We start from the raw sequence: 978,081 nt of genomic DNA on the forward strand, positions 1-978,081 counted from the left end.
AAACAGTTATGTGTAGCATTACAGGTAGAACAAAGATTGCACTGTAGTTACCAAGCTAAGGCTTCTGGAATAGTAGAACAGGTCAATGAAACTTCAAAGTCTTGATTAGCGAAAGTGTATGCGTCAACCTCTCTAAAGTGGCCTGATGCTTGGACCACTTTAGAGAGGACAGTGCTGTCACCAAATGCAATCATCATGGGTTGAACAATGAGACTGCCTGCTGTGCCTACAAATACACTTGGAAATATCACAGATGATATCATTCTCGACTGATGTAAGGGATTGGTTAATGTGGTGTGTCCTGTTTCTCACCAGATTAGAGTGCTACCATTCACCCACACCAGGAACAGTGCCAGGACCTTAGACCCGGGAATTGGGTCTTGGTAAAGAAGCATGTTAGAAAAACACATCTGGAACCTTGCTGGAAAGCCATTTCCAAGTCATCTTAATGACCAACACAGCTGATAAGTATGGGGGCCACCCAAATGGGGTTATGTATCACATACCCAGTGGGTGGAGTGTCCTCTCAATGATATGACAGTGGAATTTCCTGAAGCATAATCAGAACCCACTGGGTCCCCTGAAGTACCAGAAGGAGGGGGGGGGGGGGGAGAGTGAGCAAACCAGAGCCCCTAGAACCACTGGGGAGCCGAGAATAGGAAGTGGTGCGAGTAGGGGTTGAGGTGAGCATTTACTTAGCGGTGATTGAAGCCGGAGCAAATGAAAGCACTTGGTCACTGGCACAGGTAGCGACCAACCCTGATCCTGGCGAAAGACCTAGTGGTGTGATATGAGCAGAGGTCGAGGTCGAGATGAATGGCCAAGGAGACCTGAGAGAGTAAAGCCAAGTTAGGGTGTTGAACGCATACCACAAACTATCACAGAAGAGACTGAAACCAGTGCGCTGAGTGGCAGTGAAGATGAGCAGTCAATACTCAGGACGTCAAAAAGAGCACGAGTACCTTGCAGGAGATATTCAGCCCCTGGATGGAAATACTTTGTGAATGATGACCACACTATACACGATTTGAGTGGTAACAGTGCAGTGCGGACAGAGCCTCCGTGACGCCAAACCTGCCTCAAAGCATCCTTATTGACATTCAATGATTGAGTAACATAGACAAACTGTGTTTCGGTTACATGATCATGGAACTCAACTTTGACATTTTCCATGAACTTTGACACTTTAATGAACTTTTGTCTTACTGAATTAGGAAAAGTCCCTAGGGCCTAGAAGTCTAGGGTTGTCATTCTAGAAAAAGCACTTGTTACTTAGTAGTATTACCGAAGATGTAGAAAAATTAGGTGAGCATGAAATCAGCAGTGTAGTTGTCGGAGTCTCCGAATCAATTAAATGGCTATACAGATATGACTGAGTGCCTACGCAATACTGTCAGCAGATCGTAGGTGGTGCATAGCTTTAACTGCAGGTGCTACGGTCAGTACAGCACTGGATGAGTGGTTTGTGGATGAAAGTGGTATGATGTAGAGGCAGTCAATAAAAGGTATAACCTGGCTAATTCTTTACCATCTTGATATAAACTTTTGGAGTATGGGATCCTGTAATGGGCTTAGATGGCCCTCCATACAGGAACTACAGTTCCTGTTTGGAGGGCCATCTAAGCCCATTATGAAGGGTGCTCTTTATGGAAGTGGGGGTTGCTTTATTCTGTACATACTGATAATCTGGGAAAATGGAAGGGGCCCTAATGGGTTGGGAATGGAACTGAGTTGTCTTGAGAGGTCTAATGTTCTCTTTGTTCTTCTAGGTCTAAGGGAGGAGTTAGGCGAGCTTAGTGTTTATGTACAAAACATTTGGTTAAGGAGAGAACTATCAGTAGTTTTTGGAGCCGATGATTTGCTGCTCTTCTGTGTGTGAGACAGGAATGATGATTATGTCAACTCTAAATGGATCAAAAGCTACTAACAACGAGACGACATATTAAAATGCAATAGATGTACCTTTGCTATGGTTAACTTGTCATATTTTAGTTGCTTATTTCTATATTTGTTTGTTAAACTCATACTAATAAGGTGAAACATTTGCCCAGACACTATTACCATCTGTATAAATCACAAACCAATGAAGTAATACTATAAAAAAATGTGCTGCATTATTTTAGTTTGTTGCCCTCTGCCACATAATTCAAGTGGCCCTGCTTATTGGTTATTCCCCCATTTGTTAAAGCATCTCCAGTGTTTGCACTTAACACAATAACACCCACAGCCTAAAGATGACCTACCTAGTCCCCCCTCCATAGCACCATTCAGCACCCATTTGGCACCAAAGCTCTTTGATGCCTTCCCTCCAGGTCCCCAAGACATGGCTTGGCTGGACTTTACGGCCCCCAAGACAAAGCTAGTGCTCAAATGCCCCGATAAATTCTGTGAGCATTGTTCTTACTACTGAGCCACGACAAGCATCAGAAGCCAAACCTGGGCCCCAGGCAGGAGTTTAATGTGAAACATCTAACACATCCAACCAGATCCCAGTGAGCCTCCATTCTGAGCCTGCTCACCAAGCGTAAAAAGGAGAATTTGAAAACATCCATTAGGTCATTTATCAAATTTACAGATTCCTTTTTACAGTATTTATTTTTCTCCATGGCAGTGGTGTTTTTCCAGTGTCAAAATTTTTTTAAAGACATTTGGCACTATCAAAATATCCCTAATGTATATGTTAAGCAATCAATACACTGAAACTAGTCAAGGGGGCTCCCCTCACCCAAAATACACTTGTAGGCATATCAGGAACACAGTACTATAGGCATTGCAGCCATGGTGATGCAGCAAAGTATGCCAGCATGCCCTCACCCCCAGCAAAACATGAAAGCATGCAGAGACTCCAAGCCCAGCAGGTATGGTCCCCTTGGGTGTGGGAAGTGGAGGAGCATCCTGCCATTTCCCCCTTATTCACATGTGGGCTTGCAGAGATTCCAAGCTCAGAAGCCTTGGCCCTGTGGAGTTAGCGAGCTGACCAGCAAAATTGCCACTTCTCAAGCCCAAAAGACATCACTCATGTGAAAAAATTTCGTATTGGAGATTTTAAGCTATAAGGGGATATGTCACCCAAGAAAGAAGCATACCACTTCCTGGTCAGATTATGCAACATTGGCTTTATTCACCACAGTTACAGTCTCACTCACACCGAGGCCCAGTCATCTTGCGCAATTTTGTTTCCAACATTGTACCTGAATCTTGGATTGATAATTCAGTGTTATTATGTATCCCCAATGCAGATCTCTCATTAGCCCTCTCAGTTAAGGCAAACTGCCAGTACCTGGATCAAATCACACATGCTCAGGAACTTGGCAGCTCCCAAGTGATCTTTGAGCTCATCAGCTCAGGGGATATGGGATAGGGTCAGTATCAGTCTTAGTCACTGAATTGAGCCCTCCGTAATCCACACAGAACCCAGGGCCTATAGATTAAATGCTACTGGTGGGCATGCAGCACACATTATGCCAATCCACTGAAGTAGCATCTTAAAACATATCTCAGGCCTGCCACTGCAGCCTGTATTGTTTTAAACGGCTATTTCGACCTGGCTGAAGAAGCCTTCCCTATTTATACAGATAAATCACCACTAAAGTAGGCCCTAAAGGCTTATAGCGTAGGATGCATTGTATTTAAAAAGTAGGACATGTATGTATAAGTTTTACATGTTTTATCAGTGAAGAACTCCTAAAATAATTTGTCACTATTGTAAGGCCTCTCCCATTGGCTAACACTTGGCTACCTTATTACATTTAATAAGTGCCAATTTTAGATTGAGAACAGATAGAAATGTGTCAGTTGCATTCAAATGAATTGTAATTTAAAATCCAATTTAATGGTAAAGTTAAATTTTAAGTCAAAATATGGAAACTGACACTTCTAGAAAGTTGTCATTTTCTTCTCCTAACCATTTGTACCTTATGCCAGTGTCCTGAGTCGCATGTCAGTGAATGGCTTTGCTGTTGGTCTTTGTGAATTCCTTCCAGACAGTGACACAAAGTGGATTAGGTGTGGACAGGATGGTTCGGGTGGAGCTGTGCCCAGCCCCACTTACATTCCAAAGGGCTTTACCTCCAGCAGGAACAAAGGAACCTGACACTAGTCTTTTGTTACCCCAGCCTTGCCTTGCTGCTGCCAGAGGACTGTCCTGCTGCTTTAACACTGCATTGACCCCCAGAAGGCTGCCCTGCTGGTTGCGGGCTGTCCTGTTCTCTGAGAAGGAAGATGGACCAGCTCCCTTCATCCCAGGCTAACTAGAGTAACTCCAAGGGTCATTTGGCTGACCTCCTGTCTGAGCTACAGGGACACAACAACTTCCAGACGCCTCCCTGCAGCTGCCAAGCTGACCTGCTGCACTGGACCTGCCTAGACTTGCAAATAAATCTCCTGGAGTGAGTTCTTGATCCTGAAGATGTGCTGGACCATTAGCTAGCATCATTTGAGCTCTTCCTGTGCAGAAAAAGGAAAACCTGAAGTTTAGGGCTCTTTGTGACCATGAACAGGCCATTAGTGCTGAGACTCTGCCGCCCATGATGACCAGCAATGCAAAGTTCCGATGAACCTGACGTAACCCTATGGCAACCACCAGCGATGACCGCCAATGCGGAAGTCTGCACTTCGCGCTACAGCAGCAACAGGCCACAGTGACTGCCAATGCGCAGCTCCTGCAATGACAATCCACAACGCCTTACCAGCTCTTCTCATCACAGAAACGACAGCCCGCGGCACCCAGCCTGCTCTTCACAATACAGCCAAGACCATTCGCAACACTCTGTCTCCTCGCAGCCTCCTCTAGTTCGAACGGAATTATTGCGCCAGAGTTTGAGAAGGTAACTTTTTTCAGCGGAACTAACCTGGTCCCCGTATCCAATCGGTGCTCCATCGCGGTCAGCCTGAAGTTGTTACTTTCTCACAGTCTAGTGCGACCAGATGACTGCGAGTAGCCCTTTGTGATTTTAGACGCTATATCAACCTAAAACTTCAAAATGGAATATCTATGGTTCAACTGACTGGATTTTTGTTATCTAGTATCATTTCATTTAATAGAATTACTAAATTTTTCTAAATTGGGTTGGGATTGTTCTTGTGTTGTGTTTTTACTTTATAACTGTTTGTGTGCCACATAAACTTTTTATACATTGCCCCTAAGTTAGATTTGGCTGCTTTTTTCCAAGCTACTAGAGTTGTAATCAAAGGTTAGTTTAGTGACTTTTGTGGTTTACCCTGACAAGGATTGTGGTTGTTTCTTGAGTGAGGCTTTCTCCCTACTAAACTAATAATCCAAATAACACTTTCCATGAAGTGGTTACAGCAGAGCTTAACACAACTGAGGATGTCCAAATCTCCATATAATTCCAACTTGACTTGGAGTCAACGTAGATCTGTTTGTAGTTTACAAAATGATACTAGCATTGCGACATGCGCTGCAGTAAAAGTAGTAATGTTGTCATTCTCCTGAAAAGAGCTATAAATCAATGAATGGCTGCACCAGGTCAGTAATACCACCTGTTACAAATGTATTAAAAAAAAAAACACCATTAGCAAAATCAGTACTGAACATTTTGGTGGTCTGGAGAGATAGGGACTATTTGGCTTGTGAAGAATTTATATTTCTTAAATGTGACTACTCCAAGCCAATCACCTACCTAAAATATACAAGGCATTAGTAAGACACCAGGGAATCCCATTGAGTCGGCCATCAGCATTTTGGCTATTTTCTAAGTTCACTCTAGGGGAATCCAAAAATGCTGAATACCTTTAAAATCAGTAGGATGTTTGGAAAACATGGTCGTAAATTTGGGGTGGATAACTTTCGTGGAAAAAAGGGAAGAAGGTTTAGGCGTAAATGACCCCAAACAGCCAAAAAAGGGCTTGGAATCTTGGAAACGGGGAGGGCCGTTGGGAAAAGGGAGGAAGCTATGGGGTGGGAGGGGGGTAGCTCTAGCAGGCAAGTGATTTCCATGGCTACTTGAGCAGTGAAAAACACTTTCACCACATAGTTCCAGCCAAACTGGCTGGGATATCTAAGTTTAGTGGGTTGACTCCAACAGGTGGGCGGAAGCAAGGCCCTCTACCTCACCAGCGGGGCCCATACTTTTTAAACTATATCTCAATGAATGGGAAACTGCTCTCACAACATGAATCCATAGGCCATCTCATCTTCCTTATCTGTTTAGAGAGCCACCCGGGCCGTCGGGAAAGGTGGTAACCTGAGCATGCACCTCTCAGCCAGGCGCAGCCGAGAATATAAATAAAAGGGAGTGAAGTTGCACAGAACTTCTGCTGACATGAGCACCAGAGTGGGTGGTTCTTTGTGTGCAGAGCATGCATTCCATATGGAGGCCTAACCCTTTCCCAATGCCTCTTGGAGCACACCATCTGCGGCTTTGAGAGGTCACAATGACTGGCGACGAAGCAGAGCCCACCTGCTGTGCTCAGTGTGCCATGCCTGATGCACAAGTCCTCCCTGGTCACCTCACTTTGAGCGACATGCCCGCTTGGAATCGCCACTCTGCTGGACAGGGAGCGGCAGTCTGCTGTGCTGCCTCCTGCTTGTGGTCCTGCTGTGCTGCCTCCCAGGAGTCTGCTGGTTATGTGGCGGTTGCTGCACCTCAACAGTTTTTGGTGTCTCTGGCCATCCTTATTGGGATGAAACTGTGCTGTGCCACTCCACCTGCTGGTGGCTGTCACTATGGCCTCTGGATTGTTAGTGGTGTCCTGCATCCTGCCTGCCACAGACAAAATTCTGAGGTACTACTGAGTCCACCAGCTGCTTCTACAGTGCAACACCTTCAGGCCCCACCCCCAAGACAGTCCTCTCCCCTGGGCACTGACTTTATTCTCCATACGGCCCTGAACCAGGGTGTGCCCTCGAATATGTGCTTTGGTGAGTGGCGCAGCAGTACTTCACCAGCTCAGACCATCCTTTCCATCTTGGCCCGCAGGTGAAAGATCAACTGAATAAGCTGAGCAACAAGGAGTCATCGAGAAAGTGTCGGGACCGACCCCATTGGTCTCTACTTAAGTAGTCGCACCAAAAGTCAAAACAGCCAGGTGACATCAGGCTGCATGTTGACATGAGGCTACCCAATATGGTGGGCAGTGCAGCTGAAACCCTATAACTTCACAGCATTCTACCGACCCGGTGCTGGTGCTGGAGCAGGGTTTTCTGTATAAACCCGAACATCAGCTTATATTTTTATATTTCATAATTAAAATTACTAATAATTAATTACTAGATAATAATTTTGTTGAGTTTCTGACTAATCAACCTTACTAATTAAAGAATTACACGCGGGTTTGCAATTGCATGGCTTAATTAATAAGTGAACTAAGTTGGTGAGCAAATTAATTAAATATGTGTGGCTAAAGTGCTATTTGTTATGTGTTTGCGCTTTGAAATAATACGCTTTAATGCTTCTTTATGTCGCAGAAGGCTAGATAAATACACACACATAAGGGTATTAATGGGAATTAACACTGTATAATCAATACGATGTGGTAACGTTGTTTTGTGTTTCTTTTAATTAAGATGGTCCATTTTGGCCTACTGAAAGATGGCCGATATTTACAGCCTGCATTTGAGTAAATGAAATACGAAGAGAGGCCTCGCTGAATATGGTTGAAGACCTGATCTCGGCCTCTGTCTGTATTAAAAGTTTCCGTGTGGACAGCAGCTCCGGGCTCGACGCCAGTTATCCTTGGGAGAGAATAAGAGCCACAATGAACATTTGATAAACTTGCGGTGGCTTCACTATGATTCCTAGGAAGAGCATTCATGGATGTTGCATTTTTTAGTTTGAGCTTCCTTCTTCCGTGTTTTTATTTTTGAGATATTCGAGAGCGGAGGGTTTTTCTAAATGTTGCGAGTCAACATCCTTTCCTGCTCGCTCTGCTCAACGGACGTTTAGAGCTTGTTTGTAACTTTTAATGTGTAAGTTTTGCTATAAATATTGTTAGACTAGAGAAGGTCTAAGGCCACTTCTTCCCGAACCTATCTTCGAGAGGATCGACGCTGATTGAAAGGACGGCGACTCGGGAGACTTTACTGAGAGACCTGTCCTGACCAAAATACGACATTTAGCTAGAATAGGTAACTATGAGAATAATGATTTTGCTATTGATTGACTTTCATTTGAACTAATTTAGATAAAATAACCTTTTGTTTGAATCACAGTGTCGGGTGGTTATTTCTTTGTCAATTTATTAAGATCTCGGATATGTTCTTATTGTTTAAATCATGACTCGAGACAAATCAATTAGGTTACATTGACCTCAGTTTAGATGCAGATTGATTTAGGGGTTCTCTCGTATATTCGGTGTGGATAGAGTAATAGAATGGATGTCAGTGTGATGGGCCCTAGCGTATGATGAGAGTATGTGCGTATGACTGTGGAATTACTCTGTCCGTGGAAGTAGGGAGAATTTATATGCTCCGATCTACAGCAGTTTCCTGGTAGCAGAGGATGGTTTTGATTATTGTCTTGATCTGATAGATTGCTTGTACATAGGCTTTTGGATCCATTGATTTATTGATTGATGTTGATATATGTACTAATACTATATGTTGAAGTCGTCGTATTGAGTTTTATGTAGTGTGTACGGCTTCTGGAACGTGGGGAGCTGGTGACGGTTCCGTAGTAGGGCAGAGGGAAGTGAGTGCTGCTCTCGGGAAAGACGGGATTGTTGGCCCTGTACGTATGCAGGGAAAAGCGTGTGACAATTGAAGTTGCGCGTCGCATTGTCTGGGTTCGGAATCAGTGACATCGCCGTGTGTTACTACTAGAGACATATTTCCAGTATAAGAGGAGCGTGTATGGTAGCAAAGGTTATCTGTGAAACTCTGGTCTTAAGTCCCAGGGATCCGTAAGGTTTGCCGTTAAAGCTTATCGCTGGAGAAGTAATAGGTATTCTCTGAGCTTGTTTGAAGGACTGGGCAGAGGTAAGCGCTGCTTGGTTAACGTGTGCTATATTTCTGTAGTGGAACAGACTGTTCGCTGTTCTCGGGAAAGGCAGGATTCTGTGTGGATGCGTTACATTTTCTAGTGTGAAAGCGCGTGAATGTATGAGCATTTAGTTAATTGTGAGACTCTTTGGAGCATTCCTGGAGGAAGCAGTTATTGGATGCATGTTAGAAGGGCAGAGTAGAGGGATGTGCTACTGTGTCAACGAAAGTAATAATTCTGTGGTGGAGCAGAGGTAAGCGCTGTTCTGGAGAGAAGCGGGATTCTTGTGAGAAAGACCTTTCTTTACTATTCTGTGGTTAGCAAAGCAGACAATGGAGATGTTTATATGTTGTAACTAATAGATTTTGTAGAATCTGAAACAGAGTCTACTGAGAAGGCTTTGTAAAGGAGGGGTAGACGAGTGACAGGAGACAGAGTAGAAGCGACTGCATCGACTACTGACGTCAGACAGACCGCGCTGTAATTGGACAGTGGATTAGAACAGTGTTCGCGCTGTGATTGGTGCGTTGGTGTGAGCCGCGCAGCGATTGGAAGGAGTACAGGGTGACGTAGACGCTCCGGGATTGGTGCATTGGTGTGAGTCGCGCTGTTATTGGACAAAAGATCGTACAGTTGCGGAAGGGACTAGAGGGTTGTGGTAAACGCAAAAATGTATTACCAAACGGAGGAAAAGAAGAAGAAATCCTTGTTCGGTAAAATTAAAAAATGGTTCGACAAGGATAAGGACATAATAACTAGAGAAGGCGAATTGCTACCTCCGACAAGAACCCCTGCATCCTTCATGGTTGCGAAATATGGGTATCATACTTGTATTTGGTTAGACAATTGGGCTAAGTACACTAAAGAAGATGGTGTTTTAGCGTTCCCGGAACATGGTTCATTTAATCTGGCCGTGTTGAGAAATTTACGGGAAAAGATGATGTGTCTAGAGCCTAGACCAAGTCCGACACAGTTTGAGGCATTGGTGGAATGGGAAGATGAGGTGCATGAGCGAGAAAAGCAGAGGAGTGGAGGTAACTATAGGTATATTTTTGGGAGGAAATATGATCATGAAACTCATCATGATCGAATGAGGAGATGGCGAGATGCTAGTATGTCAGAGGGACTATATCCTATGAGAACTGTTGAGGAAGCAGAAGGGAGAAAAGGTACGGAAAAGGTACCTGATGCAGAATTGAGGAGGTATGGGGCTAATGATTATGAGGATGAAGTCTTGGATGACATGATTTACAAGAGACCACCTCCATATAGACCAGAACCAGAAGTGAGAACACCAGTTGCTACTCCAATAAGAGATACCTTGCAGATCATTAAAACAGAAGTTGCGACACCTGATTTGAAAAGTGGTAGCTCTTTCACGGAAAGGGAGAGAGAGAGAGAGCGAGAGAGAGAGAGTGCAATCGGGGATGAGAAAACAAGAGAATTAGCCAGAACCACATCTGAGTTGACTGAGAAAATTAGAGAACTAACAAAGAATTTAGAAGCTGTTACAGTGCCTGTAACCATAGGTCCGGTTATGCCTATTTTTGATAAGCAAAGAATGGGTGAAAATGGTTTGACGGTTCCCTACGTAGGAAGTGGTTTGGTTGGTTCTTCGGGAGAGTCAGGAATGAAGACGGAAGAAAATCATCTGAGACAGTTGAGACATGACACATGTGGTAGAGGGTTTGATGTACAGCCTAATTCAGGATTGAATACTGGTTGTTTAGGAGGATCAATTTTGGAACCACAGAGGATGGCAGAACAAGTGGGTGCAGTGAAAAGGTCTACAGAAATAACGGCTGAGGATTTGAATGATTGGTTGAAAGTTCTTCAAAAGAAGGATAAAGATTCACAGGCAATTGATGTAGCCAGGTTGCGCATAGAATTGGAGGAGCTTATTGCGGGAACAATTCCTACAGAAATGTTGAAAAATCATCATGATGGAGAGTTGTTATTCATGTGCAAGAGTATTACATGGAGGGCTAAGAGTACACATGACAGGTTAAGAGGAATAGCGAGTGAAATGGGAGTTGATATGGATAAGGTAAAAGCTCTGCAGAAGCCTTACAGGGTGGATTTTTCTGACAAGGACATTGAGAATCTAAATGATGCTGGCAGAACAGGGCAGATTAAGGAAATGATTTCCTTATTGTGAAAATGGGGCGATGTGGAAAAGTAGAAGGATAGGTGGTACAAGAAAAGGGAAGATTCAGTGGACAGGACTTACTCAGCATTTCCCATGAGAGAAAAGGAAAAAACAGTGGATGCTTATCCTATGAGAGAGATTCCTGGAGGAGGATATGTACATGTCCCATGGACTAGACAGGATATTATGTCATTTACGAATGATTTCCCTCGACTGAGAGAAAAGCCCGTCGAGTGGTATAGGCAGGTAGACAGGTTTGTGAAATTGTCAAAAGTGCTGTGGATTGACCTGAATAGTCTGTTTGATATAATTGTTCCAGCAGACTTGTGGGCAGAGTGCAAAATAGTTGTAGATTGGCCTGCAAAGGAGTACCCAAGAGATCAGAAAACAGGAGCTCCAGACCCGGAGGTTATGAAGAAGTACGAGCAGGTTATTGTGTTCCTGAAGAATAAGGTACCCCCTAAAGAGACAGACTGGGTTAAGATAGATCGGACACATCAGGAAGCGAAAGAATCAGTTCATGCTTTTTATGAAAGGTTGATACTGGCTTTTAAACAGTTTAGTGGAGATGAACACCTGGGTGATAAGGATTTGAGTCATTTTGTATTCAGATTTGTATATGGCTTGAGACCTGAAATCAGTGAAAGGATTCGTGAGCACACAGTTGATTGGCAGAGTAAAAAGATTGATGAAATCTTGAGACATGCGAAGTACTTCAGTGATGAAATTGAGGCAAAACAAAGAAAGCTGAAAGAGAAAGTAATGTGGGCACAGGTGAAGGTTGCAGAAAGACAAGAAGCACAGCTGGTTGAACAAGCAAATAATCCAGGAAATAGGCCCAGATATGGTGCAGGAAAAGGAAAAGGGAATTTAGAATAGGCCAAAAAGAAGTTCCCATGTCACAACTGTGGACAATTGGGGCATTGGAGATCCGAGTGTACGAATCCACCACTAGTGAGTAATGAGAATAAATCATTGAATCAACAGGTGCAGAACGAGGGGTGTAATCATCAGCAGCAACAGCAGAAGGTTGTCAGACAGCAGAGTCAAGAGCCAAAACCGCCCTTGTCGCAGAATAGAGGGTCCCAGAAATATAACCAGGAATCAGGATTCTACAATGATGAGCAGGTAAACAAACCGAGACGTACTAACCCAGTACAGCAGTACTGGTTAAAGAATGAGGGGAGTGAGTCTGAAGGGGACTATTGACGGTGCCGAAGAGAGGAGGAAGAGTGCATACTTGGTGCAACTCTAGAAATAGACCAGGCAGGACCATTTGTAGATGGGAAAATAAATGGGGAAAGTGTTACTTTTTTGGTAGACACAGGAGCGACGAGATCAACTGTCAGGTCAGCAGATATAAGAAATCTTCCTCTCTCGGACGAAGCAATCCAAGTGGTTGGTGTAGCTAATACACAGATTAAGACTCGATTTACCAAACCAGTAAGGGTAAGAATAGGGAAATTTTCAGATATGCACAGATTTGTGGTCTGCGACACTAGTCCAGTGAACTTGTTAGGTAGGGACTTATTGTGTAAAATGAATTGCACAATTTTCTGTACTCCGGATGGAATAGCCTTTGAGACACCAGATGAGGATGTTTTGTACAGGATGACTCTAGATAATAGAGAAAGTGAGATTGTCGGGACGTATGCTGTGTTTAATCCAGATGATTTGCCTCAAGAGTTGAGAAATACAGTAAAAGCAGCAGTTTGGGATTTTACTGGAGAAGATGTGGGATTGATGAATAATGTAGATCCGGTGAAGATTTCAGTAAAAAAGGGAATCACTTATCCTAATATCCCACAGTACAGATTGACACCAGAGATAATTGAAGGAATAACCCCTATAATTGACAAGATGATTCAACAGGGTGTTTTGAGAGAGTTACTGAGTAGCCCATGTAATTCACCGATAATGGGGCTGAAGAAACCTAATGGGAAGTTCAGGATTGTACAAGATTTGAGAAAGATTAACAAAATTGTGGTAGCATGCTGTCCCATTGTGCCAAATCCGTCAGTGATTTTGTATCAGATTCCTCATGATGCTGAATGGTACACAGTAATTGATTTGTGTCATGCTTTCTTTTCAATTCCATTGCATCATGACAGCCAGCCGATTTTTGCATTTCGGTTTGGACAGCGTATTTTGGCATGGTGCCGTATCCCACAGGGGTATACAGAGAGTCCTTCAATATTCAATCAGTTGTTGAAAAAGTCTTTGGAGAGTTTGATCATGCCTGAGAGTTCAGTACTAGTACAGTATATTGATGACCTACTTGTGGCATCAAAGACACGTGAAGCTTGTGAAGTAGATACCATAGCTTTACTGAATCATCTGGCAGATGGAGGGTTAAAGGTATCTCCAGCCAAATTGCAATTTTGCAAGAAAGAAGTACATTATCTTGGACACAATATTGAAAGGGGTCTGAGAAAAGTGACCAATGACAGGATCAAAATTATCAGAGGAATGAGAGCCCCAATGACCCAGAGAGAAGTGAGAATGTTTCTGGGAATGGTGGGTTATTGTCGTCAGTGGATAAGTAATTTCTCCCTGATAGCAAAGCCACTGATTAAATTGACCAAAAGTGAGGTGGAAGACCCATTGGAACTGAATGCAGAACAAATGGCAGCATTTGAAGAATTGAAGAGCAGAATGTGTGAAGCTCCTGCTTTGGGAATGCCAGACTATGAGAAGGAGTTTGAATTGTACTGTAGTGAGAGAAATGGATGTGCACTTTCAGTGTTAATCCAGAAACATGGACGACTGAGAAGGCCAATTGCGTACTTCTCATCAACACTTGACCCAGTAGCTGTGGGTTTGCCAGGTTGCCTGAAAGCAGTAGCTGCTACATGCAGAAGCTTGGAACAGAGTGAGGGTATAATAATGGGATATCCTGTAAGGGTGTTCGTACCTCATGATGTGGCAATTCTTTTGACAAGAAGCAGGACTCAATATATATGTCACATAGTCGGCTGACTAAATATGAGAAAATCATTCTGGGAGCATCAAATGTGACTCTTGAGAGATGTGTGAATGTGAATCCAGCAACACTTTTGCCAGATGCTGAAAATGTGAGTGTGAGAGATGATATTGATCATGATTGTTTGGATGTGCTTGATTACTGTACAAAACCGAGACCAGACATAAGAGATCTGCCACTGCCTGAGAGTGATCATGTGTTGTTTGTGGATGGATCATGTATGAGAACTGATGATGGTGTGCTGAGTGCAGCATATGCGGTGTGCAAGGTTTCAGAAGTTATGGAAGCTTCATCTTTGAAAGGAGTAAGGTCTGCTCAAGTAGCTGAATTGGTGGCATTGACAAAAGCTTGTAAGATTGGGAAAAATTTGAGAGTGACTGTGATGACTGATAGTCAGTATGGATTTGGAGTGGTTCATGATTTTGGCCAACTTTGGCTACAGAGAGGTTTCTTGACTTCGAGTGGAACTCCTATAAAGAATGCTGAAGTGATTGGGAAGTTGCTTGAGGCGATACAGCTGCCTAAAGAACTAGCAGTTGTAAAATGTGCTGCTCATGGACAAGGAGATGATTTTGTTACTCTTGGTAATCGCTTTGCAAATGACATAGCACAGTATTGTGCAAAGAATGATCATTCGATTAACAAGGGAAGAGAAAGGGAAATGTCTTTTTGTTCTGTAATGTTTACTAATGTCCTGGAAACATGGGATGAGGTGAAACAGTTGCTGGATGAAGCAGGAGATGAGGAAATGAGGGATTGGATCAAGGCAGGTTGTACTCCAAGAGAGAAAGATCATGTTTGGATCTATAGAGATGGAAGACCAGTTATGCCAAATTCCATGCTGTCAACAATGGCAAGGATGTATCATGGCCAGGGACACCTGGGGAGGGACGCAATGATTAGGTCCTTTAAACAAACCTGGTACAATGCAAAGTTCAGGCTGATTGCAGAGAGCATCTGTCAGAGATGTTTGATTTGTCAGCAGTTCAATACTGGAAAGAAGACAGTGGTGAGCCTAGGAACGATAGGCAGAGAAGGAGGTCCTTTTACCAGAATGCAAATAGATTTCATTGAAATGCCTCAGGTCAATAGATTGAGGTATGTTCTAGTGGTAGTCTGTTTGTTCTCAAGGTGGGTGGAAGCCTATGCGACTAGGAGAAATGATGGAATAGCAGTGGCAAAGTTACTGTTAAGAGAGTTGATTCCTAGGTACGGGTTCCCAGTGACAATTGAGTCGGACAGAGGGGGACACTTCTACAATGAGCTCATGGGTTTAATTTGTGAAGCATTGAGCATACAGCAGAAGCTACATTGTGCATACAGGCCAGAGGCTTCTGGTGTTGTTGAACAGATGAATGGCACAATCAAGAATAGAATTGGTAAGATGTGTTTAGCCACTGGGATGAAATGGCCTGATGTCTTGCCTCTAGTGCTAAAGACTATTAGGTCTACTCCAGATAGAACTACAGGGTTGAGTCCACATGAAATATTGATAGGACGAGCGATGAGACATGCATTCGTGCCTGTCAACAAATTGATGACAATAAATGATGACATGATTTTGGATTACTGTAAAGGCCTGGCTGACGCAGTTCATTCTGTGTTTCACCAGGTTGGAGGAGACGCCACCACACTTGAAAAGAAGCAAGCCCATGATCTGAGTCCAGGGGACTGGGTGAGGATAAAAGTGCACAGAAGAAGGAATTGCTTGGTTCCAAGGTGGGGAAGGCCAAGACAAGTTATTCTGACTACGACAACTGCTGTAAAGTGTGCTGGTGTGAAGAACTGGGTTCATGCAAGTCATACTCTGAGAGTTCCAAATCCAAAGGATGGGACTGGGAAGGAGTATTTTGAAGAGTCAGATTCCAGTGATGATGCAGACACTCAAAAAGGTGAGAAGAAAAAAGAATCCTGAAAGGGGGGAAGGAGAGTTGGAAAGAGAGTCAGGTGATTCTTTTTTCTTACCGAGAGAGGCTTCAAGAGAAACATTGAGAGCCTCAGAGGAGAGTTCGGATTCTGTAAGAGTGCCTGAAGTTCCAACAAGCAGTGGAGGAAATAAAGGAGAAAAGAGGAAAGAAAAGAGCAATTCCACAGAGACTACACCTGAGTCAGATGAAGAGATTGAGAATCCACCTGAGATTACTTCTGAAGAAGTAGGGTCAGAAGAAGATAGAGAGGGACAGATTGCGGAAGACCCCCGAGGAGGTGTAGGGAACATTCCTGATAAGCTAGGTGAAGGGACAAGTAGACAGCAAGAAGATTGCGTGTCGGAGACCCGAGGAGGGACAGTGGTAGGGAAATCTCAGTTGGTGGAGAAGAAGTCTGTGGAGCAAAAGAGAATCGTTGATGAACAAGAGGCAAATGAGACAGAATCGGATGAGAGTGAGAATGAGAAACCCGAGGGTCGAGTTCTGAGAAAGAGAACTTGGATCGGAGAAAGAAATAATAAAGAAGTGAGACCGAAAAGGAGTGTAAAAGGAGATTTTTGGCCTAACAAGATAAAGAGGCTGAGGTATCGACTGACACAAGCAAATTCATCGAAAGCTGAACAGGTGAACGAGGTGTCGAGTCAGAATCAAGCAAAGGGTGAAAAACAAAAGGAATCAAAAGAACCAGAGGAGATCAAGAGAATCAGAAAGCCCAACCAGAAGTATAGGTCACCGGAATGGACGTACGTGGCACTGTCTGAAGAAGAAGAGGCAGAAAGTCAAGGAAATCCAGAGGGGACCTTACGGGAGGTGGTTGAGGAGGAGAAAACTGTTGGAGTCCTGAAAGTTATCTTGACTGACATTGGAGAAGAGTCAGATGCTCAGGATATTGAACATCTGATACAGTTTGATGTTGCTGAAGAAGAAGTGAAAAGTGATGAAAATCGAAATTGAGTGAACAGAAGAGTCATTTGGAGAAGAGTGAAAGAAGAAATCTAAAGTTAACAGATTGAAATAATCTAGTGTTCTAGAAATTCAGTAGTGGAGTAGTAGAGGCTAAGTCAAAAGACACTGCCAAAGTAATAAGATGGCTAACACAGAAAATAATCAAAGTAGATGTACCTTCTTGAAAAGATGGTGTAGAATGTGCTGCTGCTGTACAGGATTGTTAATGCTACTATGGAGTGTACTTGCTTTACTAGTTACTTTTAGGGTTACAATAGACACTTTTGGAATACATACTGAGAATATGACTAACATAGGGAAGAGTTCGCAGAAAATAGTGCCAACTAGAATTAGTAACATTTACATACATAAAGATAGATCGATTAATGATTTTTCTAGCAATGTTTTTTCAAAGTTGTTGTATGAATACGTAAAGACAATGGAAGTAAGGGATTGCTACGTCTGTATGCAATTGCCTGCATCCGTTTCGGAGGGAGTTACTTATCATCATCTTCCAGCTACGTATGGGCTTTCATGTAGTGTGTTGAGAAGTGTTTTTTATTTACTAGGGAAAATAGATTATGAGATGTCTAATAAAGATAACATTTTTGGGCAATTGCCTATGAATAAGAAACTGAATCCTGCAAAAGAAGCTAACATTTTTGGTGAGATTTTTATTGAAACAGAAGAATTAACATTAGATTATATTTTTAGAAACAATTTAACTTGCAGTTTGAAAGAAGAAGAAAAGGCTTTCCTAGACATGGTAGAGAAAAGGAGAATGAGCATGCATGAAAAGGCAGGAGAATATAAAATGAGTGAGACAGTGTGGGACTTTGAGATGGGAAAGGAATTGAAGAATGGGGCCAGTCCAACTTTGGCTTTAGATGCACCACAGAAGGGTAAACTATGCATTACCAGAAGGAAATCCCAATATGATAGTTATTTTGTTGGGACTAGTGAGTGTCATGATACATACTTTATTGCAACAGGATGGGGATTTAAAGGTGGAGAAGATCCAGTTTTCCCGGGAGTGTATTATATTTCTGGGAATAAGGCTTATTACAGGTTGCCTGACCATTGGTATGGCACATGTTATGTTGTCCTGGTCTTTCCAAAGATTTTTCATATAGATAAGATAGAAGATGTACAACAAATTAATTTACTAACACGCTTTAAGAGAGAAACTTGGTCAGAAATTGTAGGAGATATTTTTGGAGCTTTGATTCCAGCAGTGGGAATTTCATTAAATGCATATGGAATTCGGAAACTGTCAACAGTGGTGGATCGCCTATCGACAAGCACCGCTGGAGGATTTCTGTTGGTAAATACGGAAATGGTTGCCTTACGCGCCATGTCTATGCAAAATCGACTTGCCCTTGATATTCTTTTGGCCAAAGATGGTGGAGTCTGTGGAATGCTGAAAGTTCAACATTGTTGCACTTACATTCCTGACGAAAGCAAAGATCTAAAGATCTATATCAAAAATATTACTGATTTGCATGAAGAATTAGTACCACTGGAAGCTGAAAGTATCTGGACTAAAATGGCTAATAAGATGATTGCTGTTAAGAACTTTATTGCTAAGATATGTAGTACCATATTTGGTAAGATATTGTTTCCATTGACATGTGTGATTGTTGCTTTATTGATACTGAGATTAGGGTGTTTGTGTTGTAAAAACAGGAGAGGGAAAAAGAAAATAATAAAAGAAAATATTGAAAAGAAACAAAAGAGGTCAAAGAGAGACCCACAAGAAATAGAATTAGAAGAATTTAGGGAGAGTGTGTACCTAGAATCGAAAAGAGATGATGAAAGAGAGACTGGTGTGTAATGTTATACAAAAAGACATTTGAATTTCTCCTAAGAAATGGGGACTACATTTTTTTTTTGGGTTGTTTTTTTGTGGTGATATTTATCACCAAAGGGGGGATTGCTGGAGCAGGGTTTTCTGTATAAACCCGAACATCAGCTTATATTTTTTTATGTCATAATTAAAATTACTAATAATTAATTACTACATATTAATTTTGTTGAGTTTCTGACTAATCAACCTTACTAATTAAAGAATTACACGCGGGTTTGCAATTGCATGGCTTAATTAATAAGTGAACTAAGTTGGTGAGCAAATTAATTAAATATGTGTGGCTAAAGTGCTATTTGTTATGTGTTTGGGCTTTGAAATAATACGCTTTAATGCTTCTTTATGTCGTAGAAGGCTAGATAAATACATACACATAAGGGTATTAATGGGAATTAACACTGTATAATCAATACGATGTGGTAACGTTGTTTTGTGTTTCTTTTAATTAAGATGGTCCATTTTGGCCTACTGAAAGATAGCCGATATTTACAGCCTGCATTTGAGTAAATGAAATACGAAGAGAGGCCTCGCTGAATATGGTTGAAGACCTGATCTCGGCCTCTGTCTGTATTAAAAGTTTCCGTGTGGACAGCAGCTCCGGGCTCGACGCCAGTTATCCTTGGGAGAGAATAAGAGCCACAATGAACATTTGATAAACTTGCGGTGGCTTCACTATGATTCCGAGGAAGAGCATTCATGGATGTTGCATTTTTTAGTTTGAGCTTCCTTCTTCCGTGTTTTTATTTTTGAGATATTCGAGAGCGGAGGGTTTTTCTAAATGTTGCGAGTCAACATCCTTTCCTGCTCGCTCTGCTCAATGGACGTTTAGAGCTTGTTTGTAACTTTTAATGTGTAAGTTTTGCTATAAATATTGTTAGACTAGAGAGGGTCTAAGGCCACTTCTTCCCGAACCTATGCTCGAGAGGATCGATGCTGATTGAGAGGACGGCGACTCGGGAGACTTTACTGAGAGACCTGTCCTGACCCAAATACGACATTTAGCTAGAATAGGTAACTACGAGAATAATGATTTTGCTATTGATTGACTTTCATTTGAACTAATTTAGATAAAATAACCTTTTGTTTGAATCACAGTGTCGGGTGGTTATTTCTTTGTCAATTTATTAAGATCTCGGATATGTTCATATTGTTCAAATCATGACTCGAGACAAATCAATTAGGTTACATTGACCTCAGTTTAGATGCAGATTGATTTAGGGGTTCTCTCGTATATTCGGTGTGGATAGAGTAATAGAATGGATGTCAGTGTGAAGGGCCCTAGCGTATGATGAGAGTATGTGCGTATGACTGTGGAATTACTCTGTCCGTGGAAGTAGGGAGAATTTATATGCTTCGATCTGCAGCACTGGCAACCCGGCAAATTATCTCTCCGGGCTTCCACCACCCAACCAAGCAGTAAAGGATCAGGGTGCTGAGAATTCATCAACATGGCCCTGAGGGCCGCCTACTCTAAAGCCCTGTCCATTAATGAGATCAAGGAGGCTACAGCCAAAGACAGCTGCCTGCAAAAGTTAACACAAGCCCCTCAGAGATACCAATGGAAAAGATTCCTTGAGGGAGCCAAGCACTGGATTCGGAGGACCGGACTGTAATGTCCCAACTCTGGAGGGTGAAGGAAGACCCTCAGCACCACCACCAAGGGTGTCATCATGCAGGGGCAGCGCATTGTCATGCTCGAGTGCTGTGGGACAGGACAGCGGAGCTGGTTCAGTAACGCCACTAAGGAGCGGCAAAGAGACGAAAGCCAGGCTTTGATAAAAAAGTTTGGTTGCCGGGATTGGATACGATGGTGAAGGAGAAGGTCAAATCGTGTAACTCGTGCCAAATCTCCACCCCCCCCCCCTCTGCTGGCTCCAGCCAAGATCCAGACAGAGGAAGCCAGCACCATGCCATGGAGTGCGCTAAGAATGGACTTCAGCAGCTTCCAGGATGGGCGCCACATGCTATTCAAGGTACCAGGTGGTCGAGGTGACCGCCTCTATGGCTTTCTCTTCTCTCTGGCACATAAAAGGAAAGGTATTTGCCACTTTTGGATTACAGCACATCATCAAGACCGACAATGGGCCCCTCTCCAAAGTCAAGACTTTAAAGTGTATCTTCAATCTGGGGTGTATGGGGAGGGTGACTCACTGGCGAATAACACCCTAGTGGCCACAAGCCAATAAGAAGGCAAATGATTTACGAGGACCCTGAACAAAACTCTCCAGATTGGCATGTCCCAGAAAGAAGAGCTAGAATGATGCCTGCACTGATTTCTGAGGAACTGCAGCATCCCGCTGCATAGCATGACATCCTGGTTGTCCATGGCCTTGTTATTCAGGCAAACGGAAAGAGACAGAATCCCGAGTGGGCTTGGCTATAAGCCCATGGATGCTGCGGTGGTGCAAGCTAAGAGAAAGGTCGTCATTTACAAGGCCAGCAAAGCGAGGCAGTATTTGAATCCTCTGCAGCAAGTAGAGGACACAGTGGTGCTAAGAGACAGGTGAAGAAATTCAGAACCCCCTTTGAGGGACACCAGTGGCAAGTCACGGATTAGAAAGGCGCCATGGCCACTGTTGTGTGAGGGTGGGAAGTGGTCACAGGTACGCATCCAGGTTTAAGCGAGTGACATCTGTAGACGAACCAATGGTCCTCTGCGATGTGCCAGAACAGAGGAAGATATGGTTGGCTGTGCAGGGACAAGTGGGTTTCCCAACTGGCCAGGTCCAGAGGCTGCAGAGCCCTGACACGAAGGAGAGGACAACCCTCTAGGGGCAGAAGCAGTCCCTACTGTCAGATGTCATGACTAATGGACAGACCAACAGTGGAACTGATAAGGGGAGCTGTTAAACCACCCATCACTATCACCTGCAGCCCCACCCTCGAACCAAAACACTCAGCTTCTGGGCTTCGCTCAGTACCACCACTCTGGACAATGAGAAGCTCTCCCGTCCACATGTATTTTATTTTTATTCGATAATTTTACCGGTTTCACTTTCATGGCGGTCATGCCTGCCCACTATCGTGGGGAGGGATGTAGAGAGCCAACTGGGCCGTCTGGCAAGGTGGTGACGTAAGCAGACCCCTCTCTGCCGAATGTAGCCTAGAGTATAAATGAAAGGGTGTGAAGTTTCACAGGGCTTCTGGCAACATGAACACCAGATTGGGTGGTTGTTTGTATGTGTAGCATATTGAGACTATTCGCACTAGGACCCTCGTAGTTTTGGGGCAGACTTTTATACAGGAACTGCGTAAAAAGCGGGGAGGTGTCAGGGTGTGGTCATTGAAGAGTATGATGTAATGTTCAGTGTGTGAGTGTATGCTGAAGAATAAAGTAAGGTTTGACCCTAGTTCCCATATGGCATATTTCATTTGTATGCTCCAGGGCTGTGAACAACGCTACATCTGGTGGAGAGTAGGGATTGTGTGCCAATAAAAAAACAAGACTGCTCTCCCTGAGAGTTTGCAAAAATACAGTAAACTGCTCATGGGTGCCACCTGTCCCCGAAATCAATGCAAAGCAGTCTGCAACTGGAAAATGTGGAGTCAAGGCCCTGCTCCAGCCTGTACAGGGTCTTAGAAGGAGTCGAAGGGCTAGCAGAGCATATTCAAAATGCCCACCAAGAAATAGCCAGTGAGATCGCTGGCAAAGATGCTGCATTGCACCCTGAACACAGAGAAATGTTCAGACGGAGCCAAGACAATGGCAGGGACAACCAGGTATGCAAAACAGAAACCAACTCACTGACAAAGACAAGTGAAGCGCTTTATGATCTCCAATCGGACATCGAGACAGCAAGTGCTCTCAAAGGTAGCAGAAGCGAGTGTGAAGTACAATGCTACCATGTTTCTGAAACTACCACTGCCTTTCAACACTTCTAAGAAGCAGAAAAGCGGTGCCAGGTGGGCTGGGTGGTTTGAAACATTTGATGACTTCATGGATGCCCTAGAAAAAGAAGATGAAAAGAAGATCATCAAAATCTTGAAAAACCTTGCAGGTGAAGGGGTGAAAGAAGCGTTAAATAAGATTTCAAGAACTGAAGCAATATCCTACCAAAATGGTAAAAGAAGCATTGCAGGCCAAGTTCTCCCAAGCCGAATGTCGACTATGAATTCTACGTCTTCAACCAAGCATGACAGCAGGTTGGTGAAGCAATGTACGAGTTTGTTAAAAGACTTGATACACTCATTAAGCATTGCAAGTTCTGTTATTAAACCAACGAAGAAGCCATGCATCTCAGAATCATCGATGGCTGCTTTCCAATTTGTTTAGAAGGCACTTGCTGACAGAAACACACTGTTAAGAAAAAATGCTGATGGCTGCGAGAGGAGAACGAGCAGACCGACAAGCTGCTTATACAGAAGTGGGAATGTCCCACATACAATTGGTCCTGACTGTGAAAAGCAAGCACAAGCAAAACCAAGATGCGAGTAAGTCGACATCTTTAAAGAAATCAAAGTTATACTTCCGAAGTGGATTTTCAGTTCCCCATGAAGGTGAATGTCCAGCCATTAAGTTCTGCAAAGGTTGTGGGATAGAGAACCATTTCATTACTGTGTGCAGAGCTAGGAAAAAATCATGGGTGTCACAATGGAAAGACAAGCTGAACACAAGAATGTTCCAGAAGCACTCTCCCCACACCCAAAAAAACAAGAAGCAACATCAGCTACAACAGCTGGAAAAAAGGCTAAATCAATTGTCGTCAAACTCATCGTACGAAGGCTCTTTGGCATCACTGTCGAGTACAGATGAAGAAGACCACAGTTCAAAAGATATTCATCAAACAAAGCAACAAACTTCATTTGTACACTGTCCCAAAATCACATTGAAAGTGAACGATCACCCAATAACTTTCATCGTAGACAGTGGTGTATCCATCAATATCATCCCTGTGGAAAAGTTTAACAACCTATCTCCTCTGTGTATGTTGCCCGTGGTAAGCCGGGGGCATGGGGCAGAATCTGGGGGCAATGGAATGCATATCGCGGGGGTATCTGTACGCCCCCCCTGGTGGACACCGATATCGCCATGTCCCCCTGACCCTTGACGGTTCCGGGCACCTTTTGGAATGACTACATATGGACGTTCATTTCCCTTGGCCCCCCCCCCCCGTCCCCAGCCTCCCGGTACTCCTTCCTTTCGCGTGCTGCTTAATGGTCTGAACTGGAGTTCCCCGGAGAAAGCCTGACCTGCACTGTTTGTCTTTATGCCTCGCCTTTTGTTTTTTCTTTTAGTTTTTTGTGTTTGTTGGATTTAAGTCTCCTGTTTCTTTAGAACTATCCGGAGTCACTACGGGGCCGAGCCCCGGGAACCGACTGCAGCTTTGATAAATGTATATTTCATTCTGTCCTTAGCGGCCGGCCCTGGGGGTTGTAGGCCCGTGCTTGTAATCGAATTATTGTTCAATAAAAACCTTTAAAAAAAAAAAAAAAAAAAAAAAAAAACAACCTATCTCCTGCGCCTCGCATCACTCCATCAGGCATGAAAGTACACCCCTGGGTCGCGCCCGAACCACTGCAAAGCCAGGGGTCATTCACAGCGACAAGGCGCTACAAAAAGACATTGGTGCAAGCCACCATTCATGTTCTACAAGGGACTTCGTCCAGTGCCTGTTTGCTCAGTTTTGGCACCACTGCTGACATGGGATTTATATCCCTCAACTACAATCTCTGTGCTCAGTTGATGATCGCGAGCCGATTCCCATCGTTGCTCCAAGGTCTGGGAAAACTCAAAAAAATGAAAGTACAGCTTCATATCAATGAGGATATTGCCCTGTTGCTCAGTAACATCATAGAGTTGTTTTTCATCTGCAAGAAGTTGTAGAGAAAGAACTGAGTGTACTTTTAAAGTATGAGTATGACATCATTGAATTCTCTACAGTTCCCACGCAATGGGTTTCGCAAATAGTAGTAGTGCCAAAAAAGGACAGTGGTGGGTCAGTGTGCATTGGCATTGATATGCAACAAGCAAACAAAGCCATCGATAGGAAAAGACACTCTGGTCCTCACAAAGGGGAAATGATCATGCAATTGAATGGGTCTAAGGTATTTTCCCGTCTTGACCTGAATAAAGGATACCATCAACTCGAACTGGAGGAGAACTGCAGGTACATTACTACCTTTTCAAGTCACGTTGGTTTGTTCAGATGTAAGAGAGTGAGTTTTAGAGTATCTTCGGCTCCTGAAATATTTCAGGATGTTATTCACTGAGTAGTTCAACCGGTTTCACATGCTTTTAACTACAGTGATGACATATTGGTTTTTAGGAAAACACAACAAGAACATTACAAAGCTGTCAACCAAGTGTGCCAGCTACTTACTGATGCAGGTCTCACTCTGAATGCTGTAAAGTGTAAGTTTCACAAAACCAAACTCACATTTTTTGGGTGCATATTTTCAGATGGGGAAATGACTCCAGACCCAGATAAGGTGAAAGCCCTTTCATCCACTTGTTCCCCCCGGATGTTACCATGCTGGGTTCATTTCTAGGCATGGCCAGGTATTGCTAAATATACATTCACAACTTTGCTACAGTGAGTGCCCCATTAACAGACTTGACAAAGCAGAATGTACCATTCCAATGATCGAAAGTGACAAGAGTTTCAGCGCATTCACTATGCAATTGAAAACGCAAATGAAAAATACAGAAATAACGGTTGATGCAAGCGCGGTAGTGCCAGGGGCAATCCTTGCTCAACATAAAGGACATCCCAATGCTCAGAGACACATAGGGGCCTATGCCAGTCGGAGTCTGTCCGAGACAGAACATGCCTACTCTCAGGAGTCTGGCTGTGGTGTGGACCTGCAAACATTTTCATGTATTCCTCTACGGAAAACAACTGACTGTTGTCACAGACCACCAGGAGTTACTCATAATTTTCAGAAACCCGAAGGCCAAGATGTGCCATCACATTGAGAGCTGGGGGTTAAGACTTCAAGAATATGACTATGAGAATGTGCACAAACCGGTGAAAGATCAAAACCCAGCAGATTACTTTTCGTGAGTGCCGCTCCATCGTCACAGTTCAACATTCAACATTCAAGACTGCTGAAGCATATCTCAACTTCATTGTGAGATCCAGCTAACCAGAGGCTCTGTCAGTGGAACAAGTCATTGTTGTCACCGACACTGACAAAGACATGATCCTTATCAAAGAAATGATTGTTATGAAATCATGGAGAAGAAGTACCCAGTGTGTTGCCGATGATGTAGAATTTCAAAAATTAAAAAATTTACAGGATGAGCTATCAGTTATCCAAGAAGGTGTTATCCTAAGAGGCTTGATAATCGTCATACGTGAAAGCCTAATACAGAGGGGCCCCGAGCTTGCACATCAAGGACACTGTGGTATTGTAGCCACCAAAAGAGCCCTTTGAGATTGAGTGTGGTTCCCTCAGCTAGATGAGCGAGTTGAGAAGGATCTGAAGGTGTGCCACATTTACAATTGTTTTTTTCCTAATGTGACACAGCACCCATTGACAATGTCTGACCTCCTGCCCATACATGGAAGCGGGTTGCTGTTGACTTCTTTGAGCCTTTAGGAAATGGACACCATCTTCTGGTAATCATCGACAAATATTTCCGTTTTATTTTGGTGGAAGATCTATCAACAACAAACACCAAAAGAGCACACCCATCTGGCCCCAAGTCAACGGTGTCGTTGAATGATTCATGGGCACCCTCAAGAGGGTCATGCTACGGAAAGAATCAAACTGAACAAAACCTCATGTCAGGCCATCCGGGCCAATCGATCATCTCCTCCTGGGCATCCAGCCACCTTGGTATTTGGAAAGCCATCAGAACAAAACTTTCTCAATGGACCTCAGATCGATCAGTGAACACCAACCAGGTTTGTGACACTGACATGACTCTGAAAAGGAAAATGAAAACCTATGCAGACCAGCGTAGCCATGCCCAGGACACAGCCTTTAATAAAGGAGACTGGGTACTGGTAAAACAGAGACGTAAATGGAAAACAGACACTCCTTTTGCTGCTGATCCTCTACAGGTTGTGGCATGTAAAGGACATATGGTGACAGCACGTCGTCCTGGACAAACTATCACTCAGGACACATCCCATTTGAAATGCCTACTGCAACATTTGTCGAGTCCTGAAACCACTCATGAGTTGACCCCACTGGCAGATCCAGCTCAAGTTCCTGAGCCTAAGTCGCTGTTGCCTGATCAGGGTGGACCTTGATCCTCTCGGATCACGCGAGCGGGCAGACAAGCGTGAGCGCCTCGCCAGTAAACTGAAAAGTGGTGATTTTCAATGCAGTTTTCCACTTTTTATTTAACAAAGCGGGAGATGTAGCATATTGAGACTATAGGCACTAGGAGCCTCATGGTTCTGGGACAGACTCTAGACAGGAACTGCATAATAGGCAGGGCGGTGTCAAGGTGTGGTCAACAAAGAGATTGATACCATGATCAGTGTGTGAATGTATGCAGAAGAATAAAATAAGGTTTCACCGCAGCTCCCGTGTGGTGTACTTCATCAGCATGCTCCAGGGCTGGGGAAGACGCTACAGTGTGCATAGCTGTGATCCATACAGAGGACTAGCCAGCCATTAGGAGCCCGCAGCCTGCCTGCCGCTTTGAAAGGTTGCAACAATCTGGAAAAAGGACCATATTCCAGGTCTATATGATAGGCCCTAGCCAATTTCCACCTTAGCACTAATTCTCCATTGACTCTGGAAGCTCAACAAACTGCACTCAGTTCTTCATACGTACTGGAGCCCTGCATGGAAAACACCTCCTTGTTAATTGTTGAACATCTCTTTTGTATATGGGTTGGTGGCACCCGCAGTTCTGGATGTTATTTCTTCCAGATTAATTTTTTTCTTGCGCGCGATTTAGCCTAGGTTTTGGCGATAGATACAGTGTAGGACTGGGGGCTTTTCGGGCAATCTGACACAGCCAGCTGGGCTAACTAGAATGATGAAGTGTGTGTCCCATCCCGGCATACGGGACCAAAAAACATAAAGAACACCCACTGTCCCTTTTAAATTGGCCCATCTGGTAGTGCCAGACTAGACTGCCCGAAATTCGAGTCCGACATTGGATAGGTGTCAAAAAAGTGAGGCATATCATGGTATGCATACAGCTCATATTTTTGCACTATCTGCGCGTGGGCTTTTGACGGTGATAACCTAGCAGAGAATTATGATTTTATGCATCACCACTGAACATCTTGAAATCAGCGTGTTCATGAAATATGCAGTTATCGGATGACCATCTATCTCTGTCTGTCTTTTACTACTGTTAAATCATATATGCAGTGCCTAATGATTCCGGTGTTATTTACAACCCTCCCCCACCCCCCAACCACCGCTGCTTAAAATCATAGAACACTTATATATTTAAAAAAAAAGACAGCCACTCCAGTTTAAGTGCCTTGTGTTTTTAAAGCGTTACATACGATAGTACTACGAGAATTACGCAATCTCTCTCCTACTTTATGGACGGGTGCAGCGTTTTTGGGCGAACCTCCTTGGAGAACAGTTGCTGAAAAGGAGCTGCAGTTTTTACACTTCCGACCCGAGTGAAAAGTGCCTCGGCAAACTAAGCACGAATTCTTGGCCACACCTTGAAAAGAAACAGAAGAGGCATTGTAATTCGTATTTTCATGGCATTGATACACATACTAGCAAGGACATGTCTATGGAATACCAGTGGTTGATGTTACTTAGCTCATAGCACGTAGAAGCAATAGTACAACATAAGACGGCAGCACACCTGACTAAAAATCTGACTAACAGTTCAAATTGGAATTGAAGCCTGCACACTACCTTAGCTAAAGAGTTGGCAACATCCTGATGTCAATAATATGCAGGCATACTTTGGAAACTTATGGAAAGCATGCTTCCAAGTGTGTTACTACAGACATTGTTATACCCTGCCGTAGTATATTCCTAAGCTTAAGATATATGCAATTAACAAATGATGATAAACGAGAGCTGAAAACATGTTAGAGCACTTAACACGAGTAACAAAAATCAACATCTTCGTTCTTCCTTCCTTTCATATAGCCATCAATCATTTTACAATCATTCGTTCATCCTATCGTCCATTCATTCTACCATACACTCATCCTTTCACTCTTCCACACATTTGCTTTTCCCTTCATTCACTTCACTTCCATCTATTGACTACTGGCTATTGATCTAATCCATCCAGAGAGCTTGTGGCGCCTGGGGCTATCCCTCAGATTACCCCCCCTGGGGAGGGGGGGGGGGGGTTTGCTGGAGAAAAAGGACAGCACGCACTTGAAAGAGGACCGAGAGACACGTAGTATCGCCGCTAATAGTTACCTCGATCATGCAAGTGACATGCACATACATGACACGGTCCAAGGCTGCACAGTTGAATACACCGGTGACAGGCAGTGACTGGCAGTACAAAAGAGAACACACAAACTGCATGATCTATCTGGGGACACAGAAAAACCGCATGTGACATCCATCAGAGAGCTGCGTGAACAATTACCTGGTAATCCCCTCAGCACAATGCAAACATGCACATACATGACACTGTTCAGGGATCCATCATCTACAGCTGACATTAAATGACCAATTATCATGGTCCCCCTATTAAAGCAGTGCACTTTGTGATCTGCATGGTACATGTTCTTTGCAGCAGGCATATTAACCCTCTGTGCTACCTTCCCAGGAGTCGACCCTTCCACTAGACAAAACTCGGATCTCTCTCTAGGAAGAACATTAATCACTGAAGTTATCATGACATTTTTATTGTTTCTGAAAATTGCTGGAGCCCAGGAAGGTGGCAGCAAGTTTTTTTAAAAACCATAATATACTTGCAAACACTACGCACCCACCCGAAATAGGTACCCAGTGCGGTCACACCGTTTGCACCGCTCTAACCTGCTCAAGGTTCATGTGACCTCAGTGACAGAGTCACAGTGACTTGATCACTGTTGCTCTAGGGTGTGCTGCTTCGTAGGCCTGGCTGCAAGACTGGAGATGAACTTCAGTATGGATTGTGGTGGACAGGCCTTCAAGGTTAACTCACAATTGACACCACTAGGGTACACCTGCTTGTGCTATGGTCTAGTGGGGCCTTGTAAGGTCTAGCATGGGAATATGCTCCCTCAGTATAGTGGTCTGGTGGACTGGTCATGAAGGCTGAACCCAGTTCCCCAGTTCCAAATTTGACAGCTCTGGCCACAGTGCCACATCCTCTCCCCCACTGAACACCATACTGCCCCACTGAGAAACTCGCACTGCCTTCAGCTACAACCTAATTGTGCCCGCTATAAACACTTGGATGTGGCTCAATTCAAATTATGCACTTGATAAGAGTAATATGCTGCCTAAAAAAAAAAAAGTAAAAGCAAACACTCATAGGGAATGCAAGATTAAGTAAAGCATGTGAGATGTAAGCAGAAGCAACATGGTCACCTTAACGATCTCTCACTCACTATTCAGAAATCAGCGAGTGGTTTTACCTGAAAAGTTAAGGACATGACTACAGGGCCCTGAAGGGAATCGTTTCAATGTCCATTGCTTATATCCTTAATAAACGTAAGCAGTATGGTTTAAAAAGACCACATCCATAAACAGAGACATGGTACACATTTTGTTTTCCAATCCACCCATCAACCAGGTATTGCAGTACCTCCAGGAATGGTGCACTTCCCCACCTGGGGACAACAATGCTGTTCAAAGAAAGACGAGAAAACAAAAGTAGCGCTTCACTGCAAAGTCTGTAAAGTGAGGCTGATGTGTTTGGATGTGAATAAAACCAATCTGGCCACTTTGCAACCACTCTGTCTTGCTTTATTTAGTAAAGTATTTACTTTTCATATTTAAAACCTTCTATTTCTCTCCCTCCCGCTGCACTTTGGAATAGAAAAATGTCAGAAAAAGGGCATTTCCCGCAAGAGTGTTTTTCTTTTTTGGATCCATTTCACAGGGAAGCAACTAAATGAAAGAAGGAAAGAGAGGCTGTGAATCGTTTCCTCAAGTTACGGTTTTCAGTAAGTGAGGAGCAAGACAGAAAGAGAGGGAATAATAGGAAGAGAGGTGGGGACAGCTGCCAGCACAAAAAAGAAGAGGACATTGCTCGAGTCCTATTCCTTCTCTGCCTGTCCCCGAACGCCCACGAAAGCAAGCCGAGCCTTATCTGAATCCCTTTGTCCGCCCCCAAAATAGTGCCGCCTGGGGCGGACCGCCCCCACCGCCCCCCCCCCCCAGCTACGCCACTGAATCCATCCATCCTTTCATAGAACCAACCAGCCATCCATTCTTTCAAACCATCCTTCCACCTGATCTTCTTTCCTTTAACACTTCCTTTTCACCCTTCCAACACGCCTTTCACCTATCCTTCCTTAATTTCACCTTTACTTCAATGTTTCCTTCCTTCCTTTCACTTTTCTTTCCTTCCTTCACTCTTCTGTCTTTTCCTCTTCCTCTATCCATCTTTCTTTATTTCTCCCCTCTTTACTTTTCTCACTTAAATTGCCCTCGCCCACTCACTGTCTGCATCACTGCATGCACTTTTACCCCATTTTCATCATTTGTCTTCTTCTGTTCCCTTCATCCTTCTTCATTTTGCAAACCTTTGAAAACACCCCATTAACACGGTCATATGTTATTTATAAGCTTTTGTCTGTGAACTGTTTGACAGAAGTGGACTGTAAAGCAAACACTGGCACAGGTAATAGTTCTCTCCTTTGCAACCTATCATCTCTGCCACTGCCTTTTGCTGATGCTCTGCAGCATTAGCAAAAAGCAAATGTGTTTTAACCAAAATAACCAGAGTGCCAGAACATGTACTAGTCATGAGGTTGCATCATTTAGCAGATGTGTGCATGTGTGATGACATGTGCGCATGCATGAGTCACCATGCACGCACAGTCCTACTGAATTATGCAGTAGCCAATTTATGTATTTATTTATTAGTGATCCAAGATGTAGACTGCAAGATGTAGAGAAGTAAACAAAAAAAAATACATTTTCATTTGCGCAAAAGCGTATTTGTTAAAGCTGAGTGACCTGTGTAGCAAATGGGAGATGGCAGATGCTCCCAATTTTTTTTTTAAAGCATTTGAATGATCACAACGAATGAGTGGGAGAGTCATTGGGTGAGCTAATGAAAGTGGGGGATTAACTTAAAAAAAAGAAAAGCGGCATGGGGTCAGGTAGGAGGGAGCAAGAAAGAACGCATGTGGTGGTGGCAAGTATCTAATAAAAAGCAGGACACAAGGGAGAGAGCAAATGGAGGGAAGGGGAGCAACACGGAGTGCAGGGTGTGTGGCGGCAAGTATCTAATAAAAAGCAGTACACAAGGAAGAGAGTAATTGGAGGAAAGGGGAGCAACACGGAGCGCAGGGTGTGTACTTGCAGGGGGCGAAGCAGTGCATGAGGGACAGATCTAGAAAACGTGCACTTTCACGGAGTGCTAAAGACAACGAAAAAAATAATACCTTAAATGTGAGCAGTAGAAGGATACAAATCAGCCAATAAAAAGAATGGGAAAACCTAAGTTCTGGGGTGGTACCGAAGGAGACAGCCTTGGGGACCAACATCACTGGGCTGGACCAAGAATTGATTGAGGGCTCAATGACGCCTAGCTCCAGTATTTCGGAGACTTCCGCCTTTAGTCCTGGATCTCACCTTGTCAGATTGCCTGTAGATTCTACTCTTCACTGACATACTGCTCCACTATCAATACCATGTAGTGAGTCCTGGGGAAAGGGAGAAGAGAGAGGCAAACTACCCTAGAAATTGGCTGCAGTCCCTCTGTCGCTAAGGGAGAGGCTGACACCCTCCACTGACCCATCCTGCTCTTTGGAAGAAAGGAGGTCTGGGAGAGGATCACTCTCCTCCTCCACTTCATCATCCATGGCCAGGAGCATGACCAGGAGCATTGCTACTTTGGACCTCTCAAATGAGCTTGAGGCGACTGACATGTAAACCCTTCAAGGGTTCCTGAGAGACTTGAGGCTCACCAGGTAAGTGACCTCCCCTTGTGCTCTTTCACCTGATAGGGTCCAGACCAGCGGTCTTGTAGGGCCCTGAGCTCCACAGGCTCCATCACCCACACTTTTTGGCCACGCTGAAACTTGACCAAAGTGGCCTTCTGGTCATACCATTGTTACATGACCTTCTGGCTGGCTTCTAGATTCTCTTTGGCCTTCTTCTAGAAGCATGTCATCTGGGTATGGAGTGCCAGCATGTAGCTGACTACATCCTGGGGGGTCTTCCGGGCAGCTTGCTCACAACCCTCGTTCACCAGACTGAGAGGCCCTCGCACTGGGTGCTTGTACAGGAGCTCAAAGAGACCGAATCCAACCCACTTCTGTGGTATCTCCCTGCATGCAATCAACAGGCAAGGCAAGAGGGCATGCCACTTCTGCCTCACAAGCTCCAATAAGCCCCCCATGATCATGCCCTTCATGATCTTGTTAAACTTTTCAACAAGCCCATTAGCTTGGGGATGGTAAGGAGTGGACAACTTCTATGTTACCCCACACTCCTTCCACATGGATTTTATGCATGCAGACATGAAGTTGGTACCGCGGTCATATACTACCTCCTAGGGGAACCCCACATGGGTAAAGATCAGTGCCCTGTCCTCAGAGCTACAGCCTCTGGATCTGGGTGACATGGTCCACCGAGACTAGGATGAACCTGTTGCCAAGTGCTGTCTTGGGGTCCAGAGCCCAAAAATGTTGGTGCCCCCCTATTCAAAGGGAGTGCCAATGCCAGGGAATGGTTGCAGGGAAGGCTTGTCCTACCCTCCTGACTTGTCACTGGTCTTGCAGGTAGGGCATGACCAGCAGAACGCATCTGAGACCATCCTCATCCGAGGCCAATAAAAGTGGGTGACAATCCTTTTCAAAAGTCTTGTTCTGCCCTAGATGATCTGCCGGAATATCATGAGCCAGCTCCAATAAAAAGGCTGTGTCGTGTAGCACTGGCGGATCACCAACACACAGACTGCACCATGATTAGGAACTTGCTATATAGGCGATCATTCTCCCAATAGACCAGGTGATCACCATATATGTCACCAGCTGCCTGGGCCTCGGCTTGTCACCGTAGACCCTCCAGAGCAGAGCACTCCATCTTTGTCTTGCAGAACTCCTCCCTAGTGTGAGCCCTTTGCTTCCACCTGTTAGTCAGTTCAGATAGGTTCTCAAGGGTGGCAATGTCTTCCCCTGTAGGTCCTGGTGCTTTACCCTCAGGCTCAGCCTCCCAGACCATAAGAGTTTCAGAAGCGGGTTTCCAGAACCCCTTGACCTTCCTCTTTTAGGCAGGCACCTGTGCTATACTTCCAGACCTGAGCTCCATGTCCTTCCAGATAGTGTGCTCAAGGTTATTGCCAAGCAGATAATCCACAAGTATGTATGGACTCACAGCTACCCTCAAGTAACCTGAGATCCCCCCCAATTGAAAGGGAACCAGAGCCACCAGATAGTGACTCTCATGGTTGTCAGCAACAATAACCTGGTGATATACATTAGGGACTACCCACTCTTAGATCACCAGATGACATCTATCAGTTTTCACGCTGGCTCCAGTGTCTCCCACAACCTACACCCTCCGCCGATTGTTGGTGTCCCACTGCCTGAATTTCTTAGCATTGGTAGGCATGTGAGCCCTTTGCACCAACTCTCCTTTACCGAAGGGCCCTAGAGTAACCTCTACACTAAACCCCATACTATCTGAGGCAATCTCCTCCCCAAGCGGAACACTCACTAGCTAGCCCAGGTGTCTGCCCACCAGTAGGAGGCTGTGCCCGCTTGGGACACTTGGCATTCCTGTGTTGTGTCCAACCTGTTGGCACTCATAGAACTTGGGGAGTGCCTTCCGTGAGGATGTATTATCAGGGAACCATTTCTTTTTCAGTTCAGGCGGGGATTGGGAGTCATGACCCTTAGAACTAGTTTGTGGACCTTTAACAAACTCCTTGTTTTATGTTGGTCTCCTCCTTCCTTCTTCTGGTAGTGACCCTGTCCACCCTTTTGGCGATCCTCCCCAGATACCTTCTTGGGAACCCTAGTGTTCAGCCAGTGGTTCGCCTCCTTAGCTAACTCCCTGATGACATTGAGCTTAATATCAATAAGGTGTTGGCGCAGATCTGCAAAACAAAGACTGACCATGTGCTCCCTTGCTATCAAGTTATACAGAGCTTGATAATCCTTCACCTCACTGTTCTTCACCCAACCATCCAATGCCTTGCAAAATGAATCCACACGATCCATCCAGGATGGATGGGCCAGCTTCTGCTGTAAACATCCTTTACAACGCATGCCATTACTCCGCAAAATCTTTTACAACGCAGAGCTTTACACTGCGAACCATTACAACGCATTAACCAAAGTAACACCCCAGTGGAGTTAGAATAGTAAATTGCGTTGTAATGGGGAATGTGTTGTAATGGATTGCGTTGTAAAGCTCTGCATTGTAAAAGACTTTGCGGAGTAAAAGATGCGGGGTAATGGCACGCGTTGTAAAAGAGTGCAGGGTAAAGTGTCCTATTCAGCTTCCACTGTCCCTTAACTTCTGCCTATACTTTTTAGAGGTGAAGCCATATTTCCTAACAAGGGTTTTCTTCATGGGGGGATATCTCATCCTGTCCCCCTTCTCTAGGACCAGTAGGGCGTCCCGCTCTTCGCTAGGTATATGCTTCCAGAGAATAGCCCCCCATTCCTCCTCAGGGAGCAAAGGATTTTCACCCATACTAGTAAAAGATCACTGTAAAGGCAAGGCAGCAGTCCAGCAAGCAAGGAAATAGTCCAGCAGGGCAGCAGTCCAGCAGAGTGGCAGCCCTTTCAGCAGCACAGCAGTCCTTTTTCCTGGCAGAGTCTTCACAGGTCAGGAAGTGTACTGAAGAGTGGTGTTTGAGGTACAATATTTATACCAGGTGCCTCCTTTGAAGTGGGAGAAGCTTTTAAAGGTTTTCCTTTGAAGTGCACAGGTTTGCTGCCCCACCACCCTTGCTCCAGACAAACTACAGGGGGTAGGTAGCCCTTTGTTTGGAGGAGAGGCACTGTTTATTCAAGTGTAAGTGGGCTGCACCCAGCTCTTCCCTCCCATACTTCCAGTGATGGCCCAGCCAGATACACCTTAGCTCCCTGTGTGGCTGTCTAGGAGAAATACACAAGGGCCAACTGACAGCTACACTGAGTCATGTGACCCAGAGACAGGCTGCAGGCACTAAGTGGCTATGGCAGGAAAATGTCAACTTTCTAAAAGTGTAATTTTCAAAATTGTAATTTAAAATCCGACTTGACCACAAAAGAGGATATTTCATTACAATTTCAAAGACATCAAACAGGAACTCGTTACCTGTTTTCATTTGGAAGTTACAGCTTATTAAATGTAATAAGGTAACTCCAATGTTATCCTATGGGAGAGGTAGGATTTGCAAAAGTGATAAACAAATGTAAGAGTTTTTCACTTCCAGGACATGTAAAACTCAAAAGTGCATGTCCAACTTTTTAAATACACTGATCCCTGCCCTCTGGTCTGTCCAAGGCCTAGCCTAGGGGTGGCATATGTATTAAAAAAGGAAGGTTTGGGCCTGAGAAAAGTTTTCTGTTGTCAGGTTGAAATGGCAGTTTTGAACTGCGCACACAGGCTGAAGTGGAAGGCCTGAGACATGTTTACAGGGCTACTTAAGTAGGCGGCACAATCAGTGCTGTAGGCCCACTAATAGCATTTAATTTACAGGCTCTGGGTATATGTAGTATCACTTTACTAGGGACTTGCAAGTAAATTAAATATGTAAATTGGGTGGAACCAATTTCCCTATGTTTTAAGGAGTGAGCACAAGTACTTAAACACTGGTTAGCAGTGTTAAAGAGTGCAGGATCCTAATGCAGCACAAAGTCAGTAAAACAGGAGGTGTGAAGGCAAAAGGTTATTGAGAAAACTACATCAAGGATGGCAGATCTAACAACCTGGCTGTCAAAGGAAGTAATGATTCATAAATGTGTGTATGGACCCCGAAGTCACAACTTGACATATGTCAAGGATAGGTACTCTGCATGCCAGAACAGTGGTACCAGCCTTGATTTGAATGGGATTTATAAAGTGCAACAAATGCCCAAGGGCGTCAATGCACTATAGTTAGAGAGGTGTTAGACTGCCCACATGGAGTAAAACCAATGGACATAACAAAAATATCCTATGGCATGAAAAACCAGGTCTTCAAGGCTTTCTAAATGGGGAGTGAGCTCTAATCCTGGTCAGATGAATAGGCAGCGAGTTCCAAAGCCTTGCAGGTGCGACGAGAAGGCTCTACCTCTCCCATTGCTTCTTCTGAAATCTGGACACTGTAACCATATTAAGGTGGATTGAGTGAAGAGTTCTCCTGGGGCTGTAACTATGAAACATATCCTTGATCCCTGCTGGGTAGGTCTGAAAGAGGGCCGTGTGCACTAAGCAGATGGACTTGAACATAATCAGTTGATTTACAGGGAGCTAACGAAGGTCATGTAATCCCATTTTGAAATGTCCAAGTTGAGCCTGGCCTGCGCATTCTGTACTAACTGTAGCATCCCCCCTAGGTTCTTTGCCTTCTCTATGGGCATAGTTACAGTCCCCAGAGTCTCAGGCCATCAATTATTATTCCATATGGAGGTTTGTGCTTTAAAGAGCAATACCTCGGCGCTTTCCCCATAGAACTTCAGGTAGTTCTTCCCCATCCACCGAGGTACTGCTGTCATGAAGCAGTTGAAATTAGCTGCAGAATCTATTGTGTCTTTTGAAATCAACACAATGAGTTGTGTGTCATCGGCGTAAGACACCACCTAAAGACCAAATGAACAAATAATCTTTCCCAGGGGCGACACGTACAGGTTAAAAATCGTAGGGCCTAAAGATGAGACCTGAAGCACCTCACACAGCTGAAAAAAAGGGTCTGAAAGACAGTGGTTCACTGCAACCCTTTGGGATCTATCCTTCAGGAAAGAGGAGAGTAGTTTCACCACTCTGTCTGTAACACCAAGTTCCTGAGGAGATCAATAACCAGAGATGGGGACATGGTGTCAAAGGCCGCAAACAGATCCAGCAGGATCAGCGCTGCTCCTTGTCCCACATTCACAAGCTGCCTAACACTGTCCGCTGCCACAAACAAAGCAGTTTCAGTTCTGTGATCTTTCCAGGATCTGCATCCTGTCCCCCTTCTCTAGGACCAGTAGGGCGTCCCGCTCTTCGCTAGGTATATGCTTCCAGAGAATAGCCCCCCATTCCTCCTCAGGGAGCAAAGGATTTTCACCCATACTAGTAAAAGATCACTGTAAAGGCAAGGCAGCAGTCCAGCAAGCAAGGAAATAGTCCATCAGGGCAGCAGTCCAGCAGAGTGGCAGCCCTTTCAGCAGCACAGCAGTCCTTTTTCCTGGCAGAGTCTTCACAGGTCAGGAAGTGTACTGAAGAGTGGTGTTTGAGGTACAATATTTATACCAGGTGCCTCCTTTGAAGTGGGAGAAGCTTTTAAAGGTTTTCCTTTGAAGTGCACAGGTTTGCTGCCCCACCACCCTTGCTCCAGACAAACTACAGGGGGTAGGTAGCCCTTTGTTTGGAGGAGAGGCACTGTTTATTCAAGTGTAAGTGGGCTGCACCCAGCTCTTCCCTCCCATACTTCCAGTGATGGCCCAGCCAGATACACCTTAGCTCCCTGTGTGGCTGTCTAGGAGAAATACACAAGGGCCGACTGACAGCTACACTGAGTCATGTGACCCAGAGACAGGCTGCAGGCACTAAGTGGCTATGGCAGGAAAATGTCAACTTTCTAAAAGTGTAATTTTCAAAATTGTAATTTAAAATCCGACTTGACCACAAAAGAGGATATTTCATTACAATTTCAAAGACATCAAACAGGAACTCGTTACCTGTTTTCATTTGGAAGTTACAGCTTATTAAATGTAATAAGGTAACTCCAATGTTATCCTATGGGAGAGGTAGGATTTGCAAAAGTGATAAACAAATGTAAGAGTTTTTCACTTCCAGGACATGTAAAACTCAAAAGTGCATGTCCAACTTTTTAAATACACTGATCCCTGCCCTCTGGTCTGTCCAAGGCCTAGCCTAGGGGTGGCATATGTATTAAAAAAGGAAGGTTTGGGCCTGAGAAAAGTTTTCTGTTGTCAGGTTGAAATGGCAGTTTTGAACTGCACACACAGGCTGAAGTGGAAGGCCTGAGACATGTTTACAGGGCTACTTAAGTAGGCGGCACACTCAGTGCTGTAGGCCCACTAATAGCATTTAATTTACAGGCTCTGGGTATATGTAGTATCACTTTACTAGGGACTTGCAAGTAAATTAAATATGTAAATTGGGTGGAACCAATTTCCCTATGTTTTAAGGAGCGAGCACAAGTACTTTAACACTGGTTAGCAGTGTTAAAGAGTGCAGGATCCTAATGCAGCACAAAGTCAGTAAAACAGGAGGTGTGAAGGCAAAAGTTTATTGAGAAAACTACATCAAGGATGGCAGATCTAACAACCTGGCTGTCAACGGAAGTAATGATTCATATATGTGTGTATGGACCCCGAAGTCACAACTTGACATATGTCAAGGATAGGTACTCTGCATGCCTGAACAGTGGTACCAGCCTTGATTTGAATGGGATTTATAAAGTGCAACAAATGCCCAAGGGCGTCAATGCACTATAGTTAGAGAGGTGTTAGACTGCCCACATGGAGTAAAACCAATGGACATAACAAAAATATCCTATGGCATGAAAAACCAGGTCTTCAAGGCTTTCTAAATGGGGAGTGAGCTCTAATCCTGGTCAGATGAATAGGCAGCGAGTTCCAAAGCCTTGCAGGTGCGACGAGAAGGCTCTACCTCTCCCATTTCTTCTTCTGAAATCTGGACACTGTAACCATATTAAGGTGGGGTGAGTGAAGGGTTCTCCTGGGGCTGTAACTATGAAACATATCCTTGATCCCTGCTGGGTAGGTCTGAAAGAGGGCCGTGTGCACTAAGCAGATGGACTTGAACATAATCAGTTTATTTACAGGGAGCTAACGAAGGTCATGTAATCCCATTTTGAAATGTCCAAGTTGAGCCTGGCCTGCGCATTCTGTACTAACTGTAGCATCCCCCCTAGGTTCTTTGCCTTCTCTATGGGCATAGTTACAGTCCCCAGAGTCTCAGGCCATCAATTATTATTCCATATGGAGGTTTGTGCTTTAAAGAGCAATACCTCGGCGCTTTCCCCATAGAACTTCAGGTAGTTCTTCCCCATCCACCGAGGTACTGCTGTCATGAAGCAGTTGAAATTAGCTGCAGAATCTATTGTGTCTTTTGAAATCGACACAATGAGTTGTGTGTCATCGGCGTAAGACACCACCTAAGGACCAAATGAACAAATAATCTTTCCCAGGGGCGACACGTACAGGTTAAAAATCGTAGGGCCTAAAGATGAGACCTGAAGCACCTCACACAGCTGAAAAAAAGGGTCTGAAAGACAGTGGTTCACTGCAACCCTTTGGGATCTATCCTTCAGGAAAGAGGAGAGTAGTTTCACCACTCTGTCTGTAACACCAAGTTCCTGAGGAGATCAATAACCAGAGATGGGGACATGGTGTCAAAGGCCGCGAACAGATCCAGCAGGATCAGCGCTGCTCCTTGTCCCACATTCACAAGCTGCCTAACACTGTCCGCTGCCACAAACAAAGCAGTTTCAGTTCTGTGATCTTTCCAGGATCTGCACTGTGACACATCCAACCAGTTCTGCTCTTCCACATAAGCCATCAAGTGCCTGTTGAGATGTTTTTCCAAGAACTTAGAAGGAACTTTTCTTAAGGTCGTCAGGGTCCAAGTTAGGTGTCTTGAGAAGAGCCTTCACTACTGCCTCCTTCCACAGCCAAGGGTAACATCCGGAAGTGATGGCTTCATTCATTATGGTTGAAAGGGCTGCGGTATCGCCCTCGCCACCATATGAGGAATTTTATGAGCAAAGGGTTCAAGGGGCAAGCTTGACTTAGTAATAAGCAGGTACTTCTCCACCAGTTCTGGTGTGAGGGAGGGGGGAAACTGTGAGCCTATTAGTGGTTATTTCCAAAGACTGAGAAAAATGAGAGGCTCTGACAGTCCTTGGCCCCCGTAGAATGGACCCACAGTAATTCCAGAGGCTGCTTCTTGGCCAATGCATAGCAGATCTTAATGCAGAGGAAAATTCAGTTCGAGAGATTCCTTTTCTGCACTGTCTTGCCCTTCTTTGCACCAGAGAACCCCACAAAGAGCTGATCATCCATGTACTGGTCTTTGGTGTGATCAATGTAAAAGCTTACAGGTCTTTTTGGAGTCTAACCGTTGAAGTCTCTCCTCCTCTTTCAAAGGGTGAGGTGGAACAAAGAACATTGAGACAGAAATGGATAGCCCAACTTAAAAAGCAGAAATGGCTTTTGGTAAAAAGGCTTCCCTGGTCCTCAACACCACTTTATCTAGGAACAAGGTGGTGAACCGCAGCTGCAACGAGAGAGCTTGGAGTTCACTCACAGCAGGCCAAAGTCAATGCGACCAGAAACAGTCTTCAGAGTCAAGAGATGTAGTGGACAGCTGTGACCGAATTGGACATGCTCCTTTCTACAATAAACTGGACTCTGTATGTATGTTGACCAGTGGCGGTGGGGCAATGAAGAGCAAAGCGTAAAGTTGGGATTACTGAATTTTCTTGATAAGACACCAGTGCACACCTGTGTAGAGCCTTCACTGCCATTGTTTGTACTTGTGGATTGTCGTCATCATAACTTTGAATAATATAATAATCTTCGCCTCCTCTGTCATCTCCAAAGGCTGGATAGTTCTGATCTGAGTCCGACCTGAAAAGCTGTTGGAGTGATGGGGTGCAGAAAGGTAAAGGCATAGTTCTGTCTGGTTTAGATTGGTCTGGGGCAGGGTGCATTGGTATGGCTTCAGAATGCAATCTCAATTGGGACCGACAGGAATTCAGCCCAGAGTTGGATAGGACAACAGGTACTGGGTCTTCCTCCAGCACTGGCGGCACTAGAGTAGATGTGAAAAAGATTGGTGTGGACTTTTTTTCAAAAGCACAAACGGTGCAGAGGTTAGACCCGGTGGTGGTAAGCCGACAAGAGGTCTCAATGGATCCTTGTGGCCTGAAGGCAAGCCAGAGGGAGCTGGGAGAGTGCCAAAAATTCATAACCTAGCCTCACAAAAGGCCTCAGTTTGTTGCGGCATTGCAGATGGACCTGGAAACTAGGAGTGCATCAGGATATGCTGTTGTACTGGCTCCTAGGCTGCAGGGGACTGGGAGCGAGACTGATGTCCTTAGGTCTTCTCAGGTTAAAAGTGGCAGGACTGGGACAACTTTGCTTCCACTTTGGCTTACCGGAAGACTTTATCACAAAGAGGATCTGTTGTGGGAATGGCCTTGGAGGCAAGAACGGACCCATGCCCTCGACTTCCAAGACTTCTTTCTGTGGTCTGTGACTTACAGCTTCTCTTCACATTCCTGTGCACCTTGGGATTCATAGGAGCACCCTCCTCGCTGGACTTGAGTCGTGTGTCAGACTCAGATATCAGAAGCACACCTAGTGAGCATCTCTCACCAGATATTTGTTTGTGATGACCCCTACAATGTTTAGACCCTGTGGTTTTAGAAGGAGACATGGTTCCTTTGCAGACTGCAAAACTGAATTTTCAGTAGAAAAAAAAACCCAGCAGGAATGAAAAAGGGTTTGGGAGAAAGCTCCGGATCCACATACAAAGGCGAGGAAAGCAAAAAACTGATGTTGAAGAGCAGGGTGGAGCTTATATGTAGCTCCATCATCACTTTCAGGGCGGAACAAAGTCAATGTAGAGCAGCACAGCTCCACCTATTGGCATACTGGAGCGTGGCTGTTAAACTCTGCCGGATCCAGCCTGCCACCTGGGGATATTTTAAAGGTGGGGAATCAGCGGTTAGACGTATCAATTAGAACAGAGGGTTTAAAAGTGTGTGAATCTAAAGACAGAGAAAATTCACCACAAGCCAGTCCACTCATTGCAGATATCCTGGTAGCTATAAGTACAAGATGGACCATCTCATCTGCAAGAAGATCAAGGAGGGATGAACCATGACACGGAGTATGATGCTTAAAATAGTACTGTAACTTCTTTGTAAAAGGTGCAGGTATGAGGGTGGTCATGATACATTATATCTATTTAACAGATGACAGTGACACCGTCTGGAGGGAATTATGATTTTCTGGTGATTTTCTGGTGTCATTTGAAATCAGCTGGCTGAAGCTCCAACAGCCATGATATCTGAAGACATGAACATCTCTGTTATTATATGCTATCTTAATTTCTGTTTAGTGCAGGGACATTTAATTTAACAGTACTTTATATTGCCTTGCGTGCATTAAGAAGATAATATATTAAGGTCTCAAGTGGGGAAGGTATACCCTGGACACAGACTTAGCTTAAGTGGATGATGCTGTTGGGAAGGTTTGGAACAGCTGATGATGATGCCAGTGTCTGCAGAGTAATGAGTGTTGTGTGGCAGCTGAGTAATAAAGTCAAAAGTAAGAAGCTGCCGGCTAAACATTGCATGCTGTAAACACTGAGGAATAGACACTGTGGCTGGTGGTTTGCGGCTCAGTCTAGGATATGAACATTAAATCTAAATTTCTGAATTTACCCTACAATCACACACTTGGTAAAGAACATTCAGTAGAAACATTAGGCCATGAGGTTTCTACATCAAGAGACAGTGCAATGTGTGTGTGCCAAGGAGAGTCATACTTAAAAAGTAGGGTTTGTTCAAATAGACCTGGAACCTAGTAGGTAGTTTCAAGCACCAGGGTGACCAATGTTCAGAACTCTTGGGAACAACACAAAATCAGCAATTGATATCAAATACACTAACTATCTGGTCTTTACCTAGAGTCAATCCAACGCTGAGCAGGAAAAGTTCAGCTAGAACCCTGGCACACTACCTCAAGAAATGTACTTTTGCTCCAAGCACTATAGATCAATAATTAACCAGTGTGAGCAGAGAAGCAAAAGGTGTAGTGAGTTAACTGCAAACGAAAGCAGGGCCATAGGGTATTAAAAATATGCTTACCTGAAAACTTGAGCAAGCCAGTCTGAGACCCACAACTAGTGGGTGGAGGGGTCTGACCTCCTGAATTATCCCAAAGAAGTGAGCAATTACATCAAATTAAATATTAAATGAATCAATGCTGGCCTCCAGTATAAAATTAAAAAACAAATGCAGGAAAGTGGAGAAAACAACTTAAAACTGAAATATTAAACTGCCCAGGTTAAATGGTAAACTGATAAGGGCACACACACACATTGTGGGGAAAAGATAGATTTTATGGCACATTTGTGGAATTTGTGCACAGGTAAACTGCTGGCCAGTGCTCAAAGTAAAAAAAATGTAAAAGGTGGGCGTTCGCTTTTTTTAAATAAAATCCCCACTAGGGTGTGCGAGAGCCTCCCTCTCCACGTGCCATTTGAAAACCTTGAGGACCCTATCCCCGAGGTCAAAATTATTTTTATGGGAAAGGTGGCATGTGGCCCTATACCCAAGCTATACAGCAGCCCAGAGGGCGCTATCCGCTGGTGCCATTTTCATTTTTATGGGGAGGGGGCAAGTCACTGTACATCGTGGGTATCCCATCCCCCAGGGCCCGCATTGCTAGTGAGAGAATGCAGCAGCACCCCAGAAATATCTAACAAAAATTAATCGTATGTTTCTTGAGGTCTATAGAACATGACACCAGGAAAAGTTGAGGATTTTTTTAATCATTCCCAGACCTGAAGCTTTTTCTATTCACCTTTGGAATGCAGGGACTCTTGGTGGTTGGTTTTGTGGTTGCATTATGTGGCTTGAGGAATGTATTCAAAAGACCCCAACACATGTTAAATGTTGTATTGATTACGAATGGTTTATTTAACTGTTTATTGACAGACACAGCAACGATGACCTGACAAAGCCGGTGGGATTTTCTTGTATATTGATACAGTCACCCCTTGGCAAAACCAATAGGCCCGCCTTTTATATATTGACAGGGACTTAGATTAAAAAACACACTAGAAAATAAGTGAAAAAAACAAAGGTTAAAGTGACAGTTATTGTTGAGTATTCAAAAAAATCTTACAAAATCACATAAGATTTTAAACAAAAAAATACTGAAATTCATCAATCATAGTTATATGAATTAACTATAACTCACACCCTAAAGTAACGCTAACTCGCACCCTCATCATGCACTGCTTATACCGTCACATATAACATCACTCATGACATTTTTAATGACAGCATTGCTAACATCAATAATAACATCTGAAATTTTATTGTTTATGACAACCCCGTGCATGGGGAGTGCGAGGTATAGTTACGTAAAGGAGCAAGTTATAGTGAATTAACTGGTGAATTTCAGTGTTTTGTTAGTTTAACATATTATGTCGTAACTGATATTGTCACCTAACTATAACATCACATTTTCATTTGGTATTTTTCAGTGAATTTCTAAGGTCTTTTTTGAATACCTAACTAAAAGTGTCTCTGGGAGAGAATCATTGGAATATACAATTCCAATGTTTATTTTCTAATTACAAGCATGCTATGACATCAGAATCAGCCTATTATAAAACATGTGATCACTACGCACTTGTAATAGCCATTTACAAGCAAATAGTGATGTCACAAATGTCCCATTCTTAACAGTGGCACAGAGCGGAGGGCATCTTACTTCATACACTTTGGAAGCAGATGATGCATGACTATTTATTCAAACTTGTTCCTCTTCTAGAGCACAGAGACTGTCTTCAGGGTTTTTATGCAATCTCCCACACAACCTCTGAAGCAAGACACAATCTTGCATCTGCCTCAGAAGATTGCTTTCTGAGCTAACTATTCTTACCAAAAAAACACTATTTGCTATCTACTCCTGTGACCTTTCTTTGTAATCTTTTGTGACATGGATGGATTCTGCAGCACTAAATAACCCCACAACTGAGTCAAAATCCCTGTCACAAAAGATTACAATGAGAGGGCACAGGAAATAGTTGGCAATACTGCAAAAAAAACACACACTAGTTGTAAAGAGGAACGGGGTTTCATGGATGCTCCAGGGGATCAACCAACTTAGATGAGCACAGAACATAGATTTGGAAATAAATACAGTCCTTTGGTCTACTAAAGATAGAAAATAAGACCAAAAAGCTCCATTAATTCATTATTTTGTTTTACAGAGAACCTGGTTAGTTATGGGTGCAACAATGGTGCTGGAATAAGTTTAAAGAGGGAGATATCCAATTTGGTTCAGATGAAAAGCAGCATTTTGTGTATATCATAACCAACTGCCATGTCGGAGACCCACTGTGTTGTACTTTCCTTCAATTCAGCTGGATAATAAGAGATAGTTGTTTCTTTTCTTGTTAGGCAAATATATCCCAAATTTCATATTGGGTTCTCATATTCTATTCTATTGAACAGAAACATCTGGCTGCTGAGTACATTGACAGAATTGTACCTGCTGTATGATCATCCTATATCTTATTTGTCTTGGAATGATTCACTGCAAAAGCAGACTTCAAGACTGAGAATCTATTACGCCTTCCTACAAGTGTCCTATTGGTAGGGAGCCACATTATTACTGATACAACATTATACTATAGATTACTAAAGGAAAAATAATTTAGTTTGCTCACCTATTTTTCATCAGCAGAGGATATGTTTGGTCTAAACAATGTTCCAGATGCTAAGAGTGTATCATCTATAGCGAGTTTGCTTTCCACTTGTGTTCTAAGGGGACTTGATGTGGAGCTGTGAAAGAGACAGCCATCAAATTACTAGAAGCTAAAGAGTCAAACATAATTGTAAAATCAACTGTATCGCAAGATAATATAAGAACAGGAGATCGTTTCAAGATGTTAACAACTGATTGGCACGTTGTTTGAAAGAAATATTTCACAGATGACAATACAGCACTACGCCTATTCACAGTATTAGGCTGACTATTCAGTGTTCTATTTTTGACAAACTTTGAAACTTTGGAAAAAGTTCTATCTGGATACAGTTGAACAATGCTTTATTGAGAGGGAGGCATACATGTGGGCGATTAAATTATATAACTAATGTATTCATTAGTTTGTGCCAGGGTGATCAGAATCAAATTACGATTTCCTGGCATACTATGGTACATTTCATAATGGTAGGTTTTAGGATGGATGAAAACTATGATAAATTTAAGTCTATCTACAACCTCAGAGAGACTTCAGTTCTCTTCTCCGCTTAAAAAAGCTAAATGTGGCTCATGATATTGTGATAGGGTGTACACCCATGGTGTGTTTTGTCTCTCCTGGTTCATCTGTCCAAAGCACATCCAGTCCATCAGAGCATACAGGTATAAACCTCTCAATAGTCTGGCAAATTCCATAGCAATAGAATTAGAGTTTTGCAGGTCTCAGTCGATTTTCTGAGAGACCCACAACTTTTGCTAGACGTTCCACGAGGTCTGCATTGCACACAAGAGTTTCTGCATTTTTCATAGTTCTTTCTAATCAGAGAAAAGGAGATGGGCAGACACATGAGAGGAGACATCACCCAGACTTACCAGACTCTATAGAAGATTGGCTATCCCAGACAAGCCCCTTCTTGGATAAACAAGCGTATTATTAGAAGAGTCTGATCAGAGAAGACTGTAAAGGCACACTGGGGGAGTCTGATGACCGCATGAAGACTCAAGCGAATGCTAGGCAGCACATTTATACGACGACCTCCAAAGACCCCCAAGTGAGTAGGAACCAGTAAGAATGTGGAGGACAGCGTCCCTTTCAATCATAGAAATTGTGTCATGTTATGAAACGGCGCCCCAAGAGGGAGGGTCATGGACAGAAAAAGTATTATACATAGATTCAACAAGATTCATAATTGGATACAGACACATGCACAACCAAGCTGAATAATATAAAGTCTACAGCAACATCACTGAATCAATCAGAAGTTAAATGATAAATATGCAGGATACCAGCAAGGTGCACATATCCTATCAAGATGATAGTAAGAACCCTGGGAAGTTTGAGTCATACCTTTTGTTTTACTTATGTGCTTGGATTGCGCTGGATCCTCATCTAGACAGATAGGACTTAGCACCTCAAAAACTAACACCTGTTCTAACTTTCTCTTAACATAATAAAGAGTTTCAGTCTCTATATGGCTTGTTACTTTTAGCTTTTATCTGCTTCTCTCTTCCTCATTGAGATGTTTTGTGGCAGATTTTGATTTCTGTATAAGGTAATTTACAAGAAATTAAGTAGGACTGACTACAGTTATCAAGGTACTGTGCCAAGACTAAGCAAGGATAAATGTTAGTTGCAGCATTAGAAGAAGAGGGATCAACAGAGAAACATGTTTGGTACTAATTTACAAGGACTTCAAAAAGTTTTTCATCACTAGAAGAACATGAAATTCCACAGAACATAGACTTTAAGACGGAGGATAAGGTTCATAAATACACACACCAGAAAGTTACGGGTGGGAACTAAAGGTGCAGGACATGAAAGGGGTCTTTTAAATATTATCAGACACTTTGTGATCCAACCAGAAACTTTGTGTGAATTGCAGAATAAGGGATAGAGACAGCATTGACATTTTTCAGCATATGTGGGGATAAGCACCTGCTTCTTCCAAGTAATATCAGGCACTTCTTTTCCATGCTGCATTAATATCAATAAGAACTAAGCATTTGAGTTAGAGTGCAGTGAAGTCCAATGTGGCTACTCTGCAGTGAAATTCCAACATCAGTTTAGGCCACGCCTTCTGACACATTTTTAGGTCGAGCCTAAGCAGAGTGCATGCGCTGTCTGGAAGACCTGCTGTTATCACCATACGGGGTGTAAGCCCGTCTGCTGCTAGGCAGTGGTTCACTCCTGAGCTGCTCTTATTTGCTGTCTCCTCATTGGTTGATGCTCTAGATACATCACTTCCATTTTTCGGTCAAGAGCGCAGCCCAACTACAGTTTCCTTACGCCGTAGGTTTTAATATATTCCTTTGGGGACTACTTCTTTAAATTCCTGCTCATTTTACTCTGTGGGTGCTTTTTTCTAGTTCTACGTGCCGATGCACCGTTTATTTAATCATTATGCCTGTGCACATAACTTTTATGTACACGGACGCCGAGCTTCATGTTTCAGCACGTCTCCCGCTTTTATGTTTCTTGTTTCCTTTCCGATTGGCTACAACCATGTTTTCAGTGGCAACACGCGTCTAGCTTCTTTGTTTACAGCATGCCAGCTTGTGTTGCTCGCAGCTGGTGTTGTGTTGCAGGTATCAACATGCCTTAGCCCGGGTTGCTTACAGATGGGATTGTGTTGCAGTTGCAGGGATCAGCGTGTATAAGACCCACTATCTACCGCTGGCAACGTACCTGCGCTTCCCCAGCATTTCCCAGCTTGCTGGTGCTGCAACTAGCCCACCTCTCTATGTGACTTGCCTGGGGCACTAACGTTTATGTACTAGTAAGAATTGGAGCTAAAAGCAAAGGATAAAACACAACAAATGCTGGTGTTTCAGGAAATAGTATTGTTTGGAAGCGATAAACATTAGTCCCCTAAGGCGACCCCCATTTAATCATAGTTTTACTATGGCCTAATTTCACAACAGTGACTTTATAACTGTCGTGTTTTTTTAAAATTAGAAACGAGAAGCATGCTGGTAATTTTAGTATCATGCTTCTTGTTATAACCCTAAGCTTGTATCTGAAAATCGGGCATGGCTGAAAGTAATTTGCCTGTTAAAGGTCTAGTTGGAAACCAAGCTTCCTCTATTTTTTCAGAGTATGAAATACTTTCATTTCCATGCTTAATCCTTTAGACAGTGCCACTGAGCGCACAGTGGGAGTTTGAGTTGGACCATCAATATATTTATTTAAGGATTCTGTTTGTGTTTCTTAAATGCTAAACATGCCCTGTCATGGACACTTCAGAATTAATTTACATTCGTGCACACTGAGTTATTAGTGCAGCCAGGTGTAGGGTATCGGTGTAACTTTAAATGCAATGTTCTAGATTTCCAGTTCACTGCGTCGGAAAAAATAGACAGTGAAGTTTATGGAAGATCATTAAAGTGAAGGGGCAAGTATGTGATTTTAAACCGGTTCTTGTTCTTGACACCACGGGGAAGAGTTTTTCCAATAAAGAATTATGAGTTCACTTATTACTATATTTGAAGGTTTAGTTCTGTAAGTTCCTGAAACATTTAATTTCTCTGTCACTGACTCTACTAGAGACACCCAACCTTTTGCTCTTCCAAAGGCCTCATACCTCTCTCCTAACCAAAACTGTCCTAACCTAATTATTGTGTGCTGCCATTTGTACCCTTCCTTTTATGACAATGCAGCCCAGTCCTTCCCCTGCCTTGCCTCTTCTGCTTCAATATTTCTAGTACAAAAACAATATAATTTACAACGCCAAAAGGTCTAACTTTCACAATTGTGAGACCGATTGCATTACAAATGCTTGTTCATGTTTGCGACCAACATGTGCAGGAAGAAAACTCCCAGCATGTCAAGAGCATTTCTTTTTTGTTTTATAGAAACAACTCCTTATTGTGTGTGTTTGTTCTGCTAAAAAAAATAATATTAATAAGCCAAGTGAGCAGACCATCTACATTACATTTTAGTAGAAAAAGCTTGTACTGTGTTGGTGCGAACACATACTGCAAAAATACTCTACCACAGCACTGAAAATATGGTGTTGCTGTTCACTGGCCTCCCCCACCCCAGCAGATATGCGAACCTTTCACTGGGATCAAACTGACCGCTATGCAGGGGCGGCTCCTCCGTTATGGCAGAGGAGTGTCGTCCCCCCCTGCTGAAAGCCAGAAGAGGCAAGCAACAAAAATAGAATTATTATAAAACATTTTTATTATCATTATATTTGTTGTACTACAGGCTGGGATTGAGGGAGGATCGAGCCATTCATCCTGACGGTGCAGGACTAGAGAAGAAGTGGGAGTGGTGGGCAGTGCCATGTGGGTATGACGGTTTGGCCGCCCCTCTGGGACCATCATGCAGACTTAGCCGTTCTACACTTAGCTGTGTTGTACAGCTGAGTGGAGAAACCAACACAGGCTCCCAGTCAAAGTGTGAGCGCCAAACAGAGGCACTCAGACCAATCCCAGCACTGCTCACTAGCTGGGAAAAGCATTGTGAGCAGCGCTGGGATTGGGTGCTGGGAGCCTGCGCAGTGGGCAGCAGTTCGTGGACATCCGGGAGGCAAGCAGTTGAGGAAAGTGGCGGCTGTTGGAGCAGGTAAGTGTAGTTTTTATATTACATTTTCTTTCATTTGCATCCCCGCCTCACCACTTCAGAATACCAGCGACCGCTACTGATACAGATAAGATCAGCCAACATACTGAGAGCACACCTACGCCCGGCATTCCCTTAATGGTTCTGTCATGCACCTTTCCCAAATGCCTGACTTCCCACACTCTCTTTACAGAAGCCCTGATGCGCATACTCCAGTTTATGTTTAGGAAAAAATCATCTCATGGCCAATCAATCAAGACACCAATAAACCCTGATTATCTACGGTCTTTCAGTGGCTAGGTTTTAACCAACTTAAGTGTAACACTGATAATACTGAGATTCTTAGCTTCAAACATACTTTCAATTTCGACCTACAAAGTCATTGGCCAGGTGAGGCTCCCTCTCCTCATGCCCAAACTGAAGAAGTGAAGAATCTGGGTGTCAAGATTGACTAACGACTGACTTTACAAACCCAAATAAATATGGCAGTTACATGTTTTGGTCTGCTGAGCACAGCCAAAAATGTTTGAGAATCCTCTCTTTACTTGTTAGGATCATTGTTCTTTTAGCTCTGGTGATGCCTCGAGTGGATTATGCTAATGCCCTATATGTAGGACTCCCACAATATTTAATGCAGAAACTTCAAACTGTTCAGAATGCTGCTGCTTGTCTGGCCTTACATCTACCCAAGCGAGCCTCTATCGCTTATCATCGGAAGTACTTGCAGTGGTTTCCTGTCAGAAATCTTGTTTAAGTGCTACACCATTCTTGCCCAGCCTATCTGTTCTCTAGAATTCAATTCTATTCTCCATTTAGATCGCTCTGCTCTCCACATGGCCATCTGGTTCCAAGGGTAAAACGAGGTAGATCTGGAGGCAGATCCTTTTCCTTTCTGGGCCCTCAAGCTTGGAACAAATTACCTGGGGAACTCCGCCAAGTGAACAATGAGCAATCATTTAGAAAACAATTAAGACCTGGCTTTTCACACGCTCATTAGTTTTCTTCTAATTTTCTTTTTCTGACTCCTATTTCCCTGCAGTGCCGGGCCACTCCTCGGAGTAGCCGTGCACTTTAGAAATCCCTCCATTCATTCAGTCATTCATTCAACTGTTAAGGAAATATCTGGAGAAGCACTGGAACTACTACTGAAAATCCTCAAAGCGTCTTTATGCAAGGCACAGTCCATGGTTTTTTAATGTCTCTGCCTACCACTCCCCGAGAAGCATACCTGTATCCTAACCACGTCATAGACTACTGCCAAATTACACACCTACCATTTCTGGAGAAGATGTTAGAGAACGACATCACAATCTAGCCTCATAAAAATCCATGGCAACACACTGCTGTGGGACCAGCAATCTGGCTCAATCCACACTGTCTCATTGAGACCGCATCTCTCCAATTGCTTGATGATGCTAGGGCCGTACTGCCGTAGCAGGCACCGAGTGTTTTTCCGGTGGGCCAGAAGGGCGGGGCCGGTTTTGGACCATGGGGGGGACAGCGTTTTCAATGCAGACAGAACTACGCAGTACCATTACAATGCAGGCATTACAACAAACGCTTTGTTACCATGCGTTCCATCAGAATACAAGTCGTTACAACAAATTGCTTTAGGGAACGCATTGTTGGACTTTAAATCCAACACCTTCCCTACTGTTGCACAAACTGGAGTTGGATTAGTAATATATGCTATTCCAAAGTTCAGCACTTCCCTAAGGCAAGTCGCTGTAATGACTTGCGTTGTAATGAAATGCGTGGTAACGATGTGCTCGTTGTATTGCCCACGGTGTAAAGGCATGGTTGAAAAACCATGCGTGAATACATCATACATCCCCGTGGGGGTCGTTTTTGTCACTGGGAGCCGATTTTGCAGCAGTGCTGCAATATCACCCCCTGTAACAAAAGCAGCAGCAGTGTTTCCCACCAGCAGCGCCCCCCCCAAGACGGGCCGATTGGACGTAATTGCCAGGGCTGGTTTGCATTCCCAGTCTGGCCCTGGATGATGCTCTTTAGATCACAGACAACAGTGATACCCCATTTCTCATCTTGCCTGACGCCAGACTTGCATCCCCAAAGAGCTTCAAAGGCATAGCCTTGCAGTGGTTTCCATAATGCTTGAAAAACAGAGCTCAGCTGATTCCTACGTATTACACCAAGCCTGAGCCCATCATCAGAAGGCTCAATGTCCAAACCTGTAATTTTCAACATATACATAGACCCTAGGAATCTTCTTGGCTGACAAAACCATCAGCATCCATACCCAGCTCTTCCTGAGGGTCTTGGTCAACAACAATTTTGTTGGCTGAGGTATGCCTCACAAACTGCACTGATGTGGAACCCCATCCAAGTCAAATTCAACAAAGCACCATGCCTCCTCCACTTTAAAAAAAATAAATTCTCTACAATTCAGCAATACCACTCTGCAGTGTAACCTCTTGATGCAGAACATACTAGATGACAGCCCCACATACAACTTGCTTCAAAATTGTCTAATCAACGTCCCGTTCCGCCATCATCACAGCCACCTTCTCTACACTGGTATCACATTACCTACAGCACCATGAAACCTCCACTCGCTGTGCCTCCTTCCTTCCTAGTCTGCAATCCCACATCAACCACTATTCTCCTAATCTTGCTTGACGTGCTGTATCCCCTCTAATGTAAAGTACTCAGCTTGTGGTAAAGAAGTCGACATAAATATAACTACATAACTAAACTACCACACCCAGGTCTAGCGCCAGGGTATTTCCATTTATTAGCACATCTCTTTTCTAACTCAATCGTCTCTCCGAGCCAAAATAACACCCTAGTCAGACCACACTACACTCAGTAGTGCACCAGATGACTCTACTCCCAGATAGTTAGCCACAATTATTATTAAGAGATTTGTAGAGCGCCTGGTTACTCGGATAAGTGTCGCTGTGCTAGACAGTAGCACCAAGTCATTGCCAGATAGAGTCAGAAATGGTTAAGGACCAATTAGTTCTACTAACTGTGCCTGAAGACCCAAGTTTTAAGATTTTTACGGAACCTCACCTCTGAAGGTTCATTGAATAGCACAACCCGTCTTTCACACAACCATACCTATCAAACAAAAGGACACTAGCTAAACCAAGTTAACATTTACAGATATCTGCACCAAAGCTACTCAGTCTGATAGCAACGTTATCAAAGAGCAGAGCCACTTTCACCATGGAATTAAATCAATTCCAGCAAAGTCCTAAGGCACACATTCCAATACACAGTATACACGGCAATGATCCAATTCAGCATCAGACACATTTTAATCATCCCACTGAATTAATGCAAAGCGGCATTAAACCACACACTATACAGACAGATGTTCGCTCACCTCACAAGGTGACAGCAAATTGCCACAGCTACAGCCACTGAGAGGTTCCAGCCTCGTGCGTAAAGGATATCAAGTTTTGAAAAGCACTATAAGGCCACACAAATGACCGATGTATTCTATACAAATGACCCCGGCAGGGGTATGAGGTATTGTATAAATGTTGTGGCACAATAATATAATATCATTCCAAAATATTTTACATTTGGCACTTACCTGAAATATTCGAGGGCTGAAGCACTGTCCAGTCAATTGAATTTGAATTCTGAGAAGCAGTATCCGCTTCGGACTTAGCCACACAAGGAGTTACCGGGATCTTCTGTTTCACCTTTGGAATGTTCAGGATTTGATATGTCTTGAATGAGGGCAGGCCAGACTTATCAATCTTAAGCATGGATTGCAAAGGTGTACCTTTTGATTTTGGACTGTTCACTGGTGCACATTTGGCAGGTGCAGATGAACTGCAAGGTAGTAATCTTTCCTTTTTGGTATACAGACTGGATTTACATTTTAGACTCTTACTTAGAACTGTTATTTGCTCTTCTTGAGCAGGCAGGTTATATTTAGCTCTCTGCTGCACAGGACCTGATAAATGCCCGGTAAACTTCATGGTAGGTATGACAATGGGCTGTGTTCTCGGCCTTTTAATTTCAGATCCTTCTATCAGAAGGCTAATGCCATTAGACGTTGGTAATTCAACAATGGGCTGTGAATTTTAACAAACAACAACATTAGAGAATTAACATTTTTAGTCTCAGCAAAAGACTTAAATACTTCTACAAAATTAATAAATGGGTATTTTGTATTTGGGTAGAGAAAATAAAGACAATCCTAAGAAAATATGTATGCATTTATTTCTCTGGGTATAGCTCAGAAATGTCAGACAATTACCACATCTGGTATATCCATACACATTCAATGACGTATATTCAGCCGAGAACAACCATATTTGAAAAATCTAAATACTCAATGTAAAGTAACACATTGCTAAAACTATTGCGAACACAATGTTAATGGACATCTTGACAAATAGTGTTGCATTCACCTTCATTATAAACCCATGTAGCCGTGCACACCTCATTTTAATTGAATATCAAATATATTATTTTGGACGTTTGCTATGTACGTTTTCAAGCATTTCAGTACAATGTTTCTGAAAGAAGGCTCGTTTTTTTAAAATGCCTAGAGCAGATTAACAGTGCCCTAACTTTAAAATAATTTACATAACATAAAAGATTGGCATATGCAGTAGTTGCAATGACCCGAGTCCCGCGGAGGCGGGGCCCAGAACCTGGCCCGGAAGAGAGCCCACACATTGTATTACTCTCTGGCCAGGCGTAGCCAGAGGGCTTAAATAAATGGGCCGGGGTGACTCGTTACCGTGGTGTGAGTTATTTACTGCAGCTCATCGGAGGCCTACTAGCTGTGAACTACACTGGTGACGAGGGTGGTTGCTACTGAGCACCCCGTCCATTCTATCCAAACCCTGCGACGTTCACCCTGTAGCCCGGAGCCGGAGAGAAGAGAAAAAGAACATACAACTGACCAGCCAGCACTCCTACCTGCTAAACAGTGCCTGAGTGCTTTGCCGCTGCCGCGGACCCCTGCTGACGGCCACACACCCTCACATGCAGCCTGCTGTACCGCATGGCCCGCGGAGGTCCTGGCACCCCTGAAAAGCACGTCATCTGAGCCAGGGGGCTCCAACAGGTACAGCAACACACGCTGCCCTCCATGCGCGCGCACAAGCGTGGTTCGCCCCCTGCTGGCCGCAAGGCTCTGTGAGCCAAAGAGGATGCTACAGCCCCGCCCAGAGCAGTGCCCGAGCACGCGCCTGTCTGCGCACTGGCACAGGACTCTCCCAACGCCTCGTCTCTGGTTGTAGCCCCCTGCCACGAGGTCGCACATGCGGCGGAACTAGAAGGTTTACCCGCTGCAACCTGACATTGCCCTGCACAGCCTCCACTGAAAGCCCAACGCCTAGGTCCACTGAGGCACATAAGATAAAAGCATAGAAGCAATATGCAAGTAGAAAGCTGCAAGTGGAAAAAAAGACAGACACTTTCCACATGGTAAAAAAAATAAGTAATACAAGTCACAAAGAGAAAAGAGGACAGCATGACTGACGCAGCAGCACAGGCAGCCCCACAACTGCAACAACTACAACCAGGGCTGCAGGCAGGCCACCAGCACATCCAACCTACCATGCAGCACACCTAGATTAATGCTTTGCCACCATTCAGCGAACTGATAGACCCACCCACCGTGTCTCCAAGATGAAAGGTGTGGATTAGCCACCTAGACAACTATTTCACTGCGACGTGGGAGACTGACGATACTGTTAAAAGATCCCTACTGCTCCATTTTGCGGGAGAGGAAATATATAACCTATTTGCGCATTTACCAAACACCAGAGCTGCAAACAATTACTGCTATCAGGGCTCCCAATGCCCACTTCGACACTCAGTTGGATCCCGACTACGAGAGATTCAAATTGCGCCAAGCATGACAAAGGGAAGGGGAATCCATGGACACATTTCATGCACACCTAAGGGAGCTAGCCAGCATATGTACAGCCGACGATCAGAATAAGGAAGTGAGAGCGCAGGTCATACAAGGATGCAGCAACAAGACCCTTCGAATCCTCATTCTCCGCCAGCCTGGGATCTCGCTAGAAGAAATCCTCATTATGGCAAGATCACACGACTTTTCGGATGCAAGTGCAACAGAAAAGGACATAGACATCACCCAACAACCAGATAAATCAGCAACCATCAAAACAGAAAGTGCTGATGCACTCCGTACTCCGTGTAAAGGAAATCAAGGATGAAGGCCAGGAAAGAGCTCAGCAGGGTTACAATGCAGATGCTGCAGAAGGAAGAAACACCCACAGGAAGAATGTCCAGCTCAAGGGCAGACATGCTCAAAATGTGGCACCCCTAACCATTTCACTATCACGTGCAGAGGTGGTCCGAAAAACCGAGGAGCACGTGGAAGAAGACCACCCTTGAAGGCAGTAAGACAACTGGCATTGAAGAACCCAAGAGAAAACAGCGAGAACCCTGTCATGGCAAATGCATCACCTGGAAGACTCGTCAACAAAAGAGGAAGGCGAATCCCGAGTCCCTGCACTGATCAATACTGGGGCATCCTTGAACGTCATGGGGAATCAACAGTACAGACAGCTCCAGCCAAAACCCCTGCTGACTCCGTCACATGTCAAGATCCTCACCTATCGAAGCCAAACGCCCCTACCCCTGAAAGGCAAAATAATCGTATCAGTAAGATCAGAAGGTCAAGAGATCCCCACAACATTCCACATAGTGGACAGAGAAGCCGACACGCTAGTAGGATGCCACAACACTGAAGACCTAGGCCTCGTCACATTCGCCCGGGCTGTCAAAGCTTTGCAAACAGAGGAGTTCCTCGAGCTGTCCCCACAACTGTTTAGAGCACTGGGAAGCATGAAGAGGCTGGCGGTCAAGTTACACAAAGACAAGGCCGGGAAGCCTGTGGCACTGCGCCACAGACGCATACCGTTCCACCTAGAACCGTTAGTCGAGCAGCAACTTCACAGTCTGGAACACCAGAGAGTGACTGAAAAAGTAACAGGGCCGACCCCATGGATCTCGCCCATGGTGATAGCCGAGAAGCCAATCAACCCGAGAAAATAATACTGTGCAGCGATATGCGTTTGCCCAAACAGGCGATCAAAAGAGAAAGGGACATTACACCAACAGTTGACAACATAATAGCTGATCTCAATGGATCCAGATGGTTCTCCAAATTAGACCTTAACTCAGGCTATCACCAGTTGAAGCTGGTCAAGGAGAGCCGGAATATCATGACCTTCTCGACCCATATAGGACTGCGGAGCTACAAAAGGCTAAATTTTGGGATCTCTTCCGCAGCCGAAATATTCCAAAATGCGGTGCGAGAGATGCTGTTGGGTCTTCAAGGAGTATTGAACGTCAGTGATGACATTTTAATACATTCTGCAACCCCTGAAGAACACCACCACCATCTCTGAGCCACGTTGCAGCGACTCTCTGACTACGGAATAACCCTCCACAAGGACAAATGCTTGTTTTTCCAGAATACAATTGAATTTTTTGGTTATGTCTTCAGCCAGGACGGTGTCCGAATTGACCCCTGTAAATCTCATGCCATCCAGCAAGCACTAGCCCCGACCACAGCCTTGGAAGTAGGAAGCTTCCTCGGAATGGCCACTTACTGTGGGTGGTTTATACTCAACCTCACTACGGTAGCTGAGCTGTTGCGAGCCCTCAAAAAAACAAAGATGCAGCATTGGAATGGGGCAATGAAGAAGACATAGCATTTCAGAAAGTAAAAGAAGCGTTACTAAGTAAGACCACCATGGCGTATTTCACCAGAATGACTGAGCGCTTAGTAGATGCCAGCCCTGTAGGCCTCGGAGCGCTTCTAACTCAGGAAACTGAATCAGGCAAATGGGCATCCCTTGCTTTCGCGAATAAAGCCCTTACTCCGACCGAAGCACGCTACTCCAAAATTGGAAGGGAAGCGCTAGTGATTAAATTGGCCTGCAACCATTTCCATTTGTACATCAGCGGTCACCCATTCCAAGTCGTGACCGACCACCAGCCACTAATCCCACTATTCAAAGGCACAGCTCCTCATCCCCCGCCACGGATTGAACGGTGGGCGATACAACTGCAACACTATCAGATGGAACTGGTATATTGCCCAGGGGCTAAAAACCTAGCAGACTTCTTCTCGCGGCATCCATCTAATCCTGGGCAAAAAGATAGTGATCAAGATATAACGACAGAAGAGTATGTCGACATGATCTCAGAATGGGTATGTCCCCGTGCCCTCACCATCGAAGAGATCAAAGCAGCCGCCGCCTGAGAACCGCTTCTAAACAAAGTGATGGACTCACTGCAGAAAGGTTCCTGGGAAGATTTCCTGTGTGACACCGGCAAGTGGGACGAGCAGGAGAGAGAACGCTTAGGGAAACTATGGCGAGTGCAAGATGACCTAAGTGCCACAGCAGAAGGCCTGGTGCTGAGAGGATCCCGAATCGTGAGTCCAGCAAGCCTCCAAGAAAGCGCGACAGCCCTCGCCCATGAAGGGCACCAAGGAACAATACGCATGAAATTGCGCATGAGAGAAAAGGTGTGGTTCCCTGGGCTAGAGGCAGCTGTAGACACCATGGTCAGAAACTGTCAACCCTGCCAGCTGACTAACAGCCAGGAATCCCCAGCACCTGTGATAACCAAAGCACCGGCCACCACACCCTGGTCACGATTCAGCCTTGACTTCAGGAGTATTCCTGACGGAAGAGGAACAGCCGTGCTCGAAAGTTATTCAAAGTATCCTATAGTGGAAGTGATCGCGTCCAAGGCCTTCGCACACCTAAAGCCTGTTTTAGAAAAGACATTTGCACTCTCCGGCCTACCTCACGAACTGAAGACCTACAACGGACCCCCATTTCAAGATGGAGCTGTTCACGTTACTAGGAGTGCACCATCATCAAATCCCTCCACAATGGCCACAAGCCAATGGTGAAGCTGAGCACTTCATGTGGACATTAAACAAAATCCTTCGAATTGCAGTGGCTAAACAAGCCGACCCTGAAACAGCATTCCAAAGATTCCTGTGAGAATATAGTGGCACCCCGCACAGCACGACTCCCTGGTCCCTAATGCTAGCTGGGTACCGGAGAGACACCATCCCTGTGGCCGAGGCATGATCCCCAGAGTCGTATGAACCATAAAATACCCAGGCTCGTTGGAAAAGGAATAATGACCATGAGAGTTGCCGACGGGTAGCCAAGACTCGCATCATCGTACCAGGGAACTCTGTATTGGTTCGGAACAGACGCAGTGAAGAGAAGTTCAGGACAGCTTATGAACCAGGGCTGTGGACGTTCTAAAAGCGAACAGAACCGCCGTCACTGCCTGAAGGGGTACAACCGTAATAACCAGGAATGTCTCCCGGTTCAAGAAAGTGCCACAACCTGGCCGAAAAGAATGTGAGCCCAGCTGTACCGAAAATGAAGGTGAACTTGTTGGTGAAACATCATCCCTCTCCACAGGAGATCAGAGTACATCAGATTCCTCTCAACCATTGGCTGTGACTACCACCCCGATAACTGATGCGGTCACACTATCACCACAAGTTTCTAACAGGTCAGATGTTTGGCTGGCTGTTGATGGGGGTGCACACGTATGGAATTCCTATCGCCCAACAATTAGGATCTATTGTTTGGTCAACAATTAGGATCTATTGTTTGGGGGAAAAAGAACTACAAGTTTTCATGGTTATTTTGTACATTAGCTAGAGAGACCTATCGCTCTACAGCTCAGATCTTTTGGCTACCTGTTGTCAGTACCACAGTAATTTATAATTATGTATTCATATGGATAAATTGTAGATACAGTTCATTAATGATAAGATAATCCTTTGCGTGATTAGTTAAAATCATTGCAACAATTTACATTAAAAAACAAACATAGGTAAATAGGCAGGGAATCCGATTATCCAATTTTACGTGCGTTTTAGCTCACATATAAATTCAAAAAGAGGTTGATGAAAATTTTCAGAGTAACATCACTAGTGTATAATGGTTCCAATTCCCTGACTGGAGGGAGATCAGATGCCAGTTCTGTGTGCAAAGTCGCAGATCCGGATGAGAATAAAGTGCAAGTTCTGTATTCCAGGATCGTAGATGGAAGAATTTCCAGCGCAATTGAGACCCAGAGTTTGAAGTAGTTTTTTTGGTTTATGGCTTGATTGGGTCCAAATCCCTGGCCAGGGGGGAGGTAAAGGGCAGGTTCTATGTGTTAAATAGAAAAAAGGGCAAGCTCTGTGTGCAAAAATCGCAGATAGAGGAATTTACAGTGTAATTAAAACCCGTATATAATTGGTTGGAATGTTATTAGGGACCTTGTCCGCCCAAGATCCCTTTTGAGGTCATTTAATTCAGAGAATCCGAAGTAGGCATGATTCTATTATTCGCGCCACATTGAGGCTTCCAGGGGCCTTCGAGTGCAGCTAGAGATCGACAGTTGCTGTTAAAGCTCAGCTATTGCATTTTTTATGATTGCACGTTCCGTGCGAGACCACTTTTAGGATTGTTTGATCATGTCGTTTAAGCAACCATTTGTTGACTTGTTTGACTTTTAATACTTGTGTCCACAGTGGTTAGAAATTTTACCAAGCAGCAGCTCAATTGGACCTCCTCACCGGAGAAGCTTACTAGCACTGCTTGTCTGCAGGTCCGTCTGTTTTTCTTATTGAAGAGTGGTGTGAGTAGGGTCCGGCGCTCCCATAGTAGGTTCCTACAGATGGTTAGGAGGTGCAGAATATCCTCCTCCCCTGCCCCACAGAGATGACAGGTTGCAGGCTTCGGAAGGCGTAGCCATGGTGGCAGGTGGTGGAGCAGATGGTAATATACCTAGGTGGAGTCTCAGGAACTTCTCTTTGGCAAAGCCGATGTGGAAGTATGTTTGGGGTGAGGCTTTGCTGTATGGCTGTATGGTGGACCAGGCGTGTGCTCACTCTGACAGTGTAGCTTTGTCTTGTATGAGGAATTCTTTTTTAACAGTGTTATTAACAATTTTTTTTTAAACTTGCATAGGTCCCCGATGTCTCCCAGAGATGTCGTAGGCCTAGTTGGTCGAGTGAGATTTCCAGATAACGACTGGCTGGGCATGCCTCCGTAGCTTGCAGTTCTTTCCATAAGTAGGCGTTTAGTGTTTCTGGCTCACCCTTTGATTTTATATCAGCTTTTGATATATGCTCCTTAACAGGCCAGCTCTTGTCTCTGTATCCCAAACTCTAATCTCAATTGTGCAGGGGATGTGTATCTTGGTAGCCCATAAATCATTCACAATGCTTTTGCTGTGGTGCCGTCCAATGTTTCAGCATCTCTCTCTCTCATGGCTTCACTTCCATAGGTTATAGATGGTATGAGTTTTGCCTGGATCACCCTGGTTAGTGGGGAGAAGCTTGAGCCAGAGATCTTATTTTTTAAGTTTCTTAGTGCCACGGCTGTCATTATCCCCCTTTTTTATGGCTTCACATTGAGCAGCTAAGTTTCCTTTGTTATCGATGATAACTCCCAGGTATTTATACTCTTGTACGACTTCCCGCTTGCTTGTTGCCAGGTGCCAGTGGTGGTATGACTTTGTTTTGCTAGTGTTCACGCTCATGGCTTTTGTTTTTTCTTGATTAATGCTAAGTTTATTAACCTCTGAATATTTGGATGTAATTTCGAGCAAGCGTTGTAGGCCAATGGGTGTCCAGCTAATGAGCACAAGGTAATCCGCATAGAATAGATTTGATAGATGCAAGCCACCAAGCTACGGGGCGTGCGAGTTGCTTTCGTTCAGTGTGGGTGATAACTCTGCCATAAAGAGATTAAAAAGTATTGGGACTAACAAGCAGCCCTGTTTCGGACCGGAGATTGTGGGGATCTTCTTTGTTAGGTGATCTCTTGTGCCCAGTTTTACTTGCACCCATGTGTTGCTGTGTAGGAGGATTAGCTGTTTTAAAAGTAAAGATGGGATGTTCAGCCTTTTTAGCTTTTGCCACAGTAAGTTTCTATTTATATGATCGAACGCTGAGCTATAATCAATAAAGCACAAGTACAGGGGCTGTTTTAGTGCAAGTGCGGCATCTATTATTAATGAGAGGGTTAAGATGTTGGTAGAGGTCCCAATGTTCTTGCAGAAGCCTGTTTGATTTAGTGGTATTGCCGCATTTTCTGTAGCCCAAGACTTTAATTCTTGTAATATTAATCCTGCATAGTATTTAGCTTCATTATCCAATAGGGCTACCAGCCGGTAGCTTTTTCGGCCGTTCCTATTGCCTTTTTTATAAATCAGTGTGATATTGAGCCCCTCGACGATGACGGTATCATTGATGCTCGCAGGATTGAGTCAAAGATCGGTTTTAGTGTTTGGCCCAGTGTTCTGAATCATGTTTGAACAATATTGGGGGGGGATTCCAATTGGGCACGGAGCTCCGTCTCGCCTGCCCATAGAAATTCTTTTGCAGATTTGGTTATTCGTAATTGTGAAAAGCTGTTCCGATGTAGCGATGGAGTCAGTTCGGGGTGATGATGCTTTCAATTCGAAGGGGGGGATGTTTGTGCAAGTTTGGATTCCTAGGCCTCTATTGAAGTGGGATTGAAGAAAAATTGTCCAAACCTCTACTGTCACATGTGAGTTAACACCTTGGCTCAGCAGATTAGCCAGAGTATTGTTCCTTTGCCAAAATCGCGAGCTGTTGTTAGTTTTAATATCATGCAGACGTTTTGCCCAGAGAGACTCTTCTGCTTCTTTTTTGAGGCACCAGATTAGTTTCTTGCAAGTAGCTTTTAATTGCCTCGGTTCGTGCAAGGTCGTAAGGTCTGGACCGCCTTTCTTTAATTTTTCATTTCCGCAGAGCGCGGTTTATGGAAACTTTAAGCTGTTTTACTTGTGTGTTGTTTCCAGGGGTGAGGTTGAGGCGTCTGTTTTGAGGACGAGCTTTTCTCCTGTTTTGGTGGTTTTCCTTTCTGGCCCCATTCCTAGATTTTTTGTGAATGTCTCCCAGCTTTCTATTATATCAAGCTCTGCAGCTTGGGCTTCTCGGAGTAGTTGCTTCGCAAGAGCGAAGAGTCCTTCTGGGTCATCTATTTTGCATTTTACTCTTTTCTTGTTGGTTGTGTACTCTGAGCAGTGTGCATTTGCTAGCTGTAGTTGAGTTGTCGATGACACTTCTATCGTGATTTCTTGTGGCAGGTGATCGCTGTAGTCTAAGGTTCCAATTTGATAATCCTCTACTTTTGAAAACATGTAACGGGAGACAAAAGTATAATCTATTGTTGTGCTTGCTAGTGCATTGTGGAATGTTACTAACTGAGGGCGATCTCCTGGAAATCTGCCATTTAATGACCAAAAGCCCAGCAGCTCTAGGTGGCAAGAAGCTTCTGAGCTATTTTTGAGAGTCTTCCGCGAGAATTCATTAATGGATGAACGCTCCATGGAAACATAGTGGGATAGAAGCTCAGCTTGCATTACTTACTGTTGTTGCATACACAAATGTTTACACGTTTGCAAATGTTAACAATTTGTATAATGGAAAACATGTTAATAATTTATTTAATTTTTTGGGGACAGTTTTATATAGCACAAACTCAAACCAAAGACATTGGAGCACTAGTTACATTACACAAGGACATTCGTTTTATTGTGACTGGAGAGATTAAGCGATTTGTCTAGAATCACAAGATGTTAAGCCAACGCAGAGACTCGAACCTGGTTCTTCAGCATCAAAATCGACAGTTCTGACAATTAAGCCAAATCCTCTACCCCTACATTGTTAAAGAGATTTACAAAGGTGTACCCTCAGTTTTTGACCTTCCATTTTCGCAGATTCACAACTTTAATGAATTCAAAAGAGTTTACAGAGGACTGGAAACCATATAACTAGCAAACTTTAGGAATTCTATATTTGCAGGAGCAACTATATATGCTATGGCAAAGCAACTGCAAATTCCCTGGTTAAACTTTTTTTCATTTTCTTTCCTGGGGGAAATTCTTTCATAACACCCTATCTTTTTTGGAAAGGGGAGGGAGAGTACCTTTGCACCCTGGAACGTTTTACTCCAGTCCTCTTGTCAAGAGTACATTTATGAGATTTTACAGACTTGGTATGGGTTGGAGAGAAGTTGGTAAAAAGCATTAAACAGGTACGTTTGTGGGTATGCACAAATTCACAAGGCATTCCAACCCTGGAACTACCACTTCCTACCTGCATCAAGCCACTGTGAGTAAATCCTTTTATGAGTGCAAAACCAACTTTTGAACAAGTGTACCAAACTTACAGGCGTAAAAAGCACTGAAAAATGGGCCTATCATTTTCCCAATTACTCGATCTTACAGAGTTCCCCTAGCTGTCAAATGTAACCAGTCATTAATCTAGCACTTTGTATAGGCTCACAATGAGGCAGCAATTGACACTAATGCATAGTGAGATGAAGTGGTGTGACCCAGAATTAAACTATCTGGTCAAGTGAACAGGCTTGTTGGGAATATTGGCACTGGACTGCAGATATAATATGGGTTTATTTAGAATAGCATTTTGTGAAACTGAAGGAAGGCAGAAAAGTACATTTGCAGAGCAATTTAGAAGAAAGATCCTCGGAAACTAAAGAAAGAAAAAGAGAACAGGCACAATTAAAACAATGGAATTTTGGGATCAATGCAATCATTCTAGGATCAAGAGCACAACTTCAAAAATTCTGATCTTAGAGTAGGGAAGTTTGCACTAAAGAGCTCCTTTTCGTATCTTTTTATCAAGCAATGTATTGAAATGTTTGAGGTCCAGAACAGATTTAAGTTTCCGTTTCTTTTTCCTAGACAGACATTCTCTGAGAAATGGCGATCTTCCGTTCATATCTCGCAGAAAACAAGTAAACATTGTAAAGCTGGGGTGTTGGTGGCTTGACATAAAATACATCACTCTGTTAATATACTTAACATTTTTCCATAGCCCAGAAAGGAGCATCAACACAACCATGGGCTGAGGAAGTGGCAGATGCAGAATAAACCCTTTTAAAAATGGCAGTGCAGGTGAACAGGCTTGAGTAGTTTGTATTAATATCTATTTTACATCATTTTCTGGACCCCCAAATGTGGAATTAATGTTTTGAAGGAAGGGGAAGTGTGGAATAGATGCATATCAGAATATTGCATACAGAAATATTGTCTGACATGAATATTGTGCCCTAAGTATCATTGACAAAAATATTATACCATTCGGTGGAGAGTTTCTATTATGAATAATAATGAGAAAATAGTTTTGTAGATAATATTTAGGACACAGTATTTACAAACGAAATGATGCCACAAATATTCGGTTGCCACACCTGTAACGGTGATTAAGAATATGCAGACCACTTATTAACAAGGGCAGGTATATTCCCAAGAATCAGTGTCCTTAATTTGAAGTTTTGCAAAGCACAAGCTAATATACAAAGACCTGTCAAGCACTGTACAATCAAAATAAAACTATTAAACATAAACAAAATGTTTAGAAAATGATCAGGCCTAGGCATCAAATGTATACCTTCATGCTGAAGAAGTAATTTTTGAAGAGTGGACTAATGTATCTCTCTTTGGGCTCTAGGAAGGAGCACAGTGGGTGATGTTTTTGACAACTCGAAGGAGCAAACATGTTTCATGTGCCATTGTGGCTAGCCTAGCCGATAAAGAAGACGTGCTCCTACTGGCATTTACTGAGAATACATGTTCAATTTGCTACAGTCGGTAAAGTAGGAAAGTGTTTTTAGTTTTAGTACCCAATATTGAAGAAAATTGTAATTTTTCTGAAAAGCTAGAATTATTTTCGTGTTCCTTCTGGATAATTATCTTCCCCATCCGCACACACTTCTTTAAGACCACCTCAAATGTAGGCGATGCAAATACTAAAGCAACATCTTGGATTGGTTTATTATGTGGAAACATGAGAGCACCCAGTTTCACTATATTTTAATGAATATGTAATCACTATTTTAGCAAACCAAATATGTCATAATCAATATATACCCAAAAGGCAGAAGCACACTGTGGGAAAGATATGGCAGAACATGCCCACTCCTCTTCCAGTCTGTCCAATTATAGAATGAACCGTATGGTGACAGAAGAGATCCCTGGGAAACTCCAAAGTGTAAAGTGATGAGCCCAAACCCAAGTGGACATATGCTACAAGAATGTTCTTGTTATTTAAAGAATTAAGTTATCCACGTGATGACATAATTTGTGAATACTACCCTACTGCAATATGTTGAGAAGTATGCATTGCTTCTCTGTTTCTTTCCACAGAAAACCTTCACTGCTGACAGACAAAAGAAGGTTGAGGGGTCACTTTAGAGGAACTCCAGTATTCCAATGTGTTATAATGAGCAATGGGTTTGGTTAACCTGACCTAATTTCATCAAGAATGCTTACAAAAGAGAACACACTTTGGATTTTCATTGCAGAAATACTAACTACAAAGCTTCCATTACAAACGTAGAATTCTAACTGCGAATCAGAACTCTCTCTCTCTCTCTCTCTAAAAGCAACTACAACATTAACTTTCTCATTATGGTTTTGAACTTCAAGCCCAAAATAAAAATTGGAGCTTCCACCTTATATATATAAGGTGGAAGCTCACATGTTTAATTGTGACCAAATCAAATCAAGTATAATAGCCGACCAATCGGGTCTAACGTATCTAGTGCAGGAGTGTCCAATATTAGCCCTCAGGAGCTCTTCACGATGTCCACAAGAGATACATTTTCATATAATTAATCTAAGGGACACCCAGTTACATAGCGATAATAACTTGATTTTGCATAGTGCTGCTTCTAAGCACTGACTATATATATTGACCTCTCAAGAATAGTCAGCAGAATTAGCCTTGCCAGAATTCCAACTCTTATGAAGCAGATCACAGCAAATGTCAGTGGCAAGTGTTACCTGCCATCTTGCCCTCACTGTTAATTCAGAAAATCTTTCCTGGATCCTCCCCTTGCGGATCAATAAATAATAAACAACTTTGGTCTAGACAAGTCTCAGGTGCACATATAATACATTAGCCTGTACCAACAGTTTTATGCTTCCTTACATGAGTAATTTAACAATAGACATAAGTAATGAAGTGACTTACACATCTTCACAACTCGTTTACAAGGGCCAGATAAGCATCTCAGAAACAATGTGAACACACACTAACCTGTTTCCAGAGAAGTTCAAATTTCCCAGTACTGCAGCCCTTGTCGGTCTGCCTGTCAATGACAACCTTGATGAGATCCTCCTGCACCTGAGCACATAGGTGTGCTGTAATTGGAGTGGAAGGGAACAAGGTTGGACTTGAGTTGATTTCTATCAGCCAGGGTTTGAAGTCTTCTCCAAGGATGAAATCTGCTCCGTACAGCTCAAAGTTATTCTTCCGTTGTTCAACAGTATCTTGCGCCATCCTCATAGTATACGTGATGGCATTTTTCATAGATGGGTAGATGACACTGTCCCACATGCCTCCAAATCCTCTGTCGTGTAAATATTCCTTGAACTTCGAGCTTCCCCACATGTTGTACCTTGGCAAAAGAGGATCCCGCTCTGAGCAGTTCTTATAATGCTTTTGGATGGAGTTGTTACACAGGTGGACGCAGCTGCGTGACAAATTAAATATATATGAGAAAATATGACTATCATGAAATGTGTATCTTAGCAAAAGGAAATCATATTGAGTTCTATTTTTATCAAATACTTTCATTCAATAACTATCATTCCTTACCTCTCTAAGTTGTCTAAGGTGTAATGCTGAGTTGAGAACCTCAGGTAGCAGTCCTTATAGAACCAGACCGTCAAAGGGTTCCAGTCAGTGACGAGAAACCACTGCCTAATGTCAAACTTTGTATTGTAAATCAGCAAAGGTCTCTCAATATATTTTTGCACAATCCACTTATGGTCCCTTCGTCCACACGGATCTGACTGTAGCAGGCGGAGAATGTCTTCCACTTTGTCCATGCACACTATGTCTAAAAGAGAAGTGCACAACATTGAAAGAGTGTTAGCATGGTCAGCTATACAGGCTGGCCTTGCACTGTTCCTCCTACAGAGTACCATGTAACATTTAAAATACTTATAAATATTTCTACGGTACATATTACTGAGTACTAGATCAAGGGAATGTATTGGAACTCTAGGTGGTAATAAACAAATTACGGAGGGCATCTTTCTGAATATAATCCAAAGATAGCCTGATCAAAGCCCTGATGCACAAAATAATGCTGCCTCAAGAAGTGATGATTCGAGTAAGGGATAATCATGATGAGAAATAAAATTCATACGAAGTGAGAACATCTGATGAAATAATTACTTACAGGTAAACTCTAATATTCTGAATCACAGTCCTCCTCATCCCTGTCCTAACATATTGGAGGAGCTCCACCTCCGCCAGGATTGTATACAAGTTAAAGTTAAAAAAAAAGGATGCCAGTCCCCTTTATATTATTGAACATCACAGTATCCATAATCCTCTCATCTCCTCTCCCACCTTCTATTTGAATCAAGTAAAAATAAGATCAAAGGAGGTACAAACATTAGAAAGGGCAGTAGGGAAATTATATTGACATATGGACGACTATCATTCAGAGTAATTGAGACCACAGGTAAGTATTATTTCATTACCCATCATCCGTCCTCCTTGTCCCAGTCCTGACATATTTGAGGGTATTTGGAGTAGAGTAAAATTGCGGGGACACCAAATAAGGTGCTTACAGGAGTTACAAGTCACATTTTACATACAATTACTTCTGTGCTGTATTTAATACAACTGGACCAAAATTATTTTCATGAGACTGAAATAGGTGCAACCTACAATAATTAACAAAGACATGGGGCATTGCCCTCGTGGCCACCCTCCATATTTCTGACAAAATGGCTCTTCTGTCCAAAAAGCTGACACTGATCTTGTTGATCGTCCTTGCACTGCCTGTATGGGTTCTTTGCTTGCTGATCTATATGCCTGCGTAACAGCTTCCATCACTTATTTACTTAACGATATATTAGCAATAGCAGGAGAAATAAGTAAGTCACAGAATACAGTCAATTTACAATATCAGTATACATAAGTCAGTGGAACAACAATTACCTCCTCATCTTCCTCATTGCAATTCTTGGGAGGCCCTGCATCCTCCAGATAGGCACAACATTTAAAATATATCTACTGAAAAGGGAATTTTACCACCATCCCTTAATGTGGCCAACTCCGGCGTAGGACATGTAAGGGGATTGGTGCCAATAGCACTTATGGCACAGTTGAGGTTCATGCATGTTGGAGCCCCACGCCTGTGCAAAATGAAGCATTGTAAAATTAGCTCCTCATGACACATGTCATTTCTCTAGCCAGACACAACAACTGGGGATGAACAGGTGAGTGCCCACCCACGCGGCGCCATACCCAAGACAACAGTTTTCCAGTGACCTCAATTGGCTGACTCCGGTGAGCAAGTACCTCCTGCTCCAACGCCGGCCAGCTCCCACAGTGAATCCCTGCAGCCGCAGTTGCTTCCTGCCTCCCACCTAGCATCCTCACAACTGGTAGGGCCCTTGCCAAGCCTCATCTGCACGCAGTAACCACTGACGCTTACCCTGCTCAGCACAGAGCCTTACCTTGGCTGCCCCAAGCACTCCAGGCTCTGTTCCTTAGTTGGTGGTCATCTTGGATTGGGGAGGCCTATACAGGTACCTGGGTCCTATCCTTTGCCGAGGGCCATCTTGGATTGGGAAAGCCCATCAACCTGCTCTTACATTAAGGCCTGTCTCTGCCTGGCACCCATCCTGAACTGTGACACCTCTCGCTGATTACTGCTTTGCACCTTCAATCCACTGCGAACAGCTGCTACCGGTCCATGCACAGTCACTGTTTTACCCACTTCCTTTATGCTGTAAGCTCAAGGTGAGCGCATTCTCATATGCTACTACACCCACTGAAAAACTACCTGCATATGATGCTGCAGCTTTCTGAAGTCTCTGCCTCCCTTCAACATGTTCATGGAGCACAACATTGGGGCGGGGTGGGCTGATTGTATAAAAAAAGTGATAATTTAATTGAAGCCTTAGACGAACCTGATGGCACCAAGGTAATTCGCTACCTCAAAAACCTTGCAGGAGATGGCGTCAAAGAAGCACTCAAGAAAATCCCCAAAGAATAATCCAACACATATCAAAAGATAAAAGACAATCTTGCCCAAAAATTTGATTCTGCCACCAATGTGGACTATGAATGGTACACATTCGGAAAAGCTCATCAGCAACCAAGAAAGTCAATGGTCGACTTTATAGAGTGCCTAGAAACCTTAATGAAATAATGTCTTTTCTCAGAAATTTCCATCGAGGAACCCATGCTCCTCAGGATCATTGATGGCTGTCAATCTGAAGCCTTGTGAAGACGAATGCTTAGAGAAACTCACTCTGTAGCCAAGATGCTTGCCACATCCCACGTAGAAGAATGTGTTGACAAACAAGCGGCTGACATGGAATTAGTTGCGACCACCACAAAGTCAGTGCTGGCCATAGGCAGCAGTCACCGGATCTTCAAAGACAAACCCAGAACACGGCTTCCAGAAACCACAAGATCATGCTACATTTGTGGGTTGACTTACCCGTTATGATGAAAAGTGCCCAGCCCTCTGATAGGCGTACCAGAGTTGTGGGAAAGAAAACCACTTCAAATCTGTCTGCTGTGCCTAAATGAAGCACCAACGCTCTGATTGCAGCAGACACAAAGACAAACCAGGTAGTGATAAGCGACACCGTCCCAAATCAAGCAACAGATCCCCCCATCACTTGCGGACTGTTCTCACAACAATCAGAGACCAGCCGCTTACCTCGCCATCCTCTCAATCTACCACATCACCACCCAGTGAGAGCAAAGAAAATGGCTACCTCATGATGATGTCGGAGTGCAAATCCATCAGCCCGCGACCCACTGTCACCCTCTCACTGAACAGGTGCCCCATGATCTTCATTATCAACAGTTGTGCCTCTGTCAATGTTATCAGTAGGCGAGACCCAGCCTCCCTTCAGCGTTGCATACACTTGGTTGAGGCTTGAAGGAGAATCGATCTTAGAAGAAGACACACCAATATGCTGCTTAGGGAAGTTCACAGCATCTTTCACAAACATGGAGCGAAGCACTGCCGTCCATTTCTTCATCCCAGACTGCCGAGCTTCTGTTCCCAGGGTCCTCTGTCTGCATACTGCCACCAGTCTAGGACTCATGTGGGTACATGCAGAAACTGAGATCATCTATCATTTACGCCTTCCGAAGGCCACAGGCAATCACCCATTTGTTCATGTGGACTTGAAAGGTCAGTCCCTACTCTTTATCATTGAAAGTGGGCCGTCAATCAACGTGATGTCTTTGAACAATTTCATCACATTTGACCCAGTCCCAAAACACTCATAGTCTACACCTGGGCTGCATCGAAAATTCTTCACAGCTTGGGCTCCATCAATTGAACCTTATCACGTCATATGGCATGAACTTCATCACAGCTCCCATCTAGGAGCAGGACCCAGCCCTAACTCCCCCCGCTTTCGGACATGTACAGTAAGTCTTCTTACCTTGTGCTCATTTTGTACCCGCTTCTTTTTCTTCGGCTATGAGCCTCACTTCACTTTGCCCCTGTGCTGCTCCCTGATAATTGTTTTTAGCTTTGAGTCCTGCTTGTTGCTTCTCCTTGCCCCAGGATTGTTTTTCTCTCTTTGTCCTTTCACTTGTTCCCCACCTTTTTACCCTCCTGCTCATTTTCACGCTTCTGCAATTTTCGCCTCCCACCAGCCCTGCCCTCTGGCGCCCAGTGCTCCTCCCAGGTCCTACATAATGGAGGCAGCTGCGCATTGGATGCAAACAGCTGGCATTCAGCTGGCATGCCTAAGACAATCCCATCTGCACCTGGACCACACCCAGCGCAAGGAAACCTGGCTCCCCAACTCCCTACAGCTACACCGCCACCAAACATCTGGCTCTGGACTCCAGATACTGCAACATCAACTACTGCCGCAAATCTCCCCAATCTACGGTAGGAGCTAGGAGCTTTTGCCTGTATACAGTGCCCCATCTCCTTTAGCACCGGAGCACCCACACTCACGACAATCACCACCATGCCTACAAACCAACGCAACGTACCTGCTTAGGAACAACTCAACTGCCCTCTCCTCAACACAACCTCACTCTGCAAACACACCACCAAAATCTGGGACCTCATCACCACCCTCACCCTGATGTCATCTTCATCACAGAGACCTGGCTCACCCCCACATCTGCTCCTGATGTAGCCTCAGCAACTTCCAACAGATACATAATTGCACACCAGGACTGAACCCGGAAGAGGCATCGCCATCATAAACAAAGAAAATATCCACTGCACCACCACAGACAATGCCACTTTGTCAATGGAACACCTCAACTTTAAGCTCCAAACTGATGTCTAAGCAACCATCAGGGACACCCTCGCCTAAACATCATGAGGACCTTCCCCCAGCTTCTGCAGTACTATTCCCGACTTCATCGCCCCTCTTGCCATAGATTCCAAAGACTACATCTTTCTTGGAGACCTAAATGTCCACCTCAGAAACCTCAACAACACCAACACCACCAACTTGACAGTAAGAATAACCTTGGACTCGTCCATCATTTGTGTTGTTAGATTTGGGGGTCTCTAGTTGGCATGGGTAGGTACCTGTGACAAATAGGGACCCTTGCGTCTAGTCAGGGTAAGGGGCTACACTCCCAAAATAACCCCTGCTCACCCCCTTGGTAGCTTGGCACGAGCAGGCAGGCTTATCTCAGAGGCAGTGTGTAAAGCATTTGGGAACACAAATAGTAATTCAGTGACAACACTACAGATGGACACCACACAGGTTGTATTATAAAAATAGATATTTTTATATAGACTTAACACAAGACCAGACGACAAAAATCCACAATACTGTACTCAAAAATAGTCTCTTAAATGTTATAAAATAGCTCAGTTCTCTCAAGCTGTAATTGCGACACTTTACTCTCAATGTACCTTAGATGCGTAGCGCAAATAAAACAAAAGGGTTGCAGGGAAGGTGATGCGTCGGTTCCTTATACGCAGGGGAGTGGATGCGTTGGTTCCTTACTGCTGCGCAGGGGAGTTGATGCTCACTTCCTTACTGTGTGGGGAGTTGATGCGTCGGTTTCTTACTGCTCTCCGGTGCAATGCGACATGCTGGCACCACGATGCGATACTCTCCTCCGGTGCGATGTGACAAAATGGCGTCAAGGATGGTGTGATATGACACGCCCGACGGCCGTGCCGCAACTTGATGATCTTTGGAGCCGCGACAGGCCCTGCGACGTGCTTCTCCGGTGATGCGACGATGACCTCTGTGGCAGCGCCCCGCTTCTCCCGCGATGCGCCGCGCTTCGGCGATACGATGATGACAGCGGCAGCGGCGGCTCGCTTCTACGGCGATGCGATGACAGCAGCTGCGGCGGTGACACGCTTCTCGTTGTTGCGTCCGCTTCCAGCTCCCAGCGACACGCAGTCTCTCAGAAGGCCCAGCACAACAGCAGGCACTTCAATTCCCAGCCAGGGAATTCATGGGGGGAGCTGGTGGGTGAAGTCTTGTATCCCTGAGACTTCAGGCAGGAGGCAAGCTCTAGTTCAAGCCCTTGGAGATTCTTCTTCAAGTTGATGGAAAGCACACTCAGTCCTTTTCTCCTTTCTTTGGCAATGAAGCAATCACTGCAGGCCAAACACACAGCACAGGGGTAGTCTCCTCCTTCAGCTTCCTGGTTCTTCTCCTCAGTAAAGGTTTGTCTTGATTCCCAGAAGTGATCTAAAGTTCTTGGGTCTGGGTCCCAATATTTATACTCCTTTTCCCTTTGTTCTCTGAAGGCAGAGAGGCCTTTGCCTAGTCCAAACCAGTTCTGGGCAGTCCTGGAGCACTTTGTTGACATGTTCCCTTCTTTCCTTTCACAGTGCAGGGAAGGGACATCAGACACACCACAGGAGGTGGAGCCAGCATTGTAGAGGGAAAGCCCAGCCCCAATCAGGTCCCAGGTGCAACTCCTCCCTCCCATCTAGATGCAGATCTCTCCATTCACCACTAGGCTGACCCACCCTGTCTACTGCAATCCCCCAGTCCTGTCACTCAAACTCCAGACAAGGAATACACAACCTAGCAGAGGCAGGTTTGGATGGTTAGACAAGAAAATGCCTACTTTCTAAAAGTGGCCTTTTCAAACACAGAATGTTAAAATTAACTTCACTAAAAGATGTATTTTATCATTCTGAGATCAGGCATACTAAACTCGAATTTCTACCATGTTCCCTGAGTCAGTTAGGATTATAAAATGTAATAACCAAACTGCCGATTCTGGCCTATGGAGAACAGGTAGCCTTGCAATAGTGAAAAACTAAAATGGCTGTAATTCACTATTAGGACATGCCACACACACCAGGGCATGTCCTACCTTTTACCTACAATGCACCCTGCCCTTGGGCCTACCATAGGGGTGACTAATATGTATAAAAGTGAAGGTTTAGGGACAGGCAAGTGGGTGCACTTGCCCAGTCAGCATGACAGTATCAGATTGCACACAGGCTCTGTAATGGCAGACCTGAGACACACTTTACAAGCTGCTCCGGTGGGTGGCACAATCAGTGCTGCAAGCCCACCAGCAGCATTGGTTACAAGCCCTGGTGCACTGCACTAGGGTCTGACAAGTAAACCAATCAAGCCAATCATGGAGTCACTAATCCATATATCAATTTACCATAGGAATCACTTGCACTGTGGCACTGAACAGCAGTGGCACAGTGCCCAAAGCATCTATAACCAGCAAAAACACATGAGGCAACAGCAAAAAAATGGAAGGGAGACCCACGCCAATGGTGCCAGGTCTAACATGTGTGGTTTACGTTCTTGCCCTAAGTGCGCCAGGTATGCCCAGACATGGGTCCTGGGCTCACTGCGCCACTGGAATCAAGCTATCCTGGCTGAAGAGGGGTGAAGCCCGGAAACTGGTCGTAGGATGCTTGTTTCTGGTCCAGGGAGGACCTGGCTTGGCAGTTCAGGCTGGACTGTTCCCATGAGGCACAGGGTCAAGACTGATTTGCATATGGCCAGGTCTAAACTGAGGTGGCATGGTGAGCAAAAGAATGATGGATTAAATAAACCCAGATCTCTTGACTGGGGGTGAATGTTTTGATTTGTTCTGCATTCCGTCCATCAATTGTGTGTCTTTTGCTTCCTCGCCCTAAGTGCGCCAGGTATGCCCAGACGTCGGTCCTGGGCTCACTGTGCCACTGGAATCAAGCTATTTTGGCTGAAGAGGGGTGAAACCCCGAAACTGGTCCTAGGATGCTTGTTTCCGGTTCAGGGAGGACCTGGCTTGGCAGTTCGGGCTGGACTGTTCCCATGAGGCACAGGTTCAAGACTGATTTGCATATGGCCAGGTCTAAACTGGGGTGGCATAGTGAGCAAAACAATTATGGATTTAACCCAGATCTCTTGACTGGAGGTGAATGTTTTGATTTGTTCTGCATTCCGTCCATCAATTGTGTGTCTTTTGCTTTCTCGTTTTAAGTGCGCCAGGTATGCTCAGACTTCGGTACTGGGCTCACTGTGCCACTGGAATCAAGCTATCCTGGCTGAAGAGGGGTGAAACCCCGAAACTGGTCCCAGGATGCTTGTTTCTGGTCCGTCCATCAATTGTGTGTCTCAACAACACCAACACCACCAACTTGACAATATGAATAACCTTGGACTCATCTCCAACCCCACACACATTACAGGTCACAATCTTAACCCCATCTTCACATCCAGCAACAGAGTCAAGTACAGCCACATCACCAAACTCACCTGCACTGACCATGCCCTCATCCGTTTCAACATCATTAGCCCCCCTGTTGCCGCAGAGCCTCCCTGCACCCCCGAACGCAGCTGAGGCAAAGTGTCAGAGAGCCAATGGACCAGCACCCTCAACTTTTCGCATCTTGACACTGCATCTAACCTGGACTGGCTGTCAAAAAAATCCACCCTGGATCACCAACTGCACCAACAACGTTGCTCCCATCAAGCCCAGTAAACACAAGAGATCCACCAAACAGCGAGATGGTACACCAAATAACTAAGGACAATTAAAATCTACTGCAGGCAACTGGAGCTTAAATGGTGGACCAGAAAGGAAACAGGACAGTTTTCAAGACAGCCCTCAACCACTACCACTGGCTAGTGACAGAGACAAAAGAAAACACCCTTGCAGACCATATCAAAGCTAGCAGCAACCACAGCAAAGAACTCTTCAACAGTGTCAGAGAATTCTCAAACCCCTCAGTCACCGAAAACAATATCACCTTATCCCAAAAACTTTGCGAAACTCTGGCAAACTTTTTCCACAACAAGATCTCCACCATCTACAGGAACTTTGAGCCAAAGCTTTCCTACTACCTCCACCACCACGCACTCACAGAACCCAACCAAGACCACCGACTGATCAGTTGGGACCATCTCATCCCTGCGGACACCACTGCCATCATGAGCTCAGTCCACTCAGGAGCCCACACAACACCACATTTTCAACCTCAGAAGCAACAGGATCAGCAGTGAGCTCACCAACCTCTTCCACGCCTCACTCGCCACGGCCACCTTTCCTGAAGAACAGAAACAATGAAAAGTCAAGTCTCGCCTCAAAAACCTTCCCATGACCCCAGTAACCTCAAAAACTGCCATCCTATCTCCCTGCTCCCCATCCATGCCAAAGTCCTGGAAACGGCCATCAACCCCCAACTTATGGAGCACCTGGAGAAGGACCTTCTTCTAGACATTGCCCAAACCAGATTCCGCATCAATCACAGCACCAAAACCGTGTTGATCGCAACCACCGATGACATCAGAACCTTCCGCGACCAGGGAGAAACGGCAGCTCTGATCCTCCTTGACCTCTCAGCAGCTTTCAACATTGTTTCCCACTACACCCTGATCAGGAGGCTACATCACATCAGAATTCAAGGACACCCCCTTAAGTGGATCGCCTCTTTTGTCACTGGAAGAATCCAAGGACGGAATCCCTCAAGGGCCATCCCTGTGCCTCACACTGTTCAACACCTACATGATCCCCCTGGCCATCATCATCAGATCCCATGGACTAAATATCATATCATATGCAGACGACACCTAGTTTATCCTCTGGCTCTCAGATGACCCTACAAGCACAAGAGCCAACTTCCAGAGGTGTATGACGAGTGTCGTCAACTGGATGAAAAAAAACTGCAGGAAACTCAATACAGACAAAACGTTTATCTTTGGCAACAACCCCACCCCATGAAATGACTCCTGGGGAGCCTCAGAGGTAGGACCCTCACCCAAATCCACCAACCATGCTAGAAACCTTGGCATAATCCTTGAAAGCAATCTAACCATGGAATCCCAGATCAACGCAGTCTCCTCCTTCATCTTTCTCACATGGCGCATGCTTCGAAATATCTTCAAATAGCTCCCCATCAATACCAGACGTACCGTCACTCAGGCCGTAATCACGAGCCAACTAGACTATGGCAATACACTCTACTCAGGAATCATCACTCACCTCCTGAAAAGGCTCCAAACCATGCAGAACTCAACAGCAAGACTGATCCTAGACCTCCCCAAATGGACCCACAACACCTCTCACCTTAGAACACTCCACTGGATCCCTAATCAGAAGAGATGCCAATTCAAGTTGATGATCCACACATACAAGGCCCTGCACAACCAAGGGCCAGCATACATCAACCAGCCCTCCAGACTCCTCCATTCCACTTCCCTCTCACTTGCTCACACCCCCCACATTTGCCGAAGCAACTGTGGAGGACGTTATTTCTCCTACCTCGGGGCGAAAACCTGGAACGACATCCCTCTGCACTTCTGGACCACCACCTCTCTTCTAGAATCTTGGAAGGCACTCAAGTCCTGGCTGTTTAACTGATTCCACCTGAAACAGCACATCTTTCAGTGCCTGGATATACTATTGGGTGATTAGTTGCACTTTATAAATCTACAGATTGATGAATGTGCTACAAGGTAAGGCATGCCTGCATTCTCAGTTTCACCATGGCAGCTGCAGTGGGTCTGATCTCTATCAAGGTCCATCTTGAGACAGACCCAGACATCATGCATTGTTCTCAACTCTCTTCGGTGGTCTCTGAAAATCGATGAAAGTGCTCACCCACTGGCACAGAGGCACAGGAAAGTTGCATTCCACCCCTAAGAAGAGATGGAAAGAGAAATCAAGAATCTACTCAGTCTTGACATCATTCAACCATCTAAAGGCTCCACCCCGTGGATATCTCCCACCATTGTTGTCCCAAAAAAGGACAGACAAGGATATGTCCACATATGTGTTGATATGCGCCAGCCGAACAAAGTGATAGGGCGTGAACATCACAGACTTGATCATCCAACTCACTGGGGTGAAGGTTCTCTTCCAAGTAGAACTTAATAAAGGCCACTATCAGATTGAATTGGAGGAATTGTGCTGATATATCAGATTTTCCACTCACCTGGACCTTTTTTAGTTACAAGAGATCTCGTCAGCTGCTGAAATCTTCCAGAAAGCCATTTGCAAGATCATCCAGCCCCTAATGCATTAAACTACAGCAACAGCCTTCTCGCTATTGGGCCCAACCCCAAGGCGCATCATGCTGCACTGAAAAAAGTCTGTCATCTGCTCTGTGAAGCTGGTCTTACCCTCAATACCTGCAAATGTGAGTTCCACACAGCCAAATTAAAATTCCTGGACACCTGTTTTCAGACAAAAGTATGATGCCTGATCTGGAAAAAGTCACTGCCCTCACCACTGCTAGCCCACCAAGTGATGTTCTCATGCTCCGCTCCTTTTTAGGCATGGCTATATATTATGCGCGATGTATTTGGCACATGCCATCATTAGTGTCCCATTTCATCACCTCACAAAGCAGAGGTGGCCTTCCAGGGGTCTCATGTTATGAGCACAGTTTCCAACAAATGAAAGCTACTCTCGCCAAGGCCACGGTTATGACTTACTTTGACCTCAAACTATTGGCGGAAGTCAGTGTTGACGCCAAACCGGTGGGTCTCATTGCTATTCTGGCACAACACTCTGGAACACCAGAGGCCCTGTGTCATATCATCAACTATGCCAGCAGAAGTCCCTCTGACAGTGAAAAAGCCTACTCTCAACCTGAGAAGGAGAGTCTTGCAGTAGTGTGGATCAGTGAACACTTCAATGTCTTCTTATACTGCAAAAGGTTCACCATCATAACTTGTGAACAGGCATTTCTAACTATCTTTGGGAACCCCAGAGCCAAAAGGCTCCCTAGGATAGTATGGTGGGAAATACACCTACACAAATATTACTATGTCATCGTCCATATTACAGGCAAGCAGTACAATCCAGTCGATTACTTCTCCAGACAGCCACAGCAGTAATCAAAAAGACACTCATTCATTGTTGAGGAATACCTCCAGTTCATGGTCAGCAAGAGCGTGCCCCAGCACCCTCAATTCCTCAAAGAGCAGAGGCAACAAAGGATGACAGCAACCTAGTTCTCGCCATACACCACATTGCTCAAAATAAGTGGAAGCACAGCAAAGTGTGGCGTGATGACGCTGTGGAGATCAAGACTTTCTACAATGTCATGGAAGAGCTGGCCGTCACTCGAGAGGGGATTGTCCTGAGAAGGTCACATATTGTAATCCCTAAAAACCTCCCCTAACAAGCCATTGACCTAGCTGACAAAGGACACCCGAGAGATAGTTGCCAACAAAAGGCACTCCGAGACAGATGGTGGTTGCCTGGGTTGGATGCCATGGTAAAGAAAAACAAATGGAAATGCCATCTGTGCATTGGTCTGTTGCCAGCCACCCGACCCCTACCTCTGGAGATGTCAGAAAAATTGAAGGGTATGTGGGAGAGAATAGTATTTGATTTCTTTGGCCCACTTAAGTCTGGCAAATATCTTCTGGTAATGGAATACTCCCAGCTTCCATTAGTCAAAATGGTCTCACCTACTGGTGCTGCTAAAGTTATCAGAGTCCTGGATGACATCTTCACAACTTGGTGATTCCCCAAAGTACTGCAGTCTGACAATGGGCCGCCATTCACAAGTGGTGATGCTAGAGAATTCCTGAACTGCCTTGGTATTGCGTATCAATGAATAACCCCGCTCTGTTCTCAAGCCAATGCAATAGTAGAGCGATTCATTGGGACCCTCAAGCGGACAGTGCAGACAGCCACTGAAGAGGGACTTTGCTTGGGGAAGCTCTATGTCAAGTTCTGCGGGCTTATCAGATTACCCTGCACTCAATGACTGGAGAGAGTCCTGCCACACCCATGCTTGGCAGATCTGTTGACAACAGAATGTCACAGTGGATTTATGAATGGCATCATGGGGCCTAACAACTTCAAGACCACTGACAAGAAAAGAAGAGGAAAATGAAAGCTCAAGCTGACGCCAAGCACAGAGCATAGGAAACCCTCCCTAAAGAGGGCGACTGGGTAGTAGTCAAGCATAGACAACAGAAGAAAACAGACAACCTATTTAACAGCAAGGCGCCTCAAGTCACTGCAGTCAAAGGGAACATGGTCATAGCATCTCACCCCAGAAAGTCCATAACCTGGAATGCATCACAGCTTAAGATCGCAATCTCCAATCAGGATGACAACAACCCCTCATTAGTGACACTGAGTCCAAATGCATTGGAAGATGTCTCAAGTGATCCGAAGGGTAATTAATCGACTCCTCCTGTGGTGACCACGCGGTCAGGCCGAGTTGTGACCAGACTTTGATGGCTTATTTAAGACAACTGGACTCAGTAAAAACTCTTGGGGTCCATGTTTCAATGTGGGGAGGTGCAGAGTCGGGTTCTTTATGACTCTGACGGTATCTCCAAGGCTATGACATCACAGCCGGCCAGAGGCGAGAGAAGAAAAGGAAGGAGTTCCGGGGAAAGGAAAAAGTTCAGCTATGGCACAGCAGAGGTTTATACATGTTGCTGCCTCGCGTCCATACAAAATAAATCATCAAGAAATCAGCTCCTCGTGTTGTGTGTCATTCCTGTAGCCAGAACTGACAGGGTTCATGTCTGTCTTTCCTTTCTTATTCTTAAATTCTGGCTGCGGTGCTTGCGTCCTTACCATATCCTACTTTTATTTGATGCCTACAAAGCTGGCCCTGCTAAAGGCTCAAAATCACATAAAATCTGGATTCCTAATGTGTGGCCTCAGTAGTGGAATTTTTCTTTTTCCTTTATCCTATGCTTTGGGTGTTCTTCCAGGGCAGCTGGTGAAACTGGGGCAGTGCACAGGCCCACTTTTTCTTTATAAAGTTCTGTGGTGCAGAGACTCATGGTGTTCAAGGATAAGTGATGCAGTGCAGTGAAGTAGTGCAAAATACAAAAAAATCTGGCACAACATTTCCTTTCCTCTGAACTCAGTATGTACTCTGACCAACAAAGCAAATGTGTTCAGAACTGGGTGTTTATGAGTTGGTGTCTCACATTTTGATCCTCTGTATTAAGAATAACCAGGTTTAAGAGGGAACAGTTTAACGATTCCAGAATCCTACTTTGTACACACTTCCCTGTAATTTGCGTGTGTGCGATCTCCACTCATAATAATATACACACTTGGGTAGAACGTCTGTTTCAGTATCATCATCTTTGTCCTCAGGGATATGAGGCTTCTCACAGTATTTGATTTTGGATCAATTATTTGCAAATGCAACCATTCGGACTAGTGGTTGGTATTGACAATGTTTTTTCTGACAAACAAGGCTGATAAGCAGCAAAGTCTATACTCAGGAGTGAAATGCTAGGTAAAGTCTATTGTTGGGAGCTGAGATACATACTTCTTTACATTTTTGTGAGAATTCACTAGACTGTGATGTAATAATGCTGGTGGGAGAGTTCTGTTCCCATCTTCTAACCACTATGGAAATGTCAGTTTGGCTTTCACCTTTGATCAACAATGGCTGCATGAAGCATGGTGGCTGTGGGCCACTAATTACATTGAAGTGAGCCATAGGTTGACAGGGCATAGAAGAACTGCCTCCAATGAATACCTTTCCTTAATCTCTTTTTTTTTGGTGATACATTTGAAAGAGCTATTTGCAGATCCTTAATCCCAGCCTCTTCAATCTAAATCTAAATCTTAAAAAAAAACAATTTTCATGATAAAGTCCTCTAAAATTGACCAGAGCCAGCTTCTAATACAGCTCGCCTCTGGGTTGGGTATAGAGGGCATTTTCTTAAGCAACCCATCCCTCTCGAGAATTCCTGTACATGTTTTTCCTAGCTTCTAAGAGTGTCAGATTGTACCTCAAGTTCCACAGAAGCAGAAGTGACGATTACTCCCAATGCCCCTGCATCAGTGCAGCCACCAAGCAAGGGTAACGGCACTAGCACGGGGGAAAGGGGAAGTGGAAGAGAAGAGAAGAGACTGCCTCAGGATGGTGTATGACCTCTAGGTGGTGATTCTGCCTTCTCTGCTGAGTCTTCTGTAGTGTGTGGTTCTTCACTGGCACGTCTTAACGAGGTACACCTAATGCACAGAGGTGAAAAGGGGATTACAAGAACATCCTACTCTCCTAATCTTCCTAATGACTTTTAGATTCCTCTGCTCCTACCTTTTACTCCTACAGGCTTGCTACTCTTCTATATAGATATTCTTTGTAATCTTTTAGTTATTACTGACTTGCACATCTGCAGGCTTGAGAAATAAGTTCCATCTTCTTACAAAGAATTTGATATGTACATAAATAATGAATTAACGAAATACTCTCTCTTTCTTGCAGATTCTGTAGTGTAGAAAGTCTGGGTAGTTTCAACAACTTCCTTTGCAAAGGATGCGCGCAAAAAGGTACAGGGAAAGGTAAAATAGGGAGGAAAGGAAAAGGAAAGGTCGCCAAAGGGAGGAGAGGAAACTGGGGGTTCGGCGCAGATGCGCACTCACTGACTTTAGTCGCTGGCTCTGTCTTGGCTTCTTTTAGTTCACAGGGAAATCTGATACTCAGCCACTCCGGAAAACAGCTTCCTTCTCAGATGAACAAACGAATATTCCAGCCAGAAGAATTCTCTGTAACTTTCTTGACTGAAACTTGGGTAACCGAAAACCGCTTAACTTGACTATTCGACTACTAGCGGTTGATTCGGTTCTGTGGATTATTCCGAAAATATCTCTCTTTAAGTTCTAGGGCAGGACTCCTCAGGATACTGGAGCTCACAGAAAACACTAGCTTCTCTCAGGATATCTCGATTGAAGTGCGCAGTTTGCCGCGCGCCCAACCGTCAAGTCAAAGATGTACAGCAAATGACGGCAAGAGCCGCGGCCATCTTGAAAGGTCCAACTGCACATAGAACATTATAAGTCTCGATATAAGTTCACCACTTGCGGCTTCACAAGAATCCGCTGTCTCTTTGGTTTTTGCCATATATGGTGCACTGCTGACACCACATGAGTCTGATTCCTGACAAAGAGTCCTTTTAGGGAAGCAGTCTTGGTTTTTCTGTTTTTCTTCAGGTGTATTACCAGTTTATACCAGAGGCCAGATCTTTGGTCACACTCTGGATAAGGTATGCCATTCACTACTCAATTCTTCCTGCTGATTTCATTATCTTTCAGACCTCTTGACCTATGAAACAGTAGGAATTATACACTTTGAAGGAGACCTTCAAGGTTTTAGTTAAAAACACAGCACAGATTTCTGTTCCATTGAAGATTCAGGGGTGTATGGTGTGACACAGGCTGAAGCTCCACCTTTTAAGGATGCCATCCCACTAGATTCAAGTGGTGTTGTGTTGGAGAACACTGAAAGTTATGTATTCTGTTTTTCATCCTGTCATCAATTCTTGTGTTCACTATAGAATCGGAAGGTTTTCTGATTTACCTACACAGATTCCATTTCTCCCCTTGCTAGGAATGAGAGTGCTTTGGATTTGGTTCCGGATGACCATTGGCATCGTTTTAATCCCACCTGGAAAAGTGACTAATCTACAACCAGGTGACAAATCTACAATCGCCTCTGTCCCTTCTACCACAGCAGGATTATGACTCAGCCAGGAATTGGATCCAGCTGCAGGTGCATATTTTGACTGTTTTTCCTGATGCACCTTCTGTATTCATATTATCATGTATTTAGGCAGTTAGTGTGCTAGTGGTACTATTTGCTAAGAAAATATCTGGGTATTTTGGTTCATTAGATCCTGCTGTGGTATACAGCATTAAGAAACAGTTCCCATTCAAGAGAAAATATGAAGTAAAATTTCCCACCAATATGTCAGTTGAGTCTTTCACTTACTGTTTGTTGCTGGTGACTAAGTATACCAACAGTATTGGCTGCGAGGCATTAGTTACAGTGGTAATTTAGGAATGTTGTTTTTTTTAGTTCATAATAGTTTAGAAAGTTTTGACTTCTGTCCAGACAGCTCTTCTGTTTCATACAATGTTTTTTAAAAGGGCAGATAATGGTCATGTGCCCGGCCATAGCAAACATATCTCAATGAGCCAATCTCTCCCCTCCTAAGATTTTTGAAAATGTGTTTGACGTTTTCAGTGATCAGCCTTCCTTCACTTAGATTCAATGCTCTATTTCCTCAGTTATATTCCTGTATTCATTTGCAGGAAGTCCTGATGCCAGATGCCCATTATAGCTGGTCTGCTGTTTGCTCTTACTCATTTCCCTCTTCCCAACGATTGTGAGGGAGCATGCACTAGGAATAGAGGTCCACCTTTTTGGATCAGGGGGGCTTGGCTCTCGTTGGTTAGTGAGCGGTAGGGATGCAAAGAGTGGGCTTTACCAGCTGTCCCAACCCCTCTTCTGTGACCTCTTCTAGATGAAGCCTCTTTGCAGTATCTGAAGGTTGCGAAAATACATTTTTATATTAGTTTCTAGACCTTCCGCAAGGTGAGATAATTTGATCATCCTTGGGTCTACATCTGACACTGATACCTTCTTTGTGTTTTAGCTCCCTTTCAGTGTGTACCTGAATTAGCTCTCAAGTTTTTAAATCGTAATTTTAATGTTGATTACAATGGGATACTATTCAAATGTTTTCTCAGGGTGGTCTTTCTTGTACTGAGGTTATTACTGTAAGTCTCCTATGAGGCTGCTATCTTGCTGCATCTCAAGTATTGATAAGTGTGTGACCCTTGTACCCAGCCTTTGTTTTTTCCCCTCCTTTCAGGGTTCTTTGTTGTTATACCTGACAACCTCTGTGTGGTCTTCCTTCAAACTTTTGCCTTCTCCCCTCCTGTTTGCTGAAAATTGTTTTTGATTCCATCAGGGTCTGGGCTCTTTACCACTGCTCCAGTGCTAAAGTGCATGTCCTCACTTCTTTAAACATGGAAAAATTGGCTTACACCCAATGAGCACATTTAATATACATATAAATCACTAGTAAAGCAGTACTACATGTACCCAGGGTCTGTAACTGCAATGCTACTAGTAGGCCTGGTATACTTATTGTACCACCCACATAAGTATCCCTTCAAAACATGTCTCAGGCCTGCCACAGCCAATTCGACATGGCAAAATAAACCTTTTGCCATGTCTAAAGCTCACTTTGTAATATATACACATTACCCCCGAGGTAGGCCCTAAACAGCCCATAGGGGAGGGTGCATTGTATTTAAAAGGCAGGACATGAGTTTGTAGGTTTTACATCAATTGGTAGTGAAAAACTCCTAAATTTGTTGTTCACTACTGTGAGGCCTCCCTCTCCCACAGGAATAAATGATGTTACCGTACTACATTTAATTAGGGCTAACCTTTGATTGAGAACAGGTAGAAATATCATGTTTCATATCAAAAGAATTGCAATATAAATTCTTCTTTAATGGCAAAGTCGGATTTTAAGTTACAATTCTAAAAATACCACATATGGTGCCCGCAGCCTGTGTCCTGGGCCACATGACCGGGTGTAGTTGGCAGTTTGTCTTTCACTATTCCTCCCAGACAGTGAGACAAACAGAGACTAGGTGTTGGCAAGATAGGCAATCCTGTCAGGATGGGAGGGGCGGAGCTATGCCCTGCCCCAATTACATTTCAAAGGGGTTTGCTTTCAGAACACTCACAAAGTACTTAAAACCAGCCTATTGTCACTCCAGACGCCTTGGAGCCTGGCCAGGGTAAGGAAGGAAGGACATTCCCAGAACTGGTTGTAGGATGAATTCTAGATGTTTCTTCTACTTCAAAGGCTGGCACCATTGATAAATATTAGACCCTCAGACTTATTGTTCAGTACCCTAGACGTGTGGACATCATGGACCAGGGACTGCCTTGTTCAGCAGAGGACTAACCTGCTAATTGAGGCCTGCCTTGTTCATCAGAAGGTTGCCCGGCTGCCTAAAGCTTGCCTTGTGTCCCAGTGGACTGCCATGCTGCTAGTGGCCTGCCCTGCGAGATGGAAGACTGGACCTGCTCCCTTCATTCCAAACTAATTTTGTTGTGGTTCTCTCATTGAAAGAGGAGACTGCGGTGAGCAAAGATTCTTTAAGATAGGAATGCCACTAGGTGCCCAATGGTCCCAAGATACGTGTTCCCCATGGATTTGGATTTTGGGGTTATTCGAAAGTGAGATGATGTTAGATTGGGCAATCGGGGTATCCAGGAGTCTGTCAATCTTCAGCAAGGCTCTTTTAGTATTGTTAAAGACATATGTGGCCAACAGAGGAAGCTTTGTTTTGCTAGTTAGCAGTGTTATGGGAAAGAGTTCTCCTAGAATTTCTTTTCAATTAGTAACCATGTGGAAGTATAATCCGGAGACTGGGAGAACCAAAGAGAGCCTTGTCGTGCTAGAAATGTGGATTGGTAATTTTTGAAGTATGCTAGATTAATACCGCCCAGGTGTACAGGCAAGTATGGTTTCTTGATGGAGATTCTAGAGCGTTTCTTTTGCCAACTAAACTTATTTAGCAGCTGATCAAGCTTCTGGTGACATTTTTCAGATAGTACTAGAGGTAGTATTTGCGAGGTATTTTTGTGAGGAATTTGGGGCACCAACCCTCTAATAAGGTCTCTATTTTCTTCAGAGTTATATCTTCCTTATAGTGGAGGGATTCTAATAAATCCAAATTAAAGTACAGGCCAAGATATTTTATAAAACGAGGCTGCCAGGACAGCCCTGTATTTTTGAAGAGATCATTGGTGCAGAAATTGTTTAGGCTCACGATTTCAGACTTCTCCTTATTAAGTGTATAGTTTGCAACCAGTGTGTATTTTTCTATTGTCTCTAGAGGGGGGATAGAGTGGGATGTATTTTTCAGTCGTAATTAAGATATCTTCGGCATAGGCCGCTAACTTCACAGTGGTATTAATGAAGGAAATGCCAGTGATGGAAGGATTACTTCTAATCTTGTGGAGTAAAGATTTGAGGCTCAGGATAAATAGAGAAGAGGAAAGGGAACAACCCTGTCTCGTACCTCTTTCTAGTTTAAAGGTAGGGGATAGTAGACCGCTGTATCTTACCTTAGCAGAGGGACCACTATAAAGAGTCATCACCATTTTTGTAAAGATCTAACTTAAATTAAATCTCAAGAGGAATTCACAAAGAAATATCCAAGAGACCCTTTCAAATGCTTTTCCAGCATCTAGGTTAACGGAGACTGTTTCGATGGACACAGGTTTGTCTCTCTCGATGATGTAACATAAGAGGTGAGTAGTATCATTCAATAGCCTATGCTTCATAAAACCCACTTGTGTTCGGTCAATTAATGGCAGCAGTAGTGGTTCGAGTCTCTTCCACAGTATCTTGGCGTAGATTTTTGCATCCAGATTAATTAAGAAGATTGGTCTAAATGTCTTCACCTGCGTCGGGTCCTTGACTTCTTTTGGAATTAACACTATAGTGGCCTCACTGGATATGCCAGATATGACACCTGAGTCTGCAAAATGATGACAGAGGGTCAATAGTTTTGTTTTAAGTATAGGGGCAAATGTTTTATAAAAGGTAGCTGTGTAGGCTAGCTCCTCGACTGTAATCGGAGAGCTGTGATCTAACTTCTCCTGATTGGTGACAGTAGGAAGTGTAATGCTTTTTAAGCACTCTTCGCAGGACACTGCGGAGGCAATGGAATAATTGTTGTATAGGGACTGGTAGAAGTCTCTGAGAACAGATAAGATTTTTGGGGGTTTGTGTGGGTGACATTCTTTTTATCTTTGAGGAAATGATTGCCTTTGAGGTTCTGTATATGTTTTAAAAAGGACGCTAAAATATTACCAGCTTTGTTAGCCTCACACAGCTGTAGGCTTTTATATTTATTGATCCATTGTATTCATACTTTTTATTGGTGAGCGTAGAGAGGGTTTGGGCATCTGAGGAAGAGATATGGGCAATTTCTAGTAACTTTAAGTCCTCTTCCAATTCCATTAGGTATCGATTATGGGCTTTGTTTATCTTGGATTGAACATCAATTATGGCGCCTCTGACAACAGTGGCCTTAAGTGCGTCCCAATGTACAGATAGGAAGGTCATGGAGACCACATTATCCTTCCAAGTAGTTTAGTATGGTCTTTTCAATTGTATCTCTGGACCCGGTTTCCCTAATCGACTCGTCATTGAATCTCCACATTTTGGTGGGGGTTCTCGCACTTGATCCTGTGAAATATAATGTCCGAGATTAATCTCAACAGTATGTCAATCTGGGCAATTAAGTGAATGTAAGCTTTGAACATGAGTCCAAGTCCACCACTGCAAGGTACATTGTAACCAATGCTGTGCAACGTGAAGCCCTACAAAGCCTCGCCACACCGCTGAAAGCTTCTCTGGAACTGACGCCGAGTAACACAAATCCCTGCAAAGCCTGGCTGCACAGATGAAAGCTTCAAAGGAACAGACAACTAGTGCCATAAACCCCTGCAAAGCCTTGCCACACAGCTTTATTAGAACCTATGGCGGATGACGCACAGCAACGCCTCAGAGACCTCTCAGCAAGGGCATATGGTACATTTCTCAGTGGGCCAAACTGGTTCCTATTCCCTGCCACACTCCGTCGCGGTTGGCCTGAACATGTGACTTTGTCTCAGTTGAGCGCAATTAGACACTGACAGTGAGCGCTTTTTGCTTCTTGGTGCTATTTTTACTTAAAAACGTTCAAAATTGATAACTCCGATTCTACTGATAGGAGTTTATTCATTTTGGTGGAATTGTATTCATTAGCATTTTCTCTATTTTACTAAATTGGTTTGTCATTTATGTTGTGTTATCACATTACTGGTTGAGTGCGGCATAAATATTTTATACTATGCCTCTAAGTTCAGCTTGATTGCTTTTGTGCAGGTTAATTTAGTGGCTTTTGTAGTTTACCCTGACATGTATCGTGGTGGTTGCTTGAGTAGGGTTGTCACCCCCATAAACCCATAACCCAATTTTACATTTGTTATAGCCCTTGGAAGACATTCATATTACATTCTCTCCTTGAAAAAGAAATATTCTAATTTTCCCATATGTTTAAGTGATCTAAGATTGGTTTAGTGCAAGCTTCCCTACTATCAAAGCTTCATTGATGATGAGTCACAGTTAGGTCCAGAGTTGTCTAATTCTGCAATACCTTCTGGAGGTTTCCTCCCTTCTCTATTTTGGCTAATCCTTTCTAAATAGATGGAATCATCTTGCTCCTCGGGATGTGGTTTGAGTTTTGCAATGCTACCTAGGCTGGTAAAGTAGTTCCATCAGGATTATAAATTGCTTTTTAACTTTGTTATTACCTACAGTGTTTTTAAGACCTCTCTCCCATTCTTGGCCATTGCAGGAACTCTGTTATATCTTGGCAAACACACTGAATTGACTCTTCCTGTTGGCATTCAGGGTCAATATGTGGGCAGGATGTCAGACTTCTGATGGGTTTTGATGATGCTTTAATTGTATGTATTTACATGTTTGCTACTAGCTTCCCCCTCTACATTCAATTTTTCACTATAGATTGGATATGATAAGCTATTCTGAAATTGACATGCAGTCTACTCTCTGGGGAATGCAGTAATACAATGTGAGTTGCATTATTTTGGACTTTCAGTACATCTTTTGTTTGTCTTGGATGATTCAAATGAAGCCATAATTGCCTAGATAAATCCTCATCAAGTAAGGAATGGAATAATTAAGGAGATGGGGAGGCAATGTTTAGATTACTTCCTTACTGCAATACGTATGAAGTGGTGGGGCTTTTTTTGTGGTATTGGTCTTTTGATTGGCATTAACAGGAAATGCTATTTGCACCAATCCCAAGGTATTTTCAAGGAAATTATTTTAAAATAACTTTTAATATGGGGTGCTTGTCCGGAGGAGACTGTACCAGCCTCTTCACGACTTCCTCTCTAAGTACTGAGATTATCACATAAGCAGTGGGATTAGGAAGAAAGAAGTGGTAAGAGATATAAAAATGTATTGTCCCAGAAAGGGAGAAGGGAAATGAGGGGAATAAGAGAAGGCATCAAGTGCCCAGGTTAATTGCCCTTATATAAGCATCTCATGGAGGATGGGCCAATAGAATCATTACATCCCATGGCGGCCATCTCGTAGGTGTGTTGCTCCTACTGGCAAGTATTACCTTTCTGCTATTTCCAATCCAAATTCCGGTATGACTGTGATTAATGCCTAGGATCTCCCTTAAAATCTGCTCGCCGTATGTGATCCACCCATTTGTAGTAATTTTATTCTCCTAAATCTCTGCTCAGTCAATCATCTCCTTTACTCACGTGCATAGATAGGATAGCTTTAAGCTTGACTCACTTACACATCATAATGAAAAGTAGATACTGATGTCCCAGAGCTGCTATTCAGCCACAGTCTTTATTTTTGTTACTATCACTGGAACAGAGCACCTGCACACCTCACCAAACCTCTACCTGTAATATAAGCGGCTGACAAAAGAGCCCTGAATAACAGAGATCAGCTCCTGAAAACCTGGAAGAGACACGAAAAAGACCGTCTCATCTGTATCTCTACTTACAACACACTATTAAACTCCTTTCAGAAAATATTAAAGAGGAATTGGAGTATCCTGTCAACAGTTGGTCTCAGAATTGCAAAACCAATGTTCTCATTTAGAAAAGAGACAAGCATAAAAGATCTGCTAGTACACACACGCCCCAAGACAATCCCAGAAAAAAGCACGCAATCCACACTATGGAACCTCCCACCGCCATCTAAGCATTCACCATGTGGCAGGTGTAGTGCATGCCCCCTGACAAAAAAAGTAAAGGAGTTGAACATTGGCCTTAGGACACCATGGAAGTTAAAAAGGTTTACAAACTGCAATTCAAAAAATGTGGTTTACATAATCAAATGTCCCTGCAACCTTTTATCTGTGGGCATGACAACGAGACACATTCGTACCAGAATAACAGACCACCGCAGCACAATTCGGTGCAAAAGAGAAGCTACTAGACTCACACAACATTGCATAGAAAAAGGCCATACCGACAAAGAGATGGAATGGTATGTGTTGGAAAAACTTACACAAACGCGCCCGACATGAGTGGGCCCCTTTTTCTATTTGAACAAGAATGAGTCTATAGACAACGTACAGATTTACATGGTCTTAACAACGAGATCTCATGGGGTAGTTTAAGATGATGTGATTATGTGTATAGACCAGACGCTAGTGGTTACCCTCTGGAATTACCAATATAAAATATCATTTATTCATATTTAGTCTCCATTGATTGTTAAAGGTAACAATGAGACCATGGGGGTAATGAGTGTAAAATAATTACGTGATCTTGACTAGATATTTATACATCACAAAATCAAGAGGGAACACGGTCTCCTTTTTGTAAAAAAATTCCTTCCTATATTCAACAAAAGTGTCCATCACAGCCCGTTGTGAGATAGTCGCACTTGCTCACCTTGGTAACTGACGAACAGGTACAATCCCAACAACATAACTACTACTCCCTTGAGCACATTGGACGAGGGACTGTTTCCCAAGAACACTGCATTTCCAGCTCCACGCCAATGGAACAACGCATGGCACCTAAGCGCCTATATAATACCCTATCCTGCCTGCTGCCAGTCGTACCACAGCTGGCAGCAGGCAGGATTTGGAGTAGGCAAATGAGGAGGGGCGCTCCTTTTGACGAAGTAAATGGGTCTGAGATAATGTGTGGGTGGTCTTCTCTTTGCCAATCACTTTACCCATATATAACATGGTTAGAGACAAATCTGTAGTCCTTTCAAATACTTAAGAACTATAACGTGTGATTCCTACGTGTGTCTTTGATAGACAGTAGCATACCGGTACACTAATATTTATACCGGAAGCGTCTCTGCTACTATCAGAGGGTTGATGAACAGCATTGGCTTGTCTCATCTTGCTTTATCCACGATGACTTGATGTTCTGTTTTATATTTAAAACCTTTGATGAAGGTTAGTCACCTTCACCAGCCAATTTAAGAGAGACCCGAGCCATTCATATAAATATTCAGTGAAAAAACCATAGGTTTTACACATGTTATAGTTAGCTGGACATTTTACTCGTAAAAAACCAATGAAATTGCCCCGTTATAGTTAGTTCAGCTAACTATAACTCGCGCGCCCGCAATGCACTGCTGATGACGTCACATATTACATCACTCATGACATGGTCAGTGACATCACTCATGACATCACTGATGACATCTCAAATGACATCACTGATGACCTCACTGATGACATCATCCAGTGAATGTGTGTTTTTCTGAAAATTAAATATGTTTTATATATGTATATCTCAAGGTCGATGGAAGAATAAATGGGTATATTACTGTCTAAATGGATGATTTCTTTTTGAAAAATTGATTGTGTAACTGACTGATTAAGTGTATCATAGTGAATACATGGCTTAGTGAGTAATGTTTAAATATGTAAATATCTGTATCAGTCTCTCACTTTGTGTATAAGTGGCTGCATGGGTTGGTGAGTAGCTACATGGGTGTCTATATAGGATATTAGTTGGTTTTTTGAGTATCAGTATGAGTGTCTGCATGGTTTGGTGGAGGGTATTACGTAGTGCATAGGTGCATGAATGAGTGACTCACTGTTTGTATGTGTTGAACACAGCATGTGTGCAGGACTGTATGGGTGGATGAGTGTGTGTATGGGTGTGTTAGTGAGTGAATGACTGTCTCAATAGTGTCTTTATGAGTAACTACATATGTTTTAAACTAGTATATGTGACTATTGGTGTATATAAGTGAGTATATGTGAGAGTGAGAGATTGAAAGAGTTCCTGTATGAATAAGTATGTGTTTCTATAAGTGATTGTTTAAAAGACTAAGTATGTGTAAGTTTCTGTAGAAGTAAGTGTGGTGGTGTGTGTATAACTGTATATGCAAGTAAATGGATGTTTGATTCTTAATTAGCATGAGTGACTATGTGTGTAAGTAACTCTATGGATGAGTGGCATTGTGTGACAGGATGTATAGGTGTATGAGTACATATGATGAGTGAGTACATGTATGAGTGACTGTATTGAACAGTTGGTGAATGAATGGATGTGTATGTGGATCTTAGAATTACTGAAGAGGTTGTTGTTACTGGTATTGGTATGTCAATTCGTTTGTAAATTTTAGTCTCTATTTTTGTATGTGTGTATCAAAGGTTATATTAGGGTGAGAGGAGGTCTGCCACTCTATCACAAGGATGATGTCATCAGTGAGGTCATCAGTGATGTCATTTGAGATGTCATCAGTGATGTCATGAGTGATGTCACTGACCATGTCATGAGTGATGTAATATGTGACGTCATCAGCAGTGCATTGCGGGTGCGCGAGTTATAGTTAGCTGAACTAACTATAACGGGGCAATTTCATTGGTTTTTTACGAGTAAAATGTCCAGCTAACTATAACATGTGTGAAACCTATGGTTTTTTCACTGAATTTCTAAGGTTTTTTAAATGCTAATTCCTAACTATAACGTGTGTGAAACCTATGGTTTTTTCACTGAATTTCTAAGGTTTTTTAAATGCTAATTCCTAACTATAACGTGTGTGAAACCCATGTTTTTTTCAGTGAATTTGCAAGGTTTTTTAAATGCTAATTTTTTTTTTATTCTTCTATTTTTTCTAACATATTTTTAATTTAATTATCTTACCTTTTATAAAGCCTATGCTTAAATTTTTAAAATTCTTTAATATGTTTTTTTTAATATATTTTTTAAAATAAACATGTAAAATTTATTTGCAGTTCTTTTTTTTTTTTTTTAATTTTTTTTAGTACGCGTACCGTAAGCTCACGGTAAGCGTACGGTTTACGCAACGTCCGTAATCTATCTACGCTGCTTGCGTATAGTTACGCACTTTGCGTAGCCGCGCGTACTGCGCGTGGGACGTGTGCGCGCTTACGCCACACGCGCACGTTACGCGGAAGTGTCGGGGAGTGACTGTTATGCGCAAGCGCGTGTCTTTTTTACGCGCATGCGCACTTTTTGCCGTAAGCGTACCGTAAGCGTACCGTAAGCGTATGGTAGGTCATGTGATCATGAAACACAACTTTTGATTGGTTGAAACTACTTTCAGTTCTAGAACTCTCCTACACCACACCCATTCCCCTCATTTCTGCTTGTGATCCCTTGGAAGAAGGAGCTGGTTTGTCTTTGGGATACGATGGCAGAACAGCAGAGCCCTTCTGAGAGTGAGGCTAGCACCAGCAGCACTGTCTTGAGGCAGAGAGCGAGGAAACAAAAGCCCTCTTATGTTTGGGATTATTTTACTTTTCCTGAAGGCCAGCAAAAGGTGAATGCACCCTTAGTTACTTGCAGGCTGTGTGAGCGTGTACTTTCTAGAGGTAATCCTGACAGGAAGTATTCCTTTGGGAATCACACCATGAAGAGACACCTCCAGGATGTACACAGAAGGACACATGGTCATCTTTTTGGAGGTAACTCTTCAGAAAGACGAGCCAGTACATCCACAGCAGCTCAGCCTGGACCATCATCTGCAGGGCTGACTCCTTCTTCTGCAGGTCAGGTGAGCCCTTCATCTGTGGGGGGAGAATCTCCTTTTGCTGGCCCTCTGGAAATTAACCCTCGGTTTGCGAGGGTTGATATTCGATGTGCCTCGTGTCATGATCTAATTTGTCATAGGGAGACCAGTGTTTCCCTAGTGGACAACAAAATAGATCAGCACACTTGTCACAGAGACTAATTTTCCCATGCTTTCTTTCCTCTTTCCCTGCATGAACACAACGGTTCTTTTAAGAGCCAACCTTATCTTTCATCTTTTTTTTACATATGTTTTTAAAAACTTTTTTTTATTTTTTTTACCGTACGCGTACGGTGCGCGTACTTTTTTTTTTTTTTTTTTTTAAAAACACTAAAAATCATTTATCACATTACATTGTCCTTGAGAGACTACAATTATTATTATTGACTTACCATACTCACTGAAAAAATATTTATTCATTTCTTTTTTTTAAAAATAGTTTTAAAAATGTTTGTAGTTTTCGAAAATTTTCTATATCTATCTGGAAAAAAAGAAAAAAGTATTAATATTTTTAAAACATTTTATAATACAGTACACATATTTACATTTTTTTCCAAAAAATATTTTTGCCTTATTTTTGCTGTTTTCAGAATATATTGCATTTCACTATAAATTGTGAAAGCAATTGCATTCATCATTTTACAGCGGGCAAAATAAAATACCAATCACAAAGATTGTATTAAAAAAGCCCTGATTCTTTTTTTACTTAAACTTAACATTATAGAAATGCATAATATTGTAAAAAAATATCATCTAATACCAATACTTATTTCTTTAAAATACCGTCTGATATGTTTGTTTCAGAAGTATAATCACAATATTATATCTCAAATAACTCCAAAATACATCTGATTTCATTTCCTTTAGGCCAAATAGTAATTTAAAATTTTTTTTTGGAATAAATTTCCAACGGTAATTCAATAAAATTCTAAAGTTTAATTTGTCCAGATCTCACCGATTCTCTGTAACATTTTGGTTCACGAAAATTTTTTGAATAATTTATTTAGTCCACAATAGAATTGGTTACTTTTCCACATGGCCAAATAGTAATTTTTTAAATCATTTTTGAAAAAATTTCCAATGGCAGTCCAATAACATTCCAAAATTTAAAATGTGCAGAAGTTACCGATAATCTCTAAATTATTGGTTTTTCAAAATTTCATTAAAAATTAAAAAAGTCCACATTACAATTGGTTATCTTTCCATTAGGCCAAATGATAATTTAAAAAATCTTTTTTTTACAAAATTGCAATGGTAATCCAGTAAAATGGTAAAATTGTTTTGTCCAGATCTTGCCAAGTCTCTCTAAAATTTAGGTTTCAGGAAGATTAGATAGGAATTTGCTAAATCAAAAGGCAAACGTTGTTTGAAAATCAATTGGGAATCATTACACAGTGTCCAGCCTTTTTCACATTTAAGATAAACTGTGTAATGTCCAGAAGTAACAGTAGGTCCATCATGGAAAATTATTGCAACAGTTACAAAAGTTTTTCCTGAAATTGATAATTGCTGTCCTGTAAACTTCTTTATTAAAGTATCCAATTTTGAACCATCAGCTCTACATCGTTGCATCATTAAAATTACGTACTGTCCGTATTCCTTTAAAATTAATGTTGAAAACATGTCAGAATTACACTCACCACATTTCATGCTATGATTAGCATCTTTAACTAATTTTGCAAAAGTGACTGTTTTACTCTCTGGCAATGTCAAATAAATAAACCTTTCATTATTAACAATAGAGCCACATATATTATAACAATTATCACAACTATGTTCCCATTTATAAGAGAGACCAAAAAAAATGTCAATGGGAACTCCTTCTTCTTCCACTACCTGAAGAAAATACCTCAAAAATTCATGTGCATCTTGCTGTTCATTTTGAGAAAACTGTGTTCGTCCTGAACATACATCTAAAAGTTTTCTAATGTCAGTAGCACTTTCTATTTGAGTTTTATCTTTACTCAGCTTTTGAAAAAGGAGACTCAGCTCTGAACAGAATCTTTTTCCCTGATTTACTATTATCTGCTCTTGCAAACTTTCCAGATAAAATGCAACATTCAGCACTACATTTGCGTAGCAGTTGACACCAGAGCTATTTTCAAAATGACATCCTACAACCTGTTCTTCATTTTCCTTTTTCTTTTTGCTTGCAATTACATCACTCCTCTTTTTTTTCCTCTTCTCTACATCTTCACTACAGATATTCTCATTTTTTCTTTTACGAGAAACTACACGTTTCTCCAACACAGGATACTGACCTAAATGAGGAGCATAGCTTCTTCTTAATCTATTATACTCCTTTACACAGTTTGTATCAGCACTAACTTTTGACTCATCAAAGTCTATCATGAATAAACCTGATAATGTTTTGACTCGTGACAAAGCAACATATGCCATACCTTCTTTGAACACAGTTGAACCAATGTTCACAAATGCACAATCTACAGTCAATCCTTGAGACTTGTGAATAGTTACAGCATATGCTAGAGAAAACGGAAACTGCTTCCTACGTACATATAAGTCTTTCACAAGCATAAAACGAACTGTACAACGACAAATATCTTTAACTTCATCTATCTGATCAAATTTTATTTTTAAACATTCAACTCCTTCTTTTTTCTGGTAATTAATAAAACCCACAACTCTTCCCATCGCTCCATTAACTAAACCTTTCTCAACATCCAAATTTCTCCTTAAAACACTCTACAGTTCATGCAAACATATAGATTTTTTTCTAATCCAGCTGTTTTGGAGATGTTCTTCTCTAGTGAGTCCAATTTATTTTTCAGTTTGCCTGTTACTGTGACAGTAATTCTTCCATCCTCAATTTTGTCCACTGCTTCCAATTTTCTGATCTCTTCCTTTTCCAATTTCAAAAGCTCCTCATTGAATATTGAGCATTCACGTAGAGTTGGCATTAAGCAGATGACACTTTTGTTTTCTGCAATGTTCTTGTATATCTTCTCTGCAACTATTTCTTCCTTTGGAAATAAATTATGTAGCAGCCGACTCTGTAATGCTTTTTTGCCAACTTCTGTCAGTAGTCCAATCCTGATATCTTTCAGAATACTTCCATATTCTTCATCGTTTGCTTGCCTCATATTAGTAGTAAGTTCCTTGTACTCAAAGAAGGACCAAATATTTGTATTTCCGATGCTTCCCAATGACTTCTTCGTGTCTTCATGTGTCACAGTATTAAACACTGGTTGTCCTTTAACTGGAGTAAGTTGCAAAAGATCTCCAAAAACTATGACGTGTTTTCCACCAAATAACATGTCATAGTCTGTCTTCAAAATTTGCTGCATTCTTAAATGCACAAAGGCAAGCATTAAGTTTGATACCATGCTCACCTCATCAATAATGAGAACTTGCATCTTCTTCAATACTCTTGAAACTTCCAAGGATGCTTCTCCAGTTAGCTTGTTGAATTGTATTTTGTTCTCATGCTCCACTGGTAACATTAGCAAACGATGTAAGGTGATTCCTTTTATGTTATATGCTGCTAACCCAGTTGGAGCAGTAACCACACAAGACAAAGTAGAATCCGTTTTTTGCTGTAGGTAGCTTCTGATGACTTTTATTAGGAAACTTTTTCCAGTTCCAGCTTGTCCGCTTACATACATCCTGATTGGATGAAATGATGTGCATGAGCACTCTTTTTTTACATGTAGAAATCCGTGATCAATTTTGTTTTTGATCTCTTCATAAATTTGTTGCTGCTCTTGATTCAGTTGTCTTTCCAAATTTTCTAAGTCTATAAATTCTTCTTGAGCTTGATTCATAGCCGTTTCCACTTCATTCATGGCTATTGATGCTTCATTTTCAATGATTGGTTGTCCTAGGGGATCTTGACTGTGTGTTCCTGAACTTTGGCTGTCCTGAGAACTGTCTCTAGCTATTTCTGCTGCAATTGTAGTTTCCTGTTCAATTTCTTCATTTAACATTTGCAGATAAGTTGTGAATGTATTGCATTGTATGCTGTCTTTGCAAGCATTAAATGAATCTTCATAGCTTTGAAATTCTCCCAGTAGTTCATCCTCTGTACGCCATGGTTTAAACAACTGTAAAAGAGCCAAGTAGTAAAATTCTTTCTTGTCAGTAGTGTCGCAACTCAGCTTCCGGTGATTTATCAAACTTCCTTTTGTTTGCTTCACCAAACATCCTTCTTCACCAACGACTTTATATTTTCCATTATTGATGTCTTCTGTGGCTTTCCTTGAATAAATGTAGTTCTGCAGCACTTCATAGAGACACATGTTCTCCAGATGTTGACTTCTCTTGGGATAATATGTGTCCAACATGTTTGTTTTCAATATATCTGTACTTTCTGGGTCATTCTCGACCAAATATTCAATTTCTCCTACAGATTTTAGTACCCGATTTCTCATTACTGCAAGGCCTAAACTTGCCCAAATTATTCTTCTTGACTTCGAGTAGAGACTTGCAGAAGATAACCTATCTGAACATTCGTAGGATCCAATTTCTCGATGCGATAACATCTTCAAACTGAAACTGTACAGCTTCTTACTGACAGTCTTCTCGTGAGAAATCTCTTCCCACATTTCCTTCAATTCTGTTTTTTCTGATTTCGTAATGTAAGACGTTACATATCGTGCAACAGCAATGGAATTGTCAGCTACATACTGTATATCCATGTTAGCGTTCCACATGGATAAAATGACTGGGTTGTAGTCATTTATATTTTTTGATTCTTCTTTTCTTTTAAGGTTGTAGGTATTCTTAGGTGATTTTCTTGTGATAGTATGTCTCACAGCTGACATAAAACTGTTTACTCTTCCATTTGAAAGAACAGGTCTAGGAAATCCAAATCGACATTTAGTGTAGTATTTTTCTTTGCTCTTGTATTTCCGTCGACAGTATTTTCCACACCGATGACTTTGGAAACGTAAAACTTGCTCCTTTAACTTGTTCTCTTCTGTGCTTTTTGGTATAGCACATGTTGCATATTCTTGAATGTAAGATAACACTGCTTCATCAGTATCTGTTCCAAACTTTGGGGCATCCTTGATCCACAACAGCATATGAATATGAGGAGCACCTCTTGCCTGGTACTCTTTTCTCCAAAAGAAATCCACTACTTCTCCAAGGGGTGGATTTTTTTTATTGCAGATGAAGGACATCATAGCCTCAAATCTATGATTGAAATATCTGCAAACATTAACCGGATCCAATGAGCACAGTTCTCCTGCTGTCTTGTATTCGATGTTTTTAATGTTTGAATTGGCCTCTCGTAGAAAATCCAGTAAATCATCCCAAGCGTACTCGGCACAGCTTAGGGTAAGGAACCATGTTGGTGTTCCTAAATTCCGTAACATGCATTTTAGTTCACCATGGCGTCGGTACCAATATTCATTTGTCCCACGCTGACAAGCCATCAGATTGATCAGTTGTGTTTCCAAATGATCATCTCGGTGCTGCACTTTCTCCATAAAATCCTTAGCAGACACATTTTGTAAATGTACTCCACTTTTTAAAATGTGATTTACTGCATAAGACAGTGCAGACAAGTCGCTTTCAAATAAAAGATGGAACAAATAAGGAATACTTTGTCGAAATCTGGGATCTTCAGCATATAGTCTTGTAGTCCGATACTCTGAAGCTGGAATCTGTTCTGGACGTTCATCGTATCGTCCTCCTTTTCCTTTAGGAAACAGCTGGGGAAAACATCGAGCTTCCAAGCTCTCCTCCCATACACTCACAGGAGTTCCTTTTGCTTTCTTCATCTGAAAGAGATCAATATTGTCTCCCATAACTTCTTTCGAATGAAGAGGATGTATGCTAAAATGTTCATAAATTTCTTCTTCCTTTGACTTGTCCACTTTTTCAATTTGTCCAGTTGGTGTTTCTGTGTCTTCTTGAAAATCTTCTTCTTCTTCTTCTTCTTCTTCTTCTATATAAATTGATTCATACCATTTGTTATTTTTTTTCAAATACAAATTTGCTCTTTGTACTTTCCGCACATCTACCAGCTCCTGCCAAATCTTCTTATTCTTTGTAGGTACACCATTAACCAGAATAATTAATGGTTCAGTTTCCAAAGTATCCGCATCAATAGTTTCCATATTTTTTTTCAAATCCAAGGGCAAATACACCACTCTACCTTTTAAACCTCTCAGTAAATCTGAAGGAGGTAATTTACCAGTTTTGGGCTCCATACGTACTATGGTCTGGAACGGATGAACACATTGAATGAGTATAGACTCATATGTATTTAATTCAGAAAGTTCAGCAGGAATAGCATCCAATTCTAAATTATTATGTACAGCTCTGGTCGGCATTCTATTTTCCTCTAACTTGTTGTAACAGTATTTACAAATACGCTGATCTTCACCCAATTCAAAACAATTTTCTAGAAATATATATGTGGCAAAATCCTTCCACTTATAATTATCTTCATTTTCACTCTTTCTGTAGAGATCAACATTCCTAGTTTGTTTTCTATAATGAGTTCTGCGGCAACAAATACAAGTAACATTTGGTCTTTCATTAGAGACTATTGCAAATTTTGTTATGTGATCATTAAATGTCTTACTTACAGAAGGTTCTACATTCTCTTCCACTTCTTCCTCATTTACTGTGTCCTTCTCTGCACTGTTTTGTTCAGGACTAAAGTAACAAAACTGAATTTCATCAACAACCTTCTCTACATCTGATACCGTTCCTCGGAACAGAGCCCTATTCAATTCATTTAACTTTATTGCTGGACTTTTGGCAAAATACAACCGTCTCACAAACTTTCTCATTTCAGTATGATGAACAGCCAGCATCCTAAAATGATGGAAAACACTATTGCACACTTTTCTAGATAGACAAGCCAGAGAATGACCCTGCAAACCAGTATTCTCTCTCACTCTGCATGGATCCAGACTTTGAAGCACCTTAATCTTCTGTTTTACACTTTTTTTACTATATTCTCTAAGAAACTCTCGAAATTTGTCAATAGAATCCTGACGCACAGTGCAAATACTACTACAATTCCAAGTGTACACTGGGGCTTTAGGACGTCTCCCCATTGCCTCATCTGCCATCACTTGTACCTCATCTCTTGGAACCATTATCTCCTTCTCCATTATGCAACCATTTTTCACTTCGTAAGCACGACCTCTGGTGTCAACTGCATGCAGCAAACTATTACTTTGAAAATAGCTCTCTTCATTAAAAAAAGGTTCACTACTTGAACTATGCATCCACTTTCCTAAAAACACTTTACAAAAGTTTGTTCTGTTCACTACTCTTTTCCTTTTGCTATGTGATTTCAGTACATTAACCATTTTGTCTAATGTACGCATCCTATTCAAAATTAATATGAATAGTTTCCTTTTTAATTCTAATGCCTTTGCTGCAATGGCTTCAATTTCTTTTTTTCTCTTGTAATATTTTGCCTTTTGCTTATATTTCTTCACATCCTTTATCAAATTGGACATAACTCTTCTCTGAAACATTTTTCTACGTATCTCTTTAAACGCTGTTTTTCTGTTTATGTAAATCTTTTCAGTTGCAGAAGGTATATTTGCATTAACTAAATTCTCAATTTTTTCCTGTTCTCTTCGTTTTGTAACATTCTTTCCAGTACAGACATTTTGTACATTTTTCTTTGTTTTGAATATATTTTTAAGAAATTGTTTTTTCTGCTTACCAGAAGATTTTTTCTTTTTCCCAACATGAGCATCTTCTACTAACTTTGGTCCTCCAGTTGTCTTCAAATATAGTTTTTTTTTTAGCGTTTTTTGAACTCTGGATTTTGTAGGCATCTTAAATTTTGTTCACTGCTCTTCAGCAATACCTGAAAAAAACTAAAAAAAAAATCCTTTATTGTATTTAAATATATTACTACATTTCTTTTCACAATAGTCACAAAACGAAATTTCTTTGCCAATTTGAATGCACACAAACTGCTCTTTTTTTTGGGCAAGTGAAAATCACTTTTACAAACTGTCACATTATGAAACCACTTTTCAGATTTTTTAAAAAGCCCATGTCCAGAGTGCTACACTCCAGCAAGGGCAACCAGCCTTAGTGATGCTGAATGTATTTGCATTACAGACTGAAACCTGAAAACCCCACTCGCTTGTAAATACTGTGCATGACTATACATGGCAAGCACATGGGTGTGTGCTAAGACTCTGCTTCTTCCCCCAAAAATTCGCTCCCCCTTTCCATCTAATGCAACTGTGAAATCACCAGAGCAAGACGCAATAAATCTCTGCCTATAATTCCTCTCTGCACACAGAGTCATGTTTTCACATTAGTCCCAAAACGAAATTTCTTTGCCAATTTGAAAGCACACTTACTGCTCTTTTTTTTTCCGGGCCAAGTGAAAATCACTTTTACAGACTGACACATTATGAAACCATTTTTTTTGATTTATTTAAATGCACATGTCCAAACTGTTTTTTCAGACCACCACCATGTGTATTCTCGGTGACTGCCTACACTCCAGCAAGGGCAACCAGCCTTACTGATGCTGAATGTATTTGCATTACAGACTGAAACCTGAAAACCCCACTCGCTTGTAAATACTGTGCATGACTATACATGGCAAGCACATGGGTGTGTGCTAAGACTCTGCTTCTTCCCCCAAAAATTCGCTCCCCCTTTCCATCTAATGCAACTGTGAAATCACCAGAGCAAGACGCAATAAATCTCTGCCTATAATTCCTCTCTGCACACAGAGTCATGTTTTCACATTAGTCCCAAAACGAAATTTCTTTGCCAATTTGAAAGTACACTTACTGCTCTTTTTTTTTTCGGGGCAAGTGAAAATCACTTTTACAGACTGACACATTATGAAACCACTTTTTTTGATTTATTTAAATGCACATGTCCAAACTGTTTTTTCAGACCACCACCATGTGTATTCTCGGTGACTGCCTACACTCCAGCAAGGGCAACCAGCCTTAGTGATGCTGAATGTATTTGCATTACAGACTGAAACCTGAAAACCCCACTCGCTTGTAAATACTGTGCATGACTATACATGGCAAGCACATGGGTGTGTGCTAAGACTCTGCTTCTTCCCCCAAAAATTCGCTCCCCCTTTCCATCTAATGCAACTGTGAAATCACCAGAGCAAGACGCAACAAATCTCTGCCTATAATTCCTCTCTGCACACAGAGTCATGTTTTCACATTAGTCCCAAAACGAAATTTCTTTGCCAATTTGAAAGCACACTTACTGCTCTTTTTTTTTTCGGGGCAAGTGAAAATCACTTTTACAGACTGACACATTATGAAACCACTTTTTTTGATTTATTTAAATGCACATGTCCAAACTGTTTTTTCAGACCACCACCATGTGTATTCTCGGTGACTGCCTACACTCCAGCAAGGGCAACCAGCCTTAGTGATGCTGAATGTATTTGCATTACAGACTGAAACCTGAAAACCCCACTCGCTTGTAAATACTGTGCATGACTATACATGCCAAGCACATGGGTGTGTGCTAAGACTCTGCTTCTTCCCCCAAAAATTCGCTCCCCCTTTCCATCTAATGCAACTGTGAAATCACCAGAGCAATACGCAATAAATCTCTGCCTATAATTCCTCTCTGCACACAGAGTCATGTTTTCACATTAGTCCCAAAACGAAATTTCTTTGCCAATTTGAAAGTACACTTACTGCTCTTTTTTTTTTCGGGGCAAGTGAAAATCACTTTTTACAAGTGAAAATCACTTTTACAGACTGACACATTATGAAACCACTTTTTTTGATTTATTTAAATGCACATGTCCAAACTGTTTTTTCAGACCACCACCATGTGTATTCTCGGTGACTGCCTACACTCCAGCAAGGGCAACCAGCCTTAGTGATGCTGAATGTATTTGCATTACAGACTGAAACCTGAAAACCCCACTCGCTTGTAAATACTGTGCATGACTATACATGGCAAGCACATGGGTGTGTGCTAAGACTCTGCTTCTTCCCCCAAAAATTCGCTCCCCCTTTCCATCTAATGCAACTGTGAAATCACCAGAGCAAGACGCAATAAATCTCTGCCTATAATTCCTCTCTGCACACAGAGTCATGTTTTCACATTAGTCCCAAAACTAAATTTCTTTGCCAATTTGAAAGCACACTTACTGCTCTTTTTTTTTTCGGGGCAAGTGAAAATCACTTTTTACAAGTGAAAATCACTTTTACAGACTGACACATTATGAAACCACTTTTTTTGATTTATTTAAATGCACATGTCCAAACTGTTTTTTCAGACCACCACCATGTGTATTCTCGGTGACTGCCTACACTCCAGCAAGGGCAACCAGCCTTAGTGATGCTGAATGTATTTGCATTACAGACTGAAACCTGAAAACCCCACTCGCTTGTAAATACTGTGCATGACTATACATGGCAAGCACATGGGTGTGTGCTAAGACTCTGCTTCTTCCCCCAAAAATTCGCTCCCCCTTTCCATCTAATGCAACTGTGAAATCACCAGAGCAAGACGCAATAAATCTCTGCCTATAATTCCTCTCTGCACACAGAGTCATGTTTTCACATTAGTCCCAAAACGAAATTTCTTTGCCAATTTGAAAGCACACTTACTGCTCTTTTTTTTTTCGGGGCAAGTGAAAATCACTTTTTACAAGTGAAAATCACTTTTACAAACTGACACATTATGAAACCACTTTTTTTGATTTATTTAAATGCACATGTCCAAACTGTTTTTTCAGACCACCACCATGTGTATTCTCGGTGACTGCCTACACTCCAGCAAGGGCAACCAGCCTTAGTGATGCTGAATGTATTTGCATTACAGACTGAAACCTGAAAACCCCACTCGCTTGTAAATACTGTGCATGACTATACATGGCAAGCACATGGGTGTGTGCTAAGACTCTGCTTCCTCCCCCAAAAATTCGCTCCCCCTTTCCATCTAATGCAACTGTGAAATCACCAGAAAAATACGCAATAAATCTCTGCCTATAATTCCTCTCTGCACACAGAGTCATGTTTTCACATTAGTCCCAAAACGAAATTTCTTTGCCAATTTGAAAGCACACTTACTGCTCTTTTTTTTTTCGGGGCAAGTGAAAATCACTTTTACAGACTGACACATTATGAAACCACCATGTGTAACTACAACAAAAACAATTTCCATTTCTATTATTCATTTCTTAAGTTACCACATACATCCCCTCTCAAACTGTAAACTCACCTTTAAAATTAGTTAGTTGTGAAAGAAATGTGACACTCAAACAGCAGATTATCAGAGCCAGGATCTCTGTTGTGTTCACCTCTCTCCTCTCAGCAGAACCAGATAATGGCAAACTTTCCCTCTATTTTTCCACACATATACTTGTAAGTTTCAAATCTCAGTGCTTCCCCCTTTTTTTCAAATGTAATCACACATTTCTATTGGTTGAAAACCAACCCTTTTCCAAAAGTACCCTTCCCCCAACTTGACTTCTGCCTAGTACCCTTCCCCCAACTTGACTTCTGCCTGCTACCATAGCAACAGCTCATGGAACACTGCTGTGTTGAGTTAGGTCAGAAGTTCGCCAAACAATGTTTCAATTCCACAGAGCAAGAGTGCTTGACTTTTCAAACCTAACAGCAAATCCATAGTACTGTTCTTTGGTTACACATTTTTTTTTACCAATACAAAACATGCTTCTATTAATTTACACATACAGCCTAGTTTTTATTCTAGAATGGTATGAAACAGCCAATCAGTTCTTTTTGTTTTGAAAAAAATATGTATGCCTCCATTTCCAAACTGTCTTTCTTTTCATATTGCCATTCTACTGAAAGACACCTCCTGAGTGCATCCAGTTCTCCTTTGAAGATGTTCACAGTGTGGATTGTAGGGCACAGCTATGTCTTCTGGAGTGAAAAGTTTGCAGAGAAAACAGGTATGGTGAGAGACCTTGCTTTGCCAAATGTAGACATTAAATGGATTGGTCAGAGAGGGTTAAAGTGGCACCAATTGATGCCATTGGTGAAATCCTTCATTCAAATCCAACACCCTGACCTCATAATAGTGCACTGTGGTGGCAATGACCTAGGCACTTTGACTGGGGTAGGTCTGGAAATGCTTATGAAGGACACCTTTGCACAACTGTTTACACTTTTCCCTAAAACTGCCTTTGTGTTTTCCAACATATGCCAAAGGCAAAAATGGAACTGGTCCAATCATTTCTGTCCACAGATTGACAAAGCAAGAAAGCACGTCAACAAATCTGTTTCTGCTTTCCTCCGTGACTATGGTATGGGTGCCATTTACCACAACAACTTGCGTTATGACATGCAAGACATTTATAGAGGAGATGGTGTGCACTTCAATGATGAAGGGAACAGAGTCTTCCTCTTGAACCTTAGACTCTGCATCGGTACTTACTTGTAGGTACCACTAAAAAAATGACTTCATAAACACAACAGCTCTTTTTAGAGCTCCCTAATATCTAAACTCTTAAATCTGCTTTTCTTTTATTTATTTTTATTTTTTTACCGTACGCTTACCGTAAGCTTACCGTACGCGTACCCCGTGATTTTTTTAAAAATCAATAAATGTTTTTTTTGTACTTTTCTGTCCTTCTTTGACCCCCTTACAAATGTTAGGGGGTCTGTAACTCTCGTCGTTGCCCCCTTTCCTTGTTTTCACTCTTTTTTTTCAGAGTGAAATACACAAAATGGCGGCCGCCGCTTCCTGGTTTCGGCCGATTCGAATGTTTACTAAGATCTAAGAGCCAATCAGAATCGCGCTCGCGCACGCCACCGTACGCTTACCGTAAGCGTACGGTAAGCGTACCGTAAGCGGGCTCAGATATATATATTGATTTAAAGGCTATTTTCTCAGAATCTACTGAACAGATTTACACCAAACCTACAAAAGGCACTTCCTTGACCTAGGGACTACCTCTCTGCCAAATTTTGAGTAATTCTGTTCAGCCGTTCGGGCTGTAGCTCGTTCTAAAGGTCCTATGGAAAAATGCATGGGAAAAACGCGTTTTGGGACCCCCCTTTTATCTCAGCCCCCGCTTGACGGATCCCCCCGAGACTTTCAGGGTACGAGTGGAGCGTAGCGCCCCACCTATTTTGAGAAATTCGCGAGGATTCGTCGACCGGCGCCAAAGTTATTCAAAATAGAATGTTGAGGTTTTCCTATGGAAACGTGGTCCTAACTATAACTACCTACTGGCGACCGCCAGTAGGTAATAACTGGTAAAGACGCTCGAAACTGATAAACCTAGGGTCCACTATCAATCAGCCTAGCATTATCTCCACTTGAACAAATTAGAAAAACTGTGCTAACAACAGAGATCTTGTCAAGTGTTTCTGAACACCGATGGCAATTAAAATCCTATTTTCTATTAAAGAATACTGTCTGAGAAACCGAATGCATAATTCAGAATCACAAACATATGAGTGAGATGGTTGATAATTCTCCACATCGCCCTATTGATTTACATTTGTTCCTTGTTATGGTTTTGATGGAGCGGGTAGTACAAAAGTTTGTATACCCCCCTATTCTGCATGAATATACTAGTCGAATAATCTATTAATTATAATATTACTAAATAAGTTTGCATGTGTATTAATCAACCTTATTAATATACGAAATATACGTGGGATTTTGCATGGCTGAATAATTGTTATTACTAAAATACGTACGCATACTAACAGTAGTATATGTAGTAAATAGAATACTGCATGATATATGTGGCTTTTGTGGCGTTTTCATTATGTTGCTCCAGATAACATCAAATGGGTGAATATGAATGCTTTAAATGTCGTTATACGCTAGATAATTACAAGCACATAGAGGGATTAGTAAGGGGTTAACATTTTATTCATTATTTCTATGTATTAATTACTTTTTGTGTTTGTTTTGCTTAAGTTGTCCTTTGGGCCTAAAAACAAGATGGCCGCCAACGTGACACGACGTCATGGCCACCATTCCACGAGGTTTCGGGCGAAGTGCGACTGTGCAACAGTTTGTTCCTGTGGCCTCGTCCTGACCCTTGTCACACTGTGCCCGAACAAGGCCACGGTGGGAAGACAGCCAAGTACCACACAATGGACATTTACAAGAAACCGGAAAAATACAAAAACCATTACATAACCTCTTGAACTGTGTGAAACCTCACCGGACGATCCTAACCGGCCAATCAAGAAAGCCCAAACTATGTAAAATGTTACATCTTGACATTATTTTTATTATAAAAATAACGGTAGAATAGAGAGGCTACCTTCCTTTCTCTTTCCCTTATTGCACGACGCATTGTCTGGGTTCGGTTCGGTGACATCGTCGTGTGTTGCCATTAGAAATATCTCCTCTATGAAAGAAGTGTATGGTAGCGAAGGTCACCTGTGAAATTTTGGTCTTAGGTACCAGGAGTCCAGAGGAGCTCTGATAACGCTTATCACTGGAAAGGTAATAGGTGCTCCCTAGGCTTGCTAGAAGGATAAACTAGAGGGAAGTGCTACTTTATTAACATATGTCATAATTCTGTAGCAGGACAGACTGTTCACTGTTCTCGGGAAAGACAGAATTCTGCGTGAATGAACTAAATTTTTCCGTATGAAAGTGCGTGAATGAAAAGGTATTCAGGTTAGTTGCGAAACTCTGGTTTTATTTCTCAGGAGCATTGGGTCTCCAACTACGTGTCGTAATTCTGGAGAAACAGTTAGCTAATGCTTGCTAGAAGGGTAACGTAGAGGTATATGCTACTTTATTAACGGAAGTAACGATTCCGTAGAAGGACAGAGGTAAGCGCTGCTCTCGGGAAAGACGGAATTCTTGTGAGAAAGGTCATTAACTATTCTTTGGTTAGCGAAGCGGACAATGGTGGCGTTTTTATGTCGTTACTAACAGATTTGTAAATAAAAAGAACGTAAGAAACATTACCGATAAAATTTTGTAAAGGAGGGGTCAGCAGGAGCTACGACATTGAGAAGAGCTGACGTTAGAAAAGCCACGCTGGGATTGGCTAGTCTGTAAGAAACGTAGATGCCCCTGATTGATGTGCTAGTGTATACTGTGCTAGGAGTGGAGAATTACAGGGTGACGTAGACGCTGCTGATTGGAGCGTAAGTGTGAGACGCGCTGGGATTGGAGAATTGAAGAAGTGACATAGACGCTCCGGATTGGTGCGTTGGTGTGAGTCGCGCTACGATTGGTTAAAATAGCAGAACAGTCGTAAGGAAAAGACTAGCGATACACGAAAGACAAAATGATGTATTACAATCCACCTGACAAGGAGAAAAAGTCCTGGTTTGGGAAAATCAAGAAATTGTTTAAGAAGGACAAACCGATTGTGACTAGGGAGGGACAGTTGCGACCCCCACCGAAAACCCCCACATCCTTTATGGTTGCGAAATACGGATATCATACTTGTTTTTGCTTAGATAATAGGGTAAAATACACAAACAAGGAGGGAGTTTTGGCATTTCCAGAGCATGGTTCGTTTAATTTAGCGGTTTTGAGAAATTTGAGAGAGAAAATGATGAATCTAGAACCAAGACCTAGACCAACACAGTTTGAAGCACTGACGGAATGGGAAGATGAGATGCATGATAGAGAGAGACAGAGGAGTGGTGGAAGATACAGATACATGTTTGGTAGATGTGGATATGAAAATCACGAGGAGATGGAGAAATGCAAGTATGACTGATGGGTTGTTTCCTTTAAAAAATGTTGAAGAAATTGGAGGTAAAAAATTTACAGAAAAGAGATATAATATAGAATCAAGAGGGTATGGAGTGAATGAATCAGAGGATGATGTTCTTGATGACATATTTTATAAAAATCCACCCCCATATCAACCAGAATCTGAAATAATGACTCCAAGTGCCCCAATGAGAGAAAGTTTGCGAATCATTAAGACTGAACCAGTACCCCAAGAATTAGGAAACAATAATTCCCTCAGAGAGACAGAGAGAAAATCAGATGATAAAATGAGTGCCGAAAATTAAGCAGAATTAGCAAAAGCAACTTTGGAATTAACTGAAAAGATAAGAGAATTGACTAAAAATTTAGAAGCTGTGACTGTTCCAGCGGTTATAGGCCCTCTAATGCCTATTTTTCATAAACAGAAAGACAGTGAACATTGTTTAACGGTTCCTTATAACAGTAATAAACAGAATGAGAGGCCAAAGCAAAATATAGATGAAAATCCATGGAGACAAACAGTAAGTATGATAGAGCCAAATGTTCCTAGAAACCTGATATTAAGTCCAAATATAACAAAAAGACATACAAAGACAATGGAATCAGTATTAGAAACTCAAATAGACTTAGAACGAAGTAATGTAGAGAAACCAGTAGGTCCAAATTCAGAGGAATTAAGCGAATGGTTGAGAAGCTTGCAGAGAATAGACAAAGAATCCCAATCAATAGATGTGGCCAAGCTTCGAATGGTTCTGGAAGAATTAATAGTAGGGACTATTGCCACAGAGAAGTTAAAAACCTATCAGGATGAGGCGTTACTATTTCTGTGCAAAAGTGTAACTTGGAGAGCAAAAAATCTGCATGAAAGATTAGAAGAAGTAGCAAATGAAATGGGTATAGATATTGAAAAGGTAAAGGCTCTACAGAAACCATATAGAATAGATTTTACTGAAAAAGATACTGAAAATTTGAATACGACAGGACAAATAAGTCAGATTGAGGAAATAATTATCCTGTTGAGAAAATAGGGAGATGTGGATAAATGGAGAAGAAGGTGGTATCGAAAACGAGATGATGCCTCAGATACAACTTTTGCAGCTTTCCCTGTAAGAGAAAAAGAAAAGGTAATAACAGAATGCCCCATGAGAGAAATTCCAGGAGGAGGATATGTACATGTTCCGTGGACTAGGCAAGATATTTTGTCGTTTACCAATGATCTCCCTCGACTGCGCAAAAAGCCTGTCGAGTGGTATAGGCAAGTGGACAGATTTGTGAAATTATCTAAAGTATTATGGATTGACCTAAACAGTCTGTTTGACATAATAGTACCAGCAGATTTGTGGACAGAGTGCAAGCTAATGATAAATTGGCCTACACAAGAGTACCCTAGGGATCCAAAGACAGGAGCCCTTGACCCAGAAGTTATGAAGACATATGAACAGGTTATTGCCTTTCTGAAAAATAAAGTACCTCCCAAAGAAACTGATTGGGTAAAAATTGACAGAACTGATCAGGAAAGTAAGGAACCAGTACACGCATATTACGAGAGGTTAATCCTGGCCTTTAAACAGTTCAGTGGTGATGAAAACCTGAGTGAAAAGGATTTGAGCCATTTTGTATACAGATTTGTATATGGTTTACGTCCAGAAATTAGTGAAATGATCAAGCAACATACTGTAGATTGGCAAAACAAGAAAATGGATGAAGTATTGAGACATGCAAACTATTTTAGTGATGAGATTGAAGCCAAACAGCGTAAATTAAAAGAGAAAGCTATGTGGGCACAAGTAAAAGTGGCAGAGAGACAGGAAGCTCAGTTAGTGGAACAAGCGAATAATACAGGACCCAGACCAAAATTCATTCCTGGGAAAGGTAAGGGAAATTTTAATATAGAAGAAGCTAAAAAGAAATTCCCATGTCATAATTGCGGAAGAGTAGGGCATTGGAAATCCGAGAGTAAATTTCCCTCAAGTACTAATAATGAAAATGCATCATTGAATCCACAGGTGCAGAATGAGGTGACAGCAGCAGGTTGTTACCCAACAGAATCAGGTGCCAAAACCGCCATTTCCACAAAGCAAAAATTCACAGAAATACAGTAATGAGACAGGATTCTACAATGAAGAACAGGTAACGAAGCTGCCGCGCGATAGCGCTGTTTCGCAGTATGGGCTACAACGCGATGAGAGTGAGTCAGAAGAAGGTTATTGACTGTGCCGAGGGGAGGAAGAAGAGTGCGTACTTGGCGCAACTCTAGAAGTAGACCAGACAGGCCCATTTGTGGACGGAAAGGTAAATGAGGAGAAAATTACTTTGCTGGTAGATACTGGTGCTACTCGATCAACTGTTAGGTCAGCTGATGTTAAGAATCTTCCTCTCTCGGATGAAACAATCCAAGTAGTTGGTGTATCCAACAGACAGATTAAAACTTATTTTACAGAACCAGTGAAAGTTATCATAGGGAAATTCTCTGAAATGCACCGCTTTGTTGTGTGCGATACGAGTCCCGTGAATTTGATAGGTAGGGATTTGTTGTGCAAAATGAATTGCATTATATTCTGTACCCCTCATGGTATAGCATTTGAGACCCCTGATGAAGATGTGCTGTATAAGATGACTATGGCAAACAGGGAAACTGAGGTTACTGAAGTCTATGCTGTATTTAACCCTGATGAATTACCCAAAGAATTGAAACAGACTGTAAAGGCAGAAGTCTGGGATTTCACGGGAGAAGATGTGGGACTGATGAGAAATGTGGACCCAGTAAAAATAACAGTGAAAGAGGGAATAAGCTATCCAAATGTCCCCCAGTACAAACTGACACCTGAGATAATTGAAGAAATTACTCCTATAATTGAGAAAATGATCAAACAAGGCATTTTGAGAGAAATAATGAGTAGTCCATGTAATTCCCCAATTATGGGACCTAAAAAACCTAATGGGAAGTTCAGGATAGTGAAAGATTTGAGAAAGTTAACAATATCATTGTGTAATGTTGTCCTATTGAACCAAATCCATCTGTGATTTTGTATCAGATTCCACATGATGCAGAATGGTATACTGTGATTGACTTATGCCATGCTTTCTTTTCTATCCCATTGCACCATGACAGCCAGTAAATTTTTGCGTTTCATTTTGGCAAACGTATTTTGGCTTGGTGCCGAATTCCACAAGGGTATACAGAAAGCCCCACAATTTTTAATCAGATATTGAAAAAGTCCTTAGTAATCCTAGAAATGCCTGAAAATTCAGTGTTAGTACAGTACATCGGCGACCTTCTTGTGGCGTCGAAGACTTGTGAAACTTGTGTAATGGACACTATACCCTTGCTGAATCATCTGGCCGATGGAGGACTTAAAGTGTGACCATCAAAGTTACAATTTTGCAAAAAAGAAGTACATTATTTAGGCCATAATATCGAAAATGGACTGAGAAAAATAACAGACAGAATCAGGATCATAAAAGGAAGGAGAGCCCCCATGACGCAAAGAGAGGTGAGAATGTTTCTTGGAATGGTTGGATATTGTCGTCAGTGGATAAGCAATTTCTCCCTGATTGCAAAGCCTTTGCTACGTTTGACAAGAAGTGATGTGAAAGATCCTATTGATTTGAATAAAGAGGAATTGACAGCTTTCAAACGACTGAGAGATGGTTTGTGTGAAGCGCCAGCATTAGGAATGCCTGATTACGAGAAAGAATTTGAGTTGTACTGCAGTGAGGGGAATGGATGTGCACTTTCTGTACTATTAGAGAAGCACGGAAAACTGAGGAGACCAATTGCATACTTTTCATCCATGCTAGATCCAGTAGCTGTAGCTCTACCTGGGTGTCTGAAAGCAGTGGCTGCTACCTGTAGGAGTTTGGAGCAGAGTGAAGGAATTGTGATGGGATATCCTGTGAAAGTGTTTGTACCTCATGATGTGGCAATCCTTTTAACCAGGAGTCGCACTCAGTTCATGACACATAGTCGGCTGACTAAATATGAAAAAGTCATATTAGGTGCAACGAATGTGAGCCTTGAGAGATGCTTGAATGTGAATCCTTCAACGTTGCTGCCTGATGCTGAGAATGTGGAAGTCAGAGATGAAGAAGATCACGATTGTCTGGATGTACTCGACTTCTGTACCAAACCATGTCCGAATATAGAAAATGTACCATTGCCAGAAAGTGATTTTGTGATTTTTGTAGATGGATCTTGCTTGAGGACAGATGACGGAATGCTGAGTGCAGCATATGTAGTATGCACAGTTGCAGCAGTAATGGAAGCATCCTACCTGAAAGGTGTAAGATCAGCCCAAGTAGCTTAACTTGTTGCTTTGACTAGAGCCTGCAAGATAGGAAAGAACGTAAGAGTGACTGTGATAACTGATAGTGCGGTTTTGGTGTGGTGCATGACTTTGGCCAAATATGGCTACAGAGAGGATTTTTGACATCAAGTGGAACTCCCATTAAGAATGCTGAAGTGGTTGGGAAGTTGCTTGAGGCGATACAGCTGCCTAAGCAATTGGCTGTTGTAAAGTGTGCTGCACATAGTCAATCTGGCGATTAAACTGCCATCGGCAACAAATACGCCAACTATATCGCCCAATACAGTGCACATAATCAGAATTCTGTGAATCGGGCAAAGGAGAGAGATTTGAATTCTTGCACCTTAATGTTTACTAACATTGTGCGTGCCTGGGAGGAAGTGAGGCAATTGCAGGAAGAAGCAGGAGATGAGGAAATGAAGCAGTGGGTAAAAGCAGGATGTGCACCAAGGGAGAAAGATCATGTGTGGGTCTATCGAGATGGAAGACCAGTTATGCCTGATAGCATGGTGTCTGCCATGGCACGGATGTATCATGGACAGGGATACATAGGGAGAGATGCCATGATAAGGTTGTTTAAACAGACCTGGTACAATGCAAAATTTAGACTTGTAGCAGAGAGTCTTTGTCAAAGATGCCTTATATGTCAGCAGTACAACCCTGGAAGAAAAACAGTGGTGAGTCTAGGAACAATAGGTCGAGAAGGAGGGCCTTTCACCAGATTGCAAGTAGATTTCATTGAGATGCCTCCCTGCAACAGGTTGAGGTATGTTCTAGTCATGGTCTTTTTGTTTTCTAGATGGGTAGAGGCATACCCAATAAGAAGAAGTGATGGGATCACAGTGGCAAAATTGCTTTTGGGGGAATTCATTCCCAGATTTGGGTTTCCAGCAACAATTGAATCAGACAGAGGAAAACATTTTCATAATGAGATCGTAAAATTGATTTGTGAAGCATTGAATGTACAGCAGAAACTACATTGTGCCCAGAGGCTTCTGGTGTGGTAGAACAAATGAATGGTACTATCAAAAACAGAATAGGGAAAATGTGTTTAGCCACGGGTATGAAATGGCCTGATGTCTTGCCTCTAGTACTCATGACTATCAGATCAATTCCAGATAGAACTATAGGGTTGAGTTCCATTAAATTATCATGGGCAGAGCAATGCATCATGTGTTCATATTATTATTATTATTATTATTTATTTTTATAGAGCGCGTAGTCACCCGTAAGTATCCCAGCGCTAAAATCAGTACAACTGGGGGGTCAGCGGGGGCAGGGAGGGAGACTGGTTAGGGGAAGAGGTGGGTTTTCAATTGCTTCCTGAACCGTAGGTGGTTGGGTTCAGTTCTCAGGAGGTGAGGTAGGGCGTTCCAGAGGCGTGCGGTGTGGACCGAGAATCGTCTTCCTCCTGTTCGGGCCTTCTTCACTCTGGGAGTGACGATAAGATGTTCCTGGTCGGAGCGGAGGGATCTAGCGGCTTTGTAAGGTTTGATACATTTTTCCAGGCTTGGGGGGCCATTGTTTTGAAGCAGTCTATGTGCCAGGCAGAGGGCCTTGAACATCACCCGTTCTCTCACCGGAAGCCAATGGAGACGCTTCAGAGCTGGTTTGGTCGAAGCTCTGGCAGGGGTGTTAGTGAGGATCCGGGCAGCTGCATTTTGGACCCTTTGTAATTTGTTCAGGGTTGTCTCTGGGGCCCCTAAGTAGATGGAATTACTAAAGTCGAGCCTGGAGAGTATCAGGCCTTGAATCAACAGTTTCTGGGACTTGTGGGGGAGCAGGGGCAGAATCTTTCGAATTGACCTGAGCAGCCCAAAGCACGTCCCGGCTACCTTTTTTGCGTGTGTTACGAATGAGAGGTCCTTATCAAGCCAAACACCCAGGCTTTTTACCTCTGGTTTGGGGTCTGGGAGCAGGCCTAGACAGGGTGGCCAGATGTTTTGTAGTGGAGAAGGTCCCTTCTGACCAAGGAGGAGAATGTCAGTCTTTGAACCGTTAAGTTTCAGAGACGATCTGTTCATCCATCCTTGTATCTGTGTCAGACAGTTGTAAAGGTCCGCAGGTTGTTGTCTGGGATGTGAGAGGGACACCACTAACTGTGTATCGTCAGCATAACTGACGATGCTCACTCCGAACGGAGTAACAACCTCCTCCAATGGGGACATGTAGATGTTAAATAATGTGGGGCTAAGGGAGGAGCCCTGAGGCACGCCACATTGGAGGGGAGTATCGGAGGAGCGGGTGTTATTCTCCCAGATTTGAAAGGAGCGTTGACTCAGAAAGGACGATAGCCAGGACAGAGCAGTTCCTTCAACACCGACACTCCTGAGTCGGTGGATAAGGAGCTGGTGATTGACGGTGTCGAAGGCCGCACTCAGGTCGTGGAGGATCACTGCCACTGATCCTCCTTCGTCTAAGAGTGCTCTGGCCTCCTCCACCGCCATGAGGTCGGTGCCCTGCCCGGGGCGGAATCCCGTCTGCGAACTTTTTAGTCGGTTGTTATTCTCCAGAAATTGTGAGAGTTTTCTGTTCACGAGCTTTTCCGCGATCTTGCTAGTTCCCGGGAGAAGGGAAATTGGTCTATAGTTTGCTAGGTCGGCAGGGTCAAGGGAGGTTTTTTTTAAAAGTGCCTTGACGACTGCCGCCTTCCAGCGAGGGGGGACGACTCCTTGTTGAAGGGAGGCGTTAATAAGGTGGGTGAGGGGGGGAACGATCGTGGGTGCTACCTTTTTGAGAATACGTAAGGGAGCAGGATCCCTGAGAGACCCGCTTTTAATGATATTCAGCGTATCTTCAACCTCTTCTGCCGTCACTTGTCCCCAGGAAGTGAGACATGGGGGGGTAGGAGAGTTGTTAGCTTCTTTTTCCTCGCTCAAGCTTGTGGATGGAATAGAGTCGAGGATTTTTTGGATTTTCTCCTTGAAGAAATTCGCTAACTTGTAGCACTTTTCCTCATCACCTTTGGGGTCTGGGGGGTCTCTCGGTCTCGGGTCCGGGATTTTGAGGAGTTCGTTTAAGATGGTGAAAGATTCCTTACTGGAACTAGCGGAGTGTTCTATTCTTTCTTGGAAGAATAGACTTTTGGTGTTGCGGAGGGCGGTTTTATAGTTTTGTGATGCGGTATGATAAGCTTCCTTCTTTTCGTTAGATTTATCCTTTCTCCAGTAGCGTTCTGTTCTCTTGCATTCCTGTCGAAGGGATTTGAGTGCCGGAGTGTACCAGGGGGCAGGGGTCACTCTTTTCGTATGTTTAAGGGTGATAGTATTGGGGAGGAGTTTATCCCAGTTCATACCAGTCAACAAGCTGTTGCCTATAACTGATTACATAGTTTTGGATTACTGTAAGGGCCTGGCTGACGCAGTTCATTCTGTGTTTCATCAGGTTGGAGCGGATGCCACCACCCTTGAAAAGAAACAAGCTCCTGACCCGAGCCCAGGGGACTGGGTGAGAATCAAGGTACACAGACGGAGGAACTGTTTGGTCCCAAGGTGGGGAAAACCACGACAGGTGATTTTGACTACAACAACAGCTGTGAAGTATGCCGGAATCAAGAACTGGATTCATGCGAGTCCCACATTGAGGATTCCAAATCCAGTGGATAACAAAGAAAAAGAATATTTCGATGAATCAGAATCAAGTTCTGAATCGGAGGATGAAGAAGCAAGAACAAGAGAAAACTCTGAAAGGGGGGAAACAGAGTCAGATCTAACTTTTGTCCCAAGAAGTATTTCCTTGAGAAGAAGGTTACAGATTTCTGGTACCAGCTCAGACTCAGAGACTGAACACGTAACTCTACGTTCAAGAAAAGGAAAGGACAGTGAAAAGACAATTAAAGAAATTGTTGATAAAGAAGTTCCAGATGAAAAGTGGAGAGAGATTAAACCTGAAATAACAAGAATAGATGGACAGGTGCCAGATACAGAGAGAAAGGGAAAGATTCTTGCGGAAGACCCCAGAGGAGGTGTAGGGGACTCCAACATCCAGTTAGAAGAAGGGACAAGTAGTCAGCACGAAGATTGTGCACAAGAAAACTGAGGAGGGACAGAAGTAGGGAAAACGAAAGAAGTGGTGGAAAGAAAAGCTGTTGAAAGTAAAAAGCAAGTTGAAACAGAATCAGAGGAAAGTGAAGACGAAGTACCAGAAGGTCGAGTCTTGAAAAAGGAGCATGGAGAACTGAAAAGAATGATAAAGGAAGTAAACTGAAAAGATCAGCAAAAGATGAAGTTTGGCCAAACAAAATAAAAAGGCTGAGATAATGACTGACACGAGTAAATTCACCAAGAGCTGAACAGGTGAATGAAGTAACTAGTCAAGAGAAATCAAAAGACGAAGAAATAATTGTAATAGAGGAAAGCAAGAGAACGAGAAAACCTAACCAGAAGTATAAGTCGCCAGAATGGACGTATGTGGCCCTGCCTGAAATAAAAGAAGAGGCGGATAGCCAAGAAAATCCAGAGGTGATTGTACCAGAAGTGGTTGAGGAAGATGAAGAATCTGAAATCCTGAGAGTTATCTTGTACGACATTGGAGAAGAGATGGATGTTCAGGAAATTCTGTATTCAGATCACGAAGGAAAAGTGAAGGACGATGAGATACCAAACTGAATAAGACAAGAATGCTGCTAATGGAAAGACAATAAAATACGGGAAAAAGACAAAAACTGGTAGAACCAAGTAGGTGCTTAGAGCCTTGGGTTAGACCAGAGTTCTTCAATCTGTGGGGCGCGCCCCCCCAGGGGGGCGCAACACCATGTCAGGGGGGGCGCGCACTGCTCTAAAATCTTACCTTTGTTCGTCTCACTGTCACGCCTCGCAAGTCTTCACCCATTTCAAATGGGGTTTCTTTTTCTTGTAGAACTCCGGTAACAGAGGGGAGGGTTGGAAGGGGGAGGGAGGGTAAATTGAGGAGGCACTACGTGCCCCTGCTTTTGTTATGTTAAGAGCAGACACATTAACCGTCCCAGGAGGGGGTTAATTCATATAGCTGAAATGCTTCAGCTGCAGTGGGAGGCAGGAAGTCGCTCTCCTCTGCTAAAACCGAAAGCAGAGGAATGGACAGTCCTGTTCTTTTGCGTTCGATTTCACAGCAGAGGCTCCTTGCCTCCAGCTGCAGCTGAAGCATTTGAGCTCTACGAATTTTGACAGTGCTTAATTTGTAAAATAATAAGTGCCCTGCTAAACATTTCTCAGAAGAATGTGGTCAGTGCTTTCAAAGGTCAAGGTGGTGAATACTGAGGCTGCGTTGTCTTGATTTCACCTCATGCCTCTAGCATTCACCGCCAGAACTGCCTGCCCTTTCACATTCATTTACCTCCTTTTTTAGGTCTCACCTGACCCAGCGCATGTGCTGGGTCAGGCGAGACTTATTGAGAGGGCTCCAAAAAGTGCTACCAGGCCAGCCTAGAGCTACAGTGCATGTGCGCGGGCGCGCGTGCCGCCCTTTACCGCGATTTCTCTCACTTATGCGGCCGCACGGCCGCTTTGATGTTTGATCGTGATCGATCGCGATCACTTTCACTTTCGCGGCCGCACGGCTGCTTTGCATAGCCAATAGGTCTCGCTTTTGGGACCTTATAAGTATTTAGTTATGCAACTGTTGCATGGCTAAACACTTATAAGGTCCCAAATGCGAGACCTATTGGCTATGCCAATGCTTGTCTCCCTTTGTCACTATCTTTCCGTTTTTCTCTTCCTCCTTTTCCCTTTTTGAATTTTCTCTCTTACTTGGGATCAAATTATATGTTAAGAAAACATAAGTGCTAGTACCTAAAATGTGTGTTGGTGGGTCCTACCGGCAAACACTGGCTTGAAATAAAGAATGTAATACTTTAAATGGGACAGAACTGGTAATTCGCTACAAAACCTTATATATTCAAGTGCGAAGTGCCTGCCCTGTTGAGAAGCAAGCAATACTTTTAATGAACCGATTTTCAATATATCAGGTACTGTTCAGCAGAAGTACATTACTCTACGTGGGAACAGATACTTCAAACATAACTACTTTTAGTGGCATAGCACTGACAGCAGCAATATATGCAACGAAGAGTATGTCACTTCCCAGCAGAACAGCAATCTTCTTTCTTGTACTTTTGGGGGGCCGTACATAAGCACCTGGTGCATGTTTCTATCCTCATCTGTTTTTAACCCACACCAGTGCTTATTCATGTATACATTAGTAGCGTAAATCAGGTGTCAAGTGTGAGGATCACTGATGATGGCGAACTTGAGAGAGAAAGGGAAAGAGTAACTAAGTGAGATAGAACAGAAAAGAGAGGAACGGAATACGAGGCATAGTGTGATCGAGATCAAATGAAGGAGAGCTTCAGAGAGAGAGATGGCTCTGTTTTCCTATGCAGCGTGATATGACAAAACGTGCTGTAGCAACCGCTATGCAAGAGCAAAATAACAACAATGCACTCTCTAATTTCATGCCCTGAAGGTACTAATTCAATAATTAACATTTGCATTGTTAGTATGCTGAGTTATGTAGAGTAGTTATTTAATAATATTTATTAACCACCCAGAGGCACTTTAGGTTGTGCCACGCAACATACAGTGGCCCATAGATACAGAAACCCTAGCACACAACAAATATATTGTTGTGTGCTAGGGTTTCTGTATCTATGTGTTGACTATGTATCTATGTGTTGACTGTGGCTAGCCACGGTTTATTGGAAGAGTTTGGTGGTTCTCATCTACCCTTTTAGCACCACACCCTACACTTATCCTGAATAGATATTTGGAGTGAAATTATCCTGGAGCGCTTTCCCTATTGCAATATAATACCGCCATCGCATCAATTATACAGTGGCCCATAGTAACATCGTGACTATAGAACACAAAAGGTCTGGACTAGATATCCAGAGTTGTGTGTCTTAGCTGTCACGCACTTGGAGGTGTTAGGAATTACAAATATTCTGTTCTGCAGGCATGAATCTTGGCTCACGCTCTCACAGCCGCAACACTCACCGGGACTCAAGAGAGGCCAAGGTCATGCAAAATTCTTAACATGTTCCTGCCACCACAAAGTCTGCCAGACAACATTGATCTGAAGTAAAATAGGTAACATCATTAATTTATTATTAGTTCTATTTTTTTTAAAACAGAAGCCCGACATGTACTCAACCCCCACTGCTTCAGGCAAGCAACTTATCATACCACTAAGGAATTCTCAATTAGGTGTTCATTCAGCGCCCTCTCTGTGGACTTTCACCTTTGTCTTCGGGTCCATAACTGGTTGGTGGGCAATTATCCCATTATAATGCTTCTTAAAATGTTTGTTAATGATTTCTAGAGAAGAATTGTTTCTCGTGTATGAGCTCTGAGCTAGGGAGTGCTCGAAAAATCTGTCAACACTGTCTCCCTTACAGTTACTTAGTTGGCTGAAAATGTCTGCAGAATTTTCAGCTTTGAGAAAAACTCTCTTGCCTTTCAGCTCATCCTATTTATGTGAGATTGGGTTCTCAGTACTTGCGATAATAAAGACTAAGTACCATTCAAGACTGGATGTGGAGCACAACCTGAGGATGGCAGTAGCAAAAATCCATCCACAGATTGACCATCTCTGTGGCGAAAAACAGGCACACCCGTCACATTTATGTTGGTGGTGCTATTATTAATCTGTGCCACGTGTAAAGCAAAGCATCCTAGTAAAAATAATTTGCGCACATTTTATCTTGGAAAATTATGTTTTGAGTTGTGTAATAAGCTTCTGTCATTTCACCACACCCACTCACAAACCTGCTGTTTACTAAACACTCTTTTTTTTTTTAAATGTATTTATTGACTGCAAACAAGGCACAGTAATGTACATATCCGTGCGCCACCAACCAGGGGCTCGCCGCCTTTTCTCATATATCCAGCCAACTGTATCGGCTATCCCACATCCCGGAGGTCGGGCATCGCCGTGCATAACTGGTTCAATACCCACTGCTTACCAAGTGTCCCTCCACATCGACGCTCGTCTGTGGGGCAGTCCCCCTGTCGGCGGCCCGGCTCTAGTGTGTTCCTCCCTCAGAACGTAGGGCACAGTCACGTGTTTGTGGCCGTAAACTCCAAACCCCCTCCGCCCTCCCACGGTTCCCCCTAACTCCCCCTACCCACCCACCCCAGCTAAACAATTGAGGTCCTAAGTCAGTCGCAGCCCCATTCGCTTCCCGCACTCAGCCTTCACTCATCTTCCGCCCGAGTGGCACCCCAGCACATTCCGTCGCCTCCTCCCTGATCGCCACCGATGGGTCATCTTGCGTCCCCCACACAAACACCCCCCCCGGGAGCTTCCTCTTCTGCCTTCTCCGAGACGGGACCCCCATCAGGGCCCCCCGCTGCAGTCTCCCGCCTGCCCAGATAATCTACGTACAGTTCCCAGAAGTTTTTTGGCCGGCCACGCGGTGGCAACAACTCACTGAACCTCTCCGCTTGGGTGCAGCAGTATAGCACATCGCGCTTGCACTGCTCCACCGTGGGCAAGGGACCTCGCATCCAGCACATTGCAACTCGTCGTTTCGCAACCAGCATCCCCATATCCACCAGGCGTCGGGCCGCCTTCGGCACCACCCTGGAATGCCCCAACAACGCCACAGCCGGGTCCGAGGCCAACTCCACCCCCGTCACCTCCACTATCTGTTGGTATACCGCCTCCCAGTAGTTGTATATGCCCGGGCATTGCCACGCTAGATGCAGGAAGTCCGCCGTCGGGTGTTTGCACCGTTCACATACAGGGTCTTCCCGCAGCCCATATCTATGTAAGCGCTCCGGCGTGTAGTAATACCTGTAGAGGAACTTGAAATGGACAAGCCGATGCCTGCCATGCAGAGAGATGCGTCTGATCCCTGTGCAGCAGTATGCCCACATAGCATCGTCAATTGTAACATCTAAGTCCCTTTGCCAGTCCAATCTGCATTTTGCGAACTCATGTACCCTCTGAGATTGCGCCATTCGGTACAGCTTAGAGATCAACCCTTGGGGGTTGTCATTCTTAATTATGTACGTCAGTTCCTGAACCTCCGCTGGCTCCGCCATGTCACACCCCAACAATTGCTTCCAGGCATGCCTGACTCTGTGATATTGAAAACGTTGCAACTGCGTGCCCCCTACGCCCGAGGCTGCCACCGCCTCCCATGTCTTGACCTGTCCGTCAGCAAACATGTCACCCATGGTGTGCACACCTATCTCTTTGAGCGATAGCAGCACTCCGTCCTCATTACAAGGGGCCAGCCATACCGCCCAAGCAATTGGCATTGCCGGTGAATAAAGCTGCGCCCCCGACTCGCGTTGTAGTATACAGTTTCAGGCATGCCTAGTGGAGTTCAAGGAATCGAGGAACCCCGTGCGTCGGTCCGGGTGTCCAAAAATGACCGCGGGGAGCGGCTGCGGCGCCGCAAACAATGTCTCTAACTTGAGATACGGGACAGTCTCACCACCATGTATCCAGCTATGCACCTGAGCCCCCTGCGCCACCCGATAGTACAGCTCCATATCGGGCGCTCCCATCTGGTAAGGCAGCGTCAGTACCCTCCAGCTGGTCCGCGCCTGCCTGCCAGCCCACGCCAGCCTCAGCATTGACGCCTGGAGCCGCGCGAAGAAAGCACGGGACAGCACCATGGGGATGTTCGCAAACAGAAACAGAAACCGAGGGAGCACCACCATCTTCATGATGGATATACGCCCCAGTAACGAAAGGGGCAGCTTGATCCAAGTCTCCACGTCGTCCTCCAGTTTACTGATGGCCCTTCCGTAATTCTCAGACAGCACCACCTCCGAGTCCCTATGGAGCTGGATCCCCAGGTATCGGACCGGCTCCTCAGACCATTGCAACGGATATTCCATGTCAAAAGGGGTCGTGACCGTTGTCAGCGGAAACACGATAGACTTGTCCCAGTTGACCTTCAGTCCGGAGAGCGCTCCAAATTGAACCACCTCCCTCAACACTGGGGCCAGGTTATTTTCTGGGTCCCTGACATACAGCAGGGTATCATCTGCGTACGTGGATACCGTTATCTTGTAAGTTGGAAAATTAATGCCTCGTAGGCTGTGGTATTCACGCATAGCGCACGCCAGCGGTTCTGCCACCAAGGCGTACAAAAGGGGCGACAGGGGGCAGCCTTGTCTCGTGCCTCTCGAGATTGTTATCGGTTCCGTGACTCGATCGCCCAATCGTATTCTCGACTTGGGGCCACTATACAGCACTCCTATCATTTGAAGGAAGACCGGGCCCAGCCCCATTCTTGTCAGGACCTGCCGCATGAATGGCCACTCGACAGAGTCGAAGGCCTTTTCCATGTCGAGGAAGGCAGCAAGCGCGCGCGCGTCAGGGCGGACATGTTGCATGACGCCAAACACCGTCCGTAAGTTGTATGTGAGGTTCCTGCCCGGAACGAACCCCGCCTGCTCTGGGGCAACCAGTTCAGGAGCGAGAAGGGCCAGACGCGTGGCCAGGACCTTGGCATATAATTTCGCATCCACGTTGAGCAGCGATAACGGCCTATAGGAGCTGCACTCATCGAGTGGTTTGCCCGGTTTCGGTATAGCGACCAAGAGCGCCTCGCGCATGGACGGCGGCATATGTCCTTTAACACACATATCGTCGAACAGCATCGACACGTGTGGCAAAAGCTGGTCTATAAAAGCGCGGTAGAACGCAACAGTGAGGCCATCAGCTCCCGGGCGCTCTGCGCCTTCATGCCCGCAAGGGCCTCTAGAATTTCGTCCCTCTCGATGGGCAGGGATAGAAACTCCCTGTGCTCGCTCGCTAGGAACGGCAACTTTATATAGTCCAGATAGTCCCCTATGCTGTCTTCCATCCCGGTTTGCCGAGAAGCATAGAGCCCGGCGTAGTACGACCGAAATCGTTCCACCATGTCTTCCTCCGCCGTGAGCAGCGAGCCATCCCCAGACTTGATCTGCGTGACGGCGGCTCTGCGTCTACGGGCCTTGAGCAGATTAGCTAACACTGACCCCGGTCTGTCGCCCTCACCATAAACCCTGGCCGTAGCATACTTCCCCAGATGTAGCACCTCTGCATCAGCAGTCTCGTGGTACTCCGCCAGGAGAGTTTTTATCTCCTCAGTAACGTCCTCTCCGCCCGTCTCTCGCAGTCTGGTCTCCAGAGCAGTCAGACTGCGCTCCTGCGTCGCAAGGCGCTGCCGGATATCTCGGAGAACCCCCGAGTGTTTGGCCATCGACACTCCTCGAATATAGACCTTAAAGGTCTCCCAGACAGTCAGGTAATCCTCCACAGAGCCCAAATTGGTGTCAAAGAATAGCTCGATCGCGGCCGCCAGCTCCTTCTTAAAGAGGGGATCCAGCAGCGAGTAAGGGGGAAATCGCCAAAGAAACGGCGGGGGGACCTTTCTGGGCGCTGCCAGGGAGATCAGTATCGGCGAATGGTCGGAAAGCGTGCGCGGGAGCACCGTGCACTCGCGTATCTGCGAGAGGAGGGACGCAGATAGTAGCCAGTAATCTATCCGCGTGTGCAGGTTATGGTATGCGGAGTAATGTGTGTAGCCCCCTATTGCTGGGTTACGAGTTCTCCACAAATCCACGAGATCCAAGCAAAGCATACCACGAGCAATCGCCTTCGCTGCCGCTGGTTGCGCTCGTTTCGGGCCGCCTGATCTATCCAGCTCCAAGTCCAACACTACATTAAAGTCGCCGCCCCAGAGCACATTCCGCGCGCCTGAATCCCCGATCGCGCCTGCCATCGCTGTGAAAAACTCCGGGCAGTCATAGTTCGGCCCGTAACAATTAACCAGGAGTAAATCCATGCCCTTTCCCTGGAAGCGCGTGAACGCAAATCTGCCTGCGCTGTCTGTGGCGACGTGTTGCACTCTGTGTTACACCCGCGCGCTAACCCAAGTCAGAACCCCTCTAGAGTGTGTAGGGAACCCCGCCGCATGTGCCTCCTGCAGCTCCCTAGTTCGTAGGATGGGGCTATTATTAGGAAGATGCGTCTCTTGCAGGAAAGCAATATCTATCTTATGCCTCTTAAGGTAGTGTACGACTTTACGGGCTTTGCGGTAATCATTCAGGCCCCTAACATTCCAAGTGAGGATTCTTAGTGTGTCGAGCCTCTCAGGCATGGCCGCTTCGGCGTTCGCCATCGCCAGCACCAGGGCCCAAATCCCTCAACGGAGCGCGTCTCAAAGCGTAGGAGCCCACAAACAGATAAAACCACGCACACCAACCTAGTGACCTCAAACCCCCGTAACACAAACCCCCCCCATCCCCCCCACCCACAGCAGACCCACCCCAACTTGGCCTTGCAGATTCCCATACTTGGGCACCCCATACCTCCCGCCACCCCACCCACAACCTGTGAACCCTCTGAAAGGTGTGGCACGCACACGCGGGCGGAGGTCGCTCAGCGCTCACACACTAGTGTGGAAGCGCCTAGTACCTAACGGCCGCCGCCCGACCCAACGAGCCACTATTGTCTCTCCTGTCCCATCCCAGCGCAAAGTTACCACATCTCAGCTGCCCTTCTCCGGTAGTAGGGCCCAGCAGCGCCCTCGATAACCATATAAAGGAGTCGACAAACTGGGGGAGGAGTCACTGACCATGGGCCTCCCATTCGCGCCCAGCCAGGGGGGGGGGGCGCATCTCACATTGTACTGTACTCCATAACGACATCGTCCAACTGCTCCCCACCCGTTCTCCCCCAAGCCTACCTCCCGTCAGCCAAGCACATCATGCCAAAAATACAAACTAGGCGAGTCCTCTCCTCGGGGTCAGTCCTGTGCGTCCAGATCGCCGTCCCTCTCGTCTTCCCGTAGTGGCGTCGCTGGACTCCGGCGCTGCTCCTTAGTCCAGTCCTTCAGCGCCTTTTGGAGTGCTTTAGGGTCTTGGAAGATGTGCGACTTGCCCTGCCGGTTGACCCGCAGCTTAGCCGGGTACAGCATTGCATAGTCAACTCCCAGTTCCCGGAGCTGCTTTTTGGCAGGGGCAAACTGGCGCCTGGCTTCCTGCACTCGAGCCGTGAAGTCCGGGTAGAGCGAGATAGGCGACCCTTCGTAGGACAATGTCTTCTTTTCCCGGGCAACCCTCAGCGCTGCATCTCGGTCCCTGTAGTTCAATAGTTTAGCTATAACCGGTCTGGGTGGTGCTCCCGGCGGAGGCCTGGGGCCCAGGGACCTGTGCGCTCTCTCCACCACGAACATCCCGGAGAACACCTCCTTACCCAGCAGCGCGATCAGCAGCGTTTCCACGAAGTTCTCCATCCGACCCGTGGCAGTGGACTCCGGCAGGCCAGTGATTCGCAAGTTGCACCGCCGAGAACGGGCCACTAAGTCCTCCGTTTTGTCCTGCAACACCTGCATTTGGCGCTCGAGCTTCTTGTGTTCAAGATCCAGAGTCGTCTGCGCGCCCTCCACCTCCGATATGCGACTGTCGGCTTGGTCCAGGCGCTCCAAATGTTTGTCCAGGCGCTCCCCCATTCGGTCCATTCGGTAGGAGAGCGCGTCAATCTTAGCGCCAAGGGCGGTAATGCCGCTCTGCAACCCTTTCTCCATGGACAACAAGAGCCCCCTTAAGTCCCGGTCGTCCTCCGGGGGCGCAGACGCGCCTCCCGTAGCCCCCTCCAACGGTGTCTGCGTCTTGGGGCGCCGCTGCTCGAACGACAGCTTTGACTGGGTTTTATCGGATTTGCCCATCGCGGTCCCGCACACCGCTCAGCGCAATGTCGTCCGGCCTGGGCGCGCTCCAGCCGCCACGCAGCTGTGCCTCGCTCGAAGGCAACCCTCCGTGGGCGTCCGGGTTGCTTGCTCACCTCCAGTCGGCACCACCAGGCGTGCCAGTCGTCTGCAGCCTTCCCCGCGCCTCCGCTAGGCCGCCCGTTCTGCCTCAACTCCTCTCACTCCAAGCTCGACGCGTTTGCACCCGGCCCCACACTAGAGGCACCCCAACGGTGATCTCTCCTCTCTTGCTGTCGTCTCCGCACTGTCGCAGCAGGGTTGCACCAGTCTCCCTCGCCCAGGCCGCCACTTCGACTAGGCCCGGGAATGCCCCAATGGGTCTCACTCAAAGTCGCTCTGCACCAGCTGTAAACTCGCCGTCCGCCACTTCTCCTGCTCGCTACGGGGTTAAAGGGTGCAGCTGACCTTCCTTGCACCGAGCGCTGCGGGGCACTCCCAGGGCCTCCCAATGCGATCTCCGCTGTTCCCGCTCGCGCCTCTGCGGCACCCCGCTTACTGCGCTATCTGCGGCCTCTGCACCCGCCGCAGGTCTCCACCTCCAATCTCTGCTGTCCGCCGCGTGGAGCCTCGGGTCCGCCCCCCGCGGCCGCCGCTGGCCGCACGTTGCACCACGTCGTCGGCCGTCCTCCTCACGCGAGGCTGGGGATCTGCGGCCTAGGACGCGCCCCAGGTCTCCAGCTCCGGAAGTTGCCTCGCCGCTCGATCGGGCTTAAAATTCCGCCGGTCAACTGCCCAACACCTCAGGATGTTCCGCTGGGGCCAACCGTTGTTCTGGGCATCGTTGGGAACAGGATTGTTGACGGATATATAGCGTGGATCGCCGGAGCTCCGAGCTCAAGCAGCCATCTCCGTTGCGAGCTAAGCTCCGCCCCCCGTTTACTAAACACTCTTATTGTGGAACATTATTTGACGGATATGGCCCAGGATATGCGCGTGGCGGTTGATTATGTAGTGTAGCAGATTACAGAAATTTCTGTCAGGTGGTGGGGGGGCCCAACATCTGAAAAAGTTCAGTTGGGGGTGCTCAACTTCCAAAAGTTTGAAGACCTCTGGGTTAGACAAACTAGTTGTGAAGTAGAAGAGGCTAAGTCAAAAGACACTGTTCATTTTTACAAAAATGGCAAACACAGATAGTAGAAAAGATAGATGTATATTCTTGAAGCGATGGTGTAAAATGAGTTGTTGTTGTACAGGATTACTAATGCTTCTGTGGAGTGTACTAGCTCTGATGATCTCATTTAAGGTTACCATAGACACAATAGAAGGACATAGTGATAACAAGACTAATATAGAGAAGATTCAAAAAGTGGTTCCGGCTAAAATAGATAGAAATTATTTGCATAAAGACAGGTCTATAACTGATTTTTCTAACAATGTATTTTCAAAATTACTGTATGAATATGTAAAGACAATGGACGTAAGGGACTGCTACGTTTGTATGCAGTTACCTGCATCTGTATCGGAGGGAGTGACCTATCATCACCTTCCAGTAACTTATGGAATAACATGTAGTGTAATAGCTAGTTTATTTTATCAAACAGGGAAGTTAGAATATTATTTCTCAGATGTAGATAACATATTTTCACAAGTACCATCAATTAACAAACTAAATAAGGTAAAACCTGCAAAGGTATTAGGTGTATTTTTCTTAGAGAATAAAAAACTAACATTAGAGTATATATTTAGAAATAATTTGACTTGCAGTTTAAAGAAAAGACGTTTTTGGATATGGTTGAAGAAAGGAGATTGAAAATGCAAAGGAAGGCATCTGAGGGAAAAGTTTGGGATGTAGATGTGGAAAAACACTTGAAGGGAGAAGCTAGTCCAACTATGGCTTTAGATTGGCCTCAGAAAGGAAAATTGTGTATTAGAAGAAAGCAGACTGCATATGATAATTACTTTGTAGGTAACAGTGAGTGCCATGATACATACCGAATCATGGGTGGATGGGGATTTAAAAGAAGAAATGATCCAGTTTTTCCTGGGTTATATTTTATCTGTGGGAGCAAGGCATATTATCCTTTGCCAGACCATTGGTATGGCACATGTTATGTAGGCCTGGTTTTCCCAAAGATTTTTCACAGAGGAAAAGATGGTGCATATAAATTAGGTAGTTATTTAGCACGTAGAAAGAGAGAATCTTGGTCAGAAATTGTAGGTGACATCTTTGGAGCATTGATACCAGCAGTGGGAATATCTCTGAATGCAAACAAACTTAGAAGGCTATCAACAGTAGTGGATCACTTGTCAACAAGCACCGCTAGAGGATTTTTATTGGTAAATACTGAAATGGTTGCCATGCGTGCCATGGTAATGCAATATCGACTTGCCCTTGATATATTATTGGCAAAAGAGGGTGGAGTCTGTGTAATGCTGAAAGTTCAACATTGTTGTACTTACATTCCATATATTAAAAATATAACTGCCTGCAGCCAACAACGATGGCCGCGAAATAGAGGAGCTCCGAGAGCGGCTGAGTTTCCCCTGACTATTCGGCATCCGTGCACAAATCCTGCCCCAAAGACAGCTATCGGCAGCGGAGGTCGGGAGGCATCGTCCGGTCCGGCCGTAGGTCCGCAATAAGACCCGAAAGTGACGTGAGGTGTGCGGGAGGACGCGGCCCTGTCCGGCGCCTGCAGCCGGGGCCTGGATTTGCTGGAGACCCTGACTCTCGCGGTGAGGACCGTCGGGGGACGTGAGGTGGCCGACCCGGAAAAACGTGGAGAGCAGCGGCAGAGGAGGAAGACGCCGGGGGTGTTTACAGCCTGCATCCCGGTGGTGATTACACCAGAAACGCCAGCATCGGCACCGGTGCATGGGTGCCCGGACGCGTGACCACAGGGAGCCGGCTGAGTCACGCGCGGCCGAATGCCAGGTACCAAGGAGGGAGCGCACACATAACTGGGCCCTGAGGGTGTGAGGGGGGATCGAGGCTCGGTCCCCTCTGTGGCCCCTATGGACTGTGTCCCACCGGGACCGGAGAAGCAACGGAGGGAGCGCGAGACAGAGCGGCCCTGCCAAGTACCTGCAGCCGGGGTCTGTCTTTTGTTGAAAACCCGGATATTGAAGGTGAGGCCCGGCGGGGGAAGGGAAGGGACGCCTGAAGGGGGCGCATCGCCGGTGGAGTGGTAAAGATACCAGGACAGATCGCACTGGCATAGGCGAGCAGTGTGCCCTGGAGCACAAACAGAGGCGCCGGCCCAGACGCAGGAGGCCACACGCCAGGCAGCAGAGAGAGGGCGCATAAACAGCTTGGCCCGGACTGCGAAGGTGGGGGGGGAGGTCGGGTCCTCCCGGGGGCCCCTACGATCTACTGAGAACCGTACGTGGGGGTTCATGGCGGCGCTCAGGCGGGGCTGCGATAACAACGCTATTCGGTGAAGGGCCTCCACCAGCCCAACCAACGTGGGAAGGATCCGGGAGAGCAGAGACGACGAGCGTTGGCAGGCGCGGAACTCCGGCGGCGCTGTGACACCCAGGATCTCCGGCAAGGGGAGACTCGAACCCCAAGAAAGAAAAGATCTGCTTCTAGCGGCAGGTGGGCGGCAGCGAAGGCCCCAGAACCCACCGACCAGTTATTGCACAGCGAACAGGGAAAACCGAGAGGCCGCGCTGGGCATCGGCTCCAGTGGCAGGCGAGGGGGATTACCTGGCAGAACTGAACGGACCAGGAGAAGATGGAGGGCAGGGGCCAGCGCACAACTGCACAGGCAAAGCTTGACAAATATGCATTCGCCAAAGACTTGCATGGCCCATCGGAGCGTAAGGAACTGTCGGATGGGACCCCGGATTCCAGGGGAACAACCAAGGTTACGCTGGAGGATATCATGGCAGCTCTTACCAAGGTGCAATCCACGGTGGGTTCGATCTCCACTGAGGTTTCCCTCCTCCGGGCTGATTTTTCAAAAATGACCGCCAGGGTGACAGAAGTGGAGCAGGTGGCGAAAACCCTCACTAAAGATACCGCCTCGTTGCTCCAGAGAGTTGGTCGGTTGGAGACTGAAAATAGACTTATGGTGGCAAAGTTGGAGGATCAGGAAGGGCGCTCCAGGCGGAATAACGTTCGCATCACGGGGGTCCCCGAGAGCGAAGGGGGTCCCGCCATGGACCTTTACGTAGAGGAGCTCATACAGTCGAAGCTTCAGCCATGGGGGCTCTCCACCCACTTCTCCGTGGAAAGGGCGCACAGAGTACCGGGGGGCAAGCCCAAACCTGGGGCGCCCCCTCGACCCATATTGGCCCGCATCTTCAACTTTCGGGATCGAGACACGATCCTACAAACAGCGAGGGTGGCGCCGCCAGTACGCATTCAAAATTCCCAGATCTCCTTCTTTCCGGATTACACGGCGGCAGTTGCCCAGCGTCGAAGAAGCTTCATGGAGGTGAAAAAGGAACTTCGCAGCAGGGGGCTTCCGTACTCAATGCTGTTTCCGGCAAAACTGAGGGTAGTGGCGGATGGGAAGACGTGTTTCTTTGAAACGCCGGAGGAGGCCTATGACTGGCTTGAGGGTTGGCAGCGAGTGGAGGGTAACGGGCGACAAAGGAGGCGACAACGACAAGATAATGATGAGGAGAAAGACCTTAAGTTATCCGGAAGGGAGCGGAAGGAGTCAAATCCTGCAAGTGCACATGCCGGGGAGCAATAGGGCGAGAAGCTACATTAAGACCGACGACGATGGAAGGTGGTGAGCCTAGCACGAGGTATATCTTGACTAAGCGAGGAAGACATGGACATGGCGACCCTCCCTCACAGATTCGGCTCACGATGGATAAGGGTAGCAGGACCAATCGAGACGATGCACAGCGATCATGGTTGCAAGACTGTCTTTGAGGTTGGGGAGAACTGCAACAGCTCTTTGACTTCTCCCCCCCTATACGCAAGTACTGTTTATGGGATTAAAGCACTCTGCTATGTTGGGGTGGCGGGTAGTTGGGGATCCGCCTGGCAGGGGAGCAGGGAGGGGGGTGATGGAAGGGGGTGGTTTCTTCTTAGTGGATTGTTTTAAGGTTTTTTTTGTTTTTTCTTTGTTTTTCATTGTTCAGCAGACACCTTGAGTTTGTATGGGTAAATACAACACGGGATTGGTCCGAGACGCATGGGTGCACACACACGCAATACAAGCAATATCATGACAGCGGCGAGTGTACAACAGATTGATCGACAGGTCATGGCCGCCCTGTTGACCATGTTACCGTGGAATGTAAACGGCCTGGGTCACAAGATTAAGAGGGGGTTGGTGCTACAATACATCAAGAGACACTCGCCGTCCGTGGCTCTCCTACAAGAGACCCATTTGGTCGGCACGGCCGTCAAAGCGCTTGATAGATGGGGCTTTAAAATGATAGCACACTCGGAGTTTACCTCCGGTTCCAAGGGAGTGGGGATCCTCCTCCGTAAAGGCTGCCCCTTGGTGGTGACCAGGACATGGACAGACGACCAGGGACGATTTGCGGCGATTTCGGGACAATGGGAGGGACGCAACTTCAACTTCGTTACGGTGTACATCCCCCCAGCACTGCACTCGCTGGCTTTTCCGGCTCTGGAAGGTTTCCTTCTGGGCCTTCCCCCTGGGGAACTGATAGTAGGGGCGATTTCAATGCCACGGTGGACGGGGAGTGGGACAGGCACCCCCCTAGGGGACAGGGTGCAGCTCCCTCGCCATTGCGGGAGTTTATAGATGCAATGGGGCTCCTGGATAGTTGGCGCATGCGATACCCCACAGATCGTCAATACACACTTCAAGCTAGCGCGCACAACAGTCTCTCGCGTATTGACTACTTTCTCACCTCCCCTACCTGTATTGACCGAATGCAGGAGATTAAACACCTTCCCAGGGGTATATCGGATCACTCGCCGATGTTATTCACCTATTCCTCAGGCCTCCCGGGAAAGAGACGTACTTTCCCGATCCATCCCGGGTACATGAAGGTCCCAAGCGTAAGAAAAACATTACATAAAACGACGAAACACTATTTCCAGGAGAACATACAGTCTGTCTCCTCGCCCATCGTCCTATGAGAGGCCTATAAAGCTGTACTACGCGGACAGGCCATCGCAGTAATCACAGCCCATAAACGGGACTCGGCACATCAAGTTCTCAAGCTAGAGGAAACAGTGGCCGCGGCAGAGAGAGAACACGCCAGAGACCCCACCGATGCAAACACGCACACACGCAACCTCGCTCAACAAGCATACAGAGACTATCTTGAGGAGACAGCCCGGATGCGTCTCACAAAAACACAACATACAATATACGAAAATGGGGATAAAGCGGGCAAATTGCTAGCATGGCTCGACAAAAAAGAGAAAGCCAGCCGTTGGGTGGCACGGCTCACACCGACCTCGGAGGTGGTCGTGACGAACCCTGATGACATAATGACGGCTTTTGCAAATCACTATGAGCAGGTGTACACCTCTGCGGTGGCGACTACCGCTGAGGATAATTGAATATTCCTAAAAGATATACAACTTCCACGACTGACATCGGAAGACGCACTGGCACTAGAAAAAGATCTCTCAGTAGAGGAGGTCGCCCTAGCGGTTAACTGCCTCCAGTCGGGGAAAGCGTTGGGGCCCAATGGGATTCCGGTGGAGTTGTTCAAACGGGAGGCGGATACGGTGGTGCCGCACTTGCTGAAAATGTATCAAGCCAGTCTGAAAGAAGGCAAACTTCCCCGTGACCTAAGGGTCGCATCATTGGTCACGATATTGAAGCCCGGGAAGCCCCCACACGAGTGTACCTCCTACAGACCTATCTCACTTCTCAACGTGGAAGCCAAGATATTGGCTAAAATATTAGCGACCCGAATACAGCCCCATTTGCGAACACTGATCCACCCGGACCAGTCAGGCTTTATGCCAGGGCGCAACACTGCAATGAATCTGAGACGCTTGCACGGCATATTGGCCAGTGGCCCCTACATCCACGAAGACGCAGTTATTATCTCGCTGGACGCGACTATGGCCTTCGACCGAATGGAGTGGCCCTTTCTCTTCGCAGTGCTCGCGAAGTTTTGTTTCGGGCCCAAATTTTGCTCATGGGTGCGGTTGCTATATACAGAACCTCTGGCGCAAGTGGTGGTGAATGGCCGACTCTCAAGAGACTTTGTATTGGGGCGAGGAACGAGACAGGGGTGTCCTCTCTCCCCACTGCTCTTTGCCCTAGCGCTGGAGCCATTGGCGGCATGGGTAAGACAGGATCCAGTTATATCGGGGCTAAGATGGACGGAGAACTGGGATGACCGTATCTCACTATACGCGGACGATATCTTGGTATACTTGACACGGCCGGAGCGATCCATAGGTAGCCTACTTGACATCTGCGAATCCTATGGTAGATTCTCAGGTTACTCGATCAACTGGGCAAAATCAGTTCTTTACGTCCTACATGGGACCACACCACGGCTCCCTAAGGGTGTGACGATATCGGTGGCAAGGGAGGGTTTCAAGTACCTCGGCATAAACATCACGCCTGATCCGGCACTATTCCTTGAACGCAACCTGCTTCCTCCCTTGAAAAGATTAAAGAGCGACGTCAAGCACTGGCACTCCCTTCCGCTGACGCTGCTGGGTAGAGCGGCATTGTTCAAAATGATGGCTCTACCTCGTTTCCTTTACGCACTGCAGAACACGCCCACGGTGGTCCCAGAATCGTACTTTAAATCGGTCGAGGCAGAAGTAGGCTGTCTGTTGTGGGAGGGTAAACCTCACAGAATAGCTTTCTGTAAATTGGTGCGGAGTTGGTACGATGGGGGAATCGCTCTGCCTAACATACGTCTCTATTACTGGGCCTCCCAGCTCATAATAGTCAATCCATGGCTTCACATGCCACAAGACGACCCAGCTTTACGTATGGACAGGCACCTGTTGGGACTAATGGGAGTCCTCCACGCCCTATACGACAAAACCAAGAAGAATAGACTGACGGGCCCCACAGCACACACCATTCAGGTTTGGCACATGGCACAGAGAAGGTTGGGATGGGAGGGGGTGATTACGCAGCAGACGCCGTTGTGGGTCTCCCCTACGATAGGTATGCTACACTTAAGTAAAGAATTTGCGGGGTGGGACCTCATAGGCATCTCCAGGGTCGGCGACCTCTGGAAGAAAGGGGAGATGATATCTTTTGAGAAGCTGCAGACAGAGTTTCAGATGATGCGGACAGAACACTTTCGATTTTTGAAAATACAACACGCAATGAAGAGAGCCATACCTAGCGGGACTAAACTACCCGAATCCTCCCCGCTTGAGGATCGATTGCTTACGGACCACCTGACAAAGAAAGCTATATCATTGACATACCGTAAGCTGGTGGACCACCAAAAAGACCCTACAGAGATCCTTAAAAGGAACTGGGAGGTAGAGGTGGGAGCCATGGACGAACATGAATGGCGGGGGGCACTTGCGTCTCCGCAGGAGGTGGCGGTCCCATCAAAACTAAAGCTGGTGCAACTTAAAATACTACATTGAGTATATTACACGAGACCCACACTTCACAAAATAGGAAGGGCAGTATCTCCGCTCTGTCTGCGGGGATGCGGCCTGCATGGCACCTTCTATCACACCATATGGGAATGTCCTGACATCGCCCTATACTGGAGGGAGGTTATGGCAACAGTCTCCCGGGTGACCGGGCATGATGTCCCCCCGGAGCCACGGATGTGTCTGCTTAATGTGTGGGATGCCACGGATGTTAACCGCGCCGACCAAACCTGGGTGGCCCTCGGTATGGCACTAGCAAAAAGAAACATTGCACAATAGTGGGGGGCGCAGTCAGCCCCCTCCCCCACGAGGTGGTGTCAGGATCTAGACGGGGCCATGTTGGCGGAAGGGGTGATGTGTAGCAACAGGGGGTGCCCCCGTAGATGGCAGCGGATTTGGGGAAAATGGAACACATTCAGGGGTAATATATGTGAACCCCCTCGGTCGGCCTCAGAGTCCGAACTAAGCGAATAAAGGATGGGCAACATTGCACTATAGAGGAGGTCACGACAGGAGTACGGGAGAGAAGATGGGACAGACAGTAGGATGTGTGAACATGGTAGGCGCAAGGACAAAAGACGGTTAATAGTGTTGTACGATGATAGATTTGATAACGAAATGTGTTATGAGGATGAAGCCTGTATTGCTAAAGGTGTACATTTCTTTCAATAAAAATTGTTTAACTGGAGGTTGAAAGTGTTTGGGAAAAGGTTGGAAAGAAAATATCTACTATTAAAGATTTCTAAGTAAACCTAGGTAGTACCTTTTTAGGTAAAATATTATTGCCATTAACGTGTGAGATTTTTGTAGTATTAAGATTAAGATTAGGATGTCTGTGTAATAAAAGAAAGAAAATCCAGAAAAAGCTAAAAAGAGAAAATTTGAGAAGACAGGATAAGAAACAAGAGAGGGAATTTGAAGAAGTAGAATTAGAAGAGATGATATATAAAACAGCCAGAAGAGAAGAAACTGGGGAGACAGAGATGTAAATTAAAGCAATAATTCATTTCAACTCCATGTAAATTAATACAAAATGTTATTGGTGTGGTGATAAAATCACCAAAGGGGGGATTGATGGAGCGGGTAGTACAACATTTTGTATACCCCCCTCTTCTGCATGAATGTACTAGTTGAACAATCTATAAATTATAATATTACTAAATAAGTTTGCATGTGTATTAATCAACCTTATTAATATATGAAATATACGTGGGATTTGCATTTTGCATGGCTGAATAATTGTTATTACTAAAATACGTACGCATACTAACAGTAGTATATGTAGTAAATAGAATACTGCATGATATATGTGGCTTTTGTGACGTTTTCATTATGTTGCTCCAGATGACATCAAATGGGTGAATATGAACGCTTTAAATGTCGCTATACGATAGATAATTACAAGCACCTAGAGGGATTAGTAAGGGGTTAACATTTTATTCATTATTTCTATGTATTAATTACTTTTTGTGTTTGTTTTGCTTAAGTTGTCCTTTGGGCCTAAAAACAAGATGGCCGCCAACGTGACACGACGCCATGGCCACCATTCCACGAGGTTTCGGGCGAAGTGCGACTGCGCAACAATTTGTTCCTGTGGCCTCGTCCTGACCCTTGTCACACTGTGCCCCAACAAGGCCACAGTGGGAAGACAGCCAAGTACCACACAATGGACATTTACAAGAAACCGGAAAAATACAAAAACCATTACATAACCTCTTGAACTGTGTGAAACCTCACCGGACGATCCTAACCGACCAATCAAGAAAGCCCAAACTATGTTAAATGTTACATCTTGACATTATTTTTATTATAAAAATGACGGTAGAATAGAGAGGCTACCTTCCTTTCTCTTTCCCTTATGCTGACGAAGACGACGGTGACGTTATGCGACGCTACTATCTAGGGTGACTGCTGCATTCCTGAATCTTTGATAGTCCGAATGCTGCCCATTTTCCTGATGAACTACAAACTTTATAGAATTCATGGGCACTTATAGATGCTTGCACGTCTCTGGTCCTTGCCATTCTTTGGGACTGTAGCGTGCCGCATGAAGAACTTCTAAATTCTGACTGATTGATGACAAATTTGATGACTTAGAGGACGCCCGATAGCCAGATTAGGTAAATATAGTGTTTGTGATTCAACATAAAATTAATAAAACTTTCTAGATGTAGATTTAACCTTTTTGCGATAAAATAGATAAACAAATATTTATTAATAAGCAAATGCGTTTGTGATTTATTGAAGAGGGAAGATCAAGATCCTAAATGTGTTTTAGCTGGTTCTAAATCACCATATCTGATCCAACTAAATGATCCATTGATCACGTGGGATGAGTGTCTTGATGTTTAAGGATTGAGATCTGTAGGTGTAGGGATGTTAATGTATAGATATGTGATATAACTTTTCTTCCTATAGGTTATAAGGTATTCCTCTCATGTCAGCGCATGAAATACTCATCTCTCCTGAATGTGCAGACCAGTGCGAAGTGATGTGTGAATGTTGGTTTTATGGGCCCCACCAATGACTGCATGTGTGAAAGCGTTAATGTGATATCTGGTCTGTGACGAAGGGAGGATATTTGGTACGGGTCTTGTCTTGTTCCCCGTTACCCAGGTTTCCGAGCTGCAACAGTTTTCTTTCTATTACTGTGTGACTATAAAGGACCCCACCTCATCTGTGACCATGATGCTGGTATCCCCAATAATCTAAGGGACATACACTAATAATCTTATGTAATGTGCACCATGCTAAAAAATTAAGGAAATACGTCAACACAGGCTATTAGCCATAGCATTTTAGACCACATAGGATTTCCGTTGTTTTTATAAGAACGTTTTTAAAGAGCACTTGTACAAGCATGACCCTAGACGTCCCTAGTTATTTAATGACCTATTATTCTTTACATTTACTATCAGGTAACCTCAGTAATCCTTGTATCCTGTTTTGTTTTCTTTCCTTTTTGTATTTTTCTAATACAGGTTGCTAATTTCAACTTAATCACTAACAGGTAGGATAGTGTGGTAGGACCAAAGTTAGGAATCCTCAGTGACAAAAAAACTAATTAGTCTGAATTGAAGAGTATTTAGGAATATTTCACACATAGGGATCCTCACGCCCTGATGAATGCCCCAGACCTTACAGGCTATTAATGATGGGCAGAAACATGTTGGCAAGTAAGTTAGGTGTGAGTCATTGTACTCTATTACCCAACCTATTTTTGATTTTTAACCGTACCGAGTGTTCCACTAAATAAAGGTATATTTTCCCCAGGCACTCTAAGGTATTTTTAAATATTCAGCTGGATACCCTGTTATATGGTGTTGTCCAGTAAGATTTATGCAAGAACTACATCCTATCTAGTCAGTCTTCAAGAAGGTTGAGTCCGCCCTGGCGGTATTGCCCTACCAGGGCGGGGAGAGCACTCCCATGATGAAGCATGACACTAAAAAGTGTGTGAGGTGTCCTCTTCCATTAGGGATGACTTTCTACGGATAGGAATCTAAGGTTTAAGTCTTGCACAATCCACATACGTGTCAGAGACAATAATTTTGGGGTACTGAGCACTGAGTACACAGTTCTTTGACTCACTGTCACCGTACATTTATGTTGTGTTAGATGTTACATGAAGGGACGTACGGTGCTATACCCTTTTCCTCTTCCTAATTGTGTTTTCATGCCGTGTCTAAAGTTCAGATGGGACCTGGCATGGGGAAAACGCATTTTGGGACCCCTACTTTTCCTCAGCCCCACCTTGACAGACCACCCTGAAACTTTCAAGACAGCAGCTGAAGCGAGTGACAAACTAGTTTCCAAAACGTCTCGAGGATTCATCAAATGATGCGAAAGTTATTGGCAAATGAAAAAAAGATTTTCTTAAGGAAACTATACCTACCTAGCTTACATACATATATAAGCCAAATTAACTAAATGCATATTAAACTTTATGAAACAAACATTAGCATTCACCATAAAGGGCATAACGGGAAAAAATTCAAACCTAAATAAAACTAACCAATAAAAGTGAGCCATAAACAAACCTAACCAGTTAAACCCACAATATAAATGGCACATGTATTTTAACAACTCACTACTCGAAAAACTACAGAAGCTGCAAGTAGAGGAGACTATGACATTTAAATACCAGAAACTGAAAACAAAAGTGAAGATATATATACAACTACTTTGGAAAGTAAGTAAAACATATATTTATGCTAAAGCATATATTTAAATAAAGTAAAAAATGTAGACTAACAAATAAGAAAGCAATCTACTACTTGTATTTCTTTACATTCATTTATTATGAAGAAATTACTAATGCATCGAGAAACTACTAATCTGCTGAATAATGAAACCAGTCACATACCCGGAAAAAGACATACCACAAGTAAGTAAATTACATTTTTTACAAAACAGGATCTCACACTAAAACAATTAATATAAATCAAACCTAACTACCTCAGCCCCACTACCTACCAACAAACAACCATTAAAAATGAATACACTTATTTTTTAACCAAAAGAAAGGAAACCACCTTTTCCACATTACAACATCACCAATGGAAAATTGCAAGGATCTAGCAAGAATATAGATGTAAGTAAAAAACTGAAAAAGTGATGCTTAATGTTGTAAGTGAATAACAAACATATTATATATTTTAAAATTGTAATAATTTATACTAATATGTTGCAGGGATTCTGCTTATACACAGAACTATGCGAAGAACCCCAGGACCTCAGTGAATTGTGGTGTACCAGAAACTCACCTCAGAACCCAGAACCCAGTATCCGGCTAGCATAAGTGTCCCATTCGTTATCCGAGATTTAGCTCGGCGGTCCCAATGAATAGACAACCCAGAACAAGCGACTCAGTACATACTCAGGAATGGTGGGAATCGGAAATACCTGTTCGTATATTATTCTCACATCAGTCCACAACAATAATCAACAGAGACACGTTGTAAATAAAAGGGGTTTATTTTTATAGACCACGTGTCCTAAGATGCAGTACTTTGGCTAATACAAGCAGACAAATGATTAATATCAAAACCAGCAACATAGTTACAATACCATAGAATATAAAAGGGGTGATCATATTATAATGACAGTGGATACTACCACCTTCCCTTTACTAAGAAGCTAATATTATTATTATGCTAATAGAAGGTCTCTTAGGCTTGAATAGGGGACCCCATACCTCAAAGATCAGCTTAGTGAAATCACATCACAGGAGCATCAGGAGTCTTCTCGCAGGAAGGCTCGTCTTCGGTCTGAATAATAAACATGATGTCTGTGATATTAAAAGCACCAACTTTCAGGCATTTGCAGCTGCGCGTGTGTTATGGCTAAATAGTGGGCCGATCAACCTAGAGTGAAAAACATGCATTGTGTAATAATCCAGACTATTTGTCACACCGTGTACAGACCAAGGTCGCTGCGCAGAGCTTGGGATGGTAACAACAGATTGCTCTTGTGTGAAGCAAGTCTCGAGTCAGCAGTTTGTTTTAAGAAATAACATGTAAACGCAGTGTCGTGTGCAAAAGCAAAAAGATGGCTTTCTAACATTTAACGTGGTTATGCTAACTTAACAATGCCTGTACGTATTCAGAGAGAACTCACTACACGCCCCCTTGATCGAAGCACTATTTAGTAGGCAAGAAAAGAGAGAACGCAGAGTTCAGGGTCGACAGAGCAGAACAAGGCGTAACCAATCCAAAGGTTCAGAATGAGCTAAAGTCTGAAACGAAAAAATTGAAAAGCAAAAGGGGAAACAGTGGTGTCCGAAAAAAAATATAATTAATTAAAAAAAAACTCAAAACAACCATTAGGGAGAAAAAAGCAGAGAAAGAAAAAAGTAAATGCCGCGGCAGGGTGCTGTCCAGGAGCGTCAGGCGCCAAGGACGACAGTGCAGTTAATCCATGAATGTATAGGCAGCATATGTGGCAACTGCTTCCAACAAAAAATCATTTGCAGGGCCAGCGAAAGTCTCAGCCATCCAATCCATCAACGAAAAGGAACACACGTGTTCTTCAATCATCGGAGCTTCCAGCACGATCAGAGGGCACCCGGAATGTTCCTCCAAATAGCTCATAGCCAAGAAGTCGTAGGCAGCTGTAGAGATGTCCCAATTACCCAGGATCCCATGTGCAGCACCACAAGCCATTATCCGGACACCAGAACAGGTCAACTCGTGAGACACTAAGGGCCTCATCAGTCGATCGAAATCCGGCACCGGAGACACCAGGCTGGTCAAGCACAAATCCAAAGGCCATTCAAAGGGACAATCCAGGCAGTGAAGCACAGGCTGCACGCAGGTGAAGTAGCAATACCGGAAGGATAATCCATATGCCAGGCTTAAGGTCGCCAATGGCAGAGTTCCATAAAAGTCAAGCATCCTATCCTGAAGAAGATGCAGGCGGGACAGGTGCACGTGTGGCACAGAAGGAGCAGCCATTCCGTAGTATGAAAAGGAAAAGCAGCACACCCGCCACTAGCGCCAGAAGCAGCGGAACACCTCCAAAGATGCTCGAGAAAAGTGAATGAAAAAATGCCGGAACCACACCAAAAATAGTTTGGAAAGAGGTCACGAGACCCGAGCCCACAAGTTTAAAAAAATGAGCCAGGCCGGTCGTGGACGAGGCATTGAAAATAGTTTGGATCAAAGAGCCGAAATGCAGGGGGAGGTCAGTATTCAGAAGCGCCTGTACCTCAGTGCGCGTATTAGCAACGTGAAGGACGAATGTTTCACGAGATGAAGTCAAAGACACCTCTTTTTGGGACAATAGGGCTCTTATTCTGCTCAACTTGTTGAACTCTGCTTTCAAGGTTGGAATCGAAGGCCAGATGGAAACATCCAGCCGCCCATGCGGGGGTGGAAAGAGAACATTATTGCAGCAGACAACTTTCTGCGAGACAGTTACTATGTACGGGATTCCCACTAACATCCCACAGCAAGCTTCATTATTCAAAATTAAATAACTACCGTTAGCAAGCAGCGTGAAAGAAGGGGTAATCACAGGCACTGGAACACCTCGCAGGACGCAGGCCAAATTCGGGGCTTGTACATTGCATGCGCCGTGTAATTGAATGTGCCTACAAATCAAGGAATGGTCTGGTGACGTGGTACATTCCTCGCCTTTCAAATAAACCTCAGTTCCGTCCCTAGTACATCTATACGTAAAGGGGAGGGACCAAACCTCATGTATGAAAGCGGTGCCCAGCGGTTCATATCTACCCAAAGCATAATGTTTCATACAAGACGTAAACTTGAAAAGCGCGAAAGGGAGAGTTATCAATCCGTGTGCTAGCCACGTAGCCGAATTGATCTCTGCTACTGAGAAAGGCAACGGTTCTAACTTTTCAATATGCAACAATGAATATGTAGCATCCTTCATGGACATAAATCGCTGCTTGTCAGTAAGGTTAAAGGGAAGGAATAATGATGTAGTGTTCAGATAGTCCCAAGGGACCTTCCCTGCCTTCAACGTCTGCAACGTCCATGCAAACTGCATAACAGAACGCAACTGGTTTTGACCATGATATAACACAGACATATCATCATGCACAATATCAACAACTGATGAAACAATATTATCTAATGTATAAATCCTAGAAGAGAGAGTGCTAATGCTGTTATCTATAACGGCTAAAACCTTTTCCATGTTGGCTTGGTCAATAGCCCTCAATCTGGAAGCCGCCTCAACCTGCGACAACTTCCAGACTTCGTTGTAAATAGCATACGCCCACCTTTTCGTTCTGCCACCCACAGGACCCTTAACAAAATCATTCAAGTCTATTTTGTCATGTAATTGTGATAAATGAACTTTGACAGACGCCAAAGTGGAATGTCGCAGCCAAGATTGACATAACTTGCCCACAGAGTATGTAGTTACAGTATGTGATGACTCAAACCGAGGGTCTACGCGTTCCTGAGTATACCCCGGTTTCAGTCCCAGAAAACGTCGTTGACAGATATCTGAACTGCTTTGCCAAATTAACCAACCCTCACTATTAATTTTCGAAATATTGAAAGATGTATTTGAAACTAAGGATTGCAAAGCAGCAAGGGATAGATCTGTGTGGTTATCCCAATTGGGATAAGCGCCCAAATCCGGCACAGAAGGTGACTTTAATTGTTTAGAAGTAGCCAATCCAAAACAGGTGGTTTGGAAGATGGATGAATTTAAAAATAGAATATGATTTGGTATAAGACAGGCACGATGTAAAGCCTCTGTACCCTGTACCTGCCACGGCTTGGAACCCCAAACCGATTTTAGATCAATAGTAGCCTTCCACACCTCATAACCTTTGATTGACAACTCGTCCATAAAGGACTTGGAATAAAGTAACTTTGTGTGTGTCAGTCTAACCTTTGCGGCAGACTCAGGCAGCACCTTAAAATAAAACGCTGCCGGGTTGGAAACACTGAAATCGGTGAAATAAGAATACTTATTAACTAGGGTGTGTGAACTTCCGAATTCGGGAGTAGGACAGTGTTCCCATTGGGTAAAATTTACAAAAATTCTAAATGTATTTGCTTTATGCAGGAAGTGATTGCCATAATGTTGAAAGCAATACTGTTCTGCATAATTTGCCGCATTTTCATATAAATCTTCAGCATCAAAAGCGGCATAGTATTTCAAATCAGAAAACAGTGATTCAATGGCGTGTACATCCCAATCATCAGAACGTATGTTCTGCCTAACCACATCACCCATAGAAACACGAAATACATTAGGTACATTAATGACCTCTGTAGGCCCATGAATTTGGAATTTAACAGCATCCCATGCGATTCCATCCAAGACGGGCCAGGCAGTAATATTCACAAAAGTCTGGTCCCTCTTCATGATGTGGGACGACGAGTGGGGGGCCAAAGTTCCATTGATAAGTCTAATTGTCGATCTCTCACTCAGATAGTGGCCATCCACAAGACGGAAAAAAACTATTACGAATCCAATGGACATAAACAAAAAAACACTGAAAAGCAACAGCCAAATGTATGTCCAAGGGGCAATCAAAAAATGTCTCTTAAACCAGCTGAAAAAAACTGCAATGTTCGATGGGGGGCTTGAGGGCAATGAGTTAGTGTCAAAGGAGAAACGGGACTGGCCAAGTGCTGTAGATTGTAAAACAGGCGAGGGACCACGTGTAGGATAAGCATACTCAGTCTCTTCGGGCAAACCACCAGCCGATGGTATCAACAAGGGATCAGTAACCGATTGCATCTCGATGGCAACATCAGGCAAGGTGTTAGAAGCAAGAGTCAACATTGAATTTCTTTGCATCGTCTGGCATGAAACTGCTGGAGTCATACTAAGAAGTATCGGCCACTCGCTGAAGTTTGACATTGTCAATAGAGATGTACCTGTTTTCTTTGCGACCAGGAAGTGGAGGTAAAATGACTGTTCTTGTACCCTGCACTCCAAGCACTGGAACTGGTGCACGATAAGAGGGGCCGAACTCCTTCTTGTTCTCCACCCTCTCACGGACCAGATCTCCAACTCGGGGTAGCCAGCCGACTACCGGAACCTGAACTTCAACTTCAGATGTGGAGGGCAAGTGTTCCTTCGATAGAGTGTCTCTGGCTTCTTGTAGAGTCTGTAAAACAGCACAGTGATCATCTACGTCAAAGGGTGCGGTCGACGCCGCCATGTCTAGACCATCAAGGTCTGGTACAAACATTCTGATTCCGAAGAGCATCATGTACGGGGTCCGCCCACCCAGAGACCTTCTAGGGAGATTATTAAGTGCACGTTGGACGTTATACAAATGGGCTAGCCAGTTCCGGCCTGTGCCTAAAACACGGGCTGTCAATGATTGCTTTAAGTCACGGTTCATTCGCTCCACCACACTATTACCCTCAGGTCGGTAGGGGGACGAAAATTTGACTAGGACCCCCAAATTTCTCATAGCCTCCTTGTAAGCCTTAGAGGCGAACGCAGGGCCCTGATCAGAATGGAAGGTACCACACGCAAAAGTTCCCACAAAGACACGCAAATCTCTGATGACAGTCCGCGAGTCAGCACTCCTTTGTGGCCATACCCACAGAAAACGTGTGCACGAATCCACTGCAACCAAGATGTACTTGTACGCAGTATCAGAAGAAAAAGGACCGCAGTGATCCAAATAAACACAACCAAATGGTTTATTGGATATGTACAACTGTGTTTGTGATGGGCGATCAACAGTAGAAGGTTTAATCTGTTGGCAAATGTCACAATCAAGAACATAAGCGCGCGCTTGTTTATATAAACCAAACCACCAGTAACGTTGTTGTAGCAGAGATATTGTGGCTGACACTCCGGCGTGGGCAGACGCCAACCCCTCATGAGCAGCCAGAATCAGTGCGGGTCTGCAGTCCGCGTTGGGAATAATTCTGTCACCAACGTCGTTAATCCTCACTAATGGGACATTATCAGGACTTAAATGGTAAATGTAACGAGAAGGAAAACCCTTCGGGTAATCGCCTCCCTTTTCTGTAGCAGCAATAGCTGCCAAGATGTCATCATCAATCTTACTCTTTGATCTGGTAACTGCTGCCACTAAGTATGTAGCCACTGCTGTTTTTGCTGCCTCGTCAGCCAAGCTGTTGCCGACAGCATGGACACCAAGTCGCTGGTGACCAAGAGTGTGAATAACGTTCACGAGAGGGAGACGTTCTTTAAAGTCTGCCACTCGAACCCAAAGCGTTTTATGCTTAATTGTGCCACCTTTCGTGTCTCGATAATCATTCTGAGACCAGAAGTGTAAATTGTCATTGTAGGACTGGACACAGTAGAAAGAATCACTCACTATTAGAGTAGTGACCCGGGGATCAGCAAACTCCAGTGCAAGCACCAGAGCCCGAAGCTCCGCCAATTGCGCGGTACAATCGCCCAATGACTGCGTATGCACTGCATCAGATTGGAATTCACCATTTACGAAAGTACCTACGACAATTGCGCAAGCCGCTGAGTAAGCGTGCTTTGATCCAATTGCGGGCTGCGCAGACCCGTCAGTGTATATGACACAATGGTATTCTTCGAGCGGGCGCAAAGACAGAGGAGCCGGATGAACGAATTCATACTGCAAGAACTCTTGAGTCTGTAATGAGGCATCAAAGATGTAGGTGACGTCTGGCGACGTCAGTGTTGTGGCCCATTGTATCCACCGAGGATGCAAAGCTTTAGAATTTGGTACACTTGCCTTTGTCACTGCTTCTAAGGCAGGATAGGGTGTTACAACCAGAATCTGTTTCCCATGTGACAGTGCGCGTTCTTTAAGGATCGCCATCTGTACAGCAGTCAGAACTTTTTCGACCGCTGAAAAACGTAATTCAGCAGAGGTGTACAAGTGGGATTTGTACGCAATGGGGACTGTATCGCCCTCATTAAACGTCAAATACGTGAAACCCACGGCGCCTGGCACTATTCTTATCACCAGGTTAGTGCGGTTGTCACGTGTCAGCAAATATTGTGAAGCAAGAAGATCAGCCTGTAAAGACTGTAAAATTTTAGAATGTTCCAGCTGCCAGCTAGACTTCGAAAATGTGGGTTGTACCAAGGCGTAAAGCGGCTTGATACGCTGGGCATAATCAGGAATGTACGTACGGCCGAAATTCAGAAAGCCCAGCAGAGATTGTAATTTCTTTAGTGTCGTTGGCGCACTCAAGCATGCGCACTTCTCCAGAAAGTGGGGAGCTAACCCCTTTCCTTCATTATTGAGCTCGTAGCCCAAAAACAACACTGTATATTCCGCGATGTGAGACTTCGCAAAATTGAATTTGTAGCCATAGTCAGCAAAACTCACCACAATATTGTCGACTCGAGACAGATGCGGCAACAGCTCATCATCCGTGAGGTAGATATCGTCAACATAGGAGTATGCCTCGGGGTCTATTCTTTCTAAGAGAGAGACCACGCAAGCGGAAAAGACGCCAGGGCTATTTTTGTAGCCCATGGCTAATCTCGTAAATTGTTTTTGTTTTCCGCCCGAAGTAAACGCTGTCCACTGGCTACTCAGTGTGGACAGGTTATGGCTAAAGAAGCCATTGGAAATGTCAAGTGTCGTTTTAAACCTTTTACGCACGAGACTGTCGACCAGAGCCGAGCTATGTGTATTTTGTACCGCGCAGGTCCGGCAATGGGAGTTTAGGTGCCGGTAATCCAAAACTAAACGGTACGAGCCGTCAGGCTTCGTTACAGTGAATAAAGGGTTATTCATAGGGGACACACAAGTTTCAATTACACCCTGATATTCCAATTGTTCAAGGATCGCCGCGACGTGGGGTCTAGCTTCACGACGCATGGGATACTGGGGCTGAGGCTGGGGCATAGACCGCAATGGAATCTCATGGCAGGGGGACAACCGGTCCCAACCCACCTGAGTACGATATACCGCTGGCGCAAGCGCCAGCGCCCACTCCTCAGCGTACATTTCAGCCTGGTCCTTAGGCACTGTGTGCGCAAAGGACGGGAGGATTTTCTCCTCCCCTCTAGGAGCTTCCAAAATGAAGGCTGGGGGCCAATCTGCCTCCGCTAGGAGGATATCATATGTGGTGGTCAGATTATCCCAAAAAATCCCTTTTATAGTACGTTGTATGTCACCCTCAATTAATAAGACTATTTCATAAAGTCTATCAGGGGGAGCCACTCTGGTGTCAGCAGTTTCCACAGTAACCAATACATCAGTTGCTGTCGCCGCCAGAAATGGACGCAGAGCTTGACGGACTATGGTAATTTCCGCCGCGCTGTCCAGGAGCGTCAGCGCCCATGTCCGGTTCTGAAGCTGTGTCCGCACTATCTGAGGCATATTTTGCCGTCAGAGCCGCCACTTTCTTCTTCTGAAACGGGGGTCTTTGTCGAGCAAACTCGTCCTGCTTGCCTTTACCCTCAGCCTGTCGGGGTTGGTCACGCTGTTGTGGAGCACCCCGACCTTTGCCACCGCCTCCGCCACCAGACTGTGTAGCCGATGTTTCCTGTGAAGAACGAGGAGAACGCGGTTCAGAAACCTGAAATCTATCAGGAGACTTAATAGTAGCACGATCGCGCAGATCATAAGTGCGTTCACTACTTGACTGTACGGGAGAGGCAGGCCGAGAGCCCTGTTTCTGCTGCTGCTTTCCCTGTTGTTTAGTCCGCCAAGGTTGTTTTGGAAAAATTGGCCGACCATCCTTACCAGAAGTTTCTGCCTTACCCTGCTGCCTAGAATCGGGATTTTTTATCACAGGCTTAACTCCTAAAGAGCTACGACCCAAATCACGATATGCTTCTGAAATTATTTTTGCAAATTCCTGCGGCTTGTCCTCTTCAGCAACTTTCTTCAGTTCATTACGAACCTGAAAGTGCAACGCATCACCCTTAAGGTTTCCCATTATCATGGTAGCCACCAGGCCAAAATCTCCGAGGAGCCGCATCCCCAATTCTATCGCAGACTCCGCTCCATGGTCCTCTTGAACCTGTTTAATTATGGAGGGCAGCTGTAACATAGACGGAGTGCCAAAGCACTGCGCGTACGTCGCAGCAAAAATCTTACCCCAGGATACACAATCATCTATATGGGGAACTAAGTCTTTAGGCAAACTAATGGTGAGGATCCTGTGTTTTTCCACAGGAGTTGTATGCGGATAAACCGCCTCTATTTGGTCAAATTTTTCAGCAAGCCAAAAAGGATAATCATCCCTTGTGAGGGGGCGCTTGCCCATAACAGAATTGACCATAACAGGACTAATGACCACCGCGTGACGATCACTAGGTTGTCCCGCACTAACAGGCGCCCCCGCCTGTACAGTGCGCGACACATACTGCACCAACGCCCTATATACTGATATAAGGGCAGTGTGTAGTACACGCAATTCAGCCACCGTCACCGTGAGGTAACGGGGATGAGGCGTAAATCCGGCTAATACCGGCCAAGTGGCCCCCGCAATTGATAAAGGGCCCATTCTCGGCGGTATAACCACATGGGGGAGGGCGCCATTAAACCAAATCTGATGTTGCCAAGCAGATATTGGTATCTCCTGTGTCCTATACGGCGCATAGTTAGCAGGTACGGCAGTAGCAGTGTAAGAATGAAAGGTATCGTCATCCCCACTGACTGCCGGAATCGTCACCCAGGAATAGAATAACTCAAACGGGTGAGCCGCATCGGCTCCTACCACAAAGATGACGTCCATGCCCGTGTCCGGCACCCCATACTGCGTCAAATGACGTTTCAGAGCCGCACGGCTGTGCGCCGCAATATCTATCGACATTAGGACAAGCTACACTTCAAGTATTCAGTAGCACAAGGGTTCAATAACCTTTTTAATGATCAAGCTTGAAGGAACCTATATCAATAGAACTAGGTAGGTTTAAAATCCGTCAGACTTGTTATCCGGAAACAAGAATGAGGGTGCTGTGGACTAAATGTAAGCACTACTAAGGCGTTTCAACTCATAGACCAAACGTTAGGTGCGCCATGTTGCAGGGATTCTGCTTATACACAGAACTATGCGAAGAACCCCAGGACCTCAGTGAATTGTGGTGTACCAGAAACTCACCTCAGAACCCAGAACCCAGTATCCGGCTAGCATAAGTGTCCCATTCGTTATCCGAGATTTAGCTCGGCGGTCCCAATGAATAGACAACCCAGAACAAGCGACTCAGTACATACTCAGGAATGGTGGGAATCGGAAATACCTGTTCGTATATTATTCTCACATCAGTCCACAACAATAATCAACAGAGACACGTTGTAAATAAAAGGGGTTTATTTTTATAGACCACGTGTCCTAAGATGCAGTACTTTGGCTAATACAAGCAGACAAATGATTAATATCAAAACCAGCAACATAGTTACAATACCATAGAATATAAAAGGGGTGATCATATTATAATGACAGTGGATACTACCACCTTCCCTTTACTAAGAAGCTAATATTATTATTATGCTAATAGAAGGTCTCTTAGGCTTGAATAGGGGACCCCATACCTCAAAGATCAGCTTAGTGAAATCACATCACAGGAGCATCAGGAGTCTTCTCGCAGGAAGGCTCGTCTTCGGTCTGAATAATAAACATGATGTCTGTGATATTAAAAGCACCAACTTTCAGGCATTTGCAGCTGCGCGTGTGTTATGGCTAAATAGTGGGCCGATCAACCTAGAGTGAAAAACATGCATTGTGTAATAATCCAGACTATTTGTCACACCGTGTACAGACCAAGGTCGCTGCGCAGAGCTTGGGATGGTAACAACAGATTGCTCTTGTGTGAAGCAAGTCTCGAGTCAGCAGTTTGTTTTAAGAAATAACATGTAAACGCAGTGTCGTGTGCAAAAGCAAAAAGATGGCTTTCTAACATTTAACGTGGTTATGCTAACTTAACAATGCCTGTACGTATTCAGAGAGAACTCACTACAATTACACTATTTTTAGACATAATGACTGAAAGAGCAAGATACATCACATCACAGAAAGGAAAGCAATTATTATCTCAAATGAGCTACACTTACAACCAAGAAAGTACAACGATGGAAACTGTCAATTGGAAATGTATAGTATATATTACTCTAATGCTTGCAATGGGAGGCCAAATACAAAAGATTATCTTTTAATTAATGTTAGGGAACACAAACAACCCTCAGAAATAGAAAAATGGAATTGCAAGATAAGAGAGAAGCAAGAACTAGCCCACAACTAAAATACTAAATGATATATATTCCCTAAAGACCTAAACACATCGCAGGCCAACTACCAGCTATGCCCACCTATAAATGCATGAACTAAAAAAGCCATCGGCAGTACCCCTCCTTCCCCTAGAAGATACAATGATATCCAAATACTTGAATACTTAACAATCACACATGAACAAATCTTCCTCTTACATGATAACCTAATCAAAAATAAATGATTCTTAATATTTTCTACAACAGATAACTTACCGAAACTAAGTCATTCTCAAACATGGATGATAGATGGGACTATAACAATGTGCCCCAAACCACGTGGTCCTCCCTTGTGGCATCGGAAACCTACCTTTGGCCGATCCTGACCGTACCTTTTTATCTGGAATCTTCTTTTTGGCAAGTTTTATTTTAGTTTGAGCGTTTTCCAGAGTCGCATAGTTCATTATTTCCCATGCCCCATGGGGAGAAGGTCAGAGGCTGCTCTGTGGCCCCCTTCCCCACCTATACCACACCTGTGGGGTCAGAAGTCAGGGCCAACTGTTTTCATGGATTATGCCAGCAAAGTTGGAGCAACGTGAGTGGACCATACTTGAAATGGAGGTGAGCCTGGAAGGGGTGCACCCGGATCCCTGTGTTTCATCTGGAGCAGTGGTAGAGGCTTGGAAGCCTCCATCTCTGGCACACGCTCTCCCTCAGACCACAACCCACTTTCTATTCGTGTCTCAGGTGGGTCAGCTGTCCCTAGCTTTTGACTGGGGTCTCTTGAGCTCCTCAGATTAAAATTGTTGCTCATCTTGTCGATCTCTGGAAGGGTGATAGGTTGAGTGAACCCCCAGCTGGAGTCTCAAACTCGTCATCAAGCTGAGGCCTCCTAGCTTATTGACTCTTGTGTGTGGGTGCTGTGGAGTGTTAGGGTCTTATCATCCCAGGTGCAAGAAAAACATTATTCCCTTCACTGATAATGACTTCATTTAGAATGGAAAGGGAGGCCTCAGCATTTGGGGGTGCTATCACGTTTATCCAATGAAGGAAACGTTAAGCTTGGACATGATACCCAAAAATGGGGACCTTCCGGCTTGGTTATTGGAATGCGTCACATTATGCTTTGACTCTGGGACCTGGAAGTCTGCTATTTACACTGGATTCTGTTCCGCTCCCTCATCAGACTGCCTGCTTTGGGGTGTGGCCAGTGAAACCCACCAAGGGGGATCAGCAGCAGAGTGGGGCTTTGGTTTCTGTAGGCACCTTAGGCAACCTGATTATTCTGCACTCCCATTGGATGACGCCTGATCGACACAGGCCCAGGCAGCCCTAAACTCCTAGATGCAAGTAAACTTAATGGACCCCCAATGCTGTCTGTTAGTTCTTTCTGATTTGGTACAATATTTAAAGGGAGTGGGTAGGGGGATGCTGGTTGTCTTTATCATCGGAGGTGAACTACTGTGGGTTAAGTTGATGAGATCATTATTATCTGTCTTCATTTACTAGTGGGTTCATTTTACTGAGAATTTTAGCTCTGTGGTTGTGTGAAGGCGCTACCTCCCCATGCTACCACCCCTTCTTGCCGGGGTTGTGGCCCCGGTCCCTATTGTGCTGGGTTTCCCATCTGTAGTTGCTGCTGCCACATGCTAGCCCAATTACTTGATCCCTGCTGCAGTTGTGTGGAGAACAGCATACCTACCTGTGACTGACTGTATGATATGTTCTGATTAACCTGTTGTTGGTACTGAGGAGGGGCTTTAAACATATACTGTGGCACGGGGTTTTGTGGTGGCTGTCACTTATTGTCTAACCTCTGCTTCTTTTGCTGCTCATGGTAGCACTTTGTCTGGCATGCCTCTACCAGGTGCCCCCCTCAACTACAACAGAAGCACTCTCTAATGTCAGGTTGCGGCCAGTCTCACTGGCCTCTACTACCATAACCTGTTTGTGTTCCTGGATTACCTGTTTGGAACCCTCTAAAGGTTTGCGGTAGAGCCCCCAATGTGACAGGTGAAATCTGCATGGCTGCGACTATCGCTGATCCCCAAAGGCAGTCTTATTCAACTTATGCTGCCTTCATTTTGCTGTGTCTTTTTGGGTCTGCTCCTGCTTGTCTCAATCCTTTTCTTGGTTTTTCTTATGATAGTGGAGTATATGAGCTTAGATTTCCTGCCAGGGTTTGGTATCTAAACCAACGACGCTTTCCAGCCACTCTGTATCTCAGTGAGTAACCCTTTCTTCAAAATATTTCAGAAACATGTGACTTGTGGGCACGTGTTGGCCCACGGCTGTCCAGCTTCCTGTCCCCATCTTTCCCTCATTCCATTTAGGAAATTGCTTATGCTTTCCTCTGGCTTCATGATCTCTGCCATTAGCCCTCCCGCATCTGGGCGGTCAGGGAATATTCCTCTCAGGGAGCTCCATATCCGGTGCCTGTGCATATTAAAAGTGGCCCCATCATGCTGGGGATTTGTTAGCATGATTGCAGGAATGTGAGCCTAGATGACCACTATGTTTATCTGCTCCCCAATTAGGCTGCTTATCAGGCTCCTAATTTCACCTATCGCTAGGTTGATACCTGCAGTGTTTTCTCTACGCATGTAATCCATTTCCCTGCCCCATCCAGCAATGACGGCAACTTTGTTCTCAACCACTCTTTGTTTATCTTGACCCATGGCACATATGTAATCCCCGCCATGCCCTTCTGTAGTAATGGGTACATTTTCATTCTAGGTTTCTCCTCAAAATAGCGCTCCCATTTTATGAGTCATTGGGGCATGTAGAGGAAGTTCCAACTGGAGTTTCCTCCTTCAAGTCAAATGCAATCCTCTGCTACTGCCATGCCCTCTGGCTCAAACAATCCTTCCCTCAACCAAGACCAGTCATATTGGTCCCTCTCCTCAGTCCAATCTGCTAATAAGTCGCAAAACGGGTACACAAAAGTCTTGCCTTACTTTTTGTTTATTATCTCCCTTGGTGTTAGTTTATCTTTAACAAAAACACAAGAATTCCTCGGGTCTGTGCTAGCACGCACAAACCCTCCAGTCTCACAAAATCTCCACATGGGAGAGAACCCTTTCAGGATTGCACAAATAAAGTTGTTGTTTAGTTCACACATGCGCAGTCCTCCAGAAAAGAAATCTACAATGGCGTTCCATTTAGACGCCTACGGACCCACATACAAGTGTGCGCTATGCCGGCACAAAAAGTGCGTGTAGTCTGGCGGCTATATATACCCCTTACTGAGCCCTCCGCTGATACCTCCGGTCACAGCTCACGTACTGCGACGGGTTACCGACGGAGAGGTAAGCGGGGCACAGTATATGAGGGCTGTTTTAAATCTTAGTATTACTTTAGACCCTAGACTGTTACCTGCTGCTAATTTTGTATGAAATTTTAGTCTGTCATCTTTCAGCATTCTGCGTGCTAGCACAGACCCGAGGAATTCTTGTGTTTTTGTTGTATTTGAATAGGGGACATTTTCCTTGCAGGTCTTTAAACCTTTCCCTTGGACCCTCCCTTCCCATTTCTGTGTGTTATTGTTAGTTTATCTTTGTCATGCAACCATGCAGAACAGCACATATGCTCGTCGCTGCTTCCCTCGTTTGTACACACAGGTGACATTTGGTTTTTCCTGCGTCGCAGGTGGGTAAGTACCAGTGGCTTCCTTGTTCCCTTATTTCTTGGTCAGCCCTCTCCTTTGTCGACAGGATGGTGTGGCTCCAGTAGCCTTTCATCTACTTCCAATTCTTCCCAGCTCTGTGCCCTGGACCTGGCGCCGTTTCCCTCGTGTAAAGAGCGCTCTGTCATGTGCTCTTGCTCTAACTCCTGGCTGTGTGCCCTTTCTCTCTCGAGCATCAGCTCACACTTCTCTTCTTTGCGCCATCTGGCCTGTCTCTTTTGCTCTGAGCTATGCACTGCTTTTGTTGGCCTGACTTCACCTTCAAATTCACTTTCAATTTCCTTCTCAGTTACCTGGGCAATCCCTGTAAGCCCACCCATGTCATCTGTTCCTGGGGCGGGTTGCAAGCACCAGCAAAATAAAATGGCAACACGCCTCCTCTTCCCACATTTCCATTCATATGTAGTGAGCATACAAGGGCTAAAAAAATCAACTCACAGCATGCGCAACAGGGGGTAATATCAAAACACGTAGCCCCCAGCAGAAAAATTATCTTGGGAAGAGGCACACACCGGGAGAGGCAGTTTTGGGAAAACTAATGACGCTCATAGAACCCCCGCTATCCCTCCCTGAACTCATGGAACCACTCCACAACATGCCTACCAGTAATCTGACCACCCAGAGCCCAAAAAATCGGAAAAGGTCCGAAAACACCAAATGTTGGAAAGTGCTTTATTAGTAGTGATAAGTAATGACTTACAATTAGTACTAAGGCCACAAACACAATGAAAGGTTCTGTTACGGTCTCAATAAATTGATACTTTGCTTAATTCTTGGTAAATGACAACAAGCAAGCAAGCTTAACTTAGGTGACAGGTGTGTAAAGCATTTCAAAACACCAATACATTAAATAAGTAAGACATAACACACATCAAAAATCTAACACCATATCTGCACCCCGCCTCTGCCGTTAGAGGTCGATATTGCTTTGTCCCCCTAGCCACGCATTCTGCGGGATTGTGTGAAGTGTGTTCCATGTTTTGTCTTCCCGTTGCCCCCCGCTGCCACTTCCTGTCAAGAACTGCTTCTGATACTCTACGTTGTCCCCCGTCCTGGGAAGCGCACGCTGCTATTTCGGACTCTCATTGCCTTGAGTGTGTTTTGCATTTAACAGAAAATGAAACTGTTTTTTCCGATTGCTCTTGGCCTATGGCCACGGCCTGTTGCATGTGCTCACGAACTGCCGGGAGCTTTGCTTCTGGTTTATTTGAATGTGTGGCGTTTCATTGCGGGCCCTCGGGCTCTGTAGCAGCCGGCCTCGGTGGTTGTAGGCCCTTGTATGTATTTTATTGTGTAATAAAGGTTTCTGTAAAAAAAAAAATATTAAAATAAAAAAAATCTAACACCAATTTATAAAAATGTAAAATTATTTTATGAACAAATAGACACCAAAATGACAAAAATCGAATATGAATTTTTAAAGAAGGAACACTTTCTGGTGCTCAAAAACCTGTAGCACCAAATTGGGAAATCTGCTCATGCTTGATCGGGATAAAGTCAAAGTTTGAGGCCAACTGCGATGAAGTTCTGTTCTGGAGCTTTTTCTCTTGACTTCAAGCATGTCCACTTCAGGCCGGATTCAAATTGTCAGCTTGGTTTTCTGAGAGGCCCCAGTGAAATCCTGGAAGTCTGAAGCTCCGCTGCTTTCAGCAGGACACATCTAAAATCCAGGCTAGGTCAGGGTTGAAGGTCACCGACTTGACTCTCGATGTCAAGTCGGTCACCTTATGGAGCTTTTTACCAAAAAGTTCCCAAACATCACCAAACTTCTTGATCTTCTTCTAGAAGATCTCCTTGAGGGTTCAAAGTGTCCACAAGACCAATCAACGAGTCTAGAATCTTTGAGGTGGTATTTGGGATGTTGGGACTACAATTACCACAATGCACCTGGCTAAATCCTTAAAAGCCCACTGACGCACTTCAGGATGGGCACTTCTTGGTGGACTCTGTCAACCTATAGTTGCAGGTAGTTTACTCCCTAATCCTTTTTCAAGCCAGGCAAAGTCCTTATGGCCATAGTCCACGAATGTGCAGCAGGTGCAGTCCTTCAGAGTGCAGACCTTTGGGCTTCAGATCAGGGTCCCAGCACGGCAGTCCTTCTTCTCTTTGTAGTTTCTGGTAGCAGATCTGAGTTGCTTGGGTACTCTTCCATATTTATGCAGAGGTCCTGGGAGTCAAGCAGGGGGGAACCCCTGACCAATGAGATGCAGTGTGCCACCCAGGTGTATGACCACTTCCTCCAAAGTATGGCATATTCTTGCCACAGAAAGCACAATTCTTCTAAAGTCCAAAATGGGAAAAGTCTCTCCTTGAAGGTTAGATCAGGCTAAGCCAATCCACTGGTGTGGCTAAGATTCCCTAACGCTCCCCTTACAGCCCTCTTCCTAATCTAATTACAGGAGCTATTGTGTGGCTGGGGGGCAGGATGTGGGGGTCAACCTGTGCTGGACTAAAGTGTCACTCTCCCTTTGAAGACCAGTTTGGGTACCCCGCCCACATCCTGCCTTCTGCAGCTGCAGTTCACTTACAGGAAATCCTTTGTCTCTCTAGCAGGTCACTTCACCCTTCATTAAAACAGCTTGGCTCATCCTGGAAGATGGTAGTCAAGAGGGAGAGGGCAGCTTAAAGGCTGGAATTTGGCTTAGAGAAAAGAAAGTTTAATAACTACTATTCTGTGATAGTTATTATAAACTGAACAGTGGCACATTGCTGGATTTATCATAACTATCATTTTAAGTCCTTAAATTACATTTTTAGCTCGGTCTTGTCACTATTTACACTTAAATAAAATATTCCAATGTTAGCCTATGGAGCTAATTATCTACATGGGGGTGAAATAGGCAGTGTTTCCCTCACACGACATATAAAACATCTTTTAGAATGAACCTGCTTATAATGATATGGAACTCTACCCCTGGGGCACCTAGGGGAGACCTTAGGGCTGACTTATAGGTAACAATAAGGTAGATTACTACTTTGGAAGTATCTATAATTCCAAAGTAGAATTTGCATGGAATTTACTTTTAAAGACAGTTTGCAAAGCAGAGCAGCCTTTACAATGACAGCATGCAACACAGCAGTGCATTCTCCAGTGCGGGAAATCTACTGGGCCTGTAAACCATATATACCAGGGACTTATAGGTAGTTTGAATCTCCCTTGCCTTATTATGTACTAGGGACTTCTAGGGGTCTGTCAATACAATTGTAATTATACCTAATTTCCATGTACTTTTAATCAGAGCACAGACCCTGGGCCTGTTTAGCAGGGCCCGGGGCACAATCAGAGTCAGAAAACCAGCACCTAGTAGTGAAAATAGGTGCAAAAAGACTCTGCAATAAGGTCCTGAGTTCCCACACAACCCCTCAGCCAACAGCCCAGGGGGCTCAGCCCAACCGTGGGAAAGTTTCCCTGTTCTGATAGGCGAGGAAACAAGTGTAGAAATAAGGCTATACCACTGCAGGGTCTACTCTGCCTAACATCCTCCTGCCAAGGTCACTTCCTCTGGGAAGCTGACCCATCTCTACAATAGCAGGACCCATTTTAAAATGAAACCTCATAACTACTGTTTGATTTTCCTCCTCCCTTTTTAGCTTGGGTAGTGAGGTGCCCACCTCCTCTATCCCTAACTTTGCTAGGGTGAGACATAGCTTACTTACAGAGGTTACCCAACCCCACCATTACCAGGGTGAGGGGGCCTCCCATGCCAAGTACAGTGCTACCATGAAGGACAGTACCCAGCAGAGGCCACACCCTAAGCTCTCCACTGACAGGTGGCTGAGGTGCTGTAGGGGTAACTGTATGTTCCTGGAACGTCTCTTGCTGTTTAGAGTGGGAGGCTACCACATGCTGTGGCAGACACCCTTCTTCCCCTCTCCTTTCTGTCAGTGCAGGGGCGGCACCCTGCTGTTTGACAGCTGACTGACAGCTCAGAACTTCCTAGCGGTCAGGTGAAGCCTCACCAGTGTTAACTCTGGGTTTCGCCCTTACTGGGACAGATGACCCTTGGCTTGCTTGAACTCTACTTAAGAGTGGCTTAACTTTCCTCTTCTTTATTCCCCTTCTTTTGGGACCGCAGTTTCCTAACTGTAGGAACTGGTTCCCCAGGAACTTTGGGTTGGCAGGCACACTGGGCGATAACCCCACTTGGGATCAGACTAACCTCTGTGAGGTCATTGCCCAGGAGCCAATCTAAGGTAAGGTCTGCACTGACTACCACCTTATAACAGATAAGGGTACACGCCCGTTCTAGGGGCACTATAGCTACAGGTTTGGTTGTGACATGGGGCTACCCTTACTCTTCTTGTCTCTTCTGGCACATGCATGTCTGGGGACACCAACTTTTCACTCAGTATAGTGTGACTGGTACGTGTCTTGCAGGCCAAAGCAGGGATCCCATTCACCTGAATGGAGTGGAAGAGCCTACTCCCACCCTCACGGATCACCAGCTTGCCATTTGGACCTGTCTCCCAACAACATGCTCGAAGGACCTTCCTCATCTTTGGCTACACTGGAAAGCCCAGTGCTAACCATCTTCTTGGAACAGGCAGAGTCATCTCTGAAGTAGCCTGACTGCTGGCAGTCAAAACACACCCTTTTATCCAAGTACTTCTTCAGCCTTGGGTCCCCCTACCTCTGCTTAATAGAATGGGGTAGGATCTAACCTCTTCCTTTTTAGAGTTCTTTGGTACTGAGGGAGTCTCTATGATAGAGTTACCAGGCCCCTCCTTAGGGTTTTATGGGCCTAACCCCCCTTCTTGCAGTCTCCCCCCTGGTGCTGATTAAAAACCGTGGTTCTGATCCATTCATCAGCTGTCTCTGCTACTTCCCTGGGATTAGACATCTTTGAGTAAACTAGGTACTGGCATAACTTCTCTTGTTCAGAATGAGTCAGGATGTGCCCCTAAAGAATTAAATTATACAATCCCTCATAAGTACTCCCTTTGTTATTTTCTATCCAGCCCTCTAGTGCTTTCACTGAGATGTCCACAAAGTCCACCCATGACTGTGTGTTTACCTTCTGGCTTCTGGGTGTCCTTGAACGTTACCTGTACTGTTCGGGAGTCAGACCAAATTTCTGGACTAGACACTTCCTGTGTGTGGGCAGGAAGTTTGCCTCATCCCCCTGTAGGGTCAGCAGCCTATTCCTCCCAGCTACTGGAATTAATTCCCAAAGGAGTGAACCCCAATACTTAGAGTGGACCATTCTCATCTTAAGGCCCCTTTCAAATGCAGCCAGCCATTTGTCTATGCTGTCCCCTTCTACGTACATGGGATCTATTCTCTTGGGAAGCCTGGGAGCAAACTCACCACCTCTGAACATCTTAGTATCTTTTTCTGCATTGTCACTGCCACCATTTCCTCTTGCCTTCTAGTACCTAGTAGTCAAAATGGGGGCAAAAAGTGGGGGGACACTGCAAACAGGCCCTGATTTCTCACAACACCCTAGTAGAATAAGAGGGGGGCTCAAAAGATTATAAAAATAAGATCTGTCTCATTCTTAATGTTTACAGTAATCACCATTATTCCCCTAATCACTGAAATATGTATCCACCAGGGTCACATTGCAATACCTCACTAGATCGTGACTAGTTGGTTGATGGGATCACATCCCTGTGGTAAAATACAGGTTCTCCAAAACCATTGAGAACTAAGCATGTGTAACTAAGCTGAATCAACAGTCAGCAAAGATTTTATTCAAAAACAGACAGCCGCAAGGACAACGAAGTGCACCAAAGCCCACTTCTCCATAACCCCCATGACCCAAGGAAAAAGGAACATTACTGAATTTGCGCAAATGGGCCCTCAGCGAGGGATCTGCTTAACAGGCAGGACCCTAAAAGAGGAGGGGAAAAGTGTATTGGTGTGCCATTCGAATGTGCAGTCGAGCCTTCCCATGGCGATGTCACCCTAGAACTAAAAACTGCAAACTTGTAAGAAGGAACAAAGCCACTGGAGGGGTGCAGACAGCTCCCTGGAGGCCCACACCTAGTACTGCAGTGTCGCAACAAACGCTATGTATATTTAAATGGTTATGTACAATCTGTCTACTATGGATAATCCAAGTAATACAGAGGAACTGCAAAGTCAAAAGAAGTTTACTAAAAACAAACTATCGCGTATGCATAGGGATCTCTCATACCTTACCTACAAATACACCAAACAGAAACCTGACATCCCACATGTACAGCACAGTGCCCTTTTGCATTACACATGGTACCATCGCATGACCACAATCGGCTCCTAAGTGTCAGCCAGGTCGTGTTATGTCTGTTCATTAATACCACAGGCGGTAGGCAGGCTTTACTTATACTAAGAAGTAGCCAAAGAGAAAGCAAAATGACTATGTACCTCTACCTATGGAGAATAAGGGCCAACATCTAACCCAACAAGATAGAACCACACACGGCAGTTGTAACCATAACGCAATATGACACCAAACCAACAGCCCTATACATCCTAACTGAACCCACTGATATCCTAACTGATCTGGACAGGATGCGTAGGAAGGGCCACATAGGGGAAGAGCACACATGGTCCCAAGATTTCTCAGGGAAAATAATTTTGGTGGTGGCAAAACTCCAAACTCAGTGCACAAGCACATGTCTGCTCCAGGGTCTATCTGTGGACCGAGAGTGACACTTAGTGCAACTGGGGCGATCTTTTTAAACAACAACTAGTCTCCCAAAAAGGAATTTCTATGTAGGGCCAACCAGCTCGGGGATAAAAAGGGGAATGGGTCACATGGGGGAGGGTTGAATGAAAGTATGACCACCCCATGTCAGGAAATGATACACCAAGGTGGGTGGATACAAACTAACACTGTATTACTTATGTTTGGGGGGAAAAGAACACTTTCAATGGGCGCGAATGCTAACTCCGGAGTGATATTATATATTACGGATATGCAATGGGGCACCTTCCCTCTGATAGACTACAAACAACAGTGTGGTAAGTATGCCTACACTTAGCTTGTTCCAGGATGGAGGGTACTGTGCTCCCAGGTTACCATGCACACCCGACCCTTGTCATTGCTGGAGAAAAGCTATCAGACTTGTACCAAGACCTGTTAAGGAAAAATAAAACTTTGCTGCACCAAGCTCGTGAAAGAACAGCTGCAGATTATTTTGGCTGGGTAAAATTCAGAGACACTCCAGACAAATTTAGAAAGTTCGCAGGCGCACATCTGGGAGTAGGGGGTCGATACCCTTCTTCACCCTGCAAACAAAAGCTAATGCCTGCTGATTACAAATAACCCAGTGGGAGATGCTCAAAATTATGAACAGCAAAGAGCTCGGCCTCAATTCTATCAAAAAATAAATGCGTGCAATCTGCCTCATGGTAATGCAGCACCAACATGTACTGGACTTAATGACAGAAATTGCAGGAGAGGTCTGCACCAAGATTGGAGCAGCTTTCTGTAAGCTCATCCCAGAGAATGACATGGACATTGGAACACTGACGCTTGCCATTCAAGCACTGCAAAATCTACAAATAAACATTCGCAAAGAGGGAGGTGCCCTTGAGCAGGAGTGGTTTTTGAATTGGTTCTCCTGGCTACCAAAAAGAATATATGTTTTATGTAAATCACTGTTGCCAGTAATCATTATGTTGCTATTGGTATATGGGGTAATTCAATTGGGGATCACCTGCTGTAAAAACACAGTCCTCAAACTTGTAAGAATGCAGTTAAAGAGGAAGGTAGTTGTTGTAAAAAACGTGGATAAGGAACAACAGGCCCAAAATAAAGTAACTGTCAAAATGCGTGAGTTAGGTAGTGTAGCTGAAGAATCAACTAGAGGGTGGAATGTTAATTTGGAAATCAATGCATTAATTTATTTATTATTGGATTTATACAGCGCATAGCTGCCCCAGCAACGGGGCGTCCCAGCGCTTCCAAAAGAACAGGTGCCAAAGAATGCTCCAACCAACACAGACCAGTTACGCCGGGAAGAACCAGGTCTTTAAAGCCTTTCAAAAGATCATATGATTCTGGAGACCTCTGACAGAAATCGTGAGGAAATTCCAGAGATGGGCCGCCTGGACCTTAAAAGAACTTCCACCAGCTCTGACTCTTTGAAAACGAGGAATGCAAGCCACATCATCCTCTACTCACAAATATGTAGTCAAGGAGGCCCTGAGACCAATGCCCAGGATTGCCGATTGATAGGTCACAGGTGGGAGGGTGTGTAGCTGTCAGGAAAACGCTCCGGCAGGAAACTCTTGATCAATCCCATGGATAAGTGCAGCAACATTACAAGGGTCAAGAAAGAGATTGTCCAAATAAAGCACACCTGACCAGAGGGGTACGCACGCTCCTAACACCATATAAAGTCAGATGCCACAACACATAGCTGCTATGAACCCCAATGTACCCCAATATAGGCCTGGGTAGTTACAAGACCTTTTACCTATATTCGTCCTTCCATTGTTCTGCATAACAGGTTTGGTGCTGACCTCTTGCCTAGTTAGGTGCTGCAATGTAGTTTTCTCCAAAAACTGGCCTCATTAATTATGCATGAGGGTTCTCAGTATCACAGCAGGATTACGATCTTCTGCATAATAACTCTGTACAAGGGTCACCTCTATCGTCATCCTTGCCCGACATGCCCATAGTACACTTCTAGGTAGAACCCCTGAGGGTACCCTTTGGGTATTTAAGCACTACATCTTCGCTGGGCAAACCTGAGAAAAGAAAGACTCCCATGCTGACACACAGACACGAGACTCTGAGGTCACAGCACGCAGACACTCCAGCATGCAGGGGTCTGACATCCCTTGCGGGGTGTCTATTTTGAGAGCAAGATGGGTTCCTTCGCTCTCCCACATCAGGTAATGGGGTTGGCTCTATCCTAAGGGGATTCTTGGCTATACACCTACATACATGCTAGGTACATTTAGGTACATCTAGTTAGGGTCGCATCGTAGGAGTACGCATTATTACTGTCATGTATCTATATGCCTGCATATATTCATTGTTTTAGCACCATGGTAGAATTATGCCTTTTCTTTACTCTGCTGGTGCTCATAATTTTATATATCTGTTTCTGTGTAATGGTTGTTGCAGTACACGTATTTTATACTAGAATGACGCTGGTTCAATTAAAGCTTATTGAAAACGTCCCCACCGTTTATTCCATATATCTCTCTGAGACCGAGTGAGCACAAGTGACTAGGCAAAAGGTGCTGTACTGTTTCCACGATTCCTGAGTGGTCAGGATTGTCATGTTCGATAGTTGCCATAAACTACTCTCTCCATGGTAAGAGGGGCTCATAGTGGCACCGTGAGCTAGCTGGTCTACATACTAACATTTCCTCGGGGGGTGTCGGGAATCAGTCTGGATACCAATCCCTTAGTTTATGTTGTAGGAACGACACAACATAGCCAATCAGGACTTAGTGCATGCAGTGATCATGCACTCCCCATACCAGTCATCAGGACACGTAATTGATGGAGCGGGAGGTACAAAATTTTGTATACCCCCTATTCTGCATGTTTATACTAATTAGAATAATCCATTAATTATAATATTATTAATATGATGGCATGAAGTTTAATCAACATTACTAATGTATGAAATACACGTGGGATTTGCATTTTGCATGGCTGAAATAATTTGTAATTAACATATGTACGCATCCTAACAGTAGAAAATAGAATACCGCATGATATATGTTGCTTTTGTGACGTTTTCGTAATGTTGCACCAGATGACATCAATGGGTGAATATAAACGCTTTAAATGTCGCTATACGCTAGATAATTACAAGCACATAGGGGAATTAGTGAGGGTTTAACATTTTATTTGTTATTTCTATGTATTAATTACTCTTTTGTGTTTGTTTCACTTAAGTTGTCCTTTGGGCCTAAAGTAAAGATGGCCGCCAGTGTAACACAACGTGATGGCCAACATTCCACGAGGTTTCGGGCGAAGTGCGTCTGCATTACAACATGTACCAGTGGCCTCGACATGACCCTACTCTCATTGCACCCAAGCAAGGTCACGATGGGAAGCCCGTCAAGTACTTTAACAATTGACAGACACAAGGAACCGGATGGATCATGTATAATGACATAACCCCCTGAACTGTGTGAAACCTCACCGGACGATCCCAACCGACCCATGGGATAAGCCCAAATTTTGTATCATCTTGTCCTTACTTTCATTATAAAAATGACGTTAGAATAGAGAGGATATTCTATCTCGTGCTTTCCTTTTGCTGACGGAGACGACGATGACGCTACATGACGGATGCGTTCCTGAATCTTTGACAGACTGAATTGCTGCCCATTTCTTTGATGAATTGAGGACTTCCTAAATCTATGGGCACTGATAGATGCTTGCACGTCTCTGGTCCTTGCCCGTTCTTGGGACTGTAGCGTGCTGCATGAAGAACGTTCGAAATCCGACTGATTGACGACTAAATTTGATGACTTAGAGGACGACAAGTAGCCAGATTAGGTAAATATGGTGTTCTGTGATTTGCGTAAAGACTAATAAATTTACTAGATGGAACTAAATTCTTGCATTAATTAGATAAACAAAGTATTGATTAACAAGCAAATGTGTTTTGGTCGTTTATTGAGAGAGGATAGATCAGGATCTTGAGTGTGTTTTAGCATCACCCTACCAATCCAACTAAATGATCCATTGATCACGTGGGAGGAGTATCTTAATGTTTAGGTTTACGATGTGTAGAGATAAGGATATTAGTGTATAGATGTGTAAATAATTTTCTCTCTATAGGTTATAAGGTCTTCCTCTCATGTCAGCGCTTGGAACATTCATCTCTCCTGTAAGTGCAGGCCAGTGAAGAAGTGAAGTGTGAATGTTGGTGTTATGGGCCCCACCAATGATTGTAGGAGTGAATGTGTTAATGTGATATTTGGTCTGTGACGAAGGGAGGATATTAGGTACGGGGTTTTGTCCTGATTCCCGTTACCCAGGTTCCACGCTACATCATAATCCACAGCCCACATTGTGCCCACGGAAGGTTAAGACCAACCTCTGGCAACCATTAGACAATTAATTTATGACTTCAAAGATAGCAACCAACATTCCTCATCATATATGGTATGCTGGAAACTTTTAGAACCCGCTATGTTTTGTATAAAAAAAGGACACACACTGTTTGTAAACTGAGACAGTCTTCAGACCTCATGCCTGTAACTATTCTCCCGGCCACAATGTTTAATTAAACAAGCTGTTCCTGTTTTGCCAAAAGCCTCTTGTCTTCTGTTATTTAAGGGGTTTTGGACTCAAGGAACACAAAGTAGCACTTAGTACAAACTATTAAACCACATTAAAATCGAAACAAACGACTACTGTACACATAAAATATTAATTGATTTTGAACAAGCCATGATTCAAATCACTTTAAAACTTTAACCACACACAGCCATGCAGGGCTGTTGCTACCATTTCAATCAAACACTATGGAGACATCTCCAACATTCTGTACTTAGGTACTGATTACGAGTGTTGAGCTTGCCATACTCGTGGTGGAAGACCAATCACCCCAGCTTAGGCGGTCCAACAGCCTGATTACAAGTTTGGTAGTCAGACTGCCACTAGCCTGACACAACACTGCCAGGATCGATGATCCAGACGATGCCGCAGAGTCGAAGGAGGTGCAGAATGGCAGCGGTGCAAAGACAGGCACTGCCGTCAGGATTAGGACTTCCCTTTTCGGCAGCCATTCCATGGTAGGAATCCTGCCATGAAAAGGATGGTGGAAAGGGAAGAAAGGGGCCCTAAACAGGGCCCAATATGTTGTATGGCACACACTGCACGGACATGCAGTAGGGACTGCACCACGGCAGCATCAGCTGCAACCTATCTGAAAGGCCAAGCCATGCCATTGGCATGGGACCGCCGACCTTGGACCACCAGCATGGCAGTCCACTCTTAAAGCAGCGGTTGGAACACCGCAGGCATAGCGGGGTTCACCTGGCGGCAGCATCGGCGGTCCAGCATACAGACCTCTGATGTTGCAATCAGGCCCTAAGTGCAGAATATGCTACATTCAATTTCCCTTTCAAATTAAAAAAATGAATGCACCTGTCACAAAGGTAGCTAACCACTACAATTTACTTATAGAATATTCTTTCAATCAACAAAACAAACACAAACTAAGCCCCCTAATTAATTTTTTGGAAGACATTTTGGTTGGCAGACTGCATCGCTTTGAACATAGGCGCCAACTCAAATTCCCAATACCATGGTGGAATGTCTGTCAGCATCATTCCACAGGAAGCTGTAACAAACAACAGAGTGGAAGGACGACACAATGCCTTCCAATCCACATTAGGCAGAACCCAACCTACACTTTATACATTTATAGAAGTACAACAAAAAGAACAAAGCAACCAATAACTACAAATAGAACAATCAGTTACCCAAATTAAACCAAAAATGAGCAAAGAAACCATTAGAATGTATGACTTGCTACAATGTAAAGTAGAACTCTTTATAAACAACAAACATATATACATTATTTAGAAACAATAGCCAAACGCTATTATACAATAAATAACCCAAAAGAACAAAATAATTTTTAAATGAATAATATACATATTATTTTTAACATCAGCCAAAAAATAAATACAGCTATAATTTCAAATAAGACTGATGGAATAAAATTATTATGTAAATTAATAATTCTAAAGACATGAATATCACCAATCACAAACATCAATTAAGACATGAAATGTATCATAGCAATTATTGTCACATATAATAAATATTGTAACAGATATCAATCACATAAAACTGTCATAATTCACAAAATATAACATTTCCCACCCAGAAGATTTACGTAATAGTACTTAGGCCCTAATTACGATGTTCGGTGGACATGAGTCCGCCTGACACCATTTAGGTGTAGGAACCGACCGACCGTAGGTCAGCAGTTCCAACCACCGTATTAGGAAGCGACCGCACATGGTTCAGTCACAAAGTCCCATTTCTCTATGGTAGCTTGTGCTGTTGGCAGGTTCTGCCCGCAGCACAAGCTGAAATAGAGAAATGGGAGTTTGTGTAAATCCCTGCACCAGTGGCAGGCACCTCACAGTAAGCCACATGGTGCAGAGCTTTAAAGAGGGGCACTATGCGTGTCCCCTCGGCCCCCAACCAGAGGCCGCAGGGAAAAAGTAACCATGCTGGGGATCCTCAAAATTGCGTTCCGACAGCCTTTTCATGTCGGAAAGCCAGACATGAAATGCCTGTCCGAAACCAGCACCATAATCCCGATGGCGGAAACGCCATCCATAGGAATTATTTTGCAGTTTTCGGCGGACTGACGGGCTCCTTAAGCCCATCGGAAGCCAGCCAGAATGACCGGCTGGTTTTATTCCGACTCTTATATTGTTATTACGTAGTCAGAAGGCAAGCCAGGGGTGTCGGTCGGAAAGCCTCCGACCAGCGGACGTTTTTTTTCTGACCGACATCCAAATGAAGCCCTTAGTGTTCTGGAGCTGCTAATCGTCTTTAGTATCCATGGAATCAAAAAGTATAACCCACCAAAAATGAAAAAAAGAGATTACAAGAAACACCAGAAAAATCCCAAAATAAACTAATCTTACAGATCCATTGAAGCAGTCCAAAGTCTTTATGAGCCATAAAAATACTGAGAAAGTGTTTATAAGAACTGAAACCCTCCTGGAAAACATAAAAAAGAAAATAAAGTTGAAAAATATTGGTTTACTACACGCCAAAAGGAATTCCTTTTAAAAAAAAAACATTAACTCCAAATCTCCTTAAAAGACATTAGCAATCGAAAACCTGCTAAGTAAAACACAATACTCAGCTACAAAAAATTGTAACTTAAAAAATAGCATAGACATCACACCTACTCATTAAAAAGCACATAAGATAGTATAATATAACATAATGATATATTACTACAAACTACCTACACCTAGGCAAACACACTAGTGAACAACACTACAACAAATGCAACTAATTCTACAAAATAAAAAACAGAACTATAATAAAGTTCACAACTTTCTCTTATATCCCCCACCCTCAAAACTCTAAATAAAACTTTAAAAAGGTCTTACCTGTTCTGGCAAACAGCAGCACCTTACTGCAACCCTCTGTCAGGAAAATAGACAAAATATGAGACAAACTATAAAATAGAAAGTAGAGGTATAAAGAAAAATAGCTGCTGAATTAAAAAACAAAAAAAGACTATCTCCAAATAGAAAACAATGTGAACATGTAAATAAATGCTAACTTTTTTTTACAATGTGAAAATGTTTCAAAAATGATAAACATGTAAACAACTTTTGTAAAAATATGTGAATTGTAAATTATAAATTAAAAAAAATATACTAAACAATTTAGAAAATATGATTAAAAAGTATTTTAAAAAACTGTACTAATGAATAAAAAAATGGAAAACATTACAGAAATATTTATGAAACACAAAACTGTTTAAAGATAATTTAAAGGGTTTATAAAATACTAACAGTGTATTAAATATTGTTTATATATCAATATAAAAATGTGTTATATAAGTATAATTGTATATGTTAAAACATTAATTATGAGAAAAAAATGAAAATTGCAAACTGTGTTATGTACCTTTATTATAATAGAAACCAATCTCAATATAAATATGGTATATTACACATGCACAACAGACTTCCATGTGACCAGATATGATTTTATTTCCCTACAGGACACTTATTATTGTTATTGTTATGTATCTTGTACACAATAATTAAATTACCTTAACTATTCCTACTGCATATAAAACCAGATGCTGCTGTCAAGGGGGACCTGCAGAAAGGGATCCACATCGAACTCTGCCTGGAAAACATGAAAGGGGTGAGTATGCTCTCCAAATTCTTCGATGACCTCAAAATAGTGGTCCAACCGCCACAGTTAGCTCATTGGAAAGCCAAATCGTAATATGGACAGAGGTAAGACTCCTCAGTATCGCCCTATGGCAGCTTTTCTCTGACCGCAACACCGGCGGTCGGCAGTGTGCTGGTAGTTCAATCGTGGTCTTTGCAAAGGCAATCCGACAAACTCATAATACAGTTTACGGACATCCAAGATCACGGCAAGCGGACCACAACTATGGGTATGGCGGTTCGTGGACCGCCAAACTCGTAATCCGCCTGGTTAATTGAGCCGGGTGCTACTCTGTGTCTGTTGTGAGCTCCTCGTTTCCCCATCTTGCTCACTGGAGATTGTAGATGCAAGCTGCTGTTGTGATCCCCTGCCTCAGCAAGGGGGTATAAAGCGCCAATTGCATCACCTGCGGAGTACTGACACATAAAGTCAGGCAGACACCTTATCCAATCGGATATCCATCCCAGCCTCGAGGACAGGGAATACTGGAGCTGAAACCAAGTTCAAAGAGAGATATCTCTCTGACAAGGTGATCTCAGTGCTAATAACCTCCATAACCCTCTCCAACATTCTATCAATTGAGGTAGCTTTGCTGGAGGAGTGAAAGTGGGTTGGCCACCAAAGTAGCTGCAGACAAGCAGAGTAGAACTCAGAAATACTGATGAAACAGGCCCGGCCACAAGGAACGATTAATCAAAACAGTACCTTAACAGAAGTAAAACCAAGACGTGTGGCCTAGTCTGCCTGCTTCTGGCTGTGATGGGCATGGACGAGCCCGCCCTTGGCCAACTGGACTTGCAGGAACCTCCTCCTGATGTGGGAAAATGCCCTGGGCTTATGGAGCTTGCAGTCCACTCAGCCCTGTCTCTCTGTGCATCCCGTGCAGTGGGGAATCCAACTTGATTATAAGCCCCTACCGGGCTTGCATAAACTGCCTCCTGATGTGGGAAAATGCCCATAGCTTATGGAGCTTACTGTCCGCTCAGCCCCTGCTTCTCTGCATGTCCGTTTTTACATTTATCAACACATTTAAATAAAAAATAAGGATTTTTAAAAGAACTTATTTTTTAAATAAAAACAATCATTTTAAAAATATTAAATAATTACTTTGCAGATTAATAGAAATTATACATAAAATCAAATTTAAATATACACATTTAAAAAATCTCCCCACCTTTACCCCCTATAAACTCAACATCACGCTACTTTGACACAATAACATAAAACTGAATTATACACATTAATAAATCTTTTAAAAAAATCACAATTTACATGAATTGTTTTATGAAAGACACTAATCAAACAAATTAACAAACAACTAACATGAAACAAAGTGCAATAAAATACATGTAAAAACACATAAAAAGGATATTCTATACAACAATATTTTATCTAACAATTTGATTTACAATATCAAAAACAACATTTAAAATGATACTCTAGCCTTCAATGTTGCTGGTATTTTTGGCACCCCGATATTCTAGAAATTATATTTTGGTATCACAATATTTTTCAATTGATATTCTGTCCAAACACCGGTTAGTACATGTACTAGGTGAATGTGTGCCTGAGAAAAATATATTACACGAGAGATGCAGTGCATGTGCAGGTAATGTATGTGCTGGGTGGATGCATGCTCATGTGAAGTACAATACATGAAGGGTGAACTGTTGTGCAGGGCGCACAAAGTAAGTGTGTGTGGTGACAGTGCTGTGTTTGTAAATAACACACCCCAATTAACCCCTTCAGTGCCACGCCCTTTCCCCGCCCTGTGCCGGCCGTTACATTAGTGGGCGGGGTTTATGACGAGCTGGACTTGTCATGGGCACAGCGCAACCGCGGCCCATGCAGTGCATGTGCAGGTAATGTATGTGCTGGGTGGATGCATGCTCATGTGAAGTACAATACATGAAGGGTGAACTGTTGTGCAGGGCGCACAAAGTAAGTGTGTGTGGTGACAGTGCTGTGTTTGTAAATAACACACCCCAATTAACCCCTTCAGTGCCACGCCCTTTCCCCGCCCTGTGCCGGCCGTTACATTAGCGGGCGGGGTTTATGACGAGCTGGACTTGTCATGGGCACAGCGCAACCGCGGCCCATGACGAGTCCAGCTCGTCATGGGCACTGAAGAGGTTAAAGATAGAAATGCTTTCAATGCTAAACAGTGTGAGCAGACTGAGTGAGTGTACTGAATGCATGTGTACATGTCAGAGTACAATGCATAAGAGGTAACAGTCCTGGCCCCAAAGGGTGCTGTGGATGTAGTGGTACATCGTATGGAAGAACCTGGATGTCATTTTGGGAAGCCCAGTCCTACCTGGTGAAGGCATGAGGAGGACAGGAACCCCCAGACAGATTTCTATATTCCTACGTTCCTGCTAGCTGGATGGCAACATACTGGAGGGAAAAGGAAGAGACTGCCTTTACACTTAAAAACACTGCTCTTTGATTCAGGGATAGATCACAGAAAAAGGGCTTGGGAACTTCTCAGGAAAAATGATGAGGCTGATAAGTAAATCATAAAGAGAAGGGCTGGGTGTCTGAAATTAACGTTGTGATGCACATAGCACTGTGGCTGACACCCAGTTGTGAGCTCAGGTCACTCCCATGAATTGTGCTGTGGACAATCAGCTTCGGAATCTTGCCTGCTGTGATGGACCTCTTTCATGAAGAAAGAGAAAAAGGAGAAGTGCCCACTTCAAAACAAGCAGAACCTAATCATAAAACCTCAAAGACCCAGACCCTAAATCACAGTCGGTGCATTGAAAAGGACTATGAGAAGAGGAGGTTCATTCCCCAAAGATTTTTCATCTGCCACGCAGCCAGACCGGCTGTGTGAAAAGGGGAAACTGTGTAAGACTTCGAGCTGTGAGCAGAACTGGAGCCCAATCTCTGCTAGGCCCACTGCTGGGTGAAGGGACATTGCCCAGGGAAACCAACATCACCTGCCCTGTAGCCTGGTCTGCCTGCTTGCCAAGACCAGTGTGCCGTGTGAGGTAGAGAAGAGCACTGGAGGCAGCAAGGTCCACTGGGGAGCCCTACCATGAGGAGTCCCTGTGCGAGGTGTGAGTATTCAGCTGTGCATCGATCAGCCCGTCGCCTGTGTGCAGGTGGTTCCCCCCCTATACCAGGAGAGTGACGCCTTAGACTGAACCATGTGTTGAGTGCCGTGCTGGTTTTGCTACGTCTGTATTGCCACATTGCGGTGACCCTGTATGCCAGAGGGGGCCACTAGGGAAGTTACAACTTTAAAGAGTGACACGACGTGTGACCGTCTGGGCCAGGGCACTTTTGCTGGATGAGCCTGCGCCCGCATAACCATGTACCTCTGCAACCCTGCATGCCAGGAGGGGCTGCCAGTACCAATGTAGCCAAGGGATTCAGGCCTCTGCCTGAAGGAGAGACTGAGGCTATGATCCGCGGGTTGGATCAGCACTGCGAGGGAACTGCCCCATTTGGCCATGTCTGAACTGGGGTGGCAGAGTGGGCTAAAGAACGGTGATGGATTAAACCCAGATCAGTTGACTGGGGGTGAGTGCTTGCAATGTTCAACACTCCGTCCATCATTTCCTTTGGTTTTGCTTTGTTCGCCATAAGTTGGCAGGGTATGCTCAGACGTGAGTCCCTTGCTCACTTTGCCACTGGATTCAAGCAAGCCTGGCTGAAGACGGCTGAAATGCCAGAAACCGGTCCTAGGAAGCTTGTTTCCGGTCCAGGGAAGACATGGCTTGGCAGTTCAGGCTGGACTGTTCCCATGAGGCATAGGGTCAGACTGATTTGCATATGGCCATGTCTGAACTGGGGTGGCAGAGTGGGCTAAAGAACGGTGATGGATTAAACCCAGATCAGTTGACTGGGGGTGAGTGCTTGCAATGTTCAACACTCCGTTCATCATTTCCTTTCGTTTTGCTTTGTTCGCCATAAGTTGGCAGGGTATGCTCAGACGTGAGTCCCTTGCTCACTTTGCCACTGGATTCAAGCAAGCCTGGCTGAAGACGGCTGAAATGCCAGAAACCGGTCCTAGGAAGCTTGTTTCCGGTCCAGGGAAGACATGGCTTGGCAGTTTGGGCTGGACTGTTCCCATGAGGCATAGGGTCAGACTGATTTGCATATGGCTATGTCTGAACTGGGGTGGCAGAGTGGGCTAAAGAACGGTGATGGATTAAACCGAGATCAGTTGATTGGGGGTGAGTGCTTGCAATGTTCAACACTCCGTCCATCATTTCCTTTGGTTTTGCTTTGTTCGCCATAAGTTGGCAGGGTATGCTCAGACGTGAGTCCCTTGCTCACTTTGCCACTGGATTCAAGCAAGCCTGGCTGAAGACGGCTGAAATGCCAGAAACCGGTCCTAGGAAGCTTGTTTCCGGTCCAGGGAAGACATGGCTTGGCAGTTTGGGCTGGACTGTTCCCATGAGGCATAGGGTCAGACTGATTTGCATATGGCCATGTCTGAACTGGGGTGGCAGAGTGGGCTAAAGAACGGTGATGGATAAAACCCAGATCAGTTGACTGGGGGTGAGTGCTTGCAATGTTCAACACTCCGTCCATCATTTGCTTTGGTTTTGCTTTGTTCGCCATAAGTTGGCAGGGTATGCTCAGACGTGAGTCCCTTGCTCACTTTGCCACTGGATTCAAGCAAGCCTGGCTGAAGACGGCTGAAATGCCAGAAACCAGTCCTAGGAAGCTTGTTTCCGGTCCAGGGAAGACATGGCTTGGCAGTTCGGGCTGGACTGTTCCCATGAGGCATAGGGTCAGACTGATTTGCATACGGCCATGTCTGAACTGGGGTGGCAGAGTGGGCTAAAGAACGGTGATGGATTAAACCCAGATCAGTTGACTGGGGGTGAGTGCTTGCAATGTTCAACACTCCGTCCATCATTTCCTTTGGTTTTGCTTTTACTGCCCCAGTCTGTCTCACCACATAGGACTACCAGAGACAGTGTGGATGACGTTCCATCGTTGCTGGCCCCAGTTTGGAGCTGTAGACAGGATTGCTACTCCCTGCACCTTCCACCCCTGTTGAGCAAAGTCAACTCAGTATGTCTTGCAAGCAGGGTGCTGTTCTGACAACTGAGAGACCTCTGGCAGCATTGCTCAGGAGAGGGAGTCTACATTACGGGAGCTTCATCATGGACATAGGCACTTTTGACTAAATTCCTAGAGTCATAGGAAGAATGCTTGAATACAGCCTAATAGTTTGCATTCTCTGATGTGGCCACCAATGAATGGGGAAAAACCCTGAAAAGTTATATGAAGGAAGGTGGGACAGGGATTAACCTGACTACTACTAAAGCCTGGACCTCAAAGTGGATTGTGTTGTTGCTTCTGAATGTTGTACTTATTTGCATGTGTCAAGTTAGAAATAAAATAGTACTTTCTTATAAGAGCAAGTATTTGGCTGGACATTGATTTATTGTTTGGACTGTTTGCACTTTGAGTTGTGTTCACTGACCTGTATCTACATCCTCTCTGATGGAGTCTTGCCTAATTGACAGCAAATACCACTGAAAGTCAAGTGCAGAAGGGGTGCTTGGCCCAGTGAGCAGGATCAATAGTAGATGAGGCCCCAGGACATCGGAAGTAAAAGGCCTCAATCACCACGGTTGGCCCTCTGAAAGGGGGTCTGACACTAGCCTATTAGTTGTGCTAGGCATTTTAATATTATTTTTGAATAAGAAAATAAAAAATCAGCATCTAACCAAGCACTCAAACCAAAGGTAGTTACAGTATCACTTTACAACAGCAACTTTAAAAAGGATCAGAAGGAAACCCGAGTTGCAGGCAGAATAAATAGCCAGTATTAAAAGTTAATATAAAAATAAGGAACATTTTAAACACACTTTGAACCAGCTTTGCAACTGAATAGAAAGGAACAATTTTTAGGCAGATGTGAACAATTTGACCGGGCTTGATGCTGTAACTCAAAGAGAAGGCAACCACTTGGTAATGTGGGCTAACCAATTGCCTTGTGCTTTATGCTTTGGTGTGCACAAGCAAAATGTGAATAACAATTTACCAGACCAATGGATGAAGCCCACTGACAAAACCCCCCTCTATGTATATTATGTTTACTTTTTTTGGGAAAAAACAATAGTCTGGAAAGACAACTAAAGCTGCCGCAAACGCCAGACCGAAAAACGTGAGTGCCACTCTGCTGCAGGGTAATTTCTGTCACAACAGTCTATAAGCTATAATAACAACACAAAATTGCTGAGCACAGAAAAGTGGCATGTAGTAAGGTGTTGTGAGACAAAGTGGATGAATTATCATCCATACACTCCAATCGTGGGTGGGTTTATTAGACCCTTATGTTGACAGCATTTTACTAGCTCCACATGGAAAAAGTTTCGTCTTTAACCTTCCTATACGGTTTATCCATTATAAATAAAATAATTAAGGTTTATCCATTATAAATAAAAAAAATAACTGCATTTGGGCATAGTTACCAGTTGGTGCATTGACATTTTATACACACTGTCTGCCAGTGAAAGAAAAAATTAAACAAATTATATAGCAAATGGCTGTTTCCTCCCTAGGAAGAGTCTTGCTCTATGGAATTTTCCATTCAAAATCCATGAGAATTGTCTCTTTTAAAAAAAAGAAAATCAGCATCAAATGTGCTTTTCGACGGACACACACACCATTCTTTCTAGGCATTTTTGGTGCTTGAATTTTATATTGTATTAATGTTTGAATGGATAGGGTCTTATTACCAATACGGCTGTCCATAGGGCCTGCCCACAGTATTCCAAGTGTGGCGGTTGGACCGCCACAGGACCGGTGAATCCGCTGGGGATCCCGGATCCTGCGGCGGTCGCGCAGTGGTCAGGAATCTGTAATATGCTTGTGGTGCGACTGCAGCACCACCCAGCATATTACAACTTGGCTTTCCACAGCTCATGATGTGGTGGAGAGGCAACAAAAGGGGACCTAATAGGGCCCCCTCCCACTTCTTGGCCTGGGGGTGAATGCGGGCCCCCTGCTACTCCTGGGCCTGGGGATGAATGAGGGAAGGCACATGCAGTGTCCCCCTGGATTTGCAACCCCAGTTCCTGGACAGTATGGCATGTATACCACACCGTGCAGTAGGCGCTCTGATAGCAGAGGTCTGCATATTAGGTTCTTCTATTAGCCTAACAGCAGTACCACCTCCCAGACCAGGATTGAACTCCTAATCTGGCAGGCAGATGCACACTGGCTCTGGCAGTCCTGCAGTGGACGGCGAGTTGGCGGCGCCTCTTTAGGCTCGCCAAAGTCGCAATAAGGCCTTTAGTTTTATTGAACACTTTCTAAGATTTCGTCAGATACCTTTTCTTTGTATTCAGTAATGACCCTCAAGGCCGCATTTGTAAGCAAACTATAAAAATACAAATAATTAAAGAAATGGCTTCAATCTAAATACATTTTGTATGGGGGCACAATGCTGGCCCACTAGAAGATGAAAAATGGGTTGAAGTCTGATTACCTCCCCCGCGCAGTTAGCTATAATCAGATTACATGTCTTTACAAATATTACAGTCGACTCCCCCACCCCCACAAAAAAAATGATTACAGAAAATGGGTATTATTGATTCTTGTGCACGTAGAGGTTTGGGCCGATATTGGCGATTGATTCAGGTTCATTTGGAACTGCCCAGTGATCCATAAATACTTGCAGAACATCAGCTAAACAGTGACCCAGTGCTGGTTCAGTCCATATATATCTCACCGAAAATGAAATTTCTGGGAGGGAGGATGGCTCGCACTATACAGATTATGGTAGGATTTAGTTGCATCCTAGCTAAAAGCGATATAGCCAGAAGCAGGAAGTCAGATAGAGCCCAAACATGCACCGGGTGAACTCTACTAAGGGACTTCTGTGCAATAACTGAAAAGGAAGTATACGGTACCAGGCAATAGGATGTCTTCAGAAGATCAAAAAAATTAACTTAAAAAAAAAATTCTCAGAACTTTTGCATCCATTGCTTTTGATTCACAGAAGGAATTTCAAAAACAAAAAAGAATAAGAATCTTACCTCGACCCCGTGATTTTGCCCCGGGTTTAATAATCCAAACATTCCGCAATCCGTCTATTGCCAGCTGTGGATTGGCGCATTCAATTCTCGTTAAAATCTCCCGGCACTGCGCCACATGACAGTCCAAAGCATCAAGTTTAGCACCGTCACTGAAAATATTAAGAAAGACATTTTATTTACCATCACAGTACATACGTTCACAATGTTTGGAAAACTGTGTGTGTATTATGGGTCAGTGAAGTCCAGGCATCCATTCACATTGTACTGTTCTCCCAGAACATGCACTTTTAGGATAATTAACTATTTGCATGTGATTTGATTGTGCGAGTGAGTACTATGTGATTGGAGCTCCAATCTAATTTAACTCGTTTTCTCACCCTGTTTTTTGAATGATGCTCTGCATCACAAAGTTATTTTGGTAAAGAGGAATAACTATAGGTTGCCATGTACCTTTCAACATTTTGTGGCCATGGAAACCCTTGGAATTCTTCCATAACCCAAAGTCTTCTATTGAGATGTACATGTGATCCTGAAAGTTGTTGACTAAAAGTTGATAGAAGAACCTACGCATTTAATATTGGTTGTCGACTTTCTCAAAGCAAATATTTTGCTGAACTTGTGGATGCCAAGTGCCACATAAGGTGCCACTACATCTTGTAACAAGCATTGGTAAATGCAATAGATTTCGCCTATGTGATTAATAATAAGCTGAGTCTGTTGTAAATTGTAGCATGGTAAGTTGTGCAATATAAGTTATTGAAACTCTGTTAAGGTGTTATGACTGGTATATTGAGAAAGGCAATATATTGTGCTATTACTGGTGGTATTATAAAGAGGGGAGATTAGGTACATGAGAGAGGAAAAAGAGAAAAAACATGTAAACAATAAGTACAATATGAATGCAGATGAGGCCGGGAATGGAGAATAGGTGAGACTGTGCTGCGTGTCCATGGCTACGCCTTGCTCTGACTGGAAAGACATCTCACAGTGATAAATGCTGAGTCGCGCCACGGGGGTCTCTTGTATGCCTCTGCACCAAGGACTTAATCCCTGTAGTCTGAAAGGAAATGATTTAAAAGACCTGGGGGCATATGTATCAAAATCTCCATTTGCGAATCTCAAATAGCGATTTTTAGAGAATCGCTATTTGAGAATTGCAAAACAGGGTTGTATTTAAAAATTCGCACATATTTTGCGAATTCTTAATATTCCTTAATTGCGATTAGCAAATTGCGAAATCGCAATTAAGAAATACCTACCCATTCATTCGTATGGGCCAGGAGGCCCATAGCAATGAATGGGAAGTCATTCTCAGACAGCTGAAGAAAGCAAGGCTTGGAAAGAGAGGATGTGGTGTTGAGGCTGACTTTAGATTTGGGAAAACAGATTCGAGTCTCGGCATCAACTCAACATCCTGTAAGCAAATCTCTTAATCTTCCTGTGCCTACAAAAATAAAAATAAGTAAAGAACTTGCTCCACATGAAAGAAATGTTACATTTAAATTCCATAAGAAGCAAAGTCACCAAGAAGTGGGTCAAAAAAAGCAGTATGTTCACTCTTAATTAAGGTATCAAAGAAATTCAAGCGGTTGGAAAAGAGCATTTGGCCTCGGGACACTGATGAGAAGGATACATGGAGAACAACATCAAATGGCATTCTACAAGCAATAGAACCGGAGGAAAGGTAAGTGGCAGGCACACAAATGAAAAGGGAGGGTGGGATGCCATCCACTTTTAAGATTTAAATTCAACACAATAGCAAGCGTTGTGCAGGCGAAACCTAAAAATTTGTCCCCACAAACCACATTCTTTACATTCTATATGTGACGAGAAGAAATTGTGTTATATCAGGTATATATCGGGTCAGAATTGATTCCATGTTAGGGGGCATTGCCTTGAAGAACATGGATTTTGTGTACTACTATGCCTACATCATGGGCAAGAAACATGATTTCACATTGCAAAGAAAATATGTTCTTTGCTCTTATATAGGTCTCAAACAGAAAGTGTTTGAAGGGTGTGAAACACTCCCATTGAAGGTATGCCCCTGCCCGTCCCACGTGGGTCTGGTAGTTCTCTTTGGGAACTCATGACTATGATCAAATACAACACAACGGCCTAGAGTCCCTGCCCTGGAATCACTTATTTGAAATGTATTTTCACAGCATGCACTTTTCTTTGTCTCTGCTACAAGAAGCTTTGATGGTAGAATTGCAAATCAGTGCATGTTGGCAGAGCTCAATGTTTCTAGTCCTCGCCTTATATGAATCATTTTATCAAGTGACTGACGGCCTGATGTACTAAGCCCAAGTAGAAAATATATGAGGGCGTGCAGGCAAATTATTAGTGCAAGCCGAGCCAGAACCCGGCCTTGGCTGTAAGAGTCCATGCATGAGCCAAGACATGAAAACCTTTGGCATAAATGTTGTGCAACAAACATTATGTACAAATATAACACAATCTCTTCAAATTCAAAAAAGTATGTTTCTTTAACATACAGAAGAGTTTCACCTTAGCACACAGCATTATATCACTGCATTGACAGACATTTAGGACATTTATTAAAAGTGACAGTTTTTACAAATGTTCATGGCTTCCCACTTAACGGCAATGCCATTAGTGAACTAAGAGGGAAGTCAACAGTCATTTAAACCCTAAACGTGACCTAGATTCCGATTATAGATGGAGCAACATTATTGTCTGTTAAATAAAACAGTGTACATCCTGAACTCACGTATTGAAAACTGTGCTCTGATAGACCTATCAGCCTTAGGGTGGTTACCTTCTGTCTTCCCCCAAACCTTTTGCCTCACCTCCTCCATTTTTTTCGGGACTTCTTTTCGTTGGCCTTAGGACTCTGTGCACTTTACCACTGCTAACCAATGCTAAAGTGCTTGTGCGCACTCCCCTTAAAAACAGCTGCACTGGCTTATGCAATCTACTTGCAAGTCCCAGGGTCTGTAAATTAAATGATACTAGGGGGCCTGCAGCACTTAATGTGCCACTGACTTAAGTAGCACCTTAAAACATATCCAAGGCCAGCCACTGCAGCATGCATGCAGTTTTAAATTGCCATGTCAACTTGGCATTTAAACACTTCTGCTAACCTTTAAACTCCCCTTTTATTACATAGAAGTCACCCCTAATGTAGGCCTAAGCAGTTCATGGGGCCGGGTGCTGTGTAATTAAAATGTTGGACATGTACTTTTATGTTTTACATGTCCTGGTACTGAGAAACTGTGAGGCCTAGCCCTCCCATAGCATAACATTGGGACTCCTTAATACATTAAATAAACTGTAATTTCCAATTGGGAGCTGGTAGCTATGTCATGTTTAGGGTCTTTGGAATTGTGATGAAGAGCCCTATTTAATGGCAAAGTCGGGATTCTGATCACAATTATAAAAATGGCACTTTTAGATAGTTGCCATTTTTTGACCATTAGTCCTTTTGACCCTATAGCCTGGTCTGGGTTAAATGATTGGGAGTAATTGACAGACTTTGTGAATTTCTCCCAGACAGTCATGCAAAAGAGGGATTAGGTGTGCCTGAATGGACCATATGCTGGCAGGAGGGGAGCGGAGCTGAGCACAGTACTACTTACAACTGAACAGCCGGGGCTCTGTCTACACACAAAGGGCTTAGCGACCCTACATGTCACTTTAGCCAGCATGGAGCCAGGGCAGGGGAGGCAGGAAATTCTCTGCACTTCAAAGCCTCTGTCTAGATGCTTCTCCCACCTTCCAGAACCAGGGTATAAAAGTAGGAGCCCAGGCACCGACCCTTCAGTATACTTCTGGACCTAGGGATACTCTGCCAGAAAGAAGGACTGATGTGCTGCTGGAAGCACTGCCACTCTGCTGGACTGCTGCTCTACTGGGGATAAGGACTGGATCTTTAACTGTCCCAGGACCTCCAGAATGACTCACAAGGGCTAGTTTGCTGGCCTCCTCTTCAGAGCCACAGGGACACAAAAGATGTCCACCATCGTTAACTCGCACCTGGACCCCACCTGCGTGACTCCAGACCCTCCAAGTCGTGCCCCTCCAGTCCTAGATCTTCGAAAGTGGAGGTAAGGGTGGCCATATAGCCAAAAGTGGAGGCTTAGAAAATGTTCAGCTAAAAACTGCTCCGAGAACCAGAAGACTGGGGCCAACCTGCTCGCTTGTCTGCCCAAGTTGCATCACCGGTCAGATGAACTTTGCAGCTTTTCCTGCTACGTTCTTGTATGCAGCAGCAAACCTGTTTCAGCGGTTTTTCGACAAAAGGGTGTGTGACTTAGTTGAATTTTTTTGGGCTACAGCCCTCTGCCTCCTCCATCTGGAGATTTTTGACTTCCATTTCAGAGACCAAGTCCGAAAGTAAAAATCTTCACAGCGGTTTCGACCCAAGGCTATCCAGCAACAACGCTCACTCATCAGACACCTCGTGTAGCCTTGCCCCGCTGAACTTTACCTTCTCAGAAAATCTTTCTCAAGACTTTTTCAAAGTCCGATAGTAAGCACTGACCTGACCCAATCCACTTCTTGTATACAACGCGCACTCCAGTGCCGTTTGCTAAATGTTTTGGCTTTGACCCGGTCTCGCATGGGTTAGTTGTCTGCGGTTGGCGCTTTGATCTTTTAGGCGCTAGTTTTTACTAAAAACCTAAAAAATTTATAACGCTGGCTCTACTGGTTGGATTTTTATCATTGTGGTGTCAAATGGCTTATTACAATTTACTCTATTTTTCCAAATTGGTTTGGGATTTTTATTGTGTTGTGTTTTCACTTCATTACTGTTTGTGTGCTACGTACGTTCTTTATACATTGCTTCTAGGTTAAGCCTGACTGCTTTTTTGAGTCAACCTACCAAGGGTTAAGCACAGGTTAATTTAGTGACTTTAGAAAAAGGAGGCTCTGTGAATAAAATATTTGATTAGGATCACACAATTTGGAAAAGCAGAGAAGCAAGTATTAATTTGAGGTTCTCTGGTATTATATTTTGAAATTCAGCCACCAGACGTGTATCTCTGTCCCTCCCTCTCCTGTTATCAAAGGTTACTATTTTGTATTTCATTTTTAGCTCACAGTGGCAAAAAACGACAAAGATATAGCTGACTTGACTTATGGCCCTCAGGCCCAACTAACAATCCAAGAATGCCTTTATTTAAGTGTCATCACACCCTTAACACCCCCCTGAAGCGACGCCCCTGAGTAGAGGAGAGGAAGAGGCTCGATGAGTAGAGGAAATTATTAACGGTGAAGGAATGAAAATGTCCACAGACAAAGACATGGACCAGGTCGCTTTTGATTATTACAGGCACCTATATAAAGTGAGGGGGGCAGTGGAAGAAAGAAGATACTTATCTTTCTAGAAAATATACCACTCCAGAGACTACCTGGGGATGACAGAGAGATCCTAGATAGAGACTGAACAAAGGAGGAAATAGAAGAAGCTACTAAACAACTGCAATCTAGAATGGTGCTGGAAAAGGAAGTCAGGCATCCAGGTCGGTGCTTTAGCTACAACATACAAAGGGGTCTAAGGGAAGTGTCCGAACAGACATGTACCCCACCCTAAAGCATGAAAGTAGCACAAAGAGGTATGTGTGGTTGATAGAAATATGTATCTCTGTAGTGAAGAAAAATATTTTGTTGCGGACGGTAACCCTCACCCTTTCTTTGGTGGCAAGCTTAATCATTGGGTCCCTCCTCATACCGGGACCGAAGGTGCCTGGTATGGGCTAAAACTCCCTATGTTGGGGAAATCTATGGAAAGAGGCAACCAGAAACAGAGACACTTTCTTAGCCTGCAACTTGAAGGTGATTCCATTCAACTTCATGCCAGATGTTTGGAGATGGTCATATTGATTGCTTCTCGAATGGGCCAATATTTTCAAAATGATAACTGCTACATGCTGGACATAACCGCCCTTACCTAATATACAACACATTTGTTTGGAATATAGAGGCTGAGGTACGCACCTCTTTATTGGATGGCGGCTCCTCACACACTGGTGACAGTGAACTCCCCAATATACAAATGTTTTTTGGGCCTCTCGACTCCTTGTCCTTAACAGTTGGTTACATTTCCCAAGGGAGAACACCGGTGTTAATATCCGTGAATACAATGTAATTACACACAATGATATATGCGGGCCCGGCCACGGCAATACCAATAAATGCAATGTCGATGCACTCCATAAAATGTGCTTGCATAACAATGTCTATACCAATAGAAGCAAAGTCAATGTATGCATGCAAAACAATGTCAAAACCAGTAGAAGCAAAGTCACAGCATGCCATAATCTATGCACGCATAACAATGTCAATATTGGCAAAGAAAGTTTTGATGTACACTAGGACAACTGTATGCACAATACTGAGGATGTCAGTAAAAATGATGTCAATGACCGCCATGTTAATTGTACACAATTTAACTAAGTCATTTCATTGCTATCAGATTCACCCAAGGTGACCGCCGCATCAACCCCGAGTCAGAGGTAGATACGTGGTCAGACAGGAACTGCGACCCAAACCCGAGCCTACCAATTGGCAGGTCACAGGTGGGGTAACAATTAGCCCAAAAACAAACGCACACTCATAGAAAGCCCTGACTGATCCCACAGATAGGCCGTTACACCACAAACAGGTCAGTTAAGAGGGGTCTGGATAATTCCAGTATGTGTGGGGACTATTGTCACAGGATATAATACAATTATGAGTCTGGTGGCTAACACTGCACTCCTGCACTTTTTCCCTTAATAAGTTTGGTAGGTCAACTGTGACGAAATATATTGGGGGAAAATGCCCAGTAATATCCCAGATGTGCACCTTATTCCTCAATGTGGGGAAAAACTCCAAATTGGTATTGAATTCCAATGCCTGTGTTATAACAGCCTCTGTGTCTCTGATTGTCCAGGAACCAGTTTCACACCTGTCTTGTTACATATCTGTATTCCTAAATTTAAGGAGTAATTAAATCATCATTATCTTAACGCAGTCACCACCATAGTCAAAATGTTAGCGGGTGTTTAAAGAAAAACTGGCTCAGTGGAGGCACATTGGTCAGCTGGAACCGGGAAATTGGCCCCATTAAAACATGTTTGGGCAGAGGCGCACGTTCTGAAATTCCCACAAAGATAGATGCCTCATAAAGTTAGGAGCACTCAGCCAATCAGGACACAGCATACATACCACATGTAGTGATCACACACTAACCAGACCGTACATCTGGACACATAAACACTGGTCCACACTAGCTCTCCACAAGGTCAAGAGTCACCTGTGTCCCCCTTATCAGATGGATGTACTTGTTGTTTATGACTAGGACAAGAATGCCAGATCGGTTTATTGTACCTCACGAATGGTATAAAAGGTCAGCCAAAACTTCTGTACAATGAGAGGCTTTCTTCAGAGGCTACTCTGCCGATACACTCCCGGCAACAGCATTTAATTAAACCAATTTGTTCATGTTTTGCCAAACACCTCTTGTTGTTTCATTTTGAAAGGTAAATTCATATCCGAGCAACACAGGAAGGGGTTGCCACAAGCGACACAAGCAGTACATCAGATTGGGAACAAAGCCAAGACATTCCCCGACTTCAATGGAAGGATCACAAAGGTGACACTGCTGTGGGTGGGCATGTGTTGGAGGATGTGTCCCAAGTGAAGGGCTTCTGCAGATGGGATGACATAGGCATCTGCAAATAGCGGAATGTACTTGGAGAAGGTGCGATAAAGACTTTCAGGCAGATGCAGGATGAATATGAACCAACCTCCTCTCACAGATTTAAATATGTACAACTGAATCATGCACTGGTGATTGGCCCAGTTTGCCAGAGGTCGGCGCTCTGTAACATTGGGTCCTGTTGGACAAACTACACAAGGGAGCGATTTCCACCATATATTCGACCCTAATAAATAACACTGACAACTTACCACATTCTAGAACCACATGGGAGGGAGATATCATTCCGCTGGAAGATGTAGACTGGGAGCCTGCCCTTATGCACCCAGTGGACATGGCAATAAAGGCAAGTCTATGCCTATTAAACATGAATACCTTACATAAGGCCTACTATAATATTTGCAGACTACACAAAATTGGCCTTTTTTTGACTGATAGGAGTCTGAAATGCAGGGAGGAGGACAGAACATTCCTGAAGATGATCTGAAAAGGGTGGGTGATTCAATTATACTGGAAAAATAGTGGGTAAGCTTTCTGAGATAATGTGCGCCAGAATTATAATTTAGTATCAAAGGTCTTCCTAATGGAATTGATCTTCCCGGATATAAACTCACACTTTGCTTATTAGAGCTAATGATCACTTAACAAGACATTGCTAGGTAATGGGGGAATCAGCTATGTCCTACAATTTAAGGATGGGGTGGGGGGGGTCATAGACTTACTCATGGCAGCAGAATAGATGATATACAAAAATAGAGGTTGTCATCTGAAATGTACCAAGATATAGGGGTCTTAGAGAAGTCACTGTGACTAGACGTTCTTACTGTAAACACACCCAATAATACCTGAATTGTTTAAATCACTGGGCAGATATCAATACACTGAGAGACTAATTTTTTCAATGAAAGTATGGGCAACTGTGTGTATATGTATATATGTATACTGTGTATATTCTGATCCAAACAGCCAAATATGATGTAATGTTTTAATCATATACGGTGTAAATGTGTCCAGTTTTACGAAAATAAAATAAATAAAAAGTATTAAAAACAATAAATTGTAAAGTCTGTTTAAACTGGGTCTTTAAATTGGGCCTACAGATAAAAAGATCTAAACTGTATACAATTTAAAAGAGTTTTTACCCTTTAAAACTATTCTTCTACAGTTACCACTGTGATCACATTTATCTGTACTAGTTTCTGTATTGAAGGTGTCAGTTTTTATAGTTATTTGATGCTATCAAAATACTGTAGCAAAATGAAAGCATGCAAATCAGGTCTTGTGTAACCTGCTGTGAAGTCAAGAAGCAAAAGTGAGATGACTAGTAAGGCCTTTTCCGGGAATGTGCGAGAGTTGCAACAACTAAGATCAAAAGGCACACCAAAACATACAAACCTAAAAGGGCATTGCGCGAAAATGAATTGGAAGGTTGACATTTCCTATAGCTGACAAGGGTAAGAGAAAAAGCAATCAGTCAAGGCTTTTTCTTTTTTTAATTACAAGTGTCATATGGATCTTACCACCATTACCATCAATATTACATTGCCAACACTACCACCATTATCACCAACGCCATCACCGTATTACCCTCACTACTACCACATTAATTTCAGCCACTGCCAAAACCACCTCTAGGTGACCACTACCACAACCTTTAACAACACCACTACCATTACCACCACAATGACCATCACTGGCCTCATAATTCCCACCATTATCCTGCAGCCTTCATATCACACATTTAGGGCACAAACAAACTGTGACTCTGTGTCCTGTTGGTCAATGCTGGCTACAACAAATAGCTATTGGTATTATGAGGAGGTTGTTAATAATTCACAACACCTTGGATACTTTGTGGTATGACGTTTAGCTGAATTGTGGAATTACAGGGGTTGAGTGTGAGAAATTGGTGTATTAGGTTACTGGAATGAGTACCCATTTTAAGAAATAACCACAATCCTTGCCAGGGTGAACCCTTAAAGGCACAAAATTAACCTTAGCTCAACCCCTTGGTAGCTAAGGCACACATCACACAGGCTTAACTAAGAGTTAGTGTGTAAAGGATTTCTGCAGTACCAAACACTAATAAAGTAAAAAACTAACACGAAAAATCCCAAACCAATTTTGAAAAGCAGAGTTGATTTTAATAAGCAAAATGACATAAAAATGACAAAAATCCAATAAGGCAAATCAGTGTTATAAATTGTTAAAGTTTAAATGCGAAAAAGCAGCAAAAGGCATGAAGGGCCAACTGTGGTTGCCCTCGACCAGTACTTAGGTGCAAGTTAAGACCAACTGCAATGGAGTGCAGGTCAGATACAGTAACCAGGTTTGACCCGGTCAGACGTTTTACCTTCAGCCTCTCTAAAATGGAAGTGAAAAAAACTTAGGCAAGACAGGAGGCTATTGGTGAAGAGGTCTCCATGACATTGGCTAGCCGCTGGGCACGATACCGGTGCCACCATTGGCATTTGGCGGGAAAGGTCAGAGCAGTAGAAATTAGAAGTTGGCACCCATGGAAGGTCCTTTGTCAGCCAGATACTTTTAGAGCTTTTGCCTTGTGAAGATTCCTACTTTTGAACTTAGACACTTTTTTGGAGCTTGATTCTTTTAGCGGTGCAAGGCTGCAGGGAGTAGTGTAATTGGATTTGCTGCTGTGGAAAGGCTCCAAGCAGGATCAACCTGAATCTTTGGCTGAGCTGCAACACACCTTCATTGAAGCAGCTTGGCAGGTTGTTTCTGGTCCACTCGAGGTTTCCCAGGTTTTAGGATATGTCAGAAGGAGTACACCTTGATACCAACAAAGGGTCCAGGCCACTGGGGGACAGCACTTGGACGTCATGGCTGTAACTGGTCAGCTGAGCAATTACAGTAATATAAAGACCTCTTGTAGTTTGCTGTGGTCCTGGAGCTTGGACAGGTCAGCCTTAAGGTGCATGGAGTCCATGTCTTCGTCATGGGTATAAGAGGGAGACCAAGTACAGTTTTCTCAGGTCACAGATAACAGGTCTAGTCCTCTTCTGTTCTTCCACAGGTCCCGAAAGTACTCTGAGGAGGCTACTGTGGGGTTCACATTTATGCCAGACACCTGCTGGTGGGGGGGGGGGGGGCCTGGCCCCGGCCCCTCCCTAATAAATAAACTAAAACTCACTCTCTGACTAAATTCAAAATAGTGAACCACTTCTCCCCTTGGGCAGTGCCTGTGTGCCAACCCTAGATGTGTGGCCAGGGAAATGATCAAGCCCTCCTCTGTGGTCAATCTAAGCCAGTTCTGGGGCAGCTAATCTCCCACTGGGAATGGTTCCTGCCTGACTGTGGGAACAATTAAGGGCCATGCCCGTAAAAGGGGTCATCTTTAGAGGTCAAATGTACAGTTGTAAAACTGTGCAGCTGGATACAGTGCTATGCCAGCAGTCATGTTTACACTGTCACTGCAGTGGGTGGTACAATGGGTGCTGTAGCCCATTTAAGACATTTAATTTACAGACACTGAGTACACTCTTGTACTGATTACTAAATTAAATAAGCCAATTAGGGGTATGCCAATTACTTCATTATGAAAGGTGGGCACATACACTTTACCTCTGGAGTTCTACAGCCAGCAAAAACAGTCAAGGCAAAAAGCTAGGGGTACACCACACAAAAGCTGGTCATTTCCAACACTGTTTGAGCACTCTCACGATAATCTCAGTGGTACTGGCCTCAGCATGGTTACATCCATGTTAAATCCACAACATGTTCACAAATCGGTGCTATGCTTCCAACTGGGGTAGGTAGTCCCCTTACATGTCACTCAGGCGAGTCATATCCTCAGAAAGATACTGTCATTGGATACTTACTGCCTGAAAAATCCAGGCAAATGAAACTTGTGCAGTTGTCATTTGTGTATCAGTATCAGAAGAAACGGAAAATAAAAAGACCAGAACGAAAAGAGACAAAAGAGGAATCTGTATTTTTTAATACACTCACGTCATAAATCTGCATACACACCAACTGGTGTGCAGGTGACATTGTTCTAAAATCTGGAAGAGTGAGCAGATTTATATCACAAAAAGGGGGAGGCTGCAGGCACTGAAAGAAATGACTGACAGACAGGAAGGTGCTGTGATATCCCACAGGTCTTATTTCGGGGTCAATCTTTCTTAGCTCGCCCCGGTTTACTGGAACAAGCTTCCCCTTCATATCGGCGCCTGTCCTGATCTCTGCACGTTTAAAAAACTCCTAAAAACATGGTTGTTTCGATTTTTTAACGCTATCTGTCCAGTAGCAAGCGACGAGATACTCCTTCAGGAGTGAGTGGTCACGCTACTATAACCTCTAACATAACATAACATAACACAGAGCGGCTCCAAGGGTGAGATATGTAAAGGCAATTTTGGGATCATTGCAATGACTTTTTACACCGTTCGAAATATATAATGTATTCAAAACGCTGTCTTTCTGTATTGCCAATTTCCCCACATTGATACCAAACTACTTACATATTAGACCATAGGGCATAGCTGCCTAGGCTTGAAGAAAGAGACAACTTTTGGATCCATTGAGTCATAAACAATTGATTATGTTTTTAGTTAATTAATGTAGGAAGTTGAAGTGGAAAAAATAGCAGCTTGTATGGCTATAACATGAGAGAGGCAGAACATGCATTACATTTTCATAAGTACTCATGGTACAGAATATTAAGGGGCAGGTGGTTGATGATTTGGGGTGTTAATACACGAAACAGACTTTTACTTACTGGTTTGCAATACATACATTGTGTCTGCCTACCAGGACCTCTTTTGTTTCAATGTTTCATAGCATTGCTTACATCTTGATTATTTTTGTAATACTTGCCTAGCAGGAGGGGGCATTCATGCTACAAGATATGAGTGGGTTGGAACATTCACTGGCACCAACTTAGTGTGCAGAATTATGATGCAGGAGATGGAGGATAAATAAACTTACGTAGCAAAGGGTAGAAACCAGAGGTTTCAATAACTTATATAATAATGAAAAGAAATTATACAATTAAATACCCTCTCTCTGTATGTGCATTGTAAAAGAGAATGTTTCATTACACAAATGAAAATGTGTCCTGATTCAGGTGCATAAAATGAATCTTACTGAACGAGGCCATAGTATTGCTTAAGCAGGTCATTCCATTCCATCTCAGTAATACATGGTGTAGAGTCCTCATTCAAGTCTATGTCATCATGCTTCATCTTTCCGATGTACTTTTCGCAGGCAGCACAGGCACGGGCAAGTAGTTCTGCAAAAGAAAAGTACAGTCCATTTGTTAACATAGTTAAGCATCATAGGAACAATGATTAAATCAACATGACTTCCTACTTTCATGTAATGTTTAATTCATATGCAGGAATACAGCTTACATTTCACAATCACCAAGATAGCAGGCTAGTGTTTAAGCTATCCCTAATGTTTACATTTATAAACCCTAAAGAAATGAATGCTCTTCAATACTGGGCATGTTACTACTGAGTAGTATAGAAGGTGAATACCTAGACACATTTGAAAATGTATGTCCTATAAGAGATTTCAGAGTGATTTTAATTACCTGAAATTGCAAACAATAATTAGGAGTCCAATGTGAATATTTCCTTGAGTGTTGTGAGTTTAAAACACATATGGGGGGTTAGGGCTTTGTTCCATCAACTAGGTTCATTAATGAAACTTTGCAAAACTTTGTTGCCAGTGTTAATGCGTGACATCATAACCTGCACCAGAAATTATAGTAATGTGGTAAACAACAGTTAGTTGAACAGTTAGTTGAATGTTCTAAAAAGTTGAAACCCATTGTGTAAACCAAGATGTCAGCCTTTTTAAAATGGTTTAGAATCAACTTAAAGTGTTCTAATTTGTTCCCAAAATTTAATGTGACAGCACATACATTCTGCTTGCCATCTTTGAGTTTCCCCAGGCGTTTAGAGGGGTTGGAGGGTACTGCATGTTCACATACTGTTATGAAACGCCCACAGGAAAATTCAAGGTAGCACAAGAAGCATCTGCAGTAAGTGTTAGGATTTTGTACTCCAGTAGATGGCACTCACAAGGGCCCTCTGCGGTCCTGCCTTTACCCCTGAATGGGAACCTACACACTTCTACACCTTGCAGTACCAGATCATCTTAATAGTCCAGTCCAGGCTTCTGCACTACCTTCCTGATGCATCATGGTCCCTGTTTCCTTTTTTAATAACACTTTTATTGGATTTTATAATATGCCATGACAGAAGTACAGTCCTGTGTCCCTTGTGCCAGATCTCCCTGTACCCAACCCCGCTCCATAAATATCAACAGAATCATGCAACATTTATTAGATCTGCGCATCGACCCCGTGGATGACCTGATCTTGCCCTCGATGTCCAAGATAAGAGAGTGGTCACCCTCAAGCTATATGTCTCTATTAGCCGCCCACTTACCCCAAACCCTGCCGTGCTTCTGAGGACATCCTCTAGCTGCATAAACGGGACGTTCCCTAACCATGCACCAATCGACCCCTTTTTTACACGCAGCCACCAATGGCGGGGACTCTGCTTTCCAACAGAGCTGCGCATCTCTCTTTGCTAGTGTGGCACCATCCAAAGAAGTATTGTACTATATGAAATCAGCTTCAAGTCATCAGTTACATGCAAGAGAACAAGCTTCGGGTCTCGCGGTATTGAGTGAGCCAGGACATGCCCTATGCAATTCAGGGTACCCTCCCTAAACAGGCGGAGAGCCATGTACTGTGTAGAAAGTCTCCAACTTGACTGTGGCACCATAGGAACAGGAGTTAGGTAATCACCCTCATATGGTAGAGCCTGTAGAAAGTGAGATAGGTCCTATGTAAATAGTTTAACTGAATAAGATGGAGTCAAGAGATGGTCACACCCCTTGGGGAGGAGCAGCCCTCCATCTAGTCATCATCAGAGAAGGCTCCCAGTTCCTGCTCCCTGACAGAGCTCGGCTCCCCGAACAAATCTAGCATGTGCTGTATTGAGAAACGATAGACCTGGGATACCTTGTGATCACCATGTTTGCCTTGTAGCAGTTTAGCCTCTAGCGGATGAAAGTCAGTAAGTTTGTCCAAGTCAGTAAGATAAGGCAGGAGGGTTTGTCACAGCTGCAGATAGCGGAAAAACTGACTGTAAATGGAGAGTATATTCCTCTGGGAAGGTTTGATAGGATTTATGTGTCGCCCCCTCAAGTACACCCCCCTAGGTGGAGATCCCAATATTATCCCAACCGCAAAAACCCAGCAGCTGTGCCACTTGTGGAAGCATGGTGTCTGCCCACAAGGGTGTCTGACCTGTCAATTTCTTGTCCCAAGCCAAAGCTTTTAAGGTCAGCTGCCTGGTCAAGATCACCATCCTAGTCACCAGCAGAGAGCCGACGGGAGCACCCCACCATAAAGAACCCACTTTTCAGTAGCACAGTCTGGGTCTCCCTGAGTTACGACCACCATTCATTGATGATTACAAGGTGAGAGGCCCTACAGTAACTTTCCACACCTGCAGCTGTAATACCACCATCGCAGATGGCCTTGAAGCATTTAGTATGTGCTATGTGGAGGGGTCTTGTAATTCCGCACGAAGCCTCTAAGTAAGGAGTGAAGGCAAGAAAAAAAGGATTTAGGTAGGGCATAAGGGTAGTTCTACAGTTGTAAAAGACAGTGGAGAGGCACCATCTTGAAGATGGTGGACCACCTCAGGAGGGACAATGGAACTTGGTCTCCATCTGCATACTGTCCAACAGTGGCTTGATGTTCATTGCTCAAGCTAGCGTGGTGTCAGGTGTCATCAATACCCCTAAGAACTTAAATCTTAGGTAGCTACCAGTATATCAGCCGCCCAGCATAAAACTGGCGACAGGGTACTAACCGAAAAAATCGTGGACTTGAACGAGTTATGGATAAGGCTGGATGTTTACCCAAATATCCACAACATTTGCAATTAATCCAAAGTCTCGAAGTCCCAGGGTGCATAAAAAAGATTGCTGCATCATCTACATAAAGGACGATGCAGTCTGACAATGCTGGGCTCCAGTCAAACCCCAATACCTATGCATCAAACGCAGCCACTCCGTAAGAGACTCTATTGCTATTTCAAATAGCAGGAGAGATAGAGGGCATCACTGCCGCATTCCCCGCCCAATAGGGAACAGGTCACCGGAACGTGTGCCATCAAGTCAGTAGAAAGAAAGCGGACATAGGCGATGGATCTGGGACCAAAATTAAGCCGCCACTGGTGAGGAAAAAAGCAATTCCAGCCAACAGAATCAAACCCCCTTTCTATAACCTCCAGAAGAATGAAAGGGCCAGGCCGTCAGAGCTATAGCTTGGTGAGCCCTGCGTATGTTGCGTCATTTGGCCCTCCAGGGCATGAACCCTGCTTGACCTGGATGCACCAAGGAAGGGATGATTCCAAACAAGTGATCTGCTAGGGCCTTGGCTCAGATTATCACATTTTGTTTTCCCTTTGCAGAGTTATTTCCTTTCCCCACTTAGCCACCAGCATCAACCATAGTCTTGGATGTCTTCGGAACTGTAAGTGGGAAAGAAACATTGTTCCCACAGCAACATTCTGATGTACAGGTTAGTAGTGGCTTAAAACTGACAGATGTTGAGCCCTTACTTTGGTTTGACTGCATGTTAACAGTCTGTCTATTGATTTTCTCCCAAATGCAGAATGTAAATTGAACTGTGACCATACCATCTGGGGAAAGACCCACCAACAGGACTGAGAATATTCAGTTTATTCACCAATTCATAACCTATAGATGAAAACTGGACAAGTTTTAGTTAATACTGGGAAGGTCCCTGATGGCAGTGATCACCGAGTACTTAAGCAGGACCCTCTCTGACCACAATCCTCTACTATTTACTATTGGATGTGGAAAACCAGGTCACAGTTGTCCATCCACTCATGGTAACAGCAGATTAGGGCTCTACTTAAGCTACTGTTAACAGAGAACTGGAAGTGTCATACATACTGAGCAGTCCTAGAGGATAGAGAGATCCTTTCTACCCTAGGAAAGAAGAGGTGGGGATACATCCTCCAAACTGAATGCACAATACTAAAAAGGTATCACACCTAGTCTCATGATGCTATATGTGATGAGAGGAGGTTCTTGCCGCAACTAGACTCCATGCTACTAGGCGTGGGAAAAGAAAACATTCCTTTTCTTTGAATAACCCTCACACACCATAGTAGCATGATGCTTCATCATCAGGTTCAACCAGACTTCTAAAGGTCAGGGTGGGCTCGACCATGTTCCAGGGAGCTCTTATTAGGAAAAAAACTAGGAGGCGTAACTAAAGATTAAAGAATCCCTCAACTACTCCAATTTATCCCTCTATTAGCGGAGTGGGTGGGGACAGTAAAACTAAATAACAAATGGGAGTATGTAGGATTCAGTGGTCCTATGACCCTCCCTCAACCCTTCACGTAAGCTATCCTTCAGAGGGAACATAAGGGGTGTGATAATGATCTACTATAAAGACAATAAAGTCTCCACTGTGGGAGTGGACAAGGAAGAATTTAAGGAGGCTTCCACTATAAGAATTAGTCAGGGAAAGAGGTATAAAGTGAAAAGAAACCGAGAATCAGGCAGAAAATTATGTGCATACTCGATGTTTAGAGCTTAATTGATAAGACTCTGTCTGCAAAATTGTTAGAGGTGAACACTTCCCATGGAGATGGCTGGAGATTAATGCCATTTTTGCAAACCACTATTATCGATTTGGCCTCAGACACCTTTGCTGCATGTGCATCAGCTGGCTGATTTCCTGGATGCAGGAGGTCTCCCCAACTTTTGTCCTGATCAGAGATAACTATTAGGTGGCCTAACCATTGTTGAAATAGGGGAAGCAATTAGAATGCTGGGAAAGGAGAGCAACTCTGGCACAGGCAGACGTCCTGTGCAGTTCTATACCACACGTAAAAGTCTAATTCCACCACAGCTTTTTGATTTGTACTTGGCTGTGTTTGCTGAGTGATGGCTACCCCCAACTCATGGAAGGCTGCAATAGTAGTGCTATCGTAGCATGACAAAGACACAACAGAAAGGATCTCTTTTCACCTTTTGTCCAAGTTACACCTGGGCACCCAATATTAACATCCCTAGTACCCATCAGTCAAAACAGATTTGTGCTTGTCCATTACACATTCCCCAGCTTCATATGCCTGTTTCACCCGTTGGCCAGCATGCACATGGAGGATTCCCTTCACTTAGTGGCTTCACATGATATGGAGGGTTTGATACATTGGGTTGGACCCATGAATTTTGGCCTGAATCTGATCTGTCGGATAATGCTTATGCGTGCCCTGCTTATGGCATGGGTTCTTGCCGGCCAAGCAATCTCAACTCAGAGGAAATTGAACATAGCAATAAAGAGGGATGCCAGCTTTTGCCTTTGGTATTTACTTTGACCCTTTTGCCTAGAGCATTTATAAGAGGTTCAGTAGGGGTCTGGAACTAGCAGGAGGCCAACATGTTATATCATTGTATGCAGAGCAATATAGTTGGCTTCCGTACCCATGGTAACTCCCAGGACGGGTGTCGTTCCAAGGTGGGCTACAATGGAATCCATAGCCCTGAGGAAAATGTGATATTAGGAAAATCAAGACTGACCAAACATCAACATGGAAACTTTCTTGGTTAAACTTACCAGAGACTCTGATAATTGGCACCCAGGAATATAAATTATTATAAAAAGAGTGATTGGTCACTGCCTGTGACTTGCAAACAGGTGTCCTTACACTTGTCCACTTCACTTTATGTTCTTGAAAATGGTACTGGTGTGAAAGCTAACCATGCATTTTGAATTTAGAAATATATTGTGATAAGGCTTGAATTTCCCCTCCACCCTGCCCTCAAGTAGGCTGATTTGGGAACTGAGAGTGACACACAGCTGAATACTGATGATGCCAAACAGTCTTTTTGCACCTTAGCAATGCTTTGCCGCTCCACAAAGCATCCCCCACATTGTAAGTAGAATAAAGAGGTTGAAATGAGCTATGGCAGTTCCACACTAGAATATATAATCGTGGACAGTTGATTAGCCATTGTTGCAGAAGTAACAAATAAGATACTAATATTGATTGATGATAGGCAAGGTAGGTGACACATAAGAGCAGGAGGCTCCCCCACTCCTCCCTATTCTTGCACCTTTTTTTCACTCTATGATAATGCACTGTTTGTAATGCCCTTGATCTACAGTTTGCACCACATTAATGCCCTAATTCATATCTTGGCGGTATGTATACTCCATCTCAATGGCAACAGAGTATAAATACTACCAAGATAATGGTCCACTCACCCGATTTAGATGCAGGCACGCCATAGGTTTGATCACGGTGGAGACTCCACTGTCTCCGCCATGATTAAACCTCTCCGAAGACCCTGCAGAGGAAGAGTCATCGGAGGCAGACCTCTAATTCCACCTACCTAATTTAGATGGGTGACATTAGAGTTTAGTTCACTGCCATGAAAACCATGGTGTTAAGGGACAGTGAAAACTGCTAAATGCATTTTATTTTTATTTTCAAAAAGAAAATCCTGCTTCGGTGTTTTCTTTTAGAAAAGAAAAAAGAAAACATCATGGTGAAGGGGACCCATCATGTTAACTTAGCATTCGATTCAACTTGAGAGTGTTGGTGAAGTAATACTGATAGATGGATACCAAGGGCCCGATTCACGAAGATAAACTTAGACATTTGGTCTAAACTTAGACCAAATGCTTAAGTTTAAGAATTTGGGAATTAAAAAAAAAGGCATTTACAAGTATTTCCTTCATGTCCATACCAGGGGCGGAGTTTGGGTCCGAGTGTGGACATATAGATAGTACTCGTAAATGCCCTTTGTGAATTCCCAAAGTCGTAAATTAGACATTTGGTCTATGTTTAGACCAAACGTCTAAGTTTACTTTTGTGAATGGGCACCCCCCCATTTTTTGAGTTAAAAGTGAACTTGTAGTTTAACAGACCCAATTATCAATGACGTGATATGTGATACTGGGTGCTTTTGCATTATATACCAATAAAAGCCAATAAAGATATTATTTTGAAAAAGTATCATATGTTTCACCTATTAACAAGCATTGGTGTTTCAGGAGGTGACGGTGTATGAAAACTAGAATACCTAGAGACTGAATAGCAAAAATTGTTATACTGATGCAGTGATTCTCGCCTCCTCTAATTGCACGGACTATTATGGTCCGATTTCTGACAAATTTATGGCTTTCTCTCTCTCTCCGGTCACATTCCAAAATGATGTGGTCCCACATTCATGTGCATTGAAAATCGAAATACATTTAAAAAAATGAATCCTTATAGATAGTTTTAAGTCTTGCTGGACTGAGTAGGAAGGCCTCTGCTCCTATTTTTTGGAAAGGAGAGATCAGTTGGCGTAGCCTCCATCTTCTCTCTACCGTAATATGGCAGAAGTCTGGTCTTACGAAGAAGGAGAGACCCTCCGCCGAACGTCGTGATTCAGGCCTGGCTTTGTCAAACACCGCTTGGCATAGTAAAAAATTGCCAAAAAAGATTAATATAGCTCTAGGCTTATTGTTAGAGTCATGTTTTTTCTTAAGCATGAGAGGGAAACGATGTACTCATTGAATTTCCTTCTCCCAGTCCCACTGCCCAAGATCGGGAAAGCCTCCTTTCATCAAGCGCAACACAAAGCTTCTGAAGTCGTCACCCTCAGCATATTCAGGAATACCTAGTAATCTTAAATTGTTACGGCGCTGACGATTTTCAAAATCTTCAAGCTTCCACATAACGTCATTCATTTATTTCTCATTTGTAGAGATTTGCTTAGCAGAGATCTCTGCACTTGTTTCTAATTTTACCACTCGTTCTTCCAGCACAGTAGTCCTCTCTGCTATCTCGGTGCAAGATTTATTTACTTTGCGTATTGCACCCTGGAGTTTTTTTGTTGCGAGATGAGCTTGTTTATGTTCCATTCTTGCTTCCCCTTGCATTTGCTTCAAGGTATCGTAGATCAACTATCTATAAGGGCTCTGTTAGAATATTTAATTCGGAAATTCAAGCCCAAGAGTATCTGATGGACATTAAGGGGGCTTCAGAGATATCAAAGATTCCATTAGGGATGATCACTAGATATTTTTTGAAATTCAGACTGGGGAGGGAAAAAGGTGGGAAGAGAAGAATAAATCTCCTTTTTTACTCTTGGTCTTTTCTAGGATTAAATTGCCCTTATCTAAGTTAAAAGTTTTTTTGACTTTATAGCACTATAGTGGAGATATCCGGGGGGGAGCAGTGGATGTTTTTTTTTTTCTTTTCGTTTTTTTTAATTTCCGGGGAGCGACAGTCGGGCGGTGGGGGAAGCAACTCTATACAGGAGGCATCATGAGGGTCTTCAGACCTTTCTTGCCAGGGGTTGGAGGAGGTGGGATATTTAAGGCAGGAAGGGGGGACGGCATAGCTACTGTACTGGTCTTACTAAAAATGTCAGAATCCGCAAGTTTCAGGGGTTGGATGTTAAATAGGAAGAAAGCAGAATGGTTAAGATGATATACTATAAATGGTATTGAAAAAATTAAGGATAGCTTCAATCAATATTTGTGGCCAGAATAATCCTTTGAAAAAGCGTAGGATCGATATAGATGTACAATACTTGAAGGCAGATATAATCTGTCTTCAAGAGACTCATATTGAGGCTAGTAGGATTAAGATTAATGAATTAACGGGCTATCATTTAGTATCAGCTACTACACAGGGGACCTGTACTAGAGGTGTAGCAATCATGGTGGAAAAAAATTCAGGCTTAAGGTTTGCACGTTCTAAGTCGGACTCGTATGTTAGATGGGTTATTACCCAATGCCTTACTGAGGGCCACACTTTTACTTTATGTTCTTTGTACGGCTCGATATTAGATGATCCGGTGCTACTCAATTGGCTGAATATTGAACTGGTGGGCTGGCCTCTTCCTATTATTGTTTGTGGGGATGCTAATATAAACTTAAGTAATCAAATTGGAATAATTGGTGGAAGATCTTATACGGGACGCAAACCTAAGGTATTCAAAGCTCTATCTAACCTATATCATAGCCATGGCCTTTTTGATGTGTGGCCCAAGCTGAATCCTCATGATATGGGTTATACATTTTTTTCTGCCCCGCACCAGACTCATGTCAGGCTTGACTACTTCTTTGTATCTCAAGAAATACTAGCAAAATCTAATATACAGAAATACCCACAGGTGATGTCAGATCATAACCTGCTAGTCTTAGAAATTCCGATACAAATCAGAGAATCTCCAATTTCTCATTGGACGATCAATAGAGCATTGTTATATGAGGATGAATATATACAACACATAAGAGAGTGAATTCCTCGCTTCCTAGAAGAGAATAAAGGAAGTGCATCTATAGAGACAATTTGGGATACACTTAAATCTGAGATTAGAGGGGAAACAACTAGGTATGGGTGGGCTGAACAATCGAAGGAGAAAAAGCCTTAATGTGAACAATATCAGAAATTGACTACAGCCGAAACGCAACTGATTCAAACCATTATTAGCAAACAAGGAATAGAGCAGGCATTGAATACAGTTGCTACTATTAAATCTAAGATTATAGAAACAACAACAATCAAAGCAGCAGGAAAATACACTGCTTGGCGCTCAAGCTTATATGAATGCGGGGAAAAGGTAGGCCATGTATTGGCGATGCGGGCAAGACAACGAATAACTCATGGAAATATTTTATTAATAAAAGAACCGCGGAGAGGGCCGGTCACTGAACCTAGTGAAATCCGTGCTGCTTTTCATGGCGTTTATCAGAAACTTTATTGTGATGAAGGTAGTAATGATGAAGAAGCAATGTTAGAATTCTGACATGGAATTACAACAGAAAATGTAAGTCGAGAAGATCGAATAACTTTAGAATCTCCTATTACAATTGAAGAAATTCAGAACGCTGTTAGTTCACTCGCCAGTAGTAAAGCCGCTGGACCAGATGCTATTCCTGGAGAGTTCTATAAAATCTTTTATTCATCATTACTAGAAATAATGAGACACGTATTCTTGAATGCTCAGAATGGTTTAGCGGTCCCCAAATCTTGGGAAAATGCCAATATTGTGGTGTTCCCAAAAAAAGGAAAACCACCCAGTGAAATGGGTTCATATCGACCGATTACTTTAATAAATAGTGACAACAAAATATATGCTAAAATATTAGCTTTTCGCTTGGCAGCCCTTATTAAGGGATTAGTTTCGCCAGCACAACACGGGTTTGTACCTGGATGCAGTACAATTGATCACATCCAACGGGTTATTACCCTTTTTGATGTAGCTGGCACTACAGGGGACCCTATCGGACTTATCCTTCTTGACGCAGAGAAGGCGTTCGATAGGGTCTCCTGGCCCTTTCTATGGGCACCCCTAAGGGATGGAGGACTGGGGGATAAATATATTACAGCTTTAAAGTCTATGTATCGCAACCCGACGGCCCGTATTTCTATCATGGGAGAAATGTCGGACCCAATTTTAATAAGTAGAGGGACCCGGCAGGGGTGTCCCTGCTCACCATTATTATTTGCACTCTCCATAGACCCTCTAGTCAGGAAAATAGAAGCCAATAATTCGATCTTTGGAGTACAGAATGTCGGGGGGAACACTAAAATATTAGCTTATGCTGATGACCTTGCCATTATCACTTCTAGCCCTTCGATTACCCTACGAGAAATTGAGAAAGAAGCGGATCTATTTGGGAAATACTCAGGCTATCGATTAAATCAGACTAAAACTCAGATATTGACTAGTAATAGTCTTCAAATAAACGATATTCGGGTGGTCCAAAAAGCGGTCTATCTGGATGTAGAAATTACAGCTGATGTGTCCAAAATTATGGAGAATAATTTAAATCCTTTAAATGCCAAATTTAAGACCGAATTTCCACGCTTAGAGAATTTAAAACTTACGCTGGTAGGGAGATGTAATATTATTAAAATGATTTTATAATTTCTAAGAGCCATACCTTTGCTCATTAATAAAACGTGGTTAGCATCGATGAATCAACTTTTTTCTAGATTTATTTGGGCAAACTGCCACCCGCGCCGAGCCTTCAGACTATTAACTTTGCCTAGAGAAAGAGGAGGGTGGGCGGTACCCAATCTTCAATTATATCATTGGGCAGTGATGCTACAGAACATGAAGCTACTGCTTATTGAGAAAAATGATGTACTGAGATATGACTCTTCCATCCCTATTTTTGAATTAATTTTGGGAAACAAAGCTAAGGGTTGCCTTCTACGGCATGTTGATTTTAACTACTATAAACGCGTAAAATTTAAAACTGTAATAAGTGCATTTAAGATTTGGACCACGGTTCGCAAAAAAATTGGGCTAGGGCTTTTTAATGTGTATACCCCTGTATATAAAAATAATCTTTTTCCTCATATTTTTAATGATGGATATATGAGGCAATGGTATGACAAAGGAATACGAACTATCGGATATCTTATAATTGGATCTGATATGCTACCGTTTGATATTATAAGAGATACATTTGGGTTAGATAATTGTCAATTTTTTAAATATCTCCAATTAAGAGACTTTTTGAGTAAAAAAACTGGTGGGCTCTCTGGCTTTTCCAAGATGCAACTAATTGAAGAATTATTTAAAGAATCAAGTACTCTGGGTGGATTGTACGGAATGCTCATTGATCTAATCCCTGATGATCTGAGTAAACATATAGACCGATGGCAAAATTTGCTGGAGATTGAAGCTGAGGATATTGAGGATTCACTACACATGGCACAGACATCTTTTATGGCAACTAATTTACAAATCCAATGCTTTAAAACATGGTTCAATTTATATATAACACCAGCTAAGATTGCAAAATGGGGTAGAGAAATAGGCTCTACCTGTCCTTGTTGCCAGCACCCAGCCGCAGACATTATTCATATGTTTGCGACATGCCCTATGCTTGAAACTTTGAAATCCAGCGTGAAGGGTTTTTTAACAAGTATACTTGGTTATGAAATTGAACTTAGTCCTCAGTTGATTGTGTTAGGGATAGGAGATCCTCTCTCTTTGAATTTAAATCATACCTTTGTATTTATTGCCTCTACAGTATTTAGGCTCTGTGTAGCCACCTATTGGCTTGATTCTACTCCTCTGTCTGGCCATCATTGGTTAGAAAGGCTACTGGCAATATACAAGTTTGAAAAAGCTGTTTATGCTAGGAAAGGCTGCAAAATTAAAGCTAAAGGTCTAGCAATATGGGCCCCTTTACATAACTGGCCAACTTTGAATGAACAATAATGAATTTATGAATTTATGGATTGTATATTACTCTGCTTTGCTCCTTTTTCTTTTCTATAGTTTTTTGTATAAAATAATGTCGGCTTCTGACACTTGGAATATATGTATTTAGCCGTGGGTGGGGAGGCTGGGCGGGGGGAGGTAAACGTGGGATGTAATTTGGCTTTTTCTTTTCTTTGTTGTTATCTTGATGTGGATATTACTGTGAAAATATCAATAAAGATTTTTTTTTCAAATGAATCCACATACTGTGCTTTGAAGAATGATGAATATAGTATAACAATTTATTTTGTGTGTTACTATTTTTGAATATGTGTGTTATCTTTGGGTATTTGTTTGTGTGTTGCTTTGTATAATCCACATTGTGGTCAGTGTGTGTGTGCATCAGTGTGCATCTGCATGTGTGTTTATGTGGACGTTTCCTGCGCTGCCACTCATCTTCACATTATTCATCACCAATGTAGCTTTGTGAAAGTTCTCGCCAAAATCTTGCTACTGCCATCACCCACCAAGTGCTTCAGTAGAGACTCAGTGTTATTAAATAAGTTATTAGCCAAGTTTTTATATTCCACAAACATCTGATCGTGGTGGGGAATTTCAGCCTACATGTGGATAATGCGGGTTGATTCCTGAGGTAGTGAGTCGGTGAATGGAGCCATACGTAAGGAAGACCACTCACTCAATGTGGTCCTCATCCCCCTGTACTGGTAATGGTCTAGGAAATTGTCCCCTCAGACTGAACTAATCAAGCCTTGGTGCTTTTTCATGCTAATCAAGATGTGGTAAAGAATGTCTGCAGTTAAAAAGTTCACTATCCTTGTCTGCCTGTAGCACAAAAAGAATATAGAATTCAACTACAGAGACTGCAGTAGCTGTAAATTACAAGGAATGGTTACAGGAGGTGGCTCAGCATAGAACAAATCGACAAGGTGAGGGTGGCTATTTTTTGGGAGGGGGTCAGTAGAAATATAGGCTAAGCAGTGGTATTATATTGAGGCTCCTTGAACAAATGACATCCTTCCTTGAGGCAACCACAAGTAGGCCACATTCAAAACCAGCTCACAATAAATTACTTGTGGTAGTTGTTCTACAGGCATCAGGTCCTTTGAGAGCACATGTGCCAAAAGGACTGGTGGTTGCAAAGTACACTATATGAATTCCTTTACTGAACCTGGAGGCAATCTTGTCCTTCACCTGACAGCACCGCAGATTACCCAATTCAAGACTGAATCAGCAGAGTCAATACAAACTTCTATGCTGTAGCCAACTAACCACGCACCCTGGTTGCCTTGCTTGCATGCACAATACACCTGATGACCGAACACATATACAGAAACCTTACACACATACAGTCAATAAATGTATAGGCAATCAAGGGTGCCAAACACCGATTCACCATTTTTGTAACCAATTACCTGGGAAAGCAGACTGTGTAGATAAGGTCTACTTTTAAGAACTATGCCTTGATACCTTTGCGCACGACACCCCTTTGGAAATCAAAAGACTTCAGCAAAAGAAACCTACAGCAGAGTGTAGAGGAAGACACATAGCATAACTGTATTTTTCCCACGTATGCAAATCCATATTCTGATGCCTAAACCTAGCAATCACTGCTTACCGAAAAGATTGTCCAGGACATGTTTGTTGTGTGCTGCACATTACACAAACTACCAGTGTATGGTGGAATGCCTCTTGAGCAATATCCAAACAGCAAATTGCAATCACACATGGGCAACTTCAATGCAGGCTTACACACTAACACAGATACAAAAGATGGACACATGAGAAAACAGGAAATCCCTCTGCAGCTCTCAGATGCTCAATGCAGGCTTCTAAGCCTTAGGTTAGACTCCAGCCCTGGCTGCTGGGTCCAGTCCTCCATAGTCAGTTAGGCCCTTTTGGAGCCAGAAGTCCTTTTAATTTTTGTGTCTCTGGAGCAGACAAGCAAGAGGCCATTTAGCTGAACTTTGGGTAGCAGTTCGAGTCCCTGGATGCCAGTAGAGTTTGGGAATTTTTGACACTTCTTTTGTCAAGCAGGGCATTTTTCTTTAGAGGTAGTGTTGCAAGGTCCAGAAATGTGAGTGATTAACCTCATTTATAAAGCACCCACCACCAATAGAGGTCCATTGGAGCTGATACTACAACAACCTGGTCAAGCAAATGGGTTGTCAACTTTTGCCTGAAGCTCCTAAATGTGGATGAGAGCCACATGTGAAGAGCATCCGAGAGCTAAGGCCCTTGTACCAAAAAGAGCCATCAGTGTGCGATTTGATGTTGAACTTTAGTACCAATAGGTTTTTTCCTAAGTCTTACGGTGCATGCCTTGAGCTGGCAGGTAACAATTAATTTTTGGTGACTAGACTTCTGGGGTCTACATTATGCAGGCACCCATATCAATGACATAAGGCTTTGAATGCAATATGGTCTCTAACAGGAAACCAATGCAAGATTCACCATGCTATATAGACATGATCTATCTTTTTCAAGCTAGGAATTGCAAGGAAAAGAGCATCCTGCTTCCTCTGTAGTCTATCTGATGGAGAGTTGTGCAGGCTCACAGTCACAGGGCATTAACTGCAATAATTAGTGTCTGACTGGTTGAAGACACTACTTCAAGCAACTTGAGTGAAAAAAACAGTCTGAAACAAAGAAGACACCTAGCTGTTTGTTATCTGTGGGGGCTTACTTTGGGAAGAAAGCCATGGTATAACTCTCCTAAGAAAACTAAAGACCTAATGGAGGTGGCTAGTTTTAATCTGGTAACACTCCTCTCCGTCTTGTGTACAATCTTTGAAAGAAATGTGGCGAAGCGACTCCCATGGACTCTCAGATGCTTTAGACCCATGGCAATTGGACTTTTGTTCTAAAATAGGGATGGAAATTGTGATGGTTCTGGCCACAAAGGAACTGAGAGCCATTGCAGTTGAGGTAGATAAGCAGCATTGACCCTTTTGGATCTATCCATTGCATTCAATACTAAGGACCAGTTGTTCCTTTTAGAGTACTTGAAGAAGGCCGCTAAAGGGGGCACTGTTCTACAGTTGTAGTCATCATTCTTGGAAGGCCATATGCAATTGTATTTATTTATTTATTTATTTGAGAGTTTTCTATTGCACTCATCACTCAGGAATATGTATCAAGTATCACGGAGGGGGAATTATGTTGACAGCAAAATATAAGCTTTCATCTGAACAGAAGAGGAACCAAAAGTGTATATTGAATGCAAACCAAACATGCATATCGGATGGGATCAGCATTGAGGACAACAACTCATCACAATATATAGTCTGTAAAAGAAGATTTTTTAATGTTTAATTATCTGCAGAAGGAAATTAGGCAGGGGGGGTAGCCTTAAATTGCTTTAATCGAATAGTAATGACTTCTAGAAGGTTGTAGCCACATCCGAGAATGAATGGAAGGTGGACAAGCTTTTTCATTACAAATCCAAAAGTACCTTCATCTTCATAACGATTCCAAAAAATAATGTATGTCTCAATGCTTTTTAATTAGCATTTTTATCCATTATCTATTATTATAATATCATTAGGTCAAGCCTAGACAGCGCTTGCACTGTCTGCAAGACATGTTGTATTGTATTCTATGTGTATTAAAAAATTAACTGCTGGCTGTGCCATTCAAAAATGTACCCTTCCTATTGGTGTTGGGTGGTAAAAGTCCCTCCCTTCTCTCCTTTAGGCAATTTCACTTAGTGAGTATTTAGTTTGACGATCACACTGTGTAGTGTGTGATGGCCCCTGTTTACAGAGACAGTGCATCTGTTAGCAATTATCCTTGTCATAACTGCAGTCTGACTTCCATTCTGACCTAAAGAAGCTCTGTGGCTTTGTTTCTGTTTCAGTGTGCATCTGTTAACAATTATCCTTATCTTAACTGTAGTTTCATTTCAATTCCAAAAAAAGCCCTGTGCCTTTGTTTATGTTTTAACATGCATCTGTTATGAATTATCCTGATGGTTACTGCAATATGACTTATATTCCAATAGTCAAACTTGAAAATGATATTAAAAAACCACGGAGCATTTTATTTTACTAATATTAAACATTTTGTGTTATTAATTAAATAATACGGTAGAGCGTTTTTAGTTCCCTTTTCTGTTGAAGTTGTTGGGGCTTTTTAGAGCTAAAGCTGGTATTATTAAAAAATACTTTAGAGCATTTTTTGTTTCTTTTTCTGTTGACGTTGTCGGGGTTTGTTTTCCGTTTTGCCAGTGGACATGGGCAAAGATGCTGGAGTCATGTAAGGTGTGGTTGGAAGTAAATCGCAGTGCATATGCACTTGTTTCGGCACCAGCTTTTTAGAGCTAATGATGGTGAGCACAGGCAGGACCTGAGCCAATTAAAGCTGGTGTTATTAAAAAATACATTAGAGCATTTTTAGTTTCTTTTTCTGTTGACGTTGTCGGGGTTTGTTTTCCGTTTTGCCAGCGGACATGGGCAGAGATGCTGGAGTCATGTAAGGCGTGGCTGGAAGTAAATCGCAGTGCATATGCACTTTTAGAGCTGACGATGGTGAGCACCGGCAGGACTCAGGCCAATTAAAGCTGGTGTTAATAAAAAATACGTTAGAGAATTTTTAGATTCCTTTTCTGTTGACGTTGTCGGGTTTGTTTTCCTTTTTGCAAGCGGACATGGGCAGAGATGCTGGAGTCATGTAAGGTGTGGCTGGAAGTAAATCGCAGCGCATATGCACTTGTTTCGGCACCAGCTTTTTAGAGCCAATGATGGTGAGCACCGGCAGGACCCGGGCCAATTAAAGCTGGCTTTATTAAAAAATACATTAGAGCATTTTTTGTTTCTTTTTCTGTTGACGTTGTCGGGTTTGTTTTCTGTTTGCCAGCGGAAATGGACAGAGTTGGAGTCATGTAAGGTGTGGCTGGAAGTAAATCGCAGTGCATATGCACTTTTTAGAGCTAATGATGGTGAGAACCGGCAGGACCCGGGCATATTAATGCAGGTGTTATTAAAAAATACGTTAGAGCATTTTTAGCTTAGTTTAGTTTACCTACAAGATTAATGTTTTCATTAATGGAAATAAAGACCGTAGTGTAAGAGTCCTTGCTGATTCACTATGTAAATTCTGTGTTTCATTCTTTACCAAGAGCTCACTAAGAGTGCACTGATCAGCTTAGTTTGTAGTACTTGTTTCTACATATTGTGCCTTTTCAGATGAGCTCTTAGAGACTCACTGTCCTGTGTTACCTTCCTACGATTTTTGCCTGTCTGATTTATGCTAATAGTCTATGTGTAGAATCGCAGCATACGCCGAGAAAAAAAACTGCAGCACATGCACAATGCTGCCAATCTTCTTATTTACCACTTAAACAATATCATGTGACCTAGGCATCTGGAATCGTCATAGACTTATTGTGGAACAGCAATTTATTTTAAATTTCCGCCTATAGCATAAAACATTCTAGAAGACTCAATATTCTGATCTTTCCTAGTGTTTTCTCGCTAATGTTCCAGCCCATGCTCTTTAGTCAGACAGCATGCGGCTGCCGTGGGTCTACAGAATAAAATGTGGGTGCCAAAAGGAACGATAGCTCAAAGTCACACATTGTAAAAAGGCACTGAAAACTCACTTGTTCTGTTAGCTCTCTTTTCACTCTGTCTGACCCTGCGCTTGTGCTTCTTCTTAATCTGGCTTTGTTCCTCAGCGCCATGAAGCTTTTTTGGTGACTGGGGTGCTTCATAAGAAATAAAACCGCAATCAAATAAATACAAATCATTCTTCTCCATGCATGTTTGTTCCTTACTGCCTCTTGCGTCTCTGGTGTTTTCTAATTGCTCTATTACTAAATCCCTTGTGTGCCTTTTTCCCTTCTTTAGCTCAAATCAATTCTCCTAGGTCTCTTTTCCATCCCTCTCATTCACTCTCTCTCTCTCTCGTTTCAAATGTCTCTCGATCTCACTCTCTCAGTCTTTATTTCTGTAATCCTGTAATAGGTTTTATAATCATTTCTGTGCACCATCGCAATCAAATGAAGAAAAATCTTTCTTATCTGTGCATGCTTCTTTTCCCTACTAATATGTATTGCTTGCGAATTGATTTCTTGTCAAGAATTTTAAGTCATTCAACTATGTATGAATCATACAGAAAATCATTTTTGATGTAACATTGAGATATAAAAGTATAGAAGTATATCAAAGACATGGGTGTATATATTCAAAAATAGAATTTAACTCTTTTCAAAAATTGCCTATAATAGCGTTTGTACAAGAGATAGGTGTCATCGTCGACGTTTCGGTCTATCGAGCTGTCGTCTGTTAGACCATCTTCAGGACTATGTGAATATAAAATTGGTTGACCCATTAAATTTGATGTTAGGGATGGTTAATTTATAACATCCAAAAGTCTGTTTAATCTGAAAGATCTTATTCAGGAAATCACATCCAATGTTTTCCAAACAAGTGAGTCAAGTCTACTTTTCAGAAGAAATCATAGACACATGTGCGCAGAGATTTGCTGCTCAAGCGCCAAAGCTTTTGTGGAGCGATAAAAGTTTTATCTGTAGTTCGTCGGTGACACTCTCGGCATTGAAAAACGTTTGCATACAGAATTGGCGTCTGTGTGACAAACGCTATTATAGGCAATTTTAATTTATATAAATTAATCAGATTGCCTTATATCTACATGAGAAAAAGGTGTCCAGAATTGTAATTGAGAAATGTATGAAATCTGTACACAACTATAATTTCCTGTTTCATTGTGTGTTTAATGATTCTGTACCCTTTTATAACATTTTTTGAAATGAGATAAATTCTATTTTTGAATATATACACCCATGTCTTTGATATACTCCTATACTTTTATATCTCAATGTTACATCAAAAATTATTTTCTGTATGATTCATACATTGATGAATGACTTAAAATTCTTGAGAAGAAATCAATTCACAAGCAATAAAAAAAAGCTTGTCCCAAGCAAAGAACAAGTCTTTTCCCCACTGGCTGTTGAGTCTCTGCTGTTTTCTAATTGCTTTATTACTAAATTCTTTATGTGCCTTTAGCTCATATCAATTCTTCCTGGTCTCTTCTCCATCCCCCTCATTTGTGCTCTCTTTCACTCTTTACCTATGTCTATCTCTTTTTCGCTGTCTTTATTTCTATCCTGGAATAATTTTAGTATCAGTTCTGTTTCTCTCCTCTCATGGATGTACTTTCGATCTCTCTCTTCTCACATTTATGTCTGATCTTTGTCACCCCTGGTCTATCTTCTTCACCTTTGTGATTCTGATCTCTATCCCTCTTTGTTTTTTAAATCTATTTTAGTCTCTTTCTTTCTTTCTCTCCCATTCGGCTGTTTAGATTTGGCTACAGTCAACTCTAGTTGTCAGGAATACCTTATATCGTTAATTCTTCAAAACTCTACAAGAAGGGAGGGGATTGCCTGGCTTGGGTGCAGACCAGAGAGCATGTGTCTCTGCTGAGATCTGGCCTGTAGACCCTAACAATTTTTAAATGTGAGCCCTTTCACAGACATGAGAGACACTCGATAGGCGTTGGGAGAAGAGAGATTGGACAGAGGAGCCAGGCACAGGGAGAGCTCCACAGCAAAGATGGCGATAAACAGAAACGGGCTTCTCTAACCCACCCGCCCTGCATCTGCTTGGAGGAAGAGTAGGAAGAACACCCTTGCAGTGTCAGACTATGGTTGTCCACAGGGCCTCCTTGAAGTCCCAAGGCCATGCAGGGAGCTGTGATAACATCTGCAGCTTTGCTGAGGTTATCAGTGAGTGCCGGGAGAGGATCCTTGGGAAAAGGGAAGGCCCACACACAAAGGAAGCTTGCTGTGCAGAATCTAGTGGTCACAGGGGAGCCAGCGGATTCTGGAGGCCCTCCTGGAGATTTGTTGCGAAGTGTGGGGATGTTGCTCTGTTTGCCTAGTTGCAGCTGGCCAATTTTATGCCCACTGAATTAATCCTTGTGACGTGGGCCTAAAACTAACCAGCTGTTTCCTGGTCCTGGTCGGGTCTGGCAAATAGGTCATATATTTGTGGTCTACTCGGTGACCTGATGGTAGCTCCAGTTTGGGGCTGAAAACACTCATTTAATATATTTTTGGGTTCACTACAAAAGAATCAGTCTCGTTTCCGGAGGTGAGGCTTTTTTTACTCTTCATTTCGTCATGGAAGTCTGTGATATGCTGCATAAGACGCATGGGGATATTTAATGAGCACAATGTGTGACAGCTTTATGGGAAGTTTGAGTAAGTTTGGACAGGTGGGGCATGCAAACAAAGATTGAATGTAGTCCCTATGCCGAGAAGTGAGTTGTACCTTCCATCCAATGGAATGGCTGTTGTGTAGTTGCTGACTTGAATCTGGAGATACAACGTTGACAGCAATTGCATGACCCTGCTTATAAGCTGATATTTTCATCTAGAATCACTAAGCATTTCTACAGGGCACTTTGGCAATTAAAATCAGTAGTCCATCTAAGACAACCCAACCTCAATGGCTAATAATAAAAATCACAAGACTACTTTGATCAAGGAAGGGTTTGCCTCAGCTGACAAACTGTCAAATCTTTCTATGGAGCCCCCTCTCACTCAGACGACAATCACAGGACACTTACAGTCACCGGCTGTCAAGAGAGACATTCAGTTGCTAATGTAAGTGTTACACAATGACATTTCATCGCTTTGTCAGGATTTCTCAAAATATTTATCTAAGCTTGATTATCATCTCCAAATGATTAAAACAAGAGTGGACCTTCTGGAGACACCATTGTCGGAGCGCTCTCACAGACAGGATAAAATGCACAATGGAATACTGGTCCTTGAGATGCACCAACAGCAGACACAAGGCAAAATTGACAATGAAGAAAACCACACAGGCAGAAACAACCTAAGAATTAAGAGTATAAACTTGAATACAATAGGCACAGATCTACCTCATCATGTCTTGAAACTCTTTAAAACTATTCTTAAAGCATCTGTAGAAACAGAAATATTCTTGAACCAGACACAAAGGGTCTGTTTGATTTTTACGTCTAAGGAATTTACCCCCGGATGTTCTGGCTAGATTCACTTTTATTGGATGGAAGAAGAAATTGCCACGGCTGCAAGACGAATGGGCAATTTTCATTTTCGAGACTCTGTCACCATTTTCCAAAACATTTCAGCTTACACACTTGCTCGCTGAAAGCATTCCCTATTGTTGGAGATTCCCCTTTTGTCTCTCATTTAACTTCAAAGGAAAACAACATTTAGTCACTTCTAAACAAAAAAGGCACATCAAATACTCGGGTTAATGAACATGGTGAGGTGACCCAGGATCCCTGTGGTTGAGTCACGGCTTCTGACAGAGACAATATACAAACAAAAATGAGAGGGAGGCTAGGTATCGCCAGTGAGTACAGGATTAAGAGTCGACAGAGGCATCCTCTGAGGAGGAATGATGTACAGAGACCCTATCATACTGCATCCCTATTTGGTTGATTTATGGTTAATGTGAAGTTACATTTGCTATAATCCAATGATTACCATCATATATACAGGTTTCTAAGCTCCCTCTGCTCTTTAAAGTGATATTTTTCAGAGGTCAGTGGGCTCGCTTACGTTTTTAGGGCTATTATATAATTTAGTTTATTGCATGAGCCATTTTTTGCCCAGACATGGGTAGCTTAACCCCTTCAGTGCCCGCCCCTTTCCCCGCCCTGTGCCGGCCGTTGCATTAGCGGGCGGGGTCTATGACGAGCTGGACTCGTCATGGGCACAGCGCAACCGCGGCCCATGACGAGTCCAGCTCGTCATGGGCACTGAAGGGGTTAATGGGTAGCTTCCCCTCTCAGTGCCCACTGGAGCTGAATTGCCATCATGTATGGTGCCTTCTGTTTCTGATTTTCTATGCAATATTTGTTATTGCCTTAATTTCGTTGTTTCCCCTTTCCATCCCAAGTTCTATTCTATCCCTACTTACGGTACAGGAACATTGAAATGTCCTTCAGATAAAATGGTGCTACTAGAATGGTTAGGTACTCATGAAATAAATATAACCCTCCTTCAAGAAAACCCATTTATTAGAATGTGATACACACAGATGAGGTCCTTATAGTACCCCCCTGCAATTTCAGTCAAATAGTTCAGCCCACACTAAAGCAAAGGGAGTGTCATTATCATATAGAAGGAGGATTTTGTTTGCTCTCACAGGGACCCATCAGGGAACCAATGGCAAATATTTTCTCATAAAGTGCAAGCTGGAGAAGAAAGAAATAACTCTTGTGAATATTTATCTTCTGATAATAGGGAGACTTCAGCACAACACTACATCCAACAGAGGACCAACAGTTTTGACCTGTATGCACACTAAAACCCTGCACTCTTAACACAAGGACTGATAGACTTAAATTTGTTGACATCTGACACCATGCTCATCTGAATGATAGGAGCTATATGTTCTATTCTAATGTTAATTGAACATCTTCAAAGATAAATTACTTATTTATAGGCCAAGCGGTTATTCACACAACCTTGTTGTGGGAAATAGGGACTCAGATTCTCCCTGATCATGCCCCAGTGATCCTGGCGTTCGATTATGTACTATACAATGGTGCATGAACGAGATAGCATTCCAAGATCACGTATACAGCCATTCAGTTAGAAAAATTATAGAACAATTATTTCCCTGAGACTGTAGAGGGTGAGGGCTCCTAGTATGCAGTATGGAATGCAGAGAAAGCTGTCATTTAGGGGGAAATCATTTCTCATTCTGCTACATTCTTCCGCTTGAACAAAGCAGAAAGAAAACTTAGACACATATATAGGGAGAATCAAGTGCCAAGAAACAATTGGAGAAAATTCTGCTGGGTCAAACAGTTAGCAAAATGTATGTAGAAATTAAGAATGCTATGCAAAGGGTGATAAAGCTGATCAACTACTAGCTCATAAATTAAAAACAATCTCAGACAGAATATAGATTCCTCTGTGAATATGGTAATGTTACTCAAAGATATTGCTCAGAATTTCCCACATTTTTATTCAGCTTTATATAAAGGGGGAGAAGTACCTGAATTGGTAAAAACTGACCATCTATGTGTTATTCTAGTCTCACCACTTGGGCAACAGAAAGTAGACCTTATCAACATTTACATTAAAGCCAAAGAGGTCAAATATGCCATAATAAACCTGCCCAATAATAAGGCACCAGGCCCATATGCTTCACAGCTACATTCTGTAAGGCCTTTAAAGGCATACTTTGTGAACTGATGGCAAAAGTAATTAACTACTTTTTGACATCTCAAAAAGTCACTAATACGAAGATGGAGTCAGAAACAATGGGATAATAAAATCCCTAGGATATCCCCAAAAACATTCTCTAAAGCTACAAATGGAGCCGGCTTGTGTTTGGAGACCTATGTTCGGCTACACAACTATATTCTCTACAACAAAATCTACACATAAATTCTGAGAAGCTATGGGTCCAGGTAGGAAAAGCATAAGCAAAGTTTACCCTACATGTTCTCTCATGGCTACCCTCTAAATCGTGTGATGCAGAAAATCTTTCAACACCAACCAGAATCACCATGAGATGCTGGTCAGTGACAATAAAATATGGTAAGCCAACTAGGTTTCCTTCAACTCCCTCTCCAGTTCTTAAAAACTCTGACTTTCCACCAGGCGTGCAGGGTAGGTGCTGTAGAGACTGGTTTATATCCCCACAATGACACTCTGTGGGCTATATGACAAGGGCCAGATTAGATCTCAGGCATCAAGCCAACAGCTTTGGCAAATCCCTAGAATCAACTCTCTTAGTTATACACAACTGGCACATTGGGCTCAGCAACAGAAGCAGAGAGAAGAGACGCTGAGGTAGCTTACCCCAATAGAATCGTTCTTAAAGAGTGGGGCAATGAAGAGGGGGATATTGAATTTATACATATATTACTTAGTATCCGGTATCAGCAGACAAAACCACCATATGTGTTCACATGGGAAACTGAACTAGGGGTGCAAATAACAGAGGACTCAATTCATGGTTGAACACTTGGTCCCACACAGTGAAGGAATCTATTTGTACACAACCTAAAGAAAATTGCTATATGATTATGTGTGGGACCAGTGTGGTATTTTCAGTCAGGCTTTACTCAATGTTTGTCTCACCAGAGACATGCTGGAGAGGTGGTGGGAGACAGAAATGATGTCTCACATATAGTAGCTGTGGCAAGATTAACATATTTTGAAAGAAGGTTATAGAAACAATTAAGCTAATGACAGCTATTGAGCTATCTAGGAATCTCCTGAAACTGTTTGTGGGAGATACGGGCGAAGATCTGGAATACCTGCTAACTACACACACAAACAAACTTTCTACACACTTTTTGCCTGCTGTCTGCATCACATTACCTCATACGAGGAAACAAACTAATTCACCCCCTACATCATGTGGTAGTCCAAGGTATGGTATATTCATGCTATTGAAAAGCTGGTGGCATTGGTATTTGATGAAATGAAAAATTAGAGAAAAACTAAACACAATTTAGTACATTTTGCAAAGTTAAAGGCTAACACAGCGGAGGGCCACACCACATGCCTATGGATTTTCACAGATTGGGGATTTGCAGATCTAGTCCGTCCTTTTCATAAGGGGAGGCAGATGACTCAGCAGACTTTATACAAAAGTGCTAGCTTCAGGAGGGAATTTTATTACTGGTATATGCATGATTGACTGCTAATGTCATTGTGTAATTACTTGTTTTTCTGGACCTCAATTTGTTGAGACAAAGCAACTGTTTTCCCAAACATGTATATGGATAAGTAACTGGTGATGTACCACTGGAGTGACACCTTTCCTGGACCATATTAAAAATCTTTTATATATTTTGGAAAAAACTACAAGAAGAAACGTTGAGAGAGAGAGTAGGCTCTGGATCAGCTCCTTTCAGGTACAGCTGTCTTGTGTTTTTTATGGTTTGCCACTGCTTGCAAGAACTGTTCACCAAGGCTACTAATTTAGTAGATGATTAGATTCTAAAATGTATGCTTTCATTAAGTTCGGAGATGATTAATCAATCAAGTGGTCCTTTTTGCTAGATTGCAGTTGCAATCTAGCAAATGTGAGACCCATTGTGCGCTCTTTAATGTATTTACTTTGCTAACACCACAACATTTTAATTGATAATTTACTGATCCTTTTTTTAGCAACTGCATGATACCTTAGCCTTTGATAAGGTCATAGTGCTACTAAAATTGCAGTTACTAGTTCTTTTTATTCTGCTGTCATGATATCATGTTGTTGGATTTACACCTTTTGGGTTCACAACTTAAAGATGTACGCACATGTCGGCTTCCTTAAAGATGCAATAAAAAAATTGGCCCTTTATCAAATGTGTCTACAATGCAACATTGTGCTATGTTCACCACTTACAATAAAATGTATCTTCTGACTCCTTTCAATCAGGTTTTACTAAACTCTAGCAATTTATTTAGCAAAGGGGACTTTTCTTCTTTTTCTGCTCCTTATTATCAATATTATTATAATTATTATTATTAATATTATTATTAAGGAAACGCACACACACAATTTTATTAATACACTATTCTTTTTCTTGTCCTACAAAACTGGGTTTTGTGATATCTCTGCCTGGAGGAGTGTTCTGCAAGCTACATGGAGCCCAGGGAATGAAGGGACATGGTGGGACTTCGGAATTCAACTCTAGCCAAAGAATGTCAAGCTTGATCTCCTCTCTCATGTGTCAAACAAATATCATCGACTGCTTAAGGAAAGGGAGCTGGCCAAGCCTTATGTGTCCTCTCCAACATGAATCCATAGAATGCTATTGAAGGTTCCCAAACAAAGATAAAGCTATGTCAGCTCCTGTTTGGAGCATATATAAAGAAACATTATCAATAAGCAAGAAGAAAAGAAAATGCTTTAAAAGTGCAAATGTTTAAGCATGGAACAAAACTTTACTATAAGTCCTCATGCAGAGCATGGCAACTATCACCACTTATATAACCATTACCCCACCAGTAACTTCACTATTTCCACTGTCACCGCCATAACTAGCACCACCCTTACGACCACTTTCACTGTATCACCACCTTATTACCACCCCCACTATTACCATCACCACAATGGATTATGAGCAATGCTTTTACCTCTAACTCTATAAGCAACAGGACCATAAACACCACCAAACACATTACCACGATGACTGCCAAATTAAAGTCACAAACCTTAAGATCGCCATTACTACCACTACCTTCATAATTACCACTTTCACCACCAGTATTACCATCAATACATTTACCACCATCATTACCATCAGCGCCATTACATCCACCACTATCACCACACCACCATACCACCACCACATTACCATTATCACTGCCACAACTCTCAGTGTTAAGATTGCCCATATTCCCCCTATTGTCAATAACATCTCTGTTATCGTCATCACCATTCTTATTAACCTTACCACCATCTCTATCACCAGCATCAGTCGTATTTCCATCATCGTCCCAACAATCACCATTGCCACCAACATCACCATTACGCACATCACCATTATGACCACCACCATTCCCATGCCATTCACATTTACAACCACTCTAATGTCAGCATCACCACTATCACCACCACCACTACAATATTCACCACTATCACTGCAATAATTATCACTATTTTAACCATGACTATCACCACCACAATCAATACTACACCACTATCACCAACAAAATGGCCAATATGATCACTACTACCACCACCCCTACAACCAGCACCACAACATCACCACCACATCAATATCATCAATATTACCCCGATATCACCCTCATGCTACCATCACTGTCACCATTATCATGAACTCTACCTTTATCTCTCCAAACCTACCACCACCAAGACCTCTATCGCTGCTATCGCCACTACAACCACGTTCCGACTACTGCCACTATCACAACATCACCATTACTACCACTAGCACCATCAACACCATTGCCACTACCACTACTATCACCACCATCAACACCACTATCACATCACCATTATTGATAACATCACCACTACCTTCCCCATTAGTGCCTCTATCACTATCACCAGCACTGTTACAACCATTATCAATCTCACTTCAACCACTATCACTGCCATTATTGCCACCACCATGACGACTACCACTGTTAAGATTACCACAACTATCATTATCACCTCCACCATATCAAAGCCATTACCACCTTTATCACCACCACTATCACTAACACTACCACCACTACTCTTATCAGCATCACCATCATCACAACCTTTACCAGTATCACCACCACTAAAATGGTCAAGTGTCACCTTCCTGAGAAAGCCCCACCATTAACTTTCTGCACAGTGAAGGCTCATGGGCCCGATGACCAACCAGCTATCCCACTCTCTGTCATCACTTGTCGGGTAAGAACATGCACAAGACAGACTTGCAAAGCTGCCTCCACCTTCTATTACCCTGCTCCCTACTAAACACTAAGGCGCCTATTACGATGGAAGTCGGAAAGGCTTTCCAAACCCCATCTTCGGTTTCAATTCCGACCAGCTGATTATGTATCAACCGGTCGGAAGTGAAACCAGATGGTCAATAATGCTGGCTTCCGATGGGCTCAAGGGGCCCATCGCCCAGTCAAAATCAGCTCGTAATCCCAAAGGGCGGGCCTTTCTGCCCTTGGGTTTAAGATGTACGGTTTCCGGAATGGTTTCCATGCCGGCCTGTCCAACATGGAAACCATGTCAGAAAACATGTTTGAGGGCCCCCAGCAAGGCCCCCTTGTGTGTGTGCCCTCCGGTTGGGGGCCTGTCCCCCTGTTGTTCCCTGCACCCCGTGGCAGGCACCTTTAAGTGTCTGCCACAGGGTGCAGGTATGAACAACACCTCCCATTTCCCTATGGGAGCATGTATAATGGCCGGTTTACAGCCATAATGCATGTTCCCATAGGGAAATGTCAGAATGCGACCAAACAGTGTTCGGTCGCTACCTAATGAGGTGGGCGGGACTGCCGACGGGAGGTCGGTCAGTCCCGTTTACGAGACGGTGTAATCGCCCCCCTAAGTATCACTACCTACAGTCCCAGTAACTACCATAACAAGCCAGACCTGCTGCCAACACAACGTCTTTCACCCAGTCTGGCAGAGTTCAGGAGCATTTGTGTCTCCTCCTCAGAGGTCCTGTTGTACCAGGAGTAGATAAACAGTGCCCACAGACCCACATCCAGCACAGAAACAGGTGCTCTTCACCTGCCAGGAGAGACCAACTACACCCTCTTCCCTCAGAAGATGCATTATCACAGTGTCATCTCTTAAGGCCATGTAGGAGGGTGAAATAATTTCCCACCATTGTAACTGGTGCTCAAACTCTCTCCCCTGCCCCCTTTTTTCTCCCTAGTAGACACTTCCTTTCCCTCTCTACCTGCAGGGAAGTCCTCCCCCTCAGATATGCACTTGTCTTCTCCCTGCTCCATGTTGTAAGTTGCCATTCTGCCGTTTTTGGTCTCCTTAACACCCCCGCCTCCACCATCTCCCAATGTTGGCATGTCCCTGCCTGCATTTCTCCTCTTCCCAACCCTGCAATATGGCTGGCTGATGCTGTGCATGCTTGTGTTTCCCCTCTGGCTCTTCTCCCTGAGCTAGACAAGCTGCTGCCTTCTCTTCCTACTCCATTTGCGCTTGTACATCAGTGAAAGCCATCTTCTAATCTATCAGGAAAGTTGGACCTGTAAAACTGTGAGTCCTCATAACGGAATGTGCAACATACAATTAAAATGACACTCAAACACAAAAAATTTAAAGTGCAGCTATTTAGGCATGCACTCGCATATCAACTGTATCTTGCACACACAAATACATTTTCATCTTATAAAATACACCTACATTTAAACTCATACACACCACATTCACATACACAAACAAACACTTGCAAAGCACATAGGTATGGCTTTTAACAGTTAAATGCAAAACAGGCCTTCTTCTTTTACAAATGCTTGCTGTACTATATCTTTTGATTTACACTTCTTTTACTGTCATGTCTAACCTTTCACCTCTGTGCCTCTGATCTTTTTTCATACCTCAGTTACTCTGATTTCTGTCAACTCTCTCTCTTTGTATGTATCTTGCCTTTTCTCTCTCTCTTTCTCCTCTTAGTGAGTCTATTTTCTTTACTGATCTCTGTCTCACTTTTGCATTTGTACCTTTGAGGTAATTTTTGGTGCCTCTCTCCCCCTCAGCTATTTGCAACTCCGTCTTGTTCACACCACTATTCTTCTGATCTCAAGAAAGACCCTGTAATTTGCAACTTATGTTTCTCTTGCTCTCTTTTCTCTATTTTTCTCTTTTTCACTCACCTTTCTTTATCTTTTGCACTCTACATTTTTCTCTCCCATAAAAATGTTCCATGTTGCTATATGTTTGCCTATCGCTATGCCCCTGACTCTCACTCAAATATTTTACTAAATCTCTGGCTCTCAAACTCCATGAGTGTGAACTTATCTCTCTCTAACCTCTGTGAGTTAGAAACACAGTGATCAATGACAGATAGAAGGAGGCTTTAAGGAGTGGCAAAAGTAAAGAAAAGCAAGGTTCATAGGCACAGAAGTGGCATATCTGAAAGACAGACAGGTATAGTCCTCAGGGTACAACTTTAAGGGAAAGAGATCAGAGGCACAGAATTGAGATACAATTGGGACTCTATAATACGTCATTACTCCTTAGCTCCCTATGGATAACATTCCCTTCCACTTCAAAGAGTTGACAGTTGTTATAAAATTCTATTTTTAAACATGTTTCTTCCGTTCCAAACTAATTGTTTTGCTACTTCAATTCATTATGTTGTTTTTTCTATTATTTTCTTTTAAGCCTATTCCCTGAATCACTTAAATGATGACTTTTTCTATAACTCATAGTTTTTGTTTTATCTCACAATATATTTTCCTTTAATTTCCTTGTTTTACTTGTGTTTTGACATTTGCAGGGCATCTGTACACGCCAATCTAAATATCTGGCAAACCTTAAATTCTTCCTTGGATACAAAGGGTACAGATGTGCTTCGAATCAGAATATGAATCACCTGGTTTTCCTCAAATTCCATCGTGGCAAACTAGCAGCTCAGGCTTTTTCTTCTGCTTCATCACAGCTTTGGATTTTAGCTTTCCCTGAGCTGCAGACTAATAATGGTTCTGATCCTTTTGCATAGATTTAAAAATATATATTTTTGAAACAGTAATGTCCCGCTCTTTTGAAAATGAAGTTAGACTGTTTCTCAAATGAAATCTGTGGAGTACACCAGAGTTGCCACTGTTCTGTGTCATAAAGAAATACCCCTGTATGCTTATTAATAGTTTCCTTGACAATAAAGTTTTTTTTAAATAATTTTTTATTGAGCAGAACAGATAGGCATTAAAACATTGTACAATAATCAGTGATCAGGAATAAAACAGTTGTAAAAACTTCAAGCAGGATCTAGTATAATCCTTTGATTAATAACATTTAGCAATCATAATTGATATTAGTTTTGATACAGAGCAGGAAACAAATAATAAGAAAGTGCTGAGTGCAATCGTTTCTGCAGTCACGGTTACAGTAAAGTGCTAGTAGTGCAAAGTGCATAAATATAGCACAAATAGACAACCTTACGTTATAATTGTTATCGTTTACCTTTGCCCACCCAATAAAGATGTTTTTATTTTATTTTTTTAATTTGTGGACATTCTACTTGAGCAAGGACACAACCGCACGGAATTGCTAACGTGCCAGTCCTACACTTCTTATATAGATAAAGTGTCATGTGCTAAACTGCTAAATGGCGGTCATTGATTGATCGCTGTCAAAGATTTTCCAGTTTTTGGTAAACTTTTTCATTGACCCAACTCTTTTGGCGTAAGCCTCTTCAAACTTGTTTGTCCTTCTCATTTTATTCACCCATTTTGAGTAGGATGGTACCTCCTCTGATCTCCAATTTTGAAGGATTAAGGAGCGGGCAATTAAAGAGCAGATCGCTGTGTAGGTCTCTTCGGCTTTAGACAAGTCATTTTTTTTTATAGAAATACCAAATAGAGCGACCTCGACTTTGGGATCAGGCATCTTATCAATGGCCTGACTTATTGATGAGAAAATCTTGCACCAAAACATTTCGAGTTTCGGGCATGTAAAAAAAATGTGAAGCGAGTCGCCCCCATCTCGAAGCTGGCATCGGAAGCATTTATTTTCTACTCCCGGGAAGCGTTTATTTAAAGCTTTTGGAGTGAAGTAGGCCAGCCAACGGGATAAAAAAGACATCCTTTTAAAATTGGCTGCTCTAAGGGCCTTGCCTCCTAACTGGGCAATCTGCTCCCATTCCTGCCTCAAGAAGGAGCAATTAGTTTCATAAGTTATTTTAGGCAGAATTTCCTCAACCAAAGGAGACTCTTCGCCCTTCCTCAGTAAGGTGTACCAGTTTCCCACTCCTTTTAATTTCGCTTTATAAAGGGCATTAGCCAGAGGTGGTGATGTACCACATGCCGAAAGATTATATTTATTTATAAGGTTTATAATCTGCAGATATTCCAAAAACCCAGTTTTTAATTGATTACTAGATCTAACTAGGACCTCTTGCCAGGTGATGAGTTTCCGAGATGAAAAAAAAGAGCCCAAATCACCAAAACCAGAATCTCTCAATTTTTTGAGCTTACTAGAATGGATTTGAAGCTCAAAGATCTTACACTCCTCTAATTTTAAATAATAAAAACCACCAAACCCTACCTATTTAGAAAAAGACTGTAGTCTATTGGAGAAATCCCGGATAGTCTTGTATCTGGTCTTTTTGGGTAGTTTAGCTGTTTTTAAAAAATTTGGAACTTGCAAACCTGCCTCTTGTATCATTCTGTGATAAAAAAAACATATCAAGCAGCCCATTAGGATCCAATAAACGTGCTGAGAGATCCATGATCACTGCCATATAATAAGAACGAATATTTGGTAGTGCTAAATACCCTTGAGCGGTTCCCAACTGTAATTTAGGCAATTTAACCCTGGAATCTTTCTTATTCGAAACAAAATCCCTGATCATTGACTCAATTTCTCGAAAGAAATGGGAATTGATCTTTAGCGGAACATTTATAAAAAGAAAAACCAATAAGAGAAGTATTGACATTTTAATAAGTGCTACACGGACAATTAAAGTTAATGGTAAAAGAATCCATCTATCAAGCACATTTTTTATTTTATTACGCATTGATAAATAATTCAAACTAAATAGTTGATCAAACTGATTAGAGACATAGATACCCAAGTATCTAATCGGTTCTGTTTTTAGGGCTTGGGATTTTAGATTTAAGGGTAAGAAATTACAATCAACATTCATTACCAAAACCTCAGTTTTTTGGGAGTTAATTTTATATCCATCAATCTGTTCAAATTGACTGAATTTATATAGAGCTTGGTTGAGATTTAATTTATCGATATCGAGTCGTAAATATAAAATTGTGTCGTCGGCGAATAATTTTATTTTCGCCATTCCTTCTATTGGTGGTTTAATTTCAGGATTTTCACGAATTCATAATGCTAGGGCCTCGATAAAAAAATAAACAAGATGGGGGACATCGGTCAACCTTGTCTGGTACCTCAATTAATATTAATTGCCCCTATCGTATTAGCATTAACTACCACCCTGGCTTGGGCACCTTGATAAATGTTATTCAGCATATTAATTATCTGGGACGGAAAACCACATTTTTGCATACCGTGGAATAGTGCATCCCAGTGTACCAGGTCGAATGCCTTTTCGGCATCGACCATTGAAACTAAAGATGGAGTTTTATTGTTAGTAACAAAATCAAGGACCTGGATTAAAAACCCGGTGTTTGACGACATGGACCTCCCTGCCACAAAACCAGACTGGTCAGGGTGGATTAAAGCCTGGGCAATCTTGGTAAAACTTTGGGCCCATATTTTCATTAGAATCTTGAAATCAGCATTAAGGAGGCTAATCGGCCTATACAAGTTTACATCTTTATGGTTTTTCCCTTTTTTAACAAAACTAACGATGATAGTTGATCAGCTAACGGGCCGGGTAAGACAGGGAGATTGACTTCATCAAAATATTGATGAATAAGGTCTACCCCTACCTCATATTTTGTGTAATATAGCTGTGCGTAGTGATCCATAAATACTTGAGCTATATCTTCTTGATCTTTAATGATATTTTTGGTCTTTGGGTCAATAACCTCTGTTATTAAGGCTTTCTCCTGTTTAGTTTTTGTTTGCCCTGCTAGCATTTTACCCACCATTTGACTCTCCTTGTATACTTGCTGTCGAAATGTTTTGGAGCTATTGATTTCTTCAATTATAAAAAATTCTTTTAAGACTGCCTTCGCCCTTTCTAGCTGCGAGGCAGCATCTCCCCTCCCCTGAGGTAGAGTATCTCTCAAGTTTGTAGCATGGTTGACAGCCTGTTGGAGTTGGTTAAGCTTGTCCCTCCTTTCTCTCGTCTGAGCAGCTGAGCGTGCAAACATCTGACCTCTGATGGCTGCCTTAAACCCGCCCTAAACCGAAAAAAATTCTGCTGTATCTTCATTTAAATTAAAAAACTCTAATATCCACTCATTGGTTTGAGCTACCCAGTTGAGATCTTGAAGGAGTAGACAATCCATCTGCCACCTGGATTGAGTCTTAGCTCCCCCTTCAATCTCAAACTCTACTGTGATTAAAGAATGATCTGAAAATGGGTTAGCCCATATAGTGGTGTCTAGGACCTTAATGGATCGTGATATATGAAAAAAATCAATCCGAAAGGCCGTGTGGAATTGATTAGAGTAACAGGTAAATTTCGCAATGGTCGGATTATATTGATGCCATTGATCCACCAGCAGATGTTCCTGTTTTAGGGCTTCCAAGACTTTCTTTGTTTGGGGTTTCAGTTCTTTTTTGTTTTTATTTGAGGTGTCTTTTTTAAGCTCTTGAATAAAATTGAAATCCCCACCCAAAATTATTTTTCCCGGGGCCTCTCTAAGTAGCTCACTGATCTTAAGTAGGGCATTGGTATCATCAACTATCGGGCCGTAGTAGTTTATAAAATTTAAAATCATCCCATTTAATTTGGCCTCAACCCAGAGCCATCGCCCTAGGGGATCTCTCCAAATTTGACCAAATTCCCAAGGAAGACTACGACAAAAGAACATAGCCACCCCTCTTTTAGCCAGCCTAGCAGAGGTGAAAAACACATGCGAGAAAAACCTGGGAAGATATAATTTAGGAAAATTAGTTTTCAAATGGGTTTCCTGAAAAAATAGTACCTGGGGCGAACAGGATACGTATCTAGCCACCTTATTAAAGTTCCGTATTTTGATTTGTTTAATATCCCATTAACATTAATAGAAATGGTATGACACATATTAATCATTTTTGTCCTAGTTGCAAATGAATAAAAAAAATGTTTTAATAAAAATACCGAAACACTCCCATTTTCTTAAAAGCTTTTACTCCAATGACCCTGCTTCTGCTCTTTTTACTTCTGTTCTCTTTTATCCCCCCTACGCCTCCCCTTACCCTCTCAACCCGCCCCCCAAAAGAGGTGTAACAACACGCTAACAACCTCTTACTACCCCTAACTATTTTTGTGGGTGCCATGAATCTGCACCCAGGGTAACCACCCCCCCCCCTTCCCCGGCACAAGGATGCTGTGAACAACCTGGCTACCAAAAATTACAACAAAAAAAAGTAAGAGAGAAAAAGAAAAATTAATAATACATTCATTAGTTCATTCTAAACCCTGGAGAGAAAAAAAAATAACTATCAATAAGAAGAAAAACACATTCTTGAGTCTATTTCTTCATTGTGGACTTGAAATTTCCTTAAGAAAATCCTGTGCATCTTCTAGGTTAGCAAACATATGGAATTTCCCCTTGACAAGCACATGTAGTTTCGACTGTTGGGCAATTGATGCCTGTGCGCCTTGAGCTTTGAACAAATAAAGCAGCTTAACAACTTCTTTACGTCTCCAAGCAGCAGCGGCAGAAATATCAGGCTAAAAATTCTACAATTGAAGGTTTCATTGACCGGGAATTGTCTCTGTTGTATGGCGGTGGACAGGATCCTCTCCTTTATTCGATAGTCAGCAAAGTTTACTAAAATGGTACGGGGCCGCTCGTGCTTGGCAAAAGGATGCAACGGAACTCGGTGGGCCCTGGTGATTGTAAGATCCCCGCTAAACTCGGGGAGGACTTTTTCCTTAATAAAGGATTCCACCCGTTGCGGTGTCTGGGCTCCTTCCATTCTATCGGGAACTCCCACTATACGCAAGTTGGAGCGCAGTGAATGATTTTCCAGCTCCTCGAGCTTATTTTTTAGTGAACTCCTGTCCTTTGTAACTTCTCGTACTTTACTAAGCAATCCGGTCATCTGGTCCTCCAATTGAGATATCCTGGACTCCACTTCCTGAATTTTGACTGGAAAACAGGCCACTGCATCTTCTATCTTTCCTAGGCGGAGATGAAGAGAAGCAATTTCATTCTCCTGAGACCTCTTCATGTCTCTTATTTCGTCAAGAATGAGATTGAGCATTGTTTTAATATCTAACTGTCTGGTGGAGACTGTTTCTGTTGGATCGCCCATCTGGATTTCTACAGGGTCTCCAGGATCTAAAACTAAGTTGGAAACAGTATTTTGAGGAGTGTCTAATATCTTCCGCACCTTTTGACTATGAGCCAATTGTTGTTGATGTTCCTGGGACCCTGAAGAGAATGCCGGATTGTGGTAAAAAAAAGACTGGTTCAGGACAGGCTGAGAGAGTACCTGCTGTGTGGATTCTACTGCGGGCGCAGGGGCAGAATTCAGGGAATCAACATTCAAATCTTGTGACAAGGTGGTTAAAGCCGGCGAGTTTTGAGCTTGAGGAGGCGCTGAAGAGGCGGAGGAGGTAACAGGCGAAGAAGATGAACTGAGATCGAGTGGGGACTGGCAAGGGCTGGCAAGATCAGTGACCAACATCTGAGATGAATTAGGCTGGGAAGGGACCGAATGTATTAGCTATTTCATAATGAGGGGAAACTCTTTAAGACTCTTTCCCTCCTCTTTACTACTTTCGACAGTTGCGGAGTTATCTGCTTTTGGTTCGCCTGTCTCGCCGGTTCCTATTGTAAGTGCCGTGGAGGAGATTCTATCTCCCTGGCTTGCTCTGGTGAGCTCGTCAGTAGGTTCATCGTCTGAGCTCTCAAAGCTGGAGTTATGGTCAGGGCGGTTCCTCAAAGGTCCTACTTTTCCTGCCCCAGAATATAACGTTTTTGCCTGTGCCAGTGTCAGATGGGTCTTTGCCTTAAGGCCAGCTGCTGTATCGACTTTAGAGATAGGATTGTTTTGTTTATTATGTCTCCCCATTGTCGAATCCAGCAGTGCGATGCAAACGATGAATTACCATGCGTGACTTAAAGCAGTGTTTCTCCCCTTCCTAGCGTAGGTTATCACTGCTGCTTCTCCCTTATAGTTCACTTTCACCACTTTTAATCAGCTCCACAACTCCTCACCTTCCGAACCTCCGAACCTCTCACCTCTGTTTCTTTTCTGGCCGTGGTTTACTTCCTCACGCCGCCTGTCAGCTGGCACAATAGATTATTTCAGCGTCATCCTCTGTGCTAACTCCACTTTTTGTTTTCAAGAGTTCCAAATCGGGCAAAGCAGTCACCACATTTTACTCCTGACCGCAGGTTCCCATTATAGCTGCAGCTTTCAATGGTGTTCCTCTCCCGCTCCCGCTCCCGCTCCCACGGTTTGCCAAACTTTTCCTGGATCAGAGAATCTGCATCTGAAGGATCTGAAGCCTTCTACCTTCCAGGTTGCGGGAAGTTATCCTCAGCTACTACTGCTGCGAACGCCAGAGCCGTTGAGAAGCACCGCCATTGCTGCCAGGGGGGCGTGGTCACCTATTGCTACACAGAGGTGTCTTTCTCCGTCATAGCCTCGAGTGACCAACAATGCTGGATTTATCAGCCTCCTTGACAATAAAGTTGTGAAGTAAATTATTGCTAACAGCATTCCCTGACTCGCCTTTTTTTTTCAATAAAATTAGCAGAGCAGTCTTAACCCTTCAAAACTGTTAACACTGCAGACAAATATTGGCTTAACATGGCTCTGGGAGATTCTGGGAAATAATGGAAGCATGTGCAGTGAAACAAAAATCCTTTTTATTTTAATTTATTGAAATGCACATAATGTAAGCACAATGTATAGGCACCACAAATGAGTCCTTAGGATTCATCTTTGCTAGCTAGTGATCAAAGGGCATGACGAGGGCAAAGTAGTTCCTGCATAGACGTCATTTTCTATTCACTAACTAGTGGGTCAGGGTGATTCCGAGACACTCCCTAACCAAAAGGGGAAAAAGTACCCAGGGGTCCCTACTTTTGTAGCACATCATGTTTGCGTTACTGTACACTATTGCACAATCCACTATCCAACATGGTAGAATCTTTCTGCCCCTGATCTGAGTTTGCATGCCAATCATGGGAATGAGCAGCACCCTCCTCTTCAGCTACAACAAACTGGTTCTGGGGCAAGATACCCCTCCCACTGGACTGGCACCACACTGGTTACAGACAGTCTAGAGGACAAAAGGAACACTTTCCCAGGTCTCCCTTTACACTTAACTATGAATGGGCAGGCCTCGCCCTGGTTCGTTTCAAGTTAATGAAGTTCCCAATCCATCCCTGGCTGCCTTTCCTAGACTGATGTGTCACATCACTCACTTCTAGATCTTCTGTGAAAAGGCCTGTTCTGGGATCAGTTTGTGCACCTTATTATAGGAAGCAATAGCAGGCACATCTGCCAACAGGCTAATGCTAATTGGCCTACTGGAGGTTCAGTCAGATGAAGGCTAACTTTTTAAAAGTCACTTTTCCTAAATATTGCACATCTCTGAATCTGTGGGTACCCATACTGGCATGTGAATTAGAGCACATTTTTTTGAATTGACTTCTATTTTACACACTGTCTTTCCTACATTTAGAAGGCAAAAATGCATAGAAAGTCTACTATTCTGTATTCCACTAAGCCTTCTGATATAAAAGGTACCTCACTTGTGTGGGTTGGCCTAGTGCCCACGACAGAAAACGGCCCAAATAGCAACGTTGATACACCACATTTTTCCAATGAGAACTGGCCATTTTTTTGCAATGTGCCTAGCTGTGGAGTTTGGACCCTAGCTCAGATAGCACCTAGGAAAAACCTGGCAAACCCATTCATTTTTTTAAACTAGACACTCAGGGTAATACAGGACAGGGTGACTTGTGTGGCTCTCACTACGTTCTGATTCCCTGAATCCTTTGCAAACCTCAAACTTTGTAATGAAACATATTTTCATAACATTTCTGTGATGGAAAGTTCTGGAATCTGCAAGGAGCCACAAACTTACACCCACCAAGCATTTCTCCAGGTCTCCCGATAAAAATAGTAACTCACTTGTGTGGGTAGGCCTAGTGGCTGCGACAGGAAACGGCCCAAAATGCAACATTGACACATCACATTTCTCCATTGAAAACTGAACCTTTTTTGCACTGTGCCTAGCTGTGGACCTCAGAAGCTAGCTCTGCTGGCACCTAGGGAAACCTAGAAAGCCTGTAAATTGTTTAAAACTAGACACCCAGGGTAATCTAGGAAAGGGTGACTTGCGGGGCTGTCACCATGTTCTGTTACCCACAATCTCTTGCAAACCTCAAACTTTGTAAAAAAAACAAAATTTTCGGCATATTTCTGTGATGGAAAGTTTTTGAATCTGCGGGGAGCCACAAACGTACCCCTGCCCAGCATTCTCTTAAGTCTTTCAATAAAAATGGTACCTCGCTTGTGTGGGTGGCCTAGTGGCTGCGACAGGAAACGGCAGAAACGCAACATGGACACATCACATTTTTCCAGTGAAAACGGAACCTTTTTTTTCATTGTGCCTAGCTGTGGCTTATGGACCCTAGCTCAGCCGGCAGCTTGGGGAACCTAGCAAGTCAATACAGGTTTTGAAACTAGACACCCAAGGAAATCCAGAATGGGGTGCCTTGTGGGGATTTCAGCAGGTTCTGTTACCTAGAATCCATAGCAAAACTCAAACTTTGTAAAAACAAAACACATTTTATCACATTTCTGTAAAGGAAAGTTTTGCAATCTGTGGGAGCTACAAATCTACACCCACCCAGCAATACCCCAAGTCTCTCAATATAAATGGTACCTCACTTCTGTGGGTAGGCCAAGTTCCAGTGACTGTAAATGGCCCAAAACTTATTGTGGAGACTTCAAAAATTATCGATCACAAAAAGACCTGGTTTGCGAGGGATTCACCTGAGTTTTTGGTCCTGGGCTTGGCGGCCATGAAAGGAAACCTACCAAATCCAGAAATTTCTGAAAACTATATACCCAGGGAAGTCAGGGAGGTGTGGCTTTCATGGATCATCCAAAGTTTCCCTACCCAAAATCTCCTGCAAACCTTAAATTTACCTGGGGAGAACAGATCGGGGGATATTGCCACACTATGGCCCCCCCCCCGAGGACAGAAAGACTGTGGCAATTTTTTATGGGAGGGTGGGGGCATTAGCATGTCCATTCTGGGCAGCCCACAACCCTACACTTAACAAAAAAACATAGTCCCTGGTGCCTGGTGGGCTTTCTGCCCCCAGTAGGCAGATCAGGGCTATTGCTCCCATATGCCCCTGGGGGGGGCAGAAAGAATGTGCCCATTTTTTGGGGGGTGGGGGCAATGGCATGTTCATTATGGGCAGCCCCACCCCTCTTTTATATAAACAAAAAAAACCTGGTGTCTAGTGGGATTTCTGCCCCAGTGGTAATAATTCTCATCTGCCACCCGGGGGGGCACTCCCCCCTCCCTGGTTTCTAGTGGTGGATCTCTCCTTGGTAATCACCCTCCTGTGGTAATCCCCAAGCAGCGATCCACCAGGGAAGGGTGCCATTGGAAAGGGGAGATTCTCCACATCTCCAAAAATACCTCTCCTGTGTGTTTCGGTGCAAGAGGGCTGAGATAGCTCCACGAGCACCGAAGCAGTGAAACTGAAATAAGCCGATGGGATCATTTCAGTTTCAGTGTAATCACATCAGCGCGCCATGTACGCAGGTCATTACATAAAAATAAAAAAATACCTAGGGAGGTTGACAAAGCTCTTCTTCAGCTCCCGAGGCTCAAAAACCTAAAACCTTTGGTGGTTGTATACAGAGCATTCTCGCCACACGAGCACAGTGGCGGATGTATGCTTTTGATGAAGCAAGCTGGTTGGATGTTTCAAAAGATGATTAAAAGGGTGATGGGCCTGAGAAGGATTTAGGGAGGAGGAGTGAAATGACTTATAACTGGCTCCAGAGGAGAGAGAAGGGCCTACAGAGTTGGAGCCCCCTGCTGGCTCCAAAACAGTAAGCAGTGTATCCTCCCACACCCCGTGTCCTGAAGAGTTGAAGGACAGACCAGCTGAGGAGGACCTGAAGCTACAGCTAGCCAGAGGAGAGAATTGCTAAGGCTGAAAAAGCCTTATCGGAGGAGAGAAAAGTTGAGGTAGAGAGAGCCTTGGAGGAGAGAAAAGTGTTGCTGTCAGAGTCCAGCAGAAATGGTGGCAGTGATGAGGCAGTGTACAAAGGAAATCAAGGAGTCCACATGCTCAAAGACCTGGTGCCCAGCATTGAGGGGGTGATGATGTTGATAGGTGGTTTGCAGCCTATGAGGTAGCCTTTAGAATACATAGTTTCGGAAGAGTTTTGGGGGTCAGTCTGTTGAGGCACATGCCAGCTGTAGGGAGGGATACCCTGTTGGCTTTAGAGGTCACAGGCCAGATGCCCTAAACACCCATGAAAGCATCTCATATCACTAAGTTTAGGCTCACCCCAGAAGGATAACATTTAAGGTTTAGGGACGGTCGCAGGCTGACAGGCCAGTCTTGGGCATTAAGGGTTGTATGACGTTATATTGACAGAGCACATGCTTAGTAACTTTACAAAGAGTTGCACCAACACATGGTTGACTGCAAGCTCACTGACCCCAGGAAGCCTACACGGGAGGCACATCTCTGGGTTAGTAGTGTGTGGGAAGATACCTTGGAGTGATCCCAAGGAAGGTGGCTCAGGTTACCCCAAAAGAATGAGGGGGATGTACACAGTGACCCAGATATGTCCCAGTTTAATGTGGGGGGAAAGGGTTCCATTGCCTTTCAAAGAATAGGAGAGGAGGATCTGGTGGATGGAGTCCCAGGGTGCCCATTTCCAACCCTAGTGCTTTGATTGCTCCCAGTTGGGGTACAAGCAAGGGGACCTGGTCTGTACCAAGAAACCATCCACTAGAGGGTGCTCCATGGTACCCAGAGAGTTAGGAGAAGCAGCAGCCCAGGGCACCCTGACAGTTCAGTTTTCTGGGGGCACCACTCCCAAGTGGAGAGTACGGAGGCCCAGATGTAGGGTATTAGAGATGAGATTTTTGGTAGGCTAGGGCATGTGCCAAAGCCAGGCAGAAACCACCACTATAGTCAGGATAAGGGAGTTACACTCCTAAAATAACCCCGGCTCACCCCCTTGGTAGCTTGGCATGAGCAGTCAGGCTTATCTTAGAGGCAGTATGTAAAGCATTTGAACATAACCAAGAGTAATGCAGTGTAAGCACTACAAAAGTACACCACACCAGTTTAGAAAAATATGCTATATTTTTATATACTTAAGACAAGACCAAAAACAATAAAAATCCACAATACAGTACTCAGAAATATTCAGTTATCAAAATATGCTTGAAAAACAGTTCCTTGATGTCGATAGCTCCGTCCGGGGCTATGTCGGCGTCATGAACAAACAAATCCAAACAGTTCTGGCTGACCGCGGCGTCTATTCAGCCCTTTCCTGACCCACCTAGACTATCCGGAGCCACTCCTGCTCCCCAGCCTCTGTCATCCAAAACCCAGACAGTCAATCCACAAACCCAGCAGAGGCACACTGGATGGTTAGGCAAGAAAATACCTACTTTCTAAAAATGGTATTTTCAAACACAGAATGTAAAAATCACCTTCACTAAAAGATGCATCTTCAGATTCTGAGTTGAGGCATACTAAACATAATTTTCCTAACTAGTTACCAGGGCCAGTTATGTTTATAAGATGTTATAAACAAACTCCCCATTCTGTCCTATGGGGAACAGGTAGCTATGCAATAGTGAAAAACTAAATTGCCAGTAATTCACTATCAGGACATGCCACACACACCAGGGCATGTCCTACCTTTCACAAACATTGAACCCTGCCCACAGGGGTACCTTGGGCCTAACTTAGGGGTGGCTGACATGTAAGAAAAGGGAAGGTTAGGGCCTGGCAAGTGGGTGTACTTGCCGAGTTGGCAGTACCAGACTGCACGCAGGCTCTGCAATGGCAGGCCAGAGTCACATTTACGGGCTGTTTGTGTGGGTGGCACAATCCAGTGCTGCAGCCCACCAACAGCATTTGATTTACAGGCCCTGGCACACGCAGTGCACTTTACTAGGGACTGACACATAAATCAAATAGGCCAATCATGGAAACCCCAATCCACAATACATTTTACAGAGAGCATATGCACTTTTGCACTGATTAGCATTGGTACAGTGCCCAGAGTCCTAAAACTAACACAAGCAGGTCAGGAAAGAATAGGAGGAAGAAGCTAAAAGTTTGGGGATAACCCTGCAAAAAGGGCCGTTTCCAACAGAGGGGCAGGTGGAGGTAGTACTCACTTACCCCTGTCACCTGTTCAGCCACAGGGTATAGACCCTGGGCGGAAAAGCTAGTCTCAACATACCCCCTTGGGACTGGTGGGAGGTAGAGTGGAAGTAGGGTGCCTAACACATGGTGATGTTGCCCCCCTATTCTGAGAAACCGCAGAGGTTAGGGAACCCACAGGAGTCCATGGGAAACTCCTTGCCAGCCCCAAGGCTGGAGGAGAGGCCTTCTCAATGTCCCCCTTAGAGCTTCTACCTGACGGTGGATAGTCCAGGGCCAGGCTCTTCATACTGACAGCTGTCATTGGCCTCTGTGGGAGACTGTCCTTATGGGCAGAGTTTTCCTTGGGGTAAGGCCAGGAATCTGATCCAAGGGACGGAATGGGCTGTTTCACTTTGTTGGCCATGATGATGCTGTCTGCATACTGGGATGTAGCTGTAAGCAAATTAAGGTTAAGTGCTTCACAGATGGGGTCAACAAGTGAGGAGAAGGGTTACCCATTGGTCAGTTCAGTACCTCAGGAGAGTGTAGACAGAGGGATCCAACTGAATTCAGAGAGGTGTACAATTGGCAAGTGCCCCTGCATAACAGGGCTTTGGTCCTTGTGCTATTGCCTAAGCAGGGAAGCCCATCAAGGTACTGATTAGTGTAATCTGGCTTTTGGATGGAGGGGGGTTATGCTGGACTTGGCTCTTTCTGTAGGCTCCTTCCAATATGTTTTGCCTTCACCCTCCTGGGTTCTGAACCTGCTTTTGTTGGTGTGCGTGTGCTCTCACCTTTAAACATGGTGAAACTGGCTTACACCCATTTGGCACATTTAATTTATTTGTAAGTCCCGAGTAAAGTGCTACTACATGTACACAGGACCTGTAAATTAAATGTTACCAGTGGACCTGCCACACTGATTGTTCTACCCACATAAGTAGCCTTTTAAACATGTCTCAGGCCTGCCATTGTAGCCTGTAGGTGCAGTTTTAAACTGCCTTTTCAACCTGGCAAAACAGATCTTTTGCCTGGCCTCAACCTTCCTTTTAAATAAATATGTTGATCCTAGAGTAGGCCCTAAATAGCCCATAGGGCAGGGTATAGTGTATTTAAAATGTCGGTCATGTACTTTTAATTTTTACGTGTCCTGGTAGTGAAAAACTCTTACATTTGTTTTTCATTACAGTGAGGCCTACCGCTACCATAGGATAACATTAGGTTGTTCTATTACATTTAATAAGTGCTAACTTTCAATTGGGAGCATGGGAAAATGTCAAGTTTGGTGTCTAAGGAATTGTAATTTAAAGCCCTCTTGAATGGTGAAGTTGGATTTATAAATCACAATTCTGAAAAAGCCACTTTTAGAACGTTGTCATTTTCTTATCCTAACAATTTGGTGCCTGCAGCCTGTTCCTTGGTCACATGACTTGGTGTTGTTGACAATTGACAGTTGGACTTTGTTCCTCCCAGACATCGACACTATAGAAGGATTAGGTGTGCCGGGATGGGTCATCAACTGTCAGGATTGGGGGGGCGGAGCTTGCCACAGCTCCACTTGCATCTGAAATTGCCCTGCCTTCACACAAAGGGCTTGTCACCACTGCATTGTTCATGCAGCCAGCTTGGAGCTAAGGCAGGGAAGGAATGAAACTTCAAGGAAGTCAAAGGGAATTCTCTAGAAACTTCATTTGTTTCAAAGCTGGCACCAAGTATAAATATTGAACTCCCAGACCCAACTCTTCAGTACACCTCTGAATTTGTAGATACTATAGAAGAAAGGCTGTTCTGCTGCTCTATTGCTAGAAGACTGCTAAACTGCTGCCCTGCTGCTCTACTTGCTGAGTAGGAAGACTGAACCTGCATGCTTCATCCCAGGCTGAAGTTACTACATGGGTCAGCTGACTAACCTCCTGTTCTGAGCAACAGGGACATACCAAGCTCCAAAGGCTCCCTGCAACTGCCCAGCTGGCCTGCTGCCTTGTCCTGCAATTGGACGGACCTGAGCCCTGCTGGCCTCTGCTGGAGTGAGTTCTTGACCCCAAGAAGTGCCACGCAGGTCCAGGACCCTTTGTTTAACATCAGTTGAGCTCTCTAGTGAAGAAAAGGAGAATTTCTTTAGTTATGGGCTCTTCACGAACGCAAACAGACCCGTTCGCGCCAAGATCTTGTTGCTCGCCAACACAAAGCTGTGGTGAACCCGACTCTTCGCACCACGGAAACTGCCATCGATGAATACATGGCTAAACCCTAAGTGCCTCTACCATGGAGCCCAAACCACAAACTCATCTTAAGCATGCATTCCTTTACCACGCATGACTTTACCATGCAATTTCATTATAAAGGCATGTCTGATAAGGAAATATGCATTGTTAAGATCGCCACTATTCTGACCCCCTTTCCCCACTCTGTGCCCTAAAATTCTACCCCCTACCTTGCCCTACCACCCTGAGGACTAAAACCTACCTCTTCCTGCCCTTAAATCTACTCATTCCCCTCCCCCTGACCTGAGGCCTAAAACCCTGAACCCAATTAAAAAAACTACACTGACCCCGCCCTTAAACTTACCCCCATATTGCCCCATAAAAATCACCCCTACCCGCCACCCTGAGCCTTAAAACCCTGCCCTCTTCAAAAAAAGCTGCCCTGACTCCCACCTTACTTTGACCCCTGAATTCACCCCAACCCTTAAAAAGTACCTCCCTCAAACCCGGCCCCTGCTCCACTTACCTGTCCACGTCCGGAGCTTCCTGTTTTGACGCTTTCTCTTCCTCTCCCCGCTCATCTGGGCATTGGACCGCGCTATCTGCCTTAACCACGCATATGCATGGTTAAGGCAGAAATGTGGTTCAGGCAAGCGTGGTTTCGCTTGCGTAGGAACAGCACACGTGGCTCTGCCTGCATTGTTTGGACTGTTTCCCAAGATCTGCACTTGGCACTACAGCATCAACAGCTCGCAATGACCTGCAACATGAAGCTTCAGCAACAACCGTCTGTGAAGCCCGACAGAATCTTTGCACTATAGCGACGGCCGCCCATGATTCTCAGCCTACTTTTTGTGCTACATCGACTACCATCCACACCGCTCTCCATGCTCCTCACAGTCCTTTCCCCCATGAACAGTGCTCTTCAAAATGGACTTTGAAGGTAGCTCTTACAGCAGGACTAACCTGGTCCTTGTATTCAGCCACCGGTCCAGCGTGGTCCACCTGAACATGTGACTTTCACCCAGTCTTGAATGAGCAGATAACTGGGAGTAGCTCTTTGTGCTTTTTGGCCCTATACTCACTTGAAATCTTTAAAATTGCATATCTCCAGTTCTACTGATTGGATTTTTGTCATCTTGATGTAAAATAATTTATAACATTTTACTCTATTCTTCCAAATTGGTGTGTGATACTTCTTGTGTCATGTTTTCACTTTATTACTGCTTGAAGTGCTGCAGAAATACTATACACATTGCCTATAAGTTAAGCCTATTTCACTAGAAAAAGGTTGCAACCTAGTAACCATGGGAACTGGGCTGGACAAGTATTAAACAATAAAGTGGTCCATATGAGGTAAGTGTAGCACTTGACTTCCATGGCAATTGTGTTATACTAGGAATAGAAAAAAACCTCTCAAATGAGTAAGTTTCAGTTATGCATTTATTGCATTTATTTATACATACCTCATTTATTGATGTATAAATCAATTTAAGCAGTATGGCATAATTCTTGTACAAGGTGCTTCTAAAGGGTGACAGCACAGTGAGAATGATATATGATGAGTAAAAAGTTCATTCGTGCTATGAACAAAAATATATACATGTAGCTGATAGGGATGATAGAATGTTTGAAGTCAGTACCCGTAAAACAAGTGTTGATATCCACCATCAAATTCTTAAAAACACAGTCCACATATGTTATTTGTCAATGTTTCGACCCCTGAGAATGGTCATTCTCAGTCTATTGTACATTATCAATCTTATTGTCACTTATGAAATACATGTGCCAGGGTATCAGGCATGCGTACAGTTCCCCTTTGTTGACATTGTCTTAGAGCCCAGATTGCTTCGACCACTAAGCAGCCAGTGACCTACCTTGTGGACAATATAACTTTTCGGCTTCAGCCCCATTCTCCTCTGCAGGTTTTAACGTCACTTTACTGCTACTCTGGAGGACAACCCATTTGAGAATACTGAACACTGCAGTATGTCTGAAATCATCTGCAATGAAAATGATGGCATTTAGCTCAAATTTCTCTTTGCATTCATAGGTCAGCAGTAACATGCTGGTACATTAAGGTATTCTGTGTTTAGAAAATATAAATATATTTAATGGACCAATAGTTGTTTACTATGAAACAATAGTGTATGTTCTCCTAATATCGAAGACCTTGAATGGAGAATTTGAAATTTGAAAACTATTGTGTCATATTATTGACTACTGAGACAATCTAGAGCACCAATTATTTATTCAACCAGGACATGTGGGCTAGCACCAAAGGTAAGGGCACACAAGGATGCTAAGTGATAATATCACTAATATTTTGGTACAAAGATCAATATTACAACTAGCACATGAATATTTATACACTGTTATCACATCTCATTCCTTCCTATAACTCCCTCTCAGCTCTCAATCTCCGTTGGTTCCTCTTAATTCCAACATCAGCCCATGTCTGATAATTGGCTAAGGTGTGTGCTCAGAGTCTGACACCAAAGAATTCCATTCCATCCACAGAGAGCAGATGGTTTGTATTATTGCCCCGAGATACTAAATTGTCTTCAATGGCCATTCTATTCTTTTAACATAAAATTGGTGGTCCTCCGTCACGCCAATGTCTTTCACAGAGCTCCCAGCAGTGATTTTACCCTGGCTTCCTGCATGTCTTGTTCTAGTACCCAATTCTTTTTCTGATTAGGCTTTTATTTTATTGACAAAACTAAAACTTGCATAAGCATCTTAATAAGCAAGTGGTATTGCAAGTAATATAGAAGGAAACAATTTTTGATGGTTACCAAAGCGATTTCATATTATGACGTCAAGTGCAGAACAGTGAAAGTGTTTCTTTTGTGAAGAACAATAACAAAAGTATTTTACCTACTAGAAAATGTTACTTACGTGTAAAAATGGCTTTGCATGATACAGCAATTCTAGGATTATATGATGTGCGTAACTGTTAGGATGCTGCACTCATGCAATTATCCGCCTTGTCTCTCCAAGTCCCCACCCCCCCCTTCGAGTCCAGGCTTGCCAGATTTTGCAGAAAGCTCACCTAAACGGTATTACGGATGACTGAGTGGATAGTGGGACTGGCAGTGGCTATAATGAGATGTACAAAAACATTGGGCTGGGTTTCCTAGAACCTTTTGTTTGGTGAGTCATGTGTGGGCCATTTTCTTCATTTGGGCTCTGCTAACCACATGTTTATGGTAGTCTTGTTTTTGCTGTGGACAAGGACTATAACTCACTATTGTGGGATCCATTGAATTGGTCTGCTTCCTTGCCCCACCCTATCTTATTGACATTGCCACAGGGAAAAAGAATCCCAGAGACAGCAACATACTCATCTGGTAGTTAACAGAGAATCTGGCATACTAGCCTAGACACCTAACCTAAGGGGAAAATGGGTGTGTGGTTTCGGCGCCGGTCCAAGATGGTGGGACCTCGCCGAGCTCCGACGGACTGGGGTACCTTTCCGCTGCCGGAAACCACTCCAGCGCTCGTCAAGGGAAGAGACTTCACGGCGTCTCTCAATCATTTTATGTGGAGAGTTGCTGGAGTTTTGTATAACTCCTGCTTCTGTGCTTTTTCTGGCCATAACAACCCCGGGGGGTTTGTCCTCATGAATGAGTTTGCGCTTACCATTTTGAATGGCGAGCGCGTTCCTTTTCTTTATGGGGCAGCTTAATTAGACCACGCACATGTTTTTACAGGCAATTTAAACAGTACTATGAATCAAGCCTCATGACTACATATTTTTTCTGTTCTTTTCTGTACTTTTTGACATGACCCGGTGCAAAAGAAGCCTTACTCTTCGTGTCTTGGGAGCATTTTCTTCTCAGTAACTTGTATCTGCTGAGTATTTTTCTTCAGCATATAACAGATACGTCAATGGCATCCAATATATAGATACCAGACACCGTTTTTGAACCCTCATGTTTACTATTTGATAGGGAGGTCGACCCTGCGTTTTTTTAAATATATTCCTATGAGCTTCAGTCATTCAGAGCTAGGGTTACTACTCCTCATTGCGTGACTGAAACTGCCTTGCATCATTGAAGGTTCTACTTTTGCTTTGCAATGTGTGTAGTGCTCTACATAACCTCCTTTTCTATTGTATGGGGAGATTAAGGAATCTTAAGCTTTCAGTTTCCTCCAAACAAACTACTCAGACTCTATTTACAACAACATGGAGGACAACTCTACTCACAAATCTGAATCTTTACCAGGCGCCATTCCAAAATCGCAGCTCTCAAGCAAGATGCCCGATTGATCCACTAAACAACAAAAAAAAGATCTCCTGTCTCCAGTGCACTCCTCTTCAGCATCCATGGATATGATTCTTGAAGAAATGTGGGCATTAAAACTCTTCATGGAGGAAACTAATAAGACATTGCAATACCCTGATGACAAATGGTCTTCTTTGGAATCACACATTCTCATTGTGGAACAAAAAACGGAATCTCTTCAGTCTGCATGCTCTCATATTTCTTTTCTGGAGTCAGAAATAACTCTTCTGAAGAAGCACACTGAAGACCTGGAAAATTAAAACCACAGGAATAACCTCTGCATTTACGGACTTCCTGAAAACACAAAGGGTTCAAACCCAAGAGTATATTTTCAAACTTTTTTGCCTAAGCTTCTGGATATGTCTAATACTGCCCCACTTAACATACAACAGGCTCACAGACCTGGTCTCAACAAAATCATGTGGTGTCATCTTGTTTTTCTTGCAATATACTGACCTGCTACAAGTCATGTTAGCTGTCAAATCCAATAAACAAATCAATTGGGAGGGTCATCAATTGTTCTTTTCTCAGGATGTAGCTTAGGCCCCTGCAGATCGGGATTTCAGTCCTCAACTAAGAACTATAAATGCCAGATACGGCCTAATTCACCCTTGCCTTTTTAAGGTTACTTACAAAGAGATAACAACCATATATGAGGAGCCAGCTGCATTACAGGATTTCCTTCAACAATATGGAGCAGATGTCATCGATACTTCGAAGTCTACTTGATTGATATTTTGTTGTTTTCTCGCCACTTTCCTTTCTGTATAATTCATTGGATGTTTGTTTCACTCTTGTTTAATTTTTAAGTTGCTTTTTCTCTTGTCTTTTTAAAAAACATATTCATATTGTCTCTCTTTTTTCTAATACAGGTGTATTTCTCACTTCCCGTTTCCCTTATGGTCTCCTCTATATGTTGATGTCCTTATTCAATTCAAGGCTGCCCTGAAGTTTGGTGGAGCTCGAGTTCTGTCGTCGCCGTCTTCTGGTGTCGCCACTACCCTTTCGTCTTTGTGTTGTGTAGGTATGTTTTTCAGTCATCTTTTGTATGACTAGTACTGTCTTTTTGTTTCTTGTTTTATTTCCCCTTTATTGGCGTTTCCTTATATGGTTCTTTTCTACTATTTTCACATTCCTATTATCTATTTTACCACTCCTTTTTTCCATCTTAACAAGAAAAGCTCTATTTCTATTCCTTTTCATTTTCATATTTGTTTTATCCTGACCTCAGTCTTGTTACTGTAGGCATATTGATTGTTCATATTATTATTTTCATGTTACATTCCAGATTACTACTTGGAATATTAAAGGGTTAGGTAACCCTATTAAAAGGCAGTGGGTGTTATCTCATTTAGCTACATTAAAAACTGATATTCGATTGATTCAGGAATCGCACCTTTCTGAGCCTGAGGCTTCCATGCTGGGGAAATGTTGGGTAGGTAATGTGTTTACTTCTTCTGTTTTAAGAAAGAAAAATTGGGCCCTGATTCTCTGCCATAAAAAAATCCATGTTTCAGTTGTTCATCAGGAATCTGACTCTGACAGTCAAAATAGCATCGACATATTTAGAAAGGGGTTCCTTTGTTGAACCAATGGTTGTTACAATGGGTTTCAAAGGGGGGGTTAACCTCATCTTTAATGAATTTTTGGAATGCCATAAATGCTGGCCATCTTGGGTTGTTCCACATTAAGGAATGTCCATTCCTTTTGGCAGATGTCACCAACCCTAAGGGCTCTGCTAGTCAGCCTGCGTATTTTATTGGCAATGATTGTCGTCGGGTCTCTTGTTATTGGGCAATAGAAATGATTATCTCCTAACATGGTATCCATTTTGGGTACGTAAGTGGGAGTGTCAAACAAGACAATACCACCTCCTTTATCGCACGCTTTGATGGTAATAGTGGGTGTCTGTTTAAGATCTTCTAGAGCTTTATATTCATCTCTATTTAAATTGAAGGGAGTGTTTTGTACATGTCTAGTGATATTCATAATTTTATCGTAGACAACCTGCTCGAAGACAGCCACTTCCGGAGGTACCTGATCTACATTAGGGGTAAATGTAGACTTTGGAGAAAGACCTGACAAATTCACATCTTCTGCTTGTGGCTCTTGGTTAGCAAAAAATATCCGCAATCGGATTTTTCTGAAGAAAGCCATGAGGTCTCTCAATAATTCAAATTTATTCAGTCCTGAATGGGGGGCAAACGTCAATCCTTTAGATAGTAAAGTATAGGTGGACTCAGCTAAGGAAGAACCACTTATATTGAAAATAGGTATGGCTTCTATTCCCTCCAATAGTGGGCGTTGCGGGTCACCAGGTACCGATTGTAATCCATCTGTGGCTTTCCCTGGAAGCAGGGCTGATATTGAGGTCTCCAGTTGGTCCGCCTCGTGAAGCGCCTCCCTAAAAAAGATCACAAGGTTTTCTAAGCCAGAAAGAATTCCTGTACCTCAATGTTAAATCTTCACGTACCCCAGTGATATATACACTCCCTAAAATTCATAAAAGCCTCACAGATCCACCAGGGCACCCATAGTGTCAGGCTGTGGCTCCATCCTAGAGCCACTGGGCCAATACGTAGACTATTTTATAAAGGACTTTGCCCCCAAAACAGAATGTTACATCAGAGACAGTATGGCCATGATTAAATTAGTCGAACATCACCCCTTTAATATTGATTCAGACATTCTGTGTACAATGGATGTCAAATCCTTGTACACGAACATCCCACAAGTTCAAGCATTACTGGTCATCGAACAGACACTTAACTTGAGACCACAACCGCATGCTGTACCCACCATCTTTATACTACAGTTGCTCGAACTGTGCCTCACAAGAAACTCCTTCACCTTCGACAATGAGTTCTTCCAACAAGTTAAGGGAACTTCTATGGGGGCAGTTTTAGCACCCAACTTGCCTACACCATTCATGGACCATCTGGAAATGTCTAAAATTCTCACCCCCAACAATCCCTTCTACTCCGGGATATCCTTATGGAAAAGATACATTTACGACATTTTCCTTCCCTGGCATTCTAGTGAAGATAACCTTAATCATTTCCTGCACTGGCTCAACAATAATTGCCAGGGGCTTGCTTTCACTCTTTCACACAGCAGAACCTCTATACCGTTCCTTGACCTCACCATTCACCATATTCAAGGGGGAGCTAATCACTAGTCTCTACAGAAAGCCCACCGAACGTAACACCTTGTTGAGGTATGAAAGCAATCATCCACGTGTCTTACGTGATTCTCTACCTTACTCTAAGTTCTTACGTACTAGACGTAATTGTTTCCTGAAAGAAGACTACTTTCATGAGGCCTCTTTGCTTTCCACCAAGCTACTCGCTCGCTGATATCCCCGTCGACTTGTACACACTACACTCAAAAGAGCTTGGTACTGCCCCAGGACATTCTCTTATCCCACAAACCCAAGCCTAATCAAAATCGCATGGTATGCGTCACCACCTTCTCGCCAGTCTCACATACCATTCGGGAATGCGTTTTGAAACATTGGTCCATTCTCAACGCCGGCACCATTAAAATTGAACGTCCTCTTTTTACATTTCGCAAAAGTCGGAATATAAAAGATTACCTTGTCAGAGCAGCTCTCTCCAACCCAAGACCAGCTTCTACACTGAACCAACTATGGGGCCTTGAGCCCCTTATAGGACATGCAAAATGTGGCAATTGTAGTGTTCGTGATCTCACTATTGAAAGCAAAAAATTCACATTTAAACATGTAAAAGTAAAATCTAAATGTTTCACCAACTGTAATTCGTGTAATTTAATCTATTTAATTCAATGCCTGTGCCAAAAGATCAATATTGGACAAACAACTCAGAAAGCACGTATGCGGCTATGCCAACATTGCAGTAGATTTTGCTGCAAAACTCCCAATGCCCCTCTCGTTGAACACTTCACCAGTTTGGGCCACAGTGAAGATGACATCAAATGGACATCAAATGGACAATAATCAGTGTGGTTAAGCCCCCACTAAGAGGCGCAGATATCGGAAATCTTCTGAATAAGGAAGAAACTCAAATGGATTCTGCACACTGAGAGCATAAAAAATTGACTAAATAGAAACGAGGATTGGACAACCCTATTGTAATGTCTGTCATGCTGTCACAAACAACATTTATAACTCTTGTTACATTCTTTACCACCGCTAAGGGGTTTTATTTTGTTTCGTGAAAGAAAAAAATCTATAGATGCCCAATCTACTCAACTACTTAATAAAATTAAACAGCTAGAATGTACTTGCTATCACTCCAATAATGAGTCTTCCTTGAAAAATTTTATTGACGCTAAACTCCCTTTTAACAGTGTTAGAATTCCCATGATCCCTGGTTGGCTGAGGTAGGCACCGCAGGCCAAGCAGGAACCCGTGAGCCACAACGCTAGGGAAAAGACAGGTCACCTCCAGAGATAGCCCCCGCTCCACCCCCTTGGTAGCTTGGCACGAGCAGTCAGGCTTATCTTCAAGGCTTAATGTGTAAAGTATTTGCAATTATGCTCACAGCAATCCAATGATGACACCACAAATAGACTCTACACGAGTTTCATAGAAAACAAGTATATGTTTATAAAATGATATACGATGAGACCACACAATACTAAACCAACATATGCGTCAGGGTAATGTTCTCCCTGGCCTATTAATATTGAGCTAAACTAAACAATTCTACGCAACCCTAATGTCGTAATATGCAGTTTGATATGCAACAGTCAGTTAATTCACAACATAAGAATAATGCAGATCGTAATACGGTTATCTGGCGATTGGTACTGTCACTGTAATGCAATGCGTAAAGCAACAATGTGGTAAACTGTTATGCCCCCGTAATGCAATGCGTATGGTCCCCTTTCAGGTATTCTGTTAGGAGAAAGCAATGCAACGTGTAATACAGTTATCAGGCAATTCGTTTTGCAAAACTAATGCAATGCGGAACACATATATCCGGCAGTTCAGTATGCAATACTAATGCAATGTGTAATATGACAATCCGGCAGATCGTGATGCAGGATTAATTCAAGGTGTAACACATCTATCAGGCAGTTCATTATGCAAACCTAGTGCAATGCGTAGCACACCTATCAGGCAGTTCGTTAGGCAAACTAATACAATGGGCAATACGACAAAACAGGCAGTCCGTTGTGCAGAAAAAAAGCAATGTGTTATTCAATCATCAGATACTCCGCTATGCAGAAGTAATGCAATACATAAGTTACTCCAGCACCGTTCACAGTGCCTCCGGCGGTCTCTCCGCCACTCATGCTGGCTTGCGGTTAGTCTCCGGCCACAGTTGCCCCCCCACATGGGTAAGATAGAACACAGTAAATGCAGCTTTGAACTCAGGCCCTGGTGCTGCCATTCCCTTGGCACACAGGCCTCAATCCGAGCTGAAGCAGAGGCTCGCACTGCAGAACAGAGAGAGAGGCTGAGAGCGTCTCCCTCTGAGCCCGCGCCCCAACCCAGGAGTCGACACACGTTTCCTGGGGGCGCAAACCCACTCTCCTCTCCCCGTGTAGCGACTTGGGCCTCCGATGCAATCTCTGACTTTCCGGGCAAAGGGAAGATCCCAGGCTGCACACTACACCCGCACTCAGAGTCACCAAGACTCACGGGAACTCCGGGTGCACGATAACCAGACAACTCCTCATGAGAGTCTCAGGCTACACATGACACACGCATGCAGCATCGCTGAGATACACTTGATCTTTTTGTGCCCACGATCACAAGGCATAACTTGCGCAGGTCTTAGGTAGTAGAAAGCACACGCACTCCGCGTCGCTGAGACACACTTTATCCTCCGGTGCCCCTGATCACAGGGCACCTCTTGCGCAGGTCTCAGGCAGAAGAAGATACACGCACACAGCGTCGCTGAGACACACTTTATCCTCCGGTGCCCCCGATCACAGGGCACCTCCAGCGAGGGTCTCAGGCTGCGAACAGCACACGTACACAGTGTTGCTGATGTACACTCACTCTTCTGGTGTGCACAATCACTGGCCAATCCAGACGAAAGTCTCAGGCTGCCCCCAAGCACACGCACACAGCGTCGCTGAGACTTACTTGGCTCCTTGGTACACACGTTCACAGGGCGATCCTCTCGAAGAACTCAGGCTAGACAGAGCACACGCACACCGTGTCTCTGAGTCTCATTTGGAACTCCAGGTACTCAAGATCACAGGGCACAACTTGCGAAGGTCTCAGGCTAGACAGAGCACACGCACCCACGGCGTAACTGAGAGTCTTCCCTAGAAACTTTTGTGTTCCTGTGTTTCCAAACAGGGAGCCAGCTCACCTCGGGCCCTTGGGGAAAGTTACTTCAGGACACAGCACACCGCAAAGTCCTTCAAGCAGGGGGACACAGCACACAGCAAAGTCCCTACAGCCTTTCCTTAGTTGAAACAGCAAACTGCAGGCCAGCACCAGATCACACAGCTAGAGCAGTCCTATACAGCAGTCTCTTCAGTTGTTTCTTCCTTGGCAAAGGTTCTTCTTGATCCACGAAGTAGCTTCAGTCTTGTTGACACTTGATCAAGCCATTCTTCAAAGTTCAGAGGCTTCAGCTTGCATAGTTATACCCCTCAATGGTTTTGAAGTCTTTGTGTTACAGGGGGCACTGACACCTTCTCAAACCAGTTCTGGGTGCCTACCTACCAGTGACACCTTCTCCCTTTGATTAGTGGGGGTCTAGATTCTCAATCACTCAGCAGGAGATGGGGCAATTGTTTTATAGCACCAGCCCAGGCCTCTTCATCTTTAGGCCTACTCCTCCTACTACACATCAGATGCAGGTCAGCCTGTGCTGTCTCACCTCCTCTGGGTCAAGACGTTCGCCAGATCCTATCGCTTTCAAATCCAGCCAGTCAATCCACAACCACACACAGAAATGTTTAAAGCACAAAAACCAGCCACTTCTGAAAGAATGGCTTACAAAACAATGCAAAAACCATCTTCATAAAAAGATGCTATTGCAGGGTGAGTTCAGGCATACTAAATTTCACTGTTCCATCTTAAGCCTTTGGGGAGATAGGCTTGAAAACATATTACACAGCTTCCCCATTCTATTCTAATGGGCAAGATAGCCTTTCAGCAGTGAAAACGAAATGGAGATTATTTCTCTGCCAGGACATGGTGCACACCGTGGTACATGTTCCACCTTTCACATGCACTGCACCCTGTCCATAAGGGTGCCTGATGTGTATGGAAAGGGAAGGGCAGGGTCTGGTAAGTACGTGCACTTACCAGAACAACATGGCAGTTTAGGAAACTGCGCGCAGGCCCTTCAATGGCAGGCCTGAGTTCCCTTTCCAAGGCTACATGAGTGGGTGGCACAATAAGTGCTACAGGCCCACCAGTAGCATTTGCATAACTAGCCCTGGCACACATAGTGCACTTCACTAGGGACTTTACTAGTAAAGCAAACATACCAATAATAGACAACCAATCACCATTACACTTTACACAGGGAAGCCTTGCACTTTGACACTGTTTAGCAGTGGCAAAGTGTCCAGAGCATCTAAGTTGGCAACACATGTCAGAAAAAAGTGCTAGGGGAAAAACCTAAATGTCTAGGGACCTTTAACCAAAAAGGGCCAAGTCCCACAAACAGATTATCTACATATGCTGCTTCCTCTTATTTACTGCAAAGTAGTTCTCCCTATTATTGGGGTCAAACTAAAATGGGGAAATTGTTGGCTAATTATTTAGAAATAAGAAAGGACAAAACTAGAACAGCATCCATACAAGGTCACGCTGGGATTCCTCTTTTTAAAGACAATTATATTTTAAATGAATTCATATCTTTTTATAAAAATGTATATTCTCCAGAAACACAAACAGTACAGTTAGATTTATCCACTTATTTCTATTCCATTGCATCTCCTCCCTCCCATCATATGGATTTCGATTCATTGGGAACACATATTTCCTCAGTGGAAATCGCTCATGCAGTCTCGGAGTTACGGTGAGGGAAGGCTCCTGGGCCTGATGGTTTACTGTCAAATTTTATGACCACTTTGCAAACCTCCTCCTTCCCAAGCTTTTACTTTCATTTAATTCTTTTATTATCAAAGGTGCATCTCAGGGCACTTTCCAAGAAGCCATGATATGCTTAATTCCAAAAGATAATAAGGATCTTTCCTTATGTAACAAATACCATCCCATCTCCTTAGTCAATACTGACTACAAGATATTTGCCAAGATGTTGGCGTTACGCATTGACACAGTCTTGTCTGATCTTATAGGCCCTGAACAATCTGGCTTTGTTAAGGGACGACTAGCCTATGACAACTCTTGAGTCTTTTTTTTTTTTTATTTTTTTTTGAAAAACCTTTATTGACATTTCAACCAATAACAAGTATGGGCTTACAACCCCCGGGGCCGGCCGCTAAGCAGTCAGAGTAACAGAAATCAATATTTATCACAGGCAGCACCTCGGGGAGCAGAATCTCCATGCTATTATACTCTCGGCCACTGAACAGCCCAAGTAGGAGACCAGGATACAAAAGGTTTTCATTTTATAATAAGGGAGGATGGAAGGATCAGGTGCCAAACAGTTTCCCAGCAGCAAGAAATGGCAGGCTGAATAATAAACGTCAACAATAAACAGCAATTTATCTAGTCAATGGCGCTGAAACAGGAAGGTCAGGATGTGGAGGAATATCACGGCCATTTGCGCCTGCAGTCCCCTGCCCTAAAACCCAGAACACACCACGGAAATTGTGGCACACATGAAAACGCAGCGATTAACAACGAAGGAGTTCTACCATGCTGATCCCAGAAAAGAAAGACAAAGAAGAATAAGAGAAGAAAAAGGAGGCCATGGAAAAAAAGGGGTAAAGACTAAAGGATCCCCTCCCCCAACCCCCCACCCTGCACCTCTGCAGATGAGTACGGCCCCCCCCCCAGCAGTGTGCCTGTCGCCCCGGAACCAGACCCGAAATATAGAAGAAACAGAGAAAGAGGAGTAAGAAAAGAAACCCCACCAGACGGGGGGGTAGAGAGAATATTAATAAACTGGAGGAGGGCCTTCAAAACATGCCCCCGGCTTCTCCCTCCCGCACAATATGTTTTCCCCCAAAGCAAACAATAAGCAACACAGAATCGACCATGTCAAAAAGGAATGGGGAGCATTATGCGCCTATTACACTAACAGTTATGCCGTGAGAGCACGCAACCCCTGAGCCCGCCCGCCTATTAGATGACCACCTCTGAAGGATCAGCCTTATCCTTGGTCACTCTTTGCGAATCTACCCATGCATACCCATCGACCCAGTGCCATGTCCAATGTTACAAAGAAGAGGAGCGTCCAAAAAAGAACAGGAAGCGACACACACAGGTAGGGTGGAAGTCTCTGAATACCAACACAGTCAGTAGTATGGAGAGTCGTCTTTCCCAGTGCTGCCCCAGGATCTGCACTGCACACAAGGTCCAAGAAGGCGAAATCAGCCAGAGGAGGCGACCGTTGCTTGAATATTGCCTGGGTCGCCGGAGGCCGCGCACAGGACAAGGCCACCACCCCCCACTCAGGTCCAGGACCTCCGGACCAGACCAGACCCACAGCCAACCGATCACACGTAAGTATACTGTCCGGAGTTGCCAGCTGGTCACTATCCACAGGGGCGGCCACGACCCTGTCCTCCTGTGTGCAGTGTAGGAAGTCACCGTGTACCTGGGGACAGGCAGGCAGCAACTGTTCCGATGCTGATGCCACCCCATCAAGCTTACTCCCCAATACCCAGGCGCCGTGAACCAAGGTGGAATGAAGGGCACCGAGAGCCTCGAGAAGATCACCATACCCCAGCACAGCTCTCGGCGCTCGCTCCGCTACGCTCCTCATAGTCGCACACTTCCAATCGTGCTGCGACCCAGTGTACAGGATGGTAGACTTCGTCCTGTCAAGATGGCCGCCGGGTAGGTCCAACCCAGATTGGGACCAGGACTCAGGGACAAGCGCCTCAGGTTCCATGTCACTGGAATCAGGGTTTCGGGGGCAGGCAAAAATATATCCGGTGTGTGGTCACAGGCAACAGTCATCCCCACCACGGACCTGCGCCCGCGAAAATCCGGGAGCAGGCCGCAAGAATCAGGGCGAGTTACGGGCGGCGGCCGGGTAGCTCACCGGCGAAGGCTGAGGCAATCACCGGGGAATCTTGGATTAGCCACCTCGGGCATGCACTCGTTCCGCTACGCTTAGTGGTAGGAACGACCACGGCGAAATGTAGGCCGATATTCGCACCGCTCCGGTTAGTCCGACTCCACCCAGTCACCAAAGGCCGCTGTTGTTGAACTGCCGCCCGGCCATGTTATCAACTCGAGGTCCCGGTTCCAGGGTTGCACAGGCCGCAAACTTCAAATGGACATTTCTCCGGTGATACCGCCGCCAGAAACTTCGGAGTCACACGATCGGTTGCCGCTCTCATTCACCAACACGGGCATATAGCGCAGGCTAAGGATCTCATGCAGGATATCTGTGCGGGATGCGGAGGTTCACGGAGCCGGGAGCCTACGCTGCCGTCCCGGTCGCCATCTTGGCTCCTCCCATCTTGAGTCTTTTTTAATGTCCTCAGTAAGGCCTCATCTTTAGATCATCCTATTGCTGCTATTGCTTTGGACGCAGAAAAAGCTTTTGATAGGATTGGATTGGATTTTATGTTTCATGCATTAAGATGGGTTGCTTTTCCACCTAAATTGATAGCTTTAATTTCCCTATTCTGTTCAGGTCCCAAAGCCTCAATTTGTATTAATTGGAAAATCTCAGATGACTTTCCTTTGCTTAGAGGGGTATGACCTCTATTGTTGATCATTGCATTGGAACCCTTTTTAACTAAAATCAGACAGGATGCTCGTATTCCAGGTTTCCAATTTGGTCCTCATCAGTTTTAAATGTCAGTTTACCCTGAAGACATTCTCTTATATTGTTCTAACACTATAAGCTCTCTCCCTCCTTTCCTTCATCAAGTCGCTACATTTTCTCAGTCATCAGGATACCTGCTTAATAGCAATACGTGTAAGGTTTTACCTTTACATGTTTTGTGTCATAAGCATCTTTTTGTTCAAACAGATTTTTTATGGCAACCCTCTAAACTACAGTATCTGGGATTGTGGTTTTCCCCAACACCAAAACATTAAATGATGCTATTGCATGCTGGCATCCACTTTTCCCCTCTTGGGGCCATATGTAGGTAGCATACAATTTACCACTTCTTAAATACCGAACTTTACCGAATCAGTATTTAAGAAGTGGTAACTTGCATGTAGGTAATCAGTCGGTAAATATTACCGATTCGGAATGGGTCGGTAATTTAGAATCGGTATTTACCGATTCGGTAATGGTAACTGGCTTCCCATTGATTCCTATGGGCCAGGAGGCCCATAGGAATCAATGGGAAGCCAGTTACCATTACCGAATCGGTAAATACCGATTTGGTAATGGGGGGAGCACAATCAAGGGTGGCAGGGTGTCACAGTGACACCCTGTTGCACCCCTGATTCCTGCATGTGTGCACATGTGGCGCACATACATGCCCTAAGGGCATGTATGTCTGCCACATTGCACACTTCAAAGTGCACAAAAATGCATTTTCACAGCTAATCGTCATTTACCACCAACTTTTAGTTGGTGGTAAATAACGAATCCCCACACCCACGACACACTCCCCCTACATCTCATTTCAGGATTCGGTATTTACCGAATCGGTAAAATTACCGATTCGGTAATTTTACCGATTCGGTAAATTACCGAATCCTGAAATGTGCCCCCTACATACCAAAAGCCTAAATACCGGTCGGTAACGGGATATTTACCGAAAATCGGCCGTTACCGACCGGTATTAGGCTTCCTACATATGGCCCCTGGTGTGGTCGAATTGATTCAATTAAAATGTTGCTTGCCCCCCCCCCCCCCATATTATATATCATTTCCATGATTGCTGTTGAAATTCCTGGGTATTATTTTGAGAAAATTGATTCTCTCTTAACAAAATTTCACTGGAAAGACAAACCCCTTGCATAGCTTTGTCCTCTTTAAAAAAGGATAAACCTAACGGACGTCTTAGGTTTACTGATTTCAAAACTAATTTTTCTGCTTTTTCCCTAAAACAGGCTGCCTATTGGCTCTCGTTTGAGCTCCCTTTACATCCTCCATTGTGGATATAAATAGAGAAATGTCTTATTTCCCCCTTTGATTTTCAAGAATCTTGCTTTCACTAATACTATCTCATTATTACGGTCTCCCATCATCTCCCACTCACATAAATGTTTGGTTCCTCTCTTAACATCATCATACCCCTCAGTCACTTCCTATCACCAGCAACCCATTTGGCATGATAAATCGCTACAAATTAAGAATCGTACCATATATTGGAAGACTTGGCAATCTTAGGGCATTTACTGATCTCCAAACAGTATTTTCATTACCAGCTAACTTTAATTCGCAATATGATCTTTTACGTCCCTACCTCAACCAATATCTTCTTGCACTACCAAGCACTTCCAATCCTCCGCAATCTGCACTAAACTTTCTCCATTATTAGACACTTCCCCTTCTGCATCCACTATATACAAATCCTTACAATTGCCCTCAGACTGACTCAAATCGAAGACTGAATTGGCCTAGGAAAAAGACTTATTACAATGTTGGCCAACTAGTAAATGGGATAAGTAATGGCTTAAGCTTCACAAAACCTCACGAGCTGCAAACATCACACAGACCATTTATTTTGTTTATCAGCGTTTGTTATTTTCTCCAGTGATTTTAGCATCTTTTTCATCAAATATGTCTTCTACATGTTGGTCCTGTTCCTGTTCTACTGCCGATTTAAAACACAGGTTATTTGAGCAGTTTTGGCAGTTGGTTTGGACCCAAATCAAGGAGATTTTCAGAGTTAGTGTTCCTTTGTTTTGAATTAATACATTCTTAGGCACTCTGTCACCCCAGTGGCCTCAGTCACCATCAAATTTGAAGTTGTTAGATCTATTGTTAGCTGTTGCTTTTCACTTAATAACCTCAAACTGGAAACAAGCAGATAAAGTTACTTTTAGATCCTGGTGGAATTCTGTGTGTTTTCATCATAGATTAGACACCAATTAGGTTTCTCCTATATCTCTGGCAATTAAGAGGGATCTCATATGGCTCCCATTATCTACGTATTTATCTTTGTCTGCCTACTCTGTTGCCAAAGTTATTACTGTATCAGATAATGTACGGAAGCCACCTTAATTTTACCCTGTTGTCTTTTCTTTAGATTATTAGAAGATATTTATTCTTTTATATTTCTACTCTTATTTAATTTTTCTTACTAATATGCTTACAGTGTTTAATCATGTCCCATCTTTTTTACTCTTAATATTATAAAGTAATTGTATATTGTTCACTTCCCCCCTGCCCCTTACTTTTATTGTTTATAATGTGTATATTTACTTTGCACACAGCATGAGAGTTATAACCTTCATATATTCTTATTTTCCCTATAATCTTTATGGTAAATTGGACATATTCATTGTATTGCTGTTCTTTTTCTTATTGCTCTTAATAAGCTCAAACTTAAAAAAGAAAAGGGTAAAATGGGAAACTAGCGCTATGAATATTTCTCTATTGACTCTCTGCTTGTCATTTCCACAGCTTCCCTCATGTCTAAAGTTGTCTGTTTATCTATCATTGTGGGATTGCGGCGGTACTTGCTCTCTGTCCACATATGTGGTAGAGAGGCATCTCTTCATGTTGCTTCAGAGGCTATCCTGTCAGCCGCTCTGACTACGCCTGACAATAACCATTTTCTAGTTGAGAATTATTGTATTAAGATAACTAATGCTTTTAGGCACTAAACACATTCAGAGTCTGTACATAGGAGACAGGATATATAAGCCATTAGCAAGAGAGGCCATGGTCACCTGAGCTTCTAAAACACAAAAGCAACTACATTTCTATCAAGCAAACACATTTTCTATTAAGAATCCTTGCGCAGTGAGTGGGGCAGTGGCAGTGCCTTGTAGCCGCTTGGTGTTTACCGGCTGATGCAGAGTTTATTTTAAATTTTGGGCTCAATTACGGAGTGTTTTAATTTGTTTTACATCATTCTGGGAGCAGTGGCATTCCTGGGGAAGAGAACGGAAGCCTGGGCTCAGTCTTGCTGCCTTCCCGCCCCGGTCCGACGCGGTAACCAGCACCGTTGCGCGGAGGGTGGGGAAGGCGAGAGCCAGGCACTTCCAGGAGACCGGTTAGCGGTCTAGTTGGAGGGACCAGGCAGGGATAAAGGAGCATGGTCCGGCGGCCGCGCAGCGGTGAGTGGGGCAGTGGCAGTGCCTTGTAGCCGCTTGGTGTTTACCGGCTGATGCAGAGTCTATTTTAAATTTTGGGCTCAATTACGGAGTGTTTTAATTTGTTGCACATCATTCTGGGGGCATTTTAGTGGCTTACCTGGGGAAGCGCGCGGAAGCCTGGGCTCAGTCTTGCTTCCTTCCCGCCCCGGTCCGCCACGGTAACCAGTACTGTTGCGCGGAGGGCGGGGAAGGTGAGAGCCAGGCACTTCCGGGAGACTGGTTAGCAATCTAGTTGGAGGGATCAGGCAGGGATAAAGGAGCATGGTCCAGCGGCCGCGCAGCGGACGCGCCACCGGCGCACCGAAGGCAAGCCTGTCTGCGCCCGTCCGCGGCCGACCGGGGCCTGGGGCCGCAGCCCCTGGCTGTTCCAGTGCAGAACTACAGTACAGCTCCCAGGAACTGCATGCCCTATGTCCACCAATGGCGGAGCCATGCAAACATAGCATGGAAGGAGGAAGCATGGTAAGGGACTGTAGGCATTGCCCATTTAAGTTTAGTATGGGGAGGGAGGCGAAGGAGGCACTCTCTGCTCTGAATTGTTGCCTGCTGAACTGTCGATCACTCAGGAAGCATAGACTAGAGATCTTTGACCTGCTTCTGGATGGTCAGACAGATGTGATGTTTCTTACTGAGACTTGGCTGGATGAGGACTCTGCTCCAGAGATCCTTGAGGCATTACCTAGCGGTTATGCGATCATTAGAATAGACAGGGACTCCGGCAGAGGGGGGGAGTGGCAATTATTTTTAAACATGCCATCCAATGCTTCCTCGAGCCTGTTAACATTGCTGATAGTGAGGCTGGCCTTTTTTTTACAATCAAAGTGGCTCGTAACTATATCGTGAAAGGGCTTCTGGTCTACAGACCTCCTGGATATCCCACCTGCTTTTCTTCAAGCTTGATAGACTGTCTCACCCAACCAGCATTGCGCTATGATAAACTTCTAGTACTGGGGGACCTCAATCTGCATCTTGAGGATGCGAAGAGTGTGGTGGCAGGTGAATTACGTCAAGAATTGACTACCTTATAACTTAGGTTAATAGCTGATTCCCCTATCTCATCAGCAAGGCCATTTGCTTGACCCCATTTTTTACAAATTGGGATGACATAGTGGTCAACCCACCTCGGCCAATGGTATGGACAGATCATTTCTTGGTCCCGTTCATTATGTGGCTGCCTGGGCCTAAGGTGCAGGAGGAACTTAAGGGGGGAATAACATGCCGGAAGTGGGCTGGATTTTCGCCGGGAAAGTTTAATAATGCCCTTTTGCAGGGGGGGTTACCACCTGGGGGAACAGATGCCGATAGTGCCTGGGTAAATTTGGACAGGAGGATTGCGGAGGCACTAGATGGCACTGCCCCCTGGTCACGGAAAATACCGGGTAGAGCACAAAAATCTGCTCCTTGGTTTAACGCCGTTTTGAGAAGTGCGAAAGCAGACTGCAAACGCATGGAAAGGCAATGGAGGAAGGACTTTTCGAACCAGGGGAGGAGAGAATATAAAGTTATGTTGAAGTGCTACCACGGGCTCATTAGAAGGGCTAACGCATCATACTATCTGGAAAGAATTGGGTCAGCGGGCAATTCGACAAGGGAATTATTCATAGTTTATAAGGAGATATCGTCCCTAGCTACAGCGGCAGCACCTTTAACGTTCTCGGTAGAGCTATGTAACCGCGTGGCAGATTTCTTTTCAGATAAGGTGAAGAAAATCTACTCCACCTTCCCCGACTCTGCCCAAGTAGGCCATGATACCTTGGAGGAGGCAGGGCACGCTCAGGAGAGTGAAGGGCTGAACAGTTTTACTGTCCCCCCCCCAGAACTGCTAATAAAAATTTGCCTGAGTGTAAAGCCGGGCTCTCCCAGAGAGCCAGCCTCCCCATAAGTGCTTAGAGGGAGCATAGAAATATTGGAGCCATACATTAGACATCTTGTGGAGGTTTCATTCAGGACATGCACAGTTCCAGGAAGATGGAAGGAAGCAGTGGTCCTTCCTCTACCCAAAAAACCACACCTAGGTCCAGATCAACTTGACAACCTGCGCCCAATCTCTTTACTGTCGTACTTCGCAAAGATTGCGAAGAAAGTGGTGAACAGGCAACTCACGGTGCATATTGGGAAATGTAATCTCTTACATCCCACCCAATATGGATTCCGGGCTTTCCACTCGACAGAGCCTGCCCTGCTTATAGCCATGGAAACTATCAGGCAATATGTGGATGCGGGTCAGACGGCGGCCTTGATCCTGTTGGATCTAAGTGCCGCCTTTGACACGGTTGCCCATCACACTCTGGTGCACCGTTTGAGGAAAGGAGGTTTGTCTAGCAGGGCATTAAGTTGGATGGAATCATTTTTGGCGGAGCGCAGTTTTCAGGTGAGGCAGGGTGTTCACTATTCCAAGGTCATCAAACTGAAACAGGGGGTGCCACAGGGCTCGACCCTGAGCCCGACCCTGTTCAATTTGTATGTGGCTCCATTGGCGGAGATTGCTGATGGTTTTGGGATCAGAGTTGTGTCCTATGCCGATGACACCCAGCTGGTGGTCTCCCTGACACAGGCACAGGATACGTCAGCCTCCAATTTCGTGGCATGTTTGCAAGAGCTAGCATCGTGGATGGCTAATAACTGACTGAAATTGAATGGCGATAAGACCGAGGTGCTTGTGGTGGGGAGGGCGCCATCGGTGTGGTCGTCGACTTGATGGCCGCAGAGCTTGGGTCCCACCCCGTCGCCCTGCGCCCAGGCAAAAAACCTGGTGGTGTGGATGGACACGAAACTCTCCTTTGAGTACCATAATAGGCGGGTGGCAGGCGCCTGTTTTGGAGTTCTGAGGGGCCTTCGTAAAACTCTGGAAATGCTGCCTATGGCAGCCAGGAAGACCTTGGTCCATGCCCTGGTGACGTCACGCCTCGATTATGGTAACATCCTGTATCTGGGTGCAATGGGGAAATGTATGCATAGAGTCCAGGGTGTGCAGAATGCAGCAGCTCGTCTAGTTCTCATGCGCCCAAGGAGAGCCCCCTCGAAGGCGGCACTCGCTTCCCTCCCCTGGTTACCGATACGAGAGCGAGTTCTGTTCAAAGCGGTGTGCGTCTGCCACCGCATTATCCAGGGGACAGCTCCATCCTATCTGTCTGATCTTCTCACTCCCTATGTTCTAACACGCCGCCTCAGATCTGGGGGGAGAGGTTTGGTATGCGTTCCTGTTGTTAAGAGAGCTAGGATGGGTGGGCAGTCCTTTCGCTTTCTGGCTGCACAGCATTGGAACAAACTCCCTTTGAGCCTTCGGGTGGAGCCCATGGAGGGCATCTTTAGGAAAAATCTGAAAACGTATTTATTTCCTTCAGGATAATTGGGTCTGGTTGGGTTAGGATGTAGCTTGCCAGGGCAGCTTGCACCGCAGCGTGGGGATACACTGGCCAAGTGTAACCAGGCGCTTTATAAATGTGCTTAACATAACACATGCTGCAAGGTGTTCCTCAGAGGAAATTGTGCTACAATATGCAACATAACCTAAATAACATTACAATTATGCTGCCTAGTTGACATTTGTAGGATTTTTCAAAAAACTAAAGAGCACACTATAGAAAATAATGTAGTTTAAAGCAGGTGTAAGTGGGAAATATATCTTCAAACTTGCATTTCAGATATGAACTGCGACAGCTGGCTTTAACAGCTATCTTAATTGCATATACTTTTCTTCCCTTTAAATTGGAGTTACACATAGTTTTAAGTGAGGAAGGGTCCTGTCAGATCACGCAGTTATTAAAAGCTGGCTCTTAAACTGGTCCCAACCGGGCCCTATAATTACGTCCTTATCTTTACAGCCAGTAACACGTCAGGTAATCCATGTCAGTAACGTATTCACTGTTTCCATTTCACATATTGTACTTCAACCTAAATTTCCTTACATTATCTGTTTTTTCCAGATGTATATAAGTTTTTCATTCAACATATAACTCTTGTATAGTGCCTACTGAGAACTGAGTATCATCTAGGTGAGCTCAGTTTGTGGATAGGTGTTCATAACAGAGCACAAATGAGAGCTTTGGACTTGAGGCCAAAGGTGGTGTGAGTTTCTCCCTTTACCTACCCATGGGTCAGAAGGTGTTGAGACTACACACCCAAGCAAACCCTGGCCTCTCTGCACAGAGCTGCAATCAAAGATGTGCCAATTTAAAGTGCATGAGGGAGGTATACATAGGTGTTGAGATATTGACTGTGCAAAAACAAGAAAATACTGTGTTTACAATTGATATGGTAGAGTAGGTGTATGTATGTGTGTGTGTGTGAGAGCGATAGAAGGCATGCTTAGAGGGAGGTGATCAGGGCCGGACTGGTAATACCGGGCACCGGGCAATCCCCCAGAGGCCAGAAAGGCAGGGGGCCGGTTTTGTTATTGGGGCTGCCGATTTTTTAAAAATCGGCCCCTAGCAACAAAATCAGAAGGCCGTCCTGCTTTCAGGCCTGTGTCCGACGTCTGCGCTGCTCTGCACAGACAGTCATGCCAAGCCCTTTGTGAAAAGTCTCTGTCCGCTTTCTATGTCCTTGAAGCGCGCTAAAAGGCAGTAATGTCCCTTTCCCCTTGGCCCCTCAACTCACACCCCAGAGACCCATCTGCGGGGTCTCATGCAGCTACTTGGAGCACAGCCATAATCTACAGAATAGTGCGGCCCTGGATCTTCACTTGAAAGGCTGTTTCGAATGAGAGAGGGGCCGGTAATGAGGGCTGAGAGAGCCAGAAGTAAGAATGCGGCTGGCTACTTCGTGTGCACCGCGGCAGCATATAATCATGCGCGGAGGGAGCACTGCAATTAATCATGGCAGCGGCCGCTGGCTCGCACCGGCCCAGGCCACTAATGTGGCGGCGTGCTACCTGTTGTTATTATCACGCCCCCTCTGAATAAAGTATTTTACCACAGCAGAGTCAGTGATGTGGGGGCCGCCAGGACAGACAGTCTGTCAATGGACGCCCCGCCCAGGACTTACAAGAATGACAGGACAGCGGGCAGGTCTGGTTGACTATCTTCTGGAGGCGGGTCGGGCAGCAACGTCGAATTGCAACGGCACCAGCGGTGGCTCGCGGCCCAAGCCTGCCTGCTGCCATGCTTGCAGTCCAAAGTGACACGGCCTGCAATTATGGAGTGCCAGAATTTTCAACATTTGGTTAAGGGGGTTATAGGAGCCCGGCGGCAGCAACCAATCTGCAACCTCTGAAGGTATCCAGGGTCGTCAATAGGCACTTGACATGCATACATACCTGCATGATGGTAAGACAATTGCTTCACAAGTAGTTTATATTGTGACGTGGATACTGAGATGTGCTAACCTTGAGCTTTAAGAGGGAAAGGTTGGTTTTTTTCTTGAATAGGCCTAAATTAATTTAAAGCAAGATCTGTATTATATTTTATTAGCTTTTCTGCTTTTGAATTCACAATCCTGAATACCTATAGCACTTAAAGTTCTAACCTGCATTAGTGTCATTGAGTAATATAATTTGAAAATTAATTCTTGCTAAATAAATGTGCAAGAAACTATTTAAAACAGCTATAGCCCAGCATCAGTCCACAGACCTGCAGGTACCTGAACTCACTGTTTTAAGATCTTATTAGAGTTTCTCTTTACTCAATGGTTGTAACTTCCATCGTTTTCATTGTTTAATTTTGCTCGGGAGAAAGTGACACTCATAGGCGTTGATATGTCACTCATAATTACACAGAAATTATCAAAATGTCACACATAGCAATCTGAAACCTTGGCAGCTATGAAGTAAGTGACTGATGTGAACAGGGTGTGACTATGAAAGAAGCTGCAGGCGTCGTAGAGTGGGGGCTCCACTCATGAGGCTGGGTCAGAGGGAGGGGCAGTCAAGGGGAGACAATTAAAACAAGAGAACTTGGGGCAGCATTCAGGCCTGTAGGGCTGAGGGGCAATCCCGAAGTACTCCGTGGAAATGCACCAATAAATAGGCATAACCGCCTAATGAGCACGCTAAAGCTGTGTGGGGCCTGGGAGCACTGAAGCTGAAGCGTCCTGAGGGTACCCATGCAAGGCATGTATATAAATTACCTGCAGTTTCCCGACAGCACCTTTCTCCATTTGTGTGTGTTAGTTTATTGCTTGTCTATGCTTTTATTATTAGTTTTAAATCCTTCACTTCTTCAAGGTGCTGTGGGCATATTCTGTTCTCTCTAAGGGTCTGTCACTGGGAAAGGGGTCGGGCGTAAACCGCGTAAACACAAAGCACAGTGCCATCAGTTTGTTTGCTTTTTGCCTGAACCTCTTGTATTGCCCTGCCTCACATTAATGTTTTATTTAGAATTAATATTTCCCATAGTGATTATGATACACTTTTGTTGACTGTATTTATTTGTGAACTTTTGATTGCGCTGTGCTGGAAGCTAAAATGCATCTGGGCATTTTTCAGTTATTTCAGAAATGAAATCCTGAAAATTTGACAAACCATTGGTCTGCATAGCTTTACAGCGCTCCACTAACTATAACCGCTATCATACAAGCTGTAATTGTCTGTATTTTCCTACCACTGCCATTTGTTTATATTTTATCATTTGAGACCACTACGGCAGTGGGTGGGTTGGTTGGTGCAATCGCAGTCTCACGCAGAGACAGTTACAGATGGAATTTCCCAGCAGAACTAGTGCAGCAGTTTAAGATCTTAGAGTGTCTGGTTGCTCAAATAGGTGCAATTTCTGATATTTATATGTTTCCCTCATGTTCATTGCTTGATTTTTGCTCGTGAGAAAGTGTCACTCATAGTCATTGAATGTCACTCATAATTACGCTGAATTTATGAAAATGTGACACATAGCAATCTGAAACCTTGGCAGCTTTGCACAGTGCAGTGTGTAATCCTGCGTCTGCTCTGCAGAGAAAAAGCACAACTGCCATTGGTGAGGTGACCTCTCACTCACGAATGGCAGTGGTGCTTTTTACCCTCACAGACTGACAGAGGTGCTGCAGTGCAGTAGTTGGTTTCAATTTAGTAGTGCGTGTACCTCGCACATGCACTACTAAATTCAACCCAAGTTACCATACCAGTCCAGCCAACTACTGCACTGTGCATGCGCAGGGACATGGTGCCGTGCCGCCGGTGCGCGCAAGCCGTGGCCCGTGTACACTTACTTTCGGCACCACACCCACTGCCTACCACCACCACCCCTCGTAACCAGGCAGGCACTAAGGCACCTGACCTGCCTTAATTGTAGGCATAATGAATGGATAACCTGCTGCTCTTTAAGGTCATCATCTACTATTTACTGTGCTTTAAAAGTGAATACAATTAAATTTGTAATGAAAAATGTGCTGTAAAATGCACCATTTTGGTCTGTCTTTTTCCCAAATTTTCGTGGAGGGAGAACTCCCCCGAACCCCTCTAGTAGTGGTCGGCCTCGCTCGCTCGCTACATGCTGGATGGGGGCTGCTCTGGCAAAATTTGGCAGGGCTGCTTTCAGTTCCCAGTCCGGCCCTGGAGGTGATGAAGGGAAGTCTATGCTGAATGATGGCGTGAAAGCATAGTAATGAAGATCCCATATGTATGGAGACATATGAGATAGGCGGATGAAGGATTTAAAAAATGTCGGGAGAAAAATGGCAGAAGATACTGCAGAGCAAAGTGGTATGAAAGGAAGAACAGGAGTGATTGTGAAACTTTGAAGACCAATATCCCTTCCACAGACTTCAGCCATGCGCTATTCAAAGACTCCTATTTTCACAATTGAAACATTTTCAGTTCGAATTAGTCAGATTTAAGTTTTTGTTTTACTCATTTGTCTGATGCTGTTAACAAGTATTGGCAAAGTCAATGAGTTACGCTTGCTTTAGGAGCATGTTTGCTGTTGTGTAATATGTCTGGAGGAAATACCAGAAAACTCACAGAGAGGCACCCAAATACTGGTCAGGTCTGGTGCTTCCTGTGTGAAGCGCAGGATTGTAGGTTACATATTTTAAGTAATACCCCTTTTGGAAAGAATTTCTAGTTATGCTTTTTTAGGCTACACCCATTTTTGTGACCCCCACACCTATTTCACACCACTTAAAGCATTGGGGTTACAGTGTTAGAAATCGTGTTTCTGGTTAGCTTGGGTATACACCTAAGCCAGGCAGAACCCATTACTCTAGTGAGGGTAGCTCTGGTAGCTTGGCAAACAATCAGGCTTATACCACAGGCAATGTGTAAAGCATTTGAGCAAAACACACATACACCAGTGACACAATAAATACACCACAAAAGAGACTCCGCACCAGGGTATATATATAAAAAACACTTATATTGTATATAAACACATAGACCACAATTACTTTGCACACTAGGCAACTGTTTTCACAGTTCAGGTAGTGCAAATAAGTAAATACTTATAAGTTGCGCACATCATAAAAACATCTTCACTGTGCCCACAATGCAGGTCCTGAAATGATATTCGTTATTTTCTCATTGCAAGGTAAAACAACATTTATCACAATATCAGGTCATGAAGTGCAGCAGTTAGGTCACACAGAATTCAAACATTTTCACTGTAAATGAATCACCAAATATCACCATGAACCTATAAGGTGCAGCTTCCCTGCACTCCTACAACACTTTATATGGTATCCCCACATGGACCCATAGGGCACCGGAACTAATGTGTGCCTTTAAGGGGGATTAAATACATTTTCCTTGTGCTGAGAAATAACTCATGTACTCGTGTGCGTGTTAATTATGGCCCATCAGGACCCGAAAGGCACTGACAAGTGCGGCCACTTGGCTCCCAGTGGTATATACCTGGGGGGGTACACACAGGAGGCCCCATTCGGGCTTTCGGACACTAGGGTCAGCCAAGGCCGCTGCCTACATCCGTGCGGTGCAGCCACGGGGCGACACAGTCACATAAATGCCCCAGGATGGGATGTGCGATACCAAAGGGGATGATGGACGGAGCATTTGAGCAAATCAAACACTCACCCCCAGTCAACTGATCTGGGTTTAATCCATCATAATTCTTTAGCTCACTCCACCACCCCAGTTCAGACATGGCCATATGCAAATCAGTCTGACCCTGTGCCTCATGGGAACAGTCCAGCCCGAACTGCCAAGCCATGTCTTCCCTGGACCGGAAAATGCATCCTGGGACTGGTCTCAGGTTCATAACCCTCATCAGCCAGGCTATATTGAATCCAGTGGCAAAGTGAGCAAGGGACCCACGTCTGGGCATACCCTGCCAACTTAGGGCGAACAAAGCGATACCAAAGGGGATGATGGACAGAGAGTTTGAACAAATCAAACACTCACCACCAGTCAACTGATCTGGGTTTAATCCATCATCATTCTTTAGCTCACTCCACCACCCCAGTTCAGACATGGCCATATGCAAATCAGTCTGACTCTGTGCCTCATGGGAACAGTCCAGCCCGAACTGCCAAGCCATGTCTTCCCTGGGGTGGCGGAGTGAGCTAAAGAATGATGATGGATTAAACCCAGATCAGTTGACTGGGGGTGAGTGCTTGCAATGTTTAACACTCCGTCCATCATCCCCTTTGGTTTTGCTTTGTTCGCCTTAATTTGGCAGGGTATGCCCAGACGTGGGTCCCTTGCTCACTTTGCCACTGGATTCAAGATAGCGTGGCTGATGACTGCTGATTAGCCAGAAACCGGTCCCAGGATGCTTGTTTCCAGTCCAGGGAAGACATGGCTTGGCAGTTCGGGCTGGACTGTTCCCATGAGGCACAGGGTCAGACTGATTTGCATATGGCCATGTCTGAACTGGGGTGGCGGAGTGAGTTAAGAATGATGATGGATTAAACCGAGATCAGTTGACTGGGGGTGAGTGCTTGCAATGTTCAACACTCCGTCCATCATCCCGTTTGGTTTTGCCTGGATGGGATGTGGGCACACCCACACCGCAAACCAAGTGGGAAGTCCTCACTTGGTCTCCCATATATAAGCAATGTGTAGCTGCCCACGATCACATGCAGCAGCTGTGGAATCAAGGTGACTACTGCAGGCAAGGTTGCAGTGGGTTAGGCACCCTCCGGGACCTCACAGACCGCTATGAAGTGAGGACAAGGACCCCCAGAGCCACAGAGAACTGAACACATTGTTGCCCATCTGATGCTCTTGGGGCTGCACTCTCCTCTCCGGCCTTCCCCAATGGCTGGACTCTGCCCCCTTGGTAGCATCGGCATTGCTCGCCAATGCAAAAACTCTGGGCCAGGGTTACTTTTGTTGTCCTGTCATCGCCTGGAGCACGGACACACACACCAGCTGCCAGGGAGAGGGAGAGCACTTCCACCACCTACAAGCTCTCCCCTCCCTCTGCTCAACACACAAGGGCGAGTGCAGTGCTCACATGCGCTGTGCTAAACACTCACGGGGACCCTTAAACAGCACTATCCACACACTGGGCTGCAATATAAAGCACTCCTCACATGCTTTTTCTTTAGAACAAAGGTGAAGAACAGTCAGTCATTCCCCTGCAGGAGCAGCAACTGCAGGCCAACCCACCCCTCACACAGCAGTGGCAGCGCTCCTCACAAAGCTCTTTAGCTCTCCTTTTAGGCAGGTTTACTTTGGGATCCAGCAAGGATCTGGTGAAGTCTTTTATCTCCCTGAGACTTCCAACAGGAGGCAAGCACACACAAGCCTTTGGTGACCTTCTCAAGCAGGATACCACAGCAGGGCAAAAAGAGTCAATCATTTTCCTCTGCCACAGATAGAAAAAGCAACTGCAGGCCAATGGCCCCTAATACAGATAAGGCAGTGTTGCTTACACAGCTCTTCGGCTCTTCGTCTTGGCAGCGTCCTCTTGATTCCAGAAGAAATCTAAAGTCCTTGGGTTCAAGGTCTCAGGCTTATACCCCATTTTCCCATTGTTCTCTTCACTTCATAGTCTCTGAGCTCAGTCCAAACCAGTTCTGTCCACCCTGGTCCAGCTTGACCATAGGGTGTGCAGACAACATTGTGGAAAGCAGGCACAGCCTATAAAGGTGCTAGTGAAAACTCATCCCACCACTCTAAATGCAGACAAGGTCTATTCAGTCTAGCAATGAGTCACCCAGGGAATGCATGAAACATCTCAAAGCCCCTTGTCACTGTCTAGACTGAATGCACATCACCAGCTCCTCTCACTCCAAAACCAGACGGTGAATACACAAAGGCAGAGGCACACAGAATGATAAACCATGAAAATACCCACTTTCTAAAAGTGGCATTTTCAAACACACAATTTAAAAAACACCTTTACTAAAATGTGTGTGATTAAATTCTAAGTTCAGAGAGCCTGTACTCCATTTCTCTATCTTGTCCCAATGGAAAGTTACACTTGTAAGATGTTACAAGACAGCACCCATGTTAACCGATGGGACAGACAGCCCATCAATAGTGAAAAACGAAATATGCAGTATTTCACTATCAGGACAAGTAACACACTCTCGTACATGTCCTACCTTTCACATATACTGCACCCTGCCCATGGGGGTACCATGGGCCTACCTAACAGGGGGCCTTACATGTAAGAAAATGGAAGGTTAGGGCCTGGCAAGTGGGTGCACTTGCAAGGTTAACATGGCAGTTAAAAACTGCGCACACTGCTATGTCAGGTCTGGGACTCATTTACAGGGCTACTTATGTGGGTGGCACAACCAGTGCTGCAAGCACACTAGTAATGTTTGATTTACAGGCCGGCCCTGACACACTCAATGCACTTTACTAGGGACTTACCTGTAAATAAAATATGCCAATCATGGATAACGCATCATAATCACAATTTATCAGTAGTGGTAAGGTGCCAAGAGTCCTATAACCAACAAAAACAGGGCCAGGAAAATAGGAGGCAAAGGGCAAAAGGTTTGGGGATAAACCTGTAAAAAGTGCCATGTTTAACATCCAGTATTGTGCATGTTTTTCTAGAGGAAAGATGGAAAAACATCTTCTGACAACTTTCATCTGAAATACGAACACTTGGCACCTGAGTCTACTGCTTGTGCACAACATGGCTGACTTACCAGAGTGTCAAATAAGGCAATGTAAGCACTTTTCACTTTTAGGGCGGACAATATTCAAATAGAAGCCAATTAGCAGGTTCCATCTATCTACATATCCTACAACGAGGTTGACCTGAAGTCCACAATGTCCCACTGAGAGTATTTTCAGTACTTTATATTCCGAAGTTTCATATAATAGTCAGTCTATGATATGAATATAATTTATGCATGCATATTTGGCACCAATGGTAATCATGCTGTTGGACCTAGCTCTCTCTTTAGGGTCAACCCAGATTTTCACCTTCCTTTGCTGAACACTTTTTTATTGCCTCTTAGGACTCTGCACACTTTACCCCTTCTAACCAGTGGTAAAGTGTTTGTGCTCTCTCTTCTAAACATGGTAAAATTGCATATACAGCTGATTGGTAAATTAAATGCATTCAAACATCCCTAGTATAAGTACTAAATGTACACAGGGCCCGTGAATTAAACGATACAAGTGGGTTGCAGCACTCATTATGCCACCTACTAAAGTAGCACTGTAAACATGTCTCATGCTTGCCACTGCAGTCTGTAATGCAGTTTTAAACTGCCATTTCCACTTGGCAAAATAAACCTTTTGGCAAATCTAAATCATAATTTTTAATACTTATAAGTCACCCTAAAGTTAATCTCTAACAGTTTAAGAGTCAGGGTACACAGGGGCAGATTTATGAGCCCCTTGCGCCACTTTTGCGTCACTTTTAACATGGGAAAAGTGACGCAAAAGTGGCGCAAGGGGCTCATAAATCTGCCCCACAATGTTTAAGAAGTAGGATGTGTTCTTAAGTTTTACATGTCCTGACAGTCAAAAATCCCAAAACTCGTTATTCACTGTAGCAAGGCTACCTATTCGATATTAACATTGGGTTACCTTTTTACACTTAAGCAGTGTTACCATTTGATTGGGAGCACATAGAGAAATACTTCTTCCACTAATTTGAATTGTAATGTAAAATACTTTTTCATGGTAAACTAAGATTTTAAGTTACTATTCTAAAAATTTTACTTTTAAAAAGTTCTGATGTTAGAAGCATTTTAGGGAGTAAAGAAAATGCTAAAAATATTAAATTCTCAAAATATGTAGATATTCCATCCACAAATTAGATTCCCTGACTCATTTAGACACAAGGAATTTAGAAACCAAAGGCAGAGACCCACCACTAGGTCTACTCTTGCAAAAACAAGACCATTTGTCTTATTTAGGGCATGCCTTCTGAATCCAAGGCCGCAGGCATTGTTTTTCCTGCCATAGACTTCCATGCATAGTATAGCTGTCCTTGATAGGGGAATAACTATCAACATCCCACATACACTGGGAGAAAACTCCCAGCACATCAGGGGCATGGACTTTTAGATTTTTGTAGTCTAGCATTGCAGCTAAATCAATCTAACCGATGATAGTCTATTGCATAGACAATTTTGTTTCTAATAATTCTTTTAATTAGGCATATAACAAACACAAAACCAAGACACCATTGTGAACAACAATATAACTGAGTGATTTCTGTTTATATTGCATTTATCATCACAATTAGCACATTCAATACAACATTATTATATATATGTAATGCAGAAGCGCATCCAAAAGCAGCAATCCCATCTAGATGTTTTAGGATATTACACATTTCTAAAATAAAGTAATACTTCTATATTGAGCCCATTCACCCCATTCACCCCATATTCAGCTATGTTTTTGGGGACACCCTTGAGCTTCATAGATTGACACCTCATGTGGGCAGCTCCTGCCCATGATAGTTCTCCATCCACCCATTAATGGAGGTTAATATGCTCTCCAGTGTCGTACAATGTCTCTCTTGCCAAGGACAAGTCACAGTCGTATAAGTTTTTTTTCTCCGAGTAAAGCCCTCATCTTCTGTGGATCCCACAGACCTTAAGAACTTCAGGCCCATCCCCCTGCTCCCCTTCCCAGCCAAAGTCATTGAAAAAGCCATCAATAACCAACTAGCCGACTTCATCGAAACAAATATATGGCCCAATCCAGTTTCCGAAACAATCACAGCACCGAGACCACCCTCCTGGCCGTCAACAACAACATCTGATCCAACCTTGAACAGGGAGAAACTGCGGCCCTCATCCTCCTCGACCACTGGGCAGCATTCAACAGTGTCTCCCACCGCACCCTAACCACTAGACTCCACAAAGCCGGCATCCACAACAAGACCCACAACTAGATCCGATCCTTCCTCACAGTCAGAGCACAATGGGCCAGACTTCCACCATACCATTCGGAACCGACAGAGACCAACTGCGAAGTGCCCCAGGGCTCTGCTCTCAGCCCCACCCTCTTCAACATCTACATGAGCCCCCTCACAGCCATCGTCAGGAAACGCGGACTCAACATCGTCTCCTACGCTGATGACACACAACTGATCCTCTCCCTCGCCAAACGAGCCCAACGTCACCAGGCACAAATTCCAAGAAGGGATAAAAGTAATTGCCACCTGTATGAAGAACAGCTGCCTACCTTGGCGGACTAGGAACAAAACCTCGGCATCAACTAAACCCATAGCTCACTGTGGACCACCAGATCAACTCAGTATCCTCAGCCTGTTTCAATTCCCTCCGCCTGCTGTGAAAGACCCTCAAGCTGGATACCCACAAAATCCAGAAAGACCATCACATACGCGCTCATCAGCAGCAGACTTGACTGCGGCAAGAGACTCTATGCCGGCATTACCCAGAAAAACCTCCCCAAGCTCCAAAATGTCCAGAACGCCGCAGCCAGACTGGTCCTCGACCTCCCCCGGCACAGCCACATCACTCAACACCTCCAAGAACTCCACTGGCTTCCGTCAGACAGAAGAATAACCTTCAAAGTCCTGACCCACAAGGCCCTCCACAAATGCCGTGCTAGCATACCTGAACAGCCGCCTCTCCTTCCACGCACCTAAAAGACACCTCCGCTCCGCCCTACTCGCCCTGACCACCGTCCAATGTATCCGCAAGACCAGAACCGGAGGAAAGTCCTTCTCCTTCCTCCCTGCCAAAACATGGAACACCCTACCCCTCCACCTCAGGCTATCTGCCATGCTAACCCAGTTCAGGAAGGACCTCAAGACCTGGCTCTTCAAATTACCCCAGCACTTAGACGGATCTGTTCCCAACCTCCCCCCAGCGCCTTGAGACCCTCACAGGTGAGTAGTTGCGCTTTACCAACCCTCGATTAATTGATTGACTGTCATTTACAGACAGCACATTTTGCAATGAAATGTGCACAGGCATACAATTTTACTGATAAAACTATAGATAGCGCACAAATGAGAATGTGTGGAAATCGGGTTTCAAAGAAAATTTTTCAATTATGCATCTCCAAGTAAATTGTTGTGATTTGTTTTAAAAGTTCATTTATTTTCAGATATTTGTATAGTTCATATATAGGCAGCGTAATTTTGTTGTATGTTAAAGAAAATGGCCTCTTAAAGTCTTTCCTTGCGCACCAGCAAGATTTTCACATAATTCGCTTTACAAAACCCTCACACTTTGCAAATGAGGCAAGATAAAAACAACATTTAAAGTCATCTCTTATGCTGGTTTACCTTCAGGACTCGAGCATGGTTATTTAGGTGACCGCTCGGGGATCAAGGTGCTGTTGCAATTGCCCCCCTCCAATCTCTCGACCCTGGTGCATTGCACCGGCTGCACCACTGGGAGCTATGGCCCCAATCAGCTGCTATGCATAAAAGGTAGAGCCTAGTTTTTCACGAATTTATCGTGAAATCAGAAAAGCGTCAGAGTCTCTAAGCATCTGAATGATATGTTGGCCCCCACAGCTTGTTCCTTGATCATGGACCTATCTGATGAATCAGTAATGTATCCATGTACAACAGCAGAGAGTGGAACGGAGAACACATCAACGTTGTCAGTTAAGGTATGAAACATACATTAGTTTCTTGATTGTAGAAATGCAGGGCCAGATATACAAATATAAAGAACCATTTCCCTTTTACCTCTATCTTAGAAGTACAGCAAATGTTACGTGATAAAAACAAAATGTAAAGGCATCTTTATTGCTCATTCACCTTCTGAACTCCAGCAATTGTTATTTTGGGGGTGCTGCAGTACCCCCGCACTCTTACTTCCAGCCTCTATGAGTAAGGCTTTACAAGTAACCTTTAAAAACCACATTATAAATACTTTTACTGGTTTTTTTTGTGTTACAACCAGTGTCGTTCTCTTTTCCTACACACATTGGGGTAGGCATGCACAACAGATAAACATAACCAGGAGGAAGTTTAATATAGTCTTAGACAAAACTCCTGCTTAGTGCGCACAAGAAGCATGCACGTTTACCTACCCTACCTGTAATTATGGTTGATGCGCAAAAGGGTTCAAGACCCCAAGTACACAGCTCTCGAGGACGAGTCTGCCCTTGAAAAGTGAGCAACTAAAAAATACAACTAAGTACCACTAAACTGGATAATAGTAACATCTGCAATTTACAGCGTACAGAAACAGATGAAGTCAGAATTATATTCTCTAATGCAAAAGTGCTATTTCTCTATTATGAGACTAGGCATGAAATCTGCATGTTTCATAAATGCCAAAATTCTTTACCTGTCATGATAGGAAAGTTAGATATTTTGAATTCGGCCAAGTTTCTTTGCAGGTATAGACCTTCCAGACGTAGTAATTCTGTCCACCTTTTTTCAAGTATGCAACACTGGTTATTTAAATCACGCTATTCAAAGGTTTTATGGTCAAACGTCACAAGGATTTGGGCTATTTCCTCACTGACATGACTTTACCACTATTAGTGTTTTTTTATGACACGATGATTTAATGAATAATTTCCCAGTGTTGGGGAGTAGCACAGGTAAATTATGGTACAGGACGATTTGACGCACCTGGAACAATGAGTGTCATGGCTGCACAACCACAGCCACCAACATGACAATGCATATGTGACCAATTCAATTATATCCCCATCCCGCGATGATGCTTCACCCTTACTCTGAACATGATTGGATACAAAAGCAGAAATGGTGAAGAGAAACAGGAAGCAGGACTGTAGGGGCTCTGACAACAAAGTAAGTCACTCACAGCATGACCTTACATATGCTTAGAGTGGGCTTTGAGTAAGCCCCTTGCCTGTTTCTCTTGATTTGAAGCTTTTCTCCCTATTTTAGTGTTTGTCACGGTCTTGCAGTGTTTTTTTTTTTTTTGCATTAGTTGTATCCTTACACATCTTACATGAGTCCACACATCCATTCCCATTGGATTGGTGTTGTTTTCTTGCACTACTACTTTTCCTTATTTATAACTGTGCTCTTTCCCTCCCGAGGCTTCCCATCCCACTACCTATCACGCTGGCTGTGTTTTACGTTTTTTTCTAGATGGATTATTTTGAGGGCTTGTATGCTGCAAAATGCTAGTGAACCACTTGCTTAATTTTTCAACCGATGTGTACACTTTTTTCTACTTTTTCTTCTATTCCACAGTTTAATTTACTATTCTAACATGGATGGCCACCATGCGTCATAATTAAGGCTCCCGATTTTCCGTTTTTACTGATTTTTACAGATAAATACAGACAGAATATATTCATTTTCTTGTCCGTATTTATTTTTAAATGTGGATAAGAACGGAAATTGGGTTGCTTTTTGGGTAATTCTAAATACTGTCTGCCATGACTGCCAGGCCAATAGATGTTTGGATTGATAGATAAGGGGGTTAAAAAATGAAAGGAATTTCAGTAACGAGGCTTTAGCAGCAGTAGATATGCACAAGGGTGATACAGAAATGTGCATATTTTCATATAGGTGCACTGATTTTTCTTCTGCGGGTGTTCACAGCACTGAAACCTGGCAGACATTCAAGCATGAACGCATATTTATCAGTTGAAATAAATGTGGAAATATACTTTTTTCAGCTTATTCTTTCCACAAAACCCAAAATAAATATGGATAAATACAGATAAAATTAGCAAAAACTAAACATGGATAAATACAGTCGGAAAAGGCAAAAAAAATAAATGCCATAAAACCAGGAGCCCTAGTCATGCATCTGGATGCATTTCTGCACATTGTCAGCCATCTTGGGATGAGTTTTCTTTTAAACAAAACCCCTTTCAAGATGGCAGACATTACGTGTTCAGGTGTCTTTCTGCATCCATGCAGATGCCACTATCAACATACATTGGCTAGGCCAATAGCTCAGAATTTAAAAGGCAGGACTTATTGGCTATGCCAATGCCTGTTTCTTATTCCACATACCGTATTCTAAGGATAATATCTATGGGCCTGATTTACTGAGCTGCTCTTCTGTTTTCAGATCCTCTAATGGAAACTCAGTAAGGCCTTCATTAACAAAGGGTTTTATATTAGCTTTACCAAGTCTTGAAAATGTCTTAAGAGTGCCTTTTCTCTATTATGGGCTATGTATTTGGCAAAGGAATGCCATAAACGTAGGATTTTAAAGTTCTCTGTTCGGTATCTCTTACACCAATTTAAGTTTCACAAATGTTATTATAACATCTGTTTCAGAACGTCCACCAATTTGCAAATACTCGAGCGCAGTAACATATTTTTAAAAAAATACAGACCTGCATGAAATTATTTACACAGTATGTATAATGTATCAACTCACCAATAAAAACAGCTTTCTCATCGTCTGAACAAAGGTTGTAACACCTTGGGAAGAAGGTGTCTGGATTTGCTTCTACATACCATGGCAGATTTCTCAAATTCAGGCATAATCCAATCTTTAATTAGAAAAAATGGTCTCGTTATTCATAAAATATTATTTCCTGTAAGCAAAGAGCATTATTTTCAGAGCTGTAGAATTGCATTTATTTTGTCCTAAACATATAAGACATTTCATATTCTTCAAACTGGGCTGGTACAAATGTACCGAACATTCATTGAAATAAAACTAGCTTTTTTGTTGACTGACTTTTTGGGGAGAAGGAGGCCTTTGTCTGCCACGTGGAAGATAAAATTATATCATGGTTAGCACTACAATACAGTAAACAGGCCACATCATTTAAATTATTTTGCAAGCAACACTAATGTTACAGAGAGGCTAAACTGAGAACATAAAGTGCCTGGAAAAAGAAGCAACAAAAACATATTGAATTAGTATCAAATAGAGAAAAAGGATTTATTGGCACACGACAAAATCTGCAGCTCTCATTTTGTTAATTGAGATTTACTACTGCCAAAGATAAAGCGTAATGAGAAACCCAATACAACTGGTTCTCTTCTAGGCGCTGGTGTGCACAGTGGCGTAGCCAGTGTTTCATGGGCCCTAGTGCAAGGCAGTAAGAAGACACCCTGGCCGCTGCTTGAACTGTAAAATACAGCAGTGATCACGGTTCAGTGGGCCCCTCCGTCCTCTGGGCTCCAGTGCCACGGTAGCTGCTGGCACCAATGAGAGCCAGGGCCGGACTGGGAACTAAAAGCAGCCCTGGCAAATTTTGCCAGAGCAGCCCCCATCCAGCGTGTAGCGAGTGAGCGGAGCGAGCGAGGCCGACCTCTACTAGAGGGTTTGGGGGGGTTCTCCCCCACGCAAATTTTGGAAAAATGCGGACTAAAATGGTGCATTTACAGCACATTTTACATTACAAATTTAATGGTATTAACTTTTAAAGCACAGTAAATAGTAGATGATGACCTTAAAGAGCACCAGGTTATCCATTCATTATGCCTACAATTAAGGCAGGTCAGGTGCCTTAGTGCCTGCCTGGTCACGAGGGGCGGTGGTGGCAGACCGTGGGTGTGGCGCCGAAAGTAAGTGCACGTGGGTCACGGCCTGCACGCACCGGCCGCACGGCCCCCTGTCCCTGCGCATGCACAGTGCAGTAGTTGGGTGGACTGGCATGGTAACTTGGCTTGAATTTTGTATTGCGTGTGCGAGGCACACGTACTACTAAATTTAACCCAACTACTGCACCGCAGCACCTCTGTCAGTCAGTGTGGGTAAAAAGCATCACTGCCATTCGTGAGTAAGAGGTCACCTCAACCAATGGCAGTTGTGCTTTTTCTCTGCAGAGCAGACGCAGGAGTGCACACTGCACTGTGCATAGCTGCCAAGGTTTCAGATTGCTATGTGTGACATTTTCATAAATTCAGTGTAATTATGAGTGACATTCAATGACTATGAGTGACACTTTCTAGCGAGCAAAAATCGAGCAATGAACATGAGGGAATCATATAAATATCAGAAATTGCACTATTTGAGAAACCAGACACTCTAAGATCTTAAACTGCTGCACTAGTTCTGCTGGTAAATTTCATCTGTAACTGCCTCTGCGTGAGACTGCGATTGCACCAAGCAACCCACCCACTGCCGTATTGGTCTCAAATGATAAAATATCAAACAAATGGCAGTGGTAGGAAAATACAGACAATTACAGATTGTATGATAGCGGTTATAGTTAGTGGAGAGCTGTAAAGCTATGCAGGCCAATGGTTTGTCAAATTTCCAGGATTTCAATGGACTGAAAACTGCCCAGATGCATTTTAGCTTCCAGCACAGCGCTATAAAAAGTTCACAAATAAATACAGTCAACAAAAGTGTATCATAATCACTATGGGAAATATTCATTCTAAATAAAACATTAATGTGAGGCAGGGCAATAGAAGAAGTTCAGGCAAAAAGCAAACAGCAACTGATGGCACTATGGTTTGTGTTTAAGCAGCTTACGCCCGACCCCTTTCCCAGTGACAGACCCTTAGAGAGAACACAATATGCCCACAGCACCTTGAAGAAGTGAAGGATTTAAAACTAATAATAAAAGCATAGACAGACAATAACTAACACACACAAATGGAGAACGGTGCTGTCGGGAAACTGCAGGTAATTTATATACATGCCTTGCATGGGCACCCTCAGGACGCTTCAGCTTCAGTGCTCCCAGATCCCACACAGCTTTAGCGTGCTAATTAGGCGGTCGACTTTACAAACATTGTGAAACCAAGTGTATATGTCACAAATATGTCACTAATATGTTAGGTTCCATGTTCAATGGGGACACTACCCACCATTTTCTTTTTTTTTGTAAAAAACTGCAAAAATCTTTTTTTATATAAATAACGATTGTCATAACCAGCAACATCGGTCTATATAATTTCTTCTCCTTTCGGCATCAACTTAACCCATTTTTATCGCGGTTGCGCACATAAACATTATAAAAAATTGTTGTATAATTCCACAGGAACCATTGTTTCTGTTTATACTTAGACCACCCTGCTTCCGTGTGAGTAGGGTCTCCCTTGTTTCCTGTTCTTGTCAACTCTACTGGTGAGCAGTATTATCACCTACTATCAAAAAAGATGCTTTTGAAAAGATACAATGAATAAAGTGCTGAAACAAGAAACCACGTGCTGAAAAATGAAGCCTGATTCACTAAGCTTTTTTTTAGATTTGGCAGTGACACACTTTTGAATTTCCATGAGCTTGTGACACTATCTCTTGGTAAAATGTTTGGTGAATCAGACTATACGTTTTTCAAGCTGGTTATATTAGAACTGGCAAATACATGTCGTACAATAATGTTACACAACAGGGTTTGTTTTCCATGCAATGCACTGTAAATTATTTGTTATCACTCAGTATGAAAAACTATAAACAATCACAATTATAGTCTTAGCAGTGTGGGCCATAGATTGTTGCACAGGTATAGTTTTCTCTTGATATCTAGATCCTCTATGTGCTAAGTTTTCGTGACCCCACTGTTTAGAAGTCCCAACAAATACAGTTATTAATATACACAAAGTGAAAAGGAGAATATGGTTATATCAAATCAGCTTGTAAAGTACAATACATTCAATCAATTCATCAAAATCAAAATATATTGATAGGGAGTCTTTGTTCATCTGTTTCAAATTCCACTTTATTCCAGTTTAGATAGCATGCGTGCATCAGTCCAGGCAATGCGTTTCGTCCAACAGGACTTCCTCAGGGTTGGGAATATTCCTCAACCCTGACAGGGAACAAGACAGATTATGACAATCTTACTTCATGCAATGAGGAAATCATGGGGATATTTTGCACCCTGTAGAAATTTGGATTAAAGGAAAATGTGTCTGTTCCTTTGAGGATTATTCCCAACCTTGAGGAAGTCCTATTGGACGAAACGCTTTGGCTGGGCTGATGTACGCATTTTATCTAAACTGCAATTAAGTGGAATTTGAAACAGATGAACAAAGACTCCCTGATCAATATATTTGGATTTTGATGAATTGATGAGATTTATTGTACTTTACAAACCGATTTGATATAACCATATGTACCTTTACACTTTGTGTATATGAAAAACTATAACACTTATCACACGCATAAAATAAAAATAAAAATAGTGTTCTTACTTTTGTTGTAAAGCAACCCGTTCTTCCATAATGATTCAGCATCTGATCTTTAATTAGATGATGGTAATCAATGACATCTCTTCTTACTGTCCAAATAAAGTAGGGCATTTCATTTCGCATCAACCTAGACTGACCAAAAATAAAAATGGACATATTTGGTAATTCCTAAATAAAATCTTTAGATTATATTCAATAACAATAACTACTAGATTTGTTTACTTTCCCTGATATTTTAACAAGTCACTAATATATTTCTTAACTTCATCTTTGTGAAAGAGAGACCATTCGTTTCTCCCAGGTCACCTGCATGAGCTTTAGGTTTTATGTACAATTTTTGTCTGCTCAAAGTCATTGTTCATTTGCCCGTTATTCAATGAAGAGACTAGAATGTTAGCCCTTGGTTTTTATCTTTCTATTGAAACACAAGTGCATTCTTCAAATGTGCAACACTTGTCTTGTAGTGAGTCCATCTCAAAATGTGGGAAGTCACTAAATGCAGAAGAATCACATCATCATTCTATTATAAAATTAATAAATCATACATCATATTTCCATTTTTGCAACATGTTGTATACCCTATTGCCTAATAAACCTGATACAAAGGTTTTGAAGGTTAAAATACAGGAGTGTAGAATGTTTTATTAAACTTTAACAGCTAAACCCGCTTACAAAGTCTAGACACTACTGGATGTTTTAAGATTAAAATGTCCTAGCACAAGATCTCTTGATTGCAGTACTGCTGGACTCACCAATATTATTCAGTGAGGGGTAAAGCCCTAACATCATTGCTGCTAAATGAATTACATTACATGACATTCACCACTCTGCTGAAAATCCTGCCATCAGCTTTGTGCAGTGTTTAATTAATGAAAGAATTAGTTCTGGTGCCCAATGCTCTGCTCAAGAAGCCTGCGGTTGGCACGGAAGCGCCAAATACCAATGCTGCATAGTCTGAAATCCAACTCATGTGTCATTAATCGACTACCAGGCACTCCCTACCCATTTATATCAATCTTGCAGGTTCCTGCTTTCTCCCTTTGTGATAGTGTTTTGTCCTTGTCTGTCTCCTTCTTTCTCCTTTGTGCATTTTCCCACTCCCTGAAAATATCTGATGAGGAAGAATAAGTGCTGGTCCCCAAAAGTGAGTGCCGGTGGCCCCACCGACAACCACGATCCACATTAAGCACTGGTTTTGTGTCTACAAGAAAAGTAGAACCTTTTCAGAAAAACCTTAAAACTTAAACTTGAATCATTTTTTGCAGTTTAGGTGGTTCAATGATAGTACCCTGCGATTTCCATCTACAGTAATTTCTGGTATATGAATTCCAATTTCATGATTTCTCCCTCGTATTTGTTCACTCTTCATTTGCTGGTCTAAATCTTTCGGTCCTCACAAAAAAACTTACAAGCAGGCTCTGGGCTGCATTATGCACTGTAAATTCTTCCGAACATAGTATATCACTCCATTACATATCTAAAAAACACACTCTATTGCCTTTTATGTTGTGTGACATCTGAAAGCAATGAGGAGGAATGCTAACTCATGAAAATAAATAACCTACAACAGAAGATGCTTATTATCTTCAACTACTGCACAATTAAAGAAATAACTGTAAGAACCTACATACCTGCCTGAGCATGCATGTGTGAGCACACACAAATACACAAACAGACACAGACACACACACACACATACACACACAGTGTTGCGTAGCTAATCATCAAGTTAAACAGATTTTTAATTTATCAGGCAGACAAACCCTCATTCTTTGTTAAATACCAAAACACAGTTCAAACAGGGTTAGGTATTTTTTTATAGCATTTTTTTGAATTTTTAGCTGGTCAAGCTAATAATTTCCGTGCCTTGTTTCCCACCTCATATAACATGCCATGTCTTGCTTTAAATTGCAACCTCGCCTCCTGTTGGACAAGGTTTCTCAGGTCTACCGTTATCTCTTCTATCCTGTGTGCCAGCTTGATGTGGAAAATTAAAAAATAAGGACTACCCTATATGTCCTCTAGGTCTAGGATCAATACATATTACATAGATATTGGCCCCAAGGAACTCACTAAATCCTGGACACCTCTCACGAATTTTGAGGGGTCCACGATCCAGTGCATACATTGAATTACTTTATAATTTAATGTATGTTAAAAAAAGAGAGAGCAACTGCTGCTTATAGATCCTGTCAAATACATATTAGCAATTTGTATGCAATGGTATGTGAACATGTGAAAATAGTGCAAACGACACAGTGCTCAAACAGTGAATGTATATTTACAACTTATATGACATGACTCCCTGTGCAACTCCTCATGTGTTGGACTTGGCCCTTTTTGGCTAAAGACCCCTAAACTTTTTGCTTTACCCCTAGACCTTTTTGTCTGACATGGTGTTGCCAACTTAGATGCTTTGGGCACTTTGCCACTGCTAATCAGTGTCAAAGTGCAAGTGGTCCCCGTATAAAGTGTAATGGTAATTGGTTATCCATGATTGGTATGTTGGCCTTACTAGTAAAGTCCCTAGTAAAGTGCACTATGTGTGCTGGGCTGGTAATTCAACTGCTACTAGTGGGTCTGCAGCAGTAATTGTGCCACCTACACAAGTAGCCTTAAAGAGGGACCTCAGCCCTGCCATTGCAGTGCCTGCGTGCAGTTTGTTAAACTGCCATGTTGTTCTGACGAGTGCACCCACTTGCCAGACCTTATCCTTCCCCTTCTATGCACATCAGACACCCCTATGGTAGTTCCAGGGTACCCCCTGGGCAGGGTGCAGTGCATGTGAAAGGTAGGACAATTACTAAGGTGTGTACTATGTCCTGACAGTAAAATAATCTCCATTTCATTTTTCACTGTTGAAAGGCCATCTTGCCCATAGGACAGAATAGGGAGGCTGTGTAATATGTTTTCCAGCCTATCTTCCCAAAGGCTTAAGATGGAGAGGTGAAGTTTAGTGTGCTTGAACTCACAATGTAATGACACATCTTTTTATGAAGGTGGTTTTTGTATTGTGTGTTTAGAAGCCACTCTTTTACAAGTGGTGGGGTTTTTGTGCTCTAACATTTCTGTGTGTCTCTGCCTGGTTGTGGATTAACTGTCTGGATTCGAAAGTGATAGGATCTAGGGAATGTATTGACCCAGGGGAGGAGATGAGACAGCAACAGGCTGACCTGCATCTGGAGTGTAGGGGGAGGAGTAGCCCCTAGAGGTGAAGAGGCCAGGGTTGCTGCCATAAAGCAATGGACCCATTTCCTGCTGAGTGATTGAGAATCCAGACCCACACTAATCAAAGGAAGAAGGTGTCACTGGCAGGGAGGCACCCAGAACTGGTTTGAACAGGGGTCAGTGCCCCCTGAACACAAAGACTTCAAAGACATTTAGGGGTATAACTATGAGAGCTGAAACCGCTGAACTTTGGATAGATGGCTTATCAAGATTGAACAAGACTGAACTTACTTTGTGGTCAAGAGGAACCTTTGCCAAGGAAGAAACAACTGATGAGACTGAAGGAAAGGACTGCCTTTGCTGTGTGTTCTGGGGCTGGCCTGCAGTTTGCTCTTTTAGCCAAGGAGAGGCTGAAGGGACTTTGCTGTGTGCCGTGTTCCCCTGCTTGAAAGGACTTTGCTGTGCTGTGTCCAGAAGTAACTTATCCCCAAGGGCCCGAGGCGAGCTGGCTCCCTGTTGCGGAAACTCAGGAACACAAAAGTTTCTAGGAGAGTCTCAGCGGCGCTGTGTGTATGTGCTTTTTGCAGCCTGAGACCCTCGTAAGAAGTGCCCTGTGATCGTGGGCACCTGGAGTCCAAGCGAGTCTGAGCGACGCGTGTGCTTTTTGCAGCCTGGGACCTTCATGAGGATTGCCTTGTTATCGTGCACACCCAGAATCCAAGTGAGTCTCCGCAACGTTGTGTGTGTGTGCTTTGTGCAGCCTGGGACCTTTGTGAGGATTGCCTTGTTATTGTGCACCAGGAGTTAAAGTGAGTCTCAGCAAAGCTGTGTGTGTGTGCCCTGTGGGAGCCTGAGTTCTTCGTAGTGTCAGCGGCCCAGACCAGCAGTCCCGGAGGAGGTGAACCGCCGGCCCAAGCCCGCCGTTGCCAGAGTGGAACCTTGTTGATGGAGGGTCCAAGTCCCACTGCCCGGAATTCACAAAGATTGCATCGGAGGCCCAAGTCGCTGGAAGAGAGGAGAGTGAGATCGCACCCCCCAGGTAATGTGTGTCGACGCCTGGGGTGGGGTGCAGGCTTGGAGGGAGACGCTCTTGGCCTCTCCCATTCCTGCAGTGCGAGCCTCTGCTTCGGCTCGTGTCACAGCCTGTACTTGCCAAAGGAGTGGCAGTACCGCGGCCGGAGTGCAGAGCTGCACTTTTTGTTACACCATGCCCGTGTGGGGGCAACTGTTGACAGAGGCTGACTGCGAGTCAGCACGAGTGGCGTGATGGGTGCTGGAGTGTATTACGCATTGCATTATTTCTGCATAACAAACTACCTGATTGCCGTATTACACATTGCATTATTGCTGCATAACAAGCTACCTGATTGGTGTATTGCGCATTGCATTATTGCTGCATAACGAACTACCTGATTAGTGTATTACGCATTACATTATTGCTGCATAACGAACTACCTGATTAGTGTTTTACACGTTGGATTATTCCTGTATAACAAACTACATGATTAGTGTACTACGCATTGCATTGTTTCTGCATAACAAAGTACCTGATTGTTGCGTTACGCATTGCATTATGTTTACATTGTAATGTGCCTGATTCTAGTGTTACGCATTGCATTATTTTTACATTGAAAAGTGCCTGATTCTAGCATTACGAACTGCATTATTTTTATATTGCAAAGTGCCTGAGTCTAGCATTACGAATTGCATTGCATTGTATTAGAACTGCAGTGGAAAGTTTAGAAATGCTCATTAATATTGCCAGAACTTACAAGGGCTGGCTGGCCTAACAACCAGCCAGGAGGAATATTACAAATACGCATATGTGGGATTTATATTGTGTGGTGTTATCGTATATCTTTTTATATAAATTTATACTCATTTTTATGAAACTCGTGTGGAGTTCATTCGTGGTGTCATCATTGGGTTGCTGTGAGTGTGATTGCAAATACTTTACACATTTGCCTTGAAGTTAAGCCTGGCTGCTTGTGCCAAGCTACCAAGGGGGTGAGCGGGGGCTATCTCAGAAGGTGTCCTTCCTTTCTCTGACGTGGAAACGAGGGTCCCTATTTGGCCAAAGGTACCTACCTCGGCCAACCAGGGATCCCGGGTCTAACACAATGGTTTTTCACGTGATTCATGTTCATACACAGTAGGGTGCCGTAATATAGCCTTCAGTCCTTATAAACATTACTTTGTTTATAAACTGAAATGGGAGGGGTTTTTCGACATTTCGATCCCATGTGAATGTTAGGGTCTCTTCAGGAAAAAAATAATCTGACTACTGAACCAACATGTGAGTCCTGATGAATGTCTAATGCAATTTGCCGAATTTCTTTTACAAAAGGTCTAACTGCCTATATCCAAAGAATTCTGTGTAGTTTATATCATAACTGGTGTGTTCGTAGTTGTCAGTGGATGCAGAAGATACCAGTGGATCTGGAAGATACCAGTCCATAAGCAGTGAAAACATATGCTTCTTAATACGCTGCCATGGGTTATCAGCATACGAAGGTTTTCACCAATTGTGGACTAGCATATTCCAGATTTACCATGAACATCGTGGAGGCCTTGCCCCCATCACAATTGAGAGAAACCAGTACTCCAAAAACAGCTCCATGCTTGGGCCTTCAGATTTTTCGGGACCACGCAGTCCCACATTATTACGCCGGGATCGTTCTTCTGCAACTTCAACCATTTCAAGTGGATACTCAATTTGTTGCATTGAATGAATCTTCTTTTCACTGTACAATACTGTAGGTCCTAGTGAGCCAGAGCAGATTTGGTTACCCCCACTCTTTCTGCCAATTTCTTGTGATCGGCCCGAGGTCTAGGATCACTGCATCTATTTTTATTTCCAGTGCTGATTTGGTGTTACGTATGGCTGCCAGGATTGTCACTGTGTGGAGGTGTGAGAGTTATAATAAGTTGAACGTGGTGCATAAATTGTAAATGTTAAGGGGTAAGTAAACATTTAGAATTTCTAATGTTTAGGTACTTTAAGTTTGTTTTTTATAGAAAGAATAAATAAACTTTCCCTAACTATAACAAAGGTTTAATATATATATAGAGAGTGAGAGATATAGATAGATATAGATATAGGTAGAAATATATGTATATAGTCACTACCATAATATTACCCCACATATTACATCACTCATGACATATTCTATGAGATCACTGATAATATCACTGTAACATACGCAATGAAATTATTGATGAGAAAATTGTGTATTGACGGGAGTGCAAGCTCTAGTTACCTTAGGGGACCGTATTGATATATGTATATGTGTATATATATATATATATATATATCAAAGCTCCAAGGGCTGTCAGGCTCACACACAAACAGTGGTATCATTTTAGCGGGTAGAGGAACCCTGTGCGCGCCGGCAGCTGCAGCTCCCCTGTCACGGATGGAAGCCTGATGCGTTTCTGAGCTGTGTTGCTCGTCTTCAGAGGCTCCACATAGGAAAGCATTTTTAAGACACTCCCTTTAATTTATAATTAACAGCCCTCAGATGGACGACTCGAATGAGCTTCACCTGATGGATTCTGGGTAATGTAGTTTGTGTCAATGTCCCTTTTGGGTGCAGTTCCATTTTGAAGCCCTCAGATGGGCTCCGGCGAGCAAATGGTCCATTAATCCCTTGCCACTGTTTCACAAATGGACTCTCTGTTTGCAGAGCCCGTGACCCCCTCCTTTGGGGTGGTGCAAGCCTCGCGGCCGGACTGCCGCGTTAATTATCAAAGCTCCAAGGTGCCCGCTGGCAGGCTCGCACTCAAACAGTGGTATCATTTTAGCGGGTAGAGGAACCGCGAGGCTTGCACCACCTCAATGTTAATTTCATATTTTAATATTTATAAAACCTATATTTTTTCTATTTTTTTTGTAATATTTTGGAACTCTATAAACCTTTTTTATTTTTTATTTGAAAAATATGTAATGTTCTATATCTTCAAAAAAAAGTATCTATATCGTTTTGTTTTTTTTGGGAGAAAACTGAAGTTCCGTACCAGTAGTGTACCAAGCTCCATCAGCACGCCAATCCTATCTGCCATATTGCTAAACTCGTAAAGGATGCGCACTGCGCATCCGACGGGTTCGTGGCACCGCGTCCCGCGTGACATCATATACGTATGTGGTCACGCCAGCTGCTACTTTGGTATGCGACGGGAACGCAGTACCAAGCCGCGCCTTATGTCATGTACGTATGGGGTCACGCCTGCTGTGCGTTGCGTATACAACGAGTGCACGCTGCCAGGCCCTGTGTTACGTCATAGACGTATGGTGTCACGCTGGGAACGCAATTCCCTCATTTTTTTTGTCTCAAAACTATATTTAAATAAGTGTAAAGTGTATATGAGAACAAGCGATAATCTAAAATATTTTAAACATTTATATGCGTGTAGTTTGGACGCTCTAGCTGTCCGTAGGGCGATAGACGCTTCAAAAGGGAGGTAAACTGTCCTCTCCTCCTTGCTGAATGATTACTAGCGTAACCTGTGCATAGCGCTTGTGCTCTTCGAGCGTTTTATTCTTGGAACCACTGGCCTCTGGCTTTTTTAAATCTTCCTCGTTTTGTATTTTATTTAAATTTTGTTAGCATTACTCCCTGGTTTTATACGTTAAGCCCCCTACTCGCACTATAAAATTGTATTACTCACCGCTGTTGGGCGGGTCCACCTCCCGGTCTCATTGAGGAAGTTAGGCCGCCATCTTGGGAGTGCTACGTGTCGAGCGTGTAGTTTGGACGCTCTAGCTGTCCGTAGGGCGACAGACGCTTCAAAAGGGAGGTAAACTGTCCTCTCCTCCTTGCTGAATGATTACTAGCGTAACCTGTGCATAGCGCTTGTGCTCTTCGAGCGTTTTATTCTTGGAACCACTGGCCTCTGGCTTTTTTAAATCTTCCTCGTTTTGTATTTTATTTAAATTTTGTTAGCATTACTCCCTGGTTTTATACGTTAGGCCCCCTACTCGCACTATAAAATTGTATTACTCACCGCTGTTGGGCGGGTCCACCTCCCGTTCTCATTGAGGACGTTAGGCCGCCATCTTGGGAGTGCTACGTGTCGAGCGTGTAGTTTGGACGCTCTAGCTGTCCGTAGGGCGATAGACGCTTCAAAAGGGAGGTAAACTGTCCTCTCCTCCTTGCTGAATGACGCTTTAAAGGGAGTCATGCTTTCGCGCAGCGGATTCGCGCAGCGGGCTCGCCGGACTTCCGCCGGAGTTACGCCTGAGTTCAGCCCGTCTGCGCCCGTCCGCACTGAGGACGGGCTGATGGGCGGGCTGGTCGCAGAGATCCCCCCCAATCCGCAATATACAGTGAGGAAATACTCATTAGGTGAGTTGCTTGTTCTGAGACCACTGCCCCTAGCATGCCACCGCGGTTTCTCCCCTGAGGACCTCAGACGCTTTTCTACATGCCGCTCGTGTGGGGTGGTGTTGTTTCCACCTAAAGTAGTTGGGAGGGTTCCTCCAAATTCCTCAGTTGTGCGGATCACTACTCAATCTAGAAAGGGCCTGTTGATTAACGCCAGGTCGCTTATTAAGAATATTATTGCGTTCCATGAGTTTGTGGCCGATAGGCAACCGGACTGGGTATTTGTCACGGAAACATGGGCGACCGATTCCTCTGGACATGACCTAATATTGGCAATTCCTGAGGGCTATACGATCTATAGACAGGACAGAGTGGGACGTAGAGGGGGAGGACTGGCAATTTTGTGTAGAACCCCACTCTCCTGTGCGACAAAAACTCTTTCTGAGCCCTCGGACTCTTCCGAGGCTATGTATTTCTGCATTTCGTCCTCTCCAACAGCCTCTTTCACTGGCATCCTTGTCTATAGACCGCCTGGTCCTAGAGCCAGTTTTTGCTCCGAGCTATTTCGAATTCTAGAGCCATACTTCGGTAAATCGCAGTTTACTAGTCTTGGGGACCTAAACTTCCATCTGGACAATCTGGGAGCAAGCGAGACATCTCAGTTGATTGACTCTCTAGAAGCCTGTGAGTTCAGCCAGTTGGTGAAAAGCCCTACTCATCGAGCTGGCCATATATTAGACGGGGTTTTCACCAACGACTCTAGACTCTCAGCTGGCTTTCCTATTCCCCTGGCCTGGTCGGACCATCTGGCAGTACCCCTTGAATTTACAATCTTGGCTGAAGAGCTCCGTAGCTGTGTTACCAGCAATAGAGGATGGAAAAGAAGCTATAAAAACATCACCACTGAAGCCCTCGTTCCTTTTATGAGAGGCTCTGGAGCTCCGCTTATGCGAGATGTAGAGGAGGCGGCTCTGGAGCTTGCCGACTCCATTACTAGAGCGGTTGATGTGCTTGCTCCTGCCTCTTTGCGATATGTGGCTCGGCGGAAACCCTCAGCGCCCTGGTTCACAGAGTCTTTAAGACTCCTAAGACAAACTTGTAGAGCCAAGGAGAGGAAATGGCGTAAGTCATGGGATCCTTCTGACAGAGATGATCATAAACGGATGTTACGAACCTATAAAGTCAGTGTGATTAAAGAGAAACAGGACTATTTTTCGAATTTGATGGTCTCTCTTTCCTCGTCAAAAGAATTGTTTAAAATAGTTGACTCTTTATGTTCTCTTCAGACACCTGATCCAGTTGTGGATTCACAGGAGTTATGTAACAACATCTCTGACTTCTTTTATAAGAAAATTTCAGACCTTCATTTGGACTTAGAAACTCAGAGGAATCTGTTAGATGTTGGTCCCTCCCTTGATATTAAGGCCTCAGAATCCTGGAGGAAGGACCCAAATAAGTTCCTTACCCTCTTTCCGCCGCTTTCTCTTGAGGGTCTCAACGCCCTACTTGATCGAACTAAGTCTGCTTCTCCTGTGGACCCCTGCCCCTTAAAAGTTTTAAAGGAGTGCAGGGAGATCCTTTTGCCTCCATTGCTGGAAGTAATGAATGGGGCCCTGGCCCAGGGTATTTTCCCATCGGCCTGGAAAAAGGCCATCATGAAGCCTCTTCTTAAAAAGCCTTCCCTCGATCCTGGAGTATTGAAGAACTTTAGGCCAATATCCTTGCTTCCTGCTCCTGCCAAGATGCTTGAAGCCCACCTTAACCTTCATTTATCCACCTTTCTTGACTCCTCTGAGTTCCTTGATAGTTCTCAGCATGGATTCAGGAAATTTCACAGCACTGAATCTGCTCTGACCATGGTGGTTAATAATATTCGTTGTAGGGTTGATTGTGGTCAGACGACCATTCTGGTCCTATTGGATCTCACTGCAGCGTTTGATACCCTGTCTCCCTCTATCTTAACATCTCGGTTGAGGGAGGCAGGGGTGGCTGGGTCGGCTCTAGGTCTCCTTGACTCTTTTTTACACCTTAGAGAGCAAAGGGTCATGCTCGGAGAGTTCCTCTCCCCTGCTAAATCGCTGCAATGTGGGGTGCCTCAAGGGTCTGCCTTAAGCCCAACTTTATTCAACATCTATGTGGCCCCCCTTGCTAGATTAGTGAGATCTCAGGGGATGGAGGTGGTGTCGTATGCCGACGACACACAAATCATGGTGTCACAGGCCCACTCTGTTAGTGTTTCGGCTTCTAGCTTTAGGTCTTGTATGCAGATGGTAGCAGAGTGGATGGTTCTAAACTCCTTAAAATTGAATGCCGACAAAACAGAGGTCCTGGTCTTTGGTAAAGACCAGGACATCTGGTCTAGTGATTGGTGGCCTACATCGTTAGGAACTTGCCCTTCCCCTTCCAAGTCGGCTCGGAATCTCGGTGTCATCTTTGATACTTCATTGACTATGAATCTTCAGGTCAATAGGACGGTATCTACGTGTTGGGGAGTCATTTTGACCCTTAAAAAAATTCTTCATTACCTCTCACCACAGGCACGTAAACAGACCGTGATCGCACTCGTTGGTTCTAGGCTAGATTATTGTAATGCATTATATGCGGAGATTAATAAACACCTTATCCAGCGCCTTCAGGTTGTGCAGAATGCTACCGCTAAATTTGTCTTGGCTCTCCCAAAAGACTCCTCTGCAACAGCTGCCAGGAGGCATCTACACTGGCCCCCCATCCATTATAGGATCTCATTTAAACTCATATGCCTTACATATAGAGCCCTTCTTGCTGGCCCCTCGGATGCTCTAGGGTCTTTGTTGACCCGTTATATTCCCAGTAGATGTCTCCGCTCCTCAGATGCTAATCAATTGGCAGTCCCCCGAACCAAGAAGGTTAGATGGGGTAGCAGAGCTTTTTCCACCGTTGCTCCGCTACTGTGGAATTCTCTCCCTTTGGAGATTAAGTCCCAACCTTCCCTGGCTCTGTTTAGGAAAGCTCTTAAGACTTGGTATTTTATGAAGGCCTACCAGTAAGTTCCTCTTATCCACCATTCAGCATTTTTTGGTTAGGCGCCTTGACGCCCATTGGGCGTAAGTAGCGCTATATAAGTCTATTTCATTCATTCATTCATATATTTCTAACTCTACTAAACTTATATTATGGTAATATTTTCTCAAAATCGCGTCGGGTGCGGCATCCTTGCGCACTCACTGCGCGAGTACCATGTGACCTTAAAGAAAAGCATTTGATTGGTTCATAACATTTCCCATTGTAACGGTTGGAGGACCCCACCCATTTTCGCCATTCTCTCTACAGCATTTGATGAGAGACTCCTCTTCTGCTTACAGAGCTTTTTTGAAAACTTTTTGCTATGTGCACATCTCTGACAGTACACACAACATGCAACCATCATCTTCATCAATATTCATGCTCTGTAAAGTAGCCTTCCACCTGTGATAGCCATGCATCTAAAAGCTACATAACAGAACTTTTCCCCACTGCCAGAGATAACATGGTGGCATACGCTATCCACAGCACAATGTAATGTGGTACGGCCCAGGGGCAGTATCATGCATACTTAATGAACACACAGACACAGATAAATAGTGGAAGTGGATAAGGGCACGTGCGCTCGACTCCTTTTTATTACCAGGGTTACATATCCAGTGACGTCTGTGCTGGATGCGTGTGGGGTGAGTGTAAAGCAGCCCTCAGGGAATGGTTGCTGCTAGCATCAACTACAACAGTAATCATTGGATCACACACTGAGATTCAATAATAAAAGGGTCAATAGTTTGTGCTGCAGTAAGGTAGGGACACTAGATGTGAAATAATACAGAAAAGATTCTATCGTAAAACAACCATAACTTGTGGTATACTAAGATACAGGCAGTAGATCTGAAATAATACACAAAAAGATTGTATCATAAAGGATCCATCAGGTCTAGTGCACTTAGATAGCCACATCAAAAGCATTCAGTATGTGCACAGCCAGCAATGATGCATGCTGCGGGCGGGCCGTACTAGGAGCAATGTCTGTTGCCTACAACCCTACATCATCTGCAATAGCGACTCGATCTGAATTGTAAACACTGCTGTCTGCAGTGTAGGCCTGAAAGCAGTCAGCAAGGGCCCACAGCCACGTCGCGTTGACTCGAGCTGCCCAGTTTGCCATACGCGAAGCAACAAAAACCGTGTGCGGACCCTGTGATGATGCGATGGATGGTGCATGGTGCGGACAGAGCGCACTGGAGCAATAACTTTTGCCTACAGGACTGCGTCATCTACAATAGCGACTCGATCTGAATTGTGAACACTGGTGTCTGCAGTGTAAATTGAAGGCAGTAGTGAGCACAGTCTTCCATGAATACTTTTTCTCACGTCCTCTTCACAAAATACAACAACATAAATTACATAAAACTCTGCAATAAATAAATGAAAACAATTCGAACTGCGATCTCTGTTGTCCACTGTGTACACTGTTATTCAGCATTCTTTACCACTACCAAGAAGAAGTTGGCCATTGTACTAGACCTATAAGTCATCTTAAAAAACTTATTCAAGCAAGTATACTAAAAGGCTATTGTGTATATTTCAACAGACGTTGTAGTTAGTTGCCTACTGGATTCTGTAATTAAACAATCACCACTCCATCTGAATTGTGAGCCCTCCTGACTGCACTGTAGGCCAGAGGCAGTTGTCATTAACGCCTCACAGCCACGTGCCGTTGGATTCGGAAGCATGCAGTTGGTTGCACCTGATCGGAGTGGGTACACAGAAATCATCACAAACTTTAACTTCTGACATCCTCAATCACAGAATCAACACCCCGTTTCACTGTTCCCACCTGCTGTACCACGGTGTACTCCACCGACTGCAGTCACCCAACCCCAATAATCATGTGCAGCAATTAGCTACGGAAGCACAGAGTCTGATGCACTTCAACGGAGGGAGTTCTGTGAAAACCAAGCAGCACGTAGTATCGGACATCGTCCATTCTGGGATCAAGACACAGTTCCACTATTGGGACCTAGAGTTGATTACACCTGGTTGAAGCGAGTACCTTAATCTCCACTCTCAGATGCAGTTCTGACATCGTCCATTTTCGGATCAAGACTCCGTTCCACTGTTCGGACCTGCTGTACCGCGGTGTACTCCACCGACTGGTGTCAACCACGCACAATAATCATGTGCAGCACTTAGAAGCACAGAGTCTGATGCATGTCAATGCAGGGACTTCTGTGAAAATTCACAAGCAGCAGCTAATATCGGACATTGTCCATTGTGGGATCAAGACACCGTTCCACTGTTGGGACCTAGAGTTGCTTGCACCTAGCCGAAGCGAGTACCTTCATCTCCACTCTCAGATGTAGAGCTAACATCATCCATTGTGGGATCAGGACACCATTCCACTGTTGGGACCTAGAGTTGGTTACAGCTGGTCGAAAGGAGTACCTTCATCTGCACTCTCAGATGCAGTTCTAACATCGTCCATTGTGGGATCAAGACACCGTTCCACTGTTGGTACCTCTTTGACTACTGTGTTAGTGGTATACAGAGCACTTCACGGTGCTGGGCCTCAGGCTGGGCGCTGCCTGCCTGTGTCGCGGTAGCCAGCGTTGATCGCAGGAGCCTTCCCAGCTCGCAGACCTCAGCCCAAAAGCTTCCGCTGGCACATGGTGGGCCCTCTTTCATATACGACGGTGTCGAAAGGTGAACTGTGGGGCATATGTGCGTCGCAGCGGCCATGACGGTTTCTGGGTAGCAGCAGGCTAAGAGCATTATTCCCGCAGCCACCCTCACTCATGGCATCAGCCTCATGGCGGTGTGAGCTGCGCAGACCTGACAGACATGTTCGCCATTCCGGAAGAGAACCACACCCAGAGAAATGTACCTTTTATTCATACCCCTACGCTAGCCTTGCGTATGCCGAGCCAGTCCCAAAGATTTGGGGGGGGGGGACATACGCGCTATGTTTTTGTATTCTTCTCTACTGACTGTACTAACATGGTTGCGTCCACTGTCGACTTCACTCAATAGACCATCGGTGTATGTTGACATGTAAATGTCTGTGCTTTGCATACTCAAGTCTCTCTGGCACATCCCCTCAACACTTTGCATTGTATACTTTTATAATCGAGAATCACTTGCCACCTTCACACATACTTTGCTCCCATCTCTCCCCGCATTCTGCATTGTGTGGCAGAGGTGCCATGCCATGTTTGGTTTGTGTACATGGCTAACCACGGTTCCCACAGTACGTAGTGTCGTTGTGTCTGCTAGGTGTACATGTTGTTTGTCATGTTGTATGTGATTATATAAGGTAGCGCGTTTATTTACGAGCAGTGGTTTCTCCCATTTACATATCGCTGTCTTTAAGAGGATACAGAAGTTTTTCACACAGGTGAAAAGTGCGACCACAATGGCAGTCATTCATTACTATGCAAGAATGTCCAACTGCACGATGCTTCTAAGCTTTCAACCCCCAATCTTGCGTACTTTCTTAAAATCACGCCAACTCCCACAATCAGACCAACATTCACACAGCTTTCTAATGCAGTTATCTGCTTCTTAATAACATGGACTGCTACGCAATGTGAGCTGGCATACCGTATGTCCTTACTGTTTCAAACCGGATAACTTCCTCTGGCAATCTCTATTCCCACCCACACAGAGTAACTCCCAAAGTTCAACTTGGCCTTCAATACCTACTTTGAAAACAGATTTTATTAAATGGAGCAAACTGAAAGCGCTTTTGTTTCAAACAGAAGATCCTTCACTTCTCCAAAAGTAATTTATCGACTGCAGATAGCACGAACTTCAAGTAAAATACACTCCCTTTTAAATACGATCCTCCCATTACACTTTGTGAATTGTTACACAATTTTCAACACATCTAACATTTAAGGTCTGGCACACTTTTTTAACATTGTCTCCTCCGGCCTTCTCACAGGCTTTCCAACTGTTTTTAGTCTAATACCAGACTTCATTCATTCGATCATCTCTGGAATAACAGCAACAGTGCCCATAATTCTCGCTCTGTTTGCCGCCACCCTACAACTATTTTAGCTTGTTAAAAATGTCTACGCTCCCTGTGGTAACAAGCATGTCTGACAGAATAAGGCTCTACGCGAAGCTACATCAATACCGTGAAAAAATGGAACAACTTTTCAGCTGCCTGCCTCTATCTATTATCAGAGCCAGCTACAACATGACATTTATTTACACATATACAATCTGCTTGCAACCATCTTTTTATTGCAAAACTTGCCCAATCGACTGCCGAATGGATCTATGCCTTGCCAACATCCCAGCAAACGCTCCCGATATCCAGCAGGTAATGGAGTATCTTGAAAACCATGAACTTGATTGTTCAGGCAGTGGAGCAATGGCGGATGCAACGCAAAAAGGTATCCTGCCGGAATGGGATTTCTGCGCACCTGCGAAAGATTTCCTGCAATGTGCGACCTTTGACAACATCGCAGATTGCCTGCCAATTCAAATTGCCGCTCCAACATTCGAGGAACATTATTGTCCCTTCGAGGATATGAATTGGATCGCTTCGCTTTTCTCACACGATGGCAACAATCGCCTCTTGGAACATTACGCATCTCAAGTCGCTGAAGAACTTCCGGAGTGCAATCTCCAAGACTTGTAAGAAACTCACTTTATTCTTGGATTGATTTTTTCCAACTTTTTTGACTTTTTCCTACTTTAATTGAACTATTTTCATATAATAACTTTCTAAGTATGCTTAGGCATTTGAACTCTGTTTTCATTATTGGCCCTTACCTCTCCACACTAACCAGGGATGGATGATGGATGATGTATGGCCTATGCAAATACGCCTAAACCCGACATCCATTTTGAAACCATATCTATTCTTTGTACACACGTCTCTCTGCCTGCCACGAAGACCTTTCACACAAATTAGCTCATCCTCAGCCTCTGCTCACGAACTGGCGATCAAGATAAAAAAACACAGCATTGTTTAGGAACTGGTTGGCACAGTGTGGTAATCGTATCCTACCTTTATTTTCATTCAAACAATTTTCAGTCATTCATGTCTAATAGGTATTGTTTATGTCACATGGAACTGTAACATGTAATGTGGAATTGACTGATGCAGGAGCTTACGTTTGAATATAAAAGAAGCGGTTGGAGTTTGCCTCAGCTGGATGCCTTAGCTCTTGCACCAGTGGTTCCATTTATGGCACTTACATAAAGACACTTTTTATATAACTTGCAGACTCCATCGCTTTATCTCACACAGCCACTTTCTTAAACATACCTGATTTCACCATTTGTCTTCTGTGGCATTGCAACATTCTGCATTATATTCTCCACGATTATTTCTGTAATCCTACTTGCTAAAACACTCCATTTGAGTCTTCAGACCGGTAGGGATGAGTAGTTTGCTTCCCACTCCCGCTATAGTCTAAACCCATACTAACACCACTTGCACAGCTATGCTATAGGGGCCAGTATGCTACAGTGCCAGAAGCACATCAGTTTATAGCAATCAGTTCACGGTTTCATCCCTCAGTGTACTGGCACCTCACCTCAGCACCATCTCACTCTGGTCAAAACAGCACTTTCACACCGCTAGGGGTGATTATTTCACTTCACACTCCCTGTATAGCACACCCTAACCACCCCACAGAACTCACAGCTCCTACCCTCCTCTTTCATACTCTTTTCGCCCTTTTTTCCCCTAACTCTCTTCAACAGAATCACAAAATGGCGGCCAACACTTCCTAGTTGCAACCGCTCGCAGTGCTCACAACCAATAAGCAGCAAGCTTGTGCTCGTAACGCCTCAGCCAATCAGATGGCAGAATTCCCAAATATCGATATCTGTAAATTTCAATATTTCTCAAAAACTACTGAACGGATTTACACCAAATAAATCAAGACCCTTCTCCCTGCCAAATTTAGGGTAATTCCGTTCACCCGTTCGACCTGTAGCCTTGTCTAAAGTTTCCTATGGAAATTAACATGGAGAAAACATTTTGGGACCACCCTTTTTTCTCGGCCCCCCTTGACGAATCACCCCCAAACATTCCACATAGGAGCTGATATGAACAAAGAATTTGTTTGGAAAATGTCATGAAGATTCATCAAACCACGCCACAGTCATAAGCAAAACAAAAAATGCTCTTCCTATGGAAACTTGGTCCTAATATAAATATATATATATTGCATCACACCGTCACTCCTCAGCTTTACACCATGGACGGAGACGGACCACAATTTCATGCCATAACGTGTAATTTATTTGCCTGCTCGGTCCTGACGCGTTTCGGTTCAAAAGAACCTTGATCACCAAATATATATGGGTAGTTATATTTAAAACCTAGTTTCCATAGGAAAAGCATTTTTTGACTTGCTTATAACTTTGCCATTGTTTGACCAATCTTCATGAAATTTTCTGCAGAAAGTGTCAAAGTAGGTTATGTGTGTCATGGGTAATTTGGGGGTGATTCGTCATGTGGGCACCCTTAAATAGCGGACAGTGGGAGAATTTGCTCAGCGCCGAAGGGATTAACGTCCAGAGTTTTTTAATTGTTATTATTCCATGGGATCTACTGGGCACACAAAGACCTCTGCAGCAGGTGTGTTAACCCCAAAAGATAATTTAAGATCCAGACTTTGCAACAAATTGAACATAACAGATTTACTACCACATTTCTCCTTGTTGCCAATTTCATTGTTGCAGAGTTTTTTTTTTTAAATGTATAAGTTGAGGCCTAGATTTTGTGTCAGGGTTGCGTCACTTTTTTGGCACAAACCCAACGCAAAATCTCCTAATGCACTTAAATGTGCTTTCGATAGACCTGCTCAACATGTGTGAGGTCTGAAGATCTGATGTCACTTGTGATACCACTTCCTGTGAAGTCATGGACTGTATGATGCCACACATTATGTCACTTTCATACTCTACTTCTATTTTTTAGGACTTATGTCCTGGAGCAAGTAAACAAAACATGTAAATGGACCGGTAGAACCACAATTCCTACAATTCAGAAATTGAGTATTTATATATAGATTATCTACTGGCGGTCGCCAGTAGATAGTTATAGTTAGGACCTATTTTCCATAGGAAATCTGCAACATTCTCTTTGGAATAACTTTGGTGCCGATTGATGAATCTTCGTGAAATTTGCAAAACTTTTGGCCTGCTCCGGTCCGCTCCTATCCTGAAAGTCTCGGGATGATTCGTGTAGCGGGGTCCAAGAGAAAAGGGGGGTCCCAAAACATGTTTTCCCCATGCAATTTCCCATAGGACCTTTAGCCGCAGCTACAGCCCGAACTGCTGAACGGAATTACACCAAATTTGGCAAAGAGGTAGTCCTTAGTTCAGACTCGTGCCTTTTGCTTAAATGGTGTAAATCCGTTCAGTAGTTCCTGAGAAAATGACATTTAAAAGTACATATATATCTAGGGCAGCGGATCCTCCCGTGCATGAGCTTTATGCTAATTGGCTGTCATCACTTCAAACCAGGAAATGTTGGCAGCCATCTTGTGCCTCGGTAACCGAGGCACAAGAAAGCAAGGAAAAAAACGCAAAAAACGCAAAAAGGGGGCAGGGTAGAAACACCCTGACCCCCTAGGCCAGCTCAGGGGGTCCCATTTTTCTTAAATCAAGGGATGCGCTTAGGAGCCGCGCATCCCACCGCCGAAAAAAAACAAAGCACTTCGATTTTATTTAGCCCCCAGGGGATCCAAGTCCCGGGGGCAATATGTATATTATAATGGGGGGGCCCAGAGGGGCCCCCAGCCCCGGGGACAGCCACCCCCCAGGGCTTATCTGAATTATGGGGGGGCTCTCAGCCCCCCAGCCCCAGGGACTGCCACCCCCGGGGATTTAACATACAAGGGTGGGGGGGCTCAAAGGCTCCCCCAAGCCCTGGGGACCACCACCCCCGGGGCTTTGTGATAATATAAGCGGGGGGCTCACTGCCCCCCTGCAGCCCCGTAAAAAAAAAAAAACTGTGGGGGGGCTGTCTCCGGGGACCGCCACCTCCCCGGGGCACTAATTATTTAAAATAGGGGGCCTGAGGTAATATGTGTGCGTTGCAGAGAGGTGGTGCAGGCCGTGCGCCTTTTTACATCTCTCTGCTACGCAGCTCTGTGGCGCTTACTGGATGTACCTAGTGGGCTAGTTGGACTCTACGGACCCTCAGGATTGAAGGGGAACTATTTCCCCAACTTAAAACGCGCCGCAAGGCGTGTTTGCACAGTGGTGAAGGGAGGGGATGGTGTAGGAAAGTGGCTCTATATATACTGGACCGAAGTAAAATCAGCCGAACTACGAATTCCAATTTACTCACCTGTTATCAGGAGAGACCTCAGTGCTGTATCTTTGAGTACTGTACTGATCCTGAAAAGTAATTCTAACCATACTTACCAGTAACTTGAATTTTCTTCCATAGGATATCATTGCTTGCTTTTTGCTGAAAAAGTTTCTGTGTCGATTTTTGAAACTTACAAATATTCCTCTAAAATCAGCCAAACTTGAATTCCGATTTACTCACCTGTTATCAGGAGAGACCTCAGTGCAGCATCTTTAAGGACAGTACTGATCCTGAAAAGTAATTCTAACCGTACTTACCAGTAACTTGAATCTCCTTCCATAGGCTAACATTGACTGGTTTCACTTGGAAATTCTTCTAAGTGTAGAGTTTTGGAACTTACAAATATTCCTCTAAAATCAACCGAACTACGAATTCCAATTTACTCACCTGTTATCAGGAGAGACCTCAGTGCTGTATCTTTGATTACAGTACCGATCCTGAAAAGTAATTCTAACCGTACTTACCAGTAACTTGAATTACCTTCCATAGGATATCATTGCCTCCCACCCCTGTTCCTGTTTAATAGTTTAATAGTACTCCCATGAGTAATTGAGCTGAAGAGCTTGTGGATGAAGTACCCGCATGCCTGTGAGAGGTACCTGACCTGAGAAAGATGTTGGCAGCATACTCAGAAAACCTCACATTTGAAAGACTGTAATCTCCACTGATGACGGTTAAAGAACCAGAAACACGTGTCTAGAGATCAGCACTATCTGTGCCAACTGTGGTAAAAAAACTCAAACACTCTTGAAGCAAGCAAGTAACTGAAACTGCATTTACCACTATGCCAGGGGCGAACCTTGCTTGGAGGTGAAGCGGTGTGTTCCCACCCCTGTTCCTGTTTAATAGTACTCCCATGAGTCATTGAGCTGACGAGCTCGTGGATGAAGCACCCGCATGCCAGTGAGAGGTACCTGACCTGAGAAAGATGTTCGCAGCCTACTCAGCAAACCCCAAATTTTAAAGACTGTAATCTCTACTGATGACAGTTAAAGAACCAGAAACACATGTCTGGAGATCAGCACTATCTGCGCCAACTGTGGCGAAAAACTCGAACACTCTTGAAGCAAGTAACTGAAACTACATTTACCACAATGCCAGGGGCGAACCTTGCTGGGAGGTGAAGTGGTATGCTCCCACCCCTGTTCCTGTTTAATAGTACTCCCGTGAGTCATTGAGCTGACGAGCTCGTGGATGAAGCACCCGCATGCCAGTGAGAGGTACCTGACCTGAGAAAGATGTTCGCAGCCTACTCAGCAAACCCCAAATTTTAAAGACTGTAATCTCTACTGATGACAGTTAAAGAACCAGAAACACGTGTCTAGAGATCAGCACTATCTGCGCCAACTGTGGCGAAAAACTCGAACACTCTTGAAGCAAGTAACTGAAACTGCATTTACCACAATGCCAGGGGCGACCCTTGCTGGGAGGTGAAGTGGTGTGCTCCCTCCCCTGTTCCTGTTTAATAGTACTCCCGTGAGTCATTGAGATGACGAGCTCGTGGATGAAGCACCCGCATGCCAGTGAGAGGTACCTGACCCAAGAAAGATGTTCGCAGCCTACTCAGCAAACCCCAAATTTTAAAGACTGTAATCTCTACTGATGACGGTTAAAGAACCAGAAACACGTGTCTAGAGATCAGCACTATCTGCGTCAACTGTGGCGAAACACTCGAACACTCTTGAAGGAAGCAAGTAACTGAAACTGCATTTACCACAATGCCAGGGGCGAACCTTGATGGGAGGTGAAGCGGTGCGCTCCCACACCTGTTCCTGTTTAATAGTACTCCAGTGAGTCATTAAGCTGACGTGCTCGTGGATGAAGCACCTGCATGCCTGTGAGAGGTACCTGACTTGAGAAAGATGTTGGCAGCCTACTCAGCAAACTCCAAATTTCAAAGACTGTAATCTCTACTGATGACGGTTAAAGAACCAGAAACACGTGTCTAGAGATCAGCAGTATCTGCACCAACTTTGACGAAACACTTGAACACTCTTGAAGCAAGCAAGTAACCGAAACTGTATTTACCACAATGCCGGGGCGAACCTTGCTGGGAGGTGCAGCGGTGTGCTCCCAACCCTGTTCCTATTTAATAGTACTCCCATGAATCATTGAGCTGACAAGCTCGTGGATGAAGCACCCGCATGCCTGTGAGAGGTACCTGACCTGAGAAAGATGTTGTCAGCCTACTCAGCAAACTCCAAATTTCAAAGACTGTAATCTCTACTGATGATGGTTAAAGAACCAGGAACACATGTCTAGAGATCAGCACTATCTGCACCAACTGTGGCGAAACACTTGAACACTCTTGAAGCAAGCAAGTAACTGAAACTGCATTTACCACAATGCCAGGGGCGAACCTTGCTGGGAGGTGAAGCGGTGTGCTCCCACCCCTGTTCCTGTTTAATAGTACTCCCGTGAGTCATTGAGCTGATGAACTCGTGGATGAAGCACCCGCATGCCTGTGAGAGGTACCTGACCTGAGAAAAATGTTGGCAGCCTACTCAGCAAACTCCAAATTTGAAAGACTGTAATCTCTACCGATGACAGTTAAAGAACCAGAAACACGTGTCTAGAGATCAGCACTATCTGCGCCAACTGTGGCGAAACACTCGAACACTCTTAAAGCAAGCAAGTAACTGAAACTGCATTTACCACAATGCCAGGGGCGAACCTTGCTGGGAGGTGAAGCGGTGTGCTCCCACCCCTGTTTCTGCTTAATAGTACCACCTTGAGTCATTGAGCTGACGTGCTCGTGGATGAAGCACCCGCACGCCTGTGAGAGGTACCTGACCTGAGAAAGATGTTGGCAGCCTACTCAGCAAACTCCAAATTTGAAAGACTGTAATCTCTACTGATGACGGTTAAAGAACCAGAAACACGTGTCTAGAGATCAGCACTATCTGCGCCAACTGTGACGAAAAACCCAAACACTCTTGAAGCAAGTAACTGAAACTGCATTTACCACAATGCCAGGGGCGAACCTTGCTGGGAGGTGAAGTGGTGTGCTCCCTCCCCTGTTCCTGTTTAATAGTACTCCCGTGAGTCATTGAGCTGACGAGCTCGTGTATGAAGCACCCGCATGCCAGTGAGAGGTACCTGACCTGAGAAAGATGTTCGCAGCCTACTCAGCAAACCCCAAATTTTAAAGACAGTAATCTCTACTGATGATGGTTAAAGAACCAGAAACACGTGTCTAGAGATCAGCACTATCTGTGCCAACTGTGGCGAAACACTCAAACACTCTTGAAGCAAGCAAGTAACTGAAACTGCATTTATCACTATGCCAGGGGCGAACCTTGCTTGGAGGTGAAGCGGTGTGTTCCCACCCCTGTTCCTGTTTAATAGTACTCCTGTGAGTCATTGAGCTGACGAGCTCCTGGATGAAGCACCCGCATGCCAGTGAGAGGTACCTGACCTGAGAAAGATGTTCGCAGCCTACTTAGCAAACCCCAAATTTTAAAGACTGCAATCTCTACTGATGACAGTTAAAGAACCAGAAACACGTGTCTAGAGATCAGCACTATCTGCGCCAACTGTGGCGAAAACCTAAAACACTCTTGAAGCAAGTAACTGAAACTGCATTTACCACAATGCCAGGGGCGAACCTTGCTGGGAGGTGAAGTGGTGTGCTCCCTCCCCTGTTCCTGTTTAATAGTACTCCCGTGAGTCATTGAGCTGACGAGCTCGTGGATCAAGCACCCGCATGCCAGTGAGAGGTACCTGACCCGAGAAAGATGTTCGCAGCCTACTCAGCAAACCCCACATTTTAAAGACTGTAATCTCTACTGATGATGGTTAAAGAACCAGAAACACGTGTCTAGAGATCAGCACTATCTGCGTCAACTGTGGCGAAACACTCGAACACTCTTGAAGCAAGCAAGTAACTGAAACTGCATTTACCACAATGCCAGGGGTGAACCTTGATGGGAGGTGAAGCGGTGTGCTCCCACCCCTGTTCCTGTTTAATAGTACTCCCGTGAGTCATTGAGCTGACGAGCTCGTGGATGAAGCACCTGCATGCCTGTGAGAGGTACCTGACCTGAGAAAGATGTTGGCAGCCTACTCAGCAAACTCCAAATTTCAAAGACTGTAATCTCTACTGATGATGGTTAAAGAACCAGGAACACATGTCTAGAGATCAGCACTATCTGCACCAACTGTGGCGAAACACTTGAACACTCTTGAAGCACGCAAGTAACTGAAACTGCATTTACCACAATGACAGTGGCGAACCTTGCTGGGAGGTGAAGCGGTGTGCTCCCACCCCTCTTCCTGTTTAATAGTAGTCCTGTGAGTCATTGAGCTGATGAACTCGTGGATGAAGCACCCGCATGCCTGTGAGAGGTACCTGACCTGAGAAAAATGTTGACAGCCTACTCAGCAAACTCCAAATTTGAAAGACTGTAATCTCTACTGATGATGGTTAAAGAACCAGGAACACATGTCTAGAGATCAGCACTATCTGCGCCAACTGTGACGAAACACTCGAACACTCTTGAAGCAAGCAACTGAAACTGCATTTACCACAATGCCAGGGGCGAACCTTGCTGGGATGTGAAGCGGTGTGCTCCCACCCCTGTTCCTGTTTAATAGTACTCCCGTGAGTCATTGAGCTGATGAACTCGTGGATGAAGCACCCGCATGCCTGTGAGAGGTACCTGACCTGAGAAAAATGTTGGCAGCCTACTCAGCAAACTCCAAATTTGAAAGACTGTAATCTATACTGATGACAGTTAAAGAAGCAGAAACACGTGTCTAGAGATCAGCACTATCTGTGCCAACTGTGGAAAAACACTCCAACACTCTTGAAGCAAGCAACTGAAACTGCATTTACCACAATGCCAGGGGCGAACCTAGCTGGGAGGTGAAGCGGTGTGCTCCCACCCCTGTTTTTGCTTAATAGTACTACCTTGAGTCATTGAGCTGACATGCTCGTGGATGAAGCACCCGCATGCCTGTGAGAGGTACCTGACCTGAGAAAGATGTTGGCAGCCTACTCAGCAAACCCCAAATTTTTAAGACTGTAATCTCTACTGATGACAGTTAAAGAACCAGAAACACGTGTCTAGAGATCAGCACTATCTGCGCCAACTGTGGCGAAAAACTCGAACACTCTTGAAGCAAGTAACTGAAACTGCATTTACCACAATGCCAGGGGTGAACCTTGCTGGGAGGTGAAGTGGTGTGCTCCCTCCCCTGTACCTGTTTAATAGTACTCCCGTGAGTCATTGAGCTGACGAGCTCGTGGATGAAGCACCCGCATGCCAGTGAGAGGTACCTGACCTGAGAAAGATGTTCGCAGCCTACTCAGCAAACCCCAAATTTTAAAGACTGTAATCTCTACTGATGACGGTTAAAGAACCAGAAACACGTGTCTAGAGATCAGCACTATCTGCGTCAACTGTGGCGAAACACTCGAACACTCTTGAAGCAAGCAAGTAACTGAAACTGCATTTACCACAATGCCAGGGGCGAACCTTGATGGGAGGTGAAGCGGTGCGCTCCCACCCCTGTTCCTGTTTAATAGTACTCCTGTGTGTCATTGAGCTGACGAGCTCGTGGATGAAGCACCTGCATGCCTGTGAGTGGTACCTGACTTGAGAAAGATGTTTGCAGCCTACTCAGCAAACTCCAAATTTCAAAGACTGTAATCTCTACTGATGACGGTTAAAGAACTAGAAACACGTGTCTAGAGATCAGCAGTATCTGCGCCAACTTTGGCGAAACACTTGAACACTCCTGAAGCAAGCAAGTAACCGAAACTGTATTTACCACAATGCCGGGGCGAACCTTGCTAGGAGGTGAAGCGGTGTGCTCCCAACCCTGTTCCTATTTAACAGTACTCCCATGAATCATTGAGCTGACGAGCTCGTGTATGAAGTACCCGCATGCCTGTGAAAGGTACCTGACCTGAGAAAAATGTTGACAGCCTACTCAGCAAACTCCAAATTTGAAAGACTGTAATCTCTACTGATGATGGTTAAAGAACCAGGAACACATGTCTAGAGATCAGCACTATCTGCGCCAACTGTGGCGAAACACTCGAACACTCTTGAAGCAAGCAACTGAAACTGCATTTACCACAATGCCAGGGGCGAACCTTGCTGGGATGTGAAGCGGTGTGCTCCCACCCCTGTTCCTGTTTAATAGTACTCCCGTGAGTCATTGAGCTGATGAACTCGTGGATGAAGCACCCGCATGCCTGTGAGAGGTACCTGACCTGAGAAAAATGTTGGCAGCCTACTCAGCAAACTCCAAATTTGAAAGACTGTAATCTCTACTGATGACAGTTAAAGAAGCAGAAACATGTGTCTAGAGATCAGCACTATCTGTGCCAACTGTGGAAAAACACTCCAACACTCTTGAAGCAAGCAACTGAAACTGCATTTACCACAATGCCAGGGGCGAACCTTGCTGGGAGGTGAAGCGGTGTGCTCCCACCCCTGTTTTTGCTTAATAGTACTACCTTGAGTCATTGAGCTGACGAGCTCGTGGATGAAGCACCCGCATGCCAGTGAGAGGTACCTGACCTGAGAAAGATGTTCGCAGCCTACTCAGCAAACCCCAAGTTTTAAAGACTGTAATCTCTACTGATGACGGTTAAAGAACCAGAAACACGTGTCTAGAGATCAGCACTATCCGCGTCAACTGTGGCGAAACACTCGAACACTCTTGAAGCAAGCAAGTAACTGAAACTGCATTTACCACAGTGCCAGGGGCGAACCTTGCTGGGAGGTGAAGCGGTGTGCTCCCACCCCTGTTCCTGTTTAATAGTACTCCCTTGAGTCATTGAGCTGATGAACTCGTGGATGAAGCACCCGCATGCCTGTGAGAGGTACCTGACCTGAGAAAAATGTTGGCAGCCTACTCAGCAAACTCCAAATTTGAAAGACTGTAATCTCTACCGATGACAGTTAAAGAACCAGAAACACGTGTCTAGAGATCAGCACTATCTGTGCCAACTGTGGAAAAACACTCGAACACTCTTGAAGCAAGCAACTGAAACTGCATTTACCACAATGCCAGGGGCGAACCTTGCTGGGAGGTGAAGCGGTGTGCTCCCACCCCTGTTTCTGCTTAATAGTACTACCTTGAGTCTTTGAGCTGACGTGCTCGTGGATGGAGCACCCGCACGCCTGTGAGAGGTACCTGACCGGAGAAAGATGTTGGCAGCCTACTCAGCAAACTCCAAATTTCCAAGACTGAAATCTCTACTGATGACGGTTAAAGAACCAGAAACACGTGTCTAGAGATCAGCACTATCCGCGCCAACTGTGGCGAAACACTCGAACACTCTTGAAGCAAGCAAGTAACTGAAACTGCATTTACCACAATGCCAGGGGCGAACCTTGGTGGGAGGTGAAGTGGTGTGCTCCCACGTCTGTTCCTGTTTAATAGTACTCCCGTGAGTCACTGAGCTGACGAGCTCGTGGATGAAGCACCTGCATGCCTGTGAGAGGTACCTGACCTGAGAAAGATGTTGGCAGCCTACTCAGCAAACTCCAAATTTCAAAGACTGTAATCTCTACTGATGACGGTTAAAGAACCAGAAACACGTGTCTAGAGATCAGCAGTATCTGCGCCAACTTTGGCGAAACACTTGAACACTCTTGAAGCAAGCAAGTAACCAAAACTGTATTTACCACAATGCCAGGGGCAAACCTTGCTGGGAGGTGAAGCGGTGTGCTCCCAACCCTGTTCCTATTTAATAGTACTCCCGTGCTTGTGGATGAAGCACCCGCATGCCTGTGAGAGGTAACTGACCTGAGAAAGATGTTGGCAGCCTACTCAGCAAACTCCAAATTTCAAAGACTGTAATCTCTACTGATGATGGTTAAAGAACCAGGAACACATGTCTAGAGATCAGCACTATCTGCGCCAACTGTGGCGAAACACTCGAACACTCTTGAAGCAAGCAACTGAAACTGCATTTACCACAATGCCAGGGGCGAACCTTGCTGGGAGGTGAAGTGGTGTGCTCCCTCCCCTGTTCCTGTTTAATAGTACTCCCGTGAGTCATTGAGCTGACGAGCTCGTGGATGAAGCACCCGCATGCCAGTGAGAGGTACCTGACCTGAGAAAGATGTTCGCAGCCTACTCAGCAAACCCCAAATTTTAAAGACTGTAATCTCTACTGATGACGGTTAAAGAACCAGAAACACGTGTCTAGAGATCAGCACTATCTGCGTCAACTGTGGCGAAACACTCGAACACTCTTGAAGCAAGCAAGTAACTGAAACTGCATTTACCACAATGCCAGGGGCGAACCTTGATGGGAGGTGAAGCGGTGTGCTCCCATCCCTGTTTAATAGTATTCCCGTGAGTCATTGAGCTGACGAGCTCGTGGATGAAGCACCTGCATGCCTGTGAGAGGTACCTGACCTGAGAAAGATGTTGGCAGCCTACTCAGCAAACTCCAAATTTGAAAGACTGTAATCTCTACTGATGACAGTTAAAGAAGCAGAAACACGTGTCTAGAGATCAGCACTATCTGCGTCAACTGTGGCAAAACACTCGAACACTCTTGAAGCAAGAAAGTAACTGAAACTGCATTTACCACAATGCCAGGGGCGAACCTTGATGGGAGGTGAAGCGGTGCGCTCCCACCCCTGTTCCTGTTTAATAGTACTCCCGTGAGTCATTGAGCTGACGAGCTCGTGGATGAAGCACCTGCATGCCTGTGAGAGGTACCTGACTTGAGAAAGATGTTGGCAGCCTACTCAGCAAACTCCAAATTTCAAAGACTGTAATCTCTACTGATGACGGTTAAAGAACCAGAAACACTTGTCTAGAGATCAGCAGTATCTGCGCCAACTTTGGCGAAACACTTGAACACTCTTGAAGCAAGCAAGTAACCGAAACTGTATTTACCACAATGCCGGGGCGAACCTTGCTAGGAGGTGAAGCGGTGTGCTCCCAACCCTGTTCCTATTTAACAGTACTCCCATGAATCATTGAGCTGACGAGCTCGTGGATGAAGTACCCGCATGCCTGTGAGAGGTAACTGACCTCAGAAAAATGTTGACAGCCTACTCAGCAAACTCCAAATTTGAAAGACTGTAATCTCTACTGATGATGGTTAAAGAACCAGGAACACATGTCTAGAGATCAGCACTATCTGCGCCAACTGTGGCGAAACACTCGAACACTCTTGAAGCAAGCAACTGAAACTGCATTTTCCATAATGCCAGGGGCGAACCTTGCTGGGATGTGAAGCGGTGTGCTCCCACCCCTGTTCCTGTTTAATAGTACTCCCGTGAGTCATTGAGCTGATGAACTTGTGGATGAAGCACCCGCATGCCTGTGAGAGGTACCTGACCTGAGAAAAATGTTGGCAGCCTACTCAGCAAACTCCAAATTTGAAAGACTGTAATCTCTACTGATGACAGTTAAAGAAGCAGAAACACATGTCTAGAGATCAGCACTATCTGTGCCAACTGTGGAAAAACACTCCAACACTCTTGAAGCAAGCAACTGAAACTGCATTTACCACAATGCCAGGGGCGAACCTTGCTGGGAGGTGAAGCGGTGTGCTCCCACCCCTGTTTTTGCTTAATAGTACTACCTTGAGTCATTGAGCTTACGTGCTCGTGGATGAAGCACCCGCATGCCTGTGAGAGGTACCTGACCTGAGAAAGATGTGGGCAGCCTACTCAGCAAACCCCAAATTTTAAAGACTGTAATCTCTACTGATGACAGTTAAAGAACCAGAAACACGTGTCTAGAGATCAGCACTATCTGCGCCAACTGTGGCGAAAAACTCGAACACTCTTGAAGCAAGTAACTGAAACAGCATTTACCACAATGCCAGGGGCGAACCTTGCTGGGAGGTGAAGTGGTGTGCTCCCTCCCCTGTTCCTGTTTAATAGTACTCCCGTGAGTCATTGAGCTGACGAGCTCGTGGATGAAGCACCCGCATGCCAGTGAGAGGTACCTGACCTGAGAAAAATGTTCGCAGCCTACTCAGCAAACCCCAAATTTTAAAGACTGTAATCTCTACTGATGACGGTTAAAGAACCAGAAACACGTGTCTAGAGATCAGCACTATCTGCGTCAACTGTGGCGAAACACTCGAACACTCTTGAAGCAAGCAAGTAACTGAAACTGCATTTACCACAATGCCAGGGGCGAACCTTGATGGGAGGTGAAGCGGTGCGCTCCCACCCCTGTTCCTGTTTAATAGTATTCCCGTGAGTCATTGAGCTGACGAGCTCGTGGATGAAGCACCTGCATGCCTGTGAGAGGTACCTGACCTGAGAAAGATGTTGGCAGCCTACTCAGCAAACCCCAAATTTTAAAGACTGTAATCTCTACTGATGACGGTTAAAGAACCAGAAACACGTGTCTAGAGATCAGCACTATCTGCGTCAACTGTGGCGAAACACTCAAACACTCTTGAAGCAAGCAAGTAACTGAAACTGCATTTACCACAATGCCAGGGGCGAACCTTGATGGGAGGTGAAGTGGTGCACTCCCACCCCTGTTCCTGTTTAATAGTACTCCCGTGAGTCATTGAGCTGACGAGCTCGTGGATGAAGCACCTGCATGCCTGTGAGAGGTACCTGACTTGAGAAAGATGTTGGCAGCCTACTCAGCAAACTCCAAATTTCAAAGACTGTAATCTCTACTGATGACGGTTAAAGAACCAGAAACACTTGTCTAGAGATCAGCAGTATCTGCGCCAACTTTGGCGAAACACTTGAACACTCTTGAAGCAAGCAAGTAACCGAAACTGTATTTACCACAATGCCGGGGCGAACCTTGCTAGGAGGTGAAGCGGTGTGCTCCCAACCCTGTTCCTATTTAACAGTACTCCCATGAATCATTGAGCTGACGAGCTCGTGGATGAAGTACCCGCATGCCTGTGAGAGGTAACTGACCTCAGAAAAATGTTGACAGCCTACTCAGCAAACTCCAAATTTGAAAGACTGTAATCTCTACTGATGATGGTTAAAGAACCAGGAACACATGTCTAGAGATCAGCACTATCTGCGCCAACTGTGGCGAAACACTCGAACACTCTTGAAGCAAGCAACTGAAACTGCATTTACCATAATGCCAGGGGCGAACCTTGCTGGGATGTGAAGCGGTGTGCTCCCACCCCTGTTCCTGTTTAATAGTACTCCCGTGAGTCATTGAGCTGATGAACTTGTGGATGAAGCACCCGCATGCCTGTGAGAGGTACCTGACCTGAGAAAAATGTTGGCAGCCTACTCAGCAAACTCCAAATTTGAAAGACTGTAATCTCTACTGATGACAGTTAAAGAAGCAGAAACACATGTCTAGAGATCAGCACTATCTGTGCCAACTGTGGAAAAACACTCCAACACTCTTGAAGCAAGCAACTGAAACTGCATTTACCACAATGCCAGGGGCGAACCTTGCTGGGAGGTGAAGCGGTGTGCTCCCACCCCTGTTTTTGCTTAATAGTACTACCTTGAGTCATTGAGCTTACGTGCTCGTGGATGAAGCACCCGCATGCCTGTGAGAGGTACCTGACCTGAGAAAGATGTGGGCAGCCTACTCAGCAAACCCCAAATTTTAAAGACTGTAATCTCTACTGATGACAGTTAAAGAACCAGAAACACGTGTCTAGAGATCAGCACTATCTGCGCCAACTGTGGCGAAAAACTCGAACACTCTTGAAGCAAGTAACTGAAACAGCATTTACCACAATGCCAGGGGCGAACCTTGCTGGGAGGTGAAGTGGTGTGCTCCCTCCCCTGTTCCTGTTTAATAGTACTCCCGTGAGTCATTGAGCTGACGAGCTCGTGGATGAAGCACCCGCATGCCAGTGAGAGGTACCTGACCTGAGAAAAATGTTCGCAGCCTACTCAGCAAACCCCAAATTTTAAAGACTGTAATCTCTACTGATGACGGTTAAAGAACCAGAAACACGTGTCTAGAGATCAGCACTATCTGCGTCAACTGTGGCGAAACACTCAAACACTCTTGAAGCAAGCAAGTAACTGAAACTGCATTTACCACAATGCCAGGGGCGAACCTTGATGGGAGGTGAAGTGGTGCACTCCCACCCCTGTTCCTGTTTAATAGTACTCCCGTGAGTCATTGAGCTGACGAGCTCGTGGATGAAGCACCTGCATGCCTGTGAGAGGTACCTGACTTGAGAAAGATGTTGGCAGCCTACTCAGCAAACTCCAAATTTCAAAGACTGTAATCGCTACTCATGACGGTTAAAGAACCAGAAACACGTGTCTAGAGATCAGCAGTATCTGCGCCAACTTTGGCGAAACACTTGAACACTCTTGAAGCAAGCAAGTAACCGAAACTGTATTTACCACAATGCCGGGGCGAACCTTGCTAGGAGGTGAAGCGGTGTGCTCCCAACCCTGTTCCTATTTAACAGTACTCCCATGAATCATTGAGCTGACGAGCTCGTGGATGAAGTACCCGCATGCCTGTGAGAGGTACCTGACCTGAGAAAGATGTTGGCAGCCTACTCAGCAAACTCCAAATTTGAAAGACTGTAATCTCTACTGATGATGGTTAAAGAACCAGGAACACATGTCTAGAGATCAGCACTATCTGCGCCAACTGTGGCGAAACACTCGAACACTCTTGAAGCAAGCAACTGAAACTGCATTTACCATAATGCCAGGGGCGAACCTTGCTGGGATGTGAAGCGGTGTGCTCCCACCCCTGTTCCTGTTTAATAGTACTCCCGTGAGTCATTGAGCTGATGAACTTGTGGATGAAGCACCCGCATGCCTGTGAGAGGTACCTGACCTGAGAAAAATGTTGGCAGCCTACTCAGCAAACTCCAAATTTGAAAGACTGTAATCTCTACTGATGACAGTTAAAGAAGCAGAAACACATGTCTAGAGATCAGCACTATCTGTGCCAACTATGGAAAAACACTCCAACACTCTTGAAGCAAGCAACTGAAACTGCATTTACCACAATGCCAGGGGCGAACCTTGCTGGGAGGTGAAGCGGTGTGCTCCCACCCCTGTTTTTGCTTAATAGTACTACCTTGAGTCATTGAGCTTACGTGCTCGTGGATGAAGCACCCGCATGCCTGTGAGAGGTACCTGACCTGAGAAAGATGTGGGCAGCCTACTCAGCAAACCCCAAATTTTAAAGACTGTAATCTCTACTGATGACAGTTAAAGAACCAGAAACACGTGTCTAGAGATCAGCACTATCTGCGCCAACTGTGGCGAAAAACTCGAACACTCTTGAAGCAAGTAACTGAAACAGCATTTACCACAATGCCAGGGGCGAACCTTGCTGGGAGGTGAAGTGGTGTGCTCCCTCCCCTGTTCCTGTTTAATAGTACTCCCGTGAGTCATTGAGCTGACGAGCTCGTGGATGAAGCACCCGCATGCCAGTGAGAGGTACCTGACCTGAGAAAAATGTTCGCAGCCTACTCAGCAAACCCCAAATTTTAAAGACTGTAATCTCTACTGATGACGGTTAAAGAACCAGAAACACGTGTCTAGAGATCAGCACTATCTGCGTCAACTGTGGCGAAACACTCGAACACTCTTGAAGCAAGCAAGTAACTGAAACTGCATTTACCACAATGCCAGGGGCGAACCTTGATGGGAGGTGAAGCGGTGGGCTCCCACCCCTGTTCCTGTTTAATAGTATTCCCGTGAGTCATTGAGCTGACGAGCTCGTGGATGAAGCACCTGCATGCCTGTGAGAGGTACCTGACCTGAGAAAGATGTTGGCAGCCTACTCAGCAAACCCCAAATTTTAAAGACTGTAATCTCTACTGATGACGGTTAAAGAACCAGAAACACGTGTCTAGAGATCAGCACTATCTGCGTCAACTGTGGCGAAACACTCAAACACTCTTGAAGCAAGCAAGTAACTGAAACTGCATTTACCACAATGCCAGGGGCGAACCTTGATGGGAGGTGAAGTGGTGCGCTCCCACCCCTGTTCCTGTTTAATAGTACTCCCGTGAGTCATTGAGCTGACGAGCTCGTGGATGAAGCACCTGCATGCCTGTGAGAGGTACCTGACTTGAGAAAGATGTTGGCAGCCTACTCAGCAAACTCCAAATTTCAAAGACTGTAATCGCTACTCATGACGGTTAAAGAACCAGAAACACGTGTCTAGAGATCAGCAGTATCTGCGCCAACTTTGGCGAAACACTTGAACACTCTTGAAGCAAGCAAGTAACCGAAACTGTATTTACCACAATGCCGGGGCGAACCTTGCTAGGAGGTGAAGCGGTGTGCTCCCAACCCTGTTCCTATTTAACAGTACTCCCATGAATCATTGAGCTGACGAGCTCGTGGATGAAGTACCCGCATGCCTGTGAGAGGTACCTGACCTGAGAAAGATGTTGGCAGCCTACTCAGCAAACTCCAAATTTGAAAGACTGTAATCTCTACTGATGATGGTTAAAGAACCAGGAACACATGTCTAGAGATCAGCACTATCTGCACCAACTGTGGCGAAACACTTGGACACTCTTGAAGCAAGCAAGTAACTGAAACTGCATTTACCACAATGCCAGGGGCGAACCTTGCTGGGAGGTGAAGCGGTGTGCTCCCACCCCTGTTCCTGTTTAATAGTACTCCCTTGAGTCATTGAGCTGATGAACTCGTGGATGAAGCACCCGCATGCCTGTGAGAGGTACCTGACCTGAGAAAAATGTTGGCAGCCTACTCAGCAAACTCCAAATTTGAAAGACTGTAATCTCTACCGATGACAGTTAAAGAACCAGAAACATGTGTCTAGAGATCAGCACTATCTGTGCCAACTGTGGAAAAACACTCGAACACTCTTGAAGCAAGCAACTGAAACTGCATTTACCACAATGCCAGGGGCGAACCTTGCTGGGAGGTGAAGCGGTGTGCTCCCACCCCTGTTTCTGCTTAATAGTACTACCTTGAGTCTTTGAGCTGACGTGCTCGTGGATGGAGCACCCGCACGCCTGTGAGAGGTACCTGACCTGAGAAAGATGTTGGCAGCCTACTCAGCAAACTCCAAATTTCCAAGACTGAAATCTCTACTGATGACGGTTAAAGAACCAGAAACACGTGTCTAGAGATCAGCACTATCCGCGCCAACTGTGGCGAAACACTCGAACACTCTTGAAGCAAGCAAGTAACTGAAACTGCATTTACCACAATGCCAGGGGCGAACCTTGCTGGGAGGTGAAGTGGTGTGCTCCCACGTCTGTTCCTGTTTAATAGTACTCCCGTGAGTCACTGAGCTGACGAGCTCGTGGATGAAGCACCTGCATGCCTGTGAGAGGTACCTGACCTGAGAAAGATGTTGGCAGCCTACTCAGCAAACTCCAAATTTCAAAGACTGTAATCTCTACTGATGACGGTTAAAGAATCAGAAACACGTGTCTAGAGATCAGCAGTATCTGCGCCAACTTTGGCGAAACACTTGAACACTCTTGAAGCAAGCAAGTAACCGAAACTGTATTTACCACAATGCCAGGGGCAAACCTTGCTGGGAGGTGAAGCGGTGTGCTCCCAACCCTGTTCCTATTTAATAGTACTCCCGTGCTTGTGGATGAAGCACCCGCATGCCTATGAGAGGTACCTGACCTGAGAAAGATGTTGGCAGCCTACTCAGCAAACTCCAAATTTCAAAGACTGTAATCTCTACTGATGATGGTTAAAGAACCAGGAACACATGTCTAGAGATGAGCACTATCTGCACCAACTGTGGCGAAACACTTGAACACTCTTGAAGCACGCAAGTAACTGAAACTGCATTTACCACAATGACAGTGGCGAACCTTGCTGGGAGGTGAAGCGGTATGCTCCCACCCCTGTTCCTGTTTAATAGTAGTCCTGTGAGTCATTGAGCTGATGAACTCATGGATGAAGCACCCGCATGCCTGTGAGAGGTACCTGACCTGAGAAAAATGTTGACAGCCTACTCAGCAAACTCCAAATTTGAAAGACTGTAATCTCTACTGATGATGGTTAAAGAACAAGGAACACATGTCTAGAGATCAGCACTATCTGCGCCAACTGTGGCGAAACACTCGAACACTCTTGATGCAAGCAACTGAAACTGCATTTACCACAATGCCAGGGGCGAACCTTGCTGGGATGTGAAGCGGTGTGCTCCCACCCCTGTTCCTGTTTAATAGTACTACCTTGAGTCATTGAGCTGACGTGCTCGTGGATGAAGCACCCGCATGCCTGTGAGAGGTACCTGACCTGAGAAAGATGTTGGCAGCCTACTCAGCAAACTCCAAATTTCCAAGACTGAAATCTCTACTGATGACGGTTAAAGAACCAGAAACACGTGTCTAGAGATCAGCACTATCTGTGCCAACTGTGGTGAAACACTCGAACACTCTTGAAGCAAGCAAGCAACTGAAACTGCATTTACCACAATGCCAGGGGCGAACCTTGCTGGGAGGTGAAGCGGTGTGCTCCCCCCCCTGTTTCTGCTTAATAGTACTACCTTGAGTCATTGAGCTGACGTGCTCGTGGATGAAGCACCCGCATGCCTGTGAGAGGTACCTGACCTGAGAAAGATGTTGGCAGCCTACTCAGCAAACTCCAAATTTCCAAGACTGAAATCTCTACTAATGACGGTTAAAGAACCAGAAACACGTGTCTAGAGATCAGCACTATCCGCGCCAACTGTGGCGAAACACTCGAACACTCTTGAAGCAAGCAAGTAACTGAAACTGCATTTACCACAATGCCAGGGGCGAACCTTGCTGGGAGGTGAAGTGGTGTGCTCCCACGTCTGTTCCTGTTTAATAGTACTCCCGTGAGTCACTGAGCTGACGAGCTCGTGGATGAAGCACCTGCATGCCTGTGAGAGGTACCTGACCTGAGAAAGATGTTGGCAGCCTACTCAGCAAACTCCAAATTTCAAAGACTGTAATCTCTACTGATGACGGTTAAAGAACCAGAAACACGTGTCTAGAGATCAGCAGTATCTGCGCCAACTTTGGCGAAACACTTGAACACTCTTGAAGCAAGCAAGTAACCGAAACTGTATTTACCACAATGCCAGGGGCAAACCTTGCTGGGAGATGAAGCGGTGTGCTCCCAACCCTGTTCCTATTTAATAGTACTCCCGTGCTTGTGGATGAAGCACCCGCATGCCTGTGAGAGGTACCTGACCTGAGAAAGATGTTGGCAGCCTACTCAGCAAACTCCAAATTTCAAAGACTGTAATCTCTACTGATGATGGTTAAAGAACCAGGAACACATGTCTAGAGATCAGCACTATCTGCGCCAACTGTGGCGAAACACTCGAACACTCTTGAAGCAAGCAACTGAAACTGCATTTACCACAATGCCAGGGGCGAACCTTGCTGGGATGTGAAGCGGTGTGCTCCCACCCCTGTTCCTGTTTAATAGTACTACCTTGAGTCATTGAGCTGACGTGCTCGTGGATGAAGCACCCGCATGCCTGTGAGAGGTACCTGACCTGAGAAAGATGTTGGCAGCCTACTCAGCAAACTCCAAATTTCCAAGACTGAAATCTCTACTGATGACGGTTAAAGAACCAGAAACACGTGTCTAGAGATCAGCACTATCTGTGCCAACTGTGGTGAAACACTCGAACACTCTTGAAGCAAGCAAGTAACTGAAACTGCATTTACCACAATGCCAGGGGCGAACCTTGCTGGGAGGTGAAGTGGTGTGCTCCCACGTCTGTTCCTGTTTAATAGTACTCCCGTGAGTCACTGAGCTGACAAGCTCGTGGATGAAGCACCCGCATGCCTGTGAGAGGTACCTGACCTTAGAAAGATGTTGGCAGCCTACTCAGCAAACTCCAAATTTGAAAGACTGTAATCTCTACTGATGACGGTTAAAGAACCAGAAACACGTGTCTAGACATCAGCACTATCTGCGCCAACTGTGGCGAAACACTCGAACACTCTTGAAGCAAGCAAGTAACTGAAACTGCATTTACCACAATGCCAGGGGCGAACCTTGCTGGGAGGTGAAGCGGTGTGCACCCACCCCTGTTCCTGTTTAATAGTACTCCCGTGAACATGGAGAGACCTCACTGCTGCATCTTTGAGCCCAGTACTAATCCTGAAAAGTAATTCTAACCGTACTTACCAGTAACTTGAATTTCCTTCCATAGGCTAACATTGACTGGTTTCACTTGGAAATTCTTCTAAGTGTGGAGTTTTGGAACTTTAAAATATTCCTCTAAAATCATCCGTACTACAAATTCCGATTTACTCACCTGTTATCAGGAGAGACCTCAGTGCTGCATCTTTGAGCCCAGTACTGATCCTGAAAAGTAATTCTAACACTTATAAATTCACCCAGGCACTGTCCTTGCAGTACTCTAATCATTCAGTCGTTATCCAAGTACTCATGCAGCGAGCCAGGCATTAGCACATGGACTGCCTCAAACCCCTATCCACTATGCATGCAGTCCCCTAACTAACCAACACACTTATAGTTCTGCACTTATACATTCAACAAAAAAAACAATATTTCAGTTTCAATATCTTAAAAATCATTTTTATTTCCATTTTTTACATTAAAAATATATAATGTAATTAAAAAAATAAAATATGCAAAGATAAACAGTTAAAAACTGTAGAAAATTAGTATAAAAAAAATACATATAACTATTATTACATTTAAAAATTATCATTTAAAAAACCTTCGAAATTCACTGAAAAAAACATAGGTTTCAGACATGTTATAGTTAGGAATTCGCATTTAAAAAACCTTAGAAATTCACTGAAAAAACCATAGGTTTCAGGGCTGTTATAGTTAGCTGTACATTTCACTCGTACAAAACCATTGAAATTCCTCCGTTATAGTTAGTTGTACTCACTCTAACTCGCGCGCCCGCAATCCACAGCTGATGGTGTCTCATATTACATCATTCATGACATGGTCAGTGACATCACTGATGACATCACTGATGACATCATCCACGTGACAATCAGATACACCTCATCATACACTAGTATAACCTTTCATCACACACTGTAAAATACAGAGTACCATATTTGAATCAATTGACACACCAATACAAGTTTCGAAAAACCCACTCAGTGATTCCTAGATCTACACACACATCTAATCACTTACCTATAGATTCACTCATACATGCTGTCAATGATCAATAGAACACTATCAAATATACTTATACACCTATATCAACATTATACACCAGCACACATCCTATTCACTTATGCAGTCATCCTACTCATTTATGCAAACAATGAATCATACTTACATTTACTCAGCTACACACTTATACAAACACCACTTCATTTATTCATATAGATAGTAACTCATACTTAGTGTGTTATAAAATCACTATTGCAAGTATACAGTAATCCATACAGTCACTCATACAATCACTGAGTCTTATGTATACTTATTTATATACAACACTGTCACATACACTGCCTTTTATTTTTCTAGTTTGTTGGACATGTACCATTGAGAGATATATTTGCTCATCACCACACACATAAAGATATTCACTCACCCAAACAACTTTTATAACATGTAGTCTTAACCTCATATACCTACTGAATCAACTATTCACACATCTTTCGGCAGTCACACACCCCCACCGAACCACACACACATTCACTCTCCCATACAAATACTCAGTTAACGAATCAATAACTAATACAGACTTTCACATAGCTAGTAACCAACTGGTGCAGCAGTTTACACAACAACTGACAAAGTGATACAGATATTCACACAGTTTAGTCGCTATCCAATATATTTAGTGAGACACTTTAAATTAGTCACTTAGACAGTCAATCACAGTGCTACAAAATCCTCCATCCAGATATTTATATTTATATTCACTGAAAAAACCATAGGTTTCAGACATGTTATAGTTAGGAACTAGCATTTAAAAAACCTTAGAAATTCACTGAATAGGGCTGTTATAGTTAGCTGGACATTTCACTCGTACAAAACCATTGAAATTCATCTGTTATAGTTAGTTGTACTCACTATAACTCGCACGCCCGCAATCCACTGCTGATGATGTCACATATTACATCATTCATGACATGGTCAGTGACATCACTGATGACATCACTGATGACATCTCTGATGACATCACTGATGAAATCACTGATTACATCATCTACGTGACAATCAGATATACCTCATCATACACTAGTATAACCTTTCATCACTCACCATATTTGAATCCATTGACACACCAATACAAGTTTCTATAAACCCACTCAGTGATTCCTAGATCTACACACACATCTAATCACTTACCTATAGATTCACTCATACATGCTGCCAATGATCAACAGAACACTATCAAATATACTTATACACCTATATCGATATTACACACCAGCACACATCCTATTCACTTATGCAGTCATCCTACTCATTTATGCAAACAATGAATCATACTTACATAGATATAGATATAGAGATAGATATATACATATAGATATATATGGTCCCCTAAGGTAACAAACAAGCACAAGCACTCCCGTCAATACAGTTTTCTCATCAATAATTTCACTGCAAATGGTTCAGTGATATTATCATCAATCTCATAGAAGATGTCATGAGTGATGTAATATGTGGGGTAATAAGCAGTGCATGGAGTTTGTTACCTTCTCCCACAATTTATAGTTACTTGAGCTAACTATAACTGGGGAATTTCAGTGTTTTAGTTTTAAAACGTTACACTGTCACTGAAATGCTCACCTAATTATAACATTATTTTAACCTTTGGTTTATTCAGTGAATTGCTACGGTTTTTTAACGTAAAGTAATACTTTATTACTATAGGTAAAGAAAACCCTGTGGCCCAAACCCTCCCTCCCTCTCACCTCCTCCTTCCTTCTACCCCTCCCCCTTACCTCTGCACTCAACACCTATAAATAAAGCAGAGCTATCATATTTCTCTAAAAATCCCCAATAGTTTTAATGAAATGTATTTTGCAATAAAACAGACAATGATTATTAATATTGATTGTTTAAAATGATTTTATCCACAAGATTAAGGATGGTCTAAATTGAGGAATAACTTGCACACAGTTGACTTACACACAATTTGAAGCTGATTAATGCTGAACTTGTAAATAGGAAAGCTCCTTTTTTTCTTTTTTGATAATTTGATGATTTTAATATAAAATTGTAATGGTTTTAATTAACTATATGCAATAAAATATTTTACTTTATAAAATTTGATTAAACTACATATCTGTGACTATTTAACATAGTTTTAATAATGCATTGTGTGCATGAGAAATGTGCAAATAAATAGTCAGAGACATATTGTTTTGTTTTTAATATATACATATATATGTCTCTCAGTTTTCATTTTTAAATATCTCAGTTAAAAAAATACAATCATAAAACCAGCCACAAGAGAAATGCAAAATGCAACCATAGTGCCAGTCTTTAGGGGGAGCTGCAATCCCAGCTATAGAACAAAAGCTCCAGCTTCAGAATGCTTTAAAAAAGTGTGGCAAGTTCCCCCGTTATAGTTAGTGCAGGCAACTATAACTCACGTGACCGCAATCCTCTGCTGATGACGTCAGATATTACATCACTGATTAAATATGTGTCTTTCTGAAAAATAAATATTTGTAATATATGTATAGCTAAAGATTAATGGAAGAAGACATGGATAAATAGGTGTCTAAATACAGTGATGTAATATCTGACGTCATCAGCAGAGGATTGCGGTCGCGTGAGTTATAGTTGCCTGCACTAACTATAACGGGGGAATTTCATTGGTTTTTTACGAGGGAAATGTCCAGCTAACTATAACATGTGTGAAACCTATGGTTTTTTAAGTGAATTTGCAAGGTTTTTTAAATGCTAATTCCTAACTATAACGTGTGTGAAACCTATGGTTTTTTAAGTGAATTTGTACGTTTTTTTAAATGCTAAGTTATGTATTTATTAATATTTTTTTTTTCAGGTTCTTCACCGTGCGCGCGCTGTGGACACTCGGTGCGCTTCGCGCACTGAGCACCCACGATGCGTTGTGCGTGCCGTGCGCGCACAGTGCGCGCACCCGCGATTTTTTGAAAAAAATAACAATGTTTTTTTCATCCTTGGGGGTCCTTCAGTGACCCCCTGACAAAGGCTAGGGGGTCAGGAACTGTCCACCCTGCCCCCTTTTCACATTCTCCACCTTTGTTTTTCACTGCCTCAGACTGCGAGAGACAAAATGGCGGCCGAAACTTCCTGATTTCGACTGACTGGAATGTTTACTGTCATGTAACCACCAATCAGAATTACGCTCGCGCACGTCAGCGTGCGCGTACGGTATGCTTACCGTACGCGCACGGTGCGCGCTTATAGATATATATGTACTTTTAACTGAAATATTCTCAGGAACTACAGAACAGATTTACTTCAGATATTCAAAAGGCACATCCCTGACCTGAGGACTACCTCTCTACCAAATTTCAAATAATTCTGTTCAGCCGTTCGGGCTGTACCTTGGACTAAAGGTCCCTATGGAAAAATGCATGGGGAAAACGCGTTTTGGACCCCCCTTTTTTCTCAGCCCCCGCTTGACTAATCACCCCGAGAATTTCAGGGTAGGAGCGGAGCAGAGCGCCGCACCTATTTTGAAAAATTCGCGAGGATTCGTCAACCGGCGCCAAAGTTATTTAAAATAGAATTTTCAGATTTCCTATGGAAACACGGTCCTAACTATAACTGTCTACTGGCGACCGCCAGTAGATTATATATATATATATATATATATATATATATATATATATATATATATATATATATATATATATATATATATATTGAATCCAATGTGCCCCAAAGCATTAGGAGCGCACTCGACACCTCCTGTCATCCTGACTTTAAACATGCAGCTTGCATTCCGGTTCCACTTCATTTTGCAATTGCCAACGCGTTTCGAGGTTCACTGACCTCTTCATCCTAGGCTGAACAAACGGCATCAGAAAACCCCACCTGCTTCCATTTTCGGCTTTTATTCATTTGCATAGTAGCATTTGCCCCCAATGGGCGTGATTTCATTTATTCACAGTACCAGTGCCTTGTGGGATATTGAGTTATACTGCCAAGGTAAGTGCTACTTAAGTAAGTTCTGATAGCAAAGTTGAAAGCTGATGCCTGTTCTTCATGTAAATAAAACCGGAAGGTTTTCCTCTGTAAGTCGTGTGCGCTTTCAAATGCTTTGGGGCACATTGGTTTAAAACTATTCACACGGCAGCCCTGCTGTGGAAAGCTGCACCATCCCTTTACCTTCGGGAGGCTGGAATCGGAACTGTGCCAGATTCGTCAGCACTTCAGGGGAGATTAATTTGAACCGGCGTCATCTTCAAGGCCCACTGAAGGGCAACAAAGGATTAAATCCAAGCGTATAACAGCGGAGCCCACTGGGGGTTTTAAACTTTAAAAATGACTCTGATTATGGACTACAAGTCCCAGCATTACAAGGAAACACTAACGCACTGCGCAAAGCCCACTGGGGGTATTTAAATGAAGTATGCTGTGAAAAGAAATATCGGAGCCATCTGCTGCATATGCTTAATCACCCATGACTAAGAGGCAGGGAGCCTCGAAACGCGTCGGGACTAGCAAAGTTGAAAGCTGATGCCTGTTCTTCATGTAAATAAAACCGGAAGGTTTTCCTCTGTAAGTCGTGTGCGCTTTCAAATGCTTTGGGGCACATTGGTTTAAAAAAAAAAATATATATATATGTATATTCACTGAAAATAAACATAGGTTTCAGGGAGGTTATAGTTAGGAATTAGCATTTAAAAAAATCTTAGAAATTCACTGAAAAAACATAGGTTTCAGGGACGTTATAGTTAGTTGGACATTTGACTCATATAAAACCAGAGAAATTTGCCTGTTATAGTTAGTTGAGCTAACTATAACTCGCGCCCCCGCAATGCACAGCTGATGACTTCACATGTTACATCACTCATGACATGGTCAGTGACATCACTGATGACATCACTGATGACATCTCAAATGACATCACTGATGACATCATCCAGTGAATGTGTGTTTCTGTAAAGTTTAAATATGTTTTATAAATATATATATGCCAAGGTGTATTGAAGAATGAATGACTGTATAAGACTCAGGATGGATGATTAAGTAGGTGTGTGACTAACTGTATAAGTGACTAATTAATTTTGTCTTGCTTAATGCATGTGTTAGCGACTGATATAGACATTCACACAGTTTAGGTTGTTAGTTGGTGTGTAAGCAGTTCCATGGTTTGGGTAGCAACTAAATGAGGATCTATACGAGCTAATCATTGCTTGTCTGAGTACCTGTATTAGTACCTGAGTGTCTGCATTGGTGAGTGGGGGGGTGTGACTCTCTGCATAGATGTGTGAGTGGCTAATTCAGTAGGTATATGTGTTAAAGTCTGTATCTGTGAAGGTCTGTATGGCTGAGTGTGTGTGTCTATGAGTGTCTCGGTGAGTGAATGGATGCCTCAATGGTACATGTGAGTAACTCCATATGTGAAAGGCAGAATATATGAGTGTTAGACTGTATAAATGACTATACGTGAGAGTGAGTGATTGTGAGAGTGCCTGTATGGATCAGTGTGTACTTGTATTAGTTATTGTATTAGAGTGTAAGTATGTGGTAGTATATTTTTAAATAAGTGACGTGGTATGTGTATAACTGTACAGGTGAGTAAATGAAAGTGTTATTGATTATTTCCATTACTGACTAGGTGTGTAAATAATACTAAGAATGAGAGGCAGTGTGTAAGTGTCTGTATAGATATGTGACTGGATACGATAATGCTGTATTGATGGTTGACTGTATGTATGAGTGTGTGTATAGGTGAATGAATGGATGTGTGTAGACCTACAAATTAGAGAGTGGATATGCACTAACTGGTATTGGTGTGTTCACGGTTTCGAAAATTATAGTCTGTATTATAGACTGGGTTTATCAAGTGTTATGTTAGGGTCTGATCAGGTGCATCTGATTTTCACATGGATGATGTCACCAGTGATGTCATCAGTGATGTCATTTGAGATGTCATCAGTGATGTCATCAGTGATGTCACTGACCATGTCGTGAGTGATGTAATATGTGACGTCATCAGCAGTGCATTGCAGGGGCGCGAGTTATAGTTAGCTCAACTAACTATAACAGGCGAATTTCTCTGGATTTATATGAGTCAAATGTCCAACTAACTATAACGTCCCTGAAACCTATGTTTTTTTCAGTGAATTTCTAAGGTTTTTTAAAATGCTAATTCCAAACTATAACGTCCCGGAAACCTATGGTTTTTTTCAGTGAATTTCTAAGGTTTTTTAAATGCTAATTTCTAACTATAACGTGCCTGAAACCTATGGTATTTTCAGTGAATTTCAAAGGTTTTTTAAATGCTAATTTCTAACTATAACGTGCCTGAAACCTATGGTTTTTTCAGTGAATTTCAAAGGTTTTTTAAATGCTAATTTCTATTTATAACGTTCATTAAACCTATCTTTTTTTCTGTGTTTTTTAATTATCATCCCATTCTCAACTTGGTGAAAACTGCAAATCTCACCACTCTTCCATCAATACCTTACACCAACAAAATCGCCCAAACAAGAGCCACATCTAACGCTAATGAAATGTACAGTAGGCGTTCCTGTGCAAAAAAAACCACGAAAACACCACCTCCCCATATTTTCAATGACCAGCCAAATCTGCAATACGATCCAAAAAGCAGGCGATAAGCCGAGTTAGCAGTAACAAATTAACATCAACCTTTAACTGGTGTAAGGAGGTCGACTATCTAGTCCGTTATTTCAACCCAACTCACAGCCACATCTAAAGACCAACATGTGATACAGCTACTGATCATGCAGCTCCGACACCCAACAATGCCACAACACCCAGCCCCACCACCACCAGAACCTCCCCCCCCGACCACCCCCTACTACCACCGAGGCAGCACAAAACAGAACATTGGACCTTCCCAAAACACCATGCCCCTCAGCCACACAATAGCTGAATGTTGGGAGATGAGCAACCAACTATATATGAAGGAGGCAAGTCACTCATCATTGATAAAGCACACAATGCCAAGTGTAACAATCATGTGCTGCACAGACCTCACTATGCAAAGCACAAACCTCTCCATGTGGAGCTATACTATTGATACTTGAAGTGTAGTGTACAGTGGACGCAACCATGTTACCTCAGGCAGTGGGGAAGATCTCGGTCATGTAGCTGTGTTGTCCCCCCCTGGAAGCGGTAGCGGAAGCGGAGTGGGCTTCCCCAACGCACGCCACTCCAGCGTAGGAGTATGAATAAATTGACTAGGCCCTAGGTAGGGTTCACTTGTGGGAAGACCAACAAGTCTGTCAGAACAGCAGCCCTCACCCTGGAACGTGGCAGCCGCTATAACCGCGGGCCTCCTCGACACAGGGCCCCTGCGAATCCAGCGGCACAGAAATGCAGACTTATGTCTGTACCGACTACTGCCTTAGATTTACACTACGGACAGCACGACTCACAATTCAGATGCAGTGGCGATTACAGATGTCGCAGTCCAGTTCGCAAGACACGTTGCTCCCAGTGCAGCCTGCACGGACCACGCATGATCGTAGGCTGCGCACACGCTGTGTGCTTCAGGTGCTACTAACTCACTGCACGATAAGTCATCCCCATGTGGCCTTATCAACGCAGAATTCATTAGACAAAACACATTGCTCCCAGTGTGGTTCACCAGAACCACGTCTCATCGCAGGGTGCGGACACGGCGAGCACTCCAGGTGCCACTAACTGTGCAGCTCAACTCAACGCCATGTGGCTGTGCGCTCATCCTGACCACTGCCTCCGCCCTACACTGGAGTTACATGGTTCACAATTCAAGATTAGTAGCGATGCAAATTGTGTAAGATACTATAATGGATTAAGAAGACCACTGTGGGCGACCGGCGACAAATGGTAGCACTAACCGTCTTCAACACAAGCCGGTCCCACATATGGACCTGTGTCCTGAGTCCTGAATGGCAATGACCCCAACTTCTTGCCAGCGACCACAGCACCAGACTCCCTTCGATTAGTGTGGCGTATTTGCATATCAAAGTCATCAATGTGGAAAGTATTGCCGATGAAAAGATAACGCAAAAGATACATTTTGCACAAACTGTCGATTTCCCTTGCCACATCCAGTAATTTCCAAAGGAAGAGTGAACAGTTTTATGTCAGTAATGAGACATACAATCACTCGAAAATGACCCAAAATTACTTATAATTTAAAAAGAACAGAAGCATCGAAGTACAATAATGATTACAATACGGAGATTTTGAAGATGTTAACTGCAAATATGAACATACAATATGATGCACATAACTCAATTGCTGTTTCTCACTATGTCACGTCATATATTACCAACTCTGAGAAAACAGAATTCAAAGAAATGTGGGAAGAAATTTCACAGGAGAAGATACTTAGGAAAAAAATGTACAGCTACAGTTTGAAGATACTTTCACATCGAGAAATTAGATCCTACCAATGCTCGGATCGATAGACATCTGCAAGTTTATATTCAAAGTCAACAGGAACCATCTGGATAAGTCTAGGTCAACTCCATACCACCACACTCCCTTTGATCAGTGAGGGGTATTTCCATATGCAACTACAGACTCCAGTAGGCAAGTAAGTATCACAGTCCTACACCCTACATATTATCCTTTTAGTATCCTTGCTTCAAGAACTTTTTTTTATATCAGTTATAGCTTTACTACAATGACCAAATTAATCTTCAAATTAAAACTAAAATGGAATAGCAGTCTACACTGCAGGCAGTACAGCTCGCAATTCCATTTTTAGATGCTAATTTCTAACAACAAGATTGTACTCAGAAAATACAACACTTCGTTAGTGTATTCTATACTTATTTCATCTTTTCATCATATGCCTACACTGCACTCACTAGGGCTCCCAATGCAAATTATTTCTTCATTCATTAACTACAGAGTCACTAGGCAAGTAACTATTACAGGCCTCAAATCTACATAATATCCTTTTAGTATCCTTTCTTCTTGAACATTTTTTATATCAGTTATACTGATTTTTCAAGTACAAACGAACACTCAGCAGTCTACACTGTGGGCAGCAGACCTCGCAATTTGAATTTTGGACACGTGGTGCCAACTAACACTATCCAACACAAGCCGATCCCACATGTGTAACTGTGTCCTGAGTCCTGAATGGCAGTGACCCCAAATCAATGGCAGCCACCACAGCAGCAAACTCTCTTTGATCAGTTAGACATATTTCCATATGCAGTGACCCAAAACTTCATGGCACTGACCACACCTCCACACTCCCTTCGATTAATGAGTATTTTCATATTGAAGGCTGGCAACAAGTGGTGCCACTGAACCTGCACTACGCAGGCCGGTGACGCCACCAACGTATGCACGTGGCTGTGGGCCCTTGCTATCCGCTACCTCTGGCCTACACTATGATCAGCAGGCCTCACAATTCAGATACAGTTGTGATTCCACATGACGCAGTCCTATAGCCAAGACACATTGCTCCCAGTGTGGCCCGTCCACACCAAGCATCATCACAGGCTCATACACTCTCAATCCTTCTGGTGCCGCTCACCCTCTTTAACAGAAGCCGATCCCACATGTGTAACTGTGTCCTGAGTCCTGAATGGCAGTGAGCCCAAGTCCAAGGCAGCAACCACACAACATACTCCCTTCAATTTGTGAGGCATATTTCGATATGCAAGGCCGGCGACACCTAGTCCCACTAACCTTTAACACAAGCCGATCCCACATGTGTAACTGTGTCCTGAGTCCTGAATGGCAGTCACCCCAAGTCCGCGCCATTGTAGCTATCCCTGCCCTGTTCCGTCGTATGCCACGCCACTCCACTCCACTGAGATTACGTTCCGACGATGGCCCCACAGAGCTACCTATCGCAGGCATACTCGCTGTTGGTGTGGTCTAGTTCTCCACATCTCCCGCCCACTCCCTGAGGGCAGGTTTGCACACACACCACACCCGTCCGGCACATGCGTCACAGGCCATGTGACCATGCAAATATAATAGATCGACAACGTCACATCCTTTATTGCAGGTGCTGACTAGATGCCGGACGCTCCACGTGTCTCAACCATAAAGTCTTTTAAAACTTCCGCAGAAGGTTACTCGCACCCTAATCTGTATAGCCCTCAGGGGCCTACCACCCCCTTGGCGCGGGCTTCAGATGCACAGGTTTAGTGCCACCCGAAGCTCGTATGGCCATCAGGGGCCTACCACCACGTGGCAAGAACTTAACTTCCACAGGCTTAGCGGCCCCAAAAGCTGATGTGGTCTCTGCCATTGATGACTCAGGACTCAGCGACATGTGTGAGATCTGCTGGGTCGTGAAGAAGATGATGTGGTCTCCGCCCTTCATGACTCAGGACTCAGCGACATCTGTGCGATCCACCAAGCACCTGATGTGGTCTCCGCTATTCAGGACTCAGGACTCAGCGGCATATTTGGGATGCGCGGAGTTTTGACAGGGATGTGGAGTGCCCACTGATGCACACTCCGGTGGCACCAGGTAATTATTTGCTCATGGATACGCAGGGGCGGCAGTGTCTCTCTCTCTCGCCCTCTCTCTCTCTCTCTCCCTCTCGCTCTCTCCCCATCTCTCTCTCTCTCTCTCTGTCCCCCTCTCTCCCCCTCTCTCCCCCTCTCTCTCCCTCTCTCTCTCTCTCTTCCTTCTTTTTCTTCTATCTCTCTAACTCTCTCTTCCTTCTCCCTGTCTCACTCCCTCTCTTTCCTTCCCTCTCTTTTTCTCTCTGGCTTTTTTTTTCCTTCACTTTTTCTTTATGTCTCTCTCCTTTGATATGTGCATTACACACGTCCTTATTTTGTGCTTTATTTTCCAGGCTCTGTTGTCCACATCCATGGTCCCCACAGCAGTGTTCCACCTTATTATTTTGTATTTTTTTTTATAAATGTTGTTTATCACTTTATCGTTGATATATGTTAATAAAAAAATAAAGTCTGAAAAAAAAATGAATAACGTTTCTGGTTGTTTTCGTAACTGCTGTGTAACTCTTTCTTGTTCTTATTACTGTTAATTGATGAAGTCCACCATGGTCTTAAATTTTGGAGGACTTATCGCGGGAATACTGGTGATGTCTGCAGTTTCCACCAACTTCTGAATAGTGTGTTAGATTTATCTCAACTTTACTTCCATTAAAGTGCTGATAATGAAATGCAGACTAGCCGTTCCCGTGCCAAAAGACACGAGGTTCACCTTTGCGATTTATTCTAAATACTAAAATGTATTGAATTGCACTGACGTAGTGGCTGTACTCACAGTGTACACACAAAATCATTTATGAAACCTCATTGTATTTATATTGATTGTGAATCGGGCGTCAGATGCTGGATCTTGACGAGATACACTGCCCAGTTTGTATATTGTCCTGCACACGCAAACAATCACATCACAACTTTCACACCAACTGCAATGCGAAACAAATTCCGGCGATAAGCCATGTTAGCACCAGGGATTTTACACCTGCTTTCTGATGGTGTTAAGCTGGACGACTACCTGCACCATGAAAGAGAACACAGCCAAGAGCCACACCAGAACACCCACAGGTGCCATAGAATAAATGAGCATGATACAGGGATACCCATGAGGGCCACAAGACTCTTCGGAACAACTCCGGGACCGCCAACGCCACCCAAACCCGCATCTGAGCAAGTGTGTCCCTCTGGTCATTGTCTTAGCATGATAGGCACCAACCCTGCAACATCACAGTGTGCTATCACCTCAGCGTTGGCAGTAAGCCTGGACATGTAGCTACGCACGCATCCTCCTGCATGCACAACCGGCATGTGCTGGTCTGGAGTACACAGGTCAGCGCAGGGGTGTGCCTATCCGACAACGGGAACGGGGTGTCTCGGACATCTCCGTGTACAGGAAGTGCGGTAAGTGTGTCTCTGTGTTCTGGTGTGGCCTGCCACAAGGGCCGCAGCAGTCGATGTTGTAAAGTGGCATGTACCACCTCCAAACGGCACTGTGATGGTGTAGTTGGAATGCAGCAGCACATGCGCAAATAGGCATTACAATGGTGTGCCGTACGAGTGCACGAGATACAACATCGCACCATACAAAAGTGTGGGAGCTCGTGGGAGGGAGGAGCAGCTGTTTGCAACGTAACAGACAGTGAACTCGCCCATGTGCCACGTGCTGGGCATCTCATCCATGATGACCACGGTCGCAGACATCCCACAACACCAACGACCCGCCTTTGTATACATCCTCTATGAATGCAGCGTGGTTTTCACTTCTATGCTCGTTCACTGGTGTGATGTTGGCGAGTTGTGTGACTTGTGCTCCTTGTTGGTGTATTTCATTTTGGCCATTGTTTGTCTATACTTGTGCTATACTTAATTGTGCATGTCTGCCATTCTGCGCATCTCCCCCCGTCCCCCCACTCCCTGCTTCTTCCTCATCCTGGTGCTGTTCTATCTATAATATTGCTGCTCCACACATAAATACATGTAAAGAACAAATTAGAATAGTTCCTTGATTCTTTTACGTTTCAAAACTTCTCTCTCTTGGTTTCTTTTTAATTTTCCATATAAACAGTTTTTTTTAATATTCAACAACACATAGAAGTCAGAAGTGCAACGTGTTCTATCAACACACTTTCTAGAACATTCTACAACACGTGCAGGTTAAAAGTTGACCAATCTTTTTAAACTGAACCATATTTTTTTGCAACATTTTCTCGAACATTTAACAGCACGTGCAGATTAAAAGTTCACGCTTGTTTTAAGTTAGAACAGTGCCTTTCAAATGCAAGTAGCAGATGTGGTTGAGTTGACAACTTTTATCCTATGATATGTACTACACGTTGAAACTGCTTTTTCTTAACCAATCACAAAGATGCTTTTCCACAAAACGAATGTGCACCCTACTTTTGAAAAAGAATGCTTTTCGTCTCCCAATCACGTATCGCTTTGTATGGCCATCTTTAAACATATCTCTTATTCTAGCAAGGAACTGCATGAGCTACAGACATCTTTCCATACCTTCCAGCCATACCTTCAAAATGCTATTGTGGATCGTAGGACATAGCTATATTTTCTGGTGCAAGAGGTATGCAGAACAGAGACGTATTGACTTAGACCTAGGTTCACAAAATGTGGACATTAAATGGTTTGCACAGAGAGGATTGAAGTGGCACCAATTGTTGCCTTTGGTTAAAACCTGTTTGCATCTCCAACACCCTGATCTCATGATTGTGCACTGTGGTGGAAAAGACCTAGGCACATTGATTCGGGTAGATTTTGAAATGCTTATAAAGGACACCTTTGGACAATTGATGTTACTTTTCCCTCAAACTTTCTTTGTATATTCCAATATATGCCAAAGACAGAAGTGGAAATGGTCAAAACAATTTTGTCCTCAGATTGAAAAATCTAGGAAGAAACTCAACATAGCTATGTCTGCATACCTCAGAGACCACAAAATGGGGTCCATCTACAACAACATACGTTTTGATTTGGCTGATATCTACAGAAGTGATGGAGTACACTTCACAGATCATGGAAATCGAGTTTCCTGAATAACATGAAGCTGTGCATCCACACTTATATGTAGCCACAACTAATCAAAACAAGGGCTCTTTTTAGAGCCACCCTATAACTGACAACTGAGGCCCGCTATTTTTGGGCCAGGTAACGGCAACTCCCGCACCCTTGCCAAAATGTATTCTCCACACAGCTGTGATGCAGCGGCCAGACCATCTGACTTTGCAGCACAGAGCTCTCACTTTGATCACCACCTCTACTCCCCCATAGGGGTGAGTAGTTTGCGCTTTACAAATACTGTATTGATTTACCTTTGCACTCCCTGTACAACACCACCTAAGCACCATATACAAGTTGGAAAAGTGTGGCACATTGCCCAGAGCACATGACTTCACAGCATAGCAAACACAGGCTCTCGGTTTCATACCCGAGTCCAGCAGAAGCTCAATTTAGCAGCATGACACTCTAGGCAATACCTCACTTAATTTCCGTACCCAGCACTTTCAGACCAGTAGGGGTCAGTACTTCACCGGTTTTACCCCGAGTCCATCAGCAGCTCAGCTTACACCCCCAGCAACATCATACCCGTACGAGTGAGTAGTTTGCACTTTACAAATACTGAATTGATTTGATACGCGTGAATTTACCTTCGCACTCCCTGTATAACACCCCCTAAGCACCATACACAAGTTACAATGTTCAAAACAAAAGTTCCTACATGCTATCACTACTTGGACAGATGTGGCACAGCGGCCAGAGCACATGACTTCACAGCATATGACACACTGTTTGGACTCACGCTTTCATCCCCGAGTCCGGCAGCAGCTCATCCTAGCACCATGAGACTAGACACAATACCTCACATATTTCCCGTACCCCAGGACTTTCAGACCAGTACGGGTCAGTAGTTCGTCCTAGTAGGTATAAACACATGCTGACACTACTTCCACAGGTGTAGTGCAGCGGCCACGGCACATGACTTCACAGCATAAGACACACAATTTGGGCTCACGCTTTAGTCCCCGACTCCCGCACCAGCTCACCTTAGCAGCATCAGACTCTAGGCAATACCTCACTTAATTTCCATAGCCCAGCACTTTCACACCGCTAGGGGTGAATACTTCGCTTCACACCCCGTCTATAGCACACCCTAAACACCCCACAGAGGTTACAGTGCTCCTACCCTCCTCTTTCCTACTTTTTTTGCCCTTTTTTCCCCTTACTCACTTCGACAGGATAACAAAATGGCGGCCAACACTTCCTAGTTGCAACCGCTCGCAGCGCTCGCAGCCAATAAGCAGCAAGCTCGTGCTCGTAACGCCTCAGCAAATCAGATGGCAGAATTCCCAAATATCGATATCTGTAAATTTCGATATTTCTCAAAAACTACTGAATGGATTTACACCAAATAAACAAAAGCGTGCTTTCTAGACCAAGATCCTTCTCCCTGCCAAATTTGGGGTAATTCCGTTCCCCCGTTCGACCTGTAGCCTTGTCTAAAGTTTCCTATGGAAATTAACATGGAGAAAACACGTTTTGAGACCCCCTTTTTTCTCAGCCCCCCCTTGACAAATCACCCCCAAACTTCCCACATAGGAGCTGAAATAAACCAAGAATTAGTTTGGAAAATTTCATGAAGATCCATCAAACGACGCCAAAGTTATAAGCAAAACAAAAAATGCTCTTACTATGGAAACTTGGTCCTAACTATAACTACCTACTGGCGACCACCAGTAGGTAATATATATATATATATATATATATATATATATATATATATATATATATATATATATATATATATATATATATATATATATATATATATATATGTTGCATCACACGTCACTCCTAAGCTTTACACCATGGACGGAGACGGACCACAATTTCATGCCATAACGTGTAATTTATTTGCCTGCTCGGTCCTGACGCGTTTCGGTTCAAAAGAACCTTGATCACCATATATATATGGGTAGTTATATTTAAAACCTAGTTTCCATAGGAAAAGCATTTTTTGACTTGCTTATAACTTTGCCATTGTTTGACCAATCTTCATGAAATTTTCTGCAGAAAGTGTCAAAGTAGGTTTTGTGTGTCATGGGTAATTTGGGGGTGATTCGTCATGTGGGCACCCTTAAATAGCAGACAGCGGGAAATTTGCTCAGCGCCGAAGGGGTTAACGTCCAGAGTTTTTTAATTGTTATTATTCCATGGGATCTACTGGGCACACAAAGACCTCTGCAGCAGGTGTGTTAACCCCAAAAGATAATTTAAGATCCAGACTTTGCAACAAATTGAACAGAACAGATTTACTACCACATTTCTCCTTGTTGCCAATTTTATTGTTGTAGAGTTTTTTTTTTTAAATGTATAAGTTGAGGCCTAGATTTTGTGTCAGGGTTGCGTCACTTTTTTGGCACAAACCCAACGCAAAATCTCCTAATGCACTTAAATGTGCTTTCGATAGACCTGCTCAACATGTGTGAGGTCTGAAGATCTGATGTCACTTGTGATATCACTTCCTGTGAAGTCATGGGCTGTATGATGCCACACATCATGTCACTTGCACACTCTACTTCTATTTTTTAGGACTTATGTCCTGGAGCAAGTAAACAAAACATGTAAATGGACCGGTAGAACCACAATTCCTACAATTCAGAAATTGAGTACTTGACCCATTGTATGATCTAGCAAGCATGTAATGCACGGGAGGCATCGGGTCAGCCTGACATGCTTGGACTTCTTGCATACTCGAACTCTCAACCTCATGCATGAAAGGCGGGGACTACTGCTGAGCTAGCTCCAACTATTCAAACATCGTGCTCTCTTCTGAATAACCAATAGGAGATAACCATTTCTTTTCCGCTAGGGGGTCGCTATTGTAATGGTAATGAAACCATGCATTTCCTTCTGTTTTTGCCGAGCTGACGTTTTCTTAACACGGCGCTGCTTATACGTCTACTCCTTTAAAACAACACTGTATTTGAGAGCAGTACTTGTGGTGACCCAGCATATTTTAATTTTAAAAGAAGCTTGTAAAGCCTGTCTCAACTCCGCTTTGCAGATTATAAGTAAAGTACAGTGCGAACAAGTAGTGCTTCGATAATATTACTCTTTCCTCGTCTACCAGTTCAGAATTGCAAGTTAGATTCATAGAGTAATTCCAAACCACAAGAAGAACAGCTAGAAGCATAACATAAAAAGCCTTACTTTGTGGTTTTACCATTTCTAAAACTGTTCACTGTACAGTACCTACAGAGAAAAGCACATTCCTGGAGCTGAAGGAGAAAGCACGCCGCTCCCTGAGACCTGTGTTGCTTGAACTCAGAATAACTAAAGGCTTGGATCTTGGCCAGGAGGAAGCAGGTATTGGACGGCTGGACGGCAGCACGTAGTGACGTGTGCGCCCACGGCCAATGAAAGAGCATTGTTTGTTTTGCTGACACTTTTTTGTAAATATTGCAGCAATAATTGTAAATATAGCAGCCATCACGGTAGTCAGCTGATTTCGTAATTTTTTCGTGAATCGCAAAATCGTGAAATGCTGGAGGGTCGGACCTATACTGCATTTCACATATCCACTTACTCACCATATACCACTGACACATCCCTTCACTCACAGACACAGCCATACACACACTCAGTCACGTATACAGCCCTTCTCTTACATACTCACTAACCCTAATCAACCACTGACTCACCCACTCACTCATGCATGCAGGCACTCACACACCCTCTCACCCACCCATACAGATACTCATACACCCATACAGGTACTCAGACAACCAATCAATTACCCATTCACCCACTCATGCACCCACTCACCAAGTCATACAGCCACTTAGACACCACCTGACTGATTGATACAGACTTTCAGACAACCTAGTTAGGGACCCATACATTCACTGAGACACCTAATCACTCACTTATACAGTCAGTCACGCACAAACTGAATCATCAATATAGGTGGTCATACACCCACTAAATCATCAATTCACCTTGGTGTATATATATTTAACACTCATAAACATTTTAAAAACACTTACAGTCACTGGATGATGTCATCAGTGATGTCATTTGAGATCTCATCAGTGATGTTACTGATCATATCATGAGTGATGTAATATGTGAGGTCATAAGCAGTGCATTACAAGGACGTAAGTTATAGTTAGCTCAGGTAACTATAACTGCCAAATTTCTCTGGTTTTGTACGAGTGCAATGTCACCCTAACTAAAACATCCCTGTAACCTTTTATTTTTTCAGTGAATTTCTATGGTTTGTTAATGTTATTTCCTAACTACAATGTCGCTGTAACCTTTGTTTTTTTTCAGTAAATTTCTACATTAAAAAAAATACTGACTGTAACCTGTCACTTTGGGAGTGGATGTGTGAGTGGCTGTATAGGTCAGTGAGTGGGTGAGTGAGTAACTCTATGGGTCTGTGAGTAAGTGTGTGAGTGTTTTGGTGGATGTGTGCGGGGCTGTATGGGTCAGTGAGTGGGTGTGTGAGTGGCTCTTTGGGTCTGTGATTGCGTTTGTGAGTGGCTGTATGGGTCTGTGGGTAGATGTGTGTCTGTATGGGTCTATGAGTGGGTGTTTGAGTAGCTGTATGGGTCGGTGACTGGGTATGTGAGTGGCTCTATGGGTATGTGAGTAAGTTTGTGAGTATCTCATTGGGTGTGTGAGTGGGTGTGTGAGTTTGTCTGTAGGTCTGTGAGTGGGGTTTTGAGTGCCTGTGTTGGTGTGTGAGTGGGTCTGTGAGTGCCTGTGTAGGTCTGCGAATGGGTGTGAGTACCTGTGTTGGTGTATGAGTGGGTATGTGAGTGCCTGTGTGGGCCTGTGAGTGTGTGACTGCGTGTGTGAGTGCCTGTGTAGGTCTGTGAGTGGGTCTGTAAGTGTCTGTGTAGGTCTGTGAGTGCCTGTGTGGGAGTGTGAGTTCCTGTGTGGGTCTGTGAGTGTCTATGTGAGTGCCTGTGTGAGTGTGTGAATCGGTGCACGATTGCCTATGTGGGTCTCTGAGTGCTTCACCCACTCATGCACCCACTCACCAAGCCATACAGCCACTTAGACACCACCTGACTGATTGATACAGACTTTCAGACAACCTAGTTAGGGACCCATACATTCACTGAGACACCTAATCACTCACTTATACAGTCAGTCACGCACAAACTGAATCATCAATATAGGTGGTCATACACCCACTAATTCATCAATTCACCTTGGTGTATATATATTTAACACTCATAAACATTTTAAAAACACTTACAGTCACTGGATGATGTCATCAGTGATGTCATTTGAGATCTCATCAGTGATGTTACTGATCATATCATGAGTGATGTAATATGTGAGGTCATAAGCAGTGCATTACAAGGACGTAAGTTATAGTTAGCTCAGGTAACTATAACTGCCAAATTTCTCTGGTTTTGTATGAGTGAAATGTCACCCTAACTAAAACATCCCTGTAACCTTTTATTTTTTCAGTGAATTTCTATGGTTTGTTAATGTTATTTCCTAACTACAATGTCGCTGTAACCTTTGTTTTTTTCAGTAAATTTCTACATTAAAAAAAATCCTGACTGTAACCTGTCACTTTGGGAGTGGATGTGTGAGTGGCTGTATAGGTCAGTGAGTGGGTGAGTGAGTAACTCTATGGGTCTGTGAGTAAGTGTGTGAGTGTTTTGGTGGATGTGTGCGGGGCTGTATGGGTCAGTGAGTGGGTGTGTGAGTGGCTCTTTGGGTCTGTGATTGCGTTTGTGAGTGGCTGTATGGGTCTGTGGGTAGATGTGTGTCTGTATGGGTCTATGAGTGGGTGTTTGAGTAGCTGTATGGGTCGGTGACTGGGTATGTGAGTGGCTCTATGGGTATGTGAGTAAGTTTGTGAGTATCTCATTGGGTGTGTGAGTGGGTGTGTGAGTTTGTCTGTAGGTCTGTGAGTGGGGTTGTGAGTGCCTGTGTTGGTGTGTGAGTGGGTCTGTGAGTGCCTGTGTAGGTCTGTGAATGGGTGTGAGTACCTGTGTTGGTGTCTGAGTGGGTATGTGAGTGCCTGTGTGGGCCTGTGAGTGTGTGACTGTGTGTTTGAGTACCTGTGTAGGTCTGTGAGTGGGTCTGTAAGTGTCTGTGTAGGTCTGTGAGTGCCTGTGTGGGAGTGTGAGTTCCTGTGCGGGTCTGTGAGTGTCTATGTGAGTGCCTGTGTGAGTGTGTGAATCGGTGCACCATTGCCTGTGTGGGTCTCTGAGTGCTTGTGTTGGTCTGTGAGTGGGTGTGTGTGAGTACCTCTGTATGTCTGTTAGTGGGTATGTGAGTGGTGCTATGGATTTTGGGCATTTGCATAGTTAGGGTATTTAAAAGGGAGATAAGCAAACACAAATAGATGCTGGACAGAGCGCTGAAACTTTTCAGACACTCACCCCCAGTCACAGATCTGGGTTGAATTCATCATCGTTCTTTAGCTCACTTTGCCACCTCAGTTCAGACCAAGCTATATGCAAATCAGTCTGTGCCTCATGGGAACAGTCCAGTCTAAACTGCCAAGCCAGGTCTTCCCTGGACCGGAAACAAGCATCCTACGACCAGTTTCGGAGTAACACCTCTCATAAGCCAGGCTAGCTTGAATCCAGTGGAAAAGTGAGCAAGGGGCCCACGTCTGGGCATACCCTACCAACTTAGGGCGAACAAAGCAAACACAAGGAGATGATGGACGGAGTGGTGAAATCTTTCAGACACTCACCCCCAGTCACATATCTGGGTGGAATCCAACATCATTCTTTAGCTCACTTTGCCACCTCAGTTCAGACCCAGCTATATACAAATCATTCTTGACCCTGCGCCTCATGAGAACAGTCCAGCCCGAACTGCCAAGCCTGGTCTTCATTGAACCAGGAAACAAGCATCCTGGGACCGGTTTTGGGGTAACACCCCTCATCAGCCAGGCTATATTGAATCCAGGTGCAAAGTGAGTCTGGGCATGCCCTGCCAACTTAGGGCAAACAAAGCAATGTGTTTAAAAAGCAGGATGTGTACTTTTAAGTTTTACATGTTCTGATAGTGAAAAGTCCTTGAGTTCGTATTTTAGTACTACAAGGCTGATCTCTGCCACAGATAACATTAGAGTTACCTTATAACATTTTATAAGCGTAATTTCCAAAGGCGAAGAGATAACCAATTCATGTTTGGTGTCTCCAGAATCACAATTTAAAATCCCAACTTATGGTGAAGTCAGATTTTAAATGGCAAGTCTGAAAATGGCACTTTGAGAAAGTTGCCCATTTTTTGCCTTAGCCACCTGGTGCCTGCAGCCTGTCTCGGGTCACATGACTTTGTGTAGTTAGAAGTTGGGCTTTGTGTGTATGCGCACTTATATGTAGAGGAGGAAGAAGAGGTGGGGTTGAGGATGCAAGAACAGGAACAAGACTTTGAGTGTAGGAAGAAATTAAAGGTATCTATTGTCTGAGAAGGTTTTTACATTGCCACCTGGACAGAAACAAATTAATGCCAAACTTGTTACATGCAAGCTATGTAGCAAAGTTATTTCCCATGAGCACATCTAGCACTGTCCTATGCTTCCACGGGAATGAGAAAACATCTGCAGGCAATTAATTCCATCAGGTTGGTGTGTTGTAAATTGGCTGCGATTGGATTAGCATTAGCGGAATCCATCTGGTATTAGAGGCTATCTTGCCATTTTTGTGGATGCCATTTTGTATTTCTGGCAGCCATTTTGTCTGCCATGTGCTCACCAACCTTAACACGTGTCTAGGGATGGCTAATGCGACACTTACTTTCTTCGAATACTTTTGGCACAGGCGTAATCGCCGTCGCCACTACATGGACCACAGTTCCTTGGGGTAACATGCTGGTAGGACGAGCAGAGTGCGGCCAATTGGATTTTTTGTATTAAGGCGCCCTTGAGCCATTGGGCTGACGAGCCCCGGATCAGCACCTGCGCGCCATGAGTGGTACTTTACCTGATAATACTTTTTTGGCAGTCTACGCGGCAACCCCACACACTCACCTACTCCCTGCTGACGAGAGGCAACTACCTCGAAACACGTGTCCAGGGATGGCTAATGCGACACTTACTTTCTTCGAATACTTTTGGCACAGGCGTAATCGCCGTCGCCACTACATGGACCACAGTTCCTTGGGGTAACATGCTGGTAGGACGAGCAGAGTGCGGCCAATTGGATTTTTTGTATTAAGGCTCCCTTGAGCCATTGGGCTGACGAGCCCCGGATCAGCACCTGCGCGCCATGAGTGGTACTTTACCTGATAATACTTTTTTGGCAGTCAACACGGCAACCCCACACACTCACCTACTCCCTGCTGATGACAGGCAACTACCTCGAAACACGTGTCCAGGGATGGCTAATGCGACACTTACTTTCTTCGAATAGTTTTGGCACAGGCGTAATCGCCGTCGCCACTACATGGACCACAGTTCCTTGGGGTAACGTGCTGGTAGGACGAGCAAAGTGCGGCCAATTGGATTTTTTGCTCACCAAGAGCTGTTTCCTTCTTCACTGTTGTTTACCTTTGTGCTCTGTTTAAAGGACTGGCTATACTTAGACTCTGCTACTGTGCACATGCGCAGAAGAATCTAACTGTTCATACATCTGTTTTTAGTCTGTAGCTGTCAGGTTGTTTCTACCAGAGTCAGCAACTGCTAGCTCCTCCTTTACTGTTGACTGTGCATTTCTGTATGACCATCTATGTATGTAATTCTCCTATGTGTGCTTGTACCGCCCTCTTTTTTGAGCCCCTGTGTGGGTATAAAAGACCCATGGTTCTTCTACTCTGTGTGCTACTTCACTCAGTACCGAAGTAGTTCCACCTCATGAGGTTTTATTAAACTTTGTATTTTCTATTCCAGTTTCTGTGCCAACTTCTTCCTATTGGTCTGAGGACTCTGTGCAGAGAAGGGCGAACCCCTTGCACTGGTAGGCCTAGCTGAGGTCACCATCAACAAATTGGCGCCCAACTATTGGGGCTCATCGGTGACTTGGATGCCCAAAGGATTGGTCGCGACGAAGGATTGGAATCTCGCTGTGGACGCGATCGCTGCCCAATGAGACCCGAGTCTTGGCAACCACGGCGTTTTTCCTTTCTTTCTGATCTGACCATCCAGGTGGTGCCGGTCCTCGACTGAGATCTCTTCTGTTGATTCGCCGTGCAGTGACCATTTGGTCGATTTTAGAACTTGGCAGTTGGAACCTGGACACCAAGTGATTGGTAAGTGTCCTTCTGTGGCGCTTGCTGTTGGTTTTGATGCCTGGGATTGGTAAGGTAGTTTAGTAACGCTTACTGTGGCTTTTGGATTTGGAGATTTGTGTTGGCCAACTTGGTTTGTTATAAGATTTATATATAAGTTGCAACCTATATAGGCAGGTAATGAGGAGAATTTTCTCTATCTGAATTGATTTGAACGGCACATCGTACTAAAGGTACCTTAAGTGCTACTTTGATTATAATACTGCATATTCTGCACTATTTTTGGCATGCCTGTTTTTAGCACACTTCGTAGGATGTGTTGCTTCTGTGGTACCAATTTGAATTTGAAACTAGATGAAGCACAACCACCCCCCCCCCCCGGAGGGGACGCCTAATAGGGATATGTATATTAAGTATGGTCTTTCTTCTATAATGTACAGCGCATTATGAAATAAAAACACTCGTAAGGATCCTGAGTTGCGTTGGCCTATGTATGGGTCATTTGATTTACGAAAGATTGAGTATGTGCAACAATGTATGTTTAAGCGAAAGACTAGGCAGGAGATGTTTGATTATGTACGAATGTGGGAGAAAAAAAGTGCGTGAACGAATGAAGCGTGAGCAAGCCTTGATTATAAAAAAAAGAACAGCGAAAGAACATTTATGTGAAAGCATTAGAGCTGAAGAACAAAGCAGTTACTTGTATATAATTAGCCGGCTCCCCCAGAGGGGATACTTAACTAGGTTTAGGTATAAAAAAGTATTTATTCTTTGGTGATTAGTACCCCGAGGAACTAAATATGTACATAGAAAGGATCCTGGTCTGTGCACTTAGTAACATTCATAAGTGGTGATATGCAGAGCGTTTTTTCTTGGTGTTCTGCCAGCCAAATCTAGTGAATATGACTTACAACTAGTATTTACAAATGGTTTGGTTTAAGTACAGTCTGTGGGCTGTCTTTTGGTTTTATCCTAAATGTTGATCTGTGGGTTAAATGTGTGTTTAAATGTCTGTGGTTTGTCATTAGTGGTACTTGTAAGTAGCGATTGCGCTCTTGGTGCAAGAATGCCTAGCCTTAAGTGCCCTGTATTATGTGTATGACACCGTTTTGAAAATGTCTGGAATGAGCTCAATGTTTTTTTTTTGTCATCATTCTGTTATGCAAAATATCATTAAAATGAAATACATTTTAAAAGACCAGCAATGAATTATATAATATATGCTAAATAGGTGCACGCTATCATTAAATTGACAGAGTAAGGCACTATACATGTGTGCAAATTGCCACAATGTTAAAGATAAAATTAGAATCCACATTTAATAGGAATAAAAAAGCTTCAAAAAACGAAATTGTGTGTTTTGCAATAGATAAAAATAAAGATACAAAATGTCACAGCATTTATCCTTGTGGATTAGGTATTAAAAGGCATTCACATTATCTGAGTGAATTGGTTGTTGCAGACCTGAATACCCATTACAGAAGGACAGATTTGTGCTGGCTGGAAGGACTGACTTGAAAGGCGTGTGAATTTGACGCCTTTACGTGTCAAGCAGCTGTGTTAGCACATGGGTATTTTTGACTCCGGCCACAGAGAACAGCTGAAGTCAAACACGGTGTAAAATCCTGCATTTCAGACTGCTGTTTTCAAAGTTAGAGATATAGTTTCATTATTTTTGATAGACAGGGGACAGATTGACAGTAGGGATTTATTTTCTTAATGCATTTTTAAATAAGGATAAGAGTCGTTTTTGATGTTAAATAATAATGACTGTCTTTTAAAAGTGGCGCAGACTTTCAAGTTAAGTTTCTGTTCTTAGGGCTGTGAATGAATGCGTTTAAATATGATAGGCAAGGGATGCAGCTCGTTTTTCATATGTGGACTCATCAAAATGATTAGATTTATTTTTAAAAAAAAGATTATTTTGATTATAGGTGCATTAAATTCGTTTTTTAATATTTATAATGCCTAATAATGATACTGTGACCTCCTAGCATCCAAATTGAATTTAAGCCATGCTATACAGCAACAGGGGGTCACTTAGATGTGAAATGTCACTTTACCCAGGCGTACAAAACTCATTTTTATAAGGGTATACATTATACATTTCTGATGCCACATCTCTGGGATATGTAGGGGACATTCTGGGGATGACTATTATGCAAAAACATTGTAGGGTATTAATTTTTAAGTGCCCTAAACATCAAAGTCGAAATTGAGTAAAATTCACTATTTAAATGAGGTTTCTCCAGTCAGAGCAGCTTTTAAACTGCCTTAGGCTACAGTAAATGCATATATGTAAGCATAGAATGAATAGCTGACATCTATACTGCTAGACAAGCACTCGGCACACTGCTTACAAATATCAATATGTACAAAAACAGGTAGAAGTTATTAAGCTTACCTCTGAATTGCTGGTACACAGGACTGGAGTGGGTTTTGCTGTTGCTCTTTCCGTTTCCAGGGTCATTTTGAAATGGGACACCCCCATGAAAACCTTGCATGCACGATGGGACAGCTGCATAGGTTAAAGGCCGAAGTTCTACATTTAGAAGCCTGCAGGGCAGCGCAACATGAGCTTTGACATTTCGACATTTGAAAGATGAAATGGCAGGGCCGGGACAGAAAGAGGTTTTGCTTACTTTTTTTTGCAAAAGCAAGTTTTTGTTCACTCACATGAATAGATTGCATAATATTAATGGTATATGTCAGCTTTTATTAGGACAATGGCTCTGCCATATATGTAGTACTAATGCTTTTAGGGCTGAATTAAGGAAGCAATGGGATTTAGTTTGAATTCATGTGCCCTCGTGTTACACTTGTACATTTGCTAAAGGAATATGTTCTTTAGCTAGCTGAATGTGCTATTTAGCTCTTCAGAGTTTGTTTATGCCCAGTTGCTACAAATTGGGGTTGATAGTGTTGACAGAATGAACCCTGTTCCAGGTTTCCTACTGTCAAAAATGGGGGAGGAGGCTAGCTCCTCTACAAATTAAGGGTAGGCACATTTATGTGTTCTCTCTTTTTTTTAATTTCTTTTGAGCCTGTCTAAACTGTCTGTGAAATAGCCATGAGACATTTAATTGGCTATTCAGTAATACTGTTTTAAACACTATTAGCATTAATAAAATGAATAAATAAATTTGCTATGTTACTGCCCATCCTGTCTGATGAAATTATGAAAGGATGAGTAGTCTAGATTGTGGTTTCCTTATTTGATCTTTAAGGGGAACTAGCTGTGGGTAGTTTTTGTTCTAAAATTCTCAGGTGATAACACCATTATTGTTTGTTATTCTCATGCTACATACAGTTTTGCAAGGGCATTGCTAGTTTTTATTAGTTAGTCTGTGTAAATAAACTGACAGTCCTTACTAGAGCTGATGTTGCATAGTTTGGATTGTAAAAAATAGAATGCAGGGAAGATGCCTATGTGATCCTTAGCAAACATTTTTGAGGAAAATATTGTTTTATAGGAGTCTGTGTGTCACAAGATGTTCTGCTGGAGAAAATGTACCCATTATGTTGAAGTTTTTTAGTTCTTTATGTCATAGGAATCCTTGTTAAATTAGCAGTTTAGATTTTCCTGTTGCTCCTATAACATGAGAGCATGGTCCTAAGCATACAATGTAGGTGCTTTTATTAAGAGAAATCATTTTAGAAGTGTCTGCAGTCCTGTACAAGTAATGCAAAGTCTATGAGTAAAAGTGTATACCATTTCCTTTTTTCTTGAGGGTCTTTAGATGATTAAGATAGGAATATACAGATGTAAGGATTTGGAGTATGTCTGTATTGTTTTTCTCTTCTCCTCAGAATTTAGTAAATGAACACAGACTTCCTTGGCTGCTTGGGATTGGGTGACGTATTACTCTTGTCAGTTCACCAAAGAGTTCCTTTTATACTTGCCAATAGGTCCAGGCTGTTGTTTCTTTTACTCTCACATAGATGAAAGTGGTTTTTGGGTGCCTTGCTAATATATGGGGTGTCCCTAGACTAGGAAGTATTCTGAGACTATCCTCTCTGTTGATAGATTATTTCTGTGCCTTGTCTAAAGACCTTTTGTTCTGTCCACCAATAGATATTTGCTGCCTTACAACCATTGCCAGTGGGACGCGGACATCAGATCCAGCTTGGAGAGTCAGCACCAGTCCAGCTTGAAGTCAAAGTGAAGGTAACCAGCACAGGCATTGCTGGCAACCAGGACCTCAGTGAAGGTAGAAGGCCGGAAGCACTGGGATGTGAAGTGTGTACCCCTGCCACTGTCTTGGGCGAAAGACGGGGTCACAAATCAGAAAGGAGAAATCGTGGATCAAGTTTTTGATGCCCAGCTGAGAGTCACAAACCGACCAGATCAGCAAGAAAGTTTTTGCTTGAGGTAACCCCCTTTGAAACAAGGGTTGCTTCAAAGATCCTAGCGTCAGGCCTCTGAAACCTGGTCCCAAAGTGGCTGTAAAGTTTTCACCTTTGTTGGTCAAGAGATACCTGGGCACACTGAATGCAATCTATGGCCCCAACGAAAGAGCAGTGTGCCAGCAGAGCAATACAGGAGTTAGGGAAGGACTTGAGTCCAGGGTACAGGTGCTGTGTCTCTGGTGCCTGTTAGATTGAAATGAAGACAACTGGTGCACTGCCTGAGACACTGGTCAGGATCGCTGAGAGCATTTGCCCTGGTGGGTGATTGCCCTATCCTGAAAGAAGAAACTTTTCCCTTGAAACTAGGCCATGATTCCTGAGTTGCGACTTGTGCAGCTCCACCGTGGGAACAACAAAAGCCTGCCTGTGAGGCTCAAACGGACACAGGGAGAAGACTCCCCTCTGGTTGGTTGTACAGTGACTTTAATTTCCCAAGGACTTCCTTTTTTTTGTGTGTTGAAAATGTACCCCATTGGTCGTCCCATTTTTGAGGAGGAGCAACCCTTTGCAGCTCTTCGTCCTAATTCTCATGGTCCTGTGTGGTCCTCCTGGTCCCCTGGATCCAGGATCATTTTTGTAATAATATGTCTGACTGCTTTAATGTTTGTATTGGGAATAATGTTTATTCTATGAGAGAAAAGTTCATCTGAGCAGTTGAAAAATATTACATTTCCTTAATAATGATTAATACTCTAGCCCTCATAAAGGAAACACTTGAAAAGTCTAGTGAAAATGTTTTTATTACATATGTACTGTTGACTACTTTGATATTGAAATTGATGGTCACTGAAATGCATAGGAGCCTTAAAAATGTTTTTACTGGATGGTTCTAGGATTTGCTTAGGACTAGAAAGCTAATAGTTCTGTTTCTGATAATAGTAATTACTCTCTCCTGCTATCTGTATGACAGAATGCTCTGTTCCCTTTGTACTCCTGCTTATACCTTATACATACCAGTTTAACAATATTTAGAATGAGAAATGCCCACCTAGCAATGAATTAGGATATTGATAAATTTATGGGAAGAAAAAAAATTTGAAAAAAAATTGGGAAAAAAATTAATGTGCATATTTTTTGTTTTCCTACTGGATTATGGGAGATGTCTTCAGCTAATGCTAAAAGGGTCGTCTGTTGTAAATTGGCTGCGATTGGATTAGCATTAGCGGAATCCATCTGGTATTTAGAGGATATCTTGTCAATTTTGTGGAAGCCATTTTGTATTTCTGGCAGCCATTTTGTCTGCCATGTGCTCACCAATAGCTGTTTCCTTCTTCACTGTTGTTTACCCTTGTGCTCTGTTTAAAGGACTGGCTATAGTTAGACTCTGCTACTCTGCACATGCGCAGAAGAATCTAACTGTTCATACATCTGTTTTTAGTCTGTAGCTGTCAGGTTGTTTCTATCAGAGTCAGCAACTGCTAGCTCCTCCTTTACTGTTGACTGTGCATTTCTGTATGACCATCTATGTATGTAATTCTCCTATGTGTGCTTGTACCGCCCTCTTTTTTGAGCCCCTGTGTGGGTATAAAAGACCCATGGTTCTTCTACTCTGTGTGCTACTTCACTCAGTACCAAAGGGTGCTGTTTGAATGTAGTTCCACCTCATGAGGTTTTATTAAACTTTGTATTTTCTATTCCAGTTTCTGTGCCAACTTCTTCCTATTGGTCTGAGGACTCTGTGCAGAGAAGGGCGAACCCCTTGCACTGGTAGGCCTAGCTGAGGTCACCATCAACAGGTGCATGTGGAAATGAATCATCAGAAGGAGATAGAAGAAGCGGAGAAAGAACATTGGCTGTGGCCACTTCCTTGGCTACTGCAACATCTTCAACTCCTTCTGCAACATCAGGACTTCCACCACGACCCACTGCATCTGTCCCTCCAGTAGCACCATATGCTTCTTCTCCATCTGCTCCTCCACAAACACCGAGTGCATCTGTCACTCGACCAGTACCTGCTACTGGTACCGAGGTGCCAATCCATCTTTTGATGCAAACCGTCAATTTGTATAGCAGTATGGCAGTACTCCGACATACTGCCTCCTCTGCCAGACTGTTCCTGTTGTGAGCGAGAGGAATATGATCATCATCAGGAGCTGGTCTTGGGTCAGCTCTGTCCTCCCCATCACCTTTAGATTATTTTTCAATGTATCATCCTCCTGTTGAGACTATTGATTGTTTTGTTTGGTCATGTTGACCTTGTGGGGGAAAAAAACTTCCAGAAAAAATCATGAAAAAAGAAGAAAAAAATATTTTTGGAACTTACCAAACATCTCAAAAGATAAAAAGCTTGTACCAATACTAAACATATTTTTCTCGTATCAGAAATACATTTTAATAAATGTAGAGATACAAGGTAACTGTAAGGTAGCTTAAACATTTGCCTTACGGGTGGTTCATAGTAGATGGTAAGTTAATAATAAATGACTAGAATGATATCTGATTATATTTTGAGAGTAGTGGAGTGGTATGGAGTGGAGTGTTGGTAGAGTTGATTGTCATCAAGTGGAATGTCTTAGAGTGGAAGAGTGGAGTAGAGAGTTGTAGAAAGGAGTGTCATTGAGTGGAGTGTTGTAGAGTTTGGTATCATAGAGTAGAGCGGTATGGAGTGGAGTAGAGTGTTGTAGCGTGGAATGTCATAGGCTGAAATACAGTGTTGTAGAGTGTGGTACGGTGGCGTGGCATAGAGTGTCGTAGAGTGGCATAGAGAGGAGTGGCCTAAAGTAGAGTGGTTGAATAGAGTGGAGTAATATGTCATAGAGTGGAGTAAAGTGGCATGAAGTGGCGTAGAGTGTTGTAGAGTGGAATAGAGTGTCGTACAGTAGCACAGAGTGGAGTAGAGTGTTGTAGAGTGGAATGGCATAGAGTGCAGTTGAGTGTCATAGAGTGGAGCGGCGTAGTGTCGTAGAGTGGAGTGGCATAAAGTAGAGTGTCATAAAGTGTTATGTCTTAGTGTGTCATCGTGTAGTGTGCAGAGTGGTGTGGAATAAAGTGTAGTGGCATGCTGTAGAGTAGACTGGAGTGGCGTATATAGAGTAGTGTGTCATAGAGAGTCCAAGAGTGGAAGGGCATAGAGTGGAGTGGCATAGAGTGGAGTGGAGTGGAGTGGCATGTCGTAGAGTGGAGTGGAGTTTCATAGAGTGGAGTGTCGTAGAGTGGACTAGTTTGACATAGAGAGGAGTGGCATATAGTAGAGTGGAGTGCAGTGGTTTGTCGTAGAGTGGGGTAGAGTGAAGCAGACTGGGGTAGAGTGGAGGGGCATAGAGTGGAGTAGAGTAGAGTGGCATGTCACTCAGCAAAGTGGCGTGTCACAGAGTGGCTTGTAGTAGAGTATATTAGAGTGGATAGGCATTGAGTGGAGGGGTGTAGAGTGGAGTGACGTGCCGTAAAGTAGAGTGCCATGTCGTAGAGTGTCATGGAGTATAGGGGCATTGATTGGATGGGCATAGAGTGGAGTAGAGTGGAGATGCAGAGTGGAGTGGAGTTTTGTGAAGTGGAATGGCATAGAGTGCAGTAGAGTGAAGAAGCATAGAGTGGAGTGGTGTAGAGGTAAGTATCATGGAGTGATGTGTCATAAAGTTTGGTGGTGTAGAGTGTTGTGGCATAGAGTAGAATAGCATTGAGTGGACTGGCATAGACTGGAATGGCATAGACTGGAGTGGCGTAGACTGGAGTGGCATCAAGTAGAGTGGTATAAACAATATGGCTGCCTTCTCTTTTTGCAAGGGCTTTGATTAACCAATAATATTGTATTTTGTCATTGCCATGTACCACAGTATGCCGCAAAAATACCATATTATACAGCGGCTCAATATATCACTAGGTTTTTGTCCCTTTTTTCTTAAAAACCACTGAGACAATTCACATCAAATACCAAAAGGACCCTCTCCATACCATAATATATATTTCTGCCAAATTTCTTGTAAATCTGTTCCAATATTTTGTCACCACAACTGTTTTAAATGTTTTTGGAAAATGGATTGGTGAAAAAACGTGTTTTGGGACCCACCTTTTATCTTTGCACTCCCTTAACTAATCACCACAAAACTTTGCATCATTAGACAATGTAGAAAAAAGAATATGTCTGCTAAGTTTGGTGGAGAGTGATCAAACAGTGACAAGGTTATTAGCAAGCAAAAAATCTAAGGAATTCCTATCTCTCGGAATCCTAACTATAACTACAGAGTGGATACCGCTAATGTAGTGTGTCTAGCAAGAAGACCCTTTCCTGCTGAAAAAGGAGGAAGAATAGGTGGGGCAGAGAATTCAAGAGGAGGAACGCAGATGTGAGTTATAGTAATTTTAGGTAAGGTGTCAATTATACCTTTAGGAATAAGTATAAAGTTTATAACATAAGTTTAACGTTTGAATTTTTAAGACTTGTGTTGTTTAAGTTAGTTTTATATAGAAATAAAACAAAAACTCCAAACTATAACTAAACATTTTATTTTCACTGATTTCATTGCTTGAAATAATATGGAATGATTAGGGCACCTGCCGGCCTCGATGCCCTTGAGGAGGCATGATATGAAATTGCTATGAAATTGCCATTAATTTGCATTATTTTGCAGTAATTTATTGATATTATGTTTTGTATGTTTGCCCAGGCTCTAGCAAGCAAAGAGTCTTTGTACCGTTGGACTACGAGTCTGTTTTCTAATGCACTGGAGTTGTAGTCATATCATGTGACGTGTCACGAGCACAGGAAACTATGTAAATAAGGCACTCGAGTTCAGTTGAATTGTTGGTGATCAAGCCTGCTTGACAGGCGAAACGCGTACAAATCGGCTGATTGAATAAAACGTTATCGAGCCCAGACACGGCGTCGTCATCCTTGGCTGTTGGCAGAGGACTGGTGTATAGTTTGCGGACTTTGCTGGAGTAGTTCGCTTAAGACGACGCACCCTCTGGTTTGGCGTGCGGCGGCAGTTACTCGAGTGAGGAGGAGCAATATATATATATATATATATATATATATATATATATATAGTGTAAATCACACAAATATATATATTTATATATATATATATGTGTGCCTCAAATAAATATTATTTTTTTACCTATATTACTACACTATAGTCTTATGCCTATATACATATATATTAATATACAAAGGTAGTTTTCCTCTCAATTAAGCAGAAATAAGGGACGCAGGGGGGCTTCAAAGACTTTAAATCGTAGATTTGGGCATAACGCGTTTCAGCAAACTGCCTTCCTCAGATGCCACCATCTATGCACAGCCGCACTGTGAGATGTCATATATAGGCGCCTCCTTCCCCATTGGTGAAGCGCACACCTGACATCCATTACCAGCCTGCTGACATCGGAGGTTCATGTTGTAAAACTACTGGTCCCACAATGCAGCATAATAAAAGCAGAGTGTCCTGGCGAGTATAGATTTTCACATGCAGTTCAGTTAATATACATAAATATATCAAATTGTGTAGAGTGGTGTGGTGTGTCGTAGGGTGGAGTGGTGTGTTATAGAAAGGAAGAAAGCAAAACCAAAGGGGATGATGGACAGAGTTTTGAACATTGCAAGCACTCACCCCCAGTCAACTGATCTGGGTTTAATCCATCATCATTCTTTAGCTCACTTCGCCACCCCAGTTCAGACATGGCCATATGCAAATCAGTCTGACCCTGTGCCTCATGGGAACAGTCCAGCCCGAACTGCCAAGCCATGTCTTTCCTGGACCGGAAACAAGCATCCTGGGACCGGTTTCTGGCTAATCAGCCGTCATGAGCCAGGCTAGCTTGAATCCAGTGGCAAAGTGAGCAAGGGACCCACGTCTCGGCATACCCTGCCAACTTAGGGCGAACAGAGCAAAACCAAAGGGGATGATGGACGGAGTGTTGAACATTGCAAGCACTCACCCCCAGTCAACTGATCTGGGTTTAATCCATCATCATTCTTTAGCTCACGCCGCCATATTGATGGATTTAACCCAGATCTCTTGACTGGAGTGAATCTTCTGATTTGTTCTGCATTCCATCCATTAATTGTGTGTCTTTTGTGTTATAGAAAGGAGCAGCATAGAATGGAGTGGCATGATATGTTTAATAATATATTTATATATTATTTTCTCTTTTAAATGTACCTTAAACATATTTTATTACTTTATTTTAGTGTTTAATTCATATTAACTTTAGATTTTTCTGAAATTAATTTTAAAATGTGTTAGTTTTTTATTTCTAAATTGATAAATATTAACTTTCGCTTAATTTAAGTTAATTTTAACAATGACATTTCTTAAACTGATCTCTTATTCATATTTATGACCAAAAATATGTACATATAAGTATATATGTTTAGATACATTTAAAAATGTACTTATTCACTAACCTGAGATGTAAAAGACTCCTAATGTAAAGTCATCAAATCTCACCATGCAGTTTAATGGCTCCTGATGTAAAAACCGTTATTTAATGGCTCACTGTGTAGTAATAGTAGTACACCAAGGCTGTATCTGAGACAATGGGGCTGTTCTTGGTACAACGTAGGGAAAACAAGGTTTCCCCTGGGGATATAGGCAACAGCTAGATACAAAGCATGTCAGGTTGCAACCCTTGTATGTTTCTCAGCATATTACAATGTAGCTAGCATTTGATGGTTCGATATCTGCAGATGACCTGCAACTGAGCATATGAGATTGTATTGCAGCACATGGTGGCTGCATCGGATGACAAAAGACATACTATGGTACTCCTTGAGCATATGATAGTTTAACCTAGAAAATGTTTGCTTTACGTTCCAAATGTAATGTGTAACTGGTATGTATTGCCTGTGCTTGGGCATGGAAGATACTGCACTGTACCTGAGTATCTGAAAGAGTGCCTGGCAGATGATGGCTTTAAAGGTGGGCACATGATGCACCTGGATGGCTATACTCAAGCATATGAGGTTTCCTTAGAAATGCATACTGGGATTACATAGCTGTACCTGGGATATACAGTCTGTATCTGAACTATGACTGCTTAGCAGAATATATGAGGTAGTAACTAGTTATGTAAGGCTTTATGTGGGCCTTTAAGGGAGAACGTGAGGTACTTTTGTTCTGTGCAATGTCTAAAGGCAAGTTGGGCCTGTTTGCTGTTCATGCAGGAAAGTAGATGCTGACATTGCTACTGATATTCTGAAAAGTCTTGCCCAGTGCAGGTTTTGATGCTGTCCCAAATAGACATGTTTTTCATCCATAGCAGTGTAATAAACAAAGGGCCATGGCTATGCAGCTGGGGTTTTGCTGAACAGAATTTCTTAAAGCTAGGGGTACAAGACAGCTTGATATTATTCCCTGGATGATTGCATAAGTTGGATTGGCCACTGTTGTGTTTTTAGTTACGTGTAAGGAGGGATGGGGCATTTTCTGTATAATAAGACAACACATTTCCAATGTTCCTTTGGAGTACAATGTGTGTTTTGAGTTTGTTGAATATTATGGGGAACTTTTGAAAGACACGTTCCAGTGTTTCTGTTACAGAATAATGTTTTCCTACATCTATATTGTTGTTGTGTATTATACCATATATGTCAGTGTTCTGTTCTGGATGAATGGAGTGTTCTCCTTGATATCTGGTGCCTTTCTGAAATACAGGGGACAGAAGATCCAATGCACCTATGTTCTTTGTGTGGAGGAGCGGCATCATAATTTTACACCTAGTTCCTCATCTGCTATCATCTACCTAGAAACAGTGAGTTGGGCAAACATTATAGCTAGTTCTGCGTTGCACATCTTATTAACTGCTGTCTGTCTGTCTGGCTTTGTATACATAGAGGAGAGCACATGAGCCACAGTATACATTTTAATACAGATTCTTGAGAAACTAGGAATGGAGGCATACTGGACATTCCTCACGTTGTGAGATTACAAGATGGTTGACTGAGCCCTGAGAATCCCATAATAAATTCCACCCCAGAAAAGTAAACTACAACAAAAACACATAAAAATTATTGAATCAGAAACTGCTGAACCCTTCAAGCAACTACTTAGTAAGAACAGAGTGTCACAATTCAGTATTACTAAAGAGTCCCCAACAGATTAACTTGAGAGACTCGAGGCTGGAATGAATGCAGCAGCTTGGCAGCTGGCCGCCAACACTAAAGGAAGAGCTTAGATGATATCACCCATCAGGAATATACAATATATGCTTAGATACTTTCCTGTTCAACCTGCACAGAGATTGTAAATGTGCCAACTTAACAGAAAACATATATGATTGGATCTTCCCCTCTGAAGTGGCACCTCTGTGTAAAAAACATTTTACATAGAAAATGTAGGAGCAGTAACCCAGTACAGTGGATATTGATCCTTTAGGGTGAAAAACCATTGATCATGTGATCTCAGAATACAGCTGTAAAATTAGGAGACTGCACCTGGGGCTATTAGCAGGAATAACATTAAGATGGAAATCCCTTCGCATGGGACTAGTTAAAAGTCTCAATGGCGTAAGTCTTCTCAGCTTAATTGATATATCAACATCTTAAACTGACGCTGCATTATTAACAATTTTTAAGCCTTACATTTCATAATGGCAATATTTATGAAGTGCAATATGGCACTGAATAGGATGTATAACTGTAAGTCTGATGCAACTTTTATGACCTAACATACATTTGAATTGAAGGTTCCCTTTGTTGTTTTCTTCATAAATTACACTATGATTATACCAAAATAGCTAGCATACAAATCCCCTGCTGCAGGAGGGGTATTTAGGACAAAAGGGAAATAGGTTTTAGCAGAATTCTTAAGTGGTAGGTGGGTGTCAAAAAAACTTCGATCATGTATAAACTCATGATGAAAGAAGTGCCTAAAAATGGGATAGAAGTATTATTTGCATTAACAACAGTCAGTGTTTGTGGTTTTCCAGAGCAAGAATCCTGTCTTTCAAAGGTAATTCAAATCATTTTGATATAGGTGGAGGGGTCATATAGAGTTGATCCAGACACATCAATCTAATGTATGTTTTGTTTGAGAAAAATACTTCCACACTTAGGTTTTCTGGTAGACAGTGTAAATGACATTGGCCTGAACTGAAACTTTCACCCAGAACTTAAGAGGATGACTTGTAAAGAATGTAACATGATTGAATCCGAAAGGAACTCAGACCTATATGAAGGAGAAGGGTTCAAAAACATGTAAACAATGGAAATTGGATTAAAGACTGAGAATTTCAGCTTATACATGTTTGAGCTATTAATTAGTGTTGTTCAATTAAGTTGTCCACCCATAGTATTCACTTCATTTATATTCTAAAGCCTGGGAGCAATCACTAAAAGCTTTCTTTCTCTGTTGGTATGTAGACTATGGTAGCCAGAGAAGGGATGGATTACTAGATCTCAGATTTCACATGATTATATATTGATACATTTCTCCTCTCTAGTACACTGATGCTAGGAAAGGCAGGTATTTAGATGTCAAGCAGAGTATCAGAAAATTCACCCTTTTGGACCAAGGAAACCAATGTATAAAATTAGATTCATTCAGAAATATACTCAAACGTATTGCTCTTCAAAATCATTGCATTGGTACAATAAAGGTCAAATACGCCACTTGGCACTTTGGGTTCCTGCAAGTGAGGTGAAAAATCCATGGTATAGGACAATGAAAGCTGTTAAAGAAAAGCAGTTATGAGTATCAATATTCATACTTGGTAAGTGTGAGGAAATCAAAATTAAAAGACCGTGCTCCCGGCTCTGTCCCCTCGCAAACTTCCCTTTCTCATTCTGCTCTAAAACAATTCTATACAGCATCCATTTTAGAATTCACTTCAGCTTGCCCAGGGTCAGCCAGTCCACGTATCCCTTCAAACTGCAGCTGGTTTTCAGACAGTAACCTTCACGCATTTTTGTGGTTAAGCCGATTCTAAAAAAATGGGCCCACCATCTTCCTCTTTTCTAAGAAAAGCAAGTTTATCTCGTATCTCTTCAAGGCCGGCTGGCCAAGGGCCCACTGGGGCCTCGCAGAATGTCACGTAACTCAGTTCTCTCCAAGGTTGTCTGTTCATGACTCGCTCACCACATCCTTATCTTTCAGTCACACAAGCCCCCTCTCCCTCTGACAGCATCCACCCGAGTTGCTTTCTTGAAAAATGTGCTGATCTGTGTGTTTTTGCATATACGTCTTGAGCAATGCTAACTTGTAACGTTTTTTTCCTTTGACGCAACCAGGAGGGCCCCTTCCCATGAGTTGAAAGTGTACTGTGATATGTATAAAAACTGTACTCTGTGAATAAAGCCTCAGACCACTCCTGATCCTTTCATGGTGATGGAGTTTGCTCTCCATTAACCCGGGTTACTGAATAAAGGCCCATTTTAACTCTCACACCACGGACTCCTCAGTTCATTATTTCATTTATATTGATAATTTATAAAAAAAAAAAACAGACCTGGTAATTAATTAATTTACCACATTTAATGGCGCCCGAACAGGGACGCCCCCCCCTTCCCCACGCGCCGGAGATCTAGGTCCGGTCGTTGTCCCTTCCACACCCTCGACGGACTCTCACGTGCACAAGAGGCGGGGTATTCCTGCTGACTCCCTCGCGGCGAGGAGGAGACAGACTGAGACTGAACATCCACACAAGGCGGTGAGGAAGGCGGTGGAGCGTTCCAGCCCAGAGCCCGACCAGTGAACTTGTCGAGTCCGAGGTTTCCAGAGTCCCGTTATTCCTCATTCCACTGCGCAGCGCTCCAGTCCGATGACCAGGTCTTCAAGTTCTGCTTCTCGGTGAGTACTACTGGGAATGTATAAAGACGGGTTCTGTGATAGAACACGGTAAAGTTGCACTGGCTCCCCAGTGTATAAAGATATCAAGTATATTGTTTTTGTGATCCCATATTTACAAGGCTTAGGCAAGATATTTTAAAAATGCCTTTATTTTCCAAATTACAAGGATTAAGTACCAAGAAAAAGTTATTAGAACAGGCCGTTCCGGTCCCACCTAGAGACACACCTGGACATTTCATGTATACTAAACATGGTATTGAAGGGGTAATGTTTTTGGACCTGTGGTCAGATTATACAAAACATCTAGAGCCCAGACTTAGATGGCCCCCTACAGGTACGTGGGACATGGAATGTATTATGGCGGTAGAGAAACAGTTGTGGACAAAGAAAGTAAGGCCTTCACAAGCAAAAGCAATTGAATTGTGGCGCAAGGAAGCGCATAGGAGGGACCAGAAGGAACAGACGAAGGCTGAAAAAGGTAGGAAAATGTCAGAACAGGCTAAAGAAAAGAAATTACAGGAAGAGGGAGAGAGAGTTATTACTGAACAAAGAGAACGAGAAAAAAATGCACTTATTGAGGGAATTTATCCCGTTCTGCCTACTGAAACAACTGGAGAGGAGATGTCCATCCAAGAACATGTGGCGAAGGTAAAAATAACTCCTTCAGAGGATTTTGTGTCCTCTTACTTAATAGAAAGTCCCCCGCCTTACGTGGCTCAACCGCAAGCCCTGCAACGAATATCACCAGCACCGATGGGTGGCCAAGAGGCCACCGCTCCTCCCCTAGACGATGTTAAAGACGGGGCAGATGATAAAAGTGATATCCCGCCTTTGGAATGCCCTTATGATGAATGCCCCGGGGAGGGTAGAATGGCCATAATATCTCATAGATTGAGACAGGCCCTGGACACGCTCCAAAATCTTCCCAACAGCAAATCCCAATTGGACGCAGTTCACGATTTCGTCCGAACGGGTAAAAATGAACAGGCCTTGTTAACAATGATAACAGGTAGAAAGGTCGCGACCAAACAGGCCATGTTACAGTTCACAGTGACCTGTTTCTTAAGGATATTGGACTGCAGTAATCGCGAGGCGCCCAACCATTTGTTGGACCTAAGTAACTCACTTGAACGGTCCAAGTTCACTAAACACGAACAGATAGAAAAATTACTAGTACAATTGATATCGGGCATCCATGCCATCCATCAGGATTGGGACAGACAGGAAAACATCTTGGAAGAGACAAGTGGTGAGGAAGAAAATGGAGGGAGAACTCCTGTTATGGGACTAGCCCGTAGCCATCGCCGTCCCGGATTCCCTCCCCTTCCCCCTCATATCTCAACTGAGTACAAAAATACTAGAACGGATACCGCTTCCACTAAGCTGTTACAGTGCACTGTCCAGTCGTTGGAGCACTGGCTCGAGGACGACCCGCCTTTCACCCCACATGAAAAAGAAATAGCCCGATCAGCCACTGATTGGATTGCCCAGCACCAACTTTATGACCCTGATATGGTAGGACAGATCTTCCTCTCCCTCCCCCTGTCTGATCAAAGAATAGCAGGTATGTTCATGTTACAACATTTGGCAACACTATATGAAAAAACTTGTCCCCCACCTAAGAAAATATATCATTTACTGCGTGACTGCGCAGACGGGTTTTGGTCCACAAGGGATGAAGAATTCATTACTAAAGTTCTGGATCTAAGGCAACGTTATGTACAGTTCGAAACTGAAATGTCCGGTATAGGTACCTATGACAAGGGACAAATTCCCCTAAGAGAGGTACACCCAAGGCTGCGTAATGACGGTGAGTATGAGCGGGTGCATGTATACACCCCTCTTACCAAGTTAGAGATATTAGAAATTAAAAAGATAGTCCCACCACACGAAAAAGACCCTGCAGGATTCCATAAAGAAATAAGGGACATTCTGAGTCTAGGGAATTATACTTTTAAGGATATAAAGATATTACTGAAGGTTCTCCTTCCTGAGGGGATATACGAAAAGTTGATGGAAAAAGATTGGAACTTAGATGGGGGAGCAGTTATAAATTGGACGGCGCTGAGAAAGAGGAACAGGCCCGCAAACCAGGGGATGGGTTGGGAGAATTAATACGTGCATTCCCCGATGCCCTTATGCAAGTATTACCTAAATTGCTAACAACAAAGAAAGAGGATTAAGACGCGATATCAGCGTGTAAACAAAAGTTAGATGAAGAAATAGGAGATTATTTTGTAAGATTACAGAAATGTTTCGCCATTAATAGCGGCCTCTCCTCAGGCAGTGATGGTTACCAACGTCTCTTCGTAGCAAAATTGGTAGAAAATGCCCTTCCCCCAATAAAGAACAGACTTCAGAAAGTTGAGAGTACTTGGCAAGCAAATAATTCCCAACAGATGCTACAAATGCTACAGTATCACCACAATAGAATTAAGGAGGAAGAGGAACAAGATAAAAGGCGCGTGAAGGACACCAAAATGAAAGCCTTGGTAGCCCAGACAACAACTGTATCACGTGCGGGGAAAAATAGCAAATCCACTGAAAAAGGGTCATGTAATTATTGCAAAAAACCTGGTCACTTTGTCAGGGAGTGTCCCGTATTAAAACACAATATAGCAACAGGAACAGGAAAAACACAAGCCCGTCCTTATGCCCCACAGAACACTGAGACCGCAGCCCCTGCGGCGCAGGCCAGACCCCCCTACTAACGCCCCCGCACAAACTCAAATGTACCAGCGCAATGATGAAATATACCCCGAATATCCTGAATACTCGTGAAAGGGCCTAGAGAGAGACAAAGACTTGCCCCTGCTTCCTGTCACGGTGGACCAACGTGGCCCCTATGTACAAGCACACATTCTGGGGCAAGACAGAAAATTCCTCCTTGACACAGGGGCCAGTAGGACAACAATAAACCATGATGAGGTCCCAGGGATACCTCTCTCCGGCTCACATAGTATTTCCTTGGGTTTTTCGGGAAAAACAGTAATAAATAAGGTCTCACAAAATGTTTCCATAGGAGTAGGTCCCCTAACACGTACTACAGATCTAGTGTTAACAAAGACCTGCCCCGAAAATCTATTAGGCATTAAGACACTGAAAGAACTGGGTGCCGTGATATGTTGCTCCCCAGAAGGTGTCAGGTTATACCTGCGAGATTTCAAGGGCCATTTCCTGGAAAAGGAACTGGATGCCAGACTTAAAGTAATTCCGCCAACGTTGTGGGCAACTAGCCCCACAGACGTAGGCTGTATGGACATCACACCTCACAAAATTACACTAAAGGAAGGTGTGGTTTTGCCACAAATCAGACAGTATAAAATACCACCTCAGGCTGAGCGAGCATTACTGCAAATAATAAATGACTTGATTGAACACAAGGTAGTAATAGAGACAGATTCCAATACTTGCAACTCGCCTGTTCTTCCAGTTCTTAAACGAACAGACCCAACTGCCAAACCTGTATATCGTTTGGTAGTGGACCTGCGAGAATTAAACAAATGTGTTGTGCCACAATACCCTGTGGTACCTGACATAACATCACTTTTGACAGCAATAGACCCCAAAGCTGTTTTTTTCACTGTCATAGATCTGAAAAATGCTTTCTTCAGTATTCCCATTCACGAGGATAGCCAATATCTTTTTGGATTCTCGTTAAATGGGCGGAGCTTCAGATTTACGAGAGCTCCACAGGGCTTTACAGAAAGTCCCAGTATCTATAGTCAAGCCCTGAAGAGGCAGCTGGACAGCATCCAGATGCCTGAAAATACCACGCTCATCCAATATGTTGACGACATCCTGGTTACAGGCCAGTCAGAAACAGAGTACGAGAAAGCCTCCTTCCAGGTTTTACTGTTTCTTGCAGACAAGGGACACAAAGTATCTCCCTCTAAATTACAGTTCTGCGCACAGCAAGTGGCCTACCTTGGGCACTTGCTGTCCAAGAATGGTAGACAACTTACACAGGAACGAATACAGTTAATTGCCACTATTCCACGTCCAACAACACAGAAAGAAGTACGTGCCTTCATTGGCTTAACATCATATTGTAGGCAGTGGATTCCTCAGTATGCTCATTTGGCCAAACCTTTGATACAACTGACCACTTTGGAGGCCGGTTTATCGGCATCTTTGCCATGGACAACTGAGCATACAGAGGCCTTTGAGCAACTAAAGCAAGCACTGTGCCAGGCCCCAGTCCTGGCCACTCCAGATTACACCAAATCCTTCACACTATTTGTAACAGAACGAGGTGGTACAGCACTGTCAGTGCTCACACAGGACCAAGCAGGAAGGAATAGGCCCTGTGCCTACTTTTCAAGCACATTAGACCCAGTAGCACAGGCCCTACCTGCCTGCATGAAATCAATTAATTTACCACAAGTGGATGTGTGAAAGGACATTTATGTCTTCTAAAAGTGATCCCTATATGGAAGTTGCTTATAAAATTAGCTCTAGGTGGTGCCTAAATCCACTCAGAATTAAAAGGTTCTCAGATATGGATACGGTAGGGGATGCAATTATTAAAGAACCTATATCCACAGTCTTTTAAACAGTCAAGAATATTACAATTTGAACAAAGGAACTTTATTGAATCCAAGCAAAAGTGGGGGTATCAATATCACATGCCCACTGTTCACAGTGCTGGGAGCTTTGGTTAACAACATGTCTCCCAAAATATGTCAAGCATGCGTGTTTTGACTGCAGAAATAGCAATGGTGGCTGAAACTGCCCTTTATGTTCTACAGTGTAATAAACCTACTTGAAAATATCTAGATATCTCACAAAACTCTGCCCCTCAATGATCTTCCTCCATACTTGGAGTTTCTTTCAAAAAATCTTGTAGCGATGAAGAGCATTCACAATTGTGATATGTAAGCATGCTTAAAACTGACGGGGGATTTTGCATTCATATGTTTCTTAAGTGCAGAGAAAAATCAAAGGTAAAAAATGGCAGGGATTCTCAATAATGTTTGGTCAACAAAACAAATGCTTATCCTTAGACAAATGTCATCCTACCATTATATCATGAACATTATCTGACGGTAGAAGAGCCTCTGGTAATTCTTGTTCCTCTTCCATAAAGTCGCCATTTTCTTTAAAAATAAAAAAGGATCATATTAGGGTTTTAATAAAAATAATTGTGCTTCTATTGTTTTGCAATATACTTTATTTTTACATTTCTAGTTCTGGTATTCTCTTTATTCTTGTCACACAATTCATATTTAAATCTCACATTAAATCTTAGTTTAGTACATTAAATTATGGAATAATTACATGATATATGCCAAGGGGCAAAATTCTAGAGCAATCTCTGAAAAGACCTTAGGCTAGAGAACAACTTCCTCCTCTTTAAACCTAACCTAAAACAGAAAGAGTAACACAATGTCTTCAGTTGTCTTCCTCTAACTCATCAAGATGAATTCTCCTGCAGCCTATCCCAGTTTACTTTTCTTATCCTTTTCTTGAATGGAATTCAGTCTTGCTCCAATATTTTCAAGTGATCATTGAATTTTCATTTAGTATCTTCTATATTATTACTGCGCTCTTCCTAAATATACAGCTTGTGTGTTAAATTGTTTGCTGTGCCTAGAAGCTGAGCACCTTGCATATGTTTGCACTTTACAAATAGTAAACCTAAACATACAGTATTGCTCAAACGTACAATCAAGGAAGTTTTAATTGCCATACAGAGCTGATTTAGGCTGTAGAATATCGACAAAAGTGGTCTAGCAAAGAGACCATTCATCAATAGTCCATTGGGGCAAAACATCAAAAGGAAGAAAACTAAATCAAAGAACAGGTCTGCGTTGCAAACAGATGCTCATCTTGTAGCGCTCATCATCAAATCCTTAACCAAAATGCCAAAATCTAAAACAAGACTGGCAGCTGCCACACAGGACACAGGAGGGAACAAGCAGAATTAGAACCATGGATGAGCCGAAACTAGAGTTAGTCATATGTAGCATCTGATAACTCCGATAGTCTCAGGAGTCATAAAGGCAGCAACAGGAACATGATTATACTCATCCAGTTTACTTTCTGCAGTTCACTTCCCTAAGGTCCTCCCCAGCATTCAGCAGCAATGAGGAGGATATTGTTGAGCTAAAGATCGGGCAAGGTGTATCAACTTAAGATGCCAAAGCGGTCAAAGGACATATGATGTGCTTTTCACTAACCCTAGCATTTTAGAGAACTGACATCCATAAGCTCATGTTTTAGACATGCAAATGTGAAGAGATGGAATGCAATTTGCTATACCTTGTGTGAGTTTCAAGACCATACACAGGCAAAACAAGAACTAGAGCATGATATAAAACAATATATTTTTTATTTTGTTTATTTATATTTAAACAGTCATTACATAGCCTAAATTAGGTCAATGCAAATAATTATTTTAAATAGTAGAAACAAAAATTAAACAGAATGGAGAAACTAAGAATGGCATTTTGCCCAGCAGCTTACAGATCATTCAATGACCAGAACAGGGTACTGTGACGAGTTGCAATGCAAAGTAGCATGAAATATGAAGTGGAAAACAACTGAATGACGAAAGAAAAAGATCAGAGGAATTAAGCTACTACACTATGGCAGAAGAGGTAATTTGAAAAGGGAAACAACTGTTACAACGCAGTCATTACAACGCACTACCTTTACAACGCAGTCATTAATATGCAACATCCTTTACATCGCATGCCATTACAACGCATGTCACTACAACGCATGTCATTACAACGCATGTCACTACACTGCATGCCATTACAACGCATTATGAGGTAGGTCTTCAGGGCTGCAATAAGAATAGAAAAATATATATATAATACAATCATTAAAACAGACGGACATACATATGTGTTTACAAGCATTAAAAACAATTTTTGTGTCTATTTTTTGTTTTAAGATCATTCCAGTTGTACAAAAATAGAATTGATATTTACAAAAAATACCCTAAGATTATATACATTTTACTTCATTCTTATACACGTCTACCTACATTATATAAACACCAATTTTACAAAAATTTATAGTGAAATAATGAAAAAAGAGAACTCTGATCCACCAATAAAATATTTCAAAATTGCCTAATTGCAGTTTTTATGACTTCAAGACAATCTATCGCTTTTGAGTCTATTTAACCAAAGCTAAAACTCATGATGTGCAGGCCATCATCTTACCTCAAAGTGACAGCAAGTTAAATGCAGGCTTTAGATTGCAAAAAATGAAGAATGACGAATGAACAGTATATCCCACTTGATAATGGAACTATCCAGAGATCAGAAGATATTCTAAAAGAAATTGTGTGACAAGGAGACCAAATTAGAACAATCTGAACTGATTATTATGATGTTTAAGAAGTGGAAGGGAAACAAGGGATGAATATAATCATGTGTCTCACCAAATTGGTCGTAGAAGATCTAACTTAAGATAAAGAACCAGTAGTTGAAATTTTAAAATATTAGGATCCATTTGAATAATGATTGACAAAGATTCTTATTGAGAATCTGAAACAAGATGAAAAAATATTCGGTCACTTTTGATTAAAAGAGATAAAGATACATTACGTCCAAACAATATCTTCTAAGTGCATAACAGATTCCACAGTATTTGCCTTTATTTTCAAAAGGAGAATTTGAAAGGTTTCTAATTCAAGAAGACCCCAAAGAATTAACAATCTGCGATTGTGAACAATATGATGATCGAGAGAAAGTACTTTTGTTTATTGTGCTTACGAAGAACATAACAAACTCCACAGTATTGGCCTTTGTTCCCTCAGAAGATAATTTAGAAAGACTTCTAAATTGAGAGGACCTCAAAAATAACAATCTGCAACTTTGGAAGATATAATAATCAAGAGAGAGCGCTTATGTGTGTTTGTTAAGATTTGCAGTGATCTCACCTGTACTGTTCCTTCAATTCAATTCCTGAGGAAGATTGTCAAACGACATCAAAAGTAGATGCTCAGTCTATTGTCAACATACTATTGATTAAACACCTAATGGGGAATATGTGAATACATTAATGACTTAACACGAACCTTATTAATATTCTGCAATTTAATTGACATCATTTGTGTAATCATTCTAAACACGACCATTCAAAATTCAAAAATGTCAATTCCTTTAATAGAATGCAAATGACCGTTATGTTTTTTTAAAAAACAAAAAAGAAGGAGAGAAAGAAAGAATTGGTAAAATCAAAATTGGATATAATACAAGTAAAGTGAATTATTTTTTGGAGTTTCTATACCAGAGCATTCACCTACCTTCATACTTGGTATAAACATTAACTAAGTATACACACAACTAGATATATCTCCAAAGTCACAATCTCTTGTGACCACCAAATTCACAAGAACCCACTGATTCAACAAAGTTATCAATTCAATCCATTATCTAAAACACAAAGATGCATGTTACTGCATCTTGAGCCACCAATTAACCCCTATGTCAGAACCACGTGGTGGAAGTCAAAATAATGATTTCCATTACAAATACCTTTTTAAGCGTTCTCCGTTCGTGTCCCGATTCTCCGACCGTTTTCGCCCTACTATTCCGGTGTTTAAATACTTTGTTTGAGTAATCTAGATCAGGAACACCTGATCTGACGCATATTCGGTGACGTCGTAATTACGCGACGTCCGCACAAGCGCCAACCCGAGTGCGATAAACTATCACAAATCGTTCCGCCATTTTGAAATGGCCAAATTGTTGCGGTTTGCAGGGAGTGTGGGGATTATTCTGCGTAGGGTTGGTACATAAAAAAACATAACGGTCATTTGCATTCTATTAAAGGAATTGACATTTTTGAATTTTTTGAATTTTGAATGGTCGTGTTTAGAATGATTACACAAATGATGTCAATTAAATTGCAGAATATTAATAAGGTTCGTGTTAAGTCATTAATGTATTCACATATTCCCCATTAGGTGTTTAATCAATAGTATGTTGACAATAGACTGAGCATCTACTTTTGATGTCGTTTGACAATCTTCCTCAGGAATTGAATTGAAGGAACAGTACAGGTGAGATCACTGCAAATCTTAACAAACACACATAAGCGCTCTCTCTTGATTATTATATCTTCCAAAGTTGCAGATTGTTATTTTTGAGGTCCTCTCAATTTAGAAGTCTTTCTAAATTATCTTCTGAGGGAACAAAGGCCAATACTGTGGAGTTTGTTATGTTCTTCGTAAGCACAATAAACAAAAGTACTTTCTCTCGATCATCATATTGTTCACAATAGCAGATTGTTAATTCTTTGGGGTCTTCTTGAATTAGAAACCTTTCAAATTCTCCTTTTGAAAATAAAGGCAAATACTGTGGAATCTGTTATGCACTTAGAAGATATTGTTTGGACGTAATGTATCTTTATCTCTTTTAATCAAAAGTGACCGAATATTTTTTCATCTTGTTTCAGATTCTCAATAAGAATCTTTGTCAATCATTATTCAAATGGATCCTAATATTTTAAAATTTCAACTACTGGTTCTTTATCTTAAGTTAGATCTTCTACGACCAATTTGGTGAGACACATGATTATATTCATCCCTTGTTTCCCTTCCACTTCTTAAACATCATAATAATCAGTTCAGATTGTTCTAATTTGGTCTCCTTGTCACACAATTTCTTTTAGAATATCTTCTGATCTCTGGATAGTTCCATTATCAAGTGGGATATACTGTTCATTCGTCATTCTTCATTTTTTGCAATCTAAAGCCTGCATTTAACTTGCTGTCACTTTGAGGTAAGATGATGGCCTGCACATCATGAGTTTTAGCTTTGGTTAAATAGACTCAAAAGCGATAGATTGTCTTGAAGTCATAAAAACTGCAATTAGGCAATTTTGAAATATTTTATTGGTGGATCAGAGTTCTCTTTTTTCATTATTTCACTATAAATTTTTGTAAAATTGGTGTTTATATAATGTAGGTAGACGTGTATAAGAATGAAGTAAAATGTATATAATCTTAGGGTATTTTTTGTAAATATCAATTCTATTTTTGTACAACTGGAATGATCTTAAAACAAAAAATAGACACAAAAATTGTTTTTAATGCTTGTAAACACATATGTATGTCCGTCTGTTTTAATGATTGTATTATATATATATTTTTCTATTCTTATTGCAGCCCTGAAGAAGTTCCGTTAAGAAATTGTATCTTTAAGGAACGAAACGCGTTGGCTGTGGTTGTGTATCTATCTATCTGAAATAAATATTAAACAAAGAAAAATAGAAAACACTTTTGGACTTCTTTTCTATGTTCAGTGCACCTCCATTTAATGTTAATTGTTTGTCAGAATTTCCCTTCTGAGGCATCACTAGGTGAATGGTGCTGGAGATTTTGTGCACTAACAGCCAGATAAGGCAGCAGCATATTAGAAGTGAAGTGCTACCATTTAAGTCCGTCACCTTTGTTAGTTTTGATATTGTCATTTTCTGGACTGGCTTGCACTCACTGCTGCTCTATATAGATTTTGAATATGTCACGTTTTAATGACGGACGGGAGGAATTAGCGCAGGATCTTTTTGGCAAAAGTGCCACCCCAACATCTACTGTACCCACCACTACGGAGAAACAAGGATTACGAGCCCTATTTTTAAAATTAGAGCGTTTAAAAAAACAAGAACTGGCACGATGGTGGGACGGAGTTACACTCCAACAGTATATAGACAACAAGAAAGTCCCAAGAGGACTACGTATTCTAATTTTCCCCACATTCGAAGATCTGAGTGCGGATCTACTCAAAGAATGGGAAGTGAATTTGGAAAATGCATCATTAGTTATGATGCAAATTTTGATAAGGCATGCGATTGACAAAGGGGCAAAATTGCTATCGGAGATTCAAAAGGTAGAATCAGAGATTGAGACATTAGAGACCAAAGATTTAATTGAGAAGAATTATGAGATTCTAAAAAAGGTAATTCTGAGCCATCAACAGTATCTCAAAGATAAAAAAATGAGAAAAATTCGAAGAGATGATTGTGACTATAAGGAAGGGAGAATATACACCTTTGCGAAAAAGTATGACTCAATGCAGACATCTGACATTAAGAAAAGAGGAAGGGAAGAAGTTGAAGATACACGATCAATAAGCAGTACCTCAGTATCTTCACGAAGCAGTATGGCTTCAGGTAGTAATCAAGATGAGGCCCCTTTAGGGGAGGGTATCACACCATTCCAAAAAGAACTGGCCACACTTCGGATAAGCAGCAATCAGCGGAAAAAACAAATTCCAAGACGAGGAGAGGAGGGAGGAGAGGTAAGGGAAAAGGAAAAGGCAACAAAAGAAAGACAGCTAAAGCAGGAGAAAATGACACTGAGACCCAAGAAACCATGAGTGCAACCCAAGAAGGAAGTGACAATATCATAACTCCATCTGATGATACTTTAGAGAATGCAAAGTTGGAAATTATCAATTTGTCTGATAGATCTATTGATGTTGATGAACAAAGTCTGTTATGTAAAGGCCTTGGGTTTTGTCCCACACAGTCGGGAGACTTATCAGATGTACATGTTGACTTGTTCAAATTCACAAGAACATTGAAATTAAAAGAGTACTTCAAAGATCGAAATTGTGGTGTGTTTGTTGAGGGAAGAAGTACAGAACATATCACACATAGTATTGAGGACATCCGGAATATACAATGTCTCCTTTCTATTGAGGAAGGTGAAGATTTGGAGATGGAATCTCTCCTACATGATTTAGACATTGCAGAAAACGTCAATACAGACAGTGGGTTAAGACCAAAGTCCAAGTTTGTTCCTAATCAGGGATACCATCCAAACATCGATAAATTTCATAAAAAAGTAACGGAAGAGTTATATAAGCTAGAAAAATCTGAAAAATACTTGAAACACGAAAAACAAAATCTGACCAGAGGTGAAAGAGAGGCACTAAACAGGTTAGAGAATGACAGCTCTATAGTCATCAGGAAAGCCGATAAAGGCAATAATGTGGTAATGATGAATAAGGCGGACTATATGGGTGAAATAGACCGACAATTAAGCGATAAAATCTGCTATGAAGTACTGAAAGGTAACCCCATAATTGAACTTACCTCCCGAATAAATCTTATGTTGGGAGAATGGAAAGAAATATGTCTCCTAAACGACTTAGAGTACAGATTCTTGAAAGTGAACAATCCACGTTATCCATGCATCTATATACTTCCAAAAACACACAAAAAAGCTACATTTCCACCAGGAAGGCCAATAATATCGGGAGTAGGATCACCTACTGAGAAAATGTCCGAGTTTGTAGATCATAAACTACAAAAGTATATGTTTAACCTTCCGTCCTTTCTAAAAGATAGCAAGGATGTCTTGTCCAAACTGAAAGACTTTGCCTGGTCAGATGAACTCTTCTTTGTCACGTGGGACGTTGTTAGCCTCTATACATGCATTGAGCATAAATTCGGTCTTTTGGCAACACAGTCCTTCCTAGACAAAGACAAAGCTGATACTTTTGAACATAACAGGATGATTTTAAAGATGATGGAACTGATTCTTACAACGAATGTATTTCTCCATGATGGAAAATGGTATCGCCAACTTCGCGGTACAGCAATGGGCACTAAATTTGCTCCCTCATACGCATGCCTATTCATGGGATGGTATGAGGCTCTTCATGCATGGGGCAGAGAGGCCTCCCCTTGGACACAGCACATAGTGTTCTGGGGGAGGTTTATCGACGACATAATATGCATATGGTCTGGGTCTGAAATCTGTTTACATGATTATTTCAATCATCTAAATAACAATCCTTATAATGTGACATTAACAATGAATTATAACAAAACAAAAATAGATTTTTTAGATCTACATCTATATGTCAAAGATGGAATGATACAGAGTGCTCTGTATAGAAAAGAGACATCCTGCAATGGAGTACTCCATGCCACGAGTGCCCATTCTAGATCAGTTATTAAGAATATTCCTTACGGGGAGTTAGTGAGGGTGAGAAGAAACTGTTCAGAAACAAACATTTTCGAGAGAAATGTATCAGAGACAGGAAACAAATTTCTGGAAAGAGGTTATGAGGAGAGAGATGTAAAAACAGCCATCTCAAGAGTACATCAAATAAGTAGAGAATCAACGTTGGAGAACAGCACTAAAAAGATGAAAACTAACAATGACAAACCTAGATTCATCACAAAATACACTTCGCATAGTCAAAAGATTTTTAGTATCCTGAAAAACAACTGGCACATGCTACTAGAAATACCGGCCTTCGGAACGACTCTGACTAAAAATCCAAGTATCTCTTACAAGAAGGGTACGACTTTAAAAGAAAGACTGTGCCCAAGTTATGTGACTTCATCAAGAAAAGCTCAAACATGGCTACCTACGAAACCGGTTGGTTTCTTCACATGCAGCTCCTGTAATATGTGTGCCTTCGGAAAAAACAAAACTAAGGAATTTATGTACAACAACCAGAAACAATATAAAATCAGAGAATTTATCAACTGTAAAACCTGTTTTGTAGTTTACATATTGGGCTGTAAATGCAATCAAATTTATGTAGGGAGCACAACGAGAAGCCTAAAATTGAGAATACAGGAGCATAGAAGAGCAATAGTGGCAGGAGATCCAAAGTATCCCATGGCGGAGCATTTTAAACAAATTCATCCAAATGATAATGCATTTTGGTTCTTTGGAATTGAACATGTGGCGGCATGTAATAGAGGTGGAGATAGAGCCCTTATGCTAAGACAACGTGAGGCGAAATGGATCTGTAGATTACAAGCAATTAAGTTTGGCCATAATACCGATAACGAATTCCATTATTTCTTGAATTAAGACAGTTGTCAATGGTCTAAATCTTGTATGTAGTCAAATCAATTGACAGAATGTTACAGATGTGATGCTATTCATATAATAGGATGTTAAGAAATATCAGTAACAATATACCTTGAATTGATTTTTGTCTCACTCGAAGTGACAGCAACGTTAGCCATGCAGTCACCCTAGCAATATGGGACTTTCTCTCTATCTAGTATTATTTATATATTCTATTCTTCTCTCCTAGACGTCACTCTCTGCATGTCATCTCTTGCTAGAGATTTGTCACCATATATTGAAACCAACAACACTTCCAATAAGGTTGATTTTGCTTCAGCTTTACTTATATTGACCAATTGATATGGTCTAATATAAAAAAATGCCATAGTACTATCTAATCAGATCTGGCAGAACTTGGTTACTTCCTCTGCCTTCATCCCATCATATTAGATAAATGTCTCCAGTTTGAACTATCGAATTTTGAAAATATATGTGCACCTGAGACCCCATATATTTAACTTCTGGAACTCACTGATATTCAAAGATGGCCGAAAATTTAGTGTCAGAAATAGGATTTAATCTGGCTGCCAATTCTGTAATTAACAGACAATATATATCAGTAATTCATATTATCATGTTTGAATCAGTGATTTCTTCAATTGTACACGTATTTGTCATCCCATTTAATCAATTTCCTGAATTTACTGACATTCAAAGATGGCCGAAATTTTTGGAGCTTCGAAGCCTTAATTTAACATTACCGCTATACTATTTTTTCTTTCCGGTTAACTTATAACAGGTCGTCTCTAATTTCAACACCTTACAGCTAATGGGACACTGTCTAATGATAAAAAATCTTGCGGTAATTAGAAAATTAGAAGGAATATCCCTTCACACTTGTCGTAAATTGAACAAATTGTATTGAAAAATAACGTGGCCGCCGTGTAAATCATTAAGGAGTCGACTTTCATCCTTCTTTTTTTCAAATAATAAATTCGGACTCATTTATGTACCAACCCTACGCAGAATAATCCCCACACTCCCTGCAAACCGCAACAATTTGGCCATTTCAAAATGGCGGAACGATTTGTGATAGTTTATCGCACTCGGGTTGGCGCTTGTGCGGACGTCGCGTAATTACGACGTCATCGAATATGCGTCAGATCAGGTGTTCCTGATCTAGATTACTCAAACAAAGTATTTAAACACCGGAATAGTAGGGCGAAAACGGTCGGAGAATCGGGACACGAACGGAGAACGCTTAATAAGGTATTTGTAATGGAAATCATTATTTTGACTTCCACCACGTGGTTCTGACATAGGGGTTAATTGGTGGCTCAAGATGCAGTAACATGCATCTTTGTGTTTTAGATAATGGATTGAATTGATAACTTTGTTGAATCAGTGGGTTCTTGTGAATTTGGTGGTCACAAGAGATTGTGACTTTGGAGATATATCTAGTTGTGTGTATACTTAGTTAATGTTTATACCAAGTATGAAGGTAGGTGAATGCTCTGGTATAGAAACTCCAAAAAATAATTCACTTTACTTGTATTATATCCAATTTTGATTTTACCAATTCTTTCTTTCTCTCCTTCTTTTTTGTTTTTTAAAAAAACATAACGGTCATTTGCATTCTATTAAAGGAATTGACATTTTTGAATTTTGAATGGTCGTGTTTAGAATGATTACACAAATGATGTCAATTAAATTGCAGAATATTAATAAGGTTCGTGTTAAGTCATTAATGTATTCACATATTCCCCATTAGGTGTTTAATCAATAGTATGTTGACAATAGACTGAGCATCTACTTTTGATGTCGTTTGACAATCTTCCTCAGGAATTGAATTGAAGGAACAGTACAGGTGAGATCACTGCAAATCTTAACAAACACACATAAGCGCTCTCTCTTGATTATTATATCTTCCAAAGTTGCAGATTGTTATTTTTGAGGTCCTCTCAATTTAGAAGTCTTTCTAAATTATCTTCTGAGGGAACAAAGGCCAATACTGTGGAGTTTGTTATGTTCTTCGTAAGCACAATAAACAAAAGTACTTTCTCTCGATCATCATATTGTTCACAATAGCAGATTGTTAATTCTTTGGGGTCTTCTTGAATTAGAAACCTTTCAAATTCTCCTTTTGAAAATAAAGGCAAATACTGTGGAATCTGTTATGCACTTAGAAGATATTGTTTGGACGTAATGTATCTTTATCTCTTTTAATCAAAAGTGACCGAATATTTTTTCATCTTGTTTCAGATTCTCAATAAGAATCTTTGTCAATCATTATTCAAATGGATCCTAATATTTTAAAATTTCAACTACTGGTTCTTTATCTTAAGTTAGATCTTCTACGACCAATTTGGTGAGACACATGATTATATTCATCCCTTGTTTCCCTTCCACTTCTTAAACATCATAATAATCAGTTCAGATTGTTCTAATTTGGTCTCCTTGTCACACAATTTCTTTTAGAATATCTTCTGATCTCTGGATAGTTCCATTATCAAGTGGGATATACTGTTCATTCGTCATTCTTCATTTTTTGCAATCTAAAGCCTGCATTTAACTTGCTGTCACTTTGAGGTAAGATGATGGCCTGCACATCATGAGTTTTAGCTTTGGTTAAATAGACTCAAAAGCGATAGATTGTCTTGAAGTCATAAAAACTGCAATTAGGCAATTTTGAAATATTTTATTGGTGGATCAGAGTTCTCTTTTTTCATTATTTCACTATAAATTTTTGTAAAATTGGTGTTTATATAATGTAGGTAGACGTGTATAAGAATGAAGTAAAATGTATATAATCTTAGGGTATTTTTTGTAAATATCAATTCTATTTTTGTACAACTGGAATGATCTTAAAACAAAAAATAGACACAAAAATTGTTTTTAATGCTTGTAAACACATATGTATGTCCGTCTGTTTTAATGATTGTATTATATATATATTTTTCTATTCTTATTGCAGCCCTGAAGAAGTTCCGTTAAGAAATTGTATCTTTAAGGAACGAAACGCGTTGGCTGTGGTTGTGTATCTATCTATCTGAAATAAATATTAAACAAAGAAAAATAGAAAACACTTTTGGACTTCTTTTCTATGTTCAGTCCACCTCCATTTAATGTTAATTGTTTGTCAGAATTTCCCTTCTGAGGCATCACTAGGTGAATGGTGCTGGAGATTTTGTGCACTAACAGCCAGATAAGGCAGCAGCATATTAGAAGTGAAGTGCTACCATTTAAGTCCGTCACCTTTGTTAGTTTTGATATTGGCATTATGAGGTAGGTAATGGGGAACAGTAATTTTTAACCCTACACTATCCAACACTTACCCTACTGTTGCACTCACTGGAGTGTGAATGGTAATTTTTACCCCTACACTATCCAACACTTACCCTACTGTTGCACTCACTGGAGTGGCAATAGTAATTTTTGCCCCTACACTATACAACACTTATCCTACTGTTGCCCTAAAAGTAATATGCGTTGTAATGGTATGCGTTGTAATGGAATGCGTTGTAAATGTAGTTTCTAAAAATGCGTTGAGTTGGCATGTGTGGTAAAATCATGTGTTGCAATGGATGTTGCAATGTAAAAACTGCAATGTGAAGGCATGTGCTGTAAATGTTTGTGTTGTAACGTCATACATTCATTTGAAAAAAGTTGCCTCTATCCTCTGTCCACTGATAAAAGAAAATTAGACTGCAGTCACAACAAGACCTCAATTAATACTTGTTAGACCTGTCAGCCTTAGGGTGGTCTTCCCTCTTTGCCTTACTCCTCCATTTTTTTTGCTGATCTTGCTTTTATTAGCCTTAGGACTCTGCACACTTTACCACTTTTACCAGTGCTAACATGCATGTGCTCTCTCCTTCAAAGATGGTAACACTGACCGACCCCCAATTGGCACATCTAATTCACTTGTAAGACCCTAGTTAAATGGTAATACATGTACCCAGGGCCTGTAAATTAAATGCTACGCGTGGGCCTGAACCACTCGTTGTGCTACCAACTTAAGTAGCTCTATAAAACATGTCAAATTTTAAACTGCCATTTTGACCTGGCAAGATAAACCTTTAGCCTAGACCTTCCATTTTAATACATATAAGTCCCCCCAAGGGTAGGCTCTAAACAGTACAAGGGGCTGGGTGCAGTGTATATAAAAGGTTGGACAGGTACTCTTAACTTTTACATGTCCTAGTAGTGAAATGTCCTGGTAGTGAAAAACTCTCAAATCTGTTTAATACAACTGCAAGGCCTACCTCTGCCATAGGACAACATTGGGTTCCTTCATTACCTTTAAAAAGTGGTATCTTTCAATTGGGAGCAGGTACAAATATCTAGTTTGGTGTCCAAAACAATTGTAATTTACAGCCCTTGCACATCAAATATAAATTAAGCATGACAGCTTTGTGCCAAGCTACCGGAGGGTTAAGCACAGGTTAATTTGGGTTTTGCATGTGTTTCACCCTGACAGACATAATGTTTGCTGCTAGAGTAGGGTTTCACCCCACGCCGACCTCAAACAGTAACCAATTTTCCAACAACACTGCTCCCAATGAATGGGGTTGAAACCTTAATGAAACTGTGGTGGAGTGACAATATGTTAACTTTTCAATGTACAGGACTGAAGTAAATCTTTCCACTCTCATCACCTTATAAAAGTAGCATAAACACCCTTGTGAATTTTCTTGATGAAGAGAATCCTTTAAATCATATTAGAATTGAATATGAGCTACTGATTTGGTTTTATTCCTCACAGTATTACCTAATGCACACAGGAGTCGAAATGATGACTGTTTTGTTCCACTGTCTTCCGGGAGGTAGGCCTTGTGTAGGAGTAGACTTACTATTAAATCGAAAAACACCATGGGTGCTCCATTTCATATAAACCTGATAACAATATGGTCAGAGGAATGGTGGCACACTCTCAGCCATCTGCTCCATCTCCTGTCTAATCAGTTTGTAGTATGAGCTGTTTTTTATTCCATCTTGTCACTGAAACCACCAGTTAGTGGTTGTGGTATTTTTAAAGCGCAACATACACAACAGGCTTCTTGGCGCTAACTTGCTTCTTAGATTAAGGTGGAGAAGTGATTGAAATATCCAGTAGTCAAACTCGTATGTCCTGGGGGACTTTCTAAGTAGGGTCAGAAAGGCTTGTCTTCAATGATTTATGACTCATGCGAAGAGAATTTCTTGTTCTTATAGCTAGAATTTTTCTGTGGCTGCTTTTGATTCAACAACGTAGGACGAAGATAACCCTTAACATTTTACTTTAATACATTCCATTCTATATTATAGGCCAACTTAATCTTTTTAAAATTCCAAATCTCATCAATTGCAATGTCATTACTAATTTAAGCAAAAGCAAGTTCGCAATCAGCTGCACATACATAGTAATATACCCTTTGCATACAATGTTGATAAATTGCTAACTTAAGAGTATGGGTTTTTGCCAAATTACAACATGTAGAGCAAGGCTGTCTATCCATGTGTAGCACATAATTACATAGGGCTGAAAATTACATAGAATACTGTTGTTATATGCCTACTATGTATCTACAGTTTTGAGGCTTGTTTGGCAATATGTGTCCTCTGCTACTCTCTATTATCAGTGGCGTATTCCTCATTATTAAAACTTTAAGTACAAATAGGAATACCAGGACCGGTTTTATGTTTCCTAAGAAATGTTGGGGCTTATTTACTATCCCCTTGTGCCGTTGGTGCATAACATTTTGTGGCACACCGGCGGTGCATCTGCTGCCCCATATTTACAAGGACACGTAAAGCCACCCTGCTGTAAATATGCTCACTTTAAACGCAACACTTTGCACGACCGGGGCATGCCATTGGTGTTGCTGTGGGTGTTCTCATGCAACACCAATGGCTTCTGACACGTTTCCGGATTTACAAGAAATCATAAACCTGGAAATACGTAGAATGCTACGCCTCCCCAGGGGAGACGTAGGGGGCTGCAACGAGGAGAAATGTATTAATTTCTCCTCGTTTTTTTCTCTTTCTAAGCGTGCTGCATTCTGCAGCACACATAGAATGAGGAAATCACCTCTTGTGCTTATTTATGAGCAGGAAGGTGTCCCTTCGTGCACATAAACAGTCATTTAAAAAAATCACATGCTGCATTAGCACACGTAGAAGTTTCGAAACACCATTTCTGATTGTTTATGTGCAGGAAGGGACACCTTTCTGCACACAAACAATCATCCCCGTGACGCAGGCATCCTTGCACCATTCAAGGGTGCCTGCGTTGATGCATAGCAGCTAATTGTACGCCGGCGCAGGGGATAGCAAAAGGATTCCTCTTATCGTTGTAGATACGACGCATCCCGCGGCTTCGGAATTAACATAGCGTGGCATAGCTAAATGGCTAACGCCACTGAGCTGAGTTAATTCTTTTTTTTTTTTTTTTTGTCCTCATGCGCCACCAAGGTTCTATGTGCGTGATCGATAGGTTAGCAAACAAAATGCTAGCTCAGTCGGCAACTGGAGGGGACCAAACGGTGAGCGAGAGCCTCGTCCCATAGCAGTATAGCTTGACATACCAACGATCAGCATAGCATAACCTTACAGAGGATTTTCTCCGAAAGCAGAGGCTAGCTTGAATATTTCTGGAAGAGCCATATGAGCATCGGAAGTATAGATAATGATGTCATCCGCGTAGAGGGCCACTTTTCTCTCCCAGCCCCTACACGCAAACTCCTTGATGTTAACATTATCCCTCAGACTTTGGGCAAAGGGTTCAACATACAGGTCAAATAGGAGCGGAGAGAGAGGGCAACCCTGCCTTGTACCTCTCGAGATGTTAAAGGGATCGGACAAACCTCCGTTCACCAATACACAAGCACTTGGGTTCTGATATAAAAGGGTAATTGTCCGACGAAACACTGGTCCCACTCCAAACTTCGCCAGGGCCTCCGACAGATACGACCAATTCACTCTGTCGAAGGCCTTGGCAGCGTCCAGGGTAAGGACCGCCAAGGGGGACGGCTCCAAAACTGCCAGATCTATTGCCCCAATTAGGTCATATGTCAGTTCATGTAACTGGCGCCCCTTGACAAACCCTTTCTGATCGGGATGTAGTATTTTAGGTGCAACAAGAGCTAGTCTATTTGCCAAAATTGAAGCAAATAGTTTATAATCTGCGTTCAGAATGGAAATAGGCCTATATGAGCTACATGCCATTGGTGATTTCCCCGGTTTTAAAATTACAGTGATGGACGCACTGTCCCAGGACTTAGGGGGAGACCCTCCAGCCAATAAGATGTTATTAAATAGTAGAACCAGGAAAGAGACAAGTTCCCGCTCAAGCACCTTATATAATTCAGCCGGGAGGCCGTCTGTACCAGACGCCTTTCCCTTTTTGGCATCATGTAAGGCCTTGATGACTTCCTCCTCCGAGATTTCACCTTCTAATGTTTCGCTCTGCTCAGCAGAAAGTGCTGGAAGGGTGATCTTGCTAAGCCAGTCATTGATGGTATTTAAACTAATATTCTTGTCTTCACAATAAATATTTTGAAAAAATCTCTAAAGGCAGATCTAATGTCATCATCCCGGGAGAGCGGGGAACCATTGACTCTAATCACCTCGATGTTATTCCGTACTTGGTCAGTTTTGGTTTTCCAGGCCAATAGTTTCCCCGCTCCTTCTCCATATTGAAAGTGTGCAAGTTTGCTGGCCTCCCACCTTTCTTGAAACCGCTGATTTAAAATCGAAGCTAGATGGCCCTTTGAAGAAAGTAAACTCTCAGACAAAGAAGAGCGGACCGCTGCTGTGCTATAATTCTCCTCTTGATCTAATTGGGTCTGAATCTTAACAATATTTGCTTCGGCTGACATAACGGCCTCCCTATATTCCTTCCTCCTGAAAGCCGCTTTATTTGTAATAAGCCCTCTCAGAAATGCTTTCAGAGAGTCCCATACAATTCCAATGTCTGCCGAGTCAACATTTACCCTTAAAAAGAGGCTCACCTCAGACTTAAGAAAAAGAACGTCTTCTGAGTGGGAGAGTAAGGAACGATCGAAGGACCAACTCCTCGCCGGGGCCCTCAATAGTGATGTAAGATCCAAAGCTATAGCCGAATGGTCAGACAGGTGGATTGGAAGGTATTTAATATCTTTAACAAGATCTACTAAGGAATGGCTAATTAGTATAAAATCAATTCTAGATTGATGGTTGTATTTGTGATTTCTGTAGGAGACACCCTGTTTTTCCCCTGCCCTTAACCTCCAAATATCTGCATATGCAAACTGCTTCATAGCATTTAACAAAACAGACCTTGATTTAGATGAAATTAGCGATCGACTATTGCAAGATTTATCCAGGGAGGGATTTAGGACAATATTAAAATCACCAGCAAAAACTACAGGTTCTGGAAAGGTCAAGAGGTGAGATAGAATTACCTCTAATGAAGACGGGTCGTCCTGATTGGGACCGTAATACCCCACCAGAGTTATCTGGGTACCCAAGATGGAGAGTGCTGCGATTACCCACCTGCCTGCAGGATCGACTTTGAAATCCAATACCCTAGCTCTGAGATACTTTTTAAAAACGATCGATACTCCTCTACAAGTCAAAGACTGCGAAGTAGAAATTGCAAAGTCGATCCACTTATTACTTTTGACTACTGCGTCCATTTCATCCTGAGTCAAGTGCGTCTCCTGCAATAAAATGACCTGTGCCTCTGAGTCTCTAAGATATTGTAATATTTTCCTAGCCCTGGGTTTAGTACGCAGACCATTCACATTCCACGATAATATCTTTAAATTAGCCAAAGCCATGATGTTAGATAGCTGACCCTAAGAATACAAAACCTCGCGTAGGTGCCCTCATTTGTCTGACCTAACTTTATAGCAGACAACAACATATCTAAAATTTTCATATTCAAAGCAAGAAATAATAGAACGCTAAGATGGCACAAGAGGAAATTTTTAATCGTTTTACCCCGTGACCCTCCCAACCCCCCCACCCTCACCCCCTCCACCCCCCCCTGGAGAACCCGTGGTGTATCTAACCGGATCGAATCCAGCAGATGGCACCCCCAACTCAAGCTCCCATGTTTCACACCCACCCCTGAACTAAGTTGCAATAAAAAAAAAAGAGTTCGGAGTAACCGTTTATACAAGCGGAAGGTAGTTGGGAAAGTACACAAAGAAATTTCTTGTCCACCCTCTTTTTTTTTTTTTTTTTGTTTGTTATTTGTTGATTGTTTTTTTTTTTTTTTCAAATCCTTCCTTAATTCTAACTTAACCCGTTGTCTTGTTGCCTAGTTCTAAGAGGAGCTCATCAGCTGCTTGCACTGTACTTATGTTAGACATTTTGTTGTTAAACATCACCCTCAAGACAGCAGGGAAAACCAACTGGGCGGTGGCTCCCAACTTTCTGAATGCCTCAAGCCGCCTTCCAAACTCCCACTGTTTTTCTAACGTGGCCCTGGATAAATCTGACCTAATAAGGAAAGTGAATCCCTTTCCAGGAAGAGATTTTTGCTTCAAGGCTAAATTAAGAATCCGCTCTTTAAGGGCATAGGTGTGGAAGTTGACGAGGATTTTGCGAGGCTTAGCTCTTTGCTGGTTGCGCCTAAATGGGTCCCTATGGACCCTTTGAATGTCAACGGCCAGTTCTTCTGCTGACTGATCTAGAGCCAGCGACTCCTTCAATAGCTGCACCACATAAGATTTAACATCAGAGCCTTCAGAGCCCTCTGGTACATTAAGTATACGGATATTAGATCTTCTGGCATTGTTCTCTAAGACTTCCATCCTGTCTAATAGGGTCTGGTCGACCTTCCGCAGCTTGACAATCTCCTCCTCAGCCTTATCGAGGTGCGTGGACAACGCAGTGACTGTTTCTTCTAACTCTCCAGTCCTGGAAGTTAAACCATCGATCTTTTTGTCTAGGGACTCAAAATGGTTGCGAATGTCCATCTGGTTAGCGGAGGATTCTTCAAAACCCTTTTTGATATCTTGAGAGAGGGAAGAAAACATTGCTAGTAGGGAGGCAGCGGAAACTGAACCCTCAATCTCATGATAAGAAGCGGAGGCTTGTTGTTGTGCCAAATGTGGGGGAACACCCAACCCTGCTCTAATTGTGTCAACAGAATCCAGTTCTGCTCCGCCCCCCTGGCATTCACGTGTTAACGGTGCAGTCAAGCCTCCGGGCAAGGGATCGCCCCTAGATATAACTAACTCCCCCGTAGGTGAGAGGTTCACAGAAGTGGGCAGTGCCACTGAGTCGCCTCCTAAGGGGGGACAAGGGGCAGAACAGGGGGCAGGACAGGGAGCAAAAGAGGGGGCAGAAGTACAATCCAGAACTGAGAACTGAGGATCCATGACATCCGGAATGATGGGAACGGGCATTCTCACCACCCCTGAGTCCGTAACTGACAGAGAGGCAGACATATCTTGAGCGTCTTGTAAACAAAGTACCTGGGGTATTGCTTTGAAGTAAGAACGCAGGGACGGTGTTATTTTATTACCCAACTCTGTGCTCAAATCCCTTTTAATTTTCACCTTACGTCTGGCTCCGTTTGCGCTTATGCCCTTTGATTTCACTTCTGTAGACAAATAAGAAGAAGCTTTCTTACCTTTAAGAAGGCCTCCCACCAGCCTAACCTGGGTTACCTCGGGTGGAGTATGACGCGTGGACTCCTTCTCCGGACCTCTGCCTTTTCTGCGACCCCCTCTGCCTTTGCTTTTAGATTTGGGGGACCTTAAATGCGGCTGCAAACCCTCCTCCTCAGACTTCTCCGAAGACTCCTCTAAGCAGATTTCCGTTTGCCTTGTGCCCATAGGACACTGATCTGCCTCTTGACCTTCCACTGCTCCCCGTAAATCAAGCCCAAGATTAACAGCTTGGGAATTGACTAGCGCACTACATACAGTAAGCGCTCGACAGCGTGCCTTTCTCCCCCGTCGCAGCTCCAGGGCGGCAACAGACCAAAGCCAGAAACCGGCCGATACTCCGCGATGTGTTTCCTCGTCTTCGTCCTTCAGACTTAATTCAGGGCCAATAGGGCGTACAACTTTCCAGCCGCCTCCGCTGCTGAAGCTGCCCGATTCGCCGCCCAGAGCTCCCGTCATAGAGGACGAACAAACAAACAGCCGCGTATGTCCAAAAAAAAAAAAAAAAGTCGCCGCTTTCCCTTCGGTTTTGTTTGTTCTTTAAAAACCAAGAACCTGGACTAAAAAGGGATCCTTTCAAAGGTACGGGGAAAGTCACAAGAGAGCAAATACATTATATTGATACCTAATGATACTTTGAGCTAGAACTGTTGCACTTCAAAACAACGTGGCATTGCCTCTTTGTTCCCCATACAGATTACAGTTTAACTTTAGGAACGTGACCCCATGTACGAAAACAGATCATCATGTTACCACTTTAATACACATTTGTATACTCCCTGTAGAAAACTATGTGCTATTGATCACTGAGAAATTCATGTTGGTAGGCTCACCAGTAGAAATATATCTATGCTAGGATGATACTGTTCCTGCGCCTAGTTAAGCTTATTTTCCTTTAGTTTCACAAGTATATGCAAGGTTTGCTTTGTAAGGAGCCTTGAAAGGGTCAGCCTAGGACAGGTTTTTCTTTCTCGGCCAGAATCTAAGATCATTTTGTTCTTTTCTACATGGGCCCTCATAATGAGTGGCCAGGTAGTCTTGCAGAGGCTGGTAATGAGGATTACTCCAGGGCACTTGAAATAGCACCATCACTGTCCTTTTATTTGCTCTTAGGTGTTAACTTGCTAGAAGTGCTGGTGCCCGTAGATAAGTGTAGTGCAGTGGAAAAGAGTCCGTTCTAGTGTAGTAAGCTGACTTCAGTCCTGGAGCATGGGCATTCCTTTGGTAAGTTGACTGGAGCATTTATGTGGATGGCCCACCAATCAGACGGTGACAAACTGGTTTAGGCTTTAGCTACCAGTCTGTGGTCGAAGCAGAGGACCATTCTCTCCACATTCCAAGCTTTAGGATTAATGCCCCTGAAGTCTTGGTGGCGGGGGAACAAACTTGCTTCACTTTCCCCTGTCCCCATGATTTGGGGGTGCTGCCGTGTCAAACACTTCCCAAGCTATGATTCTGAAAGTCAGGCTGCAGCACTCACGTCTTAGGATCCGTGGCTTTGGTGGGCAGGTTACATCGCATATTCTTCTAAGGATTTAGAAAGACATGAGTAATGCAAAATGTCCTCTCAGAAGTTCAATTACCCCAATTTCTGGTGCCTATACATACTCCCTCCAAGCTCTTAATGCAGACCTTCTCCCCACAAATTCTGTCAATATATGCCTACCTTTCAGTTCACCTTCTTCTACCATATCACCTCCTGTCAACTGCCTCGTAGTCCAGTCCCTCCCATCATTAGTTTGCAGTTTTCCTGCAAAAATCAGAAATGTATAAATAGTTTTGTCGGCCCAAATTGCTGCTGCATGCAAAAGCACATTTATGAAGTTCATAGAATCGGATTTATTAATGAAACGTGTGCAATGGGTAACGCACGCCACACATGCGCGTGGTTTGCAACTGTGGTGGTATTCTGAACACTGTCTTGCGACTGTTTGACCCTTTCTCACACGTATCTTGAAAAAAAGGGAATGCATTATGCTCTTTTCCACATGTACTGCACTACTTAGACGTAATACATTTTGGTTTAAAGGACATGTTTAATTCCACACCTTTACAAATACCCACACATTTCTTTATCTGTGGATGTTCACCAATTTGCACTGCATTTCCCTAGCTACTCACAGAACACGCCTTGGGTATGTGCTTTCAGAAAAACGTGCATGTGCGTCTCTGCCCTCACATTGCATAGAGAAGTCTTGCTCAATGATGTACATTACACGCCTGCTCCATTTTGATTATCGTATATTGTACTTATGGGGTAATCCATTTACTTGCGGGTTATCCCCTACGTGGATTACAGAATTCTTGTTGAATATGCCCTGGTAAACAGGGCTCAGGCCCATATACTTTGTACCTTATTCCATTTAAGTGGTATACTTTTTTATTAGAATTAAACAACAAATGCCAGAAATTATCTAGATCCTTGACAACTACAGACAAAAGAAAATACAAAACTGAAAGTGCATGAACAATGGACAAAATATAAATACGTAGTGGATATGGCAGGTATCAGTGGGGAAGAAAGGAAATACATTTTGCAGAAAATAAACATTTAGCCTAAGAATGCCGGGAGGAATTATTGATACATTAAGCAAATAAGCAAATTACATGGGGAGGTGTATATACCTACAAGAGGAGCAGTCAATAATACATTCAACAGCCAAGTACATTCAATAAATCTTTTCTGAGTACTTCTTGAAGCTGCTATGCAATAGGGTGTTCCAAAAGGAGTTGGGTAGCACATTCGAGAGAGCAACTCCTGCTACTTTAAGGCACTTCCCCCTAAGTCTGTGGCATTGCTACTTGGTGGTGTCCAGTTTGGAATTTAAGCAAGAAAGAAGCGTTTTCTGTTTTTTAGCAAACTGAATACCTTTTTATGACAGTTTGAATCTAGATCATATCTTCCACGTAGCACTTAGCATATTTCGCTTAATCCGGGCTTCAATCACAGTGAACAATCAAAAACCGAATGTGCACTGGCGACATTGTTTCAACCCCTAGGGACAAATATTCATATTGAGTTGTCTTGCACAGTTTTATCGGTCAAGTTCAAGTACAAAAAAACACGCATTTGCCATGCAATAGGTCTCGCATTTACGCAAGTTTGAGCTAGTGGCATTGTAAATGACGATGCCTTATAATTATGTTTTGGTTTTTAAAACAGAAATAAAAGGCACTGTTATTTACAATGCCAATAGCTTAAACTTGTGTAAATGCGAAACCTATTGCATTGCAAATGCTTATTTTCTTAGATCTCTGTTTTGGGGTGAGGTTTCAATTTAGGGAAGGGGATGCCAAAGTTGTGTTTAGGGAGAGGTGAGTTAGCTAAGGTTTGTGTTTAGGGAGGGTTTTGGCGGAGATTGTCTTGTGTGTGGGACGAGTTGTTTTATTGGAGCGGGTGAGACTTTACTGTGGTCGGAGCAAAGGGGAATGGCATAGTTTGAGCTTGGTTTTGGTGGAGCAGGGGGTGAGTGGTTATGTTCTGTCAAGAGGGTGTGTATGCAAGGGTTAAATTTGGCTGGAGGGGTCGTTAATTATTTTTTTCAAGGCGGATGAGAGGTTGGTTTTGTAGAATATGGGGAGTTGGCAGAGTTTAGTTGGGGGGCTTAAGTTGGTTTGGTGAAAGGATGGGCTTGGTTGGTTAATTAGGGGTAGTTTTGCTAGGATCAGATGGCCGCCACTGGTCGGACCGCCTTATCTGCTGCTGACGTTGTGTTTGGATGTGTTCAGAGCTTGCGTAAGTGACTTATTTTCCCCTTTGGGTTTGGTGAAGCACCAGGCTACAGACCATGAAGGTCGCAGAAGGGGCGTCTCAGACCTTAGGGAAGCCCACTCAGTGGCATAACGAAACTAAACAACCCCCCTCGCCACTCCCTGCAAGGTATCGGGTCGGGCCATTGAAAAAACACATAGCCAAAACTGAATAACAAGTTAATAAAAAAAGCTACCGCAATGTCAAAGAACCATACACAAATGTTCAAAAAATTGTGCTTACCCGGTAATTGAAAGACATCGTGCAATGCTTGTGCCAGAGCTCCGGGGGGTTTCTGAGGTGATAATGAGCGGGGTCGGTAGTCTGTGCTGTTTGGCCGGATGAGTAGAATCTGTACTGGAAGGGGGTGCGGGCGACGACCAGGTTTCACGCCACCAGGAGGAGGGCTTCTACAAGAGGCGTATAATGTCCTTATTATGGAGCCAGCTGTCGCCTGGCAGTGCAGGGCACATAATGCAGAACGCGCCCCGGAGTGGGTGTGGGGGAGAGATTTGTGAGCCCCCTCTTTTTATCAGTTAAAGGGATCCGCCCGGAACCAGGGGTGGCATGTTGTGCCTTTTCTTATCATGGGGTAGAGACTTGAAAGATTACAATACGAAGCTTGTAAAGGACTGCCAATCCCCCAAGTACTGTACAAACAAGATATCGGGCCGGGCCGTGAGGAACTTAAAGCAGGAACGCGAGGAGAAGAGAAACCCTTCCTTTTACGCTCAGACCTTAGGGAAGCCCACTCAGTGCCGTTACGAAACTAAACAACCCCACTCCCTGCAAGGTATCGCGCTACCACAATGTTAAACAACCATACACGAATGTTAAAAAAATAGTACTTACCCGGTAATTAAAAGATACTGTGTAACGCCGCAAGCAAAAGATCCAGTTCGGGTGGGCCGTCCCAAAAGGAGACAGGGCGGTAACCAAGAAGCCTCATTTTGAATCGGAGGCCAGCGTTTAGCATAAAGTATGACGCCAGCCAATAGAAATGATAGGCGGTGCTTCAAGTCCCCTTCTGAAATCTCCTCTACTACAATATGTCTCACAGAGCGAGGAGCGCATGCGCGCTCCAGAGCTAGGTCTGCGAGACCTACAAAATGGGCAGAGTTCAAGTACATCACTAAGCAATAGACATACTCAGAGAACACAACAGCTTGAGTCAATATGATCCAATGAAAGGTCCTTAGCATGGTGCAATTTTTAGATGAAAGTAGGTGACATTCGTTGCACATAAAGTTGTGAATGAAACATTGCACCAGGATTCCACCCTATTTTTTCTAGATCTGGTTGCAAAAGAGGCCCAGTCAGTTTTCCAGACAAAAACAAAAGATAGAGAGTAGAATGGTAGAGCACAGACTTAGAATTTCAGTTTTATTTCATTTATTTTCAGTTTTCTATAGTACGAACATGACCTAAACGGTAGCAACAGGGCTTTACATAAAAGGTATGTCCGACTGCATAAATCATGTAAGAATGGTTCCCCATGACATTACACATCCGGTTACATCACGTTTCATTAAAATTCTATTACTGGCGATCCATGTCCAGATTAAGTTCTGTAGTTGATGCCAGTTCTAGAAAGTGAATTGTTATTTCTAAAAGTCCCAGAAGTTCCGCGTTCAGATTTCAGCTCCCTTAGGGGCAGAAGATGAGAGGGCACTCACCTAATATGACTGCCAAGTTCACAGTCAATTCATGTCAAAATACACGGCCATCAGCAGAAATGTAAGAGTGGTCTCATCTTTTCAATACCCCACTCAAAACTAGATGGCAACCTCCTGTGCAGTGTGTGTGCATTATTTAAGGCATATTCCACATTTCATTCTTCCATTCAGGCCCCATTAGCTCGCGTGCCCTGTTATCAAGGTGGGGAGGAGTGGATGGTGATGAAAAGTATAGTGAGTAGCTGTGAGTATGGTGAGGCATCCAGACATGTTGTCTGCCCGTTGCTAGGCATAGTATATTTGTCTATCACCAGGGGCTGCCAATAGAGCCACTAAAGCTTTCTAAACATCATTGTTACGAGGTGGAAAATTACTGGCTGATGTCAGGGGTGTTGTGTTTCCCTGTACCCTCTTTCTGTTAATTTTTAGGGAGATCGGTAGACCGTCAGAGGGTCTGAAACTGCATCCATGTGAGTTGAGGTGGGGGATGAGAAAGCATCTTAAGTATGTGAGCTTGGGGAAAGCAGAAGTAATAAAGGAAACAATGGTCCCTCAAGGGGGAAGTATGAACCATCAACTGATTAGTGTAACTGAAAACAAAACAGTTCTATTTAATGAGAGGATGTGGTTTAACGGCTTGAGTGGCCGACTTTGAAGCTGAAGAACAAGGTTCAAGTCTGGCGGGAGGTTCAAACATCCTGTGATTCTGGGCAAATCATCTAATCTACCTGTCCCTAAAGATGAATGTGTGTCCATATGTAATGCAACTGGTGCTCATGTAAAGCAGTCTAATACCTGCAGGTCAAGTTCACGCTATATAAAACTGCATTAGGATCACAAAAAATCTCATTGAGCCTTCTTACTTAAAGCATATAGGGCCATTGCCTGCCCTTAAACAATGAAACCAATTTTTTTTTTTAAATACATACCGTTTTCCTTTAAGGAAAACGGGCTGCATTTAAAAAAAAGCTTTATTTAAAAGCAGTCCCAGACATGGTGGGCTTCTGAGCCCAGCAGGCCACAATCCCTGGGAGGGCCTGTCATTCTCAATGGGCTCGCAAATTGCGAGAGGCTCATTAATATTAATAAGCCTCGCAATTTGCGACCCCATTAAGAATTGCAAGCAGTGTTAAAAACACTATGGTACATTTGATTTTGCGCCTCGCAATTTGCAGCTCACAATTTGTCACAAATTGCGAAGCGCAAAATCAAATGGTCATATATCTGGCCCCTAGAGATAAAGTGGTGCTCCCAAATGACGCAACGGCGCAATGAAAGTGAGGTAAGTGGGTATAAAGTGTACTAGTGCTATACAGTAAATGTAGATAATTAGTGAGTGATTGAGGAAGCAGTGGAGTTTCATACACACTTTGTTAAAGAGTGAAAGGCTTCAAAATAACATAAAAAACAGTACACTATCATTGTGTCAGTGTTTCGACCCTATAGGATTAATTATGAAGGGTAATTATCAGGGCGAAGATTGGGAAGTACCTACTAAAGGATATTCCTTATGGTGGATGTCAGTTAGTGCACTCCAAAAAACTTCCACCAGATAGGTAGGATGTCAAAATTTAGTATGTGTGGCACCCTCAAATGTATGTGAGCGCTATGCAGGCTTATTGAGCGAGGTCCGTATTGCGTGAAGCAGGTAACGAACAGGGGCAGAGTGCACTGGGAAGGGCGGATGACCTGAGAGGCCCCGTAGAAGACGGGTGTGCCACAAAGCAATTTATGCTTCTATGATTATGAAGGGAACATGATGTAAAAGACATTATGGACCAGGTAAATTCATCCCAAAAAGGGACACAGACTGGTCAAATCAATAGTAACAACGTTAAAATAAAAAACGACGTGCCCAGGGGATCAACGTAAAGCCAAGTCTAATCACTCAATGTGATTAAATGATCTGAGCGACCTTCTCTGCTCCTAAAGACAAAATTACCCCAGAAGCACTGGCACATGCATCTAATTGCGGAGACGCCTGTGCCAGTGCTCCTGGGATACTGCAGTCCTTAGGATCAGGGAAGGTCAGAAGGTTCAGCAGATTGTGAATGCCACTTTGAGCGAAGCGATGCGTTTGTGGTGCTTGCACTATGCAAAACACACAAGTGGGGTCAAAACAAACTGCAGTTTCCAGACCACCAGAGGGTTCTCCCAACAACTTGGCACAATCTTGGACTCATGAAATATACGTTCTCCATGTTTCCAAGCAATCCTTGCATACAGTCAAGATGTGTAGTAGCTCTAACTGGAACTCTTGCTGCCAGAGATTGAAGCCCAAGCACTATTGTCTGGAGTTATCATTGACTTGTTGAGTACCGAGAAGTACTCTGGTACGATAGTATGTATGTATATGTATGTATAAGCTTTATTTTGACAGCTCGTGTCATAAAAGCTATAAAAACACAAGTTGGAATAATAAATAAGAGATATAAAAAGAAAATGAAACAACTCATGCAACAGCTTTTTTCAATTAAGTGTGTACAAACAGTTTGTCATGTGTGGGGCTGTGACAGAGGAGCAATATAAAATTTGACAAGTCAGTGGTAAAGAGCAGTTTTAAAACAAAAATAGAATAAAAACATACATTAGAACAATGATAACGAGAACTCAATGTGCTGCTCCTATATAGTGAGAGATAGTTTACTAGTTCTATGGTCTACCCAAATCATTGTTCCACTACCCATAAATAATTAAAGTTAGGTAAACAGTCAGGTTTTCAATGCTTTCCCTTTATTTCCAATTAAACTATTGTTGTCAAGGCCGCACCTACATCCTTATAGCACCAGAAAATCTCAGTCTTGCCACTTACCCATTTCTAGTTGGTTACTTGGCAGCTCAAAAATATATCGGAAGAGCACCTCTGCAAGGGACCACAGCTGGTGGCCAGCAGAACTTGTACCGATACCAACTGGCCATGCACACAACCTTGGCATCATCCTCAACAGCCAAATGACCATGAAACAACCAGTCAGCGCAGTCACCTGCTCTTGCTTCCACACCGTCCGCATGATCTGCAGAATCTTCAGATGGATCCCAATCAACACCAGTGAGACCATCACGCAGGCCCCCATCAGAAGTCACATCCACTATGGCACCACTCTCTATGCCAGAATTTCCACCCAGCTCCTGAAAAAGACTCCAGACTATACAGAATACCATAGCCAGACTGATTCTAGACCTCCCCAAATGGACCTGCATCACTCCTTACCTCCAAAAACCTCTATTAGTTCCTCATTCAGAAGAGTTGCTGTTCAAGATCCTCATGCATGCATGCTCTACACAAGCAAGGACCACACTACATCAACCATCAACTGAACTTCCACCTGCCGCAAGACACCTGTGCTCTGCCTCATTTTCCCTCACACACCTCCCCCGCATCCTCCGCAGCAGCAGCGGAGGCCGCTCATTCTCCTATGTCGCTGTCAAGACCTGGAACAACCTGCCCCTCCACCTCCGAACAGCACCCTCCCTGAAGAAACTCAAGAGCTGGCTTTTCGATGAAGACACTGGGCACCCAGATATCCCATGGGGTAACAGTGCAGCGCTCTACAAATGCTGATTGATTGATTGTCCATCATCTCCTTGTGTTTGCTTTGTTCACCATAAGTAGGGTGGGAATGCCCAGACGTGGGTCCCTTGCTCACTTTTCCACTGGATTCGAGCTAGCCTGGCTGATGAGGGGTGTTACCCCGAAAAAGGTCCCAGGATGCTTGTTTCCAGTTCAGGGCTTGGCAGTTTGGGCTGGACTGTTCCCATGATGTACAGGGTGAAGACTGATTTGAATATAACTGGGTCTGAACTGAGGTGGCAAAGTGAGCTAAAGAGCAATGATGGATTCAACCCAGATCTGTGACTGGGGATGAGTGTCTGAAAAGTTTCAGCGCTCCGTCAATCATCTCCTTGTGTTTGCATAGTTATTTCTTTGTCAGTGTGTCAGGTATGGACTGTTAAAAGGTGTAAGAAGACACTGTGCCTGATTCACAAAAGCTATTTCGGAATTTGTAAAACAGTACTCCAGTAGTACTACTTGACATAATACAGAATGCAATTCACTAATTTACAGCTGGAGATCTCCACTTCTGCTTCTCCAATTATTTCTGTACTGTGATCTTCATCCCAATGGGGAAGATCTCTCAACACGTAAGCATAACATTCAGTATTAGATGTGGGAGGGACAAGGGGGAGTGTAGAGAAAATGGGTGATAATTACTACAAAATGAATGGGGGTAAGGGAAATTTAAGTAGGGATTTAGAGAGTGATATGCTAATGCAAAACACATACCCACTGTTGGAATGGGTGAATACGTATTTCAATGAATGTCATGAAGTGCAGGCCAGACAACAGCAATTTCAGTAAATGCAATGTGAATGTATGCCACAGCTGGTACCTGCACAATGCCCATCAATGCACTGTCAATGTATGCTATTAACTTGTGCCCACACAGCAGCACCGACATCAGCAATAATTATACCAATGTATACCATGAAACATGCTCATACGATATTATTGTTGCAAATAAGAACAATGACAATGTACATTCAGACTAGAGAAAACATAATGTCTTTAATACCAGTACGAACAATATCAATGTACAAAATGAAACCTGTATGTGTAATGTTGATAATCTCGATAAAAATGATACCAGTGGCTGCCATATTATTGTTAGAAGTTCCAATTAACTCACATCATTACTGTCGGATTCAATCAAGGTGACCTCTCCATAAACCTCGAGTCAGAGATACATGGTCAGGCAGGTCCTATTGGGTAACAGGTCACCGGCGGGGTCCCTTATGAGCCAAAGACAAACAAGCACCCAGGAAAAACCCTGATCCATTCCACAAATAAATAGTTGCACCAAAAACAAGTCCGAGAAAAATGGCCCCAATAAAACCCATTTAGTCAATGGCTTGCATTCCCCAGAAATACCACAAAGCTAGATACCGCATGTATATAGGCACACTCAAACAATCAGGACACAACAGACACACCACACGTAGTGAACAAGCGCTCCTCATGCTGGACATCTGGACACTTACGCACTGGCCCACACTAGCTCTCCCCGCAGTCGAGAACCATCTGTGCCATTATCAGATGGCTTTATTTGTTTATTTACAACTGAGATGCTTACTTGGAATGTAGAAAATTACTTTATTGTACCTCATGAACTGTATACATTGATGGCCAAAACTTTGTACCTCAAGAGATTTTGAGCAGCCGTACTCTGGCCAGGCTCTCCCGATGGCATCATTTAATTAAACCAACTTGTTTCTTTTTTACCAAATGCCTTTAGTCTTTTCATTTATCTCAGAAAATTCATATTCAAGCAACACCACATAATAGTAAGACAACTGCAATTCACAAAATATACTTTTAATTCCACTGCAGCCGTAACACTGAAAAAAGGCCTAAATGTACTTCAGCTCTGGGAGTTTGTTATTGAAAAATGAAAAACTTTGTACATGTCTGACAGGTGGCTGTCATGTTTAGAGAGGTATGCATTAGGGGGCAAAAACGGGTCCTACACTCCAAGAAACTCTACACATCAAATATGAGTATTTGTTCTTTGGGGGAACATAATACCTATCCCCCCATTATTGATACATCTTCTTACCTGGTGTTCATGTTTCTGGAGTTAAAAGTGGCCAAAGCAAGCCAGAACCACAAAATAAACTCATGGTTCACATGTGGCCCCAATGGACTTGATATGCATTGAACCTAGGGTGCGGTCTCCTGGTCTCACCAAGGTTTTAATACAATCTCATCCACTAATGTACCCAGTGCATGACAGATCATTGCCGTGCATAAAAAGGCAGTCATGAAATTCCAGCTAATTATAGACCTGTCTTGCTGCAGGATGGTGCTGCCAAATTCCAGGGATGTGCGCTACTTAACTGCATCTTAGTATGCTTGAAACAGAAGAAATCCTTTCTAACACACACACAAGTTCTAGGAACTGTCTTCGTACCACAGATCAGGCCATGAGATTGCAGCTTAGTTGCTCAAACCATGCTGATCATGGAAGAATGCCACCATTTATGCCCTTTATAAATTTAAAATCCACCTTTGATCAGCTGAGGAAAATTATAGTTTGCCTTCTATTCTCAGAGTATGATATGGGCTACATGGCGAATGTACAGATGATTTTCCAGTTTCAGCAGTGGTACAGCAAGGCTATGTTTGTGCCCTTCTTGTGTTTAGTCTATTCCTAAATAATGCTGTTACCCACTTTAATTTGCTGAATCTTGAGCTGTCTAAGATTTGTATTAATAAAATATCTTATTTGATTTTCTGATGATGCTGTACTACTCTTGTTAACTGAAACTTCAATGCATCACTTGATTTGAGTTTTCAACAGTTACTGTAACAAGAAACAACTGACCATAAAATGTAACCAAAACAAAGTTTATGATAGAGAACTTGACCAATCCTCTCAAAAAGACATTTTGTATTAATAAACAACCCCTGGAACAAATGACAAATTTTGATTATTCAGGCATCCAATTTGATGCAAGAATATCATGAAAAGGCCATAGAGAATAGGCAACTACAGTACTGAGGCAATTTGCCAAAGCTCTATGTAGATGTAAAGACTAGATTGGGAACCCAGCCTTTTAGTACTAAAGAACAAGTTTATAAATTGAAGGCAGGGTGGCAGAAGTTGATGAAGCAGAACTATAGGGCCATCTGAACATCAGATCTATAAAAAAAGCCAAGAAAAGTTCTCTCAGAGCTCTGTTCAAATTGGGCCAGGGCATTCCATTAATAACCCTTCACTTTAAGTTCGAGGTACACTTGATAGCCAATGTAGTCAGAGAGTTTTGAATCGCATTATCTTTCTCACTATGAAAGAGTACGTCAGATTGGTGGCTGAAAATAGTAAGCAATCAATAGGATACTCATTAACCATGGATTATAAATTCAAACAACATGCAGACTTTATTCAACTTGTTGTATGTACTATAATTTTGAAAACACATTATTTGCCTCACATTTAGATGACGCAGACTTTTAGGATTGGACAGTACAACACATACAGTCAATATAATTAGAAACAGACAAAGAATGAATGTATCTATTGCACCTATTGTTGTAAATCGAAACAACGATGTGATTAAGCATTTACTAAAGACATTAATTCCCCTTTTATAGATCGTGTTTTCTCTGTTATGTTGACTGAAGCTTGGACTCCATTTGTATTGTCATGCTTCCACGTGTTCCCCCGAGAAGAGTCCAACCTCTGTGTTAGTTGCTCTTGCAATCTGCCTAGTAACAGTCTATAAATAGCTCCTTTGTCCATCTGGCACATGCCCAGACCTGACCACATCTGTTATCAGTTAGCCTTGCTTGACCATGTTTTCGCGGGCTCAAGGAGTGTGTTAGCTCCGCCCACATATTGATTCAGTATCGAAAATGACCATAAATGGTAATGTTCCTCGACTTCATGTTGTATCCACCCACTTATGAGCCCCTCTATTGTGTATAAAAGGGGACCATGTACGTAAGTTCTTGGTGCTACTCTATGCAATACTGAAGAGTGTTGTGTGGATTGTAGGACCACCCTTAAGGGTTAATAAATGCTGTCTTTGTACTTTGCAGTTTCCGTGCCAACTTCCTTATAGATTCCATTACAGGAGAGCGAACCCTTGTGTCCTGCGGGCCTAGCTGGGGCCTGTATTCATCAATTGGCGCCCAACGTGGGGCTCATCGGCGACTCGGATGCTCGAAGGACTGGTCGCGACGAAGGTGAGGAATTGGGCCGGGGACGTGATCACTGCCAGCGGCGTCTTAGCCCTGGCATCCCGAGGTTTTTCTTCCTTCCCTTCCGAGCTGACCGTCTGGGTGGCGCCGGTCCTCGACTGAGACCTCTTCTGTCAGTCTTGCCGTGAAAGCCGTTTGGGCGATTGTGGAGCTTGGCAGTTGGAATCTGGACTCTTGATTGGTAAGAACCGGTGTACGGTACTTGCTCCGAGTTTTTGAAGCCTGATCTGGCTATTTGAGTTTGATTTGTGATGACTAGTCATATTTTGTATTTGTCTTTGTGAATATATATGCGTTGCAACACATATAGGCAGGTAATGTGGAGAGATTTCTCCGGAGCTGTGTAACTTTGAACGGCGCAACGATTAAGTGCCATTTTTCTATAATATTGCATATTTTGCATTATTTCGGAGCATGCCTGCTTTCAGCGCACTCCGTAAGTGGTGTTGCTGTTTTGGGAACCGGTTGAACCTCGAGGAATCTGCTCCAGCTCCCCCAGAGGGGACTCCTAATAGGGATATGTATGTGAAGCATGGTCTTTCTTCCATAATGTACAGCACAGTATGGAGGAAATATACAAAAAAAGATCCTGAGTTGCGATGGCCTTTGTATGGATCGTTTGATATACGTAAGATTGAGTATGTGGAACAGTGTATGTGTAAGCGGCGTGCTCGTCAGGATATGTTTGAGTGTGTACGGTTGTGGGTGAAGGAGGTGCGTGAGCGAGAGAAGCGTGAGAAAGCGCTGTTTGATAAAGAACAACGGAAGAATGATCATGTGCGAGCACAGGAAGCGAAGCGTCGGGAAGACAGAGAACAGACGGAGAGACAAGAGAAAGAGCGTAGGCTGCAAGTTTCGGGTCAATATGCTGTTCGGCAGCCACTTTACCCTGTCCTTAATAATCTTGATGATGATTTTTATTTACTAGATCGCTCTCCGCCCCCTTATGTCGGCGCATCTGCTCCGAGGCCGCAAGATTCTGTCCCGGGTCCGGGTAAGGTAGATACGCGGTCCATGTTATCAGCCGAACAAATGGCTGAGCTTCGGCAAATTTCCTGCCGTGCACTTAACGGCAAGATATCCATAGAGGAATTATTTCATACTTGGGGGGCGTGGCAGGAGAGAGATAAATTGTATTTTCTGGGTCATTTCGCGGAGGAAGTGATTGATGCTTTCCGGAAACGTTCTGGTGTTTTTGAGCCCGACGAAGTGTCATCGGATGCTAAAGCATTGCGTAATGGTGTTTTCTCTTTTTCTAAGGCTCCAGATACGGCTCGGCGGCTGTTCGCCTTGCGGGACGAGGTGCTGGTCTTTAAAGAGAAAGCGCGCCAGCGAGCAGGGGAGGAGAAGCAGTCGGATTCGTGCACAACAGAGGGCCACTCATCCACCTCCCAGTCAGATAAGGATGACATAGTGCATGTTAAACCAATTCGAGAGGCGGCGCCTTTGTATGTTCCTCCTAAAGGAGCGGGGACTAGCTCGGACATTACCTCCGCCGATGCTAAGGGATATTTTGTGTATAATTGGGTTTACACTCCGTGGCATAGGGCTGATGTTATGGCATTAAAGAATGCGCTGCCCGACCCCCGCAAGAATCCAGCGGCCTTCTATGAAGAAGTCGAGGGGGCCTTGAATTCTTGCGTTATGACTTTAGCAGATATAGATTTGTTCTTTGGGCTTATTCTACCACCAGATATGTGGCGATCTGTGCGAAAGGTAGATGATGTTGCCACTTTTAAGGCTCGATGGTCTGAATTGGAGGATGAGGATAGGGAGAGGAAGCCCGCGCAGAAACCGCCCCAGAATATTTTAGATCTCCCTGCTGCTATTGTGGCTAAGTTGAAGACAATTATCCCCCCTAAAAAGATTGACTGGAATATGTTAGCTGCATGTAAACAGAAAGTTGATGAGTCAGTTGCGGACTTCTTTGCGCGCTTTGAGGAGACGTTTCATGATTTTAGTGGACAGTCGCTTACCGACGATACGGGACGCCACCTTTTTGCGGATAAATATGTGGCTAATCTGCTGCCGGCAGTTGCGGCCCGTCTAAAAGCGAGTGAAAGTTCTTGGTCCTCCGCTACACCGACGGCCCTCCTGACTATCGCCCAGTATTATGAGCGTCAGGAGCAAGAAGCGAAGGGCCAGGAGGAAAAGAAATCGAAAGATTTGAAAACAAAGGTGATGTTGGCGCAAGTCTATGGCCCGCCTCGACGGGGTAGTAATAGAGGCAGGGGAGGATCTTATGGTCCTCCCTCGGGCCGGTCTGATTTGAATAGGAATCAATGTGCGTATTGTAAGCAATCGGGTCATTGGGCTAAGGACTGCCCGGTGTTGCATGCATCGCGTCAGGGGCATACCCACGGTGGCCCGCGAGGTAGAGGGGGTTTCTCGAACTTTCGAGGGAATTCTAACGAACAGGCTCGTTTTGATTCTGCTGGGCAGCACCGAGATAGATCAAATGTTTTCGATCGCCAGCATCAGTATCAAGCGTCAGGGATTGACCGGTCGGGGTACCATGACTCTCAGCATGCATAGGAATGCGTCGGATGGGGGTTAGAATCAGTTGAGGTGCCGGTCGATCAGAAGGGCCCTTATGTATCGGCTGAGGTTTTGGGCTCTACTGATCAGTTCCTAGTGGATACTGGAGCGACACGCAGTGCGCTATCTAAGCAATTGGTTCCGGGGGCTCCCCCATCCGGCTTAATGGTCACATCGGTAGGGTTTGACGGTACACTCTCCCGAAGCCCTCTTTCACAGCCCCTCATGTTTAAGGTTGATTCTTTTTCTGCACCCTGTCCGTTTCTGCTTGCCCCGTACACACCGGACAATATTATGGGTCTTGATATGTTAAAGCATTTTAGGGCTACTATCCGCTGCTCCCCTGCTGGTGTGCGGGTAATATTGAATGACAATTACCCCCGATCTGAACGGATGTGTACGATGTCAGAGGATGCGCTGTTATCTACCCTCCCTCGTGCTTTGTGGGCAACGTCGGATACTGATGTGGGACAAATGGTGATCCCACCGGTCCACATTAGTGTCCAGGAGGGGGCGGTGTTACCACGCCTCCCACAGTATCGTATTTCCCAGGAGGGTGAGGAGGCTCTCATGCAGATAGTGCAGGACTTGATGACGGTTGGGGTAGTCGAGGAAGTCCCCTACAACATTTGTAACAGTCCGATTCTTCCCATTCTGAAAAAGGATACGGATGCCAGAGTTTACCGGTTTATCATTGATTTGAGAGAAGTGAACAAGATCGTGATACCCCAATACCCAGTGGTTTCTGATATCACGACGTTGCTTACCTTGGTCCCGCCTACGGCGACCATGTTCTCAGTAATTGATTTGAAGAAGGCCTTCTTTTTTATTCCCATTCACCCTGATAGCCGATATCTTTTTGGGTTTACATTAAATAATAGATCTTATCGTTTCTGTAGGATTCCCCAGGGCTATACAGAAAGCCCTAGCATTTACAGTCAGGCTCTGAAACGACAATTGGATTCCTTTGTTCTGCTCGAGGGGGTCGCCCTCATTCAATATGTTGATGACATCTTGCTGGCGGCTGACACCCGAGAGCTGTGTGAAAAAAGTACGTTATCCTTACTTTCTTTTCTAGCGTCCCACAATCATAAGGTATCTAGGAAGAAATTGCAATTCTGTAGACCAAAGGTGACTTATTTGGGTCACCTTTTGTCTAAGGAGGGGCGTGCACTCACACCGGATCGTATCCAAGTAATTTTGGATACACCGAGACCGTCCACACAGAAGGATGTGCGTGCATTTTTGGGCCTTGTTTCTTTTTGTAGACAGTGGATACTGGGGTTTTCGCACATAGCTAAGCCATTGTTAGCCCTCTTGACAAAGGATACGCCTATCCCAATCCCTTGGTCAGATGAGTGTGATACTGCTTTTCAGCAACTACGACAGGCCCTTTGTTCAGCACCAGTGTTAGGGACCCCTGATTATGCAAAACCCTTTTCGTTGTATGTGCATGAGAAAGATGGATGTGCATTGTCAGTTTTAGTACAGATGCATGGTGATAAGCAGCGCCCATGCGCATATTTTTCGGCTGTACTTGATCCTGTCGCCCGAGCATTACCAGGGTGTTTTCGCTCGGTTGCGGCGACAGCTGTGTCAATACGCCAAAGCGAGGGAATTGTGTTATCTCATAAGCTGTTGGTATTAGTCCCCCATGCTGTCGATGCCCTGCTTAATCAAACAAAGACGCAGCATTTGACCAGTGCCCGTTTAACGGGATATGAGTTGACGCTTTTGGCTCCTCATATTACGTTGAAAAGGTGCGTAACGTTAAACCCGGCAACATTGTTGCCATACCCCGAAACCCAGCCTGAGGCGCGGAAGGCGCATGATTGTATTCTCGTGACTGAGGAACAAACAAAGGGTCGTATTGATCTCCAGGATACGCCCTTTCCAGATGTAGATGGAGAACTGTGGGTGGATGGATCCTGTCTGAAGCTACCAGATGGTACGACTTCAGCAGCATATGCAATTACCACATTACAAACGATAGGGGAGACAGCACGCATACCACAGAAATCAGCTCAAGCAGCGGAACTGATAGCATTAACACGAGCATGTGAGCTCAGTACAGGACTATGTGTGAATGTTTATACAGATAGCCGCTATGCCTTCGGAGTAGCGCATGACTTCGGCCTGCTCTGGAAGGAGAGAGGGTTTTTAACGTCACATGGAGTACAGATAATGCACGGAGAGTTAGTTCATAATCTTTTAACTGCATTGACGTACCCAAAGAAAATTGCCATTGTTAAGTGTAGCGCCCATAGGAAAGTGGTTGATAAAGTTGGAGAAGGAAATGCGTTAGCGGATCGAGTAGCACGGGAGACTGCGATGCAGCCCGGTACTACTGCCATGTATGTAGTGAAATCACAGGTGGAGAGATGGCATGATGCGAAGGAGGAAGTGCGAGAAATGCAAAGGACCGCTTCTGACAAAGAGCGGGAACAATGGGCTAGCGAGGGAGAACTGGATGACGAGGGTTGCTGGAGAAATAAGCAGATGGATAGATGGAAATTACCTACGGCCTTTGTACAACCTATGGTTCAGATGGCACATGGGCTAGCACATGTTGGAGCTTCCGCAATTGTAAAATTGCTTACCCAAGTCTGGGAGCATCCAGAGATTGCTAGCACAGCGAAGAGGGTGGTGCAGACTTGTATGATCTGCCTGAGGTATAACCCAGGAAAGGGTACTCGAACTCCAGCAGGAGGATTTGTGACACCCACTGCACCCTTTGAGGTTCTGCAGATGGATTACATCCAGCTGGAGCGCTGTAACAATCTGAAGTATGTTCTAGTAGTGGTTTGCGCCTTCAGCAAATGGGTTGAAGCGTACCCTACGAAAGACAATACTGCAATGACTACTGCGAAGCTGCTGCTGAAAGAGTTCTTCCCTCGATATGGCGTCTGTAGACTTCTGTGGAGTGATAACGGCCCTCACTTTGTAGCGGATGTTATGAAGTATGTTTTGAAGGGCCTAGGCATCACTCAGAAGTTCCACGCCGTGTTTCACCCTCAGTATGCAGGCCTAGTTGAGAAGTATAATGGTACACTGAAGCTTAAGATCGCCAAAATTCAAGCTTCGACGTCTTTGACTTGGCCAGACGCTCTGCCACTGGCGTTATTGTCAATTAGATCAGTACCGCACTCTCGAACTGGCCTTACGCCATATGAGATCGTTTTTGGACGCCCAATGAATATTTGGGGTCCACCAAGACCTAAGGCTGTGTATGATGTACCTTGTGTAATGATGAGCGATTATCTGGCACAGTTAACGGATAACTTGGTTTCTATCCATCAACAGGTCCGAGAGGCGCTCCCTGATCGGTCTACCGGCGAAGGACATGGTCTCCGGCCTGGTGACCATGTCATGGTGAAAGTCTTCGACAGAACGAACAGCTTGGAGCCGAGATGGGTGGGCCCTGAGCAGGTCCTCCTCGCAACGAGGACGGCTGTGCGAGTCTCCAACCGAAAGAATTGGATCCACTCCCTGCACTGTAGGAAGGTGCCGCCCGGATTGGTGGAACCTGCCGTGCTGACCGATCAACGAGACATTTTGGCTGCAGAGACAGGTCGTGCTGTGGAGCCAAACGCCACTGAGGAGCTCTTTCCGGACCAAGCGACTTCTGGAGGAAGGCGATATCATCTCCGACCAAGGAAGTGAGTTTTCCGGTACCGGGACATACTGTCAGAACGGCCCTTGGGTTAGTGAAACGGAGAGCCGATGAGGCAAGGGGGGGGGATCAGCCCTGCATTAGTGTAGCGACACCCGTCTTGGCCCGCTGGTGAAGAAATCAACCGCTGCCCAAGGGGAAGAGTTCTGACAGACTTTTAGTTTCAGGAAGTTTTTGGGTTTTATTTTGTTTTTGATATGGAGAAAAAGAAAATCCTCTGTGCATTAGGGTTCATGTTGACAGTAGCCATTGTTGGGATAACCACATGGTTCGTGGAGGATGTAACTCCCGCTCGGAAGATTCTTGTGTTGACAACTCCGGTGCCTGAGGAGCACTACTTTTATACATTACCGTATCAAGAGTTGAAGCATCGACAATCTTACTTGAATAACACTTTCATCCAGATGCTGCATCATACCCACGTTGCTACGAATGCTACGAACTGTTGGATATGTGGGATGATGCCAGCTCATCAGAAGAAAGGAGGAACGCCATTTATACCACTTCCTTTCTCTCATAATGGCTCTTGTAGAGCATGGTATACTTTGCTTTTTGCCACTCGGAAACCGACAGTGGGACGATTGCTCTTCAGACTCAATAAAGAATGTCATCAAGACAAAAATGGGTATCCACAAGCGAATGGGACAATTTGGGAGTGGGAAGAGTACCGACCAGACAATGAATCCATTCCCTACATCTTCACGAACACAAGAGACACTGTGGGAAAAGACAAATTTGTGATTCAAGTAGCACAAGCTCAAGCGGACCTGTGTGTCCAGAGTGTGGGTTTCATCCCTGTTGGTGTTAGTGATTGCATTACTGTTTTGAATATTGATGGGTTGAACAATAGTACCTTCTTAGCCTCCCATAATACGTACTTTGTGTGTGGAAATAAAGGTTATTACCGTCTGCCGGCTGGGTGGTCTGGGGTATGCTATGTATCATTTCTATTACCTCCTGTATTCCTAGCACCCGCATCTTATCACAAGGATCTGAAATTATTGAATAATGTGACTGTAAATAGGTATAAACGTACTTTATCAATTGACGATGTAGATCAGACTGACACCAGTCTGCAGCAGTATATTGATTTTAACTTAGGACTGTTTTTCTTTGTTGGAGCTGCCCTGAACAGTAGGAAGATCCGAAGATTAACAAGAGTGGTAGAAGCTGTGACAAATCAGACTGCTGCTGCTCTTGGGAATCTTACGGAGGAATTGCAGATTACTAGAATTGTTGCATTGCAGAATCGTATGGTATTAGACGTTATGCTAGCTGACAGAGGAGGAGCATGTAAAATTATTGGAAGTAGCTGTTGTGTGTTTATTCCTGATCATACGCCATCAGTTTATAATGCCATCAATAAACTGCATAAAATTGCAGCTGAGATCCATACAGAAAACGGCACTTGGTCCTTTTCTGGATGGTTTTGGGCGTTAATTACCGCCTGGGGATGGAAGGTTCTAACTGGTCTCTGCATTATTGTAGCGGTTCTGTTTTCATGCTGTATCTGTATTCAATGTGGTCCCTTGCTCTGCTCATTATGTGTATCATTTTGTATCCCTGATAAGAAAGCTATTGCCGATGTTGCTCACCAGAAACGTTTAGCTAAAGAAGTTGAAGAAATTATGACAATTGACATATATGATGATTATCCTAACAAACCGGATGTCTTCAGTAAATGCTGAAAGGGTCGTCTGTTGTAAATCGAAACAACGATGTGATTAAGCATTTACTAAAGACATTAATTCCCCTTTTATAGATCGTGTTTTCTCTGTTATGTTGACTGAAGCTTGGACTCCATTTGTATTGTCATGCTTCCACGTGTTCCCCCGAGAAGAGTCCAACCTCTGTGTTAGTTGCTCTTGCAATCTGCCTAGTAACAGTCTATAAATAGCTCCTTTGTCCATCTGGCACATGCCCAGACCTGACCACATCTGTTATCAGTTAGCCTTGCTTGACCATGTTTTCGCGGGCTCAAGGAGTGTGTTAGCTCCGCCCACATATTGATTCAGTATCGAAAATGACCATAAATGGTAATGTTCCTCGACTTCATGTTGTATCCACCCACTTATGAGCCCCTCTATTGTGTATAAAAGGGGACCATGTACGTAAGTTCTTGGTGCTACTCTATGCAATACTGAAGAGTGTTGTGTGGATTGTAGGACCACCCTTAAGGGTTAATAAATGCTGTCTTTGTACTTTGCAGTTTCCGTGCCAACTTCCTTATAGATTCCATTACAGGAGAGCGAACCCTTGTGTCCTGCGGGCCTAGCTGGGGCCTGTATTCATCAATATGAACAATGGACAGCGTATATAAAGTGCTGTCAAAAACAACAGTGTATTCTGGACTTGTGAAATTCAACATGAACAGAGCATAACACAAAAATTTTCATGAGATATGCGTTAGCTGTCATTGAGTACCGTATGTCTGTTGTGGTAATTCAGTAATCTAGCTATGACTGAACGTGGGTTGTACCAGGCGGTGGTCTATGTTCCAGTGACCTAAGGTTGCAATACACAATAAAGACACATGAGAACTTTTCCCTGCCAAATATTTCAACCAGGAGAGACTCTACAAAGGTTTGTATTCTGCCATTGGAGGAAGATTCTGGTATCCCCAGTAGGTGAATTTTGTTACAACATGAATGTGCTTCAGGGTCTTCGTTCTTGGTCTTGATCGTCTCTGACTTTGCTGAGGCCAACTTCTAGTTTAGAGATTCTGTGCTCAGTCTAGTGTCCAGTCTATTAGCATGTTTATCAATGTGTTCCTACTTGTGATCTAGCTGTATTGGCCGAGTATCACTTTTCAAATGTACAGTCCGTAAACTGTTGCATATTTCCAGGAGGTTAATTTTGATGTCATCTTGAAACACCTTGTGGGGTAGATTGAAACTGTTAATGGCCTTCTATTTCGGATCCACTTTGTAGGTGGGTTTCATTTGTCTTCTGCGCTCAAAGTTCAGTTTAGTTTGTATTTGGTTGGAATTGCCATTTTGCAGTTTTGCAGTTGTGGTGAAAGCAGTTAGCAGACCGTTCCACCTGTGTTGCATGTGTCTTGAAGTGGGAAGTAGCTTTCTGGCTATCCTGAAGTAAAGTTTAATGAATTGTCAATAAGCAGATGTAGTTATAGTGAAGGGTACCCCAAGAGGAGCTAACTCAGTAACAAAATGTGGTGAAGAAAGGAGAGAGGAGGCTTCTTCAAGTCTACAGTGCAGTTAAGCAGGTGCTGAGTGGTTTAATAAGCATGAAGAGAGGCATACTTTTGTAGCTGTCTTTACAAACAATTCTCTAGAATAAGTTTATCACCTGGGAGTGTCAAAACTGTAGACAGCTTGGGGTTCATATCTCCAGAGCCCAGTGAGGATGCAAAGATTCATCTATAAATGGAGTAGGAATTATATAGTAGACTGGTATCTCCAGCTAGCAGGAAGGGCCCAGAAGTCTGCATTGAAACTCACTTTTGCAATAATGCAGACTGTTTTTATTTAAGTGCCTCAACCAATGGGGGTGCTCGACATTTCTCTAGCTGGTTTCCAAAGACCACTCACAAAATCAGGAGAGCACTTAGTATGCACGAAGCAGAGCACAGGCAGCGGTGTTGAAGCGTGCTTTCTGAGGGTGGCTGGAGAGAGAGCCAGCCCCCCGACTCGACTCACCTGATTGGAGTCTGACAATGCATGAATGGGTGGTCACTTCTCCCCAGTGTTTTGTGATTACCTCAGACCCTGTGGCCACAGATCTCTACCAGGTCAACAGTTTAAGTTTAAGTTTTTTTAGACAATTGCACGGTTACTTAAAACCATTGCAATTAATATACAAGATTCATATTTACATGGTGAGTTACAAATCATTGATAACATTTTTCAATTCAATATTTTCAAATATGACAGATAAAAGGAAGCCAGATAGTTTCAGATTTAAAATTAAAGATGCTATTGCACACAAACATTTCAATTCTTATTAATGCCAATGAGTGACCAATCCGCCTCTGACGGTCTAACAGTTAATATAACCATTTGATAGTCACTTATACATATACATGATAAAACCTAAAATTCATGGTGAAACACAATTCAAATGATAAAATCTTTAGTGTTAAAAGATTTCTAATGGTAGGAGGCAAGTAGAGGTCGCAGTTTTGAGGTTAAAAGAACACTCAAGGGAAGTATTCCAGTTAATGGATTGGGTATTCAATAAGAGTCGATGGTTCAGCCCCTAATAGTATTATGGGGAACTCTATGTTGTTTCTAAAGGTTAATATGACAGTTGAATTGCTTCATATATCAAATGGACTTGACGATTTTCATGTTCTTTTAGTCTTTGCTCCATTCTTAGCAGAAATTTGACAAAACGGCAATCTAACTGTGTGTCACCTGGGTCAAAGCAGGCTAAGATAGCCTGTCTTCTTGTTTGTATTCCTCTTTGGTTAAAAACCTTCATTAACAGTTGTTTCCTTTCTGCCATTACAGTATTACGGGGAGAGCAGACCAAATGCACCATGTCCTCCTTGCAACTCCAGCAGAGGCAACAAGTGACAGGTAGGTTACAGCGTTGCCAAGGTGCCATGTGTTCTTTGGCTGGTAGTAACCCCAGTCGGAATCTTAAGAACTGTTGCTTAAAAAAACACTGGATAACTGGTGGCAAAGTAATCTTGTGGTGAGATAGACTTGTAATTGTTTAATGTCATCCACCCATGTGCCCTTTGTGGTAGTGTAGCTTTATCTTATGTAGCTGATTGAATTTTAAGAGACTTCTTTACCAAACGCTTAAAGACCTGTAGGTCAATTGACATTTCCCAAAGCTGGGCAAGACCTGTACGTGCTAGGGACTCTTGCAGATACTCTCTGCCTGGTAATGTATGACAATGCTGTAATTCATCCCACAACATGTGATTCAATGTATTCAATTCAGCTTTACTGATTTTGTTCCAGCATATTATATATGAGCAGCGCCTGGATAGTGATTGCTTGACCAGTCCGAATTCTAGTTTCATCTCAGCCGAGGAAGTGTAACTTGGCAAGGAGAATATAATTCTATAAGCTTGGGAGACCACATTATCCAGCATGGTTGCATCCTGCCCTCTTAAAGCCTCACTTCCATATGAAATTGTTGAAAGGAGTTTTGTTGTTACAACTTCCAGTAGTGGGGGCAAAACAGGTCCAGCTACCTTTTTCTTCAAGTTTTTAAAAGCTGCAGCTAAAACCAAGCCTTTCTTTTTGATTTCCTCCTTCTGCACATGAAAGTTCCCTTTATTATGGATAATTACTCCAAGGTATTTGTATTCAACTGCGTTTTTCAACTTCTCTTGATCCATGAACCAAGCCTGTGTTTGTGTTTTCTTGACGTTGTAGCACATGGTTTTCATTTTTCCGTAATTGATCTGCAGGCCGTTGATTTGCGTATAGGTCGTCATTGTATCAAGAAGTCGTTGGAGCCCCACCCGAGTTCGGCTCACCAATACTATATCATCGGAATATAGGAAGCATGATATCGGATTAGCCCCTAATTTCGGGGCATGAGGGTTACATGTTTGTAACGCTTCCATCAGGTCTGCCAAGAAAAGGTTAAATAGAGTTGGTGCGAAAACACAGCCTTGCTTTAGGCCTCGGGTAGTTTGAATTTTTCAAGAAAGTTGTGTGCCTGCTCCTATTTTGATTTGAACCCATGTGTCACTATGCAGTGTGTGTAAAAGATTCTGTGATATACCCCAATCTGCTAACTTCTGCCACAATTTCCCCCAGTCTACACAGTCGAACGCTGATTAAAATCACTATAGCAGAAGTACAACAGGAATCTCTGAGGAGCCAACAAGATTCAGCGCCGCAACTCACCCCATCATAGCCATTATTGCAGGACCCAGGCAGTGTCTACCTCAATGCTGTATCTTTGTGCTGATGGGCAGCTGCAGGGGGCCTCTCGATGTCCAGTGGGGCATTCAGACGTACATGTCGGATGTGTCCCAAGTGCCTGCCTAGAAGCTGTGTCCGGCCAAGGCAGTGCAAGAGCCAGAATGAGTGCAGCCAGTTCCCAGACTTTCAGAAAATGTATGGGTATTCTAGGGTCTAAGGTAGTAAGTCACACTTCAGGCAGCAGGCAATCATCTTGCAGGTTCTATAGGATGGGTTACAAACAATGACGGCCATAAAAGATGGGCTTGAGTGTGGATTTTGTGTCCGCGCAGCCAGAGCTCTGAAAACAAGCACCCGTTTTGGGTGGCGGCTCAGCTGCACCTCCCACCTCTAGGTTGGATTATGTTTAAATAACATATAAATCCTGCGTTATGCCTCAAACTAAGATCCTGCAGTGCCAGTTGTCCATAATTGGACACTTGGGAGTAGTTTCAAATTTTTACTGTGTAAATACTTCACCCTAATCATTTCGATTGTGTATAGAGTGGCAATAGAGGGATTATTCTGAAGCTACTCTAGGCCTTGTTTTCTTAAGTTGTTGGAGACATGCTAAAACCACAACATTTTGGCTGCACCTGGTAGAGCTGAAAGATCAAACGTTGAGCTATTATATACTTCCTCTGCCTTGTTCCTGTACAATCTCAGCCAGTATAAAACTGGGCATAAGGAGAGTGCATTGGCTATCAAGTTTACCTCAAGTTCAAATTGCAGGTGCATTAATATAATTCACTGGCCCACTTTCTTCTCTTCTCTTGAAAGAAATATTGATAAAATAGTATATTATTTATGTTTAAAATGAAGTTTGGATGATTTCTAATATTTTGCATAAATAGAGACTTTTAGAGCTTTGGGTTGGGCTGATCCCAGCAATTTTCCTTCACAGAAGTTATTAGCAGTGGGAATGTTGATGAGACACACCTGGCCTGATCTAAGTGGCCTAACTGACTGGCATCTTTGATAGGTTACGCTGAGAGACATAGGGTCAGTTTTCTCGGATACTTTGTTGGTGAGGCAGGTTGTCTTGAAATAGGTGCATGTTGAAACCAGGCCCTAGCAGACGACATTAATAGTTAGATGGATGTGCCTCCCTGGTTTCAATTTGAAGATGAGCCTGGCAGCCTCTTCCAGAACCACTTTATGCTCTGTGTTTGGTAGGGGGGTACTACTTTCTAAGACAGTGAACATGATAATTCTAAGTCTTGACAATTTGATTGGGCTTCTGATGACGATTTGTTATTGAAAAAAAATGTCTTTTTTTTTTAGAGTCTTAGAATGGTGGGATGTTCCCAGAGTAAAATATCATAAGAAAGAGAAGGATCCCAAACCCGTGAATCAGGGCTGGTTACCCATTAAAGCAAACAACCTGTGCTATCAACCAATAGGGACCCTTGGGAAGTCACTTAGTTGCTTAAAGACAGAGATATCTTTGTTCAATGTTTCTAGAAAATGTTTTCCAATATAAATAAGAATTCTTTCTGTTCTTTGTACTGGGCAGAATCTCAATTGATTGTGGTCGAGCAGATTGTGAGAGTCAATGCGAATTTTGATGTTGGAGTACACAAGTCAATTGCATTGTTTGGATGAAGAAGGGGCAGTTGGAAATAGGTCTGAATGTAGAGGGTTCACCCAGCCAAAGATTTACCCTTGAAAAGCAGGGGATATGTGTTTCAAACATTGGGGATTAATCCTTCTGAAAAGAATAAGCTGACCTAGGCTCCCAAAGGAAGACAATTTGGTTGTATATGGTCTAGCATCATGAAGTTGTAATTGGCGATTGTGACTATATTTTTTATGTGTCTCCTTCTGTGTCTCCACAGTATGTTCTGAGGAAATTGATGTTGTTTGTGCTGTAACTAAGAACTGACCGATCATAGCCCCAAAAAATGAGGCTCGGAGACTAAACTGGGAATGAAGGAGGCCCAGAGACTAAAATGTGAAGATGCTATTTAAATGAAGTTTTGACCAAAGTAGAAGCTAAAAGATATTTTTAATTAATGATATTGAAAATCTGAAAGACCCCTACTCCTCTGAAAGATGGCCCAAGTAAATAGAACCTGCGAAAATTGGTTATTGGAGATTCATGCTTTGTTCACTGTGACAGACACGAACGGCCAGGCATAACTTCTCTGGCCTTTATTGGTGCCACACAGATGCAGGGTTAGTAATAAACACTGTTTCTCACCATCGGCTGTGCTGATATTGTCAGAAGCTAGCTGTTCAGCCTTTAAAAGTTCATTTTGCATCACAGGAAATTTCCTTTCCGCCCATCCCCTTCTTCTTAAACTGGTGCGGATTATTGGATAGTGCCCATAAATGGTAAAGATCTTTTTTTCCTAAAATTGAAAATGAACATAACGTATATTGGTAAGGAATTTGCAAAGATGAATCAAATATCTTTGGGAAATAAACTATAAACAATTAACATTTTGTAAGATAGAAATTTATTTGTTATACAGTATAGCCACACAGGTTCTAGAGGGCTGATCAGGTTTTGTCTGTACCTGACATGACATCAAAAATGGTATCCAAAAAGGACATTAAATGCAATCACAATAATACAATCGATGGTGTCAATGACATCAAGAAAACCTTAGCCGAAGGAAATAAGCAGACAATGGAAACCTCAAAATAAACATAAAAGGATAAATCAGGTCTAAATCCTGGATGGCCACAGTACTAGCATTGTTCACATCACAAATATGTATTTAATACGATAAGGTATTGCCCGTACATGTACCATGAAAATAAAAAGCTAAATCAGCTCCAAATCATGTATAGCCACAGTACTAGTATTGGTCACATCATAAATATGTACTAAATAAGATCAGCAGCAGAGGTTTTAGACAATAATTTATATATCTGAATGGTCCACATAGTACAGCATCTGAAGGCTCAAGTACATTCTTCCTATATCCTACCAGGTTGCTTTATTTTCTATACCATCCAATTTATTTTCACATGTTTTTGATAACAGAACAGAGTAGAGTACAGGAAGGAAGAAGAACATTTATCCTTAAGAAGAAAATAAGAAGGACCGAGTGAAGGCCATTAAAACCTACGGCACAGCTGTGCTTCGGAGACCGCCTCCCCCCCTACTCCCCTGACAGTCTGGCTCCTTTCCCCTTCCTGTTCCTCCTCCATTGGGTCGGCTCCCTGGCTTTCTTCGGACTTGACCCTCCTAACTCTTGGACTGGGACTCGTGTGCGCCTGCCATTTCGGGACCGTCTCCTGTTGTCGCTCTTGTCCTTGATCCGCCATCCAGCTGGTCGACCTCTGGATCGTCCTCCTTCTCCACGGATCTGCTCACTGTTTTTGACTATGGTTTATACTTCTGGTCCCATCTCCGTTTTCTCTCTCACTTTCTCTCTCTTTCCTGTCCCTATCTGCTTTTCTTACTTGTTTCTCGCTGATACTCTTGTAAATGCCATGCTCTGTAAATTTGTAATACATAATTGTCCAACCCTAATCGCTTTTTAAATGTAATCTTGAGTGTTGTTTTGCAACTGGTATATATGTAATTCTATCCACAGAATCCTTAGTAGACATATTTACTTATTACTGTTCTTATGTAACTTTAGAGTTTTTGTTCTGTTAGTTTCTTCTCTTGAGTGAATCTTCAACTTGTATATATGCAACTCTAACCTCTAGTATCTGTAGTAGGCGTATGTACTGACTACTGTTCTTTTGCGATTTTAGAGTTGTTCTGTCTGTATCTTTTATGTAACTCATGTACTCCGAAGTCCTTATGTAATGTAACTGGTCCTTTTGTAAAGCGCTCTAACCACTAGTATATGTAGTAGACATTTGTACTTACTACCATTCCTATGTGATTTAAAAGTTTATCTGTTTGTATCTCTTCCTTGAGTGATTTTACAACTTGTGCATTTGCAGTTTTTCCCTCCTTTTGCTCCACTTGTACATTTGCAATTTTTTCCCTGTTTTATATCTCTTATGTAACTCATATAATCCAAAGTCCTTATGTAACGCAACTGGTTATTTTGTAAAGCGCTCTGACACCTTCGGGTAATGTTCGCGCTATATAAAATCGCATTAAATAAAATAAAATAAACCTTGACGGGAGGTGGTGAAATAATAACTAAGAGAAGTCTGCTTGGGCATGGACATCAGGATGACCTGACTACAGGATGGCCACTCAAGAGGACATACCAATAAGGCGGCTATTTTAGGGTCAAGATTCGCACTTGAGCCCTGACAAAAACATTTAAAAAAACATCTACTGCAGTAACAAAAAGTATCTGCTTTCCATATAAAATACATCTATAAAATAGAGAATTTAAAGCCAGATGTACAAGCCCATTCAGATGTCGCAAACTCTCTGATTCAATAAATCACATTATTTGTGACTGCTAAATTGCTTTTTAGTATGTACTAAATCCATTTTGCGATTTGGCAAGTGCTCACCGAATCGCAAAATGGCATCAAACATGCATACTGAATTGCAATTTGGAAGGGGAGCGTTTACGATGTGTATTCCAAATTGTGATTCGAAATGCAATATGTGAACGGTTTGCGTCCGCCGTTTTAATCACAAGCCATTGATAGGTTACCAACTTTCTCAAAGGAGGGGGTAACCTATTTGCATTTCTGAATGTAAAAAAAAAGGTTGCTTCGGAGTAGGCAGTGGTCTAGGGGACCAATGCCTAGTCCTAAATAAACCTTTTAAAAAATGTAATTTCTTTTTTAAATGCAGCTCCTTTTCTGTTAAGGAAAATGTGCTGAATTATAAAAAAAAGATGCAAAGCGATCACACACATAGGAGTTTGCTGACTTCAGCACACTACCATCGCTCTAATTGTCATCAAATTAAGTGAGTCACTATTTGCAAACTACCCCATAAAAAGTAATGACATAAATTGGATTGCGACCCACTCTGATTGGTGATATTACGAACCGACCAATGAGTGTATAATCCGGTTTGCAAAATCTCACCGGATTAGTAAAAAGTTGGTAAGCAATTTGCACCTACTTTTTGCTAATTCAATTTCTGTACATCTGGTCATAAATGTGGTATGGTGGAGTGGGCCTTTATTTTCCAAAATAGTCCCCTATGCATTCACATTGAGGCAGAAAGCCACATTCGAACAGCCAATAAAAAAATAGTGAGACTAAAATACGACTATGGGCAGATCCAAGATGGTGCAAAAGAAGGCAATATCTGAAGGAGTAAGACCCATTGCCCCTTTCTGTATGCATATATTGTGTACGGAACATACTCTGTTATCCTTGAATGAGGAATGTTCCATTACACATTTATTTATCCCAAAAAGTGATGTGTGGAATGCTTGAAAATATGCAGTCAGAAAGAATTTCATATTTTCTCCAGTCTGCCCTGCAGTCCATTGTTTTTTCTAGGTCACTGGCACTGAGCAACCACATGTAAATCAGCTTCCATGATGTTCCAGTTGCTCCCATTCAGAAAGGACGTGGTCTATCAATTTGGACTGACCTGTTCCTACTGAAATGGGACAAAGGATGCGGGTTTCAATTTATAAGTGTTTACTTGACAGTCAAATGCTGTGTAACATTATGTTTGAGGTTCATGAACTTCAATTCAGCCTCTTAATTTCTTGCATCTGTACTTTAATTTTGTTTATGGAATTATCATTTATGATCATTAATTATTCTCTGTTTATTTTTATTAGGTCATCATTTACTTTCTTGTGTATTACTCATAGGGAATAAACCTGAGCTGTTCTCTTTGATTTCAGGTGATTTACTTCTTTTTTTAATGAAAGTTCCAGTTCTAGTGGGTATAAATCATAATACCTATGAATCAATTTTCTTTACCGGAATTTACAAAGTCAAGGGTAAAGCACACATAAAGCTTTGTAGCCTACAACATGGAGGCAGATCAAAGTGTTTAATGATTACCAACTTACCATCCCTCCCTGCCCCCTCCTTACAATCACATATTACAAAGTTCATTAGGATGCATAATCTCTTGAAATTTTTGTTACAATGTACTCAATTGACCCTCTGGGGATGTCTGGTTCTCTAATCTGTTGTCATGTTCAGTCAGTCATGTTGTCAGTTGATGCTTTCTGCTCGAGGTTATTCACAGATGAGGGTTGTAGAATGTGCATTACTTTCAGATACCTGAAATCTTGGAAGAGAAACATCCGGAAAGGGGTCCAGACCTCTGAAAATTTCTTATGTGTGAGTTAGGGACATTGTTAGCTTTTCCATACCCATCAGGTCCCATAAACAGCATAGCTGTTGTCTATCTGATCATATGTAGCAAGATAGTTTGATGTGCAGCGCATAGTGCTAGTGCCGTGCCATGTAAGTCAGTTTGTTTGGGAGGCCCAAAATGGTGTATGCTAGGAAGAGCTGGATTTCTAGGCCTGTCATTGTCTGCAAGTCATTGAGCAATTCACACCAGTATTGCATCACTTTAGGACAATGCCAGAGAAGATGGCTGAGCGTGCCTGTGTTCCCACAGTTTTTCCAATAAAGATACTACATTCTGGAGGACAATTTATGTATTCCATTTGGGGTGTAATACCACTATGAGAGTATCTTTGTCCTTGTTTCCATACTAGTCACAGAGTGGGAAGTCTGTAGAGCTCTGTTAAATGTATCCTTCTATTCTTCGTACATCAGCGCTCATCCCAATTCCCTTTCCACCTTTTCTGACTTGTAATTTTGGTTCTTGGGGGGTTGGGGTTGCCTATAGCAGAGAATATAGCTCTGAGTGCATATGTTTGTCATTTGTTTTAGCTAATAGCCATCCCTCTTTGGTGCTAAAGGCCCACTTGCTGCTTCTTTTAGCACCTTGTTGGATAGCCACTGTTTGCTTTGGGTGTTATGTACTCGCTCAATCTCCCAGAGGACCCAGTCTGTTTTGAGTTGCTCGAATGTGTTCACCCACCAGGTCCCCAATCCGTTTGCATCCTGCTTGTTGTCTCACTTGAAATTAGTTTCTTTCACTGCTGGTGTGATATCTTGGTTTCTAATGACCACAGTGAGTGCACAGTGGAAGGTAGGGAAGCCCTGTTTTTTACCACCAAGACTCACAACAGCATTTTAGCCCTAGTAACTGGGGAGGAGTAGAGGCCCCATAGAGTGTGTCGCATCAACAGCCACTGGGGCTTCCAGATGTGCACCCATGCAATTTGCTGGTCCATGAAGTACCAATGTTTCTCAGTTCAGTCTCTGGACCATACTACCATGAGGCAGAGATATGCTGCCTGGTAGTATTGTATAATTTCAGGAACACCCAGACCAACCTCATGCTGATAGGATAATACTAGGGGCATGCGAGACGTTTTACCTTCCATACAAAAGTGTGTGCTTCTTGCACTGTTTACAGCACATTGGGGGTAGGCTGCACAGGGAGTGCTTGGACAACAAACAATATCTGCAGGATAGAAGTCTTTTTGAGGACAGCCTTTCGACCAAATAAAGATAGTCTCTACATAGTCCAGGACCTCAGGTCACTTCCAGAAGTTCCCAGTAATTATTTTTATTATTCTTTACTGTGACTTGTATGGTACTGACTAATTCCATCCTGAGATTTGGAATGTGGTTGGTGGCCCTTGTGACTGGATAGAAAGAGAGGAAGCTCTCTTGCTGTTTGGCTGCAACTGTGGGATTAAGTATCTGGTATTTTTGTAAATTCAATCAAAAGCCAAAAATCTCTCCAAATACCCTCTTCTCCTCCATTACTATTGGCAGGGAGCATGCTGAGTTCCACAGAGTGAGGAACACATGATGTGCATACAGGCAGATAATGTGTGTACCTACAGCCCAAATAGAATACATGTGATAGAAATATGCACTCTCACCGTATCTCTTTAGGCCGAGCCCTTTGTATACAAGGTAAACAGTAGTGAAGAAAGGGTGGAACTCTGGTGGGTCCTTTGTTGGATAGGGAAGGGAGCAGAAAGTAACCGTTCTCCCTTAGTTGACGCTGGAGGAGGAGTACTCACACTAGACCCATCTTTGAACCTGTCTTCATATATTCGAAGTCCTAGACAGTCACCACAAAATAAGGCCAGTGAACACTGTTGAACATTTTTTCAGAGTTGATAGATAGTAGAAGATCGTTGAATGTGGACTTGTAGACCTTATTTATCGGATGAAGGAACCTGTTAGTGCTGTGTAAGCATCATTTTTCTAGGATGAATCCCAATCGATGTGGGTTAATTAGGACATGGATGTAGAGGTTGAGTTTTGATGCCAAGATGCTTATGATCAATGTGAGATGGGCCATCATGAGCCACAATCTGAAGTATTTTTATTCGTTTTTGGTAACACTGCATTTTTGGCTTCGAGCATAGTGGGCTTTAGGGAGCCTCCCTCTATAAAGGAACTATACATTTTATTGAGGATGGTTACAAATGTACTATTTTGTGATTGGTGCATTTAGGGTTTTAACTTGGGTAGCCGTTAGTTTAGGTAGGTTGGGTTCTGTAAGATACAGGTATATTCTGTGACCAGTAAAGTGTGTTGTAGGACTCCCAGAATTCTACTACTATGGGGTGGTTTCCTGCGATTGTATGACGTTTGCCATTTTTTTAGGTGATCGACCCTATCCCTGTTAATCTTTCCTCAGAGTTTATGTGCCATCTTCCTGCCTTGTTTCTGCTCATCTAGCATTTATGCTTCAAACGGACTAATGCATATTCTGCTCTGGCTTGATTTAGCAGTCTCAATTGTGAACAGGCAGCAGTAAGGAATTACCATATCCTAGGGTACCCGTGTGTATATATGTTCTAATTCTATGCTTCATAGCTCAAACCTGGAACACTTGTCCTACTCTCCTTATTTTTATTGGCGGCTATGGCAATCAAACACCCTCTGAGCACTGATTTAGGAGTGTCCCAAAGTATGTCACTTTGTGACATAAAGCATGTGATTGCTATTTGAATAGCTGTCCTGTTATTATCATTCGGGATGATAGCATCCCTCAGCCTCCAGGGACCCAGACCCCTTTTAGTTTTCTGAAAATATTAGGTCTATGGAGATTGGTGTGTGATTGAAGAGTGATGTGGGGCATATTGCAGTTTCTACTTTCTCTAAGTAGTGTCAGACTCACCAAAAGTAGTCAAGATGGGTGCATGTCTTGTAAGAAGCCAAGCAATAGGTAGAGTCTGAGCATGATGGGACAGAGCTTCCTCCATATAGCTATTAACTCTGCCTCCCTCATACATCTCAGTCCCCCTGCTGTAAAGGCACCTGAGGATCCATACCCTGTGTCTTGATCTGTCTTGTTAATTGTTCATTACAATGTTGCACTCTTCCCCAATTAATATCTTCCTTTCTGGTGTCTGAAGTATGTCTGCTACTGTTCAGTTTAGAAAGGATTCTTGACCTGAATTAGGTGTGTATATGTTAGCCACTGTGAAGCCCTCCCCTCCTAACCTGAGTCTAAGGGTCAGTACCCTCCCCTGAAGCTCAAACACTTTGTACCCCACGTCTCCAGCGAATTTAGAAATTAGTATTCCAAGACCATCCCTTTTCACATGGCCTGAGTAAAAGTGTTGCCTGGAAAAACACTTAAATCAGAGTCTCTGTGAATCTTATGTTGCTAATGTGTCTCCTGTATCAATCATATGTATCAAGCATTTGTCACATTTTGACACATGCAACACTGACAATACTGCTAAGCATTACTCTGGATTATTTAACACCTTAGCTTTAAAGCTGACTATTTCAACATGCTCCATGTGCGATTCTGACTGTCAGCATCAGTGGCTGCTAGGTAGTGACCTTGTATGTTATTTAAAGTGTGTTTGGCTCGGCATATGTACGTGTGCCAAGTGTGTATCATGTATACATACCTTCCAGTCATTTGATTACCACCCTAACCAATCAACTGGTCAAAGAATTAAACAAGTATGTAGAACTAGGTACCGAACTGGTTGTGGCATGTAGTCCACTCCCATCCATGGGTATCAACATTCTCAAATAAAAGGCATCTCAGTTAGAGACCTGGGGGGTTGTGATAAACTGTATTATGTTGGTTTTTGCTCCCCTTGCACTGTCTACCTAGCCTCTCTTCTATCTCACTCGCTTCCCATCCAAAAGTCCATGGTAAGATTTCTTCACTCCCTCTGCATGGACCTTCATGTCTCTGACAGGGCGTCATGTCACTGCAGACTGTCCAGCACATCCTTCTTTTCATGTGCTGTGACAGAGGGATCTGACCCCATGCTTTTAGGAGGCCTGATCACCCTCTGCAAAGAGAAAAGTTGTAAATGCAGGGTTCCCCACTTCCCCCAGGCGTGCAGCTGCCATAACGGACTTCTCTTTCAGCGACGCTGGGTCTGATTCACAAAGATAAGTTAATAGTAAGCTTACACACAGTTGGAGACGGGAAACTGTGCACATGAACAGATAGGCTTGCTCAACCTTTTTATGTGCAAAGTTGCACAGTTGTAAACTTACTATTAGCTCGTAGTTTGTGAATACAAAAAAAATAGCAAACTTGCACAAAATTTGAGTTCACCTTTGTGAATCAGGCCCAAGGGGCTTCTGTGAACATACATAATTCATATAGGTGTTCCTTCCAGCTGAATATAACACAAAGGGGCTGCCCCATTGTGAGAAAGTGCCATCTTTCTTGCATGGTATGCCCCCACTTTTTGCTGAATTGCTGATGTACTTTGACTGAGTGTGCCCTGGGCTCCTACCAATCAGGTGCCCAGTGCCTGTGTTCCTTCCCTAAAACTCCATGAAGCCTCAACCCAATTGGCATCTCTGGCCAAATGTCAGCCCCTGGTAAATGGTAGCCTAGGTACCCAGAGAAGGCCCCTAAGGGCTGCAGCACTTATTGTGCCACCCTTAGAGGCCCTGTACCCTGTCACACACACACTGCCTTTGCAGGCTGAGTGTCTTGGTGCAGAACAAAACAGAGAGTCGGCATGGCACACATCCCTGTGTGCCATGCCCACAACACACATTGCCCTGGCATACCTCAGTCACCCCTCTAGCTGGGTGCCCTATGCCAGTGGTGTGGGTACAGGTGCATGAGCCCTGTGCCCCTACAGTACCCAGGTCCATTCCTGGGCACTGTAAGTGCAGTGCTGCCATTTAAGAGTATATGGTGCTGGGAGATCATCAACACGAAGACTGAGAAGTTTGGAATCAAACTCCTCAGCACATTAAACCCGCACTGATGCCAGTGTGGAATTTGATGTAAGATGCACGACAGAGGGCAACTTAGAGTTGCCCCTGAACCTAACCTACAATCCACGTCCTGTCTGAGGGGCTGCCTAGGCTGCCACACAGCAGACATGTTGCTGGACCCCTGGGTAGAGAGCCATCCGCTCTCCTGGGCCTGCAACAATGCACATCCTGGGCGAGGTGCTAGGTCTCCTCCCCCAGGAAGGGCCTTTGTGAGCTTCTCCAGGCCACTTGCTGTACTCAGCAACTGGCCCCTACCGGTTCTGACCCCCACCCTGGCGGGAAGACTGGCGGGAAACCCAAAGAAGGAAAGGGGGTGTGCCAGCCTCTGCCAATCCCACCCCTCAGGTGGGGGAGGCGAGGTGAAACACATCCCCGGGCTCTCGCATTCTTGAAGATGGGGAGCCCTGCCCAATCAGGGCTAGGCTACTGCCCCCCTCCCACAGGAGAGTGGCAGGATAGGGGGTGTACCCACCCCAGGGAAGGGACCCATTGGTCCCTGCCCTTTACCGACCTGTTATGCCCCTAAATGTAGTATTTAGGAGCCCCTGGAACCTTCCTTCCTCAGATCCAGATTCCAAAACAAGCAAGAAGATCAAGAAGACCTGCTGTGCAGCTGCTAACAAGAGGAAGACACCAACTGATTTGGCCCCAGCCCTACAGGCCTCTCGACCCTCGAACCTGCTCCTGCGAAACCCCGACATCTCCAGTGGTCAGCAACCTCAAAAACCCTGGAGGACCTGACTGCCTTGTGACTCTAACTAACTGGGACTCCCACGAGCAGTGGTACTGCTCAAAGCAAGTAACAAGCCCCTGGCATCAGCCAGGAACCGCGACTCCTGCACACTCTGCACCTGCCAAGCCTGGCCTGTGCCGGAGTGAACAAAGACCACGAGGACATCCCCCCGGTGACTGTGACCCCGAATCCAGCACCCAAGGACCCAACTCGATGCTCCTGACGACACCTGTAGCCTCAGAACCAGGGACCCCTTCAACCGCGACCAGCTGAGGGGTAAGATTTCCCGACGCAAAAAGACACCCCTGCACCCGGCACCCTACGGCCCCCTGTGCCCAGCTCCTGGGTGCCTACCTATCCTACAACTTCCCAACTTACCTCTCGAAGTGGGGGTCACACCGGAAGAATCTTCGTCCCCGAGCTTGCAGCCTTTGTTCGTCACTGAGCTTCTCCATTGAAATCCATTGAGCGTCCGACTGCTCAAAAGCACCCTGCACCCAGCCACCCGAGTGCCCCTGGCAGTGCAACCTCTGCTCTAATCTACTTCCCAACTTGCCCAGAGTAAGTGACCAGGAACCCAGCTCCCACAGCCGCGTGGCCTGCTAGCCAGCAGCCACCAACCAAAGGCCCCCTGCCTCCCGCAGGATTACATTGGGCCTAACTCACCCAGCACCCGGCTGCCCCAGTGCCGCTGAGGGTGTAATAACTGTACCTACCTGACCCTGGGAGACCCCTGAGTCTATGCCCAGAACCTTAACTCTGCCAGTCGAGTACTTACCCAAAGGCCAATAACTCACTTTTCTTCCATACGGTAACATTGATTGGTTTCACTTGGAAATTCTTCGAAGTGTCGAGTTTTGAAACTTTAAAATATTCATCTAAAATCAGCCGAATAACGAAAACAAATTTACTCACCTGCTATCAGGAGAGATCCCAGTGCTGGATCTTGGTGCCCAGCACTGACCCTGCAAAGTAATCACAGCCATACTTACTGCTAACTTGATTTTACTCCAGAGGATAACCAGAAATTCTTGTCGGTTTTTGAAACTTACAAATATTCCTTAAAAATCACCTGTATAAAAAAAACGCTTTCTTCCAACTGTTTACAGGAGAGGCACAAGTGCTGGATCCAGGAACAAACACTGAGTTAGAAAAAGTAACTATAACCCTACTTACCTGCTATGTGAATTTCCTCCCATAGGATAACATTGGTGATTCTATGTGAATAAGTTTCCAAGTGTCAACGTTTAAAATACAATAATACTCCTTAAAAATCATTCCTGTAACCAAAACGCATTTACTTACCTGTTTCCAGGAACTTTCCCAGGAGTGAATCTAGGATCCAGTCCTGAGGTTAGAAAAGTAATCCTAAAAGTGATCTATTGCATTTACTTTTTGAAATTCCCATTGAGCTCAATGTATAATTGTGTTTGAATTCTGTTGCCCATTGCAACAACTGTAACTATTCCATTCAAAAGTATATTGCCTATTGAAAAGTACTTTACTAAAGTATCTAATTCTGAGAAAGTATATTTTGCTACCTATTGCTGGTTCTAAAATAAAACAACTATATCTTTTGATACATTGGCCTAGAGTTCAGTTCTTGAGTGTGTGAGACCATTTTCTGACTGAGTGTGTACAACAAATGCTTTACACTGTCATCTGATACTGCCTTACTGCTCGACCAAGCTACCACTTTAGAGAGCAAGGTTATATCTAACTTTAGCCTCTGCCAAACCTCTGGGGAACGTGGACTCTGTGCACACTGTACCTATTTGAGAACAGTATATACAGAGTCACTTTCTTACACCCATCTCTACTTAATATTTTTGCCTTAGGGTAATAGGCTTGAAATCTCTTCTGCACTGAAGTGTATTCACAGAGAAGTCTTAAAAGAGCAAAGTTTTATGTTCTTGGAATTCAACAGGTCCTTTCTCTCATGCAATGTCTTCCTTCGCTATGAAATGATGTGCGCATGCTACAATATCAGGCGCTCTGTCTCCCATAGCTGTAGCTCGCACAACTGTGCACTCAGTCTGTCAATCTCAATCTCACTGGTGTTGTCCTCCAACAAAATATGCCGAAAGGTTTCTGCACATAGAGCAGTATGTTTAATACTTCAGTGTTGGTTAGGACCCCATGTATGCTTAAGTTGTTCTTCCTGGAGTGGTTTTCTAGGTCCTCTGCATTTCCTTGGAGAGCTGTATGCTGATCTTTTAAAAATTGTATCTCGGGGCGTGGCCAAGATGGCGGAGAGCTAGGACGTACTCTGCCCTCTCTCCTCCACCGTCGTACAATAAGTACTAGCATCAGCACTAATCCACACCGGCGACGGCGGATCTGACTCCAGAAGCGCCTGGGGAATCTCGGTGACCCCTTGGCTGCGCCATCGATGACCCCGGCGCCCGCCCCAGTGCTCCCCAGCCCGCGCTGGGCCTGCTCTCCGGAAGAAGATGGGACGCTGAGGGAGGCGCCGCTGTGGCCTGCGTGACCGGAGGGGATGGCGCTGCGCCCGGAGCAGCCGCTGTGCATGGGGAGCTGGGTTCCAGCACTCAGGGCGAGCCCCGCTGTCCGGGGCTGATGAACACTGGAGGCGGTGATTAGCAATGACCCGGCAGCCTGGGGACTGAGCGGAGGTGAGGCCTAATCAAGACTCGCCAGTGGAGCGTGACCGCACCAGAGAGGCCTTGAACCCAGAGGCACACGCGGCTGGGCGCCCGGACCTCTCTTGACCCTCTGCATCGCAGGACGCATCGAGCCCAGTGGCGGTGAGCTCGGCGGGCCCTGCAACCGGCTGTGATCCCCGCCCCACACTACCATCGGAGGGCCTAGGTGGCGTGAAGGCTGGCCCGGTTGGGGGCTGCTTCGGCCTGGAGCGGACCTGCCCCCACCTGTTTGTGCTGTCGCCGGGGTCGGGGGCCCTGCATGACGAAACCCTCATCTCCCACGATACAGACTCCTGGACCCCCCACTCTGCGACGCCCTACGGAGCCCAGGTACGTCTGGACATTGTGCATTCCTCCACCAATCTGCATTCTGCTGGAGCAGGCCTACCTCGGGGAGGGCCTGGGACTCTGGTGACCGTGGGGCGCGTATTGCGCTATCCTGGGACCTGTGAGAGACGCTTCGCCGCAGCGGGGAGATCTCGCAGAGCTGCATTGGGCACCTCGTAGCCCGTGAGGTGATATCCTTGCCGTGGGCCCGCCTGCCTATAGGCAAGCGGCCCTAGGACTTAACCACACTCTCTGCGGCGCGGCCACTGGGCCTGGTGTGACTGGGGGAAAGCAGAATGGCGCTATCCCGGGGCAGGAGGGACAAATCGGTGCCGAAGGAGAAATCCCTCAAGGACCTTTTTGCCCGGGCGCAGAACGACGGCTACTCGACCCTGGGCTCGCAGGGTGGGGCGGCGCAGACGGCTAACGCAGAAGCTGCACCAGTGACGCGGGCCTTCCTGGAATCCCTATTCGTGGGGCTGCGAGAGGACCTGCAGACAGTGAAGCGAGACCTGACGGCGGAGATAAAGGACCTCCGCAAGGACGTAGAGGACATCGGAGAGAGGGTAGCGTCACTGGAGGACAAAAGCGACGCCGTGACACCGAATTGGCAGCCATGCAGCAGGATGTCCTCCGTATTCACGAGCTGCAGGTGGATGTCCAATCCCACCTTGAAGATCTTGAAAACCGTTCCCGCCACCACAACATACGCATCCGGGGGGTTGGTGCTGACGAAGAAGCAGGGGACATTTTCGGATATGTGCGAGCCCTCTTCAACCACGTCTTGGGCAACCCGCCGGACTCTGATTTGAAACTGGGTAGAGCTCACAGGGTGGGCCCACCCAGGGCGAAATCGGCGCCCCCAGCAGATATTTTAGTCTGCGTCCATCTGCACGAAGGGGGAGATTCTTTGGAAAGCTAGATTGCTTCAGCCGCTAACATTCCGCAACCAATCACTGGCCCTCTATCAAGACTTGGAGGCCATTACACTCCAGAAACTCCGGACTTTCTAACCCATCACGGAGGCCCTGCGCCAGAGCAACATCACCTACTCCTGGGGGCACCCGTTCCACCTCGTTTCCCGCCATGAAGGGACATTGTTTCAGCTTCGCTCTCTATCTGAACCAAGCAAAATATTGGGGATCCCTCTCCCAGAGGACTCGGAGGATGAGGAACACACAGACACCAGCTCCAACGACGCCAAGCTGAGATGGAGGCAGCAGCGCTAGCGGTGGCGGGGCACCCGGCAGCCGAGCTCGCAGTCGATCAAGCAAGAACAGCAAGCTGTCCTGGAGGCTCTGCCAGGCGCTCTGGCGAAGACATCCCAGAGTGACTGAGTCCAGCTACCATGCTGTATCCTTTATACGGTTTGCGCTGTCTGGGTTGAGGGAGAGGGGGCGGCGGTTACCCATCGGTCACTCTACATCCCCAGAGACTCCTCCACCAGTCATCCTTGGATGACGGACTAATGACTGAACACCAGACTCTTTATGGCGCCTGTTGCGCCTTGTTGTTTTGGTCTTCTAATGTTGGGGTTCGTGCTCTATTCTTCTTTCTGCTCTTTCCTGCTTTCTGTCCTTTCCTCCGGGGGGGGGGCTCGGCCCAAGGAGTGCTACCATATTATGCCACACACGCTGGCACAGGGGGGCCCGGACCACCCGGATGCCCCGGAATGGCATCACCCCACCTTTGGATGCTAGATGCGGGGGGGGGTACTATTCGAATACTCACGCTTAACATGAGAGGACTCAATAATCCCATCAAACGTAGGGCTCTTCTCTCTTATCTTGAGAGCACTATGGCGGATATCTGCCTCCTCCAGGCGACGCACCTGCTAACTAAGGACTGCCATCGTCTTCGGTCCCGTGCATTACCGACCCAATTTTTTTCCTCCAAACCCACCAAGACAGCCGGGGTGGCGATTTTGGTCTCTGGGGCTTCCCGGGGGAAGGTGCTGCAGAAGAGGGTGGAGATAAAAGGTAGATTGCTCACTTGCCAATTCCTTGTGGGGGGCCATGTTCTGCATGTGGGATCTATTTGTGCACCTAATGAAGGCCAAGAAAGTTTTTTACATGACGTCCTCACCGAGGTGATGGCCACACCTGACCGCAATATCTTGATAGGGGGGGACCTCCACCTAGTGTTTGACAATGAGTTAGATAGGTCAGCGCAGTGCACTAGTCAGGTAGGCGCTCTCATACTACTCCAACGCTCACAAAACGTATGCGAGGTTAGATTACTTGCTGGGCTCCAAAGCATTGCGTGATGCCTTGCTCTCTACTGACATCCTGATGGCTGCTCTTTCCGATCATGCCCCCGTGGAGGTGATTCTCCTTCTCCCACAACTTCAATTTCCGGCCCGACACTGGCGCTTCCGGGACGCCCTACTGCACAGGCCGGACACAGTTGCCCAATTACAGAACACCATAGAGGACTTCCTCCGACATAACGACAACCCAGATACTGCCCTTTCCACGCGATGGGAGGCCCTCAAAGCTGTCATTTGGGGCGAGGTCATCGCCATCTCATCCGTGGATAACAGGGACCGCAGGGCGAAGAGAGAGGAGCTGCCCCAGAAAGTACAGGAACTGGAGCAGATGCACCAGCGCACTGGAGCACCCCGCATATGGTGGCAGCTGACGGCTGCCCGGGCTCAACTGTCAGCCATTGACCGCGACAAGGTGGAATACGCGGCGATACGACTCCGACATTCCTTCTACACAGGGGGAGACAAATGTGGCCGCCTTTTAGCAAACAGACTCTGGGAGGCGTGACTGCGGGAAGGGGTTCAGGAAATACGTGACAACACTGGGGCACTGCGCTCGGACGACACATCTATCGCCGAGACCTTTCGCAACTTCTATGCTCAACTCTACGATGCACAACTGCTCGATGGGCATGACATTGCGGCCTATCTCGACCAAGCCCGTCTCCCCCCCTGACACCACAGACCAAGTGGCCCACATAGAGAGAGATATTAGGCCAGAGGAGGTTATCATGGCCATCTCCGGCCTGAAATTGGGCAAATCTCCCGGCCCAGATGGTTACACCACTGCTTTCTATAAACAGTTCTGCACGACCTTTGCCCCTTTACTCACCCGGCTCTTCAATTCCTTCGCAACGCCCGGCGCGATCCCGGCCCCCATGCTGGAAGCGGCAATTGCTGTTCTCCCTAAGCCTGGGAAGGACAGGTCAAAATGCAGGTCATACCGGCCAATTTCCCTCTTAAATCAATCAATCACGGCATTTGTAAAGCGCGCTACTCACCCGGAAGGGTCTCAAGGCGCTGGGGGGGAGGGGTCCGTTACTGCTCGAACAGCCAGGTCTTGAGCTGCTTCCTGAAGGAGAGGTGGTCTTGGGTTAGCCGCAGGTGGATGGGGAGGGAGTTCCAAGTCTTGGCTGCCAGGTAGGAGAAGGATCTTCCTCCGGCGGTGACTTTGCGGATGCGTGGGACGGTGGCGAGGGCGTGGCTGGTTGATCGTAGCTGGCGGGTGGGCATGTAGAAGGTCATTCGGTTGTTGAGGTACTTGGGGCCCAGGTCGTGGAGAGCCTTGTGTGCGTGGGTAAGGAGTCTGAACGTGATTCTCTTGCTGACGGGGAGCCAGTGCAGGTCTTTCAGGTGTCCGGTGATGTGGCTATGACGGGGAATGTCCAGGATGAGTCGTGCGGAGTCTTTTTTGTAGTTTGGCTGTGGTTCCGGCATAGAGGGTGTTCCCGTAATCTAGTCGGCTGGTGACGAGTGCTTGGGTAACAGTCTTCCTGGTTCCTGTGGGGATCCATCTGAAGATCTTGCGGAGCATACGCAGGGTGTTGAAGCATGATGTGGAGACGGCGTTGACTTGTCTGGTCATCGAGAGGGAGGAGTCCAGGATGAAGCCCAGGTTGCGTGCGTGGTCCGTAGGTTTGGGAGTGGTGCCCAGGGCAGGGGGCCACCAGGAATCGTCCCAGGCGGAGGGGGATGATCCCAGGATGAGGACTTCGTGTAGGTTGGCTCTGGCGGTGGCGGGGTCGTTGGTGAGGGAGAGGATCAGTTGGGTGTCGTCAGCATAGGAAATGATGTTGAGGTTGTGTTGGCGTGCGATGGCTGCGAGGGGGGTCATGTAGACGTTGAAGAGGGTTGGGCTGAGTGATGATCCTTGAGGTACGCCGCAGATGACTTCGGTGGCCTCGGAGCAGAACGGGGCGAGGCGGACTCTCTGGGTTCTTCCGGCGAGGAACGAGATGATCCACTCCAGTGCCTTCTCTTGGATTCCGACGTTGCTGAGGCGCTGTACTAGGGTGCGGTGGCAGACCGTGTCGAACGCAGCAGAGAGGTCTAGGAGGATGAGGGCCGCTGTTTCCCCGTTGTCGATCAGGGATCTGATGTCGTCGGTGGCTGCGATCAGGGCGGTCTCGGTGCTGTGGTTGGCCCGAAACCCAGACTGCGAGGGGTCGAGGGAGCCGTTCGTCTCGAGGAAGGCGGCGAGCTGTCTGTTGACGGTCTTCTCGATGACTTTGGCGGGAAAAGGAAGGAGCGAGATGGGACGGTAGTTCTTGAGGTCGGTGGGGTCCGCCGTTGGTTTCTTCAGGCGGGCGCTGAGCTCGGCGTGCTTCCAGCTCTCTGGGAAGGTGGCGGTGTGGAAGGAGGTGTTGATGATGTCCCGGAGATGGGGTGCGATGATGGCGTCGGCCTTGTTGAAGACGTGGTGGGGGCAGGGGTCGGTAGGGGATCCGGAGTGGATGGTGTTCATAGTGCGGGTGGTGTCTTCGGTGCTGATTGGGGTGCAGTTGCAGAGGGTGTTGGTGGCGGGCGTTGGTTCGGTGGTAGGGTGCGTGGTCTGTGCGTTGAAGCTGTTGTGTATGTCGGCAATATTGCGGTGGAAGAACGAGGCGAGTGAGTTGCAGAGGTCTTGCGAGGGAGTGATGTCGTTGTTTCCGGCGCAGGGGTTGGAGAACTCTTTGACGATGCTGAAGAGTTCCTTGCTGTCGTGGGCGTTGTTGTCCAGTCGCTCTTTGAGTGCTGTCTTCTTGGTAGCGCGGATCAGCTGATGGTGTTTGTGGGTGGCGTGCTTGAGGGCGGTCCTGTTGACTGTAGTTTGGTCGAGCCACCAGGCTTTCTCGAGGGTGCGGCACCTGAAACTTTATACTGGCATACTGGCCTCCAGGCTTGCCCCCTATATGCAGGGAATAGTGGACCCCGACCAGGCCGGGTTTATTCCGCAGCGGCAGACCAGCGACAGCACGAAACGTGTTGCACACCTAGTAGAGAAGGGCTCACGCATCCCTAGGAAAATACATGCTGCTGGCAATAGATGCGGAGAAGGCCTTTGACAGGGTCCACTGACCATATCTCGAACAAACACTGGCCCGTTTTGGCCTTGGGGAAAAGATGCAGACGCACATTTTTAACTGCTAGTGTTGCCACGGTGCGGATCAAGGGGCACACTTCCACCCCGTTCCCTATTCACAGAGGCACGTGGCAGGGATGCCCCTTGTCACCCATGCTGTTTGCGCCCTACATGGAGGGTGAGGGATTGCTCATGAATTATGGGTATTTGATTCGGGGGGACACACATTCCATTAGCTCTATGCCGATGACGTGCTCATCACCCTCGAGGATCCTGAGCAGTCACTGGGGCCTGTCATGGAAGAACTGGATGCTTTTGCCGGTGCCTCTGGGTTTAAGGTTAATCTGTCAAAAACTATAGCACTGAACCTTTCTCTGTCACCACAGGAGCTGAAGGCCCTGCGTGCCCGCTACCCCCTACATTGGTCCACAGACACCGTCCCATACCTGGGAGTACAACGGGCTCTGACTCTGCAGGCCATGGGCACCATTAACTACTCCATCCTCCACCCCCACATCTGCGCTGAATTACGGAGGTGGAAGCACCATCAGATCTCTTGGTTGGGCCGGGTGGCAGCTATTAAGATGACAATCCTCCCCAAAGTTCTCTATTTATTTCAGGCGCTCCCCCTGCCGCCACCTACTGGTTGGCTCAATAGGGTGCAGTCGGAGCTTTCTCAATTCATTTGGCAAGGATGCAAACCGCGTCTCAAACAGTCGGTCGGATTTCTCCCGCCCCACTAAGGGGGTCTGGGAATCCCAGCTCTCACGCTCTACTCTTATGCTGCACAGCTCCGATACTTGGTGGAGTGAAGTCGGGCTGAGTCTGAAAAACATTGGCTTTTTCAGGACCGGGCCGTGGCTGGCACGTCTCTCATGAAAATACCCTTCTTATCGCGGGCTCACCGCTCTCCCAATCTTTTTTTTTTTTTTTTTTTGTCCTCATTTTGCAATACTTGTGCCAGGTTTTGACATGGGAACCAATGCTGCTATTACAACTTTCCTGTGCCAACAAAACGGGAATTTTTGCGAATGAAGATTTTCCCTTGCAGCTGGAACCAGTTGTCACCTAGACACAGCGGGGGAGACCAACCACCCTTGGTTGTTTTAGACCAAGTATATTCATTTTGAGTATTTCCTGGATTAAAATCATTGAACTTGTCTATGATTTCTCTTGTGTGACACAAAAGAGTAAAAAAAATAAAAAATAAAAAAAATAAAAAAAAGTACAAAGATAAAGATAGAAGAAGCCTAAGTCCAAAAAGTGAATCACAAATTAAAAAAGTGCTCCCATATTTCCCAAAAATTATATTTTTTCCTGGGCCTTCCACTTCTGTCTAGTTTATTCATTCTACCAACTGAATTCCACCAATCCAGATGTTTTGGTGGTACAGGGCTAACCCAGTTAATACATATTTCTCTACGGGCTAAAAGGATTAACATAAAAAGTAGATTCTCTTGTCTTAAATCCAAATTACGTGCACTTACATCTGCTTTATATATTCCAAAAATTACAAGTTCAATACTTACAGTTATTTGTTGGCCAAAGAGATCAGCCAGTGTCTTACCAACTTTTGACCAGAAATCTTCGAGCTGGGGGCACTGCCAGAACATATGTGTATCATCCACCTTCACTTCACCACATTTTGGACATTTTTTTGCTTGTTGTTGACCTCTGAACTGCCTACGATAGATCTTCAGGACATATGGCAAGTATCAGTGGGGAAATGTTGGGGTATTACCCAGTCCGCTGCTTTAAGGAGAAACCACCTTTTCACTATTCACAGAGCCTACTGGACTCCAAAGAAGCTCTCAAAGTTCAGAGGTCAACAACAAGCTCTCCCAAGCTTTACGCTTCTGAAGTGAGTCATTCACTTTTCACCATTTGGGATCGGACAAACAGACGCCATAACTTCACAACTTTCCCATCTCCGCTCACACCCTTGGTGGACAAAGCGGATTTCAGCCCCGGAATGTGTCATCAGCACGATCAGTTGTGGCGGGTCTCCGGTTGTCCAGCACTAGGCCTTTTAGTCACCGGGGGCGACATTATCCCCTTCCCGCAACTTTGGGCGGACTACGGCCTCCCGGAGTCCGAACGCCTACACTACTTGTAACTCCGACATTGGGCCATGCACCCTGACAACCGACACCAGGCCACTCGCCTCCTTACTATGTTCAAACGGTGGCTCATCACGCGGACCTCCGATAAGAAGTTAATTTCTGACCTTTATAAGATGCTACTGTCCAGAAATACTCACACATACCATGCGGGCCGAGCGCGCTGGAGGACGATTTGGGCCGTCCCCTTAGTCTTGCAGAGTGGGAGGGTGCTTGATACCGGGCGCGCCATACCGCAACACACATAGGCCTCACTGAAACCCTCACCAAATTGGTGTATCACTGGTATTATACCCCGGTGAGGTTCCACCGAACTGACCCGATGCAAAGCCCGGACTGCTGGTGGGGTTGCGGGAAGTGGGGCACAGTGGTCCATCTATTATTGGATTGCAAACATTTACAGGACTACTGGACGCGCATTCTCGATGACGTGGACAAGCACCTTGACACTGAAACCCCTAGGCTCCCTGCCTATGCCCTCTTGAGGGTGCCTAACCCGCTCACTTACCCACTGAAATCTAGATGAGGGAAGCAGATAGCTATAACACTGGGCACAGCAGTACCGAACATCCTAATTTATTGGCGAACCCCCTGCATCCCCGCACATTCAGGCTGGTACCAGCGACTGTGGCATGTACTGGGTGTTAAATGGTAGCGGCAGTTTCAGTCGATAACCTTTCAAGTATTGCCCGGCGGTAATCGCCTCTCATACCACTCGATAATTTACCAATGAAAGAGGCAGGCGCCGGAGACTGGAAGGCAGGAAACAAAGTTTTATTCCGTCGGAGCAGAACACATCAGATCAGACAGCAAGGTATCGTCACGAGGTGCTCTAACTGCATCTCTGAGGCCTGGCCTCTTATACACACGTTTATGACTTTATTGCAGGTTTATCATACATGGCACATTCTTGAGATTGCTTTGGAACATGAAAGAACATCCTCGGAATCCCCACTTCGAGCTCGTTCCCACACATATCTACAGTGGAAGTCCCCACCCCATCTACAGTAGGAGATGGCTATCACACAGCTGGACATTCCGCCAATTCCCGGGGGTGTGTGCAACCGGCCGGGTCTCAGGGGGTAGGGGCTTTGATCCACTGTAATCCCTTTGATGTGGGGTGTTTCTCTTACAGTAGGGGCAATAAACTGCATCCGCAGGGCTAGGTGTTGGCCTGGGATCGGTTCGGACAATGGGGCGCGGAGGAAGGGGGTTATCAAAGAGATGCATGACCATGTATGGGATGTCGGTCAGGCGTGGGATGTGGTTCCATGGCAGGGTCGCGTAGAAGGAGAGGGTTTATGGCCTATGCATGAGAGAGCGGGGGTAGCCGGAGCGCGGGGGATGCTTGCAGCATCAGGGGAACGCGCTGGCGATCGCCAATGAGCGGGGGAGAGAGTGGGGTGCCTAAAATGGCGGCCGTGCGTTCGGTGTGCGTGGCGCTGGGGAGAGGCAAGATGGCGCAGATAATGTTCAGTTACAAGCTAAATTTCCACAGTCCTCCCTTTTAACATATCTCGCCAGCTTGTCTAGTTCGGATCTATCCCCATAATACTACGAATTTCCACCTCATACAGAGCTTTCATTCGCTCTGTTTCAGCTGGACCCAATGATGCGGCATGCTCCTCCACGATCAGCCAGAACCACATCTAGAACGAGGTGGTTCTGAAGAGCCACCAGGCGGACGGCCTGAAGCTCAGCAGTGTTGTTGGCGAGGATGCCAGCCGTAATGTTCATCGCCGTTTCGACTGCTTGGGTTAAGTGGCGGATGGCACGACTGTTTGCCATTGGACCCCAGAGCGGAACAAGACCTTTTACCGCGTCCATGAACTGCGCTCCGGTGGAGTCGGCTTGCACAATGTCTTTGGCACGTTTCTGTCGGTGATGGTTTGCTGGAGCCACATATGTCGGAGGAAGGACAAAAGCGATGTAGCAGGTGCCTCCCCAACCTTTCGGGAGCCAGGTGTAGGCCTTAGTACCACAGATGAAGTACATATTCGGGGAGGCAACAAAGGAGGGTGGATCAACCGAGTCCAATGTTCGGGTGATGAGGCAGGAGCTGTGGCACACCAGCTGCGTTCCCAGGCCTTCAAGGCACACAAATCCAGTGATGTTGATGACGGATAGGGCCACTGTTAGGGTGGCGGCCCTCCGTTTCCGGAGGTAAGAGAAAGTGGGTCTGGCTGGGTTGTTGAACACTTGCATTTCAACTCGTTCTTTGGCAGGGATGTCCATGTGAAAGGAAGTGTTTGATCTCAGAGGACAGAAGGGGGCAGAAGTTCTTCCAGTTTTGTTCAGCCAGAACCCATGGTAGAAGTGTGACATAGTTCTGCCGGAAGTGGCATTGTCCTTGTAGCTTTCCTGCAGGAGGATTAGCCAGGCGAGGCAGGAGCCATGGACAGAAAAAGGTGAAGGGATGAAAGGGATAGAGTGTCCAGTGGCATGCGGTAGCAATCCACAGATCCAGCAATTAGTGGCGTTGGCAGCAAGATTGTGTTGGTGGAGCAACTGCACAAAAGAGTTATTCCAGAACTCCTTACGCCTTTCTCGGAGTTGGGGTGAAAGTGAGATCAGATGGTGTTCTTTCATGGTGGTAGGTTGAACGGTGGTCAGCAATGTCTTATGAGCGGGTGTACTCTCCTCCATGATCCAGAAGGTGACCACGAGGAGAAGGCAAAAGAGAAGGGTAATGAAAAGTGCAATAGTCTTTGAGCTGTGCATTCTGTCAGTCTTTGGATTTTTGTAGTGGATCTTCGGACGTCCGGTTGCTTCCATCATCTTCATGTTGGGCGCTTCCATCACCTTCGAGAGACTCGGTAGCGGGCAGAACCACAGACTTTGTTTAGTTTCTCTCCTGGTGGCCTTTGAGGTGACTAGGCTACCGCTCTGAGATTTCCACTTAGCTTGTGGTCTGCTTAGTCGAAGTTCTCTCCTTTCGTCGCAAGTTATACCCTTCCTTGGATGGCACGGTGGGATCGGGATATTTCACTAACTCAAGTGTCTCTGTATCCGGGTAGCGGCTCAGGGATGGTCGATCTTTGTCCAGAAGTTCTTCCTGGGCAGTGATGTTGTCCGTGGTCGTCAGGGTCGGTGATACTTTCTTGCAGTGGTGTGCATGCAGCCAATTGCGTTTCCCCTCCACTCGAAGAGCTGTTCGGGTGGTGATCAGGACTTGCAGGGGGCCCGTCCACCGGGGCTCCAGACTCTTGGTGCGCTGGAAGTTACGCACTAAGACAAAGTCGCCGGGTTGGATGTCGTGTCCGGAGCCCCTGGAAACATCGGGAATGGCTTGCAGTACCTGCTGATGGATAACAGACAACGTTTTAGTTAGGTTATACAAATAGTCAGACATGAGGACGTCCGGGACGTCGTGGATGGATGTTGGCTTTGGTGCAGCCCAAAGGTTCATGGGCCGCCCGAAAACGACCTCGTAGGGGGTCAAGTGGTGTTTAGTGGGGGTGGAACGCATTGATAGCAATGCTAGCGGGAGAGCGTCTGGCCATCTCAGTCCTGTGGTGGCGACTATTTTTGCTATCTTAAGTTTCAATGTGGCATTGTGTCGCTCAACCAAGCCTGCAGATTGGGGATGGAAGACCGCATGGAATTTCTGTTTTACACCCAACCCTTTTAAGATGAGTTGGATAACTTCGGCTACGAAGTGGGGGCCGTTGTCGCTCCACAAAATTCGACAAAGGCCGTATCGGGGGAAGAATTCCTTCAGTAGTACTTTTGCGGTAGTCATAGCGGTGTTGTCATGGGTTGGGTAGGCTTCCACCCACTTGCTGAAGGCACACACAACGACAAGTACGTACTTCAAACCTTGGCACCTTTCTAACTGGACATAGTCCATTTGTAGGACTTCAAAGGGGTGATTGGGGACCCCAAACCCTCCCCGGGGTACAGCAGTTCCTTTCCCAGGGTTGTGTTGGAGGCATACTAGGCATTGTTGGACCAGACGTCTGGGATTTTGTCGTTGTGCCAGACTTTGGAGATGAGTTCGATCATGGGGGCAGACCCTATGTGTGCGGGGGAGTGTGCCATGGTCAGCATGGGGATCAAGTATGAGTCTGGTAGCAACCATTTGTTCAAGTCTTTAGTTCGCCAGCAACCGTCATCGTCCTTCAATCCCACCCGGGCCCATTCAGTTAATTTGTGTGGTGTGCTGGCTAGTTGGATATCCCTAATCGTTTCCCTAGCGTCCTTCCATTTCTCAGTTTGTGACCTGGTCACGTACATACGGGTCGTGGACCTATTCTCGGCTGTGGTTCGGGCAGTAATGTCAGCTAGTGCATTTCCCTGTCCTACAATGTCTGTCACCTTCTTGTGTGCCTGGCATTTGATCACAGCCAGCCGTGTGGGGAGGAGGACTGCTTCGGTCAGGGCAGAGACTAGATCTCCATGCAGGATGGGTGTGCCATGGGAAGTCAAGAATCTCCTCTCTTTCCATAAGAGCCCAAAGTGGTGAACTACCCCGAAGGCATACTGACTGTCTGTGTAAATGTTTGCGGTTGTCCCTGCTGCCAGGATGCAGGCTTGTGTGAGAGCAATTAGTTCTGCCGCCTGTGCGGATCGCTGTGTGATGCGGGCTGTCTCAACAACTGTTCGGGCTGTGGTGACTGCATAGGCAGCTGAGGTGGTGCCATCGGGGAGCTTGATGCATGAGCCATCCACCCATAGTTCTCCGTCAGGGTCCGGGAAGGCAGTATCCCGGAGGTCAACCCTACTCTTGGTCTGTTCGTCGGTGAGGGTCACGCAGTCATGTATATGGGACGCATTGGGGTCAGCGTCAGGGAGAGGTAGTAGAGTAGCTGGATTCAGAGTGGTGCATCGTTTCAATGTGATGTGGGGTGCAAGCAGAGTCAGTTCGTAACCAGTCAGTCGTGCGCTAGTCAGGTGTTGAGTCTTGGTTTGGTTCAGGAGGGTGTCAACCGCATGGGGTACCAATACTGTGAGGGGGTTCGAGAGCACGATCCCCTCACTTTGCCGGATAGAGACAGCAGCGGCGGCTACTGCTCGAAGGCAGGCGGGCAAAGCTCTGGCTACAGGGTCAAGAGTGGCAGAGAAGTAGGCACAAGGGCGTTGTTTAGGGCCTATGGACTGGGTTAGGACAGACAACGCGCATCCCTCCCTTTCGTGGGTGTAGAGGGAGAAAGGTTTAGTGTAGTCTGGGGTTCCTAGGACTGGGGCCGAGCAGAGGGGGTCTCGTAATTCTTTGAAGGAGGATTGACATTCGGGTGTCCAGGGGAGGGGGAAGGGGACATCTTTAGCCAGCAGGGAAAGCAGAGGTTTTACGATAAGACTGAAATTTGGCAACCATTGTCGGCAAAAGGAGGTGAGGCCTACTAGGGACCGCACTTGCTTCTGAGTTTTGGGAGTTCTAGGATGGTCTGAATTCGGTCAGGGGTAAGTTTTCTCCCGTCTTTGGATAGTAGATGGCCTAGATATGTTACTTGGGGTTGGCAGAATTGCAATTTCTTCCTGGAGACCTTGTGACCGTTCTCCGCGAGGAAGTGGAGGAGGTGAATGGTGGCTGTGACGGCACGTGGAGTGGTGTCGGCCGCCAAAAGAATGTCATCGACATACTGTATTAACACCACTCCATCAGGTAGTTGGACTGCATCTAGTTGTCTCTTGAGGGCTTGGCTATAAATACTGGGACTCTCAGTGTAGCCTTGGGGTGCCCTACAGAATCTGTACGAACGGGCTTTTAAAGTGAAGCCGAACAGGTAGCGGCTGTCTGGGTGGATGGGGATGGAAAAGAATGCGTTCTTGAGATCAATAACGGTAAAGGTGGTGGCAGTGGATGGAATCAGGGTGAGGATGGTGGTGATGTCTGAGACCACGGGGTACTGAGGTATGACTACTTTGTTAACCTCTTGCAAGTCAACAATGAAACGGTATGCTTTCTCATCTCCCTCGCCTTGCTTCTTTACAATGGGTAGGATAGGGCTGTTACAAACATTACTGACTACTTCTTCTACCACTCCTGCATCGACTAGGGACTCGATGATTTCCACCAATGCCTTCTCGCCTTCGGGCGATATCCGATACTGTGGAAGCTTTGGGAGCACTGCGTCCGGTCGGACAGTTATGTGTACCGGGTCGATCACCATGCGCCCTACATCTGAGTCGGTTCTAGCCCATAGATGTGAAGGTAATGTGTTGAGTAGGGACTTGTCAGCATCGGTTATAGAGAGCATACGCCGTGTGTGACAGGGTCTGGACAGATCTGGGTTATCGTGCAGGATGACTCGAACTCCGTCTGGGGAGCATCTGATGGTAGCTCGAAAATGCTTTAGCAAATCAAGTCCCATAATAGCATCGGGGGTGTTGGAGGAGAGCAGAAAGGTCGTGTCAGTGGTGTTATCCTCTAAGTCAAAGGAGATTGGTGCTGATAAGGGGTTAGTGGAGGGCGTTCCATCGAAGCCTATTGAGGTTACGTGTGAGCCAGACAAGGGTGCCCTAGGAAACAGTCGTTTAGATAACGCACTACGTGTCGCCCCAGTATCTACCAGGAATGGAGATTTTGTGCCCAAGACCTTAGCAGTGACGTAAGGACCTTGCTGGTCAACACGGAGTTCGACTGGATCCCTCCCTTGCCCCTGGCGGTCCTATGCGAAGTCATGGGTGCTTTCATAGTCGGACTGTTGACACTGGTTTTGTCGGGGGCGATCAAAGGTGTTTGGTCTGCCTGGCCTGTCGTTGATGGCGTCGTTCGTGTATCCTCGTCCCTGTCCTCTATTTCTGGGGTCAGGTGCTGTGTCTCTGGGGTCCCTATTTTTGTTCAATTCCAGAAGGACCGGGCACTGGGATTTCCAGTGTCCAAATCCTCTACAGAACGCACATTGGTTCCCATCTAAGTCTCTCCGTCCGTTGTAAGGGGCAGGTGTATGGTCTCTAGGAGGTAGCTTTCTAGGGGCGATTGGTTGGTAATTCCCTTTTGGGGGTTCCCTTCCTATGGTCACCCCTTGCAACTGAGCTATCATTACCCTCTCCTTCAGTTCCTTTTTCTTCCTCTCTGATGCCCTGTCGTTCTCGTTCTTTTGGTTTTCGTAGTATTGGGCCATCTGGAGGATTGCTGCGGGCTTTGAGGCTGCCCAACTACTCTCGCTGGTCTGTAGCTTCTGGGAGACTTCTTGTGACAGACCTTTCACATAGTTTTGGACAAAGAGGTGATGTCCGGTTGCAGTGGTCATGTCTTGGCCACTGTAATCGGAAAACACAGTCTCGAACCGAGAGAAGTATTCAGACACATCCTCCTGGGGTTTCTGGCGGCAAGCCGTCACTATCGACCAGTCTACCTTTCTTTCTGGGATTAGAGTCTTCAGCTTCTGTACAATCTTGTCTGGGAGCTCTAATATGGCTTTCGGGGATTTCTGTCCTGGTTATCGCTGTTTATCTATGGTATCGAGTTGTACCCAGGTATATCCGAACGGCTCAGCGTGGTCAACTTTTCGGATTTGTTTCCACACATCAGCCGGCAGACATAATCCGAAGAACAAGTCGATATCTGCTAAAGTCATTATTGTTGAGCCTAAGGCCGTACCTAGTTCAATGTAGAAGGCAGTCAGGTTCTTTCTTAAGTCGGGTAGAGTTTTTCTAAAGGTCAAAATATCTTGTCGGTCCCATGGCTGGTAGACCCAATTATATACAACCCTCCCCTTCGCATCTTGGTGGTTGATGTCGTCATGTGTTCCCTGACCTCGTGGGGGGACCCAGTAGGGGGCGGCCTCTTTGATGGGCATCATGGTATCAGCCCTTACTTCCTGGGGCTTGGTCGTTATGGGGGTTTCTGCTTTGGTTGTCTGTCCGTGTTCCTTAAGGTGTCGATAGACCTCGAGTGTACGAGTGAAGAGGTTCGTCACATCGCCCTCTCCTTCTTCCCCAATGTCTACCTTCCTATATAGGGCCGCTAAGCCTTCGGGACCTTTATCGTGGTACCTATCCTCATATGCATTCAGGGCGTGATAACAAAGTCGTACGACAAAGTGTCGTCTGCGGCTGTCTGCATACGAGTTATATACGTCTGTTATATACTCCTCACTTTCCTTACGCTCCACTAGTGTCTTTACTATCTTGTCGATTCCTGCTCGTTCGTCCTTTGTTAGTCGATTCATTCTGGTGGAATCTTTCTTTCTTATCTCAGGGTCATCCAACGTCATTGCCGACGTTGTGTTCAGTACAAGAGGCTCGGCCGGCGCGGAGGCCGTGAGGGCCGAGGCCCCTGTACTGCTTTCGCTCGTGTTTGGGGGTTGTGGGTGTTGCACTACCGATTGGGAGGGTGCGTATGCAGGGGGCATGTAAATGATTGGGGGACCTAATAATAATTCGTCATTCGTTCGTTGCTTAGAGGACAACTCAGGGTAGAGCATAGAGGGGGTCCTAACAGCGTACTGGCCTGAGATTTCGGGCTCCTGTCTTAGTTTAGTTTCCCTTCTCTCCTTTATTTCTTCTTCTAACTTTCTAGCGGCAAGGTGAGCTGCCCTTCGTAATTCCTTTTCTGCTTTTACTTCTTCCCTCTTTTTCCGTTGTGTTGCTTCTTTGCGCCACATGCCGATACTGTCAAGCATAGTAGGCGTCGTTTTATTGTTACGCAGAGCCATTTCTAGCACTTCTATCTTATGGTCGTCGAAGGATCCCATCAGTGGCCACTGACTCTCGGGGTCCTTCCTTGTGTATTTATGCCATAGCTTGCTATAAGCTACGGCGACTAGTCCATATTTGGTGAACATGTCCTTATTAGGGGTGCCCTCCAGTGGAGCCGGATGGTTCACCTCTAATAAGCGGTCCGGGCAGAACCAACTACCAATCAGTGGGGAGAAGATAGGCATGACGGGTTTCAACGGGGACAAAAGTCAGCACTACCTATCTTTTCACTGCTTGCAAAGACTAGACAGAATATCTCTATTCCGCGTTATTTGTAAGCAGAGAATACCTCCAAAGAACCAATATCGAACAACTAGTGTTCGGACAATCAATCAATCAATCAATGGGGAGATAAAGATAGGCACGACGGGTTACAACGGGGACAAAAGTCTGCGTTACCTACCCTTCAGTATTTGCAAAGACTAGACAGAATATTCCTATTCTACGTTATTTGCAAACAGAGAATATCTCAAAGAGCACTATTCTTCAAAACAATCAATGTTCGGACAATCAATCAGTGGGGAGATAAAGATAGGCACGACGGGTTACAACGGGGACAAAAGTCTGCGTTACCTACCCTTCACTATCTGCAAAGGGAGAGAGAGTATTTCTACTCCTCCCCGTTTGTAGACAACGAATATCTCAATTGTTGGAGACGGGAAACTGTGCACATGAACAGATAGGCTTGCTCAACCTTTTTATGTGCAAAGTTGCACAGTTGTAAACTTACTATTAGCTCGTAGTTTGTGAATACAAAAAAAATAGTAAACTTGCACAAAATTTGAGTTCACCTTTGTGAATCAGGCCCAAGGGGCTTCTGTGAACATACATAATTCATATAGGTGTTCCTTCCAGCTGAATATAACACAAAGGGGCTGCCCCATTGTGAGAAAGTGCCATCTTTCTTGCATGGTATGCCCCCACTTTTTGCTGAATTGCTGATGTACTTTGACTGAGTGTGCCCTGGGCTCCTACCAATCAGGTGCCCAGTGCCTGTGTTCCTTCCCTAAAACTCCATGAAGCCTCAACCCAATTGGCATCTCTGGCCAAATGTCAGCCCCTGGTAAATGGTAGCCTAGGTACCCAGAGAAGGCCCCTAAGGGCTGCAGCACTTATTGTGCCACCCTTAGAGGCCCTGTACCCTGTCACACACACACTGCCTTTGCAGGCTGAGTGTCTTGGTGCAGAACAAAACAGAGAGTCGGCATGGCACACATCCCTGTGTGCCATGCCCACAACACACATTGCCCTGGCATACCTCAGTCACCCCTCTAGCTGGGTGCCCTATGCCAGTGGTGTGGGTACAGGTGCATGAGCCCTGTGCCCCTACAGTACCCAGGTCCATTCCTGGGCACTGTAAGTGCAGTGCTGCCATTTAAGAGTATATGGTGCTGGGAGATCATCAACACGAAGACTGAGAAGTTTGGAATCAAACTCCTCAGCACATTAAACCCGCACTGATGCCAGTGTGGAATTTGATGTAAGATGCACGACAGAGGGCAACTTAGAGTTGCCCCTGAACCTAACCTACAATCCACGTCCTGTCTAAGGGGCTGCCTAGGCTGCCACACAGCAGACATGTTGCTGGACCCCTGGGTAGAGAGCCATCCGCTCTCCTGGGCCTGCAACAATGCACATCCTGGGCGAGGTGCTAGGTCTCCTCCCCCAGGAAGGGCCTTTGTGAGCTTCTCCAGGCCACTTGCTGTACTCAGCAACTGGCCCCTACCGGTTCTGACCCCCACCCTGGCGGGAAGACTGGCGGGAAACCCAAAGAAGGAAAGGGGGTGTGCCAGCCTCTGCCAACCCCACCCCTCAGGTGGGGGAGGCGAGGTGAAGCACATCCCCGGGCTCTCGCATTCTTGAAGATGGGGAGCCCTGCCCAATCAGGGCTAGGCTACTGCCCCCCTCCCACAGGAGAGTGGCAGGATAGGGGGTGTACCCACCCCAGGGAAGGGACCCATTGGTCCCTGCCCTTTACCGACCTGTTATGCCCCTAAATGTAGTATTTAGGAGCCCCTGGAACCTTCCTTCCTCAGATCCAGATTCCAAAACAAGCAAGAAGATCAAGAAGACCTGCTGTGCAGCTGCTAACAAGAGGAAGACACCAACTGATTTGGCCCCAGCCCTACAGGCCTCTCGACCCTCGAACCTGCTCCTGCGAAACCCCGACATCTCCAGTGGTCAGCAACCTCAAAAACCCTGGAGGACCTGACTGCCTTGTGACTCTAACTAACTGGGACTCCCACGAGCAGTGGTACTGCTCAAAGCAAGTAACAAGCCCCTGGCATCAGCCAGGAACCGCGACTCCTGCACACTCTGCACCTGCCAAGCCTGGCCTGTGCCGGAGTGAACAAAGACCACGAGGACATCCCCCCGGTGACTGTGACCCCGAATCCAGCACCCAAGGACCCAACTCGATGCTCCTGACGACACCTGTAGCCTCAGAACCAGGGACCCCTTCAACCGCGACCAGCTGAGGGGTAAGATTTCCCGACGCAAAAAGACACCCCTGCATCCGGCACCCTACGGCCCCCTGTGCCCAGCTCCTGGGTGCCTACCTATCCTACAACTTCCCAACTTACCTCTCGAAGTGGGGGTCACACCGGAAGAATCTTCGTCCCCGAGCTTGCAGCCTTTGTTCGTCACTGAGCTTCTCCATTGAAATCCATTGAGCGTCCGACTGCTCAAAAGCACCCTGCACCCAGCCACCCGAGTGCCCCTGGCAGTGCAACCTCTGCTCTAATCTACTTCCCAACTTGCCCAGAGTAAGTGACCAGGAACCCAGCTCCCACAGCCGCGTGGCCTGCTAGCCAGCAGCCACCAACCAAAGGCCCCCTGCCTCCCGCAGGATTACATTGGGCCTAACTCACCCAGCACCCGGCTGCCCCAGTGCCGCTGAGGGTGTAATAACTGTACCTACCTGACCCTGGGAGACCCCTGAGTCTATGCCCAGAACCTTAACTCTGCCAGTCGAGTACTTACCCAAAGGCCAATAACTCACTTTTCTTCCATACGGTAACATTGATTGGTTTCACTTGGAAATTCTTCGAAGTGTCGAGTTTTGAAACTTTAAAATATTCATCTAAAATCAGCCGAATAACGAAAACGAATTTACTCACCTGCTATCAGGAGAGATCCCAGTGCTGGATCTTGGTGCCCAGCACTGACCCTGCAAAGTAATCACAGCCATACTTACTGCTAACTTGATTTTACTCCAGAGGATAACCAGAAATTCTTGTCGGTTTTTGAAACTTACAAATATTCCTTAAAAATCACCTGTATAAAAAAAAACGCTTTCTTCCAACTGTTTACAGGAGAGGCACAAGTGCTGGATCCAGGAACAAACACTGAGTTCGAAAAAGTAACGATAACCCTACTTACCTGCTATGTGAATTTCCTCCCATAGGATAACATTGGTGATTCTATGTGAATAAGTTTCCAAGTGTCAACGTTTAAAATACAATAATACTCCTTAAAAATCATTCCTGTAACCAAAACGCATTTACTTACCTGTTTCCAGGAACTTTCCCAGGAGTGAATCTAGGATCCAGTCCTGAGGTTAGAAAAGTAATCCTAAAAGTGATCTATTGCATTTACTTTTTGAAATTCCCATTGAGCTCAATGTATAATTGTGTTTGAATTCTGTTGCCCATTGCAACAACTGTAACTATTCCATTCAAAAGTATATTGCCTATTGAAAAGTACTTTACTAAAGTATCTAATTCTGAGAAAGTATATTTTGCTACCTATTGCTGGTTCTAAAATAAAACAACTATATCTTTTGATACAAAACCATTGGCCTAGAGTTCAGTTCTTGAGTGTGTGAGACCATTTTCTGACTGAGTGTGTACAACAAATGCTTTACACTGTCATCTGATACTGCCTTACTGCTCGACCAAGCTACCACTTTAGAGAGCAAGGTTATATCTAACTTTAGCCTCTGCCAAACCTCTGGGGAACGTGGACTCTGTGCACACTGTACCTATTTGAGAACAGTATATACAGAGTCACTTTCTTACACCCATCTCTACTTAATATTTTTGCCTTAGGGTAATAGGCTTGAAATCTCTTCTGCACTGAAGTGTATTCACAGAGAAGTCTTAAAAGAGCAAAGTTTTATGTTCTTGGAATTCAACAGGTCCTTTCTCTCATGCAATGTCTTCCTTCGCTATGAAATGATGTGCGCATGCTACAATATCAGGCGCTCTGTCTCCCATAGCTGTAGCTCGCACAACTGTGCACTCAGTCTGTCAATCTCAATCTCACTGGTGTTGTCCTCCAACAAAATATGCCGAAAGGTTTCTGCACATAGAGCAGTATGTTTAATACTTCAGTGTTGGTTAGGACCCCATGTATGCTTAAGTTGTTCTTCCTGGAGTGGTTTTCTAGGTCCTCTGCATTTCCTTGGAGAGCTGTATGCTGATCTTTTAAAAATTGTATCTCGGGGCGTGGCCAAGATGGCGGAGAGCTAGGACGTACTCTGCCCTCTCTCCTCCACTATGGTACAATAAGTACTAGCATCAGCACTAATCCACACCGGCGACGGCGGATCTGACTCCAGAAGCGCCTGGGGAATCTCGGTGACCCCTTGGCTGCGCCATCGATGACCCCGGCGCCCGCCCCAGTGCTCCCCAGCCCGCGCTGGGCCTGCTCTCCGGAAGAAGATGGGACGCTGAGGGAGGCGCCGCTGTGGCCTGCGTGACCGGAGGGGACGGCGCTGCGCCCGGAGCAGCCGCTGTGCATGGGGAGCTGGGTTCCAGCACTCAGGGCGAGCCCCGCTGTCCGGGGCTGATGAACACTGGAGGCAGTGATTAGCAATGACCCGGCAGCCTGGGGACTGAGCGGAGGTGAGGCCTAATCAAGACTCGCCAGTGGAGCGTGACCGCACCAGAGAGGCCTTGAACCCAGAGGCACACGCGGCTGGGCGCCCGGACCTCTCTTGACCCTCTGCATCGCAGGACGCATCGAGCCCAGTGGCGGTGAGCTCGGCGGGCCCTGCAACCGGCTGTGATCCCCGCCCCACACTACCATCGGAGGGCCTAGGTGGCGTGAAGGCTGGCCCGGTTGGGGGCTGCTTCGGCCTGGAGCGGACCTGCCCCCACCTGTTTGTGCTGTCGCCGGGGTCGGGGGCCCTGCATGACGAAACCCTCATCTCCCACGATACAGACTCCTGGACCCCCCACTCTGCGACGCCCTACGGAGCCCAGGTACGTCTGGACATTGTGCATTCCTCCACCAATCTGCATTCTGCTGGAGCAGGCCTACCTCGGGGAGGGCCTGGGACTCTGGTGACCGTGGGGCGCGTATTGCGCTATCCTGGGACCTGTGAGAGACACTTCGCCGCAGCGGGGAGATCTCGCAGAGCTGCATTGGGCACCTCGTAGCCCGTGAGGTGATATCCTTGCCGTGGGCCCGCCTGCCTATAGGCAAGCGGCCCTAGGACTTAACCACACTCTCTGCGGCGCGGCCACTGGGCCTGGTGTGACTGGGGGAAAGCAGAATGGCGCTATCCCGGGGCAGGAGGGACAAATCGGTGCCGAAGGAGAAATCCCTCAAGGACCTTTTTGCCCGGGCGCAGAACGACGGCTACTCGACCCTGGGCTCGCAGGGTGGGGCGGCGCAGACGGCTAACGCAGAAGCTGCACCAGTGACGCGGGCCTTCCTGGAATCCCTATTCGTGGGGCTGCGAGAGGACCTGCAGACAGTGAAGCGAGACCTGACGGCGGAGATAAAGGACCTCCGCAAGGACGTAGAGGACATCGGAGAGAGGGTAGCGTCACTGGAGGACAAAAGCGACGCCGTGACACCGAATTGGCAGCCATGCAGCAGGATGTCCTCCGTATTCACGAGCTGCAGGTGGATGTCCAATCCCACCTTGAAGATCTTGAAAACCGTTCCCGCCACCACAACATACGCATCCGGGGGGTTGGTGCTGACGAAGAAGCAGGGGACATTTTCGGATATGTGCGAGCCCTCTTCAACCACGTCTTGGGCAACCCGCCGGACTCTGATTTGAAACTGGGTAGAGCTCACAGGGTGGGCCCACCCAGGGCGAAATCGGCGCCCCCAGCAGATATTTTAGTCTGCGTCCATCTGCACGAAGGGGGATATTCTTTGGAAAGCTAGATTGCTTCAGCCGCTAACATTCCGCAACCAATCACTGGCCCTCTATCAAGACTTGGAGGCCATTACACTCCAGAAACTCCGGACTTTCTGACCCATCACGGAGGCCCTGCGCCAGAGCAACATCACCTACTCCTGGGGGCACCCGTTCCACCTCGTTTCCCGCCATGAAGGGACATTGTTTCAGCTTCGCTCTCTATCTGAACCAAGCAAAATATTGGGGATCCCTCTCCCAGAGGACTCGGAGGATGAGGAACACACAGACACCAGCTCCAACGACGCCAAGCTGAGATGGAGGCAGCAGCGCTAGCGGTGGCGGGGCACCCGGCAGCCGAGCTCGCAGTCGATCAAGCAAGAACAGCAAGCTGTCCTGGAGGCTCTGCCAGGCGCTCTGGCGAAGACATCCCAGAGTGACTGAGTCCAGCTACCATGCTGTATCCTTTATACGGTTTGCGCTGTCTGGGTTGAGGGAGAGGGGGCGGCGGTTACCCATCGGTCACTCTACATCCCCAGAGACTCCTCCACCAGTCATCCTTGGATGACGGACTAATGACTGAACACCAGACTCTTTATGGCGCCTGTTGCGCCTTGTTGTTTTGGTCTTCTAATGTTGGGGTTCGTGCTCTATTCTTCTTTCTGCTCTTTCCTGCTTTCTGTCCTTTCCTCCGGGGGGGGGGGCTCGGCCCAAGGAGTGCTACCATATTATGCCACACACGCTGGCACAGGGGGGCCCGGACCACCCGGATGCCCCGGAATGGCATCAACCCACCTTTGGATGGTAGATGCGGGGGGGGGTACTATTCGAATACTCACGCTTAACATGAGAGGACTCAATAATCCCATCAAACGTAGGGCTCTTCTCTCTTATCTTGAGAGCACTATGGCGGATATCTGCCTCCTCCAGGCGACGCACCTGCTAACTAAGGACTGCCATCGTCTTCGGTCCCGTGCATTACCGACCCAATTTTTTTCCTCCAAACCCACCAAGACAACCGGGGTGGCGATTTTGGTCTCTGGGGCTTCCCGGGGGAAGGTGCTGCAGAAGAGGGTGGAGATAAAAGGTAGATTGCTCACTTGCCAATTCCTTGTGGGGGGCCATGTTCTGCATGTGGGATCTATTTGTGCACCTAATGAAGGCCAAGAAAGTTTTTTACATGACGTCCTCACCGAGGTGATGGCCACACCTGACCGCAATATCTTGATAGGGGGGGACCTCCACCTAGTGTTTGACAATGAGTTAGATAGGTCAGCGCAGTGCACTAGTCAGGTAGGCGCTCTCATACTACTCCAACGCTCACAAAACGTATGCGAGGTTAGATTACTTGCTGGGCTCCAAAGCATTGCGTGATGCCTTGCTCTCTACTGACATCCTGATGGCTGCTCTTTCCGATCATGCCCCCGTGGAGGTGATTCTCCTTCTCCCACAACTTCAATTTCCGGCCCGACACTGGCGCTTCCGGGACGCCCTACTGCACAGGCCGGACACAGTTGCCCAATTACAGAACACCATAGAGGACTTCCTCCGACATAACGACAACCCAGATACTGCCCTTTCCACGCGATGGGAGGCCCTCAAAGCTGTCATTTGGGGCGAGGTCATCGCCATCTCATCCGTGGATAACAGGGACCGCAGGGCGAAGAGAGAGGAGCTGCCCCAGAAAGTACAGGAACTGGAGCAGATGCACCAGCGCACTGGAGCACCCCACATATGGTGGCAGCTGACGGCTGCCCGGGCTCAACTGTCAGCCATTGACCGCGACAAGGTGGAATACGCGGCGATACGACTCCGACATTCCTTCTACACAGGGGGAGACAAATGTGGCCGCCTTTTAGCAAACAGACTCTGGGAGGCGTGACTGCGGGAAGGGGTTCAGGAAATACGTGACAACACTGGGGCACTGCGCTCGGACGACACATCTATCGCCGAGACCTTTCGCAACTTCTATGCTCAACTCTACGATGCACAACCGCTCGATGGGCATGACATTGCGGCCTATCTCGACCAAGCCCGTCTCCCCCCCTGACACCACAGACCAAGTGGCCCACATAGAGAGAGATATTAGGCCAGAGGAGGTTATCATGGCCATCTCCGGCCTGAAATTGGGCAAATCTCCCGGCCCAGATGGTTACACCGCTGCTTTCTATAAACAGTTCTGCACGACCTTTGCCCCTTTACTCACCCGGCTCTTCAATTCCTTCGCAACGCCCGGCGCGATCCCGGCCCCCATGCTGGAAGCGGCAATTGCTGTTCTCCCTAAGCCTGGGAAGGACAGGTCAAAATGCAGGTCATACCGGCCAATTTCCCTCTTAAATCAATCAATCACGGCATTTGTAAAGCGCGCTACTCACCCGGAAGGGTCTCAAGGCGCTGGGGGGGAGGGGTCCGTTACTGCTCGAACAGCCAGGTCTTGAGCTGCTTCCTGAAGGAGAGGTGGTCTTGGGTTAGCCGCAGGTGGATGGGGAGGGAGTTCCAAGTCTTGGCTGCCAGGTAGGAGAAGGATCTTCCTCCGGCGGTGACTTTGCGGATGCGTGGGACGGTGGCGAGGGCGTGGCTGGTTGATCGTAGCTGGCGGGTGGGCGTGTAGAAGGTCATTCGGTTGTTGAGGTACTTGGGGCCCAGGTCGTGGAGAGCCTTGTGTGCGTGGGTAAGGAGTCTGAACGTGATTCTCTTGCTGACGGGGAGCCAGTGCAGGTCTTTCAGGTGTCCGGTGATGTGGCTATGACGGGGAATGTCCAGGATGAGTCGTGCGGAGTCTTTTTTGTAGTTTGGCTGTGGTTCCGGCATAGAGGGTGTTCCCGTAATCTAGTCGGCTGGTGACGAGTGCTTGGGTAACAGTCTTCCTGGTTCCTGTGGGGATCCATCTGAAGATCTTGCGGAGCATACGCAGGGTGTTGAAGCATGATGTGGAGACGGCGTTGACTTGTCTGGTCATCGAGAGGGAGGAGTCCAGGATGAAGCCCAGGTTGCGTGCGTGGTCCGTAGGTTTGGGAGTGGTGCCCAGGGCAGGGGGCCACCAGGAATCGTCCCAGGCGGAGGGGGATGATCCCAGGATGAGGACTTCGTGTAGGTTGGCTCTGGCGGTGGCGGGGTCGTTGGTGAGGGAGAGGATCAGTTGGGTGTCGTCAGCATAGGAAATGATGTTGAGGTTGTGTTGGCGTGCAATGGCTGCGAGGGGGGTCATGTAGACGTTGAAGAGGGTTGGGCTGAGTGATGATCCTTGAGGTACGCCGCAGATGACTTCGGTGGCCTCGGAGCAGAACGGGGCGAGGCGGACTCTCTGGGTTCTTCCGGCGAGGAACGAGATGATCCACTCCAGTGCCTTCTCTTGGATTCCGACGTTGCTGAGGCGCTGTACTAGGGTGCGGTGGCAGACCGTGTCGAACGCAGCAGAGAGGTCTAGGAGGATGAGGGCCGCTGTTTCCCCGTTGTCGATCAGGGATCTGATGTCGTCGGTGGCTGCGATCAGGGCGGTCTCGGTGCTGTGGTTGGCCCGAAACCCAGACTGCGAGGGGTCGAGGGAGCCGTTCGTCTCGAGGAAGGCGGCGAGCTGTCTGTTGACGGTCTTCTCGATGACTTTGGCGGGAAAAGGAAGGAGCGAGATGGGACGGTAGTTCTTGAGGTCGGTGGGGTCCGCCGTTGGTTTCTTCAGGCGGGCGCTGAGCTCGGCGTGCTTCCAGCTCTCTGGGAAGGTGGCGGTGTGGAAGGAGGTGTTGATGATGTCCCGGAGATGGGGTGCGATGATGGCGTCGGCCTTGTTGAAGACGTGGTGGGGGCAGGGGTCGGTAGGGGATCCGGAGTGGATGGTGTTCATAGTGCGGGTGGTGTCTTCGGTGCTGATTGGGGTGCAGTTGCAGAGGGTGTTGGTGGCGGGCGTTGGTTCGGTGGTAGGGTGCGTGGTCTGTGCGTTGAAGCTGTTGTGTATGTCGGCAATATTGCGGTGGAAGAACGAGGCGAGTGAGTTGCAGAGGTCTTGCGAGGGAGTGATGTCGTTGTTTCCGGCGCAGGGGTGGAGAACTCTTTGACGATGCTGAAGAGTTCCTTGCTGTCGTGGGCGTTGTTGTCCAGTCGCTCTTTGAGTGCTGTCTTCTTGGTAGCGCGGATCAGCTGATGGTGTTTGTGGGTGGCGTGCTTGAGGGCGGTCCTGTTGACTGTAGTTTGGTCGAGCCACCAGGCTTTCTCGAGGGTGCGGCACCTGAAACTTTATACTGGCATACTGGCCTCCAGGCTTGCCCCCTATATGCAGGGAATAGTGGACCCCGACCAGGCCGGGTTTATTCCGCAGCGGCAGACCAGCGACAGCACGAAACGTGTTGCACACCTAGTAGAGAAGGGCTCACGCATCCCTAGGAAAATACATGCTGCTGGCAATAGATGCGGAGAAGGCCTTTGACAGGGTCCACTGACCATATCTCGAACAAACACTGGCCCGTTTTGGCCTTGGGGAAAAGATGCAGACGCACATTTTTAACTGCTAGTGTTGCCACGGTGCGGATCAAGGGGCACACTTCCACCCCGTTCCCTATTCACAGAGGCACGTGGCAGGGATGCCCCTTGTCACCCATGCTGTTTGCGCCCTACATGGAGGGTGAGGGATTGCTCATGAATTATGGGTATTTGATTCGGGGGGACACACATTCCATTAGCTCTATGCCGATGACGTGCTCATCACCCTCGAGGATCCTGAGCAGTCACTGGGGCCTGTCATGGAAGAACTGGATGCTTTTGCCGGTGCCTCTGGGTTTAAGGTTAATCTGTCAAAAACTATAGCACTGAACCTTTCTCTGTCACCACAGGAGCTGAAGGCCCTGCGTGCCCGCTACCCCCTACATTGGTCCACAGACACCGTCCCATACCTGGGAGTACAACGGGCTCTGACTCTGCAGGCCATGGGCACCATTAACTACTCCATCCTCCACCCCCACATCTGCGCTGAATTACGGAGGTGGAAGCACCATCAGATCTCTTGGTTGGGCCGGGTGGCAGCTATTAAGATGACAATCCTCCCCAAAGTTCTCTATTTATTTCAGGCGCTCCCCCTGCCGCCACCTACTGGTTGGCTCAATAGGGTGCAGTCGGAGCTTTCTCAATTCATTTGGCAAGGATGCAAACCGCGTCTCAAACAGTCGGTCGGATTTCTCCCGCCCCACTAAGGGGGTCTGGGAATCCCAGCTCTCACGCTCTACTCTTATGCTGCACAGCTCCGATACTTGGTGGAGTGAAGTCGGGCTGAGTCTGAAAAACATTGGCTTTTTCAGGACCGGGCCGTGGCTGGCACGTCTCTCATGAAAATACCCTTCTTATCGCGGGCTCACCGCTCTCCCAATCTTTTTTTTTTTTTTTTTTTGTCCTCATTTTGCAATACTTGTGCCAGGTTTTGACATGGGAACCAATGCTGCTATTACAACTTTCCTGTGCCAACAAAACGGGAATTTTTGCGAATGAAGATTTTCCCTTGCAGCTGGAACCAGTTGTCACCTAGACACAGCGGGGGAGACCAACCACCCTTGGTTGTTTTAGACCAAGTATATTCATTTTGAGTATTTCCTGGATTAAAATCATTGAACTTGTCTATGATTTCTCTTGTGTGACACAAAAGAGTAAAAAAAATAAAAAATAAAAAAAAATAAAAAAAGTACAAAGATAAAGATAGAAGAAGCCTAAGTCCAAAAAGTGAATCACAAATTAAAAAAGTGCTCCCATATTTCCCAAAAATTATATTTTTTCCTGGGCCTTCCACTTCTGTCTAGTTTATTCATTCTACCAACTGAATTCCACCAATCCAGATGTTTTGGTGGTACAGGGCTAACCCAGTTAATACATATTTCTCTACGGGCTAAAAGGATTAACATAAAAAGTAGATTCTCTTGTCTTAAATCCAAATTACGTGCACTTACATCTGCTTTATATATTCCAAAAATTACCAGTTCAATACTTACAGTTATTTGTTGGCCAAAGAGATCAGCCAGTGTCTTACCAACTTTTGACCAGAAATCTTCGAGCTGGGGGCACTGCCAGAACATATGTGTATCATCCACCTTCACTTCACCACATTTTGGACATTTTTTTGCTTGTTGTTGACCTCTGAACTGCCTACGATAGATCTTCAGGACATATGGCAAGTATCAGTGGGGAAATGTTGGGGTATTACCCAGTCCGCTGCTTTAAGGAGAAACCACCTTTTCACTATTCACAGAGCCTACTGGACTCCAAAGAAGCTCTCAAAGTTCAGAGGTCAACAACAAGCTCTCCCAAGCTTTACGCTTCTGAAGTGAGTCATTCACTTTTCACCATTTGGGATCGGACAAACAGACGCCATAACTTCACAACTTTCCCATCTCCGCTCACACCCTTGGTGGACAAAGCGGATTTCAGCCCCGGAATGTGTCATCAGCACGATCAGTTGTGGCGGGTCTCCGGTTGTCCAGCACTAGGCCTTTTAGTCACCGGGGGCGACATTATCCCCTTCCCGCAACTTTGGGCGGACTACGGCCTCCCGGAGTCCGAACGCCTACACTACTTGTAACTCCGACATTGGGCCATGCACCCTGACAACCGACACCAGGCCACTCGCCTCCTTACTATGTTCAAACGGTGGCTCATCACGCGGACCTCCGATAAGAAGTTAATTTCTGACCTTTATAAGATGCTACTGTCCAGAAATACTCACACATACCATGCGGGCCGAGCGCGCTGGAGGACGATTTGGGCCGTCCCCTTAGTCTTGCAGAGTGGGAGGGTGCTTGATACCGGGCGCGCCATACCGCAACACACATAGGCCTCACTGAAACCCTCACCAAATTGGTGTATCACTGGTATTATACCCCGGTGAGGTTCCACCGAACTGACCCGATGCAAAGCCCGGACTGCTGGTGGGGTTGCGGGAAGTGGGGCACAGTGGTCCATCTATTATTGGATTGCAAACATTTACAGGACTACTGGACGCGCATTCTCGATGACGTGGACAAGCACCTTGACACTGAAATCCCTAGGCTCCCTGCCTATGCCCTCTTGAGGGTGCCTAACCCGCTCACTTACCCACTGAAATCTAGATGAGGGAAGCAGATAGCTATAACACTGGGCACAGCAGTACCGAACATCCTAATTTATTGGCGAACCCCCTGCATCCCCGCACATTCAGGCTGGTACCAGCGACTGTGGCATGTACTGGGTGTTAAATGGTAGCGGCAGTTTCAGTCGATAACCTTTCAAGTATTGCCCGGCGGTAATCGCCTCTCATACCACTCGATAATTTACCAATGAAAGAGGCAGGCGCCGGAGACTGGAAGGCAGGAAACAAAGTTTTATTCCGTCGGAGCAGAACACATCAGATCAGACAGCAAGGTATCGTCACGAGGTGCTCTAACTGCATCTCTGAGGCCTGGCCTCTTATACACACGTTTATGACTTTATTGCAGGTTTATCATACATGGCACATTCTTGAGATTGCTTTGGAACACGAAAGAACATCCTCGGAATCCCCACTTCGAGCTCGTTCCCACACATATCTACAGTGGAAGTCCCCACCCCATCTACAGTAGGAGATGGCTATCACACAGCTGGACATTCCGCCAATTCCCGGGGGTGTGTGCAACCGGCCGGGTCTCAGGGGGTAGGGGCTTTGATCCACTGTAATCCCTTTGATGTGGGGTGTTTCTCTTACAGTAGGGGCAATAAACTGCATCCGCAGGGCTAGGTGTTGGCCTGGGATCGGTTCGGACAATGGGGCGCGGAGGAAGGGGGTTATCAAAGAGATGCATGACCATGTATGGGATGTCGGTCAGGCGTGGGATGTGGTTCCATGGCAGGGTCGCGTAGAAGGAGAGGGTTTATGGCCTATGCATGAGAGAGCGGGGGTAGCCGGAGCGCGGGGAATGCTTGCAGCATCAGGGGAACGCGCTGGCGATCGCCAATGAGCGGGGGAGAGAGTGGGGTGCCTAAAATGGCGGCCGTGCGTTCGCTGTGCGTGGCGCTGGGGAGAGGCAAGATGGCGCAGATAATGTTCATTTACAAGCTAAATTTCCACAGTCCTCCCTTTTAACATATCTCGCCAGCTTGTCTAGTTCGGATCTATCCCCATAATACTACGAATTTCCACCTCATACAGAGCTTTCATTCGCTCTGTTTCAAAGTTCAAAGTCTTAGGGCAGATGCAGTTCATAAAAAGCGAACATAAAGGTGGCAGACACTGAATCCCCAAGCAACATCCACATAGTATCACAATTGGTATTAGGATAAATGAAAACAGCCTCCATCCCCAACTTTTAATAGTGTCCCAAAACCAGCTTCCAAGGGACCATCCCTCTTGCTCCTGATGAATCTCTGCGGAAAGTCTGTGGAGGTGTTCAATTGCTTTGTAGACTGAGGGTGAGTTATCCGGTACGTAGGTACAGCAGCTGGACCCAATGATGTGGCATGCTCCTCCACGATCAGCCAGAACCACATCTAGAACGAGGTGGTTCTGAAGAGCCACCAGGCGGACGGCCTGAAGCTCAGCAGTGTTGTTGGCGAGGATGCCAGCCGTAATGTTCATCGCCGTTTCGACTGCTTGGGTTAAGTGGCGGATGGCACGACTGTTTGCCATTGGACCCCAGAGCGGAACAAGACCTTTTACCGCGTCCATGAACTGCGCTCCGGTGGAGTCGGCTTGCACAATGTCTTTGGCACGTTTCTGTCGGTGATGGTTTGCTGGAGCCACATATGTCGGAGGAAGGACAAAAGCGATGTAGCAGGTGCCTCCCCAACCTTTCGGGAGCCAGGTGTAGGCCTTAGTACCACAGATGAAGTACATATTCGGGGAGGCAACAAAGGAGGGTGGATCAACCGAGTCCAATGTTCGGGTGATGAGGCAGGAGCTGTGGCCCACCAGCTGCGTTCCCAGGCCTTCAAGGCACACAAATCCAGTGATGTTGATGACGGATAGGGCCACTGTTAGGGTGGCGGCCCTCCGTTTCCGGAGGTAAGAGAAAGTGGGTCTGGCTGGGTTGTTGAACACTTGCATTTCAACTCGTTCTTTGGCAGGGATGTCCATGTGAAAGGAAGTGTTTGATCTCAGAGGACAGAAGGGGGCAGAAGTTCTTCCAGTTTTGTTCAGCCAGAACCCATGGTAGAAGTGTGACATAGTTCTGCCGGAAGTGGCATTGTCCTTGTAGCTTTCCTGCAGGAGGATTAGCCAGGCGAGGCAGGAGCCATGGACAGAAAAAGGTGAAGGGATGAAAGGGATAGAGTGTCCAGTGGCATGCGGTAGCAATCCACAGATCCAGCAATTAGTGGCGTTGGCAGCAAGATTGTGTTGGTGGAGCAACTGCACAAAAGAGTTATTCCAGAACTCCTTACGCCTTTCTCGGAGTTGGGGTGAAAGTGAGATCAGATGGTGTTCTTTCATGGTGGTAGGTTGAACGGTGGTCAGCAATGTCTTATGAGCGGGTGTACTCTCCTCCATGATCCAGAAGGTGACCACGAGGAGAAGGCAAAAGAGAAGGGTAATGAAAAGTGCAATAGTCTTTGAGCTGTGCATTCTGTCAGTCTTTGGATTTTTGTAGTGGATCTTCGGACGTCCGGTTGCTTCCATCATCTTCATGTTGGGCGCTTCCATCACCTTCGAGAGACTCGGTAGCGGGCAGAACCACAGACTTTGTTTAGTTTCTCTCCTGGTGGCCTTTGAGGTGACTAGGCTACCGCTCTGAGATTTCCACTTAGCTTGTGGTCTGCTTAGTCGAAGTTCTCTCCTTTCGTCGCAAGTTATACCCTTCCTTGGATGGCACGGTGGGATCGGGATATTTCACTAACTCAAGTGTCTCTGTATCCGGGTAGCGGCTCAGGGATGGTCGATCTTTGTCCAGAAGTTCTTCCTGGGCGGTGATGTTGTCCGTGGTCGTCAGGGTCGGTGATACTTTCTTGCAGTGGTGTGCATGCAGCCAATTGCGTTTCCCCTCCACTCGAAGAGCTGTTCGGGTGGTGATCAGGACTTGCAGGGGGCCCGTCCACCGGGGCTCCAGACTCTTGGTGCGCTGGAAGTTACGCACTAAGACAAAGTCGCCGGGTTGGATGTCGTGTCCGGAGCCCCTGGAAACATCGGGAATGGCTTGCAGTACCTGCTGATGGATAACAGACAACGTTTTAGTTAGGTTATACAAATAGTCAGACATGAGGACGTCCGGGACGTCGTGGATGGATGTTGGCTTTGGTGCAGCCCAAAGGTTCATGGGCCGCCCGAAAACGACCTCGTAGGGGGTCAAGTGGTGTTTAGTGGGGGTGGAACGCATTGATAGCAATGCTAGCGGGAGAGCGTCTGGCCATCTCAGTCCTGTGGTGGCGACTATTTTTGCTATCTTAAGTTTCAATGTGGCATTGTGTCGCTCAACCAAGCCTGCAGATTGGGGATGGAAGACCGCATGGAATTTCTGTTTTACACCCAACCCTTTTAAGATGAGTTGGATAACTTCGGCTACGAAGTGGGGGCCGTTGTCGCTCCACAAAATTCGACAAAGGCCGTATCGGGGGAAGAATTCCTTCAGTAGTACTTTTGCGGTAGTCATAGCGGTGTTGTCATGGGTTGGGTAGGCTTCCACCCACTTGCTGAAGGCACACACAACGACAAGTACGTACTTCAAACCTTGGCACCTTTCTAACTGGACATAGTCCATTTGTAGGACTTCAAAGGGGTGATTGGGGACCCCAAACCCTCCCCGGGGTACAGCAGTTCCTTTCCCAGGGTTGTGTTGGAGGCATACTAGGCATTGTTGGACCAGACGTCTGGGATTTTGTCGTTGTGCCAGACTTTGGAGATGAGTTCGATCATGGGGGCAGACCCTATGTGTGCGGGGGAGTGTGCCATGGTCAGCATGGGGATCAAGTATGAGTCTGGTAGCAACCATTTGTTCAAGTCTTTAGTTCGCCAGCAACCGTCATCGTCCTTCAATCCCACCCGGGCCCATTCAGTTAATTTGTGTGGTGTGCTGGCTAGTTGGATATCCCTAATCGTTTCCCTAGCGTCCTTCCATTTCTCAGTTTGTGACCTGGTCACGTACATACGGGTCGTGGACCTATTCTCGGCTGTGGTTCGGGCAGTAATGTCAGCTAGTGCATTTCCCTGTCCTACAATGTCTGTCACCTTCTTGTGTGCCTGGCATTTGATCACAGCCAGCCGTGTGGGGAGGAGGACTGCTTCGGTCAGGGCAGAGACTAGATCTCCATGCAGGATGGGTGTGCCATGGGAAGTCAAGACTCTCCTCTCTTTCCATAAGAGCCCAAAGTGGTGAACTACCCCGAAGGCATACTGACTGTCTGTGTAAATGTTTGCGGTTGTCCCTGCTGCCAGGATGCAGGCTCGTGTGAGAGCAATTAGTTCTGCCGCCTGTGCGGATCGCTGTGTGATGCGGGCTGTCTCAACAACTGTTCGGGCTGTGGTGACTGCATAGGCAGCTGAGGTGGTGCCATCGGGGAGCTTGATGCATGAGCCATCCACCCATAGTTCTCCGTCAGGGTCCGGGAAGGCAGTATCCCGGAGGTCAACCCTACTCTTGGTCTGTTCGTCGGTGAGGGTCACGCAGTCATGTATAGGGGACGCATTGGGGTCAGCGTCAGGGAGAGGTAGTAGAGTAGCTGGATTCAGAGTGGTGCATCGTTTCAATGTGATGTGGGGTGCAAGCAGAGTCAGTTCGTAACCAGTCAGTCGTGCGCTAGTCAGGTGTTGAGTCTTGGTTTGGTTCAGGAGGGTGTCAACCGCATGGGGTACCAATACTGTGAGGGGGTTCGAGAGCACGATCCCCTCACTTTGCCGGATAGAGACAGCAGCGGCGGCTACTGCTCGAAGGCAGGCGGGCAAAGCTCTGGCTACAGGGTCAAGAGTGGCAGAGAAGTAGGCACAAGGGCGTTGTTTAGGGCCTATGGACTGGGTTAGGACAGACAACGCGCATCCCTCCCTTTCGTGGGTGTAGAGGGAGAAAGGTTTAGTGTAGTCTGGGGTTCCTAGGACTGGGGCCGAGCAGAGGGGGTCTCGTAATTCTTTGAAGGAGGATTGACATTCGGGTGTCCAGGGGAGGGGGAAGGGGACATCTTTAGCCAGCAGGGAAAGCAGAGGTTTTACGATAAGACTGAAATTTGGCAACCATTGTCGGCAAAAGGAGGTGAGGCCTACTAGGGACCGCACTTGCTTCTGAGTTTTGGGAGTTCTAGGATGGTCTGAATTCGGTCAGGGGTAAGTTTTCTCCCGTCTTTGGATAGTAGATGGCCTAGATATGTTACTTGGGGTTGGCAGAATTGCAATTTCTTCCTGGAGACCTTGTGACCGTTCTCCGCGAGGAAGTGGAGGAGGTGAATGGTGGCTGTGACGGCACGTGGAGTGGTGTCGGCCGCCAAAAGAATGTCATCGACATACTGTATTAACACCACTCCATCAGGTAGTTGGACTGCATCTAGTTGTCTCTTGAGGGCTTGGCTATAAATACTGGGACTCTCAGTGTAGCCTTGGGGTGCCCTACAGAATCTGTACGAACGGGCTTTTAAAGTGAAGCCGAACAGGTAGCGGCTGTCTGGGTGGATGGGGATGGAAAAGAATGCGTTCTTGAGATCAATAACGGTAAAGGTGGTGGCAGTGGATGGAATCAGGGTGAGGATGGTGGTGATGTCTGAGACCACGGGGTACTGAGGTATGACTACTTTGTTAACCTCTTGCAAGTCAACAATGAAACGGTATGCTTTCTCATCTCCCTCGCCTTGCTTCTTTACAATGGGTAGGATAGGGCTGTTACAAACATTACTGACTACTTCTTCTACCACTCCTGCATCGACTAGGGACTCGATGATTTCCACCAATGCCTTCTCGCCTTCGGGCGATATCCGATACTGTGGAAGCTTTGGGAGCACTGCGTCCGGTCGGACAGTTATGTGTACCGGGTCGATCACCATGCGCCCTACATCTGAGTCGGTTCTAGCCCATAGATGTGAAGGTAATGTGTCGAGTAGGGACTTGTCAGCATCGGTTATAGAGAGCATACGCCGTGTGTGACAGGGTCTGGACAGATCTGGGTTATCGTGCAGGATGACTCGAACTCCGTCTGGGGAGCATCTGATGGTAGCTCGAAAATGCTTTAGCAAATCAAGTCCCATAATAGCATCGGGGTTGTTGGAGGAGAGCAGAAAGGTCGTGTCAGTGGTGTTATCCTCTAAGTCAAAGGAGATTGGTGCTGATAAGGGGTTAGTGGAGGGCGTTCCATCGAAGCCTATTGAGGTTACGTGTGAGCCAGACAAGGGTGCCCTAGGAAACAGTCGTTTAGATAACGCACTACGTGTCGCCCCAGTATCTACCAGGAATGGAGATTTTGTGCCCAAGACCTTAGCAGTGACGTAAGGACCTTGCTGGTCAACACGGAGTTCGACTGGATCCCTCCCTTGCCCCTGGCGGTCCTATGCGAAGTCATGGGTGCTTTCATAGTCGGACTGTTGACACTGGTTTTGTCGGGGGCGATCAAAGGTGTTTGGTCTGCCTGGCCTGTCGTTGATGGCGTCGTTCGTGTATCCTCGTCCCTGTCCTCTATTTCTGGGGTCAGGTGCTGTGTCTCTGGGGTCCCTATTTTTGTTCAATTCCAGAAGGACCGGGCACTGGGATTTCCAGTGTCCAAATCCTCTACAGAACGCACATTGGTTCCCATCTAAGTCTCTCCGTCCGTTGTAAGGGGCAGGTGTATGGTCTCTAGGAGGTAGCTTTCTAGGGGCGATTGGTTGGTAATTCCCTTTTGGGGGTTCCCTTCCTATGGTCACCCCTTGCAACTGAGCTATCATTACCCTCTCCTTCAGTTCCTTTTTCTTCCTCTCTGACGCCCTGTCGTTCTCGTTCTTTTGGTTTTCGTAGTATTGGGCCATCTGGAGGATTGCTGCGGGCTTTGAGGCTGCCCAACTACTCTCGCTGGTCTGTAGCTTCTGGGAGACTTCTTGTGACAGACCTTTCACATAGTTTTGGACAAAGAGGTGATGTCCGGTTGCAGTGGTCATGTCTTGGCCACTGTAATCGGAAAACACAGTCTCGAACCGAGAGAAGTATTCAGACACATCCTCCTGGGGTTTCTGGCGGCAAGCCGTCACTATCGACCAGTCTACCTTTCTTTCTGGGATTAGAGTCTTCAGCTTCTGTACAATCTTGTCTGGGAGCTCTAATATGGCTTTCGGGGATTTCTGTCCTGGTTATCGCTGTTTATCTATGGTATCGAGTTGTACCCAGGTATATCCGAACGGCTCAGCGTGGTCAACTTTTCGGATTTGTTTCCACACATCAGCCGGCAGACATAATCCGAAGAACAAGTCGATATCTGCTAAAGTCATTATTGTTGAGCCTAAGGCCGTACCTAGTTCGCTGTAGAAGGCAGTCAGGTTCTTTCTTAAGTCGGGTAGAGTTTTTCTAAAGGTCAAAATATCTTGTCGGTCCCATGGCTGGTAGACCCAATTATATACAACCCTCCCCTTCGCATCTTGGTGGTTGATGTTGTCATGTGTTCCCTGACCTCGTGGGGGGACCCAGTAGGGGGCGGCCTCTTTGATGGGCATCATGGTATCAGCCCTTACTTCCTGGGGCTTGGTCGTTATGGGGGTTTCTGCTTTGGTTGTCTGTCCGTGTTCCTTAAGGTGTCGATAGACCTCGAGTGTACGAGTGAAGAGGTTCGTCACATCGCCCTCTCCTTCTTCCCCAATGTCTACCTTCCTATATAGGGCCGCTAAGCCTTCGGGACCTTTATCGTGGTACCTATCCTCATATGCATTCAGGGCGTGATAACAAAGTCGTACGACAAAGTGTCGTCTGCGGCTGTCTGCATACGAGTTATATACGTCTGTTATATACTCCTCACTTTCCTTACGCTCCACTAGTGTCTTTACTATCTTGTCGATTCCTGCTCGTTCGTCCTTTGTTAGTCGATTCATTCTGGTGGAATCTTTCTTTCTTATCTCAGGGTCATCCAACGTCATTGCCGACGTTGTGTTCAGTACAAGAGGCTCGGCCGGCGCGGAGGCCGTGAGGGCCGAGGCCCCTGTACTGCTTTCGCTCGTGTTTGGGGGTTGTGGGTGTTGCACTACCGATTGGGAGGGTGCGTATGCAGGGGGCATGTAAATGATTGGGGGACCTAATAATAATTCGTCATTCGTTCGTTGCTTAGAGGACAACTCAGGGTAGAGCATAGAGGGGGTCCTAACAGCGTACTGGCCTGAGATTTCGGGCTCCTGTCTTAGTTTAGTTTCCCTTCTCTCCTTTATTTCTTCTTCTAACTTTCTAGCGGCAAGGTGAGCTGCCCTTCGTAATTCCTTTTCTGCTTTTACTTCTTCCCTCTTTTTCCGTTGTGTTGCTTCTTTGCGCCACATGCCGATACTGTCAAGCATAGTAGGCGTCGTTTTATTGTTACGCAGAGCCATTTCTAGCACTTCTATCTTATGGTCGTCAAAGGATGCCATCAGTGGCCACTGACTCTCGGGGTCCTTCCTTGTGTATTTATGCCATAGCTTGCTATAAGCTACGGCGACTAGTCCATATTTGGTGAACATGTCCTTATTAGGGGTGCCCTCCAGTGGAGCCGGATGGTTCACCTCTAATAAGCGGTCCGGGCAGAACCAACTACCAATCAGTGGGGAGAAGATAGGCATGACGGGTTTCAACGGGGACAAAAGTCAGCACTACCTATCTTTTCACTGCTTGCAAAGACTAGACAGAATATCTCTATTCCGCGTTATTTGTAAGCAGAGAATACCTCCAAAGAACCAATATCGAACAACTAGTGTTCGGACAATCAATCAATCAATCAATGGGGAGATAAAGATAGGCACGACGGGTTACAACGGGGACAAAAGTCTGCGTTACCTACCCTTCAGTATTTGCAAAGACTAGACAGAATATTCCTTTTCTACGTTATTTGCAAACAGAGAATATCTCAAAGAGCACTATTCTTCAAAACAATCAATGTTCGGACAATCAATCAGTGGGGAGATAAAGATAGGCACGACGGGTTACAACGGGGACAAAAGTCTGCGTTACCTACCCTTCACTATCTGCAAAGGGAGAGAGAGAGTATTTCTACTCCTCCCCGTTTGTAGACAGCGAATATCTCAAAGAGAACAATCAATGAGCAATACTAGTATTTCAGACAATCAATCAATTATTTCGCAATTTGTCGTGTTTCACGACCTTACCCGGACCGCGTGGACAGTTTCTCGTCTTCCGCCTCCAGCGCCCGATCGTCCTCTACTCTCCGTATTTGCCGCGGCACTCCTGATGGTTCCCAGTCAGGACCGTAGATCACTCGAGAGAGGTCTGCTCGGAACCAGTGAAGTTCGGATGATCGGCTGCCAGACGAGGGTCTATCGGGCAGGAGCTCTCCCGATCGTTGCAGTCGTTCACTCTGTCGTCAGGACCTCTCCCACTGGATCCACGTGTCGCTGATGGGCCCCACGCTTGGGACGCCAATTGTTAAATGGTAGCGGCAGTTTCAGTCGATAACCTTTCAAGTATTGCCCGGCGGTAATCGCCTCTCATACCACTCGATAATTTACCAATGAAAGAGGCAGGCGCCGGAGACTGGAAGGCAGGAAACAAAGTTTTATTCCGTCGGAGCAGAACACATCAGATCAGACAGCAAGGTATCGTCACGAGGTGCTCTAACTGCATCTCTGAGGCCTGGCCTCTTATACACACGTTTATGACTTTATTGCAGGTTTATCATACATGGCACATTCTTGAGATTGCTTTGGAACATGAAAGAACATCCTCGGAATCCCCACTTTGAGCTCGTTCCCACACATATCTACAGTGGAAGTCCCCACCCCATCTACAGTAGGAGATGGCTATCACACAGCTGGACATTTCGCCAATTCCCGGGGGTGTGTGCAACCGGCCGGGTCTCAGGGGGTAGGGGCTTTGATCCACTGTAATCCCTTTGATGTGGGGTGTTTCTCTTACAGTAGGGGCAATAAACTGCATCCGCAGGGCTAGGTGTTGGCCTGGGATCGGTTCGGACAATGGGGCGCGGAGGAAGGGGGTTATCAAAGAGATGCATGACCATGTATGGGATGTCGGTCAGGCGTGGGATGTGGTTCCATGGCAGGGTCGCGTAGAAGGAGAGGGTTTATGGCCTATGCATGAGAGAGCGGGGGTAGCCGGCGCGCGGGGGATGCTTGCAGCATCAGGGGAACGCGCTGGCGATCGACAATGAGCGGGGGAGAGAGTGGGGTGCCTAAAATGGCGGCCGTGCGTTCGCTGTGCGTGGCGCTGGGGAGAGGCAAGATGGTGCAGATAATGTTCAGTTACAAGCTAAATTTCCACACTGGGCATGGACATTTTTTTGCTAACGCTAGCCAGGAGGGGTTCCTCCTTCAGCGACTTGTGGCAGCCTTTCCTCTCACTGCTCGTGCAAGAATTCCGGGAGCTCTACTGCCCGAAATACCTTCGCCTGCTGTGCCTAACGTCGCATGACACCCTGGCATAGGCGGGCTCCCTTGCAGGACCTCTGCTTCACCCGACACGGCGCTCCTGTGTTAACATGGGCCGGGTAGGGGTGGGGGGTGGCTCTCTTCCGGCATTTCTTCTTCCTTCTTTTCTGTCTCTTAGGGAGGTGGGTGGGAAAATACTTGATTTTATTTCCTTTTATGTTGCTCTTGGCTTTAAAATACACTGATCGGTAATGCTATTGGGCCATATGGCTCGGCTTTTGTGAACTTGCTTTTTTGCAGTGTGTAATAAAACAGAATTAAACCATAAAAAGAGTATCTCTTGTTTCAGCTTTGTGACTTCCTCTCTGCGTCTGTCAAATTTTGTTTGGAATAAGGATTCCAAGAAAGATTTTGTGAGGAGTTCCACAACCCTTGACGAATGTAAGGGGTTGTTTCACTGGCCTTGGTCTATTGGAATCTGTACTTAGTGGCAGCCTCAGGTTTCGTTTGTGCTGATCTGGTGAGCATGTCACGGATATTGGCATCTTTCTTTCACTTCCCCAATGCCATCGTGCCTTGCAGTTTCTCCAGGTTATCTATGAGGGCACTGTTTGTTTAGGTCCATGGCAGTTTCTGAGAGATTGGCTTTTGTATACAATGTGAGACTGTAGCCATTTCTGTGCTAGAGTTCATCTTTTCCACTTGAAGATGTCTTTATTGTCTTTTGTGCCTGAAAATTGAATGCTATTATTGGGCAGAGTTCCTTCAGTCAGTTATGTGCTAGATCCTCAGACTTATTTCCTGGACCATCAACCCTTGGTTCTCTACTCCAGACCAACATCCAAGGGGCAGGGCTTCTGTTCATGACTTATATTCATATTGAAGTTTATGAGGGGGTTCTGACCGTGACTTTCTTCCTGCCCAGCTCATGTCTGTGGGCTCCTACCAAATCTTCAAACTATAGGCACATTGCTTTCACCTTTAAGAATGGGGCAGCAGCTTGAGCCCCAGCACCCTGAATCCAGTTAGTCAATCAATCAATCAATAAGCTTTATTTTGATTTAAAATTAAATCATAAAAGCAATACATTTAAAAGAAAAACCTCACAACCAGTCAATACAATACGCGAATCCAGTTAGTCAATTTTAAGGGTGCCCACAAGTTGTTTCGCTCTCAAGAGAGGTACCTTATATGTCCCTGTTTATGCTGGTGCTAACCTTCTCGCCCCTCCTTTCTTGTGTGTTGGAAAGGTCTCTGAGACCGAGCCACATTCCCCACTAGACTAAGAGTATGAGGAGGCGCTCCAACACAGTGGTCGCACTGGAATGAGGCGAGAATGAACCCTGCTTACTATGGTAATCCTTATTAGGATGTATTAGTAGGGATTTGTTTGATTGTTTTAACAACTTTTATTTTGTACATATCTGTATTAAGTATACTGGATGCATGTCATGTGGGAATGTTTATGATCAATGCAGTAGGTCTGCCTTGGTTATGGTGACAAGCCAATGATTAATAGTATAGGCCTGGAAAGTTACGATAAAAGCAGTAGGCCTGTATATTGATTGTGAGAAGCTTAACTAAAAGTCAATTATTGCTCTGTATTTAAGCCTACAAGTAAGTATTTTGTTAGATGAAGGTTACCACCTCTAACAAACCTCAGCGGTTGAAGAGTTCCACTGTAATAGCCCTTGCAGGTATGTCTTCAGAAAGTCTGACAGGCCTAGCTGTTTGTCCAGAATCTTTTAACACTAAATCACCAAGTAATACATAGACATTCATATATATATCTATATATATATATATATATATATATATCGGTAATCGTACCGAATCACAGGAGACAGCACTCACGGGGGAGAGTTCCAAAGAGTATTTATTTCAGGAACTCTGGGCGTACAACAGACGCGTTTCGGCAAGTCGCCTTTTTCGATGTTTCAATATCGCCATTGCCTTAAATTCATGATTCGCGCTCAGAAATGGTAATCAACACAGTGAAAGGACTAATCTGGCAAGACCCCACAATCAGGGTACTAAAAATTCGCCATCTTTGAACATTCAAAGTAGTGCCATATCACCTTAAATCAACGTGTTTTAACGTATGATATGATGTACATTCATTGATACAATTCATAGAATGACCAAGTTTTTAATTGCGCCCTGGATGGGCATAACTTCATGCGTAAACATACAGCGCGAACAGAATAACTCTCCCCATTCATAGTGCAATGGACGGCGGCTTCTAAACTTCTTATTAAACGCAAAAATGCAATAAATACAATTATCCAAATAGTTTGATTGAAGAAATCATTACTTCAAATACAGAAACAGACAAAGATATATATCAAAGATATGTTCATATTTCATTCACTAATCACCTAAGTGGACAGCTAATTCTTCACTACTATTTAGACCGTATGGATTCTTACTCTGCAGATCAATTATATAACATGATTCAAGACGTCTAAGTCTTTGGATCCTATCACCCCCTCTCGGATTAATGGGTACATGATCTAAACAGAAGTATGTCACCAGGTCTCGATCCCGTTTATGACATTGATTAAAATGTCGAGCAACCGGGTAGGACTCATCCATGTTAGAAATAGCCCGCATGTGCTCAAGGATCCGAATCTTGGCAGGGTGTATGGTACTGCCGATATATCGAAGTCCACAAGGACAGGTCAAGCAGTATACAGTATATGGTGTGGTGCATGTGAGAAATTTGGTAATTTTCCTCGGTGTCGTGAGGCCTGGAACATTATAAGACAGGACCCTTTTGCTCTTCTTACAAGCCTTGCACTTTCCTCAAGGATAAAAGACATTAAGTGCCCCAAAAGATGATTTCAAGTCCACAGTGTGCTGATAACTGTGTACCAAGGTATCTCTGAGGGATCTAGCCTTCTTGAATGTAATCAGAGGGTTTGGAGGTAGGTCACTACCTATGATGGAATCAGATAGGAGGGTCGGCCAATTCTTTCTCAAGATACGTTTGAGATGACCTGCATCTTTCGAGAATGTGGTGATCATCCTGAATTTACCTGTGTTGTCCTCTTCCCTAGGCTTACTTTGATCACTTAAGAGGTCACTTCTACTCATGTGTTTGACTTTATTGAGAGCTCTAGTCAGTACCTCCTCACTATAGCCCCTTTGTCTAAAGCGGCCAATGCTTTCTTTAGCTGAAAATTCAAAATCAAGATCCCTGGTGTTATTTCTCCTTAAACGTAACAGTTCTCCAAAAGGGATACTGTCAATCAGTTTTTTAGGATGGCTGCTTGAAGAGTGTAAAATCGCATTTCCAGCAGTTGGCTTGCGATACAATTTTGTATGCAATCTACCCTCTGCTATGAATACATTGAGGTCTAAATAGTGAACTGATTCTGTACTAACTTCCCCTGTAAATTTTAAGTTCACATTGTTGGCATTTAAAACTTGTATGAACTCGGATGCCAATTCAGGGGAGCCCTTAATAATTATAAAAAGGTCATCAATATAACGATGCCACACCACTACTTTGTCCGTCCAAATTTTATTGATTTCGGCCCAGGCCACCTGCTCCTCCCACCAGCCAACGAAAAGATTCGCATAGATGGGGGCGAAGCAGGTGCCCATCGCCGTTCCAGATACCTGTCTATATGGCTGTCTTTGATAGATGAAAATGTTATGGGTCAAGCAAAAATCAATGAACTCCACAATCATGGCATTGTGATCCATGAAGCACAATGGGCGATTAGCTAAGAAATATTTCACTGCTTTAACCCCTTCCATGCTCATGACGGAACGGTTCCGTCATGAGCCACGGTTGAGCTGTGCTCATGACGGAACCGTTCCGTCATGGTCCCGCCCGCGCTCAAACCCTTCAGCACCGCGGCGGAATTCGCCCAGCGCTGAAGGGGTTAAGCCCATCATTGTGTGCTATACATGTATAAAGACTGGCAATATCCAACACCATTAAACAGAAACCTTCTTCCCACTTAACTTTTTCAATGTGCACAAGAAAATCTTTGGTATCCCTGAGATACGATTTTAATTGTACAACCTGTTGGAATAGAAAGTGATCAATGTAGATGGACAGATGTTCAGTTAGACTACCCATGGATGCCACTATAGGTCTTCCAGGAGGGTTTGTTATGTCCTTGTGGACTTTTGGTAGATAGTAAAAAGTCGGAATCGTTGGATTCAAACACCTCAGGAACAAATGTTCATCCACGTCCAGTAAGTTCTTCCTATACCAAGTAGATATCATAAGATGGTAATCCGTGATACCCTGATTGTAGAGTTGCACACTGGTTTTTTCATAATAGGAGGTGTCGGTGAGTTGTCGGCACACCTCCTGGTGATATTGCTCTTGGGTCAATAGAACAATGTTACCTCCTTTGTCCGAAGGTTTACAGACAAGTGTATCGTCCTTGCACAGTTTGTCTAGTGCCAATTGTTGTTTTCTGGAGAAGTTGTTGTTGCCCCTACGATATTTTGCTTCACTCCGGAGACGGATCAGGTCCTTCATGACCAAATCCGAGAATGTGTCCACCGCATCTGTAGGCATTTGTGGGAGAAAGACAGACGTTGGTTTGAATGGGCTATTTCCACCTTTTTGTGGTACATCAAGATCAGCCAATAGTTGGGTTTGGCTGATAGTCGTCTCACCGGCCTCCACATTCATTTCCAATAAACTATCCATAGTTCGTAGTACGCCAAGGTCAGTTCCTGTCAGATTTTCTGCAATTATAAACTTTGTCATTCTATGAATTGTATCAATGAATGTACATCATATCATACGTTAAAACATGTTGATTTAAGGTGATATGGAACTACTTTGAATGTTCAAAGATGGCGAATTTTTAGTACCCTGATTGTGGGTTCTTGCCAGATTAGTCCTTTCACTGTGTTGATTACCATTTCTGAGCGCGAATCATGAATTTAAGGCAATGGCGATATTGGCGTTTCGTGCTAAAAATCGAAAAAGGCGACTTGCCGAAACGCGTCTGTTGTACGCCCAGAGTTCCTGAAATAAATACTCTTTGGAACTCTCCCCCGTGAGTGCTGTGTTCTGTGATTCGGTACGATTACCGACCAACAGTGTGGAGCTGATTTTGATGGCGGGAGCACCCCCGCCGTGACGAGCACCGTTCATGTGTGCGTTGGGCTGGTGCAATTCAGGAGCAAAAAATAAATATAAATGTATATATATATATATATATACATTTTCACCAAGTACTCACAGGTACCGTTGCACTCCCGTCAGGCACAAATCACCGCACAGAGTCCATCCGTCATTAGGTGAAATAATCGTTTATTCTTTGCTTATCGGTTTACAGCCATCAAATACCCTACGCGTTTCAGCGATCCACTCGCCTTGGTCACGGGTAAACACAAAAACATTTTTCACCAAGTGGTTTTTAAACATAAATTAACTGCAAAGTTTGGTTAAAATGATGTTGCAATGAATTATATGTTTTTCGATTGAAAAAAATTTTTTTCATCTAAGATTACCCACTTGGGTATAGTAACAATATCCGTTTATGGGACATGGACAGACGTTGTTGTGTAATCACTTGATGATAATGCAAGCTTAAATATGCATAGTATTTTTGCAAAGGTGGTAGTATTATCCAGCACAATGAGGAAAAAGTAAAACAATTGATTAATTCCCCTCTTATCGACATCTGCACACGGAGAGATATTTCACGGGTGCTTGAATAGGATGAAATGGTGCATATTCGGTTCCATTTTTCTCCATGGCAACTGTAAAGAATTTCCATGTTCGTTAACGTGACTGATATCATTGCAACATCAGGGTGAAAATTTCGAATTTTAGAAATGTGTAAAAGTCTGATATAATTGATTTTTATTGTTTATATCATCACCCTCATTGCTTTTTCAATTAACTTTATGTATAAGAACGTTTATGGGTAGGAGAACACTGCTCTAAGATGGCCGCCGTTATGGTGGAGCTTAACCTCTAGAATGACAGTCCGTTATCTATGTTGGTACGTTTCACGTAAATGTGTTTAAAAACCACTTGGTGAAAAATGTTTTTGTGTTTACCCGTGACCAAGGCGAGTGGATCGCTGAAACGCGTAGGGTATTTGATGGCTGTAAACCGATAAGCAAAGAATAAACGATTATTTCACCTAATGACGGATGGACTCTGTGCGGTGATTTGTGCCTGACGGGAGTGCAACGGTACCTGTGAGTACTTGGTGAAAATGTATGGATAATAGTGGGCGTCTTCGGACCCACGGTTGCACCGACGCTAAAGTGTCCCGGGATATCTGAAGAAGTGAAGGGTGATATATATATATATATATATATATATATATATATATATTCACTTAAAAAACCATAGGTTTCACACATGTTATAGTTAGCTGGACATTTCACTCGTAAAAAACCAATGAAATTCCCCCGTTATAGTTAGTGCAGGCAACTATAAGTCACGCGACCGCAATCCTCTGCTGATGACGTCAGATATTACATCACTGTATTTAGACACTTATTTACCCATGTCTTCTTCCATTAATCTTTAGCTATACATATATTACAAATATTTATTTTTCATAAAGACACATATGTCATCAGTGATGTAATATCTGACGTCATCAACAGAGGATTGCGGTCGCGTGAGTTATAGTTGCCTGCACTAACTATAACGGGGGAATTTCATTGGTTTTTTACGAGTGAAATGTCCAGCTAACTATAACATGTGTGAAACCTATGGTTTTTTAAGTGAATTTGCAAGGATTTTTAAATGCTAATTCGTAACTATAACGTGTGTGAAACCTATGGTTTTTTCAGTGAATTTGTACGTTTTTTTAAATGCTAAGTTATTTATTTATAATTTTTTCTTTTTCAGGTTTTTCACCGTGCGCGCACCGTGAAATTTTTTTTAAAAAAAATCGCGAGGTGCTCGCACCGTGCGCGCGCTGTGGGCGCTGGGTGCGCTTCGCGCACCGAGCACCCACGGGTCGTAGTCCGTGCCGTGCGCGCTGGGTGCGCGCACCTCGCGATTTATTTTAAAAAAAAAATGTTTTTGCTCCCTTGGGGGTCCTTCTGTGACCACCTGACCAAGGCTAGGGGGTCAGGAACTGGCCACTCTGCCCCCTTTTCACGTTCTCCACCTTTTTTTTTCACCCCCTCAGACTGCGAGAGCAAAAATGGCGGCCGACACTTCCTGGTTTCGACCGATTCGAATGTTTATCGACATCTAACAACCAATCAGAATTGCGCTCGCGCACGGCAGGGTGCGCGCACAGTGCGTGCCCCGTGCGCGCACGGTGCGCGCGTATAGATATTGATATGCCTATTTAAATGCTATTTTCTCAGGAAATACTGAACAGATTTACACCAGACCTGCAAAAGGCACTTCCTTGACCTTATGGCTACCTCTCTGCCAAACTTCAAGTAACTCTGTTCAGCCGTTCGGGCTGTAGCTGTGTCTAAAGGTCCTATGGAAAAATGCATGGGGAAAACGCGTTTTGGGACCCCCCTTTTTTCTCGGCCCCTGCTTGGCGAATCACCCCGAGACTTTCAGGGTAGGAGCTGAACGGAGCGCCCCATTAGTTTTGAAAATTTCGCGAGGATTCGTCAACCGGCGCCAAAGTTATTCAAAATAGAATTTTGAGATTTCCTATGGAAACTAGGTTGTAACTATAACTTTCTACTGGCGACCGCCAGTAGATTATATATATATATATATATATATATATATATATATATATATCCATATAGAGGGAGAAACAGGGACATCTATATTGATATGGAAAGACTATACATAGATCACCTTTAGGGCAGCCTTGGTCTGTCTGATGGCTGTTTATACTTTGTTTCCATCCATTAAAACATGCTCCATTGGGTAATGGTTCAGTCCATATTAGTTATTGGCTCTTTTGCCCTGTGAATGATGGCAGTTGCCAGTCACATGGGGTTATCCATGTGAAAATGAGTGTGCTTCAGTGACAGGCTGGTTTGTCAGTCCTTTGCTTTTCAGCTTTCTTGTTTCATACGCAGCTTCTCATTTCTTTGCTTCTCCTTTTATTTCAATTTTTCTTAGGGGGATACTACAGCTCTCTAGCTATGTCACTTGCTTGCCACATATTTCATCAGCAGTGCAATGCATCTCATGTTGCCACTTCCTCTAAACCCCGCAACTATTATGGACTGCTGTTGTCCATAGTGTATCATTGTTTACCATTCCATGATCTCCAACACATTGGTTCGAAATACGGTGGCCATGCTGGACTTTGAAACAACAATAGACTCTGTATAATGTGTCTGCAAGGCGGACACACTCTGCTATATTTCGTTTTTTTAGTTTTATATAGCGCAAACTTGACCCGAATCGGGTATCAGAGCGCCTTACGGAGCACCAGTTGCATTACATGAGGACACATTCATTTTTTGTTAGGCACGGGGAGATTAAGTGATTTGCCTAGAAACACAGGATGTTCAGGTCATTGCCGAGACCCGAACCCAGTTCCCCAAATTCGAAGTCGACTGCCCTAGCCGTTAGGCCAACTCCTCTCCCCATTTAAAAAACATAAAAGGTGTTCCCACAATGAACCACTGAAGAATCCCCTAAACACAGCTTTTTTGTTGCAAAATCTCATCAACTCACTGCACTTCCATTTTAATCATAAAAGTTTTCTCGCTACAAAGAGGAGATTTTTTTTAAAGAAAGTCCCTTCTATTGCTAGTTAAATGCTCTTTAACCTATCCACAAAGGCCATACATACCTCATAATCTGTAGAACAACCTTCAAGATGGGCCAGAGTAAGATATGTTACAAAGTATAAAAATAAGACGTTCAGTGAATAGGAATGGGCTGAGAAGAGAACAATATTATTTATTCATTAAGCCTTTCAACCAAAAGGTCTACCTAGTCATCAAAATATGACAATGAAACAATACTTTCCGTGAATGCACCTCTGAATGAAATGTTCAATGGGAAGCCATTAGCCTTCGGTTTATAAACTTGCTCCGCTGAGTCTGTGAGGCATGCCCTCCAGTCCAGACCTCTCAACTGCTGAAGAAAAGTCCTTCGACTCAGGGACTCATCTCCTCCAATTACCAAGAAAATCGTCTTTGCACTGAGCTGTTACAGACAAGATGTGCAGAAGTGTCCATTTAACACTGCGCTATTTTATGTTTATACTACAGTGGTTCGTCTTCATCTCTCCCAGTGCTTGTTCTAGTTCCTGAATTAGGTGGAGCAATGTGGCAGGGTCTGTTTGTAATACTTGAGTGCATGAATCCCTATTCTGCTCGAGATGAAGCTTTAGAGTCACTGATGGTTGTATCTGCTGCCTCAAGCTTCTACTGGCAAGCTGAACATGTTATTGCAAGCCAAGCACATGCCTGCTGTATTTAGACAGCGCCATGTTTTCTTTTTTTTGACTTGTATGCTTTTATTTTATCTTTTATATGTTGCTGAGAGTATGTATTCTATGGAGTTTTTGTTTTACAGACCAACAAAGCTGCCTCTCCTGATTTATTTCCTGTATCAAAAATTAGCTGCTATGACATGGTGGCACACCCAGAATTATATTTTTGCTATCAGTGCTGCCGCCATGTTACACGACAGAAGACGCACTATCAGCACTAATTACACACCAAAACAATGTGAGACATTAAATATATGGAGACAGTCTGTCATGCAGCTGGCAGAACAGACGCCCCAGTCACCAAAGTGGTGCTTATCTAAAAAAAGATTGCATTTTAAAATACATCACTATTCATGCACTACTTTATACATCAAATCTCTACATATACCGCTCACTGATATCTAACAATAAAATGCTTAAAGAAGTGTGCAAGTGTACTTATCATGGCTCAAACAAGACACACACACAATGATCAACAAGAATAGTATATGTGATGTACCTTGATGGCTGCTTCTGCTAAGAGTTTGGCTTGTCTGAATCTGTCAAGTTTTTGAAATGGAGGCAGTTCCATTATTTGTTTTACTCTGTGACCTGGAGTAAGAAAACATATTGGAAAACAAATAGGAGTACATTTGTAACATTTGTAGTAAGATTAAATATTATTGCAAGAATATAATGTAATATATTACTAAGTGTAAGCAGTATTTATATATATTTTTACCAAAACACAATCACTTTTACAATCTGAAATGTATGATAAACCAAGTCTTTTTGTCTCATGCACACACAAAAGTGTTGCCCATGCTCAAACACATAGACACATTCACACCAGCCTGCATACACAGACACATTCACACACACATACACACACACACACACATACACAACCACACACACACACAACCACACACACCCTTACACCTACCATTAGTATAGCTTGATAGGACATAGTTGGAGATCTCTAAATTGTCTTTCCTTGTAACAACAGAATATTACAAGCAACATTTTTTAACCTATTTACATTATGATAAAAATATTGTGGAAAACACACTGGTCATTACTGCTTTTTTCCTTTTCATTTACCAGACAAAAGGAGTCCACCATTCTGGAGCTCGGCTTCTCAGAAAACCTACTCTTTATGACATAACCTAACATTTATTTGTAAAGCGCACAATCACCCGTACGACTCTTGGTGCTGAATAACATATATTTATTGTTTTCCAACTCAATGCTACTTATTTTATCAACCTCAGAAGGATGAAAGGCTGAGTGGTCTAGCCGGAATTTAAACCTGTGACCATGAGGTTAAATACATGCCTGTACAGTGGATGCATTAGTACACTAAGCCACCAGACCTGACATAGCCACCAGATCCGACAAAGGTGGCATGAACACAAACTTGTAACAATGCCCTCATAATTAAACCAGCACTACCACTCCACTGACCCATGAGGTGGTACAACTTAGGCAGGACACAGCCTGGCTGGAGGTGTGGGAGGTCCATGCAAAAACGCACCGCAGCAGCGCAGCTTGCTTGTCATGCGGGCTAGCCAGGCTGAACTCAATATGTCCCACTGAGGACACCAGGATCCTCAATTACTGACCAATAAGTAACAGCTCCTCCAGTAGGGCTAAAGTTGAGGTGGGTAATAGGTTAATGAGGGAGGCAGCACTTTAATGATCTCAGTCAGTATGATATGTGAGCACTGTGGAAGGGGAGAAGGAGCAGTAGCACAGTGTTCCCTCTCAATACGTGGTGTGAGAGCACATGACTTACAAATGTGGGAGTGATGGGAGGATTGACAGTGGAGGTGCCCTGACACACTCACATGCTCACAAAAATTGGCTACAAAGCAATCCTTTCTTCCACTTCCAGTGAGGGTGGAGCTTGCTGCAGGCAGTAGACGGCAGACCTTGGCAGTCCTCGCGTGGCCTAAGGGAGCTTGTAAGCCAGGCTCGCCTAACTCCCGCAGTAGACCTGGGGCAACAGCAGCAGGAAACGGGGGAAGCTTCAGCAGCCTTCAGAGTAACAGTATGAAGAAGGAAGTGGCTGCGAAGGGGTGGAGATAAGAACACTAAGCAGAAGGCTCACAGCACTTCACAGAGGCAGCCGGCGTTAGGTTGGTGCAGCTTGTGCTTGCACGAAGTGCCTGCACGCCGGCTGCCAAACTGCTGCACCTGAGCATCCTGGCCTCCCCAGTCCCCATAGGTCCCCTGCCTTGCCTGTAATGCCAACAGTACATGTAAAGCCCACACATGCTGTATACACTGCACTGCCTCCAGCAAGTGAAACCCCCCCAAGTTGCCTGGGGAGAGGAGAGCGAGTTACTCCTCTAACGCCTTCTCACCACTTCCATGCTCTTGCCCGCTACCTACATCCGCTCCTGTGTAACCCGATCTTCGGAAAAATGGCATCGCTACAGCAGCACCTTAGACTCAGGGCAAGCGACCCATGGCCCTTGGAACAAGGAGCAAGGGAATTTAAGTTTGAAGTAAATTTCCAATCTACGGCCCTGAGACAAAAGAGTCTGATCAGTGAGTTTTGGGGCAATCGCGCAGTGAGCGCTCCTGCCCCTTTCAGAAGCAGGGGCACAGGGGCTTGGAGGTGGTGCAGGCCCTTCACCATTACTGTGTTCCAGTCTCTTGGGAAGCTAGGGGAGTTTGGATGTGAGGCAGGGTGGGGGGTGATTGTCGGCACCTGAGGTCCCATCCCATGCCCTGGGATCATCCTGGGTTTATATGTGCTCCCAAGGCTTGCTAGCAACTAGCCACCTACTCATCTGGAAGTAGGCTCTTTGGAAGAAAGCAGCCTTATTCCTTTTTTTTAACAAGTGTCTTGTCGATAAAAATGTCATGTGGTGGTGGTGGTGGTTGTGGCAGTGTTCTTTTGGCAGTGGAGCAAAGGAAGAGGTAAGTGATGCTGCCCGCTAGCTCCTTAATCTTATAAACACTTAGTAGTAACTTCTGCTGTTAACAGAGCATCTTGGACTCTTCTACAACACTTTATCATAAGAGGGCATTGTCTGGGACATCATAATGCAAAGGTGGTGAGAGACCTAGTAAGAGGAGAAAGGAAAGGGTAAAAAAAACAAAGGACTCAACTTACTTTAATTCAAGCACATCTGAATGTACTTCAGCACTGAATGAAAAGGTCTCTCCCTCACCCATTGTCACTTCAATAACGAAATTCGTTACTATGGACTTTAAAGTTAGTTCCAACTCTCCATAGAAACAGGTTAGTGAGGCCCCCGGAGCTCGAGGAGTAGCCCATGAGGTGGTGGCTCCAGATAATAAAGATGGCCAGCCAGAAGATATCTTGAAAGACACTCTCCTATCAATCTGGACAGAGGCCCCATACTCTCGTCTTCACCTAGTCTCAATGTGTTGGCAACCTCATTGGTGGTCAAAGGGTTCGGAGTCTTCAGGTCCCAATGCAGTGTGGATTGCCAAGAACAGAATGCACCCCTGCTTTTCAACGATCTATCGGCCCGCGTGTCAAATATAAGCCAAATATCAATAGGAGCATCTATTGATTTTCAGTCATCTGGTTCATCGTCCCAGTTGGATGTAATCTCACTTATACAAAACACATTGCAAGGCATTTTAGAGATTGTGATTGTTAGTACCAACCAAGTTGTTCAGTCCTGAAAGATATCCTTGCTGAGCTATGTTAACATAAAAAGGGCATGCCAGTAGTTAGGGAAGGTAAGGAACCTATGATGGCAAACCCCGGAGTAGGTACTATAAAGGGTAAAGGCGACCAGCCAGTACCCAAAGGGTACAGTCTATATCTCAAAATGACCAATGTTAGTTAGGAAACGTCAATATATTTTTGGTTCCCCCATATTTCTCCTCAAGCTATTACTTCTCACAGGGATATAGAGGCATGGCAAGCAGAGCCATGTCATCTGAGTTGAGGTTGGGTAGAGGGAAAAGGGAAAGAAGGAGAGAAAGAATTACATATGCACAACAAACGGGTTTGAGGTTAAAAAAGGATAGCATGACACCAGTGCCTGTTACCACATCCAGATGAAGGTAATAGAACATGTTAGGATCCAGCCATCTAGGAAATTCCAGCTAATACAAGACTGTGCTACTGCACGTAATGGCACCTCTGTGCTTGGTCAGGGGAAGGAGCCCAATTCACCAGGGTTTAAAGGGAAGAGCAAAGAAAACTTTATTTTGGCAGAGAAGCCTGGATACCATGTCTTGATGCTGGATATAATTCTCTGGGGGGAGAAAAACTAAAGCTGTGCCCTCTGAATCAGTAGAAAATTCTGAGCATATTTCAGCAGATTCCCTAGCTCCTCAGGTAATTTAGCCCATGTTGGGTTTCAGGCTGGGGATCAAGGGAGGGAATTAACAAGAGAAGATTTTGTTTCCACCTGCATCACACTTATGGTAGTGAAGGCTGAAGAGGAACTAACAAGTGTTGGTTTAGAAATAAAGATCCCCATAAAAGAGAATACCAGGGAGAATGGCTTAAACTCTACTTAATATTATAGCATCAGTGGTGGGTTGGCCCCTAGTCAGAGGGAGATGAGTTCATCCTATTTCCCAGCTGGCTTGGTGCCAACTGCTAAGGGGATTAGGCAAGATCAACAGATCTCGAAGAATTTAAGGGTAGTCTTTGAGAAAATGTCAATTCAGAGAGGTACCCAAAGTGGAAGCAGGAAATTAGATTTGCCCCGCTGATGGAGCTCTAAGACATGTGAGAGTTGGATGATTGGCCTAGTGCTCTATAGAGGGAGGAATCCTCTTCCAACTTGGGAATTCTAAGCTGGAACATACATGGGTTTGAGCGCTTTAAGAGGGTTGTCGACTTGGTACAAAGAATAAAGCCCTACCGTGTGGTGTTCCTTCAGGAGTCTTGGTTGAGAGAGGATAAAACAGTAGAGGGCTTTGTAACCATAAAGAGTAAAGGCTTTAAACAAGGAAAGGGAAGTGCTTCTGCAGGGGTGTTAACCTAATATCTACTAAAGCAATTAAAAAATCTCTTGAGATTGTCAACCTGTCTAGTGGCAGACAGCTGTCGTTGCAGAATTAGGATTGAATCATACCTTTTGCAGATATTTTATTTTGATAAACATATATATCCATAAAGAAGAGTATTGCAGAATTAATAATTGGTTGGAGTCTTTTGATCAATCCTTTCAGGAAATGCTGGGAAAATTCTCTGAGGCCATCATAATTATGGCAGGGGAATTTAACGCCCATCTGTATCCCGACCAGTTGGATACCAGATGGAGGAGGTACTGAATTGCGATAATATCCCCCTAGCCTCTTTTCCATCTGGCTAGATAAAGCAGGAGGCTAAGGTTTTGGGCTGATGGCTGGCAAACAATGGGTTGTTATGTTTAAATGGTCATTTAAAAAATGACATTACAACAGCAGCAACAATCTGGCAAGGCCAATCGGATGGCCCTATTGACTATATGTTCATTACAGACTGGCAGTTTGGACTTTAATTTGACAAAATATAGGAGAAGTGATCATAGGGCCACTTCAGCTGTCCTATGTTTGTACGAACCTGTGGTAGCCAAAATGGTGCTATCCATGGGGGTAACCATCCCACGGAGACTCACAACACGACTCGAATCACTCCACCTCCAGCTTTTGGCTTCGTATAAATTAACTGAAAATGTTGATGTTTTTTCTGTGGGAAATGAAAATAGAATCATGTGGTTTAATGAGATTATAGAAAAAGTGTTGGATTGATTACGTGTAAACATCAAAAAGTGTGGGTCACAGACAACCAGCCATGATAACGGGAAGGGCTGGTTAGATTTCTCCTGTCAGGAAATGAAAAGTCTTGGGAGGAAGGCATCCAAGCAATTCAGGTCCAGACCAGAAGATTATCCCTATCAGGAATTGGATAGGCTAAAGTTTCAATATAGAAATATTAAAGAGGAAAAGAAAATATTTTCTATGGTAGTATTTAGGATGGTATGTTGTAGTTTATACAGTCAGGGGACCAGAGAGAGCTCTGGAATAAAGTAAATGAAACTTCTAGTCCTTATGAATGGGCCCTCTGATGTGTGATTGCGGAGGATATCTTGGCTATGTACTAGGAGAGTTCACATGGCATCTCATCTATGCCATCTTGCCCTCAAAAAGCCCCCACTAAGAATATGGTACCCAACTGGTTGTCTGAGAAAGAAGTAAAGAAGTAAAGACGTAATTGACTGTATAAAGTTAACAAGAGCAGTTTGCCCCAACAATATCCCACAGTCTTAATTAAGACAAACAGTGGCTGATGGGCAAAGGTTTTATCTCTTTTGTTCAGCTGGATAGCCACAATGGGTCAATAGCCCACATCATGGAGAGGGGTCAATAGTGAAACCATATAAACTGATCAGGCGCCTGGACATGATGGAGAAGGTGTTCTCAAAAATGTTATTGTCTCACTTGGATGATTGGGTGCAAGAGCACAAGATCATACCGGTTGAGCAAGGAGGATTCAGGGAGGGTCACTCAACAATAGGTCACTGTTTTGTTCTTTCAGCCATTATTCGGATATCCGTGGATCTTAATCAAAGGCTGTGCTGTTATTTTATTGATTTTCATACAACCTTTAATACAGTAATCTGGGGTCTTCTCTAGTGGAAACTCGGCTCCTGGAAGATTCCAATGTATCTCCTCAGTGCAATACAAACATTACATACGGATAATTGGGCACAGGTTGAACTTGGTAAATCTGGCAGATTAGTGGAAAATATCCCAATTCGGAACAGCCTACGACAGGGGTGTGTCTTAGCCCTATCACTTTTCAACTTATTCTTGGCAGACCTTCCAGCAGCTATAAAATTATCAAATTCCTTCTCCCCCAAAGTTGGGGAACGGCATATCCCATTCCTGCTGTATTTGGATAATTTGGTTTTGCTGGATTACACTCCAATCGGTCTGCAAAGAAAATTGGACTCGCTTGAGGCATATAGTAAACAGAATTTGTTGATAATAAACTTGAAAAAAAAGAAAGGTAGTGGTCTTCGGAGAAAAAAGTGAATACGTTCAAATGGTTCTTGAATCCCCTAGTGGTAGAAGTGGTGGACTGCTATAAATACTTAGGGCTGACCTTCTATAGGAATTTAAAATGGGACACCCACATGGGGAACGTCAAGCAGAGGTCCATCAGGAAGCTGAATGCCTGGTTAAATTTAACTAGAGGTATGGGACTTGCCTCTTACCCCTCCTATGAAAGATTACGAAGCGAAAATACCCCCCTCCCCGGTTGTGTATGCAGCAGAGGTTCTTGCGCTTGATTCCTCTTATAACTAGGATGTGCTGGAGGGGGAAAACAGTGTTTACAATGCAGAAAGAACAACGCAGTGCCATTACAACATAGGCACTACATCGAACGAGTCTTTATCACGCGTTCCATTACAACGCAAGTCGTTACAACAACTTGCTTTAGGGAATGCATTGTTGGATTTTAAATCCAACACCTTCCCTACTGTTACACAAAGTGGAGCTGAAATAGTAAAATATACTATTCCAAAGTCCAGCGTTTCCCTAAGGCAACTTGTTGTAACGACTTGCGTTATAATGGAACGCATGGTAACTACGCATATGTTGCAATGCCCACATTGTAAAGGCATGCTTTGTAAAAGCATGCATGAATATGTCATACATCCACTGGAGGGGGCTGTCCTAGGAGGTTATTGTCGCTACCACCAAGAGTCATGGTTTAGAGTATAAGGAGGAAATTGAATCTGGTTTCCTGGAACTTGAAGGCAATCTCCCACATTCTGAGATTTCTTAATTGGCTAGATAGCGAAGGTCTCTAGATTATGTCAGGAATAAATCCTCGCTAGTGATAGGAGGTGGGCCAGGGAAGCTTGGTCAAGCACAAAAGTGGCCTAAAACAATTAATTCACTATGGGGTACAATTGAAACATCATCTCCCTTCCCTAGTAAGCTTTGAGAGAATCATTAGGCAAGGCTGCCGGTTCTTTGGACCTGCCCTACTTGAGTGAGAAACCTGCCATTAGTTTTTCATTAAGCTTGGCTTAATCTCCAGGTACCTAACTCTAGTTTGTGTAATACAATTTTAAAAGTGGGAATGGGGTGTAACCTAATTTTTAACAAGGTGTAGTGTTGTTCAGGATGGAAATGGAGTCTGTACGTGCTCCCCGAATGCAAAATGCTCCTTGTCTCATGTACTTATGGATTGTGTTTTCTTTATCTCTGCCTGAATCAAGTTTTTAAGAACCTTATTTTTAAAATACCAAAGACATTCAGGGTTGGACGCAATGGCACTTTTATCAGAAATGCACTATCTTGATGTTGCAGAAGGAATTGCACGTTTTATTCGTGGTCTTAAGCAGAGTCTTAAAGATAGTTTTGATACACTTGAAGGGGTGTTCTAATGATTTTTTAAGATGATTTGATAATGTAATTGATTTATAGTTTTAGAATGTTTTATGGACAAGTGTCCTAATAAACGTACTGTCTAACTAACTGGCACACTAAAGGTACAGTGGCGAGACCATTCTGTCTCTTACGGCCCACACTTGACATGATGTGCTTTCCTGGCAGCTCCTTGGCTATCTCTGACATATTCGGCATATTGGGGCCCATCCTTGACATGGTGGGCATGGTAGGTAACATTCTGGCTAGTCCTGCAAAAACAGTGGCCGTCATTGACATAGTTCATTAAAGTGCATTATTTCTGGAGGGTATAACCCAGGCTTCTCCAACAAGTAGCACCTGAGCTACTGGGAATTCTCCAGCTACCTGTACGTAGCTGTCCTGTGTCCAGTCCAGCTTGCTAAATGATCAGCTTTTGCTTGACTGAATATATGTATACCAAAACTGAAAAGAGTGTATTAGAGATGAAAATGTATGAATTTTCAGAACTGATAAGCTGATCTTTGAATTTTCAAAATCTATTTGAAACTGATATTTGAGTGATAAATCATGTGAAGTGGCGGAGGTTTATTATTAATATTATTACCATGGTGCAAGGGACATTTAAGCTACTGCCATTAGGTACGGAAAGGCATTCCAAAGCCTTTTTTTACATTACTGCTCGAAATCATTCCTGCTGCCCTCAGGTAGTCACTGTGGATAATTTTACACATGGTGGCCACTAGCATAATCTTGTTTGTTGCGGTCACTTTTACAACACTAATGATATTAGTAGCTTGGGATTATTTTGATTAATTGTAAGTAGCTCTCATTACAGAAATGGCTGGAAACCCTTGGTATAACCATATGCCTCCTAATTATATGGCCCTGTTTCAAGCATTCAAATTCAAAATACAAATATAAAAAAGATACTACTTTCCATGGCTTAGGCATGTCAGGCTTACTCATCTGTATGTTTTCCCCTAGATAATAATAAAGGCACACTCATTTCTAGAAATATAATATCAGTATTGTCTGAATGTCGGCTCTCCCTAACAGATATACATAACAAGTAGGGCAAATATATTTTTATAGAGCTAAGAGGACCTAAATTCCTATGTCTGAGTGAGGAGAAGCAACATCAGTGCAACATATTTATTAGAGTCAAAAAGAAATAAAGTGTAAATGTCTGGAAAAACAAAATAAAGGATGTCTTACTATAGATTAACATTTCAATTACATAGCTCATCCTGCATAACACCCAAATGAGCTACTCTTCTTACATTATATAAAGAGCTCAATTAGGCATGAATTATATAGATACTATGTCTGATTTATTAATGATGTCCTCATTAATGAAACTCTGGTGGATAGTGTGTGTTTCTTCAACCCCAATCCAAAGGACATGACATATTAAGGATAACTGAATTCCAGTGATTTATATAGGTGATCAACACCTGTGATCTTATCACAGAAGAGAAGAAAAACGAAACAAGAAGAAAAATAAATTGAAATCTATCCTTTAAGTCATAAGCCCAAAATCCATATACATAATAATTGTCAAGTGCCAATCATTATCTTATGTGATTGCCAGGTCTTCATCGATGTTTAGGCCATGTAGATGTTTAGTCTGTAAATGAATGGTATGTCTTGATTCCAGTTCCCGTGGACTCTTCTGACATTTTCCACCACTTGAATTTTTTGGAACTCTGCCAATGTCAAAACACAATAATTTTGTTGAGTCTCTGTTATGCTCCAGTTCAAAATGTCTAGCAACAGGATAAGTGGGAATAGTTTGCTTTATGGGTCTTAGACATCCTTTTTTCATAGTACAAAGTTTCTTACCACATATTTTAATTTACAGGAACATTGCAGCACCCAGAATTAGTAATTTGGGGTGCATGTCAGAAATTTATCAAACCGTCTTTTTCTGCCCATAGGCAAAACATATTCCTTACAATTAGCAGGTTTTTTGAAGACTTTAAAATTCTAAACTTTTATAAAAAGTTTGACGTTCATTAAGCCAGCATGCCTGTTTTTAGTCTCAGAAATAATAACTGTGGCCAATGTGTACGAAACTTTCATGTTGCATTTCCTAAATAGAAAATAATAAGAAATGGCTATTTTGGAAATGCAAATTGGAATGTACGAAATTTACAATTTTCTAATAGCTATTCCTATGGAGTCGTAATTGCTATTCGGAAATCACAAATTTGAAAATGAAAGTGGTGCTCGTGTAAAGTGCTCCAATGCCACAGCATGGGAAAAACTGCATTTTGGGTACCTTTTTAAAAATTGCACCTGGTTACCATTTTATTGGCTTCGATGGAAATAGCATTTCCTAAATGCCCATTTTGCATTTAGGAAATGCTATGTAAATGCCGCTCGGAAATCGCAAATAGGAAATCCCTATTTGCAATTTCCTATTTTGGTAATCGCAAAATGGTGGTAGAAATCACAATTTGTGACTATGTTTTTGGCTTTTGTACATAGAGAAAGGCTATTTAGCATTTCTTAAAGGCCTGAAATAGCCATTCGGTCCATTAAGAAATGCTACATTGGTTCATACATATGTGCCTTTGTGTCAATATATCCCCAAGGAAAAGTGCTTGTCGATATATAATAGGTAGTCTTGGTCCTATTTCTGGTTTTATGATGTTACCATTTCTCAGATCTTTATTCATATTCAATAATCATATTATGATTATAAATATAAAAAAGAAATCAAAATCAAAGAAACCACAGAAATTTCAGAGAAATCGGAAGATTATTCAGAGGGAAGAGATGGAAGTTAGAGGACAATCAAAGGAAGCACTAGTTAGCAACAACAGACTCAAGCTCAGATCTCAGCAGAAATATGGAGGAAATGCTGGTAACATAGACCACATCCTTTAACAATAAAGGCAATTTTTTAAGACACATTTTGCCTACTTCGTAAAGCAGAAAAACATAAAGGAGACACCACAAGGTAAAAACAGCAACAGAAATCATGCAAAGGCAGGCAAGGAGGAGCTTGGCCCAAAAACAGACAAAATTCCTAATGGCAGGAAAAACAGACAGTCCTCAAAGAATAAAAGTGACTGAAATTAGCTTAACAATGATTACTTATCGTATCACCACTGATCAGGATGAGAGATCAGCTCAGGGACCTGGATTATCTTTTGGTTCAATTAATGATTTCAATTATGTTGAGTTCTGAATAGATTATTTTCTATTCATTAAAAAACTGAAACTGATAGAGGTACATAAGTTATTCTCTAAGGGCATTGTGATTGGCACTGAAACCAGAAAGAGAAATGAGAGCACCATGGGGGATGATGATTACCTACTATCAATAAAAAAATTCCTGCAAGCAAATCCCCTTAGCAGGGAAACTATAATGGATGAAAGGGAAAGCCTATGGAAAACAACAGTTTTGATCAGTGCACTTAGCCGAAGTGGCTTCACATCTAAATCAACATTTTTACCCACCATGCTTCATGATAGCATAGATGAATTTCATGAGATGGTTATGGAACAATAGGTTACTCACAACAGGCACATACAGTGATCCCAAAAACAACTTCGCTCTAGTTCAGGAAGAAGCCATCTCCTCACTGAGAAACAGCTCCTCTATCATTATTAAAAATGTGACTGCTTTGCTTGCCCCCCACCCATGCTAATCCTTTTTTTAATGTTTGATGTAGCTCATTCTTAAACCTTCATAATGTTTTCCACACAAGGTACCCAGGCCAAATCTGCATGCTTTTTTCAAACATCTTGGGGATTCTAAAAGTACCCAGGGCTTCTAGATTCGATGGAGGGAACAGAGAAAGCAGTTATAATATAGCCATATTTTGTGGGGGAAATGAGAAAAATGTGCTGTGGAAGAAAGCATGCTTTGCTCTTAAAAATTGTATCAATTTAAGTTTGGTGCCCTAGGATCACCATCTTCCCAGGTTTCAGGAGTACACAGAGTAGATCTCTCAAGGGTTTCCCAAAGGAATAAACTGTTGACACAAAAAATAATGAAATGTGTAGGAAAAAACATTTGGGACAATGTTTTCATCTGTAATTTATTATTATGATGGCAAGTTTGCAAATGCAATAAACCATTACATTCGATAGGCTCTTCTGGTCATTTATATTTTGGGTTTGTAGGTTCTCCAAAACCATGCAATACCCAGAGCCAACAACTTATCTGCACCTGCAATAATTTTCCATTGTGTACCGAGTATACAGCAATTCTTATGGTAAAATATAAGGAATCAAACATGGGTTGAAACAAACCTATGTATTTCCAAAATTTACACAAGACTCTGAGTTTAGAAAGTGGTTATTTAAACACCTCTGACTTTGTGATTACCTATACAACAATGTGATTCACGGGGAATTCGGCAAAATGTCCTCTTTCTTGCCCACTGGCTTAAATTTGGGAGCCACAAATGCAAGCCCTATCTCATCTGGCACCCAGGGACACCTACTAAACACAGACAGTTCTGAAAACGAGACACCTGGAGGAGTCTGGAGTCGCGGGACTTGCATGGATTTCACAAGATCTTTTTCTCAGAATTCCTTGCAGACCTCAAACATTTCTTAAAAACACACTTTTCCTCATATTTCTGTTAGGGACAGTTCTGTAATCTGTGGGGAATCTATACATTATTTACCACCCAGTGTTCCCTGACATCTCCCACTAAAAATGGTACTCCACTTGTGCAGGTGGGCCTTGCTCCAGTGATAGACAATGGTCCAAGAGAACATGGGCAGATGACATTTTACACTAAAAGACAAAACTTTTTTTTACAATGGGTGTGATGTTTGAATTTTGGCCTAGACTTGTCCACCACTCAGGGAAACATACCACTCCCACACATTTCTTAAACCATATACCTGATGCAGTCCAGTTGGGTGTGACTTGCGTGTGTCTCATAAAGTTATTCCACCCAAAAGCCCATGCAAGCTTCAAATGTTACCTAAAAACACACATGTTTCTGACATTTATATGACAGAAAGTTCTGGAATCTGTGGGGAGCGACAAATTTCCTTCCATGCAATGTTCCAAAATGACTCCCAATAACAAGCATTTGCAATGCAATAGGTCTCGCATTTATGAGAGTTTGAGCTATTGGCATTGTAAATGACAATGCCTTTTATTTATGTGTTCTTTTTAAAACAAATAAATAAAAGGCATTGTCATTTACAATGGCAATAGCTTAAACTCTCGCAAATGCAAGACCTATTGCATTGCAAATGCGTGCTATAAATTTTTTTTAAAAGCGTTAGGAGAGAGCAGACTACTAAGCCTTTTTACGAGTGAACAGCACAGTTTACAGTGGACAATGACACAAGCCAATGAAAAATGTGAGCAGAGAGTGGGCGGAGCTTCAAGTCCCTACCTCAATACAGCATGCCTCGCAGAGCAGTGCATGCGCTGCCAAGGTTCAACCTAAAAACTAAGGTGCTTCATTGGCTAAACTAAAGCAGAGTCCAGCTTTGCAAAGGTATCATAAAACGTATTTGTGCCTGCTGAGGGGGCCCCATGCGTGCCTGTAGAGAGAGCCCTGTGCGTGCCTGTAGAGAGCACCTCGTGTGTGCCAGTGGAGGGGGCACCGTGCGTGACTGTGGTTGGGGGGCCTGTGCGTGCCTGCAGAGAGAGCCCTGTGCGTGCCTGTAGAGAGAGACCTGTGCGTGCCAGTGGAGGGGGCCCCATGCGTGTCTGTGGTTGGGGGGCTGTGCATGACTGTGGATGGGGGCCCGTGCGTGACTGTAGAGAGAGCCCTATGTGTGCCTGTTGAGAGATCCCTGTGCGTGCCTGTAGAGAGAGCCCTGTGTGTGCCTGTGGATGGGAGCCCCTTGCGTGACTGTGGAGAGAGCCCTATGCATGCCTGTAGAGGTGGCCCCGTGGGTGCCTATGGAGGGAGCCTTGTGCGTGACTGTGGATGGAAGCCTAAGGGACCCTGTGCGTGCCTGTGGAGGGGGCCCTGTGCGTGCCTCTGGAGGAGGCACTGTGCGTGCCTCTGGAGGGAGCCTTGTGCATGACTGTGGATGTAGCCCTAGGCGTGCATGCCTGTAGAGAGAGCCCGGCGCTTGACTGTGGAGGGGGGCCCTGCGCTTGACTGTAGAGGGGGCCTCCTGCGCGTGCCTGTCGATGGGGCCCTGAGCGTGCCTGCAGAGAGAGCCCTGTTCGTGCCTGTAGAGAGAGACCCGTGCGTGCCTGTGGAGGGGGCCCCATGCGTGACTGTGTTTGGGGGGCCCGTGCATGACTGTGGATGGGGGATCCGTGCGTGACTGTAGAGAGACCCCTATGCGTGCCTGTAGAGAGATTCCTGTGCGTGCCTGTAGAGAGATCCCTGTGCTTGCCTGTAGAGAGAGCCCTGTGCATGCCTGTGGATGGGGGCCCGTGTGTGTCTGTGGAGAGAGCCCTATGCATGCCTGTAGAGAGAGACCTGTGCGTGCCTGTGGAGGTGGCCCCGTGGGTGCCTATGGAGGGAGCCTTGTGCATGACTGTGGAGGGAGCCTTGTGCATGCCTGTGGAGGGAGCCTTGTGCATGAGTGTGGATGGAGGCCTAAGTGTGCCTGTGTAAGGGACCCTGTGCGTGCCAGTGGAGGGGGCCTTGTCCGTGCCTCTGGAGGAGGCCCCGTGCGTGCCTCTGGAGGAGGCCCTGTGCGTGCCTCTGGAGGTAGCCTTGTGCATGACTGTGTATGTAGCCCTAGGCGTGTATGCCTGTAAAGAGAGCCCTGAGCTTGACAGTGGAGGGGGGCCCTGCGCTTGACTGTAGAGGGGGCCCCCTGCGCGTGACTTTTGATGGGGGCCCTGTGTGTGCCTTTAGAGGAGGGCCCCTGTGGGTGCCTGTGGATGGGGGCCCTGTGCATACCTATGGAGGGAGTCCTGTGCAGGCCTGTGCGGTGAACCCCTTTACCAGGAGCACAAATAATACCTGTAAATAAACACAGGCAGCTGAAGTCTAGCATCCCCTGAGTATATTCAGTGCCTGCACTTTCACTCTAAAGTGCACACTGCGGGGTTGGCCGTGCCAGGTTTTCATCCTCCAATGACAAGGATGCCGCGCTGTTGCACACGAGGTGGCCACGGGCGCTAGTGCATTCTGGGTAGAATTATAAGTACATCCAACATCACCCCACACGGAAAAGCTGCTTTTTTTTAGAAAAACATTTGAGAAATATGAAGATGTTTTACAGGCGGATGATCCCCAGACCTCAAGGCTGGCTCCAAACATAATAAAGACTACAACTTGCAAAACTGGCAATAAAACAAAAAGCAAAAGGGAAGAAACCCCAGTACAGTACTCACCAAGGGCACTCTTGACGTCACGAGGGGCCTCTTGACGATATTGAGTGACACAAAATGTTTTTTTGCTACTCACCTCAGTGGTCCATCTTTGCAAAGGTATCATAAAACGTATTTGTGCCTGTTGAGGGGCCCCATGCGTGACTGTGGATGGGGGCCCCATGCATGCCTGTAAAGTGAGCCATGTGCGTGCCTGTAGAGAGAGCCCTGTGTGTGCCGGTGGTGGGGGCCAGTGCTTGACTGTGGATGGTGCCCACTGCGTGTGACTGTCGATGGGGGCCCCGTGCATGCCTGTAGAGTGAGCCCTGTGCGTGCCTGTAGAGGGGGCCGCACGGGTCCTTTCTGACATGATGTAGTTCAACGCAGTAGGTTTTGGGGGAGAATGTGGTTAAACTGGTGCCCCCACGCACTTGGCTTAGAGCCGCCCCCTTTCAGGTGTCCTGTGCATGCTCCATGACTTGTATCAGGGTGGTCGTGTTTGCTGGTAGCGCCGTCAAGTGGCAAACACGCTAATATGAAAAGTGATTGTGTGGGGTGTATATTTTTACAAAAGTTATAGGCACGCTTAACTTCTGGTATCTGCATTTTTCATGATTTCACACGGCATCTTCATGGTGACTTGCGTATACCCATCGTTCTGGCCACGTTAGACAATGATTGTCAGTAGAACGGGGTACAACACAGGACGCGGGTTTATTAAGAGGAACTGAATACAAAGCAGCGTGGCTATGTTTCAGGAGTAACTCTGCTAATTTCCATAAAAGTACACGTTAATACTGGTGTGGTGGTTGCTTGAGTTCTTTGACTATGTTGAATTCTGGAGGGCGGAGGTCATATCATCCACTTTGTTACAGGGCGAAGGAGGGCTCTGCTGTCTCCTTGCTGACTTCTCCCTCCAAATTGTGGCGCGTGGGTCCTTTAACCCCAATCTGTCTGCTCTCATTACACTCTCGCAGAGAGATAGAAAACTTTCTATAGGTTCCTGGCGCATATTTGGGCTGTGCAGCATTCCTCGGCTTCTTTGATACTAAACGAGGCAAGCATGGAAAGCAAGAGGCGGCTGCGGTCCAGTGCTCCCCACTCCCGGCCCCCCTGGTGCCAGCATTTGATTGCTGATCTAAATTCCCCCCATGGCGCCGAATCCTTTCACCTTGGCTTCTGTTCTCTAGCCCAGCAAACACACGCTGCTCGCACGAGGTCTGCCCTTTATGGGTGCGCTGGAGCCTTCCTGTACTTCTGAGACGCGCGCTTCTGGATATAAACACAAATTTGGATTTTAATTGCGGCACCCGCGCTGTGCATGTAACATTAAAAGTAAAGCACGGGTGCCGCGATTATAGCAAAAGTAAAGAAATAGATGTTTGTTTCTATTTCTTTACTTTTGGTATAATCGCGGCACCGGCCCTTGACTTGTGATGCTATAAGTAAAGCGTGGGTGCCGCAATTCTACCAAAAGTGAAGAAATAGAAACAAACATCTATTTCTTTACTTTTGCTATAATCGCGGCACCCGCGCTTTACTTTTAACATCAAAATTAAAGCGCGGGTGCCGTGATTATACCACAAGCGGCACTGAAAAACTAGTGGTGCGCGCGCACCACAGATGAGGGGGGGAGGGAGCGCGGCAGGAGGCAAACGCACGCTGCTGTGTGTGCTGGCCACCTGTGGGAATGGGCGGAGCAAAGGCGGGACATTGTCCCGCCTTTGCCCAATTGCGTGCTGTATTTATTGAAAAAAAGCACGCGAAAGCCAATTACAGCAGTAGAAAGCAAAACCACACGCACGAGCGTGTGGTTAGCTTTCTAGAGCCCTTTCAAGAGGTCTCACGCTGTGCAAGCAATGCGTAGCACTGCAACGCTAGGCGCGAGACCTTAAAATGGTACAGCACTTGTGTTAATGGGCCTAGTGGCTGTGACAGGAAAGCTCTCAAAACGCAATGTGGAGACAGCAATATTTCCTGTCAACAAATGACCTGGTTTGACAATGGTGGTAACTACAGAACTTGGGCCCAAACTCAGCAGCCATTTAGGGAAATCTGCCTTACGTGGATACCAGATTTGTGTTTACCCAAATGCCCTGCAGGTCTCACAATGTGCCTAAAGTCATGAACTTCCGCAATCAGGAATAATCATCTATCTGGACCTGGGGAGACAGAAAGATTCTATCGCCCCTTCTGGGGTGGGGGTCTGGCTCAATGCCAGGTTGGGCCTCCCCATCCTTTTGTTTGTTGTGACATCATTTTGAAATTCTTGTTTTTTAGTGAGCTTTCTTCCCCCGGGAGTAGACTAAGGAAAGACCCCTTCTCTGCCCCTCAGGGTGTAATGGGGAACAAAAGATTGCTTTGCCCCTTTTGGGGTGACATATTCCCAAATGACAAAGTTGGAGGCCTGCACCCCTTTGTTTAGCCCAAATGTAAACTGGTGTCTGGTGGGCTTTCTGCCCCACCAGGGGGCCAAACCCAGATTCCGCCTGTATTCCTCTTACTTTTAGGGAGGGAGCATGGCCTTATACCAGGGTGGGCTGCACCTACATTTTTGCTTTTCTTAGTAAATAAATGACAAGTTTCTTGCAGGCTTTCTGCCCCCGATCTGCCTTCCAAGGGCAGAAAGACTGCATTGCCCTCTTCTGGGGTGGGCCCATGGCCCTATACTATGGTGGCCTGCCTTCACCCCTTTGGTATTTTTTGCTAAATATATGTCTTTCACAGCCTTGAAGAAAAAACAGAATCTCATACACATCTCGATAATGTTATGCTATGGAGGATGAATGGCGGATAGCGAGCTGCCTGACATCACAGGAACTGTTTCTTTGGCAATTGCCACTAATGCCATCTTCTTAGTGACAATACTCTTAGCCAGGACATACAAGATTCCTAAAAGGCGAAAAAACTAAAGAAAATTCAGGCACCATATTCTTCTGTCAAAACTACAGATAAACGTATGTCGACCCAATACATAAACGTTTTTGTAGTTAAGGGTAGAATATGTAATTCAATCACATACTGAAAGGTGTTACATTCCACAAAATAGTGAAAAAAACTCTGAGTCGCATTAGGCAAATACGATAATGACACAGTTCTCATCTCTGAAGACCTACTTGTTAATATTGCCTAACTGACAATAGATATTGTCACAAAAAAAGAGCAATATTTTGTAGTCAAATCTATCATTACTGAGGAACATAGCAGCCTAGCTACTCCCATTTTGGAGCACCGATACTTCAGTCTATAACAAGTTTAAAAGAGGCCTGAAAAAGTTGCATCAAAATTATAATGGCTTTCTTTAATGCATTGTAGAAGATGTTCATTCTTACCTCCTCTACCTGAACAGGGCTAATCTACAATCACTTATCTGAAAATACCCAAGCATTGAACTGTATGAATAAAACAGGCAACAATTAACTTCTAAAAAGGTATAAAAGGGCATTTTAGTGGCGATAGGGATAGACTGTCTGCAGATTGTGGCTGAAATATAGTCCTAAAAAATGCTGTGGCCAAATATTGACTACTTAAATATTGTGAATGTAAGTATGCATGGGTAAATATGCTCACTTTATTAAACTCCACTTATATGTACCGTGATGATATTCTAAATCTGCAATGTGGGGTTAAAATAGTAAATTTATATTCACCTACACATACTTACTGTTGTGAAATTGTGGCTCTCAATAGGTAAACAATGATATTTTTGTAGGGCTATATTTCTTTCCTTAATATTTTAACATTCAACCAAGATAGAATTTCCAATACAGGAGAACTAAATATGTTACTCATGCAGAACTGGGATGATACTCACTAGTCTTTATTTTAGAATGCCCTTATTTTAGTTAAGCCTTCCAAGGCCAAAATCTATCCATTGATGACACATATTCTATTTTTAAAATGATGTATGTTGCTTCTAATAAGGTAATTGTATTACCTAGTGTGACATTTCGGTCAAATATTTGCTGGTTAGTTCAATTTTCAAAATCATGTTAAGAAGTCTACAGAAGAGAAACACTTTACCTAACTTGTTACAAAGGTTATGCAGTGTGAAGATCTTTAATGAGATGCATGAGCCCATTTCAACCCCCGTTTACAGTTCAATTGTCATGGTCTCTTTAAAAAAAACAGTTAGATATAATTGGATATGGCTTTCAAATTCTGGATGTCTTCTATGGTTTATTGGCTGGTTGCTGCCAGATTGTGCGCCATAGGTGGGCATTCAGAAGCATATGACTAGCATATGACTAGCATACCAGTGCAACAGAACATTAATGTCAATATTGCAAATCAGACCATACTTTTTTAGGTTACAGACAAAATTGTGTCTCAATAATGAGTACCAATGGCACTGAGGTAACAAATAGAAGTAGTATGGAAACCAAAATATCAGATGTCTGTTACAATGTAACAAAGAATGCAAATTCTTAAGTGAAATATACACATATATCAAGATAATACATAACATTTCAAGCACATATTGTTAAAGTCCCCATAGCAAGTGAGCTCAGAGACAAATCATAATCTAGTCCAAAGAATTATTTTGCTAACCTAACAGCAAGAGTATTATTACCCAGCAACAAAATGTCTCCTAGGTTTTATTTTTTTGCAAAAAGCAGCATGCTATTTTTTTCAATGTGGGGAAGTATATGTAAATACAAACTGTAATCATCGTGTGGTCGCTCTTCGTCATTTGGAAATATTTGGCTGGATTTTCTTCTCGAATGCGTACGCTTCGTTTTGACTTTTTTCTGTAGTTCATCTTCCCTCTAATTAAAAAACAACATTCAAAATTATGGAAGTCCCTGAATAAGAGAAATATACATGGATATTAAAAATGGTACGCATGGTAGGAGAAGCACAACAAGAATACTGTCAGGGTTCTTTTTTTTTGTCATCCTTCTTTGTAATAGTTTTAACCAATTATTGTAATATTCTTACCTAACATGAAGAAGGGAACTTATCCTTTTAGTTTTTCAACAAATATGTTTGGTATGAGATACAAAAGGGGGTTACCTGTATTTGTGTAGACTAGTCTTTAGCCTATTGCTAGGTATTACATCATTGTAGATATGCTTACATCATGTAGACCTTACCTCAGTGGAGTTTGTCTATATATATGAATTGGGTTGATTGGGTGCTTTGAATATCTTTCAACAGTTTCTATAATTCATGAGTAGTTGCACACAAATATTGAATTTCCATAAGTATATGTGCTCGTTACAAGAAAAACATATAGCTTGCATTACTCAGTGAGCTTTATTCGTCTACCTGCATTTTTGTGCTTTCCACCCCAAGTAGGAGGGTGGAAAGCAGTTATTTTAGCAGCCTTTTGTCAAGGTGAACATAATTCTTACCTGTTTGAGGCCTGCCAGCATAAGGAGATCCTACAGCTCATTGATTTGTCTTGTGAAATTAGGGGAACTGATGGCATGAGCACTTCTTCACAAAGGTGTGAATTCTTCAGTGGATATGTTAGCCTAATGACAGCAGAATACCAGAATGGCAGCTTTTTAGTGTATTGGTGCCAGTGTTCCAGAAGCAAGCCGTGCCTTCACAGGACATTTTGAGTTATTGACACATAGATATGCCTTGCAGTGCAGTCCGTTCTACACGTTTACTAAAGAAACGTGCCTCAAGCTTTTTTTGTGTGAAGTTTTTTCCACATAGGTAGCATTAACAATTACATTTCATTTTTAGGACTGTTTCAATCCACAGAAAAGCATTACATTTTGAAGCGATATTTTGAACAAAATTAAACCACTGGTAATGCTCCAAAGGAAAGATATAGTAATGCTCTCAAGGAAAGAAGCCATTAGACTTAATCACAAACTGTGTTTTGAAGTATACTTAATAGTACTACAACAGTGCTACTAAAGTACTGTAACAAGCTATTCACAAACCTATGAGTATATATCTCCACCTAAACCTCTTATGTCTTTTCTATGGGGAGATCCTCACAACTTACTAGTAAATGTGGGAGGGACCAGGAGGAGTGGCTGGTAATAGGGGCATACTTCTAAACAAAAGCATTTTGGTGAGGAGTAAGAAGTGGTTTAGGAAGAGCTATGGGGGAGTTTAGGATGGGACATGCACCCATCACAAAAATATTTATTCCACTGATATTGGCAAACCACACTTCTAAAGGTACTACAGCCAGAAAAGGGACCTAAAACAGGAGATATATACTCCAGCACATAGAAAATAATGGAGGTAGTGACTTAAATTAAAACTGTAGGAAATACTGTTCAATTAATTTATTTAACATAGTTCAATATAAATAAAAAAATACTCTGTTAAAAATACCTTAAAATCAAACATATGTATTAATTATTTATAACATGTTTTAACAAACATTTTTGTTTTGATAAATTAATGTAACATTAATGTTTATGAAAATATAAGTAAGTTAAATAGTTTTAATTATTAATATATATCACTTGTAATGATAACTAATGCACAATATTTTTTTGATTTTAGGTGAGAATTTATTTTCTAATTTAAATACATTTTTATTTAATTTACCTTATTAAAATCAATTAATAATGTTATTCAAAATTAACCTAAACGTGCTATAGCAGTGTTTCTATTTTGTTCTACATTAAAAATAAATATATAAATAATGCACACATCACTATTTAACAAGAAAAATATTGTTACTATTCTTTTGTTATGGGATGCAGCACTTAGCAGTGTGATGGATGAAGAAGTGTGAGATAAAGGTGCAGCATTAATTATTTTCAGTAAGCTGGCAGCTTAAACCAGCTCTGCAGGTCCCTATGTGATAGTTCTTATGTTGATAGTCCATTTAGTTGGTTACTGCAGTAGGCTGTCCATTCTGAGATATTTTGTTTAAAGTTTATGGTTCTGGACAAGCACAGGTTAAATGAAGAAATGGTGGAGAGATCTGCTGGGATGGACTGTGTTAATATCATCACAGATCTGATTGCTGAGTATTATGGTATTAGTATCAGTGTGAGTTATATATTATATATTATATTATATTGTACAGTAATTGCAGTTATATAGAACTTTTACAAGCCCTAATGGGGCACTATAGGGCTTTGCACCGGGCAGCACACTGCTTTAAACACCAAGAATAGTAGTTTTCTGTTATTACTGGTTAATAGATTTAGACTTGCAGTCCATGACACATATTTATTCCAGTTTCTATGTGGAAGATTACATTAATAGGAGTTGAGGTGTGATCTTCAGTAGGAGACAGTGGTATAGAAACTCATGCATTGGTTGGCTATATTATTAGATGAGCTACAGAAGAATAGTTATTTTTAGGTTGCAGCGATATGACATTTAAAGGTGAGGCTGGAATATCTGAAATGAGGTGTTGGCAATTTGCAGAGATGCAATAGGGATCAAGGTAAACATACTTGGGAATTAGAGTAGGCTGTGCTCCGAGAGAGGAGGCATGCAAAGGATAGAAAGGAAGGAGATAATTATTTAAAAGAAAAAAGAGAGTCAACAGTCAGATCAGTTTTCATGCAGGGTTTGTAGGAATATTTAGGAAACATTTGGAGGCTTTTTGAGATTGCAAGCAAAACTGTAGAAAGAAACTACATTATTGTCATGTGTTGCAATATCACTCTAGGTCATGGGAACATCATCAAGCACACATACCATCATCAACCACAAGTAAACAGAATTAGAATAAAATCTGATGGAAGTAAAACACAAAAACATGAATGTTTTTTATTCAATGCCTGTGAAGGGGAACAAAGTCTGTTTTAGAGAATCTGTGTAAAGGTAATAGATCTCAAGGCAGGTAAAACTGGGGCTGTCTCCAAGATGGAGTACATACAACGTAGGCGCAATGAAGTTTTATTCAGGCTTCCGGTAGCAGTAATCTGATTAGTAAAAATATGTTTATGATAAATATTAATGCAAATTAATTTTATATATTTATCTTAAATGTAGAACAAAATAAATGCTGCAGAACTATCACAATATAAATGTTAAATAATTTATGTAAATTCAATTTAAATAAATTTTCTGATTTATTATGCATTAATAATTATTAAAAATGATGGCTAGAATTAATAAAAATAATGTAATTCTATTTAAATAAAATATGAATGCTACATTTTTGTTTTGATTAAAAAAGGTTGTCAAAATGTTTTATAATCGAATAATAAATGTCTCCTATTTTTTACCATCATATAACTATACATAACTATTTTAAACATTTATTTCCTATTGGGTTATATGTTAATTCTGTACCACTAATATTTTCTATTGGAGGGGGGAGTTTGCAGTATCAGTAGTTTTCTATGTCAGGTGCTGTACTTACTACTGTTTCTTTCCAGCAGTAGTAACTTACGCGTACATTTGGATCTACCACCTTTTTTGGGGTGAGGGGATGTACTAGTCTCCAGTTTTAGTAACTTTACACTTATATTTTGTGAATAGTTAAAAGTGGTAAAGTTACTCAAAGTTTAAACAGTGTTAGTTACCTTTGTGACTAGCCCTGAGTATATAAATGCTTTCTGGGATAGTAGATGAAAGGAGGGTCTTTCTGGAGGATGTTTTAGGGGCTAATTATGAGTTTGGACCGCCAAACCTGCGATGACAGTGCGGCTACGTCTACTACCATAATACAACTTTGGCAGTCAGACCTCCATGAGACCACTGAAGAGGTCTGCAGCCGCAGTATGTGGAAGTGCCCTGCGGCATTGCCAAGCATATTATCAGTTTCCTCACCGCCAGTTTTCATGGTGCCATGAAAATTGTGGGTGAAAAACCTAAGGGGGCCCTACACAGCCCCCTGGTGCCTCTGTGCCCGGGGTGCATGAAGGGGGGGAAAAGATGTGCTCCCTGTCTGCACGCAACCCCAGTTCCAGCATGACATAGACTACACAGAAACGCGCTGTGGCGATCCCATGGCACTGCCTTTCTAAGGCTCACATACAAGCCTTTGAAAGCCACCACCATGGGACTGCTGCCGCAGGACCGTTCTCCAGGATTCTACTCAGAATACAGAGGGCGATCATCATACGGGCTTGGAGATCTTGGATCGGGGAGCTGACATGGCAACACCCCCCAAGGCCACCAAACTCGTAATCAGGCCCATAGTCTGAAAAATTTCTAGGGACTTAAATTTCAATCCATAACATCACCAGTAATGATGAATGAGCATTGGCAAAGATAAAGCATCTGGCTTTTTGCTAGGGGAAGTGGTTGGTAATAGTTGGATGACTTTGTGACTGTTGCCCCCAGCTGGCCTTGAAAGAAAATCGCATAATGAATCAACAACTTGTGCTTTGAATATATGGAAACTGGGACTAGGCAGGGCTATCAGAAGGAAGGGGCAGGGAGGCATTATTTCCCAGGCCCCAAGCTTTTACCGGACCCAGCGCTCATGCTGCAAAATTAATTTATAGATTATAAATGAGACAGCTACACAATGCAGTGTTTCTCTTTCAATGGCTGCAGACATTTGTTGTGCCTTAGAAATAGGTGTTTGTGCTATATCAGCCCCATGTCAAATTTTCAACCATTACCCCCCAAAAAACCTCTGTCATAACAGGGAATAGGGGAATGTTCCTTTAACAGACTGAATTAGCAGATTTAGCATTACCCTTAAAAATTGTGTTATGAGAAGCAGTCAGAATATGAAGAGTCCATTGTGAGTGGTGAACTTAAAAGGCATACCAAGCAAAACAAGATAAAGGGCCACTATTTACAAGGCCTCTCAAGAAAGCCTGTGTGCATGCACATCTTTACTTTGTGAACAAATAAAAAAAACTGTAAATCCAACAGCAGTTATCCTTACAGCAAAACAAAAGAACATGCAAGGGCAATTACTAAATAGCAAAGTGTCATTATAAGAGGATGAGACCTTCAGCAAGCAAGTACTTCCTAAACATAAAAGCCATGAAACAGCAATCACAACAGTGTGGACACTGGCAGTAACGATGTCAATGTATGCCATAGTCCATGCATGAATGACAATGTTGTTACCTGTAAAAACAATGTTGATGTACGCCATGATCGAGGAACACATAGCTATGCCAATATGAGTAAAGACCATGTCAATGTACGCTATGACAACTGTACGCACAATTTTGAGAATGTCGATAAAAATGGCACCAGTGATGGTCATATTATTTTTAAGAGTTTCAGTGAACTCGTATCATTGCTGTCGGATTTACCCAAGGTGACCTTCCCATCAACCCTGAGTCAGAGATACGTTGTTAGGCAGATCCACACCCACGCCTATCGAATGACAAGTCACAGGTGAGGTCTCTCTTAACCCAAAGACAAAGGCGCCCTCAGGGAAAGCCCTGATTGATCCCACAGATAGATAGTTGCACCACAAACAGGTCCAAGGAAATTGGCCCCAATAAAACACATTTGGTCAAAGACTTGTGTTCCCAAAGTATACCAACGAGCTAGATACCACATGTTGACAGAAACCCTCAGCCAATGAGGACACGACATGCACACCACAGATAGTGATCATGAGCTCCTCATGCCGGACATTTGGACACATACACACTGGTCCACACTAGCCCTCCCCAATTTCAAGATCCATCTCTGTCCTTATCAGATGACCAAAATTGTTAATTTATGACTGGGATGTGTTAGAACTGGGGGTCTCTATTTGGCTGAGGTAGGTACCTTAGGCCAAGTAGGGACCCTTCCTTCTACATCAGGGAATGGAAGGACACCTTCTCAGATAGCCCCTGCTCACCCCCTCGGTAGCTTGGCACGAGCAGCCAGGCTTATCTTCAAGGCAAGTGTGTAAAGTATTTGCAACCACGCTCTCAGTAACCCAATGATGACACCACAAACGGACTACACACAAGTTTCATAAAAACAAGTATATATTTATATAAAAAAATATACGATGAGACCACACAATATAAATCCAACATATACGTATTGGTAATATTCCTCCTGGCCGGTTATTAGTCCAGCCAGCCCTTGTATGTTCTAGCGATATTAATGAGCAATTCTAGAGGATTCAATGCAGTCCTAATGCAATGCTATGCAGTTCGTAATGAAAGAATCAGGCACTTCGAAATGTAAAAATAATGCAGTTCGTTATGCAACAATCAAGCAGTTCTTAATGCCAAAATAATGCAATGCGTAACGCAACAATCAGATAGTTCGTTATGCAAACGAATGCAATGCGTGATGCAACAATCAAGTAGTTCGTTATGCAAAACTAATGCAATACGTAATGCAACAATCAGGCAGTTCGTAATGCAGAAATAATGCAATGTGTAATGCAACAATCAGGTAGTTCGTAATGCAGAAATAATGCAATGCGTAATACACTCCAGCATCAATCACGGTGCTTTAGTCGGTTCCTCCGCCACTCGTACTGACTCGCGGTCAGCTTCCGCCAACATATGCCCCCAACACGGGTATGGTGTAAACCAAAGTGGAGCTCCGCACTCCGGCCCCAGTACTGCCACTTCTCGGCAAGTACGGGCCGCGATACGAGCTGAAGCAGAGTCTCGAGCTGCAAGAATGGGAGAGGCCGAGAGCGTCTCTCTCCGAGCCCCCACTCCGCCCCAGGCGGCGACACATGTTATCTGGGGGTGCAACCTTGCTCTCCTCTCCTGTTCTCTCAACTTGGGCCTCCAATGTGACTTTGTGGATTCCGGGCAGTGGCGATAACGAAGATCTCAGGCTGCAACAGGGCACATGCACACAGCGTCGCTGAGACTCCCTTGAGCTTTGGGTGTGCACCATCACAGGGCAATCCTCACGATGGTCTCAGGCTGCAAGAAGCACACGCACACAGCGTCGCTGAGACTCCCTTGAGCTTCAGGTGTGCATGATCACAGGGCAATCCTCACAAAGGTATCAGGCAGTAAGAAGCACACGCACACAGCATCGCTGAGACTCACTTGGACTCCGGGTGTGCACGATAACAGGACAATCCTCACGAAGGTCCCAGGATGCACAAAGCAAACGCACACAGCGTCACTGAGACTCACTTGAGTTCTGAGTGCACACAATCACAGGGCAATCCTCACGAAGGTCTCAGGCTGCAAGAAGCACACGCACACAGCGCCACTGAAACTCACTTGTACTCCGGGTGTGTACGAGAACAGGGCAGTTTTTACGAGGGTCTCAGGCTGCAAAAAGCACTCACACACAGCATCACTGAGACACACCTGGAAACTTTTGTGTTCCTGAGTTTCCACAACAGGGAGCCAGCTCACCTCGGGCCCTTGGGGATAAGTTACTTCAGGACATTGCACACAGCAAAGTCCTTTCAAGCGGGGGGACACAGCACACAGCAAAATCCCTTAGCCTCTCCTTGGTTAAATCAGCAAGCTGCAGGCCAGCCCAGAACACACAGCAAGGGCCAGTCCTTTCCTTCAGTCTCTTCAGCTGTTTCTTCCTTGGCAGAGGTTCCTCTTGACCACGAAGTAGTTTCAATCCTTTTCAGTCTTGATCAATCCAATTCTATTTCAACGTTCAGTGACTTCAGCTCTCATAGTTATACCCCTAAATTTCTTTGAAGTCTTTGTGTTCAGGGGGGCACTGACCCCTGTCCAAACCAGTTCTGGGTGTCTCCCTACCAGTGACACCTTCTTCCCTTGATAGTGGGGGTCTGGGTCTTTAATCACTCAGCAGGAGATGGAGCCATTGTTTTATGGCAGCAACCCAGGCCTCTTCACCTGCAGGGTCTACTCCTCCCCCCTACACTCCAGATGCATGTCAGCCTGTTGCTGTCTCACCTCCTCCCTGGGTCAAGACATTCCCCAGATCCTATCACTTTCAGATCCAGACAGTCAATCCACAACCAGGCAGAGACACACAGAAATGTTAGAGCACAAAAACCCAGCCACTTCTAAAAGAGTGGTTTCTAAACACACAATGCAAAAACCACCTTCACAAAAAGATGTGTTATTGAATTGTGAGTTCAGGCCCACTAAACATCACCTCTCAATCTTAAGCCTTTGGGAAGATAGGCTGAAAACATATCTCACAGCCTCCCCATTCTGTCTTATGGGCAAGTTGGCCTTTCAACATTGTTTGTTTAAGAGTACTCTTGTTCCGGATGTATAGTGTGTTTGTTCAAAAGTACTCTACACAGTCTGTCAATGTACACCATGCTTCTTGCTGTGACGTACAGTGTTTGTGAATTCTCTGTACACGTACCTGTTAATTTGCTGTGTGCGTAGCTCATAAGGGCAAGTTGCACATACGCATCTCCTGATGTACAGTGTTCTCTGTGTGGCCTCTGCACTGCATGCCTCGCTACCTGTGTACACTGGGAACATTTTATGGAGAAACTGTATTTAGCTCTTGGTACACGGGGTGTGTAAAGCTGTACCGTTCTCTCTCTTGTTACAAAGTGTACACCGTCCCTCTAGCTCGTGAAGTGCAGCGTTTTCTATCTATGCGTTATGACCTGCATCCCTTGCCTCCTGTTTGTAAAGTGCACTGAATCTATAGCGCCTCGAGGACTGTGTGCCCGCGGATTACCATTTCTGTTCTCTCTCCGAGTGTAAAGTGTTCACCGTCCCTCTAGCTTGTGATGTGCAGTACTTTCTTTTTATGAGAGAACCGCATTCCTTGCCATCTGTTTGTAAAGTGCACTGTATCTATAGCGCCTCGATCACTGTGGGTTCATGGATTATCATTAATATCTTTAAACTTATGTTAATGTCCTATTCATGTCAATTTGCTGGTTCTTACTAACTGATATAACCGGACCAAATCCAGATTTAAATGGAGTAATTTCTAGTTATACGTTGTCAGTATGTAGCACTGCATTTTCTGATAGCATTACTGTTGTCAGTTTTTGCACATGTTAACACTAGGCAGAGGTTTAACCACATTAGTACCAGATTACACACAAATAGAGCAATAATCAGCTGAAGGGTGACAGGTCAACCTTTGTGTGAATGGCTTTCAAGTGTGACGAGCTGTTTCGCTACGTTTTTAGTAATGTGGAAGCGGTTCAAATATATACTTTCGTACACTAAATAATAACAAACAATAATATTTTGATGTTACTATTGATTCTGAGTTTTGGTTTGCATTACCTTGACATGCTGATTTACTAGTGAGTTTTGTTGTACAGTACTTACTAATGTTTTCTTCACACTTGTGCTTCAAAATGCTATATTTGGATACCGCTTTTTTCAACAATTTGCAGTAAATATGTGGTGTAAAACCCACCATTTGAATTCATTTTTTTCAAAATGTTCTTGCGGTGGAAGATCCCCACGCACCCTTCTTTTGTAGTTCGGACTCGCTCGCTTATTACATTAGGGTACAACATTTTTTGCCTCACCATTTTCAAAATCTACCAGCCGCCACTGGTGGAGACAGCATTGTTGAAGGCAGACCAGGCCCATTCAGGTGAAAAGGAAATCTCCTACCCCTACTCCAAATGCAACCCAGGCCTATTCAGCCCATCAGCCCAGCTGAGACTCGTCAGACTTCTGGAGCCACAGCCCTCTCCAGCCCCCTGTCATCCAAAAGCCAGACATGCAATACACAAACCTAGCAGGAGCACACTGGATGCTTAGGCAAGAAAATACCCATGTTCTAAAAGTGGTATTTTCAAACACAGAATGTAAAAATCACCCTCACTAAAAGAAGCGCTTTAACATTCTGAGTTCAGGCATACTAAACTTAATTTTCCCATCTTGTTCCTAGGGTCAGTTATGTTTATAAGATGTTACAAACAAACTTCCCATTCTGGCCTATGGGAACAGATAGCATTGCAATAGTGAAAAACGAAATTGGCAGTATTTCACTATCAGGGCATGCCACACACATCAGGGCATGTCCTACCTTTTTCACATACAATGAGCCCTGCCCACAGTGGTACCTTGGGCCTACCTTAGGGGTGACTAATATGTAGAAAAGGGAAGGAGTAAGGACTGGCAAGTTTGTGCACTTGCTAAGTCGACATGGCAGTCCCAGACTGCACACAAGCTCTGCAATGGCAGGCCTAAGCCACATTTTACAAGCTGCTTCTGTGGGTGGCACAATCAGTGCTGCAAGCCCACCAGCAGCATTTGATACACAGGCCCTGGCCACACATGGTGCACTGTACTATGGTCTGACAAGTCAATCAAATAGCCAATCATGGAATCACTAATCTATAACAACAGTTTATAAAAGAGAGCATATTCACTTTAGCACTGTAAAGTGCCTAGAGTCATTAAACCACCAACAACAGGTCAGAAAAAATACAGGAGGAAGGCAAAATGTTTCGAGAGGACCCTGCAAAAAGGGCCAAGTCCGACACATGTCAGTTATGGCTTTCATGGATTGTTACAAAAACATTGCAACCCATGGTGTTATAAGCAAATTCTAAACCAAACTTCACTTTACTTTAACTGTAGCTTTTTCAGTGAATTTCTGTTGTTTTTATAATGTAACATCCAGCTTCTATTAAAGTATTCCCTTGACAAATCTGCAAGGCACCAAGCCGTGCACAGCAGAGGTTGGGCACAGGTCCGAGCCTGGTAAAGGAGATGTACAGCAGGGGTTGGCAATCTGCGTTTGTTGGAAGAAGAGCTCTAAGTCAACTCCCACTGCTCACAGCCTTGCCCCAGGCCCTGCACCAAATCTGCAGCAGGCATCCACATAGTCTGCTAAGCAGAGGTTGTCCACAGGCGCTGAAGCTAGCTCATTGCAGAAGTATAATTTGCAGAGGGTGGTTAACTTTCTGAGGGCAGCCATACCCACTGTGCACAGATCAAAGCTGTGTGCAGTGGGGGTTGGCAGTAGGGCCTGTCTTTAGAGCAGGCCATGAAGCTAATGCCTCTTGGAGGTGACCCACTGTGTGGTCAACCCAGTGTGCATGGCTAAACTATACTGCCTATAACCAAAAGCCGCCTACGGTGGGAGGGCCGCCTATGGCAAGTAAGCTGCTGATCTTAGTGGAAGGCATGCACAAAGGGGTTGGTCACAGGGCGTGATACTCACCCACCCTGAGTGGCCAAACCACTCCTAACAGTCAACTCGCTGTGCGTAACCAATCACTGCGGTCCAGCAGACGGTGGCTTCAGGGCCTGGCCCAACCTCTCAGTCGGCCAATCCTCGCTGCACACAGCCAAAGGATTTGTACAGTTCGGGTGACCATAAGGCCAGGTCTGGCCAGTGACCAGGCCCCGTGGTCCACCTGCCGCTGGTTGACAGATTCCACTGTGCACGGCCTGTGGCACAAACTCTACTCAGCCTGTTACTTAGAATGAGCTATTCTTCCTTGCCCTAAGACGCTAATACCTAGCAAAATAAGAATGATAAACTTTGTTGGATTGAACATAGTTCTAAGCCAAATAATTAATGTATTAGTTTTGTTCAGTTGTAACTATTTCGTTTTTAGAGAATGTCTTTATAGGCAGGAGGTGCTGTATAATTAACTTGATTGACACCGCAAGCCACAATGTTGAAGTCTTAGCTATATGTGCGTGCAAATGAGGTGGCTAAAACTTTAACCCGTCACACCAGGGAGTAGTAACTTTCGCCAATATTTTACAGACCTTTCCCACACTGTACTTCTGTTTTAGAATATTTTTGTTCATATTTGCAAATGCATCTACACATACTGGAGTTCCATATAACTGATTATATTCCTGGGAAGGAGAGACAGAGAGGCTTTTTGGATAGGAAGGACTTTTTTCTTTTAAGTGAGTCGGTCTATTCAGCACATAATGCGCATGCATCCCAAATAAGAAATATTTTGGGTAATGCTGACTCATTCATGTAACACAGAAACAGCATATTTCTGTCAATTGGGAATAGGGTGTGGCTTAACGGCCAGAGCTGCGGACTTTAGAACTGGGGAACCAGTTCGACTCTCAGCATGGGCTCAACATCCTGTGCTTCTAGGCAAATCACTTAATATCACTGTTCCTACCAAAAATGAATGTGTTGTTGCGTTATGGAACTGGTGCTCATGAAAATTGCTCCAAAATATAAAACTGCAAAAAATAAAATGCCCAAACATTTTCACAAACCGAATCAGACACTGGTCACTTAGAAATCTGAAGCGCCTGGAAAGTCAGACACGAAAAGCGTTGCAATGCCATTCCAATTGAAGAATGGACGCGCGCTATCCAAATGCCAGATAACAGCAACAGGTGGGTATTTCAACACAAATCGAACAGTCTAGTCTGACTGTCACTTTAGTTGGTTCTACCAAAGCTTTCCCGTCTATTCCTCGTTTACCTTAAAGCTGCTATTAATATACATAACCATTGAGTTTTGGGTAAAATATACTAGAAAATGGAACTGTTCAGCTACCATTTCCAAATGTCCACATAAATTATTTATATAGTACACATCAAAAACTGATTTGTTTTCTGGTTAACTTCCTACACTACTGTTAAAGAATTTTAGAGGATTGTTAAACTGTTTTAAATTTGTCGTTCAGAAATACATAGCACTCTATGCTGAAATATACAATATATTTAAAAATATTTGTAATTATAAAGTCATATATTTACCACATTTGCTTGGTGATTTTCATGTTTTATATTTCAATAGCTAGAAAGAATGTACATGTTTCTTAGAATCTGCTAGATTTCCAGCTCTACTGTGTTTTTTTAGCAAGAGTTGAGGTTGATACCTTTCCTGGTGTAAGATTCTATTCTATGACCGTCCGTCATACCATAGCCCAGGGTGCCACGTGCCAGGAAAACATGATTGAGCAGCTACTGCAAGTGAGACAGACGTGTACGCACAGTCCCGTACTTACCCCTCCCTCCGTGGCGTGCTGTGGTGCGTCCGTTGTTCTTTGGTCGGGCTCTGCTGACCATAGCCCTCCTCCACATGCTATTTTGCTTCTCCCGTGGCCCGCTGACTATTCGCGGGGGAGGAGAGAAGAGGTGCGAGGGGGCCCGCACCCAGCCGACACTGAGCACGGCGAGGCCGCGCGGCAAAAGCGCGGGCCATGCGCATAGGGGTTGTCAGGGGCAACCGCGGGCCTCATTGTCTGTCCAGCTGCTAAAACAATGAGGCTGGAGACCCCCAGCACCGGCGTGCCGCATCTCCGGCTCTTCACAGGTGGGACTGAATTACCTCCGTGCCACACTGTCTCAGAAACACTGGAGCGACATTCTAAGCCTAAAAGATCAGCTGCCACTTTACCCGCGCATTCTAAACCTTTTTTTAAATTTTATTTGCCATGAAGTTTTCATTAAAATGGGCTGAGAGCTACACTGCTGCTGTGGTCTACTAGATGTGACAGTAGTGACACTGGTAAATGACCCCGAGGCATCATGCTCAGACCAAAGCATGATCAGAAATTTTGTAAAAACAAAACAAAAATGAATGTCGTTTGTGCTGCTAAACTGTAACAAGATAACATTAATTAAGAATGGTGACCCTTGACGTCCTCTGACCTGTTTGCGCACGCCTGAGAGAAGCTGATAATATTGACGTCGTTTGGTTGCTTTTGGATTGAGGATGTGCAGGAGCAGTTCTCCATTACGCTGCACATTTAGGATTGTGAAGAGTGATCTGTAGCGGAGTGTGGACAAAACATTGATTCTGCTTTTCGATTTCAAGTCAGAAAACATTTGGACTGCGTTTTGCGGTGCGATTAGACAGCTTTTTTTGCCTTTTTTCCTTGTGGACTGAGTAGTTCAGCACTTTTATATTGCAGAGAAACTTGAGTGCACGGGTTAATTTTACTAGGGGTTTTCAAACATTTCTTCTTGGAAGAAATGTAAAGGGCTGTGCGAAATTGTAATTAGAGGTAATTTCCCACACCTACATGGGTGGTGCAAAATGAGCCATGCCAATGTCAGTGATATTTTGTACTTATAATAAACAACACACATAATTTCCTCCATTTTAGTGGGTGTACAGAATTCCGAGCTGCCCTGGAAGCCCCAATGAGGGCTCAGACCCGATACATTCTCTGGAATGTCCCCCCTCTGTCACTTGGTGTACGTAATACAAGAATGGGTAGTACTCTGGCACGCCAAGGGTGAAGACCTCCAGACCTGAGCATCATGGGGTGGCCCGTCATGTTGCAAAGTGCCCAGGACAGAGTCCCACAGGCCCGGGGAGGGCTTCCCTGCTTGGCCGAGTTAAGAAGCTATGACTGGGATGATAGCACGGTTAGCCCTGGTGTGGAAGCCTCTGTCCTGAGCTCCATTCTCCAGACTGATGTGTTCCAAGGCACTCGAGACAGAGTCTAAAAGTCCCTAGGAGGGCTCCTTTGCTTGGCTGAGTTAAGAAGATCTTACATGGGCCTTTCCTCAGATCTCTGGCATTCCTAGGGTTGGAAGCCTCCAGCTGTGGGCTTACTTCCCTAGCCAACTGGGACGCAAGGAGCCTGGGAAAGGGATTTGAGGGCCTCCCCTGCCTGCCCAGGTTAAAAATCTCTGACCGGTCTCTGGGTCCGAGCTCTGCTAGGCCTGGGGTTAGATGCCTCTGGCCCTGGGCTCTGGTCTCTGCCCCATTGTGTCTCAAAGTTCCTGAGACAGGGTCCTGCAAGCCTATGGAGGTCTCCCCTGCCTCCACAGGCTTGGACTGAACCCCAGGTCAGAGCTCCAATTCAACAGGTGCTGGAAGCCTTCTTTTCCTGGCTCAATTTTCCAGGCCGCCATATTGCAAAGTGCCTGGGACGGGGTCCAGCAGTACAAGGAGGGCCTCCCCCTCCTTGCCAAGTTAAGATGCTGGGACTGGGACTTGGGTCAAAATTCTGCAGGACCGACCCCGGGCTCCCTTCTCTGCCCTGCCCGCCATGTCTCAAAGATTGAAAGTGCCTGGGATGGGATCCTGCAGGATTAGATGTGGCCTAGTGGTCCAGCCCCCACACATCTGGCGGTGGCCCTTCTCCACCAAGCAAATTTCCAAACTAGCTCTGAGATGTCCTGGCTGCCCAGGCCAGCATCCCTGTCTCTCACGCAGGTTGCAACTCAGCCTTCCTCTTTTTTCCATTGTTGTGGAGCAGGCTAGGCCCACCAATGTCAATGTGATTGTCTTTTCGCGAGAGACTGATTTGCACATCATATTCTTTTGTCCAGCTTATCAAAGGGCAAGGAACTATTGGCTTGTCCCACTCCTCAAAAATCTTGGTTTCAGGCAGTACTTCCCAGCATTCAGAATTTTAAAAACAGACTTATCAGCCCCAATTGTATTTGCAGTTGCAAACTTTTTAACAGCAAAGTGGTCTAGTCGTAACCGATGTATAAAGCTAAACACAGTTGACTGAATACTTTTGACAATTTTAGATTAATTGTTTTATGATTGATTTTAACTTAATCATGTGTGATATATTTATTTTGTACACTTGTAGCATTCTTTTATGGTCCTAGTGACCGAAATAAAGTTGACAAATGAAAAATGATTGTCTTTTCCCTCTCGCCTCCAGCAGGCAAGTAGGGGCTCCTGTAACAAGCTCCTGTGGTGTGCAAAAGTAGTTCTAGGATGGGCACACATCTCCTCTTCCCGTCCAGCATGTGCAGCTGCATGGCTGATTCTGCCAGTACCATATGCTTGTCTCAAAGATGAAGCCAGGCACATGTGAGTACACTCCGTTGGTACAATGACACTGTGAATGGCTCATTAAATCAGTTATGGTTTCTTTGATCGCTTCATTTGTTATTTGGATAACTAGTAATTCTAGAGCTAATACATGCCAATGAGCACTGACCATCTGGGATGCATGCTTTCATCAGACCAAAGCCAATCTGGGCTCATCCAGTAGCTTTGGTGGCACTAATTACCCTTGGCCGATCATAGGTGACAATACATTTGGATGTCTGCCCCATTAACTTTCAGTGGTACTTTAATTGCCTACCATGATGACCACAGTAATGGTAATTAAGTGTTTGATACCAGAGAGGGATCCTGCAAAACAGTTACCACATCCAAGGAAGGAAGCAGGCACTCAAACTACCCACTCTCGACTCAGGGAGGCAGTGATGAAAAATAACAATACAGTACTCTTTTGAGGCCCTGTAATTGTAATGAGTACACTTATAATCCTTTAACGAGGTTCCATTGGAGGGCAATTCTGGTGCCAGCAGATGCTTCAGTTACAAATCTCGTATTAGTATTTTAGGATTGAACTAGTGGTGCGCCGCAAAACTACCGCCTGTCCCAACCCCTGCCTCTTGGTACCCCCTTGATGCTCTTGACTAAGTGTCCTGAAGTCGAAAGCATTTACCTTGAAAAAAAGAGAGTGTTAAAAGCAGGCCATTTGCCTGAATACTTCAGCTAGTAATAATAGAATAGGACTCCGGTTCTAGTTTACTGGTTTTTGGAACTGCGATAGTAATTAAGAATGACAGCCAAGAACATTCGTAATGTGCTGCTAGAGATAAAAGTCTTGCACAAATCAAAAGCATTTGCCAAGAATGTTTTCATTAATCAAGAATGACATTCGAAAATTCAAAGACAATCAGATACTGCCAAAGGTCCGACCATAAATGATGCAGAGTAGCGATATGGCGATGATATTCACATGACCCACTGAGCAGCTTCTAAGAAACCAAAGTCTTTGGGTTCTGCGAGGAGAATGGTTGCAAAGCTGAAACTTAAAGGAATTGACTAAAGGGCATCACCACAAGTGGAACCTGTGGCTTAATTTGAATCAATATGGGAGACCACATCCAATCCGGACACAGAAAGGATTGGCAAATTAATAACACTTTCTGTATTCTGTGGCCGGTGGTACATAGACGTTCTTAGTTGCTGAATGACTTGTATGGTTAATTCCCATAAAAAAGACTCCTCCATGCTAACTAGTTACGCAACCCTGAGCAATTTGGGCTCAACTTCTTAGAGGGTACAGTGGTGTTCATCCACACAAACTCAAACAATAAAAGGTCTATGATGCCCTTAGATATCTGGGGCTGCACACCGGCTACAGTGATTGGATCAGGATGTGTCTACCATTCGGCAACAGGTGCTGGTAACCCGCAGAACCCCATTTGTCATAGGGACTGGGGATTGCAAATATTTTCCTTGAATGAGGAATTCCCAGCAAGTGTGGGTCATAAGCTTGCAGTAATTAAGTCCCTGCCCTTTGTACACACTGCCCTTCGATACTACTGGCTGGCTGATTTAGTAAGGTTCTCGTATCAATCCAATCGGGGTTCGCAACGACCCTAGTGAAACTCCAAGAAGATGATCAAACGTGACAATCTAGATGAAGTAAAATTTGTAACAAGGTTTCCGTAGGTGAACCTGCGGAAGGATCATTGATGGCAGAGTGGCCCCAATGAATGAGGATGCCGGCCCAAACCCTCAGCCATCTCCCAGATGGAACCCAAAACACAGGTCCCTGCTCTCCCCTTGTGCTCCCTAGCCGGCGGAGAGGTCACAGCTGTCTGGTGCTTGGACAAGGACTAGGCATGGGATGGGCTCTTCCACCTGAGAGGGTCTGATTGACACATGGGGGATTGTTGCAGGCAACCCTCCCACAGTACCTCCATGAGGAGCACATTGCAACAGAAAGCCACTGAGACAGAAGCTACGTTCACCAAGCACGACTCTCAGGAGAAACCAAATCACAGTGCCTGCCCTGGGCCCTCTCAAGCCTGATCCCCGCCTGCCCGGGTTTCAAGCAAAATAGAAGTGGCCCATCTCAGACGGCAGGACAGCCTGGATGAGAAGGAGCTGAGGTCACGAGGGAGCCCTGGCTCCCCTCAGTGCAAATGCCATGCCACTTCAAAGTCAGTGAGAATTGGTTCAAGGAGGGGGAAGTGAAGCTGTCCCATCCACTTGGGTTTCCACTCATTTACCCTCTAGCAGGTATTGTCTGAGTCACTTTGACGACAAAGGGGAAACCTGATTCTTCTCTGGTGCCTCTCACCAGGGCATGGGGCCCCCAGCTCACCGGCATCGGGGTAGCCGCCTAAGCCGGGGACTCTACGCACAAGGGTCAAGCCCGGTCTCCTGCCAGGTGGAGGACGGCTGACATGCAGGTGGAGTGATCTTCCCTCGTTGGCAGGTAGCTGGTTTGCCTGGTCCTTTGTGCCTGGGTAAGCATTTGAAGGCTTGGGCGCTACATTCCCCATAATGCTTCTTCTGTTCTGATCCTCCCTGTTCCCAGATTTATCAGCGCCGGGACGCCCCGTTGGGGCAGCTGTGCGCTTTATAAAACACACAAATAATAATAATAATAATTCCCCGGGGCCTCTCAGGCCTCCAGGAAGGCTGGTGGCGGAGCTGCCTGCCTCCACCGCTCTGTGAAGCACTCACTCACCCCCACTGTGGTGGTGGGGTGGGGCTCTTGGGCCATGGGCCTGGAAACACTTTTTCAATCCTGGGGTCGGACTCCCAGAAGGGAAGCCTTATGTGATGCCAGCCCATCTTGCCACACGGGCTATGGACGGGTGACGCTGCCTTCCTCCCACCTTTCATGTGGCCACGAATGTTGCGAAAGTTGGCTGTGACTATTGTCCATGGATTACTCGGCTTGCACGTCGATGAAGAACTCAGCTAGGTGCGGGAATTACTGGGAATTTGAAGACACATTGATCATCGATCTCTCCATGTGAATAGCAGTTGAACTTGGGTCAGTCGGTCCTCAGAAATGGGCGAGCACCATTCGAAAGGGACAGGCAATGGCCTCCCTTGGTCCTTGGCAAGCTTAAAGGGAGTCGGCACAGATTTCCGGAACTTGGAGTGGCAAAGACGGACAGCCTTGTGGCATCCAGGGCGGTAATACAAACAATCCTGGAAAGGCCACCCAGAGCCCTCTATAGAGAGAGTAAAACAAGGTATTTATCATGTTCGTGACTATGAGAGCGAGAAATGGCGAAGCTAATGATCCCCATTCCAGAATAGGTAATTCCTGGATAACAAAAATCCCATGAACACAGTGAAGGGAAATGCTGTCTTTTTCAAATCATTAACCGCCATACAAATTTTGTGAACCCAGCTCAAATAAGACAATGAATAACAACAAATCGAATCACACTTTCTTACAATGTTCACCTTCCAGACTAATTGATATTGAGAAAAGTGTCAACCTCAGTGACAGTATTGAATATATAGCATCTTCAGTTGCAAGAGTAACAGACATTCTAAGATTGGAAAAATTGCCAGACATTAATGAGGTCACTAGCAAACCCAATGACAAGAAAAATGACTTCAGCGAGAAAGTCAAGGTTTGGAAATATTACACCAAAAAATGCAATTGTGATCTTTGTAGAGACACAATGGGAACCTTTAAAGAACCTAAAAGCTTGTCTCCAACAAATACAAAGTATGCTACCTTAAATTGTATAACTTGAAATGCATCAAAGAAGCTGAGTTTCATAACATAGCTTGTCACTTTGCCAAGTGCAAAGGTAGAAAAAAGAAAGGAGAGCTACAAATTGTATGGAGTTTTGTGATTAGAGATTCGCAACAAAAATTGGAGTGGCACAGCATGTAGGACATAGACACCCACAAGCAGAAAATGATACTAGACTCTCGGCTCTAGCAAGTTGCAAACCTACAAAGCTGTGGTCAAAAGACAAAATATTGGATAAGTATATGAAAACAAAAGAAATATAAATGTACTTATGGTTTCGCTCTTCGATAATAATAAAAACAGCAAACAGATTGGAGAGGAAAGATGAGGTATAAGAGAGATAAGCAAATAATTTAAAATCTATATGCATCGGCGGTGTAGCTTGGAGCTCAGGGAAGATGGCAGCTCACTAGAAAAGCTCTTGAGCCAGTAGCACCTGTAGGCGATCTCCCTATGCTACCAGAGGCCAGGGGAGTCTCCATAGTGGGGATACTGCTCCTCCTGACTGTCAAGGGGCTGGGGGACATAGCGAGGGATGGGTGTTCTCCCATGCAGGGGCTTAGGCTAGCCGTGCTTTCCGTCTGCAGCCCACATTCAAACCCGCAACTGCCAGCAAGACAGCAGGAAGTGGTGGATCAGGCTAGATGACCTGTTAACCTCCAGATTCTCCTGGGATTGGGCGCTGCCTAAAGACCATATCCTGTGGCCTGCTCTGCATTTACTGACCTCTGCCATGACCAGGGATGGCGGCGGTCCAAGCCTACTCCCACCCCAACCTAAATCTGGCCTGTGAGAACAACACAACTCCTCACCCACCACGAAGACGCAACAGCATCCCATCCAACATTGCATCAGTGAGGTATTGGGCCCGTTCCAGGTCTGAAACAGCAGAGACTGATGTAAAGGGACACAACCCGGTGAGTACGTGAGGAGGGTTAATTTTTCCTTCTCCCACATGCCATCTACTCCACTCCACGGATCGTTCTCCACCAGAAGAAACCCTTGAGCAGCAGGCCTTTTCACGAGATGCTGGTATACACCCACATACTCCAGGTACCATGTTAACCACTGTACTCCTCCAGTACTCACCGCCATGAAGGTGGATACATGACATTTCCATAACCCTGAGAACCTATTAATCTTGCAAAAGTGTGCACTCACACACTGTAACCAAAGCCCACCCCTCTGGCCACCCCACAGCTATGCCCCCTACAAACCATGGAGAATGAGTGAGGTACCCTGTAAGGATGTTGAGACCTCTCATTGGGTGTGCACCACACACAGGCACTTGGGCATGAAAACTAGGCCTGGGCCAAAATTCCGTTCCGTTCGCGGAAATTGCGATATTTTGGCATTTTCGCGTTCCGCGGAAAGCGCGAAAATGTCAAAATTTCCGCATTCCGCAGCTTAGCGATAATTTTTTTCTTGCTCGCGCTGTAAAACAATACATTCTCGCGCGCGCGCGATCGCCTTACCTGAATCCCTGCGTTCTCCGACAAGTTTTCTTGACCCGGTCGCGTTCTCCACGAGATGTTGGATTTTGGTAGCCATTTTGCGCTGTCTCGCGAGAGTTCACGGCCGCATTAAAGTCATTTTTCACGCGATCACGTCATTTGTCGCGCGATCACGTCTTTCTTCTCGCGATCATGCACCGCGCGAGTATGAAAAGATTGAGATCTCGAACATGTCATTCTACATCGCGAGCCAGATGATGAGTACGCGGGCACGTGAAATCGAACGCGAACAGGAGAAAGAGACCGCGAACACGTCATATCCAACGCGACAGGGACAAAGAAGAGAACGCGATCATATCGTTTTCGACACGCCGGCGGAAGTAATGTGAAGCTCGAGAACTCAACAACGTAAAATTTACAATTTGGAGAGGAATATCGGCTCTAGCAGCATGAAACCATCTGCAAATACTGATTTTGGATGAAAAGAACTCCTTACATTCACATTTGGCTTTCCTTTTTTGTGCAAGGAGTCATTTTTTTACAAGGTGGAGAGAGGGAGGAAGTGACACAGAATCTCCAACTTCCTGTTCCTGTCCAGCAGGCTCCTCCCAGTGCTTTGTCCATCTCCTGCTCATTCTGCCTTTGGATTTGGAGCTGGAAAGATCACTCTTTTTGTCTGCTGCATCATTGCAATTGGATTTCAGGATTTTTGGAATAGGATATTTTACAAGTAAGTGGTTGTTGTGTTTGATTGTGGGCATTGCAGTTGTTGTGTAACTACAATTTATTTTTGATAATTAATTAATTATCATCATTCCTTTTTTTTTTTTTTTTTTTTTAAATTTTGTGGGTTGTAGTAGTAGGCCCGAGCTAGCCATGGGCATGGCCTCATGGGTGTGTGTGTGCATGATGAAGCAACTGTTCCTTTTGTTTTTTGAATATATTTCATTTTCAAGCACATTTAGGGCATGGATGGCATTGGATTGTGTTGGGGAAGTGTGTTTTTTGGGGTGGCCTTGCTGATGTTGTTGGGCCTGGCCATGTGGCTGGTGGCCATTTTGAGGCCTAGGCCTGCAAGCTTGCCTGGCCTTGTCTGCCAACAGGCCTGCTTTCATCCACTGCTACCAGAGCAGGTAGCCACAGCTTTAGTAATCTACTGTTTTCTGTTTGCTCTGTTGAATTTAGACATAATTTAGGGCATGGATGGCATTGGATTGAGTTGGGGAAGTGTGTTTTTTGGGGTGGCCTTGCTGATGTTGTTGGGCCTGGCCATGTGGCTGGTGGCCATTTTGAGGCCTAGGCCTGCAAGCTTGCCTGGCCTTGTCGGCCAACAGGACTGCTTTCATCCACTGCTACCAGAGCAGGTAGCCACAGCTTTAGTAATCTACTGTTTTCTGTTTGCTCTGGTGAATTTAGACATCATTTAGGGCATGGATGGCATTGGATTGAGTTGGGGAAGTGTGTTTTTTGGGGTGGCCTTGCTGATGTTGTTGGGCCTGGCCATGTGGCTGGTGGCCATTTTGAGGCCTAGGCCTGCAAGCTTGCCTGGCCTTGTCTGCCAACAGGCCTGCTTTCATCCACTGCTACCAGAGCAGGTAGCCACAGCTTTAGTAATCTACTGTTTTCTGTTTGCTCTGTTGAATTTAGACATCATTTAGGGCATGGATGGCATTGGATTGAGTTGGGGAAGTGTGTTTTTTGGGGTGGCCTTGCTGATGTTGTTGGGCCTGGCCATGTGGCTGGTGGCCATTTTGAGGCCTAGGCCTGCAAGCTTGCCTGGCCTTGTCTGCCAACAGGCCTGCTTTCATCCACTGCTACCAGAGCAGGTAGCCACAGCTTTAGTAATCTACTGTTTTCTGTTTGCTCTGGTGAATTTAGACATCATTTAGGGCATGGATGGCATTGGATTGAGTTGGGGAAGTGTGTTTTTTGGGGTGGCCTTGCTTATGTTGTTGGGCCTGGCCATGTGGCTGGTGGCCATTTTGAGGCCTAGGCCTGCAAGCTTGCCTGGCCTTGTCTGCCAACAGGCCTGCTTTCATCCACTGCTACCAGAGCAGGTAGCCACAGCTTTAGTAATCTACTGTTTTCTGTTTGCTCTGTTGAATTTAGACATCATTTAGGGCATGGATGGCATTGGATTGAGTTGGGGAAGTGTGTTTTTTGGGGTGGCCTTGCTGATGTTGTTGGGCCTGGCCATGTGGCTGGTGGCCATTTTGAGGCCTAGGCCTGCAAGCTTGCCTGGCCTTGTCTGCCAACAGGCCTGCTTTCATCCACTGCTACCAGAGCAGGTAGCCACAGCTTTAGTAATCTACTGTTTTCTGTGTGTTCTGTTGAATTTAGACATCATTTAGGGCATGGATGGCATTGGATTGAGTTGGGGAAGTGTGTTTTTTGGGGTGGCCTTGCTGATGTTGTTGGGCCTGGCCATGTGGCTGGTGGCCATTTTGAGGCCTAGGCCTGCAAGCTTGCCTGGCCTTGTCTGCCAACAGGCCTGCTTTCATCCACTGCTACCAGAGCAGGTAGCCACAGCTTTAGTAATCTACTGTTTTCTGTTTGCTCTGTTGAATTTAGACATCATTTAGGGCATGGATGGCATTGGATTGAGTTGGGGAAGTGTGTTTTTTGGGGTGGCCTTGCTGATGTTGTTGGGCCTGGCCATGTGGCTGGTGGCCATTTTGAGGCCTAGGCCTGCAAGCTTGCCTGGCCTTGTCTGCCAACAGGCCTGCTTTCATCCACTGCTACCAGAGCAGGTAGCCACAGCTTTAGTAATCTACTGTTTTCTGTGTGCTCTGTTGAATTTAGACATCATTTAGGGCATGGATGGCATTGGATTGAGTTGGGGGAAGTGTGTTTTTTGGGGTGGCCTTGCTGATGTTGTTGGGCCTGGCCATGTGGCTGGTGGCCATTTTGAGGCCTAGGCCTGCAAGCTTGCCTGGCCTTGTCTGCCAACAGGCCTGCTTTCATCCACTGCTACCAGAGCAGGTAGCCACAGCTTTAGTAATCTACTGTTTTCTGTTTGCTCTGTTGAATTTAGACATCATTTAGGGCATGGATGGCATTGGATTGAGTTGGGGAAGTGTGTTTTTTGGGGTGGCCTTGCTGATGTTGTTGGGCCTGGCCATGTGGCTGGTGGCCATTTTGAGGCCTAGGCCTGCAAGCTTGCCTGGCCTTGTCTGCCAACAGGCCTGCTTTCATCCACTGCTACCAGAGCAGGTAGCCACAGCTTTAGTAATCTACTGTTTTCTGTGTGCTCTGTTGAATTTAGACATCATTTAGGGCATGGATGGCATTGGATTGAGTTGGGGAAGTGTGTTTTTTGGGGTGGCCTTGCTGATGTTGTTGGGCCTGGCCATGTGGCTGGTGGCCATTTTGAGGCCTAGGCCTGCAAGCTTGCCTGGCCTTGTCTGCCAACAGGCCTGCTTTCATCCACTGCTACCAGAGCAGGTAGCCACAGCTTTAGTAATCTACTGTTTTCTGTTTGCTCTGTTGAATTTAGACATCATTTAGGGCATGGATGGCATTGGATTGAGTTGGGGAAGTGTGTTTTTTGGGGTGGCCTTGCTGATGTTGTTGGGCCTGGCCATGTGGCTGGTGGCCATTTTGAGGCCTAGGCCTACAAGCTTGCCTGGCCTTGTCTGCCAACAGGCCTGCTTTTTCATCCACTAGGATCAGAGCAGGTAGCCACAGCTTTATTGATCAAGTGTTTTCTATGTGATCTGTTGAATTTTTAGACATCACCTTCCTGAGAGTGTAGTGTGTGGCTGTACACAGTACTAGTAGTATAACATAGCTCTAGTTAAAAAAAAGTCATAAATGGCTAGACTATCTTTTGTTTGCACTAGTACAGTACTAAGTAACTGAACCACAAAAACAAATGCAACATTTCACTGATGTTCTTCTTCTGTCTTCTTTGCTTTTAGGTGCACAAAAGACAGAGTAGGAGGTGTCATCGGCATCACCTGGCTACCCGTTGTACTGCCAGCCAGACAGAAGTCCTGCTGCGCATCACGCCCACGTGTGACCAGAACTTGTTGTGCATCTGCCTCCTGCCTGACATCGGAAGAAGATGGCCCCAAAGAAAGGTACCAGGTCCAGTACCAAGAAAGTTGCTGGTGAGAAGAAGGAACAGAAAAAGGAAGTGCCATTAACCACGACTGGTGGTGTGCCGGCCAAGGTTTTTTTTGGCACCAAAGCGTTGTCTGGGAACCAAGCTGGGACCAGCACAGCGGTCCAGCAACCCCACCAACCTAGGCCCAAGGGCTTTACTGTCGCAGAGGTAGCCAGTCTACTAACGGGCAGCGATGTTGAAGAAATGTCATTACCGCAAAGTAGTACACAATCAAGTTCAACGCAGGCGCAAACTCAGCATATCAGTGTCAAGCCGCCGCAACCAGAACAGCGGCAGCCGCCGCAACCAGAACCGCAGCAGCCGCCGCAACCAGAACAGCAGCAGCCGCCGCAACCAGAACAGCAGCAGCCGCCGCAACCAGAACAGCAGCAGCCGCCGCAACCAGAACAGCAGCAGCCGCCGCAACAGCCCACCATAGTAGTTGTTGCTCCTGACGTAGGGGCATTTCAGGAAATCGAGCTTCCTGCAGACAAAGTGGAGCGAAGTCAAACCACTGTTTCAGAAGATCAATTGTCTTCCAGACCATCAGCAAGGAAAAGGAGGCTTAGTCCATCCTCTTCTTCTTCAAGCCCCGCTTCTGATGATCGTGATGACACTTGGGTCCCACCAGCTCGGTCTGAGAGTGAAGTACGCCACAAGACATTGCTTCTGAAAAGGAAGGTCCCAGAAAAACTTAGAGTTATGGAGGTAGATGTACAAGAGGGGGGTGATGATGTTGATGAAGACGAGCCAGTCATCACGCACATTACTCCCGCCCCAAAGGGATTGGAGACCGACATTCTCACCCTATCCAGAAAGGCTGCTACTGAGCGGGATGTAGCACGGATCTCACCAACACAGGTTACACCACCACTACCTCCAGCTGCCATATTTTCCAAGGCCCGGCAGGGACCTACATCCAGCTCAACCATCTCAGTAGGAAGTGGTAGTAAAAGTCACAGTGTAGGTGGACAGGGTCACATATTTTCAAGCACCCCCTCAAGTTCATCTGGTGTTGAAAGTGGCACATCCAGCAGTGCCAGAAAGTTCTCCTCCCCAGTTTGGGACTTCTTTTCTGTTAGCGCCAAGGAGGAGAACGTTGCTATATGCGCAATTTGTCGGCAAGGTGTTCGGCGTGGTAAGCTTGGTACAAACTATGGTACCGGAGGACAAGCAAGTCATCTCAGAATACACCACAATATCGTGTGGGAGGATCACCTACGTAAGTTAAAAGAAAGTAGGAAAACTAAACCCTTTGAAGTTGGTCAGGAATCAGGGAGCGATATTATTGTGGTGGCAGGTGAAGAACAGGGAGGCATTTCTAGCCCTGTCTCCAGTAGTGCAGTCACTGCAGTGGTAACGCTCACATCCTCCTCAGTAACATCAGAGTGGCACCGCAGTAAGAGCCATACTCAGAGTGTGGGTGAGACACCAAGGCGACCGGCGAGTACCTCAATGAGACAATCTGTGTCGTTGAGCCTTAGTGGGTTAATGAAAACAGCACCACTAAGGAAAGTAAGCCAGCCTACCATTGACAGCATGTTTAGGTTGGAGGGGCAGTTCCAACGCAACCACCCAACGGCACGATTGTACAATGCGAAGCTGGCTAAAATGTTAGCGCTGGACCTTCTTCCTTTTTCATTTGTGGAAGGGGTGGGTTTCCTTAAATTTGTGTCTGCCATCTGCCCGAAATGGAAAGTTCCCAGCCGGTCCTATTTCGCAAGAATTGCTGTTCCGGCACTACATCATGATGTGCTGGAATTGGTTGGTCACGGTTTGCAACAAAGTGCTGTGCACAATATCCACCTGACAACAGACATGTGGACCAGTTGCCAAGCCACAGATTACATGTGCATCACTGCACACTGGATCTCTTTTGTGGGGGTTAGAGATCAACTATCTGCACGAGGTGTTGTTGACACAGCTGCGATTTTTGAAGGTACTCGGAAACATGCAACTGTAGCCATGTTCGCCATGGAGAAATCTCATACGGCTGAAAACATTTTAGAAGAGTTTCGCACCAAGGTTTTGGAATGGCTGCGGCCCAGAGGGCTTGGTATTGGTTTTGTTGCCACAGACAATGGCAGTAATGTACTTAAGGCCATGGAACTTGGTTCCTATTTCAGGGTTCCGTGTTTGGCACACTGCATAAACATTATAGTGCAAGACTTTCTGAAAAAAGAACCCATAGTAAGCAATTTACTGGCCATCTGCCGAAGAATATGCACTCATTTCAGCCATTCTTTTAAAGCTCAGAAGCAGCTGAGGATCCTCCAACGTGAGCGTAGGATGCCAGTCAAGGCACTCATCCAGGAGGTGGCAACACGTTGGAACTCAACGTATTACATGCTTGATCGTCTGTACGAACAGCAGAGGTCACTCAATTAATATGTCTGGTACAGAAGCAGTGATGCTAGTGTTAAAGGCATGACCCTTCAGAGGGAGCAATGGACCCTAATTCAATGCCTGACTGAGATGCTGTCTCCTTTTGAGGTCTTCACACGTGAAGTCAGCAAGGAGGACTGTACAATGGGCCAAGCTATCCCATTGTTGCAAATGCTAGAGCATGAGCTGAATAATGTGTCTGAATCCTACAAAGGTGTAGAGGACAGAAGGCAAGCCCATGACTTGGTGGAGAGCTTATCCAGGCGCTTATCAGAAAATGTAAGGATACAAAATAAAATTTTGTCACAAGAACATTACATTTGTGCCACAATTCTGGATCCACGTGCAAAATTAGGACTATTCCTTTCTTTTTCCGACAATGATGTTGCCCGCTACAAAAGTTGTATAGCTGAAGCAGCCATCAAGTTTGAAAATGAAGGGCTGCTAATTAAAAGCCCGCCACATCAACCCACAACAAGTACTGATACTGAAGCAGGCCATGCAGAATCAAGTGCAACTTCGTCGGCTGAGGGCAGTGCGGTTGGCTCACAATCGCAACACTCACCATCACCATCGACTACAAAAACAATAACTGGATCATTCGGCCGAGTACAATCATTATCAGATTGGTATGTAAAGATGGGCCTTAAGCACAGTGCTGATGCACAGAAAAAACAGCACAAAAGCTTACCAGCAGCAACCCTGAACATTGAGCGGATGGTCAAGGCCTATCTGGACGACCCAACAGAGGTGTACGTTGATCAAAACCCAGTGCAGTATTGGTATAGGAAAAGGTCTGAATGGCCACAGCTCAGCAGGCTGGCGATAAGCTATCTGGCTTGCCCTGTCGCAAGTGTCTCTTCCGAACGTGTTTTCAGTGCTGCTGGTTCCATTGTAACCTTGAGAAGGACCAGTCTATCTCCCAAAAACGTGGAGAGGTTAACAATGATCAAAATGAATCAGCACTTCATACCACCGAATTACACAATGCATGAATCAACAGAGGAAGATGAGGACAGCGGCTCAGGTGACGTAAGTATTGTGTCAGATGATTACCTACTACTGGAAGATCCCCCAGAGTTTGAGGACGAGCTATACTTCCCTGACAATTAGGCTCGCACTTACTGTCTTCTTCCCTTTTTTCCCCCTTTGTTTATGTGTCTGTCGTTCCGGTTATAAACTTGTGAATCACAACAAATGCATTATCACCGTCTTCTACTCTTCTAATTTAAGATACAAGTTTCAGGTGTCTGCCATTTGACACTACAGTCCTCAGAATCCAGCTCCTCCGCTCGATCATACTGCATCTCCTGCTCAATTCCATTTCCCTCATGAATGATGATTGGATGATGGTAACAACAAATTCAAACTTTCCTCGTCCTTCCAAAACAAGTGGACCATGAATCAGATGACTACTATAGCTATCCTCCTTCAGAGCCGAGAGAGACTGGCCATTAACTGAAAATAAGATGCAACAGGTAATGATTGATGCCATGCATTGGCCGCAGAATAGCAGACTGAATGATGTAGATTTTGTTGTGTGTGTTGCGCATGAATTGATGTAATTGTGCACTGCCACTAATCAACCTTCTACAGAACACACTAGTAATTACTAATTTTCCCCTTCTTGCAAATAAGAAATGTGTACTTCTCCTGCATCTTGGTGATACATTGCTTTTAATTCAATACAGGAAGGGGACTCACTCAATCTGCGCAATGCAAATGACTGTGACTTAACAGCACCATCCATCATGATGATGGCGAAAGAGAAGGCCTGCAACGTTAACAAGATGAGATGGAACAGGTAATGATTGATGCCATGCATTGGCCGCAGAATAGCAGACTGAATGATGTAGATTTTGTTGTGTGTGTTGCGCATGAATGAATTGATGTAATTGTGCACTGCCACCAATCAACATTCTACAGAACACACTAATTTTCCCCTTCTTGCAAACAAGAAATGTGTACTTCTCCTGCATCTTGGTGATACATTGCTTTTAATTCAATACAGGAAGGGGACTCACTCAATCTGCGCAATGCAAATGACTGTGACTTAACAGCACCGTCCATCATGATGATGGCGAAAGAGACGGCCTGCAGCGTTAACGAGATGAGATGCAACAGGTAATGATTGATGCCATGCATTGGCCGCAGAATGGCAGACTGAATGATGTAGATTTTGTGGTGTGTGTTGCGCATGAATTGATGTAATTGTGCACTGCCACTAATCAACTTTCTACAGAACACACTAGTAATTACTAATTTTCCCCTTCTTGCAAACAAGAAATGTGTACTTCTCCTGCATCTTGGTGATACATTGCTTTTAATTCAATACAGGAAGGGGACTCACTCAATCTGCGCAATGCAAATGACTGTGACTTAACAGCACCGTCCATCATGATGATGGCGAAAGAGACGGCCCGTTAACTTAAGATGAGTAGGAACAGGTAATGAATGATGACAATTAATGGCATGCATTGGACACCTGACTCTGAGCTATTGGTCTTTGTGTTTGCGTTGTTTGTTGTGCACAAAGTGATGTCAAAGTGTACTAGTGGTAATCTATCTTTCTGTACACAATAAAGAATGACTCAAGTCAGTAATATTTATATTTCTACTCTTGTTGTGTCATAAAAATTACACTTGTACTGCAGGCCGATCTCCAGTCAGTCAGTAGAAGTATCAGAGCTGATGATGAAGTCAGGAGGATGTTTCATGAGTGGCATAAAACGGAAAAGCCTAAAGGTAAACACGTCAACAACAACCACAGCACACCCAAATGTCTGTGTAGAAGTTGAATAGAGTGTAGCGGTGGGATGACTGCAGTGCATTGATTTTACTAACTTTAACTGTAAAATGCTATGTTGGGAATGGATAATGTGCTTTGCGTTTGTCCAACTCTTTGAGAGAAAAAAAAAGGACTCTAAAGTGTTAACGTAGGATGTGCTAATGGTAAGCACTGTGGGCCTGATCTCTCCTGTTACTGTTGAAGGTCTATGCTGGAAACAGACTACAGTAGAGATGATGCATATGCATACATGCCACCTCGGAAAGTGTTCTTGTTGCACTACACCATCACTTGTGCATTTGTTTTCACTTTCTTTCTGAATATCCCCTTTGGTTTTCAATCTAAAATTACAGGCCGGGCCTTGTCCAAAACTTTGTAAAACATTACAATGCATATTAATTACCTTACCAATCAATCACCTTTTTATTCCAGCCGGGCAGTGGCGAGTGGCGAGGCGACACACCCAAGATTGATGGACGAGAGGAGCAAGAGGAATGCCGAGATGCAAAAAACCAGTCCACATTTTTGAGCAGGATAAGACAGTAACAGTATCCACTTTTCACTTCTTTTAAATAATTTGATTAATATCTTGTATACATTCTTTACAACAGTGTGTTCTTGGAGTTGTTATTATCAATCATCATTACGTTTGCTCTGTGTTTACGATTCTTCACTACCAATATTTAAAATTTCTATTTGCTATCTGTTAAAGTATTAAGGCCGGAACAGAACAAGAAATAGAAGTGTATGTAATCCGGGTCTCATCATCATGCATGCATTGCCTTTTTCTCCCTTAACATATGGAATGGATATGGTATGGTAGTCTTCAATGATTGTCGTTTGTTTGTCTATGTATGCATACTGTTTTTCTATGTCAAACCTTTCCCAAAATCCCCCTTCCCATCCAATCAACGGACCCTAACCCTCTTCCCCCGGGCTGTGTGACTTATTGTCGAGGTGTAACTAAATTAAATGTACACCAATACTTAATCACACACTTGCTGGGGCGGATGTGGTGAAAGCAACACTACTTCAATTTCAATGCAGAGCCATGATCTTCTTCTGCTTGCCCACCCATGAGTAGGATATTTCAGAGGTTATTTTATTTAACAAAGGAACATATACCTCAGCATGAATTGCCGTGATGGATTGGATTTGTTTGTTGTCATTCCTCATATACAGCACTAACTGTTAGACTGTAGGCATAGTCAAGTGACTCGAGTCGACAAAACTATAGTTTGTAACTCTGTCTAGTAGGCTATCCTCATAATAACCAGCATTCAGTTTTTTTGTCAAATATTTGAGCATATAATTGTTGCTCGGTAAATTCTGTGATGTACTTCATTCAACTACTCCTCTAACAGTCTCTCAAAGGCGATTGACTATCTCCTTTTCTTTTTTTGGAAATGCTGCCACCCTGCCAGTGTATACTACTACTACTATACTACCACCACCACCACCCCAATCATGGCATGTATGAAAAAGGAAACCATCTTCACCATGCAGCCAGTGCTGTGCCACAGTTGGACATAAACATCAAGCACCGGTAAGAGAGAAGTTTGGGGGAGGCAGAATTAATAATGGACATGTTGTCAATGATTTCAGTTTCAAACACCACTCCAAAGAATGCATAGTAGGACCAGTCAATGAGTGAGGTGTGTCGCATCTATCTGTTTGTGTCTTATACAGTCAGCAAATTATTGAAATCAAACACACGCTATGGGCGGCCATGCACCAGCAAGGAAACAGTGTGATGTAAAACAGTTACCCCACCTACAAAACATTAACAACATTGCATGTAACATAGAAAAATATATTTAATTTACCCTAACAAATAAACTAAACCCACAAAAGCTGACCCACCCACCTCCCTAACCCCAAAGACTGTCCATAGAAGTAGAGAACGCCCAAACGAGTGAAGAACGAACAGGAATTAAAAAAGGGGCAGTGACAGGGACTAACTGGCGGGGCGGGACTGGAGGAGGACACGCATCTGGTCCTCTAAATGGGCGACGCGGCGTCTAAGGCCGCGGCAGTTGCAGCCACAGTGGGGGGGGGACCGGAGATGACACAGTGGCGGCGGGCAGCCGTCCGGCGGTGGCACCATACCGCTGGAGGGCGGTGGCTGGGGCCCGGGGCACTGGAGGAGGCTTCAATAGCTGCAGCAGCCTCCTCCTCCTCCTCGGCTAGGACCACCAGCCGCCGGTATTCCTGCTGGATTGCCTCCAGCTTCCAGCGCCGTGCCTTGGCGGCCAACTCCTTACGGTTGAGTTTCGGAGTTGCTGTGTATCAAAAAGAAAAAAACAAGACAATTGTAAAATATAGTCTTAATAAAACAGTAGGACAAGGTAATTATTTATACACATAGTGGCATGGTAGAGTAGCACTATAAAATAAAGCACAGTAGTACATAACATTTTAAATGTCGCCCGTCCTTCTTCCTTCCACCTGTCTTACACTTTTTAGTTGAACAGTGCTCTTCTCCATAAAACTTTCAAAGCGGAGTTGAAATCAGATAGATGAGGACATTGGTTACTCAATACTCCGGCTCCTAGTCCTATACCAATTAAAGGGAATTCTAGTCTTCTAGTTCACTCTTCAAACGTCCCCAAGAACTCATACTTACTTACGACATCGGATAGCGGGCGGACTTTGTCCGCCCGCCATCCGACTGCTAAAAAGGGTGGGGGTCCCGTGGGGACAATTAATTAGGATGATGCGCTCGGCACAGTGGCGGGCGCACCCTGTTTTTTTAAATTTAAATTCTGGTTGGCTTTGCTGAAAGCAATGCTAAAATGTTGTGCTGCTTTTCCAAGCACAACATGACGGGCCTCGCACGGAGCCTGTCACGTTTTGCTTTGAAAGTCGGGGGGGTACCATAGCATCGGTAGGTACCCTCCATGGGGGCCCCCAAGCATACTCTGCAATGTGTGCATGCCTTTCCGTGGCGGACGGCAATGCCGCCACGCAAAGGCATTCCAAAATGCAGATTATATGGCTGCCGGTGTGGTGAGAGAGACACCACCGCCATATTGAACCCTTTTTCGCCTGGACATGTCTGAATATTTTCTACAGGGATGGCGGGAGGTTTGCCCCTGCGGTGACGGCAGTGAATTCCAGCCGGCCCGGCGGGGGCAATACGCCCACCATCCTAATGGGGCCCTAATTCACAACTGTACAGTATACATACACATACAGTACACCTTTGCAGTGAGTGTGCTGTCAAGTTCAACAATAGTTAAAGATTATGAATCTAACTTACCACCGCCTGCCACTGGTGCTGCCACTCCCCCTCCGTTGCTATCTGCAACTGCCGCATCCTCGCCCTTGGCGTCGCCTTCGCTGGCCCCAGCAATGGTGGTCGGTAGTGCGCCTAGAAAACATTACACATTTATTAGGCGACATATACACCTCCCCCCTATTGATCAGTAGCAAGGTTGAAAAATGAGTTACATTAAGTATGCATTTCCACTGTATTCCTCAACAATGTGTATGATCCAATCATGGAGGACACATGAACCTGACTACATTTTTTGTATACACCAAATTTTGGTTTGATTGATGCTGATCTGCTACTGCTAAGTAACTGCAAAGCCTACCTCCACTCATTGAACAAACTAGAAAAGGTTCTAAAGACTGCCGTACTAGCAGCACGTCACGTAACTGAGTGAGGGGGGGCATCACGCATACCACTAACCAATTAGAAGCTCATACAAAGTACCTAAACCTAAGTATCAATCCGCCCCTATCTATTAGTGACAGGACAAAGTAAGGAGTGGACGTGAGTCACTGTAGCATTACGTAACTTAATTTCTCTAAAATAAACTCGTAAAGAATCACGCTAAGCAAGCGCAAACGCAAAGCTGCAAACAAGTAAGATTAGTAGTAGCGCAGAAGAGCACCTGTGTCATAATCACAGAAGACTTTTAAACGTTATTAACCTGGAATGTATTGTAAGCAGCAACATTCTAGCTGGTTGGAAGGAAAAAAAGATATTCGCAATATATAACATAGAGCAGAAGAACAGACACAAAGTTGTAATAATTAAATAGGTACTCACCAAGCCCCGGGACCTCCACTCCTAGCAGGTCCAGCAGGTCCTGCTCACGGTCCAGGATGTCGGACCACCGGTGCGTCGGACCCCAGAGATGCGCGACACTGCCCGGCGCACCTTCCCCCACCGCTGCCGACGCTCCCGGAGGCCGTACCCGGACCCAGGCCTGCCACCTGCTGCCAGGGTTGAGGGGAGGTGGCGCTGCACAAAGAAAATTAGTGCAGCCAACTCCGCCTCCCCAAATAAGGCCCGTGCATGCCCCCCTTGTGGGTGCCGCCTTCCGCAAGGAAGGCGGTCGCGGCTCTGGCTGCGCCGGCGAACAGCCCTGCCCTTGGACATGGTTCTGGGGACGGGGCGGGAAAGAAAAGGTAAAATAAATAAAGGAGTAAAGGAAATAAATATCGGGCAATACAAAGAGAAAAAGTAGCTAAAAAACAAAAAAAAGTAGACAAAAACCAAAAATATAGAGGCAGGAAAATAGTTAGAGAAATAATAAGTAATAAAGATCCAAAAAAAGTGGCTATAAACAAAGGATTGAAAAGATTTAGGGAGGATTGAAAATCAGGCCCCAGAACCATGCAATAGAGTGGAAAACAAGATGGCCGCGCCCGTTGCGACCACGTGCGCAAGTTCGCGCGATATTTTCTCCCTGAGCAAGCAAAAAGCAACGCGATCAAGTAAAAGCGGTCGCGAACAGGAAATATCGACCGCGAACATGCATTGCGCGACCCGGAACAGGAAGTAAACATCGCCAGAGGGCGGGACAAGTGAAAACAAGATGGCCGCGCCCGTGAGCAACCGCATGGGTAAGTTGGCGACCCGCGATCACGCAAAAAATACCGCGAACAGGCGGCAAAAAAACTTCCGCGTCTTCGCGATATTTCCGGCGTGTTTGCGGAGATTTTCTGCATTCTCGCGATAATTTGCGGAAGTTAATTCCGCAAATTCCGCCCACCCCTAATGAAAATCTCTCTCCTCTCCTCCCAGCATCACGTAGATGTCCCGACTGCGGCCATCAAGCATGCCTAGCTTTGAAATTAATTTCCCACAGCACTCACCTGTCTTCTTCCGCCCACAATGTCGAAGTCCACACAGACAGGGTTTTTTCATGGAGGCAGGGATGTACAGGCAGAAGGAGGGCAAGGACAATGGAGCCCAAAAGAACATGGCTTTGGAGGTCATTCTGAAGGAAATGTCCGCTCTCAAAACCACGCTAACAGAGGTAGCGAAAAATACCTCAAAGACCTCGATGGATGTCCAACCCATCCGCAATGGCCTCACCTCTTCAACACCTGACTAACTAGTGTGGAGACTTGCCTGGGACACAGACCAGGAACTGGCCTCATCTATAGGCTGGGAACAAGACCATAGGTACTGCCCCCAAAAAATTGTGGCATTGAAAGACTGAAACTGGCGGGACAATCTCCAATCTCCGGTGTTTTGGAGAAATTGGAAGGCGATGAAGTGATGGGGTTCCTCACACATTCATACCTGCCATTACAAAGCTCTCCTTCAATCCTCCCTTGGAGTTTAAAAGAGCCCACCATTTTAGATCTCGCTGCCCACATGATCAGACTTGCCCACGTTAAATTATTACCTGTTTCTTGCAACACCAACTGACTAGGGAAGTGTTCCCTGAGGCCAGACAAAATGGCCAGTTTCTCCACTAACTGCATAAAATCTATATCTCACAAGATTTCTCCCAGGATAAAATATCCCTCAGGAAGAGGTTCCTGTAACTCCTCCCCTCCTCAACTGCAGCAACATCACATATGGACTTTTAGACCCAGCAACAATGCTTATAACCCACAACAACAAAACTACTGAATATAAGGACCCTGGACAACCAAAGGGGTACCTGGACTCAGTGACTCCCCATGAGATGGACATTGACGACAACACAAATGAATCACTGCCCTGACCAGATCGAACCTGCCTTACCCAGCACTGTACCCTAGAAGAAGAACATCACTGACCCTAGGCATTCACCAAATAATGGTCTGGCGGACCGAAATCACAGCCACTCCGTAAAGACTGGCATGTGAGATACAAGTCTTGGTCACCCTTGAAATCCATCTTACCTCCAAGATTAGAACTATGTGCCATCCACAGCACCATTATTCAGGCTGCGTGATAGGAGGACCCCCCATCAACCATGAAACACCCCTCACATCTCATTGACACCCTACTTACTGGTTGACCCGACCCATGTTCATGCCAACTCTTCACAGAGAACTCGCCCAGGTGCGCTGTGCCATCTAGCACACTCCACTGTCCGACCGCACCAAATAGCTACCAACCCACTTTGGGCCACTTCTCCCTGGTCCTCCCCATCCCCACCTATTTGGCACCCACTTCCCCTCCTGTTGAACCTGCCCCACCGACAAGCCTTGGTGATAGACCTAGAGGGCCTATTTCAACTACATGCCTTGGGAGCGACTCTGAAACCTTTGTCAGTAGAACAGACTAGGGGATGTCTCACACTATTTATACCCTCTTCTCTCTCACCTCCACACCAACAGTACTGCAAGTTAGGTTCCACAAGCCCCCACCAGCTCAGGACACCTCATGGCAACTACCCCCCAACTGGTTCCCTCAAAAACCAAGACCCATGGCAAAGACCCCATGCCTCTCAGTGGTCTACCTTAATGTAAACGGCCTCTCAAACTATGTGTAGCAGAAAAAGCTACTCAACTATACTCGGTTTCAACACCCTGAACTAGTTTACCTAAACGGGACCTACCTCATGGCACACAAAAAGCCAAAAACTGCTGACCAAGATGGTCACCGGAAGGTCAAGCCTTTAAGAGGCCCCCAGGATTGGGATCAATCTCTTTGTGAATATTTCTGATTTAGCCAGCCAACGGTACCCTCCCTCGACAGATATTGATCTACTTACCCTCCATCTACACATAATTGTACATGATGATTTATTGGCCCCTGGATACTACTCCTTCAGTCGTCCCCGAGGCTCCCGACTCCTGACTCCCACTGGAAGTGAGCGTCTCAATGCGGATTATGGTGGGCGGGTTTAGGATTCTCACCAATCTAGTCGCCTTTAACTTTGACCGGTGTGCTGGGGCTTCACAGAGGTTTACGCTGTTCTGTGCTGTTCGGGCGGTAGCTGAAAGAATCCACCTGATTGCTTCCATATCACTCTGAGTTGGAGCCGGGGTCCGGCATCCTTTACCCGACCGGAACTCTGTGTCACCTACTGACTGACTTCACCATATGATTGTCGAGCAGCATGCAGCATCACTGATTAAGGTGGGAGCACAACTTCCTTGGCTCTGTTCACGGATCCCGCTCTTCGTCTTACTGCGTGGGCCAGGGCTTTTGCAGCTGTCTCTCCTGGTGGAGGGTTCCTACCATTCTTGCCAGCAAGGTCCACTGGAATGTGAGGGTGCCACCACCCGATTCTGGACCCTGCGGCAACGCTCTCACCATTTTGTCACTCTCCCAGCATTGTATCTCCTTGATGATTGTTTCTTACTAAGCTCACCCCATCACACCCCCGTAGACGACCTCACGACTTCCAGATCTGTGCAAGGAAACCTCAGGCTCGAGATCTACCCGCCGTTTGTGGCTCCTACGACCACTTTTCACTACTTGTCACTGGCATTACTTGTTTTTGAGGGAACGGTAGTCATGTTCTTGACACATCTGCCACATTACCTATAATCTGTAGCATAATTTGCAGACTTGCTGAATGTGCCACAGTGTTTCTTCCTGTTTATATATCGTTATTTACTTCAACTTGACTTGTGAATTCTCTACCCCTTCTCCCTTTTTACCACCCAAGATGGCTCCTTCACCTCACCTGGAGTCTTGTTATGTTATGGTAATTTTATTTATATAGCGCATTAATGCCCTGAGGTGTCTAGGCACTGTTTTGTTTCAGCTGTGAGTGTAATCAAGACTGCCGGAGGAGTTACCAAAATTTGAATAACCAGGTCTTTACAGCCTTTCTGAAACAAAGAAGACTGGATTCATTTTTTATGCACAGAGGAAGTGTATTCCATATTTTGGATGCTTCCAGTACAATGCTCTTTCCACTCAATCGTACGTTTTTGAAATCTAGGCTGTACCAATAGGTTGGCCGTGGCTGAACGAAGTTTCCTATCTGGCACCTACTGTCTGAAACTGTGGTTCAGGAAAGCCGGGCCCAGAAGGTGGATTGCTTTATAGGCTGAGCAAAGTACCTTAAAGGTTATTCTCAGCTTAACAGGAAGCCAGTGAAGATCTTTTAAATTTTGAGCCACTGAACAAAATTTGAGAATTTTCAGTAGGAGTCTGGCCGCGGCGTTTTGCAGTACCTGGAGTTTGTTCAAATTATATTTTGGGGTGGTCAGAAGCAAACTGTTACAGTAATCTATTTTTAGGCAGAACTAACGCTGTAACTAAGGTTTTTTGTAGGTTAGCCAGTATGAAAGGTAGGACTTTTTATTATTATTTTGAGGGTGTTGAACATGGAAGAAGTGAGTTTATTGACTTGATCTGTAAAATTAAGTTTGGTATCAATAATCACTCTTAAATGTTGTGCTTTTTCCACTGGAGAGTGAACTGGATCCATAGTATTTAGCCAGACTGCAGGGCACCAAAAATGTGATTCTGGTCCAAACAGTAGGACCTTTGTTTTATCTGAGTTCAGTTTAAGGCAGTCTCTATCCATCCCATTATGGACAGCTATCATGCAATTCTGAAATCTGTTTCCAGTGCTACCATTATCTTTCTCTATGGAGACAACAATTTGAGTGTCGTCAGCATAGGATGTGAGCGAAAATCCAAAATTACTTATCAGGGCTGCTAATGGCGGAGCATAAATGTTAAGAAGAGTAGGACTCAGTGATGATCCCTGTAGGACTCCACAAGGCAGGGAGAACGAGAGAGAGGTGAAATTCTGTAACTTCACTACTTGCTCCCGATTTGCTAGGTAGGATTTTAGTAGGTTCCATGCCTGACCTGAGACTCCACATGTCATTAGGCGATTTAATAGTAGTTGATGGTTGACAGTGTTGTGTTGAAAGCCGCCGAGAGATCCAGCAGGATCAGGGTCACCCCTTTACCTTGATCTAGGGCCTGCCTGATCTCTTCGGTTGCCTTGAGCAGTGCTGTCTCCGTACTGTGGCCTGTCCCGAATCCAAATTTTGTGCTGGTCAGAAGTTTATTCATCTCGATGAAGGAAACCAATTGTTCATTCAGAAATGTTCCCGCTATTTTAGCTGGTAATGGGAAACAGGAAATTGGTCGATAGTTGCACGGATTTTTTGATCAAGAGAAGCTTTTTTTTAGAAGAGGAATCACAGCTGCCCTTTTCCAGATCTTTGGGAACTTTCCTGTTTCACACATATTTTGAAAAATAGGTGTTAATTTAGATGCAGTGATTTCTGCTGTTAATTTTGTTATATTTGGCGGGCAAGGATCATCTGGTGAGCCCAAGGTGGCAGTGTTTAATAGCTTTATGATATACTCTGTTGGTGGAGGAATAAAATCCTTCAGAGGTTTGGTTGTATTGGGGTGATGATTGCCCTCAGTGGCCGGTGTCGGCCTAGTGCATGATTTACCATCTGAATTTTTAAAATTAATTGTGTCTACTTTCTCTAAGAAGAAATCTGCTCGCGCGTTACAAAAGGGCTGATTGGCATACATAGCTTTGGTGTTGTGATTAGTTGTTAATTCGGTCACTGTGCGAAAAAGCTCTTTAGTTGAGTATTTTGCGCCCTCGATCTTATTTGTAAAATATGCTACTTTGGCTTTTACATTGCTATCTTTGTATACAGCTATTGACTGTTTATATGTTTTCCTTTTCTTCCTCTTTATATGAAACTCTCCATTTTCTTTCTTGTATCCTGCACTTTTGCTTACATTTCCTAAGCTCTGGAGAGAACCAGGGAGCTGATGGATTTTGTCTCTTTAATTTGACCATTTTAACAGGTGCTACTTAATTTGATGCTATTTCCAACCATTTATTATATTGTTCGGCTGCTGTCTCCACATCATTTGGTGTCTCTAGATTTATGTTTTTTAGAGTATTATTAAGATGGTCTGCTTTCACATTTCGCCAGTTTCGTGACAGGCGAAAGGAGGCAGATTTCCCTGTATTCCGGTTGGATTTCAGAAGCAGAAAATCAAACAAGTTTGCTCTATAGTCAGTCCAAGCTACTTGAGTGATCTTTATATTGACTAGGTTGAGATTGTTAGTAAAAATCCTGTCCAAGGTATGCCCTGCTTGATGTGTTGGTTCAGGAACAATTTGGTCTAGACCAAATGCTGAGAGGGTTTGTACGAGTGGGGTGGTGTCAGAATCTGACTTTGTCTCTAAGTGATAATTAAAATCTCCCAGGACTGTAAAATTGGTTTCTATAATAAAGTTTTCCAGAGGTCTATAGAGTAAAATACCCTTGAAGGATGTTTGTTAGGACTCTCTATCGAAAATGTGATTGTTTCTCCAAAAGAGGGTATAGATGGTTGACAGCTAGCTGTTAAATCTTCTCTTACAATGATTGCTACCCTCCTCCTCACTTGTGTTTTCTATCGCACCTAGAGATGTTAAAACCTTGTGGTAGTGCCGCTTGTATATCTATGTCACAAGTGGTGTCAGCCCATGTTTCAGTAAGAAAGGCAATCGATGGTCTATATGTCTCCATAAATTGGTTCAATTCACAGCTGTGTTTTATTAGAGATTTAGTATTTTATAATACGCATGATAGCTTATTATTTTTGTTTTTGGTGTTTGTACTGGAACAGTTTAGAGTGTTGGTTTCCAGGTTAGTGGTCCTTATCTGTTTTTGGGTATGCCTAAAGGTTCTGTTGTCTAAATCGGTTGTAGTCTCAGCAAAAAGCTTACTGGGTTTAGTATTTACTTTAAGTCCGCAAATTAAACAGTGCTTGGTTGCTTTACTCTTTAGAAGAGAGCAGTCAATATTGATGCAGCTTTCTCTCTTGCCCTTGTTGAGTCCTAAAATTATGTCTCGAGTCAAGGGCACTGGTTTAAAATGGCCAGAATCTCCGGCCCTGGGCCCGGTGCAGCCGCGGACAGGCGCAGACGGGCTTGTCTTTTGCGCGCCTCCCCCAGAAATGGTGCCCGAGCTGAACCGCTAACCCTCCCAGAAAATGTTGGGCAGAAGCTAAAAAAACACTCAGTACTCTCTACGTACAATCGGGACCCCCTGTGGCGAACCAGAAAGTCAGAGACCTTCACTAAAGGTAGGATTCAGTAATTGGTAGTCCACCAACAAGGGTAGCAGACTCGTTATTATAAAATGCACAAGGACCTTCTAGCGCCCCTACTCTGTAAGGTCTTTTTGGAAACACCCTACCTGCCCAGCATGTTGGTAGAGGCCAACAGTGCAATAATTACAGTTATTCTAAATTCTGGCAAGAATGCATTGCACTGTACAAACTATAAGCTGATCTCTCTTCTTAATACCAACATCAAAATTCTGGCTAAAATGCTGATACAATGGATCATTCCCATCTTAATACACTGAGATCAAGTGGGATTTGTCCCCACTGTTTCTCCCCGTCTCACCTCCGAGCCATAGCCCTCATCTTTTAGCAGGTGCGCAACTACAAGGATGAACAATTAGCAGTCTCTCTTGATGCTGAAAAGGCATTCAACAGGGTTGAATGGGACTATATGCTCCATGTCCTGCAACACATAGACATAGGACCATAATTTATGGCTTGGATTAAAAAACACTCTGCATGCATTGAACAGCGAGAGTGGCTCGCGATGGCTACACTTTCACTCACTTTGATATCCACAGAGGCACGAGAAAGGGTTGTCTTCTCTATCTCCTGCTGTTTATCCTTGGCTTGGAACCACTGGCAATCGCCATTCGAAGCGCACAAGATATACAAGGCATGGCGACCCCAGGGTGGATTCACAAAACGTCATTATATGCTGACGACATCCTGGTCACTGTCTCCAGACCAGTGTTCTCCTTGGAAGCCCTGACAGAATTGATTTCCTGATTTTCAAGCCTATTGAGATACAAAATTAATTGGGACAAATATGAAGCCATGCCCTGGACTGCACACAAGACTCTTGCTGCTCTTGGTGGACATCAGTTCTCATGGTCTTTCATGACCCTGAATCTGGGTATCCTGCTCTCTCCAGTGCTGACCAACATGGTGGAGAACAATATGGAAGCCCTACATACGAGCGTCAAAGCAGACAATCAGTGTTGGCCCAACTCGACCTATTTCTCTGGGGCAGGACCAAGCTGCTTAAAATAGATGTCTTACCTAGACCTAACTACCATATCCATATGATCACCATCCAGATCCCTGTCTGACTGATGCTGGCTGTAAGAAATTGGGCTTCTGGTTGGCAGAGGTATGCATCCTGTCCAAACCGGAACCATAATCCTAGTCAGGGTAAGTCACAACACACGCTAAATTAACCTGTGCTCATCCCCTGGTAGCTTGGCACAGAGCAGTCAGGCTTAACTTAAGAGGCAATGTGTAAAGTATTTGTGCAACACTTCAAACAGTAAAACAGTGAAAATACCACACAAAAAGATCCCACACCAGGTTAGAAAATAGAGCAAAATTGTAATGAACAAAAAAAGACCATACAGACAATCCAATTAGTAGAACCGGAGTTATGAATATTTAAAGATTAAACAGAAAGATAGTGCCTAAAAGGGGGCGAGCAACAAGGTACTGGAGCATATGGGCCAGTTAGCAAAAAATCCCAAAAGCTTGAGTTAAAGAGCAAAGAGACAACTTCCAAGGGCCCAGGAACTTAGTTTGCCTCTTGGGGGTCAGGATCTTGTTGAAGACGGGTCCAAGAGTTGTGGGCAGCCTGTTATGTCCCTGAGGCTCATATCAGGAGGCCAGAAGACTTGCCCTTTGTGTTACTCGGGAGTCCTGGGTTCAAGATGGGCTCCAGATCCAATTCTTCTTTCCCAGGCAGGAGTGCAGAAGGCAACAGGTCAGCACAGCAAGGCAGCAGCTCCTTCAGAGTAGCAGTCCAGCAGAGTGGCAGTTCTTTCAGCAGCACATCAATCTTTCTGGCAGAGTATCCACAGGTCCAGAAGGGTACAGAGTTGGTGGTGTCAGAGGTCCAGTGCCTATACCCAATTGGGCCTTTGAAGTTGGGGGGACGTCAAAGAGATGCCTTTGAAGTGCACATAGTTTCTGCCCTGGCTCCAGACTCACCAGAGGGGGTTATGAAGCCCTTTGTGTGGGGACAGGACACAGATTGTAGGAGTAAGTGTGAGGCTGTATCCAACTCATCCCTCCCTTCCTGCCCAGAATGGCCCATTAGGACACAGATGGTCCATCAAGTCACACCTAAGCACCCGTTGTGTGTGGCTGTCTAGAGGGAATACACAAAGCCGGCTGTCACCCAACCCAGACATGCAATCAGAAACAGGCAGCAGGCACCAAATGGCTAAAGGAAGAAAATGTCAACTTTCTAAAAATTGCAAATTAAAATCCAACTTCACCTTAAGTTGTGATTTTAAATTGTGATTCCATAGACACCAAACCTGGGGGGTCAAATCTTTACCCAATTAAAAACTACATTTATAAAATAAAATAAGGTTATCCTAATGTTATCCTATAGGAGAGAAAGGCCATGCAGAAGTGAAAAATGAATTTCAGAGTTTTTTACTATTAAGACACATACAACTTAAAAGTACATGTCCTAATTTTTAAATACACTGCACCCTGCCCTTTGGCCGTCCAAGGCCTACCTCAGGGGTGACTTATATGTATTAAAAAGGAAGCTTTGGGTCAAACAAGGGGGTTAACTTACCAGGCCGACATGGCAGCTTAAAACTGCACAAACAGGCTGTGCATTGATAGGTCTGAGTGATGTTCAAAGAGCTACTTAAGTGGGTGGCGCAATCAGTGCTGCCGGCCTAGTAGTATCATTGAATTTAGATGCCTTGGGCATATATACTGCAATTTCCTAGGGACTTATAAGTAAATTAAATATCTCAATTGGTGATAAGCCAATGTTATCACGTTTTAGGGAAAGAGCACGAGCACTTTAGCACTGGTCAGCATCGGTAAAGTGCGCAGAATCCTAAGGCCAGCAAAAACGAAGTACGCAAAAACAGGAGGTCTGAATGCAAAAAGTCAGGGGAAATCAGGCCAAAGATGCCAGGCCTAACACTGGTAACTGAGAAATATTTACATACATTCCTATGGAGAGGGTGCAAACCCTGGCTGAAACTTGACAAATTTCATGCAGTGACCGATAAAGGCAGCATGAGACTATCTTGTGTCACAAATTACTGGCTTGCGCCACAACTCATGCCCCTTCAGTACACCTTACATACCCCCTGAACACCCTGAAATGGTCAATTGTACCAAGTTTTATGGAGAGTGCACAAGCCTTTTAGCACCGGCAAGCTGTGGTAAATGACACAGAGTCCTAATACCAACAAAAATTAATTCATAAAAACAGAAGCGGTGAAGGCAAAACGTTTGGAGGTGACCCTGCAGAGTGGGCCAGGTCCAACACCAAACTACAATACAACACAGTTGAACACTCTGAGGTTAGCTGTGGCGCTCAGTACCTTGAGCAGAGATGCTCAGAGAAGTTTCCAAGTATACATTTGAGGGCTATGTATATCCAATGATGCAGGTGGTCTGAAGATGGTTCATCAGCACTTGGACTCCCATAAATCCAGGTTACTGATTCTAGAGATAATATATGCGAGAACACATGAAAGATGAGTAGCAAAGTGATGAATGAACAGCCTTCTTTCTTTACATAAAGAATGGGCTGACTGACCTGGTGTATTATAAAGAGAAGGTTGACAACCATTCTGCCATGGTACATATAGCAGCAAGATTGCATGTCTTCCAGGACCATTGCACCAACTGCTGCTTGAGAAGGTGTAGACCTAACATCCTTGGCATGGTATTCCTCCAGAGTTGTTACCTTCACTTCCCAGTTTCATTGACCTAATTTTTGCTGGAATTAGGAGTATACCACTGCTAACCAGTGGGAAAGTGATTGTGCTCTCTTACTGATGCATTTCCTTAATTATAGGCCCCTAGCAAATGGTACTGCATGGAACAACGGCGAAATTAGAATGCTGAACACTGGTGATTTTGACGCCTCCTCTTCACCAATCCAGTGCTTGCCATCACCAATTATGCTTAGTGCAAAGCACATGCTCGCCTAAAAGTATACCCTACTCTTCATTCCCAGGCATCCCTATGGTGTACGGCATCACTGCTAATCGATGGGAAAGAGTCCCTGTGGAATGCCCTGAGTTTTAAAGGTGTCTGCTCTATATCTGATCTAATTACAGACCAAACATATATGTCCTTTGCGGACGTGAAGGACCAGTTCAACTTGCCCTCACAATCCTTTTGGGACTGCCAGAAACTTCAGCATTGCCTGCGGAAATACTGGCCTCTTCTAGTGGTAGTCAACACCTCGCCACTACTTGAATAGCTAAAGAAATGGGGTACACACAAGGGGGATTTGACTTGCCTCTACCAGATACTGATAGACTTTCAATACTCCACACTGATAGCACAGTTACTAATATCTTGGTGGTCAGACAGACTACATATTCAGTATTCTGACAAAGACTGGGCAGAACTGCTGCTCACACACCAAGGCAATCTCAGGGAAGCTAGGCTAAAACGAAGCCACTTCAATATACTGCATCAGTGGCACTGGACACCCGTCCGATTACGATGATTTTTGCTGCTTCAGACACAGACATGCTGAAGGTGCTGGTCTCTGGATGCAGACATAGTTCATCTACTATGGAAATGTCTCAAGCTGGCCTCCTATTGGATCTATGTGACCAGCACAATAACACAAACAGTCCTCCATAAAGCACCCGCGAAAATTCAAATGATCCTCCTTCTTGTCTGTTGGACTTGGCCCTTTTTGGTTAAAGTTCCCTAAACCTTTTGCTTTCCCCCTAAACCTTTTTTCTGACATGGTGTTGCCAACTTAGATGCTCTGGGCACTTTGCCACTGCTGATCAGTGTCAGAGTGCAAGTGCTCCCTGTGTAAAGTGCAATGGTTATTGGTTGTCCATGATTGGTATATTTGCCTTACTAGTAAAGTCCTTAGTAAAGTGCACTATGTGTGCCAGGGCTGGTAATGCAAATGCTACTAGTGGGCCTGCAGCACTACTTGTGCCACCCACGCAAGTAGCCTTAAAGAGAGAACTCAGGCCTCCCCCTGCAGTGCCTGCGCACAGTTTGTTAAACTGCCATGTTGTCCTGTCAAGTACACCCACTTTGGTAGGCCTTACCCTTCCCTTTTTATGCAAATCAGAAACCCCTATGGTAGGCCCAAGGTAGCTCCTTGGGCAGGTTGCAGTGTATGTGAAAGGTAGGACATGTACTGAGGTGTGTGCCATGTCCTGACAGTGAAATACTCTCCATTTTGTTTTTCACTGTTGAAAAGCCATCTTGCCTATAGGACAGAAAGGGGAGACTGTGTAATATGTTTCCAGCTTATCTTCCCAAAACTTTAAGGTGGAGAGGTGAAGTTTAGTGTGCCTGAACTCACAATTCAATAACACATCTTTTTGTGAAGGTGGTTTTTGCATTGTGTGTTTAGAAAATACTCTTTTAGAAGTGGCTGGCTTTTGTGCTCTAACATTTCCGTGTATCTCTGCCTGGTTGTGGATTGACTGTCTGGATCTGAAAGTGATCGTATCTGGGGAATGTCTTGACCCAGGAGCAGAGGTGAGACAGCAACAGGCTGACCTGCATCTGGAGTGTAGGGGGGAAGAGTAGCCCCTGGAGGTGAAGAGGCCTGGGTTGCTGCCATAATACAATGGCTCCATCTCCTGCTGAGTGATTAAGGATCCAGACCCCCACTATCAAAGAAAGAAGGTGTCAGTGGCAGGGAGACACTCAGAACTGGTTTGGACAGGGGTCAGTGCCCCCCTGAACACAAAGAATTCAAAGACTTTGAGGGGTATAACTATGAGAGCTATAACCCCTGAACGTTGGATTGTTCAAGACTGAAAAGGATTGAAACTACTTCATGGTCAAGAGGAACCTCTGCCAAGGAAGAAACAGCTGAAGAGACTGAAGGAAAGGACTGACCCTTGATGTGTGTTCTGGGGCTGGCCTGCAGTTTGCTGATTTAACCGAGGAGAGGATAAGGGACTTTGCTATATGCTGTGCCCTCCTGCTTGAAAGGACTTTGCTGTGTGCTGTGTCCTGAAGTAACTTGTCCCCAAAGGCCTGAGGAGAGGTGGCTCCCTATTGTGGAAACTCAGGAACACAAAAGTTTCCAGGTGTGTCTCAGCGACGCTGTGTGCGTGTGCTTTTTGCAGCCTAAGACCCTCATAAGAATTGTCCTGTGATTGTGGGCACCTGGAGTCCAAGTGAGTCTCAGTGACGCTGTGTGCGTGTGCCTTGTGCAGCCTGAGATCTTTGTGAGGGTCACCCTGTTATTGTGCGCACCTGGAGTCCAAGTGAGTCTCAGCGACGCTGTGTGCGTGTGCTTTGTGCAGCCTGAGACCATTGCGAGGATTGCCCTGTTATCGTGCACACCCGGAGTCCAAGTGAGTCTCAGCGACGCTGTGTGCGTGTGCTTCTTGCAGCCTGAGACTTTCACGAGGATTGCCCTGTGATCATGCACACCTGAAGCTCAAGGGAGTCTTGGCGACGCTGTGTGCGTGTACCCTGTTGCAGCCTGAGATCTTCGTTATCACCACTGCCCGGAATCCACAAGTTGCATCGGAGGCCCAAGTCACGAGAACAGGAGAGGAGAGTGAGGTCGCAACCCCAGGTAATGTGTGTCGCCGCCTGGGGGGGTGCGGGCTCGGAGAGAGACTACCTGATTGTCGCATTATGCATTGCAGTATTCCTGTATTACGAACTGCCTGATTAGTGTATTATGCACTGCATTATTTCTGCATTACGGACTACCTGCTTAGTGTATTACGCAGTGCATTATTTCTGCATTACAAACTACCTGATTGTTGCATTTCGCATTCCATTATTTTTACATGACGAACTTCCTGATTGTTGCATTACGCATTGCATTATTTTGGCATTACGAACTGCTTGATTGTTGCATAACGAACTGTATTATTTTTACATTGTAAAGTGCCTGATTCTTGCATTACGAACTGCATAGCATTGCATTAGGACTGCATTGGATCATCTAGAATTGCTTGTTAATATCGCCAGAACCTACAAGGGATGTCTGGCCTAATAACCGTCCAGGAGGAATATTACAAATATGCATATGTTGGATTTATATTGTGTGGTCTCATCGTATATCTTTTTGTATGAACATATACTTGTTTTGATGAAACTCGTGTGGAGTCCATTTGTGGTGTCATCATTGGGTTACTGAGAGCGTAGTTGCACATACTTTACACACTTGCCTTGAAGAAAAGCCTGGCTGCTCATGCCAAGCTACTGAGAGGGTGAGCATGGGCTATCTGAGAAGGTGTCCTTCCTTTCCCTGACGTGGAAGCAGGGGTCCCTATTTGGCCTAAGGCACCTACCTCAGCCAACTAGAGACCCCCAGGTCTAACAATGACTTTGCCCAAATCTATATGGCTATCCACAGCATTGGCTGTGGCGAAAATCTGCATCTTACGACTACGGCGTACTGATACCTGTCCATCCCATGAATCCTGTCTTCAGGAGATGTACAAAATAGCATTCCGTTCCATGAATGTATTATTGCCAGACTGATCGACTAAATGGACAAAGTTACTAGAGATGTGGAACGTGTTCATCAGGTACCCCTGACCTGGACTAGCACAGCAACCTAATGCTGACCCCAGGTGACCCGATAAGTACCTCCACATCCAGGACCGACATGGAAAGATTATTTAGAGACAGTTGACACCCATGCACACAGACCTCTGAGACATCCCTTGGACTGGGAGTCAATACCTACCTGCCCCTGTGGAATGCCCTGAGTTTTAAAGGTGTCTGCTCTATATCTGATCTAATTACAGACCAAACATATATGTCCTTTGCTGACTACTTTTTGGATGATGCAAAAACAACAAGGTGATGGATGGAATGCATGAAGGGTATTCCTAGATGTAGGTTTCGTGCTCACTGTGACACTGGATGCAAGCTAGCCTGGCTGATGAGGGGTGATACCCCTAAACTGGTCCCAGGATGCTTATTTCCGGTTCAGGGAGGACGTGTCTTGGCAGTTCAAGCTAGACTGTTCCCATTGGGAGCAGGGTCAAGACTGTTTTGCATATTGCTTGGGTCCAAACTGGCTGGCATGGTGAGCAAAAAAGCGATGGATTTAAACCAGATCTGTGACTGGGGTGAATGTTTGACATCTTCAGCATTCCGTCCATCATCTTATTGTGTTGCTACATTTTGGATTAGTCAAAATAAAGGGTAAACCCATATATAGTCACTGGGACCTGGGTATAGAACAGTATGAGAACAGTGGTCCCAGTGTATAGAATCATTTAATACAAAACATTTAGACAAACAATGTACCAAGAAACCTTTTTAAAGGGGTTCAAATGCCTATTTAATCACATTGAACACAAATAATTAGTTATTACTGAGTTCCATAGCACAGACAATATTAGAATATCATAACAGTGCCCAGGAAAGAGGAATGGGGGTAGGGAGGTGGGTGATAAAGTGTAGGATTTGGAAGGAAGTGAATACAAAAATTAGATGCATTAAGAACAAAATCAAATTTGTCGGCAAAATTAACTCTCTGCCGTATTTACATTCCGATCAAATCATGAATCTAATATCGACAATTTGAAAAAGCCATATATATAAAGAGAATCACAGTACATCCTGAACTGGTGATAATATTGGCAAAGATGTTGTGTCGACGTTTCGACCCCTTAAGGCATGTAGGTACTCATTGCGACCTTACGGGATGGGGTCTTCATCAGGACTGGGGTGCATGTGGAAGGGGGGTGTGTGGGCACCTAAAAAACAAAGTTAAACATGCGTAAGGCTATTGGATCTATAAAAAGGAAAAGAATCTAATCAAATGGTTTTAAAAGAAGGTTACCCTATCTGTCAGAAGACAGGATTCTGAGATGTCAGAGGATCATCAAAGGGAGAGGGTAACAGACTCCTCGAGGGTAACGACAGAAGCGGGAAAGGCCGATGTATCCACCTAAAACGAACATGTGAGTTAGTGGATAAGGTGGAGATTGAGATTTCAAAAAAGTTCGCTCAATTATTGAGCGCATAACTTACTGCGTCGCAGAAGAGCTTTTCTGTCGAGTTACATCAGGAGGCTCCTATTAATCAGCACTCCCGGAAAGAAATCCATTGTGAGCAAGGCAAATGGGGATAAGTCACCACTAATTCACCATCAAGGAATTAATCTAATAAAGGGAAGGGAGGGAGGGAGAGGAATTAGCAACCAGAAGTCAAACAGGACCTGCATAGATCAAAAAACATGAATGAACGCCCCTAATGTGCGCGTTGCTGTCAGAATCACGAAGGTGTCGTGATCTCAGAAATAGGACCCCGAGGGTTCTTAGGTGTATTAAAAAATACCCAAAAGGTTGGCCGGTCACTGCAGAGGGTAAGACCGTGTCGAATAAAGGAATAATCAAAAGTTAAAAAGAGCGGCTTAAGTCTAGAGTGGACACAGCACTATATTACAAAATATACAGTTGTCAAGGAGTTAAATGGGCAAACTGTATAGAGCATTGCCGAAATCAGATTGAGCGAAGCTACAGCGATGCTCTTACCCTGCTTCTCCGGTCCCGTGTGAAGGATGAAAGGGGAAGCGAGCCGAGTGATCGTAGGTTTACTTAAGACGCGAGATCATCACGTGATCTCCGTTACCGTGCTGGCGCTAGATGCCGGTGACTTGGTGTAATGGAAAACAGACTTTGGTTGGAAGGATAAACGGGAGCGGTGGACGTAGTTCTGTGGTTGGCAAAATTCTCTACAAGGTGAAAGTTGTCCTAGTATGGTTCCAACAAAGATAAACTAAATGTATATATACACACGTTATAGCAGCAAATAATAAACATTGTTCATAGGTAGTTTAAATATAACAGTCAAATATCAAGTAAAGTTTATCACAAAATCATATCGCATATGACAATAGTTCCTACAGAAAGTAAATGAACTAAATACTCGCTAGTATTAGTTGAGAAACAATGAAAAAAGAGGTAATTAGGAAACGATGCAGGAAAAAGTTACAAATCCCTAGGATGGCCCAAGAAGTTAAATTCTAAGGACTGCTAACTGGGCATAGCTACCATCAAGTTCATTTAATCCATTGATTACAGTGTCCATTTTAGTCATCCATTTAGATTCTCTTACATTTAGAATAGCTGAGAGATTGCCGCCTCTGGGGCCCACTTTTACCTTTTCCAACACCAACCATTTGAGATCATCAGGCTTGTGATTTTTTATGACACAGTGTTCAACAAGGGGTGCACCCATTACATTACACCTAATACGGCTGTGGTGTTGCAGAATGCGAGATTTGACTTTTTGTTGTGTCTGTCCAATGTATAAGAGTCCACAGGGACACATAATGCCATAGATTACATGAGTAGAGTTGCAATTGGTAAACGAGCTCAAAGTGATCGAGTGTTCTTTGTAGCAGAAAATTTTGGTGACAACAGTAGATTCACAGGCCTTACAATGACCACACTTAAAATGCCCCAACACCGGTGGCAAGTTCCAAAGCTCTTGGATGGTTGGCACTGTAGCTGTTTCAAGGAAGGACCGAACTACATAGTCTTTCACACTTCTGGCTTTCTTGAAAGAATGCATAGGTGGGGTGTGTTGGTCGATGTCATCCGCTACCAATTTCCAGTGTTGGTTAATCACTTTCTTTATTGCGTTGCTACGTGTTGAAAATGTAGTAACGCAAATCATTCTCTGCAAAGCCGAGTCTTGTCTAACCTTGGGTGTTAGGAGAGTTTCTCTCGGGTTATACCAAGCCCTCTTACGTGCTCTCTTGATCAGCCTCCTCGGGTAACCCCTAGTGATTAGTCGGTTACTGAGATCTTCAGATTCTTTGAAATAGTCATCCTTTTTGGTACAGTTTCTGCGGATCCTCAAGAACTGACCAAAAGGTAGATTATCCCTTAGGCCACGTGGATGATGGCTGTTGTATCTTAGTAGGGAATTTCGTTCGGCAGGTTTGCGGTACAGTGTTGTGTGCAGTTTATTGTCCTCACTGTAAATCTTAATGTCCAGGAAAGGAAGCTCATTGGCATCGGAGTGTATGGTGAACTGAATATTATCATTACAATGATTAAGCCACTCGTGGAAGTTCGCCAGATCCGCCGCATTCCCATTCCAAATCATGAGAATATCGTCGATGTAACGTCTCCACAGATCAACTTTGTTAGAAAATGGATTGTTATTGAAGATGAACGACCGTTCAAAGTGATCCATATAGAGTATTGCTAAATCTGGAGCAAAGGCAGCTCCCATGGCTACGCCCTTGGTTTGGACGTAGTATTCTCCTTGGAAAACAAAGAAATTCTTATTCATAGCAATCGTCAAGAGTGAGATTATGAACTCCGTTGGTACTCTCATCGGGGTTGGTCGTTTGTCCAGAACTTCACTAATCACAGCCAAAGCAGGTATCTGTGGAATACTTGTGTAGAGGGACACGATGTCACAGGTCACCAGTAGCTGGACGTTGGGATCAAAGGCTAATTGATCAACCAGGTTGATTGTCTGCATCGTGTCCCTTAAATAGGCTTCCGTGTTTTCCGCCAGTGGTTTCAGGAAAACATCCACATATTTGCATAAAGGTTCCAAGATGGAGCCACATCCTGACACGATAGGACGTCCAGGCGGTTTCTGGAGATCTTTATGTATTTTGGGCAAGGTGTATATGGTAGGTAAACGGGGATGTCTCTGGTTGAGGTAGTCAAACTCCAGTTTACTTAGAATACCTTGCCCATACGCTTCAGTAGTGACTTTCAGAATTTCCTCTGCTAGGTCATTAGTCGGGTCAGATCGTAGTTTGGAATAACTGACTCCATCTTGAAGCTGTCTCAAAATTTCATCTTTATATGTTGATGTATTTTGGATAACGATGGCTCCACCTTTGTCGGCGGCCTTTATGACAATATCTCTATTGTTCTTCAATTTAATAAGAGCCGCCCTTTCCAGTTTGGTAGTATTTGGGATGGTATATTTGTGAGTGGCTAGTAATTTCATGACATCAGTTAGTACCATGCTCTCGTACGCCAAGATTTTACTGGTCATTGCATTGGCGGGTGGAACAAAGGTGGAAGGGATCCTCAATCCTGTAACTGAGTGTGGTAAAGTAGACAGGGACTGCTTGAAAAAGTATCTTAAACGGATCTTCCTGAAAAAAGCATGCAGTTCGACCCTGATGTCAAAATCATTTGGATGGGCTGTGGGTATGAAAGAGAGTCCCTTGGATAAAATGCGTTCCTCGTCTTCAGACAGTATGTACGATGAGATATTCACCAATGGGTTCTCCTTCTCTACCATCTGTATACTTTCCTCCTCGTTGATATTTCTCCGTGGTTCTCGGTCTGGAAGCGAACCTGCTTCCCTGCGGATGCTCTACCCCTCTCCCAGTTCATAGTGTTGGATTGGCGGCCTCTCTGTTGTCCCCTCTGCCAGGTGCCTCGTCCCCTGGGTGGTCTCCATTGGCCTTCCTCTAAAAAAGAGGGAGGGTAGTAGCCTTGAGGAGGATACCAATTGTCGTGGTAGTTCTGGTCAGAGCTGGTGGATGGTTGCTCGTTGTCACTTCCAGAGCTGATGGAATTTAGGAATGTCAACAAAAATTGCTGGCTCGTTTTTTATCTGGAGTCCCACAGGTATCACATTGGCCTGAAGGTATTTGCTGAGTAAAGTCAATATTGGGGGTGTCTGCGGATAGGAATTGATTAGCAGGATCCTGTAACAACTGATTGATATATTCCTCTTTTTTAGAGGAAGGCCAATGGAGACCACCCAGGGGACGAGGCACCTGGCAGAGGGGACAACAGAGAGGCCGCCAATCCAACACTATGAACTGGGAGAGGGGCAGAGCATCCGCAGGGAAGCAGGTTCGCTTCCAGACCGAGAACCACGGAGAAATATCAACGAGGAGGAAAGTATACAGATGGTAGAGAAGGAGAACCCATTGGTGAATATCTCATCGTACATACTGTCTGAAGACGAGGAACGCATTTTATCCAAGGGACTCTCTTTCATACCCACAGCCCATCCAAATGATTTTGACATCAGGGTCGAACTGCATGCTTTTTTCAGGAAGATCCGTTTAAGATACTTTTTCAAGCAGTCCCTGTCTACTTTACCACACTCAGTTACAGGATTGAGGATCCCTTCCACCTTTGTTCCACCCGCCAATGCAATGACCAGTAAAATCTTGGCGTACGAGAGCATGGTACTAACTGATGTCATGAAATTACTAGCCACTCACAAATATACCATCCCAAATACTACCAAACTGGAAAGGGCGGCTCTTATTAAATTGAAGAACAATAAAGATATTGTCATAAAGGCCGCCGACAAAGGTGGAGCCATCGTTATCCAAAATACATCAACATATAAAGATGAAATTTTGAGACAGCTTCAAGATGGAGTCAGTTATTCCAAACTACGATCTGACCCGACTAATGACCTAGCAGAGGAAATTCTGAAAGTCACTACTGAAGCGTATGGGCAAGGTATTCTAAGTAAACTGGAGTTTGACTACCTCAACCAGAGACATCCCCGTTTACCTACCATATACACCTTGCCCAAAATACATAAAGATCTCCAGAAACCGCCTGGACGTCCTATCGTGTCAGGATGTGGCTCCATCTTGGAACCTTTATGCAAATATGTGGATGTTTTCCTGAAACCACTGGCGGAAAACACGGAAGCCTATTTAAGGGACACGATGCAGACAATCAACCTGGTTGATCAATTAGCCTTTGATCCCAACGTCCAGCTACTGGTGACCTGTGACATCGTGTCCCTCTACACAAGTATTCCACAGATACCTGCTTTGGCTGTGATTAGTGAAGTTCTGGACAAACGACCAACCCCGATGAGAGTACCAACGGAGTTCATAATCTCACTCTTGACGATTGCTATGAATAAGAATTTCTTTGTTTTCCAAGGAGAATACTACGTCCAAACCAAGGGCGTAGCCATGGGAGCTGCCTTTGCTCCAGATTTAGCAATACTCTATATGGATCACTTTGAACGGTCGTTCATCTTCAATAACAATCCATTTTCTAACAAAGTTGATCTGTGGAGACGTTACATCGACGATATTCTCATGATTTGGAATGGGAATGCGGCGGATCTGGCGAACTTCCACGAGTGGCTTAATCATTGTAATGATAATATTCAGTTCACCATACACTCCGATGCCAATGAGCTTCCTTTCCTGGACATTAAGATTTACAGTGAGGACAATAAACTGCACACAACACTGTACCGCAAACCTGCCGAACGAAATTCCCTACTAAGATACAACAGCCATCATCCACGTGGCCTAAGGGATAATCTACCTTTTGGTCAGTTCTTGAGGATCCGCAGAAACTGTACCAAAAAGGATGACTATTTCAAAGAATCTGAAGATCTCAGTAACCGACTAATCACTAGGGGTTACCCGAGGAGGCTGATCAAGAGAGCACGTAAGAGGGCTTGGTATAACCCGAGAGAAACTCTCCTAACACCCAAGGTTAGACAAGACTCGGCTTTGCAGAGAATGATTTGCGTTACTACATTTTCAACACGTAGCAACGCAATAAAGAAAGTGATTAACCAACACTGGAAATTGGTAGCGGATGACATCGACCAACACACCCCACCTATGCATTCTTTCAAGAAAGCCAGAAGTGTGAAAGACTATGTAGTTCGGTCCTTCCTTGAAACAGCTACAGTGCCAACCATCCAAGAGCTTTGGAACTTGCCACCGGTGTTGGGGCATTTTAAGTGTGGTCATTGTAAGGCCTGTGAATCTACTGTTGTCACCAAAATTTTCTGCTACAAAGAACACTCGATCACTTTGAGCTCGTTTACCAATTGCAACTCTACTCATGTAATCTATGGCATTATGTGTCCCTGTGGACTCTTATACATTGGACAGACACAACAAAAAGTCAAATCTCGCATTCTGCAACACCACAGCCGTATTAGGTGTAATGTAATGGGTGCACCCCTTGTTGAACACTGTGTCATAAAAAATCACAAGCCTGATGATCTCAAATGGTTGGTGTTGGAAAAGGTAAAAGTGGGCCCCAGAGGCGGCAATCTCTCAGCTATTCTAAATGTAAGAGAATCTAAATGGATGACTAAAATGGACACTGTAATCAATGGATTAAATGAACTTGATGGTAGCTATGCCCAGTTAGCAGTCCTTAGAATTTAACTTCTTGGGCCATCCTAGGGATTTGTAACTTTTTCCTGCATCGTTTCCTAATTACCTCTTTTTTCATTGTTTCTCAACTAATACTAGCGAGTATTTAGTTCATTTACTTTCTGTAGGAACTATTGTCATATGCGATATGATTTTGTGATAAACTTTACTTGATATTTGACTGTTATATTTAAACTACCTATGAACAATGTTTATTATTTGCTGCTATAACGTGTGTATATATACATTTAGTTTATCTTTGTTGGAACCATACTAGGACAACTTTCACCTTGTAGAGAATTTTGCCAACCACAGAACTACGTCCACCGCTCCCGTTTATCCTTCCAACCAAAGTCTGTTTTCCATTACACCAAGTCACCGGCATCTAGCGCCAGCACGGTAACGGAGATCACGTGATGATCTCGCGTCTTAAGTAAACCTACGATCACTCGGCTCGCTTCCCCTTTCATCCTTCACACGGGACCGGAGAAGCAGGGTAAGAGCATCGCTGTAGCTTCGCTCAATCTGATTTCGGCAATGCTCTATACAGTTTGCCCATTTAACTCCTTGACAACTGTATATTTTTTAATATAGTGCTGTGTCCACCCTAGACTTAAGCCGCTCTTTTTAACTTTTGATTATTCCTTTATTCGACACGGTCTTACCCTCTGCAGTGACCGGCCAACCTTTTGGGTATTTTTTAATACACCTAAGAACCCTCGGGGTCCTATTTCTGAGATCACGACACCTTCGTGATTCTGACAGCAACGCGCACATTAGGGGCGTTCATTCATGTTTTTTGATCTATGCAGGTCCTGTTTGACTTCTGGTTGCTAATTCCTCTCCCTCCCTCCCTTCCCTTTATTAGATTAATTCCTTGATGGTGAATTAGTGGTGACTTATCCCCATTTGCCTTGCTCACAATGGATTTCTTTCCGGGAGTGCTGATTAATAGGAGCCTCCTGATGTAACTCGACAGAAAAGCTCTTCTGCGACGCAGTAAGTTATGCGCTCAATAATTGAGCGAACTTTTTTGAAATCTCAATCTCCACCTTATCCACTAACTCACATGTTCGTTTTAGGTCGATACATCGGCCTTTCCCGCTTCTGTCGTTACCCTCGAGGAGTCTGTTACCCTCTCCCTTTGATGATCCTCTGACATCTCAGAATCCTGTCTTCTGACAGATAGGGTAACCTTCTTTTAAAACCATTTGATTAGATTCTTTTCCTTTTTATAGATCCAATAGCCTTACGCATGTTTAACTTTGTTTTTTAGGTGCCCACACACCCCCCTTCCACATGCACCCCAGTCCTGATGAAGACCCCATCCCGTAAGGTCGCAATGAGTACCTACATGCCTTAAGGGGTCGAAACGTCGACACAACATCTTTGCCAATATTATCACCAGTTCAGGATGTACTGTGATTCTCTTTATATATATGGCTTTTTCAAATTGTCGATATTAGATTCATGATTTGATCGGAATGTAAATACGGCAGAGAGTTAATTTTGCCGACAAATTTGATTTTGTTCTTAATGCATCTAATTTTTGTATTCACTTCCTTCCAAATCCTACACTTTATCACCCACCTCCCTACCCCCATTCCTCTTTCCTGGGCACTGTTATGATATTCTAATATTGTCTGTACTATGGAACTCAGTAATAACAAATTATTTGTGTTCAATGTGATTAAATAGGCATTTGAACCCCTTTAAAAAGGTTTCTTGGTACATTGTTTGTCTAAATGTTTTGTATTAAATGATTCTATACACTGGGACCACTGTTCTCATAACATTTTGGATTAGACATGTAAAACTCAATAAAGAAATGTGAATTTTAAAAAAACTATGTGCATCATGCATACATTGAAAGCAACTCTAATGATGAACGAGAAATATTATCGGGTACAATGAAAGAATGCTTTAAAGACTTTATAAAGAGGACAAGAGCTCTTAAAATCACAAACATTTGAGATTTGGATGACAGATTATCAGAAGTGCAAAAATTCTCAAAAAATCTGCAACATTATGAAGCTCGATGGAAGATACTGTGATTTATATCACAGAGAACACCAGTGATAACCATCCAAAACCAGACAGCAAAAATGAACACCTAACAAATATTGTGCTGAGCCTATGAGCGCTGTTCAAGATGACAACCAAACTGTTTCAGTCCATAGTAAGGCATCCAAGAAAGATAAAGAAAAATGGAAAGGTCAATAAAAACCATAAGAATAGATATGCAAAAGGGCAGCTTTTAAAGAATATCGGGCAATGTTAAAGACAGATAAAAAGGAAAATTGCAAAAATAATCACTGATGGGGCTGAAGATGCTACTTGCCAGATCGGTGCTGATGATATTTATCATTATTACAAAGCCTTATCAAAAAAGAAAACAAGAAAGACTATGAACATCCCGGGTAAAAAAAATCATAGTTCTTGAAATACCAGATGCATTTGAGGAAGACGACTTAAACAAAGCAGCAGTGCCTGACAATCGGGGCTAAAATGATCTGTACAAGAAATAACCAAGTTTGCTGCCCAGACTATCAACTTGGATAGAAATGAGAAGAGTCCCAGAATGTTTCAAAAAGAACCAATCAATATTAATTCCCAAGAATGTACCTGTAAACAAGCTGAACAAAATAAGCTATTGGAGACCAATTACAATTGATACTGCATTCATGAAGTTATTAACGGAAATCCTGACACGCAGGAAAAATAAATGTTTTTTTTACTTTTTTTAATCATAATTTTAACATATTGGCCAGCACAGTAGGGGTAAATTCCAATTACCTTATACTTGCCATTTCAAATGACTGCACTCTTTGGGCTAGGGATCAGCCGCCAACTATGGAAGCCTTCCCAACCTAGTATTCTGAAGCAGGTGGTCATGCAGACTAATTTGTTGGTCTCAGGTTTCATTTTGGTGTCTAATGGAACATCCCTATTCTAGTCCCTATAAATGATGCATTTTGGATAGTTGTAGTTGGCATCCAAGGATCTTGGAGTGTTTTTTGTTTGTCGCCAAATCTGAACAGTTCCTTCGTAGTCGCACAAAGTTTCCTACCAGAAGATTCCCTCTTAAGGCCTTAGGGTGATAGCTATCATATGCCAGAAGAGTAAAGCATAATTTTCCACACAGGCAATACATCGCATTATGTATACAACGGTACACTTACCAGATAAACTACTTTACAACGCAAGTTTTTTCCACAAACGCCTTTACAATGCAATGCAGCAGAAGACCGGAAGTACTTCACCTTTTTCATGTGGCAGAAGACCGGGATTCACGTACGCAAGCGGGGCTCTTAACCATTTACCCGCAAGTGTACGGCTATATTGGTACAGGCACTTACGCACTTCACCAAGTCCTTTTACGCTTTCTTCGATCACCGTAGACGCGTTTTGACGTTTGTTTCTGAGGTTGGTGGAAGTCAAGGGCTGGTGGAAGGAGTGGTGCAGACGGGTAAAAAAAGTTCAATATTTTTAAATACTGTTTTATTCATTGTTGTAAAACTGTTATGGACACTTACCAAGAAACTGCTATTTTTACAAAATAGTTAATATATTTTTGTATATGGCCCACAATCAGGTTTTTTGCTTTGCTCTGCACCTGTGATGAATTATGCAGCATTTGTCACTTGAGTTGTCCCGTGCTAAGAAATATTTTCCATGTTGCATTGGCAACTAATGTACGTAGTAACACAAAGGTGAGCCTACCTTGCCAGAGTTGAAATACGTTAAATGCAGGATTTCCCTTTTTGCTAATAATGTGTTGTTCTGTGAATAGTGCAGACACACTTATATTACATATTTTAATTTAATGGATTTAACATCAATGATGGCTTGTTTTGTGTGGGGGGTTTGTATGAAGTACATGAGTATTTTTAATGAGGGTTAAAAAATAGAATGAATGTTAATATTTGAGCATTGCTGTAATGTATTAAAATGTTGAGTAATAATATGTCTAAGGCTCTGTTTTTTTTTGGATGTAGTACTTTTTGGATGAAGTACATGATTATTTGTAAGTGGGATATTTTGGATGTAAGGGTTTTGGGTGGGGTATTGGTGTAATACCCGGATCATTTCCTTGAGAAAAAAACCCAGAGTATTAAGTTTTAGTAGTCATTTCATTTTTTTGCAAACATTAACAATACTCTACAAGAAAATAGAATGCCATCCTTTAGGAGCGGGATGTTTGGGGTGTAGGGGTTTTGTTTGGGGTAGTGTTTTAATACCCAGGTATTTTTTCTGTGAAAAAGTATCTGAGTTACATTTTAAGTGTCATTGCTTTATTTTCGCAAACAAAAAGAATACCCAACAACAAATTACGACCTAACCTATAATAGTGGGATACTTGGGATATAGGGGTATTGGTGGGGTAGTGTTGTAATACCCAGGTATTTTTTTGTGAGGAAACAAATCCCTGAATATTACATTTTAGGTGTTATTCCTTTATTTTTGCAAACATTAACAATGCTCTTCCAGAAAATACAACGTTAACCTTTAGCAGTGGGATGCATGGATATAGGGGTATTGGGTGGTGTAGTGTTTCAATACTCAGGTATTTTCTCTTTAAAAAAAACCCTTAGTATTAAATTTTAAGTGTCATTCTATTATATTTGCAAACATGAACAATATTCAAGAAAAAACTATGTCATCCTTTAGGAACAGGGATGCTTGGGATATAGGAGTATTGGATGGGGTAGTGTTTTAATACTCAGGTATTTTTCCTGGTGGAAAAAATTCCTGAGTATACAATTTTGAGTGTCGATCCATTATTTTTGCAAAAAAGAGCAATACTCAACAACAAATCACTATGTTAACCTTTAGAAGCGGGATGCTTGGGATATAGGGGTAATGGGTGGGGTAGTGTTTTAATACTCAGGGTTTTTTTCTTGTGAAAAACATCCCTGTGTATTACATTTTAAGTGTCATTCCATTATTTTTGCAAACATGAACAATACTATTCAAGAAAAAAACTACATCATCCTTTAGGAACAGGGATGCTTGGGATATAGGGGTATTGGATGGGGTAGTGTTTTAATACCCAGGTATTTTTTGTGGTGGAAAAAATACCCCAGCATTAAATTTTAAGTGTCGATCCATTATTTTTGCAAAAAATAACTATACTCTACCTCAAAATACTACGCTAACCTTTAGGAGCGGGATGCTTAGGATACAGGGGTATTGGGTGGGGTAGTATTTTAATATAAGACATGAAAGATATCCCTTCTGGGGCCTGGCAAGGTCCCTATTAAGCAGAAGGAAGAGAGGGGGGAAAGAGAAGGGAGGGCACTAGACAACCAATGGTTTTGGAGTGGGAACAAAACACCTGAAAGAGTCTACACCTAGTTGGTTCAGTAATTTCCCTGGTTTGATAGGTCAGAAGGGAGGGAGCCCCTTTTGTTAATATAGCCCTCACTCACTCTAATAGTGACATGCTTGGGGACGCGCCTTGAGATTCCTACTGACACTTTGGCTACTTTTTACTTGCCGTGAGGGGAACGGCCTTTCCAACTGGGCAATTTTGTTTCCATTTTCGAACTGTGCCGCCGTGAGGGGAACGGCTACTGTGAACTACCTCCCCCAGCATTCCTTGCACTCGGCACTGCGGGTGATGACACCTGGGCACGCCGGAACACTCCTTAAGCCGCCAGGTGCCCCCGCAGCGCGGGACACGCCTTGAGATTCCTGCTGACACTTTGGCTACTTTTTACTTGCCGTGAGGGGAACGGCCTTTCCAACTGGGCAATTTTGTTTCCATTTTCGAACTGTGCCGCCGTGAGGGGAACTGCTACTGTGAACTACCTCCCCCAGTATTCCTTGCACTCGGCGCTGCGGGTGACGACACCTGGGCGCACCGGAACACTCCTTAAGCCACCAGGTGCCCCCGCAGCGCGGGACGCGCCTTGAGATTCCTGCTGACACTTTGGCTACTTTTTACTTGCCGTGAGGGGAACGGCCTTTCCAACTGGGCAATTTTGTTTCCATTTTCGAACTGTGCCGCCTTGAGGGGAACGGCTACTGTGAACTACCTCCCCCAGCATTCCTTGCACTCGGCGCTGCGGGTGACGACACCTGGGCGCGCCGGAACACTCCTTAAGCCGCCAGGTGCCCCCGCAGCGCGGGGCGCGCGGGGGCAGCGCACGGGCGAAGCCCGGGCCAAGGGCGGGCCCGTCCTTGCCCATCCCTGACTGGACCTGACTGGGCTGGGCCACCCCTTTAACGTTGCTGCCGAGCTCATGTGCACAAGGTAGAAGTGTGCCTCCTAGTTTATTGGGCAGTTGTTAAGTGTTTATTGTATGTGCCGCTGAGCCTCTAGGGCCATTCATTTGTATTAAGATAGAAAACTATTACTCAGCTTTATGCGCACCTGTGCTCCCTCGAACTGTTGACACTGTCTTGGAGTCCACATTGCTATTGGTTTGTTTCCAGCACATGATGACGGGTAAAGGGAAACGTACTGGTGGGGGTGGGTCAGTGCCTGGTACCCTCGACCAATTTATTATCAGAGCGGTATCAGTACTAGAACATGAACTAGCTATTACTGAGCGGCGTCTATCTTCAGAACTAATCCATGCCAGACGCTCATCTATGGGAACACTTGCACTAGCGAAATCCCCTAATAGCCTAGCAGGGCAGGATACAGGTGACTTAGCCCAGCGGGGGAATGCCGGGGATAGCCCCATCACTTTATTGGCTAGTGGTGACACCATTGAGGTCCCGGGCGAAGCTGCCCCTTCAACAGCTAGTACCCCTAACCCCGTTACAGCTTATCCCCAGACAAGGGCCAGCAGAAAAGTTGCAAAACCGTCTAATCTCAAGAGGAAAAGAGATGGGGCGACTCAGGGAGGGAGACAGGCGAAGCTTCCCAACGTTACAAAAAATTCATCAACTGTGACGGGTGTGGCAAAGGCTGATGACCATTTACTTTTGGGCGAGACTACTAATAGGCCCCCCGACCAGCCCCAAATCAGTGACCTGATCCCCCAGATTGAGCAGATGGTGCGTTCTCTATTACTCCCCCTCATAGAAAGGGTAAAAGTGGTCAATGAAAGGGTTGAACGTCTTGAACAAACTATTTTAGACAACTTCTATTCATTGAAAAACGTTATCAAACTAGTTACCAAAGACAGTGCCAAGCCCACTGGGGCAAATTCTACTCCTTCTGCTTTGTCACTCCCCCCTCTTAACCTTGATGTGTCAACTAAGGCCAATTCCAAGGTTGCCCCCCCTAAGGTCCTGGCCAAAGATAATTTCATCAACCAAGGTGTTGGCCAAGAAAGGACTATCTTAAAGGGTAACTCCAGCAGTAATACTGCAAGTAAGGGTGTGAGCAAAGGAGTAACCTGGGAGTCTAGCGATAAAACCACCAAATCTCCTAGGGCTCATATTCATCTTCCTCCGGACTCCATACCTTATGTTGCTGTACTGACTGGTGTCCCTGAATTAAAAGATGGCACATTGGAATCCTACCAACAACTCAAAAACAAAGTAACATTCTGGCTAAATAAGAACAGACCGATTCCGAATTACATGGATGGGAAGATCCTCTTTGCCAGAAGGGTTAGTTGGGTGGGACCTAGACCAAAAGATGTCCCAGGGGACTTCATTATAATTAATTTTGAAGATAGACGCATAGTGCGCTTCATTTGTGATCACCCATCCGTATGTGACTGGTCGGAAATTGGGGTACACGATTTGAGGCATTTTTATAACTTTGACCCTAATACAGTTGCAAGATCTAGTCAAGACTGGGCAAGACAGGGAACCAACCTAGGGCCTACCACTCATTCACCCGACTATACCAACGATCTGTGTCACCCTGTAGCCTCGGCCTGACCGGCGATAGAGGGGCCGCTGACTATCATGTCTCCCATGTTAAACATCTCTAGAGGTGGGTCTAAGGGTGGAGTAGAGGAAGCCCACTCCACATCTCACGGGGTGTTTAAAGCAATAGGAGCACTAACCCCAAAACAGGATGGTGAAAACCAAAGGGGTCCTGAACAGACCTATGCTAGCCCAAACAAAGCACCAGGGTACGGATCGGAGAGGGGCTCAATGATTTCCTGGAATGTTGCTGGATTGAAGACAAAAATGGATTCTCCAGAATGGTTAGCATTAATTGGCGGCTTTGATGTTTGCCTCTACCAGGACACCTGGTCCTGCGAGCCCCAGTTTATGCAGGGCTTTTTGAACTTTTGTGTCCCAGCAATTCAGGGACCCAAGGGGCGTCCGATGGGAGGCTTGGTAACCTGGGTTCGACAAGATTTATTCCCAGGAGCATATGAAGTGCCAACTAAGTCCGATGATATCCAACTAGTCAGGTTACCACTGGGCCCCCTGGGCGATTTGGACATTTACAATCTGTATATGAGAGGGACCAAGGGGCCGGGATCACGGGTTTTGGCTCATCTGGCTTCCCTTATTGACCAGCACTCAGGTGAGAGGGGAGTGCTTGTCGCTGGGGACCTGAACGTCACTTTCGAACCACTCCTGGATCCCGAGCTCGGGTGGGGCGTTGATCCTGAGGAAGACCAGCTCTGGGGAATACCTGAGCTTGACCTCAATCCTATAAAAAGGTGGACTGAGACTATTGTTCAGGTCAATGCTTTTTGTTATGAGTATGGTCTGAGGGCATTGAATGGCAGGACGCCAGGTGACAAACTAGGGGCCAACACATTTGACAATGGTCGGCACTCTAGTAGGATTGATTACGTCCTTTGCAGCCTGAAGCTATGGCGATCTGTATTAGATATGGTGGTCGAGGTTAGAGCCGAGAGTGATCACAACCCTATCTGTGTAACCCACCAATGGTGGAAGAGTAGTTATCTAGCAGCTGAGGACATGGAACCTAGGCCGCCTGAAGTCGTTCCCACAAACGACATGCGCAGACTTAAGTGGCGCGAGCTCAAGATCAATGACAAGGCTATTAATGATATAGATAACAAACTAGCCGATACTACACTGGTGCTTGAGGGCATGCTGGCCTATGAGCCAGGTAGCGTAGTAGCCACTGAACTTCACGACACGTTGTTTGACGGTATAAGTTCACATTTTATGAAGCCTGTGAGGAAATCTAACAAGGTCCCATTAAAGCGACTTAGATGGTACGGCGATGACTGTAGACAATCCAGGGCCAATTTGGCTATAGCCCTTTCTAGTGGACACAATGATCGTGTTCGCACAGCCAGACTATTGTATAAAAAAGCTGTAAGACTGGCCAAAAGGAATTGGGATGAACAACATTGGCTTGATTTAAAAGGAGCATGCCACACCAGAGACACCCTGCTATTTTGGAACATCATTAAGTGGGATAGAGGAGGGCGACCTGATAGCCCTTCTAACTATGTTTTCCAGGAGGAGTGATTGAAATATTTTAAACCACAATACGCTTGTAATCCCTCATTCAATTTCGCCTGGGTTCCAACTTATGCTCTCTACTCCCAAGGTCCCTTCTGTATTCAAGATGCACTGATGGCCCTGGGTTCTGTTGCTAGCGGTCGTGCTCCTGGACCAGATGGGGTCCCTCCTGATGTCTTTCTTCACAACAAAGCCAGTTGGAGTAAGTACATCACTCTACTGGCAAATGCTGTGGCTGTAGGTGCACCCGTTCCTAAGTCATGGGGGGGGGCAGTTATAATCCCTGTATTCAAGAAGGGAGAAAAGACACTCCCAGGCAACTATAGGCCAATTAGCCTTATAGATTCCATCCAGAAGATGATCGGGAGGATGGTCCTGAATCAGATACTGGAGTGGATTGACGATAATGACATCCTGTCCCCCTTCCAAGCAGGTTTCCGCAAGCTAACAAGCACAGTGGACCAGGTTTTCCGTTTCGTCCAGCTCCACTGGAGGGTGGTGACGCTGGGCAAGGGCAGCCTCTATGCCGCTTTTGTGGACTTGAGAGCTGCCTTTGACCTTGTGCCTCGTCTTCGGTTGTGGGCATTATTAGAAAAACTTGGTCTCCCTAAAGAAACTTTGACACTGGTTATGCGACTGCACGAGTCCAACTACGCTAGGATTCAGTGGGGTGGGCCAGGTGAGGTTACTCCCGAGTTCCAGGTCGAGCGTGGTGTACGCCAAGGTTGTACCATGGCACCCACGCTCTTCTCATTATACATGAATGGGATAGTTGATCTCATGCTTTGTGTAAACACTGATGCCCCAAGGTTGGCTGGAGTTACCATCCCAATATTGATGTTTGCAGACGATACGCTCATTGTATCCAAAACTTCGAGTGGTTTGCAAAGAGCCCTGCGCGTGTTCGATGATTTCTGTCTCGACCACGGTCTGGAGGTTAATGTGGCTAAAACAAAATTCATGGCCTTCAACCCCCACCCTAGCTTTCGAGGGAAAAAGGTATTCATGAATGGCCAACCACTAGAGATGGTAACAACTTCACGTACCTTGGTATGCACCTAGCAAATGATAACAAATGGCACAAGCACATTGAAATGGCAACCCTGCGGTTTAAACAATTATCTGGTGCCTTAAGCAGGGAATTCAACAAATCCTTTACAAAACCAATAAACCCTGTATTACAAGTTTATGAAGCCAAGGCCTTAAGCTCTGTGCTTTATGGGGCAGAGCTATGGGGTTTTGACCAGTTAGCATCTTTATCCAGCGTTGAACATAAATTTTTTCGCAGTATAACTGACCTTCCCCAGAGCACTCCTCTGATTCCTCTTAGATATGAATTAGGTAGGAGGTCTATTCTGGATATTGCAAAACTTCGACCGGTTCTATACTGGCGGAGACTCTGGACTACTCCTGAGCTCTCCCATTATGCTAACGGTCTTATGGACATTATAAAAACAGATGTTTTCCATAAAATCGGATGGCTGAAGAACCTTCATGAGACACTAAAAGACATGGGTATGAGGGGTTATGGTGTGACCCGGTGGCCACTCTGTTTCCATCTAAGAGATCCCTCAAAATGGCATACTGGGAAAGAGTTGAATTCCAGGCATGGAGTAGAGCTTCTGGGATGTCCGGTAGTTATTTAGAGGCTAAAATTACTCCTGCACTAGAATTATACTGGGATTTGGTTACTAATGTCGGTGACAGGAAACTTTACTTCCAGTTCAGAGCTGGTTCTCTGCCTCTTCGGTCTTTGACTGGAAGGTGGGCTAGGGCACAGGAGGAATCATGCCCTGCTTGTGGGGCACAAACAGAAACAACTGCCCACTTTTTGTTTGTCTGTCCGGCATTTACTATCCCAAGGCGCGTTTGGCTCTCTCCCATGTGTAAGATCCTAGGTACTAGGAGCAGCGCTGTGGCATTACGAATCCTGCGCACGAGCTCCCTAACAATTATTTCTGTGGCCTTAGCTAAATATCTGGGATGGGCGTGGTCTCTACGGAGAAAAGCGATCAAGCACACCTTAGAAGTCCCTTAATTAAATCGGGGCTTGGGTCTCTTCTGTGCCTCAAGACTTGTTTCATAATCTAGTGATTAAGATCTCACAGTAGTTTGTGAGTTTTTTTAACCATGTACATTCTTTCGTCAGTTTTTTGACTTGTTTAATGTTTTTTTAACATACTTTTTAATGTATTTATTGATGTCTTGTACTTTTGTGGGCACAAAATATTGTGCTCTATGTTTTATGTTTGTGTCTTTTATGATTCATTATAAATCGAATAAAGACTGATGATGATGACATGCTTCATCATCGGGCTCACCCTAAAGGTCAGGGTGGGCTCTACCGTGAAGATAAAGTTTAAACAACTCATTTATTTACAGTTTTAATTTCCTGTAAAAGAAAAGTTCATTATAGTGCTTTTTTAGAAGAAAAGAAAAATGTTTGCCCTTGTACCTGAGTTTTGCATTTCTTAGTTCTTTTGTATTGAAGTTTTTTTGAAAACGTATTATTGGTAGTGCTGCTTTAGCGGGTACTCTCTTTTCAACTCTGATAGGTATTCCAGGTGTACTTTATAGAGGTAGCTGGAATGTCAAGTATCAAGAAAAGGATTAGAATAGTTTATTTTCAAATGTTGTTTAACCTACAAATTAAAACAAACATTTTTAAAGTTATTTTAATACTCTGAACATTTTCAATATTACTTTAGAGACCCTCCATGTTCAAAGAACAACAGAGTGAGATGGTTGCTCCTGTATAAGTTTAAAAAATAGATGAGGCAACATAAAAGGTTGTTTCATTTGTACCTGGAGATTTGTTGTCTTTTTTCTGCAACTGATGTTTCAAGCTCTACTTCCCTTTACATCCTTAAAGATTGATGGAAATGGCTTTCTGTGAGACATCTGGTTAGAAAAACAAAGATACAGAAAAAAGACATGTTTTAATTATACTTTAGGGATACCAAAGGGGATGATGGACGGAGTGTTTGAGCAAATCAAACACTCACCCCCAGTCAACTGATCTGGGTTTAATCTGTCATCATTCTTGAGCTCACTCCACCACCCTAGTTCAGACATGGCCATATGCAAATCAGTCTGACACTGTGCCTCATGGGAATAGTCCAGCTCGAACTGCCAAACCATGTCTTCCCTGGACCGGAAACAAGCATCCTCGGACCGGTGTCGGGTTCATAACCCTCATCAGCCAGGCTATCTTGAATCCAGTGGCAAAGTGAGCAAGGGACCCATGTCTGGGCATACCCTGCCAACTTAGGGCGAACAAAGCGATACCAAAGGGGATGATGGACGGAGCGTTTGAGCAAATCAAACACTCACCCCCAGTCAACTGATCTGGGCTTAATCTATCATCATTCTTTAGCTCACTCCACCACCCCAGTTCAGACATGGCCATATGCAAATCAATCTGACCCTGTGCCTCATGGGAACAGTCCAGCCCGAACTGCCAAGCCATGTCTTCCCTGGACCGAAACAAGCATCCTAGGACCTGTTTCGGGTTCATAACCCTCATCAGGCAGGCTATCTTTAATCCATTGGCAAAGTGAGCAAGGGATCCTCGTCTGGGCATACCCTGCCAACTTAGAGCGAACAAAGCGATACCAAAGATGATGGACAGAGCGTTTGAGCAAATCAAACACTCACCCCCAGTCGACTGATCTGGGTTTAATCCATCATCATTCTTTAGCTCACTCCACCACCCCAGTTCAGACATGGCCATATGCAAATCAGTCTGACCCTGTGCCTCATGGGAACAGTCCAGCCTGAACTGCCAAGCCATATCTTCCAGTCCTAGGATGCTTGTTTCCGGTCCAGGGAGGACCTGGCTTGGCAGTTCGGGCAAGACTGTTACCATGAGGCACAGGGTCAAGACTGATTTGCATATGGCCGTGTCTAAACTGGGGTGACATGGTGAGCAAAAGAATGATGGATTTAACCCAGATCTCTTGACTGGGGGTGAATGTTTTGATTTGCTCTGCATTCCGTCCATCAATTGTGTGTCTTTTGCTTTCTCGCCCTAAGTGCGCCAGGTATGCCCAGACGTGGGTCCTGGGCTCACTGTGCCACTGGATTCAAGCTATCCTGGCTGAAGAGGGGTGAAACCCTGAAACCAGTCCTAGGATGCTTGTTTCCGGTCCAGGGAGGACCTGGCTTGGCAGTTCGGGCTAGACTGTTCCCATGAGGCACACGGTCAAGACTGATTTGCATATGGCCAGGTCTAAACTGGGGTGGCATGGTGAGCAAAAGAATGATGGATTTAACCCAGATCTCTTGACTGGGGGTGAATGTTTTGATTTGTTCTGCATTCCATCCATCAATTGTGTGTCTTTTAATTATACTTTATACATATTCCATTTTTTTGTACTGACTTCCAGAGAAAAGATACTGTATTTTGAACAGAAAATCTGGCCCCCAGACACTGGCCAACACCTTTCCTGAGGTAAGCGCCTGGGGGAGTAAGAATGGAAAATCTGGCACACAGACACTGGCAAACACCTTTCCTGAGGTAAGCGCCCAGTGGAGTAAGAATAGAAAATCAGCCCCACAGACATTCCCTGAGGTAAGTGCCAGGCAGAGTAAGAATAGAAAATCTGGCCCACAGACACAGGCCAAAACCTTCCCTGAGGTAAGCACCCAGCGTTGTAAGAATAGAAAATCTGGCCCACAGATACTGGCCAACACCCTCCCTGAGGTAAGCGCCCGGCGGAGTAAGAATAGATAATCAGGCCCACAGACACTGGTCAACACCTTCCCTGAGGTAAGCACCCGGTGAAGTAAGAATAGAAAATCTGCCCCCCAGACACTGGCCAACAGCTTCCCTGAGGTAAGTACCCAGTGAAGTAAGAATAGAAAATATGGCCCCCAGACACTGGCCAACACCATCCCTGAGGTAAGTATCTGGCAGAGTAAGAATAGAAAATCTGGCCCCAGACACTGGCCAACATCTTCCCTGAGGTAAGCACCCGGCGTAGTAAGAGTAAACAATCTGGCCCCCAGACACTGGTCAACACCTTCCCTGAGGTAAGCACCCGGCGGAGTAAGAATAGAAAATCTGGCGCAGAGACACTGGCCAACACCTTCCCTGAGGTAAACAGCCGGCGGAGTAAGAATAGGAAATCTGGCCCCCAGACACTGACCAACACCTTCCCTGAGATAAGTATCCACTTTATTTATAAATTCTATAACTGCCTCTCAGATACTGTACAGCATAAATGAAATTAATGGTATAATTTAAAAGACAACCAACCATTCACTGATATACACTTAGACTAAGAGAATTTTGCAAGGAAATTAAAAGTGAAAAATATACAAGACACTGTCCAGTACCTTTTTGTGTTACAAGTAATGTTTTGCCCTCTACTCACTGACAAAAAATATTCATTTGGTATCATTTCCTCCTCTGGTAACTGAACATATATATCATACATCACACACATAAGCTGTGTAAATGTATTCCACACAACGGTTTCTATGGAAACTAAGTATGTTTGACATTTTATTAAAACAAGCAATTTTAAAAAAGATGCAAAAAATTCTTTACTTTTCTTCTGTGATCTAATGTAAACTGTTTTTTCTATGAACTTGTCACTTTTCAGAGATAAGTTTTGTAAAGTATAATTAAATAATATATTTTTTTAAATGTTACAGGGAATTTACTATGGTTGGTTGATAATGCTTGTATGTGTTAAATCTGTGTACTTACTTCTGTCGCAAATGGCAGTGTTTGTCTGAATGTGAATCTGTTTTCTCCAGTCGCAGACAACATTGTGAACACTTTAGTGGGCGGCGAACCACTGATGTTAAAATGGTGGACTGCCCTTTATATATGTTTAAGAAGGGTGAACGACAATTTTAAATAAAATATGTTTTAGAATCTGCTTTTTAAAACAAGTTAAATCGTACCAAATGTCTATTTTAAAATACAGTTTAAAAAATACCAAATGACCACCTTTGGAAGGACTTTCAGCCATCTTGCTTGGGGACACGTTTGTAGGGGTCACTGAAAGTGACAAGAAACAAACGTTCACATAACTTCTATGAAATTTATCAGCCAGCGATAAGGGACCCGCAAACCAACATAAATCCCATATTATGGGAATTCATACGATTTGGACAGCTCTCTGGGGTGGGGATTAACTGGGGAAAATCCCAGGTGTTCCCGCTCACGCGAGCGGTGACCCCCTTCCCATTGGACTTCCCACTGGAATGGTGTCAGGAGGACTTGCGATATCTCGGAATCTGTATAACTAGAGATAAAGAAGAAACTATACGGGCAAACCACGGTACAGCTGTGGAGCGCCTGAAGGGCAACATTACACGCTGGATGGCGCTGCCCTTGTCCATGGCGGGCCGAGTGTCGCTCATTAAAATGGTAGTACTCCCGCAGTTCCTGTACCTGTTCCTCAACATCCCCTATCATCCCGGGCGATTCTTTTTCGCCACACTGCGCTCGGAGCTAACACGATTGGTATGGGGAGGCAAGCAGCCATGGTTGAAATGGTCCATATTAACAAGGCCATATGAACAGGGAGGATTTGATGTCCCTGACTTTGAGATTTACTTCCTCAGCGCCCAGGCGCATTATGCATATTATTGGGTGCATCCTCCACGGTACATGCCACAAATAGCGGTAGAAGATTGGCTCGCTAATCCGATACCCCTTAACGGGATCATCTACAGCCCACTGCGCGCCTTAACACCACAATTCACCACTGTCACGGGCACAGTCTCAGCCTGGCACCGGGTAAAAACCCTACTGAATGTGCCTTTCATCTATTCTCCTGGAATGCCACTTGTATATCATCCTACTCTGACGTTATTGCAGGAAAAGGGGTTCCGGGATCTATGTAGTAAAGCACGGATTAGAACATGGGGAGACCTCTTTCGTGAGGGAACCTTCCTTACGTTAGATCAATTTCTTCGGGCAGAGGATCGCACGCCACTAGATGTTTTCCTATATGTGCGACTGCGGCAGGGTATGAGGTCACTCCTCCCGGAGTTCCCACAGGAGCCTGTGAGGTTGGAGCCATTGCATCTGATGCTGTGATCTGCGGATGGCAAACATCTGGTGTCCGGGTTATACACCGGGATACGAGCGCTGAAGACGGGAACAGATGATCGGTCCAGATTGCGCTGGGAGAGGGATGTGGGAGGGGACATCACCATTGAACAATGGAGGTACTGCTGCATGCAGACGGAGCAGATATCAGCTAGTAGCCGGTTCCATATGATTCACTATAAATTCCTACACCAGTTATATTACACACGGGTCAAGAAGGCACGCTTTCAATTGACTGACAATGATCATTGTGAGAGATGTGGGATGCCGGGGGCGGGATTCCTGCACCTAGCATGGGAATGTGCGAAAATAGAAGAATATTGGGAACAAGTGTTTGTGGCGCTGGAAGAAATGATAGGCATTCAGCTAGTTAGAGACCCCATGGTGGCGCTTATGGGTTACACGGTGCAGATTCCAAAACAGTGCAGGAAGTTTGTTGCTATATTGCTGTTACTGGCGAAGCGTAAGGTTGCTTGTCGATGGGGCAGGGGCAGAGCCCCGAAATTCAAGGAATGGCTAGCTGACATAACGTATTGTCAAGAACAAAATGCCATATACGCTGAACTGCTGCCACGCACATCTCAACCCCGAGACATATGGGGGCCACTGGCAGGATACCTGCTCTCACATAGCAATGAGGAAACAACAGCAGTGGAAGAGATAGCTGAGAAGAGAGTAGGGCAAGATGGTAGAAATGTGTAACTCAGTGGGGCACGATCATAGGACATTGGGTGGATGGAGGGATTTGTCAAGGTGATGAGCGCCCATGGTATACTGGAGGATCTGGAAGGAATATAAGTGTCCTGATATATGTGCTGCCCCTAACGGATGTATACATAATGCTTAGAATAGGTTGCCTGTCATTAGATGCCTTGGATATAACATGGTTGTACTTAATGAACCTGTGCTGATAACCACAAGAATTGTATTGTATTTTGCATTCGCAGATCTATAAATGATGTAGTAAAACCTCTGTATAATGTTACACCACTATGTATAAACTTCAAATTATAAATAAAGTTAAAAAAAAAAAAAAATGTATCAGCCAGCCAATACAAATATGCTCTTCACAATGGAATGCATGGTTAAGGGCCGTTTTATGTGTCCATATGAATTTGCGGTATTAAAGCAAGCGTGGTAAAAAGCTGCATTGTAAAAAACTGCGTGGTAGTGGCTCATGCGTAATACTTTTTGCGTTGTTATGCCATGCTTGGTAATTATATGCGGGGTAAAATCATACAACCGCAAGAACACAGCTCCTGTCGGTCGGTTTTCTGTACACCTCCATTGCCAGTTACCCATTTCGTATATATATCATCAAATCAAAAAATGGTAGATTGGCATTGCTTGATTGGCCCGTGAATTTCAAGTGTGGATTAAGGTTGTTTATCCAATCTCAGAACCTGGAAATGGTGTTATTGTTTCCTTAAATAAAAGAATAAAAACTATGAACTACCTTTCTTTTACTGTTCTACAGAAGAGTTGGACTTCATAAGAAGTCTAGGGAAAGACCCCAATATAACCATCAAGCCTGCAAATAGAGGTGGGACAATGGTTCTCCTTAGGGCAGAATGTTTCAGAAATTAATGTCTCAAACAACCAAATGATGATACCTTCTACCGCCCTTTACTAAGAGACCGATGGCATAGATCTAGAGAAAGATCAAAGAGATGACAGATGAAGCCCTAGAACGTGGTTGAATTACTAAAAAGGAGAGAAGATTTCTCACTAAGGCTAACCCAAAGATACCCTATTTCTACAAAATACCAAACAATCATAGAGAGAAGATGCCACCTCCAGGTAGGCAAATAGTTCCTGGCATTGGATTTGTATCAGAACCTCTTTTGCAATTTGTAGAATATTTTCTTCCTTCAACCTCGGTTGCTGATAATGCCTTCATATCTGAAGGATACTAACAACATCTTACATCTTTTGAAGTATTATTCTAAACTTTGACCCCACAATCAACAGTTTAATTGGCCTTGAAGTCGAAGCATATCTCAATACGAAGCCTTATTTTAATTGTAACTGTTATGTGAGGATTCACCACCACACAACTCTGATTAAATTCATAATGCAATGAGCCAGAATGACACTTACCAAATTTAATTTTAGTTTTGAAGATCAACTTTTCTTACATGTAACTGTGACATCTATGTCTAGTACTTTTTTCCCAAGCTGGCTAATTTGCATATGCATAATTTTTATAACAAATCACACATTTATCCTTCTACTCTTCCATGCGAAATTCATATAAAATTGTGGAGATGTTATATAGTTTATATTTTCATCATCTGAGAAGGGAACAACAACACCATTTGTAGGTTCCTAGATTGCAATCTACCCTTTCTTCATTTGATGATGTAAAGAAAAAATGACAAACTGGCAACTGAGGTATACAGAAAGCCAATGGATAGGAACTATTTTCTAGTATATGATAGTGATCACCCTAAGGCCTTAAGGGAGACTCTTCCTGTAAGACAAATTCTCAGACTATGAAGGAATTTTTCGGATTTGGATACAGCTTTGAAGCACACCAAGCTCCTTGGATGCCAACTACACCAAAAGGCTTATCCAAAATGCACCATTAATAGGGTCGACAAAAGGGCGAGAAATATCAATAGAGATGCTCTAGTATATGTTTACATGAAACCTCAGGCTGACAAAATAGTCTGCGTGACCCCGTTCTCCAGTTTTTCCAACATTGTTAAAATAACAAAAATGGCATATTTTACATTCAGGAAAACCTAGGGCATGAGTTAGAGTTTGCGATACAGGTTACACCGTGTTAGAAATGGCGATTTCTGGTTGGCTAGTGCTTGCGCCAAAGCCAGGCAGAAACCACCACTCTAGTCAGGGCTGTGGAGTTACACGCCAAAGATAACCCCTGCTCACCCCCTTGGTAGCTTGGCACGAGCAGTCAGGCTTATCCCGGAGGCAATGTGTAAAGCGTTTGCGCGCGCACCCAGCAACAACACCCAAGGCCCACCACAAAGGAAACTCCACACAAGGTATTATATAAAAATAGCCTTTGTATTATACCAAACACATTAAATAATATTCACACAATTTACACTGTGCCAACTGGCACGGGGCAGAATTTTACAAGGGACTATTTACACGGGACAGGGCCACATGGGCCACTGTCAGAATTAGCACAAATCACCAAGTGTACATGTAGAGCATCACACAAATTAGCACTGTAGAACACAACCAGTAACTACTGGCGCAATAATGACCTCAGCGTCATCACACTAGCATCAGGTATAAAACCTATCCTGCATCCATCACAGGGGCATAACACATTATGCAATTTCTCCTTGGTCTAACGCATTAGACCTAACCACCTAAGTATACCTATACTAGGGGCATACATCGCACAGGGAAGTACAATCTCCCTTACAGAAACATAAACAGGTAAAACAACCTCCTAGGCAGAAATAACCACATTTAGAGGTATAAGACACAGGGTGCGCAAAACATGCTATACACAGTACATTTCCTAGCACCAAAAGCATGAACACAGGGTGCGCAAAACATACTACACCGTACATTTCCTAGCACCAAAATCACATTAGAGTCCAGGTCGCACCAGAACCTAAACGTAGCAGCTGCCCACTACTTGCTGGGCAGCTGGGGACAAGAACAGGGCCTAAACGCTGCAGCTGGCACTACATGCTGCACAGCTGGGAAGGCAAATAGGAGGCATGGGCTCACAATGGCCCCTGTAGCAATATCCAACACGCTGGAGCCCCCTGGGCTCTGGAACATACACATGTCCCCAAGCGTTGGAGCCATCTGGCTCTGGCTGCAAAGGTGCAGGGAAGGGGCGAACCAGATGCAACTGGTTCCTGAGCACTTTGTTTTGCTCAGCCCCTCTCCCTATTCACAGGACAGGCCAGGGACATCAGACGCACCACAGGGGGTGGAGCCAGCTCTGTGGAGGGAAAGCCCAGCCCTATTCAGGTCCCAGGTGAACTCCTCCCTGCCATCAACATGCAGATCTCTCCACTCACCACCGGGCAGACCCATCCTGACTCCTGGAGCCAGGCACACCAGCCAATCACAAGCCAGACCGTCACTGCACATGTATTACACAGACATGCCAGCTTCTAGAAGCGGCACTTCTACACTAGACACAGCAACGCCACACACATCATTGCACAGCATTCAATCTCACGAGTTCACAGATACCAAACTCGACCCTGCACTCCTCTCACATCAGGACTTAACACGGTCACTCAGATCCCCCATGCATTCCTATGGGACCTGGGATCCAAGGGGTCAGAGGCGAGGACTCCCTCCCTCTGCACCCCCTTCCACTGTAGAGCAGGGTCTCTTCACTTAAGATGAGCCCCACCTGCCCTCAGGACTACAGCTGCCCTTACGTCCAGATCCGGAAACACCGACTACTGGCACCCCAACAGAGGGACGTACCCTTTGGTCAGATGCCTGGCGAACCAGGACTTAACGAGGGTGACACATAACTAATGGGTCGTGTGACAGTCTGTCTGGCGCTGATCTCACTACCTCCTGTCCATCTGACAGTGCGTGCAGACCCCCCAGGACAGAAGTGACGACACCACGGTCACTCAGTGGCGACTCAGTCATCCCAGCTGGTCCCTGACCTACTGGTTCCCACTGGGGAATCCCTCCCCCTCTCACCCCTCCCTCTGGACTTCTGCACCCTCCCAACTGGAGCGGTACCGCCAGACACCAGGACTACTGGAGCTCTTATTACAGACACTCCACGTCCTCTAGACACTGGGAGATCCTCCTCAAATGACCTATTGGTACAGCCTAGGCCCCGACCTGATGTTCCCTAAAGAAACCATCCAGGCCCTGAGACTGGGTTTCGGGCACCTGGAGACACGCAGTCCCACCCACTCCTTCTCCGCAGAGACAGGACGTGAGCCCCTACACCGAGACCTAGCTGGGCTACTCTGAACCTCTTCCACCACGCTGGGCTGGAAGACACCTCAGCCACTCCTTTTGGAATCACTCCCCAATGCAAGCTCCCTATCCCAGAGAACTCACACCCAATCAACCAGCAAGCTCCTTATTTCACAGAACTCACACCAAAGTATTCAGCAAGCTCCTTATTTCAGAGAACTCACACCATTCATCCACATCCACACACCCCCCCAGACTAGTAAGACAGTTTCTACCGCCCCTGATTTCTCAACCTGACCACCACGTGACACAGGTACTATTACTCCGGGAACTGGGAATGGGACATTCACATTCATCCCGCTCATTACACATTCATCCCCAAACCCCTCCCAAGACTGGTAAGACAGTTTCTACCGCCCCTGATTTCTCAACCTGACCACCACGTGACACAGGTACCATTACCCCGGGAACTGGGAATGGGAATACATGCACTGGACACACATCTGCTGCCACCACTGGATCCCACCCTTACTGGTGAATCCAGAAACACATTTCCACAGAAATGACACTTAAAAACAAACTTAGAACAATAATCCCTATACCATGTGACTATCTAAAATGCAGAGTTTTGTAGTGCAGCCAGTTGCTGCTGCGGTACAGCGCAAACGCAAGTCCTATCCCACCGCTGATCACCAATGTTAGATCTGGGGGTCTCTAGTTGGCAGGGTAGGTACCTCTGTCCAAGTAGGGACCCTTGCTTCTAGTCAGGGAAAGGGGGATACACTGTTAAGATAACCCCTGCTCACCCTCTAGGTAGCTTGGCCTGAGCAGTCTAGGCTATCAAAGGCAATGTGTAAAGTATTTGTACCAACACTCACAGTAACACAGTGAAAACACCACAGATTTACTCCACACCAGTTTTAGAAAAATAAGGTATCTTTACTAAAAACTTCACAAGACCAAATACTACAGAAAAACCAACATACAATTAAAAAGATTACTTTAAAGATAGTTCAAGAGTTTGCAGAAAGTACAGGATGTAAAAGTCAGTGTCCTTCACAATGCGACTCTCAATGCACAAAATGCGACACTCTCGTGCCCAACAGTACCTGTAGTTGCGATAAGGTTCCCAAAAGCTATAACAAGGAAGATGGCAAAGGCGGTGCGATACTCCTGAGACCTTGGGGAGGCTTTGCAGCAGCCCTGCTTCACGCAGCAGAGGTGGATGCGCCGGCTCCGATCTGTAGGGGGAGGATGCGATGACTTTGGCTTTCGTTGCGTAAGTTTCTTAGGGGGAAGCTTCACGCACAGGTATGATGCGACGATCTTCGGTGCGGCGCGATGTGCGGCGCGGCGCAGTGCTGACTTCTGGCGCCGCAACCCTCGATGCGTCACGGAACGGGACTCTGCGTCGACACACGCAGCGACTGGATACTTTCACGCACCGGCAGTGGTGCGGCCGGCAAACTGGTTCTGCGACGACCCTCGCAGCGTCAGGAATCTTCACGCACCGGAACGATGCTCGACGCACTCGGCGATGCGGGGACTCCGGGTGCTGCGATGAAGCCGCGATGAAATTCTCCTCGCACTCTCGTTCTTGCGACACGCAATCGGATGATGCGTTGGGTACCAGTTACTCTTTTTCACGCTTCTGCTTCTCAGCTCCCAAACACAGCAAAACGACCTCCTGAGGCCCCAAGACTGGGCAAGCACTCCAAGGCAGGTCAGAACTCCTTCAGCAGAGTTCTAGGGGAGCTGGTGGTAAAAGTCCTTTTGTTCCTGGGACTTCTTAACAGGGAGCCAGCTCTTCTCAGGCCCTTGGAGATCAGAATCAAAAGAAGGGGACACAGCAAAGTCCTCCCCCTCTCCTTGGCAGCAAAGCAAAACAGCAAGCAGGCAGTCTTCTCCTCTTCAGTTCTTTTCAGCTGTCTCCTTGGCAGAGGTTCCTTCTTAGATCCAAAGTGATCTAAAGTTTAGGTGTCTGGGGTCCTCTTCTTATACCCCTCCCAGTCTTTGTCTCTCTTTGTTTCAGTGGGGGGATTCCCCTGCTCAAACCGGTTCCTGGGTGTGCTCTGCCCTGGAGCACCTGGTTCCTTTCAGAGTGAGGGGCAGGGTCGTTAGACGCTCAGCAGGAGGTGGAGCCTTCTTTGTGCTGGCAGAGGCAGAGTCCTCAGCCTGGCCAGCAGGGGGTGGAGCCAGCATTGTGCTGGCAGAGGCAGCCCTACTCAAACCCAGGGGCTACTCCTCCCACCCATCTAAAGCAGATCTCCCTATTCACCCTGCTGCTGACTCATCCAGACTCGTGGAGCCACCTAGCCCATCACATGACACCAGTCAGCCAATCTGCACACAGGCACACAGGAAGGTTAAACAGGAGAAAAGCTACTTTCTAAAAAGTGCTATTCTCACACAGTGAATTTAAAAACCATCTTGCTAAAAAGATGTATAATTAAATTCTGAACACAAAGATACCAAACTTGGATTTTCTATCTTGCCCTTATGGGAAGATAGGCATGTAAACAGCCTCCCCCATTCTGTCCTATGGGCAAGATAGCCTCAAAGCAGTGAAAAACGAAAATGGCTGTAATTCACTACCAGGGCATGTTACACACTTCAGTACATGCCCTACCTTTCAGATACACTGCACCCAGCCCAGGGGGGTACCTAGGGCCACCATAGGGATGCCTGACATGTACAGAAAGGGAAGGATAAGGTCTGGTCAGTGGTTGCACGGGCCAGGTCGACATGGCAGTCCTGGACTGCACATAGGCACTGCAAGCAGGCCTAAGACATCATTTTAGGGCTACTCCTGTGGGTGGCACAATCAGTGCTGCAGCCCACTAGTAGCATTTGAATCACCAGCCCTGGCACACCCAGTGCACTTTACTAGGGGCTAACAGGTGAAACAAATATGCCAATCATGGATAACCAATCAATATACCAATTTACCAAGGGAGCACTTGCACTTTGACACTGGTCAGCAGTGGCAAAGTGCCCAAAGCATCTAAACCAGCAAAAACGAATTCCAGCATAGCATCAAAAATTCAGGAGGTAGAGGCAAAAAGTCAGGGGTAACCACGCCAAAGATGCCAGGTCTAACACACCGTCACAAACGTTATTGATATTGGTCCGCCATATTACAAGTGCCATTCAATTTAATGCACTTGTATTATAGCGGAAGGGATATTCGTCATGTTTGTGATGGAGTAACCCATTTAATGAACTCCAAAAAAGTCCTTAAATCTTTGAATACCATTGCGTGCCTTTAAAGTTTCAAAGATATGCTGGTTCATACATAACCTAAGAAGACCAATCAACCTTCCCAAACTGAACTATAGGGACCACCCAAAATTAGAGGACATCACACATGTGAATTATTTTCAGCTTTTCCCTGAACCAAACACACAACAGATGTTGATTTGGGTCTCACAGCACCGTGGGAACAGCATGGCTTCACAAACTGCAATAGCAAAGGTGTCATATAGATGGTTACCTGTCCTTGTTCACTACCCTACATCAATATGACCATAGAAATCAAAACACATATCAGTGAACACAGGAGCAATATATGATGTGTGCATAGTATCCCAAAATTGACGAATCATTTGTTATATTTTAACCAAATAGACAATGAATTCATGTGGAGCATGACTGAGAAACCCAGATTAAGGATTACACCCACAATTGGTCTGATCTGCTTTTACTAAGGGAACAACTGTATATACGTCTGTATACTGACATAAATGGTTTGAACATTGAAAGGATAATGGGATTTTCATTACAGCTATTGACACAATTTCATAAGGATTACAAATGAGTTTATAGCTGAAATTATTCCTTGATGAGCCCACTGTACTCCACTATAACTAAATACATACAATGTTTATCAATAAGCTGTTGAAAAAAAGCACAGGCGTGTCCACCCTGGCAAGAATCACCTTCTGACTAAGATTCTGGTGCTTGAATATAATACATAATATTGATTTAAGACTATAATTTTTATAAAAGAAAATATTGCATGTTGACAAATTAATACATTGACTTTTTACCATAGAACGCCCTTCACAACAGGGACATATCAAGAACAGTGGTTCAACTGGGAGAATGAGATTACTCAAAGACAGAACAATACATCAAGCACCTGATCATCAATAATCAAGCCGTAGAATAAATCATCAATACTCGTGACAGAAAAAAGTTGGACCAATATTGAGAGCGTATATAATAAAACATGTATTAATATTCTCATATAAATATGCAAAAAGTGCTCAGTAGTCAAGTGATCACAAAATAAACAAGCATTTGCAATGCAATAGGTATCGCATTTACGTGAGTTTGAGCTATTGGCATTGTAAATGACAATGTGTTTCATTTATGATTCAAAAATCAAAACATAAATTTACAATGCCGATAGCTCAAACTCGCGTAAATGCAAGACCTGTTGCATTGCAAATGCTTGTTTTTAATGATGTGACTTGTACCTCTGAGGATGCAATCGTAAAGAAGCTTCTTTTAAACAGCATCCTTTGCTTCATACCTTACGGTAGCATGTTAGCCTGTTTTTTTTCTTATTAAATGTGTATTTGATATCAGAATATCCACATGTTTTCTGGCGTTCAAATAGCTGCAAACTGTTTAGAGACAATTAAAAACATATTTTGCTGACATTTTATGGGCTAGCCGTGGAGCACTGCTGCTCACAGAGGGGCATATCAGCAACAACCGGCAATAATTATCGCTCAGCGCTCTTAGCGTGAGGATAATTATCGCCACGTAACATGGATTTTTATCGCTGAGAAAGCGTACTATTAGCAACGCTTATCTCCTCAGTGATAAAAATCCTAGCGCTAACTGCCAAACATGAGATTATCGCTGGAAACCCAGCGATAATCTCACGAAGTGTGGCGTTAGCTTGTTGATAGGGACGCACAAACTTAGCCATGATATCCACCTTACATAGGATATCATGGCTAAGTCAGTCCTGAAGCAGGCGTAAGGAAAGTAGCGATAACAGGGGTTATCGCTACTTTTCCTGTCGCTATGCTTCATAGCGTGGGGCTTGATGATAGGAGAAATGTCGCTTAGCGACATTTCTCCAGGCATGTCAGGTCAGGAACGCCCACTTTGCATCTCATTAGAGATGCAAAGCTGGGCGTTAGGAATCCCGACGCTAAAGCAAGGTCTAACGCGTTAGCGTGGCCTTGCTAATTAGGCGATAAAATTATCGCCGCTTTTCGGACGAAAATTTTTTATCGCCAACTTGTAAATATGCCCCAGGGTGATTTAACACAGCTTGCAGGGCAGTTGTACTTGCTTTTTGTTTCAAGGGCCACAAATTAACCAGGTTTTCAGGATAACCATAAATATGCTAATGAGACATTTTTATGTAAATTGTAATAATTCTGTGGAAATTGGTTACATATATATGCAGTATGGAAATTCTGACAATCTGACATGTCTGTGGCCTCAGAGGACAAGGGATGAGCTTTACGCTATTGGACATCTTTGGTGCAATCTATTTTGCAAGATGAACAATAAACATGGCGTGTCAGGATTGCGAACTGTTGGTAAAACGCCTATGGTTAGTATTTATCTCCAGCCATGGACCGTCACGTAGCACTGCTGCAAGGGATGAAAGAACCCTGCACTCGTTATAAAACCACAGCAGATGTCTTGTTGCGTGATTGTGCAAGTATCTATATTTATATAAATGCCCCAGTAAAAAAACAGCACTTTCATTCACTACAACATGCTATCGAGCATCACACAGATGTGACGTACTACTAGGTGTGGACTCGAGGCTGAGCGTCTTGCGGCCCTGCACACTGTGAACTGGAAGCTGTGAAACGGATCTGTGAGGGTCTGGTGTTTGTTTACAAGGCAAATGGAAGGAAGGAGCTGCGGCACAAAAGGTGTCCTGCAAAATTCAGCTTTGGAAAGCGCGACCCGTTTAGAGATGCTACTAAGGAGAAAAGAAAACACCCAGAGTGAAGCAGCTCTAGACCAGCAGGGAGCAGCCCTAAACCAGCAGGCCACCATCACCAAAGCCTGGAATACAGCTCAGCCCACCTGACATTGGCCAGTCAAAAACTCTAGTTCCGCTATTGAATGAGTGAACAATAGCAAATGTTTTTACACCAATCAGTATAGTATAGCAGGTCTTAAAAATGAAAGTGCCATTTTCATCAGATTTGAGATATGGCGGTCACTTGTATTCAAAGAGCACTCAAAGGCAGAGACATTTTGAGTCTGCATGTAAGTTAAGGAATACAACATGCTTTTTTTAGGTCTCGCCTGGCGAACACAGCGCGAAGCGCTGTCGCCAGCGAGATCTATTGTTGCTGACTTGCCTCGGAAGTGGGACAGGAGATGGGCACGCGCATGGTCTCGGCGGATTTGAGTTGGTGTACGCGCCTACAGCCACGCGGCGTGCACATCTCCTGTCTCCCTTCCCTCAGCAAGCCAGTATGCAGTTTCACTTTCGTCCTCATTGTAGAAGTTGTTGCATCTCAGCTCATCCCCTGTCTGTCTGTCTGGGTCCCTCTCTCTTCAGTATGTCTCCTCCCTTTATATCAGTGTGTCCTTCTCTCTCCTCCTGCCCGCTCGTTCCCGGCCCTCTCTTTTCACCTGCCTCCCCAGTCCTGCCTCTCTTAAACCTCTCCTCGGTGTCTTAGCCTCTGTCTTCGGCGCTCCTGCTTCAGGGCCGGTCCGTTTTCATGTTCTCTGTAACTTTCCTTTCTCCGTCTGTGCGCCCCCGACACCCGGCCCCGACTCTCTCTTGCCCACCCGTGTGCTCTGGGTCTCCTCCGCCCCCTCACGGACCGCTCGGTGCGCAGCTTCTGCTGTCTTCTTACCTTCACTCCCCGGCCCAACAACAGCTACTATTGGCCCACTCTCTCCGGTGTCTTCTGCCCGCTTCCCATCACACGCATTCTCTCTCTTTCTCTCCAAACTCCCGTCTCCCCCTCATTTCCCCGCCCGTCCCCATCCCCCCGGCCGCGGGCGCAGCTCACCTGTCTTGGCGGCTCGCGCTCGGCCCCGCGCGCAGGGCTCTGGCTATTGGCTCCCTCCTCGCCTGGCCCATGCCGCCCGCGGGATGCCGGGCATTGGGGGGTCCGCTCCCGACGGCCTGTGCGGTGGGCGCTGCAGGCAGGTGCCTCGCCCCCGTGGCTCGAGACTGGTGGGTTCTGAAGTGACAGCGCTCGCCATCTTATCTGCCGATGCGTGCTCCCATTGCGCTCGCCTGGACACCCGACAGGAGATGTGCACTTTCCCCCCGGACAGTCCATGTGCACGCTCACGCCGTCTGTTCTCTGCCAATGCGCGCTCACACCACGCTCGCCTATACAGCCCAACGTCACACGGACACGCTCGCACCACTTGCGGGACGCAGCATTTGGTTTTCTTTACCATAAAAGCCGTCCCGAAGCTGCTCTGGCCTAACCACATCCCTTAATTTAGGCCAATAAACCACTGTTGTTCACGGTACTGTTGAATCACGGCCTTACTTCCAATTTACCGATTTTCTTCATTTAAATTATCAATTTTGACCTGTAGGGCAACACGGTCACTTTCGGTGTATTTTATTAAAATCAGGACCAATCTGCGAGACGATTCCAGAATACAATCTGTCCACTCGGCCTCATGAGGTAACTGGCGCCACTCGAGTCCTCTGACCCGGAATTTTCTGTCACTACAATCGTAAGACTTTTACGCTGTCTGGGGGCTTCCACAGCTACTCCTTCTGGGAGGTACTGGTAATCTCCGGTGCAAACCAGAACAAGCATTTGCAATGCAATAGGTCTCGCATTTACGGGAGTTTGAGCTATTGGCATTGTAATTGACAATGCGTTTTATTTATGTTTTACAAACAAAAACATAAATAAGAGGCATTGTCATTTACAGTGCCAATAGCTCAAACTTGCGTAATTGCGAGACCTATTGCATTGCAAATGCTTGTTTATATATGTTTGTAAACCAGGAATAATAGCCACTTCATGGGAAGGCTAAAACAGAGAATATGGTAGTTGAAACCACCAAAGGTGGATCTAGCTGGTGTGGACGAGTCTGAAGGACAACCTCAGTAAAAAAAAGTTAAAGATGTAGGCATAATTATTATTTCAGATCTCGCCTTTCTGTCCTAAATAAATATATTGGTGAAGAGACCTAACTTTAAACAGGCCAACAGCTGGAATTCAGAGCCTTGAGACAGGAATCCTAAAATACATCTGACCTCAGACAAATACATGTTGACCATCCTCTAAAACATTAGAATTCAAATGCCTAAAAGGATTGATTTAGAGACAGTTTTACGGGCGACAATAAACAACAAGCATTGGTTGCGGGAAATGCAAAGATGGGGGCTGCAGCGGGAGAGAGAGGCGGAGGCGCGCGCACCGGCAAACACGCGAGTGGTGCGCGCGCACAGCGCCCAAAGTGAAAGCAATTGCACGTTCACGCGAGCAACGGACGTTTTCTTAATCTCTATGTCGAGTCTGGCATTCCTATAAGCTGCGTAAAAAGCCATTTGGAGGGATTTCTTACTAATGGTACCAGGGTCTAAGGGGTTTGAGAATAAGTGTTCATGGTTCACACAGGTTAAACTATTATGGACAGCAGCCAGCCAGGGTATTTCCATCCCCCTATCACATTTTAAACAATCTAAAATAATCTCCCTGCTAAGTTGGGCAGCTGGGTTTCTCCAAACTCTGAACCAGAATAATGCGGGGCGAGCCTTAATATAGTCTTCAATATATGGCAAGTTAAGTTTGCAGTGACAGACATACTTTGAGGAGGAAATGGGTAGATCCAGGATTTTACGACAAAATCTATTTTCTTCTTCCTGGATATTACCACGGGTAATATAACCCCAAACTTCTGCGCCATAGGTGGCAGTTGGTATATATTGAAGTTTAAAGATTTTAACAGTGGCAGAAACAACCTCTGTATTCCTCTGCTTGGGCAAACCGAGTATCATGTTAATAGAGTTGGCAAACTTTCTCCTACAGTAAGCCACATGGTCAACCCACAGTCCGTTAGAGGCAAATACCAACCCAAAATAAGGAAAAGTGTGAGTGCTTTGTAAACTGCTTGAATCTAAAACAATTGATGTGTTAAAATACTTCTTCGACCCACACGCCATTAATTTTTTTTTTTTTAAATTGGTGCATATGTCCAAACCAGCCATGAAATCAACAAAGCCCCACACCAAAATGCAGAGAGCTTTTGGGGTGCAGCCCATTAGCACCGCATCGTCTGCATATAACAGGGCGGTAAGTTTGTTGCCATTGATGCAAGGGACATCATGGGTTACCAAAGACTTATTCAAGTCGTTGATATACAAGATAAATAGGAGAGGGGCCAGGACACAACCCTGCCTAACCCCTCTCCCAACTTCAATGTCCTTGGATACCTCACCATCCCTGCTAATACGCACCCGGGCGTGTAGGTCTTTGTGCAAATGGGCTAAAAGATGTACAAGGGGCTCATCCATGCTATATATCAAGCATGTTATTGCGTAATTACACAGGAGCTGTCTGAAGGATTCATAGCAATCTTCATAACATACAGATAAATGTAAGAAGAAGTACACAAGCTTCCCCAAGGGAAATACCAAGATAAGAATTGTCTCAACATTCACAATAGAGAGCACACAGGGTAAGAAGTAGTTGATAAATTACCTGAAAACATTTTGTGCAAGGAAAATTGCACAATGTTGAATTGAAGGGGAATATTAAAGTTGACACAATGACAAGAAAATATGTAGGTGTAAACAATTGGGTTTCATTACTCAAGACTATTTCAGGCAACCATAAGGCTGTTACTCGTTAATATCCACCACCATTCTGCCTTATTCGGTAGACTCTGCAGATCACCTCGTCACTGTGTTTTTTCACTAGTTCAATGACTTGCCATCAAATGTAATTTTTGGTGTGCCTTTTTTTATTGAAATGCTCGACTAAGGGTGCTGACAGCACCCTGCACCTAATCCGACTTCAATGTTGGCTAAGTCTAGATCTATTGTTTGTGTTGTCCGGCCAATGTAGGAGGGGTACAAGGCGACCAGACTGTATATATTACATTGCTACAGTTGCAATTGGTGCAGTCCCTAAGGGTATATAAGTTTGAGCCATGTCTAAATTCCATTGTATTGGCAGTTAAAATAGAGACACTACAGTTGTCACATGGGTACAGTTCAGTCAGTTTCTCTTGTCCCCATAATGATGTAAGATCATTCGGTTTCCTCTTGATCCCTGCATGAACCAAGTGATGCCTTAGGTTCTTGTTTTTTGTTTGAATGAAAACATTGGTTGTTCATCAGAGAGTCCAATAGATTGAATGAGAGGCCAACATTGTTTAATGATCTTTGTAAACCTGTTGCTTTGTGTGCAAAAGGTAGGGACACAGACAACTCCTTCAGCGGGGTCTCTTTCCTTGGGTGTAAGTAAGTACTTGCGGGGGCACTGCCAGACTCTTTTAAGTGATCCCTTGACTAGTTTACATTGGTAATCCTTATCTTGTAGTTTTTTTGCTGAGGACGTACGTCTCTCTGAAATAATGACTTTTCCCACGTGCATTTTCTGCAGATATGCAGAAACTGACCAAAAGGTAAGTCACTCTTCAAAGCCCTGGTGATTGCTGGAAAACTGAAGTAATGCGCTGCGTCCTGTGGGATTGCGATATAAAATGGGCCCAAGGTCAGTCAGTTTCTGTGTTTCCAAAGAAACTGCGTGTGGAAAATGGATTATTTCAGCGAGAGGGAGGTTCTCAGCAAAAATTACACGATTCAGAAATGCACTGATGTTTCTTCACGAGTGTCGTTTTTTCATAGAGAATCTTCATAGAATCGGACAAACAGTTCACTGTGTACCAGATTATAATACAGAGCTTCCCTAAACAGTGATGGAGGATTACACCCAACATCTACCTTCTACATTTGCGGGTTGCAACTAATCCATTATTTATTCTTTTTTGCTTTTTTTGAGCACACAGGACGAATGACTCTAATTCCACTGGCACCTCTCGGTAGGGTTCATCTTTTGCAGAAACATTTCGACATCTAAGAGTCGATAGAACTATGCTCCACGTTTCTTTTAACTGAATCCCTTGGGGACACAGTAAAACTTGGGTAGTACACCTAGTAGATCCTTTTTTTCTCATACATTTCTTTGCCCTCATTAGTAAGTTTCAGCTTTTCAGACCTCATTATTCACAAAAGAGAATATCCCCTATAAGCTCCCCAATAATAGAACAGGTAGTAGTTTGCACTAAGATCAAGGTGCCTGGAGAGACCCCAGGATAAAGCGTGCCACCCATTAGGAGGGTGAGGACCTTCATCCTGAAACAATGAGATTCTTGGACCCAATGTGTATTCCTGTTTTTTGTTTTAATAAGGCAATCAGTTCTGGTGTGTTTAGTTATATGTAATTGACATATAGACAGACCTAGGGCTGAAGAGGACTGATCCAAAGCCCCTTTATCCATTTATAAGTTGAATATATTTTTATGATTTATTTTTTAATAAAAGTGCCTAGTTGACTGCTGTGAGGCAAGATCTAAAAAGTAATTTAACAAACACAAAGCTGAATACTACTCATCAATGATGAATATGTACAAAATTACAGTTAGTAAAAGAACTTATACAACCCCCTCCAAAGTTTATTACAGTGCAAATCTAGTACACCCAGGGTATGTCAGAGGGAGCACCCGATTCTAAACCTTTATGCTAATCTGTGAAATTCCTTCTTTAGGCTTTAAAATAGGCTTAAAAGTTAAAAAAAAATAAGTCAGACCAAATACCTTTAACATTTATGATAAAAAAAAGATCAGACTTATGGCACCTGACATATTTCCCAAAGAACCAATAATGCCGATTACCTTTATCATTTAGGCTTTACCATAATCATCCCAGGCCGTGAACATACGCCTCATCACACGGCAATATTCAGTCATATAGTCATAAGAATACAAATATGAACAGAATTTCCACGATCTTTGATTCTCCATGATAACCTACCCAGTCCTAAAGTACTGAGCACAAGCTTTCCAACAAAGCAGAAGGTGGGATGTAAACATTCTTTTTCGGCAGAAGTGCACACCATCTGCAGTGTCAAAAGCCTGTAGAGAAGGAGATTAACATGTGGGCAGGCATGAATCCCTTCTCTCAGAACTAATTTTAAAGCTTTTTCTGGTTGCCACACAAATTCTGGCAACAGCTGCATTGTCGAGCCAGGTCTAAAAAGCAAAGGCATATCAAGTAGGCGCGCTTGTGTAAATTAAATGAGGCGTTTGTGAAATTTAAGGAAAAAAATAAAAGCTAATCATGTTTTAGAGAGTACAGTGTACAAGAGAGAAAAGGGAGATTGCAGAGAGTAGAAAGTGAGAGAATGACGTAACAGAAATATTAATAAGGGAGATCAGGAGTGTGAGAAGGGATGGAGACGGAAAAAGGATGAATAGGGTACAGTTATACATGACTCTCAATGTGTATTTGCAAATTGCCAACCCATCAATTAGTGTTGGTGCAGGCTGCACTAATTAGCAGGTCTTCCTTTTGCAAATGATTCCAAATTAGACACTCATTTTGGGGAGCAACATGCTAATAAAGCATGTTTTTCTTCATCCTGATGTGCACACCTGCCTACCACGAATCATGGGAGCAAATATGCACGTCAGGTACAATCTGAGTGTGACTAGCTATCACGTTTTGGGTGCAGACGGGAGTTTAGACCATAAACGGGATTTGCTCGATGATTGTGTTTGGGAAACAGAACTGGAAGGGAAAAAAAATAAAGAAGAAGACAAGAAGAGCAAAGATGAAGACAGAGATAGAAAGACATATTCTGCGGTCCAAGCTCGTTGGGTTTAAGAGGACCGGGCTCCTGCACAGGTGCAAGGACTGTGAGCGACTGGGCAGAGAAATATTTCGTTGTCAATAGTGTCTTCTCCTGCCACTTCACCACTGTTCGACAAAACCTTCACCAACTCTTGGAGGAAGTCCTTCATTTTCTCCCAAAAAATGTCTGTAGACGCTCCACAGACCAGAGTCTAAATACATCCCTCCCAGTGCAGCTGGCCTTGACTGTGTGGGCATGCATTCATAGCCTCCCTTAGGCTATCTGTGTCTACACTCCAAAAAGAGAACCTAAGAAGGTATTTGAGTCCATCTACCTTCCCTCCTAAATACAGCTCCTTGGGGGCCTGCTTAATATGTGCCTCCTCCCACACAACCAACTTTTAACTGAATCCCAGCTGCCTGTTTCTCTTATGGGAGCATTCACATGGGCAAAGGGGATTGACACTTTTGGATGTGATCCTAGTCTATAGAAATGAGGATACATCCACTTGAAATGCGTCTGTGCACCTATAACCTTCCTTTGAATGTGTGTGTCTTCTCCCCTGATGGAAGTCCCTGCAGGCCTCTGAGACCATCCATGCTTTCTCAAACAAAGTCATCTCTAGGTGCCCTACTTATTACTTGCCACTTCCAAGGCTACTGACATTCATCCTGTATCCCGGCACCCGTTTGCCTATGAGCAGACACATGTACAAAGAATGACCTCATTTGTATGTGGTCCTGCCCCTCCAAATGAGGAGACACTCACGTTTGGTTGTGTCTCAGCAGCAACAATTGGCCCATTCTGGTTTTGGGGCTTCACTGTGGTGGGAGATAGGAACAAGCATTAGTAAATGCATTAGGTATCGCCTATGTGATTATTAATTTAAATGTTTTTTTAAGTTTTAGCTTGGTAAGCAGTTTTGAAATATAATTTAAAGAACTCCTAGGAACGTCCTAGTCGTAAACCATATGGTGCATGACGGGCTCAAAATTGTGTTTTTGTTGTGTCTGTACAAAGTTGACAAAGTGGCCATGGACACAAAATGCACACTAGTTTAATCTAACCCTAATGTGAAATCGTTGCAACACAAATCGCTGTCCTGCTGCAAAGCACCAAACGGCATCCCGGCTGAATATTTCACTTGACCAGTTACAAATGTAATCTAAAGGACGCTGTTGCAACCTAAGGGGTTTTGGAAATTTGAGAATACATCAGCGTATAAAAGAAGAAACGCAAACAATTGTACATTTTGTACAAAAAATACAACTAGGCAAACAATTCCAGAGTTTATAGAAAAATAACAACAACAGACCCAAGTGTATTCCTGTGGCTTTCAATAGACTCTCGAAAAAACATTTACAACTGTTCCGACAGGGCACTCTGCAGAAGGAAACCCTGAATTCCAAGCAAGTGCGTTTACCTCATCTCTGGAGGTTCACTTGCACCTGACCCGACCTGGAGTTCACAGGTTGAAACTGAAGTCCTCTCGCCGAACCTTTCATAGTTTTATGGTTAGTTTTTTTCTGGAGTCGCTCTCTCGCTAAAGCTTTTTCGAGAGGAGTTCAAGGCATTTTCCCCTTCGTTATTAAGTATGGCCTTCACTCTTTTAATTCCCCTCCAATGTCTCTGCTACTGGACATTTTTGACCGGATGCATTTCCCATTTACTGTGGCAAAGTTTCCCTTTCGTTTGAGCACATTTAATGCCAGTTCGAATCAAAGCGCGGGTCCTTTGAAGAAAATGTGTAATTGAAGTTTGAGCATGTATGGAATTCCCAGATGTCCATAAAATGAAAAGGAGTATTTGGCAGGTGTCTTAGAGGGGCAGCAGGTTAAAATCATTGGAACAAACAGCCACCTCTCTCCTTTCTGGCTAAACAGCAACGCTTTCATAGACACTGGGCAAGATTAACGGACTCTGGGGGATACTCTCAAGAACGTGTGTTAATTATCGCAAAATTAGCTTAACGCAACTTTGCATATCGAAGTCTATCGTGGGAAAATAACACCGTAATAATGTTGTATTCTCAACCCGGCGGCACCATGCGACAGTCTCACGATAACGCGTCAAATGACCGCGTTAAAATTAACGCGATGCCAAAGAAACGCGAAATAGGAGCGCGAATAAAGTTGCGATGTGGCCAATCGCGATACAAAAATCAGCGATAACCAGTGACAGGCCTGCAATTCTCACGCGTCATGCGGTGAAATGCACTATAAAAGCAGAACAAAAAAAACGCGAAAAAATATAAACTGCGTAGCACCATGGATGCACCCGGTCCGAGTGCAGAGGACAACGCGAACCCCACAAGCCCCACAGATGACCAGCAAGGAACATCGGGGTCGGGGAAGGCCAAGGAGAAGAGGAAGACGCGGTTCAGTCCGCAAGAAAACAGGATCATCGTTACGGAGGTGATAGAACACTACCAACAACTGTTCGGCACCTCCGTGTCATTAGCAGCAAAGACGCAAATATGGCAGACCGTCTACGACTATTTGAATACAGTTGCAGCGTTGAGGAGGACAATGGAAGAGGTCAAGAGGTGCTGGAATGATGTGAAGGAGAAAACCAAGCAGAAACCCGATGCCAACATGAAAGCAGCAACGCTCATTGGAGGTGGGGGTCCAGCGGCACACCAGGAGCTGGATGAGATTGAGAAAATGGTGCCCACAGCCATCTGTCGGGATACGGGGCCAGGAGTTGTGGATCCGGACACTGCCTAACATGACCTGACACAACATCAACATGGTGAGTACCGACCAGGGACAGGGGGGACGGGGGGAGATGGGCACAATGGCACACATGCACAATTCAGTAGAGCACACTGCACACCCACAATGACTCCTGATTATGTCCCTGCTCCTCATGGCACACTGCAGCACACATACAAACACCAAGTAGGCCCCCGTACCCCATGCCCCCAAAGGGGTCTGACCCCACATATCACCAATCTCAACACCAACACATGCACACGTGCGAAACCCAGCGACGATGCGTATTTGTGAGCCACACTGACAATGCAAGTGACACTACATGACGATTAGTATGGCTGCAGGCCAATCATCATGACATCGTGCACACCACGACACTGAGGTGGCTGAGTGTGGACCGCAAGCGTTAAGGAGCAGGTCACACTCTGACACATCCACGTGCACAAACAAACCCTGACAGCCACAACACATCTGCGGACAAACCATACCCAAGAGTCACAACTCGAAGAAGAGTCCAATTCACCCAAGTCCACTACATCTCAGCATTTAGAGGCACAGAAGTCAAACGCACACCGGGTGAGAAGGGATAAAGGGCCGCCAAATCAGAGCTGCAGGGGCGACTCACCCACAATGCAGCACACACACATGAGAATAAGAGCACCTCAACATTGACAACAATGTGGGACATACTGCAACACTTTCACAACAGAACACAGGACACAACTGGTGCCGCATGTGTGTAAAAAATGGCCAATCACATCTGGCATAGCAGGAAACTGTGAGATGACAAGGTACGAGTACAACCTCACATCCCTGATGTAGTACAAATGTCCACTGTCCCACATCAAATAGGCATCTCCCCACAAACAGTAACAATGTACATTGTCATGCAGTCTGTATGTAAACTTCGCCAATACGTCAACATACATGGAACACACTGTGAAACTGCATCTCCCCTTTACATTGCAGAGGGACAATCAACACCTCCTACAGAGCAGACCCTACATCACGTCAGTGATGATGTAGATGGCCCCCAGGACATCGACCTATTCGAACTCCAACGGTTCATGGACGCCCTCCGCACCCCACCTCTAGTAGCAGGTCAGCTTGGCACCTTCGAGGTGAGCCCACCCCCTGCACAGACCACACAGCAGGAAGCAACCACCACCACCTCTGGCTCCCAGCACCTCACCGAAGAACACATGGCGTTCCAACGCCGTGTGTTAGACTGCCAGAGGAGGCTGGCTGAACAGGTGCGGGTGGGGTTCGAACTCATGGCAGCCAAACTGGATGCCATACGTGGGTGTCTAAGTCCCATCAGGGACCACTTACACTCCCTAACGGACACCCACAGTCCACCCCATGCCCTCCAACAATCCTTGGCTGGCGTCACTGGAGTCATAACTCGGAGACAACAACAACTGTCCAGTCAGAGTGGCTACAGAGAAATCATCCGTGATTTGGGAAAGATGAGGAGGGTCATGGAGAACATGGAGCGGATGCAGGCGCAAAGAATGGCTCCCACGGCTGCACATGAGAAAGCTGTAGATGGGATCTTCCATGCCCTGCAGATCCTCATAATGGGAGTGATGCCACAAGACATTGCACAGATGAATGCTGCTGCTACTACTACAGCCACATCTCTGGCCCCTGGTGTGTCAGTGTCACACATTGCTGCAGACCAAACACCACCACCCACATGTGAGGCACATGAAACGTCAGGGGCCGAAGATGAGGATGAATCTGCCTTAGTGGTAAGTAAGAAGCAGTAGCAATAATCTCTGCCATATGGCTCCTTTCTGCCTGGTTCTGCCCTCTGCATCATGCCCTGGAATCACACCTTCCACTGTCCCCAGATACGCCCAGCGACAATAACCTTGCACACCGACATGGACCGCCACATATTGTTTGCAAGACAATGACACAGCAATCAGCCTGCGGACTGGACTCTTCCCCTTATGAGTAACTTGACAATCCCTCAAGGACTCTGACTGGCCCTCCACAGGACAACATTGTAAAGTGTTGTCTGCATGGCCCAGTACTAAGACAGCTTCACAACTCCACTGAACGTAAATAATACATCCTAATACACACAGATGTGTCATGTCTATGATTAACCAAGTATGAAAGCATGGACGAATGTAGGGGCAGTGATTCCCCCTTACGTCCATGTCGCTCATGTAGTGGGACTTGATTCACAGGGTGCATACCTGCACCATGGTGGTACATATCTGACCCCAAAAGAAGCCCTGTTGTCAATAGTAGGTCACAAATGACAGCCTATATGTAATGATTTGGAACACAGGGGAAACACTGATGAGTGGGATTCCATACTATCTTTGACACACAGAAATGGCATTTCGAAAACGTGACACCCCAAACAGCCTCTCTGTACAGAGGTGACACACCCAACATCCATTCTCAATTTTCGAGATTGTTAGCACTACATGTTGCACTTACACTTGTCAGAGTGATGTGCCTGTACAGAGGAGTGACATGCACTCAGGGACTATGTGTTGGAATGAATTTATTTGCACATGTTATGCCTGTGGTCATTTTGTACTGTCCCATGATTGCTAAGGACTGTGACAATGTGACGTGCTCATGTGAAGAAAATGTCAATGATGATGTTCCTACGGGCTATTCCTGCTGCAGTAGGCTGTGGTCCACCTGCCTCATCTTCCTCATCATCGTCCTCTGCATCTGGCACTTGTAGCCATGGGGCATTGGTGCATACACATATGTTGTGCAACACACAACATGCAACGATTATCTTGCACACGATGTCTGGACTGTACAGGAGCCTTCCACCTGTGATGTCCAGGCACATGAAACGTGAATTCAACATGCCAAATGTGCGTTCCACGATGTCCCTGGTGCATTTGTGTGCCGCATTGTACTGCCTGTGGGCCTGTGTGTTCGGAGCTCGGGGGGGTGTCATCATCCAAGGCAGAGTGCATATCCTTGGTCACCAGTGACAGTGCAGAGAGACATGAGTCAATAGTTGGTTCTGCATGATGTGTTGGCAGGCTCACTGGTTCATTGGTGTGTGATATGTGTGACTTAGTGATTCCTGTTTGACATGTTCTGCTTGAAGCAAATGAGCAGCATCAATGTGCATTACGTAGCCTCACTGCTCCCCTGGAGCCTATTTACTATTGTGCGCAGCACGGTTGCATCACTTGCACTCTTACAGCACATCATTTTCATGCCTGTCTGCGCATGTCCACAAGCCTGAGAACGACACTGTGATGTTCTGCGTTAAAGGTGGGCGGCCACGTGTGTGTAGGCCTATGGTAAGGATGGGGCGGACACAGATGCAGAGTTCATGGCTAGCTGAGCTCGCGATTCGGTTGAGGGTAGTCCTTCGGCTCATGTTGCGGTAACAGCGACACACACAACAATTGGCAAGTATGATCCCGGACCCCGAGCGGGCTTGCGCTCCCTCATTTGCCCCTTTGGCCGAGCCCACACTCCGGGGACATGCTACATTGCAACATTGTTCTTTGCGGGATGGATGGCGCTGACACTATAACAGAGACACAAGCATTAGTTACTGCCTTGGCATGGCCAAAACCTAACCACGCCCAGAGCCCTGGGTTGATGACCCACACCCCTACACTGGACTGTCGTACGCCAGTCCACTCCGCTTACACTCACAGGGGGGTACGACACAGCTAATGTCCCATGTCTACCCCACCACCTGAGGTGACATGGTTGCGTCTGCTGTACACAGCACAGTGTTATGTGGTAGGGCCCGGGGCCCTCATGCATACATATTGACCTCACGGACACACTCAGATGGTTTGTGGAACTGGCTACGGGCACGTGCGCCCGGCCCCTTTTATTGCAAGGGTCACATGTCCAGTGACGCCTGTGCTGGATGGGTGTGGTGTGAGTGTAAGCCAGCCCTCAGGGAGTGGTTGGTGTTGGCAACAACTACAACAGTGATCAGACAATCAAAGGTTCAAAGTTCAAACAGCAAGGGTCCATGACTTGAGCTGCACAGAGTTAGTGGCCCCGGATGCACTGCAGCAGGCACAGTAACTTGCGGTGCACTGAGGTAGGGCCACGAGAGCTGAGCGGGTCCTCGTCGATGTCCAAGATGAATGTCACGGAGTGTTTCGGGGGACAGTGGAAGGTGTTCTTCCATGAGGGCAGAACCAAGCAGAAACAGGCAATATGGAGGAGATGAATGATACAGTCTCATTCTTAACACCAAGTCAGTATCAGCTACATGATGATGAAGACAACCCCCAGGCCATATACTCAGGTGACACCAAAGTTCAACCAGAGAGTGTCCATGAATTTTGGGGCACAGAGTCAGTGGCACCAGAGCTGAAAGGGGATGCAGTCTGCGATGAGGCCTGTACAATGACATAAACTCTTCCATAAATAAATCAAGGCTCAGTTCCAAATGTGCGACCTACTCCACCGCAGCATAGGCCAAAGGCAGCGGTCAGCAGGGGCCCACAGACACAAGTTGTTGGGATGCTATGCACAGAGTTGCTGGCACCAGATCGAAGGGAGTAAAGTGAAATAAATGCTGCCTTGAACATATGACCTCCTACATCATGTAATCAAGACTCAGTTCCAATTGTGTGTCCTACTGAACCGCAGTGTAGGCCGGAGGCAGCGGTCAGCAAGGGCCAACCGCTGTTCAGCCAGCTCCTCCAGGAACTTTCACACACAACATTGAAATGGCATGTGGCGATGATTTGTGGTTGATAGAGGTAGAAGCACCAGAGCTGAGCGTGTGTGCAGCCAGCGACTATGCCGTGTCCTGCCTGGTCTGGACTAGATTGGATTAGTATGAGGTCTGCTGGACTGCAGTGTAGGCCGAAGGCAGTAGTCAGCAAGGGCTCACAGACACGTGTTGTTGGAATGCGATGCACAGAGTTAGTGGCACCAGAGCAGTTGATGGTAGTGTTCAATCACCTACGTAGTGAGGATCCCTTTTCCCTCCGGACTGAACCACATCTTCCTCTTACTCCTCTCCTTGCGTACAATGTAATGAACTCTGCCATCAATAAATCAAGACTCAGTTCCAAATGTGTGACCTACTTGACTGTAGTGTAGGCTGGTAGAGTACGTCAACGAGAAAGGAGTGCTGTGGGCCTGAGTCGCGGAGGCGGTGATGGTCTGAGGAGGCTGCCAAGGTCACGGGCCTTGGGCTTGGAGCTTTCACAGGCACGTGGTGGGCCCTCTTTGACACACACCGTGTCGATAGGTGAGCGGTGTGGCCTGGTTGCGCAGGGGCAGCCAAGACAGGTCTGGGGACCTGCGGCCTGGGGTGCAGCAGGTGAACATGATCACAGGCACCGCCACTCACGGCGTCAGCCTCATGGCGGAGTGAGAGACGCTGCCCTGGCAGACACGTTGGTCATTCCGGAAGAGGTCCACGCCCAGGGTAATGGGCTTTTTATTCACACCCCTATGCTGGCCTGCCGTACGCCAGGCCAGCCCACTCCGCTCACGCTTTCAGGGGGGGACGTAACAAGCTACATTTGCACGTTCTTCCCCACTGCCTGGGGTAACATGATTGCATCCACTGTTCACTACACTCCAAACACCAGAAGTATATGTCGACATGGACATGTCTGTGGCCTGCATACTGCAGTCTGTCCAGCACATCCATGCCACATTTGGCATTGTGTACATTCTCATTCATGGGTCACTTGCCTCCTTCGCACATGCCTGGTTCCCACCTCTCCCCACAATATGCTATTGTGTGGCTGAGGTGCCATGCCGTTAATGGCTTATGTGTATGGCTAGCCCAGGTTGGCACAGTAAGTTGTGCTGTCGTGTCTCGTAGGTGGGCATGTTGTTTGGCATGTTGTATGTGAGTTTGTAGCATGTGCATTCCCAGAGTTGTGAGTTGCATGATTGTATCACTGATCTGGCTGGTCGTTGAGAAGGTTGCAAAGTGGTGTTGTTGCGGATATTTGCACTGGAACGCCTACTCTGCATCTCATTAGCGTTCGTTGCCGGTGTCATCCGTGGCGATGTTTTTTTGCAGCTGCTATCACAGGAAAACTGGTGATATGGGCTGTTAGCACCAGCTTGTGAATGGGGCAATAAATGTATCGCCACTTTGGCTGCGATAAAGTGCCGATAACTCAGCGATAAGTCCTTGAGAATATGCCCCTCTGTAATTTAGTCGAAAAACATGCACACAAACACAACTAAAAGAGTTACGTTTGATAGAAAATTCCACTTCAAAATCACCAGAGGATTACATTCACACATCCAAAACTGTAATATTGCGTCTTTTCTGTTGACTGTGGTTTGTTATAAAGTGAACACAAGCTCACACTCAAACAGACTCACAATACTACAATAATAAATACATTTACACGGGCAGCAGCCTAATAGGTAGTAACACAGGATGGAAGAAAACCTGCAGCACCTAAACACATGCACTCAAAGATGCACATACATACACAAATGTTAAGCTCCCCCATACTAACAGGAACACACTAACATGCACAGAAATCCACACATACAAGTATGTACAGGCACACTGAAAATGACGCACATGGACAGCCACAAAACCAGACAAACACATAGACACGGCTAGCACAATAAAAAGCATCCACCCCACATAAACAGACACTAACCCTTCACAAATCTATACATACTAAGATGCCAAACGATTATTTTTCATGGTCGGAGTAATTAAACATGTCCTCTGCCTCCATCTGCTGGCCATCTTGTGTAACGCATTGGCTTTCTAACGCCACTGCCCGGTTAATTAAGGTGAAAGGTGATATGCGAGTAGTTTTCCGCTGTCGGTTTGAAACAAGAGGCTGCATCCTCACACAGCATTTACAAGGCCAGCTACTCCACAAGAGGTCAAGCAAGAGGAGGGCAGAGGAGAAGGAAAAACATGCAACGACAAGCAGCAGGCTCCCATAAAAAAAAGTTCCACACAAAAGAGGATGAACACAGTACTTTGTTTCCGGGAACAGATAAGAGCCCCTTTTAAGATATATTAAATACAATAGATTTCACAACCACAGTGCAAGCGCAGTGCAGGTGAAACCTAAAAAGGCAACGTATGGAGTTTACGGAGGGTCGACATTTTCTGTTATCTTGCTCCTAGTAAGCGGACCAGCCTTTCAGTCTTTTAGTAATTTAGACTGCTCATTTTTAACATTACTTATGTTGAAATGATAAGTAATATCTAATATAAAAACTTGTCAGAAAAAATATTTAGAGGTTAGGAAAAGAAATTTGTAATATCAAAACACAAAATTAATAGTATAAATCAGGAGCCTAAAGTGATCCCTTTTATTTCCATAGTGACGCGCAGCAGTCGCTGTTGGCTCTTGAATTTAGGACCTAGTGAAGAAAGATGTGCACAGCACATCAAAGAAGTATGATGCGGTGGAGGCGCTTAATGCAGGCCCAAGCTTGTTCGTCAGTTGGTCTCCTCATTTCATATATCTTGGCTTTGTTTTCAGTGTTGCCCTTAACATTATTTATTCCTCATGTCTCCATGTTTTGCTTCAATGTGATGAATGGAAATGGAATGCACGGCAGGCATTAAAGGCACACTGTGAGACCAGTGACCAGTGTTTAGGAGATTACCAGCGTGGTGGCCAGAAGCGGCCGGCGCAGGTAGCATCGGTGGGGTGGTGGAGTGGGGGTCGGGGGGGGAGTGGACAGAAGACGGAGCAGGGAAAGTAAAATAAAAATAAAACAACATACCTTGCACTCGCTGCAACGCCGAGTCGGCCATGCGGCGAGTGCAGGGTAAGTGGTTTTATTTATTTATTTAATTTACTTTCCCAATCGCGTTGTCTGTCCACTTCCTCCCCGTTCGCCCCGCCCCAACCCCCACCGATGTGACCTGTGCCGGCCACGCCTGGTGGTGGTGCAGCACTAGTACTGAAATGCCACATGAAGCCTGCTGCAGAGGTTTGGTCTGCTACGGGGAGTATTATTATCATGCCATTGAAAAGAACTGTCTTTTCCCTGCCCACAGACAGTACATTCGGACCCAAGATGCAGGGTAGAAGTACATGATAAGAGACGGTGGTAATTTTTTTTTTTCAACAAAGCACTCTATTTCTGGCATTTAGAGGGGAATTACAACATCATTTGGGTGAACCTTTGGGCTAATAGTCAAAGACTGCAATTTGCATTTTCATGACATGACATGGAACTCAAACAAAAATATATTTTTAAAAGAAACATATAGTAGCGAAGTGCAACACACTCAAAATATCCAAGAACTCCTGGAGTATTTTGAATAAATACCTGCTCATCACACAATGTATAACTATTTTGATATAACACAGATATGGATACCATAAATAAACCACCATTGTAACTGGAAACAGCAAGCAAACCATCTAATCAGTGGCCTGCGTGGATAAAAATGTTTAATAATTATCAGGAGGCTATGGCTGCTATTAATTTCAGTTTGAACAGCAAAAAAGCATTACTTATGACTTGTTCAGGAACAGAAGGACAAAGAGCATTTTATTATGGTGAAACAGGAAAGGGGTAGCTGGTAATTCGATATTGGATGTGTATGAGGAGGCACGAACAGCATTAGACTAATATTAGACCAAAGAGGTGAACTTGGTGATGGTAAGACCTAAATTCTATACAAGGCCTCAAAGAGAAAATGAAAGTATGAAGCAATGTGTGCATATTGAAAGACCTGGCTGCAGCATGTGCTTCCATGATGGATCCATTAGTGAAAGACCAATTAATAGTGTAATTCAAGGATATACAGGTGCAAGTGTAGGTATTAGAAGGAGTACGATGCTCATACAGCAGTCACTATATTCAAAATACAGGTGCCATTTTTGAGATGTGTAAATGCTGTTATAGAGGGTGCAAGCAACAGCCATCCAGTGCTCAGTAAAACATCCAACGATGGACACAAAGGCGCTGATTCCGATCCTGGAAAAACTGGGTACGAACCGTCGGTCGGAGCGTTTTCTCCATCCGACTCGTACCCGGGAAAAAAACATTGCAAACATGGAAGTACGATTCGCACGGAAACACCATTTCCGTACGAATCGTAAAAAACACCGACCGACGAAAATATACATACGAATGTGATCCGGGAATGCTCCGACGTGACGTCGGGACGCTTTCAGGCAGCGTTTCACGACCCAGGAAGTACGATTCGAACCGACAGCAGTCCGAACGGCAATATTTTTACGGCACCCAAAAAGTGCCGGAAAAGCGAAGTACGCCACGAAACGACCAGATTAGGGGGCCCGGTACACGCCGTACCCCCCCCAGCCCCCGTGAGTACGTGCCGACCCCCCCAGCCCCTGTGAGTACACGCCATACCCCCCCCAGCCCCCGTGAGTACGCGCCGAACCCCCCCAGCCCCCGTGAGTACGAGTCGTACCCCCACCCGTGTATGTACATCCGTGTACGTACGAGTCGTACCCCCACCCGTGTATGTACACCCGGGTACGACTCGTACGTACACTGGTGTACATACACGGGGGTACGACTCGTACGTACACGGGTGTACATACACGGGGTGTACGACTCGTACATACATGGGTGTACATACACGGGTGGGGGTACGACTCGTACGTACACTGGTGTACATACACGGGGGGTACGACTCGTACGTACACGGGTGTACATACACGGGTGGGGGTACGACTCGTACTCACAGGGGCTGGGGGGGTTCGGGGTGTACTCACGGGGGCTGGGGGGAGTACGGCGCGTACTCACGGGGGCTGGGGGGGGTACGGTGCGTATGCGGGCACATGTCTCCATGGTTGCCATGGGAGTTCGGTCCGTACGGTGCATTTTCCATACGGTTGTAACATCAGACGCACAGGATGGATCGTACTTGCGCGCTCGGACTTCACTTTTCACATTTGTACGTAAAATCGTCCGGGGATGTGTCGGACACTTTTTCCAACCCGAGGACGTGTGGGGAAATTTTCCGAATGCGATTCATATGGACTTTTTCCCATACGAATCGTACTTGGCAGTTTGTACGCTACTTGTACGATTCGTACGGTAAAAAGACCGGATACGAGTCGTACGGGGAAAATTTTTCCAGGATCGGAATCGGCACCAAAATGTGAGAAATGTAATGGTAAAGGCCACTTTGCACGTCAGTGTATATCTTTGATGAGATTATACAGGAAAGCAAATTACACAGAGGAAGATGAAGGAAATGAAATGGCACCAGCAAGTCTAATTCATAGTCTTGAATAATATAAATGAGGTTAGATCAGAAGAAAAAGAGAACACCAGAATCAAGAAATCTAGTTATGGTTAACAATCAAGTGACTTGGAAGTGGGTTCTGGTTCACTATATACCATTTTACGCAAGGAAACATAAAACCCATAGCAGCAATCAGAAGTTAGTGACATCAGACTGGAAGGATGAAATGGTAGAAACAGAGAATTGCTGGGTTTTTGGAAAGAGAAATTCGAGTTTAAGGACAGATTTTGTGTTTCTGAAGTGTATGTAGCAGAGAAAGGCCCACCAATAGCTCAAATTGAATATACAATTAAAACCTAGATATGGCGAACAAGTGTTAGCTGTGGAGAAAAGTTGATGAGTTGCTGCAGAAACACAAACAAATATTTGAAAACACAATTTAATAATTAAAAGGATACAAGCACAAATACAAATTAAAGCTGGTTATATACCTGTGCATAATTGTATCAGACCAGTACCCTTCTGTAAGTTAGGGAGTAAAATAAATACCAAAGACATTGGAAGAAGAAGGAATCATTGAGAAAGTAGAATGGACAGAGTGGTTTCCGCCAGTAGTCATATCTAAGAGAAGAGATGGAATGTTTCTGTATCGGTTTGCCCAAAGTAAACAAGAACATTTCTTTCAGCCGATGTTGCGTGCCCGGGGCGCTCCCTGGTGAAGTAATCAGAGCGACGCAGACTGGCAGCTAATAACGGGACACATGCACTCTTTGTGGTTACCAGCTCGGTCTGACACGGATATCCGGTCATGACCTGTACTTTATTTCTCTCCTCCACTTCCGCTCTGGGCGGTACCAATTGCTTTCACATAACGGTGGGCGGAAGGACACCCCCTTCAATAATGAACACACATGGGGGATCCTCCCAACATAACATTCCTCCTTTACCACAAATTGGCTGAGAACAAACTGTGACACCCAAAAGCCAGGTGGCGTAGCATAATACACAGGATAGAGACAGAGATGGATAGAGAGAGAGAGAGAGAGAGAGAGAGAGAGAGAGAAAAAGAGAGAAAGAAAGAGAGAGATGTTAACGTTTGCAAAACATGGGAATACAAACACAGTCCATGTAAGAGCACTTAGTCCAATACGAAACCTCTCAGTCGAGACGACACCGCAGGATTGGCTCAGAGGTGATACCTCTGACTTCTGCGACCTACACTCCTTTCTCGACCGTTTCGGCGAGCGACATCCTCGAGGAACTGCCACTGGAAGACCTGGGCGGAGACCATTCTTGTTGGTTGGGCAGCAACACATCAGCGGGCTCAGGAGCTACCGTGGATTCAACATCATCTGGATCAGGCGCCTCTGCACTGGGAGACGCAAGATGTTGCACTGGATGCTGATACGTCTTGAAGTGTGAAATGTTCCTTGTGATAACAGTCCAACATATGTTATCAATTCAAACACCTCTGTCCACCCAACCCTACTTAACTTTCAATCTTTCTAGCTATGAAAGTTTTTTTTAACTCGGTTTAGGTTGGATATTTTCCACCGTCTGGTCACTTTTCCAATAACTAACGACTGGGGAAAGATTCTACAGTCATGTCCTTGTGATGATGTCTGTGCCCAATCTACAATCCACACAATCCTATTTTGTAAGTTTTATTGTGAACAAAGGAAACGTTGGCTTGTACCGATTTTAAAAACTTTGGGTTTTCGAAGGTGTCGCATCACATTTCTCTCCCTCCAATATTTGGATGAAGAATGCTCTGTTAAAGCCATAGCTAAATTTTTGAAGTTTGTTATCAGACAAAGGCCAAATTTAGACTAAGCGGAGAAATATACTCGTCAGGATCATACCTATTAGCTGTATAGCTTAAGATCTTTCTTCTTTTTTAAACTGTTCTTAATTGTTTTTATTTTTGTACCTTATTAATTGTGAAAATCGTGATAGTTGTAGATGATTTTTTTCGTATGTTCTTCACTAGAAGAACATATCTTAAATTTCAAATGATTTCATCTGTGTAAATCTTCTTTTAACATGTACATTTATGTTTTTTTATTTTCAAAATATATAAAAACCGAATAAAGGACTAATTGAATTGAATTGAATTGAATCCTTGTGATTGTTTCACCGCCCCTCTTGGCCATTATCATTGTGCCTTTGATTGCCTGGATGATCCAGGGATCCAATTCAAATGGAAGTGAGAACTTTCCTTGTGTATGCCGATTTCTCACCAACACTGAGTCACCGACTGCCAGAGACCGGCTCTTTGCATGCCGTCGCCGGGACATTTGATCATTCTTGACTCGTCGTTGTTGGAGTTCGGCAACCTGATTACGAAGACTGGAGGATGGAGTCACATGTGGGATGACAACTTTCACCATCCTGTGAATGCACAGCGACCATGGTTGTGGAGTGGGGCGTCAAACGGTATTCCTTCAGGAAATTGTACAGGACACATTCCAAGTTCTGCTCTCAGGCAACAGCTATCCTCAGGACCTTGTTAAGGGTGCGCATAAACCGCTCTATCTCCCCATTTGCGTGGGGCCACCAGGACATGATTTTGTGATGTCGGAAACCACGGGATTGGAGGTAGTCAGTGAACTCGTGACTAGAGAATGGTGGGCCATTGTCTGTGTGTAGCTCTCGAATGAGCCCATGGGTGGCCATGATCTTTTCAATCCGCGGTATCGTGTTGCTCGCGGTGATTGAGTCTAGAGTCTCGACTTCTGGATATTTAAAAAAAATCATCAATGACGACGAGCATGTGCCTCCCATCCGATAGACTCCCGAAGTCAGCACTGGCTCTGTTCCAGGGGTGAGGTGGTATATCTTCTGTCACAATAGGTGCAGGTTGTTCAGCTGGGCCCACGGCTTGACATAGAGAGCAACGCTGCCTAGATCAGGAAACTACACCTTGCTGCCCAGTCATGACTTGGTCTTGACTATTCCTTGGTGAGCGATGTGGGCCAGATCCACCACTCGTTATTGCAAGGTTCAGGGAATGACCAGTCGGGTGCCTCTCATTAGGCATTCTTTGGGAGAAATGGCCAGTTCGGTGCGGACATTATGTAGGGCTTTGAGGGCCATTTGGGCCTCTTCAGTCCTGCATGACAGATTGTCAAGTAGGAGGTGCTATTTTCCTGATACCACTGCGGAGGTCGCCATTTTCCAGCATTAGTTTGCCTTGGTTTCTTCTACAATGTCCTCCAGCGAGATGGGAGTGGGGCGAGACCGCTCCACCACCAGCCTGACGTATTCCTCAATCTCATCGGCTTCACTCTCTTCCTCCTTGCTCACTGGCCTTGCATGTCTAGACAGGAAGTCAGCTGGATTATGTGTCCCTGGGTGATAGAACTGGTATTCTTGTAGCTATAGGATCCACTTTTCAATCATCGGTGGTTGTTTTGATGAGACTCCCATGAAGAGCGGGATCAGCGGTTTGTGGTCTGTGTGGACGGTAAACGTTTTTTCTTGCACAGGACCCCACTCCCAAGTGGTTGTACTCTTCGTGAGTTCTTGCAATAGTGCCGTTAGTTCTGTCAGGTTCCGGATGAATCGGCCACAGTATGTGACCATACCCAAAAAGCTTTTACACCAGTCACGGTGGTAGGGGCTGGTGCAGTCTGGATGTCACAGACTTTTGCAGGATCGGGTGACACACCTTGCTGGGAGAAGTGGTATCCAAAGAAGGCTACTTCCTTCTGAAGGAAAGCACATTTTTTGAGATGGAAGGTGAGGCCACTGTCTTGCAGTCTCTGGAAAACACTGTGCAGGCGGTCCATGTGTTCCTCTAGAGTTGGTGCATGTACCAAAATGTCGTCGCTGATGTTTCTGACTCCTCTGATGCCGGAAAGCACCCCTCTAATGGTGTCTTGAAATACCTCCGCCACGCTGGAGACTCCAAGACTGAGCTGCTTGTATCTGCATAGTCCCACATGTGTGGAGAATGTGGTGATGGCTCTCGATTCAGGGTCTAGCAGTAGCTGGTAATAGCCTGCCCGCAGGTCCATTTTAGAAAACCACTGGGTGAGATGGCGTTCCCTCTTTATCATCTTCCTGGTGTACAGTGAACGCAAAGGCCACCAGCTGTAGGTGCTCCGCCGTGCGGCAGCTCAGTAACATTCCAGACCCTTCCTGGGTGACATAGACCTTGGCTCTGGTGGATTTTGATTCATGGGAGATGTTGGTGGGGAATACACCGGCCAAGGAGAGTGGTGTTGTGGAACCATACGCAAAAACCTGTGTGGACTTTGGTCGCAGGGTCGGCTGTATCGGATGCGTCTGTAGCATGGACTGCACCATTATGTTTATTGAGGCACCTGTGTGTCGATCAGTGCCTGTATCGGTTGTCCAGTAACGCTTACGATGCATTTCGGGATTCGCCGCTTGGGGTATCCATTTGGTTGCAGGGCGTGTGTGAAGTGGACTGCCCCCTCCACATCAGCGTCATCCATGTCGTCTTTGTCCTCTCCCGTTTGTGGGGTATCTATGGCATTGACCTGTCGACTTCGCTGCCGTCTTTGCCCAGCCGAGCGACACATTTTGGACAGGTGGTTAAGTCTGAGACATACCGAACATCTCTTCCCTTAAGCAGGGCGCGGTCCTTGATGATGGTAACTTCCCCTGCACATGTAGCATGTGCTGGTTGTTGATGGTGGCTTGCTGCGTTCTGGCTTCTTTGGGGTGTGCTTTGTAGGGGACGCGGATGTCACTGGTTCAGTCTTTACTTGTCATTGAAGTGCCACTTCCATGTGAGCAGCACGCACCTTTGACAGTTCTTTAGATCGGCCCACCGTCAAGATGTCGGCCATGGAGATTCCTGGGGTTTGGAGTATGTTTTATCGCAGCTTGATGGACGAGCACTCCTGAATGAATTGTGCTCTTATTTCATTGTTTACATCCAGCAACGTGCAAGTGCTTGCCAGTTCTTTTAAGCAGGCATAGAAAGTGTCCACCGATTCCTCAGGGAGTTGCCATGCTTGGCGCAATAGAAAGCTTGTGGATTGCAGGACCACCCAGGTGCAGCAACATGGGTCATTGGCGCTCTGGTTTCAGGCCCACTGCAGCGAAGTAGGTCTCGAGACGCTCCAGCCAGTCCTTCCATTTAGCCACCTGCGCAAATGGTGGGCCATCCATCACGAACACCTCAACTGGGGGAACAGTCGCCATTCTGCACACTCTAGGTTAACCAGGGATGCACCATTGAAGTAACCCACCTGGACACAGGAGAGCGACACTTGTATATAGGTTGACGTGGACCTGGACCATGCAGTAGCACACCTTAGAGCAGTCAGTCTCAGTCTGCTGGGATGGGCCTACTTTCACGCAGCCTTCTGGTAGCTGTTTGTAGACATATACGTGCCCACTGGAAAATGCATACCCGGTGTCCTGGCAATGGTGCAGTGTTCTTAGTTGTTGAGTAACTGAGGGTTTATGTGTGTCACCCTTGCTTGTTTAACTGCATGTTATTTTTCCGTGTCCCTTTTTTTTCCCTTGTTTTTTTCCTTTTGTATCTCTTTGGCCTTCAGTGATTGGCGTTCCTAGCACTTCCCCTTTTCTTTCTTACTTAGTCTGTCTTGCTTGCCCCACGCTGCAGCAGCGAACTGTGCCTCTTTACCAAAGTTCCCACCCGCTGTTGATGCAGGCAACGCAGCGTGAGGCACTGCCGGCGCCAACTTGTGCTTCGTACGAGAAACACGCCTTGCGCGTGCACACAGACCATGTGTGCGGGGAGCGCACCGAATAGTCCTGCAGACGTGCCAGGGCAGCCGCTCCGGGGCACAGGCGGCCACCAGCGGAGGAAAACACACAGGCACACCAAGTAGTAACAGGATGCCAGGGTAAGGGCTCTCACCGAAAAGCAGGTGGGCCCGGCACCCGATGACACCTCACAGCAGCCGCTTCGGAGGTAATGATTGCACGATTTCACTCCGGCACGAAGCAGGCACACGAGGGCAGGCACAGCATTCCCAGGTCCCTTAGAAAAAGACCACCCTTGTCGCCAGTTGTTGCGTGCCCGGGACGCTCCCCAGTGAAGTAATTAGGCCTGTTAGAGGGATGCAGACTGGCAGCTAATAACGGGACACATGCACTCTCTGTGGTTAACAGCTCGGTCTGACCCAGATGTCCAGTCATGACCTGTACTTTATTTCTCTCCTCCACTTCCGCTCTGGGCGGTACCAATTGCTTTCACATAATGGTGGGCAGGGAGGACACCCCTTCAGTAAAGAACACACATGGGTGATCCTCCCAACGTAACAGCAGTCACGCTCTTCTAAAACCAATAAGATGTGAACCTCCCTTGAAGGCACACCATTTATAGCAGGCTGTACTTGAAATCTACAATATTTTGTTAGGAGAGGCACTCTCTAATTTTAGCAAACTCTAATAATGTTAATACTAATTTAGAACCTTTCTTAAATAAAGCGTGCTGCGGAGGAGGCACGTGACAGTCTAGTATGCCTGATGATATGCACAACAATATAAGGGTCAATGAGACCCAACCTCTGCGCACAGTAGCTATTGGGTAAACAATACCCGCCGTATCTTATGATTTACACAGTGTGCATTATGAATTTAATACTTCTCATAAACATCAAGTACAATGCTGAATTAAACAAATCCAAAACAAAATTTGTAAATACATTCCAATTTTAATTTTGATTCATTGGAAGTTCTTGAATTTCTTTTTTGTGTGATCCAAGTATTCAAATCAATAAAGTATTCAACAATTCATCTTGCTGCCCAATGCATTTCGAGCCTACTCTGGCTCTTCTTCAGGGGCTTCATTTCTACAACATAAACAGAGAAATTAGGCTTTACAATTATGGGTGTGCTAGCGTCATTGATCAACAAAGCAGTTACTACTTTAGTTCACTTAAACTGTCAACAGCAATTGGTAAAGCTTTAAAAAAACAGCATGGAAATGAACAAAAGGCCCTCCACCAAGGTGACATAGTTCGAGAGAAATCTGTGCTCTCTTCACAACTTATGGGGGTGCTATCACATGTGGGAACTAACTCGGGGTACGTGTGTAAATTAACGGGGTACCTTTGTCTAAGTGTTTAACCTCTACGTCTCCAAATTCAGTCATCAGAAGCTGACGCTGTCTGAAATGAACAGAGTTCATAATGTCAAGTAAATATGAATGGTTCTCAGCGAGACTCTTGTATAAATGCCTGCTTACAGGGACAACTTAGAGAGCATACCGTTTTGAAAAGCTGGAGAATTCAAACCCGAACTCCTCAGAGTATAATGCGGTGAAGTCTGGACAGAGTCAGTGTACCGGTGGAGCCGCGATCTGAAATGAACAAAAGTTCATAATATAGAATATTTTAAATGTAACGGGTTCTCGGTAGACCATCTCAGTGCGTGTCGACTCTCTGACACTGCTTTAGAAACATACAGTTTTGAGAAAGCTGAAGAGTTCTGTCCCATGGAATCTTCAGTGGATACGACGGCAAAATCTGACTGATTAAATCGGAAATCCTCCTATTGCAGAGCCCGAGAGCTTCAGGAGCGGATAATGCAATGAAGGACTCATATGGTGAAGCGATAAGATGCGAGCTGATCTCGCGATATATACTTCATCTGTGGTACTAGAAACTGACGATGGGCTGGATAACCATTGCGATCAAACAATTTCTTACTGTGGAACACCCTCGGAAACCTATACTATATATGCTACCAAAAATCCATAAAGATTTGTACAACCCACCAATGCGACCTATAGTAACTGGATGTGGCACAATCTTTGAACCCCTGGGACATTACATAGACTTTTTTCTAGAACCTTTCGTCCAAGGATGGAATTCTTACATAAAAGATACCAAGGATTTTTTACAAAAATTGAAGGGGATAACCCCAACAGAAGACATGATATTCTGTATAATTAACGTTAAATCATTGTATACCTCCATACCGCACATAACTGGCATTGAATCAGTCGAATGGGCTCTACTGCGCCAATCCTCACTCAGAGCCGATAAAGTTTTTATACTTGAACTCTTACATTTCTGTCTATACCACAGTTATTTCCACTGGAATAATAACTTTTTCCTACAACAACAAGGAACTTCTATGGGCTTTGCAGGGGCGCCTGCATACGCCAATACCTTCATGGCCAAATTTGAATCGGACCAAATTTATAATGATGTCGAATGGACAAGGAACTCCCTGCTATATTGCAGGTTCATAGACGACATCTTTATACTATGGACGAACACACAGGACCTACTTGTAGAAAAAATCAGACATTTGAATCAAATAGATGAACATATTCAATTCACTTACTCAATCAGTAACACCAAGATGTCCTATCTAGATGTGAATTAACAGAGGAGGTCGCATACAGACCCAAGTACATAGAAAATCTACTGATGTTAACAGTGCGTTGCACTTTCAGAGTTTCCATCCCACCAGCCTCAAACACAACTTACCATTTTCCCAATTCTTACGGATCAAAAGAATATGTTCAGAACCGGAGGATATGGAAAGACACTCATTACATCAACAACAAATGTATTTACAGAGAGGATATCCCCATCAAGTTATAGAACAAGCGAAACAACGCACTGAAAAATACACCAGAGAAAGCTTGTTACAATTCAAACCTCGTAGACAAACATCACGACAGGTGTTCGTCTCCAAGTATTCAACGAGTTCCATAAAACTCAAAAAGATCATCATAAAACGATGGGAAATGTTACAGAATGAATCAGATTTCAATAACATTTTCAAGGACCCACCCATGTTCGCATATATGCGTTCTAAGAACATCAAAGAACTCATCAATACACCTAAACAGCCACCAGCTACGAAATACAAAGGCATGAACAAATGCCAGAATTGCGTTCAATGCAATAATGTAATAGTCGGGAATGTATTACATCACCCCACCTCAGGAGAAGTGATCAAACTACACCACAACTCGGATTGCAATTCAAGCAAACTTATCTATTATATTAAATGCCCTTGTGTAAAACTCTATGTGGGATAAACAGAACGAAAAATAAAAGTGCGAAAATCCGAACATAAAAGCACAATAAGAACCCAAAACAAGAGCAGCAGTCTAGCTACACACTGGGTTGAGGAGCGACACAGTATAGCCCAACTAAAGTTTGCAGTACTAGAGAGAGTAGTACAACATACAGACACAGACCTCACTAGAGGTCTTTTACAAAGAGAGACATACTGGATAAAACGCTTAGACACCCTAATCGATAGGGGAATCAATGACAGAATTGATTATGCTTGTTATTTATGAGAATGTATTCATTACTGTTTCAGGTTGGATTAGCATGACTCATTTACGCTGTTTTACTGTCAAAAAGATTATGTTTCACATGGGGTTTATAGCTTTTACTTTTTTTCACAATATCACTTTATTATTACTATATTTTTCTTACACCACTTATAAGTTCACTCTCTGAATGTGGTTAGAGTTCATAGTTTTTTGCATCCTATAAGCTTTATGATATTGCTTCATTCTCACACAAACGCTTTCACGGTTAGGAGAGTTTAATTTCACCGAGTCACTCTCATGAATGAGTTCTTATAGATAGCGACACTCCTAAGATTCTAATCACCGAGCCTGTTTTACCCTTTAGACCACCTTTGCGCCGCGAGTCCGTCTTTTATTCCTAGCATCATCAGATACACGAGATAGTGCTTTTCACTTGAGAAATAGCCGCTCCAAGATGGCGACAGATTTTTGACCTTAGATACATCGTCAGTTTCGAGTACCACAGATGAAGTACATATCGCGAGATCAGCTCGCATCTTATCGCTTCACCATATGAGTCCTTCATTGCATTATCCGCTCCTGAAGCTCTCGGGCTCTGCAATAGGAGGATTTACGATTTAATCAGTCCAGATTTTGCCGTCGTATCCACTGAAGATTCCATGGGACAGAACTCTTCAGCTTTCTCAAAACGGTATGTTTCTAAAGCAGTGTCAGAGAATCGACACGCACTGAGATGGTCTACCGAGAACCCGTTACATTTAAAATATTCTATATTATGAACTTTTGTTCATTTCAGATCGCGGCTCCACCGGTACACTGACTCTGTCCAGACTTCACCGCATTATACTCTGAGGAGTTCGGGTTTGAATACTCCAGCTTTTCAAAACGGTATGCTCTCTAAGTTGTCCCTGTAAGCAGGCATTTATACAAGAGTCTCGCTGAGGACCATTCATATTCACTTGACATTATGAACTCTGTTCATTTCAGACAGCGTCAGCTTCTGATGACTGAATTTGGAGACGTAGAGGTTAAATACTTAGACAAAGGTACCCCGTTAATTTACACACGTACCCCGAGTTAGTTCCCACACGTGATAGCACCCCCATAAGTTGTGAATAGAGCACAGATTTCTCTCGAACTATGTCACCTTGGTGGAGGGCCTTTTGTTCATTTCCATGCTGGTTTTTTTAAAGCTTTGGCAATTGCTGTTGACAGTTTAAGTGAACTAAAGTAGTAACTGCTTTGTTGATCAATTACGCTAGCACACCCATAATTGTAAAGCCTAATTTCTCGAAATGCATTGGGCAGCAAGATGAATTGTTGAATACTTTATTGATTTGAATACTTGGATCACACAAAAAAGAAATTCAAGAACTTCCAATGAATCAAAATTAAAATTGGAATGTATTTACAAATAACAACTGATACTCTGAAATGGAGGCTCGAGGCAAGATGGCGGCTGTGATGTGGGCTGTGTGAGCAGCTCCTTTCCCCGGCTCCGCGTTTTTTTGGAGAAAAGGGAGAAAATATGTCGATGGAGAGTTGAATTCTCGACGAAACTTTCATTTCTAAGATCGGAAGCACTTACGCGAGTACTTATTACATCAAGGAGCTCACCAACCTGCAAAATTCGGAGACAGCGGCGATTTCAGCAATTTCTGGATATTACCGGAGTGTCCGATCCGGGCGCTCCGCTACGGAGATTGTTGATTGCCTGGCCCGTGCTGAACGCTGAACGCTGAACGCAGCTGCAACGGATGCTGCTTGACGCTCTCGATGTGTTCCGGTCCCGAGAACGCTTCATTCGGTGGCGTTTCCTAGGACTCGTGGCGGGAAGTCGGTTCCTGGTTTCCCGTGGGAGAGAGAGCAGGAGCAGCGCTTTGCAAGGAGGTGGGAGAATGCCGCAGAAAACACAGAAAATTCAGAAACCGCAAACAAAAGTCCAGATGCGTAGCGTAAAGGTAAAGCCGTCTGTGGGGGAGAGACTGCCTATAGTTAAAAATGCTGTAACTGAATTCTCACTTACAAAAGCACATAATCTTACGGACAGTATTGATGGTGTGGGTTATGTTTCGGGAGACCAGACCAGCATAAGTACATCTATACCCGTACCTCAGTGTTCCTCAAAACAAAACGCTCTACCATTTCATGGTTTTTTCGACAAAAAAACATCTAAGCATATTGCAACAGTATCCTCAACGATTGGGATTACGGAGGCTGCAGTTATGAACAGTAACAATGTTGCCATGGGTGGCGAGACATCTGCGGCCACAGATCTAACAGTAACAAGCTTGAATCCCAGGGCCGGGGACGCTCAGAGTTCTATGGCAGATGAAGGCCAAGCTGATTTGCCGCAGGATATTACGCCCAGTGAATCCCCTGTTGCCATAAAAGCTAATCACATTGTGGAGAACTCCAAGACCCAAGAGGCTTTGGAAAACATTTATTCTCTGTCAGATCATTCATCTGACGAAAGCTTAAGTGAAAGAAGAGATTGGGCGGAGAATACGGAAGAAAACAGTCCTTCGGGTGAAGGAGAAGATGAAGATGAAGATGAAGAGGCTGGTCAATCTTTTTTAGCCTCACCCAACGATAGTATGGCTACCTTGAAGAAACGTAAAAAGAGGAGCGTTCATAATATCGCATCTAACAAACATAATCTTAAAAACGCTGAAGATACTGTTCCTGTTTCTCTTGCTGAAAAAGGCTTGGATGGTCTGACTGGGGCTGTAAGCACAGAGAGGTCTGCTACCATTCTAGATATGAACTCTTTGATGGAAACACCTCCTGAAATTACCTTGTCGACCATCTATGATACCATGATGGCTCAGCGGGCGGAAACTAAACTAGAAAATCTTCGCACTCAGGCTTCCTGTATAAAATTAAAAAACACGGTTCGTCGTGCAATCAAACTTTCCTCTGAAACAGCGGATAGAGTGACGGAAGCTGAGGCCCGCATCTTAGTACTAGAAGAAGAGATGAAATCCCAAAAGCAAGAACTTGAAGCTGTCAAAGGCCTAAAGGACGACCTTTCCTATAAACTGTCAGATCTCGGAAATCAGGCTCGTAGGAATAATTTGCGTTTCCTCGGAATTCCAGAAAAAAAAGAGGGAAACGACGCTAGGCAGTTTGTGATTGGACTTTTAAATGAGGCCTTTCCGGATCTAAAGGAGTGGGACTGGTCAAAAGAGATCCAAAGAGCTCACCGCTTTCCTTTTTCTATTAGGAAGCCACGGCAGGGTGAAGCTGAGTATCCTCGGGCAATCCTGGTCAACTTTAATAACTTTTTGGCGAGAGAAGACATCTCAACTCTAGCTAGACCAGATAAAAAAGCAACTGCTAAAGGATGTTCTTTCTTTGTACGGCCGGACTTTTGTCAGGCAACTGTGACCCAGCGGTGGCATCTCAGGCAGCTAATTCCAGATTTTCAGAAAAAGGGAGCCATTGTTTATTTGCAGAACCCGGGCAAATTAAAGATTTTGTGGAAAGGCCAAACAAAAATTTTTTTTTCATAGATCAAGGCCAAAGAATATCTGGGTACTCTCTAATCTAAAGCTTTTTTTGTCTAGTATAAGGACTTTTATCTTTGTGAAGACTTATTCTCCTAAGTGAACAGTACTGTTGATGTTCTTCTTCTTCCTTTTTTTTTTTTCTTTATTGTTCAACTGACGCGGAGTTCGGTGAACGCAGCGCCTCTTCTAGCAGGAACTGAGAGTTCCTGAGTCTCATGTGGTGGGGGGGGGAGGGGGTTGGGTCGAAGGTTGTGTATCTGGGGGTGGGGGGGGTTTGGTGGTGGGGTTTGGGGTGTAAAGCAGCAAGAATGGTTGACCTAGGTACTAGAAATACACAAAAAACCAAATTTCATGAGCAGAATTGTATTAATAATCTTTTGTTAATTCAAAATGGGGAGAAAATTAAAAATCTGTTCGTTAAACATTAATGGCTTGAATGATTATAGGAAGATCGGGGTTCTATGATATTTGATTCACCTGTTGAATATTGATATTCTTTGTCTTCAAGAGACACATATTTCTTGGGCTAAGAGGGATCTGTTAAAAAGACTGGGTCTTGAGCTTTTAGTTTGTTCTAAACAAACGGGAACTACAAGAGGAATAGCTGTCCTTATAAAACAAGGGATTGGGAAGTGTAGTAAAACGTTAGGTGACAAATGGAGCAGATGGGGAATTGCGCAGATTTTTATAGACAGGGTAGAAATGACAGTTTGTTCATTATATGGTCCTAATCTAGATGATAAAGAAATCTTTAATCTTATCAATTGTGAATTAGCGAATTGGAATCAACCTTTAATTATATGTGGTGATTTCAATATCAATATTGCAGCAAACTGTAATACAAGAGATATTAGGAATTATCAAGGACGTAAGATTCAATCTTATAGGGCCCTCAGGAACTTAGTTTTGGGGAATGGTCTGATTGACGTCTGGAACAAGCTTAGACCAATAGAACCAGGTTTTACTTATTTTTCTGCACCGCATCGTAAATTTGTTCGTTTAGATTATTTTTTTATTTCTCCTAAGGTTTTTGACGATCTAAGCATAGAGGTGTTACCACAAATTATTTCTGACCATAACCCTATTGTTCTAAAACTTTCAATCCCTTCCTTTGAGCATTACAACAAGAGACAATGGTCATTTCAAAGAAACCTATTGCTAGATCAGGATTATTTATCCCATATGGACGGGATTATTAAAGAATTCTTTGTTAATAATAATGGATCTACATCGATACAGGTAGTTTGGAATACTTTCAAATCGGTTATCAGAGGCGAAACTTTGAGTTTTTCACAACATCGCTTACAGAAAAAACAAGCTGAATTTATGGCTGCCTTGGATAAAATTACCTCTGCAGAAGTAAATTTAGCCTCCTGTATTGGAAGCGGTATTGGTATTCAAGAAGCTCAGAAATGGGAGGAGCCTAGCGCGCAACCAAGATGGCCGCGTAGGTGCGAGGCTCCCGAGGACCTCCGTGACCTCCTACATAAATCCTGACAATATCCTGTCCTAGATGAGGGGACTGTGTTGGTGAGCCCGAGCTGAGGTGTCACCCGTTTTCCGCTTCCGAATTGGACCTCGGACACCGGCGGGAGCACCGATTGAGGTTTGCGGCCTTCTCCACGCCGGCCCCCCGGATTGGAGTTGTGGGGCGATCCGGAGACAAAGTGATCAACAGCGGCGGGCAGGGCTGGGTGACTCGCGTACCCCGCACTTTCACTTTCGCTTTTGCACCCTCCTTGCTGCGTAGGCGAGGCTGGGTTGCGGGGCGGTGTGCGGTGGTGTGGCCTCGTTGGGGTGCCCTACTGGCCCGCCGGCTGTGATCCGTCCTGCGGACCTGTGGTTGCCCCCCCCCGGAGCCCGTGAACTGGTTTGTCGGCCTTTTCCGAGGTGATTGGCACGATTTGGGGACTGAAACCATGTCCACAAAGCAAGATGGCGACCGGGCAAAGGTGAAATCGACCCGCCGTGGCGCAGCCCATCAGTCCAACAACATGGACCGCTACACCCTCCAGAAGGGATCTCCCGAGGTGCCGCGTAGGTCCCCTGAGGGCCCGACTGATGCTCCTGCTCTGCCCGCGGATCTGACCCTGCGAGATGTCATGGGCGCTATCGCCGAGATGAAGGCCTCGGTGGACCAGCGCTTTGACACACTGGCGCAGAAGATTGACTCGGTCCACGTGGATGTTGGCCTGGTGAGGGCCGATTTATCCAAGACCAATGACCGGGTGGATTCTTTGGCCCACACCACCTCGGGCCTCACAACGGACGTGGCGGCCCTCCAAAAGGAGGTGCGCCGGCTTGGCCAGGCGAGCGCCCTGATGGGTCGTCGACTGGAGGATTCCGAGGGTCGGGCCCGGAGGAACAATGTCCGCATTGTCGGGGTGCCGGTGGGACGTGAGGAGGCGGCGGCGGACCTGTTTGTGGAGGACCTGATTCTCACCCATCTCCAGCCCCGGGGGCTGAGTAAATTCTTTGCGGTGGAACGTGCCCACAGGGTTCCCGGAGGAAGACCCAAGGCCGGAGCCCCTCCGAGGCCTCTCATTGCCCGGATTTTCAACTTTCGGGACAGAGACGCTATCCTGCAGACTTCTAGGCTACAAGGACCGGTCAGACTTGACAATATGGACGTAAACTTCTATCCTGATTTCACCACAGCGGTCCAGAAGCAGAGACTGAGCTTTCTCGGAGTCAAACGTCGTCTACGAGACCTGAACCTCAAGTATGCGATGCTTTTTCCAGCTAAGTTGCGGGTGGAGGTGGATGGCCGCACGCACTTTTTTGATCGTCCCGAAGCGGCCGGGGACTGGTTGGACTCTTTGCCCGGGGATCGGGGCCGGGGGGGTGGGGGGGGCGCGGTTGGAGGGGAGGGCTCGCCGGATCAGGACTGAGGGACTAATACGTAGGCCTCGCTCTGGACAACATTATCGTCACTTTTGACTGTTCGTGTAAGTTCCCCTCCTGTGGAGGTAGTACGGGGTCTCTTGGGGGCTCTCCCTCCTCCTCTGGGGGACTAGTTAGTTTGATCATTCATGGGGCGACAGGCACACTGCACTTTGGGGGGGCTGTTTGGGCTCATGCAGGGGTGCAGGGAGGGGGGAGTTCTGTTGGGATGGGTGGGTTGGGGTGGGGTGTTGTTCGTTTTTACCGCAAGGCAAACCCTTTATTGTATTGGTGTTTTTAAGGTGCTCTCGGGGGGACGAATGATGGCTTCTGTATGTGATGGGGGGTAGGGACCTGACTTTATTGTCCTGGAACGTTAATGGACTGGGGGATAGGATCAAGCGAGGTGTGGTCCTGCAGTATTTGAAACGACTTTCGCCAGATGTGGTCTTTCTGCAGGAGACACACCTTATTGGTAATTCCTTTTGTGCCATGAATCGGCGTGGCTATCGCTTGGTGGCCCACTCGGGTTTCACGTCGGGCTCACGGGGGGTGGGCATCATGGTGAAGAACTCGCTCCCGTTGGAAATAGACAAGGTGCGCCATGATGAGAGGGGACGTTACACTGTCTTAGTGGGGAGAATGGAGGGCAAAGTAGTTGTCTTTGTATCAGTGTACGTCCCACCGGGGTTACAGTCTACCACTTTTGCAGACCTGGGGCGCCTCCTCCTTGACCTTCCGGGGGGGCTTCTGGTGGTTGGGGGAACTTCAATGCGGTGGTTTCTGGGACCGTGGATCGTCACCCCCCTAGGGACCTCCCCCGGGCGCAGGCGTGGCTGTCCGGCTTCTTAGACACACTGGGATTGGTGGACTGCTGGCGCTTAAAACATCCCACGCAGCTGCAGTACACTTTCCACTCCGGTGCCCATGGTAGCCTCTCACGGCTTGATTATGTCCTTGTCCCTGCGGCCTATGTTGGGAGGGTAGGAGAGGTGCGCCATTTGGCGCGGGGTATTTCAGATCACTCCCCGCTCCTGTTGCACTTTGATGTCTTCCCGAGGGGGGAGGGCAGGGTAGCTCCAATCAATGCCTGGTACCTGCGCGACCCCACCATTCGCGCTGATTTGATTAAATCCTTGCAGCGGTATTTTGATGAGAATGTGGGGTCCGTCCCTTCGGCTATCTCCCTGTGGGAAGCCTTCAAGACAGTTCTTAGAGGGGAGGCCCTCTCCTTTATCTCCCATGCCCGGAGGCGCGAGCAGGAGGAGGTGACAAGGGTGGAGGCCGAAATTGCTGAATTGGAGGGTGATCTAGAGGGTGGGGTGACGGATGCTGCACTACATGTCCTACAACTTAAGCAGGCGGCCTACAGGGCCCTCGTCACGGAGGCGGCCAGGGGCCTCTGTAGAGAGCAACAGGGGCGACTGTATGATGTGGGTGATAAGGCTGGTAAACTGCTTGCGTGGTTGGATAAAAAGGAGAGAGCGAGTCGTGTGGTCCCGCTGATTGAGAGGATGGATGGTGTGCGTGTCACCGAGCCAGAAGACATTGTCTCTTGTTTCGCGGATTATTTCCGCGAGGTGTATTCCCCGGTTTTTCCCTGCTCGGAGGAGGATTCCCATGCCCTACTTAGGGATATCGCGCTGCCTTCCCTTTCAGTGGAGGACAGGGTGTCGTTAGATGCCGCTCCTACCTCCGACGAAATCGCCCTCGCCATACGCTCGGTCGCATCCGGCAAGGCCATGGGCCCAAACGGCATCCCTATCGAGTTGTATAAGCTGCGACCGGATGTACTGGCACCCCACCTCCGCACGATGTTCCTGGCGGCCCACTCGCTGGGCTCCCTCCCGCCGGACCAGCGTCTGGCTACAATCGTGGTGATCCACAAGGAAGGGAGACCCCGAGACCGGGTTACATCCTATCGGCCTATCTCGCTCTTGAATGCGGAGCCCAAAATCCTCGCCAAGGTGCTAGCCAACCGGCTGGTCGGCGTGGTGGGCGATCTGGTCCACCAAGACCAGTCCGGCTTTATTCCCCATCGCAACACGGCCCTTAATCTGCGGCGCTTGCACGGGGTGCTCGCGCGTGTCCCGTTTGTGCGGAAGCCGGCCATATTGGCGTCCTTAGACGCCACCATGGCGTTTGACCGCTCGAGTGGCCATACATCTGGGCGATGCTGGCGAAGTTTGGATTTGGCCCGGGGTTCATCAGCTGGGTCAAATTGTTGTATTCGGGCCCGTTGGCGCAGGTGGTGGTGAATGGAAGAGTATCGGTCCCATTCGAGCTGGGACGGGGCACGCGACAGGGCTGCCCCTTGTCGCCGCTCCTGTTCGCGCTGGCCTTGGAACCCCTGGCGGAGTGGCTGCGGTGGCACCCTTCCATCAGTGGTCTCCGTTGGACCCCCGAGTATGAGGACCGCGTGTCCCTATACGCTGACGATATCCTTTTGTACCTAGCCTCCCCGCGTAAATCACTGATTGTCCTGGTTGATGTTTTGCGCTCATTCGGTCGCAACTCAGGCCTTGTCATCAACTGGGCTAAATCATGTGTGTATGTGCTTTCCGGGGAGGCTCCCGTCCTCCCGCGGGGCTGCCTGATCCAGATTGCCTCTCAGGGGTTTCGGTACCTGGGTGTTTATTTACTCTGGACCCGGAGGCCCGCTACGAGCGGAATTTGCTTCCCCCCCTCCAGCGCTTGAAGGAGGACGTCGCGCGCTGGCGGCGCCTGCCGCTTTCGCCGCTCGGCCGGGCGGCATTGTTTAAGATGGTGTCGTTGCCACGCTTCCTGTACGCTCTCCAGAACACTATGGATTTAGTCCCGGCGCGCTACTTCCGTGAGGTGGAGAGTCTACAGCGCCGCCTGTTCTGGGACGGGAGGCCGCGTATTGCCCTGGCGAAGTTGACGCTCCCATGGTACGACGGGGGGATTGCCCTCCCGGATATTAAACGGTATTACTGGGCCTCCCAGCTAGCTGCAATTAATCATGGCCTTTACGGGCCCGCCTTAAACCCGGCATTTGAAATGGACAAGATGCTCCTGCCTGGTGGCGACTATAATCGAGCGCTCTACTCTGGCGCGCCCGACCCCCGCCTGACGGGACCTACGCGTGTCATGGTGCGAGTATGGCACGCGGCTAATGCAGCTATGGGGTGGAAGGACCGTTTGACCCGGGCATCACCGTTGTACGCGTCGGAGAGATTGGGCTCCCTGTGGACCTCGAAGGGCTTCGAGAAGTGGGACACGATAGGCATCAGTAAAGTGGGGGATCTCTGGACGAGGGGGGGCTTTAAAACATTCGAGACGCTGCAGACGGAGTTTCAGCTGCAGGGCAGTGAATACTTTCGGTACTTGCAGGTCCGTCACGCACTGGGCTCCGTCTTCCCAGACGTCGCCTCCATCCCGGAGTCTTCCCCCCTGGAGGATAGAGTGCTGGATGGCCACGTTCCGGACAGCACGATCTCCCTTATTTACAAAAAATTGATTAATGACCGCTCGGGCTTGCTGACTGGCCTCCGCGAGGCTTGGGTTGCCGATGGGCTGGAGTTGGACGACGAGGACTGGATTTCCGCGGTGGCCTCTCCGAAGGAGGTGGCCATACCGGCTCGCCTTCGCTTCGTCCAGCTTAAGATACTCCACCGGGTTTACATGACGGGGCCAAGGCTTCTGCGTATGGGCTATGCTGAGGATGGGTTGTGTAAGCGTGGGTGTGGTGCTTTGGCGACTTTTTTGCATATTTTGTGGGAATGCCCGAAGGTGGAGCGATTCTGGCGTGGTGTGCATGAGGTCCTGCGAGTGGTTACGCATGTCGCGCTGCTGCCTGAAGCGAGGAGATGCCTGCTGAATGTGTGGGAACCAACTGACTACTCGGTTCCGCAGACGCGATGGGTGACTCTGGGATATATGATAGCTAAGCGTGACATTGCTCAACTGTGGGGATCCCAGAGGCCCCCGGCGGTGTAGGCCTGGAAAGAACACATGGATTGGTGCATGTTCCGAGAAAAGGTGGTGTATGTGGCGAGGGGTAAGCCTGGGGCATGGGTGAAAGTGTGGGGCCCCTGGAACGTCTACCGCGGGGGTATCTGCGCGCCACCACTGCTGCCTGCTGCCTCACCAGCCCCGTCCCCTTAGTTGACTCCTTTCCCCAGCCCCGGGCACAGAGTTCCCCCAGTCCTCGATCTGTTCCCCTTCCCCTCTTTAGACTCCTCTGGATGGCTGGGGTCCCCCATTCGGGGAGCACGTGCTGTTACTTCCGATTGCGGGTTGCCTTGCGGGTGTGGTTTTTCGTGTTGTTTGTATAAAATGAAACCGTATTGTGGGGTCAGAGTGATGTGGCCCACGACGTTGATACCTCCTGATTTTGCTTCTCAGCAACGCCAAGTGTTTTTGAACGTATGTCATATGCTCCTGTCATTCTAGCGGCCGGCCGGAAGGTTGTAGGCCCGTACTTGTATATTCTTGAGATTGCAATAAACGGTTTCAAAAAAAAAAAAAAAAAGCTCAGAAATCTGTATCTGTGGAACGCTCGGCTGTCTATTCTTTTTTGGCTGAACAGGTAGCGATAAAATATAAGTTATTTAAAAAAGACTGTTATGAAATAAGTGAACAGACGGGTAGGACTCTAGCTCAAAGGCTGAAACAAAAAGCAACCATTACAGAAATTCTTAAAATAATAGACCAAAATGGTGTAGCTCAGGAGTCTACTGCTGGTATATTAGGGGCATTTCGGGACTTTTACCAATCCTTATACAATAAGTCGAATGATGGTGCCAGTATAAGGAATGATGTGTTTAATTACTTTTTAAGTTTAGATAGTCCCTCTTCTCTCACTATTGAACAATGTACAGCACTATCTGCTCCTATAACTTGGGAAGAGGTGGAGGAATCGATACTGGGGCTGGCTACTGGCAAAGCGATGGGTCCGGACCATATCCCTCTAGAATTTTACCGTACCTTCCGTACCACTTTGAAACTTGAATTATTAAAATTTTTCCAAGAAGCTTTTTTAGGTAGACCTCCTCCTTCATGGTCATTAGCAACTATAGTTGTATTTAAAAAAAAGGTAAAGATGCTCTGGATTTAGGGTCGTACAGACCAATTTCCCTACTAACCTCTGACAGCAAGATTTTTTCCAAGATATTAGCAAACCGACTGAAAGATTTCATGCCTAATTTAGTCACAAAAATTCAACATGGCTTTATTAAAAATAGAGATACAACGGACCATATAAGAAGAATCATTACCCTCCTAGACTGGGCCCAGGCTTCGAGATCCCCGGTTGGTGTGGCACTATTGGACGCTGAAAAGGCGTTCGAATGGGTTGACTGGGGATTTCTTTGGTCTGTCCTAACCTGGAAGGGATTTCCAAGTGGATATATAGCAGCCTTGAAAGCCTTATATACTGACCCTAAGGCAAGCATACGAATCTCTTCGGATATCTCTACAATATTTTCAATAACGAGGGGGACAAGGCAGGGGTGTCCCTGCTCCCCCCTGCTATTTGCATTATATATAGAACCATATTTACAAAAATTTTTGCGAGATGGCAATATTCCCCCAGTGACGATCCACCAAATTGAGTATAAAATCCTGGCCTATGCCGATGATATCGCGATTGTGACCTCCGACATTAATCGAGCTTTTCCTAAGATTATAGAAACAGCTACTGAATTTGGATCTTATTCTGGTTATAAATTAAATATTTCAAAAACACAGTTGATTCATTCAGCCGCGGGCGCACCAATTGGTTTGCCATTATCTAAGACGGCTCTGTACTTAGGCGTGATTTTGTCACCTAAAGTAGAAGATATTGTCGGGCTTAATCTTGATCCCGTACTTGTCTCTACGAATAGGTCTCTTGAGAGGTTAGATAATTTACACCTTTCTCTGTATGGTCGTGCTAATGTCGTTAAGATGCTTTTCTTTCCTAAATTTCTTTATTTTTTTCGGACTATACCATTACTTTTCCCATCCAGTTTTTTTATTAAATTAGAAAGAATAACGTCTAGATTTTTATGGGGATATAAAAGAGAGCAAGGAAGTCTTTCATTAGTTGCACTTTACCCCCGCTTCGAGGTGGTTGGGGAATCCCAAACTTTCGTTTTTACTACATGGCGATATCACTTAGACTAATGAGCAGCTTAATTTTTGACGGGATACTTTTGGATGACTTTTTATATCCTTCAATTTACACAATGATTCTTGGTAGTCAAGCACAAAGATGTTTGGTCCGTTTTTTAGAACCAAGCTACTACAAGAAGACGAGGTTTAAAATAATGGAAACGGCCTTCCAACTATGGAAAATATGTAAACGAAGACTCCATTTAGATAGTAACTTTAACTTTTATACGCCCTTATTTGACAACCCATCGCTGCCACCAATATTTACTGACTATATTATGCAGCGCTGGCAAAACTGTAATATCTGTCAGCTTGGGGATCTTTTTCCAAATGAACAATTTATAACATTCTCTCATCTTCAACAATTGTATAATGTACCTAAAGCAGACTTTTTTTAAATACCTTCAAATACGCAGCTTTCTAAATTCAAAAAATTTAGTGAATTCTAACAAAATTAAGAAACATGAGGTACTAGAATGCTGTTTGAAACAAAATAGAATTGGGGTGATATATAAGGCAATGATTAAAGGCTTAGAAGACAATCTTGTATCATATAATGCAAAATGGCAAAAAGAGATGGGTATTGAAAACATAGACGTAGTGGATACCTTAGTACTGTCTGAACAAGTATTAATTAACGGATCCCTAAAGAGTCAGAGCTTTATGAGTACTTTTGATTTATATTATACTCCTGCCAAGTTACTAAAATGGAAAGGGAATACTGGCGACAAGTGTAATCGTTGTGGATGTATAGGTGCAAATTCTATTCACATGTTTTTCTTATGCCCTAAATTATTTCAATTTATTTCTGAAGTTCAAGCGTTTCTAATTCAAATAACGAATATTCCCTTAGTATTGTCTGCTGATCTTGTAATACTTGGCATTCAATCTAATCCAGTTCGGCTGTACACACGTGCTGAAGAGGGTTTTCTTTTCATATCAATGTCTATTTTTAGATACTGTATCACCTCGCACTGGCTTGATGCGGATCCCCCTTTATTTTCTCAATGGCAAACTAAACTGTTAAATGTGTATCAACTAGAAAATGCTGTGTATCGTTTAAAAGGGACAAAAAAGAGGAATTTGGGCTCTAAATTATGGGCTCCAATCTACGACTGGTTACAATGCTAAAATATAATTGGTAACTAACCTGATTTTCCTGTTATGTTGTATTTAAAAAAACTGTCTTAATCTATTAATTGACTATTTATGCTCTTGTATAACCTAATGGACAATACTGTGTTCGGTCAACTCTTACTTGCTGCTGTGAAAATCAATAAAAAAAAAAAAAAGGAATGTATTTACAAATTTTGTTTTGGATTTGTTTAATTCAGCATTGTACATGATGTTTATGAGAAGTATTAAATTCATAATGCACACTGTGTAAATCATAAGATACGGCGGGTATTGTTTACCCAATAGCTACCGTGCGCAGAGGTTGGGTCTCATTGGCCCTTATATTGTTATACTTGAAATCTGCCTATCACCAAATTCTTCTCCACCAAAGTCAAAAAGCATTATAGCATTCTAACATCAGAGTGTACGTTTCGGTTTAAGAGACTTCCTTTTGGTTTAATAACTGCTGCATCCATATTTCAAACATGTATACACAATTCATTCAAAAATGAAAACTGTCTACATCATTTCTAGGTTGATAAACTGGTTGCTGAAAAAAACAAAAAAGAACACAATGAAGCACTGGAAATGTTAAAATGTTGAAAGCACAATGAAAATCAAAATGATAATGATAATATTTATTAAGCGGACAAATGCCAGAGTGCCTCTTGGGGCTAGAGAATGTGAGAATCATGGCAGAGTGAGACTAATAGGGGAGTGCAAAAAGACAGGATTTAGGTTTATTCCTGAAAGAGGATAGATTGGTCGGATTTTTAAGATGCAAAGGCATTTTGTTCTCAAGTTTACACGTAGAGGAAATGAAGCTTCTCTCACCCCAAGAGACTTTGTTCCATTTTGGAATTATCATCGTTTCAGATCACAGAGTTCTCCTAGGTGCATACCATAGGAATTTCTTCCTTGGGAACTCTGGGCCTGTGTTGTGCAAGGATTTGTGAGCTATACAGAGTGCCTTAACCTTTACTCACTTCTTGAGCGGAAGTCTGTGGCGCCCCACCAGTGTGTGAGAAACAGATTTAAATTCGGTAATTCTCTTAAGCAGACGGGCAGCTGCATTCTGTAATATTTGAAGTTTATTCATGGAGCGTTGTTAATGCCTAGATCAGGGGTCTCCAACCTTTTGTGCAATAAGGGCTACTTATGTTCAATGAATATCATCCCGAGCTACTGTTATTGCCTTTGTAGTATTGAGCATGTCACCAGTGACAGCTGTAGCAAAACTCAGGTGGGGGAGGGGGAGAGGCGGGGACGGGACAGGGGATTAGGGAAATAACTAGAATAAAAAAACATACCTGCTCCGACGCTACTGACCACCTCGGTGCTCCTCTTCTCTCCTGATGGTGTCACAGCAGTCCCTGGGACACCAGCACAGGCTCCTCACCCAATCCTTGTGCTGTTCTCAATGGCTCGAGAGCAGTGCCAGGATTGGTCTGAGCGGCTTCGTTTGCTTCTTAGACAGTGCCTGGGAGTCTGTGCTGTTTCTCCAACCTGGCTGTGCAACACATCTGGGTTGGAGAAACCTAAGTGCGCATGAGGGTTTGGCCGGCCTACGATGGCCGGCCAAACCGTCATGCACACTTACAGTGTGCCCTACTCCTCCCCTGCTGTCGCCATGGCCCGCCCACCCCAGACTTGGCTGGCTCCAGAAGGAAACAGGAAAAATAAAATGATAATAAAACCAATTTGTTATCATTATATTTTTCCCGTTTCCCTCAGCTGGTTCTCAGCAGGGGGTGCAACACTCCTCCACAAGAGCAAAGGACCCGCCTCTGTATATAATACAAGATTACATTAGCGACCACCCATGCAAGATTACCAGCAGTGATCACCTCAGTGCCACAGACATGGTTGCCTCTCGTAATTTTAAAAAGGCTTTATCAGTTTAGAGTCCTTTACATGGGTAGTACATAATAGCCAGAGCCGTAATACCCCTGGTACCAAACTAATAACACAAGTCATAAGTTACCCTGATGCTGCATGATATATCACTCATATATCGTCTACAAATATATTTGACAAAGTCTATAATTTTCCTCAAAACATCAGATGATGAGTTCTAAAAAAATACACATTTCCATCTTCAATGCACTCTTTTCGATTTTGCTATAAATATATTATTATTCAACCCAGCAAAAAATTCTAATTTATTAGACTGGGCTGTACATAGGAGAGATACTTACAGGTAGCTCGAGAGCTACCAGTAGCTCACGAGCTACTTATTGGAGAAGCCTGGTCTAGATAAAGGGCAGTAATCTAACCTGGATAGAACCAGTGCAGTAATGACTGATTTTTGAAGGTCAAAGGAGATAAAAGTGAGGATTTTCCTCAAGGTTCTTAAAATGAGGAAACAAGAGGAAGAGAGCTTATCTGTAAAAGTGAGCTTTGCGTCGAAGATGACTCCCAGATTCCTAATCTTTGGGATGGCTGAAGGAAGGGGGTCCAGATGTTGTGGTCACCGAGAAGGGTTCCAAAAGAAAATATATTTCCCAAAGAGAAGAACCTCGGTTTTCAAAGAATTTCATTTAAGGCAATTGTGTCTTGTCGGCATGGTAAATTGTCAAAAAACCGAAGGAACGGATCATCCAGGCTAGGTGAACTGCATATACATTAAAGATCGTCGAGCTCCGTGATGACTCTTGAGGGACACCACTGAGCAATGAGAACAATTTGGACTTGAATTCTACCAGAGAGACAGAGCAGATTCAAAGCCGCTCCGACAATCCCTATTTTATCTAGGCAGTCAATAAGAACGGAGTGGCTCACTGTGTTGAAGGCTGCAGATAGGTCTAAAAGAATTACTGCAGCCTTCACTCCATTGCCCATGATGGATCTGATTCCTTCACTGGCATTTAGCAGAGTTGATTCTGTGCTATGGTTTTTTCTAAAACAATATTGAGCACCATCTCGGTCTTCGTTTTTATCTAGTCAAGAATGCTGTGTTAAGATATTTTTCAAGAATTTACACAGGCATTTGCAAGCCCGAAATTGGGTGATAGTGTTTTTTCTCATTGGGATTGCGAGTGGATTTATTTCACAGAAGGAGTATGGAACCCTTTGCCAATTGGTTGGAAACTGTCCGGAAATGATGATCTTATTCAGTAAAGTAGTGAGGGGGGATGCTACTGTCCCTACTTTTGTGGAGGAATTTAGGGGGGGCAAGGGACCACGGAGGCCCCTGACTTGGTGTTAAGAATACATTTAGCCACTCCCTCTTCCGTGAGCGGGAAGAACTTCAGATGCTTAATATTTCAAGTTCCGATGGTTTCAGTTCCAGAGCCAGTGAGATTGACGTGATGTCTGGAATCAAGTTCAACATAAACTGCCTCAACTTTATTTTGAAAATTCCTGGCTAGTTTATTGCATAAAAATTGAGAATTTAGTTTTTTGCTAAATGAATTTTCTCTGTAGAATAGTTAGTTTTCTCTGATATGTACGAGTCCTTGTACTCTTGAATAATTTGCTGTTAATGACCTCTTTCGGTTAAACTGTAGCTCTTTCACCATTTTTTTTCTGCTTGTGACTTTTCTGTTTGAGTGCCCTGAGTTTGGGGGAGAGCTCAGATGCACCCTTTGGGCATATGAGGTGGTGTAAAGCCACATTTCCTATTGACCCCAGGATGGGTGAGCAAAGTGAAAGGACAAATCGAGGCAGTAAATGATCAGAATTACTTAAGTAAAAAATGAAGGTAAATATCAAGAACTACAATAACTGCAAAAAATAAATTTCCTAGGAGGAAATATGGTGATGGTGAAATTACAGGGCATATGCTAGCACGGTCTGAATAGCTATAACTTACTGTTCAGAGTCAAGAAACATCATGGGTTGAACTTGAGGACAGGAGAATGTAACGGGCTGAGGGTAGCCTTGATTAAAAAATGGGTTCAGGATGTGGGAGAAGGTGTTATGAAGGAAGGCCAAATAATACTGTACTTTGAGGATGTTTATTTTTCATAGGAACATGCATAATACAAAGGAGTGAAGAGGAAACCATACATGGTACAGAGATGAGAGAACAGAATTAGGAATAAGTGAGCAGATCACAGCAACTCAGACTGAAAAATGGTCCTTCCAAGAAGAGAAAGGGCACTGACTTTGTTGTATTTTACATTCATTTTGTTATATATTGAAAAGGAGGGGAGATAGGTAATGATCTTTTCTATTTCTGTGGTGGCGTGAGCCAATCTGTCTTGGCATTTGGATCCAGGAATTCTTGCAGAGAAAGCCATGCGCCAAACGCATTGTGAAGGTGGCCTTGGGGCTAAAGAGTGAAGGAAGAGTGAAGGATTGTCCCTCCGTCAATCTCTTCATTTAATGTATCTTGGTATTTGGTTTCAGAGTTCACATTAAGGGTATCATTATGTTGTCGGTCGCAGTTGACTTGGACCAACATCACTGCGGTCTCTGGTCCAACCGACCTCTGGTCAGCGGTCTCGACACTGCAATCACGATGTGACAGCACATGGTGCGGTCGCAAGCTCCCACTTCTCTATGGGAGCTTGTGCTGTGGTCGAAAACCAGCCACAGCACAAGTTCCCATAGAGAAATGGGAGTTTCTGTTCATCTCATGGTGCCTGCCACAAAGTGCAGGGATTAACAGGGGGGGGCTAGGTGCCCTCCAGCCCCTACCAGATGCCGCTGTTGCAAGAGGGCCCTGCTAGGGGTCCCCAGGGTCGCTTTCCGACAGGCTTTTCATGTCAGAAAGCCCGACCTATAAAGCCTGTGGGAAACTGACATCATAATCCCGACGGTGGAAAAAATGGCTTTAAGGGATTACTTGTCGGCTCCGACTGGCTGTTGGGCTCCTTAAGCCTGTCGGAAGCCATCTGGAATGACCGGCCAGTTTCAATTCCGATTGTCGTAGTCATAATACGGCAGTCAGAATTGAAACCAAAGATATCGGTCGGAAAGCTTTCAACTGCAAGTCGGAGCTTTTCCAACCGATATCAAAATCAGGGCTTTAAATGTTTTATTTATTCATCTCACCTCAATGTGCTTCTTCAAAGCACCACCTAAAGAGTGGGTGCTAATGAGCAAACATTTGAGATTACATCTTTACACAGCGGCATTGCTTTTCAACACACTTACTGCAATGAGGTTTGCTTGATTGATGCATTAATCATACAAATGTAGTCTCTGATTACAAGTTCTTTTATTTAGTACAAAAAATGTGACAAGGACAAGGCTTAAGGGACTTAGGCAATGCTATAAAATGCTCGAAACTAGAGTCTATTTCAACAAGTTTTACAGCCTTGATGAATGCTGGCCTCTTTCTAGAAACATAGAAGATACTGAATATATTTCAAATATCACATTTCACTCCAGCAAAAACAATGTAATTTCTGTCTGAAGGTCCAGCTAAATTGCATAAAACACAGACTATGTAGAAAACTGCAGTAGTAAAAGCACTAACACATGGATCGATTTGACTTTCAATATATAGTATTTGGTTGTGCAGGAGAAAAATCCATGCCACTGTGCCATCTGGATCACCACAGATTTACACGCTGTATCCATTTCAAAGTCCTTTATACAGCTGTTGGACACCTAAAAACAAATATATTTAGGAATTTGGTTCATTAACTCTTAAAGGAGAAAAAGTAAGAATTTCAGTTGCTCAATAAAACATTTTACTAACAACTGCACCAACAAACATACATTCGCCCGTTTATCTTTCAAGTTAAAATATCAGAATCAACAATGTTACCATAGTATCGCATAACTTAAGAAGTCATTGCTTACTGCCGCATAGACTCCTTAGGACAGTTACTGAACAAGGAAAAACCAATAGCCCTATACTCACAAGGCCAATTAAGTCAGATTATGTAGCACTTCGTGGGTTTAACCCATTGTGGTTAGGTATTGGTTAAATGCTTTTGTTTATGTCTGCACATGAAAACAAGAATTTGCAATGCAATAGGTCCTGCACTTTGTTACAGTTAGAGCTATAGGCATTTGTAAATGTAAATGTTTCTTATTTTTGTGTTTTGGAGTGAATGTATGTATGTGATGGCAATTGTGTGTTTACAATGAATTTACAAGGACGCGTGTTGATCTTGGGTTCTGGTGTATGGGGCATGTTGCTGAGATACAGTCTAAAGCAATCCTGAATCTCCTTTCACAAATCGATACTATGCAGTCATCAAGGGCATGATGAGAATGCTCTACCATATGAAGGGAAATGCCTGGTATCGAAATATTGAGTCCAAGAGAACAGAAGTCACCTGATCATTTTACTTGTGGGTATCATATAATGTTAAGCAGCATGATGGAGCTAATCTCACCTGGTTTCTAACACCACGTTGGGCGGCTGCAATGAATCTGGTGGGATACCCACCATGGATCCAGAAAGAGCAGAATAATATAGAGTAAACCACATTTACAGTTTGTGAGATATATATATATTTACACATATATATTCATTTAAGGGAAGAGAAAAGTAGTTCCCTGAATGCAAGCAACGTCAGCAGTGGAAGGATACCAGTCATTCATTCAGAACACATTGAGACCAAAATGCTCAAAAATGCTCATATGTGAACAATTACGAAAAACATGGAGGGAAGGAATCAGAGTAGACAACGAAGAAAGGCAGCAGAGCTATCTGGTCTTGAGCAAGGTGCTAAGGTGCTGACTCAAAGCCCTCTCTCTGTATATTAAAAACAATAGGTCACACCAACAAACAGCTAAAGCTGTGTGTAGCAGAGACCGAAAAAGGAGAGTGTTAATGCCCTCCAAAATGCACATTTTGTTTTAAAAAAATTGAGAAAATTATTGCATGCAAGAAAACGGTGTATATTTTATATCTTAACTGAGAAATTGTGCTGTTTTGTCCGTTCCACTCTCTGTGTTTGTACGCAGACACATTAGTTATTCGTCAGAGTGGTCCACGACAAAGGGCCAAGCTGTGGGCGGATCAATGACCCCACCTTTACATAGCAATCCCCATACTTCTTCTGGCCAACATATCATTTGGATGCATAGAGGCTCTGGCGCTTTTCTGGTCTCATAATAACTTTTTGAAAAACTAGGCTCTACCTTCTACACATCGGTCGGATCTGATCATGGAATACACCAGGGCCCAGAGATTGGAGGGGGGCGGGGGGAGCAATCACAACAGCACCTTGAGCCCTGAAAGGGCATCCTAATAACTATGCTGGAGTTCTGAAGGTGAGCCAGCATAAGGGATTACTTTAAATTTTGTTTTTATCTTGTCACATTTGCTGTGCGTGTAAAGGGTGAGAGATTTGTAAAGTGAAAAATCTTCCTGGTGTGAAAGGAAAGGCTTTAGGATGTTGCTTTCTTTTAAGATACAACAACATTTAAATGCGTTTAAATTAACTATACAAATAATACAAAATAATTAAATAGGAAAGCACAGATAAAGCACTTTTTCTATATCTAAAGTGTGATGAAACAAAAAATTTTATTATGTCAAAACAAATGCAGACAATTTTCTTGGCGATGCACAAATAACAAATAAATAGTGTCTGAAACCCAATTTACACACATTCTCGTTTGTGCTCTATACAGTTTTATAAGTAAAATTGTTTGTCTGTGCACATTGCTATAGAAAATGTGCTGTCTGTAAATGACAGTGGATACCACACCATGCTTTAGTAATATATTCATGACAGTGTGCTCCTAAATGCAACACCAGCTACATACTGCACCTTACCACACTTCTGCTGAAAGAGTGTGACTCATTTGCCACACTTGTTCCTTGTGTGTGCCTTGGTTTTTTCAGAATCCCTATGAGTTCTGTGATGTAACGTTGATGGCAGCACCCACACTCTGAAAATTGTTCCAGGACCACTGGATGTATTACAGTTGTTGAAGGCAGAGAGGAACAGCATAACCTATCCTCTGCCTCTTATGAGTCATAGCTCCTCTCCACACTCAAAACACGGCAATGTGTTATGTGCAATGGGTGCAAGAGAAGGGGGCAAACTAAACGGTTGAAGATAACACTCTATACTTCTGATTCAAAGAAGAAGGAGCAAGGCTCTATGTTATTTTATGTTGATGCTAGGTGAAAGGGGTCAAACGACTGAGTGTGCTTGAAAGATATTCTACTTGGTAAAATTCAAGAGGTCCACGTATAGCCCGTCTACAGCAAAAGATAGGCATTTCCAACAGGTGACGGGTTAAATTCATTGCAGACCATGTCTTGAAGGCTATGCCTTGTGCCTTTCACCTGCTTGCACGAGTTGGGAATCGGGTAACGCTGTCAGATCAAGGAAGGTGTTTTTTACAACTGAAGGGGATTGACTGGAGCCGTGTCTAAGGTCTTGGTCAATGCAGCTGATTGTACCATTCACTGACTGCTGTTTAGGGAGTTCAAAGGTTGTCTTAATCTTGTGCCTACTTGGTGTTCAGCCTCAAAGGTAGTCCCAGATATTGCCCAAGCATACTCTCTCAGCAAATCATCCACTGGGAAGAATGAGTATACGGGTAAGCATCAGAATGTAGATAAACAATGTAGGCTAAATTATCTTTCTTCAAACAATCGTGGTCTCTGAAAAAGATCTTAGTTGGTAGCATGAAAGTATTATACCCACCAGGATGAAGATTTTTGAAGTCCTTTGTATTAATAGCGGTGGTAACATTGAAAATGGAACAGGCAATGCAGTATATGTTGACATCAGTTATGTCTTATATGATGTAATTGGTGATGTCATGTGTGACAATAATTTCATGAGTGCTATCATCTGAAATGTCATCTGTGATGTCAATGAAAATGTCATCGTGAGGTCAGTGCACAGATCTGTGTTATGGTTAACACAGTGTACAATAACTGTTAAATGTAGGTTTAGGTTTTACATTGCACTCACAACATTCATTTGAATGTTTTTTTCACTGAATTCATGAAGGGTCTATAAACAAACTAAGCTTCCAGATTTTGAAGGCAGATGTTCTTCTTTATAGAGTCTTATCAGACATCATTCTTAGTCCTAAAAAAATCCATTTATGAAGTGAGAAAGCAGGACTGTCTATCCTTGGCATCCAGTTGAGGGTTCGCTCAGTAAGAGAAACTAGGCAGGACATAGTATGCCTGAGGTACTTGATGAGTTGTGGAAGGCTGGATTTGATCATCTTTTTACAATTTCTATCAACACAACTAATGTGCTCAATGTAAAGGTAATACATGAATTGGCAGCAGGAAGCTTTAGCTGACTGTTAGTCAGATCAACTGTTTCCATTGCATATGCTTATAGTGGGCTTCGGGTCATTCTCTTTCTCATGACTAGATGCCTCTGTGACTGTTTCACTTGCCTACTGTTAATTTGATGCTTTCCTCGCGATTCTTGTGCTCGTACTGCCCATGAGCATTTTGGTCTCACAGTGTTATGATTGGGTGAGGTATACTTCCAATGCTGATGGCAGACTGCTCTGCAGGGCATGCAGCGACGGCCCGTATAGGGCGTGTTACCGGGGCGGTGACGTGGGGCAGAGGAGGGGCAGGGTGGGGGGTTGCAAAATGCGGCATACGGCCGATTGCAGGTAAGTTAGGGGAAAAAAAAACGAATTTCGTTGCGCGCTGCATCGCCAAATGCGATGCAGCGCGCGCAACAAAATTTGTTTTCTTAATTTTTTCGTAACTTACCTGCAATCGGCCGTATGACGCATTTTGCAACCCCCCACCCTGCCCCTCCTCTGCCCCACGTCACCGCCCCGGTAACAAGCCCTATACGGGCCGTCGCTGAGGGCATGGTGAGGGCTATTTCTCTCCTTCCCTCTTCCTGCTACCCTTCCGCTCTATCATACTCTTCTCCTCTCGTTATACCTTCACCCAGCATTCTTTTGACCCCCAAATCTTGTTTTTTAACACAATTTGCTTCCAGGCATGCCATTGACAGGCAACCGCGTTTAAATTAGTTTTTGAACATTTTAACGTGGCTACCCACATGTACACATGCTTGTGTGGCAGGCACCTTTGAATGATTTTGTTTTATTTTAATAACTCTAGTTTAAAGATCACCGCCACAGGTGCCCGCACACCCACAGCAACCATAATTGAAGGCATTTATTAGGACATTATAAATGCTTTCAAAGATGGCCACTGCGGGTGCGCGAGCATTTGCGCCTGCTATGCTTTAAAGTATTTAGTAATGTTTCAAAACCTGCTTCAGGATGTCTGCAACAATAGCATGCAAACTTGCAGCGGATATCTGAGCCAAAATGTTTTTTAAAAAAGGGGATAGTTGATTCATGTCAGTGTTGTGCCCTTTCCTCAATGGCTGTTATATTCCTTAATTCCCTTCTACTCAAAACACTTCTTTGTTAGGCAAAACGTAATAAAAAAAACATTTTATGAAATTTTGAGAATAATAAGGAAAAGTTGGCCTTTGACATCCTATTTTCTGAATTAGTCATTTCAGCTGTAAGCAACCCAACGGTCTGGGAACACAATCATTTTTAGAGGTAACGAGTCAAGTCGAGATCTACCACAACAACGAGTTTGTGGCTCCCTTGCACAATCTTGTTCTTGTAAAAAAAGACATACTGTTGCAACAAGACAATATTATGCACAACCTTTGAATGTAAAAAATAGGAAACAACCTTTACAACGCAACTATTACAGAGCACTACACTTACAACGCAGGCATTACAACGGAACATCCTTTACAACGCATGACACTACAACACATACCATTACAACGCATAGCATTACAACGCATGACACTACATCACATGTCACTACAACGCAGGCATTACAACGCATACCATTACAATGCATACCATTGGAGTTAGAATAGTAATTTTTAACCCCTACACTATCCAACACTTACCCTACTGTTGCACCCCCTGGAGTTAGAATAGTAATTTTTACCCCTATACTATCCAATACTTACCTTAAATGCAATGTAACAGTATGCGTTGTAATGGTATGTGTTGTAAAGGTAGTATGTGATGTAATGGAATGCGTTGTAAAGGTAGTTTTTTAAAATGTGTTGTAGTGTCATGCGATGTAATGGAATGCGTTGTAGTAGATGTTGCGATGTAAAAAATGCGTTGTAAGTGCATGCGTTGTAAAAGTATGCGTTGTAACGTCAGAAATCCGTAAAAAATAGCTGATTTACCTGTCGCTCACTGCCAATGTTCGATAATCCGATGTATTTATTTGTGACATGCCCCATGAAGAGTCCTGGATTTGCATTTGGGTTTTGTATTTTACACATTGGATGACAGTTGCAGTGGTAAGGAAGGCCTGCGTTAACAGCGTCAGCATTAGAAGGAAAAGCAGGACATCATAAGAAACCTGAAAACAAACCGGGAAAGGCAACGCAATTCATTAGACATTATTTAAATCTTACCTATACCTTTAGCATTTAATAAGCAGCAAAGGTTGCTGTGGAGATGCTCGCCGATTTTCAACTTCTGCTTGGAGATCTTTAAGATATTAATGAATATAACTGGAATTCCTTTGTCACACACCCAATGATGGCCTTGTTAAGTGACACAAAGTAAAGGCACCGGTGAGCTCCAGGAAATTCTTGTCTCTTTTAATTGTGCTGGTGAAAGGGTGTGTCACCATGGCATGGTTTAATATCCGCTGCCTCTGAGAGATAAATGGTTGAAAACTAAACAGAGTTCTGTAGTGTTATGTAGGTGGAATATCTAAAAAATGTACCATAGTCCTCCAGGCCTAAGGAAGACTATAAAGTGATTCTTCAACATATGGGATGCATCGATATGCTAAGGTGACAAATAACACGTGGGATCACACTCTAGTCGGTGGCTGTCTTTGTTCCAAGCCATCACTCTGAAACTATGGGGCATATTCATAAGCCCCTATCGCCACCACAACGCCACTTTCAGATGGCGATACGGGCCTCGCCTTATTCACAAGGCAGTGTTATGCCACTTAACGTGGCTTAACGCTGCCTTGTGAATAGGGCACCCTTTCACGCTGTATTTAGCGTGAAAGGGGAGGGTAATAAGTTTTGCGGTAGGCGTTCCACCGCAACCTCAATTATTTTTTACGCTGCCCCCTATTCACAAGGGCAGCGTAAATAGGACGCGGTGCCAAAATTAAGACCAGGAAAATCCTGGTATTAAACAGGCGAAACGAGGAGAAATGCTTTATATCTCCTTGTTTTTGCTTTTTCCATATGTGCTGCCTTGTGCAGCACACATGGAAAATGCAAATTGTCATGGTTTGTGTATGTACAGGAAGGTGTCCCTTCCTGTAAATAAACAAACTTTTTTTAAAAATGCCATTCTCTCACTTTCATGTGTGCTGCATAAAGCAGCACACATGAAAGTGAGAGAATTGCATTAAGGATTGTTTATGTGCAGGAAGAGACACCTTGGACTGCAGATTCCATGCTGTGCAGGAACTGCCTCTGACGCTCCCATTGCCATGTCCTCTTTCAGAGGCAGCGCCATGGACCTGCCCTACAACAACCCGCCAGACACGAGAAAACTTGTACTCTGGCGGTCGGTGCTCCGATGGCTTTGGTGGTGTGGGAGAGGGGCGGTGGTGTGGCGGCCCCACTCCCACACCGCCTAAGTCGTAATCGGGTCCCAAGTCATTTGGTAATTTTACCCAAACTATTCCTGTTCTAAAATACACTTATATCTTTTTCAGAATCAGTACTAATGAGTTTTGGAGATAGTTCCATTAAAAATAAATATATTTTAATACAAAGCTGAGTTTACTTCATACCGGGTTTGGTAACCCTTCATAGAGGTATTTTCATATCTCCTATTTCACATGAATCCAAGCTTTTGGCTGTCCAGTTTGTGTATTTTGATTCTTCAAAATTAGAAGAAATCTTTCAAATGAAATCCTGACTCACAATCAAATTATGGTATGAAACAGTTTTAACAGCTTTTGCAAACTCCTTTTCATAAGTCTTCTATCACTAAGCAGAAAAGTACCTCTGATTGATTTTTGTGAGTCTGAATGAGGTACATTTTATTAAAGTATTCTGCACACTGGTTCTCTCATTACATTTTCAGGGCTGGATTCTCATCTGGTTTGCATGGAGCACACAATTACAAGATGCATGATAATTATCACACCCTCCAGGTTTTCTCACGAAAGATCAATACATGTCAAAATTGTCAAAAAGCGATCAGAAGGAAATGATCCATGAAAAAGGCAACACATGCAGAATTTGGAGTGTTAAATTCTGATTCTAAATGTGGTGCCTCATTTTCATGTTAAAAACATAGGGGAAATATACAAACCCAGTAAATAAGTCTCGCTGTAGTAACGGTACCCAACCTTATTCTGCCCAACATGTAATGAGAAGTGCCAATAGCACAAATATTTTGTATCACACATTTATACTGGTCCATTATCTCCTACATTGAATGTGAATTTCAAAATAATATAATTTTTCGGGACAGGTCATATTGAGGCCAGAGGGACTTTTAGAGTTCACCGCAGCTTGCAGCTGGCTCTCTGGATTAAAAGTTTTATCTGCACGCTTGATAGTCATTTGGCACCCTCTAGAGGTTTGAACTTCTGCTGTGGGAGACGTTTTGTCAAGTCTGCCAGGGCATGCTAGACCTATTAGTACTTAAGTTCACACATTTGGAATTTCTTCCCTGCGTTTCGGGACAGTTCTGGACTCTTTCTGTCCAAGACAAGCCATGTATGAAAGGGTATAAAATGTACAAATTGCGAATTTAGAATAAGCACCAAAGGTTTCACATCTGATTGTGAACTCACCCATTCATATATAGAAAAAGAAAAGAAAAGCAAATGTGACAAGTGGGCAACAATAGAGCGAGCGGGGGCGTAAACCCAGTGAACAGCACGTGGATGAGAGAACAAGAAAACACCTGCACTCCCATGGCGTGCTGAAAACAAAATAACAAGCATTTGCAATGCAATCAGTCCCGCCTTTGGGAACCTGTATGTATTTAGCTATGCAGCACATTAGCCTGGGTGCTGAACATCTACTGTTCTTTAAAATGGAGGGAGAGTAAGCACGAAACTGCGTGACACGCCAGGTATGGGAACACATGGAGAGAAATATTGCCTTTCAGCGGGAAATTGTATAGTCCAAAGCTCTGTTTTTAATATAAAATCAGGGCCTTCGGTGGTCATATCACTGAAAATACACGATTTAAAAAATATATTTTTGTTTACGGGTGCTCGTGGAAGACAATTTCAATGGACTGGAATCTAGAGCATGATAAAGTGTTTCTGGTACTTTACTGACCTCTGCTGGTCGTTTTCTATCAAGACAAATAGAGGCAGTTGAAGAGAAAAAAAAAGTCCTTAAGCGGAAGCAGACAAGTCCTAGGGCTGATCTCCAGCGCCCACATAGTACATACACATATAAGTATATAATAAGCATAAAGTTTATACAAGAGGCCTCGAATGCTCGACCTAAACACACAAAGGGGAAAGAAGGAGGATGAGAAAGACTTAAGTACCGTCACAAAGGGAGACAGCAGGAACCAGCAAGAGGAATAAACAAGCCAAGGGTGTCAGGTACTGGATTAAAGTGGCCTGGGGCTGGTTTAAATTCTAGAGAGCTCTGGTATTTGGCCCGCCGACATTTATTTAATAGGACTTCCGAGCAGAGCTTTGGGCACCGGTACTCAATATTTTACAAATTAAGCAATGACGCATCTGAAAAATACTTTTCCTTTGACGATGCAGACAGCACTCATCCCACTGTGGTGTAGTGCTTTCCTATTCACATTCCACTCGCAGGCTCCTGCACCCCGCGTGTGGAAGTGCTTCGGGTTCGTGCACTGACCAACTTGCTCCTTTAATGGACTGTAATGGAAGTGAAGTTCCTTGTGTGCTGCAGGGCTCAGGGTTTACTGCTCCGGTGGGAGAAACACTGAGCAGCTGAAGCACGAGGCAGGAAACGCGAAAATTACCCATAGCTGCCAAGATTTTAGATTGCTATGTGTCACATTTTCATAATTCCTGTGTAATTATGAATGCCATTAGAACCACTATGAGTGACACTTTTCTTGCCAGCAAAATCAACCAATAATAGATGAGGGGAAAAAAAATATAAAAATCTGACCCATTTGAGCAACGAGAAACTCTAAGATCTTAAAACTGCTGCAAATTCATGAGGTGGTTGAGTCATAATTACAACGAAATTATCAAAATATCATACATAGTAATCTGAAACCTTGTTAGATATGAAAGAGGGCGCGCCTCACTTCACATGACATAGCATTGAAGACCATGCCCATACTTCTGGTCTTGACACCGAGTCTTGTTTACTTAAATATTTCATAAAAGTGATAGGAAGTGTGAGTTTTATTCTATTGCTATTTTATTGCTTCTCTTGTACAATGCTGATCATATAATAAACTTGTGAATTTTGGTTGGCATAATGTATTGCCTAATAAGAATAAAAAGGCAGAAGCAATGCCAATTAGACAAAAAGAAAAGAAAAGGAGCATGGTAAAACAAGGAGAATAAAACAAATCACTTTTACCAGGTGGTGTTTGTTGTCCAAGATTAATGTGATGGGGAAAGGTTTTTCACTTGGAGTGGGGTGAACTAAGTCGGTAAAGCTGTCACTGCATGGGCCACCTATACATAAGCGAATGCTGTAAGCAGGAAAGTAAGACTTGTGAAGTAACTACTAATATTAACCTCAGATGTCACCACTAGGGAAAAAAAAAGCGGACAGCTAGAAAGCAGGTCACATGGCTCCGCTAAGAACTAACACTAAAAGGAGCAAGGACTTGCGTTTATACTGCAGAACCACCTAACAGGGTGTGAGAGGCCCTAATACAGAGCCCAGCTGCCTCAGGGGCTATAGCGTACATTAATTAGAGTCAGCTGACTCGCGGACTCCGGCTGGCAAAGTTAGCAGTGTCATGACAGCATGGTGCTGGGCAAGGCTTAGGAGAGGCTGGGAGATACACACAGCGGTCGTAGCAGGCTGTATTATTTCAAAATGTAACACCAGTGAAGTGAGCAGTCCAGGGGTCTGGCGCACCACAGCTACACAATTCACTTACTTGAACGAGTCAATAAACTAAGAGAACTGCATGTACTCTGTAGCAAAGAGAAACATTTTAAGTCACTTTTAAAACATACTTACTGCATATTTGCTATGCCGTGGGTTTTAGAACAAGCTGCGCGCGGGTCACCCTGCAGCAGAGCCTCTCTTCCTCCTGCAGAGTACATCTTCTTGCCCGTGCTGTGACCTGGGAAATGTCTGGGAACCCCAAGAGATTGTCACATACAGGAGACTGGTCGGGCCATGAGAGGTAGGGGACACGTTTGTACTCAGCAAGGAATGTTCGAGTACTTAAATCTCAGATTTTTTAAAATTAAATCCCGGATGTTTATTTTCCAGTGTAAAAAACACTTAAGCCGCTCTTTTTAATGAATGGATAAACCTTTCCTCTTGAAGCAATATCGTGATCGGATCAAGAGGACAATACTCCCTGGGTTGTACAATTGAAAATGTCTGAAATCAGTTCTTAAGTGTGTTGGATTGCTGAATTTTACTTAGCCCACATGTATGGAAATAGAGAATTTTCATATTCTGCAGCGTACATTGAAATGATGGTTCTGAGGTGGACAGTTTGAATGTCTTGAAAATAAATTGTTGCGAAGTCATTTTGCTTGGAACTCTGCTGCCCTCTTGTGGGCTCTGTCGGCACTGACATTGGCGCGGCGAATAAGGGAAAGCCGGAGAGCATACATTTTCTTTCGTCTAATTGATGAACCCGGGATTTTGTCTCATCTACAGGGTAGGTTATATAATGTCGTGACCCTAAAGCACTGCGTGAAACAGATTAGAGTAATACCAACAAGCATTGGCAATGTAATAGGACTCGCATTTACGCGAGGCCTATTGCATTGCAAATAGCAATGCGTGCGGGTGACGAGGCACAAGGGGGGGCGGCGGCAAGAAGGCATCGAACTGCGGGAGGGGGCACAGGAAGAAAGTAGTCTGTACTGTGACAGGGCCAGTCGCCGTGGAAGGACACGAATGACTGACATGGCTGTTATGGGGAGGGACTAACAAGCTTAAAACCAATCGGAAGGCAGCATTTAGAACCTAAGCCAATGAAGAAGATGGCGTGGAGAGTGGGCGGAGCTTCCACAGAGCTTCCACACTATAGTGTATACTGCATGCCTCGCAAAGCGATGGCAGCGCATTCACGCTGCAAAGCTAGGCGAGACCTAAAAACATAGGTCCTCACAGTGTCACCTAATAAGGACTGTGCGCTTTTGGTGAATGTTTTCTTCTGTCTGTTGTTACTTGGAAAACGTGAGAAAAATGATCTCTTGTTTTGGTAAATAATCTCTTTGATTATATTTGTCTGTCTCAGACTCCTCTGCCTCAGTGATTCCTCAAGCAGAACTATGAGGACAATTTTATGGGCCATGTCATTATTCTTCGCAACCCTTACTGGTAATTGGAACAAACCCCCAGCCAGGTTTTCCGCCGAGAAAAAAACCCATCTGATGATCTTTATGAACTCTATGTTCTACTACAGCAGGAAATCCAATAAATACCAGAATGAGGGCCCATCTCGCTGCTGTCTAAACGTTAATGCCTGTCCTCTAGCTAAAGTGTTGATGTCACAGCACACTCTTCAGATTCTGTGAGCCCAAAAATGTCTTACTGCTTGTTCTTGTTGGCCCCCATGGCAGCATATTTTGTCTCCAATTTTTAAAAAAATGTTTTCTGGTTTGCAGTACTATAGTTGACATAGTTTTGTTCTACTGCAGTAGTCCTGGATCACTTTCCCCCCTTCTCTAAACCCGCCATAGAGCCACCATATTTCAACTCACTGCACGGTCTGCGTTGGAGATGGTACTGAAAGTCATTTTCCATTGAGTCACATTCTTGCACTACTACAGTGAGACCTCTGTGATGTAGGAAGCAGATTTTTCTGTGTCTTTCTTATCTCTGCTAGGTTGTCAATCCTGTCATCAGGGCAAGAGAAGCCATTTGTCACTTCCGGTCAAATATTTTGCCTCTTTGGTCTATGGCCGTCCATGTGCTGCGCAAGTACCACCCACCATGTTCCCTCTACACAGTCAAGTACCACCAGAAATGTTCCCTCTGTCCAATCAGCAGATGGTTTCCACCTTTCAATGGGTGGGAAAGAGAAGGCAGATGAGATGGAGATTGGGCTCGCGATCACCTAGGATTTTTTGATTATTTTAACAATGGTTATTACAATTATTAGTGGTGAGATATAGGATCTCTATTGCGTTTGTTGTAATGCATCATTAGAAGAGAAAGGTGGCACCAAAAAAATATGCTATAAGTCAACATGAGTGATATTTGCAGTATTAAATAATTTACATGTATGTACTTTGAAAATTGTGGTAGTAAGCAATATTCAGGTTTAGACATTTCTATGCAATAATCGCTGTCAATGTTAGCATTATTTCTCTATATAAAATGTTTGATTTATTTCGTTATGATTGAACCTAATTATGAGTTTATTTTGCTAAATACGAAATTCTAACTTTAAGTGCATCTAGTTGCCTTTTTTCTCCTAGACTGCTTTATTTCATAGCCTGATGTAATGGAATTTGCTTGTTTCCTTAAATGTTACTTTATGTGTTGTTTATGCAACATTCTTTTATCAATAGGACATTATTCTAGTATTCATTGTGAGTGAATCGGTGGGAACCCGACCTTTTGACTAAACCCATGAAGAGTAACAAAGTATATAGCTCTTTGTCAACTAACCTGTGAGGACGAAATGAACAGTCGTTTCTCATGAGCAGCATGAGAAAATAGGCTGGAGTATCAATTTTGTACCTGATGAACGGAAGAACGATCACATGACGGCCATACCATTGTGGAATGACTGATGTCACATATGGATGATTTGGAGTATAAAAAGTGCTACTCCAAAGGAGGAGGGGGCCTTGTTCTTTGTTTTTATGCCTTCTACTGCAGCGTCTGCTATGGCTGCAGCAATTCGATTTGGAATCCTTCTTTGCTGACAGACTGATTGATTACCTTTCCATGACCCCACATTCCTCTCTCTGCAAATGAACTTGCCTGCTGAACTATTTGGAGTTGTGTGGTGGGAGACCAGATTTGAAGTTTCGTGATTTGTGCTCCATTCCCCTTTGCCCATGGACTTTCTCCTGCTGGACTTTTATTTGATCCCTTTGCCCCTTCTGAGAGAACTCTTTTGAATCATTCTCCTGCCTTCATTGATACCATCCTCTTTATGAATAGCATATTTTTGCTAAATGTGTGGTTTAATACTAAATGCTGTAAGATTTTTTTCGGAACTGCTTAAAATGTTACTTATATGCATTGATTTTGAATATTTAATACAAGAGCTAAATTAGCTAAATTGCCAGAGTCTTGTAATTGTGTTTTAATGTTCTTTCCATAGAAACTGTGCTTATGATATAGTAATTTCTAAATGAGTGACAGGGAGAGCCATAGATTGTTTTCAGAACGCCGGGTTCTGCTGCTTTTATTCTGTGTAGCAACTGCAGAGCTGTGGTTTGTATAATCTTGGTTAGACTAAACTTCTTTAGAAGGTTGTGTCTTCCAATTGCGATACATTATTTTTATTGCATGGCTCTGAGATTAGTGTTTTTGAACCTTATCTCTAATTTGTGAATTGGCTACCAATTATTGATCCTCATTGGGGTGGCCAATAGTGAGACACCCGGATTTCTCATCCTTACTACGACAAAGAAGGTCTAGTTGAGGACCAATGCCTCTGTGGTAAAGTGTCAAATTCTGGACTGAACTGCCCTTCTGCAGCTCTCCTGGGCAAATCCAGTGTGCAAGGTTATTGCCCTAAAACATCACTTTTTCTGAATGGACATTTCTCCCTGTAACCAAAGTGAATTTCTCTGGCTGGTGTTGTCCATTTAGAAATGATACAGCATATGTTTATTTACACATTTTACTTTTGTTTGAAACATAGATTGATATACGATCCCATGTCTCTATTCTAATTTCAATTTGTATGCAACCAAGTAAAGGTATATTTAATGTCTGGATACTACACGGCTGAGGATGGGAAATAAAGAGTCACTGAAGGAGAGAGAATCCAAACTTTTTATGCTGTCAAGAGCAGAGCATTGTACCACAACCATCTTCTGTCCAAACTGGCACATTAATCTGAAGACTAAATATGTCAGCAATTATATGACCAGAGAATTGGAACTCTTTTGTCCTTGCCTTGGAAAGGAAGCAGGAAATAGGAACATTTAAAGTCGCAAGCATCTTTACAGTGTGGTACGCCAATTCATTAAACAGTGGAAACATTTTTTTTATTTTTTTATTATTGGGTGTCTTTCTTTGTTTTAAGATAATTTGATTTATTGCTGAGAGTCCTGGGAACCACAAATGTAATCCTCAAGGAGACTTCATCCTTTTTCAGTATGAGTGTTTCCAAATAGTTCTTGGCATGCCCGAGTAAGGTTTGGTCTCAAGTCCGGTTTGTCACCAGAGCAGATTTATTTGAAAATGTAACCCTAAGTCATCACAACAACATCTACATCAAATCTGTATTTAGGATTTGCTGAAGGTCAGTGTCCAGGACTGGATGCTGGGAAGGTCTGTTGAGCCTCATTCTGATTGTCTGAGGAAAGGGTGCCTTCTCTCAGGAGCCTCGGTGCCATCCTGCATAGATTAGTATAAACAAGAGGTGGCAAGAGTCTCCATACGAGAGTCCCAGTTAGGTGATAAAACCACAAAGGTTAAAAAACCTACATTGTAGCCTTGCAGGTCTTAAATGAAGACCACAATGTACCAAACTCCTCCTGACATCAGGGAGGGGAAACGAGTCTGGCAAAGTTATGCAGAAACAGAATCCAGAAAAAAGTTCAAACTATAAGCAGAAATATCAGGGACAAAAAATCATAGCAGAAAGGCAATGAATGCAAAGAAAATAAGGGAACTAATCCACTGCAACTTACCCTTTGCTTGGAAATACATCCTTATAGATGGTACTAAGAGAATGTGACAACACTGGAAAAAACTCTGCCTCATCTTGGATTGAAAATGTCTGTTAACATTCAATGGGTGAGCAACCATATTGGTGATGGCACATTATAATACTTGTCCATGCCCTTTTCAAAAAATCATGAAACACATGGTAAATAAGCCCAAATTTGACATTGTTCAACCAGCACTGCATTCCGAAATCTTATCGTCACAATCTACACTCGGTATTCCAGGTAGCTCGCAGAGCATCCCTTCAGCAGGTCATGAGTGCTGAGACAAGAGCAGGTCAGGTGGTCAGCTATGAGTGGCATCTCAAAGCAATCCACCCAACAATGCGAGCAGCTCTCTTTCCTCTTTGGCCCTGGTATAACAGGCGGATCTGAGAGCAGGATGACATTGCCTTAGGTGTTCTGCCTCTCAGTACAGTGAGGGTAGATGTTTGTACAAAATATCAAGTTGTTTTATATCAGGAGACAGAAATATTGGGAAACAAATATTGTGACACAAAATTATTGGGATGCAGAAATATTGTTGGCAAGAATGTCACTGTTTTAGATAAGGAATACCTTTGTTAAGAATCTCATTGTCGTTAATATTGTTTTCAAAAATATAGTTGTAAAAAATTTCATTTTTTATTATTTTATTGTGTTTTAGTATATATAATAATTTAATTTGTTATTGTTTGTATAATTGTTAAAAAAATTAAAATATAGGCAGTAAATTTATCTGATTTAGATGATCTGATTTAATTTCTAATAGTATTGTAACGCGTTGTTGGGTTTGTAGGGGGCAGGGTGGGAAGTTAATTAGGTAATAATTAATAATCCATTAAATAATATTAGTAAATAATATTTTTTAAGTAAGTATGTGATTAATATTAATTACAGAATACTTATTTATTTGAATTTTTGTTTTAGGTGCAGGTTGCTAGGTTTGTAGGGGTAGAGGGTGGGAAGTTAATTAAGTAATATATTAATTAGAATGAGTTAATACTTTTTATTAATACAGCTGCTAGGAAGAGTCTACACTGGCTCCCGATCCAAGCCAGGATTGCTTTTAAGACCCTTTGCCTGACTTATGGGGCGCTATACGGCGATGGGGCTGGGGGGGTGAAGGATCTGCTGGTACCTTATGCCCCTTGCAGAAACCTCCGCTCTTCGAGAAAGAGCCTGTTGTCAGTGCCCCGTTTTCGAAGAGTTAAATGGGGAGGAAGGGCTTTTTCGTCTTTAGCCCCTAAACGGTGGAACACTCTTCCCCCTGAAATCAAAACTCAACATTCTGTACTGACGTTCAGGAAGGCATTAAAGACATGGCTCTTTGCCAAGGCATACCCGTAATTTGGTCCCTGGTCCGTATTATTTTTCTTGGTTAGGCGCCTTGATGCCTTTGGGCTTAGTAGCGCATTATAAGATTTCTTTCATTTCATTTCATTAATATTTTAATTGATTCATAATTATGTATATTGTGTAATTCTTATGTATTTTAGTCATATTTTAGGTGTGAGCAGCTGGGTTTGTAGGGGTATAGAGTGAGAAGTGTATTAAGTAATAATGAATTAACAATTAATTATTAATTGCTCATTAATTATGCAATTTATTATTTATTACGCAGATTATGTTATACTTATTTATTTTGGTTATATTTTAGGTGTGGGCTGTTAGGTTTGTTGGGGTATAGGGTGAGAAATTAATTAAGTAATACTTAAAAACAATTATTTTTAAATGGTAATTATTAAATTGTATATTGCTTTTGTAAATTGTTTAATTGTTTTTTATTTATATATATAGACATACATATATATATGTATATATTATCTACTGGCGGTCGCCAGTAGGTAGTTATAGTTAGGACCAAGTTTCCATAGGAAGAGCATTTTTTTTTTTGCTTATAACTTTGGCGTTGTTTGATGAATCTTCAGGAAATATTCCAAACTAATTCTTTGTTCATATCAGCTCCTATGGTAAAAGTTTGGAGGTGATTTGTCAAGGGGGTGCCAAGAAAAAAGAGGGGTCCCAAAACGTGTTTTCTCCAAGTTAATTTCCTATGGAAACTTTAGACAATGCTACTGGTCGAACGGGGGAACGGAATTACCCCAAATTTGGCAGGGAGAAGGGTCTTGGACTAGAAAGCACGATTTTGTTTATGTGGTGTAAATCCGTTCAGTAGTTTTTGAGAAATATCGAAATGTACAGATATCGATATTTGGGAATTCTGCCATCTGATTGGCTGAGGCGTTACGAGCACGAGCTTGCTGCTTATTGGCTGGGAGCGCTGCTAGCGGTTGCAACTAGGAAGTGTTGGCTGCCATTTTGTGATTCTGTCGAAGCGAGTAAGGGGAAAAAAGTAGGAAAGAGGAGGGTAGGAGCACTATAACCTCTGTGGGGTGTTTAGGGCGTGCTATAGAGGGGGTGCGAAGCGAACTACTCATACCTACCGGTCTGAAAGTGCTGGGTACGGAAATTAAGTGAGGTATTGCGTAGAGTCTGATGCTGCTAAGGTGAGCTGCTGCGGGACTCGGGGATTAAAGCGTGAGCCCAAACTGTGTGTCTTATGTTGTGAAGTCAGGTGCCCTCTCCGTTGCACCACACCTGTGGAAGTAGTGTCAGCATTTGTTTATACCTACTAGGACGAACTACTGACCCCTACTGGTCTGAAAGTGCTGGGGTACGAAAAATATGTGAGGTATTGTCTAGAGTCTCATGCTGCTAAGCTGAGCTGCTGCCGGACTCGGGATGAAAGCATGAGTCCAAACTGTGTGTCCTATGCTGTGAAGTCATGTTCTCTGGCCGCTGTGCCACATCTGTGTAAGTAGTGTCAGCATGTAGTTATACGTACTCGGAGGAACTTTTGTTTTGAATATTGTAAGTTGTGTATGATGTTTAGGGGGTGTTATACAGTGAGTGCGAAGGTAACTTTGCGCGTTTCAAATCATTTTGGTATTTGGAAAGTGCAAACTACTCACTCGTACGGGTCTGATGGCGCTGGGGGCGTAAGCTGAGCTTCTGCCAGACTCGGGGATAAAGGCGCTGAACTAGAGACTCCTACCGGTCTGAAAGTGTGGGGTACGGAAATTAAGTGAGGCATTGCCTAGAGTGTTATGCTGCTAAATTGAGCTGCTGGTGGACTCGGGGATGAAATAGTGAGCCCAAACTGTGTGTCCTATGCTGTGAAGTCATGTGCTCTGGGCGCTGTACCACACCTGTCCAAGTAGTGTCAGTAATATTTTATACGTTGTAGGACGAAGTTTTGGTTGGAACACGGTAATTTGTATATGGTGCTTAGGTGGTGTTATACAGGGAGTGCGAAGGTAAATCAATACGGTATTTGTAAAGCGCAAACTACTCACCACTATGGGTCTGAAGGCGCTGGAGGCCGGCGTGGCAATTATGTGAGTTATTAAGTGAGCTATTGCCCAGAGTCACATGGTGCTGAGCTGAGCTGCTGGTGGAGCAGGGGATTAAACCGTGAGCCCTGTCCTCTAAACTCATGTTTTCTGGCCGCTACGGTACACCTGTCTAAGTAGTGTCAGCATGTGTGCATACGTACTAGGAGGAAGTTTTGTTTTAAACAGTGTGATGTCTGTAGGGTGATTGGGGGTGCTACAGAGGGAGTGTGAAGTTCAATTCTGTCGTTTCCAATCAATGCAGTATTTGTAAAGTGCAAACTACTCACTCGTACGGGTCTGCAGGCACTGGGGGCCAGTGTGGAAATTAAGTGAGCTATTGCTCAGAGTCACATGGTGCTATCCTGAGCTGTCGCTAGAGTCGGTGATCAAAGTGAGAGCTCTGTGCTCCAAAGTCAGATGATGTGGCCGCTGCGCCACAGCTGTGTGGAGAATACATTTTGGCGAGGGTACAGAAGTTGCCGTTAACTGGCCCTAAAATAGCGGGCCTAAGTTGTCAGTTATAAGGCGGCTCTAAAAAGAGCCCTTGTGTTTATTAGTTGGAGCTACATATAAGTGTGGATGCACAGCTTCAGGTTATTCAGAAAAACTCGATTTCCCTTCCCTTCCCTTCACTTCTGTAGATAACAGCCATATCAAAACTTATGTTGTTGTAGATCGACCCCTTTATATGGTCTCTGAGGTATGCAGACACAGCTTTGTTGACATTCTTCCTAGATTTTTCAATCTGAGGACAAAATTGGTTTGACCATTTCCACTTCTGTCTTTGGCATATATTGGAATATACAAAGACAGTTTGAGGCAAAAGCATTATCAATTGTCGAAAGGTGTCCTTCATTAGCATTTCCAAACCTACCCCAGTCAATGTGCCTAGGTCGTTTCCACCACAATGCACATTCGTGAGGTCAGGGTGTTGAAGATGCAAACAGGTTTTAACCAAAGGCAACAATTGGTGCCACTTCAATCCTCTCTGTGCAAACCATTTAATGTCCACATTTTGTAAACCTAGTTCTAAGTCAATACGTCTCTGTTCTGCATACCTCTTGCACCAGAAAACATAACTATGTCCTACGATCCACACTAGCATTTTGAAGGTATGGCTGGAAGGTATGGAAAGATGTCTGTAGCTCATGCAGTTCCTTCGTAGAGTAAGAGATATGTTTAAAGATGGGGAAAAAATCTTTTTTTTGCCACATAAAACGATCATTGATTGGAAGATAAGAAGCATTGGGTACTAAAAACTAGGGTGCATATCAGTTGCGTGAAAAAGCATGTTTGTCATTGTCATTGTCATCCCATACGATAGGATGAAATTTGCTCAGCTCAACCAGATGTGCTACTTGCATTTGGAAGGTACATTTGGAACTTAAAACAATGGTGAACTTTTAACCCGCAGGTGCTGTTAAATGTTCGAGAATATGCTGGAAAAGCAAACGTTACATTTAAAAAAATCATGGACTTTTAACCTGCAGGTGTCGGAGAATATTCCAGAAAGTGTGGTGATAAAATAGGTTGAACTTCTGACCTGTATGTGGCGCGGAATATTAAGTTGCTTTACGGATGGAAAATTCAAAAATAACTAATGGAGGTAAGTTTTGGAATGTCGATGAAGGAATGAAGTATTCTGATTTGTTCGTTACATGTATTTATATGTAGAGCGACAGAGAAATTGTGCCATTACTGGTTCCATTCTTGATGAAAGCAGTGCATTACATGTACTGTGTGACAAAGAAAGAATTGCATGCGTGTGTGACAATTGAAATCTGCATACCAACTACAAAGGTGAGGTAGAAATGAACAAGGTGTGTTATGTGTTCGGTAGTAGTGATTAAGTATTTGAGGTAATATTTTTAAGTTTGAAAGTATTTTTTATTTCAAAATAATATACTGTTAGTAAAGTGTGGTGTTTCATATAGGTTATAAAATATGCATAAAGTTTGACCTGTTGTTAAATAAGTACTTTATATATGTTTAGGAATTTTCCACAAAGAAGAAATGTAGTTTGTCATCTTTAAAGGACTGTATGGTTTTGAAAATGAGGTACAGCGTTAATTTGGGTTTGCTAATGTATTCAGGCGAGATAAACAAAACGTCCCACGTTTGCAAATTATACTTTTTGTGAAAGTAGTGGGGAAGGGGGTAGGAGATGTATGTGTTATTAAGTTAAAAGTGATAAAACCAAACCAAGAAATGTTATGTGGACAGGTTATGGTCTCATTTTTGACAGTGAGAGGTAAATTTGAATATATGTCTAGGTAGGTTGTTGTACTGTGAGGCCGTCTACAGTGTTTGGAGATTACATGGAGAGGAGATGGAGATAGTAAAAGTGATACGTTCCTTTTATATGTACGCATAGTTTGAATCATTTGACCATAGGTTGAGATATAATATGAACATGGTTTCTGGTTTGCAGTTGGGTATACTTAATAGTTTTAGTAGTTTGTCACTAGTGAATAATAAAAAGGTAGATGTTCTAAAATATATGGTAGTAAATGTATTAATGATTGTCTGTTCTTATGAAATAGAAGTGGTTTATAATGTTTTATAAATGTGTGAGCGATAAAAAAGAAATGAAAATGTTCGGTATATTTTCTGTATGACTTTCTTGACATTAGTAAACTACATGTGATTATAAGTGATACTAATTGTCAGGCTGTGTCCCTGTGCTGAATATGCGTAGGTGTTTAAGTGGTCCGGGTTTTACCGGTGCTCAGCTTCACTATCCCTTTTGAGACACGTCAATTTTTTTCATTCCATTTAATGTCCTTAATATACATACAGTAAAGGGACGGTATATCAAAAGTTTGGGAATTAGAACTTTGTTTACTCTCCCCATCCCCTGCTATACACTCTACAAAGTGTTTAAACGACTTTATTAACATACAGATGTCTAGCTAGTAAAGGTGGTGTAGTGCCACTGGGCCCATTTATAAACCGTACTATGGGATGGTTTATATTTTACCCGCCAATTTGCATGTTTGAATACTTTTTTATGATAAGCGTTCCGGAAGACACCTGTTAAAATTAAGTCTGTGTATGGGTATAGTGGCGCTACTAGGAATGGTGGGTGTTTCTGTTTGATTTCGTATGGTTAAGCAAGGGCGGGGGTGGGGGAGGTGGGTATGTTGGTGATCAAAACACAGATTTTAGTAACGTGCAGATGTCTAGCTACTAAAGGTGATGTAGTACCACTGGGACCATTTATAAAGCGCCCTATGGCATGGTATATGTTTTACCCGCAAATTTGCATGTTTTAATACGTTTTGCTGGTGAGTGTTTCGGGAGACATCTGTTGAAATTAAGACGCTGTATGGCTATAGTGGCGGTTCCAGGTTTGCTGGGGCTCTTTGTTTTATTGCGTAAAGTTAAGCAAGGGCGGGTGTGGAGGTGGTGTAGTGGTAATGGGACTATTTATAAACCGCCTTATGGTATGGTGTATGTTTTACTTGCAAAATTGCAGGTTTCAATACCTTTTGCTGATGAGCGTTCCGGCAGACACCCGTTGAAATTAAGTCTATGTATGGCTATAGTGGCGCTAACGGGAGTGCTGGGCCTCGTTGTTTGATTTCGTAAGGTTAAGCAAGGGCAGAGGTGGGGGTGGGAGAGGTGGGTATGTTGCTGATTATAACATGGACATTTGTAATGTGCACATGTGTAGCTAGTAAAGATGATGTAGTGCCCCTGGGTCCATTTATAAAGCGCTCTATGGCATGGTATATGTTTTATCCGGAAATCTGCATGTTTTAGTACCTTTTGTTGCTGAGCGTTCCGGCAGACACTTGTTGAAATAAAGTCCCTGTATTGCTATAGTGGCTCTACCAGGTTTGCTGGGGCTCTTTCCTTGATTTCGTAAGGTTAAGCAAGAATGGGGATGAGGGTGGTGTAGTGGCACTGGACCCATTTATGAACGCTTTATGGTATGGAATATGTTTTACTCGCAAATTTGCATGTTTTAATACCTATTGGTGATGAGTGTTCCAGCAGACAGCTACGCAAATCACTCAACATTTCTGTGGATAACAAATCTTCATGCTGATAGACACTCTTGCACTGTGGTAGAAGGCTGCCAGCGTTGATGGCAAATTATGAAAGTTGGTGCCATTGTACATTTAAATGGAAGCTTGGACTATTTCTTTGTTACTATGGTGCAGTCAGGGCTTTAAGTGGGAAACAAAACTGGGGGTGCTCTAAAAGGGGAAGGGCAAACCTGTTAAAGGGGTGTGGGCTGTCCAAGTAGGGGCTTGGTCTACATCAAGATAACTAGCTTTGTTTGCTTAAGGAAATTCCCTCCAATTATCCTACGTTCGGAAAACACGCTCTTTAAAGGATTTCCCTTCCTCCTACAACGTGGCTCACCTAGCATGATGTCTCCACTTCTCAGTAGTGAGCAAAATGAGCATGCGCATATCGATGTGCATGCTCTAAGTGCAGTCCAATAAAAAAAAAAAAGAAAACTGACTACCTTTGCGAGGGCCGAAAATAGAGCCCGATAGAGACCCGTTTCGAGGCCTTCTGAAAATAACTGCCGGTGCTAAGAGCCGGCCCACTTAAAGCCCTGCATCCATCCATCGTAAGCACTGCGCCATCCAACCATCTTTCAATTCATTCATACATTCCTACCTACATAAATACATACATCTGTCCCTGCACTTATCCTAAGGATCTATCAGCCCACTCGCCTATGGTAAGCACTGTGCCATCCATCCAGTCATAGGCCCATATATCCATACATACATCTGTCCCAGAACCAATCCTACGCATCTATCAGCCCACCCGTCTATCCTAAGTACTGGTCCATGCATCCATTCATCCTTCCATCCATCCATACATCCATCCATCCATCTAGCCATCCATTCATCCATCTGGCCATCCATCCACTCGCACTTTATTCAACTACCCGTCCTTATTTCCGTGCACCCTCCGCTCCCGATCCTAAATACCGCATATTATACTTATCCACCCAACCTTTTAAGGGGCCAAAAAGGCTGTCGATAATCATTGACAGGCAGATGTTTCTGATAAAGAACAAGAAAGCTTTGAGTTGCTCTTTGTGACCCATAGTTCACCACCCTTCTCTGGTGGTGTTTTAAACAAAGGTTGATCCAGCGAAAGAAATGTAAAGCAGCTTTTCAGTGTAAGACGTTAATATAGAAACATAACGGGGCATATTATCAAGAATGGCGTTAAAATTATTTGCGTTTAAGCGGCAGGAAATTTCCGCTAAAGCGGCGATAATGGGCTTGATAATATGCCCTTGTGAATTCCCATAGCAGCCCAGGTTCTGGTGTGAAGATGGGCTTCTATGGGAATTCACAAGGGCATATTATCAAGCTCATCATCGCCGCTTTAGCGGCAGTTTCCTGCCACTAAAGCGGCAATAATTTTAACACTGTTCTTGATAATATGCCCCTAACTGAGCCAGGCAAAGCGTGTGTTTTCGTAGCACTACAATAAGACACTGTGAAAGGTGAGAGCAGGGTTGTGCTGGAGTTGGGTGCGTGTGGTCATCTCCAAAAGCGCAACAAGAGCGAAATTTCGGGGGAGGCTAATTCTTTCAGCAATAGGCAGAGTGGGGATGTAGAGGCTCACCTGGCATGATGTCTCCACTTCTCAGTAGTGAGCAATGTGCATGCTCTCACTGTCTCACTACAGTCCAATAAAAAAACAACGGACTACCTTTGCGAGGCCCGAAAAAAGAGCCCCATAGAGATCCATTTCAGGGCCCCCAAAAATAAACAGCCGGTACACAGACCCCTCCCCCCCACTTAAAGCTTTGGGTGCAGTGTTATGTTTGCGAAGTTATAGATAAAATTGTTAGGCTAATAATGGTAATTTTTCTGTGTGCCGTTTGGTTGATAATATCATCCTAAGGACATAGATTACAATTTAAAAAAATACTATCTATAAAGTTGTCTGCGGTGGGTTGCAGAGGGAGTGCTGTGGGGTGGTGGGGTGTGGTGGAGAGGTGAAAAGTACGAGGTAGTGCAGTTACATGTAAATTGTAAAAGTGCATGTAAATAATTAAATAAATACTTGCTGTATGTTCTATGGCACTACCCGTCATCCTACTGCTCCCCTTCCCTGCTCCATCACGTTGCAGCAATGACTCTGGAAGCCGTCAGTAGAACTTATGTAATTGTATGCTATTATTTTAATATATTGAACTGATGTAAAAAAATAATTGAATCTATTTTTTATTTTTTTCAGAAAATTATTTCGTTTGGATTAAAATTTGAAAATGCCTAGAAGAACTGAAAAAAAAGACAGGAGAAAAAGAAGAAAAGGAAATATTTTCAATTAGAAAAAAATGAGAGTACTACACAAACAGTTTCTTCTGGTAAAAACACTAGACAATTTCTGAAAAAAATATTATGAACATTTCATGAAAATAACACCACACACAGAAAAAAAAAGACTTCTTCAAGTAAGGAGAAGGAGACTTCAATTTCAAATACCAGGAAAAAAAAAACATGATAAAGAAACAGTATCTGTTACCCGGAGACAAAAACAATTTCAAGAAATTCGTCAGAGATTTTTTCGAACTAGAGTGATTCAGAATTTAACGAAAACATTCTGCAAATATAAAAAGAAAGTGCTGCAATTCAAACAGAAGCAGCGTATTGAAAGTATAGTGGATACCATTTTCACTTTAAAACATAAGTTATTCATTGTGATTTTGAAGAGGATCAAAGTGTTGGATAAAGTAATCAAAGTGTTGCAAGAGAAAAGTAGAAGAAAAATACTTGTGAACAGAACCAACTTTTGCAAAATCTTTAGTGGACATTGGAGACATACTTCTACTAGTGAGCCTTTTTTTAATGAGCAAAGTTACTTCCAGGAAAATAGTTTACCATTTGCAGTTGATACTGGAGGTCGTTGCTACGAAGTTCAGGATGGTTGTCCCCTTCCAAAAGAGGAATTGGTTGGTAAAAGTGCAGAAGAATTAATAGCTGAAGAAGTGCAAGGGAAACGTACACAAGCTCCTGTGTATAAGTGGGGTTGTAGCAGTATTTGTAGTATTCGACAGGAATCTATTGATATAATGCGAAATTTGCTACGAAAATATACACAGAAAAGTATTAAACAGAAGATTAAGTTGTTGCAAGGACTAGATCCATGTAATGTAAGAAAATATACTGAGAAGCATGGGCATTCTCTGGCTTGTCTTTCAAGAAAAGTGTGTAAAAGCGTTTTTCATCACTTGAGGATGTTAGCAGTACACCATTCAGAAATGCGGACGTTTGTGAGGAAACTGTACTATGTAAAAAGTCCTGCATTATGTTTAAGTGAACTGAATACAGGTCTTTTACATGGTTCTTTATCAGATGTTCAAAAAAAGTGTGATGATATTGAAATGCGATATTTTGGTTCAGAAGAGCAGTCCATAGATGGGAAAGTGGTTAGCACTGATCAGTTTGAAGAAGAAATTGGAAAGTGTAATGTAGTGTGCTCTGAAATACCAAACTATGTTTGTGTTTGTTGTTGACGTACTCATTATAAAAGTCAACCTAGGAGTGTTGATTTGTATTTGAAGAGTGAAAAGGAGAACAATAGTAAGTGGGAAGAATTTGCAACTTACTTGTTGGTGGAAGGTCGATTTGAGTTAGGTAGTGATCAACGTATATGTAAATATTGTTACAACAAATTAGAAGAGAACAAAATGCCTGCTAGAGCAGTCCATAATAACTTAGAATTAGTAGCTATTTCGGAGGAACTGGTAGAATTGACTACATATGAGTCGGTTCTAATTCAATCTGTTCATCCTTTTCAAACTATAATTCGGATGGAGCCTAAAACAGGTAAACTGCCACCAACAAACTTGCAAAGAGGGCTGAAAGGAAGAATGGCGTACTTACCTTTGGATTTTAAGAAAAATATTGAAACTATTGCTGGAGAGAAAGAGGAAAATGAGGCAGTAGTCATTCTAGTAAATGGTGTACCAACAAAGAGTCGGAAAATACGGCAAGAATTTGTGGATGTTAATAAAGTTGAAAAGGCTACCTTATATCTTATAGAGAACAATATTTATTACAAAACTGTAAATGTGGATGAATAGGTGATAAGTTTAGAAGATGAATGTGAAATTTCAAGTGGTCAAATAGAGAAAGTGGACAAGTCAAGGACTGAAGAGATTTATGAACATTACACAATATGTCCTTTGCATTCAAAAGAAGTAATAGGAAGCAGCATTGAGTTATTTCAAATGAAAAAAGCACAGGGAACTCCAACGAGTGTATGGGAGAAGAGCTTGGAAGCTCGTTGTTTTCCACAGCTGTTTCATACTGGACTGATTCCAGCTTCAGAATATCGGTCAACAAGATTATATTCTGAAGATCCTAGATTTTGACAGTGCATTCCATACATATTTCACCTTTTGTTTGAGAGTGATCTATCTTCTCTGTCGTATGCAGTGAACTACATACTTAAAACTGGAGTTCATCAATCACTTCTTTCTGCGAAAGAATTTGTGGAGAAAGTTCAAGAAACAGATGAAAATTTAGAAGCCCAGTTAATCAATTTGATGGCATGTCAACGTGGAACAAATTAATATTGGTATCGTCATCATGGAGAATTCAAGTGGATGTTACGGAACTTAGGTACACCAACATGGTTTGTCACACTTAGCTGTGCAGAGTATGCATGGGAAGATTTGCTTGAGTTTCTAAGAGAAGTGATTCCAATATAAAAAATGTTGAAATAAAGACTCCTGGTGAACTGTGTTCATTGGATCCTGTAAATGTGTGCAGGTATTTTAATCATAGGTTTCAAGCTATGATGTCTTTTATCTGCAATAAAAAGAATCCACCTCTTGGAGAAGTTACCGATTTCTTTTGGAGAAAGGAGAGAGAAAGCAAGAGGTGCACCTCATATACATATGCTACTATGGGTCAAGGATGCACCTAAATTTGGAACTGATTCTGATGAAATAGTATTGTCTTTCATCGAACAGTGTGTGACATATGAGATTCCAAGAGAAGAAGGAGATAGAAGCTTGAGACAGCAAGTTTTACATTTCCAAAGTCACCGTTGTGAAAAGTACTGCAGAAGAAAATACAAGTCTAAAGGAAAATTTTACACCAAATGTCGGTTTGGTTTTCCACGTCCAGTCATTTATAAAGGAAGAGTACATTCTTTTTTTTCTTCTGTAAGGCACACAATAACTCGGAAATCTCCAAAGAATACCTACAACTTAAAAAGAACAGAAGTGTCAAAGTATATCAATGACTACAATCCAGTCATTTTAAAAATGTGGAATGCGAACATGGACATCCAGTATGTTGCAGATAAATCAATTGCTGTTGCACGTTATGTTACATCGTAAATAACAAAATCAGAAAAAACAGAGATGAAACAAATGTGGGAAGAAATTGCACAAGAGAAAAGCCTTTGCAAAAAATTGTACAGCTTTACTTTGAAAATGCTTTCCCACCAAGAATTTGGATCCTATGAATGTTCAGACCGCTTGTGCTCTTCAAGTTTATATTCAAAGTCACGAGGAATCATTTGGGTAAGTTTAGGTCTTGCCTGCTCACGGAATAGAGTTTTGAAATCATTAGAAGAAATTGAATACTCAGCAGCAAATGAACCAGACAGTACAGACATTCTTAAAACTAATATGTTGGACACATACTATCCGAAAAGGAGTCGACATCTGGAACAGCTATCTCTGTATGAAGTACTTCAACATTACAGCTTCAAAAGAAATGTTAAACAGAATTTAAAAGAAGGAAAATATGCAGTAATTGGATGTCATGGTTGTTTAGTAAAACATGCAAAGGGTAATCTTATAAACCACAAGAAACTCAGTTGTGAAACACAGATAAGCGAGAATTTTAATATTTAGCACTTCTTCAACTCTTTAAACCATGGCGTAGCGAAAGTGAATTACTTGGAGACTTTGACTGCTACGAAGATTCTTTTAATGCATGTACAGATAGCATTGCATGTACAATTTTCCCATCATATTTAAAAATGTTGAATGATGAAGTTGAACAGGAAAGACTACTACAGCTGAAATAGCTAATGGGAGTTCTCAAGATAGTCAAAGTAGTGGTCAATGTACTCAAGATCCTGGAAAATTAAGCAGCGATTGCTATGCATGAAGTCGAAATTGCAATGCAACAAGCACATGAGGAACATATTACATTGGTAAAGTTAAAAGAACAACTAAATGTTGAACAGAAAGAAATATATGTACAAGTGAGAGAACAAATAGAACATGGTTTGTTGCATGAAAAAAAAGAATGTGTATGTTCATCTTTTAAACCTCTTCTGATGTACATCAGTGGTCAAGTTGGGACAGGTAAAGGTTTTTTAATTAAAGTTTTGACCAGTTATCTTCAAAAAACTACTGGTTCACATTTATGTTCGAGGGTAACAGCTCCAACTGGATTAGCTGCACACAATGTTAAATGAGTTACTTTGCATAGATTACTGATGTTACTAGTTGAGCATGATAATAAATTACAATATCAGTAGTTGTCTGGAGAAGCTTCTCATGAAGTGTCAAGAGTGCTTAAGAAAATGAAACTAATTATTGATGAGGTGAGCATGGTCTCAAACTTAATGCTTGCTTTTGTACACTTAAGATTGCAACAGGTATTAAAAACAGATTACGACGTTCTCTTTGGAGGAAAACATTTAATTGTATTTGGAGATCTGCTACAACTAACCCCTGTAAAAGGAGAACCAGTGTTTAAAACTCTTCTACATGAAGACACAAAGAAATCTCTGGGAAGTATTGTAAATGTGAAGCTGTGGTTAAATTTTGAATATAAAGAACTCACTCAGAATATGCGACAAGCAAGAGATGAATATTATGCAAATATTCTAAAAGATGTAAGAATTGGTGTTCTAAGCAAACATGGTAAAGAAGCTTTTCAAAGTTGTCTACTAAAGAACTTGTTTACAAATGAAAACACACCAGCAGAAGTAATGTACAAGAAAATGAAAGAAAAAAGTCTGTAGGTTGCTTAATGCCTACAGTGGAAGAGTGAAATAGTTCACATTGAAGCTATTGATAAAATCGAGCATCAAGGAATAACAATTCTTCTTTCAGAAAAACTACAGACTAAATTGGATTCTCTGGAAAAGTGTGTATCAAAAACTGCTGGCTTAGAAAAAAATGCAGATGTATGTTTAAACTGTCAGGTAATTTTGAGGCATAATCTGAATGTAGAAGGTTTAGTGAATGGAGCAATGGGGAAAGTTGTTGACTTTGTGAAATATCAAAATAGAAATGGAATTGAATTCTTGAAAGTTACATTTGATCAGATTACAGAGGTAAGTCAGATTGCGCGTTGTGCTGTACGTTTTTTGCTTTTAAAAGACTTGTATGTTCACAGAAAACAGTTTCCCTTCTGTTTAGCATATGCAATAATTATTCATAAATCTCAAGGTTTAAGTGTCGATAATGCTTTGGTAAATGTAGGAAGAACTGTGTTTAAAAGGGAATGGTATATGTTGCATTATCTCGAGTTAGAACGTTGTCTGGTTTGTATTTAATTGATTTTAATGAGAACAAGGTTTGTGCTGATGTTAATTGTGTAAGAGAATATAATCGTTTGAGAAGGTTTTATGCTCCAAGTTTAGGTGAATATCCTATTTATGAGAAACATGTTGTGTGTTCAAAACGCAAACATGTTGAAGAATCAACTATTGTTGGAAAGCAGAATCAAAATCAAGAGAAAAAAAAAGATGTAAAGAAACAGAAAATACAAACAAGTGATTATGTTGTCGGATACCAATTAGAAAATGCTTCTGGTGTCAACTGCTATGGTAATGTTATTCTAAACGTTATATTTTATCTTGAAGATGTTTATGGTGAAATTATGGAAAGTCAGGAAAAAAGATTATGTTCGGCAGTTTATACTTTATTTCAAGAATTGAGAACTGATAGAAGTAAAATCCATTCTGATTCTGGTATTCGCCAACTGTTGGATACATGTACTGGATCGTTATCGGTCAGTGCTAATATTCCCACAAGATGCACAAGAATTTCTGATGGTCTTGCTTGGAGTACTAGAAGATGAAGGAATTCAGATTGAGAGTTTATTTGGACTCAGTTACAAATGGGAACATAAATGTGAACAGTGTTCATTAACTTCAAGCACTATAGTTGACAGAGAACGATTTCTATATTTGACAATACCTGACTGCAAATCTGTACCATTTTCCAAATTGGTAAAAGAAGTTGATCACAAGATGATCTGTTCTCATTGCAAATCAACAATGCTATCTACATTATGCCTACAAAGATATGGAAAATATTTGATTATAATGCTGCAGCGCTGTAGATCAAATGGAAGAAAAGTGGAAGCCAAAATTAAAAATGTTGTTGCTAGTCAAGTATCTATTTCTGGTAGAACTTTTGCAACAGTTGCTATTGTTTTCCATGCTGGAAGTACTACCACAAGTGGACATTATACAGTTTATTTAAAGTGTAATAATGGTTGGATTCACTGCAACGATACACACTTAGAAATTAAACCGAGATTGCCTTATGAATTACCCAACTCATACTTGATATTTCTGAATCAAAGATTATAGATACATCATTCGGCCTAGTGGGAAGGTGTAAAGATACTTTGAAGAATTCATACTGGATGATTTCAAAGCGAAAATTTTGATACAATATTTGGCCTATTGCAAAATGTGAACAGAAACTACAAAGTAAAGGTAAGATTTGAAGATTGGAAATAGTATTGGATGTGTCATTTGTGTTCATTTTGTATTATATTTGCGAGAATTAGGGATTTGTTTTTTTGTAACAATCTAGTTGATTGTTTTTTTCCCCTGCTGTTTATGATGAATCTACACTGACATCACTGTGAATAGTGAAGTTAAGTAGAAACTGATGACAGCTAAAAAAGGGAGAAAAATTGTCTTCTGAATGTTAAATTATTTTGTATTATTTAAAAACTCACTGTAATTTGCGAAATATATTACATTACATAGCAGTTTTGCAGTTTATTTTATGTAGCTGAAAAGTTAGAAAAAACAGTACTAATGACAAATAGCACAATAGTAGTTCGATATTTAAAAAACCTTTGAAATTCACTGAAAAAAACATAAGTTTTACAGACGTTATAGTTAGGAATTAGCATTTATAAAACCTTAGAAATTCACTGAAAAAACCATAGGTTTCAAGGACATTATAGTTAGGAACTAGCATTTAAAAAACCTTAGAAATTCACTGAAAAAACCATAGGTTTCAGAGACGTTATAGTTAGTTGGACATTTGACATATATAAAACCAGAGAAATTTGCCTGTTATAGTTAGTTGAGCTAACTATAACGTGCGCGCCCGCAATGCACTGGTGATGACGTCACATATTACATCACTCATGAAATGTTCAATGACATCACTCATGACATCACTGATGACATCTCAAATGACATCACTGATGACATCACTGATGACATCATCCACGTGAACGTCTGACACACCTCCTCACACTCTAATATAACTTTTGATACACATACTCTAAAATACAGACTACCATTTTCGAAACCATAGACACACCAATACCAGATACTGGATACCCATCCACTGATTCCTATCTATATATTGTAAGCTAGACATACACTCATAGAGTCACTCATACATGCTGTCACTCATCATTACATCAGTATAATATCCACTCATACATCTATACATACATTTACACATTGCTACTGATCCATACAGTTACTCACACATCTACTCAGTCATGCCAAAAATCAATCACACCCATGTACTCACCTATGCAGATTTATACACACCACCTGACTTATTTATACACACACCACCTTCCTTATTTATATAGATACTAACACATACTTACTCTCTTATACAATCACTAATACAAGTACACATTCATGTATGTAGACACCCTTGCAATCACTCTCTCTCACGTATAGTCAATTAAACACCCCAACACTCAGATATACTGTCTAAAAACATATATAGTTAGTCACATATATACAACTGAGACATCCATTCACTAATCAACACACCTGTACACACAGTTAGCTACCCATATAGCCCTTCCGAGATGCACTTTTGAATGTATACAACCAGTGAATCAGCTATTCAGACATGTATGCACAGAGTCAGACACCCCCCACCCACCCACATAGACACTCAGACACCCATACAGATACTCATACAATCAATCAATAACCCATATAGACACTGATGTAGCTTCTCACCAACCCATGCACCTGCTTACACACCAACTGAGAGACTAATATAGACATTCACACAGTTTAGTCTCTAACCCATGCATTCAGTAACATACGTTCAATCAGTGACTTATACAGTCAGTCATGCATCTACTAAATAATCCATTCAGGCACTTCTATATCCACTCATTCTTCAATAGACCTTGGCATAGCTATATATGAAAAATATTAAAACTTTACATAAACACACATTCACTGGATGATGTAATCAGTGATGTCATCAGTGATGTCATTTGAGATGTCATCAGTGATGTCATGAGTGATGTCACTGACCATGTCATGAGTGATGTAATATGTGACGTCATCACCAGTGCATTGCGGGTGCACGAGTTATAGTTAGCTCAACTAACTATAACGGGCGAATTTCTCTGGTTTTATATAAGTCAAATGTCCAACTAACTATAACGTCTCTAAAACCTATGGTTTTTTCAGTGAATTTCTAAGTTTTTTTAAATGCTAATTCCTAACTATAACATCCCTGAAACCTATGGTTTTTCAGTGAATATATATAGATAGATAGATAGATAGATAGATAGATAGATAGATAGATAGATAGATAGATAGATAGATAGATAGATAGATAGATAGATAGATAGATAGATAGATAGATAGATAGATAGATAGATAGATAGATAGATAGATAGATAGATAGATAGATAGATAGATAATGTAAATATTGTTTACATTAACAGTTTCATATTTTTCATAAACTAATAGGGGTATTCAAAGATGTAGTGTGTTTGAAGTAAAATACTTTACCTACTGTTGCTCAGACTGAAGTAGAAAAAGTAAATTGAATCCCTCCGAAGTCCAAAGCGTTTTCCCTACTCTTGCACAGACTGGAGAGGGAATAGCAAATCTTACCGCTCTAAAGTCCAATGCTTATCCTACTGTTGCACGGACTGGAGTTGGTATAGTAAATGTAACTCCTCCAAAGTCTAACACGTTCACTACTGTAGCACAGACTTGAGTGGGAATGGTAAATCTTACCCCTCCAAAGACCAACGCTTTCCCTACTGTTGTACAGAATGGAGAAGGAATAGTAAATTTAAGCCCTCTGAAGTCCAATGCTTTCCCTACTGCACACACTGGAGTGGAATAGTAAATCTTCCCCCTCCGAAATCCAACAGTTTCCCTACTGTTGCCCAGACTGGAGTGGGAATAGAAAATCTTGTCCTTCGTAGTCCAAAGATTTTCCGACTGTTGCAAAACCTGAAATGGGAATTGTGAATTTAACCCCTCCAAAGTCCAACACTTCCCCTACTGTAGTACAGATTGGAGTGGGAATAGTAAATGTAACCCCTTCGAAGGGTTTCCCTACTATTTATAGTATTTTTAGTAAATGTTGTTTTGGAGGGTTTTAATTTGTAATATTTAATGTATTGTCTAAATTATGTTTGAAATTTTCCTTAATACATTTTTTATATTTTATGGTTGTATTGTATACGTATTTAAAAAAGTACATTCTGTAAACACACACTCTATGACCCTGTGGAAGGCTAAGGCAGAAACGCGTATGTTGATTAATTTGCAATAAAGAAAACGGTACTTTACCAAAACAGTGCCGCTTGACTCCTTGGCTCTCGGCATTTGATGAGAGGAGAGACAGGGGTTTGAAAGCGTACTTTGCTAAATATATAATTGTTTTATTTTCACAGTAATACATTTTAAATATTAAAAAATAATATAATGTAAATATACATATATATATATATATTTCTTTTTTAATATAAAAACAAGCACATGTATTTATTTGTTTATATAATTATATATTTATGGATAGTAGTAAATATTAGTGGAATTTATTTAATTTACATTAGATTTACTTTGTATAATAAAATATGTGATATATACTACTTTAAACTTTATATTTGAAAAAACTCAACATTGTTATATATATTTGGACAATATTAGTGTCAATGAATTTTTATTTCTATTTGTTTTGTACTTACTTTTATATGTATAGGGATATTCTTGACACCATATTTGTGTCAACCGATATTGTTCACCTCAATTTTTTGTCTGCTGTCCGTGAGGGTGGCCAGACTGCACTCGCTGAATCACAGGTAAGGAAATCTCTTTATAAGCTCTTTGAACCTCATAGACCAGAAACACTGGGCAAGGCATGGACAAGAGCTTTGTAATGTGCCCACAATTATTGTCATGTGTGGCTCTGTAATGCATCAATTTGGGCAACAAATGTTCACCTGTGGTGGTACAGTGAGTGTTGGCACATTTTTATAAGCTCATGATTTGCAGGCAGCTGCCCTACAGATTATGGAGGCTATATGTTTGACTTTATTAGTGCTCTTTTATAATATGTCAAGACTGAAGGTTCATTCCATTTAGACTTGAATAATAATTAGGAGTTTCAATTCTAATTTTTTCTGAAGCATGTGCTTTTGCAAGGTCAGTGCAAACCTGAGAAAGTACTTGTAAGGAAACGTCATGATTTTTTCCTGCAATCTCATGCAAACACAATGATGTCGCTGCCCTCAGATTTAGAAGGAAATTATAATGTTGATATTTTGTTAGCGTTGAATTATACCACTTAGGATATTATGAGCAGAGTAAAAAAAGGCCTTTTTTGCATGATCATTCCGATTTTATTTAAGTGATGCTGTTGTTGCTTGGCCTTTACACACTGGGATTCTGCTAACCAGGCCCCAGTGCATGCACTCTGACCCCTCAAAACCTGTCAAATGTGTTATAAATCCTAAGTGAGACAATAATTTACTTATAAGTGCATAGTATATAGTAACCACTATACCCAGGGCCTGTAGGTTAAATGTCACTACTTGACTACAGCACCTATTGTGCCACCACTAACGTGGCAATGCAAAGCATAGCTTTAGTCCTCCCCATGCTGCCTGAGTGGTAAGTTTTAAAACTGCAATTTCAGCCAGGCAAAATCAATCGTTTGTCAGGCCAAAGCTTTGCTGTAATTAGGGCCTACAAGTGGTACCCTCAGTACCCTCTCAGAACACCTTTGGCCTTACGTCTGGCGCCTTGTGGTTTTTGGCAGTAGAAACATCTAAATATTAGAAAAAAACATATCTCTTGTTCAGTACATCAGAGTTTTGTTATTTTTGGTGCTAATTGCTCATTATAATTTACTCTATATTTATGAATTGTAGATTTTTATTATGTTGTGTTTGCTGCTTTGGAACAATTTTGGTACAGAAAAATGATTTACACATTTACTCCTAAACTAGGTCTGTCTGCTCTGTGCTACAGTTACCAATGGTTGAGCTCAAGTTAAAATTATTGAGACCTAACTGGACCTAGTAAGGAATAGTGCCACTTTTACTTGAAGAGGACTACCGTCCACTTCAGCTAATAATTCACTTATTCACAACTGACATCCATAACTCCTAAAGCGAAGTCAAGATTTGTTCAAGTTTGTGCAAATTGGAGAACTTTTGGTACGGAGGTTTCTCTGAATCCTCATAGGGGTTTCTAAAAAGCCTTGTGAATACTTTTGAGAGCAGCAATAGCAGCTTTACACTTTCTGAAGTTATCTAACTGTATGTAATTTATAGTAAGCACTGAACTGGAAAGATTGTAAAAGCAAAACTATTTTGTTGACAAAATCTTGGGTAATAAAGCTGAAAATCTTAAAAATGACACTGTGCACTCAATTGATTGTATTGTGTCCTAAGAAATTCCTATATGGTCATCTTTCCAGGCATTTTCTGATACTGATTTATTTACATTACTCTTTATTTTAAAACCATCTTAATGTTCTGCTATATGAGATACTGGCAGTTGAATGTCTGAATCTTTATTTTATTTGTATTTAATAAAATCTTCTTTCTCTAATTGATCGATCAATGACTTTTCTCAACACTCACCATGTAAATAAATACCCATTTAGATTAACTGTATGTACGTCTAGATTAACTGTTTGTAAATGTCGCCCTTGTGGATAAATTGAAGGTACTAAAAGTGGGTCAGATTAACCCCTCCTGAAGTATTCTGTACTTGATCACTTTTCTCATGCTCCTACAAACCTATGATTAATTTTCACTTTCCAAGAAAGATTATTGCAACAACATATTGGTAACAACATACATTTTTAAACTGTATTTATGATTTAAACATAATAAACCATATAGTACATCAAATTCATTGGATTTAATCTTAATATTGAAGTATATAGGAGTACAGTTTCAATTTAAGCTATGACATATGAACTCACTACCATTTCTGGACAGTGTTTTCCCATTCTCAAAATGAGCAAATGAAAATCTTAACATTTTACCCATTGCCTTGTATCATATCAAGCAGCTACAACTGGACCCTCTTCTCTGTGTTTATTCAAAACATTACTACAGACAATCTAGATTCTCAGCTTCACATTAGAGGGCGGGTCTTCCCATAGAATTATGAGTGCACTATGTTAACCGCCTGTAAGAAATGGGGTTATTAGTTGAGTGGGTTGGAAGCTCCACTCAAATCATAAACACAATCAAATCATAAACACAATCCTTGTCAGTGTTAACTCCAAAAGTCACTTTAGCAGCTTGGCACGAAAGCAGTCAGGCTTAACTTAAAGGCCATGTGTAAAGAAAGCAGCACTCAAACGGTAATAAAATGAAAACACAACAATCTCACACTAAAGACAAATAGAGTTAGCTTTATTAAATAAAATGACACCATAACAACAAAAATCCAATCAGTAGAACTGGAGTTATGAATTTGTAAGGTTTCTAGTGAAAATAGCACCAAAAGAAGTACAAAGTGCTAATTGTTGTTAACCGGTCTTGCTAGACTGGGTCAAAGTCTCAAGTTCAGGCTGACCGCTATGGGGCTGAGGTCAGATACAGGGAACAGGTTCATCTAGCTGAAGATTTTACCTTGTCTTAGTTAAAGTCCAAGTGGATAGCTGCAGAGGAACTCTGCTTTAACAGGAGTCTGTTTGCAGTCAAAAAGAGCCCAAAAACCATCTGTATCTTCACCTGCATCTCAAGACTTGTGATTTGAGGCAGGAGGAATACACACTGACGTCAGTCAAGGGTCCAGGACCTGGGGGCACTTCTTGGGGATCACAACTCACTCCAGCAGAGGCCAGCAGCAGGACTCAGGCTGGTTCCGTTGGTGCTGATTAGCTGGGCAGTGGCAGGAGAGGCCTATGGAAGCTTGTTGGGAGCCTGTTGCCAAAACAGGAGATTAGCCAACTGACACTAGGTGCCACTCCTGGGGAGCCTGAGTTCCAGGCAAGCAGGTCCAGATTTCCTTCCTCAGGCCGCAGGGCAGTCCTTTTTCTGCATCTTCCACTGGTCCAGGAGTGTTCTGATGACAGTTTCTGGAGGTGCCACTTTTATACCAAATTCCAGCCTGTGTGTGGAGGATAACCCCTTTGTCTAACCTTCCCCCTTTCCAGGGTTTGGCTCCAAAATGTCTAGGGTAGCAAAAGGCAGGCAGACCTAGGTGTGAGCAGTATTCTTCGGTGGTAGGGCAGGCAGCCCTTAGAAGTCAGGAATGTGGTGGGAAAGTCCTGAGGCTACCAAATGAAGAAAAGGAGGGCTGAATACAAGCCCCCAGGACATCCTGCTCAGAAGAGCCACACCCTACCACATACCCAAGGCCCTCTTGTCCCCATGTCTGGAAGGAATGCACCAAATACCACAAGAGAGCAATTCACATTCATGTGATCACGGACAATGGCAGAAAGCCATACTTGGTTCAGGCAAACAAGTTCCAACATTCTGAATGGGACATTTTCAGAATAGTAACTTAAAATCCAACTTTTCCATTAAGGAGAATTTTAAGTTGCAGTTCATTTGAGTGGAAAAGGCATTTCTCCATCTGGTCCCAAACTGAAGTTATTAAGTGCAAGAAAGTAACCCAGTGTAAGTGTATGGGAGAGATAGCCTTTCCACAGTGAAAATCGTCTTAGGAGTTTTTCACTGTCAGGACATCTATAACCTAAATGCACATGTCCTACTTTTCATATACCATGCGCCCTGTCCTATGCACTTTAAGCCCTACCTAAGGGGTGACTTATAAGTATTAAAAAGGAAGGGTTAGGCATGGCAATTTTGCCAGGTAGAAATGGCAGTTTAAAACTGCCTTAACCTTTTAATACTTATATGTCACCCCTAGTGCCTAACAGCTCCTAGGGCTAGATGAATGGTAGTTAAAACATAGGACATATTGTTGGACCTCGCCCTCTCTGTAAGGTCACCCCCATTGTTTGTGCCTCCCCCCTCCTATTTTTGCTGAATTCATTTTTATTGGCCTTAGGACTGCTAACCAGTTCTAAAGTGCTTGTGCGCACTCTCCTAAACATGGCTAAATTGTCTTACACCTAATTGGTATCTTTAATTTACTTATAAGTCCCTTATAGATAAAATACCACGTTCAAAAAGCTTTATTCGACGAATTAGGTCACAAAAGCACAAACTTACATTTAGGTCCATTCACAAAGTATCTACAAGCAATTCATATATGCTCTAGACAAAATCTTTTAAAAAATATATAAAATCCTAAGAACTCTATTTACAAGTTTAAAATTTTGTTAAAAATCAATGTACTAAAAACATTGTGACTGCACTACAATACCTACTAGAATTAATAATAGTTGATTAAAAAACAACAATTGATTATACAAAAATGCAGTACAGCCTGGTAAAAGTACTAATGGACAGATGCCTCGTCATGGGACCTCGCACTTATGGTCCACACCCACCCCAAATATTTAGCCATGGCTATAGCAACCGCTTCAGTAGTATCACTTCTTAGGATTCTTTCTGCCTCATGCGCCCTTCTTGTTCCCAAGAGCTTGCAAATTGGAGTCAACCAGGCGCTATGTGGAGCTTTATAGCCAATGCATTCAAAACGTACATGGGCCAGTGATTCTTTCCCAATCCGGCACACCGGACACAAGTCATTTCTAGGTGTGGACCATTTACTAGTAAAAGCTCTTAGTGGCAGGGTGCCCACCGTAAACTGGAAATATAATTTCCGCTCATAGGGTTTTGTAATATAGTCCCAATATTGCTCTAACCCCGGTGTAGATTTACACTGCAGAAAAAGCCCTGTAAGGGAAGAGGACTAGAAACTTCTCACTATCTTGGTCTGGGCCATTTCCCAGTATTTGGCCTTCAAGACCTTTTTTTCAGGAAAAATTGAGTTTTTGGGATCATCCCACAGAGGACTCATGCCCATATCCGATAGGGTTGCTCTAAGTTGTCTTAGCCATTTTATTTGGTGCAGTGTATCCACCCTTATTACATCTAGAAAGCCAGCTGCATTCTCTGCAAGTTCTGGAGTAGACCACAGTCTACACCAGTACAAGCGAGGACGTAATTTGGCAGTTTCCGCAATTGGCTTTCTCCCAAGATCATTCAATAATGGTCGTGTCGGGGTACTCTGGGGCAACCTGGTTATATTTCTAAGGAACTTATTTTCCGAGATAGTAAGTTTAGATAACTTCTCATGCTCCCAGAGTTCTGCACCATATAAGGCAGAGCTGATGACTTTCAAATTATAAATCTCCATAGCAGGGCTAAATATCTTAGTAAAGGAAGTATTATATTCTTTTTGTAGCACCCCAGCCAATTGTCGGTGTTTTAGGGATGCTATATCGACCTGATGTGACCAATTTAATCCCTCCTGAATGTTGACCCCTAGATATATCAACTCCTTAACCTGATCCAGCACTGCGTTATTCAGCATGATACCTCCCTTAAAGGCCCTGTGTGCATTAAAGGCCATCATTTTTGTTTTGGACACATTGATCTCCATTCCTTGACTAGCACAGAACTTTTCAAAAATTGTTAGTGCTCTCTGGAGCCCACTCGGTGTTTTGGAAAGGATCAATGTGTCATCTGCAAACATTAGTATGGGAACTTTTTCACCTGCTAGTATTGGTGCGTCTGTGGGGGTTAACCTCATACAGTTCACTATCCCGTTAATGTACAAGGAGAATACGGTCGGGGCCAGTACACATCCCTGACGAACTCCCTTCTCTACTGGGAAAAATTCCGTAACTTCACCCTGCTTACCCCTTCGGATCTTAGCCTTGTTGTCCTCATGTAACCTGATGATCAGTGTCAGCAAATCGAGTGGTAGCCCCATTTCTTGGAACGACTGCCAGAGTTTGTCACGCGGTACAAGGTCAAATGCTGACCTAAGGTCAACAAAGACAGCGTACAAACTTCCCTTCCCCAGAGTCACTGTTTTCCAACACAGCAAAATGAACCTAAAGACTTGTGCTGGTAAGAGAAAGGAATCCTGCTTGAAGGGGCGATAGGTCGCTAAATTTGTGGATCCAATTTTGCATTCTGTTAGGCACCAATCTACCCATCACCTTTTGTAAAGAGTCAATAAGGCTGATCGGCCTATAATTCCCTGGGCATGATTTGTCCCCTTTCTTAAAAACAGGAATAATCTCTGCCCATTTCCAGGATTCTGGGACCGGCGCGCCCTGAGCAAGAGCATTTGACAGTAGGTAAATGTACTTGCTCCATGTCACTTTATCCTAGATGAATACATCCCCCGGGATTCCGTCTAAACCCGGATCCTTCTCAGGCATAATTTATTTCAGGGCCACTTCGACATCTGCCGTTCTGAAGACTGCCTCCTTAAAAAATTGCTTAACAATACTAGCCTCTCTTTCGTGCTCACTTGCTGCATATTGTGGTTTAAAAAAAATGGTTTACCCACTCCGTTTGTGAGACATGATTTTGGGTCTGGGAAGCCTCCTCGGTCCCATTTGTGTACACTCCAAAACTGTTTTGGTTTCCTGCTAACACAAGCCTCCCTCAGCTCATCCCACCTTTTACTGTCCCAATCCCTTTTTGCCTTGGTTTGCGCCCTCTGGTAAGTGGCCCAAGCATCTCGTACCACTCGGGGACCACTTGCTTTATAGCTATCCCTAGGTCTTTTTGGTCTTCGTGCCTTTTTGCATTCTAAACTATACTATTCCTGTGTTTTGGGAGTTGCCACCTTTTTTGATTTGCCCCTTTTACTAAAACACGTACGCAATAGTCCGAAAAATTCATCATATATGCAAATGGGTTGCTTTAAATCTATCGGATTAGTTACACTGGCCTGTAAATCACTAATGGCCTGCTCTAACTCTTTATTAATGTTAGCAAGTATTAACGGTAATTTTTTTACCTTAGCCCATTTTATTCGCCTCAAATCGTTCGATGGGACAACATCAGGGGTAATGAAATTATCTAGCATATCGTGAGGGACTTTAAGGTATGTAAGGTCCAAGTCCAGAGATAATGGGTTATGGTCACTTTCAAGTCTAGCTTATATCCTCATGTCCTTCACTGTGTGCCAAAGTGCCAAACTAACCAGTACATAATCTATCCTGCTGGTACTATGGCCATTGTCAAATGTATTAACCCCCATTTTGTCAGACAGAGTGCGGCCATTAACAGCCCGCAATCCCTTTTCCATGCATATAGAATTAATTTGAATCACCACGTCTGACCATCTTTTTATTGGTTCTAACTTCAACTTTGGAATACCCCACTTTACATCTTCCTCATCGAATGTATTACCCTCCTCGCACAACAATGGCTCAAACGTCGCATTAAAATCCCCTGCGACAATATTTTATGTGTCTATCTGGCTACCCTCAAGAAGATCATCAAGACCCGCTAAAACTCCCGACTTCTTCCCCCTGGAGCCTCGCACATAAATATTGTATATTTGCGTAATCCCGCTAGTATCCCTAGACAGTCTAATGGCCTGGATATCCTGACTATGGGTGGTCAGAACTTGAATATTAAGTCCTAAATCTTGCTTCACCCACATTGTTAAGCCTCCTGATGGTCTCCCTTTAGGGCCTTTAACGGCTGGGATATATAAACGTAAGTACCCTACGCAGTAAAGGGGGGCTTCTGCCCAAGTCTCTTGAAACAGACAAATTTCAAACTCCTCAATAAAAGCATGCTACTCTGGGGAACCCATCTTAGATCCTAATCCTGCGATGTTCCATGACAATAGTGTTTTCATAACAGGTGATGTGCTAACAGCCATATGTCCACTTAAGGCACGTGTGCTTGGGCTGAACTCCTGTTCTAATCCATCTTTCTGCACAGATGACAGGGAGACCTCTTTTACACTCAAAACCAGCTTTGGTGTTAAAAATTCTTTCCCTAGCAAGCTGTGCCTATGGACCACTTTGGTTAGTTGATGTGCCTGCTGCTTCCTGGCAAAATTTGCAGCAAGTCAATCTACATTATCCAGGGTGGATACTCCCTGGAGTCTAGTTTGATTGAGCTCGTGTGAGCAAACATTCACACCACTCTTAGGAGACACCATACACCCAGGTTCTGTAAATTAAATGCTACTAGTAGGCCTGCAGTCACCCACTTAAAGAGCTCCTTAAACATGTACGATGCCTGCCATTGCAGCCTGAATGCAGTTTTGAACTGCCAATTTGAGTTGGCAATAAAAGCTCCTTGCCAAGCCTTAAACTCCCCTTTTATTGCATATTAGTCACCCCAAGGTAGGCCACAGGTAGCCCGTGAGGCAGGGTGCATTGTAATTATAAGGGTAGTCATGTACCCTTACGTTTTACATGTCCTGGGAGTGAAAAGCTCCTAAATGCGTTTTTCACTGCTGTGAGGATTACCTGTCGCATTGGATAAAACGGAGTTGACTTATTAGATATGTATACAAAAACATATATGCCTGATTTGAAGTGGGCCATTAAATTATGATACCTGCGCTACCACCTGTTTTTGCAACTATGACAATTACAATTGATCTGATGTTTGCTGCACCCAGTAGGTACCAGGTGCAATTAAGATCACACTCAACATTACATTTCTATATTTCAAACCTGCTTGAAATTACCTGGGGGAAAAAGCCTGATATTTACCAGTACATACTGATTTCGGTGCTGTGAGCACCAAAATCCACTGGTTATTCTTCAAAAACGCAGACTATGTAATAATTGTTGTATCAAATAAATGTCAAACACCTCAGTGTCGGATGTTTACCAGATGCGACAAGTACCACATTCAACAGGGCCTACTCATAATCATGCCCTAATTCTATAACTCACTATAAGTAAACTGTTCCAAACACTTGTCCACACATAAAATAAATGTACTCAAAAAGTGTCTATGTTTAAAGTGTGAAGAGCCATCACTGCAAGATTGCAACTGAGTCAGCCTTAATGTATAACTGAGCATGAGGCTCCTGTTTTTGGACATCCCCAGTTACTGTATCTTTTCCAGCACCATGTGTGTTATCTAACGAAGCAACAAAAAGTGATCTCTGCACTGCTCTCAGGATATTGGTTTGTCTTTTTGACTCTCTCTGCACCCAGGCAGCCCCCAATCAGCTCATCATACGATATTAATCTTCATATCAACTACAAGGTCTGAAGGTATCTTTTTATTCTGCTGCTAGATTATGAGATTACTGCTAACCCGAGTTCATCCCTCAGTTTCGAATATCATTCTTTCACTGCCTTCATCTAGCTGAGACCTTAGTGGTTAGAAAGGTAGTGTTCCTTTGTTTAGGAGGGATCTCTTCAAAGGAAATCTAATTGGGCTGCATCTGTTCATATTTATACATGTCCAACAGCAAATGTAGAGGTAATCCTCCCTAATTGAAGATTAAAAATATTTGGTGCCTTTGAGCCAAGATATAGGTAATAGAATTAGCTTGTTCTGATTGAAACACATGCATAGACTATGATTGCTGAGTCGGATTTGTACAGATGTCAGTTTAAATGAGCAGGGCTTGTAGTTAAGCATCCCTATAATTTTTAGGTTTTGATTGCATCTGATGGGAATACCCTTAGGTAGATCAGTGCTGACCAACATTGGTCTACGAAGGCTGGATCTACACCTGATTTCTAGACTAATCAATGGCCATGCTAATACTTGCCATTTAGATTTTCTGAATGTCAGTTTTATCCAATGTCGATGAAATGAAAACTTGTCATGGATCCAAACCTCATGGACCATGGACCTGTGTGTGAGATGAGAGCAAATGCTTGATACTGCACCATATGTAAAAGGTTAAGGTAAAAATAAAAGTTGGGCATGAATGCATTTCAGACTCTTTAGCCTATTGTCATATCTATAATGATCAAATCCCCTAACATGAACATTAAGTATTCATTAGGATTACCTTCACCCAAAATACGCCGATGAACATTACTGTCATTATTCACCCTATAAAATGGCACAAAAGAGAGGAACAGTGGAGCAGAATGTGTAAAGCATTGTTGTACTCCTATGACTGCATACATAGAAAAATAAGTGAAGTACCTACTTTTATGTCTGTTGGTAAAAGTTCCAAAATCTCAAAAATTCGCAGGATGCTGAAGGATAAGTATGCAGAAGCTGTGAACAATAATGGAGAAGTGATGCTGCTTATGGCAATTAGCACTTCAACCTAAAAGAAAGAAAGATTCAATGAGATGCATCTTTTTTTAAATGAAATACTTCTTGAATAAAACTTAAATTAAAATGAGCCCTATAATTCCAGGTTTAGCATCCGACCCTTTTTTAAAAAAATGTTCTTACTAAAGACTTTCATATACCCAATCTTGTCAGAGCTATTTTATGTCAAATGTAGGATATTTCCAAAATGCTTCCCTTATAGATAAATTATTCTTTAGTTGGTTACTGGTGTATTCCATTCTTCCAGAACTCTTTCCTCCAACAAGGATGGGTAAAAATTGGAAAACTTAATACCTGCATCAACCTTATCCAAGCTACCTTTATGAGGAGTCTAATTCTTATGTGCAATGATGAAATTCAATCAAGACGTGTTATTTGTGCTCTGATTCCTTAGGCACTTATCACAGTGTCTGGGAGGAACTTAAATATATTTCTGGTGATTATGCTGCTATATTATAAAGTGGAGCTTGGATTGATTCTCTAAGGACTCTTGATACCATTTGGAGAGAAACATCCCTTAAAGAGACAGAGAGGAGGCCCAAGAGAAAGGAAACAAGCAATTTACATTCTCCTTTCATGCACTTTTTTGATCTATAAGAAAACTGGCCCCAACGAAGTTCACGTTCTGAATGAAACGAGTTAGCTGTCCTGTGTTGTCATCAAAGAAAAATAAAGATTTTTGGAACACATATAATTGATTGGAAGGCTATATATATTGGACTTTTGACATTGCTGTCAATTCCCTCTTCTCCTCAATGTCCTGAGACTTACATATTCAAAACAATACTTTTATTCTCAGTGTTAAACTTTAAAGTGCTTCAACTTAAAAACAGTTTAGAGGCTCCACTTGAACATTCAATTTTGCAAACAGCAAGGAATGTCCTGTGCATAAAAAACGAATTAGAAGTCAGGAACTCCATTATAAACAAATTCATCTATTATCAAGAAGGGCCATTAGTATCATTTGAGGAACTCTGCTATTGGACCAGCCAATCAAATGGCCCCTTTCACAAAGGTAAAGTTGAGTCAAAAATCTAACTTTAGACCAAAAGCCTAACTTTATGACTTTTCAGTATTCACAAAGGGACTTTAAAGAGGTATCTTTACGACTGTAGAGTTTCTGCACTCGGGCGGAATTTCTGCGCTGAGTGGAATTTTTGCGCTCAGGGCAGAATCTCCACACTCAGGCTGGAGTAAGAGTATTTTCAAACACCTGAAGTCAACTAATGTCACTTGCAACCCATGCACTACAAACCACATAAAAGCAGCACACATCCAAGACTCTGGTTTTTCCACATCTAAACTTCACCTACCTGTACTGTGCCTTGTCTTGCCATCAGTATGCTACATGTGAGGAGGAAGAAGAAGAACACTAAGGAGGAGACCAATGTGATTGTAAGATTGTAGTGCGGAACTACAAAACACTGCTTGGTCTACCTCCATGCCATAGCAATGTAACACAGAAGGCAGTCCTCTGGCTGCAGTAGGCTACTTCAGCCAGTGCATTGGGGGATGATGAACGGACCATCACAGAGGTCAAAATGAAGTGGCAGGATGAGAAAAGATGGGTGAAGGAGAAGTTCAGCAGGATAGAGGTGGTCACAGCTCTCCCTGGTAGACAAACTGGAATCCGTCTCTGTCATACCCCACTTGAGAAGGATGTCCTCTCCACCATGCACACCCAACTGCTACATGGGTTACCTGTGAATGATGGCCATTATGTGGTTGCAAGCCATTTAAAATTTGGGCTAACATTCATGGTGAGTTAGACTCTCACATGTCTCATTTTGTCTACTGCACTGGAAGTCTCAGAATCCTTTGTGATGGAAATGGTAACTTCCAATTTCTCAATCAAAAACAGTGGCCCATGACTGCTGGTGATTTCATTTTATACTGGAATATGGCAGTAGAAAATGAGCCTGATTTGGTAACCATCACAGTTGTCTTGTAAATGCAAGTTAGTACATATGTGAAAAGTTGTACATAATCATAATTTCTTGGTAATATCTGTTGACTTATTTTTATTGCCACAGACAGCCAGAGTAGATTTATTCTCTGGAGCAGAGCTCCCTGCATAGGGAGGCAATGTCATGGGGCACATCAATCCATACCACCAGCATAAACTGGCATGTAAATATGGCCAGAAGAGGGTCCCATTTACTGCACTGGGATCAGACAAACCATGGATTTTTACATAGAATCCATCAATAGTTGCATACATTGGATATGTTGTTGATTGCATGTGTCAACTAGAATGTAAACTAAATACAGTCATATACCATTTTAGGTCCTGTGACATTGGCCAGAAAAACATTCTATAGCGAACTCTGCTCCTCATGCGGGTGTGACATATGGTCGGGCACCACACCCTGGGTGGATAGTAGACCCTGGTAAGTACACTAAATAATACTTTATAAAAAAACTCATAGTCTTAAATATTGGATGATATGTCAGCAGTATGCGATGTGTGTCTAATATCCCTGTTGTCACTTATGTCCACATGCTGCTTATATTGTCTCATCTAAAGAGGAGTAGCCACAAGTGGGTTGAAAGTCTATATCTATGACATATACATGTAAAATAACTAATATCATCCTTTGTATTGAAATATGGATAATTATGGCACATAAACAGCTGTTGTCAAGACTTCCTCAGTTATTCAAAGTACACCATCCAAGGATTTGGGAGACATACTGACTGTCATCCGTCCATCAGGTAAGCGTGCCATATAGTGTTGTAAAATATCGATTCTCAAATGCTACACAGTAACCAAATCTTCGTGAAAGGACATTAGCAGATATTGTGACTTTTTGTAGCATGTGAAGTTGGTGTTTGATATGTTCCCAAAATAATCAGTGATGCCTGTGTTCATTTTACATGTTCACATATAATTCATGCTGAACATTAATTACGGTATCACTTCCTTCTGAAGCTGCTGGATGGAGGACCAGATCTTCTGCCACACACTCAAGGAAACAGTTCAGCAGCTGACATCACAGTGGCTCTCAATACTAAACAGAGCACAGGCTGAAGCTAGTGAGTTTGAATTTGCATTGCACATCCGCATTGAACACCTCAGTGCTACAGTGTGAGTGGTTATGTGTAGGTTTACACAAACCAGGTCACATGTGGAACATTAGATATATGCAAAGATTATCTGACCCACCTCTTGTGTTGTAGCACATGATATACAATGGAAAATACTTAGCAAGTTGCAACCTCTGTCTTTCAGGTGCTGAGGACAATGAGTCACTGGTGGAAGCTGAACCATCCACCAGTGGAGGGTAGCGGGCAATTCAAGGAGAGAATCCAATCCTCCTCCAAGCAGCTATGTCAGCAAACAGCGATGCTCAAGAAGAGGACGATGAGGAGGAAGAAGATGAGGGTGAAGAAGATGATCAGGTGCTAGTCGTGAAGGAGGACCAGGATTATCAGGAGTGCATTGTTAGCCCACTGAGAAAAACACTGAAGCCTACATCAGGCCCAGCAAGCATTGCACTCCCACTTCACCTTTGAGGATTGCCCATTCCCAGCAGTCAGTCAACAAGCCACAACATTCACCCTACCCAACACAACCTTCAACTCCTCAGAGCCCTCAGATCCAAGGTAGATGTGTTGCTTCTCCTACACACTCCTCCCATGACAGTGCAACCCTGGCCATCTCTCAAGCATCTGAGCGACCTAACAACCCTGGTGAGGAGGAGGTATCCCCTAGGCTCCAATCGACTCCCCACAGCCTCTCACGTGCTGCCCTTCCCCGTTCTGGTGGACCCGGCGGTCGCATCAGAGACCGTCCCATGCGGAGGGGGCTGGCTGATGGTCATGGTGGCCAGTGGGAGGATTCATTTTTTCAACAGCAGATTAATGTGAAGCAGGACATTCGTGCCATATGGGCCGCTCTGTATGACATATTAGACTCTCTACAGGATGATTGATAGACAAACCAGTGTCTTGTCAGGATTAATAAATATTGCAAAGACATGTTAAGAAGGCAAAATGATGTCATGGCAATCTATACGGAAGAGAGTGAAAGATACCATGCTATGGCCATGAAGATGATGGAGGGCATGTTGGAACTTATTTATTTATGTATTGAAAGTTTTGTATAGCTCAAACATGACCCAAGTGGGTATCAGAGCGCTTTACATACAAGTTACGGAAGACATAGGTAGATAGTTGTGGGAGAAAAGTAGAGATATATACATCAGGTACAAAATAACATATTAGAAGGTGACATTGAGGCCGTATCAATGCCAGGTAGCAGATTAATCGGCTATACAAGATAGGAGACACAAGGAGAAAAGCTTCTAGTTCAGAGCAGTGCTCATTAGAAGAGCTTTCACTTCCCTTTTTAATGCAAGTATTGAGGGAATCAGTCTCGTTTCCACAGGTAGTGTGTTCCAGATTCTCGGGGCAATACCAGAGAATGTACAATTGTAGGTTTTAATTTTATTTAAATTTCTTCGGCTTGAGCAGCAAGGTACTGGAACTCCTTGAGGAACGGTAACCACCCGAGAGTTCGAGCTTATTCGCCACGTATAGAGGAGTGTTGAAGTGTAGTGCTCTATGGGTCATACATGCAATTTTTAATTGAATCCTTGACTCGAACGGAAGCCAGTTGAGAGATTTCAGGTCCGGAGAAATGGGGTTGTTTTTTTTTGGAACCAGTGATGAGTCTAGTTGCCGCATTCAGTGATGCTCTGAGGGGGGCTAATCTGAGTCTCGGTAGCCCGCAGAGAGTGACACTGCCAAATTCTAGTCTTGAGATGACTAGCGCTTGCACCGCAGATTTGAAGTCATCTTGGGGAAGGTAGGGTTTGAGATTTCTTAGGATGCTCAGTTAGAAGTACGCGCTTTTGGTAGATGCTCTGATCTTATCTAGCACTATTCCCAGTGATTTCGTGGAATCAATGATGTGTGGTGTGCAGTTGAGAACGGATAGGTTTTTCAGATATTTCTCAACAATGGGGGTTTGCCTAGTGGGTGGAATGAGGAGGAATTCCATTTTAAGGTGGTTGGAGGTTAGCCAGTTTAGGGGTTTGTGCAGGGTTCTGTTGAGTATCTTGATATCTTCAGGGGAAGAGATTTTCATGTACAGTTCGGTGTCATCCGCATACATGTGATATTGGATGTTAGATGCTTTGAGGATTACAGTAAGTAGTTCAATGAATAGGTTGAAGAGCGTGGGGGAGAGCGAGGACCCTTGGCGCACCCCCAGTGTGCAAGGACTGGAGTTGGATAGAGTTTGATTCGATTTGACTCTCTGCGTTCTGTTATTGAGAAAAGAGGCAAACCATTTTAGTACAGTGCCTGAGAGCCCCATCCTACATTCCAAAAGGTTCAGTAGATTGTCATGTTTGACAGTGTCAAACACAAATGAGAAGTCGAGTAGTATTGGTAGGCAAGATTCATTCTGGTTAAGCAATGTGATAGCATCGTCCACTATATGAGTGATGGCCGTTTCAGTGCTGTGGCCAGGACGGAAGCCCGATTGGAATTGATCAAGAAGTTAGAATTCCTCAATGTGGTTGCACAGTTGTTCATGGACACATTTCTCAAGGAGTTTTGGCTGAGTAGGGATGTTTGTGATTGGTCAAAAATTATTCAGATCTTTAGGGTCAGCCAGAAAAGAAAAGTATTGATGATTTTGGACCAGAGCGGGACTAGTGATCTTATAATTTCTTTAAAGAAGTTGGGGGGAGGGGATCATTGAAGTGATTTGAAGGTTTCAGGGCCGGGAGAATGTTGAAGATGGATTTGTCGTTGAGGGGTGTGAATTGACTCTAAGAGGCATTGTTTTTAGGGAAGAGACAGGGCGGAGTAAGAGGGAGCGAGGGTAAGGAGGAGTCAGGAGAGGGTGATGGATCGATCAGGGCAGACCTTAGATCAGATTCAATCTTGTTCACCTTTTCAAGGAAGAAGTCAGCAAAGGCATCGCAGTTTGGCTGGGGGCAGGAGATGAGAGGAGATTGGATAGGTGTGTTATTGGATTGTAGCTTAATCAGCTCAAACAGCCTTTTGGGGCGATTTTTGGCTTTGTCAAGTTGGGATTTGAAGAAGGTTGCTTTCGCCGCTCTGATGAGTTTGTTGTATCTACTCCTTTTCAGTCGCGGCTCCTGGAGGGAGTGCTGCAGGGCGGTGGCGTGGGGCGGGGGAGGGGCAGGGTGGGGGGTAGTAAACTCTGGCATACGGCTGACCAGAGTTAAGTACATAAATAAATAAATAAAATTAATTACATTGCGCACGCTGCAACGCGAATGGCGCTGCAGTGTGCGTGCGATGTAATTCGTTTTATTTATTTATTTATTTATGTACTTAACTCTGTTCTGCCATATACCAGAGTTTACTACCCCCCACCCTGCCCCTTCCCCGCCCCGCCGCCCTGTAGCACTCCCTCAAGGAGCTGCGACTTCTCCTTTTTAGTCTTATAATCATAAGGAGACCAATAGATGGGGCGGATCTCCAAGAGCGTTCTGCTAGCCTCAGGCTGCGTCTGTCTGCATTTAAGCTGTCATTAAACAACAATTTGGAGTCTTTGTTGGACTTTCTTTTCAGTTGAAGGGGGGAAGTTGCATTCAGGGCAGTCAACATGGAGTTGTTTTAGTGCTCAGTGAGGCCGTGAACGTCGGACATGTTTGCAGGTGGCAGTAGGGAGATATTGCAGCGAGATATACGCTCATTTACGTTTGTATTTTGGAGCGTTCTTTTCCAATGTTTTTGTTTCAATGGCTGTGATCTTTTTGAGTTTCAGCTTTCTAGGATACGGAAGGTGATATAGTGTTGGTCCGACCAGTCACAGGGGAGAATAGATTCAAGCTGAATGGAGTTGGGATTGGAGATGATTAAATCGAAGGACGAGCCTAAGTTGTGAGTAGGACTGTCACAGAATTGAGTCAGGTTGAGTTCAGTTAGGAAGTTTTTGAGACTGTTCACCACCTGATCATTCGGGTCATTCCAATGAAGATTGAAGTCACCAAGGAAGATCTGGGGGCAGTGCAGACCATGGTTGTAGGCGATGGTTTCCATAGTTTGTTCAATCTGATGGAGGTTGTCTCCTGTAGGGTGGTAAAAGATGTGCAGGCTCCACAAAAGTCTATGTTTGCTAGTGATGTCTAAGCATAAATATTCACAAGATGGGAGAGTTGCCGAAGGGGACTGTTTTGCTGAGAGAGTGTTGTGGTAGATACAGGCTATGCCACCTCCCGTTCTCCTAACTCGATCGAGTCTGATAATGTTGTGGCTCGGAGAGACTAGAATGTCAAGGATGGGACCTGAGGAGTCGTTAAGCCAAGTTTCAGTGAGGATAAGGATGTCTAGTTCCTGAACAAGGATGAGATCGGCAAGGTCCATGGCATGTTTCACAGCTGATCTGCAGTTAAGCAACATGCATTTCAGGTGTGATTTGTGGTCAGTGAGAGAGGGCTGTGTAATGGGGACCTGCATAAGGTTATTAATGTTTAAGGCATTAGCGTTGAGTCTGGGAACTCTATGCAGGTTAGATGAGATGCTTTGTATAGCCTCCGCAATGCCTTGCTTGGGATTAGTATCTCCAGGAGAATTTATAGGGGAGGTTTGAGAGGTTCCAGAAGGGACTTGGATGGCCAAAAGAGAGGAGTTGTAGGCCCGGAGGAGGGAGAGAATTTCAGGTTCCGATAAATTATTTTTGGATCTGGCGGGTTTAGATGGGGAATTAGGGTAGGGAGTGGTATTTCATTTCTGGCCTGGGGGTTTCTGCCCGAGGTCACTCGATAGCATAGTGGAATGAGATGGTAGCTCAGGGTACTGGTGGATCACATGCAGGATCTCCTGCGAGTTCTTGTTGGATGAAAGGTCAAGGGCCAGCTCCGAGGTGATGTTAATGAGTTTTTTTATGTCAGTTTCGAGTTTTAGAAGCTCCCGTTTTATTTCCTTGAGCCTAGATGCAGGACCAGATTGAGGTTCATAGCTCTTGGGGAGGGGAGGAGGAGGGTTGTTCACTAGGGTTGAGGTAGGCGTGTCACAAGAAAGGGGACGATGAGGAGGGGGGTCGTATCCTGAGAACGAATTCCGTCTCTGTTGGTCAGAAGAGAAAAGCGAGTAGGAGCTAGAATTGGCATGAGGAAGGAGCTTGGGTGGAAGGGGGGAAAGGTTCAAGAGTTGTGGATTAGAAAGGGAGGGGTGTCTCTTGGTGTTGATGAGGTTAGGGGAAACTGACTTCCGGGTGGAGAGTGGGCAAACCTGCTGTGGAGAAATGGAATTATCTAGGAGAGAGCCAGGAGGAAGGGGAGTGGGAGAGTGGGGGCAGTGAGGTGGTCGGAGCGAAGGATAAAATTTGCTCCAGCATTACTGGAATGGAGGTGGTCAAGTCTGGTTAGTTGGGAGATTAAATGAAATTAAAATGAAATGAAATACCAGTATTTGTAAAGCGCACAGCTACCTCCGAAGTGGTGTCCCGGTGCTGGGGGGCGTTGGGAAGATTAAGCGAGCTATTGCCCAGAGTCACATGGTGCTGGGCTAACCTGCCGCTGGCACCAGGGATCGAAACGAGATGGTGGGTGAGTCTGTGGAGCCAAAATTTGGCAGAGCTAAGGCCTTATGAGTGTTGTTCAAGGTAGGCAGGGCAGTCATCAGGTGATTGTGGCTCAAGAGAGAGAGATCATGGAGGTCCTGTGGCAAATTTAGGGGAAGGACATCCCTAGAGTGATTAAGAGTGTCACTTTGGCACAGCATTTTTATAATGAAGGAGAACCTGTCATCAAAGATACCCAGGTTCCGATCGGAGGCTTGAAATAGGATAGTCCCATTGTTGTAGATGGATATGGTAGCATTTGCTCTGAATGTGGGTGATGTCACAGCCAAGAGCCTTAGGCCGTGAGGAAATTTCTTAGCTGAGGCGATTTTGAGTAATGAATGGAATGCCATTGTCCACTGAGCTTTTCTTTCAGTATAAACGATCAGATCACTAGTAATAGCACCTTTCTTTAGGCAAAAATAGGGGTCAGAGATAAGAGTTTCTGGATTAGCTTTGAGCAGTCTATGTTTCAGAGATTTAATCGCATTTTTGGACAGGTTGAGCGGATAATTAATTATGTAACTACTCATACCTAGCTTTTCTAGTCTGGAGTCCAGTCAGCATTGAGCGAGGGAGGGCATGAGAGAGAGAGATGGCGACGAAACCACAGTGGTGAAGCTTCTCATGGAGGCGGCATTTACTTTTATTCTCGTGGTTAGCGAGGAAAGCCCTGAGTCTCTAACCATCACAAGATGTACGTTAAGTTTGGAGATCTGTGAGAGGAACTTCAGTGTGAAGAATAGTTGAGAGGCAGGATGGGAGTGGCCAGGTTTCCAGTGGAGAGCTCGAGTGGATAACAAGGTGAAATAAGCGGTCTTAGATGGACATCTCAAATTTGTTGCGGAAGAAGAAGGTGTTAACAGTCCTGATTTGAGTGCAGGGTGTCCCAGACAGGTGTCTGGAGGGGATAGAGCAGAAACTAGACGATTACCACAGCCTTCACATTGGTCTCTTGAGTTGCTCAGTGAGTAGCCAGGATTAAATCCTAGAGCGGAGGAGGTGGGTGAAAAGGCCATGGAAAAGCACACAGAGATCCCCTTTTAGTGCGGGCTTCGCAGGGAAGACACAAGCATCCACCAAAATGAGGGTGGGTCTTGTGAGACAGGGAGGGATCAGCAGCTGACCATAACCATCCAAGATGGCCGCCACATTAGTGAAGGTAATCAATGGGGTGGAATTAGAAGAAGGTCGTATAAATTAACCTTCCTAGTCAGGCTGGAACATGTGCTCTTTCACATCAAGAGAAAAGGAGCAGGGCAGTGCCCTTGCCATGTGTGTATAATGGGAGCAAAACTGTTTAACAGTCTTCATTCATGGTCAACACACCTACTTGCACCACACCCCACCCAGCCATGTGTACCAACAACTGCACAGGCACCACCCTACATACACAGGACCACCCCCCTGTACATGCCCCTTCTGCACAGTCACGTTCCCTCCTTGCCAAGTCACATTCCCCACCTGCTCAGGCACCCTCACCCACTGTATAGGCACTTTCCTCACCTGCACAGGCACCACCCTCACCCTTTGTACAGGCACACCTGCCAACTGTACAGGCACCCGCACCCCCTGTACAGACACACCCACCAACTGTACAGGTAGATGCACCACACACACATCGACACCAACACAGTAAACACACTTACTCACAGAGATCCTCACCACCACAATTGCAAAGTCACAAGATAGATCCTCCATGATCACTATAAAATATATGTATACCCCCAATGTATGTAAAGAAAATATATTTTTCACTAGTCAGTACTGAGTGCGTAATAGTTGATGATGGTCAATTGGTTACTTGGGTTGTAGGCCATATATGTGATGATAAATGTGTGTGAGTAAGACATGTAGATTTATAGGACCATCTGTATAACAAGGTATCATGTTGAAAGCATAGCTAAACACCTCCCAATGTTGGCTTCAATACTTTGAATCCAGCATATATAATGAACAACACAAGTCACATCTGGTGCTCAAGAAAAATATTTATATTGTAGGAAATACATTTTTTAAACTGTCCATTAGAAAAGGGAGAAAAGAAATCAAATGAAATCTTCAGGCAGAATGGACAAGGGAACTTAGATGGGGTTAGGCTAAATAAATAAAACACGTCAGGGGAGCCAGTCTATGTACAAGGGGTAAACAAAAAGTCCACAGACCAAACGTAGTCCAGTCACTAGTCATTCTCAATGTCCTCCTTCTCGACACCTGTGGGCTCTTCCTGGCTGGCTGATGCATACAAGACACCCCACAGGAGCAGGAAACATGAGGGGTATGAGGGGTAGCAGGGGAAATAGCTTGGGAAGACGTACTGGGTGAAACAACTACCATGGTCTGTGTGGGTCATTGGGCCAACACAGACAATATAGCTGCACCCAAGGAAGTGGTGGGGATATTGATTTTAGCCATTTGTCTGGAATCTGTCTCTCAAAACATATGGAGTTCATTTCTGAACTCCTGTAAAACCTGAAAGGACGCATTCTGGTCAACAGATACCACCATCACATCCTGGGATGCAGTCACAGGAATAATCATACATGGAGGGGTTTGGGTAGAACATGAGGGGTGTAGGGTATCGAAGCAGATGTTTCCCTCAGCTCTTCTAGGCAGGCACTTGGAGGGGGAGTAGTGGCAGGAGATGCAGCTGGAGGCCCGATGGAATGGGAGCCTTAAGAGTTAGGGAGGGGTCAGTTGGAGGCCCTGATGGGTTTGCAGCCATCCATGGAGACACGATTGCCAAGTTAAGTTCTTGTGGGCCAGGGGGAGAGCCACACTCCTCCTACCCCTGGCTGGAGGTGTCCCAATCAATGCCCCCTCTTCAGTCTCTTCAGCCTCCACCCGGGTTGTTGCCGTAGATGTTAAAGAGTCCATCCGGGTGGGTGCACAACCCTTGCCTAATAGTTTGTGACCCTCCTTCTCCTCATTGGTGGTATCCAGAGGACGAGTCCACCGATGAGCTTAGGATTTCCCACTCTGCCCTTGGTCCTGCCCTGATGGTTCTTAGCCAGTTTGGTCCACTGAAATAGAACGCAAACTTTGATGTAGTTGGTGTACAATTCATAACAGGGCTAGATAAAGTAAGTGTTGATTTGTACTTTTTTGATCTCATTAACCAATTACATGTTTTTTGGGCCCAGAATTATGTGCAGTCCCTCTTTTGTGTAATAATCAGAAATTACTCACACAATAACATCATTCTCAATTTAGGTCAGTATGCTTTTCTGTATTCATCCAGCATTAGTGCAATGGGACTTTCCTGACACTGAAACATAGTTATCTTCCAATGTAACTCTACAAGTGGTGATGAGACACAGTCTGGATGGATATATCCACACCTAAAAGTGAATCTGGGTTCATCCTGTAATGTGCAGTTCAAACAGTCTTGCACTTAATATTAAATGCCATCTGTTGTATGGCATAGTGAAACACAACATACATGTAAAATTGGGTGTACATATACAAACAAGGCTGTGGATATGACCTTTGCCAATATGTGATTTTAAAAATTGGAATATCCCTAAACAACATCAGGCACTCGACAAGGCATACACCACATTTAGCATGTCAAGACTGCTTCGTTTGTGCAGTACACTGGTAGTGACATAGGCATAGTTAGTACAACTACCTGACATACATGCCACTGTTGAGAAGATGTGTGTATTTTGTCACTCTTGGATATGTTTGTATCATATTGAGTGAAACAAGTATCACAAAGTCAGCCTTTACTTCATGTTACAAAAATATACTTTACCTGGGAAAAAATATACACAAAAGCATGCATAAAATGCAGCATCCAACGCCCTAACCCCTCTCATACCAACAAAGGACATTGGTACACATGCATCAAGGAAAGAAATAGCGAGTCGTTATTTGCGATTTTTAAGGAATTGCAAATAAAGATTCGCTATCTCCTATGCATGATGCAGATACCGAAAATAAACCGATTCGGTAAATATCGCTAAACGCGTTTGCGAAAATACCCCAAGAACTCGCTAGTAGCTGAAAACACACATATTGCGATCTCGCAATTAGCGATCTCGCTATTAGCGATCTCGCTCTTAGCGAGATCGCTATTTGCGAGATCGCAATTTTAGAGAGTCGCATTGGGAACAGCCTGATGACATCAGAACCAGGAAGTAACTCTTCCCATGGTGCATTCTGTGTCCATAGGAAGCCAAAACAGGAAGCTGAGTGCCTGTAAAGAGCTGCGGAGAGGACTACTGAGCATCCAGACCACTGCAAACCCAGGAAATGGCCAATACATCAGCTGAGGAGGGTGCAGGTGCAGGTGCCAGGAAAAGAAAACTAAAGTTCAGTGAGAGGGAACTGGAGTACCTCATTGAAGATGTAGTGAAGAGCCATGGCAAGCTCTTTGGGAAGCTGTCCCTTAAAGTCCCATAGGCAGAGAAAAGACGCCTCTGGAACAAGATAAAGTCAAGGGTCATTGCTGTGGGTGTGACACACCGCAGCATCGATGATTTAAAGAAACGCTGGTACGATTTGCGCAGCCGTGCCAAGGAGCGAATTGCCCAGAGGTTGAGGGAGGCTAAGAGCACCGGAGGAGGACCATCGACAGTCCCGGACAACACAGCCCTTGAGGACCTGGTGGAGGGCACAATCCTGCCGGAAGCTGCTGTGAGGGTCACGCACATGGATACATCCGGTGCAGCCTGCAGTACTGAAGGTAAGAGGCACTATGATATACCCATCAATGTACATTATAATAGCGCCCATACAGTAATAGGAAGGCATGCAGCTGTAACCAACCCCAGTCCACAGTCCATATACAGTTACTAATGCATCCTGGGAGTTGTAGTCCCCTGAACCAATTAGTGAGTCACATAGCACTTTGTGTGACCATTTTGCCCAATATGCATTACAGACAGGGAATACAGAGAGTGAGAACGTAAGAGCAGACATAATCACCATGTAGCTAAACATTATCCAATGAAATTTTCATCCTGCACTGTTTCACACCACAGGTGCTGAGGAAGGAGACAGTGATGGGAGCGAATGCAGGGAGAGCGCCCAGTCCACCGCAGAGTCTGCCGTTGCAAGACCAGTCACACCTCCCAGCACATCCCAGGCACCCACACGACGCAGGGCTACAGTCCCTCCCATGCAGCCAATGGAGAGCCCTCCTGAACCTGAAAGGGCAACTGCAGAAGGCCCGCCTCGTGTCAGGTCCACCACCACCACCCCGCAGACACCCGTCCCGACGATGCGAAGACGCATGGCAAGGGGCCACACAACTGCGCAGGAGCCATCGACTCCAAATGTCTGGGGACCTGTTGAGCTGCAGATGATAAGGGTGCAGCGCCTGCAGGCACGCCACATAGGATCCTTCAGCCTGCAAATGGCCAAATTGAACAAAAACCTCTCCACCATGGCAGAGCGCATGAGTGACCTCACTCAAGCAGTTGTGGAGGGCAACAGGGACACCAACGCCACATTGCACGAGCTCGTGCGTGTGATGCAGGAGGGACAGAACACCGAGCGGAGGAGGCATCGGCAATTCATGGGGCGCCTGGCTGGATTGACATGCTCCAACCACAAGTTGAGCAACGCCACTGCACTGCTGTCACGTCGGTCGGTGGCAATGCAGATCGACATGGGGCATTGTTGTGGGGACGTGGCCAGGGCCCTTGGCCAAGTTACAACAGCTGTAGAGCAGATCCAGGCTGGTGTAGGTGGCCTCAGCAATGCCACTGGAGATGAGGGGAGTGAGGGGGCATCCAGCGTGAGCAGCATGTCTGCGCCAGTCAGCACCGGCAGAAGGTGTAGTGCACGCCGTTCTACACCTACAATTCCACCAATGGGTGAGGATGGCGCTGCAGGAGATAGGCGCCTTGGTGTGCGTGGGAGGAAGCGATGAGCAGTCACATCCCTCCGGACAATTGGCCATGGTGGCGTAACCATGGTCAGGACATACAGAGAGACTGCCAATGGAGTCCCAAACCTTATTCTTCATGGTGCCTCGGTACATGACGTTAATGTATCCTTAGGCTACATGTATGTTTAGACACACAAGAGTCCATGTGCAAGTGCAAATAAAAACTTTGCATTTGATGGATGATCGTTTCTGTCTCATGATTACGTACCTTTGAAGTGATGTTGGGTGATGTGGGCACATATCAACTGCCCCTCCGTATAGCTTGCAGGATGCGGGTGTGGTGGGTGTACAGGGGGCTGATTGTCCGCAGTGCTGTGGTCATCTATGGGTATGCGTATCGTGGGAGCTACGATGGGCTACATTGTACATGCTGCCACTATCCGACAGCAGGTCACCGGCTGGTCCTGCATCGCAGCACCAGGTCTGTGCAGGATGTGGAGGCGACTCTTGACCTATCCAAATGTCCTTTCAATCACATTACCTGTCCTGGTGTGTGGTGCGTTGTACCGCAGCTCCAGTTGGGCGCCTGGGTTCAACTATGGAGTCATGATATTGTACCTCACCGCGCATGCACTGTCACTACAGGGTAGCGTGGAATGTGTATGTGTCAGGTTTGCATTGCCATTACAGTATGCTTTAGTGTGCATGAGTATATTGTCTGACCTAGCAGGTGTCGCTTGCCATGTCCCCCCCTGAGCAGGCGTGTGTGAATGCCAATGTATCGGAAGATGTATGGATCATTGATGCTCCAAGGAGATTGCGCTGCGATGTCCGACATGATGTCATCCACATTGCACATTGGTTAGACGTTGATGGAGTGATAACAATTCCGGTTATGGAAGCTCTACTCATTGACTGATGGTGGACATATGGGTCGTGTGTGCTATCTAGCCATTCATATCACATTAGGGAACTGTGCAATCCTATATTAATGGAGTCTGGGTGGAATCAAATCCATTTGGGTTTTGGGGAGGCTGATGTGGTCGTGGGTCTGAGTCATCATGGCAGCCAGGGAGGTTCTCTAGACACGTGAGTGTGAGCCTAGTGATACCCCTCCGCTAATGCCACTACCCCCTGGACACCTTCTGATGCAAGTAGGTGCAGGCAATATTACACCTGGACATGGGGACGGTTTGCATGGGTCCTCTGTGTTTAGCGCAGCATTGGTGTTTCCAATTTGGCTATGTGGTTGAGTTGTATCGCAGCGTTGATCATGTACTACTCATATATGTCCTCTTGGGTGTGTCACATCTGAGTGATGCACAGGCAGAAAGCCCTCTCCTAGAATCTCCTTCTGCCCTGGCCTGCTGCATGGGTCCTCATCCTCCTATCACACAAGTAGTGTGCCGCCTTTGTGTGCGTCCTCTATGGACTCATTGGTTAGTTGCAATAGCCCTCACCAGCTCCATCATTTGTATTGCAGTTAAATGAAAAAAAAAAGAATTTTTACCACCTGCTTCTGATTCTCCTTATTCTGCACTTGCTAAAAAGCGAATTTTGAAGAAATCGCTATTAGCGATTTTTGATGCATCCATTTGCGGGTTTATTCTGCGATTCCTTATTTGCTCCCACTAATCTGGTTGGCGCTGATTCCGATTCGCTATCTCTGGGATCCCGGTATTTGCGAGTCGGTATTTTAGCGGTTTTCGGATATTTGTTTGATGCATGGGGAATCGCTTGAATGCGCTCGCAATTAGCTAATCGCTAATTTTGCGAGCTGTTTTTGGCTTGATGCATGTGCCAGTTAGTCTAAGCCATTCTTTCACCATAGGATACAGCAGTTTAAAGGCCCCTAATTCACTAGTCATGATGATGTAAGTGCATGTATTCTTTGCAATGCTACTGTAAGGGTAATTTACCCAGTTGTGTTTAGAACACTACACGTCCCAGATTTCCCTCAGAAAACCACATTCCAATTGCTTCAATGATACATAGACGTTATAAGTACTGCAGCCATTACTCAGATAAAGTGAAAGGTGGCATAAGACACACAAAAAAGGCATGCATGATACAGCCTCGAACACCCTAAACCCTCTCATACCAACACTAGGCATTGTCCAAGCCATGCTTTCCCCATTGCATACAACAGTTATAAGGCCCTTAGTTCACTGATCATGATGATGTCAGTGCATGTATTCATTAAGATGTACTGTAAGGGAAGGTTTTTTGGTGTTTAGAACACTACAAGCTCCAGAATACCCTCAGAAAACAGGATTCCAATTGCTCTAATGATAGATAGATCTAATAAGTACTGCAGCCATTACTCAGATTAGGTGAAAGGTGACAAAAGAAACATGATGGTACATCAGACTACCAGACACATGATGCAGGTAATTCGCTTACCAGGTCTCTGCTGCTGAAACTCCTCCAGCCGAGCATGGAGGGTTGGTGTTAGCCTCCTGTACAGTGGGATAAGGTAGGACCTCTGTGAATGTGGCTGGGAAGAGTCCTGGGCCTTAATTCGGGCCAAGCGTCTCAGGTCTTCTCAGCGCCTATGACAAATCCTGGCACGCCGATGGTACATGCCCTCTGCACTGCAGCGTGCTGCCATGTATTGCCAGAATCGGCTGTGCTGCAATACTCAGCTGTGCCTCTGGTCCCCCATAAAGCTGAGGGTACTTATCAAGCACCTCGTAAGTTAGTATGTTTAATTCAGTTTCACTACAAAGGGGGTGCCTCGTGCTCAAGTACCTCAACCATGTTGGGGGCAGGTTAGTTAAACAGAGCAGCAGGACAGCAGAGGATCTTGCTTTGAGGTGAAGATGGCTCTGGATGTCCATAAAATGGCTGCCTTCAACTTCCTGTATTGAAATTACTGCTTCTCATTTTCTGTATAAAATCTTTGGGATCCAGCCTGAACGTGGAGTCTGCTCTGGGAGCGGAGTTTACACCCTTGGGGCAGAGACTACGCACCAGATTCAGGTTGGAGATTCTGCCCCAAGTGCTGAGATTCCAACGTAAGTGTGGAAACTCTGCCCGAGTGTAGAAACTCCACAGTCGTAAAGATACTACTCGTAAGTCCCTTTGTGAATACCGAAAAGTCATCAAGTTAGACTTTTGGTTTAAAGTTATACTTTTGGTCTAACCTTACCTTTGTGAATCAGGGCCTTAATGTTTACAAAGTTAGCATTAAGTACTGCTGTGCCCCAGTAATCAAAGCCAACTACATAAAATTCTGTTTGTGCACAGGTTACAATTACAAGTAAATGTGCGTTTACCATGTCCAGTAATTTCCTGGTGTGCTAAAGTCCAAACTAGCCCCTCTAAAATTTGGTAGGTCAAATCTGCTGCAATTTAATAGGGTAAGTAATAGGATACTTTCTGTGCTTTCTGTGCCACTTCTGGTCCGGATCCATTGACTCTCACAACTAACCTGTATTGTGAACGTGAGGACAGCGGTTTATTATATGGTGGGCTGTAAGACCGCACTGTATAAAAAAATCACTGCCTGTACTGGGTCCAATCAGATTCGTTTGAGAAACCCCTTAGCTCAACCCTGGGTAGCTGTGGCTCTGTGGCTCTGAGCAGTCTGGCTTTATCAAAGCAATAGGTGTAAAGCATTAAGAAGTACCAAAACATTTAAATAAGAAGGAAACAAGTATCAATAAAAATCTGACACCAATTTGAAGACATGGATTGAATTTTTATCTTTAACTTCACGCCTCAATGACAAACCTTCAACCAAGGGTTCTGGAGATATGAATTTTTGACGGAACAATAAAATGCAGCTTCTTCATTCAAAGCAATAAATAATTTCAATGGACCACGCTCCCAGTCAAACTTTGCAAACTTTAGAAACTTTTATAAAAGTTGTAAACTACTACTCTGGCCTGATTTGGGTGAACGGCTCCAGCAGTGAGTGAGTCACAGAGGCCAAAGAGGCTTGGTTCAACAGTTACCTCCTAGGCAAACCAGCCTTCAGTCCAGTTACAGACTCAATGGGCAAACCACCATAGACTTAAATGGAGTGGTCCTAATGCAAGGGATACAGGATGCTGAAGGATGCTGAAGATGCTGCTCCAGTAACAGTAGTCTTCCAGAGGCTACTCCTCTGTCCATGAGCATGGTGGGGCACTTTGGCCACAGGGGTCGATGTCCTGCAAAGTCCAGTGGAAGTCCAGCCAAAAACCAGTTGCTTCTGGTCTACTGGCCTCCAATTACAGTGAAACCAATGGTTCCCCCTAACTAGCTATAACTTCCTTGCTGGGAGACCAAAGTGCACGCTGACTACTCTCGCGGGTTCAGCAGACTTAGGTGCAATTTGTGAGGGTTGGGACTTAGTCTTCCAGGCATCATGTTGGCAGTTGGCAGCTGTCAGGCTTTATTGGCTACCAACTCACCAAGGCAGGCGTTTTCAGCTTTTGGGGCAAGTAGTCAGTTGGCTGTGCAATGGGAAGTTAGCCAACTGACTCCTGGAGTCACTACTTCTGACTGAGGCTTAGGAATTACTTCCTCAAGCAGGACACCTGAGGCACAGTCCTCTCATTGCTAACCCAAGGAACAGCAGGTTCAATCCAGCCTTGGTGCAGTCCCTCTTGTTTGGGTCCAGGGAACAGCAAGGCAGTCCATTCAGTACAGATGTGCTTTGAGGGCTGGTGCCAGGGGTACCTCTTTTATGCCCGGTTTGCGCACTGGGGTATGAGGTGACTATTAGCTAATGGGCTACTATGACTCCTCTTTCCTTGTTATGCTTTCCAGTAAAGTGTGGCATCTAACTATCCCAAAATGCACTATATTCCCTCTCCCAAGATGGTCGGACCCTTCTCGTGATTTGTTGAGCTCCTTAGCCCACCCGAGAGTGTAGCTACCTTATCCCCTCTCTGACCTCGATGCAAACCTGTCTACAAGAACAAAAGAGCAGCCCCTCTTGTGAATGTTCACCATTTGCCCATCAAATGTGGATTCCCCTTTGAAGCCTGCCTTTTGGGCTCAGACGCTGTTTGACCTTTCTGCCAGGAAGAGGTCACACCTCTTCCAATGACAGGTCCTTTGTGTTCCTTCCTGAGAGTCATTCACACCTCCCCCAATGAGAGTAGAAGTCTGTCTCATAGCCAGCAGCTGTAAATGGCTATAGGAAAACTTTGGGCAGCAAAGTGGCTACTTACTAAAGTTGCTACTTGAGCAAAGGTTACATTATATTCAACTTTAGAATCAAATCGGGTTTAATGTGATGATTCATTTGAAACCTTGAAGTATCATATTTTGTAGGCCCATTCATGAGTTAACACTGCTGAGTTGTCTGTGTGTATACCTATACTCACCGATAGAGCTACTAGCGTTTCTACAGTGAAGACGAGAATGTGGATTTTACCTTCAGGACATGTAAAAAGACATGTCCTCCTTTTTAGTATACAGCACCCTGCCGTAGGGGTCGCTAGGCCTGCCTTAGGGATGACATATATATTGAAAAGGAAGGTTTGGGATTTGCCATTAATTTTATATGGCAATGTCGAGTTAGTAGTTTAAAATTGTTCTGCCAGGGGCGTGGTCTGTGACCGGAGAAAATGGCCGCAGCCTAAGAGGGCTCCCGAGGACACTGAGCGAGCCCCGATAATCCTGGCATTAATCCTGACGTCTGTGAGGTGTACGTGGAGACGGAGGCACCGCACTGCCCGCGGCGACCACTGCCGTGACCAGGGAGCGAAATACGCCTGCGAACCCGCCGGAGGCCGAGGGGCGGAGCAGCGGCCTACACCCGGTGGCGAAGCCAGGAGGCACAGTGACTGCCGCAGCCGGGAGTGGAGGCGTGAGCTGCGGCGGGTGGCGCGCAGCGCGGAGGCGCTGCTGCTCGCTTATAGCGGACGGCAGTGCAGACGCAGGTGAGGCCGATCAGCCCACCCCCGAAGTAGCGGAGAGGCCCTGGCCCATTGATTTAAGGAACCGCAGGGTGGCAGTGAGAGGGCCCTGAGCGAAGATTAAGCTTGGCCCCATAGCGCGCAGCACGACTTAGCAGGTTGGGACGGACCTTCGCGACCCCCGCCCAGTGTGGGAAGGGCCCCGTGCTGCGGAGAGGCTGTCCCCGTGCGGCTGGGGCTTAGAGAGGAGCAGGAGCAGCAGAGGCGAGTGAGGGACATGAGGCACAAGACGCCAGCACTCTAACACCTTGCCAGGTAGCAGCTGCAGCGGAGGTGCGGCCCCCAGTGGCCACTGTGACTAACTGTTGGCAGGAACGTGATATTTGTCGGGTCTGGAGGCCGTGGGAGGCGCAGTTGCGGAAGTGCCGAGATCTCACTATGACCAAGCCCTTTACCCTGTTCTACGCATAGAGAATTGCGTACTACACAGCCAGCGCCGGATTGTGCACTATCCTGGGACGGGACCGGAGTAGCAGTGAGCGGAGCCGAGGTGGTTTCCCCCCCTGTGGATTGGGTGCCGTCTATGGGTTATTGGCGCCGCTTGCCCTGCGCCGGTTGTACAGAGGTCACCCACATCAATACCTAGAGCGCCATGAGCGGCAGGGGCAGGGGCAAAGCAACCGCATCGATAAGTACGCCACTACCAAAGACCGGCATGGCGCGTCTGACGCGGCGCAAGGAGCTCTGACTAGTCAGCCGGCTGAACAGCAAAAGGAAATCACACTCCATGATGTGATGGCCACTCTGCAGCAAATGCAAGCCTCCATTGGCACCATTTCTTGTGACGTGACGCTGCTCAGGGCTGACATTTCTAAAATGGGTACGATGATGGCGGAAGTCGAGGCCACAACGGCAGTCCTCTCAACTGACATGAAGACCCTGCAGCGACAGGTGCGCCATCTTGAACTAGCCAACAAGCAGATGGTGGAGAAACTCGACGACCAAGAAGGGCGCGCTAGACGAAACAACGTGAGCTTAGTGGGTGTGCCAGAGAGTATTACAGGGCCGGCGCTGGATCTGTTTGTGGAAGAGTTGATCCAGGACCAACTACAGCCCCGCGGACTCTCAAAATTCTTTTCAGTGGAGAGAGGCCACCGTGTACCGGGTGGATGGCCCAGGCCGGGGGCTCCCCCGTGACCCATCCTGGCGCGAATATTCAACTTCAGGGACAGAGATGCGATCTTACAAGCGGCCCGAGTGGGACCACTGCTTCAGGCGGACAATAGTGTGGTAACCCTTTACCCGGACTATACTGCCGCAGTCACAAAGCAGCGACGCAACTTCACAGAAGTCAAATGAGAACTCCGTAACAGACAACTAAAGTATTCCATGCTCTACCCGGCAAAGCTAAGAGTAGAAGCAGAAGGCAAAAGTTGGTTCTTTGCAACCCCAGGGGAGGCGCAGGACTGGCTGGAGGGCTGGCGACCGGCTAGAGGAAGTGGCGCGCGGGAGGCGAGAGGACAACGGCAGCCCGGACAGCCAGACCAACACGAAGGGAGGGACGAAGCGGCGGGACCGACCGCCGGGACGGGGACTGGAAGCGACGTGGAGTGATAATCTGAAAGCGCAGCCTCCAGACCTAGGAGCATGGTCGGAGCACTATGGACTTGAGGAGACTAGCTGCTGTTCCGTGCCGAGGCCCAGATGTTGGCCCACAGAGATGCTGCCGAGCGGCGGACTGAGAACTGCACCTGCAGACTATCGAGGCGAGGACAGAGAATGCCTCCAAGCGGTGATGTGTAATTATGGGGCCCCAGGCGTGAAAGACACCAGACACAGTTCGTACACCGCAGACTCAAAGACTCTATATGAGGGGTGCTCGGTGAGTCGCGGGGGACTCTTCCCCCTACACGTAGGTACATGGGTATGGGATTTAAGCGCTCTGCTATGTTGGGGAGGCGGGTAGTTCCACATCCGCTAGGCAGGGAGGCAGGGTTGGGGGATGGGATCAGTTCATGTTGTTTTTTTTTTCTTAGCTCTAGTGGCGACCCTCTTTTGCAAAGATGCGACGAAGAATGTTATAGACTGTAGCATGACAGACAAGTCTGAAATAGCCAGAGGCAAAGTTCTTGTTCCAAATCATGATGGCAGGCACAAACCTAGGTGACAGTAATAACGCCTTGTGCGCGCAAGACAGTCAAAAGAGAGGGCCTCCATTTACGGTGATGTCATGGAACGTAAATGGATTAGGGGACAAAATCAAACGGGGACTGGTGCTACAATTTCTTCGGCGTAAGAACCCAGCGGTGGCGCTCCTTCAGGAGTCGCACTTGTAGGGCACGACAGTTAAAGCCCTGGATCGTTGGGGCTTCAGAATAGCAGTACACTCTGAATTCACCTCTGGGTCTAGAGGGGTTGGGGTCCTTCTTAATAAACGCTTCCCTTTGACTGTAACTGCAACACATAGGGATGATCAGGGTAGATTTGCGGCAATCACGGGACAATGGGATGGTAGAATATACAATATAGTGTCAGTGTACATACCCCCGACACTACACCAGACTGCTTTTTCAGATCTCGGGAAATTCTTGCTTGCCCTCCCCGGTAGGGAGCTCATACTCGGTGGCGATTTCAATGCCGTCATGGATACGGCTATGGACCAGCAGCCTCCTAGATATTCCAATGGTCCAACCTATAGGCTACAGGAATTTGTAGCAGCGCTCGGGCTGCTAGATACGTGGAGGACTTGGCACCCGAGCGAAAAGCAATACACATTCCGCTCTGGAGTACATCACAGTCTCTCTAGATTAGACTACATCTTCACATTAGCAACAGGGACACTAGGCATGGCGGACGTTAGGCATTTGCCTAGAGGTATTTCAGACCACTCCCCGCTTCTCATCACCTATGCCCGATTTACCTCGCAGACCCGTAGACTGTTCCCCATCAGACCAGGGCACCTTAAGAACCGTACAGTAAGGAAGGGCCTCCTTAAGACGACTAAATGTTATTTTGAGGAACATTTATGTTCAGTACCCTCATCGATTACTTTGTGGGAGGCATATAAGACAGTGCTCCGCGGGCAGGCCATTTCGTTGATAGTGGGACAAAAGGGAGACCACCAGAAACACATTGACGACCTAGAGGTAGAGCTCTCGTGGGCGGAGGCGGCCCTGGTGGCAGACACCACTGATGAGATGATGCACAATCTACATTTGACGCAGCAGGAATATAGGAAATATACACGCGCGATGAGGCTATGGATAGACTGACAAAGACGCAACATGTAATCTACGAGCAGGGAGATAAGGCGGGCCGACTCCTGGCCTGGTTGGGAAAGAAACAGCGAGTAACTGGATAACCCAGATAGGGGCAGGAGACGGAGCTTTAGTGACTGTACCGCAGCAAATTACTGAAGCACTGGCGCAACACTACAGGGCAATCTATACACCGATAGCTACTGCGACGGAGGAAGAGCACTTGGCGTTCCTGCGTGATATACGCATGCCCTCACTTGACGGTGACGCCATAACGGCCCTCGAGGCGGATATTACACCAGAGGAACTTACACAAGCCATCCGGGCACTACCCACAGGAAAGGCATTGGGGCCCAATGGAATTCCAGTAGAATTCTTTAAATTGGCAGCCCCTCAGCTGGTGTCACATCTCCTGGCCATGTATACTGAAAGCTTAGGTAAGGGGATCCTACCCAAAGATCAACGACTCGCCACCATAGTTGCCATACATAAGTCCGGGAAGCCAGCGCACGAATGCGGATCTTACAGACTGATTTCCCTCCTCAATGCAGAGGCAAAAATACTTGCGAAGACACTGGCAGCGAGGCTGCAGCCGCACCTCTCTGCAATAATTCATGCAGACCAATCTGGATTTATGCCCCACTGCAACACAGCGTTATATATTAGACGGTTGCACGGAGTAATGGAGCGCAGATCAATTATAGACGAGGACGCAGTCATAGTCTCATTAGATGCGAGAATGGCTTTTGACCTAGTAGAGTGGCCCTTTCTCTTCGCAGTTCTTAAGCGTATGGGGTTTGGGCCAAAATTCTGTGCATGGATCCGTCTGTTGTATACACAGCCAGTGGCGCAGGTCATAGTTAATCGTCATTTATCGGATGAGTTCCCATTAGGCAGAGGGACGAGGCAGGGGTGTCCACTATCACCACTCCTCTTCGTAGTGGTACTGGAGCCCCTGGCGACATGGATTAGGCAAGATCTTACAATACAGGGGTTGCGATGGGCCAACGGATGGGAAGATCGTATTTCGCTATATGCGGATGATATTTTACTGTATCTAACGTCCCCTGCATGGTTCATCAATTGTCTTCTCGACATATGTGCCGCGTACGGGCAGATGTCAGGGTATACTATCAACTGGGAAAAGTCACTGTTGTATATCCTACACGGCCCCTCACCGCGGCACTCAAGAGGGTGCACACTACAGATAGTTACGGAAGGGTTTAAATATCTAGGGATTTTTGTTTCACATGACCACGCACTATTCACGGAAAAGAACCTGACCCAACCCCTAGCGCGATTTAAAAGAGATGTTAAGCATTGGCGTATGCTACCCTTGACGCTTCTAGGGCGAGCATCCCTATTTAAAATGATGGCACTCCCACGGTTTTTGCAGGCACTACAGAATACACCATTCCCGGTCCCGGATGCGTATTTCACAGCAGTCAATGTGGAAGTGACATCGCTGCTCTGGAATGGGAAAATGCCCCGAATAGCGCTACATAAACTTACCAGAAGCTGGTATGGCGGCGGGATCGCCCTTCCGGACCTCAAGGTCTACTACTGGGCTTCCCAATTAGTCGCAATCAACCAGTGGCTCCACGTCTCTCATGACGACCCCGCATTCAGATTAGATAGACACCTCTTAGAGTTGTCAGGGATAATGGGTGCCTTATACAGTAAAAGGAAGCAATGCACCATCACGGGGCCTACACGACACACACTGCGAATATGGTTTGAGGTACAACGTTCACTAGGGTGGGACGATGTTGTCACACTGGCGATGCCATTATGGGATGCAAAGCGACTTGGAATGCTGGGTAGGACCAAGGGATTTCATAGCTGGGACCTAATAGGCATTTCCAAAGTTGGGGACTTGTGGCAGAGGGGTGGGGTGGTTGCCTTTGCTCATCTTCAGCCCACTTATGGCATGGCCCAGACAGAATTCTTTCGATACATGCAGGTCAGACATGCACTACAGTCCCTAATACCATCAAATACAAGGCCTGAAGAGGCCTCCCCGTTGGAGGATCGGCTCCTAATGGACCACCTCCGCAAAAAGGCAATCTCACTGACGTACAGGAAAATAGTCAATAACCGAAAAGACCCCATGATAGCGCTGAAGGCCACGTGGGAACACGAACTTGGAGAGATTGATGAGGTGGACTGGCGGGAGGCGTTAGCCTCCCCCAGAGAAGCTGCAATCCCATCAAGACTGCGGTTAGTGCAATTAAAAATCTTACACCGTACATATTACACTAGGACACTCCTACACAAAATACATCGAGCGGAAACACCGCTCTGTCTCCGGCAGTGTGGGGAGGAGGGCACGTTCTACCACACTATTTGGCTATGCCCCAAAATAATACAGTACTGGATGGCAGTAATGCGGACGCTGTCCCAGGTCACACATATCGACACACTTCCAAGCCCGAGGTGTTTTCTGCTCAATATTTGGGACCCAACAGATTTAAATGCGGTGGCTCAAGATTGGGTAACTTTGGACATGACGATAGCCAAATGTAACATTGCCCAGCACTGGGGATCCAGAGATAGCCCCACACTTGCTCAATGGTGCAAAGACATGGACATGGCAATGGTGGCGGAAAAGTCAGTATACATCCACCGGGGATGTCCGAAAAAATGGGAAAAGATCTGGGGAGGCTGGAACATCTATCGAGGCAATATCTGTAAGGCCCCCATCCCCCCCCCCCCCCCCCGCTGGACAAATCGGAATCATATGCCAGTATATCAACAGTTTAGAAGGGGCGCATGCACAATAGGTATATGTAGAGGGACCACAAAGATGCTACAGATGGAACGAGGAGGGGGGCGCTATAAGACGCACAGTAATGATTATATTGATACCGAAACAATTGTGTCCGCATGTCATGTGAAAGTAATGCAAAATGTTTAATAAAAAGATTATTAAAAAAAAAAAATGTTCTGCCAGCCAGTAAGAGTGGCTCAGAGTCACACTCTGCCTTGTTACACTCATGATGGCAAAATAAATGCTGCAGTCCATAAGAAACACTTTAACTTACAGGCCCTAGGTACCTCTGGTACCATGCATTGGGTACTTATAAGTAAACTATTGTGGATGAGCCAATCAACAAATACCTTTTAAGGGTCAGAGAACAGGTACTAAGGTCTATTTAGGAGGCTGCAGTGCACCTTCAGAGTAAAAACAACAGCAGCATCAGTCCAAAAACTTGGGGATTGTCATGCAAAACAAGGCATTTCCTTAGAGGGTAATATTACATTGAAAGCTTTTTTGTACAAGGCTCAACTAAACAATCTTTTTCCTATGTGCCCACTAGCTGCTTAAGCTGGTGTGTTGAGTATGGACCATAAGTCCACTTTAAAAAGCTATAAAGGCTAAAGCATTCTTGTGGAGTGTATAGCAAGGCTGGAACTGAAACTACGAAACTAAGGAACAGCACATGCAACAAAAACACTGGCAAAATCAATAAGACTCAACTTTGGGACAAATTGGCTTAACAAATGCCTTTTATTCATGCTGTACAGCATCGTCAAGATGCTCTTTAGCATGGCGAAAAGCAAAAAAAAAAAAAGGTGCAATAACCCAACTATGCCACATTATTTTTCAGTAATGCATATGCTCTGTTACACAAGTGTGCCTACTAAATGATGCAGGCACTATTTTTGTTTATTTACAAATCCGAGATAAATCAAAAAGAAATAGTAGTAGAGCAAACAGGCAGGCAGCACTTTTCTGGCTGGTCCCCCTCAAAATGAAAAATAAATACATTTAAAAAAGACCATAGGTGGAGACAGGGGGTAAGGGGAAGCAAGAGGGAGGGGGCTGGAGAGGGAGAGGGAGAAAGCAGCACTCGAAGGAGAAGCACAGGGGCAAGAACACAATAAGGAGAGAAGCACACGAGGGCAAGCGAAACATGGAGCTGGGTGGAGAGAAGCACAAAGGCGAGAGGTTGCAAAATAGAACACGTTGGAGATGGGGAGAAGAGAACTACACAAAAGAAACAGCTGGAAAACACACACACTCTCATGGAATGCTTAACCAAAAATACAAGCATTGGCAAAGCCAAAAGGTCTCACTTTTGTGAGAACTATTAGCTTTTGTTGGAATGGAATGGGGTAGAGTGGCATTGAGAGGAGAGGAGTGGAGTGGAGAGGCATGGAGTGGATTGACATGGAGTTGAGTGGCACTGAGTGGAGTGGCATTTGGTGGAGGGGAGTTTCATTAGGTGGAGTGAAGTGGGATTGAGTGGAGTGGTATTGAGTGGAGTGGCAGTGAGTGGAGTAGCAGTGAGTGAAGTGGATTTGAGTGGCATTGAGTTGAGTGGCATCAAGTGTAGTGATGTTAAGTGGCATTGAGTGAAGGAGAATAGATGGGAGGGGAGAGGAGAGGAGTGCATGGAGTGGCTTGGTGAGGAGCGACGTGGACTGGAGTGGCACTGAATAGAGTGGAGTGGAATGGAGTGGAGTGAAGTGGAGTGCAATTGAGTGTAAAGGCATTGAATGGAATGGAATGGCATTGTGTGGTATGAAATGTTGCCTGAGTTGCCACTGAATTGCCCTATAACACTTCAAAGCCTCAAACTACATATATACACTTATAATATGTTATGTTCCCAATTATCTCGACTTATGATCTATGTAAACGTCTGATGCCTTTGATCTGTTGCAGGAGCTTGTTAGTATGTGCAACGCTTCTGTGTTTACAAATAAATGCAGTTTAGATCAGGAGGGGCTAGTGGCCTAGGGAGCCACATATATCTTACTGGTGGGGATAAGGAGATAGGGCCAGGTGGCAAAATTGAAGGAAATATTGCCTGAATCACAGCGCGATAACTAATTACGAAAATCAATATGTGCTTGGTCCATGCTCCTCAGAAAGAAAAGGATGTGACTGAGAAGGCAGCAAAGAGTGATGACGAAGCCAACCAATGGTAAGTGATGGGCAGGCTAAAAGTCCCTTTTTAGAGTATTTTTTTAGAAGCAATAGATGGTCACCAGTGACAGCGTGTGTGCAAGGCCTGCAGGCAAGACCTAATATTGGTAGTGCATTTGCACCAACTACTTTGCAAGTAAGCATTACGGGTGTACCCTCCCTCGCCAAACAATTTTCCAACACAGAACCAGAATGTGCACTTCCTGTGCAAAGTACAGCCCTAAAGCAAACAAGCGCGTTTAAATTGTAGACATCCAAATTTATTTTAGTTTCAATGGGAAAAGAGGAAGTGCTCTCTGTGCATGATTTCATTATTAACCTCAGGTCCTTATTCTTGCACATCTTTTGTACACTGTTTTTTTGATGCTGGTGGTTTTACTTCTTTGTGTGTTCCAACCTCAGGCAACAGTTTTGAGGAATGTCCCTTTATCACATGAAGCCTCCAATGGTAGGTCCTTCTGTATAACGTCATCGCCATATGCCTACTAATGGACTACATATAGTGCGAGACTGTAAACAGATGACAAAGGGCTTCATTGACACTGAAAAAGGACAACGTTAGTGACTCATCATTTAGAAATTGTCTTCATTGGCATTAATGTAGCAGAAGTTCCCCAGGAAAGGAATTCAATTCTTTTTTTTTTTATATCTTTCTGAATTAAAAGTCTTTGCAGTTAACATTTGTGAAATAAAACCAAGAATACTAAAATAATGTATTAAGCCACAGTCTTTTGTTTTTATTTCCTATTGGCAACAAGTAGTATGAATGAAGTACATTTAGGTTCCCTTCAGTGTATAGGTACATTTTTGTCATTTTTAGTTTGCTTATTTCTCCATGAAGTCTCGTATTCATACAGAGATATGTGCCATTTTAAGATGGTCAACAAAGGAATCTATAGTTGGAAATGGCAAGAAACTTTCAAGGAGGCTTTATTTAATGTGCCTATTTAAGAGTGCATTTATGATTCCTCTATTTATTTCTGAGTTGCATACATTGTTACCTTGTTTCTATATTTAATCAGGTTAGATATCATTAGGTATTCTTTAAAAAAATGCATTTATTACAATAAAAAATGCATTATGAGTCTGACTTTTGCTATAGATTATATTTAGGTTTATTCGTTATTTCTAGTTTCCTGTATCACTTTATTGCAGTATTCAAAAAACAGTGCCATTCCAAGATGGTAATTTGTTTCCCGGGACTCTGAGGAGAGGAAAAGGTGGTGGCTGTACTCACAATGTCCTTCTTTTGTCTTCATGTTTGGTGACTCAGGGCTCTGTGGGTCTTTGCCTCACTAGCTCTCCTCTTGCCATGATGTAAGGGTTGCATAAAACCCTGCGAATGAACCAGCTTTGACTCAGTCTCAGCTCTATCACCCAGGAGCGATTCAGCCACTTATATCATACCGGATAAAGGAGATGTAGCCAGGTGGCACAGTGAAAGAAATAGTACCTCAATGCCAGCGTTATCAGCAGATGAACCCTGAATCAATTTGTGCTTGCTCCATGCACCACAGAAAGAAAAGGAAGTGATGCCAGGCAAGGACTGTCCAATTAGGAGGCCGCAAAGAAGAATGACGATGAAGCCAACCAATGTTAAGTCATTATTTTAAAGGTGTATGTTTTAGACACAATAGATCGTTGCCAAGTGACTGCGTATGCGCGCCGCCAACAGGTAAGACCTAAAAATGTAACTGCCTAAAAGTAAATAGGGGAAGAACATAAGTAAAGAAGCTATGTTCTGGTGCAGGGGCAACCACAGAAGTGGAAGGAAAGTTCACACAAAGCAACAAATATAAAGCTATTTAATTAGAGTGAGAAAGCCAACCAATGATATGCAAAGGGTTGGTTCTCCGTCCACTGTAAGTTCACAATAGGTCTTTTGCTACCAGACAGCTTGCGGTGTCTGGTAGGCTCCACTTAGTGAAGATCACCCACCATGTGGTATAAAACATGAGATCTCTTACTTATGTACAATTCTTGTCATTTAGGAAATATAATCTATAAGACAACAACTGTCAGTCACCATGTACCCACAAAGATCTGCAAATAGGTATTATTAGGACACATGCCCAAAACCAATATTTTCTATGCTCTGTAAACAAGGGGCGGCCAAACTGATTCTGCTATGCATCCAAACCACAGATAAAACCGGGACATATTTGAATAAAGTAGCTCGGTCATGTGATCACTTCCCGAGCATAGAAGGATACCGATAAAGACTGTGGCGGCCATCTTAGGGATCATAAGGTGGCATCAGAGTTGTTTTGTTGATGTACTGCTGCATATAATAATATATTTGTACTGTAATTGTGTGCAATGGCTATGATGTTTTAATGATGCAATCTTTATAAATATATTCATTCTTGCAACAATACGTCATTGGCACTGTACACGAGTGACTTATTGCTGTTATTGGATCATATTTATGGCCAGCATAAGATTGGGTTGACTATAGATAAGTCCTCCAGTGACATATTTTGTTTGTAGATTACATTACTCAGTTCCTTGGGGGAATACTGGGATGCCCTGTCTTAAAACTCATACATTTAGAAAGTGGGAATTTCTCTGCTCTTACTGCTTTGTGTGCCGGCAGCCTGTCTCCAATACACGTCTGGGATGGGTGACTGCTTCGCTTTGACATCCACAAACACAGGATGGTTAGGAGTGTCTGAGCACTCATCTGCAGTCTGGTAGCCCTTCTTGGGCAGCAAGGGAGGGAAGAGCTAACACTTGCAACTGAATAAGTAGTGTCTTTTCCCCACACAAAGGTATGCTTACTCTCTACTGATAGTCTGAAGCCAGGGCTGGAAAGAAAGTCAACAATCAATCCTGTGGGTGGGTGCGATGAGTTGGCACCCACCTGTGTAGTTTATGAGACTTCCTCAACAACTCTAGAAACAGGAAATCCAAAGACTTCTAAAACCAGAAATGACATAAAATAAAAGGAGAATGTCAGGGGAAAACGCTCAGATGAACTAGGTCTCAACATAAATAATTAAAAATATGGATGGCAGAATGTGTAATTGCAATCTCTGTTACTCCAGATAAACACTGCTGTCAACCACAAAAGCATCAAGGACTGACTGACCCATCAGCCAGTGTTCCAGAATATGTTCACGATGATGGCGCTAAACATGGAGAGTCCCAAAATGGAAGAAAGCCCACGGAAACAGGGATCATTTTAGAACTTTACACATCACCCCTTTTCTCCCCCCACCCCCATGATGCCACTTTCCCCCCTCCCCATTTATTTTCACAATCACAAGATCATACAGAAATACCTCTGGTATCTCTCAAGAGCAGTAAAGAGAGCTATGCTGCATCTTATCTTCTACCTTTTATTACTTTCTAATATGTAGCTTTACTGCTGTAACAGAAGGGCTGTGGAGCACTTTTCAGTGAATACTTTTCATGTGTTTCTTGCATTGCCCATGACCATGAATTACATAAATCTTCCTACCAACCGAACATTTACTCCCCATTTACAAATATGGTGCTGTTGCTGATGTCTCTAAAATATACATTAATAAACTTACTAAGCATTTGCTGGGATATTCAGCAGTCACATGACTCGCAATTGAACTTGGAAAGCACTATAAGAGAAAGGGTTTTTTGAATAATTAAAATTACAAATACATGTGTTTGAAATATCACATTAAACAAATGCATTTGACAAAATAATCTATTTAGACTGCAAAAGCTAAATTGCTCGGATTATTATGGAAAGATTCACATTGTCATAAACCACAGTACACATACAGTGATTAATAAGCCAAGAAAAAAGACTATATATATTCACAAGGATACTGTTCTTTCTTTTATGTCCCTTTGGAAACAACTGAAGAGACTTCAAACATTGATATATGCATGCTTGCCAACAGCAGAGCACTCAAAATGCATATGAAAGTAAATGAAACCATTGATTACTGGTAAACTTCATTATCCTGAATAAGGTCCTCCTTGTCCCAGTCAGTACCTTAGTGAGGGTGGCCCCGCCTCCAGACAAGCACATAGCATGCAGTGTTTCTTTAGTGTCAATGATGACACCCTGTAAAGTCTCGTCCCTCCCTCTCAATCTTCTGTACATAACAAGAACAATAATGTACTTGCAAAACTTAATGGGAGAGAGGTGAGAGGCCTTGAATGATGGGGCAAGGAGGGACTTACTTGAGCCAATAAGGTTTACCAGTAAGTAATGATGTCATTACCCCTTCATAGGACCTTCTTGTCCCAGCCATTACCTCTGTGAGGAGGCCCATTGCGAATCAGGTCCTAAAATTCCGACCGTCTGACATTGCTTGTATGTAGCAAGTACACTAGCAAAGTTCTTTTACTATCAAGTGATAAAGGCATTCCTTTCTGATCATCCTCTTGGATAACAGGAAGGACTTGTGCCAAATGGAATTTGTGTTGATTTTAGGAATGAATTGAGGATCTGTCTGTAAGATAATCTTATCTGGGAGAATTTTCAAATAAGGACATAAAATAACTAGTGATCACACTTCCCCCAACAGTCAAGCTGATGTGATTGCTAATACAAACCCAGTTTTGGCTGATAACCAATTCATTTTCGCCTTTTCCAGAGGTTCAAATGGGTGTTCCTGGAGGCCCCTTCACACCCTAGACAAGTTCCAAGATTGTAGGGTTTCCTGGGCTACCAGTTTTCCCAAATAAAAACTCTTTAGCAGGCTATTTACTGAAGGAGACAGGTTAGTTAAATCATAATTGTCCCCTCCGTCTGAGGAGAAAGTGCCCAAATAGGGCCGATTTTGAAACTCAAGCTGAAATTCTTAAAGAGTAATTAAGCAATATAGGTTATCCTAAGAAAATAATTAAACAGTCTTATAAAAGAGCAAATTACTTCAATAGCGAGCTTCTCTGCGTGACTAATTTTTCAAACATCAGTAACAAAATAAAGAATTTGATCAAAAGAAATTGGTCATTACTGTTAAAGAAAGATAATGAAATAATAGAGAAACCACTTTTTTCTTTCCGTAGAAACAAAACGATTAGAAATTGTGTAGTACATATATATAGAGAACCTAAACTACTTCAACAGAGAAGTATTGAGGATAACAAAAAAGTAGTTGTTAACTATCCATGCAGTACTTGTACTAACTGTAGCTCTATCATACAAGAAAAGCTAATTGTAATTGTTGGTATTAAACATTCCTTCAATACAATGTTGAATTGCAGGACAAAAAATGTCACAGATTTGATCATATGTCCCTGCAATAAAGGGTATGTGGGAGAGACATCTAGAGAAGTATGCATGCGCCTCAATGAACATAGATCATCAATACGAAAAGGCAAAATAAATGCCCCTCTAGTGTATTCACTTGATGCTTGGACCTTAGACTTTAGTATGACTCCTTAGGAAGAGGAAAGGCAAAACTTTGAGAAAAATATTGGTGAAACTTGATCTGAGAATAACATTTCATAAACATAAAATTTGTTTCAAGTTTGGTTATTTATAAAGTTATATTTGGATATCTTACAGATCCTAAGGCTGATGACATAAAAAGTGGCTTTAAAAATAGGATAAGACGTATGGGTGAAGTAACTAAGGAGGCCAACGCCATAATCCTAATTCGAGAATAAGACTGCAGCTATAAACAGCCTATGGATCAATGGACTAACATCTATAAATCTGTTGAAATTAAGGGTGAGCAACCATGTATAAATATTAAAATTCGATAATACAATTAGAGAGAAATCATCAAATAGGATCATTTTATCAATATATGTCCTTACAGAAAACAAGGGAGAAAAGAGAGGAAACCCCGACCTATTAGTGAATTGAATTAAAAGGGAGTGAATCACCGTACAAGATTGATACCTACTCTATTGATAAGACAAACTGATAGTAAGTGACTGCCAAGAAAGACTGGGGAGAGAATGCTAGTATAGATGAATGTGGAGTTTGTGAACTTGTTACATTGAGAAAATATTGGTTGTGAATAGTTTAGGAGTTTATTGACTGACGATTATTTGGGCATTAAATAGGAGTGGTTGTCATAGATAAATACAAATGGAGTATTAGAGAGTGAAATATGTTTGCAAGATCTATAGCTTGTTTTTTGGTGGACATAAGAGGTCCTCCTTTATTGAATATATATGTATTCATTGTTTTTATCTATAGAATTAACAACACTGCTTTTAAACCAAAGTTTGCCCTGAAGAAGGTAGTGTCAACCAGTCTATGTCCACTGAAACGTCGTGTCAACAATTTGTTTTTATTGTATTGTTTTTTATTCAAAATTAGATGTATTCTTTTACTTCATGGCACAGACGTACACAAGTGAGGGGGGGTGGAACGGGAGGGGGGGAGTTGGGGTAAGTTTCAAGTACTAAATACTGCATAGACATTATTTATAGCGGGGGCGGATACCCCGGCAGGCCTTGTAACACTTATCCTAGGATACTGAAGAATGTAACTATACAGCGATGGAATTCTACCACACACGAAGTAGGGTGTGATATGTACAGAATACGGCTGCTACAAATGTATACTATAATGTCTTTGTACCGTGAAATCTCGAAAATCAATAAAAAGTTTAAAAAAAAAAATAAAAAAAAAGATGTATTCTTTTACTTGGGAGACTTATTGCTAGATGTACCATTTAAATATGGTTGTCCATTATTATTTATACTGTATTGTACAAAAGGGGATGTGGTTCCTTGCCTATAATGAAACATTAAATATGTGCAAAATACAATTGAAGTGTAGATAAAGGACTACTACCTATAGGAGTGGATAATCCAGTATAACATTGTCTGTGGTCTCTTTTTTATAAAGATCTTATGAATTGTTTATGAATTGTTTTAATTTTTAACTATTTTTATCGTTGTGTACAAAACTATTTTTCAATAAAGGAGGAGACATTTTTTACTAAAAATAAGGCTTATAGTTTGGATGCATTGTATGTAAGTGTGTGAGGAGTATGATGTGGAGGCAGTAAGTAAAAAATTCAAAATAACACGGGGAGCAATATTTTGTTATCGGATACTTTAACCCAGTTCCCTTTGTTCATGAAGGGTTGCTCTCAAGTTTTTTTAAACTCTGCAATCATGTATGACAGGGAATGTCTGAGGATCCGTAGAACAGTTAACAATCATTGCAAAGTACATCTGTATTTTATGCCGACAGTGTGTTTATGCCCAGACAACAAAATGGATGGGTTGAGGCATACTAGGATCTTGCAGAACGCTGCTGGCAGGCCAGGCATCCTAGCAATGTAACTCTGGTGCCAAGTTGGAAGTTAAGGAGGGAACTCAGGATACTAGGCGGAAGCAGCAGCTGGATGAGTCATGAACAGGACGAGCTACAGGACAGTACGTTCTTATATGGCTAGGCACTGTAGTTTAGAACCCTAACGCTTCTATTGCTGTAAAACCATAAGTAATCCAACTTCAAATAATGAACGCAGCAATGTTCCTGTTTGTGGAATATGTGGTAGTTTGAGTTATTGTGACAAATTTGCACCTATCAAATGCTATGCTTTAAAAAAAAACAGCACCTGTATACCTTACTAACAGAATCATATCTTTCAAAAAGGATACCCTGATAATGAAAACTTGTATATGACTCCCTGTGCAAACAACCCCTTTGAAGCAGCATGCTTGTGTAGCCTTACTGACGAGTTCACATTCTCAGCACAACAAAGTAGAAAAACCATGAGCTAGTGGCATTGAAACTATACCTTGCCGCAACATTAAACACAACGCCACATTAACACCACGGTCACCGACCAGAACAAGAAACAGATTTTTAGCCCATACTTAAAATCCTAACAACTAAACTACAAGTCCCAGAATGCAGTGTAGTTGTTGGATAACTGTGCAAGATATGATACAAGGTCACTTGGCAGCTATGCTCACCCGAGGTACCACAGCAAGCAAGAACTCACCTGAGGTCAGTACGACAGTTAATTTCAGAGGCATGTTTAGAGGCACTGGGGGTGTAGTTAGAGACACAAGGAGCGAGGTGACTCGTCAGAGGAAACAACAAGCAAGTGGCAGAGCTGGAATTTTGGCCCTAATGTGTTTGGGTTTGAACAAAACCATTTTGGCGACTTTGCGACCTATTTGTCTTGGCTTATTTAGTTCATTCAATATTTATTGTATTGTCAACCTTTTTTGTCCCTCCCTCCCAAGGCTGCATTTTGTAACAGAAAAAATTATTAAAAATACAACATATCAAGCAAAAGTGTTTTTTTTGGGATCAATTTCACAGGGGAGTGAATGAAGGAGAGGAGAGGAAAAACAGGTTTATTGAAATGACCGTTTTAAAGAAAAACGAAAAACAAAAGTAGCACTTCAGTAGCAAACCCAAGTGGTGCTAATGTGTTTGGATGTGAATAAAACCAATCGGGCACATTGCGACCACTCTGTCTTGCTTTATTTAGTTAATTGGCGACTTCAAGAAAAGTGAACTTTTTTTCTTTTCGTTCCGAAGCTGCACTTAGGGAAAGGAAAATGTCAGAAACAGATGACACTACACAGACCTAAAAAAAGACAAATAGGGCAACAGAAAGGTGAAAAAGCAGGAGAACCAGACGATAAGGAAACAAGCGTTTGGCTTTTCTAATCGTCTGGGTGTGGAAAACAGGAGGGGAGGAAGGGAGGATCAGTGCAAGTCCACTGCATACATCTGATATTTATACAAAGCGCTTAGCATTCCAACACAAGTGACATTAAACAGATGTGCGTTTAGCTCAAAGTCTCAGAAGGAAACTAGTTACTTTGCCTAGATATTTCTCCAGAGAGATGATCCATCCTTTCAGATCCTTCACTTCGAAAGAATAACAAGGAGGGGGCAAGCTGCTATGAGTGAGGAGGTGGGGGATGGTGTTAAACAGGGTCAGGCTGGAGCCCAGTGAGTGATTGGAAGGGAGGGGTAGGGGGATGGAGAGCAGAGAAAGTTGGGCGGAGTAGCGGGTTGAAAATACAGGCCAGTAAAAGCAGAATCAGTGTGGCGCTCGTGAAAGGGCGCTGCGCTGATCAACAGAGCTCATACCTGCGGTTCTAACCAGAGACCAGAGGCAATCCACGGCCGGGGCAGCTGCGAGGAGCAGGCACCGACAGCAGGGCCCCCTGCTCTGAGGCAGGCTGTAGCATAAGCTGTCTTCTACATCTGCCTTGCTCCGCTGCTCTGCTGGAGCCTGCTGACTGATTGAGAGGGGGAGCAGAAAAAGTGGGATGTAGGAGCCGGGAAATAGACCACAAAGAAAGTGAAACCAGAGCAGCGCTCGTGAAATAGGCGCAGAGCTGAAAAAGTATGCTTCATTCACCACTAAATGAAAAAAGGCGCACTGGAATGGGTACCTGCTTGTACCCCAGGAGGACCAAAGAATGCATACTGATACAGGAGCACTCTAGCTGGTCCCTGCTTGTGTCCTGGGGACACTGTAAAGTGCATACTCAATCGGAGTGAAGCAATGCACAAAGACACGCTAAAATCACCGGGTCTCGAAAGTGCTGAACCCTGCGCTGTAGGGCAGCGTGCTGATCAAATAAACGCCACCATTGTGAAACATGAAAGCACAGTGACAAGATTTACAGGCCTGTTTTCACTTGACTTGGAATCAAAAGGCAGGGGGAGCAGCTGTGCATAAGGAGAGCCTTCCCATACCACTGTGCTGAAGCAGAAGAAAAAGCAAGGGATTTGGAGGCACGTCAGGGGAATCAGCAGTAACACAACTGTGGCGTTAAGCGGGGTGGGAGGAAGAATGCTATATTTAAATGTAAGCAGCAAGGGCACTGAAGCTGAAGACAGACAAACAGAAATGGAGCAGGAAACCAAGAAAAGAATAGTCCCCCAGAGAACAGATAAAGAACCAGAGCGGAATGAGACAGTTCTAAGCCCCTGCTAAGCGGGAGGAACATAAGAGAGAAAGGAGGGACAAAGAGGCAGGTCTGACCACCTTTTTAAAGGAAACTGGCATAGACAAATGAAAAGCAATGGCAAAAAAGGGGATGTACTTGATGCCCATTGACTGATCACAGCAGGTCTCGAAAAGACAGCGCATGCACTGCCTAGCTCGACCTAAAAAACAGGGGTTCAGCTCTGCACGGGCGAGTGTGCTTGATCATGATACAGCCCCTGACCTAGCTCATATGAGATGAACTCAATTTGCATTCAAGCAATCATAGTCCAGAAGCCAAACAAAATGTGCCATACAGTACTATACATATATAATAAAACATCACATGACAAGAAACTTAAAGACTTAAATCGTTGTTTGCTTACAGCCACTAGGATCCAGAAGAAAGTCACAGAGAGATACGGGCTAGGGGTGAACGCATCAATATTCACAGCAATTACACCACCAAACACTGCTGAGATCCCAACAATCACTTGGATGACCTATAGAATATATAATAAAAACACGGGAAAGTACTTAGGATCTTTTATATAGCATGAGTTCATCTAACACATTTAAGAGGACCTTTTAAAAAGGTTTAAAGACTTAACTTACTTGTTTGTTCATTTTCCACACATTCTCGTCACATTACTCTCGCCATATATAACTTTATGTATGTATAAATATAAAATAGTTATCCTAAGTATTTGTACAGCCAGAGTCGAAACAACATCAATGAGCAAACAATTTCTCTCATCAGTTTAACATTTTCTATTGCTTCCCTTAGTATCATTTATTTTCCACACAAGTGGTGCAACTGATTTGCACAAAAAGATATTACAGAAAGAGGCAAAAGGAGGTAATTACAGATTGCATGGGAGCTAGGTAAACATACCATGTAAAATGTCTATAAATTAAGAAAATATTCACATGTAACTGATAATAAGAGAAATAGAGAAAACAAATAAATATACTTAAAAAAGCAAAGCCAAAACGTCTAGCCTTTTTTATTGATAGTAGACACGTCTCTCACATGTCGACAGCACCTTTTCTCTTACACACAAACACTATCAATCACACAATGCTCACACAGTGTAGTGAAGACAGGGTTTAGCTTGCACACATTGCTATGTTAGCATAAGCGTATTAGAAGTTTAAACGCCATTTTGCCACTTGGCCGCTTTTGCACACGACACTACATGTAACTGTTATTGTGAATTAAACTGCTTGCTTTTCTTCACATGTGAACGGTCTGTTTTTCACATCCCTAGACTTACACCGCGACCTTAGTCTGTACACTGTGTGCAGAAGTCTTCAAGGTCATAATGACAATGTATGCCGTTGATTCAGGTTGATCGGCCCACGCTCTAGACACAACTTGCACACAGCTGCAAATATCTGAAACTCGGGTGCCTTTAATATTGCATTGCATGCATGATGCGGGCACTTGGAGAAAAACTTTCCATCTACAGAGAGTGTTGCTGATCGTGTGATGTGATTCACCTAAGCTGATCTTGGAGGTATGGGGTTCCACGATGTTGGTAGCAATCGTAGGAGTGTTGATGCTGGTGATAGTGATGGTTTTGGTGAAACTGTTAGTGGTGGTGTTAGTATTCTTGATAGTGGTGGTGGTGAAAATGGTGGTAGTGTTATGTTATGTTATGTTAGTTAGTTTATATAGCGCTCAACTCACCCTGGGGCATCTCGGTCCTGACTAGCAGACTTGAAATCCTGGACGGGAAAAACAATGGAGCAGACTAAGTAAGAGTTCAGAACAAAAAGGCTTTCAGCTGTTTCCTAAAAAGTTCATACTTGGGAATTGATCGCAAAGTCTGGGGAAGCTGGTTCCAATATTTTGGGGCAAGATATGAGAAAGCTCTGCCACCCGTCCGAGTAAGACGGAATCGAGGGACCTGAAGAAGGCCCCGCAGGCTAGATCTAAGACTCCTGGATGGACAGTATTTGAAGAGTTTTGTTTGCAAATAGAGGGGGCCTCTGTTGTTCAGAGCGTTATAGGTGAAGCAACATATCTTGAAAAAGGATCTCTTTTTCACAGATAGCCAGTGTAGTTCTCTGAGCAGCGGAAGCGAGGGGGAGCCTGCCGGTTGATTGAAGATCATTCTCGCTGCCGTATTCTGAACCACCTGCAGCTTAGCTAGGTGGGTCTCCCCTGCTTTTGCCAGCAGTGCATTACCGTAATCCAAACGGCTAGTTACCATAGCCTGCACTAATGTCCTACGATGACAGGCAGGCATATATGGAAGTATATTCCGCAGAAGCCGGAGGCTGTAGTAGCATGAGGTGGTCGTGGCCGCAATATGGTCCTTCATGGATCAATTTTTATACCCAGGTTTTTTACTGAGAGTTTGGGCGTGGGAGCAGAGCCCAATTGAACAGGCCACCAATCTTCGGACCAAAGATCAGTTGCTTTTCCCAACAACATGATCTCTGTTTTAACTGGATTCAGTTGTAAGAAATTACCCGTCATCCAGTCATATATCATCTTCATGCCATATGCAAAACGAGTTTTCTCTTTCTCTGGGTTTTCTCCAATAGTGAACATAAGCTGCATATCATCTGCATAAGAGATGATCTCGAAGCCGAACTGTTCAACTATCCTCGCCAAAGGGGCCATGTAAATATTAAAAAGAGTGGGGCTCAAACAGGAGCCCTGCGGAACACCCCTCTTCAAAGGCATTTTGGCCGAGGAATAGGGACCCAATGTGACTGTTTGAGTTCTGTCAGCCAGAAAGTGTTGTAGCCACTTCAGGGCAGTTCCTTTGATACCACAAGTGACTAGTGTCTCCGCCAGCTTTACATGGTATCAAAAGCTGCGGAGAGATCTAAGAGGATCAGTATCGCTGATCCCCCTGAATATACTGTCTGTTTGTGCGAGTCTGTCGATGCTAGTACAGCGGTTTCCGTACTGAAACCTTGCCGAAAGCCCGATTGCTATGGATCCAAGATTCCATTTTGTTCCAAGTAGAAGCAAAGTTGACTATTTATAATACTTTCCAACAATTTTCCCGAGAGGTAGTAGGGAAATAGGCCGGTAATTTGAAAGGATTGATGGATCCGCCGTAGGCTTCTTCAGTATAGGGCGGACCAATGCCTCCTTCCATGCAATGGGAATGGTGCCCGTTTTTATAGAGCAATTGAAGATGTCACTGATTGCAGGAGCACAGCTTATAGCTAAAAGGGCCATAATTTTTGGAGGACACAAATCATTAGGTGACCCAAATTTTGCTTTGGAGAGGCCTTTAGAGACCTCTTCAATAGTGGTCAGTTCAAAGTGCTCCAGGGAACTAATAATTATCTCGTACCCGTCTTCCCTTTTGGACATAGAATCCATGGTTGGAGAGACTACCAGAGGAAAGTTATCATAAATTCTGGATATCTTGTCCTGAAAATAGGATGCCAGGGAGAGGCATAGGTCCTGAGACTCTATGAGTGCCTGAGTACAAGCTTTAGGAGAGGAGAAATCTTTGACTATGGAGAACAAGGTTTTCGAGGAATTTCTGGCTTGTTCTATCTGCTTAATGATGAAGGTACGTCTCGCTGCTTTTAGATTTAAATGATATGTGGCCAGAGACTGTCTATACAGTAGTCTATTTTGATGGGCCTTACTTGCCCGCCAAGTTCTTTCGAGGCGCCTGCATTTGGCTTTTTCCATCTTAAGCTTCTGTGTATAACACGGAGTCGAGATTCGTCATGTAGCAGTACTCTGTTTTTTGGCTATGATTTAATCAAAGGCAGATTGTAAAGCCACATTAAAAGCCTCCAATTTTTCGGAAGCCTTGGATAGATTATTTTCTGAGTCCAGGGAGAAAGCCTTATTAAAGGATTCTAGTGTGAGATTACGCCAAGACCTATATTGTCCTGATGATTTTCTTTTGTACGGTTCCCCCTTTTTTTCCACGTCTGATGGAAAGTAAAAGTGATCAATGAATGGTCAGTCCAAGTCAGGGGATCATTGAGGTCGCAGCTCAGTTGGTCATAGTTGGTAAACACTAGATCTAATAAGTGACCAGCTCGATGAGTAGAGCAGACCACTCGTTGTGTGAGACCTATTGATTTCAGAGAGGAAAAGAGTTTGTCTCCAGATTAGAGATATTTTCTCCATGAAAGTTAAAATCCCCTAGTAAAAGAAACTTGTTTGCCGCAAGCACATACAGCGCTATATATTCGACCAGCAGGTCAGTAAAATTGGCTTTAGATCCTGGGGGCCGATAAAGTAAGGCACCATGCCAGCAATCTGTAGGAGATATAATAACCTTAAAAATTGTGTGCTTAAAAATTTAGTGTTGTTGATGGAGGTAGCATTAGCAGTGTTGATAGTGGTGGAAGTGGTGGTAATTGTAGTCAGAGTGGTAATGATGGTGGAGTTGCAGGTAATGGCAGTGGTAATGATAGTAATGGTGGTGGTAATGTTTTGTTAGTTGTATTGGTGAGGCTGGTGGTAATAGTGGCTGTGTTAATGATGGTGATGCAGTAGTTGTGTTGGTGGTGGTGGTGGTGGTAATCATAAAAGATGATGGTAAGGGTGGAGTTAGTGACAGTGGTGTTTATTCCAGTGGTAATGGTGGCAGTTTTAATGGTGTTGATGGTATTTAGGGTGGTTATGGTGATGCTGGAAATAGTGAAAATGGTTGTGGTAACAGTGCTGATGACAATGGTGGTGGTAGTCAATATATAAAACAAGGTGCAATGCTACATGGTAAAAGGAGGACAGAGTAGAGCAGTAGTTGGGTTCACTCTAAGTAAGTAAGTCCTTATAAGGAGAGCAGGGTAGAGCAGGACCAAGGATCACCTTGAGCAGTGAAGAGCTCAGAAGGTGAACAGGGAGAACAGAAGTTCACATATTGACTCAAACTCATTTGCCCGTCTGCAGGTGTACCTTTCTGGTAAGGGGCAGGACAATAAGCCAGCAAAATGTCATCACACATGCTGGACAAACCAAACAATAAATGGCTATCCTGTGAGCTGATACTATATTTTACTGACTTTTCTTGTAAGCCACTGACTAAAGGAGGATGAACCAGTCTCCCACACTATGTATAATTTTCTGTGGCCTGAATACAAATATGAATGATGCTCTAACAGAGTAATAGCCGAAGGAAGCTGGTCCATTGCTCCTTTCTGTTTGTAGCATTACTAAGGATGTGAACTAATTTTGATAAACAGGTGAAACAGGTAAATCTGTCTCTAAACCATACCTAAAACAGTATTCTACACAATTAAAGGGACTCATTCCAAGATGAAAGCAACAAGCATGTGTGTTCCAATGTTTTTTGAGTCTGGGTTTTCCTTTGTGCCAATTACATAATAGTGCAAGCACTGGTCATTTGCCTTTTGTGCACAGTTTCCTCCAAATATTATTCCAAGGAAACTGAGTGTGTAAAACTGCGGTTGCACAAATACTGTGCCCAAACGAGCTATAAAAATCAATGTCCACACTTCATTACCCATTATGTGTACCATCGCATGTAAACACATGCATTCAAAAATGCTGTTTAACTGCATTGCTTGAACACATACCGATTAACACATAACACTCTGCCCTGTGGGTTTTGCATTTGCTGGGTACAAGTAGCAACAAATAAATCCTTTCTGTATAAAATGTATGTAGGAGAGAAATAATTGAATGTGAAAAACAGTTGGGTGTTCTTTTCAAACATCAACTGGTCTCCCATGCATTCCAATTGAAGCACTACCTGAAAAGACAGAGGGATGCATCATGTAGCTAATAATTTGAAGTGAGAGGGTGATGCTGCTCTGGATGGAGCCAAGGCACACTCTGGGTTTAGTTTAGAGAATTGTTACCAATACATCAGCAGATAGCTTTACTGACAAGCCAGACTCCAATAAACACAGATTTACTTAGACATGTTTTCTCTTTTCTTACAGTATCCGCAAAGACCGTGTCAGGTTCTCCAATGCCAAGATGGTCTTACCGAATAGGACTTTAAGGTCCGGGCAGGAAAAGTAACTTTTTCTGATATTCTGCTTCTTTCATTTGTTGTTTTCTAAATACATAGAAATGGAAACAGAGACAAGGATATAATGTAAGACATGCCGTGGATGTTATTTGTCAAGCTTCGTCAAGAACTTTTTCATCATGATTAAAAAAAATGCAGTGTACTGGTGCACTAGCAGGGCCAGAATTTTAATGGATTGATATCAGGCGGACATCAGGCTCTGGTCAAGAGTTGCATTTATTATGCCCCTAGAGAACAGAGACAAATATCATGCTTAAAGCAGGGTAGTGTTTTTAGTGGAAAGTAAACAAAGTGACAATGACCCTTTAATGAGATAATATTAAAGTCTTTTTTCACTCAAATCCTGGCTGAGAGTAGGTGTCAAATGAGGTGGGAGTGTAGAGGGGGATGGAACCAAGACTTCAAATAACCCTCAAAATTCCTCCTTCTATTTCTGATAAAAAGAAATTACACTGTGAATACTTTTACACTTTTAGCGGAGCCAGGCTGCCACTAGCATTTTAGCAATCGTGTATTTCTAAAAGGAACAAATGAATATGACTTCAATGTCTGAGTTACTAAATATGTTCAGAGCTGTCAATTTTAAGAGTAAATATGAGAAAATATATTTGTCATTCTGGCGGGAGTGAGGATTGTTTTGGGTTTTATACAAAAAGGGGGTTCTATCACTAAAATATTTGAAGGCCGTTCCCTTAAATGATTAGATGGTAAAAATATCCATTCTGTTACAACAATCTTAAAGGCTTAAGCCTCAGATCCTTAGATCCCTAGATCCCTGGAAGCAAGTGCCTCTGGCAACAAGGAAATAATTTTCCAACTCAGAATGAATTACCACTCATATGTTAGCTTTTAATGCATTAGGAAATTGTGATCCCCAAACATCAAATTATCATTTTCAGTGTATGTTGAGAATTGTAGCATATGATATATATGTAATGTGCTTGCAGGTATTTAGGGAAACAAGTGAGATGTGAATGGTAAGGACATGTATACTGAAGTAAAATATTGGAATTTTGGCTTCAGTCCATTTGAAGATGTTGATGAAACAGGGTTTTCCGAAATAAAACCTGCTCGGATCAAACTTCTCATTGTGTGGATTATTAACAAAATTGTGTGAAAATTAACAATGTAAAACTAAAAACAGGGAGATGAAATTGTGCAAATGCGTGCTGGAAGGAAATCAGTATTTCCAGTATTTTTCTAGTAGGCCGCAAATGATTAATGCAGAAATAACAGCCAGAGAAAATAATGATAGAAGCCATAAGTTTAAAAGAGACATGATATTTTCCTTTTCACTAATTGTTTGAAAAATGTACATAATGTGAAGAGAAATGCAAGCAAAGCATTTTTAGACTATTAATAATGAAGCTTTGTAGTGACAACGATAATCACCTGTGTATTTGTTTTTCCTAGAGCACATGCTACTGTTCTGCAGAGAAGGCCTCAAGAGTGTTTTAGGACACTTATGATGTGAGTTTGATACATTAGCAAGTTAGAGAAATGTGCAAACCATGGAAGAGATTATAGGAGTTTCCTCTGCTGAAGGACAATGTCGAACGTTCCCTAAAGATAAAGGAATTGTTGAAAGTTAGGTATACTGGAAGTGGAGTGATCAGACACGCCCTGGCCTAGTCCAATCGGATTTGAGGATTTTTGGGGTTTTGAAACATGGGGGGTTGGATCTTTAGTGAATAAGTGTATAACTACTAGTGTTAAAATATATAGTTAGACGGGCTTGAGAGAAATATTTTGACTTTGCAAAAGGAGAGAGCTGTGTTGCTCTTTCCTTACCTGATTGGCTGGCTGTTGTTCTGCTGATCCTGATTCTTTGACTTTGCTCCTCATACTTTCTTGTGGGTGCCCCAGCTTACTCTTCCAGCCTAAGGGTAGCTTTCCAGACTATTAGCATTCTGTGCTATAGTTATTTCTAGGTTCGTATGATATTCTCAATTTGCATTAATCTATTTTGCAAATGTTCTTTACTCTTTTGTATCTTCACCTATCCACTCTCTCCTGACAACGTTTGAGATGTTATTATGAATTACGGTAATGTTGTTTCTCTTGTATGAATGATTTATAATTCGAGCTGTACTTGATGAGCAGTCTCAATAATTTAGATAAAAGAATATTGATAAGTAATCAGAGTCTGTCATTACTAATGTCATTTTGGTTATTTTGAATTAATTATTTCTTTGATTAGGTCCTCATAGTTAGGATTCTGTTAATCTTACGCCAATCCCTGACATCTATCAAAGGTCCATCAAATAGAGAGGACCACATGATTAAAATGAAAATTGGTAACTTGTTTTAAACTCAAGCAGCGTGAAAGGGACTGCAAGGTGTTAAAATTGTGTCCTGATGGTAAAATTTGGCAAAGCCCCCTTCCGCTCCCTCAATGTCTTCCTTATAGTAGATGTGACAACTGGCATGTAGTTGCCATCTTAATAAACTGTATGGTTTGGAGAATCCAGTTTATTCCTCACATTGAGATTTGTTTGTGATTTGCGCTGAACATAGGCCTGCCTAAAGATGTGTGGGGTTGGACAGTCCCCAGATCTTCCCAGTAAACAGCATATTCCTGCCCAGGAAATATGGTCTGTGTCTGAAGAAATACACATCCATGCTGCCGTCTGTGCCCTACCCCCTTGTGTTGTGCTTTGACTTGCTCTGCAAAAGGAGTGAACCTTCCCAAGATGTGTCGCCTGTGTCTTCCAAATATATATTTTTCTGAGAAGCGGGACTTTGTGCTGAAGTGCCCTGGAAGATGTACCCAGTGTAGGAGGCTGGCTTAGTATGTTGTACACACTTATTTAAATGATGCACCTTGCATTAATCCAGCCAAACCTTATGGTGATTTTAGTGGTCTTTGATAACCACAGGAAGACCAAAGTGGTAGCTGTGGAGAGCAGCCTTCTGACTTATCTTGAAGGAGTGTAGAACAGCTTGTTCCACCAACTCTAATCAATAGTGTAAGTTAAATTAAAAAGAACTGCACAGTTTTTATATAAAAATAAGTCTATTTATTACACAACACGATCTATCACGAGCTATCAACACAATATACAAGAATACTTCGAAATAATCGGGTAAGTAGCACAAATATACACTGGTCTCGAGAGGGAGACCAAACCATACTCTAAGAAAGTAGAATGCGAACTGCAAAGGAGAATGGGACTTGGACCAGAAGACTCAGAGAAGCTGGGGACACAAAGAACCACCCAAGGTAAGTACCCAGGACCTCCATGGAGGCTGTGTGCAGAGTGGAAAACACAATTGCGTGCCCAACGGATGTCAATGGAGAAGTCGCAGTTGCAGTTTTAAAGAAGAAGGACCCTTCCCGGAGGTCCCCCAGGCAACCCTTTGGAAGACAGAAGGTTGGAGAGCCACCTCACCCGAGGATGCCCCAGGAACCAGGTTACCTGCACCCGGTAAGCCGAGTGATAGGGGTGAAGTGACGTCGGAACCTGACGTAGACAACAATGGAAGACTTCAGCAAAGTTGCCACTGGAGAAGACTGTGGAGGAGTCAGTGGAATACAAGGGTGGATTCTAGAAGTGAAGATCTTGCAAGCAGAGTTACAGAGCCTACGCCACTCGGAGGTGACCATGAGGCATGGAAGCACAATGCCCACCGATGTCAGGCAGTTCAGAAGAGACGAGGGCGACTTTGTTGCTGAAGCTGTGAGGACCAGGCGATGCTAAGGAAGACCAGGAGCCGTGCAAGAGCTGTCCCACGTAGGTTGTCAGTGTACGGTGGGATTGCCAACAAGCCTTGGGAGCTGCAAATTATGAAGAAGGTGAAGAGATGCTGTCATTGGGGCTAGCAAGGTCCAAGGGACTAACCAAGTGCAGGATAGTCAGAGCAGGCCCCGAGCCAGCAGGGGAGCCCACTGAAGCAAGAGAAAACCCTCAGGAGGACCCGCAGGCTGAAGACGCAGAATTGCAAGAGGACCTCAGACAGCTCACCAAAGATGGAAACCACAGTCGGAGGATGCAGTGAGGATGCTGATCTTTGGAAGATGAGGTGCTGGAGGCTGGAGCTTCTTGTAGCCCGAAGCCCTCTAGAGTGCAGAGCCAATAAACCTTGGCAATGGCAAGTTGACACGGTCCACAGGATTTTGGTTCCGGCGGCCTGACCTGCATGGAGAACGACTTGAGGAAAAGAGTATGTCCAAGAATGAAGAGAATCAGCAGCTTAGCAGGCATGGGCTGAGCATCTGAAGATTATCACCTGCATCATCTGAGAGTTACAGAGGTCATAGAAGTTCTTCTCCTATTCATCGGTCCACACACCCCTCATCCTAACCAGTTTTGTGGGAGTTGATATCACCAATTTCCAAACACAAAGGCAATGCTGAGATAGACTTATTTTTCCAAATTTAAAATCCAATGTAATGGCCCCGTCCCATTACTTTTCTGGAAAACATGCTTTTAGAAAGTTATCTTTTTACTGCCTAAAACCAAAAGGTATTTCTGCGAGTGTCAAACTGTCACCTGACTACTGATGACTCCCCTGTGGTGAGATGTATATTGCTTCCAGGCAGTGAACAATGGGCTCTGGAAGTGGGGATGGACTTTCCCTCCTGACAGGATGACCTGGTGGGGTTGTGCCCAGTCCCCTCGTGAGCTGCAAAGGATGCCTACCCCATCACTGGCAGATAAGGCTCACACCTAGGCCTGTGTCCCTTTTGTCTTTTTATTCAGGATTGCTCAAAACTCAGTGGGAGGGGGAGCTGCCCAGAACTGGTTTAGAGGATGGGCAAAGGATTGCCACCACCCACGGGCTGGCATTGGGTGTAAACGTGTCATCCCCAAAACTCTCCTCAGAACACTTCTGGACAGGATAAGAATCAGAAAAAGGACAGCCCTGCTGTTTTAAGAATCTGAATGAAGATTAGATGTGCTTGTTTTGTCTCTAGGACCCCAGACGTGACTCCAAAGGTCAGTTGGCTGACCTCCTGTTTGAGCTTCAGGTCTACAACAATCTCCCAGAGGTATTTTTCTGCTTTGCAGCCGTCACTACTGGACGTAACCTGGTCCCCTCTTCTGGCCTTTGTGGAAGTGAGTCCTGACACCCAAGTACCTTCCCCAAGGTCCTGGACCTTTGGCTGTGGATCGTGTACTCCTCCATGCCTAACTGAAAATTTCACCAGACTTAAAATCTAGCATCGACGCCAACACCCTTTGTCGATGGCTTCACTGGATTGGATGCAGAATATCGCCTGAGCGACGGCCTCACTGGACTCAATGCTGAGCAGCACCCGATCAACAACTTCATCAGACTCGACTCCGAGCAGCATCTGATCAACGTTGACAATCCTTATTAACATTTTCCTGGGTTCCAATGGTGAGCAACCTCCAATCAAGTCTGACACCTTGACCTGTGACTCCACTGTGTCATCTGCTATTTAGCCCTGCTTAAGAGTTTCAACCTCCATAAAACTTTCTAAGAGTGAAGGTTAAACCTGGTCCCTAGATCTGACCGTGATGCTCGCGGTTGACCTTAACTCTTAACTTCGAACCAGGTTAGAGACACCAGATACCTGCGGTTGGTGCTTTTTGCACTATTTTTAATCCATAATTTTAAAATTCATATCTCTGGTTCTACTCATTTGATTTTTGTCATTTTGGTGTCATTTCGTTTAGTAAACTATTCTCTATTTTTCTACATTGTTTATATTTTCTTGTGTGGTGTTTTCACTTTATTACTCTTTGAGTACAGGTCTATTTATGGACTTTTGTGATTCACCTTGACAATGACTGTGATTCTTCTTTTAGGTGGGTTCCCACCCCCCCTCAACTAATACTCACATTTCTTACACTCGGTGAATACTGACCAGCCAGGTGAGTGCTCCAGATACTAATAATTTACCCATGTTTGTAAAATTACAACCATGACCAGTTGCTCTAGAGTGCTAAAGTTCGGTAACTTATTTTGAGTGTCATCTGTAAGGACTAATCTGTGCCTCAGTATCAGTTAGTATTCTAAACATTGACATAACTAGTTGTGTGGGCAATGGCCAGTTATGCCTCCAACCTTTATTACCAACAGCAGTGACTAAGGGTAATTGTGACACCTACAAACTAGAGCTATTGTACAAGCTGTACAATGTTGTTCTAACCACCATCCCACCTTCATCTATGGAAGGGATCAAGATTACTTCATTGTGTAGGGCTCCTAGATTTCAGGCACAATCAAATGGAGCAGAAGATATGCTCACTGAACTTCGAAAATACTTCAGGCTGAAGTTATGATGGCTAAAAAGGAAACCTCTCAAAAAGGGGATATGTTGTAGGAAGGAGCAGATGTTTACCATTTGTCCATCCATCTGACCAAAACCAGTATCACGTTCCAAGAGCCTTTTGGAGCTTTTGACTGGAAGGAACATGTGCTTCAGTTGATCAGATCTCTTTTGACAACCTTGTTGGCTGTGGATGTTCCTATATGCTCCAATGATTTGTTGGGATATCTAGAAAAGACAAAACTGGAATTCTTGTGGGTGGCAAAGAGGGTAGATGTGTAGGAGTCACTGGCCCCTCGATGGAGGTGCTATTAATGGGAAGAGGTGAGTTTCCTGGTCAGGGTACCTGCTTTCTGCTTTTCAACCCCAGCAATGCGGTTGATTAGAATGTATGCCTTGGATAATGATTTACTACCACATTTCAACTGACAACTGGCAGTGTTGTGTGGAGTACGTGCAACCTATCTTACAAATGTTGAAGGGGCCTGTGCTGCTGCCATTGTAGATTATGTCTATAGTGTACCTCACCAAGGAAAGGAAGGCTTTAGGGCCCAGAAAATAACTTTTAGTTTTGGCATGCTTATTTGAGGTCACAATTCAGATCTATACCACAAGACAATGATGGAGATATCGCCAAAATGATTGCGCAAACCAGTCTCTGACTGTTTTATGTGGCTGCATTAAGCAGAAAGGAAACCTGACCAGAAAGTTATTGAGAGGCCTACCTTATGAGAGTAATAAGCAACAGGGGCCATCCATAAACCACTCGGAACCAGGGGCAATCAACATATGTGAAAAAGTGGTTCCTTGTTGGATATTCAATAACATATACACATTAGTAGTTTATTCATCGAGAATACCAAATTAATTGAGTAAAACCGTGAAATCAGCCATAATCAGTTTATATGTATTCATGATATTTAATACATCTTGACTGTGCTTATTGATTGAATGATCACACATTGCATGAGAATTAAAAAAATACAAAAGTGTGTATAATACAGAAAAGGCAATGGAACAATAATTGTTTGTTTTTGTTTGCTCGGTCAAAATCCTTAATGTCAAAATAGCAAACAGTTACTCAAGAATAAGTCCAATTGCCACAAGCATCAATGGCATTTTGACCCACAACGAAATAAAGATTCATCACCAGGTTTAAGAAGCAAAAGCCAGAGTCAATGTACTTGTCTGGAATTTAAGTTGTTATTTATCCGTCGGTATTAATCACCCAATGTGGCAAGGATGACAACAGTGTTGGATACCCTGGGCGTATCTGCAGACGGGAGAGAATGACCTGGAAAAAAAAACTTCTAAGTGAACTAAATACTCTGCATCGTTCCTGAAGCAGTCAGAGTATTGCCACAGTGAACAGAAAATTAAACTCCAGTGCGCACACAGGTCTTTTCTTGCTGTCAACCAGGTAAGGATAGAAATAAAAATTCTACAGGTGTTAAAAGACAGCAACTGGAGATAAAGGCCTAAGGGACAGATTTACTCAGAAGTGCAGAGTTGTGTACTGTTTTGTTACTTTCCAACTGCAAAATGGAGGTAATATTTGCGTCCATTTAGGATAGGCAAATGAATGTATCTATAGGATAAGTACATCCTGAAAGTTCACTCGACACTGACAATTGTTGTTCCGGACAGTAGCAAGGGCCTGGACCAAAGTCTAAAGCTTAAATTTCACATATGGAAAACTGCTTGAGATCATAAAGATTCAATATTTGGAGCAGTGCTCCATCAGTATTCCTGTCAAGAAAAGGTGGGAGTTATTTGGGGTGGCACTAGAGTTTTTTTCTGCTAAAAGGAGGAGCATGTGGTATCTTACCGAAGTACTTAGGATGCCAACTATGATAGAAGCAACTGGATGAGCTGTGAAGAATATCCTCTGTACACCACCATGACAACCTATGCATTGGTGGTGATATGGCTCAACTGATAATATTGTTGGAAAAGCCTTTCCCCATTGGATTAAAGTAAGTCTCCTGAAATGGATCTGAGGGTGACATTAGGGCCCTGGGGAAGTCATTCAGTCTTCTGTTGAGAAGTAGTCAATTGAATTCTTCGTTCTGTTGAAACAGTTCCTACTGAGAAAGACACAGATGCTAGCGGAGTGAAGCAAAAGAGCAGAAAGCTTTCACGAGATGGAAAGAAACCTGTGGCCTGGCTGGAACCACTTGTATGGCACAGTGATTTACCCATGATTTACCCATGATGCTGCCAGTCGCTTACAGCTGTGGGGTCATGATTGAGGAGGGCCTGACCAGGCCTTTACCAGTGAAAGGGAGATCAATTCCTCTTTATTATGACTGAGGTTTGTCATAACAAACCTCAGTTCTTCCGACTTGATCTATGTTTGCCGGTACATAGAGAACCCAGTATTCATGGTCCTGGTTGTGATGCCAAGAGAGGTCCTAGAACAATAGAACAATAGCATTTACTGCAACTGCTTCTTTGCCCAGGTTAAGTGTGATCTTATGCTCCTCCTGGGTATAGTCTTAGAGCAAGGTGTTTATATCCAAATTCATACCACGGCTCATCAGGATGGTGCCTGACTATTACATTCTTTAGCTATAACACTCCATATATTTTGCTTCCATGTGTACATGTGAGAATGACACGGTGCCCTTTACGAGGGCAGCTGCAAGGTCCCCAGAGACAAAGAAGCAACTGACTTTTGATGGCAGATTTTAATTGCTCAGAGACTTGAAAACGTTTGACTCAGAGAGTGTTTTTTTTCAAGCCTGATGAACCAGCAAAAGGACCAGGGTTTTCATGAAAATTACTGACTTTGGTGGGCAAGCCAGAACCATTCTCTTGCACAGATGTCTCAAGACTTGAACTCTATAGAGCCTCTTGGTCTGTTGCAGGTCCCCTGATGGCTGATATCGGCCTAGTTGTTGGCATACAGGTCTGCCAAAGAGGTCCTCTTGCTTGAAGAAGGCATACAAGAAGGAGCAACCGGAACCTCATCTAACTCTGATCATTCTGCCAGGCTGTGGATAAAAGGGGGTCATTGGACTTGTGCCTATAGGGCTTTCAGATCTTGATTGTGGATTTTGTTCAAATACTAATGAGTAAGGGCATCAAGCTCAAAAGATTTTTGTTGAAAGTCTTGTGGTATAAGATACTGAAAAGTCACTTATACTTGTTGGCAATGTCAACCTCTGATTATGCATTGGGTATAGCTTTCTCGTATGAATGGAACAGGAACCCGGAACACAGGTTAATAAATGTGAATTACTGAATGAATACATGAGATGTGCTCACAGCAGCTATCAACAATAGGTACTCTTAATTAACAACACCTTAACAGGTTACTCAAGGAATTATCTGTAAACTCTGAGGAGCAAACCACTATGGTTCCTGTGGCAGATTACCAGACAAATTCACACTATTGGGCCTCAAGCCTGTTGAAGCCGCTATTTTTCAGTTTATAGATAAATGGCTTGGCTGATAAGGTACAGATAGCTACAAACAATTTTTGGTGAAATGGAGGTAAGCAAGTTCCAGTACTCCATTATGCAGATGACTCCGTGCTCTTGGTGAGTACCCAATACATTACAATCTTTAGTGAATATGATAGATAACTTAGATATAATCACATCAGAAAAAATATGTCCTGGAGTACAACATGATGGGGAATGTTAAAAAAACAGGCAAAGAAAAGAAATGTCACCTTCTGAGGGCCTCCAACAGAAAAAGTAAAAGGCTTTTCCTAACCAAGAGTAATATTTGCATCTGTAACAGGTACCATCAGCATTCTGTACTCCAGAGAGCCACTTCCAGTTTAGGGTGATACCCTTTGGACTAAATAATGTCATTGTCACCTTTCAGAGGTTGGCAAACCAAGTCTTCGCTGGGATAGAGGCCTTGAGTGCTAACTAGTTGGATGACATGGCTGTCTACAGTGTTACAACAAACAAATGATGGACGGAATGCTGACAATGCAGACATTCTCCCCCAGTCAAGAGATCTGGGTTAAATCCATCGTTCTTTTGCCCACTACGCCACCCCAGTTCAGACATGGCCATATGCAAATCAGTCTTGACCCTGTGCCTCATGGGAACAGTCCAGCCCGAAATGCCAAGCCATGTCTTCCCTGGACCGGAATCAAGCATCCTAGGACCGGTTTCTGGCTTTCAGCCGTCATCAGCCAGGATAGCTTGACTCCAGTGGCGTAGTGAGCACGGGTCCCACGTCTGGGAATACCCATCCCACTTAGGGGGAGAATGTATGCATTGTCAGCATTCCGTCCATCATTTGTTTGTTGTAACGCTTTTCGCCCTAAGTGGGATGGGTATTCCCAGACGTGGGACCCGTGCTCACTACGCCACTGGAGTCAAGCTATCCTGGCTGATGACGGCTGATAGCCAGAAACCGGTCCTAGGATGCTTGATTCCGGTCCAGGGAAGACATGGCTTGGCAGTTCGGGCTGGACTGTTCCCATGAGGCACAGGGTCAAGACTGATTTGCATATGGCCATGTCTAAACTGGGGTGGTGTAGTGGGCAAAAGAACGATGGATTTAACCCAGATCTCTTGACTGGGGGAGAATGTATGCATTGTCAGCATTCCGTCCATCATTTGTTTGTTGTAACGCTTTTCGCCCTAAGTGGGATGGGTATTCCCAGACGTGGGACCCGTGCTCACTACGCCACTGGAGTCAAGCTATCCTGGCTGATGACGGATGATAGCCAGAAACCGGTCCTAGGATGCTTGATTCCGGTCCAGGGAAGACATGGCTTGGCAGTTCGGGCTGGACTGTTCCCATGAGGCACAGGGTCAAGACTGATTTGCATATGGCCATGTCTAAACTGGGGTGGTGTAGTGGGCAAAAGAACGATGGATTTAACCCAGATCTCTTGACTGGGGGAGAATGTATGCATTGTCAGCATTCCGTCCATCATTTGTTTGTTGTTATGGCTGTCTACAGTAGCAGCTGGGAGGACTACTTCGTTCAACTCCCGCAGGTGCTTCAGGCTATGCAACAGGCAAGCCCGACTATCAAGGCTAACAAGTGCCAAATAGGTCAGGGTTCTGTGGTGCACTTTGGTCACCTCATTAGCGGGGGTAAGGTGCAGCCCCTCCAGGTCAAAATAGAGACCATCCGGGCTTGGAACTCCTCCAAAACCCAAACACATCTGAGGGCCTTACTGAGCCCCACTGGATGTTACAGGAGCTTTGCTGAGGGATATGGCACAATTGTTGTCCCCTTACATGAGCTGACTCCCAACAAGCAGCCCAAGAAGGTGATCTGGACAGAGGCCTGTCAGAAAGACTTTGACTCCCTCAAATAGGCCATGTTTACAGCCGCTGTACTCAAAGCCTCTGACTTTTCCCAGGATTTGATTGTGCAAACTGATGCCCCAGAGTATGGCATAGGGGCAGGGTTATCACAGTTGAATGAGGAGGGTCTAGACCAACCAGCCTTCCCAAGGAACAGAGATAGAGTGGAGTTTAAAGGGAAGCCATTACTGTGGTCCAAACACTGAAAAAGCTGGGACCATACTTGTTTGGGACTCCCTTCCAGGTTCAGACTGAGCACAGGCCCCTCAGATGGCGTATGCAGATGAGGGGTGAGGATCCCAAACTGTTGAGTTGGTCCTTCCCCCTACAGGGAATGGCTTTTATGGTGGAACACAGTCTTGGGTCAGACCACTCCAATGCTGATGGTCGATCCATGTTCTTCCTGCCACATTAGTGACAAGAGCTCCCAGGATGTTGGGTAGTTCTCACTTTCAACTGAGGGGAAATGTTTCAGATCGGTCAGCCTTATGGTGGTCTTCCCCCAAACCTTTTGCCTTCAAGCTCCTAAAGTGTTTTTGCTCAATCCCTAAAACAGGTTAAAATTATCTTACACCTGATTGGCAGATATAATTTCCTTGTAAGTTCCTAGCAAAGTGGTATACAATATGGCTAGGGCCTTGAAATAAAATGGTGTTAGTCGGACTGCAGCACTTATTGTCCCACCCACTTATGTAGCCCCTTAAAACACGTCCCAGGCTCGCCATTGCATCCTGTGTGCAGTTTTAAACTGCCAGTTCAACATGGTAATATAACCCCCCTTGCCAAACCTAAAAACTCATTTCTATTACATATAGAACAACCCTAAGGTAGGCCCTAGACAGCCCGTAGGACAAGTTATATTATAATTAAAAAATTGGACATGTACTTTTAAGTTTTACATGTCCTGGTTGTAAAAAACTCCTACATTTGTTTTTCATTGCTATGAAGCATACCTCTTCCATAGGATAACACTGGGTTGCTTTATTACGTTTTATAAGTGCTAACGTTTGATTGGGAGCAAGTGGGAAATTCATGTTTGGTGTCTGAGAAATTGTAATTTCAAATCCTCTTTAATGGTAAAGTCAGATTTTAAAATACAATTTTGAAACTGCCACCTTTAGAAAGTTGTCATTTTGCTGCCCTGACTATTTGGTGCCTGCAGCTTGTTCCTGTGTCATATGACTGGGTGTAGCTGGCAGTTGGATTTTGTATATTCCTCTACGACAGCCATACAATAAAGGAATTAGGTATCCCTGGGTGGGCAATCACTGGCATGATGGTGATAAGGGGAGGAGCTGGGCACAGCCCCACTTACAAGTCAATAGGCTGTGCCCTGCCTTCACACAAAGATCTTCACCCCAACTCATTGTGCCTATAGCCAGGCTGGAGCCAGAGCAGGGATGTGTGAAATTGCAAGCACTTCAAAGGGAATCTCTAGAAAGCTCCCATAATTCAAAAAAGGCAACAAGTTTAACAAGCATTTGCAATGCAAAAAGGCTCGCATTCACGCAAGTTTGAGCTATTGCATTGTAAACGACAATGCTTTTTATTTATGTTTTGGGTTTTAAAACATAAATAATACTAATACTTATAGCTTAAACTCTCGCATATGCAAGACCTATTGCAATGCAATACAGGGCCTTCTCAACCGCTTGTTAGATTGTAAATATCAGAGGAAGAGACCGGCCTGCAACGTTTTCAAAGTAGTGATAAAGAGTGCAGTGAAGAAGATGTGTAAGTGTTGTAAATTACACAGACACAAAGTGTGAAGTGAAAGTTACATATGATTCGAGCTATAAACACGAACAAAGCGCTCCTTTTGCTCTGTGATTACACTGTTGTGGCTCAGGAGGAAGAGCGGGTGGCTATTTCCTGCCCTCTCCGTTATTTGAGTGTGCAGTGTGCCATTATGTAATGTCATTGCTATCTTTGGTCTAAAAAAACACTCCAGCTGTAGTAAGGCACTGGCTTCACCTCCTGGTACAGGCAGGCATGGAGGGAGGGATGGTCTTGGCTGCAGCTCCAGCCTCGTACAGTGCCCCTGCTATTACGATAGAGTGAGAGGCGCTGAGGTGGTGGTATTGCTGGTATTGGTGGTGGCGGTTTTGGTGGCGGTGATATTGATAGTGGCAGTATTGGTGTTGGTATTGGAATTGGTGGTATTGGTGGTGGTTGTATTGGTGGTGGTGATATTGGTGGTGCTGGTACTGTTGGTATTGGTGGTGGCGGTCTTTGTATTGGTAGTAGTGGTATTGGTATTGGTGGTGGTGGTATTGGTATTGGTGGTGGTATTGGTATTGGTGGTGGTGGTATTGGTGGTGGTGGTATTGGTGGTGGGGTGGTAGTGGGGTGCTATTGGTGGTGGGGTATTGGTGGTGGTATTGGTGGTGGCATTGGTATTGATGGTGGTTTTGGTATTGGTACTGGTGGCAGTGGTGGTATTGGTGGTGGTGTTATTGGTGGTGGTGGTATTGGTGGTGGTGGTGGTATTGGTGGTGGTGGAGGTAGTGGTATTGGTGGTGGTATCGGTGGTGATATTGATGGTAGTGCTACTGGTGGTGGGATTGGTGGTGGCAGTGGTGTTGGTGGTGGTGGTATTGGTGGTGCTATGGGTGGTAGTGGTGGTGGTGGAGGTGGTGGTATTGATGGTGGTGGTGGTGGTATTGGTATTGGTGGTATTGGTGGTGGTATTGGTGGTAGTGGTATTGTTGTTGTATTGGGGTGGTGGTGGTATTGGTGGTGGTGGTGGTATTGGTATTGGCGGTGGTGGTGGTATTGGTGGTGGTGGTATTGGCAGTGGTGGTGGTGGTGGAATTGGCGGTGGTGGTGGTATTGGTGGAGGTGGTGGTATTGATAGTGATGGTATTGGTGGTGCTATTGTTAGTGGTGGTATTGGTGGTGGTGGTGTTGTTGTTGTTAATATCAACCCGTCAGGTGGCTTTAGTACAGGTGACATGTAACACAGATGTGCTGTTGTGAGCTACAGCCCATTAGCACACGATTATGTGCTACCTGGAATTCACATGACTTAATTCGCTAATCATTTCTAAATCCATTTTACTTGGCCTTTATGGTGGAACACAGACATGAGATAATGCTGGATTAAAGTAATTGAAATTGGGCACCCATGTTAGGGGGCGGCCGTGCCACTTAAAAAAAACAAGTGGTTTCAGCTGAAGCAGCGCATGTCCGGCCTGCAATAAGAGAAACTCAAAAAAGTAAATAGTGCTTCAAGACTAAATAACAGGTCCCGTGAAACAACTGAAGTAAATGGGCCAGTAGCCATGGGAGTGTACACATGAAGACAAGGCCGTATTAAGGAGGCACTAACAAACCTATTAACGAATCCGAAGGCAGCATTTATGAAAGACAATGACACAAGCCAATGAAAAATATAGGAGGAGAGTGGGCGCAGCTTCTCTCCCATACTCTTCTACAGCAGTCTCACAGAGCAAGCTGCGCATGAGCACTGCCGCTAGGCGCGACCTAAAAATAGGACCCTCAGACCCACTCTTCAGTTCACTTTCTGGACCTGCGGAAGGACTCTCAGAGGACTGGCTGCTGCTGTGGCTTGATGTGTTCTTCAGAAGACTGCTTTACTGCACCTAGAAGGCCTGCTATGCTGCCTGAAATCTGCCTCGAACCCTCAGAAGCCTGCCCTGTGGTTTGAGCCCTGTTCCACTTCGTGAACCCAGGACTACTGGAGTGAATATAAAGGCTAGTTGGCTGGCCTCCTGATCGGAACCTCAGGGACAGAAAAGACTCTAACCATTTTAAAACGACATCTGGACCCTGCCTTAATGGGCCCTGATCCACCAAGTGGTGCCTATCTAGTGATGGACCCTTGGAATTGATGCCAAAGGTGCCCATATGGTTAAAATACAACATGTGGGACTTTGTTTGGCTAAAGAGTGCTTCCAGAACCTGACTTTGTGGCAGCTACCGTTACTTTCTTCTCTGCAGCAGTAGATCCTGTTCAGCGGCTCCTCCAACAAAGGGTATCCCGCCTTGTGGAGCCCTCGTCGGCTACAGCCTACAGCTTCGTCTGACTGGAAATTTCTATTTTCAAAAATTAGTCAGAACGTAGAAATCTTCACCACAACTTCGTCCAGTGGCTCCCCGACTACAACGCCTCCTCCTTGGGCACCGCCTGCAGCCTTGCCCCACTGAACTTTACCTTCTTCCACAAATTCTAATCAAAATCTGAAAGTAAGAGCAGACCAGGCCCAAACCACTCCTTTTATCCGACAAGCACTTCATTGCAGGAGGCCATAATTTTTTACTTTGCCCCGGTCTCGCACGACTAGATATCTGCAGTTGTCAAACTTTTAAAATTCATCACTCCGGTTCTTCTGATTGGATTTGGTCATTTTGGTGTCATATAATTTTTTTTAATTCTCTTTATTTTCCTAAATAGGTGTGGGATTTTTCTTGTTTTTTGGGTTCCCTTTATTATTGTTTGTGTGGTGCATAAATACTTTACATTTCTTCTATGTTAAGCCTGGCTGCTTTTTTGCGTAGCTACCAGAGGGTTAAGCACAGATTAATATAATGACTTTAGTGGTTCACCCTGACAGGGGTTGTGGCTGTGACTTGAACAGGGTTTACACCCGACTTAACCAACAGCTCAATTTCTCACAGTAATGTACTTAAAATGGCAACCATTGCCATTTATGTTGCTGGGTGGAGTAGTTGTGTTCCTCCAGACAGTTTTATAAAATGCATTGAAAAAGAATATTGAAAGAAATGTTTTCACCAAAAGCCCATAAGTTATAACATAGAAGTGAGCCCTTATTTGTACCCACTATTGCACTCTTCGTGTTTCCAATTTTTATGTAAATCATTTCAACCTTTTAATTTTCTTTATGATTCTGGTGAGGTCTTGCCAGCTAGTCCTATTTACCTTAAAACACTATCACAAACAGTGCTCTATCATGCTCAGTGACTCTTTGTGTGGTGTTATTGTAAATGTTTCATATATTTATTTTAAATATCGTCACAAAAAAACAAATGTAAAGCTCCACTTGTGTATCAATTATTTATTTGTTTGTTTACAAAATATTTGTGCTTTCAGGCACATTCAAATACATGTATATAATGAATTTAAACTGAACATGTTTATATCAATAATGTACTATGACCTTTTTAAGACTTTTGTTAATGTAAATGCAGACGTATGACATGACCGTGTGACAGCATCTACTTAGGGAAGACAGAAAGATAAATGAAATTAAAATACATTGTGCAAGTACAAACTAAATATTAGGAATATTAACTTAAAATCACCCTTAGCGTTACAGCACAAGGAAGCCAACAAAATAAACCCAATTAAGGTTTCAAATATTGTATTGCAAGTTATAAAACAGGAATCAGGAAGAGATAATAGCAAATATTTACTTCATGGAGAAAATGTGTGGATTATATGAAAGGGCTTAATAAACCTTACATTTGTATAATCTATAAGAAAAACTACAGCCACAATAAACATAAAACATGAAAACAATAGATACTACAAATGCTCTGACCAGGAAGTAATGTCATGAAACCAAAAAGAACTGTGGGATGAAGAAGGCTGTAATGGCACTGTTGGGCTTGGTCCTCACTGCAGTGTCACCCTCAAACTTTTTGCCTTTTTCCCTTTTGTTTTCTGAACCCTTTTTTGTTGGCTTTTAGGACTTTGTGCACTTTACCACTGCTATCTAGTGCTAAAGTGTGTGTGGTTTCTCTCCTCTAAACATAGTAAAACTGGTGTACACAGAATTGGCCAATTTGATTTACTTCTAAGTCCCTAGTAAAGTTGTATTGCATGAGCCAAGGGCCTGTAAATTAAATGCTACTAGCGGGCCAGCAGCACTCATTTTGCCACCCTCTTATGTAGCCCTTTCAAACATGTGTCAGGCCTGTGTGCAGTTTTAAATTACCATTTTGACCAGGCAAAATAAACCTTTTGCCAGTCCTAAACCTTCCTTTTTTATACATATAAGTCACCCCCAGAATAGGTCCTAAACAGCCGATAGGTCAGGGTGCAGTGTATTTAAAAAGTTGGACACAAACCTTTATGTTTTGGCATGTTCTGGTGGTGAAAATCTTTTATTCACTACTGCAAGTCCTACCTCTCCCATTGAATAACATTTGGTTACTTTAGTACCTTTAATAAGTGATAACCTTTGCTTGGAAACAGGTAGAAATGTCATGTTTGCTCTCTAGAGATTTGTAATTTTAGATCCTTAACAGTAAATTCGAATTATAAGTCACATTTCTGAAAATGCCACATTTAGAAAGTTGGCATTTTCTTGTCCTAAAATATGGTTGTTACAGCCTGTATCCTGGATCACATGACTAGTTGTAGTGTGCAGTTGACCTTTGTGTAGTTTTCTCAGACAATATCACAAAGGATAACTGGGTGTTGGCAGGATAGGCCATCCAGACCAGATAGCAGGGGCGGAGTTGTCACCTACCGCACTTGCACTTCAAAGAAGCACACACACAAAGAATGTCACATTAGCCTTTTGTGACTCTAGGAATCCTGGGACCAGGGCAGGGAGGAAGGAAACTCCAGAACTAAATGTGAGGAGAAGTATAGAAGTTTCTTTCACTTCAAAGCTGGCCCCAGGTATAAATATTGGTCCCTCAGACAAAATCTTCAATACACTGCTGGAGGTATGAATACTCCAGAAGAATAATTTTCCTGCTATCAGAGGACTGCCCTGCTGCTTGCCTTGCCATCTGAGAAAGAAGACTGGGCCAACTCCCTTTATCTAAGGCTACCTGAAGTGACTTCAAGGGTCGGCTAACTGACCTCCTATTCAGAGCTACCGGGACATAACAAGCTCCAGAGACCGCCCTGCAAGTGCCCAGCTGGCCTGCTGTACTGGACCTGTCTGGACCTGCAACTGGACCTGCCTGAGCCCTGCTGGGCTCTGCAAGAGTGAGTCCCTGCTCCCCAAGAGGTGCCTTCCTGGGTCCTGGATCCTTGGATGGAATCAGCGTGCACTCCACTGAAGTTAAGGGAGAAGTCCGGAAGTTTTGGGCTCTTCGCAATGGTGAACGGGCCCGAACTCACCAAGACCTTGCCACCCGTACCGATCGCCAGCGTGAAGCTTCGGTGAACTCGACTCTTTGCATTACAGAGACCGCCATCAGCGATAAGCAAAACAATATCTACACTTTGCACTACAGCATCGATAGCCCGCAGTGACCACAAACGCAAAGCTCCAGCAACATTCCGATAGGATGTGTGCACTACAGAGTCTACCATCCGCAACACCCTGCCTGCACTTTGGTCAACGCGGTACAAAAGGGGGTGGTGATGGACGGAGTATCAGAACCAATCAAACACTCGCACCCAGTCAACAGATCTGGGTTTGATCCATCACCGTTCTTTAGCCCACTCTGCCACCCCAGTTCAGACATGGCCATATGCAAATCAGTCTGACCCTGTGCCTCATGGGAACAGTCCAGCCCGAACTGCCAAGCCATGCCTTCCCTGGACCGGAAACAAGCTTCCTAGGACCGGTTTCTGGCATTTCAGCCGTCTTCAGCCAGGCTTGCTTGAATCCAGTGGCAAAGTGAGCAAGGGACTCACGTCTGAGCATACCCTGCCAACTTATGGCGAACAAAGCGGTACAAAAGGGGGTGGTGATGGACGGAGTATCAGAACCAATCAAACACTCGCACCCAGTCAACAGATCTGGGTTTGATCCATCACCGTTCTTTAGCCCACTCTGCCACCCCAGTTCAGACATGGCCATATGCAAATCAGTCTGACCCTGTGCCTCATGGGAACAGTCCAGCCCGAACTGCCAAGCCATGCCTTCCCTGGACCGGAAACAAGCTTCCTAGGACCGGTTTCTGGCATTTCAGCCGTCTTCAGCCAGGCTTGCTTGAATCCAGTGGCAAAGTGAGCAAGGGACTCACGTCTGAGCATACCCTGCCAACTTATGGCGTACAAAGCGGTACAAAAGGGGGTGGTGATGGACGGAGTATCAGAACCAATCAAACACTCGCACCCAGTCAACAGATCTGGGTTTGATCCATCACCGTTCTTTAGCCCACTCTGCCACCCCAGTTCAGACATGGCCATATGCAAATCAGTCTGACCCTGTGCCTCATGGGAACAGTCCAGCCCGAACTGCCAAGCCATGCCTTCCCTGGACCGGAAACAAGCTTCCTAGGACCGGTTTCTGGCATTTCAGCCGTCTTCAGCCAGGCTTGCTTGAATCCAGTGGCAAAGTGAGCAAGGGACTCACATCTGAGCATACCCTGCCAACTTATGGCGAACAAAGCGGTACAAAAGGGGGTGGTGATGGACGGAGTATCAGAACCAATCAAACACTCGCACCCAGTCAACAGATCTGGGTTTGATCCATCACCGTTCTTTAGCCCACTCTGCCACCCCAGTTCAGACATGGCCATATGCAAATCAGTCTGACCCTGTGCCTCATGGGAACAGTCCAGCCCGAACTGCCAAGCCATGCCTTCCCTGGACCGGAAACAAGCTTCCTAGGACCGGTTTCTGGCATTTCAGCCGTCTTCAGCCAGGCTTGCTTGAATCCAGTGGCAAAGTGAGCAAGGGACTCACGTCTGAGCATACCCTGCCAACTTATGGCGAACAAAGCGGTACAAAAGGGGGTGGTGATGGACGGAGTATCAGAACCAATCAAACACTCGCACCCAGTCAACAGATCTGGGTTTGATCCATCACCGTTCTTTAGCCCACTCTGCCACCCCAGTTCAGACATGGCCATATGCAAATCAGTCTGACCCTGTGCCTCATGGGAACAGTCCAGCCCGAACTGCCAAGCCATGCCTTCCCTGGACCGGAAACAAGCTTCCTAGGACCGGTTTCTGGCATTTCAGCCGTCTTCAGCCAGGCTTGCTTGAATCCAGTGGCAAAGTGAGCAAGGGACTCACGTCTGAGCATACCCTGCCAACTTATGGCAAACAAAGCGGTACAAAAGGGGGTGGTGATGGACGGAGTATCAGAACCAATCAAACACTCGCACCCAGTCAACAGATCTGGGTTTGATCCATCACCGTTCTTTAGCCCACTCTGCCACCCCAGTTCAGACATGGCCATATGCAAATCAGTCTGACCCTGTGCCTCATGGGAACAGTCCAGCCCGAACTGCCAAGCCATGCCTTCCCTGGACCGGAAACAAGCTTCCTAGGACCGGTTTCTGGCATTTCAGCCGTCTTCAGCCAGGCTTGCTTGAATCCAGTGGCAAAGTGAGCAAGGGACTCACGTCTGAGCATACCCTGTCAACTTATGGCGAACAAAGCGGTACAAAAGGGGGAGGTGATGGACGGAGTATCAGAACCAATCAAACACTCGCACCCAGTCAACAGATCTGGGTTTGATCCATCACCGTTCTTTAGCCCACTCTGCCACCCCAGTTCAGACATGGCCATATGCAAATCAGTCTGACCCTGTGCCTCATGGGAACAGTCCAGCCCGAACTGCCAAGCCATGCCTTCCCTGGACCGGAAACAAGCTTCCTAGGACCGGTTTCTGGCATTTCAGCCGTCTTCAGCCAGGCTTGCTTGAATCCAGTGGCAAAGTGAGCAAGGGACTCACGTCTGAGCATACCCTGCCAACTTATGGCGAACAAAGCGGTACAAAAGGGGGTGGTGATGGACGGAGTATCAGAACCAATCAAACACTCGCACCCAGTCAACAGATCTGGGTTTGATCCATCACCGTTCTTTAGCCCACTCTGCCACCCCAGTTCAGACATGGCCATATGCAAATCAGTCTGACCCTGTGCCTCATGGGAACAGTCCAGCCCGAACTGCCAAGCCATGCCTTCCCTGGACCGGAAACAAGCTTCCTAGGACCGGTTTCTGGCATTTCAGCCGTCTTCAGCCAGGCTTGCTTGAATCCAGTGGCAAAGTGAGCAAGGGACTCACATCTGAGCATACCCTGCCAACTTATGGCGAACAAAGCGGTACAAAAGGGGGTGGTGATGGACGGAGTATCAGAACCAATCAAACACTCGCACCCAGTCAACAGATCTGGGTTTGATCCATCACCGTTCTTTAGCCCACTCTGCCACCCCAGTTCAGACATGGCCATATGCAAATCAGTCTGACCCTGTGCCTCATGGGAACAGTCCAGCCCGAACTGCCAAGCCATGCCTTCCCTGGACCGGAAACAAGCTTCCTAGGACCGGTTTCTGGCATTTCAGCCGTCTTCAGCCAGGCTTGCTTGAATCCAGTGGCAAAGTGAGCAAGGGACTCACGTCTGAGCATACCCTGCCAACTTATGGCGAACAAAGCGGTACAAAAGGGGGTGGTGATGGACGGAGTATCAGAACCAATCAAACACTCGCACCCAGTCAACAGATCTGGGTTTGATCCATCACCGTTCTTTAGCCCACTCTGCCACCCCAGTTCAGACATGGCCATATGCAAATCAGTCTGACCCTGTGCCTCATGGGAACAGTCCAGCCCGAACTGCCAAGCCATGCCTTCCCTGGACCGGAAACAAGCTTCCTAGGACCGGTTTCTGGCATTTCAGCCGTCTTCAGCCAGGCTTGCTTGAATCCAGTGGCAAAGTGAGCAAGGGACTCACGTCTGAGCATACCCTGCCAACTTATGGCGAACAAAGCGGTACAAAAGGGGGTGGTGATGGATCGATTTTATCCACACTCAGTGTGGGAGGGTATGCTCAGACGTGAGTCCCTTGCTCATTGCACCATCAGGATTCAGGCAAGCCGGGCCGATGAAGGCTGTGATGCCAGAAACCGGTCCCCGGAAGCTTGTTTCCTTCCCAGTATAAGAATTGGCTTGGTAGTTTGGTTTGCCCTGTTCCCATCATGCTCTGGGACAGGTACAGACTAATTTGCATGTAGCCGGGTTCTGAGCTGGGATGGTGCAGTGAGCTAAAAAACGGTGATGGATTAAAGCCATGATCTCTTGACTTGGTAAGAGTATTCTGCATCATTCAGAAACTCTGTCCATCACCACCCCCCTTTTTCCCAAATCGATTTTATCCACACTCAGTGTGGGAGGGTATGCTCAGACGTGAGTCCCTTGCTCATTGCACCATCAGGATTCAGGCAAGCCGGGCCGATGAAGGCTGTGATGCCAGAAACCGGTCCCCGGAAGCTTGTTTCCTTCCCAGTATAAGAATTGGCTTGGTAGTTTGGTTTGCCCTGTTCCCATCATGCTCTGGGACAGGTACAGACTAATTTGCATGTAGCCGGGTTCTGAGCTGGGATGGTGCAGTGAGCTAAAAAACGGTGATGGATTAAAGCCATGATCTCTTGACTTGGTAAGAGTATTCTGCATCATTCAGAAACTCTGTCCATCACCACCCCCCTTTTTCCCAAATCGATTTTATCCACACTCAGTGTGGGAGGGTATGCTCAGACGTGAGTCCCTTGCTCATTGCACCATCAGGATTCAGGCAAGCCGGGCCGATGAAGGCTGTGATGCCAGAAACCGGTCCCCGGAAGCTTGTTTCCTTCCCAGTATAAGAATTGGCTTGGTAGTTTGGTTTGCCCTGTTCCCATCATGCTCTGGGACAGGTACAGACTAATTTGCATGTAGCCGGGTTCTGAGCTGGGATGGTGCAGTGAGCTAAAAAACGGTGATGGATTAAAGCCATGATCTCTTGACTTGGTAAGAGTATTCTGCATCATTCAGAAACTCTGTCCATCACCACCCCCCTTTTTCCCAAATTGATTTTATCCACACTCAGTGTGGGAGGGTATGCTCAGACGTGAGTCCCTTGCTCATTGCACCATCAGGATTCAGGCAAGCCGGGCCGATGAAGGCTGTGATGCCAGAAACCGGTCCCCGGAAGCTTGTTTCCTTCCCAGTATAAGAATTGGCTTGGTAGTTTGGTTTGCCCTGTTCCCATCATGCTCTGGGACAGGTACAGACTAATTTGCATGTAGCCGGGTTCTGAGCTGGGATGGTGCAGTGAGCTAAAAAACGGTGATGGATTAAAGCCATGATCTCTTGACTTGGTAAGAGTATTCTGCATCATTCAGAAACTCTGTCCATCACCACCCCCCTTTTTCCCAAATCGATTTTATCCACACTCAGTGTGGGAGGGTATGCTCAGACGTGAGTCCCTTGCTCATTGCACCATCAGGATTCAGGCAAGCCGGGCCGATGAAGGCTGTGATGCCAGAAACCGGTCCCCGGAAGCTTGTTTCCTTCCCAGTATAAGAATTGGCTTGGTAGTTTGGTTTGCCCTGTTCCCATCATGCTCTGGGACAGGTACAGACTAATTTGCATGTAGCCGGGTTCTGAGCTGGGATGGTGCAGTGAGCTAAAAAACGGTGATGGATTAAAGCCATGATCTCTTGACTTGGTAAGAGTATTCTGCATCATTTAGAAACTCTGTGCATCACCACCCCCCTTTTTCCCAAATCGATTTTATCCACACTCAGTGTGGGAGGGTATGCTCAGACGTGAGTCCCTTGCTCATTGCACCATCAGGATTCAGGCAAGCCGGGCCGATAAAGGCTGTGATGCCAGAAACCGGTCCCCGGAAGCTTGTTTCCTTCCCAGTATAAGAATTGGCTTGGTAGTTTGGTTTGCCCTGTTCCCATCATGCTCTGGGACAGGTACAGACTAATTTGCATGTAGCCGGGTTCTGAGCTGGGATGGTGCAGTGAGCTAAAAAACGGTGATGGATTAAAGCCATGATCTCTTGACTTGGTAAGAGTATTCTGCATCATTCAGAAACTCTGTCCATCACCACCCCCCTTTTTCCCAAATTGCACTTTGGTCAACAGCAGCAACCATCCACAACACACTCCCTTCTCCTCGTGGCCTGCTCCACCGTAAAGTCTTCATGCTGAACTTTGAGATGGTAGCTTTTCAGTTGGACTAACCAGGTCTCTATATGCAACCTGTGCTCCATCGCTGATGGCCTGAATGTGTAACTTTCCTTCGGTCTAGCACAACCAGATGATCGCGAGTGGCACTTTGTAATTTTAGGTGCAATACTTACTTTATTTCTTTGAAATTGCATATCTCTGGTTCTACTGATTGGAGTTTTGTCATTTGGGTGTCAAGTAATTTATTAAATTTTACTCTGTTTGTCCCATTGGTGTGGGATTTGTCTTGTGTTATATTTTCACTTTATTACTGTTTGAGTGCTGCATAAATACTTTGCACATTGACTCTAAGTTAGGCTTGACTTCTTTTGTGCCAGGCTCCCAGAGGGTTAAGCACAGGTTCATTTAGTGGCTTATGTAGTTCACGCTGATGAGGATTGAGGCTGTTGCTTGAAAAGGGGTTACACCACCTCTCAAGCAACAACTCAATTTAGCACAGGCCCAATCAAGTAGTGTTGGCACATGAGCAGGGAAGTTTGTTCCACACAATCATATAAACTAGTGCTGGTAGAGCAAGAAGTCAGCAGACAAAATTTAAACATACAATTTAAGTGGAGTAGAGTATTAAGTGGATAATTTATGTTTTCTTTGTTACACATGCTCTGCAGAGAAATAGGACATTGGTGTCACCCCTGACAAAGAGCATAATAAGCCTGTAATGCATTGACAGCAGCATATATAATGAGTGGCAACTTTGGAAAAATCATAGAACCTTATTGATTTATGCAAGGTTAAATCCAATGTACAAATGAAATGAGAACAGTGTATGAAAGCACAATAAGTTTCAGGAAATATATAATAGATAACTGTCAAACATACAGAGATTGACACATGATTGTTTTGAGTGAAAGCAGATAAAAATATGAAATATTTGTACCAGCAGTATACGAAGAGACACCGTGCATAGTAGAGCTGTTGTTGCATTGTTACATCCCAACACATCCCATAAAGGGTCAGAATATTCATGTGCCATTGGACTGCATATTTTTCCATCTGAGCTCTGATTCTAGCTCAGTGGCAAATACAAGGCGTGAAAGAGCACAGAATATCATCATCACCAGTTCTCCGGTGGGCATTCTGGCTGATGACACTCATGGTGGTTTCAGGTATTGAGAGTGGAGAGTGTTCGCCATCTGTGTTAGTGCAGCCAGTGCTTGCTCTCTAGACGTGTTTCATGGTGATTGCCCCTCATCAGCAGCGAGCAGCGAGTAGGGGTACTTGTAATGATGCTTGCAGTACCACTTGAATGCATGCAGATGCATGCCATGAATTGTCAGGCAAACAGCTGCAGGAGGAGCCTAACAATAACAGGGGTTAGGGAGAACACTTTTGATATATTAACGTCTGCTGTTCCAAGAGCAATCTCTTTGCTGCAATAGTTTAAGTGCTCACAAGTAGACAGTGTCTGCCATAAATGTTAGCCCAGACATTTAGCACCTTAGAAACACCTACATACAAGAAAATGTAATTCTGTACCTGTAGTATCTTTCATACCCTTAGGCCCGTATTACAAGTGGTTTGGGACACCAGAGTGTATAGAATGTGTTGTGTGTAATAATTATCACCTATTACGTGTTTTGCCCCTGAAGTTTGCAGATTTTTGTGCTTACAGTAACAACATTTGCATTTCCCCATATTTATAGATCATTTTCCCTTGCTAAATATCAGCAGGCTTGACCTGCCAAATTTTATCCAGGAGATGCAGTATTTATTGCACCTACTATGTTCCACGTGTGATAAAAATAAAATGCAAACCGTATAATTCCGGTATGCAGTAACTGTTACCGCACATATCAGAAATCATTGGGCCACTTATAAGAACGGCTTTAACTACAGGCAAGTGTCTTACAACTAATCGCACAGTTTGTTCTTCATTGAGGGAGTACATTTTTCTTACCATGTTGTGCTTACTAAGGATGACAAGCAAAATGACACCCACCGTGTTTCTCCTGTGCGTTCTTTGATTAGACCTTGCAGAGACGACTACTATTGTTGCCATGAGGATTTCAAGTAGAATTAGCAGTATCAGGTTATAATTTATCTGCAGAAGGAGTTTGAAACAAAAACAGCATTAGACAAATCCATCCCATAAAAAATACTGGTTCATACTTCCTGTGGGTTGTGGAGAGAAACACAAATGGAATGCACAATTACATTTCAACGGAAAAGGGACTGGGGTGACTGCTTGTTAAGGAGATACAGCGTGATGAAAAATTGTAAAATCATTTCATGAAATTTGGCCTATGCAATGTGTAAAGAAGGGAACATTATAACTGGCTTTAGAATAGGAATCCTGACACAGTCCTATGCTGCGCACACAGCATTTGTATAGGTGAAAACACAGTACTTGGTTTGACGCCGTGGTTTTCTCTTAGACAGGTAGGTAGGCTCTGCTTCCGCAATGTTAAGTTAGAAGATCAGGGAATGAACTATTATTCCTGTAATCAGCCATGGTAAAATATGTCCCTGGTAGACCGAAAATAGATTGAAACTTTACAGTGACATAAGCATATGTCCCAAATCAAGGTGATAACTGGCTGAATTGCCAAGCTATTCAAAACATAGCTTTGTTGGATTCGAGATTGTGCAAGAGTTCTCTGAACTAGTTGATTGTTGACCTATTTGTGTACAAAAGTAACATGAGTGAGCAAGCGGCTGCCTGGGTCTAGGAGAAATAAGGTATCGCCTCCGCCCCTAGGAAATGGCTTCCACCTTCCATTATCAGACATATTGGCCTTTTCCCGGGATGTATAAATGTCTGGTTAGATTTGGTATCAGGGACCAGGCCACAACATATAGACAACTGCTTTTTGTTCGCTTTGCAAATTTGTGGTGACGTGCTCCTGCAAAATAAAACATGGCGGCGGAACAAAAATATGTTAAATGATAAAGCTTTTCATGATCAATTCCACGCACCCAGGATCAGCAACAACATTACAGTGTACACATCAGAGCCTCCCTGACTCTGCCTCGATGTAAGAAATTGTTTAAGATGTACCTCTGTAAAGAAATTATATCCAGCCACAGTAGGGGTCCACTCTCACTCTTAGAAACTAGCTACCCCTCCAATCACGCATTGAATGTATGTTTGCCACTGACCCTGTACTCGCTGCATTTCTGATAGGTGTGTATTACACAAATACCACATACAAACATACAATCCAATCCAACAATAATCAGTGGATTAACTGAAACAGAGGTGCCGTGTAATACCATCACTGAATTAGTACCAATTGTGCACATCATTATTAGCTTTTATTGTACAATGTTTGGGATGCGGGAGTTCGTTGTGTTTGTGTGTTTTATCCCTCCTTTGTTTAAGGGGGGGACCCTAAATCACTACCCCCAAGCACACCTCCTTTTCATCTAACTGCAATCCCTGCATTCCCTCCCTGGTTTCCCACATTGTTTTCCACTACTTGTGTTTTTACATTCTGCTGCCTTTTCTATCCACCAACCAGCTCCTCCTTGGTTTGTGGCACCCAAAACATGAGCTAAAATTCGCACTTGCTCAAGAATAGCAGTAGAAAACTGGTGTGCTAGAATACTGTGAAATGTGAAAGATAAAATACCACAAAAACAGCTGTAAAATGTACCACATCGTAAAATTTGCAAACACAAACCACAGCTTGTCTTTTAGAAAAAGAAAACTAGTAGAGTAGAGAGCTACGGTTATCAATCGTGAAAAATGAATGCAAAAAATGTAAGGAGCAGCAGGCATACAAGTATGAGTCTTATATACAAAATATTTTAACGGTCACAAACCCTCAGATTCAGTAAATCTGAAGATGTGCGACCGCTGAACCTCTTTTTGCAATTTATTAAACCCAAAAGGTTTTCTGAATCGTTAAACGCGTTAAAGTAAACATTAAAGGCCTGATTATGATGGCATGGAGACCGCCACTGGTAGGCTGACGGTGGTGGTCTCACCGCCATCGGATAGATGTTTACCGCCCGTCATATTACAATGTTGAGCGGGAAAGACGACGGTCGGAAATTCTGACCGCCACTTATTTGACGGGCTCCTTGAGCCCGCCGGTGCAGCAGAGGGCCTCCCAATCCCTGCATTGGTGGCAGTGCCTACCAGGCACTGCCATAGGGATTAGGATATCCCTCCCCGCCAGCCATTCCATAGTGGTTCACCTGCCATGAAAAGGCTGGTGGGGATGGATATTGGGGGCCCGCAGCGAACCCCATTACATATCGCTGAGCCAATTGATAGGCACCAAAGGGTGCCTGTCACATAGTACGGGGAAATGTAAAACATCCCTGCTTTACATTGCGACGGGTGCTGCAGCCAACAGCACCCGCTGCAATGTAAAAGGTGCCCAATGTGTCTGCCACGGTGGCGCGGTCACATCACATTTTGGCCTGTGAGACCGCCGCCTTGCGGTCCCAAATACAATACGATGGCGGATGGACTTCAGTCCGTCCGCCATCGTAATGACCCCCTAAGGAATCACTATTTGGAATGGGTGTGATAAAGGCGTCCCTTGCAAATGCTGGTTCCCTAAGAGATGTATTAATGTTTTGCAACCGTAATCTGGTTGCAAAACATTAAAATGTTACCGCTAAATCAAATTGGTGGTTAGACATTCACAAACAGGAATGGGTTCCGAGGGAATCACTTCGTCTTTAAGAATATTGACAAACACTTTTTTAGGAGTGAGCATTAGTCCACAGGACCCCTGCCTACTCCTCCTAAAAAAGGTTTAACTTACAAAAAAAAATGTGTGGCTGCATTTTAAAAAAATGATTATTTTATTTAATAAGACAGTCATGGTGGTCAGCTGTCCCCATCAGGCCACCGTGACTGTGACTCTAGCCAATCGTAGTGGGTCGCAATTTGTGACCTGACCCATGCATATTAATGAGGTAGGTTGAATTGCGACTGACTATGATTTGGAATTTTGGGAACGGACCTATTAGTATATCAGTCAGTTCGCAAAATTCCTTTTCATTCGCAAAGTCAGTGCACAATTTGCAACTACTAATTGAGAATCGAATATTCATAAATCAGGTCCTAAATTTGCAAAATTAGGGATCCTAACTTTATTAAATGCAAAGAAACAAAAGCATTATTTTTAAAACGAAGGCCTTTTTCCATTTGATTTTGGGAAATACTGACACTTCAAATCAATTATCCTGGTGTTCTGGATAAAATCAGAACATGTGCTGTAGAAATAAATTAGATTGTGACGGAAGGGGCCACGTCAAACCAGAATGGTGGAAGATGTCCTCAAGATGAATGCAACGTTTAAATCAGCACACTAGGTTGAGGGAATCATTTGTTGTTTCTTGAACTTGTTCAAGAACAATGGAAAAAGGAAAGTAATTAATAAAAAAAAACAATAAAAAGCAACCTCAAGTAGTATTCAGAGCACTTGTCTTGGTGCAGGTGTTTCTGACAGAGGCCAACCCTGTGCCCAGAACATGTAGAATTGGGTTGAAAGCCATGTGCAAGACGTAGCAAGGGGGGCGGGGGCGTAGCGTAGGAGGTGACCGGAGACAAAGCCCTGCAACCAGGACATGCATCAGGAGATGTGCCCAGTTACTGTTGTGTACTGCCAAAGGCCTTGCACAGCAGTTTCTTGCTGTGGCCAGGGGCTAGGGGATAATGTTACTAAACCTGAAAATGTACTGCAAAATATTTGTTACTAGTTATTTCCTCAGAAGTGAAGATAATGGTAGTTATAAAGAAGCTATTTACTTTCCACTAATCCACATTTGCAGAGACACTATAGTTCCAGTGCAAAACGTAAGAGCCACTTAAATTCACCAGTTGAACATTGCGACCATAACTCTCTGCCAATGCACTACCCATTACTTCATACATGATGCCACAACATGACTAATGAGGTCATTACCAATAGTGCTTCTGCGGCTGATGTGGCAGACATTAAAGATCTGGCCAAAGGCTGAGCAATATGTCAGTATGTGCTCGGCAGAGCCAAATAATTTGTATAATACACTGCAACTGGAGTCATGTTCAGCATTGGTGGCCTCTGCCCAGCGCTCACTGGGCTCCTGCCAGTGGGGGTAGGGCATAACATTGTAAAAAACTAAAGAGTGATTGTTAGAATGCTTGAATTACTCTCAGCTACTGTTCAATACTCCAGCCACATAACTGTCCATCATTTATTTTTCCTCTTCAGGGCCAGTAGCATAGCAAGGATGCCATGGGCTGTGGAGCAAGCAAACAAAATGGTCCCATTGACTGCTGTTGAGGTAGTAAAATACAGCAATTATCACGTTTCAATAGGTTTTTTGGAGCTCTGTGACCCAGTGCCACTGCGCCTGCTGCACCAATGGTAGCCAAGCCCTTGCTTAGAGCAAAGCCTTTGGCCCATAACTTTTGCCCAGGGTTCATGATATCAAAAGCTACTGTTTAAGTGTGGCAGACAATGTATGCCAGGTATTAAATCCATCCCCTCCCCCACCAAGCCCTGATCGCAGTTACCTAAAAATTTTAGTGTTTATTGAACTGCATTTCACAGATCAAAGGCATGTTTTACTGCATTTCCTTTTTGTTGACATTTCAGATGATCACAATGAATAGGAGAGAATTTTTTACATTAAGAATTTCACCATTTTAATTTTTTAGGTCTGCGGTAAGCCCAGATCTTTTGATTTTTCTAAATGTATATGTATAATATTGTAGTGTTTCTCTTCCAGGTTTAGAATACTTGCGCCATGATTTTCTGGCCACAAGCATTCTATTTAGAGTGTTTGGTTTTGAAAGGTGACAGTTACTGTGACTGGGCATTTGCTGAAGCTGGCTGCTGCGCAGCACCTGTCTATTTTAATAAACTTCACCTTCTTCATCTATTGTGGAGTGGACTTATTTACTACAATTTACGACGATGGGTCACAGGTGTCTGCAGAACCCACAAAGGAAGTGAGAAAATCCAGGCTTCATCAGCAAATCGGTGGTTCAAAAAAAGCCTGGTATCACGTTGTCTTGTTTGATGATGGATCGTAAGTTTTTCCGCTGGAGCTGAATCAAATGAGGTACTGTGCTGTTCTTATTTAAATTTCTGTGTAGCAGCGGCAGAAAGAGGGCATCGAGTCTACCCTCACATCACGGCCCGTCACAGCACATCATAAAAGGTTGGCGTTTCAGTCTTCCCTACATACGCCATCTTTGATGTTTCACGCAACGTTGCGTAGTGAGTCGGGAAAAAAAGAATACGACATCTTAAGAATTAATGACGTTTAAGTTTACGTTCAACGTCGATGCCATCTTGTGGTTGGCGTGACATCAGGTTTATTTGAATACGTTGTCGGATCATCTTATTTAACACTTTATGCGCCATCCTTTTGCCGGGAAGTACGTTTGTGCTCGTCATTCTTTCTTCATTGATATTCTATGCGTTTGGCATCAGTGACATGTACACCATTTCAAGTGCTTGTTTCAACAGGTTATTAAAGGTGAAGTTCCTGCGTGCTTGTTATCGGTGACACGCACACCTTTTCATTTCAGGTATCTTCTTTACAACTATTCTTTTCAACCTCAGACTTGTAGTATAATATTGAACAGTTAGTTTTTCTACATTGTATTACTTCAGCGGTGAATAGTTTTACAACACGGTGATGCGCACACCATGCGCATGAGTATTATTCATTTATCAACGGTAATGTGCACACCAAGCGCGCATTTCTACATTGTATTACTTCAGCAGTGAATGGTTTTTCAACACGGTGATGTGCACACCAAGCGCATGAGTTTTATTCACTTATCAACGGTGATGTGCACACCAAGCGCGCATTTCTACATTGTATTACTTCAGCAGTGATTGGTTTTTCAACATGGTGATGCGCACACCAAGCGCTTTATTCATTTATCAACGGTGATGTGCACACCAAGCGCACACTTCTCTTAAATCACGGTGATACGCACACCACTAATTGTGTACACATCTTGGAGGAAGTTTGTGAAAATTATTCTTGTTTCACAGTGTTACGCTAAAAAGTTGTACATTTAATATGCAGTCTGTTTCTCCACCTCCACCTTTTCTTGAGACACCGGGTGTGCACGCCCATCTCATGGAAAAAAAGGTATGATGCTTTCATCACCTACATTGGTGCCATAGGTGGTTCACGCTACAGAGCTGAGAGAAAAAAATGCCTCTTGTTAAATGTTTTGGGGTTTGAAGGGAGATCTATCTTTAAACATTTACCCCCTTTAGTACGTGCTGCTGATGATGAGGAGATTGATGAATTTGTAGAGACAGTTAAAATATTGGAGTTACGATTTGACATTCAACCCAGTCTGGTTGTCGAGAGGCACAAGTTTTTTAAGAGAGAACAGAGACTTGGTGAAAAAGTAGAAGATTTCATTTCCACACTGCGTATTTTGAGTGCAGAATGTCAGTTTGAGGGGTTTAGAGATCAATTGATAAGAGACCAGTATATTTGTAAGTGCACTGACAAGAGTATTCAACAGAAACTACTCTCCTTAGGTAATCCCACGCTGGAAGAGACTATTTGCATAGCGAAAAGCATCGAACTTTCCACGTTTTCTGTGAAGGAACCAGATGAGAAATCTTTATCTACATCCATCAAAGAAGATTCTGTCAATGTTCAAAGAGATTAAAATAACACTTTTACACGAACATTTGTTTTAAATGTGGTAACTTCCCTCATTTTAAATCAGGACGTCCTTGTCCTGCTAAAAATGTCATTTGTAGAACGTGTGGTAGACAGGGACATTTCTCAAAAGTTTGTCAGAACGGGAGGAGAAGTTTTTCTTTTCCTCAAGATGCTAAACAGGTCACTAGTTCTTCTTCTTCTGTTGCGAATGTTTCTGTGTCTGAATCCAAGCCTGATGATTTCAGCAAAATACAGGATGATTTAAGGGACATGGTTGTTGTGGTCAGAGATATGAATACTGATTCTAACGAATTTTCTGAGTGTGTGGATCCTTACGTGAAGGTGGAAATTGGTACTAAGAGGGTTTGCTTGTTAGTTGATTCGTGTGCAAGAATAACAATGTTAACACAAGAAAAATGTAAAGAGGTTTGGGGGTCTCATTCATTACAACCTCCAGATAGATCTCCAGTTTCATACGAAGGGAGGACCATTGAACTGGCAGGATACTTTGAGGACATTCTAGAATTTAGGGGAAGGAAAATGTTTGGAAAGGTTTATGTAGCCATCAAGGGTTTATACATCCTTGGATGGTTCTACCAGGGACTTTTCAAAATGGTACTTAGATCAGGTACAAAGGACCAAGTTTCTATCCTTCGTTCGGATGATTTTATAGATATATTGTCAGAACGTTTTCCAACTGTATTTGGTGATGGTCTTGGACAGATTAAAGGTTTTACCCATGTTATCAAGGTCAAGGACAACGCTATACCAGTTAAGCACAGACCCAGAAATGTTCCTTTCAGTGTGAGGGATCAGTTAGAACAAGAGCTTAATGGTCTTTGTGAGAAAGGAATTATCGAACCTATTCAATCGTCTCTATGGCTTTCTCCTTTGGTAGTTGCTAAAAAGAAAAATGGTGAGCTTCATGTCTGCATAGACTTACGCAGTCTTAATAAAAATATTTGGATCGATTCTCATCCCCTCCCAAAGATTCCTGACATGCTATCATTAATCAATGGTTCTAAGTGGTTTAGTAAGCTGGATTTGACGTCAGCTTATCACCAGGTGGTTCTGGATCCGTCATCTAGGCATCTAACTGCTTTTGTTTCCCCTATTGGGACTTTCCAATACTGCCGCATGCCATTTGGGCTGGCCTCTGTGGCAGCAGTTTTCCAGAGAATCATGTCAAATTTGCTTAAAAATATTAAAGGTGTGGTTGTTTTCCAAGATGACGTTTTAGTTCACAGTGAAACGTGTGAGTCACATGATGACACTATGTTTTGTGTGTTGGAAGCTTTGCGTGATGCTGGTGTTGTTTTAAAAAAAGAAAAATGTATTTTCAGAGTACAAAAAGTGGAGTTTTTAGGTCATGTCCTTTCCGAACATGGTGTTGAACCAAGGCCAGGCCTTGTAAAAGCTATAGTGGAATGTCCTGCTCCCAAGGACAAGATAGGCCTCAAGTCATTTATTGGCCTGTGTGAGTTTTACTCACGATTTATACCAGACTATGCTTCCAGAGTTCAACCTCTTTCTAATATGCTTAAGAAAAGTGTTCCTTTCCTCTGGGATAATCATTGCAATGATGTTTTTGAGTGGATAAAGCATCAGCTAGTTAGTCCCAAGATACTCAAACCTTTTGACCCAAACGTTACATGTACTATCACAGTGGATGCCAGCGGCTTGGGTTTGGGTGCTGTCCTTACCCAAAACATCAACGGCAATGAGCACACTTTAGGTTATCCCTCTAGGGTATTATGTGGTTCGGAATTTAATTTTGCTGTTATTGAGAGAGTTATTGGCTGGTGGGCTATGAGAAAATTTAGTCTGTACATTTGGGGAAAACATTTCAAATTGCGCACGGATCACAGTCCGCTAGTATCTATTCTCTCTGGTGATAGACTGAAGGAACAGACACTGAGGATTGCAGGTTTGTCAACTAAACTGTTACAATATGATTTTGAGGTCACTTATATTCCCGGAAATAAGATTTTAAGAGCAGATTATTTTTCTAGGCACCCTGTTGAGTGTGACAATGAAATTGTTGATGATGATGACGAGGAGTGTTTTGTTGCTTCTCTGGTACTGGATGAAATATGTGCTGTTATTGAAACAGAGTGGAGGGATCTACTATCCAAAGATGTTTTACTTTGTGAAGTTATTAACTGTGTGAAAGGGGGCTGGCCGAGGGAGAAAAATGCGAATTTTTCTCTGCAGACGTTTGTTAAAGTTTCTCCGGAACTTTCTGTTGACGATGGTCTGCTTGTACGTGGTGATATACTGGTTCCTCCTGACGTGCTAAGAACTAGGTTGATCTTAGGCGCACATGAAAGTCATTTAGGCAGGACATTTACTAAGAGAAGATTACGTGAACACTTCTGGTGGCCACAAATGGACAAAGATGTTGACATGTTTGTTGGGGAGTGTGTTGTCTGTTCTAGCTCGGAGAAGAGTTTGAAAGTTGGTACACCACCTCTTCAACCCATCGAGTTACTTAATAGGCCTTGGGAAAAGATTGGGATTGACCTAGTTGGACCTTTCAGTATGCTTCCTGCTAATTCCAGATTTGCTATTGTGGCCATTGATTATTATTCGAAATGGCCAGAAATAAGTTTTATCAATGAACCTAATTCAAGAAATGTTATTGACTTCTTGAAAGATATTTTCTTGCGAGAAGGGTTCCCCTCCACTCTTGTAAGCGACAATGGGGTACAATTTGTTAGCCAGGAGTTTGATTGTTTTTTGCGCCAAGGTGGTATTACACATTCCAAAAGTGCGTCTCTATCACCCATAGACCAATGGTTTGGTGGAGTACTTAACAACTGTGTGCAGTGGGCTTGGGCTGGAAGGTGCAATGTCCAGAATGCTGTGAGATCCATGTTATGGTTCTATCGCACCACGCCGCACGCTTCGACAAAAGCTTCCCCTTACGAACTACTACAAGGAAGGAAACCTTGCTCAAAAGTTTGTCCAGGATGGATGTCCAGATGGGTGAAAATGGATTCTGTGTGTGATGTGGATGAGTTTGTGAGACATAATGTGACTTAAGCCCAATCTCGCCAAAAACTGTATTTTGACTCCAGGAAAAGATCTGTTTCTCAACCAATTGTTGTTGGTGATATTGTACGTATTAAGATTCCAGTCCATAGTAAAAAGGGGAGCACAAAATACTCTGACCCTTTCACTGTTGACAAAGTATGTGGTAATGCTGTAAGAGTTAATTCAAAGAACTGGTGGAATGTATCTAGAGTTGTAAAGGTCACTGAGCGAATCAATCAAAATCCACTGTGTAGTCAAAATTATGTTTCTTCTTCTTCTCTTCCCACTATGGTGGGTTTATGCAGAAGTTGCCACCAACGTTTTGTTCCTGCCAAGTATTGTTAAAATGTTTATTCTTCTTTCTGCTTTTTCTTTTCCTTTTCTATTTCTTTTCTGCTTTCTTTTTTCTTTATTTATTGTTTATGACGAGGAGGATAATGTAGTGTTTCTCTTCCAGGTTTAGAATACTTGCGCCATGATGTTCTGGCCACAAGCATTCTATTTAGAGTGTTTGGTTTTGAAAGGTGACAGTTACTGTGACTGAGCATTTGCTGAAGGTGGCTGCTGCTCAGCACCTGTCTATTTTAATAAACTTCACCTTCTTCATCTATTGTGGAGTGGACTTACTTACTACAAATATACTTTCTAAAAGGAGCTTTAAGTCAGCCACCTTCTTCTACTGGGCACTGCAGCAACCAGCATGGGTAGTGGCTCAGCCCAGTTAAGCCATTGACTAACTTTATTGTGAGTGACGGCATTCCCAAGGAGCACCTCCACACAAAAAGTAGTTCGGTTAAATGCCAAGGACTAATACGTGTGCTTTTTGTGACCAAAATATATTTTTGCATTTAATCAATTTATTTTTTAGATTGATGAATGCCTGTCAGCTTCCCCAACAATAAAGTTTTGTAAAAACCATGAAAAAGAGAAATCAGCCATTGATCAAGTCAAAAGCGTTGCAGTCAAAGCCTGAATTTTTGGCTTTGTCAAAGCTTGTTTCTTACATATCTTATGTTTTACTTTGTGTCCCGCAGAGAGCTGTAGGAATGATGGCAAAGAACCCAGACGTTTCTTTATCCTTTTATTTTTTCTCTGCAGGAAATATCAAGCCCCCACAGAGTTGGCCTGGGAAGCAGTCTGAAACCCAGGTCGTCTTTTTCCAGCATCAATACTCTGAAGAGCGAGACTGGAACCATGCACCATCTCATTTCAGAGTCATTTTCTTGCTCCATCTTGTCACAATGAAAAGGGAGCAAGCAGCAGCTGCCCAGATTAGACCTCCTATGGGTACTGCAGAGGGCAGCCTGTAAAATGATTGGCCAACAGTGGCCTATTTCTCAGCTCCATTGGATGTTGGTTTAAAGTGCTCGGTATTTCTAATTCAAGGACACTGATGCAGCAACTTTACAGGGCCTTCCTCAGCATTAAAGGCCTTATTGCAAGTGCCCCAGCAATGGGTACAGTAATACCCCTACCCCTGAAGTAATCGACCTACTAGGGGTATCCCAGAGAGGGGGGTTATTGACCGATTACAAATTGAACCCTGAGGGGCCCTTTCAAAAGAGGAATTCTCAGGGCGATGATAAGGTCCGGTCCAGACTCGGTTCCTCTGGTTATTCCTTCTCCCTAGTATTTAGCACGGGGAAACCATCTGTTTTAGCAGATGGGAGATCTGGATCAAAGAAATGAGATTCATGGAGTTACCTGATCCTGTAACTCAGACGGGGCTGGCGCATACTGTCAATGGATTAAAAGGCCACTCGAAATGTGGGGTTACATAGTGGCGCAAACATCTGACACAAATGTCATTGCCACAGGGTCACCGTTGAGATTTTAACACCTGTTTTAAAGAGTAGCACATACAATTAGAATAGCGTGCAATTTACACAGTGCAAAAACAAGCACAAAAAAGTTGGTACCCATTTTTAGGCCTCGGCTAGCGTAGCAGCGCATGCGCTGCTCGCTTTGCGAGGCATGCAGTATGCACTACAGTGGGGAAGCTTTGCGTAAGCTCCACCCACTCTCCCCCCCATCTTTTTGTTTGGCTTCCATCCTAAATGGTGCCTTCTGATTGGTTCTTCCCTTGTCAGTCCCGCCTCCTAACGCCCATAGCGTAATTTGTGCACATCCGAGGCTATTGGCCCCTTTACTGAATATTCTTTTTTCCCTGTGACCCCCACACCCGGCCCCTGACGCAGTCTGTTGTTTTTCGCCAACCCCTCACCACCCCCCCTCCCGTTCTGGCCTTTTTTCACACCCGCACTCCCATTTTTAATGCAATACGTCTCGCGGAAATGCGAGTCGTATTGCATTGCAAGTGCTTGCTTTAAAATAGTGCGCAGGGATCCTGGAAGTGACGTCTCTGGTGTGCCGGAAAAAACCCTTGGTTGCTCCGGAAGTCTTGTTACGGCCAAGCCTCTGCTGGATCAGTGTCCATTCTACCTATTTCCACATCCATCATGTGGCCTGTAGTGGTGAGTGCGTGTGTCTGTTTGTGTATGTAAGTGTTTCTGTATATGTTAAGTGTGTGTCGGGCCTGCAACGGGGTGTGTGTATATGTGTGCGCGTGCGAGTATGTGTGTGTGAGAGAGTGCGCCCAGTTGTTTACTGTGATTATTCCTGGTTGTTTATATGTGTGCTTGGGTAGTAACTGGCGTGTGTGTGTGTGCACTCAATTGTTTGTGTTGTTGTTAATGTGTGCACAGGTTGTAAGTTGTGTGTTCGTTTGCAAGGTCCCACTCTGTCTTGGATGTACCACTCAAGCCATTTCGCCATTTTTCTTAATTATCACACATGCGAACAGTTTCAGATATCTGAGTTCACAATGTGCTGTGAACAAAAGCTCTTTATATTTGTACAAAAATATCACTGCAGTGTGGGAGTAGTAAGTGGTGATGGTGGTAGGGAAGTGACTTCAGCAGAAGAGACGGTTGGCCTAATGTTTTGTGGGAGGTGGACAATAGTATCAAAAGTGGGCGATAGGTTGGCCTGACGGCCGGAATTAGTGCTTCACAAGATGGGGTGTTTGATAGCAATGGGCTTTAACTAAAAAGTGAGTGCAGGTGGTCCCATGGATAATATGGTACATAGCTAAATACTTATAAGGTCCCAAAGACGAGGCCGATTGCATTGCAAATGCTTGTTAGCCATGCACCCAACTCAAAAAGAGGCAAAGTGTGACGATATGGGAGGAGATTCGACAGTGGTGAATGTGTAGATCAACGAGGCCGATTAATTTTGTCAGCTGCCAAATGCATTCTGTTTGCATATTCCTTAACCTCTTATGAACGCAGTTATGAATAATTAATTTAGCAACTTCAATATCAGTACACAAACGTATGTAAACGGCTGAAAACGATGTTTGAAAATATTCGAATAAATGAGTAGTACAATTTTAGAATCATAATAGTGTACTCGGTCACAACTCACATTAATTGCTGAAGGGCTGACAACTAATTTGCATCCGAACCAAACTAAACAAGTGGAGGCGACAGCAAACGTCGAAACAAACAGGATCTGGAAACTGGGGATCTGAAAAACAAGCGCAGTGAAAGATGTTATATTTTCACTTACGACGAACAGGAAAATTTAAATCGTGACAAAATTACATGTGAAGTGCTCAAGATAAGCAGAGACGCTCACCACATTGATTCTGTGTTTCGCTCCTGCGAAGCTTACGACAGCAGAAGGAACGCACTGAAACAAGGCAAAGGAGACAAGAGTCACGATATAGGTAGACAAACTAGTCTAATAGTTAAAGAAAAAACCCACACCTATAAAAATGTTGTTATGCTCTTCTTGGATCGTTTTTTCAAGCCTTCGATAAACAGCATCCTATTCCCAGGCCATATTCTTGCCATCTGGCAAACCCACTAGACAAAGTGAGACTTCTTTTATGACTGACCTTGGGCACTTCTTCAGTGGAGAACAGTAGCACAGTGGGACAGGTATAGAGGTGCAAACCCGCCCTAGGTTAACTGTGGCTGTTAGAACTGGGGGTTTCTGATTGTCAAGTATGCACCCTCTAAAGCAGCAACCACCACTCTGGTCAGCGTAAGCTGGCTACATACTACAACGATAACCTGTTCTCACCCTGTGGTAGCTATGCAGAGAGCAGTCAGGCTTATCTGAAGAGGCAATGTGTAAAGTATTTGTGCAACACACACTCACTCACACACAGTAACACAATGGAAACACCACAAACATACTTCACACAGGTTCACAAAAGTAGAGAATAATTTTATGACTAAAACAAGAGTAAAACAACAAAAATCCAATAAGTAGAACCAGATTTATGAATCATTAAAGAATAAATAAAAATGAGTGCTCACAAGCAAATATCGCTTAGGTCCAAAGCTTGGGCCGACGGCAATGGAGGGCAGGCCGGCTACAGACTCACAGAGGCCTTGCTAAAAAAGAACCTTGGATGAAGCAAGCGTCAACGTTGAAGACTTTCTGCATTGGTTCTGATGAAGGCTTCATAGACGAACCCCTTTGTGATGCATGTGCTGCTTCGGTGAGCCGCGTTGTCTGTTGGGGTCAAGCTGTAATCGGTTGAAGCAATGTTGTCATTCGGATCCTCCGTCAGTGTCGAAGGGCAATGCGTTGGTTCTGATTGGCGCAAAGTCGTCACTGCATCGATGTTGATGGGTCTGCACAGCAGAAGCTCACTTTCAGGGGCCCAGGACTGGATTGACAATGCGTGTGAGGACAGATGGCAGAGTACAGGTGGTGTTGTAGAGGTATGGAAATTCTTCGATGGCCCAGAGACTTCAGAACAGGGGGAAAGCCAGCAAGCCCTCGGTGTCACTCTGGGTTCAAGTGGAACGGGTGCAGCCCTTGAGATCAGCATGCAGCAGGGCAGCACAGCAAAGCAGAAAAGAAGTTCTACCAGAGCAGCAGTCAAGCAGAGGGGCAATCTTTGCAGCACAGCAGTCTTTACTCCTGGCGGAGTTTTTCATAGGCCCAGTAGTGCACTGTGTTGGTAGGGTCAGAGCCCCAGTACTTATACCCAGTTGTGCCTGTTGTGCCTTTGAAGTGGGGGGGAATTTAAAGCAGGCTCTTGAAGTGCATAGATCCCCCTTTCTTCCCAGCCCTGGCTCCAGACTATCAGTAGGGGTTAATCAGCAATTTGTGTGGAAACAGGACACTGCCTATTCAGGTGTATCAACTCCCCCTCCCTCTTCCTGCGCACGATGAACTGTCAGAAGGCAAATTAATGCAGATGAGGTCTCTGTCACACCCACCCTTCCTGTGTTTGTGGCTGTTTAGAGAGAATGCACAAAGTGTAGCTGTCACCCACCCCAGACAGGCTGTAAGGCACTCAGAGCAGTAAGAGCAAAGAAATGTTCACTTTCTAAAAGTGGCATTTCTAAACCAATAATGTTAAATCCAACTTTACCATAAAAACAGGATTTATCATTGCCATTCCAAAGATATGAAAAATGATGTAGCAACTCCTTTCTAATCATGAGCTAGAGTTAAAAGTGGATTAAGAAAATTCCCAATGCTAGCTTATGAGAGAAGTAGGCCTCACAGTAATGAAAAACAAATGTAGCTGTTTGTCACTACTAGGACATGCAAAACTTATCGGTACATGTCCTACCTTTTATTTACACAGCACCCCGTCCTGAGGGCTACCTGGGGTCTACCTTTGGGTTGAAATGTATTAAAAGGGGAGTGTAAGGCGTGGCAAGTGGTTTTAAATTCCAAGTCGAAGTGGCATTAGACTGCATTCACAGGCCGTGCAATGGCAGGCCTGAGAGAGGTTTGAAAGGCTAGTTTTGTGGGTGGCACAACTAGTGCTGCAGGCCCACTAGTAGCATTTGGATTACAGGCATTGGGTAAATGGTACACCACTTTACAAGGGGTTTATAAGTAAACTAAATATGCCTATTGGGTATACACCAATGTCACCATGTTGAGGGGAGAAGCCTATGCACTCTAGAACTGGTTAGCAGTGGTAAAGTGTTTAGAGTCCTAAGGCCAACAAAAGGATGCAGCAACAAGAGGAGGTAAGCAGACTTGGGGGAAGACCAACCTAAGGATGACAGGTCTAACAGTGGCTTTGTAAATGCCTTCTTTTACGGGGCAATCCTCTCCCCAAGCTAGCTAACGTTTGGAATAAAGTCCTGAGTGGGTGAAGTTTTGATTGGTGTCTTTTTGTTAAATGTAAATAACAATCTGATAGTGAGAAGCCAAGAGACAAACCCATTCCTCTTCCCAAGTAATCAGTATAATAACAAAATGAGAACAGGTCTTTCACTAGTTTCACTATTATACCTATAACCCCCAATTTTAAAAACTGAACTTTGTCACTAATTAACTCACCATCACCACTTCACCCTCGAAAATCAAACCAGCTCCGCTGTACTCAGGCGTCATAACACACAGTGGAAACATTCGGTGTCCAGGGTGGGAACCCTATGATTAAGCATGTCACCTAGTGGTAGGTGAGTGAGGGTTCATTAAAAAAACGTTATGGGTTCCTAGGCAGTATACATATCAAAAATAAACACTCATAGGGGGTTATAGGTATAATAGTGAAACTAATGAAAGACCCGTTCTCATTTTGTTTTATACTGATTACTTGGGAAGAGGAACAGGTTAGTCTCCTGGCTTCTCACTGCTCAGATTGTTATTTAAATGTATTAGTGCAGTGCACAGCTGTGAGAGAAAACTGACTAAAAAAATCTCATGGATAGAGCAACATACTGATTACACCCTGACACAATCATTGTTTACACAGTCCGGGACAATGCTTACAATGACAGACAGCCAGGGCCTCACGTTCACAAATGACAATGAGGAAGAGATCATTTTAGGTCCTCCTCTAATGGCAGACCTGAACATGGCCCAGACTATTGCACAGACTAAAGATTGGGACACACTAACAGAACAGAAAGAAACACTCGCGATTGGCTTATCCTGATCATAAAAACAACCAAACGCCTCTCAGAAGCAATGCTAATTGAGATACAACTCACTGAAACACATCTAAAAACGACAATCACTTCACATAAAAAGAAGCTGGAAGAGATTAATAAAGAACTAACAGAATACAAGGATTATCTAACCCAATCTAAAATACAAAAAATACAAAAAAGATTTGAAAATGTTTTCCTTCACAAAAGTCTACCCTTACAGCACCAGACTTCACCACAATGGAGAAAGAAGGTTACTCATCAGACAACTACACCTCAGATGATGGGACCTCAGATACACGGAGTTGGTTCAGTGATGATGACAACCGGACAAAACAAAAAACAGACAAAGAGGAAAAAGATTAAAATAACCATGGCAAGCACAAAACCTATACTTGAACCCGATGGGGTTCAACCATTCTTCCAACATGCAATCCCACCGCATTACTTTGGATGGCGTGCACCTTTTCCTAACAGTGCGCCGAACAACTTCCACCATATGCAGCGCCCGCCTTTTTTATGGAGAGGAGGAAGAGGCAGTGGGAGGGGAAGAAGAGAAAAACACGTACATTGGGAAGATCCACAACAGAGAGTGAAAACCAGGAGTATGTCAAAAGACAACCAACGGAACCAGCAGGGGCCCGATAAATAACCAACCTCTCTACACTGGTACTGACAGACATACACAGAAGAGTATTGAACAAGGGGCTAGGCTTTGTACCTACCGCACGCCTGGATAAATTCTGCCTCCACTGCAAACTAGCAGAATTCTTCAGAAAACTGAAATTGTAGGCTTTTTTTGAAAAAACGGTCCCTATATCAGAGAACACCCACCCTAAAGGTAACACTTACTTTAAAACGAAATCTACATTTTGCCTCTCTATATCAATGATTCCATCAGAGATAATTGCGTTTGAATAAGCTGTATACAATGAAATTGAGACATTGAGAGTCAAAGAAGCATATCACACCATGATAAAAAAGGAAACCATAGCTCTCAGAGAACTCAGAGAACAGACAAATGTGATCATAAAACCGGCAGACAAAGGGGGCGGCATAGTCTTACAAAATCAACAAGACTACCAGCAAGAATGCCTCCGCTTACTATCAGACAAAAAATTACAGTTGGAGATAAAGCGCCTAGTGGAAGAGGTAGAAGAGAGGGATTGGATTTCCAAAAAGGAAGCGGAATTTCTCATCATGCAGAATCTCAAAACCCCATATTTCTAAACGCTTCCAAAAATTCATAAAAACAAGAACCCTCCACCTGGAAGACCAATAATCTCTGGTATAAGGTCCATACTAGAACCATTATCACTGTTCTGTGATTTCTATTTGAAACCAAAAGTACAACATACATCCACATATTCGAAGGACACCACGGATTTACTCTGCTTATTACAGAATATGGATTTCGATCCAACAACATGTACCTTACTAACCCTGGACATAGAGAGCTCATACACCAGCCTTCCACAAGATGACACACTAGGAGTAATAAAGGAGACCCAGGTCCTACGCATGAAGCTGGGCATACACTGGACAATATTTTCTCTAAATTGTCCCACATTACATGTAAAGCCCTACTGCCACTTAGTTGGTCAGACCAAGCACTCATTGAATTCCAAGTCCAGGGTCCTAGAAGACTGATGACACCTGGCTTAGGCCCCAAGAGCAACTATAGACAATGGCATAAAGTCACCCCAGACGCTTTCTCAGACATCTTTCCATCGCCATGGGACACTGAACCTGAGAACGTCGAGGAGGGTCTAGTCCACTTTAATGATTTGGCGTGATCCGCCATTGAGCAGATCGCTCCGTTAAAAAGCCTACCTAGTAAGCCTAGACAAGTTCAGGCTGCCTGGTTCACACCCGAGCTCCGAATTGAAAAAGGCCTATGCAAAAACCTGGAGAGATGATGGCGACGTACCCATCACAGAGATGATAACGAGAAATATAGGATATCTCTGTCTCAGTACCATAAAAATATAAAAATGGCACGAAAGTAATTCAGTAATTAACCAGGCAGGGAATGTCCCCAAAACTTTATTCCAGATTCTGAAATCTTTTACTAACCCCAAGGCTTGTAAGTTTGAAGAAACTCCATCTCAGGCCCTCTGTGATACTATTGCAGAACATTCTGTTCAGAAAATTAATCTTATCTATAGCAAAATCACCATGGCAGACAGTTCACAGTCGGTCGACATAACCTATAACTCTTTTGAGGAAGTTGAAGCCTTATTATGCACTGTGACGTCAGGATCGCCTCTCGATGTCATACCAGCTAAAATCTCCTCCTCCTTGGCTAAACAACTTTCAACTCCCATCTGTTCCCTGCTTAACCTTTCATTGAAGGAGGGTCATCTCCCACCGAATTGGAAGACGGCACAAGTCATTCCAATTTGTAAAAACACAAAGGCCTCTATGCAAGACCTTTCAAACTTATGCCCAGTTTCCCGTCTACCTCTTCTGAGCAAACGTCTGTAAAAGTAAATTAACAAACACCTGTCAGACCATGTCGAATCTTCAGGCAGCCTTGACTCATCGCAGTCAGGCTTTAGACCCAAGCATAGCACAGAGACAGCCCTGGTGGCTGTCACAGAAAACATCAGGCTAGCATTAGATAGGGGTCAATCCACTCTCCTGGTGATGTTAGATCTCTCAGCCGCATTCAACACAGTCGACCACCAGATATTGCTCAGGAGACTGGAGGAATCTGGAATTGGAGACATGGCCTTGCGATGGATGACAAGCTTCCTTTCCAACCACTCTCAGACAGTCACCCTGGGACCTTTTCGATCTAAAACTAGGGAACTGACCAAGGGAGTGCCCCAGGGCTCATGTTTGAGCCCCACGCTGTTTAATATCTATGTCGCTCCCTTGGCCGATCTCCTGAGGAGGTATGGGTTCACGCCAATATCATACGCGGATGACACCCAGCTTACCTTCTCATTTAACAAAAACTCCCTCTCTGCTCAGTCTACCTTCTCCTCTGGCATGTTAGCAATTTCCCAATGGATGCGTAATACTTTTTGACAACTAAACGACGGGAAGACTGAAAGTATGCTCTTCGGAGAGGCTGCAATGCTGTTGTCACCAGAATGGTGGCCAGGAGAGCTTGGTAGCTCCCCCGCACCCAAGACACTAGTAAAAAATCTAGGGGTTTGCATCGGGCAGGCTTTGAACATGAAAGAACACGTAACCCAAACTGTCGGATCCTGCTTTCATGTGCATAGTCTGCTGAGACGAGTCTTCCCTTTTCTCCCAGGCTCCACACGTAAAACTCTTATTCATGCCCTGGTATTGAGCAGACTAGACTACTGTAATGCCCTGCTTGTTTCAGCTAACGAGTCATCACTGGACCGTCTACAGGCAGTCCAGAATACTGCGGCACGACTGGTACTAAATGCCCCTTACAAAACAGCCTCCCGTCCGCTTCTTCAACAGCTTCACTGGCTACCGATGCGGAAACGTATAAGGTTTAAGGTTTGCTGCATCCTTCATAATTCAGTATATGGTAACGGTCCAGTTTACCTCATGGAGAAATTTAATAGCTACATTCCATCTAGGGATCTCCATTCTGGATCCAAATCACTGTTGGTGGTTCCGCGGGTCAAAAAGTCAAGGACTGGTGGGAAAGCTTTTTCGCATCTTGCTCCCCGCTATTGGAATCAACTTCCTATCTCACTGAGGCAATGCCCGGACCACCGTCAGGTTAGAAAGTTCCTGAACACTGCTCTATTTTAGAATCATGGCCACGCCAACCTTCTCCTATATGTCCACAAGTGCAGAGATACCCCTTCAGGGGTGATTCAAGCGCTATACAAACCCAATAAATAAACCAAGGAAAGTGGAACTATATAACACCGTTTCACTTCATATTGGAATGAGCCCGCCTGGTCTTGAAGGATAATTTCTTTGAATTCGAAGACAAAATTTACTTACAGACCTTCGCAACATCCATGGCCAGCACCTTTGCGCCTAGTGTAGCAGGATTGTATGTATACAATTTTTGGAGGAATTAAAAATGACACAACAGGAATACACGCAAGGAAACATGCAACATTTGAAAAGCTATATTGACGACATCCTAGTGCTATGGAAAGGGGACAGAAAATCAACCCACAACTTTCTAACCTGGATAAATACATGTGACCCCAACCTGAAATTCACACACACAGACAGTACAGAATATATCAACTTCCTAGATGTCACAATATATGCAGAGAATGGAAAATTTGAAACAAGATCCTAGCACAAACCGACTGATAAAAACCCATTGTTGAAATTTGACAGCTTTAATCCGAGAGCTCTCCAAGAGAATCTCCTTTATGGTCAATTTCTCAGATTGAGAAGAAATTTCTCAAGGAAAGCAGATTTCGTCACACAATCAGAAGAACTAAAAGAAAAGCTGCGAGATCGCATTTACCCAGAAAGAATCATCAAAAAACCTACAAAAGAGTAAACAATCAAACAGAGAAAGCCTCTTAGAACCATCCAGCAAAAACAATGGCACAATCCCTATGACATGCGTAACAACCTACAACACGATTTCTAATGAAGTAAAAAAAAACATCAATAAAAATTGGCACATTATAAGAAAAGGAAACCTGAAATGGGACAAACCCTATTTTCCTTCAAAAAGGCAATGAATCTGAAAGACAACCTTGTAAGGACTAGACCACGGATTAAAAGAAGCGAGGGAAGAACTACAGTACAAAATATGTGAGGACTTTCGGATGTGACAGGCCATCATGCCGGTGGCAACTGCAGTGTCTGCCACCTAACGAAAACTACTAAGACATTGGATTTAGAACCAGGAAAGACATGGACATTACGAAGGTGCAACACAATTAATGTAGTTAACCTGATTGTATGCATCTGTGGTCTAAAATACGTGAGCATGACAAAAAGAAAAATCTAAACCCAAATTTGTGAACACCGGAGTAATATAAGATGTAAAAGGAATTCAACAAAACTAACAGATCACTTCATCAACTCAGATCATACCCCTAATGATTTGACTTGGTGTGTCATTGAGCAGTTAGAAAGCACCCAGGACAATATAGAGAACTGCCTTTTTGAGAAAGAACAACGCTGGATCTATAGGATTGTCAACTCATAAGACAGACAAAACGACAACATCCGTTGGAGTACTGTGCTATGAACTTCAATGAAACATAAGAACTATGGAATACCAGTGGGACCTTGAAAAGGGGAACCTGGCTGGGTGAAGCACACATTTCTAATAATGACCCAAAGACAAAATGGTCTAAAAAAAGGTACTAGTCTAACTAGGAATCGTTTTTCTAGGAATGAAACACACAAATCCAAAGTCCAACAGATCTAAATAAAAACCAGAATTTGTTGTCCAATAAACATGGAAAAACATGTACACAAACAAACAAAGTAAAATCTTTTTGAAAAGAAACCTATTAAGATGTCGGCATTGCAGTATACTGAAACTTAAGTTACTAATAGCCAACATCAATATAATACTTAAAGTGATATAATTCTTTTGTCATAATCAATTTTTATTGCTTATTCTAGCAAAACGCCCTTTACAGGTCATGCTTTGCCAATAAGATGAAATAACATGGGTAAATAGAGACACAGGCTATTATTAGCGTAAAGACGGGATTTAAAAACATACATACTCCTGTGATGCAGAATAACACAACGCCATCAATCGGCAACCATTTTCGTGTATCCTTAACAACGGATAAACAGAGAGCGAGATTGACAGAATTCCACCTGTGGAATTGCACAAGCCACATGCTGACGTCACACGCCGGCGAGCGCAAAGGTCAATCCCCGCTTACTTTAATACGTGAGCTGGTACACATAACCACCGAGGAGCAGGAAATACACAACGACATATAAGCATAGCCTCCGGAGACAGCACACAAGATGCGGGATGTCCGAGGCAGACCAGGTATCACAGAGAGTGAGATACCTTGACGAAGTAAGTGGGTTTGCAACGGGAGGAGCCTGATTAACAACCCTATAGGATGAATGTGACTAAAAAGGGTCTTTCCTCTGTCTCTCACAGAGTTTGACTAGAGGGTCCACCCCCTTGGCCGATCCCAGGTAGCAAGAGGCTACCACCGCTAAAGTCAGTCAAATCGGCCTAATTTTGCACGCTAGCGCTGAACCCCAACAAAATTAGAACCACAGACAGATGCCTACAAAATTAAGCACAATCTAAAATGGCGAAGCACTATTGTCTTTTAAACTTGCAAATTTGTGCATAGTCCCGGGACACTACATGGCTGTCTAATGATCACAATAATACATAGGGAACATCAACATATTCCGTATGTATTATCTTTACATCACCTGACTATATGGTATGTCCAGAAAAACAATTATTCTTACGTATGTTTGTACATACACTCTCTAAATTCAGAATTGATAAGCAAAATATGTGGAATACAAAGTGGTACATTTGCTACAAAAAAAACCCAGAGGTGAAGGTACCCATATGTCTCAGTACTGATTTCTCCTTTTGACACTACTACTGCCTAAGTATGTGTTTGTTTACAATTAAAGTTTGTTTACAATCTCTTTCCAGAAAGAAAGACAAAACTGTGACTTTCCTGCTAATACAGTGAGTTGCAAGTACAATCCACCTACACAATCAGTGCATGCCTTAGCGCGCAAGCTGGCTTTTCCTTTTGGTCCTGACGAAAGCCATTCTGACGGTAAGAGGCACCATAGAAAGATGGCTGAAACATGTAGACCATTTTGAGGATAAGTTGGATCAAATTAATATACTACAAATACCCTCCACTATATAATTTTTTTGAACATTGACCAATACTTCCTTGATTAAGATTTATGTCCAATTGACTGGGAGTATTGAGCCAATTTTAAACACTGCACTTTGTCACTAATTAACTCACCAGCACCACTTCACCATCGAAAATCAAACCAGCTCAGCTGTAACAGACATCGTAGCACACCCTGGAAACATTTGGTGACTAGGGTGGGAACCCTATGATCAGGGCATGTCACCTACTAGGTAGGTGAGTGAGGGTTCTTTTAAAAATCTTTATGGGATCCTAAGCAGTATACCTTCCAGAAAATCCATTGCAGTGTCATCTCACCCATGGCACAAGCATCCCCACTGCGAAAAGCAGGCACAGTAAGGCATCTTTCACTGGAAACGAATCATGGGCCTGTGCCCAATGGCACAGCAAGAATGTCATGGGCCCTAATGCAAGTAATGACGATGGCAGTGGCAGCTGGTGGATTTTAAATGTGATGGTGCGTAAACTGTAGACTTGATGAAATTCAGAGTAGCGAGCAAGCCCTAACTGAAAAAAGGGGGTGGGGTGGGTTTCCCCACCACAAGAAGGTTTTAGAAAAAGACAGATTCAAATGGTGGATTTTACAGTATACTGTCAGTCATGGAAAACTTTGCACTTCAGCGTAACGCATAAAGCACTAGACATAACCACACAGATACATTTTTTTTCCTCGTAGTTTTCATATAGCGCAAACATGACCCAAAGTTAAAAGGTATCAGAGTACTTTAAATAAGCACCAGTTCTGTTACACAAGGACACATTCATTTTTGTTAGGCACGAAGAGATTAAGTGATTTGCCCAGAATCACAGGACGTTGAGCGCCAATGGCGAGAGTCGAACCCGGTTCCCAAGATTTGAGATCAACCACCCTAGACATTAGGCTACACCCTCTCCTCTACATGTATGCGCTGCTTTAATAACAATTAAGATCTAAGAAGAAAACTTTTATTTATGCATGATACGTTCTGCCAGCAGTTGCTTTTTACAGTTCTATGGCTTGTTTCAGCCTTTTGGCCACTCAAAAGAGACCTAGGCCAGAAGCAGACAAGCAAGCTCCCCTCATACAAAGTGCGCACCCCAGTAATAGAGATCCCCTTCTGCTGGCAATACCAGTATATTGCACTCCTAACATATTGTACCATTCAGCCTAACTATTTTCAGCTGAGATCCTCAATGCATGCTAAGATTGTTAATAGAAGTGCCGTGCTTCTCTTTGTCTGCAGAGCAGAAGCTACCTGGGCATTGCCTGCTGTGGTGCCCATTTTGATTTAACTCACGGAGGTGATCTGACCTAGTGGCCTCAGCTGCAACATGGGAAACCAGGCTTGAATCCCAGTCTCGTCTCAGCATCCTGTGAATACTGACAAATTTCCTGCTGATGAAAAGAGGTGTAACGTGGGCTGTGTCTGTTGTCAAGTGCTCTTATATCCTTGGGCAAGATCTGCGCCATGTGAAACTGGCAAAAATAAAATGGGAATTCTGTATGTCACAATAATAAAGTATCTCTAATAAGAGTAAGGGTCTGAGGGATAAAGGTTTAAAGACTCAAACAGTGCATAATCCCAATTCTACATATCTTGACACGGACATTCTGTTATAGTAATTGGGGTACAGCACTTCTTTAGGTCATTTGATTTGGTAGACTCACAGTTCCTTTTTTTGTTAGAATTCTGTATGTCAACCACAGCTCTAATCTCATCCTCCAAGAATTAAGGACAAAGCCTAAACATTTCAAGTCAGACAGAGATGCCCATCTAGTTGCTGAATTACACAATGTGAAACTAGATAATGTGGAATCAATCCCGGCTTCCTTGCTTGACCAAACTGCGTGATTCTAGGTAAACATTTATTTTAACCTATCCTCCTTTATGTTCTTTGTCACATATGAGACCACCTTCAAATATGCATAGGGATGGCCAGAGCAACGGAATGACTTTTCCAGTCAATGCAAGTATGCAAAAGTAGATACAAATATGCAAACATAAAAAAGCCAGTCTAGTCATCGAGCAAGACAAGTAATTGGGGTGCCTTTATAACAAACAATCAGGGTAAGAGGAATCCTAAGGGTGTCAGCGTGTGTTATCTGGCCCCAGGTATCCCGATTGTCCCAGCCCTATGTCCTGTGCCATAGTTTAATGCAGCTCACATTATTGCTGTTGAGGCAGTCTAAGTGAGCTGATTTAAAATGTTGAAATCACTGTGGTAGGATCATTAATAAAGCATTCAAGCTTTACACATTTGACTGGCTCCTCTAAAGAATACACCAGAGTATATACTTTTCTTCTGTGACATGTGGTTATTTATTACCTTTGCTGTTGATGGTATTGTGGGTGGGAGAGCGAAACAGAATTATTCAACTGACGTTGGCTTGTAGAAACCTCTGCCCATGGAGCAGCTCATGCTCTTCTTACCAAAACAAGAGCTCCCTATCTTCCACACTGCACTGTTGAAATGCTCCTTTCAAGCTTGTTCCACAGCTACTACCTGTGTTTTTTCACACATTGCTAACTAATGAGGCAGTGGGAAATGGAAGGCTATTTAAAATCTCAGAAAATGACTAGCCAAAGCTGGAAAACACATACAGAGAAAAGGGAAGAAAAATAACGCAATCTTGGATTACTGCAGCTTAAAAGGAACATAGGTCTATCCTTCTCTTATGCCTGAATGCAACACACCAATTGAGACAGGCATCCTCTTAAGAGACGGGCTCAGGGTCAGGTACAGCTACATAACGTTTTCAAAAGTGATATACTTATAATGGTAAGTACAAAAATATCAGAAAAAAATATTGTTGAACCTAATATCGTCAGAAAAATATACAAAAATATTGACTTATACTATAGAGTTTAAAGTAGTTAATGTTAAATATTTTAATATATACATTTTATATAATGTAAAGTTAATAAATTCCACTAATACGTAATACTATATATAATTATATAAATGCATATATATGTGTTTGTGTTATTATTAGTTGGTTTTCTGAGTATCAGTATGAGTGTCTGAGTGTCTGTATGGTTCGGTGGGGGGTATTACGTAGTACATAGGTGCATGAATGAGTGACTCACTGTTTGTATGTGTTGAAGACAGCATGTGTGCAGGACTGTATGGGTGGATGAGTGTGTGCATGGGTGTGTTAGTGAGTGAATGACTGTCTCAATAGTGTCTTTATGAGTAACTACATATGTTTTAAACTAGTATATGTGACTATTGGTGTATATAAGTGAGTATATGTGAGAGTGAGAGATTGAAAGAGTTCCTGTATGAATAAGTATGTGTTTCTATAAGTGTTTGTTTAAAAGACTAAGTATGTGTAAGTTTCTGTAGAAGTAAGTGTGGTGGTGTGTATATAACTGTATATGCGAGTAAATGGATGTTTGATTCTTTATTAGCATGAGTGACTATGTGTGTGAGTAACTCTATGGATGAGTGGTTTTGTGTAACAGGATGTATAGGTGTATGAGTACATATAATGAGTGAGTACATGTATGAGTGACTGTATAGGACTGTTGGTGAATGAGTGGATGTGTTACTGAATAGGTTGTTGTAACTGGTATTGGTATGTCCATTGTTTTGAACATTTTAGTTTCTATTTTTGAATGTGTGTATCAAAGGTTATATTAGGGGGAGAGGAGGTCTGCCACTCTATCACAAGGATGATGCAATCAGTGATGTCATGAGTGATGTCATTTGAGATGTCATCAGTGATGTCATGAGTGATGTCACTGACCATGTCATGAGTGATGTAATATGTGACGTCATCAGCAGTGCATTGCGGGCGCGCAAGTTATAGTTAGCTGAACTAACTACAACGGGGGAATTTCAATGGTTTTGTACGAGTGAAAAGTCCAGCTAACTATAACGCCCCTGAAACCTATGGTTTTTTCAGTGAATTTCTAAGGTTTTTTAAATGCTAATTCCTAACTATACCGTGCCTGAAACCTATGGTTTTTTCAGTGAATTTCAAAGGTTTTTTAAATGCTAATTTCTAACTATGCCTTCAGAGATAGTACATGTGAAGAAAGAAGAAAAAACGCACAGAGAGAAAAAAAAGAAATTCAGAAAGAAGCAATAGAAGTCCTCAAAGACGAAGAAAAAGTGCAGGAAGAAGGATAACGTGCAGAAAGAACAAACAGAAGAGCAGAAAGAAGCCTTGTTGCAAAATCATCCTGTACCCTCAACTTTTTCAGACGGATACTGGTGGTAACTGAGTCTGACTAACCAGTCCTAGAGCCAGTGCTATGTTAAAAGACACTCAGAATACAGTGAAAACACCTACATACACTAGGGAACACTATGCGTTGGGGTCCCCCTGTGATTAGCATGACCTCCTCTGTAAGCCCCTAGTATATAATAGGGCAGGGGATTAAAACTACCTTTTAAAACGCGCCACAGGGCGTGTTTGCACACGTCACCTCAGGCCCCGTCCCCTCCCTTCCCCACTGTGTAAACACGCCCTGTGGCCGTTTTAAGTTGGGAGATTAAGTCCCCTTGAATCCTGAGGGTCCCTAGGGTCCAACTAGACTCTAGGTACCTCCAGTAAGCGCCACAGAGCTGCGTTGCAGAGAGATGTAAAAAGGGGCACGGCCTAGACCACCTCTCTGCAACGCAGCGCAGTGGCGCTTACTGGAAGCACCTGGTGGGCTAGTTGGCCCCCAGGGTCCCTCAGGATTGAAGGGGAAATATTTCCCCAACTTAAAACGCGCCACAGGGCTTGTTTGCACACATCAACTCAGGCCCCGTCCCCTCCCTTCACCACTGTGTAAACACGCCCTGTGGCCGTTTTTAGTTGGGAGATTAAGTTCATTTGAATCCTGAGGGTCCCTAGGGTCCAACTAGCCCACTAGGTACCTCCAGTAAGCGCCACAGAGCTGCGTTGCAGAGAGGTGTAAAAAGTGGCACGGCCTGGACCACCTCTCTGCAACGCAGCTCAGTGGCGCTTACTGGAAGCACCTGGTGGGCTAGTTAGCCCCCAGGGGCCCTCAGGATTGAAGGGGAATTATTTCCCCAACTTAAAACGCGCCATTGGGTGTGTTTGCACATGTCACCTCAGGCCCCGTCCCCTCCCTTCCCCACTGTGTAAACACACCCTGTGGCCGTTTTTTAAGTTGGGAGATTAAGTCCCCTTGAATCCTGATGGTCCCTAGGGGCAAAATAGCCCACTATGGAAGGCCAGTAAGCGCAATTGCAGAGAGGTGTAAAAAGGAGCACGGCCTGCACCACCTCTCTGCAACGCAGAGCAGTGGCGCTTACTGGAAGCACCTGTTGGGCTAGTTGGCCCCCAGGGTCCCTAAGGATTGAAAGGGAATTATTTCCCCAACTTAAAACACGCCACAGGGCGTGTTTGCACACGTCACCTCAGGCCCCGTCCCCTCCCTTCCCCACTGTGTAAACACGCCCTGTGGCCGTTTTTTAAGTTGGGAGATTAAGTCCCCTTGAATCCTGAGGGTCTCTAGGGGCAAAATAGCCCACTAGGTACGTCCAGTAAGCGCCATTGCAGAGAGGTGTAAAAAGGGGCACGGCCTGCACCACCTCTCTGCAACGCAGAGCAGTGGCGCTTACTGGAAGCACCTGGTGGGCTAGTTGGCCCCCAGGGTCCCTCAGGATTGAAAGGGAATTATTTCCCCAACTTAAAACGCGCCACAGGGCGTGTTTGCACACGTCACCTCAGGCCCTGTCCCCTCCCTTCACCACTGTGTAAACGCGCCCTGTGGCCGTTCTAAGTTGAGAGATAAAGTCCCCTTGAATCCTAAGGGTCCCTAGGGTCAAACTAGCCCACTAGGTACCTCCAGTAAGCGCCACAGAGCTGCGTTGCATAGAGGTGTAAAAAGGGGCAAGGCCTCAAAACACCTGTCTGCAACGCAGCTCCCTGGTGCATACTGGAGATACCTGTTGGGCTAGTTGGTCCTCAGGGACCCTCAGTATTGAAGGGGAATTAATTCCCCAACTTACAACTGGCCAGGGGGCGCGTTTGCAGAGTGCTGCAAGGTGGGGGCGTGGCCTCCGGCGCGATGCCGGTCTTTTATTTATTTTATTTTTTTAAGAAGGAGGGCTCTGTGGCCCCCCTTCTTTTTCTAATTTATTGGCCCTGGGGACCCCATCACCCAGGGCCTGCGCCCTAATTTTTTTTGTTGAAAAAAATAAATTTGGCCCTCCCAAGGGCTTAATCGGCCCCGGGGACCCCAACCCCTGGGTCATGGCCTTTTTTTTTTTTATTCTTTAGGATGGGGGCTGCTTGCCCCCCTCCTCAGGCCACTTATGGCCCCGGGTACCCCATCACCCGGGGCCAGCCTTTGTTTTTTATTATTTTAAAAAATATATATTTTATAGAAACACCTAGGACATGCTGAACAAACCGTATGTACCTATCACCATGATGATTTGAGTGATATTCATTAAAAGGTGACTATGCATACAATGAATCCACGTGGAATGTAATTACACCGCTAGTGAAGCTCTGACGTGTCTGACGCCCTACCGTGCCTAATCCCGGCACCCCCGCCGGTGGGTACTCTCCAAGTAGACACCCTTCTCGTTTATTTATACAAACATGGGTAGCTGTTGACGGGCACATTTAATACACATGCACACCAAGCCATTCAAAGGGGATTCGACAAAATTTCGACCAAACTATGCAAGAAACCCCCCTCACGGTTAATAAAACACACATCCACCGCCGAATGTGTAATACTTTTTATTTTACTCTCTGGAAAGGAGTCGAACCTCACTTGAGAGTCACAGCGTGCTCCTGGCTGAGCCCAATGCTGTGTTACACCCACCAGTGCCCGCCGAGTGCCACACACCTCTGTGATGTATTCCACCAGCTAGTGCATATGCTATGACACTCTCTAGCCCATGTGCACTGTAACACCACCCCGTGAATATGTCATGCCACACTTTCCTTCGCACGGGTTATATTGCCCCATCTAATGTGCCTTCCTCGATGCCTATGTTATAACGCACAGCGCTATGCCATACATATTACAATCTGGGATCCATATCTTTGTCACAGTGCATATGCAATGTTACACTCCCCAGCACATATTTCATATTACAACTTTAGAGACTAGTTAGGTTACACAACACTGCCCTGTGCATATTACACTCCAAGGCGCATAACGCATAGCACGCGCTAGTGCCTGTGCTATCTCGCGCTCTCCAATTAATCTGTCATTGCGCACAATGTATTGCATATTATATTTCACGCCCCGGTTCATCTTATATCACACTTTTTGGTGCATAGTTTATACCATATACTATATCTAGTTTTCATTTTCAATCGTGCTCTCAGGACTATGTTCTATATAACACTGCGTCCACCTACCCTTTTCACGGGCATTACATTTTGCGATGGGGGTGGAGGGTCAGGGGGTGTTTCTGCCAAGTGAGCCCAGAGTCACAGTCACAAACGTCCTCTTCTTCCTGAATAAAAGTGAGGTTTTTTTTTTGATAAACAAATTTTTATTGTGTTTTGCGGCATAAAGGACAATATCAAGAATGATATACAGCAGTGCATTGAACATGGCATCAGTAACTTCAATCAGGGAAGCATCAACAAGCGAATGTAAAGACCCCCCCTTCCTCCCCCATCCCCCGTCCCCACCCTTTGCGCCCCCACCCTTCAAAACAGGCCCCCCAGCCACTTCCCCCATATCTTGCGGAATTTTTTGGGGCAGCCCCGTGCAGCGTATAACGACCGCTCCTGGACCGTGCTCCAATCCACCCCTCTACTCCAGGTAACCCTTCTGGGCGGGTCTGGCTGTGACCACACGGCCGCTATATCCCTCTTAGCCACCATAAGGGCAGTAGTGAGGAAATACTTCTCGTTACGGGACCCATCCATCCCGTCCGTGATGCCCAGCAGGGCCATTCTAGGCTCATGGGGAACCTCCCATCCCAGGACCTCCGCTAGTTCGGCTTCAATCGCTGCCCAATAGGCCTCCAGGCGGGAACAAGACCACACCATATGGAAGAAGTCCGCCGGAGCTACCCCACAGCGAGCGCAGGAGGCATCCACGCGGAGCCCCGCACGATATAGGCGGTCCGGGGTCAGATAAGCAGTGTGGAGGTAATAGAGTTGGATGAGCCGCAGCCTAGCAGAGGAGGTAAGTGACCGAGGGGCCATAAGGGCGTCCCTCCAGTCCGCGTCATCCAGGGGTCCCACCCAGGCCTCCCATCGCTGTTTTAGCCCGCTCCAGTCTACCGGGGTATTGTTAATCAGGGATTTATAAATGCGGGATATACCCCCCTTCCCCAGATACCCTAACATCACCTGAGCCTCAGGTGGGCTATGGGAAGGCAATCTGGAGTCTAGAGGGACGTGGGCCCGGACCGCATGGCGCAATTGAAGGTAGCGATAAAATTGAGAAGGCTGCAGCGAGAAGCGGGCCTGGAGCTCCTAGAAGGAACACATGTGGCTCCCACGCCATATATCGCCCAGACAGGAGATACCGAGAAGATCCCACTGCCGAAAGCCCGCTAGTCCCACCACCTCCCGCAGCCATGTCCCTTGCCAAAGCGGAGTGAGTTGCGTGAACGTCCCCGACCATCTGGTGTGCCTCAAGGCTGCGCGCCACGCGAGAAAGGGGGCCCGCACGACGCCAGGGAGCGACAGGGGGATCGCTGTTCCATAGAGCATGTTTTGGATAAGGGAGAACCCGAGGCATTGCACCTCGAGTCGATAAGCCGGGTCGCCCCAACCACCCGAGAACCAGTCATGGATCACCAATAGCTGGGTGGCCAGATAATAGAGGTATAGGTTAGTCATGCTCATGCCGCCGTCATAGGAGGGGACCCTGCATCGATCTAAGGCCAGCCGAGGCCTACCGCCGCCCCAGAGGAATTTGGTCACCATCTTATCCAGGTCCCGGAACCACGGGCGCGGAAAGGGGCACGGAGTGTTTTGTAGCATGTACAGAAACTTGGGGAGGATCATCATCTTATATAGGGCGACTCTCCCTAGCGGATTCAATGGGAGGGACTGCCACCGGAGCATATCTGATCTGGTCTTGTTGACTACAGGAGCCACATTGAGGGCCCAGCAGAGTTCCGGAAGGAGGGTGACCCAGATCCCCAGGTACTTAAAGGAGAGTCTCCGGAGGGGAATATCCGATTGCCAGTCGAAACAGTCCCATGACGGGTGTAGCGGGACTAGAACGGATTTTTTAGGGTTCAGATGAAGACCCGACGCTTGGCCAAACTGACGGAGAATCCGGCGGACCTGGGGCCCCGAGGTCGCCGGATCAGAAAGATAGAGGACGACGTCGTCTGCGTAGAGGGCAATCTTATCGGGGGCCACACCTGGCCAGTCCCATCCGCGAAGAACGGGATCTGAACGAATCAACACCGCCAGGGGTTCCATGGCCAGAGCGAAAAGGAGGGGCGAGAGCGGACATCCCTGGCGCGTCCCCCGACCTATGGGAAACGGGCGAGATAGAGCCCCATTGACTAACACACGGGCCCGCGGGCTCGCGTACAGGACCGCTACCATGGCACGGAACCGGGGACCAAAACCCATATGCTCCAGGACGTCACCTAAGTACGCCCATCCCACTGAGTCGAAGGCCTTTTCAAAGTCGACCAACAGGAGGGCCAGATAGGGGGAAAGGCGGCCGCGGTGCGCCATCGCGAGGTGCAAGCGCCGCAGGCAGTGTCTGGTCCCCCGATCCGGCATAAATCCACATTGATCCGGGTGGACCAGGGAGGCAAGAGACGGGCGCAACCGCTGCGCTAGGACCGTGGCATAGATTTTGAGTTCGGTGTTGATAAGGGATATCGGCCGGTAGTCGGAGCAGGACCGCGAGGGGGGCTGTGTCTTGGGGAGGACAACTATGGTTGCTGTGTCCGTTTCGGGCCGGAACGAGCCCGTCTCCACCACGTCCGCAAAGAGGTCCCGAAGCCTCGGGGCCAGAGTCTCACGATAGTGAGCGTAGTATTCCTGGGGGAACCCGTCGGGTCCTGGGGTCTTCCCAGGCGCCAGGCGGCCGATCGCCTCTTCAATCTCCCGCAGCTCGATAGGCGAATCCAGGGTCTCAGAAACCTCAGGCTGCAGCCGCTCAAGCGTCGCCCCGTTCGTCCACAGCAACTCCTCTAGGGAGAGCGTGGACGTCCGGAGACGGTACAGCCAGGAATAATAGTCAGCGAACGCCTGGGCCATCGCCACCGAGGCTGTGTGGAGGCCACCCGCAGAGTCCGCGATGGCTGGAATGATCCTACCCGCCCGGGGGTAAGTAGCCAGCCGGTGGAGAAGAGTGCCGTTTTTGTCTCCCCAGCCGTATACCCGGGCCACCGAGGAGCGCCACAGAATCTTTGCCGCCTCCAGGGAGTGTAAGCGAATCTCTTCCCGCAGGAAGGCCAAGCGCCGAGATCGCGTGTCGTCATTCAAGTCCCCCAGATTGCGCTCCAGTTCCAAGGCTTGAGCCTCGCAGTCCGCGAGCTTCTGGGATTGAGCTCGTCGTTGCCGTTGCAAATGCCCCTTAGCGGCACCCCGAACAGTCGCCTTGCCGGCCTCCCACAGGACGGCAGGGGAGGGGACAGAGCCCTCATTGTGAGAGTAATAATCGGCTATCTCGCCCCCGACCACCTTCCGAAAAGCCTTGTCGTGGAGGAACCAGGCGTTCAAACGCCACATCGGACGGGCAGAGAGGGGGGGGGGGCCGAGAGCAAGGAGCACGGGCGAGTGGTCCGAAAGGCCCCTCGGGAGAATGCGCACATCCTGCACCCCTGCGCAGTCGGTAGATGGTACGAAGATGAGGTCGATCCGGGCATGGGAGTGATGGGCCGCCGATGTGTGGGTGTATTGGCGAGCCTGCGGGTGCCAGATCCTCCAAACATCGCAGAGGCCTTGAGATTCAGCCCAGGACGAGAGCTGTTTTGCACGGGCGACGCGGGCCAGGGATACCGGACCCGTCGAGTCCAGGTGAGGCGAGTAGACAGCGTTGAAGTCCCCGCCGAGAATGAGGGAACCCGCCGGGAGCGTCGGGAGGAGACCCGCTGTGTGGGAGAGGGCCGACGGCAGGAGGGATGGAGCAGCGTAGAGGGACATCAGGGTAAGGGGTCGCCCCTCCAGAGTGCCACATACCACCACTACCATGCCCTGGGGGTCCAAATGCACCTGGGTCAGGACAAAGGGGAAGGACTTGCGAAGCAAAATGGCCACCCCTCGGGATCCCCGTGCAAAACCTGAATGCCATACCCTGTCATAAGCATAGCGGCTAAGAAAGGGACAGTTATTGCCCAACAGGTGAGTCTCCTGAAGGAGGAGCACATCGATCTCTGTACGTTGCGCATATTTGAGGACCGCCATGCGTTTAAAACGGTCCAGAAGACCATTGACGTTCCAGGATAATATGCGCAAGGCGGCCCTAGGGACAGGTGGGTCAGCCATAGTCCAGGACAGAAGAAGGGGCCAGTGGAGGCGCGGCTGAGCGTGCCCCTAGAGAGGAAGGACAGCGGGACATCGGGCAGGAGAGCAGGTCAAAAAGTACATGATACCTTGGCACAACAAATAAGAGGGAGTCATCCCCCACCAACAAAATCTCCCCAACACGGAAGAAACAACCCCAAACCCCCACCCCCCACCCTATACTTCGAAAACAGAAGCATCTGTCGCCCGAACCAAATGGAAGAACCACCAAGCTAAAACGCTCGGGCTTGAGCGCTAGTGGACCCCTGATACAACTGAAGCCAAGCCTGATTTACCTGCCCTGGCCAAGAGCAACACTGACAGCGGAGCATTCTACCCCCCGCCCGGGCACCCTCCACCCCCTCCCCTCCTAAAGAAACAAAGAGAGTCAAATGTTGGGGCTGCGAGAGAGGTCCGAAGTGTCCACCAACTCGGCCGGCTGGGTTGCAGGGCCCGTGAGCCGGGGTGACACGGCCCGCCGCCCGTCTGCCACGGGACTGGAGTGTGCGGCCGAGGAGGCAGATGAGGTTCTCGATCCCCGGCGTGGCCGTCCCCAGAGCGCGTGGTGATCGCCTCCCCCGCTGTGCGCTCCCGGGGTAATGTGCGATGCCGCCGACGGGTCTTCGATGTCCGGGGCCCCCCCGCCCCCCCCGCATACCCGTAGGCGATCCGCGCCCAGAGCGCTGCAGGGGGTGCTCCTCTGTCAACCAGGTCCAGGCCGCCCGTGGTGTATCGAAGAACAATGTCTTATGCTGGAAGACAACCCGGAGGCGGGCCGGGAACTGGAGCTGGTACTGGAGTCCCAGGGAGCGCAGCTTTTGTTTCACTTCAGTGTAGGAGCGGCGCAGCTCTTGGACTTCGCGAGTGTAGTCCGGGAATATCATGATTTTGTGGTTCTGGTAGTGGAGGGTGTCCGTGCGCCGGGCTTCGCGGAGAATGGCGTCCCGGTCTCGGAAATTTAAGAGCTTGAGGATGAACGGCCGGGGGGGCGCACCGGGGGGCCTGGGGGCCAGGGAGTGATGGGCTCTCTCCACCACGAACGAAGCCGATAGGCTGTCCGCCGGCATCCAGGACCGGAACCAGCGCTCCATGAAATCGTCCGCCCGGCCCGATTCGACTCCCTCCGGGAATCCCACTAAGCGCAGGTTGCTGCGCCGAGCGCGGTTTTCTGCATCCTCGACCCGGCGGTGTAGCTCCTTAGAGTGGGTGGTCAGCTCCCAAACCTGGTCTTGTAGATGGCGGATATCATCTTCAGCAGTGGATATCCGGGACTCGGCTTCCGAAATGCGGGCGGTGGCATTCCTCAGATCCTGCCGGAGAAGAGCGACGTCCACCTTGACCTCTCCCACCATGCCCTCGAGGGAGGCGCGGGATGAGTTGATGGCCTGCAGGATGGCAGCCAGGTCTGTAGCGGGGGCCGGGGCCAGCTCGCCCGTGGGGCCGGACCCCTTGTCGGAGGTCGTGAATTTGTCCATCCTGGTTTGGGTGGCCCCGGACGCCGGCTTAGTGGCCTTGTCCTTACCCATTTCTGGGGCGGCCGTCAGCGAAGGAGGGCAACGGGCTGGAGATACACCTGCAGGATGTCGACGGGTGCTCGGGCTGACGTGGGACCAGCAGGAGGTATGGCCGGGGGGTCCCGCGGCTGGAAATGGCCGGGCACCACCAGCCCCAGCGGTCAAGCCCCGATGGGCCTCTCAGCGGGACTGCCCGTCCAGCCCCTGGCCGCAGTTGCGCCCGCAGGCTCCCCCCAACAAAGCGAGGCCCAACAACGTAGCTCACAGTTCCAGGCCACCGGACCGTCACTCGAGAGCACCGCAGCCGATAGTCGCCAAGGCCGCAACTCCTGCGCACAGCCCACCTCTCCAAGGGGACGCCTCGGCAGCTCAGTCTCCCCGCAACCCCCGGGGGGGGGCACGGTGCCACTTGTCGGGTGTCTCCGGCCGGGGGCCCAAGCGATGGGAGGGGGGGGGCAGCACACACAACCCCCTGGCCGCCGATGTGCGGCCCGAATCAAGGAGGGCCCCCCGCACCCGGAGTCCGCAACCAGTCTCGGGCCGATGGAGCCGGTTCAGCGCTGAAGCCAGGAGGAGAAGGGAGAGAGAAGGGGGGGGGCTGGGGGCCCGGGTCCCCCGGCCGCCGACGCACGGCCCGATGGGGGGGTCTCCCCTCCGCACCCGACCCCACAGCCGCCCCGGTGAAGCGGTCACACGCAGCCGCACTCACCGCCTGATCCGCCACCCCATTCCGCACGGGGGGGTCCGTCACATCACTCCTGGGGCTCCGGACTGCACCAGCGGAGCAGGGCAGCGCCCGGCCGGCACCAACAGCACCCGCGGCAGCCTCACGGCCGCCGCTTCCTCGTCTCCGGCAGGATCAAGCCTGTGCCCCTCGTGGGCGCCGCGGGCTAAATTTGCTGTTCGCCCGGGCCGCGGCTCCACAGCCGCCGCCGCCGGCTGGGTTCCGCGATGTCTAGGCAGGCCCCCGTCGTCCGCAGCGCCCCAGCATTAGGCTTGGGGCAGCAGGGCAGCTTCACACGCCCCCGCACCCAGAGTGAGCCGGCCAGGGCAGTCCAGGGGGAATCAGGAGGATTTGCGGGGACCGGCGCCGGGAGCCTTACGGAAAGGCGTCCATGACGGTCAGGCACCACCTAGCGCTCCGAATAAAAGTGAGGTTATGCTGCATACTTGTTCATATTTTAAGTAGTTCGCACATACACACATTTTAAAAGCAATAAAGTTCCTAATACCCACCTTCTCTGAACAGTTAGCTTGCTGCCCCATCCACCTCCTCCCTATCCTCTGTTGTCTGAATCCATGGACTAGCCTCCTCCCTCCTGCCATGCATGGTCTGATGTGCTGCCACTGCCCTCCATTTAGCATGATGTACCAGTCCACTCCTCCTGCCCTCCATTGCCCAATTCTATGGCCCATCTTTGACCTCCTGCTTAGCCTCTGTGCTTAGCTTGCTGCCCCTATTCTCCTTCCCTCTGCCCTCCGATGTCTTTGTGCATGCCCCTGCTCCATCCTTTTTTCCCACCTTGTTCCATGGACCTGCCACTCCTATCTACTCTGAGTGTTCTGTTGAGCTGCCACTCCCCTCCCACCTGCCTAGCATTGTCAGATGACTGCAACCTGTCCCTGTCACCTCCACCCTGCCTGTCCACATGCCATGCCCCTATCCCCTTCCTCCTGTCCTCCATGGTCCATTTTACTGCCACGCCCTTCTGCCCTCCCTGGTCTGTTGTGCTGCAACTGCTCCTCCTGCCTGCCCCATGCGGTCTGTTGTGAGGCCCCTTCCCCTGAACTCTCTTGTCTGTGCCCAGGTCCTGACCCTCCCTTCTATCCTCCATGGTCCTTTGTGCATACCCCTGCACCCTCCTTCTTGCCCATCATAGCCATTGTGCTGCCACTAACCCTCCTGCTTTCCATGCATGGCCTTCTGTGCTGCCATGGCCCCTCCCACCTTCCCTGTGTGGTCAGCTAGCTGCTCCTGACCCCCTCCCACCTTCTCTCCATGGTCTGTGTGTATGCCATCATAGGCTCATTGTTGCTCTCCATAGTGTGTCTTGTTTCTAGTGCCCATCCTGCCTGACCTCCATGGTCATCTTGCTGCTCATGCCCTGCCCCCTTGCCCCCAGCCCTCTGTTTCCATGTGCAGACCCCTATTCCCTCCCTCCTGGCTTGTCTGCTCCATTGTAATGCCCCTGATCTGTCCCTCCTGCCCTTTATGGTCTGTTATGCTGCAGCTTTCTCCTGTCTGTCCATTATGGTCAGCTAGCTACCATTGCCTCTTTCCCCTCTGATCTCTGTTATCCATGTGCATGGTCCTGTCCCCTCCCTATTGCTTCTATGGATTGTTGTGCTGCACTCCCGTCCCGCATGCCCTTTGTGGGGTATTGTGCTGCTGCAAACCCTGATGCCTGCCCTGTAGGGTCAGTTTGGTTCACCTCTCCATGTCCTTCCTGTCCTCTGTTATCCGAGTCCATGTCCCTACCCCAATTCCTCCTGCCTACCATGATCCAATGTACCATACTTGCGAACATTTTGAACTTGGTAAGAGGGAGATTTTGAAAAACAACTGGGGTATTGATTTTCCCCTTTGAGTTACATTGAAAAAGAGGAGATTGTAGACAGGAGACAGATCATATAAAGCCCATTTGAGCTTAAAAACATTGGACGTTTCCTGGCTATAACGGGTCTGTTGGTATGTATGGTTGTACTACCACTGCCTCTTCCTTCTGCCCACAATGGTCTATTATATTGCCACAGCCTCTCTTGCCAGTCCTGTATTGTTGGTTTGTTGCCCCTGCCCCCCTTTCCACTGCCCTCCATAGTCTGTTGTGCTGCCACTGCCCTTCCTGCCTGCCCAGTGTGGTCAAACTGTTGCCTCTGCACTCTCCTACCTGCCTTCAATTTTCAGAGTCCGTGCCCCTGGCCTCTGCCTCTCAACAGTATCCCAATGAACAACTAGATTGCTAACATTCTATATTTATTACAAAAGTGTGGAACGCCTGACGTCATCTTGATGTAATCAAAACTGTAATACCTAGAGCATTTCCTTTAGAAATTACATATATGAGAGGGTCTTATTTGCATCAAAATTATGGTTAGTGCTCTAAAAAACTAAAATGAGGACATATTTTCTGAGTTTTCAAATAGCGACAAAGAACTTTTAAATTATTTGTAATCTTTATGTTTTTTATCCAGTTGACCACTTGATTAAATGTTGCACCTAGGCGAGAGGATGTGGTGTTACTTCCAGAGCTGCAGACTTTGCAACTGGGGAACCAGGTTGGAGTTTCTGCTTCAGCTCAACATTCTGTGATTCTGGTCAAATCACTTAATCTCCCCATGTCTACAACCAAAATACATTTGATCTTGTGTGATGTAACCAATGCTCATGTAAAGCACTCCAATACCTGACAAGTCTGCACTATATAAAACTGCAAATACACAACAAATAAGTGTTTTGCACACTTCTGTCATTGGGCTACATGTGGGCTACATCTGGGTGATATTTGTGCTGCATTTGGGCTCTTTTGTCTCTGGTGGCCATCTTGGGAGATTTATTTGTTATGAAGTTTCCTAATTTCCTCATTTACTGCAGTCTCCTCAGTAGGAAATGCTTTCAGTTTTTTACTTTGATTCCATCAAGAAGGTATTCAGATATGTCACACATTTGCCATAAATTCTAAATGTTAGCACTCTAGTTGCTCATTAGATCACTGTAGTAAAGCTACTGCTCACCACGGAAGTCTGCTGCTGGTATTAAAAGTGCATGTTTCAGTCTGCATATCAGAATTTTTTAAGGAAATAGAAGAGGATTTGAGAAGTCACTCAAAATGTGACCTAATTTTTCTTTCTTCAGCACTGATCATAATTTCTATGGCAAAATGAACTCCCTCATTGTGTTCCTTTTTAAATTAAATGTTTTAAGTGTTACCAGTTTATTCCAATCAAGATGGCTTCAGGTGTGCCATACTTTTGTCATAAGTAAGACAGTAAGCGCTCTAGTTGTTCTTAAGAACACTCTGGGACATTCTGTCATTGGGCTATAATTGGGCTACATCTGGGTGATATTTGGGCTACATTTGGGCTCTTTTGTCTCTGGTGGCCATCTTGGGAGATTTATTTGTTATGAAGTTTCCTAATTTCCTCATTTACTGCAGTCTCCTCAGTAGGAAATACTTTCGGATTTTTATTTTGGTTCCATCAAGAAGGCATTCAGATGTGTCACACATTTGCCATAAATTCAGAATTTTAGCCCTCTAGTTGCTCATTAGATCACTGTAGTAAAGCTACTGCTCACCAGGGAAGTCTGCTGCTGGTATTCAAAGTGCATGTTTCAGTCTGCATGTCAGAATTATTTTATGAAATGGAAGAGGATTTGAGAAGTCAAAATGTGCCCTAATTTATTTTTCTGCAGCACTAATCATAATTTCTATGGCCAAATGAACCCCCTCATTTTGTTCCTTTGTAAATTAAATGTTTTAAGTGTTACCACTTTATTCCAATCAAGATGGCTTCAGATGTGCCATACTTTTGTCATAAGTAAGACTGTTAGCGCTCTAGTTGTTCGTTAGAACACTTTGGGACATTCTGTCATTGGGCTATACTTGGGCTACATCTGGGTGATATTTGGGCTACATTTGGGCTCTTTTGTCTCTGGTGGCCATTTTGGGAGACTTATTTGTTATGAAGTTTCCTAATTTCCTCGTTTACTACAGTCTCCTCAGTAGGAAATACTTTCAGTTTTTTACTTTGATTCCATCAAGAAGGCATTCAGATGTGTCGCACATTTGCCATAAATTCAGAATGTTAGCACTCTAGTTGCCTATTAGATCACTGTAGTAAAGCTTCTGCTCACCAGGGAAGTCTGCTGCTGGTATTGAAAGTGCATGTTTCAGTCTGCATGTCAGAATTTTTTAATGAAATAGAGGAGGATTTGAGAAGTCACTCAAAATGTGCCCTAATTTTTCTTTCTGCAGCACTAATCATACTTTCTATGGCAAAATGAACCGCCTCATTGTGTTCCTTTTTAAATTAAATATTTTAATAGTTACCACTTTATTCAGGTGTGCAATATGTTTGTCATAAGTAGGACTGTTAGCGCTCTAGTTGTTCTTTAGAACACTCTGGGAAGCTGCAGTAGAACACAAAGGAATCAACTGACAGTCTCTGCCCTTGTTGGATGTACATGTTTTACTGAGAATGTCAGACTTCATTCTCACATGACTGAGAAAGATAATGATTTTGATTTTCTCATTCTCACATGACTGAGAAAGATTTTGATTTTGATTTTCTCAGGAACTACTGAACGGATTCACACCATTTAAGCAAAAGGCACTAGTCTGAACTGAGGACTACCTCTTTGCCAAATTTGGTGTAATTCTGTTCAGCAGTTCGGGCTGTAGCTGCATCAACAGGTCCTATGGGAAAATGCATGGGGAAAACGCGTTTTGGGACCCCCCTTTTTTCTCAGCCCCCGCTTGACGAATCACCGTGAAATTTTCAGGATAGGAGCGGACCGGAGCTGGCCAAAAGTTAGGAAAATTTTGCGAAGATTCGTCAATCGGCGCCAACGTTATTTCAAATAGAATGTTGCAGATTTCCTATGGAAAATAGGTCCTAACTATAACTACCAGTCGCCAGCAGGTAGCTATAGTTAGGACATATTTTCCATAGGAAAAGCATTTTTTGTTTTCCCAATAATTTTGGCGTAGTTTGACGAATCATTGCGAGATTTTTAAAAAAAATAGTGGGGCGCTCCGGTCAGCTCCTGTATTAAAAGGTTCGGGGTGATTCGCCAAGCAGGGGCCAAGAAAAAAGGGGGGTCCCAAAACGTGTTTTTTCCATGTTATTTTCCATAGGAAACTTTAGACACGGCTACAGCCTGACCTGCTGAACGGAATTACACCAAATTTGGCAAAAAGGTAGTGCATGGTTCAGAAAGCGTCCTTTGTTTTAAATGGTGTAAATCCGTTCAGTAGTTGCTGAGAAATTCAAAAATAAATGTTTCGATATCTAGGGAGGCGGTGGATTCACGACCCCACCTGACCATGAGCTTCACTGTGATTGGCTGCCAACACTCGAGAACCGAGTCACAAGAAAACAGTAAAACGAAGTTGAAAAACAAGAAACACCCTGACCCCCCAGGCCTGCTCAGGGGGTCCCACAAGGACCCCCAGGGCCCAAAAAAGCATTTTTTTAAAATAATTTAGGCGGAAGTCGCATTGGGGTCGCGAATCCCGCCTAAATTATTTTGAAAAAATGAAGCACTTCGTTTTCTATAAGCCAGGTGGGCCCGGTCCCGGGGGCAGTGTCCTAATTTAAATTTTGTCATTTCGGGGGCCCAAGGGGGCCCCTGCAACCCCAGGGACCACCACCTCCCCGGGGCTGTTTATAATATGCGGGAGGGCAGGCAGCCCTCCTGCAGTCCCATGGACCTCCACCCCCTGGGCTTGTTTAATTTGTGGGGGGCCTCCAAGGGCTCCCCAAGCCCCGGGGACCGCCACCCCCAGGGCTTTTCTCAAATATTCGGGGGGCACACGGCCCCCCGCAGCCCCAGGAACTGCCACCCGGGGCTTCTTATTTAAATAAAAAATAAACCTGTGGGAGGGCTTGAGCCCCCCCACTTGCCCCAGGGACCACCACCTTTCCTGGGCTTTCTAATTGAAGGGCGGGGGGCAGCGTGGCCCTCCTCCTGGAGCCGTCCATGGCCCTGGGGATCGCCACCCCCCAGGTCCAGCTCCTGCAGTGTCCCGGGGTACCCACCCCAGGACACTGCTGTTTGCAATGACTGGGCTAGAGCCGTGTGGGTCCCGCCCTGTCATAGCAAACTCTGGTTTGGATTTTGGAAGCAAGAGCAGTTTTACTGCTCTTGCTTCCAAAATCCAAAGCAGATTGCTTTTCCACACGGGGAGCTGCATGTCAGCAGCTCCCCGTGTGGAAAAGCAATGCCGGCTCCCACAGGATGCGGGGAGCCAGCAGGACCATGGGGGCATTGGGGCTCCCCCCACATTTAGATTTTTTTTTTTTTAAAAGGGGTCAGGCCCTGGGGGATGGGGTCCCCAGGGCCCAAAAAAAGGAAAAAGAAGGGGGGGCCGCACAGCCCCCCTTCTAAAAAAGAAAAAAAACGGCATTGTGCCAGAGGCCCCGCCCCCTCCCAGCAACACTCTGCAAACTAGCCCTGTGGCGCGTTTTAAGTAGTGGAATTAATTCTCCTTCAATACTGGGGGTCCCAGGGGGCCAACTAGCCCACCAGGTACCTCCAGTATGCACCACAGTGCTGCCTTGCAGAGAGGTGGTCTGAGGCCATGCCCATTTTCACACCTCTCTGCAACGTAGCTCTGTGGTGCTTACTGGAGGCACCTGGTGCATATTTGCATACTTGTCACATCAGGCCCCACCCCGCCCCTGCACCACAGTGCAAACGCACCCTGTTGCGCATTTTAAATTGGGAGATTAATTCCCCTTCAATCCCGAGGGTCCCTGGGGGCCAACTAGTCCACCAGGTACCTCTTGTAAACGCCACAGGGCTGCGTTGCTGAGAGGTGCTCTGAGGCCACGCCCCTTTTTACACCACTCTGCACACGCGGTTTCTGGTGCACTGCTGGTGGGGCGATGAGGTCCTCTTGTGTCCTGGGGACCTCAAGACACGAGTGGACTTCATCCTCTGAGCAGCAGTGCGCCAGAAGCCGCGTTTGCAGCGTGGTGTAAAACGGGGGTAGCCTCAGAACACATCTCTGAAACACAGCTCTGCAGCGCTTACTGGATGTACCTAGTGAGCTACTTGGCCACCAGGGACCTTCAGGATTCAAGGAGACTAAATAGGGATGTCATAGTTAGAAATTAGCATTTAAAAAAACATTGAAATTCACTGAAAAAACCATAGGTTTCAGGTACGTTACAGTTAGAAATTAGCATTTAAGAAACCTTAGAAATTCACTGAAAAAACCATAGGTATCAGGGACGTTATAGTTAGCTGGACATTATGGTTTTGTAACAGTGAAATGTCCAGCTAACTGTAACGTCCCTGATACCTATGGTTTTTATAGTGAATTTCTAAGGTTTTTTAAATGCTAATTTCTTTAAAAAAAAAAAAATTTATGTCCTCATCACGCAAAGTTTTGAAGAATAGAGTGTTTATGGCAATCATATCCACTTTAAGGAGAAGACCTGCTCTTGGGCTATATATTCCGTGACCCTTACCCATTGCTTAGGTCAATTCTTACCCAGCAGATGAGTATCCTAACAGCCCAGTCAAATCTCTCCAACGCGGCTTGCCCACTCTTTACGTAGGTGAACTTCTCTGTTACCAACAATCAAAACTATTAGTGCGCTTAATCATTGGACTTCAAATAATCGCCAAAACCTCAAAAATACTATGAATCCCGTATCCAGTACTGTTCCCAATCGTTCCAAAATTCTAATCTTTTACTATGTGGTCCAGCTCTATCCAATAGGTTTATTCTAAGGACTGAGTTCACCCACTCTTCTATACTAGGGGAAACTTGCTTAACCCAATTTATGCAAATCTCACGTCTGGCAACTAGAATCAACAAAAATAGCAAGTTCCTCTGTCTTTTAATGAGACTGGACCTCCCATTATCATCCAATTTTACCCCAAACAGAATCAAATGGGCGCTTACCTGAATTTCTTGATGGAGAACGTCTGAGAGGATCTTACCCACATTTTCCCAGTAGGATTGAAGGTGAGCACACTGCCAAAACATATGGACGTCATCAGCTTGCTCTTTGCCACATTTGGGGCAGCATCTAGCTCTCCCTTTATTTATTTTTGATAACCTCTTAGGCGTCCAGTATGCTCTGTGCAGGGTAAATAGAAAATTTGTCTTCAACGGTGAAGATTTGATAACATCCCCAAATGCAGCCACAGATACTTGCCATAGAGCTGATGCATCCAGCGACGGCAGCGTCTTCCCCCAAATTTAATTTGGTAGTGTAAATTCCTCACGTCCTTCATCAATAAGCGCCCAATACCAAAAGGCTATTTCTTTCTTCTCAAATCTCCCTTGGAGTTTTGCCTCCATCTCTGTATTACCTATCCCATCTTCTTTTAATGTTTTGGTCCAGCTCGTTAACTGATAATACTTAAATTTGGATAGACCCCCATTTGTCAAGTCTACCAGCCGGTCCCAATCAACAATCTTAGACCCAGATAGTAGTTGCCCCCATTCCAGTACTCCACTTCCTCTCAACGGGACCGATAACACATCCTTTAAACATTCTGGCGTGCCGGGCGAATCCCAGATAGGGGCATGGTGGCTATAATAAGGGATTTTCCATAAACGCCTTATCTGGACCCACAATTTAGCAGCAGCTCCCAAAATTTTTTGTTTGATTTTCTTAAAGTACTTCATATGACCAAATTTGTACAAAAAATGGCCACCCTCCCGAGTTGTCATTGCTTGCATAAAAGTTGGAAGGGAACTGCGTTTTTTAAAAAGTACTCTGACATTCTTAAAATGGAAAGCCCTATAATAATGGAATAAGTCCGGGCTGGCAATCCCTCCATGCTCCTGCTTCCTTCTTAATTTCTTCGAAGAGATTCTAGCTCCCTTTGAAGCCCAAATAAAAGACATAATTTCACCCTGCATTTTATTGGTCCAATCTTTTTTAAATTCCAAGGGTATCAAGTTAAACAGGTACGTAAATTTAGGCAAGATCATCATTTTAATCAGGTTAGAGCGACCTATAAATGAGAGAGGGAGGGCTGTCCAAGCATTAAGCAATTTTTTGGACTCTGATTGTACTTTATTAAAATTTATTTGAGGAATCTTCTTAACCTCACCCACAATTAGTATTCCTAGATATCGTATTTGATGTTTTACCAAGGGATCATTCATCTGAGTATTCCAGCACATCATCTCAGTTTTTTGTTGATTAATTTGATAGCCCGATAAACTTCCAAACTGCTGTAGTGTTGCAGTTATTTCAGGAAGGGAACACATCAGATCCTTAGTGAATACCATTAGATCATCAGCATAAAGTGCGACTTTTTTCTCCCAATTCCTACAACTAAAAGGTAGTATAGACGAGTTAGATCTTAAAGCACAGGCCAGGGGCTCTATATAAAGATTAAACAATATCGGAGATAATGGACACCCCTGTCTGGTACCTCTTTCTATATGAAATTTCTCTGTCAAAGACCCATTAACCAGCACACATGAGGTCGGGGAGCTATATAGCACTCTTACTGCTCTGATGAAATTGCTCCTAGTTTATAAGCCTCAAGGGCATTATGTAAAAAAAAACAATTAACCCTATCAAAGGCCTTAGCTGCGTCATAGGTGATGACTGCAAGGGGGAGTTTTTCCTCAACTGCTAGATCTATTGCTGATATTAGTTCATGTGAAAGTTCCTGAATCTGTCTGCCCCTTACGAAGCCTTTTTGGTCTATATGGATTAAAGACCCTACCCATTTTCCCAATCTCCTTGCTAGCAATTGCGTAAAGATTTTATAATCACAATTTAACATAGAGATTGGTCTGTAGGATTCACAATGTTTAGGGTTTTTTCCTGCTTTTAATAAAATACATATAATGGCTTCACTCCAAGATTTAGGGGGTGGCTGACCTCTTATAAAAATATCGTTAAACAAGTTCGTAAGTTCAGGAACAAGTTCTTCTCTCAGAACCTTATAGATCTCGTTGGGCAAGGCATCAGACCGTGCGGCCTTAGCTTTCTTTAGAGATTTAATAACCTTGTTAACTTCCAGTTCAGTAAATTCAGCGTTGATTTCTTTCCTTTGCTCATCCGACAAGGTTTGCTTGACCCAGTGATTGAGGTATTCTTGAGTTAGAACCTCACAGTTATTCATATGCTCTTTATACAAGTCTGAGAAGAAAGCGAAAAAAGCCCTTTTAATATCTGCCTCCTCCGTGAGGGAATGACTCATGTTCGCTTCTTGGATATTTGAAATCTTATTCCTATTTAGGTCCGTTTTTGTTTTCCAAGCCAGAAGCTTGCCGCACCCCTCACCATATTGGTAGTGATCAAGTTTACTGACCTCCCATTTCTTCATGATTCGAGAATCTAATATATTAACCAAGTTGTTTTTTTCCTTGATGAGTTCCCTCCTGAAAACATCCACCTTCACAGCCAAAGTTTCTCTAGTAATACACTTTTCCAATCTGTGAATTTCATTCTCTATGCTTTCGAGCTCCTCCTTATTCCATTTATTTATATTGGCTGCCAAAAGGCCTCCCACCTATTCTGACTGGAGGTCTGATCCGAGTTTAGGTAGAAGTAGGATGCTGTTTCTTCTTTAAGAGCCCAATTACTTTAACATCCAGGAGTAAGCTTTTATCTAAAGTCCACCTTGAACGATTATAGTGATTATGTAATTCGAGCTCCATTAAAACTGCAGAATGGTCAGATAGGTGTTCAGGTAGATGGAGAACCTCTTTTACTTCCCCTATTAAAGATTTATCAATTAGAAAGTAATCAATTCTAGAGGAGTGCCCCAATTTCTTGTTCTTAAAGGTAAACAAATGATTTTTATTACCCTTACTTCTCCAGATATCTGATAGTCCTAGGTCTTCAAGGTACATTTTTAGCCATTGATATGTAGGTCCGGCACAAAATCTATTCCTTGAGCCTCTTTTAATTGTAACACTGCTCCATCTATCTCTCTGTTATTATTTTTTCTATGATGCTTTTTCTACTTCCCATTTGTCTTGGGTAATCTGTCTTTCATTAACAGCTTATATGAGCTTGTGATAGGAGTGCTGTTTTATAGACATAACGCCAAAATTATTGCATTAATTAGAAATGTCTGTAAACATACTGCCTATAAGTTTGGAATTTTGTAAGGGCAACTAGCAGAAAAATGTCGGCCTGGCTTGCTGCCTGTTTCTCTTTGTTTACATTGTTTAAATATACCCTCAATGTAGACATTAGGCTTGAACAGTATGTAATGTATTATATTTGTTGTCAGTATTGTTTATTGATGTGTATATTTATTTGTTTGAATTTAACAGCCCTGAAGAAGTCCAGTATAAGGACGAAACGCTTCGGCTGTATCAGTGTGAAAAAGACTGTATCGTTGTGAAAAATCATGTCTTTTGACTTCATTTTAAAACTACTGAAATTGGAATAAAAAGAACAAACTTTTGAAGAGAATCAGTATTGGATACGGACTATATAATTGCTCTAGTTGTATTGAAATTGATATGTGGTGCACCTGTGCTTATGTGGTAAATTGTTCCCTCCAGAACCTCTGGACTTGTTTTCACCAGGTCATCACACATGGATATACCCCTACTGTAGGTGATAGAAGGTCTGGAGGGTAAAATTGGGCCAATAACAGGATCATTTAATACCATGGGCCAGTTGCGAACAATCATGAATTGCAACTGCTTCTGTTATTTGCTGTATTGTATAATAATCCTGAATTCATTATTCTCCACCAAGCCCTTCTTCTCTAGTTGTTGTATGATACTGTCAGGGCGGGTGCGTTTGTCTTCTAGTAGCACGCATCTTTCGTAACGCATAGATTTTAGGATAGCACTATTTATGACTTTCCGGGGATAGCCTCACTCCATAAATCTCAATTTACTGGCATCCTGTGCTTCACTCAGATCACTGACTTTACTGTGGATGTGCCTCAGGCGTAGCATTTCCCCATAGGGGATGCTGTTAACTAAATGTTTTGAATGAGAACTGCTTGCGTGTAGTGTGGAATTTTCGGCAGTCTCTTTACGGTACAATTTAGTTTCAATGTTGTTGCCCGCTATGTATACCTGTGTGTCTAGGAAGCTAACTTGAGTGGCACTTATAGTAGCATTGAAATGGAAGTTTAAGTCATTAACATTTATAGCATTCACAATTCATTAGCTTCATTGATAATGCCCTCCCGTATCACAAACAGGTCGTCTATGAATTGCAACCACAGTTTAATATTGGTTGCAATGAATTGTCTGTGTTGGATTCTGAGGACCAGCTCCTCCCACCAGCCCATGTGAAGACATGCATAGCTGGGAGAGAAGCTGGCCCCCATCGCCACACCTCCGGTCTGTTGATACAGTATATTAGTGAACATGAATACATTGTTCATTAGGCAGAATTTCACCATTTCTGTCAAAATCTCATTTTGTTTCTTTACGTTGCCCACTCTATTCTTGAGGTAATGACCCAAAGCCTGTAAGCCATCAACATGTCTAATACTTGCGTAAAGTGAGCTTACATCCAGTGCTAAGAGCAGATATTTTTGCTCCCATTCAAAGTGCTTTCATTTCCTCAAAAAGTCACTGGTGTTGCATATATATTATGGCAGTGCTTTAACTAGATCCTGCAGAATATAATCCACATATTGCGATGTGTGTTCAAGCAAACTGTTTCTAGCATATATAATAGGTCTGCCTGGTGGTTTTTGTGGATCTTTGTGGACTTTGGGAATAAAATAAATTGTATGTACAACAGGATGATCATTTTTCAAAAATTTGTATTCCTGAGTAGTTAACAATTCATTGCTCTTCCATGGCAGTAATTTGTTATAAAAAGTGATATACATTGATTTCAAATTGGAGACATTACTCTTGGTGTAGCATGTACTATCATTTAGTTGCGTGTAGGCATATTTTGTGTACCCCTCTTTCAACATTATAACAATATTACCTCCTTTGTCCGAATTTTGGATGACTACATTGTTATTTTCTTTTAGTTTTTTCAAAAGTTTGTTGTATTCGTGGTTTTGTTTATTGTATTTGAATTTGATGTTTGGATTTTTTATTAAGTTGTTTGATTTGTTCAACCACTTGTTCATGAAAGATATTGATAGAATCACGGATCATAAGGGGGTTAAACGTAGATTTAGTTCTGAAGGGTGAGTGTTGACTTGATTTTATCACTGATCTTGTAGTGTTGCCTGAATGAATTGTTGCTGTCTGTTGAGTGTCAGAGTCATCCATTGTTGCATTGAGGGTTGCCCCATTGGTTCCCCACAGCCCCTGCATTTCATTTATGAATGATACATCGGATTGCGTCATATTTGTTGGTAAATCAGTCCTTATTGATTCAGTATCATTGTCAATTGGCTGAGTCTCGTTCCTTCTATTTAACAAATGGAATTTTTTAAGTTTAAGTTTTCTGACACTATTAAACACGTCCAATCTGGTTTTAGAGTAGGTGAAATATATATCTATATATTCACTGAAAAAAAAGGGACGTTATAGTTAGTAATTAGCATTTGAAAAAAACCTTAGAAATTCACTGAAAAAAACACAGGTTTCAGGGACGTTATAGTTAGTTGGACATTTCACTTGTACAAAACCAGAGAAATTAGGCCGTTATAGTTAGTTGAGCTAACTATAACTCGCGCCCCCGTAATGCACTGCTGATAACGTCACATATTACATCACTCATGACATGGTCAGTGGCATAACTGATTACATCACTGATAACATGAAGCGAAGCAGAGTTTGCTATGACAGGGTGGGAGCCATCCTCCCACCCTGCCATAGCAGACTTCAATGTTGCGGGTGTGGGCACCCCGGGACATTGCTGGAGCCAGCCCTGGGGGAAAGGCAGTCCCCAGGGCCAAGGAGGGCCCCAGGAGGGGGGGGTCGCGTGGCCCCACTCCCTTCATGTTGAAAGCCCCGGGGAGGTGGTGGTCCCCTGAGCCAGGGTTCCACAACAGACTCACGCATTTCATTAATAAGTGCCCCGGGGAGGTGGTGGCTGTGTGGGGGGTTTGAGCCATTCCCACACATTTTTTAAAAATTAGAGCCTCGGGGAGGTGGCGGACCTCGAGGCTGAGGGAGGGCCGCATGCCCCCTGTGTGTAATTATTAAAGCCCCGGGGAGGTGGCGGCCCCCGGGGCTGCATGGGGGAGGCATGAGCCCCCGTGCATTTTAATTAGAATAAAGCCCCGGGGAGGTGGTGGTCCCTGTGGCAGCCCCCGCATGTAACCAGCATGGCCCCAGGCAGATGGTGGTCCCTGGGGCTTTGGGGGGTCCCACTGGCCCCGCACTATATTTTGTGATTGCTCCTGGGACCTGACCCAACCTGGGCTTAATTAAATGAAGCGCAGGAGACCGCGATTCGGTTGTTAAAAATTGTCGGCGGGATTTGTGCACCAAGCACGAATCCTGAAGATTTTCTTTTTTAAAGGCTTTTTTCTGCCATGGGGGTCTCTGTGGGACCCCCTGAGCAGGCCCAGGGGGTCAGGGTGTTTCTACCCTGCCCCCTTTTCTTTTTTTCACCTTTTTACTTGTGACTCAATTCTACTGAGTCACAAGATGGCTGCCAACACTTTCTGTTTTGAAGTGTTTGCAGCCAATCAGAGTCAAGCTCATGCTCAGGAGGGTTCAAGGATCCACTGTGGTCACCAGATATCAATATTTTTATTTTTACATTTCTCAGGAACTACTGAACAGATTTACACCATTTAAAGCAAAGAGTGAACTCTGGACCAAGAGCTACCTCTCTGCCAACTTTGGTGTTATTCCGTTCAGCAATTTGGGCTGTAGCCGCTACAAAAGTTCCTATGGAAAATAACATGGAGAAAACGCGTTTTGGGAGCCCCCTTTTTTCTCGGCCCAACTCAATGAATCACCCTGAAACTTTCATTTCAAGACAGGAGCTGACTGGAGCGGGCCATTAGTTTTGAAAATTTCACCAACATTTGTCAAACGACGCCAAAGATATTGGCAAATCAAAAAATGCTTTTCCTATGGAAACTAGGTCCTAACTATAGCTACCTACTAGCGACCTCCAGTAAGTAATACACACACACACATATATAATATTTATAGTGTACCATAACAAAAAAATTAAATTATATTATATTCATTTTTTTTATATATTTAAAATGTATTACTGTGAAAATAACACATATATTTTACCTACTAGCGGCCACCAGTAGGTAGTTATAGTTAGGACCTAGTTTCCATAGATGGAGCGGTTTTTGTTTAGCTAATAACTTTGGCACCGTTTGATGAATTTTCATGAAATTTTCAAAACTGGTTGCCACTCACTTAATAGGCTGACCAGAAAGTTATGGGGTAATTCATCAGGCGGGGTCGAGAAAAAGGCGGGTCCCAAAACACGTTTTCCCCAACCAATTTCCCATTAGGAATTTAGACACGACTACTGCCCAAACCCCTGAACGGAATTACACAAAATTTGCCACAAAGCTAGTTCTTGGCTTAGAAAGGGTGCTTTGTGTAATTTTGTGCGAATCTGTTCAGTAGTTTTGGAGTTATTAAAGAAAAACATGTATGTATATCTAGGGATGGGAACCACAGTGAAGGATGCAAAGATCCACACGCAAGCAGCAATAGAAATTCAGCAGTTATAATTATCTTGAGTAATTATAACTTGTGACCTAAGCAGTAGCGGCCTGTGGTGGGAGTGCTGCGGGGTGGCGGGGCGGGGAAGGGGCAGGGTGGCGGTAGTAAACTCCAGCTCACGGTCAACCGGAGTAATGTAAATAAATAAAATGAATTTCATTGTGCGCGCTGAAACGCCAAATGGCGATGCAGCACTCACAAGTAAATTAGTTTTATTTATTTATTTATTTACATTACTCCGGTCTGCTGTGAGCCGGAGTTTACTACCCCCACCATGCCCCTAACCTGCCCCGCCCCACCACCCCGCAGCACTCCCACCACGCCCCGCTACTGGCCCTAAGGTAACTATAACTCACACCCTCGCCATGCACTGCAAATTACCCCACATATCACATCAGTCATGACATCTTCTATCACATCATTGATAATATCACTACCACATTTCCAGTGAAATTATTGATGAGAAAGCTGCACTTTTTCCTCCAGTTCTTTCACCACTATAGCTTGCCTTTTTTCATTTTCTTTATCCCTCCACCTCCTGTGAAGATTTGTACCTTTGGACTTAAAAAAGTTTTCATCAGTCAGGATCCTTTCAGCGGTGAAACCAGCACAATGAGTCCAGCCATCAGTGCCACATCAACCACTACGGCTCACCAGCGGTTGCTTTAGGTGGCCTTCACTACGACTGTGCTTTTCCCCTAAACAGTATCAATAAGTAACAATAATTGCATGAATTGTTTTAGATTCATGATTCTGGACTAATTGTGTGATTTGTCTATTTTATTTTGAGATCGTATTTAAATATTCTTGTAGTTTTTATATGAGTACTGTTCGTATGCTCCTCATGAAGTATCGCTTTTTTGAAGACGTGTTTTATGGTTTTATTGTAATGGCTTTTACTAACCGAACAATAAAAATGGATTGATTGGCTACCAGTGGTAGTCTCTGCTTCTTTTGGGAAGAAAACATTGATAAAGGCCCAGCTCTTAAGGTTCGGCAGTAGTACGTCCAGCCCTTAGGGTTTCACTCCACAGGTCACAGTGGGTACAGTTGCAGTCCTCTTTCTGAAGCCCAAAAGAGTCTCAGTAGGTGCAGTCCTTTTTCTGTCTTCCCCAGGGTCCAGCAGTGTTCTAAGGAAAGTTTTCAGGAGTGCCGCCTTTATGCCTGGCACTAGTGTGTAGGTGGGAGAGACTCCCTGTCCAATAGAAAAACAGCTCCATGGGGCAACCCTACTCACATTTGTTTCATAACCTAAGGCTCTGGCTTAGTTCTACAAGGTTTAACCTTCCAATCCACGGACGCCTGAACTTGGGTCAGTGCACCACCTCTTGATCCTGAAGGTTCAGGTTGTTGTAGCCCCAAACAACACTGCTCAATATGCTAGTTCTTGTGGTGTCCATGCTTTATGGGTAACCAACAGTCCTTTAAAAAGGGGTCAGGGAAGCAGTTGTAATTCAAACTTATGTTTGTTCTTTAGAATACTACACACAAGTGCTGCACTAAGAAAATACATTTTATGCTTTAAAGTGTTTATTTCAACAGTCTCATCTTGCTGCTTAGAGCATGCATAATAACCACATAGAATATTATTAACACAGCACTGAAAGATGTCACTAACAATGAGAATAGTATGAACATTTCTAACATGGTTGAAAGGTCGTTTGACAAACTAACATCCTAAAGACTACATCCATGCACCATAATATGAGAGGATGGAATAGTTAACTTTCACCTAGTGTTTCTTGGGATTCAGCGTACTACATACCAGTTTACAGCACAAAGCTGTAATTATTAGAAGGTCGAGAGAGAGTGTGTTCTCTGAAGAAAAACACACATCAGCTGGGCTCAGCACCTCTCCTCGCAGAATAGGCTTGTTTACGGCTCTCAGCATAAGAACAGATGCTGCGGCAGTACAGCAGTTTAACATTCTCCAGCAGGACTTCTGGCAGTGTCATGTGTTTCCTGCATGGTCCATTATAGTTTTCCCTATTACTATATAAACCCGCTTGCTTTTGTGCCACACTGTATTTACACATAGAACCTGCATATGTTTTCAAGTTCTTTTCTTTTCCTGGGATTTAGTCTGAACACCACAGACAAGGTCAAACAACAATGCCCCATGTTATTATCTCTGGTCAGGCACTAGCACCTAGACACAACACAAGAACATAGCTGCTGTTTGTGAGCACACATGCTTTGTCATATACCTGAGCACAAGAATTAAAAAAAGTTCTGGGGCAAGACTACTATGTCAGCTGAGATGTAGACTGTCTATCTATAAATACTAAGGTATGGGACCTGCCGCTAATCCCAGAGATCTTTAATATATAATCATTCAGTAGAAAGGGAGAGGGGGTTAGGAACTTTTGTCTTATAACATGACAGAGCTTTTTGTGGTAAATGGTTTACTGACCATGCTAACAGTATTTTTAGTATGCATTTGTTTTCTAATTGTGGCACAAATACTGCATTTTAGGACACAAAAGTTTGAATAAATATTCTAAACTTCCTTCGTGTCACATGTTTATTTTATTGTGGACCGCAACCCCTGAGAGAGTCGAGAGTATTGTGTACTGGGGTGCCATTTCATTTTCTTCTCTGGTAAAGTTAGCAAGGCAAGTGAGGCACTATAGCTAGTCGGACTCGGGCTCACAGGTACTGAGGTGGTATGGTGACTCAGCCTCTACATGCCGATGTTCTATGGTCCCAAGCATAGTTCTGTTCCTGAGTAGAACACCCGCAACAGCAGGACATTGTGCAATAATCTGGGGTGAAGACCTCTCTAAGTCAGTGGCCACTTTATGTTTTCTTTTATAGTATTGGCACCAACCTTTACCCTACATGGGTAATTTTAGGGAATTTCCAGTAAATTTTGGACATAACCTGTATGTATCAATATGTCAAACTAGTATAAACCAATATGACAATAGTACGTCAATTGAGACTACATGGTTTATGTTATATTTACTATCTGACCTCAAAATATAAATAATAGGGAACTTGTCCCAGACTGATCTCGCATTAGGTGTTTTGTCAAGGTTGCTGTCTGGATGATTTGACAGTTTCACAGGTTCTTCAAAAGATAAGGATAAACAGTATCTAGCTCAAAGGTAGACAGGCCAATGATCAGGTAGAAAACGGAGTATTGGCCTGCACAAAATGGGGTCTGACCTTGGGGTCTTTACAGCATATTGACGCCATTTCCTGTGCGTTTGGCACCGAAACAATCTCACAGTGCCCTGCTGCTAAAATAACACATGGCAGAATCTTTCTTTTTCTGGTCTGGGCACATCCCTGAGGTATGGCTAGGTAAATGAAGAACTCCCCCAGCAAACCAGTTCTGTGACAGGTTTTCCCCCACTGGATTGGTACCACTCTACCTACTTGGAGAATGGCAGGGGCAAGTGTACGTGTGAATTACATCCACCTGTGACAGGGAGGGATCTCCCTTTGAAGCTTGTGCAGTTGGTGGGCACATCGCCCAGGCCATCCTTCACTGTGGTGGTCGAACCTCCTCACAGCCAAGGCCCTTTGTTCCCTTTACTGGCAACCATTCACAACTCCCAGCAAGCTGCCAGGTGTCAGTTGGGGATTAACACTAAAAAGGCTACTAGAGGTTTTAGGCTGGAAAATACCAACTTTCTAAAAGTGGCATTTGCAAAATAGCAATTTAAAATCTGACTTGACCATCAGATTGGACTTTAAAGTCCTAATAATTTGAGCCCTTGAACCATGGTTCTAGATATTCCCAAACTGAAGTAATACATTAAAAGGTGTTGTAATGCAACCAAGTAATTTCCGTGGAAATGCCAGCATTGCCATAGTGAAAATGAATTTGGAGATTTTTCACTGCCGGGAGATGTAAAACTTAAGAACCCATGTCTTACAATTCACCCTGCAGATGGGCATTTAGGGCCTAACTTAGGGGGGAGTTACCAATTTTAAAAAGGAAGGTTTAGGCCTGGCAAAAGATTTATTTTGCCGAGTTGAATTTGCACACTCAGGCTGCAGGGGCAGCCTTAAGATATGTTTTACTTTATTACTTCAGTAGAAGCACAATAGGATAGGTATTATAGTGCACTAGTGGCATTTACCTTACAGGCCCTGGGTACAAAGAGTACCATTTACTAGGGACTTACAGGTAAATTAAATTTGCCAACTGTTAAAGGGTGGTCTTACCTCACACTGTTTGCATGCTTGCCTCTTATTTTTGCTGGATCTTTTTGTTACTGTTGGGACTCGGAGCACTTTACCACTGCTGACCAGAGCTAAAGTGCATATGATTCTCCCCTAAACATGGTGACATTGGTGTATACCAAATTGGCATATATTAGTTCACTTATAAGTCCCTTGTAAAGTGGTATACCATATGCCCAGGGCCTGTAGTCTAAATGCTACTGGTGGGCCTGCAGTACTGATTGTGTCACCAACATAAGTAAACTTTCAAACCTCTTTCAGGCAGGCCATTGCAAGGCCTGTGTATGCCGTTTACTGTACCTTCGACTTGACATTTAAAACCACTTGCCAAGCTTTAATTACACATAGGTCACCCCTAAGGTAGGCACTAGGGAGCCCTAAAGGCAGGGTGCTGTGCATGTAAAAGATAGGACATGCACTGGTATGTTTTGCATGTCCTAGTAGTTATAGACACCAACATTTGTTTTTCATTATTGTAAGGACTACTCCTCTCATAGGCTAGCATTTGGAATTCCTTAATACACTTTTAAGCTGTAATTCATGATTAGAAAGGAGTAGCTGCATCATGTTTCATATCTTTGGAATGGCAATGATAAATCATCTTTAATGGTAAAGTTGGATTTAATATTACTGTTTTAGAAATGCCACTCTAAGAAAGTGGACATTTCTCTGCTCTGTGTGCCTTGCAGCCCATTTCCAATATACGTCGGGGGTAGGTGCCAGCTACACTTTGTGCATTCCCTCTAGACAGCCACAAACACAGGAAGGGTAAGTGTGACAGATAACTCATCTGCATTTATCTGCATGCTAATAGCTCTTCCTGAGCAGGAAGAGAGAGGGTAGCTGACACTTACACCTGAATAGGCAGTGTCCTGTTTCCCACACATAGGGCTGATTACCCCCTACAGATAGCCTGGAGTGAAGGATGGGAAGAAAGGGGGACCTGTGCACTTAAAGGGCCTGCTTTGAAGTTACCCCCACTTCAAAGTCACAACTGGGTATACATACTGGGGCTCTGACCATAACAATACAGTACACTACTGCAACTGTGAAGAACTCTGCAAGGAGTAAAGACTGCTGTGCTACAAGGAATGCCATTCTGCTTGACTGCTGCCCTGAAATAACTGCTTTTCTGCTTTGCTGTGCTGCCATGCTGCCTGCTAATCTCTGCCCTGCTGAGGACAAGGACTGGGCTCATCTCACTTGAACCCAGAGTGACTCCAAAAACTTGATGGCTTGCCCCCTGTTCTGAAGTCTAACGGCCATCAAAGACTTCCTGCAACTCTGCAACAGCACCTGGACTATGCCATTTGTGAGTCCCGCCCTGACAAGTGTTGCCAATCCAGTCTTGGTTCCTTGAAAGTGAGATTTTGCTCTGCAAAACCATCAAAATCAATGCAGTGACGACTTTGCGACAACTGGAGACGATCGATGGCATTGCTTCAATAGACTGCGCGGCTTGACGACGACAGAAATGATGGCTCGACGCAGCGACTGCATCGTAAAGGGTTTGTCGACGAACCCTTCATCACCTGCGCAGATCAGAACCAACGCATTGAGTCTTCGACGTTGATACTTGCACAAATGCTTTACACATTGCCTCCTTAGATAAGCCTGACTGCTCTGTGCCAAGCTACCAGAGGGTGAGCAAAGGTTATCTTTTAGTGTGTAGCTAGCTTACCTTGACTAGAGTGGTGGTTCTTGCTTGTGCAGGGTGCACACCTTGGCAACCAGAAACCCCAGTTCTAACACCAATCAAGCATTAGGCAATTCTACATATATTTTAGGGGTCAGAGCATATGCAGTGGAGCCTAGTTCCAGGAATCCAGTGCAACAGAGTTGAAAACCAGCAGCATCAGTCCAAAAGTGGGAGCTGATCATGCAAAAATAGGTCTTTCCTTACAGCATAATAGTGACCACACCTTGCAGGATTTTTAGCAGTCACAAACCAGATGTATGTCACAATATCAAGTTGCAAAATATTTTCAGTCAACATTTCATATCCAGAATTTTGATTACAGAAAAACATAAAGGTAGTAAGGTACTTATACATAGGTAAACGTAAAAAGATTTACTGGTTTTAGCTCCATTTCTGCATACTTTAAAGATTATATATAGTCATATACATAATAGCGTACAAAATTGGGTTATTAGTTGAGAGGATGGAAGCCCCGCTCAAATAATAAACACAGTTCTTCTCAGGGTGAACCACACAAGTCACTAAATCAACCTATGCTTAACCCTCTGGTAGCTTGGCACAAAAGCAGAAACCCTTAATTTAGAGGCACTGAATGAAGTATTTATCCAGCACACAAACAGTAATAAAGTGAAAACACAACACAATACAAAATCTGAAGCAATTTAGAAAAATAGAGTAAAATGTAATAACCAAACACCAAAATGACAAACATCCAATCAGTACAACTGGAGATATTATTTTTTAAGGTTTATGGAGAAAATAGTGCCAAGAAGCACAAACGCAGAAATCTGGTTGTGCTAGACCAGGAAAAGTCACAAGTTCAGGCTGAGTGGAATAGAGCACGGGTCAGATACAGTGACCGGATTAGTCTCACTGAAGAGTTACCTTCTCAAAGTCCACACAAAGAGTTCTGTTTGTGGGTGCTGGTAAGTAGGAGGCTACCGGCGCGAGAAGCAGGTCCAGCGTCGAGGATAGTCGACGCTGTAGTGAAAAGTGCTGATCTTCGCTGGAGCTTCTCGTTAGTGGATCATTGTGGATGCTAACTGCCAGCACGAAGTGCAGATCTTGCTTTGCTGGTTGTTGTGGATAGTCACTGCCGGTGTGAATACCAGGTCTTGCTGGACCATTCTGCTGGCGGTTGTTGTGGTTGGTTGCGTCTAGGCACTAAGAAGTGACCTTACGGTCGAGAAGAGCCCAAAACGTTTGTATCTTCACCTTTTCTTCAGGAGATATTTTTTTAACTGATGCCGGCTAATGGTCTACAACTTGGGGGTCACCTCTTGGGAATCAGGACTCACTCCAACAGAAGCCAGCAGCAGGGCTCAGGCAGATCCATTTGGAGATGGTCAGCTGGGCATTTTGCAGGGAGGCCTCTGGAAGCTTGTTGAATCCCTGTAGCTCACACAGGAGGTCAGCCAAATGAACTTTGAGTCACTTTGGGTAGCCAGGGTTCAAGGCAAGCAGGTCCAATCATTATTCAGTGAGCAGGGCAGTCACTCTTCCTCAGAAAGCAGGGCAGTCCTTCTTCTGAATCTTCCACAGGGCCAGGAGTGTTCTGATGAGAGGTTCTGAAATCCCATTTTTATACCTGGTTCCAGCCTTTGTGTGGGGGAATTCCATGACCTACCTCCAAAACCGGTTCTAGCAGGTTCTTCCGCTTCTCCTGGTCCTGACTCCAAACTGTCCAGCATGGCAAAAGCAAGGGCAGGCCTTGTGTCAGGTTCTTTTGTGTGTGCTACAGGCAGGGCCCTCTGCAGTGTAATCAGGGCACTGAACAGCATCTCCCCAGCCATACTTTCAGGAAGACCCTCTCCCCTCACACCTAGGATTCCTTTGTCTCACTGTCTGAAAGCAGTATACAACCCACAACAGCAGAGCCATTCACAGTCATGTGCCCAGGACACTGGCAAAAAGGCACAGTTGGTTTAGGGCAGAAAAATGATAACTTTCTAAAAGTGAAACCACTAGAGGGGTTTGGCCCGTAGGACAAGGGTCAGGTAGGGCCGTAATACTTATCAAATACAAAAGGAGATACCTGACTCCTTCAATACTTCTGCTTTATCTCTTTATAGCTTCAATCAAACCAATGCATTTTTTGTTTGATTGGGTTATTTATTAAACCATTCCATTTGAGATTATTTTCATATATTTTTTAGCGAAATTCAAAAGTATGAAAAGAAGAGACACAAACCTTTCAGATGACATAAACAAACAATACATTGAACAATTCACAAATTACATTCATGAAACAAAACATTTAAATGTGCCATCCCTTATGTACAACAGTTCAAAAAGGCATATTTTACACCATTTCTTTTAACACACTGAAGCCTTTGGGGCTTTCAATTAAACCAAACTCAAGGAAATGCCTAACAAAGGGAACTACTTTCTGCATATAGGTAGGGAATTAATTTTCCAGTTTGTTTCCCTCAACAGCAAAAGTATAGTATTTAACAGTTCCTCAGTGTATCAGAATGCCAGCGCATTTCAAAGCACAGGCTTAAGGTACTGTGCCTATCATCAGGGCTTCTTATTCATGGATATTCACGAAATTCTGCAAAATAAATGATGCAAAAAAAAGGTTTAAGTGAGTGTGTAACTAATCTACGTGACCTTCTTAAAAACAACTCTCCTGCTCTCCAACAGGATCTGGCACTTGCTGGACAAGAGTTACCTGATGAAACTTAGTTGAAATCATCAGTTCGCCTTCATGGAGGCAACAATGTAGCAGATCTGTGTCTACTTTGAGATCGGGCAATGGGGCTTGTTGCTTAAACTGAACTTGAAAGTCATCACATATTTATCTGTAAAGACACCAAAAGTCGAGCGCCAGTGGTTACTTGTTGCAGCTCAAGTTACATTTCAACTGTTTAGTTTAAATTTTAAAAGGATCGACATGTACCTTGGCAAGCGCTGAAATATTGCGTGCCTCGCGGGCATCAATCCAAATGCGTCACGATTTCCTGAAAGATTTGTGTTTGTCAGTTACCCATCAGGACACACCCTGAGCTGCAGCGCGAGTGGATAATGCTTGATATAACAAGACTTACTTCCAACAACTTGATTGAATCACTCCTGAATCATTCGACCAGCATGTTAGGTGGTTGGGGGCATTTCTCGTCAGAACATATAACGCGTGTAATGCTGCGTGTGGCCTCCTGGGAAATGTAGTTTAAACACAAACAACCAATGGCAATACAAGCAGGGGGAGAGCCTTTGAACTTCACAACAGGTGCATTCTGGGACTTATAGTTTGATAAGTGAAACATTATACTCTAGACAGTTCTGTCATTCCGTTAAGGCCTGTAACTGCACAATTGTATTTTAATATAAGATAAGACTCCTTTTGAATTAAAGCAGTGTCAATATTAATTAACCGTTTTGTTGTGTTCAAGGTAAACAAAACTGTCGACTTAAAATCCTTTTCACTATGGGATTTTTCAATAAAGTTCTCAACCGTGGGTGATGTTAACACTTTCTCATTCTGGAACAATGTTGTGTGAAACGTTGGTTAATCTGCTGATTTGTCTTGCCTATGTATAACTTCAAACATGGGCAGAGAACAGCATAAACTACATTTTTGGTTTTGCAATTTGAAAACTCTGAATGACGCCATCTAATCGCATTATGTACAAATTCAGACCCTTCAATTACGTTGTCACATACGGAGCAGTTTCCACATTTGTGATGGCCCAAAACTGGTTTAAATTGCCATTGTGATCGAAGATTACCTTTGGATTGTGTAGGAAAAATATCTGCCCTTACAATTTGTTGGCAATACTCAGATTTTTTCTTCATAGCAAATAAAGGCTTCTGAAGAGGACAATCCAAGTTTTCTAACAGGTGCCAGTTCTTTAGTACAATTTGCTTGAATTTATTGGTATCTGGGCCAAAAGTTGTGACACAAACCAGTCTTTCCAGTGGTAGTTTCTCCTTCTTTTGTAGAAGTTCTTCGTGAGGTGTGTACCATGCTCTTTTTATTGCGTGTTTTAACATTTTCTTTGGGTATGCCCTCATGATTATTTGTTCACGAAAGATGGCTGCATGCTGTACATAGTCAGTTTTTCTTGAATATTTATGTCTGATTCGCAAAAGCTGACCATACGGAATGTTTTCTTTCAGACTCCGGGGTGAGCACTCTTGTGGTGTAGGATGGTATTTTTGTCAGTGGGTTTTCGGTGCAGTGAAGTAGTCAACCTATTATCATGTGGGGAAACCTCCACATCCAGGAATGTCATACAGGTCTTACTTAAGTTCAAACTGAATTTTATATCTTCATGGCGAGTATTCAACCAACCATGGAACATTTCCAATTCTTCTTGGGAGCTTCGCCATAGACACCAAACATTGTCTATATAGAGTAGCCACTGTAGTATTTTTTTTCTTTGAACGGATTGTTGTTAAAAATGAATTTTTCTTCATATTTGGCCATGAAGAGAACCGCCATTTCTGGGGCAAAGGGACAACCCATGGCAGTCCCTTTCACCTGGATAAAAAACGAGTCTTCAAACTTAAAGTTGTTTTTTCTAAGTGCAACCTCAGCTAGTTGTACAATGAATGTTGTTGGCACCCTGTGAGGAAGTGGTCTATCTTCCAAGTATGCCTCAATCACTTGTAGCGATTCATCTTGTGGTTACATCAAATGAAACCATCCAATGTGTTTGATCATCAAACTCTTGGCCTTCCACTTTGATCATAAAATCAGTAGTATCTCTTAGATATGATGGCACATCCGTCAAAAAAGGCTTCAAGAAAAAATCAAAGTATTTTGAAATGGGCTCCAAAAGGGAATCACTTTCCGACACAATCGGTCTTCCAGGGGGGTCATTGAGCCTCTTATGGATCTTCGGCAAAAAATAAATTACCAGAGTCCTTGGAAATTTTTAAAAAACATAATAAAACTCTTTAGGGCCCAAAAAGCCACTGACCAAGCCAACCTTTAGCATTCCAACTATCAGTTCTTGTGTAGGTCTTGTGGGGTCTTCTCTGACTTGACGGTACCATTCTTGATAGTAAACTTGGTTCCTGCCTTCTTTTAAATACATCTCTCTAGGCCAGATCACTAGGGCTCCACCCTTATCGGTCTGTTTGATGACTACAGTCGTATCATTCTTCAGCTCATTAATGGCCATTTGTTGTCTCACAGATATATTTTGTTTAAGAAAAGTGTTCTTTTTCTCCAATTGATTAATTGTGGACAAGATAACCTGTTCATAGGCCACAATTTATTTTGGGACAGTCTGCGTCGGTGGAACAATCTTTGATTTTTTAGACAGACCAGATACTTCCCTATTATTTTTATAGTCTTTGCCAGTAAAAAATGACTTCAACCGGATCTTTCAGCAAAAGTCAATGGCTTCTAGTTTAAGTCTAGTAAAGTCCGTTGGTTTATTCTGGATGAATTTGAGGCCCAGTTTTAACACCGCTTTTTCGTCTTTGGACAGTTGTCTCTGGGATAGATTGACTATAGATGTGGGTCTGATGACTTGTAAAACTGACGCCGTGTCCTCATCTCCCATGGCTGAGGTTTGAACCTTCCTCATGGCTTCTGATCGCCTTTGTCTTAAAAAGCTACCTGTCTTTTTGATGTGCCTTCTATAGGTTCCGAATCTCCTGAAGACTATGATGATGAAGTTTCAGAAACAGCAAGGAATCGATTCCTCCAACATCCCTGGAAGTTAGAAAGGGCTCGGCGGGATTCAGTTGAGGTATAACATTCGTCTTTTAGAAATGGACATACCTGATCTATATTAAAAGATTTAGTATCTCTCTCGAACTTTGCTGTTTTGAAGCTAATAGTGTTGTCCTTAAATGGAAGTATCTCCTTTTCAATTTTGCCTAATAGGGTCTTTGCTTCTGAGACTGTGTGATTGTCCTTAGCTGCCTGAACTAGTTGTTCAAGTTCATCGGCTTCTTTTTTTACACAATCTTTGAGCTGTTTCTATCATGTGGACCATTAAATCACGGCTACATTTGGTAGTTATAAAGCTAAAGCCCTTTCTATACTCAGGGTCGTCGGTGAATATGACGGGCATGTTCTTAACCTGGAGGCCCCAGGGATTGGTCCAGCTTTTAAATGTTCTAACAAGAAATGCCCGTGCAGCTCAGTGCAAATATGTTTTTTGTAGAGACGAGTTAATTTTTCTGCCTTGTTCTGTTGTTTGGCCGAAGTGCTCAATGAAACTGAGGAGAAAGGAGAGGGAGTGGAAATCAGATTCTGAATGTGAGCTTCCGTGAATGATAGTGTCTCCTTTTCAGACATTATCTACAGGAGGAAAATCCAACCTGTACTGAATTAAGCAATACGTTTATTGCTGGGGAGGGCACCAGAGCCCTGGTGTCCAAACCCTCGCGAGTGAAAACCCGCTCTATATTGAAACCACCAGAGGGGTTTGGCCCGTTGGACAAGGGTCAGGTACGGCCGTAATACTTATCAAATAAAAAAGGGGATACCTGACTCCTTCAATACTTCTGCTTTATCTTTTCATGGCATCAATCAAACTAATGCGTTTTTTGTTTGATTGGGTTATTTATTAAACCATTCCATTTGAGATTATTTTCATATATTTTTTAGCAAATTTCAAAAGTATGAAAAGAAGAGACACAAACATTTCAGATGACATAAACAAACAATACATTGAACAATTCACAAATTACATTCATGAAACATAACATTGAAATATGCCATCACTTATGTACAACAATTCAAAAAGGTGTTGTTTTTTACACCATTTCTTTCAACACAAGGCAGCCTTTGGGGCTTTCAATTAAACCAAACTCAAGGAAATGCCTAACAAAGGGAACTACTTTCTGCATATAGGTAGGGAATTAATTTTCCAGTTTCTTTCCCTCAACAGCAAAAGTATAGTATTTAACAGTTCCTCAGTGTATCAGAATGCCAGCGCATTTCAAAGCACAGGCTTAAGGTACTGTGCCTATCATCAGGGCTTCTTATTCATGGATATTCACAAAATTCTGCAAAATAAATGATGCAAAAAAAAGGTGTAAGTGAGTGTGTAACTAATCTACGTGACCTTCTTAAAAACAACTCTCCTGCTCTCCAACAGGATCTGGCACTTGCTGGACAAGAGTTACCTGATGAAACTTAGTTGAAATCATCAGTTCGCCTTCATGGAGGCAACAATGTAGCAGATCTGTGTCTACTTTGAGATCGGGCAATGGGGCTTGTTGCTTAAACTGAACTTGAAAGTCATCACATATTTATCTGTAAAGACACCAAAAGTCGAGCGCCAGTGGTTACTTGTTGCAGCTCAAGTTACATTTCAACTGTTTAGTTTAAATTTTAAAAGGATCGACATGTACCTTGGCAAGCGCGGAAATATTGCGCGCCTCGCGGGCATCAATCCAAATGCGTCACGATTTCCTGAAAGATTTGTGTTTGTCAGTTACCCATTAGGACACACCCTGAGCTGCAGCGCGAGTGGATAATGCTTGATATAACAAGACTTACTTCCAACAACTTGATTGAATCACTCCTGAATCATTCGACCAGCATGTTAGGTGGTTGGGGGCATTTCTCGTCAGAACATATAACGCGTGTAATGCTGCGTGTGGCCTCCTGGGAAATGTAGTTTAAACACAAACAACCAATGGCAATACAAGCAGGGGGAGAGCCTTTGAACTTCACAACAGGTGCATTCTGGGACTTATAGTGTGATAAGTGAAACATTATACTCTAGACAGTTCTGTCATTCCGTTAAGGCCTGTAACTGCACAATTGTATTTTAATATAAGATAAGACTCCTTTTGAATTAAAGCAGTGTCAATATTAATTAACCGTTTTGTTGTGTTCAAGGTAAACAAAACTGCCGACTTAAAATCCTTTTCACTATGGGATTTTTCAATAAAGTTCTCAACCGTGGGTGATGTTAACACTTTCTCATTCTGGAACAATGTTGTGTGAAACGTTGGTTAATCTGCTGATTTGTCTTGCCTATGTATAACTTCAAACATGGGCAGAGAACAGCATAAACTACATTTTTGGTTTTGCAATTTGAAAACTCTGAATGACGCCATCTAATCGCATTATGTACAAATTCAGACCCTTCAATTACGTTGTCACATACGGAGCAGTTTCCACATTTGTGATGGCCCACAACTGGTTTAAATTGCCATTGTGATCGAAGATTACCTTTGGATTGTGTAGGAAAAATATCTGCCCTTACAATTTGTTGGGCAATACTCAGATTTTTTCTTCATAGCAAATAAAGGCTTCTGAAGAGGACAATCCAAGTTTTCTAACAGGTGCCAGTTCTTTAGTACAATTTGCTTGAATTTATTGGTATCTGGGCCAAAAGTTGTGACACAAACCAGTCTTTCCAGTGGTAGTTTCTCCTTCTTTTGTAGAAGTTCTTCGTGAGGTGTGTACCATGCTCTTTTTATTGCGCGTTTTAACATTTTCTTTGGGTATGCCCTCATGATCATTTGTTCACGAAAGATGGCTGCATGATGTACATAGTCAGTTTTTCTTGAATATTTATGTCTGATTCGCAAAAGCTGACCATACGGAATGTTTTCTTTCAGACTCCGGGGTGAGCACTCTTGTGGTGTAGGATGGTATTTTTGTCAGTGGGTTTTCGGTGCAGTGAAGTAGTCAACCTATTCTCATGTGGGGAAACCTCCACATCCAGGAATGTCATACAGGTCTTACTTAAGTTCAAACTGAATTTTATATCTTCATGGCGAGTATTCAACCAACCATGGAACATTTCCAATTCTTCTTGGGAGCTTCGCCATAGACACCAAACATCGTCTATATAGAGTAGCCACTGTAGTATTTTTTTTCTTTGAAAGGATTGTTGTTAAAAATGAATTTTTCTTCATATTTGGCCATGAAGAGAACCGCCATTTCTGGGGCAAAGGGACAACCCATGGCAGTCCCTCTCACCTGGATAAAAAACGAGTCTTCAAACTTAAAGTTGTTTTTTCTAAGTGCAACCTCAGCTAGTTGTACAATGAATGTTGTTGGCACCCTGTGAGGAAGTGGTCTATCTTCCAAGTATGCCTTAATCACTTGTAGCGATTCATCTTGTGGTTACATCAAATGAAACCATCCAATGTGTTTGATCATCAAACTCTTGGCCTTCCACTTTGATCATAAAATCAGTAGTATCTCTTAGATATGATGGCACATCCGTCAAAAAAGGCTTCAAGAAAAAATCAACGTATTTTGAAATGGGCTCCAAAAGGGAATCACTTTCCGACACAATCGGTCTTCCAGGGGGGTCATTGAGCCTCTTATGGATCTTCGGCAAAAAATAAATTACCCGAGTCCTTGGAAATTTTTAAAAAACATAATAAAACTCTTTAGGGCCCAAAAAGCCACTGACCAAGCCAACCTTTAGCATTCCAACTATCAGTTCTTGTGTAGGTCTTGTGGGGTCTTCTCTGACTTGACGGTACCATTCTTGATTGTAAACTTGGTTCCTGCCTTCTTTTAAATACATCTCTCTAGGCCAGATCACTAGGGCTCCACCCTTATCGGTCTGTTTGATGACTACAGTCGTATCATTCTTCAGCTCATTAATGGCCATTTGTTGTCTCACAGATATATTTTGTTTAAGAAAAGTGTTCTTTTTCTCCAATTGATTAATTGTGGACAAGATAACCTGTTCATAGGCCACAATTTCTTTTGGGACAGTCTGCGTCAGTGGAACAATCTTTGATTTTTTAGACAGACCAGATACTTCCCTATTATTTTTATAGTCTTTGCCAGTAAAAAATGACTTCAACCGGATCTTTCAGCAAAAGTCAATGGCTTCTAGTTTAAGTCTAGTAAAGTCCGTTGGTTTATTCTGGATGAATTTGAGGCCCAGTTTTAACACCGCTTTTTCGTCTTTGGACAGTTGTCTCTGGGATAGATTGACTATAGATGTGGGTCTGATGACTTGTAAAACTGACGCCATGTCCTCATCTCCCATGGCTGAGGTTTGAACCTTCCTCTTGGCTTCTGATCGCCTTTTTTCTTAAAAAGCTACCTGTCTTTTTGATGTGCCTTCTATAGGTTCCGAATCTCCTGAAGACTATGATGATGAAGTTTCAGAAACAGCAAGGAATCGATTCCTCCAACGTCCCTGGAAGTTAGAAAGGGCTCGGCGGGATTCAGTTGAGCTATAACATTTGTCTTTTAGAAATGGATATACCTGATCTATATTAAAAGATTTAGTATCTCTCTCGAACTTTGCTGTTTTGAAGCTAATAGTGTTGTCCTTAAATGGAAGTATCTCCTTTTCAATTTTGTCTAATAGGGTCTTTGCTTCTGAGACTGTGTGATTGTCCTTAGCTGCCTGAACTAGTTGTTCAAGTTCATCGGCTTCTTTTTTTACACAATCTTTGAGCTGTTTCTATCATGTGGACCATTAAATCACGGCTACATTTGGTAGTTATAAAGCTAAAGCCCTTTCTATACTCAGGGTCGTCGGTGAATATGACGGGCATGTTCTTAACCTGGAGGCCCCAGGGAATGGTCCAGCTTTTAAATGTTCTAACAAGAAATGCCCGTGCAGCTCAGTGCAAATATGTTTTTTGTAGAGACGAGTTAATTTTTCTGCCTTGTTCTGTTGTTTGGCCGAAGTGCTCAATGAAACTGAGGAGAAAGGAGAGGGAGTGGAAATCAGATTCTGAATGTGAGCTTCCGTGAATGATAGTGTCTCCTTTTCAGACATTATCTACAGGAGGAAAATCCAACCTGTACTGAATTAAGCAATAAGTTTATTGCTGGGGAGGGCACCAGAGCCCTGGTGTCCAAACCCTCGCAAGTGAAAACCCGCTATATATTGAAACCACCAGAGGGGTTTGGCACGTTGGACAAGGGTCAGGTACGGCCGTAATACTTATCAAATAAAAAAGGGGATACCTGACTCCTTCAATACTTCTGCTTTATCTCTTCATGGCATCAATCAAACTAATGCGTTTTTTGTTTGATTGGGTTATTTATTAAACCATTCCATTTGAGATTATTTTCATATATTTTTTAGCAAATTTCAAAAGTATGAAAAGAAGAGACACAAACATTTCAGATGACATAAACAAACAATACATTGAACAATTCACAAATTACATTCATGAAACATAACATTGAAATGTGCCATCACTTATGTACAACAATTCAAAAAGGCGTTGTTTTTTACACCATTTCTTTTAACACAAGGCAGCCTTTAGGGCTTTCAATTAAACCAAACTCAAGGAAATGCCTAACAAAGGGAACTACTTTCTGCATATAGGTAGGGAATTAATTTTCCAGTTTGTTTCCCTCAACAGCAAAAGTATAGTATTTAACAGTTCCTCAGTGTATCAGAATGCCAGCGCATTTCAAAGCACAGGCTTAAGGTACTGTGCCTATCATCAGGGCTTCTTATTCATGGATATTCACGAAATTCTGCAAAATAAATGATGCAAAAAAAAGGTGTAAGTGAGTGTGTAACTAATCTACGTGACCTTCTTAAAAATAACTCTCCTGCTCTCCAACAGGATCTGGCACTTGCTGGACAAGAGTTACCTGATGAAACTTAGTTGAAATCATCAGTTCGCCTTCATGGAGGCAACAATGTAGCAGATCTGTGTCTACCTTGAGATCGGGCAATGGGGCTTGTTGCTTAAACTGAACTTGAAAGTCATCACATATTTATCTGTAAAGACACCAAAAGTCGAGCGCCAGTGGTTACTTGTTGCAGCTCAAGTTACATTTCAACTGTTTAGTTTAAATTTTAAAAGGATCGACATGTACCTTGGCAAGCGCGGAAATATTGCGCGCCTCGCGGGCATCAATCCAAATGCGTCACGATTTCCTGAAAGATTTGTGTTTGTCAGTTACCCATTAGGACACACCCTGAGCTGCAGCGCGAGTGGATAATGCTTGATATAACAAGACTTACTTCCAACAACTTGATTGAATCACTCCTGAATCATTCGACCAGCATGTTAGGTGGTTGGGGGCATTTCTCGTCAGAACATATAACGCGTGTAATGCTGCGTGTGGCCTCCTGGGAAATGTAGTTTAAACACAAACAACCAATGGCAATACAAGCAGGGGGAGAGCCTTTGAACTTCACAACAGGTGCATTCTGGGACTTATAGTTTGATAAGTGAAACATTATACTCTAGACAGTTCTGTCATTCCGTTAAGGCCTGTAACTGCACAATTGTATTTTAATATAAGATAAGACTCCTTTTGAATTAAAGCAGTGTCAATATTAATTAACCGTTTTGTTGTGTTCAAGGTAAACAAAACTGCCGACTTAAAATCCTTTTCACTATGGGATTTTTCAATAAAGTTCTCAACCGTGGGTGATGTTAACACTTTCTCATTCTGGAACAATGTTGTGTGAAACGTTGGTTAATCTGCTGATTTGTCTTGCCTATGTATAACTTCAAACATGGGCAGAGAACAGCATAAACTACATTTTTGGTTTTGCAATTTGAAAACTCTGAATGACGCCATCTAATCGCATTATGTACAAATTCAGACCCTTCAATTACGTTGTCACATACGGAGCAGTTTCCACATTTGTGATGGCCCACAACTGGTTTAAATTGCCATTGTGATCGAAGATTACCTTTGGATTGTGTAGGAAAAATATCTGCCCTTACAATTTGTTGGGCAATACTCAGATTTTTTCTTCATAGCAAATAAAGGCTTCTGAAGAGGACAATCCAAGTTTTCTAACAGGTGCCAGTTCTTTAGTACAATTTGCTTGAATTTATTGGTATCTGGGCCAAAAGTTGTGACACAAACCAGTCTTTCCAGTGGTAGTTTCTCCTTCTTTTGTAGAAGTTCTTCGTGAGGTGTGTACCATGCTCTTTTTATTGCGCGTTTTAACATTTTCTTTGGGTATGCCCTCATGATCATTTGTTCACGAAAGATGGCTGCATGATGTACATAGTCAGTTTTTCTTGAATATTTATGTCTGATTCGCAAAAGCTGACCATACGGAATGTTTTCTTTCAGACTCCGGGGTGAGCACTCTTGTGGTGTAGGATGGTATTTTTGTCAGTGGGTTTTCGGTGCAGTGAAGTAGTCAACCTATTCTCATGTGGGGAAACCTCCACATCCAGGAATGTCATACAGGTCTTACTTAAGTTCAAACTGAATTTTATATCTTCATGGCGAGTATTCAACCAACCATGGAACATTTCCAATTCTTCTTGGGAGCTTCGCCATAGACACCAAACATCGTCTATATAGAGTAGCCACTGTAGTATTTTTTTTCTTTGAAAGGATTGTTGTTAAAAATGAATTTTTCTTCATATTTGGCCATGAAGAGAACCGCCATTTCTGGGGCAAAGGGACAACCCATGGCAGTCCCTCTCACCTGGATAAAAAACGAGTCTTCAAACTTAAAGTTGTTTTTTCTAAGTGCAACCTCAGCTAGTTGTACAATGAATGTTGTTGGCACCCTGTGAGGAAGTGGTCTATCTTCCAAGTATGCCTTAATCACTTGTAGCGATTCATCTTGTGGTTACATCAAATGAAACCATCCAATGTGTTTGATCATCAAACTCTTGGCCTTCCACTTTGATCATAAAATCAGTAGTATCTCTTAGATATGATGGCACATCCGTCAAAAAAGGCTTCAAGAAAAAATCAACGTATTTTGAAATGGGCTCCAAAAGGGAATCACTTTCCGACACAATCGGTCTTCCAGGGGGGTCATTGAGCCTCTTATGGATCTTCGGCAAAAAATAAATTACCCGAGTCCTTGGAAATTTTTAAAAAACATAATAAAACTCTTTAGGGCCCAAAAAGCCACTGACCAAGCCAACCTTTAGCATTCCAACTATCAGTTCTTGTGTAGGTCTTGTGGGGTCTTCTCTGACTTGACGGTACCATTCTTGATTGTAAACTTGGTTCCTGCCTTCTTTTAAATACATCTCTCTAGGCCAGATCACTAGGGCTCCACCCTTATCGGTCTGTTTGATGACTACAGTCGTATCATTCTTCAGCTCATTAATGGCCATTTGTTGTCTCACAGATATATTTTGTTTAAGAAAAGTGTTCTTTTTCTCCAATTGATTAATTGTGGACAAGATAACCTGTTCATAGGCCACAATTTCTTTTGGGACAGTCTGCGTCAGTGGAACAATCTTTGATTTTTTAGACAGACCAGATACTTCCCTATTATTTTTATAGTCTTTGCCAGTAAAAAATGACTTCAACCGGATCTTTCAGCAAAAGTCAATGGCTTCTAGTTTAAGTCTAGTAAAGTCCGTTGGTTTATTCTGGATGAATTTGAGGCCCAGTTTTAACACCGCTTTTTCGTCTTTGGACAGTTGTCTCTGGGATAGATTGACTATAGATGTGGGTCTGATGACTTGTAAAACTGACGCCATGTCCTCATCTCCCATGGCTGAGGTTTGAACCTTCCTCTTGGCTTCTGATCGCCTTTTTTCTTAAAAAGCTACCTGTCTTTTTGATGTGCCTTCTATAGGTTCCGAATCTCCTGAAGACTATGATGATGAAGTTTCAGAAACAGCAAGGAATCGATTCCTCCAACGTCCCTGGAAGTTAGAAAGGGCTCGGCGGGATTCAGTTGAGCTATAACATTTGTCTTTTAGAAATGGATATACCTGATCTATATTAAAAGATTTAGTATCTCTCTCGAACTTTGCTGTTTTGAAGCTAATAGTGTTGTCCTTAAATGGAAGTATCTCCTTTTCAATTTTGTCTAATAGGGTCTTTGCTTCTGAGACTGTGTGATTGTCCTTAGCTGCCTGAACTAGTTGTTCAAGTTCATCGGCTTCTTTTTTTACACAATCTTTGAGCTGTTTCTATCATGTGGACCATTAAATCACGGCTACATTTGGTAGTTATAAAGCTAAAGCCCTTTCTATACTCAGGGTCGTCGGTGAATATGACGGGCATGTTCTTAACCTGGAGGCCCCAGGGAATGGTCCAGCTTTTAAATGTTCTAACAAGAAATGCCCGTGCAGCTCAGTGCAAATATGTTTTTTGTAGAGACGAGTTAATTTTTCTGCCTTGTTCTGTTGTTTGGCCGAAGTGCTCAATGAAACTGAGGAGAAAGGAGAGGGAGTGGAAATCAGATTCTGAATGTGAGCTTCCGTGAATGATAGTGTCTCCTTTTCAGACATTATCTACAGGAGGAAAATCCAACCTGTACTGAATTAAGCAATAAGTTTATTGCTGGGGAGGGCACCAGAGCCCTGGTGTCCAAACCCTCGCAAGTGAAAACCCGCTATATATTGAAACCACCAGAGGGGTTTGGCACGTTGGACAAGGGTCAGGTACGGCCGTAATACTTATCAAATAAAAAAGGGGATACCTGACTCCTTCAATACTTCTGCTTTATCTCTTCATGGCATCAATCAAACTAATGCGTTTTTTGTTTGATTGGGTTATTTATTAAACCATTCCATTTGAGATTATTTTCATATATTTTTTAGCAAATTTCAAAAGTATGAAAAGAAGAGACACAAACATTTCAGATGACATAAACAAACAATACATTGAACAATTCACAAATTACATTCATGAAACATAACATTGAAATGTGCCATCACTTATGTACAACAATTCAAAAAGGCGTTGTTTTTTACACCATTTCTTTTAACACAAGGCAGCCTTTAGGGCTTTCAATTAAACCAAACTCAAGGAAATGCCTAACAAAGGGAACTACTTTCTGCATATAGGTAGGGAATTAATTTTCCAGTTTGTTTCCCTCAACAGCAAAAGTATAGTATTTAACAGTTCCTCAGTGTATCAGAATGCCAGCGCATTTCAAAGCACAGGCTTAAGGTACTGTGCCTATCATCAGGGCTTCTTATTCATGGATATTCACGAAATTCTGCAAAATAAATGATGCAAAAAAAAGGTGTAAGTGAGTGTGTAACTAATCTACGTGACCTTCTTAAAAATAACTCTCCTGCTCTCCAACAGGATCTGGCACTTGCTGGACAAGAGTTACCTGATGAAACTTAGTTGAAATCATCAGTTCGCCTTCATGGAGGCAACAATGTAGCAGATCTGTGTCTACCTTGAGATCGGGCAATGGGGCTTGTTGCTTAAACTGAACTTGAAAGTCATCACATATTTATCTGTAAAGACACCAAAAGTCGAGCGCCAGTGGTTACTTGTTGCAGCTCAAGTTACATTTCAACTGTTTAGTTTAAATTTTAAAAGGATCGACATGTACCTTGGCAAGCGCGGAAATATTGCGCGCCTCGCGGGCATCAATCCAAATGCGTCACGATTTCCTGAAAGATTTGTGTTTGTCAGTTACCCATTAGGACACACCCTGAGCTGCAGCGCGAGTGGATAATGCTTGATATAACAAGACTTACTTCCAACAACTTGATTGAATCACTCCTGAATCATTCGACCAGCATGTTAGGTGGTTGGGGGCATTTCTCGTCAGAACATATAACGCGTGTAATGCTGCGTGTGGCCTCCTGAGAAATGTAGTTTGAACACAAACAACCAATGGCAATACAAGCAGGGGGAGAGCCTTTGAACTTCACAACAGGTGCATTCTGGGACTTATAGTTTGATAAGTGAAACATTATACTCTAGACAGTTCTGTCATTCCGTTAAGGCCTGTAACTGCACAATTGTATTTTAATATAAGATAAGACTCCTTTTGAATTAAAGCAGTGTCAATATTAATTAACCGTTTTGTTGTGTTCAAGGTAAACAAAACTGTCGACTTAAAATCCTTTTCACTATGGGATTTTTCAATAAAGTTCTCAACCGTGGGTGATGTTAACACTTTCTCATTCTGGAACAATGTTGTGTGAAACGTTGGTTAATCTGCTGATTTGTCTTGCCTATGTATAACTTCAAACATGGGCAGAGAACAGCATAAACTACATTTTTGGTTTTGCAATTTGAAAACTCTGAATGACGCCATCTAATCGCATTATGTACAAATTCAGACCCTTCAATTACGTTGTCACATACGGAGCAGTTTCCACATTTGTGATGGCCCACAACTGGTTTAAATTGCCATTGTGATCGAAGATTACCTTTGGATTGTGTAGGAAAAATATCTGCCCTTACAATTTGTTGGGCAATACTCAGATTTTTTCTTCATAGCAAATAAAGGCTTCTGAAGAGGACAATCCAAGTTTTCTAACAGGTGCCAGTTCTTTAGTACAATTTGCTTGAATTTATTGGTATCTGGGCCAAAAGTTGTGACACAAACCAGTCTTTCCAGTGGTAGTTTCTCCTTCTTTTGTAGAAGTTCTTCGTGAGGTGTGTACCATGCTCTTTTTATTGCGTGTTTTAACATTTTCTTTGGGTATGCCCTCATGATCATTTGTTCACGAAAGATGGCTGCATGCTGTACATAGTCAGTTTTTCTTGAATATTTATGTCTGATTCGCAAAAGCTGACCATACGGAATGTTTTCTTTCAGACTCCGGGGTGAGCACTCTTGTGGTGTAGGATGGTATTTTTGTCAGTGGGTTTTCGGTGCAGTGAAGTAGTCAACCTATTCTCATGTGGGGAAACCTCCACATCCAGGAATGTCATACAGGTCTTACTTAAGTTCAAACTGAATTTTATATCTTCATGGCGAGTATTCAACCAACCATGGAACATTTCCAATTCTTCTTGGGAGCTTCGCCATAGACACCAAACATCGTCTATATAGAGTAGCCACTGTAGTATTTTTTTTCTTTGAACGGATTGTTGTTAAAAATGAATTTTTCGGGAGGAGCCTAGCGCGCAACCAAGATGGCCGCGTAGGTGCGAGGCTCCCGAGGACCTCCGTGACCTCCTACATAAATCCTGAAAATATCCTGTCCTAGACGAGGGGACTGTGTTGGTGAGCCCGAGCTGAGGTGTCACCCGTTTCCCGTTTCCAAATTGGACCTCGGACATCGGCGGGAGCACCGATTGAGATTTGCGGCCTTCTCCACGCCGGCCCCCCGGATTGGAGTTGCGGGGGTGATCCGGAGACAAAGTGATCAACAGCGGCGGGCAGGGCTGGGCGACTCGCGTACCCCGCACTTTCACTTTCGCTTTTGCACCCTCCTTGCTGCGTAGGCGAGGTTGGGTTGCGGGGCGGTGTGCGGTGTGTGGCCTCGTTGGGATGCCCTGCTGGCCCGCCGGCTGTGATCCGTCCTGCGGACCTGTGGTGGCCCCCCCCCGGAGCCCGTGACCTGGATTGTCGGCCTTTTCTGAGGTGATCGGCACGATTTGGGAACTGGAACCATGTCCACAAAGCAAGATGGCGACCGGGCAAAGGTGAAATCGACCCGCCGTGGCGCAGCCCATCAGTCCAACAGCATGGACCGCTACAGCCTCCAGAAGGGATCTCCCGAGGTGCCGCATAGGTCCCCTGAGGGCCCGACTGATGCTCCTGCGCTGCCCGCGGATCTGACCCTGCGAGATGTCATGGGCGCTATCGCCGAGATGAAGGCCTCGGTGGACCAGCGCTTTGACACACTGGCGCAAAAGATTGACTCGGTCCACGTGGATGTTGGCCTGGTGAGGGCCGATTTATCCAAGACCAATGACCGGGTCGATTCTTTGGCCCACACCACCTCGGGCCTTACGGCGGACGTGGCGGCCCTCCAAAAGGAGGTGCGCCGGCTTGGCCAGGCGAGCGCCCTGATGGATCGTCGACTGGAGGATTCTGAGGGTCGGGCCCGGAGGAACAATGTCCGCATTGTCGGGGTGCCGGAGGGACGTGAGGAGGCGGCGGCGGACCTGTTTGTGGAGGACCTGATTCTCACCCATCTTCAACCCCGGGGGCTGAGTAAATTCTTTGCGGTGGAACGTGCCCACAGGGTTCCCGGAGGAAGACCTAAGGCCGGAGCCCCTCCGAGGCCTCTCATTGCCCGGATTTTCAACTTTCGGGACAGAGACGCTATTCTTCAGACTTCTAGGCAACAAGGACCGGTCAGACTCGACAATATGGATGTAAACTTCTATCCTGATTTCACCCCAGCGGTCCAGAAGCAGAGACTGAGCTTTCTCGGAGTCAAACGTCGTTTATGGGACCTGAACCTCAAGTATGCGATGCTTTTTCCAGCTAAGTTGCGGGTGGAGGTGGATGGCCGCACGCACTTTTTTGATCATCCCGAGGCAGCCGGGGACTGGTTGGACTCCTTGCCTGGGGATCGGGGCCGGGGGGGTGGGGGGGGCGCGGTTGGAGGGGAGGGCTCGCTGGATCAGGACTGAGGGACTAATAGTAGGCCTCGCTCTGGACAACATTGTCGTCATTTTTGACTGTTCGTTAAGTCTCCCTCCTGTGGAGGTGGTACGGGGTCTCTTGGGGGCTCTCCCTCCTCCTCTGGGGGACTAGTTAGTTTAATCATTCATGGGGCGACAGGCACACTGCACTTTGGGGGGGCTGTTTGGGCTCATGCAGGGGTGCAGGGAGGGGGGAGTTCTGTTGGGATGGGTGGGTTGGGGTGGGGTGTTGTTTGTTTTTACCGCAAGGCAAACCCTTTATTGTATTGGTATTCTTAAGGTGCTCTCCGGGGGACGAATGATGGCTTCTGTATGTGATGGGGGGTAGGGACCTGACTTTATTGTCCTGGAACGTTAACGGACTGGGGGATAGGATTAAGCGAGGTGTGGTCCTGCAGTACTTGAAACGACTTTCGCCAGATGTGGTCTTTCTGCAGGAGACACACCTTATTGGTAATTCCTTTTGTGCCATGAATCGGCGTGGCTATCGCTTGGTGGCCCACTCGGGCTTCACGTCGGGCTCACGGGGGGTGGGCATCATGGTGAAGAACTCGCTCCCGTTGGAAATAGACGAGGTGCGCCATGATGAGAGGGGACGCTACACTGTCTTAGTGGGGAGAATGGAGGGTAAAGTAGTTGTCTTTGTCTCAGTGTACGTCCCACCGGGGTTACAGTCTACGACTTTTGCAGACCTAGGGCGCCTCCTCCTTGACCTTCCGGGGGGGCTTCTGGTGGTTGGGGGGGACTTCAATGCGTTGGTTTCTGGGACCGTGGATCGTCACCCCCCTAGGGACCTCTCCCGGGCGCAGGCGTGGCTGTCCGGCTTCTTAGATACACTGGGATTGGTGGACTGCTGGCGTTTAAAACATCCCACGCAGCTGCAGTACACTTTCCACTCGGGTGCCCATGGTAGCCTCTCACGGCTTGATTATGTCCTTGTCCCTGCGGCCTATGTTGGGAGGGTAGGAGAGGTGCGCCATTTGGCGCAGGGTATTTCAGATCACTCCCCGCTCCTGTTGCAAATTGATGTCTTCCCGAGGGGGGAGGGCAGAGTAGCTCCAATCAATGCCTGGTACCTGCGCGACCCCACCATTCGCGCTGATGTGATTAAATCCTTGCAGCGGTATTTCGATGAGAATGCGGGGTCCGTTCCTTCGGCTATCTCCCTTTGGGAAGCCTTCAAAACAGTTCTTAGAGGGGAGGCCCTCTCCTTTATTTCCCATGCCCGGAGGCGCGAGCAGGAGGAGGTGACCCGGGTGGAGGCCGACATCGCTGAATTGGAGGGTGATCTAGAGGGTGGGGTGACGGATGCTGCACTACATGTCCTACAACTTAAGCAGGCGGCCTACAGGGCCCTCGTTACGGAGGTGGCCAGGGGCCTCTATAGAGAGCAACAGGGGCGACTGTATGATGTGGGTGATAAGGCTGGTAAATTGCTTGCATGGTTGGATAAAAAGGAGAGAGCGAGTCGTGTGGTCCCGCTGATTGAGAGGACGGATGGTGTGCGTGTCACCGAGCCAGAAGACATTGTCTCTTGCTTCGCGGATTATTTCCGCGAGGTGTATTCCCCGGTTTCTCCCTGCTCGGAGGAGGATTCCCATGCCCTGCTTAGGGATATCGCGCTGCCTTCCCTTTCGGTGGAGGACAGGGTGTCGTTAGATGCCGCTCCTACCTCCGACGAAATTGCCCTCGCCATACGCTCGGTCGCATCCGGCAAGGCCATGGGCCCGAACGGCATACCTATCGAGCTGTATAAGCTGCGACCGGATGTACTGGCACCCCACCTCCGTGCGATGTTCCTGGCGGCCCACTCGCTGGGCTCCCTCCCGCCGGACCAACGTCTGGCTACAATTGTGGTGATCCACAAGGAAGGGAGACCTCGAGACCGGGTTACATCCTACCGGCCTATCTCGCTCTTGAATGCGGAGCCCAAAATCCTCGCCAAGGTGCTAGCCAACCGGCTGGTCGGTGTGGTGGGCGATCTGGTCCACCAAGACCAGTCCGGCTTTATTCCCCATCGCAACACGGCCCTTAATCTGAGGCGCTTGCACGGGGTGCTCGCGCGTGTCCCGTTTGTGCGGGAGCCGGCCATATTGGCGTCCTTAGACGCCACCATGGCGTTTGACACGCTCGAGTGGCCATACATCTGGGCTATGCTGGCGAAGTTTGGATTTGGCCCGGGGTTCATTAGCTGGGTCAAATTGTTGTATTCGGGCCCATTGGCGCAGGTGGTGGTGAATGGAAGAGTATCGGTCCCATTCGAGCTGGGACGGGGCACGCGACAGGGCTGTCCCTTGTCGCCGCTCCTGTTCGCGCTGGCCTTGGAACCCCTGGCGGAGTGGCTGCGGTGGCATCCTTCCATCCGTGGTCTCCGTTGGACCCCCGAGTATGAGGACCGCGTGTCCCTATACGCTGACGATATCCTTTTGTACCTAGCCTCCCCGCGTAAATCACTGATTGTCCTGGTTGATGTTTTGCGCTCATTCGGCCGCAACTCAGGCCTTGTCATCAACTGGGCTAAATCATGTGTGTATGTGCTTTCCGGGGAGGCTCCCGTCCTCCCGCGGGGCTGTCCGATTCAGATTGCCTCACAGGGGTTTCGGTACCTGAGGGTTTACATTACTCTGGACCCGGAGGCCCGCTACGAGCGGAATTTGCTTCCCCCCCTCCAGCGCTTGAAGGAGGACGTCGCGCGCTGGCGGCGCCTGCCGCTTTCGCCGCTCGGCCGGGCGGCATTGTTTAAGATGATGTCGTTGCCACGCTTCCTGTACGCTCTCCAGAACACTATGGATTTGGTCCCGGCGCGCTACTTCCGTGAGGTGGAGAGTCTACAGCGCCACTGTTCTGGGACGGGAGGCCGCGTATTGCCCTGGCGAAGTTGACGCTCCCATGGTACGACGGGGGGATTGCCCTCCCGGATATTAAACGGTATTACTGGGCCTCCCAGCTAGCTGCAATTAATCATGGCCTTTACGGGCCTGCCTTAAACCCGGCATTTGAAATGGACAAGATGCTCCTGCCTGGTGGCGACTATAATCGAGCGCTCTACTCTGGCGCGCCCGGCCCCTGCCTGACGGGACCTACGCGTGTCATGGTACGAGTATGGCACGCGGCTAACGCAGCTATGGGGTGGAAGGACCATTTGACCCGGGCATCACCGTTGTACGCGTCTGAGAGATTGGGCTCCCTGTGGACCTCGAAGGGCTTCGAGAAGTGGGACACGATCGGCATCAGTAAAGTGGGAGACCTCTGGACGAGAGGGGGATTTAAAACATTCGAGGCGCTGCAGACGGAGTTTCAGCTGCAGGGCAGTGAATACTTTCGGTACTTGCAGGTCCGTCACGCACTGGGCTCAGTCTTCCCGGACGTCGCCTCCATCCCGGAGTCTTCCCCCCCTGGAGGATAGAGTGCTGGACGGCCACGTTCCGGACAGCACGATCTCCCTTATTTACAAAAAATTGATTAATGACCGCTCGGGCCTGCTGACTGGCCTCCGCGAGGCTTGGGTTGCCGACGGGCTGGAGTTGGACGACGAGGACTGGATTTCCGCGGTGGCCTCTCCGAAGGAGGTGGCCATACCGGCTCGCCTTCGCTTCGTCCAGCTTAAGATACTCCATCGGGTTTACATGACGGGGCCAAGGCTTCTGCGTATGGGCTATGCTGAGGATGGGTTGTGCAAGCGTGGGTGTGGTGCTTTGGCGACTTTTTTGCATATTTTGTGGGAATGCCCGAAGGTGGAGCGATTCTGGCGTGGTGTGCATGAGGTCCTGCGAGTGGTTACGCATGTCGAGCTGCTGCCTGAAGCGAGGAGATGCCTGCTGAATGTGTGGGAACCAACTGACTACTCGGTTCCGCAGACGCGATGGGTGACTCTGGGATATATGATAGCTAAGCGTGACATTGCTCAACTGTGGGGATCCCAGAGGCCCCCGGCGGTGTCGGCCTGGAAAGAACACATGGATTGGTGCATGTTCCGAGAAAAGGTGGTGTATGTGGCGAGGGGTAAGCCTGGGGCATGGGTGAAAGTATGGGGCCCTTGGAACGCCTACCGCGGGGGTATCTGCGCGCCACCACTGCTGCCTGCGGCCTCACCAGCCCCGTCCCCTTAGTTGACTCCTTTCCCTAGCCCTGAGCACGGAATTCCCCCAGTCCTCGATTTGTTCCCCTTCCCCTCTCTAGACTCCTGTGGATGGCTGGGGTCCCCCATTCGGGGAGCACGTGCTGTTACTTTCGATTGCAGGTTGCCTTGCGGGTGTGGTTTTTGTGTTGTTTGTATAAAATGAAACCGTATTGTGGGGTCAGAGTGATGTGGCCCACGACGCTTGTACCTCCTGTTTTGCTCCTTTGCAACGCCAAGTGTTTTTGTACGTATGTCATATGCTCCTGTCATTCTAGCGGCCGGCCGAAAGGTTGTAGGCCCATACTTGTATATTTTTGAGATTGCAATAAACGGTTTCAAAAAAAAAAAAAAAAAAAATGAATTTTTCTTCATATTTGGCCATGAAGAGAACCGCCATTTCTGGGGCAAAGGGACAACCCATGGCAGTCCCTTTCACCTGGATAAAAAACGAGTCTTCAAACTTAAAGTTGTTTTTTCTAAGTGCAACCTCAGCTAGTTGTACAATGAATGTTGTTGGCACCCTGTGAGGAAGTGGTCTATCTTCCAAGTATGGCTCAATCACTTGTAGCGATTCATCTTGTGGTTACATCAAATGAAACCATCCAATGTGTTTGCTCATCAAACTCTTGGCCTTCCACTTTGATCATAAAATCAGTAGTATCTCTTAGATATGATGGCACATCCGTCAAAAAAGGCTTCAAGAAAAAATCAACGTATTTTGAAATGGGCTCCTAAAGGGAATCACTTTCCGACACAATCGGTCTTCCAGGGGGGTCATTGAGCCTCTTATGGATCTTCGGCAAAAAATAAATTACCGGAGTCCTTGGAAATTTTTAAAAAACATAATAAAACTCTTTAGGGCCCAAAAAGCCACTGACCAAGCCAACCTTTAGCATTCCAACTATCAGTTCTTGTGTAGGTCTTGTGGGGTCTTCTCTGACTTGACGGTACCATTCTTGATTGTAAACTTGGTTCCTGCCTTCTTTTAAATACATCTCTCTAGGCCAGATCACTAGGGCTCCACCCTTATCGGTCTGTTTGATGACTACAGTCGTATCATTCTTCAGCTCATTAATGGCCATTTGTTGTCTCACAGATATATTTTGTTTAAGAAAAGTGTTCTTTTTCTCCAATTGATTAATTGTGGACAAGATAACCTGTTCATAGGCCAAAATTTCTTTTGGGACAGTCTGCGTCGGTGGAACAACCTTTGATTTTTTAGACAGACTTCAACCGGATCTTTCAGCAAAAGTCAATGGCTTCTAGTTTAAGTCTAGTAAAGTCCGTTGGTTTATTCTGGATGAATTTGAGGCCCAGTTTTAACACCGCTTTTTCGTCTTTGGACAGTTGTCTCTGGGATAGATTGACTATAGATGTGGGTCTGATGACTTGTAAAACTGACACCGTGTCCTCATCTCCCATGGCTGAGGTTTGAACCTTCCTCTGGCTTCTGATCGCCTTTGTCTTAAAAAGCTACCTGTCTTTTTGATGTGCCTTCTATAGGTTCCGAATCTCCTGAAGACTATGATGATGAAGTTTCAGAAACAGCAAGGAATCGATTCCTCCAACGTCCCTGGAAGTTAGAAAGGGCTCGGCGGGATTCAGTTGAGGTATAACATTCGTCTTTTAGAAATGGATATACCTGATCTATATTAAAAGATTTAGTATCTCTCTCGAACTTTGCTGTTTTGAAGCTAATAGTGTTGTCCTTAAATGGAAGTATCTCCTTTTCAATTTTGTCTAATAGGGTATTTGCTTCTGAGACTGTGTGATTGTCCTTAGCTGCCTGAACTAGTTGTTCAAGTTCATCGGCTTCTTTTTTTACACAATCTTTGAGCTGTTTCTATCATGTGGACCATTAAATCACGGCTACATTTGGTAGTTATAAAGCTAAAGCCCTTTCTATACTCAGGGTCGTCGGTGAATATGACAGGCATGTTCTTAACCTGGAGGCCCCAGGGAATGGTCCAGCTTTTAAATGTTCTAACAAGAAATGCCCGTGCAGCTCAGTGCAAATATGTTTTTTGTAGAGACGAGTTAATTTTTCTGCCTTGTTCTGTTGTTTGGCCGAAGTGCTCAATGAAACTGAGGAGAAAGGAGAGGGAGTGGAAATCAGATTCTGAATGTGAGCTTCCGTGAATGATAGTGTCTCCTTTTCAGACATTATCTACAGGAGGAAAATCCAACCTGTACTGAATTAAGCGATAAGTTTATTGCTGGAGAGGGCACCAGAGCCCTGGTGTCCAAACCCTCGCGAGTGAAAACCCGCTCTATATTGAAACCAGCAGAGGGGTTTGGCCCGTTGGACAAGGGTCAGGTACGGCCGTAATACTTATCAAATAAAAAAGGGGATGCCTGACTCCTTCAATACTTCTGCTTTATCTCTTCATGGCATCAATCAAACTAATGCGTTTTTTGTTTGATTGGGTTATTTATTAAACCAGCAGTTCCCAAACTGTGCGCCGCGGCACCCCAGTGCGCCATCAAAACTAGCCTGGGGCGCCGCGAACACACTGACACCAAGCACATGCCCGGGACTTTAAAGGCTGAGTTTCGATTGCATTCTGCAATAGATATCATTTGGTGACAAGGCCGGTGCCGCTTAAATCAGTCCCCATTCCTCTGGAAAGCTGTGAGCATATTGCGGTCTGAGCAAGAGTTTTACATTCACAGTCTCCCTGATTTTCTGGCTGTTTTTTGGAAAACCCAAAAACTCTGGACAACATACAGTAACATGTAAAATAACGCATTTTATTCATCAGAAAGAAGCAGTGTTGCACTGAATAATGGTGTTAACGCAGTCATTTTTCAGAAAGTTTTTGAGCAAGTAGCAAATGTATGCATGCTTTTTAAGTCAACAGAGGCCTTTTATTAATAGCTTTTTGCATATTCTTAATGACGCAGGCTAGTTTTTTGACTCGTGCTGTGTTTAAAAAGAAACGCTGTACAAATAATTGCTTACTCTGCCATCTAGTGACATCTTCCTTCACGAACAATCAGTGTACGCACCCTTTTTCTACGGTGAAAGACTCGTATTTAATATGAAGTATAAAACAACAACCTTTGCCTGAAAAATGCTCTAACGGCTCCACAGACTATCTTTTCATCTGACAACTTTATTATTCTGTCTTTTTTGGCAAGAGCAAATAATATATTGGAAGTCTGGGACAGTTTATTTCCAGTCTCCCACTGTTACATGCTATGTTCCTTATCACGTCCTACCCGGCCCAGCACACACCGTAGCAAACACTAATTAACCACAGACTGCACTAACTGTTACAAAAGGGAAAGCCCGAATTTAAAGCAGTCCTCTAAAGTCTGTGCAAAAGTAAATTAGAAGAAAGCATCAAAGGAATGTGAGTAAACCTCTGAAACCTGAATTTGTGATTGCTAAGGATTACCATAGCTTACACCTTTTACGAGGGTAACACTGCGGCAGGAAACGGTATAAATCCTGAAAAACGTTTTAACAAACACACTTAACTAGACCATTCACCCCTTGTACAGGCAGTAATTATGCAGGTGCGCAAAAAAAGTGGGACCCAGCAAACACCTTCACCATCACCATGGAGGATTGGCACTCCTGACAATGAAACCTCAAAGGCCAGTATTATTTACACATGCGCATGTCTTGCAGCAGACACTGCATGTGCGAGCACAGACAGAGCAGCAGCTTTTGGTGGCAGAGCAAACAATACACTGCTACAGCACAGCCAAAGAGGTACGTGGGCAACAGAAAGGAAACAGAAAATAATAAAGAGCATTTTACAAGGTAAATAACAACGTAGTAGTACAGTGACAAAATCCCAACATCACAAATTCCTAATGAATATACAACGCGTGCAAATGTTTTTTAGGAACATAACAGTGTGAGCTTCCACTTTAGGTTGTTTCTTAAGTGGGTAAATACTTCTGATGCCCCATGAAAACCAATTACATCACGGACAAGGTTATCGTCATACACAAACTTCAGTGTAAGCTGCTGAAAGTGCTTCTCGAAGTATGTGCGCCTGAGTAAGCCTGTTGTATTTTTATTTTGTTACATTTATGACTATAATACCTTCATCGGGTTAATTCCAGTTATTTTCAGGGAGAAAATGGAAGTACTAGCAAGACCAGGCTTACATTCCCCCACCCAACAAAAAAAGTAACATAATGGGGAGCCGCAGCCAGTGGGCAATAAGTCATGGGAGCCGGGGGTCCAAAAAGTTTGGGAACCACTGTATTAAACCATTCCATTTGAGATTATTTTCATATATTTTTTAGCAAATTTCAAAAGTATGAAAAGAAGAGACACAAACATTTCAGATGACATAAACAAACAATACATTGAACAATTCACAAATTACATTCATGAAACATAATATTGAAATGTGCCATCACTTATGTACAACAATTCAAAAAGGCGTTGTTTTTTACACCATTTCTTTTAACACAAGGCAGCCTTTGGGGCTTTCAATTAAACCAAACTCAAGGAAATGCCTAACAAAGGGAAGTACTTTCTGCATATAGGTAAGGAATTAATTTTTCAGTCCGGTTCCTCAACAGCAAAAGTATAGTATTTAACAGTTCCTCAGTGTTTCAGAAAGCCAACGCGTTTCAAAGTACAGGCTTAAGGTACTGTACCTATCATCAGGGCTTCTTATTCATGGATATTCACGAAATTCTGCAAAATAAATGATGCAAAAAACAGATGTGTGTAACTAATCTATGTGACGTTGTTAAAAACAACTCTCCTGCTCTCCTGCTCTCCACTCCTTTCTCCTCAGTTTTGTTGAGCACTTCAGCCAAACAACAGAAAGAGGCTGAAAAATTAACTTGTCTCTACAAAAAACATATTCGCACTGAGCTGCACGGGCATTTCTTGTTAGAACATTCAAAAGATGGAACCATTCCCTGGGGCCTTCAGGTTAAGAACATACCCGTCATATTCACCGATGACCCTGAGTAAAGAAAGGGCTTTAGCTTTAGAAATACCAAATGTAGTCGTGATTTAATGGTCCACATGATAGAAACAGCTCAAAGATTATGTAAAAAAAGAAGCCGATAATCTTGAACAACTAGTTCAGGCAGTTAAGGACAATCACACAGTCTCAAACGCAAAGGCCCTATTAGACAAAATTGAAAAGGAGATACTTACATTTAAGGACAACACTATTAGCTTCAAAACAGAAAAGTTCGAACGAGATACTAAATCTTTAAATATAGATCAGGTACATCAATTTCTAAAAGACAAATTTTATACCTCAACTGAATCCCGCCAATCCCTTTCTAACTACCATGGACGTCCAAGGAATCGATTCCTTACTTTTTATGAAACATCATCATCACATTCTTCAGGAGATTCGGATCTTAGAGAAGGCACATCAAAAAGACAGGTAGCTTTTTTAGACAAAGGCAATCAGAAGCCAATGCGGAAGATTCAAACCTCAGCCATGGGAGATGAGGACATGACATCAGTTTTACAAGTCGTAAGACCCACATCTATTGTCAATCTATCCTAGAGACAACTGTTCCAAGACGTAGAAGCGGTGTTAGAACTGGGCCTCAGATTCGTCCTGAATAAACCAACGGCCTTTACCAAGCTTAAACTAGAAGTTATTGAATTTTGCCGAAAGATCCGGTTGAAGTCATTTTTTACCAGCAAAGACCATAAAAATAATAGGGAAGTATCTGGTCTGTCTAATAAATCAATGTTTGTTCCACCAACTCACACTGTCCCAAAATAAATTGTGGCCTATAAACAGGTTATCTTGTCCGCAATTAATCAATTGGAGAAAAATAACACTTTTCTTAAATTAAATATATCTGTGGGACAACAAATGGCCATTAATGAGCTGAAGAATGATATGACTGTAGTCATCAAACAGGACGATAAGGGTGGAGCCCTAGTGATATGGCCCAGAGAGATGTATTTAAAAGAAGGCAGGAACTAGGCTTACAATCAAGAATGGTACCGTCAAGTCAGAGAAGACCCCACAAGACCTACACAAGAACTGAAAGTCGGAATACTAAAAGTTGGCTTGGACAGTGGCTTTTTGGGATCTAAAGAGTTTGATTATCTTTTTAAAAAATTTCCAAGGACTCCGGTAGTTTATTTTTTGCCGAAGATCCATAAGAGGCTCAATGACCCCCCTAGAAGACCGATTGTGCCGGGAAGTGATTCCCTTTTGCAGCACATTTCAAAATACGTTGATTTTTTCTAGAAGCCTTTTTTGACGGATGTGCCCTCATATCTAAGAGATACTACTGATTTTATCATCAAAGTGGAGGGCCAAGAGTTTGATGATCAAACACAATGGATGGTTTCATTTGATGTAACCTCTTTGTACACGCAGATACCCCAAGATGAGGCACTATAAGTAATTGAGGCATACTTGGAAGATAGACCACGTCCTCACAAGGTGCCAACTACATTTATTGTACACTTAGCTGAGGATGCACTTAGAAAAAAATACTTTACGTTTGAAGATTCGATTTTTATCCAGGTGAAAGGGACCGCCATGGGTTGTCCCTTTGCCCCAGAAATGGCGGTTCTCTTCATGGCCAAATATGAAGAAAAATAAATTTTTAACAACAATCCGTTCATAGAAAAAATCCTACAGTGGCTACGCTATGTAGACTACATCTGGTGTCTATGGCGAGGCTCCTAAGAAGAATTAGAAATGTTCCATGGTTAGTTGAATACTCGCCATGAAGATATAAAATTTAGTTTGAACTTAATTAAGACTTGAATGACATTTCTGGATGTAGAGGTTTCCCCACATGAGAATAGGTTGACTACTTCACTGCACCGAAAACCCACTGACAAAAAATACCATCCTACACCACAAGAGTGCTCACCCCAGAAGTCTGAAAGAAAACTTTCCGCATGGTCAGCTTTTGCGGATCAGAGGGAATTCTTCAAGAAAAACTGACTATGAACAGCATGCAGCCATCTTTTGTGAACAAATGATCATGAGAGGATACCCAAAGAAACTGCTAAAACACGCAATAAAAAGAGCATAGTACACACCTCGCGAAGAACTTCTACAAAAGAAGGAGAAACCACCACTGAAAAGACTGGTTTGTGTCACAACGTTTGGCCCAGATACCATTAAATTCAAGCAAATCGTACTAAAGAACTGGCACCTGTTAGAAAACTTGGATTGTCCTCTTCAGAAGCCTTTATTTGCTATGAAGAAAAATCAGAGTATTGGCCAACAAATTGTAAGGGCAGATATTTTCCTACACAATGCAAAGGTAATCTTCGATCGCAATGGCAACTGAAACCAGTCGTGGGCCATCACAAATGTGGAAACTGCTCTGTATGTGACAACGTAATTGAAGGGCCTGAATTTGTACATAATGGCATTAGATGGTGTCATTCAGAATTTTGCAAATTGCAAAACCAAAAATGTGGTTTATGGTGTTCTCTGCTCATGTTTGAAGTTATACATAGGCAAGACAAATCAGCAGATTAACCAACGTATCACAGAACATCGTTCCAGAATAAAATATAAAGTGCTGAGCACTTTTTTGAAAAATCCCCTAGTGAAAAGGATTTTAAGAGGACAGTTTTGTTTGCCTTGAACCCAACAACATGGTTCATTGATATTGACACTGCTTTAATTCAAAAGGAGGCTTATCTTATTTAAAATACAATAGTGCAGTTACAGGCCTTAACGGAATGACAGAACTGTCTAGAGTATAATGTTTCACTTATCAAACTATAAGTCCCAGAATGCACCTGGTGTGGAGATAGAAGGCTCTCCCCTTCTTGTATTGCCATTGGTTGTTTGTGTTTAAACTACATTTCCCAGGAGGCCACGCGCAGCGTTACGCGTGTTATATGTTCTGACGAAAAATGCCCCCAGTCACCTAACATGCCGGTGGAATGATTCTGAAGTGATTCAATCACGTTTTTGGAAGTAAGTCTTGTTAAATCAAGCATTATCCGCTCGCCCTGCAGCTCGCGGTCTGTCCTAATGGGTAACTGACAAACACAAATCTTTCAGGAAATCAGGACGTTTTTGGATTGATGTCCGCGAGGCGCGCGATATTTCCGTGCTTGCCAAGGTACGTCGATCCTTTAAAAATTTAAACTAAACAGTTGAAATGTAACTTGAGCTGCAACAAGTAACCACTGGCGCTCGACTTTTGGTGTCGTTACAGATAAATATGTGATGACTTTCAACTTCAGTTTAAGCAACAAGCCCCATTGCCCGATCTCAAAGTAGACACAGATCTGCTACATTGTTGCCTCCATGAAGGTGAGCTGATGATTTCAACTAAGTTTCATCTGGTTATTCTTGTCCAACAAGTGCCAGATCCTGTTGGAGAGCAGGAGAGTTGTTTTTAACAAGGTCACGTAGATTAGTTACACACTCATTTACACCTGTTTTTTGCATCATTTATTTTGCAGAATTTCGTGAATATGCATGAATAAGAAGCCCTGATGATAGGCACAGTACCCTAATCCTGTGCTCTGAAACGCGTTGGCATTCTGAAACACTGAGAAACTGTTAAATACTGTACTTCGGCTGTTGAGGGAACCGGACTGAAAAATTAATTCCCTACCTATTTTCAGAAAGTAATACCCTTTATTAGACATTTCCTTGAGTTTGGTTTAATTGAAAGCCCCAAGGGCTGCCGTGTGTTGAAAGAAATGGTGTAAAAAAACAACGCCTTTTTTGAATTGTTGTACATAAGTGATGGCACATTACAATGTTTTGTTTCATGAATGTAATTTGTGAATTGTTCAATGTATTGTTTGTTTATGTCATCTGAAATTTTTGTGTCTCTTCTTTTCATACTTTTAAATTTCGCTAAAAAATATATGAAAATATTCTCAAATGGAATTGTTTAATAAATAACCCAATCAAACAAAAAGGCATTGGTTTGATTTATGCTATAAAGAGAGAAAGCAGAAATATTGATGGAGTCAACTTTCTAAAAGTAGCATTTTCAGGATATAACTAAAAATCCAACTTTACCATTAAAGAGGATTTAAAATTATAATAAATTTGAGTATTAACATCATTTCCCTATTTGCTCCCAATATAAAGTTAGCACTTATTAAATGTAATAAGGTAATCCAGTGTTAGGCTATGGGAGAGGTAGGTCTTACAACTGTGAAAAACGACTTTAGGAGTTTTTCATTGTCAGGACACGTAAAACTGAAACGCATGTGTCATTTTAAATACGATGCCCCCTGCTGGTGGGTGGTTAGGGCTTACCTTAGACATGAATTATATGTTTTATAAAGGAAGGTTTTAGGCCTGGAAAAACGCTTATTTTGCCACGTTGAAATGGCAGTTTAAAACTGCACTAAAGGCTGCAATGGCAGGCCAAGGATATATTTTAAAGAGCTTCTTTGGTCGGTGGCACAATTAGTGCCGCTGCCAACTAGTCGCATTTAATTTACAGGTCCTGGGTACTGATAGTATAATTTACTAGGGAGTTACAATTAAATTAAAAGTGCCAATTAGATGTAGGCCACCTTTACCATGTTTTAAGGAGAGAGCATAAGCACTTTAGCACTGGTTAGCAGGGGTAAAGTGCACAGAATCCTAATTACAACAAAAACAAGTTCAGCAAAGAAAGTGATGAAGACAAAAAATTTGCGGGAATATCACACCAAGGAGGTCAAGTCTAGCAGATAGATATAGAAATATTTACAAGATGATGTAAATAAAACAATACTTACTGATATATACTGACGTTTAAGATGTTGCGGTTGTCAATAATTTGGCCACAATATATTGGTGGTGCAATATTTAAAAATTAATATAGTGATATTACACGACCATCCCAACACAAGAATAGGTCATCCGCCGCAACATGCGACCAGGGGCCATCTCAGGGCGTTATATGGAGGAGGTAATAGCAGCTCACTCCCCAGCACGGCTTCAGTCACACTACAAGTGTGGCAGGAGGCGTTGGCGGCATTGGGTTGGCGGGACAAAGTCACCCGAGAGACCCCTTTGTGTGGTTCTGCAAAACTGGGACTGTTAGCAAAATAGCAGTGCTTCAACGAATGAGACTTGATTGGAATTTCCAGTATGGGAGACCTGTGGGCGGGGGGAGACGTGCTTCCCTTTGCTGACCTGCAAAGGGACTACCAACTGGCGCACACTGAAACCTTCAGATATGTCCAGATCAGTCATGCGCTGAAGGGTGCACTGGCAAAAGGGGAGGAACTCCCAAAATCTTCGCCCCTGGAGGATAGACTGCTCGATGATTATATGAGAAAAAAGCGATATCGCTCACGTACCGTGAAATCCTTAATTACTCACCAGAACTTTTATCCACATCCCGGGAACAATGGGAGAGGAACATGGAACATGGAACACTTGGACGAAGAGCAATGGCAGCAGGCCCTGGCCTTCCCTAGAGAGGTGGCCATCAGATCCAGCTTTAAATTAAAACAATTCAATCTTCTCCACAGAACACTATGCCTGCACCACACCAGTCAAAATGGGGAGCTCTGAATCGGCGCTATGCCCTAGGGGATGCGGGCAGCAGGGTACCTTTTTCCAGATGCTGTTGGGTTGCCCGGCACTAAAGAACAATTGGGAAAAGGTGATGTCCGGTATTCAGAATTTATGCAACATTACGGTATTCAAGTCACCAAAATCGTGTCTCTTGAATATAAAGGAAGAGATAGATCTAAACAGTAAGGAACGCCTCTGGGTAACATTAGGATTCATAGTTGCCAAAAGAAACATCACTACATTTTGGAGGGCCGCACTGACCCCCACACTGAATGAGTGGAAAATGGACATGGACTGGTGCACGTTAGCAGAGACGGCAAGATGAGAGTCGAGGCTGTCCCAATAAGTAGACTAAGGTGTGGGGGAAGTGGAATGCTTACCGAGGGATGATCTGTGCACCGGTGGCACAGTGGGGGCATATGGGGGGGGTCCAATTGGAGGAAGACCACTTATAGGCAGATAGGAGAGGTTAAAACACATGGTGAATGTATTTGTTGTCTTGATTTGTCCAAGATCAGACTATAGCTCTAAAGTTCTGTCATAAGACTAATTGTCATTACACTGCTATGTTTATTTTCTGCATTAAAAAGAGTTATACATTAAATGGGTTGCCAACAGATATACTGAGAGAATGTTCAGAGTCCTTTTTGACAGAAAAAGACTTCCTCAAATTGGATGCTTTCCCCTCATGGATGGGGTAGGAGATACCTGTCTTTTCTCCGTCTGAGCTTCCCGACTGTTAGCCTTCCAAAGTCACAGTGACAATGAGAAATAGGAATCTGAGTCTGAAGGAATATGTAATCTTGTGGAAGGACCCACAGGTGACAGTTTTAAAAAACATTTTGAAATCACAGAGAATTTACCTAAAATATGCCATATTTTGCCCAGAATCATAGGGTTAGATAAAGAGGAACTCACCGAGATAAAGACCCAGTGACAATTTACGTAATGTGTGAGTATGTCATTTATCTTTGAAGAGTGACACCTAATGTAGTTTTCAAACTTTGGATGATAAAAGCACACTTCACATATTATATCTCTATCACTATGGAGACCCAGTATGGTAGGAAACCTGTCCTTGAAAGGAAGAGAGAGGTATTTAATTTGTTCTAATGAAGAAAGGCTAGCTCCCATTGAGCACTGACACAGACCAGTACCAATAGGACAGCTCGACATGCACGTGCCCACAGGCCACCCCAGAGAACAACGCTGCTGTGAGCAGTTTGTTGCCCCCAAACACCAAGATAAGAGCCCCAGGAGAACTGTTATACATCAGGGTCAATGTAAAACCTCTGGTGAAGCATGTGCACCTATCATTGCTCCCACCACCCTCACTTCAGTGGGTGCCCCAGCCTCTCTGGATGCACAATGGGTGCTTGCTTGTGTAGGTGAACCAGCAATGTGTTCAAATCCCAGAGCTCAGGGACCTTGTCTGGGCTTTCTACACCAATCCTAGGGGCTCTGTTTGGGGTTTCCCCAGGCCAAACCGTTCTGCTTTACTGATGCTGATGTGCATGCCTGTTGTGGGTGATGTAGCGCAAAATCCATTTTTCATAGTAGGGGTGCATTATAATCACACGTGTAGACTTCACTCGCATATAATCTTTTGCTGTGTTAACCTAAGTGTTAGAACTTTGTAACGTGATAACATGAACGCGACGTATGCAGGCCAAAATGTAGAATACGTGAAGAAAATAACAAGGAAAATTAATGTAATTTGCAGAAATGTTGTACCATGGACAGGAATTTAATTATTGAATGTGCGTATTAATCGTGTCATTTTACATGTAGGTGAAATTATTAACTGTACATGATTTAATTTCTGTATAACTTCGTAAAGTTAATGTTCCATATCTCTTATGTTAGCTGAATTCTCGAGGCCTGAAATACATATTCCCGGAAGCTCTTGCGTTAGGATTAATAATTGAATTTCATGTGCACATTGGATTCTGTTCTTACTCTCGTTTCTGTTGCAGGTGAACGAATCATCCTTGTTAGTTAGAATAATGTCTTTTCTTTAGGAGTTAGACATTGAGTGTTGATGCTGATAATGGAGCACAGTAGTATTTTCTCACCGGAGAGAGCCGGGGAATCAAGGTTATCTCACCACCTCTCAGGAGCATCACTGTCCAGTGGGAAAGTATCCATGAGGATGTGGCCTGACCAGATGGAGTGACCCATGAAGGATCCTGGGAAGCCACCAGTAAGACTGATGTATGGTAACTAGGTAAAGAGTCCCCGGCACTTCTTCATTGCCGAGAGATAGAGAGCAACAAGCTCTGTCTAGTAGCTTATGCTTCTTGGCCCAACTGATCCGGGAAGACTTCTAAGGAAGACTCCACATGCTGACTCCTTAACTGATCCTGCCCCGCAAAACGCCCAACTAGGATGCCACATTAGTGCTAGTGTAGGAACAGATTAATGCTTTATTTCCATGAAACTTCAATGTAGGGGAACTTAGTCATTTGTTCCTTAGTCTTTTGTATCCTGATTCTTAAACTAATTATCTTGTGCATGTTGCATGGCCTTAATTTCATTCGTAGATTTGGCTTTGTATTTGTCCCAATGTATTTCTACACCCTCATTGTGAGATGTTTGTATGTCCAGTTATTTTTAGCTTTGTAATAAACCAACTAACCCCATTTGGTAGTCTGTGATTCTTTAGAGTCATTGCGAATTGAAATTGAAATAATTGACTCGCTAACGATTTCTCCCCTCCCCAACAATTTCATGCTGAGGGGGGGGCGATACCCAGGGGTATTGGCCAGACACTTCTTTCTGGGTGCCCTGAGCACACTGTCCCCTTTCACTGCTATTGAAGCACATGAATGTTTGGGTGTCTGTGTGGTACATGCATGCAACAAATCTCGCAGGCGTGTGCTTCTCTGTGTGCCCTAGAGGCCACTTCCTATCTAAGGAAAGATACCCTTTTGGGAGACCCAGGGGCTCTACAGGTAGACCTTTTTAAATATGGCAACTGAATAAGTACGCTTTTATCATTTATAAAAAGAGACTTCAAATTAACATTTTTACAAGAGGTTGATTCATTATCCAATTCCAATATGACAACCACTTTTCTCCAATCCACATATATCACTTATGACGAGCCCCATTGGCTCAGTACAGGTTTAAATAATGAATTCAATTAGAGTATAATGTTCAAACCGCAAACACTCAGGTCATACATTGCATTTGATTTGCACAGTTTAGTTCTCTGTAGCCACCACTCTTGTAGATTCTCCCCCTATATCGTGCCTCCATTATGCTTTCTCGTTAGTGAACAGTGAAAAGAGACTAATGGCCCAAGATGGAGCAGACATACACACTACACATATAAAGAGCAGATTGTAGGCAGTCACAACATACATATCCTCAAGAAGGCTTATCCCAGCACACCACATACACAAAGGAGTGCAGTACATGCGTCTGAATCTCTGTCCGAAAGAAGGAGGCTTCGAGCTATTGTCCACTCTGTAAGAGAGCCTCTTTGACCAAGGAGGAGGATAGGTTACCACAGAGCTTCAGGAGGGAAGGGTACACACTAGATAAGAGGAATGTTCTTTTCTAACAAGCAAATCAGTCAACTTGGTAAATATCATAATGCCACCCAGTTTTCGAATTTGAAGGCCAGTCCCCTTAGACCATGACTAATTGCAATCATCTCTCTCGACCAAACTATCCATGAGTCATACAATTCACTGACCAGGATTTACTGTTCATGTTTCAATATACATGTGTTGATAGCTTAGGTTCAAAAGTTATGAAGAATACAGGTCAATACAACACATACAGTTTATGCTAGAGGAACAGGGTTTTAGTTGTAGGAAGTATGGCGCTCTGCTTATTAACGTCGGTGTCTATGAATGAAAATGTAAAGTATGGTGCTAGCTGGGAAGGGAAAACCCTTATTAACCCCTTAATCTGTGTAGAAGAAAACTACAACATATTCATATACCTGTCTCCCGTACATTATTAAAACATGATAGATAAGTGTTAGTTAGAAACACAATTAAACAGTATTCTTTGTTGATGTCTTGGGTTCTTTAACACAAGTTGTATAGCGCAGCCAGCCGATACGTGTTTCGTCAGCGAAACAGGTAGTCACCCAACTCTTCAGGGCTGGGAATGATACAAAAATTTACTTAAAAACTTAGCACAGAGTGACAAATGACTGGAGGACACATATCCTCCTAATATGTTACTTATTACGTCACCCCATCACTCATGGAGACCAAGAAACAGAGAAACCCATAAAAACAGTGTGGGGGGGGGGAAATATATACAGGTGAGTAGTCAAATATAATATTCACTAAAATTCAATTTCGGTCAAACATGTTAAATAACACACACGCCAAGAGAAAACGTCCGTAGCTATAGCTAAGGGATATCGTGCACCCATAGTAACAATCTGGAAAAGGGCAAGAGAAATAAGGGGTGGATAGTGCTCAAGGGAACTGGCATTCGATCTAATAGGTAACGTAAGTGATATAACAGAAAATACCTGAATGGAAATACCAAAGCTGTGGGTAGTCTGTACGGTTACAAAAAGCGAAAGAAATGGCGGAATCACTAGAAGTTGTGAATAAGGGGGATAAAGAGGAAAGGAGTGGCAATGAATAGAACATAAAAGTCCGAGCACACTCTTACCCCTAAACCGGTGATAGTTCCAACCTGGTAGGGCACAACTGGCGATGTTTAAAACTTGGTAGGTAAGAGGCTGGAAATAGAAAAAGAGAAGAACTGTAATGGCATGTCATCCAATAATAAGAGGAAGGAAATGTGTATCTAAGGTTAAAATTCAAACAGACTACCTTTCAGGTGAGCCAGCAATTGGTGTGATCTGTGGACCAAACGGAGAGATTATAAGGAAGGAGCCAAAAGAGGAGTAATGAAAAGAGACGACAAAAGTATTTGTACAAATGTCACAAGAAGTAATCTTAGCTTAATGCCGGTGATAATTCCAACCCGGCACCACTGTACTAGATCCTATAATATATCTGGAGTGTATAGGTCAATCTAAAAGAAATGAGAATATAACATTCAGATTGATATGTCAAATAACACTAAATCCAGAGTCTAGTTTAAAATCTAACAAAAGGCCCGGATAAGGGACCACAAATCTCACCTTAATGAGTCTGTAGAGAAAACATATAACGCCAGTAAACTTGCAGGTCGGTAGCTAATATCGTGTATCTAGGGTTGAAAATACAGAAGAAAGAAAAGAACGGTTGTCAGGAGAGGAAATGTACGTCAAAAGTAGAATGTCATATTAACCCCAGAGGTTGGGGGATATGGCGACACTTACAGAATCACAAGCGGTAGTTGCAGAGCACGTCTAGGTCAGACGTGTGTGTGTCTACCTAAGCCATCTGTAGATTGGACAGAAAAGGAGAGGTGCGGAACCACACGTTAAAGATGTGCGGCACAAAGTGTCTCCGATGCTCAACAGAATTAAAGTGCTATGTCTGGTTGCCCGATTTGGTCCGACTACTTACTTAGGAAGGTGCAAGTTGCCGGCGTCCTGGCGGTTCTGCAATTTCGTAGTGAGTCAGAGCAGGGTCGTTCGGAAGTGACTGAATAGTCACAACATCTTAACCACTAGACTGCGTACCGAAGTCAGAGCGGGGCCGCCCGGATGCGACTAAATAGTCACAACATCTTAACCACTAGACCGAGTACCGAAGTCAACACGGTGAAAATGGACCCGGAAGATTAACAGCGCGAGTGATTATATCAATATCGCATGAAACGCGAAGCTGCATAAGTGTTGTAAAAAATGTTTTTAAGCGTTTGGGTTTTGAATGAATAAATGCAATCTATCCCGAGGATATTTATCCGTAAAGTAAATGTACAACTCTAATGGGCTAAAAAACAAAGACTTTTCATCGATCCTGAAGTATCAAACGCGAGTTATAATCGCGAATTAGTACTACAAGAAAGTAGATGAGAAAAAGGATGTTCCATAGCCATAAACAATTCCCAATTGTTAAGTTCTAAACACATTAGTGGGATGATGTCTCGAGGGAGTTATACATATAAAGTATAAGGGAATGCCTACTCTCTATAGTATAACTTCATATTGCATGGGCTTGTAGTTTTACCCTTTCTGATGTGAAGACTGTGACATTGTTGTTTTTCTCCATGATGTCTGTAACTTTCTTACTTAAGAATATACAGCTTTTACGCACCAGTGAAAGCGGCTATTAGCTTTTGCGGCTGGGATACTTTACATAATTTAGAATTGGATGACCCAAGCCTGGTCCTACTATCTCACTGTACTTCTTCAGCGTTTCTTGCTTGATAATCTCACGCTTGCAGCATGAACCTAGCAAATGGGATACACTACACCAATTTTGGACTTATAGTGTATCTTGGCAGTATACTACAGAGATTAGGAATTCCCTTATACTTTATATGTATAACTCCCTCGAGACATCATCTCACTAATATGTTTAGAACTCAACAATTGGGAAATGTTCATGGCTATGGAACTATATTTGCTATACTTTTTCTCAGCTACTTTCTTGTAGTACTAATTCGCAATTATAACTCACATTTGATACTTCGGGATCGATGATACGTCTTTGTTTTTTAGCCCAATAGAGTTGTACATTTACTTTACGGATAAATACCCTCGGGATAGTTTGCATTTATTCATTCAAAACCCAAACGCTTAAAACATTTTTTTACAACACTTATGCAGCTTCGCGTTTCATGCGATATTGATATAATCACTCGCGCTGATAAACTTCCGGGTCTATTTTCACCGTATTGACTTCGGTACTCGGTCTAGTGGTTAAGATGTTGTGACTATTTAGTCACTTCCGGGCGGCCCCTCTCTGACTTCGGTACATGGTCTACTGGTTAAGATGTTCTGACTATTCAGTCACTTCCGGGCGGCCCTGCTCTGACTTACTACAAAATTACAGAACCGCCAGGACGCTGGCAACTTGCACCTTCCCAAGTAAGTAGTTGGACCAAATCGGGCAACCATACATAGCACTTTAATTCTGTTAAGTATCGGAGACACTTTATGCCGCACATCTTTAACGTGTGGTTCCGCACCTCTCCTTTTCTGTCCAATCTATGGATGGCTTAGGTAGACACACACACGTGTCTGACCTAGACATGCTCCGCAAATACCGCTTGTGAATCTGTAAGTGTCGCCGTATCCCCCAACCTGTGGGGTTAATATGACTTTCTACTTTTGACGTACATTTCCTCTCCTGACAACCGTTCTTTTCTTTCTTCCGTATTTTTAACCCTAGATACACGAAATTAGCTATCGACCTGCAAGTTTACTGGCGTTATATGTTTTCTCTACAGACTCATTAAGGTGAGATTTGTGGTTTCTTATCCGGGCCTTTTGTTAGATTTTAAACTAGACTCTGGATTTAGTCTTATTTGACACATCAATCCGAATGTTATATTCTCATTTCTTTTAGATTGACCTATACACTCTGGATATATTATAGGACCTAGTACCGTGGTGCCGGGTTGGAATTATCACCGGCATTACGGTGAGATTACTTCTTGTGACATTTGTACAAATACTTTTGTCGTCTCTTTTCATTACTCCTCTTTTGGCTCCTTCCTTATAATCTCTCCGTTTGGTCCACAGATCACACCAATTCTTAACCTTAGATACACTTTTCCTTCCTCTTATTATTTGATGACCTGCCGTTACAGTTCTTCTCTTTTTATATTTCCAGCCTCTTACCTGCACTTCTACCAAGTTTTAAACATCGCCACTTGTGCCCTACCAGGTTGGAACTATCACCTGTTTAGGGGTAAGAGTGTGCTCGGACTTTTATGTTCTATTCATTCCCACTCCTTTCCTCTTTATCCCCCTTATTCACAACTTCTAGTGAGTCCGCCATTTCTTTCTCTTTTTGTAACCGTACAGACTACCCAGAGCTTTGGTATTTCCATTCAGGTATTTTCTGTTATATCACTTACGTTACCTATCAGATCGAATGCCAGTTCCCTTGAGCACTATCCGCCCCTTATTTCTCTTGCCCATTTCCAGATTGTTACTATGGGTTCATGATATCCCTTAGCTACAGCTACAGCCGTTTTCTCTTGGTGTGTGTGTTATTTAACATGTGTGACCGAAATTGAATTTTAGTGAATATTACATTTGACTACTCACCTGTATATATGGGGTTTTTTCCCCCCCCACACTGTTTTGATGGGTTTCTCTGTTTCTTGGTCTCCACGAGTGATGAGGTGATGTAATAAGTAACATATTAGGAGGATATGTGTCCTCCAGTCATTTGTCACTCTGTGCTAAGTTCTTAAGTCAATTTTTGTATCATTCCCAGCCCTGAAGAGTCGGGTGACTACCTGTTTCCCTGACGAAACACGTGTCGGCTGGCTGCGCTATACAACTTATATTAACCCCTTCAGTGCCCATGACGAGCTGGACTCGTCATGGGCTGCGGTGGCGCTGTGCCCATGACGAGTCCAGCTCGTCATAAACTCCGCCCGCTAATAAAAAGCGCGGCACTGGGCGGGGAAAGGGGCGGGCATGCAAGGGGTTAAAGAACCCAAGACATCAACAAAGAATACTGTTTAATTGTGTTTCTAACTGACACTTATCTATCATGTTTTAACAATGTATGTGTGCACGGGAGACAGGTACAACACATACAGTGTTTTCATCCATTCAGGAGTTTTCTTCGAAACAATCCTTGAATAGAATGTTGCTAGCAGAATAAGTATAATGTACTTGACTGTAAAGCTTCCATCCCAGCTTATTAGTCACAATTCTGAGGTGATGTTGTTGTTTGCATATTGTTTTGATATTTACCTTTTGAAGAACTAATTGATGATAATAGTGACCAGCCCCAGAAGAATGGCAATTCCAGCCTGAAATGCATTTTTGGCTGGCCACCTGGGGGGCATCCAAATGAACTTGTATAAGTCAAGACTATAAATATGAAACAAAATGATGACTAAAAAAAACAGGAAATATGGATTTAAATGAATGAAATCCGTTAGAGTTTTGGGAATTTGAACGAATAAGGTCCAGTAGATTAATACCAGACAATATAGCAAAAGCTGATGCAGTTTAAAAGAGACACACACCGCGGCATGGTAAGTGCAAAAATGCCTCAAAAGTAAACATCCACAAACCGCCTTACAAATGAATGTAAGGCACTGGCGCAAAAACACTGACCCAAAAGAACAGATTGCTTCAAGTTACACTGACGCGGAAGAGGGTTTAACATCTTCATCTATTTTTACCCACAAACTAAAAAAGAACTGCAGGGAGTGTTGTTCACCCTGAAGCGGATAGTTTGTAGAATTTTACTATACCTATCATGTAGATCCATGCATTCATTTACCAGCAGCCAGCCATGTTGTTTAGACGGTAGGCTCTTCAGATTTGGGACTTGCAGCTCATGCCCCCCTTACATGTAATGTTCCTATGTGCTAAGTCCTATCAATTAGAAAACTTAAACTGGCTGAAGGTGTAATGCATGACCTGGGACAACTGGCAGGTGTGCATGTATGACTCACAGCAATATAAATGCATATGGCGTACATATGAAAAACGAATACATAATTTCAGACATAAACCTGAGGAAGTTGGTAACATAGCTCAGAAAATTATGTACTAGTCGTTTATGTCTGGATAATGCTCAGGTCACAGATTTAAATTTCAGGAAGACAGTTTTGAAGGTACCTCTAATATTTCAAATATGGTGTTTTAGAACAGTGTAGTGTATTGATGATGCACTCACTCGGACCCTTGCGGTTCTGGGCGGACTCTGAACAGGAACTACGTAATAGGCTGGGAGGTGTTAAGGTGTGGTTAGTGAAAGTATGACGTTATCATTAGTAGTGTGATTGTATGTCGGAGAATAAAGATGTCTATGAATTAGCTCCATGGCATAGTTCATTTACATTATCCAGGGCTGGGGAAGACGCTACTACTAGTGACGAGGATGGGATACATGCCCGAGAAGAACAAGGCTGCTCTCCCTGAGAGTTAGCAATGGTACATCAAACTGCTTGTATGTGGCACATGTGCCTCAGATCTATGCAAAGCAGTCTGCAACTGACAAATGTAGAGTCAAAACCCTGCTCCAGCTTATACACAGCTGCAAAAAGGAATTGAAGGCCCTGCAGAGGAGCATATTCAAAAAGCCCACCACGATATCGACGGTGAGGTTGCTGGCAAAGATGCTGCACCTTGCACTGAGCACAGATCAATAGTCATATAAAGCAAAGACAATGACAGAGACAACATGGTATTAGATACAGAAACCTACTTACTGTCAAGAAAAAAGAAAGCCGTTCATGACCTCCCATCAGATGTGGCTTCCGAGGCTTGAGCAACGATCAAAGTTCATTGCTGTGTGCTTTTTTTAACTTAGTACTCTGTTGAGCTGAAACTTTCTTTTAAAAATATTGTGTCACCTTATTGTAATTTTAGTTGGCTACATGATGTTATAAATTTTGTGTCACGCTGTCAAAATATTGCATTCTCGCACTCATTGAGGGGTTAGTTGCTCTAGTATCGTTCTAGAGTTTTGAACTGTGCCTGCACGCCCGGTCCGACCCAGTAGCCAATCACGGGTGCGGAGGGCGGGGCAGTGACAGGCCCACACAGGAAGGCGAGCAGTTAGCGCTCTAGCTTCTCCACACTTGAGGGCTATTTAGCCACTCGTCGTCTCTAGCGCGCAGCGTTTGCGCGCAGTGTGGCGCCTACTCCTGCGCCTAAGACGAGCCAAAGACCAGCCCATCTGCGCCCGTCCGCGACAGACCGGGGCGAGGGGCAGGGGGCTATGAAGGAGTACCCACCCAGCCCAGAAAAATCTCCCTGCAGCAGGATAACATATACCTCACAGGTATTATTAGAGATTGGCACACATGTTCCTAGGGTATGCACACATGAGGTGGGAACAAACCTAGAGGGCCCGTTTGCCTGTCGGGGATGTCATGTGCAGTTTCATAATCCCACTGCAGCTGGACAATACTTGGAGCGCCCCCCGGAATTGGCGGGACAAGTACAACATATCACATTTACACACAATCCTATGGGTAATCTACCATTGGGGAGTAAGAACCTGTTGTGTAACATTCGTTCATTAGCCAAACACTCCATGGAGGTATGGGACCTCATATCATCTGAGGAACCAGATTTATGCTTTCTGACCGAAACATGGCTCAAACCTCACTTAGTCCCGGCCATAACCTTGGGTATACCGATAGGATATAAAATATCCAGGTTGGATCGCCCTAATAAAACAGGGGGGGGGTAGCTATTGTATATAAACAAGAAATGAATGTTACTATCATTGAGGAACTTTGCACACCTCAGATAGAATTAATGATTTTTAAAATTAATCCAGCATCTAAGGAAAACAGGAAGGGTGCTGTGGTGTACCGCCCCCCTTGCCCATGTGAGGATTTTTCTGTTCTTCTTATTGAGGCTTTAGCTCCTCATGTACAAGAGAAATCTGATTTTCTTCTTGTAGGGGACTTTAATGTCCACAGTGAGCTGGGTAATTGTCCGGAGGCAAATATCTTACTTGCGGACTTAGACTTATTGGGACTAAAAAAGTACAATCATGCCGGCCATACTTTGGATTTAGTCATGTCTAATTCACCCTTGATTGCATGTATGCCTCCTACTCAAGTGGACTGGACGGACCACTTCATTCTTAAATTTTATACATTTGCTAATCATAAGCCTCGGGCTGGACAGATTGCACTAGCCAGCACAAGGAGACCTTGGCATAAACTCACTTCGGAGAATTTTAGGGAAAAATACAAGGAATTCATAACTAATAGCCCGACAGATGATATTACAATCAAATTAAATATGTTTGAGGAAGCGGTCGCTAAGGCCATAAACGCTACCATTCCTTTAAGAGTGTTTAAACCCCGTGTAGTACATAAGCAAGAGGTCTGGTTTTCTGATGAATTAAGATCCCTTAAGTCAAAGACTAGGAAACTAGAAAAGATATGGAGATCATCGCGGAGGACTGAAGATAAGGAACATCATAGGATCGCTCTTAAAACATATCATAAGGCCATTCGTGCTGCACGTAAAAACTATATTGCTACACAACTATCTGCAGCTGGTGAAAACTCGAAAATGTTATATCAAATTTTACAAACTTTCACTAAGCCAGCAGCATGTGAAACGGCAGAACTAGCATCCCAAGAACTTTGTGATGAGATCTCACTATTCTTTACAAAGAAGATAGATGGGATCTATGATAAAATAATGCATTCCAATAATACTGCCCTAATAGATAACATCCCTCCACTGACTGCTGGAGCCCATTCCCGCTCCACCCTGTGCCTCACTGAATTTCCTCCTATACCTATAGAGGAGGTAACTTCTTTAATTATGCAAATAAAGAGTGGCTGCCCTTTGGATACCATCCCCGCACGTATCATGCCTATATTGGCTAACGATTTGGGACCGAGAATTCTGCAATTAGTTAATCTGTCCTTGAGTACAGGGGAGGTTCCCCTAGCCTGGAAACGGGCCTCTAAGGAAAAACAATGCCATCCCCTGGACAGAACTGTCCAATCTAAGACCGATCTCTCTTCTTCCCTTTTTGGGCAAATTAATCGAGAAGTTTGTAAACCGCCACCTGTCGACTTACATCGAAAAACAGGGGGACTGGACTCTTCCCAGTCAGGGTTTAGGCCTAGACACAGCACCGAGACCACCTTGCTGTCCGTCGCAGACGATCTACACATGCTCCAGGACAAGGGTTATTCCGTTATACTGGTGCTGTTGGATCTGTCTGCGGCGTTTGACACCGTGTCGCACAACATCCTGACTTCCAGGCTAGCTAATATTGGCCTAGGAGACAAGGCGCTGGCCTGGCTGAGGAGTTTCCTAACAGATCGTACCCAAAGTGTCATCTTGGGTACATTTCGGGCAGAGGAGCTGAGGATCTCTAAAGGGGTCCCACAGGGCTCCTGTTTGAGGCCTACGCTTTTCAACATCTATGTGGCCCCCTTGGCTAACATCATGAGATCCCATGGGTTCATCCCGGTGTCTTACGCGGATGATACCCAACTCCTCTTTCCATTTAAAACACTCACTACAGAGATTAGGAACTCGTTTGCCCAGGGAATGAAAGCAGTGGCACATTGGATGGTGTCCAATTATTTGCAATGCAATGTTGCTAAAACGGAGGTGATGCTATTTGGCGAGGCTAAACTCCTGTGGACCCCGGACTGGTGGCCTCAAGATCTTGGGCCAGTCCCTGAGCCTAAATTGGTAGTGAAAGACTTGGGTGTTAGGTTGGACCAGGAGCGTTCCTTAAAACAACATGGTAACCAAGTGGTGGGCACATTCTTTCACATCATTGGGCTGCTTCGGAAGGTGTTTCCTTTACTCCCAGACGCCACAAGAAAGATCTTGGTGCAAGCCTTAGTGCTGAGCAGGCTAGATTATTGTAACGGCCTGTTATTATCGGCGAACGAAGGAGTCATCTCAAGACTGCAGGTGGTTCAAAACACTGCTGCCCGCCTGGTACTAAACGCACCCCCTCGAACACCCTCCAAACCTTTGTTGATTAAACTTCACTGGTTACCTGTGAAACAGAGGGCGAAGTTTAAAATATGTTGCATCATACATAAATGCCTGACGGGGAGAGGCCCGGCCTACTTGGCCAACAAGTTCATTCCATATGTTCCCATACGCTCCCTTAGATCTAGCGAATGGGCTTTGCTATGTGTCCCCAGAGCTAGGAAAGCAAGACAGGGGTCCAGAGCTTTGTCTGTGGCAGGTCCTAGGCTGTGGAACAGTCTCCCCATAGCTATCAGACTGCACAGAGAACATCTTCCTTTTAGGAAACAATTAAAAACTTTCCTCTTCCAAGACTAAGATACTATTTTAATGTTATAATTGTACACGGCTGGTAATTGTTCTTTGTTTATTGATGGTGCTAAAGGGCGCGGAGATACTCCTTAGGGAGTCGATTCCAGCGCGGTACAAACATGCAAATAAATAAATAAAATAAAATAAACTAGGGTGTTGTGTGCAGGGTTTTCCAGTCCCACTGTCTGCGACGAACGCTGTCTGACCAGCACAGGCTCTAAAAGACAGAACATCGGCGCCAGTGGGCTGCATGGATTGAAACGTTCGACTACTTTTTAGATGCACTAGATGAAGAAGACACCACTATGATTACATACTTGAAAAACCTTGTAGGTGATGGTATAAAATAAGTGCTAATAAAAGTCTTACAAACTGATGTGACATTGTACCAACAGATAAAGGAGATGTTGGAAGCTAAGTTCAATTCAATGCTGAACCTTGACTGTGAAAGATACGTCTTCAACCAAGCATGACAACAAGCTTGTGAAATTATGGATGAGTTTGTTGAAAAGACTGACGCACTCATCAAACACTGTAAGTTCTGTGACTTTAACAATGATGGAGCCATGAGTCTCAGACTCATTGATGGTTGCCTCTACGATCCCTTTAGAAGACGCATATTGAGAGACACACTCACTCTAGAGAAAATGCTAATGGCTACAAGAGCGGAAGAAAGAGCAGAATGACAAGCTGATGACATGGAAGCAGGCATGGCGGATAATGAATCAGCGCTGACCATGAAAAGCAAGCATAGGCGCAAAACAGATGCATGTAAGTCAACATCCTTGAAGAAAGCAGAGTTATGCTTCCAATGTGGATTTTCATTTACCCATGAAGGTAAATGGCCCACCACAGGACAAATTTGAAAGGGCTGTGGGAAAGAGAACCATTTCATAACAGTCTGTTGAGTCAAAGAGAAATTGAGTTCGTCACAGCAGAAAGGAAAAATGGATGCCAGTATTTTCCAGAAGCACTTGAGCCACACCCACAAAGCCAAAAAGCAATATCAGCTAAGATAAGTAGAAACCAAACAAAGGCGATCATTGTCAAATTAGTCGTACTAAGGTTCTTCAACGTCGTTACTAAGCACCGAAGAAGAAGACGGATGTGCTCTGAGGATATCTACCGAAGGATGGCATGCACAGGTGTGGCTTTCCATCTGTAAAGAAGACAGATATTATAACAAAAAGCACCAAACAAAGCAGAATAACTCATTTGGACACTGTCTCAAAATTACATTGAAAGTGAACGGTTACCCAATAACCGTCATTATAGATAGTGGTGCGTCAATAAATATCATGCCAGTGGAACAATTAACAGCGTGTCCCAAATGCCAAGACTCACCCCATCAGACACTAAGGTATATACTTGGGCCGTTTCCAAAAAGTTACAAATTCAAGGGTTATTCACTGCGACCATGCGGTACAAAACGATTTCAGTGCAAGCTACCTTTTATGTTCTACAAGGAATTGCATCAAGTGCATGCCTGCTCAGCTTTGCCACTGCTGCTAATATGGGGATAATATTCCTCAATTACAACATCAGTGCTCAGTCTGAAATCGTGAACGAGTTCCCGTTGTTGTTTCATAGTTTGGGACGACTAAAGAACATGAAAGTGCAGTTACACATCAACGAAGACATTCACCCTGTTGCCCAGAGACCCAGCAGAATTGCTTTTCATTCACAGGAAGCTGTGGAGAAAGAGCAAAAAACGTTGTTAAAATATGACATAATTAAACGCTTCACAGGCCCTACACCATGGGTTTTGCCCATATTCGTTGTACCAAAAAAGGACTTGTAATGGAGCAGTGCTCATTTGTGTTGATGAGCGCCAGGCTAACAAGGCATTTGAGTGTAAAAGACACCCTGGCCCTCACATAGCAGACATGATCATGCAATTGAACAGAACCAAAGTCTTTTCCCATCTTGATTTGCCATAATAACTCCTGAAGGCATGAATTCATGATTTTTAGAAAAAACAACTAACAATATGAAACAGACAAGCACAATGTATTTGGGACTGTCAGATAAAACAATGGTATTACATTTTAAATAGGGCAGTTTCATGTTTTTTACCCCCAACCCTGCTAATATTCACAAACATGAGTGTTTCAACACTATTAATACTTTTACCTTATACATCAAGAGTGTGACTACAAAGAACACCACCCCCATTGAGACCAATTAGCCGGTATTCCCTAAAATCTAGGGTAAGGAATAGTAATACATTTTTTCCTAAAAATTATGGTTTTTCCTAAATAATGTTTTGTTCTCAAATCATGTTTCTCTCAAATAACGTTTTAGAGTTGTAAAGAAAATGATGAGAATAAATATACTAGAATTGTTGCATAGGCACTCGTGATGGTTGCCATGCAACGTCACCTTCACCATGTTGTTTACAGTGGTGTATTGTGATATTGCACTTACATGCCCACAATTCCTAGAGTATAAAGAGCCTATATATGCTGTGTTAACAAAATGTTCTCTTCATAAAAATATGTTTGCAATGAAGTAATTGCTTATTTTCACCCATTTTTTTAAGATAGGAGTTCATTTAATAATAGAACCAAAACCAGGTAGGAAGCACCTGGGTTAAAAGCTAGTTTACACTTTCACTACTTATAGATTAAAATGCTTTTTTTCTCAAGTTAGAGACTGTTAGAAGTCATATTCACTCTAGATGGAGATCTTCAAGCCCTGAATAATATTCCAGACCATTTGGCTACTAACAGGAAGAATTATGTTGGCAGATAAGGAACGGGTTTGAGCCATTGTCCTCATTACACTTGTTCACAATTGTTTTTAGATATACCTGGTGTACCACTTATTAAAGGTAATAACCTGGCAACACCTAGGTATCTTTAATAAGATCTGGAACCCATCTTTATCCATTTAGTCTTTTTCAAGAACTCCCTCCTACCCGCTAAGCCTTCTAGGAGGTTGATTCTGCCTTGGGGGTATTTACCTAACAGGGTAGGGAGAAGATACCGATAATCAAGCATTACTCGATTATGTGTGTGAGGCTTCCTCTTCCATAAACGGTGCCTTTCTTTGCAAAACACCGTTCAAGCCCAAGAAAAGGACAATAAGGTATTTAGGTTTCTATTCTCTTTCCTACAATGGGTAGGCAACTGTTTAGAGAGATCTGTGATATTATCACATTCCTGCTGATGCCACCGTACTCACTTTTGTGTTAGGTGATGAAAGTTTCGAAGACATAAAGCATGCAATTGAGAACGCAACTGAAACGGCCTATTTTGACCCCAAGTTACACACTGACATCATGGTAGACGCCAGCCCGGTGGGTCTGGTAGCAACCCTTTCTCAACACAATGATCATCTGGATGCTCATAGACACATTGTGCCTTATGACAGTTGAAGCCTATCTGAAACAGAACATGCCTTTTCTCAGCTGGAGAAGGAACGGCTGGCTGTAGTGTGGACCTGCAAACATTTTCATATCTTCCTCTATGGAAAACAATTTACTGTCATAACAGACCACCAGGCATTGCTTACTATTTTGGGAAATCCGAAAGCCAAGATGCCCCCTCGCATCGAGAGGTGGGGGTTAAGATTGCATGAGTATGACTATGAGATAATACATAAGCCGGAGAAGGATCAAAACCCTGCAGACTACTTTTCAAGAGTGCCTCTACAATGACACAGTTCAACATCAAAGGCAGCTGAAGAGTATCTTAATATCAATGTGAGGTCCAGCACTCCAGCGGCTTTGTCTGGTCAACAAATCATTGCTGCTACCAGTGCAGACAAAGACATGCTTATCATCAAAAACCTTATTTCCACGCAATCCTGGAGAAAGAGTCCTTGACTCCTTGCCAATGATGTTGAATTCCAAAAGATCAAGAATGTGCAAGAAGGCATAATATTCAGAGGCTCGAGAATCATCATACCGGATAGCCTACGACAGAAAGTAATCGAACTGGCCCATGAAGGGCACCATCGTATTGTAGCCACCAAGAGAGCTCTAAGAGATTGAGTGCGGTTCCCTCAGATCAATGAACGAGTCAAGAAGGAGCTTAAAATGGTCACATTTGTAACTGTTTATCTCCCAAGGAAACACAGCACCCAGTAACAATGTCTGACCTTCCTGCTTATGCCTAGGAGAGAGTTGCAGTCCACTTCTTTGGGCCTCTAAGTCATGGACATCCTCTCATGGTAGTCAGTGATGAATATTTGCTGTTTCCTCTGGTGGAAGACCTATCTTCAACAACCCATGACAAAGTCATAGAATGGCTTAGTGACTTCTTTGCAGAGTATGGTATTCCCAAAATCCGCAAATCTGACAATGGCCTGCCATTCAATAGCAAAGAATTCAAAAGTATTTCTTGGCCAACTCAATGTAAAACATCAAAGGAGTCCACCCTTCTGGCCCCAAGCCAGTGGGGTCATTGAGTGATTCAGGGGCACCCTCAAGAGGGTGATTTAAGGAGTGTTGATGGAAAATATCGATCAGAACCAAGAACTATGTCAGGCCATACAGGCCAATCAATCAACTCCTCACTCCCCGCCTGGTGGGAGTCCAGCCACCTTGCTATTTTAGAAAGCCATTAGAACAAAACTATCTCAATGGACATTAGATCGGTCAGTGAATGCAGACGAAGTTCAGATCACTGACTCCATTCAGGAAAGCAAAATACAAACATATGCCGACAAGCGCCGGAATGCCCAGGAAACAGTCTTTGGCAAAGGAGACTGGATTCTGGTTAAACAGAGACAGAAACGGAAACAGACACTCCATTTGATGCTGACCCATTATGAGTTATAGCAAGCCAAGGACGCATGGTGACAGCTCATTGTCCCGGAAAGTACATCACACGGGACACATCACATTGTAAACATCTACCTCAACAGTTGTCAACTCATGGAACTATATGTGAGGCGACCCAGCTCAGCAGCCTTGCTTGATCGTCTGAGCCTGTGCCACAGTTACTATATTAGGGTGGGCTTTGTTCATCTCAGATCACCTGAGCAGGCAGACAAGTGCGAGCACCTCGCTGAGTAGTTGAGGAGATGTGATTTCTTAATGATGTCTGCCACATTCTATTTAACAAAGGGGAGATATATGTATTGATAATGTACCAGCTAGGACCCTTGCAGTTCTGGGTGGACTCTGAACAGGAACTACGTCATATGCTGGGAGGTGTAAAGGTGTGGCTAGCGTATGTATGATGTTATCATGCAGAGTGTGATTGTATGTCAGCGAATAAATACATCTATGAATCAGCTCCGTGTGTGGTGTAGTTTATTTGCATGCTCCTGGGTTAGGGAAGATGCTATAAACATGATACCTCAAAATTATTAAAGCATGTTTTTATGGTTGCTAGCTTTCTGGAGTATTGAAAGCAAGTGCACACAATTACTTGTGATCTGGCTGCACAGCTTGAAAATTCTTTAAACGTAAATAACTGGTTAACACTTCAGTATACAGTCTAAAGAATTTTCAAGCTGTGCGGCCAGGTCACAAGTGATTGAGTGCACTTGCTTTCAATAGCACAGTTTACATGAGGCAGGCAACCTCATCCCTGACCAGCACGCTAAACATACATTATCAATGACAAGTCAATAGTACAAGTTTATTTTGAATATCTATTTAAAACAAGGGTGTGCGTAACACACAACAGTTAGAATTGTTTTAGCTTTCTGGGCCAGACAGATCTTTTGTGACTAGGGGGCATATGTATGAAAGCTAATTTTAGTCGCAAAGGCTGCGAATCGCAAAAAACTGCTTTTTTCGACTAAAATTTCGCTAATTCATATGTATGACACAAATTCCTAGTCAAAAATAAGAAATCGCTAAATTAGCGATTTCTAATGCTGCGAAACACAAAAATTGCGAATAAATTTGCGATTACTTATTTCGCGATATTGTTAAATTGCGAAAATCGCAATGAGGATCTCACAAATTAAGAAATCGCTAACAAATGTATGAAAACCTCGCTAATTGCGATTTTACGAAATTCGCAAAATAAGAAATCGCTATTAACACCAATTGCATGTAGGTGGTAAACTGCTGCTAGGTACTTAAACAACCCCACAATGCAACAGAACCAACCACAATGGCAGCACTGTTTGTGATAGCCAGGAGGCTGCGTATTAGGGCTCTTGCACAGAGGAGAAGGAGACAGGAACGTATATTCAGGCTGCGCATCACTCTGTTCCAGCACACTGAAGAGGACATCTATGACAAGTACAGGCTGCACCCACAGACCATACTGGACCTGATTGAGGAGCTGAAACCCTACTTGGAACACCCTACACGCAGGACACAAACAATTCCCACACATGTGCAGGTCCTGTGCTCCCTGCACCTCCTGGCGTCAGGGAGTTTTCAACGGGTAATAGCGGAGGTTGGTGGGGTGTCACGGAGTGCACTTTTGCGCTTTTTCCATGCCTTTCTAGATGCAATGCTACAGAGGCTCCCACATCACATATACTTCCCAAACACCCAACAGGCATTACAGCAAACAAAACTGGACTTCTATCAGATTGCACATTTCCCACACGTCATTGGCTGCATCGATGGGACCCATGTGGCCATCACACCCCCATCAGCAACTCATTCCCTCAATATACAGATTGTGTGCAATGCAAAGTATATCATCACTGACATTGTACCCAAATACCCCAGCAGTACACATGACTCTTTCATCTTTAGACACAGTGGAATACACAGACGTCTGAGTACTGGAGAGTTTGGGGAGAGATACCTGCTAGGTAAATACATGGCACATATCCATACATCCACTACAACACTGGAGTGTGGGGACATTGACTTACCGATTGTGTCTATCCCTGCAGGTGACAGTGCATATGCAGTGCGGGTCTTCATCCTGACCCCGTATCTGGATCCAGCTAATGCAAGTGAGAGGAGATACAACAGGGCACACAGATCTACATGCTGCGTAATTGAGGGCACCTTTGGAATCCTGAAGAGCCGCTTCCGGTGCCTGCATAAAAGTGGAGGCGCACTGCAATACAGCCCTGAGACCTGCTGTAAAATCGTGGCAAGCTGTGCAATGTTACATAACATGGCAATGAGGAAAGGCACCACAATTGATGTGACCGATACAGACACATCGGATGACGATCGCCCTGCTCCCCCTGCCAGACCAGCGTCAGGAGTCGGGGCAGCTGCTGGACGCCAGAGACGGACAGAGATCACACAAAACTACTTCTAGGTGAGCAATGATGACATGAGACAAAAAATCTTGATAATGTGTGCAGTGTTTATTCACACTTCACAATCATTAAGTGTGTAGCTGTACCCAGCACATGTTATGCACACAGTGCAGGTAAGGCACAAGTAACTGTGCAATCTGCCTAGTTGGGTTACTTCACCCTTATAGGATTAATAGTCACCAGACAGTTCACCTTCTTTGGTGACGCATTGGTGGTGTTTTGCGTCCAGGATGAGTGCCCTCCATGGTGTTCCTAGGTCCTGCTCCCTGTCTGGTACTGCGCCGTCTTTCTCCAGGCAATGTAGGAGTGATGCTGCTCCTACTGGAGGTTTCTTCACTCTCGCCAGAGGCCATGAGAGCGCTGCCACCTGTGTTGGCCGTCTGCAGCTGCTCCACAGCACTGGTGACCTGTGCTAGTCCTCTGGCTATGTCCTGGCAGCAGTGCGCCATTTCCACCTGCATTGTGACGCTTCTGCGTGTGAGAGTGCTGGTGGTGGTTCAGAGGCGGTTCACGGCCTTGGTATAGTTGTGAAGGCGTGCATTGGCACGTCGGCCAGCCCTCTCACTGGCGGCTTGGTTGTGCCTCAGAGTGTCACATAGGTCACGGATGGCACCTGCCATGGCCATGATGCCCTCCCCCATGTTTTTCTGATCCTTGTGGATACGGCATAGCTGCCTATTTATTGACCTGAGTGATTTACTTTGCAGGCGCTGTTCCTGCAGCATGCTGTGTTCCAGGCCCGAAAAAACGGTTTCTTCGGCTTCAGTGGCAGTGCTGCTCCTGGGCCTTGACCTGCGTGTGTCCTGTGGTGGAATCCTTCGCCTTGGTGTGTCCTGAATGGGCATGTGTGACACACCCTGACTCCCCTCTCTCCTGTCACTGTCCTCCCCTGTTGCCGGTATTTCATCCTCAAATGGAGGCAGTGGGGGCACATGTGTGCGCTTCCTGCGCTGGATTGGTATGAGCTCTGTCTCGTCACTGGAGTCCTCAGGATGTGCAGGCTCCTCTCCCTCTGCACTGTCGTCACGTGCCCTGGATTGTGCTGTGGATGTAAAGGGGACTACATGAGTTTGTGTCTTTGTCTGCAATTGGCAATCAATAAAGTTCCTACAGTTTGTATCGGCTAACCTCTAACACTGTATCATTCACTTATCCCCAACCCACATGTTGCATTAGATGTCCTTTGTCTCATGGACACACTGTCAGACATAGTACTACAAGTCCCATGATGCATTGCTGGGTGTGCTGTAAGACTTGGACTGGAATGACATTTTGTGAGGATATTTAGCACATTTGGGGAAGTGTGCATGGGATGGGGATCAGTGCAGATTGATTTTGCATGCATCTTACCTTGGCTGCTGGATGCAGGGTCGGAGCTGTGAATGTCAGCCACACCACCGACGCTCTCAGGCAGGAGAGTGGACTCCACAAGCTCCTCGTGGGGTGTTGGCTGTGCTGCTGTGGATGGTCCTCCCCCAGTCTGGTTTGCGTCCTTTAGTCTGGCTGCCACCCTCTCTTTCGACCTCTGGCGCATATCATACCATCGCTTGCGCAATTCTTCGATGGTGCGATTGGTCACTCCCACTGCATTAACCTTACTTTGGATGTCCAGCCAGATTTTACGTTTCCTTGCCTCTGGGACACGCAGTGGACTTCTTGCCAAAAAGGAGCTGCACACCATCTCCTCAATGAGGACCTCCTGCTCCTTTTCTGAAAACTTGTGTTTCCTCTTCCTCTTCTCTGCATCCTTGCCCTCCTGTTGTTTGTTGGCCTCCATTGCTGTTTGCTCTCTCCTGGGATGCCTCCTCACACTCTCCAAGCAGCCTCTGGGTGTGGCTCAGGTGAGCAGGTGCAGGAAATCACTCCAGTTTCCTGTTTGTGATGTCATCAGGCTGCACCTGTATTGTAGATTCCCGTTTTTGCGATTTCTTAATTTGCGATTTTCGCAATTAAGAAATCGCAAATGAGGTTTCTGAGAATATTTTGCGATTATTAAGAAATCGCTGAACATTTGCGATTTATTTTTTACATCCCGCTTTGCGAATCTCAATTTGCTAATCGCAAAATATCGCAAATTGGGATTCGTAAAACGGGAGTTTCATACATATGCCCCCAGGTGATGTATTTTCTAAATAAAATGCACTATGCTATGAGGACACCATAGCTTTCAAGAGACTACGTGTCCAGCGGCGGTCTGTGCAGTTCAGCGCGGTGAGGCGGGTGGAGGTGGGGTGGAAGGACAAGGAAGTCAACAGACAGAATAGAGAAAATGAAATAAATAAATAAATCCTATTCCGTCGTCTGTCGACTTACCCCATGCCCTGCCCCGACTCACCGCGCTTACCTGCAGGGACCACAGCTGCATGTGTCAGGCACCACATTGTCACAGCCTAACCTGGCTTTACAGCTAAAACCACCCTGAAAATGTTGTAACTAATTCACATTTTCCGTTTTAAGTACAGCTTCAAAATGTCAGCATGTACAGAGCACTTGACAGATTTGGTACATGAAATTAAATATTACAAATTATGAATCCGTTTGTGTACCCCATCGACATACTTAGCAATGCTAGTCTTACTTACAATGCCAATAAAGGATTTTGATTTGTACTGCACCCTTGTACTATTTCTGTGAAGGGAGGAAGATAGTAACATGCAAAAAATATTTTGCTGGATTTCCCAATATTGTAAAACATTGATTATCTTATTTGACAGCGCACCTCTGATACAAAATCATGCATGTTTTCATCTGGAAAAACAAAGTATACTAGACAGACAAATACAAAACATATTATTTTTAAGTTTATTATTAGACGCTGCTGCAGCGTCTTTGTATTTTAAAGAGTTTTTTTTTTTTTAATATCTTTTACAAGAAATGTGTTGCTTGATTTATAAACAAAACATTTTGATCGCTCAGTTCATGCTTTGGTACTTGGTGCCAAACTCTGGCTAAGCCGTCTATATTAATTTTAAGGCTTTCTCGTCCCAAACAAGGAACTTGTACGTTACTGAATGCTGTTTTCAGAAGCTTATCAAATCAATTACCTGAACAAAGTGGGAGGGAAAAACAGATTGTGGTGAAAGCCATTAGGTGGCGTTTCAGTACCACAGGCTTTATAGGGGTATCTGTAAGTATGCATTGGCAAGCGTTGAGGTGGGAATATAGGAAGATCTAGAAGCCTATGGTTTCTGGAATCCAGCCTGGAAGAGAGGGGCTAATATAGTCTGAGAGGTCTTTAAATGGCCATGGTATTGTTCCTCTGGACCAACAGGCACATCAGCAAGTAATGCTAACCTAAGGAGGTAAAAGTGAAACCTTGACTGATCCTGAAACCCAGATTACGAACAGTAATAAATGGGGTTAGAAGGTGGACAAAGGTGGATGTCAGAAGAGCAGGCAACGTCATTGCCTCCGCCTCCCCACCACCGTATCATGAACTCTGTTTACTCAGTGTTATGTTGTAAGGAGTTTGCAGCCATCCAGGGATCTATGGACATCTATCATACCTAACTATGTAGGGAGAGGTTGTAGCCTAATGGCTAGGGGAGGTTGATCTCTATTTTGGGGAACCGGGTTCGAGTCTCGGCAATGACGCTCAACATCCTGTGATTCTGGGCGAATCGCTTAATCTCCCCGTGCCTACAAAATTGAATGTGTCCTTGTGTAAAGCAACTGGTCCTCATGTAAAGCGCTCTGATACCTGATACCATCAAGTCAAGTTTGCGCTATATAAAACTATGAAAAATTAAAAAAGCCTATCTGTGCCCAAACTCAGCATAAACGCATGAAGACAGGCTTGCCTTTGGTGTGGGACTAGTGGGCCAGTTATGCCTATCCACATTCATCGATTCTCAAATGGGAATGTCCCTCCAATGGGTGTATGTCAAAATATTGACTATGGAAGCACTATGCTACGAAAACACGGTAAAAATATAGAGGAATTAAATATCGAGAAAGTAAGTGCACATTTGTAAGTATGGGTTTACTTTAATTAACTCCCTATATATATATACCTTGATGATACACTTACCTTGACTGTAGTTTTAGTCCTCAATATTTTGACTGCAATATTCTGGTGTCACAATTTTCTAGAGTTTATAGTAAGGTGGAATACTGTTACAAGCATGTCCCGTGTTGTTCAGCAAGAGATTAACAAAAAAGACCTAAAATGATGCCCCTCTCATAGTAAAAGGTCCTTACGTTAAATAGTGACAACATATGGTCTGAACTGTGTAACTCACTTTTGATATCTCGGTAGCAGAGACCAGAAACAATCTGCTGTCGGGAAGGTATAATATTCGCTGGGCTGGAAGACCACAGGGGTAGTTAAGATCATGAAAGACTAATTCAAATTATAAACACATATAAGAAAACAATTACTTAGGAAAAACAGACAATATTTTGGGAAGCCTGCTATATCTGTTGTGGCTGTTGCAGTTTCAGAAATCCCTTATAGATTAGATAAAGGACCCTCTGCACTGGTGGGGGTACTTCCTAGAATCCAATGCAGCCTGTTGCAAGTGTTTACTCACACACATCACCCATTCTGAAATCTCCTGAACATGGCACAACATTTTGTTTGCTACAACCACATGTTCGGACTGAAAAATAGCAGATAAAGAGTCCAGGCAGTTACTATTTTACCTCTAACAACAGCACACAGGTTGCTCTATTTTCTGGGTACCAGGGGCTAGTCTAGGGTGTTACCTCCAGACAAGGCTGGTTGCAGTGGTTCTGTCATCAGGGAAATAGGTGCAGGCCATGGCACAGTGCTAATTGTGCATAGTCAAGGCTGTGCACTGCGGGATCTGGGACTATCATGAATGAACCAGCGTGGCCAAAGTCTCTGGTAACAGGGTACTACAAGCAGGTTGTGGCTTAAGGCTACCCCCGTGACCATTCGGACATGAACAAAAGATTCTGGTATGCTGTTCTTAGAGGGTGACCAAAGCAGTATCTGCATATAACACTGCTTTCGGCAAACCTACAGTATACAAAAAAGGATTGGATGGAATGCTTGAATTCATCTCAGCCGCTGGTAATTACTTGGGGAGACGCAGCGGCAGCAGCGAGGCCAAGCGGACTACGGGCCTCAGACAACTACACGACCCAGGAGACAGTGGGTCTCACGGCAACCTGAGGACACGCCCCCTGACACCGGGGCTGCATTTAAACTCCTCGCGCCTCCCGCTTCGGGGGAGACGCAGCGGCAGCAGCGAGGCCATGCGGACTACGGGCCTCAGACAACTACACGACCCAGGAGACAGTGGGTCTCACGGCAACCTGAGGACACGCCCCCTGACACCGGGGCTGCATTTAAACTCCTCGCGCCTCCCGCTTCGGGGGAGACGCAGCGGCAGCAGCGAGGCCAAGCGGACTACGGGCCTCAGACAACTACACGACCCAGGAGACAGTGGGTCTCACGGCAACCTGAGGACACGCCCCTTGACACCGGGGCTGCATTTAAACTCCTCGCGCCTCCCGCTTCGGGGGAGACGCAGCGGCAGCAGCGAGGCCAAGCGGACTACGGGCCTCAGACAACTACACGACCCAGGAGACAGTGGGTCTCACGGCAACCTGAGGACACGCCCCCTGACACCGGGGCTGCATTTAAACTCCTCGCGCCTCCCGCTTCGGGGGAGACGCAGCGGCAGCAGCGAGGCCAAGCGGACTACGGGCCTCAGACAACTACACGACCCAGGAGACAGTGGGTCTCACGGCAACCTGAGGACACGCCCCCTGACACCGGGGCTGCATTTAATCTCCTCGCGCCTCCCGCAACGCGGGACGCGCGCGGGCGGGCGCCGGGCTAAGCCCGGGCAAAGGGCGGGCCGTCTGTGGCCGTCAGGGGCCAAAGGAGGCCAGGCCGGGCCAATCCTCTTTCCTGTACACTGCAAGATCCAAGGATGGGTAAGCGGAAACTACTTAATACTCAGGATCGGGGGGGAGCTAAAGCTAAAGTGCCCAGAAAGTCGGGAACTATTATTTCTTACTTAACCTCAGCTGTGGGGGTATTAACTTCAGAAATAGCGCAAGCTGAGAGGGAACTAGGTCTTGATCCCACCCAAGACCAACAGTCTGGCCTTCCGCAGCCGATAGGGAGAACCCCTATCCCACTGGAGCCGGTTGTTGTGATTGGTCCTCCAGCTCATGCACCGGATCATCCTGCTGTTCCCGGAGACATTATGGCCACTATCCTACCCCTGATTGCTCCCCAACCTACGCCTCAGCAGGCTGCTGTAAGAAAAAGGCCATCTAAACCTCATTTAAAGGGCGCTAAGAGACTGAGCAAAAAGCAAAATAAGCGGGACCCTGCATCTATCTGTACTGTACCAGAGGGTAGCCCTGTGACCATGGACTCCCTTTATTCTTCTATTCGGGACATGGTGGAGAACATTTTTTCTAGTCGACTTGAGGAGACTCTTACCAGCATAGCAAAAGATATCGTTGACACCTTGAACTTGTGTGTTGCTAGCCTACTAGAAAAATGTGCCAAGATTGACTCTGCTCTTTCAGCATTAAATAAGGTCCGCATTACCCCTTATAACAGTACCTCACCTATTTTGACTGATGTCCCAATAGAAGGCCGAAATGGTTCTTTAGCGAGGGGTCCCTCTAGTATTGTGACTACAGTTGTGCCCCCTAATTTGAGTAATGAACTGACAATTTTAAAAACAGCAGATGCACAGGACCAGTCGAACGGGCAGGTTAGGCCTGTAAAACAAACTAGGCCTCAGGTTAAGCACGCCAGTGGCCATATTCCAATTAACTCGCCCACCTTACCCTGCATTAATCTCCCTCCAGAGGCTGGCCCGTTGGTGGTCATTTTGGTCAAGGTCCCACCTTTAGCACCTGGTAAGGTTGAATCAACCAAAGAATTATTGTCAGTCACTAGGAAATGGTGTGACCAGAATTCTTCTGGCTATGACAATATCTCTCGCCATATTCTAACAGCTAGGCGGGTTGGTTAGATTGGAGGCACCCAGAAAAAACTTAAAGGGGACTGTGTAGTTGTAAATTTTAATAGTTCCTATGCCGTACCACGTATGTTATGGGATGCCTCAGATTTGGATGGGGAGATTGGTAATATTAGGGCTGTTCCTCTAGGCTTTTTCTACCCACCGCCCCCCAGATTGCCTGGACCCTGTGGGAGTACCCGCCATCCACTATGCCCAGAGTCCACTTTGGCTTCCATGCCTTGCGCTGTATCTAGCAAAGAGGCTGCCCCTTGGTGTTTCCCTAAAGTATCAGCTAAGGTCAACCCTGGAAATAACTGGAGAGATAGGCCCTCAGAGGCTGTTGCTACATTTAATAGGTTCTCACCCTTGTCCCAGCTAGATCTAAATGATTGACTAGATCTTCCAGCAACAACAACTAGTAGTACTGTAAAGGAAAGTGCTCTCACAGTTGATTCTGGACTCCTCATTAGGATTATGAGTTGGAATATAGCTGGGTTACGTTCCAAGCAAGAAGACGTAAATTGGCTAAAGTATGTTGTAGGTTTTGATATTATTGCTCTTCAGGAGACATGGGCTAGGGACAACAACCTGTGGATTGATGGATTTAAATCCTATTGCCTGCCTGCTTTACCATCAGTAGCTGGCAGGGCAAAGGGAGGGCTGTTGTTCCTTTTTTCCACTAAACTTAAGGCGGAGATAAACCAGATAGTCACTGCCTCATCAAACTGTCAATTTATGGAATTCATCACTGAGTCCCAACCTAAAACATTGTTTATCAATTTTTATAATGCAGGGGATTGTGTACCTGTGAATGAGCACCTTAGTTTCTTAACACATTTTTTAGAATTGTATAATGCACGTCAAACCACATTTGTACACATTATTTTTATGGGCGATTTTAATATTCATCTCTGTGATTTTAATTGTAAGATCGTTGACCCCCTTGGCCCGCCCCACTCGGCCCCCCCACACTTTGAACATTCAACTAAGGGTGAGGCACTTGAAGAGCTCCTCCTAACGGCGGATCTCTTTGAGCCATGTTTTTTATCTAAGGTTGAACGGACAGCGACGTTCGAGGCAAGGGATAGTGAATCGATCATTGATTATATCTTCTATATAACTCGACAAGGCTTTTTGCTTTAAAGTGGCCCCACTGGCGATAGTTCCCTCTGCTACCCTGGTCACTAGCGAAAAGGGCAGGAAAGTAAAGTGGACCAGAGTAGTACCAGAGGATTTTTTGGATAGCTTGATGGCGAAGAGAATTGATGAGTTCAGGAAGTGAATGGGCCCTCCTAGTATGGGTGGTGAGACAATAGTTGCTTTTGACTCAATCTGTAAACAGGTCTCCTCTGATTTAACCATACCTAGCATTCCGCGCAGTCAACAGGGAAATAAGTGGTTTGATGCTAGTTGTTCCAGGGCTCATCGAAATCTATTAACCGCCCTAAAAACACTGCCCCGCGATAAGGCCTTAATAGCCACCCTTAGGAGAGACTATAAATCTATAATCCAGCGCCGGAAAAACGTTTTAAAACAAGAGGCCTGGGATGCCTTGTCCTCGATTGAAGTCCTTAAGGATAGCGCAAAATTCTGGAACATAGTGAACAGCCCTTTTCTAACAGGAAACGAAAACGCCCCACTCGACATTAGCATCCCAGAGGGGGAGTGGCTGTTTCACTTCGAAGGAATTTATGCGAGTAACCTGACCCCTGAGCCTTTTAAGGTCCTCGATTCCTTCTTTCCCCTCAACCAGTTGATTTTTAATAAAAAAGATGTGGGGAAGGCCATAAAAGATTCTGCCTCTAATAAGGCCCCGGGACCAGATGGTGTCCCATTGGATCTTTATAAAGGGAACATTGAGATCTGGAGTACCATTTTAACAAATGTTTTTAATGATAGTGTTGAGAACGGGTTCCCGGTATCCTGGTCCAAATCAATTATTGTACCGGTTTTTAAAAAGGGGGACAGGGGCGACCCGAGATGTTATCGGCCCATCTCACTAATTGACTCAGCGGTCAAAATATTGGGTAAAGTGGTTTTAAACAAAATCTCGGATTGGGTGAGGGAGAAGGGGATTCTATCAGAGATACAATATGGCTTTAGGTCAGGCAGAGGTACCATGGACCAGTGCCTCAACCTGTACCTGCTAATTAATAAATATACTAAAGCCTCTAAAGGGTCCCTATATTTAGCATTCATGGATTTATCCACAGCCTTTGATCTGGTGAACAGATCGAGGCTGTGGACGATCCTGTTGGATCTAGGGTTAGACCCCTGCCTGGTGCATTTCTTAGCGGAACTGCACCAAGATCTATATGCTGCAGTGAGGGTCTCCCACGAGGGAAAATGCATGCGTCACTTTAAATCGGGCAGAGGGGTACGCCAAGGATGTATCCTGGCCCCCCTGCTCTTTACCCTATATATCAATAGACTAGATGTAATTCTAGGTAAAGCCAGTTTGGACACTCCGCGTATAGGGAGCAATACTCTACCCGCTCTTCTATACGCGGATGATGCGGTCCTTCTGGCCCGTACCCCGCTGGGTCTACAGAGATTATTGAACTCATTCGGGGACTTTATGAGCTCATTGGACCTCGTGGTGAATAGTTCCAAATCACATGTGATGTCCCTGGGCAGCCAGAAAAATAAAGTTAAAAAATTTTACTGCAAAGGAGTGGAGGTCACTAGAGTTAAGGTATTCACCTACTTGGGGGTCATATTTGACGATAGAGGTTCGTGGGCCCCTCAGCTTACTGCTAAAAAGAATAGTGTGGGCAGAGCATCTTCAGCCATATTAAGTTTTGCACGACGTTTGGGTGGAAAACCATGTGATGCAGTTCTTGCTATTTATAGGGCGAAATGTTTAGCCATAGCAGCTTATGGTGCTGCCATCTGGGGGTATAAAAAGGCGGAGGGAATTCAGATTGCAGAAAATAAATTTTTCCGTTCACTTCTCTCCGTCCCCCAATCATCTCCAACTTTCTCAATTCATCAAGAACTGGGGATGGGTTTTGTTTCTGATCATTTAAGTTTGGCCCCCCTTACATTTTGGTTGAAAACATGGTTGAATCCCGAACTTTCCCTTAATAGATTGATTTTTAAAGATTGTATGGATCTAGATAGAATGGCCGACATCCCCTGGCTCTTGTACATCAAGAAAATGTTTTATAAACTAGGACGTCCGGAGATTTACGAGAACCCAGAATCTATTATTAAGGGGGACATTGGCTGGGTTAAAGTTCAGTTTTTAAATTTAAGAACTCAAGAGCGGGAAGATGAGGAGCTTACAAAAACATCGGTAAGGGCTCATTTCTTATTGATATCCTCTCCCCAGATCGAGCCCTACCTTAATCTGGTCAGGAATCACTATCATCGTTGGTTGTTGACCAGATTTCGTTTTAACCAAATTCATTTTGTTTTAGGGAGCGTTGTGGGATGGAGTAAACCTATAGATGCAGCTTTTTGTAATTGCGACGGCCACTCATTTCAAGATACTGCGCACTTTACCTTTTTTTGTAAATATTATGTTGAAAGCAGAAGGAAGTATATCATACCATTGTTGCGAGGGAGGGGTTTTTATCAAGTTAAACCTGCTTTGATGTATTTGCAATTATTAAATTCCCCTTGGATTATTTTCAACATTGCCAATTTCCTGGTTGCTGCAGCTCGGGCAAGGAAAAAACTTGATGTACAGTCTATCTTATGAACTTAGTGTTATTTGTGTTTGTCGGGATGAATTTTTATAATGTTGTTATTGTATTGTACCTGTGTTTTTAACAATTTGTAATATTGTGATGTACTTTTGTGATTTTAATCAATCGATTAAAGTGGCTTTGATGATGATGATGAATTACTTGGACCACACCCCAATCCATCGTAATTTTGCATACTATGCCACCTCAGTTTGGAGACAGCTATGTGCCAATCAGTCTTGACTCTGCTCCAAAGGGAACAGTCTTGCCGAAGTACCAAGCCAGATACTTCCCGACCTGGAACGCAAGCCACCCAGGATCAGTTTTGCCCTACTTAGGGCTCATCAGCCGGGTATAGCTTGGTTCCTGGAACACAGACCTCTGGGCATACCCATCATACCCATCCCACTATGTGCAATTGGGCACATATATGTTCACCGATCTATAATAAACATGTTACGTAAAACACATTTTAAATATTAGCACATTATCCCCACAAAAAAACACAGTTTTCAAAAAACACTGGGGAACGTATCTGCAGTTTTAAGCAAACAATGGTACTAAACAGATGGAGCTCAAATGTCTCAAAATTTTCTAAAGAGCACTAAAATGAATAAATCACATAATATAAATATAAAAATAGTGTAATATGGTCCTACACTTCCATCTCGCTGTTCAGGTGACATTTACAAACCACTCTGCCTTCTGCTCGAGTATATATATATATATATATATATATACACACACGTACATATCTATTATACAGTGGCAGTCACCACTGTGTATCAATAGTTAGGTCAGAGTTTCCATATGGAGAGCATTTATTGTTTCACTTATAACACTGACACCGTTTGACAAATCTACAAAAACCTTTCCAAAAAGTTCATCCACCTCGACTCCTTCATGGAATGTTTTGTGCTTATCCATCAAGCAGGGGGCCACTAAAAGAGGACTCCCAAAAGTGTGATTTCCCATGTTAATTCACATAGGAAACTTTACTCTCTGCTAAAGAAAAAGGGTTGAACAAATTTACAAAAAGGGGCCTATAACGATGTCAGTTGGACGACACCATAGTGGGATGGAATTCGCCCAAGTATTAGTCAGCGGTTCTATCCGACGAATCAGGATGCAACCGCCCTATGGGCAGTCAGGAACATTGATTTTTTTATTGCAGTTTGTGCAGCGGACGAAAGGGGGCTGCAGCACAAGCTGCAATATAAAAATGGCTGTTTTCAAACATCCATGCACCTTGTGCCAGGCACCATGTGTTGCCTGCCACACGATGCGTGGATGTTTGGGGGGGCACCACATAGTGGAGGCCGTGGGGGAACGGGGGCCCTAAAGTCAATTTCTGACAATCTGTCTATGTCGAACCGCCATAGAAAGGCTGTGGGAAACGTGCTTCGTAATCCCCACAGCGGTCCATTCTGGGGATTACGATCCGCCCTCCTCCCAGACGGGCTCCGTGAGCCTATTGGAAGGGATGCAGTATTTGCCCGCTGGTTTCTCTCTGGCTGCCAGTGTCGTAATAGGGCAGTCAGATGAAAACCTCTGATGTTGGCGGAAAGCCTCCGACGAGCTCTCGGATGGCTTTCTGCCCAACATCATAATGAGGCCGTATATTTGGCAAAAAGTTAGACAATTATAAAGTGTGCTTCTTGTGATTTGGTGTAAATCCATTCAGCCATTTTTAAGAAATTAGCATTTAAAGAGGGGCTTGGGTTGGGCATGAAGGGGTTAAAAAGTAAGGTGTATCTGGTGTCTAGTTATACTGTGATTAGCCACATTAACGGAGCTAGCCAATCATAATTGGCTGGCCACAACATGAACAATATGTTGAGGCTGTCAGGGAAATAGTCCCTGCATACTGAAACAGAATTAAAACAAATATAAGGGTGTATGATGATCACACCCTGACCCACGGGGCAAGTGGGGGATCCCATGAACAACATGTTGTGGCAGCCACGGTAGGATTCAGGGACATGGCCCTCATTGAAATGCATCGTAGTGAATGCCATGTTTTGAGTGTCAGAAATAAGGAGCACATATTAAGGGGGGGTAACAAATTTTAGCCACAATCAAAGCTGTAAAACTGATAACATTCCCTTGAGAAATTAACAAATCGAAGAAGTTCATTTTGTCATAGAGGAAACTGCAGTTAATTAAGAAAATGAGGTGTTTCTTTTTGTCATCGAAATTATGGTCCGTGCTCTACAGGTAAAATGAGCATACATTTTCTGTGAATTCTCAAATATCTTCCTCATCCATTCAGTAAAACATCTCGGCCCCCGCTTGACAGATCACCTTGAAACTTTCCAGATTGGAGCTGAGGTGGTGAGACAGCTTTTTCTGGAAAGTTAAGTGAAGATTTGCCACACAGAGCAAAAGTCATGAGGAAAACAAAAAATGTTTTTCCTATGGTGGACACGCAGCACTAACTATAACTAGCCAGGGGACTATCTTTGTGCCGGTTTGCTGGCGTGGTGACCTGTGTACCTGCTCCTTGACTTTTGGCGGTGTTCTTTGCCTCTCCTGCCTGGTGTGCTCGTGTCTCCCTCCCGCCGCCGCGTCTGTCAATCTCGCGGCCGCGGTCTGGAGGGAGACTACATTACCCAGGCGCCCTTGCTCCCGAGCCCGGAGGCTCCCGCCCACCACCCGCACCTGGAGGCGATTTAAACAACTTCCTGACCCTCGGCGGAGTGGGGACTATCTTTGTGCCGGTTTGCTGGCGTGGTGACTTGTGTACCTGCTCCTTGACTCTTGGCGGTGTTCTTTGCCTCTCTTGCCTGGGGTGCTCGTGTCTCCCTCCCGCCGCCGCGTCTGTCAATCTCGCGGCCGCGGTCTGGAGGGAGACTACATTACCCAGGCGCCCTTGCTCCCGAGCCCGGAGGCTCCCGCCCACCACCCGCACCTGGAGGCGATTTAAACAACTTCCTGACCCTCGGCGGAGTGGGGACTATCTTTGTGCTGGTTTACTGGCGTGGTGACCTGTGTACCTGCTCCTTGACTCTTAGCGGTGTACTTTGCCTCTCCTGCCTGGTGTGCTCGTGTCTCCCTCCCGCCGCCGCGTCTGTCAATCTCGCGGCCGCGGTCTGGAGGGAGACTACATTACCCAGGCGCTCTTGCTCCCGAGCCCGGAGGCTCCCGCCCACCACCCGCACCTGGAGGCGATTTAAACAACTTCCTGACCCTCGGCGGAGTGGGGACTATCTTTGTGCCGGTTTGCTGGCATGGTGACCTGTGTACCTGCTCCTTGACTCTTGGCAGTGTTCTTTGCCTCTCCTGCCTGGTGTCTTTGCCTCTCCTGCCTGGTGTGCTCGTGTCTCCTTCCCGCCGCCGCGTCTGTCGATCTCGCGGCCGCGGTCTGGAGGGAGACTACATTACCCAGGCGCCCTTGCTCCCGAGCCCGGAGGCTCCCGCCCACCACCCGCACCTGGAGGCGATTTAAACAACTTCCTGACCCCCGCGTCGCGGGACCGCGCGCGGGTGGCGCCGGGCAAAGGGCGGGCCGTCTGTGGCCGACAGGGGCCGGAAGAGGCCGGGCTGGGCCTGCTCTCTGTGATCTGCGTCAAGACAAGGTATTGTGCTTAGTGGTGTTTGTTAGGTGTAACCATGGTGAAAAAGAAGACCACTGGAGCTAAACCAAATGGGGTGGTAGGGGCAACCCTGGACTCATATCTAGTCAGAGCTGCTAATGTCCTGACTGAAGAAATAGAAAGAACTGAAAGGCGCTTGTCGATGGGGGTAGGGAATAAGACAACAGCCCTCATCCACGAGACCCTTGATACCCCAGACTTACAAACACAACAACAATCACCAGGCTTTCCCAGGGATCTAGTCGATCTGCCAGAACTTATGACTTCCCCCCCAAACACTATTGAGCATTGTGTGTCCACCTCCCCAATTCATATCCAAGAGCCCCTGGTTGTAGAGGTCTCTCCCTCCCCCCTGGTTTCAATCCAGACAAGACGCACAAGAGCCGGGGGCCCGGCTCCCTCTGTACGATCTAAGAAACAGACTTCGGTACGAATTACTAAATCTGGCTCGGGCCCCCAGCCTCAGCCTCAGGGGGAGGTTTTATCTAACAAACTCTGGGCAGCAATAAAGAAAAAACTGGATGTTATACTGTCCCCCATTACTGACAGATTGATATCTATCAAAGATAGACTTTCTATATTGGAAGCGAAGCTTAGCGCCATGACAACAATTGTGCAACCTTCTACCCTGGTGTTGTCGGAAACAAGAATCCCTGACCAACCTCAGCGCTCTGTGCCTGTGTTAATGAAGGAAGCTCCCTCTAATGGTGTTTATTTGCCCCTCTCAGCGGTGGCAGGCTCTTCCACTCACACTATGATTCCATCATCAACTATGCCTACCCAAAACTGCCAAATTGCTAATGTACATAATAACGAACTGCCCCTTATCGAGCCCACTCCTACTATGAATGTAAAAAAAACCTTTCCAGGGAAAGGGCTCCCGTTTGTCAGAGAGGCCATTCCTTTGGTTCTTGTTCTTGCCAATGTCCCCCATCTAAGACCAGGTCAAGCAGAGTCAACAACTGCGCTGATGGATAAAGCATTACATTGGCTTAGTAGGAACATGAACATTGGAGGAGTGGGTGGCCAACAACAACTGGCACGAGAAATTATAATGGCCAGACGTGTTCCATGGCTAGGAAACAACGAGAAAAAATTTGGGGGAGATTGTGTTGTCATTAATTTTGCTACTATGGGAGGAGGAGCCTAGCGCGCAACCAAGATGGCCGCGTAGGTGCGAGGCTCCCGAGGACCTCCGCAACCTCCCACGACTATCCTGAATTTATCCTGTCTCGGATGAGGGGAATGTGTTGGTGAGCCTGAGCTGAGGTGGCACCCGTTTCCCGTTGTCAAATCGGACCTCGGACACCGGAGTGAGCACCGATTGAAGTCTGCGGCCTTCTCCTCGCCAGACCCCGGATTTGCGCTGAGGGGTGACCCAGTGACAAAGTGACCAACAGCGGCGGGCCCGGCCTGGCGAGTCGCGCACCCCGCGCTTTCGCTTTCGCTTTCGCACCCCCTTGCAATCACTGCAGGGTTGGGTCGCGGGGCTCCTTGTGTTGGTGTGGTCTCGCTGGGAGACTTGGCCTGCCCGCCGGCTGTGACCCACCCCTCCGATCGGGGGTGGCCCCCCCCGGAGCTTGTGGCCCTGATTGCCTGCCCTTCACGACGTGACTGGTGCGACCGGGAGACTAGTGGCCATGGCCACCAAACAAGATGGAGACCGGGCAAAGACCAAGCCGACCCGGCGTGGCACCACCCATCAGGCCAACAGTATGGACCGCTATACCCTCCAGAAGGGATCTCCCGGCGGACCGCACAAATCCCCTGAGGACCCTCCTGATGCCCCGGACCTGCCCACGGATCTGACTCTGCGGGATGTCATGGGCGCCATTGCCGAGATGAAGGCCTCGGTAGGCCAGCGGTTCGACACACTGGCACAGAAGATCGACTCGGTCCTCGTGGATGTTGGCCTGGTGAGGGACGATCTTTCCAAGACCAACGACCGAGTTGATTCTTTGGCCCACACCGCATCGGGCCTTACTACTGATGTGGCGGCGCTACAAACAGAGGTGCGCCGGCTTAGTCAGGCGAGCGCGCTTATGGATCGGCGCCTGGAGGACTCCGAGAGTCGGGCCCGGAGAAACAACATCCGCATCATCGGAGTACCCGAGGGACGGGAGGAAGCGGCGGCGGACCTATTTGTGGAGGACCTGATCGCTACCCATCTCCAGCCACGGGGGCTGAGTAAATTCTTCGCGGTGGAGCGGGCCCACAGGGTTCCCGGGGGAAGGCCGAAGGTCGGAGCCCCTCCGCAGCCCCTCATTGCCCGGATTTTCAACTTTCGGGACAGAGACGCTATCCTGCAAGCCTCCAGACTGTTGGGGCCGGTTAAGCTTGACAACATGGAGGTGAACTTTTATCCGGATTTCACCCCAGCGGTCTAGAAGCAGAGACTGAGCTTCCAAGGCGTCAAGCGCCGTCTTCGGGACTTGAACCTTAAATACGCAATGCTCTTCCCAGCCAAGCTGCGAGTGGAGGTAGAGGGTCGCACGCACTTTTTTGATCGCCCCGAAGCGGCCGGAGACTGGCTGGACACTCTGTCTGGGGATCGTGATCTGGGGGGCGGGGGGGGGCGGCGGGGGGAGACGGCACACTGGATCGGGACTGAGGGGGTGATGTTGGGCTTCACTCTGGACAAAAATGTTGCCACTCTCGATTAAGCATCAGTCTGTATAATTTCCCCTCCTATGGAGATTGTGTTGGGTCTCTTGGGGGTTCTCCCTCCTCCTCTAGGGGGCTTAGCTAGTTTTTTATTATATATATGGGGCGACAGGCACACTGCACGTTGGGGGGGCTGTTCGGGCTCATGCAGGGGTGCAGGGAGGGGGGAGTTTTGTTGGGGTGGGTGGGTAGGGATGGGGGGGTGTTGTTCGTTTTCACCACAAGGCAAAAGTATCATTGTGCTAGCTCTATAGTGCTCTCGGGGGGACGAATGGTGGCTCTTGTCTATGATGGGGGGTAGGGAACTAACTCTTTTGTCCTGGAACGTGAATGGACTGGGGGACAGGATTAAACGTGGGGTGGTCCTGCAGTTCTTGAAGCGAATCTCGCCCGATGTAGTTTTTCTGCAGGAGACACACCTCATTGGCAACTCCTTCTGCGTCATGAATCGGCGTGGCTATCGCCTAGTGGCCCATTCGGGCTTTACGTCTGGCTCAAGGGGTGTGGGCATCATGGTTAAGAACTCGCTTCCGCTGGAGATTGATGAGGTGCTCCATGACGACAGGGGACGTTACGCGGTCTTGGTGGGAAGGATGGAGGGCAAAGTGGTGGTTTTTGTGTCAGTATACGTCCCACCGGGGCTACAGTCGACTACCTTTGCGGACCTGGGGCGCCTCCTCCTTGGCCTTCCGGGGGGGATTCTGGTGGTGGGGGGGGATTTCAATGCGGTGGTTTCCGGGACTGTGGATCGTCACCCCCCTAGGGACCTCCCCCGGGCCCAAGCGTGGCTCTCTGGTCTATTGGACACTTTGGGATTGGTGGATTGCTGGCGTTTAAAACATCCCACGCAGTTACAGTATACCTTCCATTCGGGAGAGCATGGTAGTCTCTCACGACTAGATTATGTCCTGGTCCCGGCGGCCTATGTTGGGAGGGTGGGAGAGGTGCGCCATTTGGCACGGGGTATCTCGGACCATTCCCCGCTCCTGTTACACCTGGACCTTTTTCCGAGGGGTGAGGGTAGGGTGGTCCCGATCAATCCCTGGTACTTGCGCGACCCCACTATTCGCGCTGAATTGATTAAATCCCTCCAGCGCTACTTTGACGAGAATGTGGGGTCCGTGCCTTCGGCTGTCTCACTGTGGGAGGCATTCAAGACAGTACTACGAGGAGAGGCCCTGTCCCTCATTTCCCACACCCGGAGGCGTGAGCGGGAGGAGGTGACCCGGGTGGAAGCTGAGATAGCCGAGTTGGAGGGTAATCTAGAAAGTGGGGTGACGGATGCCGTATTGCATGTCCTCCAACTCAAGCAAGCGGCCTATAGGGCCCTCGTCACGGAGGCAGCCAGGGGCCTCAGTAGAGAGCAACAGGGGAGATTGTATGATGTGGGTGATAAGGCTGGTAAATTGATTGCGTGGCTGGACAAAAAGGAGAGAGCGAGTCGTGTAGTCCCGCTGATTGAGAAAACAGATGGTGTGTGTGTTACTGAGCCGGAAGAAATTGTCTCCTGCTTCGCGGACTATTTCCGTGGGGTGTATTCCCCGGTGTCTTCCTGCTCTGAAGAGGATTCCCGTACCCTGCTCAGGGATATCGCGCTGCCTTCCCTTTCGGAGGAGGACAGAGTGTCGTTGGACGCCGCTCCAACCTCCGACGAAATCGCCCTCGCCATACGTTCGGTCGCTTCCGGCAAGGCCATGGGTCCTAATGGTCTCCCCATCGAGTTGTACAAATTGAGACCGGATACGCTGGCACCACATCTCCGATCGATGTTCCTGGAGGCCCATTCGGTGGGCTCCCTCCCGCTGGACCAGCGTCTGGCTACAATCGTGGTTATCCACAAGGAGGGGAGACCTCGGGACCGGGTTACATCCTATCTGCCCAATTCGGTACTGAACGCGGAGCCTAAAATTCTCGCCAAGGTCCTGGCCAATCGGCTGGTCGGCGTGGTGGGCGAACTGGTTCACCAGGATCAGTCCAGCTTTATTCCCCATCGTAACACAGCTCTTAACTTGCGGCGTTTGCATGGGGTGCTTGCACGTGATCAGTACATACGGGAGCCGGCCATTTTGGCATCCCTGGACGCCACCATGGCGTTTGATACGCTTGAATGGCCATACATCTGGGCGATGCTTGCGAAGTTTGGCTTTGGCGCAGGGTTCATCAGTTGGGTCAAATTGCTGTATTCGGGCCCATTGGCGCAGGTGGTGGTGAACGGTAGAGTATCGGCTCCGTTTGAGCTGGGCCGGGGCACGCGGCAGGGCAGCCCCTTATCGCCGCTCCTTTTTGCGCTTGCCTTGGAGCCCCTGGCAGAGTGGCTGCGGTGGGAGCCTTCCATCCGTGGTCTCCGTTGGACCCCCGAGCATGAGGACCGCGTATCCCTATACGCCGATGACATCCTCTTGTACCTAGCTTCCCCACGTAACTCACTTATAGTACTGGTTGATGTTTTGCATTCATTTGGTCGTAACTCCGGCCTTGTCATCAACTGGGCTAAATCGTGCGTGTATGTTCTCTCTGGAGAGGCGCCCATTCTCCCGCGGGGCTGTCCGATCCAGATCGCCCCGCAGGGATTTCGGTACCTGGGTGTCTTCATTACTCTGGACCCGGAGGCCCGGTATGATCGGAACTTGCTTCCCCCCCTCCAGCGCCTGAAGGAAGATGTCACGCGCTGGCGGCGCTTGCTGCTCTCGCCGCTCGGCCGGGCGGCATTGTTTAAGATGATGTCTCTGCCGCGCTTCCTCTACGCTTTGCAGAATACTATGGACCCCGTCCCAGCGCGCTACTTCCGTGAGGTGGAGAGTTTGCAGCGCCGCCTGTTCTGGGACGGGAGGCCGCGTATCGCCCTGGCGAAGCTGACGCTCCCATGGTATGACGGCGGGATTGCCCTCCCGGATATCAAACGATACTATTGGGCCTCCCAGCTGGCTGCGATTAATCACGGCCTGTATGGGCCCGCTTTAAACCCGGCATTCGAAATGGATAAGATGCTACTCCCGGGTGGGGACTATAATCGAGCGCTCTACTCCAGCACGCCCGACGCTCGGCTGACCGGCCCCACGCGTGTCATGGTGCGAGTGTGGCACGCGGCTAATGTGGCGATGGGGTGGAAGGATCGTCTGACCCGGGCGTCACCACTATACGCGTCCGAGCAGTTGGGCTCCCTGTGGACCTCGAAGGGCTTCGAGAAGTGGGACATGATAGGCATTAGCAAGGTGGGGGATCTCTGGACGAGGGGAGGATTTAAAACGTTTGAGATGCTGCAGACGGAGTTCCACTTGCATGGCAGGGAGTACTTTCGGTATTTGCAGATCCGTCATGCACTGGGCTCCGTCTTCCCGGACGTTGCATCCATCCCGGAGTGTTCCCCCCTTGAGGATAGAGTGCTGGATGGACACGTTCCGGACAGCACGATCTCACTGATCTACAAAAAACTGATCAATGACCGCACGGGATTGCTGATTGCCCTTCGTGAGGCTTGGGTTGCCGATGGACTGGAGCTGGACGACGAGGACTGGACCCTTGCGGTGGCCTCCCCGAAAGAGGTGGCCATACCGGCCCGCCTTCGCTTCGTCCAGCTCAAGATACTCCACAGAGTCTACATGACGGGGCCGAGGCTTCTGCGTATGGGCTATGCTGTGGACGGGTTGTGTAAGCGTGGGTGTGGCGCTTTGGGGACCTTTCTGCATATATTGTGGGAATGCCCGGAGGTGGAGCGATTCTGGCGTGGTGTGCATGAGGTCCTGCGTGTGGTTACGCATGTGGTGCTGCTACCCGAAGCGAGGAGATGCCTGTTGAATGTGTGGGAACCTACCGACTACTCGGCGCCACAGACGAGGTGGGTGACTCTGGGATATATGGTGGCCAAGCGTGATATTGCTCAACTGTGGGGATCTCAGAGGTCCCCGACTGTCTCGGCCTGGAAGGAACATATGGATTGGTGCATGTTTCGGGAAAAGGTGGTGTATGTTGCGAGAGGTAAGCCTGGGACATGGGTGAAAGTCTGGGGCCCCTGGAACGCCTACCGCGGGGGAATCTGTACTCCACCGTTATTGCCCGATCCGTCGCCTGCCCCATCCCCGTAGCCGACCCATCTTCCCTGTTCCGGGCATTGAGTTTTACCCAGCCCTAATCCTGATCTCTTCCCCTTCTTGATACTACTATGGATTGGTAGGGTCCCCCTCTCAGGGGAGCACATGCTGCTATTTCTGATTGTAGATTGCCTTGTGGTTTTTGTTTTTTCTGGTTGTTATTTCAGTTTAAAATGAAACCGTACAGTGGGGTCCGGATGGTGTGGCTATCAACGCTGCTAACTCCTGTGCATCTTCCTTAGCCGCAACGCGCGCTCTACAATGTGTATCATATGCTCCTTTTGTTTACTAGCGGCCGGCCGGAAGGTTGTAGGCCCATCTTTGTATATTTTTGAGTTTTGTAATAAACGGTTTCACAAAAAAAAAAAAAAAATTTTGCTACTATGTATGTATTACCTAATGTTCTTGCCAACCTATTGCCACCTCAGAAAAGGGATTCTGGTATAATTCCACTTACATTGGAATTTTTTATCGGTAATTCCAGATCCCTAAGACGAAATGTGACGCTAAAATCATCTAATGGCCTAAATATAGTTACTGGTAGGAGGGCACTTTCAAGTTTTTCTAGTGATCTTAGGCTAGAAAATAGATTTATCGCCTTAACCGATCTGGAGGAATGTGATTGACATAGGGGGAGTGATAACTACCCTGTTCGAACACACCCCCATGAAAACATGCTGATCGGAGACAGAACTCTAGATGAAACAATTGCTTGTACTAGTGCCCGAGTCTTTACGTATACCTCCACGAGTAACCAGCAAATATTGGCATCTGTTTGTAATAGGTCAAATGAACAAATGATCTCCTTTGGCAATATAATAAATAATCCTATGGCAGTAGAAAGGCGAAAGCCCTTACAAAATACTCCTAATAGTGGTAGCAAAATATCCTTGATATCTTGGAACATTGCAGGCATTGTCCAGAAAATGTTGTCTCCTGACTGGGGCAACTTTATTGACAAATATGACATTTGTCTATTTCAGGAGTCCTGGGCTGTTGATCCTGTTTTTAGGGCTGGATACCTTAACTTTTACATCCCTGCAAAAAAAAACCCTAAAGGGCGTCCTGTAGGTGGCCTTGTGACCTGGGTTCGGCAAAACCTAGGCTGTTGTGTAGAACTGTTAAAATCCCCTGATGAAGATATTTTAGTGTTGAAATTTAGTAGGGCTAATGACAGTACCCTTGCTATTTTTTTTTTTTTTTTGTTTTAAACCTTTATTCAGTTTATCCAGAACACAGCTATTCAGCCGACAACCCGGAGGTTCGGCAGCTTAGGTGAAGCAACATTGAAATGCATTCGCACTGAACCGACAGGAGAGTCAGATAAAAGGTTCAATTTTAAAGAAACACCAACACAAACCAAACCCTTGCAAGGCGTTAAGCTTCAAGTGCACATGAGGGGTGCCCATCAGGGGGAGTTAGTCCCATTCATCTACCAGAGACAACACTATAATGAGAGGAGGGAGGGGGAAAGCAGAGACCCACAACAGGCAATCAGTCATCAACAATACGAACATAGCCGGAAAGAATGTCAAGGGGAAAGCTGCTCCTCTGGCTGATCCAGATCAGGGGGCAGACAGATATCCCCTCTGTAGTGGTTCCATCGCCCCCATACTGCATGCCATTTCCGCGGGCGCCCTCTAGCACAATACACTGTCTTTTCCCTGAGCATGCTCCAGTCCATATTTTCCTTCCACGCTGCCAGCGCGGGAGGCACTGCCGAGCCCCACAGGCGCGCAATATCCCGCTTAGCCACCATGTTCCCCAGGGTCACCCACTGAGTTTGTGCGTCATCGAGATCGGTAGGACCCCAGACGTTCAAAAGACAACACCGCGCCTCCGGTTGCATGACAATGCCTGTCACCTCCCCCATCACTGCATGGACTCGCCTCCAAAACTCCACAATCACGCCGCATTCCCAGATAATATGTAGGTAGGTGCCCACCATGCCGCAGCCTCGCTTACATAAACCCTCCTCAGAAAAACCCATACGGACCAACCTAGGGCCTGTCACGTAGACTCGATGAAGTATTTTGAGCTGCACCAGCCGCAGACGCGACGGAATCGCAACCTCCTTAGGAGAGGAAACTGCATATTGCCAGTCCTCATCGTCCAGTTCGAGGCCGTCCCTAGTCCATTGATCCCGCAACCCACGAAGAAGGTCAGCCCGGACATTAATCAGCTTCTTATAGATGAGAGAGATCGTGCTCTCCGGTATATGGCCATCCAGAATTCGGTCCTCCAACGGAGAGGACGCAGGCACCTTCTCACCTTCTACAATGACCGACTGCAAGGCGTGACGCACCTGGGCATAGCGGAAAAACTCAGTGTTCCCCAACTCATACTCCTTCTGCAGCTCCTCAAAGGACTTCACCTTGCCCCGAGCCAGCAAGTCTCCCACCCTTGAGATACCGATCAAATCCCATTTCTCGAACCCTTTTGTATGCCAAAGCTTCCCCAGGATATCCGAGTCAAACAGCGGGGTAGCAAGGGTAAGTCTGCCCCTCCAACCCAGGGAGTCCGTCGCCAACTTCCACACCCGCACCGCCACCCCAGTGGGCCCCCGTAAGGGACAAGTCCAACGACTTCGAGTACAAGGCTCTGTGGTAATTACCGCCACGCAGCAGCCACCGATCCATAGCGAAGCCGGGGCTCAACGCCGAGCCATAGACGCCATGATTAATCGCGCACAACTGGGTAGCCCAGTAGTATCTGCGAATGTCCGGAAGCACAATACCACCATCGTACCACGGAAGCGTCAACTTAGCGATCGCTATGCGCGGTCGCCCATCCCACAATAGCGAGCGTTGGAGGCTTTCGACCTCTCTAAAGTAACTAGTCGGGACCCAGTCAAGAGTATTCTGCAAGGCATAGAGGAAACGGGGAAGAGACATCATTTTAAACAACGCGGCGCGTCCGAGGAGAGAGAGCGGCAGCCTCCGCCATCCCGCCGCATCCCGCCGCAGACGCGCCAGGGGGGGGAGCAGATTCTTCTCATATCGCAGGATGGGGTCAGTGGAGATATAGATCCCCAGATACCGGAAGCCCTGCTGGGCGATCTGGATCGAACAGTTTCGGGGGACAGGCGGAACAGCGCCACACAGTACATACAAATATGACTTACCCCAGTTGATAACAAGGCCCGAGTTCCTACCAAAAGAAGTCAAGACGTCGCAAACCACTATGAGAGACTTCTGGGGCGAGGCGAGGTATAATAGGATGTCGTCGGCGTAAAGTGAGATACGATCCTCATAGTCGGGCGACCATCGGAGGCCACGTATACTCGGATGCCATCGTATCCACGCTGCAAGCGGTTCAAGAGCAAGGGCGAACAACAAAGGCGACAGGGGGCAACCCTGCCGGGTGCCCCTCCCAAGAGGAAACGACCTGGAAGCCCTCCCGTTTACCACAACACTAGCGAGGGGACCCTCATAAAGCAACCTCACCCAGTCAACAAATCCAGGTCCGAAGCCGAACTTGGCTAGTACCGCCCACAGGTATGCCCACTCCACCGTGTCAAACGCCATCGTGGCGTCAAGAGACGCCACAATAGCCGGCTCCCGCAGCGAGTCCACCCTAGCAATCACACCATGGAGGCGCCTAAGGTTCAATGCAGTGTTGCGATGCGGAATGAAGCCCGATTGGTCCGGGTGGATCAAGTCCTCAAGCACCCGGACCAAGCGGTTCGCCAGGATCTTAGCGAGGATTTTCGGCTCAGCATTAAGAAGCGATATCGGCCGGTAGGAACTACACTTGTCCCGAGGCTTACCGTCCTTATGTATCACCACTATGGTTGCCAGTCGTTAATCAAGCAGCAGATACCCGTTCACCCGCGCCTCCACGAACATGGCGCGCAGGTGAGGAGCGATCTTATCCGGACAAAGCTTGTACAATTCGATAGGCAAACCGTTCGGACCAGAGGCCTTACCCGAGTTCAACGCCCGAATAGCACCCGCCACTTCATCAACCGTTATATCACCATCCAGGTCATCCCTATCTACGTCAGAGAGGCAGGGCAGAGCAATCTCACGCAAGAGGTCACACGAGTCGGCAGTCGGCCTGTCCGAAACCGAGGTGTACACTACGCGGAAATAGTCCGAGAAACACTGGACTATACCGTCGGGGTCAGTAACAACCGCTCCCTCCTCCGTCGTCAACTCCGGCACCACTCTATTGACCCGCTCTTTTTTGTCCAACCAAGCTAGCAGTTTCCCGGCCTTATCCCCAACATCATACAGACAGCCCTGCTGCTCCCTGCTAAGGGTCTTGGCAGCATTCTCCGCCAAATCCCTGTACTCCGACTGCTTCAAACTCAGATTATGCAGCGTATCCGCTGCCACCCCCTCCTCCAGGGTCACTTCTAAAGCCGCAATCTCATCCTCAATCTGCACCACCTCGGCATCTTTCCGTCGCTTGGCGGCCACCACCAGTGAGAGGGCCTCCCCTCTCAATACGGTCTTAAACGCCTCCCACAGAGACACCGCCGAATCAACCGAATCTTGATTCTCCTGGAAATAGTGATCAACTGCCTTCAGCAGCGCCCTGCGCGTCTTGGGGTCACGGAAGTACCAGGGGTTAATGGGAGCAACCCTACCCCCTCCCACCCGGCCAATATCAAAACGGACCCACACCGGAGAGTGGTCAGATATGCCGGGTGCCATATGCCTAGCCTCAGAAACTAGCGAGGCATTCGCAGCCAGGGTGAGCACATAATCAATCGGGGAGAGACTCCCATGCGCCCCGGAGTGAAAGGTATACTGACTCTGAGTGGGGTGCCGGAGCCTCCAGCAGTCCACAAAACCAAAAGTGTCTATGAAATCAGGAAGCCACTTCTTAGCCCCCCCGGTATCCCTGGGCGGGTGCCTATCGAGCAGCCCAGAACCAACAGCATTGAAATCTCCCCCCACCACCAGCAGTCCCTCAGGGAGTTCCAACAAGGCCCTGCCCAGATCCGCAAACGTGGAGGCCTGCAGGGCCGGAGGGACATACACAGAAACCAATACCAACTTTCTACCCTCCCACCTCCCCGCCACAGCTACGAACCGCCCCCTATTGTCAACAATGGTGGAATCAACCTCTAGCGGCAGTGAGGCTCGCACAAGTATGCCCGCTCCCCTGGAGCCGATGAAAAGCCCGAGCGGGCAATGAATTTGTAGCCCTTTCTATTGAGTGCATAGCACATATTGCCTATAAGATGTGTCTCCTGCAATAGGGCAACGTCAGGCGAAGCCCGCTTCAGGAACTGTAAGACGATCCCCCGCTTAATACGATCACCCAAGCCATTAACATTCCAGCTAATAATATTCAGGCCCCTACCCCCCATCCCCAAACACCAAGAGACCTTCACCCCCCCGAAAAACCACCACCAAACCATCGTGACAACAATTACTACACCTTGCCAGAAAACCCCCCCCAACAACCACCCCAACACCCCATGTCCACCCCCCTCCCTGCACCCCTGCGTCAGCTTACAAAGCCCCCCCAACTTGCAGTGTGCCTGTCGCCCTACCAAAAACAAATCTACAAAAAGAACCCCAAGGGAGGAAAGAGCTCCGAACGGCCCTCCGCCACCCCCTCATTACTGCAGTTAGCCACAATTCATTGTCCGGGGCAAAAATAAATAGACCTAACACACGGGGCATCACTCCTGCTCAGCCCGGTCACTGTCCTTTCCCGTGGTACAGTCCCCGCTGGTCCGCCTCCGTGGCAGAGTGTCCAACCACTCTCCGGCCATTTCAGGCGAGTCGAAGAAGAAAGTCCGATCCTCATACACCACACGCAGTCTGGCAGGGAAAAGCATAGCGTATTTTAAATCCATCTCCCTAAGGCGTCTCTTAACCCCCAGGAAAGACTGCCTTTGCTTCTGCACCATCTGGGTGAAGTCAGGATAGAAGTTCACAGAGGCGTTCTGAAAAGGAACCGGGCCCGCCACCCTCGACGCTTGCAGGATAGCGTCTCGATCTCGAAAATGAAAAATCCGGGCGACAATCGGCCTCGGGGGAGCTCCCGCCTTAGGCCTCCCGCCAGGTACCCTGCGAGCACGTTCTACTGCAAAAAACTTTCCAAGGCCCTTAGGCCCAAGATGGTTCACCACCAAGTCTTCGACGAGGAGGTCCACTGAGCGCTCCTCCGAGGATTCCGGGACTCCAGTAATGCGCACGTTGTTGCGCCTGGCCCGACCTTCAAATTCCTCCAGCCGACGGGCAGAGAGATCACTAGCAGTCCGCAGCTTCTCGACCTCCGCTTGCAGTCCCAAAACATCATCCGCAAGGCCAGTAGTCTTGAGGTCCAGGGACTTGACCCGCTCATTGGTTTTGGCCAAATCCGCGCGTATCAAGTTAACATCGACCAAAATAGTATCCACTTTTTGTGCCAAGGCATCAAACTGTCGCCCGATCGATGTTTGCATCCCCTCTATAGCCCCCATAACATCCTGCAACGACAGCTCCGAGGCCGGGGCCGGGTCAGCTTTCTGTACTTCCAGCGATTGTCCCGATCCACCAGGGGACCCCTTTTGCTGGGCATATCGATCCATATTGTTGGACTGGGTATAACCTCCCCGCCTGGTAGCCTTGAGTTTCGGCTTGTCAGCCTCTGCATTGGCCGACATTGCAGACTCGATGTAGACAATTACGGAGAAACGTCCCTCACCCAGCTAAATGAGACAGGCTGGACCGTCACTCAACAACCAGGGCGGGCACGAGTCCTCCAGATGTCCGTGGAGCCTCAGGAAGCGCTCTCAGGCCGGAGCCAACACAGGGCTAGAAAGTGAAAGTGAAAGTGCGACGGTCTCCATCCGCCCGGTCACACCCCGCTGGCCCGCTGTTGTTCAATTAGAGGCCGGGCATCTTGCCAACGCAAGCCCCTGGCATCCCTCGGATGTAGGCCGCAATCCGCCATCGTCCACAACTCCGGTCCCCGGCGGGCGATTTTGGCCCGGACAGCGTCAACCGTCCCCACGATGACTCATCTACAAGATACCGTGCATAGGAGACAGGATGAAGAACAGGATAATTGACGGAGGGCGCGAGGGTCCCGGGAGCTCAAAGCTCACGCAGCCATCTTGGTCACGCGCTAGGCTCCTCCTGTCACCCTTGCTATTTTTAATGTGTATGCTAGGGGCCAGAGGGGAGGACAAAGCTCAGAGACTATAACATCTCTGGACCTACAATTAGAAAATCTTCCCGTTCATATTATTCCCATTGTAGCAGGGGATTTTAACACTACATTTGAACCATTGGGTAATGAAGTGCAGGAGTTATCAATAGAACAGGACCTTAGATGGGGAATCCCAAGGCTTGATTTACCCCCTGTTAAAAGATGGTCAAATGTTGCAATCCAACTTAAGGCGTTGTGCCTTGAAAGAGGCCTCAGGGCTGCAAATGGTCGTACTAGATCAGATTCGAAAGGAGTAACTACCTTTGATAATGGGCGCTCTACTAGCCGTATCGACTATATATTGATTGATCTTAGGATATGGCATAGACTTGATGACATGAAGGTACCATGGCGGCTTGAAAGTGATCACAATCCCCTAGGTATTGATTTCTGGGCCACGATTAGGGAGGGAGACGTGACCCAAGCTGAGAGAACTATATCCTCGGATTTAGTGATCGCAAATGATAAACGCCATGTAAAATGGAACAAAATAGTTGAACATCCTGAAAAGTTGGAAGCCCTTAAAGCTGAAGTAGTTAAGAGCACAGACTTCCTTATGTCAAGAGTCTCTAGTGTAGAATTCCCACGAATTGTGATAGAAGCCCATACAAGTCTATTTGATAACTTGAAAACCTACTTCTTAAAAGATGTGAAGCCAGGGAGACAGGTTCCAAAAACCAACGACGCTAGATGGTTTAATACTTCATGTAGAGCAGCTCGTCAGAAGCTGAGTGAAGCATTAAGATCAAGAAACCACTTGGGGGTAAGAGGTGCAAGGGATCATTACAGGGATGTGCAAAAAAAAGCAAAAAAAAGACTGGGACCAAGCATGGTGGCAGGATCTGAGAAGTGCCTGCGCAGCAAAGGATTCGAGAATTTTTTGGAGCATTGTCAACTGGGACAGGGGTGGGCGTCCGGACCCCCCCCAGAATAATGTTCCTCGGGCACAATGGGTTGAATTTTTCAGACCCCAGTACGCTGGTAGCACAACTGGGGAGGATCTACCATTACATTTTTTAAAGTTTTATTCTGGCACATTGTTTTTTATCAAGGATGTTGAGGTAGTACTTGATTGTGTGGCAAGGGGCAGAGCTCCAGGTATGGATGGAATTCCGGCCGATGTATTTCTTAGTGATAAGCCAACCTGGTGCCAGTACATAGCCCTTCTTGCTAATGCAGTGGCTAATGGTGCTCCAGTGCCCCCATCTTGGAAAGGTGCTGAGATAATTCCTGTTTTTAAGAAAGGAGACAAATCCCTCCCCAGTAACTACAGGCCCATAAGTCTTATTGATTCAATACAAAAGGTTATGGGTCGTTTAGTGTTAGGAAAAGTACAGACCTGGGTTGAGGATGCTAACATTCTGTCCCCATTTCAAGCGGGATTTCGTTCCGGTACCAGCACCACAGACCAAATTTTTCGGTTTTTAACTATCTACTGGAGGAACGTGGTCCTGAATGGGGGGTCACTCTACGCTGTCTTCGTAGATCTTAAATCAGCGTTTGATCTGGTCCCTCGGAGGAAATTGTGGGGTGTGCTCGGTGACCTGGGGATGGCTCCGGAATTGATAACACTTCTCGCTCGCTTACATGAGGGCAATTTTGCAAAAGTTAGATGGGGGCGCAGGGGGAGGTTACCGACTCCTTCCCTGTTGGGCGTGGTGTCCGACAGGGGTGTGTGTTGGCTCCTACCCTGTTCTCTTTGTACATCAACGGGGTAGTTGAGTACCTTTCGGTGACCCCCACTGATGCTCCCCTGTTGGCTGGCAACCATGTCCCTGTCCTCATGTTTGCGGACGATACTCTGCTCATCTCCAGGACACCGACCGGCCTCCAGAAGGCCATTAATGCATTTGGAGAATTTTGTTCTTTAAGAGGGCTAGAAATAAACACTTCAAAAACCAAGTTCATGGCTTTTAATCAGCACAAATCTTTTAGAGGCAGTATTTTATTAAATAATGTGCCCCTAGAACAGGTGAGTGCGTTTACGTACCTTGGTATCTCCCTCCAGAAGGACTTGGGTTGGAAACACCACTTGGATCTTACAGCTCTAAAACTACACCAGCATATAGGGTGTCTGACCAAGAAATATAAGTCCTCTTTTACAAAACCAGTCACCCCTGCCCTAGAAATTTATAACGCTAAAGCGGTGAGCTCGGCCCTCTATGGAGCTGATCTCTGGGGATTTAACGATATAAAACAGCTAGCAAGATTAGAAAACAAATTTTTGCGTAACCTTGCTAGCGTTCCACAAAGCACTCCTATGATCCCGCTTCACCTAGACCTAGGGAGGAAAAATATAGCGGACCTAGCAAAGTTACGGCCACTCCTCTATTGGAGACGTCTCTGGGTCACTCCGGAACTTGCGCAATATGCCCTGGGCTTTAAGGATGTGATCTTACGGGACTGCTTCCACAGAGTAGGTTGGCTAAAAGAGATCAGGTCCCTTCTCATTAAACTGGATCTAGAGACACTCTGGGACAACCCTGAGACGGCAGTCTTCCCATCAAAGGTGCAACTGAAACAGAAATACTGGGAAATGGTCTATGCATCTGTAGTTCATTCCAGTATCTCAACTAGCCTAACAGGTCGCTTTCTGGATTCTAAATCGTGGCCAGTGTGTGAGGCCTACTGGGATTTGATCGAGAGGCCCTTTGACTGAAAACCTTTATTTTATTTTTATTTATTTTATTTTTTTTGGAAACCGTTTATTACAAAATTCAAAAAATATACAAAGATGGGCCTACAACCTTCAGGCCGGCCGCTAGCAAACAGAAGGAGCATTTGGTACAAACAATAGCGCGCATGCTGCGGCGAAGGGAAATGCACAGGAGTTAGCAGTGTTGATAGCCACACCATCCGGACCCCATATAACGGTTTCTTTTTGATATAAATAACAACAGGAAACAAATCCACAAGGCAACCCACAATCGGAAACAGCAACATGTGCTCCCCTAGAAGGGGGACCCTACCAATCCATAGGAGTATCAAGGGGGGGAAAAGGTCAGGACAGGGACTAGGTGGACTCAGTGCCCGGTACCGGGGCGATAAACCGGCTAAGGGGACGGGGCCGGAGACGGATCGGGCAGTAACGGCGTGGTACAGATTCCCCCGCGGTAGGCGTTCCAGGGGCCCCATACTTTCACCCATGTCCCAGGCTTACCTCTCGCAACATACACCACCTTTTCCCGAAACATGCACCAGTCCATGTTGTCCTTCCAGGCCGAGACGGTCGGCGACCTCTGGGAACCCCACAGTTGGGCAATGTCGCGTTTGGCCACCATATATCCCAGAGTCACCCACCACGTCTGTGGCGCCGAGTAGTCGGTTGGTTCCCACACATTCAGAAGGCATCTCCTCGCTTCAGGCAGCAGCGACACACGCGCAACCACCCGCAGGACCTCATGCACACCACGCCAGAATCGCTCCACCTCCGGGCAGTCCCACAAAATATGGAGAAAGGTCCCCAAAGAACCACACCCACGCTTACACAGCCCGTCCACAGCATAGCCCATACGCAATAGCCTTGGCCCCGTGACGTAGACCCTATGGAGTATCTTGAGCTGGACGAAGCGAAGGCGGGCCGGTATGGCCACCTCTTTCGGGGAGGCCACCGCAGAGACCCAGTCCTCGTCGTCCAGCTCCAATCCATCGGCAACCCATGCCTCACGAAGGCTAGTTAGCAATCCCGCGCGGTCATTGATAAGTTTTTTATAGATTAGTGAAATCGTGCTTTCCGGTACATGTCCATCTAGCACTCTGTCCTCCAGAGGGGAATACTCCGGGATGGAGGCAACATCCGGGAAGACGGAGCCTAGCGCATGACGGATCTGCAGATACCGAAAGTACTCCCTGTCCTGCAAATGGAATTCCGTCTGCAGCATCTCGAACGTTTTGAATCCCCCCCTAGTCCAGAGATCACCCACCCTGCTGATGCCTATCATGTCCCACCTCTCGAAGCCCTTCGAAGTCCACAGGGTGCCCAACTGCTCAGATGCATATAGTGGCGACGCCCGGGTCAAACGATCTTTCCACCCCATCGCTACATTAGCCGCGTGCCACACTCGTACCATGACACGCGTGGGGCCTGTCAGACGTGCGTCGAGCGAGCTGGAGTAAAGCGCTCGGTTATAATCACCACCCGGCAGTAACATCTTATCCATTTCAAAGGCCGGGTTTAGAGCGGGCCCGTACATGCCGTGATTAATCGCAGCCAGCTGGGAGGCCCAATAATACCGTTTGATATCCGGGAGGGCAATCCCCCCGTCATACCACGGAAGCGTCAGCTTCGCCAGGGCGATACGCGGTCTCCCCTCCCAGAACAGGCGGCGCTGCAAACTCTCCACTTCGCGGAAGTAGCGCGCCGGGACGACGTCCATTGTGTTCTGCAGAGCGTACAGGAAACGCGGCAGCGACATCATCTTAAACAATGCCGCCCGGCCGAGCGGCGAGAGCGGCAAACGCCTCCAACGTGCGACATCCTCCTTCAGGCGCTGGAGGGGGGGAAGCAAGTTCTGCCTATATCGGGCCTCCGCATCCAGGGTAATGAAGACACCCAGGTACCGAAATCCCCGAGGGGCGATCTGGATAGGACAGCCCCGCGGAAGGATAGGATCCTCCCCAGAGAGAACATAGATGCACGATTTAGCCCAGTTGATGACAAGGCCGGAGTTAAGACCAAATGAATGCAATACATCAACCAGTACTATCAGTGATTTACGTGGGGAAGCCAGGTACAGGAGAATATCGTCAGCGTATAGAGATACGCGGTCCTCATACTCGGGGGTCCAGCGGAGACCACGAATAGAAGGTTACCACCGCAGCCACTCCGCCAGGGGCTCCAAGGCGAGCGCGAAAAGGAGCGGCGATAACGGGCAGCCCTGCCGCGTGCCTCTGCCCAGCTCGAACGGAGCCGATACTCTACCGTTCACGACCACCTGTGCCAGCGGGCCAGAGTACAACAATTTAACCCAACTGATAAACCCAGGGCCAAACCCAAATTTCGCGAGCGTCGCCCAAATATATGGCCATTCCAGTGTGTCAAACGCCATAGTGGCGTCCAAGGACGCCAAGATGGCCGGCTCCCGTATGTACGGGACACGTGCGAGCACCCCATGCAAACGCCGCAGGTTAAGCGCTGTGTTGCGATGGGGGATGAAGCCGGACTGATCCTGGTGAATCAAGTCACACACTACGCCGACCAGCCGATTGGCCAACACTTTGGAAAGAATTTTGGGCTCCGCATTCAATAACGAAATGGGCCGATAGGATGTAACTCGGTCCCGCGGCCTCCCCTCCTTGTGGATAACCACAATTGTAGCCAGACGCTGGTCTAGCGGGAGGGAACCCGTCGAGTGGGCCGCAAGGAACATAGCACGGAGATGTGGTGCCAGCGTATCCGGTCGCAGTTTATACAACTCGATGGGAAGACCATTAGGACCCATGGCCTTGCCGGAAGCGACCGAGCGTATGGCGAGGGCAATTTCTTCAGAAGTTGGAGCGGCGTCCAACGACACTCTGTCCTCCTCCGAAAGGGAAGGCAGCGCGATATCTCTGAGCAGGGCATGGGAATCCTCTTCGGAGCGGGAGAACACCGGGGAATACACCCCACGGAAATAGTCTGCAAAGCAAGAAACAATTTCTTCCGGTTCAGTGACACACACACCATTCTGTTTCTCAATCAAAGGGACAACTCGACTCGCTCTCTCCTTTTTGTCCAGCCACGCAATCAATTTACCAGCCTTATCACCCACATCGTACAGTCTCCCCTGTTGCTCTCTACTGAGGCCCCTGGCCGCCTCCGTGACGAGGGCCTTATAGGCCGCTTGCTTGAGTCGGAGAACATGTAATTTATCATCCGTCACCCCATATTCTAGATCACCCTCCAACTCGGTTATCTCAGCTTCAACACGGGTCACCTCCTCCTGCTCGCGCCTCCGGGAGTGGGAAATAAGGGACAGGGCCTCTCCCCGGAGTACCGTTTTGAACGCCTCCCACAGTGAGACCGCCGACGACACAGACCCCACATTCTCGTCAAAGTAGCGCTTAAGGGATTTAACCAGCTCCGCGCGAATGGTGGGGTCACGCAGGTACCAGGGATTAATCGGGGCCACCCTACCCTCTCCCCTCGGAAGAATATCAAAGCGCAACAAGAGCGGGGAGTGGTCCGAGATACCCCGTGCCAAATGGCTCACCTCTCCCACCCTCCCCACATGAGCTGCAGGAACCAGGACATAATCTAGCCGTGAGAGACTACCAAGAGCCCCGGAATGGAAGGTGTACTGTAGCTGCGTGGGATGTTTCAAACGCCAACAATCCACCAGCCCCAAGGTATCCAAGAGGCCAGGCAACCACGCCTGGGCCCGGGGGAGATCCCTAGGGGGGTGACGGTCCACCGTTCCGGAAACCACAGCATTAAAATCCCCCCCCACCACTAGAATCCCCTCCGGAAGGCCAAGGAGGAGGCGCCCCAGGTCCGCAAAGGTGGTCGTCTGCAGCCCCGGCGGGATATATACTGACACAAAAATGACCACTCTGCCCTCCATTCTGCCCACCAAAACCGTGTAACGTCCCCTGTCGTCATGGAGCACCTCATCAATCTCCAACGGGAGCGAGTTCTTAACCATAATGCCCACACCCCTTGAACCAGACGTGAAGCCCGAATGGGCCACAAGGCGGTAGCCCCGTCGATTCATAGCACGAAAGGAGTTGCCAATGAGGTGTGTCTCCTGCAGAAAAACTATATCGGGCGAAATTCGCTTCAAGAACTGCAGGACCACACCTCGTTTTATCCTGTCCCCCAGTCCATTAACATTCCAGGACAACAAACTCAGTCCCCTACCCCCCATCATAAACAGAAGCCATCACTCGTCCCCCAGAGAGCACTTTAGAGATAACACAATGATACATTTGCCTTGTGGTGTAAACGAACAACACCCCACCCCAACCCACCCGCCCCAACAAAACTCCCCCCTCCCTGCACCCCTGCACGAGCCCGGACAGGCCCCCCAACTTGCAGTGTGCCTGTCGACCCTATATAATGAAACTAGCTAGACCCCCTAGAGGAGGAAAGAGTACCCCTTCCAGACCCCACCCAACCTCCATGGGAGAGGAAAGAACAAAGACAGAAGCTTGGTCGAAAGTGGCATCATAGTCGTCCAGAGTGAGGACCAATATCAACCCCTCAGTCCTGATCCAGTGGGCCGTCTCCTCCCGCCGCCCCCCCCGCCATCTCGATCGCGATCCCCAGACAGAGTATCCAGCCAGTCCCCGGCCGCTTCGGGACGATCAAAAAAGTGCGTGCGACCATCCACCTCCACTCGCAGCTTGGCCGGGAAGAGCATGGCATATTTTAGGTTCATGTCCCGAAGTCGGCGCTTGACGCCCAGGAAGCTCAGTCTCTGCTTTTGGACCGCTTGGGTAAAATCAGGGTAAAAGTTCACCTCCATATTTTCCAGCTTAATCGGCCCTTGCAGTCTGGAGGCTTGCAAGATCGCGTCCCTGTCCCGAAAGTTAAAAATCCGGGCAATGAGAGGTCGCGGAGGGGCTCCGACCTTCGGCCTTCCCCCGGGAACTCTGTGGGCCCTCTCCACGGCAAAAAATGTACTCAGTCCCCGAGGCTGGAGATGGGTAGCGATCAGGTCTTCCACAAATAGATCTGCCGCCGCTTCCTCCCGTCCCTCGGGTACCCCGATGATGCGGATGTTGTTCCTCCGGGCCCGACTCTCGGAATCCTCAAGGCGCCGATCCATAAGTGCACTCGCCTGACGAAGTCGGCGCACCTCCGTTTGTAGGGCCGCCACCTCAGTCGTGAGGCCCGATGCGGTTTGGGCCAAAGAATCAACCCGGTCGTTGGTCTTAGAGAGATCAGCCCTCACCAGGCCAACATCCACGAGGACCGCGTCAATCTTATGTGCCAGGGTATCGAACCGCTGGCCCACCGAGGCCTTCATCTCGGCAATGGCGCCCATGACGTTTTGCAGAGTCAGATCCGTGGGCAAGTCCGGGGCATCAGAAGGGCCCTCAGAGGACTTGTGTGGTCCGCCAGGAGATCCCCTCTGGAGGGTATAGCGGTCCATGATGTTGGCCTGATGTACGGCGCCACGCCGGGTCGACTTGGTCTTTGATCAATCTCCATCTTGTTTCGTGGCCATCGCCACAGTTCTCACACTTGCACCAGCGACGCCATAGAGGGCAGGCAATCGGGGCCACGAGCTCCGGGGGGGGGCCACCCCAGATCGGCGGGGTGGGTCACAGGGTCCCCTAGCGAGGCCACACCAACCACACCAACGCAAAGAGCTCCGCGATCTCACTCGCAGAGAAGGCGAGGGGGTGCGAAAGTGAAAGCGAAAGTGCGGGGTACGCGACCCGCCAGGCCCAGCCCGCCATTGTTGTTCACTTTGCCACCAGGTCACCCCCCAGCGCAAATCCGGGGTCCGGCGAGGAGAAGGCCGCAAACTTCAATCGGTGCTCACTCCGGCACCCGAGGTCCGATTTGAGAACGAGAAACGGGTACCACCTCAGCTCAGGCTCACCAACACAGTCCCCTCAACAGAGGCAGGATGAATACAGGATAAATGTAGGAGGTTGCGGAGGTCCTCGGGAGCCTCGCACCTACGCGGCCATCTTGGTTGCGCGCTAGGCTCCTCCACCGAAAACCTTTATATTCAGTTCAGGATAGGTAGTCTACCCATCAAGACCTTTACCTGTAAATGGGCTTCTAGAACTGATGACAAATGCCACTGCTGTATGGCAATGGCTGAGACCATTCCCCATGTATTTTTTGTTTGTCCGTTATATGCGGCCCCACGGCGGAGATGGCTGAAGCCGATTTGTATTTTGTTGGGTGCCCGGAGATGTGCTGTTGCGCTGAGAATCTTAGGGTCTGATTGTAGTCCTAGTATAGCTATAGCAGTTGCCAAATTCCTGGGCTGGTCCTGGATCATACGCACTCGCACTTTAAACAAAACTATTGCTGCAACCTAATCCTAAAATGTACTTTTTAAATATGATCTGCTTCATTGTGCTGTCTCTCTTCTTTTAACTGTTCCTAAGGGTTTTTAGACACATGACAGTATATGGAATTTAATTATTTTTTATCTTGTAATTGTAATGTATTATGTGTTATCTATTTATTATGTTGAGTGTTATGTGTTGTATTTATGTGCTTTTATGACAAACTGTCGAAATAAAGCTTTTTGAATTGATAACTAGCCAGCGGCGACCACCACTGGGTATTATAAGTAATATAAATATAAACCTGGCGATCTAAATACAAAAAGGCAATATCCGCTGAGGAATTGAACCAAGAAGAATTAAATGGAGATAACTTAATTATCAATTTATTGGATTATACACCAACAAAAATGGAATGCCAAATACTAACCAAGGGTCTTTCATTTTGTCCACAAAAACACTTCAATTATACTAACACCAAAATTGATATATACAAATATATACGTAAACTAAAACTCACCAAGGTTCATGCTGGCAAACAACTTCAAACCAATCAGATTCTGATCACGCAGGATGCCAACAGTGAACAAGCTGAGATTAGAGACATAAACAGTGAGCAAGAACTAACTATTGAAGAAATTCTGTATTTGAAAAATCTCTACGATTTAGCCAATGAATTTCAAGATGATGAGATTACTGAGATTCAAATGCTTAAAGACCTTGAAATCAACACCAAGCAACACAAAAGTAGTGGCCTCAGAAACAAATCAAGATACTGCCCACAATTATCACCAGGCAACAAAATTGATTCTTTCTCTGAAGCTGTGATGAACGAAATTGATAAAATGGACAAAACAAGAAACAACAAACAAAGGGAAAATATGTCCATACTAGAGAACCAAGCCATCCAAACATTGGCGAACAATTCCAATATAATTATCAAGCCCGCAGACAAGGGCGGAAATATCATGATTCAAAACACAAGTGATTATAAGGAAGAAGCATATCGCCAACTTCATGATCCTGACAAATACCAGAAATTAACACACAATCCTATTCACAAAATGATTCAGGATGTAAAAAGCAATTTGTATGATTGGCATAAACACAATTTAATCAATATCGAAGAACGTCAATATCTCTTCAAAGAAAATCCAACAATCCCCATGGTATATTTCTTACCTATAATTCACAAAACCCTAATCAACCCTCCTGGCAGACCAATCGTGTCATTGTGAGATTCATTATATGAAAATATTTCATCCTATGTAGATCATTACCTTGCTCCCATGATCCGGAACTTAAATTCCTACATCCAGGACACAGGAGATTTCCTACGTGTACTATCAAATATAGCATGGAATCCATCATACATCATAATAACAATTGACGTGATGTCCCTGTTTACATCAATTGAACAATCAGTGGGATTAGAAGCCTGTGCGTACTTTCTAAAACAGCGGAATATCAGTGAACTAGAACACTCAGCAATGCTCCTAACAATGATAAAAATTTGCCTAAACAACATCTTTTTCTTTGACCATGAGATATATCATCAACTATGTGGCTGTGGCATGGGCATTTCCTTCTCCCCGAACTACGCAAATCCCACTATGGGGTGGTGGGAGAAGGAACTAGCCTGGGGTCCAAACAACAACAAGGCCCTGGAGAAGATCATATTATGGACACGCTACATATATGATCTGTTCCTAATTTGGAACGGAAACAAGGAAGAGTTCATGGAATATTGTAACTCACTAAATGACAACAACATTGGACTCTCCTTTACATGCTCTGTTAACCGCCATAAAGTAGACTTTTTGGACACTACAGTCTACATTAATAATGGGCAAATACAAACTACCCTCTATAGAAAGAAAACTGCAACTAATAGCATACTCCATGCAGATAGCTTCCACCCTAAACCATTATTGAAAAACATCCCATTTGGGGAATTCATCAGGATGCAACGTAATTGCTCCAAAGATGAAGAAGCAGAAAAAGAAATCATCAAAAGTGTGGGTAGACTCAAGAAGAGAGGGTACAAAGAAAGAGACCTCAATAAGAGCATGAAGAAAATTGAAAAAATCACACGAACAGAAATTTTGGTCAAGAAACCTGAAAAAACAAAGGGAAATCAAAATCAATGTGATGAGCAAACCCCCCCCAAGGCTCATACTAATATTCAGCAAAGAGGCACACAAAATAAGACAAAGCATTCAAAAGTACTGGCCACTATTACAACAAGATCAAGATATTGCTAAAATCATCTGTGGTGAAAGACCACAAATTACCTATAGAAAAGCATCTTCACTCTAAGATACAATAGTAGAGAGTCACTTCCAATCAAAACCAAGGACAGAAATGTCATCAGTGATGTCATTTCAGATGTCATCAGTGATGTCATCAGTGATGTCACTGACCATGTCATGAGTGATGTAATATGTGATGTCATCAGCAGTGCATTGCGGGGGCGCGAGTTATAGTTAGCTGAACTAACTATAACAGGGGAATTTCTAGGGTTTTGTACGAGGGAAATGTCCAGCTAACTATAACGCCCCCGAAACCTATGGTTTTTTCAGTGAATTTCTAAGGTTTTTTAAATGCCAATTCCTAACTATAACGCCCCTGAACCCTATGGTTTTTTCAGTGAATTTCAAAGGTTTTTTAAATGCTAATTCCTAACTATATCAGGCCTGAAACCTATGGTTTTTTCAGTGAATTTCAAAGGTTTTCTAAATGACAATTTTGAATGTATTAATTGTTATACTGATTTTTTTTATACTGATTTACTACATTTTTTAAACTATTTATTTTTAGATATATTTTTTTTAATTACTTTATAATTACATTATACATTACAATACAAAATATACTTTCTCAGAATGAATTACTTTAGTTTAAATACTTGGCAAGTAGGCAACAGACTTTTAAGTACAGTAGTTACAGTTGTTGCAATGGGCAACACAATTTCAAACACAAAGCAACATTGAGCTCAATGTGAATTTCTAGTTAAATGCAATTAGTTACTTTATGGATTACTTTTCTAACAACAAGACTGGATCCTAGATTCAGTCCTTGGACATCTCCTGTAAACAGTTGAGTAAAAGCGCTTTGGTTACAGTAGTGCTTTTTAAGGAATATTATTGTATTTTAAACGTTGACACTTAGAAACTTTTTCCCATAGAATCACCAATGTTATCCTATGGCAGAAAATTCACTTAGCAGGTAAGTACTGTTATCGTTACTTTTTCTTACTCAGTGGCGGATCCTGGATCCAGCACTGGCCAACCTCCTGTAAACAGTTGAAAGAATGTGTTTAAGTCATACAGACGATTTTTTAGGAATATTTTTAGTTTGTGAAAATAGACACTTAAAAACTTTTCTGGTGAAAACCACACAATGGATTCCTATGGAAGGAAATACAAGTTACTGGTAAGTACGCTTAGAATTACTTTTCAGGGTCAGTGCTGAGCTAAATGATGCAGCCCTGGGTTTTCTCCTGATAACAGGTAAGTAAATCGGAATTCGTAGTTCGGCTGATTTTAGAGGAATATTTGTACATCTCAAAAATGGACACTTAGAACATTTTCGGGTGAAAACCACACAATGGATTCCTATCGAAGGAAATACAAGTTACTGGTAAGTACGCTTAGAATTACTTTTCAGGGTCAGTGCTGGGCTAAAAGATGCAGCCCTGGGTTCTCTCCTGATAACAGGTAAGTAAATTGGAATTCGTAGTTCGGCTAATTTTAGAGGAATATTTGTACGTTTAAAAAATGGACACTTTGAAAATTTTCTGGTGAAAACCACACAGTGGATTCCTATGGAAGGAAATACAAGTTACTGGTATGTACGCTTAGAATTACTTTTCAGGGTCAGTGCTGGGCTAAAAGATACAGCCCTGGGTTCTCTCCTGATAACAGGTGAGTTAATCGGAATTCGTAGTTCGGCTGATTTTAGAGGAATATTTGTACGTTTCAAAAATGGACACTTAGAAAATTTTCTGGTGAAAACCACACAATGGATACCTATGGAAGGAAATACAAGTTACTGGTAAGTACGCTTAGAATTACTTTTCAGGGTCAGTGCTCGGCTAAAAGATGCAGCACTGGGTTCTCTCCTGATTACTGGTGAGTAAATCGGAATTCGTAGTTCGGCTGATATTAGAGGAATATTTGTACAATGGTGAAGGAAGGGGGAGGGGCCTGAGGTGACGTGTGCAAACACACCCTGTGGCGCGTTTTAAGTTGGGGAATTAATTCCTCTTCAATCCTGAGGTCCCCTGGGGGCCAACTAGCCCACCAGGTACCTCCAGTATGCGCCAGTGGAGTACATAACTGACTATATGTGAGAGTGAATGATTGTGAGAGTGGCTCTATGGATGAGTGTGTGCTTGTATCAGTGATTGTATAAGAGAGTAAGTATGTGTTAGTACCTGCATGAATACGTGAGGTGGTGTGTGTATAACTGTACTGGTGAGTAAATGGCATGTGTGATTGAGTCTTTGGGTGACTGACTAGGTGTGTGAGTATCTCTGTGGATGAGTGGTAGTATGTGAGTGTCTGTATGGGTGTATGAGTGCATATATCAAGGCTGTATTGGTGAGTGTTTGCATTATGAGTTACTGTATCGGTTAGTGAGTGGATGTGTGTAGACCTATGAATCAGTGAGTGGGTATGTACCAACTGGTATTGGTGTGTCTATGGTTTCGAGAATGGTAGTCCGTATTTCAGAGTGGGTGTATGAAAGGTTATATTAGGGTGTGAGAAGTTGCATCAGATATTAAGCGGATTATGTCATCAGTGATGTCATTTTAGATGTCATCAGTGATGTCATCAGTGATGTCACTGCCCATGTCATGAGTGATGTAATATGTGACGTCATCAGCAGTGCACTGCCGGGGCGCGAGTTATAGTTAGCTCAGCTAACTATAACGGCTGAATTTCTCTGTTTTTGTATGAGTGAAATGTCCAACTAACTATGAAGTCCCTGAAACCCGTGGTTTTTCAGTGAATTTCTAAGGGTTTATAAATGCTAAACATTAACTATAATGTCCCTGGAACCTTTTTTTTCTGTGAATTTCTGAGGTTTTTAAATGCTAATTACTAACTATAACGTCCCTGAAACCTATGGTTTTTTTCAATGAATTTCTAAGATTTTTTAAATGCTAATTACTAACTATAACGTAGTAGTCACGTTTGCAGAGTGGTGCAGAGAGGGGGCTGGGCCTCCGACCAGCGCTCAGGAATTCCACTGCATAGGACTTACAAGAGGTACCATGAGGGCTTCTTGGCCCCCAATGTCCCCCAGGAGTAAAGTGGACTTCATCCCCCAACCCATAGTGTGCCAGGAGGCGCGTTTGCAGAGTGGTGGAAAAAGGGGGGCGTGGCCTCCGAGGGCCTCTTAGCAATACCACTGTGTGGGACTTACTGGACGTAACAGGAGGGGTAGTTGGCCCCCAAGGACGTCCTTTGGGGCCTAGTACTCCTCCAATTGCCTCCAGTAAGTCCCACACAGCAGCACTGGTAAGTGTTCATAGCAGGCCACGCCCCCTTTGCCCACCAATCTGCAAACGTGCTCCCTGGCACGCTCTTGGATGGGGATTAAAGTCCCCTTCGATGCTGGGGTTCCTTAGGGGCCAACTAGCCTACCTGACACCTCCAGTATGTCCAAGATAGTGGGATTGCTGAGAACGACACACAGGCCATGCCCCCTTTCTGCACCACTCTGCAAACGCGTCTCCTGGCACGCTCTTGGTTGGGGGATGAAGTCTACTTGCCTCCTGAGGGTCCCAATTAGCCCTCCTGTTATCTCTAGTAAGCCCCACAAAGCTGAATTGCCAAAAGTGGTCCGAGGCCAGCCCCCCTTTTTACACCACTCTGCAAATGCGCCTCGTGGCGCACTGCTGCTCGGGGGACGAAGTCCACTTTAGTCCTGAGGTCCTCAGGACACATGTGGACCTCATTGCCCCACCAGCAGTGTGCCAAGAAGCGCATTTGCAGAGTGGAGTAAAAAGGGGCGTGACCTCGGACCACCTCGCATCAATCTCACTGTGGGGCTTACTGGAGATACCCGGTGGGCTAGTTGGGCCCTATGGACCCTTAAGGAACTAGGGGACTTAATCCCCCAACCCACAACACACCAGGAGGAATGTTTGCAGTGTGCTGCAGGAAGGGGGCGGGGCCTCCGGTGAGATGCCAGCTTTTATTTACGGTTAGAAGGGGGGCTGTGTGGCCCTCTTCTATCATTATTTCTGGGCCCTTGGGACCGTGTCCCCCAGGGCCTGCCACTTTTGATTTTTTTTTAAAAGGGAAGGGGATCACACGGCCCCCCTCCTGAGGCTGATTTTGGCCCCAGGGTCCCCATCCCCCGGGGCATTGCCTCGTTTATTTATTTATTGGGGGAGGGGGATGTGTGGCTCCCCTTCCCCGGGGCCTGGCCTCAAGTTGGGGACCATGGGGGGGAGCCCCAATGCCCCCGTGGTCCCAGCAGGCTCCCCGCCTCTTGCGGGAGCCGGCACTGCTTTTGGACAAAGTGAGCTGCTAACATGCAGCTCCCTTTGCCCAAAAGCAAATCTTCTTCGCTTCATGGAAGCGAGTACAGTTTTCCTGCTCTTGCTTCCATGAAGTGAAGCAGAAGTTTGCTATGACAGGGCGGTAGCACTGCTCCCGCCCTGCCACAGCAAACTGCAATGTCCCGGGTGGGCACCCGCTACATTGCTGGAGCCGGCCCTGGGGGGGTAGCGTTCCCCAGGGCCACCTAGGGCTCCAGGTACCCACCAGTTACCTCCAGTAAGCCCCACGGAGCTGCGTTGCAGAGTGTTGTAAAAAGAGGCGTGGACTCTGAACACCTCTCTGCAACGCAGCTCCCTGGCACATACTGGAGGTACATGGTGGGCTAGTTGGCCCCCAGGGACCCTCAGGATTGAAGAGGAATTTATTCCCCAACTTAAAACGCGGCACAGGGCGTGTTTGCATACATGTCACCTCAGGCCCCGCCCCCTTCCTTCACCATTGTGCAAACGTGCCCCCTGGCGAGTTGTAAGTTGGGGAATTAATCCCCCTTCAATACTGAGGGTCCCAGAGGGCCAACTAGCCCACCAGGTACCTCCAGTATGTATCAGGGAGCTGCGTTACAGAGAGGTGTTCAGAGTCCACGCCCCTTTTTACACCTCTTTGCAACGCAGCTCTGTGGCACTTACTGGAGGTACCTAGTGGGCTAGTTGGACCCTAGCGACCCTCAGGATTCAAGGGGACTTAATCTCCCAACTTAAAACGGCCACTGGGCGTGTTTACACAGTGGTGAAGGGAGGAGACGGAGCCTAAGGTGATGTGTGCAAACACGCCCTGTGGCGCGTTTTAAGTTGGGGAAATAAGTCCTCTTCAATCCTGAGGACCCCTGAGGGCCAACCTGCCCACCAGGTGCTTCCAGTAAGCGCCACTGCGCTGCTTGCAGAGAGGTGGTTCAGGCCGTGCCCCTTTTTACACCTCTCTGCCACGCAGCTCTGTGGCGCTTACTGGAGGTACCTAGTGGGCTAGTTGGACCCTAGGGACCCTCAGGATTCAAGGGGAGTTAATCTCCCAACTTAAAACGGCCATAGGGCGTGTTTACGTGGTGGTGAAGGGAGGGGACGGGGCTTGGGGTGACGTGTGCAAACACGCCCTGTGGCGCGATTTAAGTTGGTGAAATAATTGCCCTTCAATCCTGATGGCAACTGGGGGCCAACCAGACCACCAGGTGCTTCCAGTAAGTGCCACTGCGCTGCGTTGCAGAGAGGTGGTCCAGGCCGTGCCCCTTTTTACACCTCTTTGCAACACAGCTCTGTGGCACTTACTGGGGGTACCTAGTGGGCTATTTGGACCCTAGGGACCCTCAGGATTCAAGGGGACTTAATCTCCCAACTTAAAACGGCCACAGGGCATGTTTACATGGTGGTGAAGGGAGGGGACGGGGCCTGAGGTGACGTGTGCAAACACACCCTGTGGTGCGTTTTAAGTTGGGGAAATAATTCCCCTTCAATCCTGAGGGCCCCTGGGGGCCAACTAGACCACCAGGTGCTTCCAGTAAGCGCCACTGCGCTACGTTGCAGAGAGGTGGTCCAGGCCATGCCCCTTTTTACACCTCTCTGCAAGGCAACTCTGTGGCATTTACTGGAGATACCTGGTGGGCTAGTTGGACCCAAGGGACACTCAGGATTCAAGAGGACTTTATCCCCCAAATTAAAACGGCCACAGGGCGTGTTTGCTCACGTCACCTCAGGCGTCCCCCTCCCTTCACCAGTGTGCAAACGCACCCCGTGGTGCATTTTAAGATGTAGTTTTAATCTCCCTGCCCTATTATGTCCTAGGGTCTTACAGAGGAGGTCATGCTAATCACAGGGGTACCCCAACGCATAGTGTTCCCTAGTGTATGTAGGTGTATTCACTGTATTCTAAGTGTCTTTTACCATAGCACTGGCTCTAGGCCTGGTTAATCAGAGTCAGTTACCACCAGTACCCGTCTGAAAAAGTTGGCACAGGATGATTTTGCAACAAGGCCTCTTTCTGCTCCTCTGTTGGTTCTTTCTGCACGTCTTGCTTCTTCCTGCAATTATCTTCATCTTAGTGGACTTCTGTTGCCTCTTTCTGCATTTCATTTGCTTCTTTCTGTGCGTTCTTTCTTCTTTCTTCACATGGCCTACCACTGTAGGCATAGTTAGAAACTAGCATTTGAAAAACCTTTGAAATATACTGAAAAAACCAAAGGTTTCAGGCACGTTATAGTTAGAAATTAGCATTTAAAAAACCTTAGAAATTCACTGAAAAAAACATAGGTTTCAGGGTTTTAGTGAGTGAAAGTGTGTGTAGACTTAAGAATTAGTGAGTGGGTATGTAGTTACAGGTCTTGGAGTGTCTATGGTTTTGAGAATGGCAGTCTGTAATTTAGAGTGGGTGTATCAAAAGTTATATTACGGTGCTAGAAGATGCATGAAATTATCACATGGATGATGTCATCAGTGATGTCATCAGTTATGTCATTTGAAATGTCATCAGCGATGTCATCAGTGATGTCACTGACCATGTCATGAGTGATGTAATATGTGACTTCATCAGCAGTGCATTGCGGGGGCGCGAGTTATAGTTAGCTGAACTAACTATAACGGGGGAATTTCAATGGTTTTGTACGAGTGAAATGTCCAACTAACTATAACGCCCCTGAAACCTATGGTTTTTTCACAGATATACATATACATGTATATATTTGACGAAGCCTCATGAAATGTTCTTAAAAATAAAGTGTCCCCATGCATCTAGTTGTGCATGGAAAGTTTCTGGGTGATCCGTTAAGCGGAGACCGAGAAAAAGAGGAAGGTAAAAAAGTGCATTTCCCATAGGGATTTTGAACACGACTACAGCCCAAACTGCAGAACAGAATTTCACCAAACTTTCCAGAAAGCTAGCTCTTGCTCCAGAAAGAACGCTTTTAAGTGTTTGGTGTAAATTTGTAAAGTAGTTACCTAGAGGTGCGAACCCGCCGCAAATCCATCAGATCTCGTGTAGAGATCTGATTGGCTGCCAACACATCAACCAGGAAGTGTTGGCAGCCATCTTGGGACTCAGACTCAGCTGAGTTCCAAACAAAAAGTTACAAATAAAAAAAAAGGGATCAGTGTAGGAATACTCTGACCCCCCTAGGCCTGGCGCTTGGGTCCCCCAGGGACCACACCAGGGCCAAAAAGCACTTTTATGTTTATTTCTGCCACAAAATCGCAGGTGGATGCACAAATTTTCAGCAAAAATTTAAAAATTGCAGCCTCCTGCATTTGTTCAAAGATGAGCCCATGGTGGGCCAGGTCCCGGGGGCCTTCCCTATATAATAAAGTTAGGAGAGGGGGAGCACGTGGTCCCCTCCTCAGGCTGTTGATCCCCAGGAAGCACCACCTCCCTGGGGCTTTATGCAAATAATGGATGGGGTCTGCACGGATCCCCTCCTAAGAGTCCCAGGGACCACCACCTACCCGAGACATTCATGGAAATTAGGAGGGGGCGGCGCAAATCCCCCTGTTCTGTGATTCAGAGGAGTCCAGGGGACCACCACCTCCCTAGGGTTTTAAAACTAAATTTGAGGGGGGTCTGTGTGGGCCCCCCTTCTTTTCCCTGTAGTGCCCCGGAAACTACCAATTCCCCGGGGCAACAAATCTAAATAAAGGGGGAGGTGGGCTGCACGGCCCCCCTCTCGAGTCATATACAACCTTGGGGACCACCACCTCCCCAGGGCCAGCCTGTGCAAACTGAAAGGAATGGCCCTGGGGACTTCCACCCTGCAGGGCCAGCTGCCTATCGCCTGTGGTGCCCACCCTCGGAAGATCGCCATGATCAGCCTTCCCCAAGTGAGGTAAGCCTCTGTGGGCATCTAATATTTTTTGGCCTTATGTGATCGTTAAGACTTTATCCACTAATATAGTGTCATCTGAATCACTCATATCTCTAGATCGTTCTTGGAGTTTTTCACTGGTCACTGAACATTGGACCGAGATAACAAGGGTATCTATGTGGAACACCTACGGTGCAGCTGCACCATCACAGGTCAGTGGTTTGAATTGGATCTTTGGCATTTTTAGAGAGCATTTACTATTCTTCATTAATTTAGGTCATTTTGTTTTAGGTTGTGCTACTCTTTCTGGTCTACCATCCTCATGAAGACCCGCATGCAAGGACCCAATTCACCTCACACTAGTCGGGTTGAAACGTCAACTCTTCTGTTTCTAGCCTATATTGAATATATGCATCCCACTGATGGCTGTGTTAAGATTTGATCAACACTTTCTCTCGAATAGGGACATCTGCCATTGTGCAAAAGGATGTTTGCTTTCAAACAGGCTTTTCTCACCTTGGCTGATTCAGTTCTAAGGAGTCATTGGTGAAAAAATAATTTTTAAGTATACTCTGAAAATCAATTCTATTTTTTTCTCTCTCTCTTATTTACCCCACACATGAGCACTTCTTCACAACACTTTTCCTTATGTACTCTCCCTTTGAGCAAACATGTTTTTTAACAAAAACCTTTGAAAAGAAATCTATGTGTACTACTTTAATAATATAAAAAGAAATTTACAAATTCATTTTGTTGTTTGTATTAGTTCTTGAATTTGATCTGTTTTTTGTGTCTCTCTCATGCCATGAATAAAATACGTAATTGAATAACGTATGTGCTTTCTTTTAAAATATGCCAGTAGGACCATACTGTTGCATGTACCGTACATCACCCAGGTCCTAGGGCTTTTTGGGTTACCCCATTCGTTTATAATGGCACCCTCAGGAGATGGCAGTTTGTTTTCACTTGGAGGGAGCTTTGACAGCTCCCAAGCGAGAGCAAGCTGTAAGTCGGCTCCCAGTGGGTGGCAGCAGGAAAACTGCTCCTGCTCGCTGGCAGCAGCATTTTCCTCTGATAAACAGATCAAAACATTTCTCCCACATGCAGGGAGCAGCATTTTTGGCTGCTCCCTGCTTGAGGGATCAATGCCGGCTCCCGTTGGAGGTGGGAAGTTGACAGGGTCTGCGGGGGCATTAAGGATCCCCACACGGTACCCAACGCTGCACACTGGGTGCCCTGGGTGGGCTCCAGGGCACCTAGAATCAAGAGGAGGCTGTCCCCGGAGTCAAAATCAGCCCAGTGAGGGGGCCACGTGCCCCCCCCCGAAACACAGAATGGAGGAGAAAGCATTGTTGATCTACTGGAGTGCAACCTGATCTGGGGTGACTGTGACAAGTGGTTTATTTCTCATTGTCTCCTGGTGAGAGCAGAGTCCATGGTGCACCCATTTAATTACCCTGAGTATTCAAATGCCCAAATCATCTGCAAGCTACATCTGTTTGGCCCTGCCCCGTTTTCCTTAGTAGTACGCAAACGTCTTCCTGCTTTTTCCCATGTTGATGGACAGCATACCAAACGGCCCCCGAGCGCGCTTCCAGCGGATTTTGGTGCCACATTTTTGATGCAGAGGAATATGAGGACATCTCCACCAAACAAAGAAACACTTACCTCATAAAGTTAAGAAGTACCTTAGCTTGGTAGAGGTTCTCCTCTTTGAAGTCTCGTCATCTTCCCTAGCAAGGATTCATGATATCACAGATTTGTGGATCGAGACATCGAAGAACAATCACATTATCGAAATTACATGCACACAAGGTCACTGGAGACATTTCCTTGTGGTCCATTATGCAGCTGTAGTGTAGATTATGAACTAGACATTTACCCAACGAGGTAGCACTTACTAATTAACTAATACAAACTACCCCAGTTGGGCAGACATTTTGTGCAAAACTGTGTACTCTTGTTAGATAAAGGGGCAGGAGAGGTTCCTTTCTGGCCCAGTCACTAACACAGCTACTGAAACACCCACACAGATACTCAGACACCCACTCACACATCCATTCAACCACTCTCACATACACTCACAGACCCACTCACACACCCATATGGTCACTCACACACCGGCTCACAGCCCAATGCAGCCACTTACACACCCACTCACTCACCCACATACCTCCTCATATACCCACTCACAGACCCATACACTCACTCACACACCCACCCACACACCAACACAGTCACTGATAAATCCACTAAGAGACCCAGAGAACCACTCACACACCCACACAGACACTCACATACCACTCACACACCCATTCTACCACTCTCACATCCACTCACCCACCCATAGTCACTTGTACATCCACTCACACATCCACAAAGCACTCACATACCTTTTATAGCCACTCACACAACCACATAACAACTCACACACCCACTCACACACCTATACAGCCACTCACACACCCACTCTCAAAGGTTACAGGTTACAGTTAGGAAATAACATTTAAAAAACCATAGAAAGTCACTGAAAGAAACAAAGGTTACAGGGACATTATAGTTCGGCTCAGATTTCACTTGTACAAAACCAGTGAAATTAGTTATAGTTACCTGAGCTAACTATAACTTACGCCCCAGCAATGCACTGCTTAGGACCTCACATATTATATCACTCATGACATGGCCAGTGTCATCACTGATAACATCACTGATGACAGTGAAATCTGAACCTAACTATAATGTCCCTGTAACCTTATGTTTTTTTCAGTGAAAATATCTATATATATTTGACTTGTTGGACTGGTACGGCTCGTTCTTTTCCTTAGGAGGGGAACTTGGTTTGGATAATGTGTGTGCATGGCCACAGCGCACTAGAGCCCCCACCCCACAAGCAGTTCGGCGGCCAGTGGCAATGCTTTGGATTTGCCTCATGGACTGGGGAGACCGCCGAACCACCGCATCTCGCAGCTGTGAACCTACCATTTGTTTGGACCGTGACTGCACGAGGGAGCGTCTCACACTGAGGTGATGCTCCGGGGATCGAGCTGTGTCCTGCGGGGGGGTGAATGTTCCAAGTCACCCGCTTTTTCCACAAAGATCTGGGTACAAGGTGAGAGGAGGCAGTCATCACCCACCTGGGGGAGTACTTACAATGTATAACTGCCTCTTTTGGAAACTTGGAGTGCCAAGTTTTCATGACGCTCCCTAGTACCTGCCGGAAGGCTTCACCCAATCGTAGTGAGGCTAACGGATTTTAAATAAAAGGTGGACTTTTCAAGCATCTCCGAATCTTTAGGGCATTTGAAAAAGTCATTCGACGAAACGCGTCATGCCTGGAATGCTGAATAAAGCGCATTTTTGACTTGTTGGACTGGTACGGCTCGTTCTTTTCCTTAGGAGGGGAACTTGGTTTGGATATTGTGTGTGCATGGCCACAGCGCACTAGAGCCCCCACCCCACAAGCAGTTCGGCGGCCAGTGGCAGTGCTTTGGATTTGCCTCATGGACTGGGGAGACCGCCGAACCACCGCATCTCGCAGCTGTGAACCTACCATTTGTTTGGACCGTGACTGCACGAGGGAGCGTCTCACACTGAGGTGATGCTCCGGGGATCGAGCTGTGTCCTGCGGGGGGGTGAATGTTCCAAGTCACCCGCTTTTTCCACAAAGATCTGGGTACAAGGTGAGAGGAGGCAGTCATCACCCACCTGGGGGAGTACTTACAATGTATAACTGCCTCTTTTGGAAACTTGGAGTGCCAAGTTTTCATGACGCTCCCTAGTACCTGCCGGAAGGCTTCACCCAATCGTAGCGAGGCTAACGGATTTTAAATAAAAGGTGGACTTTTCAAGCATCTCCGAATCTTTAGGGCATTTGAAAAAGTCATTCGACGAAACGCGTCATGCCTGGAATGCTGAATAAAGCGCATTTTTGACTTGTTGGACTGGTACGGCTCGTTCTTTTCCTTAGGAGGGGAACTTGGTTTGGATATTGTGTGTGCATGGCCACAGCGCACTAGAGCCCCCACCCCACAAGCAGTTCGGCGGCCAGTGGCAATGCTTTGGATTTGCCTCATGGACTGGGGAGACCGCCGAACCACCGCATCTCGCAGCTGTGAACCTACCATTTGTTTGGACCGTGACTGCACGAGGGAGCGTCTCACACTGAGGTGATGCTCCGGGGATCGAGCTGTGTCCTGCGGGGGGGTGAATGTTCCAAGTCACCCGCTTTTTCCACAAAGATCTGGGTACAAGGTGAGAGGAGGCAGTCATCACCCACCTGGGGGAGTACTTACAATGTATAACTGCCTCTTTTGGAAACTTGGAGTGCCAAGTTTTCATGACGCTCCCTAGTACCTGCCGGAAGGCTTCACCCAATCGTAGCGAGGCTAACGGATTTTAAATAAAAGGTGGACTTTTCAAGCATCTCCGAATCTTTAGGGCATTTGAAAAAGTCATTCGACGAAACGCGTCATGCCTGGAATGCTGAATAAAGCGCATTTTTGACTTGTTGGACTGGTACGGCTCGTTCTTTTCCTTAGGAGGGGAACTTGGTTTGGATATATATATATATATATATATATATATATATATATACATATATATTATTTATTTTATTATTTATAAAGTTTTGTATAGCGCGAACGTAACCCTACTGGGTATCAGAGCACTTTACATGACAGGGAATAGTGTAACATTTGGTCTGGAAAAAAAACAACAAAAAAACAATAAGGAAATATATGCATGAGAACCAAACAAATCTAAAATGATATTAGCATAACATGGCTTGGTCTTGAATAAAGACAGTAATAGGAGGGGATAATCCCCATAAGAGTTTGCTGACTATACATTATCAATGTGACAGGTATATTGTCTTAAGGTAAAAACTTTGACAATAGAAATGATTTGGCTTCTTTTTTTGAAGGAGGAGGTAGAGGAGATTATGCGAACATCAGGTGGTAGAGAGTTCCATATCTTGGGTGTAATAGCCGAGAATGCTCTGGCACCCGTAGTCTTTTTGTGAGTATGTTGGGGTTTCAGAAGCAAATGTGAGCGTGCTTCGTGAGGATCTGCTGCCCCCTGATTTTTCTAGCTTTTGAGCCAGGTAGCTGGGGGTATTGAAGTGTAACGTCATGCAGGCAATCTACAGCTGGATTCTTGCTTCGTACGGTATCCAGTTTATTGATTTTAGATCCGGTGATATGTATATATATATTCACAGAAAAAACCATAGGTTTCAGGCACGTTATAGTTAGGAATTAGCATTTAAAAAACCTCAGAAATTCACTGAAAAAACCATAGGTTTCAGGGGTGTTATAGTTAGCTGGACTTTTCACTTGTACAAAACCATTGAAATTCCCCCGTTATAGTTAGTTCAGCTAACTATAACTCGCGCGCCCGCAATGCACTGCTGATGACGTCACATATTACATCACTCATGACATGGTCAGTGACATCACTCATGACATCACTGATGACATCTCAAATGACATCACTGATGACATCACTGATGACATCATCCAGTGAATGTGTGTTTTTCTGAAAATTAAATATGTTTTATATATGTATATCTCAAGGTCGATGGAAGAATAAATGGGTATATAAGTATCTAAATGGATGATTTGTTTTTGAAAAATTGATTGTGTAACTGACTGATTAAGTGTATCATAGTGAATACATGGCTTAGTGAGTAATGTTTAAATAGGTAAATATCTGTATCAGTCTCTCACTTTGTGTATAAGTGGCTGCATGGGTTGGTGAGTAGCTACATGGGTGTCTATATAGGTTATTAGTTGGTTTTTTGAGTATCAGTCTGAGTGTCTGCATGGTTCGGTGGGGGGTATTACGCAGTGCATAGTTGCATGAATGAGTGACTCACTGTTTGTATGTGTTGAAGACAGCATGTGTGCAGGACTGGATGGGTGGATGAGTGTGTGTATGGGTGTGTTAGTGAGTGAATGACTGTCTCAATAGTGTCTTTATGAGTAACTACATATGTTTTAAACTAGTATATGTGACTATTGGTGTATATAAGTGAGTATATGTGAGAGTGAGAGATTGAAAGAGTTCCTGTATGAATAAGTATGTGTTTCTATAAGTGATTGTTTAAAAGACTAAGTATGTGTAAGTTTCCGTAGAAGTAAGTGTGGTGATGTGTGTATAACTGTATATGCAAGTAAATGTATGTTTGATACTTTATTAGCATGAGTGACTATGTGTGTGAGTAACTCTATGGATGAGTGGCATTGTGTAACAGGATGTATAGGTGTATGAGTACATATGATGAGTGAGTACATGTATGAGTGACTGTATAGGACTGTTGGTGAATGAGTGGATGTGTATGTGGATCTTAGAATTACTGAAGAGGTTGTTGTAACTGGTATTGGTATGTCCATTGTTTTGAAAATTGTAGTCTCTATTTTTGAATGTGTGTATCAAAGGTTATATTAGGGTGAGAGGAGGTCTGCCACTCTATCACAAGGATGATGTCATCAGTGATGTCATCAGTGATGTCATTTGAGATGTCATCAGTGATGTCATGAGTGATGTCACTGACCATGTCATGAGTGATGTAATATGTGACGTCATCAGCAGTGCATTGCCGGCGCGCGAGTTATAGTTAGCTGAACTAACTATAACGGGGGAATTTCAATGGTTTTGTACAAGTGAAAAGTCCAGCTAACTATAACACCCCTGAAACCTATGGTTTTTTCAGTGAATTTCTGAGGTTTTTTAAATGCTAATTCCTAACTATAACGTGCCTGAAACCTATGTTTTTTTCTGTGAATTTCAAAGGTTTTTTAAATGCTAATTTCTAACTATGCCTACAGAGATAGGACATGTGAAGAAAGAAGAAAAAATGCACAGAAAGAAAAAAAAGAAGTGCAGAAAGAAGCAACAGAAGTCCTCTAAGACGAAGAAAAGTGCAGGAAGAAGGATAACGTGCAGAAAGAACAAAAAGAAGAGCAGAAAGAAGCCTTGTTGCAAAATCATCCTGTACCCTCAACTTTTTCAGACGGATACTGATGGTAACTGAGTCTGACTAACCAGTCCTAGAGCCAGTGCTATGTTAAAAGACACTTAGAATACAGTGAAAACACCTACATACACTAGGGAACATTATGCGTTGGGGTCCCCCTGTGTTTAGCATGACCTCCTCTGTAAGCCCCTAGTATATAATAGGGCAGGGGGATTAAAACTACCTCTTAAAACAGGCCACAGGGCGTTTTTGCACACGTTAACTCAGGCCCCGTCCCCTCCCTTCACCACTGTGTAAACACGCCCTGTGTCCGTTTTTAGTTGGGAGATTAAGTTCATTTGAATCCTGAGGGTCCCTAGGGTCCAACTAGCCCACTAGGTACCTCCAGTAAGTGCCACAGAGCTGCGTTGCAGAGAGGTGTAAAAAGTGGCACGGCCTGGACCACCTCTCTGCAATGCAGCTCAGTGGCGCTTACTGGAAGCACTTGGTGGGCTAGTTAGCCCCCAGGGGCCCTCAGTATTGAAGGGAAATTATATCCCCAATTTAAAACGTGCCATAGTGCGTGTTTGCACACGTCACCTCAGGCCCCTCCCCTCCCTTCACCACTGTGTAAACGCGCCCTGTGGCTGTTCTAAGTTGAGAGATCAAGTCCCCTTGAATCCTAAGGGTCCCTAGGGTCAAACTAGACCACTAGGTACCTCCAGTAAGCGCCACAGAGCTGCGTTGCAGAGAGGTGTAAAAAGGGGCTTGGCCTCAGAACACCTGTCTGCAGCGCAGCTCCCTGGCGCATACTGGAGATGCCTGTTGGGCTAGTTGGCCCTCGGGGACCCTCAGTATTGAAGAGGAATTAATTCCCCAACTTACAACTCGCCAGGGGGCGCGTTTACACAGTGCTGCAAGGAGGGGGCGTCGCCTCCGGCACGATGCCAGTCTTTTATTTATTTTATTTTTTTAAGAAGGGGGGCTGTGTGGTTCCCCTTCTTATTCTAATTTATTGGCCCTGATGACCCCATCCCCCAGGGCCTGTCTCCTAATTATATTTTTTTGACCCCAATGCCCAGGGCCGGCCACTGTTTTTTATTATTTAAAAAAAATATATATTTATAGACACACCTAGGACATGCTGGACAAACCGTACGTACCTATCACCATGACGATTTGCGTGATTTCATTAAAAGGCAACTATGCATACAATGAATCCACGTGGAATGTATTTACACCACTAGTGAAGCTCTGACATGTCTGATGCCCTACCGTGCCTAATCCCGGTAGACACCCTTGTCGTTTATTTATACAAACATGGGTAGCTATTGACGGGCACATTTAATACAGATGCACACCAAGCCATTCAAAGGGGATTCGACAAAAATTCGACCAAAACTATGCAAGAAACCCCCCTCACGATTAATAAAACACAAATCCACTGCCGGATGTGTAATACTTTTTATTTTACTCTCTGGAAAGGGGACGAACATCACTTGAGAGTCACAGCGCGCTCCTGGCAGAGCCCAATGCTGTGTTACACCCACCATTGCCTGCTGAGTGCCACACACCTCTGTGTTGTATTCCACTAGCTAGTGCATATGCTATGACACTCTCTAGCCCATGTGCACTGTAACACCACCCCGTGAATATGTCATGCCACACTTGTCTTCGCACGGGTTATATTGCCCCATCTAACGTGCCTTCCTCGATGCCTATGTTATAACGCACAGTGCTATGCCATACATATTACAATCTGGGATCCATATCTTTGTCACAGTGCATATGCAACGTTACACTCCCCAGCACATATTTTATATTACAACTTTAGAGACTAGTTAGGTTACACAACACTGCCCTGTGCATATTACACTCCAAGGCGCATATCGCATAGCACGCGCTAGTGCCTGTGCTATCTCGCACTCTCCAATGAATCTGTCATTGCGCACAATGTATTGCATATTATATTTCACGCCCGGTTCATCTTATATCACACTTTTTGGTGCATAGTTTATACCATACACTATATCTATTTTTCATTTTCAATCGTGCTCTCAGGACTATGTTCTATATAACACTGTGTTCACCTACCCTTTTCACGGGCATTAAATTTTGCGATAGGGGGTGGAGGGTCAGGGGGTGTTTCTGCCAAGTGAGCCCGGAGTCACAGTCACAAACGTCCTCTTCTTCCTGAATAAAAGTGAGATTATGCTGCATACTTGTTCATATTTTAAGTAATTCGCACAGACACACGTTTTAAAAACAATAAAGTTCCTAATACCCGCCTTCTCTGAACAGTTAGCTTGCTGCCCCATCCCCCTCCTCCCTATCCTCTGTTGTGTGAATCCATGGACTAGCCTCCTCCCTCCTGCCATGCATGGTCTGATGTGCTGCCACTGCCCTCAATTTAGTATGATGTACCAGTCCACTCCTCCTGCCCTCCATTGCCCCATTCTATGTCCCATCATTGACCTCCTGCTTAAACTCTGTGCTTAGCTTGCTGCCCCTATTCTCCTTCCCCCTGCCCTCCGATGTCTTTGTGCATGCCCCTGCTCCATCCTTTTTGCCCACCATGTTCCATGGACCTGCCACTCCTATCTACTCTGAGTGTTCTGTTGAGCTGCCACTCCCCTCCCACCTGCCTAGCATTGTCAGATGACTGTAACCTGTCCCTGCCACCTCCACCCTGCCTGTCCACATGCCATGCCCCTATCCTCTTCCTCCTGTCCACATGGTCCATTGTACTGCCACACCCTTCTGCCCTCCCTGGTCTGTTGTGCTGCAACTGCTCCTCCTGCCTGCCCTGTGCGGTCTGTTGTGAGGCCCCTTCCCCTGAACTTTCTTGTCTGTGCACAGGTCCTGACCCTCCCTTCTATCCTCCATCGTCCTTTGTGCATGCCCCTGCACTCTCCTTCTTGCCCATCATAGCCATTGTGCTGCCACTAACCCTCCCACTTGCCATGCATGGTCTTCTGTGCTGCCATGGCCCCTCCCACCTTCCCTGTGTGGTCAGTTAGCTGCCCCTGACCCCCTCCCACCTTCCCTCCATGGTGTGTGTGTATGCCATCACAGTCTCACTGTTGCTCTTCATGGTGTGTCTTGCTTCTAGTGCCCATCCTGCCTGACCTCCATGGCTATCTTGCTGCTCCTGCCCTGCCCCCTTGCCCCCAGCCCTCTGTTTACATGTGCAGACCCCTACTCCCTCCCTCCTGGGTTGTCTGTTCCATTGTAATGCCCCGATCCGCCCCTCCTGCCCTTTATGGTCTGTTATGCTGCAGCTTTCTCTCCTGTCTGTCCATTATGGTCAGCTAGCTACCATTGCCTCTTGCCCCTCTGTTCTCTGTTGTCCATGTGCATGGTCCTGTCCCCTCCCTCTTGCTTTCTATGGATTGTTGTGCTGCACTCCCGTCCCGCATGCCCTGTGTGGTGTATTGTGCTGCTGCAAACCCTGATGCCTGCCCTGCAGGGTCAGTTTGGTGCACCTCTCCATGTCCCTCCTGTCCTCTGTTATCCAAGTCCATGTCCCTACCCCATTTCCTTCCATGATCCAATGTACCATACTTGCGAACATTTTGAACTTGGTAAGAGGGAGATTTTGAAAAAAGGCTGGGGTATTGATTTTCCCCTTTGAGTTACATTGAAAAAGAGGAGATTGTAGACAGGAGACAGATCAAATAAAGCCCATTTGAGCTTAAAAACATTGGACGTTTCCTGGCTGAATCGGGTCTGTTAGCATGTATGGTTGTACTACCATTGCCTCTTCCTTCTGCCCACAATGGTCTATTACATTGCCACAGCCTCTCTTGCAAGGCCTGTATTGTTGGTTTGTTGCCCCTGGCCCCCTTTCCACTGCCCTCCATAGTCTGTTGTGCTGCCACGGCCCTTCCTGCCTGCTCAGTGTGGTTAAATTGTTGCCTTTGCACCCTCCTACCTGCCTTCAATTTTCAGAGTCCGTGCCCCTGGCCTCTGCCTCTCAACAGTATCCTAATGAACAACTAGATTGCTAACATTCTATATTTATTACAAAAGTGTGGAATGCCTGACGTCATCTTGATGTAATCAAAACTGTAATACCTAGAGCATTTCCTTTAGAAATTACATATATGAGAGGGTCTTATTGGCATCAAAATTATGGTTAGTGCTCTAAAAGACTAAAATAAGGACATATTTTCTGAGTTTTCAAATAGCGACAAAGCACTTTTAAATTATTTGTTATCTTTATGTTTTTTTATCCAGTTGACCACTTGATTAAATGTTGCACTTAGGGGAGAGGATGTGGTGTTACTTCCAGAACTGCAGACTTTGCAACTGGGGACCAGGTTGGAGTTTCTGCTTCAGCTCGACATTCTGTGGTTCTGGTCAAATCACTTAGTCTCCCCATGTCTACAACCAAAATTAATGTGTTCTTGTGTGATGTAACCAATGCTCATGTAAAGCACTCCAATACCTGACAAGTCTGCACTATATAACACTGCAAAAACACAAAATAATAAGTGTTTTGCACACTTCTGTCATTGGGCTATAATTGGGCTACATCTGGGTGATTTTGGGCTACATTTGGGCTCTTTTGTCTCCGGTGGCCATTTTGGGAGATTTATTTGTTATGAAGTTTCCTAATTTCCTCATGTACTGCAGTATCCTCAGTAGGAAATGCGTTCAGTTTTTTAATTTGATTCCATCATGAAGGTATTCAGATATGTCACACATTTGCCATAAATTCTGAATGTTAGCACTCTAGTTTCTCATTAGATCACTGTAGTAAAACTACTGTTCACCATGGAAGTCTGCTCCTGGTATTAAAAGTGCATGTTTCCGTCTGCATGTCAGAATTTTTTAATGAAATAGAAGAGGATTTGAGAAGTCACTCAAAATGTGCCCTCATTTTCTTTCTTCAGCATTAATCATAATTTCTATGGCAAAATGAACCCCCTCATTGTGTTCCTTTTTAAATTAAATGTTTTAAGTGTTACCAGTTTATTCCAATCAAGATGGCTTCAGGTGTGCCATACTTTTGTCATAATGAAGACAGTAAGCGCTCTAGTTGTTTTTAAAAACACTCTGGGGCATTCTGTCATTGGGCTATACTTGGGCTACATCTGGGTGATATTTGGGCTACATTTGGGCTCTTTTGTCTCTGGTGGCCATCTTGGGAGACTTATTTGTTATGAAGTTTCCTAATTTCCTCATTTACTGCAGTCTCCTCAGTAGGAAATACTTTCAGTTTTTTACTTTGATTCCATCAAGAAGGCATTCAGATGTGTCACACATTTGCCATACATTCAGAATGTTAGCACTCTTTTTGCTCATTAGATCACTGTAGTAAAGCTACTGCTCACCAGGGAAAACTGCTGCTGGTATTGAAAGTGCATGTTTCAGTCTGCATGTCAGAATTGTTTAATGAAATAGAAGAGGATTTGAGAAGTCACTCAAAATGTGCCCTAATGTTTCTTTCTGCAGCACTAATCATACTTTTTATGGAAAAATGAACCCCCTCATTTTGTTCCTTTTTAAATTAAATGTTTTAAGAGTTACCACTCTAATCCAAGCAAGATGGCTTCAGGTGAGCCATACGTTTATCATAAGTAGGACTGTTAGTGCTCTAGTTGTTCTTTGGAACACTCTGGGAAGCTGCAGTAGAACACAAAGGAATCAACTGACAGTCTCTGCCCTTGTTGGATGTACATGTTTTACTGAGAATGTCAGACTTCATTCTCACTTGACTGAGAAAGATAATATCAATTTACAGAAAATATGCTCTCAGTTTAGCTTATAGATCACCTTCCAAACCTCTGTGGGAAAAGCATGAGAAAATATTTTTCTCTCAATCATGATATCCCAGCAGAAGGCTTTTTCACATGGTGAAATCACCTTAGAACATACCACAATTCCTAAAATGAGTATGGTACCATCAACAAATGATTTATAATGTAACTAAAGTCTTAAAACCTTCTATTAACTGCAATGATTTTTAATGAGGTGCTATCATGTATATTGGTCCCAAGATGGCTGCCAACACTTCTTGGATGAAGTGCTGACAGCCAATCAGATCTCAGGATGAGATGTGTGGTTAGACTCCGCCCACATATATATATGATTTTACTTTTGATTTTCTCAGGAACTACTGAACAGATTGACACCGGACCTGCAAAAGGCACTTCCCTGACCTGAGGACTACCTCTCTGCCAAATTTCAAGTAATTCAGTTCAGCCGTTCGGGCTGTACCTTGGACTAAAGGTCCCTATGGAAAAATGCATGGGGAAAACGTGCTTTGGGACCCCCCTTTTTTCTCGGCCCACGCTTGACGAATCACCCCGAGACTTTCAGGGTAGGAGCGGAGCGGAGCGCCCCACCTATTTTGAAAATTTTGCGAGGATTCGTCAACCGGCGCCAAAGTTATTCCAAATAGAATGTTGCGGATTTCCTATGGAAACACGGTCCTAACTATAACTATCTACTGGCGACCGCCAGTAGATAATATATATATATATATCAGTCAGAATAACTTTATTTCGCCAATACAATGCAGGCATAAAAAGTATACTACATTTAAAAGAAACCTTTCACAGCATTACAGCAAAGTTAAAGTGTAAGAAATGTTAAAAACAATTACTTTTAAAAATACAAGTTCATAGTTATTTACACAATAGTAAAATCATTTCATTTTTGGGGATATAATTTTAGTTGAGTGTACGTCTCTATTTTATTGCGGATAGTAAAAAGGACGCCAGAGAGAAACAGATAAAAGGGTCAGGTAATAACTGCAAATAATAGAGGGCTACACAACACTATTTAAAGTTCCTTTTATGTATAATAGGGATAATAGATCGTTTTCTTTTATCACAATATAATTTACAAAAGAACAAAAAATGTATATCATCCTGTACGTACCGCTCATCACAGGTACAGAATGGAAGGTCAGAGGCAACATAGACATTACGGGGAAACCTAACATAAGTGGAATATAATTTAAACAAAACCTCACCAGAATGTACCTGTGTTGCAGATTAGTGACAAAAGATAGATATGTTATGTTTGAATCTATTAGATTAATACTAGGGAGGCCAGATATGTTTTAACTGTCAACAAATTAATATTTTTAGTCTCCCTTCTTATCTGTCGATTAGATAATAATTGCGCTTTTAAATCAGTTTTAGATATGGAACAACAAATAATAGGATCCAAAAAAAGGTGATGTAGCCCGACTGCCTTCAATGTCGATTTAACATAAGTTAACCAAGTAATGTTACCTACCCCATCTAATTTCAAAACATCCTTTATGATGTCTCTTGTCAGAGCAAGGGTCTCCTTTCGCCATATTGAGTGCCACATTAGGATTGGGGATATATATATATATCTCACTTCAATCTTCACTCCTTTGAATTCCCATAGATCGGGAAGGATGAACACGGACTCCAATTGACTGGTGCATATGTTTTTATTTCTCCTTTACACCGCCATGACACCTTACGGCCTGAAGAGGCCTTGATCAAATGACGGGCTGCAGAGTGCATTTCCTCATTTTAAAGTGACAAGTGCATTGAACACGTGAAAAGCATTTCATAGGCATCAAAGACATACTTATGCTATAATAGCTTGACGTCTCTTGGCGGGCATTTAGCTGGATACATCATATTTATATTACAAAGAATACTAAAATATTATATAAAATATGTACAGTGAGTATTGATATATTTCAAAATCCATTTAAACATTACAATTTTTTATACTTTCATTGTTTTAGAGACTGAAATGGATCTTGATTCATAAATACATAATGTATTGTGTTGGCTCACTAGGGTAGTCACATATATCTCTTAACGACATAATGTCTGAGCCCGCAATTTTCCTATAGATCGTAGCCCTAATGGGTTTGATTCCTTACCTTATGTCTATTGGTTTCCGAATTAAAGTGCTTGAGTGCAGTTAAAATATTAATGTGCAGTTAAAATATTATTGTGCCATACTAAAACAAACATTATTGCTAAGTGCTGAATAAAGTAATAAGTGCAGAGTTACAATTTTACAGTTTTTCTCAAATGTATCTGATTTTGGGATTTGTGCTAATTGCAGAACAGGACATGTGTGAGTACTGACACTGTCATATATTAAAATCTCTTGTCTTAATCTGATATGTAATTTTGATTACAGACATATATAGAGATCCTCACTGGAATTGAGCCCCTGTGGGCTTTTGGTGTCGAGCTTAATGATATATTGTGTTTCTAATTTCCTCAGTGCAGCCTCACGATTGCCACCTCGTCTGGGGACAGAATCCACTACGAAGTATTTAAGATTTTCTAAGCTGTTTTCATGAACATCTTTAAAATGCCGTGCCACTGGGTATGCTGGGTCGGAGTTCGTGATTGCTGTTATATGTTGGAGTATTCTCTTGTGGTCCTCCAGCTTTGTGCTGCCCGCATACCGCAGTCCACAAGAGCACTCCTACACGTAAATAGCATATTCAGTTTTACATGTTAAAAACTTCGTAATGGAAAAGGCTTTGTCCCTAAAGGGTGTTGTGCAGGTAGTTGTGTTTACCCCAAACTTACATGCACATTTCACAAAACCCTTTCTTTGTGTTAACCAATTGGTTGATATTGTTACCTCTAGGCTGCTACTGACTAAAACATCGCTCATGGAAGTGGCTTTTCTAACAGTAATAGCCGGGCTTCTGGGTAACAGGTCGCCTTTTACCGGATCACTTAAATCAATAGGCCTATTTCTATTTATAATCGTACGCCATCTGTTTTCTTGCTTGTTGAATGTGAGTATTAGCCTGGTGCTATGGAGATCCCTGTCTTGTGTGGTTGAATTACTCACATTCTTGTTTAGTTTGACTGTCACAAGATCTGATCTGTGTAGTGCTTGAGTTTTTCTAATTGCACTATCAATTGTTTTCTCAGAATATACTTGGGTTAAAAATCTTCTTTTGCTGTCTGATTGGGCTTGCAGTAGGTCACGCTCACTGCTGTATATGCGCTTGATTCTAAGCATTTCCCCGTAGGGGATACTGTGTATCAAGTCCTTAGGGTGAATACTTGTGGCAAGCAGGATTGCATTTCCTGCTGTCTGTTTGCGATACAACCTGGTTTCAATTTCATTCTTTTCAATGAACACCTCTACATCAAGGAAATATACTGCCTGGCTGCTCAGTGTTGCTGGAAAGTGCAGATTTAGGTTATCATCATTAATTTCCAATATAAATTTATTTGCACTTTCTTCTGAGCCACGCCAAATCACAAATAAATCGTCAATATATCTGAGCTATACAATTACATGCTCATCCAAAACGTCTTTAAACTTCGTTTTGAGGACCAGCTCCTCCCACCAGCCCATGTGGAGACAGGCATAACTGGGCGAGAAGCTGGCCCCCATTGCAACACCCCGTATTTGTTGAAATGTCTGGTTTTGGAACATGAAGAAATAGTTTTCTAAGCAAAATGCGATCATGTTAATTATCATCAAATTATGCTAATACAAGTACAGTTGTCTGGTACTTAGATAGTACTCCACAGCTTTTATCGCATCCTGATACTAGTATAAAAGGTTTTTACGTCCAAAGACATTAATAGATAATCTGAATTCCATTTACATTTGTCAATATGCCTGAGGAAGTCACTAGTATCCTGATGGAGGATGGCAATGATCGAACATGTTCCTGTAATATAGGTAGGTTAGGTGCTAAGACCTTAACTTGCTAATAAAACAGAAATTCATTGAAAAAACAACAGTGCTATAGTTATGTGTTGGAATGCGACACAAGATAATGTTAAAAATCCCAAAATACACAGAAGTACGCTAGTCATAGTTTAGGAACGGACTATAACTTGTGCCCCCATCCTGCTCTGCTTATGACCTCACATATTTCATGTCTGTGCATCATCTGCCAGTCAAATGCATACAAGATTGACTTGTTGTAAACACCACTATAACAATGGGTTAGGTGGTGCAAACATGTTTTACTTCATTAAGTGTTTACCTATGTTTGCCTCAATAGCTTCTTAGGATCTAGACTTCACAATAATTAAGGGATTTATGTATGGAAGTGGTTCTGCACCATTGTATGATTATTTAATGTCAAATATTGCTGCTATGGGTGGAAGACCTCTTTCTATAACTTTGAAGAGTTCACTGTTAAAGTTTACAATTTGTGCAGTTTTGAAGGTTAGTATAGAGATTGTTATTGATCGTATTTGGCCAAAATACTGCAGACACTAAATATTTGCCTGGCTTGATCTGCTGGCCATGGAGTAACCCCACCCCCACATGCAAATGTGTTCACAATTTGAGATGTGATTTTACAGATTTAGGATTAAGGTACTTTTGGGTTGGGATGAAGGACCTGTGGCATGAAACCTGTTACCTAGATAATTAACATGCCCAAACCAGATTAAGTGTGAACAGGGCACTAGGTGTTCAAAGTGAGAGGAGACAGTGGAATGCAGAGAAGAGTTTGTATGATTAAAATGAAAAGGTGCCAATGAGATTGCTTTAGACAGTATGGTTGAAAAAGAAAAAGGGAAGTCACACATGAATCTCATCCATATGTTTAACTGCTATATTAATGTCTGTACTAACGTCAAGTTACACTGCCAGTAGTTAAGCCTGAGATGTCGCAGAGCCTTCTAAAGGCCCGTGGTAAAAAACATCAGGACAGTCAGAAGCCTAGCTGTAAAACAATACGATGAATAGAAAAAAGATTACTTTTTTTAATTTGACAGCTATGTATGCAGCTGTGTACTTTATGTGCCCTTACGAATCCCTAGCCTGGTCAACCTTAACCCTCTGCCTCTCAGGCAGTTGGTAGCAACTGTACATATATATATATTTTACCTCACCACTTCAACTTCATGTCAATTCTTCTACCTCAAGCCACTCTTTTTACCCTCTCTATCTGTATGTACCTACCATCCCTATGTTCACTCTCTCTACCTCACTAATGCTGACTTCACTTCCATCAATACACCCATTTTCTCCCCTCAACGTACCTCTCTCACAACCTGCCACTCACTCTGCCTGTCTCGACTTATCTACCCGTCTCTGCTTCTTCTTTTTCATTACCTCATTCCACGCTCTGCACCTCACTGTTTGTACACCTTTCTCCTATCTACTTGACTTCTCTCTAAGGATCAAAACTCTCTTTACCTCTGCATCTCTCTCTCCATCTCTGTGTACCTAACCACTGTTCTTCTCTCTCATCCAGCTCCCCCTATCTCTCTGCCTCAGCTCTTGCTCTATCTCATCCCTACCTTATGTCTCTCTTATCTTCACATCTCCCTCATTACATTTTCCCTAACCCACCTCTTTTTTGTCTCTCTCTACGTAACCTCACGATGTACTTCACAATACATTCACTGCTTCACTTAGTCACCTTTTCCCCTCCATCTATATTCCATCTTCTTCACCTCTAGCACTACCTTACTCCTTTCTTGCTACCATGTTTCCTCTATTTATCATCATCTCCTCTCATTCTCCTCTCTGTGTGCCTCCTTCTCTGTGTGTCTCCTTCTCTATTTCGCCTCACCCTCACTACCTCATCTCTTTCTTTTACTCATAATTCTCTCTCCAAATCACCCTTTCTTTCTCTTTATCTCAGTATCAACCTAAGTTCTCTTTCTTCATCTCACGCCTCTTTACTCCTTTCTTTTTAAACCTCATCACTCATTCTACCTTTCACCCTTGTTTAACAACCTTTCGCTCTGTCTCATTACTCTCTAGCTTATCTGTCTTTCTCTACCTCTTCTCTTGTAGAGACCTCATCACCCTATTTTACCTTGCATTCTTGTACACAGCTCTCACTGCCTCAAATCTATGTCTACATCTGCATGTCTCCTCCTATACCTAAGCCTAACTCACCTCTTTCTACTTACCTCTCTCTCTCTGCCTACTCCTCAATGTACCCTGCTCCGATCCATCTCGCTATATTTCCTACTACCTTTACCTCTTTACCATAAAATGTTACTTATTTTTCTACTTCTCTTTCTTTATATACCTCATCCTCTTTCTACCTTTGTGTATCTTTCTTTCAGGGTACCTCACATTTCCCTCTTTACCTTACTTCACACCCTACCTCTGTCTCTATGCCATCTCTATCTCTACCTCGCTTCTCTTTTAACCTTATCTCGTTCACATCACTGATCTTTTTACCTATTTGTCTTTCTTCTGTCTTCTACCACATCCAAGTGCTTTTGTTTAGCTAAATCGAATGCCACTGTTTAGCCAGAGCAATGTACACAAAGAAAGAAGAGATGAGGGGGACAAGACGGGGGAAGAAAATTAAGGAGCAAATTATCAGATTTCACCTTAAGGAATACTAACAAATCTCAGGAGTGCTTTAATTTTCACTGTAGCAGCAAGAATGAAGGGGGATATATTCATTATTAGAAATATCTGGAATACATTTCAAGCACAAATGAGCATATGTCTGAATTGAATAGTTTGTATTAGTTTACAAAACTTTCACCAAGGCACCCTTACTGTGCTTTTCTTAGAATAGGAGAAATAGGTTGCCTCTATACTGAATTCCACATAAAGTATTGCAGCTGCAAGACAACAAATAATCTAGACCTAAGTGCAAAAGGAAATGGCTTTATCAATGCTTGCTTAAGCTTCTTTTGATACAATTCAGATGGCGGCTGCTGGGTAGCTTAAGCTTTTCACTGGTTTTGGGGCCCCCATTTCTGAATCTTTAACGTTTATTTTAATATTGTTTGGCATCACAAGGGCTTGAATTAGATCTAAATAGGTAATAAATTGAGAGTAGTTTCAACAAGCATTGGCATAGCCAATAGGTCTCGCCTTTGGGACCTTATAAGTGTTTAGCCAAGCAATAGTTGCATAACTAAATACTCATAAGGTCCCAAAAGCGAGACCTATTGGCGATGCAAAGCGGCCGTGCGGCCGCGAAAGTGAAAGTAATCGCGGTAAAGCGCGGCATGCGCGCCCACTCACATGCACTGTAGCTCTAGGCTGGCCTGGTAGCACTTTTTGGAGCCCTCTCAATAAGTCTCGCCAGACCAGTGCATGCGCTGGGTCAGGCGAGACCTAAAAAGGGGGGCTCAAATTCAGCAGGGTTTCTCCACGAGGCTGGAGAGCTTCGCACCCCCGCCCGCTGCGAGCCGCATGTAAAAAAGTAAAAAGCCAATACAATGATTTCATTGTCATTTTAATTTTTTTCCGATGTGTGCGACACAGTGCCCGCGACCCAAGAGACATGCAAGACGTGTCCTCTGCTGCCAATTGTCAGCATGGAGGACTGAAGCAGTGGGTGGGCAGATGCTTCAAAATGTGCATGTCAGTTTGGCCGACTATCTTGCGACAACCAGTTTGACATGAGCACTTTGAAAATCTCCATCCTGAACTGTCTTAGATATCTGGGTGGAGAGCAAGCGCAGGCCTCCAGGACCTGAAGGAGCATCCGGCCAACCCTCTTTATCCAATCCTGGCTCTTCTCTCATGCTTGTTAATAGCATGAAAGCAGCATCTGGATTGGTTAGGGGAGCCCCACAGCAGATTGCAAATTCAGAACAATGAGGAGGACGTGCAGTAGTGGGTAAGTATCATTTAATTTTATTTTATGTATTTTAAGTGTTAGTGTAATTGTTTTTTGGGGGGATTTTCGAGGGAGGGGTTGTTTTAATATGGGTTTTTAGAAGGAGGGAAGTTTATTTTGGGCTGTTGGAGAGAGTGGATGTTTTATTTTATTTTTGGGAAGTAGTGGGTTACTTTGCACGCCCTACCACTTTCTAAGGATACCAACTGCCCCGACCTAAATATGTCTTGCCCATAGCAGCAAAAATCTTATGGCGCTAGGATGTTGTAATACTCCAGCACACTCAGACTCATGGGACCTTTCGGAATGTTTGCATGCTCTGCTTCCAAATCTCGATGTCAGTGCGTCACCTCTGAAAAATCTTTCGCCACCAATGTACGTACCCTTCGCCCTGTTTAAGAAAAGAGTTTCCGTACACAGACAGACTTCACAAAGAGCCACTATAAAGCACGTTTAAATAATTAAAGCCCCGATTGCCAATGGAAATAATAACAAAAACAATGCTTACTGAACCTCCTGCACAGCGTAAATAATCCATTTCGGAGGGGAAAACGTTTCCCAGGTAAAGTGAAAATCCAGATGTTATAAGAAGCCCGCTCTGTAAAGAAAATAGAGGTGGTACTTATTTTTTTGTGCAAAATATAAGAGCTCTATTCGAGTTTTCAAATGGCAAACACTTAAGTTACTTAAAAAGCCAGGCCCTACACGATTTCTAATTATCAGTAAACTTGCTTACTTGCGTAAATCGCAGGCAGGTCAAAAGATCATGTTTTGCAGGCTGAACGCGCTTGACAAAAGAAGGCACTAAGTCATAAGATGTTACTTGACTTGGCAAACACACAAAGGGACACTTAAGAGGCCACCCTTTGTGCGTTGAGCTGGGTAGATGTGACTTGAACTTCAAGGGACTGCTTGAAAGGAGGACAACACTGTAGGCGTTTCTGATGAGATGAACATGAAAGAATGCCACTCCACATTCTTGTTTGGGCCGCGCGGTACTGCACACAAGTGCATCTTTCACAACAGTTCACTTCTCGACACAAATGTGTTCATGGCATTTTCATGGTGGAATGGAACTAAATGAAGCGTCAGCTAGTTAAAGCGAAAGAAATCCAAAATTAAATGTAGTAGAACGTACTTTTGTTGATTTCCTAACCTAAAAGGACAATGTTTATTAAATAATTGCTCAAGTTTTCTTTTCGATGTACCTTTATAACAGCAGCATTCATTTCTTTCTATTTGGGGTAGCTTCAGTGTGTAATGAATGGGCTCTTCAGTGTGTAACGGCCTTTGGTAAACTTACTATTTTAGTTGTATTTAATTTGTTATTGATTGGGTTCATATTTTGCTCATCAGATCCCCTGATAGTATTCATTTGTAGTGCTCTAAACTCACTTTAAATATAGACTTTTTTCCAAATTATTAACTTGGATATAAAATATCACTCTGTCATCCTGCTCACCCTATTTCCAAAAATGTGAACTACCACCAGCGCATCAAGATCCAGAGAAGTTTTTTTTTTTTTTTTAAATGCTGTACCTTCAATATTTTTATATGGAGGTCAAGAGCGAATTTCACCTTCACATGAGCAGTACTGCATTCTACCCCTGGGTTTTATGTCAGAATATTGCATATATGGGATAAAGTACCCCCTGCCGTTCATTATAAGGATATTGCAAATCACAGAGGAGTTCCATGACCATATACAGGAATGAGGACAAAGGCCAAGTTCTTTTATAGGATCATTGTGTTCTGAGGTGACTTCCCATATCCTTATAAAGTACGCCAGTGGGTCATTTATTCCTTATACTACATTGTCACTCCATTACCCTTCCCACAAAACTACTTCAACCCTTGGTATGTTGCTCTTTCATATGAAAGAGAAGGGATGTATGAAGGGATGATGAATAAAAGTGGAATATTTACTGCATAATCAAAAACACCAAAGAACAGTCAGATATATATTGCAAAAATATATTAGAATCAGTTTATTATAAATGAGGATTAAAAAATGCTGTCACCCAGAATAGGTAGAAAAATGCAGAACACTTCTACCTTTCCTACAATTACCTAAAGTGTGTACAAAAAAAACCATGTTAGCATAAATATCTAATAAATGCTGGTCATAGAGCAAAATAAGGAAAATCTGAAATCGTTTTCACTGTTTAAATTTCAGATTTAGTTATGCTCAGTATCCTACCTTTCCCCTTGGCTGCTGGCTCTGGCACCAGCCATTATAACGTCAGAACTCAATTGTAATAACTTATTACAGCTGAGCAATTACGTAATTTATTTATTAGAGACAGTGGTGCTGGGACAATTTTCAGAGTGGGGGTGCTGCCATCAATGTAACATCACGGAAGTCCTAGTGACTGTGAAAAATACAAGCTTCACACAAGGAAAAGGGATAGCAAATGAGCCACGTCCATTCAGCAGGAGAGTGATATGGGTGTGGTATGTAGCTAATGGTGCATTTTGCATTTTCTTTTTTTATTAAACATTCTTTTATTTTTTTCAGTGCAATTATGCGTAGTAAGTTATCACAACCACGGATCATTGTTATCATTCACAGGTTCTGGCACTCGGAGGCTATTATTATGCTTATACCCCACTTATCACGTTTCCAGATCAGTTGATAGTTTGTCATTTAGTAACTAATGGTGCATTTTGGAGTACACGGTTGAATATATATTACTTAAGCATGATATAGAAGTGCAATTGTCATTTACAGACAGCTCACTTTTCATTGGAATGGTCCCAAATTCACACTGATGTAGTTTTACAAATAAAACAATATAGCACAAAACTAATGTGTGTGAATTCAATTGATTCAGCAAATATTTATCATTTGTACATTACCAAGTAATTGCTGTATTTAAATGTGGTGTGTAAGAAAAAAAGACATCCTACAGCATTCCTTTTCACACTCCTTGTACCCTAGAAAGATTATCAGATAGTACACCTTACAAAATCCTCTAAGTTTGAATCCTCTGACTTTGTAGTCAGAGTAAGAACACTAAACATCAGTCGCTGTGTTAAAAAAATAAGCAGCAATTTGTCAGAAGACATAGCCTGACATTTGGACTCTGCCTTTCATCTCACAGCAAATGTACCAAAATAAAAACGAAATTTAAGGTAATCTTTATTCCTCATTCACCTTCTAAACTCCAGTGTAGTTATTTCCATCACCTATGATTAAAGGTGACTAGAGATGGCACAAGTTCCCTGTAATAGGTACATTTGACTCCAGTGGCATGGAGAGCACGGGACCCACGTCTGAGCATACCCGTCCCACTCGGGGTGACATAAACAGCAACATTATTTTTGCATATGACGCCCTAATTGGGAAGGGTATGCCCAGATGTGGTTCCCGTGCTCACTACACCACTGCATTAAAGCTAGCCTGGCTGATGAAGGGTGATCCCCTCAAACCGGTCCCAGGATGCTTGTTTTCGGTCCAGGGAGGACCTGGCTTGGCAGTTCGGGCTGGACTGTTCCCATAAGGAACAGGGTCAAGACCGATTTGCATATGGCTGGGTCCAAACTGGGTTGGTGTGGTTAGCAAAGGAATGATGGATTAAAACCAGATCCTTGTGACTGGGAGTATATGTTTGCATTGTCCAGCATTCCGTTAATCAATTTTTTATTTTGCACATGACGCCATAAGTGGGAAGGGTATGCCCAGAGGTTGACCCCATGCTCACTACACCACTGGATTCAAGCTAGCCTAGCGTATGAAGGGTGATGCCCTGACACGGGTCCCAGGTTGCTTGTTTCCGGTCCAGGGAGAACCTGGCTTGGCAGTTCGGGCTGGACTGTTCTCATAAGGAAGAGGGTAAAGTCTGATTTGCAAATGGCCGGGTCCAAACTGGGGTGGTGCGGTGAGCAAAAGAATGATGGATTAAACCCAGATCCTTGTGACTGGAGGTGAATGTTTGCATTGTCCAGCATTCCGTTAATCAATTGTTTCTTTTGCATATGTCGCCCTAAGTGGGATGGGTATGCCCAGACATGGGTCCCGTGCTCACTACACCACTGCATTCAAGCTAGCCTGGCTGATGAAGGGTGATGCCCTGAAACCGATCCCAGGATGCTTGTGTTCGGTCCAGGGAGGATAAGACTTGGCAGTTCAGGCTGGACTGTTCCCACAAGAAACAGGGTCAAGACTGATTTGCATATGGCTGGGTCCAAACTGGGGTGGTGTGGAGAGCAAAAGAATGATGGATTAAACCCAGATCCTTGTGACTGGAGGTGAATGTTTGCTTTGTCCAGCATTCCGTTAATCAATTGTTTCTTTTGCATATGACGCCCTAAGTGGGAACGGTATGCCCAGACATGGGTCCCGTTCTCACTACACCACTGGATTCACGCTAGCCTGGCTGATGAAGAGAGATGCCATGAAACCGGTCCCAGGATGCTTGTTTCCAGTCCAGGGAGGACCTGGCTTTGCAGTTCGGGTTGGACTGTTCCCAAAAGGAATAGGGCCAAGACTGATTTGCATATGGCTGGGTCCAAACTGGGGTGGTGTGGTGAGCAAAAGAATGTGGATTAAACCGAGATCCTTGTGACTGGGCATGAATATTTGAATTGTACAGCATTCTGTTCATTAATTTTTTCTTTTGCATATGACGCCCAATGTGGGAAGGGTATGCCCAGACGTGGGTCCCGTGCCCACTACACCACAGGATTCAAGTTAGCCTGGCTGATGAAGGGTGATGCACTGAAACCGGTCCCAGGATGCTTGTTTCCGGTCCAGGGGGGACCTGGCTTGGCAGTTCGGGCTGGACTGTTCCCATAAGGAACATGGGCAAAACTGATTTGCATATGGCTGGGTCAAAACTGGGGTGGTGTGGTGAGCAAAAGAATGATGGATTAAACCCAGATCCTGTGACTGGGGGTGAATGTTTGCACTGTCCAGCATTCCGTTCATCAATTGTTTCTTTTGCATATTTCTGCCAACAGGCAAAGCATAGAAAAGGGATTCTCTAGGTCCTCCACCATTTTTGGACATTACCTCTGCTTATGCTGTTTCTGGTTCCTTGAGAAGGCATTTTCTATTTAGTTTTTTTATGTTTATTTTCTCTTCCACTCATGCTCCAAGCAAAATATATGATACAGTGGTTTCTTCTCAGCAGCTGATCCTCCTTCCACTTGAGTCCTGTATGGGTGTTTTTCATCTGGTGCTTTTCTTGTCTATTTTGCGCAGATGTTCAACACCATTCAAAATGTTATTGCCCTGTTTTGAACAATAAATGATTTAGCCTACTGAGAGAATGGGAAAGACAAAGAGGAAGAATGTTTGATGGAGTCCAGGCTTAGGAGCATGTATAAATCAGTTTAAGGGTAGCTCGCAAGTTCTTAAAAAAAGAGAGAAAAAAACCTGCGGTTTTATATCCTTAGATCCCTGGGCTGTAATGATGAAGGTAGACAGGCAGCACCAGGAGCTAATTTTTCTCTCAGATGTAGGGCTCCCGCTGTAGGAAAAAATACTTTTTCCAGAACCGTGCCTGGCAGCAAGTCATTGTGCCAATAAAGTTAGTCCTCTTTTTTTAAGCTATATAATGCTATGTTTATTTTTGAAGTACAATCCTTACAAAGGGGGTAAAACCTTACAAACTTTGGTCACATTTTAAGTAGTGTACTTCCAAAATCAGAGGACACATTGGTTCGGTATGATCATTTAATATGACAATGACAACAACGTTATAATTCTGCCCCAAATATAAATAACTGAAAATGGAGATAAAGTGAGAATACCTAACTTTAGTATGAAGTGTGTAAGAAACAAAATGTAAACACTTGTGGCGTTTATCATATTTTTTCACTCAAGAATTAAGGTACAAGCATCACATCTTAATACAGACATTTTGATTTGGGAATGTCCTCTTTTTCAGCCCTTGCAAGTCAAAGCTCAAGAAAACATCATAATTTAATTCAGTGTTACTTAAAAAATATCTGTAAATCAGATAACTTGTATCTTAAAAATGGACAAGAAAGATACAATAGAAAATTAAATATATTTAGTGATGCATTTGGAAGTGCCTTATATGTGACCCATCTTTACAAACCTGTATTCTTTTTGGATTTGAGTGATGGAAGGAAATGTAGAATCTGCTCTGTTGTAATTTAGTGCCTGACAGTTCCACACCAGCTATGATGAGCCAATAGCGTTCCACTCTATTGACACGTTTTGTCATTGATCTCCTTATCAACAGGACTCATGATTGAGATCTTAGAGTGGTTTGGGGAGAGGAGAATAAAGTTAGTCCTTCGATACAGAGAAAATCATAATCAGAAATGGACAAAAGTCGTTTAATCCTACTGTTTTTGAGCTTCATTTTCCTAGAAAAAGCAATGGAAGACTATCAGACTCTTAATTCTCTGCTATCTCTTGGTGATTTGGACCCTGGCTTGTCTGATCTGTCTGAAGTGTGTTTGGGGTACATTTTTAAGTTTCTGTCAGAATATGGGAGTACTAAAGGATTTACCGTTGTAGGAAAAAATACTTTCTCCAGAATCGGGCCTGGCAGCAAGACATTGTGCCAATAAAGTTAGTGCTTTGATACAGAGAACATCATAATTGCAAAGGGGCTTAATAGCAACAGTTGTTCAGTGCATTGCCAATGGGTAACTCCACATGTTACTCTGCTCCCACTTTACTGCATCTCCCTTGCATGAAGTATTAGGCTGTGATCACAACTGCATTAATAATGTCCGTCTTCTGGGAAATAGCCGTCAGGAAAGTCATAATAAATTGCACCATATGCCCCACTGTTCCAGCTTTCGTGGCTGTGCCCCTTCTTGCATATCTGGGAGTCTATGGATGGACGCGGGATAAAAGGGAGATGCGAGAATGTGGGTGACCTATACTTAAACGGTAAATTCATTTCGGCGGAGGAAGTAGAGTTGCACTATGGTATAGATAACCAACAATTCCTCCAGTATGCGAGTATGTTGCGTACGGTTCGGGAGATCTGGCCCACTTTCCCGGAAGAACCCATGCGGTTGCAGGCCCTCCAGATAATCCTAGACCCTGGCTGCTCCAAGTGGATTCCATCCAGACTAAATACAGCCCTAAAGTTCGATAGACATACAAATGTTTCCCCAAAATGGGCAGCCTGGGACCAGGAACTTGAGTCCCCATTAACGGATGGCGAATGGAGCAGAGCGCAGGCACAGGTGAGCGAGGTAGCTAGACATCCCCGTTTTAAACTGGTACATTTGTAATTCCTTTATCGAGCCCATTTGACACCATTTCGATTACACATCCGTCGAGAATAGAGGAATGTGCTAGATGTGAGACAATACCAGCAGATTTCTGTCAGGTAGCTTGGACCTGCAAGCAACTTCACGTTTTCTGGCGGCAGGTAATCAGGGACCTACATAGAGTAGCCAGGTAACAGTAGAACTCTTAGTATGACATTGCATATTGGAGCTGATACCACTTCCCAAGAAGGGCAAAAAAATGCAATAAAAAGTTGTCCAACTCGGCCTCTTGCTGGCACGACACCGCATAGCAATACACTGGCCCAGCCTCATCGCCCGGCAGTCAATAAGTGGAGGTTGGCTCTGTTGGAGTGGGCGGTGGCGAATAATGTAGAGTAGATTTAAGAGGGTGCGCACTGATGAAAATGAAGAAAGGGATCTTGAAAATTGGGCTAAAATGCTGGATGCTCCGGGAGAACATGGTGAAGGGCAGAGAGTGGAAGAAGAACTGGATGAGGGGTGGAGAGGGAAGGTAGAGCTCCAGCAGAAATACCCATATCAGGGAACACATTAGCTTCACCTGAACCTGAATGATTCTGCGAATCAGACAAATGAGTAAAGGTTGTGATAAATGTGTACATGAAGTAGAGAGATCTCCCTGTTGAAGGCTTCCGAGGAATCGCATGTATAGTAACATGATTGACTGGTGGATCTGCTCCTCCGTTCCATGCTGCTTGTCTTTCCCCCATCTGCTCGACCCTGGCCCCCCTCACGCAAATGTCAATGTATATGTATGTACCTAAAGTGCAATGCTGCAATGTTAAGAGAAACGTGAATAAACACATATACAAAAAAAAATGATATCCTTCTTCTAGCAGCTGAAAAATTATGATGTTTGCAGTGGCCTTCTGTGGGGGATAAGGCATCAGGATTTGACGTGTGTCAACAAGCCAGAAACTTCCCTGCTATGCATGATCAATGGCAAAATTATTTTTTTACCCATGTTTAGTTCGCAAAAAAATGTATAAGCTTGCACAGGTGCAAAATGTAAGTAAGCGTGACGAGGCAGGAGTGCCTAAGGATGTGAAGGATAGGGTAAATGCATGTTACACATGTTTGAGGAAAGACAATTTGAATCCCATCTGAGCCTACAAAGGAAGATGCTATCATATCACTTATTAGTATATTATTTCCTAAACTAGCACATTTTCATATTTTAAGAAAGTCGAGAAATTATATATCTTACCCCCATTAGCAAAGAAAAAATCCACATTCTATAACCAAAGCAAGGCGGGATCTTCTCAGTTAACTGGAGGTCGCTGGTTTTCGGTTCTTTGTGATAATTTCCATTTTCCTGACGTCCGCGCTCAGTAGTCGACATTCGATCAAAAGTAAATTCTTCTCTGTAGTCTTCCTCTCCAGTCATAGTACCTTTGAACATACAATGTGAAAAATAAATACAAGCCAATAGTCATGAGCACCATATGTCATAATTTTGAAGCACACAGAGAGAACAAAAAAGGCACTATCTCTACCAGAAAAATACAGGTATGTGTCTGCTATGCGGTTCACATAAAATATTTCTGTGGAAGAATCAGTAGTTTAGTGTTGCTCTTGTTGAACCTTTTCTTACTTTCTTATTTACATTTCTCGTGCTCTTTAATCACATCACTATCTCACGCTAGCAAATGATAATGTTCATGGTGATCTGAATTCGTGCATATAAACCTCATGTTGGAATCTTCATGCTCACCTATGCTTGTGGCGTTTTCCATCTGCAACTATTTTAGTAAAAGTGTAGCCTGCAGATCTCCGGCTAATCTCCCCGCTCAGTGATTCGAGATGCCTTTGAAAAGTTTGCCCTTCCACTTTGGCATTAAACAACCTCTATTCAAGGGAAGAACAAAGGCAGAGCGAAGACCGTAGTAAAGCCAGGGAACGGGGGGATGCTGCTGGAATTTTAATGAAGAGATGGGCGAGAAAGTCTGGGGAATCCACAGGACAGTGGTCCCGTTATGAAACGTGATATGACAACATTCACGTTTTAAGACGCGCAGCGTAACGTGACGTATTGAGCCATCAAGTCGAGTTTCGCAGGGCCCGCAATTAAATCTCACCCTACTGCAAATAACGCAACACTGCAGAACCTCCAGAGGGAGAAGAAAGTTGGCAGGGGAGCGGTCCGCCTAGATGTTTTCCATGTAGTTAGGCAAGTTGCTCCAAAATTACGTTTGAAGGAAAAGGGGAACTGCAGCTGTTCACAGGGCAAGGTACGAAGAGTGTTCAAAGACATCACTCAAACATACAGGCATAAGGAAATTTTTGAAAATTATAGGATAGACAATGTATGAATGTTCAGAATATCCGAGATACATCTATTAATGTTCAATCCAGAAATGTAAACAAGCACCGAGTTTTTTGTGGTACAGAGGTTTATTACAGAAGTACCTCCTTGCATCAACATGATGCTATGTTAAAAAAAGGAAAAAGGACCAGCCCATATATGTTTCAACCCTTAGTTTGCGCGCAGGTCTGTACATACGATGCACAGGCTGGTTTCAATTAATATGAACGGATTCTGATTCTGGAACTGTACATATGTGACATTAAAAGAACAAAGAAAGAACATTTTGCACAAAATTGATCAACATAATCAACACTGGAACAAAGAAAACGACAAAAAGGAACAAAAGAAAAACAAGTAAAGAAACTGATTATTCATGACCAAATACATCAAAATGTAATTGCCTATGCAGGTACCTTCTAAGGCTTTTGGGGGCCCTGTGCCAGATGATCCAGTTTCAGCTCTATCATGTCCTCTTTGGTCAAATTCTAAATGTGTGTACATTTGATATTTACGGATAGCGATATGTGTTTTCAGCATTGTAACCCAGCAGAAGCTCACTAATATTACTGCAAATAATCTCTGTCGCATCCTCCCATTTCTCATATGTGAGGACCTGTATTGATCTAAAAGAAACTTTTTATATGGATTTTGCTTGAAACATAAACACATTTTATCTGCAAAATGTCCGTAATAGGCTCTCACGCATTACACTTTTTTTTTATAGAAAAACGCAAATTAACAACAGTCTGTTTAAAAATTATTCAAGGTCATCAGGGCAAGATTCTCTGCCGAACATAGCTGGCTTTGTCAGGGGCCATCCTGAAAAGCTGGGGCCCAGGGCCGGAGCCCACTTTGCTCAGGCCTTAAAACACCTCTGTGCCTATGCACATATAAAGTGGTGAAACCACGTGTGCACTGAAAACTGTGAAAGGCATCAAAACTCCATTACAGGAAGTGACATTCCAATATAACTGCCAGTCGGTACTATAGCGATCACCAACCATGGGGTAATAATCATCTTTAGAGCTCCAATATGAGGCATTTAAATACTTTTACCTCTCAAGGTTTCAGGAATTTATTTTTTGGCCACCTCTTATGCACCCATTGTAATTCCCTTACATACATGCTGCCATTCTGACTCCTCCCGCAAGAAGTCTGATATTTCAGACAATTATCCTCTAACCTAGAAAATGATACAAACACCTAACAGCTACAAAAAGTTTCACTTTCCTCCCACACCACACCCGCAAACTCTTTGACTTGTTTTCTACCACAACATTCTTTATTGCATTGTAGTGACTGGTGCATGAACTCCGATTAAGGTAAGCATCGTCCAACACTACGACAAACCATTTAATCCAATCTCTTGACCAACATAAACTTTTCCCACTCTTTCTCTTCTCTTTCTGTGACTGAGGTTCAACCTGGATCACAGAGGCCTTAATATTTGTATGCTTTACCTGTTTCTCTGTCTCTGTGGTCCCTGGGACGAGGGGAACACCTGTGTTCGCTGGGGTGTGTGGGCTGCTCGACATTCAGTTATACGAAAAGGGTATACAGTTCCTCTAGTTGTACAAGAGTGTGAAGAGTACACTCATCCTTGGAATCAAGACAAAGTGGGGAGCAATGTCTAGATGGCCTGAAAGTGTACTAGCATGTGTAGGGTGGGGGAACCCACATTGGTGGAACTAAAACCCTCACACACCCAGCAAGCTAGGTGTCATGCTTCATCATCTGGGTTTTGCTCCTCGTCGGGTCGGCGCTGCAATTCCCGACGGGCACCCAAAGATGGGGCTCTTTAGCGGAGATCTTTTGTTCCTTGCCGAAGGTGAGTGCAAGTGAGGGCCAGGTAGGTGTAGATGTTAGTGAGTGTGTTTTAAAACGGGGTTGGTTAGTCTGAATAATGGATTTTATTCGGTCAGTAAACCACCCTATTAAAAACGAAATGAGAGGCGGTGGTCTTGACTATATGGGTCAGAGACTACTCTGCTCTGCTCAGGTGGTCAACATGTTTCATGCCTCAAGGTCAGGGGGATCCAGCGGCAATTCATCAGGACCGGTGAAATAAACTATCTACAAGATTGTGAGGGTGTGTAACTAATTATTTACAGTGGTGTCTGGATAAAAACTACCCTAGGGAAGTGTCAGAAAAACTAAACACTTCCGTTATGGATTGGCCTAGAGGAAAAGGAAAGAAGAAGCAAAACAGGCCAACAAAGTACATTAAAAACACACACTTAGTCATATATATACAATTCGTAGTATGGAGCCAAGGACTCCTCATATGCATGTCCACTATAAAAGCAATTGCGCTAAACAGGAGTGATCATGCATAGGTGGATGCATTGTGCAGGTGCGTGTCAAGTGATGAACATCCGAACCACTCAGATTCTTACGTTATGAGGTCTGGTTATGCTCACCTAACGTTATAGAAAGTGCCGCTCCAGTCGGTACATGGCGAGCCTCTTGGGGTGGCGTGTTAGCCTACTGTAAATAATAGTACAATAGTGAAAAAGCAAGAGGCTCACACAGGTATGTGTGCCCGAGTAACACACTCACTGGTGCTATGTCTAATCAGGGCAAGGATAGCAAGGTCCCCCGAGAAAAAGGTGATCGGAAACCGCTGCCCGAGGAGCGACTCGACCCCCGGCCCCGAGCGTCTCGCAGGAGAGAACACGAGGAAGCCTAAGGATCGGTCCGCTGCCACAGCCGCGGTCAGCCGTCTACCGGAATAGAGGGGATCTCTGTTCGTTCAGTCTAGCGGTAAAAACGGGAAGCAACTACTTACAGTTCTGTCGCCCAAGGGTGGTTTGTAGACCTACCCCGCTCCGCCGAAACCGGGAAGTGTGGTTTGCTTTCCGCTGATCAGTTAAAACCAATCCGGTATGGTGTAGGCGAGTTCTGATTGGGCATTTGAAAGCTGACGAATTAGTTCGGAAAACAGCCTCGTCTTCATAGGGTGACTACGGGCGCCATCTTGGAATGGGGTATTACGCTAGGTAACAGATGGTGTAAGTATATCTAAGAGGTCAGAGGGTTCTTAGAAGTGATCAGTGAGCTTCATAAAGTCCTCATCTGATGTCTCCCTGTCAAAGCCTAGAAAGGTCACGCATTGTATGTAAAATGTCATGAATTGGAAATCATATATATATATATATATGAATGGATAATTGGTGTTAAAACAGGCATAGCGGGAGGCTTCGAAATGTCAGTGTATGTCAGTGATATCTTATAAGGGTTACAGGGTATGTCCGATCACTGTCAGTATTGTGAATCTGAGCCCCTCCCTTGTATCCTTCGTCAGGACAGGATTGGTGGTTAAACTCGGGCATGTATCCAGATCTCAATGTGTCAAGGTACCCCATGGTATGTCGTCATTCAGACCTCGTGTGTCAGATGCCAATTTGTGTACCCATCTTTGTTCTAATCTGAACAGTGCTTGTGATGTCATGCCTGGATGTGATTCAAGAACGACCCATCTTAAGGAGTCTGCTGTGTGGTGGAGACTTTTAAAATGGCAGTACAGTTTTGTGGTCTCCTTTAAGCATCTGATGTTACTTTTGTGCTCTGTGATGTGTGTCTTAATGGGCCGTGTCGTCATCCCTATGTAATTCAATGTACAAGGGCACTGTAACAGATAGATACAATTCTTAGAGTTACAATTTGTATGACGTACCAATTTCCAGGTTAAGCTATCGGACAGAGTCAATTCCTTGGTGGTCATCGTCTGTTTGCAGGATGTGCAATTTCCACAAGGGAAATGTCCAGTGACTGGTGGAAGCCCCCATAGAGTGACCTGGGGATTCTGCGCTACTTTTTTAGGTCTAGTGTGGATTAAAATGTCTTTAAGGTTTTGCGTTCTTTTAAAGGCAAACCTGGGTTGGGGTAGAGACAGGTTCCCAGCAGCTAAAATGCCCCAATGTTTCTTAATTACTTTTTTCATGTTGTTAGAGGACGGGGTGAATGAAGTGACACATGTCAAGGTTTCGGTTTGTTCACGGGTCTTGGTCTCAAGTAAAACCTCTCTGGGGTTGTTCCTAGCACGTTTCATGGCTTTTGTGATGGTAACGGTGGGGTACCCTCTCTCTTTTAAATTGTTTGCCAGAATGTCTGCCTCTTTTTTGTAGTCCGACACAGAACTGCAATTTCTCCTCACACGGAGAAACTGGCCAAAAGGTAGGTTGTCCCTCAGTGCTTTGGGGTGGTGACTACTATACAGCAACAGGCTGTTCCTGTCTGTTGGTTTTTTGTAGAGGCTAGTTGTCAACACCCCGGACTCTAATCTGATGTCGAGGTCCAAGAAGGCAATGTGGGATGGAGAGATGTGGTTGGTAAATTTTAAATAGGGGTTCTGGATATTGATCCATCGACAGAACTCTTCACATCTGCTCAAAGACCCCTTCCAAAGGATGAGGATGTCGTCAATAAAACGCCTCCACATAATCAGACTCTCGTCAAAGGGGTTGGTAGGGCTCTGAATGATCTCTTCCTCGAAAGCTGCCATGTAGAGGCAGGCTAGACTCGGGGCAAATGTGCTGCCCATAGAAGTCCCTTGGCATTGGTGGAACAGTTCGTTCCTGAATTCAAAGAAATTCTCCGTTAATGCTAGGGATGCTAGGTCCATGATGAAAGACACAGGAGTGGGTGATGTCCAGTCTTCCTTACGAAGGGCCTCTTCGATCACAGTTAGGGTGGCTTGTTGTGGGATATTTGTGTATAACGCCTCCACGTCTAAGGTGACCAGGAGGCTGATCACCCCATTAGGTGCAAACCCTTCTACTGTTCTTAGGATGTCACTGGTATCTTTGATATAAGACGGTATTCTTTGGACCAGGGGTTGTAAAAAGTGATCCACAAATCTGGACAGTGGCTCTAGGACGGAGCCGATCCCGGACACAATGGGCCTACCTGGGGTCGGAAAGGTTCCTTTATGGACTTTTGGCAAAGTGTAAAAGTATGGTGTTACAGGATTCCGTGTATTAAGATAATCGGCCTCTTTCTTTGTGATCCACCCATTGGTCTCAGCCTCCAGGGTAAGGCTATTGATAGCGTCCTTCAACCTAGGAGTGGGGTCTAAAGTAATAGGTGTATAGTATTTCCGATCACCTAGTTGTCTCCGACACTCTCTCTCGTAGTCAAGGGTGGACTGGATGACTGTAGCCCCACCCTTGTCTGCTTGTTTGATTGTAATTGAGTGGTCGTCAGCCAGGGCCCTGGCTGCATTCATTTCCTCTTTTGAGAGATTATAGAAAGTGTTGGACCTGTCTCGTGTCACGGCAAGATCTTTGAGTATCGCTTTTTCAAATGTTAGGACTTCTGGGGGAACCATACCAGTGCTGGGGGTAAAGTTTGATGGATTATGTAGCCCAGTGTCTGTGTATTCTGTATCTATAACAGATTTGTTGTGAAAGAAGGCTTTTAGGCGAATCTTTCTAAAGAAACTATGCAGTTCGCATGCTTCCCTGAATTTGTCAATCTTTGGTGTGGGTACAAAACCTAGTCCTTTGCGAATCACTCGCAGTTCAATGTTGTTGAGTGGTCTTTCAGAAAGGTTGATTACTAGGTCCTTCTGCCCCTGCGTTGGCTCCGGGTCTCCATCGGGGGCTGGACTTGGTCCTGCCACTGGACATGCTGTGTTCCTCGCCTTCGCCCTCTTCCTCTGCCCCAGCCTCTGCCTAAAAAAGGTTGGGGGTTGGCTCCTGGATAGAATTGGGGAGGGCACGGGGGAAACATCGGGTATTGCCAAAATTGAGTTTGTGGTGGACCGGGGAACATTGATTCCCCTCGATTATAAAAGGGTCGGTTGTTCTTTCTTCTCTGGTTCGGAGTATCCCAACTACCAGAGCTCGAGTTGCTGTTATTGGAACCCCTCCTGCTATTGTTACTAGATTCCTCGTCGCTAGAGTAATTGTTCCTATTAGGTGTGAAATCTGGTTTCAGGTAGGGGAAGATCTTTTCTCTGTCAAATCTCGAGATGTCCTTCTGTAGCTTCGCTATCTTCTGTTTGAGAAGATACTCTCTATTCTCCGTTATTTCTGAGTTAATCTCAGCCAACTTGGTTTTGAAAGTGCTGTTGGGTACTGAAGATTTCATAGTAGACTCAGCGGCTTGTATCCGTAATAGCAAAGCATCAGCGAGTCTTTTGGCAGTGTTAATTATAAGGACTAGGAGATCACGGGTACATTTCCAAGAGACTGAGGACCAATCCTTCTTGAATGGAGGATCCTCCAGAAATAAACGGGGGAAGATATTCACGATCAGTCCATTGGGGGCAATGTTAGCCCTCAAATACTCAGTCATAACAGCTCCGTGCATTGTTATTCTGAGCCATTCTTTTTTGAGGGATACTAAGTTAGACCAGTCATCCGAGTGGGACACGCTTGCTGTTGTACCGTCTACTCCTAGGAGTGACGGTGTTCTGAGGATGTCAGTGACCGCATCCTCGCCATAACTAATCCCTAATTCTCCATCCATTGTGTGGAAAATGGGGAACAATGGCCACTAACCCAACGTGGTGGATTAGTCTGTTGCAGAGTGGGCCTACCAGTGTGAGTTGACACTGTAGGTAACCTCAATACTTTCCTACGGTTTTCCAACCGCGCAAGGAATCACAATCAAACGAAGGAAAAATAAAAGCGGGTGGGCTATATTTAACGAGGTCCAGTATACAAGCCCTGAAGTAGTTATACGAAAAGGGTATACAGTTCCTCTAGTTGTACAAGAGTGTGAAGAGTACACTCATCCTTGGAATCAAGACAAAGTGGGGAGCAATGTCTAGTTGGCCTGAAAGTGTACTAGCATGTGTAGGGTGGGGGAACCCACATTGGTGGAACTAAAACCCTCACACACCCAGCAAGCTAGGTGTCATACTTCATCATCTGGGTTTTGCTCCTCGTCGGGTCGGCGCTGCAATTCCCGACGGGCACCCAAAGATGGGGCTCTTTAGCGGAGATCTTTTGTTCCTTGCCGAAGGTGAGTGCAAGTGAGGGCCAGGTAGGTGTAGATGTTAGTGAGTGTGTTTTAAAACGGGGTTGGTTAGTCTGAATAATGGATTTTATTCGGTCAGTAAACCACCCTATTAAAAACGAAATGAGAGGCGGTGGTCTTGATTATATGGGTCAGAGACTACTCTGCTCTGCTCAGGTGGTCAACATGTTTCATGCCTCAAGGTCAGGGGGATCCAGCGGCAATTCATCAGGACCGGTGAAATAAACTATCTACAAGATTGTGAGGGTGTGTAACTAATTATTTACAGTGGTGTCTGGATAAAACTCCGATTAAGGTAAGCATCGTCCAACACTACGACAAACCATTTAATCCAATCTCTTGACCAACATAAACTTTTCCCACTCTTTCTCTTCTCTTTCTGTGACTGAGGTTCAACCTGGATCACAGAGGCCTTAATATTTGTATGCTTTACCTGTTTCTCTGTCTCTGTGGTCCCTGGGACGAGGGGAACACCTGTGTTCGCTGGGGTGTGTGGGCTGCTCGACATTCAGTGCATTGGGAGAAGGCTTGTGTTGGCCAAAGTCTTGACAGTGGTGGGGGTAGTTGGAGTCGAGGGAACACTTTAAATTACTTGAAACTGAGGAGTACACTAGCATTGGGGTACGTCGATGTGCACTTGCCTCTGTAGGGGGATGTGTTGTTGCTACTCCATCAGGAGAGCTCTGTTGGACTTACGCTGGGGGTGAACTTCATTGTCAGGGGGTGGTCTTGATCTCAACAAATCATCCAAGAAAACATCATCCCCATCACTCTCAGTCCTTCTATCATTCTCATTTTTCTCAGTAGGGATTTTCCCCTTGTTTTGAGGTTTCGCTTGCTATTGCAGGGTAAGTACCTACTGCCTTGATCATATTCTCGTACCAAATACTTTGTCTCTCATCATACTGCGTTTTCAGGCAGTTGCAAATATCTCTCACGATCCATTACGTTCGCCACCTCTACCCAAATGACTAGTGTCTCAAATTGTGTGTTTTCTGGGTTGAGGTTTCGTCTCATACATTACCTTTCACAGATTCTCCAGCTTCCCTATATGGAAAGTGCAGTATACTCGGAATTGAAAATCCCTGTCTTTCTCTGCATACCAATGCCATTGTTTGAGCCATAAACATCTATATAACTCTTACCTTCCTGCCACATTCCTGGAAGGTGTGCCCTCAGGTGGAAAATTTTCTTTCTTGTGTAAAGACGTTGGGGTTATTAAAGAAAGATGCCACATACTTTCTCAATCTTCAGTAAGTACTAGAATCACCCAATCCCCATGCAAAGCTCATCAGCGACAAACCGATCGCAACAAAGCCTCTACAACATTTCCGCCAATCCCAGTATGACCAATGCAACGGTCAACCAATCACAGACAGACTCTCAACACTCATGGACCTATCCCTGCATGGCACCTTTTAACGCAACAACAATTTGAATGAATGAAAATTAAAGAACTTATATAAACAACTATTTTTTGCTTCACCTAAATGGAAAGGAAATCACGGTTCAAAGATGAAGATAAAGCTGTTTACATCACACAGAATAATCCAGTGGCAAGCCCTTGACCCGCAGGGTCTTACTTTACTTTGCTTCATATATTCACTCCTGTGCACCAAAGAGTAAACGAACACCAACCAAGTTAGTACATTAACACACAGTTGGTATTACGTTCCTATCTTGATGTGACTGATAGTACTTCACAGTACACACATCAGCCTTTGCAAGCAAATTTAACAGTGGATCTCGAGATCACAGACTTCTACTAGTCAACCAATTTAAACTGAGGCTTTATGTTACAACTGCACTAAGAGCAGTAAGCATAAGCAAAATCATGCAGCGCAAGCCCTCTCGTCGCGCATCTGATAGTGCTCACAGAACTCAAAGAAAAACACCAGCATGACAATAACCACAGTTCCTACAGACATACATATCAAAGCCACATAATACGTAGATTCAAAATCCCACAAATTCATGAGTTCAGTAAGGAAAAGGGTCTCTACATGCAAAAAAACACACTTTTTTAAGGTTCTAAACAAAGGAAGCCAAACATTTACTACAGTTGTAGGCAGTACGAAGGAACTAAACCAATCAGAATAAAGTAAATTGAAAGTTGGAAATGAATCCTATTAGAAAATCTCTCATAATTGTACAATGTGGAGTTTCTCACGAACAGCACCTTTGCTGAAAGAAATATTGTTACATCATGTAAGAATCTGCTAAGACACCTAGATGGATACTTGAATTAGCACAACTTTGATTCAGATCAGTCTCTGAAGGTTGCTGTCCTTGACCAGAAAACACAATAAAATGAATTCTCAAAAGACATGAAAATATGAGTTTAATCAAGCGTTGCAGTGAAACGTCTCAATCAAGCAGGACTCTGAGGCCTAAAATTTAGATGTCAGCCAGGATTCGGGTTTTCAGTAGTGTGACGCATTTATTTTTCAGAAAAACTGCTTTATCGTACCAAATGAATTCCCTCCATATACCGTGCCTCACAGCCACACTTGGCCTATGCGTACCGCATGCAGGATCCCCCTGTCTACTTTTCCTGGAAACCATTCTTCCATAATGAACCACAAAAGACCTTTTTATTATTGTCATGCTTTCTACTTTTAAGTATCCCCTTTTTTCAAATATATATATATATATATATATATATATATATATATATATATATATATATATATATATATATTCACTGAAAAAACCATAGGTTTCACACACGTTATAGTTAGGAATTAGCATTTAAAAAACCTTGCAAATTCACTGAAAAAACCATAGGTTTCACACATGTTATAGTTAGCTGGACATTTTACTCATAAAAAACCAATGAAATTCCCCCGTTATAGTTAGTGCAGGCAACTATAACTCACGCGACCGCAATCCTCTGCTGATGCTAATACTGTATTTAGACACTTATTTGCCCATGTCTTCTTCCATTAAATTTTAGCTATACATATATTACAAATATTTTTTTTTCATAAAGACACATATGTCATCAGCAGAGGATTGCGGTCGCGTGAGTTATAGTTGCCTGCACTAACTATAACGGGGGAATTTCATTGGTTTTTTATGAGTAAAATGTCCAGCTAACTATAACATGTGTGAAACCTATGGTTTTTTCAGTGAATTTGCAAGGTTTTTTAAATGCTAATGCCTAACTATAACGTGTGTGAAACCTATGGTTTTTTCAGTGAATTTGTACGGTTTTTTAAATGCTAAGTTACTTTACGCCGTTCGTGGCGTGCGCGCCCACTTAACGCAGTTCGTTCCGTGCGCGCGCCATCTTTACGCAGTTAGTGCCGTGCACGCATGGTGGGCACGCGGTGCGCTACGCGCACCGCGTGCCCACGTTACGCTCGATGGGCCATGTACGCACGATGCGCTTCGCGCACCGTCCGCACACGGAGGACATATTATGCGCTTCGTTGTGAAAGGTAAACTATTAAATGTTCCATTGATAAATATGCCATGCACAAAAGGTGCCCATCGGGCATCCTTTTGCACACGGGGGGGGGGCAAATGTGGATTATTATTTTTTTATAATTAATTTTTACCGTACGCGTACGGTAAGCGTAATCGCCGTTTTTTCGAAAAAGTATAAAATTGAATTTTTGGCCTTGGGGGTTCTTTTGGGACACCTTAATCAAGGCTAGGTGGTTAGGAGCTGTCTAACCTGCCCCTTTACATGTTTTCAACCTTTGTTTTTCCTCCCCCCCTCAGAGTGCGAGAGAGAAAATGGCGGCCGCCGCTTCCTGGTTTCGACCGATTCGAATGTTTACTAAGATCTAACAGCCAATCAGAATCGCGCTCGCGCACGGCACCGTACGCGTACGGTAAGCTTACCGTAAGCGCACGGTAAGCCCACCGTAAGCTGCCACAGATATATATATTGATTTAAATGCTATTTTCTCAGGAACTACTGAACAGATTTACACCAGACCTACAAAAGGCACTTCCTTGACCTGTAGACTACCTCTCTGCCAAATTTCAAGTAACTCTGTTCAGCCGTTCGGGCTGTAGCTGTGTCTAAAGGTCCTATGGAAAAATGCATGGGAAAAACGCGTTTTGGGACCCCCCTTTTTTCTCAGCCCCCGCTTGACGAATCCCCCCGAGACTTTCAGGGTAGGAGCGGAGCGGAGCGCCCCATTAGTTTTGAAAATTTCGCGAGGATTCGTCGACCGGCGCCAAAGTTATTCCAAAAAGAATGTTGCGGTTTTCCTATGGAAACAGGGTCCTAACTATAACTACCTACTGGCAGATAATATATATATATATATATATATATATATATATATATATATATATATATATATATATATATATCTTCAATGAAAAAACCATAGGTTTCAGAGGCGTTATAGTTAGCTGGACATTTCCCTCGTACAAAATCCTAGAAATTCCCCTGTTATAGTTAGTTCAGCTAACTATAACTCGCGCCCCCGCAATGCACTGCTGATGACGTTGATGACTTCACATATTACATCACTCATGACATGGTCAGTGACATCACTGATGACATCACTGATGACATCTCAAATGACATCACTGAAGACATCACTGATGACATCATCCAGTGACTGTGTGTTTCTGTAAAGTTTAAATATATTTTATATATTTATAGTGAAAGGCCTGTGGAAGAATGAGTGGATGTACAAGTGTGTGAATGGATGATTATCTAGGTGCGTAACTGACTCTATAAGTGAGTCATTAAATGTATATTACTGCAGACTAGTGACTAAACTGTGTGAATGTCTGTATGTGTCTGTGTGTAGGTGTATAAGTGGCTGCATGGTTTTGTGAATAGCTATATGAGTGTCTATATGCGTTATTGATTGGTTGTCTGAGTATCTGTATGGGTGCCTGAGTGTTTGTGTGGGTAGGGTGTGTGTGACTCTATGCATAGATGTGTGAGTGGGTGATTCTATGGGTGCATGGTTTTAAGAGTGCATCTGTGATGGACTGTATGGTTGGGTGAGTGTATGTATGGGTGTGTTAGGGATTGAATGTATATCTCAGTGGTACATATGTGACTAACTACATATGTGAAAGGCAGTATATATGTGTGTAAGAGTAAATAAGTAGGTATATGTGAGAGTGTGTGATTGTGAGAGTGGCTGTATGGATGAGTGTGTGCTTGTATCAATGATTGTATAAGAGCGTAAGAATGTGGTACTATTTTTATGATTAAGTAAACTTGAGTGTGTTTAACTGTATAGGTGAGTAAATTGGACTGTGTTTAATTACTTGCACGACTGACTAGGTGTGTCAGTACCTCAATGGATGATTGGCGGTGTGTGAGTGTCTATATAGGTGTATAAATGCATATGATAGTCTTGTACGGAGTGACTGTAAGTATGAGTGACTGTACAGGTGAGTGAGTGGAGGTGTATGTAGACCTAAGAGTTAATGAGTGGGTATGTAGTTATTGGTATTGGAGTATCTATGGTTTTCAAAATGGCCGTCTAAAATTTTGAGTCGGTGTATCAAAGGTTATATTAGGGTGTGAGAAGATGCACTAATTTATCACATGGATGATGTCATCAGTGATGTCATCAGTGATGTCACTGACCATGTCATGAGTGATGTAATATGTGACGTCATCAGCAGTGCATTGCGGGGCGTGAGTTATAGTTAGCTGAACCAACTATAACAGGGGAATTTCTAGGGTTTTGTACGAGGGAAATGTCCAGCTAACTATAATGCCCCTGAAACCTATGGTTTTTTCAGTGAATTTCTAAGGTTTTTTAAATGCCAATTCCTAACTATAACGCCCCTGAAACCTTTGGTTTTTTCAGTGAATTTCAAAGGTTTTTTAAATGCCAATTCCTAACTATAACGTGCATGAAACCTATGTTTTTTCAGTGAATTTCAAAGGTTTTTTAAATGCTAATTCCTATCTTTAACTTATCTCTGAAGATATCATGTTTAATGATTTTGATTGGAATTCTATATTTTTCAAATTCAGTGTGTCAATTTCATTAATTATGTTTTTTTAAAATACTTTTTTATCACCATTTTTTAAACTTATTTTTTCAATTAATTATTTTAAAAATTAAAAAATAATATTTGAATTTAATGGGTTCTTCAAACATATTTGTTTATATTTTTCAAAATATTTTTTTAACTATATGTTCAAAACTTTATTTTATATATATGTTTTCCATGTTTTTGGATCCGCGCACCCTATGCGCACTGTTCTCGATCCCTACGCGATAGCATCCGCGCATGGTATACGTTGGGTACGTGTTTAGTGCACGATTGCAATGCGACTGGTATGCGACTCCCAGCCTATACGCGACACGTTCGATGTACGTAATGCGACGTTTACGCTTCCGCGATGCGTCATATGCGTCTATGACGCAGTAGGTGCGCGGATCCCGCGAAATATTTAACATTTAAAAAAACATATATATGTATTTCATGTGAATATTAATTGAAGACAAACTCTAAACTAGTCTTAAAACTAATATATTTTTACAACTAATCCTATAATTTTTTTTAATTCAATTTTGCGGATGCGCGCTGGGTGCGTGCTGCGTAAGCGCAGGGTGCGCGGATCCCATGTGACCTGCAAAAAAAGAGATTTGATTGGTTCATTACACTTCCTGTTCTAACTATTGAAAGACCCCACCCAATTCAATCATTCTTCTTTGACCTTCTTTGGAGGAGCATCTCTTTGCAGAGAAGAAGATTTTTTAGACTAAGTTTATACTTAGCTCTAACTTTTTTCAACTAAAAATGGCTTCAGGGCAGCAGGCATCACCTGCAGCTCCTCATACATCTGAGGATGAATTTTTGGAGGAGTTACCACGCAAAGAACGTTTTTCTTCAGTGGTGTGGAAATGTTTTACTTTTCCCGAGGGGCAGAATAAGACCAATGCCACCTTGGTCACGTGCAAGATTTGCAAAAGAGTGCTGTCGCAAGGGGATCCTAACAAGAAATACTCGTGCGGCACGCCAAGTATGATGAAGCACCTGAGGACCCTTCATCCGAACAATCTTGCACGACAAGAGTTGCCGACGGATGAGAAACACTCCTGCTCCTGCGCCTTCCACCTCATCGCAGCCGAGCACTTCAAGAGTGCATCCATCAGCTCAAAACTTGGACATCCGTCCTCAATTTCAATATTTAAAAGTGCTCTGCACTAAGTGCAATGCGACTTTGTGCTACGATGAGCAGTCGATCGATCTAATCTGCCGCCGGCAAGAAAGTCACATTTGCTAGTTTTTTAAAAAAGTTTTTTTTGTTCCCTGAAGTTCATTGTTTGGTTCCTCCTGTTTTGTTTTTTGTTTTTTTCCAGAAAAAACTAAAAAATCACAAAATTGTTAGAAAACCCCCCAAAAAAAATATAAAAGAAGAAAGAAGTAAAAAAAAAGTTCTTGTAAGAACTAACTTTCCTGATTTAAAAAAAGAGCTAAATTTCTTTGTTAGTGTGTGAAAGTTTAGATGAATGTATGTGTAGTACTTAATTGAGTGAATTAATGCATTAGTAGCGTACGGTGAATGTATAAGTGCAGAACTATGAGTAAGTGCTGCAGCATCACACAGTAACCTCTTTAACTACAGTGTGCTGTAGTACTTCCGAAGCACAGGGATGCAACATATGTACATAAATATGTTGCAAATCTATGCTTCTCTCTGCACGGCTGATTAAACTGCAGCCATGTGGTGACACAGGCACCCTTGCACCATTGTGCAAGGATATCTGTGTCATGTGCTGTTTGTTTTTCTGCAGGAAGACACACCTTCCTGCACAAAAACAATGAGAAAAAGCATTTTTCTCCTTCAATGTATGCTCAACATTTCAGCTTGCATTGAAGATATAAAAATGTGGCGAAATTAAAACAATTCTCCTTGTTGTGCTTTCCTACACCAATTTTAGAATGGTGTAGCATTCACACACATATCGAGATTTATGATTTCTGATAAATCTAGACATGTGTCTTGTTCTATGAGTATTCAGTGCAATCATGCACAACAACACTTATAGAACACCCTTTCAACGCAAAGTGGTGTGCATAATGAGGTTGTATTTAAATGGAGTATAAAAAGTACACAGAGTGCCTTTTCCTCTCTTTGTAAATTTGAAAGAGTGTCTTGCACAATAACTATGTTACAAAAAGTGACATATTTCCGGTTTTAAAATTCCTTGCGAATGTTAGAAGGTAATCACAGAGTTTTGTCTGCAAAGATGTTCAAAGAAGAATGATTGAAATGATTGCGGTCCTTCAATAGCTAAAATGGGAAATATTATGAACCCCTCAAATCTCTTTTTTTGCAGGTCACATGATATCTGATTATAGTCAGATTTCAAAACTACATAAGTATAAACAGAGTGTTTTTAGAAACGTGTTTCAACTTTGTAGCTTCTTGCAGACCTCCTCATTCTGCATATTGAGACTTAGTTAAACTTACCTTAACAGTAATAGGAATAAAAAATGGTATACATTTTTTTCAGATTTTCATTGCAATCTAAATTCATATAAAGTGCTTATTTTAAAATTTGGATCTGTGAAAGAAAAGGAAAAAAAAATTATAACATGTCATAATACATTTTTTACAACACAGCATAATTTCCACAAAGTAATTTGTTTGCCTTTTTTGCTGTTCTCAGACTATATTAAATTTCACTAAAAATAGTGATTTCAATCGTACTCATCACTTAACAGCGGGCAAAAAAAAAACAATCAAAAAGATTGTTAAAAAAACAACAACATGCTATTCTCAACAAAATACCAAAAGATACAAAGCACAGATATATAAAATACTTACAGCTAACAAAATTTTATAAGTTTAACTTACAAAAACTGTAAATGTTGTTGCTTTAAAATATTCACCGAATCTAAGGATGAATTTTTGGAGGACGCACCACGCCCACAACGTTTTCCTTCAGTGGTGTGGAAATGTTTTACTTTTCCCGAGGGGAAAACAAAGATCAATGCCACCTTGGTCACGTGCAAGATTTGCAAAAGAGTTCTGTTGCAAGGGGATCCTAACAAGAAATACTCGTAAGGCACGGCAAGTATGATGAAACACCGAAGGACCCTTCATCCAAACAATCTTGCACGAGAAGAGTGCAAACAGATGAGAAACACTCCTGTTCTGTATCTGTAAAAAAGAATCACAAATAAATGTATGTTAATAACTTTCAAATTTATACTATTCCATTACTGTAAAAAAACACATTTTATATAAAAACTGACTAAGAAACTATAGCCCTGACCCACAAGTGTGACGATCGTTAAAACACTACATGCATTGTGCATACTACTTTGAAGCAGTTCATGCCCTAAAGCCTACCTCACTAAAAGACTACATGCTAACTGACTGAATTATTACAGTACTATAAGGAGATACACTGGGTGAGTAACAGGGTGTTTGCTAGAAGTGTATGAATACTGACTGGGGAATTGAAGGTGTGAAAGACAACTGTGTAGGTGGTTAGAGGACTGCATGCATACTGAATAGGAATTTGAAGCAGTCCATGTGCTAAGGCCTGGCTCACTGCATGAGTACTTGGGTACTGACTGAATGATTAGAGTACAGCAAGGAGAGTGCCTGGGTGAATTTATAAGTGGTAGGCTTTTGGCACAAGGAATGGATTAGTACTTGGTACTGAATGGGTCACTAGAGGAGTGCAAAGAGAGTGACAGGATGTTTGCTGGACTGTATGGATACTGACTAGGGAATTGAAGAAGTGAAAGACAAGTGTCTAGGTGGTTAGAAGACTGCATGCATAGTGGATAGGGGTTTGAAGCAGTCCATGTGCTAAGGCCTGGCTCAGTGCATGAATACTTAGGCACTGACTGAATGATTAGAGTACTGAAAAAAGAGTGTCTTGGTGAATTTATAAGTGTTTGGGTTTTGACACAGTGAATGGATTAGTATTTAGTACTGAATGGGTCACTAGAGGACTGCAAAGGGAATGACAGGGTGTTTCCTGGAAGTGTATGGATACTGACTAGGGAATTGAAGGTGTGAAAAACAACTGTGTATGTGGTTAGAGGACTGCATGCATAGTGAATAGGCGTTTGAAGCAGTCTATGTGATAAGGCCTAGCTCACTGCATGAGTACTTGGGTACTGACTGAATGATTAGAGTACAGCAAGGAGAGTGCCTGGGTGAATTTATAAGTGGAAGGCTTTTGGCGCAGGGAATGGATTAGTACTTAGTACTGAATGGGTCACTAGAGGAGTGCAAAGGGAGGGACAGGATGTTTGCTGGACTGTATGGATACTGACTAGGGAATTGAAGGTGTGAAAGGCGAGTGTCTAGGTGGTTAGATGACTGCATGCATAGTGGATAGGGGTTTGAAGCAGTCCATGTGCTAAGGCCTGGCTCAGTGCATGAATACTTAGGCACTGACTGACTAGGGAATTGAAGGTGTGAAAGGCGAGTGTCTAGGTGGTTAGATGACTGCATGCATAGTGGATAGGGGTTTGAAGCAGTCCATGTGCTAAGGCCTGGCTCAGTGCATGAATACTTAGGCACTGACTGAATGATTAGAGTACTGCAAAGAGAGTGTCTTGGTGAATTTATAAGTGTTTGGGTGTTAGCACAGTGAATGGATTAGTACATGGTGCTGAATGGATCACAAGATGACTGCAAAGGGAGTGACAGGGTGTTTACTGGAAGTGTATGGATACTGACTAGGGAACTGAAGTTGTGAAAGACAAGTGACTAGGTGGTTAGAAGACTGCATGCATAGTGGATAGGGGTTTGAAGCAGTCCATGTGCTAAGGCCTGGCTCAGTGCATGAATACTTAGGCACTGACTGAATGATTAGAGTACTGCAAAGAGAGTCTCTTGGTGAATTTATAAGTGTTTGGGTTTTGGCACAGGGAATGGATTAGTACTTGGTACTGAATGGGTCACTAGAGGAGTGCAAAGGGAGTGACAGGGTGTTTCCTGGAAGTGTATGGATACTGACTAGGGAATTGAAGGTGTGAAAGACAAGTGTCTAGGTGGTTAGAAGACTGCATGCATAGTGGATAGGGGTTTGAAGCAGTCCATGTGCTAAGGCCTGGCTCAGTGCATGAATACTTATGCACTGACTGAACGATTAGAGTACTGCAAAGAGAGTGTCTTTGTGAATTTATAAGTGTTTGGGTTTTGACACAGTGAATGGATTAGTACTTGGTACTGAATGGGTCACTAGAGGACTGTAAAGGGAGTGACAGGGTGTTTCCTGGAAGTGTATGGATACTGACTAGGGAATTAAAGGTGTGAAAAACAACTGTGTAGGTGGTTAGAGGACTGCATGCATAGTGAATAGGCGTTTGAAGCAGTCTATGTGATAAGGCCTGGCTCACTGCATGAGTACTTGGGTACTGACTGAATGATTAGAGTACAGCAAGGAGAGTGCCTGGGTGAATTTATAAGTGGAAGGCTTTTGGCGCAGGGAATGGATTAGTACTTGGTACTGAATGTGTCACTAGAGGAGTGCAAAGGGAGTAACAGGATGTTTGCTGGACTGTATGGATACTGACTAGGGAATTGAAGGTGTGAAAGACAAGTGTCTAGGTGGTTAGAAGACTGCATGCATAGTGGATAGGGGTTTGAAGCAGTCCATGTGCTAAGGCCTGGCTCAGTGCATGAATACTTAGGCACTGACTGAATGATTAGAGTACTGCAAAGAGAGTGTCTTGGTGAATGTATAAGTGTTTGGGTTTTAGCACAGTGAATGGATTAGTACATGGTGCTGAATGAGTCACTAGAGGACTGCAAAGGGAGTGACAGGGTGTTTCCTGGAAGTGTATGGATACTGACTAGGGAATTGAAGGTGTGAAAGACAAGTGTCTAGGTGGTTAGAAGACTGCATGCATAGTGGATAGGGGTTTGAAGCAGTCCATGTGCTAAGGCCTGGCTCAGTGCATGAATACTTAGGCACTGACTGAATGATTAGAGTACTGCAAAGAGAGTGTCTTGGTGAATTTATAAGTGTTTGGGTTTTGGCACAGCGAATGGATTAGTACATGGTGCTGAATGGGTCACTAGAGGAGTGCAAAGGGAGTGACAGGGTGTTTCCTGGAAGTGTATGGATACTGACTAGGGAATTGAAGGTGTGAAAGACAAGTGTATAGTAAGTTAGAAGACTGCATGCATACTGCATAGACATTTGAAGCAGTCTATGTGGTAATCTATGGTTCACAACATAAGTACTTAGAAACTGACTAAATCATCAGACTACTGCTAGGACAGTGCCTGGGTAAAACTTTTAAATTTTCAGTTCTGGCACAGTGAAGAGAATAGTACATGGCACTTTAGTGTCAAACCCTGACTCATTTTAAGCAAAGACTAGCTTCTAATGCTACTAAAACTTGACAACATGACCGGTTTTAAAAGAGTTATCTGTCAGAAAATACACGATGTTACCCAATCCTTCTCTCACAGTGGTTCCCAAATGCACACACACTCACAGTGTGATTCTAGACAAGCACCACTATCCCTAGGAGTTTACCAAAACTCATTCACTACAATGGAAGTGGTAAGGAAACTGCACACAATCTACGTATTTCAGGACTGCACTTTAGTGTCAATGCCTGACTCGTTTATTCAAATCATAAGCCATAACTGTCTTCTAATGCTTCTAAAACTTGACAACATGACAGGTTTTAAAACAGTTATCTGTCAGCAAATACACGATGTTACCAAATGCTTCTCTCACAGTGGTTCCCAAATGCACACAGACTCACAGTGTGATTCTAGACAAGCACCACTATCCCTAGGAGTTTACCAAATCTCATTCACTACAGTAGAAGTGGTAAGGGAAGTGCACACAATCTACACATTTCAGGACTGCACTTTTGTGACAAAGCCTGACTCATTTAATCAAAGCATAACCAAAGACTGGCTTCTAATGCTACTAAAACTTGACAACATGACAGGTTTTTAAACAGTTATCTGTCAGCAAATACACGATGTTACCAAATGCTTCTCTCACAGTGGTTCCCAAATGCACACAGACTCACTGTGTGATTCTAGACAACAACCACTATCCCTAGGAGTTTACCAAAACTCATTCACTACTGTGGAAGTGGTAAGGGAACTGCACACAATGTACATATTTCAGGACTGCACTTTTGTGTCAAAGCCTGACTCTTTAATCAGAGCATAAGCAAAAACTGGCTTCTAATGCTACTAAAACTTGACAACAAGACAGGTTTTAAAACAGTTATCTGTCAGCAAATACACAATGTTCCCAAATGCTTCTCTCACAGTGGTTCCCAAATGCACACAGACTCACAGTGTGATTCTAGACAAGCAACACTATCCCTAGCAGCTTACCAAAACTCATTCACTACTGTGGAAGGGGTAAGGGGACTGCACACAATCTACATATTAACGTACAGCACATTAGTGTCAAAGCATGACTCATTTTATCAATGCATAAGCAAATACTGGCTTCTAATGCTACTAAAACTTGACATCATGACAGGTTTTAAAACAGTTATCTGTCAGCAAATACACGATGTTACCAAATGCTTCTATCACAGTGGTTCCCAAATGCACACATACTCACTGTGTGATTCTAGACAAACAACACTATCCCTTGCACTATACCAAAACACATTTCTTCATCTAGAAGGAGTACTGCATTTTAGTATAGAAACATAACTAATTTCACAAATTCATAAACAATGACTGGTTTCTAATTCTACCAAAATATAAAAACAGCACAGTTATCTGTCTGCAAACACATGAAAAACACAAATGCTTTTCACAGAATGGTTTCTACATGCACACACACTGTCAATAAGATTGTAGAGAAAAAAAGTACTCCCTACACTTTAGCAGGAGAAATACATTAGTCTGATTAAAATCAAAATAGTCTACATACATCCCCTCACAATTAAATAACTCACCTTTTTGTAGATTAAGAAGTATATCAGTCACACACCAGATTTTATTTTACAGAATCTCTGCACTGTGCACCTCTCAGCAAAAACAAAGAACGGAAAAGTTTCCCTTTCATTTTCCACACATATACATGTAAACATCAAATCACAATCCTTCACACATAAATTCAAAAGCAAACACACGTTTCTATTGGTTAAACATTTCAACCCTTTCCAAATGAAATACATTTCAACCCATCCCCCAATCTGCCTTCTGCCTGTTACCATAGATACAGGTCATGGAACACTGCACTGAGCACACAGGTCACAAGTTCAGCACACAATGTTGCTAAACAAGACATCAAGTGTGCTTGACTTTTCAACATATCAGCTTATCATATATAATGTTCCTTACAAACTGTTTTTGTTAACCAATAAGAATCATGCCTTTAACAAACAGAAATATACACCCTACCTTTCAGTGTAGAAAGTTGTAATACAGCCAATGATTTCTTGTCTTTTTCCAATTTTTTTTTCCTTGGATCCGCGCACCCAACGCGAGAGAATCCGTGCACCCAACGCGATAGGATGCGCGCACCCTGCGCGCATTTCGCCGTTTAATAAAATAAATAAATAAAAGGGGACCCCAGGGGGTCCTTCTGGGACCCCCTAAGCACCTCTAGAGGGTCAGAGTATTTCCACTCTGCCCCCTTTATATGTTTTACACACTTATTCCCCTTGCTTCTTCAGCCTCGCTTCTACCGAAGCAGAAAATGGCCGCCAACAGTTCCTGGTTTCGAATGTAGACAAACACTCGATAGCCTATTAGCATTCAGCGCGCGATCGGGAGGGTGTGCGCTCGGTTCGGGGAGGGTGCGCTTACAGTGCAGGTAGGGTCCGCGGATCCTCCACGGCCATAGATATGTATGTACATTTAACTCTAATTTTATCAGGAACTACTGAACGGATTCACACCATTTATGCAAAGGGCACGAGTCTCAACTGAGGACTACCTCTTTGCCAAATTTGGTGTCATTCCATTCAGCGGTTCGGGCTGTAGCTGCGACAACAGATCCTATGGGAAATTGCATGGGGAAAATGTGTTTTGGGACCCCCCTTTTTTCTCGGCCCCCGCTTGACGAATCACCACGAAACTTTCAGGGTAGGAGCGGAGCGGAGCTGGCCAAAAGTTTGGAAAATTTTGCGAGGATTCATCAACGGCGCCAGACTTATTGGGAATAGAATGTTGCGGATTGCCTATGGAAAATAGGTCCTAACTATAACTATCTACTGGCCAGTAGATAATATATCTATATATTTATTTATATATATATATATATATATATATATATATATATATATATATATATATATATATATATCAACAAAATCCTCAACGTAAGTGCGCTCTCAGTAACAACGGACTCCGACACCACAGAATGTCCACAAGATGTTTATTCCTATAACTATCTACTGGCCAGTAGATAATATATCTATATATTTATTTATATATATATATATTATATATATATATATATATATATATATATATATATATATATATCAACAAAATCCTCAACGTAAGTGCGCTCTCAGTAACAACGGACTCCGACACCACAGAATGTCCACAAGATGTTTATTCCACCCCAACGCGTTTCGGCTTACTGCAAAGCCTTGATCACGTGAAAAAGTGCACAGGTTGTCAGGCACAACATAAAGCATACGATATGTCATGAACATCAACAAGGGACTTAGACAGGTAGAAACACATGGCGGCCATCTTGTAATGGATCAAATACACAATACAAAATACATAATGCATGTAGATGTCAGTTCTCTCAATCCCTATATCCCAAATTCGTGGGTATCAGTCTTTGTGATAGATCACTGACTTAATGACCGCAAGACCCATCTCAGCATTGGCAAACACCAAGTTAAAATACTTTGTGTGCATACAGGATTAACCAGTGAAAAAACTTTATCAATTCAAAATATTGGTAGCTTGCGCCTGAAGTCTGCATGAAAATCTGTGTACTTGCTGATGCGAACAACATGCATATTGAAATAACGCTATAATAGGTCATTCAATCGTATATCAAAGACTCGTGTCTCTCAAATGTCATGTTGCAAAAATAGCCAAACGCGACTGTCACAGTATAATCGCAAATGCGAGAAGGATAATTGCTGCACAGCAGTACAACTATAATGATAAGTTCCAAAATAATATAGTAATTCATCCTGTTAAAGTGCACATGTGTAAATCAAAATTCACCATCCAAGGAAGGAAAAACAAAATATGTAGTAAAGCACAAGTGTGCCTGACAACTCTGTAGATTGAAAATCAAAATCTAAATTAACAAAATAACCAATAAATGGGCCAGTGCCCGGTAATCCCTTCCTAGACTCAAAGTCATGTACAATGTCACGAACCTGAGAGGTTTACATACAAAAATACCTATATAATGTCCCCTGTTGAAAAATACCAGTATGTCCTTAAGAGTAGCCTGTTCCATTTTTGTGAATGTGAGATCTACAGGGGAAAAGGGTAGGAGGCCCGTGAAGGAATGCATTAGTATGTTGAAAAAGTTTCTTGAAAAGGTTTTATTCACAGCCATTATACTGCAGGAGAAAAAAGGGGGGGGGGACAAAAGGGGGGGGGACAAAAAAGGGGGGGGGAGCAACTTAATGGTATTACTCCTCTTTCAAATGAACTGCCAGTTCCTCATCAAAAGTTAAACCTCCTGGATTCTTCGTTTGGAACTCCACAATCAGTTTAGACTCTCTCTGTCTGAGTTTCAGATTCCTGCTCCCTCCCCTGGGATTCCTGACCACTTGTTCTAAGATCAAAAAACTTAATAGGACAGCATTGGAGAAGTGTTCGTTATAGAAATGTCGTGCCACAGGATATTTTTCATCATTGTTAGTGATCGCTCTACTGTGTTCCAGGATACGTTTATTAGCCATGCATGTGGTACTACCAATATACCAGAGCCCACAGGGACATACAATGGGATAAATCACAAATGTAGAGCTACATGTGAGAAATTGAACAATCTCTCTACTAACTCTATTGTATGTCACCTTTTTGCAGAATTTACTGTTTCTGCAGGCCTTGCAATGCCCGCAGGGGAAAAAAACACTAAGCCCATGTTCATATCTATCAGGCTGTACAGTGATGTCGCTATGGACCAATAGGTCTCTAATGTTTCTACCCCGTCTGTAAGTAATCCTTGGAGAGCCTATGATGTTATCATTTTTGAGAATATCCCATTTTTTGGTCAGAATATGTTTGATATTAGCAGAGTCTGTGGAGGAGGCTATGGAGACTTCCGCAGCTCCGTAGCACAGGTGATTGCTGCCCCGCTTGCTGCAGAGGAGACAGCAGTGAAGGCTGTAATGGACGCAGGGAACGCCGAGACGCTGTCAGGACTTTTTTTCAGTCCCGAGCAGCAGAAATAAGCTAATGTGAATGTTAGGAGCTCCGGAGCTAAAATGAAGCCTAATTCCTATCTCAATTGTAATCTCGAGAATCTGATGAAAGGGCAGCCAGAGGACACGGAGACTGAATCCTCGAGAGTGTTAAGGAGGTACATGAGCTGCTAAACTGCTGGAGGCTGTTGGCGCTGGCAGGAGCTGTGTCTGTGCTTGGTGAGAGCATAAAAAACAGAGCCCAATTTATATTCCTGCCTGAGGTATTTTGAGCACAAAAGATTCCATAGCTTAGCTGGGTTTAAAAAAAAAAAAATTATTGCGAGTTAAGCTTATTAGGTCTGCTGGTAAGCCCCCAGAGAAGGGAGAGAGTGGCTTTTGTTTAGCCCTGAGGCCGGTACTTGCTGGTTTAAGGCTCCTGAGAAAAGGGGGGAAAATATATATATATATATATATATTTAATTCACTTAAAAAACTATAGGTTTCACACATGTTATAGTTAGCTGGACATTTCACTCGTAAAAAACCAATGAAATTCCCCTGTTATAGTTAGTGCAGGCAACTATAACTCACGCGACCGCAATCCTCTGCTGATGACGTCAGATATTACATCACTGATGACATATGTGTCTTTATGAAAAATAAATATTTGTAATATATGTATAGCTAAAGATTAATGGAAGAAGACATGGGTAAATAAGTGTCTAAATACAGTGATGTAATATCTGACGTCATCAGCAGAGGATATGCGGTCGCGTGAGTTATAGTTGCCTGCACTAACTATAACGGGGTAATTTCATTGTTTTTTTACGAATGAAATGTCCAGCTAACTATAACATGCGTGAAACCTATGGTTTTTTAAGTGAATTTGCAAGGTTTTTTAAATGCTAATTCGTAACTATAACGTGTGTGAAACCTATGGTTTTTTCAGTGAATATATAAACATATAAATATAATCTGCATATCTATATAAATATAAATTCATGCAAACATATACATATATGCATACATATGCATGGTATGTACATGAAAGTTTGAAAAACTCTAATACAAGCAAAGCTAAAAAGCCACCTAATTACAAACAGAATTGCTTTAACTTAAACAAGGGCGAGACCTATTGCATTTTCAATGCTTGTTTACTTTGATTCCATCAAGAAGGCATTCAGATGTGTCCCACATTTTCCATAAATTCTGAATGGTAGCACTCTAGTTGCTCATTAGATCACTGTAGTAAAGCTACTGCTCACCAGGGAAGTCTGCTGCTGGTATTGAAAGTGCATGTTTCAGTCTGCATGTCAGAATTTTTTAATGAAATAGAAGAGGATTTGATAAGTTACTCAAAATGTGCCCTAATTTTTCTTTTTTCCTCACTAATCATAATTTCTATGGCAAAATGAACCTCCTCATTGTGTTCCTTTTAAATTAAATTACTCACTCGCTACTACTTTCTACTACTCACTCTCTACTACTCACTTTCTACTACTCTCTACTACTCTACTACTCTCTACTACTCACTCTCTACTACTCACTCTCTACTACTCTCTACCACTCACTCTCTACTACTCGACTACTCACTCTCTACTACTCTCTACTACTCTCTCTCCACTACTCTCTCTCTACTACTCCCTCTCTACTACTCTCTCTACTACTCACTCTCTACTACTCACTCTCTACTACTCTCTACTACTCTCTACTACTCTCTACTACTCACTCTCAACTACTCACTCTACTACTCTCTCTACTACTCACTCTACTACTCACTCTACTACTCTCTACCACTCACTCTCTACTACTCTCTCTCTCTACTACTCACTCTCTACTACTCACTCTACTACTCTCTACTACTCTCTCTGCTACTCACTTTCTACTACTCTCTACTACTCACTCTCTACTACTCACTCTCTACTACTCACTCTCTACTACTCTACTACTCTCTACTACTCTCTCTACTACTCACTCTCTACTACTCACCCTCTACTACTGTCTACTACTCTCTCTCTACTACACACTCTCTACTACTTGCTCTCTACTACTCACTCTACTACTCACTCTACTACTCACTCTCTACTACTCCCTACTACTCCCTACTACTCACTCTACTACTCACTCTCTACTACTCTCTACTACTCACTCTCTACTTCTCCACTACTCTCTACTAATCACTCTCTACTACTCACTCTGTACTACTCTCTACTACTCTCTCTACTACTCTCTACTACTCACTCTCTCTACTACTCTCTCTCTACTACTCACTCTCTACTACTCACTCTCTACTACTCACTCTCTACTACTCTCTCTCTACTACTCTCTACTACTCACTCTCTACTACTCTCTACTACTCACTCTCTACTACTCTCTACTACTCACTCTACTACTCATTCTCTACTTCTCATTCTCTACTACTCTCTCTCTGTTACTCAGTCTCCACTACTCACTCTCTACTACTCTCTACTACTCACTCTCTAATACTCACTCTCTACTACTCCCTCTACTACTCACTCTCTACTACTCTCTACTACAACCTCTACTACTCACTCTCTACTACTCTCTACTACTCTCTACTTCTCACTCGCTACTACTCTCTACTACTCACTCTCTACTACTCACTACTACTCTCTCCTACTCACTCTCTGCTACTCTCTCTACTACTCTCTACTACTCTCTCTACTACTCTCTCTCTACTCTCTACTCTCTATTACTCATCCTCTACTCTCTACCTCTCTTCCTTTCTCTACCTCTCTCTCTACTACTCTCTACCTCTCTACCTCTACCTCTCTACCTCTACCTCTCTACCTCTACCTCTCTACCTCTACGTCTCTACCTCTACATCTCTACCTCTCTACCTCTCTCTACACGCACACATATGCACATATATGCATTTATATATATGTATGTGTATATATATGTATATACATACATATATAAACATATATATAATCTGCATATCTATATAAATACAAATATAAATGCATGCATACATATACAGATATGCATGTTATTTACATGAAATTTTGAAAACCACTAATAAAAGCAAAGCTAAAAAGCCACCAAATTACAAACAGAATTGCTTTAACTTAAACGAGGGCGAGACCGGTTGCATTTTCAATGCTTGTTTACTTTGGTTCCCTCAAGAAGGCATTCAGATGTGACACATTTGCCATAAAGTCTGAATGGTAGCACTCTAGTTCCTCATTAGATCACTGTAGTAAAGCTACTGCTCACCAGGGAAGTCTGCTGCTGGTATTCAAAGTGCATGTTTCAGTCTGCATGTCAGAACTTTCTAATGAAATAGAAGAGGATTTGAGAAGTCAAAATGTGCCCTAAGTTTTCTTTCTGCAGCACTAGTCATAATTTCTATGGCAAAATGAACCCCCTCATTTTGTTCCTTTGCAAATTAAATGTTTTAAATGTTACCACTTTATTCCAATCAAGATGGCTGCAGGTGTGCCATACCTTTGTCATAAGTAAGACTGTCAGCGCTCTAGTTGTTCTTTAAAACACTCTGGGATTTCTGTCATTGGGCTATACTTGGGCTACATCTCGGTGATATTTGTGCTACATTTGGGCTCTTTTGTCTCTGGTGGCCATCTTGGGAGACTTGTTATGAAGTTTCCTAATTTCCTCATTTACTGCAGTCTCCTCAGTAGGCCTACTGTCAGTTTTTTTACTTTGATTCAATGAAGAAGGCATTCAGATGTGTCACACATTTGCCATAAATTCAGAATGTTAGCACTCTAGTTGCTCATTAGATCACTGTCGTAAAGCTACTGCTCACCAGGGAAGTCTGCTGCTGGTATTGAAAGTGCATGTTTCAGTCTGCATGTCAGAATTCTTTAATGAAATAGAAGAGGATTTGAGAAGTCACTCAAAATGTACCCTAATTTTTCTTTCTGCAGCACTAATCATACATTCTATGGCAAACTGAACCCTCTCATTTTGTTCCTTTTTAAATTAAATGTTTTAAATGTTACCACTTTATTCCAATCAAGATGGCTTCAGGTGTGCCATACCGTTGTCATAAGTAAGACTGTTAGCACTCTAGTTGTTCCTTGGAACACTCTGGGAAGCTGCAGTAGAACACAAAGGAATCAACTGACAGTCTCTGCCCTTGTTGGATGTACATGTTTTACTGAGAATGTCAGACTTCATTCTTACATGACTGAGAAAGATAATGTGAATTTACAGAAAATATGCTCTCAGTTTAGCTTATAGTTCACCTTCCAAACCTCTGTGGGAAAAGCATGGGAAAATAGTTTTCTCTCAAACATGATTCATGATATCCCAGCAGAAGGCTTTTTCACATGGTAAAATCACCTTAGAACATACTACAATTCCTAAAATGAGTATGGTACCATCAACAAATGATTTATAATGTAACTAAAGTCTTAAAACCTTCTATTAACTGCAATGCTTTTTAATGAGGTGCTATCATGCATATTGGTCCCAAGATGGCTGCCAACACTTCTTGGATGAAGTGCTGACAGCCATTCAGATCTCACAATGAGATGTGTGGTTAGGCTCCGCCCAGATATGTATATAATTTTACTTTTGATTTTCTCAGGAACTACTGAACGGATTTCCTGACCTGAGGACTACCTCTTTGCCAAATTTCAAGTAATTCTGTTCAACCGTTCTGGCTGTAGCTGTGTCTAAAGGTCCTATGGAAAAATGCATGGGGAAAACGCATTTTGGGACCCCCCTTTTTTCTCGGCCTCCGCTTGATGAATCACCCCGAGACTTTCACGGTAGGAGCTGAACGGAGCGCCCCATTAGTTTTGAAAATTTCGCGAGGATTCGTCAACCGGCGCCAAAGTTATTCAAAATAGAATTTTGAGATTTCCTATGGAAACTAGGTTGTAACTATAACTATCTACTGGCGACCGCCAGTAGATAATATAAGATGGACTGACATTTGAAACAAACCAATGCTGTTGCAAAAGTGGATGGGGCGACCAGGTTGGAAGCCAAAAACGCCTGGTACAAGCAAAGGTGCACAGACTTTGATCAAAGAACCAGGTCTGATTAATTGCTCAGGACTGAATTCGAGCTCTGAGAGCTCTACAGAAGATTTGTTTGAGCCACCGCATGAGCTACAGTCGCAGCAAGGGGGAATGGGCAATGGTCCTAATGAAGGGGAAAAAGGAGTGAGACCACGCCTGGAACCATTAAGGCACAATTAAAAAATTCCAAAGATTTTCCCTTATTTGCTAAGAAGAGCGCCCAGTCGTTAGCCATCCAAGACTTAGTACATGTAAGTTCAGACTTGCCAGTAACCTCAGTAACCTCAGGGGAAGATCCAGCAGGAACTCCTTCTGAGAGGTTGAATATTTTTCATCCTTCTCAGGTCTCATTAATGTCTCTGGTACCTGTATTATCCTCCTATCCTGAGGGGGAAAAATTGCTGACCCTCCAGGCAAGTCCATCAGCCTCAATTGCTCAACACTCACCCCCTCAGCTGGTCTCCATTGCAGATACCATCTTGGTGCAGCTTCAAGAGAGTCTGCAGCAAATACCAGACATTTCTTGTGCAATAATGGGGAGGGGCACGGAATGGTTGGGTCAAGTTGTTAATGCAGGGATTCAAAATCCACAAGAAGAATTGCAACTCTCGTCCACTGGGGGTAACACACAACAGGTGGAAATTAAGACTTTGCTTAATCTCATTTTGGAGGAGATCAGAGATATGAAAAAGTCCCAGGTGCTCGAGACTGCTGCATTTCATCTCAGGCTGGTAAAAAAATCGAGGAAACGATCTCTGGCATTCTCGTCAGACTTGATGAGGCAGAAACGAGGATAGCTCATTTAGAGGATCAGATGAGCTCTACAATTCAGAAAATAAATACCGTGACGGCGGAGAAGATTGCTCTGGAGAATAAGCTGGAGAACTTGGAAAATCACTCACGCCGTTCTAACCTAAGAATCGTGGGAGTGCCTCTGGGTTCAAGCCCTCCTTAAACAAAAAGTGCTACCGGATTTTACTGGGTATTTGACATTAACCAGGGCTCATCGGGTTCCAGCCTACCCCATCCCAGGCTCTAAATATCCCCGCACAATCCTAATTAACTTTGCTGACTATAGAATTAAAGAAAACGTCCTGACTAAAGCTATTCAGCAGAGACAGTTTGTTATCAGCGAGGGTATTAATTGCCAGATTTTTCCAGACATGTCTGCAGGAGCAGCACGTAGGCGTAAAGAATTTGTTAAACTTTTGTATTTATTCAAGGCCCAAGGAGCACAGGCATCCATTGCACAACAGTCTAAATTAAGGGTGCTGGCTAATGGGAAGATCCATATGCTTTCACGGGTAGAAGAAGCTTAGGAGCTTACCACGGCAAGATGAATTTGTGTTGTTTGTGTTCAATTATGTCAATTTGCTCTACGTTTTGATTCATGTCCACCAGGGTATTCAGGTCTCCTTTGTTGTATGGGTGGGGGGCAGATCACATAGGGTGCAGTTACAGGGCACCCCATTGGCTAAGGGAGGGAGAGATGTGGGATGCGGGACCGGAAGGGTTGACCACATTTCTGGGGGAGGTGGGTTGGTTCAGGGTTGCTGGGTTTTTCTTTTTTTGTGGGGGGTGCATAGATGCAGGAAAAAATGAACAGGAAAGATGTAATCGATTTTACAGATTTACTTTACTCAATGCAGGCCATGTTACTTGGGAATATTTAGATTTACAGATAAATATGTTTAAATGCAGAATGTGAAAAATGTATCCTGTAATGTTAATGGATTACTTAACCCACGGAAAAGAGCTGCTTTTTTTAATTGGGTTACTTCTCTTTCCCCTGAGATTGTGTTTTTACAGGAAACTCATTTTAGATCTGATAACCCTAAGATAGGACTTCCCAAAAGGTATTCACAGGCTTTTTTTTCTTCCGCTAATTTAGCCGTTCGAGGGGTAGGGATTCTACTTACAAACACACTTGACTGGCAGGTTAAGGATGTTCAGCGAGATGGGAAAGGCAGATGGTTGTGGGTTAAAGTCAAGCTTCAGGAAACAATGCTGAATTTGGTAAATTACTATGGCCCTATCGAGGACGATACTGCAGCACTCGGCCAAATTTACCAATTAGTAATAAGTATGGAAGGTGTTATAGTTCTGGGAGGTGATTTTAATTTTATTCAGAATCTAGCCCAGGATTCATCAAATAAAACGAAGCGTCAACTAAAACGTCTTACAGAGGGGCCAGCGCGTACGCGTCGTCGCTTCCCCCTCTGTAAGACGTTATGGTGCCGATTCCGATCCTGGAAAAACCGGGTACGAACCGTCGGTCGGAGCGTTTTCTCCGTCCGACTCGTACCCGGGAAAAAAACCCTACAAACTTGCAAGTACGATTCGTACGGAAACACCATTTCCGTACGAGTCGGACAAAACACCGACCGACAGTAAAATACATACGAATGTGATCCGGGACACCGCGGACGTGATGTCCGGACGGAGTTAGGCATGTGTTTACGTACCAGCAAGTACGATTCGTACCGACAACAGTCCGGACGGCAATATTTTTACGGCACCCAAAACGTGCCGGAAAAGGTAAGTACGCCGCGATGCGAGCGGTATAGGGGGCCCGGTACACGCCGCCCCCCCCAGCCCCCGTATGTACGTGCCATCCCCCCAGCCCCCCGTGTATGTACGAGACATACCCCCACCCGTGAATGTACACCCGTGTATGTACACCCGTGTATGTACACCTGTGTATGTACGAGACGTACCCCCACCCGTGAATGTACACCCGTGTATGTACACCCGTGTATGTACACCCGTGAATGTACACCCGTGTATGTACACCCGTGTATGTACACCCGTGTATGTACGAGACGTACCCCAACCCGTGAATGTACACCCGTGTATGTACACCCATGTATGTACACCCGTGTATGTACGAGATGTACCCCCACCCGTGAATGTACACCCGTGTATGTACACCCGTGTATGTACACCCATGTATGTACGAGACGTACCCCAACCCGTGAATGTACACCCGTGTATGTACACCCGTGTATGTACACCCGTGTATGTACGAGACGTACCCCCACCCGTGTATGTACACCCGTGTATGTACACCCGTGTATGTACGAGACGTACCCCAACCCGTGAATGTACACCCGTGTATGTACACCCGTGTATGTACACCGTGTATGTACACCCGCGATGCGAGCGGTATAGGGGGCCCGGTACACGCCGCCCCCCCCAGCCCCCGTATGTACGTGCCATCCCCCCCAGCCCCCCGTGTATGTACGAGACATACCCCCACCCGTGAATGTACACCCGTGTATGTACACCCGTGTATGTACACCTGTGTATGTACGAGACGTACCCCCACCCGTGAATGTACACCCGTGTATGTACACCCGTGTATGTACACCTGTGAATGTACACCCGTGTATGTACACCCGTGTATGTACACCCGTGTATGTACGAGACGTACCCCAACCCGTGAATGTACACCCGTGTATGTACACCCATGTATGTACACCCGTGTATGTACGAGACGTACCCCCACCCGTGAATGTACACCCGTGTATGTACACCCGTGTATGTACACCCATGTATGTACGAGACGTACCCCAACCCGTGAATGTACACCCGTGTATGTACACCCGTGTATGTACACCCGTGTATGTACGAGACGTACCCCCACCCGTGTATGTACACCCGTGTATGTACACCCGTGTATGTACGAGACGTACCCCAACCCGTGAATGTACACCCGTGTATGTACACCCGTGTATGTACACCCGTGTATGTATGAGACATACCCCCACCCGTGAATGTACACCCGTGTATGTACACCCGTGTATGTACACCCGTGTATGTACGAGACGTACCCCCACCCGTGAATGTACACCCGTGTATGTACACCTGTGTATGTACAAGACGTACCCCCACCCGTGAATGTACACCCGTGTATGTACACCCGTGTATGTACACCTGTGTATGTACGAGACGTACCCCCACCCGTGAATGTACACCCGTGTATGTACACCCGTGAATGTACACCCGTGTATGTACACCCGTGTATGTACACCCGTGTATGTACGAGACGTACCCCAACCCGTGAATGTACACCCATGTATGTACACCCATGTATGTACACCCGTGTATGTACGAGACGTACCCCCACCCGTGAATGTACACCCGTGTATGTACACCCGTGTATGTACACCCGTGTATGTACGAGACGTACCCCAACCCGTGAATGTACACCCGTGTATGTACACCCGTGTATGTACACCCGTGTATGTACGAGACGTACCCCCACCCGTGTATGTACACCCGTGTATGTACACCCGTGTATGTACAAGACGTACCCCAACCCGTGAATGTACACCCGTGTATGTACACCCGTGTATGTACACCCGTGTATGTACGAGACATACCCCCACCCGTGAATGTACACCCGTGTATGTACACCCGTGTATGTACACCCGTGTATGTACGAGACGTACCCCCACCCGTGAATGTACACCCGTGTATGTACACCCGTGTATGTACGAGACGTACCCCCACCCGTGAATGTACACCCGTGTATGTACACCCGTGTATGTACGAGACGTACCCCCACCCGTGAATGTACACCCGTGTATGTACACCTGTGTATGTACGAGACGTACCCCCACCCGTGAATGTACACCCGTGTATGTACACCCGTGTATGTACACCCGTGTATGTACGAGACGTACCCCAACCCGTGAATGTACACCCGTGTATGTACACCCGTGTATGTACACCCGTGTATGTACGAGACGTACCCCCACCCGTGAATGTACACCCGTGTATGTACACCCGTGTATGTACAAGACATACTCCCACCCGTGAATGTACACCCGTGTATGTACACCCGTGTATGTACGAGACGTACCCCCACCCGTGAATGTACACCCATGTATGTACACCCGTGTATGTACGAGACGTACCCCCACCTGTGAATGTACACCCGTGTATGTACACCTGTGTATGTACACCCGTGTCTGTATGAGACGTACCCCCACCCGTGAATGTACACCCGTGTATGTACACCCGTGTATGTACGAGACGTACCCCCACCCGTGAATGTACACCCGTGTATGTACACCCGTGTATGTACACCCGTGTATGTACGAGACGTACCCCCACCCGTGAATGTACACCCGTGTATGTACACCTGTGTATGTACACCCGTGTATGTTTTAGACGTACCCCCACCCGTGAATGTACACCCGTGTATGTACACCCGTGTATGTACGAGACGTACCCCAACCCGTGAATGTACACCCGTGTATGTACACCCGTGTATGTACACCCGTGTATGTACGAGACATAACCCCACCCGTGAATGTACACCCGTGTATGTACACCCGTGTATGTACACCCGTGTATGTACGAGACGTACCCCCACCCGTGAATGTACACCCGTGTATGTACACCCGTGTATGTACGAGACGTACCCCCACCCGTGAATGTACACCCGTGTATGTACACCCGTGTATGTACACCCATGTATGTACGAGACGTACCCCCACCCGTGAATGTACACCCGTGTATGTACACCTGTGTATGTACGAGACGTACCCCCACCCGTGAATGTACACCCGTGTATGTACACCCGTGTATGTACGAGACGTACCCCAACCCGTGAATGTACACCCGTGTATGTACACCCGTGTATGTACACCCGTGTATGTACGAGACGTACCCCCACCCGTGAATGTACACCCATGTATGTACACCCGTGTATGTACGAGACATACTCCCACCCGTGAATGTACACCCGTGTATGTACACCCGTGTATGTACGAGACGTACCCCCACCCGTGAATGTACACCCATGTATGTAAACCTGTGTATGTACGAGACGTACCCCCACCCGTGAATGTACACCCGTGTATGTACACCTGTGTATGTACACCCGTGTATGTATGAGACGTACCCCCACCCGTGAATGTACACCCGTGTATGTACACCCGTGTATGTACGAGACGTACCCCCACCCGTGAATGTACACCCGTGTATGTACACCCGTGTATGTACACCCGTGTATGTACGAGACGTACCCCCACCCGTGAATGTACACCCATGTATGTACACCTGTGTATGTACACCCGTATATGTACGAGACGTACCCCCACCCGTGAATGTACACCCGTGTATGTATGAGATGTACTCCCACCCGTGAATGTACACCCATGTATGTACACCGTGTATGTACGAGACGTACCCCCACCCGTGTATGTACGGTGCGGACCCCCAGCGCGTAGCGCTGGGGGTCCGCACCATACATACACGGGTGGGGGTACGTCTCATACATACACGGGTGTACATACACGGGTGGGGGTACGTCTCGTACATACACGGGTGTACATACAAGGGTGTACATACACAGGTGTACATTCACGGGTGGGGGTACGTCTCGTACATACACGGGTGTACATACACGGGTGGGGGTACGTCTCGTACATACATGGGTGTACATACAGAGGTGTACATACACAGGTGTACATTCACGGGTGGGGGTACATCTCGTACATACACGGGTGTACATACACGGGTGGGGGGACGGCACGTACATACAGGGGCTGGGGGGACGGCGCGTATGCGGGCACATGTCTCCATGGTTGCTATAGAAGTTGCTCCGTATGGTGTTTTTTCCATACGGTTGTACAATCGGACGCACGGGACGGATCGTACTTGCGCGCTCGGACTTCAGTTTTACGTTTCGTACGGAAAATCGTCCGGGTACGTGTCGGACACTTTTCCCGACCCGAGGACGTGTCGGGGAATTTTCCCAAAGCGATTTGTATGTATTTTTTCCCATACGAATCGTACTTGCCAGTTTGTACGGTACTTGTACGATTCGTACGGGAAAAAATCCGGATACGATTCGTACGGGGAAAATTTCTCCAGGATCGGAATCAGCACCTATATGTTCTGTGCACCCCTTTATGTGGATGGGGTAATTTGCACAGTGAAGTCACTCACATACACGGTTGCAACCACGTCAAAGCTCAAGAGTATTGCCCTTGAGCGTTCGTGTATGGCAAGGAGAACCTGACATTTTCAGGGGTAACTCGGACTTCGACACAATTGACAATAACCACGTAGGTGGTGTGCACATGGCGGAAGAAGAGGAAAGAAGGGCGGCGGCAAGCGATATGTTTTCAAGAAAACCGAAATCGGTGAGAACAGCAGAAACTAAGATTTCTCATATGCTACCATTGGAAGAAAAGCTTCGCAAACTTGAAAAGTTGAGAAGAAATGAAACCTCCAAGTGGTGGGAAGGTATCTCACTTCAACATTATGGATCAAGGAATGGCACCTAGGGGCCTACGGATTTTTACTACCCCGACATATGAGACCCCTAACCCTCAGATGCTGGAAGAGTGGTCCCAGAATTCATCACAAAGTTCTAGAAGGATGCTAGAAATACTCGTAAAATACGCCTGTATTTACAGAGATGCTCTATTGAAACAAATCCAGGATATCATGGAAGATCTCACAAAGAATATGGACGCAGAAGTCCTGGATAAGGCACTTACATCAATGAAGGAACGTCTAAAAAAGTATGAGGAGGATATTAAGGCTCGTAAGCAAAGAAAACTTAATCGAGACTATGGGGACTATGATAGTGGCAGAATCTTAACGTTTAGTCGCAAATATGACCATCTATACTCACAACAAAGTGAACCCGAGACAGTCAATGAAGATAATGAGGAGAACTTTACATCAGCGGTCTCTACAACTAGCGAGACTGAATCTGATGTTTCGGTTGAAAATGCTCCCAGTGAAGAACGTAATCCAAGTCCCATTACTTTTTTAGACGAATACCGACACATGCGTCGGGGACGAGTAGAGACGAGGGACACTCCAGTACCGAAGACACGGAGACAGAGGGGACGAGGACGGGGCAGAGGTCGAGGAAACGTTGTAACAGACGTAAACGAATCAACCAACGTTGGCAAAAGAGGAAGAGGACGAGGCGGGATGGGAAGCAACAAAACCCGCACCAGGAAGCCATTCTAATGGATCAAGAAATGATCAATAAAACGGTGATTAACCTTTCGAAAAGACTTATGAATGACACTGAAAAATCTACACTTTTTTTAGGACTCTCTTTCTGCCCTTCATATCGTTTTAACTATGCTGATACTAGGATTGATTTATTTAAGTTTGTGAGAAAGCTTAAATTATAAAAATGGTATAGATTGAAAAGGTTAGTGGACAACAGGAAATCCAAAACAGTTTCCTCGTCATATCAAGACAATATCAATATAAGTGATATTGATACACTGATTACCATGGTCCAACTGGAACAGGACAATGAAGGGACTCGCTCTGAACTGAGAAATACACAAACTCTTGAGGCTCTTGATCTTATTACTGATACTGCTGCAGGTACAATGTTTAGAACCAAATCGACCTTTCTACCTAATCTACCGCATGACAACATAGACACTTTTCATGATACTGTTGGCAAGGCTCTTTGTTCTTATAGATACAAGAACAATAAGAACAATAGGTCTAGTAACAATCTTACTTACCAACAAAGATGTACATTGGAATCTCTCACCAGAGATGCCAACATTGTCATCCGTCCAGCAGACAAAGGTGGCAATGTTGTCATCCTGGACAGAGATCACTATATTTCTGAGGCCATGAGACAACTTGAAGATACTAAATACTATCTTCCCATTGATATGGAAACTTATAACAACAGTATCATTGAGATATGGGACAAGCTTACCATATGGAGAGACAAAGGTATAATGGAGTGGGAGGAGTACTGCTATCTTAAAAAGGATCATCCGGTGCTCCCAGTGCTTTATCTGTTACCCAAATTACACAAAGACCCTATTAATCCACCAGGGAGCCCCATAGTGTCATCTAAAGGAAGTGTAGCCGAGCATATCTCGAAATACGTGGATCATTTTTTGAGAGAACATGTGACCATGTTACCCAGTTACATCAGGGACACCAAAGACTTCCTGAATAAACTTCAGGATGTTCATTTGGCGGATGATTCACTCCTCATCACGCTCAATGTACATTCCCTGTATACTATTATCGATCATACACAGGGACTGAATGCTTGCAGCTACTATCTCAAGAGGAGACATGTTAGATATCAGGAACATAGTCAGATGATATTTGACATGATAACATTCTGTCTGACCAATACCATCTTTCTGTTCAATGGGGCTGTGTATAGACAGGTTACGGGTACAGCGATGGGTTCGTGCTTCGCTCCCAGCTTTGCAAATCTCTTTATGGGACGCTGGGAGCAGGAGCTATTTGCAAATCCCAATTATACCAGATATCTTGAACATGTCACGACCTGGATGAGATACATAGATGATCTGTTCATCATCTGGAGGGGCACAGAGCAGGAGGCCAGAGAATTTATTGATCTTCTCAATACAAATGAATATAACATCATTCTTTCTGCAAGCATCAGCAGTACGAGAGCGGAGTAGCTCGATGTAGGTTTTAGCATTAGCAACAAAGTGATGCAAACCACTCTCTTTACAAAGTCTACTGCTGGTAACAGTATTCTGCATGCCCTCAGCAGACACCCAGAGGCTCTCAAGTGGAGCATTCCCTATGGGGAACTGCTGAGGGCTAAGAGAAACTGTAACTCTGAAGAATCATTCCAGGCAGAAAGTAAGATCATGATGGAACGCTTCAAGATCAGGGGTTATCCCAATTGGGTACTACGCAGGGCCAAAGAAAGAGCTGATGGTGTCACAAGAATTCAAACCATCTCTGACACCATCACTGAATTGGACGTTACTGCCGAGAATGAGACCAGAATCATTGTGACGTATAATTCAGACTCTGCTAATATCAAACATATTCTGACCAAAAAATGGGATATTCTCAAAAATGATAACATCATAGGCTCTATTCTTCCAGACAGTCCAAGGATTACTTACAGACGGGGTAGAAACATCAGAGACCTATTGGTCCATAGTGACATCACTGTACAACCTGATAGATATGAACATGGGCTTAGTGATTTTTTCCCCTGCGGCCATTGCAAGGCCTGCAGAAACAGTAAATTCTGCAAAAAGGTGACATACAATAGAGCTAGTAGAGAGATTGTTCAATTTCTCACATGTAGCTCTACATTTGTGATTTATGCCATTGTATGTCCCTGTGGGCTCTGGTATATTGGTAGTACCACATGCATGGCTAAAAAACGTATCCTGGAACACAGTAGAGTGATCACTAACAATGATGAAAAATATCCTGTGGCATGACAATTCTATAACGAACACTTCTCCAATGCTGTCCTAGTTTTTTGATCTTAGAACAAGTGGTCAGGAATCCCAGGGGAGGGAACATGAATCTGAAACTCAGACAGAGAGAGTCTAAACTGATTGTGGAGTTCCAAACGAAGTATCCAGGAGGTTTGAATTTTGATGAGGAACTGAATTTGAAAGAGGAGTAATACCATTAAGTTGCTCCTCCCCCCCTTTTTTGTCCCCCCCCCTTTTGTCCCCCCCTTTTTTCTCCTGCAGTATATTGGCTGTGAATAAAACATTTTCAAGAAACTTTTTCAACATACTAATGCATTATATATGCTTGTCTTATTAGGTCGCCCTTATTTCCTTTCCTTTTCTTTCTGTGTACTTGTAGAAGAGTATTACTGCATTTTAATGTTATTCTATTTGTAGATAGGTTACTAATATTGTGCTTTTTGTTTCTTTTCTCTTTTTATTGCAGGAGGAAAGGAAAGGGCCCACTCACCGGTATGCACCTTCACGGGCCTCCTACCCTTTTCCCCTGTAGATCTCACATTCACAAAAATGGAACAGGCTACTCTTAAAGACATACTGGTATTTTTCAACAGGGGACATTATATAGGTATTTTTGTATGTAAACCTCTCAGGTTCGTGACATTGTACATGATTTTGAGTCTAGGAAGGGATTACTGGGCACTGGCCCATTCATTGGTTATTTTGTTAATTTAAATTTTGATTTTCAATCTACAGAGTTGTCAGGCACACTTGTGCGTTACTACATATTTTGTTTTTCCTTCCTTGGATGGTGAATTTTGATTTACACATGTGCACTTTTACAGGATGAATTACTATATTATTTTGGAAATTATCATTATAGTTGTACCGCTGTGCAGCAATTATCCTTCTCGCATTTGCGATTATACTGTGACAGTCGCGTTTGGCTATTTTTACAACATGACATTTGAGAGACACGAGTCTTTGATATACGATTGATTGACCTATTATATAGCGTTATTTCATTATGCATGTTGTTCGCATCAGCAAGTACACAGATTTTCATGCAGACTTCAAGCGCAAGCTACCAATGTTTTGAATTGATAAAGTTTTTTCACTGGTTAATCCTGTATGCGCACAAAGTATTTTAACTTGGTGTTTGCCAATGCTGAGATGGGTCTTGCGATCATTAAGTCAGTGATCTATCACAAAGACAGATACCCACGAATTTGGGATATAGGGATTGAGAGAACTGACATCTACATGCATTATGTATTTTGTATTGTGTATTTTATCCATTACAAGATGGCCGCCATGTGTTTCTACCTGTCTAAGTCCCTTGTTCATGTTCATGACACATCGCATGCTTTATGTTGTGCCTGACAACCTGTGCACTTTTTCACGTGATCAAGGCTTTGCAGTAAGCCGAAACGTGTTGTGGTGGAATAAACATCTTGTGGACATTCTATGGTGTCGGAGTACGTTGTTACTGAGAGCGCACTTACGTTGAGGATTTTGTTGATTGAATTACCGGCGTGCTCCGCCGGTGCGTGCGCCACTACCTCACGGGTCCCTGGCAGTCGGAAGGAGCACTGAGTTGTATGGAATATACATATATATATATGTGTATATTTATTTATATATATATATATATATATATATATATATATATATATATATATATATATATATAAATATGTAGTTATTTCATATCAGTTGAATTTTTAATAACAAACATGATTTCAAGCTAAGTTTACTTCTTGTTTATTGTTTTTAAACAAACCGAATGTTCCACAAAGTAATTGAAATGATGTTTAGGCCTTTTCTACTAATTGTTTATTCTGAAAAGTTTAACAACGATTGGATATGATATATAAACTAAGAATGGGGTGTGAAAAGATAGAGAGGAACTTTGCACCAGAGACTCAAGACAGAGGCTTCACGGAACTGTATTACCTTCTGTAAGAAACTCGGTTATTCGTTGAGGTCGGTGAAACACTTCTCAAGCAGCAACCACAACTCTCTCAGGGTGAAGTCACAAGCAAACCCCAAATTAGACTGTGCTCAACCCTTGGCACTGAGCAGTCAGGCTTAACTCAGAGGCAATGTGTACAGTATTTGTGCAACACTTAAAACAGTAACAGTGAAAACACACTACAAAAGGATCCTATTAGAAATGGGGTCTCCAGTTGGCAGTGGTGGGAATCATGTCCAAGTAGAGACCCTCCCTCTATTCAGGGTAAGGGGATCACACAGCTAAGATAACCCCTGCTCACCCCTTTGGTAGCTTGGCACAAGCAGTCAGGCTTATCTCAGAGGCAATGTGTAAAGCATTTGTACATACACACACAGTAACACAGTGAAAACACTACAAAATGAGAGCGCACCAGTTTAGACAAATACCCAATATGTATCTGAATAAAACAAGACTCAAACACCAAACATCCAACATACACAAGTAAAGATATCACTCTTCAAAGGTTAAACAATAGCAGTCCATAGAAATCTATGGATGCGTCCCTTTTAGCACAAAGTAAATGGGATGCGTCACAATTGAAAGATGAAAACAGGCACAGGGGAGGTGACACTCCAGAAAAACAAAGCAATGCTTTGGCTTCGCAGGGGAGGTGATGCGCCAGGTCCTTACTGGAAGGGGAGGTGATGCGTCGATCTGCCGACACACAACTTTGCTCCCTTACTGCTGGGCAACGTCATGAAGAGACAGTGTCGAAGTACAATGTGTCAAACATCAAGATTCACTGTGTTGATGTGGCAAAGTAGGCGATTTGTTTAATCTTAAAGTGCAAAGCAGGGGCTGCTTTGGATTCGGAGTGGGTGCCAGGGACGTTGGTGACGGTGCTCAGGCTGAGGTGATTTTTCAGCTGCACTGCAGGCGCTGCATCGATTCTAAAGCTGCACAGCGGTGATGCATCAATTTCTCAGCTGCACACCAGTGCTGCACCTAGAAAACGGCCACTGAGAGTCGATGTGTGGATTTTCTCATTAATTTACACTTCCAAGGGCACAAGAACTGGATTTGGCACCCCTTGGCACGTCAGGGCTCTCGGCAGAAGAGACCAGGCACTGGTGGGTGAAGTCTTTGATGGCCAAGAGAATTCTTCACAGGAGGCAAGCATGCACAAGCCCTTGGAGAAGCTAGGGAGCAGGAATCAGAAAGCAAAGTCCAGTCCTTTCACTTCCAAGACAGAAGCAGCAAGCAGTAGGCCAGCACACAAAGCAAGAGGCAGAGTGTCAGTTCCTCCCACAGCATCCAGCTCTTATTCCTGAAGAATGTCCCTTAGTCCAGAAGTGTCCTTAAGCCCTGGTGTCACAGTTCCAGTACTTATACCAGTTTCTTCCTTTGAAGTAGGCAAACTTCAAAGGAAAGCCTTTTGAAAATAAAGAATTAATAAAGATTATGACAAGGCCTATGTGTCCCCTATGTGTTCCCCAACGTTTCGTGTACATGCATGTACGCCATGCATTTTCCCTCCATGGCCTGTCAACCATGATGCCTATGCTATAACATGGCCTGCCATCAAGTCTCCCATGAGAGAAACGACAAATCTGCACTGAGGCCTACACGTTTTGCATCATGTTTTCCTGCACTCGTGTCATTTTCATGAAAGCCCATTTTGTGGCTCAGCCGGAGCCCGAAAAGAGGTTTCAGGCCTCAGACGCTCTGAGAGCTGCAGCTGCGTATCCTTGGCCTCGCACACTTGGGCCTCAGCCAAAGGGGCCCAGTCCGGGGTGCCAAGATAGTATTGAGCACGGTTATCTGCTTACTCCTACTGAATCACATTCCTGCCTGGAAAAGGAGGAATAAACAAAACCCGCCTGCAAAGGATAGAGCCTAGCCTTTCTGTCTCCCTTTCAGTGATTGCAAAGCTCACGTCAGTGAAAAGCCCATAGCCCCCATGTAAGGCCCACGCAGTGAATAAAGAAATAGAAGCCACATCGGCTCTTGGTGATGGGCAACCTATGTCACAGATCAGTTCCTGCTCCGGACTTTAGATATCAGATAATACAAGATGTGCTGGTCGTCCTGACACTGAAGGCCTTTCTTCCAGACTCCCCGGCTGCACAGCAACCTTCCCCCAGTTACACGTCAGTTACACGTCATGCTCGAGTTGAGCACAAGTAAGGCAAAGTTCCAGTAAAGTTCCAGCTGATCACGCAACCCCCTCTAGGTACCCACCCACCTATGACACTCACCTATGACTCATCAAGTGGACGCCCACATGGACGCCCACCTTCACGCCTACTTACACGCCCACATGCTCTTATCTCATTCTCTCTTGCCCTCTTGTGCCTGAAGCGCTCCTGCTTACGTATTAATATTGAATGTATATATACTGTACTCTGTGAATAAAGTTGCAGAAGACCCTTCCTGATCCCTTGTGGTGATGGAACCATTCTCCCTATAACTCGAGTTATTGGAATAAAGCCCTTTTGAACCTGATACCACGGACTCAGCCTCTTGCTTTATGCATGATCCTATTGATACCTATAGAAATTATGAGTGCGTAATACTTTATTTACGACAGTTAGAATTGGGAATCTCTAGTTGGCACAGGTATGCACTTGCGACAAGCAGGGACTCTCAATTCTAAGTCAGAGTAAGGGGATCACCCTTTCAAATAACACCTGCTCACCCTTTAGGTAGTGTGGCGCAAGCAGTCAAGACTATTCTCAGGGCGTCATAGGTTAAGCATTTGTGAACACATACAGTAATACAATGACACACCACAAATGGACACCAGTCAAGGTTATATCAAAAATAGTTCTCTTTATATAAGGCTTAGCACAAGACCAGAATAACGAATAAAATGACCACAGTATTATTTTAAAGTTCAATGTTCTTGTAAAAAGGCTTAAAATACAAAAATAGGCTTCTTTTAGTCACTTCTGCTTCTTTTCAGGCTTTGTACGGTTCGTACCTGGGTGTGCGACTCGTCCGCATTAAAAACAAGGAAAGTATGAGTCAAACAATCGGTGCCGACTCCGGGGTCCGTAACATGCACGCTGCGGTGCGAACAGAACAAAGTACCTTAAGTTCGTGGGGTCCGCGACGGACAGTGCGGGACAAGTTGATGGGTCCGGGTCATAGTTCGGCAGCGTATTCAGATGCTGGTCGGGTCACGGCGTCGGTACGTGGCGTTGGTACGGGACCTTTAGGGATACGTGCGGATGGCCCGGATCAGCTTGCAGAGTCCGTGGCGTTCGGCGTTCGAGCCGTACCTTCGGTGCGGATAGGTGGCGACACTTCTCGGTGCCGTACAGCGTACGGGGAGGATCAGCGTACTGCGGCTTCTCGGCTCTGAGTACGGCACGGTGCACTACGTTAGCAGCGTACGGACCGTACCTGCGGGACGATGGAGCTTGGGTCCGGCGTACAGGGTTCGGCAGCCAGTGTTGTACGTCTCGAATCGGCGGGGAAGTTTAGGTGCGATGCGGCCGGGAGGGATACGGCGCGTACTAACGCTTTTGGATCAGCGTAGACGCACGGTGCCGGGCGGCAAAGACACGGCTTCGCGGCGGATGGGGTGCGAGGCGTACTGGGGCCAAATCCAGCGGGAAACAAGCACAAATCGTCCAGGCAGCTCAGTTTTGGAAGGCAGATAAGTCCAATGGTCCTGGGACTCAGTTCAGGGGGAAAGCTCTTCTTCCAAGCCCTTGGAGATTGTTGAAAAACAAAGTGCAAAGTCTTTTTCAGTCTTTTCCTCTCCTTTCTCAGCAAGGCACCAACTGCAGGCCAATCCCCCAGGTCAGGGAAAGTTACTCCTCCTTCAGCTTCTTCCAGGTCCTTCTAGTCAGGCAGAGTTCCTTCGTGGTTCAATCAGGATCCGATTTCTTAGGAGCAGGGCTCATACATTTATACCAAGTTTCTTTTGTCTTTACAGGCCAGGGGGTCCTTTGCATAATCCCAGTCCAGTTCCTTTCAGTGAGGAGCACTTTGTTGTTGGGACTCTGGCTTCTTCTTTCAGCAGGCAGGGCAGAGACATCAGACGCTCCCCAGGGGGTGGAGCCAGCATTGTGGTGGCAGAGCACTGCCCTATTCAGAGTCAAGGTGCACTCCTCCCACCCATCCTGGTGTAATCTCTCTATTCACCACCTGGCAGCCCCAGCCTGTCTCCTGGAACTTCCCAGCCCTGTCACTCAAGCTACACACAAAGAAGATAGCCCTCCCCTCCAGGGGCGGACTGAGATGGTTAGGCACGCAAAGGCTAACTTTCTAAAAGTAGCATTTGCAAACCCAGGATATTAAAATAACCTTTACTAAAAGATGTATTTTATTATTCTGAGTTCAGGCATACTAAACATGAATTTCTACCATGCTTCCTGAGCCTGCTAGGCTTATAGAGTGTTATAATCTAGCAGCCCATTCTGGCCTATGGAGAGCAGGTAGCCTTACAATAGTGAAACACGAAAATGGCTGTAATTCACTATTAGGACATGCCACACACCTCAGGGCATGTCCTACCTTATCCTTACAATGCACCCTGCCCTAGGGCCTACCATAGGGGTGACTAACATGAAGGTAAGGGAAGGTTTAGGGACTGGCAGGTGGGGACACTTGCCCAGTCAGCATGACAGTACCAGACTGCATGCAGGTTCTGCAATGGCAGACCTTAGACACATTTTACCAGGCTGCTTCTGTGGGTGGCACAACCAGTGCTGCAAGCCCACTAGCAGCATTTGGATATACAAGCCCTTGGCCCCCCTGGTGCACTCTACTAGGGACTGCTAGTAAACCAAATAAGCCAAACATGGAAGTCAATTCACATAATACATTTTACCATAGGGAGAGCATATGCACCTTAGCACTGGTCAGCAGTGGTAAGGTGCCCAGAGTCATAAAACAGCCAACACCAGGTCAGAAAAAATACAGGAGGAAGGCAAAAAGTTTAGGGATGACCCTGCAAGAAGGGCCAAGTCCAACACCTTTGTAGTGCACAAGATCCTGCCTGCCCGACATCGCCATCGCCGTCCCAGAGGGCTACAAGATCATCCGGAGAGACCGCGACAACCAGACTGGAGGAGGCATCGCCATCATCCACAGAGACACCATCCGTATCTCGACCAACGCCGACAACACCCTGACATCCGCCGAACACCTGCACTTCCAGATCCACACCGACCCCAAGACCACCCTCAGAGGCACCCTGATCTACCGACCCCCGGGACCACGCACTCAATTCAGCGAAGACATCGCCGACTTCATCAGCCCGCACGCCCTCCCCTCGGCCGACTACATCCTCCTCGGGGACATCAACTTCCACCTGGAGAACAACAACGACCGCAACACCACCACCCTGCTTGACAACCTCGCCACCCTCGGACTCAAGCAGCTGGTGACCACCCCCACCCACCTCGCCGGACACACACTCGACGCCATCTTCTCGTCCAGCAAAGACATCTCCTTCAGCCACGCCACTGGACTCCACTGGACGGACCACAGCTGCATCCACTTCACATTCAAAAGAACCACGGTCCACAACCACCAGCAACAGGCCGCACGAAGAAGCTGGAACAAGATCACAGCCGAACAACTCACCACATCCCTGAGCCAGCACCCTCCCGCCAGCTCACCGAACCCCAGCCAAGCCGCCGACAACCTCACGAAATGGATCTCCACCTGCGCGGACGAGCTCGCCCCTCTGAGGACCCCACCCAGCAGACCCGGAAGCAAGAAGGCCCCTTGGTTCACCGACGAACTCAAGAGCTCCAAGAAGAACTGCCGAGCCCTCGAGAAAGCATGGAGAAGAGACCCAACGCCGGACAACATGACTACCCTCAAGCTCGCCACCCGAAGGCACCATCAACTGATCCACGCCACCAAGAAAACAGCATTCAAGGACCGGTTGGACAACAACGCACACAACAGGCGGAAGCCGGAGGTGTCCTGACGCTCGTTTTTTTTTAAAATTGGAAATTGTGACTAATTTGTATGTTTTAATCTTCTGCACTCACCCCCAGTCACTCCAACTATTTACCCTGCCAAGCAGACACCCACTTTCAGCGGATTCTAGCGCTGTTGGGAAGGGAATCGGCACACGGACGCCATCGCTAGGAAACGCGAGGCCACGCCCACTCGATAGGCCACGCCCACCGCCCACTCTATGTAAGCGCTGAGTAAAAGCGCCGGCCATTGAACTGAATGACCTCTGAGGCGGAAGCCGGAGGTGTCCTGACGCTCGTTTTTTTTTAAAATTGGAAATTGTGACTAATTTGTATGTTTTAATCTTCTGCACTCACCCCCAGTCACTCCAACTATTTACCCTGCCAAGCAGACACCCACTTTCAGCGGATTTTAGCGCTGTTGGGAAGGGAATCGGCACACGGACGCCATCGCTAGGAAACGCGAGGCCACGCCCACTCGATAGGCCACGCCCACCGCCCACTCTATGTAAGCGCTGAGTAAAAGCGCCGGCCATTGAACTGAATGACCTCTGAGGCGGAAGCCGGAGGTGTCCTGACGCTCGTTTTTTTTTTTAAAATTGGAAATTGTGACTAATTTGTATGTTTTAATCTTCTGCACTCACCCCCAGTCACTCCAACTATTTACCCTGCCAAGCAGACACCCACTTTCAGCGGATTCTAGCGCTGTTGGGAAGGGAATCGGCACACGGACGCCATCGCTAGGAAACGCGAGGCCACGCCCACACGATAGGCAACACCCTCCCTCTATCTCCATAAATGTGTGTCCCACGCAAGCGCAGCGGACGAGCGCAGCGGGAGCGCCGTTTGCGCGCCGAAGGCGCGCCTAAGGCAAGCCCGTCTGCGCCCGTCCGCGATCGTACGCGGTCTAGGGCTATACCCCATGTCCCTCGTGTGAACCATACACGGTGGAGTAAGTCAGAACTGCTAACGCTTTGCCCTAGCACTACAGAGCTGTGCAAGCACAAACTAAAAGTAGAGGACAACATAGGCTGCGAACATTGTCACTTCTCCTATGATCCTGGTAGGAGTATGGTCACCACGGACAATACTTTACAATGCGGGCTGATTAATGTCCGCTCCTTACGCAAACACAAGGTAGATCTATACGATCTACTCACTGAAACACATTGGGACCTGGCATTTCTCACCGAAACATGGCTGGATGAGGAATCCACGCCTGACGCCCTAGAGGCACTCCCAGAGGGATATACAATATACAGACAGGACAGACCCATAGGCAGAGGAGGGGGCATTGCAATAGTCGCACAGGAAAGTCTACGCTGCCAGCTTAAGCATGTGCCTATCTTGGACAGCGAGGCAGGGAGCTTCACGATAAAAGTGAATAACAACTATAAACTGGAAGGAATGTTAATCTACAGACCCCCCGGCCCCTCAGCTAGGTTCGAGGAGAGCCTGGTTGAATGCATTATAGAGACCTCGATATGCAAAAATAATTACATGGTACTTGGTGACCTTAATCTTCATTTCAATAACCCATCCGACAACGCCAGTAAAAACCTCTGCCAAGCATTAGAAGCTTTACAATTAAATCAAATTGTAAGCGGGCCTACCCACCAGTTAGGGAACTTACTAGATCCCATATTTGTTAACTGGGGGGAAGTAGAAGCGAAGACTCCCATCCCTATCCCCTGGTCGGATCATCACCTGGTACCGTTTACCATTCAAATTCCTGAAGGCAGAGCCCGTCATCCGACTGCACTGTACCATCTAAGGCGAAAATGGGCCTCCTTCTCCCAGTCTAAGTTCTGTGAGGAACTAACAAAAGGAGGCGATCCAGGGGGGGATGATGCAGACACGGCTAACTCCAATCTCTGCAAACGCATTAACAATGCACTAGATCTTACTGCCCCGCTATCCAAAACTAAACCCAGTGATCGTGCTCAAAAAACCGCACCCTGGTTCAGTACTGAACTGCGAAATGCTAAAACCTTATTGAAGAGAGCAGAAAGGCAATGGCGTCGGGCTATCTCTAAAGATACTAGAGAGGTCTACTTGTCAGAGAGGCGAGTCTACCACGG

The 978,081-nt window shown here is 44.3% G+C and overlaps 2 protein-coding genes and 1 pseudogene across 2 annotated transcripts; 1 reads left to right on the forward strand and 2 right to left on the reverse strand.

Annotated features, from left to right (window-relative positions):
• Positions 1-24,398: 24,398 nt before the first annotated feature.
• TTLL8 (tubulin tyrosine ligase like 8) lies at positions 24,399-502,783 on the reverse strand. The gene is made up of 17 exons (XM_085651194.1): positions 502,640-502,783; positions 489,599-489,704; positions 474,847-474,972; positions 469,816-469,907; positions 407,619-407,769; positions 381,791-381,874; positions 360,718-360,794; positions 279,018-279,146; positions 275,296-275,410; positions 239,922-240,047; positions 193,024-193,168; positions 180,249-180,397; positions 68,724-68,967; positions 68,163-68,598; positions 54,627-55,116; positions 28,209-28,400; positions 24,399-24,619 (listed from the first exon to the last, which is right to left on the reverse strand). The coding sequence occupies exons 3-17, from the start codon at positions 474,884-474,886 to the stop codon at positions 24,399-24,401; spliced, it is 2,691 nt and encodes an 896-aa protein (XP_085507320.1). The 5' UTR covers positions 474,887-474,972; positions 489,599-489,704; positions 502,640-502,783.
• A 2,579-nt stretch (positions 502,784-505,362) lies between these two features.
• Positions 505,363-507,104, forward strand: LOC146855981 (18S ribosomal RNA; annotated as a pseudogene).
• A 114,446-nt stretch (positions 507,105-621,550) lies between these two features.
• On the reverse strand, positions 621,551-928,109 carry MLC1 (modulator of VRAC current 1). Its single transcript, XM_085650693.1, has 12 exons — positions 928,021-928,109; positions 927,514-927,698; positions 919,570-919,659; positions 751,049-751,102; positions 750,836-750,937; positions 737,718-737,819; positions 711,348-711,419; positions 705,780-705,896; positions 699,064-699,120; positions 666,959-667,081; positions 627,250-627,428; positions 621,551-621,715 (listed from the first exon to the last, which is right to left on the reverse strand). Exons 1-12 carry the CDS (start codon positions 928,040-928,042, stop codon positions 621,697-621,699), a joined length of 1,122 nt encoding a protein of 373 aa, XP_085506819.1. The 5' UTR covers positions 928,043-928,109; the 3' UTR covers positions 621,551-621,696.
• Positions 928,110-978,081: the final 49,972 nt, after the last annotated feature.

Source organism: Triturus cristatus, chromosome 4_1 (assembly GCF_964204655.1).
Source record: "Triturus cristatus chromosome 4_1, aTriCri1.1, whole genome shotgun sequence".
Taxonomy (NCBI): Eukaryota; Metazoa; Chordata; class Amphibia; order Caudata; family Salamandridae; genus Triturus; species Triturus cristatus.

Bases quoted from the DNA above. Each gene is read 5' to 3' on its own strand.
- TTLL8 (XM_085651194.1), bottom strand. From the start codon at position 474,886: ATGGTTACCCCCATGGATAGCACCATTTTGGCTACCACAG. The intron at 469,908-474,846 runs GTTCGTACAAAC...TTCTTACTCCAG, and splicing joins CACCATTTTGGCTACCACAG to GTCACAGAGTAAAACAAATA. The intron at 360,795-381,790 runs GTAGGCATATAT...TTATTTTTAAAG, and splicing joins AGAAGAAGGTGAACTGAAAG to AAAATGGCGACTTTATGGAA.
- MLC1 (XM_085650693.1), bottom strand. From the start codon at position 928,042: ATGGAAAACGCCACAAGCATAG. The intron at 751,103-919,569 runs GTAAGCATTGTT...GCCTTGTTTCAG, and splicing joins TACGCTGTGCAGGAGGTTCA to TGCGTTCCTTCTGCTGTCGT. The intron at 699,121-705,779 runs GTAAGCAAACAA...TTTCTCTTATAG, and splicing joins TCTTCTGGATCCTAGTGGCT to TGCTTTCCAAGTTCAATTGC.